General features: G+C 44.4%; 3 protein-coding genes, 1 long non-coding RNA gene and 1 pseudogene across 12 annotated transcripts; 4 read left to right on the top strand and 1 right to left on the bottom strand.

Annotated features, from left to right (window-relative positions):
- The first annotated feature begins 59,259 nt into the window (after positions 1-59,259).
- On the top strand, positions 59,260-176,454 carry IGSF9B (immunoglobulin superfamily member 9B). Of its 6 annotated transcripts, XR_008327745.1 has the most exons (21): positions 59,260-59,626; positions 100,311-100,508; positions 105,291-105,437; positions 115,757-115,908; positions 118,908-119,025; positions 124,557-124,698; positions 125,427-125,572; positions 131,972-132,114; positions 138,406-138,546; positions 140,121-140,237; positions 144,638-144,788; positions 149,957-150,080; positions 155,332-155,507; positions 156,070-156,296; positions 157,540-157,624; positions 158,411-158,572; positions 159,817-159,862; positions 160,367-161,998; positions 162,522-162,888; positions 164,353-164,398; positions 174,712-174,753. XR_008327745.1 is itself a non-coding variant. In XM_053366795.1 (20 exons), exons 1-20 carry the CDS (start codon positions 59,560-59,562, stop codon positions 175,847-175,849), a joined length of 4,308 nt encoding a protein of 1,435 aa, XP_053222770.1. In that variant the 5' UTR covers positions 59,260-59,559; the 3' UTR covers positions 175,850-176,454. The 6 variants fall into 6 exon arrangements, 5 of the variants coding, with proteins under 5 accessions (XP_053222770.1, XP_053222768.1, XP_053222772.1 ...); XM_053366795.1 differs by lacking the exons at positions 162,522-162,888; positions 164,353-164,398 and adding an exon at positions 175,626-176,454 and having other exon boundaries at positions 149,957-150,068; positions 174,712-174,833; XM_053366793.1 differs by lacking the exons at positions 162,522-162,888; positions 164,353-164,398 and adding an exon at positions 175,626-176,454 and having other exon boundaries at positions 174,712-174,833.
- On the top strand, positions 140,590-140,672 carry LOC128403257 (uncharacterized; annotated as a pseudogene).
- A 25,316-nt stretch (positions 176,455-201,770) lies between the features above and the next one.
- Positions 201,771-210,565, top strand: SPATA19 (spermatogenesis associated 19). Its single transcript, XM_053367470.1, has 7 exons — positions 201,771-201,976; positions 202,205-202,261; positions 204,160-204,321; positions 205,136-205,218; positions 206,376-206,453; positions 208,630-208,728; positions 210,342-210,565. The coding sequence occupies exons 1-6, from the start codon at positions 201,899-201,901 to the stop codon at positions 208,715-208,717; spliced, it is 546 nt and encodes a 181-aa protein (XP_053223445.1). The 5' UTR covers positions 201,771-201,898; the 3' UTR covers positions 208,718-208,728; positions 210,342-210,565.
- Positions 210,566-391,673: 181,108 nt separating this feature from the next.
- OPCML (opioid binding protein/cell adhesion molecule like) lies at positions 391,674-1,152,260 on the top strand. 4 transcript variants are annotated; one of them, XM_053367519.1, is made up of 10 exons: positions 391,674-391,887; positions 392,126-392,246; positions 784,092-784,176; positions 983,972-984,204; positions 1,061,310-1,061,438; positions 1,127,271-1,127,405; positions 1,131,378-1,131,498; positions 1,133,279-1,133,430; positions 1,134,415-1,134,441; positions 1,144,054-1,152,260. In XM_053367519.1, the coding sequence occupies exons 2-10, from the start codon at positions 392,186-392,188 to the stop codon at positions 1,144,152-1,144,154; spliced, it is 1,044 nt and encodes a 347-aa protein (XP_053223494.1). In that variant the 5' UTR covers positions 391,674-391,887; positions 392,126-392,185; the 3' UTR covers positions 1,144,155-1,152,260. The 4 variants fall into 4 exon arrangements, with proteins under 4 accessions (XP_053223494.1, XP_053223492.1, XP_053223491.1 ...); XM_053367517.1 differs by having other exon boundaries at positions 391,782-391,894; XM_053367516.1 differs by lacking the exons at positions 391,674-391,887; positions 392,126-392,246 and having other exon boundaries at positions 782,817-784,176.
- On the bottom strand, positions 618,746-619,321 carry LOC128402989 (uncharacterized). The gene is made up of 2 exons (XR_008327830.1): positions 619,118-619,321; positions 618,746-619,003 (listed from the first exon to the last, which is right to left on the bottom strand). It is a non-coding gene; the product is annotated as an uncharacterized LOC128402989 (long non-coding RNA).
- Positions 1,152,261-1,153,433: the final 1,173 nt, after the last annotated feature.

Genomic DNA, 1,153,433 nt, shown 5'->3' with positions numbered 1-1,153,433 from the left:
TTGGCAACCACACATTTAAGTTAAGTCACAGACTAATCTGTCCACCTGGGCAGCCGGGCTGAAGCATGACAAATTTCCTCTAGGAATGGGCTGTTAGTGGTTATGCAGAAGATTACACACTTTCATTCAAGGCTCAGGGATGTGGGTGGTGCTGTGGGTTAAACCACAGAGCCTAGGACTTGCCGATCAGAAGGTTGGCAGTTCGAATCCCCGCGACGGGGTGAGCTCCCGTTGCTCGGTCCCTGCTCCTGCCCATCTAGCAGTTCAAAAGCATGTCAAAGTGCAAGTAGATAAATAGGTACCACTCTGGTGGGAAGGTAAACGGCATTTCCGTGCGCTGCTCTGGTTCGCCAGAAGCAGCTTAGTCATGCTGGTCACATGACCCAGAAGCTGTACGCCAGCTCCTTTGGCCAATAAAGCGAGATGAGCGCCGCAACCCCAGAGTCGGTCACGACTGGACCTAATGGTCAGGGGTCCCTTTACCTTTACCTTTATTCAAGGCTCAGGCTGTAATCCTATGCACTTCTGCTTGGGATTGGGTTTGCACATGCCCCTGCGTGTAGGGCTAGCATCACACATTACTTTAGGTCAGTTGGCTAACCTGATGCTGTTGGAATTCAACTCCCAGCCCCAGCCAGCATGACCAATGACCATTGTGTCCTAAGGCAATTTAAGGACAGAGCAATAGTTCTGAGACATTGGGGGGGGGGACATACTTCCTTTGTTTTTTGTGAATACTCAGGTCTTAGAAGAGGCTTTTCCCAGAAAGCAACATCTCTTTAAAGATAGTACTTGCCATTTGTAGCTTTTGTAAAGTATTTGTATTAAAGATGACTTTAAAAGTGTTGAGATCTGCTGCCCAGTAAATCTGGAGCACCTTTTCGGCTGATCGGAAATGTTGTTCATCAATTGGTTGACCAAGACTGAAATCTTTGACGCACTTTACCTGGAAGTGAGTCCCATTGAACTCAGCGGGGCTTACATTTAAGCAGATGTGTATAGGATTGTGCCATCATTCTCACAGCTCTATATCTAGATCAGGAATGGGGAAACCGTTTTCAGACTGAGGGTCATGTTCCTTTGGGACAACCTTCCAGGGCCACATGCCAATGGTGGATGGGAGCCGGGTGCAAAAGTGGGCGGGGCAATGAATGCAAAGTTTATCTTTGTGCAATAATCTAGTTTCTGCACATGCTCACAGACCCCTCTCTACCTTCCATCCAGATCAGCAAGAGGCACATTCAAGGTATGATGAACAGATCGCAGACAAGCAAAAGCCCTTCGTGGACAAAGCAGGGTGTGGCCTGGACCCAATGAGGGCCAGAGACAGGGACTGCTGGAGGGCCACATTTGGCCCCTGAACCTGAGGTTCCACACCCCTGAGCTAAATGGTATTATCAGTGAATACAACACTTGTGAAAGGATATGTCTAGCCAAAAAGAAAGATCTCTACACTGCAGGGGGTTGTACTAGATGACCCTTGGCATCATTTCCAACGCTACAATTCTTTGATTCTATGAAAGCTCCCTGCTCTAAATTTCACCACTGTGGGGATGGTAAGAAAGAGGGAGAGAAGGGGAGACAGGAAAGGAAGAAGCAGGGTTGCTAACAGGTGAATGTGAATAAACATGGTGATTCTATGTCCTTCCATGACCCATCTATGCACAGTTATCATTCTCTCCCCACCGCCAGAAAAAAACACCCCATACAGCTTGCTATTGTCCACTCAGCACCAATGCCTGCCCTAATTACCCAGCTGCCTTTGCTGTCCTTGTCAGCAGCTCATGGGGAATAAATTCCGACGGGTGTCAACCCTTCGTACCTCAATTAGTTACTTTTTAAAGGAAGTGCTATTGCATATTTTTGCAGGAATGCCGTTTCCATGGCACCCAGTCGGCAGAAGCCTTTCCACAAGCTGGACTTCTCCCTGGCAAATCGACACTTGCAGAAAGTTGACCCTAGCCAGCTTTCCGCCCTCTGTTATAACACATTGGACAAACTGGTATGTACACAAGTGCATGTTCGTTCTCTGGCACACAGGCGCAATGGATGCCTTTGTATGCCTCTCGCATTGATAGAGCGACACACAGCATGTTGAACGTGTCAGCCTATTAATAGACACACTCTTCCTTTTGCACAGAGCCAGGTGTATATACATGATTATAAGTAGAGCTTGCTGGGTCAGGCCAATGGCCAATCCTGTTCAGCATCCCATTCTCACATGATGTGTGCAGGAAGCCTGTAAGCTGAATGTGAGCGCAGCAGCACTCTGCCCACTTGCAATTCTCAGCAACTGGTATTCAGAGGCATAAAACCAAACTAGGCTCGGATTTCAGATTATTGGTTTCTGGGCCAAGCTGGAGAGTCTACACCTTGAGACCCCTTGATCTAGGGCTGCCATATGTCCCAATTTCCAGGATCTGAAAGGCAGAATTGGCATCTGTGGGGAATTTATGAAAGGCAGGGCTTTGTCCTGAATCTTAGGCAAATCAGTTGAAAAAATTGGCATTTTTGTAAAACATCAGCTCAACAACTTTTGGTGTGCCTTGAAATATGGCAACCCACAGGCATAGGAAGGTTCTATCAGCCCCAGAGTCAGATATTATGAAAGTTGCAGTCAGCTGCATATGGAGGACCACATTTTCTCCTGCCTTTGGTGAAGCTAGTAGGGATACCTTTGCTACTCAGATATGGCTTTGTGTGCCATTTAGGCAATTGAACATTTGAACATGAGATCAGGCCAATGGCTTGCCTTGTCCAGCATCCTGGCCAACCAGATACCTGTGGGAAACCTACACACAGGACCTGAGCGCTCTCACCACCTGTGGTTTCCTGATATTGGTATTTAGAAGCCTCACTGCCTCCAATCTCCGCTTCTCATTATGCAAGGTCCAGCAATCATGGCTGATGCATTACTGCAGGGGTTGCCAGTGTGATGCCTGTGGGCACAATTGTACCCCTGAGACCTTTGTCTGGTGCCCCCTTCCTGCACCTCCTTGGTCATGAGGTGATGGGTGCACTTACTCTTTTAATCCTTGGAATGTCCATAGAGCTGGAGGAGGAAGTTGGGAGTGTGGCACTCTCTGCCACTTCCTCTTTCAGCTCTATGTGCTTTTCAAGGTTCAGGCTAATTCTACTGCTCCCAACTTTTACCAAGTCCTCCTGGAAAAGAGAAGTGTGTGTTTACGCAGGTGCTTTATCCCTGTCTGCCTAGGAACACCCCACAGAATTGGTCCAGAGTGTGGAGGAAGAAGGAGACACAATGTCCAGACCCTCCAAGTGTCCCTACTTTCCAGGGACAGTCCCAGGTTTACAGAAGCTGCCCCAGTCTTTTTTTTTGATCCCGCTTTTCCTTGGGATGTCCCTATTTTCACTGGAGAAATGTCAGAGGATATGCAATGTCTCCTTCCTCAGCCCCTCGCAGCTGTATGCTTAATTGCATTTAAACCAGCCTTTCTCAACCTGTGGGTCCCCAGATGTTGTTGAACTACAACTCCCATCACCCCTAGCTAGCAAGGTCAGAGCTCAGGGATGATGGGAGTTGTAGTCCAACATCTGGGGACCCACAGGTTGAGAACCGCTGACTTAAACCCTAATTATACATTACACCCACCAACAAGTTAATATGGGACCAGATCTGGTTTGGAGTATGTTGTCCTCAGGTTGGCCCAAGGCAGGGCAGCCTGATTTGAGCTTGCCAGATCAGGGCCATGCAGTGGATTGGGCTGGGCAGTCCTAGCGTAGAACTTATGAGGGGTGGATTGGATGCAGGGATTCCTAAGGCAGTGGTTCCCAAAGTGGGCGGTGAAATTACCCATGGGGGCATAAGTGGTGGCGTAAATGATTTTCAGGCTTTGAAAAGCTGGTATCACTGGATCAAGTTCATCAGTTTTGTTGAATTAATTAAACTAAATAATTTAAATGGGATTCTGAATAAATGTGCAACTAATTGTTACTCTTTGAATTTTATTGCATTATTATCTTCCTTAGTAGGCTGTGCAAACCACTATTCTGAATAATGTTTTCGATTGGGTAGGGAAGGGGGGCACTGGGAATGAGTTTATCCGACAAGCGGGTGGTGACTCGAAAAAGTATGGGGACCACTGCTTTAGGCCTCAGTCAACCTCCCGGAAAAAAATTCACATGTGGAGCTGTCCATGGTGCTGCTGTACCTTGTGGGTATCTGCTAAGGATAGATCGGAACAGAAACTTCAGGAGGAGCAGACCAGTAAGGCACCAGCAGGAGCAGGATATGCAATGCCCAATGACTCCCTAGAGAAGCTCCTTGCTCACAGACTCTGCTCTTGCTACTGCTCCTTGAGCTGGTCACAACTTTTCACTTCTCCCCCAAAACTTGTGTGCACCTCGGTCTGACGCATGTTGCTGCAGGGAGAGCTGAGTCAAGTTCTAATCCCTTTCTCTAGTTTAGCTTTCTCTCAGCATATCAGTCCCGTCATGTTTCCCCCATCCCCTCGGAATGATGCTGGTGTGACTGTACATCAACAGGTCTCTTGTTGAGCAGTCTCATGCTGCTCCTCCAAGGGCACATGGCAGAAAAGAAAAGAGAAAGAGGCCCTCTTACTCATTGCTGAGGAGTAGCTCAGCTGCCGATTATGAAACGTGCTGAGTCAGAAATCTATTATTCCCTGCATTGATGCAAATGGGCTTGTTGGTTGCCAGTGGATCACCTTACCCGTCTTCCCACCCCTCAGGGTCTTTATGCATGTGACAGAAGAGGTCTGATGTACCCAAGGGAGAAGAGTGAGGGCGAGCAGGCTGAGTCAGCATTTCTCAAACATGGTAAAGAGGCCTGAGTCACAGCCGCAGCGATGATGACAAAGCAAACATTTTGTGCATGAGGAACAAGGCTAGGCTTGTGAGAAAGGTGGAGTGGGTGGGTGGGTGGTTGGACTGGGAACTGTCAATCAGGTGAGAGACGAGGGGGGAGGAGGCGGAAGCTTGGCATGTTCTTCCACCCCAGTTCCTCATTAGATGTGGTAATTGGAGGTGATTAATTTACAAATGCGCTACCCGCAACTAGTGCTGACTAAGGTTTCCAAAGCTCCTTGGAATGACTCATCTGTCTGAATTCAAGGATAAGGGTTTAGCTGGAGGAAAAACAAAACGGATCTGATGGAGGTTTTGCTCATCTTGTTTAGGACTATGAAATGCAAGTTGTGTGCACTATCTCTATGGGCAGGTGCTAACAGGGGGACAAGTTCCAAAACACAGTCAAGAAATGCTTTTTTTATTTGAATCAAGCAAACAGTTACAAAACAGCAAGCAAACTTGTTTCAGAATGCTTCACCAGGCTGCATGTTAAACAAAGCCAGGGTTTGGGTCAGTGGGGAGAGAAAAGCCAGCTTGATGTTAAAGCCAGGCAGTCTGCACTTAGTCCTAACATGGAGTGCAGGAGAAGACAGCCAACTTAATTCAATTAAGCAAAAGAATCATAAGGCACATCAGAGGCCATTTATTCCAACCCCCTGTTGATGCAGGAAACTCTCTACGACAGCATCTGTGAGCACCTAGGAAGCTGGGGTTGATAACCTATGAGATCTCTGCTGGGTGGTGCATTTTCCAAGTAAGGAGCTGTGGGCCACCTAAGTCAGCATCTGCTGGGTAGAATGATCAGGCTTTTGTGATGTCACGAGACAAGGTATGCAGCTGCGCAGTAAGCATGGCATCTAGTTTAGCCCTGTGGCTTAATGGACGGAAGTCCCCAGAAGACGGCTCAGCATGGGGGTCTTTGGAGCACTGGTGGCCAACCTTTTGGGGAAGGATACCCCAAGTCAAGTCAGGATTAAGAGACAGTGCTGCTTTGGTGCACACTGCAAGGATGTATCCAACCACCTTCCCCTCTATGGCTGCTGGTGCTTTTGTCTCTAATCTACTAAGCCAGACAGGCAGGCAGGACAGACCTGAGGCAGGTTCATCTTCTCTACTAGTGCCACAAATCCCAGCTCCCTGTCTGCACCACCTGACCTATATCCTTCTGTTGGGCTCCACATGCGTATATGAAGTGGTGAAAGAGGTCTTCAGAATGGAAATAATAGAATCATAGCATTGGCAGGGACCATAGTTGTCATCTAGTCCAACCCCCTGCAATGCACGAATATTTTGCCCATCCTGGTCCAGCAGGAGTTGCTCACAATTTTTTTAAAAGCTTATGTTATCCATAGTCTTAAGGGCTAGCAGCTTGCTTTCAGCAAAACAAAATGAACTCCAGTCTTCGAGGTGCCATCTCATGCTCCTGGTTCCACATCCACAGGGCATAATTGCAGGGTGGACAATACTTGGGAATATCATAGCTTCTTTGGAGTATCTCTCTGCTGAGATGATTTCTTGCTTTTGACTAGATCTCTGGATGAGAAGGATCCTCTGGGCATTTGCTTTAGGCTTTAAAAAAAGGCCTTTCAAACAAAGTTTCTGCCAGCATTCAGGGAGATCAGGGGCATCAGCTATCATCAGCATATAGATTGGGACATTAATGGGACAGAGCTCAATAGATGAATTGGGGCCAGCCTACAGAATGAAACCCTGCTTATAAATGGAAACAAATAACCACTGGGCAGCTGTGTGGAAACTAATGACAACCACTAGAGAGGAAAAACAACAACTGGCCCTCTAAGCCATGGTCCTTACGATCCCCATTGCATCTCTGCAGATATTTGCACTTTGCAGCAAACGATTCTCATGGAAGCTAATCTGCCAAGTGCATATTTTGGGGATAAAGCTCCTGGCAGCACATGTGATACCTTCACAAATGCTGGGGTGGTCAGTAGAAGTCAGGTGCTGAATTCAATGTGAGCCTAGACAGACTTGACCTACCTAGTGATTTTAAAGGATGGGCCCAGCCTGCCTACTTATTATCATATTAGGGTTCTTTTTTACTTTTGTTAAATGAACTGAAGAATAAGATAATTGTTCAGAAAATTAAGTTCATTCTACTTTAATCAAAAGATGACACCTTCCCTCCTACTGCAGACTCTAGATTCTTTTAAAATCATACATTTGTTTGGCTTGCCCAGGAAAATATCATCTGTGGGGGATTTACTCCCCCATTTGAGTTAAAATTCAGTCTCGCACCCTGGTTGTCCCCATGCCTGGCAGGCAAGTAGCCTTCCATCCCTTTTGCTGGGTCTAATTCATGGTATGAATGTTGAAAAGCAGCCAAATATTTAAAAACTCCCCTAGGTCTTCTGCATGCATCTCTAAGTAAAGGGTAGATGGTTCTATCCACTTCAGTCTTTCTCACTTTTTCATTTTTCCAATCATAAGTTCATTTCTCTAAATTTCTACATCAGTTTGCAATTATTATCATTTTTTTTTAAGTTCTCATGAACATTCGGTAGCAAATTTTGTCTTCTATTGACATTTTTTCCAATGCAATTTTGCCTAATGCACACATTCTTGCAAGCACTTTTTGAAAATCAAAATTATTTTTATATGCTTTTTTTGCCAATATGTGCATTTTTATGCAGGCTTTACCCCAGTATATGCATTTTTGTATACATTAGTTGGCTAGAGAACTGCATTGCAAAACATGGAGAAGTGTGGATTTTGAAGGACAGCTGCATTGCAATCCACCTATTCTTTTGTGAAGTGCAAATTTGGTTGGTTAGCTTTTAATGGCATCAAATTTCTCCCCCACCCCTATCTCTTAGTCTCTTCACAAAGTGCAGAGAAGTGGGAAATTTCCAGCCATTATTTATTTAAGTGCCCAGGCTGTACTTGGACCTGAAAGAGACATAAATAATGATTAAGAACAATAGCCCTTTTATTAGTCGAGCTTGCAAAGGTGCCCATGGCATTATGCGGTGATGAAATAAAACCAAAGGCGACCTAATAAAATAATCAGTGTCAAATGTCAGACTCTTGGCACACAAACCCCAGTAACATAAACAACATGCTGGCGGGGTGTGTGTGTGTGTGTGATCATTATATTGGAGGGAGGAGATCCACTAGAAACCCCCCAGGCAGAAGAGAGACAGCAAGGGGGCCACTGGTTTGATTCCCTTGCATTCCAAGGGAAAGATTAGATTGATAGGGAGTCAAGTAGCTTCTATTTTTCAGGGTCTAACGGAAGGACTAGCAGATTGAACCATTTGCATGGTCTCTTTATTGTGAAGTCTAATTGTAGGTAATAGAATTCTGATGATGGCAGGGAGCTTTGAGCTCATCTAGTCCACTGAATTGTATCAATCACTTTGATGAATGGTTTTTGATATTTTCTGATATTTTGAATTACTATGATTTCATTGAATTGTATCAATCACTTTGATTATTTTGTTGGTGTTTGGTTTATTTATATGTTATTGTGTTGGATAATACAGTGATTGTAATGTTTGTTGTTTTGTAACATTTCTGTGATTATTGTAAGCTGCTTTGAGCTCAACATTTGTTGTTGGAAAAGCGGAAGAGAAGTATCAAATCAAATCAAATCTTCCCTCTGCCCCGTGCAGGATCTGCAATACAGGGTGTGAATGCAGCATCCCTGACAGGTGGTTGCCCAGGCTCAGCTTCAATATCTTCAGCCAAGGAGAGCTCACCACCTTCCAGAGTATCCTGTTGCACTGCCCAAGGCTCTAATTTATTTATTGCTTTATTTATCAAATTTATATCTTGCCCTTCCTCCCAAAGGAGCTCAGGGTGGCAAACAACAAGCTGTATCTTATCTCAAAAACAATTTCAATATGATTGCAGACTGGTGCAGATCTTTAGTGAAAAGGTTTGTTGAAAGAGGAATGTCTTCAGTAAGTGCTGGAGAGACAACAGAGGCTGTGGCTGTCTAATATTCAAGGGGAGGCCATTTCAATGCAGTAGCAGGTGCCCCAACACTAAAGGCCCGATTCCTATATAGTGCAGGATGGACCTCCTGAGAAAGATGGTATCTGCAAGAGAGCAGAACTTCTGCATGCAAGGCATATGCTGCCCTGAACTGTGGTCCTTCCCCAAAATTACACATGGAACATTGGAAGCTGCCTTAATACTGAATCAGATGATCTAGCTCAGTGTTGTCTCAGCTGACTGACAGTGATTTCAGACAGGGGTCTCTTCCAGCCTTACCTGGAGACACCAAGGATTGAACCTGGGACCTTCTGCATTCAACACAGATGATCTGCCATGGAGCTACAGCCCTTTCCCAATAATCTGGCTGGGGCTGATTGGAGAGTCGTACGACATTTGGAGTGCCTCAGGTTCCCTGCTCTTGCTACCTAGAGGACCTCTCTCATAGACATGCCTCTGTGCCCACAGAGAAGCAGGCCTTATGGAGGATTTCCATTTTTTGACCAGGAGTTCATGTAGTGGGTCGCTCGGGTCTTTGTCCCCCCCCCCATGCTGTCTGCCTTGCTAATGGCCCCAGGCCTCCAGGATGTGCTCACCTAATGGCTGCCAGAGTGCAGCAGGCACTGCTTTCCCCTGCTGAGTCCAATTACTCCGACCAAGCCCCGGGACAGATGAAAGCTGAATGGATTGAGTTCCGGCACAATAAAGCAACAGTGATTATAGCCTTGGCTGAGCAGAAAGCTCAGACACGGCGTTCCTCTGTTATGGTGATGGCAGGGAGGTTGTTGCTAGGCTGCAGCTCACCCTCTCCATACCACACCAGCTGCCCTTGGCATGAATTCCATGTCCCAGCAACATAGTCCAAGCTGCCCTCCAAGTTCCCTATAGTGGCCCAGTTTTCACAGCATGGCTGGAAAGGGGTGGGGGAAGAGAGCGCTTTTCTGTCCCTCGTTTCCAGGGCTCCAGAGATAATTGCAGACAAGCGGCTGCCATGCCGAGGAGGGAAATTGCAAGTCAGAGAATGAGTGTGTGACAGGAAGAGGATTTGAAGAGACTTTGGGGCAGGCGTGGGGGTTGGCCCCTGGAAAATGGCAGAGAGCCTTCAAAAAGCACTTAAGAACGCCTCCCTCTGCCCGTCATTTTGCTTCTGGGGAGCTCAACAGCACAAAGCCAAGAGCTTGTTAGCTTCTTGGTCCCAGTGTGCTGAGTAGCAGGCAGTGTGTGGGTCGGTGCAGTTTGGTCCTGATGGAGCATTTGCCTGTTTCAGATCGTACACATAGACCATTGCTCAACTGACTATGAAATCTCAACTGGAGATTAGGGCTGGAACACAGGAAAATGATGCTCAGTGAAAGAAAAATGAGTTGAGGGAGCTCACTACAGGGATGTTTTTAAATTTGTTTGCAGGGTCTGAGAAACCTGGAGCTCGACCTTATGATGACAAAACGTGCTTGGCCCAATATCGCCATGCAACACCAGGGTTGACCGTGGGCTTGGGGGAGCAGAGCCCTCAACGTAGTGCCCTCTGGAGTGTCAACCTTTATGCCAGTCACCCCCCCCACTCCCCTGGCAAGCTTATCTGATGGTGGAAGGGGTGCTCCTCCCAATGGAGGCCTCCATTTTTATTTCCCACAATGCCCCTGAAGGAGCATTGTTCCAGGGCACCATGGGAAGTTAAAATGGAGTAAGGGGATCAAAGGCAGATAGGTCCTGCCAGGGCTATGGAGCCCCAGCAACTGTCCAATGAAAGATGGCATAGTGATGCTGTCATCACCAGTTAAGTCTTCACTGTTCTGTTGCCTTATTCATGCTCACACCTGGGTCCTTTGCAATGTTCGAATGCTCAGTAGATACCTATCATTCTGTATTTAGAAGCTTTACTCATTTTCTTCCATCTGTCCCTGCATTGCTCAGGAATGGATTCTCAGTAACAAGAGAGTCTGACTGTGGATTTGGTCATTTCCATGGTGAGTTTAAGGTATGGAGTGCTTGTTGTTGCTATCGTCACTCCATGACGACATTGTGGCTTTCGGTCTGTGCAGCATGACGGCTGCATGCAATTAGCCCAGGCCCCGTGCCAAGTGGCAGTGCAATCCAAAACTCCTTGCAACTTTGAAGGAATTCTGGGACAGCCTCACTCTTCACACATCACATTCCTCCTCTGCCCCTCAATAGTTGTGCCTTTGTTTACTGCCAGCAGCTAAGGGGGTCCTCCAAAGCCAATGTGCCAGGAGCCAAAAATTCAACACAACTCAATTTTCAAGGAGTAACCAAGGATGGTGATGCGATTGCTGCTTTCAGGATTGGGTGGGCAGGGTAGTCATACGTTAGCCTTTCCCAGCTTGCTGCCCTTCAGATATTATAGATAACGACTTCTATCAGCTCCAGCCAGTCAACATAATCATTCAACAGTGCCACACAACCTGTTCTGCACCCCCAAAAATAGCTGGATACCCTTAAGTGTGGTGAAGGACACTGTCCCATCGACAGTATTGAAGTAAGATTTCACAGCCAGTCCAGTCAACTTCTGCATATGGAACACAGTGAGAGAAGGCAGCCATCTTGTTTGCCTCGGGCAACAAAATGTCTGAGGCTGGTCCTGAAGTAAGTAGAGCTATTTCAGCACTTGTGAGATGCATTTCCAGTGGCTAGAACCAATCAACAACCGGGCCATTGCCTTCCGCACCAATCAAAATGTATTAGTAGTCTTCAAACGCAGCGCTACATAGCTTAACCTTTTTTGGCGGGGTGCAGGGAGGATACTTTGAGTCCGCCATTTTGGATGAGAATTGTTCACAAAACCCTGATAACCGGGGCAAGGGAGTATGTATGGACTATTTGCACTTCAATTTTCAGGTTTCTAGGTCCCGAGGAACTACCCTGAGAATGTCATTGTCTTTGTGGGTGTAGTTGGAGCATCTTCACGTACATAGTTTTGGGTGTAGCTAATGCTGAGGAGCTTGGAGCCAAGCAGTTTATGCAGTGTTTGCAGACAATCAAGGCAGCTTGCAGGACTGGACCTGTTTTATCTTGAGCATGTGTCAGCGGTTAGAGAAACTGGTGGACCTCCAGATGTTGTCCATCAGCCCCAGCCCTCAAGGCCAGTGGTGAGGGATGGTGGGAGCTGCAGTCCAAAAAGCATCTGCAGGGCCACAGGTTTCCCAGCCCAGCCTCATGTCACTTGCCTGGAGACTCCCTGTATTCACCTGCTGTGCATGTGTGTCTGAATGAGGCTGGGCACCTTTTTCCATCATGGAAATCTTTCAGAACAAAGGCTAAGCCACACAAATCAACTGCAGATATGTTGTGCAGGTTTTCGGAGTGCATCAAGGATGCCGACTCCTCCTCCCTGTCATGTGGGAAGTCAAATTTGTACCATCTGTCAATACAGAAGTGATTATTTCTCTCCTTTGCCCTGTGCTGGATTTGCAATAAGATCTTCTGCTTCATCAGTTATGATAGGAGCTGCCTTATACCCAGGCCGTGCCCAGTTCTTCTCTATAGGCCAGGGATCGCAGGCCTGTGACTCTCCAGATGTTGCTAGACTACAACATGACTGTTGGCTGGGGCCATGCTGGCTGGGGCTGATGGGAGTCGTAGTGCAACAAAACCCAGAGGACCAAAGGTTAACTGCCCCTGCTCTAGACTGGCACTGACTCTGGAAGATCTCAAGCTCAGGTGTTTACTAGTCTGTTTCCTGGGATCCTTACAGTTGCCAGTAACCTGGTCAGATACAAAGGAAGACAAGGGCTTCTGTGCCTTTAATAGCTGCCCAGAAGAGAGAATTTTAGGAGGGGCAGCTTCTCACCCCTGTACAACAGTACATTCTTGCAGTAATCCCTCTTCTGAAAGACTAACCTTGTTTCCTTTCAAATCTGTCAAACAAGAAGTTACTAAATTCAGTCACTTAGCACAATCTTAATGTGGGGCCAGGTTTTTCTCTCTAGAGTCAAATTCAGAATTGAAAGAGAAAAACAACAACTGGGGTCAGAGGTAAACATGTGGAGGATGAGCATGAACAATGAACTAAGTTTCTTGAAAAGCTTAGATATCATTAGTACAAGTAAGGTTTGAATGTGGAAATGGTGGTGGAGGTGAATTGGGCTGGGTAGAGGTTGCATAATATTTTTACTGCCTTAGAATGAAGAGAGCCGCTTTGCACTTGGATTTTCTTTGACTTAGCAGCCAAAGGTGCTTCTCTGATGGGGATTAATGCCTTGAAGATGAGCCATGCTGGCTTGTGGCTACAGTCATACCTCAGGTTGTAGCTTCAGGTTAAGCATTTCTGGGTTGCGCTCTGTGACGACCCGGAAGTAACAGAACGTGTTACTTCCGGGTTTCGCCACTCGCGCATGTGCAGACTCTCAAAATGATGTCACACGCATGCATGGAAGCGGCAAAAACCGACCCGCGCATGTGCAGACGTGCAGTTGCGTGTTACGTTCTACTCAGAATGCAAACGGGGCTCCGGAATGGATCCCGTTCGCATCCAGAGGTACCACTGTACTCGTCACATCCTGCCTGTTTGAGTGGGTGGGGGTGAAAGGAATGACCCTGATTGCTTTTTAGTGAACTTGAGTGGACCAATAGACCAATTTCAGATCCTCCCAGTTTCTCAGTTTCCAGAAGTTCAGTTCTCCACATTTCCCCATCTGTTTGCACCAGCATTTTATTGCAAATTTCTTATAATAAATTCATTTAAATGTGAAGCCAAGCTCCTTAATATACAGTGGTACCTCAGGTTACATACGCTTCAGGTTACATACGCTTCAGGTTATGTACTCCGCTAACCCAGAAATAGTGCTTCAGGATGAGAACTTTGCTTCAGGTTGAGAACAGAAATCATGCTCTGGTGGCGCGGCAGCAGCAGGAGGCCCCATTAGCTAAAGTGGTGCTTCAGGTTAAGAACAGTTTCAGGTTAAGTATGGACCTCCGGAACAAATTAAGTACTTAACCTGAGGTACCACTGTAATGTAGTTTTGTGTGTGTGTGTGTGTGTGTGTGTGTGTGTGTGTGTATGCCTTTTAAGGCACGCTTTACCTTTGCATGTGCATTTTTGTACACATTACTTGTTTGGATAACTGAAGGCAAATTTCAAAGAATGGCTGTCTTTCAGTTTGCGTATTGTTTCAGAAAGTGTGAATTAGGTAAGTGGGCCTTGACGTGTGAACGGAATCATGTTTCTCCTCCATCTCTTGGGAAACTGATTCTGTCCCTTTCGTAGCTTCACTGAAGAGAGAATTTTAGAAGAGGCAGCTTTTCACCCCAGCACAAGTATCCCTATTCCACAGACTAACACTTCAGACCGGCAGACCTGGCCCGTCTCTGTGGTGGCCTGTCTGCTCCCACTTGCTCAGCTTGCCTACTTGCAAAGAAGCTACAACAACACCATGAGTCTCTGGTGTTTCTCATGAGGAATCCAGCTGTGCAAATGGCAGCCTGCCATAAAATCTTCTACTGCTTGAGGAAGTGTGCAGCAATATCACTGACTTCCCAAGCTGCCTACAGGCATGGCCAAACTTGGCCCTCCAGCTGTTTTGGGACTACAACTCCCATTATCCCTAGCTAACAGGACCAGTGGTCAGGGATGATGGGAATTGTAGTCCCAACACAGCTGGAGGGCCAAGTTTGACCATCAAGCAGACTCTTACTATGTTCTTATGGATTCTCAGGTGGTCACCTTACAAGACACTGCCCAGACTGAGACTTGCCTAGCTTTACCAAAATTACCACATAATGTCTCTTCAGATCCCTGTACTGGCGATGGACAGATCAGTTCATTTCACCCTTAAAAAAAACAACACCCGTGAAGTATATTGAAGAATTCAGAGAAACAAGAAATCTGAAAAGTTAATCATGCTCCAGTCCATACATTAGTCCAGGAGGTGCTGATCAGGTCAGATCACATCAGAATTTATTATATAGTTAAATATTTTCTCAAGAACACCTATCTGTGAGTATGTGTCTTGGTCCTAGAGCCACGTATTTGAAGTCTAGAACCCACACAGTCATTGTTGTTGTTGTTGTTGTTTAGTCGTTTAGTCATGTCCGACTCTTTGTGACCCCATGGACCAGAGCACGCCAGGCACTCCTGTCTTCAACTGCCTCCCGCAGTTTGGTCAAACTCATGTTAGTAGCTTTGAGAACACTATCCAACCATCTCGTCCTCTGTTTTCCCCTTCTCCTTGTGCCCTCCATCTTTCCCAACACCAGGGTCTTTTCCAGGGAGTCTTCTCTTCTCATGAAGACAATCATTAGCAACACCAAATAGCTTATGCTTTATTTGGGCCAGTGGGAGCTCTGACATAGGAGAATGTCCCAATATTTGTCTCATATAGGCATTTTTTCCTGCCAAATCTTTATGATATATTTTTGGGGTGGGATGGGGGGGGGGGAGGAAGTGGTAATTGCAAACTCAATTACCCTCAGCCGTAGAACAGCTCCTATTCCTAGCCTCAAAGTGTGAGAGACAAATTACTTGGAATATAAAAACATCTTAAAAACAACACATTTTGTTTTGAAATATTCGTAGTCCTCTGTGCCAAAAAATATTTCCCCCTCTTTTTGAATACATTTATGGTCTACTAAAGATAGACAGTGGCTGTCTTCTAATTCAGGCATGATATGTAGCAGGGATTTGCTTTTCTTTAAAAACAAAACAAAACCCTGCAAGTTACTATGCAATCCCACCTGACTTTAAAGCATTCTGTGTCTCTATAAATACATTAGGATTACATGAATATAAGTTGTTTTGTTTATTAATTCCATTTATAGTTTGCATTTTCCTCCAAGGAGTTTCAGGTGGTATAAGTGAAATTCTGCCTCTCATTACAACCTCACAAGGTAGGTTAGGATGAGAGATAGTAATTGGCCCAAGGCCATCCAGTGCCCTTCTTGCCTGAGTGGGGATTTGAACCCTGGTCTACCAGGTCATAGTTTTAGCACTATAACTTCTACACTGCAATGGCTTTCCAGTGGAATACCATCATCTGCAAGCAGAAGCTTAGGGCTGAATGATGCATATAATTAAACACGTTGCTTGCAGTTGCACGACTCTATCAACAGCAGCCACTAGGGGGCTGGCAGTCCATGGGCTGCAGAGAGGGGGGTTTAACCCTTTCCTTCCATACTGTGGTTCTGGCCAATACCATCCCTGACCCCCCCCCGAAGCTGCTATCTGGCCCAGGAGTGAAGCTCGTATGCATTGGTGGCAGTGAAAGGGTTAAAACAAGCCATGGCTCCTATCCTGATCGCTTCCCACTCCCAGCAGCGGAGATCCGAGTCCCAAATTAACGTGTTCTGCATATCAAGGGGGAATGTGCATGTTAAAGATACTGTGCAGGCAGGCAAGCCCTACCTCTGTGCATGTGTCCCTGCAATGTGGAGACCTATTTGCAGAGAGAGCCCCGTGTTTTCTGGGACCCCCATTATGCAGAGTTCCTGAACACATAGGAAGCTGTGTTATACAGTACTAGGTCAGACTATTGGCCTACCTAGCTCAGTAGTGCCTCTACTGGCAGGCTGTGGCTCTGCAAGGTTTCAGGCAGAGGTTTTTCCCATCCCTGTTGTAAATGCTATCTTTGTCAAAGCAGATGCCCTACCGCTGAGTTTTGCCTCTGGAAACTAAGGAAGCTGCCTTCTCTTGCGACGCTCAGTGTTATCTATTCTTCTTGTTATGTTTATATGCATTTCTTTTTTGTTTATCTGTTGTAAATCACTTAGAGATCTTGGGATAGTATGTGGTCTATACACGGAAATAACGAATAAAAAAATTCTCTGTGTTTAAAAATCACAGATAATTTGGACTGATGGACCTGGAAACATAACTTTCCAAGTCACCAGCACAACTCACCAGAAGGGGGAGCTGCTGGCTTGGGCTGTGCCACAGAAGGGCTCCAGCAGCACTGACTGTGTCCAGAGAGTGCTACTGCAGCAGCCATCTTGGCAGGTGCCCAGAACTTTTTAAGGGATACCCAAACGGTCCTTATGGGACGTGGGTGGCGTTGTGGGTTAAACTACAGAGCCTAGGACTTGCCGATCAGAAGGTTGGCGGTTTGAATCCCCGCGACAGGGTGAGCTCCCATTGCTCGGTCCCTGCTCCTGCCAACCTAGCAGTTCAAAAGCACGTCAAAGTGCAAGTAGATAAATAGGTACTGCTCCGGTGGGAAGGTAAACGGTGTTTTCGTGTGCTGCTCTGGTTCACCAGAAGCGGCTTAGTCATGCTGGCCACATGACCTGGAAGCTGTACACCGGCTCCCTCGGCCAGTAAAGCGAGATGGGCGCCGCAACCTGAGAGTCGGCCACAACTGGACCTAATGGTCAGGGGTCCCTTTACCTTTACCTTTAAGCGGTCCTTTGGGTCAGCAGAATGCTTGACTATGCATTGTTCCATCAAGGCAGTTCAGCGGTCCTTATGTTTCTTCGGATCCGATCCCAAGTGCCAACTCAGGACGTTGACAGGGGGAAATGCACCTCAGAATTGACTTTATTTTATTTACTTGGCAGGATTTATATGCCACTTAATAATCGTTTTTCAGAAATTTCTAAGCAGGTTACATAAAATGGTGTAAAAATATTCAGCAATAAAAGGAAACCTTAAATGCAAGCTGATGCAATAAAACAACCAAATAGATAAAACCAACAGATTTTTTTAAAAAAAAACCAAATGCACATAATAAAATTACCTGCTTGCGTAGGGTTTTGCCTAAACAGAAAGGTTTTCAGCAGGCATTGAAAACAATACAATGAAGACACCTGGCTCATATCAATAGGCAGGGAGTTCCACAGAATAACTGCTGCCACACTAAAAGATGGTTTGCACCAGGGAGAAGAGAGTATCTTTCCATTTTACGATCATTATTTCAAACCCAATTGCTTACAACTCATCCTGGGGGTGGTCTAGTAGTAAGCATGACATTGCCTCCTAGCAGAAGGTCCAGAAAGGCAATAAGTAAAGAGCCATGAGTTAATAATGGGAAGGGGGCCCATCTGGCATAGTGGAGGCGAATGCCTTTTGAGAGCAGCCAATTCAACAACAATGGAAAGGGCGGCTTCCATATTGGGAATATAATGGAACCTGCGTGGTCAGAGATCCTTCAATCCTGCTTAGCATTAGGCCTGTGCTGGCAAATGTTAGCTGTACAGCTAAGGGAAATGACACGGTGAAGGAACCCCTGCCTATAAAATGAAGGTAGAGACTGCCCTGCCAAGCAAAGTCATTCAGATCCCATTGATACAATGATTATTAGGTGAGCTGACTGTTCACCCAGTATTAATAAATATTAAAATAACAGTGATTAGGCAATACGGCTGCACATTTTGCATTTTGGAATCAAACGTATCAGGCCTCCAAAGCCCAGGCTTGTGGTTTGAGGTATATTCAGTCTTCTACACATTATGCAGAATGAGGCCATAGAGATGCTGATTGAACCACTCCAGACTGCAGGTGAGGGTTTGTGTGTGTGCGCACGCGCAATATTTTAAAAGTCTTCTCTGTTTAAATAGTTCCCCACATGTAATCTGCAAATTCATCAGGAAGAAGTTGACAATAAGATTTTTCTCTCTGCAAGCAGGAAGTTTGTTTGCTTACATGAGGAAAGATTAGAAATATAATCTCTCATCCCTACACACACACACACACACACACACACACACACACACACACAGGAGTCTTTGCAAAACCTACCAGTTTGTTCCATGCAATGTGCAGAATAATACTCAGCAGTGCTTTGGATGTTCCAAAGATTTGACAAGAGAGGAAGCACAAATAGTTAATATTGCTTTTCCTTATGCATCTGGGTTTTATCCAAAGTGGGAGAGGTGCATTTTCCTATGAGTCTCATCTTTGGGAAGGGCCACACTCAGTGGCAAAGTACCAGGATTGTATGCAGTAGGTCCCAGATTATATTCTCAACATCTCTAGGAAAAGCTGAGAAAGAATGTGGTCCGTGATCCTGGAGCTACTGCTAGCCAGTGAAATGCAGAGCTAGATGGATCAAAGATCTGGTTTGGCATAAGGTACTTCCTCTGCATCAAAGGAAGACCCTGCTGCAGGTCCCAGCATATACCAGAACTAGAGGGAGTCAGGGCACCCTGGGACCATAACCCAGGAATGTGCTGCACTCAAGAAATCTACAGAATTTGAGAGGCTGGTGCAGTGCTTGCTTGGTAGTAGGAGAGATCTCATTGCATGAGAGAGGAGGAGAAGGGCTCTCACTGGGGCATCAGGAAAGGTGTGACAGCCATACGGACGACAAACAACAACAATAATATAAAAGGTCAATTGTTGCAACAGCTCCACAGAGCAGCTCTAACAACAGATGAACATCTGGCCAACAAGGTCTCTCCAGAACCTTGCTGGTGTTGCTGAACAGCTTCTCTGATATTCACTATGGTGCTTTCCTCTGTGGGTAATAAATAGCCCAGTACTGTGGAACCCCTAACCACCCTTTTTCCTTTCATATAAGCTAGGGGTAGAAAACCTGTGGTTCTCCAGATGTTGGTGGACTACAATTCCCATCATCCCTGACCATGAGCCTTATGGCTGTGGCTGATGGGGAGTCCAACATCCTGAGTGCCACGGGTTCCTCATCCCCAATTTAAGGTGCTGTTGGCTTTGATTACTAACAAGCTTAAGACTCTCATGATGCTCTTACTCTGCTTGTTATGTGCTCTAATTCCATTGACTGCTTTTCTATTGTGACGTTTTAATGTTCTTTTAATATTTTTTCCATTTGCTTCACTTGAAGTGGTGTGTGTGTGTGTGTATGTGAATCACCCTAACCATCCTGTGGAAGGGAAGGCCATAGAACAAACAAAGAAGTCAAATTTTAAGATCCACAAGGAACTCTAAAGCATTGTAATTCTTGGAAAGGGCTTAGCTTAGATTGGTTTAGATTTGTATTGCAGATACAACTTTAAATGAAGCACCTCACTAGAGGTCATATGCGGAGATGGGAAGAACAGAGAACCTGGCTGTCAGTCTGGTATCTGATTTGTGTTTCTAACTGGGGGACACAATGCACAGTTGTAGATAGCAAATATACAGTGCTCAAGACTCATTCAGACTCATCGCACCATTGCACGCCCATATCTTCTGGGATTGCTCCTTCCCAGTCCCAGGTGCAAGCAGGCATATAAGAACATAAGAAATCAAGGCAGCCCACCCCCATGGCCTTAGGCAAGCTGCTTCTCTCACCTTGACTTCAGTTCTGCTGCAGTTTCCATTCAGCTCAGAGGTAATTTCCCAGAGGGGTTTGGTGCCACCGTAATGTGAACTGTCAAAACGATAGGAAGTTTGCAAATGTGTGAAACTGCCGATTTCCTGGGATTTTTAAAAATAATTTTTAGAAGTCACCCAAAGTGATAATTTTATCAACCCCCCTTTTTAAAGAGAGAGAGAGAAGTGTTTTGACTGCAAGTTATTGACTCTTTTTGTAATCTACCAATTGCTGAAGCTGAGAGGCCTATATTGGAAACTGGGAGCTGAGTGTCTATACCACAGGCATTGATGAATCTATCATACCACCCTCTGTGTTGCGAAAAGGAAGGGTCAGTTCCAGTGCTGGATTTACGTATAAGCTAAACAAACTATAGCTTAGGGCCCCACTCTCTTGGGGGCCCTCAATTTTTTTAAAAAAGCAAACCTGAATGCACATTTCCAAATTTGTTCTGGGTATAAGCTTTCATATGCATGCACACTTTTACTTTTTTTTTATTTCAACTGCATCAGACCAACATGGCTACCTACCTGAATCTAGAACCATAAAGATGAATATATTACCAAGAATGTTATTTTTGTTTCAATCAACACCGGTGATTGGCAAGACATATTGCTTCAATGAATGGCAAAAAGGGATTTCTAAATATATTTGGCAAGGGGAAAAAACCGAGAATAAAATATAAAATACTGATAGACACGAAATATAGAGGAGGTTTCGCCCTGCTGGATATGAAATTATATTATGAAGCATCTTGTGTGTGTCGGATGAAGGAATGGTTGCTATCGTAGAAACCACATATTTTAGACTTGGAAGGTCATGATAATATTTTTGGTTAACACACTTATCTGTGGTATGAGAAGGTGAAAGTTCATAAAGGTTTTACAAACCATATAATTAAGAAAAAATTCTGTAGAAAATGGGACAAATATAAAAATTTATTGGAAACTAAAACACCACTTTTTTCACCTTTGGAGGTAAGTATGACGGAAAGTTGTGCAACTTACAGAAATTTATTAAGAGAGGAGAGTAGAGAATTTAAATTAAAAGAGTTTAAGGATTTACCAGAAAGGTTAACAACATGGTTACAATATCAACATTTGAATGAAATATTTTAAAAGGATATGAAGTGGAGGTTTGTGGAACAACTATCACAATTAGAGAGAGACCTGTTAAATTGCAATGTTAAAGTGATGTCTAAAATGTACAAGGTGTTATTGGAATGGGAGACAAAGGATGCACAAGTGAAATCTTCAGTGATACACTGGGCAATAGGTGTTGGTCATAATATTGAAATGGAAGCATGAGAACGATTATGGAGTAGGGATATAACATTTGCAGCATGTTACAGTTTAAGAGAAAATTATATGAAAATGTTATATAGATGGTACCTAACACCTAGTAGATTGGGGAAAATGTATAAATCAAAGTCAAATAAGTGTTGTGAAGGAAAGAAGGCACCTTTTTCACATGTGGTGGTCTTGGAATAAGGTTAAAGCTTACTTGGAAATGATCTATAATGAATTGAAAAAGATATTTAAGATAACATTTGTAAAAAACAACAACTAGAAGCTTTTCTCTTGGGAATTAAAGGATTAGAACTACCCAAACAGTATAGAAATTTATTTATGTATGCGACTACAGCTGCAAGAATGTTATTTGCCCCAAAGTGGAAGGATGAAGAGGTCCCAATGAAAGAAGATTGGATACAGAAACTAATGGAGTATGCAGAAATGGTGAAACTTACTGGAAGAATAAGAAATCAAGACAACAAACTTCTTAGAAAGGAATGGAAGTGGTTTATTGAGTATTTTCTTAAAAAAAACCTGTAAACAGATCAAGACATTGGCAGGATTATTGTAAAAACCTGCAATTTTAAAAATATATATGAGATAGATATCAGAACAGAAAAATAAAAGAATAATTTAAGACAATTTGGAGTATGCAGGAAAGGACGAAATGTAAGGAACCACAGAAAGAGGGCGGAGGGAGTTGAAATTGAAAATGCTAAAACTTGGCAAAGTAATGTATATAAATGAAAATATTTTTTTAAAAAATAAATAAAAAAGAACTCATTTCCCTGTGATACACAGCTAGTTGTTTCACACACCCACTGCAGTAGTGTTTAGGCAGTCTCTAAAATCATTTTTCATTCAGGGTTCCTTTTAATGAGGGGGTTTCATAGGTAGGAGCCTCAGTTTATCTTCTAGCATGGTTGCCTGAGGTAAATTAACCTGAAATGTTTTGACTGCTGTTCTGATGACTGTAGTTATGTTGTGTACATCTGAAATTGTTTCAAATGTTGCAAAACACACTCATGCCTAGTCAATGTATCAGAGAGAAATAAATAAATGTAAGTCAGGGCTTACCCCTCCCACTTTCTTTCTTGTATGTGGCAGGACTCACTAGTATGGAGTATGGGCAGGTCTTTCTCTGCTGCACATGGCAGCCATTTTGTGCTGGCGCCCGTGATACTTCTATCAAGATAGGAATGCAGGTACCTTTTTTTCTTTTCTTTTTAACCGGAAAAAGCCCTGATGAAAATAAAATAAATGTAGGATCATCAACAAAACTGGGCAGAGCAACTGTTGTACAGGAGGCTATGTTCCAGCCACATGTCAGTGGTGTTTCATTATCGTTACAGTTATATATCCCACCTTTTCTCCAAAGAGCTCAAGGTGGAAAGGGTAAAGTCAGTCCAGGGTTCCTTGCTGAATTTCCTGACTTAGTATATAGCAATCATCCTACACGGATGGTATTTTACATAGGAAACAGAAACAGAGTCGGAAGGACCTTCAAAGGTCATCTCGTCCAACCCTCTTCCAACGCAGGAAATCTGAATGGGGATTTCATGCATCAGCAACAGGGTGAATGGACTAGCTGATTTTAAAATAAATACTATTATTACATTTAAATCACATCTTTCCTCCACAGAGTTCAAGGCACTGTGTACGGTTCTCCCCTCTCTCACCCTCAACTAGGACGTTCATAATAAAGCATGCAAGTTTTGCAGACTTATACCAAAAACCCATGAAGTGTCATATGCGTGGCAATTATTGCTTTGCACCCTTTATTATTTTGCAGAGAAGAGAGGAGGAAAATGCTTCATGTTCAGAGCAAGACATTTTTTCTTTCCTTATATCCCACCTTTTCTCCAAAGAGCTCAAGGTGGCATAAACACTGTTCCCCCCTCCAGTTTATTCTCACGACAACACTGTGAGGTAGGCTAGGCTGAGAGATGCTAACTGGCTCAAAGTCACCTAGGGGCTTCTGAAAGGTGTGGAGGAGGTTGTAAGGCCAGCACCAGATCCCGAGGGCCAGATGCAAACGTTTGGAGGGCCCCATCCAGCCCTGGCCGCAGCAGTTCTCCACCCGTGGTTCATAGCTTTTGAAATCGTAACCCCAGTCTTCAGCAATAATGCTTTGAGGGTTTTTATACAATCAAGCAATTGTACATAAATTGTATGAAATGAATACTGTATTTTTCGCTCTATAGGACACACTTTTTCCCCTCCAAAAATGAAGGGGAAATGTGTGTGCGTCTTATGGAGCGAATGCAGGCTTTCGCTGAAGCCTGGAAAGCGAGAGGGGTCGGTGCACATTTTTGGAGGGGAAAAAGTGCGTCCTCTAGGATGGAAAATACGGTATATGGCTTTACAAAACTAAGAATTCATCACCAGCTGCGGAGGAGGTTTGTCTTTTAGGTCCAAACAGCCACCAACCATTATGTGCAGCTGGAAAACATTTACACTCCCCACTCCTCACTTTACATCTCCAAACAGGGAGACTAAGTATCCCCTAAATAGGCAGAAAACAGCCTCACTCCCCGGGCTTCAGGCAGCTATCCGCAAGCCTTCGGGCTCCGAAGGCTTGCGGATTGCAACCTGTTCTGGGGGCTGGGGTAGGGGGAAGCTTGGGCTTCCCCAGCCCCGTGGCTGCGGGGGGGAATAATTTTTTTCTTTATTCCCCCCCAAAAAACTAGGTGTGCCCTATGGTCCGGTGCGCCCTATGGAGCGAAAAATATGGTAAATACCCAATGTGGGATGTACAGGTCAGCTATCACAGACAGAAAATGCATGAAAATGGATGGGGATTGAGTTTGTCAGGTTAATCAACAACTAAGGAAACATTGTGCAAATGTGGTCTCTGAAAGCTTTGGTTTCTGACAAATAATAAACCAAGTTCTGTGTGACATAGCTAAATAGTCTGGTGTTTGGTAGCTTTATTGCTCTCATCAGACCTTTGGAGTCCTGCAAATCACAATCTGGAAGGTGGGGACTGTGGGTGTGGGTGTGTTTCCTGTTGCGTTGCATAGGATGTAAAAATGGAAGTTTAAAAATAAAAACCAATAAACATCAGATCATCAAAATGGGATTAATATAACATAAAAAAATGCTAATGGGATTTGGAGGCTTGGTAATCAAGGCTGAGGATTATAGGGATCATCAGAATAAATCCCAACCGCTGAACAAGGTTTCCAGTGTATCTGTCGTGGTGCTGGGTGGTGGGGGGTGGTGGAGGGTTAGACGTGCTGGGAATGAGCTGGGGTATCTGTTGTGAAGTCAAACAACACCAGGTTTTAAGAACAGAGTGTAAGGTCACATCCGCACTGCACATTTAAAGCACCCTTATGCCACTTTAAGAGTCATTGTTCCCCCCCCCAAGAATTCTGGGAAGTGTAGTTTGATAAGGGTATCTGGGAACTGCAGTGTGTTAAGGGTCTCCTCACAATGCTAAGCACCCTTAAAGAGCTGCAGTTCCCAGGGTTCTTTGGGGCGGGAGCCATGAATTCTGAAGCGATATGAGAGTGCTTTAAATAGGTGGTGGGGATGTGACCTGAGTTTCCAGAGAGCTCCATCAGTGTAAATCCCCGGCTCCAGGAATCAGTGGATCCCCTCAGTTGATGCAATTTAGTGAGTCTTCTTAGTTTGGAAAGGAAAGAGACATGTAAGCTGAGAATCCTCTTACAGGGACCCTGGCCTTCTAGAGTACTCTATGTGCACCGATAATGGCAATGTTTTGGGGAAAGAGGGCCTTTTCTTCATCTTGGGAACCCAAGGACTGATTGACCTTGACACCTCCAGAGCTGGCTTTGCCCAGGTCCCCTGGGAGGAAGAGGGTGAGGATAAAATGTGCAGCAGATCAACCCAACATTCTCATCAGGGACTTTGTGGCCACTGTTATTTCTTCATCCCAGCAACCCTCATTGCATCCTAAAATCTGTTTTAAACCTACCTGGTAGCCAGTTAAGTCTTCCCTAGGCCTCCTGCCCCCTACCTTAAGATAGTTACAAACTGCTGATGTTTGGGCTCCAACATCAGCTTTTCCTTTCACCTCCAATCATCCTAATATTGCTAAACACCAGGCCCAAAGTATTCCGTAGGACTCAAAAGGTTGCTCGCTATTTGGGGGCATTTTAAATTCATCAATTAATCAGTTTTAATATTTGCAACCTGCACTTTCATAAACTGCATCAAGGTGGCTTACAACCTAAAATACAATAAAATAATTAATTAACAGATCTCTGAAAAACATAATTAAAAACATCAGTAGATAGTGGTTGGTTAACAATTCATATTGTGAAGGCCTGTTTAAAAAGTACAGTTTCTAAGTCTAAAAGAAGACAGGAATGGTTCCTGCCAAACCTCAAGTGGCAGGGAGCTCCACAGGGCAGAGCCTGCTGCTACACTAAAGACTCAGTGCCTAGTAAAGACCAGCCAGTCCTCGGAGGTAAGTGGGAAACCACCAGAACTGCCCCCCCTGGAGGATCTCTGCGATTAAGGTGGAACATGAGGGAGCAGACAGCAGATCTTTCAAGTGTCCCTATTTTCCAGAGTCATCCCTGATTTAGCGTCCCTGGTTTCTGATTTGATCCCAGAATGTCCTGCTTTTCCTTTGGATGTCTCTATTTTGATTGGAGCAATGTTGGAGGGTATTGAGTTATCCGACCCCCGAGCGGTTTGAAGGCAATCCTGTATAGGGAAGTGATTTTTTAAAAAATGTTCTATTATGTTTTTTTAATATGTTGGAAGCTGCCCAGAGTGGCTGGAGCAACCCAATAAGATGTTTGGGGTATAAATAGTAAAATTATCATTATGGAATGGGACGTCCCTATTTTCATCAGAGAAATGTTGGAGGCTGTGAGACAGTCGTTGAGGTACTTTGGGCCTGAAGTCAAGTTTAGGGCTTTCTGAGATAACACAAGAACCTTGAGGTTTTGGAGCCCCTTGATCATTTTGGTTTTCCTCTTCCAAACACAACAATATCATTTTTTAGATGAAGCAACCAGAATTATGGACAGTGTTCCAAATGTGTGGGTTGGACCATATATTTGTATATATTATTATTATATTGGGGGTTTTATTTTTCAATTCCAATTTTCAATTTAATTGAATAGATTAGTTTCACACATCTGAGTAAAGTTCAACATTTTCTTTTCCAATCTGCTATTTTTGGTATACCTGTTTCCCTCCTCCTCAGCTACTAATATTTTTTTTGCTGCTGTCAGTAAAGTCTGATGTGATTCCCTCCCCACATTCCACTCACAGCCAAATAAGGTTCAATGGAATGTCTGCATCTATTATTGCCTTAATCTTGCTTAATAACCTTATCCAGAAAAATTTGCATCACCAGACTGTTCCGCCAAGTGTGCAATGTATCTGCCTGCTGATATTTGCCTCTCCAACAGTCAGCCTTCTCCTCTGGGTAAATCTTTTTAATCCTCCTTGAAGTCAAGTGCCACCCTGCTATTATTTTAGAGGAACTTTCGACGGGATTTACATAGGGTGAAATATGTCTCCTCTGCTCCTGTTTGCATCTCCCTTTCTGTATCTGTCAGATATTAAGAACTAGGCCAGGACTAAGACGTAAGCTTGAAGTGAGCGAAATCCACTTCCTGAGCTCTTTTTCTTTCATGTTCCAAAAATGGGGAATCTACGGAGAGAAACGGGGGCAGACAAGTTGTACTTTATGATCATGCTCCTCTCTTTTCCATGGCTACACCTCTGAAACTACTAACCTGGGAAACCTCAGGCCCAGAAAGCGAGTGCAGCTCTGCAAGTGTCTCTGTCTGGCCCCCAGAACCCTCTCCAAGCCACACCCATCAATGGCCCCCTGCTTCATACATCGTGTCTTTGTCTGGCTGTATTGTTCCTTTTGGTTGCCTGGGTAGATAGTCAGTGGAGGAGGAAAGAAACTACTCTGCTGTGCAAAGGTCAAAACCATATTTGTTGCTCTGCCCATTGTACTTCTGGTGGTGCTGTGGTCTAAACCACTGAGCCTCTTGGGCTTGCTGATCAGAAGGTTGGTGGTTCGAATCCCCAAGACGGGGTGAGCTCCCGTTGCTCTGTCCCAGCTCCTGCCAACGTATCAGTTCGAAAGCATGGCAGTGCATTGTAGATAAATAGGTACCACTGCGGTGGGAAGGTAAATGGCATTTCTGTGTTCTCTGGTTTCTGTCACGGTGTTCTGTTGCACAAGAAGCAGTTTAGTCATGCTGGCCACATGACCCGAAAAGCTGTCTGTGGACAAACACTGGCTCCCTCAGCCTGAAAGCGAGATGAGCGCTGCAACCCCATAGTAGCCTTTGATTGGACTTAACCGTCCAAGGGTCCTTTAACTTTTTTACCTTTACCTTATTTCTGGTCCCACCCACTAATGTCACGTGGTCTTCAAAATGTTGCCCAGAAGGTAATGTGGCCCCTGGGTTGGAAAAAAAAGGTTCCCCTCCCCTGTTCTAAGCCTGGTCTCCATTTTCTCTCCTTCCTCCCCGCTGGTACTCTGCGAAACATCCACTGGAAACAACGGTTGGCTGTGGTTTCCCAGGGTTTGTGCATCCTTTCCAGCACCGTTTGCAACTAGTTTTGCATAAACTGAGTGATCATCTCCTGCTTGCATCCAGGTGTTTCTTCTAGCAAAAGGATCCAGAGGGGAATGCAGCTGTGCACTGCATCCAAGTGCACAGCGGCACTGGCGACAGGTGCAGAAATCTGTTTCAGCGTGAAGATCCCCCTTTGTTAGATTAGGGCACACGTGTGCACACAGCAAAACGAGCACATGCAAAGCTGTTCTGACTACACAGACAACATACACACAGCTTGTCCTACATGAAAATTCCTTCTGGGTAGGAGGAAAAAGAAACGCAACAGCCTGAGATTACCAGTTTGCTGCAATTTGGGTGCAGTCTACTGGGGTGGAAGGAGCACCTGCTTATGTGCTGAGTTCTCAGAAGGAGAAACCCGGAGTTGTGCTCTACCCCCCCTCCCCTTTTGCATATCTCATACTTTCTCCTCGCGCAGAGCTGAATGCTCGAGTGTCCATCTTCTTAACTCTCTCTCTGTCTCCCTTTCACGTTTGGCTGCTGATTATGTTGTAACTCCTCGCTTTTTCATTCTCTTTGGCAGAGAAGGATGAGCCGAGGGTTCAGTCCCCATGAAAGATGAAGTGGAGGGAGAGGGATCCAGAGGGAGGGAGGGAATGAGAAAGCAAAGAGGTTCTGCCTGCAGACAGATACTGCTCTCTTCTCCCCCTGACAGCTGGGCTCAGAATCTAATCCCCTGCCCAGGGTAATAACCAGCACCTGTCCCCGGCTCAATAATCTTGAGCATTGATTCCAGCAGGAGGCCTCCTCTGGCATCTGCGGATCAAATTAATTACTCTGGGGGAGGCGGGGAGATGAGCCGGGTGCCACCTTGGAGTTTTCAGACTGAAGGGCAGCTCCTCCTGCAGCCTCACTTGGGACCAGAAGGGCAACTTAGGACTTTGACCTTGTCTGAGACCTTGAACCAAGCTGAGTTTCCCAAGCAATGGACTGTCAAGCAATGGATGGGTGTCATCAGATTTTCCCTGCAGGTGGCTGATTGTTCTGGTAGGATTCCTCTTCCTTGTGGGGGGCAGGGCAGCGTTTTCATTCCAAGGGCCGCATTCCCTTTGTCAGCAGCCCTTTGGAGGCAACCTGTGTCCAGAGTGGGGGGCGGGGGGGGGAAGAGACAGGACTAGAAGCAAAAGAGGGTGGGCAGGGAAACGCATGTGACTGTTTCATTTCCATTGATGAGGTTTCTACACATCTCTCTCTGTCCTCCGTATCCAGGATAGCAAGAGGCATTGCTAGACTTCAAGGACAACAAATCCCAACAAGGCAAAGTTACTGAAAGAGGGCACAGAGCAATGTTGATGAGGGGTATGGCCTGAAGAGGGTGCTGTTGCTGAGGCAGAAGCATGTGAGGTCTGGTTAGAGAGGTCAGGGGCAGGGCAGAGGTTCTCCCTGACCTTTCTAGGACCTCCTAGCTGGTTCTGTGTGAATGATAGGCAAGGCTGTAGGGGCCCCATCTTCTTACCTGAAGACAGGTGTGGACCAATATTCTCACTCGCACCTGTTTTGAGGTCTCTGCGCTGGAGACCAACCCATTTCCCAACCTCAAATCAAAGTGCTGATTTTCTTACTGCAAAACCCTCAAAGAATCTTGATTACCGGTATGTCAGGAACTGTTGCCGCAAGCTCCCTGCCCACCCTGCTTTGGCACTGGAGATCTTCCCTTACAGTCCTTATGGAACTCTTCCAGCAAGGGTCATAGCTCAGTGAGAAAGAATATGTTTTGCATGCAGAAGGTCCTGGGTTCAACCCCCAGCATCTCCAGTTAGGGCTAGGAATGACTCCTGTCTGTAACCCTGGGGAGCCACTGCTGACCGACACTGATCTAATAGGGGAAGCGGGTGGCGCTGTGTTCTAAACCACTGAGCCTCTTGGGCTTGCCGATCAGAAGGTCGGTGGTTTGAATCCCCACAACAGGGTGAGCTCCTATTGCTCTGTCCCAGCTCTTGCCAACCTAGCAGTTCAAAAGTACACCAGTAGAAGTAGATAAATAGGTACTGCTGCGGTGGGAAGGCAAATGGCGTTTCTGTGCACTCTGGTTTCCATCACAGTGTTTCTGTTGCACCAGAAGCAGTTTAGTCATGCTGGCCACATGACTTGGAAAGCTGTCTGTGGACAAACGCCGGCTCCCTCGGCCTGAAAGCGAGATGAGCACTGCAACCCCAGAGTCGCCTTAGAGTCAAAACCGTCCAGGGGTCCTTTACCTTTTACCTTACTGATCTAATGGACCAATGGTCTGATTCTGAGTAAGGCAGCTTCCTACATTCCCTCTGTTCTTTGATCTCTGAAGCATCATTTGAAAGAGGCTTTGAAAAATGCCATCAGGCCTCTCTCCCTCCCCCAACTCCCTCAAGCATCCGCAGATGCCAGCTCACCCTCTCAAAGTCTCTCTTAATCACCTCGCTGCTGCCACCCCCCCCCCAGTTTAGCAGTATTGTCATCCCAGTTAATCAGTGACCCTCACCATTAAGGATCATTAAAGCTTAATTCACTGCCCGGGGAAACATTTTCATTATTAAGTGGAATTGTTGATTAAATGGGTCCCTGATTACAAGGGAAATCTGTCCCTTTCCTTATGGGGAGGGGAAAGTCTGCAGGGCAGCACCGGTCGTAAGTTGGAATTCCACTACAACAGGGGAGCCAGACCTTGCAACATTGGTTAGAAGATAATGGGCAGGTGCATAGTGGCAATATTCTCACAGCTCTGTAGATATACTACTTTGTGCCTTCCAGCAGGGATGGAGAACCTGCACTCATCCAGATGGTCTTGGGCTCCCAGATTCCATCAGCACCAGCCAGCATGGTCAGTGGTCAAGAGTGATGGAGACTGTAGTCCAACAACACCTGAAGGGCATCAGGTTCACCATCCCTGAGGTAGATCATAGAATCATAGAACTGTCGAGTTGGAAGGGACACTGAGGATTATCTTGTCCAACCCCCTGCAAAATAGGAACATGCAGCTGCCCCATATGGGAATTGAACCAATGTCCCAACGGTCTCTGTGTAAAGTACCTTTCTAGGGCTAATACAAGTTGCAGGTGACCCCAGGCAACTCCAGAGTGCAATGGTGCTCATCTCTTGCCTTTGGGCTTCCCACTGGTATCTGGTTAGGCTCAAGGTGGCCAATATTCTTCTGCTCCTCCCCATTTTCTCTCCATAATAACCCTGAAAGGTGGGTTAGGCTGAGAGGCAGTGGCTAGCCCAAGGTCACCTAGTGACCTTTGTGGCTGAATGGGGGTTTGAACCCTGGTCTCTCCCGGGTTCTAGCCCAGTACTCCTAACCACGAAACATCATTGCCTCTGGTTGGCCACTGAGTGAACAGATTGCTGGATTAGATGGGCCTTTGGCCTGCTCTAGCAGGGCTCTTCTGTTGCTTTTTCATTGCTAGGGGAGAAGGGCCTGAAGCCTGATGAATGCTTTGATGTGTGTGCATGTGGAAGCTCAAGGAGGCTTTGATGGGAGAGGATGAGTCAGGTGGTGGGTGATGAGTCTTCTTGAGGCCAGCCTACACAGCTCTTAAACCAGGAGTTGTGTCAACAGCATCCAGCCTACATTTCTGCCTGGTGCGACTCCAGATGCTGATCGCAGCCGCCTTGGAAACAAGTGCCACATCTCCACTAGCTTTCTCACAGAAGCCTCTTCCTAACAGCTCCCAGCTGTCTCCAAACATAGGTGCAGAAATGTCTTCACATCTCTCGCTGCTGGGAGCTGACAGAACCCTCGCAGAACAGAGCATCTCACTTAACTGAGCTATAAAAGAGGCATGAAGGCCGGTTCTACATTTCTAGCTGGGATGGTGGATCAAGCAGGCTTCTGGCTTTTGCAGGAGCCAGGACAATAAGTGTCTTATTACCCCATGGTGATAAATTATGGCCAAGTTTGCACAATGAGCAGATGAGGCGATAAGCCCATGTCTGGACCAAACGCTCTAAAACAGCTGCACAGGTTGCCATTTCATTTTGAGGCCCAATTCAAGGTGTTCATATAAGTTTTTAAAGCTCTAAATATCAGAAAGACCACATTCTACCTTGCAGAGTCTCTTGGGTGTTAAGATCATCAGACAAGGGCCTCTTGGTTGTTTCACTGTCCTCAGAAGTTTGGGTGTCGGTGGCCTGGGGAGGGGCATTCTCTGTAGCAGCCCCTAAGTTGTTGAATTCCCTCCCCACAGAGGCACACCTGACACCTTCATTGCATAGTTTCCACTGTATGCTGAAGATGTATGCCTTTACTCTGCCCTTCAACACCTGTAACTATCCATAAACTATCGAGTTGGAAGGGACCCCTAGGGTCATCTAATCCAACCTGCTGGAATCACAGCTAAAGAATCCTTGACACATGGCCATCTGATCTCTGCTTAACAACCTCCAGCCCACCACCTTCCGAGGTATTTCCGAATAGCTCTTACTGTCAGAAAGTTCTTCCTAATGTTCAGTCAGAATCTCCTTTCTTGTAACTCGAATCCATTCGTTCAGGTAAATGAGAAATACGGTATATATTCAGGACCCACCCTATTCTCATGACTGTAATTTGTTTTAAGCTATTTTTAATAGCAGGTTTTTAATTGCTGAAACCCACCCTGGTATATTTGCATGCCTTTTTGGAGGAGGGAGATTCACTTTTTAATTAACTTTGGTGAGTACAAAGATGCAAAAAATGGAAGAGGAACACACACACACACACACACACACCAAACACCCCCCCATGGCTTGTAAAATTCCAGAAATGTACTTGCAAAACAATAACAGTACAGTAGACTCTCTCAATCCAGAAGAGGCAGATTCTGCAAGGATCCTTAGGAAAGCCCAATTTACCCATGGCTACCAAACAAAATGGCTGTGCAAGACAGAGAACTCCCTGGCTCAAGGCCGAAGCCCCGTCCCCATTTCCTTCTTCCCCTCTCCCAGCGCTCATGGCACCAGGCAACAGGGCTCTTTTGCGCATGATTCCTAAAGCCTAGAGCTTGCCACTTGAGGAGGGTGTGGATGCAAATTTGTCTTTTTGATGCCTGGGTCAATGAAATTGACTGGCCAGGAGTGACAAATCAATGGTAATTTGGTTGGCGGGTCTGCTGGCATAGCAAGAAGTGAGTAATTAGAAGGGCAAAAGAAGTTGCAAACGGTGGGCGCGGGGGGGGGGGGGGCTTTGCCAAGCCTCCACCTATGTTATGGGTTCACTAATTAAGTCAGCAGCCAACTGGATTGTTATTAATTTGACGGAAAGGTGCTTTCTCCCTCCCTCCATCTCTGTTTGTCAGTGAAGCCAGAATGGGATGTTGCTTCGGAGAATAAATGAGTATCTATCTGGTCTTCCTCTAGGTTTGCCTATTTTATCTGTTTCTGAACCTGCAAACAGTTTGACTGCAGAAGGAGGCAAGGAAACACCAGTTGGAGACAAGCGCCATAGCTCTGTAGTACAACTCAACTGGATGTGTGCAGATGGTGTGAGGTTCGAGTCCTGCTATCCAGTGTTTTTCTTCTAGAAAAAAAAAGGGTGCTGGTACTGTGTACCCTTGAGTTCCCCAAGAAAAAAAAGGCACTGCTGCTGTTTCATAAGAACATGCAAACATAATAATCATAGAGTCACAGTATTATAAAGTTGGAAGGCACCCCCAGGGGTCATGAAGCCCAATCCCCTGCAATGCAGGAACAATCCCCAACAGATGGCCATCTGCTGGATCAAGCCAATAGCCCATCCTAGTCCAGCATCCTGTTCTCACAGCAGTCAACCAGGTGATCCAAAGGGATGCCTGAAAACAGGTCCTGAGCACAACAGCACTCTACCCACTTGTGATTCCTGCTTAAGTGGCATTTGGAGGCAGACTGCCTTCAAGAAAAGTGGAAAGGACCTCAGGTCACAGAACTGGAGGCCCCTGCCATACAGAGCCAATAATGTTGGCTTTTCCCTGGTCCACTAGAATTTGCACACAGCCAGCTGCATTTTTCTTTTTCGCCATTTTTATACCGAGCTGCAAGTCAACCCCGTGATGCACGGCATCACACTGTGCGTGTCTTCCACTAAATCAGTGGTAAAGCATAAAGCAGAGATAGCTGGAGAAGAGCCCTGATGGAAACCCTGGGGAGCTGCTGTCAGTTAGTGTGGACAATATTGAACTAGGTGGACTGATGGTCTGGTTCACTATAAGGCAGTTTTCTATGTTTCTATTAGCTGGGAAAGGGCTATAGCTCAGGAAAACTGCATGCACAGTAAAACTCAAGAGAAGTTCATCTAGCTTGGTGACAGAGGACGCGCTTTGCATGCAAAACTGCCCTGATTCAATCCTAGATAACTTAATGAAGGGCTGGGAATAACCATGGAGAGCTGCTGCCAGCCAGTGTACATACTATTGTGCTATATGGACAAATGGTCCGACATGATATATGACATATATGTCCTCTTCCTATGTTGTGCAAGAGTTTGTAGAAAAACTCTGATGCACTTCCTTCTTTTGCTCACAGGTCTTTGGATCCAGGCCTCTGTTTTTTTCAAAGCCACCATGAAGTCAGCATCGTGTAGTTTTTGGGGTACAAGACTTGCAAAATAGTTTTGTGTGCCCTTCATTCATTTGATCAGCCCGAATGGCTGGATTTCAAAATCTCAGTGTCAGATTTCAAGCCTGAAAGTGTGCAGTCAAGTTTCAGCATCAAAATCTGCACGGTGGTGTTTTATTGGATATTGAAGTTTCCGCTTTGGAGAAGTCCTTTCTTCTCCTTCATCATCTGCCTTGATCCCAAAGCCTGGCTTACTTTTCAAAACCAACATGGTTATTCCCTCCCCCTGCCAGGATATTTCCCAATCTCCTCTTTTTTGAGCGTCAGACAAAAGATCTCAGCAAAGGAACGTGAAATTGCTCTACAGTTCTTCTCCCAGACATGGTCAAAAGAAACAGATTGAGAGAGAATGGGAAGACGAGGAGCGTGGCAATGACAGCAACATTTTGGAGGAAGTCGTGATGAGGCTTTGCTGGAAGGCCTGGGGGCGAGGCGGGTGGGGGGACTTTGATTGCAGCAATGAAATATAAGAAAGCAATCATTCAGAGCAGCTCAAATCTTTTTTAGCTGTCTCTCCAGTTCCCTGGTAAATTCCACCACCCACACAGAACAAGTCTGAAGCCTCCAAGAGCAGTTGGATTTTCACTGAGAAGTGGCAGCATGAACATAACAACCCCCCATCTTGGAGCAGATCAAGTAGAGAGCGCTGAAGCTCAGGAGAAGGTGGAGAAGGTCCCAGGTCCAACCATCTTCATCTCTGGGCAGGGCTAGAAAGAAGACTCAGCTCTCAAAATCCTGGAAGGTTGCTACCAGTCAGTGTTGAGTTCGGTGGAACAATGGACCAATTCGGTATGAGGCAGCTTCCTGTAACCTGATTCTGGGAAGGGATGCTTGCTGGGTGACCTTGGGCCAGTCACGGCCTTCTCTTAGCCTAACCTACCTCACAGGGTTGTTGTGGGGATAAAATGAGCCATGTATCCGCCACTTTGAGCTCCTTAAAGAAAAAAAGGTGGGATATCAACGTAACAGCTATCTAAATAAATGTACACCAGAGCAAAATTTGGCCTGGATAGGCCTGGTGCTACTTTACCTCACAGCCAATAGCTTGGTGCCATAACTGCATCTTCCTGCTCCACCTAGTGAATGGAGAGAGCCAGAAAGAGCTGGAAGAATACAAATGAGATTGAGGAGAAAGAAAAATGAGTTGGGAGGAAGGGGGTAATGTGAACAGTGGGGCCCAGAATGAAGGGCTGAAAAAGATCCAGGGAAGCTGAGGAGGGCGAGAGGACGGAAGGGAGGAGAGGGGGTCACCCTCAAAGATGAGCTAATGGAGACAGATGATTACTCATTTCTATTAAACACCTGTGTTCGTTCAGTGCTGCCCACTAAGTGCTGCGTTAAAGATCAGATGGTAATGAATCCATTGGCGTGGAGTGTGCCTGTCACCGCTGCTGGTGTCACGGCTTTGTTAATATTACAGTGAAGGGGGAACTGCAGCCTGGTGACGCTTCCCTCCTTTGTGAAGAGGACACGTTTGCCACTCACCTGTCTCTCACCAGCTCTGCATCCTGAAAGCTTAGTTCTGCTACGGAAGACGGAAGTGATGGGAGGGGGTGGGGACTAGGAAGCCACACAGCCAGGTTACTTGCCCTGAGCTTTTGGGATGTGTTTCTCTCAGAACCAGCCAACAAACCAAAGATGCTGCTTGGTTGCAATGTGGGCAGCTGGCTACCTGACCAGGAACTGGAGTCAGCTTCCTTGGGTGGAGAAGAAGCTCGCACCAAGGGGAAGTGTGAGCTGCATCTTGACCTTTTAAGCCCTCTCAATATAGAAGTGTTTGAGGCCTCTCTAGGAAACAGCCAGGAAGCAAATGCACCCAAGAGGGGAACCAGTGGCAGGGAACAACTCTCTCTCCTCACAAAGGTGAACCTTCCATTGAAGCTCTTTTTCGGGAAATATTTTGCTCCCTCAATGCCTCCCCCCTTGTGTGTGTTTGTGGGGGGTGGTGGTTGAGATTTAAAAATGGTGAAAATGTATTGTGCTCCAAAGGACTAGAGAATATTAATACACAAATGTTGGGTCTCCAGGAGATACCTTGAAACCAGTAATTTCCTTGCATTCATCCATTTACTTACTTACTTTATTTACATACTGCCCATCCTTCACCCTAAGGTCCCAAGGCAGGTTGCAATTTTAAACACAATATTTAAAACAATGTACAACCATAAAAAACAAGGTGGGTCCTAAAAATATACTCCTCAAGTGTGAAAAGCCAGGGTGAAGAGGTTCGTCTTCAGCATTTGTTGAAAGCTGCAAAATGGTGCCAGAGTCCAAACACATCTTTCTGAGGAGGGAGTTCCATAGCTTAGGGTCCACCACAGAAAATGCCCCCTCTTGGATCACCCTTCTAAGTCTCTGAGGTCACAGCCCTAGAAGAGCCCCCTGCACTGATCTCAGGTGCTGAGGGTCTGTAGGGAAGGAGACATATTTCAGATATTTGGGGCCTGAGTTGTTTAAGGCTTTAAAATGATGGAGCGTCTCCACCTCCATCATTCTGCCCGGACACTGAGGTCCAGCGCCGAGGGCCTTCTGGCGGCTCCCTCACTGTGAGAAGCCAAGTTACAGGGAACCAGGGAGAGGGCCTTCTTGGTAGTGGCACCCGCCCTGTGGAACGACCCCCCCCCACCAGATGTCAAAGAGAAAAATAACTACCAAACTTTTAGAAGACATCTAAAGGCAGCCCTGTTTAGGGAAGTTTTTAATGTTTAATAGGTTATTGTATTTTAGTGTTTGTTGGAAGCCACCCAAAGTGGCTGGGGAAACCCAGCCAGATGGGCGGGGTATAAATTATTATTATTATTATTATTATTATTATTATTATTAAATCTGCCATGGTGTATGTGAGTGCTGTCTGAAACTCAGCAAGACCAAAATAGCCTCCGAAAAGAAATGTATGTGCCCTTACCTCTCACCCCCCACCTTTTAAAATCCCCTGCCCTCTCCTATTCCAAATGCCTCCACTGATCAGCTACGAAGGCTTCCGTTGTCTAAACTACCAATTAGACTTACCCAATCTTGCTGCTCTGCTTTGAATAAATCAAAAATACTGCCTAGGAGAGCAATCTCCTAGACTTGTGGGAAGGCCCACAACTCACAGGATTACCGATGGGCTGGGTAAGCTGGTTTAAAATCAATTTCATTGTGTCATGAGGATATTGCATTTTTAATTTCACCCCCCCACCCCCCCGGACTTCTTTCATCATTGTCTCTTGGAGCAAAACAAACACCCTTCCCTTGCAGAACAGAATCTCCAACACTTAGAAGTTGCTTGTAGAGAAGGGCATGTGAGGAAATGGGGTGAGGAAGGGAAAGGCAGCCTGTCAGATCTGCTCCTGTATTTCTGTGGCATTTATTTTCTAGGCCATGTGCTCCTAGGGGAAAGGAGGAAGACAGAGGAAGGAGAGAAGTAGAGAGCTGCTCTTTATAGAACTTTCGGTTCTACTTGGTCTTTTCCTCTATGCGGCAAGCGAGGACAGGAGATCGGACCTCAGGAAGCAATGCATGTAAGAACTAGGCATTGTTAAGAAGTAATCCGGCTGGGGTGAAGGCAATTTGGTTCTGCAGTGAAGAAAGCAAGCCATAGATAGCTTGGGGGGGGGGGGGAAAGACAGGTCAAACTATAGTAGTTTTTCAATAATAATAATAATAATAATAATAATAATAATAATAATGATAATATTTATACCATGCCCATCTGGCTGGGTTTCCCCAGCCACTCTGGACGGCTTACAGCATTTATAAAAACATAGTAAAGCATCAAACATTAAAAACTTCCCAATACAGGGCTGCCTTCAGGTGTCTTCTAAAAGTTGTGTAGTTCTTTATCTCCTTGACATCCCATAACTCTAGAAATTGTGGACACCCAGTGAAGCTCAAGGAAGGAAGATTCAGGACAGATAAAAGAAAGGGCTTAAACTACAGAACTCACTCGCACAGGAGGCAGTGATGGCCACCAACTCAAATGGGTTTAAAAAAGGATTAGACAAATTCATGGAGACGGCTATCGATGGCTAGTAGTCATGATGGCTGTGTTCCCTTGCAGGCATCTGGTTGGCCACCGTGAGAACAGGTTGTTGGTCTAAATGGGCCATGGGCCTGATGCAGCAGGCTATCCTTCTGTTCTTAGGCTTTTAGCAGCTGGTAAATGCTAGTTCTGTAAAATACAAAGCGCCACATCCCATTTGTTTGTTTGTTTGATAAAATTTATACATCACTTGATTGTAAAAACAAAACAAAACCCTCAAAGCAATTTACCAAAAAGATAAAGTGATAAGATCAAGAAAGATTTACTGCAACTCTACTTTAAAACACACAGAAGTTAAAATGCTACAACAGGTTAAAATTACTTTGACTTTCTTCTGCTCATAGCCTTGTCCTGTGGGCCAAACACATAGATTGTAAGCTGCTCGGGGCAGGGATCATTTGTTTCCGCTTTGGTTACTCTGTAAAGGACCAGGATGATAGTATATAAATAATACAAGCTGTGGAATTCAGGAGCTCTGCATTAATGACTACTAAATATTGATCGGCAATTATTCACAAGGTTTCCCAGTGTGCCCACACTGCTGTGCCACTGGGAGAATAATAGATTAATAGAATTGTAGAGTTAGACGTGTCCCCAGGGGTCAGCTAGTCCAACCCCCTGCAATGCAATAATCTTTCACCCCATGCAAGGTTTGAACCCACAACCCTGGGATTAAGAGACTCAAGCTTTGGGAGAAGGCAGGCAGGATCTCTGGAGTAAAGGCAGCACGATGTTTGGTTGGGATCATGAATCTTATCTTGCCAGTGAACTCTCTTTAGACACCTCTTTCACCTTATATACAGTGGTACCTCGGGTTAAAGGTTACAGATGCTTCAGGTTACAGACTCTGCTAACCCAGAAATAGTACCTTGGGTGAAGAATTTTGCTTCAGGATGAGAACAGAAATCGCACGGTGGCAGCGGGAGGCCCCATTAGCTAAAGTGGTGCTTCAGGTTAAGAACACTTTCAGGTTAAGAACAGACCTCCGGAACGAATTAAGTACTTAACCTGAGGTTGAAAGTCTTTAAACTTATCTCAAAAGTCAATGCCCAGGGAGGGCATTCCAGAAGCAGGGAAACCACCACTGAGAAGACCCTGTCATGGGTCAAAGCCAACCGGGCAGCAGCCTAAAGTGGCACCATCAACTGGGCTGCACCTGCCGTCCATAGGGCCTGAGCATTGTGGATATGTTCTGTTGAACTTCCGTCAAGGCTGCGAATAGCGGCACTGTTGTGGCGTCCAGTCTGCCTCCACTGCGATTGTTGAATTGAACAATGTGGCTTCCACAGGATATCCACAGCACTGCAACCTGGGACATTTTGAAACTGAAGCCAGACACCCACTGCCAGGTAAAAATTGAATTTGGGGTAGCAAGTGGGCTCGATTTGACATAGCTGCCAGCCCCGTGGGCCCTTGGCAGGTGCTCCTGCAGTTGGATGTTGAAGCCACTCCTTCTTTGTATGTTCTGCAGACCAGATATATATGCCTCCACATCTGAGGACGGGATTGACACCTTTATACTGATTCATCTATCAGTGCTCAGCATAATGCTGCTGAGATGGAAAAACCAATGCAATAAAGGGCCAATGCAGCTCCTAGCTGATTAAACGATGCCTTCAATGACATAACCAGTTTACTCTCCCCTCTCATAAATCTTCTCCTCTCCATTGCCCCACGACATTCCCCCAAGTACAAGCTGATGTATGCTTCTTGTGGTAAATGCAGGCCTGGGAATCCTGGGTAATGCAAATTGGCAGGATAATTTGGAGGAGAAGGGAACGCAGTGGTGAGAGAGAAAGAGAGAGGAGAGGTTGCACTGAACTCTCTACCCACCACAGACTTGCCCCTATATCCCTTCCCTCCCTCCCAGCTAACATTCCCACACCACACAAGGAAAAATGTCACAGGGGTGTGGAGCATTGCAGAGAAAAGCCACAAGTGGGGAACAGTTTAAGCCTCCCATCAACCACTGTATCTCGTATCTCTCTTGCAAGTACAACCCTCCTATTCTTCTTTGCAGGGGTCTGTAGACCCATGTCATGCAGATCAGGCACAATCATTTCTTTCTGTTAAGCTTGCTTGTTTTCCTATGCAACATCTTCTGTTCTGGGATGGGATTCTCGAGCTCCAAAAGGCCTGAAGGCATCAGTCCCCTGTGTTCATTAAAATGTTTCTGGTTCCCTTGTTCCAGTGACTGCTGCAGGCTTACAAGCAACCCAAGGAACAAACAATCAAACAAGTCAATGGCCACTTCAAACCACTGGCCTAGGCAGACAGTGGATCCCTCCAGAATGGTGCTTCTTTGCAGGTGTAGTCTGCAACATGCCATGGATGCATAATCTTGCATTGGTGGTGTATTTATACTGCTCTGCTCACACACCATTCCACTTTATTAGTTGTCCTGTGATGCATCCTCAGCATTATTGAATTATTGCCAACTGGAAGGACATTCGTGAACTATAGCACAACAATGCAAGACATGCATGCCCCCCCCCCGAACATTTGTGGTATAAAAAGTTACAGGATTTCAGCAGAAAGCTAAAGCACATGCACCAATTGGAAACAAAGCTGTATGTCTTGTTGGATTCTGTTGCAACAGAATTCCTGATCTGGACCTTATGTAGAGTAGAAAATAAACTGCTCTCCACCACAAGAATGAGTTTCAAAGGTTTACTGCAGCAAAGTCTTAAAATAGTTACTTTGTATTGTATAGAGTTTAATTATAACACATTGCTCTTAATCAAGCAAGCAATGTGGTTGTATCTTCTTTTTAGTCCTCAGTACAATTCAATAAACGTTCCTCTGTCTGGTCCCAGAGAGAGATCTTAAGCAACTTGCCTGTTCCATCTTTGTGGATGGTTCCATTAGTGACTTAGACTCCGAGGTCTCAGGTTTCTTCTTCCCTGAAGAGAGATTGTTCGGGTTTCCAGCGATGACTCATCAGTTCACTTAAAGACTGAAATAGAAACATCCAACCTTTTCTGCCGCATTTACCAGAGTGAAACCTCCTGCCTAATGCAAACTTATCTACTTTGCAAGTGCAAACCTTTACACTTGTCCCCGCAAAAAAACTTCAAGGCATATAAACATTATATTTCATGCACTTTGCAAACACAAACAGTATTGAAAGCAGAGTCAAGTATAACTGCTCCAATAGCATCACAGATGTACAATAAAAATGATATTAGGAGGAACTCAATGTGCATCTGATGTCACCTTTGTCTCAAGCATCACACAAAGGCTAATCAGACCTCTCTACTGTTAGTTTACTTTCGCTGGGTGTGTTAAGTAGTGGCACACAAGCTTCTTCCAGTTCAGCTCAAAATATTCTGAGCTATAGTCTCTCCCATGTCCCCCAAACTGGGGAATAGTATGACTTAGGCCAATGCAAGTCATTTTAGAGGCAGAGTGGGTAAGCTGTTTGAGACAAAGGACTACATTCCATCATGGGCCACATGTTATTAGTGGGGTAAAAGTGGGTGGAACACTGCATATGACTCTTATCTTTGTACATTATGCTTCATTCTGGTCATATTGAAGTCAGAAGATTTTATGGATGTTTAGTTTTTTTATTAAGTTTTGGTAAATCTTAAACATCAAATCAAGTACATAATAACAATTGACTGAACGAAGTTAAAAATATATGTGTAATAAGGGGGAAATGAATACAAATAAAGAACAAACACTGAGCAAGTATGAAAAATGTATACAATAATATTCAGGACAAGTATAGCAAAATTTCCTCCCTTTATTATCCATGCAAGCAAATCAGGATGGATGCTTATTGTTGTCTACCTCCTCCGTAACAAGTCAGAATGAATGGTCAATAAAAAACAGAATGCAAATGCTTTTGGATGGGATTCAATTGCTTACTGGCAAATCCAGGTTGTGCAATTATAGTCTTGCGCAACAAACTTGCTTCTGCAAAAGATCAGACTTTTAATGAATGCTCAGCAAAGGCCAGATATATATTCTAGCCTCCGCCTAAGCTTTGTGCAGGCAAATCGGGATGAATGCTTGGTAAATAGGTCATCTGGAGGGGCCCTCCGTTTTATCTGCCTCACAGGGTTGCTATGAATTTGAAGGCGGGGAGACTGTGCACACTTTCCTGAGCTCCCTAAAATGCGACTAATAGATGTTGCTTTTATTTTGTTTGCAACATACCTCTATGTAACCTGAAAGCATGCCACACAGTTCTGGCTGGGCTCAGACTGCATGGGATTCCTCCATCCAACTGTAACGCTGAAATAATCAACAGACAAAACTAAGCAAGGCTTCAGACCATGAGAGAGAGTATAGTGTGGTGGTCACAGTGCTCCATGGGACCAAAGTTCAACTCCTTGCTCAGCCTTGACTTGCATTATGTGGTACTTCACCCACCCTAACCTACTTTGCAGGGTTGTTGTGAATATAAGGGGTGATACTGCACCAAACTCCTTGAAGTAATTCAACAAAGTGCCCCAACTCAAAATGCCTATTTGTTTCCCCTCTTTGTTGAAATTTAAAAAATAATAATCTCTCTGTGTATTTAAATATGTAAAAAATGATTCTGTCCTCCTCCCATTTCTTGATCTTCTCAATGTAAATTAAAGGTGTGGAATAGAGAATTTGGGGGGGGGGAGCTGAAGTGCCATGGCACAGATCTGCTAAATCCTGGTGGATATATAGCATTGCAAATTAAGAACAGAAAAAGAAAAAGTATGTTCACTGGAAGTGGGTGTGTATTAAATCCTGAGTGAGGCAGCTTTTTGTGTACCAGTTAGTCTTAACAATGATATAATTTACTGACCCTGTGAAAAACCTTTATATAGTTTCTGAAGTCACTAGAGAAGCAGCTGTGCTTTTTAAAGAAGTCACTTCTTAGGCTCTGGGAAACTCCACAGTGAGCTATTCATGGTCCTGCTTCCCAGGCAGAGAGATCTTGTAAAGTCACACATGTAAAGTACCTGGGAGAAAGCAAAAGCTAATCTGAAGGACATTGAAACCAAACGTTCCAATGAGAGCCAGTGCAGTGTAGTGGTTAGAGTGCTGGACTAGAACCTAGGAGAACAGGGTTCAAATCCTCACTTGGCCATGAAGCTGACAGGCCAAGTCACAGTGTGTCAGCCTAACCTACGTCACAGGATGGTTGGGAGGATAATGGTTATGTGTGGTGATGCAGCCCTCAAGGAACCCTCAGAGCAAGATGGGTTCATCTGCCTCATATTTCAGCTGAAGCAAGGAACAGAGGATGCTGACGTAACATTGGTCCACCTAGCTCAGCACTGTCTACCAAGGATGGTGAACAGATGGAAAGCCCAGCTGGATCAGGCCAAAGCCCCACATAGTCCAGCACTCTGTTCTCATGGTGGCCAGCCAGATACCCATGAGAAACCTGCAAGCAGAACATAGGCACAACAGCATTCTCCCCTCTTGTGATTCCCAGAAGATAGTATTCAAAGGTATACTGCCTCCAACAACGAAAGTCCAACATAGCCATCATGGATAGATTCCAGGTCCCATAAGCTGCAGGCAACCCAACAAATGGTCAAGGATTATGGGAGCTGTAGTCCAGCAACAACTTTGCAGACCTTGGTTCCCCACACCTAACCTAAACTGACTGGAAGTGGGACTCCAGCATTTCAGCTAGGAGTGTTTCCCAGTGCTACCTGCATATGCCAGGGACTGAAGGAAGGAAGGACCCCTTCGGTACAAAGCATGTGCTCTGCCATTGAGCTGTGTCTCCTCCAGGAGCCAGCCTGCCATTCACAGAACCCAGCCACATCCATTGGGCTATGGATGTTCTTGTTGGCTGAGTGATAGATACTGATAGAGAATTTTTGTAAAGCTGTTCTGTTGCTTGAGAAATGGGAGCACAGGAGGGTCTCTCAACATGCAGGAAAGGAAGAAGGCCAGTCATTACTAAACTACCTTTCTCCACTACCACCACCATCATTATTTTGAAAATCTATTAGTTGTATGTGATTTCAAATGTCGCCCTCTACTGTCCTTCTGTGCTTTGTGCTAGCAAGCAAATTGGGTCTTTCTGGAATCAACACCCATTGCTGGATCTCAAGGCAACTCTTGATACAAACACAGTGAAAGACTATCGATGGTATAAACAGAGAGGAATGGCCTCTGGTGAAAGCACTGGGGAAATGTGCCACCCACTGTACTGCCCTTATGCAGCCATTGTATAAGGATAAAACCTTCATCTAAGCTGCCCATAGAAAGCTCTTGGGGATTTGTTGTATTCATAGAATTGTAGAGTTGGAAGGGACCCTGAGGGTCATCTAGTCCAAACCTTGCAAAGCAGGAATCTCACCTAAAGCGTCCATGACAGATGGCCATCCAACCTCTGCTTAGAAACCTCTGATGAAGGAGAATCCACCACCATCCAAGGGAGTCTGTTCCATTGCTAAACAGTTCTTACTATCAGAAAATACTTCATTTCTTGTAACTTGAAGCCATTGGTTCAGGTCCTAGCCTCTGGAGCAGCAGCAAACAATTTGCTCCATCTTCCATGTGATGTCCCTTTAGATATTTGAAGATGGCTATCATATCTCCTTTCAGTCTCCTCTCTTCCAGGCTAACATACCCAACTCCCTCAACCATTTGTCATATATGGCTTGGTTTCCAAACCCTTGATCATCTTGGTTGCCCTCCTCTGCACATGTTCCAGCTTGTCAAAAGCCTTACTGAAATCAAGATATACTATGTCCACAGCATTCCCCATATCCTCCAAACTTGTAACTCTATTAAAAAGAAAGAAAAAAATGAGATTCATCTGGCATGACTTGTTTTAGAGAAACCCATGCTGGGTCTCTCACCATGGGATCTCACCCAGAAGTTCCTTAAGCATTTTTAAAATCAGCCTTCTTAAAATGCAGAGTGGATGTCCAACTACACTCAACTTTCCCTTACCTCTGTATTATGAAACCCAAGAGGACATGATCACTTCCTTCCATAGTTTCCAGTATTTCTTTTTCATCATTCAGATGTTCCAAGTTGGTGAGGACCAAGTACAAGAAAGATGTTCTCCTTGTTGTTTCTTCCACCTTCTGGGAAATGAAATGGTCAGCGACGCAATGGAGGAATTTGTTAGACCTTAGATTCTTGGCAGGGTTTGAGTTCCAACAGATATCAGGGTAGTTGAATTCTCCCATGATCACTGTATCTCTTCTTTTTGAATGCTTGGTAATCTGCTCTAGGAAGGCATCATCCGAGTCTTCAATCTGGCTTGGCGGTCTCTAGCAGACACCCATAGTAAGGTCACTGTTGCTTTTCTCTCCTACCATTTTTACCCATCTCCTCTAAATCGTCCTTCCATGCTCCAGGTCATGGAGCTCTTCACGAGTTGGTCTGTCTCATAGGTAAACGTTCATTAAAAGATTCCACCCACGCAATCTACACTTGCTGATCCTCTCTACCTGCATGCATGCTGTAACGAAGACCATAATGATTAAGAAACTCTTTTTTATGCTAAGCAACTTCAGATTTTGTATTCCAAGACCAATGGAAAGTCACCACATATGCGGACTTCCGGGTTAGCGCCATCGCCTAATGGCGGATTCCCTCTGAGCTCCGGAGGGAATCAGCTTAGTAGGGGTCGGGTCCTGCCGCGGCGGCGACGCGGGGACCCTCAGAAACCACAGGCGCTGAAGCCTGTGGACCTGGTGACTCGGCGGGCACCATTTGCGCCCCCCACCCGCAAAGGAGCCTTTTTAAAGGCTTCGGAACGGGGGACGGAGAGCGGTGCGGTGCTGTGAGTCGACTGCTTCCCCTACTGAGTGAAGCCGCATGCCATGGACGGAGAGCGCTGACTTCTTTCTCTGAACATTTGGACTAAAAGTAACAACCCGTGAGTAATACGGAAATTGGACTTAAAAGGGAATTTTTTTTTGGGAATTAGGCACGACCGGGTAAGGTGTAAAGAGGAAGTCCGCCTACCCGCCTTGTAAACATCTTAAAGCAAGGATTTTACAACTAAGGTTGAGAGAATACCTTTCTTTCTTGTGGATAAAAGCAATTAACTCCACGTTTTGGCAATATAAGTGATTGTGCTGGAGGATAAGAGCTAACATTGAGAGCGGAATTCACCCCTCCCCCAAGACTCGGGAGCGATCGGTGAGAGAGCCTGCGGAAGAGACATAGAAGACTTTGACAGCTGTCAAACTAGCTGTCAAAGTTGGGGAAAAAGGAGAACTTTGTTTCTGTTGTCTTTGCTGGTTATATTCGTTACAATTTGGTAACAAATTGTTAAAAATAAAGAAGAAAAGGCTAACTTGACTTTTGGGTTGGAACTGGAAGATACTAAGAAACCAGAATCCCTCTAGAGGGGGTTTAGGACATTACAAAAATGGCTGTAAGTGGAAAAACACTGGCTGAACTGGAGAGGACTTTTTTTCTCTTGGGAAAGTTGCAGGAACAGAATGATGTTTTGGCTACAAATGTTACAATATTGAATGGAACAGTAAATAAAGTTACTGAGCCTGGGAGGGACTTGACTCAAGTCTTTGCAGCTGAACAGGAAAGTTTTGCAGTTGAACTTAAAATTTTTGCAGCTGAACAAGAAAAGAAATTTGAGAAATTTGAGAATGTGATGAAAGAGGAACATGATGATTTGAAGGAAAAAGAAGGAGGAGCTATAATGCCACAGATGATTGAGGAGAGCCAGAGGCCGGTTAAGATGGATATAAAGGAAAATAAGATCAGGATGATGAAAATCTGGTTTGAATTGAAGAATGGAGAATGGAGAGATCTCCCTATGTGGAGATCTGAAGACCTATGGAATACAAACCTGGCTAAAGTGGAAACTGGAGCTTTTGGGACATTTGGACTTAAGAGAAGTAAGAAACAAGATTTTGGCTCCACTTTTAAATATGGAGGCCTGGCTGGAAGAAACATGGACCTTACTGGGACAGAGCTTCTTCGAGATTTGGAGTTCAATATAAAGGACTATCAAAAAAACCGGCAGAGAGGAACTGAGAGAGAATTAAGAGCCTCGGACGTGAGGTCGCCAGGCTGATTGCAGATGGACTGATGGACTTTTGTTGGGGTTTGAAACCGGGAAAGGGGGTGGTGGGGCTTTGGGAATCCAAAGAGTGTACAATTATATTCTGTTTCATTTAATTTTGTTTTGCCACTAACATAAAAATGGGGAATTCGGGGAAGGGAATTGGGGCCGACCTTAGAAAAAGATTTTTAAGAATAAGTATTGATGTATAAAGATTGAGGTTTATAAGTTAAAATTGGTTAACTAAAATGAATTAGAGAAAATAAGGTAAAGTTTGGGGACAAGAACTTGCTGAGCTAAAAATTGGAACTGGAATACAAGAAGGGGAGGTGTGGGGAAGTCAAGGAAATTGGTCATTGACAGTAAGAAATGTAAATCTTATGTGTTTTTAATTGTTTTTTTCTGTTTTTTCTTTATTTTTTGAAAATTCCAATAAATATTTATATATAAATAAAGGAAAGTCACCACATATGCAAGGAGGTCACATGTGAAGATGCTGCACTGCACTGGTACCTTGGATACTAGAAAGAAAACAAATGATCCTGGCACAGCTCAGCAATATCCAATCCCAATGAAGCTGCAATGCTTCAGCCCATTCATATGAGAAGTAAGAAGATGTTGTTTTTATATACCCCTTATATGCCCAAACATCTTCTAAGTGGCTTACAACTATAATACATAATTGAAATGCAGAATAACAAATCCACCGGGGCATTAAAACATTATTAATTAAAATATGACCATGGAGAGCCACTGCCAATTAGTATAGGTAATACTGAACTAGATGAACCAATGACCCGACACAAGGCAGCTTCCTATGTTCCTGGTGGCGCATAGGAAAATAGGAAACTGACTTATGCCAAGTCATACCATCTAATTCAGTACTATCAACACTGGCTGGCAGCAGCCCTCTAGGGTTTCACACAGAAAAACTTTCCCAACCCCTAGCCAGGGATTGAACGAGACCTTCTGCATGTAAAGCCGGTGCTCTCAGTGAGCGATGGTCCTTCTTCATACAGCATCACTGAGAGGGTTGCAAATATTTTCTGTATTAAAAAAGAGAGTGAGAGATGCAAAGCGTAGCACTGTCAGAAAGCATGTAGCTGTCAGGTAAGATCAAATTTCAAATTTATAGCGGAATCCTATCTACTCAGAAGTAAGTCCCACTGAATTCAATAGGACTTACCTCCAGGGAAGTATTGTAAGATTGCTGCCTTGGTTATGTTGTAAGTTACCATAAACCATAGTGACATTTGTGTGTGTGTGTGAGAGAGAGAGAGAGAGTGAGAGAGAGAGAGAGAGAGAGAGAGAGAGAGAGAGAGAGAGAGAGAGATAACAAAAGCATATAAGAAAATCCATAAATATGAAGTATAAAAATGTGTGGCACAAACTCTCCACCATCCAATCCTTCTGCAGTCTGACTCTATGCATGTGTCCTTGTAAATCAATCCTGCTGAATCACAACCTTTAATCCAATTTATTTCAGCAAGAGATAGGGTTAAACAAAGGTTTAATTTGTACATTGAAATAATCCAAAATGCTTGAATTTGGCTGGATCATGACCATACTTCCTAATACACAGATAAGGGGGAAAAAAGGAAAATGAAATACAAAGACGTCATTTAACAAATACTTAAGACATGCCAGCCTCAGGCTGAAAACTAACAAGAAAATATAGTTGAATGAATTCTCTATTACTAGAGTAAATTTCTCAAGGGTTGCCCATTAGTGGGAGTAGATTTATCTGATTTTTGTTTTTGCTTTGCTGCAATGACAGCACAAGTAGGACATCAAATTTGCCCAGGCTCCTCTCAGACCTGGGGCCAGCATTCTCTGCCTGAACTGGACCCCCAGCTATAGGCCTGTCCCTGGACTTGGCTGAGGGCTGACCTACCCGTCTCACAGTTAATTCTTTGCCAGATGTGTGTGTGTGTGTATAAAGAGAAAGAGAGAGAGAGAGAGAAACCTATTTCAATAGCAGCAGCTTTAAAACCCTTTGATTCCCCCTCAGTCAGTGAGTGGCAGCACAGTGGAAACATTAGACCTTGACAAGATGGCTGCCTCCCAGCCCAGGCTTGCGTTTCAGTGATGGAGGAAATGGAAGACACCTGCCAAAGATCCTCTCTGTCACTGTCTGCCTTGGACCTGCTGTACTTCTGCAGGGCTTCATTAATGGGGGGAGATAACATTCAGAGAAGCCCTGCGCTGTCAGCTTCCATTCACCCCATGCCAAGCCCAATCCTTGGCTCCAGTCAACACTGAAAAACTCATTTGTCCTCCACCTGATGCCCTCCAGACACGGTGGAGTCAGGCATCTGCTGTAGCGGTCTTCTTTTGCCTTCACTGAAGGCACTGCAACCCTGAGAACTTTTTTAAAAAAGAATTATATTAAACAAAATTTATATACAGCCACAACTCGTTTTATTATGCTTCACCTTATTGCGATTCACAGATATTGCTCCTTACGAGGACACAGGTGCAACTGGTGGCAACCTGGCTGCTTCCAGGGGAAAGAAGCCCCTCCCCCAGACCCTCCAAGTGTCCCTATTTTCCAGGGACAGTCCCAGATTTACAGAAGCTGTCCCGGTTTCTGATTTGATCCCAGAATGTCCTGCTTTTCCTTAGGACACCCCTAATTTTATCAGATAAATGTTGGAGGGTATGGAGTTATGTGCCCGCCCCAAGCCAAGGAGATCAGTAACCATTCAACCTTTAGAGGACATCTGAAGGCAACCCTGTATAGAGAAGTTATTTTTTTAAAAAAATGTTTAATGCTTTATTATGCTTTTATATAATTATGGTGCTGGAGCAGACTTTTGAGACTCCAGTGAACTGCAAGAAGATCAAACCTATCCATTCTGAAGGAAATCAGCCCTGACTGCTCACTGCAAGGACACATCGTGAAGCTGAGGCTCCAATACTTTGGCCACCTCATGAGAAGAGAAGACTCTCTAGAAAAGACCCTGATGTTGGGAAAGATGGAGGGCACAAGGAGAAGAGGATGACAGAGGATGAGATGGTTGGACAGTGTTCTCGAAGCTACCAGCACGAGTTTGACCAAACTGTGGGAGGCAGTGGAAGACAGGAGTGCCTGGCGTGCTCTGGTCCATGGGGTCACGAAGAGTCGGACACGACTAAACAACAACAACAACAAATGCTTTTATATATGTTGGAAGCCACCCAGAGTAGCTGTGACAACTGAGTCAGATGGGCAGGGTATAAATAATAACATTATCATTATTGTTATTATTTAGATATCCCCATTTTCATCTTTCTCTTCCCTCAGCCTCACATGCTAAGGAAGCCTCTCTGGCCTGCCTCTCATGCAGGTCTTTTTCATCTTCTATCCATTGCCTTCCTGGTGATGCACACCAACTTTCTAAAAGTGATCCCCAAATATAGACCAACAGAACACGAGACCCTGGCTGGGGGTAGTCTTGTGATTTCCCAGTTTCCCACAGCATGCAACCCAGTGGTTAGACGCATTGGCTTACATGCAGAAAGTCCCAGGTTCAGTCCTCATCAGCCTCTCCAGATAAGGATGGAGTAGATAGAGATCCCCACCTGCAACTCTGGAGAGTCACTGCCAATTGATGGACCAGTGGTCTGACTCATAATAAGACAGCTTCCTATGTTCTTAGAGAGGAGAGGGAAGGAGCGACCCAAGCCAGGGTTTCGTTGGAAAGGTAATTGACAAGATAAGACCGGGGCATTATATTACCCAAGTTGAAGCTGTATAGGAGGTTAATAAGACACGACAGACAATTGTTGCCGTCTGATAGAGCGAATGTTGTGCAAGTGAGTCTATTAGTGGGACGGATGACTAATACGGTATGTTGGGGAAATGTGCTAGCAGGAGGAAGAACTGCTAATATGATTCAATTGACCCATTCTGCATGAGTTAACACATCGCTTTATCCCCCCCCCCCCAGAAAAAAAGTCATAATCACAGGTGGATCATTCTGACTGGTACTGGAAGATCAAAAATAGTTTCCTCCCTCAAGCCAGCTGTGACAGTTAGTCAGTGATGAACCACTGATCATCTAGGGAAAGAGGAGAGGAGGGAAAGACGCAATGAGCTAAAATAAAATCTCAAAACTTACTTGATGTCTTCCAAAATCTCATTCGAGGGCTTGTTTTGCTCTCGTAATGATAGTTTTGAGGAATTGGCAAAGTTCATTGGTAGCCCAACCCACATCCCTGATGTTGCCTTGTTGGTTGGATTGGGAAGTGGGAAGAGGTGTTGGTTGAGGCCACCTCATTCTGGGCCTTTGTTTAACGATGCTGGAGGATAGAGTTCGGCCACATTCAAACCATGCATTTAAAGCACTATGATGACACTTTTAACAGTCATGGCATCCCCCCTAAGGGATTCTGGGAGCTGTAGTTTGTTCATGGCGGGGTGAGCTCCCGTCTTTCGGTCCCAGCTCCTGCCCACCTAGCAGTTCGAAAGCACCCCTAAGTGCAAGTAGATAAATAGGTACCGCTTTATAGCGGGAAGGTAAACGGCATTTCCGTGTGCTGCGCTGGTGCTGGCTCGCCAGCTGCAGCTTCGTCACACTGGCCACTTGACCCGGAAGTGTCTTCGGACGGCGCTGGCTCCCGGCCTCTTGAGCGAGATGAGCACGCAACCCTAGAGTCGGACACGACTGGCCCGTACGGGCAGGGGTACCTTTACCTTATTCCATAATGATAATTTTTCTATTCATACCCCACACATCTTACTGGGCTGCCCCAGCCACTCTGGGCAGCTTCCAACATATATAAAAACATAATTGAACATTAAACATTTTTTTAAAAACTTCCCTATACAGGAGGGCTCGGGGGGTCAGATAACTCCATTACCCCCCAACATTTCTCCAATGAAAATAGGAACATCCTAAGGAAAAGTGGGGCATTCTGGGATCAAATCAGAAACCGGGATGGCTTCTCTAAATCAGGGTTGTCTCTAGAAAACAGGGACACTTGGAGGGTCTGACACACACACATTTTGGTTGACTGGGCCACCTGTAATGTCGCCTCACCTGCCTTGGGTGGCAGATTTTGAGCATGTCTTGTGTTAGGTTAGACTCTAGAAAGCCTCAGGCTGTCTTTGCCTTGACATTAGATTTGGGGTGGAAGACCTCCGGCCCTCCAGGCCTCTCTACTTGGCCCTTGGAATTCTCTGCAGACCACACCCCTCACTGGACTGGCTTCATCCCCCGAGTATTTTTGCCTGGCAAGAATGTGTCCTTCAGCACTGAAACTGCCTTTAGCTTCCCTGGATGGAAGGTAGAGAGGGTGGTGCGCATGTTTTTAGAAATTAGCTTAACTTACAAAGGTAAATGGTATATTCCTTGCTCAGCCCACTTTGCCTCTGGACCTACACACCACTGGCATGTGGCTCCCAGGAGGTTTCTGAAAAAGGAAGGTGGCCCTCAGGTTGTAAAAGCCCCCCCCCTTAAGACAGTTTTCTTATCAGGGCATTTGGCTGGAATAATATTGATGATGATGATGATGATGTTGATGATGATAAAATATAAATTAATACAAGGAGTCTAGACACTTCTGTCCTATTTTTGTTTTTGTTTTTAGCCCAATGAGAAGAATGCCATCTGAGTCACAAGGTGATCAGGCTGTTGGAAGGGAATTTGCAAGCTTTCACTTCAGATCCAGGGATTAAGAGCTGACTTGGTGCTTTTTCTCCCCACCCCTCCTCCCAAAGTCTCCTCTTTTTGCAAGGAAAGCAAATTGCAAAGGGTTTGGGACCCTGATTCTAGGAACTTTTGTCTAGAAGGTCTTGGCTGGCCTTGGGGCCTTGTTGCCACAACTCAAAAACATGCAAAAAGAGTCTTGCTGGACCAGAATTAGGGGGGGGGAATGGGACAGAGGGGTGTATTCTGGAACATGTCATTGGCCTCATTCCCAAATACATTTAAAGCACGGTGGCAGTGTGGGCAGAGAGGACACAGGTGTGGCAGTGGGGTCACAGCTGCAGCCAGGGTGCAGTGGCAGGGCCCCCCAGATCTGCTGTCAGAGGTGACTGCCTCCCCTTGCCTCATGGCCCTGCTCCCAGCCCTCCCTGAAGATGCCACAGGGACTTTCTGCATGAAAAGCAGACGCTTGGTCAAGTGACCTACAGTCCCTTTCTGCCAATTTTTAGTACTGGGGTGGAAATCCTAGGGGGTGATCTGTGGGAGTCACAGGGCAGTAGTGCGTGGAGCCAGAGCTGGTGGTGGGCGGAGCCAGCAACAAAAGTGCCCCAGATTATTTAATCTGGAATAAAGACCACCCTGATTGAATTTTCACCATTGCTACCTCAGATTGAGGTCCACTTAGAAGTAAAAGTCCCACTGAGTTTCAATTTCTTTTAAAGAACACAGAAATTTATTTATTTTTTGGTACAGCAGATCAATGCAGCTATGGTTCTGTAAAGGAAGCAATATCTTTCTGACTTTAGTGCAGGGGTCAGCAAACTTTTTCAGTGTGGTGTAGTGGTTAAGAGCAGTGGACTCGTAGTCTGGTGAACCGGGCTCAGTTCCCTTCTCCTCCACATGCAGCTGCTGGGTGACCTTGGGCTAGTCACACTTCTTTGAAGTCTTTTAGCCTCACTCACCTCACAGAGTGTTTGTTGTGGGGGAGGAAGGGAAAGGAGACTGTAAGCCGCTTTGAGACTAGGGTAGTGATAAAGCGGGATATCAAATCCAAACTCCTCCTCCCTCCTCCTCCTCTTCTTCTTTCAGCAGGGGGCCAGTCCACTGTCCCTCAGACCTTGTGGGGGGCCAGACTATATTTTGAAAAATAAAAAAATGAACAAATTCCTATGCCCCACAAATACCTCAGAAATGCATTTTAAATAAAAGCACACATTCTACTCATGTAAAAACACGCTGATTCCTTGACCGTTCATGGGCCAGATTTAGAAGGCGATCGGGCCAAATCCTGGACCTTAGTTTGCCTACCCATGCTTTAGTGCCTCACATGCAGAGCAGGAATGTACCAATTTATTCTTGTACAGCTGTGGAAAGAAACACGTTATCCTCAACCCCAAGCCATACAACTAGGAAAAAAATGTGTGTGTATGTGGTGGGGAAATCAATTTATTTGTATCAATAGCCATCCTGCTAATTGTTCTGAAACTACGTAGAAAGTGGAAAAACAGTTTTAAAAGCAGGTGGGGGTGGGGAATCAGCCACAAGGAAACAAGGAGGAAGGATATTGACAAGCCAGTAAGTCTGTAAATGAGTGTCTGGAGCTGAAGCCTTATGAGGAATAGTTGAAGGAGAAGAGGAGACTGAAAAGGGATAAGAGAGACATCTTCACATACCTGCAGGACTGTCACATGGAAGGTGGAGCAAGCTTGTTTTCTGCTACTCCAGAGAGTAAGACCCAAACCAGTGGATTCAAATGAAAAGAAACAAGATTCCTACTAAAATTAGGAAGAACTTTCTGATGGTAAGAGCTGTGTGACAGTGGAATGAACTCCCCTGGAATGTGGCAGGCTCTCCTTCATTGGAGGTTTTTGAACAGAGGTTGGGTGACCACCTGCCAGGGATCCTTCATCTGTGACTCCTGCTTGGGAACACGTTCCTATAGTTCTGTGATTCTATAAACTCTGATGGAATCGAAGGATGGAGTAGGTTTAGGAGGCTGCAAGGACCCACAGGTTTCCACCTGTTGTCTAGCCTATATATTATCTACTCTGAGAGGCAGTAGTTTTCTGGGCCCTCAGGCAGAAGCCTTTCCCATTAACTGCTATGTGACCCATTTAATACCAGGGACTGAACCTGGGACCATCTGCATGCAAACACGTCCCCTTCTGTGAAGCTGTGCTCCCGTTTCTTGCCCTCCTGCAGTCACTGTGACAGATTCAGAATGCTGTCCGCAGCTACTAACAAATGCATTTTTTGTTTTTATATGCACGCATTTGCATGTAGGAAATAGCACGAAACCCACATGTAGGTTGTGGGTGATTGCACACACTGTGGCATTTGTCACTTGTGTGTGAATGTGTACAGTGGCACTTTTATGCCTAAGACTGCAATCCTGTGCACCCGGTCTACAAAGTCCCCCCATTTAATTCAAAAGCACTTATTTCTGAGAAAATTTGCAAGGGATCACGTTGCACAGCTTTAATGGTGGCACTGACAAGACCTATAATAGCTCTGGCATTCCATTTAATTGAAATAATTAACTGTGGGCTTCTGGTTGCACTATTTAAAGCTGCAAAATCCCCTGGATCTCCCAGTAGTTTTGTCCCACTGAGACACTGAATGTCTGGAATGTCCCTAGCTGTGCAGGTCAAACAGTGCAGCATCAGCATCTGGTGTGAATACCTTTCCCTAATATCTTAATTGCAATGGCCTTTCTTTACTTATAAAAGCTGGCTGGACATGAATGTCATGGTCCATGTACAGAGTGCCATTAACTTCTCAGGTTCAATTCACCTTGAGACTCCTTGAGTGGAGAGAGAGAGAGAGAGAGAGAGAGAGACAGAGAGAGAGAAAATATTGCACAAGTTAGCACCTTTCCTTTTCCAAATGAAGACCTATTAGAGTGTTATGCATGGGTGAGAAAAGCTTCTCTTTCAAAAATTCTTTCTTCTGTATGACTATTAAGGGCACAGAAGCCTTGTCCTCTGTATCAGGTCACCCTAAATGCTGTGCCAGACTTAAAAAATAATAATTCTGATGTATGTGTACACACACACAAACTCACACATGCAATAAATTGCTCGTGGGGACAGGCTACCACCAGCACTCTGGTGCCTAGAAGCTTTCACTGTCTCCCTATGTTATTGGGCTGATTAAAAGGGTCTTGTATTCCTTTACAAGGTTCTTAACAACTTGGGCCCAGAATACTTTAAGTACCTAGGGTTGGAGCTTGGCAAGAGGTAGGTAGGAGTTACTTTGGCATCCCCCCCACCTTTCTGAAAAAGGTAGGGCAGTCTCTAGTCTTGATAGATGAGCATCCCTGCCATACCTTCTGGAATACCTCTCCCTATATGAACCTACCTGGACCCTCTGATTGTCATCTGAGGCCCTTCTTGGGGGCCCTCCTCTCAGGGAGGCTCAGAGGGTGATGACGAGTGCCATGTTTCTAGAAAAAAAGAGGTGCCAGAACTCACCATGAACGCCTCCCTTGTTCTCTTATAATGGCAATGACACCCACCTGAGAGGTGCCAAACCTGAGTTCAGGTGATTTCCGGCTGAAAACTAGCCCTGGATGGCAGGGGGCCTTTTTGGTTATGGCTCCCTGCCTGCGGAATGCCCTCCACAGCAAGGTCCACCTGATGCCTTTGTTGACATATTTTTGGGAGGCAGGTGAAAACATGCTCCTGGCCCCAAGGCCTTTCATAGACTGAGTTAGGTCTATTTTATTGTTAGTGTGCTGCCAAAGCTTTCTAACATTGTTCGGTGGGGGCTGTTTTTTAATATTTTGTATGGAATGTTAATGTTATGGGAATTTTTCTTTTCTATGGCTTAATACGTTTATGCATATGTTTTCAACTGTAAATCACTTTGTAGGGAACAAAATAGTAATAGTAATAATAATAATAATAATAATGATATAATACATTCCCTCTTTATGTGGATTCCCAAAATAAATGCACCCAGATGGCCCACTTTTCTAAGATACACCTCAGCTCCCCACAATTTGCCCCATTGCACCACAAGGGCTAGAAACCTGAACACCAGGCCACATCCCCTCCCTCCAGGCCACACACCCACCAACTTCCTCAAATGCTTTCGCCTGGCTGAAAATGCCATTGCACATAGCTGTCAACTTTTCCCTTTTCTTGCGAGGAATCCTATTCGGAATAAGGGAATTTCCCTTTAAAAAAGGAAAACGTTGACAGCTATGCATTGCACTATGATAGTGTCTATTGGAAGATGTAAATATATTTGTACATGTGTGTGCAGCAACCTCCAGCTTTCCAGTGGCCCTCTGCACGAAGCGAGAGTTGCTCCATCCACCTTTGCCTCTGGCCCCGCTCACTACTGCTATGTGGCCCCAGAAGGTTGCCCATGAAGGGATATGGCCCTTGGGCTGAAAACAGTTCCCCCTCCCAGCTGCAGCATAACCCAAACACGAAGAAAAATAGGCAACCAGAGGTGCAGGTGCGACTCTCAGTGGCTGCCGTGATGCGAGTGGGTTTAGCCTTCACCCTAATGGTGTTTTCAGTGGCACCTTTCACATATCAGAGCAAGAGCCAAGGGCTGCATGGTGGGGATAATGGGCTGGGATCAACATCCTGCCTCCACTTAAGCACACAGAGAGCTAGCTGCCTTTTACAGAGTCAGAACAGTCTCCCATCTAGCTCTGTACTGTCCACACTGATTGGCAGCATCTCTCGAGGGTTTCAGACAGGAGGCCTTTCTCAGCCCGATTGAATCTGGGAGCCAGGGGGGAAGTGAGGTGATTTTATATTATGGACTTTATGGTCTTTGTAACATCCCACCTTTACACAGAAATGCAGGAAGCTGCCTTGTATTGAGTCAGATCATTGGTCCACCCAGCTTAGCATTGTCCATCCTGGCTGGCAGAGGGTTTCAGGAAGGGGACATTCCTGGAGAAGCTGGGACATTCCTGCGCTAAGCTGCAGCCCTTCTCTTTAGATGGATAAGGCCAACGGCCCATCTATTCCTGCACCCTGTTCTCCTAGTGGCTTCTTTGGGGGAAGCCTAGTATTACGTCACTCCAAAACGCGGTAAGCCAGCCCTGATGCATTCGGACCCGCCTCCTCCTGCTCGTTCTGCTGAGTGGGTCCCCGGACTTCTACCCGCAGCCCTGCCTTGAAGGTCTCCGCTCCTGGGATCGTCTGCATGCAAAGGATGTCCTCTGCCACTGAGACAGCACGACTCCCATGAGAGGGTCCGGGAGGGTAGGGCTGCTGCAATGTGCCTCTAAGTGGGAAGCACGCCCCCCTCCCGGACTTTGAGAGATCCAAGACTCCCACTCCCCAAACCTCTCCGTCTATCATCACGACCACGAGCATTTTGCTAGGGGGCGAACCCTGCAGCACCCTAAAACTCAATTGTGGAGTGGGGGGGGGGAAATCAACCACACTCAGAATATTGGGGGAGAGGGGAAAGGTTACCAATTCCGGCATGCAATACACACAGGCAGTCTCCTCCCTGCTCCCCCAAAGCAAACCTTGGTCGTTGGTGGCAGGGGAAGGAGGGAGACCAGCAGGAACGGAGGGCTGGTGGGGGAGAAGAGAGGAATTTCAGCTGCAGGAGCGCAAGCAGGGCGAGTGGGTGAAAGGCTGACAGCTCCGCCATCCCACTCGGGGATCGGAGTCATCGGCAGGAGTGTGGGAAGCGGCGGGCGAAGTGGAGAGCAAGTGCATCGGAGCTCTGGAAAGGGCCATCTCCTCCTCTTCCCTCCCTTCTCCTCCACACCAGCTGCAATGGGGAGCTCTGCAGAGCTGGGGCTGCAGCCAGCACCCCCCCCCCGCGCTGCACGCCCCCCCTCCTCCTTGCTGTTCCCGTCACCCTGCTCCAGGGAGCCCCCTCCTCTTGGGGAACCGGCCATGCAGCTTGAGCAGGGAGGGAGTGAGGGAAGGAGGGAGGAAAAGGCGACCGGGGAGGGAGAGAAGGGGGGAGGCACCCAACTCCTTCTCCCTGGCATTGCGCATGATTCTGCGGCTCTGTGCATTGCACGCTCCAACCCACCTTGGGAGGAGGGGGAGGCTTCTCTCCCCCCCTCCCCCCTCCCTAGCGTTGTCTGCGCCCGGAGCCAATGGGGGCCCGCCTCTCTCCCCGGCCGTCCAATCGTCGGCCGGCGGGGGCGTCGCCCAGGAGGCTCAAATGGCCCAGGCTAGGCTGCGCGCCGGAGAGGAGTTGTGCGCTCTGGCTGGCGCTCGCTCGCTCGCTCATTGCTGGCTGTGCGTTCCGCGAGCCGCGCAGGTGCCGCTGCACGTCGGGGAGAGGCAGGATGGCGAGGGCGGCGGGGAGGCAGCCAGGAGGAGGGCTTCGGAGGGCATGAGAAGGAAGCGGAGACGAGGGGGAGGCAGCGCGCCTTGTGCACTCGCCCCGGGCTGGGCTGGGCTGGGCAGATGAGAAGGTCCCCGGCAGGGCAGGGCGCTTTGCAGCTAGGATGATGCTCCTGGTCGGCGGGCGGTAGTACTATGATTTGGTATGTGGCCACTTTGATAGCAAGTGTGATCAGCACCAGAGGACTGGCAGCAGCTCAAGGTGAGTTGAAGTGCACCGGGTCCCCCCCCTCCACCCCCCTGCAGCGGTTTCTCCTTTGCGCTCTGGGCTGGCCTCTTTGGGCACCGGGAAAGCTCTCCGGGCTGACGCTTCCTGTGTGGACCTTCCCTTCTCTCTCTCTCTCTTTCCCTCTCTACCTTTCCTCTCTCATTTGTTACCTGTATCCCTTCGATTCGAGAAATGATGCTCGGCTTTTCGTCCGCCGCGCCGCCGCCTTCGCGCAAAAGGAGTTTCCCTTGCGAGTAGGGGAGCGCTTCAGATTGTAAGGAAAAGAAAAGAAGAAATACTCACAAATAAAAAAGGCAGCATGCTTTCTGCTCCCCGCCTTCCTCCCCGGAGAGGGGTTGGTTTCAGAAATGGTTAAGTGATACGGTTTCATCAGTACAGTAAAAACCATTAAAAAAAATAAAAACCAGCCAAGGATGCGATGAAGCGAGAGCAGGACTTGAATAAGTCTTTTGCAGAGTTTTTGAAACCTTGGACCGCTGCTCGTTCTTGGTCTTATTTTATTTTTGTTGCCTGGTTTTTCTGTAACGATTTCAGAGGAAGGTTCGGCAGAGAGCATGTCGATGGACTTTGCAGAAAGGCGTGCAATTGACCAGTGCATGTTCGTGATCCAAGTAACGTATGAGTCCATGATCTAGCAAGAGGACGATTATTTTCTTTAATGCTGAAGTTGCTTAACAAAGCAGTGCTATGAAGGCTGCAATCCTGTACATGCTTACCGATGATGTAAAGCCCTACTGAACGCTTCAAGGCTTGCTCATATGTAAGATCTGTTTGCCTGGAAGTCTAAGCTACTTCCAACCTCTCTTTTCTGAATACTCTAGGGAGAGCTAGAGATCCTGGGTCAGTGATGAAGCATGTGAACCTTTTTCACATGTGTGTGACCTGTCACTAGGTAGCTGCCTGCAGTATTTTTCTTGGGGCAGAGAGATCACCATTGAAAGTGAGATTTCTAGTTTCACATGTTCATCAGAAAGAAATCCATCTGGGCTTTGTATTTAAATGCGATTCTGCGTAGTTACCGGTAAATACTAAGATATAGAGAGTTGGTTAGCTCATTTTTTTTCTTGCAGGCATGAATAAGCTTGTGATTCAATAGAAGATTCTAACTTTACTTAAGAGATGACAAACTGGATTTCCAAGAGGTTGGGTAGGATGTTTGGCAAAAGGCAATTCTCACCGCGTTGTGCTGCAGTCTCTGGTTTCAGGGCTTTTTCATTGGTGCCACCAGTGCTGTGGAATGCCCTCCCAGCTGAAAAGGAGAGGCTTCATCAGTATTGGCATTCTGCCGGCTCCTAAAGACACACCTGTTTAGGCAAACTGTCCCCCGAAACTGAACTTCAACTTTTATTTTTTAAATTTGTTATTTAAAAAAAGCCTGTTCAAATTGTAAAGGCTTTCAACTTGTGCTATTCTGTATTTCATTTAGTATTCTCTTAAATGTTCTGAGCAAATTGCTACTGGGTATTTTAACCATGTATGTATTTTATAATGGATTTTATAGCTGTGAACTGCTTTGAAGCCATTCTGGCACACGAGCTGTATATAAATAAATACCCATATTAATAAATATATATATGTGCCTCTTGCCATTACAGTGCAAGGACTGTGCGGGTGAATATACAATTTGCTCAGGGGGCTTAAAGTTTGCAGCATAAACCTGTATCTTATTTCTTGCCCAGTGAATCAGCCTTGGTTATATATGATTGTTAAGTACTTAAATGATTCTGAACACCATCTGGGGGAAAGCTTAGAGTAGCAGTAGCCTTGAGCATTTTATGAAAATGCTAATCATTTTTAAAAAATGACCTCTGTGGAGGGCAGTCAACCCAAACTCAAGCGTATGAAAGCTTAGCTCATAGATAGCCATTGTGTGCACCATATGGGATGGAAGACACCTGAATGTTGCTGGTGGTGCTGGGGGAGATTGGGGTTGCTGGGAATGACCACTTTCAATAAGTTAACCAGAGAGAGCTGCTGTGTGGAAGCAGGCAATGCTGCAGCCCTGAGATCCATGAGTGCAGAGTAAGAAATAGCGGAAGGAAAGTGGGTTTGTCTTTCCATTCTCTTGGAGGCTGGCACAGAGCCGGCTGGCATGACATGCACACCTTACAATTTTTTCAGTTGAGAGCTGGTGTCCAGCTATGCAAACCAGCCTGCAAGTCACTAGTCCACCAAACTTACCTGTTTATCATTTATGTGGCATGTCAGCACCCTGCAACAAGGGCACACAACTCCTCCTAGCTCACAGAAGCTGTTCTCCTTGGTTGCTTGGAAATGACATTGTTTGCCGCAGGTGACCAGGCACGCTCACCTGCCTGATATAACCTCTTGTTGCTTTGGGTCAAGGGCCTCTGGCCAGCTCTCCCCTTTGGTTTTGGGGAAAGGATGTTCTTAAAAATGATTTTTAGTAAAGCTTGGCTGTTCTTAAGGGATGGTGTCAGGCGTACATTTCCAGGATTAGCATATGTGGCTCTCTAAACAAATTTCCCGCAACCATGTTCACGATCCATTAGTTTAATTGCATTTCTCCGGTGTCATTTATTTTCTGGTTGCTAAGCACCTTGCATTAGTGTGTTTAGTGGGAATCTTCTGTCGGAGGCTAGTGTCGCTACCCCTGCATTGCCAGATGTGGTCTGCATGTGCAGCAGTATGAGGTGGGAACAAGGTGCTTCAGACTGCAGGTAGCAGTACTGGTGAATTGCATTGTGGAACTCCCTGCAAGCAGAACACTAGCACAACAGGGAAGGGGCTGGGATCTCTCCCTGAAGTCCTAGGTTTTATTAATTGCACATTTTTGTGGGGGTGGGGAATGGATGGGATGCTGAGTTGTGGCAGAGACCCGATTTCCCACCCTGTAACTTTGCTTTGCCTGGCATAATGTTTTATTTGGAATAAATAATGCTGATGGTAAGGCATTAATGGCTGCAAACCTGAATATGCTTATTTATTTCCTCCAAGGAGATCAAGGTGGCATGCATGGCTCTCCTCCCCATTTTTTATCATCACAGCAACCATGTGAGGTAGGTTAGACACTGTGGCTGGCCCAAGAGTCACAGTGGAGACTTTGTGGCTTGCATCTACATAGGTGGCTGAAATCAGAAAGGAGAGGTCCATAGCTTAGTGGTGGCACAGCTGTTTGGCATACGGAAGGTCTTGGGCTCGGTCCATGATACATCCAGTTAAAAGAATCAGGCTGGAACTTATGGGAAATGCCTCTTCTAGAGAGCTGCTGCCCATTAGCATAGGCCAGAGTGGCCTGGAGCAATATTTCCCAGCTTGGTGCCCTTGTTGGACTCTTGCTCCCATCATCTCTGACATTTGGCCATGCTTGCTGGGGGCTGATGGGCGCTGGAGTCCAACAGCATATGGAAGGGTGCCAGGTTGGGAGAAATCTGTGCTAGAGGAATAAGCCATGCAGAGTCGGGCAAGGCCAGTTTGCATCAGGAATTACACATTCCTGAGATGCTCAGTGCCGTGGGTGCATTAGAACCAGCTCAGACAGCTGGATCACCTAGCTTGGCACTGTGGTCACTATGGCAGAAACTCTCCAGGTTTAGGATCTCAGTCAGGGTTCTTTTATTTACCTGCTTATTTATTGCAGTTTTAGACTGCCTTTCAGCGCACAGGATCCCAGGGCAGTGTAGAAAAGTCTGCAGCAGTGGTGGGAAACCTTTGTCTTGGGGGTCTAATTAGGAATTGGAGATCTGCCCGCCAAGATACTTTGGGAAGCTGCCCCCACCTTGGTGTGGACATCCATCCACTCCTGGATGTCCAATCAAGCTCAATGTTGGAAGATTCAGGACAGATAAAAGGAAGTACTTTATGCAGTGCATAGTTAAATTGTGGAACTCCCCCAGGAGGCAGGGATGGCCACCAATTTGGACGGCTTTAAAAGAGGTACTGGACAAATGCACGGAGGACATGACTATCAGCAGCTGAAAGCCATAATGGCTATGCTTTTGTCTCCTCTGCCAGAGACAGCAATATTTCTGAATACCAGTTTCTGCAAACTGCAGGAGGGAAGAGTACTCCTGCTTGCTGGTTTTCTACAGGTACCTGGCAAGCCCCTGTGAGAACAGGATGCTGGACTAGACGGATCACTGGCCAGATCCAGCAGGGCTCCGCTTGTGTTCTTTCCTGCCCCTGACATCATATATAATGTCAGGTACAGCGAAGTTCCAGCTGTGGTTGCTGCAGAGGAAGAACTGGAAGAGAGCTCAGAGCTCCTATTCCCCCCCCTGCAGCATGAATGCAAACCAGGGCTCCAAAGCAACAGACCCTCCTTTGCAGTTCAAGTCACAGCTGCAAAGGAGGAACCGCTCCTGATTATTCTCCTGCAGCCGGGGTCCTCCCCTTGCAGGGTTGGATTGGGGACCTTCTGCATGCAAAGACCTTGTTCCACTGCACTGCAGCCCCACCGCTGAAGAGCTGATTAACAAGTTATGCTCTGGATCCTACCATCTCTCCATCTGGCGGTGGACCTATCGGACCATGTAGGAAAGGCTTTTTAAGCAGTCAAGCCAGCTTGTCCTCTTGTGGCTAGTCGGGTTTGTCTCCTAGGGACTAAACAGCGAAATGTGTGTAAATGTTGCTGCCTTCCCCTCTCTTCAGACTGGCGATGTGCCAGAATCACAGGTGTGCACGGGCTGGTATCAATCTTTATAGGCTTGTAAATCATTTTATTGGCATATTTACACAGCCAGCGCAGCGCAACCACCTGTAAGCAGAAAAATCCTTCTCTCCCCACAACTCCAGTGGATCAACCCATGTTGTCCAAAGCAGACAATTCTATCAGCAAGTGATAGTCACGCAGCCTTTGCCAACCTGGTGCCCTCCAAATGTTGCTGTTGTTGAACTCCCATCAGCCCCAACCAGCATGGCCCATGGTCAGGGATGGAGGCCCACAAGTGCACCATCCCTGTAGTCGACAACGCCCTACAGCAGGGATGAGGAACCTGTGGGTCTCCAGGTATGGTTGGACTACAGTCTCCATCATCCCTGTCCATTGGCCATGTTGGCTGGGGTTGATGGGAGTTGGGGGTCTAGCAAAATCTTGGAAGCCATAGGTTCAACCTAGGAGAAAAGTCATGGCTCATTAGTGGAGTATGTGTGAAGTTCCCAGACTGAATCTAGTTCATCTCCAGATAGGGCTAGGAAGAAGTCTTATTGAAACCCCGAAAAGCTGCTGCCGGTCAGTGTTGAGTTGGGTGGAGCAATGGCCTGATTCAGTATGAAGCAGCTTCCTATAACCTGATTTTGGGAAGCTCAATGGCAGAGTGCATGCCTTCCAAGGGGAAGGTTCAACCTCTGGCATCCTCAGGTGTAGAATATGAAAGACTCAAGTCTGGAATCCTGGAGAGTCGCTGCCAGTCAGTGTAAACAATACTGAGCTTGGTGGACCAATGATCTGGCAGCTTCCTGTGTGTTCCTAGGGCTGCCTTCCAGATGGTGGACTCCAACTCTGATCAGCCCCAGCCAGTGTGACCAATGGTCAGGCATGATGGGAGTTGTGGTCCAAGACATCTGGCGGTCATCACATTGAGCAAGGCTGCTCTCAGTGGTTTGTTCCTTGGGGCCCAGGGCCTTTGTGTTCTCCCATGAAGCACACTGCATGATCTTGGTCACTGCCACTCAGCCTAATCTACCCCACAGGGTTGTTGTGGAGGGTTAAATGAGGAGGGGGATAATTTTGCATGCCACCTGGAGCCTCTTGGAGGAAAAGATGGGATATAAATTCAAAGAATGAATCAGTGAATAAAATGATTGCACTGTCAACACCTTGTGTGTTGATGGTGGCATGTGAAGATTTAGAATAAAACCGGAAAGAGGGAGGGATTCTTATTACAAGAGCTACCCTGTAGTAGAATAAAATCTTGAAAATCATCAGAAGAGCAGCTCTTTCTCCTATTAACCTACCTGTCATTGCACACCTGTGTTCATTATTTTATGCCACACCAGCAGCTTGAAAGGGAGAGGGAGACAGTACTGTGCTGAATTTTCACTTTGCTGCTTTTGGGGTGCATGTGTGTTGGGGGTTCTTCATCTTTATCTACCCTCTACATCCCACCCCCACCAGACCAGAATTTTGTGTCCTGCCTACTGTTCCATTGTGGGATGGAAGCATAAAAGGTAAAAGGAGGAAGGAGCACAGTGAGAATTAATGGGGTGTGTGTGATGAGTTGCTGGAGGATGGATGGCAGAAACTCCCCCTGTCAATGCAGCTACCTGGAGGAGGATGTGGGTGCGGGCATCATCCTGGGCTTCTTTGCACCAGAAGCTTCCTCCTTGCAACTAGCCCCCTTGGGGGTGACACACTTCACAAGGGGAGGGGCCACAGCTCCTTGGAGAGCAGGGCATTTGCTTCATATACAGAAGAAGATCCACAGTTTGCCAGTGATGGGAAAGATTTCTCTACCTGAGCCCCTGGACCGCTGCTGCCACCAGTGAGCTCGGCGGTCAAATAGTCGAATTACCTGGCAGAAAGCAGCTTCCTATACCCCTGTTACCAATGGCTGCACATCCCAGTTTAAAGTGGCTTTTTCTCTGCCAGTGAGATGCTGCTTAGTGAGTATGATGATGCCACGGTGCTACATAGCCAATCAGGTTTGGCATGATGGTGATGTCATGGAGGGGAAAGGAATCCCTCCGGTTTCTCTCTCTCTGTGTCTGAATGGTGAAGGAGGCAGGAATCTCCATTGCTCAGGCAGCTGATATTCCCTGCATTCTTCTGCTGGTGATTTCCTGCTTGTGCAGCAAGATTTCTGCCCTGGGTCCAGCCTGGACTTGCAGGAGCAGCTGGTGCAGAATGTGGATGGGAGAATCCATAGAGGGACACATGCATTCTTTTGAAAACAATGAGATTGTGCATAGATTACTTCCTCACTGAAGTGCACGTTCTTACTCATGTTTTAGTTAGCTGCCCATGATTTGATTGAGATGAGGGAGGCTCCATCAGGTTGCCTGCTCATAATGAGACGGTAACCCCTTCCCTCATCACCCAGCCTCTTGTGAACATTTTTGTGCTCTCTTATGCAGGAGTGCAAAAGTACCTGAAAGAGATAATGGTCATAGATGGTTTTGGAAGTGGTGCAAATGGCTATGAAATGCACACCTGACTTTTGACTTGGCATGAAACCACCCCTTTTGCCAAGTTTGCAGCTGGTTCTCTGACTAGTCACAGAGACACAAAGTCAGAAAAGCTAAAGCACAGAATGAACTCAGGCTTGCTAGAGAGGTTAAAAGCAACAAAAAAGGCTTTCATGGGTATGTTCGTAGCAAAAGGAAGAACAAAGAAACAGTGGGGTCACTCAGAGGAGAAGATGGTGAAATGCAAACAGGGGACACAGAAAGGGCTGAACTCCTCAATGCCTTCTTTGCCTCAGTCTTCTCCGATAAAGAAAACAATGCCCGACCTGAAGAATTTGGAGCAAATGATTCAGCAGAGGAAACACAGCCCAGAATAACTAAGGAGATAGTACAAGAATACTTGGCTAGTCTAGATGTATTCAAGCCTCCAGGGCCAGATGAACTGCATCCAAGAGTATTAAAAGAACTGGCAGATGTGATCTCAGAACCACTGGCAGTCATCTTTGAGAATTCCTGGAGAACAGGTGAAGTCCCGGCAGACTGGAGGAGGGCAAATGTTGTCCCTATTTTCAAAAAGGGGAAAAGAGAGGACCCAAATAATTACTGCCCAGTCAGTCTGACATCAATACCAGGGAAGATTCTGGAGCAGATCATTAAGCAAACAGTCCGTGAGCACCTAGAAAGGAATGCTGTGATCACCAATAGTCAGCATGGATTTCTGAAAAATAAGTCATGTCAGACTAACTTGATCTCGTTTTTTGACAGAATTACAAGCCTGGTAGATGAAGGGAACGCAGTGGATGTAGCCTACCTTGATTTCAGCAAGGCATTTGACAAGGTGCCCCATAATATTCTTGTAAAGAAGCTGGTAAAATGCGGTCTTGACTATGCTACCACTGAGTGGATTTGTAACTGGCTGACTGACCGAACCCAAAGGGTGCTCATCAATGGTTCCTCTTCATCCTGGAGAAGAGTGACTAGTGGGGTGCCACAGGGTTCTGTCTTGGGCCCAGTCTTATTCAACATCTTTATCAATGACTTGGATGATGGACTCAAGGGCATCCTGATCAAATTTGCAGATGACACCAAACTGGGAGGGGTGGCTAACACCCCAGAGGACAGGATCACACTTCAAAACGACCTTGACAGATTAGAGAACTGGGCAAAAACAAACAAGATGAATTTTAACAGGGAGAAATGTAAAGTATTGCACTTGGGCAAAAAAAATGAGAGGCACAAATACAAGATGGGTGACACCTGGCTTGAGAGCAGTACATGTGAAAAGGATCTAGGAGTCTTGGTTGACCACAAACTTGACATGAGCCAACAGTGTGACGCGGCAGCTAAAAAAGCCAATGCAATTCTGGGCTGCATCAATAGGAGTATAGCATCTAGATCAAGGGAAGTAATAGTGCCACTGTATTCTGCTCTGGTCAGACCTCACCTGAAGTACTGTGTCCAGTTCTGGGCACCACAGTTCAAGAAGGACACTGACAAACTGGAACGTGTCCAGAGTAGGGCAACCAAAATGGTCAAAGGCCTGGAAACGATGCCTTATGAGGAACGGCTAAGGGAGCTGGGCATGTTTAGCCTGGAGAAGAGGAGGTTAAGGGGTGATATGATAGCCATGTTCAAATATATAAAAGGATGTCACATAGAGGAGGGAGAAAGGTTGTTTTCTGCTGCTCCAGAGAAGCGGACACGGAGCAATGGATCCAAACTACAAGAAAGAAGATTCCACCTAAACATTAGGAAGAACTTCCTGACAGTAAGAGCTGTTCGACAGTGGAATTTGCTGCCAAGGAGTGTGGTGGAGTCTCCTTCTTTGGAGGTCTTTAAGCAGAGGCTTGACAACCATATGTCAGGAGTGCTCTGATGGTGTTTCCTGCTTGGCAGGGGGTTGGACTCGATGGCCTTTGTGGTCTCTTCCAACTCTATGATTCTATGATTCTAGTCACCTTGAGGTGATTTTGTATTTGCCGCAGGTAGCCTGATAAATGGTTGTTCATGTCTTTGGTTTAATAATAATCATTATCATAATAATTTATTATTTATATCCCGCCCACCTGGCTGAGTTTCCCCAGCCACTCTGGGCGGCTCCCAATCGAGTGTTAAAAACAATACAGCATTAAATATTAAAAACTTCCCTAAACAGGGCTGCCTTCAGATGTCTTTTAAAGATGGGATAGCTGCTTATTTTCTTCACATCGTGAGGGAGGGTGTTCCACAGGGTGGGCGCCACTACCGAGAAGGCCCTCTGTCTGGCTCCCTGTAACCTCACTTCTCGCAATGAGGGAACCGCCACAAGGCCCTCAGTGTCCGGGCTGAACGATGGGGGTAGAGACTCTCCTTCAGGTATACAGGACTGAGGCCGTTTAGGGCTTTAAAGGTCAGCTGATCTTGGTTGTGTGTGTTTGTGTGTTTTTGTTTGTGTGCACATGTACACCACCACAGAGATTGTCATGAAAAGTAGTCAGCCTGCACTGGAGATGATTTCAGCATGCCTCTGGGTATCATTTTGCAGTTCTGTGCAGTGGCACAAAAACTGCAGCATTTGAAATTGCCCTCATAGAATCATAGAATGGTAAAGTCGAAGGGGACCCTGAGGGTCATCTAGTTCAACCTGCTGTATTGCAGAAATCTCAGCGAAAGGATCCATGGCAGATGGCCATCCAACCTCTGCTTAAAAACCTCAAAGGAAGGAGAGAACTCGGAACTTGGGTGCTTGTCAACTAAGTTTTACTCAGAGTAGGCCTATTGAAACCAAAGGGTTTGCATCAGAATCTCCTTTCCCATTTTAGCAGGGATTCCATGCAAACTGCTTCCTCAATCAGGAGGCAGTTTGCTTGAATCCTGCCAAACTGAGCAGGATTTAGTGGGTGGCGCTGTGGGTTAAACCACAGAGCCTAGGACTTCCCGATCAGAAGGTCGGCGGTTCAAATCCCCGCGATGGGGTGAACTCCCGTTGCTCGGTCCCTGCTCCTGCCAACCTAGCAGTTCGAAAGTATGTCAAAGTGCAAGTAGATAAATAGGTACCGCTCCGGCGGGAAGGTAAACGGTGTTTCCGTGCGCTGCTCTGGTTCTCCAGAAGCGGCTTAGTCATGCTGGCCATATGACCCGGAAGCTGTACGCCGGCTCCCTCATCTGTTCAGACTTTTGCTATAGTTTTTGTATATTTCCACCAATTTTTGCCTTTCCACACACCTTTCCTTCTGGTTTATGCATTTTGCACATGTGGTTTGGTTAGAGGAAAGTGCACTGCAGAATTTGCGCATTTCAAAAGGAGATCTGTGATTTGCATTAAAACGTGAACTGAACTGAACCGCCCCCCCCCGTAACGCTGCACTGACTTCCTAAAAGAGGTGCCCCAGCCTCTTCAGTTGCTGGAGTGCTTAGTGGGAGAGCCCTTCCTGGTCTTGAAAGACCCACTGAAGATTAGTGAAGTGGGGGGGGGGGAGATAGTGGCACCTACTGTCTTCTTTCTGGGCCAAGAGGGGTGCTTTAAGGAAGGGGGGGGACTCCATGATTGTTGGGAAAAAAAAGAGTCTCCCCTCCTCTCGATAAGTGTAAGCCCAGCTGTGATGCAGTGAGATAAATAGACCAGGTTTAGAAAAGGGAAATTGGAACTTGTCTGAGCATAAAGGAAGGAGAAGAGGTGGGCGCTGAATTATATGACAAGCGTGTCTGCCTTGAGCGGTGTGTGTAGCGCAAAAGTGAGTGCTCTACAAGTGTATGCACAGGGTGAAGAATGATGGCTGCGTATTCCAATCGGTGCGTGGGTGTGGGTTGAGAGTACTACATGATCGTAGCGAAGCCTGCGTGCTGCACGAGCCGTGGTGTTTCTTGCGAGCATGTACCAGAAGCGATGTGCAGGAGGGTGTGCCCTTGGGAGGCAGATACGGTAACTGTGGGTGGAATCTGCAGCATGCAGGACGCCAACTGTCATGTGCAAAATCTACCATGCACCCCCGGTGTGGACGTGTGTGCCTGTGTACACTTGCTAAGTGTAGTGCGAGAGGGTCAGGAAGGTAAAGTGTGGGGAGTTCTGGAGTTTGGTGGTTGTTGTTGTTTTTCGCAGCTCTGACAAATGAGTGGGTTGCAAGCAAAGAATGAGCTGTGGTCAACTTTGTGGAAGGACATTTCGAGCATCAGTATATGCACAAATCGAGAGACGGTCTCCTCCATGTGATGAATATAAAATTGTAAAATTTAATAAAAAATATTTAAAAATAAAAAGGGAGATGGTGTCTTCCAGCATCCTTCAGTTCAGGAGTGAGTGCAGGGCTGCTGCTGCTGCTACCATGGGCCTTGGTGATGCAGCTTCTTCAGTGGCAGAGGTGGAGAGGGGCAGCAGATTTTGTTTTTTTTTTTAATAAATGTTTATTAAAATTTTGCAAAACAAAAGAATCATCATTTCAAAATGTATCATTTCCATACATAAGGTTCATATAAAAAACAAATACAGCAGAAAAACAGAAATATATAGCAGAAAAGAAAAGAAAAATAGAAAAAAGAAAAGAAAAATGAAAGACCCTTTTTCTTAAATTTCTAAAGTTCCATACCCCTCTGTCTTGACCTCCTCACATCCCCCTTTTTTGTGTTCCTCTTTATTCCAATCCAATTCAGCAAATTCAAAACCTTATTTTAAACCATACTTAATTTTACATTCTTCTAATTATTATGTCCCGATTTTCCATTATTTTAATCCGTATCTCCTCTTATATACTATGACATAATAGTGTTCTGTTCATAACCCCCTATCCTTTTTAACATTCTTCTTTTAATTCACCTTTAACCAAGTCACACAAACCCTGTTGCCTTCACTTCCCACATCATATTAACACTCCAAGATTTTACAATATTTCTGTAAATAGTCCTTAAACTTTTTCCAGTCCTGTTCAATCAAATCTTCTCCCTGATCGCGGATTCTGCCAGTCATTTCAGCCATCTCCATGTAGTCGATCACTTGCGTCTGCCATTCCTCCACGGTGGGTAAATCTTGTGTCTTCCAGTACTTGGCAAGAAGTATTCTTGCTGCTGTTGTTGGAGGGGCAGCAGATTTCGATGTGGGTGTGCCAACCACCTCCTTAAGGAGTCAAGGCCTGGTTGAGGACATCCCTCTCTCCCACCTGCATGGATTGGTTGCATGGAACCAGGTGCATCCTCTCCCCTTCTGGACTGGCCTGGGGACCAGCTGCACTGCTTCATATGTGTTGAAAGAGGCAAATGTATGTGCTATGTGAATGAACACACACACACACACACACACACACACAAAAATGTGTTCCTTCAAAAAAAGAAAAAAGAAAGATCACTGGAATTTGTAATTCTTGCTTGCATGGATGTCGTTGCTGAAACTGCTGACTTTTCTCTTTTGCAAATAAGCCATGAATACTGAATGGAATCTTAAGGTGACACTCCAATCGATAAATGCTTGCATTCCTGGCTTGCTAGTTTGGACAGCTCAAGGCGACACTTCATTCAAATGGATGCACAGCAGATGGGGGGCCAAATGGGGGAATTTCTCCAGACACGTAGGAGCCACGTTTTTTGTGGTCCTCAGCAACTTCTTCCTGGGTGTGCAGTTTATCTCACTTCAGTTACTACCATATTGGCCTGAATATAAGCCGCACCTGATTATAAGCCAATTTTTGTAAGTTTGCGAATATAAGCTGCACTTTAACTTTTCACAGTCAGAATTTGGAGGAAAAAGTGTGGCTTATATTTGGTACTTATAATTTGTTCATTGCATTTATATCCTTCCTTCCACAAAACACTTGCAGCAGTATCCTAGGGTACAAGTCAAAAGCACAGGAAGCGGCCACCTTGCTGAAGCTAAGCAGGCCTGCATCTGCTCAGTGGCTGGATGGGAGACTTCTTGGAACCAAAGGCATGCCCATAAGTGTTCCCATCATGGACAAAAGACAGGATAATAAGTGTGACATCTTAAATAAGCTTTAACCAGTAGACCCAACAGACCTGTGCTCTTGGAAGGCAGGCTGGGAAGGAATGGATGTGCCAAAGTGCACCTTTTTTCTTCCAATTATAGCCCACCTTTTTCTCCAAGGAGCTCAGGGTGGTGTGCATGCTTCTCACTCTTCTCATTTAATCCCCAGAACAACCCTGTGAGGTAGCTTAGGCTGAGAGGCAGTAACTGGCTTACAGCACTCTAACCACTATACCATACTGGCTTTATGACATTGGGTGACTTGAATCTGGAGACGGGAATAGTTGTACTTCCCTTTCCCTAAGGGTTGAATTGCTACAACAGAGACTGTGCTGGCCGTGGTGTGCACACTGATCTCCTTGGTCTTTTAGTGGCGCATCAAAAGCCTGTCAGATGACATTAGGGCAGTAGGAATGAGGGCGCTCTCCACAGGCAGCAATGGACCTACAACACTGCCTTCAGTTGCCTGTGGCATTGAGTCTCCTGGCCCAAACGTGTGTGGGGTGTACCACTGACTACATCGCTCTCGTGTTTGGGTGCATTGGGTAGCAACCTTGATCTTGCATTGTAGGGGAAATGGTTGAATGTCTATCTGGCCAGTGGTCACAAATCCATCAGTCAGGGGCGAGGAACTTGTTGCCCTCCCAGAAGCTGTTGGACTATAGCTCCCATCATCCCTTGCTTCTGGCTTTGCTTGCTGGGGCTGCTGGGAGTTGGCGGGCAACAGTTTCCTCATTCCTCCTGTAGGTAGCTGAAGGTGTTAACTTGCACTCCAGATATCTGCATCTTGCGAATGATTGTGAGTACACAGTAGCAAACATTAATCCAGCACTGAACTTTCTCTTCCGTTTGCTGCGGATCATAACCGTAATAATTTCCCTGTTACTGCTGCTACTATTAATATTACCACATCTCTTATTGTAGTTCTTCCCTGCTCTTCATCTTTGATCCCAAGGTGGGTTACATGTGAAACACATTTCTATGCATCAGGGGAGGGGGACATTTTTGACTTGAGGGCCACATTCCTATCTGGTCTCCCTTTTGGGGGCCACATGTCAGAGGTGGGTGGAGCCAGTGTCAAAAGTGAGTGGAACAATGAAAGTAAATTGTACCTCTGCTCAGTAGGCTAGTTTCTTCAAAGTCGCCCATCCCTCTCTGTCCTACATCCAGGCAAGTAAGAAGCACCATCAAGAGGTCAAAGACATATTCCAGTCAGGCAAAAACACCCAGAAAGGAGACAAAGCAATGCTCAGTCCTGAGAGTCAGAGAGAGAGGCCTCCTAGTGGGCCATGTTTGGCCCACACACCTGAAGTTCCCGACCCCACTATACATTAGAAGCACAGCAAAAGGCATGAAGCATTGGACTAGGTGGTGCCTGGCTGGGGAAGCCTCCATTGCTTTCCTGCCTTATCCTTTTTTAATCTTGGTTGAGTCTAGGGGGAACTTTCCCTGCCCTGCCTCCCCACTGTGAGGTCCTATTGACTTCTGGCTCTTGGAAGGAGAGCGAGAGCCGTAATCTTCCAGTCCCGCTGGGCAGACAAAGATTAATCTGATTCCTCGTGATTACTTTCCAGGCTCCAATAGAAGGTGGTGGAGGTGGGGGGCGGGGGTGGGAAGAAGAGTAATCGCCCAGGGTTCTTGGTAAGACTACTTGTCAACTGCATTGCTGGCAGTGGACACGTGGATGCTTCCAGCAGTAGTCCAGGGTGGTACAGTGGTTAGAATGTTGGCCTGGGGCCAGGGAGACCCAGGTTCAAATCTTCCCTTGGCCATGATGCTCTCTCTGAGGACTTGTCCCAACTTTTGCTTGTCCTGTGCTTAGAAAGCATGGGCCTGAGAGGTTTTCTGCTTGCCCCTTGCTTTCTCAGCATGGGTCCAAGTGGTCTTTCTTTTGTCCCACCACTTTCCCCAGGGAAACCTGCTATTTAGCGCTGAATCAGAACAAGCATCAATCCACAGAAAAACCAATGGACATTTGCTCCAATTCAGTGGTAAACAGCTGGTTTTCCCGTGGTAAAGTGGTGGGGCAAGTGGAAGTGTGGACGAACCCTGTGTGACCTTAGGTTCATCACACTCTGGCTTCATTCATGGGGCAGTTTATTCCATTTTCATGACTTTCCCCTAACTGCTAAGTTCTGCATTATATTTGAGCTTTCACATGATGTAACAGCCACTTCTGGAACTATAGTGGAATATAGTGCAAGTTGAGTGCTCCCTTCTATGTTATTCGCTTCCAGGAAAAATCTACTGGCAAATAATATGGAAATGAGTGCTAAGCTTGTGCTACATTTCATTGTAGTTGTGTGAAAGCTCAGATAAAATGTAAGAAGTAGCTGTTAGGGAAGCACTGTGAAAATGGAACAAACTGCCATGTGAATGGAGCTCCTCTCTGCCTTCCGTGTTTGTCTTCTGTCAGTTCTATCCCACTTGTTCTCCAAGGACTTCAAGGTGGTATACAGTGTTCTCCCCACTCTCCATTTCATCCTCAGAACAACACTGTGAGGTAGGTTAGGCCGAGAGATCCTGGCTGGTTGCAGGTCACCCAGTGGGCTCCATGGCTGAGCAGGGATTTGATCTCTGGATTCCACGGTCTGAGTCCAACCACTATGCCAAACTCATGGTGCTTCCCTCCCTCATAGGGTTGCTGTGAGGCTAAAATGGGTGGTGGCTGGTAAGTTTGTGGATGTGGCAGGTCTTTTTCTTAATGATAATGTTTGCTTTGAAACTTAAGGAAGCTGGCGATGGATGAACAGGCCCTTAAAATGTGGGTTTGGGTCTGCGCTTGGTGGGAACCATGTTGCTTCTTAGGCCCCAATATGTTATTCATGTTGACTGGCAACTCTCAGGACTGAATGGGGGCATTGTCCTCTTCCTATCTCTGCTTTCAGAGAACAGTGAGCGTCCTAGTTACTAGATTTAGGACTGCATTATTATTTTTCAAAGCCAAGGTCCTGAGCTGTTACAAACAGAAGCCGGTTTCATGTTCACCATCCTCCAGGCCACAGCAGGGCAAACAAACACTATCCAGTTACTTCATAGTGAGACAGCCGGGCTGTTCTGAAGTGGCAGAAGGTTTAATTGGTTTAACCTGACAATATCTAGTGTGCAGGCTTGCTTTGCCTTCCCCATATTTATTTCTTGTTGGGGATTCTTGAGGGCGCTGCAGTCACAGCACACTGAGGGGCATTGTTGTTGTTGTTAGTATTTTATTTGTATGCCACCCATCTGACTGGGTTGCCCCAGCTACTCTGGGCGGCTACCAACAGAATATTAAAAACATGATGAAGCATTAAAAACTTCCCTAAACATGGCTGCCTTCAGATGTCTTCTAAAGGTCAGGTAGTTTATTTCCTTGACATCTGATGGGAGGGTGTTCCACAGGGCAGGCACCACTACCAAGAAGGTCCTCTGCCTGGTTCCCTGAAACCTCACTTCTCACAGTGAGGGAATTGCCAGAAGGCCCTCAGTGCTCGATCTCAGTGTCAGCGCTGAACAATGGTGGTGGAGACACTCCTTCAGGTGTGAAGGGCCAAAACTGTTTAGGACTTTAAAGATCAACACTGACACTTTGAACTGTGCTCGGAAATGTACTGGGAGCCGATGTAGATCCTTTAAGACCGGTATTATATGGTCATTGTGCACTGGGGAAACCTCAAAGGATCTATATATATATATATATTACTGCTGGAAAGAGGGGTTTCTCTTTTAGCCTTTTTTTCTTGTGGGGAGTTGGGTTCATTTGCATGGGGCAGTGCCTGAACCAGTTCCAGTTCCCCCGTATATCTGCTCCACTTCCCAATTTTGGACCCTGTCCCTGTTTTCTCTGCCGGTCTGTATGACCTTGAGGCAGGTTGCTTGACTTAGATGGTCCAAGTCATTCCATTTGGAAAATCTGGTTTAAAAAGCAGGAAGTGTTGCTCCGAAAACCTAAATAAACCCTCCCTCCAGTTGCTGCTTCTTCACCGATACAGAGAAGCAAACCGAGGAGAAGGAAAGGTCATTGACCAGGGACTTGCAAAAAGATGGTGATCATGGATGATGGCTGTTGCCAGAGGTGGTCAAGGAGGGGGCCTTTGCACGATACACCACACCCCTTCAGCAATTTGATAACCTGCTGGATGTTTTGTAGTGACAGGGAGGGAAGGGGCATGCAGAATCAGGGCAGATTCCTCAGATGTTTCTTAGATGACTGAGCATCTAATTGCAGCATTCTGTCACACGGGTTCTAACTGGCTGAGTAGACCCCCCACCCAGTAGCTCAGCCAGAGATGCTGTCTCCAGTCGGGTTTGACTGGTGATGTGTTGTGTGTGAGCCTATGATTCACCCAGTACTTCCTGCTCTTCCTTGATCGTAGTCCCCCCTCCTGCCACCCTGTTGTAGAGAGGAAGTTCCAAATATGTGATTCAGGCATGGAATTTGCTCCTATTGGATGTGGTGATAGACACTTGCTTAGATGCCTGTTTTGCTTCCTTAGAATGAAGGTGGAGCCCAATACACGGAGGATCATTTCTTGAAGGATAACCTATCAACTACTGTTAACTGTAGGAACAGAGAAATCCCCTGCCACCAATCCCGGTTTGTTTTTCATTTTAAAGCAAACTGGCATTTTTCAGTCTTAAAAGCAGTTATTAGATTGCCTAGTAGTTGTTCTCTGGATTCCCACCCTCCTGCAGTTTTGGTGAAAAAATGTGCTGTTTTGAAGGGGCAAAATGCTGATTTGAGGGGAAATGCATTGAAGGGGAAATGCACAGAAAACCATCCAAATGCATATAATGGGAGAGAATGCAAAAAAGTGTGTTTTAGGGGAAAGTGCATCTAATATAAATACATCCCCCCCCCATGCAGTAAAAAACACCTTCCAGGAAACAGGGCAAAATGGGCATGGCTCAGTACATGCCAAGCTGACATAGTACAGGCATAGGCTGATTTGTCCACCCTTATTTACGTGTGTGAGCTGAGTGGAACCTCCATGTCCCCAGGAGGCTACCAACTTCTAGCTGGCCACCAAAGTTGGAAACTCAGTGCTGCATTAGATAGACCTGACACAGCAAGGCAACTCTTATTCTCTATTTTTCCACCCTTGTACACCTCTACTCCTTTTGCTGTCACACTTCAGAAAGTTTTCCCTTCCTGAGATTAGACTTAATTTGGGGTATGTTTGGAGGTCACCTGACCTGCTCACTTCTTTCTTCTTCCCCTTTCCGAAAGGTTTAACAGGGAAGAGTTGCCTGCTGCTTCTTGCTTATCTTAAGAGCTTGGTACGGACTCATCATGATAGATTTGTGTGTGGGCACTACAGATAGGCTCCCTGCATTGCCACGGGCCATTGCGAGTGTGCATTCTTCTCCCTCTGGTTGCCAATAATTTGCACTGTGGTTTGGGGAGGACCCAGGAGGATGGCTGTGCCACTAATGGAGCCACATGGCAAAGACAGGCAAGGATGCAGGGCCAGGATGCAAAACACTCCCAGTATCTCAGTCCTGGTTTGGGGCAGGGCATATATCTCCCAGGCCTGCTAGGAGTTCCAGATGGGTGTGCAAAGTGGCAGAGTGGTCCACTGAGCCCTTTAATTACCTGTTGATGGCAGAAAGCCCAGTGCTTCAGACGCTGCCTGTAGTGAGATGGTTTTTAACATCCTCTAAGCTTTTTTCCTGTGGCCTTGAGTGAACCCTTCAGATTACACTGACAAGCGTGGCTGCTTCTGCGCAATGAGGTGCTCTGGAGGAGCTAGCTTCCTACTGCACTAGGGCGACGGAGGCAGGGTTGGATGCTGCTGCTTGTTGAGGCAGAATGAACGGATGCAGCCAGCATCTTGGAGGGGATGAAGAGCAGGCATTCCAAAGACCAAATGGAAGGGGAGGGGCTCTTATTGCATCTAAGGGCTGCATGAGATGGGCAGCACTCCTTCCCTGCTGCTGATCCCTCACCCAGAACCCAGGTATCTTGTATCAGCCACTCTGTTCCAAAATTCGATTGCTGTTCTCATTCAAAACCCAGTTGTTCTGGTTTTTTAAACTGCTTTCTCCAATCTAGTGTTTTGAACTACAGCACCTGGAAGCCCCAGCCAGCATGAAAACGAATGAGCCCGACCATCTTATTGAACATGCCAAATTAAAGCATGCGTTGCTTTTCTTTCTTTCTTGGCAAAATAGAAGACCGTTGGGGAAGATATTTGACTTCTGGGTCCAGCATTATAAATGATATAATAGGTCATGTATTGTATTCTACCCTGGCGGATTATGAATATTTATGAATCCTGTTGACCGAACAGCGTGGTCACTTAAACTTTCTGTCTCATGGAACATCTTTGCCCTCTAATTGCTCATTGCTTGTTGAACGTTTGGGGGCATTTAGCTCATGGTTCAGCACACCTAGCTCTCTTTTAACAACCCAACTCTCTTTTTATTGGATTGTGGGCTGTTTTGCATAGTGGTTAGAGTGTGAGACTAGAACCTGGGCGACCAAATCCCCATTTGGCCATAGAGCTCCCTGGTTGTGAACTTGGGCTAGTCCTTTTTCTCAGCTTTAAGCTGCCTCACAAAGTTTTTGAGGGGGATTAAATGAGGAAGAGGATAACCACATATACCACCTTGAGCTCCTTGGAGAAATAAAATAGTTTTAAGAATTAAAAAAACAACAACAGAAAAAAGCACCAGCTTCAGTTTCTAAATGTTTGACAGAATATCTACACCTGTTTGCTAAAAGGGATAGAAATAGACAAATGAGCTCCACCCCATAGCTGTGGGGCTGCAGCAGTGAGGCCCTGCTTTTAGTAGACTGCCTCAGTTTGTAAAAGGCTGGGGCCCTGGTTTCTTGGGCCAGAGGGATTTTTCTAGAGAAGGCGTCCCTTGATACAACCACTTTCCAGACCATTTAGGGTTGTAAAGGGCATTACTAGCACCTTGAATTTGACCTAGAAATTGGCTGCCAGTTGAGGTGTGTTAGAATACGCATGCTCTTGCCAACTCACATCTGTCAGCAGATGAGTGGAGCTATCTTGTAACCAGTGAAATGTACCAGTTGCTGTTTCTGAACTAACTTCGTGAGTAACCTACATAGAACACAGTAATATTAATGAGGAATTCACCAAGCCATGAGTGACAGTAGCAAGAAAGGGATCTTAGTATCCTTGCGTCTGTACAGAAATATATACATTTTGCAGTGGCAAGGGACCATTTTTTAAAAGATAGATTTGATGCAATGTGGGTAAAAGCCTCAGCGCCTAGGGCTTGCCGATTGAAAGGTCGGCGGTTCGAATCCCCGCGGCGGGGTGCGCTCCCGCTGCTCGGTCCCAGCGCCTGCCAACCTAGCAGTTCGAAAGCACCTCCGGGTGCAAGTAGATAAATAGGGACCGCTTACCAGCGGGAAGGTAAACAGCGTTCCGTGTGCTGCGCTGGCTTGCCAGATGCAGCTTGTCACGCTGGCCACGTGACCCGGAAGTGTCTGCGGACAGCGCTGGCCCCCGGCCTCTTGAGTGAGATGGGCGCACAACCCCAGAGTCTGTCAAGACTGGCCCGTACGGGCAGGGGTACCTTTACCTTTACCTTTAGTTTTTATTCATTTACTATATTAATAAATATGTTTCCCAAGTTGAACCACCAATGACGCATGTTACTCTTTGGAGGGGTCTTTTGATAATCCATGTGTTGAACAATGTTATGGATTTATGTTTGACTGACTCTGCTCCACACCTGGTTTGTTATTGCTTGTTTATTAAAATCAATAAAATGCACATTATTTTTTTTTAGAAAAGAAAAGAAATCCATACCTTTTAGAAACAGCTTTTCTTTTTCATAAGCTGATACAATTCTTGAAGGGTAAAGGCAGGTGGGCTTGTATGCACAGATGTTTTGAATGATGCTAATCCTAAACATATTCAAGAGAAAATTCCAGTGAATTTAGTGAGGCTTACTTCTGAGTAAATATGCCCAGGCTTGAACTGCAGGTAAAATATGAAGACTTCCTTTTAAAACAGAGAAAAAAATCAGTAGGTTTAAATTGTATATAGTATAACAAGTTAATATGCACTCTCACTCAGGAAATAAATGCATTACAAAATGGTAAGCTACATCTGTCCTCCCCCTTACAATTTAAATTGCATTAAAAAAAAATCAATTCACCCTAGAGCTAAAGAGGTTGAGAGAGATTTTCTTGGCCGTGGACTGTTCCATGCTCCTGTGTTCACATCTTCATGACTGCAGCGTTGAGTGTCATGCATGCGAATGAGAACAGAACTTTCAGATCTCTTCAAACCCGTTACTCTTTGGCGGAGTCCTGTCACACAATCAATTGCAAGTAATCAAATGACAGAAACACATGTGATTTTGTAATATTTATTTGGTTCAGTAGAAGGATGGGGAAGCTGTGGTTCTCCAGATGTTGCTGGACTACAGTTGCCATCACCCCTGACCATGGGCTATCTTGGGTGGGGCTGAGTCTCTGAGTCCAACAGCAACCACTTGTTTCCCATATCCTGTTTAGAATGGTGAAAGTGGTTTGGCATTTGGATGTGTGCATGCCAACTTTGTTTCTCTTGGAAAGGGATGCTGAGGTCCACGATTAAGTGGGATCTTCTGTCAACTTTGGGGGTTGCTTATCTCATGTGCTTGAGCTATCTGAACATGCCATTACTTGGGTTGAGCAGGTAGCTAAAGCCAGAGGAGTTGGACTGGGATGTGGGAACTCCAGGTCTTTCCAACTATTCAGTTTTAAGCTTTGTTGGCAATAGTCAGATCACATCTGGTTTATGGTGTCTGATTCAGGGCACCACATTTTTAAAAGGATGTTGGCCATCTGCAGCATGTCCAGAGAAGGGTGACCATGATGTTGAGATGTCTGGAAACTAAAGTCCTAAGAGGAATGCAGTGGAGGCAGGCCTATTAGGGCCAATGGGGCAACGCCCCGCCAAACTTCATTCTTCCTTCACCCAGCCCCCATTTGCCTGCCCTCTTACTTACAGGCAACCCACGGGGTGTGGCACTGCCTGTCAGCTTCCTTCTCCTTAGTTTCAGGGTTGCCCCTTGTAGAACTCAGCAGGCAGAAAAATGGAGATTAGTTGGCTCTGCCTGTCATTGTCTCGAGATCCTTCTATTGTTGGTTTCCCAGCCATTTGCCCTTCCATTCCCAAGGGGCACCAATTGCCAGTGGAGGAATGGCTGAAACAGCTAGGGACTTGATAACTGCCTTTGAATCTCAGATATTTGAAGGGCTGTTATGTGAAAGATGGAGCATACTTGTTCTTCTGAAGCTTCAAATGATCAAGGGAAATGGAGCGAGACTCCTCTTGAGGAAAGGTTGAAGTGTTTGGGCCTTTTTTCATTTAGAGAAAATGTGATTAACAGGTAACATGATAGAAAAATTATGTGTGGCATGGAGAAAAGGGATAGAGCAAAGTTTCCCCCCTCCTCTCTCTTGACACCCAATGAAGCTAAATGTTAGAAGCTTCAGGGCAGCTAAAAGAAAGGACTTCTCCACACAGCACAGAGCTAGACCATGAAGCTTGCTCCCACAGGAGGCAGTGATGGCCACCAACTTGGATGGCTATGTTCTACCACCATTATCAGCATTCTGAATACCAGTTTTTTGGGAACAGCAGGTGGGCAGAGTGTTGCTGTGCTCATGTACCCAGTGGCATCTGGTTGGCCACTGTGAGAACAGGATTCTGGGTTAAATGGGCTACTGGCCTGATCCAGCATGACTCATCTCATGTTCTTCCTCTTCACTGGATGCACTTAAACAGAGCCTGGCCAGTCCTCCATTAGGGATGCTGTAGTTGCAATCCTATGTTTTGCATTGAACAGAGGGTTAGACCAGATGACCTCCAGGATCCTTTCTAGCCCCATGCTCTTAGAAGTACTTTCATGGAAACTGACCAGGGTTTTGTTCTGTGGTGTGTATTTTTGGTAGTTTTTTTGTGTAGGCTCTGTTTCCCACATTTACATCTGCATCACCTGCCCTCTCCAAATGCAATTAAACATGGCATGCTGGAGGAATGGGAAATCAAAATGGGCCAAACAGTTCATGGTATTTGGGGGGTTTTGGACCTAAGGAAGGCAGAAAGAAGGCATCTTGGTCACATTACTAAATTTCCAGCAAAAGTTGGACAGCATTAGCAACATAAGCCAGAGGTTTTCAACCTTTTTGGGTCCATGGCTCCCTTGACCAACTACATTCTTTCTGTGGGACCCTTGTGGGGCTCAGGAGCCCAGTTATGTCTCCCCTTGCCTGCAGAGCTGGTAGCCCCTCACCACTTTTTGAACACCCTCCCTTGTGGAATGTTCCCTCAGCCTCGTCCCCTCTCCCCTCTCCTTGGGAGTCCTCTGGGCAGCCGCAGCTGCCACCCCTGGTCTCTGAGCTCCCCCCCACCCTAAAGAGAGGTGTCTCCTCAAATTGTCCCACAGGGGCCTGGGAATCACCCACAGCCAGCCTCAGAGGCACTATTCGTTTGGGGAGCTTGTAGCCAGGGGTGCTGCAACAAATAGCCGTGCAAGACTTAGGGAGGCAGAGATGCAAGAGGGCATCAGAGGAAGAGAGGGAAGGAAAGAAGGACAGAGGCCAATATTGTCCACGGCACCCCAGACTATCATTCAAGGCACCCCAAGGTGCTATAGTGCACTGGTTGAAAACCACTGCCATAAGCCAAGGAAGCTTGTACAGTCGTACCTTGCTTTAAGAACAGCTTAGTTTATGAACAACTTGGATTAAGAACGCTGCAAACCCGGAAGTAGGTGTTTTGGTCTGTGAACTTTGCCTTGGAATAAGAACATGTTTCGCTTCCTGTTGATATGTTCCATTTGTAAATTGAGTCCCCCGCTGCTATGGGAAAGCACGTCTTGGTTTAAGAATGCTTTGGTTTAAGAACGGACTTCTGGAACGGATTAAGTTCATAAACCAAGGTACCACAGTATAAATTTAACTTATTAGGATGCATTTATTGCTATTAAGTTGTCTGCTGTTGCTGCACTGTAGAATAAGTTCAAAGTGACATTGTTTTTAGTTGTTGCTACTTATTTCTAACAAGATGGAAATAATACAAGAAGTCGTTTGCCTTTAGCTTCAGCAAGATGGAAACTTCTGGTGATAGCTTTGGTCAATTTCGCAGAAGCTTTCTGAAAGATTTTTAAAGCAGCTCTGGAGATCTATAATGGTGATCTTTCTCCCCCTATGTATAACGGTTCTCCTACTCTTTGTCGGAATTCTTGAGTAACATAACTCCAGGCAACTAAAATGAGAGAAAGAGGGAGATACCAGCTTTAATCTGTCTGCTCCTAGTCAGGGTTTTCTATCCAACATAAACCATTGAGAGGATGGAAGTAAGAAAGGTAAAAGGCTGAAGGAGTATAATGAGAATGGACAGAGAGCGATCTGGGAGAGAGTGATGGGTCGTTGGAGGACAGTGGAAACTTTCTCTGCTAGTGCAGCCACCTGGAAGAGGATGTGGACCTTGGCATTAGCTGGGCTTCAAAGCAGAAGCTTCTCCTTTTTGCTGGGGTCCCTTGTGGCAAGGCACTGTGCAGGGAGAGGGAGCCAGAACTCCATGGTGCTTTTGCTTGTTCAGTTCCTTCTCTTGGCATCTCCAGTGAAAACGGATTGGGTAGTGGAGAGCCTGGGAGAGATGCTGCTGCTCAGAGCAGACAAGTTACTGGGAGAGAGACTGACTTGGGATAAAGCAATTTCTCATATGCCAATGATGCTCAAGGCATAGGAATGTGGGGAACATGGTTTCACATAGCTCCATACCCTCTGACATTTATCCGATGAAAATAGGGATGTCCTAAGGAAAAAATGGGACATTCCAGGATCAAATCAGAAACTGGGACAGCTTCTGTAAATTTGGGACTGTCCCTGGAAAATAGGGACACTTGGAGGGTCCGGTGTAGCTGGAGAAATTTGCACTAAGAGACTTACAAATCTTCATGATAACTTAAAAAAAACAAAACAACACTCAAACAGTTGTGGAATTTTAGAGAACCAAACTTAAGACTGGAAAATGACAAAGTAGAGAAACTGAAATGGATTCATTTATGTCTACCCACACAGATAATTGCTTACAGAGGCCTTTTTTTGTTTGATGGACTTCATGGCTGAGACTCTAGCCTTTGACCCAACCTCTCCTTTTTCAGACTGATGATGCTTCTGTGACTATGACCTGCCCAGGGACTCTGGTCCCAGTTCTGCCAGGGATAGGCTTTTGCTACTTCTTTATATAGCTGCCTGCTTGCTGGGCCATGCTGCCATCCCCCCCCCCCAAGAAACCATCCGGAAGATTACTTATTTCCCACAGTTCACTTGCCCTTTAGCAATTACTGTGTTTCCACTTTGCAGACGCTAGAGAGTATCTGCTAGGGATGGGAGCTGGGAGAGCGGGGAGAGGGCAGTGGTGGGGAGACAGAAAGAAATGGCAAAATCTCTTCTCCTCTCTTTGGCATTACGTGACACGTATGTGCTCTGGTTGCGGCTTGTGCTTCCACGTTGAGCTTGCAGGATGCAAATAGATCAAGGGAGAGCTTTCCCATCCAATAGGCACGCGGCATGCAAATAAAGCAGGAGAGAGAAAAGGTGACTTCATATCTTTGCAAAGGAAAAGCCATGAGCTGTGTTGAAGCTGACATGATAGGCAGGCGGCAAGGCAGGGAGAGGAGGAGGAGGAGAGGGTTTGCCTCCATTGCGTTTCCAGCACTTCGGATTCCCCCCTTTCCAGGACTTTGCTTCTGTGCCTGCAGTTAAGCTCGTGTGGCGATCAGCTGTTTTAATTTCTGCCCCCACCCCTTCCATCTGATGCCTGCAGGACAGGCCTGGGTTTCTCAGTAAATGAGAGATGTGCTGTGGCCTCATCTTTATTATTACCCGTATTCCAGGACTTGACCCTGGTATTAAAAATAGCTTCCTTGGATGAGCCCTGCACAAATTAAACCTTATGCTGCATCTATTCTCTCTCCCACCCCTTTCCCCTTTTTAAACTAGATGCTGAGTAGCATATGCAATCAGCCTTGCTTAGAAGCCTGTCTCATTTGCTTGAATGGCCTCTAGGGGAAGCATCCCAAATGTTGACAGAGGGGTTGTAAATTGCAGTAAGTAGGAGTGATGTCATGCATGCGGTGACAGGCGTTTGCTTAAATGAGAGGAATGCAGTAAAGGCTAAAACATTAGGGACTTACGTGTGTGTACGTGTGTGAGAGAGAGAGAGTGAGAGAGCAAGAATGTGTGCACTCTAATCAAGGCTAATTGTCAGATAATTCTTGCTTTAATGCAAGGGTCACATAACTTCCCCACAAAGAAATCAAAATGAATGCTTGTTAAATAGCCAATGTCATCTAATCTCCCTGCAAACAGTTTGGATGGATGATCAGATTGGAGAACTGGACCAAAGTTAACAAAATGATTTAATGCAATTCTAGGCTGCATCAGGGACGCGGGTGGCGCTGTGGGTAAAACCTCAGCGCCTAGGACTTGCCGATCGCATGGTTGGCGGTTTGAATCCCCGCGGCGGGGTGCGCTCCCATCGTTCGGTCCCAGCGCCTGCCAACCTAGCAGTTCGAAAGCACCCCCGGGTGCAAGTAGATAAATAGGGACCGCTTACCAGCGGGAAGGTAAACGGCGTTCCGTGTGCTGTGCTGGATCGCCAGATGCAGCTTCGTCATGCAGGCCACGTGACCCAGATGTGTCTGCGGACAGCGCTGGCTCCAGGCCTCTAGAGTGAGATTAGCGCACAACCCTAGAGTCTGGCAAGACTGGCCCATACGGGCAGGGGTACCTTTACCTTTACCTTTAGGCTGCATCAACAAAAGTATAGTGTGCTGATCAAGGGAAGTAATAGGTAAAGGTAAAAGGACCCCATGACCATTAGGTGCAGTCGTGGCCGACTCTGGGGTTTCGGCGCTCATCTCGCTTTATTGGCCAAGGGAGCCGGCGTACAGCTTCCGGGTCATGTGGCCAGCATGACTAAGTTGCTTGTGGCGAACCAAAGCAGCGCACAGAAATGCCGTTCACCTTCCTGCCAGAGCGGTACCTATTTATCTACTTGCACTTTGACGTGCTTTCGAACTGCTAGGTTGGTAAGAGCTGGGACTGAGCAACGGGAGCTCACTCCGTCACAGGGATTCGGACCGCCAACCTTCTGATTGGCAAGTCCTAGGCTCTGTGGTTTAACCCACAGCGCCACCCACGTCCTCAAGGGAAGTAATAGCAATGCTCTATTCTGTCTTGGTCTGACTCCCACCTAGAGTTCTGTGACCAGTTCTGGGCACCTCAGTTTGAGAATGACAAGCTGGAAGGTGTGCAGAAGAGGGTGACCAAGATGATCAGAGATCTGATGAGGAACTATTGAGGGAGCTGTGTATGTTTAGCCTGGAGAAGAGGTGATATGAAAGCAATCTTCAAATACAAATGACACGCACCTTGTGTTTGGCTTACGTTCTGGGGATTGTGCATAAAGCTGAAATCACATATACAGGTGGTAACCATTTCACATGGGGGTTCCATTCCTGGCCCCCATGCCTGTTGGTGAAGCATGTATAAGCGCAACCTTGCCTCCCATCCGAGATCTCACAATAGCTTCCCAAAGCCCGGTAAGAAGGCAGAGAACTTAAAAGCCCTTTCCGCAGCAGGAAAACCCAGCATGGAAAGAGCTTGCATGGGATAGCTCAGTTGGTAGACATTGAGATTCTTTATTTTAGGATTGTGAGTTCAAGCAAAAAGATTCCTACATTGCAGGGGGCTGGACTAGATGGCTCAGGGTTCCTTCCAACTCCACAGTTCTATGATCAATAAACAGGTAATCTGGAAGCTCCCAAACCCTAATTGTATGTACACTGCAAAGTAATTGCAGCCAATGTCCTCATGGCCAAGACATGGAAGAGGAGGCATTGAGGCTTACTCCAGCATTGGACTATATTCTTACCTGAGACTTTTCAGGGAGGAAGGTTGCTGGGCATATTCCCATGCCTTTGGCTTGGCTCACTGTCAAGTTTTATTGGAGCTGCTGTGGTTATGCATTTTTATTTTTTTAAAAAAAATTTGTGTGTGCTGAGAAACCATTAAAGGATTGTGTGGAGATTGAATTACCGGCTTCCTTCCTGTCAGCAGGGCCCACGAGGAAACACAGTCTAGTCGAGAGCTGTTTCTAAACATTATGCTACTAGCATGGAGGGATCTGGAAGCTGGCTCAGGATAACGGAGACAGGAGATCAATCGGATGTCGTCTACCTGGGCAGCTTCCTGAGAAATGCTGTTTCCAGTTTAATCTCCGGGTTCTTTTCATAGCTTGAATCGAATTTGGGGAAGGGGCTTCTGGCACCTTTCCACCCTCTGTTCTTTTGCCTCAGCTGCAAGTTTGAGCTGCTTTGACATTCAGCGGGTATGTGGAAATGACCTTTCATTGAAAGGTAGCTTACCATGGTTGTATTTAAGCTCTCAGAATGGTTTCCAAAACCAATTCAAACAGCCACTTGCCTTCAGGTTTATAATCTAACGAGCCATGACACAAAAGGAGGAAGAGGAAAGAGGAAAGCAAGCAAACTCTTAAATGTATTCATGTGACTGCTTAGTAGGTGCAGATTGTGCTTGTTGCACATCTTATCTGAATGGCCACTTGAGGGATGGTTTAAATCTGTTCTTATTTCTTACTTCCATGTAAGGTGGTACATTTAATCCCCGCAATAATCCTGTGAGGTAGGTTAGTCTGAGAGGCAGTGAATGGCCCCAAGGTCACCCAGTGAGCTTCATGGCTAAGTGGAGATTCAAACCCTGGTCTCCCAGATCCTTGTCTGACGTGCTAACCACTACACCACACTGGCTCTCATCACTGAGGACTACCTGCTTTGAAAGCTACTGATGCAATGGAATACATGCGTGGCTTTGGTGCCACCTCTGGATGTGCATGGATTGTGAAAAGGAACCACTCAGCTTGTTGGGAAGTGTATTTAAGGCAGGGAGAACCTTGCTTGTGTGGTGCTCTGGCTGTCTTGGGGAGCAGAAGTCTTGTACAGGGCTGCTCCATTCATGTTCTGCATGGTCTTCTGCATGGGTGGAGGATAACTTCTTCTTCTTCTTTTTTGCATTTTATTGAGAAACCAAGTAATTCACATTTCTCAAACTGATAGGTAAATTGAGGCACAAATGTCCTTCAAAACTCCCATGTCTCTGAATTTTGCAAATCAGTTCTCTGTAGCAACAAAAATGTACTGAAAGTGTGCATAAAAATGCATATACTGGTGAAAATGGCAAAAAATGCATTTTATTGGGGTAAATTGCTTGCAAAAATATGTATATTAGCCAAAATTGCACGTTTTGGTGTCTAGACCTGGGAGCTCACCTAGGAAAGCTAGAGTCTGAAGCATAAGTAGCAAAATCCTTGAATGACTGATTAGGCAAGGGGCTAGTCCTTAGTATTTTTATGTTGCCTGCCCGAACCAGAGGTTCATACTGACTGCCAAGTTCCAGGGTCATGTCTGGGTCTAAAGTGGACTTCGAGTACACACAGACACACACACAGTAGCCCACTAGATTAGCAGCCATTTGCCAGGGATGCTGTGCTTGCATCCAGCATTCCAGACCCTGCATTGAGCCAGAGGGTTGGACCTGGATAACTTCCCTGGTCCCTGGGATTCTATGCCTCTTCCGCTGCCTGCTTCCCGTTTCCTTCTCTGTCTGCTTTGCTCTGCTTTGAGCCTTGCAAACTAAACTGAATTTGCAAAGCCCTACAGGTGAGCAGGTGGCCCTGGTGCTGACCGGGAGATAAGAGAACCGGGGACAGTGCCAAGGCGCATCAAGTCCTCTGTTTCCTGGCTGGTCTCCAGCTGTGTGTTCGGGAGATGCCGCAATTGCTTTGTACCAGAGACAACTTGGACCAGCTCCGAGTTTCCACGCTGCATAAAATGACTGGGCAGGGAGCTGGCTTTGTGAGGTGCTGAAAAAGCAGCTGGGGGCACTGTTCTTCTTCCAAGCATCCGGCCAACCTCCCATCACTGATGGAAGTTTCAGCAGAAGCTTCTTTGTTAGACCCTAAACAAGGAGTCTATAACCCAGCAAATGCTTATTCTTTTTGCCTTGCCTTGGATGCAACCTGTACTTCCTCCAAGGAGCTCATAGCAAAGTATCTGGTGGTTCCCTCACTGTGAGAAGTGAAGTTAACAGGGAACCAGGCACAGGGCCTTCTCGGTAGTGGCACCCAGAATTCTTTACGGGACAGAATATGATTTGAATGTGCTCTAAAATGCATATTGTGTACAGAAGCATGGAATCTACCTTTTTCACAGGTGCTACAAACTGGGCTGATTTCTCTTGGAGCACATTTTAATTTCAGCCTTGCCCTTTTCCCGAAGAATAGTTTGGCCATGGGATAAGTTACTTGCCAAAATCCACATGTGCTCTGCAGCCCTTAGTGATGGTGCCGATGAGCCATGGGGGTGTCTTCTCTAGAAAGAGTTGCTTGACGCCGCCTTTGTTATCTCTTTGGCCCCAAGCCTGCTAGATGCTACTGTTGATAAATTTCTGCCCCCTCTGGCATTTGTTTTTAAATGATTTCCAATACCTGCTGTTAATGTTCTGCTTTTTCAATTGTTTCAGTGTTCTGAATTCTTGTTTTAAATGTTGTTTTAATAGTCCATCTGGAAAATCTTGGAGTTGAAAAGCAAGGTATAAACCTTTGTAAAATGAAATGGAACCTTGCCTGTTCAGGAAGCCCTTTTCACAATGGCTTTTGTACCACACGTGTGTATGAGAGAGAAAGAGAGAAAGAGAGAAAGACAGACACAGAGACAGAGAGAGAGAGAGAGAGAGAGAGAGAGAGAGAGAGAGAGAGAGAGAGAAGAGACTAGTCCTTGGTCTTTTCAGACCTGGTATCTAGCCTGTAGTCCCATATGCAACATGAGATCAAATTTTCACTTTTCCCATGTTCTGCCTTTTGTCTCTGCCCGTCACCGAGCATACTGTTCTCAGAGTGGCCAAACTAGATGTCCCTAAGGGGAGCCTGCAAGCAGGGCATGAACACAGCAGCACTCTTCCCTTCTGCCATTTCCAGCAACTGGTATTCAGAACTAGACTGCCTCTGACAGTGGAGGTAGAATACACCCTGCAGTGTGCCAGCCCCCTCAATTGCGGGGGCAAGGTGGGCATTCTTGGTCGGTGGTCACACGTGCCTTGATCTCTTGCAAAATGGTCGTTCCCTGTAATGTACCCCTGCTAGTACTTCTTCTAGTTTCATTCTCAAGGCGAAAAAGAACCTGGGACAACAAAAGAAGTTGCAGCCTGGTCTTGAACACATCAGGAAAAGGTGTAAAAGGTTCCGGCCACAAGCTGTCAAATTGAGGGTCAATTCCGGGGCAAAATATAAAGATGCTCTCCGGAAATGGGTGACGGCTGCAAAGTAGATATTGCAGAGAAGGTGCTTGAATTAATTGATTTAGAGGAATAGCGCTACCAAATCCCCAGGGAAATTTAAAACATTGTAGAGAGATAAAGATGGAGACTCTAAAACTATGGATCAAGCTGCAGAACTTGTGGATGGTTAATGTTAAATGGCAGGGGGGTGGGAATAAGATCATAAGGAACCTTTTTCAGCTGGAGGGCCATATTGAATCATAGAACTGTAGAGTTGGAAGGGACCACAAGGGTCATCTAGTCCAACCCCCTGCAATGCAGGAATCTTTACCAAATGTGCAACTCGAACCCATAACCCTGAGATTGAGTCTTATGCTTTACCCACTGAGCCATTCCATATACTGGGAGTGGGGCCAGAGGCAAAAGTAATGTAAACTTAACCTTTGTTTCCTCCCAAATACACCTTTGTTTATTTCCCATTCATATGAGCAAGAGGTTTTATTGTCCAGGGACACATTCCAACCAGCCAAAAAGGTTTGAGGTGTGAAGTAGCCCTAGCAAGGGTAGTGGGTTTGAGAGAGTGGCAGTGAGGTCTGGAGAGTTTCTGGTACCAGATAGAGAGGACTGCAGGCCTTATTTAGCCCCAGAGCCTCAGGTTCTTAATTCCTGCCTTATTTACACGGATTCTTCAACACACGAAGGCTGCATTCACATGGCAGTTTATTCTATTTGCATGGTATTTCCCTAACAGTTAATTTCTAGGTAATTTTATTTGAGCTTGCACATGATATATATAAGCCCCTTCCGGAACTATAGTGAAATATAGTACAAGTTTAGCACTCCTTTCCGCATTATTTGCCAAAAAAAGAAAAAAAGATATAACACAGAAATGAGCCGTCGCCTTGCACTGTATTCCACTAGAATCCCAGAAGTATGTTTTACGTTGTGTGAAAGCATGTAACACCTAGGAGAGAGTCATGCAAAAGGTGCAAGGCGAATGCAGCCAGAGTCTGCACTGTAAAACAAGATGTGAAAGGCTTCTGGGCTTCAGCAAGTTTCTGCCCAGGATCTGCTGCAGCTGCTCCAGCGACTGAAAAGCAGAACCTGTCCCTTTTAGGAGGCATTGCTCAGGGCTCCGAGTTCCAGAGGTGCTTGCATGTGCCTTGCAATAGCATGCATGCATGCTTGACAGCAATAAAAGTTCCCCCTCCTCTTCCTCCCTCAACCCTCCCTCAGATATTGTGTGGGGGGGGGGAGAGAGGTGGCAGGTTCCTGCTCTTTTTGCACATCCGTGGAGATTTTCTGAGGTGGTGGGGAGGGCGAGAGGGGAGGGAAGGAGCTGAAGTCTTCTTGTCTGCTGACAGGTTGCGAAAGCCTCAGTCAGATTTGAAATGCAGTGATAATGAGGCGCATCAAGGTGCGAACAAAGCGTGTGCAATTGGTGTGTGCCTGTGCGCATTGGGGGAGGTCAGCCATTGGATGGAGGGTGGGAGAGGAGGTTGCAGCAGTAGATGCTTTCTGTAGGCTTCTTTCGGGGGACGGAGAGGAGGCAGCAGGGAGCTGCCATCAGTCTTTGAAACTGAGAGGGATCTCTCTCACTCACGCACCCCCTTTATTTTTAAGCATAGGGTTGCCTTAAAAAAAGGAGGGGAGGGGCCGCGATTCCACCAGTTACTCTGCAGCCCTGTAGACCAGGGGATATCTGAAATCTCCTGATAAGACTTTCGACCCATTTGCAGCTGCAGGTCTTTCTCAACTTCTAGACATTTTGATAATAGAAAAAAACAACAAGGCTGTATTTTTAAACCCACTTGCTTGGGAGGAAGTCCCATTGGACTCAGTGGGGCTTCCCTCTGAGTATATATATGTAGGATTATATTGTCAGAAAAGAACAAGGCTTCCCTTCCCTTTAAGTTAGGCTACTGAAAGAAAGCTAGCTTGGGTGGGGACTAGGAGAGGGTTTTGGGGTGTTTGTATAAGGACGTAGAGCTTGGTTCTAGTACTGGAGGAAAATTCTGGCCGAAGATGTATTCAGCAGGCACCCTTTATTCTGAGTGCATGCCCCCCCCATTGCTTCTGAGCCACTGTTTTGCATCAGGCTCTGGATGGGGGTCATTGGGGGATTCTAGTAAAAAAAAAAGTGAACCCCAAGTTGATCACACAAGAGTAGCGTCTGCCCACCCTTTGCAATTGATGCGGTGCAATCTGCATTTAAATGCCACACAGCTTTCTCCCTCTCTCCTTCCCCGCATTCTTGTTCCCTCCTGATAACATCCACGTATGCATATCTCTATTATCTTCCCTAGGCTTGTGCTGGTGTTTGTGTAGCGCTGTGGCTTCTCCAGCTATCCGGTTTTTGCAACCTGCAGCACCGAGGCCACCTGTCCCACCCGGGTCCCTGAGAGACTTTCGTCGTAAGCCCAGCTGGGGCCCCGCTGGGGCCACTTGCTGGTTAATGCCTCTATCTCCTGGGTGCCAAAAATAGATTTGCCGGCGTACTAGATTCCTGCTGTGGAAAAAACAGTGATGTCATTCTGGGCCAATCAGCACCAGCCCTGCAGAGCAGAGCGCAGGAGCTGGCAAGGGGAGGGGAAGCTTTTCTCTTTCTCTCCCCGCTCAACTTCTTTTTCTGAAGATGCCTCGCTGGAGGAGGCAGTGGTCCTGTCCTGCTTTCATGCAGAGAGAGAGAGAAAGAGAGAGAGAGAGAGCGCGCGCGCGAGAGAGAGAGAGCGCGCGAGAGAGAGAAGGGACCGAGGCAAGCCTGTGGTTCTTTTGTGCTGAGGTTTAGCCCTGGGATGACTGAATCTTCAGTGTAGATGGAAGCCAGCTCCACTCATCCAGTCATAGATATAGCTAAGGGTGTGTGTGTGAGAGAGAGAGAGTGTGAGAGAGAGGGTGGGGGCACAACTTAAGGATTCTGGTTATTCAGATCTGGCTTGTTTTCTTTCAAAGGCTGGGTCCCCTGGGAGGGGCAGATTTAGCACCCCACACCCTGAACCCCTTCAATTTCACAAATAGAAGTGAATGGTCGTTGGCTGTGCATACAGGGCAGCGTGCGAGGTGAGGGGTTTGTGCTGTTGTAGTAAGGGGGGAAAACCTAACCCTTGACAGTTGACAGATGGGTCTTCTCTGACAGGGACACCCATTTCTAGAGTGTGCAAAACGTAAGGGTTTTTTAAAAAACGGGGTTGGGAGTAAGGAATAGGACCTCTGTGTTGGGATGAAGCTTCTTGTTTCTCTCCCTCCCTCAACATTCAATATTTGGAGTGGGGTGGGGGTTAATGGAGAAGGCCATGCTTTGGAAAAGAGACCCTCAACCCACACAACTTGTTCCGCCTGTGTCAATTTGCCCATCTATCTCTTGGCCAATTTTTAGACAGTTAAGAGCATCCCTGAATGTCCACGGAATGCAATTCGCTTGCCTTTGGTGGGAAGGGTCACTACAGCCTGCGTTCCGCACAGCTAGGATGGCAGGGAGGAGAAGGAGGCTCCCAAGCTGAATGAAGGTCTTGCTTCAGGTTTAATGCCCTGGTGTGCCCCTCTCTCTGTAGATATTAATCTCTAGATGGAGGACCCCGTCCCTCTCTACAGACAGTCAAGCTTCATTTGACAGTACTGATGAGAAATGACATCACCAGGCTGCACCAGCTGCTGTGCCGGGTTTTCCTTTCCTTTGCAAAAAGCAATGTGTTTGGTTAACTCTTGCTCTCTTCCTCAAAAGGAGCCAAGAAAATAATAATGCTTGGAGGTCTTTTATTTTAGCAAATATCTTTTCTTTGTTTCAAAGCACCTCACTTTCCCAGTAGCCCTTATCTACAAGAAAAAACCGCTTTTTTCTTGCTCTTCCTGCAGTAGCTTGCCCTATATAAGTGATTCTAGCGATATAAACTAAGTCCGCATTTTAATTTGAATCCAGGTGAGAAGGGCTTCAGCTTCGTTTTCACCTGCGAGCCCCAAGAGAGTGACCAGGCAGGCTTTTGTTAATGAAGTGTTAATGGATGGCCATGCCATTATTGCTAATGTTCCTGGTTGTTCTGATTTTCAGTGCTTTTGTTTTAAGTGCTTATTAAAAGGGACATTAGAATCTGTAATCAGGGCCAGGCACATGCTGAATTTTGGTAGCACTGCAGAATATAGAGGCAAAGAATTTACCTCCCTGTAAATGTAAGCTGGTTCCCTTCCCACCCAATTTAAAAGTAAGATTCTAGTCCTTATGGATTCAAATCACAATACAGTGGTACTTTGCTTTATGAACTTAATCCGTTCCAGAAGTCCGTTCTTAAACCAAAGTGTTCTTAAACCAAAGGCGTGCTTTCCAATAGCAGCGGGGGACTCAATTTACAAATGGAACACACTCAACAGGAAGCGGAACATGTTCTGCTTCCATGGCAAAGTTCACAAACCAAAACACCTACTTCCGGGTTTGCAGCGTTCTTAATCCAAGTTGTTCATAAACTAAGCTGTTCTTAAACCAAGGTACCACTGTATTCTTATTCCATGACACCCACTGTACCCTTTCCCTTTTCTGCGCCTGCATCTTAACAACTGGACCTCATGTGGTGTGAGTTGGTTAGAGAGTGACCAACATCTTTTATTCCAAAAATGCCAAAATCTCCCCCCAACTCAGGCTGGACCGGGTCGGGAGGGGGAGGGGGAGCAGAAGCAGGGAAGGAGCAACATTTGGCATAATCTGGAGGTTCTGAGGCAGAGCTTGAGCAGGTAGCGGGTGGAACAAAATATGTTGCATGAGACACTGAGCTCTGGATGTACAAAATGTTGTGCATGCACGCCAATGTGGAGAAAGAAAAAAGTGTTGTGTGAGTGTGAGTGTGTGTAATGAACAGAAATGCACAAGTAATAAAAAAAACACCCATGTAGGTTCAAAGCATGCTGGAGGGTTTCTGTGGATATCTGAGGCTATGTAGGGGGTGGGAGGGGGTGGACCAGGAAGGCTCTGTGGAAATAAAGGCACAGGTTTGACATAACCGTACTGTTTATTTTTTATTTTTAAAAATGTTTCTCCTCTAATAAGGAAGCTGTGATTTTTCACAGTGTTGGCAGTTAGGGCTCTAAAAATAAATGCTGCGATTTACTGGCTTTGCAGATCCTGACACCGGTTACGCAACAGCAGACCAGGAGGGCTGGCTGCCTGGTTAGACCAGTGAGACGTGGGCTGTTAAGTGACCCTCATCCCCCTGTGTTGGTGGAAGGAGCCCGGCTGAGTGGCACAGCACAGCCTTTGCATGCAAAGGTCCCCTGGTTCCATCCTTGACGAAAGACTCTCACCTGGAAAAATACCCAAACCCCGGAGAATTAATGCAGAATAGACTGCAGAATTAATGCAGAATGTCAATTAATGCAGAATAGACTGGGCTGGTTGGGCCAGCAGCCTCTGTCTGCACAAGGCAGCTTCCTCTGCTCCTCAAATACAGAAAGAGTCCCACTGAACCAGACCAGTCTTCTACTTTCTACAGCGGCCAATCTGACGATTCCAGGAAGCACACAAGCAGAGCTTGCAGTCAGTACTTATTCCTGCTGTTTGTACAGCTACTGTACTGACATGCAGAGGTAACAGGGTTATGAACCTTGAGGATCTGTTTTATCAGTGTGGATTACAGACATATCATCCATCTAATCCCCTCTTTTAAAGCCTGAGAGCAAAGGCACACCAGCATGGTGTTTTGGTTAGAGTGTTGGAACAGGGCCTGGGAGAGCAGGGTTTGAATCCCCCATTTGGGCATGAGGCTTGCTGGGAGATTTTGGGGCAGCCACTGCTTCTCAGCCTCACCTACTTCAGAGGGTTGTTGTAGGGGTTAAATGAGGAGGGAGAGAGAACTCTGCATACCACCTTGAGCTCCTTGCGGTGGGGTGGGGTAGTGCAACATTGGTCCATCTAGCCCAGTGTTGTCCACACTGTCTGGCAGCAGCTGTCCAGGGTTTCACACAGAAGTCTTTCCTTTGCTGTGGATTGAAACTGGGACGTTCTGCATGCAGTGCAGATGCTTTAACAGCTGTCTGGATGCTGTTTCCCTGAAGGTGGGATTAGTCTGGGAACTGAACTGAGAGCCTTTTCTCACACAGCTTTACTGTGTGTGAATGAGAGAACGAGAGTGATTGAGTCAGACCCTGTAGGCCAGTAATATTGGGGAGGCATGGTAGGTTTCAAGTCTGCACAGACCTGTGTGCCAGCCATGCCATGTCCCCTGGTGGCAGTCCTGGCCACCTGAACGTTGCACTCTGAGGAAGGGATTGCAGAATGCACAAAAAAGTATATATTTTCTACAAATGAGACACAAAACTATCCAAAGCTATCCAATATTGGAAGCATGAGTAAGGCAGTATTTTTATTTTAATCACAGGTTTCTATGAGCATTTCCTTTCTACACATTGTTTTGCTTCTTCCTCAGAGTGAGGCATTATGGGCAAATTCCTTCTAGAGAGCACCTGCACCGCTGCTTTGCTGCAATGACAGCAAAGAGCTATTTCCCCTCCCAGTTATTGTTCAAGTCTGTTTTTGCAGAGGACAGGTCTGGCAAGCTGGGAATGGTTGGCTGGCTAGTCAGTTGGATCCAGAGCAGTGATGGTGGTGGATGCGCCAGCCTTGTAGGTGGAGGAGGCTGGTGCCTATGATCCATCACCCTTTCCAATATGCTGCCTGAGCCATAATGGGGCCAGTCCCGGTAGACCTGTGGTCTTCCCCTTCTGTGATGTGATCTCAGTTGTGCGAGGCAGTGCCTTCCTACAGCATGTCAGAGGTCAGCACCCTGCCACATCTTGGGGTCCCATGTGGGAACTGGTTGTGGGTTTAAAGGGCCAAAGATTAGCATTGTGATCTAGGGTTGGGTGCAGGTACAGGTGGCAGAGACAGTGGTGCAGATATGCCTCTCGCTTTTGCAGGATTTGAGTTGCAAATCTGATGCTGTTTGATTACAGCTGAGTCTTTAGCCAGGACATGGGACGGCTGTTTTTTTAGCAAGTTGGCTCATTGGTTCAGGATTGTCTAAAGTGTGTGGTATTGGCTCTCTGGGGCTACAGACGGTGATGCAGATTTGAGCTGACCTTCTGATGTTCTGCATGTTCAGGTGGGATTTGCGTCTATAAGTGTGTGTGTGCATTTGAATCTGGATTCTGGCTTATGGGTTGGATGGAGGTGTGATTCTCCGGTTGCAGTTAGGGTGCACATGAGGAAGGCACCAGGTGTGTGTAATGGATGCCGGCCTCTCTCTCTCCCTGTCTCCCTGGGTGTAGCAGCCGCTGTAATCCACCGTGTTTCTATTTTAACAATGCTGTCACCGCTTGTACTGCAGCCCAGGCTGCGTCAGCGGTTTCCCCATCAAAGGCCCGTTCCAGGGATTTTTTGGAGCGCTTTGCTGGTGATTGGCTGCAAAGGCAAATTGGTTTATGAATGGATGCTGCTCCTGCTACAGGGAGGAGAGAAATTCCCTGCAGGTATTGCTAGGCGATGCAGAGATTCTAAAATAAAAATCTCCCCACCCCCCGCAAAGAAACACACCAAAACCCATGTGGTTCTTCCCAGTTCTCCCCTCCTCCTTTCTGTTCTCTGAAATGAGAGGCAGAGAGGCTTCTCTGGTGGTGGTTGTGAGAAGCCCCCACGGGAAGGTCACCTTGGAGTGATGCTGGGAGGCTGACTCTGCAAGTGCCTGACTCTGCCTTTGTCGGCTCAGGGTAAATCCCCTCCAGGCAGGGGGCGTTTAGAGGATGCCTGCCTATGTGCTATGAGCAGGGAGGTCCAGAGTAGAATTCTCATCTTGCTACCTTTATAGAACAGGCTTTTGCACAAACAAGTGTATATTCCTTTGGACACACAGGTGCCTCTTCTCTTCCCAGTTTTTTTTCTTTCTACTTCCTGCTTTCTATCCTCAGCAGTCAGCTTCATCTTGGAGCCTTTTGCAGAGATGCCTATTTTTTGTGTGTTTTTTTAATAATCTTGCTGATCTCTCCCCTTTCCTATGCCCTCTGCTTGACCCACCCTTTCATCCTGGGAGCCTGCCCCCTTTGCTTGGCTGTCAAGAGCAAAGTGGACCACGATGATGCAAAAGGCGCAGAGCATTCTGACCACAAGTTTGGTGCTGACCTTGATAAGGAATACAATGGTATTTCTCAAGATTAAATTTGCAGCCAGTTGTGCGTATGTCCCCTCCTGATGGATATAAGGGGAGGGCCCATTGCTTTCTGATAAAACATGTGCTTTGCATGCAAAAGGCCCCCAGGTTCATAGAATAGTAGTTTTGCAATTTGGAAGTGACCCCAAGAATCATCTAGTCCAACCCCCTTAAGTACAGAATTTTCAGTCCCTGGGATCTCAGCTAGAGTTGGGAGAGATCCCTGCTTGAAACCCTCAGAATGTGGATTCTTGGTAGTGGGGTTCTAACCCCCAAAAGAGAATGCCTCATACAACAAAGCTCCTTGCATCATGGGGAAAAGTACAGACATGTTTCTTCTCTTCCTAGGTACTGTGTTGCAAAGCCAAAGTTGTACTAAACAAATTTGATCATGAATTTTTTAAGCCCCAATATCCTACCACTTTAAACAGCCATAGCGTCCCCCCAAGAATCCTGGGAAATGTAGTTTATTAAGGCTGCCAAGAGCTGTTAGGAGGACCCCCCCCCCGCTATGGAGCTACAGTTCCAAGAGTTCCCTCTGAAGAGGGATTGGTTGCTAAACCACTCTGGTAATTGTAGCTCTGGAAGGGGAATAAGGGGATCACCTAACATCTGCCAACTTCTGTTCCCAGGATTCTCTGTGGGAAGTAATGACTGCTTAAAGTGGTATGATGATGCTTCAAGTATATAGCACGGGTGGGGATTGTGATGGCCATTGGCTAGAAACAATAAAATCTACTGTGGTGTTTTTTGATTGAGGTGGGGAGCCTTCCACCAAAACCTCTGTTCTGCTTCTGCCCAGGAAGAGGGCATTAAGGCAGTTATGGACCTTGGGCTCTCGAATTGCAGTGGCACCTTGTGCAACACTAAAACTTGGCCCCAGCCTCTCTTGCTCCGTTCTACAGCATCATTGTGGTGCCCCCTGCAGCATGGTGCCAAGTGTACCTGAACTAGTTGTGCTCCCCTAAAACTGCCTCTGGTTAAGGAGTCCTCTGGCCTGCGACTTGGCAAGTAACAGAGTGTGAGTGAGTAAGTGCATCCAATGTCACTGGCCATTCGAAGCTTTCTGAGCTTAAAACGTTGCTCCTACTGAAAATAAGAATCACTGGCCCTTGCCAGACGAGCAATTGGGAAGCAGCACCACTGATTCCCCCTCTCCCTTTCCTCCTTCTTTTTCTCTAGGTGCCCACGGCTTAAGGGAGGAACCCGAGTTTGTGACAGCTCGTGCTGGTGAGAGTGTGATCCTGGGATGCGACGTAATCCACCCACTGACCGGCCAGCCCCCTCCTTATGTGGTGGAGTGGTTCAAGTTTGGAGTGCCTATCCCCATCTTCATCAAGTTTGGGTTCTACCCTCCCCATGTGGACCCAGAATATGCCGGTGAGTCTTCTTTTTACCCCGCCGCAATAAAAACCATGGAATAATTTTTCTCATTTACACTAAAAACTTGAATGGGTTCTATTATTTGCATAGGGTTTTGTTTTTTAAAAGACAAGCATGAAAAAGGGAACCACCTATTAAGCAGGATTATGCATGCTTCATCTAATATAAGTCCACCAGTAATGCACTACTTTTGTTGCAAATTAACGACATGTTGCATAATACACTTGTAAAAAAACCCACCAGGCTGGAGGGACCCTTGTAAAACCATCACAGTTGCTAGCCAATAGGTGCTTAGCACTGTGGACTCTCCCCCCCCCCCCCCGCCGCCTTTACAGGCAGCAGTTCTGTAAGCTTCTAATCTGCAGGGTCTATAGATTCAAAACATGCAGAATCATTTCTTGTATCTTTCCCGCCCCAGATGCACAGAAAAACGTGTATCTTGTGTTCATGACTGGGGAGATAAGATGCTTTTCAAAGTGACCTCTGCCACAAGTAAACCGCTGCATCTGTCTTTACCCTTGGTTCAATTTGGGCTGGCTGGTTAAATACAGAGATCAGGCCAGGCTCGTTTTGCCTCCACCACCACCACCTCCCTCTTCTTTTTCAGGAAGTTCTCTTTCTCTTTCCCCCCTTTTTTTATTCCATCATTTCCGCCTGGTTGGTTTTAATTAAGCCGCGGCAGAGAAAAGCCAGCTGGGCTGTCGGGGCCAAGAGAAGCCAAGGCAGCGAAAAGGAGGGCATCCGCTGCTGCTCCCGTGCCTGTTGCCTTGGCTTTCCAGTGGCAGCAGAGAGCCCTGAGTGATGCTTTCGGGGGCCCTGTGCTGGAAACCTCATGTGACATCCTCGGAAGGGGGAGCTGCTGCTGCTGCTGCTGCTGCAACTCGCTCGCACGCTCATGTGCTAAACCTCTTCGGACGGATGCGTTTGGGGGGAGCCAGGGAGAAGAGAACGAGAGCTGACATTGTGGAGGGACATGGCCTACCTTGGCATGTCCTTGTCCCCAGCTTCCACGTGGCCCAGAGGGCTTGACTCCAGGGCCATCTCAGGATAGCTCCAAAGACGAGGATGCCTAGTAAATGCTGGAGGACTCCTGTGCTTACTGGACCGTCCTTTGAATTTCTGAGAGCTTGTGTAGAGTTGAAAACTTTGAAAAGCAGATGTGGAAGAAGGCAGGGTAAGGGATGGAAGAGAGTGGCCCGCATGGCCCTGGCTCTGCTGCAGGCACCTGCCTCTCCCACGTGTCTGGCTGAATGTTGGCTGTGGCCACAAGCAGCCAGGCGTGCCCCTGGACGCCATTCAGGAATGCGAACTAGCCTATTAGGTCACCTCTTGAAGCTCTGCAGTTTTCCCTGCACTTGAGTGGCAGGTTTGGAGAGTAGATGCATTTGATGCTGCTGCAGTAGTTCGGGCATCATTTGTGCAGCCCATGCCTTCCAAAATCTAGCCGAATCCAATGTTGGGTGTCAGTTGGGCGCTCTCTGTCTGTCTGTCTCTGCCCTTGGACTCTAAGAAGAGCTCAGCTGCTAGATCACACCAAGTGGGCACCTGAAGGGGGGAAAAAGAAACAGCAACACACTGGCCTCTGCCATGAACCAGAGGACAAAGGCCCATGGGAGGCCGCTCCCCTTACTTTCCAGCACAAACGCCAAAGCATGGGAAAGACTAGCCTGGCTCTATTAATCAGCTAGAGGAGGAGCAGCTTCAGGGAGCTTGCTTCTCCCTTTCCTGTCCGAAATAACACTTGCCTCCAACTGTGAGTTTGAGCTTGGGGGCTGCACTGTGGAAGCAAATTCCATAGTTTAACCAGGCACTGTGTGAAGAAGTGGGAGTTGTAGTCCAGCTGCATTAGGGAGCACCGGGTTGGTTTCCCCTTGTCTACGCTGACAGTAACTCTCCATGACTACAGGAACCTAGTCTTTCCCAGTCCTGTCTGGAGATGCTTGGGATCAAAACCTGGGACCTGTGAAACACAAGGCACATGCCACTGAGCTGTGGCCCTTTCCCAAGGCTATGGTCCGAGTGCATATCTCTCACAAACTCCAGATGTGTGAGAATCCAGGTGGATAAGGAGGGAGATTGCAGAAGCATATGCAATCCTGAGTGGCATGGAGAGAGTGGGTGGAGAGATGTTTTCTCTTCTCCTTTTCCCTAATAGTACTTGAAATGTGGGGAGGGGATGCCCAATGGGAGTGGGTTTGCAGGTCTCTGAACGCAAGGAGCATGCAGTTTTCAATTCTGGCAGTGGGAGGGAGTTGGAGAGTTTGTGAAGATGGGGTTGAGGGATGCACGTCAGAAAGCAGAGTTGCTCTTCACTCAGGTCTCCTTTCAACTGTAGGCAGGGATGAAAGGATTAAACAGGGGCTATGTGAGCAGGGTGGGTTTTGAGGAGGGCTCCATTCTGTGCCTCTCAGTCTAGTCCTCCTCATTCTCCTCTTCCCTTCTCTGTTACCTGGTTTGCTTGCTTCGTGAGGGATTGCCTGACCCTGAATACACAGGCTCTTTCTTGAAAAGGGAAGGGGAAGGGGGAACAGCTTTCAGTGATGATATTTTAATCCCCACAAGCTTCTCTCTGGCCTCAGAGAAGACTGGAAACCGGATGCATTCACTTTCTCTTCTCTCTCTCTCTCTCTCTCTCTCTCCCCCCCCCCAATTGCTGCATCTCAAGATGCAGGAATTTCCCTGAGCTTTTTCCTGGAAACTAGGGGCTCTGGTGTCTAAACAAGATGCAGCAGTGATGGACACAGTTTCTCCCCATCCACGTTGCCCCTGTCTCATTCCTTTATAAAGCAGGGGATGATGGGGTTGCGTGTCTTACATCAGCAGGAGAATGTGGGTCAGGGGTGCTGAACTTTCCCCTGTCCCTTCCCTCTAACCCGTAATCTGTTTCTCCAGGCACTCTCCCTCTCCCCTTCCCAGCTCACTTCTGATATCAAAGCTGGGAAAGGAGCTATGGAGTGGGGGCGGGTTCTTCACCCTTCTCTTGCATGCTCCTCTTTCTGCAACCATAAGACCCTCCCACCCTTGCCTGCCTTGTATGCAAACAGGGCAAGGCATGTGAATGATGATCCTGCCACTTCTGATCTGGCCCTGAGTCGTTCATGCCCTTCAGTGTTTCACAGCTGCAAATGCTTGTAGCACACAAACGAGTTACTAGGATGGTTCATGCAGCTGAACCACCTAAAATGCGCTGCCAAAGAAGGACTCTTCCAAAATATGCTCAGTCTCTGTGAAACCAAGCACCCGGAGTTTCCTTCTCTCTGTCTCACTGTCTTCCTCTTTCTCTTTTTCTTTGCCTTCCCAGGTCTCTGGTTGTTTTTCTACTCCATTTCTCATACTGCTTGACACCCCGCCCCCCAAGGACTATTGCTCACATTGCTGGAGGCTCTACTGCTCCAGCTGCTGTAACCATGTTACTCTGCAATAGCCCTGTCCTCCACAGACTTAAAAGTGGTTGCTGTTGTGGTTAAAGGTTAGCTTGAAAAGCATCCTTGAGGTTCAAATATTAGCTGTTCAAAGCACATCTAGGCAGCATGTGAAACGGAGGCTGGGTGCTGCACAGTGATGGTTAGGGCTCCTGCACATGCACATATTGCCTGAGGAATGCCCTTCCAAGTGATGCCTGCCTGATGCCAACCTTGACATCTTTCTGGTGCCAGGTTATGGCTTTTCTCTTCCTGCGGGTATTTAATAGAATTTATAAAAGTTGTAAACTTGCTTTGTAAGTTACTGAGAGCTTTGCCTTATTCTGAATCAGATCATTAGTTGGTCTAGCTTAGTACTGCTTTCACTGACCGGCAGCAGATCTTCAGGGTTTCAGGCAGGGATATTCCCAGTCCTACCAGGAGATTGAATTCGGGATCTTTCCAAAGCAGGTGCTTCACCACTGAGCTATGCCCTTTCCTGGCCTGTGTTAGTTGTCTAAGGCCATATTCACACTGCAGTGTCACTTTAAACAGTCATGGCTTCCCCCAAAGAATTCTGGGACCTATAGTTCACTAAGGATGCTGAGAGTTGTTAGGACAGGCATAGGCAAACTCGGCCCTCCAGATGTTTTGGGACTACAACTCCCATCATCCCTAGGTAACAGGACCAGTGGTCAGGGATGATGGGAGTTGTAGTCCCAAAACATCTGGAGGGCCGAGTTTGCCTATGCCTGTGTTAGGAGATCCCTGTTCTACTTACAAAAGTACAATTCCTAGGGGTCCCTGGGAAGAGGGAAGAGGAATAGATGGTTAAACCACTCTAGGAATTGTAGGTCTGGGAGATGAATAGGGGTCTCCTAACAACTCTGGGCACCCTTAATAAGCTACAGCTCCCAGAAGTCCTTGGGGGAAGCCATAACTGTTTAATGTACCATATTTACTTGAATGTAGTGTGCCGTCGAATCTAATGTGCAGCCTAATTTTCACGACGTAATTTGGCCAAAAAAGGGGTGCATTACATTCAAGTAAAAATGGTAGTATCATAGTGCTATAAATGTATGGTGTGGCCTATATAAATAAACAGGGACAATTGAAGCTGATTCATGAGTCTTGTAGGTGCTGTTATGAACATCTTCCATGAACCAAAATTTAAAAGTCCCGTGGAAGAAAATGTTTAGTGTTCTACTCATTCGTGGGTAAGCACCTGGGATCACAACCACCATGAATGCCCCACACAACTCTCCTCCTACTGGCAAAATACGGCTCTGCAGTTGCCCTGAACGTCCTTGTGCTGCCCACATTCTGTTGGGTTCAGTTGGCGAACTCTGTTGATCTCCACCTTGTTGCTCTCTTCCAGGCCGTGCCAACCTTCATGACAAGGCATCTCTGCGCATTGAGCAGGTTCGCTCTGAGGACCAAGGCTGGTACGAGTGCAAGGTGCTCATGCTCGATCAGCAGTACGACACGTTCCACAACGGCAGCTGGGTGCACCTCACTGTCAATGGTAAGTATGGGGGCTGCTTTGCCCAAGCCAGCTCTGTATCACTCTCTTCTCTTTCCAAGCATGTGTGGTGGCCTATCACACAATTGTTCTCATGCCGTTCCACCACGTGGAATTCTCCCTTTTCATCAAAGCATCTGCTGTTGCCTATTATAGAAGTAGGACCAATCATGTGAGATGTGTATATGTGTGTATAATAATGCAACTACATTTATCTCAGGGTAGACCTATTGAAATTAACCTAGTCCTGTTCATTAATGTCAACGGGTCTGCTTGGAGTAAATATCAGTAAAGAAGCCTAATTATCTACCTAGCTATTCCACAAGCTCAATAACTCCCTTGCGCAAGGTGCGTTTAATTGCTTGGCGCTCCCTTGACCTATCTCTGCATCCCCTGGTTACAGGACCTGAAATTGTCCTCTGAGGCTCCCATGTGTTTCATACTCAGAGAAAGCACATGGAGCAAGCACCCAAAACCCACACCGACCCAAGAACAGTCTAAATCCCAATCTTGTCACAGTGGCCAAAGAGTGGGAAATAAGAATGAAGGGATAAAAGGGGAGCTGAAATGATTGAAGGGATGGAGAGACTCCTCCCTTTGGAGGGGTTGCAGGGTTTGGGACTTTATAGTTTAGAGAAGAGGAGAGTGAGGGGTGGGATGATAGAAGTTTGCAAAATTATGCCTGTCATGGAGAACATAGATGGAGAAAAGTGTTTCTTCCTCTCTTATAACATGAGAATTTGTGGACATCCAGTGAAGCTGAATGTTGGAAGATTCAGGATAGGGGAAAGAAAGTATTTCTTCATTTGGTGCATAGTTAAACTATGAAACTCACTCCCCCAGGAGGCAGCCATGGCCACCAACTTGGATGGCTTTAAAAGAGGATTAGAGAAGTCCATGGATGATAAAGATTGGTGGTGGTTGCTGGAAACACCAGGAAGGGAGAGTGCTTTTGTGCTCAAATCCTGCTTGTGGGTTTCCCATGGGTATCTGGTTGGCCACTGTGAGAACAGCATGCTGGACTAGAATGGTTGCTGGCCTAATCCAGCAGGCCCTTCTTATGTTCATGTGAAGATGGTAACAGAAGGAATTGGGTTTTAAAAAATAAATAAATTACCATTTTGTTGAAAGAATTTCAGTGATGAAAGAGGAAAGAAAATGGAGAAAGAAATAGTGCAAAAATACAATAAGAAAAAGATAATATAGTATATTTACTGTAATCAATTACATTTCCATACGTTATTATATATAAAATATTATTGTCCAAATACATATATGATTAATAATAACCTACTATATTTTGTATAAACTTTGCTTGGATAAATATATTGAGAAGGAATTGGGGGTTAAAACAGCTGACTAACTGTTGAGGCTTTCCTTGGTATGAGGATAGTAGAGAATAGAATGAATAGAGCTGTACACATAGTTAGATCCATCTGCCTCCCCCTCCTCCTGTGGTGAAATGTCTGTTCAGTAACATTGCTTGGCTACCTAAACACTGAATCAAGTTGACATTTATAGAGTAAATCACAGGAGGCTGTAATTTTCTCTGTAACCCCAACTACTAAATCCCTTTTCTGTTGCTCAAGTGACCACAGCTGTATTCCTGAATGCAATTATTCAGCTTTTCCTATCATGTAGCAGCAAGCTTTTCATGCACTCGTTTTGTCTTCTGAACTTTCTCCCGTTGACTTTGCATTCCACAGCATTTTTTCCCCTGTGGGATCATCTTAGAAGGTAATCCCACGTGGCTGCTTCTATGTGGGGAGCAAGGGAGGGAGAGAATGTCTCCTCAGGCTGCTGGCTGGTGCATGGGCCTTCTTGCCCCTTTGCAGGATGTAGCTATAAGAGTTTGTCTGGCTTAGCAGAGCGGAAATGTCAAGTTTCAGCCTTGGATTACTTTCAACCAAGTGGTAGAAACTATGACAGCAACATAAATATGTGGGAAACTTAGAAGTTTGAGGAGGTAGACAGTTAGGAGTGGAGTCAAGATCTGCAGGACCATGGACAGCTCATTCTTAGCTGCCACCAATTTTGTTCTGATGAAGGCAGCCAGAGGCCTCTCTGCTGATTGCCAGATTCGTTCTTTTATTGCCTCTACTCCCCATCTTTTCTCCAAGGAACTCAAGGTGGTGAACATGGTCCTCCCTCTCCCTATTTTAGCCTGACAAGAACCCTGTAAGGTAGGTTAGGCTGAGAGGCAATGATTGGCCCAAGGTGACCCTATTAGCTTTATGACTGAGTGGGGATTTGATCCATGCTATCCTAGGTCCTAGTCTAATGCTGAAACTGCTACACCACACTGGTTTTGAGGAGAATTTGCACAGGAAGAAGTTGCCTAAGCTAACAAAGGGTACTTCATCAGTGGCATCCAACTGTTGATCTTGCCTCTGATGAAGACAAACTGCCTGGATACATAATGTGTTGAGTGAGAGAAGCCAGGCCTGAGTTCACAGTCTGACAATAAACCCTTATTATCAGAAAAAGAGTCCCCTCCTCATATTCTGTGCCAGTAGAGTCAAGGGCTAGTGGCCCTGCAAGACGGATATTCCTGATTCAAGGTTACTGTTAGGGGGTCTTGAGGTCTAGGTGTGAATAGCTGACTGGGGTCCAAGTTATCATGGCAGCAACAGATGGAAAGTACCTCTGCTTCCCAGAGCTTTCAGTTCCTGTTTCCAAGGAGGAAAAGCACATTAAGGAAGTGCAAGTGTCCTGTTGTTCAAAAAAGGCATAGCATCCTAGGGGGAGATGGAGGTAAGCATGAAGTTTTGGAGAAGCAGTGACAAGTGAGGTGGAGCAGGTGTGCAGCAGCCTGTTAGTAGCTGGGTGCTGGAGCTCAGTGACTGTTCTGGAGCCGAAAAAGGGATCTGGTGGCAAGGTTTGAGAAGCTATAAGTGGGTGGCAAGGAGCAGTCCAGGCCTCCAAGTTCCAGTGAGAGGGAGAGAAATTACCTAAAGCTGGCCTTGTAGGAGGTGACCCATATTATTATACAGGGAGCTGATGCATCTCCCATGAGCTGCTTAGCGTTGGGACCAAAGTAGCAGCTACCTGTGCTGAGATGGCTTTCAGTAGAACAAGGAGGTGGAAACCAATGGTCCAAATGCAGCCCTCCAGATACCCCTTTGTGGCCCATAGAAATCTCCGCAGGCCATGCCCCCATCCCTCACTGGTCTTTCCTTGAGTGATATTGCCCAGCTGCAATATATCCTTCAGCTGTGATAATGGCTCTTGCTTACCAGCATGGAAGATGGAGAAAGATGTTTATGCAAAGATCTGGCTTTTGCATGAATGAAAATATAGTCCACTTGGACAAAGGTAAGAGCCTTTGTTCTTTTGCCTCTTGCCCTGCTCACTGTGGACATGTGGGCCCCGGAAGGTCACTCATGAGCGAATGCTGGCCCGGGGCTGAAAAAGGTCCCTTGCCCCTGTAGTAGAATAACATTAAGGGATGTCATCAGGTGAAAGGGAGGAGTGTTGATCAGGGATTGGTAAGGATGTCAATGTTGGAGGGTTAACAAGCAGCAGGGGTGAGCAGGAAAACGGCAGCTCGTGGACCTAATCCATCTCCCTGAGGAATGTTGCCCTGCTTTCTGGTAACCCATTTCTGTAGGTGAGATACAAAATGCTGGTGCATCCTTTTCTAAGAAGCTGAGTTGTTGACCATGGAGGAAACTGCAGGTGTGTCTGGCTGCTGCAGCATCTCACCTGCATATTTGCATCAGACCTGTTTTGTGACGCCCTTTTCAGACATGGCATTTAATGCTTGTGATTCGTCACCTGCGACTTTCATAAGCTGTGACAGTGTTTGGGGGTGATCAGCGATGTCAGAAAGGGGGGCAGAAGTGTTCCTTGAAAAGCAGAGAGGGGAAAGTGAGTGACCTCGTTAAATGGCTCTGCTCTGTGCCTAACTTAAAAGACGTGCCTGGGAGATGGTAGGAGCAAACCTCCAAGAAAATGAGCAACTTGGCCTCGTTAACTTTTAATAAGAGCTTTGCACTCAACTGAGCATCCTTTGAATGTGTGTTTCTTGAAGTATGAGGCATGCTCACTGAGGCAGACTCTGCTTCTCGTTCCAGCTGCACGATTTGCAAGCGGTGGCAAAGCTCAGGAGCTATGCCTGCATGAAACTGTGGGCCGGGGTTTGCTTTAAGGCTTGGCTCCAAGGACATCAGAGGCTCCATTTATTTTATTTTATTGCTCTAATTAGCTAAGCCTTGAAGTCTTGCAAAATGCGGCATATTGTCATGTCTCAATTCAGAGAATGGGAAAGGAACTGCTTTGTAAAAATCACAGGCCTCCCCCTGTGTGTCTTTGTCTTTTTTTCTCCATTGATGGGGAAATGTCTTCGTATTTTTTTGGCTGGCACTTTTTTTTAAAAAAGAAAGCCACCTCTGGGAAAATGTTTAGACCTCTAGAGCTTGTTGAAAGATCTTGTAGTGCAGGAATGGTGAACATTTGACTCTCCAGATGTTTCTGAACTACAACTGCCATCAGCCCTGGCCAGAATTGCCAATGGCCAGGGATGCTGGGAGTTGTACCTCAGCAGTATCTAGAGGGAGACAGGATCCCCACACACCTGCCCTAGCAGTTCACTGCTAGGAGAAAGGCTGCTTCTGAATATTCATTTTGACAACTTTGTATCTACCGTGGTGCCAGGGTTAATGCAGCCACTTCTTCCTCACTAGATAGGTCACTGCAGTACTGCTCAGAGGCCACAATATTTATAATTCTTCAAGTTTACTAGGATTTGATAAGACCTAATTTTATTGGGATCCCCCCCATACACATAGAAACATTTTCACTCATCATAGACAGCTGTACCCCTTAGAAAATCAAGCAACGCTACCTTGGGACAAAGGGGCACTGTTGTTGCATCATGGCTGACTGAAGAGAGAGATTCTCTGACTTGCAGAATAATCGATGCAGGCTTCAGAGTTGTAAAGTGCTTTGGGGAGGCTCTGGACAGTGCTGCATTTTCCCATCAGCATTTTGGATGCTTTTTTTTTTTGAATGTGACGTAAACAAATGAGCTGAGGATTAGAGCATATCCACCGTTAATCATGGGGCTTGCTGGCTTTGCCTGACTGTTTTCCCTGGTTCGTATATCTTCTTCCGATATCAAGAGGTCTCTATCTTTTTAAAAGTTAAATTATTGAAAGTGTTAAGTCAGTGCCCTTGAATGAAGTTTAATTGGGAAGCTAGGAAACTACAACCCCCCTGAATCCCAACAGGAAAAGATGGAACACGGTTTTCAAGTTGAGTGGGAAGAGTGCTGTTGCACTTCATTCTGGCTTGCAGCCTCCCCACTTGGGGAATCTAGTTGGTCACAGTGATAACAGGATTCTGGACCAGGTGGACCTTTGGCCTGATCCAGCAGGACTCCTCTTAAGCAGAGGCCTGAAAGGCATCTCCTGGCTCTCCCAGCAAACTAGGCATGGTTACACTCCCCCTTCATAGAGGTTCACTTGCTGGGAGGGGGAGGTGGTGAGAACTGGTGGAGAGGGTTGGCTGATGGTAGGAGCAGACCTCACCATAACCCAGGCTTCTGTTCTCCCTTTCCCCCCTCTCACCAGTTCCATGCTGGGAGTTGCCATCCCCAGGGCCATGGCTTCAGAAGATGGCGAGCGCCTGCATGCATATCTCAGTGGCAGAGATGAACTTCACTTTCTATCATCTCCAAATAAGGGATGCTGGGTCTCAGAGAAATGCCTTCCTGAAACCCTGGGGAATTAGAAGAGGGCTAGGTGAACTATAGGTCTGACTCGGTATAAGGAAGAGATATGGATATAGATATAGATAGAGATATAGATAGAGATATAGATAGAGATTATAGATAGCCTAGAAAGGAGAGGAGCAACATAGTATAAAACCATCCTATAGCAGTTGGGACTGAACCTCCAATTCTGCACCTCATTCTTCAGGTATCTGAAGAAGTGTGCATGCACACGAAAGCTCATACCAACTTAGTTGGTCTTTAAGGTGCTACTGGAAGGGAAAATTTTTTTTGTTTTGACTATGGCAGACCAACACGGCTACCTTTCTGTAACTGCACCTCATTTGTAATTGGTAAAATGGTGTGTGTGTGTGTGTGTGTGTGTGTGTGTGTGTGTATCTCTATCTCTATCTCTATCGTCTCTATCTCTATCTCTATCTAGGTATCTGGGTGATTTTCCAGCATGGGTCCCCAAATGGGTGCAAAATAGGGTGAAGGTGTTGGTCCCTACACAGGATAAAGTCCCTGGAAGGGCCTTTTCAGTGGTCTGCCTATTGCGTTGCCCACTGAGGTGCATCTGAGCACATAGCTGCTTCTTTTAGGAAATGGGTGAAGACACACCTCTTCCAGCAGGCTTTTGGGTGAATGACTGAAATAATTTATGAATAATTTGCCACAAATGCATACTATGGTTTGTATCCATATAGCTTTTGTTTTCTTGCATTTTATGTATATTACATTATGCATGTATGTTGTGTTGTTTGTCATATTGCTATATTGCAAAGCTCCCCGTGGCCTTTTGATGAAGCACTATATATAAATTTCTTAATTAAATGAATAATCTTGTGGATGGCAGCAGCACTCCCATTCTCCCCGCCTCACCAAAAAAATAAAAATAAATCCCCTTGGAATGACAATATGTCATAATGGAACGGATTTCTAAACAGCCTTTAAAAAAGAGGGGGGGGGGATTACAAGCACCCAAAGGAACATTGCTGCTGCAAAATAGAAGACAGCAAAACACTGTTAAAAAGTAAGATTGTTCTCCTCTCTTTTTGGCCTCCAAAGGGAACCTTTAGCTCAGCCTTAATTGGAATATCATCCTTAGGGTTTCTTTCTTTTCTTCCTTTTTTTCTTTTGGTTCGCCATTGTTAGCAGCACGAAGAGCAAATCTTTTCCTGCATAAGCCGTGACCTTGAGACTTTTACGTTACCATCTTTTGGTGTGTGTGTGTGTGTTTTCTGAGAATGAAACGTTCAAACCATTTCCAGTGTGGCTGGGATTTCGTTTTTGCTTAACACTTCCTGGGCCATGTCGCTGGCAGCTTGCAACACTGCGACATTGTGGGCTGGAAAGAATGAAACCCACCAGTCTGGCTGCATTGTGGGGAGTTAATGAATCACAAAAAAACTAACTTGTGTCTGGTTCAGTTGCCCCAAGGGATGGGGGTGGGATGGCAAGGTTGGAATTCTGTGGCATTGTATTTAAGGGCTAATGATGTTCCTAATGCTTGCTGGGAGCCCAAATGGAGGGTTTTGCCTCCTCCCAACAACAGCCTTCCTTTTAAAGCTGGGGCTAACATCTCAAGTTGCTTTCACTCACCAAGATGTGTAAGAGAAAACCTACAATTGCCAGAATGCTTATGGGTATTACAAACCCTTTCCCCTGTTTCTTCATGGCATAGAATAGCTTTCAAAACCACACAAGAAAATTTCAAAGGCCTTACATCTACGGCTGTCTGCATGGTAAAGTTGTCAGCCTCTGATTCCAGTGTCATGTTGCTGCAACGTCTACAAAATAATGTGCCTTAAGATGCTGAGGTAATTGTCTATGGCGGTCTTTGTATGTAAGGTGGGCAGATTTACTTGGTTCTGGGCTGCAGAGTTCTGGAGTTTTGCTCTGCCAGACTGGAATGAATGTCAGAAATGGAGATAGATTCTTCAGTCCCTGGCGGGCACCCTTAGAGAAAACTGCTGTGATTAGACCTCTTAGTACGTACCTTAAGGCTTTGGGCAGAGGAAGGGGGCATAATCTTCATTGCCTCCTCACCTCATCAGAGACCCCAGGCTGGGGGAACCTTTTTCAACCCAAGGGCCACATTCAACCATGCAAAAGTAAAATGTTTTACAGGCGCACACCCACACATGTGCTCGTCCAGCTTTTGTTCAGGCCAGCGTGAAGTATAGTCACAGTTCAAGGGCACTTTCCAGTCATTCAAAAACACATGTAGAAGGTAGAGATCAGTGAACGGTGTGACCTGGGAAGAGAGATATGTGGCCTGAGGAGGCATGGCTTGGGAAGAGATATTTCCTGGACCCTTCAATCCCATCTTATTCACCGAGGTCATCTGCAGGAACATCATTGACTATTCCCCACACGAGGCTCATTTGGTAACATGGAGAAATCCTAAGCCTTTAATGTAAGCTGCCCAGCCCTGTGGAATACTCTGCCAATACAGACTCAACAGGTGCCTTCTGTGCCAACTTTTAAATGCCTGCTGAAAACTTTCCCTTTCTGCCAGGTCTAGGCAATTAAGAATACATCCTTCTACAGTGGTTTACTGGTGTTCATTTTCAACATTGTTTTGTTTTGCTTTTAACTTCCTGGATGGTTTTATTGCTATAAACCACTTTGATATATTTTCATGATGTAGTGTTACGCGAAAGTTTAAGTAAGTAAGTAAGTAAGTAAGTAAGTAAGTAAGTATGTAAGAGTCCTAGGGGACAGAAAGAGACACCCTGAAGGCCACATCCAGCTCCCAAGGCATGAAGCTCCCCAGCCCATATGAGCAGGTGAACCCAGGGCTCTGGGCTGGCTCTGAGCCACATTAGACCTCTGCCTTGAGATCTGTGGCTTATCAAAGGGGTGGCAAAATATCCCACATGCCACCTTTTTACTGCATGGGAGCCTCTTCCCAGGGTTGGTCCACAGCCTTCCATAATTCAGTGGGATTTAGTTCTGTTCAGAAAAGGCTTTCAGTCCAGCCAACTCCTAAGGTTTTGCCCCCTGAAAACAGCCAGGGTGGCATTTGGCAGTGTGGATAATTCACATTGGAAACTGCAAATCAGATATATCTACAGCATCTTCGCATCAGTGAGATGTCTCCGGTTCCAAGGAATCTGCCATTCCTCTACATATGACACTGAACACTTAATTTTAAAAAACCCTGGTTTTTAAATAACCTTATTGCAGACTTAATCCTCCAGGTCCAACAGTGCAATAGAAGTAGAATTCGTGTTCTTAAGAATTTATAATTCATACATTATGATTCTCTCCCCACCCTCTCTCGCCCCTCCACCCCGAGCACATTAGCCTAGTTAATTTTTTTCTTTTCAGAAAATAAGCAACGTTTTCTGGGGGTGGTTACCCAAAAATCAGTTCTTTTCAGAGTCAATTGAAATTGCTGGAATGCCTTCTTAGAAAATTGGAATTAACAGCTATTTATGATTAGGCCTATATTATAATTCTCCCAGAGCCTGTTTAATCAAAAGGCAGATTAGTTATCTGCACTGTGGTGCATCTGTGCATTTTGATAGCTTTCCTACAATGGTGGGGTGAATGGGTCCTGGAGTAATGCAGGCAGATTTTCCTGTATTTGATGGAGAGGGTGTTCCTTTCATACTTCAAATTAGCCAAAATGGCCACTGCAAATGGTCATTGCACTTGCTTGAATGTATACTTAAGAGTTTTGCATAGAAATGTCACAAACTACGCATCGTGCATTTCATAGCCTTTTGGTCACACTCCTTATAATATATATTCTCTCTGCATATGAATGTGTATGTATATATAAATAAGGTATCTGCCAACCGAGCATAACACTTCATGTGTCTGAAATAGTCTCAAATCCACAAAGACTTATGCCATCTGTTAGTCTAGTGCCACAAGGCTCTTTGTGTGTGTGCCTTGCGAAGAATAGTTCATGCTACCCTCCTTGGTTAGATCCCAAATGGAGTCCTGTGTTCAGTTCTCGGCACCACAGTTTAAGAAGGATATTGACAAGCTGGAAGGTGTGCAGAACCTTTATCTAAAATTTGGACAGAACCTTATATAAAATCCACTTTCCAATTGTTCACTCTTTAGCTATTTACTGTATGCTTTTGCTTACTCTTGGGACGTTGTCTGAAGCCTGTACAGGTAAAGGGATGCTTGACAAAATCCATTTTGTGGGGGAATGGATAACAGACCTGATGCTAACAGACCTGATCCACCCCCCCATCTGTTGTGCGGATCAGAACACCCCCCCTCCTTTGGATTTCACATGCCTTTGAAGTTCTTCGGTCAAATGATATTACCAAAATGCACTTTGAATGTGGGAAAATATGTCAAAGAAAAAAATAATTCAATGTGTATTTTTCTTACCTATTCATTCCTCAAACCCTCCCCAAGAAGAAATAGCAGATTAAATTGGATACAGGACAGAACAAAGTTTATAAAAGTCACATAGGTATGATACATCCATACCTATGTGTGGGTCAAGAGAACCATTTTTCATTTGCAAAGGGTTTGTAGGCCAGCAATGCTCAAGTTCAAGCAGATTCGGAATGTGTGGCCAGGGCGTGTGCCATCATCTTTCTCATGTCTTCTTTTTCTCCAATCTCCTTGGCAGCTCCCCCCACCTTCACAGAAACTCCCCCCCAATACGTAGAGGCGAAGGAAGGCGGCAGCATTACACTCACCTGCATGGCTTTCGGGAACCCTAAGCCAACCGTCACCTGGCTGAAAGAGGGGGACCTCTTAGGTGCCAACAATAAATATCAGGTAAGTTCATGCTCAGAAAGGGCCCCACGGCTCAAGGATGGAGGAAATACTCTGCATGCATAATGTAAAGGTAAAGGGACCCCTGACCATTAGGTCCAGTTGTGGCCGACTCTGGGGTTGCGGCGCTCATCTCGCTTTATTGGCCGAGGGAGCCAGCGTACAGCTTCTGGGTCATGTGGCCAGCATGACTAAGCCGCTTCTGGCAAACCAGAGCAGCGCACGGAAACGCCGTTTACCTTCCTGCTGGAGCAGTACCTATTTATCTACTTGCATTTTGACGTGCTTTCAAACTGCTAGGTTGGCAGGAGCAGGGACCGAGCAACAGGAGCTCACCCCATTGTGGGGATTCGAACCGCCGACCTTCTGATCGGCAAGTCCTAGGCTCTGTGGTTTAACCCACAGCGCCACCCGCGTCCCATGCCTAATGTAGGGAGGTACAATTTCTGGCATCACCACATTCAATGGAATGTGGGTGGGATTGCTAGGAAAGAACCCAGGATGAGGCTTGGAGAGCTGCTGGTGATCCGAGCGTGCCGTACTGGGCTAATGTAAGAACATGAGAGGGGTCATGTCTTGTCCAACATCCTGTTTTCTCTTTTTGGATGGCTCTGTTTTCGCTTCCAAAGCAGTAGGCACAGAACCACTGAAGTTTGGTGTATTAGGGGAAATTGCAAAAGAGGTTCTCTGTCAGCTTCACCAGTAAGGCAAATAAATTTGCCAGCCATATTACCTACCTACCTATACATGGCAGGTGCTTGATAACTCTCCTGATCTTGTGATTCCAAGCAAACAGTACATTTAACCCCTGGATGCCCACAGGGTACCGCTATTGGATTTGCAAGTATTTACCAGCTGACATTCATGGACTTATTGTCCTGAGAACCTTCTGAAATGCAATGCCCAAATCGGGAAGGATTCACACATCAATTAGCAGTGCCTGTGGCACTGAACACCCTTTTACTGTTTTCGGTTTTTTTAAATAAAAAAAAACCACTATGCATTTCTAAATATGTCATGTTTGCTGTCTTGAGCTGTGACATCCGCCCCACGGGGTGCAAAGCACTATCATGCAACTCATCAAAATCTCACAGAGGGGACCACCCTGTTTCATCCTTTCTCATAAATGCTCTCCCCCCCCCCCGAAAAGCCTCTGTCCTTTGCTCAGCCAGGAATTCCATCTGTATGAATTGTAATTGGCAAATCAGGCATTGGAATTGGTACCGGCACCAATGAGAATAATTAGGAGTCATTTGTTAACGAGCTGAAATGGAAGGGTGAAGTGAAATGAAGCTTCGCGTTGGCAGCGGGGTGGAAGAGGATGGATCAAAGGTGGAGGAAATAATGCATGCATTGTCTGTATGCTCACTCCACACTTGCACTAAACAAAGCAACGTGGGAATAAAAGTATGGTAGCTTAAGTGACCCTGCAGTGGGCTAGGCTGCTCATAGTGTGTTATGGCAGGATGAGGTGGGATTATCATATCCCCATTCAGAAAGGGGCTCAGGTGCCCCCTAATATTCATTCCACACGTGTAAGAAATCGATCTTTATGTGTGGCAGCACCCACACTTTGGAACTCCCTGCCTATTGACATCAGCAGGTGCCTCCACTGTACTCATTTGGGTGCCCACATAAAACATATTTTGTTTGTTTCAGCAAGCCTGTCCAGACCTGCAGAACTTACATGTGTGGGTTTCTTTATTTCATTCTTTAACATGTATAAAACAGGGGGAATAATTATAATGATGGATGAAGATTAAAATACAAAAAGCTAAACTGTAAGATAGGCACATAGAATGAATACAGTTACACATGAGTTGAAATTAGAAAGTTATGTGTGTTTTATGTCTTCTTAGCTGCTGTTGTTTTTATCTTCATGTTTTTAACTGTGTTTTTATTGATCACTTTAATGTTTCATGTTTTTGTCAACTGCTTGGAGGTTTCCTTACAATCAAACACTGTATACATATTGTTAAATAAAAAAATGAATAACTAAAATGATGCGGGAGGGTGCAACCTCACACTCCGGGGGCCAAAAGCAGGCCACTAGCCTTTTCTGTCTGGCCCTTGGGACTTTCTCTAAACTCCACCTCCTCTCCCCATGCTCCACCCCTCCCTGGTCCTGCTTCGTCCATGCACTCCTTGATTGCTTTTGCATGCCTGGAATGTGTTCTTCAAATGCGATCATTCCTATTGCTTGCCTGGATGGAGGGGTGTGTGTGTGTGTTTCTGTGCAGAAACCTCTGGTGCTTACTTGGCAGGAATGTAGCCAACAGTACAAAGGTAAGAGTTATTTCCATTTGTGTCTCCCACTTTTTCCTCTGTTGGTTAGAGTGCTGGACTAGGACCTGGGAGACCAGAGTTCAAATCCTCAGTCATAAAGCTCATTGAGTGTTTTGGGCCAAGTCACCTCATCTTAGCCTCACCTACCTCTCAGGGTTGTTGTGTAAAATGTGGGGGGCATGTATGCCACCTTGGAGGAAAGATGGGGTGATGATGAACAAGAACATACAGGTACAGTGTTGATTTAGCTATTCAGTACATGATGTCCATCGTAAGTCTCACTATAGTTATCCATGGGTTGATGGAGGAGCCACTGAACAATTTTCCATTTTCATGCAGGATACAAAATTGAACTAGATTGTGTCAAAGTCATTAATATGTGATTCATGTTTTCTGGTATAGGAAACTAGGGTGTGGGTGTGGGTGTTTGGGACCAGCTAGAAATGGTCCAGATGCATATTTATTAGAAATGCAAATAGCAGCCATTGTGGGAGCGATGGTGATGATCAGGGAGGTGGTGTTTTAACACTTTCCTCCCCTGCCTGTCAAAAAATGCCCCTCTGAAGCTGCTATTTGCATTGGGAAGGAATGAAAGCATGCAGTTAATGCTGCACATAGGTTTAGCTGGGGTGTGTATGTGTGTGCGCATGCATATGTTTGTAGCTGCAATGGTTTTGGGTGACGAACTCTCATTCTCTTTTTTTCTCCCTCTTCAGGTTAGTGATGGGAGTCTGACTGTTGTTTCCGTTAGTCGGGATGACCGGGGCGCTTACACCTGCCGGGCTTATAGCATCCAGGGAGAGGCTGTGCACACTACCCGCTTGCTTGTCCAAGGTAACTAGCTGGAGAGTCCTTATGGGCTCCCTAGAACAGGAGTGTGGAACCTGGTGCTCTGGAGACATTGCCGGACTCCAACTTCCATCAGCCTCAGCCAGCATGGCCACTAGGCAGGGATGATGGGAGTTGCAGTCCAGCAGCAGCTTGGGGGTATCCATTTGGTGCTACAACTGATGCTTGCTTCAGCAGCATATTTTACTTAATTATATTTGTTTTAGGTCTTATATTTCGCTTTTTGCCATGTATGACCCTGTGCAATGGCTCCATTGTTTATTCTTTTTAGGAAGCCACTGAAGCCTGAGTTGTTTAGGAGTTGTTGCCTAGTGTACGATTGAAGTCGCTAGCCTTAGTGGCTAATGGATGGAGACTGTTCTTCTGGGTTTGATAAACTTTGTGAGCTGGCTTTTCTGTTTCATGGCACAAACAGCGGCTTCCTCCTCTGCCCTGTGATTCTCTTTAAGCATGAATGTACAGCAGGTGTGGATGGCATGGTCGTGCCTGATCTCTTTACAGCCGGGTCATTGCTGGTTACTGGGAGAGGAGAGGAGGCAGAGAGGTCAGTGTGCCGTGTTTGCACAGCGCCAACCTTCCTGGTACTCAGCACTGACTTGGCTATTGGCAGTTCAGGTGAGTGCTGTTGCCCTACCATGCTCTCTGCATGGTGGGTTGCATATAATATGAGAAATAAGGGAGAAGCAGAGTCGCACAAACACCAAGGTGTGCAATAGCCTGCAACAGGAGTGCAATGTTTCTGTTTTAACCAGTTCTTCCCCCCCCCTTAAAAATGTTTAGGGGTACTCTCATGTTGACTCAAGAAAATCACAATTTTATAGTTCAGATCGGGAAAAATAAATACAGTAAATGGACAAAAGTACAAAGATGTTTAGGGGTATGTGTCCCCCTGCGCCCCCCCCCCCAGAAAAAAGCACTGGTTTTAATTATTTGTGTTTTTCTCTTGTGAAATGCCCTGAGATCTTTTGATAAAGGGCGGCATATAAATCTAATTTTTTAAAAATGCAAAAAAGGGATTCGTAGAAATATATATATACTATTAAAATTTGATACTCCTTCTCCCTCCAAAACTCATTTTGTAATTCTTCCAAGCATCTGTCTATCAAAACCCAGTGGTTGGTTGTCCCTTCATATGCTAGCGTGATGGCTGGATGGTAATGAAGAGGCTGAGTTAAGGAGAGAGAGCAGGCTGAGACCACCCCCCTAAATTGCATCTCCACAACTATTATTTTTTTAATCATATATGTAGGTGGTTTTTATTTACTCCTGTGTAGGGAGGTAAAATGCTGGTTTGGGGACAGTGTTGGAATTGGGCTGTGTGTGGAATCTGCCTTTGAGCCCTGATTCCTTGTGGTCCTGTGTTTCTCAGACAGGAAATTGCATGTGCGTATTTGTACAATGTGCCATTTTATGTAGAGAGAGGCTTGCTGCTTCCCCAAAAGTCTTGGCCACAGACGCTTTTGCAGTTTTGATTCTGAGTTAGCATCGTCCACCCTTTCTTCCTATGTGCTCCCTGGCACAGGTGGAGGAACCTGCAGCCTTCCAAGCATTGCTGGACTAAAACTCCCATCATCCCTGACCATCAGCCATGCTGGCTGGGGATGATGGGAGATGGAGTCCAACCGGCCTCCCCACTTGTGCTTCCTAGACTTTTCTTAGTGCCTCCTGCTAAAAGAATAGTTAACGGCTGCGTCTGTTGAAGGTGACCCTGAGCAAGTGGCCACATAACCTTCAGCCAGTGAGATGAGCCTCTTTCCCAACCCTCCATTAAAAAAAAGACCCCCTCCACAATGCCATCAATAAATAAACAAGAGCATTAAGTCCAGACCTCAGACATCTAAAAAGTGCTGAAGGCTGCTAGCTCAGCTGAAGAACCCAAGGAATGCAAAGGAGGAGCAGTGGGACTTGTGTGTGTGTGTGTGTGTGTGTGTGTAAAAGAGCAGAGGCCTGATGCCTCCTTGTCCTGCATGGGAGACAAAAGGTTTCGCAGAAGGCAGGTGGAGCCCAAACTGGCAGCCTTGGCCTTGCCTTGAGGGGAGAGGGGGAGCGTTTTGTATTGATTTCCTGTGTCTGCATCGATACTATTAACTTCCCTTCCCGCTCCCTTCCTCCTGCTTGCTTAACAGCTGTTCTGCGAGCTGGTTTTGTCTGTACATTGATTTTTATTGTTGCAGTTGGGTCCCTCCTGTTCTTTAAGAGCTGGGGTAGCTCGTGGTTCGAGTTTGCAGCATCACCATTTTAAAAGCAGGGAGGGAACAGAAAGAGCAAAAGAAATAAAGAAGGGAGAAATAATTCTGCAGACAGATTCAGAAGAGCACGGGCTGCTTCTCTTCCCCTGGTTTCTTTTGGCAGCAATACAGAGAACAGCTAGTGGGTTCTGATGGGAGTCCCCTTAGGGGAAGAGAGATGACATTTTGTGTTCCCCCAGCTGTCAGTCCTCCGGGTCAATATGTGAGGCCACCTGCAACCCTTGTCCTGCCCTTGCTGATGGCATATTTTCTTGGAAGGGCTCAGGCTATTCTGGGTTCACTGGCCAGCGGATGAAGCCACAGTGTCCTGTGACTCACGCTGTCTGTTCTTGACTGGCAGCGGATCTGTGTCAGTGGCCATTCCAAGCCAGAGACCATTTAAATGTTCTGATTTCAAAGAACACGCTCAGCCACTGAGGTGCAGCCCCTTTTGAAGAGTCATTGCCCCATTTGGAGGGTAACATTTTGGAGCAGTGATAAGTTGCATTGTGGGTATGCTTTGGAGTGCCCAAAGATCTGCATCAAGCTGCAACAAAATGTTGCGGCGTGTCCTCACCTCCCAGGAACACAGGAAGCTTCCTTATATGTAGTCAGATGCTTGGCTCATCTTGCTCAACACTCTCTCTACTTACTCGCAGTTGCCCTTCAGGGTTTCAGACAGGAGGCATTCTCAGCCCTAGCTGGAGATGCTGGGGACTGAACCGGGGACTTTATGCATGCAATGGAGATGCTCTACCACTGAGTTTTGGCCTTTGTCCTGCAGCTCTTCAGGAGTGCTCTTGATCAGGGTTCCTCCCCAACAGCCTTGCTTGACTACTGGATATTAAGGAGCTCAAACTGGGCTGGGTGGTGGAGAGTGTTCCAACTAACACACAACATTCAGTAGTTACTGAGCACGCCCACTCCACTTGTTTTTTGGGGTGGGTACATTGTTCCCCCCTTAGATTTTCTTTTTAAGATTCTCTTGAACTTCTGCAAGCCTTGGGATTCTTCAGAATATGTTAGGTAGGTTCCCCCCGCCCTTAAGTATATTATTTGTATTTGTGCCATCTTTGCGGTACGTGTGTGACACTCCCCCTCACCCCGGCTATGTGACAGTCACTCCAAGGCTCCCTTGCAAAGTTGTTGATGCAGGGCAGACAGCTGCCACCATGCTCTTTTCTTGGAAGCAAAAGGTTTCTGTCTTTTAAAGAAGAGGAAGTGATCTATGTCCTGCAAAACTGTCCTCTTCTGCGCAGTTCTTAAATCTGCAGGAGCCCTGACCTCCTTCTCAGCTGGCCACCCCAGCTTTAAAAAAAAGAACTCCCGGGCCTTTTCAGACACCGCAAATGTGTAAGTGGCATTCGTCTGTCATGATGGCAGCTAATGGCCCTGCATTCCATTAGTATTAAAGAAAAATCCATTTAATTGGAACACAATTGTGCATGGGCCTGCCATCCTGATTGAACAGCCATCCTGGTTTATAGGCAGACTGTTTTAATTCACACCCTCCCTCCAAAGTCTGGAGAGTCTTAAAATGAAAAATGGGAGGTGGGGTGGGGAAGGGAGAGATCTATTTGGAGAGAAAATAGCCTTTTTTGTTTTTAATGGTGCATGTACAACTTCATAACCAAAGCAAAAACCTCTTTTAATCTAGCCAACATTTGCTCCTGGAGAAGAGAGTGTAAAATTTGCAAGAGCAGAAATGTTGTTCTGTTCAAATAATGCTGATTTAAAGCAGTGTTTGCAACCTCACAGGCCAAGCCTTTGTCAACCTGGTTCTCTGTTTTGGATTACAACTCCCATCATTCCTGACCACTGGCCAGCACTCTTCCAGGATTCTGACTGTTTAAAGTGGTATCACAGTGCTTTAAATGTATGGTGTAATGGAGTCACACCCCGGCCATGATTTGTATGTACTTGCATATACACACAAAGCTGTCTTATTTGAATCCCCACAGAATTCGATTTCCTAGATGCCAGTGACAGATAACCTCTTTTAAACATGCCCCTTATTACATATAGAAGAGGGAAATGCCTGACTTAGGGGCCAACTTCCACGCAAACCCCAGAACCCTTTGCAACTGCTCCCTTCATCTGTCTCGAGGACAGGAAACATGATAGCCATGAGGACTAGCCTCTTTACTTTTCTGTGGGATCTGGGTGTTTCAAGCACCCATGATGGTTCTGCAGCAGCCTTGCTGAGAAATGCTGTATATTCAGAATCTATGCCATGTGGTGACTGACACATAGATACATAAACATTCATTTCCCATCTAGCTCTGAGGGGAAAACGTGGCCATTGTTAACACCCCCGTAATAATTCTTTTCAATTTAAAAATGGCCCTTTGCCAAATGTTGAGATTGGGCTATAGATAATCATAGTAATAAGCATTTTTCTAGCACTTCAGAAAATTGAAAGCAACTCATAACATCTTGATAATCGTGACCACAAACCTCTGTAGCAAGCCAACATTATCCTAGTATTCTAGATTTGGAGTTGGGAATTTGGGAGATGGCTGCAATATTGAGCCAGGCTAATGGTCCAGCTAGCTCATTATTGCACACAACAGGTGCCTTCACTTTTCTCAGTCCCACTTTTAACCCAAACATGCAAAACAGAACTGAACCCCCGCTTTCTTCCATCACCTGAGTGATATCAGCTGATTGACAATCCTGCGTGATTTGGGGAAAACAGCCTTGTGGGCCAAATTGGATCCCCTGGTTGGCCAACATTGGCCCGTGGCCTGGAATCTCCACACAGTGAGTGGCAGTGGCTCTGCAGAGTATCAGACAGAGCTCTCCCAGTCCTTACCTGGAGATGGTTGAGATTAAATCTGGGGCCTCCTGCATACAAAGCAAGGCTCTGCCACTGAGCTACGGCCCAGCACCCATTGAGGTGGGATTGAGGAGTTGAGGCTGAGAAAGAGTAGTTTGCCTTAAGCACCTTTTGAGAGTGAGTTCAGATTGATCAGTTCCCGTGCTGGACCAGATGGGTCCTTTGGCCTGATCCAATGGGGTGCTTCCTATGTTCTTACGGCAAAGTCGTCTCAGGGCCAGATGCACCAACTCAAAAGTACACGGTTCTTACTCTACGAGGGAGGAATTCAGAGTGGAGCTGTGCTGGATTATGTGACCTGGGCGAAATGCCAAGAGTTTGTGTTCGTTAGGCACGGTGGCTCTTCTTGCTCTCGTTCCCTGCGCCGTTAAGTCAGCCGCTCTTAGCAATGAGCTCATCTTCCCTTTCTTGGCTGCTGAGGTAACTGTTTGTCTCCTGCTCTCCCACAGGACCCCCTTTCATCGTTTCCCCTCCAGAGAACATCACGGTTAACATCTCCCAGGATGCAATGTTCACCTGCCAGGCTGAGGCATATCCAGGCAACCTGACCTACACTTGGCACTGGGAAGACGAGAACGTCTACTTTAAGAAGTGAGTTTGGATTCTGTTTTCGGGTCTCTCTTTCTTGTCTGGTCTTGGTGAAGGATGTGGTAGGGAATGGGGCAGCTAGGGTGAGCAAGCAGCCTCAGCTCTCTTTTCAAAGGTCTGCACACTCCAGCAGGAGGCCCTTGGAATCATCCACTAACAGTTATTCATTTTTAATTAAATGCATTTGACACATACGTTTGATGGCAAGGTTTGATGGAAAGGATCAACCCCCTTCCCCAATGATGTGATCCTGATTGAATTTGCCTCCCTGTCCAAACTAGCTGTTCAATTGTTTTAAAAGCCATGGGAGATCCCAAGTATGACTCTGGCTTTGTGCTTAAGTCCTCTGTGCTGTGCTGCAAACCTGTCAATATCGGGAGTCTGTATAGTCAGGAGATGTCTGCCTCTTGCCCATCATGTAGTTCACATTCAGTGGTGTTAAATCATTCATAATTGAGCCAAGGAAGCTGCCATTTACTGAGTCAGAGCCTTGGCCCATCTAGCTCAGGACTCGCCACACTGGCTGGCAGCAGCAGCTCTCCAGGTTTTCAGACATGGTTATCTTCCCAGCCTTACCTGGTGATGCCCAGGGATTGAACCTGGGACCTTCTGCATGCAAGACGCATGCTCTAACACTGAGCTATGTTCCTTCTGCTACACACTGGATACCCCCTTCTCCCTGAGCCTGTCGTTACTCACTTGTCCTCTCTTTTGCTCCTTTTCCATTGCAGTGACCTAAAGCTGAGGGTTCGGATCCTGATTGATGGGACGCTGATCATCTTCCGAGTCAAGCCTGAAGACGCTGGAAAATACACCTGCATTCCAAGCAACAGCCTGGGGCGCTCGCCATCAGCCTCTGCCTACCTGACTGTGCAGTGTGAGTGCGTTTGTCTGGGGTGAATGGAGGCTGCCTGGGTGATGAGCTCCCAGACACAGGAGGACAGTCAATGACATGCTTACTGGCATGAGAAATGTCGGCAGCGGCATCCCTGTGCAGCCTCCCCATAACTTTTTACGGGCACTGAGATGACTGCGTTGGCACAACATCAGCCCAGAGAGTGGAGAATAAATTGTGCCTAAATTACTGGGACTGACGAGGCACAAGCTGATCAGTGCGGTTGCTGGGTTAATTGCTTTGTTTAATGCAATGCTACCTAGCCCTGCCATATTGTACCAAGCAGCAGATGCTTCAGAGTTAGAGTATCATATGAGTATTAGATGTCCCCGGGGAGGGTTAAGCTGCCACTCCTTGCCTAGGCAGGATGCACACCCATCAGCTTTTATTTAATTCTTTGTTTTTAAACCAGTGCATGCAATCTGCTAGGCGCTTGGCCAGCATGGCTTCCTGCAGCCCCCCACCCCCCAAACAGGACACAGTTTAACCCCTCACTCACTCTCTCTCTCACACACACACGTAAAATGTTGTCCTGCTCTGCAGGTTATGGCAGCCATGCCAACTGCAGTGTGAGGAGCAGCAGGCTGGCCCAGGCAGACTGGCCGTGCATCGGGGTTTAATGGGGCGGTGGGAGCGCCCTTCAGGCTGTGATTCAGTGAGCACCTGTCCCCTCTCTGTTAAACTCACCTGGAGTGGAAAGAGGGGAGATGTGCTTCACAGTGCAGTTTAGCAAGCTGCTCTGTGAAGTGCCTCCCCCTCTGCTTTAAAAGGGGCTGGATGTTGGGGCGAGGGGAGAGGCAAAGGATTGGTGAGATGTAAACGGAGGGGGCTTTGGTCAGATGTAGGGGAAGGGCAGTTGCCAAAGGGGTAGGTAGGATTGGCGGAGCCCCTAGTGTGTGCTTGTGTATGTGTATACATTTGTTTCCAGGGGGTTTTCAAAAGCTGAACTGTAGGTGAGATACCGCACTGATCCTTGCAAACTCAAGTGCATCAGAATGGTTTTATATCTCTGTTACATTTGTTTTGTCTCAAGGTGGCTGGTGAGAGCTGTGCTGCGGCTCCCAGACCCAGCCGTGTGAGTTGGATGTTAACCACAAGGCTGAGCTGGAAGGGACACAGTAGTTGTGCAGATGCCCTGGCACACTTGGCATGCCACTGCCTCTGAGAAGGAAGTTGGGGATCAATAGACCAGCAAGCAGCTTGGGAAAGGGCAGGCTTTTGCCTCCAAGGTGAAAGCCCAAGGCATATAGTAACAACCAGCAGTATTCAGCAGGCACTGCCTGCAGCTTCTTGAAGCGACCCAGATGTTGGTTCATGGGTCATTGCTGTGCACTTTGACCACATCTGACCACTTGCCCAAGCTAGTGCCCTCCCAGATAGTTTGGACTACAAAACCCATCATCATTTTTACAATTAAGTGGTATATAACTGTTGTTAAATAAAATAAAATAGTGTTGCATTTGCAGTTAAGTTAGTGCTAGCCACAGTTTCCTTGAAACCAGGGTGTAACACTGGTTACTTCTAACCATGGTCTGTGTTAAACTTGGTGCAACACTACACCATTGCTTAAAAAGTAAACCGCAGACAGGAGAGGATTAATGCCAGAAAAGTGAGGAGGAGAACGTGACTACGCCTGCAGCATGTTCCACATATCCTAACTATGGTTACATTTTTGCCCAGAGTTAAAACCTCTTCCTGGTCCTGGGTTCACTGTTTGGACTTTGGCGCTTCATACGCATCTACAACATGCTATGAACCTAGGAGGAAAGGCGCATCATTTTTAGGTTCCGGTTTTCCGGGTCACTTTTGCTCCAGTTCTTGTCTGGGAGGGAAAGCTGTCTCGTTCAGTGTTCCCCAAGTAGCTGTCAGATGGCAACGGCTTTTGGCCAGTCATTAATCAACCAAGTTGGATGCTGTCCAGTGACCTAGAAGTGAAAAAGCTCAGTGTCCCGTTACCAATCCCTTGAGCCTATGTTGATTACATTTCCTAAGACATGGCACTAAACTGTGTGTATACAAATCAAGTTCCTCATTACGCCCTGGATATGAATCTGGGTTACGATGCCACAGACGGCATCAGATGACCTTGATAAACGTTTCAGTCCTTGGTGGTTGTCAGCTGTTTGCAAAGTGTGATGGGCTGGGGGAGTGGTGTGTTTGTGTGTGTGCTGTGCAGTGCAATGTGATCAGACAAAACCTCTGATTGAAAAATCCCTCTCCTTCTGGAGGATCTTACTCCCGTTCACAATTCATGTGCTGAGTGCCGCTGGAACACTGCTGCATGGGAATATGCAAGGCTCTTTTATGGATTTTAATCATTTGGTTTTTAATCTTTAATACCTCTGTTGTGTGGTGGGTTTTTTCTTTTTTTAATTTTGTCCCTGGCAGGCTATCAAATTTGGAAAGCGAAAAGAAACGAACACAAAACCCTCTAAAGCCAGAATAATAAGGATTAATGCCCTCCCTCCTTTTGACTTGTTCCCATCAATCACAGAAGCAGGGGGATCCAAAATCCCTGACAATGGTGGCGTCATTCAATCACTCTTGGTTTGACGCTAGGAATTACCCGTCGCCTTTTTTTTTGCTCCCCACCCCCATCACCCAAGGGAAGGGGAGGAGAAAAACAAAAGCAAATGAATCTGGAATTCCCAAATAGTCAGTGGACCAGAAAGCGGAGGATGCAAAAGGAGGTTTTAGTCTCTGTTCTGTAATACTGCTAATTGGACAAGGCTAAGTAGCGCAAGGGAGCAGACACAGGAAGATGTAGAGGATGAGATTTGGAGGACTATGGTGCAGGATCCAGGCACGATGTTGCAATCAACCAGGTTTTGAACCAAGAACCTCATGGCAGTGTCCTGGAGCTCCTTGAGAGGAACCCAGTCACTGTTGTAGAAGGAAGAACATTGTTGCCCTCATGGGCTCTGGTGTGGCTCCACCGTATGTCAGCTTATTGGTTCCTTCTGGCCTGGTCTGGCTATAAATACCTCCAGGTGAGGCCTGAGTTGTTGCCTAGGCAACAGACAGGCCTTGGCCTTGCCTGTGTGCTCCTCCAGCCTTACTCCAAGTATTCCCTTCAGTCAGTTTTTGTCTTTCCCTGTCTGGTCTGGTCTCTGCAAACTTGCTTTCCTGTCCATTCTGCCTTACCCCCTTGTTCCAGCTCTGTGCTGGACAGATTTCTTGATTCAGGTCCTGACTTAGAACTGACTGTGCTATGCATTTGTCTCTGCCCCCCATCTCTGCTCCCCAGTGATTTTGAGGAGTACAAACAAGGGCAGAGGGAAAACACTGCTCTGGGATTTTTTCTTTCTTTCCAGAGCAGGAGTGATAGTGTCATGTGCTGGACCACATGGGTAGTTGACAGGCCCTCCTTGCTCAGGCAAGTTAATGGGGTGGTATCGAGGGTTTCAAGTTTTGCTATGGTCTGTGGCAGATTAGTATTAGAGGAATGAAGGAAAATAGTGAAGCAGAGGCTGGGTACTTCTTTCTTTTTCTTTGATGGGGTTCCTGCTTCATGACACCTCCTTGCAAGATTGTTTCCATTTCTGATTAGAAGTCAACTGTTGCATTTCAGATGCCTCAGGATCTGTTGTTAAAGCTCGGTATGTTTTACAACTTGAGCTTATGAAGTCAGAACTAAGTATCGCTGAGTAAAATGGATCTTGCTTCCAGGATTACAGTCATGCTGCATAGTTGACCATTGCTGTGGACCCAGGTCTCCCCAGCCAAATTCCAACACTCTAACAATCACTTCACCACCCTTTGCCAACTCACTAGCCTAAGGATGTCAACTGATCCTAACAAAATGGGTATTGTGCTATATACACCTGCTATTTAAGGTGTACATGTGCATGGATTGTCAGTGGTGTCTGCATTTTTGAACTCTTGTTGGCTACGAAAGCTGCCATGATAAGCTCCTGCACTTAAAAACGGAATCCTATGCCACTGGTCCCAAATCATGCTGCAACTCATGTTTCAGCTCTGCCATTCTCTCCAATAAACCCACACCCCTGTACCCACCACCAAGAGAGAGAGAGAGAGAGAGAGAGAGAGAGAGAGAGAGAGAGAGAGAGAAGGAAAATAAAGGGTGTACTTGTAGGCACACTATGATGCAAAATTAGCCAATTGTTGTCAATGATGCTATGACCCTGATTCAGACCTTGCTGTGAAGAAGCATCCTGTTTGGCGATGGCTAAGCCTTTTGGTTAATCCCAAGGTTCAAGGACCCACTGTCATGTGGTGAGCTAGATCATGGTCATTTGGCCTCAACTCTTAGGAAAAGGCCATAGCACAACAGTAGATCAGATGCTTTGCATGCAAATGGTCCCAGTTTCAATCCGCAACATCTCCCCACAAAACTGGGGAAGACCAGAGAGTCTTTGCCAGTCAGTGCAGACAGTATACCAGCAGCCTCCCTCACAGTAAGCTTCCGATGTTTGTCAGGTATTTTCCCCGTCCTTGTTGTCTTTTATGTTCCCCCCACATGTGTTCCAAAATAGCCTCCTTTCCTTAGCGATGCAACTAAAGGTTTTAATACTGTCTCCTGTTCCCTTCCAATTATACTCCTCCAGCCGATCAGAGTATCCCTGCCAGAGCAGAGAACTCCTAGCAAATTACTTTAGGTTGCCTTCCTTCCCTTTATTTTTTAAAAAAGTAATATCTAGTATTTAATTTTTAAAAAATCCCTTCTCTGTTGGTGCACTGCATGTTCTGTCTATTACAGGCAACTTCTTTATCCAAAGCAGCAGTGAAACCTCTTGGGTTAACAACAACAGCTAGAACTAAAAAGGAAATGTGTTTTTTTTAAATAATGAAACTGAAAATTGATTCCTTTCTTATTATTGTGCTCAATTGAGAGTTCTCTGAATGTGGTAGTTTTCATATAGATAAATATATGTTTTTCCTCCCCCCACCCCCACTGGTTGCTGAGATTCCACCCAGGATTATAATACCCAGAGTTCCCTGTGGAGAGAGAATGACTGTTTTTAAGCAGTTTAAGGCTGTGGTATAGATATGGTATCTTTTTAATAACTGGGGGGAAAGGGATGAAACATGGAGCAATATCCAATGTCATGTGAGGGGAAGCTTCCTTGCACAATGAGACTTCCTTTCTTCCCCTTGCAGCCCCCTTGCATACCTCCCAAATCTGTCCCAGAATGTCCCCCAACCTCCAGGAGTAGATTTTTTTTGGGGGGAGATGCAGGCAGGATGAGAGGAAGGGGAAATATAATGCTGCTTATGAAAAGCTGGACTGCAATCATATACTCACTTACCTGGAAGTAGCCCCTTTCAAATTCTGCAAAACCTAGGCATGTTTAGAATTGCGCTGTTGAATATGTGCTCACTGAATCTCTCTTCTGCTTTACCCAGAATTCTTCTTCATTCTCCTGAGTGGGAGCTCCCACCTTACTATAGCCTTGATTTTTATTTTATTTTAGGTGGCAGCTTGATGATGTACAACCCACCTTCCCAGCTATAAAAATAAAATAAGAATAACACGGAGAAATTGATCAAAATCCTTCCTTCCTTCCTTCCTTCCTTCCTTCCTTCCTTCCTTCCTTCCTTCTCCCTCTCTCTCTCTCTCTCACCTGGCGCAATGGGTGAATGCATCTGGCTGTTAACCAGATGGTTAGTGGTTTGAGCCAACTCTATGATTCTATGGTTACAGGGTTCATTGTATTTGAACAGGGACCTTCAAGTACACCTCAAATTCCACTCCATCTAACTCCTAGTGGGATGTACCAAAGCGGGTAACCTTGTTATCCCTTACCCCATTTTTAATTATAGCATAACTATCCTTCCTCAAATTTTATGCAAACAACTTTGGGAAAGGTGTGAGTTGCACCTGCTAAATGTTGACTGGTAAAGGTTTATTTTACTTCTTGAGTAAGATGGCAAAGGATTTTAACGCTGATCATGGGTGTGTGGGTGTGTGTGTGTGTGTGTGTGAGAGAGAGAGAGAGAGAGAGAGAGAGAGAGAGAGAAGATGGAGGGGGTGTGTGTGCCTATATTTCTCTCTCTCTCTCCCTCCCTCCCTCCCTCTCCTTCTCCCTCCCTCCCTCCTGACTGAAAAATGCTTCCATGCTCCTAGAGCTTAGCACAGATAGATTGAGATAAAACGTTTTTGGTGACGTAAGGGTCCATGTAAATGCTAAGTGTTGCTCTAATGGAACTGGCAGAGATAATGAGCACAAGGATAAAGGTCTCTGGAGGCCAGAGTTTTATGAATGTTACTGATTTAGTATGTGGGGTTTTGGACTCCATTATTAAAAACGTTGCTGACCTCTGTTCAATTAGGCCACAGTAGAAAGGTACAAGCTTGATGCTTGTCTGGAGGGTTCATATTTTAAAGCTCTTCATCCCTTCTGACTTATCCCATCCCAGATCCTGCCCGTGTGGTCAACATGCCACCCGTCATATACGTTCCTGTGGGGATACATGGATACATTCGCTGCCCAGTTGAGGCGGAACCTCCGGTTACCCTGGTCAAGTGGAACAAAGATGGACGCCCTCTGCACATTGAAAAGGTAGAAGGAGCTCTTAGTTGTGTATGATTTTGTTTGTTTTAGGACTTCAGCTGTTTATTACTTGCATTAATATCTGGACTTTTCTTCAAGGATCTCAGGGTGGCACGCAAGATTGTTCCCTTCCTGTTTTATCCCCACAATAGCCCTATGAGGTAAACTAGGCTGAGATAGCGACCAACCTTCAGTAATGTTGGTAGGAGATTTGAAGCTGAATCTCCCCAGATCTGGTCTTGATCTACCACACTGATTTAATTATCCTGGTTGAAACTAGGTTTTGGTTGTTATCCTATACTTGCTTAGGTATGAGTATGCCTTGTTGAACTCAATGGGTCTGCATCCAGTGTAGCACTAAGTTAATGCCTCTTAGCTGTATACATGTTCCGATGAAGAAATTCACCATTATTGCACAAGCAAATGCATAAGCAGGTTGCTAGTAACCTTGTTGCATGACAGATGGTGCAATTTGTTGTGCAATGAATTTCCACTAGCACATCCTTTGTTGCACAACATTAAACCTCATCTGTCTGCTTGGGCAAGAGCCCTTGCCCTAGCAGACATAGAATGTAAGTTACAGACCAATGGGACTTAGTTCTGACTAGATGTGCATAGGATTGCTGTTCATTAATCAGTGAGATTTTCTGATGAAAACTAAAAGTGAACAGTGCCCCTGCTCCATAGATATGTCCCTTGCTTCAGGTATAGCTATACATAGGAAGGTGAGGCATACAGTTGGTCAGAAATATATTTCTTACTGAAAAAGACACTTGCCCTTCTCCTGCTACTTTGCAGAACTCTTGGAAATTAAAAATGGGTGTCTTACCAGAAGAACATGTTCTAGCCCAAACACCGCATGTAGTTCTTCTTTGGTTTGGTTGGCCTCACCTGGATTCCAACATGACAGCAATAGCTGGGAAAAAAGTCAGGACTGGTCCTTTCTCAGGATCTTCCAGCTTCCCCTCCAGCATGTGAGAGCCCCACCTGGGTGTCCCAACCTACTGGTTGAATACCTGTCCTGTAAGGAATGCCTTTTACCAATTAGTGACCCACTGACCCACCCCCTTCCATGTGATCTCTGTCAATTTAGGCTGGGACACCCTTGTTGCATACGAAGATGCTTCACATCTACCCTCCCCACACCATGTGAAAGTCTCTTGGCATTTAGAAGAGAACAATAATTTGGATTCTTCAATCTAATCAACAGCAATCTCTCCATCTAGGGTCTCATAGGGAGTTTATTCCTCTTGTCACTGTGGGAGATGAGCATCATTAATCTAACACTGGTGGAAATATAACGGGTCATCTGGCAGATATTACTATATATGGGATGCTTAAAAGATCCTCTTTAATGAGACTCCGTCTTGCTATTACCTTGGTTTGAAAAATCCTATCAAGGACTTCATTCTTTTAAATATTTAAACAAAATACTCAATATTTAGAGTTTCCTTTAAATATTAACAGTTTAGAGATTATATTCTGACTGTTTCTAATGGAGTGTGTGTGCAGGGAAGTCATCTACTAATGTGATTCTCAACTTCAGGCATGATAGTGTTGATGATCAGGGAAGGGTACAATCCAGCCACAGCTGAGCACTTGGAAGCCCTGTGGGTTTCCATGGGGAAGATACTTGTTGTGTGCTTAGCTCACTCATTGAAATCAGTGAGTGTTCATCATGCCCAACATTTAGAAAGATCATGCCCACTATTTGCCACCACAGACACATGATGTCTGTGGCTGATGTGGAGGATAGGAATCCAATGGGTTGGTCCAGTGCTGGGGAATCACTCCCAATATGGGTCAGGTGCCACGATCTCGCATAGGCCCACTATTGGGAGAGGTGTTTTGGCCCATCGGTCTCCTTGTGGATTCCCGGACAGAGTCACCCTTTCTGGACCCCTTTAACGGGGTGCTCGTGTGACTAAGGATCCAGCCCAATGCCTTATACGCCAAAGTTGTGACAGTTGCTATGCGGTAGGCGAAATAAACTCAGTTCCAGCACCTCTCAGGTGGATGCCATTATCATTCTAAGAGAATGAAGGAGGTGTTCATGGTGAGTTCCTGCACCTCTTTTTCTAGAACAATAGCACTGGGCAAAAGTCTGCAAGCTGGCCAGTTTGCTTGTAGAAGAAAATTGCTCCTTGGCCCCGAATATGGTGACTAATTAACCATAGCAATGTCCTTACGCCAACTTGCCTGCTCCCCCACTGAGCAGGCCTCTAACTGTCTGGGTGGGTGGTAAATCATGTGTTGGTCAACCAAGAGGGCAGCCTGCTCCAGGTCACCCTCCTAAATACCCTAGGGACAGGCAGGGCACAACCCCCATGCCCATGCCCTGATTGTGGTCAATATCCACTCTTTTAGAGGGTCCAGCATGGCCAGGTGGAGGGCAGCATCAGGCAGCCACCCCCTCCTCAGCCATGCAGGAAGGTGACAATATTCCCCTGTCTGGCTACAACCACACTGTGCGGCAAATGTCCCCCCTCCCCCCGGAGCTCCAGTTGAGCAGATATTGCCCCAAGTAAGGGTGTTCCCATCAGCAGAATGTATTTCTGTAATGAGCAAGGTAGAAATATATATATATGTATTAATGAGAAATCTAGATTTCAAGCTGAGTGACGAAACATGTTTACCATAATCTTGTCATGGATTGTTTCTACCAAGATACAATGAGAAGTTATGTTCATAACACGTTGATAACTTATTATTGCATGGTGCCAGGGTTGCATGTCTTTCAGGGGAAGGTCTGTTGCTTAGTGGTATAGCATCTGCTATACATACAGAAGGGGACGCGGGTGGCACTGTGGTTTAAACCACAGAGCCTAGGACTTGCCGATCAGAAGGTCGGCGGTTCGAATCCTCGCGACGGGGTGAGCTCCTGTTGCTTGGTCCCTGCTCCTGCCAACCTAGCAGTTCGAAAGCACATCAAAGTGCAAGTAGATAAATAGGTACCGCTCCGGCGGGAAGGTAAATGGCGTTTCCGTGCGCTGCTCTGGTTCGCCAGAAGCGGCTTAGTCATGCTGGCCACATGATCCGGAAGCTGTTCACCGGCTCCCTTGGCCAATAAAGCGAGATGACCACAGAGTCAGCCACGACTGGACCTAATGGTCAGGGGTCCCTTTACCTTTATACATGCAGAAGGTCCCAGGTTCAATCCCCCGCATCTCCAAGCAGGGCTGGGAGTGAAGTGTGCCTGAAATCCTGGAGAGCTTTTGCCTGTCAGTGTAGGCAATCCTGATCTAAATGGGAAGGAATTCAGTGTTGCACTAACACAAATGTTCCATCAGTGTATGCATTTCTGCTTGCCTGATGGAATGATGCCCCTGCTTACTCCCACTGCATGCTCCCCTGACCCCTCCAGAGCCAATGGGGAGGGGGCACACAGGGAAAGGAGAATAGGGGGAAAGTCCCATTGAACTAGTGGGACTCATTGTGGTGGCTCCTGCTACCGCACCTATGGTCTGGCTTGGTATAATGCAGCTTCCTGTGTTCCCCACATGGCTCCAGCACTGTAGCTCAGGCACCATCTTGGCTGCAATCTCAGCCTATTACAACTCTGAGTCAGCTGATTCCCATGAGCCAATCCCTGCCCACCAGGACCTTTTTAAAGCCGTAGCCTTAGTTTTTGCTTTGTATTCCAAGGAACTTCTCTCTGGTACAAGGATATTCCCTAAGCTCCTGCCCTTCCTGCCACCCTTGATTGGTGCTCTAGATTTGTTTTGGACAACACAGCTGCTACTGGGCTGCTTGGATGGATACTAACTCCTCCTGTTCTCAGGACCTGACCATCAGAAATGACCCTCCCAGGGACCCAATGTTTGGCACGATGCTTTATTCAGAGGCATGAGATCTCAGATGTTTTTGAGCAGGCAACAAAGGATACCTTAGTCCTGCTTTGTTTGCAAGCTTGCTGGGGGGATCTGCTTGGCCACAGCTGGAGAAGCAGCAGTGCACCAGATGATCCTTTGGTCATCCAGGAAGATTGTTAGGAAGCCCAGTTCTTTTCTGCAGGGCCCTAGATTTCCTGCCTCTTCCCAGTCCCCGCTTTTAAACACCTAAACCTAAAAAATACATTTTTAGTCTTGCTTACTGGGTGATTCATGCTGTAAAGTGCAGTGCCATGTTCTATCCACCACTTTAATACTCCAAAGGAAGATCTATACATGGATACACATAGGTGTCGTGGGCCTGCACCCAAAACCCTCTACATACCTAGCTTCTTCCTTGATCTGATCTGGCACAAATGGCTTCCCTTAAGTGGGGTGGGCACTGGGGCTGAATGTGGACCTTCCCTGGCCTTTGGAGGAGAGCGAGCATATGTTCCCTCGAAATTACAGTCAATGGTAGCTTACTCTGGAATAAGTTGCTGTATGCTGGAATCGAGGCCAGCACTCAGGTTGGTATGGGATGATTTTGCACCCCAGCCATCATGATGATGGGAATAATTGGTGATCCTAGGGTACTTTGTTTTTGTTGAGCGCTACTGACCTGAGCTATATTCAAGCTGATGCCAGGAGGAGGAATTGTCCACATCTCATTAGCAGGGCTCTGTGTCAACATGTTTCCCCGAAGCGATACATCTGTGCCATCCAAGTAGGCCAATTATGATAACTGACCGTCTCCCAGCAGACAGAAACAAAGGGATTGCAAATGCAGTCCAAAATGTTGACAAGGGGATTTTGGTTTATGAATCCTCCCCCCCCCCCCAAATCTAAAGAACTGCTGTCCTGTTTCTCTCCTCTTCCTTAGCATTTGCTAGGTGTGATTCTTGATGTTTTACAGCTGCAGCTTTGAATCTTTCTTCCTGCTTCCCTCTCTCCCCTAAGAAAAAAAATAAAAAAGAACTGTGGACCAGGGCTCTAACTCCAGTAATTCATTCTCTCTCTTCTATACAGTGCTTGGAATAAAGTAGCTTGAATTAAAAAAAAAGTCCACTGAATTAGTTCAGAGACCTCTGAACAACACCTGAAAGTTGCCCCCATAACTTTTGAGTGAATTGAATGTAGATTAAGTTTTAGTATGGAACTTTGAACAACTTCCAGTTAAAACCTTCAACTTTCTTACATGTGGGTTTTCTTTTTTTACACTTTGGACTTTGGGGGCCTTTAAGCTTAAATATGATAATTGTTTGAAGGAATGAATTAAGCTATTCACATCCCACTGTGTCCATATTTTGATGTTGTTGTTTTAGTTGTTTGAAGTACACTGTATGCCTCAGCACAGCTGCTTGTAACATTGTGAATACTGAAAAGTATTTTGCCAATGATCATTTGGATGAACTTGAACGGAACATGAGCCAAGACAGTTCATTTTGTAAAGGGGGACCAACATGAACTGGAATTAATTTCTTTTTGGACACGTTCACCTAGAACTAGAATTAGCTGCTTTTAAAAAAATGAACTTTCCAAGCTCTGACATTGAGGATCTGGCAGCTGCTAGGACGTTTCTGAATTAAGGATGAGCTGAATTGCTTGTTCCCATTCTGGAAAGTTTGGGTGATTTCACTCTGCCAGAATTCCAGAAGTTTGTGAAATTTGCAACATTGACCCCATTGCTGCATTAGAGGTTTCTGGGCATAGAGATGGAGGCCTGTGTGGCCTGGGAACCAAAAACCTGAATCAGAACACGTACCTGGACAGACTAGACCCCCATTCCTGTATTTAATGTGTTGTGCTTAGACCAGGAACTCTTTAATCCCAATTAGGTACCTAGGAGAGATTTGCTCCTAACTCCCTTTCCCATAATCAGCTCTTGGACATGACACAGTCCTTAGGCATCCACTCGAAATTTCCTTAAATACCCATATTATTTCACTTGCAGAGGTGAAACCCATGTGTCTGCAGGGGGTCAGGGCAGGGGAGAACTTCCAGAAGGGAAAAATGCAGAATTGGACAGGGTTAAAATGCTCCTCTCTCACACCTCAAGAATTGGTCTTTCCCCACAAAATGCAGCTACAGTAACTCCATTGTCTTAAAGGAAAAGTCTTTAAAACAGAATCCTACAACTACAAGGTATATTAAGTTTAGTGTAGTTCTACCCTGAATCACTAGGTGGTGCAAACAGCACTGTAGTGACATCTACTGACAAATGAAAAGCATTACATCAAAGTATATATTGAAATGTCAGCTGAAGAGGAGGGATTCATTGCTGTTCCAGTCTATGCAGCATCTACACTTAGATATATGGCTACACATTCAACCAGATAATTTAAGCGGAGAGAAAAACACAAAACAGCCCTATATCTCATATGAAACTCAAAAACTGCAATGTGTCTAGTCTTCTCTCTTGCCTGTGCAGTTTTCTGGCTGGAGTCTGATGGAAGATGGCTCAATTCGAATAGAAGAGGCAACGGAAGAAGCTCTTGGCACATACACCTGCGTGCCTTATAATGCCCTGGGTACAATGGGCCAGTCCCCCCCTGCCCGACTCGTACTGAAGGTATTTATTTACTTTTTAAACATTAATATATTTCTCTTTAACTGAAGAGGCTCACAAAGCAGCATACTCACAAAAAAAGAGAAGTAGTGTGGCACTGCGTACCCTTAGGCTTTTATTCTAAAAGGCATGGCACACAAGGAAAAAGGAACAGGGAGGGAGGAGGGCAGAACCTCCCCCCCCTTACAGGTCAGGCAGCATTTCTTAAAGTGCTTATACCAATCAGCTTGAATGCAAATGGCCCACATACCCTGATGGAATGGCTGCTGCCACATGACATCTGAGGAAAGGCTAAAGGTGTCTGATCTCTCAACAGAGGCAGTTGAATTGCTCTGCTTCTCCCTCAAGCTCAGCAGCCTGATGCAATAACTCTAAGGGACAGTTGGGAAGAGCCAGAGGCAGCTAGTATCTCACCTCTTGATATATTGCTGTTCTGAAAAGCTTGTGAACTATGCATATTGCATTGAGCATGCCTAACTTTGGATGCAATCCGCATCAACAAAATGCCAGCTGTGATGGCCAGACGACTGTTGTGAAGCTCTCCTGGCTGGGTGTGGTGTGCGGGGGCACAGTACAGAGCCTCTGTGGGTGCCCCAAATCAGATCAGCTCACCTAAAGTGAAGAGACCACAGGCTCTGATTTGAAAGAATTGTAGATTCATTCGATTGAAATGAGTCTGCCTGATTCTGTTGCTAATATGATAGAACACAGATCCCCAGCCCTTTTGAGCTCACAGGCCCCCTTGGAAGTCTAAGAAACTGCCACAGACACCACAAGTATCCATTTCATGGGGGTGGGGGTGGGGAACCAATGTCTGGTGATGCTTAGACCCTCCCTGCCCAATGAGCAAAATTCTTTCAACCTTTACAAACAAAACAGACAAAAAAAAGGCAGCCCCCTTTAATAAAATCAACCTAACAACTGCAAAATGCAAAAAAAGAGGAAGAACCCTTAATTTAAAAAATAAAATGAGGAGGGGCATGAGGATCTGGCAGCTACCAAGGGGTATCTGAGTGCACCATGATGCCTGTGGGGACCCCAGTGATAGGACATACTATAACAATGCACCTTCTAAGAAGCTGAAAAAGTCAGCATGCAAATGTCAAGGAGGAGGAGATGGTGCTGTCAGCTGGAGGCATCCAGCAGAGAAGATGACCTGTCAATCTGCCAGCATTGGGCAGCTCTTACATACTGTCTCCATGAAATGGACAGTGAATGTGAGTGTGTGCGCACGAGAGCATCGTGCAAATCAAGTCGAGCAAGCTGCATGCTTGCATGAGCGTTGTGAGCAGCTAAGCGTTGGTGGGAGAGAGTGTGCGAAGGGAGAACGAACACAGAGAAGGTATTGCACACCCGCCTCATCCGTGAATTTACATGGGTCAGTGATTGTATGTATGTCAATGTAATCTGTTTAACCATCTGGCTTTTGGCAGACTCATTAACTGGCTAAAAGTTCTGTAATTGGATGGCAGATTTTTTAAATGCAGGTTTCGGCTGTGCGTTCAATGAGAGTTGTTCGATTTTTTAATTTCCCCCACCCGCCTTTCTCTCCCCTTGCCTTCCATCCCTGGCTGCAGGACCCGCCCTATTTTACGGTGCTACCAGGCTGGGAGTACAGACAAGAGGCAGGGAGGGAGCTGTTGATACCCTGTGCTGCTGCAGGAGACCCCTTTCCTGCCATCGCCTGGAGAAAGGTACCCGGCCTGCCAGAAAAATCTGCAGTGCCTTTGGCTTTTGATGAATATTGCAGACAGAGAAGCCACACTCTGTCCCGGTAAGAGCAAAACTGCAGGTTCAGCTGCTTCGCTTCGGGCTGTACTACTGCTGCCCCCGTCCCGCAGGTGGGTGGGGGAGAGACCCAGCTCCTAGCAAGGAAGCCTTAGAAGCTGCAGAAACCTTAGCCACCGTCAGCCAGCAACAGCAGCAATTGCAAAATGAGCCGCTCTGTTTTATTCATTTCTTTATTGCATTCATATCCCACCTTTCCTGCAAGGAACTCGAGGTTTCCCCTCTCCTCATTTAGTCCCCACAACAACCTCATGAGATAGCTTTGCGCAGTGGCAGTATCGTAGCCAATGAGGTTAATCCGAGGCGCGATTATTGCTAATTGAAAACTTTTCCAGAAAACAACAAAAACAACCTCATGAGATAGGTTAGGCTGAGAGGCAGCAACTGGCCCAAGGTCACCCACTGAACTTCATGGCTAAGTGGGAGTTTGAACCCTGGTCTCCCAGGTCTGATACTCTAACCATTGCACCACACTGGCTCTCACTTGCCCACTTTCTCCACTCACTCCGGTATCTACTGCAGGCCCCCCCTTGTGGACCCCTCCCTCCAGTGCTGCAGTTGCCCCAGTGCAGTGCATTGGACAGACTTGCCTCTTTCTGTGCTAATATTTTGCAACATACTGCCAGATCAAACCATGATTTGCTGGAGCTACAGATGAAGGAACCTATTAGTTTTGCTTCTCTCTGTTTTCCATTTTTCTACTCTTAAATCCAGTTCTCTACATTTCCCCAGCAATTTGCATTTTTTTGGGGGGGTCCTCCTGAAAATCTTGTCAGCATTTGAGTACAAATATCTCTTAATACACCTTTGTTTGTACTCAGTTTTTACTAGTGTGCACATTTTTGCAAGCAATTTCCCCAAACACAATGCATTCTTGTTCATTATTTTAATGAAATATAGGTGTGTTTATTCCCACTTTCCCTTAATATATACATTTTAGACAGATTGGTTGGGCAACCGCATTGCAGAATTTGGGGAAGTGTGAATTTTGTAGGATAGCCGGTTTTTGTTCTGTGCATCAGCTTGAGAAATTTGGTAGTTTCTCCTTAAAATGTAAACAAAACTCAAAATTCTTTCCCGTTCCCAGCTGGAGTACAGTCAGGAGGACGCTGTCTCTTAACTACAGCAGTCTTTCATATGAGGAGCATTGCAATTTTAGTGTTGAAAGGGACCTTGGGAGGTAATCCAGTCCCACTCCCTTTGCTTGATGCAGGAATCTTGCAGCTCTAAGAAATAGTATTCCTGCCTCTGCTTAAATACCTCCAGTGAAGGCATATTTCTTACAAGTAGCGTATAAGCTCTGAGCTTTCCCATCCCAAAACATCTCTTTCAGCTGCTGCCCACACTGGGTGTCCTCCCTCAAGCTTTGACTCTTAGCAAATGGACAAGGGGGTTTCTCCCATTTTGTGTCTGCTGTGAGAGATTCAGCAGGGGGTAAGGTCCAAACCAAAGCCACCAAGTGATATCAGCTTTCCCATTTTTCTGTGATCTTCCGTTGTGCATTCTCCCCATTCTGACTCTCTTAAGAGTCCTAGCCTACTGCTGCTTGCCTAGCTGTGCTCCACATCTGGACTTGGGCCCCAGAACCTTCAGGGAAGGGGAGTAGCTCAGTGGTAGAGGATCAGCTTTGTGTGCAGAAGGTCCCATGTTCAATCCCACAGCATCTCCAAGTAGTATTGGGAAAGACACAGAGTTTGAAAACCTGGAGAGCTGCTGCCAGTCAGTGTAGACCAGGCATAGGCAAACTTGGCCCTACAGATGTTTTGGGACTACAACTCCCATCATCCCTGACCATTGGTCCTGTTAGCTAGGGATGATGGGAGTTGTAGTCCCAAAACATCTGGAGGGCTGAGTTTGCCTATGCCTGGTGTAGACATTACTGAGCTAGGTGGACCCAGTGGTCTGATCCAGCATAAGGCAGTTGCTCATGTCCTCAGGGTGTCCTTGATTGCTGCTTGGACTGTCTGTACCTCCTTATAGCATCGCCTCTTCTTTCTTTTTGACAAGCAGAAGCAACATACACTGCCAGAGGTCAGGAGGGGGAGATCTGTTTTGTCCATTGCTGCAGCTAAAGTGATTCCCATGGCCAAGTGCCACCCTAAACATCACCCTACGGCCGTCTTCTGGTGCAGATCCAGGGAAACTTTGTCCCTTAGGGTATTGCTGAACTGCAGCTCCCATCATCCCCACCAAGCACAGCTGGTGGCAAGGGATGGTGGGGCTTGTAGTCCTGTGGTTCCCATACCTGTACTTTGGGAAACGGCACTGCCTGAAACCCCAGGGAAACAGAGTGATTGCCTCATCATGTAACCAGATATTAATAGGGTGAGTGCAGGTGAGATCCATGGTGTCGTAGCTCCCTCTAGCGGCCTAAAGCTTTAAACTGAACAACAGTACGTAGAATGCAAAAGAATATCTATCTACCAGTGACAAGATCAGCTGTCATGACCTTTTGACCCATTCCACAAAGAATTCTGGTAACTGTAGTTTTGTGGCGTGGAGGATAGTTTTTGAAGGGACCCCTGAAGAACTGCAGTTCCCAGGATTCCTTGGGTTGGGGGCCATGGACATTAAAACTGGCCTAGAAGTTGTTTAAAGTCATAGTGCAGATAAATGTATGCACTCAGTGTTTCATATCCCAGAATTCATATATTCTGCCTCCCAAATATTACTGTCTTTTTTAAACATACATTACAATTATGTAAGGTTCATAGCTGTTAGGTGGGCCGCCTTCAGATGTTGCAGAATTATGCAGGCATTCAGGTCACACAGAACACTTCATCTTTTTGTTGCCTGACCCCACTGACCTGCATCCTTTGGAGGGTGAACATCTGCAGGGAGAAGCCTGCTCTACTCAAGTGGGTGTTTTGCCAGTGGGGTAGTAGCGCAGGAACATTTGGGTACTTTTTTCCAGCCATCACAGCCATCACTACCAGTTGTGAGAAGCAGGTGCCTTTTAAGGTGACTGTTAGAAGAAAAATATTGCTCCCTTTCCCTTATGGGGGATCTAAGAGCCCATATAGAGTCCTTAAGTAGGTTCTCTAATGGTAGGAGAAAATAACAGAGGCCAACCAGAGTATATTGAGAAGCAAAGCAGCTAGTAAGCATGATCTTTATTAAACTGTTGCAACTGGGTCCCCCATGCACCCCACGCAGGGAGGGAGGAGAGGAACCTAGAACAATGGTGTGCAAGCTCTTATATAGACATTTGAAAATTGCCTCCCCTGTGGCTCAAGACTACCCCCCAAAACATCATACATACATCACTGAAGAGGTGGTCTACAGCAGAAAACCTGTCTGCCAAGATACCTAATGGTCACTGATTGCTTTTATTTGGGCATCCTGGCCATTCTTTTGTGATGGTAAATATTCAGTTCCTGAATCCAGGTCACAGGCTCACCCTATTTAAACACAGATACACCCTTCAGACAGGATTTTTTTTAGCAAAAGACAAGGGGGAGGCTTTCCCATTTCCTTCCTCCTTGCAGAGAAACATTTGAGGTCAATTTGGGAGAGTCAAAATGGTTTCAGGATTGCTCTCCTGTACTATTTCAGACACGTAGTTTATATACTTATGCATGTGTTTGCCTTGTAAGTTTATGAACATAGAATTCCTATAACAGTGGCTAAGAAAAATTAATGCATCAACCCACCCTCAAAGAAGAGTGGTAGATGCAGATTTACATGTGCTACTTCATAGATGTACTGGATTTCTGTTTTAATTATTTCTAAATTTGTACATCTCACTGTAGAGGAAGCAGACTATGGGTTGATTACCTGTGTCTCTGCTCAGCCTGCTGACCAGCTGCTAATTGAGAATGTGTAACTTCAGGGTTGTTCCTGCTCTTCTTTCTTACGATTCTTTCTCATTTAAACTGGACTTGAGCCAGGCAACCCTTCAAGTAAGGAACTGTCCACTGTGAAGGGGGTCCCCTGCCCAAACCCCACTTTATCTGTGCAGCAGAAGCACCCTCACGCCTATTCCTTGCTCTGTCCTTGCCTGCTCCCTCATCTCTGCTGGTTCTCCAGCTCTGCCTTGTACCTCTTTGTGCTCCTTTCTCCACACCTGCCTTACCTGCTCATACCGCCTTTTGGGAGCTGACCTCTCTGGCCAATGATTTTGCCAAAGATGCCTCCAAGTGTCTGCAGGAAGGGCCCAGAATCGCACCCCTCTCCCAGTTTGTGCTAGCAGCATTGGCATCGTGTCGCCTCACTCTTCTGCCCTTGCAACATGCCTCTGAGTTGTGTTTTTTCTCTCTTTATTTCTCCTTCCTTCCCCCTGTGCTTTCTCTGTTGTTTGACCAAGGTAGGGAAGCCCAGTAGAAGCAAGCACAACACCCTTCCAAGTGGCAGCCTCCAGTTCCGATCTCTCAGTAAGGATGACCACGGAGAGTGGGAATGTGTCGCTACCAACATAGTCACAAGCATAACTGCTAGCACTCATCTGACCGTCATCGGTAGGTATGGGAATGGATTGGAAGCGTTCATGGGCATGGCCAAATGGGGGATGCCATGGATGTTTGCGTTTTTTCTTCTCCTGGAGTGCAAAATGTTATATTTGCTATTGCGGATAATGGTCCTGAGGAAGCTACCATTTGCAAATAGTTCTCACTGAGCTGTGGGAAGATCAGCACGAGCAATTGCACTGTTAAACCAGCAGAGCAATGGTGGTTCAGAATTGTGGGAATTAGACTCTAGTTCCCATTTAGCAGAGCTTTGTGGAAGACAGTCCTGGGTCATTCGACCTGTTAATTAGTTCTCTTTTTCCCTCCTATAGAAACTACACAAGATGCTCTCTTTTAAAGTTTAAAGAGCAAATAGTTTTTACTTAGTGTTCTTGCAGTTGCAGATTAAATACACAACGCAGGTAGGTGATACATAGGTTGCTAAAACATCGTACATAGATTAAATTGTTACAGATGAACTCTGACTCTGAGGTAGACAGCAGCACAACGCAGCATACCTGCTGGTCTAACTGTTAAGACTGTTCAACTAACTGCCATAAAGGTACCAACTGCCATAACTGCCACAGAGCACATGACATCACAGAGTTCTGAAGCTCTTGCAGTTAACCCTTTACATACACATTATGGATGGTAACATTTCACAAGAATGACGTATGAGAAATAGTCAGATAACAAGGTGTAATAGTGTGGCTTGCAATAAAATAAAATAAAGTAAAATATAAAATATAAAATAAAATAGTAAAGTAAATCACTGCTCAAATTACATTTCATGGCAGTCCTTTAAAGGTGCAATTTCTTTACAGGTTTTTTTGTGGGGAGGAGAATGATTAGGCTAAAATTGAAGGCGTCAGGAAGGGGACCTTGTGGCTTTTAATAATAAGCATCCCCCCCCCTCACAACCATTGGAGCACTGTTTTTAAGTGGTGACTGAATTGCAGTAGTTGTGAAATAGTCTTGCCTGTGCTTTTTGGACACCTTGGAACTGTAGCGGTTTGGGAGCCGCCCCAAATCCGATGGCTCTGAAAATAGCAGATCTGCTTTTGTGGACAAGTCTCTTGAGCAGATCAGGGCCGTCTTAAGCATATCTGGCGCCGTGGTGCAAAGATCCCTCCGCACCCCCCCCCCGTTTTCCAGAGTTGCTGACTTTTTTTAGGGGGGACGGCTCTGCCGGCGACGCTCCCAGCTTTGCGGGGCTGTAGGAGGCGGGCAGCGACTGGAGGGCAGCTCCTCTGGTGGGGAAGAGAAAGAGGCTGGACGTGGTGGCTCCTGGCTCAGCTGGCCACTTTTTGCCGTAGTGGCCATGGCAGGCGGAGGCTCCGGGCGCGGCGCTGCTTTGGCGCGGCATGGCGGAGGCGGGCGAGGACGGTGGGAGGTGCCACGTCCAGCCTCTGCCTCTTCCCTGGCACCCTTCAGAACTTGGCGCCCTGGCGCCCTTCGCCACTAGCCTCTATGGATAAGACGCCCCTGGAGCAGGTGGTGGTGGTATCCAGGAAGATGGAAATACCTGTAATAAGGAATGCAGTTCTCTCTTGACCATTGCAATTGAAAGGGTAGGAAGAGAAATGTTGAACAAAATCCTAATGAGAAGTTACAACCAAACAGGACAGGATGTCTGAATGTTGGTGGCGAGGAGGAGAATGGAATAGAGTCCGCTGAGGAGGAGGCGTGGCTCATGGCTGGCTTCTTAGATAGAACATAGTGTCTCCAGAATAGGAAAAGAATGGATTAGGAGAAGGCATGCTGGGAATGAAGGGTATGTGGAGAAAGGAGAAGTGCAACGGAGGCTGATCTCCATATTTAGAAATTCTGGCCTCTGTGTGTATGAAGAAGATACCCAGTTTTGGATCCATACTGGAGGACAAGGAAAATTCCCAGATACTGATGTTTCCTTGAAAAGAGCCAGCTAGCAAAGGTCTGGTGGCACCATCAGGTTCATAAAGGCTCCTAGGTGATGCATAATTGATCCAGCGCTGGGCATAGATAAAGAGCGAGGAATGATGGAGACTTATTTTAGAATCAGGGTTCCTCATGAATTCAAGGGTTTTTTTGTTTTGTTTTGCAACATCTGCATAGTGTTGTTGGCATTAAAATAGCAGTATGCATCCCCACCCATCTAATCCTTATTTACTATTTCTGGGGGAAACCTGATAAGCTTCTTTAGAAAACAGCAGATATCACCTGTTAGTACTATCTCAGTGACCTCATCTGGAAGCATGTTTTCTTGAAAGTTTGACCTGAAATAAAAGAGAAGACTGTTCTGCCACCTTTGAATGAAAAAATGCCAATCCATCACCCTGTGTTTTGGGTTGAGTGCTGTTTCCCTAACTTCTCTTTGCCTCTCTTTTCAATGATTTCATTGTGTGGACTTTTCAACTGTCCCATCTGATTGCTCTAGGAGTCAAAATGTTTGAGCCTACAGCCCGCAGAGTGGCTAATGGATAATTGGAGGGAGGTGATGTGCTTCTCTGTGTCAAGGGAGGCTCATATTTCTTGGATGATCTCTGTGGCAAATGCCATGTCTGAGTCATAGATGGTTCCCAGGAAGAGAAGATCATTTTCCCTTTTAATTTCATGCTCCAATGAACCTGTTGCTAAAATCTGCTCTTTAATTCTTTTTTTTATTTTTTAAATTTTATTTTGGCTATTTCTTTAGATGGGTTGAGGGGGAAGAAAAGGAGCATCCTTTCTTGTTGGTTGGTGCAAGTTTCTCACCTGCAAATGATGAGTCTAGACACATATATGGCTTCAGGGCCTAGCAGGATTCAGGCCTCCAGTTACTCAGATTTTGGTGAAGAACCATAGCTCAGTGGTGGAATATCTGCTTTGCATGCAGAACGTCTGAAGTTGAATTCCCCGGCATCTCTGAGTAGGGCTGGCAAAGAATCCCTGTCTGAAAGCTGCCACTAGCCAGTGTAGACAATGCTGAGCTAAATAGCTCCAGTGGTCTGACCCTGTATAAGACAGCTTCCTATGGACTCACATCCTCTGTGCTTCCTTGATTACTGCTTTGGTTCACCTGCACCTTTCCAGAGCATTGCCTCTTTCCTTATACAGATAAGCAAAAGGGCAGAGGCACAATCCTCTTCCTACCAGAAGGTGGACTGCAGAGCCCTGTTCAGAAAAAAATCAAATGGGTGAGACTAGCAGACGTTCCTAGGGAAGGATATTCCATAGTTTCGGGGCAACCTCAGAGCAAGCCCAGCTTCTCATATGACAATATAACCTCCAAACATATATGTGGAGGGGATGCAAAGGAGGGAGAATTGTGAAACCTCATAATTATTTGATCACTAAGGGGTTCTCTTTGGCTTTAGAATATTGAATTTTCCCTGGATCACACTCTATTTTATCTAGAAATAATGTGGAGTAGGTGAGCAGTCATGTCTACATAGACCTATAATAAATAATGTATCTTCTTAAAGATAATGGATGTGCTTCTGGAAGGTCCACAGGCCCCAATGCAGCACACAGACCACACTGATGCAATGGTATGAGCAGCTGAACCTCCCTGAAGTACAGGTTGCATGGACTGGTTGTGTATCCATTTTAGACATAGTGATGACCACCAACTTGGACAGCTGTAGAAGAGCATTAGACATATTCACACTGAATAACGATATCCATGGCTACTAGCCATGGTGTCTGCATTCTGCTTTGGCTGTTGGAGGCCTCTGAATGTCCATTGCTGGGAATCACAAGTGCAGAGAACTTCTGTTGCACTCAGAATCTGCTTGTTGGCTCCCCATAGTCACCTGGTTGGCCACTGTGAGAACAGGATGCTAGACCAGATGGGCCTTTCTCCTGCTCTGGGAGGGCTCTGCTCACATTCTCATGAAGTGACCCATGGATTTGTGTTGCTTCCAATGGACAAAGACTATTGCACTATTAGCAGAAGAGGTTTCTGTCAAGGGTTGTGAAAAGAGGGAAGCTGCCCACTGGATGCTGCTGCTGCTGCTGCTGCATTCCCCTGCCCTCAAATTAATAATGTCAAAATTACTGATGTTGCATGGTGACACCCTCTCCAAAACAAGATTGCCAGCTTTGAACCTGGTTGCTTGGCCCTTTAATTTCCACTTCTCTGTTCCTCTGCTTCTTAACAGCTATTGCCCTGGTACTTTGTCCTGATAAGGACAGAAAATAAGAAATATGAAGATAATGGAATGTATAATATAGGGCAGGCTACCCAAATTTAGAAAATTTGACTAAATTATCGTAAGGATTATTAAACACACTAATGATCTCAAAACAGTAGTGTAATGGGAATTGGGGTTGCTTATGCGTAAAACTCCTTGCTGCTCCAAGCGGGTTGTATAGCTAAACCTTTCCCTAGTTTGACAGCGCCTTACGACACGACTGTCTTAATCACTGGCAGAATCCGTCAGTGGGCGTTTCCTGAACTTCTTCCAACATAAAAACTCCTTGACAGCCAATCTCCGCCTAGCTTCTCTGCGCGGAAGCCTTCTGCGCAGAGTAGGCGTGCCAAGCGGAGGTCCTGCGCTCTCCCCACTGATCTCACTGGAAGAGTCTCGGAGCCTTCCCTCCGAAGTACTCTCAGCCTCCCCTTTCTTCCTGGTGTCACCTTGGTTTCCTTCCCCAGCGGAAGCTCTCTCTCTCTCCTTGCTAGTTCCCTCCCCTGCATCATTGGAGCAGCTTCCCTCTCCGCTAATCTCTGATGTCAGTTCCCTGACAAGTAGTGAACTCAAAGATAATAATAATAATAACAGTAGTAGTAGTAGTAGTAGTAGTAGTAGCAGCAGCAGCAGCAGCAGCAGCAGCAAGGACTCTCAGGGCCAGGGACTGAACGTGGCCCTTCAGGCCACTTCAGCTAGCCCTTTGGACTCTGCCACACCTTCCCAGACCATGCTCTGTGCCTTCCTCTATTGCTTTTACCTGGTTGTAATATGTCTTTGAGTTCTGATGGTACCTCTTGCTTGCTTGGAGGGAGAGTTGTCTTTGTCTGGCCACACCCACCATTGACATGTGGCTCTTGGGAGATTTCCCATGCGGGAATGTGGCCTTCAGGCTGAAAAAGGTTCCTCACCCCAGTTTTTAAAAATAACTCTATAATTTGATGTGCAACAATATTTTTTCTAATCATTTCCCCTCAGCATCTTAAACAGTTTCATTCTTTTTTCTCTCCCCCTCTTCCCTGTTTTCAGGCACAAGCCCCCATGCCCCAGGCAACGTGCGCATCGCTGTTTCCATGACCTCTGCCAATGTTTCCTGGGAGCCTGGCTATGATGGTGGATATGAACAGACATTCTCAGTTTGGTACGGCCCTCTGTGAGTCATCCCAGCATGCTTTGCTCTCTGCTTCTTTTCTTTCTCACTCGGCCAGAACTCGGAGTTGGAAGGGGCCTTGCCCTTCTCAGGCTGGAGTTCCCCCCAACAGCTTGTTTTGAGCCTGATGTGCTTGAATGCCAATCACTCTAAGCGAGCCAGCAAGGGTGTCAGGTGTATCCAATACTTCTTTTCCAAAGAGGAAGATTAGCACAGAATAGGGTTTTCTCCACCCCTCTCAGTGGTGCCTATATCCACTGCTGCGAGGCTGTTCATGTGCTTTGTTTAATACATTTATCTCTTGTCTTTGTTTCCATAATGGAACTCAAGGTGTTGTAGGTGGGTTTCTGGGCACTGACCAGGCCCAGACTTCCTGAGGTGCAAACCAGAGGTGACATCAAGCATTTGATTGGCCCTTGTGTGCTTAGCTTTTTGTTTTACCAAATAGCAGCCAAAGGGGGAGCAGGGGCCATTTGGAGCAGAACCCCAGCATTGGGGGAAGGGGGTGTTGGCACTTTGTCCCCCCTGCTATCACACTCTTGATTCCCCCTCCAGCTGCTCTTTGACAGTTTTTCTCCCGCTCTCATCACATGAGAATTTGTGGGCCCCCAATGAAGCTGAATGTTGGAAAACTCAGGACTGATAAAATAATGTCCTATTTCATGCAGCAGATAGTTCAACTACGGCACTTGCTACCACATAGCTTGTGTCTCATGAAGTTGAATGCAACCTGCCAGTCATATATTCATGGTTTCATCAAGTGTTTCTTGTTTGATTTTGATTCCTATACAAAAGATAGGACACCCAGTTTTGTTTAAAAGTTTCTATTGAGTGGTTTCTCCCATTCCATAGTTTATTTTATTTTGTCATTTAGACCCCACCTTTCCTCCAAGGAGCTCAAGGTGGCATAGATTGTTCTCCCCCTCCCTGTTTTTTCCTTGCAACAATTGCTTGTAGCTCATGATTTTATTCATGATCATTATATCCCAGGTCTTGTGGGGGATAGGTAGACAGATAGTAGCTACAATGCCTATCAGCACAAGCTAGCTCAGAGAGCACCAGGATTCCAAAGAAGGGAGCATAGCTCAGAGGGTAAACTGTATGTAGCAGCAGGTGATTGGGAAGGACCCTTCTTTGCCTGAGACCCTGGAAAGCTGTTGTCATTCTTTGCTGGTCTAGATGGGCAAATTGGTGAAAGGCAGCTGCATGCCTTCCCATTTCAAGCTCTTTGCCAGATTAGGCAGGTGCTCAGATGTTGCTGCAGCACAGCAAATTCATTGCCTTGCACACGGCTTGGCAGAAAGAGACCTCCAAGCTGATTGACATTCTGTCACTCTGTTGACACTGAAGGAAAAGTAGAGGTGACAGTGACCTGCATTTCAGTTGCGTTTCTCATCTCAAATCCTTGGGGATCTTCTCCCCACCCTTTCTTCTCCTCTTATTCTCCTCCCTCCTCTTGATGGTCCAAGCTGACCAGCTTGGGGGTGAGGATGGTGGGTTGCTGATGGAGCAGAGATTGGCTATGTGCTTCCCCATCATAAAATCTACTTGGCTTCCTGAAGAGGATAAAGGTAGCGCTTGAGAAAGTAAGGGTTATATGATTATGTAAAGAAACAAAACGAGAGAAGGAAGGAAGGAAGGAAGGAAGGAGAGATGGGAGATAGGGGTGGGATAAAGGAAAAGGGTGTTGTGGGGGTGGAGGAACACAGAACAATCAAGGGAATAGGCTTAGAGTACAAAATTTATGCAGCTGCCTCTGATTAAAATATTATTGCAAAGGAACGATTAAACCATCTTCCCTCTGTGAGCTGCATCTCACCTTGGAGGGGAACAGCCAGATTGCTGTCAGCTGTCCTGGCAATTTTTACCCCATCACATTGTTGAGAAACAGGGATATTTTCAGAACCTTTAAAACAAAATAGGTTAATTTTCTTTGGCTTGGGTCTGCGCAAGGAGTCCCCAGGGGTGCGGGAAAGGAGCATAGGCATCTGTGGCAGATGCTTCTGCATTAAGCCAGCTCTGTGGATACAAGATGCTTCCGTTTTTGGAAGGTTCCCAAGGCAAAGAGTAGCATCCCCGAAGAGCCAGTGTGATGTAATGGCTAGAGGGCTACACTAGGATCTGGGAGTCCAGGGTTCAAATCCCCTACTCAGCCATGAAACTTGCTACTGTGTGACCCTGGGGTGGGGAGCAGTCACTGTCTCTTAGCCTAGCCTACCTCAGAGGGTTGTTGGGAGGATAAAATGAGGAGGTGGGGAGAGCCATGTCCATCATCTTGAGCTCTTTGGAGGAAAGGTGGGATCTAAATGTAATAAATAAATGATAAACATTTTTTCCCCTCTACAGGGAACCTGGTCCATGCTGACTCACCTGCTGAAGAAGCCCTGCATTTCTTTTACAGGGATCCCGGTGCCCTCGCAGAGGATTCTGGGGCATGCTTATTTCATGCAGGTCCCTGGTTGTGTCTGTTGAGCCTCTTTATGGCCCTGCGTGAACTGAGCACAACCTAAAACATTCCCAGTGCCCTTCCAACATCTGGCATTGCAGGGGGAGATTGCAAATGACAGACGAGCTGTCTTTCACCATTATTGATTCCCACCCTCCTAACTAACTGAGCTTTGGGGAAGCCCAGAGTGCTCCAGGACATGGTTTCAAAGTCACTGCCCTAAGGAGTTGTTTGCTTCCATCTTTAGCAAAGAGTTGCAATTTATTACCCACTGGAGCCACTTATTGGTGCCATGCTAAATTCTCCCTCCCCTTTTAATTTACATCCTGGGATTCTCTTTTCTGCTGGACTCTTATTCATTTATTCTCCCCAAGTGAATTGCAGTTGGGTTTGGTGTTTTTTTGGTGCATGTGGTGCAGCTTGAAGCAGCTGGATCTTCCCTTTAGGGCAAGAAATGACAACATTTTCTCGGTCTATGGTTGTATTCCAACAGGGGTAATCTATCACAGAGAGTCTGCCAACTGTGAGCAGACATTGGGGCAAAAGCAAAAAGGAGACCACATCCTTTTTCTCTCTACCTTTGCCTCCTTTCTCCCCATCCGACAGTCTGCCAGGATCTGCCAGAGGTCTGAACTGCTTGCTTGCAGAGGGCTTTATTGATATTAGTGGGAGGGCCTCATGCAGTTTGAGGTTGCCTGCCAGCTCCACAGGGCCTTATCCACTTTCACTATTGTCTATGGGTTGTAATCCAAAGTCGTGCTAAATTAAAGTCACTTAGTGGTATACTTGTTGCACCCTTGAAATGTTTTGCCCCAGTGGAAAGTTGTCGCTCAAGAGAATGCATGAGCAGGTTGCTGGTAATTTTGTTGCATGACAAGTGGTGCAATGTATTGCACAGAGAGTTTCCACTAGTACCATTGTTGTGTTGGCATCTTCTGTTGCATAACATTAATGGAGGAGGTAGCAGAGTCAGATCAGCAGAGCAGGGTAAGGATCAGAGTTCCTGCATGCAGCAGGTGCTTTGCTGCACAGGCAAAGCTTGCCAACAGGAGAGGTTACAGAGGGACAGGAAAAGACAGGGACCAGTCACTGTGAAGAGGGGCAGAGCAAGACAGACTGAAGCTGCTCGGACCTAAAAGGGACCCATGTCTTCCCAAATTGTTCCTTGGAAGGGCTCTGGTTGAACTCCAAAAGTGTTGGAGGGATCCTGACAGGCACTGTTGCCTTTGCCCTATGGGCTGCTGCCCAGATGGTCCCATTGTCTAGGCTTTTGTTGTGCCGCCTGGATCTTGCTCTGGCTTCACTTTAATCACATACTTGCACCTACTTCCACCAGCAGCTTCGTTTCTGCAGAAGCAGATGCTCTCGGTGGAAACATTACATAGGATTAGTGGTGCAAAGGAGAATTGTCAATTCAATGGGCCAACCCCATTTTGTCCCTTGAGGCAAAGGGCAAAGATGGTGGCTCCTTCAAGTTCATGTGCAGAAGCTGACCAGATTAGCAGTGGAATATTATCTCAGTGCCAAACAGCAACCTCCACTGCCCTGAAGGACAGCAGGCTCACTTAGGGGGTGCAGGCCTGGCCATATGGTGCAAACAGCCCTACCCAATCCTCACTCCTCGGCATCTGCTGCCTGCAGTGACTGCCTCACTCTTCCTTATGGAAGGGACAGCCCTGGGCAATCCCCATTGCCTTCTTTCAATGCTCTGCCTTCCGTTCCGTTGGCATCAGCAGGGCCTGGAATGCGACCAGAGTGAATGAAATCATTTCTTGGCCATGGTCCTCGTGGGAGGTGCTGCTCAGGTGAGCCTAGCCTGAAGGCAGCATTTGGCTCTGGCATTAATTTGGCAGTCCCGCTGATGACGTATGAGTCAGCCTAGCCTCCCACCTGCTTATCCGTTAGCAGAGCTAGCACCGTGTGCCATGGAGAGGGCCGTCAGTAATTAATGTTTAGATTTGCCATGACAAATAATCAGGGCTGATGCGGTAAGAAACCCATGGGTGCAGGATGGCTGGATGAAAACATATCATTTCCGATTATCATTGTACTGTTGGGGGCTGTCATCATTTCATTAGTTTACATCCGATTGGATGGAAAGATCTGTACCCAGGTTTAGAGTGGCAAGCAAAAAACCAAATTACATTTCCCTCCTCTTTTGCTGCTGTGGAAACAGATCAAGCCTTTAGAAACTTGCACACAGACCTTAGTGGTACAAAATTGCAGGGGTGTGTGTGTGTGTGTGTGTGTGTGTGTGTGTGTGGAGAGTGAGAGAAGAAACTCATTACATTAAATGTTGGGTGCAGAATTCAACTTCATTAAAATCACCCTTCATTAAAATCAACAATCAGGTTTCTAGCCCATATGATGGTTAAAAACAGGTTTGAAAGCTTGTGGGCAACACCTGCTGCATTTGCAGGAATCAGGGGAATCTCTGAATAAGATCTATGGGAAGCCAGAGGGTGTGGGGTTCAGGTCTCATTTCCCCCTCCCATATAACTAGTAGGAGCAAAATAAATAATGCAAATCTGAAGTGATAATGCAAATGTGCTGGATTGAGTCTGGCCGCAAAATCAAGCATTCCTTGCCATGAAATGTGAGTCATGTTGGTGCAGAATTTTGTATTTAGCAGAGTCCTGGGTGTCATTTGATCCAACCCCAAGTAGCTCCATTGTTCATTAAGGAATTATCTCTCTCTTTTTTCCTCTTTCTACACTTTTCTTTTCTCTCTCTTGTTCTCTTTTTTCTCTTTGATTTCTTCCCTCTAAAGAACCCGCCCCTTCGATTGTCTTTCTTCTATCTTGCCAGGATGAAGCGGGCACAATTTGGACCTCATGACTGGCTCTCTTTCCCAGTGCCAACTGGGCCCAGTTGGTTCCTCATGGATAATCTAGAACCGGAGACTGCCTACCAGTTCAGTGTCTTGGCCCAAAACAAGCTAGGCACAAGCTCCTTCAGTGAGGTGGTCACTGTGAATACTTTAGGTGAGACTCAGAAGAGGACCTTGATGACCCAAGGTTCCATAAACCGAAAGAATGAATTACTAGCAGCGTCATACCCAGTGTTATTCTGGAATTCTAAGAAACCAGAAAGCTTTCAAGGGTTCTCCAACTGGTTCAAAATGGTGTCTAATTGCATCCAAGCATAGACAAAAACCTTCTCATTGATCTCAGGAACTGCCAAGCAGAATCTTAAGAAAGGGGGGGAGGCACATGGAAATTTAGTGCTGTGTTTACTCTCAGTAAAAGTAAAAGGTTGAGCCAAAGGTGTCATGGAAGAGCAGAGCTTCGAGGAAGCAGTTAAGGGGCAGCAGGATAGGTGGCATAAAGCAGGTATTCTGAGGAAATTCTGGGCATAAGGGACAGTAAGGGTGAAACAGTAGAGCTTTTAAAGCAGAAGTGGTCAAACACTTTGGCAAATGTGCCGCAATTCCAGTGTAAAACACAAGACCCATCACCGCCTCCCCCATAGGTTTCTTGCATCTGTTTTAAAAATATTTCTTTCCCCTTCCCCTTCTATCCCAACATTTATTTTTTTTATCTTCAGCATTCCCTGTCACAACTCCAGAACCCCTGGTGCTGGTTACTCCACCAAGGTGCCTAACAGCCAATCGGACGCAGCAAGGAGTCCTATTGTCATGGCTTCCTCCAGCCAATCATAGCTTTCCGATTGACCGTTATATTATGGAGTTTCGGGTTGGAGAAAGATGGGAGATTTTAGATGATGCCATCTTGGGGAGTGACAGTGACTTCTTTGCAAAGGATTTGACTCAGGTAAGCGGATGACAGATTGAACCTACAGTGTGGTGATCTTTCTGGGAAATCTTGGAGTGAATTAAGTGTGCGAGCTTAATAGGAATTCCTTAATAAGAAGGCTAGTAATAATAGACAAGCTTCCCTGAAAGACAAATTGTCTCCCAAACTGTTTATCTTTCCTTGCAATGTTCTGCCACAGAGGAATGTTGGGTATGTTCCAGGCTGCTCTCTGACAAAAATGAGGTTCCAGGAAGCCTGAGCAGTGCTGCATATGAGCTTGTCTGTACATCTTAGAACAGTGTTCTTCAAGACTGGCTCTCCAGATGTTGTTGGACTACAATTCCCATCATCCCCAGCCAGCTTAGCCAAGTGTCAGGGATGATGGGAGTTAAAGTCCAACAACATTTGAGGATCGAAGGTTGAAGAACATTATCCCAGAGCATAGTCCCAAATCTTCTGTAGAAGAGGTTCTACAGAAAACTGCAAAGGGTTCCTTGGCAAATAGGCCTTTGGAGCACCAGAAATGATGCCCTAATGGTGAAAATTTCTAACACACTGCTCTTTCGTTTGAGAAGAGTGGTTGATGTACTATCCATCTCTCCGAACTAGGGATGCTTCTGAAATTCCCATCCAAATTCCATTTTAGAACTTATGTTTATCAAAATTTCTCCCTGGATTTGGGACTTGCAAATTACCTGGTCTTGCTTCTGAAGTGGAACCAATGCATTAGTAATCCTCTGTGCTCCATTTTAAAAATAATAATAATTCTCTCTGTTCTCTTTTATTATGTTTAGTTTTATGTTATATATTTTTACCAGTATAAGCCACCTGGACGGCCCTTTTGACTGTGGACAGGTGGGGTATAAATGGTATTGTGAATTCAGTTTTACGAAGCAAGTGTTAGGTAATCAAGTGATATGTGTGTATATATGTTTGGTGTTAAATGGTCCCTAAGGAAACCCACTAAATCCATTTTGGGGGCTTAATTGCTACATTCACTATCTCTTCGGAGACCCTAGAATACTCTGTTTTCTGACTTAACTACAAGTGTTGCAACCTGATGACTCTAGATATTAAAAGTGGCTAATCTCCCTGCATGTATAAAGCCAATTCCTTTACCACCACTGGGAAAATATACTGTTTCCAGTTAAAAACTGAGTCCAACTGTCGACCACAGTTTGTGGTAGCATTCATTTTTCACGACAAATGTCAGCATTGGTTGTCAAGCGATGTTTGATAATGCACGTATTTCATGCCATAGGACACATGGTACGAGTTCAGAGTTCTGGCTGTCATGCAAGACCTCATCAGTGAACCCAGCAACATTGCCGGCGTATCCAGCACAGGTAAGGAAGTGCTTTCTCCACCTTCCATTAAGCTTTTTCACCAGCCAAACCTAATCTGCGGATGGGCAAGATCATCACAAGGAGTGGGTCCTTCTTGAGAATGGCCTCAGAACTGAGGAATTGTCCTGGCCCTCCCTGCCAGATGAAGGATTTTAACTCAGTTTTGTTTTTCTGCCCAATTATTTAATGCATAAATCTTAGTGATACATAGAGGAGATTAAGGCTATCAATGGCTACTAGCCACAATGGCCATGCTTTGCCTCCACTATTAGAGGCAGTAGTGCTTCTGAGGAGGGGAGAGTGTTATTTTGCTTGGATCCTGCTTATGTGTTTCCCTTGGCATCTAGTTGGCCACTGTGAGAACAGGATGCTGGACTAGAAGTGCTCCTGGCTTGTGGTTCTCCAGAACTTGTTGGGCCATTCCTCCCACCATCCCTGACCATTGGCCATGCTGGCTGGGGCTAATGGGAGATGTAGTTCATCAACTTCTAGAGGGCCATAACGGACCTGTTAAATGTTCAAGGTGCCAGAAGCCTTATTCCCCCCCCCCCCAACATGGAGATGTGTTTGAGATGTTGACTGTTGTCCAAACCTCTTCAAAACTGCCTACCACAGCATGGCAGCATCAACCATTTTCCAATGAAATCTCCTCAAATGTGATGATGTGACCTCAAAAGAGATGATGGAAGTAATTCCATTGGTTTATTCTTACTCTGACGGTCTCCCTGCAGAACAAGTGCCAGTAGCAGTGTCTTAAGAGGCTCCCCTATTCTCTATTTCTCCCAGACATATTTCCACAGCCAGAGCTGACTGATGAAGGCTTGGCCCGGCCTGTGCTGGCTGGAATAGTTGCCACCATTTGCTTCCTCGCAGCTGCCATCCTATTCAGCACTCTAGCTGCCTGCTTCGTCAACAAGCAACGCAAACGGAAACTTAAGCGCAAAAAAGGTGAGTCTGTACCTTGCATTTGCTGGAAAATTAAGGGAATAATCACCTAGGCGTCAAGACAGCCTTATACTCTGAAATCTTGAGGAAATAGTTCTGGGATAAACATGCTGCATTCCAAGACACTTGCTTTTCTAGGCACAGAATATGTATTCAAACTATTTCCCCTCCACCAAACTTAGGCCGCATTTGCACCATCCATTTAAAGTGCCATGATGTGGTCTTAAAATGTCTCTCTACACCCCCACTTGCCTACTTTGGTATCCAGCTAAGTTGTGTAATACTGTGTTTTAATATTAATGCATTGTGTTTTAATTGTTGTATCCTATCCTGGGACCTTATGGCAAAGTATGGTTAATAAATTGTAGTAGTAATAATAATAATAATAATAATAATAATAATAATAATAATAAGAGTAGTCCCGTTAAAACTAATGTGCTTAAGTTAGTCTTGGCCCTTCATTTCAATGGGTCTACTAAATGTATGACTGTCATTGGATACAATCACTAGATTTGATGATAAGGCCTCAAAGAGCTAACCTGTTTCCACAGTGTCAGGTTGTATTGTGGGGTGGGGTGTCGCATGACCAAATGTTTAATAATAATACCACAAAGCATTTGATGTCTGGAAAAAATAAGTTGACCTCGCCTTCTCCCTGATGTGCTAGTTTTATATGCAGTGCTACTACAAATAAAACAGCATATAAAACACTGATATGCAGTGTTAGGGCATGCTCTCCCTGCTGAAATACAAGAGGCCCTATCGTATTGGCATTCCACTGGCTTCTGTAGACAAACCTGTGCAGGCAAGCATTTCCCAGAGCTTGAGCTCTGTGTTTTGTTTAAATAATATTTTTAATGGGCTTTTTTTCTTGTGTGTTTTAATGATGGATGTTTTAAATGTTTTTTATGGAATTGCTTTATTGCACATATTGCATGTGTGTGTGTGTGTTTTATAATTGATGTTATACTTGTAAAGTGCTTAGAAACCATTTTGACATGTAAGCAGTGTATAAATTAATAGATGATGATGATGATGATATATGCAGCAGCATCTGGTCATGTGGAGAAACATTTAATGTTGTGAACATCCTGTAATAGTGGGGATACCCAGCTTACACTGGCTGCAAGGGTGAGCTTCTTGTTCTGTTTTTCATTGTTGGAAAAGTAATAAATAGGGTGCCTCATTCAATGTTGTCCTTTCAACTCTTTTAATTATTTCTCCCACACACCCTTTATATTTTCCAGACCCTCCTCTCTCAATAACCCATTGCAGGAAGAGTTTAGAGTCTCCGTAAGTATCTGTGTGTTGTAAAAAACAAACAAACAAACAAAACAAAACAAACACCAACAGAAGAAAATCTATGAAATCATCAGTTAAAAGTAACCGTTCCCCTTGAGAGTTACACTTCCCAAAGTTCCCTGGGAAGATGGATTAAATGGTTAAACCACCCTGAGAAATGTAGGAATAGAAGGGTTTCCTAACAACTCTCAGCACCTTTAACAAGCTTCATCTCCCAGAATTATTTAGGGGAAGCCATGATTGTTTAAAGTGGTATTGTGGTGTTTTAAACGTATGACGTGAATGTGGCCTTTGCAAAGGAGAAGTAATATTAATAATGATGTCCCACATGGCCCACCCTAACTTCTGCTTATTCATTTTACATCCAGTTAAGGGGTTTATGTTATTTAGTGCTCATACATCCTTTTACTCAAACTGTGGTGTTAAGCAAACTACAGACCTTGGTCTCCTCTGTGATCCATTATTAAAATTATGCCCCCCCTTTATATGGCACAGGTTGTCCTCTGGAAAAGTGAGCCCCGAGAGCATCCGGACGCTCCGTCCGCCCTCCGAATCTTCCGATGACCAGGGCCCACCTGGCAAGCGGATGCTTAGCCCCAGCAAGGAGAAGGAGCTCTCCCTTTACAAGAAGACCAAGCGGGCCATCAGCAGCAAGAAGTACAGTGTTTCCAAGGCTGAGGCAGAAGCTGAGGCGACCACCCCCATCGAACTCATCAGCCGCGGGCCAGATGGCCGTTTTGTCATGGATCCTTCAGAGATGGAGCCCTCCCTCAAGACCCGCCGGATAGAGGGCTTCCCCTTTGTGGAGGAGACGGACATGTACCCGGAGTTCCGCCAGTCCGATGAAGAGAACGACGACCCCGTGATGCCTGCCTCTGTGACAGCCCTCAAGTCCCAGCTGACGCCTCTCTCCTCCAGCCAGGAGTCTTACCTTCAGCCACCAGCATACAGCCCAAGGTTTCACCGGGGCCTGGAGGGGACGGGCACCATGGAGAGCCGCCTCCAAGCCACTGGCCAGGCCAGGCCTCCTGCCCCCAGGCCATTCCACCACGGCCCGTATTACGGTTACCTCAGCAGCAGCAGCCCCGGCGAGATGGACCCTCCGCCTTTCTACATGCCGGAGGTCAGCCCCCTCAGCTCTGTCATGTCCTCCCCTCCTCTGCACCCAGAGGGGCCTTTTGGCCATGCCACCATCCCCGAGGAGAATGGAGAGAACGCCTCCAACAGCACGCTGCCCCTGACCCAGACTCCGACGGGGGGCCGGTCCCCCGAGCCATGGGGCAGGGCCGAGTTCCCTTTCAGCGGCCTGGAATCGTCTCCCATCATGTTCCCCCACCAGCTCCACCAGTGCGAAATGGCCGAGAGCCTGCAGCCAAAGGCCAGTCTTCCTAGGGGACCACCACCTTCCTCGCTCCAGGTCCCCACGTCCTACCCTGGCATGCTGGCCCTGGAGGCACCAAAGAGCTGGACTGGCAAGTCGCCAAGCAGAAGCCAACCTTCCATGCCCACCGCCGCCAAATGGCAGGACAAACCTATGCAACCAATGGCGAGTCAAGGGCAGCTAAGACACACCAGTCAAGGCATGGGCATACCTGTGTTGCCTTACCATGGGCCGTCCGAGTCAGTCAGCCACAGCGGCACAAGCACATTTGGCCTGGACACCAGGTGGTACGACCCCCAACCCAGACCTCGGCCCAGCCCCCGGCAAGCCAGGAGGGCTGAGCCCAGTTTACATCAGGTGGTGCTACAACCTTCGAGGCTTTCCCCCCTGACCCAGAGCCCCCTCAGCTCCCGCACCAGCTCCCCAGAGCTGACGGCGCGGGCCAGGCCACGGCCGGGCCTCATCCACCAGGCGGAGATGTCTGAGATCACTCTGCAGCCTCCGGCGGCCGTCAGCTTCTCCCGCAAGTCCACCCCGTCGACAGGATCCCCTGCCCAGAGCAGCCGGGGAGGAAGCCCCAGCTTCCGGCCAGCCATGTCTTTCACTTCTCTGGCCACCGGCTATCCCCCCCCTCAGTGCCCTTCCCTGCCCGTGGAGCCCATAGACGTCTTCGGACAAATCCCCTCTCCGAGGAGGGGAGGGGAGGACATTCTTAGGCCGGAGCCGACACCGACAACCAGTTCGGGGTAAGTGTGTGTGTGTGGACATTGCCTGCTTCCCCTCCCCCCCCAGCCTCTCTCTCCCTCCCCGCCTCACCTGCTCCCATCCCTTCCCCACAACTTCTTCCCCTGCCACCATCACCTGAATCCATGTCGAGGCACGCTGCAGCAACTTTTTTGGAGATGGCCTCCAGCTGGGATTTCTAGTGTTATTTTCCCCTTCCCTTCCCTAGTCAAGTTTTGCAGTGTTGGGCCACCCCCTGCCAATGTCCGTTACCCCCTCAGCATGGGCGATTAGATCCATAGGGTCCCTGGCCTTTGGGACTGTTGGGAATTGTGTACTGTTGGTTAGCTCAAGGGCTCTCCCTTTTCCTCCCCCATCACAAGAAATAAAAATATTGAAGCTTTCATTTTTGTTTGGGAGTCACGTGCCGGGATGAAATGAAGAGGGTGTCCAAATGTCTAAAAACTGTAGGTTCAGGTGGTGTTTCTTTTCGCTTTGCAACTGGGTCAGCGAGCCCCAGATATTACCAGTATTTTCCTCTTCTAGTTCCTGGCTGTTTACTTTCCTGGGACATTAAGGCCTTGAGGCCCGCTCTTTGCCTTCTTCACATCCTTCTTTTACCCCCCGAGAGGGTTTGTCATCTTCCATGAACGAAACATGGCCGCACAAGCCGCCTTTTTCCACAACATCTCCAAAAGGGGTGCTGCAGCCCCACCCACAAGACTTGGGCGAGGCGAGAGAAACAAAGACATTAGCCACATGAACAGCTTGTAAGGAGAGGACCAAAAAATTTAAAAAGTCAAAATCTACCCCAAACACACAGAAGTCAAATCAGGAAGCCGCCAGCACCCTCGGATCCTGTCCATGCAAGGGATTGCAGCTGGCCAATTACCTCCAGCAGCTGGTTTTCCAGGTACCAGGGTTGCACCAGGCAAAGCGTCTTCTCTTTCTTTCCGTTTCTTCCTTCTCCTCCCCACACCTCTGTCTTTCACACTAACTGTAGGTGCGCTCTCCTTCCATCCTTTTGTCTTTGTTCAAACAATTTTTTTGTTCTCCATGTAGTGGAGTTTGACTCCCCTTGCCCCCTCTCTTGATCCCCCAGCGTTGTGGAAATGAGTAGTGGTACCCTGCTCCCCGCCCCTCCCAAATGGCTTGATGGAAACATGTGTAGATCAATTTGGATCAGGAGGGAGAAGTGACTCAACAGCAAGCAAGGGACGAAGGGTGGGCTGGTTAGACTCTGTGGTCGTCCTGGTATGTGAACCCAAGCAGTGGTTGCGGTAGGGTCATTGTAGAGCAAAGGTGTGAGACTTCAGTATAGTGTGGGAAGCTGGCTTTTCCCCCCCTTGCCAAACATCCTTGCATTCTACCTATACTCTCTGGTACCTGGAAGCACTTAAGTCTTTGGAGAGATTTAGCAAGGTTATTGGTTGCTGCTTCAGGAGACTGGACCCAAGGGATAGGAGACATGTCTTTGCACTAAATGGCTGAAGGGCGCTGTAAATGACTAGCAAAATAAAAGCAACCTCTGTTATTTTAAACCTATGCTTCTTTAGACAATCTGAAACCTAACGGATCCAAGACTTCCACTCAAAGACCACATATGGGAACATATTAGGACACTCTAGAGCATTGTTCTTGAATATTGGGCTCCCATATATTGTTGATCTACAGCTCCCATCATCCCTGACAATTGGCTTAGTTGACTGGGGAAGATGGGACTTGTAGTCCAACAGCATCTGGGGATCCAAGGTTGAAGAACACTACTCTAGAGGACATGTCCACACTACAAACTTCATACCATTCTAACTGCCACGACTTCCCCCGAAGAATCATGGGAATTGTAGTGGTTTTTCTGCTGAACACTTCCTGTTAAGAGATCCCTAACCCACCTTTACCCTCTCACAAGTGTGTCAAATTTAATTTTAATGTGTCAAATTGTTCCCCATTAATGGTACCCCCAAACCATTCACTGTCCTACTTGATGTTGAGGCTGGCCCTACCCTCCTCATGCAACTGCCGTTCCCAGGCTTCCCTGGAAGGAGGAAATGAATGTTGAGCTGGCTTCAGGTCTGCAGCCTGAAGCTTTCTGCAGGTCTGCAGCTTTCCTCTGTGTTAGCGCCCTGTTGTCTGTGCTTTGAAGCCATGCCTTCTATACACTTTCGCCATCCTTTCTTTTGTTTCCATTTCTTTCCCCCCTTTGTTTTTCCAGCATTGTTTGTTTGCTTCTTTTGTGTTTCGGTTTCTTTCCCCCTCACTTTTCCTTTTGGATTTATTTTGTTATTATTTTTTTCCTCCTCCGTTTGACTTGCTGATGTCTTGTGGAGCTTGGCTCCTTGCGGGTGTTGATAACTGCTTTGTTTTTGATTAATCTCAGCTATCTGGGCAGTGTTGTCGAGACAAGCCACTCCTCAGCTCAATAGGTAAGGGCGATCAATGTCTGGAAGGATGGTGCTGTGGGGCGTGGTTGGGGAGAGGGGCATGGGAGGGGATTCCAAAGGAGGGGGGCTCTTTTCAATAACATATATCTATATATCTATACATTTCCTTTAAAGGGGAATAAGGTATTGCAAAATCCAGGACAAACCTTTGCATACTTAGTCTCTGTGGCTTTTGGGTTTCCCCGTTCTCTTGTACGTCTCCCTCTCTCTATAAGCACAGACTCTATATCAGCCAAACTTTTTCGGGCCACTGACCCCTTGATTCCATAAACTCTTCCCCAGTGCCCCCTACTCTATAAAAAGCATTGCTCAGAATAGCAGTTTGCCTTAGTAACAATAAATTGAATATGTATCCAAAATCCAATTTAGTTTAATTAATTCAACAAAACTAATTAACTTGATCCAGTGATATCAGCTATTCAAAGTTAAAAAGTCATTTACACCTCTCACACCTCCCCCCTGCTGCCCCTTTGCACCTCAAGAGTGTGCCCCATCACCAAGAAGGACCACAATAAATGGATATTAAGTGGAGTAATGTGACTGAAGCAGTGAGCTCAGGTTCTAGCCTCACACTTTTAACCGCCACACCAGTCAGAAGTTCCAAACCCCGTTCTTCAGAGACCCTCCCATATAGCTTGCTGTGTATGAGATTATATTACTCATCTCTTCCCCATACTTAATGAGCAGGCTGGCCTTACCATTAGGCAGAGTGAGGCAGCCACCTCAGGCAGCTGATTTTGGGTGTCATGAAAGGGCAGCAAACTGCTAACTCCCCATTTATGCATGCTATATTTGATGTGACGGTGCACATGCAACATGCCACAAACCCAGAAGTGGAACCTGGAAATGTGGAGCACCCTGGAGAATCTTCCTGGCTCACCAGCAGACCCTCTTTGGGCTCTGGGGAGGGTCTCATTGTGAGCCAGGAGGACTCTCCAGGGTGCTCCATTTACACACAGGGAAGCCTGGAACAAAACCGCTGCATAAATTGAGAGATGCCTGTATTTCATTTATAATTATTTTTAGTGATGGGGACAGGAAGCAGGGCTTTGGGATGTTCTGTCTCAGGTGCCAAAATAAGTGTCATGGCCTTGAGAGCAGCACACCTTGACTGTCAGGAGCAGGAAGAGCCTATTGCAAGACCATACCTTCCAACTTTTTTCTGATGAAAATAAAGACATCCCCTGCAACATTTCTCCAATGAAAATAGGAACATCCTATTCCATCCCCTCCAACATTTCTCCAATGAAAATAGGGATGTCCTAAGGAAAAGTGGGACATTCTAGGATCAAATCAGAAACCAGGATGGCTTCTGTAAATCTGGGACTTTCCCTGGAAAATAGAGGCACTTGGAGGGTCTGTGAGACCCACTGATAGAATCTCAAACTGCCAGCCTTGGGTGGCAACATGCCAAATACTGGATGAAAACTCTTTGTTCCCACCATTCTTCTTAGCAAAATAGCAAAAGCAGAGGCTTTGGCAGAACCCCTATTAGTCTGCTGTAAAGGCCTGGTTGGCTTTGCTTGCCCAAAAAATGGCCACAAATTGTGCAGGCACTGATTTATGTCCTGCAACATTGATCTACTAGGAGTCTCTCCTTAAATGAGAGGGGATGGGCATTTCTGCCCTGTGTGAAAACCGGCAGATGATAAGGGACTGCATACTGTGTTGTTATTTAAAAAGAGGCTCCATAAAGAAGAGAGGCAAGTGATAGCTTTATGATTTGGGGTTGTAAAGTTGTCAGTGGGTGAAGCGTTGCTGGGCACTTTATGACCAGGTCAGTATACAGTCTTCCCCACCCGCACACAACCCCACTGTTTTATGGAGCCATAAAAACTGAAGAGGGACATGGTTTATGAGATTTGTGCAGACGCCTTAGATCAGCTCACTTCCACGACGGGGATGCAGACAAATTTGGACAGGCATCTGGAGCATTGCCGTCAGTGTCTCTGGATGACTCTCTCTTCTGCAACATAAAAAACCCAGTGCCGTCTTCTGAGGACTGGGGAATGGATTTCAATACAAGGTCATGCCAGGGGAACTGCAGGCCAAGTTACACTTAAGATCCTGGGTGATTTATTCTAGGCCTCCCCAATGGAAGGCCCATTAATACTCAGTGGCAGCTTGGATGGGACTGCTATACCAGGCCCCTTAGTCCACCCCTTACTGCAGTCTTTTGCAGCTTGGCACCCTCCAAATGTTTTGGGACTCCCATCAACCCCAGCCAGTGGTGAGGGATGATGGGAGGTGTAGCCTCAACAGCAGTATCTGGAGGGCCACAGGCTCCCCATTTCTTGCCTTGGTAGATCACATGACCAAAAGATAGGAAGCCACTTTAAAGCGGGTTGGATCATTTGTCCCTCTAGCCCAGATTATCCTTTCTGACTAGCAGCAGCTTTCCAGGATCTTGGGAGGAGAGTCTTTATCATCACCTGCTACCTGAACTGTTTAACTGAGCCAGGGACCTTCTGCTTTCAAAGCAAAGACTGTGCCACTGAGCCATGGCCTGGTCTGATTTGCATTGTCATCACCCTCTTTTCAGTTTTTAATCTGGGCTGTATGTACAACACACACACTCAACATTCTGCACATTTGACAATTCAAATTTTGCATCAATGAAAGCTGGTTAAGGTACCCTCACCAAACATTTGCAAAGTTTACATGATGCTCTTATTTCATATAATTTATTTTGTTTTTGCTAGTTGTGGAGAGCAGGCTGCTAAAATCCTGTTGCACACACCTTGTCTGGCTTCTGGGATCTCAGCAGGCATTGCCCACACATTTTCAAAAATATATTTGTGTCCGTATGGGCTAGAAACTTGGCTTTTCATCATGAAGTTGAAAGCATTGGTTCTCAGATGGGGGCGAAGCACTGGTTCTCAGGAAGCTGAATTGTGGGTGTGCAGCACCCTGCAGTCCTTTAGGATATAAAAAGCTATGTGTGTGCACTCAGTTCACTGTGAATTTCTGTTAACCAAGGACAGGTCTCCTTGTCCCCTCACAGTTAATCTCATCACTGTAATGGGAAACCCAAAAACCACAAGGCCAAGCTGGTGTCCTGCGTGCTCTTCCCTTAAGTGGGGCAGGGCCTTCTGCTCATAGCCCTAGATGTGAGCCTAGGTGGGGGTTGGCCAGGACTTGCATATGCCCTGACAGTTGTCACTCTGGTGTACATCTTTTGGAGTTTGAGGACTCTTGTCTGTCTGTCTTTTTTGGAAGAGAAGAGTTTTCCCCTTTAAAGGCTGTCCATGTGCCAGTTCTCTGCATGCATTTTCACACTCGCTCTGGCTTGGAGAAGTTGTAAGTCCTCTTTGTCTGATTGCTTTTTCTCTCTTATTTCATTATGATTTCTACCTTACGTTTTGCTTTCTCTCTCTTTTCTCACTCCATTGTTACTACTTTTTCCTCCTCTTTCCTTCCCCTCCTTCTCCTGCCTTCTCCCCCCCTCCCACCTCTCTCTCCTCACCTCCCAACCTCCGCCTCCTGTCCCTTGTTCCTCTCCCTTCTCCATCCCTCTCCTGTCAGCATGGTGAAAATCCGTTGTGTAGACAAGTTGTGCTGTCCCCCGCAAACCTGGTGAAGGGATGCCTTTATCTGGTGTGTGCCCTGCTCTTTTATCAGCTTCCTCCTTACCTCATTGCGCTGCTGCTGCTACTGCTGCTGCTGCTGGTGGTGGAGCCTGGCACCGCAGTAGGAAAATGCTTGGGGGGCAGGATGGGGGCATCTTTCATTGACTCAGCTTGCAAATGGCTATGCAGCAGTATCACTCAAGCGTAGGTCCTTCTTGGAGTTTTGAGGTGGCTGGCAATCCCTTAAAATGGAGAAGAAGGGGTCTCTGTGCTTAAAAGCTTCAAAATCCTAGAGGCTGTAATCCAGCGTTTTGGGGAGAGACTCTATTTATTGAGGTAATGCTGTGCTCATTGTACCTTTCCAGCTCGGTGTCTCATTCCAGTGTCAAAGGTTGCCACTTCACCCTTACATTTCTTCCTCTACTCTTCCAACCTTCAGCTGGGAAGGAAGATCCAGAGAAATAATAGCTCCCAATTTCTGCCATTGCTGACTAGTAGAACTGCTCATTTTAGTTGTTCTTTGTTGTTGGCATTCAAGAAGAATACTGTGCCATATAGGCAAACCATGTATCTCTTCCAGGTGTTTTTTCTCCTCTTGTCTTTGGACACTCTGGAAGGAAGCCATATTAGTCTTTTCTTGCTTTAGCTTAGTTTTCACCTATGCTCAATTAACATGAACTGGACATTTCAGGAAAAACTTATCCATTTGAGCCCTAATTATATAGAGTCTGGGTAAGAATTTGAAATGTGGCTGACACACCTGGTACCATGTTTAGTTTAGTTTTTGTAAAAAGACAAATCTATGGCCCATAACATTAGCGTTTATTAGGAAAGAGTGGGGTGATACTCAACTAGGTTTACTCAGGGAAAACTCACTGAAGTGAATGGAACCCAGTTTAGTAATATCCATTCATTTCAATGGGTGTGCTCTGAGTAAAACTTACTTAAATACTATGTTGTTATTGTTATAATAATTATTAAATAATGACATGTATATATTGCCCTTCATCCAAAGCTCACTGGGTAGTTTGAGACATAAAAACACATAACAACAAAATAATAATCATTGCTCGGCCCACAAACACATTTAAAAGGTCATAGATTGTTTAATCAGTCAAAGGCCTTGTTGAAGAGAAATGTTTTCACTTTGCATCTAAAGATATGTAATGAAGTGTCAGGTGAACCTTCCTGGGGAGAGCATTCCACAAATGGAGAGCCACCACAGAAAAGCCCTGTTCTCGTGTTGCCACTCTCCAACCTCTTGTGGAGGAGGCACACAAAGAATGATGGTTCCAGGGTCTGAGTCAGTTCATATTTTACATTCAGAGGATCCCCAAACCACTCATCTCTTTAAAAGCTGGTAATAAATGACTTTGAATTGGTAACTTCCTTAAATACCTGAAGAGTTTCCTCTAAACCATTTTAATTTGTTCACAGCTGAAGATAGAAAACAGGGTGAAATGGACCATTAGTTTAACCATTGGTTTAATTTAGTATGGTCTTGTGTTGGCCTTCATTAGAAAGTTTTACTCCTTTAAAAAACTGTACTTGACATTTAGTATTTCCAAAGCAAAGCTTTTACACTATCTAATCTAGGCTATTCCATTAGAAAAAGTCTAAAATAGTAGGCCAAAGTCTAAAAAAGTCCCAAAAGTAGGCCAGTTGCACTGAATAGTGTCCAATATGGTGATTTTTTATGATATAGTAGTATATAAATACTTTTATTAAAAAAATAAATAGCTCAACCTAATTTATTTGTTGCATTTGTATGCACTTTTTTCCTCCATGGAAATAAAGGTGACCTATGTGGTTCTTGTTCTTCTCATTTAATGCCTACAAAAACCCAGTGAGGTAGGTTAGGCTGAGAGGCAGTGGTTGTCCTAAGGTCACCCAAGGAGCTTCGTGACCGGGTGGGAATTTGAACCTGGTTTCCCAGGACCTAGTCCAGCACTTTAACCACTACACTACACTGGCTCTCCAGTGCTTTAATCGGGAATTGTGCTCAACAATAGCCCAGCACTCAATGCAGATGTAAGCATGGCAGCTATTGGAATGGGCAAGAGTGGTGAGCCATAGGCTGGCATGATGTGCAATAGCACACCAGCCAGCCAATTCTGCATTAGGTAGTATCCAAACTAGTGTGTGCCATTACAAGTTGGAAAATCCTGCCAATGCAAAAAAAAGTCTATCCATCTTTGTACATTTGTCCTGAACATGCAGCCTGTCTTTTCACCAAAATAATTGGAGAGGTTTCATAGTCTTTCATGCTTAGAATGCTTATTTTTATGCAACTAGTATAGCTTACTTCTATATATATATATCCATATTCTTATATATTTTAGGTTTATTTTAGCCCCCCACCAAAAAAATAGTCCATGCACACATTTTCTGAGTGTAGGCTGGGGAAATGTAGATCAGTAGAAAAGATGTACTGCAAATCACAAAGATGGCACAAAAATGTTCAAGGTTACTTGTTTTGCTCCCCATCTTATCTTATCTAGTCCTTGTATGAGGGAGATGTCTGATATGAACTACTGCTTGGTGTTGAATATGTGTTACACACACACACACACACAGAGAGAGAGAGAGAGAGAGAGAATTTTAATCTTTGAAACCTTATTATGAACGTGCTTCAGTTAGCAGCCCAGTATGCCTCATAATCTAACATTAACAAGGGAAAAACATAATCTGTTTCCTGAGCTGGGCTAATGCAGTTTTCTGGATTAGTAGTTTACAAGGAAGAAGAAAAAGAAACTTCATCACTTTAAGCTTGATTCCAAATGTTCTGCAGGAACAGGGAAATGCAAACTTGGGCTGGAGCTCCTTTCTGCTGCCGTCTTCTGCGCCATTGACTGGATCTTGACAAATGGCCCACCGCCACCTTCCATCGTCTCTTAAAAAAACTTCAAATGGGAATGACTAATCTCTCTCTTTCTGCCATACTTTTCATACTTCTGCTGTTCGTGTCCCAGTTTGTTAATAACATTTTAAATTTTGCTGAAAATTGTGTGTTGGCGTAATTGTCCCAAATGGTAGGACACTCAGATTGGATATTCAAGACACATGTTAAAGGAAGCCTCTCAGGGTGTTTTTTAACAGACAGTGTTATTTTGCTTTCTCTCCATCTGCTTCTTTTGTTGCATCTCAAGTTTGAACATGGGAGTTAGGCTGTTATGGGAGGCAGTGAAGAACCTGGGATGCCATTGAAAAAAATGCATCTTTGAAAAAGCTGAAGTCAAGGAGCTGGAAAGATGTCCTACATTCCTTTTGTTGTTGCTGTTATCTACCTATTTAAAGCTAGCCTTGCTGAAAGAACCCACTATTTGCAACCATCTCTGTTCCCTGGATCTTTTTTAAAACAGCGAAAACACAAGAGACGCTTTGTTTGCAGTGCAGCAGAACAGAATATGGAAGGAGATGAGAATCTGAATAACATTTCAAGAACCCAAGAGAAACAGTGAAGATAACATGTTGCTTCTATCTGTTCTACATCAACATTTATTCAGACTTCCTTCTTATCTCCATACCAGAAGTATTAGGTTCAATAAATATCTGCTCGTACTCTGTAATTCTGTATTTCGTCACTTTTTTTAACCAAAAGGGAAGAAGAAAGAAAGCTAGATAACATTTTTCCATCACTAGATTTACCTGGGTTTTGAGGGGTTGCTGCATTCCAAACAGTTAGCCTTGGGTATTTTGTTTCTCTCACAAAACTCTTCATTCCCAGTGCTCAGATTAGATAACAGTAGATAGGATCCTGACCCCCTTAGCTGCTGTTTTGAGAAATTGAGGTGGGGGGGATTATATGGCTAAAACAGGGCTGGGCCTTATGGAATTTATTACAGCCAGCCACTCTCCTCCTCATTCAAGCACTGATCTGGCACAATATTTGCTACTGAGGGCTGAAGCACAGAGCCCAGGACTTTACTAGAGCAACATGAAACTAGGCAATGGGTTTTGAGAACTGTGCAAGGCAACTTTTGCTAGGCTGGTGCACTACATGGGTTTTAGAATACAGTTATGCTGACTGAGGCTGATGGCAGTTGTACGCATCTAAAAGGGCACCAGGTTGATGAAGGCTGGCATAAGGTCTGGCCCACAGATTTTGTGTTTGTGTGTTTATATAATATATCTGCTTTGGAACATCCTCCCCTAAATCACATGATTCTGAAGGAGAAGAAGCAGGATGATACAGCAAGAATGGGGGGGGAGTAATAAGAAACAGAAGTAGAAAAATCAACAAAGAAATGAAAATATGATACTATGTTACACTACTGTGAACTAAGTGTAGCTCATTATATTTGCAACCAAATCTATAATAATAATAATAATAATAATAATAATTTAATATGTGTACCCCGCCCATCTGGCTGGGTTTCCCCAGCCACTCTGGGCGGCTTCCAACAAAGATGAAAGATACACTAAAATGTCACATATTAAAAACTTCCCTGAACATCTATGTCTAGTCTAGTCACTCATTTATTATTTATTGCATTTATATCCTCCTTTTTCCCCCAAGGAGCTTAAGGTGATGAACATGGTTCTCCCCTTCATAATTCAGTCCCCTCAATAACACTGTGAGACTGAGAGGCAGTGACTGGTTTCCAAGATCACCTAGTATGCTTCATGATGTTTTGAACCCTGATCTCCCAGATCTTCATCCAACACTCTAACCACTACAACCACACTGGCTGTCTAGTCCAGCATTCTGCTCCCACAGTGGCTAATCAGATGCCTATGAGAAGCCCTGTGATGTGGCTTGCCCCCAGCAAAGGAGAGACTCGCCCCCTCTGTGGGTGCCAGAGAAGATTGCTGCAGTGCTATGCACAAGGAAGGGGACATTGACAAGAGAAGCAACTCTTTGTGAAGGTTGTCCTGGCCCTGGACTTTGACGGGTGTCCCCAAACTAAAGAGAACTTTGGAAGATTTTGCCACAGTTGCTGCCTCCACAGTGCATTCCTTTTTGTTTCTGATCCCCCAAACAGTCAAAACCTGTTTAGCTCCACCTACTTGGTCTAATGGACCAATTACCAAGACATTGCAAATGACAGGACATTCAGGGCACATTGGCAATGTTATGGGTACAGTGGTTCAGCTGAGGGCAGAGAGACGTAATCTCTTTCAGTCCTTCACCTGATCCTTTAGGGCAGCGGTTCTCAACCTGTGGGTCCCCAGATGTTGTTGGACTACAACTCCCATTATCCCTGAGCTCTGGCCTTGCTAGCCAGGTTGAGAAAGGCTGCTTTAGGGTAGGAGTGGGGTGATGGGACAAGCGTTTGAGCTAGAGCAAACCTGCCCTGTGGCAATCCAGAACTTGTGTTGGATGCCTGGCTGTCTATCTTGAAATAAAGAGAGAAGGCCTTTCAGCTCGCTTCAAACCCAGTTTGTCCAGAGAGAAATTCAGGAGTGGGACACTACGTCCCTCTAGAACAAGGTGTAGTCAGCCTCCTGAAGAACATTCTAGAGATGGTATACCATTAAAGAGAAAGCCCTTATCTAAGAAACAGTAGATTTAGCCCTGCAGATGCTGTTGGTCTCCAACTTCCACCATCCCTGATGGCCATGCTGGCTGGGGTTGTTGGGACTTGGGGTCCAACACAGGGCATGTGGAAGAAGCCCCATATTAAGTTCTACATATTTTGATAGAGCAAGTATGCTTTGAGTTGTAGCTGTAGCTCCAGCCAACCCAACAACATGACATTGCCTATGGCAAAACCCATCAGCCGGAGCGGTGGTTGTCCAAAATCAGTTTGAAGTGTGACAGTGTAATGGTCTAGATACATCCTTTGAGAAAGTTGTTGGTAGTCTAGGAGTTCTCCCACTTTCTCTTGTACCTTTCAAGACAGTTTGCAATGTTCATCTCCCTTGGACCTGTGTGCTGTATGTTTGTGTGGTGAATATGCAGAAATGATATCTCACTAGGACAAAACTGGGATGAATGCAAATGTATATTGGAAATAAAGTTCAGAATTTTATGACCTTCTCTCATTGCATCTGCCACCCGACACCCCATGATTCTTTCATGTCCTTCACCTTTTTGTGCTGTGGAGTTGGGATGCATCCTTTTGCTACTAAATTTTGGTAATTTGCCTCACCACTGTGGACACCTGTTATATGCCTTTTTCCCCTTTTCTTTTGCATTTCCTCCCCTCTTAATTCCAAAAAGTGCCTTACTGGACATTAGAATTGACACTTTAATTATTCTTTTTTAAAGATTGCAGATCATTTTAATTCAAGAGCCTTGGTGCTAGTTTTATTTTAATTTTTTCCAGCATGGTTCATTTCTAGAGATCCAGCCATTTGTAGGAGTTTGCTTCCATTCGCAGGAATGGCCAAGGGGTCGGAGTCTTAATGTCTTTTTTCTATAACCTTTGCCTGGTTCGACCTGAGCAGCATTTGTTGTGGGAGTAGCAAAAAAACATATCAAACAATTCCCAAAGAATGAGCTGGTAGGGTTGGTTGGGGAATGCCAGGGGTGTCTGGCAGTGTGGGGTGATAACACTAATATATTCATGAAGAGGTGAGGGAAAAAAGGTTTCCCCTCCAGCACCAGTGTGGTGGTGTGGACCCTTATTTCACCTTCCTAGGACCCTCCTCATATTCCCCCCTCCTTTTCCACGGCAGACCTGACAGAGGTTGAATGCTCTCTTCCCAGCAGAGAGACCTCCCTTGAGACAGAATACGGCAGGGGGCCACTGATGGCGCTTGTCTGTTTTGTCTTTCTAGAAAACGTCCATCTCCAACCCGGAACGCTGCTGCACCTGAGAGGCTCGAAGCTCTGAAATACCAGCGGATAAAGAAGCCCAAAAAGTCATCCAAGGGCTCCTCGAAATCCAAAAAACAAATCAGTGAGTGCGAGGAACACGAGACTCCCGGCTAATCGTCCCACCCCCCGCCCTGCCTGCCCCTTGCCACTTTGGGCCTGGCACAATACTCATTGAAGTCAATGACTTGTAATGAGAATTGATTCCGTCTCTGGGCCTAGAGAAAGTGTGCTACTCTGTCCTGTTTTTTCACCTGTTCACGGGATCTTCAGAAGTGAAAGGTTCCACCACCCACCCACCCCACTGATATTTGCCTCCATCCCTTAAGCCAAAAGGTAGTTTGTAGCCCTTTTCACCTCCAGTTTGTATAGACCCTGAGCTGGTGTTCCCTACAGTTTTCCGGTGGATTTCTCTTTAAACTCAGCTCCTGTGTCTCATTTCCTTTTTCCTCCTACCCCAGTTCCTCAATAAACTCTCCTAACTCCCTCCTCCTCCTCCTATTCTGCCCTCCTCTTGGTTACATCTTTATTTAAACAAAACCCTGTCTCGTTCCCAAGGATCATCCATCCTCTCAGCAATCCCATGAACATCTCACACCCTCTCCGCATAAAGCAAACCTTCCCACCCCAAAGCATTGCTTTTCTTTCCCCTGTTCTCCTACAATCACGCAACTTTTCATGTGCTAAAATAATACCTCTCTGCCTTGGTTATATTTTAAGTTGTGTACTGAAATTCTTTTTCCTCCTTCTTTTTGTTGTTGGCTTAAAAAGAACAAAGAACGAAACAAAACTGCTGATTGCCTGTGCATCCCGCCATGATGCCTGTGCAAAATGCCTAACCACCCTCTTCCTCTGCCCTTGTCATCTTCCTCCTCAGATGGTTCTGCCTCCCAGGTTCAGCAACACCCTAACTCTCAGGTACTGTGGCCTGACGAAGCTGTCTGTCTCCGGAAGAAGAAGAGACATCCTCGCCAGGACCCCTTTGCCCGCCTCTCAGCACTGAAGGATGACCTCTGCCACCGGCAGGTTCCTGAGGACCAGACAGCCATTCTCAACAGCGTGGACCATGATGATTCCAGTGGGCATGCAACCTTACTTTAGAGTAGCACCAGCCAGAGAAGGGACAAGGGGGAAGCTGGGTGTGTATGTGTGGAGGGGTGGGGCAGGATAAGGGTGCAAATATCTTGTGATCAGGCAGAATCCACAGAGAAACAGTGGGGAGAGAAGAAGCTGAAGCACAGGTGTGTGTGCACGCGTGTGTGTTTGTGGCTCATCCATACTGGAGGGTGTGGGCTTCAGTCTTGTTTTTGGGTACCAACATGGGGGGCGGGAAGTGCCTAACAAAGCAATTAATAACTTACATATGGTGCACAATACCCTTGTGTGGTATTTGATAGGAGTAAACCCAACATGAAGTCTTTGACCATTGCAGGATGGGGGGACCGTTTGCATCTCCCTGTAGCATTTTCATTTGCAATGCAATCCGTTAGGATAGGCAATATCCGAAATGAGAGAGGAAGGGAGGTGGGCGGGCATGGGAGAAACATCCCTGCTTAAGCAAATCAGCTTTGTTTGGATCTCCTGCAGAGGATCAGGCAAAGGAAGAGATCAGTTCATGGAGTTCTGTAGGAGAGGGAAATGGAGCTTCGAAGTGACCACCCTTTGTAAAAATATTCATCATAATAATCTGGTGAGCCTCAAACCTTCTTCTCTGTGCTGTGGCTTCCGTCTTATGTGTCCTGGAAGGAGGATGAGATTTTACAACATGGTTTCCAAAATTATATATATACAGTGGGGGTTGTTTTTCTAAAAGGAAAAAAAAGTATAGATACAGGATACAATGTATATTTATACAGTGTGTGTTTCAATTTAGGTAGAAAACACTGGGGGGGGAGAGAACAAGCTTTCCTAATTTAGGGAGTGGGTTGGGAGTGATATAAGAATTACCACAGGAGTATCATGGGATGCAGTTAAGAAACCAAGATTTCAAGCTGAGGTTTATGACCCGATGGATTTTATTAATGTGGTGCAAAAATTGTAATGGAAAAATTACCAGCACACAAACACACACACACACAAACACGCAAAATCTGCTTGTTTCAACTGTCACACCTTTTTGATGTCTGAATATTCTGAGTGAAAGTACAAATTACAGTTTACTTTCTTATCTGTCAAATGAAGACCTAGAATTAGAGTATGTATTGTGTTTTGCACAGTTGAATCAATGTACACGAGAACCTTCTTAATTTCCACTAAAAAGGCTGGAAGGTACCTATTTTTTCCCCAGACTAGAAAAGAAGGTGGCAGCTTGTTGAAAAATTCTGGTATTTGCATTCATCTCCCTGATCATAGATTGTTGCAAATGGTAGGTTTAGAATGGCTAATTTAAAAGTGCAAATCCTGATAATGCTAGTATCTGTTCAGTAGTATACTATGAAGAAAAAGAGTCTTCATACAGCAAAACCTTACTATATCAGTGCCTCCATTCACATAATGTCTGCTGAAGTGAGGAAAAGCTGTTTTAACTCTGTGTGTGAGCATTACTAGGTGAGGTTCTCTGTGATTTCTTATGCTTCCAGTCCTTTCCCAGACAGTAAATCAGGTGTGGTGTTCCAATGCAGCAGAATGCGGTGGCAGAGTCCTGAGGTGGTGGAATCCACAACACCACTCATGACAATAGGTTGTGGGTTCACAGCTCAATGGGATAGGCAGTTGCTGATGTTCGCTTATTCATTCAATGTCTAGAACCAGAATCAGTTCACTGAAAATGATTGGTATTTGCTGCTGCTGCTGCTTTCTGTTCACATACAGCATGTAATTGATTGCATCCCCCCCCCTTCCATTGGCATTGTGTTTCCATTCATTGAAATGATTGGGGTGGAATAACCTAATGGCAACACAACTTGCATAATTAAGTTACATGATTTCAGCACCACGGACAGCAAGGTGAATAGTGTAGCTTTGATGGAAGTCGAATGAAAACTTAGTTGCACGTTATGAAAAAGATGCCTTCTTCCATCCCTGTTCACAACCTACAAAATTAGCTGCCAATACAAAATGAGCTCAGTGCTACTTTTATTTTTACAGCCGTTTTTAAAAACTGAATGAACACGGGGCATTCAGAATGGGCATCCCTTTATATCCGTAGCTCAGTGGCAGAGCATCTACTTTGCAATGAGCAGCTCCCAGGTTGAATTGTCCATGGCATCTCCACGGATGCCACTGTCAGTTAGCATAGACAATACGAAGCAAGATGGGCCAGGGGTCTGACTCAGTATAAGGCAGCTTCCTCTATTCCTGTGAAGTGATAAGTCCATTCCACCATCTCAGGACAGTTCTCTCTCACTCTTCTGCAGGAATAGGCCATGCCTCCGTGTCAGCAAGTGCCAACAGCATTAATCATAGGAAGGAGTTTTGGAATGTGACTTCTTATCTTGTTTTGCTGAGTGCAGAACGTGTTTCAAGTAGCAACTAGTGAAACCAAATTCCACAGGCCTCTCCAGCATTGTTTGTTCATATGCATCTTGGCATCTGGCTTCACTTATACGATTTCCTTCTTTGTTTGATTCTTAAGGGTGTGTCCCATCATGCCATATTTCATTTTGCTTGTTAACACTCTAGGATAAATAATCCCACCCACTCATGCAGGTCTATATGCACTTTCTCCTCCTAGTATAGTGGGACTGGGTTATTTATTTTACTTCTAACAGTACAAATGCACCCGTACGCTGGCCATACCCAGGTGAATCAGTCTCCCTGGGAAGAGAAAGGTGTGTTGTTTATGGGGTGGGGAGTGGGGAATGGGACGGGACACTGGGGTGGTGTTGTGAAATAGTGGGGCTCTAGGAATGTGCAATAGCCAAGTTCTGATGGTGCTATATACCAAGCCCGCACAACTTATGGCCTGCCAACCGAAACTCAGACCCTCAGCTGTCTACAGTAGCCTGCTGAGTACCAGTATGGTGGTATGGTTAGGGTGGTGTACTACGACCCAAATTAAAATGAGGGGGACAGATGAATCTGTCTTTCACTTCTGTGTGTCTTTACCCATTTTTTTCTGTTCTGTTTCTGTATTAACAAGTCAGAGGAGTGTGAAATTGGGTGGATTGCAAGGTTCTGATCACATCAGCCTAAGAGGTGTGGATGAAAGGTTGAACTCTTCAATGATGCTCAAGGTATATCCCTACTCAGTCACTGGTGACCTTGGGCCCCAGTCATACGCTCCCAGCCTAGCCTGCTTCACAGGGTTGTTATGAGGATAAAAACAGTTGGTGCTGGGATATATATATATATATATATATATATATATATATATATATATGAATGAGAAGAAAGCAGGAGGTGAATTGTAATAAACCAACCCAGGTGTTCAGTTAACCTCCTTTTCTCACTGCCTGGCTGGGACTGCAGAACCAGAAGGCCAGTTGAGCACATGGCAGGCCCACAGTGAGTGGCCAGCAGGCTGGTTTGGCTTGGTAGGTCATAAGTCACCATGCAGGCTTCAGTTAAACAAAATTAGTAGACAACCTGAACAAGGGGACTACAGGACTGGGTAAATGGTTGTGGGGCTGCATGTCAATATGTATGTGTGTGTGTGGCCAGGATGCAAAGAGCTGTTCTACCTACAGACTTGTGAACACCTGGTAGAAATTTCTGCTTTTTCAGTCAATTTGATTTTGAAACACGTCTTCCTTTTCCCCACTTGGTTTTCAGACTTGCTTGCTAGGCAACCTGGGAGCAACAAAAATTAAGGCTCACTGGATGCGCAGAAGTAATAGTAGTTCTCTGAATCCTGGCATGTGATAATAGAGTATGACAGTGGCCTGGAAGGAGTGCCAGTCTTAGGGTACATCTGTGCTATAGACTTGTTTAGGAGTAATTCTCCCTTCCCAGGGAATACCCTTACCAGACTGCTGTGCCCAGGGTGCTTTTGGGGGAAGTTATAAGAATCTGGTAGTACAAAATCTATACAAGTTTGTAGCATAGCTTTTGCTAATGCCATTTACAGAAAAGCTTGGCTCTCTCTGGCAAAGGTATGGCATATTGAAGGGGGTGGGCAGAACAGACAAGAAGCACAGCCAAAGCATGGATGGATGTTGTGAGTGGTTGTGATGCAGAACAGCCTTCTCCCACTTGGTATCCTCTGGCTGCTTGGGGAAAAGAACTAGTGGATGCCTGTTTGATTAAGGTTGGTTGCCAGTGGTGCAACAATCATAGAATTGCAGAATTGTAGAGTTGGAAGGTATCATGAGAGTTATCTAGTCCAACCTCCTACAATGCAGTAGTCTTTTCCCCAACATGGGGTTTAACTCATGACTCTGAGATTAAGAGTCTCATGCTCTACCAACTGAGCTATAGACTGTGACATCATCATGTGTCAATGTGAACTCTCCCTTGGGTTAGATATGATAGATGCTGTAGATTTTAACTGACTGCTGTAATTCTCGGAAGCCCTGCATTGTACTATGTTTGAAAATAGCATCTTCTCGTTCCTACCTTTGTATAGTCAGGTTCAAGATGCCTTTTCTTGACTGCACAAACCCTGTGAGAGAGGAAGCTATGGACTAATGGAGCAGGTGAGTGCAAGGTGGGCTGAGAAACTCTGGGTCACAGTTTCCCTTTCCTGGTTCTGTTCCAAGCCTGAGGTTACCCAGTCAGGCATGCATGGAGCTCAGCCACCTATGCCTCAGTGTCCCCCACTTACAAAGTAGGGGCTCGCCGTACTTCAAAGCACTTTGTAAAACCCTTCTGATTAAATCCGCTAATGCCAAGTATTGTTAGTAGTACAGTTCCTTCATATTAAAAAGTAACAACTTCTTCCTAAGCAGCAAGAGCAAATAACTTACTTCCAGGTTCTTCCCTGACTGATGGAGTGCTCACTGCCAAATCCGGTGTGTGCTTCACTCAGAAGTCTCACTTCCTCCAGTGGAACTTTCTTCCAAGAAAGCCTGCTTAGGATTTGCAGCCCAAGGCCTTAGTTTGTCAGGTTTACTTTTATTAAGGTGGTACTTTGTTCTTTGAGAAATTCAGGAAATGAAAACAAAGTCCCAGAATGGCCTTTGCCACCCTTGGTGCCGTGCTGGCTGGGGTTGATGGGAGTTGTAGTCCAAAACATCTGGAAGCGGCACCAGGGCTGGTGAATGCTGCTCTAGAAGTACTTTGTGCACTTGTTTACAGAGGAGCTCCCCTAGATGTGCTTCCCAGGGTTCATTTGGTTCATTTGAAATATGGGCGCCTGGTCGTTTTTACTGGTGTTGCTAAGTTTACAGATATTTTGAATATATGACGCATCCGTATAACAAGTGAGACTGTTTATCTTACCTAGTCCAGTATTATGACAGCAGCTCACCCAGGTCTTGGGTGGAGGTCTTTCCCTGTGCTGCCATGCAAGATCTTTTCATTTGGGATGGGGAGCAGTGTGAGATCTTAAGATGTATGTGTAGGAAGAAGATTAATGGGTCCCTCCCCCACAACATTCCTTGTGCCATATATGTGAACATGCACTCCTTGTTAACATGGGGAGAAAGGCACTTTCAGTGCAGACAAAAATTCTGGTCAATTGTTGTTTATTTGTGTAGGCAAGTTGGGGCAGGGCTAGGAAATGCTTTCAGCCCCAAATGTGAAAATGCTCATCATTTTTCTTTACCTAGAATTATTTCTGTAAAAAATGGCTTAGGATCTTAAGATGGATTCCCCATGTTTCTCCCAGTTTGAAATATACTGAGAATATTTATTGGGGGCTGGGGAAATGAGCTGTTTTCCCATGCCCACCCTGTATTCATAAACACACCACCAGCTTTAAACATATGATAAACATGGAACCCACTCATTCTTCTTTTCTTAGGTATAAGCACTGCTGTGAGCCACTCCTTTTGCAAGCTTTCTCCATAGTAACTTCCATGCAAATTCAATGGCAGATCATGTCTGAGGCTTTCCCTTGACAAGCCCATGATGCTAAGGAAAACGTGTTATGGCTGTTGCTCCCTGTAAGAGGAGTGTGAGAGAAACCCTTGTGGTTGTTGCTCATTATAAGAGGGGCCTGGGAAAGGAACATTCTGCTAGACTGCTTTTTGGCTTGTCTTCAGACACACTAGACAGCCAGCTCAGCAAATCTAAGCAGGTTTGGGTCTTTTCAGTGCCTGCATGCGAGACCTCTGATGCCCATGGACATTGCCTTGTGTTCTTTTGAAGGAAGGTGGGCAATAACCACCTTACTTCCAATAAAGTAAATAGGTAGTTCTGGTCAGAATGCAGAGAATCCTGCATCTGTGCTCACAGGAGGATTAGCAATTCAGTTTCTCACTCAGCAGTCTCCTGTGCCATGTTTTAAAAACTCATATTTCATGGAAGGCTAGTTGTTATGGGATGGGAGGAGGTAAGATCTCACTAGGCATGCACATAACTCTTTTAATTCTTACCTCTGAGTTCCAGAGGTTCCATGCTGACACTTTCATTTCAAGAGTCTTATTTAATCCTTCCTGATGGTGCTACAGGCGGTTCTCTAATAATTCCAATAAATCAGCTGCTATAGGCACAACTAATATTTTAGTGTGTTTTGGCCAACCAAGGCCTGGACTAGTTTTACCATTAAACGACATTGGAGAAAAGACTGAGACTGTTACTCCAGCTAACTGGTGTTGGTGCTAATTTTTGTGGGATTTTATTTTTATTTTTAAGGAGTGTTTCTTTACTTGCTTCTGTCCCCAGGCTGAACAGTGAGGGGGGGGGAGTAGTTGATTTTCAAGAGACTTTCCTTCACGTTCTTAGGGGCATTGAAAACATTTAGTTCTGTAAGAGGGTGTGTGGTTTCCTTCCATGATAAAATATATTTATGTGAATATGTGTGTGCTTAATTGTATGGACTTTAAAAAATAATAATACTCATTTGCCTGGCACTATTCAAGCTAGACAAAAACAGCCTGAGTAAGCCTCCATTGAACCCCAAAGAGCTTACTCTTGAGGAAGTATATGTAGGGACTGCAGCTGGATTGCAGAAGGGCAAGACTGGTAGTTTCAGAACTGTCCAGATCATGATTCTGGGAGGTGTGTTTATTTCTAGTGAAAAATTGTGTGCACTTAATTGTTAATAATTCTTCCCCATTTTGCAGTCCTTTTAGAACAACCTTTCATAAACTTCTTCAGAGAAGTCTCCTTGGAATCTCTGAGAACCCAGGATTTTTTATTCCTATGTTATGCTAGGTGTTTCTCCTTTATCCCATTCTTTCCCCCAAAAAACAGTTTTCGTTGTCAAGGTCAGGATTTGTGTTTGTTGTTTTAATTTTGTAGATCTGTGCTTGTTTTGTTCTTTTAATTATTCTGAGGAACTCTGAGATATATTGTGCTGTTATTTCCATAGTAATTACTCTTTATGGTATTTGTTTCCTAAATTTCCTGTGAGTCCCAGGGGATATAGCAAAAATACATTGTGAAAAAATACGAGACACCGGCAGCAAGAATGTCTTTCACTGTGGTATACAAAGGCTTCTATCCCCTCCCCTTTTTGAGAATGTAAATGAAATACACTGATATTATCACTTCCCTTTCATTAAGTATTTGTACCATTAATATGGCCTATACATCTTGTGACACATCAGTCCAAAAACATGTATAGTGATAACCCACAAGGGGTTCTATAAACGCCTAAAACCCTCCCTCCCTCCCTCCCTCCCTCCCTTCCTTCCTTCCTTCCTGGAAATGCATTGTGGGTGTGTAGACTTGTCAGAATAGGATGCAATTGCTTTGGTGGACTGCACAGGCTTAGAGCAAGACTTTTCATGTCAGTATTTATTGAAGTGATTATGGGAAGGCTGTTTTGTATGTTCTGAACTCTGCTAGATTTTGACAAGCTACCCATTCCGAGTGACAGGATGGTCAAAGGGATTGTGGACTTTGCAGGATGGAATGGTATAGTGCTGTATTTTGCTGCAGATAGTATGCAAGTTGTGTTTCCAGAGAGGAAAACAACTGAGGAAGGGAAAGTTGATATTATTATTTTTAAAAATCTAATTATTAGTTTTAAAAAAATAGTTCAGTCAGTAACACATGCTTTCTAATAGCAGTTCTATCATCACTAGAACTAAAAAGGAAAGGAAAGGAAAAAGAAAATGGCATAGAAGCTTCCCTTGTGCTGTGAATATTAATAATGAAAATAGGATGATAATTTATTCACAGCACCTTCCCTTGAAAGTCAACCAAAGTAGAGGTGCAGATCAAAAGTTGTCCAGGACTTTTGGGCAGAATAAAGTGGTTTGGCTTCCTGCTTCCACCATCACCCTGCCATAAAAACATAATTAAGAGGTGCTCTGCTGGATCAGATGAAACATCCATCTATTCCTGTTTCCCACAGAGGTTTTCCACAGTTTATCCCCAGCATCCGTATTCAGTGAATTGAAAGGTTCCACTCAGCTGTTGTGGTCAATGGTCTCTGATGGATATTGTCTAAACTCCTTTTAATAAAGCCATTGCTATACCCTGTAGAGCAGACAGGCTTGCACTGTTCCCTTTTGTTTTAGTCACTGTACTTGGGACACCCTCCAAGCACCCTGAATAGTGTGTTTAAATCCTGGGCATGGTGCCAGAACATTGCAGTTTACCCTCTGTAGAGACCCTCCGGCACCAGGCTCCAACACAGAACTTGGCAGTGTTGATCTTACCTTGATTTCTTTGCTTTAATTAAAGAAGGAGGAATGTATATCAGAACTGTAGCGATACATACAGAGGAACTATAGGAGAAGCAGTTAGATGTATTTGCAGGAAACTAGTATATTTGCATGTAGAACTAACATTTGGTGTTAAAGGCTTGGTAGAGGGTGGGGTGGGGAGAAGGCAGTATGGGGGTGGGTTGTGGGACAGGTGGGCAGGTGGAAATAGACTCCAGACTGGATTTGGGGGTAGGGAGGTGTGGCAGTTTCTCCTCTGGCCTCTGTGCACAACAAGGATGTAGTTCTTCATCTGCACAGAGTCTGATGATAATAAGAATAATGATCAGACTTAATCATTGCACTTCATTGACACTACTAAGTTATGCAGTGAAAAAAGGATACTGAAAATATTCCAAATGCCTGATATGTACATGATGTTCCTCATGGTTCAGCTGTGGCTGTATTTGTAGGGAAGTTCCCCTTTCAGAAAGGTTTTGAGCCCATTGGATTAGTCTATTGAATCAGGATGGAGAAACAGTTTCTGGAAGGCTTCTGCAAAACCTGTGTAACTGGAAATAATGGCTGGTCAATTGAATCACGATTTAGAAAGGATGCATCTTATCACACCACTGTTCTGCAAAGCACTGAGTAATTTTGCTAGTCTCACTAAATCTTTTTTTTTTTTTTGGAGACCCTCAAAATCCCTCCAATGTTGTGCTTAATATTTTGCCTCAGGCAGCAACTTTACCTTCACCTTTCTTTTAAAAACAGCAACCACCAACCTTAGTTTGTCTCTAGGCAAGGCAAATAGACTCTCTGAAGCTAGTAGCATTTGTTTGTTTTTATCAGTATGTTGACTGAACTTCAGGATGCTCAATCTTCTGGTTGGAGTTTATTGACCCAAGGTGTACTCAGTCACTTAGTGCTTTTTTATTTTTATTTTTTTTAGTTGATAGGAGGTTGTAACAAATGACTGCAAATGCATGTTTCATCAGAGTAAGCCAGTAAAATGGTGTTCATTAAATGATCGTAGCAAAACAGAGTCCCAGTTAACTCCTCTTTCGTGACTTATCTGAGATGGGAGGTGGGGAAAACTGACTTGGATCCTGTGACGAATGACTGCAGCATTGTTTTAGACTACACAACTTGCTTAGCATATCATCGAGGCCTGTACACACATACAGATATGCTTTTCCACAGGACATTTGGTCAGTAGACTGTTAACAAACATTTTCTTCCTTGGCAATGCAAGAGTAACTGGTTATGTGTTTGCTGCTGTAGAAACCTGGTTCCTCCCCTCTATACACACACCTGTTATGTCCAATGTGATTGTGTGCTGTGTGGAATGTGGTGGCAAAGTTGTCGTGTGACTCCTTTGGGTAGCGCCAAGAAAGTTACTAGTGATGAGAAGAACAACTTTTCCTCCTCCTGACCATAGCATTTTGTGACATATTCTGAACTATTTATATATATAGAGAGACTATGAACATTTCCATGTTGTGGTCACAAAATGCAGGAATTAGTCTATTGTAGCCCTTTTTGAAAAGAAACGAAAAGAGTAGCAAACACCAGCCAGGTAGACATTTGACCCTAACCCTTCCAGTTCAGGAGTCTTGATTTTTAGAATTTAGTTCTTTAGATGAATTCACCACACCCTTGAAAGTGCTGGGACACACTTTTGTCCCCCCACTTTTTAACAGGAAGAGGAGTGCAGCTGCCCCCATTACACACACACAGGCCCATAAGGCTGCCCAATCCCTTTAACATTAACATTATGCCCTAGGCAAGGGATAGCATTTGTTTATGCTTGCCCTGTGTGAACCTTAATTCAAAGGTGAATTATAATGCACCCTGATGACTTTAAAGAATTGCACACCCAAGTAATTCAGTTTCAGCAGGCTTAGGCCTTGGCATGTCTTCTGGAAATGATGCCTGATATCAGGTACATCACCTGTGTTTTTATGGCAACCTGTGTGCAGATGAGAAAGCCAAACAGGAATCGTTCTCCTTAGCTTTTATGTTACATAAATGTTTATTTTTAAAAAATGTATCCTATGTTTACATGGTAAATAGGGATCAGGAAAACCAGAAAGCCCACTTGTATCTATAATATCGTATTTTGGGACGATAATTCTAACACCCTGCAGAAACTGAAAACTCAACATAGTAGTCACAAAAAGCATTAATAGAATGTCAATCCATAAAGTAAACATTCACTTATGGCCAAATTAAAGGCTGTCATCAGAGAAAACCCCCAAGTATAACAAGTTTGTTTAAAGCCATAATTTTCAGACCAAGCGGGTCCCATATTCATTTGGTCTTAGAAATTGTCTCAGTCTTATTCAGGTGGCTGAGGAAGATACAGAAAACCCTTCATGAATGTGTGTTGCTGGTGGTGAATGGAAGACAGGAGATGAAATGCATTTGGCAGTTTTCATTGGACAGGACTGATTATTGAGACTGGATGAACTTGATGCTTGTAACTACGGTTTGGTGTGAAATCGAATGTAGTTGTTACTTCTTTTCTAAACTGATGACATTTATTGGGCTTATCATGTCATCAAGGGATCGAAATGGAGGTCAGAAAAAAGCACCCTCCATAGAGATAATTCTGAACATTCACAGCTGTATCCAGCACCAGTACCCAACTGCAGTTAATTGTTATGATTATTAATAGTCATCCTCTACAGGCTTTCAATGGGCCTGGCATTTATCCATTTTCCTCCCCCTTCCCACCACATGCATCCTACACAGAGGTGTGCTATATAGATTATTATAGGATGTATGCAGGTGAGGCAGTTCCCATGCCCCAAATCTTGAGGACTCTTGTAGTTTTGATAATGTGCATGATATAGGAGGGCAGTAAGCAGTGAGAGGGGTGGGGTAGGGTGGGGAGGAAAAAAGATGGGGGTAAGTGGGTTGGTCCACATTCTAAGGGGTAGGGCAGGGGAATCAGGTGTTGCAAGCATGACTTATGGAAATACCATGGAAGGATATCTTTTTTTTTTAATGAATTTAAAAATGGGGGAAATGGAGGGGGTTGGTTATGGGAACTCCCTGAACCTTCCCTGGGTCAAAAGCTTGTTAACTGGCAGTCAAAAACTGCCAGCTGTATATTTTTTGGGCAGACTTTTAAGAGCGCCACATATGTGAAACTTTTGTGCAGAAGTCTTCTGTGGCTACAATGAAGAGCACAGGTTTGGCTGGGCCAGTCTAGGTTGAAATTCTTGCCATGATGCATTGGGGGGGGGGGGGAGCTCTGGGTTGCTACAGCAACTCCTGGAAGCTTCCAGAGGTCCAGAATGGAGGATCATGCCTTGCCTCATACAAAAAAACAGAAATCCCACTTATGCATCAGAATTGACACCCCAGAGGAACCGGCAAAGATAAGATCCAGTTCCTTTGCAAACCTTTTGAATATGTGCTCTATGTGTATTCCAGAACTGCATTGTATATAAAAATTATATAAATACAAATTTGATTTCTATTTTAAGGGGGGGCAATGGGAATAAATAGAAGAAAACTATTTAAAAATAGCAAGTAATTAATAACGTGTTTGAAAGTTCAGCAAAGCTGTTAGAGGTGGAGTGAAGCTTAAAGAGCAGGAGCAGAGCAAGTATTTTTTTAAAACAAAAAAAATGTGTTTGGTGCTTAGGAATTCTATACTTCATCACTTGTCTGCATATCATAAACTATGTGGTTTGCTTTTTTTTTTTTGTCCCTGTGCTTTAGATTCATCCTGGGGAATATGTTGTCTTAGGATGAGTTGTTTGAGTTTTGATCAAAAGGCATCAAGATCAGGGTAGATCAATACCACAAGGTGCATCCCCTGCAGACTATTATTTCCCTCTTGTTGGACATGACAGGGAAAATGAGCTGAGGTGCCAGAGTGGGCTGTCAGCCTTTCCAAGCAGTGCTCTGTGATTTTGCAGTCCCTTCTTATCCCCAGAGCAGTGTGCACTGTGATTCTGCAGATGTGCCAAGAAGCTACAGTGTAGCATTTGAGCTTCCGGAGGACTGTAGATGTGTGTTTTAAAACACACATGCAGGGTTCTAACCCGTGCAATTGCAAAGATATGTTTTCAAGTCTGTGAGCAATATCTGGTGAAATCTCAGAAACTGGACGGAATCCTTTTTGAACCTAAGATTTCCAGTGGTCAGAGGGTAGGTCTGTTGTATCTTGTCCAGATTCTTCCCCCTTCCCAATGACCAGCAGAATAATTATGCAAAATGCAAAATATTGCAAATGGGCTTGGGTTTGCATAACGTAGACAGGTTCCAGAATTCTGCTTTCCTTTTGCAAAATCTCAGTCAGTGCAAAAGTTTGAAGGGCTTTTAAAAGGACACCCAGCCCTGCCTACATATTGCAGCTTAGCTTTACTGTGAAATGCATTTAAGTTGTTGCTTCTTGTTTTGTCTTTTTTTTAATGCAGTCACACTAGTGTAGAAAAAAAAATGATTGGGGTGGGTAATGGGGAGGGAATGGGACATATTTCTAAGGGAGAGGGTTGGTACAAAGAAATGGGATATATGATGCAAAGATTTTTGCCAGGCTTCTCTAGCTTGAAGTGTGTAACTTCCCTGTCAGTATTATACTTTAGACCTACTGTGTGGTTCTAACCTTGTGTGCTGGCATGAAATTTGCATCTTACCAGCGGCTCCTGCTCTGTAAAAGGGTAGAATCTGGTGCCGCTCAACTGAGAAGCATCTTCAGTTCAAAAATGGAAATCCCAAACCAAATGCAGGTGAATATAGGTGAATGTAATCAATGCTGGTTCAGGTGGGGAAAAATATAATTAGGTAGTGGCTGCTTCTAAATTGTCCTCTCAGCAGGAGTGGTTTCCTCAACACTCACAACAGCACTGTTGGAGTGTGAAAGGTATGGCCACAGGGAAATTGTAGAAGGCCCCGGGATGCACTGAAGAACCCTCTAAAGGTTTTTCCAGGTGGGAGGATCACCCATCTGCTGGTTTAAAGCTGCAATACTAATCTGTTAGGTGGGATGAGGAAAGTTTCATGAGAAACCGAGGGGCAAAGGACTAATCAACAGAAGGTTTTCATCCTACTGTGCCCCTCAGGCTGATCCTTCTAGTTAGTATCTGGTCCATCAATCTGGGTGGTGGGGGTGGTGGAAAGATCTAGCACAAAATTGTAGCCATTTATGAGTGTCAGAAGTGCTTACTCAGGAACCCAGAAAGCTTCAGCATTGCTGTCACTTGGCTCAGTAGGATCTCTTAGGGAAGCAGTTCACTAAACTTAGGATTTCCTAATCTTTGCTGTCCATCTGTCCTTAAGGAAGTTGTATATAGGTTGGCCTCTATGCATTGGTGAGGTGGGTATGGGGAACAAAAGTAGGCTTAGAATCTGGAAAGCAAAATATGGTGGGTGGCTGCTTTCAGTGGGTTCCTGTCCACTATTTACTAAGCATCTTCAAGGCACTTGACTCTTCTCAATGCTGCAGGCAGAAGCAAAGTTAACGCTTACGCTCAGTGCAAGAAGAGTCTTCCTTCAAATTTCCTAAGAGACCTTGATGTGGGATGCCTAAGTAGTAGCTCTCAATAGGAGAGAGGGAGTGGTGGTAGTGGGGAAAGGAAACCATCTGTCTAGGCACTATATTACCTGTAGATTAAGTGGATCTCAAAATGTGATGCCTCTGCTGGTGCTTCCAGACAACATCTCCTGTTCTGTAACTGGGCTGGCCAGAGCTGGGATTCTTGCCTTTAGTTCTTCCAGGGAGGGTGAATGCCATTAAAGAACGAAGAAGTCAAAGTGGCAATCAAAATAGCAATTGAGCAACTGGAATGGGCTGCACCAGAGTTGCAGCCACAAAACTTTCTTGAGGCTGTGACTCTTTAGCCTTTGGCAGAAGCCTAGGAGTCCTCATTCTCAGTGTTCCTTTTACTGTGGGAGGCAGAGGAGCACACATTCTGTGGAATGGCCTATCTCACCCTCTCAATAGTCAGACTGAACTTTAGAGTTGAAGTGTAGGCAAGGTTGCACAGCTTCCTCTGATGCTCAGTGGTGGTTCTTGGACTGAACAGTTCAGGAAGGTTGGTGATTCCTTCCACATGGGCAATGCCTCCAGGCAGGAGGGTTTTTTTAAGGCAAATCTTGTGGATTCAACCAGGTTCTTCAAGTGCTATCTTCTTGCTATAAAAACTTTGGAGGAAAGTTGGTGTTTATATTTAATTGCATTAGCTATTTTTGTGTCCACACAAAAGAATTACCACCACCACCAAAGACCTGGCAGGTCACCCACAGGATGTGGCTTTTTATGTGAGCACCTTTAGGCAACCCTTTATAAGCTAAAACAAGAATGTGATGTTCATGAGTAGGGGTGGGGTGGGAAAATTTGGTTTGGTTTGCATTTTAATGCGACCCTCCTTAATTTGTACTTTCTGAAGCAATTTGCAAAGTAAAATGCAGTGATCCTTCAGAATTTGCACTTTTCCAAATTTTGTGATGCAGTTCTCCAACCGAATAATGTTTATAAAACTGGGTATGTTAGGGGCCCAGTGTGCCTAAAAATGCATATGTTAGTAAATATGGAATCCCCCCCCTGCAAAAACATGTTTATCCAGATATTTTCACACTAAAATGTGATGAATTTTAATGAAAACTTTTTAAAATCACAAACCATTGTGGAATTGTGAGGAGCTGAACTCAAGAGAGATTTGTCCATCCCATAATGGTGCAATGATGGTTTTCTTTCATTTTCTGTTTTATATCTCCATCACACATATGAATATAAAAGGGCAGGTGTTTTCCAGTTTCAGCCTTTGTTCAGCAGGGGTTGCAAAGATGAAAGTGGAATAAATTTGAATATGTTTCTCTTTGGGAGGAGATGGGTGTTTGTCTCTTTTTAAAGGTCTTTTAGCTTCATCAGTTAGCAGCAAGCAATGAGAACATCCAAAAAGAAAAGACCTTTACCCCAGGTTCCACTTAACTGGTATAGCAGAATTAGAGTAGGACATGTGTATGTTATCTCTCCATCTTGTTCCACAATCACTTATAGGGCAAATATATATCTACATAGTCGTAAACATCAACAAAGCACAGTTTTAGCAGTAATACTGTTAGCCCTCTGTAATGCCAAATGCAAGCCAGAGTCTTGCTGCTCACCTGATCCTGTATAGTATTTGAGGTATGAAGCTGGAGATGCCTGACTTTCTGACACCAGGACTCCTGGTTTTCACCTGTGGTATGAACTGTTACCTCCTGACATATTTCTGGTGTGAATTCATTGGGACAAATAATTTGGGAGGTGTTGGTTTGTGTGAGATTAATCAATACATTTTAAACAAACTTTAGCAAGAGAATGAGAACTGGGGTGGTAGAAAAAATAGCCCTGAGTGGGCCACGCGGAAAATGTCCAGTTACTCGTTTAGAGCGTTTTGGCAACATACACGGAGCTGGAGAGAGGAGTCAGGTGAACTGCCAGCCATCTCAAATGTTACCTTTGTCGCTCCTGACTGCTGTTCTCGTGCTCTGATAAGGCCAGCATAAGTCTGAAGAACCTCCCACTGAAGGTTGGTGGTCCTATGGGCACACTTTCCTTTCACTTGGTCTCAATGAGACTGCCGATGATTCCTGAGCCCCGTTTGTAAGATCATTAAGACTTCCGTTTAGGACAGAGCTTGTTTTGCAGGAAGATGGTCCATTAATACTCTCCATTCCAGCTACGAAAACTTGGACCTTCCTTCCCAAGTGCATGGACTTGGCCTTCCCCAGCTGGAAGATCCTATAGAAGTGGCTTAGTAGATGAGACCTTTTTTTTCTGTAAGTAGCTTGCATCCACTTAACAGAAATGTAAGAGAGAAGCTATATCCCTGTCATAGTTTCAAAAAAGAAGAAAGCTACAATCAAAATCCTTTATCACTATCTTATATCACTCTGTGGAGACTTGGTCTCTGCAAATCTCTAATACTGTTCTACAAAAATGCCCTTGGTTTCTTCCATGTGAGATCCATGGGACTTTTCCATAAGGTGCTATTGCTTTTTTTAAATTTTCCTTTCTTAAAATTTTTGAGAATTTATTTAAATCATTATAATTGTGCTTTTTTTCCTCTTTATAGTCTTGCCTACTGAATTAAACTGACTTTAACCTTTGAAGACCATTCAACCTCGATTCCATTTCTTGAATGTTGAGTATTACGATGTATAACTCACGTTAAGGTGCTTTTTGGTGCTGTTTCAAAGGTAGCAATTGCGGTGGGTGGGGTAGAGAGTGAAGAGATTGACTTACAAATAAATAAAACCAATAAGAGAGTACTCTCCTCCCTCCTCACTTGCTCCTTATCATTGTGTTTCTGTTCTTGGGTTTTTAAAATACTGACTAGTAGTCACTGCTACTAAAAAATAAAATAAAAAAATCTGTGATGTTGATTCCTGATCGGCACACTTCAACCTGTTTAGCTGTTAGCTATGGGAGTAGTGTGTAAACAGTGTAATGGTAGGTTGGTTTAATATATATCTATATATATATATCATTCAGTACAAGCCAAGGTGGCATGTAGAGGGTTAATTTTGAACTTCAGATAACTCAGAAGGATTAAAAAAAATTTAAAAAGTAGAAGAAAAAACTATTTTTCAGTATGTCTGTTTTTTTCCTTCCTGTAAACAGTTTCAAAATAAAATCCAAGATACGATGGTGCTGTACCAAAGCCTTATACGAGACTTATTCCGTGCGATATATAATCTCTCTGTATCTTCATTGTTGCTCTTTGCCTCCATTTTTTTTTTTTGTAAAGGCCTCTAAAATACCAGCAGAAAGGACTTTGGACTGTGAGCTGGCCTTGGGGACTTTTGCCAGCATTGCTGCCTTGCCTCTGGGGAACAAGGAGCCATTTCAGACCTCCCAAGGAAGCTTTGAGACTCACGCTTCCTTCCCCCCCCAAATTTCTGAGACTCACCAGAAGTTGGGAGATGCAGCTCCTGATCCTAAGTCTGGAGGATCCATATCGCCTCCCCATATCAGACGAGAGCCAGAAATGTAAGGGGCAGGAAGAACATGCCCTCCCACTTCCTCCCTTGCCTCTCCTCTTGACCATCTGAAGTAGATGAAGCAGGATGCAGGCTCAGCTTCTTGACTGCTGATGTTCCTTCTGAGGAATCCAAGCAGCCTGAACATGGAGGCAAAGGACTTCAGCCTCATCTCACCCTTTCCCAGGCCCTGAGTTTATAATGAAGGGTGGAAAGGGAGTCTAACCCCCCTCAACACGCACATACACACACATATCTCTGGGTGCTAATTTATTAATGTTTGGTTGGAGTAGGCAAAGATGACCTCACAAGTTTCGGGCAAAAGCGCCACTTTGTTCTCTTCCTTTCTAGTGTTCCCTTTCCAAGCTGATGACTGAGCAGAGGATAATCAGAACACATGGCATGTCTGCACTACAGATATAAACCAGTTTATTGCCAGTTTTTAACTACCATGGCTCCCAGCAAAGGGACTCTGGAAAGGTGTCATTCCATCCAAAAGCTCCAAATAATTTAGGACCCTCAGAAAAAAAAGCGTTGTGGGGACCATTACTGGAAGCCTTGAGAGCTGACTTGGATTCACACTGGTTTAAATGTGTAGTGTGGACATACCAAGTTCCGAAGCTCCTAAGCCCCTCCAGGAGCCTGTGGATTAATAGTTCTAACATACAGAGATTTTTATAATTATTCTGCAGGTGGCAGAAACCAGTGAAGATTTCTGGGATTCCAGTCACTTTTTTTGGTTTAAAACCTTTCAGCGTAGACAACAATGGCAGTGTATGTCATGTGGGAAAAGGAAACATTGACCATCCCTTCTGCTGAGATTCTCTCAGTCCCTTCTGACGTTTCTGTCCTTCCTCCTATAAAGAGCTTCCCCGCTTGGCTTTTATTGGAGACAACTCCTGGCCACATCTGGTTTGGGGGCTCTTAAGCAATAAACCCGCTCCTCTCTGCCATTGATGTTCACCCAATCCCCAGGCATTCTGGAATGCTGTCAGTTAATGGAAACTGTAGCCCCTGCCTTAAATGTGAACGATAATATGCCCTTAACCCTTTGACCTGCTGGTATTTTATAAGCCTTGCATGTTCATTGACTTTACTTCTCCCCTCTCTCCTGTATTTTTTTATTTTATTTAAGAATGTACCCAGTAAAGGAAATTATGGCAGTGTTACAATGTTACGTAAAACTAGCCATTCTGTAGGAGAATGATGGATTTTGGAATTGATTAAAAAAAACATTTAATTGCTCCACATGTAACATTACTCTGCTTCAGAAATGTTTTGTATTTTGATATAAATAAACATTTGCAAAAAATGTCCTGCTGCGTGATAGTTTTGCTTTTCTTTAAGTGTGCCTGTGTGCTTACTTCATTTACGAATCAATTCCTAGGAAGCATTTCATATTTTTTTTATAATAATATTTATTAAAGTTTCAGAGGAAATACAAAAATATAAAAAGAAAAGGAAAAAAAAGAAAAAGAAAACAAAACGATACAAAATACAGAAAAATAAAAATAGTTAAAAACAAATCAGTCATTCCATATCCTATCTTTCATCTGCCTATTTCCCTGACTTCCTCACACCTCCCTTTTTTTGTATCCTGATTCAGTCATTGTTTCAGCAAATCCTTTCTATATTTTATCTTATAACCAATTAATTAACTCTATACATCCCATCCATCTTTCACCATATTCTGATGATCAATTTACCTTACTTTATTTAACCTTATCTTACCATAGAATACCTTAACCTTATCTTAGCATAAAATACCGTAAAATACCTTAAAACTTAAAAACTTAATACTTATTTATCCTTATATCATTTCTGCTAAAGCCAGACAATTTCATTCCAACATTCTCCCTAATATTCATTAATTTTACACTAATTCCCAAAATAAAAATTTTTCTTTATAGACTCTTCCAGTTTTCATCCAACGTCCCTTCTTCCTGGTCTCGGGTTGTGTCAGTCATTATCCAATTCCATCTAGTCCATCAACCTGGTAGTCTGATATCCGAGGCTCTTAAGTCTCTTCCATGCCCCTTCTGCAGATCTTTTTCTTCTTGTTTATGCTTGCACTTTTCCTTGTCTTTTGTTGGTCTCTTTATTAGTTTCTTTCCTTTCTCCTTAGGGAGTAGGTCTCCGGGGAATTTCCATCCATACTCATGTCCATCTCCCCACGTCAAACCAGCCCATTCCCCACATTCCCACTCCCCACAGTCATCAATATAATCCAAAAGATCTTTAGCAGCATATTTCAAAATCTCTCCAAAGTTGAGATCCTCCTCAGCTCCAGATTCCTTCAGGCCTAATTCAAGTTCATTCTTCCAAAACAGCGGCTTATACTCCTGCAGGTCCTCGGGTCTCACCATTTGTGTTGCTTGAGGTAGCACCGTAGCTTCCTCCATTATTATCTGGCCTTGCATTTGCCCAGTCGAACCAGTTTCCTGGGTTGGTCCCTGTATAATTTCTATGTCAATATTCCCTATTTGTCCACATTCACTAGTTGCAACAGTCATCGAATCCAACTTCTCATTCATCAAATCCACCTTCTCATGCAACTGCTCCAGCAAAGCACTTGTCTTGCAAAAAGCAAGCACCAGGACTTCTTCCAAACACATTTTTATTCAAAGTCACAGTCTGGTCCCACGATGTTAATCTCGCAGCTGTGAAATCCCCAAGTCAACTGCAGCAACAATTTGACAAGCTCCCTCTAGAGGATACAATTTCTATTTGTGTCCATCTTTTTAAATCATGTCCAACAAAAGAAAGTTACTTTCAGTTTTCAAATATTTTGTTTCTTTAGAATGCAAAAGGCAGCAATGGAATCAATTTGTTTCTCTTTTTTCTTGCTATCTGTCAAAATGTTCCATTCACAGTCAATGAACGTCTCCAATAATTTCTGTCTCTGGCACCCCGTTCCCAGGTTTGAGACGGTGGAAACTTATTTTCCTTTACTCCCTCTCCAGCAGGCTTGAACAGTTTAATTTCCCCCACTTTTCTCCTGCTTCCAAGGGGGTTTTAATGGTTATAAATGAAGGAAATTTCGACCTTTGTAAAGCGGCTTTCCAGGCTATTAGCTTACAAGATTTTTGCTTCAGTCTATTTACAGAAAGCGGAAGGCGGACTTCCTGTTTTGAACCTTCCCGGTTCGATGCCAAATTAAAATATTTCTTGATCCAATTTTCCGTTTCTACTCACGGGTACTTGTTTAGAATCCAATTGTCGACAGGAAAAAGTCAGCGCTCTCCGGCAATGGCAATGTGGCTTCCCTCCGTGAAAATAGCAGTCAGTTCGCAGCACCGCGCCGATCACCCTCCTTCGCTCCGGAGCCCCAAAATGGGGTTCCCCGCGAATAGGGGAGGCGCTCCTGGTGCTCTGCCGAACCCCACGTTCCCAGGCTTCTTCCACCTGGGATTTCTAGCGGGTCCCCACCTTCGCCGCAGCGGGTAGACCCAGTTTCCACGGAGACAGTTCCTCCGGTTGGAGGAACTCCGCCATTTCGCCGATGGTGCTAACCCGGAAGTCAATTCCTAGGAAGCATTTCAAAGTGATTTCACAATGCCATAAAGACACATATAAAATGATTGCACATATACAAGCAGTTAAAAGCATTGCCTATATAAAAAATATATACATAAAAGTAATTAAAATAATTGCATGCGTAAGAAGAATTTTAAATCCAATGCAGACGCTGACTGGGATAAAAATATTCACTTAGAAGGTGTGCTGAAAGAGAAAACTCTTCAATAGGAATCATAGAATTATAGTCTAGGAAGGGACCCTAAGAGTTGGAAGCGATCCCAAAGGTCATCTACTCCAACCCTCTGCAATGCATGAATCACAGCTATATAATCCCTGACAGATGGCCACTCAAACTCTGTTTGAAAACCTCCAATGAAGGACAGTCCAGCACCTTCCGAGGTAGTACATTTCACACTCAAACAGCAATTGCCCTCAGAAAGTTCTTCCTAATGTTGAGTCAGAATCTCCTTACTTGTCATTTGAATTCATTGCCTTGGGTCTTCCCTGCAGAAAACATTACTCCATCTTCCATGTGACAGTCCTTTAGATATTTGAAGGCGACTCTGAAATCACCACTCAGCCTTCCCTTATCCTGGCTGAACATAGTCAACTCCTTGGTTCTCCTTCTCCCAGCTTGTGAACATCCTCCTTAAACGGTGGTGCCCAGGACTGGACACAGAATAGAGTGGTACTATCACTTATTTTCATCAGGAGACTATTCTCCTAATGATGGTGAAAAGATAGTCAAGATGCATCTGCCTGAAATATAATGGGAAAGAGTTGCAAGGGGTTGGTGTCACCACACTCATGCCCCAATTTCAATATTGTACGGAATGCACCTCCTGAGTGGGTGGTGTCTGAAGGACAAGGTCTCCTACAGAATGCAATATTCAGGGATGAGACTATATTTTAGGCATCCTGGTCCCAAGCTGTATGAAGCTTTGTACATCAGTGCCAGCGTCTAGACAGCAATGTGAACTAGTGAAAATGTTGAATTTAAACCAAGGAGATGGTGTTTAAAATCCTACTCAACTGCTCACTACTACTCATTGCACACAACCACATGCGAGAGACCCCTGATGCCTTTTCTCTTTTAAAAAGGTAAGAGGTACTGCTGCAGGGAAAAAGCATTTCCAGCAGTGGAAAATCGGGGTAGATGCTTAACTCTTTCCCTGCCCATCATTTACTCACTCACACTTGTCCACCCCCCCAAAAAAAAACCCTGATTCCCCTGCCCTCAAGGGTACAAATTATTTATTTACATTTGCAAACATGTGACTACAACCCCATGGGGCGAAATGACAGGCAGTACAAGGGTAGATGAGGCTTTCCTGCACCTGTGACTTCACTGTAAATAATACCTTGTACAGCTCCACAGCTGTGCAGTTGAGTCCCCAAATCCCTGTGTCTTTAGTCCAGGTGGCTAGTCTGGGCTTTGGAAGGCTTTGGTGATTATAATGTGCAGAAAAGCGATTCTCTTATTTCAGGCAGCAGATGCACTTCCACCGGGGAGGTTTAATGTGAGAACACAGACTCCTATCCATCTACGCTGCCTAAAATGCAGGCATATCTATAGGACACCAGTGCTTTAACCTCATGGATGGACCTCAGACTAGATCAGTCAATTTTGCATGTGCTTAAAAGTCTATTTCATCCTATTCCACATTAACTTTTTAAAGCAGGAAAATTCATATTAAAATATGTAGTTTATTATGTATTTATCACAGTATATTTAAATATAATTATTATCCCATGCATTTCTAAGGAGATTCTGACTAAACATCAGGAAGAGACTTTCTGGCAGTAAGAGCTGCTAGACAGTGGAACTGTCTCCCTCATGAGGTTTGTTGGAGGTTTTTAAGCAGAGGTTGGATGGCCATCTTTCATGGATGCTTTAGCTGTGATTCCTGAATTGCAGAGGGTTGGACTAAGATGACCCTTGGTCAGTGGCAGAGCTTCACACTCCAGCAGCGGGGGGGGGCGGAGAGCAGGTGGGGGCGGGGCTGACACGCATCCCAGGGGCGTGGCATGCATCCTGGGGGTGTGGCACGCTGCCTGCAGGGGTGTGGCTCCCAGCGTGGGCGGGGGTGCAGCCCCGATAGCACCCCACCGGGATCGTGCTGCCGGGGGTGGTACGCTCCCCCCGCACTCCTCTTCCTTCGCCAGTGTCACTTCCATCTCTACAAATCTATCATTCTATGTTTCTAAAAGTTCTGCAGCCTCCAGCTGCTTCTGCAACCTGAAGTTTTGTTTGTTTGTTTTTCTTTCTAAAAATGGAATGGAGAAAGTGGACAGAATTTGTTTCCCTCCCTCTCTCATAACACTAGAACTTGTGGACATCTGATGAAGATGAATGTTCAAGATCAGGACAGATAAAAGAAAGTACGCCTTCACACAGTTCATAGTTATAGAATGGAACTCACTCCCACAGGAGGGAATGTCAACCGCCGACTTGGATGGCTTTAGAAGAGAAGTTGACAAATTCATAGAGGTAAAAGGCTATCAATGGCTACTAGCTATGATCTGCCTCCATGGTCAGAGACAGCAATGCACCTGAATACCAGTTGCTGGAAAACTGGAGGGGAGAATAGTGCTCTTGCACTTGGTTCCTGCTTTCAGGTTTCCCATGGCAGGGCACCTGGTTGGCTACTGTGAGAGAACAGGATGCTGGACTAGATGGGCCATTGGCCTGATCCAGCTGGCTATTACTACTACTACTACTATTTTATTTTATTTTCTACCCCACCCATCTGGCTGGGTTTCCCTAGCTACTCTGGGCGGTTTTCAACAGAACATTAAAAACAGAATAAAATTTCAAACATTAAAAACTTCCCTAAACAGAGCTCCCTTCAGATGTACAGTATTCTAAAAGTCGGATAGTTCCTTGACATCTGATGGGATGACACCACTACCAAGAAGGTCCTCTGCCTGGTTCCCTGTAACCTCACTTCTTGCAGTGAGGAAACCGCTAGAAGGACCTCGGCACTGGACCTCAGTGTCCTGGCTGAACAATGGGGGTGGAGAGGCTCCTTCAGGTATACTAGGCCAAGGCCGTTTAAGGCTTTAAAGGTCAGCAACAACACTTACATTCTGATCTGAAAAAGCACCTTGGAAGGAGTAACCATTTACTGCCTTCTCTTTAGTTTTAATCAAAGTGCAGGATGTTAGGGAGTCTAGCTCCTAAGCACCTGAGATCAGTGTGCTCACATTTTCTAAAAAAATAAATCCCTTCCTATAACCTTTTAAAGACATCTTTCTGCCTGGATTTGTTTAAAAGTAAAAAGGTTTCGCTTAAAAAGTACAACAATGACCAGTTGTAGGCAGACTTCCCACCTTCCTGCACTTCCAGGAAAAACCACCCTGGGACATCATAAGGTTTTTGAAGAATGAGCACCCAGGGAGGCTGCAGAATGCTGGAAAGATGGTTTGAAGAATGACAGTGAGGACACTGACAAACACCCCTGGGCAACCTCAAAAGTAATGTCATGAGAAATCCTACATCCACTCAAAGAGAGTGAATAAAGCTAAACACTGGAAGATTCAGGGCAGACAGACAAAAAGAAAGTACTTCTTCACACAGCATGTAGTTAAGCTATGGAATTTGCTCCCAGGACTTTGGTGGCAACTCTGCTCCAAAGACATCTCTGGGTAAGTACAGATGTGTGTTTGTTGTACCCAAAATCCTAAATGGACACCAGTGTGTCTTTGGGGATTTGACCAGGCACTTTATGACTTACCCCACCACCACCACCTGCCCCCCCCCCCAGAGAGACACAATCAGTCCTGAACCAATCCAAAAACATTGGTTCTGAATCAGCACTCCATGGATTCTCCAGAGATACAACTCAGCCAGCCTTCCTATTTGATTTGATGGAGGGAGGGGCAACTCTAGGTCAACTTCCTTCTGTCTGCATGGGATTGTTTCCCAGAGGCGTTAAAGGGGAAGGACTGAGGCTGCAGGGCACAAAAGTTAATTTCCACACCATGCATTCAAAGTTAACTTTGCGCTTTCTTACACTCTGGAAGGATATGACAGGCTATACATTGTTTTGAAAGTAACATGTATTCATTGCTTTTCTTGACATCTATTACACAAACCCAGGCAATACTGTCTCATCATCCTCACACTCCATCTAATACTGCTGCTGCTGCTGCTGCTGCTGCTACTACTACTACTACTACTACTACTACATTATTTATATGCTACCTATCTGATTGGGTTGCTCCAGCCACTCTGGGCAGCTCCCAACCCAAAAATAGTAAAAACACACAACTGAGGTCCATCATTCCAGAAATCAAAGCCAATTTTTACTAAACTTGCGAAGATAGATAATTCCTACATTCATTTTGTATTAATTTATTTCGTTCAATAACCAGTTGAGAAGGAGGGACACAATATAGTACATTAAGTACAATATTAAATATAGAATTAAAAAACTATGTAGAATATAAAAAAACGGTGAGAAATTTAAAATCACTATATTGAAATGAGGCAGAACAGCTTAAGGTGTTAATAATTTTAAAATTAGGACAAGATCCTGCACCAACAAGCTATTGCTGCCGCACAAAAAACAGCTACCCAGTATTTTATGCTGTTGGTGCACAACCAGTTTTTGAGATCTTTAGCTAAGTGCTAAATGAAGGTCATCCAGTATCCTGTCTTTTGCACCTTGCTGGCCCTGCAGTACTCAGTAAGCTTCTCATTCAAGGCTAATTGTTGGACCTTCACAAGCCAGCCTTTCATGGTAAAGTCCACAGTCTTCCAGATTCAAAAGAATAAACAGCTATATTTATTCCACAATGAATCTGACCAATAAGTATCTGCCCTCCCCCATCTCATTATGACATCATGGTTGCCCGGACAACAGTTTTTTTGCACTTAGTGACGCAATAATGTCTCTCTGCCACAAACATACAACTGGAATTGCAGAGGCCACACGTTTTCTATGGCAGATGAGAACGGTGGCTGAGGCAAGGGAGATCTGGCCCTCGCTAAGAGTGCCTCAGGATGATCATTACCACATGGGGAGCGTACATCTTGTTCCGCAGGGCTTCTAGAACACCTTTCCCAGCTGACGATGCTCCAGTAAGGGCACAGGAGGTTGCTTGGGTCCTTGGGCTGCTCTTTGGGCCCAGAAGGGGCTGTGAGATGGTGAAGGGTGTGTGTGATATCAGTGCTTTTCTTCTAGAAAAAGGGTGCAGGTACTGCATACCCTTGAGTAATCCAATTTTTAAAAAAAGCACTGGTGATACTTACTATAAGGTGACCCTGTTGAATTTCTCACTACCACTCATTTTCCCTTTTCCCTTTAAGGCTGATAACATAGTTGAGCCAGAGATAGAGTATGTATTGGAGCATTGGCTGAAGAAGGTGAGTGTAATGAATAGGGCTACAGGCTGAAATTGGGGGCAGGTAAACCATAGTTCCAGGATGCGGGTGGCGCTGTGGGATGCGGGTGGTGCTGAGGGATGCGGGTGGCGCTGTGGGCGTTTCTGTGCACTGCTCTGGTTCGCCAGAAGCAGCTTAGTCATGCTGGCCACATGACCCGGAAGCTGTATGCCGGCTCCCTCGGCCAGTAAAGCGAGATGAGCACCGCAACCCAAGAGTCGGTCACGACTGGACCTAATGGTCAGGGGTCCCTTTACCTTTACCTAAGCCATAGCTCAGTGGCAGAGTATCTGCTTTGCATGCAGAAGCTCCCAAATTCAATCCCCACCATTTCCAGGTGTGTCTGGGAAAGTTTCCCTGCCCAAATCCCTGGGAAAGCTTTTAGCTTAGACAAACCTGTCAGAATATTTGGAAAGTTGGTGTGTGTTTTAATCTATTTTTAGTCTATTTATTACGTTGGGGTGTTTATTATTATTATTATTATTATTATTAAATGCTTCGAATGGTTGTTTTTACTAATAATACCGTTGTTTCATTCTTTTTATAAGCGGCTTTGAGGTTGTCGTTTTTTAACCATCAAGCAGTGTATACATTTTACGAACCGAATAAAATTAAAGCTACCGCTTGTCAGCGTTGGCAGTACTGAGACAGATGAAACAAGGGGCTGAGTTAACATTGGGCAGCTTTCTACGCTCTGTCCATGCAGACTGCTTGGAAGGAATTCAGATCCAGCACACAACATTAGCATGGAGACCGGGGACCTATGTAACCGCTCATCATGGGGCTTAACTAGCCATATGAGCATGAGCATGCTAGCACCACCCTCCTCAAACTCTGCATGTTCAAGGATGGTTATCTGCACCAGGTTAGCCTTCTGCACTTAGGGAAGCTTTCACATGTTTTTGAAACCACATTTAACCAAGGCTCTAAAATGCAGAGGAGCCTACGGGGTATAGGATGGTTTTCCATTGTGGATAGCATCGTGGGTAACTAGGATAGGGGTAAGCATAACTGAGCCACATGTGCATGCTTTCACTTCCGCATGTATCTAGAACTGCTGTCACACACATCTTTCCCAAGTCTTTCCCATCCTGGTTTACATCAATCCATTGTTGTTTTAATCTGCACACACCTATTTATTTTTAAGCATATTATCTCAAACCTATGCATTTCTAATTTCCCTCTCAATATCTGCATTTCTAAATATATTTTATTGTGCAATGGGAAGGGAGGGAGAGCAAGAGAGAGAGAGAAGAAATGTTGAAGTTCTGCCTTGAGTGAGTCTGGGTCTTTTTGGAGCCATGAGTTGCAAAATGCATTTTTTAGTTGGTTGGCCCTGATATGAGTGACGGTTTGACCCTGCAAAAAAGTTAGCTATGCTGAGGTCCTGTTCAAAGTCCCCTCTCTTCATACTTTGCCTTTCATAATATCTAAATTGCAATCTCATTTTGGGGCAGAAGCCTGTTTTTTTCATCTCTCTCTTCTTATGAAACTCTATGAAGTCAAGTGTCATTCACATTTATGACTTGGCATAAATCAGTGGTCGTACCTTGGAAGTCCAACGGAATCAGTTCCGGAAGTCCGTTTGACTTCCAAAATGTTTGAAAACCAAATCGTGGCTTCTAATTGGTTGCAGGAAGCTCCTGCAGCCAATCAGAAGCCATGGAAGCCCGGTCGGACGTTCGGCTTCCAAAAATAGTTCGCAAACCGGAACAGTCACTTCTGGGTTTGCGACGTTTGGGAGCCAAAACATTTGGGAACTAAACTGTTCGAAAACCAAGGTACAACTGTAATGACATTAATGGTGACCAACTAGTTTTGTATGACTTCACTTTGGGGGAGAATATGGTGGTGGCATGTGTGTTTGTGTTGCCTCTTAGATCGAAGAAGATGCTGTCAAGATCTTTAGGCAGAAGTCAGAAAACAGGTCGGACTGCCAGGTGGAAGGGATCAGAACTTTTCCTTCAGTTGGCCTAGATTTGGCAGCAGCAAGATCAAAACCAGAAACCTGGGAGACCTTTGAAGACAGGAGGCCACCAAGGGTGAGTGAGAGCTGCAGCAGTTTCTGTGCAGATGAGAATGGGATATAGAAAAGGAAGCAGAAGAGCAATACTTAGGTGCTTATAGGCTGTGGATGCACCATCTATTGAAAGTGCACTCCTCCAAACATCTGGAGAACAGTATTTTGTTAAGGGTCTTGGGAATTGTGGTTCTGTGAGTGGTAAACTACAGTTTCCAGCATTCTTTTTGTGTGCATGGTGATGAATATTTTTCCAATGTGCTTTCAATGTATGGTGTGTATGCAGCCATTGCCTGCAAAAGCAAGTATTCTATGGAGAAATCAGTGTATTTATGTCTGTGTCAGTTTCAATTAGTCCATTCTTCCCTTACTTTCTGCATAGCTTTTAAAAAAAGAGCTATACAATGAATTTGCATTTAAATTGCACTTAGTTTTATATGCACTTTTCCTTGAAATATGCAACTTGTAAGCTTTTTGTGCTCATTTTCAACTCATTCCCCCCTTTAAAATAAATATTTTTTGGATCTTTGGTCCTGTAAAGAACACATTTTCAAATGTATTTTGACTGAACCAAACCTGCATTGCAAAATTCAGAGAAGTGAGTATGCAATTCCATGTGGAAGACTGAAACTTTCATGGTCCTCTAGCAACTAGTATGGCTCATTTACCAGAAGTTATGTATTTTGCATTACCTCTGGAAGTGTATACTTGACTATGCCTCCAAACTACACCTCCTAGAGCAATATATACACCAGGAGGCTTAGTTTGGCCAGAACTGAGTATACACCAAGATTTTTCTGGTGCACATAAGCAGACTTTTCATATCACTGTTGCAGGAGTGTTCCAGCACAATACTTTCATCCAGTTCCAGCCTGGACCTGACAGATGACAGGACAAGGATCCAGTTTGTCCGATGGAGGTGAGCCTTCACATGGGTCAATGGTGTCCATTGAAGTGATGAGCAATGGCACTCTGAATGATCTGAGTCCACACTCTTGACCAGGGGTGGGACATTGATCTTTCCTTGAAATATGCAACCACAGAATAGTTTTGTAGTGTGGGAAACCTTTGGTCACCCAGATGTTGCTGAACTACAACTCTCATCACCCCAGGAAGGCCAGGGATAATGGGAGTTGTAGTTCAGCAACATTTGGTGATGGAGAAAGGAGGACCTGCAACCATCTAGATGTTAGTGTACTCCAGCACTCAGCTGCCTCAGTCAGCACAATGGCCAGAGACGTTGAGAGTGGTAACCCAACAACATCTGCAGGTCTGAAGGTTCCCCACCTTTGGTCTAGAAAGTGATCCTGAATCCTTTGCACTATGCTGGAATCCCACAGAAGATATGCAGATGATTCCACAGCAGGCAACTCAATGTGGAGAGGGGATTCAGAGGGCAGGAAACAGAAAACCATGGAGCTAGACCTCTTCAGATGTGCACCCAAAAAATGAACAGCGCTGAGGTCAAGCATTATGTGTGATTTTATGAGGCCATCTGAGAGTAGAGCATGGCTTCTTGTGACAACTCAATGGTATGCAAGACTCACTTTGAGAGATGAGTGAATTTTTAGCACCAGACCTTCAAAACCTGGCAGGTTTGGTATGTTTAGCCCAGAGAAGAGACAGTTAAAAGGAGAGAGGATTGCCATCTTCAAATATTTGAACAGCTGTCACATAGATGATGAATCAGATTCCTTTTCAGATACTCCCAAAGACCAGGACCTAAACTGATGGGTCCAGTTGACAAGAAAATTGATTTAAACTAAATATTATGAGAAATTTCCTGTGGAACAAAGATTGCCTTGGATGGTGGTTGACTCTCCTTTGGAATGGGATTTTAAGAAGAGGCTGGATGACTACCTAATGATCTCCCCATTATCTTGATTCTATTCTGCTTTAATTGTTTTTAATGTTGTTTTAAAATTATTACAACATATCTTGGAACCTCATGGGGTGGTTAAGAAATTGAAGACTACTCTTGTTGTTGGGTTGTTGCTGTTGCTGTGGTTTCCTGGGCAGGGGTTGGACTAGATGACATATTGATGTCCTTTCCAACACTATGATTCTATTTTTCAGTCACACCCGGGTGTATCATGTCACGAGCGATATGAGAAAGGATGCCATGCAAGAGAGGCTGGATAAAGTGAGCAATAGGTGAGACCCAACTGGAAGGGCAAATAGCTTTTAGCAACATTTCTGTTGCTTACACATATGAGGAAGGGCCATAGCTCAGTGGTAGAGCATCTGCTCTGCATTCAGAACGCCCCAGGTTCAATCCCCAGTGTCTCCAAATAAGATTGGGAATGTCCTCTGCCTGAAATCCTGGAGAGCTGCTACTATCAGTCAGTGTAGAAAATGTTGAGCTAGATGGACCAATGCCCTGACCCAGTTTAAAGCAACTTTTTACACTCCTGAGATAATTCTATCCCTGCAAGTTCAATTCAACGCTCCCCTTCTGCCCTTAACACCAGCTTCCAAAAATAATTCTTACCTAGTTCTGCCCCATTAGTATGAAAATATATTAACTGAATCCTAGCTGTGATCCAATGTGGAATTCTTTTAACAGTGCTCATATCAGTGAGTCTCTAACCCTAGGAGTGGGAAAATAGACCATAACATCTCTATACACAAATTCTATAGCTGGAGTTGATCTGCATATGGATATTGCAATTTGAATCACATCCAAAGAGACTGGCAAAGGGTATTCCATTTAGGCCAACTAGTTTTCCTTACCTTCTGTTTTTATATTGTTTCATAGGGAACTTCCTTACACTGAGTCAGACAATTGGTCCATATATACATATATACACACCGTATTTTTCAGACCATAAGACGCACCTAGTTTTTGGAGGAGGAAAACAAGAAAAAAAATATTCTGAATCCCAGAAGCTAGGACAGCAAGCGGGATTGCAGCGCAGTGATCCCGCTTGCTGTCCTGGTTTATGGGATAGCCGCGTGCAGCCTCTCCCCAGCAGCCTCTCACCAGAAGGCTCCCCCAAGAGCCGTGCTCCCTTTAAAAAGCGTGTGGAGCGTGTGTGTGGCTCTTGGGGGCTTTTCCCCGAGGAGGGAGAAGGGCAGCCCTTCTCCCTCCTTGGGGAAAAGCCCCCAAGAGCCGCACACATGCTCCATGTGGCTCTTTAAAGGGAGCGCTGAGCAGAGCCTCCCGCCTGCATTCGCTCCATAAGATGCACACACATTTCCCCTTACTTTTTAGGAGGGGAGAAGTGCGTCTTATAGAGTGAAAAATACGACACACACACACACACACACACACACACACACACTAACTAACTAAAAGTGTTAAGATAATTTCTCCATAGTGGGTGCTGTGACTGAGACAGAAGGGAGTTATTGTCAAACCCATCTTTCTTTGCTATTCCTTCTATGTGCAAAAGAAAGCACTTCTGGAATGCTTAACTCACTGTTGGAGGGTGATAAGGCGACAATTGGTCCATCTAGTTCATTCTTGTCTGCACTGACCCGGATTTCTAGCAGAGGTCCTTCCTAGCCCTGTTTGGAGATAAGAACAGAAGAAGAACCTGCTGGATCAGACCAATGGCTCATCTAGTCCAGCATCCTGTTCTCACAGTGGCCAACCAGATGCCCCAATGGGAAACCAGCAAGTGAGATTTGAGCACAAGAGCCACTCTCCCCTCCTACCATTTTACAGCAACTGGCATGAAGAAATATTGCTGTCGTCTTCATTGTCTTCAGGACATATGTATGCCAGCCAATGCCAGGCCTAATTATGCCCATGGGGAGAAGGTTTCCCAATCTGGGATATGTTTTGAAGTGGGGGTTTGGTGACAAAGTGTGTGTGAGCTCAAGAGGCCCACCATGCTTGACCTTGCATGTACTGTGTGTGGGTCTCAATCCAGGGAAGATTCAGACATGCTCCCCAAGTCCAGAATTGCCCTTGATTTCACCCTGTGGACTTATAATAGGAGGCAAGGTGGTTGAGCAGCACCTGTGGGCTGCCCCCTCCTCCTTTTTCTGGTGGGCTTGCAGCATCTTTAGTGGTTTGCTGGCCTTCCAAAGAGCCTTGATGCCTTCCTCTCCAACCCCTTTCCCAGAGCTGCTCTATTGGGTAGCATGTCTGGAAACCTCAGTTTTATTGATGGACTTGCACCTCACATTGCTGTGGCAGGCTGACGTGCTGGTGTGTTTGGGGCAACTAAGTGACCATCTCACAAGGGTGGTTGGAGGGTCTTGTCCAGGGTTCCTGGATGTGCACCTTCAGCAGGTTTTTGTGTTCTGAATCCACTACCAGCTCTTGTCCAGATTCTGCAAGAGAGCAAGTTCGGTCTGACCTCATTTCTTTACCTCCCAGTGTCTCCAGAGTCATGTTCCAAGCTGTGACTGACCTGGACAGCGGCCCATCGGACACCAATCTCCACTTCTCAATGCCAGCGTATTAAGACACGGACAGGTGAGGTGCTCACCCCCAGCCCTCTGCCTTTCCCTCCATGGGATTTTAGCATTGCAAGGGACCCCGAGGCCATTTAACCCCACTCATTGCAGGAACCTGCAGCTACAGCACTGATATGTGGTTGCCTATTTCCACAGAAAGACAGCTGGCCACCTCTGTTCCACTGCTAAACAGCCCTTACCATTAGGACTCTTCTGTTAATGTTTAACTCTACGTACCAGCCATGAGTGCTATGATCTGCCTCCACAAATGGAAATAGTAATGATTCTGAATACTTGTGGCTGGAAACCACAGGTGAGCACAGTTATGCTCATGTGCTGCTTGCAGGTTTCCCACAGGCTGGCCACTGTAAGAGCAGGATGCTGGGCTGGATGGGCCACTGACCTAGTGAGTTGGGTCTGTGAGCTCTGTTCATGCCACCTCTAGTGCCTCCACGACCCTGGAGGATGGAGGTGTTGACAGCACTGACTCAGCATCCAATTTAGTCTCTGTTGCCTCCCCCTGCAGGAGTAAACTCCTCACCACCCAGAGGCAGTGCTGGGGTAGGGGAACTCAACTGCAGGATGTCTCTGATTAGAGGTGCCTGATGCCACAGGGGTACTTTTCTGCCAACCTGAATTATCCCTTCCCTGGACCCAGCTTTCTATTTCCTGGATTTCTGTGGGCTCAGACACATCTTGGGATCTCACAGTCAGTGGAATAGTGTGGGGTGTGCCAGAGGGGCTGTTGCCCCAGGTGCACAGTCTGAAGAGGTGTATGTGAAAACCAGGCGGCCGCACAGAGATTCCTGTCATGCCCTGCCTGGAGAGTGCAGAGGGTGAACAGCACCTTTGGTGCTGTGCCCCCACTTGGCATGCGAATGGCAGTCCAGGGAGGGCACAGGTTGGGGAACACGGGGGTGCTCTTCACCCTCCATGCCCCGCCTGGTGCACGAGTGCCCATTGGGTATTGAGGGCTGGGCAAGCGTGCTCCACCTGCCTGGCACACATGCACACGCACCCACCCCAGGCACTGGCAAACAGTGCTACGCCCCTGCCTACAGACAATTTCCCCCATCCTGTCAGGACCATAGCGGTCAACTTTTCCCTTTCCTTGTGAGGAATCCTATTCAGAATAAGGGAATTTCCCTTTAAAAAAGGGAAATGTTGGCAGCTATGGCCAGGACCCCCTTCAGGACTCCCCTGATCCAATGCCCCAAGTTGCTTCCATTCCTCCTCAGGATCCTCCCATGCCCTCCGTGACATCTCTATGGGACTCATGACCTCAATGTTGTTGGACTACAACTCCCATCATTCTTGACCACTGGTCATACCGGCTGGGGGTTGATGAGAATTGTAGGTCAATGGCATCCCGAGGGTCACCTGTTCCGCATCCTTGATCTCATGCATACAGCTTGGGCAGGAATCTGGGGGAAGGAAAATGCAGAAGCCTCTAGTTTTTTCCTGATCTCTGGATGAAACCCGAAAAAGCACCAGTCACTCAGTTAGTAATTTGAAACGTCTGTTGGGAAATAATGACCTGGTAGCAGCTCTAGCAGTGACATGTGATGTTTCCCCAAAGTAGGAGCATCGTTCTTCCCCCCTGATCTTCTTCCTGTGCTTTCCTCCTCCCAGAGTCCCGATTTCCTTGTGGCTCTTGAGGAGAAGGAGGTGCCCTTCCTGTTCTGCCCTCTGGGTCTTCTCCTTTGGCTGTGAAAGCCCTGCCTTCTTGAAATGGCCAGAGAAGCAGCCTGAATCCCCTGGAAGGATTTGCTTATTTTTTGTGTGCTTGGGCTATTATAAATGCCTGGCTTTGTGAACTGTGAATGACTAATAAAAATTGCTTACCATTTAAAGTGCTTTCTAAAAGACAGGCTGGGCTTTCCTTTCATCTTTTTTTGGAGGGTGCAAAGTTTTCAAAGGGTAAGTGTGCACGCAGTCCTGGTGCCCGGAGTTGGCACCACAGGGCATCGGCCAAGGCCCACATCCCTGCACGGGGCCTGCTGCTGATCCCCAAAGCCCCACCAGACCCTGTTCCTCCTCTTTGCTAAGGCTGCCTGAGCAGCAGTGTGAGCGGTGACAAGGAGCAGATGCAGACTACACTTAAACTGCTGTCTCATTCTGGGCTGCAGGCACAAAGGGCAACAGATGGGCAGTGGTGAAAGTGGCCAGGAAGTGGGAGGACATGGTGGTTCCTTAGCCTGTCTCTGCTGCTCCCTCTTCATGCCTCTTCTAATCCTGGGAAACCAGGGGGCAGGGGAGCTTGTTGTAGCAGGAGTGGAGACACCCTGGCTTCTTCACCAGCCTGATTCATTTCTGCCTTTTGGCCCCTCTCCTCTTCAGTTTCCGTTTCTGGACTTCTGTCTGCCACACACTCTCCCTGCTCACTAAACCCTGTTGCCGCTTCAGCTTCTGACATCACCTCCTCTCAGTCTGCTCCCTCTTCTCCCTCTATCTACTCATCGTTGTCCCACCACCAGTCCCTGGGCTCTGAGCCTTCATTCCTTGGGTTCCCCAGCTGGTGGCTCTCACCACTTCTCTGTGTGCATGACACCCAAACCCCATAGGCTAACTTAGGTAGGTGGGACTATACCCCTGCCAATCACCTGACATAATAATGATGGCAGGGGAATGGCAGGTGACTGATGGTTGGGTTGTCCAACTCACCTCTCAAAGTTGTCCCATGCAGGTGGGGTTCCTGCTACCCTGCAGGATCAAGTTCAATCCTGCTTCCTGCAGGGGTAAGCTGCTAATCCAACTATGTCTCTGCCTGCCCCACACCAGATGCTGAATACAATATTCAGGTTTGGGGCAGGTGGGTGCAGTTTGGGGGAAATTGATTCATAGGCTGCATGTGGAGGTCTTGTGTGTCAAAGGTTCCTCATCCCTGACTTAGCCCCTTCCAAACAAATCTGGAGCCTACACTAAATGCTGCAGTGGATTGCCCAATCGGTGGACCAAGCATGTTGTTAGGGCATCAGCAAAATAATAATGGCTCAAAAAATAATAATGAGGATTTTGTTTTTGAAAAACAACCAGCCAACCAACCAACCAACCAACCAAACAACCAACCAACCAACCAAAAGTCCCACACCACAGTAGTCATCATGGGAAAATTCAAAGCTTTGTTAGACTTCTTTACACTCCACTACACAATTTAAATTTTCCAGTTTGGCATTGTGTTTGTTTTGAATTACATATAGAAGGGGGCACCATAATATTTTCGGTGCTCAGGGCATCTATGAGTCTTAATTCAGCCCTAACTGGGATCACTTGCACAGAAATCCCACCAGATGGCAGTACAGGCTTGCAAGAGCAAACTTCTGGAAAAGAAACAGAGGAGCGAGGTTAGAGATGTGAAGAGAAAATAAAGTGTCTTTAAAGTTGGCGTGTGGGATTTATTTTAAGGGGCATTTTTTTTGTCCGCATTCCCTGTCTTTCTCTTTCAAAACGTTCTATATCATTGGCCTGCAAGGCTGCTTCACACACACTGTGATTTTCCTAAGCAGAGATAACCTCAGCGGCTTCATTTGCACGTAAAAAACCTAGGTTCTTAATTCAGACTATATTAATTTGCTCCAGTGAGCATACAGATAGTGACCAAAGAGCCAGAAGCACGTGAATTTAAAATTTATTTAAAATAGTGTGAAAAATTATGTGTGTGTGTGTGGAAATATTCATTGAAAACACCAAAAGCATATTACAAAATGAATAAGTTTTGATAACTCTTTTGTTGCTAAATGCTGGGAGTGCAGTTATCAACTGATCAACATAAAACGTAGTCTGAGCTACTCTTTTGACTTTTTAAAAAAATATACGGTTTGATCAACAGAAAATTAGCAGGTGAATTAGAGGAAACATTCTCGCCTGTTAATGCCTGAGGATCAAGCTGCCATTAAATGTTCAGGAGCATAGATACCTTGGTCATGAAAGTTGGCAACCGTGCGCTAGAGCAGTGTGGTTGGCGATGCCGCCACCGCTGCTGCCGCACACACTTTCTCTCTCTGGCCTCGGGGAAACGAAGTCATTAAGCGATTCAAAGGGATCTTTGTTCCCTGCATGATTAACTCTGGTGGAGAAGGAGGGCAGGTGTCAAGAAACCGAGACGGAAGCGGCGGCGGCGGCTCCACCTGTATTCCAGGCACCACCAATTTTCGCGCTGAATTAATGGGAAAGCAAGTGGCAAAGACGTGGCCGCTCAGCCGTGACGGAGGCATTTGCGTAGCTAAATGGGCTGAAAAGAAGTGCTAATCAAGGCGTTTGTGGGTCACGGGTTCCGCAAGGCTGCCAGCGGCCTCCGTGGAATACTGACCAGAAGGCCTGTTGGGAAGGCGATGCTTGCAGCACCGAGAAGCTGCCCCTGTGTGCAGAATGGGAGGCCAGAGATGGCGGGAGTGTGTTCAGAGTTGCATGGTCCTGCCCCCGATCCTTGAAGGTGCCTCCTTGCCAGATGCCTCTGAGATGCCTTCAGCAGCAACTCTCTCCACCTGTGATTCCAAGCGACTGGTACCCAGAGGCATACTGCCTACGATAAGAAAGGTAAAGGTAAAGGACCCCTGGACGGTTAAGTCCAGTCAAAGGTGACTATGGGGTTGCGGCACTCATCTCACTTTTGGGCCAAGGGAGCTGGTGTTTGTCCACAGACAGGTTTCTGGGTCATGTGGCCAGCATGACTAAACTGCTTCTTGTGCAACGGAACACAGTGAAGGAAGCCAGAGTGCATGGAAACACTGTTTACCTTCCTGCCACAGTGGTACCTATTTATCTACTTGCACTGGCGTGCTTTCAAACTGCTAGGTTGGCAGGAGCTGGGACAGAGCAACAGGAGCTCACCCCGTTGTGGGGATTCGAACTGCTGACCTTCTGATTGGCAAGCCCAAATGGCTCAGTGGTTTAGACTACAGCGTCACCCGCATCCCATTCACTACGATAGTGGAGGCAGAACATAGTCCTTGTGGCTAGTAGCTATGACTTTGCTTAAGCCAGCTAAGTTGGTGGCCATCACTCCTTGTGGGAGTGAATTCCATCACTTTAACTATGTGCTGTGTGAAGAAGGACTTTCTTCTGTTGTTCCTGAATCTTTCAACCTTCTTCCTGTTGGGATGTGAATAGATGTTAGGAGAGGACATATTCATTAGATATTATCTTTCCTTCTTCATGTTTATTTGTTTGTTTGTTTTGAATATTTTATTAGTTGAATATAAGAACAACATATAATCAAATACAGTTTTCCCCTAACCCCAAAACAGTCCCTTCCTCGTGTTTGTGAGTTCAGCAGAGTGCCATCCCTTTGCAGCTTAAAAGGGAAGGTTGGATAGGTTAGTTTTAGCCTTTTAGTTGAAGCAATCCAGAGTGCTTTAAGTCAGGCTGGATTTTCCTAGCATTTCCCCCTTTTCTCCCCCTTAAAATAACAATCACGGAGTTGTAAAAGGTAAAAATAAACATTTATTCATTCAGAAAACTTGTAACAGATACAACAGCTTTGTTCAGGCAGGCTTAAAATGGTAATTCAGTTACAAATACATACTTAAAAAAGGTAAAGAGACACCTGATCATTAGGCCCAGTCGTGGCCGACTCTGGGGTTGTGGCGCTCATCTCGCTTTATTGGCCGAGGGAGCCAGCGTACAGCTTCCAGATCATGTAGCCAGCATGACTAAGCCACTTCTGGCGAACCAGAGCAGCATACGGAAACGCTGTTTACCTTCCCACCGGAGGGGTACCTATTTATCTACTTGCATTTTGACATGCTTTCGAACTGCTAGGTGGACAGGAGCAGGGACCGAGCAATGGGAGCTCACCCCGTTGCGGGGATTTGAACCGCCAACCTTCTGATCAGCAAGTCCTAGGCTCTGTGGTTTAACCCACAGCGCCACCCACGTCCCGAATACATACTTAAGTCTAGCTTAAAATTGTGCCCCCAGTTTGGAGCTCAGACATGCAGATGTTGTCATATTGCTGGCAGAGCAGAAAGAGTTGGAAAGAAGGCGAGGGTGTGTTCAGGCAGGTAATAATATATACTGTATAGCCTTTCCTGTCAAGGCACAGTGGGAGTGTCTCTCTCAGAGCTCTCTCTAGCAGGAAAACTCTGTAAGCTTCAGCTCCTATCATGTGCGTATCTAGCAAAACATGAATTGTTGGTTTGTCTGCATTTTTAATACCCTACACTTCCTGCTTGGGAATGGGCTCTGTCTGCTTCGGGCTACAACTCTGCTGGCTGGGCCTGCCATTTACCAGGGCAGTGGGGGGCAGCAGAGCAGGTGGTGGGGTCAGGGTTATGTTGGTGCACCGGTAGCCATGCAGGATTCATTCTGCTGGGCACCCATCCAACTCCCACCTTTCCATCTCACTGCCCCACCTCTGCACTGCTCTGGTACGCAGGAGCAACCCCGCAGTTGGGAGGGCAGTGGGGCAGCCCCACCCCACTGTGCTGACCGCTCCTGGTTACTGCCACAGTTGGGGGCAGTAACACTTCTGAAGACCACTTGCTGGAACCTGTAGGAGGGGAGAGGGCTCTTGCACTTGGACCCTCCTTGCTTGAGGGTTTCCTATGGGCATCTGGTTGGCCACTGTGAGAACAGGATGCTGGACTTAGCTCAGTTGGTAGAGCATGAGATGCTTAATCTCAGGGTTGCGGGTTCAAGCCCCATGTTGGGTGAAGGATTCTTGCATTACAGGAGGTTGATGATCCTCACAGTCCATTTCCAACTCCACAGTTCTGTGATTTTATGACTAGATTGTCCATTGGCCTGATCTAGCAGGGATCTTCTTCTGTTCTGATGATGAAGCCATTTCAGGCCCAGACCCACCAACTCAAAATTTACGCAGAAAGGCTATGTAATTTAACCAAAGGCGGTATTTACCTAGTGTCAGTCGATTCTGTCATTCCTCCCTATCTGAAGCTGCAGAAGGTCATTAAAGCCTCCGTTTGAAGATGAGCCTCAAGCCACGAGGGACCAAATTGCCTGTTACTGCACCCGTTCCCCCCTGCCCCCGCCTGCCAAAGGCGGACATGATAGCTGAAGGCACACCGGCAGTGTATCAGTGAATTATTGATTGGTGTTAACACTGCAGCTCTGACAACACCATTATCGTCTTTGACTTCATGTTTAAATCATTCCCCCCCCCCGAAGCATCTGCAATGCCACAGTCTTTAATATGTGCCCAGGTGCTTCCTTCCGCTTCTTTGCTTGCCTCCCCCTGCCCAGTCCTGGACCCTTGTTTGAGGGGAATGCAAGCAAACAAAATAAGTGAAAGTCGAAGTGAGGCAAGGAAAACAACATAGGAGGAGCCAGTGTGGTGTAGTGGTTAAGAGCGGTAGACTTGTAATCTGGTGAACCGGGTTCGCGTCTCCGCTCCTCCACATGCAGCTGCTGGGTGAGCTTAGGCCAGTCACACTTCTCTGAAGTCTCTCAGCCCCACTCACCTCACAGAGTGTTTGTTGTGGGGGAGGAAGGGAAAGGAGAATGTTAGCCGCTTTGAGACTCCTTTGGGTAGTGATAAAGCGGGATATCAAATCCAAACTCCTCCTCCTCCTCCTCCTCTTCTTCTTCTTTTTCTTCTGGGACAGGCAACAGGTACAGGTGAAAAGGTGTCAAGAATCTTCTTCCTGCAAGGCTGGTGGGGACATGGGCTCATGGAATTCCATGTTGGCCACGTTCAAAATAGGGCCACGTTGCAGATTTTGACTGTGGAAGCGATGAGGTGTTCCTTTTCAGAAAGCCACAGGCAATGGTTTCCTTGTCTCAAAACACAGGAAGGGCGGGTGTCCTCAGCAGGAGAGAGAACCCAATAGGAGCACTGCTGGCTCAGGCCAAAGGCCCATCTCATCCAGCACCCTGTTCTCACAGTGGCCAAACAGATGCCTGTGGGAAGCCTGCAAGCAGGACCTGAGCGCAACAGCAGTGCTTGGCTCACCTGTGATTCCCAGCAACTAACCTTCAGAGGTTACATTCTCTGACAGTGGAGGTACAGTAGGACACAGCCATTGTGACTCATAGCCATCAATAGTCTTGTCCTCCATGTATCTATCTAATCCTTTTTTTAAACCACTGAAGTTGTTGGTCATCAGTGTGTCTTGTGGCAGTGAGTTCCACATTTTAATTCTGTGCAGTGTGAAGTTGCACCTCTTTTGGTCAGTTCTGAATCTCCCAACATTCAGCATCACTGGACGGTTGCCTGTCTTGGGTGGAAGGGACCCTGAGCAAGAATGTTCAGCACTGCAACATTTTGTTGTAGGTTCCACTGTCTCCCCTGCATCCCACTGCAAAGTAACTCAGCCTTGGGAGAGTCAGACTGTGCTCCAAATCCCCCTGCCTGGCTGTTCTGCTTCTTGCTAGGCTTCAGGTATTGGTTTGGAAAAACAGCAGAGAGAGAGCAGGAACATAGCCAGGATCCCCCTTCCCACATCATAAATTGCTCTGAGCAGCTTTTATCTGAAAATTTAGGATTTAAAAAAAAAGAAATCTGAACAATAAGCAGCCGGATTAAATAAATTTTTAATGTACCCGCACGTGACATAATGTTAGCTTGTGATGTAATGTCAAAGACGCTGCTGTTCCAGGGCCAAGCCTATTGCCCATTTTTTGCAACCAGATGGCACCATTGCCTCAGTTTGCCTTGCTTCCCTGCATGGCCTGTTAATGAGCTGAGCGTTACCCACAAGCTGTTCATTGACTACTCAGAACTTGCTCTTCTTCCCCTCCCTAGCAAATGACCCGCTGCAACTCTCCACCCAATCGCTACTTTCATCGGGGACACGCCTCTGCCTGAGCGGCTGTCTGCACTTGTTTAACAACAGCAACCAGTTTAGTGGCTGAATTTAACAGCGCACTGTGGTTGGCTTTCTCTGTTAAGCCATTTCATTTCCTAGGGCTGTAGAGGAAATAACCCTGGATTTAAGACCGGCTATTTTACTGCATTTGCACATCGGAAAGTTATAAGAGCATTTCCCAGTGGGTTTGCCATCTTTTTCTTGTCTTATATCAGACTCTTTTGGATTGATGGTGCACAGTAGCACATACAGGCTGTGTCGGAGGCAGCACATACTTTCAATTTGCCAACTGACCTGGGGGGAAAAATGCCCCAGCTTGCTCTTGTGCATGTACAGTGGTACCTCGGGTTACAGAAGCTTCAGGTTACAGGCGCTTCAGGTTACAGACTCCACTAACCCAGAAATAGTACCTCGGGTTAAGAACTTTGCTTCAGGATGAGAACAGAAATCGCGCGGCAGCAGCAGGAGGCCCCATTAGCTAAAGTGGTACCTCAGGTTAAGAACAGTTTCAGGTTAAGAACGGACCTCCAGAACGAATTAAGTTCTTAACCTGAGGTACCACTGTACTTGCAGCTTGATCTGCAAAAATCAAGTGATGCTTTCTAAAGCATGCAGACAAAGGCCAATATTTGCTCTGAGTTGCTGCTACCAACACAGCTATAGTAGACACCTGAAAAGTTGGCAACATTAGCCATCTCGACACAAGGTGTGTTGTCTGTGGCAGGGTCACAGGGCATTTCCAGGCTGCTGTTGTTTTTAGCTGGGAGTCTAACACATGTCTGCAAATTACTTGGCAGTCTTGTGCAACAAACCCATCATCCCACAACCCCATGGCTTCTCTCTCTCCCCCTTTTCAATAAGAAGAGTGTTTGAGAAATGCCCTGGAATGTATGAGATAACACTCGTTTGGCTGTATGTCATATAACCTCTGTGGAAACGAACGAGGACCAATGTTTGACAAATAGAAAACGTTGTGTAACCTCCCTGTAAACCTTATACGAACCAATCAGGATGGATATTCAGTAAACAGATAGTCTAATGAAGCTATAGTGATTTTTTTAAAAAAAATTAGCTTTTTTGAAGCACCCCCCAACCCACCTCCCCCCAGAGCATGTTGTTTTCTGCCACCTTTCCCACCTCCACCTTGTTTCCCGTAGCGATTACCAGCTTGGAGACAAGGCGGCAAGACGGGGAGGGGGGGTCATTCCTTTCCGATAACTATTTATTCACATTACCAGACACAAAAGCCCCTTTGAAGGTAGAAAAAAGGAGCACAGAATAGATGACACAAAGCGCCTTTTCTTCTTCTCCTGCTGCGGACTCATCTTGCCCTGGGCTTTCCATCGCTGCTCATCTTCCTCCCTCCCCTCTCTGCTGCATGGCGGTCTGTGCTTTTGTTTGACAAATCCTGTTATCCGAGCCCAGAGCCCAAAGCAAGGGCAGCTGATCGCCTGGCCCCTCTGCATTCTCCAGCACGGAATGAAGACAGGCAATCACAATACACTGGACAATGGGAAGGGCAGCCCAGCTTGCAGGGTGGCACCTCTTTTCCTCTCTCCCCTAGAAACCAAACATTGCAAGCTCTCTAAAGAAAGCAGTTTGACACCTGGGGGGCAGAGCCAACAGTTTGGGTTGGGGCTCTGGGAGGAGTTTAGAAGTTTGGGAGTGGAGCTCAGCACAAAAGCTGAGCCACGCTCCCCAAAAGCAGAAGCAAACAGAAACCCAACTGGTGCAGCAGACTGTGTCAACTCACCAATCCAGCTAATATTGTCTACACGGACCGGCAGTAACCCTCCCGGGTTTCAGACATGGAATGTCTCCCAGTCCTACTCGAAGATGCCAGGGATTGAACTTGAGACCTTCTGCATGCAAGGTAGATGCTCAAACCACGGAGCCACGGTTGTTCCTCAAATGTTTTGGTCCTGTTAGGTTGGATCAGAATGCATTTTGAGCAATAAGCTGGTCATTACAGGTCAGTGATTCTGCTTTGGAGCTAGTCTGTCTGTCGGTCTATCCATTTGCCATGCATGGGGGTCCTCCCTCCCATCCTCACAACATTGCTGTGAGGCAGGTTGCTACCTGAGAGTTGAGGACCCGGCAAAGTGAGGGTTTGGACTCTGGTGGTCTAGTTCCCAGCTCAAAACTCTAACCATTGCACCATGCTAGCTCTCCTCTAGAAATTCTGGAAACTGGATACAGTGGTAAAAGGTAAAGGTAAAGGTACCCCTGCCCGTACGGGCCAGTCTTGACAGACTCTGGGGTTGTGCGCCCATCTCACTTAAGAGGCCGGGGGCCAGCGCTGTCCGGAGACACTTCCGGGCCACATGGCTAGCGTGACAAAGCTGCATCTGGCGAGCCAGAGCCGCACACGGAAACGCCGTTTACCTTCCCGCCAGTAAGCGGTCCCTATTTATCTACTTGCACCCGGGAGTGCTTTCGAACTGCTAGGTTGGCAGGCGCTGGGACCGAGGAACGGGAGCGCACCCCGCCGCGGGGATTCGAACCGCCGACCTTTCGATCGGCAAACCCTAGGCGCTGAGGCTTTTACCCACAGCGCCACCCGCGTCCCATACAGTGGTACCTTGGGTTAAGTACTTAATTTGTTCCGGAGGTCTGTTGTTAACCTGAAACTGTTCTTAACCTGAAGCACCACTTTAGCTAATGGGGCCTCCCGCTGCTGCTGCACTGCCGGAGCACAATTTGTGTTCTCATCCTGAAGCAAAGTTCTTAACCTGAGGTAATATTTCTGGGTTAGCGGAGTCTGTAACTTGAAGCCTATGTAACCTGAAGTGTCTGTAACCTGAGGTACCACTGTACAGGAAAAGGTCCCCTGCAGGAAAGCAGTTTGCTCTCAAGACGGTGAGATTTAGACAACTGGCCTCAATACATTCTTCCCTTCCTGGTGAGTTTGATTCATGCACCAAAATTACGGGTGGGCAACCCAGGGCTCGTGTGCCTCTTCCTCTTGTCCTGTGTAGATCATAATTGCTGTTCAAATTGCCCCTGATGCTGCAGCCACCCTCCCCCTGAAATGTGCCGATAATGCCATTGCTGCAGTCAACTTGAAGCACTATCTGCATAGGCAACAAGGCCACAAAATCCTTCAACCACTGTTTGCAGGGAAGAGGGACTTCCATGAGAAATGGACAGGTGACACTCAGTTCTCAGGTATTTGAAAACATGAACCTAATAATTCCCTTTTTTGGATCAGATCTGTGTCTATGTGGCCCTGCAATCTATCAATCTATTTTCATCTCTCTCTCTCTCTCTCTCTCTCTCTCTCTCTCTCTCTCTCTCTCTCTCTCTCTCTCTCTCTGTGTGTGTGTGTGTGTGTTTAGAAGATCTCAAGCAGAACATAAAAAGGTGGACTTACCTTGTTATTCCTACCATCCCACCCCAGAAAACTGGTAATCAAAGCTATACTGGCTCTGTACATGGAGGTTTTCTAAGCGATCCCCTGCAGCCCAGAAGCAGCAATAAGCCGGGATAAACCACCATGCATTGATTTCCTCCCCATAAATATGTGCTTGTGCAAGCTGTGGCTTGAATAGTTTTAATTTAAACTAAGGGTGGCTCACTGTGATCGTGTTTCAGAGCTGCTGATCTGTACGGTTGCCATCTGGATAGGCAATTTTAAATTTGCATACCTTTAATTGAACATACACAAAGGCAAACAACCCCTCCCCACAAAACACCCTCGAGAACTTCAAAGTTGTGGCAATATTAGTTTTCATCCACACACACCTAAAAAGAAGGAACACACACACCAATACCCTACAGGTGCCAGGAAAGCATATATAGCCTGTTACAACTTGTGGGAAGAGTGACAAATGCGAAGGACATCTTTATTACTATTTATCATGTTTCACTATAGGGCACATGGTTTCCCAACTCTTCATTTAATTCTCACAACAGCCCTGTGAGGTAGCGCTGTCTTAGGAACAGTGACTGGCCCAAAGTCAAACCCAGTAAGCTTAATGGCAGAGTGGGGATTTGAACCCTGGTCTCCCAGGTCCTAGTCTGACACTCTAACCACTACACCACGCCGGCTCTCTTTTGCACAGTGGGCTTGATTCTATAGGCACATCTCCCACTCTCTATCTTCCACTCAAGAAAGCAAGAGGCATGATCTAAGTTCAAGGTCACACTCCAGCCATGCAAGAACATTAGATGGGGATGCAAAGCAGGACTGGGTAAGGGGCATGGCCTGGGGAGAGTCTTGAGGGCTGAATGGGGGCCACAGTCACTGGCAGAGGAAGGGGGTGCGGTGGGTGCAGTCCATCCCGGGTGTCATCCCTGGGTGTGTGTGTGTGAATTTGCCGTGCCACCTCCTGGGACACTCACCACACACCCATGGGAGGCTAGCCCCACCCTTGGGTGCACAGCATGTATGCCGCTCTGGGTGCTGGAGCAGCTAGCTCCGCCTCTGGGCACAGTTGCTCTCCAAGCCTGAGATTCCCCCTTCCCTGCTATGGAATGAATGCTTCCTCCCGGGAAATGACCAGAGCAACGCTGGCAGGAGGCGGAGATATATTGTCACCAACCTCTGTCGAAATGGCTCCTATTTCATTTTTTATCAGTCCTGCCATCCAATATTCCCTGGACGCTTTGTCTTTGCTTTGCATTTTATCAATATTACCGGCTGATCCTGCCATCCCCTCTCCATGGGTTTATTAATATTGCCTTCTGATCTGTGGGTAGGAGCTGTGTTTTATATTCTGGCACCATCTACAGTCTTTGCCAAGCTCGGACGCCATCTTTAATTAGATTTTCCTCTGTGACTCTGACAAACATAAACTGAACACTCTCTCCTTGCCCCCGCCCCACTCCCAATCTCTCCAGGCAAACGCTCCCTTGCTGACTTTAATATTCCAGTGCCATCACTAAACAGAGTTGGACCTAATTCCTCTGGTTCAAGTTGCTCCGTGGATGAATCATACAACACAGTTCAGGATTTTTGCGGGGGAGGGTGGGGGCATGGAAATGATGGGGGAATGGGCCCATCTTAAAACAAAGGATCTAAATACCAGAGTATTTTGGCAAAGGAGCACAGCTTAGTGGTAGAGCACCTGCCTTGCATTCAGAGGGCTGCAGGTTCAGTCCCCAAGTGCATCTCCATGTAGGGCTGGGAATGCCCCCCCTGAAACTCTGGTGAGCCAGTTCTTGTTGGTGTAGACAAGGGATGAGCGGGGGAAGCCTTTTCTGTCCTGAGTGACAGCTCAGCCCTGGAGGGCCAAATTTGATAGGTGGGCAGTTACAACAGGTGACACTGAGCTTTGAAGCCCTAACTATTGGAACTTTAAGACATAGCAAAAGGGCTGTTTGAAAGCCCTTTTGCAAACAGCCCAGCACTGCTCTCTGAACCTCCAAAACCCTGGGTGGTGCAGCGCTGTTTACAAAAGGACTTTCAAAAAACCTCGCTTTGGTGGGGGAATAGGTGCATACAGCCAAAGTGAGGAGCCTTGGATCCTTCGCTCACCAGCTGATGAATGGAGGGAACAATATTGCTGGCTGCAGGGGTCCACTTCACCAGCACATTCCATGCAGGAAGTGTGCTCCTGAAGCAGCCCTAAGAAGGATTGAACTCTGTCTCCCTCCTCATCACCCAGTGGTGTCAGCAGATGGACAGGTGGGCTTGGTTTGGGGAAAAAGGCCCCATCAGCCACCTTACACTTCCTGGTGGGCCAAAGTTGGCCCACAGGCTAGAGATACACCACCAATGGTGCAGACAATACTGATCTAGATGGACCAGTGAGCCTGACTAAAGCAGCTTTTAAAGTTTCTATGACAGGATTGACTGTGGGCACAGATGTGATTAATGCAGAATGTGAACTTGTCCTGTTTGGGTCAACAATGCAGCTGGCCAATTAGGAAGAAATATTCTGGCTCAGCCTTGCTCACCCTAGTGCCCTCCAGATATTGTTGGAGGCAGCTGCCATCATCCTGACCACTGACCATGCTGCCTGTGGCTGATGGAGTAGGGCTGATGAAGGGTGTGGGCTGGGAAGTGTCCCAAGAGCAAGATAGAGAGACTTGGAGGGCCACATTTGGCCCCTGTTTCTGATGTGCCCACTGTGACTGAAAAGTTTGTTTGCTGAGCAGGTTGAGTCATTGCCCCCCACCCCCCCAGCAAACAGTTAACTAGTAACAGCTCCTGATCAGCCGTAGTTCCAAGGGAGGCAGTTGGAGTGGAGTGAGGAGTGTGTGAGAGGGATTCAGTCTGTGAGTTGGATTCGATCAGGAGAGTTTGTTCTGACAGGTGGTAGAGCTGAGGAGAGCCGAGAACTCTCAGTATATGCTCTAAGGTTCTGAATCACAGAACCCTGTTAAAATAAAAAAGACACAGTCCCACATGGTGTTTATAGGAAAAAAGGGGTCCTCAGAGGGAATACTGTGACAGGAAAGGGCAGTAGTGATTCTGAGGCCAAGGAGGATTTGGGGGTCTGTAAGGGAAACAGTCCAGTTAAAACCCTAAGTTCCTGAAGTGTGTGTGGAGAACTCTGATCTATGAAAGTTGTGTAAAAGAAAGTAACCTTGAGCCTGAACAGCATACAGCCTATAACTTGAGACAGTATACATTTTAATAAAAAGCAACAGCACTGTGCCGTGAATATCCTCACGGTTTGTTACATTTCTGTGGAAGAAAGAAGAACCAAAACTCCTTCTTTACATCTGTTATAATAAAGTTTGTTTGCAACCTGTTTTCCCAAAAGAAAAAACCACTGTCGCTCATGATTCATTCTCCATTGGGGGAAATCACCTGAGGGAAGGGAAACTGAGGGCTGGCGCAGTGGTGCCAGGGAGAGAGAGGACCATTGTGTCATTGCACCCACCCTAGCTTTAAATGGAAGCTGCCATATGATGGGGTCAATAATTGCCTGTCAGGGACCGGGCAGAGGAGGAATGGTGGAGACCGCCTCCCCATCCTGACCCTCCCAGTGAGGAGGAGGAGGAAGACAGTATAGATTTGCAACAGTGGTTTGCAGGAGGTAGATGAGGCAGATGAGGGGAAAAGTTGGGAAATAATGGGAGAGGAGGAGCAGCAACTGGCTGACATGTTGTCATGAGAAAGCATTCCAGACCCTCCATCTCCCAGAACTTGGTGAGCCTTAAAAGTAGGAGAGCAAAGAGCACATAGCCACACCCGTAGAAGTGTGGAATGAAGAAGTGGGAGAGATGGGGGGTGGAGATTCACTTGGGACAATGCCATTATCCAATAATCTGGGTTCTGTAGCCTCTCTCTGCAAAGATTGAAATAAAGAAGGACTGTAAGAAACTTTTCCTTGTCTTTCCTGGGCAACCAGTCGGGAGCCGCTGACAGCATCCTGACACTGCCCCAATGGTGGTGGCAGCACAGTATCTGCCCCACCCTGGCTAAGGCCCTGAATATGGAAGCAAAGGTTCTGCAATGGTGCAGCTTCATAGGTGACCAATTCAGCCCTGCCTTGTAAATGTAAGGGCCTAAGGCTCCAAGACAGGAGGAAAAGCTATACCACCCATGATCTTGAGATTAAGAGTCTCATGCACTATCGACTGAGCTATCCCAGACCTTGCTCAAGGCAGGGCACGTCCAGGAAGACAAGGGCTCATGTCAGTCAAGATCATGCTGTAACTAAGGTATATTTTCCTACCACCTGTAAAACAACTTTAGGCACGAACGAAATGCCATGCTGTCAACCGCGGAGCAATAAAAGCCATTCCCAACAAATCTTGAGAAATGTATTTAAAGATTGGTAAATGCATTCATCCAATATGATCCGGCTTTTCCTAATTTGGTTAAGAAGTACTTGGGTTTGTTTTTTCCTCCTCCCTCCCAAACCATTTTCCTTTGATCTTGTGTCTTTTAGATTGGAAGCCTGAGGACAGTGGTCATGTTATTACTGATCTTTGCAAGCTGCTCTGGGAAGCTCCTTTGGCTGAAGAGGAGAAGACTTTAACTAATTAAATCTTTGGGGGCTTCAACAGAAACTGTGCTCAGCTTGGCTTGGCTCAAACTTTGAGGGTAACTGCACTGGCAGTTGGAAGACCTGCTGGCTCTGTCAGAAGGGAGCATGAAGATGAGGGTTTGTAAATTTTTCACATCCAATAGAAGGAAAATGTTGGGTTCCCCCTCAAGTTTGCCGCTTCCTTCAAGGAAGGGAATTCTTCTTCTCATATCCCTCTAATCTTTTGCCAGAGTCTGAGATTAAAATTTCATGTATTGATTTATTTAAGATGCTTGCATACTGCTTTTCTTAAGCTCAGAGTGGTTTACACGAGAATAGAACAATATTTAAAATCACATAAAAGATCAAAAAAGCTCAATAATGATTCGGATTTTACAAACTCTGTTAAAAAACACCCACCTGCTAAAATCCCAATATGGGCTGTGTGGAAAAATCCAGCTGGTTGTAGAAAAAAGAGGTGGGGCATGATTGTCTGTCTGAAGAAGAAGAAGAGTTTGGGCTTGATATCCCGCCTTTCACTCCCCTTAAGGAGTCTCAAAGCGGCTAACAATCTCCTTTTCCTTCCTCCCCCACAACAAACACTCTGTGAGGTGAGTGAGGCTGAGAGACTTCAGAGAAGTGTGACTGGCCCAAGGTCACCCAGCAGCTGCACGTGGAGGAGCGGGGAAGCGAACCCATTTCACCAGATTACGAGTCCACCACTCTTAACCATTACACCACACTGGCTCTGGCTGGAGCATTTCACACTGCAACATTTTGTTACAGGCTCCAATTCTTCATGTGTTGCTCATATGCTCATTCATGGAAAGTGGCTGGCCTCAATGAGATGTTGGCTGAGTGGTACAACCTGGACAAAATGTGTCCAAACTCTAATCTTGTGTGTGGGTGTTTCACATGAAGAAGGGGTGGTTGATTTCAGGATGCCTACACCCAAACCTGCTGACATCTATAATCGATAAAGTTGTGGCCTGTTTAAATCCCAGTACTGCTGGGCGTGCTCTGGTCCATGGGGTCATGAAGAGTCGGACACGACTAAATGACTAAACAACAACACACTGCTGTCCTGTGTTTTATCACAACTAATATGATGTTCAGCCCACACCTTGCCTGCAGCTTCACCAGGTCTGGACCTGCAAGTACAGAATTAATTTGAGAAAATTCACTAAATTAAACTGGAATTCAAAAGGAGTGGAAGGCAGGACAGAGGTCTTCTGCAGATGCCCCTTTTTTATTGGGCACTTGTGAAGATCTGTGCTCATGAAGGTACTGGGGCAATTATGCTTCTTCCCACTTTCGATGCTGCTTACATCTACAAAAAGTGTTAGGATGGACATGCAGTTCTATTTTCCATCTGTGTCCTATAACAGCCTGCTGAAATCTTTGTAGCTTTTTAATGCCACAGACGTACCAATTTATTTTTTTTGGAATAGAACAAAGCAAGACTCCCTCCGGATCACAATCTTGTGGAAATGTTGGGGAAGCGTTACACTGCAACCAAAAAAGGGGAATGATTATGTGGATGGTCCTTTTCAATCTGCTCCTAGCATGCTATTAACAGGTCAATGACATGTAGGACAACACACCCCACCAAACAAACAAACAAACAAACAAACAAACAAACAAACAAACCCATCAGTCTGGAGGGCCTCACAGCAAACCAAAGACATAAGAACTGAAACAGATCCAGGCCTGCAACAGATCCAGCCAATGCCATCTTCCTGTAAAATGCAGGTATGTGACGAAAGACTTAACAGGTGGAGGAGCTTAGATCACGACCCAGCTAGGGTTGAGAACATTTTAATCCACTCCTATGTCACAAGCACAGGCATTTATTTCAGCAAGAGAATAAAATGCATCTCTTATTTGCTTTAATTCACTTAGCTTGGTTGCCTAATGAAGCCCAAATTCATTTTATTGGTTCATCTCAACTTTGGTTTATTTCATTAAACTTTGTTTTAAAGAACCTCTCATTTGCTTTATCAGAGCAAAAGAAACCAACCTAATCAAGAAGATTTCAGCTTGGTTAAACAAGCGGCTCAACAAATTATAAGGTTTTACTTCAGTACAGGGAGGGGGGCTGGAATGATTTATCCTGCCACCATTCCACGAAATTTGGGAGAAGCACCAGAACAACTTTTGGAGTGTGTGAATTCACCAGGCACAAAGCAAAGAGGAATATGAGAAAGGGCCCATCTTCTGGATTATCACAAAGGCTCGTCTAGTCCAGCACCACTTTCTCCCAATAGCCAACCAGATTCCCTGATGGAAAGCTCACAAGTAGGATGTGACTGCCATGGCACTCTCCCCAGTTGTGAATCCTGACAACTGGTATTGCAGAGGCATAAAACAGTGGAGGTAGAACACAGCCACCATGCTAAACAACCACTGATGATCTTATCCTTCATTACAGATGTAAGGAGGTCGTTCTGACTTGCATTTGTCACAGCCACCACTGTTTGCATTCCACTGCAGGTCACTTTCTGCCAAACATCACGTTATTTGTCTCGCTGCCTGCTGTTAGATGTAAATTGCATATGCTATGTGACTATTTACATAACCTATGTAGCTTGCATTCATCTCAATTTAAAGGAAACATCACACATGTAAAAAAAAAAATGTTGATCATGTATCTGTGGACTTAAAAAAACAGCAACCCAGCAACAAATACTGATTGCATTCTTAACAGTTCTGGGAAGTGGGCATGTGAGAAAGACCTCTGTTGCTGATCTTGAGAGTGCAAGCTGGTTAATAAGGGTGAAAGCGATAGTCCAGTCACCTCATGCCCAAACCACTTAAGAGTTTTGAAATATAAATTCTGCACTTTAAATTGGAGCCAGCTACTGGTTCCCCCCATTCCTCTGCAGTGCAAAAACTCAGCACAAATTCCAAATCCCAGACATTGGCTTCCAGCCATGTCTTAGCATCATGTAGATCAGTATTCCTCAAACCGGGGTCCCCATATGTTGTTGAACAACGAATCCCATCATCACTGATGGCTGGCTAAGCTGGCTGTGGATGATGGGAGTTGTAGTCCAACAACTTCTGGGAACTCAAGGCTGAGGAACATGGCTAAATAATTTTTAAGAAGTATTTTTGTTCTTGGTAACGTCTCATCAGGCAATATTCTCCTGTAGGATGACAATGATGGATATATTTGTTCATAATATATGAATGCCCCAATATCAAAGTTGTGAATATTCACGTACCCAACAGAGCCACAAAAGTATTTCTTCATAGCACTCCCAGGAAGTAAACCCCTCCCCACAGACTTCCTCCTCTGCCACCTCTCTGAACCTGAGCAAAACCCGGCCAACTCTTTAAGCAAGGCTTTAGTCTGACTTTAAATTGACTTTTCTTTACTAAGCCCTGCGAGGGTTTTCTGAGGCTCACAGTCTTCGTTGGGGCTTTTAGGAGTCTTTAGTGGCTTAAGACAAAACTACGTTGGCCCTAATCTCTCGCAAAATGCACAAGGCATTTCCTACCCACCCCATTTTGTTCCCTCAAGCTTTTAGCCTAAGGTTTTCCTTTCCAGTTGTGTTTGTGTCAGAAATATATATATATATATATGCCTCAAGAAATCCACCCTTTTAAAATACCAAAATCCTTGGCTAAGAAGCCTGTGTGTGGCAAGATGGGAAAAGGCTTATTGTATTATGGAATCCAAGTGCCCTTTTGCAGCAAAGGCGACAAAGAATCGATGGGCTGGTTTATACAGTTAGCAAAGTCAGCAGTGAAACTTTCTCCAGGATTCTACCACTCCAGGCTTCGGTGGGGGGGGGGGGCTCTTCCTTCCTCAAAGTGGCAGAGAGGCGAGACAGGTAACCTGACAGAAATACATGTGCTCTTTTTCTAAGCCCATATACACCACCACCACCACTGAGTCTGCAACAAAGTCCAAGGAAGAACTTTATCACTTAATTATATTGATCCCTTTAACTAGCTTACATGCTGGTTCTATGTTTATTTACTTACCTACCAGGGTTGGTTCTGCTGTTGGGGAGGGTGAGGCAGCTGCCTTAGGCGGCACATGCTGGGGATTGGGGAGGTAGAGGTGAGGTGTTGGAGGATGGGGCTGCAGAGGTCATGTGACTTGTGACTGCCACATAACCTGCCTTGCACCACCCAAGCTATCCAACATCCTTCTGGCACAGTAATTTTTAAGAAGGATTCTAACTGCCAGCCCAATTGGTTTCTGCCTGTGGAACTGAGGAGGTACCATTTTGCCTTTTGTTTTACAAAGCCAAATGCCTCGTGCTGACCCAGAGCAAGGCTCCTTTTGCAGATATTAATATTGCACAGCTTAAAATAATTGGATGCATAAAACTGATTCCTCTTGGAAATAAAAATTGTCCAGACCCGTATTTTTATTGAAAGCTTTACTAACCAGAACTTCTTCAAAACAGGTACAAAACAATCAACAATGCATCCAGAAAGTTGTACAAAGCAAATGCACATTCAAGCATAAGTTCTTCTTCTTAAATACATAACATAATTATGATCAGAGCAAAAATCAAAGCTCGGTCTCTCCTGCAGCCGGCATTCCAGGTGAAGGCTATTTGCTCCTGGAGAGGCATCATGATTATATCCTTCTCTTGCTGTGCCTGGGAACAAAAGACAAAGGCCCTTTCAAAATGGAGATTTGCAATTGAATACCTTAATCACGTGATCTAAGCTTAAACACTCATGTGAAAGCTAGCAGAGAACTTCAATAGTTAATTATCAACCTGTCAGAGCTTCAGTATAGCCTGATGGAAGTTTCCTAAGTTTAACCCTCAGCAATATATATATATGGTAAAGGTAAGGTAAAGGACCCCTGGACAGTTAAGTCCAGTCATAGGTGGCTATGGGTTGTGGCGCTCATCTCGCTTTTCAGACAGTGTGTGTGTGTGTTTTCCATTTCAGTGTGCAATTAAATAATTTAACATGGTCTACCTGTAATGCACACTTAAAGTAGTATCATACCACTTTTTTTAAAATCATGTACCCCCCCCCCGCAAAGTACATACTCTCAAACATTTCTCCAATGAAAATAGGGACATCCCATTCCATAATTATTTGACTATTTATACCCCACACATCTTATTGGGTTGCCCCAGCCACTCTGGGCAGCTTCCAAGTTAGATAAAAACATAATAAAACATTAAACATTTTTTAAAAAACCTTTCCTATACAGCAGGGATGTCCAACAGGTTGACCGCAATAGACAGGTTGACCCCCGGTTGTTAGAAGTCGATCGTGGTCAATCATAGGCTCATTTTCGTCCATGGGGGGAAAAGGAGAATTCGGCCCCACCCCCTCCCTCTTTCCTTTATCCACACAGGATTTCAAGAATGGAAGACGGAATTTCCGCTGGCGGGTTGACTTATTGTTAATCGTTTAATGTTGCTGCTCTCCCCAAAATTGGCATAATTTTTTGCTGACAACTTTGACTTTCCTCCCTAAACTTTGACCTGCAACCCCCCCAATGGGTAGATCACTGCCAGCTTTTTTTCTGTGAGTAGATCACAGTCTCTTGGGAGTTGGGTGTCCCCGCTATACAGGATTGCCTTCAGACGGCTCAGATGTCTCCAACAAAAATAGGGACATCCTAAGAAAAACTGGGACATTCCGGGATCAAATCAGAAACCAGGACGGCTTCTCTAAATCAGGGACATCCCTGGAAAATAGGGACACTTCGAGGGTAAGGAAATATCTTAGGAACTGAAATTGACATATTTGCCCATCCCTACTCTGGACACCGGCTGCTGGGGAGGGTTGCTGTTGCAACTCAGGTCATGCTTCAGGACTTCACGAAAGCATTTGGTTGACTACTGTGAGAACACGAAGCTGGACTAGATGAGTTTCTGGCCTGGTGCAGCAGGACTCATCTTATGGTTGTCGCTTTGCCATCACATTATTCTGGGGCATTGTCATTATATGCCTTACTGGCAGAATTCTCAAGGCTGTCCCTTTGCCGTGCCCCCATCTCTACTGAGCTCAGGGCAGCTTCTCCCTATTTAACTGTTGCCATTTGCAGTGGCAAGCCTTTCCTATCTGTGTAGCCCCTTAGTGGCTGTCAAGAACCTGAAGTGGCCTCCACTATGGAAAATAAGGACGGAGCTCTGTATCCCTTGAATGTGCAGGTAGCTGAATCTGACCCAACACGGCAGACTCCGCAAGCAGAAACTTGTAGGCGAGGTTGGATTAAAAAAAAAAAAATTAATGAGGGAGAGGAAGCTAGCAGAAGAGATGGTAATTGCAATGGATTGTGTCTCATCTGATTATGGTAATAGTCTGTTAGGCTTTAAAAGTGGAAACCGTGGCCTCTCGTACGGGTGAAAGATGAACCTCGCCATCCTGCAAGGCAGACCGGCTGGCCCAGAAGCTAAAGCATCGTCTTGTTCATTATGAATCATAATGAATAATTAACTTAATTCATTACCAGAAGATGAGAAGACGGGCCATTAGAGTATCCTCTTGGGAAAAAAAAAGAAGACAAGACAAAAGGGCAAGTCTATCAATTGGTCAATCACGACTGATAAAAATAAAACCTTCAAGCTCTGACACAGGGTAAGGGTGATGAGCAAAGCAATAGACAACAGAAGGCCTGCCAGATGTGGTGGGATTACAGAATGGATGTTGCAGAATGCCTTCCCTGGTGAGGTTCGCCTGTCTCCTTCATTATTAACTTTTGGGAGGAACTGGAAAACATTCCTGTTTACCCAGGCATTTGACACCAGATGGCCAAATACTGAGAGATACACAGGCTACGTTGAGCTAGGACCTCTTTGTACCCTGTAGAAGGAAGCAATGGGGGTTAACTGATATCAACATAGAACTAAAACTGCAGCCACTAGCTAGACTAAACTCCAGCCTTTGGAAATGGACGCATGCCTGACCTGCTTCCCAGACCACACCATAAAGGTAAGTAAGAAGGTCTTGCTGCACCAGCACCCCCTAGGGCCCCATAGCTCCAGATGGATGAGGCAGGTTGGCCTCAAAGGTAGCACCTGTCCTGCCTCAGAGCCTCGAGAGCAAGCCTCGGGGACAGCCCATCATCCTAAAGCATGTCACCTGGCTGAAACACACCTTACCAGCGCCCAGTTGCCAAAAGTGACTCAAGTTACATATAGAAGCAACACAGCAGGTCATCTAGTCCCACCAATCAGAGGTTCAGTGTGGTGAAAATACAAACCCACCCGTCAAAATGTGTGTTAGGCAAAAGGTCCTACCTGGCCCCAAAGTGAGAGCTGGTGTGATATGGTGTAGTGGTTAGAGTGTTAGACTACTGTATGTCTGCTTACACAACCATACACTTAAAGCATGTGACTGACCCCAGAGAAATCTGGGGACTGTAGCTACAATTACCAGAATTCCCTGGGAGGAGAGACTAACTGTTAGACCACTTCATTTTTTTTTAAAAAAATCATTTATTAAAATTTATAGATATCATATAGTATCTTAAATCCACACATACAAAGAAAAAAAAACCTTACATAAATTTACAGTTAAATATTAAATTACTCTTTCCATATAATTTCTAACTAAACTAAGGTAAAGTAAAATAAAATAAAGTAGATTTCCCAATGTAATTAACGTTTGTAATATTGAATGTACTTAAACCACTCTGGGAGCTGTAGCTCAATGAGGCATAGCTGTCAATGTTTCCCTTTTTTTAAGGGAAATTCCCTTATTCTGAATAGGATTCCTCGCAAGGAAAGGGAAAAGTTAACAGCTATGCCATGAGGGGATTGTCTATGTGTGTGTTGTGGGGGGGTCTCCTAACAACTCTCAGCACCTTTAACACCTCCCAAAGCTCTTCTAGCTTCATGGCTAGATAATGGACCCAACCAATGAAGAGCAAAAAGTGTCCCCCAGGCAACTGAAAAGTGTTCAGCATCTCCCCCTCCCAGAATTCTCACCCGGTGTCGTAACTACCATCAAACATGGCTCTTCAGATTCTTTCTGTATTCATCAGGAGGTGAAGATTTGTGTGTGTGCACGCATGCATGCGTGAGTGTGCGCGTAAGAGATAGCCTTCTGGGAAGGAGGAGGAGGAAATATTGTCAGAGCTGGGAATATCTTCCTCTTTTCTTTCTTGGCTCCAAAGAAAATGAGGATGTTACAGTTAAGTAGGGAGCTATAGTTCAAAGCCACCGGTGCAGAACATATAAACAAGTCCATTGCTTGAACGACATCCGCGTCTCCTCGCGCGTCGGGGCCTCCTGTATAATTCATGAGCCAGGGCTGCTTTGCGTAATTCACAATTAAGGCCCGGCCAACGAGCTTTCATGTTTCCTGTTGCGCTCCCTCAACTTTTTGTGGTTCCTAGTCAACAGTTAGACAAGCTTGCCTGAGATGGTCTGCGGGGAGACACAGTATTTGTGTATTAGTAGGGAGCTTATGAATTATGTAGCCACCGTTGGTAAGCCAAAGGGATCGGCTGCTGCAACAAGCCAGCTGGCTTTTGAAAAATAGGAGAGAGAGACAGGGAGAGGGAGAGCCATATTTAACTGGGTATGTTATTGATTTAAAACACACACACACCTGCATTTCAAGGAAGAATGGGGATTTGGGGATAGGGAAAAACACCTTATGGATTTTTAAAATTATGATTTCAGCCCAAGATCCTTCATTCTTTCCCTTCAGACTCTTTAATCCCTTTGGATTTGCGGCAGTTCTGCTGTAGCACAGCCTTCATGAGCAAGGGATTGCTCAAAAGTACATCCCCCTTCTGAATACTTCTGACACTTATTCTGATGGAACAGGATTCCAAAGGAGCTTTACTTGAAAGGCCAGCAGGGTTTAAAATCCCCCTGACAGCAGTAAGGCTAGTGTCTCCTAGCCTTAGGAGGAATTCAGAATTTGATCGAAACTGGTCTGATCTGCCCCATCTGTGTTTGTCAGTGGTGAGTCAGGATTCTAGCTTTGTCCACAGCCTCCTCCTTTTTGTTGGATACTACAAGGGCAATTTTGTTGAATTCCACAAGAGGCGAAGGAGGAGGACGCTAACAGGCAGTGCCACCCCCTGGACTGGTTCTAGGTAAGAAGGCAAGCAGGGTTGGGGGTAGCTGAGGGCAGACTGAGCTCGAAGGGGCAGTGCCTGATTCCCCCAGTGGACCAACTAGGTTGCAAATTTAAACATCCCTTGACTTTCAGAGGTTGTTCTGATGCAGTTCATGACTCAATAAAAGTTTTAAAATAAAATGATTTGTTTGTATGTATGCTCACAGATTTATTTTTAATTGCATAGTGATACTGACATGGGATGGAAAGAACTTATGAGACCCCAAAATAGATCGATTCTGACTCCTATTTATTCTGCATCCAATGCACTCCCACTGCTGGTTTGGGAAATGGGATACACATGATGTCAGCCACTATCTGTATTGATCGTATATCCATCCAAAATACTGCATTTTGATGCATTTCTCCCCAAACTAGCTTCTATCTGAGTTGAGGAAAAGAACAGCCTAGCTACATTTTTAAGGCGGTAATGTGTAGGCAGCCTTCAATTTTTGCCCTTCCCTATTTCTGTTCTGAAACTTGCTTGCCCTTGCAGCTGAACTCTTTCCAAAAGCATATCGGGGCTACATTTTCAGGAGGGATGGGGGAGGAATTTGATTCAGGTTGCACTTATGTACCACTTTTGGAGGAGCTTGCTGGTTCAGGCCAGCATCCTGTTTTCACAGTAGCCAAACAGGAAGTCCTTCCTACAGGAAGTGCAAAAGCAAAATAACACTCTTCCCCTCTCACAGTTGCCAGCAACTGATAGAGGAGGACAGTCATTTGTAAATCCATAATCAAAGGTGGAATGAAAAAGGTATTTAAATATACCTTCTTGAAGAAACCAGAGGCCTTTCTCTTGGGCATGGTCGGCCAATTGGTGCAAAAGAAGGACAGAACGTTTTTTATGTATGCTACAACAGCAGCAAGAATACTTATTGCAAAGTATTGGAAGATGCAAGATTTACCCACTCTGGAAGAATGGCAGATGAAGATGATCGACTGTATGGGACTGGCAGAAATGACTGGCAGAATCCGTGACCAGGGAGAAGAGTCGGCGGAAGAAGATTGGAAGAAATTTAAGGACTATTTACAGAAATATTGTAAAATTAAAGAATGTTGAATAATGTTGGATTGAAATTAAGGGGTTTTCAGCTGTAATGTTTTGAGATAAGGATTTGCTGAGTAAATAATTTGAATTGGAATACAAGAAGGGGAGGTATGAGGAGGTCAGGGAAATATGTCATAGAAAATTAAGTATTCAGAACTGTATGTGTTTTTCTTTTGCTTTTTTCTTTTTGTTTGTATAAAATTGGAAACTTAATAAATATCTTTATTAAAAAAAAAGAATTCCATTGAGGAGAATTTTAGAAACATCTCTAGTTTGTACTTTAATAGTGGTGGGGGAATACTTTCTGAAGCCCCCCTCCCATGAATTTTCCGATCTGGATTCAGGAGTAATAAGGTAGGAGCTGCAACAACAGCAACCCTATTTTTTAAAAAGTGCTGTGCTTTTATTATATGTTTTTTTTTTAAATTTTTATTGGTTTTTTCCACACATAATACAAGACAATACAACACAATACAAGACATACAAACACGTAAACACGTATAATTTCTTAACCTTTCATTTCTTAAGCCTTCTTTCAGCGACTTCCCCATACCTCCCCTTTCTGCATCCCTGTTATCAATCTTTTCAGCATCCCCTACTTTTATTATATGTTTTTAACAGATTTGGTTATATATTGTTTAAATTCCATTAGGGTTTAATAATTTTTATTGATTATCTTTTATGTGTTTTTAGCTTTCTTCATTTTACCCATTTCCTTTTATTTGTGCAAGTCGCTTTGAGTCCCAGCCTGGAGGAAAAGGCAGGGTATAAATAATAGCAATAGCAATAGTAATAATAAGGATGATGATTTAAAAGCATTTATATACTGCTTAATATTTCAAAAAAAAAAAAAACCTCTGAGGCATTATTGTGGGTTAATTGACAGGTCTGCTGTAGAGGTTTCCTTCCTATGCCTTCCAACTCGCTGAGGAACCCTGAGAATTTTAGAATATATTTGACAGAGTTTATAGAATTAGGGCATTAAAAGAGAATGTCTCTTGCTTCCTGCCACCCCCGCAACCTTAAGTCATAGAGGGCCCTTCCCTCCTGGCTCTCACTTTCTCCCAGTGGAAGCAAAGGTTAGCTGAGATCATACAGCCAGTTGGATGCCCAGATTCTGACTCCCTGGGGCTAATTATGAAACAACATTAGATAAAAGTCAACATATGTTGTAAAAGGCAGTGTGCTTCACCGCCTGACAGTTAGTAACAATGTGCTCTTGTAACAGCTGTCAGGCTGCAATGCTAGAAAATGAGTAATATGCTGATTTATGGATATCGGTTCTGCCCTTGCATTCAGCTGCCGCGAGAAAAAGGCGACCTGCTTAGTTCTGCAGCGGTGAAGGAAGGAAGGAAAGAAGGTGCTTCTGAAAGATATCTCAGGTATCTGCTTTTGTTTACACAGGCCCTTTTCACTGTCTCAATATATCCAGAATGTTGCACTCCTATGCTGCCTTCCTTGAAAGACTCCAAAGGAACACTTCCTTGCTTCCTCTCCCTCATCTTATTCTGCCTCACGTCACTCACCAAACTATGCCCTGCCTGCATTGTGAATTAAAGATATGTATATTCACTTATCCAGCCCACAGGTCAGCATCTTTAGGGCATGTAGATCCCACCATTTCATTCATTCATTCATTCATTCATTTAATTGCATTTATCTCCCACATTTTTTCTCTTATTCTCACAACAACCTTGTGAGGTAGCTTAGCCAGAGGCAGTGACAGGCCCAAGGCTACCCAGGGAGCCTCATGCTTGAGTGGGAATTCAAAACCTGGTCTCCTGGATCTGAGGCCAACACTCTAAGCACTGCATCACACTGGCTCTCCATCGGGGCTCATTGTTTTGAGGTGGGTGCAACCTCAGGTGCCCCCTAGGGGTGAGGGATTGCACAGTTTCAGAGGATGCTATTGAAGATCTCTGACTATGCATCCCAGGACAGTTTTGGCCTGTCATGGGTATGAGAGGGATGCTGCATCTATATAGCCCAGGGGTTGGGTACCACTCTCAGCCCAAGGACCACATTTCCTTCTGGGCAACCTTTTGGGGCTAGATGCCAATGGAGGGTGCCACCAGAGGCTGGAGTGGGTGCAGTAAGGAATATACATTTTCCCTTTCTACAGTAGGCTAGTTTCTTTTTTCTTTTTTCTTTTCCCCGAGGTATGACTGTATTTTAATATTTTTTTTAAAATGATATTTATTAAGATTTTACCAACAAAAAAGAGTTACAAAATTAAAAAGGAGCAAATAACAAAGTAACAAGGAAAAATAAAAATAAAATAAAAAAGTATAAAAATACAAAAATACAACAGAAAAAATACAAAATACATGGAAAAATAAAAAAACAATTAAAAACAAAGCAGTATTTTCATATCTTATATTTCATTTACTTATTTCCTGACCCCCTCACACCTCCCTTTTCTGTATTCCCGTTCACATGATTGATTCAGCAAATCCATTCCCTCTTTGTTTTTATCTTAATTCTATATCTTAACATATTATAGCTTCATATTTTCATCTGATTATCAATCCATTTTTACATATTCTTTTTAACCCTATTGCTAAAGCTGTTTCATTTCAATCCAACATCATTTTAACAATCATTAATTTTACAATATTTCTGCAAATAGTCTTTAAATTTCTTCCAGTCTTCTTCCACCAACTCTTCTCCCTGGTCTCGGATTCTGCCAGACATTTCCGCCAATTCCATGTAGTCTATCACTTTCATCTGCCATTCTTCCATGGTGGGTAAATCTTGTGTCTTCCAGTACTTCACGATGAGTATTCTTGCTGCTGTTGTAGCGTACATAAAGAAAGTTCTATCCTTCTTTAACACCAATTGGCCGACCATACCCAGGAGAAAGGCCTCTGGTTTCTTCAGGAAGGTATATTTAAATACCTTTTTCATTTCATTATATATCATCTCCCAGAAAGCCTTAATCCTTGGGCACGTCCACCAAAGGTGAAAGAACGTACCTTCAGTTTCTTTACATTTCCAACACTTATTATCGGGCAAATGATATACTTTTGCAAGCTTGACTGGAGTCATGTACCACCTGTATATCATTTTCATAATATTCTCTCTTAAGGCATTACATGCCGTAAATTTCATACCTGTGGTCCACAACTGTTCCCAGTCAGCGAACATTATATTATGTCCAACATCTTGTGCCCATTTAATCATAGCAGATTTAACCGTTTCATCCTGAGTATTCCATTTCAACAGCAAGTTATACATCTTTGACAGAATCTTAGTTTTGGGTTCTATCAGTTCTGTTTCCAATTTTGATTTTTCCACCTGGAAGCCAATTTTCTTGTCCAAATTATATGCCTCCATTATCTGATAATAATGAAGCCAGTCTCTCACTTTGTTCTTTAATTTCTCAAAACTCTGCAATTTCAAATTGTCACCCTCCTGTTCCAAAATCTCCCAATATTTTGGCCATTTGGCCTCCATATTAAGTTTTTTCTGAGCCTCCGCCTCCATTGGTGATAACCACCTTGGGGTTTTATATCCTTATATCTTATCCAAACATTAAACAAAGCTCTTCTGACAATATGGTTTTAAATGCTTTATGTGCTTTAACCTTGTCATACCACAAGTATGCATGCCACCCAAAAACGTTATTGAAACCTTCTAAATCCAAAATGTCTGTGTTCTCAAGAAGCAGCCATTCTTTCAACCAGCAAAATGCTGCTGATTCATAATAAAGTTTTAAGTCTGGCAGGGCAAATCCACCTCTGTCCTTTGCATCAGTTAATATTTTAAATTTTATTCTGGGCTTTTTGCCCTGCCAGACAAATCTAGAAATATCTCTCTGCCACTTCTTGAAACAGTCCATTTTGTCCAAAATTTGCAATGATTGAAACAAAAATAACATTCTTAGCAATACATTCATCTTTATCGCAGCAATTCGACCCAACAAGGAAAGCTTCAAATTTGACCATATTTCAAGATCCTTTTTCACTTCTGACCAACATTTCTCATAGTTATCTTTAAATAAGTTCAAATTCTTAGCAGTCATAGTAACCCCCAGGTATTTTACTTTCTTAACTAAAGTTAAACCCGTCTCCTTCTGAAACCTCTCTTTCTCAAACGGTGTTAAATTTTTCTCAAGAACCTTAGTCTTTGACTTGTTCAGCTTAAAGGTACAGTAGGCTAGTTTCTACACCCCTGTCTCTCTCTAGCTTCCACCTGGGCAAGCAAGTAGCATTATCAGAGTTCAAAGGCACAATCAAGTGAGGCAAAAACACTCAGGGAGAGTGTGAAGTGGGGCTGGTGAGGGGTGTGGCCTAGGGAGAGGGGGTATGGCTGAGGAAGAGTCTCAAGGGCCAAATAGAAAAGCTTTAAGGGCCACAGGCCAGAGATTCCCCATCTCTGATATAGTCTCACCTTGGAAGTTATTTCCTGGTAATTTCTTATAGATCTTAGGAGGCCTGAGATGCTGTCAAAGCACCTTTTTACTAAATTCAGCAAAACCCTAATCTTGCTCCTATGAAGCTGCATTGCATTCTCCACAGAGCTGTCCAGGGTGCTACACGAATCCTACCATCCATTGCACTGGTATGACCTGCCTTGGTTTGCTTCATCAGATCCCCTGGTTTTCTCATGCCTTGCCTTGCTTCTCCTTGCTCTGTCTTGCTGAAACCTGGAATTTGCCCAGTTTTGCCCCATGGAAAAGCTTTTTGCCTGTAGCAAACTAATTAGGGAGAAGGCTATGCTAAACCTGTCTGTTGGATTTTTATTTTTTTATTTTTTACATAGTGAAGAGGAAGGACACCCATACAGTCCAAAATTGTCCCACCCACAGCCTGCATTTTGAAAGTCCCAGCTTAAGTCCATGTCGGTCAGAGTAGACCACAGGATTGGGCTGGATGGGCCTGTGGAATGACTAGGTGTGTGGCAACTTCTTATGTTCATGCCCCTTGCCTGCTGCAGTGGGAGAATACTGCCCCACAATCTGCTTGGAGTGGTTAGGGGACTTGCATTCTCAGAGTGGGTGAGAAGAGGCACAAATGTTTTCTGAAGTATGTTTAACTCATTTTGTCCTGTATTCCTGCCTGGAAGAGACAGTGCCTTGCAATTATTTTTTAAAACCCTATTTTTAACCAGCCTTCTCTCTGTTGCACAGACTGCTATAGGTTACTGAACTAAAATAACATCAAATTTACCTAGCCCATATGTTCTTCTTCTTTCTCTTTGAGAAACACTTCATTGGCATTTTGGAAGAAATCCAGACGTATGCTAAACTTGTTGCTGTTTACTTCTTCAATTTTTGTTTGTGCATCTTACATTGACCTAGGCACATTTTAGAAGATGGGGTGTTAATAAAGATCATTCTAAGGAAGGTGTTAGCAACTGGAAGCCCTGAGCCAAATCTGGCACCCAAAAATACATTACCTGCTCTCTCTCTCTCTCTCTCTCTCTCTCTCTCTCTCTCTCTCCCCTCCTGTTCCCAACTGCCAGCCTAATAAGCAGTGACACACAGAGAAGAGCCACATTTCACAGCACATCTTTTTAGATACACAGGAAGCTGCCTTATACTGAAGTTAGACCATTGTTCCAGCTAGCTCAGTATTGTCTACACTGGCTGGCAGCATCTCTCTAGGATTTCCAGCTGGATTTTCCCCAGCCCTAGCTGGAGATGTTGGAAGCTGGACCTGGGTCCTTCTGCATGTGAAGCTCATGGTCTACCACTTAAACTAGGTTATACCACTGAGCTAGCCTGAGGTGACTCCTAGCCAACTAAGTTAGCTCACACACTTGATGTCCAAATTTCATCACTATGGCTTAGTTTTCACTGAGGTACCTTGCCTGTGCCTGGGACTGCCCCACTCCACTTTGCAGGGGGTCAGGCTCACAAGACGGAATGCACCTCTGAAGAAATCCTTTTTTGCACTGAGGATTAGCGTATGGAAGAGAAGACTTGGCTAGCATCCATCTTGTGGCAACCCCCCTCCACCCATTTCTCAGATGAGAATAGGACATGCTGCCTGATCCCCATCTTACATGTTGTTGAAGGATTTACTCTGTTTGCTGCTCTCATTTTCTCTGCAATGGTTTATCCTCTGTTGCTGTATATAAGCCAACATCATTTTTGTTCTTTTGCTCAAATGTATTGTAATGGGTTTTTTGCTTTCAGACTTTTGTGGGTAGGAGCATCGCTGTGGGTTATCTAAACCCACAGGGGTGGGGATTCTTTTCAGACAGAGGGCCACATTCCTTTCTGAGCAACCTTACAGGGGCCACACACTAGCGGTGGGCAGAGCCGGAGTCAAAATTGAGCAGGGCAATAAATGCAAATTGTATTTGTGTACAGTGGGTTAATTTCTACAGACAATCTCACTTTTTATCCTTCATTCAGGCAAGAAACAGGCATGAGTTCAGAGGCATATTCCATTCAGGCAAAAACACTTGGACAATCTTCAGAAACCCATTTCAAAGCATTATCTGGCTTGACAGCCCGATCCAGTTTTCCCACTCCTGTGGGATGATTTAGACACACATTCACCGCCTTGCTGAAAACCAGCCCTGAAACATTTCTTTTTGCTTTTGGGCAGTGTCATCTGTCCCTTTATAAACCTGCACTCCACCTTAACTTATAAACTGTAACTTATAAACCTGCACTCCACCTGCTCATCCAAAGTGTGGCTTTCTGAAATTGACGTATCTTTCCAAGCTGTGAATAAACCTAAGCAATTGATTGACCTGACCTTCCAAAGTGCTTCATGGATGCTTGACATGCTTGGTACTAGTGTGGGAGGCAAACGGGAAGAATCTTCTGCAGTTTCTTCCTCTTCATAAACTGATATTTGCCAGCCCTTATACTTCCCCTATTTCCTAAGTGAATAAATATAATAAAAAATTTCCTTATACATATTCATTATTTACTAACTTGCTTCCCCAAACTCAGTTATCTTGGCTTCTTTGTCTGATTTCTCTTGGGGTTTCTTTTAATATGGAGATTCTGTGTAAATATTTAGCTACATTAGTTTATCTAGTTCTATTGTATTCCTTTCTAAATATAACTTCTAAATTCCCCAAACCAGAAATCTATTCCAGGCTGACTTCTTCTTCTTTTCTTTTCCTTTTTATAAATAGTTGACTGTATCCACCCTTAATGATTTTCCATTTGTATATAGAGATCTTTTGCTGAAAGTGCTTTTCAAGATGTTGCATTAGCGGTCTTGTTCTTGCCGCTCAGTTTATGGGTTCAGCATCACCCACATGTTTCTTCATGTTTCAGTTTTGGGTTTCCTGTATCCCAAACTGTTTGCTGTAGTTCTTCCGGTGAATTTAGTCAATGTGTTTACTCTCAGTGATAACAAGTTTGGGCACTACAGCTGTCTTAGTTACATCCAAGTTCTGAGTGAATGGCCAGCTAACCCGAATTTCTATTTGAAGAGAATATCCACTGGCTTCCTAAACCCTTTCAGGTTGTATCCAGTACAGTGCTGAGTAAATTGTCCCACTACTCGCACAATGGGATCCTTGTGCTGATGGGACATGTTAGGAAGATACTGCCTTTTGAAATGATAAAGTGGAGAACAGAGAGATTTTGTGTAATGCTTTACAAATGCCTCCGGACAGATTCCTTACCTACTCTGTTTCTGGAATCCCAAGCCTGTGTGTGTGTGTGTGTGTGTGTGTGCGCGCGCGCGCGCACTTTAAAATCCACCTGCCTACTTTAAATTTGAGTTAATAGCATTTGGGCTGCCTTTTTCTCCAAAGTGTCAGTTGCTCACATCTTTAAAATGTTCTTTATGTGTTCAAGGTGCTGGCTCCAAACAAAGCTTTATTTTCCCTCTACAGAAGAGAAAAATGCTTTGCTTGGAGCCAACTGCACGAATCCAAACTGCTTGCTCCAAATGGACATCAAAGCCACTCCTTGTAACCGCCAATCACCTGACTGGCAGTTGCAACAAGCTTTTTTGAAGGTGAGCCCCCAGTGCAAATCAGTTGATTGGCATTGATAGCACATCTGCAAAGGAGGTTGCCGTGAGTGCAGATCTGTTGGTTGGTGGTTACAGCTACTGCTTTTGAACTTTTTGGCAGGTGTCTGATTATTATGATGTCAGGTGATTGACAGGTGGGCACTGCTGCTCACCTGTCAAAGTCGGCCTAGGGGAAGTGGGGAGCAATACGGATCCAGCCCAATAGCCAGATGTAATTCCTCACCCCTGACTCTGGGGCACACTTCATCTGGACTTGTCTCTTATTCTTCTGGCAAATTTTGGCAGAATGTTTCCTTTGGCTGCCTCTATGTGCAATATGACACTATCATATTGCACATAGAGGAGCGTGGGATTAAAATCACTTGATGACTGTCTGTTCTTGTCTTTCTGAAAACGAGGTCCTGCATTACTGATAGCTCACGCTCCATTCATCTCACTCAGCCCTGTTGATGGAACGTTGAGTTATGGAGCCCGTTCAACGAGAAATGCAACCTTGTAAGAGCTGCCCTGTATTTCTCCTCCATACCAATATATCAAACTTTAGCTGAATGAAGAAATGCACGCGGAACATAGAGAGGTGAATGGCTGCCTGGTCTGAATGTGATAGATCACTTTGCATGTGTAAGATTGGTTACCTACCTGCCATCCCAAAAAGGCACTTGCTCTGACCCCATGCAAATTTATTGGGGATTAAATCCTTCTCCAAACATCCTTTTTTTTTTAACAGTTATTCATAGGTAATGTTCAATGAGTGTTGTGTCTTGTGTGCCTCTGTACACCATACTTGAGCCATATGAATCACATTGCTATCCAGAGGGGCTATAGTACAACATAGAATAATAGAACTGGAGAGCTGGAGAGGTCCCCAAGGGTCATCTAGTCCAACCCACTGCAATAATCTTTGTGACACCGATTAGACCTAATTGGGGTTCTGAATGTGGTGCATAATATACAGTTAAGGCAATTACACAGATGCTTGGCAGCCATATATTGGAAAGTGTAAAAATGATATTGTATCATTTGGGTGTGCGTGAGTGTTGGGGGGGGGGAAGCTTGAACAAGACACATTCATTGGGTCCCTCTCCCTCAATTAGTCTATTATAGCTCAGTTAGCTAGAGCATGGTGCCAATAACGCCAAGGCTGTGGGTTTGATCATCGTATGGGACACATGCATATTCTTGCATTGCAGCAGGTTGTTCTAGACCAGCCTTTCTCAACCTGTGGGTCCCGAGATCTTGTTGAACTACAACTCCCATCACCCCTAGCTAGCAAGGCCAGAGCTCAGGGATGATGTAGTCTAACAACATCTGGGGACCCACAGGTTGAGAATCAGTGTTCTAGACGATCCTCAGGGACCCTTCCAACTCTACAATCTATGATTCTATTATTCTCACTGCCAGTATCACCATGTGTTTGCTTGCCAGGCCAATGGCAACCATCCTTCCAGCTTCTCAGCAATGTTGTTATTTGCTTGCTCATTCCTCCTGGGTCAGAACAAGCTGGCTGTGATGCTGGAGAGGAGGAGCAGGTCCAGGAGGGGGCTCTTCTCAGTGGAGTCCCCTGATGGATTGTGGGCCTTCAGCAGGTGCCCAACTATGTTGATCTATGATGCCAACCCTTATTTCTTTGCAAGAGCAGCTGGTGTGCTTCAGACAAAATGTGTCCTGAACATGCCACTATTTTGGGAGGAAAGGAAGGATTGGGGAGGAGTTGTGGGTCAACAGAGCATCTGTTCTGCATGCAGAAGGTCTCAGGTTTATCCACAGCATGACCAGGTAAGGCTGGGAGAAACCCACATCTGAAAACCTGGAAGACCACTGCCAGGCAGTGTAGGCAATACCAAGCTAAGTGAACCAGCGGTTTGACTCGGTAGGAGGTAGAGGCTAGCTGTAAAGCAGAGCCACTGATCTGCAACTTAACAGGACTAATACATTTGGGGAATGTCCCAAGTTCAACCCCCAGCATCTCTAGGAAGAGCTGGGAGAGGCCCCCATCTGAAATCCTGGGGAGATGCTACCAATCAGTGCAGGCAACACTAGTCCTAATGGACCCAATGGTCTTCTGGCTCAGTAGAAAGCAATTTCCTACAATCCCTGCTTGTGGGTATAAACAGGAAAGATTTTGCAGATGAGCCCTGCTTGTGTGCTTCACGCAACGCACGTGTCACTCTCATCAAATGCCCGAGAGGTGGTGATTCTTCAGCATGAAAGAGGAACGCAGACCATCACTTCGGGCTACACTTCATTGATAAGAATTGACCTGCCTTAGCAACGGGCTGGCCAAATGATTCCGCTGCCCTGTTTGAAGCCTTTATTACTGAAGTGTCTAGGAAAATGCTATTAGCTAGTGGCCAATGAAGTAGCAAAACGGTCCACCCTTTCATGGAGCTGAGTGCTTATAAAATATGGAAATGAGACAAACAATAAAGGGCACCAGACACAAAGCTTGTGCTTCTCATGGGCCAGAATATAAAATAAAATAAAATAAAATAAGCTCCATGGCATTTGCAATGCAAATCTCCCTTGTGGTGCCTTAATAGCAACAATAGAGAGAGAATTAAGGTTTAAATATAGCTTCCCACACAGGGAAGGGCACAAACAACAAGGCAATGACTGGGTCAAAGATCTGATTGGGCTCATTTATGCTGCCACACTGTTTAGATTTCTGACAGCAGCTTCAATAAAAGGGAGAAGCCAAAGATGGGAAGAATCAGATTTAATTTCTGCCACCTCTCGAGCCTCTATTTCAATCCGGGAAGGGCTTTTGTTAGAAGAAATAGAAGGGATGGAGAGAGATAAGATTCTTGGGGATTGTTGGCGGTTCGTACAGCACAGTTGATGTATATGGTGTGTTAAAGAGGAGCGTAAGCAAGCACTGTGGGTCTCTACTCCCTAGGACGATACAGTGTGAATTTCACCTGTCAAAGGAGAGGAAAGGAAGTGTCCAAGGTAAACAGCTCAGGTTGGATTGACTCAGAAATGAACATAGTTCTCTCCCTCCCCCTAAATAGTTTCATTTGTTTCCCAAGCCAATCTGAGAGTTGGAAGTCACTCACCCAATCACCTCTCCCTCCCTTGTTCCCAACACACACAGGGCTTGGTCCTGACACTTGCTGCCAGGGGTTGTTGATGTTTGAAGTTAGCATAGTCACAGAAGTTGAGCAGAACACTGGATCCCTGCTGGAGAAGCACCCTTTACCCTGTATGAGGATCTGAGTTTAGGAATGTAAGAAAGCTACATTTATTGCAGGGAGGTACATACTTGATAGGGAAGTTCCTGGTTCTGGCCAACTGAGGAGCTACAAAGAGTCATGCTTGGTCTTTCATGCCAGCAGGAGAGCCACACAAAGATGTCTTTGAAGGCAAGAATGCTGGAAGTTTAAGGGAGACAAAAGAAAAATGCTTCTTCATGCAGTGCATAGTTAAACTACGGAACTCGGTTCTGCAGGAGGCAGTGAGGGCCACCAACTTGGATGCCTTTAAAAGAAGGCAAATTTGTAGAGGACAAGGATATCAATGGCTGCTAGCCATGATGCTATGTTCTTCCTCCCCTGTCAGAGGCATTATGCCCCTGTATACCAGCCGCTGGGAATTGCAGGTGGGCAGAGTGTGGTTGGGCTCATGTTCAGCTTGCCACAGGCACCTGGCCTCACACTGTGAGAGAACAGGATGCTGCAATAGATGGGCCTGGGACAGCAGGCTTGTCTTATGTTCTGATGAAGAAGGAGGAAGTAGGAAATTAGGTTCTTCTGAAAGACAGGCAACTGAAATCATTTTTTTCCCCCAGTGAGGCTTGGGAAGCACTTTCCAGATGTCTCCCAAGAACTGAGAAACAGAGATGGATCACCCACCCACCAGTAATTCCTTCTTCACAGGAAACCATTCACAGGAGACAGCGCTGATCATAATCCAGTGAAAACACTACATTTCAAATCCATGATTATAGCATTTTAGTCAGTGAGTCACACCAGTTAACCAATTAATGCTTTTAAGTCCTTGTTATAAGTGGCCAATTAATGGGGTTTTTTTGGGGGGGGTAAGGCATATTTTTTTTTTGCTTTTGGGGGGGGTCAGGCATATTTTTTTTTTTGCTTTTGAGGAAGAATGTTGAATAATTTCTAAGAAAAACATCTAACTCCATAGAGCAAGGGGTGTATCTTATTAGAATGTCAGCAGGGAAGTCTTCATCCAATTATGCATTGTGTACAGTAGCTTCTTCTTCTTTTTTAAAAATACTTCCATATTGGGACTACTGGAATGTATAGCTAACTTTACACCTTGAGATTTGAGAGAGGGCTGTTGTTTTTGCTTGCTAGTGTGTGGTTCTCGGGTGCTAGGATGGCCATCACAGTGAAGTCAAGTTTTGGTTTCATCCAAAATGGGGATAGCACATAGCAAGGGGTGTGTGTGTGTGTGTGTGTGTGTACAATGGATCAACAGAACTGCCTGCATTTTTGGACTCTCTTTGGAGGTGCAGTTATGGGGGCCTGTTATGATGAACACTTTGTAATTCACCGCTACATCCCTGCTCAGGTTCTCTTCCCCTGCCCCTTGCAAGCTGCTGCCAACACCCTAACCCTACAGTTGAGGGGAAGTGAATGTGTGGAGACTTCAAGGAGAAGCCTAGCAAGTCTCTTTGCTCAGTGTGCGCAAGAGGGTGTTTGCCTCAATTAGCCTGCACACTGTAGCATGGCAGAAGCATCCCCCGCCCCCTTTCCCCCCTTCTTCTTCCAAGAATTAGTCCTCAGCGCTCTGTCAATTATATTCTCTGAATCTGGCACTGTAATTAAATGCCAGCTGACAGTAAATATCAAACTGCTTGCGAGCTGTTGTGAAATATAGACAAGTGGATTCTTTGATTGCTTTTGGTAATCTGCTCTTTAATCTTTAATGCCAATTAAATGCAGGGAGGCAAGCGCCAGCCTGGTGCATATCTGAACAAAGGTGGCAAGCTGAAAGGAGGCAGCGGGTCTCCCACTTCCCTTTAATGATGGTGTGGATTTTTTTAAGGGGGTGTGCAGTGAACCACATTACAGGAAATGGGGATCCTCTGCTGTGAGGGGGTAGCTTTCCTGCCTCTGAAAACGGAGCATTGATCCATTCTTAGCCATTGTGATCCTAAGTTACATTCTGAATAAGAGTCGTTTGGCTCTCATGTTCTGCTTGCTCAATGGGCATCTGGGTGGCCACTGTGAGAACAGTGGACTAGAGGGGCCATTGGCCTGATCCAGCAGGGCTCTGCTTATGTTCATATAAGAAGAGCCTGCTCAGTTGGGCTACACACCTATCTAGTTCAGCATCCTGTTTTCACAGTGACCAACCCGATGCCCATTGGACATCTCCTGGTGCTTAAAGGTAAAGGGATCCCTGACCATTAGGTCCAGTCGTGACTGACTCTGGGGTTGTGGCGCTCATCTCACTTTATTGGCCGAGGGAGCCAGCGTACAGCTTCCGGGTCATGTGGCCAGCATTACTAAGCCGCTTCTGGCAACCAGAGCAGCGCACGGAAACGCCGTTTACCTTCCTGCCGAAGTGGCACCTATTTATCTACTTGCACTTTGACGTGCTTTTGAACTGCTAGGTTGGCAGGAGCAGGGACCGAGCAACGGGAGCTCACCCCATCACGGGAATTCGAACTGCCGACCTTCTGATCAGCAAGTCCTAGGCTCTGTGGATTAACCCACAGCGCCACCCGTGTCCCTTACTGAATACTTAAAAAACAAAATTCCAGCAGCCATTTTAATTCAAAGTTTGATTTGGTCTTCTTAGCTGATCCCACCCCCACACTTTTTATTTTTGTATTCTATCTCTGTGAACCACTTAGAGGCTCTTGTCATTAAATCGTAGATAAAAATTATTTGCTTGAACTGGCATCACAGGGAAATCATGTGACCACTTCCAGTGGTATGTGTCCTTGCCTCTGGTTATTTATGGAAACCTGACTGATAAAATCACTGTTTGACAGTAGAACACACCACCTGAGAAGGTGGCATACTCTCCTTCACTGAATGATTTTAGACAGAGATTGGATGGCCATCTGCCAGGGATTCTGATGACCCATGGGGTTCCTTCCAGTTCTACAGTTCTATGATTCCACGAGAATCCCTGCTAAAATGATACTTCCTTCCTCCTTTCTCTGCTACCTCACCCCCCTCTGGTTGCTCCAGTGGAAAAAAGAATAATTACTTCTCAGCAAAAGCCGAAAGGGAAAGTCCATTCCCAGTTCTGTTTTGAGTTGTGTTTTTCTCTCTCTTACTAATAGGTTGGCAGCTGCATCTGATGGGCACAGCAGCAAGCAAGCAAAAGGGTATATTATGGCATTTGGGGTGGAATCCTGCAAGCGAGCGGCTGCTACCATTTGGTGTGTGGATATAAAACAGACTGATCAGACCATTACTGGGCAACAGAAGGCATGTAGTTGGCCTCCTACAATCCGGCTACCAGTTATGTCATGCGGCCTTCGGCATTCTGGTGGAGACGTTGGCTTACACCCCGTTCCACTCCACTTTCCTTTTTCTCTTTAGTCTATGGGTATCTTACAGTGCCAACTACCAGGACCTCTCACTGAAAACTTTCCAAGGCAATTTACTCCTGCAACTGGTCTCCCCTGGCCCTAGCCAGAGCGCTTGCTCCCAGCCAGCTCCACATGCCATTTGCGGAGCATTTTTTTCTGCGGGGAGGTGGCCAGGAAACCCATCTATGAGTGAAGAAGTCCATTCCCTGCATCCCACCTTTGTTGTGGTGCATTGTGTGAATCCCTCTGCCTCTTTGGTATGGGGATAAATAATGATACTGATGTACCTGTGGGGACAGCAACCAAAGAATGTACATGAAAGTGGTTTAGAGTGTTTTAAGTGAACTAATTCCTGGAGTGCCTATCTTTATGCAGCACCCAAACTTTGGAACTCCCTGCCTATTGACAGCAGGCAGGCACCTTCACTTACTTTGAGCACCTGCTAAAACATATTTAACCTGTTGTTGATTTTAAGCTTATAATGGATTTCTGGAATTGTCACTTTTACCTATTATTGAAAATTGCATTGTTTTATACATTTTCTAACTGCTTTTGAGGGAGTCCCCCCCCTTACAATCAAGTGGCATATTAATATTATGATATATAAAATGGAACTAACTCATAAATATCCTAAGAAATAAACTGGGAAGCCTGAATATGACTGATAAATATGTAAATTTATACATATGAAGGAAGCCTGCCCTTTCATGTTAGGCTTGAAAATTGCAGCATTGTAAAATGTAGATATTTTGAGAATCTGCAATGCACCTTCGCATAGGGAGAAGCAGGGCCGTTTCACACACAATATGTGTTAAGTGTACACTTACAAGTCTGAATGTGACAAAAGGGTGTTTGAAAACATGTACGTCGTTGAGTTCTGCTTCTCAGATTCACTACAACTCCTTTTTTTTTTGGTAGCAAATACAGTTTTGGTGCAGTAGAACGTGTGGAACCACCTCAAGAAGGTGACTCATTGAAAGGACGAGTGGGTTTTGGAAGAGCCTCCAGGAACTCTCAACTGAGCGCAGGGAGCCAACTCCCCTGCGTGACACTCAGCCCAAGCTGTAGCCTGTGTGTGTTTTTTCACCTCAGAATTCAACAGCGAATCTATTCAGAGCTCCTTCCAGAAGGCCAGAATTAAAATTTGAATAATGAATTCTGTTTTAAGGCTGAGAACCTCAGAATTCCATCTGCAGCAAGATTTGAAATAATTGCGGCGGATGATTGCCTGGTACCTCAGCCAGAAAAATAAACAAAACAGTTGGGGCTCCGGGAACCACGAGCAGCACCCATTTGAGATTTTTGTGTGTGTTTGGCATGACTGCATTTCTGAAGATCAGAGGACAAAGGACACTCAGCCATGTGCTTATGGGGACACAAGAAGGGGGAGAAACTGCAAACAGGACCCAAAACCAAATGGTTTGGGACAGTGAAGAGCTTAGGATGTCTTCTATGCCAGTAATCTTTGCTGTGCAGGAGGAAATAATGTCTCCATTGTTTCAGGGGTTGGAATGAGTTGTGTGGCCACATCCGTATGGACAAGGGCTCACTGCTCCTTCCTATAGCAACCCTCTAACAGCCACAGGGATTCAAACACCAGACCTTCTGAGAGCTGCAGCTTAACTTTGCACTCTGTCTGTCTGTCTGTCTGTCTGTCTGTCTGTTTGTTTTCTCCACCTTTCCCCAGAAGCTCAAGGCAGCAAACATGGTTGTGGACCCACAGTGTGCCCTGGTGATGAGAAAGGAAGAGGCACCAGGTAGATGAAAAAATGGACACATCAACATTCTGGAATTGAAAATGGGCCACAACTTTATTGATCACAGATGTATGTAGGGCATTGGCTTAGGCATTGGGTATGTATCTTGAATCAGCCTCTGGCTGAAGTTTGGGCAAAGTTGTGCCTGGGTTATGGGTCAGCTCAAGCCGCAGGTCAACTAAGCTGCCTCCCCCAGGCCAGCATTGAAAGTTAGATGGTCCATCTATTCCCCAATTTGCTTCAGGACAGAAACTTCCAGCCAGACCCCTTTACCGGGGTATCCTGAGATATTGCCCCTGCTTGATGCACCAACTAACCCTACCCTTGAAATAGACTAAGGAATCAACCCAATGCCTGATCCACTCTAACAGCCACACCACACTGCCTATCTGTCAGCATTGGGCTGTGGACAACAGTCAAAATCAAGAGTACAAAACCCCTGGCCTGGGGACTTAATGCAGCCCCCGAATCTCTTTTTCTGGCCCTTAGGATTCTCCCCAGCCCTACTCCTTATCAGACGTTAAGCATCTCTTGGTTCCAGCACCATTGCTTGCCCATGTTGTCTCAGCTTGCCTCTTGGCCCAGTCACCTTGCTTTGACCTCCATTTAGATGTCTTGCAAGCCCTCTGGGAGCAAGGACAGCAAATTCATGGAAGGCAAACTCATTCATCACTATTAGGCATGATGGCTAATTTGAGCTTTGCCAATGCATGCTGCTGAATGCCAGTTGCTGTGGAGCAAAAGGCAGGGACAGGCTTCTGCCTCCACACCCTGCTTTGTAGCTTAGCTGTAAAACATTTGTCTCCCATGCACAAGGTCCCAAGTTCAGTCCTTGGCATCTCCAGGTAAGACCAGGAGATGCTTCTTTGTGGAAACCTGTAAAGCTGAATGATACTGAGCTACGTGGACAAAAGGTTTGACTATAAGGCAGACTCCTATGCTCTATCTGCCTGTTACCTGGTGCAACAGGTAACACCAGGTTACCTGCGTAACCTGCGTTTAATGGGCCTTGGTCTGATCACTATGGGCTGCTGCGTTTAATGGGCCTTGGTCTGATCACTATGGGCTGCTTTTACCATTTTAATGTGTGGCACAACATCAAAAAGCGAAGCTCCACTTGTTCCTGCGGTGATTCTAACCTCTATGGAATGCATTCATTAGCTGAAGAAATCCTGTACATATACGCCTCCCCCCATGTCTAAATTTCCCATGCAGTAAAATCTGTACTGTGTAATCAGAACATCGATAATGGAAACCTCCTGACAAATGAGTTGAGGATTCTGATTCCGAGGGAAAAGTTGACTATGTGGCGATAGTGTTATTAAATAGTGTTTAGGCTCTGCTTAATTGGGACATCACTGGGACTCTGACATCCAATAATAAGGACGGGGAAGCTGAACTGACAGCTCGTTAACACTCAATTAATGCTGCTCTGTACCAACACAGCAGCAAACTTCTAAAAAATGTATCTTGGCAATCAAGGCGGAATCAAAATGGCAAACGCAAGGCCATCCCATCCTTAAGTGTGTACTCTGATTTCTATATGTTGTGGCATTTGCTTTGTCTGCGCATGCAGTACTCCAGTAAAAAGGAGACCTGGAGAATGCAGTTTGTTTTCGTTGAGTGCAGTGACTCCATACGGAACAGAGCAAGTGGATGTTTAATTTATACATGCAATTAAAGTCCTCCAAGACTTGGATTATTAATTCTCTTGCCCAGCTACGTAACTTGTGGGGAGACACACTCACTCTCTCTCACACACAGATTTGTGCCTACAGGCACAGACGGTCACATGGGAAACCTGTTGCATTCGGAGCATTCGGCTCGGCTTAGTTTGCATTACGAATGATTTTCCTTATTGAAAGACGGCTGGCGGTTTTGCTTTTCTTCAGACTGGGCACGGTCCGATCTCGCGCCCCGTCCAATTAATGCCTCATTGGTTTTTCTGCTTTGAATACTTAGTACAATATTGTAGCAAACATCTTAGCAGACAACAGGAAAGAGAAGTGGGAGGGGGAATGCAGAAAGATGTGTTTTTATACAATTAAGAGTTCAAATCTGAGGAATGGAAATCCCCATTCCTCAACTAGCAAAGCATAGCTCATTCTTCAACACACAAGAAAATAGTTTCCCCCACCTTCACAGCTGCAATTTAAGGGCATAAGAAGAGCCTTACAGGCCAAAAATGCATCTCTTCCAGCACCCCATTCTCACAGTGGCCAACCATCATTTTCCATAGAAGAAATAATTTCCCTTCCTCTCTCAAGTTCCGTTAGCAGGACCCCACATTTTGTTAACATGGCTGCATAGCAATTAGCAGATCTCTGCTCTCTAATGATGACTGGGGAGCTCTGTGTTCCTTTACAGCATGCACCTCAGACTATCTGATGTGGTGGACCAGAAGTTCCCCCAACTCCTAGTGTCCAGGGACTGGTACCATATTTGGTCCCTGAAATGTCCCACCCAACCTGGACTGCGATGGAGTCACCACAGACCAGAGGCAGATTTAGGGGAACATGAATGGTTTGGTCACGCTGGACACAGAGCCTGAGAGGTGCTCTTGCTCAGGGGCCAAGAGGCTGGGAGGTGCGGATTTCAGTGTTGCACAGGGCAATGCTGAAATTTAAGACCCTAAAGCCCACCACTGCCACAGACCAGCAGCCGATGGTTTGCAGACTGGACCACAACTTTGAGTAGGTCTGGTTTACATAATTCTGTGCTTCTGAGGATCCTGGCTTTTTTTGCTCCAGGGTCCTGGCTTTTGCATTTCTCCCTCCTTCCTGCATCCCTTCTGGGAGATGTTAAAGTATATTTCCTTAGCAAATTGTGTGACACAGCTTCAGATTTGATTTATGGCCGAGGTGTTCTTCTTCGCTGTCTTTCTTCTACTTCCTTGCTTTTTTCTGCCCTCCGCCTCCCCCCTTTCCCCTTATTACTACATTTCTGAGCTCAATCATGCAAAAAATCACACAATTACATAGATTTGGCTGTCTCCGGTCTCATAACACCTGCCCTGCTTAGGCTGGCCGTTAACTGTTCAATTAGACCAGCTGCACAAAAGATGTGCATTGGAATAATCCCACCTTAACTTAAAAGCCATTTTTGCCCTTGTCTGGAGTGCTCCTCAGAGAGAACATTACAAAGCTCTTTTCCTCTGAACACATCAGTACAACAAGCGCTCAAGGCTGTGACTTGGGGATGGCTTTACAGGAGCAGGTTGGGGCATATTTTCACTCTGTGTGGCATTCATGCCAAGCAAAGATCTGCCTATAATGATGGGGGTGTCGTTGATTAATCCCCCTCTTACATGAGTGGCGGGTGCATGTGCATTGACAAAAATGGCAAAAACCAAAAAGCAATCTACAAAGGATTGCTATGTATCAGAATTTTTTGGGTGTGTGTGCATATGTTTTGCTAATGAACTGGAGGAGACAGAGAAAACGCTGCATTAACTATATTGACATGGTTGTATGTACAATGGTAGCAGGATTGCTTTTGATTTTATTTATTTTTAAAGAAACAATTCCCAGACTCATTAAACAACCATCACTCTTCCCAGGAAACTCTGGGAATTTAAGTTCCGTGAGGGGAACAGGGGTCTCCTAAGAACATTTAGTGCCTTGGATTCTTTAGGGTAAGCCATGACTGTTTTAAGTGGTAGGATACTGCTTTAAATGTACAGTGCAAATGGGGCCTAAGACAGGGGCAGGAAACATATGACCCCCTGGGCTGTTGCTGGAACTGCAACTCCCACCAACCCTGACTCACCATACAGCAGCTATAGTGTACCAACACTTAGCGTCCTCTGTCAATGAGAGCAGTATTGAATGCACAGTAAAATGACAACTTCCCACCTACAACTTACAGTTTTAAGATGTGGAAGAAATGCTCACAGGCATTTTGCTGTGCCTTGCCTGTTCTTCGAAGGTTCCTCCCCACCCCCACCCTGAAAACAGGAGTTCAATTCCCACCTGCTGTTGCATCCTCATGGGACATGCTGAGGCAAGTTCTGCTTTCAGTTTCCTACAATGTGTGGGGCAGTAGGGAGGGCTGATAATTATCTTTCCTTCCTCCTAGGTGTGATGTCTGAAATCTTAGATCAGTCCTTCCTTGTAAGGGGACTTATTATCACTTATGGGGGTTGCCTGGTAATAGAGGAATGTTGGGGACCAGTGTCCTGGGAAGTATCCAAAATAATTCAGGAGCCCATGGGTTTCTTGCCCCAGATGGGTTTATTCCCCCTCTTTGAAGGCTCAAATGCTTATAGGAAGACTAGGGCTCATCCAGACTTCCTTTTGTGGTGGGTTTACAGATACAGGTCCATGCCATTGCTGTCTTCTTTTTCTTTTGCCCCACTGCTTTCCCCATAGAAAACTGCTCCTTACTGCTGAATTGGAACAAACAGCAATCTCCCAAAAACTCAAATTGCTGTTTGCTCCAATTCAGTGTATAGCAAGGTCTGGATACCTCTATGATTCCTGCTCCTCTCTTTTCAGGTCTGCTTTGGACAACTGGGCATTCTCACCCTGATTAAAAAATGGACCCGCAGAATATGGCAATTGGAGGAAACTTTCTGCCACCAGCTCTAGAACTGCCCCACTAAAATGTCCATAAAGGGCAAATAATTTCTGTATCAGGCCTTAGCATAACTGGTTCCATGATGACGATGCCAAATTTGCCTGGGCTGATCATCTGGGCAGCTGCAGGAATCTGCACAGATGCACCCCCCCTCTCATTTGTGTGTGCCGCTAAAATCCAGCGGGAGGCTGATGGTTTATGCGGCTGATAGTAAATGAAAGTTCCCTTTCCAGCAGGATTAGTTTGGTGAAGTAAATCTGCTGAGGCTCTGGAAGTGAGAGAGAGTGAACGAGCAGCGAAGACAAGGTGATTTTTCTCTTCCTTTCCCCAACCCCCTCGATCCAAATTGCTTAAAAAAAAAAAATTCCACACACCAAATAGCTGTTCCATTAGGAAATCAACCTCCAGTCCTGCTTTGCCTAGAAGCTGTGTTGATGAAATATTAAGCACCACCCAGACAGGGGCGGCAGGGATGGAGCTGATGTAATCAGATGAGTAGTTAAAGGTCTGGTTTCCGTTTGAGGACACCCGTGATTGATTGGCCCCTGTAAAAATAAATAACGCAGCTCTTTAGATCTATGTAGTGACTTTAAATATTTAATAAATCCTGCATGGGTGTATGTGAATGATAAGTCCTCACCTGGCACTCCTGCCTCTGATTCTAGTGAGCAGATTTATCACACGTTGCCTTTCGGAGTTGTTTGGGGCGGTGGCAGCGGGGAGAGATTTCAGAGCTGACTGACAGGCACAGGCAATGTGATTTAAAATTTCTGTCCCGTTATTATCCCTGAGAGGTGTGATAGGGAACTGGCTGGCTATCAGCCTTGTTCTAACTCTGAAGGAAAGGATGGCGGTGGTAGCACAGGGATGTTGAAATCGACTGTGGGACATCAATCATGCCCATGTGCACGGTGGAAAAAGGGCTGCAGCTGGCAGCAGTGAGCAAAAATTAGTTCAGTGGTGGGACAAATGGGGCGCTCCCACACTATGGAGTGATGGCCACCGACTGGGATGGCTTTAAAAGCAGATTAGACAACGTCGTGGAGGATAAGGCTCTCAGTAGCTACTGGTCTAGATGAATATGCAATCCTTGCAATGGATTATTGTAACTCGCTCTACGTGGGGCTGCCCTTGAGACTGACCCAGAAACTCCAGCGGGTGCAGAATGCCGCGGCGAGACTCCTTACGGGGTCCTCTCTGCAAGATCACATTCACCCGGTGCTATACCAGCTGCACTGGCTCCCGGTGGAGTACAGGATCAGGTTTAAGGTGCTGGTTTTAACCTGTAAAGCCCTATACGGTCTAGGACCCTCGTACCTACGGGACCACCTCTCCTGGTATGTACCACAGAGGAATTTATAGTCTTCATACAAAAACATCTTGAAGGTCCCAGGCCACAGAGAGTTTAGGCTGGCCTCAACTAGAGCCAGGGCTTTTTCGGCTGTGGCTCCGATCTGGTGGAACGCTCTGTCACAAGAGACTAGGGCCCTGCAGGACTTGACATCTTTCCGCAGGGCCTGCAAGACAGAGCTGTTCCACAGCCTGTCTCCCTCCTTTGGCAATCTTCACAGAACTCTAGCCCAATGGTTGCCATCAATTTGATTTGAATTAATTTTATGATGAAATGATTTTAGAATGTTGTATTATTTTATTGTTGTTAGCCGCCCTGAGCCCGGCTTCGGCTGGGGAGGGCGGGATATAAATAAAAAAAAATATTATTATTATTATTATTCTTGGAGGCAGGCTGCCTCCGAATAATGGCTGACAGGAATCCAAAGTGGGGAGAAAGTGCTTCTCCACGCTGTGCATAGTTAAACGATGGAACTCACTCACACAGTAGACAGTGATGGCCACCAACCTAGAGGGCTTTCAAAGAGGATTAGACAAATTCATGGAGGAGGAGAATATCAATGTCTAACAGCCACGATGGCTGTGCTCTGCCTCCACAGCTGGAGGTGTCAATGCTTCTAAATACAAGTTGCTGCTAACCATTGGAGAGGAGAGGACCCTTGTTCTTGAATCCTGCTTGCAGGGGTTTCCCACAGGCACTGGCTGGGCACTGAGGACAGGATGCTGGACTAGATGGGCCATTGGCCTGATCCAGCAGGCTCTTCTTATGTTCTTAGAGTGCTGTTGTGCTCAGGTTCTGCTGGTGTTCTTCCTGTAGCCATCTGGTTGATCACTGTGGGAACCGAATGACGGATGAGATGGGTCTTTAGCCTGATTAAGTAGATAGACTCTTCTTATGTTCTTAAGACATATGGGCGTGTTTGTGTGTGGTGTGGCACGCAACACCCCACTGCTAAATATATTTCATTGTGCCTAGAGTATTCTACACTGGTTGAGTTTTAATAGATGGGCAATGATTTCTAAATACCGAATTAAGTAGTGTACTCAACTACGTAATACCAAATTATTATTATTATTATTATTATTATTATTATTATTATTATTATTATTATTATTTGGCTTCAGGCCAAACGAAGCTTCTCAATGGTTTACAAAGTTTAAAAAACAGTTTCACAATCGTTAAATATAAACACCCTTCATTAAAAGGTACAATGAAACAATTTCATTAAAACAATGCCACAATTAAAACAGAAGACTCAAGCTGAGAGATCAAGAAGAACACCTGTGTTAACAGATCATCTTCAAAAGCCGGTGGAATGCCAGTGCAGATGAGGCCTCGTAATTTAGACAAGACACTTAACTGGAGCTAAGCAGGTCTAGGTCTGGTCAGTGTCTGAACGAGAGACCATCTGGATAAGGTCTTGAGTCCCACAATGATAGGCTGGTTGTAGTATTATTATTAATTTTTATATAGGTGCTAAATAAAATAAATTATGGTTCCAAGGTGGGATGGGCCAAGGATTACTCTGGAGTTTGTTCATCTATATACAACCACGAATGCTCAAAGATTCAAGGAGATGTTTACATTTTACAATTTGAACCAGATTCCTTTAAGGGACTGGTGCCAGGGATTTGTGACATCTGACTGGCGACTCAAGCTGCCTGCAGCCCAACATCATGACATATATAAACAGTTTGAGCACAAGTGGTCTAGAACAGCATGCACTGCTTTGTAACCAGGAGGCTAATTTAATACTAACTATGTAAAATTTTGTGCTTTTTGCATAATCCATTCTGAAGTTGTGCCCCTTCCAATTTCTTGGCACCAAATTTGGAGTTAATTCGTTTTTGGCAGGTGTATATCCAGTCTTTCCAAAAAGAAGACCTGGGCATGACGGGCGCGCTCTCTGCATCTGAACATTTCCTAAGTTTGTAATTGATTGGCACCAAGATGGAATAAAACAAGGTGGCTGGATTATTGATTGATAGATCTTCCTGCTCTCCAGCACTTTATGAAGTGAGGCAAGTACACTTCTTTTCCATCAAGGGCTCACCGGGCCCATTATGTGACAGTGATGGAGTCAAATGGACTGTCATGCCTCCATGTGGTCTGGTGGCATGCTCTGCCAAAAGAGTTCTGAAATCTCATCTTCAGAGCAACACATTTCCCCACAGCCACATTCAGATGACTTATAATGTGCAGCTTTTAAGCTGCCATATCTTGCTCTCAAAACCGTTAAAGCAACCAAGATTTCATAATTAAGTAAGCACTTGCAAAGCCCCAAGACCCTAATCTTCAGAAGAAAACAAGGTTGTATTGGGCCAGCAAAATATGTATATAGTGGTACTTCTAGTTACGAACTTAATTTGTTCTAAAGGTCCGTTCTTAACCTGAAACTGTTCTTAACTTGAGGTGTGCTTTTGCTAATGGGGCTTCTTGCTGCTGCTGCTGCACTGTCGGCACATGATTTCTGTTCTCATCCTGAGGCAAAGTTCTCAACTCGAGGTAACTCTTCCAGGTTAGCGGAGTTTGTAACCTGAAGCATTTGTAACCTGAGGCGTTTGTAACTTGAGGTACCACTGTACTGGATAGGTAAGCACGAGGCACACATTCAGTGTTTATGGGTGTATTCAGATGTTAATCCAAGAAATTAATAAATGTCAGGATTTAGCCAATATCTGGACTATTAAAGGGAAGTTTCTGGGCCTGTGGAAAAACTCAAGTTAAGCTTCCTTTCCAAGCCAGACCCTCATCTGGGATATAGGCATTAACATAAAAGGTTTCAATGAGCCACAGCAAAGAGGCCTTGGACTTGAGTTTGGGCAGACTGGATTGCCAAGGTGATGAGGAGGGGACAGGCTGTGCTTGCAGGAAAAAATGTGCCTCTAAAAAACTAGGCTTGGGATAGCTGAAGGATGGGGAGGAATTGTTTCGAGCAGGAGGTGCTGGGAACAAGAAAGGAGGACAAAGGCTGGAACCATATTGGCAGATGATTGGAGATGACAAACTGGAACATGTGTGGAGGAGGGCGACCAAGAGGATCAAGGGTCTGGAAACCAAGCCTTATGAGGAACAGCTGAGGGAATTGGGTATGGAGAAGGGGAGACTAAGAGCCACCTTCCAATATCTAAATAGTTGTCATATGGAAGATGGAGTTGGCTTGCTTTCTCCTGCTCTGCAAGCTAGGACCCAAGCCAAAGAATTCAAGTCACAAGAATGGAGATTCCCAACTAAACATCAGGAGGAAGGTTCTAACAGCATGAATGATAGAAGTCAACATAGCTATGACAAAAATGGATATTCTTTCTCCCAGCTGTAGATGCACAGGTGATTAAACCCACACACCTCTCTCTGCTCCCCCATCTGCCCCTGTTGCTAGTCCCGAGCCACTTACTCGGGCCATTGGGTCTTCCAGCTGTGAGATTCTCTGCAGCTCTTACAGAAGGAGGTCAATTTGAGTCCGTCTGCCAGATGTTCCCAGATGGAACAAAACAGGCCCTGTCTGCTAGGCAAATTGCTCCAGCTGCAACAACACCCTCCCTTGAGCTATTGTCATGCAGAGACCATAACAAGAACTGGTGTGTGTGTGTGTAGACAGGAGCTCCTAGCTGAAAACGCTGACAGTGTGGTGGGCAGTAACAAAACCAGACCACTTGTATCTCCCAGCTGCAAGCTTTCAGGAGGGCATAATTTGAAAACCAATCTCCAGGTAAAAAGGGGAGAAGAATTTCATTCAATTAAATCAGTTGCTGGCCATGGGAAAGCGTTTAGAGGAGCAGGGGAGACTCGCTGCTAGTTAGGTTGCAAAACAGCCAGTCTCCTGACCTTCAGGGCACAGGAATCTAATGTTGCAAGTGAAAATGTATTTGCAAACTAATTAAAGGAATGCTTGCCTTTGAGGGTGTTTTCTCTCGCTCTTCCACCTGAATATTCCAATACTTGATATAGCTGGCAGGAGAAGAAAAGGGAAGCAGGTGAGAGCTGGTGGCAGTCACAGTTTTAGGATGCGGTGGCCGGGGAAGCTGTGTATGTGGATTGTGTGTTCTTGCTTTTTTGGCCAGGCTATGTGAAACACTTCTGCTCACAACAGGCTGTGGAAATTGATCTGGCTGGACCCAGGTGAGTGTCTGCTAAAAGGGGTTGCAGATGGAGAGGATGGCTTCTTTCCTCTCCTTGCCACCCAATTTCCACACTTGCCCTGTCCAAAGATGAAACAGATTGTCCTTGGGTGTTGCATGTGAAGAGGGGAGGCAGAAGGTTGCTGCTTGTTGATATAGATGGGCTGCTGCTGCTGTCCACCTGGGTCCTCAGGAGATGCTGGCTTGGAGAAGTGGCACAGCTCATCCAATTGGGGAATAGCTTTCCCTTTGTTTTGGCTCAGTAAAAGATGATGTGCTTTCTCAAGCAGTGCATGTGTGTGTATATAAAGGAAAAGGAGGAACCTGTCAGTGGTGGGAAACCTGGTGTGCGCCAGATGTTGTTGGACCACAACTGCCACCATCCCTGACTATTGGCCAGGCTGGCTGATGGGTAATGGAGTCCAACACAAACTGGGCCACCAATTCCTCATCCCTACCTCATGCCCAAAGGAGGAGTTTTACAGACTGATGTGGGAATGGAATGGAATTCTGGATAAAAACATGCAAACGTAAACTGAACTGGAAATAGAGGGATTTGCCCACCCCTCACTGCTCATTTTGTTATAATTAGCCATGATGTGCTTAGCAAATTCTTCAAATTATTATTATTATTATTATTATTATTATTATTATTATTATTCTGAAGAAGTGTGCATGCACACAAAAGCTTATACCAGGCTTTCTCAACCTCGGCCCTCCAGATGTTTTTGGCCTACAACTCCCATGATCCCTAGCTAGCAGGACCAGTGGTCAGGGATGATGGGAATTGCAGTCTCAAAACATCTGGAGGGCGAGGTTGAGGAAGCCTGGCTTATACCAAGAACAAACTTAGTTGGTCTCTAAGGTGCTACTGAACATTTATTATTATTTTTTATTTATATATTTTGACTGCATCAGACCAACACGGCTACCTACCTGAAGAAGAAGAAGAAGAAGAAGAAGAAGAAGAAGAAGAAGAAGAAGAATAGCAGCAGCAGCAGCACTTCTGGTCCCTCCTTGAGGTTGTTTATCTCCCTCCAGGTAACAAAAATGGAAGTGTCTGGGCAGAGGTGGGAAATGAAGGGCAAGAGTTCATTTGTGCCCTTGTCCGTCGCTTCTTAGCTTGTGAAACAGTGCTTCTGCCATCTGCTCGATACCTACAGAGAGTGTGACTTACCTGCTGGAGATTGCTAGATTCTCCTCTTGTTGCTATCCCACACCCTCCCAACCTGCGAAAAGCTTTAGCCTCACTGCAGCATGAGGTTGGGGGCTCTTGGAGCTACAAAGTTGTCATGCTAGAAATGATGCTGATGGTGGTGGCAGCTGAATTTATTAATTTGTATAGAGCTGGAATGGACTCCCTTGGAAGGTGGTGGACTCTCCTTCATTGGAAGCTTTAAGCAGTGGTTGGATGGCCATCTGTCATGGATGCTATGGCTACTGTGAAAACAGGATGCTGGCTTAGATGGCCCCTAGACAGTCTGTTCCAGCAGGCTCTTCTTAAGTTCTTATGATAGCTGGATTGCAATAGTAAGCCTGTGTTGTGTGCCTGCCTGCTAGCAGATGTAGCAACTGGGCAGCCCTTGAAATGCTGTTTGTACAGATTTTCAGAAACCACAAAGCAAAGTACATAGAAGGCCTGTGAGTTGCTCATTTCTTGACAGGTGCTCAATGATATTTTCTTTTTAAAAACTGAGCTCGTTGTTTGAAGCAGTCTAACACAGCTGTAATCCCCTCTTTCCACGATGGAGAACTTTGACACTTAGAGGCACACATGGTTGAACTTTGATCTTTGCTTTGGGTGGATTATAAAAACCCGATTATATATAAAATTGGGAACTTAAAGCAGGCTAGTGATTTTTCGATATTGAGCTGGGTTATCTGAAATAAAATGAGAGTTTAAAAGGACTTCTTCACCTGGGCTGATCTTACAGGTGCTTTACTCAAAATCTGCAGTCCATCGAGTCGATCCCAGAGCAAGTCTGGGTGAAAGTGGAAACAAGCAAAAAAGGACTTTCCACAGAGAAGTATGTTGTATTGAGAGAAATGTCGTAACAAGAGCATCTCCAGGAGGGATCTGAGAAGGTAAATTGCAATGCCAGTGGATGTGACTCCCTACTGGTTGAGTAAAATTTATGCAGACAGTGAACATGTGTTGGAGGTGAGGTCTTGAGGCAGCCATTTTTTTTTAAAGAAATATTTATTAAGGTTTTACAAAAAACATAGGTTTACAGAATAGAGAAAATTAAAACAAAGATTAACAAGCTAAAAAACACACATAGAAAAAAAGAAGAAAAAAGATACAAAATGCAAAAAACAAATAGCTAGAAAGAAAAAATAAAAAAAATCCATTTTTCAATATCTTTAGGCTCATTTACTTATTTCCTTGACCTCATACCTCCCCTTTTTGTATTCCCATTTACAAAAACATTTCAGCAAATCCTTACCCTCTTTCATTTATCTTTACTCTATATCTTAGACTATTATAACTATATATTTTCATCCATTATCAATCCGTATTTACATATTCTTGTTAATCTTGTTACCAATACCACTTATTTTCAATCCGACATCATTTTAACATTCATTAATTTTACAGTATTTCTGCAAGTAGTCTTTAAATTTCTTCCAATCTTCTTCCACCAACTCTTCTCCCTGGTCTCGGATTCTACCAGTCATTTCTGCCAATTCCATATAGTCTATCACCTTCATCTGCCACTCTTCCAGTGTGGGTAAATCTTGTGTCTTCCAATACTTTGCAATCAGTATTCTTGCTGCTGTTGTTGCATACATAAAAAAAGTTCTATCCTTCTTTGGCACCAATTGGCCGACTATGCCCAAGAGGAAGGCCTCTGGTTTCTTCAGGAAGGTATATTTAAATACCTTTTTCATTTCATTATAGATCATCTCCCAGAAAGCCTTAATCTTTGGGCACGTCCACCAAAGGTGAAAGAATGTACCTTCAGTTTCTTTACATTTCCAACATTTGTTATCGGGCAAATGATAGATTTTTGCAAGCTTGACTGGTGTCATGTACCACCTGTATATCATTTTCATAATATTCTCTCTTAAGGCATTACATGCCGTAAATTTCATACCTGTGGTCCACAACTGTTCCCAGTCAGCAAACATAATGTTATGTCCAACATCTTGTGCCCATTTAATCATAGCAGATTTAACCGTTTCATCCTGAGTGTTCCATTTTAACAGCAAGTTATACATTCTTGAAAGTATCTTAGTTTTGGGATCTAACAGTTCTGTTTCCAACTTTGATTTTTCCACCTGGAAGCCATTTTTTTTGTCCAAATTATATACCTTTCTTATTTGATAATAATGAAGCCAATCTCGCACTTTGTCTTTTAATTTCTCAAAACTCTGCAATTTCAATTTGTCTCCTTCTTGCTCCAAAATTTCCCAATATTTTGGCCACTTGGCCTCCATATTGAGCTTTTTCTGAGCCTTTGCCTCCATCAGTGACAACCACCTTGGGGTTTTATTTTCAAGTAAGTCTTTATATCTTATCCAGACATTAAACAATGCTTTCCTGACAATATGGTTTTTAAATGCTTTATGTGCTTTAACCTTGTCGTACCACAAATATGCATGCCACCCAAAAACATTATTAAAACCTTCTAAATCCAAAATGTCTGTGTTCTCAAGAAGCAGCCATTCTTTCAACCAGCAGAATGCTGCTGATTCATAATAAAGTTTAAGGTCTGGCAGGGCAAATCCACCTCTTTCCTTTGCATCAGTTAGTATTTTAAATTTTATTCTGGGCTTCTTGCCCTGCCAGACAAATCTAGAAATGTCTCTCTGCCACTTCTTGAAACAGTCCATTTTGTCCAGAATTTGTAATGATTGAAACAAAAACAACATTCTTGGCAATACATTCATCTTTATCGCAGCAATTCGACCCAACAAGGAAAGCTTCAAATTTGACCATATTTCTAAGTCCTTTTCACTTCTGACCAACATTTTTCATAGTTGTCTTTAAATAAATTCCCATTTTTAGCTGTCATGTTAATCCGCAGGTATTTCACTTTCTTGACCACTGTTAAAACTGTCTCATTCTGAAACCTCTCTTTCTCAATCGGTGTTAAATTTTTCTCAAGGACTTTAGTTGAGGCAGCCATTTTTAAGGCTATTTGGTAGCCATGTCCAATAACATGACTGTTCCGGAGGAAGATAATTTATGACATCCACAATGATTCATTAGGCCATAACTCTCGAGCATCCTTCTCCAGCTAGAGGTGCCTTCCAGAGGGTTTGGACTACAACTCCCATCATGTAACACCAAAGGTCAGGCTGACCAAAGCTGATGCAAGTTGCATTCTGAAACGCCCAGAGCATACCAGTCAAGGAAAGGCTGCTTTTGCCAATTTTGCTTGGGGTATTTGGCTGCAATGGCAACATGAGTAAACAATTTCAGAAGAGGGGGAACAGAAGGGACAAGGTACAGTATATTTCTAGATGGGTGATGTGTCCCACATGTTAAGATCTCTGAAAGGAATAGTATATATTAATAACAGGAGTCCAACAATGGGGGTTGGGGCAAGCTCCTGGTTTGCTTACATGGGGAAATGGCAATCTGGTACCTCTGGATATGAACTTAATTCATTCTGGAGGTCTGTTCTTATCCTGAAACTGTTTTTAACATGAGGCGCCATTAGTGAAAGTGAGTCTCCCACTGCGATTTCGGCTCACATCCCAAGGCAAAGTTCACAATCGGGAGCAACTACTTCCGGGTTAGCACAGTTCATAACCCGACGCATGTACAGCCAGAAGCGTTCGTATCCAGAGATACCACTGTACTGCGTCAGGCCATTGGTGGCCCATTTCTCTAAGTATTGTCTACACTGACTGGCAGCAGCTCTCCAGTGGTTTCAGACGGAGGCTCTCCCAGCCCTACCTGGAGATGCTGGGAACTGAATCTGAGATCTTCACCATGCAAAGCAGATGCTCTACCACAGAGCTATGTTAAAGGCTTGACTTTTAGCAACTTTTGCACATGGTCAAGGTCAATGGTGGCATCAGTAATGGGTGTGCATACATGTGGTCTGTGGTGTGTCCTTTATTTGCAAGATACAAATAGTAGATTGCATAAGAAACAGCTGAAGCTTAGCTGTGGTGGGCTCAGGGGGCCTCTCCACCCTCAAGAACTGTCAGAGCATGGATGCCTGCACGATCCGGGTTTTATGCTGTTGAAATAAGGAAGTGTATGCATGGGCTGAGAGAAACAGATGTTCTCCCTCAAGGGCAGTAAGCGAGCAGTCATCACAAGTACCAGGACTCTCATCAGGAGCAGATGGGCTTTGTCACCCTTCCTCATGCAGGCATCCAAGAGAGACTGATGAGCGATCGTGACCTTCAGGCTCTCTCCATGCGCTCTGGTAAATGGGTTTGCATGGGACAATGCATGGTAGCTCAGAGAGGCGCACTGGAACGAGCACTTAAAATGCAGTGGTGGAGATGGGCCTGGGAGGTGCTTATGAGAAGCAATGAGGAGCTGCATTAATCAGTTCTGCTTAATGAAGTAAGTAAACGAGGCATCAAAGTCAAAAGCCAGCCTCTGTTGCGGGACCCCTGCTCATTCATGCTGAGTACACTTCCCTTGACCATTCCACACAGTGAGTTCAATGAAGTCCATTTGTATCTCTCATTTTTTCTAGGTGTGTATTCAGTTCTCCACATTTCCCACGGCAATTTGCAGTTTTAGTGTGAATTTCTCCTGGTGGTGTCAGGGCTTGTCTCGTGCAGCACATGTGATCTTCCGAAAAGAGGCTGGTCCATTCAGTCAAATGGCGCACTGCCACACCAAGCCCAGTCTGCCTTCAGCCCATCCACACCCACCTGAATTCTTAGTTACAACCAATCTGCCACAGAGCAATGGTCTTTCCCAATTTAAAGGACACAGAGTGTTCTGTGAATCTGAGGGAACAATTCACATGAATCTCAACAAGGATAATAATGGCACATGCTGGAGGGGGCATCTTGCCTCAAGCACTGTTAGACAGATACTTATCTGAATTGGCTCATCCATCTGGGCTTCCCCCAATTTATTTTGTTGCTCCTTTTAAGTAGCAATGAAGTCAGAGAGGTAGGGCAATGATAGAGCATTTGCCCTGCATGCAGAAGGTCTCAGGTAGGTCCTCCACATCTCCAGGTAGGACTTAGAAAGACCCCTGTTTGAAATCCTGAGGACCACAGCCAATCAGTGTGGACCATACTTCCTCCACTCCCAGATATCATTGAAGTAAATCAAACAAATGGATACAATAAAAATAATAGAAGAAACTTAGCATTAGGTTGGTAGAGTACAGCCCATTGTACTACTGTGGAGAGTGAATCTTAAAGAATCACAGAATTGTAGAGTTAGAAGGGACCATGAGGGTCATCTAGTTCAATTCCCTGCAACTGAGGAATAAGGTAAAGGGACCCCTGACCATTGGGTCCAGTCGTGACTGACTCTGGGGTTGCGGTGTTCATCTCGCTTTATTGGCCGAGGGAGCCGGCATACGGCTTTCAGGTCATGTGGCCAGCATGACTAAGCCGCTTCTGGCGAACCAGAGCAGCACACGGAAATGCTGTTTACCTTCCCGCCGGAGCGGTACCTATTTATCTACTTGCACTTTGACGTGCTTTCGAACTGCTAGGTTGGCAGGAGCTGGGACCGAGCAACGGGAGCTCACCCCATCGCGGGGATTCGAACCGCCGACCTTCTGATTGGCAAGTCCTAGGCTCTGTGGTTTAACCCACAGCTTCAATTCCCTGCAACTGAGGAATATTTTGCTCAAATTCCATAACCCTGAGATTAAGAGTCTCATGCTCTGCCAACTGAGCTACTCCCACTCCTGTCTTGTGTGTCTGTATCTGTTGTATGTAAGATAAAATCCAACCAAACAACATTTAATCTTTCCGGGTCCTCCAAACCTTTGGCAGCACATTTATGAGTGTGTTGTTTTTCCAGCTAATGCTAAATGCCACCTATCTTTATACCAAAGGGAAAGTCGCAAGTCCTTTAAGTTTTTCCATTTTGGGGCAACTGAGGTTCTGGCTGCCGCCATGCAGTGCAGACAGACAGTGCTGAGCTAAATGGACCAGTGGTCTAGCTCAGTATAACGCAGCTTCCTATGTTTGTAGTAGTTGTTTGTGCAAGATGACGGCGAACTGTACTGGTTAAATGGGAGGAAGAGGAATCAGCTGCAGCTACTGAGTAGGCGAAGCAGAACATGAGAGGAACACTTGTCAAATATTGCTGCCCATTTGGGTTTTGCCTTCCGTGGCGCAGACGCCTTTGATAATGCTTCTGCCTGCGTTCTCACTCTCTCTGCCCAGAAGCCCCTGGCTAAGATAGGTGGAGGTTCCTCATCTCGTTCACACCAGACACCATGCAGGGAGAGAGAGCAACACAGGACTCATTTTCCCTTCTTAAAATAAACACACTTTGCCCTTTCTTGCAACACATGCAAAAAGAAGCTTTTTCAAACCCATAGGGTCCCCTCTTTCCCCAACCCTCCCCTCTCAGTTTTATAACTGGAAATGTTTGGGAAGGATGATCTAAAATAAAAAATAAGAAAAGTGCGTGCCCAAGTTAGCTCATGAAAGCATTGCATGGAATGAAACAAATTAAATAGTCACCCATGGAGAAGAAGGGTATTGGAAAAGAAAGGACAGCAAAAAGATGACTCCAGATCAAATAGGCAGGATGGAGACGAAACTTGCCAGCCAGCTCAGGGAATAGAGGCCTAGCATGGCAGTGAAATAATTGTGCCCCTCCAGATGAAGACCTCTGATTTCTTACATGCGTCATCTTCCCTCTGTCTCTCTTTGTGGCAATATTTTATCTGGAAACTCTGGGCCTCTTTCACTGGAGCTTGGAGAAGAGTTGATTAATTAAGGGTGAGATGCCTTGCACACAGATGGTCCCACTCTGTAGGAGATGGCTGCAGAACTGCATAAAAGAATGAAAACTGAAGGCTGTAGCTTCTGTCTCTTCCCTCCCCAGGTTCTGACTTAGAAATAGACACACCCACTGGAAGTAACTTGCAGGCACACTCACACCCAGCACAAAACACAGAACCAGCTCAAGGATGGGAATTAGATTCAACCATTTCCCACTCTTTGTGAGTAGAGGAAAGGGTCTTATTATTTTCTATGACCCTTTCCTCTAGTCACACTCACCGCTTAAAATTAAGATAGTAAATTTTAGGTAATAAAATAGATAGTTTAGATAGCTATCCAATATTTTAGACAGCAAAATGTGTGTGTGCTTATGCTGCTTTTCAGAGTATCATGTCCAACAGTGACGCTACAGAAAAAACCTCTATAATTTGTGGGGGAAGTCAGCTCACCTGTTGCTTATGTCCTCTCATACCACTTCATCAGCATGGGCAGGTAAGGAAGGGAGTATTATTATTATTATTATTATTATTATTATTATTATTATTATTTTACTTAACTTACTAGGTTTTATTATTATAAAGGTTTTATTGAGAAAAGTAACTCAAAGCAACTTAACGACAAGAAATAAATAACACATACACTGAAACCAGTGTAAAACAAAACGGAGAGATCTAAAACTCATTCAGCTGAATGGACCTAAATCAGCTGCCTTCATTAATTTCAGCAGTTGTCCTCTGAGTATGACTTACTTTGTATGTAACCCAAAGCTCATAAAGAGCCGAGTCTTGTCTTGGAGAGGAGAAGAACCAGCGGAACACCCACCGAGTTTCTGTTGCTCTTAATAAGCCAAAACAAAGTAACAGAGAGACTGAACCTGGCAGGAGAAACATCTGCTCTTGAGCAAAGTTCTGAGAGCCTTCCATCTCAACCTGTGCCAAGAATCTTATTAATGGCCTCTCAGGTCCAAAGGCCTTGCAGATGGTTGAGTGGATCTGGATGCAATAAAGAGAGTAGATAAGGGGGTTATAGATTTGGTGTTGCCAGGTTGATCCTAGCCAATATTTAAGGCAAGGCAACCATGATGTCTACTCATGATGCTTGCGAGGTAGTTTTAAGCAGGTTGCTTTTCAGTTTTAAAGATGTTGGCAAACTCAACTAAAGTCAGAGTTTCTCACTCTCCTTGCAGTGTTTTCCACTGCGTCCATTAAGGCTTCATTTTGGGTCAAAGTCAAGAGCATCTGAAGGCTGGTGTTAGTTTGAAATGAATCTGGATTTGCGATCTTGGAGACTTCCTTGGCTAGGGGTTAGGAACTTCAATCCTGCGGACCAAATGTAATTCTCCAATCTTCTCTGTCTCATCCTTGGGATTCTCCCCAGGCCATGCCTCATCACTGGCCATGGTGTATGCACTTCTTGACTCCTTTTGTCTGACTAAAGTGCTTCCTGGACTTGTGATAATGCCTGGTTGGAGAATGGAGTGTTGTGCATGTAGACTTTCTGTAACTGGGATGGAGGAGGGCTGAAAAAGACGCCCCACCCTTGTCTTGGACCACTATGCAATGTGATGCAGGGCACTATTCAGAAGACACTTTTGTGGTTTTCATCACCATGAAGGGAACCTCCTCCCCTCCCACACACACCTGCAAACAATTTTGATAAGACTCACAGTATTTCTCATGGAGGCTCTGCACACCTATGCTATGATATCTACACATGGAAGTGGTTCAGGTGTACATTGGATTTGCATGGAAGAAACCTGGCCAGGGACTTGTGGTTAGTGGTTAGAGCATCTGCAAAAGGACGTTGGTTCAATTCCCAGCATCTCCAGGCAAGGCTAGTAAAGATCGCTGCCTGAAACCCAATGCATTTTGTTCCAATAGATTTCAGCTTGGAAAGCAAACTTCTTATCTTTTAAGCTATAACATTTAATGGAGAATCACAAGTGTAGATAAGCTAAAACACCCACACCCACGAAACCCAGCAAAATAAGCCTCTTTTATGAATGCAATAATAATACTTAACATTTATAGTATGAATTTCATGTGCCAAATACATTATCTCCGTTATCTTTAAACGAGACCTGTAATGTAATTCAGTATTATCAACCCCATATTACTAATCAGAGGCTGAGGCTTGCCTGAGGCTACCTTACGAATTTGTGGATGAGATGAGATTTGAACCAAAGCATCCCAGTTCACTGCTCATTCACTTAACCACTACACTGTGCCATTTCCTCCCACTGCATTCCTCTGAGACTGTAAGAGGGAGGGCTGTAGCTCAATGGTACAGCATTTGCTTTGCATTCAGTAGGTCCCAGGTTCAGTTCTTAGCATCTCCAGGCAGGGCTAGGCTAGGAGATACCTTGTCTGAAACCCTCGAGAGCCACTGCCAGTGAGCGTAGACAATGCTGAGCAATATGGACTGATGGTCTAACTCAGCTTCCTATCCTCCTATAGTTTTGCAGGAATAGCTCCTGCAGGAGTTCCATCTTCAAGGCATCAGCATTTTACTCCATTATATTCTCATTCTGAGACACACTGTGTATCAGATGAATCTGCCTTATGCTGAGTCAGACTACTGGCCCAGAGCTGTCAACCCTGACTGGCAGTAGCTTTCTCGAGTCTCAGGAAGGTGTGTTTCCCATCACCTCCTACCTGATCAGCTTAACTGGAGATGCTGGAGATTGAACCTGAGACCTGCTCCTCCTCAATGGCTGCTGTGTTATAGCTGTGACTCATTCAGGAGAAAGCGTGGACAGCTGAAAAAGCTCTCCACCAGTCTTATATTGGGTCTGGCTTGTGACTGATAACCTTCTTTGCTTGTCTTCCTAGGCAAGCTGTAAAAGCTGAAGATTTATCACATTATCTGGCGGATGACCACTGCTGGTTTAATGATACCCCAAGGCATTTTGCTGCTTGAGACATAGATGGTGTCCCTTCCGCTTTCCATATAGAGAGGCTGACTAGGCTGCCAGTTAAGTCAGACTTCAATCCTGATGATGGAATAGTGTCTTCCACCATGCCTGAGGCAGCAGGCCAAATCAGCGGGCCCTGGACAAAGGGGAATGACGTAGGGGCTCAAGAGGAGAAGCAAGGAGCTGGTGTTGCTGCCTGATGGGCAGGCCAGCCCTGATGATAGCAAATGAAAACAGGAGCTGAAGCATTTTGGAAGTTGTTCAGGGGAATTCTGTGCAAGATGTAGCAGCCTCTGTTGATATAACTAAGAGCTGTGCAATATTAAGTAGAGTTGCTTCACCGCACATTATACTCTCCTGCTGGCATCAGCTCTGAAGTTAGCAGAAGCAAATGTTGCAGCTGCACCAGGCTGGTGGGTTAGAGAAATTATGGTGGCCTGATTCCAGGTGTTAGGGCTAGGCAAAGACGTGTTGTAGGTGTGGTTTGTGGTGCACCAGAACATGCCTTCCTACATTCCTCAGTTGAAAATAGGGACACCTTTGGCACCTGTGTTTCTGCTGCCAGGAATTATAACTCCCCTACAACTGACCCTAATGGACCTCCCACTTTTCCTGTCCCTTCCAAGCCCCTACACAGAGCATTTCCTATCAGAAGAAGGGCGAGTGCCACCACCACTCCATAAATGGGACACAGCACACATGTCCTCCACCGTCCTGAGAAAACCCCTTAATCCAGATTTGATTTTATTCTTTGGTAGATGTACAAACTACACACCACACACACACACTAATAAATAAATTTTAGAAAGGGGCAAGATTAGACACAGATGCACAAAGTATTATTACTATTTTAAATCAGGACTCCTTGCACTCCATTCTGTTCCACTCCCCCTTTCTTTCTGCCTGAGGCAGCCCTGTCCCTCAGAGCCAGTGCATCATGCAGGGCTGGGCCACGATGTTAGCAGCCTCTCCTCATCCTCATCTTCTCTCCAGCAGCCACTATAAGCTGTCCAAGGGAGGAAACTAGCAGCAGTGGCCATGGAGAGGCAACAGGATGCTCCCTCGCAACCGCAGCTGCAGGCACCACAAGGGACAAGCACCAGTTTCTCCTCCTCCTCCCCAAGCTTGGCAGTGCTGGCACTAGCGGGGGAAATAGGGACATTCCGGGATCAAATCAGAAACTGGGGTGGCTTTTGGAATTCTGGGACTGTCCCTAGAAAACTGGGATGCTTGGAAGGTATGCCAGAGTGCATAAGACCATAAGATGAGCGCTGATGGATCAGGCCAAAAGTCTGTGTAAACTAACATCCTGTTTTCACAGGATGAGAGAAACTCACAAGCAGGACCTGAGCACAAGAATGCACTCTCCTTCTGTGGCTTCAAGCAACTGGTGTTCAGAGGCATACTGCCTTCAACTGCGGATGTAGTACATAGCCTTAAACGCCAATAAATTGTCTAATCTTCTTTTAAAGTCATCCTAGTTGATGGCCATTACTACATCAAGAGGGGGTGGGAAACAAATGCCATTGTTTTGCTATGCACTGTGTGAATATGTACTTCCTTTTGTCCAGTACGGCTCCTCCGCTGCCTTTTTCTGAGACCAAATCCCATCAAGCTCCTCCATTGTGGGAGTTAGAGATAATTCAATCTTGCATACTAATGTAATCTTCTCATTCCAAAGAAGCTCGTCTGACAGATACTTTTAAGAAGAGATGTGGGCTTTGAAAAGCGCTTGATGGCACTGCCTGTAATTAGAATGTAATTGGCGTAATTGAGAGCCCAAGGCCCTTTTGTTAGGGCTCATCTGCATATTTTTAACATTTTGTCGAATCTTTGTTTGTTATGGGTCTCTCTCTTTCTCTCTCACCACCCTTCCCATGTCCCTATTTGTGTATCTTCTAGCAACTGTTGCTGCTGGCTGGAGATAAATTCAATTTAATCACTGCTCTCTTTGTGGGTTTCCTCTGTACCTTGTAGAAGAGGGCAGGGGGTGCCAGAGGTTTGCTGGAGTGGGAGGAACAGATATCGGAAATAACAGTGTGAACAAATTTATATCAAAATGGAGTTTACTGTGCAACTAGCCATTATAATCACAGCTGGAGCATTAACCCTTTGTTCTCTAGAGTAGCAAACGACTTCTGAAACCTGATGCATATAATTTTAGAGGGGTAGCGGGTGTTTACCTTTTGCAGCAAAAACAGCAAATACACTGGTGGCACTTTAAATTCTGCTGGTTTGTTGTGGCATTACCTTTTTGTGGAGTCAAGGTCACTTCATCAGATGGCTTTTAGAATGTCTTACCCCTCCTCCCTCCCTCCCTCCCTCCCTCCTTCCTTCCTTCCTTCCTTCCTTCCTTCCTTCCTTCCTTCCTTCCTGAATCCTGTTTTCCTTTCCTATTGGTCATTTTAATATTGGTCCTGTGTTGCTATTGGTCACTCCCCTTGCCCTTGGCTGATTGGCCATTCTCCTCTAGGGCCACCATAGAACATTCAAAGGACAATGGAACAGCCACACTAGATCAGGGACAAAGATAGCTTGGGTCTTAGCCCTGGAGAAATCTCTTTGTGTGGTTCTATCCATACCATATATTTAAAACACATTTCTCTTTAACCATCATGGCTTCCCCCAAAGAACCATGGGAACTATAGTTTACCCCTCACAGAGCTATAATTCCCAGCAACCTTAACAAACCACACTTTCCATTATGGGGGTAGGTGACAGAATTTGCTTTTTTTTAGGGAAGGGATGCACCAAACATAGGGGTTCTACCTTAAGTAATTGTAGCAGAGGTAGTGTCTATTATTTCTTCACCTTACTGTGATGGCAGCAAGGACAGGACAATTCTGATTCTGACAGTTCAGTCACTGTTCTCTTAACCCAAAAATGACATGAGAAGAGCCCTGCTGGATCAGGCCAGATGCCTATAGGAAACCCAGAAGCAGGAGCACACCAGCACTTCCTCACTTCTGCTCCAAAACAACTGGTTTTTTTAGAGGCATATTGCCTCCAACACTGGAGGTAGAGCACTGTCCAGGATGCATTTTCATGATGGCCCCCAATAGCAATAAGCAAATATGAAGACAGTACAAAAATAAAAATAAAACAGAAGAGCAGCAAGAAGAAAAAGAAAGAAACCCCTCCAGCAGCATTAAGCCAAGTCTCAATGCAAGGCTGTCCCTACCATTTGGCAAAGTGTGTTGACTGCCTCAAGCGGCAGATTCTAGGAGGTCTCAGCCTCCCTCACCAGATTACCATTCCCAAGGTGCACTGGGGAAACTACGAAAATTTGATTCTATAAAACCAATACAAGTTTGAAACATAGACGTACACTTTGTCTTTTGTTCAGACCATATATTGTAAAGTTTGTTCTTCTCTAATGAGGGGCAGAACAGATGAGAAGTCCAATAGAAGCGTTGATGGATGCTAGGCTGTGATACAGATCAGTTTTTGTTAACTTGGAGCCCCCCAGCTGCTTTGGACTACAACTCCCACCAACCCCGGCCAGAACAACCCTGCTGGATGGGGTTGATGGGAGTTGTAGTCCAAAACACCTGGAGGGTGCCATGTTGACCAAGGCTTCTCTAAGTGTTGTGGGGATAAGTGACACACCATCTGGTTTGGGTTTGGTCTCTGTGTTTTCAGATACTGTTTTCCCCCTGATTCAATGAGCCTCTTGATCAGTCATATGAAATTATCCAGGTGCTGGTGGCAGGGGGAGTGAAGACCAATCATTTCTTTATTTTTAAATCTGTCAGGGATTTGAGGAAAACACTATTTGTGCTCTCTTTTCAAATAATAGTTTTTGATGCAAAATAACATATTATGAAGAATTTTGATGACCAATACTACATTTATCACAACGATATAATCAGTCTTCAACCTCACGGCTGATTTAGTCAATTAAGTTTTTAACCTTCCCTTTCTTCAGTGGGTATTTTAAATGCGGCAATTTTAATGAAATCTCATCTACCCATTCATTTATACATACATTTTGTCCTGCTTAGTTTCTTTTGTATGCATAAATATAGGCTGGGATTTTCTTTTTTCTTTCTTTCCCCCTCTCTGCACACACTCCATTATTTTATTTTATTTTCCAAAGTGGAAATGAGGGGCAAGACGTTGGCTTGAAATGACAGGCTTCAGGAGGTTGGAATTTTCTGAGAAAACCAAATGTTTTGATTTTCTCAAAAGAGAAGTGACGTCTCTATTGAGGGCTCCAATTCTAAAAGTGTCTCCATCCAAGCCTGTGTTTCAGGCCACAATTACCTGTGGGAGCAAATGATGGTGTTTAGGCCTCCTAACCTTGGCTCAGAATGGCAATCAGGCGGTTGGGTAAATGTCACTCTTTGTCCTCCAACTAATTGCAGGATCACAAAATAGATGCTGTTGCAAAATTCGCATCTGTAATATGTGGCTGACATTCAGGCCCTGAGTAGGAACCACAGGCTGCTCTTATTTCTCTACTTCAGGGACAGGCAGATGGTAGATGACAACAGGGCAGAGGTGGCCAAAAGATAGGGCTGCATCTCAGAGCGGTTCTCCAGGTAGCTTGCAGATTTTGACTCCCAACTGTTTAACAGTAGCAGCGACAAAGCTAAATCGGGCTGCTACAGTGCTTGGTGGGCTAGTTCAGCTTATTGCTCGTTCAGTTTACGAGCTATCCATTAAGCTATCAATGGCTACTAGCCATAATGGCTCTGCTGTGCCTCCACAGTCAGAGGCAGAAATACTCCTGAACACAGGTGGCGCTGTGGGTTAAACCACAGAGCCTAGGATTTGCCGATCAGAAGGTCAGCAGTTCGAATCCCCGCAATGGGGTGAGCTCCCGTTGCTCAGTCCCTGCTCCTGCCAACCTAGCAGTTCGAAAGCACATCGAGTAGATAAATAGGTACCGCTCCGGCGGGAAGGTAAACAGTGTTTCCATGCCCTGCTCTGGTTTGCGAAAAGTGGCTTAGTCATGCTGACCACATGACCCAGAAGCTGTCCGCCGGCTCCCTCGGCTAATAAAGTGAGATGAGTGCCACAACCCCAGAATCGGCCACTACTGGACCTAATGGTCAGGTGTCTCTCTACCTTTACCTTACCAATTTCTGCAGTGGCGGACTTTGGGCTTTAAAATTTCAACAATGCCCTATGCAATGCCAACATTCAGTGCCCTCCCTACCTCTTGCTTTCCATTGTTCATCATTGTTGCAGCACTCCCTGCAGTGCCCTCTTGGCTTGGCACCCAGTGCGGGTGAACTGGTCATGCTCCCCTAAATTTCTGAATTTCTGGAAACCACAGGAGGAGAGAGGGCCCTGCTTGCTGGTTTCCACAGGCATCTGGTTGGCTACTGTGAGAACAGGATGCTGGACTAGATGGGCCACTGGTCTGATCCTGCAGGCTCTTCTTATGTTCATAGGTTAATTATGTTGCAGGCAGAAAGTTCAAATTTCAATCCTTGGTATCTTCAAATTTCTGTCTGAAATCCTGGAGAGTCACTGCCAGTCACAGAAGGACCAATGTACTGATTCTGTATAAAGCAGCTTTCTACTTCTTCTCACATTGGGGAGAAGTGGTTCCTTATTAATTCTTGGAAGTGGTGTGTATCAGTCACCATGGCTCTTGGATAACAAGATGCCTCTTGTTGTCAACAAACACCTACAGAAAAGCGCTAGGGCGGGCTCAGCCTTGGCTGAGTTCCTTGAGCTACCACTGTGATGAAGGGTGAAATTCATGTTTTGCTCATCTCCTGAAGTCCTAGCTAAACCAAGTATAAATATCACAAAGACATAAGGGAGGTAAGGAACACAAGAGGAAAAGAGGTGGGGAAGAATTGAGCTATAATGGTTAGTAGAATTCCTGCAAAGGCTGCATACCCAGGTTTTGCAGCAAAGAACTTCTAGAGGTTTCATAGCCTAAGGGTGGAGTTTAACTAGACAAAGTGGGAGAAGAATTTAGCACTAAAGGGGGAGATCTAGGATTGTATATACCATTAGGATATAGGTTCCATGCCACAGGTGCTGAGTGTTAATACAAGGGTATGCAAAAGGAGTTCCAAGTGCAAATGTCTGCTGGAAGATTCTAACAATTAAGTCATAGCAATGAGTGCTAATGTTACTATTGCTGGTGAACAGCATCTCAGGCACGAAGCTTTTGCTATCAGAGCTCGTAAGTCAAATCAGGATATGCCCAGCATGACTTGATTAGGTAAGAGTTCAGACAGGAAAGAAAGGCATTTGCATTTTTTTAGTTCTCACACCACTGTGCATAGTGAGCAAGAGCGTCTCAGTCATCAGTAGAAACAGAGATCAGCAAATCCAGCCTTCTTGCCCTTGATGCCCCAGGCCTCAGCTTGACATATGACTTATAGGCAACATGGGGATTTTCAGAGTCAAGGTTCCAGGAGCATACTTAAGACGGCAGCGTGGCTGAACTTATTGGCAACATTGCAGGTCTAGTAGCCATTGTGAAAGTAGGCCTGGGATCTATGGTGTGGCACAGCTGGGCAGCTGATGATGGCCTGAGCCCCAAGGAGGACCCATCACTAACCTGGCCATGAATCTGAAATGCTAGCTACATAACTTCTCCATGGTTTGAATCCATTTGAATTAGAGTGGTTATAATTGATCAACTTGGAGCAAAAACCCAAATACGAGACTTGACAGAATTTGAAAGGATAATATTTATTATCAATATATAAAAATTATTATTAAAGTATAAAACACATATGTGCGTGTGCACATGTGTATGAATAAGTGGACTCAGTATATATGGTGGAAATATCTCATTTAATGTTTGTGAAAGTCTCTGGAATGGAACATAATTTTTCATTAAACACAGAGAGAATTGCTTTAAGATTATGTCTGGAGGCTATATTACTCTGGTTATAACAAATAAAATAAACAAGTATTAATCAAAGAATGAATGGAAATGCCACGGACGTAGGTGGTTTTTATCATATTTAGTGGCAATGTACAAAGACAAAAAAAAGTTCCTGGGAGCTGATTAAGAATATTGTGGAGAGAAAAATGGAGGTTGTGTAAAATACCCTCCATGAAGGACTGGTTTAATAAGTTATGGAACTGTGCTCTTTCAGCAAAATTAACATCACAGCAAAGGAAGGAGAACAGAGTTGGAATAAATTTATTGACAACTGGGAATGTTTTATTGAGTGCTTCTGTTGTAGATCAGTGAACCCAAATATGCAGTTTTGTTTTTCATTAATTTAGATTGATTATTAGTCGTTAACTATGAGAAACATCAAGTTATTGAATTATTACTCTAGTAGTAGTAGTAGTAATGGTGATGATCATTACATATTCATTTCACTTATATTCCACTCCACTCCCTATGAGCTCAAGGTATGTGGTTCTTCTGCTCCTCATTTTATCCTCACAACAATGCTGTGAGGTAGGTTAGTCTGAGAGGCTGGTGACTGATCCAAAGTCATAGGATATATGCATATTTAAATGAATATATACAAGTGTCAGGTTTTTTCACCTGGGGTGTGGCGGTTAAGAGCGGTAGACTCGTAATCTGGTGAACCAGGTTCGCGTCCCCGCTCCTCCACATGCAGCTGCTGGGTGACCTTGGGCTAGTCAAACTTCTCTGAAGTCTCTCAGCCTCACTCACCTCACAGAGTGTTTGTTGTGGGGGAGGAAGGAAAGGAGATTGTTAGCCGCTTTGAGACTCCTTCGAGTAGTGATAAAGCGGGATATCAAATCCAAACTCTTCTTCTTCTTCTATGGTTTGCTAGTGAATTTCTCCAAAAGCAAAATTTGGAGGAACATTTTGAAGCTCCAACTTAACTGAAACACCTGATGAATTTTGACTTTTAATATGATGGGTGAAATCCTCAGATGGTGGTCTGTGCCATCCTAGCCAGGACCAATAGAAAATGTGTTTGTCCAGCAGTGCTCTGGTTTTGCCATTTACCTCTCACCAGCTGCTGAGAGTCTCAAAATGCTGAAGAAGAAATGTTATACGAGTCTTCCCTCTGGTAGAGGTGCCCCCAAATGGCACCTGAAATGAACTTTTGAGGTGAATGTAGAGGTTCTGGCTCGGGGCTTTGCGGGGGGGGGGGGGGAGAGAATAACCTGAAGATTATTAAGGGTAGCAAGCGATTTTCATCAGATTAGTGAAATGTCCCTGGGGTTTCTGCATGCTCTCTTTTTTGAGACATCTACTCCTTTAAGGTGGCTGGTTTGATGCCTTGGACATCATGGCTGCAGGCTTCCCTTCCAATCCTTGACTCTGGCTTCTAGCCTGATATACTTGTATTTCACTCACATTCAGTACTCTGGGGGTAGTGGAGAAAAGCTGAGGATTTCTAGCACCATTAAGTATTAATAAGAGAAAAGAAGGCCAAGATAAGCATCTAAGTGTTATTTCATGGTTTGGGGATGATCCAAGATCTTCTCCCTCCCTCTCTCTCTCCCCACATCCTTCAGTCTCTCTCACCTTGACATCACTTTATTTAGCAGCCACTATAAGAATGCCTATTTTGGTTTTGGCTGTAGATGATTGTACTGTTGCTCAGTGGAGATGGATTTTCTTTTTTTAAAAAGATTAATAATTTACTTCATATTTTTAAACCTCATGTCCCATATAGAAGGCCCAGAAGCAGGTGTGCTGAAACGTCTAACCTGCTGGACACGATTCACAAATATTCAGAAGAGAGAAGAGAGGTGCACTGGAGGGGATGAATCTGCCTACAATATTTAGGATCATTTGCCTTAAAAGAATAGTCTCTACATATATTAAAAACATAATAAAACATTAAACTTTTTAAAAAGAAGTTCCCTATACAGTGGTACCTCGGGTTACAGATACTTCAGGTTACAGACGCTTCAGGTTACAGACTCCGCTAACCCAGAAATAGTACCTCGGGTGAAGAACTTTGCTTCAGGATGAGAACAGAAATCGTGCAGTGGCGGCGCAGCAGCAGGCCCCATTATCTAAAGTGGTACCTTAGGTTAAGAACAGTTTCAGGTTAAGAACGGACCTCCAGAACGAATTAAGTTCTTAACCAGAGGTACCACTGTACAGAACTACCTTCAGATGGCCCAGGGCCATAACTCCATACCCTCCAACATTTAACCAATGAAAATGGGGACACTCTAAGGAAAAGTGGGAAATTCCAGGATTAAATCAGAGACTGGGATGGTTTATCTAAATCTGGGACGTCCCTGGAAAATAGGGACACTTGGAGGGTCTGGGGTGGGGAACTTGTGGCCAGTCATTGCTGGACTACAACTCCCATCATCCTTGACCAACACACATGGCACTCCTGGCTGAGGCTGATGGGAGTTGGAGCCCAAAAACAGCTGGGGGGGGGGCACAGATTATCCATCCCTCTTTCAGATTAATTACAGATAGTGCAATGGAGGGGGTGGGGTTACTCATTTCTACAGCTGTTATATTTGCACCAAGGAATCTCATTTTGCTCTTTCTCACATGTCAGATATGATGTGGGAAGACAACAAGAAGGTGCTTAAAACCAAGTGTCAAGCAAGTACCTTGAGTTGTCAAGCAGGCAGACCCAACCCTTAGGTCTGGCAGTACAGATAGTCTGGAGACCTTCAGCCTAGATTGAGAAAAGTAGCAGAATTTAGGAGCTTTGTCTATCAGACAGTGGCATGAGATTGGCTTTAGGGGGGAACCTGACTGGGATCTTAGGCCAGAAGAATTATTGGCTGTGATGCAACTGTCCTAGTTGGAAGGGTCAGCAATGCCTTCTCCCTTGTCGGCTAAGGATGGCAGAGAAATTTGATTTTGTTTGCATTTTAATGAGAAATTGACTAATCCATGCTTCTCAAACCAACATGTGAACTGGAACACAGTTACCCTTTGAAATTCACACTTCTCTGAATTTTGCAGTTCTCCAGGGATGATGGGAGTTGTAGTCCAGCAACAAGCAATGATTGGAAGGCTGCAAGGTCCCCATCCATGCTTTAGAGCATGAAAGCAGTCAGTTCATTGTTTGCTTCTGTTTCAAAAAGCTTCGCTCGTCTGAGCTGTGCATGTATGTTAAGTTTGGTCACTGATTCCTGTTTCCTATCATTTTGGCTGCTTTTACTTTGCTGCTGCTGCCAGCCGAACAGAGCTGACAATATTTAGGAGGGGAAATGTCAGCACTCACAGCTGGCCTCCTCCACTTGCAGATCTGACTGTTGATCCAGCAAGGGCAGCAGTCAGAGCCTGGTGACACTACGCTCGATTCGTTCCTTACTGGTGGGAAGGTACAGGCAGGATGCAAGATCTTAGACAACATTGCCATTCCCAATAATAAAAGACAGAGAAATCTGAGTCTGTTAATGTTGAGTTTCTCTGGATTGATTTAAATAGTTGGCTACGCCAGGCTGTTTTGAGCTGATGAATCAGCTATGGCTCCAAGAAGAGAAATAGCATTGGTAGCTGGGGGAACTGACAGGGCAGAAGGCAGGGAGGCTAACAGTAGGTTGAGAAAGAGCCAAGTGAAGACGGAGCCAACTGGAGACACGGTCACACCATACATTTAAAGCACCAGGATGTCACTTTAAACAGCCATGGCTTCCCCACAAAGAATTCTGGGAGCTGTAGTTTGTTAAAGCCGCTAAGCGTTGTTAGAGGCTCCTATTCCCCTTCCAGATCTACAGTTCCCAAAGTATCCCAAGAAGAGGAACTGGTTGTTAAACCACTCTGAAAATTGTAGCTCTGGGAGGGGAAAAGAGGTCTCCTAAGCACTGGCGGAGGAAGAGGAGTGTGGGGGAGCGCACCGCCCCCGGCAGCACGATCCTGGCAGGGTGCTGTCGCGGCTGCCCCCCCACCCACAGACAGCGCGTCCCCCCCCCAGGACACGCGCCAGCCCCACCCCCACCTGCTCTCCATCCCCCAGTGCCAGAACATGAAGCTCCACCACTGCTCCTAAGAACAGGCATAGGCAAACTCAGCCTTCCAGATGTTTTGGGACTACAACTCCCATCATCCCTAGCTAACAGGACCAGTGGTCAGGGATGATGGGACTTGTAGTCCCAAAACATCTGGAGGGCCAAGTTTGCCTATGCTTGCCTAAGAACTTTCAGCAGCCTTAACAAACGACACTTCCCAGGATTCTTTGGGGGAAAGCCACAACTGCTTAAAGTGTTCTCACAGTGCTTGAGATGGTGTGAATGTGGCCTAATTCTACATCCCCGCCCCCATGCTGAGTTCTACATGGGCAAACCTGAGATTAAGGAGGAGGAAGCTGACAACCAAGACCACCCATAAATCAGAAGGCAGGTGGGCTTGAAAGAATCAAGAGTCTTGAAGACCGAGGTTGGTGGGACAGAGCCACATGTCTCCTGATGGACTAGCATCCATTGAAAACTGCTTGTGTGTGTGAAACACCTAAGCTCTGGAAATATAGTGGGTGGGTAGCCTGTGACCCTCTGGATGTTGCTGGACTACAGTTTCCCATCTTCCCTGACCATTGGCCATGGTGGCTGCAGCTGATGGGAGTTTCAGTCCAGCAACATTTTCCAGGTGTCCCCCCCCCCGTAACATTTTAACATTGCAATCCACTACATGTCTAGTCAAAAGTTAAATCCCATTGAGATTAATGGGAGTTGCTCTCAGAATAAGTGTGTCTAAAACTGAAACCTTACACCGCAATCCAGTGTCAACTCAAAAATAAACCTCATTAAGTTTAATGAGATGTACTTCCAGGTAAATATGCATGGGCTTGCAACCTAAGTCTATTTTTCGAAGGAAGGAGGAATAAGTGCATTCTTAGGTAAGCTGGAATCTTCAGGGGGCCAGGAAGCAGAGCTTGTGTGAAGAAGGCATTTAAATAGTTTGCCTTGCGGGGGTGGGGTGGGGGGTGGAGTTTCTTGCACAATGCACATTCAGCCCAGAGAAAGACTTTAAAGTGACGTTTCCCTCTTTCTTTCTATTTTTTCCCTTTTCCATTTTTTCCTCAAAGAGTAAAAGGGAAGAAGGGAAGCTCTTGTCAAAAATAGAAACTAATAATGTGGTATTGAACCATTCGTTTGACAGCTAATCTTTCAAACCTGATTCTGCTTGGAGAAGAGATCTTAAGGTGGGGGGGAGGGGGCAAGAGGAAGGAAGGAAGGAAGGAATGGAGGAGGAATCCATGTTTTCAGCTCACTGGAGATGAGAGGAAATGTTGTTCTGCTTGCATTTATTTGTTTTTAAGTGGGCTTTCATCCCTCTTGGACAAGCAGATTTAAGGGAGAGAGAAATGTAGATTGGAAAAAAAAAGAAAATCCTCATTTCCCCAGATACCAGAAGGAAGGAGTGGATAGTTCCAAGAACCACGAGGCTTCTGTGACATAGTGACAGCTCCAAATTGAGTCTAGCCTTGCCCCCCTACCAGCTGCTGCCATACACATCCCATGGTCCAGACATTTATCTGGCATGTGAATGGGTTCTAGAGAATCTCCATTAGGCTCTAGCCTAATTGAGGTCCACCCTTGACATGCCAGACCTCTACATAGGTACACCCCCTTCACACACATTGGCCAAGCACCTGTATGACAGGGGATTGTAGCCAATGGGGGCAGGGCTCACACACGTCTCTGCAATCTTCCTCACAGAGTCATCCATCCATCCATCCAGTTTGTGTCTATTCATCATCTGAACCCAAATATATCATGAGTGGGGAGGAGGAGAAGGAAGGGTAACTCAACACAAGTGTGTGGCTTTTCTGCAGCAGCCTCATGTGAAGCACTGCTTGGTAGTTCATTTCTCAGGTGCAAAGCAAAAGTTTGGGAAGGGGTCACAAGGTTATGATCATAGGAAGCTGCCTTCCAGTGAAGTCTGGTCCATGTAGGGCAAGTGGGGCAGTGCCCCACCAATCTTAACCTTCCCTCAGCCAATCCCCACCTGCCTGCATTCTTACTTACAACCAGTCCAGAGTGTGGCCCTGCATTCTTACTTACAACCAGTCCAGAGTGTGGCCCTGGCTGGAAGATTCCTCCTCTTTAATCTCAGTGTTGACATTCTTGAACTCAGCAGGGAGGAGATTGGAAGAAAACCTAGAATTTGTTGACTCTGCCTGCCATTGGCTTTGTCTCTATATGTTGTTGGTCTCCATGTCTTCCAGCTCACCAGTCACAATGGGTGCTAGTCACTGCAGTTGCCTTCTACCAGGATAGACTATTTGCCCATCTACCCCAGTATTACCCATCGTGAATGGCAGCAGGGTATCAGGTACAGAAGGATGTGTCCCATCCCCTGTTATCTGTTCCTATTAATGGGAAATGCCAGAGATTGGACTGAGGATGCATGCCACGGCCTACTGAAGACATCTTTCTGCTAGAGGAAAGAAAAAAGAAAAAAAGAGCCTTCACTTTCCATTCATAAAAGCTGTAGCTTGGAGTGGCAGCTGACTCTTATATCAATACTAGGGATGGGAAAACATCTCCCACCACATCCTGTGACGGTCACAGGATAGGGATGTGGGTTCAGAAGAAGCCATGTGACACATAGAAAGCTCCATCATCTCACTGCTGCTCCCCACCCAGAATCTGCCACCTGAGGTGGCCATCTCACTTTGCCCAATGGTAGGGCCAGCTTTGAGGCATGCAAATTGGGCACTCTTCTCTTGAGCTAAGGTCTGTGCCCAGCAGAAGTTGCAAGGAACTGATTGATTGAGCTGTATTTCCATGCCAGCTTTCCCCAACCTGGTATCCTCCAGAAGAGGTGCTGGTTTGGGGTTGATGGAAGGTGAAATCCAAAGCAACTAGATAGCTCCAGGTTAGGGAAGGCTGCTCTGTGTCCTGTCTGGGTGATAATCAATGACTTTGCTCTTGTATCAAGAACCACGATGGGAACAAATGGGTACATAAGAACCTTGCCTGGTGGATCGGTCCAGCCTCCTGCTTTTATGGTGGCAAACCATAAACCTGCAAGAAGGACCTAAGCACAAGAGCCCTCTCCCATCCTGTGATTTCCAGCAACTGGTATTCAGAAGCATTATTACCTCTAACTGTGGAGGCACATCATAGCCATCATAGCTAGAAGCCATTGATAGTCTTCACCTCCACAGATTGGAGAGGAAAAGGCAGAGATTAAAGGGTGTACACTTGTCTAATTGTTTGTGCTGAGAAAGCCTAAAACCCCAAACCAATCAACCTCCACACTTTTGCTGCTTAAGTTTAAAAGGCAGTAAATATATAACTTCAAACTTTTTGCAAGCAAAGCACTAGAGCTTGGATAATTTCCTTGCTAAGTGCAAAGGGTGTGTGTGTGTGTGTGTGTGTGTGTGCGTGTGTGTGTGTGTGTGCGTGTGTGTAATTAAGCTCCTTCTCCTCCCCCTGAAAAAGGCTGGTCTGGGTGACAGTCCTCCTGCACTGCTCAGATAGAACCAAAACTGGGATTCTTCCCCAGCCCATCCCTCAAGCAGCTGGCAGCCCCGTCCGCCCACTCCATCTTCCTGAGCCTGCCACCCTTCTTTTTAATGACCCTCTTCCGCAGAGCAAATGAGGCAGCGCTACCGATCCCTCCCTCTCGCCTGCAAACAAATTAGCACTCCATTAGCTTAATGAGGGCTCTCCCAGCCTCCCTCGACAGGATGTTTGACACTCTGCAAGCAGGTGGAGGGCTGGGCTGGGCAGTGGCGGAGGTGGGCTTTGATGCAGCAGTGGATCACTGCCCAAGCCATGATGGCATGTCCAGGGAAGAAATGTGGGCATTGATCTACAGATTTCTTGATGAAGTTCCTCTTATTATGCTGGGACTGTCACCAGTGGTATGAGTCGCAACACATTTGCCCTTAATTGTCCCTAATGGATCACCCAGTGGCTTTCAAGACCTCAAGGTCGCTCTTGGTTCTAGGCTAGAAACAATAGTTGCTGGCCTATTCAAGCCAATGGAGCATTGCCCCATCAACCTCAGCCAGCCCCAGCCAGTCCTACTTGCCTGCTTTCTTACTTAAGTCCAGTCCCTGGCTGTGAGCTTCCTCCTCCTTAGTTTTAGTGCTGCCATTGTAGAAGTCTGCAGAGAGGAGCATGGGGCAACAGGAATGTTTTGAAGATCCTCCTGAACATTACTTAGGAGAGGCAGACACGCCTCACCAGGGAAGGCATTCCACAAACTGGGAACCACCACCAAAAAGGCCCCCTCATGGTTCAGCACCAACTGGGCAGCAGCCACCAGTTGCACCAACAACAGGACCTTGTCTTCCAGTTATAGGGCCTAAGATGGTTGATACTGAGAGATGCACTCTTTGAGGTGCTAGGTCCTAAGCTGTTTGAAAACAATTGATTACACCAAGCATGAGAGAGTTGCAGGAGGGAAAGAATGGGGTGGTGGATTCTTTTTCAGTTGCTGCTCTGCCACTGCTTTCTTCTGAGTTCTTAGGCAAGTCACCTAGCCCCATGTGTTTTTGTGAAGGGTTCTCCAAAAGGAAATGTATTGAGCAACAGTCACAGTGTACTTTCTTTGCATCTGTTCCAGCTTACCCACCCCATCCCCTTCTGCACGTCTCTCCGGAGCTGATTCTGTAAATTAAGCAGCAGATGAGAATCAAGCAGCATTGGCTTCCTTGAAGTCTTTGTTTGTTGACAAAGTTAAATTTGCAATTTCATGGTTTGGTTACAATGAGTTTAGTTTATAAGATGCATGAGGCATTGCGGGAGGTTTGAGTAGCTGGTGGCATGGAGGAGAGGAGGAGGAGGAGGAAAGAAGGGCAGGGAAATCCCTGCAAGTCAACAAACACTTGAGTGTGGAGTCACCATTCTCTCTCACAGAGGCATCTGCTCACTGAAAATCCTTTACTGCATCTCTGCACCCCAATAATGAGCTGATTTCTCTGGTGACGGTGCAGGGATTAGAAGCATTAAGCCATGGCTGAAAGAGTGGGTGACTTTAGAGGACAGCAACCTGCAGACAGCCTAGGGGAGAATTACGTTATTAATTTCCTGGAGTTGGAACCAAATCAGTGACTCAGATGGGATTCCCCCCCTCAAAAAACCCCCAACCCCTCCTGCTTTCTTCGAAAGATAGATGCAAGATTGGCATGAAGGCTGAAATCACCATGGTACGCATTTCAGAAGGCTGATATTCAGTCAACCCTGGTTTAGTTGCATGAATGTCAAGGGGTGTGGGAAGCAAAGGCACATTTAGCACAACCAGTTCCACCACACTGGGTGTCGAGCCTAGGGGGTGCTGCAGGGTGTCACAACTATTACATCGTGAACTGGGCAGGTGCTGTTGAAATTTGAAAGACCAAAACCCACCCCTGTGGGCAGCAGTTTAACATGAACTAGGAGCTTGGAAGCAGAAAAGATTGGACAAACCAGATGTCAGTACTGAATGACAAATCCACAGGACAACCTCATTCCCACAGGGGGCAGTGATGGCCACCAACTTGGATGGCTTGAAAGGGGGATTGGACAAATTCAAGGCATTTGAACTTGCCTTAGGGCACGCGTAGCTGTCCACATTGCATGACTGGAGGGCTGCACTGAAGAATTCAGAGAAGTGAGATTTCCGAAGGATGACTCTTTCGGCTGGCATATTGTTTCAGAAACTTCATAATGGGCAAATTCACATTTAAATGTGAACTGAATCCAGTTTCTCCCTCCTCTCTGGCTGCCACCTCATTATACCAATGATGCCATTTGGAAATGTTGCAGCAAGCTGTTCCCTTTCCCTTAAGAACATAAGAAGACTCCTGCTAGATCACGCCAATGGCCCATCTAGTCCAGCACCCTTTTCTCACAGTGGAGAATTGGATGCCTGTGGAAAACCCACACAAGAGCATCTCTCCCCTCCTGTGGTTTCGAGCAACTGGTATTCAGAAGCAACTGTGGAGGCAGAACATAGTAGCTTCTACCAAAGGCATCATGACCTTTGAAGAAGCATGAACTCAGGATGAAAAGGAGAAACGAGCTAAGAGGAAGGCAGGTTTGGTTAAACCCTCACCATGATCGGCTCCCACCTGGAAACCTATGTCAACCTGTGGAATCCAGAATTGGCCTCCACAGTCACTTACGGACATACTGTTAAGACCACGCTCTTGATAGACAATCTTACTTGGCTATGAGCGATCACCAAAGAAGAAGCCCATTAGATAGCTCAGTTGGTTAAAGTATGGGCCTGATAATGCCAAGTTTGCAGGTTTGATTCCCGTATGGACCAGCTTCATATTCCTGCATAGCAGAGGGTTGGACTAGATGATCCTCAGGGTCCCTTCCAATTCTATGATTCTTTTGACTGAGTTTGCCCTTGGAGGTATCAGCACAATCTTTCTGGGATCTGGGGCTTTTTATAAGCATTGTGTCATAAACCATCGGAGCTCTCTCTCCAACCTCCTTAGCAATTGGAGCATTCATTTTCCTTCCTCCAGCAGAGTGACTCAGAAAACTGCAGCCAGACTCAAGTGGCAGGAATGTTCTAAACAAATATTAATCAATTAATATTACATGCAGGGGAGACTCGGAGGAATGCAGGAAAGGAGGCTAGCCAGAGGGTATGAAACCACCAGATATGCAGCGTGCCTTGTAGTTGCAAATCCCTCAGAGGCATGAGCAATACCCGGCGGCGATCTCCATCAGGAAAGTCCCCCTCCCTTTTGTTTATTATTGATGAGATTGATGAGGAAAAAATTGTTGTTTGGGGCAGTTGATTGATTTACTTGACTGCAAGATCGGTGAGAAGTGGTTGGGTTTTCCAAGCTGCTGTATTACATTGACAGGTGGAAGGGAATGGAGGGTGGATAGATGACAGAAAGGACAAAACTCAGTGTGGATATACTGAGCTGCAAATTGCCAGAGTTTTCCCCCGATGTAAAAATGCTACCAGTCACTTAGCTGTTTTCACAAAGCGGATGGAGAATGAGAAGCATCTCCAGGCTGAGGGAAGTTTATCTGCTTCGCATTCAGGAGACTCCAGGCTCAATCTCCATGTCCCATGATTTTTGTCCTCCCTTCCCTCAAACAAGGTGGGCCCATTGTGTAAAGGGCACATATCCGGGATGACTTGAGATACATGATGAAGCGAAGAAGGAAAGGCTGGTGGGGTAATGAAGATGCTCATTGGTGAAGCATCTGCATTGCATGCAGAAGGTCTCAGGTTGAACCTCTGGCATCTTCAGAACCTTCTCTGACATCCTGGAGAGCTGCTACCAGTTAGTGTGGACAATACTAAGTTAGATAGATCAATAGCAGCTGCCTATGCTCCTATCTGCTTTGCAAGCAGGACGTCCCAGGTTCAATCCATGGCATGTTTAGCAGCCTGCCTGATATCCCGGGGAGCTGCTGCCAGTCAGTGTAAACAATATGAAGGTATTTAATTAATTAATTAATTTCATAAAACTTATATGCTGCTTGTTTATAAACGTAAACAAAACTGCAAAACAGTTTGCAAAGAGAGAAAGGTACAATCAAATTATTTGTAAAAAGCAGTTACTGAACAACTGTGGCGGGGGTATTTTTTGTTTTGTTTTGTTCTGTTCTGTTCTTTTACTATGATATGTATTTATGTGTTTTTGTATTGCAAACTACACTGTGATCCTTAGATGAAGGGTGGTTTAGAAATTTAAGAAAGAAGTAAATAATGCTGCATTTAAAACATTAAAAAACTATCTAAAAGCTAAAAAGCATGTCAGTGTTCTGCATGTCTGGGTAGATTTGCCTAAACAAAAATGGTTTTAGCAGGCACCCAAAAAAGTACAGCGAAGGCACCTGCCTTATGTCAATAGGCAGGGAGATCCAAAGTGTGCATTACTGCCACACTAAAATATTGATTGCTTGCAGATGCAAATCTTGCACTATGTGGCTGCTTTAACATTGCCAGTTCCACAGATCAAAGCACTCAAGTGGGCATGTATGGGGAAAGGGGATCTTGATAGACCAATGCTTGGTCAATCAACGGTTTGACTCAGCATCAAGCAGCTTCCTCCACTGCTTTGCTACATGAAATGTTCCACCAGCATGATACATGCATGAACCAGAACTTTCATTTACTGCACTACTTGTTATCTGTCCCCATTCCAACCATTCGTCGGAATAAATGATCTGCACATCTAATGCCTGTTCTAAACCGGCTGACCCTCCTCTATCTCTCTTTGCCCTGCAAAACAATTCCGCGTCTCTGTGAGTTTGCTCTTTTGCTACGGTGCATTCAGGCTCTCGGCACCCTGCTGCGGACATCGCAACAGAGACATCCTGATCTTGCAGCGATGGCCCATTCCTTTGTCCAATTAGACCTCTGGATGACACTTTGCGCAGAAGTGGCAGATTATTTTCTTTAGCTGTAGCCCTTCAATGCCATCGCATTAATCATCATTAGCTCCGCTTCCCCTCGCACACAACGCCCCCCCATCACCCTCATCCCCGGCCTGGACAGGATCAGTTGCACAGTGTTCTTTGGAATTGCACTGTCATTGCTAGCTCATTAATATCCGCTGATTTGAATGAGGTGGCTGACCCTCCTTTGTTAACTGAAGCCCAAGGAAGGCTCTGCCGATAAACAATGCCATCTGAAAGGTGCTTGCCCGCCATCGGAGGCCTTCTCCTGATTAAATTTCCAAATGTCAGGCTGGAAACAAGAGCTCATTAAAAGTGCATCTTTAAGAAAGAAAGAAGAAAAAAAGGAGAAGGAGAAGAAACATAAACGAAGGGGAGGGGTGCAAACCCCAACAACCTGACTCTTTCCAATGCCACACGCGGAAAAGTGATTACGGAGCATGCTTGATTAATCAGGTGTGGAAATTTTTAGCATCTCTCTGGTAATAAACAATACAACGCCCCCAGCTGCCTGCTCTTCCTGCCACCGAGCAGAGCAGAATGCCCAATTTTCCACTTGTCTGATGTGCGCAGATCAGATTTGCATTGATGGTAAAACTTTTATGGCGGCAGCGAGGAGGGGAGGGAGGCAGGCAGGCAGGACGGTTGGGAGAGCTCTTCGTGGCACCTTCCCGTAGCCAGCAGCTCATCAGCTTCCCCGGCTGGCGGTTTGTGTTAATTGCCTCCCTCCCACCAGGCTGGAGATTGCAAACAAGGCAACGCACTGTCCGGGAATACATTTTACATGCAGATTTCAACGTGATGCGGTGATTGTTGGTTGGAGGGGGAAGCGTTCATCTGTTTGCTTTGCATTTGCTGATCAGCTTAATCTTTGCCTTGGAAATAATTGCTGGGGCCGAGCGTTCAAGAGGATGGCACTTTCTCCCATGTGACCGTCTCTCTGCCCTGACATCATCAGCCAAAGCCCTGATTTGCATTGTGCTGTAATGGCAAGTGTGGCAATCTCTCACATTCAACCTCTTTCTTTCCCCTGCAATGTGTATTTTGCAGATTTGCAACAATTCAATAGGTTGCAGAATTCCCTGGGTACAGAATTTCAACTCTGCATTTTCAGAAAAACACCCAACACCTACAGTGCTTAAATGCCCCCCCCCCCCATGTAACTGGCATCAAAGGAGCCAATGTTTTGATGGTTTTTCTTAGCTACATCAGACCACCCAAGCAGATATCTGCTTTTCTCTCGAAACACAATCAAAACCTGGTTTCTTAAGAGGATTATCAGGTGTCTGTTTGAATTATTAGGTGGGGGGTGGGGGAGTAAGGATAAGTCAGTCCTCAGAAATGTTCATTCATTTGAAAGGTCAGCTAAATCAGATTTATTCATATTAGTATGCTGCTTTTATCCCTTTAACTTTCCCTTCCTAATTATTCTCTTCTCTTCAAGTATTATATTATACAGCATACAAAAGCAGCTGGTAAACTCAGGTTTAACAGTTTTATATATTTCCCTCCTTCCATTAAAAACATACAGATCTATTTATGTTTAGATTAAGGTTTGTTGCTGGGCATAGTTGACCAATCGGTGTTAAAGAAGGATAGAACTTTTTTTATGTACGCCACAATAGCAGCAAGAATACTTATTGCAAAATATTGGAAGACACAAGATTTACCCACTTTGGAAGAATGGCAGATGAAGGTGATGGACTATATGGAATTGGCGGAAATGACCGGCAGGATTCGAGACCAGGGAGAAGAGTCAGTGGAGGAAGATTGGAAAAAATTTAAAGATTATTTACAGAGGTATTGTAAAATTAAGGAATTTTAGAATAATGTTGGATTGGAACTAAGTGGTTTCTAGCTGTGATGGGCTAAAAGAATATGAAAAAATGGGTTTATATAAGTAAAAATCTAAGAGCGTAATAATTTAAGAATGAGATCTGGGTAGCAAAAAGAGGGAAAGAAATTGTTGAATTAATAACTTGAACTTGGAATACAAAAAAAGGGTGGTATGAGGAGGTCCTAGAAACAAGTAAATGAAAAATAAGGAGATGGAAAGATTGATTGTTTTTAACAATTTTTGTTGGATTTTTTTGTTTTTTCTTTTTGTTTTTTGTAATGTAAAATCCTTAATAAAAATTATTATAAAAAAAATAGATTAAGGTTTGTTGCAAAATGAGGCACAACCTGAAGATTGTGTATGAAAGGGCACCTTTGAATCCAACCTGACAGACTAAATGTGCTATGTCTCTCCTTCTAACAACCAACTCAGGCGACATGTGACAACATGATTGTAACCCAAACTGGGCCATGGAGAAACTATAGATGGAGGAATTTGTCAGTGTCCATTTTTATCTAATCTCCTGCCCTCCCCCATCTTAAGTTCTCTTCTTCTCATATTCACATCAATTTGCAAAATTGTTTTCCGTTATGAAATTTCAGCAGTGCTTAAATGTAAAACTCTCTCCGTTTTAATGCAATTTTACCCAATATATACATTTGTGCAAACAAAAATTCCCTACCTTGATGCATTTTTTGCGTCTTACTTTCATTGATATATGCATTTTTATGCACACTTTACTCTGGTATGTGCATTTTTGTGTATATTGCTTGGCTGGAAAATTGCAATGCAAAATCTATACAAGTGCGGATTTTGAAGGATAGCGGAGTTTTGGGAAGTAGGAATTAGGTAGGCTTGCCTTCACAGAATCAAATTTATCTCCCATTCCTATGAGAAACACAAGTGAAGGATCGTAATGTTTGGGGGAGTCCCATGGTTTGCAGAACTAAAATGGGGGGGACCCTCTTCACAACCCCATGAGGTTTGTACATGCTCTGTAGCCATGGAATGTTCAGTGTCACTGGAAGATGAAAAACTGAAAACCAAGGGATGAGGATGAAATGGCCTTGTGGGCATGGCTGGTTTGCTGGAGCCCTGAGTGGAAATGGAAGCACATTACATGTGGAAGTACATTGCAGCGTTTTATTACAGACCCCTCTTGTCATCAGTGCAGCCTATGAAAATGGGTTGTTTCCCTGGCTGGCCCTACTCAGAGTAGGCCCATTGAAGCTAATGGTTATGACGAACTTATGTTCATTCTTCACAATGAGTGTGCTCCAGATAGATCTTTGTTTGATACAACCCAATGTTACAAGACCAATCTTCCAATCAGCCATGTGGTCAGTGTGCTCCCCACCCCACTGAAGACATTGCTATGAAAATGAAATTTGGGTTTTCAGACAGAGAAGCAAAGACACATTGCCTGATTAAACTAATGCGTATTGATATTTTTCCCTGTTGATTTGTCTTCGTAGGCTGTTTAAATTGCATTGTTACAAAAACAAAAGAGAAAGAGAAGGGTATGAGATTGATCGATATTTTTTTTGAAGTTTTTGGCATTGGAAAGAAAAGTTCTTTTGTATTTTGCTTCCTCAGAATTTTCTGGTTAACACCCAGAGAAAGCAGTGTTAAAAAATGTTGAGCAAATAATTATGTTAAAATGTCAAGCACCCATTATTTCTTAGAGAGGACAGAGGTTTTGATTGAGCACAAATCAATTTTTCTCCCCCTGTGCCATAAAATTACAGACATCCAAGTTTTGTTTGGTGATTTACTTCCACTGCTGCAGGTTTTTAAAGTGCCTGGGTAGTTCTGCTTGTTGTTTAATTTTTGATGGATGTTAAATGCATCCTCTTAATTCTGGCAAAACAGGAAGATTATCCAATCATTTCGCTTTCCTAAAAGAGAATATTTTATGCTAGCTACATCCCAAAACACTTTGCAGAGCTGCAGTTAAATAATGCAATTGTAAAAAATTAAATATTGAATAATAACCAAAGAAGCTGATAGTCAAGAGGTATTGAGGAGACTCTCCCGACTGTGATTTGAACACCAGTGAAGTAATACAGTAAAGCAAAGAGAGCTTTTTTCCCCCAGACAGAAAACCTTGCAAGAAAATACAGACAGAAAAAGATGTGTAGGTGTAAGATTGGGAAATATTTATATACACATACATAGTCGATGACTGAGTTGGAGATGGACAAATAGCTTTATTCCCCATCCTTGCTGCTTTTGCATTCCTTTCTTTTTCTGATTTAATCTGAGGTTTTGGGTTCTAGGGTTGTGTTTTTTTAAAAAATCCATATGAAAATTAGCATTTAAATACGTAATGTTATTTTTTTTAATTGTTGAAGCCAAAGGTCACAATGACAAATATGCACAGCAACCAATCAGTTCAATATTGCAGAGTTAAAATTCCAAAAGTTGCATTGTAATATAAATTGATTGCTGGGGGTACAAAGAAACTGGCTTGTATACTGCAGTGGAGAAAGCTGTAGTCCTCACCTTAATTTAATGTGGCCTGCAGAGATGGAGTTTTACACACACACACACATGAGGCGTTGCCAAAGTAAAGGAAGGATTGAACTCTGATTAATAAGAATACACACAGAGGCTTGAACCAGCAAGACTCTGGGAAGGGTGTGTATAATAATCTCTGCCTCCAGCCCCTGGCCCAGGTCGTTTTATTCACAAAAGAGCTTTTTACAGAGTGTTCGTAAGAACCAATCAGATTTCTTCTGAGCATTTCAACAAACCCCACGTGGGGAAAAAGTTAAACTACCAAAACTAATTAAGCACACATATTTCTGAGGTAAACAAAACAGAACTACAAAGGAGTGCATTTGGCAACCCCTGAGGTCATAAACAAGCAATATACATGATAAGAAGGATGGCCAGAAAGACAGCGATCATTATCACCTTCAGGTGAGATCTATTTCCTGGCCCTAAGATTAACATCCTAAGATTAACATGTCAGAAAAGCTACATCAAAGAAACTGCCCACTGTCTTTGATGACCCAGGATGCCTGCCTGGCAAAGCAACTGGGCTGTGTATGTGACTTGTCAAGCAAGAGAAATAGGCAGTAGAAGAAATGGCCAGAGATGCAGAGGGTTGTGGGATTTGATCAGAAATTATTGTCAATGTATCAAACTCAGCCAACACAATGCATTCATCGTGGACAAAGTGGCTTGATGCATATTTTATAATTCCTCATAGTAATCCCACCTGACCCCAAACTCTGGATATTTGCACTCCTACACACACACACACACACACACACACACACACACAGATCGAGAGAGAGAGAGAGAGAAAGAGAGAGAGAGAAATGGAGCACACTCTATAAAAAGGTAAAGGTAAAGGACCCCTGACAGTTAAGTCCAGTTGCAGACGACTCTGGGGTTGCGGTGCTCATCTCACTTTACAGGCCAACGGAGCCGGCATTTGCCGCAGACAGTTTTTCCGGGTCATGTGGCCAGCATGACTAAGCCACTTCTGGTGCAATGGAACACCGAAACCAGAGCAGCGCATGGAAACCCTGCCGGAGTGGTACCTATTTATCTACTTGCACTTTTGGGCGTGCTTTTGAACTGCTAGGTTGGCAGGAGCTGGGAGCAATGGGAGCATTGCAGGGATTCAAACCACCGACCTTCTGATCGGCAAGCCCAAGAGGCTCAGTGGTTTAGACCACCGCGCCACCCGCGTCCCTACAAAAGGTAAAGGTAAAGGACCCCTGACAGTTAAGTCGAATCGCAGAAGACTCTGGGGTCATAATTCTGCAAATGCCACCCACTTTGGGCTCTGCCCCACTCACCACCAGCTCCATATCTCTACAGCAATTGACAGCAAATTTATCTAGCTCTCCTTTTCTGATGTTTCTTGCTTCCAAGGCAAAAAAAGGCACTTGGTGTGCTGCATCCATATTAGCATCGCTCAGGAGAAAACCAACAGCTCCAACAAGAGCACTCATTCTCTCTCTAGCCAACAAAAGAGTTCAGAAACTCTCCCTGGGATCCATGCACAGAGGGCAAATTAAAATATAAAGAACCAGGCCATCCATAAATATGTAATCTTTGTTCCATTGTTGACTTTTTATAACGTCTGTCCAGTGCGGCAGCCGGCATAACATGAAAGGGCAGTTCAAAAAGCTTGTTTCTTATTGAAGTTGACATAAAGTTAGAAAGCGAGTTTGCTCTGAAATGTTCATTTCTCAAGAAGTAGAATCAATGGGGAGAAACGTGAGGACTTGACTGACTGCCAACCCCTCCTGAAGTCCACCCAGAGTACCCCTGTCCCGTAAAAGGCATATTTAAATACCAACTTAACTGTATTTTATCCAAAACAAACATTTCAGAATTCATTTTGATATTGTTGCATGACACCCCTATCTTCATCTGGTGTGAGTTCCCAGGGGTTCCAGGTGTTTCCATTGAAAATGAGGCACAGTGGAGACTGTGGTGTCTTTATGGTATATGGTTTATTTACACATATATGCAACCTGAGCCTACGATGGAGGGTTTCAAAGCATTGACATCCAAAGAGGGCCTTACTTCCCCTATAGCCGCAGTCTTGGATTCCAGCAGAAATCAAACATCGTTCTGTCTCTCTGACTTTCCAGTCTGTTGCTTTTCCACTTCTAGCTTCTAGCTTACATCACTCAACTCTCAACTCTGACCTTGTGTCTTTCTAACTACCAGCCAGTTGAGCAAGGGAGCCCTCCCTATTTGCCATCTCACACAGAGCCCATGACCTAGGCTGTCATCTCACCAGGAAGCTAGTCTGGCTGTTCCAAGAATTAGAAGGGGCCCCAGGCATTCAGCCTAACCCCCTCCCTAAAACATAGCAATATGTTTTAGAGCAATGCCCAGTCAAATATAGTGGAAAACTTAAGTTCCAGCATGTGCAGGATCTGCAGGTCAGGTCAGTTCATTTTGGAAGCCACAATGGTCAGACATTCCAATTGCCAGAGCAGATTTTGTGTCTACGTGTTTAGAGAAAAGGATTAGGCATTTTGCTTCTAAGTAACAGTTTCCTTTGCAACAAGTACAGTATGTCTATGTAATATGGATGCCTTTTTATTTATTTATGTCTTGTTCTTTATCCACTGAACTCAAGGGAGCACTGATGGGTTTATGAAACACAGTGACTGCATCCCAAGCCTGCAGACCCAACTCTTGGCCTTTCTAAGTAGTTCTACTCGAATACAAATTCGTACTCTCCAACATTTCTCCAATGAAAATGGGGACATTCTAAGAAAAAGCAAGACATTCCGGGTTCAAATCAGAAACTGGGACGGCTTCTGTAAATCCAGGACAGTCCCTGGAATATAGGGAAACTTGGAGGGTCTGTAAATTACAACATGAGAAGTGGCCCTCGCTTTGATTCCACGACTCCCTTGAAAAGCTGGGCTTGGATAGTGTTTTAGATTCCCTCCAGGTTTCAGAAGGCCCTCAAACAAGATACCCTGAGTGGGCACACATCCTCCTCACCCATATCCCCACTACACAATCACTTGCCTCCTCCCTCCCTCTGCTCCCAATCTGTCCAACCACCCAGAGCAGGAGTGGGGTGTGTGTGTGTGTTTTTTTTTTAACTCAAGGGCTGCATTCCCTCACGAATAAACTCCTAGAGGCCACATGCCCATGGTGGGTGGGGCCAGAGGGAAAAAATGGACAAAGCACCAGATACAAACCTTACCTTGGTACATTAGGTGACATTCCACTCATGCAAAATTCAAAGGTTTACACAAATACACAGACCACATTTCTCCAATCTCCAAGCATGCCAGGCTTGAGAAAGGTTGTAGAGGAGGTCTGCTGAAGGGTGTGTTCTGGGGAGAGTCCTGAGGACCTATAGAGAGGCCTGGAGGCCTGCCTTTGGCATCCAGGCCTAAAGTTCCTCATTCCTGGCCCAGACAGAGAGCATGAGTCAAGTGAAGATCACTTCTCTACTTCACTCTTGATGATGCTTCCATGCTTAGAGAGGAGCAGGCAGTGATAGCACAGCAAGGAGAAACAGAGTCAGGAGCCTCTGGCAGTGCCCCCACTTGCAGAGGTGGTGATTCTCAGATGGTATCTGGTACTGGCCTCTGATGCTGTTGTTTGATTGTTGAACAAGATTGCCTACTCTGGGGTGAGCTTGAAGAGACTGAACTGAATCAGAATGTTGTTTTTGTAGTTTAATTGCTGGCACATTTCCCCTGAGGGAAAATATAGATGTTCAGGAAATGTGGAAATCAGTGTAGCAGTAAACTGTTCTTAAATCCATTGTGTGCTGCAGCCCTGTAGGTTTCTGACCTATCAGACAGAGCATGGTGTGACGTAATAGCTAATGAGCTGATCCACAAAAATCTCATGTGAGATTGCCAGCTAACTTACAGATGTGATACAGCTGCCTGAACAGAACAGGAACCCCCCCACACAACTGTCCTGTTTTCTTGCTTTCAGGAACAGTGGCTTAGGTGCCATGGGTCATGGAAGATAAAACACCCATTTCTGCAGCTGCACCCATGTCTCCAACATCATAGAGCCACCCAATCAGCATGAAAGGGAAGCTTTTAATACACTGAATGCCCCCAAACCAAGAATTTAGGAACACTGAAAGCACAAGGTACTTCTGTTTCAAGAGAATGGTGGTGCAAGTTCTGTTGTGTACAATGGAACTTAGTGGAAAACACAACTAAAGTCACTCCAAAGGAAGCAATTAGAGCACTCCAAATCATTTGCCTATGTATGTGCACAGAAAATAATAGCTCTAGCTGAAAGGCATTGCAATGTGTTGTTGTTGTTGTTGTTGTTATATTGTATAATCTTAGAAGGTTGAAGGGTGTGGCTGTGAGGGGTGTGTGGTTCTGGCTATTATGAAGAGGCCCTGCACTTCTGAATTTGACACTACACTACTGTTTCTCATTGAGTGTTGAAAAACCGTGGATGGACACATTGCCTGCACTCAGCTGATACTGTTTTTAGTTGCACACTGTGGGTGAATAGGCAACTTTTGCACTGGACTCCTGTGCTAGGCCAGCAAGAAACTGCTGGACTCAACTCCTGGATGTGCAAGGTTGTGGTCTTCATGGAAGCATCTGTAGGAGGAAACAGGATACAGGACTTGATGGCTTGATCCAAGAGGATTCTTCTTATATTATGAAATATAAATATGGGAAGTTGCCTTATACCAAATCAGAGCCTTGGTCCAAATAGCTCATATTATCTACTCTACACTGATCAGCAACATCAGACATGAGTCTTTCCCAGCTCTACCTGGAGATGCCAGGGATGGACTCTTTTGAATGCAGCACAAGTGGTCCACCACTGAGCACAACCCCTACTTCCAAGCCCTGGCTTGTGCTAGACTTAGGGAGGAAGATGGTCGTGTACTGTAAGCTGCTTCCCATTCTAGGGCCTCTCACTACAGCAGAAGTGAGCCTTGTAAGTGGATAGATCACTAGGCCAATCTTCAACACTGTGTCATCAACCCTATCCACAATATAGCACAATCCAAAATGGCCATTTGATTATACCATTGTCATATTTATCATTTCTGCAGTGTCTCATCCCCTAACGCAGAAATAATCTTTACAGTTCTTTTGTCATTTACTCTCTGAATGACAACTCTACTCAGCTCCAAGGTTGCAACCTGCTCCAGGTCTACCCATCCAAGTTTTATAGCTGGTGGAGTAATTTTGTTCACCTAGAACTGGCAGGCATAAACTGTGAACCTGGAATTGAAAAAAGGAAGGTTGTCAATTCACAGAACAAGGCTGTGCCCAGCTGGGTGGCTCAGGGTTTCAGACAGCACCTCTTGGGTAGCATATGGATAAGCACTCAGCAGAGGTGCTTCTTGCCTTGAGCAATAGTTGTGCCTTTTGTATTTTGAGATCCTTATCTGGAGGGCGTTTTGAAATATAGGCTCCTGGCTCTCTCCTTTGGCTTCTCTGGAGAGGGCCTTGTCATCTGCTGGCTGGCAGTGTGGGTGTCTTCTCACATGTGACTTACTGCAAACTCACTTGTTTTTAAATGTGCCAGATGAAAATGTAAACAGAGCAGCAGATTTCCATCTGATTCATTTCGCTCTCTAGTCCTTCCATTAATAAATTCCAGTGGTGAGTGGGAAGCAAAAGGGGAGGGGGATGTCTCTTTCTTTCTTAAATGACAGCTTGCTCTGCTTGTTTGTTCATTGCTGGCATCTGATCATTCCCCTCCTACTAGTCCAAGTAATTATAATGCCAGAACAGCTGCTTCACAGATCCTTTCTTCCAAGCCAGCAGGAATATGGTGCTTTCGTTTTCATAGCCAGCAGTTCTTGCCTGTGAATCCACTTTTCTGCAACTGGTAAGCAGTACAGGTTGAGAGAGCTGCAATCCTGCATGCTTTTTCCTTTGAGGAATTTCACAGGCCTTCTTAACAAAACTTTTGAGTTTCTCTTAAAATCCTTTAGAAACAACCTTGACATGGTAACAGAGATCTTCCATTGAATCTCTTCCATTGATCTTCTAGTCGCCCTCTCAGGTAACAGTCCTAGAGCGACTCACCTGGGAGTAAGCCCATTCCATTCAATAGGACTTTTGTCTCAATAGACATGGTAAGAGTGGCAGTTGTAAAATATATGCAAAAATCAGCCAGCTGGAGGCCTCATTTCAGTCAAACCCTGCTGCTGGGGAGAGGGGTTAACTTTAATAGTCCATGTTGTGATGGAACAGAACCCTTAGAAATTTCAGTTTTGCTCCATTAGGATAAATGTAAACACTGGCAGAGGAAGGGGTGTGGGGTGGGGGTGGGGGCTGCCCCGGGTGTCATCACTGAGGGGTGTGTGTGACAAAATGACAAAAATAAGAATTTTAAATAATAATAATAATAAAATTGGGCTCACGAAACTTTTTAGTTCAGCCAACAAATGTAATGAAACACAGCTGGCACTGGGTGCCACACCACGGGGGCTGGCACTTACTGCGGGGCCTTCAGTGTGCCCGAGCCACGCGTCTCTCCTGGGAGTGATGTGGTGGCTTGGGCACCTGCAGGCTCCACGCTGCCTAAAACGGCAGTGTGGTACTTGCGTCTGCCCACTATCTCTCCCTCAGCCACCCTACAGCTGAGGGGGAGGCGGCGAAGAGGCTCCACGCAGCACGCCCCGCCCCCATAGGTGGCTTGCCCAGCCCCCTATCCGTACATCCCCTCCATACTGGATTTCTGCAACACACATCCAATGGAAACTGTGTGCACACATTAGCAGAGTTCAGCAGGAAGCCAGACTATGTAGGAATGTGGCATCACGAAGATCTTTATTATTTACAGCAAATTAAAACAAAATAACATGGCTAGTGTGAACAGCATCTCTCACACATGTCTCGTCTGTCGGAGAGAAGAGAACAAAGAGCGGAATTTCAAAAACTTTACTTCCATTTCCACAGAAACAACAGTAAGGAATGTAAACAGTGGATCACATGATCCACCGATGAAAGAATGAAATACTGACACCCCCATGGGCAGCTCACTCTGCCCCTAGCTGCAGGACGTGTGCGCTGCACGGGGTACCTGAGGGGCTAGCTATGCTGCTGTATGTAAAGTCTATTAATGTGGGACAGACAGGTGAAAAAAACACATCAGTACTAAGGGAAGAGTTTGGATTTGATATCCCGCTTTATCACTACCCGAAGGAGTTTCAAAGGGGCTAACATTCTCCTTTCCCTTCCTCCCCCACAACAAACACTCTGTGAGGTGAGTGAGGCTGAGAGACTTCAAAGAAGTGTGACTAGCCCAAGGTCACCCAGCAGCTGCATGTGGAGGAGTGGGGAAGCGAACCCAGTCCCCCAGATTACAAGTCTACCGCTCTTAACCACTACACCACACTGGCTCTCCAGTGGGAGATTGACTTAAAGCAGGGGTGGGAATTGTATTCAATGTAGCACTAAATTGAAATGACTTAGTGGTATACTTGTTCTGCTTTCAAAATGTTTTGCACTGGTGAAAGGTTGTTGCACAAGAAGATACATGAGCAGCTTGATGGTAACTTTGTTGAACAAGACATTGCCCAATGAGTTTCTTAAGAACATAAAAAGCTCTTAAGAACATAAAAAGAGACTGCTGGATCAGGACAGTGGCCCATCTAGTCCAGCATCCTGTTCTCACAGTGGCCAACCAGATATCTGTGCGAAACTCACAAGCAGGATTCAGGCACAAGAGCACTCTCTCATCCTGTGGTTCCCAGCAAGTGGTTTTCAGAAGCATTACTGCCTCCAGCTGTGGAGGTAGAGCATAGCCAGCATGGCTAGCAGCCGTTAATAGACCTCTTCTCCATGCATAATCCTCTTTTAAAGCCATTTAAATTGATGACCATCATGGCCTCCTGTGGGAATGAGTTCCATAGTTTAACATTCTCTAGTTTAATGTTGGATTCTTCCATTGTGCAACATTAAAACTCATCCATTTGCGAGTGCGAAAGCCCTTGCCCTGGCAGACAGGGAGTGTTGTATGTTGCCCAAAGGAAGCTGATTTCTACCAAGTCAAAACATTGGTTCATTGAGCTCAGTATTGTCTACACTGATTGGCAGTGGCTCTCAAGGGTTTTCAGACAAGGGTCTTTCTGCCATACCTGGAGATGCAGGGGATTGTACCTGGGACCTTGCACATGCATAGCTCATGTTCTCAGCCACCTTTTCCCAAGTCTATGCCCTCCAGATTCTAAAGCATGCTTTGACCCCGTATCACAGTCCTAAAGGGATGAAGAGGCCATAGTTCAGTGGCAGAGCATCTGCTCTGCATGCAGAAGGTCCCAGGTTCAATCCCCACCAGTTCCAGGTAACACTGGGAGACAACCTTGTATGAAACCCTGGGAAGCTGCCTGTTAGTCATGGTTTGGTGGTTTGACTAGGTATCTTCCTGTGCTTTATAGGAGAATGATGGTAAGAAAGGAATCATGGAGCAGAGAGACTGCAACAGAGCAGTCGTCTAACAGGTCAGTGTCAGGGCTAGAATCTGTGCCTCAGTTTTTCCAGGCATTGCAAACGTTAGATGCTCTTCTCAAAGCACAGCCGGGAGCTCCTGTGGCAAAACTCTATTTGAAACGGAACAGGGATTACACAGTAAACAACTTAGCCAGTTTCATGTGCACTCAGACATGCATTGCACACATGCATGCACACCCTTTGAAGCCGAGAAGAGGCACAGATCTCTCCAGTTGGTGAGGCAGAATGACATGCGTTATGCTGAATATTAATATGACATCACAGCTGTGGACCACCTGTGAGCATACCTGCCAATAAGCCACGGAAATAAAGACTGCAAACCTATTCATGTTAAAAAATATATATGCGCAGAAGGGAAAACAAAAGTGTAAGCTCAGTGAAATACTATAGATTAAAAAGGAGCTGGTATATAGCACAGGGGAGAGAAGAGGCAGCTGCAGCCAAGAAGTTTCTTCATCAAATCTCGCCAGCCATGATCTCAGTAACAGTGCTGCTATATGCCTGTTTACTCTGATGGAAGTCCCATAGTGATTAGCGGGGTTTACTCTCAGGTAATTGTGGATAAGGACTGCAGCCTCATCGTGCAAACCTGCACTGCATTGGATTGCAGCCCCTGCGGCCATAGGATAGACACTATTGATGAGCCTGAGGATCTCACAATTGCAACAATAATTCTGACCCACAAGAAAACAAAGGTGATGGACTGTAGATAGTGGAAAGGCATTTTTTATTTTAAAAAGGGAGTGTTGTATCTTAGTGGCAGAGCATCTGCCTTGTATGCTGGTACAATCTCCATCATCTCAAGGTAGGACTAGGAATGCTCTTTGTCTAAAACCAGTCACAGTAAATAATATTGAGCTGGATGGACCATTGGTCTGACTAAGTATAAGTCTACCTTGCATACAGAAAGTCTCAGGTTCAATCCCTGGGATCTCATCAGGCAGTAGGTGATGGGAATGTGTGCTTCAACTGACATTCTCTGCCCAATTCCTGGTTTAGACAACACTGGCTGATTACCACAATGTAAGGAAGGTCTCATGGGACATGGGTGGCACTGTGGGTTAAACCACAGAGCCTAGGACTTGCTGATCAGAAGGTCGGTGGTTCGAATCCCCGCAACGGGGTAAGCTCCCGTTGCTCGGTTCCTGCTCCTGCTAACCTAGCAGTTTGAACGCCTGTCAAAGTGCAAGTAGATAAATAGGTACCGCTCCGGCGGGAAGGTAAACGGCATTTCCGTGTGCTGCTCTGGTTCGCCAGAAGCGGCTTAGTCATGCTGGCCACATGACCCGGAAGCTGTACGCCGGCTCCCTCGGCCAGTAAAGCGATATGAGCGCTGCAACCCCAGAGTCGGTCATGACTGGACCTAATGGTCAGGGGTCCCTTTACCTTTACCTTTTAAGGAAGGTCTCAATGTTGTAAAATTATTTTTTTGAAGGGGAGGGCTGTGGCAGAGCATGTATTTAGTAGTTAAAGGTCCCGTGTTCAGTCCCCAACATGAGAAGAGCCTACTGGATCAGGCCAGTGGCCATCTAGTCCAGCAAGCTGATCCCACAGTGGCCAGCCAGATGCCTGTGGGAAGCCTGCAAGCAAGACCCGAGCACAAGAGCATCTTCCTGTCCTGTGGCTCCCAGCATTTGTTATTCAGAAGCAGTGCTACCAGCGACAGCATTTCCAAGTAGGGTGGGAAAAGATTGCGTCTGAAACCCCATGAATGCAGATCTAGGTGGAACAATGGTCTAACTCAACATTCCATGTTCTTAAGAGGACTCAGATGCACTTCCTCCAACAGGAAAGTAGCATGTGATTCAGACTTTATATTTCATTTTGCATAGTCCTAAACGTGTCACCGCCACCATTGTGCTTTTAAAAGATTTTTTTTTTAATGGCAGGGCTGTGCATGTATTCTTTTGGCCATAAATAATTTCTAATTTGCATAATTCATGGCACATTGTCTCAGGATTAGTTGTTTCATGATTACATGTAAGACAAATAACTCCATAGCCTTGGGCTTATTCCACAAGGACCTATACTAACTCAGAAAAATATATATATATATATATATATGCGCAGCATTATTTAATGGTCAGTACCGAGCAATATTCTGTAATGCAGACAGTGCAGTGGAAAACAACAGCAGCAGAAAAACCTCCAGCAATAACAGCAACAAACTCCAGTTACTGTGAGTAATAAGCTACAGTTGACTGAATAATGATAACTTTACAGCAAGTGTAGCAATATGCAGTTTTGTCAGCTCCTGCTGTTCTGGCTATGAGTGGGAAATATTAATTGGCAGCTGCAGTTTATTTCATAAGCTACTGATAATAAATCTCAAAAACAAATAAAAGGAAAGAAGGGAAAACAAACTTCATTGTGCCAGGGCACTTTTCCAGCACTGCTCACTGAAGCAGTAGTCTGCGGTCATTTTGCAGAAGCTGTGCAGGTCTTGGGAACACAAAAACATTTGCCAGTGTGGTTTAGTGGTTTTAATGTTGGAATAGGACCTGGGAGACAAGGGTTCGAATCCTAACTCAACCAGGAAGCTCATTGTCTCTCAGTCTAACCTACCTCACAGCATGGTTGTGAGGATTAAATGAGAACCAGGACCTGGGAGAACAGTGTACAAATTTCAACTCAGCCCAGAAAATCACTGGGTGACCTTGGGCCAGCCACTGTCTCTGAGGTTAGCCTACATAGCAGGGTTCTTGCGACAATGCACACAGGCAGGAGGTAGACCGGACACTCCTCCTTGAGCTCCTGGGAGGAAAGATGTGGTCTAAATGCAGTAAAATAAGAAATAAGAAATGGCACACGAAAAATGAGTTCACTGTAGCTACGTTACTGGGATGGAAGTGTATGTGGAACACCACGCAACACGTAGTTGGGCCCTCTGTGCTCAGTCTGTCTTCTTGCCATTTGACAGTTCCAGGCAGCAGATGCTTCAAAGGAAGGTACAATTAGAAAGAAATACTACACCCAAGCCGGCCGTTCTATGCTACATCACAGCGCAGTAAATCACAGCATATGATGGCTCAGTAGACATAGTGGAAAGAAGCAGAGGACCAGGGGAAGAAAGGGCACTTGCTTCATAGGCTTTTTCTTTTTCTTTTTGCTTCAGCCCGTTGCTGGAAAGGGGCTCTCTTCCTCACCCACAGCCTTTTCCCCATTCCGGAAACCTGATCTGCTTTCCTCTATTTCTGTGCAACAATGGGAGCAAGAACATGCCAAAGAAGGAAGAGAGAAGGCTCTGTGGGCCTCTCAGCTGCTTTAAGGCCCCAATGAGAAGACTCCACAGACAACTCCGGTGCTGTCTAAAATCAAACGATTGTAGAATTGGAAGGAACATCAAGGGTAATCTAGCCCAACACAACTTAAAACTTTGAGATCGGAAAAAGGGAGAAACTGAAATTGACATATTTATCCACCCCTAAGGCTCCATTTTATATCACAAAACAACCAAAAGTGTTGGGGCACCTTAAAGGCTAACACATTTATGATGGCTGGAATATGTGCAGAGGAGGGCAGCCAAGATGATAAAGGGTCTGGAAATGAAGCCTAATGAGGAACAGTTGAAGGAGCTGGGTATGTTTGGCCTGGAAAAGAGGAGATTGAGGGGAGATATGATAGCCATCTTCAGATAGCTAAAAGGGCTGTCACATGGAAGAGGGAACAACCTTGTTTTCTCTTGCTCTGGAGGGTAGGACTCAAAACCAATGGCTTCAAATTACAAGAAAGGAGATTCTGATGAACAGTGAGAGCTGTTCAACACTGGAACAGATTACCTCAGGAGGTGGTGGACTCTCCTTCCTTGGATATTTTAAAGCAGAGGTCAGATGACCATCTGTCATGGATGCTTTAGCTGAGATTTCTGCATTGCAGGGAACTGGACTAGATGACCCTTGGGGTCCCTTACAACTCTACAGTTCTATGCTTCTATTATTCTAACCTTTTGTGGACAATAGTCCATGCCATCAGATGCCTTGGTTTTGCAGAATAGGGAAGGCTGTGTGTATAATAGCACTATCACCCCTCCCTCTAGGACCTAAGTATGCCATTGTGTCTCTGTGTAGCAGCACACCTTAACCTTTCCCTCCTGAACTGTGTCCCACTTCCCCCCAAAGTCCCCTCCATGGCTTCTAAGCGTGAAAGTAGAATTCCATTGGCTGTAGTAGGAAACTGAGTAGAAGACTAATTGCTGCATGCAGGAACAGGAGGCTGTGAACTGGACAGGGAGGCCCCTTAGGCCACACCTTTGGCTCAGTGGTCTCTCACCCTGCACAGGGTGCTGATGGTGATGGTGATGATTTACTGCCCTTAGTGGGCATGGTGGCATCTGGAGATGTTACAGGTGTGCATACATGTCTGATTCTCCCCAACGAGGTCACATGTGGCTTATTATTGATAGTCTAAGTCAATTTCTTACTTGCAAAGCCCCCTTTCCTCTCCCAGGGCTGTGCAAAGACTCATCCAGGAAAAGTCCTTATAGAGATGGAGGAAGCAGCAGCTTCTATGTACAACATTACCATTTGCCTTGCCCTCCATCTCTGTGAAAACTCAATTTCCACTCTTGATCAGATGAGTCTTTGCACAGCTTTAGGGGAGGAATGTGTGTGTATGTGAGCGGGAGAACTTAGGGAAGAGGTGGGCGGGGAATCCACAGGGAGATTTAAGGAGAACAGTGCTTGAATCAAAGTTATAATTCAATTTCGAAAGCATTGATTAGATTTCAAGTTCTCTGTGTTCTTTTATTCCTGGAACTTTGCATAGGCACAAGGGCAATTTAACAAGACATGAGGCATGTGAAGAACAGTGATCCATGCTGCCAAGAATCTCATTTAAAGAGCTCTTTAGGGCATGTCCTGGCCTCTTCCCGTGAACATTAGCAGGAATTCTGCCTGGTCCTAGTGTCCGGAGCAAAGGGGGCTTAGAACAGAGCTTTCCAAACTTTTCATGCTGGTGACACACTTTTTAGACATGCATAAATTTGCAACACAGTAATTCAGTTTTACTAGCAAACTGGAGGTTAAATGAACCCGTTTCCAGCCCTGGGAGAAGCTTTGGGAGTCTTTGTGAGACACACCTGCACACTGCAGCCAACACACTAACATGTCGCAACACACAGTTTGGAAAGCTCTGGGCTAGAAGGTTTGGGTGCCCCTGACTGGGATGGTCAATTGGTCAATTTCAGTTCTTTTCAGCATTTGCATCTTTTAAAGTCCTCATGAAAATTCTAATATACATACTTTTAAATGAAATTTTATGTAATATACACATTGCCATCCACCCCCCAGGGCTATTTCTCAAACAGAACACATTTTTGTAGGCTATTTTCATGAACATATGCATTTTAATGCACACTTTCCCCCAGCAATATGCATTTTTGTACACATTACCTGGCTGGAAAACTGCAAAATTTAGAGAAATGCAAATTTTGAAGGTTGGTTGTGTTTTGGTTTGCTTATGTTTCAGAATGTGTGAATTAGGAATTATTTGCCTTTAAATGCAAACTGAATGGAAAGTATCCCCCACCCCTAGCTTGAAAAGAGAGAAGGCTATGAATGGGCATATCTTCATTTAGGGTTCCATCAAACCTCTGGCTACCAATTGGTTCCCCAATGCTTGGTCTGGCCATGAATACATTTTCATTTATCTTTACTTGAGAAACAGCCAGATTCTGGCCTTTTCTAAATGTCTGCTGCCTGCTTTCCTCACTATTCCTCAGATTCACTGGCTACCTGTCTAGGCCTCCTGACCTTCAATATCTACCACAGCATTTCCCTCTGGGCTTTGGACCAATTTAGGACTCATATTCCAAAACTGCGCACTTTTGGTGTGCTGTGCTTCAGCAGTGATGTGTTAGCAGCTGGTGTACCAATACAACACATGGGATAAGAATCTTCTAAATGGCACATCAGACTCACATTGGTCTTTATACCAATGCCAGTCTGGTGTAGTGGTTAAGAGCAGTAGTCTCGTAATCTGGGGAACCGGGTTCGCATCTCCGCTCCTCCACATGCAGCTGCTGGGTGACCTTGGGCTAGTCACACTTCTTTGAAGTCTCTCAGCCCCACTCACCTCACAGAGTGTTTGTTGTTGGGGAGGAAGGAAAAGGAGAATGTTAGCCACTTTGAGACTCCTTTGGGTAGTGATAAAACGGGATATCAAATCCAAACACCACTTCTTCTTCTTCTTCTTCTTCTTCTTCTTCTTCTTCTTCTTCTTCTTCTTCTTCTTCTTCTTCTTCTTCTTCTTCTTTATACATGGGCAAACACTTTTCTTACCTTCCCCCCTGTTGTATGTTAATTGCAAGGAACCAGTATGACACACATATAGAGTAGGAATGCCTCATGCTTGCAAGGAATGCGTATGATATATATGTCATGAATTCTGCTCATATTGACCCAGAGCAGATCCCAACATATAGTTAGCAAAAGAAAAAGCATAAACACATTTCAGGATTCCCCCAAAATAGACCAGAGGCAATTAGCTTCATCTAGCAGAGTTTTACGACTGAAGGCAAATGAGCTTTACAGCTCAAATCCATACAGCTTCAAGATTGGCACAGTCCATATGAAATCCAGTTGAAACAGACTTAAACTTACAATAAGACTAAAACCTCAACACTAAGCATATTATGTACAGAGCACCACACCAGAAGGAAAGAGAGACAGAAAGTGAAACTCATGCTCCCTCTGGCCTATAATTATAGTCAGCATGACCTTGACAGAAAGATGTAACAGAACCAGTTTAAACCAGCTGTTCAGCTTCTCTGAAGGAATAACCAAAACATCGGGAACCTTCTGCTTGTTTCTAGGCAGAATAGAAGCTTGCTGGTTAGTTAGAAACTTCCAGCTTGCACTAGCTTGTATCACACAGAGAAGCTTCCAGAACCCTCTTGAATAAATAGAATGGGAAAGATCTCTACATATCAGGTCCATACCTTCTGCACCAAAAAATGCAAACTGACAATATATACGCTGTAAATGAGATAAAATGGAAAGAGCTACTGTGTGTAAATGGGTGGGTGTTAGGCAGAATCACAAAAAATGCCTCCGGTTTTGTCAATTTGGAATGAGGCTGAAAAAAGTAGTGAGAATATTTGCTTATTCAGAGTAGTGGTAGGAAGTATTGCCTTTACTCTGATTTGGCTTTGTGAAATTATCAAGTACCCAAATTTGATTAGGTTTCCAGATGATGCTGCATAGCTATTTGAAGTGAAAGCAGTACTTCTTTCCTTTACTCTGATTTGAATTTATGATGATCACATGATTGATGACATGATGTATTTTAGCAACATGATCCCTGTTGACTAACATTGAAGATACTCTTGATTTAGATATGCATGAATTATTCTATTTCTAGTTTATGTAACTTTCATGTGTTCATTCGTAAATCTGTACTGTCCAGTTTCCAAATGAATTTGAACTGTAAAAATATACAAAAATTGCATTTTAATACATATTGAAATAGCTTTTCAATACAAAATGTCAATATAAAATTTCTCTCAGAATTTGCATTTCTAAATGTATTTTCAATCAAAGCAGATATTTTGGGATTGCAGTTTAATATATCTTTAACACATTAGTCTAGGAGGTACAGAACCAACTAGTTAACATCAGAGTTTACAGAGATCAATTCATCATTCATCCCTAACCTGCATTTTTGTTTTATGGTACCATATCTTCAGATTTTTTTTGGGGGGGGGGGCGAGTTGGCATTCACAGGCATTAAACAGTAAGAGGGTAAGAATTTGGAAACTTTTTGCCTTGGTAGCCTTCTTCCCCCTTCTTCCTGAAAATTATCACGGGCAAAAATTTGGTGTAGCCCTAATATATATACAGAGAGGGAGTTATTCTTGCTTCAACACAAGGGCTTCCTAACGATCTGTTACCTATCTAAGACAGATTGCTTTTCATGGTTCGCTGGCCTCAGTTCAGACATTCATTTTAATCAATAGAGCAGTCAACAGAGAGAATAGATTTACTTGTTTCTGGGTGTTTTTTTTCCATTTAATTGAAATTTTTCAAGTGATTACCAACACACACACACACACACACACACACACACACCGTATAAATTGCAGAATTTTGCAAACAATAATGGTTAAGAAGAAACAACAAACCCAATAACTTTACTTTATGTAGATTAAAAGAGGGGGAACCAAAAACCTTAATATGCGTAGGCTGAGTCAATAGTCAGCAGACAACTTTGTAATGTGATATACGACCTCCCCCATGCTTGGCTTGCAATAACTCTCGTCAGGATTAATGGCCGTCCCACATGGACATCAAAAAGAGAATATAACGTTGGTCTATAATTAACACCGTTAAATCCTATTACCCAGAACAGAGGACCCCATCCATCCCCATATAACTCGCTGTCGCTTTGGCATTAAACCCTGAAGTCTCACTCATGTGTCTTTCCATGATCTTATTGGCTCTGGCTGACCCTTGAACAACTTGGGCCAGTGACCACCAATTGAAATGCCTGGCCTGATGACCTTCCCCCAGCTTGTTCAGAATTGGGGTGGAACTCAGGTCACTGAGCTTGGCTCTTGCAAGCTTCACTAAGGTCACATTTACACCATGCATCTAAAACACACCCAGCACATGAATCCTGGGCACTGTGGTTTTCCCCCTTCACAGAGCTACAATTCCCAGCATCCATAACAAACTACTGTTCCCAGGAGCCTTTGACAGAAGCAATGTGCTTTAAATGTGCATTGGATGTGCTTTAAATGTATGGTTTGGATCTGTCCTATGACACTCAGGCACCTTCTGAGAAAAAAACTCCTGAAGTCTATTTCTGAGAGCAGCACCCATCAACCTGAGTTTAATTTAAAGTATAACACCAACCTACCAAAAGATCTCCTAGTTAGTGGTATATATATTTTCCCCTTTGTACCCATCCCAGCAGTGGAGCAAGCCAATTGGGTCCCTGGGGTGGTGCCCGTGGGGCGGGGCCAGCCAGGGCAGGACACTTTGCTGGGCCTCCAAGGAGTCTGCCTGCCTTCTCCCACTCAGCTGTCCTACAGCTGAGGTGGAGGCAGTGGGCAGACTGTTCGGGCAGTGTGGAGCCTGTGGGAGCCCAAGCCACCACGTCACTCCCATGAGAGACCTGTGGCTCGGGCGTGCTGCAGGCCCCATGGTGAGTGCCACCGGGCATTTTGTCATCCCCCTCAGTGGTGACACCCGGGGCGGACCGCCCCCACTGCACCCCCTTCCTCCACCCAGCCCATCCCACCATTTGAGAAGCAGCAGCTTATATTATATCTGCGAGGAAAATTTCACTTCTACTTTCTAATCTTTGTGGAGCATATCACACCACAGCTACAGATGGATTCACTCAAGACTAACAAGGTAAGTCAGATCCACTCATTTTTAAATTTGCCATTAAGCCCTAGAACTTAATCACTCATCACCGCTATTTGTGCCAGTTCTTCAAACACCTGCCTTGCAAAAGTTAGTTTAAGCACAGGGACCTGTCTTATGTCTTCCACTGTGAAATCAGATACAAATAATTCATTCTACTTCTCTGCAATCTCCTTTTCCTCCTTTGGCACAATTTTGACTCCCTTGTCTTCCAAAGGTCCAACTAGGCAGTTTCCTGATACTAATGTATTTAAAGCATTTTTTGCTGTTGTTGGCCAGCATTGCCATTAGTTAAGGGTGATGAAAGTTGGGGGTCCAACTATATATGGGGGGCGACAGCAAGCTCTTCATCCCTGCTACAGTTGGATGCCAGAAGTAGGGAGAGGAGGTTTGCTTCTCTTAAACTGGCCTTTCTTTGAGTCACAATTGCCAGTATTGTACTTTGCAGCTTGGTGGAGTCTCACCCTATTCAAACACAGCTGAAATTTGAGACCACCCACTGGTCCAAGGAAACAGGGAAGGTATATTTTGGGTATGAAACTATGAGTTGAAACATAGTTTCCCCAGAAACATGGAGAAAACAGGATGAAGAACTTGCTTGTTTCCACAGAGGTGCCTTCAACTTGCCCTCCTCGCATCTATTCCTTCCTCTCAATCCTACTCCAACTCACTGGCCAATCCCTGGAAGCTTTGCTTTACAGTTTTCCTCTCTCCTGGCAGGTAGATATCAGTCCAGAATTTCTCACTACATTTACTAGAAAATGTCCCAACCTTTTCCCATTTCAGTTGCAATAAATAAATGCATTTGCTTCACTTGGAGGAAGAGATCCCTTGGGGTTTGTAAATCTGGAGCTCATGTTTTCCCAAATGTCATTTCGGGAATGCTGAATGCTGCTGCTGGAGTGCTCTTTTCATTCCTTTCCCACCCCACATGGGAACTTCTGCTAAAGAAAAACATAAAATTGAGATGTTTTCTTCCTGATTATAACTTTAACAAACCTGGTCTCCCTGAAGCTTCATATTTTGAATCCAAGGCCCTGAAGTCACATAAATACAAGGAAGGAAGGAAGGTTTTAAGATAGACAGGGAGACCCTGGTGCTCCCTGCAAAATGAGATCGGATTTCCCTTTAAGCTCTTTTTAATAGCAGGAATTATGGAAGATTGGTGTTTACCAGTTAATAGGTTTGTGAGCTCACTCTCTGGTTGGTGCCCATGGTGATGTCGTTTACACGAGTGTTCTGGCGGTAACCCCTTGAGGCCGCAGGTCTCTTAACAAATTAAAGTTGAACCCCCAGCTTATTGCACCCCCTCCTGCACATAATGAATTTCCATGCCCTCCCCTCCCACTGCATTGTCATTCATTGTAATTTCTGACTCACTCCAACTTTGCTTTAAGAAAACGTTTGCTTCAGCCTGAAGCTCAGATCCATTCTTTTGCCCCCCAATGCATGGATGCAGAATGGTGACAAATTACCACACACCTGCAGCTGGCATTTGTGAAATTCTTTTGACTTCTTGATTGGGTGACTATAGATGGAGGGTCATTGTGTGCTGTCCAAGACACTGAGAGAGAGAGAGAGAGAGAGAGAGAGAGAGAGAGAGAGAGAGAGAGGGAGATGGGCCTTCCTATCTCTGAGTGAGTGCATGTGTATTCCAGCATGTATGTATCTTTGACAGTGTGTGAGAGAGCTGCCTTCCTGCACAAAGAAGGGAGAACCCAAAATTGTTGAACTTTTTTTTTTTTAGGAAACCACCAAAATTGGAAAAGCCTCCCCCCCAAAATAGTGATTTTAAGCTTTTCCCATTGCATTGTCAGCATTTCCCCTGACACTAAATTCCCCCTGATGCCATTTTTACACCTGAAAACCAGGACATGCCAGGAATTTTCCTGATGTATGGCAAGCCTAGTGAATGGGCACGAGTAAGTGAGCACTGGCCATGCCCGCTTTAACAATGCCCACTAGAGACACGCAGCCCTTGGAGGGGTGGCTGACTCCTAATGCAACTCATAAAAGTTGGTCACCCCTGGTTCAGAACATCAGGCTAAGACCAGGGAAGCTCCAGGTTCAGAGCCACAAAGCTCACCTGGTCACTTCGGGGCTGGTCACTTTCACTCCACCTGACCTACCTTAACCCCTGTTGTAAAGATAAAAAGGGGATGTGTTGTGGTGGAAGGAGAACTATGCATGCTGCTCTGGTCTTCTTGCAGGAAAGATGTTCTTGAAATGCAATGAACAAGATGCCCAGACTTCTTTTGGATTAGAGCTCGCCCAGAACAATTAATCACACATTTGTCTGAACTTGCTGCATGATAGCCTGCTGCCCCCCCTTATTTGGCCAGAAGATACAGAGAGCCCATACAGGCAACCAAGCTACCCCAAATAAGGGCTTTCAGTCTGGTCTAGCTTGGCCATTCCTATCATCCTGCTGGTGATGAGGGGAATTTTATTGTAGTGTAGACATAAAATAAAATTGTTCTCTGCGATCACCCAGGCAATAATTGTATCATGTTGGTGGGTACCAAGGAACGCTGGATCTACTGGTGTATCTCTGGGTGGTTTGCAGTAGATTGGCAAGAGTTTTCTGATTCCTAATTGCTAGGAACAGCAGTAAAATGACTCCCCTAACCACTCTAAATTATACTGCTGAAATGAAGAGAGTTTGGAGTTTCTGGGCTTAGTAATTCTAAATGTAGAATTTCCTGTGCCCTGCATAGACCTAGATCATCTGAGGAATTTCTGCTTGTGGTACCACACCCTACCTACAGAGTATCATAGGGCAGTGACCTAATAAAGGACATTTTCAGCTGTTGCCCCTTTACTGCGGGATGCCCTTACCTCTGCCGTATGTGAAGCAGCAAGTATCTCTTGCCAAGGAGGCAAGGAAGTGAAGCAGAATTTGATCTGGTAGGATGCACCAGCACTCTGATCATGAATAGTAAACCATGAGGACCCAGCACCCTGGCTTATCATGACATGCAAATGTGGCCATAATTGGAGAGAGAGAGAGAGAGAGAGAGAGAGAGAGAGAGAGAGCGCAGTGTTAGCTTGTTTAAGCACAAAGAGTGAAAGGTCTCTCTCTCTGAGGGTGCTTGTTGTTTGACTTTACTTATGCCAGGGCTGAGGAATCTATAGCTCTCCTGATGTTGTTGGACAGCAACCAACACCATCCTTGTCCCTTCGCCACATTGGCGGGAGCTGCTATGAGTTGGAAATAAACAATAACCGGGGGGCCAAACATTCCCCATCCTTGACTTATGCCGCCATGTGTAGGAACATAGGAAGCTGTTTTATTCTCAGTAGGGCCATTGAGTTATCTAGCTCAGTATCTGCTGCACTGGCCAACAGCAGCTCTCAATTACTTCAGATAGAGCATCTTCCCCAGCCCTACCTGGAAATGCTGGGAATTCAACCTGGGACCTTGTACATGCAAAACAGATGCTCCACCCCTGAACTATGGTCCTATCCTATCTAGTGACCTCTCATTCAAAGGAGATCGAACCTGAAATGAGCTGCCCTTGGATTGCCACCAGCCACTGCCCAGGGAAGTGAGGATCATGGAGCAGTCTCTAACCTGGATCCTCTCCTACCCTTCTGGTTGCCATGGGTAATGAGAAGTGAAAGTTCCAGGCAGGGAAACAGCTTCAGCACCGCCCTGTCCACCCCCACATCATCCTGACTTATTGCATTGTAATAAATTGAACCATTCCACTTCATTATTTCATATTTGAGGAGATTTATAGATTGTCTTGGTGGCTGAAGAGTCAGTGATTAAAGGCAAGGCGTGCTAATGAGTGAGCCGGCACACAAAAGCCATTTAATTAATGCACAGCCCAGGGGCTGTAAACGGCTTGCTGATAACAAACCTTGTCCATTCAGGACCCGAACTTACAACTTCTTACAAGAGGGAAGGCTTGCGTGGCAATGTGGCTTCGGCATTCAAGTGGCAATTAGGGCTAACAAAGCAATTTCTCCCCGTCATCTGTCTCCGAGATGTTGGCAAAAGCCCCTTTCGTTCAGCTTCCTCCCTTCTACGGCTCTTTCCCACACAATGTTCCGTGCTCATGAATAAAACTTTCTTTAAAGCTTAAGACAAAGGAAAGCTAAAGTGTTGGAGGCTTTTCAGTTTAGGGAGGAGGAAAAGAAAAGAAACTGAGAGTGAGAATAATAGAGATCTAACACATTACACCTGGTGGGGAGGAAGTGGATAGAAAATATTTTTTTCTCTCCCTCTCCCTCCCATAGTACTAGACACTGGGAATCACCTTGTGAAGTTGATTGGCAGTAGGCTGAAGAAACACATTTTTAAAGAGAACTTTTTCAAGCAATGCCTTGTTAATTTGTGGAACTCACTGCAGTAAGAATGAAGTAAAAGGCTTGTGGTGTTTTTGGCGAGGCATCATTTTCCTTACGTCACAATCACACCATACCTCTAAAGCACTATGATGCTGAGTTAAACAGGTGTGGCTTTCCCCAAAGAATTGTAGTTTGTTTGGAATGCTGCGAATTGTTAGGAGACCACTATTTCTTTCATGGAGGGACAAGCCCCAGAGTTCCCAGTGGAGAGGGTTTATTAAAGATACCTCCACACCCTTTCTCATTCAGACTTCACCTGGATGGAGCCGCAAGACTTTTGACTTGAAGTGAAGCCTTCACCATGAACCACTGTTGAGAGATGCAAGGAAGCAAATGCAGACATTGAAACAGTGGGCTCACAAATTTATTTAATCTCTCAAACATCTGTGAACATTTCCTAGCATTACCAAAGAAGGTGAAGCAATGGTTGTTCATTATGGGAGGGGAACAGGGCCCCTTATCTGTGTTATTTCTACACCCTTGGCCATCTCCTGACTGTGGATTCCATGCCAGCCAGCAGCAGATTGATTAGCCCCAACACTGATTTCCAGAGGGCAACATGCAACCATCAAAGGCAAAACTTCAAGTTTGTGATTAGTCTGTAAATAATGGACACACTATAGCTGATGACGAACAGTGTCTCTGCCTTATTTATGAGATAGATTCATCCAGTCTCTTTGGGTGGCTCTTAAGAGACAGGAAGCAGAAGTTCCATCTTATTCTGATGTCTTGTTGGGCACAACCAATGCATCTCCCTCTCCCGCGAGATCCCCATCAAGTGTGTTTAGATGTGATTTTTCAGCATGAAGGAATGAGGATGGAGAGCAAGCCTTTTTAAAAAATAACACAGAGGGGAGGGGAAATGATCCTACCCTGCACTTTGCCAATTTAATGATATTTACTTGGCTGAGAGATGAACGAGATGGATGAGAATTTGTGGCTCTGTGCAGGGCGAAAAATCTAAGTATCAGAATGGAGAGTGAATCAATCACCTTTCTTGCTTCCATGGCCAGATGGGTTCATCAGTTAGCCACTGCCCCCAACAGGGCTTATAAGTTACCCCCTGGCTGAGAGACAGCATGTCAGGCAGAGCATGCCATGTCTTCTCCAGAGAGATTGATAGCCCACGATAAATGGAAATAGTTCTGCTTAAACAAAACCACGATGTCAACATGAAGTTTCATGCCAGCACTAAATTCTGTGTTTTCTTAAAATGCTGCCAGGCCTGGGCCATGGACAGCAGTCTTAAGGGGAGCAAGGATTCAGAAACTATGGGATGAGCCAGGAGTCAGGACCAAAGAGTGCCATGTGTAGACCTGACCTGGTAACAGGCACATCCATGGATGAACCAGACACCTCACAGGTTGAGCACTTCAGCAGCAGGCAGGGTGCTGAGGATCCTTTTGAAGGGTCCTCTGGGTTAGGACCATCCAGAGAACCCCTGGAGCTGTCAGAGAAGGTGGGCTTCTGATACTGCATGCATAGGCTACTGTTAAGCTCTTGGAAGTGCATATAAGTTTGCATCTTAAGCTCCTGCAGCCAACCTGGATGACTTTAAAAGAGGATTAGCTAAATTAATGGAGGAGCAAGCTATCAGTGGCTACTCCTGCAGATGGCCAAGCTCTATCTTAGTCATAGGCAGTATGCTTCTGAAATCCAGTGGGATACTGCAGCGGGAGAGACTTCTGTTGCACACAGATCCTGGTTGGTCACTGAGAGGACAGGATACTGGACTAGATGGGCCTTTGGCCTGATCCAGCAGGCTCTTCTTGCGTTCTCAACAGTGGCTGCTCCGCTATATCTGTATAGAAATATGGCAGGGAGATGTTCTAAACATGTTTTTAAATCTGTTGCTTGGTTAGCTATTTGATGCTTGCATTTATTGTTGATGGATTGGACTGTACACATTATCTGCTGTAGTTATATGAGTTGGCTGCGATGCAGATATGAAATGTTCTAAGATTTAGTTTTTGTTTTGTTTTTTTAAAAAGTTGTAAAGCATCTTGGGCTCCCTCTTGGGAGGAAGGGAGGGGGTCTAAATTGGAGAAATAAATAAATAACAAACCCTCATAATTAGCCAGAGTGGGTGGTGTTAGTCCAGGGAGGAAGGTACTTTTTGCTGAAAGGCTTCCACCTGCAGTTAAGGGGTTTGCCACACAGGACAGCCACACACTGATACAGTAGTTCATGACATTATGTTATCAGAGAATGAAGCATGAGGGTCAGAATCACCATCCAGGGATGCACACTTCTTTGTCAAGAGAAACACAGCCCAGAATAACTAAGGAGATAGTACAAGAATACTTGGCTAGTCTAGATGTATTCAAGTCTCCAGGGCCAGATGAACTGCATCCAAGAGTATTAAGAGAACTGGCAGATGTGATTTCAGAACCACTGGCAGTCATCTTTGAGAATTCCTGGAGAACAGGCGAAGTCCCGGCAGACTGGAGGAGGGCAAATGTTGTCCCTATTTTCAAAAAGGGGAAAAGAGAGGACCCAAATAATTACCGCCCAGTCAGTCTGACATCAATACCAGGGAAGATTCTGGAGCAGATTATTAAGCAAACAGTCTGTGAGCACCTAGAAAGGAATGCTGTGATCACCAATAGTCAGCATGGATTTCTGAAAAATAAGTCATGTCAGACTAACCTGATCTCGTTTTTTGACAGAATTACAAGCCTGGTAGATGAAGGGAACGCAGTGGATGTAGCCTACCTTGATTTCAGCAAGGCATTTGACAAGGTGCCCCATGATATTCTTGTAAAGAAGCTGGTAAAATGCGGTCTTGACTATGCTACCACTCAGTGGATTTGTAACTGCCTGACTGACCGAACCCAAAGGGTGCTCATCAATGGTTCCTCTTCATCCTGGAGAAGAGTGACTAGTGGGGTGCCACAGGGTTCTGTTTTGGGCCCGGTCTTATTCAACATCTTTATCAATGACTTGGATGATGGATTCAAGGGCATCCTGATCAAATTTGCAGATGACACCAAACTGGGAGGGGTGGCTAACACCCCAGAGGACAGGATCACACTTCAAAACGACCTTGACAGATTAGAGAACTGGGCCAAAACAAACAAGATGAATTTTAACAGAGAGAAATGTAAAGTATTGCACTTGGGCAAAAAAAATGAGAGGCACAAATACAAGATGGGTGACACCTGGCTTGAGAGCAGTACATGTGAAAAGGATCTAGGAGTCTTGGTTGACCACAAACTAGACATGAGCCAACAGTGTGACGCAGCAGCTAAAAAAGCCAATGCAATTCTGGGCTGCATCAATAGGAGTATAGCATCTAGATCAAGGGAAGTAATAGTGCCACTGTATTCTGCTCTGGTCAGACCTCACCTGGAGTACTGTGTCCAGTTCTGGGCACCACAGTTCAAGAAGGACACTGACAAACTGGAACGTGTCCAGGGGAGGGCAACCAAAATGGTCAAAGGCCTGGAAACGATGCCTTATGAGGAATGGCTAAGGGAGCTGGGCATGTTTAGCCTGGAGAAGAGGAGGTTAAGGGGTGATATGATAGCCATGTTCAAATATATAAAAGGATGTCACATAGAGGAGGGAGAAAGGTTGTTTTCTGCTGCTCCAGAGAAGCGGACACGGAGCAATGGATCCAAACTACAAGAAAGAAGATTCCACCTAAACATTAGGAAGAACTTCCTGACAGTAAGAGCTGATCGACAGTGGAATTTGCTGCCAAGGAGTGTGGTGGAGTCTCCTTCTTTGGAGGTCTTTAAGCAGAGGCTTGACAACCATATGTCAGGAGTGCTCTGATGGTGTTTCCTGCTTGGCAGGGGGTTGGACTCGATGGCCCTTGTGGTCTCTTCCAACTCTATGATTCTATGATTCTATGAGATATTAAGCATAAAAAGTGAGACTAGAAAATATCACAGTTGCAAGTACAGATGTCAAGTTGGTTGTCACATGGATGTACAGTACATCACTTAATGCCAGGTGCATGGCATGGGGGCCCCAGGGATAGTTGCCCAAGGCACAAAATTTTTAGGGGTGCAAAGTTTCAGCAGCCGGTGCTGCTTTAATACAACTGTGCACTTCCATCATTGGGTGCCACTGAAAATTGCTTCTCCATGTGAACCAGGAAGAAACTTCTCCAGAAAATGGAATGACTTCTTTTCTTTTCTTTGCAACTGTGATCTCATGGATGACATGGATGCACTTAGGCAGTTGAATGTGCATGCATATTCCATATATTTCCCTTCCTCCCATCTCCCTCTGCACAGCCCTGGGCACTGGCAATCCACACTATGCCACTGCTTAATGCAATTGATTCTGTGCATTCAGAGATGTGAACTTCATTGAAAAGCATTGTGAGACAATTAGTGATGAGTGGATTTATCCTGTTTTCCTGATCCATGTATTCTGTTTGCCTTGCCATGCACTGCTCCTTAATCCCAATTTTAAGTAAGGAAGTATCTATAATTAACTCTGGAATTGGAGCATGAGAAGTTTTCCTTTGGTTTCTGTTTCTGTAGATCATTTGCATCTCTCCCCTCCCCTCTATGTTGCTGATAGGCATTTATGCATTGATTAAGTCATGCAAAAAGGCAGGCTTGATTTGCTTGTACTTGAGATTTCATCAAGTTTGCTTTTGTGCTGTGTTTTACTGGTGCACCCTTGTGCTCCTGCTTGCTGGTAAAACATCATGCAAAAGTAATTGCGATGAAACCCCACATACAAATCAACCCAAGCTGCTTTGAAAGTTTCAGCCATGTGAATGTGCACTTCAGTAATGTGATGGTGGGGAGAGCATAAATAAACAGAAGGAGATGAAAACTGCTGAAAACTCCACATTTGAAACACTATGTAAAAAATTTGGAAATAAAAAAAAAAGGGAAATGACAAAGTATTCCTAATGCAGCAGTTCCATTTTGGAAGCAAGATAGATAGCTTGGAATGTGAAAATCTAGGAAGAAATTCAGATGAGAAGAAATCTGGAAGCAGCCAGGGAGATAATTGCTATTATGTTCCACCCCAATCTTCAAGTATCAAGAGACTTGAACTTTAAAGTGGAATTGGACAGATTTATGACAAATAAGACTATCAATGACTACTAGTCATGATGGCAATATGCTATTTCCAGAAACGGACACTATCTGCCTCTGAATGCTGGGGAACAGGATCTGTTGCCCTGTTTGTGGGGGCATCTGCTTGGCCACTGTGGGAAAAGAGATACTGCAATAGGTAGGCTTTTGGTCTGATCCTAAAGGGCTCCTCTTGTGTTCTTATATGCTCTATGATAGAGTTCCAGTTCACCCTTGTATTGGGCAGGCACCTTTGCCACATGCTGCTCCCCTCTAGAAGAGGAGAGATTGTCTCCCCACAGGGAGGAGAATGGTACAGCCATGTGCGGGCATTTGTCCCATGCTCTACCCTGCATTCTTCCCTCTTCTCTTTGAGACACCCATCCTTTTGCAGTGTGAGCTAGTCACCCTTTTCGGTGGCCTGAGGAGGAATATTTTGGGTGACAGTAACTGGCTTGTGTCACCTCTTTTTCACCCACTTCGCACTGCTGGGTGCTGTCTGATTGATTGGAGTGGTGCCCCCCCCCCCAATTTGGTTGATTAGTATTTTGCCTGGGTGGGTGAGTAGCTTTTGTAATACATCTGATTAATATCTGAGTCAGAGTGGGGTTTAGGCCTGGCAGACACATTGGGGTGAACATTGACACTGGCCAATGGGCCAAGGTGCATGCTATGAAGGGGGGCAGGATTTTCCTTGGGAATCACTGTGTGGTCATAGTAGCTGGCTCAGGAGATGGGAGTTTACAATCCTTTCATTAATACACCTCACCTGCTCAGACCTCATTGGTTCGATTAATGTGGTTCAATTATATTGATTTGCAGATCCTATGGCTGTTATACAGTATTTTAATAAATATAACCAGTTGGCCCAACTATCTTGTCTCAAGTCTTCTTAGGTGTGCTGGCAATAAGCATTTATTCCCTTAATGCTATTTCAAATTAATTGTCGAAATGTGGTTTCTCTTATTGCCACAAATTAAACTGAAGCAAATTTTCTGGATACTCTGGAGTTAGTTCAAACTCCGCATTAGATGTAGATCAGGCATCATTACTACATGTTGGGGCATGAAAGCCTCTATGTACATACACATTTCTCTTTGTTTCAGACCCGTCTAGCTTCCAGACTGTCTGGGATCTCTTCCCAAATGGACCTGCTAGGACACTTTCCCAAAATCCAGTAAAAACAGAGAGAAAAAGGTTTGCATTTTAAAAAAAGAGTTTGCCTATGACCCTGTATAATTCTCATGAAAGCCACATCTTCTCCAATGAATTATATCCTCTCTCCTTTCCATTGTAGGCATTTTGGAGAAAAATAGAGCCTTTCTTCAATGGATGGGCTGGCCCTGAATGTTTGCACAATGCTGCACTTGATTGCTGATACATGTCTGCTGACTGCACAGTGGACTTCATTTTCCAGACCTGTCAATCAGGCATCTTTATAGGAGAAGTGAGGAGAACACAGAGCAATGGGGACGTAAGGTAAAGGCCTGAGAGCTCTAGCAGAGAGCAGTGACTGGAGCCTTGAGCACTGAAAGACGTTGAAGCATTGTTTCTCAGAATACAATGATTCACCTTAAACAGCTCCTCTCTTCCTGCAGGGGCCTGTCCTATTGATACATCTAGGGAGAGAGAGGCAGGCAAGCACTCTTATACAAAATACAACATGGCACTCTGCTTTTTGTCAAACTTAGCAATCCCACTCATTGTCCTTGAAGATGTGCTTGACAGAATGAGAGTCTCCCTTTAGAAAATAGATGCCCTGTACAGTCAGAAGGAATTGTAGCATATATCGCACAGAGAGATCTGCCATTGTGGATCAGTCCAATGATCCATCTAAGCCAATATTCTGTCTAGCTCTTCGTTAGAGCCGACAAAACTTCATTAAGAGAGCTGTTAAGCACCCCAGCCTTGGCTCCTGCTGCTAGCAACAGCAACAGCAACAGCAACAGCACTACAACACAACACAAGAGAGACATAGGAGATACAAACAAACAAATAAATGGCAGAGTTTCAAGTCAACATGATGATTCAGGGTGGGTTCCCGGGTTCTCAGCCCTATTTAGGACACATTCTCATGTTTAATGGATCTTTTGAGAAATGTTTATTCATGGCAATGCACGTCACAGAATATTAGAGGGTGGTGACATGGGCATTTTCACCATTGCCCCTGCATTGGGCGATGTCCTCTCTGCCACATGTGAAGCACTATCCACCATTCACTTCAGACATCTTGCAAAGAGATACATTATTGCTCAGGCTTTTTCTGACCATAAGACTGGACCCCATTATTTGTGAATTCCTGTCTTTATTATACTGGTTTTTTTTAAAAAAATCTTATATTGTATTTCTGCATAGTGCTTAATATATGTTTAAATATTAAGAGGCCTAAAATGATTTTAAATTAAATTAAACCAACTCTCCCACCCAGAGTCAGCGGAACTTCTAAAGTGCTGAGCATTGACTAGTTCCATTGTAATTTAGATTCAACTCTTAGGCATTTGGGAGGAAGTAAAATTAAGAACAAGTTATTAAAAGCATTTAAAAGATAATTAAAATTAACAGGAAGCCATTTTTTTAAAAAAAAAAAACAGATCCCAGAATTATTTGGGGGAAGTCATGTGCATTAAATGTTCTTTAAATGTATAGTGCGTGTGCAGCCTTGTGTTGTAACAAACTAACCTGGCAACCTCTCTAGAATTCAAGAGACTGGGGAAACTTCCCTGGGCAGTTAATAAGAGTCGTGCACTGATGACCATAACAGATACTTCTCCCTGGTTTTTATGTATCTCAGCTGTTCTGGTGAAAGGTTCCAAGGGTCGAAACTCAGTGATAATTCCATTGTAAACTGAAAGGCTGAGGGATCACAAGTGATAATTCTTAATACTTGCACAGGAATTTATCCACCTCCTTGAAGCATGAGCCAAGCCTTCTGTTAATCCACCCAAATGCCGCCAGTTCAATGCAATGAGCAATTAGTTAATGTTTGTGGAGTTCTTGGCAAACATTGGGTTCTAATTGGTATTATCCGTATCTACACTGAAACATTTTGAAAGAGCCCAGTGAGGTTAAATGGGTTCATGTGAAAACAGGCTGTATTGGCAAGGTTCCATCCTTTATTTATTCATTTGCTTACAATTGTATTGATTTTTAAAATGAAAAACATAAGCAAAAGACATAACCACCACTGTATTACTTTAGAAACATCCATTAATAATAGCTGTATTGACAAAGCTGACAAAGGGAATAAAAAAATAGCCAGTCTGTGCAATTGATCGAGAAGAGACTCTGCAGAAACTGGAATTTGCGCAAGACCTCAGGTCCTGTCCTGGCCTTGGGATACTCTTGAATATTCTCGTTCTAAACTTGCAGCAAACTGAATGTAACAGGGCAACAATCCATATAAAATGAAAGGGGGTCTGTTAGTTTTTACTATCTGTATTTTAACAGATTTGTCTTTGTATTGTTTTAATTCTATTACTACTTTTAAACTATTTTCTATTACATGTTTTTAGCCTTCTGTGTTTTATCCATGTTGTTTTAATTTTTGTAAGCCATCTTAATTCCTAGTTCTCAGAGGAAAGGCAGGCTACAAAAATATATAACAACAACAACAACAACAACTTTTGATGAAAGGGAGCACTGCAGAGATTAGGGGTGAATATCACCCCACCACATCAGTTAAATGAATATACAACATATAGCAAGAAACTGAACCTTTAGTGCCATTGGCCGAATCCTGTGGAATACTCTGCCAATAGTGACTGAGCAGGCACCTTCTGTGCTGACTTTTAAACATTTGCTGAAAACTTTTCTATTCCGTCAGGTCTATGCAGGCAATTAAGAATACATCTTTCCACAATAGTTAGTTGAGGTCCGGTTTTAATATTTAGTATACAGTTTTTATTGTATGTTTTAATGTACTGTTGTAAACCACTTTGATATTTTTTCCTATGAAATAGAGGAATATACACATTTTTACAAATGAATAAATGACACAAAGAACAATGTGCTGCTAAAATGGAAGTTCCCCCTCTTTTGTTTTAGCAAGAGTTTCCATGCTAAACCATTCCTGAATCCAGAAGTGGGGATTCATTTTTGTTGTTGCTGCTTTCATTATAAAAGCATTTTTATTGATTCAGGAAGGGTTTTGAATGGAATCCTTCCAAACTGAGCAGGATTTCAGCCAATGAGCAGGGAGTTAAATCCTGTCCCTTTGTCTCCATGCCCCTGTTCCCTCCTGGGAACAGGCACATGCAGCCACCACAGTATTGGACCCGACCCTCCTGCCTATCAGAGAGTGTCACAACAGTGGCATAGCTGATGAATGGGTCAGTGCGGTTCAGGGAAAGTTGCCCCATGGGCCACCTTGCACCCTTTGACAGGTCAGCATTGGCCTGCAGAACAGAGGTTCCCTACCCCTGCTCAAGAGCAGCAGAGAGAAAGCCTCCTCTATTGTCTCAATGACAGCCCTTCCGATATTTGCAGACTTGCAGTCACGTCTCCCTTTAACCTTCTCTAAACATACCAGGCTCTTTCAACTGTTCTGCACAGGACTTGGTTCAATATCCTGTTTTACTTTGCTCCATCAATTTGAGCTGTTTTCTCCCCGTTCCAGTAGCAGAAATGACTCATGCTTTCTTTCTGTTGCCCAGGGGAGAAGTTGTTAAACCAGGTTAAATGGGGGGGATGGATGGACATCGTGGCTCCCCATGAGTCCACAGGCTTAAATAGGTTGATGGTTCATGCATTAGAACAGTGGTGGTGAACCTATGGCACTCGTGCCAGAGAGGACACTCAGAGCCTTCTCTGTGGGCATGCGTGCCGTCACCCCAGCACTGCCATAGCTTCCATGCTGGGGGGAGGGGAGGAGAGGAGGGATTGTGCACACCGTTCAAGCCCTGTGGCACCAGGGCCTGGTAAGCAACCGAGGGGCTGAGCAGGCATTGACTTTTTTAAAAAAGTTTTTTTTTCTGGTTAATTTCACATAACCAATTATTTCAACAATTGTATTTCCCCCCCATTTCCCCCTCCCACCCCCACATACCCCCTCCCCCCTACAACTTCCCTCAGTTCCTCTTTCTGATTTATTTGCATATATTGTTCTCTGCATGTTATAAAAATGTAAAAATCTCTAAGTTTTCCATCTATTGTGTTAACAAATAAATTGTGCATGTTTATTCAAAGCCTGCCAAGGAGTCCAACGCATTTTGTTGCTTTTTAAAGTACTTTGTAAAAGGTTCCCATTCCTCTTTAAAGTCACAGTTGTCCTTGACACGTAGTTTGTGTGTTGAGCAGGCATTGACTTTTGACTTTTGATGAGCCAGGGCCTCCCACCTGTCTGTTTTTCCTACTCGGGAGTAAGCCGCCTTGAGTTCAGCAGGGCTTAACTCCCAGGTCAGTAAGCATATAAAGACAGCAACTTAAGAAGGGGTTGCTGGGTTTACATGTTCACTGGGCTTTCCCACGGAAGCCAACAAGAGAAATTCATTCAGATTTGAACTGTATTTATTTCCCCCCGGTGGTGATTTTTTTGAGCCAAAATGAGAGTACCTCTAAACATTTTTAAAGAAAAAAAGTACTGTGTTACACCATTAAATTATATATCAATGGAAAGATAATTTAATGAAGAAATGTAATGCAATAACTTTTATGAAGGATTATTTATTACAATAGCATAGCAGTCATAAAGAAGAAACGTGTAACACAGAGGGGGAAAAAATGAGATATACAGGTTAAATTGCCACGCTGGCACTTTGTGATAATTAAGTGGGTTTTGGGTTGCAGTTTGGGCACTTGGTCTCTGAAAGGTTCACCATCACTGCATTAGAACAATGAAACACAGAAAAGCAAAATCAATAAAATACACAAATACAGAACACTACATCTTTTTGTAAACAGCTTGGAATAAGGGGTTTTTTAATAGTTTATTTAAAATCAAGTAGGGGGTCACCACTGAAAAAGTCCTGCCTCTCATGTCAACTCAGCAAACCCAACTGTTTGGTTTTTTTTTTTTTTACAAAAAATCCAGCATCCATAATTTGCTAAGTAAATAAAATAAACAATTAAATGATTTTGGATTTCTTTTTTGAAGAAAAATAAAATATGCTTTACAATTGCCCACCAAATCATCCCTAATTATTTAGCATCATCATTTCTCTCCAGAGTGCATATGGCCGTGACTGATCTCTTAAGTGTGACAAACACAAGAGTGTGAAGCAGCAGCAACAACAAAAAGTGCTAATGTTATTCTAGACGTCATCAACAGAAGTATAGTGTCCAGATGAAGGAAGGTAATAGTAACACTCTATTATGCCTTGGTCAGACCCCACCTCCAGCACTGTGTCCAGTTCTGGGCACCAGAGTTTAAGAAGGATATAGAAAACCTGGAATGTATGCAGAGGAGGGTGACCAGTAGGATCACGTGTGTGGAAACCAAGCCTTATGAGGAACAGTTGAGGGAGCTGAGTATGTTTAGAATGGAGAGGGGAAAACGTGGAGGTGATAAGATAGCCATCTTCAAAAATCTGAAGGGGTGTCACATAGAAAATGGAGCAAGCTTGTTTTCTGGTGCTCTGGAGACCCAAACCAATGGATTCAATTTACCGCTGCAGCAACAAGAACAACAACAGCAATTTATTTGTACCCTGTCCATCTGACTGGGTTGCCCCAGCCACTCTGGGTGGCTTCCAGCATATATAAAAGCATTAAACCTTAAAAAGTTTCCCTATACAGGACTGCCTTCACATGTTAAGAGCAGTTCCACAGTGGAACAGACTAGCTTGGAAGGTGGTGGACTCTCCTCCATTGTAGGGATTTAAATAGAGTTTGGATGGCCATCTGTCAAGGATTATTTAGCTGTGATGCCTGCATTGCAGGAGGTTGGACTAGATGACCCTTGGGATCCCTTCCAGCTGTACAGTTCTATGACACTTTGTAATAAAAGAGCCCCTTTAAAGTAGGCATAAACTTGGATGGATTCAGGCAAAGAGAGCTTCCCCGCTCTAAGTACAATATCGGCGGTTGCTGATTGCTTGTTGATGAGTTCTCTGTTAGCTCAAATGGAATAAACCATTTGAGAAATCTCTCCACTAGGCTGAGCTTCATTTGTCCTGTCAATCTGGTGTTCACCTCTTCACACTTGCATTTAGCACCATTGATTTATCAGAGTGCAAGAATATTAAGAAGCCAAACATCTATTCCCAGTTATAGCTTCATCTTCCCAGAACTTTTGGGGACAAAGCGGAACTGTTCTTCTCCACCAGACAGTGGAGACCTGTCGAAAGCAGGTGACCTACTCCTATTAAATGCTGCCATAAAAGAGGGGGGAAATATTGCAATATGGATCATGGAAACTATAGGAACTGCAGGCAGTTTCTAAATTTGTACAGATGGCATGGTTTTTGAAACAATAATAACAATTCCAAACAAGACACAATTGCAAAATATAGAGCATCCAGCTAACTTGGGTCAAAATCCAAAGAAACTTCACAAGATGTTCACAGAGAATTTAATATTTCTTCATAGTAAAAGGAAAAGGAAATGGAAACACCAACTTATTTAATATTCTAAGACGTACACTTTTCTGCGAACACCTTGACTCAGGTACACTGGAGTCCCAGCACCAGCTTGCACAATGCCTGGAGGTCCCTGATATCTGCTGACATATGACACCATTCAGGAGTCTGTGAGGAACCGCAGTGAGAAGGGAGGAGGAAAGAAACCCATGGTCCATGAGCACAACTCTGTAGTGCTGAAGATCCAAGACATTGATTTTGGCTGTGCTCCTTTTACACAAACATAACCTTCTCTTCTGGCCCATGGTGGACAGATTCTGTAATTCTATTCCCACCTCCACATCTTGCCCTTTTCTGTTTTTCACAGGTCATTCTGGTATACCAATAGTTGCCCAGGCAGGTGTATGTCTGTGGCGTGTGAATGCGGTGGAAATAATTCAAACTGGAAGCCAGTGTTGGGTGAAATCAGGTCACAACTTTGTTGGTTGACAAGAAGGCAGGCTGGGTTAACATGGCAATTGGGTGATGACTGATTCTTTCTCCCATTCAGGCCTTGCCAATTCCATGGCCCTTTGCTTGGGGTTATGAAGTGCCCAATCTCCACCCTACCACCACCATGGGAATTGTCCAGTGTTGAACCCTGGCATGGTGCAAGCAGTGTGTTCAGGGTCTCAATGAGCAACTGGGGATAGAGATTCCAGCAATGCAGGGGCCCTACCCAAGTTTAGGGGGTGCCTTGAGCCAATCTCCCCCCCAGACCCCTAAGGGGGGGCCCTTTCCCAAGCTTTCACAAAGAGAAAGGTGACAGCCGCTCAAAATGAGGGTCAGTTCAGAGTGGGAGGGAAAAAATCTAACCAGTGACATCAGGCACTTCTGGGCACCATTGCAAAGGCCGGTGACAGAGAGAAAAGTGGACATAGAAATTGATGCAAATTTCACCATTGCACAGTAGCCTAGTTTCCACATACAATCACATCCCCTCTCTATCCTCCATCCAGACAAGTAAGATGCATTGTCAGAGTTCAAAGAGACATTCAAGCCAGAGGAAAAACCAATGGGGTGCAAAACATGGCCAGTGAGGGGAGTGGCCTGGGGTGAGGGTGAGATAGGCATCTGAAGGCAGCCCTGTTTAGGGAAGCTTTTAATGTTTGATGTATTACAGCATTTTAATATTTTGTTGGAAGCTGCCCAGGGTGGCTGGGGAAGCCCAGCTAGATGGGCGGGGTATAAATAAATTATTATTATTATTATTATTATTATTATTATTATTATTATTATTATTAGTTTCAGGGCTGCATATGGCTTCTGGGCATGACAGCTCTAGAGACATCATTGGAAACAAATGTAAAATTGAGCTGTGTTCTCCACCTAGCTGACTCCACTCTGCAGCCCCTCTCTAAAACGATTAGCAGCTTAACAGATTTCTGCCTGCAGAAAGCAATGTGTTTTGGTTGGTTATGGTGTGGTATAACTGTTAATAGTCTTTGCTTTGTACTTTTTAAAATACTTTTTATGTTTACAATGTCATCTATGTCTCATTTGGCCTCTTTTATCCCCTAAAATGTTTGATCCCCTTAGATTACCAGCTCCTTGGGGAGAGATCTAGTAACATTTAGAAAGAACTACTACACACTATTCTGACCCCTTGGGATGGAGTGGCATATTAATTATTTGTCTTTCTCTTCTAATAATCCCTCTTTTTAATAGGAAAAGGGATGTAGAACATTATTACAGAAGTGCTCATTTCTGAAAATCAAATATGATCCCATCCTCTAATATTCCAATTATTTCCAGAAAAGCGGGCTTGCGGGCTACAATTGACATCCCGCTCCAAGAACATAAGAACATAAGGAGAGCCTGCTGGATCAGACCAATGGCCCATCTAGGCCAGCATCCTGCTCTCAAAGTGGCTACTCAAAGGCCTGTAGGAAACTCACAAGCAGAGTTTGAGTGCAAGAGCACTCTCCCCTTGTGTGGTTTCCACCAACTGTGGAGGCTGCGCATAGCCATAATGACCAACAGCTCTCTGCTCCATGAATTTGTCTAATTCTCTTTGAAAGCCATTTAGTTTAGTGGCCATCACTGCCTCCTGTGGAGCAAGTTTCATAGTTTAACTATGCGCTACATGAAGAGGTCCTTTCTTTTCTCTGACCTCCATCTTCCAACATTCAGCTTCATTGGTTGTCCACAAGTTCCAGTCTTATGAGAGAGGCAGAAAAACCTTTCTCTATCCACGTCTCCATGCCACTCCTAATTCATCATGATCTGGGTTAAATGACCAGCTGGCAGTACCAGTCACCCACAACTGATCCAGTTTTGATTTCATTATCTTCCCCAAAAATTCAGCGCTGATCCTGAGAGGTCTGGTTGGTGGACTTAGATCTTCCAGACTGGCAGCAGGAGCACATGGAGCACATCTGTTTCAAGCTGATACTTTAATGCAACCTCAGCCACCACTTATTCACATATCTGTCTTGAGCCACACAAAATCATTATAACGAGAACAGAATTTGAGTGCTTCCAGACTATCACTATTTTGGGGTGGGATTAAATCACATGCCACCCAATTCAGGTCTTGCAAACACAGATGATTGGGAGGGCTTTGCAACAAACCTGTTTTCCCAAAATATGAGACTTTGGCCATGATGGGGAGATACAGTGGAAAGTATAAGATAACGCTTCTTTTGATGCACCATCATCTAACCTCCCCACAAACAAATTGGAATGAATGTTCATTCAGTAGCCAACATCCTCTGATCTCCCTGCAAAGAAAATCTGGAGGAATGAACAATAAGCAGGTGCTCTGGAACCACCCCCTCTGTTAATAGGACTTTATCCCTTCACATTTCTCCTTTCAAATGGCAAAACAAACATAATTTGCTAATAGTTTTCTAAGGATTTGGAATAGTGGGTGTGATTTTTCAAGATTGGTGGGGTCCAGAGTTCACCATCAAAGCCTGGCCTTCCTCAAACTTCTCAAAGTAAACAAAACCAGCAATACATTTTTTGGCAGCTTCTGCAAAAAAGAAAAGCACTTCAGGAGTGAGTGTTCAGTTCAAGCATATTGGCAGGATCCAAAGTTTTTTCTGCAATTGTGTAGATGAATAAACACAGTGGCTGAATTATTTATACGCAATCTGAAACCCCCACTGGCCTGTGCATTCCAGAACCTGACCTGCATGGATGACTTCCTCTGGTGCTGAAAATAAGTCCACAAATTGTACTAGCCAAACCATTAGCTTATTTCCACTTGACAGCAATGCCACCAGAGATAATAGCTCCCTGGTTCAGAATGCAAATCTTGGTGATTCATAGTCTTGTTCTAATCTGAGTGAGGGATTGTGGCCACCGCTCCACCACCACCAAAGCTCTCTGGAGAGCTCCAACATCCACACATGTAATTTTCCCAGAGCCCTTGATTTTCAAAAGGTGCCTTGGGAAAGCCAAATTCCCATGGTGCCTGGCTCCAGGATCTCCACTGTAGCAGGGACTCACTTGTCAAAGAAGAAAACAGGGAGAAGGAAGGAAGAAACAAGGGAACTTTCTCTTGCTCCTGCTACTTTCATCACAGCAACAGTAGGGGAGACATTGGTAAGTGCAGCTGCAGAAGCCAAGATGGTTGCTTAAATAATGCATATGTTGCAGCACTTAGAACATTCAAAAGCATTATATAAATCCTACAAGTGGCATTATTATCAGCATGACCAATACCTGATTCTGGACCTTGAAGCAAGGTAAGGAAAAGTAATCTGCAACTCACAGAGATGATTTCCCTCCTAATTAAATCATAGTTTCTTGGCCAATGGTACCCAAGAGCATCCTTCTCTTTGACTCTGTTCCTGCTCCCCTCATTGTTCCTCCTTCTTCTCCCCACAATCCCATTCTACGTCCTGATTTTAAAAGCTTCAATGATTATTAGCATAACCCTTCTCCTTTGAGAGTCTCTCACTTCCTTTCTCAACCATGGTGACATCGTTTGAATTTGGCTGGCCTTAGATAGCTTCTTCCCCCGGCCTTTTCCTCCTTCCATCTCAGATTCCTGAGCACTACCCACAAAGTCAAGTCATCCCACATATTGACTTTTTTCTTTCTTTTCTGAGCGTCTGACCACATTTAATTCCTTCAGGGAGGTGGAGGCACTGAGCAAAGATGAAGCCAGAATGATTGGAAAAACTTCATAGGGTCTCACCATGTTAGCTGCTAGGCAATTATCTGGCAATTAAGCAGGGCTAGGGTAAAGGGAGGGGCATTTTAGAGGTGAGGTGGCTCTAAAGCTAGTGCAGAATGTGGCTGCCTCAGCCTCCTTATGGATTAGGGGAGCTGTCAACATATTGTTACCAGTTTGAGGGAAGGTCTGGGTGATGCCCCGACTCTCTTCTAGTTTTGAGTGTCCTGTATCTGTTGGGTCTTTTCCCCACCCCTCTTACATAGCTGCTAAGTAGCAGATCAATAGCCTGAATGGGTGGACTGAGCTGGAAACAGACTGGAAGCTGGACAAAGAGAGGCATAATTGCTCTGTGCTGAATCCAAAGCTGTAACTTTGATTATGTCTCTCCCATTTGTTTATAATATTGATTTTGCATTAATAAAACCTTTAATTTTTTTAAAGTAATGAAGCTCTAAAGCCATTCATAAGGAACAGGGTGGCCATGTGTCCTACTTTGCAATGGGCAGTCCTCTGTTTGAAGTACCATTAGAGGACCGTCTTCTGTTGGAAGGAATCATCCATTAAAATTGCTTTCTGACAATTCCAGTTTAAAGAGGAATAACTCTTTTGTTGGTGTCTGCCTCAAAATTGTCTTGTTGCAATGAAGACAAGTGAGTAGGAAATTAAGTTACATATTCACAATAAAAACCAGTAGCCTTGTGTACTGTTTTTGTCTTGGCATCTATGGTTTCAAAACAGCAACAAATAATGCTTTGGAATCGTATCCAACCACACAGATTTTAGAGAGGCAGGTGGAAGAATCTGAGCCATTGTTATTGTTTTATTTTGTTTCCTTAATTTGTTTTATCAATTATTTGGGCTAGGGGTGTGTGTTGATCTCTGATGGCATCACACAGGCATTGGATAGGGCTGGTGTGACTCATTTACTAGCCTGGTAATATATCCCTTTGATGCACTATGCTAGCTATCCAGTAAGGTTTTGTTGAACATTATACAGAACAAAATATCATTCTCTCTCCCTACTCTTTCTTTCTCTCTGCTGTGTGAATGACGTGAACATAACCAGATGCCAGTTACGAGGATACATTGTGTGTATCTAGGGGGCACTTTTATAGTTGAGAGTGTTATTAACTATCACTTATCCTCTGTGAAGTGGTGTAATTTTGCTTGGCAAAACCAAGTAAAGCCTGTTCTAGGTAGCTACCTTGGGGTTTGCACAGACTTGATACAAGGCTGGATGCCGTTACGCAAAGGGAAATAACTTTAACTGATATGCAAGACAGAAATTAAGAAAACAAATTGTAAACCACAAAGTTATATCTAAGATAGATATAGCAAATGTACAAACTGCTCTTGAAGTGCCTAGCGTTTGTCTACAGGCAGGATATAAAGATAATACGCCTAACAGTATGAACAATGAAACATATGCTTATAAAAACCTGATGCGTTTCAACCCAGACAGGTCCTTTCTAGTTGTAAAATGCACATCAATACTAATACAGTACATAGCTTCTCCAGCTGAACTGCTTTAAAGTACAATGTGTAGAAAAGGGAAATGAAGATTCATGCTACTGCGGCATTTGCAGAGCTGCAGTTCGCTGTCCACTGGCAGGGGCCGTATGGCTCAGAATCCCAGTCGCAGGAAACACAAGTCGGAAGAGTGCTGTTGCATCTGGATGGCCACTCTAAGAACAGGATGATGGACTGGATGGGCCCTTGGCTTCCCCACTTATGTTCTTATGATCTTATGAGAGTCAGTGCAGTGTTCAAATCTAGCTACAATTTAACATAGAAAGAAACCACAATCCGATATATCACTAAAAAGGTGTTCAAATCCGTAAGAGAATCCATACTGTCATAGAGAGATGCCAACCTTGTAAAGAATGGATACAACTTAGTCCAAAAGTTGCAGACAAATACAAATTATCATAGAGTAGCAACAACACTCTCCCTCTTTTGTGATTCCCAATAACTGGGAATACAGTCTCTGATGGTAGGAGAATCTAGCCATCATGGCTAGTAGCCATTAATAACCTTGCCCTCCACGAAAAGTACTAATTGTGTCCTTAGCAATTGCTTCAGCAGTCAGCTGTCCAGTTCAGGTGTATGCTTCTATCCTGGCAGCCTAGATAAGGAATGAGTTTGTTTACATGCTGATGAGCTTGAGTCTGCCAGAAGCACTTCTGATGGGCACCCTAACTGCCCTCCCCTGCCATTCACAATCTTTCCCCATTCTTCATGCATCCTCTCATTGGAGGAGCCTCAGAAGGATCCCCCTCCCAGAGCAGCAAAACCATTCTAAACATCTGCAGGGGTGTGTGCTGTGCGGGTGTAGCTTGCCAATGTAATTATTAAATCCTCGAATACTTGTTGGGAGGAACTCTCTGTAGAATCTACTTAATGGACTCTTGCCAGATGCATCTCTGTGAGCCAACAGCATGGTTGCCAGATTCCTTCATTAGTCCTCTTCCCTCAAAAAAGGTTGGCCCATATTCCACAAAATCATGATCCCATGGACCACAGTGGATGCTTTTCATCCAGACACCACAAGTCCCATATTTTTGAAATGCTGATGTGGTAACGCTTGCCGAGAATGAAAGCCAGAAGCCCCTGCAGTTAATTTTCAGAGTAACAGACAGATGTGAGGTTAGCAGGAATCCAAAACATGAAATCCAGCCCTTCCAAACTTATTTGCTGGTTGGAAAGGGCATCTTAAAAATAAAACAAAAAACACTTTAGCAGTTTTAGAGTTCTAGGCCTGAGTTTTCAGCAGAACAAACCTGACATTTCTCAAAAGAATTCTGCCCCCCCCCCCGAAAAATTTTCTGATATTTTCTTTTTCTTTTTCTCACCCCCCACCCCTGGAAAAAGCTTCTTCTGCTTCAATTTGTAGTGGAAGTCTCCCCCCCCCCCAGACCTTAGGGCAGTGATAGCCAAACTTGGCCCTCCAGCTGTTTTGGGACTACAATTCCCATCATCCCTGACCACTGGTCCTGTTAGCTAGGTATGATGGAAGCTGTAGTCCCAAATCAGCTGGAGGACCAAGTTTGGCCATCACTGCCTTAGGGGGGAAAGAAACAAAATGCTATGCTACTTGTAAAGGGAATTGGGGTTGCTCGTGCGTAAGGGGGCTGCTGCTCTAGGCAACGTTGTCTGGCTAAACCTTTCCCTGGCTGGACAGCCCTTTCTCCGTGGCTGTCTCAGTCACTGGCAGAATCCGTCAGTGGGCGTTTCCTGAACTTCTTCCAACATAAAAGCTCTTTGACGCCAAGTCTCCGCCTAGCCTCCCTGCGCGGAAGTCTTCTGCGCAGAGTGGGCGTGGCCAGCGGAGGTCCTGGGCTCTCCCCGCTGGTCTCTGTGGAAGAGTCTTGGAGCCATCTCTCCGAAGTCCTTCCCTGCTCCCCTTTCTTCCTGGTGTCACGCCGATTTTCCTTCCCCAAAGGAAGTGTTCTCTCTCTCCCTGCTGGTCCCTTCTCCTGCATCGTTGGGGAGCCTTACCTCCACTCTTGGCTCCGATGGCAGTTCCCTGACACTACTGCTTCTGCTAGTGGTGATTCCCAGCCCCAGTTAACTAACAGAGAATTTCTCCAATAAAAGTCAATGGAATGTCACCATCCCAAATTCTCTCCCCCCCCCACACAAATAGGGTAAAGAATTCTGGGATGTTATCTGCATATAGCTCTAATTTGTCACAAAAATACACTAGGATTCATTTCCTACTCATTTCTTAATTTGTGATGGAAGGGAAGTCCAGAAAGGTTTAGAACATAGCCAGAGTTAGGACTCAGCATTGGTGGTTGAGCTTATTGAGGTTATTAATATTGTGCATATGGAAGCAGTAGGATTAATAAAAACTGACTCTTCTTGAAATAAAAATTGTCCGGTCCAAAAATTTGGTTCAGAAGTTTTACTTCAGAACTTAACCCCAAAACAAACTAAATAAAGTTACACTCAGAGTTACATAATATCATATGCTGATTCCAGGACAGGTAAAATATATTAGTATTATGAATATCTTCCATCTAGAGCAAAAGACAAAGCTCTGTCTCTCTCCCAAAGAACTTCCATTAGCCTGAGGCTAAGAGAATTATCTTCATTGGCTCCAGAACAAAGACAAAGACACCCAAAATGGAGACCTACAGATTAACATATGCATAGGCCTACAATTATATCCCTTTCCATGTGATCTAATGTAACATCTTGTGACAGAGCCAGCAGAGATACAGTCTCACTTAATCATTAACTGTTAGGCTCTTTAACAGATCCTTAATCTGTTAGGGATGTGGGTGGTTCTGTGATCTAAAGCACTGAGCCCCTTGGGCTTGCTGATCAGAAGATCAGCAGTTCGAATTCCCGTGACAGCATGAGTTTCCGTTGCTCTGTCCCAGCTCCTGACAACCAAGCAGTTCGAAAGCACACCAGTGCAAGCAGATAAATAGGTACCGCTGCGGCAGGAAGGTAAAGGATGTTTTTGTGCGCTCTGGTTTCTGTGACGGTGCTCCATTGCACCAGAAGTGGTTTAGTCATGCCATTCAGGGGTCATTTACCTATACCTTTACCTTAATACATAAAGGTAAATGTAAAGGGACCCCTGACCATTAGGTCCAGTAGTGACCGACTCTGGGGTTGCGGCGCTCATCTCGCCTTATTGGCTGAGGGAGCCGGCGTACAGCTTCCGGGTCATGTGGCCAGCCTGACTAAGCCGCTTCTGGCGAACCAGAGCAGCGCACGGAAATGCCGTTTACCTTCCTGCTGGAGTGGTACCTATTTATCAACTTGCACTTTGACGTGCTTTCGAACTGCTAGGTTGGCAGGAGCTGGGACCGAGCAACGGGAGCTCACCCCGTCACGGGGATTCGAATCGCCGACCTTCTGATTGGCAAGTCCTAGGCTCTGTGGTTTAACCCACAGTGCCACCTGCGTCCCTACCTTAATACATACATGATTATTAATAAACTACTATATTCTGCAAAAAAAAGTCATTCCAAATATCAATATATTTATCCAAACAAAGTCTGAATCTATAAGCAATCTGTTCATATGTTGCAAGTGTTGTCAAGCCATCGATCCATTGATTAAAGGGGACCCTATTCTTCTAGTTCATGAATACCAGTCTTTGGCCATAGTTAGGGCTCCTATAATCCATTTTCGTTATCTAGTTTTCAGTTTCCATATGAAATTCAGGTACTTAATGTATACATTTCTGTTCCAGTAGGCATTTAAGTAAGTTGTTTTATGCCTTTTAACAGAACTTATGGGATGTAGCCAACTAATTTCCACTCAAAGTAGACCTATTGAAATTAATGAACCAAAGCCATTAGACATGATCATTAATTTCAGTGGGTCTACTCTGAGCAGGACTAGCACTGAAAACAACCCTGTGTTCTTATCTATTGTTTTTGTTTGTGATATATGCTGATGAGTTGCTGTATTGATTCTTTTGTGACCATCTATGGTGAAAAGAGATATGCAAATACAGGAAATAGATAATAATGAAAAATCTATATCTATCCACACAGAGAGAAAGAGGTATGTTAAGTATAATTGTTTAATTGTACTTTGAAATAGAAAGTAGCCCTGCATATGTCTGTATGTGTAGTATGTCACAAGGCATGGGAACATCCATTGAAGCTAAACAAGAATGGCAGAGTTGTTGTTTAGTCATTTAGTCGTGTCCGACTCTTCGTGACTCCATGGACCAGAGCACGCCAGGCACTCCTGTCTTCCACAGAGAGGAAGAGAGCATATGGTTAAAAAAAAAAAGGGTAAAGGACCCCTGCACAGTTAAGTCCAGTCAAATAAAACAATGGGGTGTGGCGCTCATCTCATTTCAGTCTCTGAATATTGGCTAGTATTTCTGATGGCCACCATTCCTCTCCACACAAGAAAGAAATGGTGAAGGAATTCCTGAAAAGATTCTAGCTCTGGGGCATCATGGAGGATGTTAAAGGGTGGCCCAGTTGGAAAGATGCTTGCTGTTGCTGTTAGCAGTATAAACACACACAAACAGTTAAGCAAAAACAGAGAGGCTGGACTACTCTCACTGTTAATGGTGGGAAACTGTTGGGTAATTGATCCTCCCTCTGGAGAAATTCAGTTAAATTCTCCCCCCCCCATCCCAATTTCTTTGCTCACTAACAGGATAGGTTTTTTTTTCTATGTTGAGTTTTCGAAAACAACAACATACAAAAAAGACAAACAATTAAGAAATGAGACAACTACTATGTGGAGAATTTCATATCAGAATTTTAAAAAGCCCAGAAGGTTCATTACACTTTTGCAGACACCATAATAAAATAGATTCTGCAAAGGGAAGCCGCATAGCCATAGGATAGCTCCACCATAAAAAAGCATGTGATATTAGGGACCTATGCAGTTTGCTATTTTAATTGATAAAGCATACAAATGGTGGTGCCCATACATGGTCTTAGAACCCCCCTTTGATGGGTTAAATACACAGACAAGCCAGTGTCCCACATCCTCTCAAACCAGCCATCCCTAGACGAATCCAATGCAGACTTCCAATATTTGACTATTTCAGGTCTGGCTGCAGGATGGAAAATTTAGAGAGGCAATTGAACACAGTTCAGGGGGGGCGGGGGAAATACACAGATCATTACAACCCCAATAGCTTGGAGCAATGTCCCTTAAGGGTATCCTACACATTACAAAGTTCCCAAACAGAAGGTGCCTCTTTGTAAAAATAGCCTACAACCCATATGTAGATTGGCATGTATGAGGATAGCACAGGTGTGTGGTTTGCTTTGGATGTGTGCAGCACCCTCTAGGGAGTTGTGGCCTATCCTATCTTCCCTGCACAGGTACATTTGCTGAGGAAATCTATGCGTGTGTGGTCATTACTTGATTCCAGTGAAGAAAAAATGCATGAAAGTGAAGATGGGAAGGAAAGAAAGAGGGAGAAATCAGAACAGAGCATCAGAAGCATGAAATTGAGGAGGGAGGATGACGCAAGCGACTGACTTCATTCCTTCTCTCTCTCTCTCTCTCTCTCTCTCTCTCTCTCTCTCTCTCTCTCTTCTGACCTGTTCATCCCCCATGCTTTTGGTTTTTTTAAAAAAAATAGTTTCCTGTTCCTGTGATTCTCGCCTTGACACCCAAATTAAAACTGAGAAGGGAGGTGTCACAGTGCAAAGCCTCAGATCACTCCTTGGCATGCTGACAGCACCTGGAGGCCCCAAGGTGAGAGCTTGCGCCTTGCTGAGCCATCCCTCTTCCTGCACCAAATAAACGATCTGCTTGCAATTGCTTTGCTCTCGCAATGTTTTAACTCACAGGTTTGATATCCCTAGGAGAGCTTCCCATACCACCATTTATACAGAGTAGTAGGGACTGCTAGGCAGACTGTAGAAGAGAAGATGGATCTTCATTAAGGATTGTCAGGTGAGAGCTCTCCTAGGATACAGCATTAACATTTGGGGAGTAAAAGTATGTGGTACAGTCCTCTAGGGAGAACATCACTCCGGAATGCAGGTGGGGTTTGGATGTGGTTCAATTAGCACAACAGGGAAAGTATAAAGGTGATGATGATGACACAACTCCTCAATGCATTTCGAAAAGTGATCCATTCCCAGGATGGCTATACCAGGATGAGTAGGAATTATCCTTCTTACTGTGCTGCTGCACAGCATTTTAGGAATTTTGCATTGTCCTTTGCTTTAGAATAATAGAATCAAAGAACTGTAGAGTTGGAAGAGATCCCAAGAGTCATCTAGCCCAGCCTTTTGCAATGCAGGGGGTTAAAATGTTTGGGTTTTTAATTCATGTTATCTGCTTGTATCTTATCTTCCTATGACACTTATATAAAAAGACTAAAAAATTTAAACAGCAACAACAATAACAATGCAGTTTTGCAATATAGATGATTACATAGTAGTTACCCAGGAGGTTTTTGTTCTGCCCCCAGGGGTCAGCAAACTTTTTCAGCAGGGGGCTGGTCCACTGTCCCTCAGACCTTGTGGGGGGCTGGACTATTTTTTTTTGGGGGGGGAGTGAACGAATTCCTATGCCCCACAAATAACCCAGAGATGCATTTTAAATAAAAGCACACATTCTACTCATGTAAAAACACCAGGCAGGCCCCGCAAATAACCCAAACATGCATTTTAAATAAAAGGGCACATTCTATTCATGTAAAAACACGCTGATACCTGGACTGTCCGCAGGCCGGATTTAGAAGGCGATTGGGCCGGATCCGGCCCCCGGGCCTTAGTTTGCCTACTCATGAGCTACCCTAAAGGTGTGCTAGGAAACCTCAATGTGGCTCTAGCTGAGTCTTAGGAAAATGTGTTAGGAAGCATCAATGGTTCTAGCTGAGTCTTGGAAACTTATGTCCCACCAAGCTTAAGAGTTGTAAGGTTGTTAGTAATTAAAATCAATAGCACCTTAAATCAGGGATGAGGAACCAGTGGTCCTCCAGATGTTGGACTCTAGCTCTATCAGCTCCAGCCAGGATGATGAATGGTGAGATGATGGGGGTTGTAGACCAACAGCCATTAGTCATTAGTAGACCATGGCTATTAGTCCCTCAGTTTGACAACATGGCTATTAGTCCCTCAGTTTGACTAAGCGGTAGCTGCCTAGGAAGTTTCATTGTGTCCTCCAGACATCCTAAAGATGTGCTAGGAAATATCAACATGGCCATAGTTGAATCTTGGAGAAAAAGCCAACAGTTCTAGCTACATCTTGGAAAACCTGTGTCCCACTAAGCTGAAAGCAAGAAGCTATGGCGCCTGGCCAGTCCATCTGTAAACCTTCTGGGTCCACAAAAAGGGGGAGGATGGTCAAGTACCAGTCAGATCCTCCCACTTGACTACTGGCCTGTGATGGTTTAATGGACTATAGCAGGGATAGGAAACTTGTAGCCATACCTGCAGACCGCAAATCCCTCCATCCTTGATGAACCGCCATGCTGGAGTTGGAGTTCAAACAAATCTGGGAGTTGGAGCTCAAAACAATCTGGAAGTCCACAAATTCCTCATTCTTTGACTGCAGTCTAGGCAGACCAGTTTTAGCTGTTCCATTTCTTCCTTTAGGCGCATTCCAGCAAAAGTCTCATGAAAATCAGGAGGACTTAATGAAATTGCAACTTAAGCCCCATTCTATTACTTTTAATGGGAATAGTTAGCTTCCGTTGAACTGCACCCCTTGTCTTCTGCCTAAAGCTCTTGGTTGGCAGCCTTGGAGAAACAGACATGATACGTAACAGAGCAGCAGGGATGCTTAAGGAGCTAAATTTATTTCATTTTCCAAACTGCAGCTGAAAGATGAAGGGTGGTGGTGGTGGAAATAAGAGGCCATTAGGCTGTCAGTCATCGCAGAGCTTTATAGGAGCATCAGCAGTTCATGTTTTTCTTTATTGAGACATTAGGCATGTCAAGACCAGTGATGTATGCCTAGATGAGATTAAATGGTTAGGAAGGAGGAGAAGGGACGAATGAGGAAGCAAAATGATTCTTAGAGCCAAATCCTTAGACCTGCTCTACCCATGGGGAAGAATAAAGTGTGTAGGATCTGGAAGTTGTAGATGGGTCCGTACCACTTTGGGGTGCTGCTGCTGCTGCTGCTGCTTCTTCTTCTTCTTCTTCTTCTTCTTCTTCTTCTTCTTCTTCTTCTTCTTCTTCTTCTTCTCTTTTTAAGAAAAGAAAATAACTTTAGAATTTTAAGAAGAGCCTACTCAATCAAGAAAAAGCCCATCTAGTCCAGCATCCTGTTCTCACACTGGTCAACCAGATGCCATAATGGGAAGCCTCTCCCATTGGAGATAGCACACAGCCATCTGAGTAGTGGTGCAAGATTCCAATGGTTTCAGGCATTTACCCAGGGTTTGGTTTCCTTGGAATGAAGGACATGATGTCGTTATGATGTATGGTTTATTTACACATATATGCAACCTGAGCCTATGATGGAGAGGCTCACAACATCAACACCCCAGAAGGTATTGCTTCCATACTCACAACCTTGGATTCCAGCAGAAATCAGGCATGGCTCTCATTCTCTCACTTCTGCTGACTTCTAACCCAGCTCTCACACACTCAACTCTGGCTCTTGTCCCTCTTACTACCAGCCAGGTAAGGGAGGGGAGCCCACCCATATATTCTCTGACACAAAGCCACTTCCTTTGTTATACTAATAGCAATGCTTAGGCCCACTGACTCACCAAGAAGCTATTCTGGCTACTTCAACGACTAAATGTTCCACTAGACTGTAACCCTTGCTAGAGCCAAGATCCCAAGAATTACAAAGGACTTGGGCATCATGCACAACAATAGCCTTATCCTACCATGAATTTGTGTGTGATCCTGCCATCCGGTGCTGCTGAAGTCTGGATCTTTTATTTCCTTTTCTGGTAGGAGTTGAATTAAGGTATTGTATTGGTTTGTGTGCAATTGAGGGCAGAAATGGCTGGAACACCAGTCAAATCACTCCTACCCACCCCATGAATCCAGCTCAGACTCCCAGTTTTTTTGGTCCTTCATTCCCTGTGCTTTTTACATTCACTTCTTCCCGCTATGACAGCTTCCCTCTCTTATCTTCTTTCTCTATTCTCGGTTTAATACTATTACTCTTTGGATAGGGATGGGGGAGAAATCCAATTCAGTATACGTTTATAGGCAAACATACATAATGCACAATTTTTGGAACAATACATGAAACGAAAGACATCCTTCAAAATGAATGCTTCTCCAGACAAGTAATTTGTACAAAAATACATAAACTGGGGTAAAGTGTGCATATAAATTCATGTATTAGTGAAAATAACATACAAACAAAAAGGAATCATATTTGCGGAAACTGCTTTGCTGTAATGTTTATGTTAGTAAAAATTCCATACGAAAATGTGAATATTAAGAGAAATTCACCCTAAAATGTGTTGCTGGATTTTCACGAGACTATTAAAACATAAACTGACTGGGAAAATGAGAAATGTAAATAAACCAAAATCATCAGATTCTCTCATCCCTATTAGAAAATGCCTGGCCCCTTTATTGGCTTAAGAAAGCTGTGTGTGTATGTGCTAAGGTCAGGGGGAGTCAGAGCTTGAGGCTTGAGGATTTCAGAAAGGACCCCTTATCTCCTGCCCCTATAATTTGAGCACTGATCAGCCAGCAACCTGATTCTCCCATCTGGCCTTGCTAATCTTGCCACCAGTTTGGCCCTAAATGTGCTTGAATAATGCCTTCCATCCTCCCCACTGGCCGCTGCAGGATCCAGCCTCTTTTGTCTTTCCCCACCTCTTCCCCTCCCTGCCTCCTCAAAGTCCCCTGCCACATTCCCTGGGAGCTCTCCAGCTCTTTCAAGAAAGTATATAAAAGTATCTTATTATATATTCTCCTTGGCTGGCCTGTTTATTAAGGGAGCTAATTCCCCTGTCTTGTTGGAGGAAAATATCTTCCTTTTCTGTCATACTTCACTCGATCTTTGTCCTTTTTGTTTAAGAAGAAGAAGCGCCGCAGGCTTAGAGGTGGTTTTGATATTCTCAAAGTCAATGTCCCATACCGGTAAGAACAAGATATAATCTATGTGTGTGCCGAGGAGGCGTAAAGTTACCTGAATATAAAGAAGGACTTGCATCTCTGGAACTGAGCCAGGGGAATCACTGTACAAGCAAAACTTTCCCCTTATCGCTCATGTGTGAATTGCTCTTTCTGCTGTGCTGATCTGGAAATATCATGTGGGTGTTTTGCACTTTTGTTGGCCAGTCTGAACCATCCTCACCTTGGTATATTTGTTCTCTCAATCTCTCTCTTTTTGATTTTCAGTTTTTAACAACTGAATTACAGCTTCTTCTTCTTTTTACAGCCATCCAAACCATATCTATGTATAAAGACAGCTGTATTTCTTAAACTATGGGACCGTGACTAACATTTACCTGTAAAAGATTCCAGAAGGGGATTCTAACTGAGTGTTCTCAAGTCTGATGATAGGCTGGGTGTTTTCCAGCCTCCCAATCTGTTCAGGTGATTTTTAGGAGGGGAAATGTTGCTTTTTTTCTGCTTGTAAGTGCTGGGTTTTCATGGTTGTATCATTTACCTCTGTATTCCCATTGCATTGCTTACCTGCGCTGGAAAACAGTGGTTTGTGTACACAGCATTTGGGAAATAAATTCAAAATGATTTTTTTTTTAAATGCATGTAAAATACAGAAAATAAACACCTTTTAACACCATCTATTGCTTCACAGGAGCATTCAAGATAATTAAGCTCAAAGTCCCATTTCAAAAATGTCTGGAGCCTGGAGAAACTGGCTGACTGGCCTATTGATTCCACACAAGAGCCCAGCATGCAGGAATCCTCTTGGGAGCTGTTGATTTTGCAACTAACTCAATAAAGGCATGCCAAGTAGTGATAATTTTTCAATTTGCCTCTTGAATAAATGTGCCTTACACAGTTTTCCCAAGACAGCTAAAAACCAGATTTTGCCATATCACTCACCCTTCAAATGATTCTAATGTCTAGTAATCAACATCCATGTTGTTGTTGATGATGATGATGATAATGATAATGATAACAACAACAACACCACACTATTATTTTATAGATGCCATCCTTAATTTGATTGTCTCAGATGTTGAGTAAAGACAGTGTTGGGTTAGGTAAGAGATCCTGGTTTGTTATTTGGCTGATTTTAATAGAGGTTATGTCCCCAAAAGAGGCCATATTGGGGAAGAGCTATAGCTAGGGCTGCCATATTTCAAAAAGTGATACAAAATCAGTTGAGTTTTTTTTGGCAAAATGTTGGCGATTTCCACCCAGACAGTGTTCCCGACACCACAGATGCCAAAATGTCTTGGGCTGACCCTGAGCACATGAGTTGCATGCAGAAGATTCTAGGTTCAAAGTGATCTTTCCAAGAGTCCATGAGATCCAGAACAGTTTTCCAGATGCCAGGGAGTAGAGTAGCAGAGAGAGAGAGAGAGAGAGAGAGAGAGAGAGAAGAAGAAGAAGAAGAAGAAGAAGAAGAAGAAGAAGAAGAAGAAGAAGAAGTCAGAAGAATGAACTGCCTGCTGCAGGAGCTGCATCAATAGTCAGTTAAGGGTGCTTTGGGGATCAGGACGCAAGGGAGAAACATGCTATGAGGAAGACATGCTTGGCAAATCCACACCGTGATCAGCTCTCACCCGGAAACCTATGTCCCCATGGTGGAAGGACGTGTGGATCCAGAATTGGCCTCCACAGTCACTTACAGACTCATTGTTAAAACCGTGTTTATGGAAGACAATCTTACTCGGCTACAAGTGATTGCCAAAGAAGAAGAAGCTTTGGGGAATAATTGGAGGGCAGGAATGGCAGTTCTACGGAAATTTCAGAAGTTTTGGTGGGTGGGTGGGTGGGGCTTTTAAGAGCATTCTCTAGTTGGGGGAAATGGCCTGTCATTAATTTTTGGAGAAGCTGTATGGGCAAAACAGTGAAGTGAAATGCAAAGTGTTCTAATAAGACTAGTGCGATGAATTGAGGTATGCCCCCTTCCATCCCTATATGGCTGATTCTACAAAGCAGCAAAGCAGGCCTGAGGTTCAGGGCCTGGGGCTGGTAGGCACACCACCAAGGACATATATGGAAGCTAGATAAATTTTTCAAACAAAACCATCATGTGACTTCCCCTTTCCTTTTAACACTGGGTCATTAGTATTTTAGCATTTGGAATGGTGGGTGGAAAAACTGCTCTTTAGTGATGCCACTAATGACTGGAAGGGATTTTTTAAAGGGTTTTCAATATGGCTTGGCTTGTTTGTGTGAGTTACCTGGTATTTTCTTGGTTTCCTTACCATGGCTTGTCCCCAAAGTAGTGCAACTTGAACATTTCTGATTGTGCAGTGGGATGTTCTCCTCCCCCCATCACCATCATTTATTTATACACCTTTCAAACCATGTTCAAAGAGGCTTAGAATATCAAAAAAGTACACAATTCACTCCAACATTTGCAAAGTATAACCAAACTTAAGTAGTCATAAGCAAATGAAAACATGCCAAACAATAAAATCAAACCAGTGCCACATAATAAGGTCTAAGAATATAAGGCCACACATGTATAAGACCAATAAGAGCAAAAATGAAGCATCTCGAAAGTTACACCTTGATCCCAGCAAAAATTCCTGAACAATACCCTTCCCTAATAGCCTTTTAGCATCCTGAGCAGCTGTGCAGGTTTTGAAAAAAGCAGCATAAAGTCTTAGAGGGGTTCCTACCACACCCTGCAGAAATGGGAGTGATCATTGCAGCTGAGTCCAGGGAGGCATCACTTGGGAGAGGAAAAACATCTGAATAGCAGGGAACTTGGTTCTTGATGACTTCAGACATCCTGTCCCTTGAGGTTCTTTGCATCTTATGACTTGGGATATTCTGTATCGCAGCACAGCAGATGTATGCGGGTGACAGTCAACAGAAGAAAGAAGACTGCAGGTGCTTAAGTACAGCAGGTAAACTCTCATTTAAGAGAAATGATGCTCTAAGTAGGGGGGGAAACACACACAGACACACACATCACAGTCCTAGTGTTTATTATCCAAACAAGCTGCCAGATCTGTGCGGACGATACCTTCCGAATGATCCTTGCTGATGCTTTTTCATTTCGTTAAGCAGGTTTATTAGTCCAAATATTAGTAACAAAAATACGACTTGCCTGCTAACGACTCAGTAATGGGTTGCAGTGGGATAATATAAAACCAAGGAAAGTCCATATCTTATCAATGCCTTCTGGTTCACTCCTCCACCCTTCACCATGGATTATGAGTTTGCTTCCTCATTAGTGTGGTATGATACATTAGCTTTCTGCTTCTCCATTACTTCTATCTCCCTCCCTCCCTCCCTCTCAACTAGAAGGAAGGCTTTGAAACTGTAGCCTTTATTCATTTTATTTTATTTATTGCATTTATATCCCACCTTTATCTCCAAGGAGCTCAAGGTGGCACAAATGGTCCTGCCCTTTCTTAGTCAATCATCACAACAACCCTGTGAGGTAGGTTAAGGCTAAGAATCAGTGACTGGACCAACGTCCTCGACAAGCAAACCTTGACATTCACTTCCTCACTCTGGGCTGCTCCAGACTGGTGTTTTGTTCTGCTTTTGCAGATATATTCTGCAACATGTAATTGAGGCAGTAAAAGGGCATCAGTGGTGGATTTCTCCTGGACTGTCCAGACATCATTTCGCTTTATGAGCTGTTCTGTGATGCTTCCCCAATGTTGCTGTGTTATTGCAGACTGAAAGGGTGCTCTTGCACTACAACACAGTACAAGTGGGACAAACAAACAAACAAATAGGAGAACATTTGCGGCATAAAAAGTTGCTGGATTTCAGCAGAAGGCTGTGGGACACACACCAGTTAGGAAGGCAGCAATATGTCCACCCCAAAACTTTTGCAAGCATAAATGGTATTGGAAGCAGGATCACAGATAGCCACTCCATTACCAACATGAGTACAGATCATCATGAGTGCACAGTAAAATGGACATCTGGGGGAGCTTCCTGTCCATGCTGAAAATCCAAAGATGTGGATTTCCAGATCTCTTCCTGGGTCAGTGAAGGGAAACATTTATAGAGAGCAGGAGAGAAACGTCTTTCAAATAAACCACCTTGGCCTTTAAAATATGTTTGTCTGCACCCTGCTGGAGCAAGAACCCAGTGGGCGTCACTGAGTTTCCCTTTTTAGGTTCAGATTGTATAGCTAATATCCAGTGAACAAGTTGTTCCCGCCTCTCTCTGAGTCATAAATCGAACCAACTAAAAGTTTGCAATAATTTATTGTGCTTCTAAATGAACAGATTACAGCATAAAATGAATGTTTGTAAATAAAATGAGAGGTTGCTGAAAAGTAAGAGACCAACAAGGTTTCCAGATAGATTTTCAAAAGTTTAATACAAACACTTTTCTGTCTCGTCAAGGTTGTTCCTAGTTACCAAATGTTGATGGTAGCAACATTGGAAGAGCCTGCTGGATTAGGCCAAAGGCTCATCTACTCCAACATGTTGCTGCCACAGTGGCCAACCAGATGTCCGTTAGAAACCCATAGGCAGTATTTTAGCTCAAGGACACTCTCCACTCCAAGATTTGTTCAGAAATAAAAGTTAGATCCTCTTTTTCCATTTGCTGGTCACCAACTTTGTCCATGGCACCAATGCCTTGGACCTCGTGTCTTCCTTTTCTGTTTCAGACTGAGTACATAGGCAGGGCTGGAGGAGAAGAGAAAGGATTCATGCAAAAGCAGAATCATCTCTAAGGCCATCATGGCGAGCAGGGGAAGCTCTAAGCTGAATACAGGGAGCCAGGCAGAGATGTTATTTCAGAAGGAATTTTGAGCTCTCTGAGACCTGATAAAGACTTATTCCTAATGCATCGTCTCTGGGAATGTTGGAGTGACCTTGGCTCTGATACGAGCTGTGGTAATGGGGGCAGCACTGAGCTATGGTGTTCTGATCCAGGGGTTTCTGGTGGGCAGTGGTCTTCTGGGGTTTCTACTAAGGGAATTCTCCCCTGTGTATATGTCAGGGGTAGCCAATATGGTGCCTTCCATATGTTGCAGAACTGCAATTCCCAATACACTTGACCACTAGCGCAGATGGGAATTGTAGTTTAGCAACATCTGGAGGGCACCACACCCTGCTCTCTTGATCTCCCAGTGTGTGTCTGCCTGTCCATCCATCCATCCATCCATCCATCCATCCATCCATCCATCTTGTTTAAGTAGTTCATTTTTCTGTGACAGGTTGTATGTATTCTTTACTTTTGCCTGTGGGCAAACTTTCCACTTTTGTTCAGCTCCTCCCCTCCTTTACTGTAACAAGGTTTTTGTTTTTTTAAAAAAATCTTATCTGAACCCTTTAGACATATGATTTTACTGAAGGCTTTGTCTCCTCTGTCTTGTTCACATTTTGTTTTAAGTTCCATTGAGACCTCTGAGATTTCTGAGCATTTCCCTCCAGTTCCATTAGTTTTCCATTGCTTTCTCCTTCCCGCTCCACTAATGATGTTTTAAAGGCTCTAACTCTGTCAGTTTTTGAGACAAGGCAGGTAGTTGACACTGATATACTTGAGATAGCTTATATCTCATTAAAACAGCTCATCGCTGTTCATTCTTCCACATTTCTGAAGTGTCGATGGTATCCAGTTATATCATGTTGCATGAATGTGGAGTAGTAAATATTTCAAGTTGCTTATGCAATACAGTGGTACCTTGGATTAAGTATTTAATTCATTCTGGAGGTCCGTTCTTAACCTGAAACTGTTCTTAACCTGAAGCACCACTTTAGCTAATGGGGCCTACTGCTGCTGCTGCTCCGCCGGAGCACGATTTCTGTTCTCATCCTGAAGCAAAGTTCTTAACCCGAGGTACTATTTCTAGGTTAGCGGAGTCTGTAACCTGAAGCCTATGTAACCTGAAGTGTATGTAACCTGAGGTACCACTGTATTACATCAGACTGCTTTTCTGTTTGAAGGCCAAAACCCCCCTTCCAATAATATATCAAAATCTAAGTATATCAGTACAGAACTGGGGTCTTGAACCAGAGACTCAGGCAGTGAGGGCCAGGGACATTACTCTCTTCACCACCAGAGCAGCTTATTAGCAGATAGAAATAGCATCCTGGAACATTATGACAAGGGAAAGGAACTCACCTGTTCAGCTTATCTCTGCCACCCACCATGGGCCAAGCTGGAATACTCACCTGTCAATTTTCTGAAGTCACAACAATGTCAGGTGGCCCTTTTTTGCCTGCCCAGTTTGAAACCAATCTCCCCTTTCAGTCTACCTGCCACACACCTGATGCCATATATTATGTCAGGTACAAGGTAGATGGCCATGGTTTGGCTGAAATTGTTTCATAGGCTTAATGTGGAGGCCTGGTGGACCTTATTATGCCCATGGACTGGAAGTCCCCCTCCACTTCTTTATGACAATATCTAGAGGACTGTTGATGGGTTGGAGGGAGAACTGCAGCTTTCTATCCAAAGAAAATCAGGTGACTTGAAGAGCCATCTATTTTGGCCTGAAACCCTGACCATCCACCATCGAGGAGAGCTCCAAAGACATTGATGATGGAGGCAGCTTCCAAAGGGTAGAAGCTTCCACAGAGAAAGAGCCCCTGCAGACAGTGATACCTCCACCCTTGAATCCAGAGGACATAGCTCTGTCTCCCTTATCAAACACAAATTATTCCTCCCAGAAATTACTGGCAGACCAATAGAGTTCTCTTCTACTGCTGTGCTGGGTTGCATTTCCAGCAGAAAACTTGCTTGAGTGATAGAATGCAACTCCTTTTAACTTCTCTGCTGGCTCCTGAATATTTTAATCCATACATATCTTCAGATCCCTATAGGAGCAACATTTCCAGGGCCTGGCAGAAGTCTTAAAGGTGAAGTTCGGTGCAGAGGGAGCTCTCCATTGTCACGACTCTCAGTAAAACTGCAGGTTCTGGCCTGGCTTCTCAGTACAGGTTAATTCCTTGGCATTTTGCCTGCCTCCAGGCCACTATGCCTGGCACACAGTTGCAAATGGTCTTATTAAACTATTTGTATCAAGTGTGACACACTGGAGCAGCCCCCCAGCACCAAGTACCTCTTTCAGGCAATGAAGACTGACTTGCTTTTCTCACTCAAGTTTTTCCTCCCTGTGCATTCAGAATGAACTTGATTTGATGATTGATTGGGAAAGAAATCGAAACTGCAGAACAGCACTCCCAAAACAATTTGACCAAGAGTCCCTGACATTCCTGGAATTACTTATCTACAGTCAATAATTCCTTCAGTTTTGAGTTCCTTGTCAATTTCCCCTTTCTGGCCCTTTCCTTCTGCAAAGCTGCAGTGTTTTTGTTCTTTGAGAAAGATGAGAGACCAGAAGGTGAGAAACTACAATTATAGGAGCCGGGAATTTTGTAAATATCATGGAGTTCCCATTGATATGACCAAATGTGCATTTTTTAAAACAAAAATCTGTAGCATAGATTTTTGAATTTATTTATTACATTTATATACTCCAAAATCCCTAAGCAGTTTACATAAAACACAATAAGATCATTTAACTATATAAATATCACAAATTAACTTGAATTTTCTAGAACCTCATACATTCACCTCTCATTGTGGAAACACATAGAAAAAAGTATCCCAGTGACTGCTGGGGAGCCTTTAAACCCTGAAGCAACCACAGACAGTCATGTAATGAGGCTCACCCTTCCAGATCACTTGTTCTCCACTTTGGGCTTTAGCTCTGGGTGGGAAATGATCTGGCAGTAGCAGGGCATTTGATTTGGAGAGAGGAGAGAGGAGAGTGGAGAGGGGAGAGAGAGAGAGAAATAGTTGTTCCTGCCCACTCCCAGATCTTGCCCTTTCCACTATAGCATGTGGCCCCTGACATATTCACTCAAGAGAAAGTGGCCCTTGACAGAACTCCCACCTCCAGTATACAGTACCATTCAGAGCTGGGACTCCACTGGAGCAACTGCCATGCATCCATTGACCTGTCCATGGTCCTGCAAGCCTTACATAACACCCTCTTTCTTCTCCTGACCTACATTGGCTTTTTGTTTCTGCTTGCACACATTATACTGGACTGTCCTTTTCATCAAAACCAGTTTTTGCCAGTGCCCTTTATTGATGGCTGGATCCCTGGCTATTGGTGGGTGGTCTGCTGCATCAGCACAGGACAGTCAGCACACGTTGCTTGAAATTCCTTGGATGTTTCTCCCAAGCAAGAAACTTCTGATGTATCTTAAAAACTCACCTTAGGTGAAATTTGGTGGAATTCTATGAGGAAGTCGGTAGCTGAAGCCGCACATTCTGGACAACCAGAGGAAGCATCTCAAAATGTTTTGAGTCCCGCTGCCACCCTGAGCCACAATTACCTGGGTTGTGATGACATTAGCAAATTTTAAAATAGTTTCTAATGTTGTTTTTAATGCTGTAACCCACCCTGGGATGTTATAGAAAACAGCGGGCAATATATAAGCAAATATTTTAAAAATAGATATACATCTGCTAGTAGTTGCCTCCCACAATGAGGTGAGGGGAAGTGAATGATGTGATGATCTATTTACAGTGGTACCTCGGGTTAAGTACTTAATTCGTTCTGAAGGTCCGTTCTTAACCTGAAACCGTTCTTAACCTGAAGCACCACTTTAGCTAATGGGGCCTCCTGCTGCTGAGCACGATATCTGTTCTCATCCTGAAGCAAAGTTCTTAACCTGAGGTACTATTTCTGGGTTAGTGGAGTCTGTAACCTGAAGCGTCTGTAACCTGAAGTGTATGTAACCCGAGGTACCACTGTATTTAAAATAATGTATAGGCTGCTTAAGAGCACGGTTTCTAAGCAGTGTACAATAGGAATTGCACATTAGTTCTGATTCCTGCATTGCATTCCAAATCTATGATTCGAAAAGAGATGTAAGAGGGACAGAATGTAAAATCAGTTAAAGTTAACCAAAGATAGCTCAGCTGGTTAGAACGTGGCGCTGATAACACCAATCCCTGTATGGAACAGCTGCATATTCCTGCATTGCAGAGGGTTGAACTAGATGATACTCAGGGACCCTCCCAACAGACTCAGAAAGGCTTGCTTAAAATGCTTCTTGGAACAACAACAACAACTTTTCAGCAAGCTCTGGAAGTTCAGTAGGGAGGAGGCCTGTCTAATCTCAGCTGGGAGGAACTTCCACAGAATTGGTGAATATGAACTGTTTGACGGACTCCTGGGGGACAACTCACAGTTGCTCCCTCAAAGGCCTCAGTGGCCAGGCAGAGATATAAGGAACTAGGCTGTGCTTAAGGTATCCTGGACCCAAGTTGTTAAGGACCATGTAAATGAATACAAGAAGCTTAAGCTCAGCCTGGGCTTGTGGAAGCATTTCAGCCCCAGATTTGGGTGTCAATGGTAGTCTGTCCCCACCAGCATTCCAGCTGCAGGGTTTTGCACCATCTGGAGCTTCTGAACCAGGCCTCCATAGAGTGCATTGCAATGGCTGAGTCTTGAGGCTGCCAAAGCATGAATCACCAATGTCATGACACAGGGGGGTGTCTTGCTGCACTTTATGTGGGAAGGACTTGACACAGAAGGGATTTGCTCCTAGTGTATAGTTCTGCTGTGTACCACCAAAGGGTTTGCTCATCATTGCAGCAAAAAGATGCTACCTTTCCCTGCCTGATAAACCAGAGCCAGTATATCTTCACGCCCCTGGTTGAATCCTCTATGCTGCCTGCTACGAATCCTCCCTGCTCCCTCTCTCCTCCTCCTCCTTTGCTGCTTCTCAGAGCATTATTAATCTGCTCAGCTCCATCTTTGCTTCACAGCGCCCATACCATATGCAAATCTTTGTCTGTCTGCATGTGCAAACAGGAGGCTGACCAAATTGCCTGCGCCTGCAGGTCCCCATAAAAGTGACACCATTGGCAGGTTGAATGGGAGGCAGGGTGGGGAGGTTAGAAAGGAGCAGATGACTTAAAGCCTGAGGGGCATCTGTTGATAGCCTTCACTCTAATTGTATGTTAATGAACTTTCTCTTAAAAGGTGGATTTATTGGCATGCTGAGGGTTGGGTGCTAGACATTTGCCGCTAAATCTCCAGGAGCCCCCAGGCTTTAGTCGGCTTTGCCAAGATACAGTTTTGCTAATGCCAACTGATCCTGTTTCTGAGCTGCAAAAGAAAGGACCAGCTAAAAACTGGTGCCTGGATAGATTTCCATGTCCTATGTGAGATTTTGGGGTTTAAAGCAAGGTTGAGCAGAGGAGCAGAGCATGGTGGGCACATACCGCAGGAGAGGGGGAAGTGGAGTTGCATATTGGATCAGCTGCTGTCCACATAACATTTCAAGCTCTGAGATTCTTAGAGCTGCCACCAAAATTTGCTTAATTCCAGGTGAATTTGCAAGATCAGTTTGGAGGCCCCTGCTCAAGAGGAAAACCAAGGGGTTTTGACAGAAGCTGAAAATATTTTGGTGGGGCTATCAGAGTTTCTTGAGGTGTTTCTCTTTTCCTTTTCTTTCACATATCTCTGTTGGGGGCCCAATACTTGCTTGTCAAGACATGTTGTGGGTGTCATTGCCATTTGACTCTCACTAGAGGAGATGTGATGGGACACAGGTGGCGCTGTGGTCTAAACCACTGAGCCTTGGGCTTGCCGATCAGAAGGTCGGCGGTTCGAATCCCCGCAACGGGGTGAGCTCCCGTTGTTCGGTTCCTGCTCCTGCCAACCTAGCAGTTTGAAAGCACATCAAAGTGCAAGTAGATAAATAGGTACCGCTCCAGCGGGAAGGTAAATGGTGTTTCCGTGCGCTGCTCTGGTTCGCCAGAAGCGGCTTAGTCATGCTGGCCACATGACCTGGAAGCTGTACGTCGGCTCCCTCGGCCAATAAAGCGAGATGAGCGCAGCAACCCCAGAGTCGGCCACGACTGGACCTAATGGTCAGGGATCCCTTTACCTTTAGAGGAGAAGTGACCTTAACTCATTGGTAGACCAGATAGTAAACTAGACATTCTGCATAAAGGTCCCAGGTTCAACCCTCCCAAATCTCCAACCGCGGGTTCTCACATAGCAGGTGATAGGAAAGACCTGTACTTGAAAGAAGTGTTACCAAATAGGCCAGACAATATTGGACTAGATCCGCTTCTCCAACCTAGTGCCTACAGATATTTTGGACCACCAGACCCATCACCCCCTACCATTGGCCTTTCTGTCTTGGGGCTGATGGGAATTGTTGTTCAAAACATCTAGATGCCACCAGGTGTAGGAAGGTTGGGCTTGATGAACAAATAGTCGGATGTAGCTACCTATGTCTCTGAATACCAGCACTGGATGTCGTCTTTGGTATCCAAGAATATGGGGCACCTTCAAGCAGTGAACAAAGCTGGTAAGATAAGAGTTGTCACCACATTTCATTCACAGCAAAAGTTTAAGATGTGGAGGAAATGACCAAAGAATGCTGAAACAAGCAAAAATGTTTTGATGAGATGTGTGAAATATTTGGGATCCTCCCAAAACAATCTCCTTGAACATCTATGGTAGTGTCCCAAATTCTCATCTTTCTTTCTTTCTTGGTTTTGGAGTTAGGGATTATCCAGTCTTGCTTCCAAATGAGAACAGATTATTGGATTTAACAGGGTGCATTCACAATTGGACAGAGCTTTCATTTCCATTAGTTTGTCTGTATATCCCCCTCCCCTCCATCAATGATGCATATGAACACATTAATGAAACGCTGCAAAATAAGAAGTGATCTTGATATAATGGCTGATATTGCTGCAGTGTGTGTGTGTGTGTGTGTGTGTGTGTGTGTGTGTGGTGTTTTCCAAAGCCATTGAGGCACCTGTCCAAGCAGACCCACTTTGACAGCCATATTTTATTTTATTTTGAAAAAAAACCCCACAGTTAGCAGAGCCCTGAAACACAACCCACCCCTGCACACACCTGATTCTTCTCAGGCATAGAAGTAGCCAAAAATGGTTAAAAGGCTGAGCAGACAGGGAGCTGACAGTCGCTCTGCAGAGGGCCACGATTGCTCCTGACAGGTTTATCAGCAGCCAAGCTTGCCTGCGATGAGATGTAAAACATGGGTTTCATTTCCAGAGCAGACACTGCTGCTAAGAAGCCGTTAGACACTTGAGCAGACAGCTTTGGAGCCAGAGGCCTTTCTAAAGGAAGTGTCACTTGCTGCACACATTGGAGAGATGGCCCCGAGGGATGTGTCCCCCTCCTTGTATTTTCCAGCTGCAGACATGACAATACCTTCTAGGAATATGGTTGTCTAGGTCAGCTAGACATACTGCTTCCTGGAACACATGAAGCTGCCTTAATGGTCAAGTCAGACCATCGGCCCATCTTGCTCAATAATGTCTACACTGATAGGCAGTGGCTTCCCAAGATTTCAGATAGGATTCTCTCCCAAACCTATTTGGAGATACTGGGGATTGAAACCAGGCAAATGCTCTACCACTAAGCCATGGCCCATCCTGGAAGTGGAGGCAGAATTTTTGGAGTACACAGCGAGGTGGTTCAGAATGTGGAGCTGGTCAGAAAGGGTAACATAAAAAGGTGCTTTCTACTAGATCAGATTATTTATCTGCCTGGCACACTATTGCATCAGAGGAAGAAAGCCCACAACCCTGGTAGTAACTCCTCCTTTGACCAATGGGTGGGGCTAGATTGGTCTCCTGCTTTATGTCTGAGCAGGGACTTGAACCCAGGGCCTCCACTCCACTAAAATAATATCTTTAGGCTCCCAGAAATATCAGATAATAGACGCCCTGGTGTTCTGCCTTGACTCTCAGGGATAGAGTATGGGCATGGATAAAGCTGTTCTCCTTCAGTCTCTTCGGGAACCATCATATTTTTTGCTCCTCAGGCTGGAGTTCAAGGGTTTGGGAAGCATTAAAATAACAAAACGCAGGCCGCATTTGAAAATGCTTCTGAGCCAGTGTGGTTCCTCAGGTCCTGCTTTAGAAGTTTGATGTGTGGGAACTGTGTTGGGAACACCATTTTGTAAAAGTGCTGAAATGAAGATGTGATTGGAAAGGCTGAGTTTTGGGAGCGCCAGTCACATACTTGCATTCCCATAATCTATTACCTAAATGGGTTTATAATTTGAGAATGTGTGCATACTTACTGGAGCTGCTCAGAGTCAAGCAAGCTGAAAAATCCTTGGAGATATTGCATGCATTCAGAGTTCCTTGCATTCAAGGATATCCTGTAGTTGCTTTACAAGTAGCTATGGTGTGGATTTTTGTTCAACGAAACATGGGGAGTAATTGATACCTTTTTCACATACCCCCAAACTGTAATTTTTGCCCTTGGAGTAAAACCACTCCAAATAGCCTTCTGAGATTTCGCAGGATTCATGATTGCAGAAAGGGCAACCTTGCCTGAAATTTTCATCCAAAAATAAAAGGTCAATTTTGGGCTTAAAATATGTTTTTCATTAGAGATCTCAAGCCCCTGGACCTATCTGTCTGTAATTAACCCTCTATGGAGGATTAACCTTCCCTGAAGGGAGATACTGTGTCCACAAATTTCATCCACTCCTGTCAAAAGGGGAAAATACGTTATATACATTTTTCCTGGGGAACTCTTTGTTCCACTTGCACTATTCTACATCTGATCTTAGCCCAAAGTCTGCTTGTTTTTAGCATCCGGCCTCAGGAAGACTTCTATGAACACAGGAATGCAGGAACCTACCTTATACGGACACATCTAACTCAGTATTGTCTGCACTGACTGGCAGCAGCTCTCCAGGATCTCAGGCAGGAGTCTCTACCTGGAGATGCCAGGGATTGAACCTGGAACCTTCTTCTTGCAAGGCAGATGCTCTACCACTATGGCCCCATCTCTCCACTCTATTGCTTTCCATTGGGTCTAACTGTGGCAGTTCAAAAATATTTAGTAGCTGCAGAGCTCTGCCAATTTACTCTTTCTCTCTCTTTGTGTGCCCCTGCCTTTCTCTGACCTCATAAAACCTTGCCTTTCACAGGCCCCCTGAACAGGAGGTTGAATTGTTTCCAGGCATTTGCTTCAGCCAGCATAAAACTCTGCTGTGATTCCCCTGCACAAAGGAGCCCTCTGTCCATGGAACCAAAGGACCTGCGATGCTGAATCCTAGACAGACAAGAGTCCGCAGTCCTCTCTCTGTTGCCTTGACATGCTGGGGCCCCCATGTATGTGGTGCTTACAGGCTTGCTGGCACGTGCTCACCGCTCACAAACAGAGATGCAGGGCAAAAGGAGGAAGTGCTCTCTGTCACCAGTGAGAATAGAAGGCTGAGGGTTATTATAGAACAGCATATTTCTCAAACTGTGGACTTCAACATTGCAGCAAGCATAACCCTCCAGTGTCGGGGAATAGCTACCACCAGCCACTCCAAAGAGTTTCCTTTAAGCTCTGTATCAAGTTTGGAAAGCAGGCAGGTTTGGATTTTTAAAAAAAAATACAGAAGAATCCCAGCCCATAAATATTCATTTCTTGCTTTTTTCACCCTCAACCTTAAGTACACTTCTCCAGATTACCATGTCAGTTTGTGATTATTTTTTTTTAATCCTCACATAAATTCACCAGCATTTTAGTACAAAATTCTATTTCTTTGTGTATTTCTTAAATTTATATGCCAAACTTCTCTGAAAGGAAACCAAGGCATCAAACACTTTTGTGATTAAAAAAGAATTGAAAATGAAATAAAAGCATATTTAACACACACACACAAATGAAAACAGTTAAAAACAGTAAAACATCTAAAAGAAGTTTAACCAAACCACGTGTCTGGATAGGCCCACCTAGGCATAATTTTTCAGCAGGTGTCTAAAATATAATGGTGATAGTGGCTGCTTGATGTCAATAGGCAGGGAATTCCTAAGTACAGGTGCTCCCACAGTAAATGAATGACTCCTTACAATCATGGAACAGACACTGTGTGGCAATTTCAAAAGTTTATGATAATACACACGCCTGCATGCAATTTTGCCTAAACATACACATTTTTGCAAAGCAAACTCCCCATATATAATGCATTTTTGCATATCACTTCTCACTAATATGTGCATTTTCATGCACACTGCACCTGCATATATGCATTTGTTGTACATATTACTTGACTGAAAGCCTGCACTGAAAAGTTCAGAGAAGTGTGAATTTCAAAGAACGGCTTTGTTTTGTTCTCATATTGCTTCAGAAAGTGCAAATTAGGCAGATCCATCTTTAAATGTGAACTGAATCAAATTTCTTCCCTATCCAAAAGTAATAGTAATAAACTGGGAATAGAGAGAAAAGAGGTGAGAGAGGGAAGCTGTCATAAGAAGCAACTGCAAAAAGCGCAGGGATGGAGGGAGGGATGAAAGAAACTGGCAGTTTGGGTGTGTGCAGAGAGAGCATGTTAAGCATGAAAGGAGAACAGGAAGGGAAATTACAGGATATAAGTAAATTGCTTTGAGAGACATGCAGACAAGAGGGAAAATATAAATTCAAAAGCCTCCTCCACTTAGCGCCTCTGGATAAGAAAATTCTGCCTAAAATGGGGAGGCTGAGCTATGATACCTCCAGAACCAATGTCTGCACTTAACCTGAGGAAAAAATGAACTATGCAACACTGTGCCTCCATAGGGGAATTTGCTTTTCTGTCTGAAAATTGTTGCTTCAGAACAGAGAAAGACCACTGCTTGGCACACACAAGATCTCAGTCTCAACTCTTATCCAAAGCACAATGCCTGGGATCTTCAGAAAAGGGAGAACGTGGTTTCCTATTAGCTCAGCTGCTCTGATCCATGCAACATTTCAGGTTTTGAGATGTATGTTATGGCCACTCAGGATTGCTTAATCCAATGAAAAGTTTGAGGTTGGAGGATTGTGAAAAAGGTGAATGAGAGTCAGTGAGACTAGTAGAACGACTCTAGTCGTGCACACCCTTTTTTAAGAACTGCAGAAAACGTGTTTTTGTTGTTGTTTAGTCATTTAGTCGTGTCTGACTCTTCGTGACCCCATGGACCAGAGCACACCAGGCACTCCTGTCTTCCACTGCCTCCCGCAGTTTGGTCAAACTCATGCTGGTAGCTTCGAGAACACTGTCCAACCATCTTGTCCTCTGTCGTCCCCTTCTCCTTGTGCCCTCCATCTTTCCCAACATCAGGGTCTTTTCCAGGGAGTCTTCTCTTCTCATGAGGTGGCCAAAGTATTGGAGCCTCAGCTTCAGGATCTGTCCTTCCAGTGAGCACTCAGGGCTGATTTCCTTCAGAATGGAGAGGTTTGATCTTCTTGCAGTCCATGGGACTCTCAAGAGTCTCCTCCAGCACCATAATTCAAAAGCATCAATTCTTTGGCGATCAGCCTTCTTTATAGTCCAGCTTTCACTTCCATACATCACTACTATACGGATCTTTACTATACGGATCTTTGTTGGCAAGGTGATATCTCTACTTTTTAAGATGCTGTCTAGGTTTGTCATTGCTTTTCTCCCAAGAAGCAGGCATCTTTTAATTTCGTGGCTGCTGTCACCATCTGCAGTGATCATGGAGCCCAAGAAAAACATGTTTAGGCCAGCAGTATTGAATAGCACCCAAGTAAGTTCTACTCTGAGTGGATCCATTGAAATTAATGGACATATTGACTTCAATGGGTCTTCTCTGAGTATGTCTAGCATTGGCAACAACTCAGTCTGGACCTACTTCTACTGAGACCCATAGTTTAGTGGCAGAGCACATCCTCTGTATGCTAGAAGGTCCCAGGCCACACCCCACAGGTAGCTTCTGCCAGTCAGAGCAGAAAGTACTAGGCTAGATTGATCAGCAGCCTGACCCATTATAAATCAGCTACTGATGCTCATGACTTTTATAAAGGGGTTTAATTCCCTCAACCACTATATCTCAAGCAACTGTCCCCCTCCCTCTCTTATCTGCCCCTCTACCACAGTTGACCAACAAAAGTCATGATTTTCCAGGAGCTGGTGCACATAGCAATTAGGGCTCAAAAGGACTTGCTTCCAGAACAGAAAGACCAGCCCCTGCCCCCCCCCCCAAAAAAAGAAGAAGCAGTTTGTTCTTTTGGTACAGAAAGAGAGTGTACACTTCAGAGTAATGAGAAACATCAGCCATTCACCAAGCCCCTCCATGCATGATATTTGTGGCAGCAAACATGTCCCTCACACTTGATGTGCTGAGGTGGCTCTCATTATGTGGAGAGAGCCATGGGTTCAGGAGGATCGCTTTACAAGGTGAATTCCTCCCTCCCTGCATCTGCACCCTTTTTCTTTCATGTTCCTTGGGATTTCCCCAGGGAACTATCTGACTTGTGACAAGAGCAGTCAGAGACAAAGAGGCTCCTTATTTCTTGCCATGGTTCAGCAAATCTGGCTTCCACCTGGAAATCACAGGGGGGATTTTTTTAAAGGCTGAAGGTGGGGGTGCAGGGTGGGGAGGCAGTAAAATAACACACTGGAAACTCACCAAATTATAAAAAATACTTTGTTGTGCTTTTTAACTTGTTTGTTCTTTTAGGAGTAGATATTTTCCCTGTTGCCTGTTGGAATGATCTTAGCAAATCCACCAGTTCTCTCACATGGCAAGGAGGTGAACGCAAGGATATATATCCAAATGGGTGGTTGGCACTGAATTGGTGATGAGAAGTCATCATCATCATCATCATAATTTATTGCCCACCTTTCACCCCAAGGTCCCAAGGCGAGTTACAACATTTAAAGAGCAATAGTGAAAACAGTTTTAAACAACGCAATCACAAAAATAATCTACCTCTCCCATGTTGCATACTGGGAAAGGTATTGCCTGAAAGTTGAGAGGAAGGAAAAGTTCATGTACTGTGTTTACAAAATCTACAACATTTCATCTGGAAGAACCCCACACACAAGCCATTTCTCCCAGGAATCAACTACATTGAATGATAGCACTGCTTTAGGGGGGTATCAGTGCCTCAATGACAACAGTGCCTGTTACTCCAGGCTCAGAATTATTTGCATCTCGAGCAACTGGAATGCATCCCATAGAAGCCTTCCTCAGTCTGTGTGACTAATAGTCAGGGGTGATGGGTGTTGTGGTCCAAAACAGCTGAGGGTGTCAGGTTGCAGAAGGTTGTCCTGAAGAAAGAGAGGCTGCTCTGCTTAAAAGGCCTCATCAGTTTATTTGCATACCAAGTGAACAATAATAACTTAAAAACAAAACAAAAAACCAGATATCAGCATCATGTCAATTACTGCAGAAACACCAGTTGGCAATGGCTGCAACTCCTTCCTTGGCAACCAGCAGAGGAAACTCAACATGGCACCCCTTTGTGATGTACCCACAGATTGCTCCGAAAGCAATGTTTCAGCAATTGCATGTTCATCCATATGCACCATATAACAGAGCCCTGGGATGGCCAAATAGCCCCACTCATGTGCCTTAAAAAGCAGATGGGTATGCAGAAATAAAGCAAGGCAAACTTATATTGGCATAAATATAAAGCAACAGAGAAAAGCCAGCCCATTATATATCTCTGACTTCTGTGCAAAGCATCAGAATAGGGGCATATTTTTTTCTTTTTCTTTTTAATGCCAGCAGTCCTATTACAGGAATAATTATGTAAAAGCCCACAAGTTCCCCACACTTATCATTCAAGTTTCATCAAGCAAAAATCCCCACCCTACCTATCTGTAAAATATCCCGAGAACCTTGGATGGGAGGAACAATGTGTGTGATATCTGAGGCTGTTTCAGCTTGCCTGACTCCAAACAGCTCCTATAAATATGAACACATTCAAATTATAAACCAATTTAGATGATGGATCATGGGAATACGACTGGTGCTCTCAAAGCACGGCCTTTCCAATCACATCTTCATTTCGGTTTTTTTTTAGGGAAAAGAAATCATAATCTTGACATGTTTATCATTTTGAGTCTGCACCAATTATCTCCGAGGGTTTGCTCTGTAACTTAAAGATTGTGATCAGATTTTTATGGGAATCGTGGAGCCATTATTCCTCCAGCTGTACGTGAACTTGAGAAACAATTATGGAGAATGATTCTCTTTGGATTACTATTTGAGTAGATATGCTGAAGTCTATTATTATTTAAGATAAGGAACTATCTAGTTGGGTGGGTAGGGTTGTTGTTGTTGTTTTGTTTTGTTTTTGCCTCTGTAGGAAAGTACAGAGGCTTTGGTTCATGTGCAGCAGAGGTGAGGAAACTCTTCCAGCCCACAGGGTCACATTCCCTTGTGGGCAACTTTCTGGCACTGCATGCTAGTGGTGGGTGGGGTAAGAAGCAAGACTGGGAGGAGCAACAAATAATAATAATAATAATAATAATAATAATAATAATAATAATAATAATTTATATCCTGCCCTCCCCAGCCGAAGCCAGGCTCAGGGTGGCTAAGAATAATAAAATAATACAACATTCTAAAATCATTTCGTTATAAAATTAATTCAAATCAAATTGATGGCAACCACTGGGCTAGAGTTCTGTGAAGATTGCCAAAGGAGGGAGTCAGGCTGTGCCCTGGCCAAAGGCCTGGTGGAACAGCTCTGTCTTGCAGGCCCTGCTGAAAGATGTCAAGTCCCACAGGGCCCTAGTCTCTTGTGACAGAGCATTCCACCAGATTGGAGCCACAGCCGAAAAAGCCCTGGCTCTAGTTGAGGCCAGCCTAACCTCTCTGTGGCCTGGGACCTTCAAGATGTTTTTGTTTGAAGACCGTAAGTTCCTCTGTGGGACATACCAGGAGAGGCGGTCCCGTAGGTACGAGGGTCATAGGCTGTATAAGGCTTTAAAGGTTAAAACCTTTTGGCTAACACCAAATGTTAGTCTTGCCTTTGTGCAGTACGGTTGGGTTGTTTCTACATGCACACACCTCTGTCCTCTCTCCACACAAGCATGATCGGAGTTCAAGGACAAATTCCAGCCACCAGAAACACTCAAGGAAGATGCAAAGTAGGGACAGAAAGGGGTGTGGCTTGGAGAAAGCCCTGAGGGCCACATGGGGAGCCCTGGAGGGCCACATTCATCAAATCAAATTTTATTAAATGGTCACAGAAGGGCCACATTCAGCCCCAGGGACTGAGATTCCTGCCACACGTTGCCAAATCACCCTTTAATAGGTGGTAACTGGAAGCATTTCTACCATGGGTCCAGTTGAAATTTGGCTGCTGTTCCCCAAAGGCCTTTTTATGTTTTATTGTTTCTATCCTTGTTTTTACACCTGTAGCTGTTTATTTGTTTTGCAATTGTATATTTAATTATTGTAACCCACCCTATTATTTCGCGGTGAAGAGCCGGTAATAAATCTAATAAAATAAATATTAATCCACATTGTGTCCCAGGAAGGCTATGACTCCAAGTGACCCATTATAGGCAGGAAGAGCATTCCCAGGGATCACCTTTGCTTTGGAGAACCAAAGGGAGGAAATGCCAATGTGTGTGTTTTTGGAAGAAATGGAGGGCATTTTTATTGCCTATTTGCACAGTCGGCATTGGCATGTGATGGAGGAAATCAAGGTGACTGCCACAAAGGGAATGGTAATGTTCAAGCAGTTGGGTAACATCTGGTGCCTTGATAAGATCGGCTGAAGAACAAAAGTGAAACTCTGCCACAGCCGTGCAATTCCAGCGCTTCCATACAAGTTTGAAACCTGGCCAATTATGCAGAGAAATTGTAAAGAGGCAGATGCACCAGGAACAGATGAGAAATAGAGTAAAGATTGGAGAGGGAAATAAAGAAGGATGAAAGAATTTGGGAGGTGTAGTTTTCCTGCTTTAACTGTTCAGTGCTTGTTGTTATCCAACATGTGGAATGGCCTATTTATCCCCACTTCACAATGAGGCTTTTCCAGGAAGAAATGGAGCTTCTTGTTGCACTTTTCTCTTGCCTTTTCCTTTGCTGTATCTCAAGACAGCTGGGACCGTGTGCCAAGAGCTGGCTGGATCCTGCAACCTGCAGGAAAGGATTTGAGTCCAAATCTTTCCACTGCCAGAAAACTCTTAGATGGCCTTTTAAAAATTGCATTAATATCAGTGGCATTTGGTGAAATTTTTCATAGCGGAACAGATAGGGCCAGAAGTACCAGCTTGTGAGGGCAATTGTGGGGGGGGGGGGACAATGCTGCCCTTGTGATGTCGCTCAGTTAAGCATCACGCCTCCCCACCCGCTAAGCTGGGCAGAAGCTTCCTGGGCTTTGGGAAGGAGGCGCTAGCCCTCTTGCAGGATCCTGGAGCCCTCCTTCCTCTTTCCCAAAGCCATGGGGCTTTAAGAAGATGGAGGGAGGGCTCTTGGACTTGCCAGAGCATCGCCCCTCCCTCCCTAAACCAGGCAGAAGCTTCCTGTGCTTTGGGGAGGAGGTGCCAGGGTACCATTTATGGGAAGAGCCTAGTAACCCTAGTTCATTGACCGCATGCCACTGATTTATTACCCACCTGTTTCTTCAAGGAGCTCAAGTTGGCAAGCATAGCTCTCCCTCTACTCATTTAATCCCCAAAACAACCCTCTGTGGCAGTTTAGGCTGAAAGAGAGAGTGGCGAGAGAGTGTCTAGCCCAAGACAAGAATAGTGTGATTCTGTTTGCATTTCTTGTTATCTCTTACCTTTTGGTCCGTTTAAAGACCCAATATTTGCTTGTGTCTGGATTCATACAGCTCTGATAGTATGCATTCTTTTCTTTTTTCTTTTTTTGAAAGTAAATATTTTATTATTGGTCACAGAATACACTGTTGAGTCTAGAAGGTAAGAGCCAATCTGCATTCTTAAGACTATTAAGTTGTTTCTTCTCCTGCATATTTTCATCGCGGCCACAATGCATCATGGATTTTGTAGTCTTCAACCTGCACAAATGGTTGGTGGATTTCAGGCACGAATTCAGACAACAATTTCAGGCAACAATTTAGACCACATGCCTTTATTTTAGTAAGCAGGAGTGAGGGAGGTAGGGCAGGGAACATTAACACTGTTGGCTCCCCCTTGGCCTGAGAGGGCTCTTTCGCTCAAAATGTTGTATAAAGAATTTTGTTCTAGTTTTCTAAAGTTGTAAACTGCCTTGGCAGAAAAATGGCATATAAATAAAATAAACAAACAAATCCTCATAGCAATTAAGCATTTGTTTTCCCTTTTGAGAACCTTGGGGACATACATAATTATTTGGATATCTTCTATTTCGACTGTTCTGGAACTGATTGATGTATCGCAGACTGAACTTGATATGGCTCTCATCTGGCATGCTAATTCCTTCGGGAGGGTACTGTATTATTTTTTTTAAGCAACAACAACACCCTGTTCTTTGATCGTTAGGCAACGAAGGGGAGAAAAATCCTTTATATACCTGGCCTATTTTCCCTTTGATCAATTATGCGGTTGTAATTGTTTTGATGAATTTTGGGAAAATGTTTATTCAGGTTATTGATTTATTGTTGCTTGTTTCATGATCAATGCCTACAAAATAAAATAGAAATGTTTCAAACTGGGCTCACCTTTTAATCTTTGAGGAGAGAGTAAAAAAAAAAGTAAATCACTGGAAAGCAAACTCCAGGGAAAATTAATTTTTTAAAGTCTGAAACCGTTAAATGAGCTAAGAATTGTTTAATTTGCCCTCATTCTAGCCTGTTCACAGAACCTCCCATTATAAGCAAAGATCCCCTGGCAGCATAGATTGCTGTGCTCTTTTGGATATTTCTTCTTGAGCAGAATTCCCAATGGAATTCAAGGGGGGGATGAGTGAGAGATGGAAAAATCTAGTGAAAATAATAATAATAATAATAATAATAATAATAATAATATATGCCATACATGACAAATAAGTTGTAGTTAGAAGAAATGTTGCAAAAATTGAGGAGTTATATTCATTTGTATCAACATTTTATTTAAACTCCCAAATTTTAGAAAAACTTTCCCTCCTGAAAACCTAGTTTTTAAGAAAAATGTATTTATTTAACTTATTTATTAACTGCCCTTCACCAAAGGTCCCAGGGCAGGTTGTAACATGATAAAACAATAATATAATATATAGACAGTAAACAATTAACAACACCATCAGACCAAACATATACAGAAATGAAATAACCATTCTGTAAATATACAGCATTTTTAAGTGATCTATTCAACCAATACTTTGTAGTGAAATTTCCCGAATGGGTTACTATACATAAGCTTTGAACTAGACACCCTTGTATGTGACATCCAGAATCCCACCAAAAGAAGTTCATTTTCCACCCCTTGATATCCTGTCATCGTAAATTGTTGAGCAGAGTATCTATTCCCCTCTGTCCATCTGTCTATTGGTTTTATGCTGTAGCCCATTAGCTTACTCTTCAGAGCACCACCTCCAGCATAAAATCAATAGCAATTGCAAACTCTCTCTGTTCGGCTCACATACTTTTTAATTGAGCTGATCTAAATTAAACCTTCCTCACAAGCAAACTCCGGGGGCCCGTGACTTCTCCTTTTCAGCTGTCCTTTCATCTCTTCTCTACACATGTCATTTCTACAAGAGTTGATTGCAACCTACGTAGGTTAAGGCTCCCTTCGCCATCAGTGAACGAATACTTGGCATCTTAGGACAGCTGAGCACCAGCCTCTGCTCTGAGACAAAAGGTACTAAAGTATGGGTTGTGAGGTACTGCAATGCAGTCTGTGCAGAGTGTGAGGCAGCTGGGTACATTTGCCCAAGGCCTCAGAGGGCTAAGCTGGCCAACAGGAGGTGGAAAGCATCAGGGGCTTGCCAGAGTTACCTTGTTATGCCAAGAACACGCCATGCCTCCCAGCTGACCGGGGACTTAATGGGCAAAGCAGCCATGAGTGAAATGCCCATGTCTGTCTGTATGCACTGCAAAGCTTCCATAGTAAAATCAGGACCTGTGTTACTGTGTAGCGTCAGGTCAGATTAGGCACTGTCGCCCCAGGCCTGGTTCAATACAGTAGAGAAAAGGCATGAAGAAAGTGGGCAGATAAAAGTTTCTCTCCCTCTGTTTACTTATGAACATCCAATGAAAGAAGCAAAATGTTGGAAGATTCCAGACAGATAAAAGAAAGTACAGTGGTACCTCGGGTTACATATGCTTCAGGTTACATATGCTTCAGGTTACAGACTCTGCTAACCCAGAAATAGTGGTTCAGGTTGAACTTTGCTTCAGGATGAGAACAGAAATTGTGCTCCAGCGGTGTAGCAGCAGCAGGAGGCCCCATTAACTAAAGTGGTGCTTCAGGTTAAGAACAGTTTCAGATTAAGTACAGACCTCTGGAACGAATTAAGTACTTAACCTGAGGTACCACTGTACTTCTTCATGTGGTGCCTGGTTAAAATATGGAAATCAATCCCACAGGAAGAAGAGATGGCCAGCAACTTGAATGGCTTTAAAAGAGAACTAGAGAAACTCATGGAGGCGATGGCTGTTGATGGCTACCAGCCACAATGTCTATGCTCTGCCTCCATGGTTGGAGGCAGCTGTGCTTCTGAACACCAGTTGTGGAAAACCACAGGAGGGGAGAGGGCTCCTGCGCTCACATCCTGCTTGGCGGCTTCACACAGTTGGCCACTATGACAATAAGATGCTGGACTACAAGGACCAATGGCCTGATCCAACAGGTTCTTCATATTTTCTTATGTTCTTAATAGTCTGCTGATCATATGACATGGGAAGCAAGGGTATTTTGATTCTGAGAGCTTCAGAACTAACAGATCTTTGCTAAATTCCCATTACACTTGGAAAAGGAACTTGTGGGCTTCCCGGTGTCCTTGGACTCCAACTCCCATCAGCCCTAGCCAGATGGGGCAATGACTGATGGGAGTTGCAATCCATCAATGTCTGGAAGGCCACAAGGTCCCCACTGCTGCGCTAAAGGATCCCTTAAATGTAAAAGTTAATGACTGTTCCTCCATTCAGAAATTTGGATTTCTTGCTCTGGAAGGGGTGAAATTTTCAGTGTTTCACAGTGTTTCCAGCTTAACAAACCAGACCTTTATATTCCAGCCTTTTTCCTTTTACTGTTGCACCCATGCTGAGGCTTCTAGGCCAGGTGATGCACTCCATTTTACATGTGAATAGCACAGGTAACGAAGCTCTAGGAGATATTTTTGTTAACAAATGAACACCTACCGGATAGGTTGATTTTGAGCAGTGGAAAGGGTGGTGGAGGGCAAATTCCTCCTCGCTTAAGGAATCTTCTTTGCAGCATTTGCATTATGAGCTACACAGCTAGGTATGACATTTAAAAATCCAGCATTTTCGTCTTTGTGCCTCTGAAATACCAGGATGAATCATTTGCTATGGAAGTGATCCTGGTTTGTTCTGATGCAAAGAGTCACAGGAGAGCCACAAGAACACCTTGGGCTGATCATGTATTCAGATAGACTTAGCCTTCTTTGCTCTGCATAGTAGCAAATAATAATAGTGACATAAAAACAGAATTATAGGAAATGGCAGGGTTGGGTTCTTTTTTTAACTATCACAGTAGTATTCCACATCTCTTCACAACAACCTTGGGAATCAGGTTTGGCACTGGTTCGCCCAATCTTCCAATCCTGGTCCATCCCTGATTCTCTTTCTACTACACTGCATAGAGCTTGCACTTAGAGCCAGGGGTGTCTCAGTAGCATAGAAAATGCACAGAAATGCAGAATCCAGTTTTCATATAATCTCAGCCTTCAGGCAAGTATCCAGTCCTTATGGCTTTAAAGATAGTCCTGAAAATGTGCAGGAAGAGAGACACTCACAGCAGCTTCCATGGTGCTCCAGATACACATGCTTCTAGCCTCTAGGTAGCTGTCCACAGATCTGGGCCCTATGGAACAGTTGCAGCAGCAGTGGGGGCCCTCTACTCCTCCAGTTTATACACCCTCTTCTGACGGGTAGCATGCCCACAACCTGAGGCTTCTCCTGCACAGAAGTGGTTACTACACTTCCCTTTTCAAGTCCCTCCTTGTTCTAAGAGACAGTGGGGAACCTACTGACTCATCCCAACCTTGCTGGTGGCATCCCAACCCATAAATCACTGGTTCCTCTCCTGGGTCACTCACCTGGTTCCCTGCCTCCACCACACACTCTTTAGAGCCCTGCCAGTCCCTGCCAGCTGAACCCCATGCAGGCTTCGGCAAAGTGGTTGATGAGACTCTGTAGAGCTTCCTTGGAGTACGTTGTCAAGTAGGCGGAGTCATTTGCAAACAACATCTCTCAGATAAAGATCCACCACACTTTTGTCTTGGCATGGAGATGTGCCAGGTTGAACAGATCCCCATCACTCCTTTAATGGATGTATACACTGTCGTTGGTCAAGCTGAAGGCATATGAGAAAAACAGGGAGAAGAAAATTCCAAAGAGAGTTGGGGCAAGAACACGGCTCTTTATAGGGAAGGCGTCTGAGGATGAGCCGTCATACTAAACAGTGCCACACATGTTCTTGTGGAAGGAAATGGTCATCTTGTGGAGCTTAGGATGTGGGCATCCTATCTTTTTGAGCAGTGTGAAGAGTCCTTTTCGGATGTTGACATCAAAGGCCTTCATCAGGTCTATGAAGGTAATGTACAAGGCGTGTCTCTGCTCTTGGCATTTCTCCTGAAGCTGACGCAGTGAGAAAATCATGTTTATTGTTGACCTCTGAGCTCTAAAGCCACATTATTACAATGTTAGTGTTAAAGTTAGTGCTGTGCTTTGTCCCCACTTGCCTGCTGGTGTTTGCCCTAGCAGGAGTTTAGATTTACTACCAATTTATGACAGGACCACAAACAAATAAGATCACTCACATGGTGGCTTCAATTTGGCCCAGGACCTCCCCTCACTTCGCTATGCCATTGCCACTCCCTCCTGCATTTTTAGAGATAATGAACCAACAGCTTCAGGCAGTTTTGTTCTCTTAGAAAACTTTGTTTTGCAGATAGTTGAAAATGCATTTCAAACTTCTTTTCTAAATAAACACCCACCCACCCCTCTGCTTTCCCAACCTTACAGGTTCCCATTCCTGCCTCACCAACTACTTACATTGCATATGAAATGGAAGGAGAGGGAAAATTACAGGATCTCCAAATTGGCCAGAATGTGTGAAACATATAACATAAGAGCAGATGGCACACAGCACAGTGCGTCTGAAATATCTATGCAATACCATTTTAAGCGATGTATTAACCAACCGCTCAGCATATGGAAAACACTTGCTCTGCAGAGATTAGGAGAGGGGAGGGGGGCCAAAACCTCCCTAAGGCACCTGCTCATGTCTCCACCCCCCCACCTCTCTCTCCATCTCAACATGATTCTTGGTTATAGGGTCTGTTCTTTGTCTCACAATATCACAGCAATATTTACTTTCTTCCTCCAGTTCAGGCTTGCCACTTTCCACTTTATTGGATATACTCCATGTGTTCCATCTTCCTTCTTTTTTGGAAGCACTGGGAGATGAAATCAAGAACTATGCATGTAGTTAGAGAAGTTTTCACCAGTTTTCAGCTGCTTTGAGATGACAGCTTCCCCCACCCCCAAATTGACTCAGTTTCTGTGCTTTGAGCAGAAGCCTGATTTGGGAAGAGGGAAATCATGAAGATCAAGTAATGGAGAAAAGTTTTACTGAATGATACTGAATTACAATGCCCACTTCTTTAGAAGTTACCCCGATAGAACTTAAACGGACTTGCATCTGATAACAAAAATAAAACTAATTTTAAACATACAGTTACAGTGGTACCTTGGGTTACAGATGCTTCAGGTTACAGGTTAATTGGTTCTGGAGGTCTGTTCTTAACCTGAAACTGTTCTTAACCTGAAGCACCACTTTAGCTAATGGGGCCTCCTACTGCCGCCGTGCCACTGGAGCACGATTTCTTTTCTCATCCTGAAGCAAAGTTTTTAACTCAAGGTACTATTTCTGGGTTAGCGGAGTCTGTAACCTGAAGCATCTGTAATCTGAAGCATCTGTAACCCGAGGTACCACTGTGTAGTGAAACAACTACCTTAAAACATCCATAATTAAAACATATAATGATAATAAAGAAACCCATTGAATAGCATAATTAAACAGCTGAAACAACAAAGCAGGAACTTCAAGTCAGGTGATCAAGGAAATGCTTGCCTAAGCAGGTGTCTTCAAGAGCCGGTGGAATGCCATTGCTGATGGGACCTCCCCATATTTCAGCAGGAAGGCAATTCCACAACATGGGCACCATTAGCAAAAGGATTGCCTCCATGTTACTACAAACTGATAAGGTCATGGCAAGATTTCTTGATCTTGATGCAGGCATTGGATAGGAAGGCGATATTTCAGGTAACCTGGTCCAGAGTTTTTTCAGGCTTTTAATGTAAGCAATGGGATAATAAAACTGGTTTGTGACTATGATTCTTTGGCAGGCTGAGTGACAACAACTTCCCTCTCCCGTTGCACTGCTCTGTTTTCTCTTCACTGCAGTGTTTTCTTTGCTTGTATTCTTCCCCTGTTTTAATCTATCATCATCTGTCCTTAGGTGAGACACACAGCATGGAAGAGCTCGATAGTCAGCAAGTGTGTGTGTGTGTAGAAAAAAAATGCAGGGGGGGGGCACATAGGAATACAAGGAAAGCATAAAAGGAGAGAGTAAACTGGGGTGTGTGTGTATTTTTTCCAGTCTCCTCTTCTTCCAACACTCTCTTTTATATTATTTTATGTTTTAGGAGAAACCCTCTGTTGCTAAATGATGTCTGAATTATCCTTGAACCTGTCTCCTACCTATGGATTGGCAGCTTATGGTGCATGCTGTCCTCCCTCCCTGCTTCTCTCTCTCCTTTTTAGCACCCTCCCTCCACAGGCATCACCCAGTCATTTTGATCAAAGCTACTACGAAAAGGCTTGCTTTCCACATCCCATCAGTGCGTCAAAGGTAAATGGAAATTTTGCCACAGGTGACAGTGATAGAGTGTTTACACTGGATCAGATGGGCAGAGCAGAGACATGGGAGATATTGGGGGAACCAGTGGCTGGAAGTGTGTGAGAGGAGAGAGGTTGATTTCAGCCTGCAGATGAAGGGTTTTGTACACTTCAGTTGAGGATAATTACTGTGATCAAAGATTTCCATGAGGGTATCAGACACTCCATCTTCTGCTCGAGGGGGGTGGGATCCTGCTGTCAGCTGATGAGGAACAAAACTGCTGTTGGTGTGACTCCCCACCCCCACCATGCCACACACATAGACATCTGAATAGTTCTTGCCAGCTTTGTGGAACCAGTCAATCACAGCCTTGCTCTTTGGGTAGGCAAACTAAGGCCAGGGGCCAGATCCAGCCCAATCGCCTTCTAAATCCAACCTGTGGACGGTCTGGGCATCAGCGTGTTTTTACATGAGTAGAATGTATCCTTTTATTTAAAATGCATCTCTGGGTTATTTGTGGGGCATAGGAATTCATTCATTTCCCCCCCAAAATATAGTCCAGTCCCCCACAAGATCTGAGGGACAGTGGACCAGCTCCCTGCTGAAAAAGTTTGCTGACCCCTGCTCTTGACCATGCAAGGTGTAAATGCTCCCTTTAGGAGTCACAACTCAGTTATAAAGCACAGAATGCTTTGCAGGCATATGATCCCAGTTTCAATCCTCAGCACCTCCAGTTTAAAAGGATCTAGAAGCATGTGATGGGAAGGACCTCTACTAGAGATGCTTGGCAGGCCAAGAGACAGTGTTAGACTAGATAGGTGGATCAGTACCCTGGCACAATGGACCTTTTTTGGACATCATTATAAACCACATTTTATAGTGATGGGAGCAAGTCACAGCGAGCTTCAAGCTTACTCACACACTTCCCTCTGTTCCTGCAGCACAGTATAAGTAGGAGGTTGGAATGGCTGCAATCACATATAATACTAAGCCATAGTTTAACATAATGAGGATGGTCTAGGACAGTGTTTTACAAACTTGGGTGTCCAGCTGCTTTTGGACTACAATTCCCATCATCCCTGACCACTGGTCATGCTAGCTAAGGATGATGGGAGTTGTAGTCCAGCATCAGCCGGAGACCCAAGTTTGGGAAACCCTGGTCTAGGAGAAGCACTGCTGTAGGCCTGCATTAAGATCCCTGCTAGAAAGCTGGGCAGAACCTTAGGACGAAAAATTTCCAACAGTTTACTTAATAGCTTATGTTAGGAGCTTGGATTCTGGAGCAAAGCTTCAACTGATGATACAAACACTATGTGTGATGATTCTTCCAGAGCATTTTTAAATGCAGTTGCAGTTGTCTCTTCATGGATTGAGGCTTTTAGGTCCAAGGGCAGAGGCCAAAAGTGGCTCTAAGCCTCTTGAGTAATCACAACAAATACTCTCAAAACACATTGCTTGAGTATATTTCAAGGCTAAGCCATTGAACTTTGCAGTTAAACTAATCCCACTTGAAATCTTACACCTGTACCCAGTAAACCAAGAGCGAGTATATTCACAGTACGCACTCTAGAGCTTTGAGGTGATGTAAGATAATTTCTGACATCTCTAATTTCAAACTGACGTAGTAATTAGTCCCTGATTGGAACTACCGCCCCATTCACTTTGTTCTGCTTTTGCATTGAACAAAAGTTACTAAGTGCACTTAGCAGTATGCTGATTCCCTTTTTCCAGACGTGGCCTCCTCCCACTGCAGAATCAATAGCAGAACTCTTTCCAGTTCTGCTTATTTGTTTAGGCCTTCGCACTTCCAATTTCCTGTGCTCTTTCTTCCTTTCCCCTACATTTCAAGAGGAGAAGCAATAGGACATATTTGGAAGGTATCTTCCTCCCTCCTTCCCTTTTACTGCAATGGTTATGGTTAATTAGCAATGCATTTATTAATTTATAGTATAGAAATTTAAATAATATGTAATATAGTGTGATTTTTAAAAGAGAATATTATATTATATGAAAGCAATACTTACTTATAATTTTAATGCAGAAACACCTAAAAGTGAGGGGTGAGGGATAGATTTGACTGACATTTAAAGGTGAATCTACCCAAGTCACACTTTCTAAAAGAATATGAGAACAGAAATACAGCCATCTCTTGAAACTTGCACTTCTCTGAATTTTTTCAGTGCAGTTCTCCAGCCAAGTGACATGTGCAAAAAAAATGTACATACTAGGGTAAAATTTGAATATAAATTCATGTATTATTGAAAATAGCATTTTAAAATGCATTATATTAGGGAACATTGGACAAAATTGGACAAAAATGTGCACACTAGACCAAAATATGTACAAAATGAATATATTAGGAGAAAATCATGTTGAAATACTGATGAATTTTCATTAGAATTTTAAAAAGTAATCATAAACTCACTGCAAGAAGTGAAGTTACAGGGAACCAGGCAGAGGGCCTTCTTGGCAGTGGTGCCCTCCCTGCGGAACACCCTCCCTTCAGATGTCAAGGAAATAAACAACTGTTTGACTTTTAGAAGACAAGTTTTTAAGGACTGATGCTTTTATTAGGTTTTTAGATATATTGTAAGTCGTCCAGAGTGGCTAGGAAACCCAACCAGATTGGTGGAGAATAATAATAATAATAATAGCAGTAATAATAGTAATAATAATAATAATGTGAAAAACAGGAGAACTGAATTTAAGACTGGAAAAATGAGAAATTGACATTGACATGTTTGCCCATCTCTGGATGCTACTCTGTTTTAGTTGATATTGGAATATAAAGTATAACATGTTTTGTGTAAACCTGTTTGACTATTTGTTTGTATGTTTTTAATCCCTTACAAATGATTTAACTGCCTTGCCTGATCAAACAAAGGGCTTTTTCAGGGTATTGGGAAGATGTGGCCCCCAGATGATGTTGGACTCCAGCTCCCAACATCCTTGACCATTGGCAATGTTGGCTGAATCTGAGTCGGAGTCCCACAATATCCAGAGTTCCCCAGACTGAGGAAGAGTGTATTATTGGAAAATGCAGCATACTTTTGCTACAAAGCAAGCAAGTGCGCTTGGGCGATTTACACGCACACAGACATTTGCCACCACTGGTACAGTAAGCTATTGTGTAGCTGTGGGATTTCAAATGCACAAAGTAAGGGGCGGGATGTATGCCTATTAATATGAGCAGGTTGGGAAAGAAGAAAATAAAGACTATAACCAGGATATAATGCTCTTAAAGGCTTTCAATAGCCTGGCACTTTGAGACATGAGCAATATAGTGTGGTGTATCTTCTCCCGCACTCCAGCCCACTTCTTCTTTATCCTCCTCAGCCGCTAAATACTACTTAATCCATTCATACGGCTCAGCCTGATTGTTCTCGGTTTGCTAGAGCCATATTGCTCCGCTCCGCGGAGCTCCTCATTTCCCTTGCGTTTTAAGAGCCTGCGTTGTGCTTTCTTTCTCTCTCCTCCTTCCACACTCATGCTGCCTTTGGCTTCTCATTCGTGAGCATGAGCCTGCTGTGGCAGGTGGCCTTTTAACCAGCTTCCTCTGTCCTCCATCAGCTACTACCAGCTATGACCAGACTCTACCATTGGGAACACCTTCCTGTTTTGCATGTTGGAACATCACAGTACCTGCTTATGACACTGATCATCAGTTACAAGTTCCAGGCAAGCTCATCTACTGGGTGAATGCTTTTGCGTCCATGAAGTAAGGTTTGATCTGTATGCATATGTGATTGCAGCAAAAAGGTGCAAATCTGGTTTCCCTTCTGAACTTCTCATGTTCTGTTACAGCCATATTTTCCGTGCAAAAGCTCATCCTCTAGGCAAAGCAGACCTCTTAGCAAATGGTCATAGGTTGCAACTTCAGATGTGACCAGATCCCTTAAGAGGCCTGCTGAGTGACAGGTAGGTGGTTAGTGTGCCCATTCACCAGCATGTTCTGTTTATTACTCTGGTGGTTATGTGAATTCAGAGAACATTCCTTTTTGGGGGGAAGAAACATCTTTGGATTGTATGAATTGCAAATCAATAGATGTTGCATTTATATTCTAACAAGATTTCAAGGAGAAATGGGTAGCCATTCATGGGAAGAGAAAGAGAGTCAGACAGACAGACACAACCTCACAGACAGGCAGGGAAACAAAGCCAGAAAGAGAGAGGAATGAAGAGTGTATGAATCCCAGGCACTGATGATCTCAGCTGCATGAACTGTGCTCAGAATTGTACTGGGAGCCAATGTAGGTCTTTCAGGACTGGTGTTATATGGTCCCAGCTGCCATTCCCAGTCACCATCTAGCTACCACATTCTGGATTAGTTGCAGTTTCTGAGCACAATTACTCCATTCAGGACCAGGGAGTTCCCCACACCTGCCCAACCCCTATCCCCCAGAAACAGTTGTTTAGTCGTTTAGTCGTGTCCGACTCTTCGTGACCCCATGGACCAGAGCACGCCAGGCACTTCTGTCCTCCACTGCCTCTCGCAGTTTGATCAAACTCATGCTGGTAGCTTCAAGAACACCATCCAACCATCTCATCCTCTGTCGTACTTCTGTCTTTTCAAGATTCAACCTCAATCTGTTAGCCACCATCTATCCACCACCCACCTCCAGACACTTACACAGGACATTCACTGCATTCACTGGTTCTGATTTAAATGAGAGGTAGAGCTGGGTATCATCTGCATACTGATGAGCACCCAGCCCAACCCCCCTATTGATCTCACCCAGTGGCTTCATATAGATGTTAAATAGCATGGGAGAGAAGACATAGCCCAGGGGTCCGAACACTCGCCCCCAACACCACTTTCTGGACACGGCCCAGAAGGAAGGAGCAGAAGCACTGCATAAGAGTGCCCCCAACTCCCACCCACCCCAAGGTAACAACCCCAGCTCAGTGCCACAACTATATACGTGATTGATGCATGTCAGCTCAGTACTACAATGTTAGTTGTCCAGTGCTTCATCTAGAATTGCTGACATAATTTAGAGTAACGGAGCTACTTTTGCTTGTATATAACTGTATATATCTACATCCAGACCTGCTTTACTGAGCCTTATCTTCTGCAACAGTAAACTATCTGAACCTTTCTCTGCTTCTGTGTGGGTATCTCATCTCAGATCACCAACAAAATAGTTTATCTATCTAGACCAGCATAATGTCCTCTAACTGGAGCTGCTTTCCAAGGTCTTGGGAGAGGCCTTTCCATGTGCAGTACCTGCACACCCACTTCTGGTCCAGCTACATCTTTACCTGCCCCACACCTGAGGCTATGTATGATGTCAAGTAAATGGTAGGTGGGTATGGCTTGGTCAAAAATAGCACCACAGGCCAAACAGGGAGGTCTGGCAGGCCCTATTAGGCCCACAGGCCAGAGGTTCCCTGCCTCTGTTGTAGACTGTGGTTCACATTCACATAATCCTCTTCTGCCCGAGTGTGGTGCTAAGCACACCATCATATCACAGGGCAGCACAACCAACTTCTGCATATGGGACTTGCAATTTGGGGAAAGGTTTGAAAAAAAGTCTGAACCCCAAGGAACCTGCTGGGTTCCAGTAAGTTCACAGGGAGGATTTGGACCTACAGTTTTAGGAAAGCCCTGTAAAGCTCATTGAATCCCAAGAAACCTGCTGGTTTCCAGTAAGTTCACAGAAGGAATTAAGTCCTACAATGTTGGGAATACAGTTCTGAGAAGCCAGTGAATCTCCTGCAAACACAACAAATTTTGGGGGCTCCAATAAATTCACAGGTGAAACTTTGGTATTTGAACTCTACTCCAACTTACAGAGTTTTGCTGGCTTTCCATCAATGTCTTTCAAACCTTCTCTTGAAAGAATCGGGATGGCTTCCCCCCACCCCGCCCCATCATTGCTTCCTGTGGGCTTGTGGATGCATTGTTGTGCCTTTAAAACAAAGCAGATGTGGGGGTGGATGGGGGGTGGTGGGAAAGCAACATGAAAGCGAAGGTATCTTTTTCTTTCAAGGAAGATTTAAGGCTGTGTATTATTTTCCCCAGACGCTAAAAGGGTTCCACAAGTAACTAGGCATTGAGGAAGCTTTAAAAAAGAATAATAATGTGACAGTAAAAAAAAAAGCACCAAAAAGGAGGAAAAACCCTCTTGTGTTAAAATGCACTCAGCAGACCATAATGTCTCCACTTGGAGATGGCACTGCCTATCAATTTAAATATGCATTTTAGAAGCTTTTCCTGCTATACAAAAACAAATATCCCCTGCTGCCGTTGTCCCGAGAAGCTCCATCATTGAAATACATATTATTATGTACCCCTACAGCTCTCCTCATTCCATCTTTTAGAAACATAAAATGGTTTCTTTGAGGCCATCACTTTACTGTTGAGTGTGTTACCTACATAAATGCCTTTATTGCCATACTTAAAGAAGCCATGAATACTTTAGGGTGGGTGTGGGGATAAGGGGCCTACGGGTGGACAGCAGTGGCTAATAGCATACCTCTTGGAAGCTCGCAGCAGGGCATGGGAACAGTGGGGCAAAAGAATGTAAGATGAGCTCTGTTCTGTAAGGCTAATGGCCCATCTAGTCCAGTATCCTGTTCTCATAGTGGCCAACCTGGTGCCCACTTTGGGATGTCCACAAGGAGGACCCAAGCATAAGAGGACTCTCCCCTCCTGTGGATTCCAGCAGCTGATATTCAGAAGCATTACTGACTCTGACCATGGAGGCAAAGTATAGCCAGCATGGCTAGTAGCCATCAATAACCCTCTCCTCTAATGCCACCTTTTTGAACTAGTTCTAAGTAAGATAGCAGGGCAAGTGGGGGCTGGCTGAGGGTGGTGGGGCAGACCGCATTTGCCTTTATGGACCAGCCTCCACTGTCTGAAGTCAATGGGTCTGGGGCTGAAATGATTTCACCATAAGTACATAAAAAGAGCCTGCTGGATTAGGCCTGTGGCCCATCTAGTCCAGCAACCTGTTTTCACAGTGGCCAACCAGATGTCCATGGGAGATCCACAAGCAGGATTGGAGCACTCTCCCCTCTTTGGCAGCATTCAGGAACATTACTTCCTTGGCTATTACATGTCCCCCAGCACTAAGGATTCAAAGTGCTTGTTCTGATCTATAAAAACACACACAGCTTGTGAATCCAGTACCTAAAGGAGGTATGGGAAACCTTCAGCCCTCCAGATGTGGTTGGACTCCACCTGCTGCCAGCCAACATGGCCAACGGTCATAGATGATGGGAACTGCAACCCAGCTTGGGCACTGAGATCATCCAGAGGAGTGCGGTTAATTGCCCCCTGTGTTACAGAGTCCTGGCTGGTCTCTGCTACAAACTGGGCATTTAGTGTCACCAGTCACATGCTGCTAAAGACTCTCCCAGTTTACTCCCAGTTTACTCTCTTAAAGACATTTTTTTACGTTGACAAGCCTTTTCAGATGTTTTATTATTGTGGGTTGGTGGTTGTTGTTGTTTAGCCAGTCACTTCAATGGTCATAGAACTATAGACTTGGAAAGAAGCTCCAGGGTCATCCAGTCCAATCGCCTACAATGCAGGAACCACAGCTAAAGAATCCCTGGCAGATGGTCATCCAATCTCTGTTTAAAGACCTCCAACAAAGGACAGCCCACCACTTTGCAAGGTAGTGCTTTCTGCAGTTGAACAGCTCCAAGCACCAGAAAGTTCTTCCTGATGTTTACTTGGAATCTCCTTTCCTGTATTTTGAATCTACTGGTTTTGGTCCTACCCTCTGGAGCAGCAGAAAACAAGCTTGCTCCATCTTCAATGTGACAGCGCTTCAAATATTTGAAGATGCTTATCATATCACCTCTCAGTATTCTCCGATCATCTGTACTGTGTTTTAAATGTGTTTTATATTTTTTTGTTGTAAACCACCCTGATATTTCATTATATGCAAGTATAGAAATTCTGTTATAAAGGAAATAAATCAATCTGGAAAGCCACAGATTTCATAACCCTGACCTAAAGGAACGTGTCATCTCATATGTCCCTCTGCATACCCTAAGATAATCAACTTAGGGCTTTTCTAAGAATGGAGAGTTATAATAAGAGAGATGATCTTTTCAGTGGTGGCCCCACGGTTGTAAAGCACTCTTCTGAGACAAGCCTACATTATCATCTTTTCAGTATAAGGCACATACTGTTTTTGTTCAACCCGGCCCTTTTGCCATCATTTATGATACTTAACATCTTACAGCTGATACAGAACAGAGTTTAGTCTCTAACTTTGACAGTGTTTTCATCTTTACCACAACATTTTCATTGCATCCCTTTTTATGTCTGCCTGGCTGCCTATTTGGTGCTGATGCTATTTCATCTGCTTTGATACATTATTGTATTTGATCTGTGCTGCCTGTGTGAACTCAAGCACTAGGTTTGGGCAACTTATACCTGTAAGCAATAAGCAAGCACATTAAATAAAAGTATGCTGCCTCTGAATGTGGAGGCTGTATTTACTTATTGTGGCTAATTGATATGGCTATCTTCCATGTCGAACTATATCATGTGGCAGTGAGTTCTGTAAGTTAATTATGGGGTATGCAAAGGAGTGTGTCCCCACCCCACTCTTGATGTCTGGCCGAATTTTAACATGTGCTGCTTCCCCCAAAGGCTGTGCCTTGATGTTGTGAAAACCTCCACCTATTACAGGCAAAAGTGGGCAGAGCAACAAATACAAAATTTACCTGTGTACAGCATTTATTTATTCATGCTGTTGCATTTATATCCCAACTTTTTCTGCAAGGAGCCAAAGAAGGTGGTGTACAGGACTCTCCCCCCTTCCTCATTTATTCCCCACAACAACCACCTGTTGAGGTAGGTTAGGCTGAGAGTCATGGACTTGCCTTGAGGCAAACTTCATTGCTGCATTGGGATTTGAACCTTGGTTTTCCAAGTCCCAGTTTGACACCCTAACCACTATGCCACGCTGTCTCCCTACAATGCACAGTTTTTCTGTCCTCCATGCACTAAGCGAGGGTCATGATCACAGACTGAGGACACATTCCAGCCAGTCAAAAAAGCTCAAGGTATGAAGCAGGTGAGGAATGGAGTCTGGTTGGGGGAGGATACCCAACAACTCTCTAGAGAAGCCTGGGGGGCTGCATTTGGCCCTCAGGCTTGAGGTTCCCCACCCCTTCTTTGAAAGACACTCAGGGAAGGAGAGGGGGAGAGAGCTTCCCACAGGTGCAGCTTTTCTCATCACTGCATTAGAACAAGAAGAAGAGGCACACCTGGTATAATTCCCACCTCCATATTGTGCTTGGTTAATGCTCAGGGAGAAACCATGAGGGAATGAGGAGTGGTGTGACTAATCCTACACATACTGCTTTGACCAAGCAGGCATTAAATAAAATATAGGCTGAGATGGGTTTGGTTCCAGGGCTGGCCCTGTTCACTATCTGAGGTAGACCAAGAAATAATGCCTCACCCACTCACAAAAGCAACCTGACTAGGAAGCTGGAAAACCATCAGAAGAAATGCTATCTTCTAGAAGAAGAAATGTGCACAGTACTGGATGGTCGAAAAGAGGTGATGAATGATGGGCCAAAGACTCTAAAAAAGACAGCCCACCACAGAGGAAGACTACCGAAGCTGCTCCCTCAGACTACAACAAATTGCAGAGTTATCAGGTGAGAAGAAGAAATGGCCGTGGGTCTGGGTCCCTCCAGAGAGGTTTTTCTGTGAGGCATTACAGCAGAAGTGGGGAAATTCAGGTGTAGCAGGTGAAATTTGGCCCCCAGTCCTCTCTGTCTCACCCTTGAGACCTTCCATAGACTTCATCCCTTCCCAGCCCTGATTTGAAGGCTTTCCGCTGGGCTGAAATGCCACTGAGCTCTAAGAATGCCTCTTGCTTGCCTGGATGGAGGGTAGAGAGGGGTGTGTGAATGTGTGTAGAAACTAGCCTGCTGCACAAATGTAACATTTACCTTCATTGCCCCACCTACGTTTGCCTCTGGCACTGCCCAGCACTGCCATATGGCCCCTGGAAGGTTGCACAGAAGTGAATGTGGCCCTTGGGCTGAAAAAGAGTTCCCCAGTCCTCTGTTAGATTTTCATGGTGGACAGAAGCACAAAGCTTGGTGCTGCCACCTTCTCTCACAGCAAGTTGCAGACTCTACCCTCTGAGAAAAACAGGTACCACCCACTGCCTAAATATGAAGATGGCCACCTCACATAGGCCAGGCCTCACTTTATTGCCCTTTGTCTGAGCTCCTGTCTACACACCAGGCACAATGATCACCTTGGACCTCTGCTCTTTTTTCTTCCTTTTTCTGTAGCTTCAGTTTTATTAGTGTTTCCTCAGAGAGAAGGCTTTTTTTAAAAAAACAAACAAACCTCATTTTGTTCTTGAAGTTGTTTCTTTCTGTAGCTCTCCCAGATGTTTTACTCTATGCCAGGGTTCAACAATGTGTGCAACCCCCAACATCCCTGATCATAGGCTATGTTTGCAGGAACTGATGGGAGTTGGAGTCCAGCAACATAAAGAAGTTCATGCTGTTGACCAGGCATAGGCAACCTTGGCCCACCAGATGTTTTGGGACTACAACTCCCATGATCCCTAGCTAACAGGACTAGTGGTCAGGGATGATGGGAATTGTAGTCCCAAAACATCTGGTGGGCTGAGGCTGCCTATGCCTGTTGTTGACGGTCCCTGTCCCAAGCAGTAACTGTTGAGGTCAGCTTGACATTTTACTTTAAAAGAAACTAGCTGGATCTAAACAATTTTTTTAAAAAAACCCAAACAAAAAAACAACCCCCTGCCCAAAAACCAAGTCAACAAATTGATAGTGAAACTTGGCAAAGGACTATGCATGTCTGCCTAGAAGTTGCTGCTTTCAGTGGCTTCTAAAATGTCTAGATTTTAGCAAAATCAAGTGCTGGTTTTTTCCTATGCTTCGGACTTCTTGACCATTGAGTGCCTCTCCCCACCCTCTCCAAAGCAAAAGCATCTGCTATGGCTCTTCTCTCCCTGGATACACAGGTGCCTCAGATTTCTCTAAAAGGGTGGACAGCTGCCTCAGGTGATCTCTCATTTCTGATAAACCTCTCCTCATACTGCCATGATTTGCTTCTTTTGAAATAGAAATGTATAGTTTATAGCACACGTGCCCTTGAAACCAGGCTTTGCAAACCACAACTGATTCTGGTTTTCAATCCTATTTGGCTGGCTTGTGCAAACCATACTTTGATGGTTTGGATGCAACAGGAAACTATGGGTTAGTCAAACCAGGAAGTTATTGATTTTTTTAGGCTTACTTTACTTTATATTTTATTCTTTTGTCAGCAACCACTTGTGGCACAATAGTTTCAAGGATGTTACTAATAAATCTGACTGTGGGAGGGGAGGGGGCTACATGCAATCTAGAGGTTCAGAAGTATTCATTTATTTCCACCTGTCTCTTAGTTATACTCTTTTAGAAAGAGGTCAAGATTCAGCAGGAGGGCTGGGTGGAAGGATTGTTAGTTTATTACAATCAGAGTTTTATACAACTGATTAATAGGGTCATACTGCTTTGCCCATTCCTTATCTCTGTTGGAATTATGGAATTATGCAACTGTTCTCATTATACATTATTTGTATTGTATTGTTTTATATTTTTATTGAAGTAAACCACTCGGGGGCCTCTTGACTCTGGTGGCTTATGACACGGAAACCATTTAAAATCATGCAAGAACATAAGAAAAGCCTGCTGAATCAGGCCAATAACCCATGCAGTCAACATGCTATTCTCACAGTGGCCCACCAGATGCTCCAAAGGGAAACCTGCAATCAGGACTGAAGCAGAAGAGCACTCTCCCCTTCTGCAGTTTCCATCAACTGATATTCAGAAGCATTACACTTCTGCGTGAAGAAGTGCTCTCTTTGACCTGTCCTGAATCTTCCAACATTTTCTAAATCTTCCACAAGTTCTAGTGTTATGACAGGAGATACACTTTTCTCTATCCACTTTCTTCATGTCATTGTGTCATCTCTTACTCACCTTTTCTTCCACATGCTGCAACCTTTCCTCCTAGCAGAGTTGCTCCACCCCCTTGATTCTTTTAGTTGTTCTTTCTGAACCTTTTCCAACTCTGCAGTAGCCATTTTGAGGTGAGGCAACCAGAACTGTACACACTATTCTGAATGTGCTTGTAGCATAGACTTGCATAACGGCATTAAGATACTGCCGGTTTTATTTTGAATTCTTTTCCTAATGACCCCTAGCATGGGATTTGCCTTTTTGACAGCTGCCACTGGGTTAGCATCTTCACTGAGCTATCTACTATAACCTCAAGATCTCGTTCCTGGACACAGTTCAGACCCCATGTGAAATTAAGATTTGGGTGGGGGTCATCACTGTACACTAGTATGCATTGAATTGCATTTGGCATTTTACTACCCATTCACTTAATTTAGAGAGGTCCTTTTTTGCTTTCAAGGACCTGACATAACATAGCCGTAGTCACATATAAAAAAACATACAGACATAATAACAGAAGTGAAATATTACAGATCTCTATCATTAATTCCTTTTACAATATCATAGCCAATCATGTCACCAAGACCCCTCACCACAAGTAATCCTGGACAATAACAACAACAAAAATTAAAAGGCCAGCTAAGAAATAAGAAAGTAGAGCCCCACTTGTATATATCAAGAGAGAGAGCCTCACAGTTGTGGGGCCACCACAGAAGGCCATGTCCTTCATATGTGTTATCCTGCCTCCCCCCCAACTTCTGGAGGGCAGTACTCTCCCTGAGTGTGGGTGTTCCCAATGTGGCACCTGTGGATGTAATCACACCTAGGTGCCCATGAAGCATCTGCGATCCCTCCTCACTGCCTCCTTGGTCATAAGGTGGCGAGAATTAACCTTTTCTCTCTTGAGCACTACATACAGCTGAATGGTAAAGGTAAAGGGACCCCTGACCATTAGGTCCAGTCGTGGACGACTCTGGGGTTGCGGCGCTCATCTTGCTTTATTGGCTGAGGGAGCCGGCGGACAGCTTCTGGGTAATGTGGCCAGTATGACTAAGCCGCTTCTGGCAAACCAGAGCAGCGCATGGAAACAGCGTTTACCTTCCCGCCTATTTATCTACTTGCACTTTGACGTGCTTTTGAACTGCTAGGTTGGCAGAAGCAGGGACCGAGCAACGGGAGCTCACCCCGTCGCGGGGATTTGAACTGCTGACGTTCTGATTGGCAAGTCCTAGGATATGTGGTTTAACCCACAGTGCCACCCGCGTCCCTACAGCTGAATGAGGAAGTTGGAAAAGCATTGCTCTTTCCCACTTCCTCTTTCACCTCTCTGGGTTTTTCAAGGCTCAGATTAATTCTACTCGATCTGACTTTTACCCAGATACCTTGGAAAACTGAAATGTGTGCATGTTGTGCACACATGTCAGCTTGGGCACTTGGTGTGTATGTGTTCATCTGGGAGAGAGAAGTGACTAGAGGGGTTGCTGTCCATGGAACTCACTCAAAAATCCAAACATGCCCATGAGCCTAAAGAGGTTGGTGTGTAACTCTAACTCTCTACTCTTCATGTGCTGAATCTAGTTAATGCTTAGCATAGTTGTAAATATGTTCAAAGTGTGTTCAAAGTGGAGTTAACCTCCCCCTAAGGAATAGCAGAGGCTGATCTTTGCTGGCAAGCAGCTGGAAGACGGCTGCACCCTGTCTGACTACAGCATCCAGAAGGAATCCACCTTGCACCTGGTTCTACGTTTAAGGGGTGGCATTTAAACTTGCTACTTACAACCACCCAAGTAAACCTCACTGCACTTTGTTTCATTAAAGCTGTTGCACTCCCCCAAAAAAGGAATATGAGAATCTGATTTTTTTTAACGTTGTCAGACTTCTAATCTACCTGCTAATTGATCTCTTTTTTTAAAAAAATGGAACTTTTTGTGCACGAAACATACGTTCTACTATTTAATTGATTAGCTACTGCATTTGTTTATTTAATTAAAGTTTATACGCTGCTTGATTGTAAAAGTCTTCATAGTGACTTACAAAGAAATATAAAACAATAAAACTAGCAGCAAGGACACTTAAAAGCAGCTAATTAAAAATGTATATACTTGTAGTTATATTGATTACCATTTTAAAATACTACAAAGAAAAGGGAACAATATGAAATGCAAATTTTAAGCTATCTGGGCCATCCCCTAGTATAGGGACTGGACCACCTGTTAACCCCCCCCCCCAAAAAAAAAGCATGTTGGAATCCCATCTCTTATCAGCTCCAGCCAGCAGAGGAATCAGGGATGATGGGAGTGGTACCTCAACAATTGCTGGAGGGCTACAGGTTCCACAGGCCTGCTCTAGTATGTTCATTTACAGCTGCAGTCATAAAAGTCTAAGAAGTTATAAAGTATACATAGAGTTATGGAGATTTCTGATGGTAATGATGAGAGTTTGCGGTTGGGATGGAAGACAACTGCACCATTTCCTCACTGATAGTCTTTCTCCTCTGTACCACAATGTGTAATATGCAAATAATGCACAGAGAGGTGTCTGCAGAACATATTTCTCCAGGTGAATTAGGCAAGCATCATCTATTGGGATGGGGGGGGGTCTATAAATTTGGCGCAGGTGCCTAGGAATTTGAATGTTTACTCAAGCAAGGCAGGGCGGGCATTTAAAGATGTTGCTATAGCTTCTCTCTCTCTCTCTCTCTCTCTCTCCTCATCCAATCATGCATTTAAATTTGGGCCCTGCAACCCATGCTGAGCCTTGATCCAGGCACTCTTTGCAATTTTAAAATGGTTTCTACTAATTAGCCTAACTCAATCAGGAGCATCGAGTAGGGAGCGATGATATCTGTGACTGTATAAAATTGAATTATGCTGAAATAGTTTGCAAGCTTGAAAACCACATGTAATGTCTTCATCGGGCATAGGGGAATCTATGCAAACTAGAAAACAAATAGACTCATTTTTATGCACTTTTAAAAGCAATTGATTTTGTATTAATATATATTGTTTGGTCACTCTGTGGATGCATTACAGGATAATTTTTCAACACTGCATTATATTCTAGATGTACTATAACAAATTAAGTAAATTCCTGTTTTGCCCACTAGGTTATGCCTCATATAATTTAAGAAATGGAAGTCGGTTCTTGCAGATATCTGTATGCAGTTCTTCTTGAATATGGCAATGTGAAACAGTACATGAACATAAGTGATGTACCTCATATTTTTAATAGCTATTATTGAGTATTTTAGTATCTAAGGAAAACACTTGTACCATTGCTGCCTTACACATGCATGAACACAATAGCCTAGCTCAGACAAAATGATTTCACTCTGACAAGCCATGGTTTATTGGACCAAGAACAAGATTTGTTCTTGTCTGCTCTGATTACTTGCCCCACTCTTTCTCCCCTCCCCTCACATGACCACCTTCAAGGAACATGCTATGTTAAAAAATATTTCCTTTGACTACTGACTGAATTTCAGTTTGATATTAGGGCTTCTCCACAAGTGATAGTTTCCCAGTATGGATGTCACCAGAAACTGTGGTTTAACAAAGTGTCTTGCTCAGCATGCTAGGGCCTTTCTGATACCAGGGGTGTTCAGCTGCTATGTTCAGTGAGTACATAATATGTTTCTTTGTACACAATATTTAGGCAGTACAAATCAGTAGGTGTATACTCTTTCACACAAACCCTTGTACATGTGTAGAGATGGCTCGTGCCTTTGTTCAGTGTAACATGTGAAGTAGCCTATGGAGTAGATAATGCAGTTCAGTGTTGAGCAAAACAAATCTGCTAAAAGGGGCTTCTTCTGCCTACAGAAAATGTAAAAGAGACAGAGACCATCTGTATGCAGTTATTAACAGTCCTTTGATACCCTTAATATATCTGCTGGTTATACGTACTGTATGTTTCTCCAGCCATCTGATATATGCTTGTTCACCACTTGGGTACAGCTCCCTGGATTTCTCCTTTCTCCTCCGTGGGATTTATGCACTCCCAACGCTGATGCTTGCAAAACACTCCATTCAATTGTATACATATTTGACTGAGTCGCTGGTGGCAAGATGGAAAGCTGGTCAAATAGTGGGCAACTGGCACACAGTCTGCATCCTAACATGCCTGGCAAATTGTCAGCGGCAGCATCAGCATCAACAAGTTGCATTTCCCTCTGTGGCATCTAACTGCAAGGAGCATCCCCAAACCCCTCTGCCTGCCTGCCTGTGTGAGAGAGTGAGTGAGTGAGAGGGAAGGAGGGTGGGTGGCAGGAAGGAGCTCAGAGCTACAGGGAGAAATAAACAAACATCCAATCCATGGCACTGACAAGAGTCTGCTTCCTTTCTCCCTTTCAAAGCTGCTGACCCAAGACCTCAGCCTGGCCAAAGGCTCTGTGTCCCCCGACACACTTCCCCCTCTCTCCCCGTGCCCTGCATTGGGGTAGATCTGGAAGTAAGGGAGGGCACAGCAAGGGGCACCAAAGGGAGCAGTTGGCAGTGCCGTTTAACTCCCCACAGTGTCAAAAAGCTGCAGAAGAGCCAGAGAATGTCACTCAGGAGACCAGAACCAATGAATGCCTGGTAGGAGGTCTGTTCTCTCTCCCCCCCACCCCCGTACAGACTGGTAGTGCTGGTTCTGGGGCTTCTTCTGCTAGCGTGTTATGTGCAGGGTGGAAAAAGAGAGGGGGAGAGAGAGAGGGAGGGAGGGGAGTGGGGGGAAAAATCAGAGACACTGACTGCCTGTCCCCATCTCTCTTTCTCTCTCTCTCTCCAACTCGCGCTCCCTCCCTCTGCAAACATTGGATTTAAACCTACTCAGAATTCAGCACGGAGGAAAACAGCCAGCCAAGCCGCTCCAGACTATTGCAGCTCCCCCAAGATGTATCATCCCGCCTGCTGGATCGTCTTCACGGCCACAACTGCCCTGTTCTTCATCCCAGGTATGCCACAAGGAGGGACGGTGGCAGGGGAATCCCTCTCGCTCCCGTATATCTCTAGGCAAGAAGATGGACCAGACGAGGAAGGTTGAAGAGGTGGGGTGGGGTGGGGGACGCGTTTTGCATGCCACAGCGATACAGACCTGATGATTTCGCCCAGATGTGCACATTATGATTATGATTAGTTAGGGGGTCCGTCCCCCGGTCACAGCACTAATGTGCCACGTTTTGGGGTGTGCATGTAAAGGAGGTGATTGGGCTCAGAACTGGCGCTTAGTCCTTCAGGGATCCTGCCACTGTTTCCTCCCAGAGGGATGCTGTGCCGGCATCGGACAGCAGCTGCTCCTGCGTTGTGAATAGGAGATGGTACTTTCCCTGGGATTTGCATTATCTGTCCACAATGTTTGTGTGTGTGTTGGTGCTTGTGTGCAATGGCTTTTTGGAGAAGTCTTTTACTCCCAACCCCAATCTTCTCCTCCTCTTTCTTCTCCATCTCCTCTGGGCATCTTTCTTAGCAAATTGAGTGTGTGTGTGGGGGGGGTGGATGGTGATGATGGAGATGGTTTGGGAGTGCTTTCCCTCCCAGGTTCAGCACCCGTACCTCATTTTCACGTAAAGAAGTCCACTGCCCTTCTCTTGTTTTCAGATAGCAAAGCCCACTGGCTTTTATACAGTGATGGTGGTAGGAGTGAGGTTTCTTCTTCATCCCCCAAACTGACCAATGCACACACACACACACACACACACACAGACACACACACACACCAGCTGCTACTTGTTTGGGCATCAGCTACAGATGCTGCAGTGTTGGAAGCCAGACCAGGTGTTCTTGAGTTTTCTTATCCAGAAGGCATCATTGTCGCCTGCCACCATCACAGCGTTTACTGAAGACTTTAGGATCCCTCGGCTGCTTCTTGCTGCAAACCCCGGTCTGAATAGGTTTATTGTAATTCAAGCTCTAACTGGCTCTGGGCAGGAGCTCCGCAGACAGGCACTTAGTGTGGGGAGCTGAATACGCATCTGAACATCTGTCCCAATATAAAATAGAAGAGCAGGGTGGGAGGGATGGGGACCGATAGAGAAGGAGTTGTGCCTTATATGTGTTGCTGAGCTGTTGGGATTGCCAGAGTTCTGAACATGCAATGCCCTCGGAAACAGCTTCAGCAGTCTGTTAGTCTGAAATATACACATATTTGAAATGCACAGCAGGAGTGTGTGTTGCACTGGGTGTTACAAGAGCATAGGCACAAAATCTATACCGTATCAGTATTTTTGCAAACAGACTTTTTAGCACAAGCCTGCTGTGGTGGGAGGCGGATGTGAGCCACAGCTAGGCTTGCATGGATTTACTATCCATGTGCATCACAGTTTCCATCAGAGGCTGGTTTGTGTAAAAACTTTATCCACATTCCAAGACCCCACAAGCTTTGGATGTAGGTGTGCAGGCGAAGAGCACAGGGACAGGCATGTGTGTTGCATTCTGTATAATGCATTCTCATGCCAATGGTTTGAGGAAATGCATTTGCACTTAAATTACAGAGGGGTGGGTGGGATGTTTGGGTGGACAGAGGGACAAAGGGCACAGAGCTCTCCACCTTCCAGTGCAAAGGCCACCTTCTACTCTTCAGTTTGGCCATGGTATACAGAAGTGGCTCTTGAATTCTAACCGGTGTGCATAATTCATCATGAGGTTGCGATTTGGTTTCAGTTTTGTGATAAACTACATTCTTCTCTGACATCTTGATAATGAACAACCACCTAACGAAAGAATGCTATTTCCAAAAAAGTCACACTGAGGACACCGTATCTGGGTAATGTCAGAGTATGAAAGCTGAATGGGGAATTTTTTAAAAAAATGAGAGTACATATTTCTTCTTGAGAAATTCAGTTTTAGGACAGTTGAGAAGTTTATTTTTTTTTAAAAAAAGAAGTCTTTTTATTTTAACAGCTTCAGATGTGATATGGGGAGGGAGGGGGCTTTATTAGCCTTGAGTGCAGAACTGAAGTCTCCTGGTTTCAGACTCCTTTAAGGGAATGTGAGATTAATGGAGCTCTAGCTACCTCTGAAACAGCATTTCCTGCATGACGTTTTTACACTGACCAATTTGCACCTCAGCATTTGAGATTCAACAACTCTCCTAAGCTGCATGTTGACCAATGTTTACTATCCAGGGTTGATTCAGTGGAATACCTGGGAGACCATGAGAAAGAGCTGATGTAGTGTAAAAGCTGATATAAGCATGAGCTATGAAACTGGAAAGTGATTGGGTCAAATTGCCATGAATTCACTAGTTGGCCTTAGGCAAGCTGTGATACCTCAGCCCTCCCTTCTGCAATATTGCTCCATGGATTACATTACTCTATTAACACACGTGAAGCTCTTTGGATACTTTCAAGCTAGTATTTCAAGTGAAGTGCTGTTGTGATCTTAGCTGGTGAATGTAAACTTGTGAATTTAGATTTATCCACAGGTCTCTTCATTAGCAGGGGAGCTGAATCTTAGAATATCTGGATTATCATTTTGTAGGCTCTTTCTATGCATCACTGGGGGGGAAAAAGCTCTAGGGGTAGGATATGGATTGTTGAGCAAGCGTATTCACTGTCCCACAGCTGACACAACTGTGGGGAAGGGCCATACCTCAGTGGTAGACCATCTGCTTTGCATGTGGGAGGTCCCAGTTTCAATTCCTGGCATCTCCAAGTGAGGCTTGGAAAAGTCCCTGCCTAAAACCCTGGAGAGCAACTGCCAATCAGTGTAAACTATGCTGAGTGAGATGGACAAATGGTCTGACTCAGGCAGCTTCTCGTGCTTCTATGATCCTAACTCGTTTTGCATGTGATATTCCCACTAGATGCTCAGAGGTGGGTCCTTCTGGAGATCAGTTCCTGCCCACTCCCCACCATATTTTGGGGGGCCCCTTAGAGACTGAACTGTTTTGTAGGAGGGATTCAGTTGCATACTAGCAAACTTAAGCCTCTGGCACCCTTGTACAACAACAAAAACAGCCTTTTTGTGGTAAGGAAAGCAATAGGGAAAATGCACTGCAAAATGTGGGGTAAAAAAGAAACAATGGAAGAGGTGCCATGAAACCTCCACTTGTTTGAGAAATCGGCATGAATACTTAATAAATTCAATGCTCAGTAAACAGCATACATTGTATAACATCCATGTAAACAAACCAGAATGGAAAATGTGGATGTTGTGTAACCTCCATGCAAGTTTTCTGCAAACAAATGAAGATGAACAAGTTATTTAGATGTTCTCTTAATCATACCTGGATGTTTGTTTGAGATGAATGAAACAATGAAAAAGAGGCTTTTAAGATGTTTGATTGGGGTGAAGGGAAACTGGAAGGTTCATGTGGAAAATACAATTGCCAAGTCATTATTAGCCTTAATGGCTTCACTGTGGTCCCTCCCTCTGATTCCTTGGTTTTTAATTATCTTCCTTTTCAGTTTGGATGGCGCTTTTAGTCCTCTTACTTCCCAATAGGACCCCATATATTTTCTCCCTGCCAATTTACTTTTTGCAGAGTCTGAAGACCTGAAAGGTTAATGTAATAATGAAACCCTGACCTTGTCTGGTCACAGGAAGACTCTTCCTCCACAGCTTTGTGAAGGCAGAGAGGTTTCCATCTTGGAATAATTTGAAGCTAATGCTTTCCTCCCTGGAGAGACTATCGGAGAAAGAGGACTGCATGCAGCCAATGGTTTTCCAGACAGAATCTCTGTGATGATGAGAAGGGCAGTGGATGTTTTTTAAACTGAGTTAAAGAGCAGCAATAGAACTGGGAAGGTTCAGTTCATGTAGTCTCCAGTTAAGGCAGAGACAAAGAACCTGTAGCCTTACAGTTGTTTGGAGTCCAACATGATAAGAATTGTAGTTCAGCAACATCTGGAGAGCCACAAGAGAACATCTGGAGAGCCATCTGGAGAATCCTGTGTACCACCTTGAGTTCCCTGAAGAAAAAGGTGAGATATAAATGCAAGCAGCAGCAGCAGCACAAAATGAAACAGTAACAAACGTGATAGGTCTCTGCTTCAAGATGTCAAAGGGAGGAAAAGGAGTAAAGATAGCAAGGTAGCAAGAAGAAAAATGTGAGGACGTGAAGATCAGCCCATATAATCACAGAATTGTAGAGTTGGAAGAGACCCCAAAGGTCATCTAGTCCAGCCCCCTGCAATGTAGAATGAAACCGTTTTCTTCTGAAGCCAATGGCATTGCTTGTCATTCCCAAATATGCCCCCCTGAACCTACTGGAAGACTGTCTAGAAAAATAATATGCCTTGGCCTCTAGGCAGGTGAGTGTGTTCCCTGTTAAACTTGGCTCAGTGCAAGGATGTTGGTCAGAAACAAGTCTATAGATCTGAAAGTCTATAAGCTGTGAAGATTGCCTTGTTTGCAGAACTGTATTTGAACCTGTATTCCAAAGGCTTAAAGGAACCAAGAGGGAAAGAGCTCATCCATGTTGATTGTATCTTCTGTTGCTAAGATATGACACCAGAAACGGATCTGCTATTTCTGTGCATGTGTTGCTAGCTTCTCCATGCCCAAACCTTTGTTCCAAAAAGGGTTTAACCTGTCCCTTTTCTGGGAGCTTGAGTTGAGTTCTGCTGCCTTAGTGATTCCCTCTTTTTTGGGCCCCAAAAGTTTTCATTAGTTTCTTGTCTTGCTCCACAAGTTTTGCATTGGCCTCTAAATGATATCTTTTTCTTGTCTTCTTTCCCCCTCTTCTCTGTCTCCCCCCAGCAATTCTGTCCCCTCCTCTAAATGGGGAGGGCATTTTTGCCACACCCTCTCCCCCCTGGAATAAGAGGAGATATAGTTTCTCACAAAGGGAGGTATGTGGATCTTCATGTTGGTCATATAGGGGGGAAATGGCAGCCCAGTTATTTAAACTGGCTCCATCCCTCATTCTTCATTCTTCTTCTGGTAATGCCTACCTTCTTGGCCTTGGCAATGTGGGCTCTGCTAGTCATCCTTTTTGGGGGTACTGAGTAGGAATTTGAGGAGAGACGTTGCTTAGTTTGGGGGGTCTTCACTTTTTTGCCTATTTTGCACTGTTGGATGTTGCCCATGTGACTGGAGAATCTGGCTAAGAGGAATTTCACCAGGGCAGGTGAGAGGACATAAGAAATTATTGAGGGCTTGGCCTCGCAGGGGCATCGAGGTGAATGTTAGCCAATGTGGCCTCAGTAAGCATGTCAGGTTCTTACACCTAAGGTGCATGCAGCAAGGTGGAGGACAATTTTCTTTTAAAACCAAACCCTTGCTGTGTGACCACAACATGCAGCTGGAAGTTTGCTCAGGAAATGGGAGTGATTATATCCTCCCATTTATTGCAACCCACCTGCCCAAATTTGTTTAATTGGGTTAATTAGTTCAATTTCATTGATTTGCAGATTCTCTACTTGTTTTATTTTAATAAATGTAACCTGTTCACCCATATTATAGTTTGTATTGAGTCTTCTTTCTGGTGTGATGGCAAGGAATTCACTGTGTGCTGCTCCCAGATCCCAGTACAAGCAGTTGTGCATGGATAGGATACTCAAGAAAGGATACTTGGTGTCACTTGAAATATTGTCAAGAGAATCAAGTGGGAGAGGCGGAAGACTAAAGAAGATAGAAGGCGTGTGTGTGTGTGTGTGTGTGTGTGTGTGTGTGTGAGAGAGAGAGAGAGAGAGAGAGAGTCCTGATTTGCACATCACTTTAAACCAAAATAAAACTAAACTGTGGTTTAAATGTGAGCACAGTGCATTCCAGCATGCTGATGAAATGACTTGGCTCCTCCTCTTGCTTCTACTAACCTGCTTGGGAAATAAGCCATGGTCTATCACACCTAAACCTGGGCTTCTACTTGGCTTCTCTACAAACAAGCATTAACCACATTTTGTGGTTACTGCTGATGCTTTGTTTTGGGTGGAAACCAACCATGAGTCTGAGGATGGATCTAGGCACATCAAAGGAACAATTCAGTTAAATGTGTTGTAAACTCATACAGGGAAATCTGGTAGGGAAATACAGGACTCCACAGCGCTATCTGGTGTCACAGTGTTATTTCACATATAGAACACATATAAAATGTTTTTTCTTTACCAATCTAGCTGAGTCTTCAATTGGGACATAACACTAAGCCAGACCATGGCATGGTTCCTTGCAGTGTGCAAGAGCGAGATAAGGTCCCACAATTTCAGCAGTTTACACTAGCACACTGTACATGCACATTTTAACCATGGTGTGGTTTAACTATGGTTACTTTAAACTGATACGCAAACTGAGCCTATATGTGAGATCTCTCTCTCTCTGTGTTTATACACACACAGTATACACACACACACACACACACACACACACACACACCTGTGGCTTGTAATCTTGAAAGTCATTTGATTGGCCCTTAGGAAGATTGATCAGCTGAAGCCCAATAGCAGTAGGTAGGATGGCCAGTTTGGCATTGTCAAGAAAGAGGATTTGTACCACCGAGAAAGATGATTAAAAGGAGAGAAATCAGCATAAAATTTACAAATGGTACCTGATACACATAAGTGCAAATTTAGAAATAATGAGTATAATTTAAATAGAAATACATCTCACCTTAGTGGGGGAGGCACCAGACGACTTTCATTCCCATTCAGTCTGCTGACCAGTTGCCAGTACCAGCTCTCTCTTACCTTTAAACCAGTTGGGCAGCTCTGGAACAGAGGACACCTTCAAACAGAGGTCTGTATTCTGGCAGTTATTCAAAATAGAGGACTGTACTCTGTAAAGCAGGAAGCACAGCCACTCTAGTGGTGGGGAACAGGAGGAATTACTTGCCTCCTGATTGTTAGGCAGGAGCAGGACTTGCAAAGGGTCCTGTCCCCATCACTTGACCAGAGTGTGGGCAATTTTAGGCCCAAGCCTCACAACGGAAGGCCTGTAGCTCAGTGGGAGAGCATTTGTTTTGCATGCAAATGTCCCCGGTTCAATTTTATGCCAGTGGGCCTTTGAAGCTGTTTAATTAGCCAGTCACTGTGATGCACATTTGAATTGTTTTTAAATTGAATTTTAAATTGAATTGTTTTTGAATTTAATTGTGTGTGCGTACACACACACTGCTGTACACCACCTTGAAATTTTTTGATATGGCATTGTAGACATACTTGTACAAAGGGATATAAATGAATGAATCCCTGGCACCTCCAGGTAGGGCTGCAAGTATTCCTATCTGAAACCCTGGATAACTGCTGCCTGTCAGTGTAGACAATACTGAGCTAAATTAATCGATTGACTTATTGGGTACAAGACAGCTTCCTCTGCACAACACAAGCCTGAGAATAAATCACTCGTATCCTCCTCCCTCTGGTTCTGCCACAGGGGAGGAAGGGGGTGCACCTTTAATTTGTGATGACATTCAAACAAGCACACCTTTCCATCTGTGTAACCTGAAGTGGGCACAGCCCAGGAGAAACTTCGGTTGATTGCATAAAGTGGTCTTTAGGCAATTGTTATATGGTTTTGATGGAGCACAGTCCCTAAAGGGAGATGGAGGCAGTCCCTAAAGTAGATGTGGAGGATCCAAAAGGGTTCAGCACTTTGTAGGTCAAAGCCAGCCTTGAATCCTGTGAGAATCCAGCCTGTGCCTTTCAAGAGGATTTCTGCTTCGTCTTCAGTGTCTAGGGGCATGTGTGCTCCTGGAACAAACAGAAGGGAATGCCCCCAGCTGTCACTGTGGCAGTATTCTTGGTTGGTGCAGTGACAACCGTAGCCTATGGATTTGCTACAATGCTCACCTGCCTCGGCGGGATTAATTAGTTGTTTGCGAGACTCTTTGAAGATGCAAAGTGCTAAGGCTGATCTTCAACTTTGATTTCTGTCTCCTGATTTTTGAATAATTCTTCTGAGTAGGGCAGGTCCCCTGAGTTTCCTCGCTTGTCACCTCCTCCTCTGCTAAGATGCCAGCTCCTTCCCCACCCCAAAGTATCTTCAAGGATATGCATAAGTGTCTGCATGCAGATAGGTGCCATGCTCCTTGTTTGTTTGCTTAATTTGTGCCATGAGGAAGTGCATCCAAGTGTACGCCACTCTCTTCCTTCATGCTTGCTAACTCCACATTGGCTGCCACAAGGAGGGCATTTTTTGAGGGCAGAGGAACAGGCTCCATTGCAGGATTTCTTTCCCATTTCTGCCAGCTGCATATGTCAGAGCTCCATAGTGATGCTTCTGTGCCATCCAGAATGCAGAGGCTTGAGCATGTAGATTATGCAACTTTGCACTGCCGTTGGTTCCCCCAGCTGTGCTCCTAGCCTAATCAGGGTCATTCAGCATGACACCACTTAAAGCCCTGGGTAGGCTCTCTCACCAGGAAAGACTGCTTTGTTCTGTGCTCACAGACAAGTACGCTATGTGTGGGGATCTGAGATGAAATGTCAGTTCCTCCAGGACGTTTTGCTCTCTTCCACCTTGCTTTCAGCATGTGACAACTGGCCAAGTTGGGTTGGGAGGCTGGCAACTCCCCAGCGGCAAGCACGGATGAAAGGACATCCCGGGGACCTTGCATGATGAACCAGACTCATGCCACAACTCACAATTGAAGCAAAGCGAGGGGGCACAGATATCCCTTACTGACATCTGACACTGGGTGGGCTTATTGTTAATTTGTAGTTTGATGGGTACATGGTGCATCCTGATGGTTACTGTTTTCAGGTGGGATTCAGTCACATACCAACAAATTCATGTTGAACAATTAAAGTTGTTTTTGTGCTCTTGCCCAACAAATCTGCTCCTCTCCTCAAAGCTAGGACTTTTTTTTTTTTGCAATAAGGAAAGTGCACCAAAATCTTGAGAATAACAATTGTTCAAGGCAACATTGTACAACATCCCCGCCAACAAATTGGAATGAATGCTCTGTCCATAGCTGTAGTCATCTAACCTCCCAACAAAGTGTGTGGAAAACAATCAGAATGACTGCTTGATATTAAGCAGGTCACCTGGAAGTGACCCTGGCCACTTGTCTTCACGCTGGTTCACATGTGCATGTACACCTATGCTATCACTGGCAGTTGCTTGCTAAGTCTAGGGTCATCTAATAGAAATGCTATCTCATTTAAAAGCAATGCATTTTGGAGTTGATACTGGATGGTGCAAAAATGATCCAGAAGGGGCATACTTAGAGGTTGGCCAGGTTGGCTCCTGCCAAGGGTGCAGGCCACCCAACCCCCACAAAAATCACACCACTCCACTGTGGCTAGGAGTGGCTAAGAGCCTGCTTGCCCTCTTCCCAGGAAGCCATGCTCTGGGTCATGTAGGAAGTCACTGGCAGAGAATGAAAGGCGATGAAAAGCAAACTTGTTGAGTTTCTGGTTCATGGTCTGGTGGTGGTGGAGAATGCCAATACATCTCCTTGCCAAGGCTGCAAAGAAGGCTAGGTACACCTCTGATGCCTCTTGCATGCATACACATCTTTGTTTGCAACAAATAAACACTGGAAGCTGCTTTGAATGATTAGGTATTTGTCCATCTAGCTAGTGTAGTCTAATATCACCAGCGCTGGCTCTCTAGGGTCTCAGGAAGAAATGTTTCCCGCCCCTTTTATCTGAAGATGCCAGGGGTTGAACCTAGGACCTTGCTGGATGCTGTAGCGAGCAGCTAGCTCCCACATACAACATCAACACTGAGGTCTGGATGGGAAGTTGACAGTTAAATGGCTAAGTAAGCAGCAGAGCAGCCTTTGCATTTAATAAAGCTGTGACCCTCGTTCAACCCATATTGTTGCCTTGTATCTTCATTCCAGATATGGGAGCAATGCACCATTAACTGAAAATGTCGTCTCTTGAGAAATATTCAGCAGAGCTTTCTGTTACAGCCAATTTTGCTAAATCATTGGGATTCATTTTGCAGAAGACCATAGCTTTCAGCTATGTCAAACCTTTTCAGTTATGCCATCCTTGCTAGTTAATTAATATGGCAAAGTGATATTAATCCGGGTCCACACTCCACAGAGCTATCATCTCTTATCCACTGCTGGGCACTAGAGTGACAGGAAGTTGCCACTGATTAGGCATAAGCCCATAGAGGAGCACATTTGTTCCACTTTAGTGTGATTTCAGGACAGGCAAGAGGGTCTTAAAGGGATTTTCCATGCTCTCTTAAAAGTCTAAGGAAAGCAGTTCATCAGATACGGTGGGCATCAATCCTCCATCTGTCAGAAACTGCAAAACAAACATATCTTGGCAACTCTTGATGTTGAGACAACAGACTGGCAACTCTTCTATTACAGCTTGCAGCTCAGCCAGTAAAAGGTATTAGCCAACAATAAATGTTATGAGTCCAGCTGCCCTTGCATACATGTGTGAATCATCTGTGGCATGTTGGTGGTTTAAGTTGATCATTTGGGTTTATCTTGCTCTTTGCAAGGTCTGGTGGTCAGCTGATGATTGGGGCTAGGAAAGTGCACAGAAGTGTGCAAAAGCAGGTCATCACCTGACATCCATTGTATCCCCACCTACCTATCAAACTTGGCCTGTAGTGTTGGGGGTAAGAATCTGGCCCACCAGCCAGATTCTATTACTGACTCAACCCTGACCTAAGAGAACTAACTTTATAAAGCTTCCCTGCCTGGTGACTTGGATGTGATTCTTTGTCTTTATTGATGGGTATGAGGATAGCCGATGGGTCTCAAACCCTCAGTGAGTTAGGCACTTACCCTGCATGCAAAGACAGGCTACAGTGGATTGAGTGGATGAGACCAATAGGCGGTCCAATAGTCAAGAAGGCAGTTTATGCATATTCTGTAGAGGGAATTGAAGGGCAGGTGGGACTTGTCAACCTGGGAAGACAGACCATCTAGGAGAAGAAAAGCTCTGGTCCTAAACCTCCACTGCCTTGTGGGATATCTTTGGGAGAAGAAAAGGTCAAGGAGTAAACCCTGCACAAATCTGCAGTAGCATCCATGAGGTGGTTGGATGTCTCCTTGTACATGTCCTTCTGGCAACTCCTATTGTCAAGTTGGTACCAAATGTCTTGGTCTGCTTTCCTTTGGACCACATCAGCGAGGCCAAGAAGGGGGTTTAGTCATGTGCACAACCAAAGACAACCATACACACTGCCCAGGATTGCATCCCAGGAAGTCACTTTGGTGTTGCAAACACAGTTGTTTGACTTCACCCCTGGAAGCACAGTCCATTGTCTCTTGAGGTAGCCTTGGGGGCTAGTACCCTGAGGAAGCTTGACTAAAAAGGTTGCTTACCCCACTACTTCTCACAACCCTTTGTGGAGAGGAACTATCGGAAGGCAGCTTTATTTATGCTTGGTGGCTTCACCTCATCTGCATCTGCCACATGTGATGATGGAAAGCCATCTGGTGCTGTCTTAGCACATCTCTGAGTGAATAAAGAAAGAAAAGCACAGATAAGATACAGGGCAGATCTAGTACTTGGAAACTGAGACCATTTTAAGGTAGACAGCAGGATAATGTCCCCCTAGGTCTCACCTTAAACATTAAGATTTCTTCACTATGAGATAGTTCACTGCATTTCAGGAAGTTTCTCTTACTGTGGGTCCTTGTATGTTTCGATAAAACTGTGGGCCTTCATTAAATCCATGCACGACTTAGGTCTTCATTTCAGGATGTGTGGATTATATGTTTGCTGCTTTACCAAGAGGATGTTGGAAATGTAGCCCTTGTTGAGTTTGCCATAGCTTTCCTCTCCTTTGGATAACTTGCACCACCCACCCGTTACTGAAGTGCAGGAGTGCATGCAGGCAACAGCACAACAGGAATTTTTGATGCACTCCTATTTATCACCACAGCAAGATTATTTCACAGTGACCATTTTGAAAGCTTTGAGGCTTTCAAGGGATCTGCTTGCAAATCATGCTTACCTAAGTGACTTCCCAGCATTCTCAGTAAACTTGGACCTTTGCAATATTTTAGCCTTTTCATTCTGACCCAAGAAGACCACTCTTGTACTTATGATTTTGTGGATGTCATGATGCATGCAATGGTATGCAAAAAAAGTAAAAAATAATAGTGTTTAGCCTTGAAACAAGCCAAACAATAAAACAAGATTTAATATGAACAAGAGTGAAGTGCATTTACACAAAAAGACCTGGGGCCTTTAATTACAGCAAACAATTGCTCCTGTTGAATGAATTGATGTGGTGGTGCAAGCCTCACTTGCCCTCCTTGCGAATATCCAGAGTGGATTGCAGAATTCATTGTGCAGCTCCAGGACCACAACTTGCTCTTTGCAGAGCAGAATGAAGCCACTCCTGGCTCTGTTTATTCTTCATTTGAGAGCTGAGCAAGAAATAAAGAAGCATAAAGATTTCCAAGCTCAGGATACTTGGAGTACCCACAAATGTCTGACTGCTGGAAGCTGGAAGTGAATCATTAAGAATGAATTGGTTGCTCCATGACTTGACTCCCCTATTCAATGCACTAAACTTTCTTTGCCATTCTTTGGAGTGGTTTTAGAGAGAGTGCAAGGACAGGTGAGTGAGCAACTTCCAGAAAAACACTTTGTGAGCTGGAATATTGCAGCTGATTTGAATAGTTAGGTGACTAATATAATTAGCATTTCATGTTCAAGAACATGGTGGATGTCAGGTGCATGCTGAATTTCTTACCTTATATATTTATGCATTTATTCTACAGTGTCTTATTCTGAAATGTGGGAGGAACAAAGTCTGTCAGCTCATGGCAAAACCCTGCTAATATGGATTCAGAAATCACAAGAAAATAGAGGGTTAATTTCAGGTTTCTCTTTTGTTTGCACTCTTGCATCTGAAAAGTCCCTTCTGTCCCCAGAAGGACTAGAAGAGGGAAGATTTGGTTTCTTCATATTGTCTCAATTTTGAGTGCTAAACATGCTGATTCACCATGCCTGAAACCTCTACATTTGGAGATATTCTAAGTGGAACAGCAGAAAAGTGGCTTAGAAGAGGCAAACTTTGTTGAGAAAAGATGCTGTAGCTGTGGGTATCTGCAGACCAGGTGACTAATATTTTCTGTACACAAGCATGTTTATTTATGGCTGCATTCACGTGGCCATCTATTCCATTTCCCTTATTGTAAATTTGCACATTGTATTTGAGCTTCCACACAGCATAAAAGCCACTTCCAGAAAACTAATGGAATATAGTGCATGTTTATTGCTCCATGTTTCATGAATTATCTCCACGTGCCATGATTCCATAAATAATCATTTGCTGCCTCCTTAACTTGGAAGATTGTGGGAGTTTTGCAAGAACTTGTCTCCCTCCTCTAACCTTTTCTCTCCACTGCCTTTCCCTTAAGTGCCTGGTCTTCTTCATTAGTAAGCCTGATGGCAAAGGGCTCCCTCCCTGCCTGTCCTTTTAACTGATGTGAGCTGCTTTGGGAGACAACCATTGTCTGACAAGCAGGACAAAAATACAGCAAATAAATTTGAAAACAAAAGTTAATCCCAACCAAGTTCCATTGACAGATATGGCAGTTTGTCAACACTAATTGGTACTATATGGTGGAGAGGGTATGTCACTGTTTTTCCTATCACACACCCCATACCTTATAATTGTAACAAAATATTTAACTGCATATTCCCTTATTTTATTGGACACGCTCACCTGGCTCATAGGTCCATGCCATGGCAGTGCACAAGTTGCTGCTGCAGACGACCCAAATAAACTATGGTGAGCAAGAGTTGAAGTAAGCCCAGATGGTTCTTTGCAGTGCTTTTTTTTCTTTAAAAATAATGTTTAGGGGTACTCTCATTTTCCTGCTCATATTGAAGCCAAACTTAGATTAACAAAATGTTTAGGGATATGTGTCCCCATGTGTGTCCCCAGAAAAAAGCACTGGTTCTTTGAAAGCAAATTCTGTGTAGCAGAGCAGGGCTGGTGGTGGATATATTTTCTACCTAGCAAGAAAGTCGGGTTTGTTGCTGCTTTTGGCCTCAGTGGTTGCAGAAGACAAGCAGAGAGAGAACCACTGACATTTTCACCCCCCAAAATTGCTGGAGTATCTGTTTAGTTTTGCAGAGGGAAATAAAATGAGCCTTTTGTGTAGGGCATTTGAGAATGAGATCTGAGTGGAAATTGGCGTAGTGAGGAGGGAGAAAGGGGACCCTAGTAGGGATGATGGGGGGAGAGGAATTTGATTCCATTTGCATTCAAAGATGGAGCTATCAAATCAACACTTTCAGAAACAACACATGAACCAAAACACAGCTATCCTTAGAAATCCACACTCCTCTAAATTTTGCAATGCAGTTCTCCAGCCAAACAATGTTTACAGAGCCTAGGAGCAAATGTGCATAAAAAAATGCATGGGGGGGGGATTAATCGCAAAAATGTGTATGTTGGGAGACATGCATATTAAAATGCTGTGTCAAATTGCTGCAAAAAGTGGGGAGCCAAATTTAAGACTTGAAAAAAGAGAAACTGAGAGAACCAAAGTAGACAGACCCTTCCATCCCTAGACACTGGGGTATCCCTCCCTCCGTGGCTTCCATGAAACGTTCTCCTGCTGTCCACCTGCCAGCCAGTTCTGTCTTCTCTCTTGGCTGTTTACTTCTGCCTTTTGTTTCTCTTACTTGTTGCTATGCATGCAGCGTATAGTAGGAACTCCTGTGAATATAGGCCAGGCTTTGATTGTTCAGCAGGCTGGAAGGTGATGATTATAATATTTGACAGGAGAGAAGGGAGGGCAGAGAAGTCTTCACGCTTTCAGATCTGCTTTGTCATAAGAAAGATCTTGTAAAGGGTCTTCGAAGGATGACTTTCTCCCTCCATGCAAATCATGTCTGAGTATTAAAGTCAACGATTTTCTTCTAAAGAAGCGCCGCATGAGGTTCACCGGTTTGTTATCACACCTTGTTCTAGTGTCCTTGTGCAACGTGTATGCTAATTCCTTGCTTCATTGGGTCAGTTTATTAAAACAGAACTCCCCATTTTGCCCAGAGAGGGTGCTCTTAGAAAGATACCAAGTGAACATTGTCCTATGCTTCTGACCTGTCTACACTACAAGTTTCAAAGAGGTTTCAGGCCTGTTTAACTGTTGCGGTTCTCAAATGAGGATCCCTTTTCTAAAGGGTTGTAGGGATCTCTGGTGCAGCTGTAGAAGTACATCTCAGGGTCCTTTAAGGAGAAGCTATGATAGTTGAAAAGCAGCACATGGAAAATGCATTTCAACCTGTTTCAAATTCTTATTTGTAGCTATATCATCAATGTCAGAGCTACATAATCTATTGTGGTATTTGGATGCCATGATGTTTGGTGCTTGTGTCTCACCAGCAGCATATAATCATTTTCTTTTTTTGACCACCAAATTGTTACAGTTGGCAATAAGCATTTGAGTCTGACCCATTAGGAGCATTACAGCAGGCTAAGAAGGTGACATTATTGATCAGTAGGTGGCACCCTGAAGCCACATCATTTATAGCTGTGGCAAAGGCAGCATGGTCCAATTCTTCCCTTCCTCTCTGTTTTATTGCTTTGCCTTCAGCTAAAGAGAGTTAACTCTTTTGTTTTATCTTCAGTTGATGAGCTATGGTGCCTAGAAGTTACAGGGCACTGTCAAGGTGAAGTCTTCAAAATAAATCTCAAGGATCTTTTGTTGGCTAGTCTAGGTTCAAAAATTCCACTGCAGTCACATCCATCCATGGCTCTGGAGAACTTGCCATTTTGAAGCCTCAAGCCTTCATCTGTTAATGGGTATCTCAGCCATCCAAGGATTGTGATAACCCTTTTATTTATCAATGGCTCATTTGGCTTGTTTACTGCCATATCACAAACTTTGTTTTTATGAGAGGTAATGTCGGAGTTGAGAGACTAAACTGTGAAGAAGGAAGTCCCTTTTGCAATGCTTTCATCTGCCAAGAACTGATTATGTAGCCTTACAGTGCAATCTGAAGCGGGGTTGAGTGTGTGTGAGAGAGGCAAATAGAATGCCATTTCCAAAATCCTGCTCATTTACCTGCATTGTCTAATTTCCACTTGATCTTCCATGTTTATTTATTACTTATTTATTTCACAAAACTTATATACCGCTTGATTGTAGAAAAAACCTCCAAGTGTTTAATATATACTTGAGTGCAATGGCTTCTGGTAGGGCTAATGACATTTTGCCTCCATGGTGGTACATTTGGATTTGGTTGAAGAAATGTCAAGGCAATGAGACCACAGCAAATTTAGTATTACTACAAAAGACAACCTGCGATTGTCAGTCCATGTCCCCTGTTATCTTGTGGCTTGCAGGGCCAGGTGATGCAGTCTGGCAAATTGTGCCCCTCCTTCTTTGAGGGGAAGCAGGGACTTAGCTCACCAATAAAACATTATGAGGATAAAAGGCAAGGGCTGTCAGGGCTAGAACCTTTTGAATGAGCAAACTTGACATAATTAATCAGATGTCAGAACCTCGAAGCAAAGAAAGCTTTGATAGGCAGGAAAAGCTGTCAGATGCATAGTTCTTCTCCTTGTGGCATTTTTCTATCTGTCTTAGTCCATCCATCCACCTAGCTTTTCTGGATCCTATCAGCATAGGGCCAGCATCACACATGTATAGAAGACCTTCCAGTCCAATATCTGAATACAATTCTATCAGCTTTTTCTGAAATGATTATGCACCTCCCTCCCTCTCTCTCTCTCTCTCTCTCTCTCTCTCTCACACACACACACACACACACAGAGAGAGAGAGAGAGAGAGAGAGAGAGAGAGAGAGAGAGAAGACATAGCACATAGGAAATATGGTATTGGGCCAACACTTGTTCCAGTATCTACATCATTCTTCATCGTAACTGAAAAGTTAGCAGACTGGAAAGGTGACAGATGCTCATCAAGAGAGCATGCAAATTTGGTTTAGGGGAGGAAATAATGTGTGACTCTTAATGATCTAGACTCTGTTTAATCAGTCAGTAGCCTTTTTAATGAAAGCAAGCCCTAGGAACTAGTTGTGCTACCAAATTTCATATAAAATGAAACTATGAGATGAATCCATAGCTTCCCACTTGAGTAAAACATCTGAAGAATTTTGAGGAGAGTTAAAAGGGGTTGGCAAAGAGTAGCATCATCTCCCCAGATGTATTTTGCTCATCTATATTCAGAAGATATTTTGTGGACTGATTGATTGCACTTATATCTCATCAATTTCATAATCCCGGGACAGGTTACACAAAACAGTAAAATGAAAAATGGAATCTAAATAATTAAAATATGACAAAAAAATAAAACAAAGCAACAGATTCACAGCAGGCAATCTACAACTCAGCATCAGATTAAACTGTAGTTAAAACTCCAGCAAGCAGCCGTCTCATGTTGAGACTGTAAATTCAGGCCTTGATCCAAGGAGTCCACTAATATGAATGCATGAGCTTCAGCTTGCACCCTGATGCTTATGTCATTCTTAGGCTGAGTTTTAGAAAGCTGCTGTTTGGAAAAGCACATTAAAAACACTGCTGTGTTTGAAGATCTCCTCCTAATTTATCTGTATGTGGATCAATGGTGAACCTATTTTGTGTCTTGGTGTAGAGATGTGGCTGGGTTATGATAAATACACCACAAATTCTGGAACTTGCCTGCTAACTGTATCTACTTTGTTGGTGAAACAGAGGCACATGGTCTGGGAAATTAAAAGTTTTAAAGGGTAAAATCATAGAATCATAGAATCATAGAGTTGGAAGAGACCACAAGGGCCATCGAGTCCAACCCCCTGCCAAGCAGGAAACACCATCAGAGCACTCCTGACATGGTTGTCAAGCCTCTGCTTAAAGACCTCCAAAGAAGGAGACTCCACCACACTCCTTGGCAGCAAATTCCACTGTCGAACAGCTCTTACTGTCAGGAAGTTCTTCCTAATGTTTAGGTGGAATCTTCTTTCTTGTAGTTTGGAACCATTGCTCCGTGTCCGCTTCTCTGGAGCAGCAGAAAACAACCTTTCTCCCTCCTCTATGTGACATCCTTTTATATATTTGAACATGGCTATCATATCACCCCTTAACCTCCTCTTCTCCAGGCTAAACATGCCCAGCTCCCTTAGCCGTTCCTCATAAGGCATCGTTTCCAGGCCTTTGACCATTTTGGTTGCCCTCCTCTGGACACGTTCCAGTTTGTCAGTGTCCTTCCTGAACTGCAGTGCCCAGAACTGGACACAGTACTCCAGGTGAGGTCTGACCAGAGCAGAATACAGTGGCACTATTACTTCCCTTGATCTAGATGCTATACTCCTATTGATGCAGCCCAGAATTGTATTGGCTTTCTTAGCTGCCGTGTCACACTGTTTGGCTCATGTCAAGTTTGTGGTCAACCAAGACTCCTAGATCCTTTTCACATGTAGTGCTCTCAAGCCAGGTGTCACCCATCTTGTATTTGTGCCTCTCATTTTTTTTGCCCAAGTGCAATACTTTACATTTCTCCCTGTTAAAATTCATCTTGTTTGTTTTGGCCCAGTTCTCTAATCTGTCAAGGTCGTTTTGAAGTGTGATCCTGTCCTCTGGGGTGTTAGCCACCCCTCCCAGTTTGCTGTCATCTGCAAATTTGATCAGGATGCCCTTGAGTCCATCATCCAAGTCGTTGATAAAGATGTTGAATAAGAATTGGGGTTGGGAGAACAGAGGCAGTGTTCAACCTTCTGACCACCTCATAAGGGAATCCCCTAGACTGCAGATTCTGAAGTGGACCTTTGATGTGATCCAGTTCATGATCTGCCTAGATCAGATGAGGTGAATCCAGTTTGCAATCTGAGTAAGGTTGATTCCTTCTCTATTCCTAGCACTCACACACTTACATAATCCAGAGCTTAACAATGTCAGCAAAAGTTGGTTCTGGCGTGGTGCTCTGATACATAATGAGATATGTGGTTCCTGCTAGAATTTGTAAGTTTCCTTGAGACTTCCATTTGGCTGCTGCTGGGAACAGAGTGCTGGATGAGATTATATCTCCATCTTATCGATCAAAGGCAGTCATATGGCACCACTGGGCATCCTTTTATTGTGCTTTTATGATTATTTGTTCACATTATGGTATCAGGGGTGTTACATGTGATCAAACTTTCAACAATATTTGCACCTTCAAATGTTCAGAGATGGGCATAATGCTTCATTTCCATTCAGTGCATGTCTCACAGTTTTTCTGCTAAAATCCTGTAACCTTTCATAGCACAAATGCTCCAAGGATATTTTGTCCAGCTTTTTCTTGTGCTATAGTGCAAGAGTGCCCATCCAGATGGCAATTTATTTATGCATTTAATCAATTTATATTCCACCTTCTTCTCCTAGGAGCTCAAGGTGGCAGACATGGTTTCCCCCTTCCTCATTTATTCCCTACAACAACCCTGTGAGGTAGTTTCGGCTGACAGAGAGTGACTGTCTTAAGGTTACCCAGTGAAATTCATGGTAAAGGGGGCATTTGGACCTTGATCTTCCAGGTCCTAGTCCAACACTCTAACCACTACTCTACACTGGTCCTTTGTGCTTAGTGTGATAATATCAGGGAAGTATCACAGAACAACTAATAAAGCAGAATGATAAGTGGGTGGTCTAGTATAAATCCACCACTAATGTATCATTATTGTATCAATGATGTGTTGCGTAATATACCTGCAAAACAAGACCAACCACTCTGAACAGGCTTGTACGTTTACATGCACCAATTTTCTATATACAGGTATGGTGTTTCTGTTTTTAATACAAGAAAACATTTGTAAAAAACAACATCCACAACTGTAGCTTTGGTCTGAAATGTTAACTGCTGGGACAGCACTCCTGCTAATGGTCAGGAATATTTACATAAGCCTTTCCCCTTCATTGGCTTTCCTTACCTGTGGCCTGAGTCAGAATCCCCAAAGACCTGTGGCTCATCTTCCGTTAGTTAAAAAAGAAGAAGGGGTATGTACGGAGGAGGAATTCTTAAAATGCCATCTCCATTCGGCCCCCCAGGCTCATGAGGAGAACGTGCTTTCCAATTTAACGAAGTGAGCACATTTGTCCTCCTAATGCCTGCCGCGTTCCTCTTTGTGAGACGCAGCGTCCGCTGGCTGCTTAGAGGCTCGCTTGCTCAATTCCTTTGCCAGCCTTTCCCTCTAGTTGGGATACTTCATCTTTATAAAGTAGCAATAAGTGGACAGCATAATATATTTCACTTTTAATAAGGTGTTGCCAGTCGTGCACACACTCCACAGAGCAATTAGTGTCAAAGGCGTCTAAGCAATGGAGAGGAGCCATAATTTGACTGTTTACCGAGTTAGAGGATTTATGGGCAGAGGGAGCAGTGGCTGCAACTTGGCTGGAGAGAGGGGAGGTGCTGCAATCAGCATTAGAAGCACAGACCTCTTTAAGTTGCCTACGGAAAGGGTGAAGCTTTCCAACCTTTCAGTTTCCATTGCAAACTTTCCTTGCTGTGCAGTGCCAAACCTGTCACACAGGGCAGAAGTCCTTGTACAGTGGTGCCTCGCAAGATGAACGCCTCGCAAAACGAAAAACTCGCAAGATGAAAGAGTTTTCCATTTTTGAGTCGTTCTGCAAGACGAATTTCCCTATGGGCTTGCTTCGCAAGAAGAAAGCCCATAGGGAAATCTCCGCCGGCCTTCAGAAGAGGTCCTGGACCTCTTCTGAAGGCCGGCGGGGGGCAAAAGTCTTTGCTCCCCCCCGCCTGCCTTCCCGGGATAGCGGAGAAGCGCAGCGCGTTTCTCTGCTATCCCGACGGCTTTTGAAGGCAGGCGGGGGGGGAGCAAAGACTTTAGCCCACCGCCGGCCTTCAGAAGAGGTCCTGGACCTCTTCTGAAGGCTGGCGGGGGGCAAAAGTCTTTGCTCCCCCCGCCTGCCTTCCCGGGACAGCCTTCGCTGCCGCCCGCCAGCATTTTAAAATCTCCCCGGGACAGCAGAGAAGTCTCCGCTGTCCTGGGGGCTTTTAAAATGCTGGCAGTCGGGAGGAAAGCCCTCCTGTCCCTGGAGCTTGCGGGGTGGGAGGTGGGGAGAAGGGCTTTTCTTCCCACCGCCAGCCTTCAGAACAGCCTTCTGAAGGCTGGCGGTGGGAAGAAAAGCCCTTGTCCCCCCCCCCCCCAGCCTTCAGAAGAGGTCGGGGGACAGACTGTCCCCGGACCTGGTCTGAAGGCGGTTTCCATAGGAACGCATTGATTGATTTTCAATGCATTCCTATGGGAAACCGTGCTTCGCAAGACGAAAAACTCGCAAAAAGAAAAAACTTGCGGAACGAATTAATTTCGTCTTGCGAGGCACCACTGTATTTTTTCTTAAGATTTTACCAGTTTCAATAAAGGAAACCTAAGCAGTCAAACAACACTAGAGATAGCCCAATATTACATCCCCTCCAATACTTCTCCGGTGAAAATAGGGATGCCGTAAAGGAAAAGGATCAAATCAGAAACTGGGACAGCTTCTGTAAATCCAGGACTGTCCCTGGAAAATAGGAACACTTGGAGTTTCTGCAGTAACACACCCATTCTCCTCTTTCACCCTGATAAAAAGAAAGGAGAGGAAACTGGAACAAGCTGCCATATATAGTAAGGGATAAGAAAGTGTGAGGACTGAACAGCAGTGGGAAATGGCTGGCCTGCAGGTATTCTTATTGTCTTCATCATCATTGTCTCTCAAGTCCACTTATGCTGCTGAAGCTCTGAACACAGCTTAACACTTAGGGAGGCTGTCAATGACTGCTAGTCATGGTGGCTATGTTCCACCTCCACTGTTGGAGGCAGCATGCCTTTGAATACCAGCTGCTGGGAATCAGAGGTGGAGAAGGTGCTGTTGCACTCAAGTCCTGTTTTTGGGCTTCCCATAGGTGTGTGGTAAACCACAAAGTGCTCAACTAGATGGGTCACTGACTGATCAAGCAGGGTGTATCTTATTTTCTTAACACACTGTTATGTACTGAGTTGAATGGGATCCAAAAGGCAGCAGTCTGATTGGTCCTAGAACAATAGGATTCAGAATGCAGCAGTCTGATTGGTACTAGAACAATGCAGCACTATGATTGGTTGGCAGGAACCACCCAATCATGCCCCAGATAGAAGTGAATCCACAACCTGATTGGCTTACAGTAGAATCCCGGAATTAGCCAATCATGTGCAGCCCATTGTGTAAATAATGTTGTGTAAAGCAGATACTTTGAGGGGACATTCATTCATTCCTCCTCACCACTATGAGCTGAATAAAGAGCATGAAATCACTTTGCGACTCTGAGTATATTTCACACACATAAGCTCTCTTCACAAGTGTAAGGACCCTGAGCTTGTTCAGAGACTAAAACTGTAACAACAGCAATAAAACAAGAACAACACATATTATAGAAGAGCATGGCTAAAATATTTTAAAAGATGAACCAGCATACCTAAAGAAAAGTTTCCCACAGAGAGGCTTGCTGAATGAAAACACATTGAAAATACTTTCACAAGTATTGTGAAACACAGAGAGGGTCTTTATTGGAACTCCCCAGGGACGGAGTTGTCTTGTGAATAGGTTTTCTTGTTTGAAAAGAAAATATGCCAGGACTTTGATGCAAAAGATTAGGATCAGCATCAGTAATATGAATGGTTGGGCACCTGTCAAGTCCGATGTCCAATTTTGGGCGGCTGGGGGAGGCACTGACTTGAGCCTTCCAAATGTGCCCTCCTCTTCACCATTGCAGCATGTTTATTCATGTGCCTCTTGCTCTGACCCAGACTGGCAGTGCTGAGAAGGACCAACAGCTGCCACAGCTGGCTTGCTCATTGGTGCTCTGCAAAGTTGTAGCAATGATATGGAAAAGGGTGATAATGGCAGCTAGTGATACGGGCAATGAGGAGATTGACTTATTGACAAAGAGTGTGGGTGGACGTGGAGGATATCTTGCCCACGGCCCCTCCCAAACCCGAAGCCAGTGCTAAGAAAGGTACCTTGAAGGAACTCAAACACATCTCTTTTCAGTCACACTTTTTCTGCCTGTATCTCTTCCATTCTTCCCTCTCTTCTTCCAATTCCTTTAGTCAAAGCACAAGGGCCCTTCTGGTTCATCCCAAGACTGTTGGAATGTCCTGTTTTCATCAGTGGCCCATCCAGATGACTCCCAGAAGCTTACAATCATAGTATCAAGAGAAGAGTCTTCCCTCTTATTTGCCACCACCATCTGTTATTCTGAGCTACGCTGCCTCTGGGTGCCTTCATGTTGTCAGTATTTTGTAGGAGTGACTCATAGCAAAGAATTTAGCCTTGCACAATTAAAGTGGATTGAATAACTCTGTTGCCCTAGCTGAAGAAACCCACTTAAAAAAATAATTTGACTTGCTGCTGTTAGGAAAGTAATGGGGAAGTGCATTGAAAAGTGCGAAATGAATTAATGGTTAACTGGTGGGGGGGAGTATAAATACCCTGTAAACCAATCAATATGGGTGCTCATAGCTGTATAACCTCCCAGCAAAAAAAGAAGGATGAATGCTCAGTAAAGACCAGATATAATCCAACCCCTGCATAAACTTTGTGCAGGCAAAGCAAGATGAATGCCCAATAAATAGGTTTTCAGCAGGAGACATGTGAACATGAAGGATCTGTTTAGCTGTCATGACGAATAGCCTTTATGGATTTGCCTGACTCCTTTGTCAAAGCTATCTAAGCTAGTATCCATTGCCATACCCTGCAGCGGTGAATTCCACAGGCTACCAGCGATGCATTGTTGGAACATAGTACTTCCTTTTGAAAGGAGGTTCTCTTTGAAAGGAGATTCAATAAAAGTTCCAGTTTCTGGATATGTCCTCTGAATTGGAAGCCTTCCATTTTCACACCTCTATAATTGGTGCTATCTGTTAAGAGAAACTCTGAAACGCCAACCTGCTGGGGTCAGGTGGAGATGAATTGAATTAAAAAGAGTTGAAATTGGTTCGAGGCAGGCAGAGGGCCCTTGCAGGCTGCTACTCATTCTCTCTCCACCGGGGTCCTGATAAGCAGAGATGGCTGTGGCATCCCAGCCTCGCTGGCGGAGGTCTGCCATTGGTCCATCCACACCTTAATCTCCCCATTGAGGAGACACCTTTTCAATTGGAAATGAGGAAATGAAGCCCAGTGGCTGGTCCTTTTATCTGGTCAGCAGGGTGGGAGTTGGAGACCATGGTGTCTCGGCTGGGCATCGAGCAGCTGTTGCTGGAGTGACCTTGTGGTGCTCAGACAGCATGAGGAAATGATACTTTTAATAAGAGTGAAGCTGTGAGACAAGCTGACACAAACAGGGGAGATTTAACGAGTCGGATGATGAGGCCATCTCAGCCGTAGTCCATGTGGTAAAATGAAATCCTTTTGGACTCTGCTGCAAAAGCCAAAGTGTTGGCATGTGGATTTAAAATGCCTCAATTCAAATTCTTCTCAGTTAAGCCTATGTCAATTTTGCAGAAAGCGAGAGGAGAGAGAAGGGGCTTAGACTTCCTTATCCACTTTGTTCTTACTTTGGGATAGCTACACAGACCTGGAGTCAAATTGACTCCAGGTTTATCTTGGCGTAAGTAAGATCAGCATCGGGGTCCATATTCAGCACTTAAGCAAATGCCAGGCACTGGTATATTTCTATGTATTTATTGCAGGGTTGAAAAGGAAGCTTTAAAGTCTTCCTTAGGGATGGATGAATCTGTCTATTTCCACTTGTGTCCACCCATAAATCTGTTCCATCCTTTCCCCATGTTAATTTGTGTGTGTGTTTTTTAAAAAACAAAAACAGAAAATCAGCACCAAAAAAGGACATTTCAAACCGCATCTTTTAAAAACATTTTCTGACAGACAATCCATTTTCAAACGTATTTTGGTATTATTTCATCCAATAAGTGCATTGTAATATTTGAGAACTGCAAATTGTAAACATATGGGAATTTCAAAATCTATTGGAGAATTAAATTCTGATCTGCACATTAGCCCAAGAAGTGCAGGTCATTTTGGTTTGTATCAGAATTCATAGAGATTGGATCCCTGGGCATTCTTAATTTTCTTTCCTGGTACCTCAAACTGATTTTGCCAAAAGCACCCTATATGAAAGAAGCCAAAATTTGAAGGTTATAGCATGCAGCTGAATAAAAGCTATATGTACCACAAGCAAGGAACCAAAAAGATCAGTTGCCATGGGTGGCTTCGGAATAGCGTTCTGGCCTCCTTCTATCTCCTCAGTGGGCAGAAGACTCCCGGATACCATTTCTGTTCTATATATTTTGCTTCTAGCATGAACCACACTGCTTCTGTGGAAAGAAGCTTTGTATCTACTGTTTTCTTGCTGGTGATGTAAATGGATTCATTATTAAAAATGGGCCTGTAGTATGCAAAAGTCAATCCCAAAATGTATCTTAGCATGCACATTTCATGATTTATGTGATAGTTGGACATTTCCCATTTGGGGAGATGGGGCTAGGGATGCAGAATGGGAGAGAGATAATTGCCATAAGAGCCAGCTCCTGATGTTGCTACTAGTGCATTTGCACAAGAAAAGTCTATTGCGCCGGTATCTCTTTGGTGCAAGGAGGTAATGTTGTTCTCCTCTGAGGATGCCAGCCCAAAAGCCCTAGTGGAACCACAATTTCTCTTGCTCCATCTCAACCAACAACTGTCAAAGCAAGATGATATGAGAAGGCTCTTCCAAGAGAAGGCAGAGCTACATAACTAGTCTCATAGACATGCACTTCCTATCTAAGGCCCTGTCTGACATTGGCTGGTGCTGAAACAACTTTTGAGTTATGCTCTTATGACGTATCCAGCCCAAGCCCTGAATGGAGCTTTGCAGGATGCAGTTATACTGAAATGCTTGCTTTGCCTCATTCTAGACATTGCCCTACTTTGCCACACCTTACTCTCATTGTCCTAACCTTGTTTTCCTTACCTTGCCAGAACCAAAAATTGCCCTCCTTTACCTTGCCTTGCTCTCCTCAACCAAACCTAATGGTCAGGTTGAAAACAGAAGTGCTCTACCTATGGAATTAGAATCAAATGCAGCTGCCATCACATGGTTACAGTGTTTGCTTGTATATCTGCTTGTAAGCATTTGTGTTGTGTTTTCCAATGAAAAAATGAAAGTCCCTGCCTGCAGACTTACAATTTAAAAAATATAGCACAAAAGGAAAGAGAGATGGGGTGAGAAGAGAAAAACACGCACAAGCAAATTCAAAACTGGCCAACTTAACTTTACAAATTTCTTATTATAAGCTTGTTATTACAACTGACCGCAAACAACTGAGGGAGATGAGAAGATACCTGGGATCTTCTGTATGCAAAGCAGATGCAGCTCTGCCAGTATGATTCCTTCCTGTCTGTCTGTTGGTCAGTCCATCTCTGTCCTGTGACCAAGAGGAATGGCTGCTAGTAGATGATAGATGTGGGTGAGGAGGAGTTAAGTGGAGCTCACACACATACCACAATGGCATGGGTTTACACCACAGGGAATGGCTCCTGTGCCACTAGAGTTTATTTCAATGTAGCCCCCCCAAAATAAATAATCTCCCACTGGGGTTGGAGGCCAGCAAAATGCTGGTCATGAATGATGTGTGGTTTTCCATATCAACCCTTGTTATGACTTGCCTGTTGAGGACAGAGCTGATCAAATGCAGTTGCTGATCGCTAGTGCTGAGTCCTGGCCAGCAAGTCTCCTCTCTTCCCCTTCCTCTCAATCAGGGAACGCTGCAATGTATTTGCAACTCATTAGTAACACCTGTGATGCTCCTGGCAATGAGCCCTCAGTAGTGTGGCTTAAGTGCTGTTGCTGAATAACCAAACAGCTGGCAGCCTCTGTGGAAGGGGCTGTGGAAGGAAATGGATATATGCTTCCTGCTGATGCCTCCAAATCTGTGCAGGGGACAGACCAACAAATGGCCTGCCCAAGCGCAAGTTGCTGCTCCTCATTCCCCGACCTCTTGGCCTCCTGATCTTCGGCCACAAACTCCGGCATCTGCCAAAGCTGTAACAAGCTGCCACAGTCTGCCAAGCGCCATGCCCTCCTGCATGGTTCTGAGATGCAGCAGCAGCTCCAGGTCCCTGCACAGCCTCTCTTGTAATTTATACAAGTGGAAGCTGATGTTCCCTTTTAAATTGACAAAGGCAGAGAATAGAGTCTAGGAAGCCCTCTGACCCCAGAGCCCTGGTCCATGAAAATTACAGGCACTGTACAGGGTGTTTCTTCTTGATGTACTTGCAGTGGAGAGATGCTGGTTAATTTGCCAGGACTCAGAGGTGACCCGGGTTTAATAAAGAGGATTAATGGATTTGAGCTAAAGGTCTCGGCTGTTTTGAGCTGATAGCCTTCTCCTTCCAAGACAGTAAGGCAGGCATCAGCTCAGCCTGTTCAAAGGCTTAGACTGTTCTCTTAAAGATGCACACTTCTTTTTTCATGGGAATAATTTCTTGTAGCTTACTTAACTAAGCGATTCAAATAGATATGATTTGCATATCTTCCTTGGCATATTCACCATGGGTACGCAGACACAGAAAATTTATGTGTCTTCCAAGTTTCTACTGAGGCAGTTTGAAATTTTGGTGCCTGTGTGTGGTGTGGGTTTCTTACCTGGCAAATTTTATTTTTAAAATTGTCATTTATTGAGAAGTGTTCCATGTACTACAACAACAACATAACAAGTAGTGGATGTCATATGGAAAAGAAGAATGAATCTTGCAAGTTATTGTACAAGAGTTTTATGCATGGCTGATATGTTATTTAAATGGATCCTCTACCACAAATACAACAAAGATATCATATGAGATTTTAATGGTCCAGGCTATATTTTCAAAAGGTTAAAAAAACAATAACAACCAATGCTTGTCACTGTATATTTCTGGTTTGGGTACGATACTTTTGTGATCCTCTGTGAAACAGACCAAGATATCACAGCGTAGATATTAAGCAGCTATCAGGGGTGAGCCAGGAATCAAGGCTAGGAGTCTCAGCAGAGGTGAGCACCTTGCTGTGTCAAGGTCCCAGCCCAAACAGGAACCTGTTAATGGAGCTTAAGGCAAGGAGGGTCAAATAGCCAGCTTGGGTGGGTGGGGCCATCCTGAATCCTGGCGGTGTTACACAACTACAAATAAGTTTCAGGCTGAAGTTCTAATAGTTCAGCATCATGTGTGTAAAATTTCTGTGAGGTTTAATGCCAAAACAGATTCTGAGTAATCAAACAAACCCCTGTGTTGCAGAGAGAATGTCAGCAATGTCTAGGCAACACAATGACCACACAATAGACTATCTTTATAGAATTCCTTCAAACCATAACAAGTACAAAATGAAATCTTTAGTCTCAAAACAGATTCTAAGGTTTCTAAAAACCCATTAAACAGGTGTTAAAATACTAATATTCATATTTAAAATACACAGTGAATTGATCCTGTTAAAATATAGAGCTGCTGCATGCAAAAGCCAAAGCTTTCTGGACTATTATTTTTTTAAAGACTCCATTTAATTGTATTTCTTACACTTACAACCCACCCTTCTTCCATCATGGAACTGAAGGCCATGTGCATGTGGTTCCCAGGGAGTCACTCATTCAGGCAGCAGCCTGATCTGGACCTGTTTCACTTCAGCAAGATGGTGGCATCACATGCCTTCAGACCACACCCTGGGTCCAGAGTTTCAAGAGGCACTTTCTGAGCCACTTTCCTCCTTTTTTCCATGTAGCTGGTCACTCAAAATGTTGCTCTCTTAATTTGCACATAACTGAAAGATCATGGGACCTACAAAACCAGTGTGCAGCATATGTTACTTTAGCGGATTTTGAACACTGAGCAATGCTAAATCAGCCTAGAGCTGCTCTGAATAGGCACCCAATGTTGTTGTGGTGGTAGTGGTACTGGTGGCAGTACTGCAGCAGCACAATAATACCATGATGAATCATAGAATCATAGGGTTGGAAAAGACCACAAGGGCCATCGAGTCCAACCCCCTGCCAAGCAGGAAACATGAGAATTGCCTTGCAATATCAAACAGCAAAGCTGCAGAGTTCATGCTTCCAGCCATCTGAGTACTGTACTTGTCCTCTTCCCATAACTGAAAGCTGGAGTTTGTCTATGTAAGGCTTTGATTCCTGCATTGCACGGGGTTGGACTGGATGAGCCTTGGGGTCCCTTACAACTCTACAGTTCCTGCATGAATCCTGCTCCCTTCCATGAATGTAGAGAGAAGTGGTGATTTCCTCTTTATTTCACCATCAACAAAAGGCAATGGACAACACTTTAAATGTGCATGACCTCAACACTTTAGCACATGAGCAGAGAACTGGCTTGTATGGCTATATGGGAACATGTGGCTCAACCGAGGTGTGTTGCTAAGTTCATGCTTCAGAGTATAGGTATTCTAAGGGCTAATGACAGCCAAACAATGTGTCTCCATGAGACTGTCAAAATTTATAACGTAAGTGTAGGAGGATGCACACATTTGCTGTGCTTGCTATTCCTTCTCTCCCTGCCTTGTGCTCTCTTCATATCCTTAGCACTTAGTGAGCTCTGACTCCCTTGTAGGCTCTCCTACTCCCCCGCTTCCTCACACCAGTGACCCTGAAGTCTCTAGAGATGTTCCATTAATAACTGAGTGGAGTACTCCTGGTGCCAACGCCAATAGGAAGTGTCACTTTTTCTGACAGAAAAAAAATGTTTCAGGCAATCAGCTAGTTGTCTTTGGGGGGTCTTTTTTGTTGGCTGGGAGGAATTTATTCTCTCTCTCAATATGCTTTTTTACCGAATAAAGGAACTAAATGATAAACTATGCCTCCCCCATCCCCAAATGGTGCCTCCCCACCACCACCAGGCCTTGTCCGGCAGGTGATTTCAGCACACACTTTCCCAGTTTTGAAAAAGCATTTCATTTCTGGAATACAGTGGTACCTCTGGTTATGAACTTAATTCGTTCCGGAGGTCCATTCTTAACCTGAAACCGTTCTTAACCTGAGGTGTCACTTTAGCTAATGGGGCCTCCCGCTGTCGCCGAGTGATTTCTGTTCTCATCCTAGGGCAAAGTTCTTAACCTGAGGTACTACTTCTGGGCTAGTGGAGTCTGTAACCTGAAATGTTTGTAACCCGAGGTGTCTGTAACCCGTGGTACCACTGTATTTATTTCTTGCACGCATAGTGCAATATTGTTTGTGAAGATATGCAGTTTCCTCTGAGAAAACATATTAGTCTTACCAAAACTATTGGCTATTCTAAAAATGCCTTTTATTTTATCTAGGCCCTTGATCAGAGAGGGGGAGACTTTTTCAGCTCAAGGGCCACATTTGACTTCTGGCCAACTTTCTGAGGGCCACATGCAAGTGATGGGCGGAGCAAAAGGAGGCTGAGCGATGAATGCAAAGTTTACCTTCTGTACACCATGCTGATTTATTCACATGCTCACAAACCCCTCTCTATCCAGTGAAGCAAGAGTCATTGTGGGAGCTCAAGGAGACATTACAGCCGGGCAAAAACACTCAAGGAGGGTGTGAAGCAAGACTAGTGAGGGAGGGGTGTGGCCTGGGGAGAGTGATGGGGACCAGATAGAGGTTTGTAGGGCCACATTTGGCCCCCAGCCCTGTGCTCAATTTTAGCAAGGAAATGAATTCAAACATTGCTTGTTTGATATAGTCAACAAGGGAACTGCTTTTCGATCTCGAAGGCCTGCATTCAAAAACTTTGCTCAGCTTATCCATGAGGCTTGTTGCATGCCCTTGGCCCACTTGCTATCTCTAACCTACCACTCCACAGCTCCGTAGCAAGAAGCTTCTGTCTTGATGGAAATGCAGGATGCTAATGAGAAAGCACGTGGGTGAAGGGCAGAATCCTAAGGCTAGATTAGGCTAGTTGGGAGCCCTGATGCAGTTCCCAAAATAGCCACCCCCTTCCTCCAAACAGAAATGCATGAAACAAGGTACCAGAAAATACACATTGAGGTATCTTTAAAAATGTGGAAATGGCTCTCGCTGTCCTGTGTCAATCTGGCCATGGATGACTTTTATTAGATGAGCTTACAATGGTAGAATGGGATCTTACAGTGAAGTGGTTAAATGTGTTTACAGCCAGTGTGTCCAACATGACTGAGATCAAACACCCTAGGAAGCCTGCATTTACACAGTATGTATCATATCTGTTGTTACTTTGGAAACAAGTTTGCTGAAGTAGAGTAACCAGGTTTGCATGCATTGGAAGGGGCAGGGTCCCAGCTGGCTGAACCTTTTCCTTACAAGCAGGAGAAAGCCTGACACCAGGCCTTATCTTGCCTAGCTTCATTTCTCTTTATAAAACTGACTCCTGCTCATAAGATGACCCATGAGTGCCTTTAATCCCCAGAGTGCTCTGGGGCAGGAAATGAATGAATTATATGCAGAGGCTGCGGAGGAGAATGATGTTTATTTTCATTTAAGAAGATTTGAATACTTAACACACACAGAAAATATCACCTCTAAGCAGCTTATCTAAAATATAATAAGAAAATCAGAAGAAAATGCCTATAAAAACCAATAAAACGAACAGACTTTAAAAACAAGTAGACATAATAAACTTAGATTAAAAAGCAACCGTTTTAAAAACAATATGCATAATAAATTTAGATGCCTTGGTAGGGATCCATAAACAGATCTTTTTAGCAAGCATTGAAAATAAAAGTTCTGGTCTAATATTAAGCAGCAGGTCCAGAGAGCAGCTGCTGGCATATTCAAATATTGACTCTCCACAAGTGTGGAATGAACCTTGGGTGGCACTTATAAACTCAGAGAAAAGTGGCTGTGGGCATATATAAATTAAGATTACCCTTCAAGTTAACTGGTCCCAGCCTGTTGAGAGTTTTACATACTAGCACTAACATCTTGAATGTTCCCTTGTAACAAACGGGGAGTCAGTGCCTATCTTTCAACATGGGTGAAAAATGCTGACAGGGTCTCACTCCTATCAGCAATCGCACTGCAGCATTTTTGCACCAAATTCAGTGTTGCGAATGTATGATTCAGGAAATGTGCCTTAGTCCTGTTCATCTGTCCTCCTAAATAATGCAGCCAAAACATGCTTTAGGACTACAAGTGAAAATGGCACCACCAGTAGAGTTGTGGAGAAAGAAGAGAAGTCACTGTACCTACAATTTCGAGTTCCCACTGAATTTCCGGGGTGGGGGGTTCTTGAGAATGTTTCAGAAAAAGAAAACAAACCATCTTCGTTTGCATCTCTTTAAAAATACTCCTCTTTTCTAAACAATGACTTGGAAACCGGAAATAATGTTGTCTCACATTGAAAGGGGACTGTTTTCCAGCTATTTTAGGAAGAAAATAGCCATATTGTGAAGATGCTGTAAAAGGCAATATCTGGCTGCACCTCTTACACAGGAATAGGGAATCTGCAGTCTTCCAGCTGTTGTTAGAATATAGCACTTATTAACCCTGACTAGGGGTGGACAGGTCTGTCAGTTTTGGTTTCTCTCAGTTACTCATTTCCCCCCGTCTTTGGTTCTCCACATTTCCACATCATTTAGGAAATTGCTTTTTTAAGTCCTCATGAAAATTCATGAGCATCGTACTGCAAATTTCTCCTAATATACCCATTTCTATATTCAGTTGTGCCTAACATGCACATTTTTGCAAGGTGATTCCCCCCTGAAATAATGCATTTTTATTTTCCATAATAAAATGCAATTTTGTATGTTATTTTCACTAGGACATGCATTTGTCTGCACATTTTACCCTAGTATATGCCCTTTTGTACAATTACCTGGCTGGACAACTGCATTGCAAAATTTGAAGAAATGTGAATTCTGAATGGCGGTTGTGTTTTGGTTTGAATTATATCTGTTTGCATTATTTCCTGGGGGAACGCGGGGGGATGCATACCCCTAAAGATTTTGTGAGTCTTAAGTTTGGCCTCATTGAGGGGCAGTATTTCAATATGCGTAGGGAAATGAGAGTACCCCTAAGCATTTTTATATATATAGAAAAAGGCACTGCATATTATTCAGTAAAGGGCAAATCTGGTAGGTGCACCTTTAAATATGAATTGAATCAAATTTTTCCCTCATCCCTGTCTCTGGCCATTGGCTGTTCTGGCTGGAGTCAATGGAATGGCCACAGCTTCCCATCCCTGCTCCAACAACACACTAAGATGAAATCCGCCCACGGTGTCAAGACCTAACCTGGATTTTTGCAAGGCAAACTCCATTAACTGTTCTACTTTCCTGTTGATGTTGTTGTTTTACTCTTCTCTCTTATAGCTGAGTTTTGTTCTATTTAGTTCCATCCAAAATGTTACAAAATCAGCCTGTATGCATCAGAGTTTTATTCTATTGTTTCCTTTGGACTATATAGGGAAGTGCATGATGGGGTTGGGTGCTGTGAGGTGTCTGCAAGGAATGTAAAGCACTTATGTTAGAACAGCTGCTAAGCTCACTATTGATTTTAAACAGATAGCAGCAGGACCTCTGGGAACTGCAAATTGGTTGTGCATCCTAAGAGAGACTGAAATCAAAAAGAGATTCAGTACTAAGCAGATAGCTGGTGGATATATATATTCATTCTGGCTACAGGGTAATAGTGAGGATTGAGAAGAAGTTACATCGTCTTCTGATGTCAGACCACCATCTTACAACATGCATATGCAGTTGTTGCAAAGATCGCACAGATTTAAACAAGGCCCTCATTGCTCTGCACACAGTCCTTGTATTTTTCTTGTTATTGTTAATGGATAGCACCCTTGGTTGCATTGGCCATAAGTCTTTTATAGTAAGATCATGGACATTTTGTTGTGCTATAAAGGGAACTATGGAACTGGGTGATTTAATGTGCTCATGGCATGCTTTTTCCAACCCGCAGTGTTGTCTGTAATTTAGACCATAAAGTGCCATGTATTATTTAACTCTGAAAGCAATTAAGATTATGGCTTGATTATGTGTGAAAAGTGCTGTGTAATATGGAGAGAGAAGGGAGCTCTCTCATTTTTCTAGTGCGCTGCATTTTTTATATTTATTTTGCACATAAGGAGTGTAGTTCTATGTGGGGGGAGGGCTGCTCAAGCCCATGTTTTGCATGCAGAAGGTCCCATGCTCAATCCTCAAAATCTCTAGTCAAAAGTATCATGACATCTGCCTGAGATCCTTGGGGTAGACAGAACTGATTATCCTTCCTTCCTTCCTTTCCATATATTTATACCTTGCCTTTCTCCCAAGCTGGGGTTCAAGGCAGCTTACAGCATTTAAGAACAACATTATAAAATACAAAATAATAAAAAGAAATTAGTTAAAACCAATAATTAAAATAACATCAAAACACTTTTAAAACCAGCAGTTAGATGGCCATATAGTCTGAGCAGGTATTAGGCAGCTTTTTGTGTTTGACTCTCAGCCTGCTCAACACTTATGGAAAACTGGTACTTAATGTGGGATAAATAATAATAATTTAAATTATGATTTCTACCCCGCCCATCTCAGATACAGTTTTGCAAATGCCACTAGTCCTTGCAGATTTTGTAGAAGCGTACTGCCAATAGCCTGTGAAGTTTCAGATGTCAAAGGGATGATGATCATATTGTTTAGTGGCCTTTGGAGTGCTGGAGATTTATAAGTGTGCGTGACCCTTTAAACTGCGAGCACCTCATGCAACAAAATGACGGCCTATGAACCTTGGGATCAGTCTGCAGCATCAGCCATCAAAATGAATAGGTATTCAGTTTGTATAGATGGGCTTCAGTGCCCCTTAACATCTCAGGGCTGGCTTATGGCATTTTGTAGCCTTAGACAATAGGCAAGATGGAACTCCACTCAGGCCATAGATAGAAGCTGACCAGAGTGGCAGTTGAATCTTACTTAAACATGGGCAAAAGGAGAGCCACCTTCCAAAAACCTGAGTACAGTAGCCTAGCTTAGGGGGTGCAGGGCATACACATACACAGCTTTGCCCTCCAGCCAATGGGGATGGCTGATGCCTCATTTTGCTTAATGATAGGTCCAGTCCTATAGAGCCTCATCTCTTCCTCATAGATGTTGTCCCATAGCACAGGTTGCCTCTCCTTTCCTGTCCATCACCTCCTTCAATCATGTTCTTTTCTGCTGCCATTTCTGCATCCCTTCTGCAATAAATAAATAAATATCTCCAACATTCTTTTAAATTTTGAACTTTGGAACACAGGTGCACAACAACTCTACTACTTCAAAACTGAAGAGGCAATTTTCTTATTCAAAAGTATCTTAGTTTTGTTTCAGTAGCTATTGGGGAAAAAAGTATTTTTCTTTCTGTCCAAGCAGACATATTCATATCCATTGTGGACACTGTCCCCTGCCCACCCCCTCTTGCAAAACATGAGCTTTTAAAGGGATGTTTTTAATTTAATATGAACAAATCTGAAATATGTACAAAAGTTATATTCTGCTTTGAGTGAAAGGGGAATACCCAACAGGAGCCTGGGTACCACAGGTCTATTGAAATTCATGGACATTCAGAAGGGATTATTGGCACAGGAAGATCTGGAACATTGCACGGCTTGAGAAACTAATGTATAACTTTAGGAGTGTCAAAGGACAAACTAAATCTGACAGGCTCGCATTGGTCTGGTATGATTTTATTGCCTCTGTCAATAAAACAGACAATGATAGAGAGCCACCATCCCAATATACTCTCATAGGGGATTATTGTTATTATTTGTGTAGCCAAAGCCATTACAAAGGAAGATACATAAAAACAAAATATAATGCATTACACAATTGAAATAATGATTGAAACCTGACATACTGTCAAGTAGAAATTTGCTCCACTGGAGAATATAGCTTACCACCCCCACAAATATTTCTCTTTAAAATTGCTGCTATAAAGGCAAAACAGGCCACTATTCATAAATGCAAGGCAACCTGTCTCCTAATAAACAGTTAGTCAAGTAACCAATCAATCTACCAGCTGAGAGATTTAAATCTTTGAACAAGGCTGCTCTTAAGTCCTCATAGATTCGGCAAACATTACCCCCAACATAGACCCACACACACTCTGTGCAGAATCTGGCAGGCATGCGGAATTATTAATTGCTTACAAACCTTAGACTTGGATTGGCAAGCACACAACTGGTCACACCTGAAAGGAATAATAGAAAAAGGCATATGCCTATATTGCTCAAAACCACCTACAGTCAAAACCTCCCAATGTACCTGAAATGATGTACGTGCTATGTTATATTTGTTTTATGAATGTTGTTATTGTAAAATCAATGACAATAATAAATTAATGGGCATAAATTAGTCACATAAAGTATAAGTTAATCACACCCATCAATTTCAGCGGATCTATTCTGAGTAAGGCTAAAATCGGATACAACCCATAATTTTGTTTCCGTCTCAGTTCTATCTGACTGTCCTCTAGCTTGTCAATGCGATCATTTCCTTGTCCCCTTTTCCACATCCTCATTCCTGCCCCACCCCATCCAGTTAAGTAGGTTTACCCTCTTCACTAATAAAGGCAAACAAAAATTAAATCTATAATTATCATTACTAATTCCACTTAATTAGTCACAAGCCACCAGCCAAATTGGCTTTCTCATAATTATCAAATAAGCAGTAAGCACATCACATAGATTATAATTAACACTACTTAATTAAGACCTAATATACTACACACCCCTTTCCCTCAAAATATGCTTAATTGGGTTCACAACACTAACAGCTGAAGAGCCCCCTCTTTCCCCATCACCTCTTGAAAAGTTCTTTACATTTTCCTCCACCTCCCTGCCTTTCTCTTGCGCTGTGATGTGAGGGATGAGGGAGCAAAAGAGGAACATCTGCTTAGGCTGCTAGGCTGCAGCTGACAATTCACTCTTATTGGGACTTCCTACAGTAGGGAAAGGGACGCGGGTGGCACAGTGGGTTAAACCACAGAGCCTAGGACGTGCTGATCAGAAGGTCGGCGGTTCGAATCCCCGCGACGGGGTGAGCTCCTGTTGTTCAGTCCCTGCTCCTGCCAACCTAGCAGTTCAAAAGCACGTCAAAGTGCAAGTAGATAAATAGGTACCGCTCTGGCGGGAAGGTAAACGGCGTTTCCGTGCGCTGCTCTGGTTCTCCAGAAGCGACTTAATCATGCTGGCCACATGACCTGGAAGCTGTACGCCGGTTCCCTCGGCCAGTAAAGTGAGATGAGCGCCGCAGCCCCAGAGTCAGTCATGATTGGACCTAATGGTCAAGGGTCCCTTTACCTTTACCTTTACAGTAGGGAAGTAAATAAAGGAATGCAGTCCATGAGTATATTAAGCCCAATGCCTAATGTTTACGGAGTTGCAAATTATGTATCTCCAAAAAAGAGAAGAGAAAACATCACTGAAAGGGAGGACAAAGGTGATGGAGATGCACACATGCGTGAATTTATATGCATAGATGCACATTTAGAGACAATGGCTATAATTTAAATACAGTACAGTTTTCCCCTCGCAGAACTCCCACAAAGGGGGTGAGGGTGGGGGATTCTGCTGGAAATGGTAGTGGTGGATGGGAGTAGCAGGAAGGGGAAGGGTTAAACACCGCCCCCTGCAAATCTCGCTCTGCCCATTGCTGATGTATTAAAAGGACTAATATATATGCAGTATATGCAGTTTGGGCCTCTGTCCTGCAACTAGAAAACCCTAGTGCCCAACATTACTTGACCTGTTAAGCCCCATTCTCATTAACCTCTAACAGCACTGGGACTCTTTCTCTACGGCCCACATGCACACCATAGTTTTAAAGCACTACTATGCCACTTTAAACAGCCGTGGCTCCCCTCTCCCAATGAATTCTGGGAAGTGTAGTTTGTCAAGGATGTTGGGAGTGGTTGGGAGACCCTTATCCTCCAAAGGATTCTGGGACCTGAAGTTTGTAAAGGATAATGATCATTCTTAAGAGACCCTTATTTTCCCCTGCTGCAGAGTCAGAATTCCCAAAGTGATTTAACCATCAATCCCTCTTCCCAGGGAACTCTGAGAATTGTAGTTCCAATGGAAGGAAATAGGGGGTTTCCTAACAATCAGTGTCCTTAACAAACTACAGCTCCCAAGTTATTCTGTGGGAAGCCATGACTGTTTAAAGTGGTATTGTAGTTCTTTAAATGCATGGGGTGGATGTGGCTCTTTTCCATGGACTGAGGCTGGGAGATGTATATATAACAACAACAACAACAACAACAACAACAACAACAACAACAACAACAACAACAACAACAAATAAAAATTGGCAGGAATAGCACAGCAGGGAGATGATTGTTGTGCTGGGTTAGATATTTCTTGCCTGTTGTTCTAGCTGTGTGTGTTAACTGTGTGTTAATTTCAGGGAACTTGTTATATGTTATATAGTCATTACTATATGGTAATAGTAATATTTATATATTTGTTTACTTATTTTTATGCAGCTTTCCAGACCAACTTGACAATATAAGGATATACACTATACAATGCAATATCATTATACAGATTGTTAAGACGTCTAATGTAAGCAGCATTAAACACACATACACATCATTATCACCATCACCATCAGTGAGGCAAAAAGATGTTACAAGTTTTAAAAAAGCAAAACAAACAGCAATAGAGTTAAAAGATGCCATACATTAACAGCTCACTTGTGCAAAAGTGTCTTTGTTTTCTGAGAGTTCCAATAATGGCTGCCTGCTTTCTGCATTCTGAAGTGGTTTTGTCTAGAATTCAACCACCTGAGGTTGCAATTGATACCTAGTTACTTAGGAAAATTTTTTTGATGGCAAGAGCTGTTCACCAGACTCTCTCAGAAGATGACAGACTCTCCTTCCTTGGAGGTTTTTAAGCAGAGGTTGGATAACCATCTGTCAGTGATTCTTTAGCTGTGATTCTTGCATTGTAGTGTTGGACTTGATGACCCTTGGCGTCTCTTCCAATTCTATGATTTTGATTCTATGTCCCACTGAATTCAGTGAGACTTACTTCTGAAGAAGCATGCTTAGCACTGTGCTGCTAGTCTACCATCTTAATTTTCCATTTGTGTAGACCATGTCTCATATTGTCAGATGCAAGAGGTCCAGCTTAGCTCCCCACCTGTGCTAGCTGCATTTTACATCAGACAGAGGTAGGCTGTGGTGTTGGGCCTTTCTGAAACAAAAAGGGGGCGGTCACAGTTGTCCAGTGCGGGAGAAGCCATTTCTGTACCAGAAGTCATTTCTGCACCAAGTAAAGTAATTTTAGCCCGTTATTTCTCTCCCTGACCTGTCGTGTATTTTGTCCGACCAAGGGTGGCAACCCTAGTGCATAAGCAAAACAGTCTGGCGGTTGAATACATCCATCCATCCATTTTATTTGTATGCCTCCTTTCCATAGTTCAAACCATGCTCAAGGCATCTTACAACGTAACAGAAGCAGTCATAAACAATAACTAAAACATCAACAAATAAACAACAAAACTGAACAATTACCACATAAATCATAGTAAGAGCTAAAATAAAGGTTCAGAAAGTTAATAACAGCAACAGCCTCCCCCCCCAACAACTCCCCCCCCCAAACAATACTCCTGCCCAAGAGTCTGCTCAGTGGCCTCAGCTTTTGTAATTGGATTCTGTCAGGGCCATCTCCTCCCAGCCCAGGTGGGAAAAGCTTGCAAGGCGGGGAGCAAGTCTTCCAGGACCAGGACTCACTATGATACTTCAACACTGGTGAAAGAACAGCATCTTCCATTGCTACTGAGAGCAACAGGGTAGCTTTTTGTGTGGGAGGAGAGCTTTATTAAAGATTTCGTGTTTTATAAAAGTATGCACAATGTTTCTTTTTTAAAGTACCATTTTCTACAGATCAGTTTCATTTGTTGAGACATTAGTGTTACAGTAGGAAGAAAAGGGGGAAAGAGGTGGAGGGGGCATGGTGAGTGGGGTCAGGTGGCAATGCTTCTACTCTACTTAGTGTCTGTGTGGTGTTTTGTGCCAGCGTCATTTGTGTGGCTTCTCTTTACTATTTACTTGTATTCCTTTGGTGGTGAGAGAGGTTGGGGCTGGCCTAGGGTGCGGTCAGTTGTCTTTGATTGGCTGTAGTAAACTTTGTTTTCATGTGTGAGTGGGGTGTGCATGTGTTTTTGGATCAGGTTAGCCAGATTGATTCGAATGCTATTGGCGGGTTCTTGTTGTTGACTTTTTGGGCTGTGTATGTGATAAAGGGTAACCGTATCGGGGTGAAGGTGTCTTCTTCTATTTGTCCCCGTGTCAGTTTCAGTTTGTTGGTTAGTTTTTCTAATAAGGCTGTTTCCCATACTATTTGATACTATTGGTCTATGCTTACACCTGACAGGTCTCTCCAGTGTCTGGCTATGATGTTTCTCGCTGCTGAGAGTAGATGGGTTATGAGCTCTTTCTGTTGTGAATGGGCATTATTGTCTTGTAAGATGTTTAGTAGGGCCAGTTCTGGGGTGACTTCTAATACATGCTTAGTTATTTTGCATATTTCTTGTATGATTGATGTTCAAACACGTGGAGGTATGTGCCTGTGGAGGTGCATCCTCTCCAGCATTTTGGTGAGGTTCTCCAAGGGGCCTGTCACATTTTGCCTCCTCTTGGACCGGCCCAGAACAGATGTTGCGGTTAGTGCCTATGTTCCATTGGAGGTGAAATCCTCACATATACCTATTCTTCCTATTCTATTTTCAAAAAACAGAGCAATAATCATATTTTACAGCCTTGGATTTAACTGTTTAAGAAGACTCATTTGCTTTCTCTTTTGAACTGCCTCTTTTTTATTTTTTTATCTTTAGCTTTTATAGTCCTTTCAATTGCTTTGTATATGATGGGCTTCAGGTCAAGTGCTATGAATTAGCAAGTGGATGCTTTCTCTGAACTTACTCTCTCTCCGTCCTCCCAGTCCACCCACCCGTACAGTGGCTTCTCATTATTCCTCTGGCTTCCATTCTGTCTCTGATTCCCACTCCCTTTTAATTCTTTTATCAGTAAACATCTGCAACAGAAAAACCACTCCCCAAATATTAAATGGAGGCTGCTTCTGAATAACCGATTGTGTAAACGAGCCTCAAGAAGGCTATCCAGAAGGAGCACAGCAATTAAGAGCTCACTTGGGCCTCCCGACAGCTCCGATAACAAGCCTTTATATATAAAAAATACTTTGCAAAATTGAAATCTCAGGAAATGCCTTCTAGCCTGCCATTGTGTCGGCGAACATTCACTCCCTTGCTTCTTTCACTTATCTATGCCTCCCACCTTCCCTCTTCGTCAGAACACCTTGGTTAGAGAAAACCACCCTGATGGATGGCGTTTTCATGAGATACTGCTCTGCCCTTCCTATTTTTTTTTTTATTATTGTTATTGCTCAAGCTGTGACCTCTTCATAATCCACCCCCCACCTCTATCTGTACCCACACCGCAATAATAGAAGGCTTGAATAAATTATATTTTCAAAGGTTAAGGCCGGATTTTGGCGCTGAGCTCTGGAAATTGATGTCTCTTTTATTTTCTTAACCAAGCAGAGATGGGTGAGGAGGGGAAAAAAGAGAAAGAGAGAGGCCTGGCATGCTATCATCAGCATTGCTGCTTGCCTACCTGGAGCTGGTCCACCCCAGAGGGGAGGATCCGGCCCGGTGAAAAGCCCCTGCTCATATCTCTTCCCATCCCCTGCTGGGCTGTGGAGATAGCCCAGTCGCCTGCTGATGATTAGTGACATTAGTAGACCCCCTGACAGTTGGAGCTGCTGTAGATGGGGATTTGTGCACTGCTTGATATAGAAGGAAAGAATGAATGAGCTAGGGACGTCTGCAGGGAAGGGGAAACAGGAGAAAAGAGAGATAAGAGAGAGATAAAATAATGTCTCTCCTACGGGCACAACATCCAAAACTCAGGATGCTGAATGATTCTGCTGGTGAATTCTATCCGTCTTCTGGCCTTTACTGTGCTTGCTTACTCCCCCCTCCCTTTTTATTTCTTTCAATTATGTGATTTGATACTTCTGTTGGGAGGAGGCAGAGGGGACTCCTGCCTTAACAGCGGTATACAGACTCCATACCCCTCTGTGTGCTACAATTTTCCAGGGACAGTCCCAGAATTAAGAAAGCCATCCTGGCTTCTGACTGGATCCCAGAATGTCTCCCTTTTCCCCGCCAGCACCGATGACGCCAAGGTCAGGTAGGAGGATGAGCCAGCACTTGTCCTGAGTGACAACGCAGCGGTGGGATGGCTGCGAGGGAGCATCGCGTTGCCTCTCCATTGCCACCGCTGTTGGCCTCCTCCCTTGGACAGCTTGTAGCAGCTGCTGGAGAGTAGGTGAGGAGGAGGAGAGATCACCACAGGATCTTGTGGATATTGTGTGTGTGTGTAGAAACTAGCCTACATTACAAAGGTAGAATTTCAGGTTGTCGCTCCATCCACTTGTGTCTCTGAACCTTCCTACCTCTGAACCTTCCTACCCAGAAGGTTATCCAGGAGAGAATGTGGCCCTTGGTCTGAAACAGATTCCCCACCCATGGTTAATTAGATATATCCCCCCTTTCAGCTGTGGTGGTTTCATGGGTCGATAGCTGTGCGGCTGCCTGTCTCCGAATGATGCCTGGTGGCCAACCATATTTTACTTCCAACGGCACTGCAGGATATAAAATATGGGAGCCAGCAGGTGACAATTGGAGCTGAGCAGTAGTTTGGCTCCCAGCCTGTTACAGAGTCACTGCCAGTTAAACCTGCTCACTTTTGAGAGGGTGGCTGCAGCAATGCCACTGTTTGGAAGCAAGCAAGGTGTCAGCCATAGTGGGTCATGCTAAGGCAGGTAGCTGCCCCAGTATGTCAGCTGTTGATGCCAGGTCAGTCTTCCAAGCATCCCTGTCCCTCTCTCTGCTGCTGGCTGCTTTTCCATAAGCAAATCTGACAGTGTACTAGGAACTGAGTGCTTCTGTGCATAAGACAAGAGCACAGTGATTGTTAGCCACAATGGCTATGCTCTGCCTCCAGAGTTTGGAGGCCGCAGTATGCTTCTGAATACCAGTTAGTGGAAACTGCAGGAGGGGAAAGGGCTCTTGTGCTCAAATCCTGCTTGCAGGTTTCCAACAGGCATGTAGTTAGCCACTGCAAGAAGTGGATGCTGGATTACATGGGTCATTGGCCTGATCCAGAAGTCTCTTCTGATGTTCTTACCATGCACAAAGATGGATGAATCCCACAATTATGGTTTTTCTTAGTTTCCCACTCTTAAGTTCAGTTCCCCACATTTGTACAGCAATTTCTTTTCTTTTTAATCCTCGTGAAAAATTCTCAGCGTTTTAGTGCTGTTTGTAGACCCCAGAAGGGTTTAACAATCAATCCCTCTTCCCTGGGAACTCTGGGAATTGCAGCTCTGTAAGAGGAACAGGGGTCTCCTAACAACTCTCAGCACCCTTAACAAGATACAGCTCCCATAAATCTTTGGGGGAAGCCATGCCTAGGGCTTGCCGCTCAGAAAGTCGGCAGTTCAAATCCCTGCAATGGGGTGAGCTCCCGTTGTTCAGTCCCTGCTCCTGCCAACCTAGCAGTTCGAATGCACGTCAAAGTGCAAGTAGATAAATAGGTACCACTCTGGCGGGAAGGTAAACGGTGTTTCCGTGTGCTGCTCTGGTTCGCCAGAAGCGGCTTAATCATGCTGGCCACATGACCCGGAAGCTGTCTGCGGACAAACGTCGGCTCCCTCGGCCTGTAAAGCAAGATAAGCGCCGCAACCCCAGAGTCATCCACGACTGGACTTAACGGACAGGGGTCCTTTTACCTTTACCTTTATGCCTATTTAAAGTGGCACCATAGTGCCTTTAATATATAAGATGAATGTGGCCTAACTTGGATCTGACACATCACCAGTTGATTTTCCCCTTTTGAGTCATGGTGTGTGATGACTTCTGAAAATCTCTCAAGAGCAGAACATTCTGTAGGGCACTCCTTTGGCCACTAGAAAGAGATGATTCAGTAGGCGAAGCGGCAATTTGTATGCTTTCTTGTCTCCAAGGACTCCTGCCTTGTATTCCATTTAGTGTTTGGCTCTGCTGTTGACAACACCAAGGATGAATATGCCACTTTTCAAGCTTGGTTGACCATGAGGGAAATCCAGTCAGATTTTAAAGCTTTGCCCTACTTTGCAGGGAACAAGAGGCAGCTGCTAGCACCACTGGTTCCTTCTCTATACCAAGCATTGCTCTGAATTTACTACTAGCAAAAGAATTGACTTCCTAGCTCAGACCAATGGCCATCTTATCCAATATTCTGTTTACAACAGCAGCCAGGTGTACACTTCTGGAAAGTCACAAAGGGAGTTGTCTATGAACCTGCTGTAGTGTATCCCACCATTGCCTTTTGGTTTTCATTTGGTACTCACCATTTTAATGCTCTGGGGATGCTGTTCTATAATTAATATTCAGTTATACTATGAAATTTGCTCCCACAAGATGAAATGATGAACACCAACTTCAGTGGCCTTCAAAGAGGATTAGACAAGGATAAGGCTGCTTCTCAGTGACTGCTTCTCCCCATACGAACCAACCCAGACCTTGCAATAATCATCTGAGGCCATTCTTCCTTTGCCTCCTCCACAAGAAATCTAGAAGGTGGCAAACAGAGAATGGGCCTTTTCTGTGGTAACTCCTCGTTTGTGGAATGCTCTCCTCAGCGAGGCTCACCTGGCACCTTCATTGTATATCTTTAGGCGCCAGGCAAAAGCTTTCTTCTGTAGCCTGGCCTTTGGCCTTTAACTATCTATCAGTGGCTACTAGCCAAAATGGCTATGTTCTCCTTCCACTGTTGGAGTCAGATGTTGGGAATCCTCAGTGTACACACTGATCTGTTTTTGTGCTTCGCAAAGGCATATGGTTGTTCGCTTTGAGAAGGGAATGCTGGACTCGATTGGACTTTGGTCTGATCCAGCAGGCTTTTCTTATGTACTCTATCTGGGGTTTGAACTTAGATGCTCCATTTAGGTAATATGATTTATAGTCACCGATAAAAAAAAAAGTTTTAGACAAATTTACCTTGAAGTATTCAATTTTTAGAGCCTAGGACTTGCTGATCAGAAGGTCAGCGGTTCAAATCCCTGCGACCTGGTTAGCTCCTGTTGCTCGGTCCCTGCTCCTGCCAACCTAGCAGTTCGAAGGCATGTCAAAGTGCAAGTAGATAAATAGGTACCACTCCGGTAGGAAGTTAAATGGCGTTTCTGTGCACTGCTCTGGTTCGCCAGAAGCAGCTTAGTCATGCTGGCCACATGACCCGGAAGCTGCACGCCGGCTCCCTCGGGCAATAAAGCGAGATGAGCGCCGCAACTCCAGAGTCGGTCACGACTGGATCTAATGGTCAGGGGTCCCTTTACTAAAACTAAAAGTAAAAAAAGTATAATCAATTTTTTTAAAGTATCTGTAAGGAGCTTAAAAGAAGGCAGCTTCTAGGAAGCTGTGTAAAAGTAACAGAAATAGTGATAAGCTACTAAATGGAGGCTCTCTAGTTACAGTGGTACCTTGGGTTAAGAACTTAATTCGTTCTGGAGGTTGGTTCTTAACCTGAAACTGTTCTTAACCTGAAGCACCACTTTAGCTAATGGGGCCTCCCACTGCTCCTGCGCCGCCGCTGCACGATTTCTGTTCTCATCCTGAAGCAAAGTTCTTAACCCGAGGTAATATTTGTGGGTTAGCGGAGTCTGTAACCTGAAGCGTATGTAACCTGAAGCATATGTAACCCGAGGTACCACTGTACATACAGGAAGATGCCTTATTTCACATTAGACTGTTGGTCCATCTAGCTCTGTATTGTCTATACAATGACTGGCAGCAAAACTCCAGGGTTTCAGACATGGAACATTCCCTGCCCTATCTGGAGATGCTAGGGATTGACCCTGGGGTGTGTCACACAGGTTCTCCATCTGTGGTTTTCATGAAAGTAGGCAAAAGAACAAAAAGAACCCTATCATTTGAACAACTTTGGATAGCATGGACTTATTTTATGAACCAACAATATGATGTGAATATCAATAAGTACGGAGCATTTGCATGATCTGTCTGCTAAGATACCAGATCAATGAGTCATACTGTTTGTGAGTATGTGTGAAGCAAAAGAAATGAAACAAAGTAAGAGGCAATCACTGCTGTTAAAATTTTAACAATCAAGACTGTTAGGTTTCTATAGTGTATGTTTGTTATGTTTATATGTATGCTTCGGAGATATATACCATTAGCATCCTATTACCTCTTGTTTATAACTTTAAGGAAAATCTTAAGGCTTGTGCCTTTGAGGCTTGCAAGGGGTAACTCTGCATCATAAACTTCCTTGCTATCTCACAGAAGATCACCGGGTCACCCCTGGAAATAGCCTATACTGCTCATTGCTCAGTATAAGAGTCAATGTAGTGTTACTTAACCCAGAGAGGCCTTTGCTTTTGTCTAAGGCTCCCAATTCTTCTGCCCTCTTAGTCTCTGGGCTATTTGCTTTCTGATGTCCTCTGCAAGTGGAGCCTCATGGGTATCTGCCAGGTCCCTTCCCAGTTACAGTGCCCATAGCTGGGTTTCTCAGCAGTGAAAAACCACTGGGGGGAGACCTTTAGCTCAGTGGTAGAGCATCTGCTTTGCATGAAGAAGGTCTCAGGTTCAGTCCCTGACATCTTCAGGTAGCACTGGGAGGAAAACCTGCATGAAACACTGGAGATCTGCTGCAAGCCAGTGTAGACAGTACTGAGCTAGATGGACCAGTAGTCTGTTGCAGTATCTGCCAGCTTCCTATATCCCAGTGACATGTTTGGGCCTGGCCACCCTTGGTTTCCTCTGCACACCTCCATTGCTGCCATCACTTGCTGCTCTCACAATCCTACTCCATCCCACCCCAAATCAGGCACACCCTCCCTCTTTAACCTTTCCTCTTCTGCTTCCTGCTTGTCCCTATTCACCCTCAAAGGCACCTTTTGTTTTGGATGCTCTCCTTGAATTGCCTTTTTTCTTGGACTGCTCTGCCCTGAGTTACTGGGCTTGATCCCATTCCTATCCTTTAAAAATGTTGACACCTACCAGAGAACCTTCCATGTCCTCTGAACATTCTCTGTTTCACCTTACAGTGGTTTGAGATTTAGTAGTTGCTGCTACTGAGGAATTGTGATTTGCAGAGATGGTCTTGTTTAAAGCCTGACCCTTCAAAGTAGTAGTGTCCGTTTTGTTGTTGCCTTTGCAGTCTGTCCAACCTCTTCCTTTTTCAATCACTCCATTTGCTTTGTTGCAAAGCCTTGCAATTTCTTTTTATGTGTATGTGTCTCCCTCCCTCTCATCAGTGCAGGAGATGACTAGTGTATCTGATAGGATACTGTATAGCATTTCTCACAAGGCAGCCTTCAGACTTGCAGGATACCATATTTTTCGCTCTATAAGACGCACCAGACCATAAGACGCACCTAGTTTTTGGAAGAGGAAAACAAGAAAAAAAATATTCTGAATCCCATAAGCCAGGACAGCCAGCGGGGTTGCAGTGCAGCGATCCCACAGGCTGTCCTGGCTTATGGGATAGCTGCACGCAGCCTCTCCCGGGCAAGGGGAGCCTTCATCCCCCTGCCCGGGAGAGGCTGTGCACAGCTAAGGCTCCCCCAAGAGCCGCACTCCCTTTAAAGAGTGCGCAGAATGTGTGTGCGGCTCTTGGGGGCTTTTCCCCAAGGAGGGAGAAGGGCAGCCCTTCTCCCTCCTTGGGGAAAAGCCCCTAAGAGCTGCACACATGCTCCACGTGGCTCTTTAAAGGGAGCGCTGAGCAGAGCCTCCCGCCTGAATTTGCTCCATAAGGCGCACACACATTCCCCCTTACTTTTTAGGAGGGGAAAAGTGCATCTTATAGAGCAAAAAATACAGAATATAACATGTGGCTGTCTGTGAAATATCTCCCTCCTCAATTTTGTAGGCTGTCTGGTAAATATCTCCCTCCTCAATTTTGTAGGCCCATTCATCTCTTGCAAACATGGGGGTATATTTGGAAATTTGGAAATAAAATAAAAAATTACTTGGAAATAAAAATAAATAAAAATAAATTACCCGGAACATTAATCAGCATTTTAGCACATATGTCTCCTTATAAGCACATTTTTGCATGCCATTTTGACCATTGCACACCTTTTATAAGCAATTTCCACCGATATGATGTATTTTATATGTTATTTTCACAAATATATTCATTTTTTATGTACACTATCCCCTCATATAAATGCATGTTTGTAAATATTGTTTGGCTGGAGAACTGCATCCCAAAATCTGTATAAGTGCAAATTTTGGAAGACAGCTGTCTTCTTTAGGGAAATGTGAATCTGATAGATTCAGCATTAAATGTCAACTGGGTCAAATTTCTCCCCCATCCCTCCCCACTGAATTGTCATCTAATATGGGGAGGTCACCCCACTATGACAAATGCTCAAAAGGGCACCAAATACTAGTAATAGTGTGTGTGTACACATTTTTAATGAGCAAGAAGGTGCAATGTTGCATGATGTATGCTATTCTCTGAAGACTTTTAATATAACAGCAGCAGACAACTCAGGTTTGGCACATGTTCTGGTGTCAGGGGAGGATTTGAGGATTAGGGATGTGTAATTGTATGTAGTGCATGACAAAACAAAGCAAGTAGCAAGAAGGATTCAGTCACATTAAGGATTCAAAGCAAGCACTTGTCTTCTTTAATGCAGAAAGAAAAACAGAATATGGAAATCTGGTGGGGAAGATAGAGCCTGTGTCCCATAACCTACCCCTTGCTCTTTGCATTGCTGTTCTGTAGATCCCCAAAGGAGGCACCTCCTTCTACTGATGTCCCACTAATCGTCTAAACAGAATACACACATTTTCTTTTTTTATTATTATCAACACCTGCAACTCAAGGCTCTATGGGTTGGGAGGGGGTACTCCATTTGGTCCTCACAACAATCTTGCACGGTAGGCTATTCTGAAAGAGAGCAACTCATTATGATCTTAACAGACTGGAGAACTGGGCAAAAGCTAAGACAATGAATTTCAGTAGGGACAGTTGTAAGGTTCTGCACTTAGGCAGGAATAATCAGGATGGGGGACACCGGGCTTGACATCCATATGTGTGAAAATGATCTAAGGATCTTAGTAAATTACAAGCTTAACCTTGTTAGCCCTAGTTAAGTTTATAGTCAGGGTTATTTTCTTTGAGAAGGTACAGGTTTTTGCAATTTTATGAATTGGATATGGTTTGCCATATACTTCTTTCCAATCACACTTGTCAATTTGGCCATCGCAGGGGTTCCTGCAGTTATGCAAGTATGTTCATAGAGCCATGCAGCAGGACACAGAGTTCTATGATTTTCAGGTGTTTATAGTTGCTTTCTTCATGCAGTAATCACAGTTGCAGGTATAATGGAGGCACTAATGATATTAAAACACCTGGCGTGGAGTAAGCCTTAGTATGGTTCTTTGGTGTTTGAGTGCATTGCTGGCTGTTTCCAGGTAGCCTGTTGACCATATGGCAAAATTGGTGAATCACCCTGCAAATGTTCCTGTGAATGCTTCCACTTGGGCATGAGGATAGTTCAAAGGGCCTCTCACTATGTTTGCTTTGATTCGGAGAGTGCCTCATGTTGAAAGGTATTTGAAACAGTAATGCACTGTATTCCAGTAGTAGAGCATTGTATGCAGAAGGTCTGATGTTCCATCTGTGGGTATCTTCAGTTTGAGTTCTCTGGTATCAGGGCTGGGAGAGTCCTCTGCCTAAGACCTTGGAAAGTGACTGCCACTCAGAGTGATGCCTTTCTATAAGGCAGGCCTGGGGAACCTGTCACCCTCCATATCTTGTTGGACTGCCACTGCCACTATCCTTGGCCATCACCCATGCTGGATGGAACTGATGGGAGTCCAGAAACAACTGGAGGGTCCTGGCATCCCTGGGCCTGGTATAATGCATAATGCATAAAATGGGAAACTTAACAAATATTGTTAAGAGAGTGAACTTGATCAAGGTAATGTTGCTGAGCTGGTTCCAAGGAATATGGAATAAATATGCATGAGAAATGGCAGGTTCACTTCTCAACAGTTTAAATGAAATGATAATCCTGTCATTGATTTCATTGGGGTATGGATTTTACAAGAGCCATTTAGCCTTTACCTTTTACTGGGTCAACGTCAATTGTTCTGCAAGGTTTCCTAGTCCAGTAGACATTTCATCCAGTGTGATTTTACAGAGGAAACATTGAGTGACTTATCCTAAGTCAGACCACTGGTCCACCTAGCCTAGTAAACACTGTCTGGCAACAGCATTCCAGATTTTCAGATAAGAGTTTTTCTCTAGCACTACTTGAAGATGGCAGGGATTGAACCTGGGACATTGTGCATGTATTGAGACCTTCCATTATTGGGATTAAACCCGAACTCTTCTCCATGAGCTATACTACCAAGCCACCCCCTAAATTAAAGTTTTGATGCCTGATGAGGTTTTGATCTTAACCTTTTTGCTGCAGAGTTCTTTCAAGCTCTCTTCCTTGCTTCCAAATAAAGTGAAATAACGAAGAAAGATCTGTTGCAGAAGAAGCCAGCTTGCCACCCCAGAGGTGGGCTTCATGAAATGGTACAGTTGGACTGATGGTGGCATTTACTGCATTGTGCTTAAATGGTACGAATGATGCTGAGGCTGTTTGTGCTGCCACTGCTTAAATATAGACATTAAGCTAAACAAATGGATATAAAAAATAAGGAGAGGCATGTACCTAGAGTGGCTGGAGTCCAAATGTGTCATGTTTCACTCGCAAAACATAACACTGTGGAGTGAAACCCCTTCAGGGGTAGAAGAGCCATCTGGCTTCCCATTTCGGGGGGGGGGGAGTATTGCCTGTTCTGTATTTATAAAGAGATGATTTGTGTTTAAAGCAAATATTATTTTTGCTCGCCAGCTTAAGCATCGTGAGAGACAACGATACACAGACAGAAGCAGTTGGAAGGAAACTGTTTATGCATTTGAAAAGCAATTAATTTCCTGACTCTCTGGAAATGTAACAGGAGATTGAAAAGTTCTAGGAGCAGAGAGTTCCATGGCACCTTCCTAAACTGTTGGCATGTGCCTTTATCAATGTGCCTAGCTTGTCTTGTGATGCCAACCGGCAGTGTGTTAGGGAGCATCAGGCTCAAGTGTAGCAGATGTTTGCTTGAAGGTGCTTAGGTTTGCACAACCTCCCCTCTTGCTTTCCCCTTGCCCCACAGCCAGGATCCAAAGAACCAAACAGCTGGCTCCATGCAACTTGTGTTTCTTGGATTTTGGACTCGCTTCACCCTTGGGCAAATGCTTGAGGAAACTGAGGATGTTTCAAAAGCTGTTCGTGATATGGCAAGGCGCAGTAGCCAAGTGGGGTGGAGTGGGTGCAGCATATGCTGCTCCCAAGGAGAAAGAGTCTTAAGCCTCTTTAAACTAGCTGTTCAGATAGCCCCTTTCAGACCATCAATGAATGCACTGGGGTGGTTAGTGGAACAGAGTAGCACACCCTAAGCCCTGCTCCTAACATCCACACATTGATCTGAAAGTCTCCATAGAGCCTACACTCATCTAACTCTCCCTGCACGGAGAAAGCCCTACATGCATCCAGTTCCACATGTTTCGGTTCTGTCTAGGCTGTCAAATTAATGTATGCACACAAACTTGCTCTGACACATCTGCAAGTTCAATGAAGCTTTGAAAGGGAATTACTTAATAACACTGAGCATGCCCCAGTACTGTGAAGTCCCAGCATTCAATGGCAGTTAGCTCCTCCGTTGAAATTAATGGGTCTAACTTTGCAATCCTAACTCACTGGTAGAGTTCAAGCTTTATAGGCAAAAGGGTCCCAAGATTAGTCCCTGGCATGTCCAGGTAAGGATGGGAAAGGTTTCAGTCTGGAATCCTGGAGAGGCTGTACCAGCTGTTGAGCTGCATGAACCAATGACTCAGTATAAGGCAGCTTTCTGTACTGTGAAAGTCCAAGGTATGTGTCATGTTAATTTCGTGGTGCGACATTAATCATGTCATTTGACACTGAGTGCATGATAGTTTTTTCAGAAGTAGCCATTGTAGGCGTAGCCATGACCTGTCGAGACCCAAATATGGGCAGGGGGTCTTTAGTCCTTTGCCCTCTACTGTGTTGCATGGGGAGAGGTGAAGCTCCAGTTTGCTGCAGTGGGAGCCTTACCCCCATGCACATTGCAGGTGTGGACCAGTACAGACTGGAACCCCAACAGGGAGCAACTGGGTAAGTCCCCCTACTCATGCAGCCAACATACAACAGGGTCTTGTTTTGGATAGAGCACCCTTTGCAGGCTATTTCTAAAAGACAATGGTGCACAGGGGCAAACTCCATAATTAACATCCCATCAAATTTAGCTGGTAATTCTATGCACCTTTATAATGGCATAAGTCTGCACCAAACTGGGTAAATATGCTTAGGAATGTATAATCAAAATGCTTATTTCAACTCGGGATTTCAACTCGGAGCTAATGTCAGAGGAAGTGTGGAGGTTGGCAAAACATCAGAGGAATTTTATGGAAAGCTCAGGGAGTTTGGATAGAACTGGTTAAATTCCTATCAGGGAAAGAAAGATATCACACATCCCCAGAACTGAAATATCTTTGCTTAGGGAAGACACATTATTTAACACTAGCAGCTTCATACCTGGCATTGCCTGGGAATTCTAAGGAACAAAAAAACACCGCAGTTTTGAAATTGGTGGTTAAAATTGGTGCAGTTTTGATTGATTCACAGTGGCATCCACTTGTACCCAAACACAGATGATCCCAGGAATCATGCAAAATTTGGTGACAATACCTTAATAGGTGTCCAAATGCAAAGAAAACAAACAACTTCATAAAAATGTATAGTACTTTACAATATAAATTAAATGTGGCTATTAAAAATGCTTTTGTCTGCAGCTTTTTGAGTTGTCTAAAAATAGTGGTGTGAATGTTAGGAAAAGTTGACCCTAGGGTGACACTGAAAATGGTGTTGAGGGAGGGTGTGTGTGAAATAGGATGCTCTGTCAGAATCTGGCTAAATCTGGTACGTATAGAGATAGACTATAAAATTCAGAAAGCATGTGGAGAAATCAGAAGTGAACCACCACATTTCATTTTTCTTTCACTGAGGGCAAAATGCAGGTTCCTTACCCAAGCCTGTCAACTCTGGAAATAATCTGTGGCCGGGGATTTCAAACACCTACTCCAGTGATATTCTATTCTGACCCTAAACAAAATCAATAGCTTATTTCCCCCTCTCTTTCCTTCTCCTTTGAGAAAACAATATTTTTCAGCTCAGTGGAAGAAGAAGAAAAATTTTCTGCTCAGTGTTGTTAATATATATATATTACAACCACAGCTTTGGAAAGAGAGAGACCATGTGTGTATTAGAATTTATTTTTTTGAAGTGAGACCCAAAAGGTCTCAAACAATTTTGTAAGGCTGCTTTATTTAGGATAATAGAGAAGTAGAACTTGCATGGAAGGACTGAAGCAAGAGAGAGGTGGGTGCAGTCTGATATACACGAGGAAGGGTCTTTGTTCCACAGGCGTTAGTTCCTGTTTCATTGAATTTCCAGTGCACATACATCTGCAGATGAATCTAGCTTTTCAGCTCCTGGAAAGTGCCTCATAATAAGGGGTTAGGGTGGTTCTCAGCAGCAAAGCAAAAACTCGGAGCTGCTTGATGCATGCCAGTTTTTGCAGCATGGATAAAATTGCTTTGTTCTCTCTGCAGTTTTCGACCAAGGCAGCAATAGTATGCCAGTCCCTGAAGCCCCCTGTCAACAACTGTGGCTGCTGTTTGAAAGGATGCCTTCCCTCTCCCATGCTCATGGTTCCCTACTGGCAGGGGAGGATTTTCATCCACATGGTCCCCTTAGGAGAAGGGCAGTATGTGAATGGAGTCTGTACCTACCCTCAAGCACATGGGCATGCATGCAAACTGTAGAGGGTGGACTGGGCACTACCTCATCCTCAGCTGCTGTTGGCTACCTCCTGCCTGCTCTTTCTTCTTACAACCAGTCCAAGATGTGGCATCGGCTTTCAGCTTCTTCATCGACTTCAGTGTTGCCTTTGCAGCAGGGTGGAGGGTGGGGCCCAAACTAGAATGACTTGGCCACTCTGCCTGTCATTGTCCTTGGTGCCATTTACAGCTGGGCCACCTTGTCTTCTGCCCCACCAGTCCCAATGAGCACCAGTGGTATGCCTGTGCTACTGCATGCGGTGGTTCAAAAGCTTAAAGCTACCTTCATTTGCAATATTCTCTAGACAGGCAAAATTAGCACACCAAAGGGGAAAGTCGTAAGCCAGGGTGGGAGAATCAGATGTTTCTGAATTGCAGCTCCCATCATCATGCTGGCTGTGGATGACTGGAATTGTAGTTCTACGATATCCAGAGGGCCACAGGCTTCCCAGCCCTGCTCAAAGCAAATGTGCTAGTTTATGCATCAAGGTGGATCACTTCCATCATCAGAGGAAGTGTGCCACTGAATCAGAGGCACCTGGTTGCCTCCAAGATTGAGGGCCCCCGGCATGACTTCACATCCTCCGGAGGAGGCTCAGCAGGGTGTTGGAGCAGGTGCATTGTGAGTCACATCACGTTTGTGTGCCATGTGCCGGGGCCCCTCAACATTGAGGGGACTGGCCCCCTTCAAACAAATATGGAGGGGGCTGAAGACACCTCAGCCCCCTAGAGTTGGTGCGCCTGCACTGAATACCAGTTGCTGGTGGGAACACGAGCAGGAAAGGGCAATTGTCCTCATGTCCTGCTTTGAGCTTTCAATTTGCACCTCGTTGGCCACTTTGGGAACAGAATGCTGGACTAGAGAGGCCTTTAATAATATATAGCATAATGTGTAGAAAGAAAAGCTCATCTCTTTCTCCAGACCACTTACACGTACTCATGCATGGAATTTTAATACAGGGGCAGAGCACCTTTTTCAATCTGAGGGCCACATTCCCTCATGGGCAGCATTCTGAGGGCCACACGCCTCTGGTTAGTGAGCTCAGAGACAATGTGAAGCATTGAATGCGACTCTCGTGTCTGTAAGGTCAGTTATATTTTAAGCCATGCACGAAGTCAGAAGTCTCTGCACACTGATTCTTGCATCTCCCCATCCAGGCAACCAAGATATTGTCACAGTTCAAAGGCACATTCCATCCAGACAAAAGCACTTGAGGATGGTGCAGAACACGGCCATTGAGGGGTGTGGCCCGCGGAAAGTCCTAAAGCTGAAATAAAGATGCCTGGAAGATAACATATGTTCTCTGGGCTTAAAACTCCTCACACCTGCTTTAGAGGAGCCCGTTAAAGAGACCACATTGAACAACTACCAGCTGTTCATTCCTGAAGTACTTAAAAAAAAAAAAAGTTTGCCAATAGTAAAAAAACAAACAAACCCCAAACCCCCACCCTTTTGAATTAAAATAAATAAATAAATTGTAATTTAATTTTTAATAAATATTGAATGTGTTTTCTCACTGACAGAATTTCAGGCTCTGATCAAAAAATAAATCTAAATATCTCCTCTGTGCTTACTCTGGCTCAGATGTATGTATGTTTATTTATCTATCTATTTATTTTTAAAAAATGTGTTTGATAAATATTTTTCTCTATCAACAGCCAATACTTTGTTCTTGAAGGGTTTCACAGGGGAAAGAAAATTTGTGATGTGGTTTCACTTGGAATTGGTGTAAAATGCTGAAAAGCTTTGTTCAGCTGCAAAGCACCCAAACTCTGGGAGGCAGGTGGCGCTGTGGGTTGGACCACAGAGCCTAGGACTGGTCGATCAGAAGGTCGGCGGTTCGAATCCCTGTGACGGGGTGAGCTCTTGTTGCTCAGTTCCTGCTCCTGCCAACCTAGCAGTTCGAAAGCACATCAAAGTGCAACTAGATAAATGGGTACCGCTTCAGCGGGAAGGTAAACGGCGTTTCCGTGTGCTGCTCTGGTTTGCCAGAAGCGGCTTGGTCATGCTGGCCACATGACCAGGAAGCTGTACGCCAGCTCCCTTGGCCAATAAAGCGAGATGAGCGCAGCAACCCCAGAGTCGGCCACGACTGGACCTAATGGTCAAGGGTCCCTTTACCTTTACCCAAACTCTACAGTGGTTGAGTGGAACCGAGGGCTCATTCGGACTGTCTTTTCTGCTGTGTTTCTAGGCACAGATCCAGCCTTTAAAGCTATGTTTCTGAGTGGTGGTCCCGTCCCCCTCCCCCGGCACTTTCCCCAGGCAAACCTGTATTTTACCATTAAATCTGAGCAAATGGCAATTGGGTTTTGTGTTGATTGCCATTTGATCTGATTCAGTGGTAAAATGCAGGTTTTCCTGGGGAAAGCACTGGGAGGAGGAAGGAAAACAAAAAAACACTTGGACACAGAGTTTTGTAGTGCAGACCTGTTCCTGAAAAGTGCAGCACAAAAGGAAGTCTAGATGAACCCTATCTTATGCAAACAGGGAGAATTAATGCACTTTTCCTAGCTTTAGAGGGGTTTGCTTGGTACGTGTGTGGCTAGTGTGGCTGTGAAAGTTAATGCTGGTAGAGAACAGATAACCAGGTCCAGGTCCAGGTTTGAAGGGGATCCCCCTCCTTCAGCACTGCACCTCGGTGGTCTTACGTGTTGGCAGTGGGCAGCAGCAGCAGCAGTTCTCCAAGTGGTTCCAGGTAGCTAGGTTGGCCAAAGTGCCTTTTCAATTTCTCCCAGTGCCCCTGCTTTAGCATCACTCTTGGGCATTGTGGGAAATTAAAATGGTAGAAAGACTCATCTGAAACTCCTGTATTAGGTACTGCACTGGGTTTTGTTTGTTTGTTTGTTTTTGGTTTTTTTAAGGGCAGTGGGGTCCTTCCAGACTACAGGGGCCTTGGCATCTGTCCAAGAATGCCTGAGTATGGATGCTGGTCCTGCAGTCAACTGTTGGTCAAGTAGTAAAGGTATGCCTTTCACCTCTTGGCTAAGCTGTAGAAATAAGGGCAGACAACATGGGAGTTGAAAGCATGTGAGCTGTGCAGGAGCAAGCAAGCAAGTAAACTAGTAAGCTGCTGGCTAGCTTTGTAGAGGCTCTTTTTATTAGCAGAAGCCAACAATTGGAAACAGTAGTCAAACCACCCTGAACTTAACATATTTCCAGCAAGGCACATTTCTAGCATGAGTGATACACATGTCGGGCCAGGTACTTCCCCCAAATGTTCCCCTGATACTCGAAAGTCTGCTTCACTCGTCATGCTCCAGCCAAGTGAAATATTAAGCAAAGCTTTCTGCAAGGGAGGAAAGTTCAGAGAGTGGGCATGGTGGCTAGACAAGCTGTGGCGTGTCTTATGCTGAGGTGGGGTGTGCCCCCACGTTGCATCCGTCATCCCCACATAAGCTAGTCATCTGACCTCAAAACAGATGACCAGATGCAACACGTTTGTTTGGATACTGTCCTGGGTCTATTGAATCATGCTTGTATAGTAAAAGTTGATTTCCCCAGTTTGTGCATATATTACATCCACTTTCTATAGTGTCTGTGCAGGCAAATTTGGCATGCTTCAGTATGTATATATCCTCCACTAATTAATGTGAGTTCAGTATCACAGTCAAGATCTGCCCATTAACTTTTTGCAGGAACTTGAAGTTTTCTGTAAGTGCTCAGGTACCCCATCTACTGTTTCCGCCACCATCCTGCTGCCTTCTAAAGCAATGTTTTGCCACTATCCAGCTGCACATCCTAGGATTGCTCACTGCAGTGGATAAATGGGACTCCTATTAGCCTTCCCTTTATAGGCTGACAGGTGCAATCATTCTTGTAAGCTTTAATTACAGTGTTTAATTAAGCACAGTTTGAGTAGGCAGAAAAGTTTAAGGCTGGAGACCCGTCAGTACCTAGATGTAGAGGAAGTGGTTTTTTTCTACTTTGAAAGATATACTGAAGTAGTTCTGGGAATCAGGTAGGCATGCAAAGCATCATAGTGTACCAGGCTTAAGGCAATGAGCTGCAAAGTCCTTGATTCAGAATTCAGTGGTAAGTGGACTAGGTGGCTGTAAGGAAAGCCTGTCTCCTTGATTTAACCTCAATGTCCTTATATTATGTGGATTATTATTATTATTATTATTTTGATTTGTTAATTGTTCACTACAAAAAGTATCTAAGTGAGCAAAAGGCATAGCATAAAAACCAAAACAAATACATTACAATGCAAGTCACATAAACAGATCCAGCAAAATTTTAGCAGGAGAAAGCAGTTAGCAATAAACAACCACATATTTTTCCAAAATCTGGCAAATGCTTTCCACTGGCACTCTCAGGTTGTTAATGATGATGTCAGGTGGACCTCACTGAGGAGAGCAGTCCATAAGCAAGCAGCCACAACTAAAAAATGTCCTCTCTTATGTCCTCTGAACCTTCCCCTAGAGGTGGCATCCAGAAGAGGGCCTCGGATAAAGAATGAAGAATGCTGACCTGCCTTACAGAATTGTGTAAGGATCATTTTATTTGGTTGTGCAAAGCAGCCTGTAGGACTGACTGGGCAGTCCAAAGTCATCTTGAGCTTGTAGGTGCCCCCGGCAGGACTGAGGGAGTTGAAATGCTCTCTGCAATGTACAGCATTTTTGTCATATTTCCTTCTTATTTAACACCCCCCTCCTGATTTCTCTTGTTTGGAGTGATGCTTGTTCTGCCCTCCGTTTTGTCTCCCAGCAACATCAAAGCGCCTATGGAATCTCACAGCTCCTTTGCAAGCATGTTTGCTACAGGGCTTCATATTCATAAAAAACAAAGGGGGGTGAAATCAAATGGTTCCCAAAATAGATGTAAAAAAGAGTGGGGAATATCATCCACGCTTTTGCAATGGGGCCCTTCTCTAGGGAGCAATTAGTCAAGGAAAAGTGGCTGGGCTGCTTCATCTCTCAAATTGCTTCTGAGTAAACAGATCTCCTCCTAACCAACTATTTCCCTGTTTTGCTTCACAGATATTTCCTCTTCACTTCTCAGTGGAACGAGTCGTTTGGATGGGCTCTGTGCCTTTTTGGTCTTGTAGCAAAATTATTACGGCCTGCTCCCAAATCTAGATTGGCTGTGCCCACTTTAGACCTGTGCTCATTTTTTTGTGTATGTGGGGAGAGGGAAGTCATTTCACTAAATTTTTGCTAAGGCCCCTTGTACTGTGCTCTTCTGCAGCAGTCCTTGAACCAGTGTTTTAATGAGTTCCCCATATTTATTTTTAGGATTGTGTTTTTATAGTTTGTGTTAATGAATATTACATGTTTGTTGTGCATTACCCTGAGCTGCCTTAGAGGAAGGACAATTCATAAATATCTTAAATCAACCTTTGCCAGCCTGGTGCCCTCTTGACTACAGCTCCCTTAAGCCCTTGCCAGTGGACAGAAACACCGCATGGGGGTGAGCCATACAAATAGTGGCAAACTCTGGGCAACTTAAAATCCACTACCTGAAGCAACTATAAGAACCATCATTGATATCTATCTCTCCCCTAATAAGATACAAGGGATCTCTCACAGCTTCTATATTTTTATTTGTTATATCTTTATCCCATCTTTCTCTAAGGAACCTGGAAGTGGGGTATTCAGATGTAACACCTTCAGTTTATTCTATGAGCCAGAGACTGGCTGGCATAAAGCAGAGATGCTAAACCAGAAACCCCACCCTGTAAATGTTGTTGGACTCCAATTGTCACCAGCCCCAACCAGCATAAGCAATAAGCAAATATGGGATGGGAGCTGGAGGGCAATGCCCCAGGCTAAACATCTTGACTAGAAATTTTGAGTCCATCAGTCAGAGAACTGCACCAATCCACTGCAGTTATTTATAAAAAAATAAGAACATGGATACATGTGCATCCAGAGGTGCTGTGGAAGACTTCTTTTTCCCAGCACCCTCACATTTTCCAAGTTCTACAGCTATTTTTCGAGAGTGTTTTCTCCTTCCAGCTCTTTCTAAATGGGGAAAAAAATGTTTTCCTTTTGCAATGATTAGATGACTAATCAGTTAAGTGAATTGATTAAAAAAAACTTCTGATTGGTTAAAAAGTTTTCCCTGATTAATCAGGCAGCAGACTTTTTGTGTCTTATTTTTTTTAAGTACTTTGAAAACACCGCTGGTGGCAGGTGCCGCTAGCATTCAGTTCCCTGTCTGGTGCACGCATAAGTGGCTGTGCTGGCCCATGAGGAAAATGCCCAAATTTATGTTAAGACAATACCTTTATTAGTCCCAGCAATATGTCGCTAATTAGGGTGCTACCTTTTGAGTTCTCCAGACCCCTTCATCAGGCTGGGAAGGCCAACAAGTGAGTGGGAGAGGGGTGTGTGGAGGGAAGAAAAGTGCTGATTTCACAGAATCTACATGAGTCCAAGGTGAAATGTGGGAGCATATAGCAGATATTCAAAGAAAGCTCTGTTAGGTGCTATGCAGGTTTCCTGTTGCACCAAATTCCCTCCCCTTCCACATTTTACATTTTAGCCTTTTGAAGGGTTCCAAACAAAAAGTTTGAACCTTATTTTGTGACATATTGCTGGCCTAATATAGATTTATTTTTTTTAAGCTGCAAATGCTTAGAACACTTTAAGCCATTCCTTTCCTAAATGAAAAACCACCATCTTGGATGGTTCCCTTATTCTGATTCAGGATTTGAGCACAAGCCTCCCTGCTCTTAACATTCAATGCTGTATACTGCGCTGGCTTTGCCACCCAATACTGCTCTCATATCCCTCCAAACTCTTAAGACCCTGTGCTTCCTAAGTCAGAATTGGCTAACCTGTGACCCTCCAGATATTGCTGGATTCCATCTCCCGTCATTCATCACCATTCATCACGCTGGCTGAGGCTGATGGGAGCTGGAGATCAACAATAATTGGAGAGCCACATGTCCCCCACCCTTGCTCTTAGTAAAGGATTAGCAGGCATAGGCAACGAGACCTTGAAATATGGTCAGAGCAATGCAGGCGTTAAGGATTGCTAATCAATTCCATCAGCTCTCTTTCCATTTAGTGGCCATCCTGGGACCACCCCCCCTTCCTCCTTCCCCACCCAGTCACTCAGTTTGTCAGGCTCCCCTTTTTACTTGGCGATCACTGACGTGTTTATTTCCCTGATTAATGAACTCTGCAAATTAACCTCCACACTGCTGTATAATTACTATTAAGGCTTCAAAAATCACTTAAGCATTTCCGCTGCTCATGAGCCCATTCCATTTGGATGGCCGGCGCTGCATGCTGATTTGCTGGGAGATACAGCCTGTCTCCTGACCTCCACATTTACAATTAATTATTGCATTTGGCACCCAAATTACCCCCAGCCTCCGTGTGCTCGGCTTTATCTCTCTGCACACACAGGGCTGGCTTTTAATTAAAGGCCCTCCAAATTAAATGAAAACAAATTCAATTATTACCTCTCATTGGAACAGCTTGCAGCATAGTTCCAGACTGTACTTCTTCAAGGGAGGATCCAGGGAGATTCAGTCTCCCATAATCCAACATAACTAAATTTCCCTAACTATTTTCCTTATCATCACTCACACAGCTCCATTGCCACCGGGTCAGTCTTGGTATGGACTTTGCTGTTGTTGAACAAACTCTTTCAAAACTATATTCCTGTGCTGTAAACTTCTCGCCCTTAACGTTCTGCTCTTCCCTGGGAAATAATTTTCAGGTGCTCATGCTCTACTCATATATAACCAAGTTGAGGAGTGGGGAGAGGAAAGGAAAATACACACACACACACACACACACACACACACTTAATGTCAATATGGCTTTTCAGAAAGCTTTGACCCCAGTGGCTTCACAGGGACCCACAACTCAGGTCAGCTAAGCAGGGCTTGCTAAGAGTCTAAAGGGTAGTATCTGTGGCAAGGAATAGCAGAGCCTTTTTGGTGCTGGCTCTGGTTCTGTTTCCAAGGAGGCTTATTTACCCATAGGTGCTCATCTAAGGCCAGGCTTCATGTTTTCATAGAAATATGCAGCACTTTGAGAAAACCTGCTACTTGAAAGGTATCTACAGAGAAAATCAGTTTGAGGTTATTCCACAAAACCATATTCTTTTTGCTACAGTCTTCTGATCCATCTAGTGAAACAACACTGGGAAATGCCATTCTGTTTCTATCATACAGGCGCTAGTCCTTATGGCCACAGTGTGGTTCTTCTAGAGAAGAGGATGATGCTCTACAGGGAGAATTAAATGCTAAAATGTGTGTGTTTGTATGGAAGGGTGGTGGTGGTCAGTGAGTGTTTCTGTGCGGAACACAGAAAGCAACAAATGCATTCCCTATGATTCTCACCTAAAGCTGATGTCTCTTGGGAATTCTGCACATTTATTTACATCTGGTTTGTTTGGCTCCTTGGAGGTGAGCTGGTCAGGAAGTGGCAGACAGAGTTGGAAGTGCTTTGCAGCCTGCATTACAAAACTTAGGCTTGTGCTCTGCAGAGCAGAGAACTCCTGCTGTGTCGAGTTATTCCACATGCAGTTCTATGGTAATAGTGTGTGATTATATTTCCCTTTAAAAGCTATTTTCTTCTCTTCCCCCTGCCCCCAATTTCTATTTCTCATCTCTTTTGTGCATACTGTACCAGAAGTCTTAGCTAATTGTAGTGAATAAGGCTCACTCTGCCGTGGCCAGAATTCCAATCTTCTGAGCAAAAGCATAGCCCCTTTCTCCCGCAACTAGCTTGACGTTCACCTTGCTGCATCCAGGATTTCATTCCTTTCCTGCCTAGCTGTTAGAGGTATCGGTTTGTTGGTTGCTCGAGAGCAATCAGGCAATATGCCTCCAAAGCGTGTTCTAAGGCTTTCTTATTAGTGATAAAACTTTTAGAATGCAGAGCGCTTGCATTCCGTGTCTTGCTCATTCACTGGCAGAATCTGAGAGTGGGCGGTCCTTAAAACTTCCCCAGCAGACGCCCAGTCTGCGCCTTCCTTCTCTGTGTGGAAGTTTTCTGCACAAGGAAGGCTTGGGTAACGGGGGACCTCCCTCCTCCCCGCTTTGCTCCGGCAAGGTGTCCTGGTACCACCTTGCCTCCTCCGCCCCCTCCCTCTCCTCTCTATTAGAGGCTTGGCTGCCTTCCTCCGCTGAGGAAGTGCTGCTTCCCACGATCTTTGGGGGCTCTCTGTAATCCACCCGGCCTTTCCCCTCTCGCCCCTGAGCCGATGGCAGTTCCCTGACACTAGCCTACCAGTATAAGTTGCTTGTTGTGCCTGTATGCAATATATGCATTTGTTTTTATTGTGGTGCTCAAGTTGTCTGCCATTTGTACTCTGCACCTGCTGAAGTTTCAGTTAGTGCTATTCATTTTTTTTAACAGCCCCCTGATCTAAACAAATCTAGAATCTCCCACAATTAGGGGTGGGTGAAACTCCCAATTTTAGTTTCACATGAGGTTCTGCTCTGCTCATTTCCCCATCAGTTTGTGAAAAAGTCCTCATGAAAATTCACCAGCATTTTGCAAAGCAATAGTTTTCCCGAATATAATGCATTTTTTTGCAAGCTATTTTCAGTAATATATGCATTTAAAACACACTTTACTAATCTATATTGGCATTTTTTGGGGTACACATTAGTTGGCTGGAGAACTGCACTGCACAATTCAGAGAAAGGTGGCTGTGTTTTGGTTTGTGTCATATTTTGGAATGCACAAATTAAATTCACCTTTAAATATGTACTGTGGCAACCCCCACAACATAACCTTTCTTTTTCTGTAACCCCCTTCCGTTCTTCCTTTTTTTTATTAGACCAGCTTGCTTACTTAGCTTCCTGGGCCAAAGCAACTGGTCCTTAGCTTCTCTTCCCTTCTGCATGGTGCATGGATGCTACTAAGGAAACACACATACCCTGCAGTGATCTGTTAATAACCAAGCAAATATCTGCAAAGATCTGTTTAATATCCAATGCTTCAGAGGATCCCAACTGAGTGCAGCAGGGAATCATTAAGTCAAAGAGCACTTTCTCCCTCTGCGTGGAGTGCAATGATGCTGAAAAGAAGGAAGAAATGAGATTCAATAGGCATGAATGGACGGGAGGGAGAGGAGAAGGGAGTGAGTGAAGCAAAATTGACAAAGGGAAGAGGCCAAAAAAAATCCCACCAGTGTCTGTTATACCCTTCTTCTGACGTGGAAACTGTATTCTCTGTTGCAGAAAAGTTTCTCAAAGCAGGATTTGGTTGTTGGTTCTGCCAACAGAAAGTAAAGCAAGCAAGCAAGCAAGCAGTGGCAATTGCACTTGCAATGCACAACTATTATTCAGAGGCATCACAATCTGTATTTGGTGTTTAATGTCTTTGAAAATGGAGACAGTGATGCACAATTAAGCCAACAGCAGTGTGCACAGGTGGTTCAGACCTATACTGCTGCCTGTGTTTGAATGGGGAACATAACACATAATTACAGATAATAATGCACAGGTCATAATTATCCTACCATTACTTGGAACTATTGGGTTTGAATTGCATATCAGCTTAGGTGGTTAAATGTCCGAAGCCTACTTCCTTGCAGTGGAAATATCCACTGAAATAAAGAAACAGGCTTCACACTTTCCTGCAGAGAAGGGTTGTCTCTGAGAAGCCATGAGGAGGAGGAACATGAAACTGAGAAATGGAAAAGAAAAAAAGTGGAAATGAGAGCAGGCAAAGGAGAGAGAAAGATGGAGTGAGTTTGTCTCACTTGCTGATGGGATGCCAAGGGAGAGCAAGACAGTTTTGTTGGCATTTAATTTGTTCCACACATGCAGTCTGTGAACGCAACAAGATAGGAGAGGGCCAAAGGAGGGACAAAATTCCATGGCTTATTCTCATTGTTAGGGCAGCAGGCTGTGTGTGGGCTGTTCAGATAGTGCAATTGACAAACCCCAGCTTCCCTCCCCTGCTATCAAGCAATGTCTCAAAGATTATTAGCTGTCAGCAAGACATGGACACTGTTTCCCCCTTCCCACAGACACTTTTTCTGCTTTGGCGCACAGGTTCTTCTTTTGCTCCACAAACTCTCTGGTGGAAAAGGTGGAGGGTTTTGTTTTGTTTTTGTTTTGGTTTTTTTGCATTGCCCTGTGCCAGCAGCTGCCAAGATTTCAGCTCTGCGGCTGGGATATTGGTGTGAATGCCTGCACTCTCTCTCCCTTGCTCTCTTAGTGAAGGAAAGGTTTAAGGCAAGCATAGGCAAACTCGGCCCTCCAGATGTTTTGAGACTACAATTCCCATCATCCCTGACCACTGGTCCTGTTAGCTAGGGATGATGGGAGTTGTAGTCCCAAAACATCTGGAGGGCCAAGTTTACCTATGCCTGGTTTAAGGACATCTTCTGAAGTCCAGTAATACAGCTGGTATTCCCTTTCAAGCACCTCAAGGTAGTATGAAATGAGAAATGTTGCCTTGAATACTGTTTCTCACCTAGCTGTATCTTCAGAGGCATCCCGGTAATGGCTTGGGGTCTGTTTGGTTGTGAGATTGCTTTAGCCTATATATGCCCACTCAACTGCTTTGATCTGTGGATCCGGCATTCCTACTGGTGCCACATAGTACTCATTCTGCACTTGCAAAAACTTATCTTTCAGTGTGGCAGCACCAACCTTTGGAACTCCCTGGCTGTTGATGTTGGGCAGGCACTTTCACTGCACTTGTTTTGGCTCCTGGAAGCCTATCCAGATATGTAGTATCTTGCTGGGTTCTTTGATCTGCTTTTTCATTATTCTTTTTGTAAACCTTGAGGTTTTAATACAGGCAGCCCCCCGTTTATGTGCATTCAATATATGTGCAACCATGTATACTGGCATTGCGCCAAACCCAGAAGTGACCCAGAAACGTCACAAAGAAGTCACTGAAACACTACTGAAAGGGTGGAACGGACTGTTTGCAGGCTTTTTCAATGAGTTTCAGTTATATGCAATTTCACTGGCACGCACAATGCCTTGGAACGTAACCCCCGCTTAAATGGGGGCTACCTGTACAAAGCTTTATATACATACTGTGAAATGAAATACAATAAAAATAACTTGTGCCTGCCATCCTTCAATTGGGGATTTGGAGCAGAACGCCTCAAATGAACAGAATGACTATGATTAGAAATTGAACCCCACTCAAGTCAGGGTCAGCATTCAAAGTCCTCCACATCCCCAGCTGTGTCCTCTAGTGGTACATTGGTCTCCAGTTGGCAAGTTGGGACCTGCTGCTGGGTCAAAGCCTAATCCAAGCTGTCTTTCCAAAGAACCAGCTCCCCAACATTTATACAAGCTAGATGGAACTTTATTCCTTTCTTATGTCCTGTTTTAATCCTTCCTTTTCTGCTGCTTTTTTCATGGTCAGTTCATTTGCACCCTGGCCTAAGAGATGGCACTTCATCAATAACCCCTAACACAACTAATTGATTTTCCTCCCCAGCTGTCTCCTTTGGTGAGGATACAAAGTCCCCCTCCCCCAGGCATCTGCCCCCACCCTCAGTCTTGGAAAAGAGGCTGATAGCTTTGCTAAGTGTGATTGGAACAGTTTGTTTTTTAGCTCCACGTAAGCACTGTGCTGGATTTATAGCATCTTCATTCTTTTTGAATCGACCCGCTGGGAGCCATTAAAGTTTTATTACTCTCCACGGCTCCCTGGCTGGAGCAGAATAGAGGAGATGGCCACTATGAGTGCTGTTCTTCCTCCTTGAACACTTTATGACTGTGCTGAATCCCAATCCTAAGGTTCCATTTTCCAATGCTGTATACCATAGGCTCAAAGATCACAAGACGACCCGGATGGTCACCAGATTCTGTGCAAAGATCTGTAGGCGCAGACCATCCCCCGATTCAATATAGTTTGTTAAGAAAATTTCCAAACTTGGATCCACAGGAGACTCTGGGTCATTTCTCTATGGTACTTAAAAGTTTTTAAGTGTTTATATGCCTACCACATTTTTAAACTTAAAATCCATTGTTGTATATTGTTTTAAATGTTTGTTTTGCTTTTGGGATTGTAGTTCCATTTGTGTTTCACCAGCTGGTCTCTGACTGTAATAAATTTCATGTACCATAGGTTCTAGAGATCTCAATCTCACTGTCTGACACACAGAAGAAGGCCTAGGAAAAGCTTAGCATCCAAACCTTTCTTGGGTGTCTTTGATAAAGTTGGTGTGACCACCTGGATGCAAGTCTTACGTCAAAGAGCCACAATGACTATGGTGGAGCATTCATGGGGATGGGGGGAGGGACTATGGGTGGAGTGATTTTTCCTTGCAGTCCAGTGGTACAGCCGAGGAACAGTTTTACCCCCTCACCTGCTATTTGTCTGTAGGTGTGGAAGGATCTGTCAGTTTTGGTTCCCTTGGTTCCTCTCCCCCCCACCCTAGTCTTGAATTCAGTTCTCCATATTTTGCAGCAATTTGTGCTTGAAAAAGAAATTACTGTGAAAATTCACAAGCATTTTAGTGTGAGTTTCTCTGAGTAAACATGTTATTGTATGCAGTTTTGACTAATGGAGGCACTTTTGCAAGCCTTCCCCCCCCCCATGTATAGTACACATTTAATGTTATTTTCATTAAAATGTGCATTTTTATTCTCATTTTCCCCAAAAACCTTTTTTTTGGGGGGGGGTGTTTGTAAACATCTGTTTACAAATGAATTTTGAAAGGTAGCTGCGTTTCAGTTTACATACTGCGAATATAATGCAAATGACAATCAAATTGAATTTCTCATCCATTTCTCCTCACTTGAACTAGGCCTTCCACACAGGTACACACAGGAACATAGAAAACTGCCTTATACTGAGTCAGTTCATTGATCCATCTAACTCAGTATTGTCTGCACTGACTCACAACAGCTCTCCAGAATTTCAGCCAGCATCTTTTGCCAGCCCTACCTGGAGACACCAGGGATTGAACCTGGGACCTTCTTGTGCAAGGCAGATGCTGCACCACAGAGCTGCAGTCCTTCTCGACATACAGTGGCTGCTCAGTGTAACAGGCAATGGTTACATTCACACAGCCAACCAAGTCAAAGAAATACCTTAGTGTGAATATGCAGATAGGGTCATTCTGAACAAGGAGTTTGCACCCGCTTTGCTCCTCCTCTCTGAGCATTTTAGGTCAGCCATCATGGCAGCTAAGCCATTGTTTGGCTTAGCATGTCACACAAACCCAGGGGCGGAGGAAGGGGGGTGCGGTGGGGCGGGCTGCCCCGGATGTCATCACTGAGGGGGGTGACAAAATGCCGGGTGGCACTCACTGCAGCGCCTGCAGCATGCCCGAGCCACGCTCCTGGGAGAGACGCAATGGCTTGGGTGCGTGCAGGCTTCACGCTGCCCAAATGGTCCGCCTGCTGCTCCCCCCAGCTGTAGGGCAGCTGAGTGGGAGGAGGCAGGTAGACTCCTTGGAGGCCCAGCCTGCGCCACCCCAGGTGCCCGATCGGCTTGCTCTGCCACTGCCCAAACCCAATATCTTGGTTAAAGTCTCTACTCCCTAACCACAATCTATAGTCAAGGTTTGTTGGTGAAAGAGAACAGCCCTTGATAATGATTCCAGGTTCAGAGGACATGCTAAGCAAAACTGTTGTATACTGGCCTATAAAGACAGGGGAGGAGAACATGGGTGTGAGCTCGTCTCTGCAAACCAGAGCATTTGAAGTGTTGGCAAGCCACATTCCGTCTTAGTGCGATATGCAAAACTGGCCACTGATAAAGGCTCACTTTTGTGTCACCATCAACTGTGCTTCTGATGATAATGGGACCAGGAGAAGTTCCTCACCCAAGCATCTTGGCACCTGGGCAGGGAGATATGATCTTTCTGGTATCCTGGGTCCAAGTCATACAGCCTTTCTAAGAGGTTTACAAGGAGAAACCAAATTTTGTCAAATTTATCACATTTTGATCTGCCTCTTATTTCTCCATGGCGTTAGATGTTCAGAAAGGGCAACATACTTATTATTATTCATAACAATACTTAATAATAATTACTAAATTATTATTAATTATTTGATAAGTAATGATACTTAGTAACATTTCAACACAGCATTCCCCAAATGGGGAGGGAAAATGGAGGCAGCGATTTACTAGGGAACTGCTACTGAAAAATAAAGACTATTGTAGGTAAATAGGGATCAAGAACATGAGCTGGGGATGAATTCGTAACTTTGATGCAGTGTGATTGTGTTGGGCTCCCAATTAACCACTAGCTGCCCCATTCACATAAAGTTTGCTTATCATCCCAGTGTTTCAGTTTACATTCCTTAGTATTGTAATCTGGGTAGCAATTCTACCCTCTGAGAAAGCTGGCTCAAAATGAGGCATGTGTAAGACTGACCTGTTGAGCCAAACACAGCCTGTGAGCCACTTAATGAATGCTTGTCCCTGGAAATCAATAAATTTCCAGGGTCTGCAAAAATAGGTGGGTGTCCCTTGGCTAGAACCCAGGGCCGGTCCAAGGTATTTTACTGGCTGAGTTGAAGGAAAAGATGGCATCACCCTATTCATTATGCAGTGGTAACTTGGGTTACATACGCTTCAGGTTACAGACTCCGCTAACCCAGAAATAGTACCTCGGGTTAAGAACTTTGCTTCAGGATGAGAGCAGAAATCGTGTGGCGGCGGCGCAGCGGCAGTGGGAGGCCCCATTAGCTAAAGTGGTGCTTCAGGTTAAGAACAGTTTCAGGTTAAGAACAGACCTCTGGAACGAATTAAGTACTTAACCCGAGGTACCACTGTACTGACTGGTAGAGACATCTTCCACCAGAATAGAAAGTAGCAGACTATTTTAGGAGGCCTAAAATAATGGACGTGGGTGGCGCTTTGGGTTAAACCACAGAGCCTAGGACTTGCCGATCAGAAGGTCAGCAGTTCGAATCCCCACCACGGGGTGAGCTCCCATTGCTCGGTCCCAGCTCCTGCCAACCTAGCAGTTCGAAAGCACGTCCAAGTGCAAGTGGATAAATAGGTACCGCTTTGGTGGGAAGGTAAACGGCGTTTCCGTTCGCTGCTCTGGTTCGCCAGAAGCGGCTTAGTCATGCTGGCCACATGACCCGGAAGCTGTATGCCGGCTCCCTCAGCCAATAAAGTGAGATGAGCGCCACAACCCCAGAGTCGGCCATGATTGGACCTAATGGTCAGGGGTCCCTTTACCTTTAAAATAATGGTAGGAGCAGCTAGAGAATAATACATGGCCAGTGGAGTGTATTTGGCTTGGTGGATCATATGCTTTGCATGCTCCGCCTCGCCCATAAACACAATCCAGAAATTGCAGCTAGTCTCTTTGAAATCACTGAGAAGGGATGTAACTCAGTGCCAGAACATCTGCTTTGCACAGAGATGGCTGCAGGTTCAATCCCCAGCATGTCCAGGTAGCTCTGGGAGAAACCCCTGCCTGATACCTTGGGAGAGCTGCTGCCAGTCGATGTAGATAACATTGACTGTTGGTGTGTTGCAGAACAAGACAGCTTCCCACGTTCCCACTTGTCTTGATTGATTGCTTTCAATGGGGCTGCAAAACCAGGGAGGTTGCCAGGCCTGTAGCTGGCGGGTTGTGTTTGGTTTGATGGGCCGCAGATCATGCAGGCCTGATCTGAAGGAGTGCTTAGTAGTGGTAGCAGAAAGGGTTCCTGTTCCTTTGACAAGTGGAAACGAGCTCCTGCATTTCCTTTTCTCAGCTCCGCACAGGCCAGGAGCGGGTAGTTTTGCCAGCATGTTTTCTAATTTAATTACTTATCCTTGTCTCAAATTGTTTATGGTACACTAGGCTATTTAATGTGCCATAAGCAAATGGCTCTTGAAAGAGGAAGAGAATTTATTTGTTTTAGCAAGCTACTCCAACAAAAGTCTATTTCCTCAGCTAATTAAGATTCCATTCGCTAATTTAAATGTTATGCTAATTAAAGCATAATTCTAAAACTATAAAAAAGGGATTTTTTTTTATTACAAAAGAAAAAAAAACCCAGAAAGCGAAGAAGCCAGCAAGAAAGGAAAGCAGTTGGCCTTTAGGAATTACATTAAATTTATTGCGCCGTCGTTACAATTGTGAGTGGAGTAATTATTTCATTTGCTGCACAAGCCGTATTTGGTGGGGCTGCCTTTTATTCATCCCTCTTGCCCCCCTCCCTTATCACACTTCGGCTCATTAACGCACTCCCCATCCTGCTTCTCTCTAATGGGCATCTTGTCTTGTGATGGTTTCAGATGAAATGGGAGTGTGATCCTTAAACTGCTTCTCCTCACGCTCCCCTCAGATGGACCACACACAGTGCTTTTCAGCTCAACTCTCTCTTTTTCCTCTCTTCATGCTGAAGCAGCCAACTTCTGAGCATCAGCTCTGCAAACAAGTCTCCTGGGCAAAGCGACTCGGAGAAGTTCACATTGCGCCTTCTAATTACTCTATTTCTCCCCGCTTCTTCTTTTTTGTTTTGTTTTAAATGCTTGACTTTTTTGTTTCCTTTTAATGAGGCAGCGTGTGATCAGGAGTTTCAGAACAACAGCCAGAGCCTCCTCAAGACTGTAGGGAGTCCACCGCCTCAAACTTCCTTGCAACGACCCTCTCAGTTCTGCTTCCAGGCAACCTGCTTATGGAGCATTCACCCTGATTTTTTGAACAAACAAGCACCAGATATTTACTGAGCATCCGTTTTCATTTGTTTGTGGGGGAAGGTTCCTTCTTGCTAAAAGCCCCGAATCAACCTTAATTATGCAACCTGAATTTGTTGGTATGTGACAGAATCTTTCCCAGAAATAGCAGCAGCCTGGAAGAATCCTCATTAATGCTAACTAGGGGTTTGACAAAGAAAATCAGCCTGCCTCAAGGATAGTCTAGGCCAGCTTGGGCAAAAGGTAGATCAGGATCTGCTGATAGCTCTCCTACTGTTTTGAAATACTGTACACTGGCAAGGATTTCCGTTGCTTTTAAGGTGGTAGCAAAAAATAAATTTAAAAAGATTCCCCCAGGAGTGGATTTTTTTTGTATGGAAAGGCTGTTGGCTCAGCTCATGGAGGGCTATTGATGGTGGCTATGCTCTCGCTCCACAGTTGGAGCCAGCGATACTTCTGAATGCTAGTTGCTGGAAACCACAGGAGGAGAGACTGCTCTTGTGCTTGAATCCTGCTTGCGGGTTTCCCACAGGCACCTGTGAGAATGGGATGCTGTACTAGATGGGCCATTGTGCTGATCCAGCAAGCTCTTCTTACCTTCTTAAGTTCTAGTACTCATAACAAATTCCTGAGCTCAGAAATCTTTTCTAATCTCAGTGGTGTGAGAGTCTAGGAGATCCAGGGTTTGTGTTTCCTTCAGAAATTAGGCACAGTGCAGACTGTGGTGTCTTTATGATATATGGTTTAATTTACACATTTATACTACCTGCACCTAGATGGGGCAATTGCAGAGCATTCACATCCTATGATGGTCTGGCTTACCCCTTCGGGGCAGCATTGGATTCCAAGGACAGGAAAAAGCCATCCTCTGTGTCTGTCATTCCCAACTCACATGGAGTTCTACCCGCCTTCTTTTTCTTGCTGCTAACCTACTCCAAGGACCTCTTCCCAGCCTACATCATTCAAAGTTTAAGCCCTAAACTTGGCCTTTTCATCTGCCCACGTTAGTGAGGGGACATTCCCAGTTTGACAGGAGGATTTATATTTTAATCACCCCACCCTCCACAATACCCACTTCTGTTCTTTACCCTGAGTAATGCTTTGGCTGGCTTCATCCAGAATCGATGAACAATCTAGAATGTTATTTAGAAGTGTCTGTGAGCTGATTTCATGTGATCAGAGTGAGTCCTGATTAGACCTCGGGGTGGTTATTCAGAAAATATCTGCTATGTTCAGGTTTGTTTATGTGTCATTCCTCAAAATACATGGCTATCTTGTGACTGGAAATTTTATTTATTAAAAATTGCATTTAATGGCGTTGAGAACTCTAACATCAATCTTGGCAAAGAACCATGTTTAAAAAGAGAGGCTCCCTCCACAGATTCGGCAGATTTGGACCTTAAGATTGGGGGTCCTGATCCAGATTTACATTTGCTAAAGTTGTGGCTTGTTGAATAAGGCTGCAGCCTTACTGAATTTACTGAGGGCTGCACAATAAGTCTCCAAAATTGGGGGTAAGGGGAAAAAGCTGTTTCTTTCCGACCCCAACCCCCACCCCTTTCCCAGAAAAACCTGAAACATGGATTTATCCTATTATCACCTCTAAGCATACTACAAATATGCCCAAATTAATCTTTCCACTTGTTCCTAAATGATGGTTAAAATGTATTCATGATATGTAAGTAAGTTCATAAGAGGGAGCTATTTGACTGTGGATCTATTTGTGTCATCAAACTGATATAACAAGATTGCCATTTTGGAGAAGTAAGGTGATAATGAGTCCCGAACTGTGTGAACAAAGCAGTGTGAACTGAGCACACAAAGCAGAATTGAAAAGAAAAAGATGCCTACTTACAGTACGTCTCCATCATTTTTGGGGGGCCCTTGTTTTATTAGGCAATTTTTAAAAAAAATAGATTTGTGATTTTATTGCTTTAATATGAATATTGTTAGCTATTTAAAACTGAATAGGAAATATATGTTTGCCACTCTACTCTTCAAGGCAGGGGGTGGAGCTCAGCTGACCAGTGGAAAAATATGTTATATCTACACTCACAGGAGTCATTTGACATTCAAAGAAAGGATACTGGAAATATGATTTAATGTTGTTCGTCACATTGTGGTACTATAAAGTGGAGACCTGTGCATATTAAAGTGAAGTGTTTTGTTCTTCTCCTTTAAGTGACCGTAAATCAGAAGTCAAAGCCTATCAAATTGTAATGTTATGTTTTTATAATAAGTCTACTGAGGAAGACTTGGTCAAAACACATTTGGCCTATGAAGGATTTATAACAGCATGTTTATGCACATTCGTATGAGACATTCAGTTAATCATATGGCCTATTAAGAGTTTATAATAGTGTGCTTATGTACATTATGGTGCATAAATAAGAGATGGCCATTTAATTGCAATAAAACATGTGTTTTCTTTACACATTTTACCTCCCCCCTTTGCTACTCATTAGGGTTCTATTTTAACATAGAATCATAGAATTGCAGAGTTGGAAGGGACCACAAGGGTCATCTAGTCCAACCCCCTGCCATGCAGGAATCTTTGGGCCCAATGTGGGGCTCGAACCAACAACCCCGTGATTAAGAGTCTCATGCTTTACTGACTGAGCTGCTGCAATAAAAAATATGTACCGTATTTTCTTTACTGTATACGTTTTTACCTTTATCTGCTTCTCCCCCCCCCCATAACCTTGCATGTTTGCATACCAACTTGGTGTACGGCAGATTTCTTTGTTGCATTTTTCTATGTCCGAATGCACTGAAACATCATTACTGTCTAAAGACATTGCCAAATTTGAGGGGTTCCCAGCCCAGATGCTTTCCAGCCACCGTGGACACTTTGCCCTCTCAATGGACACTCCCCCCCTTTTACCTTAAATGTGAGATGGCTGGTGGTTGTTCTGTCACCACCCATACTCCTCATCTCCTGACCCCACTCTCACTTTATTAAAATTGGTTTTGCCACAGCTAATGTGGCAGCAGCGCTGCTACTCTCTTGGGACAGGGTGTCCGCCCTTAGAGCAGGATATGCTGGGTGAAGAGGCCTCAGAGAGCTCCTGTGCTATAGGAGCCAACCCCATGAGGCTGAGGTCCCTCTGAGGACCAGCCTCCACTAAGTTGATGAGCACTGGTGTGTGTACACCACGTCATGTGATTATGCAAGCCGAGGCTTACCTCCCCCACCCTCTGATATTTCATTCCAGTTGGCGCCCCTGGCCTGTGCCACCACTGGTTTGCTGCCAAAATCTTATTAGAAGTGATTTAAAACTGAATTTCAAAATTTAAAATGATTTAGAATTGAATTTCAGACACAATTTTAAATTAAGCAAGAGGGAGAGACGGGTGAGGAGTAGGGTGGGAACTGATTATCCTTATTTCAGATAAACCTGAAGTCACTTGGGGGCACAAAAGCTTCATGTGGTCAGGGGCGAAGGAAGGCTAACAGGCACCTGGTGTGGGGCGTCGGGGCAAACCACCTGGCGGCGCATGCACAGTGCTGCTACGTGCCCTGCATGCACAGATGGGTGGTTTGCCGATGGCACCACTCAAGTGCCGTACGGACAGCGACGGGATCCTCTGCTTGCAGCTGCAGTGCTGAGAGAGCTAGAGCTGCAAAGCCACACGCAGCCGATGGCTAGTGGGTAGGCTTGCCTTGTGCACTGCTTGCTTTTTGCTTGCTGTAGGCTTGGGAGTCACGGGTGGGGGGCAGAATGTCAGGATGGCACCCGGAGCATGCCGCACCCTCTTCACCCACCTTGCTCCGCCTCTGCACATGGTCCCCTGCATGATACACAACCCTAGACCTGTGTCCCTTAGTCTGCTACCCTACTCTGGCCTGGGAGGAGCTCACCAAGTTCCCAGCCAGGGAGGTCTTTTGCCTGAAACCCTTTTAAACAGAATGGCCAGGCAGCAGATTGAACTTGGAGCCTTTGACATGCAAATCATGTTTCTCCCTAAATCTGCTAAATTGAAGCCCTTTCTTAAGGCAGCTTTTCCTCTCCCTTTCCATTCCTGCCTGCTCCACTTGGACTCTCCTTGACGGCAGGGGCTGCTCCCCAGGGATGCTGACTCAATCCACCCCTGCAGAGCAAGTTCATTTTCTATTCTATCTCTGCCTTTTGATAGCAGATTTGTCCGGGTGCAAAGAGAACCTCAGCTGCAAATCGATGCCTTTGGAGAAGAGATTTAACTGTGTGGAAGCTAGTCAGGGGGTCTTTTTTTTATTTACATATTTATCTTCACTCCCCTCCCTTTTTTATTGGGTTGGGGTGGGTTGGGGAGAAAAAGAAGCCAATTAAGATTCTCAGATGAAGCCAACAACTCCTTGGCTTCTGGTTGCTGTGGGAGCTCTCTCATCAGCACCGCATTAAATCGCCAGACCTGGGTATCATGATTATTATTGTTGTTTGTACAGCCTGGATAAATAAATGCCATGTAGCGCTTCCAAATAATTGAACTGCCTCCTCTTCCTCAGCCTCCTCCCATACCACCTTTTCCACCTGTAGTGTTGTATTGTGCTGCAGAACACCTGCTAAGAACAACACAGAGATCCCTCTAGCAAGGAAGAACTTTTCACCTCCCAGGATAAAACCCTCCCCCTGAACCTCAAATTCCATCTTTCCAGTTTATAACTCATGCGTAGAAACTTTAAAGATGGAAATAAGAACAATAAACTTTATATCAATATACTTGAAAAAAATGAGAACCGGTGTGGTATAGTGGTTAGAGTGTCAGACTAGGACCTGGGAGTTCACTTGGTTGAAGAACAGCTTAGTTTATGAACAACTTGGTTTAAGAATGCTGCAAACCTGGAAGTAGGTGTTTTGGTTTGTGAACTTTGTCTTGGAATAAGAACATGTTCCGCTTCCTGTTGAGTGTGTTCCATTTGCAAATTGAGTCCCTCGTTGCTATGGAAAAGCACGCCTTGGTTTAAGAATGCTTTGGTTTAAGAACAGACTTCCGGAACGGATTAAGTTTGTAAACCAAGGTACCACTGTACAAGTGAAATTTCAGTGAAGGCTCTTTCAGCCTGTATCTTGCTTTTGGATCCACAGTGGCTGGTGCCCCATAAGGACTAGTAGGACAGAAAGCAGGGAGGCCAACAGTAGGTGGAGCCAGAGCCAATGACAAGGCAGACACAACCATTTTTTGTTTTGCCCCCATCCTCCTCCTCACTGAGTTTTGCAAGGGCAGCACTGAGACTGAAGAGGAAGAAGTTGACAGCTGTTGTCACCACCTGGACAGAATGTAAGTAAGAGGTAGGAAGGTGGCTGCTAGCTGAGGGCTGACTGAGGTTGGTGGCCACCCCCAGAGTAAGAGGAGGAAGAGAGAGCCATGTCCTCAAGGCACGACAATGAAGAAGCGGGTGCTGAGGGCTCCCTCATCGGTGGGGTGACTTGGGAGCCATCTGAATCAGAGTCCTCCTTGGAGTGACACTGGGACATGGCTGCAGGGGGGGACAAGACAGTGAAAGAGCAAATATCTTCTTCTTGACCACCAGTGTGGTAATTGGAGAAGTCAACCTGTGAGGCCAACACAAGCACTTTTCTTGTTTTGCATTTCTTGAGTTTCTGTTCCTTTATTTCATAAGCTGTAAGGAGACATTAATGAATTTCTGAAAGGCTGGCAGTGGGAAAGAAATCATTTTGTGATTATTACATTGTCCATTGTTTTCTCCCAGTAGGGAGGCAACCATCTAAAAACCCAATTTTCATTTATTCATTTGACTCGACTGAAAACCTTTTGCTCTTCATGTACACGTCTGTATCATGCAGCTCTGTGAATGCATTCACCTGCTGTCTGGATTATGGGACACAGACCCTGTAGTCACACAATTTTGGGGAATGGTATTGCATTGAGTCAGGTGAAAATATTTACTTTCTTTAGACTACCTGTGGCTGAGGATTCTTACTTAGTGAGTGTTGCTAGCCCTTTGAGGGGCAACATAGGGACCAGTTTGGATGTTTTTGAATATAGCCATTGAAAGAGGTATAAACCTGAGTTTCTGCAGCTTGCTGGCAAATGTGAGTCTTGCGGGGAACTCAAAAGTTACATTGCTTTTGGGAAAAACTGATCTTGCTGTAAAGGGCAGCGCTGTTGGCTTTATGTTTTATTGATTGATTGATACATCTTGGAAATGAATTGTAATGAATTATTTATAGATGCTGACCTTATATCTTGTTTCATGCAACTGATTTGGTATTGTTACGAACACAGGAAACAGCCTTATACTACATCAGACGCTGTCGGTCCATCTAGCTCAGTATTATTGACACTGACTGGCAGCAGCTCTCTGGGATTTCAGGCAGTCATCTCTCTCAATCCTACTTGGAGATGCTAGGGATTGAACCTGGGACCTTTTGCATGCTCAGCCCCTGAGCTACAACCCTTCCCAGTTAATCCTGATGTTGTCGTGAGCAACTTTGGGCTCCATTTACCATGAGAAAAGGACATACAGATAAATAGGTGGTTACTGATTGATATCCCACCTTTTTCTCTGAAGCAGGCAAAAAGCAAACAAACAAACACAGTGAAATAACAATAAAAAGTCCTAACTGCAATAAAACGCTACATAATTAAAACAATACAGAAGCTTTGAAAGAGCAGTGTTAGCTAAAACAAGCCTGCTGAAAAGACACTAGGTTGTAACTTCGACTCAGGGTAGATTCATTGAAATGAGTGGACCTGCTTAACCATGTCTGTTAATTTGAGTGAGCCTGCTCTGAGTAGGACTAGCATGGGATGAGGCCCATATGGTAGTGAGAACATGAGACTGATTTCTTAGGCAGGTCATCCCACTGACTGTGCACCACATTAAAAGGTAAAGGTAAAGGTACCCCTGCCCGTACGGGCCAGTCTTGCCAGACTCTAGGGTTGTGCGCTCATCTCACTCTATAGGCCGGGAGCCAGCGCTGTCCGCAGACACTTCCGGGTCACGTGGCCAGCGTGACAAGCTGCATCTGGCGAGCCAGTGCAGCACACGGAACGCCGTTTACCTTCCCGCTAGTAAGCGGTCCCTATTTATCTACTTGCACCCGGGGATGCTTTCGAACTGCTAGGTTGGCAGGCGCTGGGACCGAACGACAGGAGCGCACCCCGCTGCGGGAATTCGAACCGCCGACCATGTGATCGGCAAGTCCTAGGCGCTGCGGTTTTACCCACAGCGCCACCCGCGTCCCTGCAAGGTTGGCATAAGCTTGGCCAATTTAGGGAACAGAGCCTCTGAAAGCCTGGTCCCGGAACTTATTTCCCTTTGGGCATATCAGGAATGTGAAACACAACACATGTAGTCACCACTACTTGGTGGACTTAAAGGTAAAGGTAAAGGTACCCCTGCCCGTATGGGCCAGTCTTGACAGACTCTAGGGTTGTGCGCCCATCTCACTTAAGAGGCCGGGGGCCAGCGCTGTCCGCAGACACTTCCGGGTCACGTGGCCAGCGTGACAAAGCTGCATCTGGCGAGCCAGCGCAGCACACGGAAACGCCGTTTACCTTCCCGCCAGTAAGCGGTCCCTATTTATCTACTTGCACCCGGGGGTGCTTTCGAACTGCTAGGTTGGCAGGCGCTGGGACCGAGCAATGGGAGCTCACCCCGTGGCGGGGATTCGAACCGCTGATCTTTCGATCGGCAAGCCCTAGGTGCTGAGGCTTTTACCCACAGCGCCACCCGCATCCCCGCCACTTGGTGGACTTACCCCCCCCCCAATTTGGACTAGGGGTGAGGAACCTGTGGCCCTCCAGATGCTGTTGATGGTAGTAGTCACAGCCAGCATGTCCAGTTGTCAGGGATGATGGTAACTATAGTCCAACCTCTTGAGGGTTAAAAAGGTAAAGGTAAAGGACCCCTGACAGTTAAGTCCAGTCACAGACGACTCTGGGGTTGCTGTGCTCATCTTGCTTTAAAGGCTGAGGGAGCTGGCGTTTGTCCACAGACAGTTTTTCCGGGCCATGTGGCCAGCATGACTAAGCCGCTTCTGGTTCAACGGAACACCAAAACCAGAGCAGCGCACAGAAACGCTGTTTACCTTCCTGCCGGAGTGGTACCTACTTATCTACTTGCACTTTGACGTGCTTTCGAACTGCTAGGTTGGCAGGAGCTGGGACCAAGCAACAGGAGCTCACCCCGCTGCGGGGATTCGAACCACCAACCTTCTGATCAGCAAGCCCAAGGGGCTCAGTGGTTTAGATCACAACTCCACCCACGTCCCATTAATCTTGAGGGTTAACCACCTGTAATTAAGATGGCCACACATGTTAGTTCACTTAATTCAAAAGGTGCTAAACCAGCCCTGCTTCATTCGAGGATCCTTCTGCCCAATAGACTAGAACCTCCAGCCAGAGAGTTTGCTGTCACCCAGCCCAATCAGGCTGAATTTACCCAATCAAGGACCTGCCTATTAAAATCTTAAAGCAATAGTCTTTTCCTCCCTCCCTCCCTCCCTCCTTCCGTCAGAATTTGCCACCAAAATCTACTGCTGCATAGGCTTGCATCATCGTTAGCAGTACCCGTCCTCTGACTCTGCCATGGAGGTCTCTCACACACATCAACAGGCATATAGACAGCATTTCTGCATGAGTATTACCTTTGCTTACTCCCAAAGTCTCTCCCAATAACTCATCAGCATTCACACTTCACTCTTGCCCAGAATTGGCCTTAAATGCCAGGTGTGTTTTCCCTCCCATATGGCAAGAAGACATTAAGCTGGTTCCAGGCAGCACTTTCCTGGATCTCCCGGTACCACCCACGCCTGGTATTTCTACTGGCTCTGCTTTCACCCAGCTGTGTGCAAGCCAGCATCCTCCCTGCTTAAGGGATTTTATGGAGAGAGGTTCTGGATTAGGTAGATTTGATAGGAACTGATAGCTTCTGAAAATGAAATTATTTTACCTGCATTTCAATTTGATTCTTGATGCCAGTGAAAACTGTGTAGCGGGTGGGGTGGGGTGGTATAAAAATGGGAAGCATACCCAACCCAGAGTTAATTAACTTGCAGTTTTCATCTGCCTTCTCCCACTCTGTTCTTTTTTAACCATTTAGCAAAGGCATCTTTAAATCCCAGCTTCCAGAAGGCATTAAGGAATAGAAAACTCAATGCTGACAGCCCCCCCCCCCAACTCTGCCGACACCACTTCAACTCTGATGAGCCTTCTGCTAACTACCTGATCTGTTATTTGGGGGAAGTGAAGTGGGTATTGCAGAATATTAAGATATTTGGGGGAGAAGCGGGGAAGAAGAAGAAAAAGGGAGAGAAATCACATCAGGACTGACTAGTTGGCTGCAGTAACAAAATTGCCATCGGCTGATGCATTAATCTCTGCGGCTGTCGGAAAAATTCTGTCAAACGTCTTCCTGGAAATTGAATACATTACAGCTAATTCAATCACACAGTTGGAGGTGCCTGGCATTTCCGTTGGCTAGCTGGCAGGTTGGTTGGTCTTTGCCACCAGAGGTTCTGGGAAGGACGCAGTAGGAAAAACCCAAAGAGTCTATTTTTTTTTAAATAAATTTTTATTAATTTTTCAACACATATTAAAAGACAATACAAAACAATACATAAACAAACAAACAAACATATAAACACGTATAATTTCTTAACCTTCTTTTCCTTAAACCTTCTTTCAGCGACTTCCCCATACCTCCTTTTTCTGCATCCCTGTTTTAAATCTTTCCAGCAACCCCTAATTTCAATTACTTATAACATTTCCTTTAAATCCTTTTTCTCATATCCAATTGTTTATCGCTGCAATTCTATTTTGCATTACTCAAGACATTTTAACACTCATTAATTTTACAACAGTTCTTAAGATAAACTTTAAATTTCTTCCAATCTTCTTCCACCGTCTCTTTCCCTTGGTCGCGGATTCTGCCGGTCATCTCAGCCAGTCCCATGTAGTCAATCACCTTCGTCTGCCATTCTTCCAGTGTGGGTAGTTCTTGTGTCTTCCAATACTTTGCTAAAAGTACTCTTGCTGCTGTTGTCGCATACATAAAGAACGTCCTGTCTTTCTTTGACACCAATTGGCCTACCATGCCCAGGAGAAAGGCCTCTGGTTTCTTCACAAAAGTGCATTTAAGCACCTTTTTCATTTCATTATAAATCATTTCCCAGAAAGCCTTAATCTTTGGGCACGTCCACCAAAGGTGATAGAAAGTACCTTCAGTTTCATTACATTTCCAGCATTTATTATTGGGCAAATGATAAATTTTTGCAAGCTTGACTGGGGTCATGTACCACCTAAAACCCAAAGAGTCTAGGTGAGGGAATGGGCTTGGGGTTTCAGAATATGGTTTGTGTACAGAGATGGAACTGGAAGAGTGCTATTCTCTCTCTCCCCCCCCCCCACTTTATTTTATTTTATTTTTATTTGCCAATATAACAGGAAGAGAAAAGAAAAATGAAAATTCTAAAAAATTGAATAATAGCAACAATCAGGGCTTTTTCTCAGGGTTAACTCACAGGCACTCTGTTCCGGCACCTCTCAGTTAGGCGTCCTTGCCATTCTAAGAGAATGAGGGAGGTGTTTGTGATGAGTTCCAGCACTTAAAAAAAAAAGCACTGGCAACAATTAAACAATAACATCATCATTGCCAGCTGACACTGTCAACAAGAACAGCCCATCAATCCTGATTAAAATATTTAATTTAATATAGGTAGTCCAAATAGGTTTCTAAATGAAACTGGTGATTGTATGTCATGCATTCAAACCTAGAAAGAGCAGTGAGATCTGCAAACCACCATGTGAAAGTTGGTGGATGTTTGTCCTCCCAACCCTGCAGCACAAGTCTTTTAGACACCTAAGATTGGCTCACAGAACCTGCTTTTGACGTCCATCTGTTAGTCGCCACAGCTCAGGAATGTAATTTAAGAGTGCATGAACATCCTCAGACATCAATGGTTTCTCCAAAGCAAAGTTGATTTGAGCAGCAATTTCTGACCAGAATGAAAACACTACAGGACATGTTAGCATTACTGGACTGAAAAAGAACAACCAGCAAGGAGCAAATAGGTGCCATGTTTCTGAAAAGTAACAACAAGCAAACCCATTTTAATAGCAGGTGTAATGCAGAGATTAAGCTGTGAGTCGGAGGTCCCAGGTCCAAATCTTGTGTGTTTTATGAGCTCATTAGGTGACCTTGGGAAATCCCCTATCGCCTATAGGGGATATCTACAATGTGGCTATTTTACTAGCAGGGTTTTATACAGCTCCCTGGTAGTGGCATTAGTGTAAGCCTGCAGCAGGATTTCTCCCAAGCCAGGAATGGGAAACTTAAGTCTCCAGATGTAGTTGGATTATGCCTCTTTTCAGCCCTGACCCCTTGCTGTGGCTGATGGGAGTTGTAGTCCAACAACACATGGAGGACCACAAGTTCCCCTCCAGGTCATAGGACAAGGGGAAAGAAGTGGGGGTCTGGAGAGTATGTTGTAATACGGAGAACAGCGCACAGTTTATTTACTCTGCCTGAATGCAACACATGCTTTGGTAGGCTACGTGTGTTTCTAAACAAAGGAAGACTCTAATGCTGGGATGGGAAACCTGTGGCCCTGTAGATGTTGCTGGACTCCAACTATCAGCTCCAGCCAGCATAGCCAAGAGCCAGGGGGTGATAGGAGTTGCAGACTTACAACATTGTGCATTTACTGTGCCAGTGATGACTATGTAAAGGTAAAGGTACCCCTGCCCGAAGGCCAGTCGTGTCCGACTCTAGGGTTGTGCGCCCATCTCACTCTATAGGCAGGGGGCCAGCGCTGTCCGGAGACACTTCCGGGTCACGTGGCCAGCGTGACGAAGCTGCTCTGGCAAGCCAGCGCAGCACACGGAAACGCCATTTACCTTCCCGCTAGAAAGCGGTACCTATTTATCTACTTGCACTTAGGGGTGCTTTCGAACTGCTAGGTGGGCAGGAGCTGGGACCGAAGGCGGGAGCTCACCCCGCCGCGGGGATTCGAACCGCTGACCATGCGATCAGCAAGCCCTAGGCACTGAGGTTTTACCCACAGTGCCACCTGTGTCCCGATGACTATGTAGGGGTGTGCAAATGCTTTGATCATACCATGCAAGTACAGGAACAGAGCAGGCCAGAGAATCATAGCATGCTGCTCTCAGCATCCTGAGAAGCTTGTCTTTCTCCCCCCCTTTTTTTTGTTAAGGTGAGTCTCTAGCCCTTAAAGTTTCAAAGACAGACTTGAAAAGCAAGAGAATGATTCTAGATGGAACCTCAGAAGTTGGCAGGGATGGGTGAAATCTGGATCATGGTGAGAGGAAGTTGATTGCCTGACATACCTGTCTTGCTCTTCCCCAACAGAAGCAAAACAAATGATGTGAAATAAGCAAGTTGTGGTGGTGTCCATCTGTCTCAATGGAGTATGCCTCCAGTGGTGAATTCAAAATGCTGTGTTAGCAGCACCAAAGTAACCTCCCCAGGGTGCAAGCCTGGGCAGTGAGTATGGAGGTGCTGGGCTGCCCAGACAACAAAACCCCACTTTCAGCCCTGCGGAACAATACAAATATGCATATGTATATTTACATGATTTGCATATTTACATGAGTTGTGGAATCAAGCTTTGTATAGCACCAAATTTGGATTACCTTGATGCAAATTTACTAGCTGCTCCCCTTAACATGGAGGGTACATACCGCATATACTCGAGTACAAGCCGACCTGAATATAAACCGAGGCACCTAATTTTACCACAAAAAACTGGGAAAATGTATTGACTCGAGTATAAGCCTAGGGTGGGAAATGACGACAGCGGCAAAGGCCGCTCTGTAACTCTGTACATTGCTGTTCTGTAATAGAGAGGATTTTAAATCAATTAATTTAAACCAGCCATTTAAACCTCACTGTTACTTGACTTAGCAACATAACCCCTAAGTATCTCCCTAGTATTTACTATTCCTATGGAGATGTTACCCAGAATAGCACCGCAGTGCATGTGCCATTGGCTACTTTCCACTTCAAATCATTGGAAATCCTCTCCCCCCCAACCTCTCCCCCCCCCTTTTTAAAAGACTTAATGGTGCTAGGGAGAAAATAATAATAATATCAAGTGTAATAAACAAGAAGTGATGCCTTACAACCTCCTTTGGGAATCATCCCCTTTGTGACTTTGGTTAGAAGGTGGCGACAAACCATCGATCCCCCCCAAGATAAATGGCAGGGAAATGGCTTGTGGCTGGGTGAATCAATGTATCTCTTTAAAAGACTACAACAAACTGGGCTGAAAGTTGAAAGGCGTTTATTGATGTGTTGGTGGGGAAGCGGAACATATATTTCTCCGTTCAGGCTGGGCTTTGAAATATCTGAGTCAATCCCTGCCAAGTTTCATAAAGCAGAGCTTTCTTTCCAGGAATACCCACCCTTGGCAAGATTACCTAAGCTGTGACAAGCCACAGGCGAACATCATGTCTAAGCTGGGTTCATGTTTTCTTGGTGTGCAATGGGGGAGTGGGATTTCTCTGTCTCTATCCAGTACCTGCACTACATGCTGTCAAATACCCTACTGGGACCGAGATACTGGAATGAGTATGACTCTGCCTGATCCTTTGGCCTTTCCTTCATTAAAGCAGCTAAGAGGAACAAAGCACCCACATCTGGCTATTAATTGGGGAAGATGACTTGATTAATGAGTATTATGCTAATGCTGGGTCAAGGGACAAGACCGTGTTTATAAAAGGCTGAGCCAAGTTAGAACCCCAGTGTGTTTTACAGCCAGACTTCTTCCCATCGCCTTCCAATTCTGCCTTTTCCTGTAAACCCATCAGTGTTTTATTTTTCTTGGTGACTTTTTAGTTCATAGGTTTCTTTTTTTATGGGGAAAGAAATTTACTGCCAACCTGGTTTTCAGGTCTTCAGAGTATCTGCTTCTCTTGTTAATTTCTGTTGGGAATTTCTCTCTCTCTCTCTCTCTCAGTATGTCTCTCAAGTAACTCTATTTAACTTTCTCGCTCTCTCTATGTATAGATATGAAAGGGAGAAACCAGTAAAAGCAACACAGAAATGTGTTAGTCTTTAAGGTGCCACAGGACACTTTCTTGTTTTTGCTGAAACAGAGCAGCATGTCTTCCCCTCTTGAAACTGTTCCTAGTGCAAATAGTTTTGTGTTCCCTTGCAACTTAGAGCAAATGTAAATGCTCATAAAAAATTAATAACTATTCTAACTTGGCTGTACAGATTTCAGGCTCAGAATTTGAATTGTTATCTTTTTAAAAATATAACCAAATAACACAGTGCTTTTTCACTTCATAGAATCTCTTGGTTGTTTTGACACTGGCAAATGTCAAATATATCTCAGGTTTGTTTTCAAGGCTAAGTATGGCTGTGCAGATCTGTTAATTTAAGCTTCTATCTATTTCTCATTTTTCCAATCTTAAATTCAGCCCTCCACATTTCTGCATCATGTAGTGATTTTTTTCTTAAATTCTCACGAAAAATCAATAGGAACTGAGTGTGAATCTCTCATGGTGCACACTTTTATGTACAATTTTGTTTTAATATACACAATTTTTGCAAAGTTATTTCCCTTAAAATAATTCGTGTGTGTTAGTTACACACACAAACTCTCACATTGTTATAGACAATATATGCCTGAGTATTAGTGATGTATGGAAGTGAGAGCTGGACCATAAAGAAGGCTGATCACCGAAGAAATGATGCTTTTGAATTATGGTGTTGGAGGAGACTCTTGAGAGTCCCATGGACTGCAAGAAGATCAAACCTATCCATTCTTAAGGAAATCAGCCCTGAGTGCTCACTGGAAGGACAGATCGTGAAGCTGAGGCTCCAATACTTTGGCCACCTCATGAGAAGAGAAGACTCCCTGGAAAAGACCCTGATGTTGGGAAAGATGGAGGGCACAAGGAGAAGGGGACAACAGAGGACGAGATGGTTGGACAGTGTTCTCGAAGTTACCAGCATGAGTTTGACCAAACTGCGGGAGGCAGTGGAAGACAGGAGTGCCTGGCGTGCTCTGCTCCATGGGGTCACGAAGAGTCGGACACGACTAAACGACTAAACAACAACAATATGCCTGAGTATATGCATTTAAACACATTACTTGGCTGGAGCACTGCATTTAAAAATTTGGAGAAGTGCAATTTTTGAGGGATGGCTGTGTTTTGCTTCTAGGTAGGTTTGCCTTTAAGTGATAACCAACTCTAATTTCTCACTTATATCTAGCTGAGATTCTGTGGGGTGAAATGATAGAGCATGACCTGGGAAATGCCCTCAGCCAAATGCCCTCTTAGCCATGTGGCTTTAGACAAAGCACTATTCTCTCACTGCCATTATCACCTCTTTGTAATAGCGGAATAATAAGACTGGTTCTGGTTTCCCTTCCTTTCCCTTCCCTTCCCATCTCACCAACTTCCCTAGCCTAGTGTTCTCTGCATATTGCTGAATTGCAGATCACAGCAGCATAGCCAAAATGGCTAATGATTAGGGATGATGGGGATCGTTGTCCAAAATATCTGAAAAGCCCCAGGTTGGGGAAGGCTTGTATAGGGGATTCATGTAATACTACTTGATAAATATATACAAAGTGTGCAATGTTCTTTTTGAGGTGAGGCACCCGAACTATACACAGTATTCAAAAAATACAACCATGCCATAGATTTGCACAATGACATTATGGTATTGGCAATTTTATTTTCAAATTCTTCGCTAATGATCCCTAGCATGGACTTTGCCTTTTTCGCAGCTGCTGCACACTGGGTCTGCATTTTCATTGAACGATCCATAGGACCCCAAGATCTCATTCCTGATCAGTCACTGCCAGATTCTCAGCCCATGAATGTATATGTGAAATTAAGAAATTTTGCCCAAGAATGCATCACTTTACACTTCTTTACGTTGAATTGCATTTGCCATTTACCCTATTCACTCATTATGGAGAGGAGCTAATTGCCATCTCTTTTTGTTTTAGTGGGGCTGAACAGTTCAGTATCATCAGGAACCTTGGGCAGGTCATGGCTCAACCCTAACTAACTCTAGATCATTTATAACCAAGTTAAAAAGACTTTGGAGGACTCCACTTTCAATATCCCTTCTTTGAAAGAACTGATTATTTATTCCCACTCTCTACTTCCTCTTACTCTTCCCCATCCTCAGTAGGACCTCACATCTTATTCCACAACTGCTAAGCTTACTCATGAGTTTGGGGAAGTTCTTTGCTGAATGCTTTTTGAAAGTCCAAGTACACTGTAGGCTTATCTACACTTCTGTTTGTCCCGCCCCTTTCCCCCAGGAAAAATTCGTGGTTTGGTGCTGAATCAGACCAAATGACAATGGGGGTTTTCTGCGGATTGCCATTTGTTTATTGCTAAAGAGTGGGTTTTCTAGGGGAAATCAGTGGGGCAAAGGCAAAACCACTTAGACTTGTGCTTTCTAGGCATGGGACAAGTGGAAGTGTGGATGAGCCCTTGTCAACTGGAACCTTAACTAAGGATTTCACAAGTGTTGGTTACTTAACAGATTCAGCTGCCTTGCAGGGCTCTAAGCACAGGCCTGCAGCAGGATTTCTCCTAATCTAAGAGAAGAAAGGGAGTCTGAAGGTTGGATAGCACACAGTTGATTCATTGTGGCTGCCTAATTTTACCTCTTCATCTGAGTTCTGTTCCATATATATATATGGAACAGAACTCAGATGAAGAGGTAAAATTAGGCAGCCACAATGAATATATTCTCTACTATGATGCAATCTTGGGAACTAGCTGTTAAACAGATAGGTAAGCTAAGCCCTTCTGGTTGTTCTGTGCAATGGTGTTAGCCCTGCCTTTAGTATTAGAAAGCTGGCAACAGCTGCTGATTTCCTTCCCGACATCTCACAGGTCAATACCACCTGCCTAAGGTCCCTCCTGAGAAATGCCCCACGTTGTCTTTGGTGGACCAGCTTATCCCACCGCAGAGAAGAATTAATTATGCACATCACAGATTTGCCACCACAGCTAGCCATCACGGCAGGGTATCCGCGACTCTCTCTTTCATCTGGAATCTTGCAACTTCAAGGGCTTCTTAAAATGGCAAAATTGTAATTGACTTATCCTGGAACTGGCAAGTAGGTCTAATTTGACATTGTGAAAAGAGAGAGTCTATGTTCCTTGCACTCAGGGTTGTTGCAGGGGAAACATGTTTATTAATTAATTAAACAACCATGTTCATGACCCCTCAAACAAATGATGAAAAAACAAAAAGTTCCAGGGCCTTGGCCCTCTGCCGTTGTGCAATTAAGCATATCCACCTTCCTACCTGAGTGCTAGTCAGACCCTAAAGTCACAGAAAGGCTATGGGGACAGACCACAACTCAGTAGTTTGCGTGCAAAAGCTCCCAACATTTGCAGGCAGGCTGGAAAATATGCTTCTCTTAAATCCAGGAAAGCTACAGCTGCCCAATAGTCTCTCTCTCATGCATACATCCACATGCAGCTTCTTACTTTTGTGTGTGTGTGTGTGTGTGTGTGTGTGTTTGCCAAAGACAAAGAAATAACTATCCCTAATTTTTTTTTAGTGGAGGTGACTCCAAAGATACTTGCCTAATGGAATGAGAAATTTGTGCTGCTGCTTTATTTAAAAGACAAATTGTTCTTCAACCCCTGTGGTAAAGTAGAACAGTGTTTATTGCTTCCTTCTAGCTTCTTGGCCATACTGCCATTTTTATTTATTTATTGTATGTGTGTGTGTGTGTGTGTGTGAGAGAGAGAGAGAGAGAGAGCGCGAGCGAGCGAGCGAGCGAGCGCAGGAGAGCAATGGAAAATAACTTGAACTTCTAAGTGAATATGTTTTTATAATGCAGAATGTTTGTTGGGGATTTCACAATAATATTTTTTATAAAAGAAAAAAAGAAAAGAAAACTGTTATAAGAAGGAATAAGGGAGTTTTACAAAGCTGTTGGAAAGCTGGGTTAATGCATACTAATGATACCTAATCCAGAATAATGAGGCAAGAGTGTTTTTTACTTTAATAATGTGAATAAGTGCAGCATTCCATTAGGAAGGGTGTTCCCCCCCCAACCCCTAAAATGATGGCAATGAATTTGAGATTTTCCTTCTTTGGATCAGAAACAAATTCTTACAGGTTTCAACATTGGGCCTCATGTATCTGTGTAGTAGTTACGGTTGTTGTTGTTATAACAACATTAAGGCGCACAATATGAACAATATATGTCAAATTAGCTGTTAATCCTTTTCCCAATCACCCCAGCACCCCACCATCTCTCATCTAACCACAGTCATTGAAAACATTCAACCCATTTATTTATTTTTTACTGTAAATATGAGAATCCTCCTTGTACCTTATCTAGAGTTGTTTTTCACTGTAACAGTTGTTACCTATTAGATTCCTTCTAAACAGGTTCTTACTAGTCTCATGGTCAGGTCACATTATTGTTTACACGATACCGGCCACACTCATAATGAGTTTTACAGAAATTACATGACACGTCTAGGATACTTAACACTGGCATGGGAAACTTTTGAGCTGCTGTGTCTTCCGGAACTTATGATTCTGGGGTATTATGGGAGCCATGCCCCCCACATTAGCAAGGAAACTTCAGAAGGGACCCTATGTTGTCCTCACAGCAACCCAGGGGTCTTGTGTACTTCGAACTATCCTTTATGCTCAACTTGAGTGAGATAGCTCACCACACCTCTATTCTTCCAGCCTTCCTGAAACACAGTAGAAATATTCTGGAGGGTGTATTGTTCAACTAAGTGCTCTGTTGAGCCTGTACTGAAGGATCCTCTTACAAGCAGATAGGGAGAAGTGTTCAGAAATTGGAATGCTGGGGTGCATCTCATCTGACAAAAGGAACTGGTTTCCTGAAATTGGTGAGGGCAAGAGGTTTCTGGGATGCTGGAACTGTTTAAGATGACTGACAAAATTTACCCTCCTGTCCTTAACAGAAGCAACAACAAAATGGCTAGTCAGTGTGGCTCACACCAGTTAAATTCTTTGCTTTCTGTTTCATCCCTCCCTTCTCCAAGCTATTTGCATAAAAGGAGAGCTTCTCTGGAATACTCATGATGAGAGGCAATATGCAATTCTGTGTCTGGGCCCTCTTCCTCCCTTTTCTTCTTCTGGTGCTTGAATAGGACTTCCGTACAGGTAGAAGAGGTTCACTTTGTGGGGTGGAGATGCTAGGCAAGCTTCCTGGCACGTGGATCACTGTTGCTTACCTGGAGAAAGACAGGGAAGTGGGTGAATCTGCTGGGAGGACAGCACAGTATAAATACACCAATGGCGCCAATCTGGCACTCCTCCCAATGTGGTTGCACTGCCCTGACCTTTGCTAGCTCATTGTTTCATAGGGTGCTGGGTTATTATCATTCTAGGCCCCCATCTAGCACACTTGAAATTTCGCATCACTTAACCAATGAAACTATTGCACACACTTTTTCCATTCTCCGACAAATGCATAGTAGTGCAACATCTGGTGTTATAAGGCTTCCTTCCTTCCTTCCTTCCTTCCTTCCTTCCTTCCTTCCTTCCTTCTCTCCCCCTCCCTTTCTGTAGATCTACACAAACTGTCCAGCATCTTGCTGTTCAAAATCAGACATTTAACTGCAGTTAAATAATTCCTAAAAGATGAACATAATGTATATTTGTTGTACTCTAAGATCTTAATTGCTGACTTTACATCACACTCTGGTATAAGCCAGCAGAGGACAGGCCATGTGTACTATTAAAAAACCTGTAGTCTTACTTCTACTGAAAAGAGGCACTCTCTAACCTTAAATGTCACAGACTTCCAAAAGAAGAGATTCACTGTTTTCCATAAGTAGAACGAGCCCTGCCATGCAATGGGTGGAGCAACCTTGTCTGGGTGGCATCATGGGGAGAAGAATGGAATAGATGAAGGCAGAAATTGGTGTCTGAATGGTGCACCCAAATTGTCTAAGCTGTTGGCCCTACTGGCAGGAGGGGTGTGACTACAGTGCCATTAGGCTTGTAATTCAGACAGCGGAATATTTTGGGCTGGCATTGCCCAGAGATGTAAGAAGGGATCGATTTCTGTTCTGCTGCATATTTGTTGCATAAGTGCTGTTTCTGTTCTATTGCAGTTTGGCTTCTGACAGAAGTGATGTTTGAACCTCACTTAGTCACATGTATTAAGTTATAAACCACCCCAGGTCTGCCAGGAATCTGTCCATAACCATCAGATTCTGGCAGGCTCACAGTATTCTTAGCTGGCTCCACCTAGCTAGCTATAAGTTATGACCACTTCCCATTTTTAAAGCCAGTGTTATCAACCATGGGCAGTAGGGCCTCAGCCTGCTATGTTCCACAGTATAACAGGCTTGTTTTCCAAAGCTGAATTTCTGCTGATTGACTTACAATCAAATCATTTTCTCTGCTTAACTTTTAATAAGTGTGATTCAGGCCCCCAATTGCCTGCCAGCTGTCTCTGAAGCATCCTAGGAAATACTTCTTTGAGCAGCACAGTGGAAACGGCACAGATGGCATCTCAGAAGCATGGCAGTACGTCCACCAGCCACGGCCTGGCACACACTAGGCCCATGCAAATGTCATGCAAATTGTGTGGGCTGTATATAAATATGTTATGCAAATCAGCAGTTTCCCCCTCCAACTCATGATACAATTCCAGTGTGACTCCTAGTGCTGAAAGATGAGCTTGCCAGGAAGCGAGTGGTGCAACCTAGTTAAGCTTGAAGCCCTCACATTCAAAGGTGTGAGGAAAATAATATATCACAAACTTTAATTTACTGGGTTACTGGGAGGTGGTGGAGGGAGGGTGATGCCATCAGACCCAGAATTATGTTGTCATTATGTATGTTGCAGAAACAACCACCGGTCCATCTATTATTATTTTTAATGAAATATTTATTAAGCTTTTTTAGAATAATACAGTAAAAATGAAAAAGAAAATAGAAAAATACAAAATAAAAACAGTTAAAAACACACATATTTTCTGTTACTTATTTTCCTTTAACTTATTTCCCGGACCTCCTCATACCTCCCTTTTTTGTATTCCGCTTCAATTTATTGGTTCAGCAAATCCTTACCATTAAATTTTAACCCATTTATAACCTTTTTTTCATATCTCTTAGAGCATTACAGCTGGAAACCCCTTAATTGCTATCCAACATCATTCTATCATTCATTAATTTTACAATATTTCTGTAGATAGTCTTTAAATTTCTTCCAATCTTCTTCCACCGACTCTTCTCCCTGGTCTCGGATTCTGCCAGTCATTTCTGCCAATTCCATGTAGTCCATCACCTTCATCTGCCATTCTTCCAAAGTGGGTAGATCTTGTGTCTTCCAATATTTTGCAATGAGTATTCTTGCTGCTGTTGTAGCGTACCGGTCCATCTAGCTTAGTATTGTCTACAGTGGCTTTCTAGTATTTCAGCCAGTGGTCTCTCCCAGCCCCACCTGGAGATGCCAGGGATTGAACCTTGGACCTTTTGTGCAAGGCCAATGCTGTAGCACTAAGCTACGGCTTTTCCTCAGCTCCCAATGGAGTGGTCCAGAGCTTTAAGTAAAGGTTTTCCTCCATCCCAACAAATGCAGATTCTGTCATCAACACTTATAGGAGATGCTAGGGACTTAACCTGGAGATCCATGTCAGGGCACACTAAGGCTGAGCTCCTGAACCTGTTCAGTACACCATATCTTCAGTTTGCCATGAGCATTCACATATGAGATAAAAGAGCAGGACTTTCAATTCAGGCATACTTCAATCCAGAATTCCTATTTTAGGGAACAACCACATCATCCCCAGATGCTATTGTGCATGCCTGGTGTGAGCTAGTGAATTAATCAATGGTCCTACTCACATGCAATGCCTAATATGTAAAAGCTAGTGTTGTGGGAGAAATGTGATTCAGTTTACATTTCAAAGTGAGTCTGCCTGCTTCATATTTTCTGAAACAATATGCAAAACTGAAAAATGGCCCTCCTTCAAAATACACAGTTTTGCAATGCAATACAATGCAATTCTTCAGCCAAGTAAATCGTACAAAAATGTACATACAAAGGGAAAGTGTGCATAAAATGGAAATTAATCAGTGAATTTCTAAAAGGTACATTTACATGCCATTTTGCCGCATATACTTATTTTTGCAAAGCAACACCCACCAATATAATGCATTTTACATGGTATTTTGACTAATATATGGAAGCTAGCCACTGGTGGAAACATGTATCTGCTAAAGCAGAGTGTCCATTTGTTCAATAGAGCTCTTGCAACTCAGTGTCCACTGCTTCTGACAAGGGATTGGATAACACCCAAGTAGTTTGCCTTTCTCATTTGCTTTTCATATCTAAATGTTGCAACTCAGGCCAATCTCTGCTTTCATCTTCTTCCCCAGACCTGCAAACTCTCTCCTATTTGAATTCAAAGCCATGAGAAATGAGGCACTTTGCGACAAATATTTTATATATCCAAATGATATTTTGTGGGACTCTGTAGCTCCCACCTGCTGTGGCTTTGCCGCTCTCGGAGGAAGTCTATCGTCGTTGCATGCCCGTCATCTTGATGAGGCTCCGTTTTTCCGAACGGATAATTCCCTTCCCTTTTTGTGCCATCTAGGAAAACGTTTCCTTCCTGGAAAGGCTGCCTTTTTAAAAGTAGGATCTTTTTGCATTGAATCAAACAGGGGGAAAGTAGGTCAAGTAGCAGCAGGCCCTTCAGAGGAGGGGCTGTCTGTCTTGCATTTTTTCCTAGCTTCCTTACAGCAGATGCATTAGCATAGAAAAAAAGAAACGATCGAAACCAAGACTGACAAGATCTGGATGGGTACAGAGTTGTTGCCGACATTCCTCATGGCTAAGTGTTCTGTGTAACTCAGAAGCCTGCCGACATGGCACTCTGCTTCAGTGCCTTCCTTGTGCTTCTGCTCCTTCGGCTCAGAAGGTTCAGCTATTTTGGGAAGCCCTGCAATAAAATTGATTGAGAAACAGGCCCAGAGAATCTAACTTAACACACAAAGAGATACATTTTCTAGGTCCTGGCCAGTGTCCAGTTTAAGTAATTGCATTTGGTTTCCCTATTATTACACCACAGCTTCAGCAGGATAGGTTGGGAACGATTTATGAATTTTTTAGACCTGCTGTGTAAATGTAACAAAGTTGATGTGAGTAGAAGATTTGTTTCCCCCTGGCTCTAGGCACCTGTTCAGATGACTAAATTGGAATGTGCCCAGCCTGACCCTTCTTTCACTTAATCTGGCATCCGCTCTACTTGCTGCTGCATTTATTCAGTGATGCTGGGAAAACGCTTCTCTTAGGACTGTGTAGCACAAAAGGTGCTGTAGGAGGAGCAGGGAGCTCAAGAGATTTTGACAGGGGGTGGCCCTGCCCTCCTGTCAAACCATGTGATATCATGACGACAGGTGGGCGCACTCCACCCATCTACCTGCCAAATTTGGCCTGTGAGGCCAATAATGTTCCCCATCCTGTCTTCTAGTATAGACTTTTTTTTATACATTAGTTGGCTGGAGAACCGCATTGGAAAATTGTAGAAGTCTGAATGTTGAAGAATGGTTGTGTTTCATTGTGCATATTGTCCTGAAAAGCACAAATTAAGTAAGCTGTCCTTGAAACACAAACAGAATCTCTCTCCCATATCCCTGCATAGGAACAACCCATTCTGATGAATCTCTTGTACTGCTCTTCATCCAAAGGTCTGCCTGGTTTGTGGAGCTCCTAAGTAGAGCTGTCCTTAAAGCTCTACCTTGTTCTTTTGCATCCCACACCTGTGGTCATATAATTTAGGCTGCAGCCAAGAGGTTCCCCCATGCTTGGGACAATGCATTCAAAGAGTTCTGAAAGGGATTGTGTTTTTCATTCACTTCATTTATATGGTATCTTTCTTACAAAGCACCCAAGGCGATTTGCATTTTATAATAATGCCATGGCCACTTCCGGATGTTTATTGAATATTCATCCAGATTTGTTTGCAGGGAGGCTAAATGTCACCAGCTATTTAGGGATCATTCCTCCTGACTAGTTTGTGGGGAGGTTAGACAGTGTTGCATCATAGCAACTGCTATGGTTTCCACTGCATTTCCTGACACTTTTCTTATTGGAAAAAGTCTGATCTTTTGGGGAGGCAGGTTTGTTTTGCAAGACCTCCAGATCAGGCAAAGGCAAACTCGGCCCTCCAGATGTTTTGGGACTATAACTCCCACCATCCCTAGTTAACAGGACCAGTGGTCAGGGATGATGGAGTTGTAGTCCCAAAACATCTGGAGGGCCGAGTTTGCCTATGCCTGCTCCAGATCAACTCTAATTCTGCAACCTGTATGTGATTCTGTCCTACCCCCAAAATAGCAGCAGTCTGGAAGCACCCCATGTTGAACTAACACAAAAGAAAGGAGCCTGGGAAAAGAAGAGGAAAATGTCCATATTAAGGTTCCAATTATTTGCAACAAAGTTATGTAAAGAGCAGGTGTGGCTAGTTGATGGATGTGATTCTGAGAGTGGAAGAGGAACCAAATGGCAACTGATCCCACCCAAATTGGCAGAGGAGATCTCATTGCTTCTCCTGCCTTGCAGATGCCACCAGGTAGAATGGTAGATAACAAAGAATGTTCTGAGACAGCCATTCTGTAGCAATTTGCCTGTGATGGCTAAATAAGTGTACACGTGTGTGAACTTGCCAGAAGTCTGCATGAATTCATGGACATATTCACGAAGGATAAGGCAGTCAGTGGCTATTAGCCAGGATGGCTATTCTCTGCTTTCATGGCCAGAGACTGAATACCAATTGCTGGAAACCACAAAAGGGGAAAGAACTCTTGTGCTAATACCTTGCTTGGGACATCTGGTTGGCCACAGTGACAACAGGATGCTAGAACCGATGGGCCATTGGCCTGATCCAGCTGTCTCTTTTTTATGTTCACAAGAAGCCAGTAGGGCTGCCCTGGCCAGCTTATATAAGACTATCAGTATTTCTTACATAAGGTTATCTATGGCTACCAGTGATGATGGTTGTGTATTGCGTCTGAAACCCAGTTGCTGGGAATCTCAAGTGGGAAGAATACAGTTCCACTCAGGTCCTGCTTGTGGGCTTCTCACAAGGATTTATTTTGCCAATGTGAGAACAGGATGCTGGACTAGATGGGCTTTCTGCCTGCTCAGGCAGGGCTCGTCTTATGCTATTTGTTTGCTACATGTCACCCAAGGCTGACTCAGAAAGTTGGCACCCAGCTGGTATCTTTCTTTCCGATGCCCACACAGCTTTAATTTTCAGAGAAGGAGCAATTTCCCTGTGGCTTTGACTTTTCTTGGAGCACACACACAACATTCACCATTTGATGCAAAACCACCAAGGGCATTTTTAAAGATGAAGTCTGCATTTATTTATTTAAAAAAAGGTAGTTAATTTTGAGGGGGGATGGAAAAAAGGGGAAATTGTACAGGTGTAGGGTTTTGGTTTTTTTTTTAAAAAAATAGCAATTTCATGGCATCAGTGAGACAGCTGGAGGTGGAAGCGCAGAGAGAGACTAGAGCAGACAAGGAGGAGGAGGCAACCTTTACATAACTGCACAGAGATCTGTCTCCATTCACACCCTTGCAGCAAGCCATCTGCCAGAGCAAGAGGCTGCCTGGAGTCTGCTCCATTTCGGATGGCAGTGTTTCCCGAAGTTCTGATAGCTGTGCTCTGCCTTTCTTACCAACATCCTGAATCCCAGGATTGATTCTCACTCTTGCCCTCCCTCCTTGCAGGCAGTAGTGAAACTGGCAGGCAAAGAACAGGTGTGGAGTTTCAGGTGTGGCATGGCTAGATGGATGCACAGAGTCTGCTGAGATGGTCACAGTAGCCATGAAGCAATTTGCACACATGGGGGGCATTAGAAGGATCCTGGATTCCTTCACTCAGCATTGCACTTTTATTTAGAGTAGGTATAACAGCAAATCAAATAAACCTTATTCAGATCCTGCCACATCCTGCCAATTAAAGGTGTGTTGAGATGACTGGGACTTCTTTTTTAAAAAAGGTCTCAGTCTAAAGATGTGACTTCCTTGAAAGATCTGACTTCTGAGTTATTGGCAGCATTGAGTTAATTTGCTCAGGGGCTATTTCCTCCCCCCCCCCCTTCTAAAAGCAGGGTGTGGGGCTAGTTGCAAACAGCAGTGTGATGGAGCATAGCAATTAGCTGCTTGGCAAACACCCCTGAGTCATCAGAGGGGAGGAAGGGAAGCAAAGAAATTGAGCTGCCAGGGGAGGATTCCAGCTGTGCTCGGGAAGCCCTGACTGTGAACAGGAATCAAATAATGAGAGACGGTTTCCTCTTCCCAGCTCAAGTTTAATTTATAAGTTTATTTAGCGACACCAAATTTAGTGTCACCAAATGACAGAGGCAGCCCTGCAAAGTTCAGTACAAACACAGCCATTGTTTTTGTTAAAGAAGATGCTGCTAGAAGATTCTTCCTTGCATTTTATGGTACTTCTGGATATGCAAAATTTCTGAAACCAGGAAGGGGAAAAGAATAAGTGCTGGGGAAAAACTGAAATATGGGCAATACTTTCAAAAAGCTGTTTTACTACTTTAATAACATAATGGCCTGGTTCACATAGCATGGCGAGTCACCTCCTCTCTACTCCCTCCAGTAAGGTCAATCTTTTCAGTTACTTTTTAAAAATCATTTTATTTATTCATTTCATAAAATTTATATACTGCATGTAAAAGAACCTGGAAAAGGTTCCACCATGAGTTTTACAAGGCGTCTGTACAATTAAACATTAATTCTGGGAACCATGAACTGCTTAATAGTGCAAGGCATAGAAATCCAAATATCACAAAGCCACCTGGATTTATTGGTATTGTTTCACTTTTCTCACCAACGTTTGTGGCTGTATCCTGTGCCTCTTCAATAGACCTATACCAGGCTTCCTCAACCTCGGCCCTCCAGATGTTTTTGGCCTACAACTCCCATGATCCCTAGCTAGCAGGACCAGTGGTCAGGGATGATGGTAATTGTAGTCTCAAAACATCTGGAGGGCCGAGGTTGAGGAAGCCTGAACTATACCATAATCTCATTTCATGGGACTGGAATTTAGAACATTTCCTGGTCTAGAATCCTAGGTGAGCACCCAGATTTTTAAAAAAATAGGAAGAAGAAACACTACCACCCACCAAAACCTTCTGGGTCTCCTGATCCTATGAGCTGAAGATTGCTAGATCTGGGTATCGATGAAATGTCACAGAAGTCCAGGCATCGGAGATGATTTGCATTATAGAGGCTTAAAAGGTTTGCCATTTGACCTGCTGCATTAATGGTTTCCTTTGGTATTGGAGTTGCCAGACTAAAATCAGGATGTGAAGTGAACTTTTGGATGCTGGTCATATGATTACATCTGATTCTCCTCTGAATCCTGTAATTGAAAAGTGCTAACATTTTATCGCCCAGACTCAACTAGAAAGCAAAATCTTTTTTATTTTTATTTTTAAAATTTCCTGTTACAGTAAATTGCCACCTCGCGGGAGGGTGCCCTTAGATTTCAGCCCCATAAATGAACGTTTCTCCTCACTGCTTAACATCAGTCCAAGGATGAACCAACTAAAGTATTAGTTCAGGGTTTCCCAAACTTGACTCCCCAGCTGTTGTTGCACCACAACTTCCATCATCCTTAGCTAGCAGCACCAGTGGTCAGGGATGGTGAGAACTGTATTCCAAAAACAGAGTTTGGGAAACTCTGCATTAGTTGGTTGATCTAACAATTAAGAATTACAGCCCTAATTTGAATGTTAGGGTTTCAAATATAGTCTTCTGTTAAAACTGGCCTGGATTAGGGAAAGGTAGGACTGCAACATGTTCAATGATACACACTCTTCTGTAATCTGTACCTGAATGGGTACAATTGACCTTCCACTTCTAAAAGCGCATGAGCACATGCTGCTATTGGCCTATCTTGCTTTCACCCTGGACACTGTATAGGCCCACTGTTTTGGGGAGTCCTCCGGGACTCAGCATGGTCTATGTAAGGAGGCTCAAGTGGGCTCTGTGACCAGCACTACTTCTTATAAACTTTGGATTGATGAAGAGGAGTTAGGTACTGCCCTCAGTAACTAATACTTTGCTTATGTCAAAGATAGATGACAGCAGTGTGCACTAGGTGGGTCTGCCCTTAAAGAAAGTCTGGGAATTTCAACAGGTGCAGAATGTGGCAGCTAGAATGGTTGTGAGACTTAGATGTTTGGGTCATATTATCAATTCTGTGCCATTTCTCTACAGGGCCAGTTTAAGGTGATGGTTTCAGAGGTGACTGGTTTTCCACAAGGACTGGTAGGGCAGTAGGCTGGAGGGCCAACAATAGGGGGAGACAAAGCCAATGTCAGGCAGCACTAATTAATCCTGGTTTTCTCCCCCTCCCCCTCCCCATCCCTGTTGAGTTTGATGTGGGGCAATGCTGACACGAAGGAGGAGGAAGCCAGTGGTCAGTACTACCCCTTGGACTGGATGCAAGAAGTATAGTATAGTACAGTTTATTATACCATTAGAAACCAGCATACCCTATTTAATTCAACAAATACAACAAGCACTAGTATGGATAAAACACTGTAAAATAAAATAGTGAGAATGTAAGGATGTAAGAAAGAAGGCAGGAAATTGGGGGGCTGGCTGAAGGCAGACTGAGATTGGTCATGCCCTGCCCCATTTGCCCTGTTGTACCAGCCTCCACTGACTGGTATTAACCTTCAAACTCTAAAGAGTTTGGGACCAGATACCCAGCCTTCTTGGTGTACAGCCCTGTGGTGCTAGGATTAGAAGATGGCCAAGGACTCTTCAAAGGGATCCAAAGATTTTGCAGCCCATTTTTATTCCCCCCTCCTTCTTGTATTATTTCTCTTGAAAGCACCAGCAGAGAAAGCAAATTTCTCTTTCAGCTCTAGAAGAAGTGTGTGTCCTTCACTGCTTCTTCAGTAGCAGCAGGTTTTTTGGAGAGTGCCAGCTATCTGTCATCTTATTGCATACACAAAAATGCCATTTGGGTTGCTAGGGTATTTCACTCAGTTATCTATTCCCCAGGAAGTACTTTTTGTTCTGCAAGCACATGTCATGCATCCTCAGCCCACAGTTGGGACTGGAGAGTGCTCATATTCCTACTTTCAAGGGATAGAGCTATAGTGGACTGACATGACACTTCAGGCAGCAATTTCGGCAAAACCTGTGTGTTAAGCAGGGTCAGCCCTGCTCACCACTTGAACGGAAAAATTGCCGAAGGATATTTATTATGAGAAACAGGGCAGATGATACACCATGGATGATCTGTTTTAAAGAAGTGTCAGTTGAGTGCACCAGTTTGGAGTCAGGAAGGACTGTGCTATTTGTAATGACCTTTTTGAAAAATGAGTCCTCAACCTGTGGCTTTGGCCACTCAGACAGGCAATTTTGCAGCAATTATGCAGCCCTGGTCATATTCCACCTCTAGGCATGCTTTGCCTCTTTTCATTCTCTCTCCAATATGACCTCCCTAAAACCTCAGGGCACTTGCAGGGGGGTTCATTTCCTTAGGGCTATATATGATTGAAAGTTTATGAAATCCTGTGGAAGTGCAAGAAAAAGCTCATACAAACCTGATTTGATTTTGAGCATGGAATTAAACACCTGGAGTGTTTATTTAATTTTTTAAGAGCAAAGTTCTTATCATAATGCCAGTGGAAAAATGTTGTCAGTAGGGATGAACAGATTCAGCCATTTGCTTCCTTTACTGTTCCATGTCTTTGCTATCCTGAAACTCCAGTTTAATGAACTAGGAGAAATTATAAAAGTAATTCTGGAATCAGATCCTGCACAGTCTGCTACAATTTTCAGATAATTCTGCCTTCTCTTTCCCCTTCTGTTCTTTACCAGGGCTCATGCGCAAATTGATGCAACTGTGGAATGATGCAATCTTGATGAGACCATAGATATGATTACATGAATATTCATTTTGTGCAGTCTTTGACTGATGTGCACATGTGACCTCTACATATTAGAAACGTACCACACAAAAAGCATCTTAATGCACTTGCATGTCAACGATCACAGCAGCGTTGCTTTTTTTGCACTAGGTTTTCTTTTCTTTTCTCAATACATCAGTAATTTAATGAGGACAAAACAACATGAATTAATTGCAGGCTGTTATAACCAGCAGATGCATTGAACAAAAAATAAATAAATAAAATATTGAGTAGTCAAGGATTCTTAATGAACCAATTCTGCTTTGAAAACAAAACCATTTAGTTCGGAGTTCCGAACTCCAGGAACAAATTGGATGTGGATAATTTCAGGGACATCCCTACTGTTTCCATCAGTATTATCTTTATCACCACTACTACTTTGTAATCACAGTCCCAAAGCATTGATGATACTGATACCGATATTGATCTTTTCAATAATCTCCCAATTTGACTGGGTCCAGACAATTTTTATCATTTATTCTTTTTCTCCTGCCTGGCTGTAAGTCTTAATCTTTATGTGAGTTCACTCTTTCCAGTAAGCAAAATGATATGTGCAGAAGGGGAAGGTTAAATTAGGGCTGCCAGGATTACTGGGATTTCACAGGAGGAACTATCATCCTGAGGGAATTTCCAGTGGTTTGTCCTGAATCTTAGGCATCAATCGAAAAATCTCATGGAGGGGTTGTCATCTAAAAAAAAAAAAACTTTTAGAAAAGCTCAACAATTTCGGTGGTTTCCTAAAAAAAAAAAAAAGCTCAAGAAATTTGGGGTTTTCCTAAAAAAAAAAAGCTCAGCAGCTTTTGGGGTGCCTTGGTCTTTACTTTTTGAAATATGGCAACCCTGATTAAATATATGTATTTTTGCCTCCCCCCTTTCTCATCCTCCATTTCTTATATTTTTTTCTTACTTTCCTCCTTTCTATTGGGTTTAAGCTGCAGGGGTGCCCAAACCTTTTTCAAAGAGGGCCAGATATGACGAATTGAACATGCGTGAGGGCCAACCTTTTTTTACAATTTTACCCCAAAATTCTTGAGCTTTTTTTTAGGATCGAAGTTTTTGAGCTTTTTAATGATTTTACCCCAATAAATAAACTGCCACAGGGATTAGGCCCCCAAAACGGACTTTGGACATGCCTGGAAGGTGCAAGCTATGCAAAATGAGAGTTGGTGTTGAGTTACCTTTACCGATAGAATCTACATATAAAAGCTCTGTGTGTGCCAACTTGACTTTTATTAAATAAATCATTGTTCAAAAAGAAATAAAGAAAGGAATATCTCTGGTGTGAAAGTAGGGGCAGAGAGAGAGAGAGAGAGAGAGAGAGAGAGAGCAGCCTGCGGTAGCTGAGGTAGGACTTCTGTCTAGCTCTTTGCTCCTACCAAACACTTAACAGAAACAGAACAAATTGTTCCATTTTTTGTTCTCTCTCTCTCAAAGTAAATGAAAGCCACCCCCCTACTCCATTATTCATTCAGTTTTTCACTCGGCATGTAACAATCAATAGAAGCTCAGATAAGTGGTTGAAAAGATTACATTCTCCCTATATTCTATGCTAAGCTCTCTTATTTTGATATCTTTACTGAGTTTTGCAACATGTCAAAAACCAGCCGAAGCTAGCGATTCAAGGAACTTCTGGGCCTCTTTGAAACAAAGTTCTCTGCCAGTCACCTTGCACTCATAATACCCTCTGTCACAGCCAGCCATTTCCCCCGCCCCAAATGTGTTGGCTTGTCTGCTGCCTCCTCCCACCATATTTTCATTGTGACATTCTAATTGTTTTGAACCATGACCGCAGAGCATTATGCACGGGATCGGCATTGTAATATTCTGGCTGTGCGCTTCCCCGCTTTTATACCATAGCTCTGTTTGCAGGCAGCTTTCTGGGGTGCGGTTATGGAGTGAACAGCTGAGAAACTGTGGGAAGACTCAAATGGCACTTAAATTATATTTTGCTCTTTGATTTGCAAAGACATTTAGTTCAGTGGAACAGAATTGGAATGCAATTTCACTTGGCAGAGTTGAGGAGGCCGCTGCCTCAAGTACAATGGCATGTCTGTGGACAAAAAAACAATGCAAGTGAACAAAAAACACACACAAACCCCCCCCCCAAACCCAGCAGGATTATGTATTCTAGGAAATTATTAAATGGAGCAGATTGTAGAGCCATGTTTATCTGAGGAATGTGTGAAACATATCTCTCCTCAACCCCACCCATATTTAAACCTTCTCATATGCTGGCACCTCATGTCTGAGATGTTGATCTGCAAAGGAGAATCTCATAAATTGGATGAGGGTTGTTGCTGCACCTCATATATACATATTGCATTGCCTACAATTGGGCTCATGCTACTCTCTTTGTTTTTATAAGACATTAGCAGCAGAGAATAGAGCTGCTCTTGTGCATTGCAAGCTTAGTTTCACAGGTGTGACTCACACTCAAAAGCATAATTAATTCATTAATTAATTAGTATACCCAGGTGGCTTCTAAATGGTTTACAAAAAACACACCCACCAAAAAACCAATTGCATAGCTTTATTAAAATATACACTAAAATTAAAAATGCACAATAACTAAAATATGCCATAATACAGTGCCATGATAACATAAAAAATTATAAATGGTCATGGTTAAAATATGCAATATAACAATCCTCATTAAACCAACACAGCATTTAAAACAGGAGACTTGGGTCAAGAGATGAACAAAGTGCATGTGTAAATAGGTGCATCTTCAAGAGTAAACAGGAATGACAGTGCAGGTGAGGCCTCATGTATTTCAGCTGGAAGTGCATTCCACAAAACCAACGTCACCGGCGCCACCGCAAAAGAAAACAACCCGCTGTACAAATTGATGCAGTTTTCTACCACTGTGCATTGCTTGTGTATTGCACAAAATTCTATTTCACACAATGCAGTAAATGGAACATTCTGCCTCAGGATGTGTGGTTGGCCATTCAAGTAGATGCCTAGACATTTAGGGAAAGCAATGGGGAACATTTTTCCTCTGAAAAGCAAGTGACCCACAGGAAAAGCATACCCTCCAAGTGTCCCGATTTTCCAGGGACAGTCACGGAATTACAAAGGCTTCTGATTTGATCCCAGAATGTCCCTATTTCCCACACCAGTGCCACTGTTGCTCAGCTCTGGGAGACTCCACCCCACCCATCCTATTGGTTTGCCTTTGGTCAGGGTAATAACTCTGGCATTACCTGTTTTGTTCTTTGATGGCACCTCACTCAGCCAATCCCCCGAGCAATCATAGAACTGTATAGTTGGAAGGTACCCCAAGGGCCATCTACTCCAGGCCCCTACAATGCAGGAATCTCAGTTATAGCATCCATGACAGATGGCCATCCAATCTTTGCTTAAAAGCCTCCAAGGAAGGAGAGTCCACAACATCCTGAGGGAGTCCATTCTACTGTTGAACAGCTCTTGCCATCAGAAAGTTCTTCCAGATGTTTAATTGGAATCTGCTTTCTTGTAACTCATTGGCTCGGGTCCTAGCCTCCAGAGCAGGAGAAAACAAGTTTGCTCCACCTTCCATGTGACAGCACGTTGAAGATGGCTATCATAGTATCTCTAAGTCTTCTCTTTTCTAGACAACGCACACCCAACCCCCTCAACCATTCCTCATAAGGCTTGGTTTTGAGACCCATGATCATCTTGGCTGCCCTCCTCTGCTCATGTCCCCCACATTATATGTCCTTAGCATCTGGTATTTGGAGACAGGGAGGCTTGCAGTTCTGTGGATTTTAATAGAAACTGACCCGATCCTCACCTCCTATACTAATAGGACATAATTATCCTTTGAATTTCACACTTCTTTGAAATGTGTTGTATAGTTCTGTGCTCAAAGAAGTGTACCAAAATACTTTACAAAATCTACATTTGAAGACAATGTTATGTTTGCAAATGTGTATTTTAAGATATGTTTAGAAATGCATATATCATGCATTGGGAACAAACAGCCAGCTGGCCAGCTGAGGCTCAGCAGGGTTCTTAACTTGGCCTGGGAGGCTGTTTTCCCCAAGCCAGGCCCACCTGTCCCATAGCTGGCATCAGAGAGCCAGTTAGGACCTAGAAGACCCAGGTTCAGATCCCAGTTGGCTGTGGAGCTCACTAAGTGACCTTGTGCCAGTCACTGCCTCTCAGCTTAACCTACCTCACGGGGTTGTTGTTGTTGGTACTAAAGGGTTAAGAGGTAGCAAGTCGCTCTAATCACTGAGCAGCTGGAAGTCATTAAGCATCCAGGAATGTGAGTTAGTTTGTATAAATAGTCAGTTCACCCGTGTGTTTTTCCCTCTTGACCTGACTCGCAGACTCAGTTTGTGGCCATGGGCGTGTTTGCTGATATGAGTTAAGTTTAGAGTAAAGTTTTCTTTATGCCGGAGATAAAGGCATGTGTGCTTTATCGCCAGGGTTTTTCTTTTGTAAATAAAGTTTTTTCCTGAGTTCCAAAGTGCTTGCTCCAGGATTCTTCATTGAAAGGTACTGACTCTCCTGCCTTCTTCAACCGCTGCACGAAATTCTCTGCTGAGATAAGATTTATGGCGTTGGAAGCACACTGGACGTTTACTTAACATTAAACTCATTAAAGTTTAATGGACAGTTGTGATGATAACATGAGGAGGAAGAGAGACTATGTGTACCACCTTGAACTCCCTGGAGGAAATGTGAGATACAAATGAAATAAATAAAGGCTGAAGCCCAGTGTGGTAAGAACATGGCTGTTGGAAGCTTTAAAGTGAGGTCCAGCGCCAAGGGCCTTCTGGCGGTTCCCTCATTGCGAGAAGCAAAGCTACAGGGAACCAGGCAGAGGGCCTTCTCGGTAGTGGCGCCCGTCCTGTGGAACGCCCTTCCAGCAGATGTCAAAGTGATAAACAACTACCTGACATTCAGAAGACATCTTAAGGCAGCCCTGTTCAGGGAAGTTTTTAACGTGTGATATTTTACTGTATTTTTGGTTTCTATGGAAGCCGCCCAGAGTGGCTGGGGAGGCCCAGCCAGATGGGCGGGGTATAAATAATAAATTATTATTATTATTATTATTATTATTATTATTATTATTATTATTATAAAGTGTGTCACATTTTTCTCTCTCTTGGTAAGTGAGATTAACATCCAACACCTTTCAAATTGGGTCTCAAATGGCAAGCCTGGCTGGGATGCACTGCAGCTGAGAATGCCCTTTCAGGCACTGCTGAGTGCCACTTATTTCTGCGTACATTTCCGCAAGCAATTCCTATGCCTCTTGTGGAGGGAGGGGCCTCTCGCACATTTAATTTATGGCACCACCAAGTGGGTGTGTCTCCACGCAGCCTGCAGCCTATACATTATAGTGCCACGTCTGATCCTTCTGGGTAATGCTTGGAAAATACTTATAACTCATTTCCTATAAGTGCCTTAATCTACTGAGTAAATATTACTCCTTTTGTGCTCTAATCCCCAAACTGGCGTATATCTCCTCTTCCTGGCGGTTTTCCTTTGTGTTGATTTATGTTTAATAGGCTGTCATTAAGCCTCTTGTGGTTCTTCCCCTCCCCCTTTTCCCTAAGTGCACTATTTATTTTGTTAGGCTAGCTTCCCCCTCCTTTAAAGTCACATTTCTATTGTGCTGAATTCAAATGCATTCACATACATCCACTAATGCTGCATCACGCCCCCCCTTCATTCCTTTGGTGCTGCTGAGAGTAGATAGGCTCATGCATTTTCTTGCCCTGGCAGCTGAAGTTGCTGATCTTCTCCATACAGATGAGGTTCATTTGTTGCATCCTTTCCATACATTCTATCAGCTTGACCTAAAGTTGCCAACTAAGTGGTGGTGTGTGTGTGTGTGTGTGTGGTGAGGGCGGGGGGGGGGAGAGAAATTCAGTTCAGTTTAAAGGTGAAGCTACCTAATTCTCACTTTCCATAAGAGTATGTGATCTGAAAAACAGCTGTCCTTAAAAATCCACACGTGTCTGAGTTTTGCAATTATTCCTCCAGCCATGTGATGTGTGCAAAAATGCACATACTAGGGTAAAGTGTACATAAGAATGCACACATTAGTAAAAAAAATAGTGTGCAGAAAAGCATTATATTAAGGGAAATTGCTTTGCAAAATTATATGCAATTATATGAGAAATTCACACTAAGATGCATATGAATTTCTATGTAGCCTTTGGGGAAAATCTGAAGCTGATGTGGAAATGTGGAGCACTAAACCAAAGAATGGAAAACTGCCCATCTATATATTGGTCACCTATTTTTATGGTGGTGCTGGTGTCTGTCAGATGTTTTCAAGCTGAGCTAAGATTGCTGCTTCATATTTTATATATATACAGTGGTACCTCGGGTTACATACGCTTCAGGTTACAGACTCCGCTAACCCAGAAATAGTACCTCGGGTTAAGAACTTTGCTTCAGGATGAGAAGAGAAATTGCGTGGTGGCGGCGCGGCAGCAGCAAGAGGCCCCATTAGCTAAAGTGGTGCTTCAGGTTAAGAACAGTTTCACGTTAGGAACAGACCTCCGGAACGAATTAAGTACATAACCAGAGAGGTACCACTGTGAATAGATAGATAGATAGATATAGATAGATAGATAGATGATAGATAGAATTGGAAGGGACCCCAGGGATCATCTATTCCAACCCCTGCAATACAGGAATCTCAGCTAAAGATCCATGAGAGATGGCTATCCAACCTCCATTTAAAAGCCTCCAATGAAGGAGAGTCCACCACCTTTTGAGGGAATCCATTGCATTGTTGAACAGCTCTTCCACATGTTTAGTTGGGGTGGGGCATTCAGGTCACCTTTCAAATAGTCACTGATGGCCATTTCTTCATCCAACATTTCTCCCCTCCCCCCCCATTTTAGCCATCCAAGCTAGACTTCATCCCCATATCCTATGTCTCATTTCTGAGTTGCCGCTGAAAGCAGGGGAACACTACATTTTTTTAAAAAAAGTTTCCTGCAGTCTTGTATGTATGTGCAGTGATGGAAACTCTTGCATTGTAAGTGATCACTTGTCAGGAGTGAAGCATTTTGACAGTCTGTGTGGGGGAGACTTTCCTGCCGACACGGCTGGCATTGTCGAAGCGCTTGTCCGTCTGTGGGTGGAAAGCGTACTCTGCTCCTGGTGGTTAGCCTCTTCCCTGCCTCCCATGACCTTGCATTCCATTTAATCCTTGCCTCTTTCTGTCTCTCTTTTTTTCTGATTAAGAAAAGCTGTTCCCTCAGCCTTTTTGCAGTCAGATAATGGGCAGGAGAGGTGGAACGAGTGGGATATAATCTGTGAATAATCTATCCGCTGATTGACAAACACAATGAATAATTTATTTGCTGTGTATTACTCAAATGTAGATAAAGCCAGGGAAGTAATGAAGAAAAGAGGCAAAGAGACACCCTGAATAATGAGCCACTTTTATCATGGGAGGTGGAAGCCACCTGCATACTGGGGAGCCATTGAGGTGCCATGCACAACATTGGGTTTGGAATTGGGAAGTCTAGTTTAACTAGGCAGAGTCCCTGTTATTTTGTCCCTTCTGCTCTGCTTTTAACAGTAGTTCAGTAGTGGCTGGTGGTCACTGGGAGTGGTAGGGCTGGAGTCAGGGAGCCAAACAGTAGGGGGAGCCAGAGTCAACGACCAGACATCTCTGCTGAGATTTACAAGGCCAAAACTGTCTTGGTTTCTCTGTAAACTAAGACTTGTGGGGAACTGTTTGGTAAGTTAGGTATGTTTAGCCTGGAATAGAGGAGGTGGAGAGGGGACATGGTAGCCATCTCCAGATATCTAAAGGGCTGTCAGTGGGAAGATGGAGCAAGTTTTCCCCCCTCGTGCTCCAGATGGTAGGACCTGGACCAATGGCTTCAAGTTGCAAGGAGGAGATTCTGACTAAACATTAGGAAGAACTTTCAGACAGAGCTGTTCGCCAGTGTAACAGCTGGTGGTGGATGTTTTAAACCTCCAATTGAGATTTTTAAAGCAGAGGTTGGTTGGATAGCCATCTGTCATGGCTACTTTAGTAGTGATTCTCTGTTGGAAGGGGTTGGACTAGATGGCCATTGAGCGTCCATTGTAACTCTACAATTCTATGAACACTGAGACTATTGAGGAGGATCCTGACACTCTACAGCTGTACCTAGAGCTTTACCCATGAACTATGGCACTTCCATTAGACAAAGGAGCTGCCTTATACTGAATCAGACCATTGAGTCCCTCCAGCTCAGTACTATCTATACTGACAGACAGAAGCATCTCAGTGTTTCAGAAAAGTCTATCTCTGGGCCCGACCTGGAGATGCTGGGGATTGAACCTGTGATTTTATGCATGGAAGGCAAATACTCTACCATTGAGCTACTGCTCTGTCCCTAAGGAGAGAGACCCTGCTGCAGGCCTGCGCTTAGAGTCCTACCTGGGAGCTGTATATAGCCCTGTTATGTTACCAGCACCTGTGTGCATCCTGAATGAGTAATCAAGATTCAGCAGGCAACATACCAGCCTTGCCCAGGTAATAAGCATTGTTGAATGTGCCCAAGTTGCATTTATTCTGTAAGGACAATCAGATCCATTGTGGAACTGATCATTAAACCTCCTAAGTTTGGAGGAAGGGCATAAAACATTTTATTTAGTGTACTAAACATCCTTCTTCTGAAGCCAGTGGAGGGTGGGGCATTGCAGAGTGAGTGAACATCATTCAGCAATACAGCAACGAGAGAGGCAGAGAGGGAGCTTAGGCAGAGGGAACAGTGGTGTGAGACTCTGGGTGTTACAATTCCTCAAGAATGTGCCAATGTTTCATGTGTGAAATATGGGAGAGTATAGACCATCTCCTGCCCCCACTCCCACCCCTTAGAGTGGCAGCTGAAAATCCTGCTGCCAAAACGTTTGCAGCAAACCATTCAAGGTTTTCAGACCTTGCTGTCAAAATTGCCGGGAAGTCTTGCCCAGGAAAAGAAACAGAGAAAGAGAGAGAACACCACTTGTGATTTGACAGTCTCTGGGTACATTTTGGACTACTTCACTGAATGTGTCAAGCAGGCAATCCATGCACAATCCATAAATGTCTTATTTAGTGCAACCAGAGGTGGGGTAGAGCAGGGGGAGAATGAGCCAGGGGAACAGGTTGGAGAAGGCACTGCAAAAAAGAAAAAAGATGTAAATAATTGAAAGGTTTCAGCAGTCACCTCTGAGTTCGGGCATCCTCCAGGGATCTCCCCTGGCCTGCTGCTGGTGCCTTGCTGTGAAACCTAAGCAACTGTTCAATACCTGGAGTGAGAGGCTGTGTAAGGCAGGTTCAGGAAGAGGGTCAGATCGAAGAGCTGGAGAGGCAGTGCAGCGCTCTTGCTGTGCTTCCACAAATATATCGGCTTTGAAGACAGGAACCAGTACCTGCCTTGTTCCCTCCCTTATTTTAGTAGGTTCAAAGAGGACCTGGTATTCTTTGGGGGAAACCATGAGCGTTAAAATGGAATAGGTGTGTAAATATTTCCTGATTCCTCACCCTGTGTGTAGCTCAGACCCTCTAATTGTCCCTATTTTCCAGGGATAGTCCTGGATATACAGAAGGTTTATGATTTGTTCCAGAATGTCTCGCTTTTCTTTAGGATGCCACTCTTTCCATCAGAGAAATGTTGGAGGGTATGGAATTACCCAATCCCTGAGCCAAGGAGATAAGTAACTATACAACCATTGAAAGACACCTGAAGACCTGTATAGGGAAGTTGTTTAATGATTAATATTTTATTATGTTTTAATATATGTTGGAAGATGATCAGAGTGGCTGGGGCAAGCCAGTCAGATGGGTGGGGTATAACAACAACAACAGCAGCAGCAGCAGCAGCAGCAGCAGCAGCAGCAACAACAACAACAACAACAACAACAACAACAACAACAGAATAGGATGTCCCAATTTTCATCAGAGAAATGTAGGAGGGTATGGTAGCTGTGGGCTTTTTTTATATATCTGAAGCCTATATCTCTGTCTAGCTAATGAATGTATAGCAGTGTTGGAATTTAAATTACCTTCTCCAAAGGCAAGACTTTTACTTCTTTGACCATGCCACTATGAATAGAACACCTAGGGAGGAAGTTAAACAGATGCATGGAAAATAGCACACCTAGTTGCAACTGAACATATAGTACTCATCTCCCCATAAGCATGCTTTGCCCCTTGGCCTGATAGCGTTGGAGAGCTGTCAATGTGCCTGTATCCCTTGGTGTACCTCTTTCTCTGGATGAGGGATCATCACAGTTGGCCACACAGTGTGGGTGGGATAAGACGACGGAGCCACAAGGACTTATCTGAACAGTCATCAGTAGTGCAGTTGTGTGAGATCCCTTTCTCTCTTAAAATAAAGTGCATTTGAATTACATGGAGCTATTTATAAAGCCCGATAAATTTCCAAGTTGTCTTTTGCAATAATGAAGCATATGGAAAAGGAGGGGGAAGACAGAGTGAAGAAGTAAAAGAAGAAGAATACACACTGTACTGTACTTTTAAAAACCTTTAAAAGGGTTGCCTTTTTTGTGACAAGCCATTTTAATTCTTTGTGCAAAGTTTCTTTGGGGAGAAGACTCTTCAGCTGCTTGCCTCTATTTTCAGTGATGGTTGCTTTGGGAAACTGTATACAGGTTCCTCCCTACTTACATGGGGGTTACATTCCAGACCCCTGTGCACATACGGTAAGTGGAATCGCATAAAGTGGGGAACACCCTCTAAACACCCTTTAAATGCCCTCTCTGCCTCTCTCTCTTCAATCCATACCAAAAATTCTGTATTCCAAAATATATACAACTAGAATTGAAGCTCTGGAGCCAACAGGAGGGTGGAGGACATGCAGGGATAGTGGCTGCTGCTGCTGCTGCTGTGCTACCTCACACATCAGCTGTACAGTGGGGAGACTGAGTTATGTAAACAAAGTACAGCACCTCCAGTCTATTTGGCATTTCCTCTGTCCTCATTGACGTCCTATTTGGGCTCTGAATAGGGTCTGCTCATGAGTCACAAGGTCTCTCCAGCTGTCTCCTGCCATTTCAGGGTATGAATCGAATTATTTAATTATTTTGCGGTGGCATGCATATACACAGTATATACTTTGCAGGGAAATTCCCAGAGTTCTGTTATCTTTTTTCAAGTCTCCCCGTAGTGCTCTAACACCCTACATGACACCTGCACCTGCTGTGTGTGTGTGTGTGTGTGCGCGCGCATGGGCACATGTGTGCATAAAACTCACCTATCAGCAAAGGAGAGGCGAGAGAATTTCTATCCTTGCTGTTTCAAATAAGTCCCCCGTACACTGATAAGGTTAATTGATTTCCTTTTCCTTCATTAACAAAATCCAATTTTCACCTAATGAGAGAGAGCTTTGGTGTGACATGTTTAAATGGCAAAGTGACAAGTGCTGGGACTAGATAAAAAGGGAAAAGAAAATGTGGTGGTGGAAGGGGAGGTAGGGAAAGGCAATCCAAAATCTGCCTGACCCCCTTTCTGTGCTGTGTTAAGGACACTGTTCCTTTGGACAGTATAGAGCAGGGATGGGGAACCTATAGCACTCCAGATGTTGTTGGACTCCAATTCCCATCAGCTCCATGGTCAATGGTCAGGGATGGTGAGGATTGTATCCAGCAACTTTTGGAGGCCTACACATTTTACCCCTGCTGTGGAGCAATATGGAATGAGGAGCTGGCAATGGGAGCAAATGCCACAAACCACTTTTGGACTTCTTTGAACATCCAGAAAAGCCAGCCAGTGCAGAGGGCAGAGCAGTGACCTCTAGAACAACCAGGATCCGGAGATCCATATATGGCCTCATAGTGAATTTGGGTGAGTCAATGTCTGACAGTGAGTGGGTGTGGCTTTTGAGTCAGCTATGCATTTCACCCAAATATATGCATATGCCATGTTATGGTGATCATTTCCCCCTCCCTTAAAACTGCAATCTTGAGCTGAGAAATTACAGAGAAAGGGTGCCTAACATGTTTCCACCTGTTCTTTCCCCACTGTAAATTGCTTCCTGCCTCATGCCACTTTCCCTTCTCCAAAGGGTACCAGACACATGTTTGAAAGGGTGTCTAAATTTGGTGTCTTGTGGTGGGGGAAGTAGCCTGTGGGGAAAGAAATTTAGAGTGGAAGCTCTGTGGGGAGGGAATAGGCTATACCCTGGCCCATTACTCCTCTGCAACTCCCCAAATCTGCTTCTATTTTTACATTAAAAAAACTGAAAATAGGTAACTGCAATACAGAATCTGTGTGTGTATATCTATATACAATTAGAGACTTACATATATATATCGATCCAGTAAATAAGAGATATAACAAAACTGTTAAAATAGTCGACGCATGCTGGGCTGTGCCCCGTGCTATCTCCCATTGAAATTGATTAGCTGATCATGCCCATTCATGTAAATTGCCCTACTCTGAGTAGGACTGTCATTGGATACAACTTTATTTAACCTTGAAAAGAAGACAGCGTCTGTTAATGAAAGTAGAGGATGAGAGAATGTGATTTGATAATGTCTTGAACCTGCACATTCCAAAAACTATACAGGAAGGCCATATTTTTTATTTATTTTAAAAATGCTTCAGAGGTTTGCAATGTACAATTTTAGTTAATAGAGCAGCTTCCTAAATTCTGTTATACCATTGAGATATGTTCAAGGTATCAGACCCCCCGCCCCTGCTAACAACACTATGCCCATCAGGGCATTGTAGGATATTGTTTGCTCCTTCAAGAACTGTAAGCCAGTAATTCTGCAGGGACTGGGACATGATGACTACAGATGAGCCTTATACCAGCAAATGACACACTCTGAAAGTCTCCAGCTTAGATAAAACATATGTTGCTTTGGGCCTTATTTGTGTGTCTTTTGCTGAGAATCTCTCTCTCTCTCTCTCTCTCTCTCTCTCTCTCTCTCTCTCTCTCTGTGTGTGTGTGTGTGTGTAGGAATACATGACCCTGTAAGTAAGTGAGCGAGTCACTTCTCATCGGCATGATCAATCTCTCCACAGTCGAAGGCTCTGAATGAGCTGGATGTGTTTTTCTCTGCTACTGAAGTCAATCACATTCAATTTTGTAGCATGCAGAATAGGCAGCTTCTATCAAGCTGTTGTGTAGCATGAAAATGACTTGCCAGAGTCAAATGAATATGACATTTAGGGGGAAGCATTGTGCTGGCTTTTGTTAGTTGCCTCTTTCTGCCAAAGTACTCGCCCTTTGCTTGCCATAGCACTGCCATTGATCTTGAACACCAATGGGCAGTTATGCTGTTCTTATTGTTCTTGCTGCTCCTTTCCCCCATCATTGCTGCCACCCACTTGCTTGGCAGATGGAGCCAATGAGAAAATAAGCACTGGCCGCTACCCTCCCTCCATCTCATCACTGCAGTTCTTTGCTTGCTCCTTGCTTCTGGGGCAAAGCAGGAAGCAGGTGAGGAAGCAAGTTGCACATTGAAGAAGAGGGGTAGGTTCAGGGAGTCCTTGTGGGGTGTTGGCAGTGCCAGATTACCAAATAGGTAGAGTAGGAACCGGCCTATGGGCCCCACACCTTTTAGGGGACCCATGACTTGATCCTGAAAGAAAATTACAATCAAGCTTTCTGACTTCAGTGTTTTCCCACTAGAGCGCATGCCTCAAGATGCGAAGCTTTCTCTCTTTCAGTGTGTTGTGTGTTTCTGTTGACTCCAGATCATAGTAGAATATTTGCAAGCATTAGGAGATAATTTGTGAGGTGGGGGGAGGGAGAGATTTTGACTGCCTAGGGGGTTTAATCTGGTATTGGGTGCTGGCCTTTAGCCAGAGTCCATTCATACTGAACCTTGACACCATCTACAATGTGAGGATCACAGAAGTTGGGCTTCTTCACAGAGCTGCTGTAAGGATTACTGGGATAATGTATGTAAAGCACTTTGGACTCTCAAAATACACTATATAAATGCTAAGTATTATTATAGACTTTCTTCTGGCTGTAACGGGGAAGTAAAGTGAGAGCTGGTATACATAATTTTATGAAGGAATACATTTTAGCTTTTCGTTTTGCACAGGAGAGAGGGCCTCCTCTCTTCCAGCATTCTCATTCAAACAGTGGTTACCCAGATGCCTCTGAGAAGCCCACAGAAATAGTTTCCCCTCATTGTATAGCCCCATTATCTAGCAGAGATGGGTGAAAGCTGTCAATTTTAGTTTCCCCTCATATTTTTCAGTCTTAAATTCAGTTCACCCAACTTGTGCATCAGTTTGCAAACTTTTTTTAAAAAATCCTCATAAAAATTGGCACACATTTTTATGTGTATTTCTCATTCTATAGTACAAATTATTCAAACAACTTCTCCTAATATATTTTTCTATGTTATTTTCACCAATATATGCATGTTTATATGCATGTTTCCACTAATAAATGCATTTTAAAAGACATTTTTTAGATGAATAAATGCATCAGAAAATTCTGATAGCTGCATTTCAGTTTGCATACTGTGAGAGAAAGTGCAAATTAGGTAGACTCAGATTAAAATGCAAGTTGAGCAGATTTCTTCCTAACCCTAACGTTTAGCGTTTCAAAAAGTCACCTAAGAGCTCCATACTACCCAGGCTTGCACCCCACAGAGGCCACTTAGGTGCTGCTATTGCAGTGGTTTGACTTCATTCCTGGAGGTGCACTCCATTGTCACTCAAGACAAATGGATGTCAACTAGTGCAGGGGTAGCTAGCACAGTGCCCTTCATATGCCCTCTAGATGTTGATGGGCTCCAAACTCACATCAGCTCCAGCCACCATGACCAAGGATCATGCTACTTGGATAAAGGATGGTGGGAGCTGTTGTCCATCAACATATGGAGGAAACTGCATTGAATACTCCTGATCCAATGGCTTATCAGTGAATGGCCAAAGCACCCTGTTGATTCCTGCATGGAATCCCCTGCTGAAAAGATGGTAAGAAACTCCCTTCATTCTAAAAGGAGATTATGGGACAAACTACTTTCTGATTCAGGGAGACTGTGAATCAAAACTGCATGCTAAAAGTGAAGGTTCCTGCCAGCCCATCGATTTAGGATCATCTGTAGGTTTTCATGAAACCTTATATTAAACAGTGGTAAAATCCCTCCCCTTTAGCAATTGATTCTGATGCACACCCCTTCTGGATTCCTGCCCAACCAAGTGGGATTTAGCTCCTGCTCGGTTTGGCTGTGCATAGCTGTTCTCTGCTGGGAACAGGCATGCACAGCCAACACGGGATTTAATCTTGCCCTTGCTCCCATCAGATGGCACCATGATTGACATACACTGATGGGTGGGTAGGTGTGGATCCTCTGATGGGCCAAGAATGGCCTTCAGGCTTCAGTTTCCCTGGCCTGACTGTTGAGCCAAGAGAAAATAGATCTGCTTCTTTGTAGTGGAAGGAGGGTATGCACTGAGAGCTTCTGCAAAGCAAGCAAGCAAGCAAGTACCCCTTGTTTGAGACAACCTAATCTTGTGGAACTGGGAAAAGGCGATGGCTTGAAGTGTAACATGATGTAAGTTAAGATGCTTGTGTAAGAGGCTTCTCTCTCTTCTTTCTTCTCTCTGGACCCCTGAGGCATTGCTGACCTGCTTGCTTTGAACACTGATATTTGCCACAGAAAAATCCTAGCCAAAAGCATCTCTCCCCATTGATCTCTCAGCCCTGCAATACGACTGGGGAACTAGTTCTGTTGCTGCTCTTTAATGCTGCACAGAAAAACAAGCCATGACAGCTGACGCCTAAGCTGAGCCTGCCTTTCCCCACATCCCTGCTTCTTGGATTGTCTCCTGGCCTGTCTTGCAGCTTTGAGGCAATGACTTGCTGCTTTATCTGACCCAGAAGGGAGGCCAGCTGTCAGCACACAAACATGGCCTTTGTTTGTTCTTAAATGAAAGCTCAGTTAATTAAAACGAGAGATCGCCTTTCTTTATCTGCAGCCGCTGGCCTGTGCACAGCCATGTGTGCTGGGTCCTGCGGTAAGCTCCAGTGAGCAGGAGGCAGTTGCTTTGACTCAGACTGGATCATGAGGAACTTTCTGACTTTCAACCTGTAGGGAACTACATTAGTCCATGCCGTATTTTCTTCCAGAGAACCCCAGGGCACATTCCAAGGGATACTTGTGTATTGTACTGTATCTTGGGACATGCTGCATTACACAGTTCACTGGCCAAGCCTGTTGGGCTTCTTAGTCACTCCCTGTGAACTGAGAATGTGCCCGAAGAAATGATGCCCAAAGACATAGCCTGCAAAGGAACACAGGAAGCTGCCTCCTGCTAGCTCAGACCATTTGTCCATCTGTCCAGTTATTATCCATGCTTATCTCTTGGTGGCTCTCCACTACCTGGTCCTTTGAACTGTAGACTTTGAGTGGGTGGGTCGATCTGAACTACAGGCATTTCCCCCATTTATGTGTGTTCTACTTGTGAATGACCATGTATATGTTGGGCGCCAGAAAATAAATAGAATCATACTAGGAAATGGCAGGAGAGAGATGGAGTGTTCTTGTGGTTTGTGAGAAGACCTTTCCCAGAGTCCGAAGAGGACATCAATGAGGGTGGAGGAAGCTCCAAAGAGACTAGAGGTGCAGCAGGGCTTTGTTTAGGCTGAGCAGCTTCTCCACCGAGCAGCTGACATGTGTGGTAGCGCAGCAGCAGCCACCACTTTTCTGTGCATCCTCCAGTCAGCCCCATAGCTTCAACTCTGGTTGAAGAGAGTTGAGTTGAGAAAGAGCAGGAGAGAGAGCTGGAAAGCAGGGGGAAATAGGCATTTAGAGGCTTTGTAGAGATTGGTCCCCAATTTTCATGATTTCACTTATGTGTGTGGGGCCCCAGAGTATAACCCCTGTATAAATGGGGGGACGTCTATATAGTTATCCAGGGATTGTGCTCTTGCATACAAAGCATGTAATCTGCTACTGAGCTTTGGTTCTTCCCTTTCTTTCTTTCTTTCTTTCTTTCTTTCTTTCTTTCGGGACTGTCATTGCTGGTGACCAAAGTGGAATCCCAATAATGATATGCATGTGAAATACCTCTGGGAAAATTAAACTGGTTTACAGAACAAGCGTTGGGAGCTCTGAATGTATGAGGCTGCCTTGTACAATGTTCAGGCCATTGGCTCATTTAGTGCCACTTCTGACTGATGGAAGCTATCTCTTAGACAACTCTTAGGGCTCATCCACACTTTAGTTCAGCAGCACCTGCAGGGCCAAAGGTTTTCCTCTTCCACCTTACTGAAAGAAATTCCTCCTTAAGTGGTTGCTTCTACGGCACATTCATGTATCATCTCTGAAAAAGCAATGGAAACTTACTTCCTGCTTCAAGCAAATGGCTTTAACATATATGCAAATTTAATCAACTAAAACAGAAAATTAATCAACTAACTAGCATTTAGGTTTGCACCGAAGAACCCAACTAGATGCTAAATGTTTTGGCAAGCACTCTCGGGAGAAGCTTACTGGGCTGCAGTAACTGTTGGATCTATACTAATGAGAACACTTTTTATGTAATCGCCTCTCCATACGCTGTAGGAAGGAACATTACAGCCTCCCAGCATCCAAATTTTTTAAAAGTTTAATGTGCCGTCCTTGATGAAGGGAACTACTTTGTCACATTAGCATGGCTGGTGGTAGGCACAGCTAATAAACATGAACTTTTCACCTCCCCCCCTTCCTTGCTGGGGGCACAGGCCAGCTGGCATAGCTGCCGGTGCCCTGGGTGGTTGGCACAGAGACACTCTTTCAGAGAGAGACAGCCTGTCACTGGTGATATGCCAATCTTGGTGTTTAAGTATCACCTCTGAGACAAATTAAGTGCTCGAAGACCTGTGAAATTGCAGCATTTGCAGACTGTCATCTAGACAGTTGCATTCAGTGGGAGAAAACAAACTCTTCCAGGTCACAAGCAGGCAGGCTTTTGTTGCTGTTAAGATAGCAGCTTAACTGCTGGTGTCCGAACAACAAGCAAACTGTGTTTCTCACCAGCCACATAATTCAAATATTCTGTTGCAGCCCAAACTACACATTATGTGTAATTCTGTTATTGTTTTCCCCAAGGGCATTTGAAAAGCAAACAAACTCATGCAATCACAAAACTACACAAAATGTGTGGTTTAGCACAGTATTTTATTTATTTATTTTTTACCTTGGAGCAAATTTGGAACTCGGTTGAAACATCTGAGACATTTCAAACATCTGAGACCGTGACAAAATGACTTGCTCCAGTTTCCAGCTATCACTGACTTCCAATCCACCAAAATAAGTTTTAAACACTGTTTCCATCTCTTTTTTGAAAACTTGATGTGTTTAGGAGGTCCAAGGTTCTAATCCCAGTATCTCCAACCAAATAGCTTTCAGGGCTGAGAAAACACTGCTCCCCACACCAAAAATAATAATCTAAATTATTAAATTAGATGGGCAACAATAATAATAATAATAATAATAATAATAATAATAATAATAATAATAATAATTTTTATTTATACCCCGCCCTCCCCAGCCAAGGCCGGGCTCAGAGCGGCTTACAAGCAATAATAAAAACAAGATGAATGATTACAACTTAAAAACAAAAATAAAATACAACATTAAAATAATGGAACATTAAAATATTAAAATGTAGCCTCATCGCAGGAGGAGAAGGAAAAGAAAAAAGAAAGAGAGGGAGGGAGGGAATCAAATTGGCTCCAAGCCAAAGGCCAGGCGGAACAACTCTGTCTTACAGGCCCTGCGGAAAGAAATCAGATCCTGCAGGGCCCTGGTCTCATGAGGCAGAGCGTTCCACCAGGCCGGAGCCAGAGTTGAAAAGGCCCTGGCTCTGGTTGAGGCCAATCTAACTTCCTTAGGGCCTGGGACCTCTAGGGTGTTGTTATTTATGGACCTTGAGGCTCTCCGTGGGGCATACCAGGAGAGGCGGTCCCGTAGGTACGAGGGTCCTAGGCCGTGAAGGGCTTTAAAGGTCAAAAGCAGCACCTTAAATCTGACCCTGTACTCCACCGGGAGCCAGTGCAGCTTGAAAAGCACTGGGTGAATATGCTCCCATGGCAGAGACCCCGTGAGGAGCCTCACTGCAGCATTCTGTACCCGCTGGAGTTTCTGGGACAGCTTCAAGGGCAGCCCCACATAGAGCGAATTACAGTAGTCAAGCCTGGAGATGACCGTCGCATGGATCACTGTGGCCAGGTCGGGGCGGGAAAGGTAAGGGACCAACTGCTTGATGCGGCGAAGGTGGAAAAATGTCGCCTTGGCTGTTGCTGTAACTTGCGCCTCCATGTAAAGGGAGGCATCAAGGATTACACCCAAACTCTTAACAGAAGGCAATGGCACTAATTGGGCCCCCGTAAGAGAAGGGAGTTGGTCCCTCATCCCCATTCCATCCCAACCTAGCCATAGGACCTCTGTCTTTGAAGGATTTAGTTTCAATCGGCTCCCACAAAACCATCCAGCCACAGCTTCCAAGCATCTGGTCAGTGTGTTCGGGGCCGAGTCGGTGTGGCCATCCATCAGCAGATAGAGCTGAGTGTCATCAGCCTATTGGTGACAGCCCAGCCCAAAGCTCCGGATAATCTGGGCAAGGGGGCGCATAAAGATGTTAAAAAGCATCGGGGAGAGAATTGCGCCCTGCGGCACTCCACACACCAAGGAGTGGTGCGACGACATTTCCCTCCCTAGTGCCACCCTCTGTCCCCGACCAGAGATAAAAGAGCACAGCCAGTTACGGGCTATGCCCTGTATCCCCACGTCTGCGAGGCGGTGGTCCAGAAGATCATGATCGACCATGTCAAAGGCTGCTGACAAATCTAAAAGGATCAGCAGTCCTGACCCACCTCAATCCAGTTGTCTACGGAGGTCATCTGTTAGGGCAACCAGAGCTGTCTCCGTCCCAAAACCAGGACGGAAACTGGACTGAAATGGATCTAATGCCGATGTTTCCTCCAGAAACCTACCAAGCTGTTCAGCAACTGCTCTCTCAATTACCTTACCCAGGTATGGAAGATTTGAAACTGGGCGGTAATTGGATAGGTCTAAGGGATCTAATGAAGTTTTCTTTAAGAGTGGACACACCACTGCTTCCTTCAGTTCCCTTGGGAATGTCCCCGTGTCAAGGGACAAATTGATAATTTCAACCAGGGCGGTCCGCGCAACATCTGGACACTCCCTAATCAGCCAAGATGGGCACGGATCAAGGAGGCAGGTGGTGGGTCTACCAACTTGGAGGAATCTATCCACATCAGTAGGGAGTATCCGATCGAAATGGTCCAACACTGGACCTGAAGTCAGTCGAGGGGCCTCCAGTTCAGTCACTGTATCTAAATTGGCAGGGAGGTCACGGCGGAGCAACAGGACTTTCTCCGCAAAAAAGCTCGCGAATGCCTCACAGCTGTGGGTCGAATTTGTGCTTAAATTTGGTTGTCCTCCTAAGGACGTTATTGACCTAATTATTCTAAAAAGTTGTGCCGGGCAAGAGCTAGCGGATGCAATGGAAGCTGCAAAGTAAGATTTCTTAGCAGCTTTCAGCTATGGCTATCTCATAGGCTTTCATAAGCGTCCTATAAGATGTTCTTGAGGCTCCGTCACGAGTCCGTCGTCATACTCGCTCTAGCCGTCTGAGATCCCGCTTCATTTTCCGGAGCTCCTCAGTAAACCAAGGTGCCCGGTTTCGACGGGGTCGCAGAGGGCGCTTAGGCGCGATCTCATCAATGGCTGCCAAGAGCCGGTTATTCCAGTCCTCAACAAGGTCATCTAATGAGTCGCCAGGAGGAGCAGGGTTCCGCAAGGCTTGTCGGAATCTATCAGGATCCATCAGTTTTCGCGGACGAGCCCAAATAGGTTCACCACCCGAGCCGGGGAGGAGCGGGAAGTTAATCTTGGCTTTCAGAGCGTAGTGATCAGACCATGGCACTTCCACAGCGGGGAGCATGATCACATCTATGCCAGCCCCAAAGATCAGATCCAGCGTGTGGCCTGCTTGATGAGTGGGGCCCAAAACAAACTGGGAGAGCCCTAGTGTTGCCATGGAAGTCACTAGGTCAGAGCCTGTGAGGAGGGAGCGGCATCGGCATGGACGTTGAAGTCTCCCAAAACCAGTAGGTTTGGGAACTCCAAGGCCCAGCCCGCCACCACCTCCAGCAGGTCTGACAGGGTGGCTGCAGGTGTGCTGGGTGGTCGGTACACCAGCCAGCCAAGCTCTCCTTGGTGCCCCACACGAGACCAACACATTCAATGCCGGAGATCGCCGGTGATGGCAGAGCTCTGAAAGAGCAATCCTCCCGGAATAACAACGCTACTCCTCCCCCCCGACCCACAGTCTGCGATTGATGGAGGACAGAGAAACCTGGGGGTGTTATCTCATGTAGGGAGACTACTTCGCCTTCCCATACCCAGGTCACCGTCACGCAAGCCAGGTCAATCCCCTGCGAGACAAAAAAGTCACGCATGGTGGCGGTTTTGTTGCCTATGGACCTGGCATTGCACCGCACCAATGACGGAGGTGTGTAATCCTTGCTCTCCCTACCCTCATCCCTTGGGATGGGGCGTAGATTGGAAGGGGTTCGAGGATCACTGCATCTCGAAACCCTTCGCCGATAGAGATATCTAGCCCCACCGCCATTCCTCCCTAGCCCTTCAGTTGTGGAAATCCCAGATCCTATACTAGCCTCCCCAATAGATGGGTAACATCCCCTCAATAACAAGTCATCCTTGGGCCAGGACTCCTGGGTCAAAATGGTATGGGAAAGAGGTGGAGGTCTGATAGGGTAAGTATCCCTAGAAGATAAAACCCAACCAACCGCACCCCAAGCGGGGGGGACAGTCCCATGGTGTTTCATTAACTGTCAATCCCCCTCTCCCTCCTGGGTTAATTGGAGGATTGTTGGTTCTATCTGTGGCTGTGGAAGTATTAATGAGGTAAGTGTTATAAAATGTGGATCACGGCCAACAAAGAGCCAGATTCGAATTCGAAAGATCTGTCCATCCTGTCTCGCCAGGAGTACAGTAGAGAAGGCTGATCATTCTGATAAGTTTTTGGAACATTAGGCAAAGGTCCAGATCTGGATATCTCCAGATTGTCAGCAACATAGAGTTCTTTAGGTGTTGTTGCCATAGAAATGTCGGAGGCGCCAAATTCCTCATCTAATTTGGTGTCGTTTGAAAAGGGAACAGGGAGTTGCACTGATGTCTTTCTGTGGGATAAAGAGCTGTTGGACATCTTTAAATATTGTGCTCTAGGCTCTACTGTCCGTATATTTTGGGTAGAAATCTCAGTCTTTATACTCATTAGCCTCTTCTTCAGGTCTTGTAATTCTAGGCTTACAAAGTTCTTTTCTTCCTTCGGGCAATTAGTATTTCTAGTGTTGAGCTTGGTTTCCTTTATCCACATTAGCTTTGACTCTATGCAAGGGACCAATTGCCTCCTAGTTTCGTCCTTAAATACCCTCACTGGGCGGAGAGAATGGAACCACCATAGGGTATCCTTTATCTCCATGAGTCGAGATGGGAGGGTTGATGACCTAAAGGTCATAAATAGGCGCATGGTGTTTCTCAAGGTAGGCAGGAGGTGGAAATTTTATAGATCTACATTTCGGTAATGGTAATTCAGGAGCTGAGACAAGGACATAGTAATTTGTCTGTGGTTCATCCACCTATGAGTGTATCGGTGAATCTCAAGCATTATCTGGTTCGTTTGCAAGACTTGACAGGACCTCACTTCATCCATAGTTTGAGTTGGTGAGTTATTAACAGAGTCATTTCTTATCATCCTTTTAAGCCCTTGGGCATTTAAAGGGGAGGAACTAGTATCCAATTGTTTCTCAATGTTAACTATTCTAGTGAGGATTTCATCCAGTCTTTGGAGAACCAGAACCATAGTTTCTGCAGACAACATGCAAATCTCTTGGTAGGGGTGCGTATCCCGAATTGGTTGAAAAGAGGCTCCTCTGATATCTTGTTCTAGAGGCATGGGTGGGTCAGCGTTAGGAGTGGGAGGAATCCCTCCTGCTCCTGCTCTTGCCCTCTTGGACGGATTAGCTTTTTCTGGGAGGAGGGGGGTCGGGTCATTGACATCCTCCTTAAGGGGGGGGTGAGGTTCCCCCAAAGTTGTTACTCACTGTTTGTTCTATTTGCTCCGTTTTCTCGGTTTCCTCAACCTGCTCTATTTCTGAGTCAGGGCAGATGGTGTTGGCTCTCTGCCGATTCTCTGTTTTAGAGGAATTGTGAGTCTCAATAATGGTCTTCTGGCTCTTTGCACCTCGTTTTCTCCTTCTGGCAGGCATTCTCAATAAGGAAGTGACGGAATAGGAAGAAAATAATAGGAACGGGATGGAAGAAAAAAAAGAGAAAAAGTGAGAGAAAGTGAAATTGACAGGTGCCTCCATCCCTAAAGATGATTCTTATGTGCTGAGTTTTAATGCCGAGGTACTCTGAATTCACACATGTGGGAGGTGGCAAAGGAAAATGAAGGACAATTGCCGTCGTATCAAAGGCTTGCTTAGCATTGTAGGTTTGGGTTGTTTTTCATTGGATAAATGAATCTTTAAGGTGTCCCCTTTGAGGCCCGTCTCCTGCCTGCGCATATTCTGTTTTTGCAAGCAGAGTAGGGTGGGGGCAAGGGAGAGAATAAATGAAATGGATTAGAGACTCAGCTCCCATAATGAAGTAGCAATTTGTCTTGCGCTCTAGATCCAGATGCATTTGAGCTAACAAGCGGCCTGGCCTTGAGTACTGCAGAATGTTAAGTACCCCTCAGGTGGAGAGAATCCCCAGGTAGCTGAAAGAGGAGTGAGTGATGACAGAGGTGCGAGGGGGTGAGAGAGGGAGAGATAAAAGCCCAGTGAAATCAGCAGCCTCAGACTAGGTGAACCCTGCTGTGAGATAGCTATCTTTTGCACCTGCAGAATCCACAAGGCAGGCTAAGTGCTAGGGTGGGATGGAATACAGATCAAACCCAGTTCTGGGTCATTCACAGCTCCCAGCTGTGCTTTGGGGTGTTTTGGGGGAGGGTGGTGTGGGGGGAGAGAGTAAAAGCTCAATGCTTGATTCTTCTTCTTTTTTTGAGCTGTGAAGGAAATGCAGAAGCTGTAGGAATTGTAACTTTTGTTTTTAATCTGACTTCAGCCAATACAACCAAAGTTTGTTATCCCTTGAAGAAGCCTCTTTACAGAAGATTAAAAATAAACTGATTTCACTGAATGGGCCAGACAAGGAAACATGAAGGCATATGCATTGCTAGATAATATCAATTTAATAAATAATAAGAAGAGCCACCCATCATCAATAAAATTCTCTAGGCAGCTTACAAAGAAGAAGCAGACATCGTGTATTATTTCAAAATACAGCAATTAAAAACAACAGGAGTCAAGGGAAGGAGAAAAATCATTCCTTTTATGTTTCCTCTGATGGAGCAAGTACACTGTCTGGGAGCATTCCTAGATCCACTGTTGTCACTTGAAGCCCAGGTGGCCTCTACTGCAGGAATGCTCATCAACACCTTTGGTTGATACAAGAGAGGTGTCTACTTGTAGGGCAGGGTAGATTCTCCATTGTGGTAATTACTGTAGCACACTCAGTGTGAGGCTGCCTTTGTGACTGGTTTGGAAGCTAGGATAGAATGCTGTAGAGCAGGAGGTTGCATTCAGTGCTAGTCATACTTAGAGAGGCCCAACTTCTTGAAGCCCTGCAGTGTCATCTCATTCTCCTCAGGTAATCATGTTGGGTCACCAGCTCATTACCAATGAAGCTGGCCTTTGGATTGCTATTGTTATTATTTAATATTTATATCTGGCCTTTCTCCCAAGCTGGGAATCAAGATGGCTTACAATGTTTATAAATGTATCAGAACACATTTAGAACCTGCAATTAAAATGTGGTTTGCCATGACAGCAGCCCAGAGATCAACATTGTCTGCACCTTTGTTTTCAAAGGCCTGTCTGGACAGGGAGGTCTTAGCTTGCTGTAGAAAGGATAACAAGGAGGGAACCAGACTAATCTCTATTGGAAGGGAATTCCACAGTATGGGAGCACCCACAGAAAAAGTATCTCTATCATGCCACCATCAACCATATGCATGATGTTGATTGGACCAACAGAAGGTGGCCACCCAAAGATTTTAGCACCTGGATAGGTTCATGTAGCCAGATGCAATCCTTAAGGTATCCTGGGCCCAATGCATATAATTGGCAGCCTTTCCCAGACTTGGTTCCCCAGATGTTGTTGGATGACTGATGGACAGTTTCCTTCATTAATGGTCAATGGCCATGGTGGCTGGGGCTGGTGGGACTTGGAGTCCAGCAGCATCTGGGATTTGAGATTGAAAAAGTCTGGGCTAGAGAATTTTCTTTGATGCTTCGTTGAGTATTTGCTGCTGCCATTGAACTATTGGCATCACTGAAGGAATAGCCCACTTAATGATTCCCTCTGCCTTTTTCTTCCATTGTGAATAATGAAGTCTTGCTCACAGCCTCAAGTTCCTTAGCAGCTCCCCTAAAGTCCCCTGTAAATGGATCCCCTCCCCCTCCCCACTAACCCAACTCTGATAAGTGGAAGAAGAAAGGGCCTGTTGAGCTGGATGTGTTAAAAAAAAAGGTTCTAAGGAAATTAGTGGCAGGAAAAGGTCTTTCTTTATTTGGAATGAAATACTCCTTCGATTAAGAAGAGGACAATAAATGAGGCAGGGTCACCAGAGTGCTTTTGCTTTGAGCAGAGTGACTTAAGTCTAGCTAAGTAGCAAAGAAAGGTAAGAGAGAAAGCAGATTTCTAACTTATTTTTTCATGGCGAGATACAGACTTGATTATAAAAGCAGCAAGGGAGAGGAAGTTTTTTTCTTCCCTTTTTTAATTTAAAGAAGCCCAGGGATGATGGAGATCACATTCAATTCTAAGAGGGGAGAGAGAGAGAGAGAGAGAGAGAGAGAGAGAGAGAGAGAGAGAGGGGAGATGAGTATGAAATGAGGCTTAATTTTAATGAAGCAAAATTCTCCATTAAGTAAGAAAACAGTTGGCAGGGTGGGCAAGAGAGTGTGTATGAAATGGGGATGAACCTGACATGCTATTGTGCCTGAGAGGATTAATTTTACACCCCGTGATGGGTTGGAAGAAGGGAGGGGGAAAGGTGGTGGATGTAGAGGAATTTTTTGATAAAGAGTTTTATGAAAATGGCAGCGAAGAGAGGAAAATCAGGGTTTTTTTTGGGGGGGTGGGGGGAATGGAACCTTGTGGTTAAAGGCCCAGCAATGGAGATCAGAAAAAGTGCATGGAGCCTGAGAAGATCTATGTACACATAGCTTATGTCTCCCCTGCCATTCCAGGTGTATAACAGATAGTTGATACTGTTATGGAAATCACCCTGGAGCAAGCCAACAGTAAAATACACTTAGCAAATTGGAATTAACTCTTTATTAGAAAAAACAGGATCTGCATATGTGTGTCAGGCCTAATGAGCACAGCAACTCATCTCCAGCAGATCTTGCCCCCATGAAGCGGTTGCTGAGACTGAAGGTCTCTGCATCCCCACAACTGCCTAAATCCCCTCCTCTCCAGGGTTTCCCCCAAGTAATCTGAGACTCAGGACTGGATTAAGACCTTTAGAGGCCCTAAACACCACACACACTCACACAATGATAATAATAAAAAACCATAAAATAAAACAAAAATTTATTTTTTGAAATGAAACAAATCCTACAGTAAGATGGAAAATAATGTTTATTTTTGTATACTTCCACTTTATATATGACAAATTTTCTCCTACATTTTCTAATTGCAGAGTCTTTGATCAGATCCTCAAAACTGATCTTACGTAACATAGCTGCTTCTAAACTTAGTAAAGGCATCCAGCCTGTCTTCTTGCATAGTTGTTCTGTTGAGATTTTTTAATATACTTCAGCTAAGAAAATGAATGCTCAGCTGAGCAATTTTTGACCATTAATGGGGGAAAAAATCTCACAATGGAAAATTTCTGTGGTTCCCCGCTTCCCTTGACGCCCTAAGCACCTGCTTATTTTGCTTAATGGTTAATCCAGTCTTGTTGAGACTGTGCCTGTGTGAAACTAACATCTCCTATGCCCTCTTCACACCTCCCCTAGTTCTGGGAGACCAGGGGAGAAGGGGAACTTGCTGCAGCAGGACAAGAAGACACTTGTGCCTTATCACCAGCCAGACTCACCTCTGCCTCTTGGCCTCCCTCCTCTCTTGCTTTAGTTTCTGCCGCTGATTCTGGACTTCTCCCTGCCACAGACTCCTCCACTCACTAATCCATGTTACCTCTTCAGATTCCAACACCTCCTCCCAGTCTTCTCCCTCTTCTCCCATCACCAATCCCCTGGCTCTGAGCTTTCTTCCCCACCTGATTCCTCCCACCATTCCTCTGTGTCCAACCAGTTCGTGGCATCTGGCTGTTGAGAAGCATATTTTTAAGTTGTTTTAAACTGTTTTTAATATCGTATAATATTGTGCTTTCATGTTAATGTTGTGTTTTAATTGTTGTAACGCACTGTAGGGCGAAGAGTAGGTAAGAAATTGTAGTTGTTGTCATTGCCGTACTATCTCCCCTCCACATGCATTGAAAGAAGGTCTGAAAAAAGGGGAGATAGATCCAAAACAAAGACTTCTCCAAATGACCTGTTTATTGCACATCTATCCTAATATGCTTCCACAAAGGTTACATGGAAGCCTTAATCCTGATCTGTTTGTTTGGAGTTTATGTCTTTCTATCCATGGATCATTAGCTCATACTTTTTATTGCATTTCCCCATCTCTTTCCAAACCACAAAAAAGACTCCTTGTTGTGCTTTAATTGCACACGCCTAAATTTATGGTATGTGATTCAATCACTTCCACAGAACACTGACAGTGTGGGTGCACCTTAAAATCACTTATGGGATGACTGAGAACATGCCTACCAAAGAATGGAGAATTATGGAAAGTCTCTCTGATATCTAGAGGGAATGAGTTTATGGAGATGGAATCTAGGCTATGTGATTTATAGAGGCCTCCCCCCCCCAATAACCCCCCCACACACATTCACTTCAATGACCCATGAGCTGGCACTGACTGGAGCACCAGCCTCCTGCTACTTTCTGCTTGGCTCAGTCACACAGATGGCAAGGAACTATTGGCGAATGCTTTCACTTTGTTTCTTCTTCTAGTTCCTTCTGATCAGTTGTTTGTGCTTCTTCTTCTTTTTTGGCAGCAGAGCATCAATGTGGCAATCTCCCACAAACAGACTGTTTGGGGGAAGGAAAAAAAAGACATTGTATAGCCCTCCCCAACCCCAGCCCTGATCTTGGCTGCTCAGAACAACTTCCATCGGCTACAAAATGTCAGGCAAAGCTCTGCTTTCCCTGGCCACGTGGTGCTCATCATTTGCTAAACCATGCAAGCTTAATCCCCCCACCGCCACAAGCAGTGCGGCAGCATGCCTATTCTTTATGAATATAACATTAAGTAGGTGTTTTTTTAAAAAAACAACCACCCAAAAATCATATTTATGCAAAGCAAGCTGGAGCCATAGACACATAAGTGACGATTTGCTGGTTTGCAATCTACAAGTCTTTGTCCATGGAGTTTTCTTGGCAGGGATACTGGAGTGGCTTGCCGGTTCCTGCTCCAGGTGGATCACGTTTGGTCAAAACTCTCCACTATAAACTGTCCATCTTGGGTGGCCCTGCACGGCATAGCTCATAGCTTCTCTGAGTTATTCAAGCCCCTTCGCCACGGCAAGGCAGTGATCCATGAAGGGGTGATCCATGAGGCAGTGATCCATGAAAGGTCCACATAGTTAAAGCCATGGTTTTCCCAGTAGTGATGTATGGAAGTGAGAGCTGGACCATAAAGAAGGCTGATCGCTGAAGAATTGATGCTTTTGAATTATGGTGCTGGAGGAGACTCTTGAGAGTCCCATGGACTGCAAGAAGATCAAACCTATCCATTCTTAAGGAAATCAGCCCTGAGTGCTCGCTGGAAGGACAGATCGTGAAGCTGAGGCTCCAATACTTTGGCCACCTCATGAGAAGAGAAGACTCCTTGGAAAATACCCTGATGCTGGGAAAGATGGAGGACACAAGGAGAAGGGGACGACAGAGGACGAGATGGTTGGATAGTGTTCTCGAAGCTACCAGCATGAGTTTGACCAAACTGCGGGAGGCAGTGGAAGACAGGAGTGCCTGGCGTGCTCTGGTCCATGGGGTCACGAAGAGTCGGACACGACTAAACAACTAAAGAACTACAACAATCTACAAGTAAACAACAGGAGTCTTGAGAGAAGCAGGGAACAGGTGGGCCAAGTGAAGGAGGTGGGTGGTGGCTTGGAGTGCTTTAGGATGGATTTGACAGCCAATATGCCATTACTTTCCCCCAGCTCCATTCCAGTGGGAAGTTCAGGACAGGACTTTACAGCCCTGGTCAGCTTCCCTGAAATGGGAAGTGGGTTCTGTGCTCAAATTGTAGGATACCAGATGGGGCTGGGCTTGGCCCCCTTACCTTTGGCAATTGTTTACTTGTGTAGATTTCTTTGAAATATTCATGATTATCATCACCACCATCGTTATTTCCTAGCACAAATACATCATTTACAACAAATTAAGCACAGCATATATATGAACAGATATATATGAACAGCATATTCTGTAGAGCAATAGGTCTGGCCTATTCTGCTTAAGACATAACTAAGCACCAAATTTGTTCAAATTGTTCTTAAAACCTCACATTATCCTATTGTTCCAGAACATGCTCCATTTTCTGAAAAACGTTACTCATTTGCCCTCTTTTGTTATTTTAGTCCATTTCATCACATGTCCTAATTCAGTAGAAATTTAGATTTAGATGAATGCCTATTGAAATATGATGTATGTTGTGAAACTGACTAATAAAGCTGTTTATTAGCCTTTTATCTAGAGCACGGCAGTCCAGCCTCTCAGAACAAGTGGGCCACAATAATTTGGCACAGAATGCGTGGGCCACTTGCTGAATTAAATTTCCCTGCCATAAACTAAAGCGTTCACAATATAGTTAATATTATTTAATATGTACAACCGCCAGTGGTTGCTGGTGCCCAGTGGGATTGGTGGGGAGGAAGGCAGGGAGTCCAGGTGATGCCAGAGCCAAAGAGACAGCACCAATGAATTCTAGCTTTGTCCCCACCCTCTTCATCCTTTCTGAGTTCTATAAGGGCCAACACTAAGGAGGCGGAAGCTGACAGGCCATGCCACCCACTGCTCTGGTTGTTAAGTAAGAAGCCAGATGGGTGGGGGCTTCTTTCACCCTAATGGGCCAGCCTTCACCACTTCGCTGCACATTTCTTTCATTTCTAGATTGGCAATTGAAAGGGGGAAGGCATCACTCCTTAAAGGGTTGATTACAGTCAGTTTCTGAATCCTATTTTCCTGTCCCTGGAGGCTTAAGGTATCTTTGCAAAAGTCTGTTTTAATTACAGTGTGCGTGTTGAGTCGACATTGCAGGAGTGGGCATGGCAGGAGAGCTATTGCACGCCAAAGGGGTTCTTCAGCACACAGCTGCCTTTTGGTCTCAGTTCAGTAGATGAAGGAGAGGAGGTGGATCTGGATCCTCAGAGATTCAGGACTTTTTCTAGAGAAACGAAACCATGGCTTAGAGAAACAAGCAGAGGCCGATTGCTGGGGGTGGGGGGTGGGGAGCAAACTGGGAAGATAATGTGGGAGTAAAGAGCCAAGAAGGGACCAAGCAGGTTTTTATTTCAACTTTTTATGAGGAAAAATAAATAAATACAGAAATCTGTATGATAGAGAGAGAGAGAGAGAGAGAGAGAGAGAGAGAGAGAGAGAGAGAGAACCGCTTTCTTTTCATGGTCTGCTGAAACCAGGCTGGCAAAGCAGAGCTGGTAAGATGACAATGGGAGGCTCCTTGTATTTAATTACTTCCAGCATGACTCTGTGGCTGAAAAATATAAAAATAAAAACACTCACTTGGGAGCTCCTACAGAGGGAAGACAAGAGGAGCAAATAGAGTGTAGCTGTACTTACAGTTCCATGTGCTAAATGGGTTGTGCGGTCCCTAAGCTAATGTGTTTGCTAATGCCTCTCTTTTTGCTCTCTGCAACTGTGGGAAATGATGCAGTCTCAAATATTTGTGTACTGGGGATGCCCAGCACTGTTGACTAGGGGTCTCTGTGCTGAATATTCTCACTGGTGCCATAATACAGAGGATAAGGTTATCAATGGCTACTAGCCATGGTGGCCACATTATCTTTCCACTGTCAGATGCACTATGTCTCTGATACCAGTTGCTAGGAATTGCACGTGGGGGGCACACCGTTGCACTCAGACCATTTTGAGAACAGATGGGTCACTGGTTACACTTGTTTATACCTAGCACAGGCTGCCAATTCTAAGTACTCTCCCCACTGCCCCACCAGATAATAAGTTGATTCTGGACTGACAACTTTAGAGAGTGGCTGATAAAGTTTTATTGCAGCTTGAAGAAATACATGTGGCAGCAACTTAGTAGAAACGGAACCATCATCTCTTGGAAACATTTCACAGAATACATTACTCTTGGCTGAAACATCTAGTGTGACTTCCTTTGGCGTGAAAACCAAAGGTTTTGATTCCACCAAATGGGAACCTAAAGGTGTCCTAGTTTATTTAACCAGATCAGCGTGTTAAACATGTGGGTTGAAAATGATACATAGATTGAATATTGTAAAGTAGACACTTGCATGATGACTTCTATACAGTGGTCCCTTCGGTTACAGACGCTTCAGGTTACAGACTCTGCTAACCCAGAAATAGTACCTTGGGTTAAGAACTTTGCTTCATGATGAGAACAGAAATTGTGCTCTGGCGGCAGCAGGAGGCCCCATTAGCTAAAGTGGCACCTCAGGTTAAGAACAGTTTCAGGTTAAGAATGGACCTCCAGAACGAATTAAGTTCTTAACCCACCTTGGGTTAAGTACTTAATTCATTCCCGAGGTCTGTTCTTAACCCACCTTGGGTTAAGTACTTAATTAATTCTGGAGGTCCGTTCTTAGCCCACCTTGGGTTAAGTACTTAATTCATTCCGGAGGTCCATTCTTAACCTGAAACTGTTCTTAACCTGAAGCACCACTTTCGCTAATGGGGCCTCCTGCTGCCGCCATGCCGCTGGAGCACGATTTCTGTTCTCATCCTCAAGCAAAGTTCTTAACCTGAGGTACTATTTCTGGGTTAGCAGAGTCTGTAACCTGAAGTGTATGTAACCCGAAGTACCACTGTATACACTTGGCTCTACATGCAATAATTTAGCCTACATTTTTAACATGCCAATTTGAAAAAAAAATGTTTGATTTGAACCTGGGTTCTGATTATTGACCTTGTTATCCAGTTTGAATTGCTAAAGCAGTGATCTCATTATTGCTTAAGGATAGTTCACAGTACATACATGGCTTTCATTCTTTAATTTCTTACAACCTTGGTTAACTAGACCTGTAGCCTCCAGATGTTGCTGGACTCCAACTCTCTGGCCACAAGACAGGATTGATGAGAGTTGTACTCCAGCAGTATCTGGAAGGCCATAGGTTCCCCATCCTTGGTTTAAAACAAACCATGGTTTAATGTGAACCAGTGAATAGCTGAAAAAGGACTGATGACATTCCTCCCTCATACTTGCTGCTGCTGCACCACAGATAAAACCACCAGGAGTTCAGGTCATCCAAACCCAGGTTCATGGTTGGCTTCCTCCAAACACCAGCATGTTGCTTGTGTCACATTAAACCAAAGTCTGTGGTTATGTGTGAACCTGGCCACCCCATATCACCTATTGCCTTTGATAAGACTTTGTTATAGTAGAATGGACACTGGCCATTTTCCAGCAGTCTCTTATGTCTCGTTTGTGGAGGCTGGAGTCCCCCTCCCTTTTTATTCTGCCTGTTTACTTTTTTCTTTTTTGTTCTTCCATGTTTTTGAAGTGCACATTGCAAACCCTGTGGGGGTGGATGAAATCAACGAAACTCCCCGAGGGGCAGCAATTTGTTGGTTGTAATTATATTTTTGTTACTTGCAAATGAAATGCAAAAAAGAAAAACCAACACAATTAAACCCATATTAATAGAAACAGATTGGCATAGCCACGGGGATGAGAGAGTGAGAGCATGTGTTTGTGCGTGCTAAGGTCCAATCCTAAAAGGCACTGAGCACTTCTAGTCTGCACAGTAAAACATGGGCTAGCAGAACTCCTTGCATCTTATGGGAAGGTTCTCAGGCCTGGGCAGGATAAGGCTTTAATTTGCAAATCATCAAAGCCATCATTCTGCCAATCTATCAATTATCAACGCTTAGGCCTGCCACTGGGTAAATGAAAATAGGGACTGTGTACCAATTAATATCACTAGAGCCCCTGAAATTAGAGACAACACGCCTGATTTCTTTGGGCATGATAGAGGCCATGCAGTCCCCAGCAAAGTGGTATGATGGATCTGTGGCTGTTCACATTGGATTCAGTTTTAAATCCCAAGCAGGTAAATGGTTCATAGGAAGAAGTCATGTGATTGAGTGGTTCTGTGACCGAGCGCATTCTGTGCCAAAATAATATAAATGATTTACCAAGGGAGCAGGTAAATCCTATTCATGTTCATTCTGTGTTTCCTCCAGGGTCAAAGATGAGACAGCAAGTCCCCCAGCATCTCCATTGGTGCAACAAGGCCCAACAGCTACTTGGTTCCTGACTAGGAATGGGGAAATTAGTCCATTTCTTCTCTCTGCTAATTTCCCATAAGTTGTGTCAATTTCTCATGTGTTTGTTCATAAGTCACTTCCACCCATTTCTCAGGGTGCTCTAATCACTGAGCCACAGCAAATGTCAAAATACAAATTACATTCTAAAAAAACCCTTTCTTTAAATCTGTACTTTTAACACAACGTATGCATTTCTAAATTTATTTTGCCTGAGAACCAAATGGCATAGTTCAGGGAAGTGTGAAATCTGAAGGATATTTATGCTCTAATCCATATATCAGCCCAGAAGGTGTAAATTAGGTCAGTTTGCTTTTTTAAAAAAATGCAGACGAAATGGAATTTTCCTTCATTGCTACACCTACGCTCCCAGAACCACCTTCGACAGCAACCACTTCAACTGACTTAAAGTAACTGTGACAGGTGGTCATCCAACCTCTGCTTGAAAACCTTCAACGAAAGAGAGTCCACCGCTTTCTGAGGGAGTGTGGCTGACAGATCGCATAAAAATCACATTAAAGCAGCCATACATTATTTTTAACAAAACATGTTGAAAGCAGAGGGTCTTCAGTAGGTGCTCAAAAGACAAGAGACCGTGCCTGTCTAATATTCGAGGGGAGATTATTCCAAAGAGAAGTAGACACAACACTAAAGACCCAATTCCTTTATTGTGCAGAAAAGACCTCTGCGCACCACAATTTAAGAAGGATGTTGACAAGCTGGAGCATGTGCAGAGGGGGGCAGCCAAGATGATCAAGGGTCTGGAAACTAAGCGGAGCTGAGTATGTTTAGCCTGGAAAAGAGTAGATATGATAGCCATCTTCAAATAGCATAAGAGCTGTCACATGGAGGAGGGAGCAAGCTTGTTTTCTCCTGCTCTGGAGGGTAGGACTCAAACCAATGGCTTCAGGTACAAGACTAAACATTCAGAAAAAAACTTTCTGACAGTAAGAGCTTTTCAGCAGTGGAACAGATTCCCACGAGAGGTGATGGACTCTCCTTCCTTGGAGGTTTTTAAACAGAGGTTGGATGGCCGTCTGTCATGGATGCTTTAACTGAGATTCCTGCATTGCAGGGGGTTGGATGAGATGATCCTTGGGGTCCCTTCCAACTCTACAGCTCTATGATTTTATGATAAAGTGATGTCTTCAGGAGGCCCTCATAGGGAGAACACAGGGATCACATGGGTATATAGAGGGTGAGACAATCTTTCAGATACTGTGGTCCCAAGCTGTATTATAGGGCTTCATACACAAAAACCAACACTTTGAGCTTCACCCAGTAGTTTCAAAGGAAGCCAATGAAATTCTTTCAACTTCAGAGTAACATGCTGAAGATATCCTAACCCTACGAGCAGCAGCATATCTAAATAAGTGGACATTTATAGATTTCCTGAAGCCCCACAGAAGAGGCAGTGGGGCTGGGAACAGAGTCTAACTATCCCCCTTTGCTGTTGTTGCAATTTTGCCTACTACAAGGGGTAAGATGGAAAGAGCAAAGGGGAGAGGAGCCATTCTTTGTTCACAGGCAAAGGCACTTAACAGCACAGCTGGTGCCCAAGTGCTTCATTGCATGGGAAGCCAAGACAAGGAGACATTGCATAATAGATTTAAACATTCCTGGCATGAGATATATTTAAAGTGCATTCATACAGTACTTTTCGTAACAGCTGCCACCACAGTGCACCTGAGGACTCTAACCTGATCCTTAACACGAGTACTTAGCACTTGATGCATATGTTTATTATTATATCTGTCAGCTAAATTGGAGTCAATAGGCAATCTGCATAAACATACAATGTGCAAAGAAAAAAAACGACTATTTACTATGCAGGAGCCCAAAGGAGACACAAAAATTTTAGATTTCTGCTTCTGGTGTAATTGGTATGAAAATACAGTGCTTGCCCTGAAAAGAGAAGATCCCATGCTGTGAAAATACCTTTCCTGGCCAGGCAGGGACCAAATAATAGCAAATTATGAGTGCAAAAATATTTAGAACAAAAAAGAGAGTGAGAGAGAGAGAGAGAAGGAGAAAGGAAGAACAAAACCAAAGAGGAAGAAGGACGGGATTTTGCTTTATCTGAGCCAATCCACAGCTTGCAATCTTCAACAATTTGTCATTTTGAGCAGGCCACATGAGCAAGCTATGAATAAAATCAGTCAATTTAACCCCCAAAATCAATGCTCTTTTGTAGAGCTGCTTAAAATCTAAGTGGAAGGGAACTTTGAAGCTGATTTCCACTAGTAAATGCACCACTTATGGACTGTTTGATTTGAGCTGAAGTCTGCTCAGTTTCCCCAGTACCCAGCAACTGATGACTAATTAGCAAGTTGGGCAAAAATACCTAATTGAAGCAGACTTTTTGTTTTATTTTAAACATGAACATTATTGCTATAGCACCCACTAGAGTTGTAGCTAGAGTTTTCCCCACCAACAACTGTAAACTTTCTTCAGCATAAAAATGCTGCAGATCAGATCAAAGGTCCATCTAGTCCAACATCACGTTTCACACAGTGGCCAACCAGATAGATGCCTTTCGGAAATCCCTAATGCAACAGCCCCCTCACCCGTTCCTGCTCCCCAGTGCACAGTCTCTGAGCTGGAAGATTCCACTTAGCTTCCGTGTCTAGCAGCAGCTGATAGACAAATGTGCACTCTGTTAGCCCACTTAATCCTTCTTCTTAAAGTAATTTGAGCTACTGGCCATGATAGTACCTTGTGACAGTGGATTCCATATGTGATGGAGAAGCTGTCCTGTGACTGTGAAGTCTTATTCTAATATTCAAGAGAGGATTAAACACACACACATTGGCTCCTCCTGGCTATGATTCATTTCTTCTATCGGCCTACAGTGCTTACACATTGCAGACAAATCTACACAGTGCTCTAATGGGCTGGAATTTTCTTTCTCCCTCTTGACAGGCATGTTTACATGGAGAAGTGACACTGTATGTGTACTTAATTCTCCTCCTTATATTAGTCCCCCACACAGCAAGCTCCCTATGCAGAATTGTATGTTTACCAACACAAAACTACATGGGAGGACAAAAAGGGGTTGCTGGTGAGAGAGGAGTTCCATCAAATAATAATAATAAAAAACTTAGTAGGAAAGCATTAACCCTCTTTGTTTTTTTGTGAAATACCACATGCTCCTGTCAAGTTTTTGTTTATAATATTGCTTGTGTTACCTGTGATGTAAGTCAGGCTCTGCTGGTCCCCTGCCCTAACATTTTGTTACTTGAAGAAATGGACAAATCTATTAATTTGTGGGTTGTTTGTAATTTTTGTTAAATCCTCAGGAAAATTTATCAGCATTTTACTATAAATTTATCCTAATAAAAATATTTCTGTATGCAGTTTTGACTCATATACACATATTTGCAAACAAATTCCCCCTGATATAATGCATTTTGTATGTTGTTTTCATTGATGCACGTGTTTCTATGCACACTTTACTCTGCCATATGCTTTTTTGGGGTGTATAACTCTTGGCTGGAGAAACTGCATTGCAAAATTCAGAGAAGTGCAATTTTTAAAGGATGGGTGTGATTTGGTCCACATATTGCTTTGAAAAGCACAAGTTAGGTCAATTTGCATTTGAATATGAACTGAATTGAATTTTTTCATCAGCCTTAGTTACACTTAGATCTCAAGTGTGTGCAATGGTACCCAGTGGGTGATATTTTTCTTTGTGACAGTAGGACAGAGTTTTTCATTGCTTAGCTCAGACTAAAGGAAGCTGCCATCTGGACAATCTTTAGAGCCAATCTACATATACAGAACAGTTCTGTTCCCAAAATTTATCCTGAATCCCCCACTCAAACAATTCTCCATCAATCAATGAGAAAAGAAATTGCATTTGAGAAGTGCTGTTTTTCTAGAAAATGAAGGTGCTGGAACTCACCATGAACGCCTCCCTTGTTCTCTTATAATGGCAATGGTACCCCCCTGAGAGGTGCCAGAACTGAGTTCCAGTTGGGAAAAAAAGCCCTGCATTTGAGAATGTTCAAAGAGGAGTGAAACTTCCATTGAAATTCTCTTGGGTGGGGTATTGCTTCTGCAAAACAGCAGTGATCACGTCAGGTTCATGAAAGCACTAAAGAGGAAACCAGTCTCATTTACCCTCTACCACAAATGTCCTTCTAAAACTGGAGTGGATGAGTGTTGAGTGAAGATCTAAGTGCTATAGAGGCCAGACCAACTATCCCTGAGAAAGAGAGAAGAGTTACATAGGGAAGATGGAAGTAAATCAATTTATCATTTTACCAAATAAGCAAGAGGATAAAGGACTCTCATTTTCGAAAATAAAATAATACATGTCAGGAGGGTGTCTCATAGTTGGGGCATCACCACAGAAAAGGCCGTGTCACTTGAAGCCTCCACATAAGCCTTAGAAAGCTGGGGCACCCGAAGCACAGCCTCCAGTGAAGATATCAATGTCAGACAAGTTAGCCTAAATTTCTCCTTTGGGAATCTTCACAAGTTGTCAAGTGTGCAAAAGTATGACACCCAGATCAGTGATTTGCCTGAGACCTTTGGCAACAATTATTAGCTAAGGGGTATAGTGTATATCTATGGCAGAATTGGAAACCGAGTTTCGGCTCTGTGGCTTATACTTTTTCATAAACTAAACGCTTTCCTCCCCACCCTCAATTTGATTTCACCTCGGGTAGCAGCTGCAATTCCAATTTATTTTTGTTGTGGTTCAGGCTATTTACAGCTAGATGAGCGGAAGTGATAGGCTGGTTAGCAGGGGATTCACCAGTTAATCAATCTGGAGACGATTTGGCCAATTGACTCCTGCAGCTATTAAAGTTCTGTTTAAAAAATAATAATACCTGTACATATGCATTTTAGTTAATTTCCAGGAAAAAGGATATTGCTTTCACGGTGATGCAGCATTTGTGCTAATCAAACCTCCAAAGGGGCCCGAACTTTCCCCTGCTGGTAGGAAGCATAGAAGCGTGGGGGGTGGGGTGGGTTGCTGTCTTTAATAACTTGGTGGGAGCAACCCTCCCCTTGTTTATTGTGGAATCTCATTCTCATTTGCTACAGCCTGTAATGCCGCTGTTTCACAATGCACACACGCTGAGGTGTGGTTTCAAGGTCTTCATGTGTTTAGCAAATATTTCAGACGAAACGATCTGTTCAGCTGTTACCCTGATTGCCAAGATTACAGCATGACAACAAACATTATTTGGGGGATTGGAGATGAAATTACAGCCCACTCGCTCCGGCGTCTGCGGCGAGAAGCAGATGCAGTGTTAATTTTCAAGCTGCAATGTCCATTACGCCAAGCTGTGGAATCACGGCACATTAGCATTGCAGCCAGCTGCCGCTGATGGTTCTGCAGTGGAGGTAATAATAAACTCCATTGCTTGTTGGAGAGAGAAAAAAACTGTATAACACCAGGAAAGGGATGGGGGAATTATTTTTTCTAGGAATGGCTATTTACAGTGAATGTTGTTTAGGCAACAGTAACGCAACCCATAGTATGTGGCACTGTTCCATGTAAATACCAGATATTAGTGTCTGGCTGAAACTTGTAGCAAAGGAGAGGCTCAACTATGAGGGATGAAAACTCGCAGCTTCCACAGCCCTTATTTAGTCCTTCTTTTATTCTACTATACCTCAAACTGTTCTGTGGTGACCTAAGAAGAAGAAGACATTAAGGAAAGTTAAACCAGTACAGTGAACCCTCCAGATACAAACTTAATTCGTTCCCGGGGTCCTTACGTAGCCTGAAAAGTCTGCAACATCAGGCGCTGCTTCTGCACACATGCGTGGCACAATAGAACACTTCTGCGCACATATGCGGTGTGTAGAGCGCTTCTGCGCATGTACACTTCCGGGTTTGCTGTGTTCGCAACCCGAAAGTTACATTACCCAAAGGTAACATAACCCAAGGGTCCACTGTAATGTCATTGATGCAACTGAAGCACTGAAAACAGTTGAATACAGTAGACCAGGTCATGCTGGAAAGGGAGAGTGGGATCTCAGTGATCCAAGCCTTTCAGTGGCCAGCCCACTCTAAATTAAGGTTACCAGACGTCCCCATTTCCCGGGGACAGTACCCAGATTTACAAATCAGTCCCCTGACAAAATCCATCTGTTTAGTAGGAAGTTGAAAAGTGTCCCTGCATTCATTGAAAAAAATCTGGTAACCTTACTCTAAATGCAAGCCAAGGAGTGTCCTGGCTATGCCCCTCTTCCCTATGAGCTAGTATTCAGAAGGAAGAAGCCTCCTGAGCCAAAGTAATGCTCCCCTCCCTTTGTGCCTTGAAGCTTTCTGGCAATGAGAAGTAAGTTGGGAAAGCATCATTGCATCCAGGGTATGTCTCTTGAGTGCTCATTGGGGGCCTTGTGAGAAGGGACATAGCTTGGGGAAGGGATGTGGCTTGGTGATAGATCACCTGGTTTATATTCAGAAGCTCACAGGTTGAAGCATCTCCAAGCAAGGTTGGAAAGATTTCATATCTGAAACCTGGAGAGCTACTGCCAGTCATTGAGTAAACAGTTCTGAGCAAGATGGTCCATTGGTCTGATTTGATATTGGGCAGCTTCTATTGTTCCTATGTACATGTGTGAGGACATTGGTTGCCCCCAGACTCTGGGATTCTCCCTCCCCCACACGCAATTCTAAGTTGAGAGGTGCCAATTTGTTAGACTTCCTTTGAAACAGTCACAGAACACTCTCCTCCAAAGCAGTTAATGCGAAGTCTGCTTTGTAGGTCTCAGAATTTCTGTGAAGTGGGAACAATTCTCCCCCAGTTGTTGGTTTGTAAAATCTTGTCTTCATTTGGGCCTGGATCCAAACACCCAGTCCCTTAACTCTATCTCATCTCTCTCTCTCTCTCTCATTCTCTCTCTCTCTCATTCTCTCTCTCTCTCTCTCTCTCTCTCTCTCTCTCATTCTCTCTCTCTCTCATCTGACTTGCTTATTTAAGAAGTGTCTCCATTGGAAGAACAGCAGAGAGTCTGAGAGGATGATCAAAGGGAAAACTCAGGATGGATTGAGATCAAATATTCAACTTCTGTGTGCTTTCTATTAAGTGACAGAGACGCAAGAAAGAATGAGGATTATCAATTGAATTTTATGAAACAGGCCTTTCAAGAGTGGCTTCTTCTTCCCATCTCCATGATGTAAAAATAAAACTGAAGCAAAAGTAGGGGGAGAGGAGGAGGTGGAGGAGGAAGGGGGGAAACCAAACAGCGAGGGGAAATCATCAAAACTTTGCAGCTCCCTAAATGACACATACCCAATGTTAGATTTGTTTCACTACCTTTTTATAGTGGCTGCTCCTGTTTCTTTGGCAAAGTTAATGAGTATCCAGTTTTCACTGCCTGCTGCGTAATGTCAGGTCTTAAAATACAGTGACAACTGTTTGATGCAGAAGCCACTCAAGAGACCAAGATGTGCTGTGCTGTGTGTGTGTGTGTGTGTGTGTTTTAATAAAGTGGCTGCTTATCTTCTGAGCAGGCTGCTTAATAAAGATGGATAAGAGAATTAGGGTTGTCACTCAGCTAAAAAAATCTTAATCAACTGGGTTTTATTAAGTAAATTATTTAATCAACTGAATTTATGTAAACAGTAAACCAAGATTTCTGATGCGTCTCTTAATGTAAGTGGGCCAACATTATATACAGTTTTTCCCCACCCTCTGACTTTTAGAGGTATACTCCCCTGGTACATGGAGGCTTGTTCACTGTCATGGCTGAGTCTATTGCAAATATCTGATTCTAAATGGGCAGAGCATATGCCCTCCTTGCTGTATGTGTTTGTTTGTTTGTTTGTGTGCACATGCTTGTACACACACACACACACACACACACACACACACACTTTGAAGGATTGGTGATGAGTATTGCCTGAAAAGGGATGTGGCTTGGGGAGAGTCCTAAGGGCCAGATAGGAGAGGTCTGGAAGGCTGCATTTAGCCCCTAGGCCTGATGTTCCCCATCCCTGACTTAAATGTTCAGTTTGATTAGATGAAGAAGGATACCAGGATAGTAAAGGCTGAAGTTGCTGCATGACTTTTCAAGGTGGATGTGTCCTGAATGTTCAGAATTGCGGTACTGTACAAGCATATCCTAAGGTAAGCTAGCCAACCTGTGACAACCAAGAAATCGCTCCTTTGAGGAAACGGGGTGTAGGCTGGAGCATGGAAGTCCAGATCAAAACTGAATCGGAGTGTTAAGAACCCAAACCAGCTAGTTAAATGCAGCCTGATGGCACCAAGCCACAAAGGACTGAAAGAAACTTTGAGCTCAAGGAAGACTAAAACCACTCCCCCATCTTGTTCCACTTGGGAATGGCCCAGAACTCTTGACAGGTCTCCATGTTATTGACCCTCCCATCATATCAAGGGAAAATGTTTTGCCCAGCAAATGAAATGAGTATCCCATGGATTGCACAAGGGATGCTTATGAACAAATATTTCTGGTGTCTCTTGGGTAGCTTGTCACTGGTAATTAATGTGTTATGCTAATATTCCTCAGCCTCTCTTAGAATTTCCATAACTTAATGAGTGACATTTTAGTGGAACACTCTTTAGTCCACAATAATCTGGATTTCTGATCCATGGGAGTTAAGAAGTAATCAGCATCCAAGCTGTCTCTGTAGTTGGGGAGTCATCTGGAGGGTGGGGGTTGTTTTCCAGCAATAAATGTAATAAATTTGCCAAACATATCCGATTTATTTTTAAGTATACTAATTTTAAAAACACCTTACACCTTCCTCTGCAGAACTTTTCATAGGGCTGCAGTAAATGGCCCTGATCGTTTAGGTTGTAAGACTAAACTGTGTGATAGGCTTAATTATCCTTCTGATTTGGGGTCCACAATGCCAGACCCTTTATTATTGTAACCCAGGGGTATGGAATTTGTGGCCCTCCAGATGTTATTGAACTACCACTCCCATCATTCCTGGCCAGCTGGTGCTGATGGGAGTCCAACAGCATCCTCCTGTTCTTTCCCCTCCCATCTGTGTTCACCCCACCCACCCTCCTATTATTCCTTCCAACATAGCAACAAAACTCTCTTTTCAGGAGCACATCCAGCTCAAGCACCAACCCAACCCCAACATACAGCAAATAAATAAATAAAGCAAACCAAATTGGAGCCACCCTTACTATGATTTGGGGATGAATAGATGTGTACCAAAGGCTCCACATGGAGTTGTATAAGCAAGGTAGCCTGTGTTTGGAATCAGTATGATTGTTTTCAGCACTATGGACAGCTACTTCATGTTTTCACATCCCCAAGTCGTCACCTGCCAATAAATACCAGTAGCTATTGCAGAACACATGTTGTACTAGAAGCTTATGAGCTTGGAAACCTCTCTTGTGCATGCCCCACTCAAGAGAGGAAGGGCTATGTAAGCACAGCTGTGCTTTTGTGGCATTTCAATTCATTTCAATAGGGTAGGCACCATAGACACTCTCGGTGGATTGTACCCCAGGTGGTATTCAAATTTGAAGCAGCTGGTGCCCATTGGGATTCATAGGGCAGAAGGCAGGGAGAACAGCAGCAAGTGGCACAGAGCCGTTAGCTAATGGCACAGGCAGAGTTAGCTAATTCTAGTTTTGTCCCTGTCCTTCTACAGTTCTACAGGGTTAACCCTGTGGACTAGGGAGGAGGAAAAAACTGTTAGCAAGTGCCACCTGCTCACCTGATTGTTAAGTATAAGAAAGCAAAAACACTTTCTTGGTGAGGACTGGCAGTGGGCAGGCTGAGGCTAGTAGGACAGGTCCCCATTTTCCCAAATGGACCAACACCCAATGCTTTGAAGTGCTACTCTCTGCCACATCTTCAGAATGGGAAAAAAATCCATTCAGTTGCTCCTAGAAAGGCAGTATAATCAATCAGCACATGCAACCATCTTCACTAGAGTTAACCAAGGAAGGCATATTGAGCCAAGCCAAATAACCGGTGGATTGTTTGACCCCCTCCCTACCATACGTGTAATTCACATATACACATGAGACTATCCTTGCATTGTGGTGGGCTGGACTAAATGATCCGGTCCCTTACAACTCTACAATTCCATGATTCTAGGACTCAGTAAAAAGTGACTCCAACTTAACCTGTCATCAGACCTTGGCTCTTGCTACTATCATTCCAGAGTTATTCCACTTACAAGCATGGAAAAGGATCTGCTGTCAAACACTTTTTAAAGTGAATAATTGATTAAGTGTGCAGCTAAATCTCTAACGGATGTGCATGGTATGAGAGGGGTAATGTGTGCAGAACTAGGATGTGCTTATGACGAGATAGGAAGAAGGTGATACAAATCAGTACAGTGATACCTCAGGTTACAGATGCTTCAGGTTACAGACTCTGCTAATGCAGAAGTAGTACCTCGGGTTAAGAACTTTGCTTCAGGATGAGAACAGAAATCACGTGGAAGCGGTGTGGCGGCAGCGGGAGGTCCCATTAGCTAAAGTGGTACCTCAGGTTAAGAACAGTTTCAGGTTAAGAACGGACCTCTGGAATGAATTAAGTTCTTAACCTGAGGTACCACTGTATTAGTATGAGAGGAACAGACTTTAAAGCCAGGCTTTTATTCTAATGGCTGATCCCATGGCTTCTCTTACTCATTTGTGCTCAGTGATTTCCACAGAAAATTTGCTCTGATTACTGGTTTCAAAAGATGTTATCTTCTCCACCCTGTATCTTTCTCACCAGCAGCCAGGGCTCCGAAATCAAGCTGCATTCACTTGGCTTCTTACCTCGTTACTAATAATAAAGATTTTGCAATCAGTCCAGAGCTGACAGTTGTGTTGAGGGACAGACAGCTTGGATTCCCAGCACCATGCACGTGAGAGCTGTTCATGCCAAACAATAATTCATTGTACCTACACAACACCTTTCATCCAAAATACTTTTAAAAGCATCAGTCAATCATTAAGCTTCTCAATAGCCCTGTTAGGTAGCTGGCATGCTATGTGCTTTACAGCTGGGAAAACACAGGCAGAGAGAGAAAGGGGAAGTGACACAGATAGGCGCTGCATCATGCAGAGGGTATTATAGAAAAGCTATTGAACTGGCACTTAGGAGAGTGTTGGCTGCATGCTTCAGAACTGGACTCCTGTGGGGGCTTGGAATTCTGTGAGGTACCAGGATTGTTTCTCTCTGTGAGTTTCTTTTCCCCACCTGAAAACAGGGGACGAGGTAATTATGTTCCCAACTAGCTCTAGTCTAGAGCATGTTCTGAACATCTAACAGATTCCCTTCTCCCCTAGGCTTCTTTGCAGTCTCTCACATCTCCAGATTACCATGCACCAAGTTTAGGGGGAGCTTGTGCAGTAAGATGGTGAAAAGTCTTAGCTGCAAACCAAGACTCCCTGGTTTGAATCTTGCCTCACTCACTAGGTCGCCTTAGGACTGCAATTATCCCTCATCCATTGCCTGTGCCTTTAATGTTTATCTATCTTTCAAGGTTGTTGCCATAATGTTTATGAAGGGCTCTGAGTGCTAAAAGAGCACCATGTAAATGAATGCTAAGTAGCTATTTATTAAGTTAAGGTAGCAAGAGATTTTTAATGGCTGAAATACAATTCTGGAATGTTACAAGAGCACCACTGGATCAGACCAAAGGCCTATCATAGTCCTCAGAGCAGCCAACCAAGTGACTATGGGATGTTCATGAGAAGGATCTGAGTGCAATAGCATTTGACCCACTTCTGATTCCCAGGCATTGGCATTCAGAGGCATACTACCTCTGACAGTGAAAGTTAAACATAGCTGCTGATAGCCTTATCTACAAGGAATTTGTTTAATTCATTTTAAAGCTGTCCAAGTTGGTGGCCATAACTACGCCCAGGAAGACTCCCCTGTGTGAGTGCCTGAGGGCCCTGCTCTTGCCACTTACCATCTGGCCTGGGGCGGGGCCTGGGGCCTCATAAGGACTGCACGCTGCTTGCTACCTGCTGCCCAGGAGGACTCCCCTGTGTGAGTGCCTGAGGGCCCTGTTCTTGCCGCTTACCATCTGGCCTGGGGCGGGGCCTGAAGCCTCATAAGGACTGCGTGCTGCTTGCTGCCTGCTGCCCAGGAGGACTCCCCTGAGTGAGTGCCTGAGGGCCCTGCTCTTGCCACTTACCATCTGGCCTGGGGCGGGGCCTGGGGCCTCATAAGGACTGCGTGGTGCTTGCTGCCTGCTGCCCAGGAGGACTCCCCTGTGTGAGTGCCTGAGGGCCCTGCTCTTGCCACTTACCATCTGGCCTGGGGCGGGGCCTGGGGCCTCATAAGGACTGCGTGGGGCTTGCTGCCTGCTGCCCAGGAGGACTCCCCTGTGTGAGTGCCTGAGGGCCCTGCTCTTGCCACTTACCATCTGGCCTGGGGCGGGGCCTGGGGCCTCATAAGGACTGCGTGCTGCTTGCTGCCTGCTGCCCAGGAGGACTCCCCTGAGTGAGTGCCTGAGGGCCCTGCTCTTGCCACTTACCATCTGGCCTGGGGCGGGGCCTGGGGCCTCATAAGGACTGCGTGGGGCTTGCTGCCTGCTGCCCAGGAAGACTCCCCTGTGTGAGTGCCTGAGGGCCCTGCTCTTGCCACTTACCATCTGGCCTGGGGCGGGGCCTGGGGCCTCATAAGGACTGCACGCTGCTTGCTACCTGCTGCCCAGGAGGACTCCCCTGTGTGAGTGCCTGAGGGCCCTGCTCCTTCCTGCCACTTACCATCTGGCCTGGGGCGGGGCCTGGGGCCTCATAAGGACTGCGTGGGGCTTGCTGCCTGCTGCCCAGGAGGACTCCCCTGTGTGAGTGCCTGAGGGCCCTGCTCTTGCCACTTACCATCTGGCCTGGGGCGGGGCCTGGGGCCTCATAAGGACTGCGTGCTGCTTGCTGCCTGCTGCCCAGGAGGACTCCCCTGAGTGAGTGCCTGAGGGCCCTGCTCTTGCCACTTACCATCTGGCCTGGGGCGGGGCCTGGGGCCTCATAAGGACTGCGTGGGGCTTGCTGCCTGCTGCCCAGGAGGACTCCCCTGAGTGAGTGCCTGAGGGCCCTGCTCCTTCCTGCCACTTACCATCTGGCCTGGGGCGGGGCCTGGGGCCTCATAAGGACTGCGTGGTGCTTGCTGCCTGCTGCCCAGGAGGACTCCCCTGAGTGAGTGCCTGAGGGCCCTGCTCCTTCCTGCCACTTACCATCTGGCCTGGGGCGGGGCCTGAAGCCTCATAAGGACTGCGTGGTGCTTGCTGCCTGCTGCCCAGGAGGACTCCCCTGTGTGAGTGCCTGAGGGCCCTGCTCCTTCCTGCCACTTACCACCTGGCCCAGGGCGGGGCCTGACAGGCCTCACCAGGACAGTTGTTACTGCCAGGGGGGCATAGAGTGTTTTTAGAGTGGTTTTAAAATGTTTTTAAAATTTTTCTTTTGGATTTTTTGTATGTAGCGGGTGGGGGTGGGATGGGTGTTTGGTTGGGCTTGGGGAATTTTTTTATTTTTATTTTGATGTTTTTGTAATTTTTACATTATTTTTTTTTGTTTGTATTGTTTTATTGGTTTTGTTTGTTTGTTTAAGGTGTTATATTGTTCTTAGGGGGAGGGGTCAGGGCTGCCGGGGAGTGGGCCCCAGCCCACAAAATGGCTGGGGCATGTTCCACAGGGGGGGATGCACTGGGGCAACCGATCTCAGTGATCACGGGTAGGAGGAGGAGTTACGCTAAGACTAGACCACGTCATTACAGAGGGGGCAGGTTTAGTCGTTGTCTGAGGACTATTCCTGCCTCCGGGTCTGGTCCTGACCGGATGGATACTAGAATCAGCAAGGGATACCCACATGACCTGAAGGTGCTGCTGTGCAATGCCAGGTCAATGATTCATAAGACCACTGCCATCCATGACTTGATCATGGATGGAGGACTTGACCTGGCATGTGTAACAGAGACTTGGTTGGATGAAGCAGATGGGCCTGTCCTTGCCGCTGCTTGTCCACCAGGTTTCTCTTACGCACAGCAACCCAGGTCATGTGGGCGGGGAGGGGGGGTTGCAGTGATTTTTAGGAAGTCATTAGTTTGCACCAGGCGTCCTATTGGGAAGACCCAGTTTTCCGAGTGCATGTTCTGGAAGTTGGGCAATAGGGGCAGTACAGGATTCCTTTTGGTGTACCGACCTCCCCGCTGCACCAAGGATTCCCTGCCCGAGCTGCTTCAGGTCGTGGCGGATGTTCTCCTGGAGACACCTAGCTTGGTCGTCCTAGGGGATTTTAACATCCATGCCGACACGACCTTACAAGGGGCCGCTCGGGACTTCGTGGAAAGCATGGCCTCCATGGGGCTGTCCCTGAATAAGTCTGGCCCAACCCATAGCCGCGGACATGCCTTGGACCTGGTGTTTACCTCTATGGATGTTGGTGATCTGACACTAAGTAAAAGCGAAACGAAAGAAGTGCCATGGTCAGATCACTTCCTGGTGCAACTGGACTTCTCTGCGATCCATCCCCTCTGCAGGGAGGTGGGACCAATTCGGATGGTCCGCCCCCGCCACTTAATGGATCCAAATGGTTTCCAGAGAGTGGTAGGGGATGCTTTATCCCATGTTGATGGCCTTTCAGCTGATTCCCTGGTGGCCCGCTGGAATGCGGAGTTAACCAGGGCTATTGACTGTTTGGCTCCGAAGCGCCCTTTCCGATTGCATGGAGCCCGGACAGCCCCGTGGTTTTCCACGGATCTGAGGGCAATGAAACAATCGTTGAGACGGCTAGAGCGCCGGTGGCGGATAACTCATTCCGAATCTGACCGGACACAGGTTAGAGCTCAACGTCGAGCCTACCAAGTGGCGATAGCGACGGCGAAGAAGAATTTCTTCACCGCCTCTATTGCATCTGCAGAAAACAGCAGCAGGAGACTTTTTCAGGTGGTTCACAATTTAGCGGAACCACCTGCAACATCGGGGCCCAGTATGGGCCACATGTTCTCCTGCAATGATTTTGCAAAGTTTTTTGCAGATAAAATCGCTCAGATTCGGGAAGAAGTAGACTCCACCGTGGGAGCAGGGCCGGGGCGGGAGAGTGCTAGAGTTCTGTCTAGTCAAGTTGAGTGGGATCAATTCCAATCTGTTACCTCCGAGGATGTGGACAGGCTGCTTGGACGAGTGAGACCAACCACCTGTCTCCTGGATCCTTGCCCACCCTGGCTTATAAAAGCTAGCCGGGAAGGACTGGGCGATGGGCTTCGTGGGGTGGTGAATGCTTCCCTCCGTGAGGGAGCCTTCCCAGACCCGCTGAAAGAGGCGGTTATTAAACCGCTTCTTAAAAAACCATCTTTAGATGCGGCCACGATGGCCAACTATCGCCCAGTCTCAAATCTTCCATTCTTGGGCAAGGTGATTGAGCGAGCGGTTGCCGAACAACTCCAGGCACGCCTGGAAGAAGCGGACCATTTGGATCCCTTCCAGTCGGGATTCAGGCCTCATCATGGGACTGAAACTGCCTTGGTCGCACTGGTTGATGATCTCCGGCGGGCTAGAGACAAAGGTGAGAGCTGTTTCCTAGTTCTGCTGGATCTCTCAGCGGCGTTTGATACCATCGACCATAACATCCTTCTGGACCGTCTTGAGGGGCTGGGAGCTGGGGGCACTGTCATACAGTGGTTCCGCTCCTTCCTCCTGGGCCGTGTTCAGAAAGTGGTGGTGGGGGATGAGTGTTCAGACCCCTGGGCTCTCACTTGTGGGGTGCCTCAGGGTTCTGTCCTCTCCCCCATGCTTTTCAACATTTACATGCAGCCGCTGGGAGAGATCATCAGGAGGTTTGGGCTGGGTGTTCATCAGTATGCGGATGATACCCAGCTCTACCTCTCTTTTAAATCAGAACCAGTGAGGGCGGTGAAGGTCCTGTGTGAGTGTCTGGAGGCGGTTGGAGGATGGATGGCGGCTAACAGATTGAGGTTGAATCCTGACAAGACAGAAGTACTGTTTTTGGGGGACAGGAGGCGGGCAGGTGTGGAGGATTCCCTGGTCCTGAATGGGGTAACTGTGCCCCTGAAGGACCAGGTGCGCAGCCTGGGAGTCATTTTGGACTCACAGCTGTCCATGGAGGCACAGGTCAAATCTGTGTCCAGGGCAGCTGTTTACCAGCTCCATCTGGTACGTAGGCTGAGACCCTATCTGCCTGCGGACTGTCTCGCCAGAGTGGTGCATGCTCTGGTTATCTCCCGCTTGGATTACTGCAATGCGCTCTACGTGGGGCTACCTTTGAAGGTGACTCGGAAACTACAACTAATCCAGAATGCAGCAGCTAGACTGGTGACTGGGGGCGGCCGCCGAGACCATATAACACCGGTCTTGAAAGACCTACATTGGCTCCCAATACGTTTCCGAGCACAATTCAAAGTGTTGGTGCTGACCTTTAAAGCCCTAAACGGCCTCGGTCCAGTATACCTGAGGGAGCGTCTCCACCCCCATCATTCTGCCCGGACGCTGAGGTCTAGCGCCGAGGGCCTTCTGGCGGTTCCCTCATTGCGAGAAGCAAAGCTACAGGGAACCAGGCAGAGGGCCTTCTCGGTAGTGGCGCCCGCCCTGTGGAATGCCCTTCCAGCAGATGTCAAAGAGATAAACAACTACCTGACATTCAGAAGACATCTTAAGGCAGCCCTGTTCAGGGAAGTTTTTAACGTGTAATATTTTACTGTATTTTTGGTTTTTATGGAAGCCGCCCAGAGTGGCTGGGGAGGCCCAGCCAGATGGGCGGGGTATAAATAATAAATTATTATTATTATTATTATTATTATTATTATTATTACGCTTCATGTGGAAAGGTACTTTCTTTTGTCTGTTCTGAATCTTGCAACATCCACTTGCTCTACATTGCATAGTTTTATGCATCTGTATCATGTCCTCTTTAATCTCCTTACTAGCCTCTCCTGCCCCTCAAAATGCTGTGATCTTTTCACGTATTGGAATTATTGCATCCTATTCATAACTTCAGGGACGTGGGTGGAGCTGTGGATTAAACCACAGAGCCTAGGACTTGCCATTCAGAAGGTTGGTGGTTCGAATCCCCGCGACGGGGTGAGCTCCCGTTTCTCGGTCCCTGCTCCTGCCAACCTAGCAGTTCAAAAGCACGTCAAAGTGCAAGTACCGCTTGGTGGGAAGATAAACGGCATTTCCATGCACTGCCCTGGTTCGCCAGAAGTGGCTTAGTCATGCTGGCCATATGACCCGGAAGCTGTACACCGGCTCCCTTGGCCAATAAAGCGAGATGAGCACCGCAACCCCAGAGTTGGCCATGACTGGACCTAATGGTCAGGGGTCCCTTTACCTTTATTGATAACTTCGGTTGCCCTTTTCTACACCATTTGCCCTCTCTACAATACCTTTTTTTTGTGATGCAGTGACCAGAATTGTACACAGTATTCCAAGTGTAGTCCCAACATTGATTTCTATAGTGGCATTATGATCTTGACAGTTCTATTTCCAGTCTCTTCCCCAATTATTCCTAACTTGAAATTCATTGGGATAAGCTCCCATCTGCAGGTGACTTGCTAAGGCCCTAGTCAGAGATTTTTACAGAAGTGCTGTGGCACCTTTACATTTGTGCTGAAATTTTATGTCCAGAATCTAGCTTGTAAGGAGTGGGGTGTAGTGTATCTGTATATTTCAAATCAATACATATGCAGCACAAAGCAGCTGAATTACATAGCCCAGCACAGATTCTGTAATAGCTTTCTTCTGATCATGGTGTTGCCCTTTAGACATTAAGGTTACTATATGGGAATTCATTGTCTGTGTAAGCATTTACACAACTGATTCTGTCAACCAATATCTAAGATCAAGGCAAAGTTACAAATTCTACACAATAAGTCCTCAAAGAGGCACTTCAGAAACTGAAGTCACAATGAGAATAAAACTGTTAGTCTGTTGCTAGCATAGGCCAGTATAATTTACGATCCACCAAGCTAGATGCAAAAGGGATGCGGGTGGCGCTGTGGGTTAAGCTAGAGAGCCTAGGACTTGCCAATCAGAAGGTCGGTGGTTCAAATCCCCACGACGGGGTGAGCTCCTGTTGCTCGGTCCCTGCTCCTGCCAACCTAGCAGTTCGAAAGCATGTCAAAGTGCAAGTAGATAAATAGGTACTGCTCCAGCGGGAAGGTAAATGGCATTTCTGTGCGCTGCTCTGGTTCACCAGAAGCGGCTTAGTCATGACCTGACCTGGAAGCTGTACGCTGGTTCCCTCGGCCAATAAAGTGAGATGAGCGCCGCAACCCTAGAGTCGGTCATGACTGGACCTAATGGTCAGGGGTCCCTTTACCTTTATCATTAAGCTAGATGCATCCTGCTACCATACATCAGAGCCTTCTAGGCGCTTTATAATCTCTTCATTTTTTGCAGTCCTGGGCAGGAAGCAAACCATTGGAACTTTTTGAAGACCCCCCCCCCCGAGATCCCCCCTATATTGTGGCTGGGCTGGTTGCAGCTTAGTGGCCCACAGGTTGTGCAGGCCCACCTTCCTTCCGTCAGCACCTCTTCATTTGCAGGAATACAAGATGAGTGGTGTTAAATTCTGGAGAGAGGGGAGTGCCTATTTCTTTGCTGGACTTCTGCTGTCTGGCTCCTTAAAAGTTGCAGCAAAAAGTGAGGGAGGGGGGCAGGATCAGCACATTCCCAGTATTGGTTTTGCCACCCAAGCAGCTGCATGCAGAAGGGCGGATAACACAATATTGCTAAGTGATATGTCCACGAGGCTCTTTTATTAACACTTTGTAAAGGACCTTGCTAGGGCACAGTGGAATGCCTTCTCATCTCTCCCCATCTTATTAGAACCTTCTATGCAATTCAACACATCAGAGTGTGAACAGAGCTTTATCTTGTCTGCCATTCAGGTTTGGGATGGCGCGCATTCCCCCTGCCTGGCATAATGTTCTGATGTTTTTGGGGCTGATTGTGTCTCTCATCCATCTTTTCATGTATCAGCAGCCGATCAGCAGGGCTTCTCTATGAAACCATCTTCTATTTTCTTCAGCTTCTTCTGTGTTATAAATCAAGAGATTATTTATAAAACTTAAAAAGCACACTTTTTTTATATACAGCCGGCTATTACACTTGAGCCCAGATGCCCAGTTGTGCAAGGTTGGTAAAAGAGTAGATGAAAGGGGAGGGTGTGGGTGTGTGACACTCAGACATGTAAGCACTTGTTGTAGATAACTGCAAGCTGCTTTGAAAACGCTCTACTGAAAGAAAGGAGAAAAAGAAATATTTGAAATAAATAAATGTTATTTGGTATCTAAAGTCATTTCCTCAGTGTGCACATGCAAAATGAGTGTTTGATGACCATGGAAGTGGAGTCATATGGACCCACCATCTACCCTAATCACTTATTTCTGTGGCTTGGCAAATCTCACTATTTCTAGATTTAAATGCAACAATAAGATTTTGCTTAAGATGACAACAAATACCCTAGCTTTGCTGCCCATTTGTATTTTGTTCAGCATTTGAAATCCCAATGAGAAGACTTAAAAAAGAAAAAAAGAAAATCAAAACACTTGTTTTCTCTGTTCCTGAAATAATAGCACACTGTTTTCCTTGGTAATTTTGGAAGCTCTCTACAATTTAACTTCTCTGCTATCTGAGAGAGAAATCCCCAGCTGGGGCATCAAATTATTCTGAAAGATGGTTATAGTGGCGCCCTATCGTGGAAGGATACTGCAGGATTCCATTAATTACTGCACTTGTAAAGGGCTTGAAGATGTTGAAAGGCAACATGCAGTATGGATGATGTCAAATTTTGGGACCATCATGGAAGCAACTTAGGTCATTATATTTAGGCACCAATAGAGGCAGGCTGATGCTCAGTGGAACGTTAACATTTAATGTAATCGTGTGTGTTTATGTTTTAAAAAGCAACCCTTCCTGTTCAGCTCTTGCTTGAGAACACTTGTTTACTTCCCTGGGCATCTCCTGATTGCAATACAGTTTAATTCATTTGTTGTTGTCTGTCTTGACTGCCAGTGCTGGACCATAAGTGAGTCATATCAGAGTTAAGTGGAATCCTGGGGATGATCTAAATGAGTATCAATATGATAGTTGTAAGCCAGAGTTTACTGTGCTAAGGCATCCACCTGGGGAGAGGCTGGACATTGAGCCAGTTGTTATCTTTCAGCCTTCTCCACCTGTGAGGATAAAATCAGAGTGTGGAGGAACATGTATTTTTCATTCATTAATTTATAAATATATCTATCTACCACTAGTTCATAAATATATCAAATCGTGCCACTCTGAGCTTCCTTCTGCAAGAAGGGCATGTTGCTGTTTTAAAAATGGAATAAATAAATATCTTGCTCTGTCCAAGATCCAGCCCTGATCTGGGAGTCTTTATAGTAAAGCTATTCATATAAATATTTTCTTAATTGTGCAATTTAGTGAATTCACAATTAATTAATTGATCTACTGAATATATTTGCATATGAAGACACCCAGACATACTAAAGCTGGAATGTGGAACCTGTGAACCTCCAGATGTTTCTGGACTACAACTCCCATCTTCCGTCAACACTGGCCATTCTTTTTGAGGCTGATGGGAGTTGGAGTAAAATCATATCCGAAAGCCACAGGTTCTACATCCTGGATCTAGAGGCAGAAAATGAAGCAAGTTTCCTTTATTTTTAGACATCTTAGAACTGACATTTTCTCTCCTTCCACACACTCACAAACAGCATTACTATTTTCAAATGTCCCTTGCCACCGCAGGTTTTTTTAAAAAGTGTTTGTATTATTATTATTATTATTATTATTATTATTATTATTAATCTCCCCAGTTAACCAGAGGAAATAAAGAGCAGAAGCAGGCTCTGAGAATTATAGTACAGCTTCTCTCTCCCTTTCTCTTTTGCTTGAATTTGGGCATAATACCCACTCACTTTTTTCATCAGTGTGATCTTCGCAGCAGCCGTGTTAGGACATTTATTCAAAGTATCTTCCTAACATAAGATGCCATGATAAGGAAAGGAAATGTTGCTTCCTGCTCCTACCTTCACTCTGATTTGGCTTTAGGATGATGTCATAAGAGTGAGGGCAGAAGCAGAAAGCAATACTTTATTCATCCCTTTGTAGGAATGGCAGGAACTTTGGAGAAAGTATCAACCAACAGCAGCAATGAGCATGATTGCCATGGCTAGCAAAGTCTTGTCTACACTTTCATTCATCCCATGCTTAGAAAGCATGGGTCAGAGTGGTTTCCCACTTGTTCTGTGCTTCCTAGACATGGGTTCAAGTGGTTTTGTCTTTGCCCCACTGCTTTCTCTTGAAAAACCCATTCTTTAGTGCTAAACTGGAACAAACAACAATCTGCAGAAAACCCAATTGTCGTTTGTTCCAATTCAGTGCTAAGCCATGGGTTTTTCTGGGGGAAGGCAGTGGGGTAAACAGAAGTATGGATGAGCTCTAAGTAAGACAGACAATTCACTACTGAAATGCCCTTCCTCCAACTTTGCAACCTATGAATGTGGTAGCAAGGTGGGGTGGGGGGTTTTTTGGAGGAGGGTGAACATTGTGTAATGCAAACTGAAACATCACAGAGTCACTGAGAGACTACTCAATCAGAAGGGCTTATCACTTGAGCCTGGAAGAAAACAAATAGTTTTTCTGTGTCTTCCTTCTGTTATTCCTTCTGGCCAGATATCTAAGTGATGTTCAACAGCAGAGTGTCCTGTTCTTGTCCCATTGAGGAGCCTACCAAACAAGACAGGTGCATGATTCAGCACTTGGGAGGGCTTATAATGATCAAGGATTGGCTAAGAACTGAAGTCTTTTGAGCCTCTGCCTCCAGTCCACCTCTCCTGTGATCTACCTTTGTGGGGAACTACAGGCCCTTAAAGGGCCAACCCTCTAGCCTGAATCTGGGATCTTCTGTGCTCTGTAGGCTCCTGACTCATGCAGTCCCTGCACTATGGACTAGTGAGGTAATAGCAGAGGCACTTGGATCTGGGTAAAGACACCCATCATGATTATGGCTCTGGTTGTATGAGCTCTGGTGCTGTGTGATTTGGTTTAGTGGGCTCCTTGAGTTCAGTCGACCTTTAAAGACCATCAGAAGGCCCGAGGCCAGAAACCTGGCCCAGCTTCTCAGCCACTGATACTATAGTCTCCAACCAAGTTCCTTGGTCACTGCTGAGCTCTGTAAAGCAGAAAACTGGTACCTGTGGTTTCCTTGTCAATTAAGTTGCCTCAATGGCACAGTGAGTGAAGCATGATGGATGTAGGATTATTTTGTTTGAGGCCCATAGGTCCCTCTCTGCTATGGAAGAGAGAGAGAGAGAGAGAGAGAGAGAGAGAGAGAGAGAGAGAGAGAGAGAGAAGGCTTAACAAGGCATTTGTTTCTATAGCTCTGAAATTATTATTTGAAGCACTATAGCCAACCTTGACCTTCAAACAAACACTGAGAACAGAGGCAGAGCCCAACAAGGAGTTGAACAGTGCAATGATGTTTGCCATGCTCTTGTTTGGAACATGCATACAACCATTTTACAAGCATGTGTCATTGTCAGAGGGGATGTCTTAAGGGAAGATCAGCAAACTAACCAGCTCGTGTTGTTGTACCGTACATGAGCTGTGAATGATGTTTTCCAGTTTTTATTATCCTAGCAAAATAATAGTAATTCTTTATTCATACTGCCCTCTATCAGAATGTTTTTCCCCCAAATGTGGTTTATAAAAGAATAAAAATGCAACTATCACAGTCAAATGGATCAGCAGATACAGAACAGAAATTTGAGCAAAATTGCTCCCCAGAAATCCAACCTCTTTACAGAGAATGAATATCACTTCTCTTAATTTCCTCACAGGAGGATGGTGGTGGATAAATTCCCTAATGGTCTCTTAGTGGCAAGGCTCCCCAGCTGCAGCAACACTGTTTCTTCCTCCCAATCCCCCCAGCCTGTTGGCACCCTAGCAACCATTTTGAATCCCCCACCATGACCCCAGCCCAATGTTTTTCTGATGCATCGTTGGGGGGAAATGGCATACTCCACACACAAAATGGAAAAGACTGTTCTCTGCCCTCACAGGATTATTTTTAATTCTCTGATAGTAGATCCTATTAATGTGGTTTGTATTTGCTTCTTCTCTGTTCTGATCCTGCTTTGTGTTTCATTGGATTCTAGTGCGTATTTTAATTGGATTTAATTTTTTTTAATGGTTTTAATTTGCTAAGATCTAGTATGGTGTACAGCATCTTAAAAAGCAGAGACATCAGCTTGCCAACAAAGGTCCGTATAGTTAAAGCTATGGTTTTCCCAGTAGTGATGTATGGAAGTGAGAGCTGGACCATAAAGAAGGCTGATCACCGAAGAATTGATGCTTTTGAATTATGGTGCTGGAGGAGACTCTTGAGAGTCCCATGGACTGCAAGAAGATCAGACCTATCCATTCTTAAGGAAATCAGCCCTGAGTGTTCACTGGAAGGACAGATCCTGAAGCTGAAGCTCCAATACTTTGGCCACCTCATGAGAAGAGAAGACTCCCTGGAAAAGACCCTGATGTTGGGAAAGATTGAAGGCACAAGGAGAAGGGGACGACAGAGGACGAGATGGTTGGACAGTGTTCTTGAAGCTACCAACATGAGTTTGACCAAACTGTGGGAGGCAGTGGAAGACAGGCGTGCCTGGTGTGCTCTGGTCCATGGGGTCACAAAGAGTCAGACACGACTAAACGACTAAACAACAGTATGGTGTAAATCAATTGAGATTGGAAGGATACAGGTTCAAAATGCCCACTCAGCTATGAGCCTTGCTGGGTAACCTTGGGCCAGGTGCTGTCTCTCAGTTTAGCCTGCCTCCAAAGGCTGTTGTTGAGAGAAAGTGGGGGAAGAACTATGCACACTGTCTTCAGCTCATTGGAGGAAATCATTGGAGACAAAATTGTAAAAAAATAAAATAAATGTACATTGCCCACATAATCTAGGTTATTGGGCCACTAGCAAATGCAATAAACAAATTAGTATTATGAAGCTTCCTGAGGGATAGTTTGTAAATAGATGCTGCTAGTTAAAAATGCATTTCAGCGACAGTTGAAATAACATTTTTGCACCCAGGCCTTTGGCTAACTCATTATTGGTGGAGAATGACATACTAAATCTGTGTCTGTTGCTGCTGTTGATGTGTTAAAGGTTTCCTAGTTAGAGACATAGGAAGCTATCTTACATGGATTCAGACCATTGGCCCATCTATCTCAGTATTGTCTGCCCTGACTGGCAGTGGCTTTCCAGAGTTGCAGATAGCGGTCTTTTCCCCTGGAGATGCCAGGGATTGAAAGCAGATGCTCTACCACTGAGCTGCAGCCCTTCCCAGTTTTATATAGCTTACATTTTATTATGTTTATTACATGGTACCCAGCTCTGGGATGATGATGATGATGATGATGATGATGATGATGATGATCTAATGAAGAGTCAGTCAGAAATTTTCTTAGCCAAATCAGAGGCATGTGATCCCAGTTGCACCTCCAGGTTTGAGAGGGTTCTAATCAAAGTGTCTTATGGGGGTCCCTTCCTCCGCTGGTGGGCTTACATGCACATCCCTCTCTGGCCTTTTCGGGTGTTTTTGCTTGGCTAGACTATGTCCTTGAACTCGGATAATGTCTCTGGCTTGTCTAAGTGGCAGATAAAGAAGTGCATGTGAGTGTGTGGGGGAACTAGCCTAGCAACTAAAGAAAATATTTAGACTCTGCCCACTTTTCCCTCTAGTCCCATCCACCACTGGCATTTGGCTCTTGGGAGGTTGCCCAGAAGGGAATAGGTCCCTCTGGCTTGGAAAGGTCCACTACCTCTGCCCCAGAGCAAACATGTATAAGGGGTAGGAACGCAGCAGAACCTTGGGGTGTGTCCCAAAGCTTGCTCATCTTTATGCTGTTATATTTCAGAGCTTTCTCAGTTCCCCTGGAGACATCAACTTCCAGATTTCCTTTAAAGAAGAATAAAACAGCTTTGTATAGATCAATCAAACATCCAAACTCCTAGCAAATAAAGTGTTGGAAAAAAAGGAGCCCGGGGTTCACAGTCTCAGAATTGACTGGGAAAAAAGCCAAGATGTCATTAGAAGCACTTGGTTTACTACCGAGTGTGAAAGCACATCTTGCATTGTACACAAATATCAAGGAGGGGAGGCCAGGAATCAAACATTTAACAAGGCCAGGGGGATTAAAAGCCCACTAGCAAATCCTCTTCCTGTACCTCACCCCACCAGCAAGGACAAAGGGAACCAAAGAGTTGTCTGCGTTTTCAGCCAATAACATCAACATGCTATTGAGGAGAATCAGCTACTATTTCTGCATAGAGAATCATTTTCTCTCTCTTGCTCTTTCTGCCAAATGAGCTTTCCTTGCTTCAAATATTTCCTAATTGTGGTTTCTTAGAGGATTATGAGGAAGCTGGTGGAGATTTTATTTTCCTCCTCTTCATATTCTTTTGGTCAAAGTTTAATGCAAGTCCTTCCCTTGGTATTTATAAACCTTGGGGCTTGCAACAGCTGGCAAAGAAACCTGAAAAAGCATTCATAGCTCAGTTTTGTTTCTTGGATCCTCATTATACAGTGAAGGAAAGGCTGCTGTTTCCTGCAAAGAAACCATTTGTCTTGCAAATACCTCTGTGAAGAGCATTATTAGGGTAAACACCATGTAGACTGCAATGGTGCTTTCCTTTAAATGTAAATTGTATTTCTGATATTTAACTGGTCAGTTATTGCATACATATTAAGCCACATAAACAGGAATTATATCCCAAGCATTGACAAAAGCAATATTGGAAGCAAATAAAAGAAAAGCATTATGCAAGAAAAAGGACACTTTATTATAAATAATTGGTGATTATATCCTCATGTATTCCAACACTGCAATCTAATCATGCATAAACACCATATGAAGATAAGAAGATCCTGGTGGATCGAGCTAGTGACCCATTTAGGTCCCTGTGGGTTGCCCCTCCTGTGTTTTCCGGCAATTGGTATTCAGAAGCATTATTGCCTCCGACAAACTCAAAAGTATATCTTGAGTTCACTGTTATAGTGTAGCCTTATTAGACTTTACCGACTGGTGGGGTCTGCATTGCTCCTGGGAGGGAGGAAGGAAGTCAAATGACACCGAGGTTGATTCAGAGAAAGAGTTTATTCTGCTCTTCGGATAGCAGAAGGCACTTGCGTGGCCAGTCCACAGCAAGTCCAAAGAAATGAGAAATTTCATGCAGTATATATATCCTCCAGGCACCCTCTCCCCCCTTCCCCAGGAATCCAGCCACGTCAGCTTATACAGGCAGGTTGACATCACAGATGTTCCTGCTCCGGTACTCTTAACCATAAAAGGGTTTTCCTCTTCCTGTACTCTTGACCATATAAGGGTATTCCTGTTCCGGCACTCTTATCTTGGAGTAAGAGGTCACCAACTCCTCATTCCTTTAGCCTTCACTGCACTCCCATGGGGCCCAGGGGCCTTTTGACTACATCATCACACCAAGAGAACGTTTTACATAAACTGCACAGGCAACACAAACCAACAGGTTTGGCCGAGTGCAGCATGCTGCTGCTATGACCCACGCTGTAGACCAGCTATTTTTAGACCAGTCTCCAGCTATTTTTGGACTACAACTCCCATCATCCCTAGCTAGCAGGACTAGTGGTCAGGGTTGGTGGGAATTGTAGTCCAAAAGCAAGTGGAGACCCAAGTTTGGGTAACACTGCTATAGACCCTCCCTGGATTCGAGATAGGGAAACCCATCCTGGGAATGCCATAACCATTCCTTCCAGAGGTGGATTCTCAGAGGATCTATCTGGGGTGGTTGCTGGCTGGTGAATCTCAGTTGGATGCTTTTAACTTTTCAGGTGCAGGGTTTGAAGCCAGCTGTATCAGGCTATCAATTACCTATGTCTGTCTACTGCCATGCAGGTTCTCTGTTGAGAAGGTAACAGGCCCAATGAGAGGTCACCCAGTTGTGCTGCAGTGAATGGTTGCAAGTCAGGGTAAAGGTAAAGGTAAAGATACCCCTGCCCGTACGGGCCAGTCTTGATAAGACTCTAGGGTTGTGCGCTCATATCACTCTAGAGGCCGGGAGCCAGCGCTGTCCGCAGACACTTCCGGGTCATGTGGCCAGCGTGACAAGCTGCATCTGGCGAGCCAGCACAGCACACAGAATGCCGTTTACCTTCCCACTGGTAAGCGGTCCCTATTTATCTACTTGCACCCGGGGGTGCTTTCGAACTGCTAGGTTGGCAGGCGCTGGGACCGAACGACGGGAGTGCACCCCGCCGTGGGGATTCGAACCGCCGACCATGCGATCGGCAAGTCCTAGGCGCTGAGGTTTTACCCACAGCGCCACCCGCGTCCCGGCAAGTCAGAGTACCACCCTGTAAAACCCTTTGCATCTTCAGCTTAGGGCAGTGTTGGCCAAATTTGGGTCTCCAGCTGTTTTTGGACTACAGCTTCCATTATCCCTGACCCCTGGTCCTACAAGCAAGAGATGATGGGAGTTGTAGTCCAAAAACAGCTGGAGACCCAAGTTTGGCCAACACTGGCTTAGGGAGTGAATCTATCTTAGCTGACTGAACCTATCTGATCTGAACCTTTCTTCTTCCCCACCTGCTTTCCCTTCCCCAAGTTAACCCATCAAAGTTTCATCTTCTGCCTGGAGGGCATCTGTACTACCTGGTATTCACAGCTGACATGTGCTGGGCTCCCCACCTTTTCTTTTTTCTTTTTTAACAATCTGGACATTTTATTGGTCAGGAAGTTTAGGTGATACATGGTTGCATGCTGACTGAAACTGGAAACGTCTGAGCACATATTAATTATAAAATGAAGAGTTCCATGCAATTAATAACAGGCATTTGGAGGTATCAGCAATTGCTCCCCAGATGTCTAGGAAATATTTGGTGCACCACACATGTTAAATAGCTTTGGAATGGCTCAAACAGGATCATCAAGCAAACACAAAAATATATTTGACATCACAAAAGCCCTAAAATGACTTTAATTCAATTCAAAGAGTCTCAGGAACCATTTTAAATGGCATACATTCATAATAGTAAAATTTAGATATTGCATAGATTCATCAGACTGTTCCCCACCACCACCTTTGTGTCTTATTTTTCTTTTTAGTCATTTCGGTCTGTTCAGCATCTGAAATACATAGTGCCAGATATCTGAAGAGACTGAAGATATTCCACACTGAGCTTTTAATCCTTAGCATCTTTCCTCCTGTTGCCATCCCTCTGCTGCTTCCTTGCATACACCCCTTTCTCTTTTTGTTGTTGTTGTTGGTTTAAATGTATTTTTAACAGCCCCATTGTTCCTATCAATCTTAGCAGCCTTTGTATAATTTAAAACATACGACATTGTGTTGGAACAGAAGAGTGGTCTTTTGAATTGTTCATGAGCCCATGGGTGGAATTTCCCATGATTCACAGAAGTTGCCAAGGATTCACCTGTGGCTAGGTGTCATTGCACTGTAAATTTGTCATGAGCTAGGTGTGTACCCCCATGCAGGTGGCACAAAAGACCTATTTGTAGATTACAGTGTCTATGGAAATCTGCATTAATGCACATCCCTCCATTTATTCAGGCGCTAGCTCCCTATGCATCTAAAACCACCATCATTCACAAAGTATGTGAGAAGCTTTGAAAAGATGCTTTTAACGTCACTTAAGAAATGCCTCTGCAGCCTATTATTTTGCATATATATGTTAGTTCTAACACAAATCGCGCTGAGTACAATGAGACTTGCTTCAGTATGTAAGTGCCTGTGCATACTTCCTTGGGAATAAGTGTTATTGAATTCCCTGAAACTTCAGAATAAACATGGGAGACACTTTCCTTTCTCTCTAACAAACAAAATTTTAACCATCATATAGAACAGTTCAGTTTCTTTATATTGGAGCGCAGGATTCTATGGATCAATCAGATTGTGAGCACTTTAAGGGGGCTGAGCTGCAAGATCTTAGGATTCTTCATTTACTAAAATGTGTGTTGCTGCAGACCCTGTGCCTTTGGAACAAGCAAATAAATAGAGAATGAAAAGGGTCAAACTGGACACTGTGCCAAATGCAGGGTTGCATACAGCTCCCTCACATCTCACGCTCTCAATAAAACTGAGTAGAGCTTATGTTTGTACTGACTAGATCCTATCTGTCAATTTTAGTTCTCTTACTTGGCAAATTTCCCATTATAAATTTCACTTCTCCATGCTTTCGCAGCAGTGTGCGTGCATGTGCATGCATGTGCACACATGTGTGCATGCTTTAGATCCTCATCAAAATTCACCAGCATTTTGGTGGCAATTTCTCCTAATGTACACATTTTTTTTTGTCTCACAAATTTGTCTAATGTACCCATTTCTGCAAGCAATTTCCCCAAATACAATGCATTTCTGTATGTTATTTTCAATAAGATATTCAGTTCTGTGTACACTTCTCCACAATACATGCATTTTTCTAAACCTTTGTTAGAGAACTACATTGCAAAGTTTGGATAAGTACAACTTTTGAAGGATACCTGTGTTGGTCCATGTATTGGTTGGAGAAGTAGGTGGTTTCTCAGTGAAATACATGCAAAGTTGAATTTCCTTCCTGTCCCTAGTTGACATCACAGTATTCTACATATCCATGCATTCCTGCTTTGGCAGCTGCCAATGATGTGGAATGTGCAGTAGTGCAGTGGCAAATTCAGAAGTTCTTTCACAATAGTCACAGCCACACCCTTTCTAAGATTATACAACCTTCCAAGATTACACAGTAATATAATAATCATGATTCTTTTATCGCCATAATCATAGATGCACTGCAGTACTGTAATCAGTATCCATGTGTTGCCTTTCAGCTAGATCTACTGTGCACATATATAGGCAAATTATTTTGTGTTTCCCATTAAGTACTATTGTATGTTTCAGAACTTGTACACCATTCTCTTGAAACTGGAGCACCTTCTTGTTTTCTGCATTTCTAAATACTTGGCTTTGCAGCATGCAGTGGCTCAGAAGGTCTCCTTTCATGCTGATTGGTCAGATCTAGGATGCTAGAGACAGGGACCCAGCAGGGACCCTCCTGCAGAAATAGTAATAGGTCTTTGACCCCCTACATCACTGGGAGTGGGTCTGTGGAAAGAAATGTCATCAGAATGTGGATAAGTCCCCCTAGACATAAGCAGGGAGGGGACATAAGTGCTTTAAGGTTCCTTTCTTCTTTTTCTTTTTCTTCTTCTTCTTCTTCATCTTCATCTTCATCTTCATCTTCATCTTCTTCCTCTTCCTCTTCCTCTTCCTCTCTTTTCTGATGTTTGGGACGACTTCTAGTTTGAATCAGAGAAATGCAGGCAAGAACAGCAGCCTACAGTTCTGCCTCTGAGCCAACTTCAGGAAGGGGAGGAGGGATTCAGCTAAATGAGCCTCTTTGAAATAAACAAGAAAACAAACCACACACAAGATGGCCTTTGCAAGAATATATGCCATTCACACTGACCTTTACCAATGTATATTTAAAACTCCATTGCCTCTTTGTGACTCCTCAAACCTGGAACTGCGTTAAAGTCCCCGTTGCTTTAAAAAATGTGCTTCATGCTGGTGTATAAAAACTCAGTGAACTTTTGCTTTTAATTTTTCATCCTTTTTTCTTTCTTTCTTCCCCTCCTTTCCCCCCTTTCTTACAGGTAAGTGGCATTTGCTTATTGTTGAACTTCATGAAAAGTCCAGATGTAAGGATGTAAAACATCCTCTGCTTCAACCCTGTTGGCAGTTCCTTGGCAGGTAAAGTCGAATTTTGGTTTCCTTTTTGTTTCTGGGTAAAACTATTTTCTTTCATTTGCTTCTGCCTGCCCCCCACCCCTGCCGGTTTGTGGAGAGAGGGAGGGAGGGAGAGCAAGAGTAAGGAGGCTGCAAAGGGCTTCATTCACAGTTCGCTGGCTTGAGGGCTGGACTTGCATCCTGGATTGGCAGAGCTGTCTCTCATGTGTGTTTTGGGCTGAGCGTAGCTCTTTGGGATTTGGAGAGGTTCAGGACCTTGGAATTGCAGTTTGTGGATATGGGTTGTATTGTAGACAGCTGCTTGAAGTGCATATGGCAAATTTTCACCTCCAAGTTCTCTGCTGTTGTGCAATCACATGCCAAAAGATTGACAATTTCTTGGGGTTGTGGAGCGGGGGGGGGACCACATGCTTTGTGCAATGAAAATAAGGGGAAAATATCTTACAGTACAGTGCTAAATGGGACTTACTTCTGAGTAGACTTGCATAGGAATCTGTTGTTAGAATAGCTGTTTTCAGAGCAAACACACGACTGCCAGCCTATAGGGGAGACACTGAAGCTATTTTGTGGTCTCCCCTACCAAAGTTTCTTCGGGTTGTAAGAAGAACAGCTCGGTGTATTTTAAAGATGCACCTCATTTTTGAATGCTTTATGTATACATGCATATTTGTGTGCATAGTGTGCTGCACCCATGTGCAAAAGATCAATAACTGAAGTTTTTACTGCTAGGTGACTTTGTGAAGATGTCCTCTCCCAGCGCATGTCTGGAGAAAAAAAGGGTGCTCTCAAGAATTTGGCCACCACTTGCTTTAGGATATACTGTACCAAGGGTAGCCAACATTCTGCCCTCCATATGTTTTGTTGGACTCCCACTCCCATCAGCCCATGCCAGCGTGATCAGAGATGAAGGGAGTTGTAGTCCAATAATATCTGGTGAGCACCACTTCAGCTTCTCCTGAAATAAGGTAAAGGACCCCTGGATGATTAAGTCCAGTCAAATTCAGCTATGGGGTGCAGCACTCATCTCCACTTTCAGGCCAAGGGAACATTCGAAACTGCTGAATTCTGTAGGCTGCAGTCCTACACCAGTTTACTAGAGAGTAAGCCACACTGAACTCAAAAGGATGTACTTTTGAGTAGGCATGTGTAGGATTGCACTGTTAATGGCTTAATAAAAATAGTACAGTTTTTGTGCCAATCTTGGGTTTTTTTATATATATGTCTGAATGCAAACTGAAAGTCCTGGTGCAAAGGCAGATGCTGTTGTCTTAGCTTCAATAATCAGTATAGGGATGTACCTTATTCCCTCAGTTTCATAAGTTTCTGTTTTTACTGTTGGGCAGGGGGCGGGCACACAAAAAGTATCCAAAGGCAACCAAATTAACTGTCTGGCTTCATAGCATATACTTTAAAAAATAAATCTGGCTGGTGGTATAGCTGCTGGAAAAATATGAGGGGACGCTGTGCTTTATAAATGCATGAGACATAATCATACAATTAAGTGCTCAGATCTTATCAATTGTAATAGACTTTGTAATAGACTTTCAGTCTGAAATGTTATGCCCACTTACCTGGGAGTGCATCCTCTTGAGCTCGTGGGATTTGCTTTTGAGTAGACATGTATAGAAATGCACTGCCAGTGGACTTTACTTTCTCTGAATTGTGTCCATCTCAATGCCTTCCACACTGTTTACACCTGGTATGGTGTTGGTTTGATTGGCTCCTTTTTGTTTCTAGTGCTCTAGTTAATATATGTTCATCCTGTGTTTGCATGTCTTTGATAAAGCTGGAGCAACTGGATGGTCCCAAGAGTGCTGCTTAGGAGCACCCCCTGCCCTGTGCTTCTGATTGTATGTGATTACTTCTCTGGGGTGTCTATATTTTCATTCCACAGTCTGGTTCTAGACAATGGGCTGCTCTTTTTTTATGGGCCTGTGTGTTAGCCTTGCATCTCAGAGTCAAAAAATAATCCCTTCACTTCAAAACCTAAAAAGGAAATATTTCGATCAGCACTGATAACATTGCTATGTTATGTGGTATATAAAAGTAACCACAACATGTATGGATTTTTATTTATTTTATTTTGCAATCAAATATATCCAAGAGTATGTCTTTGAATCTTACTGAGAATTGAGCTTGGTTTCTTTCTAGAAGTTTGGGCCATACCAGTTTCTTCTGTCCAAGCATCTTCATAGAGTTGATAGTCTATAGCAACACACACCACAACTGTAGAGCTTATATGATGTCCACCCTATTTTGTTTCCACAAGAGCCCTGTGAAACGACTTAAGGTGAGAGACAATGACCTTCTCAAGGCTATTCCAAGCCAACAATCAGGTCCATATCTGCTTAACTTCAGCAAAGTAGCTTCTATCCTGATCCATCTGCTACAATAAAAAAAAAATGACATTATCTGCTGTCAGTTAAAAATATAAGAAGACCCTACTGCAGGCATGGCCAAACTTGGCCCTCCAGATGTTGTTGGCCTACAACTCCCATCATCCCTAAATAACAGGACCAGTGGTCAGGGATGATTGGAATTGTAGCCTCAAAACATCTGGAGGGCTGAGTTTGGCCATGCCTGGCCTACTGGATCAGACCAATGGCCCATCTAGTCCAGCGTTCTCACAGTGTCCAAGCAGATATCTGTGGGAAAGCAGGATCCAAGCACAGTAGCATTGCCCCATTCATTGTCCTTCAGCAAATGATATTCAGAAGCCTTGCTACCTCTGTCATGGAGGGAGAGCATAGCCACCATGGCTAAGTAGCCATTAATAGCCCTCTCCTCCACTAATTTGTCAAATCCTCTTTTAAAGCCATCTAGGTTGGTGGCCATCACTGCCTCCTATGGGAGTGAGTTTCATAGTTTAGCTATGCACTATGGGGAAGAAGTGCTTTCTTTTATCTGTCCTTAATCTTACAACTCAGCTTCACTGGATGTCCATGATTTGTACTGTTATGAGAGATGGAGAAAAACTTTTCTCTCTCCACTTTCTCCATGCCATGCATAATTTTATCAGCTTCTATCATGTCACCTCTTGCTCACTTTTTCGCTAAACTAAAAAATCCCAAATGCTGCAACCTTTCCTCAGAGGGGGCTGCTCCATTCTCTTGATCATTTTGGTTGCCCTTTCCTGAACCTTTTCCAATTCTACAATATCCTTTTTAAGGCGATGCGACCAGAATTGTACACAGTATTCCACAATAGTATTGTGTGATTGCACAATAGATTTGTATAATGACATTATATAAACAGTTTTATTACCAATTCCTTTCCTAAAGATCCCTAGCATGGAATTTGCCTTTTTCAAGCAGCCAAACACTGGGCTGATGCCTTCATAGAGCTATCTACTATGACCCCAAGGTCTCATTCCTGCTCAGTCACCATCAGTTCAACCCACACGAGTGTCTATTGTGCCGACATCACTTTACATTTATTTACATTGAATTGCATCTGCCATTTTACCACACAAGCTTACAGTTTGGAGAGGTCCTTTTGGAGCTCTTCACAATCTCTTGTTGTTTCAATGACCCCAAAGGTTAATGCATTATTCTTTGTAAATTGCTTGGGTAGTTGATGTGACAAAATCTTTACCAGTTTTGAGTGTTACTGAATGACATTGGATGTGGGTGTGATCTCCACAAAAGCAGATCATCCCAGCAGCAAGGCTATACCGACCATATTTGTATCCATCTGCAAGTCCAACATACACCCAAACAGTGCACTGGGTTCCACATTTCCTCAGAACCAGTGCTTTAAAAAAATGTTTAGGGGTACTCTCATTTTGACTCAAGAAAATCACCATTTTATAGTTCAGATCAGGAAAAATAAATACAGTAAATGGACAAAAGTACAAAGATTCACAAAATGCTTAGGGGTATGCATACCCCTGCACCGCCCCCAGGAAAAAAAGCACTGCTCAGAACCATTTCCCACTTGATGAACTGAAAGAGGGAAGCTCTTTATAAACTGGTCATTCAATCATTCCCCTGCCACTCCTTGTTGTGGAGCCCAATGACAGTACAGCTTTACCTGTCCAGCATAGTTTTCAGTGGAGAAGGATACAAGCAAAGGGGAACAATGGAAAGGATACACTGTGAGGGAAGTACAGCCTTACCTTGGAAGTCGAACAGCTTAGTTCCCGAACGTTTTGGCTCCCGAATGTCGCAAACCTGGAAGTGACTGTTCCAGTTTGTGAACTATTTTTGGAAGCCAAACATCCAGTGGGGCTTCCGCTGCTTCTGATTGGCTGTAGGAGCAATCAGAAACCATGCTTTGGTTTTCAAATGTTTTGGAAGTCAAACGGACATTGGGAATGGATTCTGTTCGACTTCCAAGGTATAGTGGATCCTCAGGTTGCGAACGTGATCCGTGCGGGAGACACATACGCAACCTGCAGCGTTCGCAACCCGCAGCGCTGCGTCTGCGCATGTGCGGGTCTTGATACGGTGCTTCTGCGCATACGCAAAGCATGATTTAGCGTTTTTGTGCTTGCACGAGTACCAAAACCTGGAAGTAACCCGTTCCGGTACTTCCCGGTTTGGCGTGGTGTGCAACCCGAAAATGTGCAACTTGAAGCGTCTGTAACCCAAGGTATGACTGTACAACTGTGCAGCAAAAATAGAGGTGGGGTACAAATTGCTCAGGAAAGTACCTGGGTCTAAAGGGAGAAGATAAGTCTACAGGACCCTTTGGACCTCCTTTGACATCCACCCACCTTTAGAAAGGAAGGGCCTCCTCTTATCCTTGGACTGGATTCTAATGGCTTTTCATTGCTCCAACACAGCCCCTTTTCAGTTCTTCCTTCTTTCTGCATTTGATGCATTTTGCCTCCAGTCCCAGCACCAGCTCCTGGGCTACAAGGCACTGTGGGCTCCCTGATCTTTTTTTTTTGAGGGGGGCACCCCCTGAATGTTCGGAGGGCCCCCCACGCAACATCATGCACGCGATGTCAGGATGTCACACCTGCCCCCTAAATCCTCTGGAGAAGATGGCGCCTCTGGCCACAGCACACAATTCTGATGGCTCCCCCAGTCACAGGTTCACATCAGTTGTTTTCTGCCCTCACCCTCCAAGCCTCTCTGTCTGGCCCTCTCCGACCCACACACCCTCATGAGTCACATGGTCATGCACTCACTGGCCCTGATCTGCACCCTGCTTGAGTGTTTTGGTTTGGTTTTTTGCCTGTCTGGGGTGTGTCCTTGAACTCTGATTTGTGTCTCTTGCTCACTGGATGGAGTATAGAGAGGTGTGTGTATGTGTTTAGAAACTAGGCTATTGTACAAAGGTAACATTTACATTCATTGCTTCTGGGCCTGCTCACCACCAGCATATGACCTTTGGAAGATTTCCCAGGAGGGAATGCAGCTCTCAGGCTGAAAAAAGTTCCCCTGCCCCTGTTCTAAGTCACTACCTGCCTCCACCCCCCCCCATAGCAAGTTGTGCTTCAGATTCTAAGTTGTCTCATTGTGAATGGTTATCTAACCCTGAGGATGAACAGTCCACCTTGTTGGGGTTTTGTCCCACATCTCAGAATACTTTCCACTGTGTCCTTTTGCTCCGGTGGATATCACTTGCTGCGACGGCAACATGAAGAAACGGTGGGCCAGATGGCCACTGGGCAAGATTTAGTGTCCTTATATAACTCTCCACTGCTCTTTCACAGTCTGTCGCTTCTTTCTCCAGTCTGCATATTATCTCACCAGATAGGTGCAGTGAGGTAGAAAGGCAGGGCGATTTGTGATGCCGTTCATTGAGATGCGTTTTAGAGACAGCTCAAGGAAGCACTGTCTGGAAACGTTAATCAACGTAACCAACAATGTATTGACCTGCCTTCTGCTTACCATGGGGAATGGGAGAGGGTGACACACTGCTTTAAGAGATATTGTGTCTCATTCTCAAGGCAGATTTACTGTAGACGTAGTATATAAAATGAAGAACAGGGGTGGGCAGTCAGTAGCTAAAGTCCCTTTCATCCCTGGTCATTGTCCATGTGGGCTGAGACTGATGGGAGTTCGGCAGTATCTAGAGGGCCAGATGTACCCAGTGCCAGGCTACTTTGCACCCCAGGCAAAGCTATTTATTTATTTATTTATTTATTTATTTACTTCCTTATTTGTTTAATGTGTGTACCATCCTCCATCTGAAAATCACAGGGCAGTTCACAACATAAGAATACATAATAAGACACTATACTTTTGTTGAGGCAGTCTAGAATAGCATTAGGGTTTGTTTGTTTTTTTGCCTTTGCATCACAGTACTGACTCATGTTGAGTTTGGGGTCTACTAAGACCCCTAGATCCTTTTCTCATGTACAATTGCCAAGCCAGGTGTCCCCCATGTTATATATTTTTGTAGCTGGTTATTCCTTGCACACAAACACACCAAATTAGCTAACTTTAAATTTTCTCCTTTTTTTGTACAAATGATAAAACTATTCGAAATATAATATAAAAGTAAAATATTATCAGAAATTTACAAGAAACAAAAAAAGCTAACCTGTATAAAACCATGCCCCTCAAAGGTCAGTACAGTGGTACCTTGGGTAAAGTACTTAATTTGTTCTGGAGGTCCGTACTTAACCTGAAACTGTTCTTAACCTGGAGCACCACTTTAGCTGATGGGGCCTCCTGCTGCCGCCGTGCTGCCAGAGCACAATTTCTGTTCTCATCCTGAAGCAAAGTTCTTAACCTGAAGCACTATTTCTGGGTTAGCGGAGTCTGTAACCTGAAGCGTATGTAACCCAAGGTACCACTGTACTGCATCCTAGCCAGATGCCTTGCTGGCCTAATGGTAGCACCCGCCCTGAATGTACCCCACTCCTGACATAAAGCAAGAAAATGTGCTATGGGAGTAGACCCCCAGAAAGTGAACAAAGGAAGCTGTCTTATAATGAGTCAGAGCACTGGTCCATTTAGTTCAGTATTGCCTACACTGACTTGTACAGTTCTCCAGGGTTCCAGGCAGGGAACATTTCCATCCCCACCTGGAGATGCTGGGGATTGAACCAGGAGCTTTCTACGTGAAAAGCAGATGTTCTGTCACTAGCAGTTGCCCTTCTCCTAAATTGGCAAGGGACATTGGCATGTTAGCACCAATACTAATTGCTCGCACCAATTAGAAAACCCCATTGCTATGGCCTGTTGGTATCTACAGTATCTAATATCTTCCCTGTGAAGATGGATTGATAAAGCACTCTGGGAATGGAATAGGGTGAGAGGAATAGGGTGTATCCTAACAATTCTAAGAAGCATTAACAAACTACCCTTCCCAATATTCCTTGGGGGGGAATCCAGGACTGTTAAAGTGGTATCATAGTGCTTTGAATGTAAGATGTGGCTTGTGTTGGAGGTGTAAGACGCTACAAGAGGGAAGTGGAGTCATATAAGGGAGCAGAATATGTTTGGCATGGATTAAGGTGATGCATTTGAAGCACAACATAAAATCCAATTAACAATGAGATCACCAATGAATCATGCTAAAGCAATATAGTTATAGATATATATATAGATAGATATATAGATAGATATATAGGTAGATGATATAGATATAGATATAGATATAGATATAGATATAGATATAGATATAGATATAGATATAGATATATCCCATCAATGTCTGCAGAGACCCCATAACCAACCAACATTCATTTCTGAATGACTCTCCCAAAGAGTGGGTTTTCCATTGCTTTCGGAAAGTTATGAAGGAGATATGTTTCCTTTGGGAGTTCATCTCAGAGCCTTGGGGAAGGCTCTAAGAAGTCCCTGCCACACCACCTCAAGACTACTGGATGTCTCAGACAATTTAGAGTTGAAATACTTAGGATGGCCTATAAATAGCCCCAGGTGTTAAGGGAACAATGATTATAGTGCTGTATTGTGGCAGTCTTCTCAGAGTTGTCATGACTTTGGAAAGAGATGCAACCCTTCCCCTGTGTTTTTCTTTGTGCATCTATAAACCAAAAAACAAAACAAAAACCGCATGGGTATTTAATAGTGTTATCTTAAAGATTGAGAGACCCTTTAAGCTGTCAAGACGAAATCCCCATCCCAGGCTTCACTGAGGCTCCATTTGCTTTTTATGCAGCTTGCTTTTGGATGGATGGAATTTTTATTGCCTCTGCTTTGCTTCACCGATGGTCGTATTGATGTAGCTCACTGGGATGGGGCTAATAAATAGTTTATAAAACTGTAGGTTCGTTCTCCCAGCAGTATCTGAGTATCCTGCAAATCACTGATTCTGTAACTTTGATGCTTTGTAGACATAAGGGGCACAGATAATGGGGAAAAGAAGTATTCCCCCCTCCCTGAAGCTAAGCTTTTTCATTGAAAGTCCTGTTTTTATATAGATCTGAGCCAAAATTTCACAGAGGCATTTTTCTGAGAATTTTTTTATTTATTTACTTCTCTCACTCCCACCATATTCCTGAAAATAAGACCACTTTGTAGATTCCCTCCCGCCCCCTTCCCCCAGAATGCTATCCATCACTTATTGTGGCTCCTGCTTATTCCTCAGAATGGCGCTAGATTTGGGGCATTGCAGAGAGGATGGGGTGCAAAATATTGTCCAGGTTGCCAGAAAACAAAAAGGTACGGGGAAGGCGGAGGAAACTTTGCTACTGCTAATGGTGTGTCACACCCACAGGGAACTGCTGGGGAATGACTCCTCTTCCTTCTTCCAGCCTGGATAAATCCTGCGACATGGTCTCCCCAATTTATCTCCATAAAGTGGAGAATTTCAAGAGGCTGTTTGTGAACAGCTTGCAGAATGTGAGAGAATGAGATGATTGTGCTTAGTGTTTCATTAGCGCAGCTTCACTCTCACTCTTGACAGCCAGCGCTGCTTGAATTGCTGTAGCTGAAGGTGGGTTTGCCTTGCAGGCTCCCCATGACAGACTCGAGTATCTCTCTATAGCCTGCAATACTTGGTGTAATAAAATACGCACCCTGGTTCTGCTCACTTTCCTGGGTTCCATTGGCATTTCTTGCTATTTGTTTTTAACAAGTGACCATTGGAATTGGGGGAGGGAAGGAGTTTCTCTGTGTGTGGCTTGTGAACGTGCCAACTTTATAGCTTGCTTTATATGGCCAGTGGTGGCCACCAAGCTGGATGGCTGTAAAAGAGGATTAGGAAAATACATGGAGGAGAGGGCTACTGATAGGCCATTGGCCTGATCCAGATTTGAAAAGGACATGGTTTTAATAGCCACGGTTCTCTTTTTAAAATGAATTGTCACACTGAGATATGTGGCTTATATAAGAACCTAAGAATGAAACACAAGCCTGCCTTAGCAGACCAAAGGCATATCTAGTCCAGCATCCTTTTTCTCACAGTGGTTGACCAGATGCCTGTAGGAAGCCTGCAAGCTGGGCATGAGTGCAACAGCACCCTGCCCATGTGTGATTGCCAGCAACTGGTTTTCAGAGGCCTGATGCCTCTGACAGGGAAGAAAGAACAGAATCACTCTGACTAGCAGCCATTGATAGCCTTGTTTGCTTCGAATTTGCCCAATCCTCTTTTAAAGCCATCCACATTGGTGGCCATCACTGCCTCCTATAGGAGCATCTGTTTTGCCCTCCCAAACAGCTTCTTCTTTTTGTTTTCCTTCATAAACATCATACAAGCCTGATTCACAAATGCATAATAATGTTATGACTGGACCTACTAGCATCTATTTGTGTGAACTTGCTCCAGTGAAAGGCATTGTACAGTATTTGAGATGACACAAGGGAAAACCGTATGTTCTTGGTAGAGCTGTGATGACCCAATACACACATGCAAGCCAACATTGGATGTTATGGTCATCAGCTGATGTGAAGTTGTTGATGACTAGAGTTGAATGATTACAGTTTTAGGTGATGTCTGTTGTTAGGTGATGTGCAGTAGATTTGTGACGGCCCTTTCGTTCATGGGATGCTGCATGCATGTGGATGATGCAGCAAGAAGCTCTTTGGGACATTGACACTCCACACTCTGCCCACTAAAAATCATGTTTAGAATCTCCTCAGAGTTTTGTTATGATACTCTCCTCACACTTTCACAACCATGTGATCTGCAAACTTTTAAAAAATGATGCATATGTGTTTTTAAGAAAATTTCATTCTGCATCTTTTATATGGTGCTACAGAACTGCAGCTTGCTTGTGTTTCTGCCCATTTATTTCCTTGCATCCATCCATCCATCAATCATTCAATCAAGGATAGGCATCCATCTTTCTCAGAGACTTAATCCCTAATTAAATCCACATATATCTAATCTATTCTTGATTCAGCACTCACAGCTGGCCCAGCAGTATCCTACCACCTTCTGTGTGCTAAAAGAGGAACACTAGAGTTTCCAGTGGATTTCATTGAGTTTCTGACATGTTATCCCTTTCATAGCAAGAACATGCTTTGCAGTAAGATTTGTTTGTATTTCTAATGATGGCCAATTCCTTCCCTTTTTGACTTGTTAGGCAGTTCATGCCATAGAGGCTGATGAGCCTAATTTCTTCTTACTAGGTATCCAATCTAAGGGGAGGTATAAAAGGATTCTTCAGCAGCAGACTTGATCCTTTAGGGTGAGGACATTGAACCAGATGCTGTTGAAATCCAGCTCCCATCAGCAAGAGACAGCATGGTCAGTGGTCAAGGATGATGGGAGTTCTATTCCCGCAAGCATCTAGAAGGCCACAGATTCCACACACTGGGCTACTAGAATAAAAGGGCTGTTGGTTCCCAGTTCATAAGGGAAATTAAGGCTATCAGAAAGCTGTTCTCATGCCATTTACCAGCAGCCCTGTAAGAAGTCCTACAGGGCAATCTCCCAGGGTGGGAGGCTGGGGGGAAGAGGGGGAAAGCTCTCAGGGAGAGTTCATACTTCTGTGTGTGGAATAAGGGTTAAGATTTAATTTTGATAGAGGACTTTGCAATTTCCTTTTGTTCTTCTCCTCTTCTTTATTTCCTTCCTTCCTTTCCTTATTCTTGCTTTTTTCTACTTATTTTTTTCTAGATTAGTGTGATTTTTATTGTATTTTATGTTGAAAACTTTTAATAAAGTACAATTTTTAAAAGTCCTACAGGGGAAAACAGAAAGTAGTTCTCCAAATTTTGCCATACTGCCTGAGAAAAGGGTACAAAATGTCTTTGAAAAGTGTACTTTACTATAAAGGATGTTTGAAAATATGTAGATTGAGACAGAATATGTATTTAAAATTCATATTTTGTAATAGACCTCACATTTAAATATTGATTTCTGAACAGTTTTTGAAACAGTTGCAGATTAATATGGAAATAGGACAGAATGGACTTGTACATGAACACTTGTGAGAATGACACAGACTGATGCGAACTGTAGACATCCATCTGTTCCTAGCCAAATCTGACAATATCTTCACCCTGATCTGGCCTTTCATGTGGAGGCGAGTGAAAGTGCACCTATCTTCCTAGCAACCACCAGCCTTTCATGAGAACACAGAGACAGACAGAAGATTCAAATAAGTTCCAGCTGAACATTAGGAAGAACTTTCTGATAGTAAGAGTTTGACAGTGGAATGTATTAAAACCTCAGAAGATGGTGGACTCTCATTCACTGGAGGTTTTTAAGCAGAGGTTGGATGGCTACCTGTCAGAGATTCTTTAGCTGTGATTCCTGCATTGCACAGGATTGGATTGGTGACCCTTCCTGTGCAACTCCCTGCTAAAATCATGGTTCACATGATTTTGACCTAAGGATTCCGTGCAGGCCATATTATTTGAATAGGCAGGGATGTGATAGGGCCAGCATCTGCCCTGGGTGGAGAGGGCATGGCATGCTTCCCTGCACCTCCCTGCAGATAGGGGAAGTAACATCTGATAAAGGTAGTGAAAAATACAATGATCTTTAAAAAAACAAAAAACCCACACCAAAGCCACTTTGGGCATCTCCAGCATAAATCAGATTTAGCTACACAGCCTCCTTCTCGGCATCTACCTCTTGGTCTCACGCTTATGCAACAGCAACAGCTGCTGGTTCACCTCTGTCAGTCACCGGTCCACAATCAGGGCTGTCTTCTTCTAGCCGCGCATCTTTACAACTGTGTTTATTGCTGCCTCTCCTCCCCCATTGCTGTGGCAACAGGCTTTTCCACGCTACACGCACCAAGAGTGTAATAAAACATTTCTGTTTCCGAGGGCAACTTTTTCTTCTGACGATTGGCAGGTATGTTTTGCTGTTTGTTTCCTCAGGCTTGTTATTAATACATTGTTAGCTCTCTCCATCGAACCGTGCCCCCGCTGTGCCAGCCACCGTATCCTGTGCTACGGTGTGCCAGCTTGAGTGTTTGTGCGGGGAATTACATTGGCACAGTGGGTGGGCTTCTGCTGTGGAAAGAGGTCAGCCACTCAGGATGGGTAATCTTCAGCACACTAAGAGGCACACAGGCCCTGTTGCCTGGTGGTGCTCAGAATCCCACTCAGTATTTTCTTCATACATTCCCAGGAGCAGTTAGGAAGGCTTTATTAAATGCTTTGCTTGAGCCACAATCTGTCAACTTTTCAACCTAGCATTTTTTTAACATACCAATTCATATATGACAATGTATCTTTTTAAAAAAAGTCTATAGCAGGGGTCTAGAACCCATAGCCTTCCAAATGTCATTGGACTGCAATTCACATCTTCCTTGACCATCAGGAGATTCCAACTAAACATCACAAATAAGTTTCTGACAATAAGAGCTGTTTGACAGTAGAACCGTCTCCCTCGGTGGTTTTTAAGCAAAGGTTGGATGGCTATCTGTCATGGATGCTTTAGCTGAGATTCCTGCATTGCAGGGGGTTGGTGACCCTTGGTGTCTCTTCCAACTCTACAATTCTATGATTAGCCATGTTGCTGGACTACAATTCCCATCACTGGCCATGCTATAGTATTCTTCAGCCCTAATGGCTGCTGGTCCATTAGGGCAAATGGGGCCCTGCCCCAACAATCTTAGTCTGACCCTAGCTAGCTGCCACCTGCCTGCCTGCCTTCTTATGTAAGAACATAAGACAAGGCTGTTGGATCTGGCCAGTGACCCATCTAGCCAGGCATCATGTTTTCAAAGTGGTCGACCATATGCTTGTGGGAACCTTGCAAGCCGAATATGAGTGTAACAGCTCTCTGCCCGACTGCAGGTCCCAACAATTGGTATTCAAAGGCACAACACCTCTGGCATTAGAGACGGAGTATGGCCATCATAACTAGTAGCAACTGATAGCCTTTATCTCAATGAATTTCATAGAACTGTAGAGTTGGAAGGGACTATGTGTCCGACCCCATGCAGGAATATGCAGGTGGCCTGTATGGGGATCAAACCCACAACCTTGGTGTTATCAGCACCACACTCTCACTGACTGAGTTACCAACTGAGTTGAATGTCCAATTCTCTTTTAAAGCCATCTGGGTTGGTGGCCACTATTGCCTCCTGTGGGAATGAATTCCATAGTTTAACTCTGAACTACACGAAGAAGTACTTCCATTGATCTGTCCAGAATCTTCCAACATTCAGCTTTGTGGGATGACCATGAATTCTTACAACCAGTCAGGGAATTACAACTAGTCAGAAGGTGGCTCAACCTGTCATTGGTTCTGGCTCCACCTTTCCTGTTTGTCCTAATGGACACCGGCCACCAGTGATCATCCTTTACCATTTGCCATCTCTTGACTATTGCCAATGAGGCTGATGTAAGAATACAGCCTTGAAAGGGGATTCAACAAGTTCATGGAGTATAAGTCTATCAATGGCTATTAGTCATGATTATCTTGTCCTAGATCCTGGTTCAGAGACACTGAGTAGCTGTTGCTGGAGAACCAAAAAAGAGAAGGCTATTGTGCTCATGGTGTGCGTGTGGCTTTCCCATAGATAACTTATTAGCCGTTGCTGGAAAGCAGAAAGCTGAACTGGGTAGACTTTTGCTCTGATCCAGCACAACTATTCTTATCATCTTATGGAGATCCTGCTGGGGCAGACTGAAGTTTCTCTTGAGCACTTTTCCTAACCCTGCTTACCTGAGAGCAAGCCTCACTGAATTCAATAGGGTTTACTTCTGAATAGACAAGGTTAGAACTGCATTGTTAAGAGTCCTGTTTTGAAATGTGGCTGCTGCCCTTTCTCAAATGTCCCTGTTGCCCCTCTCCAACTCATATCCCAATGTATGCTGCCCCTGGATTTGGGTATCCCATCTATCATGCCTAATAACCATCAATAAACCTATCATCCCCTTTGAAAGCCACCAAAGCTCAGGACTGCCACCAAATCTTCTAAAAGTGAATTCCATAAATTATTTCTGCTATGTATGAAGAAGTAATTTTTTTTGTCTCTCCTGAATCTATTGCCAATTAAATTAAATAGGTGACCCCAATTTCTCGGATAGAGAGAAACGAAAGCTTCTCCCTATCCATTTTCTCCAAACTCTATAATTTGATCACCTTCTCTCATGTTCCCATTTAGTCATCTTTCTTCCAAACTAGAAAGCCCCAGACACTTTAGCTTTTCCTCATGGTCTTAAATGATTTGTGTAAATCAAGTGTGCTTCTATACCTGCTTTGCATAATTTATTCTTCTCCTTGTAATTGTTTGGGGGGGGGATAAGGTGTTATGCAAAGTATGGATAAGTTATATTTCTTCTCCTTCCACATCACAATGTCCATGCATTTTCTTAAGTTTATCTCCCTAGTATTAGGTCTAGAAACTTGTATTTTCAAATGAGAGCAGTATTCTGCTCCTGACCCTCATTACTTAACTTGCACAGTGCAATCCCAAGACCCTGGAATCATGTACAGCCACATGAAGTTGTGTTGTTGTTGTTTGTTATGTATGATTATACCCAATCATAACATTCAATAAATCTAGCGATATTCCAATAAAAAGAGTTTAACACATCCCATAAATCCAAATGTAAATGCACTCAAATGCAATTGTGGTATTCTACTTTCTCATAAAAAACTGCCTGTTAGAATGAAAATATTTTACAGCCTTCCTTCTTGCAAGTCCATTTGGAGCTGCTTCTCCTGGAGGGCAGCCATCTGGACTATGATAGACTGGAAGCAGAAGCCTGAAGCAGGATAATTCATTTCACAACCTATGACCTGCTTGCATGTGGCTTTTAAGAAGCAGCTTGGAAAGCTTCAGAAAAGTGGGAAGAGGGTGGAGTTTCACTTTACATACAGACCCCCCCTCTACATTTCTTTGCATCATGACAAATAGACATTGTTTCAAGTGCAATGTTTCAAGGAAAATGTTGTCTGACCAATGCTATATCCTATGTATGTCTGTTCAGAAGTAAGTCTGATTAACTTCCCTGGGGCTTACTCCCAGGCAGGTGAGTGTAAGAACACATGAAGAACCCTACTGGATTAGACCAATGGCCTATCCAGCCCCACTCTGTTCCCACAGTGGCCAACCAGAAGCCTATGGGGAGACCATTAGCAGGACATGAGTGCAACACAACTCTCTTAACCTATGTTTCCCAGCAAATTTTGCTGTACCACTTCAGATGAAGGAACATGTACTTTTGTGCTAGGGTGAAGCAGGCAATAAAATAAAATAAAATAAAATAAAATAAAATAAAATAAAATAAAATAATAATAAAATAATAATAAAAATAAAATAGGAAGGTGCCTTTTATGTAGTCAGGCCATTGGTCCATCTAATTCAGTATTGTCTACACTGACTGGCAGTAGCTCTCTGGGATTTAAGGCAGGAATCTTTGAGAGCCAGCATGGTGTAGTGGTTAAGAGTGGTGGACTCGTAATCTGGTGAACCGGGTTCGCTTCCCCGCTCCTCCACATGCAGCTGTTGGGTGACCTTGGGCCAGTCACACTTCTCTGAAGTCTCTCAGCCTCACTCACCTCACAGAGTGTTTGTTGTGGGGGAGGAAGGGAAAGGAGAATGTTAGCCACTTTGAGACTCCTTAAGGGGAGTGAAAGGTGGGATATTAAGTCCAAACTCTCCTCCTCCTCCTCCTCCTCCCCCTCTCCTCCTCTTCCTCTTCTTCTTCTCCTCCCTGAAGATAGTTTTGAACCTAAAACATTTTGCTTACAAAGCATGTCTTTCCCACTACCCCTCTTGCACATAGAAAGCTACCCTGTCAGGCAGAAGGCTTGGCTAAAACTATGCTCTTTTATGCACTAGTTTTTTATGGACAGGAAATTTTTTATATGATTTCTCCCCATGCTTGTGGTCTGAACTGTAAGAGTCCATCAAAAACTGCAATGTAGGATCATGGTTATTATGCAGTTTGCTGCCACCAGAAGATGCTGAACCAAAACAGGGAAATTCTAGCTCGCATGCAAGTATCAATTGTGGGAGCTATTCCATTATCAAAGGTTTGCTCCCCAGTTCTCAGTGGGATACATCCTCATAATTTTACTTCATTGTGTGCAGTGTAGCTGACAGTCTGTTGCTGTTGTTGCTGCTGCTGTTGATGATGATGATAAAATAATTTAAATGCTATGTTTCATTTAAAAAAAGAAATTCCAAGGCAGTTCACAAACAAATAAAAGCCAGCAGGAAAACAACAAGAGTAAAACCAATTATAAAAATATAGTTACCCATAATTGAAATTCATAATAAAACAACTACCTTAAAACATCCTTAATTAAAATACATTATAAACAAGTTCATTAAATCATTGTAACAGTTAAAACAGCATCTAAAGCAGAAGACTCAAGCTCAGGGAAATGGTTGTCTAAACAGGCATGTCTTCAAGAACCAGCGGAATACCAGTACTCTCACCAGGGAGGACATTTCACAACATTGATGCCATCAGTGAAAAGGCCTGGCAATGGAATAGTTCACAAAGCATCTATTATCTGGGCTCATTAAGAAGAAGCCTATGACCTTCTTTGCTTTCTCATTCTCTGGGACCAATATGGAAGAACCTCTGAAATAAAACACATGAAAAAGGACCTCCTTAAAATCTCAGCATCTTTGGTCTTGTAACACTTGTCTCACAGCTACGTTACATTGGCTTTCATTAGTTTGGAGAAAGCTTTAAAAAAAAAAAGTATTTTTTGTTGCTTTGAATATCTTATTGAAGCCAATGAAAAGATAATTATTGATTTCAATGGGTTCAGAGATAAGCCAGAACCAAATTGCCATGTTTTGTGTGTGTTTTGTCTCACTCTTATGACACTTAAAAACCCAACTCATTCTGAGAACCTCTTTGAACTTCTCCCTTTTTTTGCATTATGCTATCCAGGAACATCCTGACAAGGTCACTCTTTTGCTACAGAGGTGTCTTTCTATTTCTCTGTTTTTCTGTGTGTCTCTCCATAAAAGAATGTGCAGCTATCAACTCGGGATCCAACTGTGCCCCCATCAAGGAGAAGAAATAGAAACTGCATTCATTTCTTTCATTTGGGAAGTGTTCTGTGTTGCTGTTCTAAATGGGATGTGCTCAATCCTTATTAAGGCCCCCAGATGCTTCCCATTTTTTGATGTGCCTCTAATTAGCTGGGCCCGTGTTGCGGTAATGTTCGGCTTGCTGTTGTGAAGACTTGGTGGATGATTTCAAACAGAAAGGCCAAAGAAAGATGGTCACCTGGAGCTGCCATAAGTAATGTGACCTCCACTGAGGTAAATGCTGAAACTTCAATAAATTGCAGTTAGTGTCTGACCTTTGTCACCTCTTCTGAGTACCTTCCTCCTTATCTTGCCCCCTTGTGGGCCTTGATCTGCTGTGAAATTCATTGCCATGGTGATCTGCAGTTTCCCTTTCTCTTAGTGCTGTTACCTCAGGTGCCATCTTTGCAAAAGCAGACAAAATCTTGGTTGTTTGGAGGAAGCCGGGTTGAGAATGGCAATTGCTTCAGAAATTTTGCACTAAACAGTCTGGTTCACACGTCACATTAAAGCAACAATACCACCACCACTGTGCTTCATTGTGAATGAGCAGTGTGTTCTGCACTCTGCTCAAAAGTTCCTGCAGTGTTTCTCCCTTGCTCCAGCTGCACTGCAGATGAAACAAACTGGCGTTTGAGCCCAGGTTCAGATGGCAGGCAAGCCAAGCACTGTATTGTTTTGTCTGTGGCATGGCAGGAGCAGCGGGGAGTGCTGCAAGAACTTCATAGCAGCATGCTGCCTGTTCACATTAAGCCACAGTTTAGTTTAATGCAGTGTGCAAGCCATTACCATTCTAAAAGAATGAGGGAGGCGTTCATGGTGAGTTCCGGCACCTCTTTTTCTAGAAAAATAGCACTGATAAGAACATAAAATGAGCTCTGCTGGATTAGGCCCAATGGTGTATCTATTCCAGCCTCCTGTTCTCAGTGGCCACCCAGATGAACCCACAAGTAGCATATGTGTGGGATGTGAAACACACAGCAGTGAAGTACAACATTCCTAGAATGGACATGCTAAGAGATGCTTTGTACCAGCCAGGAGAAAACTTCCTGTTTCCTCCTGAGCTGGGACAAACTTCCTCTGCATGTGACTTGAGTGTGTGTGGCCTAATCTGGGGAAGAGGAGCACACCATCTTCTTTTGCTCCTCTCTCTTCTCCATTTTGTTTTTTCTCTATGTGTGAGCAGAAGTGACTGCTTGTCTGCAGTCACTTGGGACTAACTCCCGTATGGGGTAGTTTCACATGTATATATACTTTTGTAACCCAAATCTGCCTTCAGGGATCTAACTGTGAACCGATGATACTGTGATTAAACTTTCTTTTACTGACTATAATAACATTGTTGTGTATATTCTTTTTAAGAGAGACAAGAAGGGATCTTACAAGGAATCTTATACAGTGGATGCTCGGGTTGCGAATGTGATCTGTGCGGGAGGCACGTTCGCAACCTGCAGCGCCACATCTGAGCACGCATGGTTGTGATTCGGCACTTCTGTGCATGCGCAAAGCATGATTTAGCGCTTCTGCGCATGCGCAAGCACCAAAACCCGGAAGTAACCCATTCCAGTACTTCTGGGTTCGGCGCAGTGCACAACCCACAAATGCGCAACCTGAAGCATTTGTAACCCGAGGTATGACTGTATAGAGTGGTTCAGACGAACCTGCAACAAGCAAACCACTGTGAGTTTAAAGGGGAATGTTTAAACTCTGTTAAGACATAGAGCTTGCTAGCGCAAGTTAGGAAGGATATCATTAAACAATATATCCTCTCCTGCCTCCCTGAACATTCCCACAATATGAATGCAAGAGCACTCCCCCCCAACCTCTGGTTTCCAGCAACTGATATTCAGAAGCACTGCTGTTTCCAGTTGTGGAGGCAGAGCATAGCCCTCATGGCTAGTAGTAATCTGTTGCTTGGTGAAGAACAGGACAAACTCTTCCTAGCATATATGCCTTCTTTCCAAAATGCATGCACAAACACTGGTCCACAAAAGCTTCTGCCGTTACAAAATTGGTTCTGTCTTGAAGGTGCCACAAGACCCTTGGTTGTTTTCTGCTGCAAGAGACTAACATAGTTGCCCCTCTGGAAGATGCCTTCCACTAAGAAACACTTCCTGTACTCCTTGATTGCGTGTTGCAATAGATGGTTGGTAAAGTGAGAAGGGGCAGAGAGTTTCATTTCAATAGTCCAGGGCTGACTTTCCCACCAGCTTCCAGATTATCAACAGAAAGCAAGCAACCAGATGTCGAGAGGGAAAGTGATGGAGGCAGCATAGAGTGGGGGGTGAATAGTGTTATGTGTACATTAGGCACACACCTCCCACAGTTCCAGACTTTCATGACATGCCCAGAAAAAGAGGCTCTGAAGTCCATGTTCTTGGAATGCCTTTGACACCACGGGACATGGTTTCCCTCTCCCTTGAATGCTGGATGCAGTTTGCACGTGGTATAAGCTAGCAATTTGCATTGATTTAATGTCTCCTTGCATATGTCTGAAGAGTCTTTATGCAAATGTGTGCAAAGGCAGACTACAGAAATCAATTGACACAACATATGTAATGTAGCCATTTACTAGCAACTAGAAATGTGTATAAATCTGACATTAAACATGAGTTTATACACTGCTTCCTTGGCTGAGATTGACAGGGCTGTGTAAATGACATATCCTCCCAGCTAGTGACTGGGAAACATTTACTCATCTGAGGTGCATGTGTACTTTGGAGAATTGCATTGCATTGCAGTGAGGGATTCTTGTTTTCCTTTGCAGCTAACTGGAAATGGATATTTCAGTGCACTTCTTTCTGGTGCTGATAACAAAGTGAATTATACCATTTTGTTTTGCTGAAAAGAAAAAGGGGGCTCTGAGAGCTCCCTACGGAGTGTTATTCCATGATGGAGCTAGGTAGTCTTGGACTGTGGACTTAATAGTCTTATGTATTCCCCACTCCTATTTCAGATGGCAATGGATATTACTTAATTTACTTCAAAATGTGGTCAGTCAGTCCTATTGCATTTGGGCGGAAGTCCCACTCATACTGCCGAGTAGGGCTCTGGACATCTGCCCTAAAATCCTACCCTGACAGGGCCACTGATGCTTTGCTTGCAGGTTTCATCCAGTTATTGTTGTCTCTTTAGCAACTTCATGACTGCACATTAGATTGCATACCAAACACCTGACAATAGTTTTAAGAAATGTCTGTCCTCATTTTGTAATGTGACTGTGCTGGCGATTAGCCTGTAATGAGGCTTGCTGCATCTTCTTTTAGCAGCTCATTCATGTATGCCCTGCTTTCTTCTCAGCAAGTTTAACCATGAAGATTTCCAAAAGATGCAAAATGTTGTCATTATGCTATGTGTTCCATTGGTCATTACAGAATCTTGAGTAGCAGATGATGGGAAATACCGCTGCTTGAGGTTTTGGAGATCTCCTGCCAATCAGAGAAGGCAGGCTAGGGATAAAATGCCTGACTACTTGGGAAAGCAGTTTCATTTATGCAAATGTAGCACCATCAGGATGCATGGAATTTTATTTATTTACTTAGGGAATTTATTTCCTGCTTTTCATAAACTCTGTTTTGAACAATTCATAAAACTTCAATACACTAAATAGATCAAACATACATTCAGCAACCAGTACAAAAAAAAAATCATAATCAATCTATATATAAGAACCCCAAGCAGAGTCAGATAGAACAAATCCCTTTCTGGTGTTTTAGGCTGCCTGTTGCATCATCCTGAATTCATTAAAAGTCCTATGACAAGAAAAGCATTTTATAAGCTGAGACCTAAAATATGACAAAGTGGGTGAGTGAGACTTCCTCAAGTGGAGTACGGCTGATGAAAATTTCCTCTCCCTTACCTGCTTACCAAGGCTGGCCCAATACATTTTTCTTCCCAAGGCAAGGGACAAGATGGCCTCTGCCCTCTGCCTTCCATGTACAGGAGGCAGCCAGATTGAGAGTTGAATCTAACTTCAAACCAGACTGAGAGTTGAATCTTACCACCCACAGGACAGCATCCTCCATCACACCTGAGAGCAGCAGGCTAGTTTAGAGGGTGCAGGGCAGGCTGCGTGGCACAAACAACCATGTCCCCTCCAGCATCTCACTGCCCCTGTCCACCTGCCAGCATCAGCTTCACTCTGCCCCAAAGCCCTGAAATTTAATCTCAGAAGGGCCTCCACAGAAGTTCTGAAAACCTGTGCAGATTGCAGTTTACAGAGTCCCAGGTGACAAATCCTTGCCCCAAGGAGTTATATATTCTAAAAGTGCGACACATTGAGAGACAAGTGAAGGAGTGGAAGGTAGGAGTAAACTGATATGTGTTCACTGTCAATATAGAGGTACTTGAGTTAATTCACAAAGCCCTAAAATAATTGGGCCCCAAATACCTTAAAGACCACCTTGTTCCTTGTGCTCTACCTTGATCATAGAGATCTCCTGATAGGGCACTTTTGGTGCTTCCCCACTGAGGTTTGGTTGGCCTTCACTAGGGACCAAGGTATCCAGTGTGGTAGGCCCGGCCCTGTGTCAGTAGAGGTTTGGCAGGAACCACCCTTTCCCCTTTTCAAATGTCATTTGGAAACTACAGTCATACCTCGGGTTACAGACGCTTCGGGTTGTGTGATTTTGGGTTGCGCACCGCGCCGAACCCGGAAGTACTGGAACGGTTACTTCTGGGTCTCGGCGCTTGCACACGTGCAGAAGCGCTACATCACGCTTTGCACATGCGCAGAAGCAGTGAATCACAACCCCTGCATGCGCAGACGCATGGGTTGTGGGTTGCGAACGCTGCAGGTTGCGAACGTGCCTCCCGCACGGATCACATTTGCAACCTGAGTGTCCACTGTATATTGTTTAGATAATAATAATAATAATAATAATAATAATAATAATAATTATTATTATTATTTTTATTTATACCCCGCCCTCCCCAGCCAAGGCCGGGCTCAGAGCAGCTTACAAGCAATAATAAAAACAAGTTGAATGATTACAACTTAAAAACAAAATTAAAATACATAGATTTTAAATAATTAAAATAGATAGATCTTTGCAATATAGTTTTTCTCTTTTGGTATTCATTGATGTACAGTGGTACCTCAGGTTACATACGTTTCAGGTTACAGACTCTGCTAACCCAGAAATATTACCTCGGGTTAAGAACTTTGCTTCAGGATAAGAACAGAAATTGTGCTCCGGTGGTGCAGCAGCAGCAGGCCCCATTAGCTAAAGTGGTGCTTCAGGTTAAGAACAGTTTCAGGTTAAGAACGGACCTCCAGAACGAATTAAGTACTTAACCCGAGATACCACTGTATAATTTTACCATTGTACAGTAGAGTAATTTGTATAGGCACAGACCCCGTCCAGGCAAGCAAGAACCATGATCAGAGCATGAGGAGGATGTGAAGCAGGGCTGTTGAGGTGTGTGGCCAGGGGAGATTCCCTAGGGCCAGATAGAGAGGATTGGAGTGGGTGGATTTGGCCCCCAGGCCTGAGGTTCCCCACCCCTGGACCATAGGGATACCTAAAACGTGTCCAAAATCTTAGCTAGTCTTTTTTCTGCCCTATTTTTTAAAAGTCTCCACCTGAAACACAAGAGAAATATGGGGGGGGTGCCCTGGCTTTCTTCTCTCTGTTCAGTCATAACCAACTTCTTCCCTTTCATGCACATTTGCAATCTCTCTCCATGCACAGGACATACTTCTTTCACTAATGGACTGTCTCTGAACTGCTGTGCTTCTCTCAAAGGAAGGCACAGGTGCTTTGATTTTCCTTCTTCATCTTCTTCTGTGCTTCACACTGCTGGTGCAAAAGCTCTGGTGGAGCAGTTCACAGACATGGCTATTGTAACCATAAGGAGCAAGGCGACTGCTCAGGCCTGCAGGGATGGATTTCTCTTCTACCGACCATACCCATCAGAGAGGCAGTGTGGGCTGAATCCAATAAGCACTACCTGAGATTAAATTCTGAGCACTTGAGCCAGCAAGGAGCCCTCGTCTCAGCAGCCATTTGAGTGGCCTTGGCTCTCATCTAATTAAAGGAGTGAGAAGCTTGGGTTTAACCAAAGACCCTTTGTTTTTAAACAAGGAAGTGAACTAATAAAGTCCTCTGGCTGCTTTCACCATCCCTGCGGCATTTATTGTGAAATCTTTCATAGAATCATTGGAGGCTGCCAGTTCATTGTTCAGTTCAATCTGAGGTGCTGATGCTAGTCTTTAAAGGCCTAAATGGCTTAGTCCCCAAATATCTGAGAGACCACTAGAGGCTTTCTCTGGTGTTAAGATCAGCAAAGGTGGGGGGCTTTCTGGTAGTTCCACCACCCACAAAATGTGTGGGGTTTTTTGGGGGGGGGTGTCCAGGGAGACAACCTTCTCTGTGGCAGCCCCTAAGTCACAGCATTCCCTCCCTACAGAGGTGTATCCGGCACCATCAGTACACAGCTTTCAGTGAAAGCTGGTGATATGTCTCTCTACACCCTTTTGACACCCAAGATGTGTGTTTTTAGGACCCATGACTCTAATTTGCTTTTAACTGTTGCTTATTCTGAATTTGAAATTATGGTAATCTGGGATGTGCTTGTGAAGGGCAGGTAATAAATTTAACCATCATCACCACCATCATCCAGCCAAGACAGGATGCTGGGCTGCAGCATGTGCAGTGAGACAAAGGAATTCAGCATTGGTTTTGCTCATTCCAACTCTGCCTTAAAAGCCCTGCCCTTTCCGTTTTTTCTTCTGTTTGCATCCCCCTTTAATCCTCCTTGCAGCTGATTTGGACATAAGAGACTGCACTTTCACTTTATTCTTTCCATCCTATCAAAGACCCAAGTGAATGGTGCTCACTCAAAGAACCACCTGATTGAGCCCTGTATTTGTTTGAACTTAATTAAAAGCTTAAAATACCTCATTAGCCTTTCCAACCAGGTTGCGATAAAGCTTCCTTTGGCCTTTGTATTTCTCTCTCTCTCTCTCTCTCTCTCTCTCTCTCTCTCTAAAAATGGTAACACCATTACCTCCTAGAATCCATTTTCCCCTCACTTCAATGTGAAGATAACATGAAATGCTGAGTGTGAAGATTGACCATCTCTCTCTCCCTCTTTGTCATTCCCACTTCTAGGTTGTATATGCATGTGCATGACCATTTATGTGACAGTACTCCCTTCCTTCCTTCCTTCCTTCCTTCCTTCATTCATTCATTCATTCCTTCCTTCCACTGCCCATGGCAGCCATTTTGTGCTGATACCCACAGCACTTGGATCAATACATGTGTACTAGTACCTAAACTTAAACAAAAAAGAGGATTGCACACGTGTATAACTATGTATACATGGTCATGTGCCCCAGGCCAGTGTCACATTGGTAGGATTCTGCCCAGGGTTCATACTTCATCAGGGAGCCCATTGACAAGAGCCCCATGGACCTGCTCCTTATATTTGCCATTGCAACCTGCTTCTTCACCGGATGAGCAAGCAAAAAAGTACTTTCTTTTATCTGTCCTGAATCTTCCAGTGTCCAGCTTCTTGGGATGTTCCTGAGTTCTAGTGCTTTGAGATAGGGAGAAAAACTTTTTTCTATCCACTTTCTGCATGCCATGCATAATGTTATGAACTTCTACCATGTCACCCCCTCCATTTACCTTTTCCATCAGAGGTATGAAGCGTTGGCTAAAGGAGGGGGGCAGGAATATAGAAAGGAGACTTTGGTACAAGTACGCTTTTGTGAGAGAACCCCAAGAGAGATTTAAAACCACACATTTATAACAGAAATCATATTTATAACAGAAAACACAGCTACTTTGTAATAAGATCATGGGGTGTCCCAGAAAATATGAAACAATGCAGCTACATAAGAACATGAATCGTTCCCAGAATATATTGATTGCCCTTGAATATTCCCGCCACACTTGCCATCTTCTCCTGCTGCACCAGTGTGGCATGCCTCATGTTTTGAGAACCACTGCTATAATTGCTGTTTTCCTGCATGCTGCAGGCACCACCCTGAAATCTGAGTTGCTGAAGGCTCAGTAAAATACCCCAGAGCTGAACTCCAGGTGTTGCTCTCCATCCTTCCGAAGAAGATAGGCCCTCAAACGAAAGGTGTGAATTAAGTAAGCTACTGTCAATATACAAGTGTTCTAAGTACATTGTGTCAGTCCTGTTTTTCCCCCTTCCCCCCTCCCTTTTACCTATAGTCCTCTTCCACGTCTTTCTTTGCAGCCCTCTTCAAATAGACTAACACAGAGTCTTGCCTCCCTTGAAGCTATTCTTCTCTCATTTATTCCTTTCAATTCCATTGCAGACTCCTCTGCAAGGCACCACAGGTATGTGCATCTCAGCTTTCCATACACCACTCTTCTCAGTAACAAATGACCTAGATAGTTCTTTGTTCCAAGACCAAAAAAGAGAGGTAAATAATGCCGTTCTGCTCCCCCCTTTTTTTTAACTCAGTGGATTTGTTGCTGCTACTGCTACATAATGCACACAACTGGTAGGGGATCATACATGGTGCATAAACTATTATTCTGTTGCTTCATATTAACTCGTTAGATGTAGTGATGCTAACAGTTAAGTGAGGGAGCATGCAATGTTCCTGTTAATTTCCATGGGTCTTTCCCCTAAGTTCTAATGTAATGTGTTACAATATGGAACATAACATCAATATGGAACTGGATCAGGCCAGTGGACCATCTAGTCCAGCATTCTGTTCTCACAGTGGCCAATCAGATTCCCCTAAGAAGCTCAAAAGTAGGACCTGAGCACAAGAGACCCTGTCCCCCTTCTGTGGTTTCCAGCAACTGGTATTCAGAAGCATTGCTGCCTCCAGTTGTGCAGGCAGAGCATAGTCATCATGGCTAGTAGCCAATAATAGTCCTCTGCTCCATGGAAGGGGAAGCCATGGCCCTCCAGCTGTGATTGATTACAATTATAAAAACAATTTGTATGCCACCTTTCATTTGAAGAATTAATATCCATTTTATTAAAAAATGAATGCCAACAGCAAAATAACAATAATAAATGCAATTGTAAAAATACAGCTACCCAGAATTAAAATTCATCCTAAAACAACTACATTCGGGAGAGTGAGGGGTGTATGTTAGGCAGATGATTTTGGGTGCTCTCAAACGGCAGCAAATTGTTATTTTATTTATGATTATATTTTTATTCCAAGGAAGAGGCACTTCTGGGGATTTCTGTTTCAGTTTTCAACACAGTCTGGGAGTACTCCTCAATCCAGCTTCTGCAGGTGGCTTCTGTGGCACAGAGTAACTTTTCCCAGCTCCAGCTGTTTTGCCAACAGTGGTTGTTCCAGGATATAGTGTGGCTATGTTAACTCAAGCCCTGATAATCTCCCGTTTGGATGCATTTCAAGGTGCATGACCTGAAGTTGCCTTTAAAGATGGTCTGGGAATTACAGCTAATCCAGAACACTGCAGCAATATTGTTGTCTGTGGCAGCTTATCAGGGGTCATGCAACATCAATCCTGAAATATCTTCATTGGCTGCCTATTCATTCTTGGGTGACTTTAAAGTGCTGCTTTTGACCTGCAAGCTGCAATTGGCTTGGGACTCAGCTACCCCTGTATCAGCACACCTTAGATCTTGGGGCAGGAAGGAGAGCTCCCATCTCATTGCTTCACCACTAGGGGAAGTTCAGTGGGTGGTGACACAAGGCAGGGTCTTCTCCTTGGTGGCACCCTGATCATAGAGTTGTAGAGTTGGAAGGGACCCCAAGGATCATTTATTCCAACTGGATGCAGCTATCCCATCCAGGGATTAAACCTGTGACCTTGGCATTATTAGCACCATGCCGTAACCAACCAGGGGAAATGCTCTCCCCAGCATTTTAGTGCCAGGTCTACCTGTCTGCATAGGCATTTGTGTGATGTTAGTCTGCGCTATACAATGGGTGCATTAGAACTCCCCCCCCCCTAATTTGTGTTATGTCTGGCTCTTACTGATGGAAGGTGGGTTGAAAGTATGATGCATAGTAAGTACATAAATAACTTGGTCAGCCTTGGGTGGTTTACACCTTGGCTTAGAAAAAGGGGCACAATTTGCTATTCTGCACAGCAATTTTTTTATTTAATTATTTTTTTGGGGTGGTGGTCTTCCTTCTTACCAGATAATTCTGGAGCTGCTGCAGACCAAAGTATACAGTGCTGAACAATATGGACCAGTGATCTGATTTGATGTGAAGCGTCTTTGGAATTTTAAGGGAAACTCAAGGAGTTTTGATCAAACTTAGAGACTCCCCTCCCCCTTGGGGAGGTTAATTTTCAACATCCCCACTGTCTTCAAATGCAAATGAAGAGGGAAGAATTGGTAATCAACCTCTGGGGACTCCTGAAGATCCATTTTGAATCCCAGCTCATCAAAGGCTTTGTAAAGTCTGTTAGGAAGAGGAGGTAAAAAAACAGACACAAAAAAACTCCACTGTTGGAATGGATGTCTTTTTAATGTAAATTGCCAGAGCTGTGTCAAAGTGTACAGTCATCATCAGCTGAGACCCTAGTCCCTCACAGTTCTGATCAGCCCAAGCTTCTTAGCAACATATATCCTGTGTGGAGAGAGGCACAGATCACATCATCTCATTTTCTCCTTTTCCTTGATATTGCTCTTATTCATTTGGAAAATTCTTTCCCCTTTCTGGTACAGTTAAGGAAGGTATTTTACTGCAGCACTCCAGTTCCTTTATCTCCATTTATACTTGGTTAATGTAGTAGGGAAATCCTCAAATTCCTCATTATGCTGTTTTGAATGTAACCTACTAAACCTTAATCATAATTTTGGGAATAGTAATTCCTCCCATTATGCCCTTTCTTTTCTCCTCCTTCTGCCCTTCCCCTCTACCCACTGAGTTTTCATTTCAGCAAAAAGGGAGGGAAAAAAATATTAATCCATGTTTCAGAGATGGCCCCATCAATCTATAATTGAATCATTATAAAAAGACTTGATTTTACATCCTTTACAAGAGAGAATACAACTGTCCCTAATGCCTGTGGATTTCTACGGATTCATCTTCAGACATTCATGTCCCATTTTTTTTATATTTTAAAACAACTCATATCTTGTCTGTTGTTATCTAAATTAATTGTGAACTTTTAATAAATTGTGATCTGAACAGATAGGTTATCTTTAGCGTACATGAGGCTTTAACAGCTTCATAGACTCATTTTGCATTTATAATAGAAGTACTTCTAATAGATGTATATCCTTGGTGTGCTGGGAAGAGTCTTTTGCAGGAATCTTCAAAAGTAGCTAGCTTAATTAGGTGTTTAGAGTCAGTAATGGGCTGGGTGGGAGCTAATAAACTGAAGCTTAATCCAAACAAGATCGTGATGCCATGAGTGGGTGGTTCAGCAGTCTGCAGAGGGAGTATTAAACCTGCACTGGATTGCATTCTCCTTCAGGCAAGGCTGGATTTAAAAGCACCCACAAGCTGCTAAGATCAGCTTCGTGGCTTGTGGGTGCTTTTAAATCCAGCATTGCTTCTACACATTAAAGTAGAATCAGTAGCACATAGGCATCTTTTGAGAACTTCGCTTGCTATCCATTCGTGACCCATTCTGGAAAGGCAGATATTTTCACAGACAGCTGTCCATGGCCTGAGTATTGTCCTCCATATTTCTGCCCTTCCTCCTTTAGACGTCCAAATGGTCATTCATTCATTTTGGGTTTCCCCCCCATTTATTTTAGAAATAGTGAATACATGCCCATAGCAAGTTTCCAGTGGCTACAGCTGCTGCTGAATAAGATTAGGTCATTAGTTTCAGTCAGCAAGGTAATTCTTATGTGATGCAGCACAATCATTTCAAGTGCTTGTAGATTTAAGTACACTGAACTCCAGACCTGTACAGTGCTGAAAATCAGAATGGAAGGGGGCAAGAGAGAAAAGAGTCAGGTGAGCATGGATTTTGAACTCAAGCCAGCCAAAGCCTGGGTCTGGTCATTGTCTTAGAAGCCACCTTTAAAAGCTGATATAGCACTACTGTATAACAGCATTTAAGTGTGCACCATATAGTGTACACACACAGAGAGAGAGTACACAGAGTGCTTTCTCTAATATCCCACAAAAGACATAATAAGGCACTGAACACCTTTCATAGAATCATAGAAGGGATCCCAAGGGTCATCTAGTCCAACCCCTGCAATTCAAGAATCCTTTTGTCCAACCATGGGTTCAAACCCACTGCCCTGAGATTAAGAGTCTTGTGCACTACTTAATGAGCAACCTGGGCTCCTGCAAGGAAATCATGCAGGATCAAATTTGCAGATGACACCAAACTGGGAGGGGTGGCTAACACCCCAGAGGACAGGATCACACTTCAAAACGACCTTGACAGATTAGAGAACTGGGCCAAAACAAACAAGATGAATTTTAACAGGGAGAAATGTAAAGTATTGCACTTGGGCAAAAAAATGAGAGGCACAAATACAAGATGGGTGACACCTGGCTTGAGAGCACTACATGTGAAAAGGATCTAGGAGTCTTGGTTGACCACAAACTTGACATGAGCCAACAGTGTGACGCGGCAGCTAAAAAAGCCAATGCAATTCTGGGCTGCATCAATAGGAGTATAGCATCTAGATCAAGGGAAGTAATAGTGCCTCTGTATTCTGCTCTGGTCAGACCTCACCTGGAGTACTGTGTCCAGTTCTGGGCACCACAGTTCAAGAAGGACACTGACAAACTGGAACGTGTCCAGAGGAGGGCAACCAAAATGGTCAAAGGCCTGGAAACGATGCCTTATGAGGAACGGCTAAGGGAGCTGGGCATGTTTAGCCTGGATAAGAGGAGGCTAAGGGGTGATATGATAGCCATGTTCAAATATATAAAAGGATGTCACATAGAGGAGGGAGAAAGGTTGTTTTCTGCTGCTCCAGAGAAGCGGACACGGAGCAATGGATCCAAACTACAAGAAAGAAGATTCCACCTAAACATTAGGAAGAACTTCCTGACAGTAAGAGCTGTTCGACAGTGGAATTTGCTGCCAAGGAGTGTGGTGGAGTCTCCTTCTTTGGAGGTCTTTAAGCAGAGGCTTGACAACCATAAGTCAGGAGTGCTCTGATGGTGTTTCCTGCTTGGCAGGGGGTTGGACTCGATGGCCCTTGTGGTCTCTTCCAACTCTATGATTCTATGATTCTATGAACTCTTGGTTTTCAATGGTCCTGGTGGAGATATGTGTACAGCAGTGTTTCCCAAAGTAGATGGTACCATCCTCTGGCAGGTGGTGGGTGTAAAGTCAAGAGGTGGCAGTGAACGCTGAAGGTGTAAATGACTTGTCAGCCTTTGGAAAGCTGATATCACTGGATCAAGTTCAACCATGTTGTTGAATTAATTAAACTAAATAGTTTCGGTTTTGAATAATTGGATTTTGAATAAATGTAATTAATTGTAACTGTTATTACCTTCCTGAGTGGGTTGTGCAAACTGCTATTCCAAATAGTGTTGTTTTTTTTATAGGGTAGGGAGCACTTAGGCCAAGTTTCTGGAACCAAAAAAGTTTGTGAAGCACAGGTCTACAGCCTTCCTCATGCCTCACGCTGCTTGCCATATCTTCCTGTTTATTTGTATCTTACTTGTCCTGAAAAATGTCCCCCAAAGAGCCTTACAACATACCAAATTAAAAACAAGTGTAGTGTGTGTGTGTGTGTGATTTTTCTGTCCAGTGCTCACACATCCTGCAACAAATGCTTACTACATTAAACTGCCCAAGGTTCCCCCATCCCTTAAGGGTGGTGGCCTCAAAATTACACACACACACACACACACACACACACACACACACACACACAGTGGTACCTCGGGTTAAGAACTTAATTTGTTCTGGAGGTCCATTCTTAACCTGAAACTGTTCTTAACCTGAAGCACCACTTTAGCTAATGGGGCCTCCCACTGCCGCTGCGCCGACGCTGCACAATTTCTGTTCTCATACTGAAGCAAAGTTCTTAACCCGAGCTACTATTTCTGGGTTAGCGGAGTCTGTAACCTGAAGCGTCTGTAACCTGAGGTACCACTGTATATATATGTTGACAATGACAACATTTATATCCCACCCAAGGAATGCATGGTGGCGCACATGGTTCTCTACCTCTCAATTTCATCCTCTCTAGAACTCTGTGGGGTAGGTTAGGCTAAAAGGTTGTGAGTGGCTCAAGGTTACCTAGTGAGCTTCATGGCTAAGTGGCAATTGAACCCTTCTCTCCCAGGTCCTAGCCTGACACTTGCAAAATCAGGTGTATTTATTCCTGCGTAAGTTTCCGAGTGCAGCCCTCTCGCAGGGTGAGATGGGCACCTGTAGTATTTCTGTATGCCTGAGAAGAGTGGCACAAGCTGGGAGGTGAGAAGGCTGTTGAGAATTTCAGGGAAGTGAGTTTGATTCATTGTGCATGGTACAGCTTGGATGCATCGCTGGTGCCTGAAACGGGAATTTGATTTGAAACCCTCTCCAGATTTACATTCAAACCTGCTCTCCTAGCCTTCGCCTTCAAGCATAATGTATATTTGGATGCAATTACTCAAGCAGCCTACCTCTTCCCTGGCCCTTTGTAACATATTACTAGTTCAGAAAGGACCTCTTGGGCCTCAATGGCACAAACCCAGGAAGCAAAATTGTTGCTTCTGAGGGCTGGAGACACATTTGCACTTCTTTCATTACTCTCTCCCTGCTGCCTCTTGTGAGTTTGCCTACAGACTTTCAGATAGATTATCCAGTTTGCAAGGAGGGAGAATCCATCAGCTGCCTGCCCCAGGGCCTTCCATTCTGCTGCAGTCAAATCCTTAAAGGTACTATGCACACTTAGCAAAATGCATGCCCTCCAAGATTTTGGCAGATGGAAAGAGAGAGACCTGAGTGTGCTTGCAACACCTTTACTCTCACACCAAGGACCCACTGCTTGAATCTCACACCTGCTTGCCCACCCACGATTTACATGGTCCTGAAAACTCTCAGCCAGCAGCCTCTCTGGTGCGTACAGCAATTTGCAAATGCAACTTAAAATGCAGCAGGGGGCCGGGGTGCGTGTACAAACCTGCTGCATTTTAAGCTGCACATGTGCACATGGCCTGTGCATCTGGCCAGGCCACCTTCATAGAACTCTGGAGATCAGCTGTTTAATGTTATTTATATCACCCCTTTGATCCAAGGAGTTCAAGGTGGCATACATGGTTCCCCGTTCCACATTTTATCCTCACAACAACCCTGTGAGGTGGGTTTCTATGGTTGTGTGGGAAAGGTTCATGGGGCTGCAGTTCTCCACTGCTGTTGATAAGATATATTCTTGCGTGGCGAGTTCCCGCCCCCCACCAAGATAAATAAACACACGAGACACCATAATTAAGGTTAATTGGGCGAATTAGGCCACAACTTTATTGAATTCAGGAATGAGAGGCATTGGCTTAGGCATTGGTCCTATCGACTATCCGGCTCCAGCCCATTTGCTGGAGACACGGGGAAGGGTTAACACTAATCAGGGGAGTCTCCCGCCGAGGCACGTCGACTAGGAGCTCCCCCGGGTCACCGCTCTGGGGCGTGCCTTTGGGGGCTAGCCGGAGAAGAGAGGGCGAGCCCCCTCCGCTCCGGCCCTAAATAGGGCAAGCCACGCCCCCCCCCAGCCAGCCGATTGGCTGGCTGGGAGGCATGGACGGTCGGGATTCCCCTGTTCTTGCGGGGGCTGAAACCAGCCCCCTGCTCACGTGGGGAGGGCGTGATGCCCGCAACCCCACCTCCTGGGGCAGGCCTGGAAGTGGCTTTATTGCCACTACAGTGGGACCTTGGTTTGAGAACAGCCCTGTTTACAAACTATTTGGTTTATGAACTCCGCAAAACCGGAAGTAGTGTCCCGGTTTGCTAACTTTACCTTGGTCTAAGAACGGAATCCGAACGGTGTAAGGGCAATGGTGGTGGGAGACCTCATTAGGGAAAGTGTGCCTCGGTTTAAGAACATTTTCGATTTAAGAACGGACTTCTGGAGTGGATTAAGTTCATAAACCAAGGTACCACTGTAGTTCATACAAAATAAAAAGAAATAATCACTGTTGTTGTTTTCAACTTTTCAGAAAGAGTGTTGCTGTGGAATAGTGGAAGAATTTGTTTCAGCAGTCTCCAAAGCGGAGACTTTCTCTTCCTGGGATGCTTCATTACAGGGCCTTTGGGTGGAGATGGAGTGCTGAATGACAGCCTGCATTTCAGTTCACTGCTAATTGCAAAGTGCCTGGGGCTGAGTGCTGGCAAGATCTGGCCATCCCCAATGGCTGAGGAGAGGACACATACCTAGCAAAGAGAAAGAGGGAGCAAATTTCATTGAAATGCAGATAGCTCAATGACAAGTTATACAGGCTAAGGAATGCAGCACAGGTTGGAGCCTGATAGCATGCAGTGGTATGGGGTTGGTTGTCCCAGATCACCTGGTCCCTAGTACCTATCCTGTTCCTCTAGGGTTTGGGGGCTCACAGGAGAAGTGGGCACAATTATCAGAACCTCATCTGGCCAAGCCAGAAAGATGCTGCTTCAGCAATTGACCAGAGCCACCTGAAGGTTTAAGGCTAGCCTTCCATTCCAGTGTGGCTCCTCCTCCCTGGGGGAGAGGTCCATAAAGGGGCCACAGCTGAGTCTACAGTTACGTGCTCTTGCATGACTATGGAGCAGAGAAAGCTACAAGGGAGTCACCCTTCAGGGAGTCACTGAGGATGATGGCAGAACCACATCTTAAGGATGGACAGTGCACATGAATTGAGTGACCTGTGAGTTGTCTGAATCTTAGACCTTCTCTGGGCTACACTGGCACCAAGATCCAGGGGCTATGACTGTATTAGGAAGATTCTGGCCTGTATCCCAGTTTAAACTCTGTGCAAAGCCAACCACTGGTGCAGGGGGAAAAGGAGGGGTTGATGTATCGAGCCCCGTTGTGCCTGATGGAGGATATGCTGGGATTTTAAAAGCTTTCCTCTCCCATCCTCAGACGGATATAGCAGCCTGCATTGTTAACAAATACCAATTCTATTATCCATTGTTTCCTCCTTTTATGTTTTACAAGACTCAGAATTTCTACATTATTCATTTTCTCTCTCACACCCTGCTGTGCATGCCAGTTTGGCCAAAAGAAGGGGGACATTGTTTTCCTGTCTTAAATGAGGCACACTTCATGACATTTTAAAAGAAATTGATTACAAGCAATAAAACACCTTAGTGTGAAAATTGTCAAATTGTGCCTTCTCATGCCAGCCGATAGAGATTTGTCTGTGCACTGCTGCTTTGTGCCAGCTCAGCTCTGAACATTTCAGCGTCATTCGGTGCAGCCCAAATAAGAGTCGGATACTGTTTTCTGCAGGAACATGGGAAAGTGCCTTATGCTGAGTTGTCCAGCATCATCTGCAATGACTGGCAACAGCTCTCTATTCTTTCACATACCTTCCTGAAGATTCCTGGGACTGAACGTGAGACCTTCTGCATGCAAAGATTGTGCTTTACCACTGAGCTGTGGTCCTTGCTCTAAGGCAGGGATGGAGCATTTCTTACCTGAGGATGAATGCAGCCCTCCTGGCCCTTGGAACATTCACCAGCCCACACTTATCTCCCCAGTCAGTGCCCCTTACTGGTCCTACTGAGTGTTTTTGCTTGGCTGGAATGTGTCCTTGAACTCTGATAATGCCTCTTGCTTGCCTGCATGAGTGATAGAGGGTTGGGTGTGAATGTGTGCAGAAATTAGCCTGTTGTACAAATGTAAACTTTCTTTGTTGCTCTTCCTGTTTCTGCCACCGACTCCACTTGTCATGGGCATGCAACCCACAGAAGGCAGTAAAAGTTCCTCTACCCCTGCTCTAGAGCACATGATAAACGGGAGTGCAATGTCTTGGGGCTTTCCTTGAGGCCCCTTACTTTGCTGTCAAGGAGTCAGGACTAGGCTTGCAATAGCATGGATCCCATGCCAGTAGTAGTATTTTTGTTGAGAAATTTGCAGATGGTGAAACAAGCCTTTTGGACTGCTTTGAACTGCTGTAATACACTAACTATGAATGGATGACTTGCCACTGCATGTGTGAATGGACTCTACTGAAAATGCCACACTCGAGACAGCACTGGCCTCTGCATGCTGTATTAAATCCAGTAGCTTGCTGATGCATAGCATTTACTGTTGCAATTTAAGGTGATGAAAATGCAGGTGTGAGAGCCGAGCGTTTCAGCAATCAAGTGATGCAAGTTAAAGGGATGATCATTGACATTCATGCATGAACCAGCCCTTAAATCCTAAACTTCCCCCAAGCCTTCCTTTATCCATTTAGAACTCCAGCAGCTCATATTTCATGTCTAAGCAGAATGTGAAACTCCATGCTGCAGACAAACACAGATGTTAAAAATCTTCCCTGCTCTTCTTCAGCTTGTGGTTCCGAGTGTTTGTAATGGATGACGGATGACTGCTGAACAGCTGAAGGTCTTTGAAATATTCTGCTTGCTGTCAAGGCTTGTCTTTCTGCCTGTCTCTCCTCTTTCCCAAATAATTGTATGCTGCTATCCCTTTGTGTTTAACTTCTCCTGACTTTTCTTGGGGTGGGGGTAGTGAATATTGCTATTCCAACAGTTTAGAGCAAAGACAGAGCCTTTGAGTCTAGGTGAACTGTATTCTGTAGCTGTTCCCTAAAGGTCCATAGTAGTGTAATATTAAAACCTTTTCCTGGCCTCTATTTTTCTTGTTGCTGTTGTTTATTTGTTGCCTTCCACCTATATATCTCAAGGTGATGTACAAAATATGAAAAAGAACTTAAAAACAGTTTTAAAAAACACAAAAAACCAGAATATGAACTTTCCCCCCTTTTCCTTTTAAAAAGGTAATTCCAACTGCAAACAGAGACAGAGGATAACCTAGCTCAGCCTGCATTAAGCAAACTGATTTCATTGGTGCTTACCAAGCTCATAAATTGACTGGGATGCAGTAATATCTCAGACTCCACACATCTCTACAGATTTTGTGATGCAATTCTCAGCTCAAAAAAGGGAAAAACAGTTTGTACAATTTGTGCAAAGTTTGTACAAAATGCATATTTTAGGGATTTATTTATTTATTTATTTAAAAAGGAAAATGCATGCAGGGTGTGAATTTGTATGTTCCTGATTAAAAAAAGAAAAAAGCAGAAGGTGGGATAAATGAGGCTTACAATAGTGAAGCTGACAGAGGCCCAGAATAGATTAATCTATTCTGTGCTCCTACAGTCTCTGAGTGGTACAAAATCCCATGGGTTCCATGCACTCGCCCCACGGTTCAGTTTCCTTGGAGTGTGGGCCAGTGGAGATTGTGGTATCTTGAGGATGTATGATTTCATTTATACATCTATGCAACTTGAGCATAGGATGGAGGGGATCACAGCATTAGCACCCTGACATATTGTCTCCATTAGATTTCTAGAGAAGCCCCCTAGATCATCTTAGACTCAGCACAGAGCAATAAATGTCTCTTTCTCCAGAATGCAATTCTTTCTCATACATCTCTTCTACCCAGCCTGCCCCCTTGGCCTATTGCTCTCTATCCTGGGGTGACATGTCAGTTGAGTGAGGAAAACCTTCACTTAGTTGTAGCTATTGCAATCTACTCATTATTTGAGAGCCTGATGAGAAAACTGTAGTGGCCAGTTCAGGTCATTGTCTTTCAAATTAACTTATCTGACCAGTTCTAACCCTCACTGGATATAGGATCACAGGCTGGAAGGGAACCAGAGAAATCATCCAGACTGACCAAACTCCTAACACATCCTTTCATCCTTAACTGCTCCTTCTACAGACCTTTATGGCCTACACAGAAAATGCTGTATAATATAAAATTGCATTTTGAGGATGGGGGAATATTTCTGAAATTGTGTTACTCAGAAATAAGATGCATTCTGTTGAGTGGAGCTTTCCCTGTGGGTAAGAGTACATAGGATTGCAGTCTCCTAAGTAAAAAAAAAAAAGGCTTTGTTTTGAAGAAGCAGGAGGATAGCAGATGCTTCCAGTAGCTTCAAACCAGATCAGTGGTCACCAGACGAAGGTGAGCTAAGCCATTTGAAAGAAGACAAAAGGCTATGGATTCTCTTCTCATGAAGTCAGCAGCACCCTCTAGATGCAGAAATGCAGCTTGAAATTGAGTGGTGTTTATGCCCACAGTATACATAGGAATAGGACTATTCCATCATGCCGTAGATTGCCTTACATAAAGGTCTTCACATTACACATTCTGAGTGAGTCAAATCTTGCTTTAAAAGCATTTTACTCAGTCCAAAAGGAATATATATGTGCATTTCTTAACATGTTTTTTCCCCAGTGCCTTCCCCAAACTTTGGGGGGGGGGGTTTCCGTTGGGGGCAAAAAACAGACAAAAAATTCACCTGAGGAAAAACCACCCCCACCACCTGATTTTCTACTCACATTACTCTGTTTGCCAACCTCTCTCTTACATCATGGATATTGGCTCATATTATGGATGGGTGACCTGTTTTGTTTTATGGGAACTGTTGCTGTGTGCTTGTCATGGCCTTTAGCTAGAACAGTATACTTATTTTGATTGGTTACAAGTTACTCATTATTCGGTCTTCCTTCCGCCCACCTGAGCCTTTTCCTCTCTACATGTGGTAAAGGAGAGGGGCAACTTGTCCCTCACGGTGTCCAATTATGCCATAATGCATGCGACAGGCGAATTATGCCCCCCTGGGTAAGAGCAAGCTGCCCCCCCCTTCCGTAACACTGTTAACAATCACCCGCAGCCAATAATAGCAAGCCAGCCAAGATTTAAACCAGCACATAATCCCCACCCCTTATTTACTTTAGCAAACCAATGGTCCTAAACATGTTATGTCTCCCTCTCCCTGCCTCGCTTTCCCCCCAAGGCAGGGAGGTACCTCTATTTGAGCTTCTCTTTTAAAATACAACAACTCAGGTTATAATATTACACTGTCCCCTGGACATGCATTCTGTACTGGTGAATAAACTCTATAAACACCCCTGCAATATTTCTGACATCCTTAGGATGCTCCGGGCTCACTTCTGTCACATTGTCCCATCACTACTCGTTATCAGCCTTTGACAGCATCTTCTGGGTAACGGCTTCATTCTGGAGGAATTCAGTGCCAGCCCAGGCACCATGTTCCATGCAAAGTAAAGGGGAAAGCATGTGCTGTCTCCATGGCATCTAGTGCCTTGAGGCACTCAGCTGGCCTCTAATTAGTTAACAGCCAAATCAAATGGAAATGTTAGTATTAAATATCTTGAACAATACACCAGCTTTAGCTGCCAAACCCTTGGGTGTTTTCAGTTTTAATTACATTCTTTATTTTTTATTTTTTATTTTAAAAAATAGTATTTTGAGTTAAAAATGAACCACATTGTTATAATAAGATTAATGGGTGGTATGCCTGGCTAAAACGGTAAAACTGAAAAGTTTAAATGCTGGAATCTGTTCTAATACTGTTATTAAGGCTGTAAAGCATGCAGGGGAAAATATGGGCTTCAGGAAGAGGATGCTGAAGGGCCTGGTATTTTTTGTTGCCAATTTTTTTGACTAAACAATTCTGGTTTTTTTAAAAATAAACAGTAGGAAGAACTTTCTGACAGTAAGAGCTGTTTGACAGTGAAATAGCGGAATAGACTACAGTATCTCGAAGGTGGTGGACTCTCCTTCATTGGAGGTTTGTAAACACAAGTTGGGTGGCCGTCTGTCAGGGATTACAATATTTAGCTATGATTCCTGCATTGCAGGGAGTTGGACTAGATGACTGTTGGGGTCCCTTCCAACTCTACAGTTCTACGATTCTACAAAATGATTCCATTGGGATGTAGGGGCAATTAATCTTTATTAGCAGTAACCATCCCCAAGCAACCAGGAGGCAGCCCTCGCATCTATCCCTTTTCTCCCTTCTTTTGCACCCTCTCATTTTACAATGGTGCCTCTCATTGTATCCCAAACCCCACCAGTGATATAAGGTCGCTTTTCCACTCTTACGTGTCCTTCACCCCAAAGTTCCCTGTCTCATAGCTAATCAGTGGTATAATATCCAGGAATCCTTTGATCCCTGCCTGTCCTTGTAAATCATTCAACAGAGCAGCCACCTTACAAAACTCGCCTCCTTAAATGTTTCAATATATTTATTGCAATCGCCCAGGCCTCTTCCTACATCCTGCCAAAGAAGTACATGAAAGAGAACTCTTTCCCCCCTGAATTCTCTCTGATGCTAAATCTGCAAGCACCTTAATTGCTGCCTGGTATCAATAAACCAACATTCCACTAGATGCACCTGAAATTCAGCTGTCCTTCTATTTTGCCCACGGGCATTTTAAAAATGCATGCACATTTACATAACTTAGCATATGCAAACAAGTGCTGCCAGTTTCTTCCTTACCCCAGCATGCTGGTAAAGACATAAATCTGAGCACCAGTTAACACCCCTAAATCAAAAGCAGTGCACCCAACACTGCCCGTTCAACATGACACCTGAATCAGTGCCACCAATGTTGGATGTGAAACAGCATATATCATGCTGTTTGTAACTCAATGGTTAGTCAAGAGGTGGATGGCAGCGAATGTGTTCTTTAGCAATCATGCAGAGACGTGTGATATTCACCGATATATCACATACCATAGCTGGCTGTGTAGTTCTCTGTGTGTTTGATTTAAGGTCTCACTGCACTCTCTGCCCCTCACCCTGGTGGTTTCCAAAAACTGGTATTCAGAAGCATTTCTGCCTCTGACTGGGGAGGCAGAGCACACCCTTCATGGCTAAGAGGTGTCTTCTTCTGCAGGAATTTGTCCATTCCTCTTTTAAAGCTATCCAGGTTGGTGGCCATCAATGCTTTCTGTGAGAGTGAGTTCCATAGTTTAATTCCATAGTGATGTGTGAAGGACTTTCTTTTTTTTTTAATAGATATTTATTGAAGTTTTCAAAAAATAGAGAAAAACAAAAAAAAAACCCAATTAAAAACACATAAAATTTACATTCCTTACTTTCAATAACAAATTTCCTTGACTTCCCCACACCTCCCCTTCTTGTATTCCAGTTCCAATTTTTAGCTCAGCAAGTTCTTGTCCCCAAATTTTACCTTATTATATTTAATTCATTTTAGTTAACCAATTTTAACTTATAAACCTCAGTCTTTATACATCAGTACTTATTCTTAAAAATCTTTTTCTAAGGTCGACCCCAATTCCCTTCCACGAATTCCCCATTTTTATATTAGTAGCAAAGAAAAATAAAAGGAAACAGAGTATAATTGTACACCCTTTGGATTCCCAAAGCCCCACCCCCCCTTTCCCGGTTTCGAACCCCAACAAATGTCTATCAGTCTATCTGCTGTCAGCCTGGCGACCTCACGTCCGAGGCTCTTAATTTTCTTTCAATTCCTCTCTGCCGGTTTTTTGGATAGTCCTTTGTATTGGACACCAAATCTCGAAGAAGCTCTGTCCCAATAAGGTCCATGTTTCTTCCAGCCAGACCTCCATATTTAAAAGTGGAGCCGAAATCTTGTTTCTTGCTTCTCTTAAGTCCAAATGTCCCAAAAGCTCCAGTTTCCACTTTAGCCAGGTTTGTAATCCATAGGTCTTCAGATCTCCACATAAGGAGATCTCTCCATTCTCCATTCTTCAATTCAAACCAAATTTTCATCATCCTGTTCTTATTTTCCTTTGTATCAATCTTAACCGGCCTCTGGCTCTCCTTAATCATCTGTGGCATTATAGCTCCTCCTTCCTTTTCCTTCAAATCCTCATATATCTCTTTCCTCACATTCTCAAATTTCTCAGATTTCTTTTCTTGTTCAGCTGCAGAGATTTTTAGTTCAGCTGCAAAAACTTTTTGTTCAGCTGCAAAGACTTGAGTCAAGTCCCTTCCAGGCTCAGTGGTTTTATTTACTGTTTCATTCAATATTGTAACATTTGTAGCCAAAACATCACTTTGTTCTTGTAACTTTCCCAAGAGAAAAAAAGTCCTCTCCAGTTCAGCCAGTATTTTTCCACTTACAGCCATTCTTGTAATGTCCCTGAACCCCCTCTAGAGGAGTTCTGGTTTCTTAGTATCTTCCAGTTCCAACCCAAAAGTCAAATTAGCCTTTTCTTCTTTATTTTTAACAATTTATTACCAAATTATAACAAATATAACCAGCAAAGGCAACAGAAACAAAGTTCTCCTTTTCCCCCAACTTTGACAGCTAGTTTGACAGCTGTCAAAGTCTTCTATATCTCTTCAGCAGGCTCTCTCACCGATCGCTCCCGGGTCCTGGGGGAGGGGTGATAATTCCGCTCTCGATATTAGCTCTTATCCTCCAGCACAATCACTTATATTGCCAAAACGTGGAGTTAATTGCTTTTATCCACAAAAGAGAAAGGTGTTCTCTCAACCTTAGTTATGAAATCCTTGCTTTAAGATGTTTACAAGGCGGGTAGGCGGACTTCCTCTTTGCGCCTTCCCCGGTCGTGCCTAATTCCAAAGAAAAATTTTCCCTTTTTAAGTCCAATTTCCGTATTACTCACGGGTTGTTACTTTTAGTCCAAATGTTCAGAGAAAGAAGTCAGCGCTCTCCGTCCATGGCATGCGGCTTCACTCAGTAGGGGAAGCAGTCGACTCTCAGCACCGCACCGCTCTCCGTCCCCTGTTCCGAAGCCTTTAAAAAGGCTCCTTCGCGGGTCGGGGGGGCGCAAATGGTGCCCGCCGAGTCACCAGGTCCACAGGCTTTAGCGCCTGTGGTTTCTGAGGGTCCCCGCGTCGCCGCCGCGGCAGGACCCGACCCCTACTAAGCCGATTCCCTCCGGAGCTCGGAGGGAATCCGCCATTAGGCGATGGCGCTAACCCGGAAGTGACTTTCTTTCATCTATCTGTAATCTTCCCATATTCAGCTCTGTGGGGTGTCCATGGCTTCTAGTGTAATAGGAGAAAGAGAAAAACTTTTCTCTGTCTACTTCCTCCATTCCATGCATAATTTTATCAGCTTCTATCATGTCACCTCTTACTTGCCTTTTCTCTAAACTATAAAGTTCCAAATGCTGCAACCTTTCCTCAGAGAAGGTTGCTCCATCTTCATGTTCATTTTGCTTGACCTTTCTGAATGAACTGCCCACCCTGGCTATCTCTGAGTGTGTAAGCAAGCTCTTGCTTTCATTTAAGTATCTATTCATCGCACACTTTCCAACTCATACTACAGTTTATCAACCACCACCATGTCTGCCTTGCTGTCTCAGTAAATGTAGTCCTTTATAATTGACATGGTCCTCTGTATTGACAGATGCTGCATACCCTACTCAAGGAGTATGCACTCTTTTGTTACTTTGCTTAGCTAGCTGGTAAATGGTTATAAATTCCAAAGGTCCATTGCTAATGGTATTCAGTCCCTTTTAATTAAAGCGACACTGTCAAGTGCTTCCTTTATTTTCACTCCCTTTTGTGCGTATTCTGAGTTGTAATGCCCCCCCCCGCCCCTTGCAAGCTTGAAGATAATAATTAATCTTCTGTTGATTTTGTCCTTTTCTGTTTGGCAAACTTTGATCCATTCTTTTTTTATGGCACTGAAATTAACATGGATGCTTTTGTTCCTAAACCACTTTCAGCTGAATGTACCATCTTTCTGTTTCCTCCAAACCCTCATTCCCATTCAGATCAGTGGTGCTATGTGTGAGCAATACAGAAACTCATTATTAAACAAGCTGTTCTTCCCATAGAAGGAGGGGAGTGTTAGATTTGAAAGAGGGGTTCTAAGAGTGGACGTGGGTGGCGCTGTGGTCTAAACCACTGAGCCTCTTGGGCTTGCCAATCAGAAGGTCGGGGGTTTGAATCCCCAAGATGGAGTGAGCTCCCGTTACTCTGTCCCAGTTCCTGCCAACCTAGCAGTTCGAAAGCACACCAGTGCAAGTAGATAAAGAGGTACCGCTGTGGTAGGAAGGTAAACAGCTTTCTGTGTGCTCTGGTTTCCATTATGGTGTTCTGTTGCACCAGAAGTGGTTTAGTCATGCTGGCCACATAACCCAGAAAGCTGTTTGTGGACAAACACTGGCTCCCTTGGCCTGAAAGCGAGATGAGTGCTGCAACCCCAGAGTCGCCTTTGACTGGACTTAACCATCCAGGGGTCCTTTACCTTTACCTTTACCTAAGAGTGGAGTGGAGATCCAGTGTGGTGTAGTAAATAGAGCAGTGATGGTACCACCGTCCCAAGGGCCATGTACCACCAGTATTAGGAGCCAGAGACAAAAGTGGATGTAGCAACAGATATGGCAGAAATCAGTCATGTAAGAGTCAGGGGTTTCTGTACACATACATTGCTCCATCCAGGCAATTAATAGGCATTATCGTGGTCCAAGGACAAAACCCAGCCAGGCAAAAGCATGTTCATAGAGCATAGGGAGATCAGTGGAAGCTGGGCCTGTGGAAGAAAGATTGTCAGCAAAAAGTCCAAACAGCCAAATAAAGAGCCCCGGAGGGCTTGCATTTGGCCCTGAGGTTCTCAGACTAGGACCCAGGAGTTCTGAATGAAGCTCCTTTGGATGTCCCTGGGCCAGTCATGATCTATCAGCCTAAACTACCACACAGGGTTCTTGTGATAATACACACTGGCATACTTGGAGGAAAGGCAGGCTAACGTCATGATTAAATGCATCCAGAAAAACTTTATGGAAATCTCAGGGGCATCTGAACCAATGATTTAAACAGGGCTTGGCCTCCTGGTTTTTTTTAATAGCTGGAGTCAAAACTAGTCTCTCTGGTGGTGATAAATTTCAAAGCTGATTTGTTTGGGTTATTTATTTATTTAAAGGAAGAAGAACAAGGCAAGAACAATTTGAATGTTGAAAGGATTTGCACAGTGGGTCAGCATTTAAACAATGCAAGTATTTCCACATGACAGCTTCTGCCAATAATTGCTTCTAATTACTTCCCCTGTCTTCCTCACATCTGCCCTCTGCCTGGTACATTCAAGCTGTCCCTTGTCTATTCAGCCCGGCTTCACCTCTGCTCCTTTGCTGAGCTGCAACATGTTTGCTATGAAGTTTCTTGCAGGGGCTTTAAATTGTCTGATTATGTCCAAATGCATAAAGGTTTTTTTCCCCCTTCCCCTTTATGCTTCTTGTCTTTTCAGATTAAATGATTTGGCAGCTGTTTTGCCCCCAACAAAAAGATCTTTGTGTGGTTAAAAATAGAGGTGCAAAGTAGCAAAGGGCTCAAGACTCCAAAATAATATTGCTTGCTTTTCTGATGTTCCTTTTAGTGAAAAAGTTTATGGAAGCAAGCTTCAGGATCCACACCCACACTGGCCCAGCAATGAGTCACACTGAAGCCATTGCCTCAGGCGTGGGATCCGGAAAGGTGGCACATCTTGCCTCTGTCACCCATTTCTGCAATTTCCTGCCCTGCCCATTGCCCACTGCTGGTTTCCCACAAGAAGTGGCTCTCTGTTGAATTTCCACACCTCAGCAGTAGAAAACCCTGTGAAGAGACCCAGAAGTGCTAAGCAGCAGTATACGAATACAGACACAAATGCAATGCCTCCTGTGCCCTCCTTTTCCCTGCCTGACTTCCTCCAAGCCAGCTGAGCTGCTGCTTTTGCCTCTGCCTCTGCCTCTGCCTCAGCTGCTGCCTTTGCCTCCCATTCCTCCTTTTGCCTCCTTCCTTGCCCAGCAAATGGCACGCAGCTGCTGTCATGCACCATAATAATAATAATAATAATAATAATAATAATAATAATAATATAATTATTTATACCCTGCCCATCTGGCTGGGCTTCCCCAGCCACTCTGGGTGGCTTCCAACAAAATATTAAAATACAGTAATCCATCAAACATTAAAAGCTTCCCTAAACAGGGCTGCCTTCAGATGTCTTCTACAAGTCTGGTAGTTGTTGTTCTCTTTGACATCTGGTAGTAGGGCACCCCAACCTCTCTCTGACTGCTCCAGAGCCCTTGGGGGTGCCTCTCTTTCTCCCCCACCCTGCATTCCTCTTGGGCTGCCCTTTATGCCTCTTCTCCAGTTCTCCACTCCAGCTCACACACAAACACCTCTGCCTCTGCCAGGGAAGCAAAGCAGCACTCCTTGCAAATGTGTAGGAGAAGCAGAGCCAGGGAGTTCCTGCAGGCTGATCCTGCTGCATGCATTGATTTAGAAAGTGAGCTCCATTGTGAGGTTTACTTCCAAGTAAGGATATGATCCTGCATGCACTGACATGAGAGTAGGACCCTTCTTGCTGAGGGAGAGGTATTTACATCCAAAGAAACCTAGTTGTAAATGTGTGATTACCTTCTTGGTACTGCTTTGGGGTTTAAAGAACTGAAGGAAATTCCCGAAAGTGGGGGAATGAGCGGCTTTCCCCATCTTTTGCTGTTAGTCCTGCTCTCGTGTAGGGCAAGTGAGTGAGTGTCTCCCCTTTAATCCAGGATGCATGGAGTGGAGGAGCGCTGTTTCCTTCTGTGATGTCTTAGCCTTGTTCTCGTGCTTTCTAGCAAGGCTACTAGCCATGGTGGCTATGCTCTCTGCCTCCACAGTTGAAGGCTTCTGAATACCAGTTGCTGGAAACCACAGGAGAGGAGAGTGTGCTTGTGCTCAGATCCTGCTTTCAGGCTTCCCACCGGCATCTGGCTGATCACTGTGAGAACAGGATGCTGTACTAGATGAGCCACTGGCCTGATGCAGCAGGCTTCTCTTATGTTCTTAACATCTGGAGGGCTGCAGCTTCCCCAACCCTGGTGTAAACCATGAACCAGCATGCCGGTATCAAATCCTTTTCAGGCGTATTTGTGATGGTGCATTGTGTTGTGCTTTGAATTTGTGAGAGAGTGCTCAGACACCCAGCACAGCAGTCAGTCTGGAGAGATGAGGAAGGCAGCAGGTCTGCTAATGAAAAGTTTCAAGTCTCCCATCTTTTAATCCAGTCATTGTCATACTGATGACATAGCAAATGTGCATTTCTGAGGAGAAGGTATACCATCTCCCCCTCCTCTCCACCATTCCCTTGCTCTCTCCTCTACCCAACACTGCATAATTCAGCAATTTTGGTAGTCAGTGATTTAATGCTTACAAGATGGGGAGTGACAGGTTTTATTCCCTATAAGCAAGAAAGTTTGTCATTTCTTGTCTTTCCTTGTCAGGGAGTAAGAAACTCCAATGATGCACTGGAGTGGCAAAGAATCCATCTACAAAATCTCACCAACCGCTTTCCCAGCAGCTTTCATTAGCAAGGATAGGAGGGGGAGATTTTTTGCTTTGGCATCAGTGTTGCCTTGTTGCTAGAACCTCGCGGGTGACTCCCTTTGTAGTCCTCTCTCGCTTTCCCAGCAGAGGAAGAGAATGCGCAATGTGGAAAGGTGTCCTTTTGAGTAAGTGGAATTCTGAGTTTGTTATCAACAGAAGGTGTTGCATGCTGTCATAACTGAAACATCTCTTAGAACTCCCATGGTGAGGTATGCTTCTCTTGGGGGGATTCCTTTGTCATTTGTGCCTTCTTCATTTTCAGCAATGGTGAGGAAACATCACAATAAACAGTGCTAGATTTAGGGCGGTACACACAGTTCCCCCGCCCAGAGCACCAAGCCGAGAGGGTGCAATATAATCATCATCATCATCACCATCCTCATCATCCATATATTTAAATGGGTACCTACCAAGAAGGCCCATAAAAAAGCAACTGTACCAAAAGGAATTATTGCAAATCCCCACATACATCAGAGGTTGTCTTCACTTCTTTACACCATCATAATCAGAGCCAGATACATGTTTTAAGAGATCCTTGGCAGCCCTCCTCATATTTTGTTTTTCTGTTTATTTGTTTAAATATATACAAACTTAAACCGAGGTACCACTGTATATCCAGTTATATCCAGTGGTGGAGCTACTCAGTGCAGACCCATTGAAGTCAATAGACATGGGTATCTTAGATTCATTAATGCAGGACTACTCAACAAACAACCCATAATACAAGAATATCAATGACAACTAGTTGGATAATAATAATAATAATAATAATAATAATAATAATAATAATAACAACAACAACAACAATAATGATGTTCCAAAGGCCTGCCTGAACAGTATTCTTTAAAAGATGCCTAAAAACAAGCAGTAATGCCTCCTGCCAGACTTCCATTGGCAGGGAGTTCCACAAGGCACAGCCTGTGACACTTGTTTTGAAACAGAAACAGTTGAGAGGGAAAACAATCCCAATTCTCGATGTGATAAGCCATCTAATGGCAAGGAACACTAGAAACTTCAGGGTTTGACACACGAATGCCTGAATCTGGGACCTAGCTACTAGGATTCTGCATGTGCTTAATCAACAAACCCATGTTCGGGAATAAAAGGAAATTGATATTACAAGATTAATCCCTGTGACTGGCAGACAGCAGAAGATAAACTGAGTCTGGAATAAGCTGTAGTGGATTGCATGTTAGGGCTGTGCCACTCACCTGATTTCTCTCTGACTGAGTCACCTCCATTCGCCGCATACTGGGAAAGAAAAGGGGGGGCAGAGTGCAGACACACCAGCGGAGCCTATTTTGTGCTCCTGCTAGTATGTTTACACCACACTGACCTCTCCACTGGTCAGGTGAGTTGTACAGACCCACCACATCATCCGCTACTGGGTATAGCTGGGCCTTCTGCTTTAGTTTAGTCAACACTGCTAAGCGTTCACTCCCAGTCTCCAGCTTGTAGACTTTCGGGCTGATAAAGAACACCCACTATGTGTTTCTGTTCTCCATGTGGCATTTGGCTGTTGTGAGGTATGTGTGGGAGAAATTCCCCTTGGGGATTCAAGTATTGAGGCTCACACCAAATTCCTAATCAGTAAGATTTTATTCAGCAATGCATTACAGGACAGAGTTCAAAGAGTCTGTGGGAACTTGCCATTAGGACACAAACTCTATAGGAAAAATATCTCATCTCGGCGGTTTCATCCTCTACCCACCTACCTTCTACCACTCCATTGCCCACCCCACCATCTCTCATCCAACCACAGTCCTTGAAACACAGCTTTACTCAACCCATTTTCACTGTAGCGACGAGAACCTTCCTTGTATCTTATATGGAGTTCTTTTTCACTCCAACATTGAGCCGTTAGGTTCCCCCTTAACTAATTCTTACCAGTTTTGTGACCAGTTTTATGGACATGACACTGACCTCACTGATAAGGACTTTTCCCGAAATTCCACATCATATGCCAAAGTCTTGCAGTTGGAACTTGAACAGTTTTGCTGAAATACATATCTTGGTGTGTATGAGCACCCAGATTAATCTCCTTGACAGTCACAGCAGTGAACTGAATTGACTAAAATATAGGCACATTTGGTGTCTACAATGAAATTAGCTTTTCTGTTTCTCTTTATGTTATCAGGATGTGGAAATGAATATTATGTCATAACTAGTTTTTCTTTTTTAGTACTCTGAGACAAATAACCTGCTTTTACCTCCTCCTGTTCCTTTGCCATAATCAGATTATATTTGTTGTTGAAAGTTTCCACCAGATAATTGCTGTGAAAATATATGTATATGAATTTTAAAGTGTGAAAAATGAGGCATTTGTGTCAGATCTTTGATATTATGAAACTTAAGTATGTCAGTCTTGTGGCATTGTGGGAAATTTTGAATGGTGTCTCCATTGCATGTAGATGAGCACCACAGAAGGGTTTACCTTATAGTTGTTGTTGTTGTTATGGTAAGAAGTAGCAGAGCTCCCCTGAGCACCTGCCATTTTGTTCCCTTCACAATGCCTCAGACATTGTGTCAGTCCTGGGGCATTGTGGGGAGAGAAAATGGTGCCCACCATACAAAAAATTCCCTCCCCACATAATGCGCTGGAACAATGAAGTGTTCTGGAAAAACAAAATGGTGGCCACCAGCTGAGTGGCAGCTGATAAACCCAATCCTACCCCGAGGAGGGCAAGGACAAGGTCTTTAATGCAGTGTGTACAGCTGGGAGACTACCAGAGGATGCCATGTGCTGACACCAAACATGAATATAACATTGCAGGTGTCTGGATATCATTTGATACTATCTCACTCTCAAATTGGACATAATCTACACATGCATCAAAGGCCTATTTCCCACTATCTCGATTGGATAGCTGCAGGTTTTACCTACCGTACAAGAGCTTGCAGTTGTGAACATGATGGTGCCAGTAGCATAGCCTTTAGCAATGATTTCCTAGTAGTGTTCCAATGTTACGCATGGGCAGCAAGTAGTTGCAGTAGTAACTGCATACCCCTCAAGAGTCCTGTTTTAAGATCATGTAAGCCAATTCTGGCTTCTGTTTGGATCTTGGAATGTCACATTTTTTTGGTCTGGTGCTTTGGAGCAATTCCTTGCATCAGTGCGCTGGACCAAAAAACACTCACTCTGGCTTGAGTCTGCAAGGGTGTGCCAGAGCTCTCATGCATGCCTGCTGATGAATGCCAGAGCATGAGACCAGAAGGCACACCCCTCCTGATATCTCAATTTTGAGAACAAAAATGTTGGAGGGGATGTAATTGGCTAAGCTGCTAATATCCTAAGGGACTCTGATTGACCTGCTCAGATATAGGGAGGGGCAGTGTATTCATGCGGGCCAAAGGATGGATGGATCATGGAAGCAAGGACCTAGGAATGACAGATGCAGAGGTCTTAGGGCCCCTCCAGACTGGTGTTTTATTGTGGGTATGTTCTGCAACATACTCTTGACATAAAAATAGTTCATATGGGGTAGATGTATTCTGCTGCTTTTTGTTCCATTATGCTTCCCTTTTATAGCAGTTCATAGGGGCTCTAGTGCAACAAAAGCAGAACAAAAATAAAACTAAAACATTTGTGATAATAAAAAGTTATGAGATTTTAGCAGGCATTCATGGGATATGCACTGATTGAAAGTGAAACGGTATGACCACTCCCAAACAGAACGGAAAGTGGGATTGCATGTGACAGCCCCAACAGTATCAAGAGCACAAATAATCATAAATGAGGAATAAAAGGGGCATATGGATGGACGTTTAGTAAGCAATGGGCCAAAGGAAATGGGACAGCAGGAGACAAGAATCCAGAAGATCATCAGCATCAAGCAAGCATCTCCTGGAGCTTGCAAATCTGAATTTTAAAATGGGAGGAAAGCAGGTAGAAGGAAGGGATGTAGATTCAAGAGATGAACAGCAGAGACTGATCAATTTGGGCAAATGGGGTACTAGACCACCAACCTCAATTTTCTTTCACCCAGTTTCTACCTATCTGCCTCCTTAGTTACAACCAGTCTGGGGAGTGGTGGTGGTGAGGAACCAGTCAGCTTCCTTCTCCAGTCTTAGTCTTGCCCTTGTAGAACTCAGCAGGGGGAAAGGCTGGGGACAAAGCTAGATCAGCCAGCTCTGTCTGTCAAAGTCTTGAGATCCACCTATTGTTGGGGCTCCCTGTATTCTGCCCCATCATTCTTGATGGGCACCAGTCATTACTTGGGATGAATATGAGAAACACTGCATACTTTGGCTTCACTACTGTTAGGGTGCGGGGGAGCCAACAGCATCATATAATTCTTGTTGAAATGCTCCAGCAGGACAGATGCAATGCTTCTTGCCATGACACACTTTTTAAAGTCTTATTCAGTGGTTTAAATCATCCCCTAGCCAGAAAGCATGACTTGCTTGCCTGCAGACACTAATGGATTTTGTCATTCATTGCCTTGACAATATAAACAGCCCTTAAGTGCCAGCTGCCGCAGAGAACAGCAGGCACCACAAATCTAGGGGTTCCATTAAAGGTACTTCAAGAGAGTTGCATCAATGACTTTTGCTTGTTAAGACTACTTTGTTCCCCATTAATTCACTCCGCTCCTCAAAAACAAGGGCAGAGATGAGTGTCATGTCCACGCTGGGTTTTTCGAACTCCCCTAAGTTGCAGCATGGGAATGTCCTGCTATTTCCACCAGATGCACTGGGCTGAAGATGCCAGCTGGTTGCATTAGAGGGAATGCAGACAGAGGTGCCAAGATGGATTTGGCAGGATTAGCTCAATGTGTGCTCATGTAGGCATGAATACCACACCGGGTGCTCCAAAAATGGCCCCGGACAGCAATGATGGCAACAGAGAACTGAACGCTGCTATTGTTTAGCTTTGGTTGAAGTACCCCCTCGGTGCTACACCAGCTACAAAGGCACTATATCCTAATTAACTTTAAATGTCTCACTCATAAAGCTGTCAGTGTCTAGCTCTAATGCCTGTAGTTTTAATGATGCATTTGATTAAGAGGTAATTTTATTCACTCGACGGCAGCCGGGCCTATTTGGAGAAGGATCAGGTTGGGTTGTTGACTTAAAAAAAGTAGAAAAAGCCAGCATTTGCAGACTTGGTTGTTATTAAGAGTATCCACAAGATCACTTAACTTAGATTTGTTAACAGTTTAATCATCCCTTTGTTCATACACGAAGGATGCAAAGGGGTGGATTTAAATCTGGTGCAAAGAGAACCCATTTTCCATACCAAGGGAAGATGAAAATCCTGCTGGCTTCAGAGCTTGGTCAGTTCTCACAACCCCAATTTTACATCCCTAAGGAAGGACTAGGAATTTTATTTTATAAGGTTCTCACTGAGGGCTTATCCACACTTACCCATGCTTTCTAGACAAAAAGTCCACAATTTCCCAGTCCGTGTCCAAGAGCTTTTCCCTGCCACTTTCCCCAGGGAAACTCATTCTGACCGCTGAATCAGAACAATCAGCAATTTGTTTCCCCCCCGGAGGTTGCCATTCACTCCAATTCAGTGGTAAAGAACAGGTTTTCATGGGGAAAGTGGTGTGTGTGTGTGTAAAAAAGTACTTGGACATGGACATGGAAATTCCAGACTTGTGCCTAGAAATTGTGGGGCAAAACCTTAGTGTGGATGAACCCTGAGTTTTGCACCCAGATATAATCATGCAGTTGTGTTGAGTCCTTGAAACAACATCATGAATTTCATCTGGAATGTTTATAACTGAACAGACACTGAAGCACTTATGCACTGGCTACCTAGTTATACTCCCAGCACACACTGATAAAACCCAAGTCTTCTTCAGAGTTCATCCAGAGTAATTGGATTAATTTCTTAGACATTTGTTGTTGTTGCTGCTGCTTGATCCATACTGCAGATTCAGTAAAGTGTGCATGACATGAGCTAGTGACATCATTTCTCTGTCTGGGGACATAGGAACCTTGTTCATTCCTTGCCGTGGCATCACTGCGGACTTTCCAGAGGGATGCAGATATGGTGCATGGAAGGCTGTGAGCAGGTTCTGCACTTCCTTTCCTGCTGCCTGCATTTAGGGAAACAGAGAGGAGTACATAATGTAATGTGAAAGTTGGAGTGAGGTTTTGGGAATCCCACAGCAAGGACTGGAACAATGGCCAGCCCATTTTGGATTGGGCTAGATTCCGGGGGGTTCTGGCACCCAACAGAGAATGGAATTGCAGGGAACAGACTTGAAATCTGAATTCCCTACTGTTTTGAACTGTGCCCAAATTATGAGAAGTGAAGGGAAAATCATGTTTGTGACGATCTGACAGTGTTCGTGATTTCTCTCCTACACTTCCAAATATTGCAGACTTTCAGCAGGCCATTGCTTGATATAAATATTTCCCTTACTTTTTCTCCTTAGAGACAGAGATATAGTAGCAATCAGCACTGGATGAGTTATTTCGCTATCCCCAGTGGCAGCTGTTACCAGATGTTTACATGTTTTGAAATGTCAAATGTTGATCTCAGAATCATTCAATCTCTCTTTTAAAAAGTGTCATTTTGTAAGTAATGTTTTTATTGGTGGGGGAGGTTAATACACAATTTCTCTCTTGACATTTAACCTCTTCCCGGCTGCATGTATCTGTTGACAGCAGTTGTCATTTTAAGCAATGTGCCATTAACATTTACCAGGGGCATCAAGCCCACCTCCTTCTTTGCTGCCTACCTGCACCATAACATGAAGCGCCAGACAAAAAAAATGACTGCTGGGTGCATAAGCATTGTGCGATTCCATTCCCCTTCAATGATTCTTTGATCAAGTCTGTGCAGTCACAGGGTGATGAAGTCAAAGCCTACTGCTCTAGAATCCACCCATGTTCTTCCTGCTTGAACAAGAAGGCAACAATTCTAACATGAACAGCAAGCAATTTTTGTGCAGAACTGTGAAGATGGGACAATCTGATTTTGTAGCCAGTGATGGAAAAGTGGTCATACACTCTTGCTGCAGGAGAAGGCCCTGGGGGTTGGAGAAGATTGACGCCTGCTAAGAAGGGTATTGCAGTAGCTGGCTGCCCTTCACAAGTGCCTAAGAATGAGGGGTGTATGGATCTGCCGATCTGAGCTTCTCTTAGTTTCTCATTTTTCCAATCTTCACTTCTCCCCATTTCTGCAGTAATTTGTAATTTCTTTTTTTAAAAAAATCTCATAAAAAGTTGCCAGAATTTCAGTTATCATAGATTCCGGCGTATAAGATGACTATTTAACCCCAGAAAAGGGATTAAAAGGTTGGGGGTCGTCTTATACGCCGGGTATGGGCGGCGTGGAGCGGAGCCCACCCACTGCTGCTTCGGAAGCAGCAGCATCTGGCGGCAGGCTCCGCTCCGCGCTGGGCGTCTTTCTCTCGGCAGCTGCCAATTTGGGGGGTTGTCTAATACGCCCAGTCGCCTAATACGCCGGAATCTACGGTATTTTTTTCCTAATAAAAACATTTTATGTAGTTTTGATTAATATACACATTTTGCAAATGATTCCCCCCTAATAAAACAGTTTTGTATGTAATTTTCACATATACATTTTTATGCATGCTACCCCCCAAATATTCATTTTTTGTACATATTGCAAAATTCAGAGAAATGCAAATTTTGAAAGATTGCTGTGCGTCAGCTCACATATTGATTCTAGTGTCAATTAGGTAGTTTCTCATTAAAAAGCAAACAAAATTGAGCCTCTTCATCCCTACTTAGGATTGTATGGACTACCTCTGAATTGAGCACTACACCACTCTGGCGCTTGAGGTACAATACCCAAAGTTCAATCCCTCTCATTTGCAATTAAAGATAGTACAGTGGTACCTCGGGTTAAGTACTTAATTCGTTCCGGAGGTCCATACTTAACCTGAAACTGTTCTTAACCTGAAGCACCACTTTAGCTAATGCTGCCATTGCGCCGCTGGAGCACGATTTCTGTTCTCATCCTGAAGCAAAGTTCTTCACCTGAAGCACTATTTCTGGGTTAGCGGAGTCTGTAACCTGAAGCGTATGTAACCTGAAGCGTATGTAACCTGAAGCATACGTAACCCGAGGTACCACTGTAATGGGCAAGCTCCTGTAGGTGCGACTTGGAATTGAGCAAGGCAAGCCATGGGGAACCAGGGGAAATACGGTTTCAAGGATGCCTGGTGCCCATAGTAATGATTTGTGAGTCCTGGAGAACTACATTTCCCTTCTGTCTGGGATACTGCCTTGGCAACATTCAGTGCCCTAAAAGTGAAGAGAGTAATGGAGACTTCATAGAGTCAAGTGTGAGACCAAGTTAGTTTGCTGCCTGAGGCAAGGGAGAGAATGGCATCCACTGTCATTCCATGTACAAAAGGTGACCAAGGAGGCAGTTCATTCTTACTTAAGCATTGCTAACGGGAGAGTGCCCTCTACCCACCTCAGTGCCCGTGCTAGCTTCAGGGGCATAGGTAAAGCCACAATACACCTATAGCTCTGCCCCTCAGCATTTGTGACTGCCTCATGGTAGGGTAAGCCCTGGCAGGGAGGTCCTTAGCGACACCTTCCCGTGCAAAGGCAAGGAGTTGCGTCCTGGTGAAGTTGTTATGAATGAGGGTCAAACTCTGTTGAAGATAGAGTCAGCTCATAAATTTCTCTCTCTCTCTCTCTCTCTCTCTCACACACACACACACACACATACACACACACACACAGTGGCGTAGTGTGGGGGGTGCAGGGGGGCGGGCTGCACCGGGCGCAACATCTTGGGGGGGCGCGCTCGCACTCGCAGTGCTAAAATCAGTGCTAAAATCCACGGGTTAGGGGGTGCAAATTACTTGCCTTGCCCCGGGTGCTGACAACCCACGCTACGCCACTGCACACACACACACACACACATTTGCCATTAAGAGCCCCAATTCTGAACCATGACTAGCTGAGGAAGAACCACATGGTTACAGAAGTTCCCAGACTACATCCCTAGCACCTCCAGGTACAGCTGAAAATTTTCCCTGCCTGAAACCATGGTGACATAATATTGCGCTAGATGGACCAATGATCTGACTTGCTGTAAGGAAGCTTCCTATAGCCCTCTAGGATGGGGAGGCCATTTTCTCCAGCAACCACATATCTGCTGCATCATGTACCCTAACCCTTTTGTTTAGGTCGGGACCATTAGCCAATATGGTCCTCTCCAGATGTTTGAGACTACAATTCTCATCAGCCCCAGACAGCATGGACAGTAATCAGGAGTTCACATGAGTTGTAGTGTGCAGCATGTAGAGAACACCATGACAATTACCCATGACACCATGACAATTAGGTGCAAGAGGAATAGGTGGTGGACAAGAAGGCACATCTGTGGGGAATGCCAGTCTCCAGCTGAATGACATAAGTTGTGTATATTTTTTACTGAAGCACACACAAAAAAACATTGCTTGGGCAGCCATTTACGAAATTCAGAAAGGCAAGGACTGAGAAGAATTTCTGTGTTGCCTTGAAACAGAGGGAAGCTAAGTACATCACCTTGAGTTTCTTTGCACCGTGTCACAGTGTGTTGCATGCTTTTGTGCTGCTTGCAGACAGCCCGACACATCAAGTCAGACAGCCTCTTATTATTAAATCTGTTTGCAAATGTGCTGAGATTGCCCTTCCCATATGCCCTTACTTATGAGTGGTGGCAGACTGTGGCTGTGAATCACAGGCCTCCATATACATCAGTTCTCTAATGCCCTTACTTGTTCCTTTTCCTTAACTAAGATTGTCATTTGCAAGGGACTTCATGAAGAATCACACCAGTTAGTGGCTGTGTTTGCTTGCGTCTTCAATATACAAGAACAGCAGCCGTGAAATTTTATAAGACATTGCAGGACACCAGTGCCGAAAACCTGTTTGGACATTTAAAGCAGAACATAAAGGAGGAGAGACAAAGGTTTCTGCCAATCTCCCAGATGCTCAGAAAATCTTCCAGATGCTCAGAAAATCAATCCAGAATTTGAACTAGGTGAATACGAGCATCTTAGTCATTAGCATATGGTGATGACTTCATTGGTGTATTTCAGGCTCTGGAAGCCTAACAGGGTCTGACCCCGGTCTCGGAATGAGAGCATTCCCCCTTTTCTGTTCTCTAATACTATCCTTGCATTACTTCTCTCATCCCAGGATATATTTTTGTATAAACCAGAGGTGAGGAAATTCAGGAACGAGAGCCAAATATTGCTCTCCAGACCAGTAGCCAACAGTGGGGAACACACCTGACCTTCCAGCAGCTTAGTTGCTGCTAGATAGCTCAGTTGGTTAGAGTGTGGTGCTAATGCCAAGGCTGCAGGTTCGATCCCCGTATGGGACAACTGCATATTCCTGCATTGCAGGGGATGGGACTAGATGATCCTCAGGGTCCCTTCATTTATATGATTCTTACTGGCAAGGAGAGAGGGAAGGGGCAAGGCAGTGGGGAGGTCAGCATGCGGCAAACACAGCAGCAGGAACCAGTCAGATGCTCCTGCCTGTTGTACTTACACAATGCTAACCTCCCCGCTGCCTTGTCTCTACTCCTCCTTTCCTTCCAGGTATAATCATCAGCTACTCAGCAACTGAGAAGACAGGTGAGCGCCACTGCCCTACCACTCTGGAGGGCCAAAGTGCAACAGAATGCTGACATTTCAAGAAAGTCATTGTAAATAACCATAATACCAATGGACAAATTAACAACAGCTAAACAGCAATAGCAGCTTCACTCTGTTTTTTGTAAGAGACTGGAATGTTTGTATTATGTGATTGTTCTCAACACATGCCTTATCCCACTTAATGCTCTGTCTGCTTCTGACCCACCGTCAACAGAACGCTCAGCTGTGTAGGTGTGTTTGCCCTTGATTTGTATAATAGTTATATAATGTAAGCATTGTTTTCTTTCACTCCCCTAATGCACAACTACTGCCTCTTTGATCATTGTTCTGCTGTTTACAGTTTTCCAGAGAGCTGCATACCTCAGTGACACCTAGATGATAATTTCTGGGTACTTGCCGGTTAAATTTGACTTACCCCATCAATACAAATAAAGGAAACTGCTTCTCCTAGTGCACACCTTACCTTGTACTTACCTGACCCTGAATTTTGTCTGCTCATTGAAATTTCAGTTATTCTGAATTTCCCCTCGGTTCTTTTATCTAAGCAAATATTATTGCATCATCTGTAAATACTGAGTTGTAGATGGATTTCTAAAGTTTCTGTTCAAGTGAGTAGTGTTCTAAAGATGAACTCAGGGAACATGGCATCCTAAGGATCCTAACAAGTAATTGGGAATGTGGCAAAAGAAGCAACTGTTCTGATCCAAGGGCAAGAGAGATCCAGTTGATTGCTGTGCTTATGTGGTGTTCTACTGTACTTTCTGATATTGCGTGGAAAAAACAACAACTGTTTGTCTAGTGGAAATACTGCTACCTTTTGGTACAGTAAATATAAGCTTATACATGCTGTTTCTCCTACTGTATCCCTGCCACCCATGCTCCCTTTTTTAAGCTTTAGCACTAAGAAATGCAGGCATGTAGGTTCCATGCAACCAAGTTAAATGTTATGAAATCATCTAGCTTTTAAATGTTATTATGATTGCCCATTCTCCTCCCAGAGCACGGAATAGTTTAGTAAACTGATATTTATGATGGTGCAATTACACCATTCCATTGTCTTTATCAGAAGAAAATAGGTTGCCAATTTTCACTCCCTGGGCAAGCTCCTTTGAAGCATCTTTGCCCTTCATGTGGATCATGGACGAGTCACGGCATTAAAAAATTCACTAGAACAAACAATCACACAGTATGATTGAGTTGGTGTTACACATCATTATGAACTGACATGAATTTATTGGTCCACTTACCATCATGGTGTGGTGGTGTTGTGGCCTGGCACTGGCACCACATATCACAATCCACTACAGCCTAGAGGCGCTGGGCCTCCCAGCCTGTGAGGACACCTAGCTGCTCGTCTTGCTGGCCATGGCATCAAATTCAGGCTTGCACACAGATTGGCCAATGGTGGACAGGTCTGGAGGCAGCAGCTCTCTGGGGGTGGGCCCAATGGAGCATGCAGGCTTCCCTTGGGGCCACTCCCTGGGTATAAAAACCAACCTACCCAGGTCCAGTGCTCTTTGCCAAATTTCCCTCCATTCCACCCTTTGTTTTAAACTTCTTTTAAGCTTTAATTTTTGCTTGTCCTTGTTGTGGACTTCATTGACCACCATATTCAGGGCCAGGCTGGTGGTTTTGACTAACGCATGACATTCGTCACATCTTTGGGGGTTTAGGCTTTGGGTAAGCTTAAGTCTTGACTGGAGGGGAGGTTGTAGCTCTGCCTGCCCTTCCAAGAAAAAGGCCATCTTACTAAAGGGATCTGTGAGAAGTTGCTTCTGTTCGGATGCCCAGGTGAGGTCTAGGGGCATGTCACTCCTCAAGACAGCCATCCCGTGTGGGTGTTTCTATTTGATGTAAGTCATAGGACTCCCCTGCTGTCAGATCAACTTCTGGTAGGCAGGCTGGAAGTCAATGGTTGTACTCAGTGCCTATGCCAAACCTCTGACATCTGTAATCAATAAAGTTGTGGCCTTGTTTGACCCCAGAGCATTGTGTTATGTCTGCCTATTACTACAGAGACAGGGTGACAGGTGGCTGACACCTTGGCATGCAATCCTTAGAACCCTATAATGTAGGACAGTATTATTATCTCCATATTGCAGATAGGTGCCTGTGGCAGACAGAAGAGTTATTTGCAGGAGGCCACTTGGTGGGTTCATGGCGGAGGTCTCTCCCCCCCCTTTTTTTAAACAGAGGCCTTTTTATTCTTAGTTCAAACTATTTATATAGCACATGGTCAATTTATTTTTTTTAACTTTTTTAGTAGTGTATTATTGTATTGTTGCAGTCTGCCTTATGATGACCTTATGGTGAAGGACAGATAAGAAATCCCATGAATAAATAAAACAACAAATGAATCCTGTAGATTTGCAAGTCATTAAGAACCATAATTCTTCTCAGACAACAACCAGTATATAAAGAAACCACAAAGTTTCTCCAGAGGCATTCATAATTGTCTTGACCATTGTGTGCCTGTGTGCGTGGTGCAGACTTTTAAGGGGTTCTTGAATTACAAACACTGTCACAAAAATTACCAGAAACATACTTTTCCAGTTCCACAAGGGTGCTCGAGCTGGTTAAATGTCACTAGGAAAAATAAGGCTTATGAAAACCCCCAGTGTGAAGTCACTGAGGATTTTAGCCTTACCAAAATAGCCATGATGACAAATCACCCAGGTAAAAATGCATCTCAGCTGAATCCTCCCTGGGCCACATAAATCAAAAGTTCATTATTTGGAGTGTTTCATTTTTATTTTTATGGATCTATTTACATTTTATGGAACCATCTGGTCCTCCTAGTCAATTAAACACACACACACACACACACACCAAAAAAACCACCACCAACAAGAACAACGACTCAGCTTTGTTTTTTCAGAATTTGGCAGGGGCTGGGAGAGAGCCAGTGCTGTAGTAAGCGAGAAGACACAAGTGTTTGGATTGGAGTGGAAGACAATCTAATAGTTTGAAATGGAGCATCTATAGGTTTCTGGGCATGAAGCTATAACAATGTGGTGGTAGTGGGCGGGGGAGAGAAGCCCATGGAGCAAAGCCTCATCAATCTGTTGGTTGGCCATCCCTGATTTCAGTTTAGCGTATCCCTCCCTGCAGGCTGTTTGTATCGGTTTATTGGCAATGCTCAAGTCCAGCAAATTTCCTTTGGCGCCTCCACCTCTGGGATTATCTGAAGTCCAGGGGCCTCCAGTAAGCCATTATGGAGTCAGCAGTGACAGCTTGAAAAATGGCTGAACAAGAGAACAAATGCCCTTTGTGGCAGGCAGTGTAATGAGTTGCTCCAGGACATTGTGGTCTGCAGCCAATCCCATATGCAGCAGCAGCATCCCAAAGGGTCGTAGTGATGGTGTGAACTGTGTAAGCCAGCACATTTTCCTTTCCTTTCCTTCTCTTCCTCCTCTTCCTCCTCCACAATCATTGTATTAGCTTCTGTAAAGTCCAGATGAATTATTCCCATTAGCGTGGTAGTATGGGGTGTGTGGAGCTCAAATTGGGATCTGTGCAACTTTGTTACTTACTTGGACCGAGACTCTTACACTACCTTCCAGCCAGCAGAATCAGAGCAGCTGCAAGGTTATCGAAAGTTGGACTTTCACATTTTCAATTTCACTGCTTTGAGGGAGAAGAGGAGAAGGATTTTTGCAAAGGAATTGCCTGCTGCCTTCTCCCCAACTCTCCCACTCCAGGGCTAATGGCATGAAAAACAGGAGTTGTTTGTGGACCGAATTATCTCTGACAATAACATGAGCTGCTTCTTTTTTCTTTTTATCCAGAGAGCCGGCCAGGTCTGGCCATCTCATGTAGGCTGTTAATAGTGGACTCAGGTTTGGTTTATTTAGCTTTGCAAGATGGCCATTGCTGGTTTCAGTGGCTTGACATTGCATAGGTTAGCATGCAACTCTCTGCCTTCTGTGTTCTCCAGCATGGCAGACATTAGGAAGAAAAACCATGTGTATATCAGCGTGCTCTGTTATGTTTTCCTGAGAGCCTCAGGTGTCTTAATAATCAGCCAACAGAAACATCTTTTCTGCCGAAGACAAAACTAGTTCTTCATAACCAGTCCCAACGATTCCCTGCAGAATTGAAGAAGACGAAACGGAACTTTTATTGATTCTGCTGGATAATAACAGCCCTGTTTTCCTCTGTAAAATGTTCCCACTGCACTGCATATCCCCCTGCCCCCTTACTATCTCCGAAAGCCCAGAATGCAGTTCTGCTGTTGTGTCAAACTCATTGGGAACTCTTTTCCTGCCTCACAAGGAGATTCTAATTAATAACAGCATGGGGTTTTGAGATCAGAGGGGCAGATACTATAGCAATATGATAGTCTTTGGTTGCATCCACACTCTGCATTTAAAGCACTATGATAACACTTTAATAGTCATGGCTTTCCCCCAAAGAATTCTGAGAGCTGTAGTTTGTGAAGGGTGGTGAGAGTTGCGAGGAGACCACTATCCCCTTCCTAGAGCTCAGAATGCTCTAGGAATGCTCAATCCTTCTTCACAGGGAACTCTGTGAATTGTAGTTCTCTGAGGGGATTGGGGGGTGTCTCCTAACAACTCTCAGCACCCTTAAACAACTACATTTCCCAGGATTCTTTGGGGGAAGTCATGACTCTTAAAGTGGTATCATTGTGCTTTAAATGTATATTGTGGATTTAGCCCTTCTAGCCTCTTTCAAATGTGCAGCAACCTCCCCAATCGCCCTTCACCCACACAGGTTGTAACCCAATGCTTTCCCAACAGCAATGTGGGGAGGGCTGCCAAGCATCTGAACTGGGCCTCTCATGAATGGTTATTTGGAACTCACAAAAACTGGGAGGTGAGCCAGTTTGCACAGCCCCCAAAGGGCTGGTTTGCTCATTCTCTCCCCTTCCCCAGATTCTCTACGAAAGGGATGCTGTGGAACTGCTATTTAGCAGCCTCTCTTCTTTTGTTTCCGAGATAGATGGTTAGGGAGGTTTTCACATAAAGGTTGGCCAAACATCTGCTGTTGCTGCCTTTCTTTTTAGGATGGCCGAAGAAAGGACCATGTCCTTTCAGTGCTTTGGATTCTGTAAATGAATGGGAAATTCCCACCCCATTGGTAGGATGCTTTGTTTTCCAAACTGGTCTTCATAATATATGCCACTTCCCTGCCTCAGACTTGTTTTCTAAACTGGGCTTCGTAATACAGCACTGGAGAAAAGGTCAGGTTGTCATCTGCTGGTGTGAGCCTGGGAGCTTTCCTGTTATTTTCCTGACCCCATCACCAACTCTTTTGCAGATGGCCATCAACACTCCTGCACTGCCACTGGAGTTGGCAACATCTGGGTGCCTCCCTCCCTCCCCCCCTCTCTGCAACACTTCCACTGGCCATTATTACAGTGACAGCCACATCTCACGTTGTATTTGCTTCTAAGAATCAAGCTCGTGCTGCCTTTCTTGTCGGTAGGTAGTATGATTCATGGGAGGAATGAAAGGGAGCTTGTCTGGACCAAAACCGGCAGGAGGCCTGTGGAGTACAGCTCAGCATGAGTTCACTTTCTGCATATCTTAGAGAGGAGAATTGATGAAGGAAAGGCTGGAAACAACAGGCTGGAATTTTCTTTGGAACTGACCCCCTCCCCAGCCCCATAACATTTTTTAAAGCAGATCTATATTTGAATATCAAACAGCAAGCCTTGCCAACCAAGGCTCTGTGTAATGCATATTATGCTCCCCAGTACCATTCTTCATTAGACCCTGCATATGAGTCCACAATGCTGTTTCCCTCAAACCATACCCCCTTGGCCCACACCTGATGTCGTATGTGATGTCAGGTGTGGGGCAAGGTAAGGACTTGACAATTGGGAGCTGAATTATTTATTATTGTTATTAATTGAATTTGTATCCCACCCTTCCTCCCAAAGCAGCCCAGGGAGGCAAACAGAAGCACAACTGAAAAGTAATAACAAAGCAAAGAACATTCTAAAAATGAAGCATTATACTCCCTGAGGTTCTTGCTTCTCCCTAGGATTCTGTCAGCCCACATTGTGCTCTCCAACTTCCCATCACTTGCAAATTGCAATTCCACACCCCGCCCCCCGCGCAGCTTACATCATGGCCAGCTGCAATCCTGCAACTCCCTCCTCAAAACTCTGACATTGTCTTCTGCTAACTACCCAGAGCTCAGGGTAGGGTTCTATCCATTTGCTGGCTGACCCAGAGTTTTTGCTCTTAAGACAGCTCAAATAGCTCAGTCAGTAGAGCCTGGAATTGTAAGTCTCAGGACTGTGGCTTTGAACACCACATTTGGCAAAAGATTCCTGCATTGCACAGGGTTGGACTAGATGACCCTTGTGGCCACTTCCAAACTCTTCAGTTCTATGATAGCTCAACTTTAGCGGTGCATTACTTTTGAAGATTTGTGTATGCAAACACCAAGGTATTGGAACCTCAGTGAAGTCAACACACTATGGGCTATAGCCAACATTCTTTATCCACCAGCGGATGAGTGAGTTTTCATCTTGTGCAACAAAGTTGTGGTAGCAGAAACTTATTGCACAACAGATTGCACAATCTATTGTTCAGCAAAGTTATCAACAACCTTCTTATTCAGTCTTTTGCACAACCTCCCACTGGTGCAAAACATTTCATGAGTGGAACAAGTTTACTGCTAAGCGACTTTAACTTATTGCTACATTGGCTACAACCCTTTATAAATACATCGCCCTAAAAATTGAATGATGGCAGCAACTACTCCCTAATAAGCTGTTATTTTGTAGCCCTTGTTTGATAAATATGCTGATTGTTACGAAAAAGGAGCAATGCAGAAGCGAGCTCCAGGTGGCTGGAATGCAAAACAGGATGTTGATGTTATGGGACTGTACCGTGGGAACAAGGGACAGTCTATTCTGTGCACTGAGCGCCGGATGTTAGCTCAGAGTGTCACATGACCCTGTACTGGAAGTACATGGGTGGAGTTATTATCTCTCTGCTGTTGGTGATGAGAGAGTGCAGACACGATTTCTCTGTACTGCTGGAAAGACAGGAATAAAAGCATGTAGATACATTTCTGTCTGTCTCTTTCCCCTCCCTGGGAATGGGAAGGGTGAAGTGGTGTGTTCTTCTTCACGTTGAGAAGGATCGCCGATGCAGACCTCCCCTGGTCCTGCCGGGAGTCGCTGACAGGGAGGTCAACAAGGATTCAAGCCGGGCACCTGGAGGGTGGCCAATTCCTCTGATTTAGGCTGAAATCCTAACCCCACTTACTTGGGAATAAGACCCTTTGAATTAAATGGGATTTACTTCTGAGTAGACATAGTTAGGATTGCAGACTTCTTCATTCCAATATTTCTGCCCAACATTTTAGTTTACTTTTTCCAATCATGCTCTTTAAAGGGTTAGGAAATTGTTGTTGCTTTCATTCTGCTCACAAACTGCTGATCTAAATATTGCAGATAAATTATGCTGAATAATGGATGAAAATCACTACATAATTTATAATGCCATGGGCTGAGTCAAACATGCAGGCATTTTCTCCAGCCCCTGACCCCGGGTCAGCGGCTGGTCTTTGTCTGCACTGAGCCAATATGCTAGAACTGATTGATACCTAATGGACTGAATGGGCCCGTGATTGATGGAAGAACGGGTGCTGAGTCTGTTTGTGCCATATGCACCGGATTCCAGTCCACTCAGATAATAAAACCAATAACGATCAAGAAATACTGAGCTCCCAAGAAAACTAACACACTAAGCTACAAAAGCAGATACGTAGGTAGAAAGTCAGCAGTGGTGTGGTTGCCTACCAATGTATTGCATGGAATATCACATGCATTACTGTTTGCCTGCTGGACAGAAGTTATGCATCGGATGACACAAGAAGCATTACAAAATAAATCCTCAAAGGCACTAAGGATGGGCGGATCTGTCAATTCCAGTTTCAGCATATCATTTTTCCAGCTTTAATTTCAGTTCTACCCATTTCCACATCCGTTTGCAATTTCTTTCTTTCTTTCTTTCTTTCTTTCTTTCTTTCTTTCTTTCTTTCTTTCTTTCTTTCTGTCATAGGGACAATTCATTAACATTTTACTTAAACTTTCCCCTAATATACACAGTTTTGTATGCAATTTTCCCTACCAGAATGCATTTTTTAATGGGTACTTTACAAAGTGTATGAGGTTTTGTACACATTATTTGCCTGGAGAACTACATTACACAATTCAGAGCGGCACAAATGTCAACTTATTTTGCTTCAGTTTGTACATTGTTCTATGAAGTGTGAATTTGGTAGGCTTGCCTTTCAATGTGATTGGAAACTTTCAAGTTTCTCCCATATCTCTGTTCTATACACATTATTGTCTCATCCTAGCTACCCACCTTCCATTGCGGGACAAGGAAGGAATGGAGGATGTTTTACTCAGGTTGTTAAATCACTGATATTGTGGCAAATTGTCTACTCAAATTAACTTTTCCCATAGTGAGTTGTCATCTTTCCCTAGGTATGGCTTTTTCATCATGCTACTTAGGATCTCACCGACTCCACTAAGTAAATCTTCCTTCCCACTTTGTGTGTGAAATTCTCTAGCAATATCCTTTCATGATATGGTACTGGATCTTTCAGGTTGTAACTATAAACGCCTTTCTCATATTGCTGTTTCCCCTGCCTTGCTAGTGTGTGTCAGGGAGTCAAATTCAAGGGCACAGTTTTCCCAACTGCAAAGGCCTGACTGGCATGCTATTGGAAACGTAGGAAGCTTGCATTGTGCCCATGAAATTCAGCCCCTGCCTGCTGGGGAAAAGATAACGGGTTTTTAATTAGAACGCCGGAAGCATTGCCCTCCCTCCTGCTGGGAGAAGGTGGGACATTTTGGCAGCAGAATTTAGTTCCTGCTCCTGTGCTGGATGTCTTCTGGACTTCAATCACACCTTTCATCCAGGGAGTCCAACGTGCTTGAAAACCTTTATTAAGCTACATTGCACCACTTTCCAGTGCAGCGCAGGGCTTCTGTGATTCTATTTTCTTTTAAGAAGTGGGGGAATGAAGACATCCTGAAACACAGCTTGGTTTAGAATCCTGTAATAATGTCTCTGATTAGTGTCCTTTTCGCCGCTGAATGTATTTCTTTGTTTCATCCTCATACATGATTGTAAGCCTCCTTGAGTCCATTTGATGTGGCAGAAAGCATATTGTGAGCTGTGGTCTGGCACGAAGCCTTCTTCCACAGGAGACTTCTCACATTTTCTCCCAAGAGACGGAAAGTATGGGGAACATGTTGGTTCCATGATCCATCCAACCACCTGAATGCATATGGAAATTTTAGTTATTTATCAGGCAGAGAACCACTTCCTACATTGACCTTCCTGGGTGTTAAGATCAGCAAGGGAGACCGTATTGGCAGTGCTGGTACCCTCCATGGTCTGAGCAACAGTGGCACATGAGAGGATCCCAGGTTGTGGATTGAATTCTCCTCCAGGGTGCATCTCGCTCCATCCTTGTGCGCTTTTCAACATTTGGCTGAGATGCACCTCTTTAGCCAGGCCTTTGTCTGAGTAGCTATCTTCCCCTTCGGCTGCATTGTTGCCCTGAGTTTTTGTTTTGTTTTGCCAGTGGAAATCTAAGGACTGTTAAAGTGCATGGAAGGGGCCATCCCGAAGCGTGGCTTGTCTAATTTTTAGTGACATGCCAGAGGGCCTACTTGGCGGCACCCACTCTGTGGAACACCCTCGCATCAGATGTCAAACAGATAAACAACTATATAGCTTTTAGAAGACATCTGAAGGCAGCCCTGTATAGGGAAGTTTTTGTTTTTTAATTTTGATATTTTATGGTGTTTTTTTATTTTGCTGGAAGACTCCCAGAGTGGCTGGGGCAGCCCAGTCAGATGGGGAGCATATTATTATTAATATGCAGCTGCTTCCCTCCCTCTGTCTGAGGATGGTTTAAGAAAGAACAGCAGAGGCAGTTTTAAGACTTCCTAAGTAACCAGGGTTAAACAATGAGTATTCTGACGTTCAGCATTCTTGCTAGCACAGAAGTGCCTTAAGTTGTTTACCCTGTTCAGGTGTACATTCCTGGCTTGCTAAGCCACAGGTTAGCAAGGCAGGAATGAGTGTCAGAGCTACATGCTCCCGCTCCTTTGCTCCTCCCCTTCTCCCTTCCTCAGTAAGCTGATCCTAGTTAAATTAAGCTTCGGTTCCCTGTTACATTGCTCAAGGGGAGCTACAGATTAATATCAAGTTACTGACTAGGATCCTGAACCATGGTTTGTATGTGGTTTAATCGTAAATGTCTTTAAACCTTTATTATAGCCAGGGGTGGAGGAAGGGGGGCGGTGGGAGCGGTCTGCCCCGGGTGTCATCACTGAGGGGGATGACATTCAGCGTGCAGCCCACCTGTGACTCCCAAGTCTACCCCGAGCCATCGGGGGAAGGGGTGGAGCTGCACCGTCTTTTCGGCGGCCTTTCCCCCATCTCCCTTCATTTTGACAGCTCGGGGGAGGCTTGGGAGTCGTGGGAGGGCGGTGTGTCATTGCCCCCCACTCCTGGGCTGCTTCCGGGGGGGGGGGGAGTCTCCTCTAAGCTGTCAAAAGGAAGAGGGAAGGGAGGAAGGCTGCTGGCAAAGTGGTCGGCTCCCCCACTCACCCAGGAAGCAGCCCACCATGGGCAGCTCACTCCTCCCCCGGGCATCTCATCTCCTGGGACACTCGCCCCGCCCCATGGCCCCACCCCTGGGTGTACAGCATGTGCGCCGCTCCAGGTGCCGGAGCAGCTAGGTCCGCCTCTGGTTATATTGGCGGCTTCTTAATGATGTAGAGGCCAAATCAAGCGATAGACGATCCTTGCCCAGTCAACTTTTAGGTCATGCTCCATAAACTTTGTGTATCGTCATGTCACACTTATTCCTAAAATAGGCCACTGGATAGGCACATCCTGAACAACTAAAGCTCCCTTCTCTGGCTGGCTCACAGTACCAAGTTGGTTCAGCATGATGGCCATCTTCCTTTCTGGGCAGCCTTCCAAGGGTCGCATGCCAGTGGTGGGCAGAGCCATAGGCAAATGTGGGTGGAGGAACATATGTAAAATTTAGCTTTGTACAGTAGGGACGTGGGTGACACTGTGGGTTAAACCACAGAGCCCAGGACTTGCCAATCAGAAGGTCGGTGGTTCGAATCCCCGCAATGGGGTGAGCTCCCGTTGCTCGGTCCCTGCTCCTGCCAACCGAGCAGTTCGAAAGCACGTCAAAGTGCAAGTAGATAAATAGGTACCGCTCTGGCAGCAAGGTCAACGGAGTTTCCGTGCGCTGCTCTGGATCGCCAGAAGCGGCTTAGTCATGCTGGCTACATGACTCGAAAGCTGTATGCTGGCTCCCTCGGCCAATAAAGCGAGATGAGCACTGCAACCCCAGAGTCGGCCACGACTGGACCTAATGGTCAGGGGTCCCTTTACCTTTACCTTACAGTAGGCTAGTTCCTACACACACTCACCGGCCGCTCTGTCCTCCTGTCCACACCAGCAAAAGGCATCATCAGAGTTCAAGGACACATTCCATCCAGGCAAAAACACTCAGGGGTGTGAAGCACAAAACTCTTTGGGGAGAGTTCTGAGGGCCAGATGGAGTGGCTTGGAAGGTCACATCAGGTCTCTGGTCCTGAGGTTCCCCACCCCAGTGCTACACCAAAGACTGGCTTGGGAGAAGGTCAGCATTAACTGACTGTTGCATTTGCCTTGCAACCATTGCATCTTGTTCATGAACATCATTTGGCAAAAGTACCCCCCTCTTTCCATGGTGGGAAAGGTAGCAAGATGGGAGCCAAAAAAGCAAGGGATCAGGAGCCAGAGAAATAGAGAGAGAAAGTGAAATGTTGGTTCCCCCCATCTGAGTTTATTATCCCACCATTTGGCTTCATTTTTTTTCCCTGATGCCCTGTCCGTCAGCTGCTAAAAAACTAATTCTGTAAGAAATAAATACAACTTGAGTAAATTAAGTGAAAAGGCTTCAGAGAACCCAATTACTCTCTGTCTCTGGGATGCTTGGGAATGGAGTTCATTTCCTCGTAATGAACACAACGGTGAGTGACAGCTTGGCAAAATGAGCCGTGGCTTCATCTGTGGCGTGAATGCAGAGAGAGAGAGACAGAGAGGGAGAGAAAAGGCTGGAAGTATTTATGGAGAGGTGCGCGTTTGTGTATAATCTCGTGTGGCGGCATGTGCAGGGCTGCGCACACATCCATATATTTTATATATGGCATGGCGCTTTTCCCCTGGGAGGCTGCGCATTTACAGCAATTCATCTTGGTCCGTGGTACCTCATCTGCAAGCTCCTGAGAGAAATCATGTTTATTATGGAAGCCATTTGTTAATAAAAATTGGAGCAGCAGCTCATTTACAAACCGTGACAGCTCTAGTTAAAGCCGCCCAAGCGTTTCCATTCCAAAAAAACCCAACAAAAAAAACCCAACCACCACCCTCGGTTTCATTTGCTTCACATTCTTAACTTCCAGGCTGAGGTTATTCTGCACCCGCCCCCCTTCTTCAAGCACAGTCCCGACAGTGAAGCTTCTTAAATATTTCAAGCAAAAAAGGGCTTGTTCCGTTGCAGCAAGTTGTAGGAGTGATGGTTCAAGGGAAATCACTGGAAAACAGGTACAAGCTGTTTTGAGATCCAGGCATGATGAAAAGCAGGATATTAAAAATAAAAATAAAATTTTGAAACAAAAGGAAAGAGGATTAGGAGGGAGGAGATGAAAACAAATCCCAAGCAGTATTTCTTAGTTACAGAGTTCTTGGAACAACCAGGTGGAATAGAAAGAGTTCAAGAAGAGGATAAGCTAAAAGTTGCTGGTATTTCGGTGAAACCAATGGAGAGAACCTGGAATCCCATTTCTCTTGCTTTCCTATAGCCTGATGGAATGGCTGTATGCCCTCAATTCACTTCCTTTACTTTATCTCAACTGCTCCACTTTTTGAAACGATGGTGTTGATGTTGCTTGCCACGTACATATGGTATATGCATGTTCTATTGGGAAGGTAAACGGCGTTTCCATGCACAGCTCTGGTTCGCCAGAAGTGGCTTAGTCATGCTGGCCACATGACCCAGAAGCTGTATGCCAGCTCCCTCAGCCAGTAAAGCGAGATGAGCACCACAACCCCAGAGTCGTCCGTGACTGGACCTAACGGTCAGGGGTCGCTTTACCTTTATTGGTTATAGCCTGATCTAAGAGAGTGCAAGATTTTAAGCAGAAATCTCCAAACCTTCTTTTGATTGTGGAAATGTGTGTGTATTTGTGTGTTGTGTGTGTGTGTATATGTGTGGAAATATGTGTGAATATATGTATATTCCTACTGGTTCCTAGGCCACCATTTGGCAGCGGGGAGCTGGCACAGAAAGCTCCCTGGCTTGGCTTTATGAACTTGTACATGTTCCTTTCAAACATGAATGCAAATAAATGCCCATGCTGGTGTGTGAAAAGGGGTTCAGCCAACTGAGCTTGTTCTACAGAAGCCACCGTGGAGTGAGAGTAATGACCATGTGAGGAAAATGAACCTTGTAAAGCGTTTTATACAGGATTTCCAGACGGCAGAGGACAGCTGCCGCCGCCGTATAATATGTTATTTTGCAGCAATCAGAGACAGCAAGGAGAAGCCACTGGGCAACCTGTTTCCTATTAGGGCCACTTAGGCGTCGGTTGAGATGACAAAGGGGCATTAAGGGCTGCACCAGCTGCAGTCGGTACATCTCAAACAAGATGTTCTGTGCTGCAGCGGGGTCGTGTCAGGTATCTAGATGCTACCGAATCAGAGATTTACTTCAAATGAATGGGCTTCAGAGCTACTCAGGGAAGAGTCTGGTCCCTTCAGTGTGCTCATTGCAGTTGTGTTGTGTGTTAGCTGACAAGAGTCTGTGGGTCTCTCTAGGGTCACAATCACACCATACGTTTAAATCACCATGATAGAACTTTTAAACTATCATGGCTTCCTTCAAAGTATCCTGGGAGCTATACTTTGTAAAGGGTGCTGAGAGTTGTTAAGAGGCCCCTATTCTTCTCATAGAGCTATAGTTCTCAGGATGGTTTAATAATCAATTCCTCTTCACAGGGAACTTTGGAAATTGTGGTTCTTTGAGGAGAACAGCAATTCTCAGCATCCTTAACATATTACAGCTCCCATAATTTGTTGGGGGACACCATGGATGCTTAAAGTGGTATTTAAATGGCCCCATACCCTTCAGAGCTGAATCCTGGTCTCCTAGGTCTTAGTCCAAGACTATACCCAGCACACCATAATGGCTATCATCACACTAGCATCAGGCAGCTTTAATTGACATCCATGTCCTCTAAGTCTTGTTCAGCCACCTACTGTCCCAACCTGACCCTGATGCAATATCCTAGTTGCACACTGCATAACACAGTTGGTTTGCCTGTGTAACATTTTGAATAACTGTTTGCCATTTTTTGTGTGAAGGTCCGATGATAATAGGTGCCTCTTCAGGATATGTCAGGGCACTTTCCCACAATAGAAAATGTGCAGTTTTTTTACCGAGAGCATGATAATATCACAGATACAGATGTGCTCTTTACAGGGCTTGGCTGGAAAGGTCTAAAAGAGTGGGTGCAACTTGAGCCTAATTTTTCTGTTGACATGCTACAGATGTGCGTGTGTGTTTATGAATGAAACAAAAGCTATTTGCTCTGCAATGCAACTCTTCCCTTCCCTCTCCTTTCCCATCCCCACCATAATGTCCCCTCATTTAACCAAGTGATCCCTGAAGTCACACAGACCAGAGTGGCTGCATAGCTGGACTTGTGGCTCTCAGAATTGAACGCTTCCATTAGGTCCATACAAACTGCAACAGTGTATTTATCGATCCCTGTTATCCATCACCATAAGTAACATCCTTTGTAAACTCCGCAGTGGGAGATCTGATTTGCAGAGGTACTAAACACACACACACAGAGAGAGAGAGAGAGAGAGAGAGAGAGAGAGAGCGCACAAAGTTCCTTATTGGAGAAGTCATTTATTACTGGGACCTTTACTGAAAGCACCAGTGCAGAAATAATAGAGGTATTAGTTTGCTGCCCATCTCATAGGAAAATATAACCTAGAGTGGACACAGAGATCTCCTACAGATGACAGTGATAAGCTCTGGCCATGGAAAAATACCGTAATCCTTGGTCCCCAGGCCAGAAAGATGCTTCATGTTCCCCTTTGTGTTGCATGATTCATCTTAGAATTAGGATTGTAAAAAGCTGTGTTATGTATTGTTATACAACTGGCCCATTTAGCTCATCATTGGAACAACTAGCTGGGATTTTTGATAGGTGTTGTACACATCATAAAACATGTGACCTACCACTAAACTATCACTATCCCCCAATACAGGGTCTGCCTTCCCCACTTCCCTTAATGAAGTTTAGGTTTGTTTATATGTCTCTTTTCCACAGCAAATTGTGCCCAAAGCAGACCACAACAATCACTAACTTATTATCAAAATGCATACAACTGAAAATGATCTGATGTGAAGCATACAAATACATTCAAACAAGGCAAAGCAATTTAGTAAACATAGATAAGTTCCATATTACAATGAGATAATCTAGATCAGGGGTTGCCAGCATGGCACCCATGGGTGCCAGTGTGTCCATCAATACCCCCATGGTGCCCTAAAAAAACCTAATTACGGTACTCACAATGCACAAGAAGCTGCTGGTGCTTCCTCTTTCATTGACTCAGCCTCTCATACATTGAACATTCCTTCTAAAACATGGCCACATTTCATTGGATGCCAGGATTTGATACCTGGATATGATTCCAAACAGAGAGATCAAAGGGCTTCTCTCTGTAAGCATGGTGGCGGCTGACGTTGGTGCCTTTTTTCTCCATTTAAGGGGTGGCTATCAATTTTACTTTCTCTCTGTTTCTCATTATTCCAACCTTCTCTTCAGTCTGACTCATTTCCTCAGCATCGTGTGATTTTTTCTTTTAAAAAGTCCACAGGCGATTTACCTGCATTTTTGGATGTAGTTCTCTAAACTTATGCATTTTTGTATACAATCATGCCTATTATACATGTTTTCACAAACAATGTACCCCAATGCAACATAGCGTTATATGCCATTTTCACTAATATATGCACTATTTGTACACACTTTTTGGTTGGGGAACTTCATCACAAAATGTGAGAAGTGTGAGTTTTGAAAGATAGCTTTTAGTGTGCTTATCACTTCAGGAAATGTGTTTTTCGTAAGTCCATGTTAAAATACACACCAAGCAAATTTCTCCCCCATCCCTCCTTGGGACCTCCAAAATTTGTCTTGACATTTCACTTTTATTGAAACTCTGCACCACTGTAGAGACATATAGAGCCTCACTGAGGAATACAGGTACCTTTAAAGTTGCTTCAGAAAACACTGCCTTCAGTGAAGTTCAAAAGCCCATGAGGTTGATTTCTTTGTCCCCTCCACCCCTCAGCAATAAGCATCTGGCGCTGATCAAAGTCACAAATCTAGAGCTTTCCCCATTGTGCTTCGTACAAATATTTCCCTTCTTGCTCAGTCTGTTTGTTGTCCTCCATTCCCCTCCTTTGCCATGCTTTGCTTTCCTTCAAAGATGACACCGGCTAGTATAGGAAGTGAACTGGGGATAATGCTGTACTAAAAAAGGCAGAACATGAACCATCTGATGCTTTCTCTCATCCAGCTCTTTCCCCTCCTCCTCCATGGGGAAATTCTAGGCGTGTTGGAGTGATGGCTCTGTGAAAATTCCCAGCTGACAGGTTGCATGTTTGGACTGACTGTCTGGGCTGGAATTCATTAGGAACCTTTGTCTTTGCAGCTGTCTCTTGGATTATATCTTTATTGATCCTGCCTACCCATGACCAATGGGAAATATGTGGAAAATGATGAAGCTTCTTCAGAAGGGGGAGTTCATAATCTTGTTCTAACAAAGCTGAGGCCCTTAGGGGAGGATGAATAGCCTGTGTGTAGAGCCTATTTCAAAATGATATGGCTATCACATCTTGTTCCCCTTTGTTTTACCAGGATAACATTCAATTACCCCTTGCAACAGCAGCTTCTCTTAAGGGTGATTGTGGCAGCTAATCACTTGCCCCTGTTAGTCAGAGACTAAAATACAAACCAGACTATGGGAGCCCACCTGGGACAATAAGTAGAACCAACTGTATCTAGGCAATGAGAAAAGAGTGGACAGAGGTCTATCAACACCAAGTACTTGTTAGTTCCCTCTGCATGGAAGGTTGTTTTTTCCCCCTTCAGTGTCCACAAGTTGTCAACATCAAAATGCTATCCCATTCCACCACCCTTGAAACTGGATCTACGGTTTCTGTGGAAAATCTGTTAAATAACCCCACCCAACCTGTAAAGAAATAGTAAATCCTGATGAAAGGATGGGGAGGATAAGGGGTGGCATTTTGATGGGGTCAACATTGTGCAGATGATACAGTCTGCATGAGCAACACTGATTCCAGTTCGGGGGGGGGGGGCATTAGGGAACATGGGGCATTGTCTCATTAACCTCAGTCTGACCTCAGCCAGTTCCCATCTCTTTGCCTTCTTAATTGCAACCAGTCCAAGGGGTGGCTGTCAGCTTCCTCTTCCTTAGTCTCAGTTTTGCTCTTGCAGTATTTAGCAGAGAGGAGAATGGGGACAAAACTAGAATTAGTTGGCTCCACTTATCACTGGCTCTCACTTGGTCTGTCTTTGGTCTCCCTGCTTTCTGCCCTACCAATCCCAAAAGGCACCAGCTGTCACTGACTACATCCACAATAAACTCACACATGGAACTAAATTGCACAGGTCTGGAATACTTGTTTTCATCATCATTTGTACAGTCATTCAGCTTCTGCTACATATGGCAAATGCCAAAGAGTTCCTGACCACTGAAAAACTGAGCCCCTCTGCAGAGATTGCCCGCACACACTTTAGAACATATCTTCGCATATATTAAGGTCTCGAAACTTCATTTCTCACATATAGGAAAAAACAAAAACTGAGAGATACTTTGTTGCTCCTTTTCATTTCAATTGGGTTAACACAGAATAGCTGCTCAGCAGATTGCATTATTGATAATAAACAAATAATAATAATAAGCAGCTCTATTTTGCAAAAAAAGGTGTGTAGTTTTCATGCCCTGCTAAGGAGCTCCCAGACGGAGGCCACTTTTGCTTGCTATTAGCCTGTGTTCAGTTACCTGGGTGCCCCCAAAGGGAGAGAAGAGTCCACTGGCCAATTCCATATTCCCCACAGTCGCTTCCATTTTCAAAAATCAGAAGCCATCCTGCAGAATTGCAACAGCTCCGCTTAACCCAAGCCAAATTTGAGCTCCAGAGCCTTCCCCAGCGTATTGAGATAAACACACTGTCTTTGCCATGTCTGCCTTGGAGAACCTCACTAATCCTTTCAGAAAACCCCCTGAGGGAATCCAAAGCTGCTTTTCATTAGCCTGACAAGCCCAACAAGCTTTCCAGCCAGCTCATACCCACTGATAGGATGCAGGCACTTGCCTTCATGCAATAAATGGAGGGAGCTGGGGAGAGATGCAGAAGGAACAGGAGCGATATTGACTCTCCTGCTTCTCATTCCGTTTGCTGGGAGCACCAAGACAAAAGCCTCCAGGAAGATGAAGAGGTGAGAGAGGTGGGAGGGGGACACTATGCACGTGGCTGAGATTATTTGGACTTTCCAGCTGTATCATCAAGAGGACAAAAGGGGGAGGGCAGAGCCACTTGATAGAGTTCATCCCTGCATGGAGCCAATAGTTTAGAGTCAGAAAGAGCTGAAGGGGTTGGGAGACTGGTATAATTTCAAGAAATCTCCCTTCTTGGCTTTGGCTTGAACCCCTCCCTAGAATTACTGCTTAATGCAATGTTCTTCTGTGGCTTCTTTTTCCTCCTGCTTTTGACCGATAAGGTTCCACATCTTTGGCGTCCCAGTGATAATCTTGCTGTGGTGCATAAATGTAGTATTGGTCTGATTTAGTGAGTTAAAAGAAGAAGAAAAGGAAAGATCTAAGAGTTTCCCATTCCAATAAGAAACTCTGTTGTCTTCATATAGACTTAGCAGTTCGGCCACTGTGTTAAGATTCTCACTGGAATCAAGATCTTTGACAAACATGGCCCACGTGTATTAATACATGATGGGACACTGCGGCAGGTCTCAGCCACTTGGAGGATTAATATCTTAAGATTGTGACTCTTACCGTGTCTTGTCTTGATATCTGAGACAATGTCATCTTCTTCAGGCTGCTTTGATGCCAAATACAATACCTCTCACCAGCCATGTATTGAGGTTTGCCAGCCCATTCAGTTTCACTGTTCCAAGAAGGGAGCAAACGCCAGAGGTTTTTCAGCCTTTAATGGGCTGTGTGGGGCACAGCAGGCCACAAGCTGTGCAGGCTCTTAGTAGTGATTTGATCTTTAAATAAAATCTGCACAACATTTGAACATTGGGCTACTGTGGTGTGGGGCTTCCATTGAGAAAGGTCTGGAAACTGCAGCTGTTGCAGATTCCTGCTGCAGTCAGGTTGCTGAGTAGTGCACTTGGATGCGCACACCTTACACCTCTGCTGAGGAATCTGCACTGGCTGCCGATTAGCTACGGATCTGGACAGCACTGTGCAAATGCATGGGCAGCAGCGCTGGATTAGCCCCATCAATTCACTTCAACTGCAATGATCTCCACACTGGCTCTCCTTCCTGGAAAGCAACAGTATCTGTTGGGAAGCAAGTGTACTGACTCCACTCCACCTGACATGCCACTTCTATGGAGACCAAATCCAAGTATTTCCATTTTCTTCCTCTTCATCCTCTGCCTTGAAACAACCTTTAAAATGGATGGTAAATGCACTAGTATGGCAGAACTATGTCTTCCTTCTCTCTAAAGAAGCCCCCAAGAATATGAGACAGACTCATGCTAAGATATATGCAGGTGAGGACCTAGCATGGTATACTGGTATACAACATGTATGCATACATTAATATGGTGTAGAGCATTCTTTTCTGCTGAGGCAATATCCTCAATGCCTTCACTATTTATCATGCAGAGCTAGACAGCCCACACTGTGTGTCTTGCTGGTGCATCAGCTTCTTGAGACAGCATCCTTTTGGTTGGCTCCAGGAGAGAAGCAATGAAAGCGCAGACTGTTCTCATTCCCTTCCTATGATTTCTGCTCCAGATTGCTCTCTCTCCCCCCCATGAGCCACTAATTTCTACCATTTTCTTCCCGTTGGTGAGAGAACATTTTAGTTCTCCTGGTGTGAACCCCATTACCGAGGGCTTTATTCCCCCACCTGCCATTGGCTGAGTTCTACAGGGGCTCCACAAATGCCCCCCCCCACACTGCGGAATGAAATCATTCTGCACTATATTAATTCAGATGGCTTTTCTTTCCTTTCCATCGGCCGCTATTATGGCAGCATTGGTTGGTAATGAAAGACCCTTTAGGGTGGAGGAAATCAAATAATCTTCTACAAACACAAATGTGTCTGGACTATGATTATCCTAATGCAATTGGTGAATGAACTCTGATTATGGGTGTCGTGCATGTGTGTGCGTGTGTACATCGTTTCTTAAGACACTTATATGCTAACCCATTGATTGATAGATTGGCACTTGCATGCCTTTGTGGTGTGTAGATTACTATTCATTAACATCCTAGAATTCAGACAGCTCAGACCAGCCTGGCCTTTTTCTTTTGTGAGATGATTTTGGGATGAGCTGAAGCATTGGAAAGTGGTGTCTATACACAGATTCTGTTAATTTTGCCCATGTAAAGGCTGGAGGGAAAGGACTGTGAACATGGAAAGAGCAGAGCCTAGTATATACTGCAAATGTTTGTGTTGGCCAAATTTTTGATGGGGTTTGGTGGCTTAACTTTAAGGAAAACAGGTCTTCTTGTGTTTCTGGGAATACAGGGACAGGCCCAGACAGTCTGAGCTGCCTAAATCCAATTTTAGGTCCCCAAATGTTGTTGGACTGCAATTCCCTTTGTCCCTGGCTATTGGCTAAACTTGGTCAGGATTATGGGCATTGTAGTTCAACAAAATCTGGGGACCCAAAGTTGAAAAACGCTGGTCTAAATTCTGGGATATTAATGTATAGGAGGAGCTTTTTCGAAAGCGGCATGAAGAAGGTAGTGGAAAGCTGTATTATGGGATGCACAAACAATAGCCAACCTGGTGCCCTCCAGATGTTATATGATTGCCACCAGCCTCAGCCAGCATACCCAATGGCTAGGGTTGATGGGAGTTGTAGTACAGTGGTACCTCTGGATGCAAACAGGATCTGTTCCAAAAGCGAACGCAACCCGCGTCTGCACGATTCGCCGCTTCTGCGCATTCGTGTGACGTCATTTTGACTGTACAACAACAACTAGAAAGCTCCATGTTGGCCACTCCAGATATAGTGGAAACTATATACAATCTGCATATAAAAACAGTTGAGATGTACATTCATGCAGTTATTCACATGGAACAAGTGTACAATCTGTGCACCTGTCCACAGAAGAGTTGATCCATGCACTCTTTCACACAAACTCTTATTTATGTGTAGAGCCAGCTTAGATCTGTGTTCAGTGTAATGTGTGAACTAGTCTCACGTTATGATGCCCTGACTCTAGAAAACCCACCTCACAGAAGTATGACTTTCTTTTCCTTTTAGCAACAGGTCAAAACGTTTTTGTTTTGCCAGGTGTATTCTTTGTTTCATTTTGAAGTCTTTTCTAATGTGCTTCATTTCCACTTAAAGCTGTTTTGATGAGAGAGAGAGAGACAAGGCGGGAAGGATAGGGAAAAGGAGAGAGAGTTGTATCTAAGACAATTTTAGGTCTTATATTACCTTGTACACTGCCCAGATATCTAATTAAAAGAGAAAGGCTTTTTAAAAAAAATCAGTTAATTACACAAACACATTGTGACCCCGAATTTGGTGGCAGCTCCAGTAAAAAAACTATTTATTTTTTTTAAAAAAATGAATCTGTAGATATGCAGACCCAAAGATCCAGTCCCTTAGTTAGTGTACATTGGCGGAGCAGCACTGACTTTTCTGTAAGTCATCTTGACAGTGCAGCTGAGCAGATTTATGCACAGGCTGAGATGCTGGTTTGTAAACTTTTGCAACCTAAAGCAGGTATAATCTTGATTTAAAATGAAGAGCCCTGTCTCAACCCAGCTGAACTTTTGTATAAATAGCCTAGCATGAACCCGGCATGGCTGTGCTCTTGCTGGCTTAGCTTGGCGATTGCTGTTAGCAGTTTATTAGCTAGCTTGGCTGCCCATGTTTTTGTCCTTTTGGGGAGCCTCTTTATTGCTCACCTTATTTCTTTAATATAAAGTTGTTTTGAACTGTTTCTTTTTAATGTTGTATTTTAATTGTCAAGGCCTGCACTGGGACCTTGAGGGTTATGTGTGGCTAATAAAGTGTATTATTATTAATAATAATATTAATCATCTGCTGGTGCAGATTATAAGGTGAAAATACAAATGTGTGCAGTAGAATATAGGCAGCAGCATGCCCATCCTCACAAAATTAATTTGTACTTATTTATAGTTCTTAGGTTAGGAGAACTTTCTTAACACTAATGGTAGCAATATGATAGTGAAATGCTGGATATTATAACAAAAAGGGGTCTCTGGGAGTGCAATGCATACCTTTGCCTTCTGTACACAAGGGTATGTTACCCTTCCTTGCAGAATTCCCTGGTGCAGGGCAGGTTTTTCTGTCACCACGCCAATAATTCTCAAGTGCAATGTCATACATTAAAGAACAAAAGAAGAGCCCTGCTGGATCAGGGTAAAGCAGGGGTCAGCAAACTTTTTCAGCAGGGGGGCAGTTCACTGTCCCTCAGACCTTGTGGGGGGCCAGACTATATTTTGAAGGGGGGGAAATGAACAAATTCCTATGCCCCAGAAATAACCCAGAGATCCATTTTAAATAAAAGGACACATTCTACTGTCCGCGGGCCAGATTGGGCCGGATCCAGCCTATCCATGGAGTAAAGGCTCACCTAGTCCAGCATCCTATTCTCACAGTGGTCAGTCAGATGCCCAAATGGGATACCTGCAAGCAGGATCTGAGCACAGGGGCACTCCCCACCCCCTGCTTGTGGTTTCCAAAAACTGCTATTCAGGGGAATAATGCCTCTGACAGTGGAGGCAGAACATAACTGCTTAGGACTGAATAGCAGTTGTTCACTCATAGGGGAGGAAACAAAGGGGCACAATGAGGAACAATTCTGTGCATTAGGGACTACTTAATATGTCTATTCTGGCTAGGGGTTTGGTTGTTTATTTCTGCAAGTGTACATGCCCAGGTGTATTGGTGAATAGTTTCCCCATTTGGATGGAGCAATATCAGCCATAATAATATGAGCACAGTCTTTCCAGGGAAACATGATTGCGCAGTTGAAAATGCTGCAATTGCATGGGAAGTTGCTTCACACAAATTGGATTTCACTGCAATTGGTGCTTCTGATGCTGATGACTACTATGGCCTCAGCACATTATCTCCTTGACGATGCTGCTGTCTCCAAGTGCTGCTCCCACAGAAGTGGCAATGGAAAAGGCAAGTATCAAGTCTAAAATTGAAGGCCTTTGCATTTCTAAATTCACTTCTACAAATATTGGGTCAGGATGTGGTGGTGGGTGAACACAGTCCAGGCACTATGCCTTGGTGGCTGGACCAAACTGAGGGGCAAAACAAATCAGTCATTCCCCCCCCATCACTTGTCTCCTTTAAGAAGACAAGAAAGTCTTTCTAAAAGCTGGATGATGCATTCATATATAGTGGTTATATACTCGGGTTAAGTATTTAATTCATTCTGGAGGTCCGTTCTTAACCTGAAACTGTTCTTAACCTGGAGCACCAGTTTAGCTAATGGGGCCTCCTGCTGCCGCTGTGCCACCAGAGCATGATTTCTGTTCTCAACCTGAAGCAAAGTTCTGAACCCGAGGTAATATTTCTGGGTTAGCGGAGTCTGTAACCTGAAGCATATGCAACCCGAGGTACCACTGTACAAGGTGGCATTGGTATAAAACCAACCAGAGGAAATGGCTTGTATCATGAAGGTTGCCTCCACACAATTTTGTGGGGAGATTCAAGTGCAAACCAGAACTGTAGGTTTGCCCTAGTGCAACAAATCCATTGTGAAGAAGAAGAAGAATTCGACTTTTTGCAGTTTTGAAAGTGATGCATTTCACAGTGTACAGTGGGAAGACGTATAAACACCCCGTGGCCAAGGAAGTCAGAATGACTGTCAGATAAGTGTTCTTTGTTGTATAACCACTCTGCAAACAAATCAGAATGAATGCTCAATAAAGAACAGATTTAACTGAACCTCTGTGCGAATATTTTGCAAGCAAATCAGGATGGATGCTGAATAAACAGGGTGCTGAGAGGGTAGGGTTGCCATATTTAAAAAAAAAACCAGGGGGCCACACTTCTGATTTGGACTGTGAATTTTGCTGCTTGTCAGGGGAAAACTAAATTATTCCTTACTTGTGAGTCCTGCATGCTGGAAGTGAGCATTTCATTTCCAGGCCTTTTAGAGACTACGTGACAGGAGTCATGACCTTGCACATGCATCATTGCCTCTCTAGTTTCTTAAACTCTGCCCTGGTGATTTATTTAAAGTCTCGTTTTAGAAAACATCCCATAAGCCCAGCCAAAAATGGCTCCTGAAATGAGGACTGAATTAAACATTTGATGGTGCTTCCTAAGGGCCCTTAACTCATTTAGCATAGCAAGGAAATGGCAAACATGTGAAAAGTTAGTCCATGTGGCCCAAGTGCTGATCTTGCACACTTCGTATTAGGGTCTGTCACCAATGTGTATCAATTAGTGATGGACAAATCTATCAATTTTGGTACCTCTCTCCCTCCCTCTCTCTCCCCCCTCTAAAAAAAATCCTAACTTAAGTTCAGTTCTCCATATTTTATTTGTGCTAAACGCCACACTAGACTGCATCAGACTTTTCACTTTTATTATATTTTACTTGCCAGTAACACAACGGTGGCCTCCTTCTTCAAATTGCCTGCTTATTCCCATTTCCACCCTGCACGCTCAGCACTTAGCTTTACCAACCAACTTACCAAACAAAGAGGGGAACTATTATCCTCTTTCCATGAAAATGTTAAGTCACCCTGGGCTGGGAAGTCAATGCGCAGAACAAGGGGGATGAAGAGGGGAGAGTGCTGATGGAGTTGAAAGAGGCAACATAAATTAATCAAACGAGGCATCTCACAAGATTGAATTAGGCTCTGATTTATAACTGCAGCACTTGCTGCCGGGGTGCTGCTGCCCTGTACTCATCCCTCTCTTTCTGATTTATAGAGCATTTGATGTGCTTGGGCTGTGTGAAAGGGTCTGCATCTAGATGGATGGATGGATGGATGGATGGGGGTCACAATTTCAGCTAATTCTGCATTTCCCACTTCCCTCCCCATTTTGTTCTTGGGACTTTACTTCAGTTTATCATATTTATTTGGGGCACTGACTTGGATCCCTCCTGTGTCAGGTAGCAACTTTGGGCCCCTCAGATGTCCTTTTCATTTTATATGATTACTTTTGCTCATGATGTTATTAGGGCAGTTATACACAATCCCACTTTCAACTGAGTTTGTACCCGCAAAAGCTTTGGGGCAGAACTATTGCTTCATTTCTAGCTGGTGGATGTCCCAAAACTAACTGCTGAAACCCTGTAACTTTTTATACCACAAATGTTCTTTCTCTGTGTTTTGTGCCACTTTTATTGCATTGCCCCTTCAAATGGCAATAACATGGTAACATTGCAGAAAAACTAATAAAGTAGAATGTTGGGTGGATGGTCCAACACAAAGGCGATAGGCAACCTCAGTTACATATGTCAGCATTTTATATATGTAGATGGCTTCTGCATATGGAGTTCCATCAGTCTTATGGGTTTTAACTGTGTTGCATGCACACACACTTCACACATATGAAATTCAGGACTCTTTTCAAGTAATGGGCAGAATAGTGTAAGAAACAAAAGGCACACACAAAAAGATGCATGTGAAATCTCATAAATAATTCTTAGAAGCTGAACATGTCATATATAGCTATATATTGATAGCAAGTATATATATAAAATGATAGCAAATAAGAACATAAGAAACTCGTGGATCAGCCCAGTGGCTCATCTAGTCCACTGTTCTCACCAGTTCTCAACCAGATCTGGCCAACCAGATGACTGTGAAAAGCAGGACCTGAGAGCAAGCGTCCTCTGCCATCCTGTGGTTTCCAGCAACAGCATATGTTGAACCATTACAGCCTCCAACTGTGGAATCAGACCATAGCCACCATGGCTAATAGCCGCTGATATCCTACTCCTCCATGAATTTTCCCAATCCTCTTTGTAAGCCATCTGTGTTAGCGGCCATCACTGCCTCCTGTGGGAGTGAGTTCCACAGTTTAACAACAATGCTAATGATAATTTCATTTATGAATCACTCCTCACGAAGCATATAGTTATATATATAAATGCAATTAAAACGATTGCATAAACATTACACACACACACACACACCACATATATAAAAGGCCAATACCAGTACTAACTTGGGGGGAAAAGATCTTCATTTATAAGATTAGTTGAGATTTTGACAAGTCATCATCTTCAAGGGTAAAAAGATCTTATTATACTACCCTGTTCCATTACCCCTTGTTTACCTTGTTCACCAGGTGAACAGCTATAACAAGGTAATAGGACTATTCTATCCTCTTGAAAAGTCTGTGCTCTAAGTCACAGAGCATGGGCTTTTCAAGAGGAGAAAATGGTTGGGGGGGGAGGAATGACCCATTTATTCTTTTCCTTTCTTTGTTGCTGTTCTCAGTCAGTATTTTTTGGACTCTATGGTAGCTAGTGCCCATTGGGACCAGTTGGGCAAAAGGCAAAGGGGCCAGCAGTAGTTGGCACCAGAGTCAGTGGCAGCAAGATCCAGCTAATTCTAGGTTTGCTCCCATCACTCTCCCTGCTGAGTTCTACAAGGGGCAATGCCAAGTCTTAAAGAGGAGGAAGCTGGCAGGCAGCGGCACTGCCTGGATTGGCTGCAAGTAAGAAAGCAGGCAGGTGATAGTAGACTGAGACTGGAGGGACAGTGCCTCTAATGGATGAGCCTCCACTGCCTGGACTGCCACTGCTATCTTGGTACCATATCCCCAGTGCTCCTTCTTCCTCATCCCAGACATTCAGGGTTGTCGTTGACAAGTTTGGCCTTGTGATGGTGTCATCATATTTCAATGTAACCAGTACAGAGCAAGAGCAATACTTCCTGAAGTCCATTTCTGTCACATTGAATGCAAGTCAAATTCAGAGGGGGCTCCAGCCATCATGGGGGTCTGGTAGGGAAAGGAAGTATAGCCATTCCACCAGGTCCTTCTACCTGAGCAATCTTCCCCATGGTAACCCAACTGGTTCATCTAATCCATGATAGCAAAGTCTCATCATATTTTGGAAAACCCTGTCTTTCTGTTCTAAAGTTTAGGACAGCAGTACAAAAGCAGCAGCCCAGTTCTTTACTGCATTGGCAATCTCTGGGTACCTGACACCAGAGGAAAATAATGGGAAGAGATATTCCACCTTCCTGTGGAGTATTGATTTCTTTCCCCTTTTGCTCTTCACCACAGCCTTTCACTCATCTTTTCCAAAAGCTGGCAGGTGAATGAAATATAAGGTTTGTGAGTCTGAAAATACAAAAAGTGACAGCTCCATCCCTCCAAGTGATAGCTTTTCAAAGGAAAGCGTGTCCTGGACAGACAGAGCAGAACCCAGATGCCTGCAGAGGCCAAATAAGTTTCTTTTCCTCCCCCTTTCAATGCAAAACATAGCCAGGAAAATCAAAACAGCAGGTGGATTCAGAGTGAGTTGATGCTCAACTCACTCACTCATGAAGTGGAAAAGAGTACATGTTGAGAACCTCATTGATCTGGAATGACAGTCTACTTACCCATCATCAGTTGTTTCCACCAAGATCTGATAATCATAAGAAGAGCCCTGCTGGATCAGACCAAGAGCCAATCTAGTCCAACTCTCTGTTCCCATAGTGGCCAGCCAGATGCCCATGGGAAGTCTGCAAGGAGCATCTGAGTGCAATCACTTTCTCCTTACCTGCAGTTTCCAACAACCGGTATTCAGAGGCATCCTGCCTCCAGAAGTGAGGTAGACTAGTCATTGGTCACATACACATTGTGACTAATAGCCATTGGAGGATGTTGCACAAGAAGTGTGCACACAGTGACCCACCATTCCTGATGTCTATATAGTGCTTCTAAAGCAGCTAAGATTTAAAGGCAACAGAAATGCAGTGTCTGTTAATTTATTTAAAACATTCAATTTGTTTATTCATTACATTACATCACATCTCCAGCCCTTTCCCCTAGGAATTTACAGTAATATAAACCATTCTCTGATTTCTCTTCCATTTTGTCCTCAAATAACCTTGTGATATAGGCTAAGCTGGGGCGAGGTTTGATGTAAACTTCATGGCTGAGTTTGAGATTTCAACCAGGGTCTTGCACTCCTAGTCCAACACTATAACCACTATCCCACCTTTCTGTCCAAACAGAGGCTCAGTGTGGCTTGCGAACAAACAAAAAGCAAATGACAATAAATACAAAAAAAAGAAAACTGGCAGTAGCAATACAGCAGAAGTTCTTGTCCTGGCCTCCATAGCAGTCCAGGCAAATAAATGCATTTAAATTTGCCATCTGCAAGATAAGTGAAAAATCACCAAACAAATGGATCTGGGGCAAGCATTCCACAATCGTGGTGCCACCACTGATTAGGCCCTATTATGTGGAATGCTGAATTCAGCTGTGATAGTGTTAGGATCTTTTCTTTCAGCCTGTCTTGTGATGGTTCAGCTGTGGGCCAGGACTTGAAGCCTCCTTCGTTTGGGTGGAGATGGGAGACAACACACTGCAACAACTGTGCAGTAGACATTCCCCCCCCCCCTGTGGGCTTCTGGGCAGTTTGGAGATAAATTCATGGAAACACAAAGGGATTCTATTTTGTGGTATTTGCTGCTCTGTAGAAGGCCCTCCTCAGAAACCAAGAAGTGTAAATCATAATTTGCCAGGAGAAAAGTTCAATGAACTTATTGTCAGGGGAAAACAGAAAGTCTAGAGAAAGCAAAATTCAATTTTCTTGGGGAAATTACAAAACACAATTTATCCTTTTAGATTGACATTTAGAAGCAATATTGTCTAGTCATTTCATCCCCACATTACTATTATTATTATTATTGTTTATTTGGTTTGAAGAAACTCAAGTGAAATGGCATGTTTGGAGCTTTATTGCAATCTAAAAGTGATCCCTTTTTGTTGTGATGGTGGTTCTTTCAGTCTGACATTTTCGGAAAGGGAATGCTTAGTTTCACGGCACTTTATGACATTTTTGCTCAGGGCCAAATTGCAGACTGATTTTGAAATGCTGATATATCCCCCAAGGTAGGATTTCTGTATTTGAAAAGCTCCAGGACTCATTTAAGAACTTAATGGTTTTTTTAAAAAAAAGTAGAGGGGGGAAAGTTCGAAGATATATATATAATGCCTTTGTTCCATAATGAATTGGTTTTTTATTTTTATTTTATTTCAGGAGAAATAGAATATCAAGAAACCCATTTCTTATTTCCTGCCTTAGCTGATCCATTATTTGACTGCAGTCCCTACATGTAGCTCAACGGTAGATCACCTGCTTTGCATTCAGAAGGTCCCAAGTTCAAAAGAACCTTGTATTTTAATGTTTGAAATGGTTATGTTTTATATGTATAAAATTATCGAAAACCCAATTTTCAATCCCTGGAATCTCCAGTCAGTGTTGGCAATAGTGAGCTAGCTCTTAATTTTGGTTATTACATTTCTATCCCATCTTTTCCCCCCAATGAGCCAAGGTGATTCTGCACCCCCCAATCATTCCCCCCCCTCACAATAACCCTGAGAGGTAGGCTCTGCTGGAAGACTGTCACTGGTCCAAGGTGACCTAATGAGTATTGCTGAGTGTGGATTTGAACCTGGTTTCCTAGGGTCCAGAAGTGGATTTAGGGAAGTGCAACTGTTAGCTATTTGTGACAGAGAAATATAAGCCTTACACAAATAGTTAAAGGTAACTTTTATTTGCCAGTTGAATGGTTGAACAAGAAGTATTCTTTGCAAACTCCTCCAGACAGCATCTGCGTGAAGTCTCCACACCTCTCACCTTCAAAGTCAAGAGAGGACTATCAGAATAACCAACCAGCTCCCACTGCCAATTACCAGTCGTCACCTTCTTTCCCCAACACCATTTACTCTTTGTGAAATACATTTCCAATGAAATTACATTGCAAATTCTAACAGCAACCTGTTCGGTTGCACTGGCTGCAGAGACTTGGGGGTGTGCAGAGGGTGCCATGACTATGATGTAGAATGGAAAGTAAGAAGTTGGGAGCGCACCCCAAATTTTGGCATTGCTGGAATTTGAGACCCCAAGGTCTCCCACTGCAGGCCCTAGTCTAACACTCTAACCACTGGCTAGAAGGTACCAATGGACCAAGTCAGCTTCCCATGTTCCTGTTTGAAGCAGGGTGGAGTCAGATACCGTGAAGAAAAATAAACAAACCTCAAAACAGTTGTCAAATGGCAGGTGAGCCACAAGAGGGCAGTGGTCCCCCAACCTCAAAGTATTTGCAAACAGAGAAACTCAATTAGGATGTTCATTTACGGTAGAGTGACTTCGAATTAAATGCATTTTCTAGCTTTTCATGCAACTTACAATAGAAATAAAAAGAGAGAAGGGGGACATTTTGTTTTGTTCAAGCAGAAAAACTATGCCCCCCCCCCCGATTGAGATCAGCAAAGAGCACTGCTTTTCTGGGTGATTTTCTATTGGCTGTTTGTGAATGTGGCAGGCTTCATATCATGGCTTGTATGCTTTTTGTGGCTGTAGTAAACTCTTCCTAAGCATCTGCTAACAGGGGGTGGAAAACCTCCATCCCACAGGCCAAATTTGGCCCATGTGGCCATTTTCTCCCAACCACACCCACACCCACACCTATAACACTGGTACATTTTAAAATGGCAGCAGGGTTTTGTTTTTTTTTAATGGAGGGAGGGTTAGGGGGTTGTTGACACCTAGTCTAGTCCTCATTTGTGGATTTCCCCAATTCATTTCACACATTAAAGTGTCTTTTATTTTTTATTTTTTAAAAAACACATGTGAAAAATTCAATAGAATTCTTCCTGTAATGGTATTTCCTCAATTTTCCATCTGAGGCAGGACTTAATTTGGGCCAGGGCTTATCCCTGCATCTTATATCAGTCCCAGGGATCTTTCTTTCAATATCAGACCAATAATAGAAGGGGGGCTCCCTTTGAGCTGGATCCCAGTTCTTCCTTTTTGTCACCACTATTTCTTCTATACGCCAACCTTCTTCCCTCAGTTGACAATGATTTTGTACTGCGATGTGATGCCAAACCATTTTATTGCAGTCTCACCCACTTTGGTGTCCTCCAGATATCTGAACTACAACTCCCACCAGCCCTGGCCACCATAGCTAGTGGTTATGGATGGATGGGAACCGAAGTCTAAAAAACATCTGGAGGGCACCAGTTTGGGGAAGGCTGATCCTGAGAAGGCACTTAGATCCCCTGGGCTCACATACTCCGCATTCCTTGTCCTACTCCAGTGTGATTGTATGGAGATGATAAGGTTCTGCTTTCGTTTTAGATTAATTGCAGTTCAGCATTTTATTTTATTTTAAAAAAATTACACATAACTCCACCTTGGGACCAAAGGCAGAGAATGTGTGGTTTCTGATGAGTTAGCCATCCAGGCCTGCTTAGCTTTAACAAGGTGGTGGCTTCCTGTGTCCAAGAGCTATGCCACCCAAACCCTAAACTGTGGCTGGTCTTAACTGTAGTTAATGAAAACAAGGCAATTTCATAAGCCATTATTAACTGTAGTTAATATGAACCACAGGTTATCCACTTTTGGATGTCAGGACAAACAGCGGTTAATCAACAAAAGAAGCAAAAGCTTCTGAACTCCTCCTCATGGCTGCACCAGAACAGATGGGAGAAGTCAGATGTGCAAGTCAGCTGGAGCAAAGCTGAACTCTGTGGTTTAGCATTATGTCTCACCTAGCCAGTGCCTCTTAACATGCCACTTCCATTCACTTCTTCTGCAAGAATTACTAAATTACTTGCAGAATTTGCACAGCACTCCTCTGCTATAGATGTTTTCTATTGCATTCATAACTAGCTGGTCCTTTAGGGCAAATTGGATGCTGCCCCACTGAATGCACCCCACACCCAATTGCCTTCTTATTTCACAACTTAGCCCAGGGGATGGCATTAGCTGTCAAGTTCCTTCTCTTTGGCCCCCATAGAATTCAGTAGGGAGAAAGATGGGGTCAAGACTTGGTTTAGTTGACTCTGTCTGCCATTAGCTTTGACACCATCTTACTGTTGGCCTCTGTGCTGCTTGGCCTATTCAGTATCAATGGGCACCAGCCACCACTGGATAACAGTATTGCTAAATTGGGAAAGAAAGAAAGAAAGAAAGAAAGAAAGAAAGGCTGGAAGGAAGTTTTGAGCTCACCCCCTCCCCATGTTTTTGGCAGCCGACAGGCTGGCTTGGGAGATTTCTCTCTGTCAGCCGAATGAAGGCGAGAGACAAAGCGAGAATTCGTGTGGAGTACCGAAGACTGTCGGACTCAATTATATGTAATGGGCTTTGCAACCCAGTGATTAATTTGGTAATCAAAGCAGATATTACAGCAACGGCTGGCAATGGGGAAAAATAACCTAAAATAGATATAAAACATTTTTCACCTCAAAATTGGCAGCTGATATCTTTCTGTTTTATGAGAAGTGGCAGGGAGGTGAAAGAGAATGGGAGAGGTGCCTATCATAGCAAAAAGGGAGGTGGGGGGAAGGTTTCTGTGTTAACTCACCCAGGCTCGCAACTGCTTGATGTTTCCTTTCAAAAGCAAATCAGACGTGCTCTCTTCTGCTTTTGAGGTCAGGGGTGGGGGTTGCACTCTCCGTATTATAACACTCGTATAGCTCAACTTTTTCCACCCTTCCAGTTTCAGAATGCTTTAAGGAAAGGCGCCAGCTAGTTATATTACTATCAATATTACTTTGTACACCTTGAGTTCTTATGTGAGTCTTAATGGGAACAAGGATTCGGTGCTATCCTAATAGCACCCTTCCACACACCTGGATTAGGGATGGGTGAATCTGTTGATTTTGGTTTCTCACAGTTTCTCATTTGACCACTTTAATTCCATTTTCCACATCCGTTTGCAATGATATTAATAATAAAAGGTTCTCATGAAACCAGACCAGCATTTTAGTGCTGATTTCTCATAGTGAATATTTTTTGTAAAACAAATTTCCCTATTATAATGCATTTTGCATGTCTTTTTTTTTAAAAAAAATATTTATTAAGAGTTTAAAGATTTACAAAAAGAAAAAAAAGTTAAACAGAACAGAACAATACAATACAAGAAAAACAAAAACACTACTTATCTTAACAAAACAAAAACAAAAACAGAAACAGTTAAAAACACATCCAATATTTCCATATCTTATCTTTCATTTACTTGTTTCAGTGACCTCCTCACACCTCCCTTTTTTGTATTCCAGTTCAATTAGCTATTTCAGCAAATCCTTTCCATCTTTCTCAGTTTTTGTCCTATAATTTATCTTAACACAGTCTAACCTTATTTTTTCCCTTTAGTCCATTAACAATCTAATTTTACTTAATTCTTTATAACATTTCTGCTAAAGCCATATAACTTCATTCCAGCATCCTTCTAACATTCATTAATTTTACAGTGTTTCTGTAAATAGTCTTTAAATTTTTTCCAATCTTCTTCCACCGACTCTTCTCCCTGGTCTCGGATTCTGCCAGTCATTTCCGCCAATTCCATGTAGTCCATCAACTTCATCTGCCATTCTTCCAAGGTGGGTAAATCTTGTGTCTTCCAATACTTTGCGATGAGTATTCTTGCTGCTGTTGTAGCATACATAAAGAAAGTTCTATCCTTCTTTGGCACCAATTGGCCGACCATGCCCAGGAGAAAGGCCTCCGGTTTCTTCAGGAAGGTATATTTAAATACCTTTTTCATTTCGTTATAAATCATTTCCCAGAATGTCTTAATCCTTGGGCACGTCCACCAAAGGTGAAAGAATGTACCTTCAGTCTCATTACATTTCCAACATTTATTGTCAGGTAAGTTATAAATTTTTGCAAGCTTGACTGGTGTCATGTACCACCTGTAAATCATTTTCATTAAATTCTCTCTTAAAGCGTTACATGCCGTAAACTTCATACCTGTGGTCCATAACTGTTCCCAGTCAGCCATCCTAATGTTGTCATGTGCGTCCCTCCCGAAGCTGCGCGCTTGGTGGAAGAGGACGACCATCCCAGATAGAAGGAGTGTACCATTCTTCGGTCAAGGGTATACGATAGCTGCGCTCCCCTGCTAGAACCTCCAAACAAGCTCAAGGTCCATTTTGCATGTCTTTTTCACTAATGTATGCATTTACATGCGCACTTTACCCAGGTCTGTCTATTTCTGTACACATTACTTGGCTTGAGAGTTGTGCTGCAAAATTCAGAAACATGTACATTTTGAAGCACGGCTGTGTTTCACTTTGCTTATTGTTTATTGTTTTGAAAGGTGTGAATTATTTAGGCTTGCCTTTAAATGAGAACTGATTTGGTCCCCACTCCATTCCTAGCTAGGGTACAGTGATAAAGTAGGTGGGACTTGTGGGCAATTAACACCTGTCAAGGTAACTGAGAAGCCAGAATCACTTTCCAGGTAAACAAGAATCCAGTGTAGGAGGAATGAGGCCTCATGACCAGTATAAAATTCAGAAATGTACCACTATGTTTACTCTGCTGACCACAAAGAGGAGGAATTAGTTTTGCTTTTGGCTGTGCAAATGGTCCAAACTTTACAAATAAATCAATGAACAGGGTAAGACCATCAAGCTAAGTCTCTATCCAAAGTGAAGACTGTGACTCTGACTATAGAATGACTGTACCCAGTAGGTCCTCTAGAATGCATGTATTTTATTAAATGAATAAATAATCTAGATTGATTCTAGAATCTGCTCTCCACAAGGATGACTGTGATTATTTGATACATGTTTGGAAACCCACCCCTTGATTAGGTTATCCATGCCCTTTCCTTCCTGCACATGCCTCACATGAAGAAGGAAGTGGTGGTTGTGAGCTTGGCATACGTATGCCCACACACAACATCACTGGAAACGATGCCTTATGAGGAACAGCTAAGGGAGCTGGGCATGTTTAGCCTGGAGAAGAGGAGGTTAAGGGGTGATATGATAGCCATGTTCAAATATATAAAAGGATGTCACATAGAGCAGGGAGAAAGGTTGTTTTCTGCTGCTCCAGAGAAGCGGACACGGAGCAATGGATCCAAACTACAAGAAAGAAGATTCCACCTAAACATTAGGAAGAACTTCCTGACAGTAAGAGCTGTTCGACAGTGGAATTTGCTGCCAAGGAGTGTGGTGGAGTCTCCTTCTTTGGAGGTTTTTAAGCAGAGGCTTGACAACCATATGTCAGGAGTGCTCTGATGGTGTTTCCTGCTTGGCAGGGGGTTGGACTCAATGGCCCTTGTGGTCTCTTCCAACTCTATGATTCTATGATTCACTGGGTAGATGTGGACATGCCCCCCATTGCTGGGACCACCTATGTCTATTTTAATATTTTCAAATACAGTAGTACCTCAGGTTAAGAACTTAATTCGTTCCGGAGGTCCGTTCTTAACCTGAAACTGTTCTTAACCTGAGGTACCACTTTAGCTAATGGGGCCTGCTGCTGCCACCGCGCCACGCATGATTTCTGTTCTCATCCTGAAGCAAAGTTCTTAACCCGAGGTACTGTTTATGGGTTAGCATCTGTGACCTGAGGCATCTGTAACCCGAGGTACCACTGTAGACACACTGCAGGGTAATGCAGAATCAATCTGCAATGAGTCCTGTCCCCCCTCTTCTCCCCCTTTCCCAGATTGAAACCAGTTTAACAGAAAGCACTTTTCATGGGGGGTGGGGATGCAAAAAATCTAGGTTGTGTGTGGACTACATATAAAAAGCAAGTGCTGAGTCCTCATTGATTCTAGAATAAAATGCTATGTTGCACACAGCCTATCCCTATCACTAAGTGCTTACTAACCCAGTTGCAAAATCTGGAAGAGCAATGGTGCCCTGTGCTTTCTCCACCCTTCCAGATTTTGCCTTCTTGTCGAATACCATGGATTAGAATGTGACTGTCAGACAGTGCAGGGGAAGCATTCAAAGCTATTTGCCCTGTAGGGTAAACTGTCCACTGAGAATGCTTTGCTATAACCACGTCCTTCCGCTCTCCTTCCCATAAGCCTTACTTCTGGTCTCAGTGGGATTTTGAAGCCAAGCAGCAGGAAGTGTCTATTTTTTCATGGAAGCAGCTGGACAGAGAAGGTGATGGAGACGGAAGCAATGCATTTCCCTGACCTAGTCCTAGCTAAAAGCATAGGGCACAGTCTAGGTGGCAGGCAGGCACATTTGCTCTGTACTGGGAAGATGAAGAAGAAAACCATTTGCGCAACAGCAGAGACACATTGTTTTTACGGCCACATTTGCACCTAAATTACCATCAGACCCAGGATCATCATCCATTACCCACTGATGTGAAGAGAAGTGCCAGGCCAGATACCTGCAACAGCTGTTATTTTCCTTGGCTCTTATATTTTTGGACCCCATCTCTGAAATCACATCAGGGACAGGCAGCTCTCAGTGACATGGTGTAGTATGTGCTTTAATCCTTCCCACAGAATAGTGACACACTGGAGGCTCCCATATATCTGTATGTATGAAGATACAGATATAGACCATATTATACTGCAGTATCACTTTAAGGAGCCATGGCTTTCTCCAAAGAATCCTTGGCACTGTGAGTTGTTAAAGGTGCTGAGAGTTATAGGTAGGAGTCTCCTCTTTCTCTCCCAGAGCTACAATTCCCAGTCTTCCCTGGGGAGAGGGATGGACTTTTAAACCACACTGATAACTGTAGCTTTGTGAGGGGAATAGGAGTCTCCTAACAACTACAGTATAAACACCCTAAGCAAATTGTAATGACCAGGATTCATTGGGGGAGACATGGTACCATAGTGTCTTATTATTAGTTTTGGGGTTATTAGTTGCCCACTCTTCACCATAAGGTCCCTGGGTGGGTTACATCAACTAAAACACACCATTAAAAACAATTTAAAATGACTTGCAATCACAGAAACAGGTCCTAAAAATATACACCTCATCAACATCCAGCATAAAAAGAGAGGCGTCTTCAACATTTATTGAAATATGTACAACGAAGGTGCCAGATTCACTTCTGTGGGGAGGCAGTTCCACAACTTAGGGGCTGCCACAGAGAAGGCCCTTTAATGTACAGTGTAGAGGCAGCCACAGTTGAAGATATTGTAGCCCGCTGTCCTTTTTTAGTTTCTCCTGTACTGGACTCCTGCAGCCAAAGCCTGTGTGTTTGCTTTGTGTCAGCTCATTGGGTACCTAGGAATTGCAATAGTTTTTTCCATCTCTCTCTTTCTTTGGCTCTGTTTCACCTTTGCCTGTCAGACAGCTTTCTGGATAGTGGAACACAGCTTTTTTATTATTACCTCTTGAAGAACAAAAATTAAATTAACAACATTGAAACAAAAAGGGGGGATCTCACCTAACTTTGACCTCTTTCTATTATGCTTCACACAAGTAGACAGGGAGAGTTCACTCCAGGGCTATTTCTTGGATGGCTGAGAAGAACCTAAACTTTTCACTTTCAAATTAACCTGTCAAATCATATATTCGTTTATGAGGCCAAGTGAATGAGGGGCCAGGATATTCTCACACATCAATTAAAGGGGAATTAATTACAATTTTCTAGTCTTAGCACATTAACACTCCCTAAACAATAGAGACGATATTATAGACTTGATATAAGGAGAAGTGGGGGATAACAATGCACTTTGGTGGCATTTCTTGATTGTTGAAATGGCCCTCACAATGCAGGCTTCTTTCTTTGAACTGGATACTACCAGCTTTTGCTTGAATGGAACAGTTTTCTTTCTTTGGACCCGTCCAAATTACCAGTTCATTGAGCATCCATCTTGATTTGTCTCCAATGAGATTATATGACACTGCATCAAGCATTATCCCACATTTCCCAGAGAATTTTCCTGTCACTTTCACTTAAAAAAAACACCCTAATTAATCATTGGTCAACCCCCCCCCCAAAAAAAACCTAATTAAACTTTGGTTCACACATTAAAAGCTTGTCTCCCAAAGCAGGTTAATGCTCTTTCCAAATTCTTACGCACTTGTGGGCACTGGGGAGGGTATTCCTTAAAACTGGGGCAACTATTGGAAAGGCCTGCTTTTAGCCCAAACTTGGGACACCTATCTCATCAAAGCATTTCAAAACCAGTACAATCCACTGATCTTAACAAATGGTGGGCCTAATATCCTGCCCTGTTTAAAGCCATACCCTCCAACATTTCTCTGATGAAAATAGGGACATTTAAAATAATTCAAATAATTATAATTATAATTATAATTATAATTATATCCCACCCATCTGATTGGGTTGCCCTAGCCACTCTGGGTGGCTTCCAACATACATAAAAACATACATAATAGAACATTAAACATTAAAAACACTCCCCTATACAGGTCTGCCTTCAGATGTCTTCTAAAGCTTGTATAGTTGCTTGTCTCCTTGGCTCGGGGATTGCAGCCATACCCTCCAACATTTCTCTGGTGAAAATAGAGATGTCTTAAGGGAAAGCGGGACTTTCCAGAATCAATTCAGAAACAGGGACGGCTTCTGTAAATCTGGGACTGTCCCTGGTAAATAGGGACACTTGGAGGGTCTGTATGGTATAGAATCCATACCAAGCCTGACAAGCAAAGTGCATCAGTCTCTTAGCTCATGACAACCTTTTCATTATTTTGCCCTGCACTGACTGCTTGTCTTTATCCATTTTTAATACTTTGGAGCACACACACACCCCGGACCAGTCACACACCACATCTGGAGGACACAACACTTGACATATTTTTCTGGGATCTGACATTTCTAAATCAACCACAGCAAACTTCTGAATGCCACCAGCTGTTCAAGGAATTGCATCTTGTTTCCAGACAGGTGTTGCTGTCTGACTCTTCCAGTTTATTAAATCCCATATTTCCCCTCCATCATGGATTCATGTAGACTCTGAGCACCTTAGGGGTGATCTTTGTGGTCATGTGTGTTACAGGTCCTTCTCTCTATACTTGTTTTTATGCCTATGAGATGTGAATGGTATATCTGCATCAAGTTACCACTTTTCTTAATATAAACATGAAGAAAGGGGGAAAAAACACACGCGAAAACTCTCTCACACACCTCAATAATAACAGTTTGATAAGTGTATGGCATTCTCAATCAATGCATATGTATTTTGCATCCAGTTCTGTATCCCAGCTACAAAACAGATTACTTGGTTAGAGCATGGTGCATATTCCTACATTGCAGGAGGTTGGTTTAGACGATCTTCAGGGTCTCTTCCAACTCTGACTTTATGATTCTCTGATTCATTACTACAGCAATAATTCCTGATAATAGCTGAGGCAGTGCCCACTTCGCAAGGGAATTTAGCAAGCCCTCTGGTTAAGCTGTGCCATCATGCCCGGGAAAGAGTCCAGGTTGCCAGTATTATCCCATATATTTGGCATAGAGCCAAATTATGTGCATGTTTACTGGACTAATGTATTGTTTGGGAATCCAGCCTTGCCTTATGAAGGGCATTGCAGCTCCATGTGGTACACTTGGATCTGCTCTTTATGAGTGCCACACAGAGATAGTTGAAGAATGCTCTTCTATCCTAGCACCAGATAAGCCCAAGGCACGGTGAGGTGCTTTTAGTAGCCCAGGGCAGCTCTAACAGGCTAAGGCTCTCAGAGCTTTGAAGTCATCTGAGGATGGAGGAGGAGGAGGAGGACAGAAAGAAGAAGTAGTTGTTTCTTCTGAGGTGATCTCCCTTGGGGATGATGAATTGGTCGAGAAGAGGACCAGAACACGAATGGGCTGTAGCTCAGTGAGTGGTACAGCATCTGCTTTGCATGCAGAAAGTTCCAGGTTTAATCCCTAACAGCTCCATGTAGTGCTAGGAAAGACTCATTGCCTGAAACCCTGGAGAGTCACTTGTCAGTCATTGTAGACAGTACTGAGCTCAATAGACCAATGACTTGACTCATTAAAAGGCAGCTTCTTATTATCCTATGCTAATGCAAAGGAGTCTCCTTTGCCTTGAACAGACTGCAATTGCAGTGCTAAAGTCAGCACTGTGAGGTCTCATCTGTCAACATGTGACAGTGATGGGAGAGAAATCTGCCAAATTGTGGAAGGACCATAGCTTGGTGGTAGAACATATGCTCTGATGGAAAAGGTTCCAAGTTCATTCACTGGCCTGTCAAAGTTGGGCTGGCACAGATTCCAGCCTAAAACTCTGGAGAGTTGCTGCCAGTCAGTGTAGACAATGCTGAGGTACTTATTTATTTTCTAACAACATTTGTATGCCACACAGTAGTGGCTTAAAATAACAACTAGGTGGACTGATCCTATGACTGAGTATAAGTCAGCTTCCTAACCTCTGGCTGCCTTACAACCTAAGAGGAGCCTTAATGAATTAATCAAGAGTTAGAGGTTTTGGATGTATATGTGTGAGAGATTTGTAGGGCTGAGAGTTATATAGCACACACACAATGCAAACGTGCAACACACATACCCATCTGCTTAGTAAGTTGGCATGTATGATGGGTAAGCATGTACAGAATTGTGCTTGCTTCCCACAAGTGGTTTTGCAGCAGTGCCTCTACCAAGCCTTACTTGGCAATGAATGCAAGCAAGCAAGCAGACCTGGGGAGCTTCCCTAGCCATTCCTCTGGGCTGCCTTGCTCTCGCTGCAGCCGCTCTCCCACACTTTCTCCTTCCATCCCTAACTCATATCAGATAGCTCTGCCTTCGTCTCCCCAGATAATCCTTCTCTGACCGCGTTGCCCAGAATCCCAAATTGAATGACTGCTCTTCAGAAATGAGGATTAGCGTGTTGATGGGATGAGTTACACATGGCCACAAAGGTCACCCCTGAAGGCCAAGTTGCTCAGAGTCTGTGTGCATATCCACAAGGGAGAGAGACGGAGGGATTTAATGAAATAGAAGAACCAGGCAGCAACACCCGTCTTGAAGCAAGGTGCAATTTATTTAATAGCTGGTAGCATTCAGCAAGCAGCCATGGCTGATTTTTTTTAAAAATGCTGGATCACAGCAAATAAATCAGAGTTGCTTTCCCCAGATGTGTTGGGTGTTTTGTACCTCTGTGTGCATGCACACACAAATGCACAGGACACAAAGCATTAAAAACTACCAAAGGCAGTTAGAACCTGCTAACCTCTTTCCATGTACAGAGTCAACAGCAATCCGTATAGACAAGAGATATAATAGAGGAAACATTCAGGCTTGGGGAAGGAGCAGAATCACTGGCAAAGTGAATCCATCACAGAGGAGACCAAGGACAGAGAACCTCCAGGTATTGTTGGGTTTCAACTCCCATCAGCCCCTAAGCCAGCATGGCCAATGGTCAGAGTTAATGAGAGTCACATTCCAACAACATCCAGAGGGCCATAGGTTAGCCACTCCTACATTAGACAGTACTGGGCTGGATGAACCAATGATCTGAGTCTGGAATAAGTCCATTTTAACATGTACTTAGCTATACACGTAGTTTCTTTATTTAATGTTTGTTCCACAGGGCTCCAAAGCAATCATTGCGAGATAAAACAACAGAGGACATAATAAAAAGAAGTTTTAAAACACAATCAGCAGGAAAGCTAGATGAACCCAACTGTTTGGGGAGAAGAGATTAATTTAAATTAATGGTTCCTCTCTCTCCCTCCCTCTCCCTCTCTTAAATGACAGTTTATGAATCTTTGAAAGGTTAAGAGGGAAGTGGCTAGATGCACTTTTCAAGCCATAGCATCTGATCCTGGGACTGAGAAGGCTCAGTCCAGAAGAATCCAATCTTTTGTTCCTCCCACTTTTCCATCTTTCCCCCACCCATTTCCCCACAGTCCATGATGGACTGTGGACCTCTGGCTGAATTTTTTTATTCCCATCCCTGGTTAAGAGGCAAGGGCCAAGTTGCAACTCACAATTTCTAGTATCTGGGTCTGTGACTGAGAAGCATCATGTCAGAATCAAATCTCTTTTCTCCTCCCACTTTTCCCTCTATCCCCATCGCTGGAATATGGCTGCTGAAAAGTTGTCTGTGATGGAATATGGCCTTCAGGCTGGAAGGTATTCCCCACTCCTGGTTAGGAGGGAAGAGGATAGTTGCCTTACCCAAGTTCTAGTGCCTGGGTCTATGGCTGAGAAGAACACAACCCTTGGTCATGGTGATGATAGATCTCTGTAGTCAGGCAGGCCCATGTGGGAGCAGGTGGTCTGCTGTTGACTGAAAATAACTTTAAAATAAATCCTGCACGTCAGATTCTAATGCAATAGCTTCCACGCATTCTCCTAGCAATGACAAGAGTAATATAAATACCATATGAAATATTAAGGCTGTTGAAATACTAATACTGTTGAGAGATGACAGACACCCACTATTTGTAGTTTCTGAAAACAATTTAAGGCATTTTTGCCTTTCAGCAAGCTTTTCCCCATGCATTTAAAAAATAAATAAATGTTTAGGTCTCTGCTTTGGGTGTGGATTGTAGCTGATTTACCTCTACTCAGAGCTGACCCACTGGTTTGCTCTGAGTATGACTAGCATTTGCTTCTAAATGTGTTTTAATTGTTTAAGTGTATGGTTGTAAATAACCTTGAAGTTTAAAGGAAATGTGATGCATAAATTAACTACCACAACCATGGAGAGACTGCCACCCAGGGACTACCCGTGGGGGCTGGGGGGGCAGCATCAGAGAGCTTGTGCTGGAGTAGCCTGGTTGTTTATGGGTGAATTTAGATGTGGGGAGTATTGTATTAGTTTTTCTGATTATAATGCTAACACTTTGCCATGTTTTCTAATGTTACTTTCATGCTGCAATACCTGTGGTATTACGGAACTACAGTGGTATCTCGGGTTACAGACGATTCAGGTTACAGATTCTTCAGGTTACAGACTCCACTAACCCAGAAGTAGTACCTTGGGTTAAGAACTTTGCTTCAGGATGAGAACAGAAATTGTGTGCTGGGGGCACAGTGGCAGTGGGAGGTCCCATTAGCTAAAGTGGTGCTTCAGATTAAGAACAGTTTCAGGTTAAGAATGAACCTCCAGAATGAATTAAGTTCTTAGTCCGAGGATTCACACCAGTGGGTGTCAAACAACACTGCTACTCTCTCCTTTTCCCACAAGCCTGCTTCTGTCCCCTCATGATAAAAATGGCAGGAATGAACTATGCTGGTATAGCACCTGAATATTTGTCATTTTACTCTTGCTATTTTCCAGGTAAAGGGGTCTGCAAACAGGTCCCACCCCCCTGCCTTGGAATCAGACAACACATAAATGTATGTTAAATGCACACTATATTCCATTAATTTTCTGGAGGTGGCTGCTACATCATGTGAAAGTTCAAATATAATGTGAAAATAAACAGTTAAGGAAATGTCAGGGAAAAGGAATAATCTGTTATGTGAATGCAGCCTAAGTCATCCAGCCAAGATATATGGAGAATTTTTGGTACATCTCAGGTGCAGATGTGCAGTTAAGGTGCAATGAAATGCCCATCTGTATGTACCCTAAGGGTGCAAACTTGTCCATGCCTAGTCAGTCAGAAGTAAGCCTCACTGAGTTCATTGGGGACTTACTCCCAAGTAAGTTTTGAGCAGGGTTGCAGTCTCAAATGCTAAACCATTTTCCAAACTGCAAATTAAGAAGTCTCAATTGCAACTTAATTCATACCTTTGCAATTCCTGAATAAACTGTGAATTATTCAAAGCCACTTAAAAGTTCATTGACATTCCCTAAGGGAAGACAGGGCCTGAATTTGAGTAGTTCTGGGAAACAAACAGTTGATTTGTAAATTTGCAGAGCTTTATCTATTTATTTCAAGCCTGGCTCAATCATACCTGCTAATGTCTTATGATTTAAAGACTCACAATAACAGCTTTACCTCCACGCACATTTTAAGGTTGCACTTTTTTAATGCTGACTCCAGGAAACCTTTTAACAATCCAAGTCATACACTCAGGGCAGTTAATGAATCAAAGAATGAATCTCTTTTGTGGCACTCCAAATATTGCTGGACTATAGCTATGATCAGCTCTGGCCATTGACCACTTTGGAAGGGAGCTGAAGTCCAACAACACCTAGGGTTGGAAGTCTCCCCATCCCTGTGAAAGATGCCTATAGATGGAGCAGAGAATTTAAGCCCTGTTTGCAATTGTAAACATGCGTCCAGGGACTGGTTGCTATTCTGTATTAATTTAGAGACCTAGTGTTTTACATATACTTTATTCATCTCATGCTACCAATAACTCTGCAACTGCAGCCCCCTATTCGTAACTGCAGGAATGTACAGTGAAATATGTAGTTTAAGACAATTGATTCCACTGAAGGATTTGTTAGGAACAAAGGAAGCTGCCTTATATTGAGAGGTTTTGCACATGACAGTAAACCATAGTTTAGCATTCCAAGGATGAGCCAAAGTGAGCTTCAGGCTCCCCACCTCTGTTGGTGTAGCTGTGAGGAGGAGATTGAAACGTTCTGCTTGTCTTAGAGTAACTACAATTTAGCATTGTGCACTGAAACTGATTAATCTTAACTGTGGTTTATGGAAATAAGTTAACTTATTAAACTAAAATTTGAACATAGCTTGATTATTCAACATACTCTACTTAAGATGAACCACAGTTTGCTGGGTATCAACAACACAACAAACTGATCAATTTAACACACCGTACTTAAGGCTAACCACAGTTTGTTGGGTATTAAAAATAGAAAGAAAAGCTTTGGAACTCCTCTTCATAGCTCTGTTGGTGGAAGAGGGAGGGGCATGTAAGCCTAATATGCTCTGCCATTGAGTTGGGAAAGGTGGAGGCACTGTTTTAGATTTAGGGAAAACTTTTAGGCCTACATCAATGTACATTTAGAATGAATGAAACTGAGAGACTAGGCATTTAAAAAAGAAGAAGAAACGGTAGGATTTATTGTAATTCACGATAGAAGCCATGTGCGTGTTTGTGTTTGTGTAAACCAACACAGAATGATACAAGATAACACTGGGGGAAATGTAGCAATAGCTCAACTTTGCTTGTTTCTTTGCCATAAAACAGTGTGAACATGGGCATGGGTTTCTGGGAAGGTAATTTTCAGAATCCTAGCTGATACGTAAGAAGACCATGATTATAGAGGATAAGGCTATTTATGGAGGATAAGGCAATCAGTCACGGCTAGCCATGATGGCTATGGTCTACCTCCAATGTCAGGGGGTGGATGAGCTCATTCCCAAGGCTAGTTTCTTGGCCTGAACCTTCAGATAGGATCACAACTACTGTAGTAACAGTGCCTCCACTGCCCATCTCACAGAATTTGTCCAAAAGGGCATGATGATCAATGATACCAAAAGCCACAGGGAGATCAAGAGGAAGGAGAAGGGTCACACTATGTAAATGTCACTCATCAGGGCCACTAAGACTTCCTGTGAGTTCAGTAGACTTTGCTACACCATGCACACAAAGAACACAAACACAAACACAATCCACAGAACCTGAACATGAAAGAAAAATAAGAAATCCCTCAGCTGAAGTAAGTCAAAATGAAGGGAGCAACACATAATCCTGCCAGTTGCAGGTGGGAAGTACATGGAAGGGTCAATCCAGAAACCACAGAAGCTGCACCATTTCCTCTAACAAGCTGTTTGGAACTGAACTGATCAGAGAAGGCCATGCCCTGGTTCCTCCTGGGATTGGCTGTCATGCCCTCTTTGGCAGCTGAAGGAATTTCATTCCTTTAAAATTTGATGGGCTTTGCCTTTTCACACTGCTCACATTCCTTTTCCTGCTGATCCAAAAGACTCAAATAAAAGGAAGAGGTCTGACACGCTGCCTCTTAGGAGAAGACCAAAGTGGATTCTCCAGCTATGTCCAGTGTCATCTTAACTTCTTTATTTGTAAAGCTGATATGAATTTGCTTCCCAGAATTCTCTTCTGTAAATGTTGCTCCTGTATATTCATCAGATATCCTCAGAATTGCCAAATACTGGGAAATTTCCTACCCTATATTTGGTACCTGTATTTGACATCTGTTGATATTTGAATTAAGAACGTAAGAACATGAGGAGAGGCCAATGGATGAGGCCAATGGACCATCTAGTCAAGAATACTGTTCTCACACTGGCCAACCAAATGTCTGTGGGAAACCTGCAAGCAGGATCTGAGCACAAGAGCATTCTTCCCTCCAGCCGTTTCCAGCAACTGACATACAAAAGCATTACTGCTTCCAACCATGGGAGCAGAACATAGCCACTATCGCTAGTAGACATTGATAGCCTTCTCTGTGAATTTTTCCAATCCTCTTTTAAAGCCATTCAAGTTGGTGGCATCACTGCCTCCTGTGGGAGCAAGTGGCATAGCTTATGCAAAACTATCTGTCCTGAATCTAACATTTAGCTTCATTGAATGTCCCTGAGTTCTAGGGCTATGAGAGAGAAAGAAACAAACTTTTTTTCTATCCACTTTGTCCAAGCCATGCAGAATTCTATAAGCTACTATTGTCTCACCTCTTACTCGCCTTTTCTCTAAACTAAAAAAGTCCCAGATGCTGTAACCTTTCCTCATAGGGGAACTGCTCCACACCCTTGAGCATTTTGGTTGCCCTTTTCTCAACTTTTTCCAACTCTACAATACCCTTATTGAGTAGAGGCGACCAGAGCTTTACACAGTATTCCCAATGTGGTCAAATTCAGTATTTGGTGATTGCCATGGATTAGTGGGGTGCAAGAGATCCTCCTTCTATAATTTAGGCTGTGACTCAGTTCAGAATGAGCTTAAGTAAAAATGTGTAAATAAATAAATAAATAAATAAATAAATAAATAAATAAATAAATCAGAAAGCAAATCCTTTTAATTTTGAGTTCATTCTGAAGTTTGCCTCTTCCGGTGATGATATTAGGAGTGCAGTGGGCCTCAACAGGTATAGCTAATGCGGATCACACTAGATGATGGGAGTTGAGATCAAAACAACATCTGGAAGGGTCACAGGTTTCCCATCCCTGGCCTAAGCTCTGGAGCTGTCTTCTGTCTTCTATAAGAATATAACTCTTCTGAGTTTCACCACTCCCTTATGCAGTTCTGCTAGGGAGTTGATCAAAGTCAGTCACCCTTTCTTTCTCCTCACCCCCATTTTCCTTTGATCCTCTCCTGACCATCTCTGGACTTCTTCCTGCTGCTCATCATTAGCTTGGTGCATGGCCATTCAGTGCTGCAGCTGAAGCTAACCAGTGGTGTGTGTGTGGAGTTTCTGTATGGGATAATGAGAACTTGCAGTACATATCACTCTTCCCCACCACCACCACCCCTGTGGTATATTTGTGCATCTGTGATCCATGGCAGGAATCCAGCTTGGTTAATTACATTCTGCTTACCTAAATTCCCTCTTCTCTGCATGGACAAGTTATTCTTTGGTGGCTGTCCTGAAGTAAACTTCATTACATTCTGGCTGGTCTTCCTTCCTTCCTTCCTTCCTTCCTTCCTGTTGAGAAGGAGAAGCAGTTCCTCCTTGCAAGTGCCTGCTGTTAGAATGTTGTATTGTTTATTCAATTCTTTGTTAAGGAGGGGGGAGATAAAACAAGCATAAAACATGAGACGAAGGCAACAGAACCTGCAATAACTGAGATCAATAGGAAAGGGGAAGGGGGTGGGGGGGAGGACGAGATCCACGGTGCTCTAGGCATCCTTTCTGCATGCTAATAAGAGCTGTTATTAATATTATGTAGTGCCTTTCATCCCAGAGGATTCCAAATCACTTGCAAATTACCCATCTAAATCACTTTGGCCCAGCACTGAACATGACCACCTCTGGGGTGCTGTATAACAAGACTTTAACTCTGTAGTTGCAGTTGGACAGAGTATTAGCTTGGAGGGAAATGAATGGTGTGGGTGGGCTGATCTGAGGCAGAATGCTGTAAACCTAGATTATGGCAATAGGGAGCTTCTGTGATGTGACATCTAAAATATTGTGTTTGGGCTGAATTGGATGTGACATTATTATTCCAAATACCAGTTGTGTGAATTGTTTGTGCCCTTTACCTACCCTGCTAAATAGCCTAATCTACATGCACAGCACTAGAAAGTGGAGATAAAGCAGGAGAAGTGGTAGAATAGATTGCACCAATTCATATTGCAATTGGGGAATCAAAGTTTGAAATCTTCCTTATATGTGCATGCTTGTGTACAGCGATCTCCCTGCAAGTAGAAAACTAGCCTAGCAGAGAGATACCTGGGAGAGAGCCTGTCTCCCTGATCTGCTAGTTTGGGGCATTTTAAAAAAAATTCGTAGAGTTGGCGGTCCAGCTTCAGTCTGGCTTCAGGCCCAGTCATGGCACCGAAACCACCTCATGACATTTGTAGAGAGAGAGATGGGGATGGGGGAATGTGACCCTGCTCATTCTCCTTGACCTTTCAGCAGCCCCCTGACTGAGATGGGGGTCAACTGGAGGACACTTTTCCCTTCAAAGAATCATAGAATGGGAAGGGACCCAAGGGTCATCTAGTCCAACCCCCTGCAATGCAGGAATCTCAGCTAAAGCATCCATGGGAGATGGCCACCCAACATCTACCCAGAATTGGACACAGTATTCCAGGTGTGATCTGACCAAGGCAGAACAGAGTGGTACTATTACTTCTTTTGATCTGGACACTATACTTCTGTTGATGCAGCCTAGAACAGTATTAGCTTTTTTTGCTGCTGGATCACACTGTTGACTCATGTTAAGCTTGCAGTCCACCAAGACCCCTAAATCCTTTTCACATGTACTGTTAATAAGCCAGGTGTCCCCCATCCTATATTATTCCTGCCTAAGTGCAGAACCTTACATTTGTCCCTATTTAAATTCATTTTGTTAGCTTGCGCCCAGTTCTCCAATATGTTACGATCATTTTGAATTCTGATTCTGTCTTCTGCGGCATTAGCTACCCCTTCCAGTTTGGTGTCATCTGCGAATTTGATGAGCATCCCCTCAAGTCCTTCATCCAAATCATTTATAAAGCTGTTGAACAACAACAGGCCCAGGACAGAACCCTGCGGCACACCACTTGTCACTTTTTTCCAGGATGACAAGGAACCATTAATGAGTACTCTTTGGGTTCGGTCAGCTGTTCCTCACTCTCCAACTTTAATAGTATTGATTGTAGAGGATGATTTGTTTTTCCAGTGATGCCCCTTATGGTTCTATGTGCCAAATTTAACGTAAGGGAACAAGTCTTTCAAGAAGACCTGCAACAGATGGCCCTGACAGACAGTGAGAAAAATGAAACAAAACATGATAATATGATCATTAAAAGAGGTGAATGAATAGATTTTTGGATCCTCTCCAGCAGGTAAACAAGCAAGATAGTGTTGTATCTACCCCCCTCCCACTTTATAGTGGCCTACTGGATTTCAAACCACAACCAACAATTTGCATGGATACACTCAAATGAGGTTTCTGTTGCACAGTGGGTCGTTGCCTCCAGCAAGGGCAGTTTGAAAGCATTTAGCATTAATCTCCTGTACCAGTATTTATTACTCTTTATAAGCGGTTAGTCAGCTTCTTTGTTCTGGATCATCTTGTAGACTTTCTGGTGAATCATTAGCAAGGAGATCTCTCAGAGAGATCATGTTGTCATCATTTGTATCTGTGCTCAGCTGGCTGGAAGAATTCCACCCACCAGCCTCCTATAACCAAGCCTTTTAGCTAGTTCTATAGCCTTTTAAATGTGTTTGTGGAAGAGAGGTTATTGGTTATTTGGTTTTTATTATTATGTATTTTGTGTTCTCATATTGTGTTTCTATGTTGTGAACCACCCTGTCATCTTCAGGTAAAAGGCAGTATATAAATTAATTAATTAAATAATAATAATAATAATAATAATATCCCTGTGTACGAAGCTTCATTAGGAGCAGCCCTTGATGTTGCTCTGTGAACCACAATTATGGCATGGTCTGTTCTGCCACATAAAGGGATTTCGGTGGTGGGGATTCACTCAGTTCTCCTTTCAGTGTGAGCCTACCTGATTTGCATTTTCTGAACCATTAAGCAGACGTGCTATCCAAGATAGTGACTATAGTGCTTACGGGAAAAGAATTCTTTCCAGAAGTAGTGTCTTTGAATGGGGGTTACTCACAAACACATGCACAAACTCAACATGTGACTTCCTTCCTTTCTCCTGTGTCTTCCTTCTGTGTGAGTTCCTTTAGGTGGAGTGAAACTGGGAAATGGTCACTCTTATGTCTAATACCTATATCTCTTTGTTTCTCAGTTCATCCACCCTGCCAGTGGAATGGTGCAAAACCTGTGCGAAACACTTTTTTTTAGTTGAATTAACAACTTACCATAAATCCCAAATCAAGTTTGCTATAGTGAATGAAACATTGGGGGTGGGGCTAGGGTGCATTTTTATAAGAAGCCATTTATTCTAATATTTTTATTGACTGTGTTAAGAAGTGAAAACATAACAAAAAAGAAAGTAAATGAGGAATAAAAAATGTAAACCATCAAGCATCACAAGGACAAAAGCCCAGCTACAAAGGAATAATAAAGTACTAACTCATACAAGTATTCTTGTTACAAATAACACAGATATGTAAAAATGAAAGTATTCTCCACTTCTGAGTTTTACCATAATTGAGAATGAAAGCTCTATAAAGGCTTAGATGAGCCAGACATTTGCATATACAGTTGACTGTATGCCTCAATTGTTGTATAAGAAATAAAACCGTGCTATATAGGCTGAGGGAGGTCACTCAAGCTTTCTCTTTTAAATATTTTTAGTTTATGAGATACCTTTTCAATGAAGGCCATTTGCTGGATACCGTTTCCTTCTTACCCAACAAGAATGGTAGGAATGGTGAATGAAACATGAGGGACCCTGGGGTGCTGTTTATAAGGAGCCATTTATCCATGCTTCATAATGGTGTTGAATGGCTTAATCCAGTATCACTAATTGTTCTTTATCTTCTTTTGCATTCTTAGCTGTTGCAATTTCTTTCAGCGAAAAGTCCTTTAAAGCAAAAACATCAGAAACCTATTATTTGTGGCTTTTAAATTCACTGCCCTTTTGACACAACACCAGAGATGTGGAGCCTATGGCCCTCCAGATTATTTTTGACTGCAGTGCCCATCAACTGAAACCAACATAGGCAATAGTCAGGAATGATGGGAGTTGTAGCTCAGTAATACCTGGAAGTTTACACATTCCCCACACCTTAGACCCGGAGTAGCCAATGTGGTGCTCCTCAGACATTGTTGGACTCAGCCCCAGAAAGCATGGCCAATGATCAGGGTGTTGGGGGTTGAAAAGTATCTGGAAGACACCATGTTGGCTCCCTTGGCTGTAGACTATGGCTTTCTCCCAGTGTATCCAGACAAACTATAGCTTGATGGCTATGCTGAAAATGCTCAGTTATAGATCTGAACTCATTTTGTAAATCATCTTGTAAATCTATTTTACCTGTAAGCCTTTCTAGTAATATTCGCCACAATTGACATGTGTCATCGGAGAGAACCTACTTTTTAAAAGCTTCCTGACTTGTCTGACTAGAAACCACAGGTGACCAGGCAGATGAGTGTTTACATGCCCATACTAACAACTCCCCAAAAATAAAAAAGCCGATTTGCTTTGCACCTGTTCACCAAGCTTGATCCTCTCCAAGGGGACCCCTCCTGCGCTCCTGGTCATCTGCCCTTAATTCATTTCTGAAACCTCTGTTTCAATTACTATCTAGGGTGCTTATTAGGGCTGTGTTGCAATTGCCCAAAGGTGCAGCAAATACTTTCATGCGAACACACACATATATAAAAAAGGCAAGGTAGCAAATAAAAGTGGGGCGAGATGGTGGGGGGAATTCAAATCCTTTCTTTTGTAGAGCGAAAATTGACTTTGCCTTGAGAAATCATCCACCCCTTTTTGTTTGTGCTTATGACAGAGCAAGCAGAGTTCAGAGCTTTGGCCGAGGGAGGTTACGGTGGAATTAAATTAAAAATGCCACTCAAAAGCCGACAGGGATGCTGTGTGTTTTCCGCTGCTGATGGTGGTGTGTGCCTCTGATTCAGACATGGCAATGAATGCTCCCCCCCTCTCTTTTTGCTCTGCCCTCCTTTTCAGTTGTACAAATTATCACAATGCGTTAACATGCGGCTGGCGTAACCACTCTGCGCTGTGACGCTTCCCGTGTGATGCTCTGTTCTTGTGTTTCTACACGCGGTGCGTTCAAGTGTTCCTCTTGTTACGCTTTCCCCCTCCCTGGGCTACAATTTGTGTGTGCTTATTCTTGGCCATGTAGCAACTGTGAGAAAAATAAAATTCTAGCTTGTTTCTCTGGCAACAGAAGGGCACAAAAGCAGGAAAACAGAACCTCCCTTCTTGCGAAACACAGCAAGGAGTCACTCTGCCTGCCTTCTTGGTTTCTTCAATATGGGGGGGGAGTGTCCCCCCCCCGGGATTTTTTTGGGATGGGGAAATGCTATGTGTTCTGCATTACAGTGGGCAATATTCTCTTTGGAGAGCTGATTGGTCCCAAAACTGTTTAAAGATAAAGACCCTAAGGGAAGGAGAGAAGGAGAAGCCTTGAAGCTCCCCAGTGACAATTACTAAGAACATAAGAAGAGCCCTGCTAAATCAGGCCAGGGTGGCCTGTCTAATCCAGCATTCTCATATAGGCCCACCTAATGCCTCTGGAAAACCAGCAAGCAGGTCCTGAACATAACAACACTTGCTTCTCCCATGGTTTCCTGCAGCTGGTATTCAGAAACATGGCTGCCTCCAGCAGTGCAGGCAGAGCATAGCCATCATGGATAGCCCCACTTGGCCTCGTCATACACCCTGCTAGGGCCAAACCAACACATAGGCAGCCCTGTTTAGGGAAGCTTTTAATGTTTATTGTATTTTAGTGTTTTGTTGAAGTCCGCCCAGAGTGGCTGGGGAGGCCCAGCCAGATGGGTGGGGTATAAATAATAAATTATTATTATTATTATTATTATTATTATTATTATTATTATTATTATTATTAGGAGAGTCCTAAGGGCCAGACCAAGAGGCCCAGAGAGCTGCATTTGGTCCCTGGAAGTGAGTTTAACTACCCCTGGTCTAAGGCCCTAAGTTGGTTCCTAGTAAAGGAGAGATTTGAACTCGGGTTTTCTTGATTTCCAGCTTAGTCTCTGGTGTTCAAAAGCATTTCTGCCTCTGACTGTGTGTGGAGGCACAAAACAGCCATCATGGCCAATGGTCATTGATCATCTTCTTCATAAGGTAGGACAATAGACTGAGAAGGCACATGCATCACCTGGGGTGGTAGCCTATTAACATGTGCCGTCAGTACAAAGATTTCCATTTGTACAACTTCTCCCTGTGCATACCTACACCTTCCCTGAATCTGTTCTGGAGGGTTGGGGAAAATCTAGAACAGATGCAAGGGGTGCACAGCGGGGAACGGAAGAATCCCATTGTGCAAGTGGAAATCATTGTGCTGACAGAAGGCATCAGTTTGGATACAACTCCTGGTGTCTTTCTCTTTATAATGAGATGCATTTCTAGTTCCATTACAGTGATGGTTTCCTTATTTACATTTATATGCATAAATTAGCATATCTGAATTTTATGCCTTTTGGCCTCTTTATTGGATGATGCATTTCTGCTTTTTGGGTGATGCTGGATATCTACCCAGTTGATGCAAGTTTCTTGATGATCCAGTGCCACCATTGGTCCTGTTCTTGGGTCACCTGTGGAGTCTGGCTGCCATGATTGCATGTTCAAGTGGGTCCCACGCTTTACCAGTAAAACTAAGAAAGGGTTTCACACATCCAGGGTACTGATTAATGCTGTCTTCCTCAAACAAAGCAAATCCTGGTGCCAACCAGCCAAAAATGACTTTAGCATAACAAAATCAAACTATCCCCATGTAAGTCATAATAAGATCTAAAAATTAATGTGCAGAATTTAATACCAATAACAGCATGATTAATATATCCCACATTAAACCTTGACTTCAAAAAAATCCTATACAATATCCCACATCAAGAGTCTGTAGGTGTCCTGAGAAGCAGGTTTTGAAAGAATAGCAGGCAAAATGGTCTCTGAGCTGTTCAGCAACCTCAGCTTTTGTAGCTTGAGCCTGTCTGTTAGTCAGTAGACAGACAGATAGATGAGAGTTCTGCTTTTAGTTTTTTTAAAAAAAAAATTGAGCAGAGGGAAGGTGTGGTCAACTTTTAAACTACAGGAATGCTATAACCAAAATACTTTTACATTCATCTGGCCATAGCATTCAGTATAGCCATGCCATCTGGTATGTTAAGCATCTATTTTCTGTATTCTGCAATATGTAGCTATTTCATACGTGGTGAACCACTCTATGCCTATGTACATTGTTGGACTGTATTTACTTTTCACATTTTGTAAAAGATGTAATGTTTGGCCACAAGCAGGGTGGATGTAATCCGTTATATTCTGTCCTGGCATAAGGTTCAATATAAAAACAGGAGGCTGAATTTGCCTGGTAGCTTCCAAATGTGCTGCTGCAGATTTCTGGGGCCCTGCAAACTTCATAGTTTTGATGGTGAACTTTATTCGGAGATGGGGAAGAAGAGATGGAAAGGACTGCGACTTCTCCACCTCCTCTTCCCCTTTCTCCCACTAAAGCATGGTTGGTTGCTCTCTGCTTACATCCCTGCACTATGAGGAACTTGTTGTACATCAACACAAGGCTTCCTCTTTTAATCTGTCACACATTATCCCCTTCAATCTCTGATGATTCCTTATCCAAGGGCTAACCCTGCTTTAGCTGTGAGATCTGACAAGCCGCCAGCCCTAGCTAGTAAGGTTGCGACTTACTTTGGAATTTATTGCAGCAATTAGTCATGGAGCCTTGGCATTGTGCAATATTTATATGTGTGGTTGGCCTGTAAAACGGTGATTATCGAAGAGGAATAATTGTTTGCAGTTGTGCATTGAAAGCTTTCTTTCCTTTGGCTTCTGGGACTAACTCTATGTTAATCACTGTCAAGCATGCAACTTAAAAAACAAAAACCCAAAACATTTATTTTTAAACCAGCCATTATCTCAGCAGGACTCCTTCAAGCATCTGGATGGCATTGAAAGGGTTTTGTCCGAAAGAAGGAACTTAAATATAGCTGTATAGCTTTTCATCCCCTGCCATAGAGATCACTTTGGAGAAAGGTGAAGAGCAGCCAATTGTTGAAATGTCACCAGGGAATTTCCAGGAACCGCACTGGAAAACTCTGAAGTAGGGCTTGGATGAGGCTCCTGTCTTTGATATGGTAACAGAAAAATCCACAGTCTGATAAGGAGGCACCTTGGCAAGAGAGGTGACCATGAAAAGGCTCCCCGGGGAGCCTGCCTTGCTTCTCAAGTTCCTACCATCTTTCATCCACCCCCCTCTTTGTGACTGAAGAGGTCTCTCTGACTGTAGCTTGCTTGCCCTTGTCAGAGAGTAGAGTTTTCTAACAGAGGAAATGATTGAAAAGTCTTTTATTTTGTTCCTCGTCCCCTCTGGAATGGCTGCTAAATATATACTTCCTCTTCTTCTTCCTTAAATGTTACCTGCTGCCAACAGGCAGAGTGAAACATTTCTCTTTTTTTGGAGGGGGGGGTGAAGAGAGTATACATGGTACAGGACAAATTAAGTCCTGCCTGGAGCTTGGTTGATGCACAGGAGGAAAAGGAAGAAAGCCACTGCATGATGGAGAGTGGGGGGGGGGGCATGTCATTTTAAAGCAGTGGGACTCCAGCTGCCATCATCACTGAGCATCAGCCATTTTGGAGGGCCCCACATTCCACATCCCCACATTGAAGAGGCTCTCTTACAGTAAAAGTTTTGGCTAGATATTTGAAATCATTGGCTGATGCCGATGATGATATCCAACTGCACACAAGTGTCCTCTGCCCATTTTTCCTTATCTGAGTTCATTCACCTCCTCTCTAGCCCTTCTTCTCTTCCTCTGGACCACTCCCAACACTCCTGTCCTAGCCTCCTTACTTCCTTTGGCTTCTTCTAGTCTCCTCTTCCACCACCACCACCATTATAGGCGATATCCTTCTGAATACCAGTTGCTAGAAACAGTGGGAGGGGAGAGTGCTCTTGTGCTCAGGTCCTGCTTGTGGGTTTCTCACAGTCATCTGGGTGGCCACTGTGAGAACAGGATGTTTAACTAGATAGGCTACTGGCCTGATCCAGCAGTATTTTCTTATGTTCTTATGGTTCCTGGACCAGCTGTTTAGCTTGCCCATCTCCAGACATAAATAGCTTTAGTCAACTGCTATCAGAAACTTTATTGGTCTAATCCAGGGGTGTCAAATTCAAATTCATCGGGGGCCGCATCAGCAGTTTGGTCACCCTCAAAGGGCCGGTTCGAGTTCGAGTGTCTTCAAAGCCCATGACACCTTTAACAGCTGGATTAAGTAATGCAGAACTTCCAGCTCATGGAACACTACACCTTGATTTCATTTGAATACATATATGAATATAAAAATTGTTTCCTGTTTGGCTTGGTGTTTAAGTTACACAAGATGTGCAGGTTTTAATTTTTCTCATTCCCCAAATTTTAATCGAGCATTTGTTTGGATTTTTTCCCCTTTGCTACCTACCCTAAACCTTTGAGGAGGGCGGGAACTGATGGCCGGACCCTGTAATAACACTGAGGAAAAAATTGCATGAAATAAACCAATTCCTTATCAGCTTTTTTCCCATATATAAACCAATATAAACCAATTCCTTATCAGCTTTTTTCCCATATATAAACCAATATAAACCAATTCCTTATCAGCTTTTCCCCCATATATAAACCAATATAAACCAATTCCTTATCAGCTTTTTTTCCATATATAAATTTTTGCAACACGCACCCTGCGGAAGCCGCGCCTGACGTTATTTACGTATCGAATTTGCTTTTGAATCGCGAATCCCCAGAGGCAGAGGATGCTGTTCATTGGGCAGCACGGAAATGCGCCTAAAGAAATAAATAAAGCAAAGCAAAGCAAAAGCACGCTGCCCTGAGTATTCACAGGGCGCGCTCCTGAAACACAAGCGTGCTCTCAGTCTCCCTCTCTCCAACGCACACGAAGCCGGCTCTGCCCTTCTCCGCGTTCCACCTCGCGCAGGCGCGCTGCGCTCCCGCCGGGACTTATTTCACCCCGGCGAGCCCGAAAAGAAGTTGAGAGCAGCGGCGGCAGCCTCCCATATCCAACCCCGCCCTCGCCGTGTCAAATAAGTCTCGGCTAGGTAGCTGGAGGAGGGGGAGGTCTGCGCCTGCGCAGAAGGGACCCGAGGCGCCCTGCGCACGCGCCGCAGCCCAAGCTTCCCTCACAGATATATATAGACCAGGCTACACGGGCCACATGACGAGGTCTCGCGGGCCGGATTTGGCCCACGGGCCTTGTGTCTGACACCCGTGGTCTAATCTGTTCAGCCAATGGAAAGCAATAGCTTCCCTACCCTTCCTTTGAAAGTTAGACTAACCTTAGGTAAAGGTAAAGGGACCCCTGACTGTTAGGTCCAGTCCCGAATGACTCTGGGGTTGCGGCACTCATCTCGCTTTATTGGCCGAGGGAGCCAGTGTACAGCTTCCAGGTCATGTGGCCAGCATGACTAAGCCATTTCTGGCAAACCAGAGCAGTGCATGGAAACGCCATTTACCTTCCCACCAGAGTGGTACCTGTTTATCTACTTGCACTTTGACGTGCTTTTGAACTGCTAGGTTGGCAGGAGCAGGGACCGAGAAACGGGAGCTCACCCCGTCACAAGGATTCGAACCGCTGACCTTCTGATCGGCAAGCCCTAAGCTCTGTGGTTTATACCACAGTGCCAACCTTAGTGTGTTACAATACCTGGGATGCATGAATACCACTGTGTATCTTGGCGGTGGTGAATGGGAAGGCCAGAGTGATGGTGCTGAGTTGAGAACAAGAGGAGGGGGAAAGTGGCAGTACTTTCACTGTAACACATTTTTCAAGGGGAGCAATTGCTTTGATTTCAAAATCCCCCCCAAACAGAAACAGATGAGAAGAAGCTCAGAAGCATGTGAGGTTGTTGTGGAGGTACTTTGGGATGCTGGTTGTTAACACCATGACAGTTTGGATAACAGGTTCACTGGCTCCCTTTTCAATTCTCCTGACACGTCAGTTTTGCTCAAAGGAAGCTGGGTATTAAAAGCTCAGTGATGCTCCATAAATTCTTCTGGGGAAATGTGAGGAGACTGTATATTTTCATTCCTCTGCTGGAGAATCCTAGCGGGATACATCAAGATGCATTTGGGAAGGTGCACATCTGGAGATGAGGTCATAGCCTAGCAGGAGAGGACATGCTTTGCAAGCCAAAGGTTCCAGGTTCAATTCATGGTATATCCAGTCAAAAGAATCTCTGGTGGAAGATCTTAGAAACTTGAGAGGCAATAGCCATACTCAGTGCAAGGTAATGTAATTTGTAGTGTAAGTGTCTAGTGTGGAATACCCAACGTGGTGTTCTCCAGATGTTTCTGGACTGCGACTCCCAGAATCACCAACTACTAGTCATGCTGGCAGGGGCTGATGGGAGTTGCAGTCCAGCAGCTCCTGAAGGCACCGGATTGGGGAAGGTTGCCTTAACGCATTGTTATGTGGCATAGGAATTGAGCGTGACAAATAGTTAAGTCTTCCCTTCCCGCGCTTCACCTTTTTGTTCTTTTTTCCTGAGATAGATGCCACTGAAGAGAAAGAAGTGAACATGACAAAATGTCATTCAGGGTGGGAAAGAGGTCAGATTCTGGTGAAAGATAGTGCCAGTTATACAGAGCATGCTGTTTTGCCCTCAAGGGAATGGTCTTATAAAAAGCCTTGAGGATAATTCATTTACTTTCATGTCAGTGATGGTGGGATGGAACCCCCAGACTGTAGCAACTGGTTGAAGGAATGTGACCCTTGTTATTGGTTTCCAGGTGTATTTGAGAGAGTAATTGAATGGCAGCTTGCTGAGCTGCCTCCTTTGATTAGGCCTAGCAACATTAGTTTTTCTCTTTATGTCCCGCCTCTCTCATTATTATTTTTGAGCCAATGTTGTTACCATATTGGTGCACTTTTGTGTGTGTTAGGGCTTCCAAATGTGGTGCCTGGATCTTAGGCTCTTTTGGGTTTCCTAAAAAAAGTTCAACAACTTTTGAAATATGGCAACCCTAGTGTGTATAAACCTCAAGGCCACAAAATCCTACACACACACACGCACTTGCCAATATTTATAGATGGACTTTCATCATAAGATAGTCACAAAGTGCTTTATGCAACAATCAATAAAACTATCAGTCAAAATAATAAGGGATTTTAAAGCATAATAAACAGGCACAGTCCAACTTACTTGAGCTGCCATTGGAACTACAAAGGTCTTTGTTGAGTACCTTCCCATGAAGGTGAGGACATCCTGGAATTTTCAGGACATGTGGGCACACAGGAAGGTTGCAGAGTGCAGAACACCGGTTATATTATTCATAAAATGAAAGAAAAGACACTCCCAAACACCCCTTGGGCACCTTAAAAGTAAAGCAAGCAGAACAAAACCTCTGCATACCATCCTTGATAAATTCACACAAAAAAATCTCGTTTTCATAATTTTTGAATGCAATTTCTCATGAATTAAAGGATATTGGTTAAAAAAAATCAGAATAAATGTTCACACAGCACAGCTAGGTGGCAGCTGCTTTTTGAATGCCTACTTTGGAAACAATGTGAGTAGTAAAGTGGGCTCTTAATTTTGATGGGCCACCACAGAGCCATTTCCTGTTGGTAGCACCATATCATAGACTCACTCACAGCTAAACTGTGGGTGCCTTCCAAGGGAATGGAGAATATCTGTGCTCACTGTGCTATCTTCCAGGGCCATTCGGCAAATGTGTCTCCCTTCTGCCGTCTAAGTATCTTACTGGTGGGAGAAGCACAGCTGTGCTCAAGTAGTCTCTCAAAATTCTCCACCCTCTTTGCACACCATTGCTGTTGGGGGGGGGTCTTTTCCTCAGGGAACATTTTGCCAAGATTACCCAGGGAAAGGTGGAGTTACCAGTTTTTGCAGGGTGGGGCTCACCATTAGCAGTGGTAACAGCAGAAGCTTAACACGCTCTATGCAGAAAGGTTGGACATCCAGAAATGAAGTTCACTTTCGCAAACAGAAGAGACGATTCAATTTGCCCTCAAACAGCCGCTTCATCAGTTTTCTCTGTATGGATTGTTCTGTGGCTAACCACAAGGTTAAGTCTCCTTCCCCTTCAGTCTGTCAATTAATATAGTGGACTCTCGAGAAAAGGGAAGTTCATTGTAGTATAAGCATAAGGTCCATTGTGGTGGATGGAAGGTATGAGGAGACATGGTCTGCATATTTCAGGAGACCATGGAGATGCTATATGCCTCAATGTTATACGGGCACTGGGACATATTGCACCTTCCAATAGGAATTCTTGTTGGCAGATGAAAGGGCAACTAGTCTCAAGGGTAGTGTGCAGATATGCCCCCCATCCTTCACTACATCTCTGAATACCTGGTAAAACCCACATGCGGTGAGAGTGCTTGGGTCCTGCTTGTGTGCTTTCCATGGGATTTGGTTGGCCACAAAACATTGGACAAGATGGTCAGTTGGCCTGGCCACTAGATCTCCCCCCCTCTTTTCTTTTGCTGATATGTATGCAGTCAAACTCAGTGTTCTTGTTCTTTTCCTCCTGTGGCTGAATGGAAGCCATCCATTTATCTGTGCAAATATGCAGAGGTTCATTTCAGGACATTGCTGTTCCTGCCCTTGGCATCCTAAGTGCTAGAGGGAAGATGGCTGTGGGGACATGCAGAGGCCATGGGACAGATTGGTAGGTTTCACTGGCCACCTCTGACTTGCAGACCAGTAGTTCTGTGCCTCTTCCCTGTAGTGTGACAGGATCCAAGATCCAGCTTTTTAAAACATATATTGATTTTAAATAACAACACCAACATTTTATATTAGCCCTCTGCATGGATTTATTCCTGTGCTATCTGAAAGTAAGACTTACTGAATCATTCACTTTCACACCTGGAGATCCATGTCTGACTAGACTTGAGGAGGATGGAGACCACAGTAAGGATGCTTATTCATCTTGCAGATGATTAGCAGGTATCAGTTACCCTGGGAGATTGTGCTTCAGTCCAGATATTGATTCATATTCAATGGTAGTCCTGCACATAGTACACCAATTGACATCAATGGGCTTAAGTTACTCATGCCCACTGATTTCAGTGGGTATACTCTGGATAGTCTTTAAACTTCAGAAAGAAGAAAGCGGGGGCAGGGGAGAGAAGAGAAAGAGGGAGAATTCTCATGCACACCCAACACAAACATCCACACCAGTGCTTACATAGACTTTGGAAAGTTATACAAACATTTATTTATTATTGCATTTATATCTCACCTTTCCTCCAAGCAGCTCCAGGGGGTGCACACACTTTTCCACCTCCCCGTTTCATCCTCACAGCTACCCAGTGAGGTAGGTTAGGCTGAGAGACTGTGACTGGCCAAGCTTTATGGCTGAGTGTAGATTTGAACACTGGGCTCCCAGGTCCTAATCCAACATTCTAACCTCTATGCTACACTGATTATCCTATTCCAGAGCAGATGGTACTCTATAAGATCCAAGTGCAACCTAGATGGGAAGACAAGATGAAATAAAGTGGCCAAAACAAAACAAAAAACAAAAATCCCTCCAGAGTGCCGAATATTACAGTCATAGGGACCAGCGAGCTGTTGAAACAAACAGGACTAATTTGAGAACTGTTGTATTGGAAAGACATACCTTAACTAATGGTTCAAAAGGGTTGCCAGAAATCTTGCACTGGGAGAATGGGGTACATGTACACACACACACACACACACACAAACAAACACACTGCAGCCTGTAGCCTGTGGAAGCGGGGCAGGAAAGGGACACTCCACTGTCTTGTAACTGAGGGACAGGGACATGAGCTTGCTCTCACATGCTCTTGGAGCAGAGAGCAAGCCGTTAGGCTGCTTTGTAATTTGCCATCCTTTGTTCATAGAAATGGCATTAGGAAAAAATGCTTTGTATGAAAGATTTCACATAGAGAAGCACATTTCTTCTTCTGTGATCTTCTAATCTTGGTTAGCATTTTGGAAAATATCACCAGGAGTTAAAGAATGTCTCTGGTTTAAAAACAAAACATTTGCAAAGTGCAAATTATGCATTTTGTGAATTTGCATGTTTTTTGCTGAGCCCAATCCTTGATTTCCACCTACAACATGCCCAGGGTTGCCCTGCATGAGAACAGGATTTGTTGCCATTGCTGTTTTGGCTGCAGCCTCCCTCTCCCCTGCCCTGACATCATCTGCACGGGAGCCACATCCAACAACAGCAGTAGCACAAGCTTTCCCATCAGCTCCATCTAAAGAACTGCCAATCCGGGCTCATCTTGCATGTCCATTGACCCAGATATATGTGGACCTGCCTGTTTTGGATTCCTGATGCTTCCAACCCCGCTCTTCATGGATGTTCTCATCTCATTCCAAAGCGCAAGCCTCCCGTCCATAAACAAGAGTCTCAGTCTGTCACTGGGCATTCACTGGTCAGCTTCGGGTCTCATTCAGTTTGTTAAAAAAATACCTGGCACAAGCAGCTTGTGCATTATAGCAATGTCTGCATTAAGCAGACAGAAAAGTGAGCCAAGCCAACCTTCACCATCTGTGGTTTGTGCTGGGCATCTTTTCCTGATGTCTGTCTGTCTGTCTGTCTGTCTGTCTGCCTGCCTGCCTGCCTGCCTGCCTGCCTCTTTCTCTCTCTTTCTCTTTCTCTCAATCTCTTGGGTTAGCATTTTGTGATGAAAATAACCATCATAAAAGGGGAATTAAGACAAGTAGGCAAACATCAAATGAGCTGCGGCTTGAGCGTCTGTGCTTGATTTTCATCTTCCGTATCAGGGCCGTGTCATTCCACTCTAATGGCATCTCCCTCTTCTTTTTCTTGTTCTTCACCAGAGCCCTTTGTGGTGGTCATAAATAAATGCAAGCAGCTGAAAGGGGTGATAACAAAGGAAATGTGGAACGGAGGTCTTTATTGTGGTTTAGACAAAACCACCATGACTATTAAAAAGGGAGATTGGAGGAGAGCAATAATAAAAAAAGACCACCATGCTATTGTGCAGCTGCCTTGTTCATGTCAGCACAAGATCTGGCTGCAGTTGGCTGGCAGGTTGTCTGGATAAACAGATTTGGGGGCAGGACAGATATTTTGTGATGGTGACTTCCAGTACTATGCCCAAGCTGAGGAGCGGCAGAAGTATTGTCAAGGACATAGGAGGCTCTATAAATCAGGGCAGGGTAGGGTTCTTTGTGTGTGTGTTTGTGTGTTCTGTCTAAAAAGTCTTATCTCCCAGTTCGTCCAGGCAATTTTTGAGGCCTCTCCAGTGCATTGCCTTCTCCTTATCACAGCACCACAGCTTTGAACGCAGACAGATACCCTTTAATGGAAGCAACAGCAGGAGTCTCTCTCTCTCTCCCCCACCGCCCTTTGTAACTGCCAGCTTATAATTTACTTGCACGCCCCCTGGCATCAACACATCTATCAGTGTGTTGTCGATGTTGTTTTAGGAAAGACTGCAGTATGTGCATGTGTGTCCCCTTCCTCAGATTCCAAGGGTCTCTTTCTTAAATCCATCTGGGATCCTTTGCAAAATTTTATGGGTGATTCTCAGATGACACACAATAGAGGACAATTTGTGTCTGAGAAGTGAGACAGTTTCTTTAGACCAGGCATGGCCAAACTTGGCCCTTCAGATGCTTTGGGACTACAACTCCCATCATCCCTAGCTAACAGGACCAGTGGTCAGCGATGATGGGAATTGTAGTCCCAAAAACATATGGAGGGCCAAGTTTGGCCATGCCTGCTTTAGAGGGAGGGCCAAAACTTAGTGGTAGTGCATTTGCTTTGCATCCAGAACATCCCAGGTTCAACTCCCAATGCCATTTCCAGGTAGGGCTGGCAATGTCCCTTGCCTGAAACCTCAGAGAGCTGCTGTCAGCCAGTGTAGATGATACTGAGCTGGATGGATCAATTGGTCTAACTCAGTATAAGGCAGCTTCCTATGTTACTATCATATTCTTGGAGGGGGACTATTGTTTGACTACTATTGTTGTTGGCATCCATCTGTCTCAGAAGACAATGGAATGCACCTCCAAGGGTGAAGTCAAACTGCTGCATTAGCAGCACCGAAGTGAGCTCCCCAAGGCACAAGCCTGGACAGTGTGTATGAAGGTGCTGGGCTGCCCAGACCCTCCTCTCAGTTTCCTTGATGTGGTCCAAAGGAAAGCTGAGCAATATATTTGGCACCAGCTTGGCATCAGGAGTTGCCAGAAGGAGATGTACAAGGTGTCATCCAACCATCTTAGGGGTTTGTGTAGGGTTTACTCCTTAGCTTTTTTTTCTTCTCCTGAAGATACCCCACAAGGCAGTGGAGGTTTAGGACCAGAGTTTTCCTTTCCCTGATGGTTGACGAGCCCCACTTGCCCCTCACTTCCCCCTACAGCACATGCAGAAACTGCCTTATTGATCGTTGGACCTACTGTTGGTCTTGTCCGCTCAATCCACTGGAGCCTGTCTTCGTATGCGGGGGAAGTCCATAACTCAACGAGGGTTTGAGACCTATGGGCTACCCTCACCTGGTTTAGCTGACCAGTTGAAGCTGTTTCCTGGGATGTGGCCACTGTCTCAGACTGACAACTTCTAGGAGCCACAGGTGAGAGCTGAGTACAGGGTGAGGACAACATGTGGACAAACTACCCTAGAAGGAACACAGTGTGTCCCCCATCATAGTTACCATCCCTCCCGTAACATCCCGTACATTCCATACATAGTACTATTGTACTGTGTAGGAATTGAGACCCATGAAATAGAGTACTGGTTGATGAATAATGTTTCCTTCTAACATATGTACACATTACATAGAATTGGGGCATGCATGTTCATTCAAGTACGCAGGCATATCCTTCTCCAAGAAATGTGACCAGGAGGATATTGTTTGTTTGTTTGTTTGGATTTGACTTAAAATTTCATAGAACTTTTCGCTCAGGCTTTAAAAACTACAAAATTTATTCTGAATTTGCTCTAGGGGAAATCTGGTGTCAATTTATGGGAAAAAATCTCAAAAGATGTCGGCCTTATTGGAGCTTACTTGGCTTCTCCCCAAATTCCTTACATATTTTTGCACTTATGAGTTCATTTTTGGAGAAAGCAAAGTGACAGCCTAGGATATGCAGAAATCCCCCAAGAAATTATTTTAGCTTGTCTTAGAATCCTTTGGCTGTTTCGCTGAAGGAAGAACCCACAGTTTTACTTAAAATGTTGCTTCAGGTGAAAATCAATTGCCAACTCTTAATATACAGTCAAGACTGCATTTGGAATTTGGATGGAAGCATCTTTTGAAATATACTACAAAAGTCATGGAAATTGTGAAGCAAGGACTTGCATGTTATCCTTTTACAAGAATATATCTGCTTAAATTCTGATGTGGTCCCAAAAATATGAAGGAAACACATTTCCTGGATACAGATAAACTGAATTCAAAGTGAATAAGACCACCCATTGGAGTCTTCAATATTTTACTAAAAAAACCTCACCACCACCCTCAACCTCTTGATATAATTTCACTGGCCATGATGAAGATCTCAATCACCTCTGCCGTAAGTGATAACAAAAGTTTTTAAAAGGAGGCGGGGGAATAAACAATTTCCCAGCCACCTGGGATACATGAGTGTACCCCAAAACAGTGTTTTCAAAAATGCACCCAAAACTACCCCTATTTTCATGACATCCACCCTGTGTGTGTGTGTGTGTGTGTGTGTATACGCACGCACGCACGCACGCACACACCTGTAGGTCTGTCTCTTTTCTGTTGTGGCTTCTTCTCCAAGACCTTGCATTTTTGCCTATAGTTATGTTTCACCTGACATTTGGTGACATCTTTACTTGGAGGCATACCTATGGTAGAAACCTCATTAAGGTTTAACAAGGCTTAAGGCTGGTTAAGATAGCTAAGGTCCTGCAGGATCTGGTGTCGTGTGTGCATGGCATTCATAACTTGCCAATTAAGGTGTCCAAATGCCCTGTCTACCTCTGTACCTTCTGGCTGTGGCAGCCATCAAGAGCCAAGTAGCTGCCCGTCTCACTCTCTCATTCGGTTTGCCTACTTAAGGTTGCTTATCACTGTCTGTCCTTGCCTCTTTCCATCTCCTCCTCTCAGCAGCGAGTGACTCTTCAGCACCTTGGTCAGCTCCTCCCCACCAAGTTGCCACCAGCAGCCTTCCTCGGCAGATGGCTCCTTTCACCACCGCCTTCCACCACCAGCTATTGCTTGTGCCTTCTGGCCAGAACCGCATGTTGCATTGGCTGGTGAGTGGCTCTCACCTGTAAACATTCAAAGCAAGCTTAATAGCCTTCTCCTCTTTGCCTCACTGGGCTGTGACTGAAAGGGAAGAGGAGAGCTGTGTGTGCCGTTAATTGCTTCGGCCTGTAATTCCCAAATGACAAAAAAGATTAAAAGGGAAGGAAAACAGCTATTATATCTCTTTCTTGAAAAAAAGGGGGGTAGAAGGCTTGTGGTCGCGCATGGCTCATTAACATCATTAGTGTTTCATTAACCTCTAGCCAGACAAATAAGCTGGAAGTAATTTAACAGTGCAAGGAGGGTGTGTGGGGTGGAAGGAGAGGAGAGAAATTAGAAATTACCCTTCTGTAGGTGACATTCTCCTGCTCCGAGCCTCCCCCCATTTTGATTTGAAGGGAACATCCCATTCCTGCTCGGAAGAGGAGCCAAGCATTCTGATGACGGCTGAAAGGTGGTGATGAGCAGGGAAAAGCCATTGATTGTGATGAAATGAAATTCACTTTTAACACAACAACATCTGTAATCTTGAAAAGGAAACACAACGCTCGCAATGCCGCCTTGAAAAGAAAGCGTTGCCTGCTCTAAAATGACTTCCTTTGTTTGAATAATAATAATAAAAGCTTTTCTTCCTCCGCATACAGATTTTCTCTCTCTCTATGCGATTTTTATCTCCCCCTCCAAAAAAACTTTTATGCACCTTCTTGCCCTACCCTCTGCCCTCAAACCCTGCACACAATATCTCTTACAGCGTGACAAATTGTCAAATGTAAGTCAGCTTTTTATTCTCCTTTTTTTGCCTTAACGAGACCCTTTTCCATATGAAAAGAGACTTTGTCAACCAAAGTTTAGTCTTCAGAATGTGGACTTTATGAATGCAGAGGGAGGGGGAGGGAGATGGTAAGTCACGTATAATGGACCAAAATGACTGTGATTTTTATTATTGTAGACGATCAAAGCCTTGTTCAGCCAACAATAAGCAGTAGGGAGTTTAGCTGTTTGCTTACTTACCTGGCACTCCTCCGTGGAAGGGATGCAAGTCTAACAGTGCATGCATTATACCTGTGGAGAGCAAGCAAAGTCTTTCAAATGGAGCATCGGTTTTGTACCCAGGATTCCTGAGTTCAAAAACTAGCTCCTTAATCTGAAATGGTTTCAGGGCATCTTCTGACAACTCATGATGCAGTAACATCACTGAAACTAAGCAGTTTTGGATAGGAAAAGAATAGATTGGTCTGTTTCTCTTCTATCTCAGTGTTATGTGTGTTCATTAGTCAGTCCCTTCTATCAAATTTGTGCATTAATCTTTTTTTTTAAAAAAAAGTATGAAAATTCATATTGTAATACATAGTTAATTTATTGTCAATATGTCTATCTTGCCCTTCCTTGCTAAGAAATCTCAGGGCAGGGTGCAAAATAAGACAGATGCAATAAAACCAACCGGGATAATGTTATACTGCATAAATATTGGAAATATGGCTTCCTGCCCTTTTGAGTTTTAAGATCAGCTTTTAGAGTCCCTTCAGGTAGTTCCATCACCATCAGAACCTTAAGTGTGGTAGTGGTGTGAGACAGGGCATTTTGTGTGATGGCTCCTAAGTTGAAACAAACTAAAAAAATTTCCTTCCAGTAGCACCTTAGAGACCAACTAAGTTTGTTATTGGTATGAGCTTCCCTAAGTTGTGTGTCATGGATGCTTTAGCTGAGATTCCTGCATTGTAGGGAGTTGGACTAGACAACCCTTGGGTCCCTTCCATATCTATGATTCTAAGATACTTCACTGTACAGTTTTGGTTGAATGTGGAACATCCACTTTACCCTCGTCTTTATTTTTAGGACCCACCCTATTGTGATTGCAATCTGTTTTAAACTATGTTTAATGTTGAATCTTAAGTTGTTAGGGCCTTGGAGTGAATGGCAGATCATTAACACATGGGAGCCAGTTTGCCATAGTGGTCTGAGTGTTGGACTGGGACCTGGGAGACAAGGGTTCAAATCCCCACTTGGCCATGAAGTTCACTTGTTGACCTTGGACCAGTCACTGCCTCTCAGCCTTAATCTGCTTCACAGGATTTTTGGGATGAAATGAGATGGGGGAGAACCATGCACACCACATTGAGCACATTGAGAGAAAACAACTTTACCCCAACTGGATTACTGTGTCCAGTTCTGCACACCTCAATTTAAGAAGGTTACTGACAAGCTGTAACACATGCAGAGGAGGACAACCAAGGTGATCAAGTGTATGGGAACCAAGCCTTCTGAGGAATGGTATGGGCATGTTTAGCCTGGATAAGAGGAGACCGAGAGGAGATATGATAGCCATCTTCAAATATCAAAAGGGTTGCCAGGGGGACAATGGAGCAAGTTTGCCTTCTCCTGTTCTGGAGGGTAGGACCTGAACCAATGGCTTTAAGTTAAATCTCCATTTAATCTCCATGATTTCAGGCAGGTGTCTCTCCCAACCCTGCCTGGATATCCCAGGGATTGAATGTAGGACCTTCTGCTTGCAAGGCAGATGCTCTATCACTGTGCTATCCTTCTCCAAAGGAAAGGACACCACTGCATCCCTACTCAGGCTTTCATCAAAAACAGCTACATCAGACAGGAGTCACCTGAGGCACTCTATTGTACAGCAAACTTTAAGAAAATTTCAAAGGATGAAATAACTGTTAGGTCAAGTTTTCGCAACACACCCACACACACCTTCCTCTACCAAACCTGGAGAAGGGGAATAACTCTCTACACAAATGCTTTCAGAAGCTTGGGTGCTGCTTCGCTACAGACACAGCTTGCAAATAGCTTTCAATGTTTGACTGATTGCTTTGTGGGGAGAACATGTTGCCAACAGAAATCCTGCAGGTGTAAGACAGCCTCTCCTGCACTGACACGCCCGGCTGGGGATGTGATAATTGGTGCGATGACTTGCGGAATCTTTCAGTTCAGGTTTCTGCTTTGATTATGCAAAGGGTCAAAGGCTCAAGGACAATCAATGCTGGCATTCATATCTAAGGCCATTTCACACACCCAAGGCTAGATTTGCTGCTCCTCACAGATCTCTCGCTTAATCCTGGTGTGCTGATGAGCCTCACCTCTATGGGCTACATGTTTGCAGATGCAGAAAGGTCCTTTACTTGTATACTTTACTTATGTATTATTTTATAAAATCTTAAGTGCACATTTTAAAACCCCAAAATCTGAAGCTGCACCAGATTTATGCATTTATAAAATATTGGTACCACTTTTGTATAAAAATAAATCCCAAGGGTTGTATTTAGTTCTAGTCCTACTCAGAGTAGATCCATTGAAGTTTACAGCAATGACTAACTTTGGTTCATTACTTTCAGTAGATCTACTCTGAGCAGATCTCAATTGGATACAACCCGATATATCATTTCTATAAAAATGCAACGACGATCAAATAAAACTTCTTTTAAAAAGTTAAATGAAAACAGTGCAAAAGTATATATCATAGACAGAAGAGGACAGTACAAAAAAAAAGGCTCACAAACAGGACTCAGGGTCCAGGAAAGGAATATAAAGGTCTTTAAGAAGTGTTTAAAGCTGGTTACGGCCTCTGAAGCCACCCAAAAGAGAGGTGTTATACCTAGGAGTCCCCCTTCTGTGTTGTCAAGAAGTGGTAATCGGCTAACCCATGCAATGACCAGTAGGGGTTCCTTGGAAGGTCTTAAGACTCAACTTGGTCTGTACTGGGGAAGGCAGTCTGCTAGGTGCCCTAGTCCCTTCTGATGTAAGAACATCAGAAGAAACTGCTGGATCAGGCCAGTGTCCTATCTAGTCCAGGATATTGTTCTCACAGTGTCCAACCAGATGCCCTTATGGGAAGCCCCCAAAGCAGGACCTGAGTGAAACAGAATGCTACCCATTTGTGATTGTCAGCAACAGGCATTAAGAAGCATACTTCCTTTTTCAGTGGAGGTGGAACATAGCCACCTTGGCTAGCGATAGCCTTATCCTCCATAAATTTGTCCAATAAACATTTAAAGCCATCAAAGTTGGTGGCCATTTCAACTTTGGTTGAGGTAGGCAATTGCGGTTTAACTATGCAGTGTGGGTATGTTTAGGGCTTTAGATGTCAGCAGTAAAACCTTGAACCTGGCTCCGTAGGTGATAGGAAGCCAGTGCAATTTTTTTGACACTGGGGTAATGTGTAGAAAGCTCGGTGTTCCACTGAGCACCCTACCAGCTGTGTTTTGCACTATATGTCACTTATTTTTATATATATTATTGTTTATTAAATTTGTATACTGCCCTTTGTCTGAAGATCCTAGTGTGCTTCACTTCTGAACCGGGATAGTCCCAAATACAGCACATGACAGTTCTATAAACGTCAGGTGATTAATACAGGGACTGCTATGTGACAATGCTATCCCTGTTCAGGGAACAATGGTTGCTTGTGAACCTACCAAAGTTGGCAAACTACCCACCATCACCTCTCACTGGATTAGTTCTGTCTCCCACAGGCAGAGCAAACCCAGATTAGGGATTGAAAATGCAGCACTGTCAGATAAAAGGTCCTTGTGCAAAAAACACATTTTGCCTCCACTTAAAGGACCTCTAAACAAATGCTGAATTGAAAGTGCTGAAGGGTCATCTATGTATTTGTGTGTGTAAACAGGTGGCTGGTGATTTCAGGACAGTGTTAAAACCTGCAGATGGTTCTGCAGAGATGGTCTTACTACTGGCCACACGCAGTGAGGATTCCTCCTCTTTTCAAAACTCAGTTTGGGTCTTTTTGAAGCTTGAAAACCATGCTCTTTGTTGGTTTTTTCTTTTCTTTGCTCCTCATCTGAGTGCCAGCGATGTTCTTCTCCTACAATTGGTGTCAGCAGTGGTGGCTGGTGCAGTTTGGGACTGGTAGGTTGGAAGGTTAGGAGCCCAACAGCAGGTGGCGCCAGAGCTAACAACAGTCAGAACCACCTTGGTTGCTTGCACATAAGAAGGAAGCTAGGTGGGACTGGCAGGGAGCAGCCTGTGGTTGGTGGGGCAGTACCCTGTTTGCCCCAATAAACCAGCCTCCACTTGGTGTCTGGCTGTTGCTCCCATCATATCCCTGATCTCCAACAATGCTGAAAACCTGTTGCTTTATTCAGGACACTTATTTGTAGCCATGAGTATTTTCATTTCACTTTGGGAATAAAATTAAAGCACAGAGATTCATTGCAACTCCACCCTTGTTCTCTTCTGTTCTCTGCTGGTGACAAGCCATGGCCTGGATCATGTGGTTTAATCATAGTGGCCGTCAACTTTGCTGGATTTATTGGTCTTCTTGTCTATTCTATTCATATGATTCAGAAAATTAGTTGAGAACCAGTTTTTTGGTTCTTGTTTTTTTAAGACAGAGCAATATGGAGCAATGTGTAGCTTTGGAAGGTACACATCGCCCCCTTGTGGTTTCTTTAGGGTGGTGCATGCATTGCAAAACTATATTGATGGTAAGATTTGAATCTCAGAAATTTTTTACAATAGCAGCATAACTTGATCTTGGTGTTCTTTTATTATGTATTTTCATTATTTTGAAATAAATTGAATTGCATTTTCTGTGGATATTATGGAGATATTATGGACAGTGATAGGTGTATGTGCTTTGGCTGTGCTCTGGTGAAACCCATTGTGCCTCATGTACTAAAAAGTAAGCTTTTCAAAGGACGTAGTTATGACCCACATTACTTCTGCAAAGTCACGTGCTGTTGTTTCCTTATATATATTTTTCTGTCCATTTTTTTAGCTTTCTTGTTTGTCTTTCGTAGAACAGGGAACATTGTAATTTAAGATACATCAGTTACTGTGTTGAGATGTACAGTGGTACCTTGGTTCTCAAAGCGTTCCAAACCCAAGGCGTACTTTCCCATAGAAAGTAATGCAAAACGGATTAATCCAGACCAGACTTTTAAAAGCAACCCCTAAAACAGCAATTTAACATGAATTTTACTATCTTGCAAGACCAACATTGATCCATAAAATAAAAGCAATAAACAATGTACAGTGGTACCTCGGGTTACATACGCTTCAGGTTACAGACTCTGCTAACCCAGAAATAGTGCTTCAGGTTAAGAACTTTGCTTCAGGATGAGAACAGAAATTGTGCTCCGGTGGCGCAGCAGCAGCAGGAGGCCCCATTAGCTAAAGTGGTGCTTCAGGTTAAGAACAGTTTTAGGTTAAGTACGGACCTCCTGAGCAAATTAAGTACTTAACCTGAGGTACCATTGTACTGTACTATAAAATAAATAAAACAGTATTTTAGATAAAAATTAAAATTGTTATTTTTTCTTACCTGCACTGATGATAGTCATTGTTTGGATGGGGGGGGGGGCTTTTATCCATTTCTGCAATCACACAATCAATCAATCAGTAGCTGAACTGGGATCCACACAGTGACAAAAACAATTTAACTGAAAAAGCCTCAAAACAAAAAATGCAAAATAAATAGCAAAAACAAAAGCACCAAATAAAAGCTCCAAATATCACCTCAGAACACTGCAATCGGAAGTGGAAGGCTTGAATTACAATGGGGGGGGGACACAAATTAGCAGTGCAACAGGAAACACAGGGGGACTCAAAACAGAGCACGTTTGGCTTGCGAAAAAAGTTTGAAAACTGGAACACCTACTTTTGCAGTTTTCAGGTTCCAACTAAGCTGTTTGAAAACCAAGGTACCATTGTATTTTATTTCTCTTTAAGTGATATCCATTATTTCTAAATGTGCACCTATATATACACATACATGCACAGGGCTGCCTCTGAAGACAATTTGGTAACTTCAGCTAGTGCAGAATTCAGTGGCCAGGTTGCTCAACGCGGCAAGATGGTTTGAGCATATTATACCAATCCTAGTCCAACTGTACTGGCTGCCAATTACATACCCTCCAACATTTCGCCAATGAAAATAGGGACATCCCATTCAATAATGATAATTTTACCATCTATACCCTTCACATCTTACTGAGTTGCCCCAGCCACTCTGGGCGGCTTCCAACATATATAAAAACATAAGAAAACATTAAACTTTTAAAAGCTTCCTTATACAAGATTGCCTTCAGACGGCTCAGGGGTCAGATAATTTCATACCCTCCAACATTTTTCCAATGAAAATAGGGACATCCTAAGGAAAAGTGGGACATTCTGGGATCAAATCAGAAAATGGGACGGCTTCTCTAAACCAAGGATGTCCCTGGAAAATAGGGACACTTGAAGGGTCTGCAATTAGCTGACGGTCCTAATTCAAAGCATTTCCCCCACTTGTGATTCCCAGAAACTGCTAATCAGAGACATGTTGCTTCCGACAATGGAGATCGTATGTAGCCCTCATGCCCTTTGATGACTTCACCTCCATGAAAGAATAAGGATTAGTCTGATAGGTAGTAGATGCCCAAGGTTCAAGTTCTCAGCATCTCTTGCTGGCACACCGTAGAGTCGGATGTTTTGATATTACTGTTGCATGGAAGCACGGCGGCTTTTGTCCTTTGGGACTGGTAGGGCAGAAGACAAGGAGCCCAACATTTGGCGGCACCAGATAGGGGCAGCACATCCCATTTTGCTACTTGAAGCAAAACAGGAAGTGCTGCTTGTTCCTGCCATTCCCACCGCTCCCTATCAGCTCCTGCCACCATGGCCCACTTTGTGGCCAGCACATGGCCTGCCACATCTGCTGCTGGTAGAGAAGCAGTACCACCATCAGAGCCAATTTTTCGGTAAGTTCTCATGCAAAATGGATTCAGTTTCCCCCCAAATCAGCACCAATGGCAGTAGCACTTCACTACTGGCAGAGGTGGTGGAACACGCATGGATGTGCTGCCTAGGAAGCTTCTGCCACCTGAAGCAACAGCTTCACTCTGCCTAATGGCTGGGCTGGCTACAGCACCAGAGCCAATGAAAGGCAGAGCCAACTAATTCTAATTTACCTCCATCCTTCTGCCTATTGCGTTCTATAAGGACAACACTAAGGAGGAGGTCACTGACAATCAGTACCATCCTCTGGACTGATTCTAAGTAAGAAGACAAGCACATGGAAGCAGGCTAAGGTTAGTCTCGGGTTGAAGGGGCAGAAGCCCGTTCACTGTAAGGGACCACCCTCCAAAAGAACCCAGGGCTGACTCCTACCCTATCTGCATGAGAGTCAACATCAAAGCCTGACACTTTGCAATCAAAATCTGAAATGACATGGAGCCAACTAGCCAGGCCAAGGGCCTTGCAATGGAACTCTCTGTGGCTGAGCAGGTTTCTCTGTGTTCTCTGCTTTCCCTCTTCCTATTGCTTTCTGTTGTTTTTCAGGTCAACTGCAGGGCTTCACATTTTGCCAGCTGAGTGATGTGCTTTGCTTGGTGTACAAGCTGAGCAAGCAAACAGGGTTTGCACATGTAACAATCAACACTTCACGCCAACAGGCCCAAGTTCGCCTCTAACAGCCTCTCAATGTGAGATGAGAAAACACTCTGGCTATAATTTATACTGTTTTTCTGGAATGACACCCTAGCTGAGTATGCTTGTAGATTAGCAGCCTCCTTTTCCTGTCGCTGTATCCACCGCCACTCCTAGCAGAAATTTTGATAGGGTGTTGAATCATACCCGATTCTTTTCTTTTTTTGCATTTCAATGAGAAGCTGCCTAATTTGCACTTCTTGATCCAATATGCATACTGAAAGACAGCTGTCCTTTGAAAATTAAACTTCTCTAAGTTTTGTGATGCAGTCGTCTGTGTAAGTTATGGAAATAACTTACAGAAATAGATTATATGTGGGGAATTGCTTGCAAAAATGTGTATATTGGTCAAAACTGCATACAAAAAATGTGTTCTTTAAGTGGATGGATTTTCATGAGATTTTTTAAAATGAAATTGCTGCAGCAATGTGGTGAGCTGAATTTCAGAATGGAAAAAGGGGAATCTGAGAGAAAGCAAGACTGACAGATCCAATTCTGCCCTAATGATGATGGTACTGCTCCTAGAACTAAGCCATAGGTCAGAGGCATGTTTGAACCCAGAAGAAGTCTGTACATCCCTTACATAACTTTTATTTTATTGGATTTTCATGGTTTAAAAAGTTAGCAGCCTGCAATCAAAGCTCCAGACTTACCTGGCTGCATCCTGGAGACTCAAAGGGAGCTGGAAAGGAAGATTGGCTCCAGGTGCACTGGGGTCACCTGGATTTTACACAGGGACGCGGGTGGCGCTGTGGTCTAAACCACTGAGCTTCTTGGGCTTGCCGATCGGAAGGTTGGTGGTTCGAATCCCCACAACGGGGTGAGCTCCCATTACTCTGTCCCAGCTCTTGCCAACCTAGCAGTTCAAAAGCCCGCCAGTGCAAGTAGATAAATAGGTATCCCTGTAGCAGGAAGGTAAACAGCATTGCTCTGGCTTCCATCACGGTGTTCCATTACACCAGAAGCGGTTTAGTCTTGCTGGCCACATGACTCAGAAAGCGGTCTGTGGACAAATACTGGCTCCCTCTGCCTGAAAGCAAGATGAGCGCTGCAACCCCTTAGTCACTTTTGCCTGGGCTTAACCACCCAGGGGTCCTTTACTTTTACCTTACCTTTACAAAGCACTCATCACATCCAATATAATAAACTGTTGTGTGAATATAGCCGGAAACATATTGCAGAATACAGCCACAATACACTAGTCTGCGGGGGCCTGGTGTGGATTTGTAGTGCTTTAATTTACTTCAATTGCACAAAACTACCTAAACTTCTCAGCACCTTGGAATTCTTTTTCAACTGGATCTGCACCTTTGACCTTTTAGTGCTTTAACTGTAATAGTAAATGGGAGAGATGCTGGATTATTTTTTTTTGGGGGGGAGGGTGAAAACAATCAGAAAGATGCCACAACTTGACATTGAAAGTTGGCTTCTGAAAGGCACAACAGCCTTTGCTTGCTGCAGAGATAATTATTATGCAAATTCATGCTAATAAACTCTGCCTTGCATGTTGCTGAGAAGCTGCCTTTCCCCGTTAACATGCCAGTAATGAGAGGTAGATTTGTAATTCAGATGCTGGCGGTAATATCCTAAATTACTCTGCGCTATAACGGACTTTATTCATTCTCAGCCATTCTCTCCCTCTCTCCCCTCCCCTAAAATGTCAATGCAAATTGGCTGCAGCTTTGCATATTTATTTGAGGATGTATCTATTGTTGATAACACAATGAGGACGCCAGCTAAGCAGCTCTGCATTAGGCGCTCTATTGCTGTTTAGGGGGCATTGGGTTCAGGTTGCATTAGAAGGTGGCCTGTATTCTCTTGGCAATCACTTGGTGCTGTGGTTTTTCAAACACCACAAGGGTTATTCAAGCTTCTTCTGTTTCTCTATCCCTCTAAGTGGAAAGTCAAATTAGGTTTTGGAAAGAAGAGCTTTCTGCTGATGGTAATTATTGTCACTGAGCTCTCCAAAGAATTAATCGCCTCTTTCACCTCTGCACATATTATAGCACCTGTTTCCAAGTCAGAAGGACAGCTAGAGAAACAACAACAACACAATCCCTGTCCTTTTCTTTTCTGCCTTCAAATATCCCCAGGATCAATGCAGAATATTCCATGCAGGTCCAACTCATTATTCTCTATCAAAGTGGATGGAAAGATTTCATTTGCATGGCATAGACAAGAGAGCACAATACAAAGCAAAAAGGAAACAAAAACATGGAGGAGGAGGAAGAAGAGTTTGGATTTGATATCCCGCTGTATCACTACCCTAAGGAGTCTCAAAGTGGCAAACAATATCCTTTCCCTTCCTCCCCCACAACAAACACTCTGTGAGGTGAGTGAGGCTGAATGACTTCAGAGAAGCATGACTAGCCCAAGGTCACGCAGTGGCTGCATGTGGAGGAGTGGAGATGCAAACCGGGTTCCCCAGATTACAAATCCACTGCTCTTAACTACTACAACACACTGGCTCAGTGCCCCATTTTGCAGCCCCTTTCATCCTAGAACAGGCATGGGGAACCACTGGCCTGCCAGATGTTTGCTGAACTGCAACTCCCATCAGCCCCAACAAGCATGGCCAATGACTGGGGATGGTGGGAGCTGTTGTTAAGCAACTTCTGTAGGGCAAATGGTTTGCCACACATGCCCTAGAATTGTCAGGGTGGGTTTTCTAGATTCCTCCCACCTCCCCCAAACAAAAAAGTGAATCAGCCTCACAACAATAAAGGCAGCTAAAATATTATCAGTACTTCACCAGTTCCAAGACAAATTTGTGGTATTTCTAAATGCCCCACAACTTTTGCAGGTGCAAACTGTACTGAAAGTAGGATCACATATAAACACACCAATAACATCATGAGAACAAATCATCATGAATGTGCCATAAAAAGACTGCCCAGAGGTGCCAAGAGTCTCTTTCATTGATTGCAAAGCAACCTCCAGAATGTAGACTGTATGTTCGCTTTTGAGGTAATGAAGTTTCATGTGAGGTTGTCTCATTTAAAAGGTCACAGCAGATAATTTTCAAAAGTTCATTCTGGCCTTTTTTAAAAAAGCAAGAGAGCTGTCTTTTGCTTGTAGAGTCAGGAAGAACTGTGCTGCAGATAAATAAGGAATGGGAGGCTGAATCAAGAAATTGAATCAGGTGTCCTGTTTCTTCTCTGAAAATTCAGAGCAACAAGTCCTGGAGAAGGGAAGCATGCAATACTGCCACTTTTCCACTAGATGGTGCTGTCAGAACTCCATGACTGGACTCCTCCAAATCAATCTGAGATATTTCACTGTCTAATTTCAGAGGTTTATTCTGAATTGATGTCACTGTGCAAGTGTTGTTTGAGCCCTGCTTCCTTCTCTCTGTGTGGGAGACAATTCCACCCTGCCCTGAAGGAGATACACCATCTCCCTTGTGCAGGATTGTTCAATTCTGACCTCACAATGAATATATGTAATTGAAATATTTACATTGCATTCTCTTGGTTGTTTGGGTGGTGGGGAGTTCTCATTACCTTGTTGACAAATGTCATCCTGAGAGAGGCTCAACTAGTGCCCAGGTTGTAATTTATTTAGCTTTTACATTTGAATTCTTTTCCCCCCCCCCTTTCTAGGCAGCTCAAGCTGGTGTCCATGATCCCCCCTCTCTTCATTTTACCCCCACAACAACCCTGTGAGGTAGATTAGGCTCAGCATCACCCAGTGGGCTCCATGATTAAGTGGAAAATTGGTCTCCCAGGATGACACTGGCTCATGTTTTATGTCAGAGAGGACTTCCTCCCACACCCACAGCAGTGGAAGTCGTGACTGGTGCCATTGGGATTGATGGGCAGAAGGCAGAGAGTCCAACAGCAGGTGGGCTGGGTGGAAACAAGAGGGCAAGTTCTTACCTACAAGCAAGCCAAGGGGAGAGTCAGTGTGGTGTAGTGGTTAAGAGCGGTAGACTTGTAATCTGGTGAACCGGGTTCGTGCCCCTGCTCCTCCACATGCAGCTGCTGGGTGACCTTGGGCTAGTCACACTTCTCTGAAGTCTCCCAGCCTCACTCACCTCACAGAGTGTTTGTTGTGGGGGAAGAAGGGAAAGGAGATTGTTAGCTGCTTTGAGACTCCTTAAATAAGGTAAAGGACCCCTGGCAGTTAAGTCCAGTCGCGGACGACTCGGGTTGCGGTGCTCATCTTGCTTTATTGGCTGAGGGAGCTGACGTTTGTCCACAGACAGTTTTTCCAGGTCATGTGGGCAGCATGACTAAGCCGCTTCTGGTGAGACCAGAGCAGCCCACGGAAACACCGTTTACCTTCCCGCTAGAGCAGTACCTATTTATCTACTTGCACTTTGACGGGCTTTCAAACTGCTAGGTTGGCAGGAGCTGGGACCAAACAATGGAAGCTCACCCCATCGTGGGGATTCGAACTGCAGACCTTCCAATTGGCAAGCCAAAGGCTCAGTGGTTTACACCACAGCTCCACCCGCATCCCTGAGACTCCTTAGGATAGTGATAAAGCGGGATATCAAACCCAAACTACTCTTCTTCTTCTTCTTCTTCTTCTTCTTCTTCTTCTTCTTCTTCTTCTTCTTCGTCTTTCACCTTCCTTCTCCTTAGTCTCAGTTTTGGCCCTTGTAAAACCCAGCAGGAAGGGGACAAATCTAGAATAAATTGGCTCTGTTTGTCATTGGCTTTGGCTCCATCTATTGTTGGCCTTCCTGTCTTCCACCCCACCTGTCCCAATGGGTACCAACCACCACCAAAAACACGCTAACAACCGGGTGCTAATCTCAAGATCTCAGACACCTCCTTCGTAACACCCAAGCCCAATTTCAGTCTTCCTCCTCCTGTGATGAGATTGGGGCATCTTGAGTAGCCCATTATTATTGTTTTGCAGAGAGCATGCAGCAATAGATCTATATGCACACTCATGCATCCCTCTCTGTCCTTCACCCAGGCAAGCTAGAAGCATTATTAGAATTCAATAAAACATTCCAGACAGGCAACAACACTAAATGAGGGTTTGAAGTGGGGACACGGAGGACTGTGGCATGGGGAGAGTGCCAGGGGCCAGACAGAGGGGCCTAGGGGGCACAGGCCTGAAGTTCCCCACCCACACCCTACACCAATATGGTGCCCTCTAGATGTTTTGGATTTGAAGTCCTATCAGTCCCACCTACCAAATGGGCAGTGGAGAGGGTTGATGTTGTAGCCCACAACATCTAGAGGGCACCACATTGGTCCTACACAATCAGAGTTATGGGATGCAAGGAAAGCCTTCCTGAATACAGCTATATGTGCAAAGACTCCATCACAACAGACCACCATGGTATTTTCACAAAGGTTAGGGTGTAGGACTGATGGACATGCTCACATCCCCTGCTCCTCTGTTGACCAGCATGAGAGCAAGGAATGGCTGAATAGGGCTCCTTGGAGTGAAATCTCTGATGGAGATAATTTACCTCTAGAGAACTAACATGGAAATATGTGGCCAGATCTTAAAGCTTGTAGTCCTACACACCCTTTACCTTTAACGGGATTAAGAGGGATTTACTTCCAAGTAGATAGGCATAGGGTTGTAATGGAAGGCACCATGCCACACACTGTTTGCCATTTCATGCACCTGGAAAGGTTCGTTTTCAACCATTGGCTGTGATTGGGTATTATAGGTCAATTGTGTTCCTCAAATAATATATCCAATTATGTCTCTCTCGTATAGCATCAGCCAAAAGTACAAACACTCTCTGTGCTTTTAAAATTCCCAAAGCAGAAAATTAGGGCTATTTGAAGCATATCCCTATTGCCTGCAATTATGGATGAAACAGTTTCACCTTTCTTCCCCCCCACCGCCGCCAACCCAGTTCTCTCCCTTGCCAGTGACATGAATGAGCTAGCATTTTATCTTCAGTACCCATTCACAGGATGTTAATATTTAATTGCTGGTATAAGCCTGATAGAGATTTGAAGAACAACTATAACAGAGGGTTATAATATAGTCTTTTATTGGAATGTGTTATAGATGGCTGAGAACTTCTGTTTCTGCTATATAGATTATACAGTTTACCTTGTTTCAGCAGAGAAAAAGGAGGTGCTTATAGGTTGTGTGGATGGCTGAGCCAAACATATCATAAGGAGGACTTAATTGTTCAACATCCTGTGCAACTTACTTGTAGCTCAGTGGCATATATTTGCCTGTTTCTCAGGCTCAGGAAAGCTGAGCTGTAAAGGAGTTGTTGCTTCAACAGTGAAGCAACCAAGACTAAGAGTTTATATTGGAGCTGGAAGCTCCACCCTGCCCTGGCTCTTAATCCATCCACTTAATTCACATATAGTTCCCATACACTTTGAATACTGTCTCATGCAGCTAGCCAGCCATTTCCCCAATGCTTTGGTGATTTCCCAGCTCATCTGCCCCAACCCATTTCTGAAATTCTTCTCAATCCCTAGCCATAACTGATAGAGCACCAGTGTATATGAATCTCCAAGGAAGGGCCGTGTATCCATGGGGAAATATGAGAGGAAAATGACTAGAGTTTCAGCCTGAGACATGAGTGTAGGTAGAGGAAAGGATGGGGAAGTTATAGCAGCTACGCCAGGTGAAGAAAGACTCTCATAGGACTCACCTGAATATTTTCTAGGGTTTTTGTTTTTGTTTGTTTAGCTGGAAGTCAAAATGCAAGCTTTCTGAAAATCCAGTTGAGTTCACCAGGCAGCAGGTGATGGTGGTGCAGAGTGGGTTGGGGAGAAGTATTTCAGGGCAGACCTGGGTGTGCCAAACAGCCTGCTCTGCACCCCCTAGGTTTGTTTGTGGTCTTCAGTTGGGGTGGAGGGTGCTGTCCTGTTGCCAGTGCTGAAATAAGATCCCACTGACCATCTGGTTGGCGTTAGTGTATGACACAGGGAAATAGGTTACCTTGTTCTTCAGCTTAGGAAGCAAAATGTTTTTTGGGCCAGCTCTGTGAACCATCCCACAGACAGATCATTGGCTAGTCTACTATTTTGCTCTTCATCATCAGTAAAGTGATTTCAGCCCAATTGCGGATCACAAAGTGAGCAGGTTGATCCAGCAGAGCTCATCAAATTTGATTGTGCAATGGCAATGCTATTGGCAAATTAAAATAGTTGGGAATGAAAATCTTGTTTCTAGGACTCATCATGTGGAGGATCCCATCCAAAAATGGATCAGCCACTGAGTGTGTCAGCCACTGGGCATGTTTAGCCTGGAGAAGAGGAGGTTAAGGGGTGATATGATAGCCATGTTCAAATATGTAAAAGGATGTCACATAGAGGAGGGAGAAAGGTTGTTTTCTGCTGCTCCAGAGAAGCGGACACGGAGCAATGGATCCAAACTACAAGAAAGAAGTGGAGGCCAAATGGCCAAAATATTGGGAGATTTTGGAACAAGAAGGTGACAAATTGAAATTGCAGAGTTTTGAGAAACTAAAAGATAAAGTGCGAGACTGGCTTCATTATTACCAAATAAGGGAGGCTTATAATATGGATAAAAAAACTGGTTTCCAGGTGGAAAAATCAAAATTGGAAACAGAACTGTTAGATCCCAAAACTAAGATACTATCAAGAATGTATAACTTGCTGTTGAAATGGAATACACAGGATGAAACGGTTAAATCTGTTATGATTAAATGGGCACAAGATGTTGGACATAACATAATGTTTGCTGACTGGGAGCAGTTGTGGACCACAGGTATGAAATTTACGGCATGTAATGCCCTAAGAGAGAATATTATGAAAATGATATACAGGTGGTACATGACACCAGTCAAGCTTGCAAAAATATATCACTTGCCCGATAATAAGTGTTGGAAATGTAAGGAAAATGAAGGTACATTCTTTCACCTTTGGTGGACGTGCCCAAAGATTAAGGCTTTCTGGGAAATGATATATAATGAAATGAAAAAGGTATTTAAATATACCTTCCTAAAGAAACCAGAGGCCTTTCTCCTGGGCATGGTCGGCCAATTGGTGCCAAAGAAGGATAGAACTTTTTTTATGTATGCCACAACAGCAGCAAGAATACTCATCGCGAAGTATTGGAAGACACAAGATCTACCCACCTTGGAAGAATGGCAGATGAAAGTGATAGACTATATGGAATTGGTGGAAATGACTGACAGAATCCGCGACCAGGGTTAAGAGTTGGTGGAAGAAAATTGAAAGAAATTTAAAGACTATCTGCAGAAACACTGTAAAATTAATGAATGTTAAAATGATGCAGGATTGAAATGAGATGGTTTTAGTAACAAAATTTTAAAAAATGCAAAAAAGGATTGATAATTAGATGAAAATTTGATGTTTAATATGTTAAGATTTATAATTAAGATAAAAACAAAGAGGGAAAGGATTTGCTGAATTAACTATGTGAACTGGAATACAAAAAAGGGAGGTGTGAGGAGGTCAGGAAACGAGTAATTGAAATATAAGACATGAAAAGTTTGATTTGTTTTTAATTGTTTTTTTTATTTTTTACATATTTTGTACTTTTTTCTGTATTTTTGTATCTTTTTTCTTTGTCTTTTTTATTTTTCCTTTCTTGTATTGTAATTTTCTTTGTTTGTAAAATCTCAATAAATATCTTTTAAAAAAAACTACAAGAAAGAAGATTCCACCTAAACATTAGGAAGAACTTCCTGACAGTAAGAGCTGTTCAACAGTGGAATTTGCTGCCAAGGAGTGTGGTGGAGTCTCCTTCTTTGGAGGTCTTTAAGCAGAGGCTTGACAACCATATGTCAGGAGTGCTCTGATGGTGTTTCCTGCTTGGCAGGGGGTTGGACTCGATGGCCCTTGTGGTCTCTTCCAACTCTATGATTCTATGATTCTGTGATGTCACAATGCAGATGAGGTCACCAAGGGCAAGTCTAGACAAATGAGAATGAGAGCAGCTCAGTGCAATATAAGTTTGTAAGGAGTAACCCCTCCCCCACAAAAAATCACTGGGAACAGGAGTTTTTCCCCTTTCCTTTTTAGTATGGGGGGATTTTTCCAAAGATTTTGAACTGTTTTGCTGCCCCTCTCATTTGTATGTTTGCTAGGAAGAAGCTGAGGGGTGAGTAGACTCTGCGTACCATGTACATATTTTAACGTAGCACATTACAATAATTTATGGAAAGTTTCTCTGTCTCTCTCAACTGCAGAGGTGGTCAGATGAGAGGATAAATCTTTAAAAGAATAATGTTTTCAAAATCAGGCTCCTTGTCCTCAAACCTTTTGATATATGAGAGCAATCGTAGGTAGGACACATAGTGAAATATACATGAGATCTCCCCAGAAGAGAATAGCAGAGTGGAGAAAATATTAGTGTTTACATCAAAACTCAATTGGCGCACTCGTTTCAAGATGATAGTTTATTATGTTGAATGCAATTTAGTCCCGCAAGGATATTTCCTCCATCTGTGACAGACACTCACTTGCTTCTGCAGACACACTCATGCTTGCCTCTTCTCCTCTGGCCCCCGCCCCTGCCATCATTCTACCTGGAAGTTGACATTTCTAGTGTATAATTCATCCTCCCCCCCCCCCGGCAATCTTCTGAAGGTTGGAAATGGGGGAAGGAATAGCCTGGTTTAGACAAGTTCACAGTTTCTTAGAGACCACAGAGCCTGATCTTCATCTGGCATAAGTTGACGTCGCTCTGCTGGCCTTGATGAGATGAGATTGCATTTACATCAGTTGAGGAATCTGTCTTTATGTCAAACAACTCTGCATAGGGAAGAGAGAAAGAGAGGGAGAGAGATGGCGGGTGGGGTAGGGGGGCCTGTGTGGAATTAAATATAAAAAGAAATCTCTGCATGATGGAATGGAGAGCTGATGCCTCACCAGCTGATCCCAGATTCTACCCTCTGGGCTTAAAATGAGTCAAACTTGCAACTGGTTTTTCGTGACAAAGCCAGTGATGTGAAGAGAGATGAAGATCAGATGGTGTGTAATTCTGGACCAGGGTTGGGGGATGTTTTTCAGCCTGAGGGCTGCTTTCCTATCTGGACAATGTTCTGAGGGCCACATGGGTCAGAGGCAAAAGTGGGTCAGGGGCAAAAGTGGGAGAGGCAATGCAGATTAATTTCTTCACACAACCCTATGTACCCTCAATCCAGGAGAGCAAAGGTTGTAATCAGATTTCATGGACACATTCAGGCAAAAATCTTTGGGGTATGAAAGAGGGCCAGTTAAGGGTGTGTTTGTGGTGTGGGAAGAGTTCTGAGGGCCAGACAGAGAGACCTGGAGGACCACATTCACCCTCTGATCCTAATGCTGTCCACTCCTGAGGAGTGATCAGTGAGCACTTAAGTCACCCTGCCTGTATGCAACACATTTTATCCTGCTAATCAAGGACATACAGGCAGGGCTGGCCTGAGATAATTTGCTCTAAGGTGAAGGAGAAAATGGTGCCCCCATTCCATGTACAGAAGCAAACTGGATAAGGAAATCAACACAAGCAATGAGATAGTGACCTCCATCACATCTGAGGGCATCAGGCTAGCTTAAGGGGTACAAGGCAAGTGGTTTGGCACATGCCAAATCACTGGTAACTGGAAGCGGCCACTGGTACCGTATAACACTGGTCCTGAAAGACCTACATCGGCTCCCAGTACATTTCCGAGCAAAATTCAAAGTGTTGGTGTTGCCCTTCAAGCCCTAAATGGCCTTGGTCCTGTATACCTGAAGGAGCGTCTCCACCCCCGTCGTTCAGCCCAGACACTGAGGTCCACCCCAAAGGCCTTTTGGCAGTTCCCTCACTGTGAGGGTCTTCTTGGTAGTGGCGCCCTCCCTGTGGAACATCATCTCATCAGATGTCAAGGAGATAAGTAACTCTACAACCCATAGAAGACATCTGAAGGCAGCCCTGTACAGTGGTACCTCGGGTTAAGTACTTAATTCATTCCAGAGGTCCGTTCTTAACCTGAAACTGTTCTTAACCTGAAGCACCACTTTAGCTAATGGGGCCTCCTGCTGCCGACACGCCACTGGAGCACAATTTCTGTTCTCATCCTGAAGTAAAGTTCTTAACCTGAAGCACTATTTCTGGGTTAGCGGAGTCTGTAACCTGAAGCGTATGTAACCTGAAGCGTATGTAACCTGAGGTACTACTGTATAGGGAGGTTTTTAATGTTTAATGCTTTTTGATGTTTTTTATATATGCTGGAAGTTGCCCAGAGTGGCTTGGGCAACCCAGTCAGACGGGTGGGGTACACTACTATTAAAGGTAAAGGTACCCCTGCCCGTACGGGCCAGTCTTGACAGACTCTGGGGTTGTGCGCCCATCTCACTCAAGAGGCCGGGGGCCAGCGCTGTCCGCAGACACTTCCGGGTCACGTGGCCAGCGTGACAAAGCTGCATCTGGCGAGCCAGCGCAGCACACGGAACGCCGTTTGCCTTCCCGCTGGTAAGCGGTCCCTATTTACCTACTTGCACCTGGGGGTGCTTTCGAACTGCTAGGTTGGCAGGCGCTGGGACCGAGCAGCGGGAGCACTACTATTACTAATTAATAAATAAAATAATTCACTTAGCAGTCTCAGAAGGAATGGCAGAGCACTCCCACTGCCCAGCCCAATAACCCAGCGTCTGCTTTCCCCTGCCTAAGAGCAGTGCCAGTCACTGCATGCATGCCCACCCCCATCCCACTCCCTCGTTTGTTCTTTTGTATAAGTGCCACGAGCTAGCTTTATGACTTGGTGACCAATTTTGCTCTTGAATGCCATGGCATGGCCTCTGATGGGTTTATAAATTATAAGCCTGGCCAACGGAATAGATGAGCGTCCCCTTTCCTTTGCTGCAGGCCATATCCGGCACACACAGCCACTTGCGCCTATAGGATTAGCAGCACAGGGCAGGTTGATATTGAAGCATCTCACATTAATAACAGGGCAAAATTGATTGGGGAGGGGGAGCGGAGGATACAGCAACCCACTTTAAAAGCAGCATCCAGTTTCTGGAAGGTGGATGAGATGGAACTTGACTGCCAACAGTTCCTTGGTTACTGTTCATATCGATTTAATTTTTCTTTTTTTTACATGGGAGATGGTATAGCATCGTGTCTAAGGGACTAAGCTGGAAATCAATAAAACCTCAGTTCCAATCTCTCCTCCACCAGGAGCCCAGTTACAGCCTGAAGCCAGGGCTGGTTAAACACAGCTCTCCAGGCCTCTCAATGTGGCCCTTGGATCTTCTCCTATGTGGTGTTGCAAGAGAAGACCCAACCAGGCTGCAAGACAAAGCAAAGTGGTACTAGCCACAAAGGCTATGCTCTGCCTCAACAGTTGGAGGCAGTAATGCTTCTGAATACTGGTTGCTGGAAACCACAAGAGGGCAAGGTGTTCTTGTCCTTGAGTCAGAAGCGGATTTAGGGAAATGTGACTGGTTTGGCCACACTGGACCTGGAGCCTGTGCTGAGGGCACTGAAACTGTGATTTAGAATGGAGCGTGAGAGGTGGAGAAACATTGGATTTTGGTGTTGCACAGGGACCCGTTGAAATTTGAGACCCCAAGATCTGCCACTGCTTGTGTCCTGCATGCAGGTTTCCCATGGGCATCTGGTTGGCCACTGTGAAAACAGGATGCTGAACTAGATGGGTGACTGGCTGATTCAGCAGGCTCTTATGCTCTTCAGCTTCAGGCTCGATGGATGCAAGACAAAGCAGGGCTCAGGCTGTGCTCTGAATTTGCTCCAGCAAGGAGCAAGCTGAAACCTTGAAACCTGGGACTGAACCCAGACCTTGCAGCTACTTCATCCAGCACACGATGGCACTCTAGCCTCAGTAACTGTTTACTTAGTGTATCCTACTTATGTTGAAATCCCTCCTATAGTACAGTGACTTGGGAGTAAAACTCCTTCTTAAACACAGTAGGGGTTGATTCTAAGGAAACATTTATGGCAGGGGCAAGGAGCCCTTCCCCCATAATGGGCTGGACTCACTTGGTTGGTAATTTTGGGTGCTGTTTGTCAGAAGTGGGTGGAGTCCTGCATTTTCTTTCATTCTTTCTGCACACCTTCTTTCTCTCTTTCCTCCATTGCCACCCCTTCTCAACATCTTGCCTGTTCTCTGCCCTATTTCTTCCTGGGTTGCTTCTTCAGTGGGTTGCTGAAGTGGACACACACACACACACACAGAGAGAGAGAGAGAGAGAGAGAGAGAGAGAGAGAGAGAGATCTTTGATGCCTGTCATTGGCTCTGGCTCCATCTACCTTCCTGCCATCCACCCTACCACCACCAGAAGGCACCAGTCAACCAACACTATTCATGGGGCATCTGCCATGTCTGCAGTTTTCTTTTCTTTTTTCATGAATTGATTGTTGTTTCCCAAAGCAGAGAGTACAGAAGTAGCTGACTGAGGCCACGCGGCAGTAGGGTGTATGGGCTTGTGCTCCGGGGCTCTAGATGGCCACTCAAGCAGAGGGCAACATTTGTTTTAGGAAGCCAAACCCATTTATATGGGACAGTGGAACTGTGCCCTGAAATCTGGTGTGAGCAATGGTGGATGGTGCCCATTGGGACTGGTAAGGCAGCAGGCAGAGAGACCAACAGCAGGGGGAGCCAGAGCAAATGTTAGGCAGAGGCAACTGATTCTAGCCTCGGCCCTCTCCTCAGTTCTACGAGGGCAAATCTGAGGCTAAGGAGGTGGAGAAAGGGGACAGAGGCAGTGCCACTCCTTGGACTGCTTGCAAATAGGAAGGCAGACAGGTCGGAGCTGCTTGACGGCAGGCTGAGGTGCCCCATTTGCTCTAATAGACCACCCTCCACTGGGTGTTCAGCAGCATTAGTGAGTGCAAGCGCATGAGGCAAGAATGTTATGCCGAAGAGCACATCTGTGTGCACGGGTGAGAAAGCTGCTAGGTATGTAGCAAGCCTGTTTGATCAGCAGTCACTGTTTAGAAAGCTGTAAACATTCCTGAAACAGCAAACACCTGTGGAGAGCCTCGTCAGTTTGCCGGGAACAAGGGCTCCAACATCGGAAATTAATGTCTAAGGAAATAACTAGAGGATGATGTTAATAATTAAGTCTTTTAATGAGCACATTAATTTTTCTTCAATAGATTGATTCAGCGTTTCCTTTCCTAATATTGTTGCACACGCCAAAAGCAAACTCGCAATCTGTCTTGGTCTCCTGCAGAAAATAAAATTGCTTGAGCCAACCTGCCCTTGCCTCATGGGCTGGATGCGTCCATGGCACATGAAAGAGCAAGGGAATGTGAGTATGAGAGGGAATAACGATGGGTGTGTTCAACCAAGTTTTCTGCAGAGCAGACCCACTGAAAAGAATGAGCTATATATACAGTGCTTTTTTAAGGGGGTACTCAAGGGTACATAAGCAGTACCAGCACCTTTTACTCTAGAAGAAAAGCACCAATGGTTGCACTAGCAGAAACTCCTTATACAAAAGATGACACAATCTATTGTGCAGCAAAGTTGCCAGGAAATTGCTTGTGCACTCTCCTGCTCAACAGTGTTCTGCTGGCTCAAAATATTTCACTACTAGTAATGTGTGTATGCCACTAAGTGACTTTAACTTAATACTACATTGAATACAGCTCATATAATTGGAAGGGACTCAGTGTGGAATCTGCAATGCTGGATCCATCTGCAGGATCCCAGACAGAAGCTCACCCAGCCTCTCTTTAATTGTCATATGTGGTTCTTAGGAAGATGATAGTGCCTCTGAGCATGTTTTAGAGCAAATAGCCCTTCCATATCAGGAACTAGGTTTAAGGGCTTCTAACCCAAATGGTATAGCATCCTGAGAGTCTTAGGCACATCTCATTTTAGAAATCCCTTTGATCTCAGTAAATCTAAGATGACTGACAGGCTAACCTGGATGTAAGTTTACTCATTCCATTTTCATCTTATTTGATTTTCTTTCCATCTCTCTGTGTGTGGCTCTCTCAGTCTCTCTCTGAATAAAGAATTGCCCATTCTGTGTCCTCAAGCACTGTCCATGCTGTCATAGCTATATGAGACCCATAATGATTCAGAATGGAAATTCTGGGTAAGGTGGCCAGTTTTGCATTGCCAAAAAGAACGAGGACAATGGAAGGTACCAATTTGCATAATATGTGCATATTATAATAATTACAATGATTTAAATAAAAATACAATGCACTTCTCCACAATGGGGAAGACACCAGGTGACATCTGTACCTGTTCAGGCAGCTGAGCAGTTGCTGCTAACTGTTGATGAGCAACTTCAGGGCTCCTGCTCTCCCTCAATGTGAACTGGACAGCCCTCGCATAGAGGACACCATCAAAACTGTCCTGTGGCCACACAGCTACCCTAATTCTGAGATTCTGGCTGCTTTGCCCCATCCCAGCTCAGGTGGCAAAAGGAATAACACTTTCTTCTAACAGGCAATCAATTTCACCTTTAAAAAGATAGTCTTTACATAATTAAAAACAAGGGCTTTCATGAAAGGATATTCATTAAGGATTTATTTGCAAGTCTGTAATGGATTTAGTGGCACAGTTTGCTTATATTGGATGTGTTTCTGTTCCATTTAAGCCTCCAGTCAATAGCACACTCTTAACAATCACTGCATCTTAGTGGCATTCCAGCTGAGGTTGACAGGCATCCTTTATCTCAAGAGAACGGCCTTTAGGGCAGAACTCTGCAGTCTCACAAAACAGAGCACATACGCTCCCACGTTCTCATAATAAGTCACCTCCCATAATACTTGTGTCTAGCTAAGTTCTACTCCACGTAGACCCATTGAAATAAATGACCCTAATTGAGCCATGTCCATTAACCCCAAGGGCTTCTGCATAGACCTAGCATTGGCTGCAACCCCAAAACTCCAGAGCAAACTTTTAATTCTAAATTTGAGATGACCTACAATGGGTGTGGCCTGGCGGGTGAGTCCCAGAAGGCAGATAGAATGACCTGAAGGCTGCATCTGCACCCTCCATCCCTTGTTGGAGGTTCCTCAGCCCTACAATACTATTTAACACTGAGTGTAGAAAGGCATTTGCGACTGCATCTGAAGTTCCACTTGAGACCATGGCTACATTCACACCATACATTGAGTGAACCGGTGCTTTTTTCCTGGGGGTACGCAGGGGTACGCATACCCCTAAACATTTTGTGAATCTTTGTACTTTTGTCCATTTACTGTATTTATTTTTCCCAATTTGAACTATAAAATGGTGATTTTCTTGAGTCAACATGAGAGTACCCCTAAACATTTTTTAATTATTATTTTATTTTAGAAAAAAAAGCACTGGAGAGATCTATGATGCCACTTAAAAAGAATCATGGGAGCTGTGGTTTGTTAAGGGTGCTGTTAGGAGACCTGTGTTCTGCTCTCAAAATGACAATTCCCAGTGTGGGTTTAACAATCAACCCATCATCTGAGAATTGTAGCTCTGGGAAGGGGGATTGGGGTCTCCTAACAACCGTCAGCACCATTAACAAGCTGCACTTCCCAGGAGAAGCCATAGCTGTTCAAAGTGGTATCACAGTGCTTTAAATGTATGATGTGAGAGTGGTCTATCTCTGATCATTTAAACTATTTCTGAATTGGATGTCGAGGTGAAAGTTCGCCCCCATCCTTTATTCAGACTTTAAAGCAGCCTCTCCCAAGCTTGAGCCCCCAGAATTTGTGGGACTCCTGTTATCTCTGCCTACTCCCCATATTGTCTTGGGTGATTCGGGACTCAAGCTTGGGAAAGGCTGCTTTATTGCCTAAAAGAACAATTAAAAAGAAGCAAAACCATTTAAAAGTTTAAGATTTGAGAAAGTTAAGTGAAACCATTGAAACCACAACAACCCATGCCTGTTTTAGAAACCAACATACCCCAAAAGAATTAAGAGAAAAGAGCCAATTTTAAATCCCATTCTCATTTGAAATGCTGGCCTAACTGCTCTAGGTGCCCCTTTAAAATAGGAAACAGCTGGCATTTCTAATTTGAACAATACACTGTAATTAAGCAATGAAGTGTGCAGTAAACTCTTTAGATTTAATAAACTTAAAGGTTCATGTTCTAACCTTGATTGCTTTGTGTCTCTGCCATTCATGTTCAACATACTGATGCCAATCAACGGAAGAATAAGCTTTGTAATTTGGCAATGAATGCCAGCTATTTTGAGCCCGTGTGCTAACATGAATGTCAGCAGGCAAGCACTGCATGGGCATCAGTGCTGGATCAGGTTGGGTCGCCATGTGTCCTGTTTTATAGAGGACTCTCCTCTGTATGAAGGGTGGCCCCTCCCAAGCCCAGTTTATAGAGAATGGACCTTGAGAAAGGAGACCTTGAAGCTGATCTTCCACAGATAGCTCCTGGAGGGCCAGTGTGGTGTAGTGGTTAAGAGCGGTAGACTCGTAATCTGGTGAACTGGGTTCGCTTCCCTGCTCCTCCACATGCAGCTGCTGGGTGACCTTGGGCTAGTCACATTTCTTTGAAGTCTCTCAGCCCCACTCACCTCACAGAGTGTTTGTTGTGGGGGAGGAAGAGAAAGGAGAATGTTAGCCGCTTTGAGACTCCTTAGGGTAGTGATAAAGCGGGATATCAAATCCAAACTCTTCTTCTGGACCACAGACTAAGCAAGCACACAGTCTTCCCTGCCACAGTGAGATGTCTTGCATTTCTATTTAAATTATAGCAACTGTTATTAATTTCCATATACACAAAGAAAATAGCATATATTTCTCCTCACACGCATCATAGTTTTTATTTTATAATTTCTAACACTTAGAATTATTAGAATTATGGTGCTGGGGGAGACTCTTGAGAGCCCCATGGACTGCAAGAAGAACAAACCTATCCATTCTTAAGGAAATCAGCCCCGAGTGCTCACTGGAAGGACAGATCGTGAAGCTGAGGCTCCAATACTTTGGCCACCTCATGAGAAGAGAAGACTCCCTGGAAAAGACCCTGATGTTGGGAAAGATGGAGGGCACAAGGAGAAGGGGACGACAGAGGACGAGATGGTTAGATAGTGTTCTCGAAGCTACCAGCATGAATTTGACCAAACTGTGGGAGGCAGTGGAAGACAGAAGTGCCTGGCGTGCTCTGGTCCATGGGGTCACGAAGAGTCGGACACGACTAAACGACTAAACAACAACAAACACTTAGAAGTCCAACAGAGAAGACAAGTGGCTGTTGAGAAGGGCAGTACCACAACAGTAGAGCATCTACATTGCATGCAGAAGAAGACAGCTTCACTCTCCTATGAGGACTGGGGCAGAACCCTGTCTAAAATCTTGGGAGAGCCACTCCCAGTCAGGGTAGACAGTACTGAGCTACTTGAACCAAAGGTCTGCATAAATGCAAGGCATGTTGCAATGTTAGTTTTGGCACTAACATGCAATTGCTTGGGTGGTGCAAAGGAAGGGTAAGTTCATGAACCATACTTTGCAGGGAAGCAAACATTTTCTGGGGATGGGAGGAGAAAAGGCAACTCAGTATGAATTTTCAGGGAGAAAAGCCCAGGGTGGGAGTACAAGGCAGCACACAAAATAAAGGATGGCCGATAAGAAAGGAGGTTCCGGTGTGGTCTATCATACTGCTTTTGCAGCTTAATTGCCTTTGAAACCAACCATCAGTCATTTCTGCAACCCGACAATGTGGACGTGCCTACTCAATCTTGGTCTGCAACACAAATCTCAGACATAGTTTTTCATCTGCAACTTGGGGGTGACATGAAGGGCTCTAGTGGAAAGAACACTTGGGACAAGGGGACAACCGAATGTTGAGGGGTGTGTGTAGATTTGTATAACCAGTTTGAATTGCTTAGATTTTTTGATTCTCAGATGGCTTCTTTTCTCGATGTTTGTCCTCAATACAGCTTTAAAACTTCCTATATTTAAATGTATATGTGTAGGGAGAAGTCATTAATAGTGTCACTATGAGTCTCTGGCTCCCAATTCCAGTGTCTTTGGCAATGGCACTTAACCCCCACTCCCACCCCCCAAAAAACCCCTCCACCAATAAGGAAGAGATAGGGGAACCATATTTCTACCCAAGGGGCATATTCCTTCATCATAGCCTTCCATGGGCCTCATGCTTAAGGCAAATGTGGGAAGTGGAAGATGTTGCCTGGAGCAGAGGATGTGACTCATATACTAATAATAATATTTGTACAATAGGCTGCTCACAAAAGTTAGGCTGCTCACAAAAGTTAGAGGTTTCTACAAGCACATATACACCTTTCTCTATTCTCCATCCAGGCAATCAAAATATATTGTCACAGTTGGATAGCTCAGTTGGTAGAGCATGAGACTCTTAATCCCAGGGTCATAGGTTTGAGCTCTACGTTGGGTGAAAGATTCTTGCATTGCAGGGGGTTGGATAGATGACCCCTTCCCACTCTACAATTCCATGATTCTATGATTTCAGACAGGTCAAGAAGGTGTGGTGCAGCGATAGTGAGGGGCATGGCCTGGGTGGAGGAGGTGTGGCCTGAGAAGAGTCCTGAGCAATGAACACCAAGGCCTGGTGTGGGGAGACCCAGCTGACCCAAAGACTGGAGGTTTCTCATTCTAATGTAGACTGAGGTATGAGGTCTGTGCCATTAACTGATTAACACATGTGTTGAAGGAGAAATCCTAGCATGTGCATCTTCTCCTATTAGATCTTCAGAGCTGCAAAAATCCATCTTTTGCTCCTTTCAACTTAGCTTTTAGAGGTGCAGTAAAACTCCCACTGCTTAGTGTTTGTGGCTATGGATCGGCCACAATTATGTTGCCAGTGAAGGTGTGTGTGTGTGTGTGTGTGTGTGTGTGTGTGTGTGTGAGAGAGAGAGAGAGAGAGAGAGAGAGAGAGAGAGAGAGATATCTGGGTTCTTCGAAGCAAAGCACAAAGACTTGCAAACAGACACCACAGGCCTAGATGCAAAGCTGATTATCAATATACCAACCGTTAAATAAGAGAGAAATCCAGTCAGGGTGATCTCAGGCTTTGACTGTGCACAGCAAATAGTGAAATTTGTCAAACTGGGCAGCTTTAGAAAGCGAGGGGGGTTGGGAGAGGATTTGGCCAGAGGTTGTGTGAAAGAGGAAAACAAGAAGAGCAACAAATCCTTCTCTGTTTTCCACAGCATTGCTTTAACTAAAAGAAATAAAGAAAAGCAATTGGCTATAAAACGCCCCTGGTGGTAATGCGTGTTTACTTCATGCCATGACAATTCGAAGTCTGTTTGCTGCATTTTAAAGCTCAAAAACATTTATCCAGCTGCAATAAATGGACATTGAAATGAGATGATGAGTCAAGTCTTGGGCTAGAGGTTCCAGAAAATTGTGTCCTCTTTTGCTTCCTATCGTTCCTGCAAGGATCTCGGCAGCATTATCTAGTTTATTCTCGCTCTGCTTCTCTGAAGCAGGTTAGACTGGAAGCATATTTTTCAGTGAGCTTTGTGGCTGAGCAGAGTTTGGAACCTAGGCTTCTCCCATCCAAATCCCAGGCACTGACTGTAACAGCTTCCCCACTGTCTCTTAGTGATGAGTTGACAGCTGCCCAATGAAAGATGCTTACACAGTCACCACTGCATGATGCAAAGCAGAGTGCCATGTTGTCACAGAGGACTGGAAGCCTTTGTAGATTCCCAAGAATCTCAGCTTTTTCAAAAGCACACTTCTAGGCTACATAGTGTCAATCAACATAAATGTGAATAGTGCCACTTGAAGATGTAGGAAACCGGTACTGGGAACTTCTAGTGATTCAGGGATGACACCTTTCCACCGCAATGTTTTCTTTCCAGTGTTTCTCACACCCATCTTCTGATATACACCGGTTACTTCCCAATTTCCTTCCAGAAAGAAGGGTCACTTCCACACTTCCAGATGATCTGCTCATTGAGCATTCATTCTGATTTGCTTATGCGGAGGCTAGATGACATTGTGTCATGCAAGAGTTGTCTATTCTTTCAGTGCATTTTCCCATCACCTTACTTGTTGCAAAAAAGTGAGATCATTTAGGAGGAAGTGGGTCTGTTGCGAAGACCTCCCAGTCAACTGGGCAAATTCCCATCAGACATTTAAAGAACATCCAACACACGTTTTAAAGGACAAGTCTTCCCCCAAAGATTCCTGGGAGCTGTAAGCCCGCAAGCTACAATTTCAGATGTGCTGGTATCGACCTACTTGCCTGTTATTATAATTGCACAATCTGAATTTGCCCATATGTGACTGAATCCCACCCTTCCAGGCATAGTTTTGAGGCACTCAGTGACACCTCTGGGTCTTTAAATGTTTCCACTGGGATCTTCAGTATGACAAGTTGGCTTCCTTCCTTTGCTTCAGCTGGCTGGAAGAGATTTGCAAAGTGGATTTGTTGCAAAGGTTATTTGAATTCTCCATGCATTGCCTCTGCGATGGACACTTGGTCATCAGTTGCATTAAACATCGGGTCAGTCCTCCTCTCAGTGCCTTCACCCTTTGTCTGTAATTCTGCATCTAATGGTGGTGATTAGTCAGTGTCCAGAGAGAGGATGAGTAGGCTCCTGACTCAGCCCTGGCTGTCTGAATGATGTGCTCCACACAGGGCTGGGGGAAGTCATTAGCCGTAGGGCTGGTTACTGATCAGTGAGGGGGGGAGCATGTTCAAAGGAAGGATACCAGCACTTGGCATTAAATGATGTTTCCATGAGATGAAAAATAGGTTCGGAACAGCCTCCAGGAATCCACAGAAACTTCTGCACCATGCATATATGAAGCTCTAAGGCTTATGAAATGCATAGTACCTCCTAAAAGGTAAAGGTAAAGGGACCCCTGACCATTAGGTCCAGTCGTGACCGACTCTGGGGTTGCGGCGCTCATCTCGCTTTACTGGCCAAGGGAGCCGGCGTACAGCTTCCGGGTCATGTGGCCAGCATGACTAAGCCGCTTCTGGTGAACCAGAGCAGCGCAAAGAAACGCCGTTTACTTTCCCGCCAGAGCGGTACCTATTTATCTACTTGCACTTTGATGTGCTTTCGAACTGCTAGGTTGGCAGGAGCTGGGACAGAGTAACGGGAGCTCACCCTGTCACAGGGATTTGAACCGCTGACCTTCTGATCGGCAAGTCCTACGCTCTGTGGTTTAACCCACAGCGCCACCTGCGTCCCTCCTACCCCTTGCCAAATATTACTGGGGCAGGCCAAGAGGCCACATTTTGTATTTAGGTAGTGGGAATCTTAGTAGGACATAAGAAGCTGCCTTATAACTGAGTCAGACCATTACTCCAGGTAGCTCAGTATTTTCTACACTGACTGGCAGCGGATCTCCAGGGGTTTTGGCAGAGCATATTCTTAGCGAAACTTGGAAATCCAAGGAATTGAACCTGAGCCCTTCTACAGTTAGCAAAATCAGGCCTCTCTCTCTCCCCCCACCGCCAGCTCCCCCCCCATGCCCTAAAACAGGTTGTTCCCCAAACAGCTATACTAAGGCATTTTGTAAGTTGAAGCAGAGTTCAGATGACCGCTAGCACCAATATCTTAAAACAGTCTTCCCAAAATGATTGCTCTGCCACTGAACTACAACCCTTCGCAATAATGTATAATGCTATACAATTCATCCAGTCTCAAATATGAGGAATAAGTGCAATGTGCCTGGGTTTCCCTCTCACTCTACATACCGCCTCCCTCCACACACAAAACACACACAGCACTGAGCAACGAATCATATGCACACTGTGCATATGGCAAAAACAGGTACTTTGGATTGCTCCTTTCCATGAGAGGAGTAACACGAATTACCTAGGAACAGGTTCAATTACTCGCTCAGCTCTTCCTTGGCATTGACTTTAATTAAGTTGTGCAGCAGATAAATTACAACCATTATAAAGTTTATCTGCCAAGGAGGGGGGCCAGCAAAAGACACAAGGGAAGGAACCAGGGAAAGAGAACAGAAAGGGAGGAAACCAGGCAAAGACTCTATCTAAGCGGGATTTGATTTTTTTTTTTAAGGTAGGGAGGCAGGAAAGATGTTGCATCGGGCAAGATGAAAGGGCTTGTGATTTGATGGGCATTTCAGCTGTGGCGTTGCAAGGCTCTCCCACCTCTGCTGCAGAATAGGTTCTTCCTCCTGTCAGTCGCATCCTGCAGCTTGTTAAATGCCCTCTGATTGGGTATTCCATCAAGGCAGTGTCAGGAAGAAGGATGAGATTATCGATTGTGTCATCTAGGCTGATAAATAGCATCTCCTCAAATCTAGCTCCTCAGTGTGCATGCAGAGGATGCTGAGAGGAGTGTGGCAAAAGCCCAGTGCCGAATGCATTTTGCCTGTTGTTTGGCTGGGGCTGATTCCATTCTTTGGAGGTATTCAATTTTACAGTTTCCTGGGTGGTTTCCTGCTCCACCTAACATGGTCGAGGGCATGCTTTTGATAACTGTGGGTATTCTGACATATTTTGTGCAGGCAACCCAGCTCTCTTCTCACGTGGGAGTCCATGGATTGTGCTGTTATCTTAGGATTTTGTACTCTTGACAGAGAATAATGAAAGATCTGCTTACCAAACCATGGTGGAGTGATGCAAGTGCTTAGCATACCTGGGATGAAAAGTGCATTGTCTTTATGATAGGGCTGCCAGATGCAAAAGAGAATGGGCTTGTGCACCTTGGAATTGTTGTGCAGAAGGAAGAATTTCATTGTGCATGTCTACACAATTAGTAAATGTACAGGAGCCTATCCTCTTCTGCATCTGAGCACTCCACTTTACAGTGAACTTAGACGCAGAGGTAGTTACATTTGACCCTCCAGATATTGGTGGACTCCAACTCCCGTCACCCTTGACTATGGTCTATGCTGGCTGGGGCTGATGGGAGCAGCAATCCAACAGCATTAGGTTAGTCAAGAACGTCGTGTCAGCTCTTAAATAACAATTCTAAGTCCTATTTTGGGTGGGCTCTTCTTCTTCTGCCTATTCTTCTTTAGGGTGTCTATGTTAATGTCTCTACTGCCTTGGGGTCTAGGAATTGCCACCTAGTGCTGCTGAAAATTTTTGCCCAAAGCAAAAATATTCCAGCTGAGTTGGAGGTCCTTGCCAAGGCAAAACCTCCAAGAAATTTCAAGAGAAGAAACAAAAAGAAATTAAAAAAGGATAATGATGTTTCTCAAAAGGGGTTCTCATCACATCCCAACTCCCACCTGTTCCACAAGTCTGGTTCTCTTTTATCCTGTTACCTAGCGAAGGATATTTCTTTGGGGGTTGCCAAATAAGCATTTCAACTGTAAAGGGCTATTTTGGAACCCTGCTGCCTGAAATAAAGAACACCAAATACATTTTGTGAGGCTTTGATGTTCCAAAACAAAGGATGGCCCTTTCAGAAAAAAGAAGCAAGGGATATTTCTAAGAAGAGACTCAGCCTCAGAGGTTGCTTTCGTGGCAGGTCTCGTTTGAAGTCAAGGGAAGGACTGGATTGCAAACTGGGTTAGGCAGTGGGGCCATGAATCTCATCAGGGAGAAAGGCTGGGTATAAATAAATTATTAATAATAATATAGGGAGCCCTGAGCCCAGTTCTGTTGAGGGGGGGGAATAATTCCTCACTGGAGGAAGAAACTAAAATGTATAAGTCTATAGGTCCACTTCATGCAATGTGGGTAGAGCAAGATTTGGCCTACTGTGTGTGGTTTCACTATTTCTAGTCCCACCAGGCATTTAAATGCTGAACATAATACTTACACAGGGCCTGAGCATTGAAGGCCTGTTAGTCCCAAGTCCATGGTCACTTTCCAGATGAACTGCATAGTTTGTGCCTAAATGTAGCTGTATTTGTGCACAAGATACTACTGAAATACTACTGTGTGAATGCAAATATTATATACAAAGCATGGGTATCAGGAAGATTCAGTGCTAAGACGGGCATGCCAACTTCAGCAGCCAGGCTATAAGCTCTGCCAAGCTGAACTTTGCTTCATCTTGTCTGCAACCACCAGACCTCAAAAGCTTATGTTGTCCATAGGTGATGAACTCAACAGTGCTTTTGAAATTCACCATAGTGGAATATTTTTCTTTGAGCATGTACAAAGTGCCTTCTTCTTACCTCTGAGTAACTGCAGAGAGCCACCCTTCGGAAGTCAAGAATGAAGGGCTGAAGGCACAGCTTGCCCAAAAGGACTTAAATAGGCTAACTCCCACTAGGTTTAGCTGTTCTGCTGCAGCTGCTTGCTGCCTTTTCCTGTGTAGCTGTGCTTTGCTTCTTTTTGCTCTGAAAATGATGGAGCCATCCCCACCTTGGCAATTATCCCCTTACTTTGAATGACCTTCAGAGCCAGATGGATAGCACGGCAGGTGTGAAGAAGGAAAGCATCCAGAGCATTGTTTTCACTAAGCTTTTCGCCCTCTTGATTTATACAGAGCAGAGTGCAGTGGTGATGCTCAAGACCCACTCATAGATTATCTTCATCCCAGCTGCAGTCAGCCAGGCAGCAGAGGTAAACGGAGAGCTCTCTGGTACCCTATCTGTCACCTTCCCTCTGGCAGCTCTGGCAGAACACAAAACAGTCTCTTGCTAGGGAAAGTTTCTCACTCCATCATGCAGCACCAAAAGTCATCTTCTGCAAACAAGTGCATGAGTCTCCGGAATGCACCTGTTCTGGTAGGTGTGGGAGGAAATGAGTAAAGGTCAAGCCCACATGTTGCTAACAGCCAACCACTTGTTCTGGATAAGAGTCAGCTCTCAAGTTACGCAGCCCCGGGGGAAAGATTACTTGAGTGGACTGGAAAGAAACATGGGAAAAGCACAATCCACACAATTCATTTAGATGAATGGACCTAACTTAGTCATGCTCATTAATGGGTCTGCATTAATGAGAGCCAGTGTGGTGTAGTGGTTAAGAGCGATAGACTCGTAATCTGGGGAACCGGGTTCGCGTCTCTGCTCCTCCGCTTGCAGCTGCTGGGTGACCTTGGGCCAGTCACACTTCTTTGAAGTCTCTCAGCCCCACTCACTTCACAGAGTGTTTGTTGTGGGGGAGGAAGGGAAAGGAGAATGTTAGCCACTTTGAGACTCCTTCAGGTAGTGATAAAGTGGGATATCAAATCCAAACTCTTCTTCTTCTTCAGAACCTAGTTGAATGCCACCTCTATTGATCTAAGGGAGATCTCCACCACTGGAATCAATGGAGTTGAAATTATATTAAATTTGGATGCATTGTTAGTCCATACAAAACCTGTAGCTAAGAATGATCTAATGAAAGCTTAGCCTTATGATCCTCCCTGGTGGACAGCTGTGGTATCTTCTGTCTGCTGGACAGGGAGGGAGGACCTGTGTGGCCCTCAGTCCCAACCAGCACTGCTTGTGATCAAGGATGATGGGAGCTGCTTTCTAGCAACAACTGGGAGGGGGGGGAGTCCATTCCTTGATCTAACTGAAACCAAAGCCTTCAGGAACTGAGCCCAGGAATCTAAAATGCCAGTGCTTCCTGCTGGTCATTGGGACTGGTATGATGATGATAAATAGTAAGGTCCCAGGGTGGTTTACAACATTAAAACACAGCATTAAAAACCATTTAAAACAACTTACAATCACAAGATAAGGTGGGTTCTAAAAAGGTGTTCGGGTAGAAGGCAGGGAGACTGACACTAGATAGAGATGGAGCCAATGGCAGGTTCATTCTCATCCCTGCTGAGTTTTATAAGGGCAACACTAAGACCAAGGAGGAGAAAGCTGACATGTAGCTCCATCAACTTGACTTATTGGACATAAGAAGGCAAGTAGCTGGGGGCTGGTTTGGGGCAAACTGAGACCAGTAGGGCCATTCCACCTAATGAATCACTTTCCTCTGCTGATATGCACTACATGCATGAATGCATATAACAGAATAACTTCCCAGTTTGGGGGGATTAAGGACTGCTGTGGCAATCTCTCTGCCGCAATGACCCGAAGTTCCATCCTTTGGTCAGTCATGCAGGGGACAGTGTCTGACCCACAGGGCAGGGCATCTGGTTTGAGTCCTGCCAAAGCTTTTGCCAATACGTCTGTTGCTCTTTTGTTCATCTTCAAAAATTGTAGTCTGCCCTTCAGCATTGCTGCCTCCAAGGAGGCTAACGTGTCAGATAAAATAGATAAAACAATAAAATCACATATAAAGAACAGAACTGCAGAACACTAAAAAAAAAAAAAAAGTTAAATCATAGCAGCATTCAACACACACATGCACACACAACTCAACTGTATTTTGAGGCCTGGGGAAAGAAAATATATTGTCAGAATGGCATGAATGTAGGTGTTAGGTATCAAGTGAGGACTTTTTAAGAGTTACCTCTGAGGATGTCAACAGGCTGCTTGGACAAGTGAAACTGAGCACCTGTCTCCTTGGTGCTTCCCTACCCTGGTTCATAAAAGTGAGCTGGGAAGGGCTGGCTGATTGACTCCATGGGATGGTGAATACTTCTCTCCGTGAGGGAGCCTTACTATACCCGCCAAAAGAGGCAGTTATTAAACCAATTCTTTAAAATCCATCTTTGGACCTGGCCAATATTGCCAGTTTTAGGTGATTGAGTGGGTGGTTGCTGAACAACTCCAGGCAAGCCTGGAGGATGTGGACCATTTGGATCCTTTCCAATTGGAACTGGAACTGAAACTTCATTGGTCGTGCTGGTCGATGATCTCCGGCCAGCTAGGGACAAAGGTGAAAGTTGTTTCCTAGTTCTGCTGGATCTCTCAGCGGCCTTTTATATCATCAACCATGACATCCTTCTGGACTGTCTAGAGGAGCTGGAAGCTGTGGGCACTGTTATACAGTGGTTCTGCTCCTTCCTTCTGGGCCGTGTACAGAAAGTGGTGTTGGGGGATGACTGTTCAGACCCCTGGGCTCTCACTTGTAGGGTGCCTCAGGGCTCCATCCTCTCCCCCACGAATTTCAACATCTATATGAAGCTGCTGGGAGAGATCGTCAGGGGGTTTGGTCTGGGTATTCATTAGTATGCAGGTGATACCCAGCTCTACCTTTGTTTTAAATCAGAACCAGTGAAGACAGTGAATGTGAGTGTCTGGAGGCAGCTGGAGGATGGATGGTGGCTAGTGGATTGAGGTTGAATCCTGACATGACAGAAGTACCATTTTGGGGGGATAGGGGGTGGGCAGGTGTGGGGTACTGCCTGGTCCTGAATGGGGTAACTGTGCCTCTGAAGAACCAGGTGTGCAGCCAGGGAGTCATTTTGGACTCACAGCTGTCCATGGAGGTGTAGGTCAATTCTGAGTCTAGGACAGCTGTCTGCCAGCTCAATCTGGTACGCAGGCTGAGACCCTACCTGCCTTCTGACTGTCTTGACAGAGTGGTGCATGCTCTAGTTATCTCCCACTTAAACTACTGCATTGTGCTCTCCATGGGGCTACCTTTGAAGGTGACTCGGAAACTACAACTAATCCAGAATGAGGCAGCTATACTGGTAATTGGGAGTGGCCGTCGAGACCATATAACGCTGAGACAGTCCCGAAATACCTACATTGGCTCCCAGTACATTTCCGAGGACTATTCAAAGTGTTGGTGCTGACCTTTTAAGCCCTAAATGGCTTGGCCCAGTATACTTGAATGGCCTCCACCCCCATCGTTCTGCCCGGACACTGAGGTCCAGCTCCAAGGGCCTTCTGGCAGTTCCCTCACTGTGAGAAGTGAGGTTACAGAGAACCAGGCAGAGAGCCTTCTTGATAGTGGCGCCCGCCCTGTGTTTTACAAATTTTTATGTGCTGTAAGCTGCCCAGAGTGGCTGGAGAAACCCAGCCAGGTGGCAGGGGTATAAAGAATAAAATTATCATCATCATCATCAGTGACTACTAATCACAATCACTTTGCTTTGGTTCCATGGTCAGAGGCAGTAATGATTCTGAATGAGAGTTTATAGAAACTGCATGAGAGGAGAATTTCATTGTGATTGGTTTCTGCTTATGGGCTTATCATGGTTATTTGGTTGGCTACTGTGAGAACAAGATAGTGGGCTGGGTTGGGTGAGTCATTGGCCTGATTTAGCAGGTGCTTCTTATGGGGGAGAGCGTTATTGCAGTCAGGTCCTCCTTGAGGGCTTCCTATTGGGGCATCTAGTTGGCAACTGTGAGAACAGGATGTTGGACTAGGTGTGCCATTCAGCAGCCTCTTCTCATGTTCATATGTTCTTGTGAAAGGCAAGAAAGGAGGGGCCACTTGCTGTGAGCCAGATGAGGAGGTCTCAGGGTCCACATCTACCCCCAGGCCACTGAATTTCCCACCTCCTCGCTTTACAAAATGAAAGCCATAAATTTTAATGTTGAAACTAGTCCTTGGCATTCGACCACACATGAATTGTGAGGAAGAGAACCATACTGCAAACCTCACATGTAGATGGCCTTTCTTGGTTCCTATCCTTGGCCAGCACTTGGCAGGCATTCCCATCATGCAGTTGTGCCTGTTCTGAAATATGTAAGTGAAATACGACCTTTTACCCAAGTACCATGAATATTCATGTCTCTTCTCACCTTCTGAATCACGCTAATGCCTTTTCTAAAATGATTTCTAATGACATGCAGATAATTTGGCTAATGTAACTCTGTGTAGTTAATGCCTTAGCCTCTGGACCCAATTCTCTTTGCTCTTTTGAGCCTGTTTTCCATAACTTCAGTAAATATGTTTAATAATCAATTGCTGTTTTATTAAAGCACAGTAATAGTCCCCACTAAATCCAAGTTCAATCTTTATTTGAGACACTTAATGTAAATATTGATGGTTGCTTGGAATTATGGAAAGGGCTTGAGCAGTCTGTTCCATTGGGTGCTAGATCCATTTATTCCCCCCCCAGCACTATTCTGATTTTCAGAAACTAGACTGCCTTCAGGTGTCAGTGGTTCTTCTCTTTCTCCCTCCATCCTGACAAGCCGTTGGAAGGTGATGAGCAATGTTGGCTGCTGGATTTCCAGTTCACTCATCAGTAGTGAACTGATTCAGACATAATGCTAATCCATAATTCAAAACATTACGAGTACAAGCTTAGGGCTACATTCACATGACAGTTTGTTCCATTTCCCTAATTGTTATTTTTTTGCATTGTACTTGAGCTTTCACATGATATAAAAGCCTCTTCCAGAAATATGGCAGCATGTATTGCAATTTTAACACTCATTTCCATGTTATTTGTGTCGGGGGGGCATGTTTGTAAATAAGCCCCCTTTGGCCCAGGGATACTACATGAGGAAGAAAGATTGCTGTCTATATGACAGGGGTATCAACTTGAATAAAATATTGGGGGGGGGGAGCCCCACCCCAGATAATTGATCACAAGGCACAGCACACCCACACCATTTGAATGGCAATGCCCATCAACTTTGGGTGGTGAGCTGCCGCCTTCAAATATTTTATTGGGGCCCCTGAAGGGACCTCAGCCCTAGCAGTTGGCTCCTATGTCTCATGGCCTCATAGAGGGAAACATCTTTTTATTTTCTTGGAAGGGCAGCATGTCCCAGAGGCATTTGTAACCTCATTTTGATCACATGTGTGTAGCTGGCAGCTAAATTTTCTATCGTCTGAAAGAAGGAAGGCAGGAAATGTACAAGGAGAAAAAATTGGTTTTGTGGTAATGAGCAGGCTGGAGATGGGGCCAGAAGCAGCTCTGAAGGGTTGGGAGGGTGGAAAAATTGGGGCAGGGTGGAATTATGGCACATACTGTATGTGCAATAATTGGGGGGGGGGAGTGGGGCACAGTTGAGAGAAAATTCCCTGGTTAATGAGAAAGACACTTGCATGGAATAGGGGCATGTTGTACAGGTGTGGTCATGGTGGGGTCTAGCAACCTTCCCAAGGGAGATGGAATGCTTAGATTAAAGAAGGGGTCCATCATACAATGCATTAAGCTGATGGAAGGGGAAATTTCAGCAGCTGGCAGTCAGAACCTGCACACATTTGCAGCATGTGCCCATATGACTGTCCCATTTAAATATCATCCCTGCCATGCAGGAGTTGCTTACAGAGAAGCAGCTTCCACCTGGTTTGAGTAACAAGGTAAAGGTCCCTGCCCTGACTGGGTGGGTGGCTAAATCATTTATGGGACAAGTGAGCTACACTAACTGATTCTTTGAGTGGGAGCCCAAGGAAACCAGTCCTGGTGAACTGCAGAAACCACACCCCAGGGTCTCTTTGGTTTTTGAAGCTCCACCACATGTCAAATCATTTTAACTCATCTGTTCTTGAGACATTCTTTGCAAACTGGAAGTGAAGCTTTCCGGGGCCATCCTCAACTTTATTCTGCATGATTATCTATGCACATGCACTGCAGATATACTACTGTTTCTTGATATATTGGTTGATGTCCGTAATAGAACAAATACTTGCAATTTGCCTCGTATGTTTTAAAAAATATTGAAAAGGACAGTAATTCCAGGGAACAGACAAGCTGTGGGATTGAGTAGGTTTTTTTTTTTAAAAAAAAAATCCCATTATTGCTTGTATTGGATGCGCTTTCTCTCTCTCTCTCTCTCACACACACGGACATGTGATCTGGAAACACACGCTTTACCCTTGTCTCCTTCTTCATCTTCATCTTTGCTCTTTCTCTGTTTTTATTGAAGTGCACACCCAATAACCTTCATATTGAAATCAAATACCCTTTCATTTTGGAATGCATTTAGAGCAAGGCCAAGAGAGTTTGCCCACCTTGAATTTTTATTCAGGCTTCTTTGCATTGATATGCATGCAGTGCCACTGGGGACAGGAATGCCACGGACACAGCTGTATTTTGTTAAGTATAACAGCTGAGAGTATAATACAGCAATAACATTTAATGTATTTTGGGGTGGCATTTAAATGTGGTTGTTGTGGAATGAAGAATATATATATTCTTGCCCTCCCCAGCCGAGAAAGTATTTAAAAGAAAGGTAAAATGCACAAGGTCATACAAAATATACTTCTTCTTTTTTTAAAAAAACATTTTTCAGAAATGTTTTGGGGGTTTACCCACATGCCACGTATGCAATATATGAGAGATGGTGATGTCCTCTAGCTAGGAATGGGGGATATTTTTGCTTGGATTACATTTTGATGCAAACCTGCCCAGTTTGCTCTTCCTAATGCAGGATGTGAAGCAAAGTGTAGCTATCCTTTAAACACACACACACACATAGATTCATATAATTGTAGAGTTGGAATATACCCTGGGGTCATCTAGTCCAATCCCCTTGCAATGCTAGAATCTCAGCTAAAGCATCCATGGTTGATGGCTACATGTCAAATCATTTAAACTCATTTTCTCAAAATGTGACTTCTCCAAATTTGGTGATATAATGTTCACATACACACACACACACACACAGAGAGAGAGAGAGAGAGAGAGAGAGAGAGAGAGAGAGAGAGAGAGAGAGAGATGGGAAAATTGTGCACAGAATTGCACATATTACACCAAACAAAAATGCATAGGGTAAGGGGAAATTTCATACAAAAATGTGTATCATAGGATAAATTTGCATTAAAATGCAAGCACGTTTTCTTACTGAGACATCAAAACTGATGCAGAAGTGTGGTGATCTGGAGTTCAGATGTGAAAAACAAGAAACAGAGAGGAACCAGAATTGACAGATTAATTCATCCCTACCTCTAACTTAGATGATTAGATAACATCTTGGTTTTGTCAGTAGTTATTAGCCATGACAATGATATACAAGTTCCAAATTCAGATGCAATATTCTTCTGAGTATCAGATGCTGGGGCAAGAAACAGAGGTTGAGAGTTGCTCTCTTGCTTGGCTTTTGGGTTCCCAGAGCCATCTAGTTGGCCATGGTTAGAGACAGAGTACTAAGTCAGATGGATGCTTGAACAGATCCATAACCGTGTCATAGGGCAGATCCACACTACTCATTTAAAGCACACCCATTGCACATTTAAAGCTCATGACCCCCCCCAAAAAAAAGAGAATCCTGGGACTGTAGTTTCCTTCTCATAGAGCAGCCCCCTTAGCAGACTACAATGCACTGGATTATTTTGATGATGTTTGTGCATTTAAAATAGGTGTTGGATGTGCTTTAAATGTATAATGTGGAAGCCCAACCAGACATAGATCAAGGGGAGCTACTGTGGTACCTTCCAGATGTTGACGGACTCCAGCTCCCTTCCACTCAGACCATTGGTCATGCTGGCTGGGGCTGATAGGAACTGGAGTCCAATCATATTTGGAGGGCACCATGTTGGTTATCCCTATCTTATGTCATTAGAAGGCAGTGCCCAGTTGCTGTACCATAGTTCTATGAACCAGAGTGGGGAACATATGGTTCTTCAGATGTTGTTGATTTACAACTCCCATCATCTTACTTTTGGACCTGCTGGCTGAGACTGATGTGAGTTGGAGTCCAGCCACAACTACAGGGCTGAAGGTTCCCCTTCCCTGGACCTTAAAAGAGTCTGGCTTCTAGGCTGTTAAACATAATCAAATCTTGCAAATCGACAAATCAAGTGTTCTAAATAACCGTTAGGAAATTTGCATTGCCTACAAAAAAAATAATAAATCCTATTAATGGTGGAATGAACTTAGTATCGGCAGCAAATTTGAGGTTCCACTTTGTCAAACTCCTGGGGAATTGGACCTGGGATTTCTTGAAGTTGTAGGCAACGTCTTCATGTCCTGAAAAATTGTATGACCGCTGGCAGGTCTCCATGCCTTCTTTTGTAAGGCCATATTAAATGTCGGGGAGGGATATTTTCTCTCCTCTTTCTACCCCATCCTTCAACAACTTGGATGGCAGCTGGCTGCTAGAAAGATGTCAGCCTAATTCCTTTGCCTAATTGCCGGTAAGGAGCAAAAATGGGTTTGTTTCAGCCTCAGGAGAAGGTGGTTGCCAGTTCTCATTTTCCTGCTGTCCTGCGGCTTGTCCAGGGGAGACCTGATTGGAAATGACATTCACTTATCTCCCTCAACTGCTGGACAGTGCACCCCTTGTGTCTAGCCAGGACTGACTAATCTCACAATGTCACCCAGGTGACATGCTCACAGCTCCATAGCTACCAAGTCCTTGACGTTCTGCAAAGATTGGGGAGGGGGTGTACGAAGCACCTTCCCTAAAGTCAGCTCTTCCTCTCTTTCCATGGCAGGCAACAAGGAGGGCTTTAATTACCACCTGACATGGGAGGGCCTGCATTTTGCATGCTAATTTATCTCCATTTCTTTGCCCCCACCTCCTGGTTAGGCCCATCACTGTCTGCTCGAGTATTTATGGCTGCTGGCATAGCAATCGCCAATACCATGGGTTTCTGAACAATGTAATTTAACATGGATCACTTCACTCTAAAGATCTCTGACTTATGCTCAGTGCTTTGTCAAGATCAAAAGGGCTTCTCCTCCACTTACATCGGTTGTACTTTTGCTTCATTCTTGCCACTTTTGCTGAAGGGAGGGAGAAATACAATATTTTGGAACATATGTATATACGTGTGTGGTATTTATATCTCACCTTTCTGCTAGGTGTCCTCCAAACATTGCTGGACTGCAGTGCCCATCATCCCTGACCATTGGCCATGCCAACTGGAGTTGGAGTCCTTGAGAAGGTGATGCATCTGTGTGCGTGTCCCTTGCACCCTTTGCAGAGGAGTCTGTGAACCTTGCCCTGCTGCCCAGAGCAGCAGAGGAATGCTCAGGGAGTGCACATATGGGCAGACTCCTAGCCACCCAAGCCAGAATGGAAAGGCATGATTTTTGTGCCTGCCTGGGCCTGCATCCTTTGCAGGGGCCAATGTGGCCACCTCTTGGGTACCATGTTGGCTGTCCCTTCTCTAGGAGCTCATTGTTCTTCCCTTCACCCTTTTTATCCTCACAATGATCCTGTGAGGTAGGTTAAGATGAGAGACAGTGACTGGCCCAAGCTCATCCAGTGAGCTTCTTGGCTGGGTGAGGATTACAACCCTGTTCTTACACATCCTAGTCCAACACTCTAACCACTACACTACACCACTTTGCTTGCCCTTCTTATGGTTCTTTCACTTTAAAGTGGACTGGACAGCCCTTGAAATAAAGGAGACATTCAAAAAGAGGACTGTCCTCTGTAAACCCAAGGCTGCATTTTGCAAAAGTGCATGAAGAAATCACATAAGATCCAGCAGCTGATTCCTCTGCATACAGAATGTAGGTTGCCACCCTTAAGATCTACTTAGATTTTGTATAAGTTTGATGTAAGATTTCTTCATCTCTTTTTGTTAAGCACCAGGCAGCTGTCCCCAAATCTCTCAACTATTACATGCCCGGTCTTCACAATGGTGGCATTTCAAACAAGACTCAGTGAAGCACAGGAATTTCAGGGATATCCTGGTATCAAGATGCTATTTTTTATTTTAGCAAAATGCTTAAAATTATGTTTTTTACAGGCACAAAGTTTGAAAGTTAGTTGATGCCAGGATACTTCAAACAGCTGCACGTTTGGCAGGAAAACTTCACCTATTGGATTTCTGCCTGCTGGACAGCTGCTGATAGTACTGTAGCCCAACCATCCCAAAAGGCCAGCAACTGCTACTGCAGAGGGCTTCTAGTAACTTAACATTTATAGATAATGCTTTGCATTATCTAATAAGCCTGCTCAGAGAAAGAGTCTGAAGTGGAAGAATTTGCCTTTGTCTCAAAGGTTAGAGCATCTCCTCATGCAGAGGAGAACATCGCTCCAGACATTTTCTGAGGGCACAATTAACCTGAAACACTGGTGTGCTTTATAAAGTATTTGTCATTTACTTTTCTAACTGGAGCAGAAACAAGTTTAGGGGGAAATAGGTTCCTCATTCAGCTTTTCACAGTTGCACATGAGTACAAGACAAATCCACCACATACATCCACCATGCAAGGATTTAACGTCCACATCACAGTCTTATATATGTCTACTTAGAAGTCAGCCCCACTGAGTTCAATGGGAGCTTTTTTCCAAGTCTGTGTGTACTCAAACCCAGCCCTTGAAAGCTAATGATCATCATTTACAATAGGGAGCAGGAACCTGAGGCCCTCCACATGTAGTTAGATTCCAGTTCCCATCAGCCTTAGCATGAATGGCCAGTGGTCAGGGATACCAGGAGCTGCAATCCAGTAATGTCTGGAGGGCCACAGGTTAGCTACCCCTAATTTATTTGGAGTATATTTGAAGTGCTTCGTATACATTGTTTTGTAATCTTTGTAGTGACCTTGAAGGGCATTTCTACAGTATCCAAATCCCATACTGCAGATGGTGGTGGAAACTGAGCTTGAGCTATAGGGTCTTATCTGAGACTACCAGGAAAGTTCATGACTGAGGCAAGCAGCATTCACATCAAGGCTTCCTGAATCAGGATATCACTCCAGACACCAGGGTTGGTGAACCCATAACCTGCAAGCCAGATCAGTCCCATAATATTTGAAGATGCCTCTCATATCACCTTTCAGTCTTCTCTTTTCCAGGCTAAACAAAGCCACCTGCCTCAACCGTTCTGCTTAAGGCTTGGTTTTCCAGACCCTTGAGCATCTTTCTTGTTCTCCTCTTCATACATTCCAACTTGTCAATATCCTTCTTAAACTGTGATGCCCAGAACTGGACTCAGTACTGGACACAAATATGCAGAAATAGATAAAATAAATATACACATGTACATCCCTCCACATATATCTAGTGTTGCCCCTGCAGACAGTTATCTGATGGAGATACTTTAGCTCTGGATTTTCTGCAGTGATTACTTAATAGGCCCCCTCCAACTCTACGATTCTGTGTACTTCACCAGGATTCAAGAAAGTGCATGCATGTTCTGCTACAGAAGCCCACTTAGTATTCTCTGCTAGGTTGTGCAAGTGAGTTTGAAAAGCATTTCTTAACCACATAGTATTCCTTTTGAGTCTCCAGCGAGACTCCTTTGAGTGAGCTGGAGGCACCTCTCAGACTCCTAAACCAATTCAAGGGCCTTGGGTTTTTCCATCTGCTCCCAGCCATGTTTGCCTCATTGAGATGGGGTGTCCATTGGCCTGACTCACTGTCTATGTATATTTATGTAGAACACCCCCTGTGTCCCTGGAAGGTGCTGCTTCTTGTTATGTTGACTGATTATGGGAGAGTGACTTCGCCACGGTGGCAGCCTCAGCTACTCATTAGCTTTGGCAGAGTGAGGGGAAGAATCATCAGCTCATTCCGTCTGCATCCACCCCTGGAGGTGAATATTCAACAGGAATTGATTCTGGGTAATGAGAACACAGGCCTTCCTGCCACTGCGATTAGCGCTGCAGGAATTTTAAATAGTTAATTATTAGAAAGAGAGAGGAGAAGGTTTGCTTGCACCAAGTGTTCTAGGTTATGTTAGGGAGCCCACCAGCCGGACCTTGTTTATATTCTTTCTGCTTCAGAACCTTGCAAGTAGCAAAGAGCTTGGAAGGGATTCTTGGAGGAAAAGAAGGATATATATGTAGCGAGTAGTAAAATAATGGTGGTGGTGTAGCATGCTGAAGTGGTTAGAGTGCTGGACTAGGGCCTAGTAGGCCAGGGTTCACATCCCTGCTCAGCCATGAAACCCACTGGGTGAACGTGGCACATTAGCAAACAAGGGTCTATGTAGAAGAGGGAATAATACAACCAGGTTTTTTGCAGAATAGACCCACTGAACAAAACGTGAATGGCCGACAGCAGTATAGTGTTCAGAGTGTCAGGCTAGGACCTGGGAGACCTGGGTTCAAATCCCAGCTCAGGCATGAAGACTGCTGGGTGACCTTAGGCAGGTCACTATCTCTCAGTCTGGCCAACCTCTCAGGGTTGTTGTGAGGAAAAAATGAGGAGGAAGAGAACCATGCATGCTACCTTGAGCTCCTTGGAGGGAAGATGGGACATAAATGTGAAATATTGATGGTGGTGATGACGACGATGATGAAAAATCCTAAATGGGGGAACCCAAAGCAACTGATTGAGAACTGAACATGCTCAGTGAACATGGACTTCCCCAAGAAGAGAGGGAGTGACTGGAATATCCTAAAAGGGGGTGTGAGACAGGTTGAGAGGAACTCCCAACAAGGGCACTTGCAGCATGAAGGTACCACTGTAGCTAGTAAACAGACAATGAGGAATACAAGAGCGGTAAGAGACAACAAGGGACGCGGGTGGCACTGTGGGTTAAACCACAGAGCCTAGGACTTGCCGATCAGAAGGTCGGCGGTTCGAATCCCCGTGACGAGGTGAGCTCCCGTTGCTCGGTCCCTGCTCCTGTCAACCTAGCAACCTAGCAGTTCGAAAGCATGTCAAAGTGCAAGTAGATAAATAGGTAGCGCTCCGGTGGGAAGGTAAATGGCGTTTCAGTGCGCTGCTCTGGTTCGCCAGAAGTGGCTTTGTTATGCTGGCCACAGGACCCGGAAGCTGTACACCGGCGTCCTCGGCCAATAAAACAAGATGAGTGCCACAACCCCAGAGTCGGTCACGACTGGACCTAATGGTTAAGAGACAACAAAGGCAGGGGTTTTTTCAGGGGGAACTTTTCAGAACCCAGTTCCTGCACCTCTCAGGTGGGTTCCAGCACCTCTCTGGTGAATGCCATTGCATGGAGGCATGGAGGGACATGGGACATGGTGTTTCTTGAAAGAAGGCATGGGTGACTGGCTGGAATATTGAACAGGAGCACTTGGGATCACACACAGGATAAAGCAATCAATAGCTACTAGGTGCAATGGCTACACTCTGCCTCCACCGTTGGAGACATTAATGCTTCTGAATATCAGTTGCTAGAAACTATGGGGTAGCCGGTGCTCTTCTTCTCAAATGTTGTGTTTGGGCTTCCCAAAAGAGGCATCTGGTTAGCCACTGTGAGAAAAGGATGCTGAGCTAGGGGGGCCTTTGGACTGATGCAGCAGGCTCTTCTGACATTAATGATGCTACTTGTAGCTCTCCCAACTTTATTAATTTAAGAAGAGGAAGAAACTCTGCAAAGCTCTGTTGTAGGATATTTTTGCCTGTGGAGCAGAAGGTTGGACAGCATAAGCTTTTGTAGCATCTCCTCTGAGTTGTGCTAAAAGTCTGTTTGGATCTGGCAAGCAGGAGGAGGCTTTGAGGCAGAGATGACTCCCTTTGGCAGGGAGCCCTCCCTCCAAGCTGCTTTGGGAATATTTGTCAGCTTGCTATTAGGAATATTTTGGCTGGCTGGTTGTTCTTGGCTGCATTGTTACCATCACCATTATGCTGGCCTTGGTATGTCGCCATGTAAGTGAGCCAGAGGCGGGAAAGGTGTCCTAGGCAGTGTGATGATTACAGAGCCGGGCAGCTCCACTCTTTTCCTGTAAACACAATAACGCCACCTGAGCTGTTCACCATCCGTTTCCTTTAAATCAAAATCTCCTCCTCCCTAAGTACCAAACCATGCTTTCTATTTCCAGTGTTCAGCATTGATGCTTAGGGTGCCAAAATAGTACCACCCACCCACAATGGAGAGGCATTAGAGGTACACAATGGTGGTTTTTGTATTGTTTTATTGTATGTGACTAATGCAGTGAGAGTGTTATATACCCCAAAATGGTGGGAGGAAGCAGTACTTATAAAAGAGGAGTGTCAGATGAAATAGATGGATTATGCCGAATTAGCAAGCTTAAGTAGTCAAATCAGAGAACAAGATGAAACAAGGAGGACTGGAAACTGTAGATTACCTGAAAAGTTATTGTAAACATGTTAAAATTCTAGTTGGTTTGCAGTAAGGTCAGCAGTAAAAGCTACTTGGACAATAAGGTGGAGAAAAAGAAGGAATAGATTAATCATAATATGCAGCAGCAATAGATAATTTGAGGAAACCATGGGAGGCTAGAAGGGAAGTCAATCAGTAAGGGAATGTTTATTGGAAACTATTTGATTAATTATATTGGATTATAGTTTTGGAAACTTTATATTTGAAATTTAAAAATAAATAGAAGTACACAAGGTTTACAAAAGTATGAAAAAATGCGCCTATTGGGCAAAATCATGTACCAAACATCTGTATTTTAGGGAAATGTACGATAAAATAATGATGAATTTTCATGAGGACTTAAAAAAGATCATAGGCTGATGTGGCAAACTGAAGACTGTAGTAATGAGGAACTGGGAGAAATAAGTGTTGACAGGTTTGTCCATCCCTTTCTGTGTTTTATGTAGAGGGAAGAAGCAAATCTGATAACAGTGTCTCTACAACTTGAAGTGATGCTCTATCACCCCAGAACTCCACCATCACATTCTACATCCTGTACAGACTAGGCTCTAATTCCCTTGTTAAGAGAGAGTATTGGAGACTTGTACAGACTAGGCTCTAATTCCCTTGTTAAGAGAGAGTGTTGGAGACTTGTGGCACCTTTCACAGGCTGAGCAGATGGGAATTAGGCATGCATGCATGCAGTCCTGGTCCCTGAACAACATTCAGCGAACTCCCCAGTGTCCTACAAGCAACCTTTTCCAGCAAGCTCTGAACGTTTTCTCTTCTACCCACATTCAGAACCACACGCAATGTTTCTCTTACTCCCTGCTCATGGAGGTTGGGTATGCCACACGTTCTAGGGGCTTAGAGTAGCCATAAGCCGCCACAGCTACCAATGAGAACTCAGCGGCTGGCTATCAATAGCCACACTGTACAGCTCTTCATGCTTCTTATTTCCACACTTGATTAGGCTGCAATCTAGGAAGGATATAGCTACATAACATGCACGCAAGATAAATATCGGTAATTATGTGAATGTTTCTCCCAAAAACGTCTTTGTAAAATTTAACTGGTATTCATTCACAGAAGCAATATATTTCTCATTTCATGCATTCATAGACGTAATTATTATATTTAATTACATGAAATTAAAATTTATTATTATTGCATAGACAATTACATGAAACGAGAAATATATTTTGAATGAATACGGTTAATTTTTTTCCAAGGGGTTTCAGAGGGATGCTTATATACTATTCATACGCTGTGTGAATAATGCTGATATAGTAAAACACAGTCTTCTGGGACCTTCTCCTGCAGGAGCTCCAGTGCAGTGAAGAGAATTTGACATGAGTACTGCAGTTCATTCAATGGGGGTTGTGCGGCAGAATGTCCCCAAGGATTGTGTCCATTTCTGTCAAGATGTCAGGAGTCCAGGTTCCCAGCTTGATAACACAGTAAGCATAGGTAATTAAATAGGATTTATTGCAAAAACAAACAGATAGCTCCGGACGGCTCTAATGAAGCCTCCAGCATCATCACTCAAGATGACGCTTCTGAAGACTCCTTCCGGTGTCGACAGAAGGTATTAAACTTACATCTCTTATGTCTCTTGTTTTGCTTCCTGTCTAGTAGCCCTCCCATTCGCCAACTCTTTGGACTTTTTGGATTAGCTCCAACCTTTTCCTGTTCTGACATGCTATCTCTGTGTTTGTTCATGCCTGTTTGAGCTTCCTGTGAGCTTTGACTGTGTTCTAGCCTGCTCTCAACTACTGCCTTATCAGCCTGCCCTTCAAGGTCAGGAATAGCCAAAGTCTGCAGCTGCCAGCTCTCCCCTGCCTGACTAACATCTAAGCCTCTCTGTTCTTTGCTGCTTTCTGCAGTTGGCTGCAAACCTTCGCTAGGAGCTGACTCATTCCTGAGAAAAGATGAAGAGTCTCCTCTGATGGGTAGTGGCCCTCCAAGTTCTCAGGCATTGTCCTTTTCCATTTGTACTATCTAAAACTATTTTAACTAGAGATGCCAGAACTGAGGGATGTATGATAGCATCATTTTCCATTCCCACCTGTATTCATAGAACCACAGAATTGTAGAGTTGGAAGGGACCCAAGGGTCATCTAGCCTAACCCACAGGAATCACAGCTAAAGAATCCCTAACAGATAGCCACCTAAACTTAGGTTAAAGACATCAGAGTAGCCACTGCAGTTCTGTTGCAGTTTATTCTACGCGACAAACCACATAATTCTTTATGCTGTGGCAAAATTATGTAATTTAACCAAACAAAATAAATTAGGTAATTACATTGTTATTACATTATTCCACCCCATTTATTTCATTGCAAAGGAAAAACCACGCAAATGGACAGGGTGTGTATGTGTGTAATCATTTGCAGAATGAAAGCAACAACAGCTCTGAATACCGATTGTACTCATTGGATTGATTTTCATCCTGGACATGGAGTGAACAAGCGAACATTAGCACTTTCAGTTTTCATTTCCATTTTCATTGGAATGCTCCGACACCCCTCCAGGAACCAAATCTGGGACCGTGTGCATGCAAACCATGCCCTCTGCCACTGAGCTCTTGATCTTCGTTGGGTTGTGGAGACCAGTTTAGGTTGTAGCTCAGATGAAGACCACAATCTTGGATCACATACAGTTTAGTCCTTAAATTGGCCAATAAATATTCATCTTAGCAACTGCAGCCTTTTCCTCTCCTCACAGCTACAATTAATTAACCTTTAGTCTCAAATATCAAACTGCATCTGGATAAGAAAGCAAAAGAGCAGAGGAGAGCATGTGAGCGCTGGTATGTTTCACACAGAGACCTCCCAGCTGTAGGAATGTAACCAGACCAACCTTGTTGCCATTGTGCTCCCGATTCACCTTCTCCCCCTTGCTGTTCTTTGTCTGTTTACTAACTAGAATCACAAGTAATACTGACTGGGGTGGATGGAGTGGTCTGAGTTTGTTCTGTTCGCAGGGGCTTTGTCAGAGTTCCCACTTCTTGAGGACTTTATGAAAGAATGAATGAAAAATCCCCATGCAAATTGTACACATTTTGTATACCCCCTTCCAATGCTTTTCAGAGCATTTCCCCTTAAAAATTGTTTTTTTCTTTGTGCATTTTAAAAGTATATAATGCAACCTCCCGTACACACCTTTTAGCAAGGAAATTGCACTGTGAATTGCAGAGAAGTGAATCATACAATTGATGGTGTTCCCATCCAATATGCAAGTTTGGCAATGTTGAATTTGGTTGGTCCACCATGGAAAGCAGCTTGTGACAAAAATCAGCAATATGCAGGATTCTGTTCAGGGTTTGCTTGTTGTCGGTGATTTTTTGTTTTTGTTTTTTGGTAGCATCTAATATTTTTATATGACCATCTCCTTGGTGCCAGACACATACACACCCTGTGAGCTTAGATCATTCCAAGTGAACAAGGGCCAATGCATGGCAATCTGGGACTGCCTCAACCAATCTGGCTGAATTTCAGATCAATCAAATTGACCCAACACCTGTAAAGAGCCTATGAATGGACTCCTACTCCCACTTACTCAGGGCCGCCTTTACCCAGGGATGCAAGGGCTGCAGGGCACCCAGGCATCAAATTCTGGGGGGGGCACCAAATGTATACTTACTATATACCAGTCCCTCTTAATCGGCAGCAGTGAAAATCAATGAAGCAGAAGTCCCCGTCCCCTTCCTCTGTCACTCTGTTGCATCAAATATTCCCGGTGAGTCAGGAAACAAAAGCATTTTTTTCCACTGCATTGTTGTTACAGGCAAGGAATTTCCCCAACAACTTTGAGGCCCCCCCCCTACAAATGGCCCTGACTTACTTACAAAGTGAACCCCATTGAATTCAATAGGAATTACTTTTCAGTCAATGCAGATTGCTCTGTAAATCATTAGCTGAGTTTCAACAGACGTTACACAGTGGTTGAACAAAGCTGGCTGATGGATGTAAAAGACTGGAAACACATTCCAATTAATTATATATATTTTCCATGACTGAGGAGGGAGAACCACACAAAGCTGACATGTATGAATAAACTAAATCTGAACTGAAGGTTCTCTGGAACTTTCAAACCTGAAAGTTTGGGGCCGATGAAAAGAAAAGAGTGCACTCCAAACTGCTGATTTTGGAACAAGGCAACAGGTGAAATCTAACAACAACAACAGTGTCTTGTACTGTAAAAATAACAGTGGCCCTTTAAAAAAACAAACCATTGAAGTTATATTTTGTTTCTCCAACAAGTAATTAAATACTCCAGAGATGGCCAAGATAACATAATATATGCAGCTCACACCTGAGTGCTTGTTCGGCTCTGCTGGGCTATTTTCTGCAGCTGGTGCTACAGTAACATGTGAATATCTCTGGATACGGGCATGATGCTCCATGTTCCACCGCAATTATAGCCTTTCCATAGAGAATTCCTAGATATGCTTAAATCTGTATCCATTGCTTCTGGCTTGGCACCTTCCTTCGTGCCTCTTTATCCCTCATCTCCCTGTCTCTCTCTCTCTCTCTGTATGCATGTGGTCTTTTGAAGCGATTTCAGACTTTTTTTGTATGCACGGCATATGAGACTTATCTGATGGAGACTGCCAGGAAATTCAGTGTCTCTTGTCTCTCACCGTCCAGTGTCACACACTGCACTGACAGCAGGGGCTTGTAGGAGCACACAGTAAACAAAGCCGCATATAGGTGTGATGACAGCTTCCCTTTGCTCATAATATTTTCATCCCCGAGAGTGCACTGGGGTTATGCATTTAATGTGTTGGGCAGTCAACAACTTTTAAAATACTTAGGAAAGTCTACTAATGCCTTACCCCCCATGTATTGAAAAGGAAGCATTTTTCAGAAACTGGATGCACTGAAGAAGCCACAGAGATGTGGAAGAAAATGTTTTCACCACAAGTAGAAAATGCAGGACCTTTGCACTAGCCCTTTCTTTCATAAAACTATTGCAGTTCTTCTGCCATTTCAGCAGAAGAAACATAATTAGAATGTCAGCATGTTATCTCTTTTACCCTATAGAATTCGTGACTTTGGCTTTAGTAAGTCTTTTTGATACTAGAAGATAGTGGAAACAGGCTATGGAAGAAGGGCAACTATTGCTGGCATTTCTGAGTGTAATAAAAAGACTACACACCCCCACACACTTCTTTATTTGAACAAAAATCAATTTTCCACCAATGGAAGCATATGAACCGTCCATATTGGCATCCTTTAAATCAGCAGCTGTTTCTGTTCCCCAATCCCCATTCATTTTGGGGGCATAGAATACATTAATTCTAATTTAGTGGCGGCTGAAAACAATGCAATAAGTTTTAAAATAAACTATCAGCATCTGAAAAATAATAACAGACATGAAAATATCATGAACTGTGCTCGATTAGAGGTGGGGAAAAGAGAATTAAAGATGAGCTGAGCGCTTTGGAATTTTTGGACGCCTGCAACAAATTAATTTAAACTGCATTAGAAACAAATTATTTGTTTCAAGTGCATGTTTCTCCTTCTGAAAACATACGTATTCTGGAATGTCTCCGAAACTGTTATCAAAGTGTTGAGAAACCAATTTTTCATCAGGTTGCTACCTCTCATGCTCACAGCATCCCTACTGCTTCAAATACAGCAAAAGTGTATTCACTCGATTCTTACTTTTAGGTTTTTCTCCTTCCTCCCCTGCTTCTGTCTAGCTCAACAAAAAGTCTAATCCAGAAATCCCAGTGAGCCAGGAGTTTTGGGCCAGTGGAAGGATTCAATTCTGTCTCCCAGCCTTCCAAAAAGAGCAGCAAATCTGTCTGGCAGACAGGTTCATTAACAAATTAATAGAATAATCAGCAGGGCTTTGTGTGCATTTTGTAGATAAAAAACTGGTAACAGCATTCTTTGACTCTCTAATAGGCTGATAAGAGCCAAGTATCTACACTGTGCCTGGCCTAATCGGGGAGATAACAGAGGCTGAATCAATCCTGCTGCTCAGGCTGGGCCCTTCACAGAGGGAGCCACTTTGGGAGGGCAGATGGGGAGCTGAGAGGGCCACATCTATTTTTTTTAACATGATCAAAGCAAGAATGGGCAAACAGGTGGGAGGAAGTGTGTGAGGGAAGAACCAGGAAATATCTCTCTAGCTGCAAAGCTTAAGAGGGTATCTCAAGCTGCACCATCCAGGTGTTGGATGTGTATGAGAGAAATGCTGCCATGGTTACAGGGATCCATAGCTGGGGGGTCTGCTCTGCCACAATGCTGGACTTGCTGTGAAGCAACACAAAACATTTGTTCGAGGCAGCAAATGCCAGGGGCAGAAGGTGGGTCTGCAATTTGTGAGTAGGATTATTCTGAACTACATCAGGACTGCCAGCTCAGGTAGTGAACAGGTGTGCTGCACAGCAGGGGAAAAGAGAGGGGCAGATGACACAGTCAAGGAGGGGAAGGGATGGAAGATGCTACTACACTGGGAGATTTAAAGGTATGGATCCAGTCTATTTAATTCTGTTTCTCACATTTCCCTACCACTGGTCTGTTCTATTCCACTTAAGTGTAAAATGATTTATTTTATTATTTTAAAAAACCTGCTCAGAAAATTTGCATTAAAAAGGAACTAAAAATATGTATTTTAAAACCATATTTTAATTGCATCTTATACATATTTTAATGCCCCATTGTTCAATTTCAAGCTGACAGCCACATCACAAAATCTGTAGATGTGTGATATCTGACTGATGGTTGTATCATATTCCATGCAGTGGAATGGGGAGTGAAAATTGGTTTGGCCTGCGACAAAATGCAGACATCCCTAGTTGGAAGGTGACAACCCTCCTTGTGCATTGCAGCTTGATCCAGATGGTTTAGCAATGGCAAACAATGCAGTGATTCAAATGCACTCAAAACATTGAGCAGGATGAGTTATTAAAGTATCTGTGTTCTTAGGCAGCTTTGCTTCCTCCTTACGTGAGAATCAGATGCTACCTTTCCATTCTGTATCATGAAGAGTTCTTTGGAATTCTGAAGTGTGCCACACTCCTACCCCACAGGCATTGACTAGGCTAGAAAGCTATTTTTCCTACATTATATCACTTCAGGGTTAGGGAGCCAGGAAACAGGGACAAGAATTGGCACAGGAAAGGGTTATGTGAAGTTACCCCCACTTCCATGTTTAATTGATACAATATTTGCTTTGTTAAAGGAAGGACACTGTCAGCAGTCTTTTCAAATTGTGTGTGAAAGTAATGAGATGTTCAGGGGAATAGTGCTATCAGGTTCGATTTGACCTCTCCAGATTCTCTTTAGATGGAGAGCCAGCAACATTGAGCCCACTTCTGAGCTTGCACATTTCCCCTTTTTCCTTGGTATTAGCTTGCTTGAGGCTGTCATGAGTGCTCAGGAAGACACTGGTGGTTGGATAGCTGTATAACCCCTGGCCCCATTTGGAACCCATGAAAATGTGATGTGAAGTCTTAGAGTGACTGTAGCAGCTCACAGCTCAAACACCTACTCAGAGCCCCAGTCCAGTCCTCTTTCAGCTCCACTGGTCTGTTCACCTGCCCATCCCCTCTCTGCGAGTATGTGGGTTTTTTATGGATTTGGGGAAGTGGAGGAAGTTACAGCCAACTGTTCTAAGAAGATACCACTAAAGGGAGAGCAAATGAGCAACAAGGAGGGCAGCCAAAGTGGTGTCATGAGAGTATTGGGAGGATGCTCTGTGCAGGTGGCTGTGGCAGCTGTTGGAACCAATAGCTGATACAGGCACTTGGAGCCTTCTCTTGACTACTACAGTATAGTGGCTCCAACCCCTGCATCCTCTCAACTTTACCTTCTCCTCCTGGGACAATCTTAATTGTCATAGGACCAAATCCCAATGGCTATAGTCAAATAGGCTGCTTCCAGAAAGATTGGATTTAAGAATATAAGGGTGGCAACACTGCAGCCAAACAACAGCCAAGAAGTTTCCTTGAGAGCACTGCCACCAGAGGATACTAGTCCTATCCAAATGGTATTAGGGGGCTTTGGAACTAGGGATGATTTAGAAAGAAGCAGATGCAATTTGAAGATACTTAACCCACAGTCAACTTACTTTGGGAATCAGATGCCCATACACAGGACCTCTGGACCCCAGTTGACATGTACAACATGCTTCATTCCACTCTGCTCCTCTTTTCCATATATCCAGCTAGCAGCTGACTGCAGGAAGGAATACTAGCTAACTAGCATGAAGCTTTGTGCCCCAGCTGCTATTCTGAATGGTGCTGATCTTCCTGGACTCCGCTTGGGCCAGCCCTGATCAGCATAGAACCGGTGTGACTTGCAGGTGGCAGGTGCAATGAATCAGCACACCTGACACTTGGGGGGGGGGGAATAAAGACTTCCAATCTGGAAGCCATCAGAGATGCTCTGTCCTTGAACGTTTGCCCAAGGTCAGCAGCAGAGTTGGAAGCATAGTGTGGCAGCTCTATTCAGCTCTCCATTATCACTTTTTCTGGCCCACCTGTTAATAACCTCTTCATTTCACTTTCCCAATTCTTTTCCTGCTGCCACGCTGTCAATCCCAAGTAACAGGCAGGACAGGGACCAACTTGAAAAGAGAACAGGACTATTAATAAAACATCATAAGCATTAGATAGAACTGGGAGATTAAAGGAGATTATATATTCCGACTCCCTTCAGTTCTGAAAGAAAATGAGGAGGGGAAAAAAGACATTTGCATCCTAGGAGAGATTGGTGTGTGTGTGTGTGTGTGTGTGTGTGTGTGTGTTTAGATCATGAGGCTGTGTAAGCAGATTTCAGAGGTGTGCAGGAATATATTGTTGAGCAGAGGTAGCCAATGCAATGCTCTCCAGATGCTGTCATTGTTGTTATTACCTGCTGTTCCCCACTAGGTCCCAGGGTGGGTTACAACTCTTTAAAATCCAGAAGTACAAACAGTTAAAAACCAAATTACAGTTTCAGGAATAGTGTGGGTCCTGAAACACACATTTTAGGCAGTAAAGATAAATAGATGCATCTTTAGCATTCAATGAAAACTGTATAGTGAAATTGCCAGTGAAGTGGGAAGCTGGAGGGCACCACGTTGCCTACCTGTGATGAAGAGTAATAAAAGAGTAGTTTTCAATGAGAGCCTCTTGGGGTGATCCTCCCCCAGGTTTAATTGATTAATGTTTATTAGGCCACTTTGCACTCCGTTAGCACCAGCATTATGACAATATATAGCCGTCAGGTGGAAAATATAATGTGTGCCACTCTTATTTTGAGCAAATCACTGTGCATTTGGCTTCCATTGTTGACTTCATACCACTTACGCATAGACTGTACTCCTGACTTCTATCAGCGCATGAGAGATGGAAATGGGTCCCGTGGGACTATTCAGTTAATCTAAAACAACCTGAAAGTGTTATATTGCCGGGGAAGGGGGGGAGGGAGAGAGGGAAGCCTTTTGTGACTTTGCAGTGATCAAACAAAATAAAGAAACCCCCCAAAAGCAAGGATAATGTATTGAAGAAAAAAATGCACTTCGTTCATTTCCCTGACAAGTATAATTTAGTTTTAATTATTTATGACACTTCATAGCCTGCTAGTAAATGTGCTGTAGTATATTTTGTAAAACTAATGAAGTCTTAGTAATATGAGACCTAAATAAAGACCTCTGCTGAGCCGCAGGAAGAGATGGAATTTATTTTCTTATTTGACAAGATGCAATGGGAACATGGTCAGAATCGCCTGTTCATTTCTTCCAGTGCCCCAGGGTAAGTAGTGCTGTTTTTCACATCCGGCTGTAGTGAAATGCCTAAGAATGTGAAACTGTGAGCCAGAAAGCCACCAGTTCAAATCTTACCTTGACCACGTTGCTTGGAAAGTTACTTAGGCAGGCCGAATATTTTGATCTCTAGCCCTGTTATGAAGACAATAAACTGACCTTTCTGGCAAGACAGTTCCGATGATACTTAAGAGTGTGCAGTACAGATGTGCAGTACTACAAACTCTTTGAGTCCTCTGTTTTTTGCTACTATTCTGGTTTCCATCATTAGTTGTTTGTACACACTGGATATTGTTCAGGTGCAAAAAAAATGATGAATTTCTCATCCCATATGGTTTGAGATTATTCTCTCTTTCTCCCCAGCCTCCCCACATATTTTATTATTTGTTCACCAAAGGTCTTCAAGAATTTTCCCAGAGAGGTTTCCAAAGCTTTTTGGAAACAGACTGGATGCTTATTTTGTGCAGGTTTTCCTTCCATTATTTGGGGCCAAGTAGGTGGAAAATAGCAGCATAGGAAATGGTCTTATATTGAGTCAGACCACTGCTCCATCTAGCCAAACCATGTTGTATATATGCAGCAGGGATAAGGATTCTGTAGTCTCTTGATTCATGCCAGAATGGCCAAAGGTTTGGGATGATGGGAATTGTCATCCAAAAACATGGAGGACCACAGGTCATAGAATCATAGAATCGTAGAATTGGAAGGGACCATGAGGGCAATTTAGTCCAAATCCTGAAATGCAGGAATCTTTTGCCCATTGTGGGACTCAAACCTATGACCCTGAGATTAAGAGTCTCATACTCTACCAGCCAAGTTCTCCGCTTCTGATATGTAGTGCTGTTTGCTCCTTGGGTATCCTTATGGTCACGTCCTTTCTGCCCATAGGAATTAGAGGCCATATTTTTGCATGGCTTCTCTGTGACACCTCAGCCAAGCCATCACAGTCAGGGCTTCACCACCAGAAATTCCTTTTAACCAGAGGTGGGGAATCAGGTCAGCCATCAGGCCGGATCCTCATATCCTCCATCCCAGCAATACAAATTTGGCAGATGGGTTGGGTTGTGCACCTGTCAATCACCTGATGGGAACTCCTGCACATGCCTCTGTGTAAGGCCAGAGCTTTGCAAGGACATTGGTGCTGTCACCGATCACCTGACCACTGCCATCCGCATCTGCCACCCCTTTTGACACAGCTGCACCAGTGTTATCCTCTGTGATTTCAGGTGTAAGGTGGGTAGCTGTGGTTTGGCCAAAAGAGCCTCCCATTTCAAATAGGGAAACCTGGGTGGGACATTCATTATGCCTGCAGCCTGGCAGTTCCCTATTGCTGCTTTTGAACATTACAATATAGATCCCATAAGCTTCCTCTGAGACGTGGGGAAAGACACTTCCCACAGTGCAGGGGAGTTTTAAAGGCCAGACTCATTTTCACTGTAAGTCTCCAGCTTCTTGGTGGAGGATTTGCTTGACAGCCAACCTCAGCATCAACGGGATAATATTCCCCCTCTCCTAGAAGCTGTGGAGGGATGCATTGTGTGGAGCCGCTCAGATCAGCGAGGGGTATCACACAGCAGCCGAAATTTAAATGTTAAAAAGCTTTTGTTCATTACCAGTGGCATTCCTTCTCGTTTCCCTCCCCCTCCCCATTTGTCACTTGGAGCGGAGCTGTGACTCCTTTAATATCAAACAAATAATAAGCTCCCTCTAAAGTGATTTTTCTGACAAGGAGCTCAATATATTAAACTTTATCTATATTTTAATAGCCAATTTCACACCAAACTGCCTTCTTAATAATGTATTTACCACCTGGGGATATTATTCCAACCCATCTGGAAAGAACTGGAAATTAACTGTCCCTAAACTGAGTCGGTGTGTGCTTTAGATGCAGCGGAGATAGCAGCGGCGTCATTCCTTGGGGAGAATGGAGGGGAGGCAGCGGAAGTTGAGCGACAAGGCGCACTGAGTGAAATGTCAGGCGCAAAAGGCAATCGCTGGTGGGCAATATGATGCTCCTCAGCCTCCTTAACAATTCACAGCTAAGTCCCAGGCTTGCTCGTTCCTCCCTTCCCTTGTTCCTCCCTTCCCCCTCCATCCTGCTTTTGTGAAATAACATGGAGGCAGGCCAAAACTCAAGAAGGTCTTTCCCCAAGGTTAAAGACTAGCTTGTTTTCCAGAGTTTAGGCCTCCATGTCTGTTGAAAGGGAACTGTTTTAGATTAGAACACAAGCACATAAGTTTGGATCAGGCCAAGGGACCATGTAACCCAGGACCCTCTTCTCACAGTGGCCAACCAGACACCCAGTTGGGGAAACCCACAAGCAGGCCCAGAGCACAAGAGCACTCTCTACTTCTATAGTTTCTAGCAAATGGTATTCAGAAGCATTACTGCCTCTTGACTGTGGAGGCGGAGCATAACCATGGTGGCCAGTAGCTGTCAGTAGCCTTATCTGGTGATGTGTACCAAGGAGATTATTGGTTGGGGTGGAAGGGAACCAAAATCAAGATCCCCTGCAAATTTTAAAGGTCTGCCTTTGCCATTGATCTACCTAGTTCAGTATTCTCTGCACTGACTGGCAGCGGCTAGCCAGGGTTTCAGGCAGGGGACATTGTCAGCCCTACCTGGAGATGGCAGGGTTTGAACCTGGGACCTTTGCACGGAAGGCAGCTGCTCTACCACTGAGCTGTGACCCTTCCGTGGGGAACTTTTTTCAGGTTGAGAGCCACATTATCTCTGGGCAGCTTGGGGGGGCACATCCCAGTGGTTGGTAGGTCCACATGCAAAATTGGGCAAAGCAACAAATGAAAAAAACACACCTTCATACAGTAAATTAATTTATACACTATGCTGTATGAGGATAGAGATTCTCTATCTGAGATCAGATTCTGAGCCATTCAGGAATGGGCAATGACAAATCTTCCAATTTTGGTTTTTCTCTGCTCATTTTTCCACTCTTAAGTTAAACTCATCACATTTTTACATCAGTTTGGGATTCTAACACACCCAACCAGCGTTTAAGTTCACATTTCTCATACTATGCACATTTTTGGATACAATTTTGCCCCATATTCACTTTATTTCCTTTTGCAAACAATGCCCCCCAATGACTTGCATTATTGTATGCTATTTTTTTCATGAATATACCGGTATATGTTTTTGTATTACTGTATTTTTCATCCTATAAGGCGCACCAGCCCATAGGGCACACCTAGGGTTTTTTTTTGGGGGGTGGGAAATAAAGGAAAAAAAATATTTCCCCCCCAGAACAGGCTGCTATCCGCAAGCCTAGGGAGCCCGGCTGCTCAGCATGCCCCGGGCTTCGGGATGCAGGCTGCTGTCCGCAAGCTTTGGGAGCCCGGCGGGAAGTCGCGCCGGGCTCCCAAGGCTTGTGGAGAGCTGCCTGAAGCCCGTGTCACGCTCCGCTGTGCTCCCTGGGTATCGGGCTGCAGGCTGCTGTCCGCAAGCCTTGGGAGCCCGGCGGGAACTCCCACCGGCTCCCAAGGCTTGCAGATAGCTTCCTGAAGCCTGGAGAGTGAGAAGGGTCGGTGCGCACTGACCCCTCCCGCTCTCCAGGCTTCAGCGAAAGCCTGCATTCACCCCATAGGATGCGCACACATTTCCCCTTCATTGTTGGAGGGGGAAAGTGCATCCTATAGGGCGAAAAATACAGTCATATGTTAGTTGAAAATTTGCATTACAAAATTCAGAGCAATGCAAATTTCTAAGGATAGTTGTGCTTCAGTTTGTATATTGTTTCAGGGAAGGTGCATTGGATGCGTTTACATTAAAATGTAAACTGAACCAAATTTCTCGTCCATCCATTCCCCTTTCATACTTGCAAATGATGGTATGAACAAAGGGTCCCTTTTTCCATTTGCCAAATGCATGGGTGGCGGAGGTGGGGGTGTTGGTGGGTGCATTGAAATGGAAGACAGAACTGGCAATGCAATACCTTCCCATGTGCTTTCAAAACCTGAGGGAGCTCCTCTGATTTTTCCTATTATCACCTGTTGATTTTGGCACAGATACTGCTGTAAAAAGTACAGCTGTGGTCTATGGAAGGCTCTAAGCATTTTGTGGATTCGCTAAGCCAAATAGAGCCTACGAACATGTAGTGAGTGACCTGTCAGATCTTACACACACACACACACACACACACACACACACACACACACCATCTTTCACTTTGGCTACCCAAGGAAGTGAGGAACATAAATTGCATACTCTCTTGTCTTTCAGCAGTTTACAAGGATATGATGCGGGGGCAGGGGGCGGTGTTACAACCACACTTCAGTTAAAATGCCTTCTCATATAAAAAGGTCTTTAGTCATTGCTGGGAGTTCAATAGGGTGCGGGCATGTCTGTCCTCAACTGGAAGAGGATTCAAAAAACTTGGGCCCACAATATTAAACACGTATCTCCTGGTGGATCCAAGCCACAAGGAACCACCAACAGTGACTCCTCTAAAAACCTCAGTGCTTTGGCAGGAACATAAAGGATTAGGCATACTTGTGGTACCTCTGAACTCAAATTGTTAATTGTTGTAAACTGATACAATAACCTTGAACCTGGCCCGGGCAGTTGAGCACCAAAGTTATGTTCTGGTTTATGACTAGAATTCTGCTTCCCCTTCCCCTCTTGCCTGCCCCAGAACAGCAACAACAACTCTCTAGTTTCTCCCTCCTGGTATAGTAGAATCCTTTATATTTTATCAGATATGAATCTCCAAAGCTTATGGGAAAATAGCAAGTTATGCTTCCTTTGATATGACCCCATCCCATCATTCAATGTGGTTGTGGAATAAAAGGGGCGTTATTAAGTCTCTAATGGTGTTCATTTGCTCCCACAGACAACTACATTTTCAGCATGTGTTTCTGTGCAGCACTTTAGAATCCAATCACTGCTTCTCTCTGTTCCTTGTCTCCCCCCCCCACCCAAGAGCACTCTCCAAGCTAAATATGTTAGAGCCCCAAGGGGGTCCGCAAGGTATTATACCTTTCTTCTCTGATTAATTGGATAGCACTTTATCTTACCTAAAGTGTGTTTTCTAGTCTAATCTAATCTCTCTTGTCTCAGTCTGTTATAATCTGAATCCACCTAAGACTCTAGCACACACTGCACCCACTTATATGAGAGGGATTAGTCTGTACATGAGCATTGCCTGCCACAAACTGTTGCAGTATGGAGTGCCACTGTTCAGTGATCCAGCATACAGAAGGTCCCAGATTCAATCCCTAGCATCTCCCATTAAAAAGGATCTGTCATCATGGACTGGGAGGGATGGGAGGAACCAGCTGTGGAACCCCCAAGGGAACCCCCAGAGGAAGGAGGCCAGGGGATTGGTGGTGGGACGATGCTGAGTGGTCAGAGGGAGAAGAGGGAGCAGACTGGGAGGAAGAGGTGCTGGAAGCTGAAGAGATAACAGGGTTTAGTGAGCAGGATGAGGCTGTGGCAGAGAGCAGTCCAGACTCAGATGCAGGAGAGGAGGCGGGCCAGGAGAGACAGATGAAGCAGACTGCTGCAAAGTCCAGGGAGTCTTCTCCTCCTGTTGCGACCAGCTTCCCCCCCCCCCCGGTCTCCCAGAAACTGAAGAGGAATGAATACATTTTAAAAATTGAAATGGGCCATAACAAATAACAGATTTAAATTGCCTGAAATCAGGAGGCAGGGAGTTCCAAATTATAGGTGCTGCCACATTAAAAAAATAACCAAACATGTTTTCTTACAAAGGTGGACATGTATCACATGGCACCTACAACAAAAGTGTATAGAATAATGTGTATATCAGAAGTAATTCATACTTAAATGCTAATGAATTGTGCTGAAGACCTAAAAAAAAACAAACCACCAACTCAGGTAGAAAGACTGGGAAAGTGAGAAACCGAGAGAAGCCAGAAATTGACAAATTCACCCATCCCTCCCAGATAACCAATTTTTCCTGTTTTTTTTCCTACACACATTATTATTCTGTGCCAGACCATTTGGTAATACATCCCCGGCTGTACTACCAACCTTACTGTTGTACTACCAACCTTACTGTATGCTTGTGCAACATGGACCACTTATAAACACCATCTCCAACTCCTCGAAAGATTCCATCAATGGTGTCTCCAAAAAATTGTACACATCACTTGGGAAGACAGGCAAACTAATACCAGTGTACTAGAAGAAGCAAAGATCACTAGTGTTGAGGCAATGATTCTTCAACATCAACTTCATTGGACTGGTCATGTTATGCTGATGCCTGAGTATCGTCTTCCAAAGCAACTGCTCTATTCCGAACTTAAAAATGGAAAGATTAATGCTGGTGGTCAACAAAAGAGGTTTAAAGACTGTCTCAAGGCAAATCTTTTAAAAAGTAGTATTAACACCAACAATTGGGAAACACTTGCCTGCGAGCGCTCCAATTGGAGAACAGCTTTTACCAAAGGTGTCATGGTCTTTGAAGACACTCGAACTCAGGACGAAAGGGAGAAACGTTCTAAGAGGAAGGCACACTTGGCAAATCCACACCGTGATCAACTCCTGCCCAGAAACCAATGTCCCTACTGTGGAATGACGTGCGGATCCAGAATTGGCCTCCAGGGTCACTTACGGACTCATTATTAAAACCGTGTTTATGGAAGACAATCTTACTCGGCTACGAGTGATTGCCAAAGAAGAAGACATCCCCAGCAGGCAGCAGAGCTGGGAAGTCCAACCAGATGCAGCTGATGACTTTGGTTTGTGTTGGAATAATAGAATTGTAGAATTGGAAGGGATCCAAAGGGTCAAATAGCCCAACCCCTTTGCAATGTAGAATTGATGGTTTGCAAATTATGCAGGCCAGATGGCCTTCCTTTGGGGCTAGCAGGTCAACCAGTCTTGCCGCAGCAAAGGGAAAAGGCATCTCACCCTCAATTCTGTTCTCCTGGCCGTGCAATTTCTGAGTTAGGGCTGTGCTACTTGTGAACCTTGCTGACCACTGCAACCCCTTTTCCTAGTGTAGGAATTTGTCTCCTTTGTGCCTGATAACTATCTCAACAGAACCCCAGGGAGTCTAAAGTCTCCAATTAATCAGCTAAGCAAGGAGACTATGTGTGACAGGTAGGTCAAAGAGGGGAGGTGTAGAAAGGCTGCTTCCATCTTGCGGGGGGGGGGGTATGAATTCTGGCAGTTACCTGGGGACCTGGCAATACCAGAATCCCTAACTTAATCAAAGAGATAACAGGAAATACTATAGCTGAGGCAGTAGCAGGAAACGCTGAACAATAGGAGCTAACCCCAGCGGGTCCTGGTGCTGCTGTGGAGATAATAAACTATATAAAAATCTGCCACAGTGTGATAAGTGATGAATTAGAATCAATTATGCCTTTAAAATAATAGACATTCCCCTGGCAGGACCCATCCGGAAGCATGGTGGCTTCTGATCAGTACTGGCTGCCTTGAAGAAAAATAACTTGCTTGCATCAAAATGGGGCTTAGAGCTCTGAGTGTGATCATCAGGTTTGTAAGTGAAAGGAGCTGGACTGCTCTGTGAAGAGGAGGAAGCCCACATGAAACCCGGAGGAGGGTCAGTTCACTATAGGGATAGAGGTGGAAGTGGTTTGTGGGGTGGAGCAGAGCTGCTGCACTAGGTTCCTGCCAAGTGGGTCACTATTGCTTATAAGGAAAGGGAAGAGGAGGGGAATGACAGAGAACTCCATGAGGTGCAAACAAACTTTGAAATTCACACTTTCCTGAATTTTTGAGATCTAATGCTCACAATTTTTTAAAAAGTATGCATGCCAAATTTGTTTATTAGGAAATGGTGTGTATAAAAATGCATTTGTTTGTGAAAACAGCATGTCCCCCCCCCCAAAAAAAAGCATCATGTCAGAGGGGAAATGCTGCAAAAATGTGTACTTTAGGAAGAATTGCATACAGAAATGTGGTTATCAGGAGAAATTCACACTGGAATACTGATGACTTTTCATGAAGACATAAACACACACACACACACACACACACAAATTGATGGAAAAATGCTGGCAAACAAGTTAAGATGGCAAGAATTAGAAACTGGGATAAATTGAAATTGACATATTTGCCCACCCCCCATCTGCCACATAACTCCAACCCTTTAAAAGTCCAACTTAAATTGAATGAACAAAGTGGGGGGCAAATGTGGATTGCATCTGAAGAGTACACAGCAAAAGCCCTTGAAAAATCAAGTTCCCAAGTGACTGCATTACTTTGGAAAATTGGATTTAGATTATTGAGTCGCTTTAGAAAGAAATGACCACCTCTGGCTCTGCATTGGGGCCCTCCAAGTAGGCAGCCCATGCCAATTGCTGATAATAAAACCAGTGGGGAGCTGAGCACTTTCTAAATCTGAAGTCCAGCCATTAGTCGCTCTTCACATTTCCTCCTGGTTGGAAATGGAGACTAAAAATAGTCCTCCCTCCAACTTCCTGGGCTGCCTTCTTTTTCTTCTTCTTCTCCTTCTTCTTCTTCTTCTTCTTCTTCTTCTTCTTCTTCTTCTTCTTCTTCTTCAAGCTGCAAATGCCTAGATTCTATGGTAAAAGAGCCAAGTAAACGCATAGACAGAATGATTGCAGATGTTTCTAGCAAATAATGGATCTAGGGCATCCTATTACAAATTACCATTAAGTCTATTAGGGTAATGTGTGAGAAACAGATGTGCATGGAGAAGGGGCACACTCTCAGAACCACCACCAATACAATACTTTGTGGCTTTCTTGGTGCTTTTGCTGCCTGCGGCTTCTGAATAAACTGCCCTAGCAGCCTAGAGCAGCAGTGGCCCATTAGGTTGTGGTGCAGTCTAAGAAGTAGTCCAGGGTGGAGTGGCAGTCTGGGAAGTTTGAACTACACTTGGGCTTGCCTGAACTCATCAGGGATGGAGCAGAATTTTGTTCAATGTAGAGTGGACCAACCTAATTCACTTCTGCAGACTAATAAGTGGATTAGACCATAATTGCCATTGGATTTTGCACTTCTCTGAATTAAGTGCTTCTCAGCTCAGAAGCAGGCCAAAATGTGGATTTTGGGATAAAATGAATCATATCCAAAGTACAGCTAATGTGTCCTGTGAGCACAAGGATTTTTGCTTGCACAATGCTACTTCTACCTTTCCTTCCCCATGGCCCTTCACCCCATCTGCTGTAGGGGTTCTCCTAAACCTCTGGAACAGATTCTCAGAGGATGCAGGGCACATGGAGCAGTGTGGAGGAGAGGGGGGAATTCTGATGCACAAACAGAAATCCTTGTGCTGGTGGGAAGCGTTAGCTGACTACCACCCCATATGTTTAGGAATCCATACGCTGTGATAAAACATGTATTTTACTTAAATGAGTGTGCATGTGCTTGTTATGATTAATACATAAATGGAATGGACTCAATTTATGAAAGAACACATGAGAAATGGAGGCAGACTAGAAATCAGCTGATCCATTCATCCCCTATACACAGAACCCTACACCCATGAGACAAGGTGTGGTGAACGCCTCAGGTGGGAGGATCCACAGGGACAGCAGATTCCAGTGTAGATTTCCCCCCCTCTTGTTCCTGGTGCACATCTTCACTCACCTCTTCTTTCCTGGTGGAAGGCAGGAGATGCCTTTTTTATGGTTGCCTCAGGTGCCAAAATGTCTTGGGCAGCCCTGCTTCCACACACTCATGCAGTCTCATTGAATGAACCCTTCCCAATTGAAACAACCATCTCCTTGGGCTTTGGGGAGCAGAGGAATCCAGAGCAGCAGAAAGGGAAGGCCCTAGTATTTGCAATTACAACAGATGGCCTCTCCATGTAGGTGCATGCATTATACTCTAGGGATGTACACGTAAGTCAAACCCTATTCTGCTCACCTTCCACATTGGTCAATTCCATCACATTTCCATGCAGGGTTTTGTGTGTTTTTTGGGAGAAAATATGGAAAAAATCTTTTATATCCCACATTAAGATAGGCATAGACAAACTGGGGATTCCAGATATTTTGGGACTACAACTCCCTTCATGCCTGACCACTGATCCTGTTAGCTAGGGATGATGGGAGTTGTAGTCCCAAAACAGCTGGAGGGCCGAGTTTGCCTATGCCTGGCTTAAGAGGTGGTGTGAGACCTCCCTATTTTATTTAAAATGCTGTAGAGGTGATGATTACTTCTGTGTAAAATTCTGGCCAACAGTGAAGAACACTTGTGTGCTTTTGCTTCATGCATTCCTCCAAACCTTGTGTCCCACTGCAAAGATGGGTGCTGTTAAGCAATGATCTGCTTGCAGAGGTTAGCTCATTGGTGGATGACTTGGCAGGGCAAGGAGCAGAAGCTTGGACTGGGAAGCTTTAAGATTTATACCATCTGAAGAGAAACCAGAGTATGGACAGGGAAACTTGGGCAGGTGTCACTGGCACTTCAGTAGGGTTGACTCCAAAAAAGATGGGACAGTGTATCTTCCCCCCACATGCCCGCCATCACAATAGAATGACCCCATGACCAAACCATGGAGTGGGGTAGTGGCTCTTACCTCACTTCCCAGCAGTGCAGTCACTGCTAGTTACTGGGGTGGAAGTGGGAGGGGTGAGGCAGCAGGAGGTTGCTGCTGTGTTCTGCCACTTCTGATGGTGTGTTTCTACAGCACTGACCTCCCTACAACTTTGCCTCTTCCACCTTCTGAACTGGTAAACAGCAGTAACTCCACTGGTAGGAGGTCAGGTAAGCACCCCTTGCACCCTCTGCTACTACCCATGATGCAATAAAAGGCTATAGTGCCATATACAAAGAATGCATGGGAAATTTGATAGGCTGTCATTTGAAAGCATATGAGAAGTCTTTATGGATTGCTACTAAGTTTTGCTCACCCTGTAGCAATCCATAAAGGGTATCTCTGAATATTGCCATCAAGCAACCCCCACCACACACAAACCTGGGGTTCAGCCTGTGTGTGTGTGTGTGTGTGTGTGTGTGTGTGTTCCAGGCAGGTTTGTGGTCTGCACAAAGGAAGGAATGATCAGCCACTGCCTATTCCATTTCTGTCCCTCTCTGCCCTTGATCTTTGTGAATTCTGGGATCAGAGTCGACTCCTTGTGAATTTCCATCATCCAGCTTTGAAGGGCTCAACCTTGTCAGCCCGATAACTGGACACTGATCCTTTCAGGTTGCGGAAATCACTGTAGTGTGCCTTACAATCTTTAAATGAAAAGTGAATTACAGCTTTCTTCTAATCCAGATATGCAATGCTAGCCGGCCATTAATCCCCGTTACCAATCACCCATCATCCTGCCATTAAAACTCTCTCTTCTTTAGTCTTGGAAGGAGCCATAGGAAAATATTTCTCCCAGTGGTTGTGCCAAAGATAAAAACTTATGCCTTTTAAGAAGAGGGCTAAGCTGTGGAGATCTACAATTGCAGCTACTTTTCTGGAGTTTCCATTTATTTCAGTTGGTCTTACATTTAAATGTGCTTAGAAAATCCCCACATTATCCTTCCTCCCCCGGCCGTTCTTCTTGCCATAGCACATGCATACACAAGGTAGGTATTTAGGATGAATGTTAATAAAATCTAAGCAGTAGCTCACAAGCCACAGGGGCATCCTGGGAATTTCTCCCCTGAATCTTATTTACATTTCAGCTAACAATAGCTTCTAAGCTCAACTATAAATAATTTCTCAGGAAGAGTTGTCTAATTAAACATGTAGCAGCAAGGAAAGTTGTTTAAGCAAGGCTGGTGCCCTAATGAAGGTAATCACTGGATGGGGACAGCTTAGGAAACGGGACTTGAAGTTTCCCCTTAGAGGCAGAGATATGGAGGGGGGAAATCTACTTGGGGAGCATTTCCAATCAATATTTAATTGTGCAGCATATTAAAGTCATTAGTGTCCCTTTAACATCCAGAAATGAGAATCTTTGGTGGGGGGAGAGAAGCGGAGGTTGAACGAGTGCTGAATTTAGGTGGCCCTGGGAAGGAATGAGATATAAGTAGCCACAGAAGTTGGCTGAACAGTTGCTGAGTGGATGGTATGACCGCACACATGAGGGTAGACCCAAATGCACATAGGGATGTGTTGGATTGAACTTGCATCGATCTTGCTTCCTACCTATGTGTGCTCGGCACAACATCAGCACAGAGATACAGCCTTGTAGGCATGTGAGCTCTGTACGTGCAATGAGAAAGCCACTTCCACCCTTCGGAGGAGGTGAAGTTGTGGGCTTCACGGCCCCAGCCCCTACGCGACTGGGGGGAATCCCGGCTGCGTCACCTCCCAGCCAGCCAATCGGCTGGCTCTGGGGTGTGGCCTGCCTTATTTAAAGCGGGACACGGCTGGGGATCTCCCTCTTTGCCGCAATGAGAACCCTGCTTTAAAAACATATAAAGTATTTATATACCAACATGTATATCCTGCAATGTTGCCAGCAATAAAATATAAAGCGCCATCATAAAAGAATACAAAACAATCCTTAAAATGACAGGCGAGTCCAAAAAAGCTTCGAACAGCTGTCATCATTAAAAAAAGTATTCAAAAGATGCCTAAAGGCCAAAAGTGAAGGTGCCTCTGTCAAATCTCTGATGGGAGAGTGTTTCACGGCATGGGACCAGTGACACTGAATGCTTGACTTCTATTTGTGTCCTGTTGGGCTTCTGTAATATGTGGAACAACTAGCAGCTCTCTTCTAGATGGTCTCAGTGATTGGGCTGGGGATAGGAGGACTCAGGGAATCATTATGGCATCTTGGATCCAAGTTGTTCAAGGCTTTCTATATCAACACAAGAGCCTTGAACCTGGTCTGGTAGCATATGGGCCAATGGTGTAGACAGGGCCTTTTTTTCATCTGGAACTCAGCAAAGTGCAATTCCGGCACCTCTCAGGTGGGCGCCGTTGCCATTATAAGAGAATAAGGGAGGTGTTCATGGTGGGTTCCGGCACCTCATATATATATATATATATAGAGAGAGAGAGAGAGAGAGAGAGAGAAATAGCACTGGGTGTAGATGTTGTGAGGTCTGCACCACCTTCCGGCACAAAAATGACTGCAATCAAAGAAATCACTTCTGTGTGAAGGTGTCCTAAGTCACTGATGGGACTGTGCTATTCAGGGATCTTAACTTATCTACTGACAATAATTAGCCCAGTGACAAAGTTATGATGAGTGATGCCATAGAATTTAGTTTGGTCTGCATTTTTAAGTGCACCACCCTCATCCATGCTTCCCAGATTAATATGTGGATTGCAATGCAGTTAACCTTCCGACTGAGCACTCACCGGAATTTTTGAGCTGAGAACATGTATGAATCATGCAAAGAGAGTTGCTGTGCCTGTGGCTTGTATCCACATAGTATATTTCCTGAGTTACACTGAATGTGAATAAGGGGCAAGGAAGAGGCCAGGGGGTGCAAATCTGCTGCTGTGCACTTATCCTGTCTGCACCAAGGCTCACCTTTGAACATGTGGAGAGGAGCACAGGACCATAGCCAGTGACTCCACTGCAAAATCTCCATGTGTGCCACAGGATGTGCAAATTCGGCTCTACATGCATAAAATTATTTGTGCAACTGGGAACCTGAATTGTGAAGGGAAACTGATTATGCGGAAGAGTCAATATTCATATTATGCCCACTGCTGACCATATGGAGGTTGAGGGGTGAACATGAGCTGTTTGGATCCCACATGCTCAGTGAATGTGGCTTGGAGGCTAAAATTGGTCAGCAGTCTTTTTATCACAAAAGTTTCTTTTTTTATAATTGATGAAAGTGCGATAAAGGATGCATTCTCCATGACAACAATATATAATGAGCAAGAGGTCTATGTGGGACTCACTTCTATAATGGGAGAATAAAGTGGACCTTTGGAATTCTAAGGCCAGTCAAATCAAGCTTTTCCCAGAATGGACTACCTTTGGCAGAAGGTGGGAGAAGCCACTGTTTCCAGTGCTTCCTCATGGGGATCAAGAAACCTAAGAAGCCTTTCTGAAAGGATAAGAAATAGCACTGTCTCAGTCCAGGCCTCATAATAACCAATGGTTACTAGCCATGGCGACTATACAGGTATTCTCCCTCCAGTGTCAGAGGCAGTATGTCTCTGAATACCTGTTGCTAGGGATCACAGGTGGGGAGAGCTGCTGTTGTGCTCAGGTTCTGCTTGGGGGCTTCCCAGTGACATCCAGTTGGCCAGCAGAATGCTGAACTAGGTGGGCTTCTGACCTAATCTGGTTGGGATCTTATGTCCATATGTTCCCTGAGATAAGAGAACCAGCCCTGGTCTTATTACTGGAAAGCTAGCGAATAACATTTCTGCAACTAATATACTTGACATAACAAAACAAAACAGGTACCCTGTTTTTCCTCCCTCTCCCTCTCTTGCTCTTCTTTTGCAAGAAACCTGGTATTGCATTGAAAGATTGCATGCATAACACCAGGGAGGTGAATCTTGCCATACCAGAAGAAGGCATTCCTACATGCTTCTGATTCAGAGTACTGCTTTGGTGTGGTTCCCTGACTAAAAGGTGGAGGACAGCATACATATTCTGCTATAACCCCCAGAGGGAGGGAGGGAAATTTATGTGAACACCTGTGATTAATCTAGTTGGCCACTGGATGTCAATGTTGCTTCAGCCAAATGTATTTGTTTTTAAAAAGTGCATGTAGCCTATGGATGGGAGAAAAAAGAAAGAAAGAAATCCATATAGTTTGTTACTAAGATACCATGAGCTGTGGAAAGAAGTGCCATGCCCAATGCAGAGGCTGTGTGATCCAGAAGCTTAGTTTGGGCTCCGTTATGTGGGGAAGATACAAGAGGAAAGAGGCTTCCAGATGGCAGCTGCTCTGTCTTTTGCAGGAAGAGGAGAGGCAGATCTTAAATCTGTTGAGTTCAGTGCAATGTGATTTGACACAGTACAGGCTGCACCTAGGTTTTCAAAGACTGGAAAACAGCATTTGTGGATGAGGAAACATCCCAACATAATTGTGTTGCCAACTAATAGTTAGGATTGTAACTTCTCTCTGTGTTAATAGCACATCGTAACCAGGGTAGTGTCTACTTCTTCCTCTTCCTCTTAACATTATGAATCTGAGCTGTGGTATACTGAATCATCATCATCATCATTGTGTATTTGTATGCCATTTTCCCATGGTGAACCATGCTCAGAGTGTCTCACAACATCAAAACGTTTTGGGTATTGCAATTCACTTTGATTTACAAGGCATATCAAAATTTAAATAAGCATATAAACAATATTTAGCACATTAATAAATATACAATAAAATCAATCAACCAACTGAAGATTCATGGTAGATCCCAAATAACAAAAATACAAGAATACAATCCAGCCAGCAGCAAAAATCATACATCTCCAAAACCAAATTTTGATCCCAGCCATCAATCATTCAAGATTATCCCTCCCCACAGTGACAGAACTTGGGGTCTCAAATTGCAAGGGTACCCTGTGCAATGCCAAAATTCAGTACACTCCTACCTCATACGCTCTAACGACTGCAGCACTGCCACTGGGACAGCACCGATGTTCCTCCATACCCCTTCATGTGCCACAGGTGGCAGTCTCAGAACTGGTTTTCTAGAATAAATTAAACTTGGATCTGATCCAGCAGGAGCCCTTTATATGTTCTTATGCCTTTTTCAGTCTTCTCAATCAACTGCAGCAGAGTGCATGTGATTGCAGCTTGTACATGTGTAGGGTCTTTTGGAAATTATGCTGAATGCATGTAGGAGGCAGGAATGAATATGTTGGGGGATACGAGATCAAGGCAGAGAACTGGCACCTGAGACCAAATGGCCTATTGAAAAGGTAGCAAACATTTTGATTTCCTCCTCCATGCATGTTCATAGGGACATAGGAACATAGGGACAAAGGACATAGGACTTACTGATTAGATCATTGGCCTGTCTAGCTCAGTATTTTTTCACACCAATTGCCAGTAAATCTACAGGGTCTCAGATAGATGGCTGAATCAATCCCCAAATCATCCCATTGTGATGTTTGAAGAGTCTCTGAAATCCATACCAAGGCCAGAAACATGCAACCCATATTACCCAGCAGAAATTATCCTAATGGCCATGCGTACATCTAACTGCCTTTTGCAGATAAATAGCATTCTCCAGGTTTACTTGAGCTGCAAAATTTCAGATATAAAAAAGTTCAATGTTTTCAATTTATTGACAAGAAAAGATAGTGAGGATGGCAGGCAGTAAGGAGATACATTTATGGTAGCAAGGGGATCAAAGGGTTGGTGGCTTAGGGGCAATGAGGAAATGTGAAAATACAGTCTTTGAGCACCAGTTCCCTGAAGAGGCATCTCTTAGTCAAATCAGAAACTTATGAAACTGTCTCATTCCGAAACAGATCATTGGCCCATTTAGCCCAGTGTTGTCTACAGGAGCTCCCCATGTGCTTCAAGCAAGGGACATTCTTAACCTCTACCTAATGTTGCTGGGGATTTAAGTGTAGGCATTCTGCATACAGAGCAGATGCTTTACCTCTGAGCTAAGGCGAATCTCACAATTTGCACATTCCAAAACAACCTGGGAACCAAAACACAGCCCTCTTCTGCAATTTGGATTTACTTTGCAATGCAGTTCTCTAAGCAAACATTTTAAAAAGAAAAATGCATATATTAGATAAAAGTGTACATAGAAATGGATATATTTGTGAAAATAACTTACACAAATGCAGTATATTAAAGAGAGATTGCTTGCAAAAATGTGTACATTCGTCAAAACTGCATGCGGAAATGTGTTTATTAGGAGAAATTCGCAGTAAAATGCCACAGGATTTTAAAAACAACAACAACCCACAAGACTGAAAATTACTGCATAAATGTGGAGAAGTGCATTTAAGACTGGGAAAATGAGAAACCGAGAGGACAGAAATGGGTAGATCCTCCCATCCCTAGCTGAAACTGAAACCTGTTTTGCCAAACATTAAACCTGATGTTGCACTCCCACCCACAACTTGTGAAGCTTCACTTTTTCACCTGCCTCCCTTCCCACACATAGTCCTGTAATTTCACAACACACAGTCATGGTTTGGCCTAATAATAATGGTTGCCATGTCCCACCATCTGGGTACTTCCTTGGGGGATATGGAAGCCGCTTGACAATTTTTGCAGACCTTTCACTTTCCCTCAGAAATGCCTCTAATTATTTTGCCTGAGAAGGAACCTCTGAATTCACTTCAATTTCTTCTCTTTTGGTGTCACATTGACCTACTGGATATGATGGGCCCCCTTCGAGAAATCTTGCCGGTCTCATCAAAACTCTTTTAGCTTCTCTCAAAACTCCTGAGATGCTTCACCTTGGGAGACGACTCCAAACCCATTTCAGATTTTATTTCAGGCAACGTTTAGATGGCAACTCAAGAACTCCTTGCACTGTGTATGTGAGACTAAGCAAGAAACTGCTGCCTGAGTGCGTGTGAATCAATTTTTGTCATTGTTAAGCCCAAGGAAGTCAAGACTGATTCAACTCCCTCAACTGAGGAAATGAGACTGGGCTATTTGTTTACCATAGTTTTATCTCACTTTTCAGACAGTTACTGTTTTCCAAAGCAGTTCACATCTCTTCCTCCCTCCCCCTCTTTCTCTCCCTGTGTGTGTGTGTGTGTGAGAGAGAGAGAGAGAGAGAGAGAGAGAGAGAGAGAGAGAGAGAAAACTGTCTTCAGTCCTGTAAAGGCATTCAAGGAAAAGGAGGAAAAGGGTAGAGGAGGGGGATGAGGTCTTTGGGGCCATAATGAAATTATGAGCTATAAGTAGGGGTGGAAGAGAAATCTACAACCTACTAGGATTCCAAAGTGGATTCACCTGATCCAATCTAGGCAGTTCATGATTTGGATCAGTGATTCACTTCTGAATCCACAGTCTATTTGGATTCCATTAAATGATGGTCCAAACCACACACTGCTTCCACCCCCGCCAAATTCAAACTTCAAAAAGAGTCTTTCCAGCCACACAAAGCCAGAGCAGTCAGTGTGTACAGTTTCTTGCTGCCACACATTTCTATGCATACAGAGCAAGTCCCTCCAGGACCAATGAGATGTGATGATGTACCATCACTCCTAGGGCGAATTGGAGATAGATGGGAGAAATAAACAATCGAAGCCCACCTGGAAATGGAACAGGATGGACTTAGCCACATCCCCTAGGAGAAACAGGATAGACTGGCCTTTAATGGGTAGAAATGATCAGGCTGATCTTCTCTTGCTGGTGTTCTTGCTTAATTAGCTATTTGAAAGTCTTTTAGGGGACGGTTTTAGACCACAGCCAAGATGTATTTATTCTGAGGTTTGTAACTGAGGGGAGAGCGGGGAACACCTCTATCACTGTCAGGGATGAAGCTACATACAGGAGGCTTGGTTCTACAATTCGGAACAACCCCCACTTGCACCACCATCCATAGCTGTCATGCCCATTTCATCTAGAAGAGAAGGGCATTTGGATTCACCTCCACAGTCTCCTTCTTCCTGCTCCTTGGGTAGATGTAGATCAAGGACAAGCAGATGAAACTGGCTGAACTTGTACCTTGTAGGTTGTTCCCTCCAAATGATGACTGATGCATAGGGAAACAAGCTGCCCTCGTTCCGTCTCTTTCTGTGAATGCTTGGAGGATTTCTGTCCCTTGAGCCATCAATCCAAAGCCTCTCAGCAGAGCACTACAAAGAGAAGGAAATGGATCTCTGGTTTCATCCCCTTGGAATTGTGCGCCCTCCCCTTGCCACTTCTCGACTCATTTCTGCTTGTTAATATCTTGAATTTAATGATAAGCCTTAACAGAATTTCATTTTATAAGATAAATAAGATGTTATTAGCACTTTACTGGCAGAAATGTGCAAGGACATGCGGCTAATCTAAGGTGAAAAACGCCTTATTGAGCAGAATTTAATTAGCAGATTGTGTTCTATTAGTGATTTCTGCATTGAGTTCAGGAAAATGAATACAAATATGAACTTCAGAGAGAAAGAGAGAGAGAGAGAGAGAGAGAGAGAGAGAGAGAACTAATCACTTTCAGTTCCTTTCCACAACACTTTTACATCTGATGAAGAATATAGTATTGTTCATGCCACTGAAATTTTTGTCTATAGCCATTATATTTCTGAAATATAAGCACTGTATCTGACCAAATTCCTTTTTCTAAGCACTTCAGTCCAGTGAAGGCTGGTTCATTGGGGCAAATTGGGCACTGCTACACTAACACCAGCCTGCCCTCAGCCAGCCCCCCACCTACCTGTCTTCTTACTTACAACCAGCTATGGGGTGACATCAGCTGTCAGCTTCTTCCTCCTAAGCATCTCAGTTTTGATCCTGTAGAAGTCACCAGGAGGATGGGGCCAAAATTGAAATTGGTTGGCTCTTTGCCTATCTTTGGCTTTGGCTCTGGCTGCACCTGCTGTTGAGAAAACTGCCTCCCACCCTATCAGCCCAAATGGGCACTAGCCACCATGACTAGTTTAATCTTCTGGATTAAACATAACCACCCTTTTCAATGGACTCCTCTTTGTTTCGTTGATCAGTCTCTGAAACAACCCCTCTTCCTTATTTTTCCTCTTCCTTGAGAATCACAGAATCATAAAAATGGTAGAGTTAAAAGGTACACGCAAGGGTCGTGTAGTCTAACCTTCTGTACTTCAGGAATCACAGCTAAAGAATCCCTGGCAGATGGCCATCCAACCTCTGTTTAAGAATTTGCAGTGAAGGAGAATTTTTCACAACGTTTGGTTGGAATCTCATTTCTTATCATTTAAATGAACTGGTTCCGATCCTCCCCTCTGGAGCAGGAGAAAAAAGTTTGCTGCACATTCCATATGACAGCCCTTCAGATATTTGAAGATGGCTATCATTTCACCTCTCAGTTCCTTTTCTCCAGGCTAAATGTACCCAACTCCTTCAACCATTCATCATCAGGCTTGGTTTCCAAAAGCCCTAGGATCATCTTGGTCACCCTCCTCTGCACATCTTCCAGCTTGCCAATATTCTTCATAAACACAAGATGGTAGGTGGGATCTGAATAATGACAAATAGAGAATTGTCCTTTCCTCCGCCCTCTGGCCCTGGGACCATGCTTTTCCACATAACCCATTTTTCTCTAGGTTTTGACAGTTTCTACTTATACGTCAGGTTCCCTCTTTGCAGTACTGCATATACGTGTGTGTGTGTGTGTGTGTGTGTGTGTGTGTGTGTGTGGATTAGCTCCCAGTCTTGTTAGAAGTTTTTTACATTCTTATGACACTTTCCCAAGTGACAAGGGGCACAGCAATTACCTCCAAAGCCTTTCATCTCTTTCCTAGAGCCTGCATGCTGGGCTGGATTTAACTGATGGACTCAGAAGGCCATGGAAAGGACTTGCTCATGCAGTCTAGCTACAGTGTAGGGGGGTTGGGACTTTCTCATTGTGGTGGGTGCACCTATCCATTGTGCTGTATTCACAAGGCTTCTTTTAATATATCTAAAGCTCATAGCATAATGACAGTTCCTTCAGTGCAACTCAGGAGGTCACAAAGTGCATTTCCTGCTGATGGTAAATGTATGGTAGCAGTGGGCTTGGAACAATGGGAGCAAGACTCCTACTTGTAATAAAGAAAATTTGGAAGTTAAAGAAAGGTTGTGAATGGAGTAGAGAAGATACAGCGTATATAGGCAATGTGGCTCCTTCCAGACATTGTTGGATCACAACTGCTATCATCCCCAGGCAACATGGCCAATGAAGATGATGGGAGCTTTAGTCCAATAGCAAAAACAGTAAATCGAAACAACTCTGCCTTAATATATCAAATAAGACCATTGATCCATCTGGCTCTGTAGGATTGACAGTGAGTGGCAGCTGCATTCTAGAACTTGAGAGAGGACCCTTCCAATCTTATTTGGAGGATTGAACCTGGAACCTTGTGGAAGCAAATATGTGCTCAACCACTGAGCTGTGGCCTTGGCATCGACTCCTCCCGTCTGACCTCAGTAATCTTATGCTATTACAAGAGCAAGGTGGGGGGAGGCATGCAAGTTTTCCAATTCTCCCTCAACTTATTTTCCAGAGCAAGAGCCCCAGCAGTGAAGAGAGCAGACTGGGAGTCATAATTCATGCAGATGATCCTTGCAATTCAATATAACTAATTAGTCAAATGATGGAGGAAATTAGTGCTTGCTTCAGGTTTATTAATATTAATAAAACAACTCTGTGGCTTTATAAAGAAATGATTGCCTGCCCTGAGAGCACATGCTAGCAAATCTCAAGGCCTTCTGTTCACACAGCCATCCAGACATGTTTGTGGTCCTGTTCCTCCTATAAGTGACTCTAGGATTGAAGAAGAGAAAGATATATGCATGTTAACATGAGTCAAGTACTCAAAATAACCAATGCTCTAGGCCATAAAGTGAATGCCTGCAGGGGACAAGAAGGCTTATTCTGAGTTTATTTCTTGGTTGTCTTAACACTTCACAATTATGTTCAGTTCAGCGTTTCTTGAGTTTATGTAATAAAACCTCAGATTTTCTAACCCCAAAATCTAAGTTTTTGGTACTCATATGAATAATCAAGGGCTCTTCAACTCTCTCAGGACTTTCCCCCACAAGTGACATTAAGAATGCCATCAACTCTTCAGTGTGCCACATGTGAACATTGTTACTGCACAGCTATAAATGGAAGAAAACCTCAGGTGGGAATGCATGGCATCTTTCCCAATATAAGGATTTTTCCCCCTACTTGATTTAAAGCCAAATTAAATGCTACAGAGAGTGCATGACTGCTGCTGTGTCTCCATCCCATATTTTCCTCAGTCTTGTGCAATGCATAAGACTGTTGACATGTGTCTGATGGATTCACATCTGAAACTGTGAATAGCTTCCAGGGAACATGTGTTTGTTTGTTTGTTTGTTTGTTTGTTTGTTTGTTTGTTTGAGTGGGTGGGTGGGTGGGATGAAATGTATGCCTGTGATGTTTCAGCTGGCTATGTTGACCTTGCCCCCATAGAAAAAGCCTATAGTTCTGTGGTGGAACACATGCATTGCATGCAACAGCTCCCATGTTTGATCCCCAGCATCTCCACCATAAGGCTGGGATGAATCCAGAAAGCCTGGCGAGCCAATGGCAGCCTGGGAATAAATAACCTGTAGGCTCCAGATGTTGTTGGACTGTAGCTCCCATCTTCCAGGACCATGGGTTGTATCCAACTGACTTCTACTCAGAGTAACCAATTGAAATTAATGGACATAAGTTGGCCATCCCTATTAGTTTCCGTGGGTGAGCAGCATTCAGTACAACTCCATGACTCTTAGCCATGGTTGCTGAAGCTGATGGAGGGTCATGGGTTCCCCATTCTTGGTGGGCAATGCTGAGTTAGATGGACCAGTGGTCTGACTTGACATTATGCAACTCCCTATGTTTTATCCCTACTTGTAAGCATTCAGCTGATTTTTCCAGTCATCTAGTACTGAACATTTTTGCTCCAGCTCCTTGAGAAATATTGGGGCATAGTGGGTTCAACACCACCACCACCAAAGGATAACAATAGGCAGTGCCGGATTTACATATAAGCTAAACAAGCTATAGCTTAGGGCCCCACTCTCTTGGGGGCCCCCAAAAAATTGAAAGAAAAAAAACACACCTGGATGTACATTTCCAAAATATAAGATTAAAAACAAATAAAATAAAACCTACATACAGCAACAGTGTTTGGGGTTGTAGGCTCCTATGATGTAAGTAATGAGCCCCACCTGCTAGTCGTCTCCCTAAAATATCACTGATTTGCTCATTTCTATATAGGGTGCCTACATTCTGCATGTGCAAATGGCTTTAGATACCTATTAGGTCCATAAATTACCATATAGCATATATTCAACACAAAAAACAGCGACAATTTGTTGTTGACAAAGGACAGCTGGACATATAAAGGGCCCCATTACCTTCAGTAGCTTAGGGCCTTATCAAACCTAAATCCGGCCATGACAATAGGTGAACAGGAGCTCTGAGTAATCAGCAACTTGTTCCGCTCAGAACTCCTAATATTTGTGCATTTGGATTCTCAGTTGAAGCTGTCTCTTGGATAAAAGCGCAGAGAATAATTTAAGGACCTGTGCTAAAAAATGAATGTGGTGGGCTCTCATTCCGTAGCTGAGTGGCAGGTTTTTCCATGCTTTTGTACAAGCCACGTCGGTGCCCAGCCTTGCAACAGAAATAATTTTAAATGTGAGAGAGACTATTATTTTTTAAATGTGTATGTGCGCACGTGTGCGTATGAGTCCATGTGCGTGCAGGCAGAGACATGGCACGACAAAGGCAAATGTCTCCATTTTGGAAAGTCATATTTCTCAATGGTTTTCTCTTTGTTGCCAAAAGCTGCTTAACATGACAAATGGTGACTTTAATAAAACGGCGTGTGAGGAGATGGAGCGAGCCTGTAAAAGGAATAATGGAGCTCTCCAACCTGACATGTTTTGTGACATGTTCACCGAGTAGTGAATAGCTGCAGACTCTGTGAAAGCATTTGCTTGTGTCTCTCACAAACCCCTCAAAGTGTTCTGGGGAGAACACTGTGTGAACCAGCTTTTTCCTGCTCTTCAGAGATAGCAAACTGGGGAGTGAATTCAGGCTGGGTAGACAGAAAACTGCCCTATTCCACTCAGCCAGACCAGAAGCCCAACATAGCCAGGAACTATCAACAGCTCTCTATAGGAGACATTTTTAAATTTCTCTTTTTTTAAAGAAAAAAACATTCTAGAAATTGATGCCAGGTGAGGGGGGGGGAGAGGGCTCCCAGTCAAAGTCTCCTCACTAAAATCGTTCAGGACTTCCTTCAGCTATAGAGAAAGCATAGAAGCTGCCTTAAAACTGAGGCACAGCTTGGGTCCATCTAGCTGGAAGTGGTTCTCCAGGGTTTCAGGGAGGGGTCTATCCCAGCCCTGCCAGAGATGCTGGGGACTGAACCTGGGACCAGCAGCGGAGCAAGCTGATTGGGTGCCTGGGGCGGCGTGCCTGGGGCAGGGCAAGCTGGGGCAGGATGCTCCACAGGGCCTCCGAGGAGTCTGCCTGCCTCCTCCCACTCAGCCGCCCTACAGCTGAGGGGGAGGTGGAGGGCAGACCGTTTGGGGCAGCACAGAGTCTGCGGGCACCAAGCCACTGCGTCACTCCCCTGAGAGTCCTGTGGCTCGGGCGTGCTGCAGGCCCCGCAGTGAGTGCCTCCCAGCATTTTGTCACCCCCCTCAGTGGTGACACCTGGGGTAAGCCACCCCCACCGCACCCTCCTTCCTCCATCCCTGCCTGGGACCTTCTGCATGCAAAGCAGATACTCTGCCACTGGGCTATGCCTTGTAGAAAATTCTCTCAAGGGCTTACGTGCATGTGTACAACACCAGTCTTCGTGATTTGCAGGGAGAATAAGGCCTCTAGATTGTCCAGATGTAAATACTGGGAGCCTGGCCTTTTGTCATTGGCTGATCGATAGAAAAGAGCCTTCTGCTTCTACCTTCTCCATCTTAAGATGGAAAACTTGCTCTTCTGGGTCAGGAATGGTGAACCTGCAGCCTTCCCATCCCTGCTCTAAGCTAAGGCCACTGAAGACCCATCCTGACAAAAAGAAATGGAAGTAGAACAGCTAAAGTTACTCTCTGGCAAGCCCCAAATCAGTTCACGCACCTGAATCTCTTCCATTTGGGAGCTCCTTTTGCCTTTATGCTGGGGGTTGCAAAAACTTACATTCAACCTGACATCCAATCCGTGACAGGCTGAAGGGTCCATTCTCCCCCAAGGCAATGCCAGGTTTTAAAACAGAATGAAACGTGTATGTTAACTGATTTGAGCACATAATAACACATTTCCATTCTAGTGCTGGAGGACATGAGCTAGTTGCCTGCAGGGGCTGGGAAGGTGTTCTCTGCTGTTGTATGCCATTGTGCAATTAGCTAGCACGTAAAATGTTGACTGTTTCCTTTGCTTCTCTCTCTTGCAGAGCTCTTGCCTCTTGGTTTAGCTGCCAGAGGGTGGCATACAAGTCCACCTGAGGTCTGATCAAGGATGGGAAATTCTATTTACTCATCCTTTCTGTCCTTAAATAATGGATGGGATGCAACCGTCCATTGCATCTGAAATATAGAAAAGGTGGGGGGGAGGGGAAGTTTTCCTTTGGCAAAATAGGAAGCTTTTCACTGTTATTGTCCTTCACTTAGGTGCTCAAGCACCTGCTCGGGAAACAGCTTTAAAAGTTACAAAAGAAATGTGTGTTTATGTTTGGCAGATGCATCGTCTGACATCAGAGTTTACATTATGACTAGGAAATGCCCTTGTGGAATGATTTCCTCCAGTTGCTTTATAATGAGTCAGACCATTGGTCCAGTATATCTCAGTATTGTCTACACTGACTGGAAGCAGCTTCCCAGGATATCAGGCAGGGGTCTCTCCCAGCCCTACCTGGGGATTGAACCTGGGATCTTCTGTTTGCAAGGCAGATGCTCTACCACTGAACTGTGGCTCATCCTCAATGGCTGTGTGACTGTAATATTTGACACTGGCCATCACATCATTCTGGAATCTGCCATGGACTTTCCATAGCTACTTAACCATATAAGAGCTGTGGCTCTCAGTGCCAGATCCATTAGTCAGATTTGATTAGGGCACAATCCTAGTCACACTTACTAAGGATTAAGCTCCAATGGGTAGGTGGTTGAACTATGTTACTCTTGGGGTCTTTTCTAACTCTACAATTCTATGACACAGCAGAACTTACTGAGGTGAACTCAATGGCAGAGCATATATTTTGTTTGCAGAAAGTCCCTGTGTTCAATCCTTGGCATCCCAAGTTAAAAAGAACTGGTAGTGTTCTTTTTTGACAGCCTCAGCCATATAGGGATTTCTGACGAAGGGTACTTGTGCTGGTCAAACAGAGCAAAGTGGGGTGAAGTACACAAGATCCAGGATGAGATAAGGGTTTCAGGACTCAACAGCTTCCTGGGCAGCTCCCTGTAGGGCACAGAATGGGAACTCCATAAAAAACTTAGATCTTGCTTAGGCAGTCATCTGCCTCAGGCTGAGCCTTAGGCAGGAGCTGCAGCTCTAACTAAGTAGCTTAGTTCTTAATTTGAAATATGCTTATTTCTTCCAGCACCATACCTTAGTTCACACAACATGTTTTGGTTTCAGGAAGTCAAATTTTTAATTTAGAACAAAAGTTGAAGGGGCAAATGTTAAAATTTGTTAAAATTTACGAATTAGTCATGTGTGTGTGTGTGCACACCCCCTTTAAGTCCAATTGCAGTGAAGCAACAACAAATTGTCAAATTCAATAACTTTGCACCTTGATCTTCCCCCTTCTCCAAGTCAATATCATAATTGTACCAAAGCTGGACTTAGCTGAGTACAACTCACTCCCCCCCTTCCCCCAGGCAGAGAAGCATTCATTCCTGATAAGCCTGAAACAGAGAATGTCAATACTGAAACTTAACTAAATAGGAACAAAAGATGCTGTACCCACTGCTACCTGGGGGATACTGGCAAACCCTTAGGAAAAGAGCTTGAGTGAAACATTTGATCATTTGCAAGCTGCTCACTGCTAGACTGGAGCATTTCATCCCTGTCATGTGGAGTATTGATGAATATGCAGGTGCAGCAGGCCATGTCAACATAGGTTGGCCCCACCTTCCATTGTTTGCCGGTGTTGTCACCACTGTAGAAAACAGAGAAGGGAGGAAGTAACTGGGAAGGTTAGTATGCAGACAAAGAGACAATCACAGCAGAAAGCTCAAAGCCTTCCTAGCTGATGTTTCACCCAATCTTTGTGCAATATTTTATTTTATTTATTTTGTTTACTTAGTTGTGGCAGGAGATCCAGATGTCTTTCCCTGAGGTTATACTTCTGTTGCAGGAAAAACAAAAACAATGTTTTATTTTTCCAGATTGCTATTTCATTCTAGTTGTTGTTATTTTTATCATGCTCTGATTATGGGCTTCTCCGGGCCATTCTTAAAGCCATTATGATTGCAACCTGGAAAGGGAATTGTTGGGGAATGGAGCAAGTGATAGGAGCACTGATGATTCTCAGTGTGTTGCACTATGGGCCTGTTCAGACATAATAATATTGGTCCAATAAACTGGTTTGTTATACTGAAAGCAAGCCTCCCGCCACCTAATCTTTGTCTCTGTCCTCCTCTGATGCACCTGTTTTATTAAACTACAGAAACACCAGAAGCAATAAACTACTGTACAATCTTATATAGGTTTACTCAGAAGTAAGCCTTGTTGCATTCCTACACATATTTATCTGGAAGTAAGTCCTACTGAATTCAGTGGGCTTTGATTCTGAGTACACATGTTAACTGCCAAAACAATTCCCTCTCTTCCCAGTGTTCAGACTGTGAATGACATTGCATATGTAAGCAAAATGGCACCATCATCACAGAAGAGTAAGATAGTAACAAGCTTGGAGCCAGAGCATGCTAGTTTCTGGGGAGGTGGAGGAATGGAAACCCAGATTGGGGTGGGCATGGCTGAAATCCAGAAGACCATACACTGCAACTTTTTTGCTGCAGATTCCCCCTTGCTTTGCCTAAAGTGATTTTTTAAAACATTTTCTGGCTTGAGCAAAAACCATCACAGGGATTTTCAAGGAAGCAAAAAGGGAGTTTTGATCAATTGAGAGACATTCCTCAGGTAGCTGGCCTCTGCTGTGCACCTCCTTAGTAAGAACTGCACACACTAGAATTCCAGTCCAAAATGAAGAAGGAGGAGAGATATTACAAATGGTGTAAAAGGCCCTACAGCAGCTCAGAGCACTGTGGCGATAATGTTCTGATCCGTCCTCACTGTTCAGAGCTGCTAAAGGTTAGTTGGCCCACCTGCAAAAGTCATCTTTTCTTGTTTCCCAGCAATAACTGTTTATTCTTCCCCCTTTGGACCCAGTTGGGATAATGGTGCCTTTTCACTTGCAGCAGGATCATCCTATAGGAGAGTGAGGCACTTCGTAACTGACTTGCCTTCCCCTGGGAGTCACAAAGCAGTGGGATTTCAGAATGTTCATATTCTGTTTACAAGACCTCATCAAACTGGCTGTGCCATAACCTACTTTCTGCTAAACTCCTTCTAATGGGAAGACTCTATGTGCTATTGCTCAGCTCTGCCAGATGCTTTGCAACCTCTCTGCTCCAAACATGGAAGCTTGGGGTGGGGGGAGAGGCTAAAGGCAAAGCTTAAAGTCTTCCTCAGCTTGAGGATGTGTTCCAGGTAGCTCTCTGGTTCATATGCCAGCTTTTATTTTCAGCACCTTTAAAACACATGTGAGCAACATACAGCCCATGGATAAAGATGGGGGAGAAATTTGTTTCTGTTTGCGTATGAAGGCAAACCCACCTAATCCACACTTTGCAAAGCTATACGCAATGGAGAAAAAGCCATCCATTGCAAGAGGAAAAGGGGAAATGGGAAGCTACAGGAAAAAAATGGTTATGTTGTATTGTAGGAAGCAATGGGAGAGAAATGTTGCTCTGTTTGCATTAAAGGTGAACATACCTAATTCAGGGACACAGGTGATGCTGTGGGTTAAATCACAGAGTCTAGGACTTGCCGATCAGAAGGTCAGCGGTTCGAATCCCCTCGACGGGGTGAGCTCCCATTGTTCAGTCCCAGCTCCCACTAACCTAGCAGTTTGAAAGCACGTCAAAGTGCAAGTGGATAAATAGGTACCGCTCCGGTGGGAAGGTAAACAGCGTTTCCGTGCGCTGCTCTGGTTCACCAGAAGCGGCTTGGTCATGCTGGCCACATGACCCGGAAGCTGTACGCCAGCTCCCTCGGCCAATAAAGCAAGATGAGCGCCACAACCCCAGAGTCGGTCACGACTGGACCTAATGGTCAGGGGTCCCTTTACCTTTACCTAATTCACACTTTTCGAAACAGTACATGAACTGAAACACATCCATTCTTTGAAATTCACAATTCTCTGAATTTTGCAATTCAGTTCTCCAGCCAAGTAATGCATACAAAAATGCATGTATACTAGGGTAAAGTGTGCATATAGTGTGTGTGTGTGTGTGTGTGTGTGTGTGTATTACTCATCTGAGGATTGCACATCATTTTACAGTATAAAATCAAAATACGTAATCTAATAATAAACAAAACAATGTCTTTAACTTCAGTTCTCCACATTTCCACTTTGCATTTTTTCAAAAATGCCCTTATGAACATTTATATCCAGCTATAGTGGGTTTGGAGACCTACTGAGCAGGGATGGAGAAGCCCAGGTTCTGGTGCCAAATGCAGTCCTTCAAGCCTCTCTACCTTGCCTTAGTTTGTAACAGTACAATTAACATTTGTTATTGCTTTTGGCACATTTGTATCTGACCCCACCCACCACTGACATGTCTTTCCTCCCACCCACCCCTATCTCCCAGTTACTCGGGAACAAATACTTGATGAAGAGTTTCTTTCCAAAGGCTTTGATGCTTAGATTACTACAGTATATAAGGAATTTGACAGGTTAAGGCATTTCAGTCAGCACACATGGTCAGTCCTAAATATAGCTACAACAAAGGCAGGTGCTGTAACTGCCAAAGCTTTGTTGATCTGATGCTGTCACACCCCTCTGCTCTCTTACATATAGGAATAGGGAGAGGGGGGTCATCTTAAGCCTGAAAGTGTTTCTGCAACCTCTTGCTGTGCCTAGTAGGTGGGATTCTCTGCTCCCTTCTCTTTTCACTCTTCTGAGAACCAGGTGATGGAGAAGGTGTCTCTGTCTCCTGAGAGGCGGCTGGGTCTGGTGAAACAGCCCCTTCTGGACAGACAGAGCTCCTCTCAGAGCTCCTATAGGACAGACATGTAAGAGAGTAGCTCTGACAAGCTTGGAGAGGGAAATGGAACTTGCAGCTCCCGTCATGGGGACAGCGGGGAGAAGAGAGCAGGTTGAGGGAGGCTCCCTTGGGATTCTCACCAACAGATTCCCCCACTCCTGGCAGAGGACCCCATATCCTATTTGAGCCCTCCCTAGGTCCTTGGCCAATCCTCCATCTTCATTGTCCTGACTTGGCCAGCCCATGGCTGAATGTAGAAAGGAATGCAGCCCTCAGGCTGCGAAAGGCTCCCCAGATCTGCCACAGAGCATGAGCAGATTGTGAATGCTGCCTTCTTCCATGTTGTGATGGAAGCAAAAGATGTTTTTGTATAAGAAATAATAGGCTGCTAAAATATGTCTTTTTTATTCCCTCAGTTCCTTTTCTTGATTATTATTTTCAGTTCTCTCCATCTCCATCTTGGCTTCTGTCGCCCTGCATGTCTTATACTCATCGTTCCTTTCATCCAATGCTTTAAGATTTACACAGAGCCCAAAACCCCCTCCATCTCCTCCTACACACAACTCCAGCTTGCCCCCGATCCCCCTTTGCAGTAAATATTATCTGGCCAAATGAGCAACCGAGAACACTTCTGACTCCCTAGAGCACGATTTCCTCTACCCTTCACTCCCCTTCCATTATTATTTTTAATTAGCTCCCATCTGTAATTACTGGTCATTTAGGAAACATTCACCGGAAAGAATTTTCAAGCTAGATCACAAAGGCATAGGGCTCTCCTCCTGCATGGTCTGCAGACAAATCATGCTCCACAGATGCTACAGATATGGATTGAATTCTGTGCATTCCCCAGTTTTGCAAAAATGAAGTTTGAAATCTCTTGGGGATTTGTCAGTGGGCTATAAAAACAGCATCCCTGATGAAATGCTGCTGCGTTTATTTTCAAGCCTGGCTGCAAATGGAGAAGTGGAACTCAAAAGTAATAGTGGAAGGTGGGGATAGGGCTAGAACAAATATCTAAGCAGCATAAACAACAGGAGGTGTTGAGGGCGAAGTCTTCTGAGACAGGGTGTCTGAAATTCTGTCCTTTAATGACTGTTCTCATCACTTCGGTAGGGGACTGTCTAAGATACCAGGAGCAGTGATTTAGTTGCCATAATGTAAGGAAGGCAACCATTTCAAATACTGTGCTGCTTGTAATTTCTACAATTTCAGTTTGCAAACTTTTCTTTTAAAAAGTATGTTTTGGAGGGGTTATATTCCTCCCAATTTATACATTTTTGCAAGCATTTCCCCCCCTTAAGGCAATGTAACTTTGCATGTCTTTTTCACTAATATGCACATTTTTGTGTATGCTTTTTGATTGGAAAACTGCATCGCATAATTCAGAGAAGTACAAATTCAGGAGGATGGCTGTCTTTCAGTTCCCTTAATGGTTTGGGAAATGCATGTTAGGTAGGTCCGTATTAAAATGTGAACTTAGTGAATTTCTCCTCCCCCTGGTCCCTCTTGTGTCTCCTCCCTAAGCCTATTTTCAGCCCTTTGCAGTCCTCCTTCTCTAGCATAGTGGCCAAGGAACTGTGATTTCCTTTCAGGTCCACTGGAGCACATGTCCTGCATAACAGCATGTGGCCCTTCATTCCCAAACAAGGCAAGAATTCATACACCCACACCTTGAACAACAGGACTAGATCCTCAGTAGGCTCCATATCAGCACTGGGGCAAAACTCTGAGCTTCCTGCCTGTTAGGGAGCCTGGTATCTAGCCTGGCCTTGCATTGGGGCCCTGGCTGTTTGTGATCCTGCAAGTGTTCCTCCAAAGGGCATGTATCTGACCAGTCTTGGAGGCAAAGTGGTACCCAACATTAGTCCTACTCACAGTAGACCCATTGGGTGGTAGTCAGCTAAGTCCTACTCATAGTAGATCCACTGAATTTAGCCATATCAATTGACTTCAGTGGTTCCTCTACTTTGATGGAACTAGTGATGATTGCCACTCATTGAAGTTAAGTGCATTTCTGAGCACAATTCAAAGTGTTGGTGCTGACCTTTAAAGCCCTAAATGCCTCGGCCCAGTATACCTAAAGGAAGGTCTCTACCTCCATCATTCAGCTGGGACACTGAGGTCCTCCTCTGAGGGTCTTCTCCTGGTTCCCTCACTGAGGGGAGGGAGCCAGGCATAGAGCCTTCTCGGTGATGGCACCCTCCCTGTGGAATGCTGTGGAACACCCTTCAGATGTCAAGGAATTAAACAACTATCTGACTTTTTGAAGACATCTGATAGGCAGCCCTGTTTAGGGAAGTTTTTAATGTTTGATGCTTTATTGTGCTTTTACTATTCTGCTGGGAGCCGCCCAGAGTGGTTGGGGAAACCCAGCCAGATGGGTGGTGTATAAATGAAATAACAATAACCATAATGATTAGGGACATGGCTAACTCATTTTATTGGGCCTACTCTGAGTAAGACTTAGTTGAATACAACCCATGTTATGCTAAGTGCTGAGCAATTAAAAAGCAAATTCACCATCTGGCACATCCTAAAGCTGTTCCAAAAGAACAAAGCAAAAGCCCAGCTGGATCTGACCTAAGGCTCAACTAGTCCTGATCCTGTTCTCACAACAGCTAACCAGGGGCCTATGGGAAGCCCAAAATGCAGAACATGAGCACAAGAGTATTCTTCCACATATTATCCCCAGCAACTGGTATCCAGAGAGGCATAATGCCTTTGATCCTGGAGACAGTAGTCATCATGGCCTGCAGCCATGCATTTGTCCAAATTTTAAAGCTGTCCAAATTGGTGGCCAGTCCTATATCTTATAGTAGTGAGTTCCATGGTTTAACTCCATGCTGTGTAAAGAAATCCTCCCTTTTGTCTGTTCTGAATCTCCCACCCCAGTGCCCACAGGGGTTTGATGCTCATGCATGCTGAGTACTCTTTCTCTCCCCCTTCCTCCCCTTCCTCCCCTTCCTCCAAAATCATTGATAAAATAAAACCATGGTAGTGAGATAGTAAAATATATTAAAAGCCAAGATAGAGAAGCTACAAAGAGGCTTTAGATGCTGTTGGCTCTTGATTTACTGTGAACATAAAAGAAGATGAAGGTGTTAGAAAAATATTGGAGTAGTAAGGAAAAGTCCATTTGATGGATCTGTATGAGGGTCTTAGATTTCAGAAGAGCTGGCTGCGGAAAAACTAGAGGTGAGCATTTCTTTTCTTTCTAAACAGAGCGAGCCGTTAATGTGGAATATGGTGGGCAACAATAAATCCAACTAAATGCAAGCAGCTTTAGAGAGCCACTTTTCTTGAAAAGGATGTTTAGGCGGGGAGAAAATGTACTTGGCCAGCAACCCCCACCCCACCCCACTCCTTTTGCAGATCTTAAAGGGTTCTGTTTGTTTGCTTGTTTTTTGGTATTGCAGTCAAAGCTCTTTCTCCCTCCCAAAAAAGCTCAACTCACTTGAGTCATCTTGCAGGGAGTTCGCACTCCACCCCATGTTTAGGCTATTATGATGGTATTTAGCAAATTCATGGTGATGGTTCTTCTAGCCAGTGATCTCAAAGTGCTTTGGGGATGATGGTGGTGATGCATGGGATTTCTTTAAAAAGTCTCTGTTGCAAGTACAGTAATAAAAATCTAGATCCTTGTATCCACCACAGACAGAAGACACAACTCCAGTGTGGTGTAGTGGTTAAGAGTGATAGACTCGTAATCTGGGGAATCCAGTTTGCATCTCCACTCCTCCACATGCAGCTGCTGGGTGACCTTGGGCTAGTCACACTTCTTTGAATTCTCTCAGCCCCACTCACCTCACAGAGTGTTTGTTGTGGGGGAGGAAAGGAAAGGAAAATGTTAGCCGCTTTGAGACTCCTTAGGGTAGTGATAAAGCGGGATATCAAATCCAAACTACTACTACTACTACTACTACTACTACTACTACTACTACTAGTACTCTTCTTCTTCTTCTTCTTCTTCTTCTTCTTCTTCTTCTTCTTCTTCTTCTGTCGGTTGTGGTTTGCATGGACCCAATGACCAATGGCTCCATATTGTGTGGTGTGAGGGGAGATGGGGCATTGCCCCACCTACATCATTCTGCCATCAGCTATCTTCCACCTGCTGGACTTATTTCATACAACTAGTCCAGGGCATGGCAGTGCCTGTTGGCTTCTCCCCACTTCTTATTCTCAGTTTTGTCCTTGTAGGATTCAGCAGGAAGGAGGAGAATGGGACAAAACTAGAATGAGTTGGCTGTGCCTATCATTGGCTGTGGTGCCACCTCCGGTTGGGCTCCCTGTCTTCAACCCTACTGGTCCCAGTGGGCACCAGCTATGACTGATTGCCCAATGGAAATGACAGGGCAAATGCTTAGGGACATCAGAAGGTTATTCTGACAAAAGCCTAACTTTTGCAATTGAAAGAGTTCAGATTTCTGTAATGGAACTATATGGTTTGGTTTTATTATTTATTATAAAGATGTATATCTTGCCTTTCTATATATAAAAAATATCCATGGCAATTGCAACTGAGAAATGGAGGAGGCCCACAAACCGCCGTATGGCTGATCATTCCAACTCAGTAATAAAAACTTCCTAATTATTATTTACCCGTGAAGCTTGTGAGCATAGTCACATATCTACACTCTGCCTGACATTTCTCAGTTCCCTTTTCTCTCTCATGCTCTTTCCATTGACCTCAATACCCTTTATGTATAATTGCAATTGCATCAATATTATTTTTATTCAGTGTTTTTACTGATGCACAGATTGGGACTGTGCCTTTTTGTGGGTCACAAGGCAGAAGTTCTCCCTTTGGTTCACACGAAAGCCCCACCTCTGGATAGAGCAGCTGGCTCAGTTTATTTGGTCCCCAGGTAGACCCTGCCTCCTGGGGTGGCAAAATTGCAGCCAGTTTCTGTCTGGCTGTGACAATAGGCTCAGCGGCTTTCCAGATGCCCAACCTGGAATGGCAGAGGAAAATCACCTTCAGGAAAGCAGCATACAAAAATAATCCTCATAGAACAGCATATGAAATCATGACGGGGCTGCTTTTTAGCAGTGTTTTATTGAAAAGCACATGCACTCTCTGGTGAGCTAGAAGGAGAAAAAAGAAGCAAGGGAACTGAACACTGGGAAACACCCCGGGCACCTTTCTGCACACTCAGCGGAGTTGGTTTCCTTTCTCCCAGGTTGTAAGGTTCAGCCCTGGTAGCTAGATTCCATTTCTGTCCCTGACTCAAATTAAGGCTTGGTTGGGTTTGGGACTGTGATTCTTGACTGAAATCCAATAGAAGCATGGAATGCTTTCTTGACCCTTTGCAATCTACATCTTTCCCTGTAGTGTAAGACTTCATTACTCTAATTATAGTCCTGGCTGGCATTTGGGAACATGCTATTAATTGGACACCAGAGTATCCAGCTGCCAGTGCCCAGTATCTACTGAAGCCCTTTTTAATAGCAGCGAGGCACATCGCATTGGTGGGGGTGGGAGACAGAAAGACCGGGGTGAGGGGGAGAAATAAGAATAGTTATTGGCAAGTGGATAAATAGTCAAGCAAACAGCAAGACTGAAGAGTGTTGGAATTAATTCACACATGCACATGCACACACACCAAGCTCAAAATTAGCAGCTAGGAAAATGTGAGAGAAGAAAAAAGGGGAATGGAGAAAAACAGATTGCAGATGGAGAGGAGGTGGTGGAGAAGGTGGTGGTGGGGCATAAAGAAAGAAATAATAAAGTAACAAAACAGGTTAAAAGTCCCAAGCTCCCCTTTGCACAGTTGTTACCTGAACATGTAATCATAGCAGGAGTGTATACACAGAGTGTGTCTGTGCACGCACGTGCACGTATGTGTTTGTTTGCACGCACAGTTGAGTGTGTGTGTTTGTGTGTGTGTGTGTGTGTGTGTGTGTGGTTGTGGCTGTGGACATGAAGCTCCCTAGCTGATGGTGTTTCCTGCTTGGCAGGGGGTTGGACTCGATGGCCCTTGTGGTCTCTTCCAACTCTATGATTCTATGATTCTATGATTCTAGGAAGGCTGTGGATACTCAATGGTGAATGAAAGGCACTCGGCACATGTTCAGAGCTGGTTTCCTTTCTTCGCAGATGCTAAGACTCTTACTTGTGTGTGCATTTGTGTGTGTGTGTGTGTGTGTGTGTGTGTGCCATACCTGTGTCCAAAGCAAATTCAGGGCAAGGTTTTTAAACGGACCCAGAAGAAGTCTTGAAACACCGCAGAATATATGATTACTATCCTGACTTATCTAGAAATCACATCTCAATAGCTTCAAAATTGTACATCATCATCTGGAACTGGTCCAGTTATTTCGGGGTACAGTACTTTGAGGCAGAGTTGCATGAAGTTATATTTTCTCTTTAACAATCAAGGCGACTTGGATTACCTGTGTGTCACATGTTGATTTTCTGGAAAATCTAGAACTTCCTTAAGTACACTGAGGTCGTATTCAGATGACCTGTTTAGTGAGCACCTATCCTGGTTTGCTTGCACAAAATTTGCTTGGGGGTTAGATCAACAATAGTCATTCATGGATCGTTCAGTCATATTCATTTGCGGAAGGTAAAATGATGTTGCATGAAGCAAAAACACACTTTTCAGTGCATTCTCCAATCACCTTCCTTGTAGCAAAAAGTATGGGGTTTTGTGGGGAGGGGGAAGCAAGTTTGTTGCACAGGAGCTACAAATCAACTTTAATAGCAGAGCCATACTTTTGAGGGAAAGAAGCACAAACCTCTGTGTCTGGCATTTTCTAGATATCAGGGTGACTTGGATTATGCATGAAGCAAAGTTCAGGTCTCTAGGGCTGCAATCCTATGCATATTTACCTCATTGAGCATAATGGGATTCACTTCTTAGCAAACAGGCATAATATTGTCTTGCACATCGTGGAGAATTGATATTCAGAGATGCCAGTCAGCGAGCAAGGCCAAAACATCTTCACAGATATAACTCAACATTTTGAAAGCAAGGGGTGATGAGGACTGTGGGGAAACTGTGGGCAGACGACTTATTAATGCATCAGAATCTAATGGCAAAACCTTACATTGTGCCAATGTGGTATGGATTCAGCTGACAAAATCAGCAATATCAGGGCCAGTGGCTTAAAAAGGAATGCAATGATGATTACTTTGCTGACGCCAAAGGGAGGCTGATTAGTCTGGGTGGTACATAGAATTAATGGAGAGGGCAGGGAGAGTTGATTTTAATCCCTAGTAGAACTGATTGGTGGATCAGGGATGGTCTGACCACCCAGATACCCAACTGCTCATTGCCATTTTGACTTCTGCAGACTGTCAATCAATCTGTCTCTTCCTGTGTCTGTATATCCTCAACCATTGAGTATGCAGAGCTTTGTATATTTTCCTCTCTGGAGGCTGGTTCATCTTCCTTTCCAAATCAAACATGCACCCAGGCAGGGTTTGCTTGTGTGTAAATCTCACTTTTATACATTACACACTGGTATTTCAGCAGTATTTCTGAAACAGGCTCCATGTGTCAACAGCTTCTTATCCCGAGGGGTAAACACCAATTTACCCAGCAGACCAGAAAACTCTTGCAGCAGCAGCAGCTGAGAAAGCCTGCCTACTTCTTGCGCACGGATATTGGGGGGGGGGGAGTGGAGTTGCTGGTCTCTTTGTGTAATTCTGGCTTGCAGCCTGCTGGATAGCACAGTAGTCCTCAATCTTTCTACCCCTGCTGGTAAAGAACCTCAGTCTGCAAGATAGATCCCATTCAGTAGTGCAGCTAGGCAATCTTAGGTTCTGGATTTAATGGTTAAATATGCATTGCTTTCTTTATTTCAAAACATGGTAAGCCAGCTCTACTGTATTGGGGGTCCCCTCTTGCTCATTTTGCAGGGTGGGGCTCTGAGCTTCTGCCACAAAGTTGTACACTGATGGTACCACTGACCCCATTTCAAGTATTCATCACAAATGTTCATCTTTCTCTGCCTCTGTGTTTTCTTCTTCCTCCCTTAAAATCTACTGAACTGCAACATACCCTGCAACATTTCTCCGATGAAAGTAGGGATGCCCCATTTCATAATGAAAATTTTACTATTTATACCCCACACATCTTACTGGGTTACCCCAGCCACTCTGGGTGGCTTCCAACATGTATATAAAAATAATAACAAAACATTAAACATTAAAAAAAACCCACTTCCCTATAAGGATTGCCTTCAGGCGGCTCGGGGGTTGAATAACTCCATACCATCCAACATTTCTCCAATGAAAATAGGGACATCCTAAGGGAAAGCAGGGCATTCCAGGATCAAATCAGAAACTGGGACTGCTTCTCTAAATGAGGGACGTCCTTGGAAAACAGGGACACTTGTATGGTCTACTGCAATACATAATTGCAATGTCTTGGTGTGTCCCCCTCCCCCTTAGCTCCAGGAATGCCTTATTTGATGAAGAATGTTGCTCCCTCCCCTTTAGTAGCCTTGAGTGAGATTATTCCTGGGAAAGAAGGTGGGGAAGCAGAGTGCCGTCATGGACAGAGTCTGGCCATGTCAGCTGAATTGTGAGGCTTTCCCCCTTTCCTATGTGTATCCAGTGCTTCCTCCAAACAGGTCCAAGTACTGTAGCATGCATGGATGCAATTCAGTTTTGTTCTCACAACCACCTTATGTGATAGCCCAGGCTGATAAGAATGTGCTTTGACACAAGGACACTAAGTGAGATTCAGGGTATGAGCAAATATATCAGCAAAATCTTGCTCTTTGTAGTCTTAAGGTCCAACCCTTAAGGAACCCTTAAGTAAGCCTCACTGTGTCCGGAAGATCTTACTCCCAGTGTGCATAAATTTTATAGCCATGTAGTTCAATATCCTAGGTATGTTTACTCAGGCCCCATTAAGACTTTAATATTTATTATTATTGTTGCAATAAAAAACATCCAGGATGAAACATCTTTTAAAGGAAAGTATGCATTTCAAAGAAATAAATGGCAAAAAAATATCAATAGGGCTAACTTCCAAAAAGCCGTGCACAAGTCTCCATTGAAAACCATGTCTGCAGCACCAGACTGTCTTCATCTTATTGGTCAGATAATTCCCCTCCTCACCCCCTGATCAAATTGACTACTAGAAAGTTCACCTTATCCATCAGGGGGCATTTGTATTAAGATTGCTGGATCGGAATTATTTGCTCCTTAGCTCCTACTGTACACATCAGATTGGTGAGAGCATGGACTACTTCTGCATTTACTTTCCCAAAGAGCATGTAAAATATGATTCTAATCTGTACTGTTGATTGAGAGTGAGCTCAAGGTTAATTAACCCGGCCTCTCTCTTTTTCCTTTTTGGAGTGGGATCTGAACAGATTAAGATAGTTTTAACATTCTATAAACCTATATTAAAGTACACCTGTTAGCTGTGGCCAGCACATCCATTATGTCAAGTGTGTAGGACACTTTTCTCAGCCCAAATGTTGCAATCCCTTGTGAGGGCAACCTTCCAGGTGCCTATATGCCATATTACCTTATCATAATGAGGACCGTATACAGATAAAGTCATTCTAATATCACACTTACTTTTGCTTAACACCAGGATACACCATGTCTGGAGTGATCAGCTGCAAATGAGGACTGTTCCTTTAATTGCTAGGCAGAAGAGGAAATTCTGGCAGGTGCTGTTTTTCATGCAGGGGGTGAGAAAAACTGTAACAGAAAGCCAACTTCCCACAGAAAGCCAGACAAATGGCCCATCTAGCTGAAGGTTTCAGGCAGGAAGCCTTACTAGCCCTACCTGGAGACATCAATGTTGAACCTAGGACCTTCTGCATGCAAAGCAGATGTTCTAACACCAAGCCAAGGCTCAAAATGGAATGGTGTGTATGGCCAATGTTGTGTAAAGTGTTGTTAAGCTGGGAGCTACAACTTTCGCCATGTCTCACCATTGGCCGTGCAGAATGTGGCTGATGGGAATTGTAGTTCACTAACATCTGGATGGCCACAGCTTAGCCACCCTTGCATTGGCATAAAGAAGGAGAGTTTTGTTGGCACAACCATCCCTGCTTTCTCAGGTACAAGTGGAAAGTGTTTTGGGGAAGAGCAAACTTGCCTAGTCAGACCAGCAGTGACTCTCTAGTTATTCAAACAGGAGGCATTGTCCAGTTCTACCTGGAGTTGCTGGGAATTGAATTTGGGGGCGTCTGCATGCAAACCTGATACTCTTCCACCAAGTTACAAGGGTTTAGTGGCTCCCCTTCCCCCAAACGAAAAACAGGCTCAATTAATAAGGAGCTGCCTTATACAGAGTCAGACCACGGGTCCGCCTTGCTCTGTATTGTTTACATCACTGTTTCCCAATCTTGGGTCTCCAGCTGTTTTTATACTACAATTTCCATCATCCCTAGCTAGCAGGATCAGTGGTCAGGGGTTATGGGAACTGTAGTCCAAAAACAGCTGGAGACCCATGTTTGGGAAACACTGGTCTACACTGACCAGCAGCAGAGGTGGATTTAGGGCATCACAACCGGTTCCTTTACACTGGATGCTGAGCTGAAGGAGACTCTGCAAGCCGCTGAAACTATGTCATAGTGAATTGAGCAGAGCGGAAGGTGAGAGGTGGGGGTCACCAAATGTTGGCCTTGTATAGGGTGCCGCTGACATTTGAAAGATCAAAATCTACCCCTGCTGGCAACATCTCTCCAGGATTTTAACCTGGAGTTTTTCAGCCAATAAATGCCAGGGATTGGATTTAGGACTGTCTGCATGAAGAGCAGCGGCTCTCATCTTGAGCTATGGCAGAAACACGCAGCTGGCCATTGCTAAGAGAAGTTTCTCTGGAATCAAGAGACTTTGCCGCAAAGTCACAAATAGTAGCCAAGGGAGCCTAGCTGCCTCTCCTCTTCCTCTGCTTTGCTCCTTTTTTTGTCTTTCACACATTCTCACAAATTGGGTCTCCAAGGACCCTTCCATTTTTAATGTTCCAAAGCCTCTAGCTGTGTCAGGAAGTTGTGGTAGCTGCACTTATTTTTATTTGTTTATTGCATGCTGCCACAGCAAGCCCTCCTTTGTAATGGTTTCAGGGTTTGCCATACAAAACAGATGCACAGCAGTGAAATGTACCCCCCACCTGATATGGGGAGCAGAGGAACCTTATTCTTGGAGCCATTGGTATGCATAGTTAATACACCAGTTCCAATGTGGCCTTTCAACAACATACTTTAAAAATGCACTGCTCTCTGTGTGTGTTTTGAAGTTTAATGTTGAATAACCCACTCATGTGCCTTCTTTAAACTTTCCTTAGAAGCCCCCCCCCCCATGACACTCCACAACAGAACCTTGCAGGGCTGTTGTGATTATAAAAGGGTTGAGAAGAACCATGTGCACTGCCCTGAACTCCATGAAAGGGAAAGAGAGATGTAATAAATAAGTATGTACACTGGTTTACTCCCACACTACATGGATACCTATAGCTCAGTTCCCAGAATGAGATGTAAACAGGTTGTGTTAAATTGGAGAGCATCAAACAAATAGGTGGGAGGAGGAACAAGAAAGACAGAGCTCTATTTTAAAAGTTCTGCTTTTAAAATTGTATTCCCTGATTTTATTATTCTCCTGCACTGGGCAGGAGATGATCTCTGTTGTTCTTTTCAGCTGTAAAGTTGTATCCAATGTGAGTCCTATGTGGAGTAGACCTATTGAAAGGAATGGACTGAACTTCGGCATGTTCATTAACTTCAGCGGGTCTATACTCTGAATAGAACTTAGTTGACTAGCGCCCAACTAAATTTTTATTACTTCAGTGGAATTTTAAAATTCATCATACCTTGATTCTAAAACATGGTTCTGTGAGTTCAAATTCCATGATTCCATGCATCAAGATGCCAGCCATCTTGCAACAAAGCTGGGTTCCAGTTCGGTCTTCCCCAAAATGCTTCCTATTTGCTCCTAAGCAGGCAGCTCTGGTTCTGCCAGTTTGAACTGATGCAAGGCAGGGGTGGCTCACCTGTGGCACTCCAGATACTGCTGAACTACAAGTCCCATCAGCCCCAGTCTGCATGGCCAAATATCGGGAATGAAGGGAGCAATTTCTGGAGGGCCACCGGTTAGCCACCCTCTAGCGCAACGCCAGCCACACACACGCAGCATCCTGTTCTGTTCTCAGCAGTAGAGCCTCTGCATTGCATGCAGAAAGACCCTGGTTCAATGCAGGAATCTCCAGCTAGGGCTGGGAATGTCCCGCATCTGAAACCCTAGGCTGTGGCCACTGCTCCATTTGGGCAAATGGGACACTGCCCCACCAACCTCAGTTTGCCGTCAGCCAGGCCCCAGCTTGCCTCCTCCTTATTTGCAACCTGTGCAAGGGGTGTCACTGCCTTTGTCAGCTTCGTCCTCCTGCATAGTCTCAGTGTTGTCCCTGCTAAGTTTTGCAAGGGGTACACTGACTGATGCAAGGGACATGGGTGGTGCTGTGGGTTAAACCACAGAGCCAAGGGCTTGCCAATCAGAAGGTCAGCGGTTCGAATCCCCACGATGGGATGAGCTCCCGTTGCTCGGTCCCTGCTCCTGCCAACCTAGCAGTTCAAAAACACCTCAAAGTGCAAGTAGATAAATAGGTACGGCTCCAGTGGGAAGGTAAATGGTGTTTCCATGCACTGCTCTGGTTCGCCAGAAGCGGCTTAGTCATGCTGGCCACATGACCTGGAAGCTGTACGCCAGCTCCCTTGGCCAATAAAGCAAGATGAGCGCCACGACCCCAGAGTCATCCGCGACTGGACCTGATGGTCAGGGGTCTCTTTACCTTTACACTGACTGAGAGGAAGGAAGAATAAGCGAGCCCTCTGAAAAGGCAAGGTGAGACAACCTGCTCAGATGGCAGGGTCTGCCAGGGCAGCAGATCCCAGTGCCAATCTTTCTCTCCCTCACATTCTTGATGTAAATCTTTCCAGACCACTTCTTCGCTGGTGGAGAAGGGGGTGCTATTTTGGGGTCTACCTTTGGTGCCAAAATGTCTTGGGCCAGTCCTGATTGTAAGAAAACAGGCAGTCAGGAGTAGTGGCAGCTGGCTGAGGTTGATGAAGCAGTGCATCATTTGCCTTAACAGGCCAGCCTCCATTGGCTCTGCCCGTCCTTCACCCTTGCACCACCTTCTGTTTGGGCACCCTGCCTGCCATCCCACCAGCAGTACCAGCCAAGTCATATCTCTGTGGTAGAGCCTTGCATGCAGAAGGGCCCAGGATCAATCTCTGGCACCTCCTAGTAGCGCAGGGCAAGTTCCCTGCTTCAGCCCTGGAGAACTGCTGCCAGTCAGTGTAGACAATGCCAGGGAAGATAGGCCAATGGCCTGGCTCAGTATAAGGTGGCTTCTGTTTCCAAATGGGGCGCCTGCCAGTCAGAGCAGGCAATGCTGAGCTAGGTGGACCAAGGGTCTGGCTGAGTAGAGATAACTTCCTACACCTCTCCTCGTCTGAAGCAGAGTCTTGTGTGACCCCAGGACTGCCTCCCTGCATTTTTGTTTTAAGCTAGCCAATCCCAATAGTGTCTCTGGGTTTCCCATTCTGCCTCCCAGCCTCCTGACTCCTGGAAGCGGTGTGTGTGTATTGCTATTGCTGCTGCTACTGCATGTCCCAGCTTGGTACATGTTGCCGGTGCTGCAGCACTGAGCGCGATGGCAGCAGCACAGCCGTGGGGGTGGGGGGACACCGCTTTGCCCAAGCCTGGCTTATGCCTACTCCCCGTCCTCCGCAGCCGGACCCAGAGCTCTGGCTCCGGGAGGGTTAAGAAAAAAGCGGGGCGAGCTCCTCGCTTTCTCTACCCCCCCTCCTCTCCGCCCAACCCCGCCAGCCCCGCGGCCGCTCCGCTGTCCTCCGCTCCGCCGCCGAGATTAATGCGCGGCTCCTGCCCCACCGTGCAGCGTGTGGCTGTGCCGGGGAGCCCCGAGTGTTGGTCAGTCGCTGCCATGACAACCCTCGGATGTCGGCGGGCGCGCGCGAGAGGGATTCAGAGGAGATGCTCCCGGCGAGGAGGGAGAGCGGAGCGGGGATGCTGAAATTGGCGGCGGCGGTGGCGAAGAAGAAGAAGAAGCAGGAGGAGGAGGAGAGAAAATCAGCGGCGGCGAGAGCAGGAGGAATAGCAGCTGCCAACGGTTCCCGCTCGCTACTCCTGCCAGCCCGCGTCCTTTAAAGTGCTGGAGAGAGGCAGCCGAGCCTGGTCCGAGGGGTTCCTCTCTGGCTATCTGTCTCTCTGCCGCTCTACCTGGAGCTCGCTCGGGTGGAAACGGAGAGAAGCGAGCGAAAGCTTGCCCTTTGCAGAGCCTGCCAGGCAGTGGGAGCGGGCTGGGTCCCCCCAAACCCCAGCCTTGCGAACCTTCCTTGGACTTTGGAGAGCTCTGTCTTGACGCAAAGGAAGTTTGGAGTGACATTCTGTGTGTGCGGATTGTAATTTATATAGGATCATTGGAGAAGGCTTTCTTGCAGCGCCCAACTTGCCCCTCTCCCTATCCTTGGGGTGTCCCCCCCCTCTCGGTCCTCCCTTCGTATTTCCTGCTCAAGAGAGCGGGTGGAAGAGAGAGGGAGAGAGAGTTGCATTGCCCTCCCTTCTTGGGTTATAAACTTTTGATGCCGGATCTGCGCAGCGCCTGCCCGACGGAATCTTAAGGTGGCATCAGGGAAAAAAGAAGGAAAAACAGGCGGGGAAGAAGAGCCGTGACCTTCCTTCTTTCCTCTCTCTCTCTCTCTCTCTCTCTCTCTCTCTCTCTCTCTCTCGTCTCTGAGCTCAGCCCCGTGCCAGCCGCCTCCTCCTCTTCCTCCTCCTCCTCTTCTGCTCCCCTCAACCTCCTGCACCCGGCACCCAAGAAACACTGGGGACCACTTTCTAGATGCTGTTTGGGAGCTTTGGATCTCCGGTTTCGGATTGCCTCTGGGGACTTTGCTAATCCGTCCGTCAGGCGTCCCCTTCTCCGTCTCTCTTCTCTGCCTTCCACCCCCAAAGAGCCTCTTCAGTTCATCTCTTTCCCACTACCACCGTTGCCTATCTTTGCCTTGAGGAAAGCCCAGGATGGGGGTCGGTGGGTGCTTAGTCCTGCCCTGGCGGTGCCTGGTCGTCCTGTCTCTCAGGCTCCTCTTCCTTGTGCCCGCAGGAGTGCCAGTGCGCAGCGGAGATGCCACCTTCCCCAAGGCGATGGACAACGTGACCGTCAAGCAAGGAGAGAGCGCCACCCTCAGGTAGGAGCAGATGCTGGGTAGCTTTTTGTGTGTGTGGCGTGGCTTCTTATTTATTGCCCGAGGGCATTTTGCTTCTTTTATGATGGAGCTGGAGAAGGTGCCTGGTGTCTGGGAGGAGAGCTTGGACGGTGTTGGTGGGGAGGGAAAGGGTAGCTTCAGGCTGGCATCGGCCCTTTCTTGAAGCAAGGTTGTTGTGTGATGATGTGGTGTCTGGGAATGGCGCTGTGCACGAGAACCCTGAAATCCTGCTGCTTCCCCGAGCTTGGGGGCATATCAGACTGCTGGGATAAAGGTGGAGGAGGGATGCTGGCGATGTTGTAAAAAAGCCATTCGGAGGATGGCTGGCTGGCTGGCTGGCTGGCTGGCTGTGGCGGGATCTGCAGCAGAATGTTGTGGACACGTTTGACTGCTCATTATCAGCAGTGGAATGTGGCAGGGAAGGGTGGTGGAGATGAGAAATAGATGTCCACTTCTTCTTTTTTAAGGACTTGCATGCCAAGCAGTTCAGTTGGTCGTGTTTTGTGGCTGGTGCCAGGGTGTGGGCTCGTTGGAGAATGCAGGTGCCAGACAGTTGGTGAGGTTGAAGTGTCAGACAGAGTGAGCTTTACACAGCCCCAGGGACATTGGTTTTGTTTTGAAAGTGGTTTAGTGCAAGAAGGAGCAGGTGTGGCAAGAGGAGATGTGCTGTGCATGTGTTCTGGTGTGGGGCACATTGGAGGTTTGCATTTCGTGGCACTCCCCCTCCCTATAGATCTAGCTGGTTTCCAGGGCCCTGATGTCTCTCTCCCACCCCCTGTGCAACCGTTTTACAGTCTCTGCACGAATCTGTTAATATCAAATCAATCTTTTACCCCTGGGGAACCTCCTATGAATTCACATGGACTGCTTTTGTTTTGTTTTTTTGTTCTACCTTGCACTGCTTAGCCCTGTGAGAAATGCAGGTGGTTTATATACAGATGGCCCACTTCTCTGCCAACCCTCTCTCTTCAGTTCCTGACTGAGTTTTACAGGCGCAAGCATTGCCTCTAGAAGCAGGGTGGTGGTGGTGAGATTTTGGATGTCTGAAGCATAGTGGAGAAAGGCAGGCAGCCTCGAGTGGTGGGTATACTTGACTCACCTTTTAATTTTGAACAAAAGGAGGGGGTTGTCCAGAGATACATCATCAGCATCATGACATTTGAAGTACCCATCTCGGTTGTATGGCTTAAATGCTACCTAGCTTGATTGGTCAGTGAGGCAAACCACGCCCAGGAATGCAGAACTGGGCCAAGCAGAAGATTCTGTGTATGTGTGTGTCTCCCCCAGGATTTAAATACTCTGTTTAGTCTGTAATAATAGTAATAATTTGCTTCAGCCATCTGAAACTGTTTTTACTAACCCATTATTTGAATTCTACAAGCATATGCCTGTACACATATGGCTTTTGTTTTTTCCCCAATAAGCTGTGTTTATAATTGTGAAAGTAACAGAAAGGGATGTATTTTAAGGATGGTGCTTAATTTCTAAAATGATAGCTGCTGTGATTCATACCTTTATAAGTATCAAGCTCTCCAACCTATTGCTTGCTACAAATCAGTCACTCAGGTATCATCAGTGGGTCGGCTGCTTTACAGAGTATAAGAGGACCTGGAAGCCCCTCAATGCTAATCTTGGACACATAGCTTCTGTTTGCTGTATATATGCATTGAGGGATTTGCACTCTGAGTATGCTCTGTGGCACTCTTTACCATTTCTTCATGAACTCCAGGCCTGGTTTTGACAGTTTCACTTGCAGTTCCACCATCAATCTATCCATCTGCCAGAGTATTAAGTACTTGAAGCTGGAATTATGACATTTCAGGAAAGTTCTAGACAAGCCAGAAAATAGAGTTGAAACAGCATTTTACTTGTGCAGACCGCATCCCCCTGGGGCATCTGACTGAACTTGTGAAGAGCATATGAGCATCATTCTATGATCAACTCACTGGGGGAAGAGGGAATATGTGGTCTCAAAAGTATTGCTTGACTAAAAAGCCCATCATCCCTGACCAACAGCTATGGTGGCTGGGGTTGATGGGAGATGGAGCCCAACAGCACCTAGTGGGCTACAGGTTCCCCATCACAGAGCTAAATGAGCTAATAGGGTCACTCACAGAAAAGATCTGCCAGTAGTTACAATCCTATGTATGTCTGCTTGGAAGTAAGATTAAGACCCATTGAGTACAATTGACCTTGCTCCCAGGTACATTCATATGGAATTGCATCCATAGGAGCATCTCCGCACAGCTGAATTAAACTGGAATAACAGCAGCATTTTTTTCTGCTGTAAGGAACCCTGCAAACTGTAATTCCTTAAAAGAAGGGGCTGAGAATGACTGACACTTGGCTCATCCATGCTTCCTCCATTCATTTCCCATAGCCATTCTCCTCCAGATCACCAGTTTCCCACACTTTCTCCTCCTTCAGTCCATATTTTCTCATGCTCCTCTCTTTTTCAGAGTATATCTGCTATGAAAACTAAAACAAAAAACCAAGCTAGATTGAGGGAAGGAGAAGTGTGGTAAGTCAGCGATTTGGAGAAGAAGAACATCTTGTGGACAATGGAGAATTAATGGAGGTTCAGGAAGCTTGTGACCCACATGAAACAACAGTATACATGTGCCCTATGTCTCTTTGGCACTTTTAGAAAACTACAGCTCCCAGGATTCTAAGAGCAGCCAAGGATGGTAAAAGTAGGATGAAGCCAATCGAAGCGCTTCTCCAGAGAACCTGTTTATTGATCATTCAGCCTGCTTTTTTCTTGCACAAAGCTTACATGGAGGGAGGTTAGACTATGTCCAGTCTTTACTTGAGCATTTGTCCACAGTGCAGCAACGAGCACAATTAGTTCATACTTTTCGGTACATTTCCTTATCATTTGCCTAACCAGAAAAAGTCATTTAAAAGAGCAGATTTGTTGTGCTAGGACAGCAGAGCCCTTTAACCCATTTTAATTGCGCACACCTGAATTTCCAGCATGTGCCTGGACCCCTTCTTCAAAACAGTGACAGCCTGAAGGTACCCTGAGTTGGCAGTGCAGAAGGCTCCCAGTGAAATTCTCCTGCTGCAGATGACATGCAGTTTGGAGAAGGCCATTTCAGGTTCTGAGAATGGATGTGAATGGGCAGAACCAAGAACAGCAGGGCTCTGCCTCGGGGAGGAACGAGTGTCGTCGGAGGCCTCCTGCACTCTCAATGGGCCATTTGTTGGCCCTCCCAGCTGCTTGGTAGTCATTTATCTCCCCATTTTGCTGGGACAGAGGAGAGACTCATTGGGGCAGGCAGACAAATCACACACAGCCATTCATGTAGGAGCCATCGTATCCTCTGACCTTTCCAAAAGTACGGTACTAAGCATTCCCTGCGCTTTGCTGCTTGGAAGAAGGCAATTAAACTGAGAATCTGGAAGAGAGAGGGAGAAAGAGACAGAAAGAAAAGAGGTGCATCACGCTCCAGATATGTGGATTTTAGAGCTGCCACTGGAACACAGATTCCTGGTTCTGAAATAACAGTTTTGTTCATTGATTTTGCAGTTGTGTAGCGAGCAGCCATTAACAAGCTTCCCACTTAGGCTGGAGACGGATTATATGGTGTGTGTTTTCTCTCTCTCTCCCAGAGAAAGACAGAGAGAAAGCTAAAGGGGTTTTGGAATAAATAAATAAATAAGAAGGAACACTGTTTGTAATGACTACATACACACACACCCCGTTCCCCCCACTTTCAGTTTTGCAAAACAAAACATTGCAAAATGCTTTCATTTTGGTCCAAGGAAATCATGGGATAAATATATACAGTAGACAACCGCATACCAGGGGCTTAAGTGGTGACCATTGGACCAGGTGGGGCAGTCAACGAACTCACTGGAGGCAGTTCTGATTTGTTTTGGTTTTCTCCCCATCCTTTCCCCTTGCAAATATAGGACTTGTCCACACTTCTGCTTCTCCATGCCTAGAAAGCATGGGGCCGAGCCATTTGCTGTTAGTCTCATGCTTTCTAGGCACGGGTCTGAGAGGTTTTGCCTTTGCATCACCACTTTCCCCCAGAAAACCCACTCTTTAGCACTAAATCATAGCAAACATCAATCCAGAGGAATCCCAATTGATATTTGCTGTGATTCAGTGCGGGGGGGGGGGGAGTGGCGGGGCAAGAGGAAGAGTGGATGAACCTATATTGTAGATGCTCAAACAATGCAGTAGTACAACTGCTTGGCATCTAACTGAACTCAATCCTGTAAGGTAGGTTAGGCTAAAAGACGCCTCCTTCTACCATCCCAGCTCCCTCCAGACACAGATGAAGGGTGGATTTTCTGGCCATAGTGATGCTTGTGATTGGCTGTGCTGCCTACAGCTGTGATTGACTAGCAGAGGAGAAAGGGGGGGGAGCTCTAGGGAGTCTCTGAATGGTAGGCAATTAATATAACTGAAAGGGTTGATAATCCTGCTGGGTCACCAATTTGGATTTGGGGGTGAAGAAAAAATTCCTGGTGGGGCTTTCCCCCCACATTGCTCTTGTGATCAGCCTCCTCTGCCCACATAGGGAGAAAAGCCTCTCTCAAACCACTTTCTTGATAACTATAAATAGTCTCCAGCTTTACTCAGATGCTTATCATACTATGTGCAGTTAACTCAGTTCCTCTGGCTTCGGTCTGCTCCTCTTTCCAGATCTCAAGGATGGCAAAAGGTCACAATATTACCCAATGTTGCATGGGTTGTTTGCTTGTTTTTTTCGCTCACTTTCAATTTTCTACAGAATCAAGTTGCATTCTTGAAACAATGTTTTGGGATGAGCAAGGCTCCCTTGGCCACATAGCTCAGATCACACAGCAGCTGTTTAAAGGGATTCCTTCTCAATGCATATCTATGGCAACTGCTGGCTTGCTCTTTGTGTATCTGAAGATGCTGACTCTGATAGTTGCCATACTCAGCACTGCCTGGGGTACCAAACCGCTCAACTATCTGCTCAACAGCTGGAAAAGATATATATCATACAATCAGTTCTCATGGCATGAACAAAGGCTGATTTGCAGATCCTAGCATGCAAATGTGTTGTATTAGAGCCAAACTAGATGTCACGGTAAATACATCTTTGCATTTAACTGTTGGTGTATTGTGAACAATGGGTTAAATTACACAGGACGTGGTCTCATGTCTTGAGAAGCAACCCCCAGTGTCTGGATGTTCTGAGATAAGGGTGTCAGGTGCACAGGGTTGTTAAAACAACACCAGCAAGGTTGAGACTTGCTGAATCCTTCACCCTCCTATTGGTCCCGAGAATATGCCTACATGTATGATAGTTTCTAGGGCATTGCATTCATTAAGTCCACATCTTGCCCTGTTGCATGTCCTGATGCTATCCTTGAAGTAGAATTGTAAATAATGGTACCATATAAGGTTTCAATGTACTGAGCATGCTCAGAAGGAATGTGGTCAGTAACTGGAGGTGAATTCTAATCCTGCAATAAAATTCTAGCAGACCATGAGGAAGCTCCTTTTGTCTAAACTGGTATGCTTCCCACTGTAGTAACTTTAGAGCTATCACAGGGTTAAGTGCCTTATAAGGAAATGGGGTAAGAGGAACTGAGTACTTCGATTGGAGAGGAAATTTAAACTTAATGGGATATGAGGAATGTGCTTTATCGATGTATAAAATGGTATGGAATGTGTAACAACAACAACAACAATTTATTATTTATACCCCGCCCATCTGGATGAGTTTCCGCAGCCACTCTGGGCGGCTCCCAATCAAATGTTAAAAACAAAACAGCATTAAATATTAAAAACTTCCCTAAACAGGGCTGTCTTCAGGTATCTTTTAAAAATAGGATAGCTGCTTATTTCCTTGACATCTGATGGGAGGGTGTTCCACAGGGCGGGCGCCACTACCGAGAAGGCCCTCTGTTTGGTTCCCTGTAACCTCACTTTTCGCAGTGAGGGAACTGCCAGAAGGGCCTCAGCGCTGGATCTCAGTGTCCGGGCTGAATGATGGGGGTAGAGACGCTCCTTCAGGTATACAGGACCGAGGCCGTTTAGGGGTTTAAAGGTCAGCACCAACACTTTGAATTGTGCTCGGAAATGTCCTGGGAGCTAATGCCGATCTCTCAGGACTGGTGTTATATGGTCCTGGCAGCCATTCCCAGTCACCAGTCTAGCTGCTGCATTCTGGATTAATTGCAGATTCCAGGTCACCTTCAAAGGTAGCCCTATGTGGAATGCATTGCAGTAGTCCAAGCAGGAGATAACCAGAGCATGCACCACTCTGGCGAGACAGTCTGTGGGCAAATAGGGTCTCAGCCTGCATACCAGATGTTAGCATGAGGCCAGAGAATTTGGGAGAAATCCCTCCTGGTCCTTTCTGTACAGAAATAAAATACAACAGGACTCCTTCTCCACTCACTGACTCATGTAATTTTTGGTATATCCATGAGACAGGGCAAGCTTTAATTGCAACATCCTGTTTGCTGTCATGGTCTGATTCTGATCCTGTGAGACTCAGGGGAAGAGGCTGTGGGTTTTACACAGCAGCGTTAGCTAGCATGGCGATAGTAATAACAGATCTCTCTGTACGCATGTATAAGAACTTTATATAGTAGATAGTAGTGTTTAGCTTTGTCTTGTGTCTAGAAACAATTAACACTTTGATACTTTGAGCTGTGTGGGAGAGGAGGTTTCCCCTTAACTAAGGACTCTGAAAGATGCTAGCTGCTGGGAGCAGAAAATCTCTCAAGACTCAGCCAGGGCTCTGCATACTCTGTTACTCTGCTCTACGCCACACAGGCTGAGGTGTGTTGAACTACCAATTGGCTTCCACAAGTCATGGGCGTTAACATGCAGTTGTTTTGTTTTGTTTTAAATGCAAATTGTATCCTCTTTCCATGGTGGTTGTAGTGGTGGTGGTGGGTACTGCAAATTCACAGCATCAGAGTAGGCATGGAGAGCACATTTAACTCTTTAGTCCAATAATAACAATAACAATAACATATTATTTATACCCCGCCCATCTGGCTGGGTTTCCCCAGCCACTCTGGGCGGCTTCCAACAAAACATTAAAATACAATAGTCCTTCAGATATCATGATCCTGAGGAAAAATCCCTCTTCTGAAGCTGCTATTTTCAATGGAAGGTAATCCCCTATTATACTTTCATCCTGATACAACATTAAAGTTCAAAATGGGCTACAAATTCTGTTAAAAAAACCAGGCATCCCAAAGTTAAACAAATGAAAGGGAGTGCCCAGGATTCTCAGCTTCTGGTTTCAGGCCTGCCCTGTAGGCAGTCTGTAGCCACCAGCAAGGACAGATTTCCTGACCTGGGAGGTTATATAAGGGTGAGGGAGCATTGCCTTTTCTATCCTATGGTGTCTTCCTCAGCTGGTGTCCCTGCAGTTCCCCCCTTTTTACTACAGCTGAGTGGTGACATGCAAGCAGAATCTCTTTAAACAGTACCTTTAAGCAGCAACTTGATTTTCAGACATCAGTGAGACATTGCTGATCTTTGCACTCTGAGAAGCTTCACTTGTTGGTTTCTGAAGGCCAAGCAAAGGCACAAAAGCAAGCCTAGCCAGTTTTTATTCTACTCAGTTGGCAACCTTTTGGCTTACAATGTTCAAGTCACCAGTTCAAGGCCTTGAGACTCTTGATAGGTGGGGATAACTTTCAGAACATAAGAAAAGCTTTTCTGGATCAGGTCAAAGGGCATCTGATCCAGCATCCTCTTCTCACCGGGTATAAGGGGTGGAGGGGGCTTCAGCTCCCCCAATATTTTTTGGTCAGGGGGCAGCATCCCTCATATTTAGGGGGAGCCACCCCCCAAACTACCAGGTACCCTCCAAGCACCCCAGCCTCTGCCTGGTAGCCCAGGAGCCAGGAAGGGGCTGGGATGAGCAAGCACAGAGATTGCCCTCTGGGCGTCCTGCCCCTGCCAGGCACACAACGGACGACATCACATGACACCTTACATGGCACGTCACATGATGTATCACATGACCACACCCCCTCAATGTGGGGGGGCAAGTTGGTGTCCTGGTTCTCACAATTACCAACCAGATGCCCATGGGAATTCCTCCCACAAACAGAACCTGAGTGCAAACAGCTGTCCCCCCAACTATAATTCTCAGCAAATGCTATTTAGGTGCATCTGACAATGGAGGTAGAAGCTATCCATCTCGGCTAGTTGCCATTGATAGCCTTATCCCCATGAATTTGTATTGTCCTCTTTTAAAGCCATCCAAGTTGGTGACCATCACTACCAGCTGTGTGAAGAAATGCTTTCTTTTCTCTGTCCTGAATCTTCTAGAAGACTTTGTTCTCTCATTTAATGTAACTGAGGGGAACCCTAGCTGCACATGCTTCACCTGTTGGAAGTCTCAGCCTCCAAATGTGGTATCTTCAGATGAAATAAGTTCAGGACAGAGAAAGATCTCTAGCTATGCCTATTATAGGAGGATGTTGCTGGACAAAATAAGTGCTCCTGGGCTAGAAAGTACCATGCGTCCAATTTAGTATCAGGAAACTTACTATTCCAATGCTGTGCATTTATAATATCTTACATTTTAAAATTATGCAATGTGGCCAGAGATTGAATTATGATCGGAAATGTGGTAAGTCTCAAGTCCTTTGGAAGCACACAGTCTGCCCTAGAAACCTTTTCCCCCTCTTCTGGAGTTGTAGACTTCATCTCCCATTATCCATGGTCATTGGCAATTCTGACTGGAGATGATGGAAGTTGGAGCCCTACTACTGAAAGGCTCTGTATAGGAGGCTTGAACCACAACCAATGGCAACAAAGCTTGTACTATATTAATGAGATTCAAGCTTTCTTGCATTAAAGAACAGAAATGATGCACCTGTCAGGAGCACAGAGTAGCTGGTCATGGGGAATAGTGCATCTCCTTGAGTAGCTACCCATAGCTGTAGATCATGCCAGTATAGATCCACTTTGAGAGTTTGCAAGTGACCAGAGGCTCTTCCCAGCTCTGAATAAGTACCAACAACAGGCTGGCTACAGACTTGGGTTCCTGAACAAAATCTTGAAGGTCACTTTCAGATGCAATTTTTAAAAGAATTCTCTCTGTGTGTGTGTGTGTGTGTGTGTTTTTTAAAGGGCTAATGTGGTATGTAATGTGAAGAATAACCATAATATGAATTATCCCCGTATAATTTGAACGAAGCAATGAACATGCATTAGCCTCATACTGTGAAGATACAATCTTAAGAAGACACAAACCGTTAAGTCACCAATCATTTTCTTTAACTATACAGAATCATAGCATCCAGACTTGTCTCTTCCTTGCAGGGATGACGTCTCCCTCTCTGGAAAGAGGTGGGAGGAGGATTTCCAAGGCTGCTTCCAGATTATCTCTTTATTGAGTATTTATCCTGATTTGTTTGCACAAAGTTTGCAGGGAGGTTTATGGAACGCTGACTGTTTATTGAGCATTCATTCAGATTTGTTTGCAGAGAGTTTGTATAAAGCCATGTCAAGCAAATGTTATCCCACTCTCCAGTGCACCCCCCACAAAAGTTTATTATTGATTTATTTATTAAATATAGAACCAGTGTGGTATAGTGGTTAGAGTGCTGGACTGGGACCTGGGAGACCAGAGTTCAAACCTCACTCAGCCATGAAGCTTACTAGGTGACTCTTGGCCAGTCACTCACTGCCATAGGGTTGTTGTGAGGTCAAAATGTGGAGGAAGAGAACCATGTACACCTCATTGAGCTCACTGAAGGAAAGTTGGGATATAAATGTAAATAATAATCAGTGCTTCTTTCTGGGAGTACTCAAGGGTACGCAGTACCGGCACTGTTTTTCTAGAGAAAAAACTCCCAATGATGGTGATGATGATATACAATCTCATCCACCCTCCCGAGGGAGCCAAGAGTGGCTTACCACAAATATTTTTATTTATTTTTTGGAAGCTGGTTTGTCATACAAAAGCAGCAAATCCCCTTTAATGCCACAACCTAAATTGGCCGATGGGTGATGGAATCCCACCTGCAAAATAGCAAAATTCTGAAAACACATGAAGTGGGCAGAAATGTTCCAATTCTGAAAACAGGTATTCTGGATCAGTGCAGGAGAATCTTGCAACAAACAAGCAACCCCTGAAAACCAGGAAACCCCAAACAACCTACTTGTTTCTGAAAGGGATTTTAATGATCTGGGTGGGAGGAGATTAATGATTTTGCAGCTTATTTTGTGCGCTGTCAGTGGGGTTCCATGCACAACAACAACCTTCTCCTAACTCCAGCACAGCCACAAGCTGCCATATACAAAGGAAGTGTTACCTCAAACAATTTATTGCATTTGTATAGGCACATTTGATAAAGTCTGAAGGCCTTTCTAGCTAGGAGATAAAAAGAAGACATCAACCAACAAAAATCTCCCAGTGTTGTATTTTTTATTTTTTATTTTTGTATTGTATTTGTTCTGCTTCTGATCAGCCACTAGAAGAGAGGAAGCTGCCTTATATTATTATATCTAGCTTAGTATTGGCTACACTGGCTCAGCAGGGTTTCAGCCCATCTTAACTGGAGTTTCTGGGAACTAGATCTAGGATCTTCACCTTCTGCATGCAGAAGAGGTGCTCTAGCAATGAGTGATGGCCCTTCCCTACACTGGCTGTGTTTGGACATAACACTAGATGGGTACCCCGCATGAGAGTGTGCCTCTCTGCCTGTGTTGAGTGAAGTCTTGCTCTAGGGCTACCCATTTGCTGCTTTAAAAACATCAGGGCAGAAGTGTATTTCAGCACCTACTTGCTAAATGCCCCCACTCCCTTGGGCCAATTTTGGCAGGTGGATGGGGGAGACAACTCACCTGTCAATCATGTTTACACCAGATGACTGGTGAGTGGACTGTCCCACCCACCTGTCAAAGCCCCTTGCATGGTGCTTCCCAAACACCCAACAGCCACCTGGTTGTGGCGGGCACTGCAAACAAATGCACAACCTCAAGGAAAGGATTTCACCTTCGTTGTGCAGGATCCAGGCAAGCCATGCATTATGGCCACCAAGATAGCCTGGAAAGGGCCTACAGATTTAATCCTGCACTTTCAGAGGCTTGAAAGCAGCAGTGACTCTTACCTTCTCTTCTGGATTGCACTTGGGGTTGCAGTCTCAGATTTTTGCCAGCAGATGGCCAACTCTGATTTTTATTTTTTTAAAATATTTTTTTGCAGACTGCCCTTTTCCACACTCTTCAACTCTAATCTTTAGCAGCCAGACTTGACGATGTACTTTTCCTCATAAACAGGGAGCAACACAGTGTTTCTCTCCTCCACCACCCCCTCAGCTTTTGCAGTATTCCCATAAGAAGCATCTGTACACTCAGGCAGAATTACTCTGTGACCTTGCCACTTTTTGATCGTCTTTAAGTACTTCTTGAGTAGTGAGGTGCCTGCTCCTCTCTCCTAACCATCCCTCTCTGTCTGGCTCAGTCAATTATGCTCCTGCGTTCTTGCCTCCCCCCCCCCCATCCTCCTTCCCCCACTTTGGTAGTTTCTCTCTCCTTTTATCAGCCAGCATGCGGCCAGTAATGGCTGGTGCCCATTGGGACTGGTAGAGCGGATGGCAGAGAGATAAAAACTAAGTAGAGCCAGAGTCAGTGATAGGCAGAGCCAATGCATTCTAGCTTTGCCTCCTCCTTCCTCCCTGCTGTGAGCTCCACAAGGGCAAAGCTGAACCCAAGCCAGCAGCCAGTGCCACTCCCTGGACTGGTTGTAAGCAATGATGCAGGCAAGTGAGGGCTGACTGAGGACAGGCTGAGGTTGGTGGGGCAGTGCCTTGTTTGCTCAAATGGACCAGCCTCCACTCCACACACTACCTTTCTAGTCTCATCTTTTCCAGCTAGCTCTTCTGTACCATTCTCCTTGCCCTCCCCTCTTCATCTCTGAAGTGAAGGCCCAAGACAAGTGTTGATCATGATGTGAGCTGCGCACAGGTGGTCTGAAGCGAGCAAGCAAGCTACCACCATTCCTGTGGAGGCTCTTTTTATTGAGACAAATATGCAAGCCAGGCAGATACATTTTGGGGCTGTGACCTTTACACATCTTCCGTCTCGAGATTGTGGGGTGGTACGAAGCTATTTTGGCACCTGTTCCACAGCGTCATTTTCCCCTTGCACAGTGTATGACGTAGGAGACAAAAGTCTCATGGAAAAGGATTACAGACAGGACACCGCTGACTGCTGAGACCGCAAAAGGTCAGACTTAGGAAACGATGTTCCAGACAGCCATGGCTTGTCTGAGGGGGAGTTTTGCCTGCACCCCAGGGTCATGCGTGCAGGCAGATTGTGGCTGCCTGCTGGTGGGGAAGTGTGCTCCCTCCGGACCCCACTCCCCACTCCGCGATATCCCTACAATCTCCTCCTAGCCGCCGTATTGCTTTCACTGAGAGCTCAGCCACTATCTCTGTGCCCACCTCTCTTAATGTCCTTCCATGATAACTTGCTGCCAAATTCTGACAGCCTGTCCTCATCAAACCACTTTGCAATGCACCCTTCATACTGGAGTTTGTATCTTTGGATTCCAGGAAGCCTCGTTCCTTGGGCTGGGATGGGGTGTGATAGCATAGGCTAAGCCAGAACAGGATATGGCAAGTCAAGATGGCAAAAGAAGGAACCAGGACAGAGTCTTGTGAACCAGGGCTATAACCAGAGCACAACCTGACAGATTATGGACAGAGTCTGAGTGGATCTGGAGTCTACCAGTTTTTCAGACCCACAAGTCTGGTTTCTTGATGGGAACAAAGTATTACTTGCCACAATGCTGAATGGCTGGCAAATCCACCTCCTGGCTATTATTTTTCATTGGTGCTGCCTGGGTGCCAATCCTCACTGCAAAAATGATTATTTAGTTCTCTGCTGGTTGTACTAAGTCCTTGTACCTGCAGCACTTTGATTAATCAGTCCATCCCCTGCTTGCCTCTTAGATAGAAGAAAGGCCAGCACAAGGCTTTGAGAAGTTATGTGCTAAGGGCAGTCTACCTCTCCACGCCTCTGTCCTCCTAACATCTAGCTTCCCTTCTTCCTAGCCAGCGAAATGCATCTCCTTCATCTGCAGGAATTGTAATTACACTGCAGAGTAATCAGTGGTGATGTTAAGTACTAGAGCTAGCACACCAGCCTGCTTTCTTTTCTCCCTGGAACTGAGCTTCATTGCACAGTCAGAGTGATGCCAGCTGGGAGGACAGCGCTTCTGAAGGTATGCCCATAACTCCTCATTGTAGAAACCAGCTGTTTGCAGCTCAGGCCAGATGCATACATCTATGCTATCTGCCTTTTGCAGTTTCCTTGGATGCTGTGACATCTTGTTGTATTCTTAATAGCCCAAACCCCCATGTTTTAGGCTGTGTGGATAAGGCACACAAAAGCTGCAGCAAATAATGCAGTAGAGCAGAAGAGCCTAGAGGGCATTCCTGGAGGTAGGCTGAAACTGGCTTGGCATCCTTGCAGCATTCAGTGGCAAGTTACATACTGTGCCGTGCTGCCGCACAGATCCCTTTGAGTTTGATCCCTGTATAGGACAGCTGCATATTCCTGCATTGCAAGGCGGTTGGACTAGATGATAATCAGGGTCCCTTCCAACTGTACCATTCTATGATTCTAAGTATGTTGTACGCAGCAGTGTCCAGTATGGACCAGTGATCATTGTATGCAGTACAGTGGTACCTCGGGTTAAGTACTTAATTCGTTCCGGAGGTCCGTACTTAAATTGAAACTGTTCTTAACCTGAAGCACCACTTTAGCTAATGGGGCCTCCTGCTGCCGCTGCGCCGCCGAAGCACAATTTCTGTTCTCATCCTGAAGCAAAGTTCTTAACCTGAAGCACTATTTCTGGGTTGGCTGAGTCTGTAACCTGAAGCATATGTTGTCGAATTCAAGCCAGCAGAGCCAGCGAAGCTCTGAGGAATTTGGCCACCCTCCAGGTGCCCGGCTTGAATTCTTGTTGACCTCCTGTCTTCCTCCCGGCAAGATCAAGGGAGGTCTCCAATCGGCGATTCTTCCCAACGTGAAGAAGAACACACCATTCCTCCCCCTCCCATCACCAGGGGGGGGGGGAAGAGACAGACAGAAATATATTTACATACTTTTATTCCTGTCTTTCCAGCAGTACAGAGAAAACATGTCTGTACCCTCTCATCCCAACTGCAGAGAGAGAATAACTCCACCCATGTACTTCCAGTACAGGGTCATGTGACATTCTGAGCTAACATCCGGCGCTCAGTGCTTTGAATAGACTGTCCCTGGTTCCCACGGTACATTCCAATAACATCAGCTTCCTGTTTACCATTCCAGCCACCTGGAGCTCGCTTCTGCATTGCTCCTTTTTCGTAACATCCTCCCCCAAAAGAATCAATGCGTGTTGCAGCAAGCAAAGCGTGATCCAGAGAAGAAAACAAACAGTTGTTATACACATAACATTCCCCTGTTGTTTCAGTTCCACCCTTGGAACTCCCCGTCACTGGTTTCCCCAGTGTACCTCTCTGGTTGTCTGGCTTCCAAGGAATGAGTGCATCTGCATTACCTTGGCTAGCAACTCTCTGTTGTGTCTTTGTCTCTGACATAGACACAGCTCCAACCTGTCCTCGGTTGTTTACAACAGCAACACATGCAACAGCTAAGTTAGCAAACTCTTTTGAGTACCTCTTGGGTGGTTGACCCTTTGTAACTCTCTCAGACCTACGTATGAGGTGCTGATCCTCTCTGCTCACTGGTCCAGTCTCAGGACTCTTTGGAGAACCAGTTCCAATGGTAAACAGTGGTTCATCCTTCACCTGTGAAGGTCTATCCATTGTGTGAGATTTCCTCTCAATGACTGTGACAACTGAGCTCTCCGAGCTATCACTGTCACTCTCAGTACCACTGTAATCTGTAAAATCACCATCATCATCTGAATCGTCCTCAGTGGGAAATGTGTGTACTATCACTCTCACCTGTTCAGGAGCACTCTCTAGAAATTTTGTGAGAATCACCTGACCAGATTCAGACAAAATTACTCTGTAGAGACCCTTTTCATACCCCACAAAAATGCCTCTGGCATTCTTTACTCCACCTGGAGCTTCTGTTCTCACATGAGACCCAAAAACCTTGAAATGGGCAACAGAAGGTTTTCTATGGAACAGTTTCTCAAATGGAGAACTTCCCAACTCTTTTGAAACCTTTCTCATCTTCGTATAACAATACGACATCAGCGACTCGGCCCAGAACTCATGTGGCAGATGTGAACTAAGCAATTGCGCATTCATCCCCTTTTGCAATTCTCTGTTCACCCGTACACAGACACCCCTGTTCCACGCTTCCTCTGAAACAGCTATCTTGTGTCTTATCCCCTTCTTCTGCAGGAACCTCTGGAAATCCTGTAAAAGAAAAATCTGCTTCTCGTCTGTGAATAGACAATCAATGTTAGCATCATGCATATTCTTAACCTTGTCACAAAACTCCTGAAACCTCTCCAAGGTTTTCTGTGGCTTTTTCAACACGTAAATCCAGACAAAGTTAGAGAAATGATCCACACACACAAGATAATATCTTGCATTGCCTCTAGATGGTTCTAGAGGACCAATCACATCAGCACACACCCGCTGAAATGCTCTGTTGACCCCGGTCACCTTCTTGGTAACACCTGCAAGAGAAACTAGGTTAGACACAGATGAATTACATTCCATGTAATCACTTTGTGCAAAAGTCAACAAATACAATCCATCTTTCTCTCTGGCAGAAAGAAATAACTCTCCATCTTTGTAGATCTTGCAGCTCTTAGCATCATAGGACAGTCTCAGTCCTTTCTTTGCAATCTGTGAAACACTCAGCAGATTGAACTTCAGTTCAGGAACCAAATAAACATTGTTTATAGTGAAGTTCAGACTCTTAAGATACACAGTCCCTACGCCGGTCGCTTCCAGCTCCTGACCGTTGGCCTGTTTCACAGCGAAGCTTTGCTTCTTAAACGATGAAAAGAGTCCTCTGTGTGGGGACATATGGACGGTGGCTCCAGTGTCAATAACAAACGAGTTCCCAACGTCTGGCGTGGTTCCTTTCACCATCAAAGCCTTTCTAGGTTTCACCATAGGCTTAGTATGACCTTTGCCTGACGCCTCAGGCTTTGCCGAGCGGCCCTTCGCTCCTTTTGGCTGACGTGGCTTCTTACAGTTCTGCTGAAGATGCCCAGCCTGTCCGCAATTGTAACATCGGACAACGTTCAAGGCTAGAGCTTTCTCTCCAGTAGCCTCATCTGCGGGGGAATTAGAACTCCGTTCCTCCCTCCCCCTGTCCTTTTCTTCCAGTGCAGCAAGTCTGTCGTGTTCATTCAGAACGACGGCACACACCCTTTCCGCGGTCAAATCTTGAGCGGGGAGGGAACCAAGCTGACTGGCAACCGTTTTGTAAGTCCGATTTAGGCTGTTGATCATCATGAAGCAAAACACTTCCTCCTGCAGACGGAAATTGCGTTCCACCATCTGCTGGCGCAGATATTTCATCTCCGTCAGGTGCGCTTGAACATCTCCATCAGGCGCAAGCCTCAGATTGGTCAGCTTCTCAAAATACAGCAACGCTGAAGAACCAGCATCCCTCTGATGTGTTCTACGCAGCATTTCCCAAATTTCCCGTGCATATTCCAAACCCTGAATATGCACCAATTGGTCATCTGACACAAGCTTTCTGGCTTTCAGATTCTGTGACTCCCAACCTCGTGTTGGAGCTGCAGGGATGGGGTTCTCAATCACGTCAAAGATCCTCTGATTCTGCAGCAGGGCCTTCATCTTTATAGACCAAGATGAATAATTGTCATTAGTCAGGGGAGGTGGATAGGGTAGCCCTCCCCCCTTCTTGGAATCCATGCTGAATCCAAGGGTCAGCTTTCACTTTCTCAAGCCAGTAAAACCCAAAAGTCTTTTGGCTGTTTACTGCTTCACTGGCAGGCAAACCTTTGGGCTGTTTTTCTAAATCCTTGCACAGCTGCGCAGAATTCAAAACAATTCCACTTCCCAGGCTCTTTGACTGAGCCAGTTGCTTTCCAAGCCTTCTGGCTGTCGTTGCCTAGCAACCTGCTCGGGACGGGAATCTTTATCTACCACAGGAATTCCTGGTATGCAACCCTTCTTCCAGAGCTGTTTTTTTCAAACGTAGCTCTTTTATGTGAACCAGAGAATTAAACCTTTCTGCGTTCACTCTCTTTAGCCCGAAATGCAGCATACCTTTTTGGGGCTCCGTTGCCTCTCGGTGTCCTGCTTGTCTGTTCAGCTTTTGGCTGCAGGCAGACGCTTTCTTTATCTCCTTAGGTGCAGAGGATGGCAACGATTCATCGACCTCTCACCTCTCATGCTGATTCTCATAGATCAGAATCCATCGGCTCTGCTACCAGATGTCGAATTCAAGCCAGCAGAGCCAGCAAAGCTCTGAGGAATTTGGCCACCCTCCAGGTGCCCGGCTTGAATTCTTGTTGACCTCCTGTCTTCCTCCCGGCAAGATCAAGGGAGGTCTCCAATCGGCGATTCTTCCCAACGTGAAGAAGAACACACCATTCCTCCCCCTCCCATCACCGGGGGGGGGGGAAGAGACAGACAGAAATATATTTACATACTTTTATTCCTGTCTTTCCAGCAGTACAGAGAAAACATGTCTGTACCCTCTCATCCCAACTGCAGAGAGAGAATAACTCCACCCATGTACTTCCAGTACAGGGTCATGTGACACTCTGAGCTAACATCTGGCGCTCAGTGCTTTGAATAGACTGTCCCTGGTTCCCACGGTACATTCCAATAACATCAGCTTCCTGTTTACCATTCCAGCCACCTGGAGCTCGCTTCTGCATTGCTCCTTTTTCGTAACATATGTAACCTGAAGCGTATGTAACCCGAGGTACCACTGTAGTTGACAACGTGGTGGGGTGGTGGAGCTTCCTTGACCTCCTAACAGCTGAGTAATTGCTTCTTCCTGGAAGGGAGATGGGGCGGGAAGGGCAGTGATGGAAATGCAGAGTCAATCTGGTGTTCCTGCTGGTGTGTTTGCACCAAACCAATCTCCGCTGTGCCTTGCTTTTCTCACCCTCCCTCCTGATAAGCAGCAGGGACTCATTTATCCAGGAAACCTTCCCCCTCCTCCCCAATGGATAGGCTCAGGCTGCACATGGATAAATGCAGACTGACATAGAGAGAGAGGAAGCAACAAAGCATAAGCCATGAGTTCCTTGTCTCTAGCAGTGGCTCCACTTCAGTTTGAGTTTGGGGGCTCATGGGAAGAGAAGACAGGCATTATAGTTGTGTGGCTGGCATTGTCCCTACCTACTGAGCTGAAGTAAAATGTTCATTCAAAGCCAATCTTTCAACTTGACCTGAGAAGAGGCAACATTTGCTGCTTTGTCTCAGGCAGCAAAACACATCTTGGCCTCAGGCTTCTTGGATATATAAAAGGTTCTGCCTTTGGAAATCTTCCTTCATTGGGATCCCTCCTTCTTAATTTATCACACTTTAATATTGTTATGAATTACTTACTCCTTGATGAGGGAAAGCTCCTTGCAGCATGCAGTAGGTTTTCCAAGTGCTTGCAGTGCAGAAGATGCCCACTTGAAAGGGGGGAATCTAGAATTTCTACAGAAGTTATCAGCCAGATGTCTTTGGAAGGTGATCCCCAGGCATTCAGAGGCGTTTTGCCTCCAACAGTTGAGGCTATTTGACCATCATAGTTAAGAGCCATTAGCAGTTTAATCTTCCATAAATGTTGTCTGGTCCTCTTTTAATGCTATCTAAGCTAGTGGCTATCCGCACATCTTGTAGCAGCGAATTCCATGTTTTAACTATGTACTGTGTAAAGATGTATATCCTCTTGCCTAAACCTCCCAACATTCTGCTCCATTGGATAACCCCAGGTCCTAGTGTTATGAGAGAGGGGAATTTTACTTTGCTACCTCTCTCACTTCACTTTTGGAGCTCTCCTGGAAAGATTTTTTAAGACTTTTTGAGTCTTGCCAGAATGTATTTCATTACATTTTTGTGTCTCTCTGTGTGTAGGGATGGGAAGTTCTGTGAGTTTTGAATTTCTCGGTTTCTCATTTTCCCATTCTCAGATTAAGTTATTGAAATTACTGCAACAATTCACTTTAAAAAACTCATGAAAACTCATCAGTGTTTTAGTGTGAATTTCTCCTAAAAAAACAATTTGTGTGTGTGTGTGCTGTTTTGACTAATGTACACATTTTTTAAAGCAACTTCTACTAATGTAATGTATTTGTGTATGCTATTTTCATTAATATATTGCTTTGTTAGGCACACTTTCTGCTACTGTATGTGGCTTTGCAAATATGGTTAGGTGGGCAAATTGCAGTTCTAAATCTGGAGAACAGCAAATTTCAAAGGCACTTGAATTTTGGTTCTCATGTTGCTTCAGAAAGTGCAAATTTGATGGATTCACTCTGCTCTATTGCAAAAAACAAAAAACAAAAAACACCTGCCAAAATCAGTGCAGAACCAAGGAGGAGAACCCCAAAACATGAATGAATGCTCTAAAGTATGTGGAGCTGTAGCAAAATCAAAAGTAAAAAGGGGTGGGGGTGATTTGTGTTCCATGTGGCCATGTGTGATGCTGCCAGCAGACCAGCCATTCACTATCACCCATGTACATAAAAGCATATAAAACAACAGCTGCTGTGACTGTCAAAGATTTATGGCTTTGTTTAAGAAATAATCACTTCTAAGAGGTTCAAAGTGGGTTTCTTCACCTGAGCATAAATGTCTGTGGACAGGAAAATGCATCGGACCTCTTGCTGCCTCTGCCAATATGCCAGTTGCAAGATTACACACGAGTCTGCTTGTCTCCTTGGACAAAGAATTCTCAAGCAAGTGAATGCTGCCAATGTGAGGAAATCCAATTAGGATCCTTCTTTTTTCAAAGGTCATAATGTCATTCTCTTCTAGTTTTGCAGTTATTGGTTTAATTATAATCACATACCCTGCAACATTTTGCAGGAAACCAGGGACACGCTTGTAAAACGCCTACTCTTGTGCCAAGGGTCACTGCCTCAGCCCACCCATTAAAAAATTGCTAAAGAATCTGCTTCTTCTATTGCACGCGATAGACTGTCCTCCGTTGTTTTGTAGGAGCAACAACAAGGAAGTGTGTGGCCCTTGGGGGGAAATATATGACAGAGTTGCATAATTGTCCTGTGATCTGCAATTCAAAATCAGCGGCACCAGGATGTGAAAGGCAAAGTTATGTGTTACATAGCTAGGCATGCATGTTTGGATCAGAGGTGGGGCACCTCAGGTCTGGGGGCAGAATACAACCACAGGTCCTCCATATCTAGCCCTTGGGGCTTACTCCAGGCCATGCTGCTCTCCTCAAGTCATACTTTAGATGCATGTGCAATTGGTATATTGCCTGGCCCGGCCCAACTGTTAGGTAGTCTGAGGCAGCTACCTCAGGGAACTGATCTTGGGTGTCATGAAAGAGTAGAAAATTGTTAGGTTTGTTTGCTTGTTTGTTTAAGTTTCTTCTTCTTCTTCTTCTTCTTCTTCTTCTTCTTCTTCTTCTTCTTCTTCTTCTTCTTGTCCCATCAACATCAGAGCCACAGTAGGTGGTGAAATGCAGCAGAGCCTTTTCTGTGGCTCTTCCTACATTGTGGAACTCTCTCCCAAGAGAGGTTAGACTAGCTTGCTAAATGTTTTCTTTCTGCTGGCATTTGAGCCACGCAGTCCATAAAGTGGGAAATGTTTAGCTTTTGGTAGCAGCTTCCAGAAAGGTATCTTATGTTCCAGAAAGGTATCTATATTATGCATATTGCATAAACTGCTTTGGACTGCAGTGACTTTAATCTATTAAAGCTTTTAGAATCATGGTGCCGAAAGGAACCTTAGAAGTCATCTAGTCAATCCCTGCTGCTCCAAGCAGGATCTGCAATGCAGGATGCATCTTCAGCATCCCTGCAATGTGGCTAATTGCAGTTTCCCAACCATATTCTGCACTAACTCCCCAGGACTCCTGGTTGTAGATTTAAGAAGCACAAATTTGCTGTCCCCCATCAGATTGGTGCTAATGGCCAAACAAAAGAACCTATGCTAACAAAAGTGGTGTACGTCTCAATAAACAGGATGAATAATGTTAAGAGACAGCCAGAGTGGTATGGGGATAATGAAACAACAAGTTGCAATGTGTAATGAGCAGCGTTAGTGATGCACAAGAAGGGAGTGTTGATAGAAGAGGAGAGCCAGAGAACAGCTGGGAAGAAGAACTGGACAAGCATTCTGTCCAACCAATCAGGGGGAGGTTTGCAATTTTTAAAATAGGGTTCACATTTTTGCACGATGAGCCCAGACTTCAGGGACAGAACGCCGGTGATGCCAATGTGGTCACAATTATAGCTAGGTAGGGGTGTGTGAGAGAGTATGGGGGGGGGAGTCAGTGTCATTTGAATTCACCCCCAATGCAATGTGTTGGTTCAAGTTTAAGTTCAAATAAAATTAAACTTGAGCCCACACATTGCATTTGGAGTGCATCCAAGTGACACTGACTCTTTATCAACAACAACAACAACAACAACAACAACAACAACAACAACAACAACAACTTGGCCTGACAAAGTTAACTTGGTTTGCTAAGGTTTTTTTGTTTTGTTTTTTGGATTCTTAAACAAACTGAAATCAAAGCAGCAAAATGGCACTAACACAGCAAATTCTCCAACTCTGAATTTTGCCAAATAGTGGTTATGTGAACAAATTTAATTAGGAGGCTTTTTTAAAAGAAAGAAAGAAAGAAAGAAAGAAAGAAAGAAAGAAAGAAGGAAGGAAGGAAGGAAGGAAGCAGCATGGTTACAATGTCATTCCCTCACAGAGTCTTTTGCAGTTATTGGCTTAATTATAGTGAAGCTCACTTTTTATTTTGTATTTTTCAGCATGTTCTATGCAGGGTTGTTTCGCTTTTTCTTAATGTTCCTCATATCATGAAATTCATGCAAACTCTCCCCTTAATGGTTTTATACTGATTTAACATTACTTATTCAGGTTTTTAATGATGATTCAGGTTTCCAATGCTATTGGTAGCTGTGGTTTTAATTAACTGGCTTTAATAGGTTGCAGTGTTTGATTCGGATTATATTTGTATATTTACAACTGCATTTGGAATAGGTTTCCCCCCTTAAAAATATGTTTAGGGGTACTCTCATTTTGACTCAAGAAAATCACCATTTTTTAGTTCAAATCAGGAAAAATAAATACAGTAAATGGACAAAAGTACAAATATTCACAAAATGTTTAGGGGTATACATACCCCTGCGACCCCCCCCCCGAAAAAAAAACCACTGGGTTTGTATAAACAGCTCAGATAAGTCAATTATGTATGAGTGCTATAGGTAAAGGTAAAGGGACCCCTGACCATTAGGTCCATTTGTGACCGACTCTGGGGTTGCAGCGTTCACCTCGCTTTATTGGCCGAGGGAGCCAGCGTACAGCTTCCGGGTCATGTGGGCAGCATGACTAAGCCGCTTTTGTGCGAACCAGAGCAGCGCACGGAAACGCTGTTTACCTTCCCGCCGGAGCGGTATCTATTTATCTACTTGCACTTTGATGTGCTTTCGAACTGCTAGGTTGGCAGGAGCAGGGACCGAGCAATGGGAGCTCACCCCATCGTGGGGATTCGAACCACTGACCTTCTGATCAGCAAGTCCTAGGCTTTGTGGTTTAACCCACAGCTCCACCCATGTCCCATGAGTGCTATACAAATGTTATAAATAAATAAATAGGCATGTTTGGGGTTCCTCAAATAAACTCAAGGTGGTGTACATGGTTCTCCTCCATCTGATTTTATCCTCACAACAACCCTGTGAAGTAGGCTAAGCTGAGAAGCAATGAATTGCCAAAGATTGCCCAGTGAGCTTCCTGGTTTATTGGGGATTTGAACTCTGTTCACCCAAGCCCTAGTCCAACACTCTAACCACTACACCACACTGGTTGGGCAGATACCAGTACCTAGAAAACAGAGAACTGTGCTGGTAGTTGAAAATCCTGCTTTCTTAAATGTTGGAAGCTATGTGTGTGTGTGTGTGTGTGTGTGTGTGTATGTATGTATGTGCACATGTATAACTGTAGTCAAGTCAGTGCTTCCTCTTTAGGGCCTCAGTGTCCCAATCTGGAAAGGGAAGATAATAATATCACCTGCCCACTGAGCTCTTTGACTGTAAAGTGCAGAGCAGAGAGCTAACGTATTATTACTGCAGCAATTTTTTTTCTGTCATTAAATCCTTGCTGATAACTTGGATGGGGGGCGACGGGGGAGGGAGGGGGGCAAATCTACTACCTATTGTATGCGAATGTTAAAAGTGTAGGGATTAGCAAAGGGCACATTAACGGGAGCCCTGCTCCTCACACCAACCTACTTCAGCCCCCTGAAGAAGGGGGGGGTCACAAAGCAGTTAAATATATACCTGCCGTTCCCAAGGTACATCTTTCTTTCCCTCTGTTGGAGGTGTAATTGGACAGTCAGTGAAATTACAGCCGCGGGTACTGGCATTTTGGATCTTCCTGGCTGGCATAATAATTTTTTTCCCCAAGGGAGATGGTATTTAACTTGTCTTGCCTGCTCGTGATAGTTATAATTACATGCCCGCTAATTTTGCTGCAATAGTTGAGATATTGCCTAGTTCAGGAGCAATCCTCTCTTCATCAAGCCAGTTCAAGATAATCTTATCAAGCAGGGTTCTCTATATCTTAACCTCCGACACAGCAACCCTTGAGGGGCCCTCTATTACCCAAGAAGCACATGAGAATCTAGAAATCTACCTTCCTGTGTTGATACCATCCTTCTCTGAATACAGACATACAATTGTGAATATTGCAGCTCTTGCAGCTCTTGGCTTTATTTTATTTTAATTTCTAAAAGGTCTAATTTCCAAGATATCAGAGGGAAATGCTGAAAATAAAGAAGCAGTGTTTGTTGGTCAAAGGCTGTAAATCTGGATTATTGTATGCATAAGATCATGTGGCAGAGAGTTCCACAGATAAGAAATATGCTTTTTTTATGGGAGAAGGAAACATAGCCCCCGCGAATCTCATTTGTTGTAATAAGCTAAGACTGTTTCAGTTACCTCCTGAAGAATAGCTATTGCGAAAAGGTAGAAAGAGCAGCTAACTAGCTATGCTTGTTTTTGAGCCCACACTGCTGGAAGGAAAGGAAGGAATTGGGACTTATAGGAAGGGGCCTAGGTGATATTTAACATGAGATAAATAGCACAAAAGCAATGTACGTGGAAAATAAAAGCCCCACACCACATTTACTGCAGGTGCTGCCAGTCAAAACCAGAAAGTCCCTAAGGGACTGCCCTGTTTGGAGGTGAAATCTCTATCAGTGGAATGTGAGCTGGATGAGCTTGGATGAACCAAGAGTTCCCTTCTCTCCAAATATTCATCCAGTTTGTATCATTGTGAGATACAAGCCTTGTTACCGTGGTGGAACCATAATTTTATGTATCTGTAAACATAGTGGTTTCAGCCAGTATACCAATAGCTTTCAGAAGTATTAAAAGAAACAGTGTTCACTGATTTACAGTGGTACTTCAGTTTAAGAACAGCCCTGTTTACGAACTATTCGGTTTACGAACTCCACAAAACTGGAAGAAGTGTCCTGGTTTGCGAACGTTACATTGGTCTGTGAACGGAAGCTGAATGGTGGTGGAAGGGCACCGGCGGCGGGAGCCCTCATTAGGGAAAGCGCGCCTTGATGCCACTGTAGTAGTAGTATTATTATTATTATTATTATTATTATTATTATTATTATTATTAAAAAAGATGTGCTTTCTATGCAGTCTTGATAGGTGCAAAAGGGAAAATGTCATCAAGAGAGGTTGTTGTTGTTATTGGGTCCCCATCCATCTCACTGGGTTTCCCCAGCCACTCTGGGTGGTTTACAGCATATATAAAAACATGGTAAAACATCAAACATTAAAAACATCATGCACTGAATATGCAACCCTGGGGGTTCAGAGCCCATCAGAGGAGAACAGAAGGACCTCGTTGTGGGAAGTGCAACAGCAGGGATCATTCAGTTTGTAACTTAAGGGCTGGTTCCATTAATATCAAGATCAGCTAGCCAAGAGGAAGATGGGTGGAGGTGTTGCTGAGCAATCAGGGAAAGTGGCACAATCCTTGCGAAGCATGAAGGGGCCCTAATAGTCTGTGTAGTTCTGAGGGAGTTTTCATCTGTATGTCTGGCCGAATGTCTCCCTGCTATGTACAAGGTCTGAACTAAGAATCTCGGCCTTTCTGCGAGGACAAGACCTCACTCCAGCCTCACTCCTGGAAGTCTTGCAGATCAAGTTAACTTTGAAGAAGATGAAATAAATGAAAGATGGAAATTAGCAGAGGAAGGAGAGAAAGTGTGGAGAGAAATGGAAAGGGTTTAGCAGAGACTCGATGAGTCCAAAATGAGAAGCTTGGGGAAAGTTCAGTGTTCCAAGCAGGAAGAGTTCTTAAATCAGACCCAAGTAATCAACTACCAAAACAAGCCTGGAGGAATGTGGTTGCTGCATGGAAGCCAGATTTATGGGGTTTCAGTCCAAGTTATTTTCTAAACTCTGGGTTATGGCAGGGTACTCTCCCACTCTTTCCTCTCTTTCTCAACCCATGCATCTAATTATTTATTTTTGTATATATTATCAAAAAGGGGGGGTCTAGCAAATTTCTAACCCATATAAATCCAATTACCTGTGTTTTGCCTTCAGGGAGTGAGGGAGATTAATGTGAGTATTTTGGCAGGAATATAAAAGGAAAGAGGTGGTAATAACAATAAAGGCTCGTAAAGGGGAACCGATCGCCGAGCTTGTGCCTTGAAGCCAAGCTGTAATTCTCCTGGCACTTTCTTGCCAGTTCTGGCCAAGGAGTTAAAAAAGAAAAAAGAAAAAGAGGAGAAGGAGGAATGAAGGAAAGTAGAGCAGAACTCAAACCCTCCAAGGACCCTGAATAGGCTCACCCAGAAAGGGCAACCATGGGTGTCATAGGTAGCAATGGAGGGGAGGGGAGAAATTTGTTTCGTTTCACATTTAAAGTTGAACCTACCTAATTTTCACATTCTAAAACAAGATACGAACCAACGTATAGCCTTCCTTTGATTCTGCAGAATCTTCCAGATTCTTCAAAGCAGTTTTCTGCACTAGTAGCATGTACAAAAATGCATACACGAGGGCAAAGTGTGCATTTAAATGCAGAGGTTAGTGAAAATCATACAAAACTGCATTTTGTTTGGGGAGCTTGCTTTTTCAAAAATTTGTATATTCGGCAAAATTCACATAAAAATGTGAATATTAGGAGAAATTCACGCAAAAATTCGCACTGCAAGGCTTTTTAAATAATAATAAAACCCCCCTGAAAAATCAATGTGGAAATGTGGAGAACTGAATTTAACATGGGGAAAAAATGAGAAACTTGGAGAAACAGATACTAACAGATTTAGTAGTAAGGATGGGTGAATCACACACCAGAATCTGTTCACGTCTGCTTAGAAGTAAGAACTATTAAATTCAATGAAGCTTCCTCCCAGGTAAGTGAGCATAGAATTACAGTCTCAGTCTATTTCTGATCTATGTCTATAAGCCCACTCTAACCTGTGACCAAACAGGATGTGAATTGGTATGGAAATTGACAGTTTTTTTGTTATCTGAATGCATTTTCTGTCAAAATATGCTGTAACCCTACACACATTTTTCTCGGAAGAAGTCCCATTAAAATCAGTGGAGCTTGCATTTGAGTACACAGGCATAGGGTTGCACTGCAAATGTGGTCCCCCCTTCAAAAGATCAATTTCTAAAAATATATACTCTCAAAATATGTCTAAAGCTGTACAGTCTACCTGGGCTTCCATGAGCTCATGCCAACATTCTATGGATTTTAATGGCCATTTAGCCTTTCAAGACAGTTTAACCTACAGCAGTGTTAGAAACTGAGATAGGAAAGCTAGGAGCTAAATGGCACCTTAAACCTAGGAATCTCTAGGTGCACTTTTTTAATAACAAGAATACAAATCTGAAAGTGAATGAACTGCAGCTAAAATACTATGTTCTTTTTTTCACATGGTCTAGTTCATGGGTAGGCAAAATAAAGCCTGGGGGCCAGATCCGGCCCAATCGCCTTCTAAATCTGGTCCACAGATGGTTCGGGAATCAGTGTGTTTTTACATGAGTAGAATGTGTCCTTTTATTTAAAATGCATCTCTGGGTTATTTGTGGAGCATAGGAATTTGTTCATTTTCTCTCTCTCTTAAAATATAGTTTGCCCCCCCCCCCCAAAGTCTGAAGGACAGTGGACCGGCCCCCTGCTGAAAAAGTTTGCTGACCCCTGGTCCATAGCTGTCAACTTTTTTTTTTTTATAATATTTTTATTAAACAATTTTTATATTCATACAAACAAAACATACATAAACAAACAGAAGACAAAAACAAAACAAAAAACAAGTACCCTTTCATGTCCTAATTTCTTAAACCTTTCTTCTTCGACTTCCTCATGCCTCCCGTTTCTGTATTCCAAATTCTAATCAATTGTTCAGCAAATCTTCCCTTATTTTGCTATAAATTTAAGCTAGTCATCCTTATTCTCCTTGTCTTAACCATTACTAATAGTAACCATTTACTTTAGTCCAACATCATTCTAACTGTCATTAATTTTATAATATTTCTTTAAATAGTCCTTAAACTTTTTCCATTCTTCTTCCGCCGCTTCTTTTCCCTGGTTTCGGATTCTGCTCGTCATTTCTGCCAAGCCCATGTAGTCCATCACCTTCATCTGCCATTCTTCCAGTGTGGGTAGATCCTGTGTCTTCCAGTACTTTGCAATGAGTATTCTAGCTGCTGTTGTAGCATACATAAAAAAAGTTATATCTGTCTTTAACACCCCTTGGCCGACAATGCCCAAGAGAAAGGCCTCTGGTTTCTTAGGAAAGGTATATTTAAATACCTTTTTCAGTTCATTATAAATCATTTCCCAGAATGCCTTAATCTTCGGGCACGTCCACCAGAGGTGAAAAAATGTACCTTCCTTTTCCTTACATTTCCAACATTTATTGTCAGGCAAGTGGTAGATCTTTGCAAGCTTGACTGGGGTTATGTACCACCTATAAATCATTTTCATTATATTTTCTCTTAAGGCATTACATGCCGTGAATTTCATCCCGGTGGTCCACAACTTTTCCCAGCCAGCGAACAAAATATTATGACCAATGTCCTGAGCCCATTTAATCATAGTTGATTTAACCGTTTCATAGAATCATAGAATCATAGAATCATAGAGTTGGAAGAGACCACAAGGGCCATCGAGTCCAACCCCCTGCCAAGCAGGAAACACCATCAGAGCACTCCTGACATATGGTTGTCAAGCCTCTGCTTAAAGACCTCCAAAGAAGGAGACTCCACCACACTCCTTGGCAGCAAATTCCACTGTCGAACAGCTCTTACTGTCAGGAAGTTCTTCCTAATGTTTAGGTGGAATCTTCTTTCTTGTAGTTTGGATCCATTGCTCCGTGTCCGCTTCTCTGGAGCAGCAGAAAACAACCTTTCTCCCTCCTCTATGTGACATCCTTTTATATATTTGAACATGGCTATCATATCACCCCTTAACCTCCTCTTCTCCAGGCTAAACATGCCCAGCTCCCTTAGCCGTTCCTCATAAGGCATCGTTTCCAGGCCTTTGACCATTTTGGTTGCCCTCCTCTGGACACGTTCCAGTTTGTCAATGTCCTTCTTGAACTGTGGTGCCCAGAACTGGACACAGTACTCCAGGTGAGGTCTGACCAGAGCAGAATACAGTGGCACTATTACTTCCTTTGATCTAGATGCTATACTCCTATTGATGCAGCCCAGAATTGCATTGGCTTTTTTAGCTGCCGCGTCACACTGTTGGCTCATGTCAAGTTTGTGGTCAACCAAGACTCCTAGATCCTTTTCACATGTAGTGCTCTCAAGCCAGGTGTCACCCATCTTGTATTTGTGCCTCTCATTTTTTTTGCCCAAGTGCAATACTTTACATTTCTCCCTGTTAAAATTCATCTTGTTTGTTTTGGCCCAGTTCTCTAATCTGTCAAGGTCGTTTTGAAGTGTGTTCCTGTCCTCTGGGGTGTTAGCCACCCCTCCCAGTTTGGTGTCATCTGCAAATTTGATCAGGATGCCCTTGAGTCCATCATCCAAGTCGTTGATAAAGATGTTGAATAAGACCGGGCCCAAGACAGAACCCTGTGGCACCCCACTAGTCACTCTTCTCCAGGATGAAGAGGAACCATTGATGAGCACCCTTTGGGTTTGGTCAGTCAGCCAGTTACAAATCCACTGAGTGGTAGCATAGTCAAGACCGCATTTTATCAGCTTCTTTACAAGAATATCATGGGGCACCTTGTCAAATGCCTTGCTGAAATCAAGGTAGGCTACATCCACTGCGTTCCCTTCATCTACCAGGCTTGTAATTCTGTCAAAAAACGAGATCAGGTTAGTCTGACATGACTTATTTTTCAGAAATCCATGCTGACTATTGGTGATCACAGCATTCCTTTCCAGGTGCTCACAGACTGTTTGCTTAATGATCTGCTCCAGAATCTTCCCTGGTATTGATGTCAGACTGACTGGGCGGTAATTATTTGGGTCCTCTCTTTTCCCCTTTTTGAAAATAGGGACAACATTTGCCCTCCTCCAGTCTGCCGGGACTTCGCCTGTTCTCCAGGAATTCTCAAAGATGACTGCCAGTGGTTCTGAAATCACATCTGCCAGTTCTTTTAATACTCTTGGATGCAGTTCATCTGGCCCTGGAGACTTGAATACATCTAGACTAGCCAAGTATTCTTGTACTATCTCCTTAGTTATTCTGGGCTGTGTTTCCTCTGCTGAATCATTTGCTCCAAATTCTTCAGGTCGGGCATTGTTTTCTTTATCGGAGAAGACTGAGGCAAAGAAGGCATTGAGGAGTTCAGCCCTTTCTGTGTCCCCTGTTTGCATTTCACCATCTTCTCCTCTGAGTGACCCCACTGTTTCTTTGTTCTTCCTTTTGCTACGAACATACCCATAAAAGCCTTTTTTGTTGCTTTTAACCTCTCTAGCAAGCCTGAGTTCATTCTGTGCTTTAGCTTTTCTGACTTTGTGTCTACACGTGCTGGCTATTTGTTTGAATTCCTCTTTGGTGGTTTCCCCCCTTTTCCATTTTTTGTACACATCCTTTTTTAATCTTAACTCAGTTAAAAGTTCTTTAGATAGCCACCCTGGCTTCTTTAGGCACCTTCCATGTTTCCGTCTCATTGGTATTGCCTGAAGTTGTGCTTTTACTATCTCCCTCTTAACAAACTCCCAGCCATCATGAACTCCCTTTCCTTTTAGTATTACTGTCCATGGGATCTCACCCAGCACTTCCCTAAGTTTTATGAAGTCGGCTTTCTTAAAGTCGAGAAATTGAGTCCTAGTATGCTTGGCTGCTCCTTTCCGCTGTATAGTAAACTTCAGAAGAGCATGATCACTCGCGCCTAATGATCCTTCCACTTCTACCCCACTAACCAGGTCATCAACATTGGTTAGGACCAGATCTAAAATGGCTGTTCCTCTTGTAGCTTCTCCCACTTTCTGGACAATGAAGTTGTCTGCAAGGCCAGTGAGGAATCTGTTTGACCTTATGCTCTTGGCTGAGTTTGACATCCAACAAATATCCGGGTAATTGAAGTCCCCCATTACTACTATCTCCCTTCCTTTTGCATGCTTGGCCATCTGTTCCAGGAAGGCATCATCTATGTCCTCCGTTTGGCTTGGGGATCTATAGTAAACTCCCACAATGAGGTCACTGTTATTCTTCTCTCCCTTAATTTTGACCCAAATGCTCTCACTTTGGCTTTGAGGTTCTAAATCTTGGATCTCTTCACAGGTATACACATCCCTGACATATAACGCCACTCCTCCTCCTTTCTTGTCTGGTCTGTTTCTCTGAAATAGATTGTATCCCTCCATTATTACATTCCAATCGTGGGACTTATCCCACCAGGTTTCAGTGATGCCTATTATGTCATATTTAGTTTGCTGTACCAAGAGCTCAAGCTCATCTTGTTTATTTCCCATACTTTGCGCATTAGTGTACAGACATTGAAGTCCATTAATCATTCCCCCGTGTCTCTTATTTAAGGATTTTTTCCTCCCACCACTAGGTCTGCGTGCTGTTTGCTCCATTCGGTCTATGACATTTGGATGATCATCTTCATCAATTGATAGACTCCTACCTTCAGGAGCACTGTCTCCCTCCCCCACATTAGTCAGTTTAAAGCCCTCCTGATGAGGTTTCTGAGATTTTTTGCAAAAACATTCCTACCAACCGTTGTGAGGTGCAGCCCATCGCTTGCCAGAAGTCCATCTTCAAGAAACTGCATTCCGTGATCTAAGAATCCAAACCGTTCCTGTTTACACCATTTGCGAAGCCAGTTGTTCACTTCCACTATTTTTCCCTCTCTCCCTGGGCCACGTCGTTCAACTGGGAGGACAGATGAGATGACAATTTGTGCATTTAATTGCTTCAATTTCCTGCCCAGAGCCTCGTAATCTCTTTTGATCTTCTGGAGGCTATTGCTTGCAGTGTCATTGGTTCCCACATGAACCAAGAGGAAGGGGTATTTGTCAGTGGGTTTTATGATTCCTTGCAGTCGTTCAGTTACATCTTAGCCCCGGGGAGACAGCACACTTCCCGAGACATCTTGTCAGGCCCACAGATCACTGCTTCTGTTCCCCTCAGTAGGGAATCCCCTATCACCACTACACGCCTCCTCTTAGGTCTGGTCGGGGTTCTTCCGTGAGCTGTCCGTTCCAAGGTCGCCTGCACATTCCCTGAAGACTGCCTTTGCTGCTCGTCTTCATATACCTGATCGACTGTAATGAGGGAGAGATCCTCAAATGGAGTCTGCTCTTCGTCTTCCATGCTAGGGGAAAGGACCTCAAAGCGATTGCGTATTTCTAAACAATCAGAGCGAACCCTGGGCCTCCTACTTCTTTGAGTCACGTTTCTCCATATATCTGGCTCCTGTGTTGGTGAACTAGCCTCCTTCTCAGGGGAGTCCCCTGTCTCCTCCTTGGTGGAGACGGTGTGCTCTGTTGCTTCCAAGAAGAGCTCCAGCTCTCTAATTCTTTGGAGCGTAGCTACACGTTCCTCCAGTTGCTGGACTTTGTCTTTTAAGAGGGCAATCAACATGCAATTGCTGCAGGTAAAGCTGCCTGCAACCTTTGGCAAGATGGCAAACATTGCGCAGGAACCACAGGCGACTGCAGCTGTTCCCTCACCCTCCATCTTGAGAAGGTGTCGTTGGGGGTGACTACAGCGGTCCTCCATCATAAAAAGCGTGAAGACAGGACAAATAAATCCCCCCAAATAAACCTATATCTCCCCCAACAAACGTTTGAGACTAGCTCCCCTAAATCTAAAAGATGGATCAAACTTTCATCTTGTGTATTCCATTTCAGCAGCAAGTTATAAGCAAGTTATACATTTTTGACAAATTCTTAGTACTGGGTTCTAACAGTTCAGTCTCTAATTTTGATTTTTCCACCTGGAAGCCAATCATAGCTGTCAACTTTTCCCTTTTCTTGCGAGGAATCCTATTCGGAATAAGGGAATTTCCCTTTAAAAAAGGGAAACGTTGACAACTATGCCCTGGTCTAGTCCTTCTCTTGCCCACCCCCCTAATATTATTAAGAGGGTCTTTTCTCCAGTCTTCAAAAAGTAGCTGGAAGTGGGGAGGCAGAAAAAATATTCTCCTTTCCTTCCACTCTGCAGTTCTAATCTGAAATCTTAGGCACAGTACTGCGCCCAGAGCTCAGAAACTGCTCATGCTAATGAAATTCCCTATTGCAAAATGTGCATAGAACAATGGGAGTTTTGAACACTGACCTGCAGTCTGAAAATCTTTATGTAGTGTCCTGCATTGTGGGAAGGTGGGAACTCACTAAGGATAAATGCACCCCCCTTAACAACCTCCATCTCTCCCCTCACATTGCCCCAGACGAGTCACTCTGCCTCCATTACCATTCCTCTGTTTATAATCCACTTTATCGGTGGCATAAAGGGGAGTGGAGAGGAAAGGATATTTTGTTGTTGGGGAGAGAGAGAGAGAGATAGCAACATAGGCTGTAATCAAGTCATCATATTGTAAATAGGAAGCTAGGAAGCAGGCTGTTAGTAAAGGGAACAGGGAAGCCAGCTTTTTAAAAACACCTTAAATGAAGAGGCTCCTTTATGTTGTAGTCACATTTAATTCAATCAGGGAAGCTGTAAAATCTGAGGCTTTAAAGCCATTGCGCCATCGCTGCTTTGCTTTTCTGTCTGTCACAGCAGGTGAAGGAGAAAGATGGGAGCCTTTCAGAAGGAGCCTTGGAAGTTCTTCTTGAAAGCAGCTGGGCCTGAGGCTTGATACAGCTGCATTTGAAAACAGTCATGCTTCTCCTTGATTTCCACCTCCTCCTTGTTCACATATATTCCATTAAATGAAATTGATTAGTTCGCCTTTTTCAGAAGTTTCTCCCACCTTTATTTCTTTTTTTAGTAGTTTGTTTTAATTATTACCTGCAACTGCACAATGATTACCTGCAACTGTCTGAGTTCAGCTACTGCCTGGGAAAAAAAAATTCTATGCTTTCCTCACACCTGTCAGAAAGACTTCAGGACTTCATTGGAGCGAAAAGGGGTGGGAATTCATAAGGTAGAAAGTTCTTCCTTTGGCCTTTGCAGGCTGGGTGTGAATTTGCAGCCATCATGATTAAGAAAACTGTAAAAGATCAGGACAATGGCCTGTTCATTCCAGCATCCTGTTCTCACAGTGGCCAACCAGATGCCTGCAGAAAACTCACAAGCAGGATTCAAGCACCAGAGGAGTCTCCCCTCCTGTGGTTTCCAGTATTGGTCCCTCCGACTGTGGAGGCAGAGCATAGCTATCATGGCTAGTAGCCATTGATAGCCATTCCCTCCATGAATTGTTTTAATCCTCTTTCAAAGTCATCTAGGTTGGTGGCCATCACTGCTTCCTGTATGAGCGAGTTGCAAAACTATGTACTGCATGATGAAGGGCTTTATCTGTCCTGAAACTTCCAACATTCAGCTTAATTAGATGTCCACAAGTTCTAGTGTTATGAGAGATGGAGGAGGAAAATATATACAGTGGTACCTTGGGTTACAGACGCTTTGGGTTATGTGTTTTCAGGTTGCAGATGGTGGGAAACCCAGAAGTACCGGAAAGGGTTACTTCTGGGTTTCGACACTTGCACATGCACAGAAGCGCTAAAGCACGCTTCGCACATGCGGAGAAGCGCCAGATCGTGTCATGCGTGTGCACAGACATGGTGCTGCAGGTTACGAACGCTGTGGGTTGTGGACATGCCTCCATCACAGATTACGTCTGCAACCCGAGGTTCCACTGTACATCCGCTTTCTTCATGGCATGCATCATTTAATGAACTTCTGTCATGTCACCTCTTACTCTCCTTTTCTTTAAACTAAAAAGTCCCAAATGCTGCAATCTTTCTTCATAGATCATTTGCACGTTATCACTGTTGGCATATACATGGGTGTTTTAAGACCGATAAAGACTTTATTTTCTACTTTGATCACCTGTTCTTATAACATAAGGTCTTAAACTATGATAAAGTATGACATCATTGATCCTGAGTGTTTCCCGAGATGATGTTGAAGCTAAAGATCCAGAAGTTTCTTAAAAGTTTCTACTGCGTGCTGAACAGACAGGCTGTTTTTCTGGGCAATTGTTTAAACCAGATGTGTAGGAACAGATGCCGTTGAACTACATTTGCAATCATTCATGGTCGTTGGCCATGCAGCTTGTGGCTGATGGGAACTGGAGTCCAGTTAAGCTGAACAGCTTATGTTTTAAATTGCAGGTAGTTGTGATAATTTTATTAATACTAGCCTAGTGTTTAACAGAGTGTTAGAAGGGAGGTTATTGGCCAAAGTAGCTTACAATACATTTTAGTGCCCCCCCCCTTCCATCAGCTTGAAAGATGGCAAGGACAGAAAGCACTTGGGTCCAGTTGTCTGTAATTTGGTACATTTCCAACCTACAGGTATCTCTCTCATGTATGCCATTTTCATATAAATTACACACAGAACAATAGCTGATATTAAGCAAATTCTTTTTTAGCTACTGCCAGCTATAAAAGTTGCTCTTGCAAGTGAATTGCAGCAGATATTCTTCAGAAATTTGATAGGTTTAATCTCCTGAGAAAGGACTGCCATACCTGAAAATTTCATCTGATTATGCTGAAAGGCAAAAAATAAACCTATGGACAGTTCCTTTTTGAAATAGATAGATCTACGAAAATTTAAAAGTGCCTGGGGGAGTGGGGCAATGACCAATTTGTTCATAATTTTGCAGACAAATTATCCAGAAGTGGCTACTATGCCTGTAAATTTCATCTATTTCTGTTGAAAAGGAAAGTTATGTTGGAAACTGAGAGGAGATATAATAGTCATCTTCAAATATCTAAAGGTCTGTCACTTTGAAGATGGAGCAAGCTTGTTTTCTCTTGCTCCGGAGGGTAGGACCTGAACCAATGGATTCAAGTTACAAGAAAGGAGATTCTGACTAAACATCAGGAAGAACTTTCTGCCAGTAAGAGCTATTTGATGGTGGAACTATCTCTCTCTGGAGGTAGCGGACTCTTCTTCACTGAAGGTTTTAAAGCAGAGGTTGGGTGGCCATCTGCCATGGATGGTTTAGTTGAGATTCTTGCATTGCGAGGCTGAAGGCACATAGATCCACATGTGGTGGAACTGTAAAATGATCAGACTATTTTGGGAAATGATTCACAGCGAGCTTAAGAAAATGTTTAAATGTTCCTTCCCTAAAAAACCTGAAGCCTTCCTGCTAGGAATTATGGGAAATGAAATACAAACAAACAAACAACAAAAACAGGAGAGTCTCTATGTATGTTACAGTCACTGCCAGAATTCTAATTGCAAAGGTTGGAAGGAAGAGGATAGCCCATCTAAAGCAGACTGGCAAAATAAAACAAGAGAGTATGCTGAACTGGCAAGATTATCAGCAAGGCTAAGAGACATTACAGATGGTTTTTTGTTTGTTTTTCCAGAGAGTGGGATATATACAGAGTTTACGTAAAAGAACATTGTCAAAAGATCAATTCGTTGGCAGGTTTTGATTGAACTTTGGTGTATAAAATGGATAATTGTATAAAATAAAATTTATAGTAAGTCAAATAATATGGAGAAAGTAAAGTTTAAGCGTGTATTTTAGGAATTTAATTTGGGAATGCAAAGGGAAGATCGGAGGTCTTGAAAAATCTAATCACAAATGAATGTACAAAGCATGGATTAGTTAAAGAATGAAGAACTGTTTATTTTGTATTTTTCATTTTGTCTTTAATATCTATTGTACAATTCTGTTATAAAGTTTTCAATCAATAATAAAAAAAGAGATTCTTGCATTGCAGGGGGTTGGACCAGATATTCCTTTGGATACATTCCAACTCTACAGATCTATGATTCTGTGATTCTGTGTCTGTTTTTTCACTCTCCATTAAATATTGAATGAGAGTGGAATGAAGCTTTAGGGATGTGGGTGGGTGGGTGTGTTTTGCAAAGCAAGACTAAGATTTAAGATGTGGATGACTGATTTGATGACCTCTGAAGTGCTTTGCACAGAATCTTGTTCTTTGCAGAAACACCAAAGGTGTATCTAAGCAAAAACATGTGATTGGCACACACTCCTACATTCAAGAATTAAAGTTTGATGGAGCTGGAGGAGCTCATGGACAGAGATGTATTGGGGGCAAGACAATGAAGCGTTTGGGAGGTTAAGACAAGGAACTTGATCTGGGTCCAGGAGCACATAGGATCCCAATGCAGGGATTTAGAGTAGTAGCTACAGTGTTGGACTGGATCGAGTGAACAAGACTTGAAATCATTATTCAGTTGCATGTAAGTTGCTGGCTTTTTGCCTTGGTTTCTAGTCTAGTCTGTAACACTGCACTGATAATGGCCTAGCTTGCAGAGTTTTTGTGTGGATGAATGAGGAGAGATTTGCAAAGTCTCTTTGCATGCTCTCCTGTATATGTATTAATGATCAATAGAATTTCACTCTATTAAACTCTCCCTTCTGGTGATGGAAAGAGTGCCATCTTTTAGGAAGACATCGGGTATTGATTTTGGGATTCCAAGTGATGAAGGGATCATGGCATCCCTTTGTAAGTTGTTCCATTGATTCACTCATTCCAGTATATTTTCTACCTACTCCAACTTCATTTCCAGCTGCCGAGTCTGTGTCATCTTTTTGTCAGTGTGGCTAAAAAGAGCTTACCTACCTGTATGAAGATCTCCTCTTTGCTTTTATTTGGTTAGGTGGTAGGTAAAGGTAAAAGACCCCTAGACGGTTAAGTCCAGTCAGAGGCGACTATGGGGCATGGTGCTCATGTTGCTTTTCAGGCTGAGGGAGCCGGCATTTGTCCACAGACAGCTTTCCAGGTCATATGGCCAACATGACTAAACTGCTTCTTATGCAACGGGACACTGTGACAAGTGCCAGAGTGCACAGAAATGCTGTTTACCATCCCACCACAGCGGTACCTATTTATCTACTTGCACTGGTATGCTTTCAAACTTCTAGGTTTGTTAGATGGTCATGTTCATGGTCTTAGGGCCAAGCTACAGGTTACAAACAATTTTGGTAACTCTTCTCTGATTCTTTGTTTCAGATGAAAAGTAAGGAGACTACAATTAGGAACACAGGAAGAAAGGTTACAGTTCATAACACCTTTCCTGCTAGCCATTCTCCCCCCCCCCCCGCTTTCAAAGTTGCCCCCCTCCAGCTGCCTCCCCCATCCACCCACTGGGAAAAAGATAGGTGGAAATGATCAAACACTCCCTCCCTCCTCTTTCACCACTTCTGAAGGCCAATGACTTTTTGTTAGATTGTGGTGGGGATTAGAGTTGTGGAGAAGTTAATCCAGAACTCCATGTAATTTAACCCAAAGCAGCCACAATGGTGTGGTGGAAGAATCTAGAGCAACATGCCTCTAGCAATGCATCCATTTAAAATCCTGGCATCCATGATGCCACCACCAATCTGGTAATTACGGGGGGGGGGGGGGCGGAGAGAGAGACCCAAATCACTAAGAAGAAGAAGAGTTTGGATTTGATATCCCGCCTTTCACTCCCCTTCAGGAGTCTCAAAGCGGCTAACAATCTCCTTTCCCTTCCTCCCCCACAACAAACACTCTGTGAGGTAAGTGGGGCTGAGAGACTTCAAAGAAGTGTGACTGGCCCAAGGTCACCCAGCAGCTGCATGTGGAGGAGCGGAGACGCGAACCCGGTTCCCCAGATTATGTGACTACCGCTCTTAACCACTACACCACTGCATCTCTCATCCTATGGAACACATTCTACTATCTAGGCCATGCATATATTTAGTTCTTCATACACCCTTTATCCTTTTCTCACGGTTAAACAACCCCCCCCCACTAAACTGAGCATTGACTAGAGCCAAGGAGATAGCAGAGGCAATGATCCAGCAATGACCAAAAGGAGAGAAGGAGTGGGGGAAGGGAATAAGATGGGAATGCAGGTGGTTCTTTTTTCATCTCTCATTTCAGCAGTTCCTGTTTTTCAGGCTGTGCTGCCGCCAAAGTCTTAACAAGCCCCAGGAGCTGTCTGAAAAGTTATCCTGACACCAAGTGACAGACTCCCAATTGATATCCTCGGGAGGCCGTAAATGCAGTTCTGCTAGGCTTCTGGAGCAAGTTTCGTCTCCTACCTGGAGAATCCTTTATCTGTTATGACACCTCCCTTGGCTTGCTGCTCTTGATGTTTCTCTTTGTTTCCTGCTACAGCAGGCAGGTAAATGCTTTGAAAAGCTTGTGCACGTATTATGTTTTTTTGCAGCGCTCACCTGCGGGTAATTGTTGCCTGAGAACTGGTGTAATGCAATGTGAGCTCACAGCCCAGTTGAAATACATAATGGATTCACTGGTTGTCCCTAGGCAAGCCATTATATTTCAGTCTTAGTCTACCCATATACAAGGTAGGATAAAGGGTTATAGTAAGGATTACTAGATAATGTCTAAAAAAATTAGCTATAAATGCCAAATCATCTGCTCTTCATCCTTTCCCTTCTCCCAATATATTAGAGGTATATGCTAACTTTTGTAAACTGTCCTGATAATTGTATTTTGAAGGGCTGTAGGAAAATATGGTAAATAAATGAAATAAAAATGAATGCTATGTGACTAGCTATGCAGGCAGTACAATAGTGTCACCTAGTGCTTGATTAAAAGTATTACAAGACAGCTTGATTAAAACCACCAAACAAGTGAAAGAATGTACCACTGTCTCTCAACCTAGACAAAAAACAAACAAACCACTTTTATAAAGAAACATACTCCCTAAGCTTTTCAATTGACCTCAAAGAAAGAAAAAAGCAACATATATTGATTGCGGATTTTTTTTTCCCCTTATGGGGGCTGAGTTTGCGAATGCTTAGTGTATCATTGTGGGACTGTTCTATTGGCATGCAGTTTGGATACGCTTACAGTACAAGCTGTACTAATATGTGCATCTTTTCCGGATTGAAACACATGAAGGTTTTTCCCTGGCCGATCTGCTAAATATCCTGTGGTAGGAGATACTTTATTCCACATGCCACTGAATATAAATGAGTACTTGAAAGAAAAAGAAAGGCAGGGGAGCCAGCAGTGGAAAACTCGACCCAATAACACATTTGCTGGTGCGAAGCTGACAAGGCCCTGTTGGCTCTCCTAACATCATTTGGCATTTATTGATTCCTTTTGTTTATTATTTAGCAGTAAATCACTTCAGACTTGAGCTCATGTATGCCTTTTCTGATCAACTTGGCTGCAGCTGTTAAGGTGTCCTGCAGCTGCCCCACAAGCCTCTTAGGCAGCTGCAGGAAAGACTGAGCTCTCAGCAGTAACTAAAAACTTGAGTGTCTTAAAAAAGAAGTTCAAATGCCCTGGCTGGTACTGGCCCAGTGGATTCAGACTTGGAGGAGAAGTAGAAAACAGAAGGGGAAAAACCATTGCATTTTAAGTTAGAAGCATATACATGGATTCCCTTGAATAGCCTAAAGAGGTCTATTTGATACTGTAGGAGGGTTCAGAAGAGGACCATGAGTCCTTAAAGGGTGGCACTTGTTGTCTGTTAATAACAAGCAAGTATCCTGTGTATCCTGCTTTGGTTCCTTGGAATTGGGTTCCAGGGTGAGTGAGAGTTTAGGTGTTAGCCTTCAAGTGCATGAGAAGCCGATATATGGTCCAAAGCAAGTAGGAATCAAGCTTCAAGACAGAAGTTCAACCAGTGCAGAAAAGGCTGCTTAGTCAATATCAGGTGGAAGTAGAGTTCCAGAGCAGAGGAGGAAGGAGATGTCAATGAGAAGCAAGGTCTGAGTCTATGATTTTATAGCAAGTATCTAGAAACTCAGTCTCAGGGGCCTAACACCTCTCTATCTGACCCTCAGGACTCTCTCCATGTGAATATCTCCCCTTAGGTTATGCCCTTCACTGATCCTGCTCCACACCCTCTTCTTATGCTGTTGCCTGCCTGAAATTGGTCCTTGAAATGTGATATTGCCTCTTGCTTGCTTTGATGGAGGGATGTATGTAGGTGCAGAAAGCTCAGATTTCTGTGTGGCTGGAATGTAGTCTATGCAAAGGTAAGGGACACAACTATTGCTCCATCCACCTTTGCCTCTAGGCACAACCACCACCTGTGTGTTTTCCCCAGAAGGGAATGTGGGTTTTTTTGAGGGGGGTTGGGCTGGAAATATATCCCAACCCTGGTTTATAGGGCCAGGATTGGCGCTTGGAGACAGTTAACTGAGTACTCCAGCAGGCTGGCACAGTAACTAAGATGGCACACTCGAAGCACAAAATGTGGTCTTCCAGGTTTGGGATAGAGACAAGAGAGTTGACCACATGAGGGGTAAACTGTGGAAGCTTCACTCCTAGGAACTGATTTGAGATACACACTCCAGTGCCTCATTTCACCTTATTTCAGTTGGGGGGAACCTTTCTCAGACTGAGGGCCACATTCCATGCTGGGAAGCCTTCTGGGGGCCACATGCCAGTGGTGAATGGGGAGAGAAGCAAAACTGAGCAGAGCAGTGAACATTGGGGTTGGCTCCAGAATACAGGTCAGGTTGGCCTTGTTTCAGTCTGGGTCAGGACTGCCCTAAAGTGTTAAATTGGAACCAGATTGGGGAGAGAGAGGGGGGGAGAGAGAGAGCAGTGGCGGAGGAAGCCTCTTGGGCACCACCCATAGGGGCAGGGCAAACCGCCCATAGGGGCGCAGCGCTCATAGGGATGGCCCGGCTCATGCCTTCCCTATGGGCGCCATAGGGACGGGACAAAATGGGGCACTCCACGCCCTTAGGGATGAGGCGTGTTGCAGGGCCTCAGCCATCCTACAACGGGGGGGGGGAGGGGAGGCAGCAGATGGACAGTGAGGAGCCTGCGGGTGCCAAGATGTGTGGCTCGTGCGTGCTGCAGGCTCAGTGGTGAGTGCTGCCTGCCATTTTGTCACCCCCCCCATCAGGTTGGCACCCGGGACAGTTTGCACCCCCGCACCCCCTTCTAATATTGCTGTGTGTGTAATGACACTTGCATACACAGCCCTAACAGAAAGTCGTTCAAATGCCTTCCAATAAACATCTTTGGAAGAAGACAGAATTGTTTTGTGTTAAACACTGATGGAAGGAGTAATACAGCGAGTTGAGGGGAGAGAAACTGTTTGGCAATTATTATAGTTTAACAACTCTGTGTATCTGTTACACAGTTGTTAGCATTTTATAGGCCTTAAATAATCAATTGGTATTTAATTAGCATACAGTACAATTACTGCCTTCCTAAATCTATAATGATAAACCAAAGTTGCAAGTTATTGGATGCTAATTACCAGTTGATGATTAGAAACAGCTAAAGAAATTTGCCAGCCTCATTCCTGATATAATATGGCATGTCCATTGCATATTGCTGAGCAGAAAGGCATGTCTCTTTTTCCCTGAGCCTTAGCAATCAATGGCTGCTTAATGCACAATATTTGTCTAATTAAGTCTAAATTATATTCTCATTGACAACATTTCGGGGTAAGACATCTGTACTGTGTATGATGGATTAGACACAGAAGGCCTGTTTTCAGTTAGCAGGATTTGTGTGTGCCACTTTCCTGTGCCTGACGTGAAGGACATCTATCCTGCCACTACCCCAGTAATTTTAAGGACAGACGGTCAGTAGGTGGGGTCTGTGATAGGAATGGATTAAGTAGCCTTACCCATATTGTTTCAGTTTCTCCGGCACTCAGTCTGTTCTATCCCATTTTGGGGACTTTTTAAAAAACAAGACACACAAAATTTCCACATTTAATTTATATGCATGTTGTATGTAGTTTCTACATGAAATATTCACCTTTTACATAAAATGCACATTTTCAGTGCATTTCCCCTATAAAAGATGCTCTTTCTCCCATCTTCCCCATTAAATATTTTTTTCCTGTGTGCACTTTTGTATACTGAAACTGTCACAAAAATCAAATTATTAGAATCATAATCACCATTGATTTATTAGTCATCTTCTAAATGACCATCTCAAGGGAGGTTGCATATATGGTATTTAAAAACAGTTAAGGACACAAATACAACAAATACATTTAAAGCAGGACCAAGACCCTAATAAGCGGACCCTTGTGGTAAAGACCCATTTAACCAGCTGTTGGAACAAAAATGTCTTTGATTGTTCTGTAAAGGGCAGATAGTGGACACCTGTTGGATCCTGAAAAGAATGCTCTTCCAAAAGGAGGGGCAGCTGCAATAAAAGCCCTGCTCCTGTGAATTACCGCACAATGGGCATCTGAGATCAGTGGAACTTGTAAGGAGGAGAAACTCTCCCATAGACTGCAACAATCTACTGGTCTGTCAAGTAACCTGGTCCTGGGTTGTGTCGGGACTTATATGATAGTATCAATACCTTGAACTACGTGAGTCATCCAACTGATGATTTGTTTTCTGATCTGCAAGCAAGTTTGGGAGGATTGGGACAGGTTGGTCTGCTGCAAAAAGAAAACAACAAAACAACAACAAAACCACCACTGAATAAATTCATTCTCCATCCCTAACCAAGGTTGTGTTTTGACTAGTGAATGGACTAGTGTTGGCTCCAGACTTTGCATGGACTGGGCAAGAGTAATAGGTAGGTGAATAGTCCTTCAGGTAACGTTGTCCCAAACCATTTAGGTCTTTATAGTTTAAAACCAGCACTTTGAATTGCACCCAAGCAGGGAATGAATAGGCTGCTAGTGCAGTCAACATGAAAGTCTTATATGCCACCTTGCAGCCTTTTGAAGCAATTGAGGTTTCCAAACAATATTCAAAGGCAGCCCTAAATGGAGCATGTTACAGCAATCAAGGTGGGTAGTGACTAAGACCTGGATAACCATAGCCAGATTTTCATGGGCAGCACTCAGTGTGTTGGCTTATCAAGGGAGAGCTTGTGGAATTTAGGTGTTTGGGAAGCAGGGCCCACCAGAGTATAGTGTAAAAATACTAGAAAATAATTTAATTCCTTTTCTAGAGGGGGGAAAAGGCTGATTTAAGGCTGAAGTCGTGTACTCACCTACCCAGGAGTAAGCCCCATTGAACTCAGTGGGACTGAGTAGACATGTAAAGGCTTGCACTGGAAGGCTTCAACATTGTGCACACTTTTCTGGGAGTAAGCCCTATTGACTAAGGTGACTTCTGAGAGAATATGCATAGTTTTGTACTGTAGTTTAGAAAAAGACCCAACTCCTACCCCAGCAGAATAATAATAGTAATTGTAATAATAATAATAATAATAATAATAATAATAATAATAATAATAATAATAATATTTGCATGGCAGACTCTTGTAGGCAAATTGACACAGTACCTGTTCATGAGAAACCACTCCCCACGTCAGCTGCCCAGTGAGAGAGGCCGATGATACATCTTGCAAAGGCGAAATGTGTCAATTGTATAGTATGAGTGATGGATTTGGACGCAATGCCCCCTGGCTCTGTGTGAGAATCAGCTTGTCCTTCACACTCCGAATGGATGTTAATAACTGCACCTAACGGATGTTAAAGCAGAAAATGCCAGAAAATGAGTCAGCGGGATTTTGAAGGAGAAAGTGCAGGGGAGAGAGAGCGAGAGAGAGGCAGTCAACTCTACAGAGCAGCTTGCCACACATTGCACAAATACGTCAGTAAGTACATACACACACACACACACACACACAGAGTGTTGAGAGGGTCAGGGTCACGGAGCTGGAGAGACATTGTTCAAGAAAAGTATACACACTCACACACTCATATACGGCTCAGGTCTGACAATGCAAATGTTGTGTCTGCAGCAAAGACAGAGATGCATTAGCTGCTGCTCAGAATCTCCTCTTCTGGACCATGTTATTAAGGGGATGGGAATTGGGCTTTGTCCTATTTGCTGCTGAGCAGGACATGTGGTGGTTTTGCTGATGGATGTGTTTATGCCAGCTGCTGTTTCTGTGACCTGGTTTTTTTTAAAAAAACTGCTGCCTGTTATATAACCCAGGAGCATCAGGTCTAACCAAAAAGAACGAAAAAGGGAAGAGAAAGGTAAGCAGGAAGCGAGAGGATCAGTGGAGGCAGTCCTTCCTTTCCACAGGGAAAGGACTTAAGAGGAGGAAAGCAATTTCTCCCCTTACAAAGCAGCTGCTTAATTCTTGGGGGAGCTGCCGCTGGTTGAAGCCTGGATTGAAAATGAAGTAGACGCAAAATAGACCAAACGAGACATGACAGCTAATTGTGTGAATGCAATTAAGATGTACATTTTTGTTATGCAAATGTAACAGCCAAGGGAAAGCCCCGGCAGGGTCTTAGCTCAGTGGCAGAGCATCTGCTTTGCATGCAGAAGGTCCCAAGGTTGAATCACTGGCATCTCCAGGGAGGGCTGGGAGGGACCCCTGCCAGAAACCCTGGGAAACTGCAACCAGCTTCCCTGCAAACAGTGTTGACCTACATGAACCAATAGCCTGATAGCAGCTTTCTGTATTCCTATGTCTTGAAGGAAGGACTGCAGCTCAGGGATTAGAACACCTGCTATGCATGCAGAAGGTCCCAGGTTCAGTCATCTTCAGCTAGGGCTAGGAGTGTCTTGCCAGGAACTCTGAAAGGCCACTGCTAGGTGGGTTGGCTCAGTATAAGGCAGCTCCCTATGTCCCTCTTTCTACCCTTGTCACAGTCCCCAAAATAACTCCCCCTTGAAATTACATTTCAAGGGAAGCTCCTTTTGACACCTTTTTTAATAGCAGTCCTGAAGGGGGGAGATTTGTGTCAGAACTGCAGCAGGGAGGGAAAGGTTAAACTTCTCCATCCTATCCTATGATTCCAGGGCTGCTCAGGTGTCATCACAGCTGCCATTTGTGTAACAACAAACCATGCATGTTAGTACATTCACACAATCAACATCAAGCGCATCTCAGCCCTACATCCCTATATCCAAGCAGCAGTTCCCAAGAACTGTCTAAAGGTTCCTAGACAATTCAGAACCACAATTTTCTAGGCTGGTGACAATTTCAAAGGCTAGTGTAAGCATCCGAGGGATGGGGGAAGCACAGACATGTCCCTTTCCTAGCTACTCTCAGCTGAAAAAGCACACTGTATGTGTAAGCCCTGGAAATTTTATGTTTGATTCCTTCCCTCTCTCTTGCTCCCCAGATTTAGTCTGTCAGCAAAACAAGTTGCTTTTCTTCCTAAAACACTGTAAAAACATCTCTCCCTTCCTCTCGGTTCCATTAGTGTCAGTCTTCTTAGTGTTCCTCCTGTCCCGTTTTGTGCAGACTTTTGTTTTGAAAGAGTGCATGGAAAGTCAGCATTTATGTTGCACACATTTTGCATGCATTCTCCACATAGGGTTTAAATAACAGATGCACTTTTAAAATGCAAAACACCCACCTTTTTCAATGCATTCATCCATAAAACATGCAATTTGTATGCATCTTTTAAATAATATATACATATACATAAACACACAAAAGTGTACCTATATATAGCACACACATTTCATAAAGGGTGTGTTTGTGTAAACTTTTAGTCTACTAAAAGAGCCTTGCAAGTTCTGGAGAAGTGCACAATCTCAGTGGGAGTTCCAATCCACAACCAAATTAGGGAGCATAGGATTGGGTCAACCTGCAAAAAGGCATTCTTCCTCCAGCATTGTCTGCTACTGTAAACATCTCCTTTCTTTCACCTGCTTGCCATACTTCAGTCCTTTCATCTCTATCTAAAATTCCACTGTGAAAAAATTACCCCCCTTTCCCAGCCATCTAATATCATGCCCGCTGGCATCTCCACTGCCTCTTCTGTGTCTATCACAATTTAAATAAACCTTTTACCGCAACTGTTCATTACAGAATAGTGAGCAGAGGAGATGGGAGCAGAATTGTGCCCAATAGCTTCAGCCCCTGACTGCCCCATCCATTCATCTTCATGGTTTCTAATTGCATCTGGACTTGGTAACTGGTTTCTGGGATTGGAATGGACTAGGATCCATAACTGACATTAGATTCTTGTTTGTTCTGCTTCTAATGGCTCTGGTTTTCTTGGTTCACATGAAATGGGTGACTATGAGCCACCAGTCTCTGAAATCTTCAATGATAAGCTAAGATTTGTCCACCCAAACCAGGCATAGGCAAACTTGGCCCTCCAGCTGTTTTGGGACTACAACTCCCATCAACCCTGATCACTGGTCCTGTTAGGCAGGGATGATGGGAGTTGTAGTCCCAAAGCATCTGGCGGTCTGAGTCTGCCTATACCTGTCCCAAACTGAGTCATTGGGATCTGTTGTTTGGCTTTAGCATGAGAAGTTGCTTGCCCCATATGGGCCTACCTGATGCTGTCATCTTTTTGACACTAAGCTAAGACATTCCTCTGCCCCCAGGTATTTGAAAGGATCTGATGATCTGAGTTATATATAAGCCTTTTGGTGATTGCTTATCTGTGATATTTTGTAATTCTGTTAGGGTGGGATAGTTTTTATTATATTATGAACATTGTCTACATTTTCTTTGAACATCTGTACATTTTTAACTGGTGCAAGATACTTTGCATCTCCTTTTAGAAAAAGCCACCTCTAAGAAATGTAATAAACTATTCTAAACTTATCCATCTTAGTCTTCAGCTCAGCTGAGACGAAGCAGAAGTGCACATGAACTGCTTTTTGAGCAAATCCATCCCTTGTCAGTCTTGCCTCTCTCCCTCCTTCCGTTGTCTCCCCCGCACCCTTGTCGCATTACAGAGAGTGACGTGTTGACTTCTTTCACATTCTCAGTGCAGAGACTTGTCTTCTTGCTTGAAATGTACACCAGTGTTGCTGCATGAATAATGAAAATACAGAGCTAATGAGAGAGAGGACAGATGGGGATGTCTTTCTGGGCATAACTAGAGAGAGGTAAAGTACCTTTCTGAATACCCAGTGGTTAAAGCACACTTAGAGCTCTCTCTCTCTCTCTCTCTCTCTCTCTCTCTCTCTCTCTCACACACACACACACACACACACACACACACACCACTTAATAATGTTTAAGGTAAAGGTACCCCTGCCCGTACGGGCCAGTCTTGCCAGACTCTGGGGTTGTGCGCCCATCTCACTCAAGAGGCCGGGGGCCTCTAATAATGTTTAATAATGTTAATAATGTTTAACTCTAGCCAAATAGTTCCCATTCTTTGCTTTTTTCTTATCTCCCCCCACCAATGTCTAATGTGAAGATGTTCTTTTATCAGAGAGCTGATAAAAACTTAGTACTGCAGCGATTGAAACCAAGAAAGGAAATAGAATGGCGGGGGGAGCTTCTAATAAGCAATTATTATAGCAGCCTTACAAGAGTTTGCATTTCTTCTAAGGGTTGTGTAGTAACTGATAGCAATTTCTGGTAATTAAATACAAATTAATTCCCATAACTGTGGAGAGAAGTTTATTTATGGTATTGTATTTATTAGTGCTCCTTTATTTAAAAATGCCATCATTGTTTTTGTTAAGTAATTACAGTTTGCTAAATAATTTCCCTCACGTAGGTATGAATTTTAAATAGCAAAGATATTGTTGTATCACATAGAGGATGGGGTGTGAGCAGAGGAAGGTTGCTTAGATGTTGGATATCTCCTACATGGCAGAGCTGCTGTTATATAGAGCTGCAGTAGGATTGTTGACTTCATGGCAAATGCAAGAGACCAGAGAGACTGGGCAATTGACTGAACCCATGCCCATTAAGGGGCTACTGACTTGAGGGAAATCAGTGAAGTCATGACTGATTTGGGGCAGGGTCTGTACGGGTGAGAGGCACTGAGTGTCTGATCTTCAATCTTGCCATGCTGTGTGCATAGCAAGTGCCCCGAAGTCTCCCATGCACAGAGATGTGAAAATGTAGTGAACAGAAAATTGGAAGAATGAGAAACCAAAATTGCCAGATTTGTCCACCCTTGTTTGTACTGAATCAACTAAGCAAAGGAAAAATGGTTATCTGCTGGCTTTTGGGTATAGCACCCAAAGAGGAACCAGCTGTTTTCTCTCCGGAAACCAAGCTCCAATAACCAGCTCTGCCCTCCCCTTTAATTCCACCCACAAGCCCCAGCTTAATTCTGAATGCCACTCAGCGTGCCATCTTTCCCAGCCGCCCAGCACCTCAGCTGGATTGCGCAAACCTCCGGAGGGAAACTTCTGCTTCTACCAAATAAACACTTCACATGTGCTGGTGGTTTGAAAACATCAATTAGCTTCCAAACAATTATTATTATTATTGAAATGTCATTTTATAGGGGCAATAGCACAACACAATAATCCCGAACAATTTAGCAGAGTGTGTTTACCGTGCAGAGAGCCATTTATTCCGCAAGCCATGCCGCTGAAGCAAGCCTCTTAACGTGAAATGGCAAGTGAGGCAGAAGCGAAATGCCATTTCCCCCGCATATATTAGCGGCGTGTCGACAGGAAGCGCCTTGTTCTGCCGAATGCCATTTGCCTGGCATTTTCTCATGCTCACAGAGTTCTCATAGGAGGGAACAGCTGTCACCATTGACAGGGGCAGTGGCATCATGGGCACAGCCTGGGCACTCCCTGAAGATCAGCTGGGAGCTGCAGACTTTTACATTTTTTATATATGTTCATGTGTGAAGGCAAATGAAGACAGAACAGCAGCCCTACCTATTATTATTATTATTAGTAGTAGTAGTAGTGATATTTTTGTTGAAAAAGAGGTGCTGGAACTCACCATGAACGCCTCCCTTGTTCTCTTATAATGTCTATGGAGCCCACCTGAGAGATGCCAGAACTGAGTTCCGGTGAGTTCCAGCTGTAAAAAAAAGCTCTAATATTATGGTGACCTTGTTATGCATCAGAAGACATGACCACCATGTCACTTCTCCATTGGAAAGTGGATGTCACAAACAAAAACCCCAGTCAAATACAAATGACCTCTATGGTGGTTATGGATATGGTTGCCAACTTCGTTCTGGCCACATACAGGGCAGGATGGGCGGGTGAGCAGACAGTGTGTGGGTGTGAGCATTGGGGCCATATTTTTTCCCCACCTGATGCTGAAATGACTTCAGAGCAATCCATTACATTCAATTGCAGCCTAACAGGATATCCACTCTGGAATTTGTCATGTGCACATGTTCATGCATGCACACACACACGTGCACACGCACACGCACATGCACAGACACACAAATTTGTAAATCTGTCTGTATTTTGCTACCCAGAACTGTATTTTGCTACTCAGAACTTAAATACCTGACCTTTCACACACCCTTTCACACACATGCAATGCTGTACAGCACTACATGCAGGCCAGGGCAATAAATAAATAGGAAGGCATATTCTGATGGGGGGGGTGAGTTTTATTCCACATGTTAAATTTCTGAAAGAGAGAGAAAATGTTAGGGGGGGAGCCTTGTGGGGAGCTATTTCTCTCCTACCTCCCTTCTCAAATATCATGCATAGAACTATATTCAGAACTGGGTCTTCTGGACTATACAAAACTGCTTGTTTCTAGAGCTTCACAATCTGTCGCCCTATGAGGGATGGGACCTGGCACTCCCAGGCTGCAGCCTTGCTCTGATTTGCTCCTCATTGTGGACAGGATGCGGAGAGGGAGCAAGAAGGAAAAGGGAAAGGAAATAATTGAGAGGTTTCTCCAGCCAAGCCAGCAATGCCTTCCCTGTGGGACTGGTCATAGGCATTTGGAGAGGATCCCTAACTTCTGCATCCCATATTGAATCAACACAGGACATAGCATTTGAAAAATATGCAGCCTTTCTGTTCTACTGCAGTTTAGGTAAAGGTACCCCTGCCCGTACGGGCCAGTCGTGTCTGACTCTAGGGTTGTGCGCCCATCTCACTTAAGAGGCCGGGGGCCAGCGCTGTCCGGAGACACTTCCGGGTCACGTGGCCAGCGTGACGAAGCTGCTCTGGTGAGCCAGCACCAGCGCAGCACACGGAAACGCCGTTTACCTTCCCGCTATAAAGTGGTACCTATTTATCTACTTGCACTTAGGGGTGCTTTCGAACTGCTAGGTGGGCAGGAGCTGGGACCGAAAGACAGGACCTCACCCCGCTGCAGGGATTAGAACCGCCGACCATACGATCGGCAAGTCCTAGGCACTGAGGTTTTACCCACAGCGCCACCCGCGTCTACTGCAGTTTACCTTCCACCCAAACCTATGTTATTTGTCTCAGGGGCCACTGTGGCAAAATTACTGTCAGGATGCTGTCAGTGGCTCCCAGCTGGTTGCCCAGGAAAGTATAAAGACAAGGGAAAGTTTCTTACCATCCTTTTTTTATTTCAGTCTTCACACAGAGAGGCTATAGAACCCAGTCTCTTGGATAATGGTGTTGTTCCGAGTGAATCTCCACCATACCACACACACCCCATCTCTCCCACTTCTTCATTCGTCACTTCTACCGGTGCTGCTGTATACCCTCTGTCTTTGAGCTCTTTGCTTTCCTACTTTTATGACTCACTGGGTTCTGGGAAATGGAGGGTCTGGAATGCTTTCTAATGACACATGTCAGCCAGCTGCTGCTCTTCCTCTCCCATGATTTCCCAACTTTCCCCCTCATCTGCTTCTGAGTTGTGACCTCCCGCAAACCACTGTTGCAAATCTATACTGTCTTCCTCTTCTTCCTCCCTGGGAGGGTCAGGATGGGGAGGCGGTCTTCACCATTCCTCCTCTGCCCAGCCCCTGACAATTACACAATTTACCTAATTAACTGCAGAAGTTACATCACCATTGCATTATTTCTCCCCATTGCATTGCAAAGGAAATGCAATGCAAAGGCAGGTAGTTATATATCAGTTATATATCATTTGTGGACAAGAAGAGCAAATAGGTATTTTTCATATCTGTTGGTTTGATTTCCATTCTGAATGTGGGACAAATAAGTGAACACCAGCAATTCCTGCTCCCATTTCTTTCTTTTTTTGTTCAGAATTCTCTCATATCTCTAAACTCCTGATGTAAGGGGAGACAGGCTTTTTATACAACAGCTGGGTTTCCAAAGTGTTTCTTGACACAGTTACTGAGCCATGGGCAACAGGAAGGCCACAGGCCTGTAATTTGTTTACCTCCTAGAACCCAGGGGCAATCCTGACTTTTTAAGAAGTGCATTGAAGAAGACCCAGGGATGCTCCTGGGATTTATCTGGATTTAGTATTCCTTAACATGCCAAGAGTCTGCTTAAGGGCTGACCTGATTATCTACCATGGATGCACATTTTGTGTACGGTATATCTTGCAGGATTATTAGTTAGGTGCAGCCATCAGGTTGAAGGCCAATGTAAAACAGGCAATTTTTCTGAGGATGAAGTGGGGCAGGGGCAGAGGATGTTGTTTTCAGGTGTATTATTAGCTGTGTGAAGGTTTGCTCCAAACACTTGCACAAAAAATATTCAACCTCATGTTAACCCCCCCCCCCCGCACCTCCCCAGCAATGAATTCACAAAGCTGATTCTGACCTGAAAAGAAACACATACAAAACTGGAAGCATCCAATGATGAGAACAAAAAGGAGAGGTATATTTCAAAGATACAGAAGCCTGGCAAGCCCTTTGAAATGGATATCTGAGCAGTTTGTTAAGAAACAAATAAGCTCTTGAAAAAGGCACTTGAAACGAAATGTGTTAAGCTAATTTAATAGTAAGGTATCGTCCTACCCAACATCTTTGAGGAAGATCTCTCTCTCTCTCTCCCTCTCTCTCTCTCTCCCTCTCTCTGATTCTGATGCAAGTCATTTCTTCCCTAGAGAATCGCTTGTGAGAAAATCTCATTTGGAAAACAAAACAAAGCAATGCAGTGTCAGCCCCTGAAGCATAAGATGTGAACAGCAATATATGCCAACAGGTCTGCCTGCTTGCACCTTTTTTGATTGTGGTGCTCTCCATCCTTACCTTAGTGAAAGCCCTCTTGACCCAAGTGGGAATGGCATCTGCGTCAGCACTCACATGTCAGTATAAACACCTGCCTCTCTGTCTACGTGTCCTCTTTATCCACTCTGTTGAGCTTCTAGAACGAACCTTGACTGTGAGAAAGGCAGTTGGGTGTATGAGGAGGGGTCTGTAGGAAGGACCCCGAAAGACGCTGCAAATCTCAGTTGAGTCTGTTATGCGAGAAGTAGGGAACCTTTCTTGGCCCAAGGGCCACCTTCTCTCCTGGGAAGGCTACATGCCAGCGGTGGGTGTGGCCAGAGGCAAAATAAGTGGTGTGATGGATGTGAGTGTACAGTCATGCCCAGCCATGCAAGAACCAGATGTTTTACCATCCAAACACCACCTCCCTCCCTCCAGGCAAGCAAGTGGTGTCAACTGAGTCCAAAGATACCCTTTAGCCAGGCAAACATACTTGAGGAGAGCCTGGACTGTGGAGGTTGCATGACCTTTGAGAGGGTTGAACAGGGTTGAGCAGAGAGGCCTGGGGAGATGCATTTGACCCTGAGTTGCCAAGGGTTTTCTACTCCTGTGACCTACACTGAGGGACAGATCTTCTCTTCTCAGTAGTGTTGCTTTGTGGACCACTTTATGTGCCATCGTATGAAAGAAGAGAAACTACTAACTTGCAAAGACAAAGTAAAGTTGTGTACTAAAGCAGTGGGATTGGAACTAGATTTCCCCACTGCCTCTGCTGCCCCATTTGGGAAGTGCCTTCCTCATCTCTCTTACCAGCTGAAGCCTTAGTGCCAAAACACTGAGAATTGAACCTAATTCTCTCTCGTTGTCATCTGCATAATCATTGGAGACAAACCAGTGGCATTATTTAAATTGCGTTGTGCTTTTTTAAAGGAAAAAATATACATAGCACTACACAGTACAAAGATCCTACAAACAAAACACCAAAAACCAAACAAATACAGAGTCTGCAAGCCATATTATTCTACATCTTTGATGCTATCAAAGTTGTTAAATTGGAACCATCAGGACTAGAAATAAGGCAAGAAAAATAGCTTGCGGAGACCTGAGGCCAGATGTTTCCATGGTGGGAATGAACAAGTGAAAGAAAAAGGAACTACGAATCTAGAGAAAATTATACTCTTCTTAAAGACAAAATCCCTGTGCCAAAGGATCCCCTGTTTGGAGCTCAAAATCCTACATGTTTTGCATAGTTTCTGCTCTCCTTATCTGTGGCTTTGCAGAATGCTTTTGGTTTGAACTGGGGCAGCAATCTAATCTTTCCACACTCCATGGGGTCCCTAGCCCTGAAAAGATGAACAGGACCAGAAAGTGAAGCTAACTTAAAAAGGACCTTTCACAAAAGGCTCTTTTTTGCTGTTTCATCTTTCCCAGTTTCCAGGAAACTTGCCAACATATAGGCATTTACTTATTTATTACCACTCTCATTCCAGTTGCATCACTTGAGTCTGCATGAATTCTCTGGTCAAGACAAGAGAGCAGCCGCTGTGCTGAAGCTTCCCCAAGCCTCCAGGTTAAAGCATAATAGTTATATTTAAAAGATTAATTGAAGAGGGGTTTAAAAAACTGGGGCTGTCCATACATTTTTAATATTGATTGATATTATTATAAAAGATTCAGCCCAGACCATTCTCGTCTAGGTCTTTCCGTCAGCCCGCAGACGCCACACTCATCTATGAGGGACATGACTTAGTTATTTATAATCTCTAAATACTGTTCTGGTGACATTTATGGGAAGGTCTCTCTCTCTCTCTCTCTCTCTCTCTCTCTCTCTCTCTCTCTCTCTCTCTCTGTGTGTGTGTCTGTCTGGATTGACACAGTAAATTGTCCCACAGAAGCAACTGGGAACAAAGAGTCGGGGTGTGTCCTGATGAGCAAGGAATTGTTATACTTTTGGAATGTTTTTTTCTGAATTAAAATTGGAGGAATGCTTCACCCTTACACTTGGAAATGTCTAGTAAATCAGATTGGTAGTTGGGTTCTCATTTGGCAAGCCAACGTGACAGTGATGAGGGATGGGAAATTCTGCTGCATCTCTGATTGGATCATTCAAACACAAATAATGCAGAAAAGCATTCAGAACAAAGATAGGAAACTCCCTAAAGCAGGTCATGGTATTTTTTCTGTTCAGTCCAGTATTGCTGATTCCAGGGATGGCCAGTGTGGTCCCCTCCAGATGCTGTTGGATTACAATTCCCATCAGCCCCAGCTAGCATGGCCAGTGGTCAGGGATGATGGGAGTTGTAGTCCATAACCTTGGCAACTCCTATATCTACTTTAACACTAGGAACAACATTCTGAATGTTAAGAGCTGTTCAACAGTGGAACAGACTCCTTAGGGAGGTGGTGAATTCTCCTTCCTGGGAGGTTTTTAAGCAGATGTTGGATGGCCACCTGTCAAGTAAGCTTTAACTGAGATTCCTCCACTGCAGGGGTTGGACTAGATGAGCCTTGGATCCCCTTCCAACAGTACAGTTCCAATCCACACAACAGGGTGAGCTCCTGTTGATCTGTCCCAGCTCCTGCCTACCTAGCAGCTCAAAAGCACACCAGTGCAAGTAGATAAATAGGTACCGCTGTGGCGCGAATGTAAAGGGCCTTTCTGTGCACTCTGGTTTCTGTCATGGTGTTCCATTGCACCCCAAGTGGTTTAGTCATGCTGGCCACATGACCTGGAAAGCTGGCTGTGGACAAATGCCAGCTCCCTCGGCCTGAAAGGGAGATGAGCGCCGCAACCGCCTTTGACTGGACTTAACTGTCCAGGGGTCCTTTACCTTTTACCTTTTTTACCTATGATTCTATAGAAGCCTTACACAATTGTATTTTGGACTAGGTACATTTTGTAAACAATCTTCAAAGGCAACCCCACATATGACATGTTACCCTAAATGATCTAGTAGACAATATTTGATGGACACTTTGTGGCTCCTGCAGCTCCAACCCAGTCCTGCTGCTGGCCAGTCATTCCCAGAAGCCAATCTGTTCTTACTTTCCTCTTCATTGACTGATGTTGCTGTTGCCTTCTAGCTCTTGACAAACAGCTCCTGATATCTTCTCCTTTAATTAATTATATTTTAACTCTGGCTATTGTATTGACCCATGAGGAACATCAGTCAGACTTGGGTGTCTGGATGCTAACAGGCTGGAGCTGATTGGTGATCAGACAAAGACCATCTAGTTCCTCAGATTGCATTTCTTCCTCTTCCTCTTCTTCTTCTTCTTCGTATCATTTATTGAAGAAATGGGAGCAAAAGAGATCTATCAGGAATCAAGTAGAGCAAGGATATGAGAGCCAATGGTCTTCAACATGATTGTTTCTTTATTAACTTGCATTTCTGTTCTTTCTTCTTTTCTGTTTCTAAAGCTAGGAATGTGTTGTGTTGTGCAAAGCTGCTAACAGAAATTCCCATGCTGTTTGGATCATATATTGAGCTTTTGGATATTAATGTGTTTTCCTTAGCCCTGGGTGCTGTGTCTCATTCAAAAACATATTGAAAGACTTCTGATCAGGTCACATGCCATAGGGTTGCCAACTTTCCAGGCCACCTAAACTGCACATTTCAACAGTGGTATGATCTAATAATAATAATTAATAATAATAATTTTATTATTTATACCCCGCCCATCTGGCTGGGCTTCCCCAGCCACTCTGGGCGGCTTCCAAAAATATTAAAATAATGTAATACATCAAACATTAAAAGCTTCTCTAAAAAGGGCTGCCTTCATACCTTATCTGCATAGGGTGAAAAACTTCATGCAATGATTTCTGCATTTTAAATGTATTACAGAAATGAACTAATTTCTTACATGTTTGAACCCAGACCTTCCTCCAAGGAGCTCAGAGTGAGGTAAAGCTCTCCCCTGCCCCATCTTACAAAGCTGAGAGATGATGAGTGGCCCATGGTTACCCAGTATACTTTGAACCCGGGGTTCCCTCTGCCAACTTGACACTCTAACCCACAACTCCACACCGTCACAAGTTGATTCCAGGCTGGGTTTTATCCTTGCTATATTTTCTGAGTGGCCATTGCTGAAAAATGTATTGCTGAGCTACTGACATCATTTGGATGTATTTTGGGAGCAAGCGCCAACGTTCCCTTTATCATCAAATTCCAAATCCTTCAATTTTTATTATTTTTATTTTGCAGGTATATGAAATATTTAAGTTTTCACAGGGTTCAGGTACTGGGAAGCACTGCAGAAATGCGAGCTGCCTCTGCTCTGAGAGGTGATAGGAGCAGTCTCATTGATCTTCCCACTGCCTGCCTCGGTGTGACGTATGCATGGGCGATTGTGTGTCTCTCTGTGTGTTTGCACTAGGCATCTTTTAATACACACACACAGCTAAGGAGCTACTGCAGCTTCACAGCAATCTCCTGGCCAGTTGTCTTCACTCTGATGTGCTTGAATTATCCTCTGACTCTTTAGAGCATCCCCCCTCCTTTCTCTCTCTCACACACATACTGTTCCCTCTGCTGTTGCTGCCTGCAGCTGTATCGCTTCATCATGTCTCGCTCTCCTTCTTCACATCTTGCCAAGGCAAATATGCATTTTGTGGATCAGCGTCTGGCCGAAAGAAGTAGGTTGGTTTGGGAGGGAGGCTGGGGGCAAATAACTCCCAGAGACAGGGCAGCATTGCATTCTCTTAGATGAACTTTGAAAAAAAGGGGGGGATTGGAAGTGGGTCCCATCTGCTCTATACATTTTAAGCAGTATGATACCACTTTTAACAGCCATGACTTCCCCCAAAGAATCCTGAGAACTCTAATTTGTTAAGGATACTGAAAGTTATAGGAAACTCCTTACAGAGCTGCAACTCCTAGAGTGGTTTAACAATTAATTATCCTTTCCATGATATGCTGGGAATTGTAACTCGGTGAAATAAATAACAATTCTCAACACCCCTTAAACTACAGTTCCCCTAATTCTTTGTGGGAAGCCATGATTGTTTAAAGTGCCATCGTAGTGCTTTAAATGTATGGTGCTGATGGAGCAGTGGAAAGTGGGTCTGTAAGCCATGACAGAACCTCTATGTTTGGAAGGGAGGCACTAATGCTGTGTGGCTTACCTCAAAAGTCGATGAGTGTCTGCAAGTGTTCTAGCTGTGAAACACTTGCACGATCTCAGGGGCTTTGTAAGCATTCCATGTGGATGCTTGCGAATGCTTGAATGCAAAGTTCACACTGTCGCCTCCTCCTCAGGGAAGATGCATGCTACAGGGTATAAATGATGTGCCCTTTCCCACTGGAGACTAGGATCACAAGTCCCAGAGTTTCCACTGAGAAACTGGTGCTACAGGTGTCATTTCCACCAAGGAGAAAATATTTGCCTTGGTATCCATATGAAGCTTTCTCAAACCAAGTTCCATTCAGCTCAGTATTGTCTACACCGGGACTGGGGGAAGCTGTGGCTCTCCAGATGTTCTGGGGTGCGGTTCAATTAAGTTTTATTCAGAACAGACCCACTGAACATGACTAAATTTTGCCCATTGGTTTCAATGTATCTAATCTGAGTAAATCTTAGTTGAATGCCACGCCGACTCCCATCAGACTTATCCAGCATGGTCAACCATTAGGCATGATGGGAGTTGCAGTCCAGTAAATGGCAACTCACAGGGTATAGGCAGGCAGAAACCTGATTGTGTAGTAGCTTGATCCTGCTTGAATCTTGCAACCCTAAGGATCAGATTCTGGGGCAGCGCCTTCTAGTTGTTGCTGGACTGCAGTTCCCCTCATCCCTGACTGCTGGCTACCATGGTTGAGGTTGTTGGGAGTTGCAATCCAAAATAAATCTAGAGAGCCCTGGAATATACACCCATCCAAGAGACAAAATACTGTGTGTGGTGGTAAGGAGCTGCTGCCATCACCTTCATGCCTGGTGAGTTTTCAGAGGCATCTGACTGGTCACAGTTAGAATCCAGTGATGTGTGAACTTCTACTCAAAACCATCTGGAGTTTGGAAGCGTATCTACAGAATACTTGAGAAACCTCAAGGGTCCCCCCCCCAAGCATTTGGTAAGGATGCTTGCAAAAACTCAGGTGGATGCTTGTGCCCCTGTAAGCTCCTTCCAAATTCACAAGCAAAATAAAAACAGCTAAACACTTGGGGGAAAGAGATGAATCAGCAGCTCGGAGGACTCATCAGGCTGGTTTTGCCCCTGCCATTAGAAATGGTGCCTCTAGAGAGTGCTATGACCTGCTATACAGAGTAAGCTGTGAATTCCATGATCTTGTCCTGAAAGCTGCGTGGTGGGCTAGTGACCAGAGTAGGGGATCAAATTCTTGTTGTGAACTAGATCAGCCCTCAAAATGGTCTTAATCCAACTCAAAATAGGGTGTCTCTTAGTGACCTGGGGAAGCTACATATACAAAGCTTTCCAGCCTCCCCTTCCCTGCTCAGACTTCATCAATATCATTGTTGCGAGCAGAAATCTGAAGCAATCGGGTCTTGGTATGATCCAGCAAGCTAATCCGTATGCCATTTGATTGCATACAACTGATTGCATTTGATTGCTTGCAACAGAATGTGGGAATGGCATCTACTGGAAAGCATTTTGTGTGAGATAATGTCGGGTGATATAGAAGCTCTGCATTACAATTTTTCTACACAGTGAAAGCAGCTGCTGTCATCACATAATGAACATGCAAACATGGACTCAGCGGGGATGGCACCAAGCCTGTTCCTGCCAGGTCACTGAGAGTTTGCTGGCAGGCTGATGATGCTGATCCATTTGTTGCAATGCTTTGTTGCAACTCATACCAACAGGGGGAAAGGATGATCACAGAGCTATATGGATTTCAAGAGCTGTAACTGAATATTATCCTCACAAAATAGCCTACACACACATTTTAAAAATGTAAACTCACACACTCAACACTTATCCATGACTTTTCACTCTAGAAGCAACAACAAAAAAAGTTGATGTTTTTTCTGCTGCTGACTTTTATAGCTATGGTTGTGTTGGAAGGACTTTAGTCCCTCCAGATGTTGTTGGGCTGGGACTGATGGGAGGTGGAGCCCAGCAACCCTTCCCTCAGATGTCAATTGATTTAAATTGTTCTGGAAAGCAGTAAATCTCAGTGGTAGTCCATGATTGGGTTGTTTGGATGTGGCTGAATTTCTTCAATGGGCAGATCAGCATTTCCACCCTGAAGTGGCCATGCTTTGGAAAGAATTTAATAATTTACCTTTCCTAAAAGACTTGAGACAGTGAGGGCACAAAGGAGAGAGATCAGGAAAGAGAAGATAAGGGCTAAAGGTGAAAAGGATGAGCGTGCTATTGATTAGCTGCTCCTCGTGTTCATTGTCTCCATTCCTTCCCATTTTTCTAAAGCACATTCACTGGCACAAAGGACAGACCCATTTCACTTGGCTCCTTTCTCCCTTTCTCGTTAACTCCCATGTCCTCCCATTGCGGTTGAGACCGCAAAGTTCATCCCCACAAAAGGATTATAAGAAACAAACATCCCAAGCGCTTAGAAAGGTCAGGTCCCTTGTGTGCTCAAGCGGCAGCACAGCATCCAAGCATGTGTGTCTGGCCTCGCACATTTTGTCAAGTCACATGCGGAAAGTCTCATGATACTGATTGACTTCCCTCGCACCTCTTTTGTTTCTGGGGTATTACAAACAGCCACAATCTTTTCTTCCCAAGCAGGAATTGTGTATTCATTGTCAAAGAGATGTCTCCCAAATGGCCAGCAACTTTGAGAATATGATCATCGGATCCATGCGGGGAGAGGAGAGGGAGCAATGGCTGGATGCACAAGCTGTTATACAGCTCAACCAACTGTGTATCCAATGAACATCAATTTGTTATTTATATAGCCACTATAACAAGATGCTTTTCAGGGATCTCCAATCTGCATTATACACCAGTCTGCACTCTTGAATGGTGAATGTAAAGCACAATTAAAGCCTGCTACGGAAACAAGTTTGAATAGTTTATCCCCCCCCCATTAAATCAATAAATAACAGCAAATGATTCTTTCCAAAGCTAGTCATACTTAAATTAACAGTCATTCCTAACTTAGATCCATTGATTTCAATGAGTCTGCTCTGCATAGATCTTAGTTGGTGACAATGACAACAACAACAACAAATACCTGACTGCTTGAATCAGAAACAAGGCGGGATTCTCATTCAACAAAGTTGTAGAATATTTGGATTTAGTGGTTTAGTGGATAGAGTCCTTGGCCATGAAGGTCACTGGGTGTGACCAGGAGCAGACACTACCTCTCAGGCTAACCTACCTCACAGGGTTGTCCTGGGGATTAAATGAGGAAGGAGAGAACCATGTTTGCCACCTTGAGCTGCTTGGAGGAAAAGGTGGGGTATTATTGCAACAAACAAACAAAACTGGATTTAAGTTCTTTTGAAACAAATAAAAAATAGGGGGATATATATGTATCAATTTCAATTCCTTCAGTTTCTGTTTTTCTCTAATCTTAAATATAGTTGCATCAATTTGCATTTTTTCTTTTAAAAAAGGGAAAAAAGAATTCCTATTAAAATTCACCAGCGTTTTAGTGTTAATTTCTTCTAGCAAACACTTTTTTTTGCCGATTTAACAGATGTTCAGATCTTTGCAAGCATTTCCCCCCAATGCAATGCATTTTTTTTTGCATGCTATTTTCAGCAATGTGTTAATTTTTAAGGCACATTACCCCCTAATGTATGCATTTTTGTAAACACTGGTTGGAGAACTGCATCACAAAATTCGTATAACTGTGAATTCCAAAGGAAAGCTGTGCTTTGCTTTGTGCATTGTTTTGGAAAGTGCAAATTTGTAGACTCACCATTAAATGCAAACTTGAATCAAATGCATCCCCTGTCTCTACACTCCCGGCATACTCCACAGGGTGTGCCACCTGCCTTTGCTCTCTATATCCAGGCATTAGTAGAGCTATCTTCTCTCTGTGTCTCTCACCCTCTTTCATGCTTGAGTGATGAAGGCATTTATCAGCCAACAGTTTCCTGATGTCGCATGCTCCATGAAACTCTTGCCAAGCTTTCATCCCTGGAAATGAAGGAGGTGGCGATTTGTAAGGATCTTAAACATGGGAGCTCCCTCCCTCCCCACCTCGCCCCCTCATCCCTCCCTCTTCCCTGCCATCTTTTAAAAAATCTGTTCAGACATAATTCAACATCACAAAACTTGTTAATGGCAGTGCTGCGCTCTCTCTCTCTCTCTGTGTGTGTGTGTGTGTGTAAGCACATTTGCACGGTGCAGCACAATTGATGAATTATTTATTGAGAGCCTGAAAGGAGCAGGCAGCACTGAATTATTAAAATACACTTTGGTTTTTGAAAAGGAGGCATTTGAGATGTTTGGCTTGGCCTGTTTGGCTGCCAGAGAAGGGCAGTGGTGGCAACATCAGGGAGGAGGGCAGTGCCAGCTTGGGAAACGGATCCTAAATGCTGCCATATGGCATCCTGTTAATCTATCAGCTGGTATGCTGGGAGTTAAAAGAAATCAATTGCATAAATAAAGGCAAGGAAGCAAAAGGACAATACCAACAGCTTTCGTTATTGAAACTGGAGTTGCTCTTCCCAGAGGAGAAGAAACCCAAATGACCTTTTGTGGCCTTTCCAAAGAAATGACATTTTCTATCTTATGCTTCAGTCAAGAACAACAGCCCCAAATCAAAAGCTCAACCCTGCACATCTTCCGGAAATTTCATGACAGGTTTCAGTCATCTTATCTAAGCGTCTTCTTTTTTTGCTCGGGGGGGGGGGGGACGACGACCCTACTGTTCCAGCAGAATGGGGATCCTAAATGTGCCTTCAAATTTCTCCGTAGGCATAACAAGCTCATTGGCACAACCAAGATGCATTGAACACTTTTAGACAGGAGCATCATCTGCTGATATGAGGTTATGTTATAACTTGCGATTTTGCATTAACCTTTTCACTCGCAATGTTATTTGTGAGTGTAAGATTACGACCTTTGGACGGACAACAGTGAGCAACTGCTGCTAATGTGCTCCCTGTGTCAGGAAGCTTCCCATTTATTTGTGAATGGCTAAGCAATGGAAGTTAAAATCTCAGAAAAAAATTCTCGGGGCATGTGAGTGTGTGAATTTTCCCTGGTAGGCTGCAGGTTGCTAAGTATAGCTAAGTGCTTGGAGCCTCTCTATAGCTGTTTAGTTGACTTATTTCCCAAAGAGATGCTTTCATACAAGAAGCACCGGAAGCAATTCCAATCAACTATGTGTAATTACGCTCTGATGTGGCACACAGGGGTACCATGCAGATGCCAGCATGTGGGGCTGATGCAGTCTTCATTTATTGAATATGCCCATTGGCTTGCAACCATCCTGGAGGACCATCTCTGGTTTGATGGTTTCCGCTCCTAATCTCATAACTGGTTTCATTTCTCTCCCCTGAATTGCTTTCCTGTCGCTGATATCTTTTCAGTGCGGAAGTGGCAAGAGCTCAGGATAGCACTTAACTGGTAAGTTGCACCTGGAGTGAGATTTCCCCACTTAAAAAACACACCAAATGATGTTAATGACAGACATTTATGAGTTCAGCATCTAAACAATGAGAGGAAGGTGGGCATGGGTCCTAGGCAGGCATGGAAGCTTGGTGATTTTCAAAGTGCCGGACTAATTTAATGTTCTTTAAAAGCTTCAGGTACTATATAAATGGCAGAAGTTGACATTATGTTGGGAGCCGTAGTCCAAACATGTGGAAGACAACAGATTATGGAAAGAAGAAGTAGAGGGGGGGTGGGGACTATCCTCTTGGCTGCTGATGTCACAGAGGTGGGCTCTACTCTGTGTGAAAGAGTAGTGATGGATGGACTCTCAGCTTCATTCCCTATTTGGAACTGGCTTGCAAAACATAACTATTTTAGTTCAAAAATAGTTTGGTTTATTCTGAGCCCAGCTGTGAATTCTGAAATCTCATTGAGCTCTCAGCAATCATATTGAACTACGACAGGGGATGAACCTGATGCTTCCCTAGCCTTCCAGTGACCTCCTGTTCCCTCTGAGAAGCTGTAAACTCTGCCCTACCATTGTTTTCCCTTTCCCTAAATCTATTTGGGCAGGGTAGTGGCAAGATTTTTTGTAAAGCTCTGTCTCCTCCAGAGACTGTTAAGAGATATGTATACTCTGTATACACCTGAAAGAAACCATTACAGCAATATATCCAGGACTACATTTTATGCAACACTGTTTCCTAGTCTCCTACAGTTGGTTCATTAACTGCTACTCCTCTGGTGCTGTTTTACAACTAGACGCATACTCACTTTAAGGTCATCTAATCCATATTTGCCCAACAATCATTGACATTGATTGTGTGGTTCTTTTTATTGAATACTGCAATTTCTCAGTACGTGACAGCTAACAAGCACCTTGGTGTAGCAACAAACTTCATTTCCTCCTCTCACTCAAGAGCTTGTGCCATATGTACTTTGCCATTGATGAAGAGGAACCACTGGTTGGAGGAATGGGGAAAAAATGCTCATGTGAATGAATCAAAGGAGACCCATGCAAATGACTTATGGAGATAGGCTAGGAGATAGGTTTAACTCATGGGCTAGGAGGGGAACTTCTGTCTCTGCCAGTGGTGCCCTAAAAATGTAGCAGGCAGTCATCAGCATTTTGCTGAAAGCAGGAGAGTAAATATAGGGCGTTCCATCTCATGAAAACATCCAAGAAATGTTTGAGGCAACCCAAAAGAGTTTTGATAAGCCAGATACTATTTACTGGCATTGATCCCTGACAAGATTTGATGCCTGAGGCAATGGACAAGATGGTGCCCCTCTAGATTCCACATAGAGAAACCTGAGATCTAGTATCCTCCACTGAACCTGAGGCAGCTGCAAATTGGGGGTGGGAGTGGCAAGAGTCGGTTGTGTGCATGCACAGCTCTGTCATCTAAGGGAGGGGAATGGCTCAGAAGAAACAACCAATGAATTGTCCCTGTTGCCCTTAACATTTTCTACCTGTGATGGTTGCCTAATAGTAGGGCCAGCTCTGGTCCTTCTACCATCTGAGATTTGGCCTCCAGGTTCCCACTGTTGCAGGCATCTTACTTCAACTAATGAAATGTTCCACCTCAGAAGGTCTGACTCAGTCTTGGACCACATTTGGGAATGTGGCTAAAACCAAGCACTTTAGAAGAGCTTGGGGCTGGTTTTCACTTGACTGTTTGTTGACAAAGGAAAGAGTTATCCTATTTATTATTTTGTGGGTTTGAATTCCTTACCCTTTTACGCCATTTTTAGTTAAATGTTATTGTTTTAGCCTCTGTTTAATCTCTGACACCATGGATGTCAGAACAGAAAGGTGGGATATCAGTTATATGAATGAAAAACACTGTTGATGATGGACAGATGGAGGAGGTTCTTCACACCACTCATAGCTTGTGGAATGCATTGCCAAAGGAAGCTGGCTGTTGCCCCTTGCATGGATGGCTTTGAAAAAGGATTATACAAGCTCATGAAGGACAAATCCGTTTGCTGTCATTAGCTGAACGAAGCCCTTCTATGTTCCGATCCTCCCCTCATTAGCACTCTGGTGATTGTTTACGTCTCATTAATGTTAGCAAATACTATGTCCCATGAAAAGTCTGAGTGATCCACCACTTTATGCCAGATGAGAGGCGTAAAAAAAAGGCAGGGATCTTTCTCAGTTCTTTCCAAATAATCCCAATGTTGGCACGTTGATATTAGATATTGATTTCTGTTTAATAGAATAAGCTGGGAGAGATCACACTCTTGGTTGGCATTGAAAGGATAAGCCATAAAAAGCCATTAAGAAATACTGTAAGTGGTGAAATGATTAATGGGGACTTAAGGTTCTTTCTACTGACTGTTTCCAGATAATGCCTTTGAAAGATCCCATTGCTCCTGGCTGCAGTTCAAACCTATTTATTTACAAGGTGAAATGCTGAGTAACAATGCTGCAGGACTGGACTGCCACTATTTTTTATTTTTTTTTAAGTTAGATTGGATGCCCCTGAAGTTAGAACTCTGAGTGGCTTTAAAAGAATAATAGTAATAAAAACTTCATGAAGTTGCAGAGATACTTCTGAGGTCAAGCCATGAAAGACAAGACGTGTGCCCTTATTTGTCTGTTTGGTAAGACGTTTCCCCCCAAAGGGGAAGTCAGAGTTTCAGATGTAGTGGAAGGAGGGTCCCTGTCAGGAATTATTGATTTGTTCTGCTAGGGAAGTGCTATATCTTTCCTCTGTCTCCAAAGCAGTGACATGTTGGACAGTAGTGATCAGAGATGCCTTCCAGTAGTGCCATCTTGAATTCCAAATTCTAAATGGAAGGGTTTTTTTTTATGGTATTCTAAGTGGTAGTAGTAGTTGATGTTGTTGTTGTTGTGCCTCACAAGAGTGTTACACTCTGCTTCAGTGCAGTTGTATGTGGGTTAAAGCAAAAGACAGAAGGGATCTATGAACTGTAGGGGTGGGGAAATCCTTTCAGTCTGAGGGCCGTGTTCTTCTTGAGCAGCCTCCCAGGGGCCATATGCCAGTGGTAGGTGGGTATGAGGGGAAAAGAGATGGTTGGGCCAGAGCCACAGGTTTACACACATAAAATTCTTCTTCCTCTGTTTGGGCAAGAAAGATGTATTATCGCAGTTCAAGGACATTCCAGCCAGGTGAAAGCACTGAAAGGGTCTGAATAGAAGAGAAGGTGAGGGGTAGGGTTGAGGGCAGGGTGTTCCCTCAAGGTATTCCCTCAAGGCCTTTTTGATGGCCCTTGGCAACATTTGATCCCCTCCCCCTCCAGCCCTTGCACTGCATTCCCAAAGTTGGGTAAGCAAGCCACTGGGCTTTGGGAAGGAGGTGTGAGGGCTCTGACAGATCCTCCAGCCTCTTTCCCAAAGCCCAGTAAGTGCTTTCCCAGCTTTGGAAAGGAGATGAGAGGAGTCTGGGACCCTGCCAAGGCCTTGTGCCTCTTTCCTAAAGCCTGGCACCACACTTGCAAGGATTGGGAGGTATCAAATTTTGTCTTTGCGCCTAAACTCCACATGTCAAGGCAGTGTGTGGCCCACTTGGTATGAAAAGTTGGGCTGCCCAAGTCTAGGGAGTTGGGTATGGGCATGTAAGAGTCTGGAGATCCAAACAGAGTGAGCTATTTGGACAGATCAACATGGAGAATCTAGGGATGTTCACACATTTCATTCAATGTGTGTACAATCTGTGTATCTGTACACACAAAAATAGTTGAGCTGTACACTTGTACAGTTATTCACACATAATGTTCAACAAGTGCACATTCTGTGTACCTGTGTGCACAATGGCTGAGGTGTATAAAACGAAAAGTGTACTTTCATTCAGACAAACACTTGTATGTGTGTAGAGACAGGTTACACCAGTGTTAAGTGCAATAGGTTAATGAGCACTCTTTAGTGTCTTATCCTGTCTTTTCCTTTCCTTTGATATTAAAAAGTAGGTAAGCAGTTCAGAGGGACATGGGTGGCACTGTGGGTAAAACCACAGAGCCTAGGACTTGCCGATCAGAAGGTCGGCGGTTCGAATCCCTGTGATGGGGTGAGCTCCCATTGCTCAGTCCCTGCTCCTGCCAACCTAGCAGTTCGAAAGCATGTCCAAAGTGCAAGTAGATAAATAGAAGCGGCTTAGTCATGCTGGCCACATGACCCAGAAGCTGTACGCCGGCTCCCTCAGCCAATAAAGTGAGATGAGCGCCACAACCCCAGAGTCGACCACGACTGGACCTAATGGTCAGGGGTCCCTTTACCTTTACGAAGTAGTTGTAGTGGTAGTTGTGCACTGCAGGCACATTGATCTCTGTCCACCACACTTCAGCCAACACCATTTACTGCATGAGGTTGATGCCTCCCTCTCTCTGCTGGTAGGGCTGGCAGGCCCAGCTTCTGCTGCAGAAAGAGCTCTGGTAATGTCCAGCATTTGTGGGTCAGTGTGGCAGCCAAGCCTGTTTCAAATTTATTTAAATGCATAACAAAAAGGGGGTGCTATTCTTGATGGTCCAGATTCCACAGCACAATTTTAAAGAGTATATTAATGTCAGCTCCCTAGCTCAGCCAGTTGAGAGGTCTTTCTTCCCACTCCCACCACAGTCTTTCTCTTTCTCTATCCACTTGCTTCTGAGCAATGCAGCATCTTTAGGCCAGTGGGCCGAGTCCTGTTCTCTTCTTTTGGTCTAAAGGCGTTCCTTCATACCAGCTGCACTAGCACTAAGGGTTATAATCTTCATGTCAGCTGTGCTTTAAAAAAAATGGGGGGAGGGAGAAGGAGGCAATCACCAGACATGTCACTGGTAAAGGCAGCAGAGCTCCAGACATAAATAACACCCTGCCGTCTGTTAGTATCGTCAATTGAAGAGTGCACTGTACTTTACTGTGTGAATTTAATGGGCATCCTCCGTAAGATCTACTGTCCACACACACACACACACACACACACACACACACAAGTTTGAGTGTGTGTGAACATATGCAGGCAGACAATAACTTTTAAAAACTGTTATTCTAAGGATATATACTGCAGAACCCCAGAGTTAACTGGCTCCCCTTCCAAGTCTTTATGTCCCAGTTTCTCAAATTGGGAAAAGGACATGGTGGGGGTACCAGGGCACTTGGAGTGATGTTCCCAGGAGAAAAAGGTATCCCAAGGACCTCCTCCCAAATAGATGAGAAGTGGGTAGACAGAATGTTGCTGTCAAAAGGACTCTCAGTGATTCACATTAGATTTGTTGTGTGTGACTGCACTAAGTTATATCTTGACTATATCTTGTTTTGGGTGCCACTTTTTGAGAAGAGCATTGGCAAACCGGAGCTCACCCAGAGGAAGCTGACCAGGGTGGGGAGGGGTCTGGAAACCGAGATATCAACATTGGCCTTGCCTCTCATGTCATCATGCCCCACTGGCCCTATCCAAAGTCATCAATGGAAAATTCATACATAATTAAATCCTGTGTGTGAGAGAGAAAGAGGGTGGGAGGGAAGAGTGTTGGGTGTACAGAGAATGGGATGTCAGAGAATTTTGATGGAAACAGGAGAGGAAATTGCCAACATCCACTTATTTATTTGTCCCATGTCCAGAATGGAAATCAACCCAGTGAATATGATTGATATTCACTGTTATTGTTGTTTGCTATCTGCAAGCGATGCAAAATTGATGATTTGTGTATTCCCCCATTTGCATTGTGTTTCCTTCGGATTGAAATGAATGAAGTGGAATAACATGACAATAACATAATTAATTACATCATTAATGATGTGATCAATTACATAAAATTCCATCACAGCAGACAGCCAGATGAATAATGTAGTTTTTATCAGAAGCCAAACTGCAGTAAAATGGAAACAGTGGGTCAGGACAGAAATTTGTGCCTTTTCTTGCATCCCTACATAATTTCATTAATTTCATCAGACCATAAAATTATTTAGAAGTCTCTAAACAACCACCAAAACCACCCTTGAACTTTTTTTTCTACTGAAGTCTGACCAATAGGGTGACCATATGCCTTACCTTACAGAAGACTTTGCAAAGGACAGTCCTCTATCAGACACCAAATCTGGCATGACTGCAGTGGCTAACAATAAGGCTGGATCTAGATGCATCAAAGAAGTGACTCAGTTAAACGCGTTGTAAACGTCATACAGGGAAATCCCATTGGTGAAAGATGGGACTCCACAGCATCATCTAGTGTCACAGTGTTATAATACATATAAAGCACTTTATCTTTACAAATGTAGCTGAGTCCCAAGTTCTTGGTCTCAGCTAAGAGTGACCCAGATCTTGTGATTGTCATATGATATCTTTCTTCATTTGCCAGCTCCACTGAATTTTTGGAGAGTGGCATACAAAAATGGACTTTTTTGTTAGTGGCTCCTCACTTGTGAAATGTCATGCCTAGAGAGACTTGCCTGTTGTCATCATTATCTACTTTTAAGCAGCATGTAAAACTTTTCTGTTTCTTTCGACTGTGGGCCCTTCATATGAGGAATTTTTTAAAGTATTTGTGGCCTCTTTTAGTATGGTAGCACCTTAAGGACCTTCCTTTATTTTTATAGATGTTATAAATGTGGGTTTTTTAAAAGAAATATTTTTTATTGATTGTGTTTATTATAACTGGTTTTAGTATTTCTGGTGTGTCTGTGTATTTGAGCCATTTCTATTAGTTAGTTAATTAAATAAATACATAACACTGCAAGGTGCCTTTGTTTGAGGGCTGTCCAATCCATGTTTGGTTTAGAGATAAAGAACCTTACAAGGAGAGAGGAGAAATGACCCATCAATGGTTAACAACATGGTTAACCCATAAATGGTTAATTGCACAGGGACACAAGTCACCCCCACTATGATGAGATGTATTGCATTTATATTTAAATTACAGAAATAATTTCCAAATCTGCATCTATGCATGCAAATTCTTATACATGAACTGATGTCCTCATTTTCAGTATTGCAAAACTGGCCATCCTACTGACGTAAGAGGAATGACTATCCACTGGCTTAACATGTTGGTCTGGATCTCTCTGGAATTCACTTCAAAAACACTAAGCAGCAGCAGCAGTACCACAAGACATTTCAGTACTGTAGTTTCTGATTCAGTTTGCTTGAACACATTTAGATCTTTCCATGCAAACAAACCAAAACAACTTCCTCCCATACATAGAAGATGGGGAATATGGATTCTTCTCCTGCAATTCAGCTTGTATCTACTTGGATTCTATAGCATGTTCCCTCCAGTCAGGCTGCAGCTATCAGAAATCTGGTGGTGATAGGGCAGGGATTTTGCTATGCCAGGAGTTTTAGCTGTAGTGGTCTGTCATCAATAATAATAGCAACTAGCAAACAATGATTGGCAGAGCCTTCTTCAGGGAGCAAGGAAGACAGAGGCCTCCTTGAGAGAGGGATGAGTTCACTCTGCAAGGCAGGGTGACACTTTTAATGGAATATAGCTTAGAATGTATCTCACTGCTGGTGTGAATGAGAGGCCCTGATCCAGCCTGACAATGTATTTATTTACTACCTGGCTTTAAATGTTGCAGGAGTTGCTGGAGATAAATTCTCTTTATTTAGTCAGAGGTTTTCCCCTCCTTCCTCTTAACTGAAAGATTAAAGCTTTGCAGTTAAATTTCTTTTGGGGTAGTTTTATCTCTTTCTGGCTTTCTTCCTACTCTTTATCTCTCTTGCCTTCCTCATTCCACCTTTTTCATGTTTTCTTTTTTCTTTTCCCCTCCTCTTCTCACTCCCCACCTCGATTCCTTCAACTCATTCTCTTTATTGTCCCCAACCCTCTGTTGGGTCTGGCTTCCCAGGTGGAAGAAACACTGGTGAACTAATCACATGAATTTGGGCTGATTAATTAATTGATTAATTGATGAAATCTGCTTACATTTGTGTATGGGTAAAAACACAATAATTCTAAAGAAAAAAGTACTCCATTTTAAAATTATTGTTATTGTTACAACAACTGCTACATGGCCTTTGACTCTTTCTATATATATACTATATGTATGTATAAGCCTAACCTATCCTTCTGCCTTTCTTTAAGTAGATTTTAATATTGTATTTTTAAATTGCTGTAACTTGCCCTGGGACCTTTTGGTGAAGGGCAGGTAAGAACTCAAATAAATATTGGGCTGCATTCAGTGCTAGTCCTACTCAGAGTAGTCCCACTGAAGTTAATGGATGTGACTAACTTAGGTTCATTAATTCCAGTGGGTGGAATCTGCATAGAACTCAGCTGAATACTACTACTACTACTACTACTACTACTAATAATAATAATAATAATAATGGTAATAATAATATGTATCATCATCTTGTAGCCTGCTGTGCTTCAAAACACAGCCCACTGTGGCTAATAATAATAACAAAAAAACAGTGTCAGCAATACAACATAAAACAACAACCCGAACTGATCAGCATAAAATACAATTACCACAATCCAAAGCAGTCAGCAGCACAATAAAATAAAGTTTATTTAATAAAGCATAATAGTGAGATGAATTGCATTGCTATCTAAATTATAGTAATCATTCCCTACATTTGCTTCTATACATCTACATTAGCATGTGCAAATTCTATGCAAATCTGTGCCCTCTTTTTATGAAGATGTATTTCTCTCTCTCTCTCTCTCTCTCTCTCTCTCTCTCTCTCTTTTGGTGGTGGCAGGGAAAAGGGGATGTTTTAGTGACCTCCCTAGATATACCAGAGACAGAAGAGTCTCAAAGGAGGAAAGGGCCAGCCCTGAGCTTGCACTTGGGATGGAATCACACACAGCTGCCACTAGTGGTCTGCACTGGAATGTCCACATTCCTATAATGGTGGTGGCACTCCTTTTTATTTATACAATCCCTTGGATGTGCTGCCTGCTCCACCCTGAGGGCTTTGTGGCATATAACAACAACACACTACTGTATTACTTTTTACTGTAATTATTTCCTACTCCCCCATATCCTTGGGCAGGAAAAAAAATCTTTTAAAAAGTATTTGGGAGACACATAAGTCTGGCCTTTGGCAAGTCTCCAGTAGAACAGAACCCTTGTTTCCATTGTACTAATATTGAGTGTTTGGGGTGTCAACAAAGCAAGGGGTTAGGCATTATTTCTATTCTATTCTATTATTCTGTTCTATTCTATTCTACAGTGGTACCTCGGGTTACATACGCTTCAGCTTACATACGCTTCAGGTTACAGACTCTGCTAACCCAGAAATAGTACCTCGGGTTAAGAACTTTGCTTCAGATTGAGAACAGAAATCATGCTCCAGCGGCACGGCAACAGTGGGAGGCCCCATTAGCTAAAGTGGTGCTTCAGGTTAAGAACAGTTTCAGGTTAAGTACAGACCTCCGGAACGAATTAAGTACTTAACCCGAGGTACCACTGTATTCTATTCTATTCTAAATATAAACATTCTAATCACACAAATGTCAAATGTTTCTACATAAACTTCCCCAGCCTTCATCCAGGCCAGCAACATGCTTTCTCACAGTTCCAAGGACACATTTCAGCCATGCAAAAGCATTTGAGGAGGGGGTTAGAGTTGGTGAGGGGTGTGGCTTGAGAGGCAGAGAGGGACATCTATAAGAAAGTACTTCTTCACACCAGTTTCGATATGGAACTTGCTCCCATAGGTTGAAGTGATGGCCGCCAACTTGAATGGTTTTAAATGAGCTAATTCATGGAAGTAAAGGCTACCAATGACTACTAGCCATGACGGCAATTCTCTCCCTCCATGGTTGGAGGCAGTAATGATTCTGAATACAGTGGTACCTCAGGTTACATACGCTTCAGGTTACATACGCTTCAGGTTACAGGCTCCACTAACCCAGAAATATTACCTCGGGTTAAGAACTTTGCTTCAGGATTAGAACAGAAACTGTGCAGTGGCAGCACAGCAGCAGCAGGAGGCCCCATTAGCTAAAGTGGTCTTCAGGTTAAGAACAGTTTCAGGTTAAGAACAGACCCCCAGAACGAATTAAGTTCTTAACCCGAGGTACCACTGTACCAGTTGCTAGAAGCCACAGGAGAGGAGAATGATATTGTGCTTTAATTCTGCTCGTGGGTTTCCCAGGAGAGCATCTGGTTGGCCACTGTGAGAGCAGGATGCTGAACTAGATTGGCCTGATCCAGCAGGCTTATCATATGTTTTTATGGTAGGGGACCTCCCCCCCGGGTGGGGATGGCATTCAGCCATGGACCTAAGACTTCCCATTCTAGATAAAGGCAAACCACAAGCAAGTGCCCATTCACACATACAGTGCCTCCCTTTATGCAATAACGCCACACATTGCTAAGACCCTTGTGTGATGTATGCCATATATCTGAACTGAGGTCCACAATATTCTTTCCCCCATCTCTTCCTTTCTCTCTTGCCTCCTGCTTTGCCTTTTCCATCTTTACTTTCATGCCACTCTCTTTGGTACACCTTCTTGCTCACACTGTCATGCCACCTCCTGCCACCTCCCCAGCCTGAATTTTAATCAGCACATCCTCCCCCCTGCCGCCGCCCCACTTCCACCTCTGCTAGCAAACACATGCAGGAGAACACATTAATTGCAACGGAGCAAATCTGTCTCGTTAGCCATTGCTGGGGCTGATTTATTGCTCCTTCTGGCTCGCTTGAGGAAATTCATTGATGTCTTTGGCTTCTCTGAGCTGATAGTGGCAGAGCAGAGGATGGAAACCCCGTCTCATGGACCCTGAGAGAAAAGCATTAGTTCAGTGTCAAGTAAAAATATATATATATAATTGGTATGTTTTTGTTTTAGGCCACCTTCACACCATATATTTAAATCACTATGATACCACTTTAAACAATCATGGGTCCACACCCACCATGCAGCCTGCAGGACTAAACCCTCCATTCACCATTATGTAGAATACACTGGTTAATACGCTGGTGAAAGAGACCCCTGCAGCCAACAGATTGCCTCTGTCACTTTCCAGGTGATGAGCAGAAGATTCAGTCCTGCTCAGTTTGACTGTGCATGTGTATGTTCCCTTGCTGGAAACAGGGCTGTGCAGCCAAAGCTGCTCCTTCACACCTGATGCCCTACCCACTGATAGCCCCAGTTTGTTCCTGGAAGCCCAACCTGGGGCAATCTGGCGCTATCTCGGCCTGACCCACTCAAAGCCTAGATCCCCACTGAATTAGCCCATTTCAGTTTGGGATTTGGCCAAATCCAGTGTGCATCCCTAGCAGTGATTGAAGTGTTAGTAGCCCTAGGAATTATAATTGTCCAGTGTTCCTGTACACATCAGTGGGAGTAGACTTCAGTGGCTTATGATGGGGTAGGAAGGAGATGACCTCAGCCTCAGTATTTTTTTATTTTTTTTAGCAAGATAGAGGACACCTCTGCAAGTCATAATGCTTGCCTCATATCTTGGCAAGCTTTGGAGCCACCAAAATCCACATTCCAAGCCAAGGAAGCAAATACTTTGACAATATCTCTAATTCTTATTCTAATGGCATCAATGATGGTTGGGGGCCAAGAAATACATTATCCTAGTGGAAACTGGTTGGGGACCATATTCTAGTACCAGCAGGTTTGGGATCAACACACAATCACACACCCTTACCATAGGCATATGAGATTTGCACATATGCACAAAGCTATTTTCCATGGAAACAGGGACATATATATTCTTAGCAACTCCACTCAAGTATTGTCTTCTGTGGTTGCTGAAGGGGTGGGCTATATTGCATCAGCCTGAGGCATCCTGGATAGCAGCAGAAAGGAGACTGTGAGGTACCAACTCAGCCTCATTTCCCTTCCCGAGAGAAACTGCAAGCTGGATTTGAATGCAATCAATTTTTTATGCTTCACTTTGTGCATGCAGGGGTTAATTGCCTTGTGCATCTGCCAGCTGCAGGGCTTCCCAGCCAACACAGCTCTTCCAGGAACAGGAGCGTTGGGTTTCTAACACTCTGTCATAAATCAAGCCTAAAGAATGTTGGGGAGAAAAATAAAAATGGCCCCATCTGTGAACTTCAGAGAGGTCTTGAGCCGCCCAATAGATCAATGCAGCCTAAAGAGGAAAGAGGGTTTCATTGGTATCCTTTCAAGATGGTGAAAGGGAAATAGAGATGATGGATTGAGAGAGGAGGAATGGAGAGATGAGCAGGGCAGCAGGGAGATCAGGCAAAAGCTACAGCATCAGGGTACCCAGATAGCATCAGCTCTCTTTTCTTTTTCACTGTGCATCTTCTGGCATGCAGTGACTGAAATGTGCAGGAAGACACCCACTCTAATGGGCTTTTGGTGATGGCAAAAGATCTAAAACATGACTAGCCATATTAGGTGCTGATTGTTTATGCAGGAAGGACTAAGGAGGCAAGAAGGTGACTCCAAGAGAAGAGATGGCACCGTAGAAATGCCTGGATCTGCCATTTCCTTATTCTGTCCATTTCTCATTTTCCTTGATTTCAGTTCTTCACATTTGTGCATTAGTCTGCATTTCCTTTTTAAAGAATAAGTCCTCATAAAAATTCACCAGCTTTTAAGTGCAAATTTATCCTAATATGCACATTGTCCTGTACACTTTTGCGCATATATATATATATGCAAGCAATTTCCCTCACCAAAAAGCATTTTTAACCCACCATCCTGTTCTGTTTCTGCATTAATCCCCAACTCGTTAAATATAATCCGAAAACACATATATTTCAGTGCATATTTTATTCTCCAAATATTTGTTTAGATATATATTTTCTCTCCAATCATGAGTTAATTAAAATGTATATTTTAATTGGTTTAAAGTTAAACTGATGTGTCACAACACTTGAAGAAGTGCAAATCTGAATGGATGACTATGTTCTGATCAGCGCATTGGTCTGATGGGTGCAGTTCCCATCCTGGAAGTCTCAAATCCATCAAGCACCCCTGCCAGTGCCACCTCTTAACATTTCCCTTCTCTGAGCAGTGAATGGTGGAGCTTATGCAAGCGCCACCCCCATGCAGTTATCAGCTCTTACAGTTTTACCATACCTCTTTGCCGCGATAGACCTTGATTTAGCACAGCCTATAACTTTTTGCATTACTACATTGAATTCCTATTTAATTCAAGGAGCTTAAAAGCATACTTAAAATTAAGCGTGCACCGCACTGCAGTTTCTTGCTTGTCTCAGGCCTACGTGGGTTACACACATATTTTTCCTTTATCCTTTAATCTTGCTTTGTAGAACAGTTCTCCACTCCCAGAAGCCTGTGGACTACACATTATGAGGGAGACGCATGAAACGATCAACATCAGATCTGCGGCAGGAGATATAACAATCTATGTCTGCTTCTAGGTCATTTTCCGAAGCTGCTATTTCCCTTGGTAGCAAAGGTATGCAGGACACTAGGTTAGGACAACTGGCCTTCAGTGGGTGGGTGATGACTCAGAAGGGTCTCATAAGCTGAACAGCTAAACTGGGCCACACCAGCCTTCCTGAATTATGAACACCATTTTTGATGTTGTTTGTATTAAAAGAAGAATGAAATAGATATGGAAAGCAAAGGCAAGCAAATATGAGAGTGAGACAAAGACATGAGAAGATGCAGTTACATTACCTTTAACCGGTGCATAGAAACTGAGATTTCAACAGGAACACCATGGCATAGCAACTACATCTACTCAAACTCCCTCTATTCTTTATGAATCACCTGGAAGGCCAGATCTGATTAGGGGTGCCAGCTCTTGGGGACTGAAGCCTTTTGGGCCCCCTCAATATTTTTGAGGTGGGTGCTGGGCTCCCCAATGTCCAAAAGTCACAGAGGCAAAGTGCAGAGCTGAGCACATTGTAGCTTTACTGGCGAGTTCGTTCTCCTCCTGCTGCCGCAGAGGGGAAAGAGAATCAAAGCAGTCTTCTGCCAGTGGTGGCACCAGAAGGAAGCAGAGGAGGAGCTGCTGGCCATTGAAGCTACACTGCCACCATGTTTGGCTCCACCCCTGGCTCCTCCCAATGTCCCGACTTCACGTGCATAACATCACCCTTGCAAGCTGGCACCTCTGTATCTAATATATATTGATAGAGAGATGGATAGATGTACATAGATAACAACACAGTTAAGAGTGGGTCCCAGTTTGCAACTTGGGGTCACCAGTGGGTCCTGGATCTGAAAACGTTGGTGACTGCTGGGCTAGATGGGCATTTCTGCTGATTCAGCAGGGCAGATCATTGTGTGCAAGCAAAAGTCTGTCTCTATTTATCTGTCACCAGAGGGTAGCTACATTAGTCTGCCGCAAAAATCCCAGCAAAGAATCTTGTAAGTTTGTGCCATGATAGTGCATAATTCTTTAGGGTGCCACAAGACTCTAAGGTTTCTATATCAGCCTGCCTGTCTCACTATCTCATAGAAGGTGCATCTTATGTGTTCCAGTGACTTGCAAAATTTCCCTTTCCCTTCCCTTTCCCCCCTCTTCCCCACTTGCAGTGAGCCTCGCCTCTGCATCAACATACCGCATCAGCTTCCCATGGATTCATTCCCAGCATTGCTTGGCCTCCCTTTAAACCGGGTGAACTCTTGGTTGTCCTCAGGAGGCTTGACCGGGGGAATATTCTAGCTGTGGGGCTATTTATCTCCCTTGATTTTTAATTGCAATGATCCACGAGAGCATTGTTATATTTGTTAATGTGCCCCAGTGGCCCACTGACACTGCTTGCTGTTGCTTTGGCTAAGCAGCCTCCCTTGAGGGGGGCATGTATCAAAGGGCTTCCTGACATCTAAACAAGCAGCGTGCACAGTTTTCTTTTTCTCTGCAGATCTTGCTCATGTGTTTTTTCCTCTCTTTAACTTAAATTAAATGTGCTGTGAATCATGAGACCTAGGATGAGACGTTTAGAGCATTGGGCTCTTATTGCCACATCTCTCTCCACGCTTCCAAAAAAACCCCAACGAGAATGGAGGGGGCAGGGGAGATTGCTCCCCTTAGAGATTTCAGAGAGTGGCAAAACACCAAGGAAGTGTCCCATGTAGGGATGGGTGGGGAAAAAAATGATTCAGTTTGCATCAAGAGGAGACCCTAGCTAATTTGCACCTCCCAAAATGTGTGAGAACCAAAACACAGTCATCTTTCGAAATGCACGCTTCACCAAACATTGCAATGCACTTCTCCAGCCACACAATGTCTTCAAAATGCATATACTACTAGGGGAAAGAGTTCATAAAAATGCATACTCTGGTAAATATTGCATACAAAAATGCAACATGTAAGGAAAAATGCTTTGAAGAAATGTATTTGTTTGGCAAAATCGCATGCAAAGATGCATGCATTCACATTAAATTTTCATGAGGAATTTATTTGTTTATTTGTTTGAAATGCAAACTGATGCAGAAATGTAGATAACTGAATTTAAGTGTGGAAAAATAAGAAACCAAAACTGACAGATTTGTATGAATGGAGACAAGATCTCAGCATGGGCTGTGGTTCCTGGGAAGTTCATTGGACTGCAGAACCTTGCATACTCAGGTGATCTTTCCAGTAAACCCCCTTGAGCTAAAATCTTATCTGCAAAGGGCCATGCACTTCTTTGTGTGCTTGCAGGGCTTTTTTTCCCTAAAGTGTTGCAGATAAACGGAAGGCGCCCTCAGGCACCTCATACAGTTGCTAAGGTAAGCATGCACACCTTAGTCTCTCAGTCTATGAATTTTTTAAAATAAATAAAGTTCTTACTCCTTTTTATCTTTTTTTGAAAGCAACTTCATCCTCTTTGAATGGTTGAAATAATGGGGTGCACACAGTCAAAATAATGACCTTTCAGAGGTTTGCCACAACCCTAAAATAACAGAGCAACTCTGTTCTCTCACCTTCTTTTCGCTCTTATTATAACATAGCCCTTGAGTTTTCAAAGTGCCCCACATATGTTATGATAACAATTTTAGCTTATTATTGCTTTTACTGTCATGGATGCTGAAAAAATATGGGAAAGGGGGAAACAGTACAGGAAATTGTGTCTGTTCAAGTGTCCAGCTGCAAGCAGGAGCGGAAATGACACAAGTCTATATGATTAGTATTTGCTATATTCATTTTTTCCCAGTGTGCAAATTTTTTTGTTATTTTCTTCAGTACGTATTATTGATGATATCCCCTCTCCCCATTTAAATGGAACCACCTAACAATAGAGTAATTAATGACATGATTAAATTTGGCTATAGCAAAAGCAAGCCAAACAATGTCATTGTTGTTTTGCTGAACCTGCAATGCAGCGGAATGGAAACAGCGCTGTATGTGATGGAGTAGGAAATGGTGCCTTTTTACATCCTTACATCAGGGCTGAAACCAGAAGGCAGCTCTGTCAGGGCTTCATTGCCCAGGCAGGCTGCTGCTGATACTGTCTGCCTTTCTCTCTCCCTACATTGGAAGGCTGGCAAATATGAACAACCATTCTAGATTTTTCAGAATGTCCCAGAACCAAGCCTTCATTGGATTCTCCAGGGCACTGTGAGATATGGAACTGGCAGCTCACAGCTTTCACTCTCTCCTTCTTTCTTACAAAGGTTTATCGTATTGCTATTGTCTACAGCTACCCTCGTGTTGAAGCAACACACTCCTGTTGCTTGCATCACTCCAAAGTACTGTGTGTATGCATGTCCATCAGTGTGCAAGCACACCAAAGCTTCTCTTTGCCTTTAGTCAGAAATTCAGCAGGTACGCCTTCTCTCGTTGCTGCAGCATTGGAGAAACAAAAGTGGCACTTTCTAGACTTCTCCTGGATACTCTGCTACCAGACGTACAGGAGTCCTCTCTGGGTCAGAAGCTGGTGGCCCCAGAAAAATGCAATCTGCTTTCAACCAGCTGAGGCAGACGGTCTGAAAAATGAACAGCTGTGTCCCAAGGCAGTGAAGCGGGAAAGGCAGAGTATTATATTTAGCTTTTGTGCTAACAATAAAAGTTCTCCTAATCGCTACTGACTGGAGAGTTCTTAGGAACAGAAGATTCTGGAGGTACCACATCTGCTTATCAGAGGAAAGGAGGAACCCTGGCCAGTGGTGGGAGGGGCCAAGGCAAAAGTAGATGGGGAACAAGTGTGAATTCTGCCTTCATATTGTAGAGTGGTTCCTACATACACTCATGCACCCTTCTCTGTCCTGCATCCAGGCTAACAGAAAGTGTTATCAGAGTTCAAGGGCACATTCCATCAAGCCAAAAGTAGCCAATGTTGATGGAAAACCAGGTTGCTGAGAGGTGTGCTCTAGGAACAGAGGGTGTGGCCTATGGAGAGTCCCAAGGGCCAGATAGAGAGGACTGGTGGGCCACCTTTAGGCCTTGGGTCTGTGGTTATCCATTCCTGGTTTTTGGTATTAGCACTGCCTACCCTTCCCATCACTGTCCGGCTCTTCCCTACCCAAACAGAAACTGCATCTTGGCACATACATCTTCCATCCCTTCTTGGAGTCTCTTCCATGCATGTTGTTAAAATAATAATAATAATAATAATAATAATAATAATAATAATAATAATTTATTATTTATACCCCGCCGATCTGGCTGGGTTTCCCCAGCCACTCTGGGCGGCTTCCACAAAGACCAAAAATACACTAATATGCCATACATAAAAAACTTCCCTGAACAGGGTTGCCTTAAGATGTCTTCTGAATGTCAGGTATCTATCTCTTTGACATGTGGTGAGAGGGCGTTCCACAGGACGGGCGCCACTGCCGAGAAGGCCCTCTGCCTGGTTCCCTGTAGCTTTGCTTCTCACAATGAGGGAACCGCCAGAAGGCCTTTGGTGCTGGACCTCAGTGTCTGGGCAGAACAATGGGGGTGGAGATGCTCCTTCAGGTATACTGGGCTGAGGCCGTTTAGGGCTTTAAAGGTCAACACCAACATTTTGAATTGTGCTCGGAAACGTACTGGGAGCCAATGTAGGTCTTTCAAGACCGGTGTTATGTGGTCTCGGCGGCCGCCCCCAGTCGCCAGTCTAGCTGCCTCATTCTGGATTAGTTGTAGTTTCCGGGTCACCTTCAAAGGTAGCCCCATGTAGAGCGCATTGCAGTAATCCAAGCGAGAGATAACTAGAGCATGCACCACTCTGGCGAGACAGTCCGCGGGCAGGTAGGGTCTCAGCCTGTGTACCAGGTGGAGCTGGTAGACAGCTGCCCTGGATACAGAATTGACCTGCGCCTCCATGGACAGCTGTGAGTCCAAAATGACTCCCAGGCTACGCACCTGGTCCTTCATAGCCAGGAACCATAGCCAGGAACTTCCCAGTTCCGTTTAATCAAGCTTGTATGCCGCCCTTATTCTCTGGGTGTGCATTCTCGTGCAGCCAACCAGCCAGCATCATCCATGCACAGAAAGGAAATGCCAGCAGAAGTGGGAGACGTTTTCAGAAGTAAAGGAATACAAAGAAAAGATTTCAGGTTTTTAAAAAAAATGAAGGAAAGGGAATCCAAACAGCCCAATGTAAACTGACTGTGTCCAGTGGCCACTGAATGCTAGCTGACTGTTGGAGTGAAGGAAATGGAGAAACAGGGCTTGAGGAGAAAAACATGGAGAGGGGGTGGAGCGGTGTATGCTGGAAGAGGGAGCAATTGGTTGGCTTTTCAAAAGTGCACTCCACGTTTCCATTCAGGTCTTCCTTGCTTTTCCTGCAGCAAAACTTTTTGGAAATTTGAGGGTCCCTCCCTTCCCCTCCCATTAGATAAAGCATCTGATGAATAAAACTTTGGATAAAACTACTGGAAACTACTGGAAACTGTCATGATTGGTGCTATGCATGCATAGGTTGCCACTTGATTTTGCAAAGAGGCAAATTTGGAGTTGCCTCTTCAGGCAAACATAGAAAGTTTCCTTATATCAGGCCATTGGCCCATCTAGCTCAATGCATCCTTTCCAGAGTTTTGGACAAGAATTGATCACAGCCCTTCCTGGAGACTGAATAAATTGAATTTGGGAGCTTCTGCATGTGAAGCCTGTGCTCTGCCACTGAGCTATGGCCCTTCTCTGCCTCTAGAATAATTCTACAAGAAGCCAAAAGAGGTTTTCAGCAATACCATTTCTCAGCAGGGCTTCTGCATATCCCTATTACACAGGCAATTTCTCTGGAAGATGGAGAGCACCTATAGTCTCTTTGCAGGTCAGTGCTTGCCTGGGAAATCTCTCTCTTTGTCCTCTTCAAGCCAGGTGGGCTCATCCATTTGCATCATTCCTTGCCATTGCATCCCTGCTATCATGTTTCCATCTAGGACAGTGCTATTGCTTCTTCACCTGCTATCTTGCCCTGCCACTTGGAGCCCACAAAGGTGACAGGTATACAGGAAGAGGCAACAAAGACCATCAGATTGGCCAGGTGACAGATGGCATCTCCAGCACAAACAGTTTTGTAGGAGCTTTCTCTGCCCCCCCCCCACTGGCTTTCCGAAGGTGAAGTTGCCATTCAAACTGACTGACAGCCATTTCTATAAGCCATGCGCACCACTTGTTTTCTCATCATCACTTGATGGCTCTCATTTGATTGCATGAATAGAATTGTAGGGTGGAAGACACCCCCCAAAGGTCATATAGTCCAAACCCCTGCAATGCATGAACCAATCACACTACAAAACCATGACAGACTTTTGTTCATACTGCAGTCATTCAGGCGTGAGCATAAATGTATGAGGCAAGGATGGATGAAGCTATTGGTTTCCGTTTCTCTCAGTTTCAAATTCCCCCCACCCCATTCTTAAGTTCAGTTTTCCACATTTCTGAATCATTTTGCAAAACAAACAAACGAAAAAGGCCCCCGTGAAAATTTATTCAACCTTTTACAGCAAATTTCTGATATACGCAATTTTGCAAAAGCAATTTCCCCCAATATAATGCATCTTTATACCATTTCCACCAATACATGCAATTTTATGCACACTTACCCCTAGTACAGTGGTACCTCAGGTTACATACGCTTCAGGTTACATACGCTTCAGGTTACAGACTCCGCTAACCCAGAAATAGTGCTTCAGGTTAAGAACTTTGCTTCAGGATGAGAACAGAAATCGTGCTCCAGCAGCACGGCAGCAGCAGGAGGCCCCATTAGCTAAAGTGGTGCTTCAGGTTAAGAACAGTTTCAGGTTCAGAACGGACCCCCAGAACGAATTAAGTACTTAACCCGAGGTACCACTATAGACACATTTTTTTCATGCCTTACCTGGAGAAGTGCATCACAAAATTTGGAGAAGTTCATGTTTCAAAGGAAAGCTGTGTTTCGGTTCATACATTGTTCTGGGATGTGTAAATGAGGTAGTTTCACATTAAAATTCAATACTGAAGCAATTTTCTCTCCCCTCTCCCCTCTGAAGATGTGAACTACCCCCTGCTCAAAAGCATGTCCAAGGCAAAGGGAGATTACATGAAACTTCTGTATCTAGGGTTTGTTTTGCTGTGACTCATTCACACACACAATTAGCCATTAAGTGTGGAATATGAATGTGTGATATATTTTAGTAACTGGTGGGTTTAAAAGAAAGAAAACTGGGATGGGGGGGACACACAAGTGCACCTTACTTCTATATGAGGAATGGATTTATCGAGAATGGGAACTTAACAAGCTGTGCTGACAAATCTCAGCGCTTCCGATTCTGCAAAACCTTTTATTAGGGCTTTTCGTTTATTCATTAACAAAGCAGCTTTGGAATAAAGAGAGATTGACTCCCTTGGAAGAAATAAAAGGCTTAGAAATTACTGAGACCTAAACAAACCAGCTCTTGCAAAATCTATAAAGATTTAGAAAATGCAAGAGGAAAGATTAAACCTTTTAGGGTGCAATACTAGGCGGAAGATCTGTTGGCGGGGGCGGTGGGGGGGGGCGTTTACAGAATTTGGAAGAAGCCCCGCTACATGGGCAGAAAGGAAGATATACCCGGGTAAAACCTAATACAAACTGTCAGGGCACTCAACTGGCAGAGCTGTTGCAGCAGTGAAAATATGTTGGTGAAATGGCTGAAACTGGGTGGTTTTGTGGGGGCAAAGTTGATGACAAGGGGAGTGGATTCTATCTGCACCACATCTTCTACCTCAGCAATAGGGGTCATGTGGCTCTCCAGGCATGGTTTGAACTTGACACCCAAGGGCCTCAGCCAGCATGGATGCTGGCCAGGAGTATGTTGCATGTGTGGTGATGTACTGGTGTGTGCTTGGGTCAATTCCCCATCATTGAGAGTCCACCGTCTCCCTTTGTGGGTGGCATGTGGGCACCACGGCCAGCACTCTCCCTGATTAGTAGGCATTGGAGGGTTTCCAGGGATAAGAACGTAAGAAGAGCCTGCTGGATTGGGTTAGTGGGCCATCTAGCTCAGCATTCTGTTCTCATGGGGCCAACCAGATACCTCTTCCAGGAAACCTGCATGCAGGATTTCAGCACAAGAGCCCTCTCTACCCTTCTGTGCTTTCTGGCAACTGTTACTCAGAAGCATTACTGCCTCTAGCTGTGGAGGCAGAGCATGGTCATCGTAGTTGGCACCATGGATAGCCCTCTCTTCTGTGAATTATTTTGGGTGTGTCTGTCCCAAGCAGAGTATGCTTTGATTAAGACACCTGTTTCACCAGCATTGCAACTGTGTATGTGTGTATGTGGTCTTGCAGTACCGAATGTCTAGGATTGCTGTGCTTGAAACCTCTGAAGCAAAGGAAGCTTCAAAAGAAATTTAACAGACTTTTTTTTAAAATGTCAACAAGTTAGACAGTCTGTTAGCCAGGTTCTTAAAATGGTCTGTGAAAAATAACAGTTCCATCTTTAGGGAGAAGAAAAGCTGGAGGTGACTTTAATTATGCAACAATGAATAAAGAGGTAGCGGGTACTGTGAACATTTGCATTCTTCTAATAAACCTTCTAACACTGGAGAATGCTTTATTTATATCCCTGTCATATTTTCTGCCTTACCCTTCTGATAAGGACAACATTCCAAAGTTCATCGCATTTTACAACACACCTATGAAGTAGTTTGCACCGAGAGATGGTGACTTGCTCAAGCCCACGGAAGTGAGCTTCATGGGCAAGAAATACTTAGATCATGCCTCTAGTCAGTCCAATAATTTATCCACCAAGCCATTTTGTTATTTTCTCAACAACCTCTGCATACCATTGGAAGTGCTGGGATGTGACTCAGCTTGCACTGCAGGCTGGTGAATCTGTATGAGAAGAAGAGACACACAGAGAGAGGAGCAACCAAGTTTCCTAGACTGTTAACCTGTGCTGACCTTCCCTTCAGAGCTAGACTGATACTTGCAGGGTTGCTGAACTCATCTCCTCCCTTCTTCTTCATCCTAAACTTGGGAGTGGATACATCTTTGTGTGGCTGCTGCTGAGAACAAAAAGCAGGCATGGCTCTTTGTATCTGCATCTGAGCTAGATAGGAACTAGGATCTTTCCTATCAAGCATGTATTTCCTTTAATAAATATCATTTCCTTATTTTCCCCAAACTCAGAGTTTTCATGTGTGCACCTCCAGCAGTGATTCAGTGTTGAGGTCAAGCTTCTGCCGATGCATTTAAACTCTAAACACAAACAATTCTTTAGGTAGGTAGCATTCTTTTGATCAGCCAGGAACCCAGAGAATTCCCAGGTGCTAAGGTTGCAAATGATTTAACAGCAGCAACTACAGCATTATTGGACAAAGATGATATGGGATAAGTTGATCAACAGCTACCAAAGTCGCCATTGCATGATCAAAGTACCCAAATGCAACAAGGTAGAGCTCATTTTTTAGATGGGGTGGTGAATATTTTTCAGCCACATCCGCTTCCAGACCATGTTCTGGGACACACATGCCAGCTGTGGGTGGGGCTAGAGGAAAAAGTGGGTGGAGCAATGGATGCAAATTTTACCTTTTCACAGTAGGCTAGTTTCTACACACACTCACATCACCCCTCTCTCTTCTCCATGCAGAGAGTGGGGAATGACGACCAAGGTTTCATGCAAGAAGCTTCATGGAAAGGGAGGGTTTTGAATAAGGCTGTCAAGGAAGGAAGACAGGTGGTATTATGTGATACAGTTTTGCTGGGAAGCAGTTCCAGGTTTGAGGAGGAAGAAGGAAGGGAAAGAGGGAGGGAGGGATGGCTAGATAAGATCTGGTCTCTACTTAAGTCCCTTGGTTTTTGAACTCACTCCAAGGATAAATATAAAATTTATATCAAGAATAATGTAGTTAAAATAAAATTAAGTGAAGCAGTTTTAAACTGTTAACATTGCATTTCAATTGCTGTAGCCTGCCCGTAAAGAGTGTAAAATACCACCACCATCAACAATAATAATGAAATGGCAGCAAACAAAAATATCACACTGAAAAAAGCTTGCATAAATAACTAAGACAGAGAGAGAGAGAGAGAGAGAGGGGGGGGGGGGCCTTTTCTTTCCTGGGCTCCAAAACAATTCACCCTCAGAGTATACCCAACCCTTTTAAATCATTCTTATGGACATGCAAAGTTTTATCGGGGGGGGAGTGTTTTATCTCTCTTAAAGAAGAAAAACAAACAATTTCTCTTTATGTTTCCAGAAGGAGGGGGCAAAAAAACCAAACAAACTGTACTTGGTGTTGACAAAGCTTTAAAAAAATGGAAAAAAGGAATAACCACCAGAAACAAGATGCTGAACCATTCCCCAAAACAAACTGTGTTTGATATTTGTGAATGTGTGATTTACTCCTTATCGGATTTTGTATGAAGTCACATTTAATGCAGCTCTCCTATCACTGAGAGATTTGCCTCCCCAGGAGATGCTCAGCTAAATCCTAGGGAAAACAGTGAGCTTAGCGCTCAAAGGAAACTGTGTGTGCGCGCACGCATGTGTATGCAGATACGCACATGCCAGTTTGTATCCTGCTGTTTCCTTGCGTGGCCCATTAACCTCAACAATAAACCTATGAAAGTAGGTCAGCTTGAGAGGTTGTGATGGGGCCACCTTTTATTATTTATTAAATTTATTATTTATTAAGTTTGTCGCTTTGTGTTGTGCAAGGCAACCCAAAGCAACTGACATCCGACCTCCCCAACATAAATACATTAAAACCAGGGTGGGGGTACATTAAAAACATCCCACCCAGTCCTAAAAGGTCACAGATGGTTGGAGGCCAAAGACCTGGTTATAGAGGATAGAATTTAACCTGGTGCCTAAAGATATAAAAACATGGTGCCATGCGAGCCTCCCTGGGGAGCTCAAGACCAGCACTTTGAATTGGGCCCAGGAACTAATTGGTAACCAGTGCAGTCTTTGCTTATGGCAAACATCTGAAGGACCATCTCCTCCCACATGAAACTATTTGCTATTTAGGATAGAGGAGCCATCTTCTTGGCCTTGGCCATCTTCTTTGTTGTTTAGTCATTTAGTTGTGTCCGTGACCCCATGGACCAGAGCACGCCAGGCACTCCTGTCTTCCACTGCCTCCCACAGTTTGGTCAAACTCATGTTTGTAGCTTCGAGAACACTGTCCAGCCATCTTGTCCTCTGTCGTCCCCTTCTTCTTGTACCCTCAATCTTTCCCAGCATCAGGGTCTTTTCCAGGGAGTCTTCTTTTCTCATGAGGTGGCCAGAGTATTGGAGCCTCAGCTTCAGGATCTGTCCTTCCAGTGAGCACTCAGGGCTGATTTCCTTAAGAATGGATACGTTTGATCTTCTTGCAGTCCATGGGACTCTCAAGAGTCTCCTCCAACACCATAATTCAAAAGCATCAATTCTTTGGCGATCAGCCTTCTTTGTGGTCCAGCTCTCACCATCTTACCATCTTGGCCATCTTAGGTATGAGTTATTCTACATATTCTAGAGCAGGGCTAGCCAACAGAAGTGCTATGGAAACTTCCTGCTCTTCTGTACATGCACTGGCAGAGAAAGGGGGTGCGGTAGGTGCATCAGGTGTCATCCATGGGGGGGGGGGTAACATCATCGCCCCAGCCCCCTGGGACGCTCACCACGGGTGGGTATCCCCACCCCTGCGGGCGGCTAGCTCCGCCTCGGGTGCGCTGCATGTGTGCCGCTCTGGGTGCTGGAGTAGCTAGCTCCGCCTCTGTATCCATGGGGACTGTTCTGCAACTGGTCACAGAGTAAGGTGAGGGGGTGTTTTCCTTATCCTGTCCTAAACATAATTTCTGTGTGAAGTGTTGAGCAACCCTTGGTTTTGTAGCTTGGTAAGAATTTGAAACTGGATTTTTGATTTCTGTACGTAGTGCTCTCAGCCATTGCACACACACACACACACACAGACAGACACAGAGACTCATACTTTCTCTTATTAAACTTTGATGTGAACAGTGGAATCACAAACTAAGATCACACTCTATGAAATGCTATTTTGCCTTCTTTGCCATCAACCTTATAAGGGTACTAACTGAATCAGGGCAGTTGTTGTTTCTTCTTTAGCTCCCAGTATACAACATCTCCAGTAAGCAACCAGGAAGTATTGATTTAAGAATTGTCAGAAACAACTCAAAGCTCAGACACAGTGATACTATCTAATGGCATGTCTGCAGCAGAACAAATTCAGGAGTTGGATGAGCACGGAAGAAGTAACTGTCTTGCCAACACACAGTTTGCCCCACATTCTCTTCAGCCTTATCTCTGCTGAAGTTATGGGGGATCTCTTGTTGTTGTTGTTTAGTCGTTTAGTCGTGTCCGACTCTTCGTGACCCCATGGACCAGAGCACGCCAGGCACCTCTGTCCTCCACTACCTCCTGCAGTTTGGTCAGACTCATGTTTGTGGCTTCGAGAACACTATCCAACCATCTCATCCTCTGTCGCCCCCTTCTCCTTGTGCCCTCCATCTTTCCCAGCATCAGTGTCTTCTCCAGGGAGTCTTCTCTTCTCATGAGGTGGCCAAAGTACTGGAGCCTCAGCTTCACGATCTGTCCTTCCAGTGAGCACTCAGGGCTGATTTCCTTAAGAATGGATGCGTTTGATCTTCTTGCAGTCCATGGGACTCTCAAGAGTCTTCTCCAGCACCATAATTCAAAAGCATCAATTCTTCGGCGATCAGCCTTCTTTATGGTCCAGCTCTCACTTCCATACATCACTACTGGGAAAACCATGGCTTTAACTATACGGACCTTTGTTGGCAAGGTGACATCTCTACTTCTCAAGATGCTGTCTAGGCCTGTCATTGCCCTTCTCCCAAGAAGCAGGCGTCTTTTAATTTCGTGGCTGCTGTCACCATCTGCAGTGATCATGGAGCCCAAGAAAGTAAAATCTCTCACTGCCTCCATTTCTTCCCCTTCTATTTGCCAGGAGGTGATGGGACCAGTGGCCATGATCTTCGTTTTTTTGATGTTGAGCCTCAGACCATATTTTGCGCTCTCCTCTTTCACCCTCATTAAAAGGTTCTTTAATTCCTCCTCACTTTCTGCCATCAAGGTTGTGTCATCTGCATATCTGAGGTTGTTGATATTTCTTCCGGCAATCTTAATTCCAGCTTGGGATTCATCCAGCTCAGCCTTTCGCATGATGTATTCTGCGTATAAATTAAATAAGCAGGGAGACAAAATACAGCCTTGTCGTACGCCTTTCCCAATTTTGAACCAATCAGTTGTTCCATATCCAGTTCTAACTGTAGCTTCTTGTCCCACATAGAGATTTCTCAGGAGACAGATGAGGTGATCAGGCACTCCCATTTCTTTAAGAACTTGCCATAGTTTGCTGTGGTCGACACAGTCAAAGGCTTTTGCATAGTCAATGAAGCAGAAGTAGATGTCTTTCTGGAACTCTCTAGCTTTCTCCATAATCCAGCGCATGTTTGCAATTTGGTCTCTGGTTCCTCTGCCTCTTCTAAATCCAGCTTGCACTTAGCTTCCCCCTAACATTGTTGCATCTTTTGTACTTGACATTGTATGGTCTGTTGCAGCTCTCCCCAGTCCGGTGCCTTCCAGCTGTTTTGGAACTATGACTTCCATCATCCTCAGCCAGCAAGGCTGAGTTGGATGGGACTGATGGGAGTCGTACTGCAATACAGCCAGAGGGCACCAGGTGAAGGAAGGCTGCTTCAGCTTGGTAAATCATTGGGCATAGAAACATAGGAGGGACCCTTTCAGACCAGAGTCCTAGCAAAGCAGATAGCACCCTGGATAGCTCACTGGAAAATTGGAACATAAGAAGCTACCTTATACCAACCGAGTCAGACCACTGATCAATCGTGTTCAGTATTGTCTGCACTGACTGGAAGCAGCTCTCTGGGGTTTCAGAAAGGAGGATCTCCCTACCTGGAGATGCCAGGGATTGAACCTAGGACCTTCATCACACAAAACAGATGCTGCTCTGCCACTGAGCTATGGCCCAGGCACAGCAGCAGTCATAGTCCAGCATCCTGCTAACTGCAGCAGCCTCCCAGATACCTTTGAAGCCAATAGCCCTTTCCTCTTGTTACTCCCCAGCAACTTGTATTCAGAGGAACACACACAACAAACAAAACAAATGAACACTTACTTTTCTGTATCCTCCATCCAGACAAGCAAAAGGCAATATCAGCATTCCAGAATACATTTGAGCCTGTCAGAAACACTCATGATGTGATGCAGTGAAAAGCCGGTGACTGGTGTGACCTGGGGAGACTTCCAAGTGCCCGGTGGAGAGGTCCAAGACTTTTCCACTGCTGCTGTAAGTGATAGCCCTGTCAGCCATGAATCTGTCTACTTCTTTTTAATTGCTAGTACTGGCAATTGCTGCATCCTGTGGCAGCGAATCCCACGCATTCACTTTGGGGTCTATCGTGATGATGCAGTCTAATATCCAGCTTGAGACAATGACTGCACCACCATCTTCATTGAAACACAAATGAAAATGTACACTGTGATCTGCATGGACACAGTGGGACTGAGGGATGTATTGGATACTTTGGGTCCAAATGTGTCTTGCAGTACAGATGCACAGAGCCTGTGGCTGTGCACTGACGTTACCTGCTAAATGGGCCATATGCCTGCACTTATTTGTTCTATAATTCAGTCCATGGATGTGCACACTGCTGGTGCAAAGCATGTTTGCTGCCTGAAGCAGTACCCAAATGGTGTCTCAACCATGCCTGATAGGTCCAAGAATTTGACAAGTCTCACCACATCCTGATGACCCCATTATCAGATGCCTTCATTTGTCTCATGTTCCTGATGCAGATCGCTTCACTCTGTGGCAAGACAGAGCTGTCTATATACAGCTGAGTCCAAAGGACTACGAGTATTGGCTACGTTATATGATGACGCTGATCATGATGATGATGACAGGAATAATAGTAACAAAAAAGAAGAAGCAATGAATAGGACTTACTTGGAAAATTTCCCACACATCCTTCCAAAGCATGACTGCTGCTAGACCTTGCCTTTTGGAAATGCATGCAGTGTATTAAAGGTTTTTATTTAACCTTTTCTCTACTCTCAAAGGGCTGCATTAGCCTACGCATGCAGGTGGAAAATTGAATAGGGTCATTTCTATCCGTTCTATCTAACATGATGACTCAGGAACCCCTTAAAGAGCCTGTGCTGGGCTCGATTTCCCTTACAAAGCACTGGGTGGCAAGAGACGGCACAAGGCGGTAATTGGAAAAGTAGCCAGGTTTGAGATTAAAGTTGTTCCTTCAGCTGAAACGTTTTGCACAAAGCCTCCCTGCGAGATGATTTGCATAATGCTCTTTAGTGTAGGGGTGAGGTGGGGAGGGGGGAGAGGATTTGGAAATCCCATAATGCAAATAACTCTCATGCTTTTATAATCAAACGCCTTCACCCGATCTAAAAGATGAGTGTGAGGAAGAAATTTACCACATGTTTTACCCTGCTCAGCCACGTTCTCCTTTGCAGGCAGAATTGCTAACAATATTCCGACCTGGTGGAGCACAACGTCGGAACATATAGAAACAAGACCTGCAGCAACTTTCTGCAATTCAATCTTGTTTTTATTGCAGCAATAGAGGTGCAAAGCATATTAGTGAGCGCTTTCCCTTGCCTTCCCACCCCTCGACTAACCTTTCACAAGTCCCATTCCCAGATCCTGGGTCTATCGAGAACGACTTTCTGAAAGGTTTTGTTCTACTGGTTTTTGAAGGTGACCAGCTACCTAGCTGGGATGGAGAATGAAAAGGCTATAAACTGAAGTTATGAATGCTGTGGTGCTGCACTAAACTGAGCATCCTCATTTCCTCTGAAGAGGCTCTGGAAACTTTTCATGGCCCTCTTGTATGCGGCAACAAAGGGTGCTCACCCACAGCAGCATATTTCAAACATTTTGCAATGTCTGCAGCAGGCAGCCAGTTTTGGGGTCACTATTAAAAGAGTTGCCTTCTGGTGCCCTGAATGGCTCAGACCCAGGTGTAGGGATATCGCGGAGTGGACGGTGGGGTCCGGAGGGAGCACACTCTTCACCAGCAGGCAGTCACAGTCTGCCTGCACGTGTGACCCTGGGGTGCGGGGTACACCCCCCCCAGACAAGCCACAGCTGTCTGGAACATCGTTCCCTAGGTCTAACCTTTTGCAGTCTCAGTAGTCGGCGGTGTCCTGTCTGTAACCTTTGTCCCTGAGACCTTTTGTCTCCTTCATCATACACTGTGCAAGGGGGAAATGACGCTGTGGAAACAGGTGCCAAAATAACTTTGTAGCACCCCACGATCTCGGGACGGAAGATGTGTAAAGGTCACAGCCCAAAATGTATTTGCCTAGCTTGCATATTTGTCTCAATAAAAGGAGGCTCCACAGGACTGACCAGCAGCTCGCTTCAGCTCACCTGTGCGCAGCTCACCTGATGATCAACCCCCAGTCTTGTGCTTTCCTTCACCCAGGATACTTTTAACAGGCCCAACACCCCTTGTAACAGCCTGCCCACACTTCTGAGTTCTGCTGTTGTAGCAGAAGCTGAGAATATCATCACAATATTAGCACTTATGCTGCTGAAAGTATTATACAGGCTGTCAGTTAGTTACAGGACTAAGTTCAAGGAGCTGGTTCTAGTGGGCTCCTCCTGCAGATACTACTGTATCTTATCAAGAGCTCCATATTAGACATTTATAGATCCTCCTAGTATCCCTGTTTTCCAGTGACAGTCCCAGATTTACCAAAGCCATCCCAGATTCTGATTTGAGGGACTAGTTACTGGGGTCCCCTCATAGAGGTATCTGGCAGAGCAGTATTTTGTCAGGGTTCAATCTGAAGATGATTCTTGCATCCAGCCTTCTTCCTCCTTGGAATCTCAGGCCTTCCTCCTGGCCTCAGAGGGGCCAATAACTAGAGGCCCTGATTCTTACTAATGTAATGGTTAGGCCACAGATTCAGACCATTAAGTCAAATCTGTGGAGTCTTTGGCTCAAAAGAGAAGAACGAGGGGAGTTTAAAGACTCAGAATAATAGAATTGTAGAGTTGGAAGGGACCCTGAGAGTCATCTAGTCCAACCTCCTGCAATGCAGGAATAATCAGCTATCCATTATGAGGATTGAGCCTGCAACCTTGGTGTTATCAGCACCATGCTCTAACCAACTGAGCTATCCAAGAAGGGAGATCATTGCTATGGTAATGGACCCAGTCAAATACTTGCAATGAACTGAATCCAACATGTATGTACCCTAAATCCAACATGTGTGTAACTATGTTGATTCACACCAGATGAGAAACTGGTCATTAGCTACTTGTGCTCTCAAAAAAGAGAGCACAATGTAAATTGTGCCTTGTAGACACTTTGCTCCTTTGTTCTCTGGGTTGAATTATACAAGAACTGCACACACTTGAATGGCTTTGAATCTAAATGAAAATATAGAAAAGGCCTTCTTTGCCCTAGCATGGAGTCCCTACAATATTGCAAATTATTGTTTAACTCTCTCACACACTGGGCCCTAATTGATTCTTTGAAACCCAACTGCAATTTCGAATGCGTCCCAGTCGGAGAAATCTACCAGCACTAATTCAACATCGTGAGCACTGATATGGCATTTAATGTGTGAACGAGATCAATTTCCCTTTCTCAGTTAGATCATGAGTTTAAGTGTAACCCTGGCAGGGGTTGATTAGGCAGCAGGAATGAGACCAGTGAGTTGTAAATATAATAGGAATGAGGTCAGATGGTTACCAGCAACTTCTCTGTAGGTTTGGAAATGATTTATTTTCCCCATCCATCCTTCACCACTTTCCCCTTCTTTCCTCTGTCACCTGTCCCATTCCCATGGGTCTTGATGATCAGTGCCAAGCACATAGGCATAACTCCTTACGTATCTGGGTGTTAACAATCAGAGTGACAAACTTATGATCCTGCAGATGTTACCAAACTACAACTCCCATCATGGCTGGTGCTGATGGGTGTCCATTAACATCTGGAGGTTCATTGACTGGTGCCTCTCCCTTCATTACATCATGACTGATATCATTGGTCATTAACCTTAGGGCAACAGTGTGTTCTAATATAGCTTACTTTTGCTTTTCTTTACACTGCTCTGATATTTTATTCATGCAAGAAATTTATAGAATCATATCATTGTGGAGTTGGAAGAGATACCAAGGGCCATCTAGTCCAACTCCCTGCAATGCAGGAATCTCAACTAAAACATTCATGACAGATGGCCATCCAAACTCTGCTTAAAAACCTCCAAAGAAGGAGAATTCACCTTCTTCCAAGGGAGTCCATTCCATCGTCAAACAGTTCCTGCTGTTTCCTGATATTTAGTTGGAATCACCTTTCTTTTAACTTGAAACCATTGGTTCAGGTCCTACTCTCTGGAGCAGGTGAAAACAAGCTTGCTCCATCTTCATGTGACAGGCCTTTAAATTGTTGAAGATTGCTCTCATATCTCCTCTCAGTCTCCTCTTATCCAAGCTAAACACACCCAGCTCCTTCAACCATTCCTCATAATGCTTGGTTTCCAGACCCTTGATCATCTTGGTCACCCTCCTCTGCACATGTTCCAGCTTGTCAATATCCTTCTTAAATTGTGGTGCCCAGAACTGGACACAGTACTCCAGGTGTGGTTTGACCAAGGCAGAATAGAGCGGTACTACTACTTTCCTTGTTCTGGACTCTATACTTCTGTTGATACATTAGCTTTTTTGTTGCTGCATCACACTGTTGACTCATGTTAAGCTTGTAGTTTACTAAGACCCCCTAGATCCTTTTCACATGTACTTCGGACAACCTTCTTGTAAACCTTTTGAAAATAAAATAAATAAATATAACCGTATTCCTTCTGATTTGTAAGCCTGTGTTCAAACAAGCAGTCCTTAAAACGATCATTGCCAATTTCTAACCAAAGCTGACCGCTCCCTTTCGGCAACACAATTTGATGTGACTGGCAGATAAAAGATGGATTTGTGCCAATGACCAGTGAGCAGCCAAGCTTTCTGAACAAAAGATGAGAAGCCCAACTAGGAACAATGAAGCCCAGTGCTGCTGTACCATTGTCATGGAGACACTTTTGAGAAATTCAGGCCAGATGAGAGAAAGTTCATTCCCATTTATCTGACCTCCAATGTTTGCCTAGCCAAAAAGTTTTGAACCCCCTAGTCTGTTGCAACAAGGGTGGGTTACCTCGGGCCCAGAGGCCAAATGTGGCCCTCTGAGCCACACACTCTGGCCCTGTGATTTCCTAGCATGTAATGCATTTGTATATGTTATTTTTCACCAAAATATGTATTTTTACGCACATCTAGTGTATGCATTTTTGTACACTTAACTTTGCTGGACAACTGCTTTGCATAATTCAGATAAATGTAAATTTTGAAGTGTGTCTGTGTTTAATTTGTGCATTGTTTCAGAAAGTGTCGGTTGTGTCATTTTAACTTTAAATGTGAACTGAATTGAATATCTCCCCCATTCCTACTGCTCAGTGACTTTAACTTACCACAACTGATGCCCTGACATTGAGAAGTGTCTTCCTCTTCTGATTATTCCCGTTGCTTATTTCCCTTCTGTCCTTCTTTATGTTATATTTACACACACACACACACACACTCTAGGCCCCTCCCAAATTCAATGTCAAGAACTCTATTGGCATGACAAGATCTACAAGAACTGCTGGAGTTAATGCAGTCTCAAGTACAAGTGTCTGGGATACTTTCATAGCAGTAATTGGCTTTTATATAGTGTGTCCATTCCTTGATTTGGTTTGCGCAGATGGATGCCATTTCTGTTATCTCTTTACCCCAGTTCTTCTGCTTCTTATTCTTTAATTCCCCCCCCCTTGGGTGACGTGGGTTCGTCTGCCTCCCTCCCCCTTTCACTATTTTTATGCGCTTTGGAAGCACAGGGAGAAAAAACACTCCTCTCTCAGCCTGTCAACCTGCTTGTTTATTGATTATATGACGCTTCCTCCTTGGGTGTTCATTTGGCTCTGCAGACTGGTTCAGACATGCATCGTGGACCTTGCAGCTCCAGCTGCCAAATCACATAAGGTGTGTGTTGCATGGCAAGTCCTGCTGTGTCAGCCAAAGACCTTTCTTGGTCATTTGGTTGGTGGTTTCTTCAGAAAACATAGAGATTCCTCCTCTGAGGAGTCACAAGTGAAGCCTTCCCCAAAACATGTGACAATGCTAGATGTATATTTACAAAACCCATGTCAGGTGTTGTTGCGGGTGGGCAGCTGCTTTGGGACCACTTCCATTAAATGGGCACACTGACAAAAGCCCCTGTACCTGCTATAATGAGGTGGTAGAGTCACTGTGAGTGGGGGCCCATGGAAGGTCTCTTGCCTCCGAAAACTGAATCCAGTAGAGGTGCAATTGTGCTAATTTAAGGTGTTTGCCTGGATCTAACCACAATAATGAGCAAGACAATGGCATTGATGTTGGAGGGGAGATACTTTCTTATAGGTATATGACAACCCTGAACTACTGCAGATGGACCAGTGGCATGACTTGGTACAACACTGGAGCAATGGAATGACTTGGTAGAAGGCAGCTTCACTTCAAGGGAAATATCTGATGAATTCTAAGGAAAGCCAAAAGTGTTAAAAGACCTCTGAGCTTTCTTGGCATAGGTGTGGCTCTGCCACATCCCTGTGTGCCAGGAGCTTGTGTCTGGTTCAAAACAGTCTTCCATGTACCATTAGCGTGGCCAACTGACTTCTCCTCATGAGCATATTGGCATCATTTTTAGTGGGAGATTTAAGGGCTTGTATTTGAGCATCTTAGTGATGCCTAAAAGAGTGACTGCACTTCTTTCACTCCCCTCCTTGCTTGGCATACATATCCTATCTGCATGTTATTTATTTCACTTCAGAGCTGAGAGACATTAACTGTGTCATTTGCAGTCCCCTCCCTTCTCCCGTCTTTAATTCAATCACCTTCTTCTCCATTTACCTATTTCTGCTCCCTGTGACCTCTTCCTTCTGTTTCTTCTATGTCCATCTCCCAATTAGGGCTGTGCAATAAATCACCATACCTTTGAATACCGGTATTGAAATAACATTGTGATAAGTGTTTCAACAAGGCAATATACTGGTGAACAAAAGGTGGACACTTAACAGCTTCCCAGGGGGTAGCTCAGCTGAACCCATACTTTAGTTACTTTGCAGATAATTTGCAGGCAAGGTGTTTCCAGCTTTGTTTGCTCTCTCCCTCCTCCCTCCTAACCGATAAGAAATGAAGATAAGCCCTCACACAAACCAGCAAACTCTTTCAGCTTCACTGGTATCTTTTCATGTAGAGCTCAGCTAATTGTGCAGAGAGAGCCTGCAAACAATCTAGGAGGAAACACCCCCCCCATGACTGGACAAGAAATAAAGTAAACAGAGAACTGGAAAACACTTCTTTCTTTTCTTTTTTAAAAAAGAGGGGGAAGAGTTTTTATTTTTATTTTCCAGTGGTGTTTATGTTGTTGTTTCCTCCTAAATAGCTTTCCTCCATATAAAAAGGGAAGGCTTTTTTATTATTTAAAGAAGACTATCTTTTTGTTTGCTTGCCCTCCCTCCCTTTGATAAAAAGGGAGAGATTAGTGAGATAAGGGCTTTTTGGAGTGGAGAGGTCATCTGTGGGTGGGGCTGGAGGGGAGAAGGTTTAGCTGGCTGCCTTTTACTGAACTGGGAGATTGGGTACCATGCAAGAATGATGGGGAGGGTGTTTTTCGGTACGCAGTGCAAGCTAATGTGTGTCTACTCACAAGCAAGCCCTACCTAATTCAATGCCACCACAGGGAGGCCTGGCAAGGCCCTCCACTGGCGTAGATATATATTGTGATATATCGAGATACCATGATATTTAGCTGGTGATATATTGTGATATCAAAAATCAGGTATCACCCAGCCCTATTCCCAATTCACTTCCATGTGCATCCCTTATAAGTATAATTTGCCGTAAGAATAGTGCTATTGCTTAGTGTTCAAAGCATTCCACTACAGTAATATCTCGTGTTGCGTCTGCTTCATGTTGCGTCTTTTCGTGTCACATCCCGGGGCAACCCGGAAGTACCGGAATGGATTACTTCCGGGTTCCGCCACTCACGCATGCACAGAAGCGCTAAATTGCGCTGCGCACATGCGCAGAAGCACCAAATTGTGCTGCGCGCCTGTGCAGGTGCAGGCGCTTCGGGTTGTGGGCATTTCACGTTACGGACGGGCCTCCGGAACGGATCCTATCTGTAACACGTGGTACCATTGTATTAAGATAGCCCATGTCCCCTGAAAAGCATGGAATGTCTACCTGCTCATTCCACACCCAACTTTGCCCCATTGCAGAGGACTTCTGTAGCAAGAAAATAAAATAAAAATCAAACAATGTGTTTCTTGCCACTCAGTAACTTTGCAGTTGGCTTTTGGATCCACTGAGACATGGGGAATATTGTATCACTTTCCTGATGCAATATTACTTTCCTCTAGCACTTCTGTCCCATTTGTTAAAGTGCCTTTAATATTTCAGTATCTGTTGTGTGATTGAACTGTAGTGGTTTTTTTATTTATTATTATTATACCAGTCTACTGTCATGTCATGCTAAATCCAATTCAAACCAATGGGTGTGGAATGACACAGCAATGAACATCATTGGATAATAGCACCACTCCCCCACCCTTTCTGACCACATGTGCTTCAATTCCACCTTGATTCCCCTATGAAAACAGAAAGAGTTCTGTTTGGTGGTATATTGCCCCCAGTTCCATCACTTTACTGCATATTAACAGAGTTCAAAGCAGATTATTTCTGGAACAAATTCACATGGAGTGAAATGAGTGTTAAACTTCTACTATGTTTCCAGAAGCGGCTTTTACATTGTATGGAAACTCAAATATAATACAAAAATTAACAGTTGGGGAAACATCAGGGAAATGGGATAAATTGTTGAGTAAATGCAGCCTTAGAATGACATTCCCACACTCAGGATGGCATCCCCCTCAGTTGGCAGATGCTGGGGTGCAGGTGGGGCAGTCCTAAACAATTCCCATTGAATCCCCTAAGTTAGGCTGTCCCACCCACCCCCCGAACATCAGGTGCAGTGGTGGAACCTAGCTTCATTCTAGCTTTGCTGAGCCACACCACCATCACTGGTACTGGTGCTTTTGCACCAACAAACCATTCTATAGCTCAATTAGTAGAACATGAGATCTCAGGGTCATGGGTTTGAGCCCCATGTTGGGCAAAAAGTTTCCTTCCAACTCTACAGTTCTATGATTCTATTATTTTGCCCCTTTACGGTGTGGCACAGAGCATTGATTGCTGAAGTTAGACTGAGGTTCCTGTGCCCCACTTAGCCACAGAGCTTACTGGATGACCATGAGCCTATTACTATTCTCTTTTTCACAGTTTAAAGAGGTGTGTGTGTGTAAGAGAGAGAGAGAGAGAGAGCTCCTAGGAAGACATATGTGATTAAACTGTAATAGACTAAGCAACATTGCTTTCTTTTTTCCTCTCCCTCTCTCCTCCTCTCTTTCCCCTTCTTCCCCTTTGGGTTATCAGCAGTTCTTTCTGTCTCTCATTCTCCAATTCTGCCCACCACCTCCCAAAATTTCCCTTGTCCGGAATCCATCTCAACCTCATTCAAAATGCCCCTAGGCATTTTTCTCTCAATGGGAGCAAGTGAAGGAGAATAGTCTGTTTACAAAATAGAAGAACAAATGTGATTGAAGTGTGGCAGTTAGCGTGGCAAGGATACAAGGAGCTCCTTAACTCTGAGAAGTGATGAAAGGAGATGGGATTGGGAATGATTTTATTTCAATTAGATTTTAATTATCTGCCATCTCCCATCTATTGGATCAGTTGCCGAATAATTGAAATGCAACATTATGCGTGTGCTGTGGAGTGGCTAAGATACCATGCCTCCCGTTCTTTAGGGTGGGGAAAAGAGGATTTCAAAGGCCTTTTTTATGTTCCTCATTGGCAGATCAACTGGGGCATGTTCCTTGCAACTAACTCACCATTGCCTTGCACTAATTTTACAGTAAATTAATGCCAAGCCGGCGTTTGCATGGATTTAATTAGCAGGCAACACAAACTTTTATAAACCCTTTGCAATGGCAATTTAAACCTGATTGCAAAGTTATTAAAGCAAACGTGGCAGGCTGCTTCTATTAGTCTACAGGGAACAAGCTCCCTCTGCCCCCGGTTTTGTTTTTGCTACAAAAGCCCTCTGCTGTGGGGCCAAATCCAGATATGGAGTAAAGATATGGAAATCTCTTCACTTGCAACAGAGCTGAGCCACTGTAAGATGGCACCTGACTGTGTGCCTTCTCTTTATTGTACTCCTGTAAAAACCGCTCTTAATGTGCAGCCATTTAAGACTTTGGCTAAGACCAAAAAGAGGATGAGTTTTAATATCTGCATTCTCTCTCCTCCATTTGCAAGGGGATTCATTCCGTGGTCTTAATGGAGCCTCTCTGTCTATAAATTATATGATCTGTGAAACATGGCCCGCTCTACCCTTGAACGGCACTTTCTTTGGCTGGGAAAATAGCCAGGTTTTTTGTGTGTATCCTAGTTGCTCACATCTCTCTGGGTAAATAGATATCCCAAGGAAAATGTAGGTGGCTGCAGGCATGGCTACGTGATACAGCCACTATGCATATAGTAATAGATATTTCGACTTTGCTGGAGGGCTGTAAAGTTTCACTGAGGTTTGTAGATAGCTGAGTTTCCTTCAAAGATGGTATTCTCAATGTAACATCATCAACAACAATAATTCACATGTATGGAATACAGTGCAGATATACAAGTATATATGGTTGTTGTTGTTTAGTCATTTAGTCATGTCCAACTCTTCGCGACCCCATGGACCAGAGCACACCAGGCACTCCTGTCTTCCACTGCCTCCCGCAGTTTGGTCAAACTCATGCTGGTAGCTTTGAGAACACTGTCCAACCATCTCGTCCTCTGTCATCCCCTTCTCCTTGTGCCCTCAATCTTTCCCAACATCAGGGTCTTTTCCAGGGAGTCTTCTCATGAGGTGGCCAAAGTATTGGAGCCTCAGCTTCAGGATCTGTCCTTCCAGTGAGCACTCAGGGCTGATTTCCTTAAGAATGGATAGGTTTGATCTTCTTGCAGTTCATGGGACTCTCAAGAGTCTCCTCCAGCACCATAATTCAAAAGCATCAATTCTTCGGCAATCAGCCTTCTTTATGGTCCAGCTCTCACTTCCATACATCACTACTGGGAAAAACCATAGCTTTAACTGTATGAACCTTTGTTGGCAAGGTGATGTTGATCCCAGAATGTCCCTATTTTCCCTGGCTGCTGCCAAGTTCAGGGAGGAAGATGAGCCGGCACTTGCCTTGAGTGATGGTGGCTGCGGCGGCTGCAGTTGCAAGGGAGCTCCCTGCAGCCTCTCCATGGCCTCTCCATGGCCACTACTGCTGGCCTCCTCCCTTGGGCAGCTCATAGAAGCTGCTGGAGAGTGGGTGAGGATGAGGAGAGGCTGCTGCCGCTGAGGCCCAGCCCCGTGTGGTACACTGGCTCTGAGGGGCAGGCAGAGGACAGGGCTGCCCTGGGTGGGAAGAAAGGGGGAGCGAAGTGCAAGGAGTCTTAATTTTGGGGGGACACCAAAAAAGGGGGGCTGAGGAGGGTCAGTTGTGAGAGGAAGTGAGAAATGTCCCAATTTTCATCTGAAGAACATTTGAGGGTATGCAGTTGTGGACAGTGGTCCCATCCAAACAGTCCTGGGTGCTTGTCCTACCAGGAACTGACACTCCACCTTCACTACTGTTTGTTATTCCGTTTGATGAGAAAAGCAAGTTATGAGCCAAATAAAATTGGGAAAGTGATCTCTAACTGTGACATTCGTTTTTGCAAAGCCAGCAAGGTGATAAACCATTTGTTGCTTTGAATTCTGCCACTAAAACACTGAAGCAGCCAATCGATGACATATTAGAGGAAAGGTATCATTCTCTGCCTCACATCATATTTTTGCTTTTTAATGTATTGTGCAAATAATATGCCAGGTTCACTTTCACCTATGAAACCCCTGGGCTTGGAGGAAGGGCAGGTACCAAAAAAAAAAAGAAAGAACTTGAGGCAGTGGTGGACCTTGGCGACTCAAAATTTAGTGTCGCCAAAATCTGAACCCCATCTCCCACTTTACACTGGAGTAATAGTGGCAGAGCCTGATCCAGCAACCCAGTATAGCTGGTTTAGCTGCTCGCACTCCCCTAGAGCTGCCTCTGCTTTGGGAAGGATATGCCTTGTGTGAAAAAGTTCCTGGGTCTAATCCTTGGTATCTTCTGATAGGGCTGGAGTGGAGGGCAGGGAAAGCACCTTGTCTTAAATTCTGAAGTGCTTCTGGAAATCAGGTAGACAATTATGAGATGGATGGACTCAGCTTATGGTCAATTCCTATATTTTTCCTATAGAAAATAAGAAGGTGAACTGCAGCAGAACAGTAACATTACTGACTTATAAATAAATGACAAAGTGGCTCCGGAAAAGCGCTTCCTTTACCCCCCTGATTTTCTCAGGACAGGGAAAGCTGAGGTGGGATGTAATGGCTATTTATGACATGCAATTAGAATAAATCTGAGCACCAGTGAGGATGGCACTGTGGTGTCTGTTGATGAGTCTGATGGAGCAGAGCAGATTCGGGGAAAGACTGACACAGCTGTGTTAACGCGACTGAAAATAGCCGAGCTTGTCTGTCAGCGATTGAAACCACGGCAGAGGGGCAGCTTGTCACCTGTGGGTTTAAAAATGCAGATGCTTCCCCTTTTGACTACAGATCATTTCTACCTGGATTCCCATACGTGCTTTAGATGCTTAATTCCTCTTGCTGGTTGTTCTTCCTTTTTTAAAGAAAAAGGGTGGAAAAGAAAGAGCTTTTTGCTCTGGATTGTTTCTTTGGCTGCAGTTGATAGCCAAGCCCATTAACCTCTGGCTTTTTAAATTTCCCACTCACATCCCCCCCCCCCAAAGACAAAGAATGGAAATGGAAAAAAGATAAAAAGAAGTGGGGGTGGGGGGAGCCAGCAATGCCAAGCATAATTGCAGTTATTTGCCCAATTGCTCTCATATACATGTACCCAGACAGCTTTATGGCTCCGGAGACATGCATGAAACGCTGCGCAAAATTAAGGTTTCATTATCCGAGACGACGTCTGCAGCTTTAGTAAGGAAATGGGGGAAAACAACCACAGGTGGGCTCTGTGAACTTCAGATGCCCCCACCACAATCAGGCAAAAGTGTAATAATAACCCAGGCAAGGCCAGGCTCCCACTGTTCTGAATTATATTGTGGGTTTCTCAGCACTCTCAGCCGGGCTTATTTGGATCTCACCAGCATAGCTGTGTATAAATAGCAGCTCCCAACTGTGTTGTTGGGTCTTGCTTTGACATCGTGGCTGTGCGCCTTTGTAGCTGCGAACCCCGAGGATACAGAAGCGGAGGTTTGGGTGGGATGGCTGAATGAATCATCAGAACATGGGAAGCTGCCTTTTGCAGAGTCAGACTACTGATCCATGTAGCTCTGCAAAGTCAGCACTAACCGGCGGCGACTCTCCAGGGTTTCAGATGGCGTCTTTCTCAACCCAACATGGAGATACTAGGGATTGAACCTGGGACCTTCTGTATGCAAAGCAGATGCTCTGTCACTGATCTGCAGCCTTCATCCGAATCACCTGTTCTTCAGTGTGGGAGATAACCCTGGCATCTGGAATGCATAACTGATGCATAGATAGAAACAATGCCCAAGTGGCTTTCACAGGTTATATGTGTGCATGTCCAGTTCTTTGACAGAATCAATCTCAGGGCCAAACTAGACATGACATTACAGTGGTACCTCGGGTTACATACGCTTCAGGTTACATACGCTTCAGGTTACAGACTCCGCTAACCCAGAAATAGTGCTTCAGGTTAAGAACTTTGCTTCAGGATGAGAACAGAAATCGTGCTCCAGTGGCATGGCAGCAGCAGGAGGCCCCATAGGCTAAAGTGGTGCTTCAGGTTAAGAACAGTTTCAGGTTAAGTACGGACCTCCGGAATGAATTAAGTATTTAACCCGAGGTACCACTGTAGATGCATCTTTGCATTTAACATGCATATACCGGTATGTGCATCAGCTTTAAGGGTTGGTGTCAGGGAACTGCCATCGGAACTAGCGGAGGAGGTGAGGCTCCACAGCGATGCTGGAGAGGGGCCAAGCAGGGAGAGAGGCAGGTCTCCGGCTGGGGAAGAAAATCAGCGCAACACCAGGGATAGAGGGGGGCCGATGGGGGAAGCAGAGAGGAGGCTCCAGGACTCTTCGCAGGAGACCAGCGAGGAGAGCACAGGTCCTCCGCTGCCCACACCCACCCTGCGCAGAAGACTTCCACGCAGGGAAAGTAGGCGGCGACTTGGCATCAAAGAACTTCTTTGCTGGAAGAGGTTCAAGAAACGCCCACTGACGGATTCTGCCAGTGACTGAACAGCCATGGAGTGGATGGCTGTCCAGTGAGAAACGGTTTAACCAGGCAACCTAGCCCAGAGCGGCGGTAACTTACGCACAAGCAACCCCCAAAGCCATCACAGTTGGGTTTGGAGAGTCCTGAGCATTTCCCTCCTCAAAGTTAATACCAGTTTCAGAAGATGTGTTTTCCTTAGGTCCCCTGCAGAGGAGGAAACCTTTTAAATCCCGCCCCCCATTCCTGTTGCAATCACAATTAATAACCATCAGCACTTTTCCATCCCTAGCTGATGCTATTTACATTGCGTGTGAGTGTGTGCATATTAAATGCAGATATAGATATATAATAAAACATCTAGTTCAGCTCTTAGACTACAACTCCCACCATCACTGATTTATGGGCGTAGTGACTAGGGCTGATGGGATTTTGTTTTTTTTTTAAAGAATATTTATTAAGTTTTCCAATTTTTTAAACACAACAAACAAACAAAACAAACAGAAACATTAAACAAAAGCATAAAATTCATAAACCATACTTTTAAATAACAAATTTCTCAGACCTCCTCATACTTCTCCTTCTTGTATCCCAATTAAAATTATTTGTTCAGCAAATCCATCATTTAAAGCATTACAGCTTGTAACATTACCTTATTTTTCAAACCCTTTCCCCCCCCATCTATGTTCTTATATATCATTTCAGCTAGAAACCTCTCAATTTCAATCCAACACCATCTAACTTTCTTAAATTTTACAATATTTCTGTAAATAGTCCTTGAATTTTTTTCCAATCTTCTTCAGCCGACTCTTCCCCCTGGTCACGGATTCTGCTCGTCAATTCTGCCAGTCCCATACAATCGATCAATTTCATCTGCCATTCTTCCAGAGTGGGTAGATCTTACTTTGCGATGAGTATCCTTGCTGCTGTTGTAGCATACATAAAAAAAGTTCTGTCCTTCTTTGGCACCACTTGGCCGACCATGCCCAAGAGAAAGGCCTCTGGTTTCTTCAAGAAGGTATATTTAAATACCTTTTTCAATTCATTATATATCATTTCCCAGAACGCCTTAATCCTGGGACACGTCCACCAAAGGTGAAAGAATGTACCTTCATTTTCCTTACATTTCCAACATTTATTGTCGGGCAAATGATAGATTTTTGCAAGCTTGACTGGGGTGGGCTGATGGGATTTTGAGTCCGACAGCATCAGGAAGGCCACAGGTTCCCCATACCTATTCTAGAGAGCAGTTACATTTCCAGTGCCTACAACTTAGATCTCTGTGTGACATAAATAAAATGTCTAAGGCTGGCACTGAGTCTCATTTTCTTTCTCGTGGATCTACAGACATAAGGCAGCATTCCATCACAGCTGGATCCCTGAAGGGTGCTGACCTGGTTACATCCCTGTTCCTAGATGTTGTTGTCCTTTTTCCCATTAATCAAGTCTCTCCTCCCACAAGTGGAAACTAGCAGAAGATCCCTTAAGTGTGCCAGGAAACAGCTCATCCTCCTCAGTGATGCTTGGAGAATTACATGTATGCTTTTTCTCTGTGGTCTTTTACTGAGTAAAAAAAAAAAAAGAAAATGCTAATTCTCCACAGTAATCAGAGAAAGGATAAAATGTGCAGCTGGGGAGAGAGAGAGAACCTAATGGGCAGGTAATTAAGGAATGTGTCAGGTGGATACATAGATAGATGGATGAATAGAGGGGAGGAGAAAGAACTACATTGATACATATCCGGAGAGGAGCGTGGCATGGAAAATAAAATTGTAAATGTTATTTTAAAATGGAATCTCTGAGCATGTCTGAAGACCCTCCAGACTTTCAGTGGCACCGTCTGACATAGAAGGGGGAGAGAAATTTGTAAAGATCTGGTGAGAAAAGAGGGAAGAGGTCAGGGACTGGGGTTGTAAAAGGCTGATTGCTGGTAACTGGTTCAAACTGGCTTGCAAATGTCGTACACACCCAAGCCCAAATGCAACCAAAAGGTCAATTTCAGCATTTAATTTAATATTTAGCAGCAACAATAGGAATACATGCCAGAACCAGTTGCTAACATTCTCACAAGAGCGTAAGAAGAGAATGCAAGGACATAAGAAGAGATTTGCCAGTGGCGCATTTAATCCCGCATGCTGTTCTCACAGTGGCCGCTGTGGGGGAAATCCCCCCTGGGGGTTCAAGTACAGAGGCTTACATAAAATTCCCAATTGGTCAGACTTCATTCAGCAATGTGTTACAAAACAGAGTTCAAAGAGTCTGAAAGAGCTTTTCCCGCTATTTAGGCAAAATATACATCACCTTAGCAGTTCATCCTTTACCCAACCTCCTTCTACCACCCAAGCACCTCACCACATCCAACCCTATCCAATTTACTCAACCCATTTTTACTGTATGATATAAGAATCCTCCTTGAACTTTATATGGAGCTGTTTTTCACTTTAACATTCAGCCATCAGGCTTTATGTTCTGCAAGATTGCATACATAGTTATGTACATTAGGAGTAAGTCTAAAACACCAAAGAATGTTCAGAAGGACTTTTGTTTGAAAATCACCAACTGATGTGGAAATGTGTAGGGTTGCCATATTTTGAAGTGCAAAAAAGAGGGCACATTTGCCAGTGCCTGGTGAGAGGAGAGGGTGCAGAAGTGGGCGCAAGTAATCAGAATGCGGCAGCTAGACTGGTGACTTGGAGTAGCCACCAAGACCATACAACACTGCACTGGCTCCCAGTACATTTCCGAGCACAATTCAAAGTGTTGGTGCTGACCTTTAAAGCCCTAAATGGCCTTGGCCCAGTATACCTGAACGGCCTCCACCCCCATCATTCTGCCTGGACACTGAGGTCCAGCGCCGAGGGCCTTCTGGTGGTTCCCTCACTGTGAGAAGTGAAGTTACAGGGAACCAGGCAGAACACCCTCCCATCAGATGTCAAGAATAAGCAACTATCTTACTTTTAAAAGACATCTGAAGGAAGCCCTGTTTAGGGAAGTTTTTAATGTTTAATGCTGTATTGTGTTTTTAATATTCTATTTGTATTCAGTTCCCCAGAGTGGCTGGGGAAACCCAGCCAGATGGGCAAGGTATAAATCAAATATTATTACAGTGGTACCTCAGGTTAAGTACTTAATTCGTTCCGGAGGTCCATTCTTAACCTGAAACTGTTCTTAACCTGAAGCACCATTTTAGCTAATGGGGCCTCCTTCTGCTGCCGCACCGCCAGAGCACGATTTCTGTTCTCATCCTGAAGCAAAGTTCTTAACCCGAGGTACTATTTCTGGGTTAGCGGAGTCTGTAATCTGAAGCGTATATAACCTGAAGCGTATGTAACCCGAGGTACCACTGTATTATTATTATTATTATTATTATTATTATTATTATTATTATTATTCCCTTCAAAATATACAGAAACAAGGACCTGGTCCTTTCCTGCACCACGCAAAAACTTGCACAGTATGTATATGCTTTGCAGTTGATTGTCTAGTATTGCGCATGCAACATAAAAGGTATCCCACTCCCACACCTCCGGATGTTTTGGCAAATTAAAAAAAAATCCTCCTGGACAGAAATTTTACCCCTGAAAAAGAGGACATGTCCTAGAAAAAGTGGATGTATGGCAACCCCAGAAATGTGGAGAACTGAACTTAAGAAGGGTAAAGTGGGAAACAGAGAGAAACCGTAATTGGCAGTTGCAGCCCATCCTTATTCCCATGCAAATGCATCGACTTGCACTGCTATTGAGAGCATTGGGGGTCTGCCAGAGTCAAATGGCTGCATTTGACTGGATATATCACAAATTGTGCAGGCCTGCTTTAAAAGCATAGACAGGACCTCTCAGTTGACATCTGCTTGTGCCACACAGGCTCCTCCCAGACAGTCTCCTGCCACTCTGTGCCACCGTGCTGGCTCCTGATATCGGCGGGACGGCACATGCAGAAAACCCGCCAGAAACAAGTGTCAAGGGCAAGCAAAGTATCTTGCCTTGTTTATTCTCTGCTTTTATAATTGGCTGATTAAGTTCCATTTTTATTTGGTTTTTAATGGCAATCAGATTGAGAGCTGTAATATCCACTTGCACCTTGTAATTACCATTAATTTCTTCCCCTCTCCTTTTGCGCCAGCCGGGCTGAGGTTGGCATAGGAAGCCAGGGAACGGGGAGGGTGGAGGGAAGGTGACTGTGGGGGATGAAAGCATGTAGGAATTCAGAATGGATCACAATCCATATTCATGAAGCAAAAAGCTGGCACAGAGGTGGAGAGTTGGAGGGGGGAGCTGAGGACGGGGGCGGGTTAGGCTTTCATTGGAGAGCAGGCAGCTAGGGAATTGTGGTGGGGGGACCACCTTAAATCCAATACAAAGGCAAGTATCGCGGAAAGTGTCGGTGTCAGCACAACAGTCTTGTGAGCCTAATTACCATAATGATGTGAAATAGTCCAATCAGCAATCTGGGGCTAATCTTTCATGTATTACAGGTCTCTCTTTCGTAGGGCTCCAGAGCTAAATGCATTTTTAATGAAGATATTCCTAGACTTGCAGATAATTTCCCTCATTTTAAATGGGGAGGGCATTAGAGCTCTTGGGTCGTTCCTCTGCAACTCAGACGCCTATAAACCAGCAGATATTCTGGGCCCTGGGAGACAGGGCTTGAAAGTGGAGTTGGGCAGCTCAGGAGGGGGGGCAAATGTCTCTAACACACACCCTCCAGAGTCCCTGCCACAGGTGACAGAACCTGCCCCAAGCCCCATCCCACTTCTTCATGCAGGGGTGCCAACTTGAATAAATATGGGGGCAGTTAAGCCCCGCCCCACATAATTGATCACACACACCATTTGAATAAAAATACCTATTAACTTTGGGGAGCTGAAGGGACCTCAGCCCCTCGGAGTTAGCTGCTATGTCTTCATGTCCTGGAACTACTTTAGGCCCTCTTCTTTTAGGGATTGCTTTTGTCTCATGGCATAGCCAGGGACGTGGGTGGCGCTGTGGGTTAAACCACAGAGTCTAGGAATTGCTGATCAGAAAGTCAGCAGTTCGAATCCCTGCGACTGGATGAGCTCTCATTGCTTGGTCCCTGATCCTGCCAACCTAGCAGTTTGAAAGCATGTCAACGTGCAAGTAGATAAATAGGTACCGCTCTGGTGGGAAGGTAAACGGCGCTTCCGTGCACTGCTCTGGTTTCACCAGAAGCGTCTTAGTCATGCTGGCCACATGACCCGGAAGCTGTACGCTGGCTCCCTTGGCCAATAAAGCGAGGATGAGTGTCACAACCCCTGAGTCGGTCACGACTGGACCTAATGGTCAGGGGTCTCTTTACCTTTACATGGCATAGCCATCCCAAGGCAATGCAGAGCCGTGAGAAGAGTCCTGCTGGATCAGGTCAAAGGCCCATCTCATTCAGTATCCTAACCTCACATTGCCCAAGCTGATGTGCATGGGAAGCTGGCCAACACCACACAAGTGCAATAGTAATCTCCCTACTTGTGGTTCCCACCAACTGGTATTCAGAGGTATACTGACTTTGCTAGTGGAAGAAGGACATAGCCATCATGACTAGCAGTTAATGATAGCCTTGTCCTCCATGAATTTGCATAATCTTCTTTTAACACCATCCACGTTTGGTGGCCATCACCCCCTGTGGTAGCAGTGAATTCCATAGTATAGGGATGTATGAAGAAGTTCTTTTGTCTGCCCGTAATCTTCCAACTTTCAGCTTCATTGGATGATTCCCACCTGCTTTCTACACACCCTGCAGAGTTATCTGGACCTCATTTTGCTTCCTGAGGCAAAGGACAATGCCTGCAACCCCATCACTCCTTTCATTTCATTCCTGGTGGCTGAAGCTTATTTCAGTACTGGCAATGAGCTAGTGTCTTCCACTGCATCTGAGGGCAACAGACTAGTTTTTTTGGGTGGCCACATGAGATACACAGCTCTGCCATCCAACAGAAGGGTTGCCACTAGGGAAATCAGGAAGAAGAGCCAGAATGCTGCTGCCACAGTCCCCCACCAACTGCCCCCTGAAGCAGTCATCTCCTCCTGCCTAGTGGTAGGGCTGTATTGCAACCAAGAATTGCTTCCAGCTGAGCATGCAAGCTGCCACCCAACATAGAGACTGTGACCTATGAGAGTAGAAAATTCAGCTGCATTCAGCATAGATATGCAGCTCTCCATCCAGCACCCTGCTGACTAGTAATTTTTTGGGGATGGGGGTGGGGGGCTTAGTTACAAAGTGGATTTCCTCAGCTGGGATCCAGAGACAGCTATCTCAGGATTTGCATTTAAAAAATAATAATCCTTATTAGATTGCAGGACTTTTTCAGCCACCTGCACCCCCCACGATTGCATGATTGGTCATTACCTCTGCAGAGCCACACATTATGTCTGCAAAGCCAGACTGCTCCAATGGCAGACGGCTACCCTGTAAGATTATAGACACTCACAACTCATCAGGATATATGATATGAAGCTGTCTCAGACCATTGGCCCATCTAGTTCAGCACTGTCTCCTCTGATTGTCAGTTCTCCTCCAAGATATGAAGGCAGAGAATTCCGCCCCCCCCCCCACCTCCCACCAGTCCTGCTTCAATCCTCTTAAGTAGAGACGGCAGAGAGCAGAGCTGGGAATGTGTACATACAAACCATAGCACTCTCCTACTGAGGGATGGAGCCTCCCCCAAAAAGTTTCTGAGCAACTATTATTCAGGACAGATAAAAGGAAAGACATCTTCTTTGTACAGCACATAGTTAAATTGGGAAACTTGCTCCCACTGGAGGCAATGACGGCCACCAACTTGAATGGCTTTAGAAGAGGATTAGACAAATTCATGAAGGAGATTAAGGCTATCGGTGGCTACTGCTCACGATGGCTGTGTTCTCTCAGCACTGTTGGAGGCAGTAATGCTTCTCAGTACCAGTTTCTGGAAGCCACAGGAGAAGAGAGTTGCTCTTATGCTTGAGTTTTGCTTGTGGGTTTCCCACAGGCATCTAGTAGGCCACTGTGAGAACAGGATGCTGGGCTAGATGAGCCATCAGTTCAAAAAATCTCTTGACTTCTAACGCTTGTTCTCCTCTGCCTGTGAGAATTTAAAATAATAATAATAATAATGGTAATAATAATAATAATAATAATAATAATAATAATAATAATAATGCTCTCCACCATGATCACCTCTAAATGTGACTAACTCTAAATATTTAAGTAATGTCCCCTTGAGACTCAGATGTGTTTGGATTCATGGTGGTACTTTTTTATTGGGGGAACTCTGCACATGCTCAATGACTTTCTGTTTGTTGTCATTCTGGGACTGAGCACTGAATGTAATTAAACTTGGTCCCGGAGCTAGGGTGTGGGGTAAATTCTATGGACTAGCATGCCCATTCAGAAACAGCATTGGGTTCAGCTGTCCCAGGATAGCATAACAGATGTGGATGCAGATGTGGAAACTGAAGATTGAAGCCTGCCTCATGTAAATGAAAAGGAAAACCCACCTTGCTTGCTATCCTGTTACTGGAAGGTGTTTCAGCCTGTCTTCTCCCCAACATGTCTCTCTCTCTCTCTCTCTCTCTCTCTCTCTCTCTCTCTCTCTCTCTTTCTTTCTTTCTTTCTTTCTTTCTTGAGTTGGAAACATTCAAACCTGCAGCCCACCCAAACATCTATTCTGAAACAATATAGGTTTCAGAGGACTATCATGTGCTTCCACCCCCTCACTCACACATCTGACTACAGTCATACCTCGGGTTACAGATGCTTCGCATTACAGACGTGTTTTTTCAGGTTACGGACCCGCTGAAACCCGGAAGTACCAGAATGGGCTACAGCCAGGTTTTGGGGGTCGCGCATGCGCAGAAGTGCTGAATTGCAGCCTGCATGTGTGCAGATGTGCCACTACTGGTTGCAAACTCTGTGGGTTGCTAACGTGCATACCACACGGATCACATTCACAACCCGAGCGCCTACTGTATATAGAAGGGCTCTAATAATTGAGCTAGGTTGCATGCTCATCCCTAGAAATGCCATTGTCAATTCTGATAAAAACCAACCCTATCTGTACTCCCAGCCCACTACTGGGCTACTGTGTGCACCAAAACATAGGTTTCTACTGAATTTCAAGCTTCCTTAAAAATTGCAGTGCAGACTTTGGTACCCAAAACAAGTATCAAAATATCTTTAAAATGTGTATTTTTTTTTGTAATGGCCTACTGTACAAATGTAAAATTTACACTCATTACTCTACTCTCTTTGCTCTGGTCCCATCTAGCCCTGGCAAATGGTTGGTCTGTGAGATGCAAAAAGACTTCCTACCACACCTATAAATCCAGCAACCCTAATTGTGACTGACCTTAAATATCTAAGAGTTGTCCTGACCTCTACACACATTTAGAAATCCAAGTTTTGAGAAAAAAATGCACTCAAAAATACGTATTAGAGAGAGAGAAAGAAATTGAAATGGAAACAATATGTATTTATGAGTGTTAATGTGCAGAAGTGGCAGAAAAGTGCAGAAGAGGGACAATGTTGTAGAGTACCAGTACTTAGAGTATCAGACTATGGCCTGGGAGACCAGGGTTCAAATCCCCATTTAGCCATGAAGCTCGGTGGGTGCTTTTGGAAGCCAGTCACTGCCTCTCAGCCTAACGTACCTCACAGGGTTTTTATGGGGATTAAATGAGGACGGGAAGAACTCCAAACACAACTTTGATCTCCTTGGAGGAAAATAGGTAAAGGGACCCCTGACCATTAGGTCCAGTCATGGCCGACTCTGGGGTTGCTGCGCTCATCTCGCTTTATTGGCTAAGGGAGCTTCCGGGTCATGTGGCCAGCATGACTAAGCCGCTTCTGGCAAACCAGAGCAGTGCACGGAAATGCCATTTACCTTCCCGCCAGAGTGGTACCTATTTATCTACTTGCACTTTGACATGCTTTCAAACTGCTAGCTTGGCAGAAGCAGGGACCGAGCAACGGGAGCTCACCCCGTCGCGGGGATTCGAACCACCGACCTTCTGATCAGCAAGTCCTAGGCTCTGTGGTTTAACCCACAGCGCCACCCGCGTCCCAATTTGGAGGAAAATAGGTGGCATATAAATGTAATAAATGCAAAAAATGCAAATGGGACAGAAATGAACCAGTTCATGCCCTCTCAGTCCCATGCATAAGGTGCATGCTTACAGTCCCTTCTCCTGCACCTGGACATTAATGTCTTTGCAGGCAGAAGCAATGCTCACCCCCATGAAACCTCCAACAGCAATTTGGAAAGAAGCCTGACTTCTTCTGTGCTTGTCCTTCCCTCTTCCCCACCTGCCACCCCTGTCCCCGAAGTGAGCTGTGTGCTTCATCTGTTCTGGAACTAGCCTGTGCTCTCGGCTGAGGTGAAGTGCAATGAGGCAGGCTCACCTCTTCATGCACCTATTACTGTCAAGCAGCCCAGTGGTTCAAGGCAAAGCGACGAAATGCCTTGTCAGTCAGGAGGTCAACGGGGTGCGTCTGCCTCCCCTTTGCTAGGATTGCTGGAGAGGGATTTGGCAGTGGCAAAGGGCGAGGGCAGAAACTGCAGCTTGAGGGGCCCGTGGAATTTGCAGCAGGTGTAATTATTAGATTTCCCTTTTACTGCTGCCGAGAGGCCTTAATTGTATTTATTATAGTGATGATTATGATACACGTCCCCCAAAAGAGCTCTCGGCAAAAACCTTACTCTGAATATTAAGGGAGTTTAAGCATTAAGCTTGGAGAAGAAGTTCTGCATTTCTTCCCTCAATTGCCCTTGGTGATCATCTCGCCTGTATCTCCTAGGAGCCTCTGGAGATATTCACGGAGCTGGGTGGGGTGGGGAGAAGGTTTCTGAAACACAACAGATGGTTGATTCCTTCGAAGAGTATGATTTGGTGAGCAGGAATGTTCCTAGCTGCTGCCGCCGATGCTAGATGCTCATTGATAGCGAGACCAAATTCTATCCCAAGTGTTTACTGGTGAATCGAACTAAAATTTAAGGATTGCGATTTTTTAAAATGGCACCTTCTACAAGGGAGAAGAGGGTCTTACTCCCCATGAGAACTTTTCTCCCAACAAGTCCTTGTCTGCAGTTGGGCATTTCTCCAGATTAGCAGGGTTTCAGGTGCTGCCTTTCCCTTTGGCTTGGGACCTGTTCAACCTCAATGTCAGAGGCTGAACTCAGCCTCATTGCGGGATCCTGGCTCATTGTCCCCAGATGGAGCCTGACTCAGGGCTTGGTCCTGCTCTTATGAGGCAGAGCCTTGACAGCCAGCTGTTGGGGACATTCTAGCTCCAGATTCTGGTGTCAAGTAGGAGGTTGGACCACTAGGACCCCTTCTAACTCTATGATTCTGTGCTTCTGACTGATTTCGGATTCCAGATTGCAATCCCTTCACAGTGTGAAGGTAACTCTCGAGCCACAATCCTGCTGACACTTACATAAGGACAGTGGCGGAGCTTCATGCTCTGGCTCCGGGGGGCAGAGAGCAGGCGGTGGCGGGGATGACACGGGTCCCGGGGGCATGGTGTGCCACCCGCAGGGGTATGGCATGCGTCCTGGGGGTGTGGCACACCTCCTGCAGGGGCATGGCACCCAGTGCGGGTGGGGGGGGGCAGCCGCGATGGCACTCCACTGGGATCGCGCTGCCAGGGGCAGTGCACTCCCCCTGCACTCCTCTTCCTCCACCAGTGCATAAGGAGCTTATCCTGCAAACCTAGCACAAATACGGCATTATTTCACCAGAACACCACTGAGGCCACATTCACACCATACATTTAAAGCCCTATGATGCTACTTTAAATAGGCATCCCTTCCCCTAAGGAATCATGGGAGCTGTAGTTCATTAAGGGTTCTCAGAGTTATTGGGCAACCCCTATTCCCCTCCCAGGGCTGCAGTTCCTAGAGTTAACAATCAACCCTTCTTCCCAGGGAATTCTGGGAATTGTAACTCTAGGAGAGGCTTCCAGCATCCTTAACAAACTACAGCTCCCAGAATTCTGTGGAGGAAGACAGTGGTATTGTAACAGCGTCTCAAATGTTTGAATGTGCCCTGATTCAGTTATTATGTTGTGTATGTTTTCTTATGATGGAGGTCAGAGGGGAATGTCAGAACAAACAAACTTGTAGAAGGTTAGACAGACCAATGAAGGCAGAACATTTGATGACAATCAACTCTGCCCCCCCTTTTTTCCCTGGCACAACAGGAGCCAAGTCTCTCAATTTGTTTCCCCGTTCATTAAACATCCCCTGTAGCTTCTTAGCTTGATAGCTTAAAAACCTGATATGATATGATTCCATTGCCTTCTCTGTTTGGGAAGCTATAGACAGTGCTGACCTTTCAAGTCTCTCAATGATTAAAGTTCTTATTAATTTCTAGGAGGCCACAGACATTGCAGAGCAGCAAAGTGCAGGGGGTTCATTAACATGTGAGGATTTAATTAGCCAGCAAGAAATCCATCTCTGTCCTGATTTTACCTAAAACAGGCAGGTGGAAGGAAGAATGATGTTGGAACAGAAGCAAATGGTAGAAAATTGACATTGTACAAAGTGTTTTGCCTCATTATTAGGGATATAACTTTCCTGTAATGTGTTCAGAAGTGTTTTTGGACTTTCTCATGACATGAGGTGCTCCAAGAATGCTCCTAGTGCCCTATCTGCATCAGGAGCAAAAATGAATTTGCTTCCAAAAATTATCTCCTGTGAAATTTGATGACAAACACCCACTGTATCTGCCTCAAATATTCAAATATTTCCTGAAAATTCGGGGAGTATTTATATTTGATATTCGATAGCATATGAATCCAGTATTTGATAGCTAAAATGCAATGATGTGTAGTATTTGACAAAGATTGATAGAGGGTAGCATACGACAACTTATGCCCTGATGCATAAGAGGCACCGGGGGTGGGATCTGAAGGAGAGTACAGAAGGAACAAAGTATATTTCTAGGTGGGTGAGTTGTATTCTAGATGGGTGAGTTGTTAAGACCACTGGAATTAAAATAATGTTATATATTTTGACAGGAGTCCAGCAATTGGGGAAAGGCAACTGGGAGTGAGCTTATTGTAGGGTGGTGTTCTTGCCCCCACCCTGCCCCTCCTCTGACACTGCCCATGGATGCCTGTCCAAATCAAAACAATTAAGAGTTACTTAAACCAGCTTCCTTTCCAGTAAGAGAAGCCAACTAGTCTAATGCTTTTGAGTTTTTAAGAATCAAAATTCAAATTTGAATTTTCACATTCAAAATTTGACTGGTTAAATTTGAAGGGGTGTGTGTGCGTGTGTGGGTGTTTACATGCCCTGCCATGGCTCACTTTGCTCACACACCCTGCCCATCCAACTCCCTCACTCAACCACCTACCCCTTAGGACTCGCCTAAGAGACTGCTCTGAGTAGGACTAGCGTTGGAGGTAACCCTCAGTGGTTGAGTCCTGAAAGCTTTTTGTGCACCTCACTAGAGATCAGCCAAACCTTTACATTTCTGGTGATCAAAGGGGGAAAAATCCCTGTGCCCCAGGAAGCTTTCTGCATCTTTTTACAACTGAGCTGACATTTGTGTGTGAGAGAGGGTGGGGGCGAATTTTTCACTTAAAAAACTGAAATTTCCAGTGACATCAAATCTTTTGTTGGCTAGGTGGGGTGGCTTTGTGTCCTACTTTACAGAGGACAGCTCTCATTTTCGAAGGGCTCTCACTGGACAGTCCCCAGTTGAAATGTGACCCCTGTTGGAGGGCTGCCCAGTCCAAGTATGGTTTATAGATAAAAGGAGAAAGGAGAATTTGCCCATCAACAGTTAGCAGCAGCTGGTCAGCAGTCAGCAGACTGAGTGGAAACACAAGTCACCCGGTGTCTTCCCTGGTGAGCATTGTATTTTTATTGAAATCACAGCATACAGTAATTATTTCCAAATGCATGTCTATAGATATAAATTAATATATGCAAATTTGTTTCCCCTTTCTTCTGTGTGGCAGATCCTCTCTTTTGGCAATGCGTAATAGGCCACCCTCTGGCCAGTATGCAAATTGCTCAGGCAGCCAGAGTCTTTTTTGATTTCCTCTCTTTCCTTTCCCTTCTCTTCTCTGCCCCTGCAAGTCATTGACAGCCGAGCACTGAACGGAAGGAAGCCGGTGTGAAAAACGAAACCAAAACTAAATAGATAGTTTGGGGCACTGCTCAGTGCCTGACCCACATGAATCTACCTGTGCTAACGCTGTCTGGATGTGGGAGAATGCAAGGTGCCATAATGACCACAAAGATGTACGTTTTTATTTATCGAAACCCCTGGGCAAAACAATCTGTGCTAGATTGCCCAGTTGATCTATTTGTGACAAGTGCTGAAACACATGTGCATTGATTTTCTTAGAGGGACATATTTCTAAGAGTAATTTAATAGTGGTATTGAGCCCAGCCTTTTTACTAACGGGAGAGAAGAAGGTGGGAGAGAGAGACGCAGGGGGTGGGTGGGGAGAACTAGACGAGGAGGAGAAAGACACTAATGGTGTTTTCGTAATGCAATTGCTTAGGTCAGTGAAAAGCTGTCACAGTTTAATGCACTCAGTTGTCGGATATGTTATCACATGCAGGATTAAGCTATTGCAAAGCATGAAAACAAGCACAGTTTGTTTGTGAGTGAAACCATTAAATAGATTCTGCTGTTGGCTTATGATTATTTTGAGGAGGAGGTTGAATTCCTAAGTTCTGCCTTTCTCCCTGCAGTGAAAGTACCTTGCCTGAGAGCCAGTGTGGCATAGTGGTTAAGGTTTTGGACTAAGACCTGGGAGACCAGGGTTCAAATCCTCACTTGGCCATCAAGTTCACAGGGGTTACCTTGGTTTACTGTTTATGTTCTGATGGTGGATAGGACTACATTTGAGTGAATCGGACACTCTGAAAAGTTTCGCTAGTCTTATAATAACTGTTTTGGTCTCCCTTGACCAACAAGGAACCTTCAAGTTTGCTCTGAATTTCTCTTTTGGAGAAAGGTTGGTGCTAACTCAAGTGCTTCTCAAGCTATCTGATATGGTGGACCAGCAATACCCACTGTCATTGTACCAGGGACTGGGACCATATTTGGTCCCTGAAGCATGCCAACCAAGCTGGGCTTGTGATGGAGTCTCTGGGACCTGGCAGCCTGTGGCTTATTGACCAGCACCGGCTCACAGACCACTACTTTGAGCAGCACTGCCCCACAGGAAAGGAGATCCCCAAATGCCAGGGGCCAGTGTGAATTACCCGATATTCTGAGATCAATGAGAGCAAGCTGTTGATAGCACACTGCATCACATCTCTTTTTTGAGCTTGATTCCAGTATCTAGAATGAAAGTGGTTCATGCCAGGATCGAGTTCTAAGTTCCCTTTAATTTTATTGCCCATCTTGCCACTTTATTGGCATCGGATCAGCTCAGCTAAATTCCTCTATTACTTTCTTGAATGAGCTACCCAGCTTGGGGGGGGGGGGAGAGATAATATAAAACATGCCTGCTTGATGCACCTTGCTGCTTAATTGCTACAAGCAATTAATCTTCATTGCTGCAGTTGATATTTGCAGAAATGTTTGATGATCATAACGAAAGGCCAAAAGGCCAATTCATTCACCGGATCAGAAAAAAACATGGCTGGCTTTGTTTCCTTGCCGTAGCCTCGCTAGTGTTCTGACCCTACCTGTGTGTGGGCCAAATGGCTGAAGTTTGCTCTGCTCCTGGATCCTAGATTGATCCTTTTGTGCAGAGCAGCTGTGCACAATCCTCCCTGTATCCCGGCAATCTAAATTCACAGCACCTGCCTTGTGTAAATGGTGCTTTATCCTCCGGAAATGTGCCTCCTGTCACCAGGGCTGGCTCCATCATGCTTATCAGAAACACATTATCGGGTGGGGGATTAGACTCTACCCTCTGCCGGTGCTGCTGTCCACACCATACGAATAATGAATAATGAAAATTCCAGGGAGCAAGAGACAAGCGCAATTGACAGGCAAGGAAGCACCCCATGGCTGCCATTCATTCACTGTCATTAAAGTGACAAGCGTGGATGCTTCAGAAAGCTTTGTACTTCATTCCGTATGTCACATTAGCTGTATTTTTCTCTCCCTGTCTTTGCATCTTCCTCTGACACCGGCTCCTCATCTCTTTATGCTCCAGGCTAAGTCTCCCTCAAGCAGCACATGAAAGACAGAGGACCCGCTTAGGTAGAGGGGGCACCTGACACAGCCTAAACAGCCCTCTGCTTTGCAGTCAGCTCACTGTGAGCAGAGATGAAGCATGATTGGGGACATTAGCTCTCTGAGAAGGTGCCTGCTCCTCCTTTGTCTGCATCGAGGTAACCAACATGGTGTCTCTCAGTGGACCACAACTCCCATCAGTCCCATCCAACATGACCTATATTCACAGTTGGTGGGTGTTGTAGTCCAACAGTACCTGCAGTGCACTATAGCATTTACCCCAGATTTGGGGCCAAGAGTTGGGAGCATTGTCAGCAGAAACTGAAAGAGTTATGAAATGAAATAAATGCCTTGGATTCTGGGCCCCTTGGGATTTTTTTTTGCTGTTTGGGAATTGTTGCCTCTGAATGGAAAGGTAAGGCCCAGGCCAGTTGTGACTACATATATAATGGCAAAGCAAAAACAGATGGGGATGTAGGAAGTTTTTTTTTTTTAATTGGATCACACAACAAGTCCTTCTTGCTCAGTATTGTCCTCACTGGCTGGCAGCTGCTCTTCATGGTTTTCTCTCACCAACACCTGGAGATGCCAGGGATTGAACATCAGACCTTCTTAATGCAATTAAGTTGTTCTGCCACTGAGCTACAGCTGAGACTAAGGCACAAGTGTGGTGCCTGGACCAGAAACCAAGGAGGTACCAGTACCAGCTCCAATGCAGAAAAAGGTCGAGGCTGATGTCAAGAATGTGCCATTGTTAGGCACCCACTGAGGCCTGTACTCTGCCAGGAGAACCAGTGAGAACCCCAAAACCTCCTTGCCCTGCTTTTTTCGTTCACCAGCTGCTCAGCTGCCCTCTCAAGCTGAATGAGCAGGGACAGGAGGAAGGAGAAGGAAGAGGTGGAGCAACTACAGTTCCCTCCCTCCTGCTGGATTGGACCTAAATCACTTGGGCTTGAGTGAGAGTATGAGCAGAAGTCAGAGTCTGGAGCACAGCAGGCAAGAGATTCTTAACCAATCAGGAACATAAGGACTGGTTTGTTGTATTTATATGCTAGGCTTAGCAAATCCAGACACCGCTTTGAGGAGGACCTCAGGCCTGGGAGCCATAGGTAGCCCTCCCAGACTCTCAATCTCACCCTTGGGATTCTCCTCAGGCTTTACCCTTTGCCCACCTGGCTTCGTGCTTTTGCCTGGCTGGAATGTGTCCTTGATCTGTGGTGATGATACTTGTTTGTCTGCATGGAGGATAGAAAGGGGAGTGTATTTATAAACTAGCCTTCTGTACAAAAGTATTTATTTGTTTTTTGCATTATTTGCCTCACTCATTTTTGCCTTCATCCACCACAAGCATGTGGGCTCCAGTAGTTTGCTTATATAGTAATGTGGCCCTTGGTCTGCAAAAGTTTCCCAAACCCCGCTGACGTGTCTGCCAAGATCAGGGATCAGTGTTGCACATTCCTGTATCAATGTGCTTCTCACAAGGGCTTTGAGGCATCCAGATATTGTCCCAACCCAAAAGAAGAAGAAGAAGAGTTTGGATTTGATATCCCGCTTTATCACTACCCGAAGGAGTCTCAAAGCGGCTAACATTCTCCTTTCCCTTCCTCCCCCACAACAAACACTCTGTGAGGTGAGTGGGGCTGAGAGACTTCAAAGAAGTGTGACTAGCCCAAGGTCACCCAGCAGCTGCATGTGGAGGAGCAGAGAAGCAAACCCGGTTCACCAGATTACGAGTCTACAGATCTTAACCACTACACCAGACTGGCTGCAGGTTGAGGCTTCAAAGCTTAGAGCCATCTGTTGACAGGATTCTAATTCTGTCTGTTCACTCCTGCAAGAGGTAGTGGTGTCCATCTACTTGGATGACTTAAAAAACAGAGAATGAGAAAACATCATGGAGGATGAAGTTATCAGTGCCAATTAGCTTTTGATTAGCTGTAGCCAGTGGCCATTGTTTAGGTTCTACAAGTGGGTAGAGTGATGTTGTGCTCAGGCCCTGCTTGTGAGCGTCTAATAGGCATCTAGCTGGCCACAATGAGAACAGGATGCTGGATTAGATGGGCCTTTGGCCTGACCCAGTAGATGGGCTCTTCTTACCTTGTCATGGTGAGTTGCAAGGCATGCCCACAACCGTCCATTGCATGGCCCCCAAGTGACCCCCCCAAAAAAGGTGCAGGAACTGTTTGAAATAAGCCCCATTTATGGTGTGCCTGAGAAGCTTCCAGCTACTTCTGACAATGAAAGTGATTGTCAGTTTTCACACAGCCACAATGGCAATGCTGCTGTGCCGCAGAGGCTCTTCCTGGATCCTTCACAGCAGGAAGAGAAGGAGCCGAGAGACAACGGTGCATCTGCTTCACAGTGGGAGATTTTACCAGTGTGAATCCTGCTAATTAATGTCAAATTTACTTTGGCAAATAATACGTATTATCTCCTTCCATGGAAGATATTGGTGCCAGTGCCTCAGATAACCACCTCTCGAAGCGAAGATTCTGAAGAGCTTTTTTTATGTCTTAGAAATGTACTTAGCAACACTTGGAGATAGGGCATCACTCAAGTATCTGGAGCCAGCTCTCATTGCCTTATAAATGGAAGCCATATTAATAGACTTTATTGAGAGCTTACAGAATCACAGATAAATGTGCAGAAAAGTGTCAGGACACTTTGGGGTCATGTGATGGATGGTTGTGTAGGGTTGATTGGAAAATCGATTCACTTTCTAATTGCAATAGTCCGTCCCCGTCCCCCCACATTAAAATGGAAAAAAAGCATCTGTTTAAGTTATGTGGCCATTCCATCTCAAAGCATTTTATTTTTTATTTTCTAAAATACTTTTTTTTTCACAGTATAAGGGTTGAATCCAATACTAATTCTACTCCATTGAAGTTAATGGACTAATTCTAGTTCCATTGAAGTTAATGGACATTACTCCCTTAGATTCATTAATTTCAATGGGTCAACTCTTCAGTGGAATGTAGTTGGAACACAACTCTAAATGTTTTAATGATTTTTTCTTGCAAAAAGAAAAAAATGAAAGCATACTGTCTTACTTTTTTTTAGAAAACCTATCATTTTAAAGCATTGTTTTATTTATCCTGTTTATTCAAAGGCATTTATAAACCAGCTTAATATTTTAAAAACGTCTGCTCGGTATACAACGTAAAAAACAACCAAATAATATTGATAACACAAAAATAGAACCTGAGAAAAAGAAAAGAGCATTGAAATGTGTAAGCTTATAAAAGTAAATAAACAAAAATTCAAGGGAATGTGAAGAAAAGCCAGCAATGTGTAGAATGGTTACCAGATATTTTGTTATCCAGCATCCTTACAACGGGAGCACCCAATCTGGTACCCATTGCTGGATGTCAACTCCCATCCACCCAGGCAGCACAGCCAATAATGAGCAGATAGGAGTTGTAGTCCAACAACAACTGGATGGCACCACATTGGCGACTCCTGCTGCACAACCATTTGGCTGAACCTTTTTTTAACGGCAGCAAAATGCACTATTGAGAAAAGGAGATACACCACCTGAAGGTAGTTTTCACTGCTGGCAGCAGTTTCCTCATCAGTTCCATGTCATCGCTATAACCTTTCTCTATTAAAGCATTTTCTGTCTCAATTTTCCATCATTAATGCTCAAAGCAAGTTGCTGTGTTGAAGAGAAGTGCATCAATCCAATTCCATATGTTGATATGTAAGATTTGTGCTTACGGAAGTTCAATGGCATCATGCTGTGCACCACAATGTCACCTTATCCAGTTTGCTGCATGGTGTTTGATTGGTTATATAGATCCATGTAATCGTATTCATTGGGCATTGTTGTAGCACATTGCGTTCCCTGCTGATTGTTAGGCACCTGGCAAAAGCAGTATTATGCACCCCTTTCAACGGCTTTTTTAAAGGGTGGGTGGGTGCTGCCTACCTGCCAAGTTTTGTCTGAATACTGCTGTAGACCAGGCTATAATGTGCTGATGTTGTTGAGTTTTCTGTGGGTTTTTCTTTTTGTGTGTTCCTTGTAATGACTTTTTCCTCAAAAACAAAAACAAATCCCGATAAGTTTTGTTAAACTGAAAGGCGGAATGTAAATACTGTGGTACCTCGGGTTACAAATGCTTCAGGTTACAGACGCTTCAGGTTACAGACTCCGCTAACCCAGAAATAGTACCTCGGGTTAAGAACTTTGCTTCAGGATGAGAACAGAAATCATGCGGTGGCAGCAGGAGGCCCCATTAGCTAAAGTGGTACCTCAGGTTAAGAACAGTTTCAGGTTAAGAACGGACCTCCAGAACGAATTAAGTTCTTAACCCAAGGTACCACTGTAAGTGGTGAGGCATTTTCTCAGGCCTTGTGTTGACAGTGGCTCAAATAAAGGGAATCTGTTTGCTGCTGCTGCTGTTGTTTTTGTTGTTGTTCATTTTACTTCTATACCTCCCTATACCTGAAGGTCTCAGGGCGGTTCACATAAAGGAGGTTGTTCTGGAGATTGTGGCCGAGGGATGTGTGTGAAATGCAGAGCTGTTAGAGGCAATATTCCCTCCCGCCCTTAGATGGAAATGATGGTATTCCAGTCAGTAGTCATTTTTAAAGTTCCATCTAAATGAAGTACATACATCTTGAAAGAACCAATCCTGTGCTGGGCTGTGAGCAGGTTAAATAATCAACCTTCCCACCGGTAGTTTCTGATATTGTAATCCACAGTTCCCACTCTTCCAAGTTCAATATTTTGCTTACCTTTTATGTCTTGGTTGACTATCAAAGTTCTGGATGAAAAGTTACAAAATCTGGTTTTGTCTCTAGAGGGTTACAGCTCTAATAACATCACAGGGATGGCAAACTTGTGCTTCAGTCACAATCAGCATGGCCAACAGTCAGGGAACTGTGTTCCAGCAACACCTGTATTGCCATAAAATCATCAACACAGACAAATACTATTGCTCCGTTTTTAAAGTTTCAAAGCCCACTTTTCCATCAGATGATTCGCCAGGCAGCTTGCATGAGACAGAAACACTACCATACAAAGCAAGTAACTAATTTATTCATGGGGGCCAAGAGAGAAGGTTTTGTGATATAGGAATGGACAGATCTGTCAATGTTGGTTCCCTCAGTTTCTCATTTTCTCACTCTTAAATTCATTTCTCCGCACTCTGCAGCAATTTGATGTTAGTTTGGTTTGTTTGTTTGTTTTTAAAAAACCTCATTAAAATTTGCAACATTTTAGTCTGAATATCTCCTAATAAATACATTTTTATATGAAGTTTTGACTAACGTATTTTTTTGCAAGTGCTCCCCCCCCCATTATACATTTTTATATGATAGTTTCACTGAGACATTCACTTTCCTGCACACTTTCCCCTAATATATATGCAGTTTTGTAAACATTATTTGGTTGGAGGACTGTGGCCGCAAAATTTGGAGAAGTGCAATTTTTGGAAGATGGTTGAGTTTCAGTCCATGCAATGGTTTGAGAAGTGCAAACCAGGTAGCTTCCTGTTAAAAAGCAAACAGAACTGAATTTCTCTTCCACCCGTACTGCAGAACAAGGTGCACAGATCTCTGTGATTTATCAAGTGAGCAGTTGCAGGGTAATTAATGTTGCCTAAAACACTTTAAATTTCCAGGTATTGTTACCTTTATTTTCTCTCCCTGTCTCTCTTTTTCTCCAGGCTGGCTTTCTTTTAATTCCAAAGCTGGGTTTTTTTCCCATGCCTAACTTTTATGTTATCACTTTAATTATGCAGGCTTTGGAGCTTTTAGTACAGTTAATGAAAGTTATTTACTTTCATTAATGACAATTTCCCCCATTCCTCAGAAAGAAACCACATTGTGGGAGTTTGCAAGGCTTGCTGGGAATCCAAAAAGGAGAAGGAGATGTTGGAGGGTGGTAGAAAGGGAGCAAAGGAGAGGGAACATCAGGTATTCCAGGCAGACTTAAAGAGAGATCCTTTTAGTTGAAGGACAACATTGCGACCAGATTTCATTTAAGGAATCAGGAAAAAAATAAAATTGGTAGGTGTGTGGGCATGGGAAGTAGTCAACTTAAAAAAAATTAAGGGAACAGTGCATTTGTGGGGGAACAAGCTTTTATCCTACTTGCTAAAAAGAAGTAATGCCATAGTTTATATTCATGCTCATATTCTATAACTAATATTATTAACATTAATTTATTAATCACCTTCTAAAGCAGCCCCTCAAGGTGATTTACATATAACATAATTAAAATGAGTTAAAATTCTAAACATATTTTCTATTCTAAATGTATTTTCTCTGAAGCAAGTCCTATTAATCGAGCTAACTAGTAAGCAAGCAAGCATTGCAACCATATTTTAATTTTCAGTTTAGGATTCACTTCTCATTTGAATGTGGTTGGTTCCTCCCAACCCCCATCCCACTCAAAAATAAAATAAAATCCAGTGCAAAGGGAGGGAGGGGCTCCTTGCACTTCCCTGCCTTTGAAGAACGTATTGTGCTAAAGCAACACTTTCAGGCAATTTTGTCAATTGAGGGAAACAGCTGAGGAACTGTGATGGAGCAAAAGAAAAAAGTGTTGATCCTTACGTAGCCAAAATGACCCCATCCATGTTCAAGGGGGAAAGATCAGCAACCGTTAAAGGAAATGGGAAAAAATTGCTTCGAAAATTACCAGTGAGAGATCACCTTACACATTAAGTAAGAAGAGCAAGCTCTGTGGACATGGACATGGTGTGATTGTTTTGGGGGGAATAGAAATCTGGACAGGAGGGAATTGGAATAGGGATACTGGAAAAGGTTGTCTGGCTGAAATCCTGAACAAGAACACACACTTCAACTTTAGGATTCATGTCCCACTTGTTTTAATAATTCTAGTGCCCTGCCATCCTTTTCTATCCTGTATGGTCCATGCTTCTCTGGTGAGGAATTCTCAGTGCATTTGAAATCCTGCGGGACTTAGTTTATGCAATGAATTGCTTCATTGCTCATATATGACAGAGGTGAGAGTTGAACTGAAGACTTTCTTCTTTCCAGCTCTGTCTCTTAGCCTACTGCATTACATCAGTCCCCAGGTATGAGTCATACATAGGGGTTGAAATTGAAATTCTGTCCCTTGACCAATCAAAATCTTACTGGTTTTGTGTCCTGGGCTGCATCCAGTGTAGCATTAAGTTAAAGCCCCTTAGTTGTATACTTGTTCTGCTGCCAAAATGTTTTGCACCATTGGACTGTTGCTGCTCAAGAGAATGCATAAGCAGCTTTCTGGTAACTTTGTAAAATGTACAATCTGTTGTGCAACTAATTTCTGCTACATAACCACTGCGTTAGATTCCTTAGTGGTGCAGCATTAAAAGTCACCCATCCACTAGTGGAAGAACATTTGTGCTGGAGGACAGAGGATGCTGGATACAGCCCATTGTAGTTAATTTTTTTAATTAAAAGATCAACAACACCCTGCCCTTCATTTATTAAAGCACAGTGTAAAATGGTGTGTGTGTGTGTGTGTGTGTGTGTGTGTACAAACTAGAACCTTTCACGGCCATTTCTTTTTCATGGTGTTTTAATTAAAACTTCCATGTGTTTGTGCATTTTGATAAGTAGGGGACATGAACTGAAAATCTCTATAAACTGTGAATGTGAAATAGTCTGAATGAAGTCTTCCCCCGACCAAAAACAACCCAAAAAAGGGAAGAATGGTAGATCATCAAATAGCTGCATATTGGAATTTGATATTTTAAAATAAAAATGCTACAACAAGTCAGATGCCGCTTCTTACTCTACAATTAGTGGTACTTAATGTACAGAAGGGGGTGCAATGAGAAATTGGTACATAAAATGTTGACATTGCAAAAACCTGGAAGCTGGCAGTTGAGTTTTGAGCAATGGCTCCAAAGACATTGCACTTGAAGAAGAAGAAATGACATTCAGTTAAAAATTGGCAAAAGGAAATGCAAAATACTATTAATGTTTTTTGCTACCTGGAGTTCATGTATGTAATGTTTTCATCAAGGTCTTCATCTTCCATCTGCCTTCTTGAGACTGTGGAATATAAGCTGAAGTGGCCTCTGTACTCTGCACAGCTCACATCAACATCCATGAAGACATTTGAACAGGGGGAATTTCAGAAGCATTCACGATGAAACATGAGCTGTCCCCTACCTGCCAGTTTTCCGTAAGAGGACTAGATCTCTAAATGAATTGCAATACAAGTGACCTCATGTAAATAGCAATATTGCATGTATCATCGTTATCTAGTCATGGCATCTTGCCACTGAGCTGTCTCTTTATATATACTTTGCAAAGCATCAGGGGACTGTTGTCTTAAAGGGGGGGAGCTCTGAGAGATTAGTCTTAAGCGGAGGCCATGAATGAACATACCAAGTCTTTTAAACTTAGCTGTCAATATTTTTCACTTGCTGTAATGGAGACCAGGGTGGAGGGGGAGAGAGACCCAGAGTCAAAGCCGCAGCCTCGTGTAAGTGATACACCATCATGAGAAAATTAAATGCTTCTTAGTCTTTATCGGCCTGCCGGTATAACAACTTAGAGAGCTTCATTGCTGCTGATGATCACTGTCCTGTCCTGCTGAGTTTTCATTTTTCAAGGTCTGGGCTGTGCAACTGGGAATCAAGATATATGAATGTTGGAATGCTGAGTGTTCCGCTCATTAGCATAGGTGATTCCCATTGATCAGTGATGCCATGTTGCTTTCACGGTCTGAGTGCTTGCAACACAGTTCCTCTTTTGGGTAGCCTGAGTGACAAATGGGACCTGCAACAAAATGGTGCAGCATGGATTGTTTTTGCTCAGGATTCCAGCCACATGCTCTTTCTTGTGCTTTTCTTATGGTTAACTATGTATCAATTTATTTATCATAACTGTTTATACCCTGCATTTCAGGAAGTAAATTCTTCCATGGTGGCTTACAAGGAACATTAAAACTGAAGTCATGTCTGCACCATGCATTTAAAGCACTTTTGCATCATTTTAACAGTAATGTCTTCTCAAAAAGAACTTGGAGAACTGTAGTTTGTTAGGGGTGCTGATAGTTTTTAGGACACCCCTATTCCCCTCCCAGAGCTACACTTCCCAGAACAGTTTAACAACCAATCTCTGTTCACAGGGAACCCAGGAGATTGTAACCAGGCAATATGCTGAAGCTCTCCTCTGTGTGCTTCCATATCACCTTGTCCACCATCTTTTAAGCACCAGTCTGAACCTTGGCTGTTAATGTTTCTGAACCCTGTGGAACCCCACATTGAAGGCTTCACAGAGCTGAAAAACACTCCCCAAGCAACACCCTCTGGGGAACAACCATCCAAGTAGGACTGGAACCACTGCAAAGCAGTGCCACCCACCCCTAACTTGGACAGCTGCTCCAGAAGGATACCATAGTTGATGGTATTGAAAGCTTCTGACAAGACCAGACAAGACTGTAGTGAGCTGAGCTTAGCTGTGTCTGTGCCACAGCCTTCAGAACAATGGCAGCTCCTGCTTGTTAGCTCATAAATAATTTGGCCCAATGGTGTATGGTGCTAATTAATTTTGTGAACTCAACCGGGTGAATGGGGTAATTGCCCGTGCCATGCAGGTGAGTTCCTTCCCTGCTTCCCTTTGCTTACTGTCTCCCCCTTGTTTATTTTAAGCATTCAGACACTTTGTGCATAAAGGGGAAAGTGGGGAGAAAGCCGAGAAGGGGGAGAGAGAGAGAGAAGCAAAAGACGCAATTTGCCCCAGATACAAAGCAGCAGGAATGGAATATTAAATCAAAACACATCCTTGCTCACAGACAGGGGAGAGAGAAAAACACACCAGGCGGGAAAGGTTAAGAGCTAAAACAGATTCTTAGATCAGGCTCTATCTATTTGCAATGCATTAATCAGGCCATTAAGCAAATCTTTTAATCTAAAGTATCCCTTTCATTTCAATACTTTGTGAAACAAAGTAATTGGAGTGTTGATAGAAGACTTTATTGTTGCCTTGCTTGAGTTGGACTGCAGAGATTTGGATTGCAGAGACTTTGGACAGAATCCTCCTGCTACTCTAGGAACAGATGTGGGGAATCTAGGACACCCACCCACCCCAATGTCTCTGGACTGCAACTCTCATTAATCCTGACCATTGAGCATGCTGGCTGGCATAGATGGAAAATACAGAGAGCTCCATGTTCCCCATCTCTGTTGTGGCAAGCACGTCCACACTTCCAGATTCCTACTGGTTTGCCAATTAGCCTGATACTGAAAGGTTTGTTGTTCACTGTAGGTTCACTGTAGCATGAGGTTACTTCTTGAAGAAATGGCAACAGCTCCAAGTATCCCAAGAGGGAATACCACTAAAGAGCTGGAATTTATATGAAGTGATCCTGGATAGAAATTGCATGTCTGTGTTGGGGAGAGTATTACTGGGATTGTGCAAATTTCTCTTTTCTTCCCTTGACATTTCTCAGATGTTTAGCCTGGAATGTAACCTCCAAATCCACACCCATTTCCCCTGCTAGGGGAAATCTGGTAGAAACGTCAGCAACATTTTCCGAAAGAGAGTTTCCCATACCCTTTTATCTGATGCAAGAGAAAATGGGGGGCAGCTGCTATTGTCTCAGCGGGAGCCCTATAGCAGGGAGGAACAGCAGCAGTAGGCAAATCCCCACTGAGGACAGCAGGAAGCACCAATCAGCAGGGAGGCTCAAACTAAGCTTTCGGCTTCAAAGCACAGCAGAAACACAGGGATGTGCATCTTGCTATCTGCCAAGCTCTCGTTTCAGCTTGGGAAATAGTCCTGGCATCAGTCTCCTAAGAGACTCCTAAGAGACTGGATTTTGATTGTTTGAGGTTGGATACAGAGTTTCCTATGGAGCCCCTGTCACCGCCCCTTGCAGAAGAGTCCATTTTCAGTTGAATGGGATTCATACTGATATATGAATCCAGTTGCAACAGCTCCATGAGAGAGTCTGTGTATTCTTTTGACTAGTAGTTTTGCATTCATTCATATATATTTTTCAGTCGTTTATTGCATTTATGCCCCATCTTTTCCGCAAGGAGCTCAAGGTGGCATATATGGTTCTCCCCATCACAAACACTTGCACATGGGTAGAGACAGCTTGTAGCTTTGTTTCAGTGTAACGTGAACAAGAGTAATACGTAACAAGTGAACAGGGATGGAATGTCCCAGGAAGCTAGATTAACCACAGGGTCATGCGTCCATAGTTCTCTCATCTGAATGTTCACACATGATGAACGCAATGCAGAGATTACTCTGTGCAAGTTGCTACTATAGGGAGTAGCCACAAATATCACTTTCCACAAATCGTACAGACCCCAGCTGGTGAAATCCCTAGGAGTCTTCAGACACTGCAATAAACACTCCCTTTCTTTTTTGCTTTTCTTGTATCTGCAATGAGAAAGTCTATCCATGCTGGAATGTATATTCATTTACTTTTGAAAATAACAGTTCCCTATATCCACAAGTGTCACAGGAGTGACCTAAATGCGATTTTAGTGCCATGCGAGGAAACACCCACCATCTCTCTGTTTTCCTCCTCTTGCTGCTTCTCCTTTTACAGAAAGGGGGCTACGTTATAGCCATATTCATTACTTTTGTCGTAAGAGACTTTCGATTATCTCTGATAGAAATGTATTTATTTCTTGGTCTGCTTCAGTCCAGGAAAGAGGAAGGGGAGGAGGAATCAATATTTACCAATAGAAATCTAATCCTTCCACTTCTGAGGTTAAATTGTTTACTTCTTTTTTTCCCTTTCCCTGACACAGTGGCTGGCCTGTATATTACCAAAACACACTAATATTTCTAAAACGCACAAACAGCTGACGTAGACTGGAGTGGAGAAATGCCCTGGTTGTGTTGAAAAGCAAAATAGCAACCGAGAGCTGCTGTGGTGCAGTGGTTAGAGCATTGGGCTAGGACCAGGGAGTCCCAGGTTCAACTCTCCACTCAACTTTGAAGCTCACTAAGTGACCTTGGGCCTGTCATGTCTCTTGGCTTAACCCTACCTCAAGAGGTTGTTGAGAGGATAAAGTGGGGAAGAGAGGGGCTACGGTAACAATTAATTGCACATTCATTCAAAATCCAATTGAAAAAAATTAGTTTAATTAATTCAATTAAATTGATTAACTTGATCCAGTGATACCAGCTGTTCAAAGTCTGAGAGTCATAGATACCTCTAGCGCCCCCTGGCACTCCCTTGCATCTTAGCACCCATAGGTAATCCAAGCAATGACTTCTCTTCTTCTCTTTCCATGGTTCATTTTACCTATCATAAATCCCTGCACATTTTACAAAAAGTATACCATTCGGTATTCCATTCTTGCATCTATCAAAACTTATTTACACTGTTGAATTTATCTTAATGCTGTCAGCATTTTCGGTTGTACACAATTATTCCCCATATACGTTTATTAACGTTTTCCAATCTTCTTTAAATGTACGGTATGTTCTTCTGGTTCTCTTATTCTATATGTTAAGTCTGCAAGTTGTGCATATACTGTCAACTTAAGTTGTCATTCTTCTTAGGCTGGGACATCACTTGTTTTCCACGTACCACCTACTTTGGGGACAACTGATCCACACTGCAGGCTGTACCTTGATTTGGTAGTATTTTCACTGAATATCAGGGGTCCTCCAGGGTTTCAGACAGGAATGTTTTTCCAGCCCTACCTGTACATGCCAGGGATTGAACTAGCGACCTTCTGCATGCAAGAAAGATGCTTCACCAGCAAGCTATGGCTCTTCTCTATGTACCCCTTGTACTGTGTTTCAAGATCCCAGAGCTCCCACCGCTCTCTTTGCAGTAATGCAAACTCCTTGAAAATATATATATATATATATATATATATATATATATATATATATATAATCTCCAAAGTTAAAAGGGAGAGGAGGTGGGCAGGGGAAATCGATGCAGGTAAAAGTAGGCAACTTTCACTCCCTTACTTTTTTTTTCCTGTTCAAAAGCCAAATGTGTCCTCCTTTTTTTGTTTTTTAGGGAAAGAAAAATACACTCCTCAAAGCTGGTTAAGATTAAGTGTGCAATTTATCTTTGCAAAAGTTTGCATTTTAAAAGGAACAGCCAACTGTGTGATCGTGTTATTAATATTTATACCTCGTCACAGAATGTTGACAGATTAATTATGCAACATGGTATGAAAATCAGCAGGCAGCGTGGGAGGGTGGTGGCAAAGTTCATGTATTAATAACACAGCGGGACAGCTTGCCTGCTCCTGGGGTGGCTCTGTGCTATCAGATACTGTGTTTCCTGGCTTACCTGAGGTGCCTTCAGCCTGGCTACAGTCTAGCTCCTTGCCTCATTATTAGGATAGATAAAATGACTTGCGTGAGAGGAAGAAGACTAGACTAGGCTCTCTGATTTCTTGTTTACCTAGATTCTTACACTCTGAACACAATGCTAATGTGGGCTAATGCTGTGGGTTCCTCTTCATAATAACACAATATGGCAGAACGTGGCCTAGTTCAAGGATTGCCTGTACAAAATGATGACACTCTCAGCTCATATTAACCTACTGGTGTTTTTTTTATTAGTCTCCAATGATTTAGGCTCCCCCCACCCATGACTGTCTTGTTGAGGCTTGGCCAGGGAGGGCTATTTGACTCTGATGGTGGTGGTGATAATTTTAAGACAGTGACTTTAGGTAGAGCATAAGTAAGGCTCCCTCCAGGTTGGGGAAGGGCCATAGCTCAGTCATAGAGCATCAACCTTGCAAACAGAAGGTCCCGGTTTCAATCCCCAGTATCTCCAGGTAGGGATGGGAAATAATCCCAATCTGAAGCCCTGGAGAGCTACACCAGTGTATACCATTCTGGGCTAGATGGGCCAGTGGTGGGACTCAGTATTAGGCAACTTGCTGTGTTCCTAGTTTTGAGGGGGCACTGAGCAAAATATTCTGTGGTGGGTCACCCTCTTGGTGGGTTTTACATGGAGACTGCTATCAGTAGAGGCAGCACTCCTAGTCTTGCTGGGTAGCTGGGTGTAGCCACCATTTACATATCCCATGATGCCTCAGGGCAACAATACATCTATGGTATTGTGGGAAATTTAAATGGTGGCTAGACCCAGCCACCTAGCACTCCTTTGGGAGCCCAGGGGGAGAGGAGGGGCAAGCAGGCATCATCATTGGGCTCTGGCATAGGCCCAGGCATAGAGTATGCATCATATAAAAATATGTGTGAATGGACAAACCAACCTTTTGCTATATTTCTCTGGCAGCTTTCACCCAAGCAAGCAAACCCACCAAACAGCCTAGAATACCAAGCAGGCAGGAAAGCAGGAAGGGACGCAGGTGGTGCTGTGGGTTAAACCACAGAGCCTAGGACTTGCTGATCAGAAGGTCGGCGGTTCGAATCCTTGCGACGGGGTGAGCTCCTGTTCCTCAGTCCCTGCTCTTGCCAACCTAGCAGTTTGAAAGTACATCAAAGTGCAAGTAGATAAATAGGTACCGCTCTGGTGGGAAGGTAAACAGTGTTTCTGTGCGCTGCTCTGGTTTGCCAGAAGCGGCTTAGTCATGTTGGCCACATGACCCGGAAGCTGTACGCCAGCTCCCTCGGCCAATAAAGCGAGATAAGCGCCATAACCCCAGAGTTGGCCACGACTGGACCTAATGGTCAGGGGTCCCTTTACCTTTACCTTTAGGAAAGCAGGAAGGGAAGTCCATTTTTCATTTCTAGGAACTCCCAGTCCATTTTTTAAAAAAAGGGACATTCCCAGTTAAAAAGAAATCAGAGATATACTATAACAATGCATTATTAATTGCCAAAGATGTGCAGCCTTCACTCCTCCCTCATCCCCACAAAAAACAAGCAAACAATCAACTTTCTCGTAGATTTTCTCCAGATCCTAACAATGGGTCACAAGTCCTGTACCAGCCCCTCCCAATTCACCCTGGATTTCACTTCTGGCAATACTCAGTGGCAACTAAGAGCCAGCCAAGCGACACATCATTCTGTTATTCTTATGGCAAGAAGCTCAGATCTACTTGCAAAGAACACCAAAGGGCTCTCTTCTGGGGAGGGGGAGGTTGCATCTGACTTGCCTTCTGCTCAGCAGCATGTTGATAGAGAGAAGGAGGTGTTGACTGGGTTTCGCACTCCTTTCATTGTTATGTCTAGCGGCTTCCCTGATCCTCCCCCTCCAAACTTCTAGTGGAAATTAGCTGCTAACTAGAAGATGCTTGGCCAAGTTTGAGTCATCTTCCCAAGAACTGACATTTGACCTGACCCAGTAAAACTCCTCTTACGTTCTTTTATTTAATGTGTGGACTCAGTATTAGAAATGTGCATGTTCTCCTCCGACAAAATTGGCTAATCTTGTCATTGTTTATTTAATTTGTGTCAAATTTCCTACAGATGTATTGGTCAATGATGACCCTACAAATGCCTCCCTTCCTTCTTTCCTTTACCTTTTTGCTATAGAAAAATTCAGTCGTAACTTTATAAATAATGAAGATAGTATAACCTGCTGAGAAGTTTTCACACTCTCCATTCCTCCACCTCCCAACATTCAAGCACCTGCTGTCACTTGGCAATAGTGGTGGTGACCCCTGCCCAATTCACATTGAAAGAAGGGGGAGTCTAAGGACCCAGAATACAGGTGGCCAGACTCTATCATGGCATTGGTTGCTAGAGGAGGAAGCTGCAGGAGTCTATTGACTGCTCTTCAGCACCACCACTGAAGATGGCCAGAGGTTGCTACTGCATCCACTAGATTAGCAGAGGTCAAGTGATGAACAATCCCAAGAGGATATTTTCTCTCTCACACCTTGATGTATTTCTCTTCCCCTTAGTTCTCCTCCTGCTAGTTTTGCTCTTATTGCTTGCTAAATCACTTGTGTGTTGAGCTCATTTGCCTGCCTTGTGGTTCCTCCTTAAGACCTCAAGGCCTGATCGGTTGTTTCATTCTCCAAGTGCAAGCTATTCCTGAAGCTCAGGCAACTTGAGCAACAGTGAAAAACAATTGTTTCTTGGACTTGTGGACACCTTGGGCTCAGATGCAACTTTTCTGTGTGTGCCCCATAGGGATGAGGAAGAAAATCAGTTTTGTTTACATTTTAATGTGGACCTTCCTAATTCACACTGCCTGAAATGCAGATATCCTTCGAAATTTGCACTTCTCTGAATTTTGTGAGATAGGTATCCTACCCAAAAAAGTGTACAAAAATGAATATTGTTAAGGGGAAATATGCATAAAAATCCACATATGAGTGATGCATTGTGTACAAATGAGTATATATGCAGAAATGTGCCCTAAAATGCTGATGGATATTCATGAGGACTTTTTGACCAGATTTCTTCCCCTAGCCATTGCATCCCCCCCCCCCCGCAACTAAACATCTCGTCATCACAAAACATGGCTGTGTGTTTTCTTTGGGTTGTTTTTTTTAATATAGTGTGAAGTTATATCATTCAGGTTTCTTTACTGCTAAACATTTGGCTGGAATGAATGCCAGCTCAGCCTGATAACAAAATAAATAGAACTTTTTACACTGCCACAACCGTACCAAATTGAAGTGCAGAGAATACACTGGTCCGCCTTGCATGCCCCTTTCCACTCAACCGCTGAAAATCGAGAATAATGTCACTGGAAAACAATGGCACACAACTTTGTATCACAACACTTTCAAGAGGCAAATAAGAAACATTGATTTCTCGCTCCGGAATAGGTGTGGAGGTGTTGATTATTGTCAAACAGCAAATGCAGAGATACATTATTTATCTGAGGGCAGCATTGTTGGCCTGCTCCCCCCCCCAACAACAACCTCCTTCTCTTGCTATGATTGCTCACAAGGACCACATCAGATAACAAAAAGTGTCATTGTGATCTTAACATATCAAATCAATCCAGCAGATGCTACCTCTTATAATCATGCAATGCAAATAATGAAGCCCAATAACAAATGTCGGTGCAGAGTGTCAACAAGTGGTTCTTTCAAACAGAGTCTCCTCTGATGGTGGCCTCCAATCATTGCTTTCACTGTTCTGATCCTGCTGGATGTAGCAAGAGAATTCAGTGGGGGGCCACTGCCTTGTCCTGCCTGATGTGGCTGGCGATAATTAGAAGGGCTTACACTGGGCACTTCACCTGATTTAAATGAGCTCATTTCTTTTCTCAGAGGAGACTGATCAGATGTGCCATCTTTTTTCAGGCCAATTATGCATTGGTGTTTTCTTAGTCCACTGGGAGCGTATTGAGGGTGAATAAGTGCAGTGGCAGTTCTGAGACCTCATTTCCATAAAGGATGGCTCCCTCCCCTCCAAATCAAAGTTCTTGTGATCTTTTAGGCTGGAGGCTGACGTAGTTTTACAAAGGCGCTGGAGATGTCACACTGGGTATAACCTCTTCCCTCGATCGTGCACTTGCTCTGATTCTTCATGCATATCTTCAGAAGACTTTCTAGGCTCTCAAGGCAGATCCACATTTTTAGGATTAGGGGTTCTTGGGAATGCTCTGGTGATGACAGTTCTGTCGCTGTTGTTAGCAGGGAGGGTTTTCATCACCGCTATATGCAATACTATGTGCTTCCTCCAAGGAAATGATGGTGGGTTAAATTTTGATGGTGATGTGCATCTTGCAAAATCCCTCTGAAGTAGGTTAAGTTGAGAGATGGGAACTGGACTGAGAAGGGTTGGCGCTGCGGTCTAAACCACTGAGCCTCTTGGGCCTGCCAATCAGAAGGTTGGTGGTTCGAATCCCTGCAACGGGGTGAGCTCCTGTTGCTCTGTCCCAGCTCCTGCCAGCCTAGCAGTTTGAAAGCACTCAAGTGCAAGTAGATAAATAGGTACCACTGTGGCAGGAAGGTCAACAGTGTTTCCATGCGCTCTGGCACTTGTCACAGTGTCAAGTTGTGCCAGAAGTGGTTTAGTCATGCTGGCCACATGACCCAGAAAGCTGTCTGTGAACAAACGCCAGCTCCCTCGGCCTCAAAGCGAGATGAGTGCTGCAACCCCAGTCTGACTGGACTTAACTGTCCAGAGGTCCTTGACCTTTACCATATTTTTTTTTTTACTGAGATCATTAAGTAAGTACATTTGTGGCCAAGTGGAGATTCAAACCCAAGCACCCCAAATCCAAGACCTGAACTGTAACTACTACAAAATTTGGCTCTCACCCGTATGCTGCTGTGTGCACTTTCTGTTGATTTTCAGGTGCCTGACAATGCCACCAGATGCAGTATGCTTTTCAATACCACTTGCTGGGAATCCCAAGTGAAGAGAGTTATGTTGCACTCAGGTCCTGCCAGGGGGCTTCCGATGGGCATCTGGTCAGTCACTGCGAGAAAAAGGATGCTGGTTCCTGGGACTAAGGTTCCCAATCCCTGGTCTGGTGGAGGAAACTGGGTTCAAATCTTCACCCAGCCATGAAGTGCTTTGGTTGACCTTGATACAGCTTTCACACCACCACCACCCTCTACGCCTAAACTATAGCACTGAGCTATTGTGAAGATAAAGGCAGCATATGCCTCTGTGGAAGGGAGATGGATAGGATGTTTCAAGTGGGAATTATGGATTCCAAAAAAGACCAGCATTGGGAGATTCTCAAAATTCTCCCACATTTTAGGTGTGGTACTTAAGTCTAGCTGGATTTAGGCTGTTTTATCTTTTGGCCAGCTCATTCTTTGTATCTTTGTAATAAGTGAATGGGGCACAGACTGCACACACACACACACACACACACAGAGAGAGAGAGAGAGAGAGAGAGAGAGAGAGAGAGAGAGAGAGAGAGAGATCAGGGGATATTATTTGCTGCTGAGCTATCTTTATCTGATAGCTCATTTTCTCCATTATTACCAGGTTCCATTACATCGGTAATAATGCATAACTAAATTTTTTACACTAGAAGGAACATTTTGAAAATTAGACCCCCCTTCTTCTTCTTCTTCTTCTTCTTCTTCTTCTTCTTCTTCTTCTTTGCCTTAACAGTTTTGTTTCTGAGATGAATCATTTTGTAGAGAGGCTAAGAGAGAAGTTGAGACATATATTTGTCTCTGTCAACTACATTTCTAGAAAGATTTAAAGAGAGTTACACTTTGCCTCTGGACAAGGCAGTGGTTAAAAGGTTGCATTAAGATCTAGCAAGGATGCAATTTGTGTGAAAGAGCCTGGATGAAAGAGAAAAGGGTCTGCATGGCCTGGAATAAATCCTTCCACCTGAGCACTGTGGTATTTATCAGCAGGAGAACAGTGCGGTTAAAGCTGTGCTCTGCAGTCCTGCTTTGCAGGATGAAAGCATCTCATCCCAACTCCTTTCTGAGGTTTCTTTAGACCAAGGCCTGCCTCCACTCCCTTGAACTCCCTTTCTTTTCCCCTTGAAACGCTTCTGCCTTTGAAAGATATACTTATAATTGTGTCTCCAATGGAAGCTCCATGTGTAATGGCTTCTGCCGATGAGAACAGAGGTTCCTAAACTACGGGACAAGGTGGCAGGTGGTGAAAAAGAGACTTTGCACAAATAACAACTGCTGCTCAGCAGCCTTTCTGTAAAATGGGAATGACGTTGACCTCTGAATATGGACTAAATCTACAGTCCTATGAGATGGATCAGCTATTTCCCCTTCATGTCCATTAGAGAAGTGAAGGCTGTAAATCAGGGAAGAGGTAGCTGTTGTGAGCTAATTCAGATAAGGCTTCAACCCACCAGTTGAAGGCCAAGGCTTTGGTTTACCCTAAAGATGGAGATTCAAGTTCCTCTTTGTAGTGCAGGGTGGATACAAGGGTGGACTTTGGTATTTCAAGTTTCAGTGGTGCCCTCTGCAAGGCCAAAATTTGGTGCTCTCTCACCTCTTGCCTTCTGTTCTGCTCAATTCACAACATCATAGTTGTGACGCCCTGCAGTGCCCACTAGGCTTGGCAGCCAGTGTGGTGGACCTGGTCACGCTGCCCTATCTGGTGGATAGATGGGCTCTTCTTCACCTACTCTCTCCAGCAGGGATGTGTGGGATCTGCACACACCCCTCACGCGCAAAGGCCACCTAAAAGAAACAGTGTTACTTGCATCAAAACTCATAGCTTCTCTAAAACAACAACAACAACAAAACCATTGGTTGTTTTGAGCAAGCACATTTGTGTAAACATTATGTTTTAGGTGAAATTTAGTAGCACTTCTAGCTTCAAGCCTTAGATATTTCAACCCCCCCCAAAAAAAAAAACCCACCTTCCAGCAGTCTGAAATTAACCAATGAGGCTCTGTTTGCAACCAAAGTATGATAAAAGTATTCTGTTGCTCGGGACTGTCTCGGGAATGGGCAAACAATATAAAATGGCAGTACCTTTTCCATATTTCTTTTTGGGGTGGAGGCACTGGGCAAGATGTTCTCAGTGGGCTCCTTCCCTTGTTGTGCCTACCTATTCTCCTGCCTAACCACAACTCTTGGCAGTGCCCATTCATTTGACTCTGCCTTTGGACCCAGTCTGCACCACCGCCTGGAGAGAGAAAGAAAGAGGGAGGACTCAACCATGCAGGAAGTCTTTGCTTCTCCTGCTCAATCCTCTCACTGCCCCCTAGAGCAGAGAAGTCACGCAAACAAGCAACAAGAGCAAGGAGGAGGTGCTACGCAGTGGCCCCCCAACTGCAATGGGGGCCTGGCAAGTGCCTACTAGTGTTGCCTGCTGACACCAGCCTCCTTTTGTGAATCAAATGTGCAGTGCACATGGCAACAAATTTCTGTTTCAACTGCTTTTCCTGTGTAGTTGGCATTTGGGTAACCATCTACAAAGGAGCATGTGTATTTTGTGTGTGTGTGTGTGTGTGAGAGAGAGAGAGAGAGAGAGAGAGATGGAGGCAGTGGGGAAGGGAGCTATTTCCCACTAATTTATTTTCCCCTTTCAGGAGCCCTTCCCAATTTTGCAGACGATCATTTCCCATGCAAAGCTCGCAGCTTGTTTACCAAGGTGAAGGTTAATTGCAAGGCACAGAAATGCCACCACGGTGTTTTGCCTCTATTCTCCCCCACCCCACCCCAAGCCGCTCTTTTGTCTCAGCCACCCAGATCGAGGGAGTGTGGAATTGGCCCCTTTGATAGCTACCTTGGCAGGGCCACATCCCTGGCTGTGAGCAGGCAGGTTAACATGCTGCTGCCAGCTCTGTAGTCAGAAGCAATCAGAATCTCGGCTTGAGAGAAATCAAATGAATAGAGGAATTTTTTATTTTATTTTTGGAGGGGGGGGACGAGACAGCTAAATCATTGGGCTGCTAGTTCATTTATCAGAGGCAGACTCCTTCTCCAGTGGGAAGGCTGGAGTTTGGAGGGACACTGAAAGAGGGCCTGTGATGCATAGATTAATCCCCATTTTCCTTCTATACATTTCCTTTCTTTTCTTAGAGGATGCTGCTGGGCAGGAACATTTTATCTGGCAACTCTTGTCTGTTCTGAATGGACTGTCGACCTTTGCAAATCAGAGTCTCTGTCACACTATTATTTCTGGCTAGCTTCCACTGTCAGTTTAACTCGTGTCAGTCCAGAGTGATGTATGGGTGTTTTTCACAATAGATACTTCTGAAAATGAGATCAAAACATAGGTGAGAGTTTTACAGGCTTAAGAGGCAAACTTTCTCCCGTTCCTTTGTGACTTTCTCCTTTCTGTATTGGAAACATGTGCCAATTTACTGTTTTCTTCAATGTGCATTCTATGTGTCTCATTTGCAATAGGACTTTGCTGAAGAACTATCAGCTGTGAAATCTGAAAATATATAAGCTTCTGCCAGTAGCTTTTTCCTCCTACCCTTCTATTAACTTGGAGTAGGGTCCATAACTTAGTGTCAGATCATCTGCTTTGCATGCAGAAGGGCCCATGTTCAATCCCCTGGTAGGGCTGAGAGAGAAACCTGCCTGAAACATTGGAGAGCAGCTGCCTGTCAGTGTAGACAATAGATGGGCCAATGGTCTGACTCTGTGCAAAGTAGCTGTCTGTATTCTATCAGGGGAAATTAATAGAATCATAGAACTGTAGAGTTGGAAGGAACCACAAGGATCATCTAGTCCATCCCCCCTGCAATGCAGGTATCTTTCACCCAACATGGGGCTTGAACCCACAACCCTGAGATCATGTGTTCCTATCGCTCCTTCTATGCCTATCCCATTTATTCCCTAACTTGGTGCCCTTCAAATGTTTTTAACTCCCATCAGCCACAGCTAGCATGGCATCCTATTTGGAGGAGAATTGAGATATACATGTACAGTCATACCTCGGGTTACAGACACTTCAGGTTGTGTTTTTTTGGGTTACGGACCCGCCGAAACCCGGAAGTGCCGGAATGGGTTACTTCTGGGTTTTGGGGGTCGCGCATGTGCAGAAGCGCTAAATCGTGCTTTGTGCATGCACAGAAGCACTGAATCACAACTCGCGCATGCGCAGACACGCCGGTGTGGGTTGCGAATGCTGCGGGCTGCGAACGTGCATCCCACACGGATCATGTTCACAACCCAAGCGTCCACTGTACTACTAATAAACGATTTCCCTGCAGTGGGGTGAGGTAGAATCCCTGCCCATAAATGGGATAGAACATGTACAGTTGTCAGCATATGCAAAAGAGAAGCAACTTGGCGCTGTCCACTTTGACCCAAAACACATTGTAACTTTGCATCACCGGGCATAATGCAGGAACCATGTATGTTTTGGCTGATCAGTTAGGCTCTTCATTTCTCTGTAGTCCTAGCAGGATATTATCACAGCTATGGCACTGAAGGATCTAGTATTCTGAAAGCTGACTTATGGCAGGTTTGGCCTCCTTTCCTCTCTCCTTCCCAGGATGAGAGTTGCCAATTGCCTGGCTCTGCATTACGTCTTCCCCACTGTTGAAAGTCCAGGTAAGTTGACAGGAAGCAGATGGAACTTCCCTGCTGTAAATGCCAAGCATCAGTGCCTAAACATCTTTCCCTTCAGAGGCTGATTGCTCCCAAGGAGACCCTGGTGTTTTCAGCAGAGAATTTGTCTCCTCCCTGATTTTTATAGGCTCTCCCTGGGAAGTGAGCTTCTGCCAGTAGAAACACACACACACACGTGTGTGTGTGTGTGTGTGTGTGTGTGTGTGTGTTTGTGTGTGTGTGTATACCATATTCCTCAAGGTTAAAGTTGGATGCTCTTTCCAGATGGTCTCTGAGGTCAAACATCCCTGTGTACTGCATCTCCCAGTGCCAAGAAGAAACAAGATGAGTGTGGAGAACACTGCTGGTGGAAAGGGGATAAGAAAGTAGAAAGGGCAAAAGTAGGGACATATGGCTTACTGAGTCCATGTAGCAATAGCCCTAAGAAATTTGCGAAAATTGCAGGTCTTCCCAGATTGTTCTGTAACCTATTTCTTCTAAACGTTAGGAGATAGAGCTGGAAGGACTCCCCCTCCACCCCACCAGATTGTGCCTTCAGCAATGGTGGTTATGTCAGCTCCAGGGCCCAAATTATTTTTATCCAGAAACAGCCTGCTGAAGATAGCTCTTCTCTCCCCCCCCCCAAATCTTCCTTCTCCCCTTGAGGCATTGCTCCCCGCCCCCATTTTATGGACTGACTTGGAGAGTGGGGTGGGGATAGCTTATTTGGACCTGTGTGACTCCATGCCAGGCAGGAGGTAAAGGAAATCTGTGCCAGACTCACAGCACAGAGATTCACACCAGATCTCTGTACCTTCACTGCACTCACCTGAGTCAATTAAGTATCCTAAAAATATTAGTGCTGATGTTTGATGTTTCTGCCATCACTACATCAATTTCCTGCTTACAAGATTCTATAAACCGGATCCAGTGAAAGTTGGGCTCTATGGGGAACTATGTCTTAGACATGGAGAATCAGCATACAGAAACACTTTCTCGTCTCAATACCCTGAGGGTTGAAAATGCCTCCTTACAAGCTATCTTCCCTGGAATTGAAAGGACACAGAGCTGCTGTGCCTGATTGTTCTTATATCCACAATACTCCTATGGGCTCTCACTTTCCCCATACCAATTGTCCCACCTACAAAAATTAAATGAAAAGCATATTGTTGCATGCCACCCCAATAATTGGAAGGGGCTTGGGGCATTATCCAGACTGTGTCCCATACCCCAAATGCATAACTCTATATCATCAGGAACTGGTACCAATGGTGGGAATAACAGAAGGAGACAAAGGAAAATTATAACTCCTGACCGTGACCTCTTATTTTAAATCCTTGCTGGTTGGTATTGTTCACTCAACGTTTTGATGTATCTGTCCTTTTCCATTGTATTTCCCAATCTGTATAGGTCATGTCCATTTTATTTTCTGCTGGAATGTCCAGCTCTTAGGCCTCTAGGTCATTTGAGGTTTCATGGCTGGCTGCAGCTTTCCCTTCCTTTGATTAATCTGAGATGTGATGGAAGGAAATGTCCAGAAATGCTACTTGCTATCAAGTCTCCTATCTCCCATTGTATTTTATACCAGGTGCAGAAGGAAGCATTGAGCTAGGGAAGTCTCGCATGAGTGACTCACTAGATTTCACTGGTGTATCTTGCAATTTCACATAGTTTGGAGGAAGTTTCAGCTCTGACATGTTCAGATATTGCTTTGAAATCTTGCTCACATATTGGAATTACAGTTATTCATCTCAATAGCATATGGAGAAATTCAGCTCTGGTCCTTGGGGATCTACGGAAGCGATTTGTTGACTGCCAAGGCTCTCAGATGTGAGGGAGGATAGGACTCCGGTTCCCTTTAATAATTGTTTGAGACGTCTCAAACCTGATGCTTCATTCCAGTGGGTATTTCTGCTTTCTAGCACACTGGCATCCAGGGACGGCACATCCCTTTTCACCACTTAAGGAGAAACAAGAAGTTTTGCCCTGCCCTGCTGCTGCCACTCCCACCACTACTTACCTGCTCCTGCCATCGCCACCTGCTCTGACACTGCAGTGCACATGCACGCCTGGGGGAGAAGCACCACCACCATCAGCAGCACTGATTTCAGGCAAGATCGCACTGGTTTGGCATGAAATCTTGACCAAATTGTGTTAGATCTTGCATGATGCACAAGTTCTCACAAGGTTTTGGTTGAAATTTTGCCCAAAATAGACCCGATCTTGCCTGAAACCAGCATTGGTGTCTGTGATGGCTCTCTGCCACTGGTGGAGGCAGCAGGGAAGGTGGGGCACCCATGAGCTTTCCACCGGGGGAGGGGCTTCTGCCACCTGAGGCATTGGACTCACCCTGCCAAATGGCAGGGCCAGTGCTGCTGGACTCACATCTACAAGACACTTATTTGCTAAAGCAAATGTGAAACTTTGGTCATGCAGATCTGATTTATAGACTGTGTACATTTTATTGGCTTGAATTTCAGCTAGGTCATGTTTTTCTCAATTCAGATGGGGAAAACCACATCAAAATTCAGTACAGTAGTACCTCAGTTTACGAACTTCATCCGTTCCAGAAGTCCATTCTTAAACCAAAGCGTTCTTCAACCAAGGCGTGCTTTGAAAAATAGATTAATCCGTTCCAGACGATGAAAAACAACCCCTAAAACAGCAATTTAACATGAATTTTACTATCTAACGAGACCATTGATCCATAAAATGAAAGCAATAATCATTGTACTGTACTATAAAACAGGTAAGACAGTATTGATGATTTTTTTAAAAAAAATGAATATGTGATTTTTTTCTTACCTGCACTGATGATAGTCATTGTTTGGCTGGGGGGTCGGGGTCCTCTTCCAGATTTACAATTGGTGACTGCCTTCCCCTGGCAATGGAGGCCGAACCACCGCTGCACAGGTGGTGGGGCTGAGCTCCGGGCTGAGGCCTCCCGCAGCCGGAGCCCTCCAACAGCGGAGCATGTTCGGCTTCCAAGGCAACGTTTGCTAACTAGAACACCTACTTCTGCTTTTGCAGACTTTGTTGTCCGAAGCGTTCATTAAGATTTCATCCGAAGTGTTCATAGACTGAGGTACTACTGTATTTCATAAGAAACAACAGGATAGATTCAGGATAGATGTGGGTGGTAGCTAATATTTTGTGCATACCATTTGCTCAATCATCAGCTAGAGTAAACTGGATGGTGAGTAAACAGGAGTGGGTTCATAGCCATAGTTGTGTATTGCATGTGCTTTTATGCTTTAGCTGGTTTAATTATGCATCCAGCCCTGCTTTCTTTTCCATAGATCCAATGGTCATAGTTTCAAACCTGTGACCTGTTTAGGACACTTACCTGCAAGATGGAATTGTGTTTCCCTCCAGAAAACAGTTAATCACAAATGTTAGTGGAGTCGCCTATTAGTTGCACTGTGTTCCCTAATCTTATATATTATGTTGCATTCCAACACAACAAATTACCCATGCACTGTCCTCATAAGATTCCCCCGCCCCTGGACCACCCCTCTCTTTCTTCTCTTGTCCTAGGAGAGAGCCTACTGCAAGCATGCATTGAGAGCCCTGCCGGGAAGCAGTTTAGAACCCTGATAATAAAATTTTTATTACCAACACCAGCGTGGAGCCTGAATTCCACAGTCAAGGTTCAACAGACAGCAGAGAGTATAAGAGATCTCTGTGCCCTTCACAGTGGAGTTTCTCACTAAACAAAGGTTAGGGAAGCCTAACAGCTCCCTCTCTAGGCTTGCCACGCTGCACTTTCCTGAGGAGTCCAGTCGCCAGAGGGAACACTTACAGTTCTGACCTTAAAGAGCAATTTCAAGCAGGAACAGAGTGGCTCAATTGTTCATAAACCTGACATTTATGTCTGGCAGACTCTTTCACTGCAGGATGTGTAGCTCTTTACTGTTCCATCAGATGGAATGAAATGCTCCCTCACTAACTGTCCTGCCTCACACTTCTCTCCTAACATCTCTGAGTTAATTCAACAATTCAACTCAATTGTAGAGCTATCAAACCAGTCTGTCTTAGGAACACAGGGGTACCATATACTGGTGCGTCTATCTTTGCATTGTCCAAACTGACTGGCAGAGTTTTAGGCAGGGGTCTTTTCCCAGGTGCTTTGGATTGAAACTTGAACCTTCTGCATGCAAAGCCCCATCTCTGTCCTATGCTTCAGTTCTGAGTAGGTGAGAGGCGCTTTAGGTCAGAATCACCATCCCGAGACTTATTGCACTGCCAAGTCTGAGTGTTGCACCTCAGAATCACTTGTGATGCTCCAGGAGATACTTGAGAGCATCTCATCTAGATTGTGTTGGGCAACATATTGTTTGAGAGTTGCAGTCCAGCATCATCTCTGCAAGTGTAAGGAATGTTGGAGTGTGAGGAAAGGATGACCAGCCATCCTCCATTCTGTACCTTTATTGCATTAGGGGCTTGGAAGCTGATTTATTGTAAGTCAAAACATTGGTCCATCTCACTCAGCATTGCCTATTCTGTCAGGCAATGTCTTTCCCAGGTTTCTTTCCCAAAGGAGGCAATGATAGCCACCAACCTGAATGTCTTTAAAATAGGATGGACAAATTCGTAGAGAACAAGGCTATCAATAGTTACTAGCCACAATGGTTATTTTCTGCCTCCACAGCCGGAGGCATTAATGCTTTTGAAACTACAGGAATGGTGGGGAGAGTGCTCTTGTGCTTGGGTCCTGACTGAGGGTTTCTCACAGGCATCTGTGTGACTGCTCAGAGAACAGGATGCTGGACTTGATGACCAATTGGCCTCATCCAGCAGACTGTTCTTATTTTCTTACTACAATGCAAATTCTCTCCCATCCCCTTAAGAAATGCCATTAAAGCCATCTTTCTAATGTAGCTTACAATAAATAAATAACAGCACACACACACCACCTATTTTCCTTCTAGCAACAAGCACCCCAACTTTATGTGCCATCCCTGGCCTTCCATGGTGTAAAGACAAAGACTGGAGAAACATGCTTTCTGCTTCCCTTAATCTACTAGTTTTGGCTCTAGAGAAGAAAGTGTTCCCTTGAAAGTGTTAATTAGAGTCCGGACCAGGAGATCCATACACCTGCTAATAGCAACTGTGGCTGAACTTGAGGGAGCCTTTGCATTTTAATTCTTTTCTAACACCTCTGCTAATCAACACTCCCTGCCAACGAGTGAGGAGCAGAGCAAGCTGGGGAGAAAATGGTATGAGCTCAGATTCCATGTTTTGTCCTTCTGAGGTCTTGTAAGAGAATGCAGAGGCAGGTTGGTGACTGAGAGGGTGATGGAAATGTCCTTGAAGGCTTCAGAATCTTCCAAGTTATGAGGCAGATAAGACCAAGGTATAAAGGAAAGTAAGAAAAATGGATAACACTGCCTTCAGATTGCCAGCAACTGCACAGAAACTTACTGAATGGTGCTTCCAACTGCATGGAGAGCAGGAATGCTCAAGGATGCTAATCTCTGCAAATTCCACTATGAATTGCCTGGATGCTTTACTCCCAGACTAATGCCAGGGCTCAGAACTTAGGCTGCTAACCTATTCTCTGGCAGAGGCAGGTCTTGATGGAGCACCAGCACTGCGACCGCAGTCCTGCTCTTGCATCAACTGTGTGGGGATGCCCCTTTCTTGTGGACAATTTCCAGAGCAGTTTGCTTTTCCCCAATGAACTCTCAGAATTGCAGGTCTATGAGGAGAATAAGGGTCTCATAACAACTCCCAGATACCTTAATGAACTGCGGTTCCCATTACTCTTTGGCGGAAGCTATCACTGTTTAAAGGGACGTGGGTGGCTCTGTGGGTTAAACTACAGAGTCGGCGGTTCGAATCCCCGTGATGGGGTGAGCTACCGTTGCTCGGTCCCTGCTCCTGCCAACCTAGCAGTTCGAAAGCATGTCAAAATGCAAGTAGACAAATAGGTACCACTCCAGCGGGAAGGTAAATGGTGTTTCCATGTGCTGCACTGGCTCACCAGAAGTGGCTTAGTCATGCTGGTCTCATGACCCGGAAGCTGTATGCCGGCTCCCTCGGCCAATAAAGCGAGATGAGGGCCACAACCCCAGAGTCGGTCATGACTGGACCTAATGGTCAGGGATCCCTTTACCTTTACCTTTATCACTGTTTAAAGTGCATGGGGCAGATGGAGCTTCTAAATTATATGGGGATTCTACGGTCATAGCGAAGGCTCCTCACTGCAGATATTTTGCTGAAAGCAATGGTGTCAACAGTGTGGGCAGAATGACTTTGGGGACAGGCTAAACACACATGTGAGTAGCAAGGGAAGAGGGCTCATGGGAGCAGGGAACTAGGAATGTGTAAGAGGTGCACCAACTTTTTATGGGTGTATGCAGTTGTGCATTACTCTATTGGTAGGTAAAAGATTCTCAATGTGTTTTAAACTCAGATGAGATCTTATTCGGATGGGGTGTGGGTTTGGGTGTACAGAACAGTTCAGTATGATAAAACTCTATCAACATTACTTTTGTTCAGAGATGTTTGCTTCCCCAAATTTCTGAATCATTGTGGAACTATGGTAACTAATGTTGTGTACAAAGTATGTTTATTTTTGCAGAAATTTTGGCCTTCCCATTTACTGACATCATACATTCAGGATGCAACTACTGTACATACAAACGTAGATATACAAGTAATTGCATGAATAGTAGTATCTGCAATATGCTTACACTATTGTCTTCTCTGTTTGAAAACACAGACAGTAGATGTGCCCGTGAGTCATCCACATACATTACATGCACAATTCCCTGAATTCCCAGCCAAATTTCCTTAACTGCACATAATTTTCTTCACATACTCATATATATGATACAGACTGACCCCCACCCCCACCAAACATCTCACAGTAGAACTATACAGATCTGAATTGTTGGGAGTGAAGGGGGTTGCCTGATTCCAGATCAGAATATTTGCCCCTCTAGCTACCTTTATGTGATCTCAAGCAGGGAAGCTTGAACCAAATAAAGCCTTCCTTGAAAATTCTCACATTTCTGATTTTTGCAATGCCATTCTCAAGGCAAGTAATATGCACAAAAGTGCATGTACTAGGGTAGTGTGGACATCATATCGGGGGAAATTGTTTTGCAAAAATGTGTGCATTAGGAGAAATTTGTACTAAAATTCTGATAGATTTCCATGATAAATTTTCTTTAAAATAAAATAAAATTGCAACCTGATAGGGAAATGTGGAGAACCAAACATGAGATGAGAAACAGAGAGAAACTGAAATTCACATGTTTTCCCATCTCTAGTTAGGGCACATGTATGCTATAACTGAGCATAGGCATATGCATTTTAAAAACAGAGGGAACATAAACATGGCCCTTCCTTTAAAAAACACAAAAATATGTTAGCTATCTTCCAAGCAAAAAACTGGGTGGGGAAAAGCAAGCAAACAGCTGGTTGTCTGATTCCTTGTTGACTGACATTAAATGTTCTTCTTGTCTCCTTTTCTGATCAAGTTTCTACCCAGCTCCTTGGTGGTCCATGAATATGATGCTTTTGTAAGTTATTTGGCATTCCAAAGCAATTGTGATCTAGTTACGTGCCTCAATGCTGAGGCCTGTGTGGATAATTGGAAATGAATGCTAATGATTTTCTTTGCCAAATCCAGAAGACAAAAACAAAATAAAAAAGTTCTATAAAGAGGCTGCTTAATAAAACAAACACATTTTTTCTTCTTCTACCCAAGCTCAATAGCAATGAATTGCATATTTCTCTGAGGCTTTTCAACAAACAATTTACAGTGTAAATATATTTGTTGGCATGCAAATCACTGCACATTATGAGTCTTGATTAATATTATAATGTGTTGATGAAAGCCAGTAAGTGGCTCTCAGAGCCAAGGATCCAGATTGTCTCTTCTGGGTGCTGTGTATCCACTGTGTATTAGATTAGATGTGGATGTCAGTCTTGTTCTGCTTGTGTTACACTTTGATTTTTCTTTTTCTTTTGAGTACTTTATTTACGAGTGGCTGCAAGTAAAACGGCATTGATACAATCCATTACACCATTAACATAATTGGGAGCCCCCTTCAGATATTCAAAAGGAATGCATGAGGGTTCAAACTGAGGAGGAGGGTGTATGGCAACCTTGCCCCCATTAGGCAGGCATGTCCTCCTTCCTTCCTCCATCAAGCAAGCAGGGAGCTGAAGAAGGCTTCTAAGCGCATTCAGCTGAATGTGCTTAGAAGCCCCCCAAGCAATCAGGAACCCTGCATTATGTGCTTAGAAGCTCCACAGAAATTGGGAAGTATAACCCCATGCCCCTCACAGAACTGCAATTCCCAGATTTCCCTGGACTGAGAGATTGATGGTCAAACTACCCAGAGAACTGCAGCCCTGTGAAAGGAACAGAAATTTCCTAACAACTCTCAGAACCCTAAAAAAACCCCCAAAAATCTATTTCCTGGGATTCTTTGGCGAAAGCCATGACTCTTTAAAGTGGGATGATACTGTTTATATGTATAGTGCAGATGGGTCCCTAGTTTTTTCAGCTGTAGAACCAGAGAACAAGCCTTTCCATCTTTATGTTGTTGTTGTTGTTGTATTTTTGTTGTTGTTTTGATAGCCCTTCTGAAATGTGAAGAGGGCTGTGGCATCTCACCCCTTCATACTTCTCTTCTCCAAACGAAACACACCCAGTTCCTTCAGGGTGACCAGAAGAAAGTGAGGAGGGGATTCCAGCAGTTGCAACTAACCATGTCCTGGGGCTTCAGAAAAGGCAGCAAGATACCTCCTCAGAATTCCCCCCTTGTTTTCCATCTTGCAGTTTTCACATGGTTGGGCACCTGGGTTACTTGATATCGCTGTGACAAAACCCAGTCATTCAGCTCTGACCTTTCCAGTCGGTTGATCTGCCTCTCCAAATAATCCATTGTGACTAGAGTGGCTTACCTCACCCAGTGTCCCTGAGCCTTTCTAATTCTTCTTGTTCCGAAAGGTATTTTTTATTTATTTCTTTTTTGCTTTGGGAGAAATGAGTTGTTTCTGACAATAACTCTCTCCTCTGTGACTCAAGTGGAAAGACTGAAGTAATACTTTGCCAACCATGGCTCAATTGTTATAGACAATGAGTGACACCCACTGCTCTGTTTCCACTGTCTGAGGAGTAGCAAGATGGGATGAAGCAGCAGTATGCAGTAGATGTGATAGACCTCTAGGGCTCTCGGTTGCTTTCCAAGGCTGGTCCAATACATTTTGCTTCCTGGAACCATGGACAAGATGGCGCCTCTCTCCATTCCATGTACAAAAAGCTGACCCAACTGGCTGTTGAGTCTTACTTCAATATCCTCCACTGCACCTGAGCTTTGCTTAGAGAGTGCAGGATATGCTGCATGGTGTTTGCATGCATAACTCTTTCCATTCACCACCCTTCAGTATCTGCAGCTGTCTCACTTTGCCTCATGGTAGGGCTGGCCCTGTTGCTTTTTGTGGCCCTTTTGGAAGGGCCATAGCTCAGCGGTGGTGAGGCACTTGCTTTGCACAGAGAAGGTCCTAGGTTTAATCCCTAGCATATCCAGTTAGGTCTGGGAAAGACCCCTGTCTGAATCTCTAGAGAGCTATTTCCAGTCAGCATTGAGAATCCTGAGCTAGATACTGATTCAGTATAAGGCAGCTTCCTGTGTTCCTAATTAAACCATCCCTTTATTCAGACCAAGAGGAGTGCAACTAAATTTATCAAGGAAAGAGATGTTCATGCAGAAGGTCCCAGGCTCAATCCTGGCAGGATGACCCAGGTGAGTTAGTGTAAATAACACCTAGCTAAGGGGAAGGAGCCATGGCTCCATGGCCATCTGCTTTGCATACAGAAATTTCCAGCTTCAACCGCAGGATCTTTAGTTAGAAATGAGGATGATCTGTGCCTGAAATCGTGGACAGCTACTGGCAGTCAGTGCAGACAGTACTGAGCTAGATGGACCAATGGTCTGACTATAGGAGCAGCTTCCTATGCTCCTATAGACAGGACTGAGCCAATACATTCCCTACCTGCTTATCCGGGGATGGACAATATTGTGCTTTCCCTCAATTTATGCACAAAAGCTGACCAGATTGCCTGCTGAATTTTAAGTTAGACACTTCATCCACTGCATCTCAGGATGTCAGAGGGGTGCATGGCAGGCATTGTCCACTCCCAGGCCTCTGCATTTGCCACCTGGGGTATCTGTCTTGCTCTGTCACATGATAGGACCAGCCTTGGGCCACAGCTCAGTGGCAGAGCATCAGCTTTGCAATGCTGAAATTCCCAGCTTCAGTCTCCAGGTAGGACGGGCAGAGACTCAGCTGAACACCTGGAGAGGCACTGTCAGTCAATGCTAGCAGTACTGAGTTAGATGAACCAATGACCTGACTCACTATAAGGCAGCTTACTGTGTTCCTAATTAAATCATCCCTTTATTCAGACCATGAGGAATGGAAACTTAATTTATTGGGGAAGCTTGTAGCTCACTGGTAGAGCTTTGCGTCCAGAACCCCAGGTTCTCCAGGTAGGGATGGGAATATTCCCTGCCTAAATCCCTAGAGAGCCACTGCCAGTCAGTGTTGATGATACTAAGCCAGATAAAATAATGGCTTGACTCAGTATGAAGCAGCTTCCTGTATTCCTGACTAGACAGACAAGTAAATAAGGCAGCTCCTTCATTCCTTGCTATCTAGGAACCCAACTTCTAAAAATGACCAACTTGGCCAATTAGAATTAGACCTCCTATGGATGGGCAGGAGAAGTTTGGCAGGTAACCAAGAAGGAGAATGAGCAACAGGGCCAGGTCAGAACAGAGGAAAGTGAGAGGGAATTGCTCCGCTTTTATGAGCCAGTGAAGATGGTTTAACGACAGCCTCAAGTTCTGACCTTTGTTAACCGCTGGTAGAGTGACAAGGAGTACTGTAAATACCAAGTTCTTAGCATGTTGTGCTTCACAGAGTGGCACAACTCCGAGAAAGGCTGTACAACGGGCCTCTTGTCTGTTAACACACTGAAACCTGAAATGCCAGCAGGTTGGAAGTGCCAAGTCATCAACACTGAGATAGGCTGACAAAACTCTCCTGGCATTTGGCATCCTGGGTGGCTGCATGGCACAGACGGTCAGTGTTACAAACACTGACCTCTGTTCAGTGATTAAAAACTCAGTGCCTGCCTTTAAAGCAGCAGCGGAGCAAACCGATCAGGTGCCTGGGGTGATGCGTGTGCCCTGTGCCCAGGGGTGGGGCCAGCCGGCCATGGGGGCAGGGCCAGCTGGGGCAGGATGCTCCACGGGGCCTCCAATGAATCTGCTTGCCTCCTCCTACTCAGCCGCCCTACAGCTGAGGGGGAGACAGCAGGCGGACCGTTTGGGACAGCACGGAGCCTGTGGGTGCCCAAGCCAACATGTCACTCTCAGGAGAGATGCGTGGCTCAGGCGTGCTGCAGGCTCTGCAGTGAGTGCTGCCCACCATTTTGTCACCCCCCTCCGTGGTGACACCCGAGGTGGCCTGCCCCCACCACCCACTTCCTCTGCCCCTGCTTTGAAGTGATGGATCAGTGAGTCCAGCAATGGCCAACATTTTCAGCTTGTCCCTCATGACCTGAAGCTGTCCACTGCTTCCCATCTTCTGACCACCCATCCTGCTGGAAAACGAAAGAGTCCCAAATCCTCACAGAGCAGAAATGCAGTTTTCTATAATGGAAGGAGGAGGAAGTTGGGAAAATATAGCCTGGTGGCTGCCCCTGTAGTTCAGGCATAGAGAACCTCTTCCAGCCTTAGGGCTACCTTCCTTTCTGAGCAACCTTCCAAGGGCCACATGCCAGTGGTGGGTGCGACCCGAGGCAAAAGTGAACAAGCAATGAGTGCTAATGTTACTTTTGCACAGTATACTAGTTTTAAAACAGAGCTATATACCCCTCTCTATCATCCATCCAGACAAACAACCATATCAAAGTTCAAAGGCACATTCCAGCTGGGCAGAACCATTCAGGGTGTGAAGAAGGGCTGGTGAGGGGCGTGAACTGGGAAAAGTGGGTGTGGCTTGGGGAGAGTTCCATGGGTGATACAGAGAGGGCTGGAGGGCTACATTGAACCCCTGGGCCTAGAGCTCCTGACTCGTGGAAACAAAAGCCACTACTCACTCTTAGAAAGATATACTATCTAATAGGTTTTTATTGTCCTTTCTATATAAAATGATGACCAGACCCCCATACTGCCTTGAGACAGCTCCATTGTCAAACATCTCTTACTGTCAGAAAGTTCTTGGTGTTTTGTCGGAATCCCTTTTCTTGCTTACTGAATCCATTGGTTTGGGTCCTACCCTTTAGAGCAGGTTCAAACAAGCTTGCTCCATCTTCATATGACAGGCTTTTAAATTGTTGAAGATGGCTATCATATATTCTCTCAGTCTCCTCTTATCCAGACTAAACATACCCAGCGCCTTCAACTGTTCCCCATAAGGCTAGGTTTCCAGACCATTACTCATCTTGGTCACCATCATCTGCAAATGTTCCAGCTTGTCAATATCCTAAGAACTAAGTATTCCAGGTGTGACCAAGACAGAATAGAGCAGTACTATTAATTATTTTGAGCAGGACACTACTTTTGTTGATGCAGCTTAGAATACTATTAGCTTTTTTTTTTTTTTTTTACTGCTGCATCACACTGTTGACTGATGTGAATGAAGCTCATGGTCCATGAAGACTCCTAGATCCTTTTCACGTGTACTCCTCGCAAGCCACATGTCTATCCCACATCTTATTTTGTTGCAGCTGGTTATTCCTACCTAAGTGTAGAACCTTACATTTGAAAGGTTCATTTGGGCCCAGTTCTCCAATCTGTTAAGGTCACCTTGAGTCCCAATTCTGTCTTTTGTGACATTAGCTACCCCACCCAGTTTGGTGTCATCTGCAAATCTGCTGAGCATCCGCTCAATTTCTTCACCCAAATCAATGTAGACAGTACTGAGTTAGATGGGCCAATAATCTGACTCAGTAAATAATAATAATAATAATAATAATAATAATAATAATAATAATAATAATTTATTATTTATACCCCGCCCATCTGGCTGAGGTTTCCCCAGCCACTCTGGGCGGCTCCCAATCAAGTGTTAAAAACAATACAGCATTAAATATTAAAAACTTCCCTGAACAGGGCTGCCTTCAGATGTCTTTTAAAGATAGGATAGCTGCTTATTTCCTTCACATCTGAAGGGAGGGTGTTCCACAGGGTGGGCGCCACTACTGAGAAGGCCCTCTGTCTGGTTCCCTGTAACCTCACTTCTTGCAATGAGGGAACCACCAGAAGGCCCTCGGCGCTGGATCTCAGTGTCCGGACTGAACGATGGGGGTGGAGACGCTCCTTCAGGTATACAGGACCGAGGCCATTTAGGGCTTTAAAGGTCAGCACCATCACTTTGAATTGTGCTCGGAAAGGTACTGGGAGCCAATGCAGATCTCTCACGACCGGTGTTATGTGGTCCCGGCAGCCAGTCCCAGTCACCAGTCTAGCTGCTGCATTCTGGATTAATTGCAGTTTCTGGGTCACCTTCAAAGGTAGCCCCACTTAGAGCGATTGCAGTAGTCCAAGCGGGAGATAACTAGAGCATGCACCACTCTGGCGAGACAGTCCACGGGCAGGTAGGGTCTTAGTCTGCGTACCAGGTGGAGCTGGTAGACAGCCGCCATGGACACAGAATTAACCTGCCTATGTTGTTTTATGATATTCCCAGCAAATTAAAGATCTGTGTGTCAATGAAAGCACACACACTCAAAGAGAAAGACCCTAGGACCTTCTCTGGCACAAGATTGAACTGAGTTCTCATATGCTGTGGCTGGACCACCAATTTATTCCCCCTTGTGCACCTTGCTCTGACAAGCTGCGCTACACACTCTGCATCACATGACATCCCTTTAGTGGCTTCCAAACTTTAACTTTAACAGTGGATTGGCCATCTTGCTTCCTGGCAACTCCCACCTAATTATCCTCTTAATTTGCTGCACACTCAAGGTGAGATTTTACAGGCTCTAAAGGTCTGGAGCTTGTGGGATGGAAAGACACATATAAAGAGAGAGACTCTTGAAAGAATACATTGCCAGTCTCTCTCTCCTTCTCTATCCCTCTTGCTTTTGCTTTTCTTTTTTTCTTTTTTAAGAGGCAGCTGTGCCTTTTTCCAGGACTTTTACATGGTTACCAAGGAAACAGAGCAACGGAGAGTGGAAAGGTTAGATGGATATTGGATGAGACTAGGGCACTTGTTTCAAACAAGAATTGACAGGCGCTTAGGACACTGGAGGTCCGGGCAAGCTATTTTTCATGCAGCTTCTTCCTGGCTTCCCAAGAGCCTACCCAAGGCAGCTAATTCCCCCTTAATTCATCTTCATCAGGGGGGTTTTAAGTGCCTGAGTTTATGACATGCAACCTCTTATTCCTGACCCTCTTGGGATGTTTAAGAAGGAAATATCCAATTCATTGCTATCCGCAGGGATGGAAGGGATGACCTGAAAGGAGGTCAACAGACTCGACACCAGGGGAATGGGCCCAAAGGAACAGCAGGGAGTGAGATTTACCAGCTCCAATGTGTTCTGACAGCTTTCACTCAGGAAAATGAAGTGACAAATTCCCCAAATATTTTTAAGTGTGACTCACTGGCAATATTTGTTTATCTGCATGCCTTAAGGGATTGATATGAAGGTAGTCTAAATCAGTTATTGGTGACTGTGGCCCATGAGACCAGATTATGGATGGGGCAGATGTTTGGCTCAATTCACCTAATTTGCACTTTCTGAAACTCAACCATCCTTTGAAACCCATACTTCTCTGAATTTTGGGGTGCAGCTCTTCAACCAAGCAATGTGTATAGAAATATGGATATTAGGGAAGTGGGCATAGAAATGCATTTATCTGTTGCAAATAACACTCAACAATGCTATTTTTGCTTGCAAAAATGAAAACCTGCACTGAAAAGTTTGGTGGATTTCCATGAGCTTTTTAATAAATAAATAAATAAATATTGCAGTCTGATATAGAAATGTGGACAGCTGAACTTAAGATTGTAAAGAAATAGGAAATGGTGAGGAAACTGAAATTGACAGATTACCTGTAGAGTGAAGAGGAGAATAATTTCTGAAGGTCAGAGAGTGATTCTTCTCCACTTCACACAGTTCTGCATTGGGAGGAGAGAATGGAAGACAACAGATGTAGAATCGCTTGTTGGGCTTGATTTGGAACAAAAGATGCAGCTTCAGCACTTCTTCTTCTTCTTCTTCTTCTTCTTCTTCTTCTTCTTCTTCTTCTTCTTCTTATTATTATTATTATTATTATTATTATTATTATCCCCCACCCATATGACTGGTTTCCCCAGCCACTCTGGGCAGCTTCCAATGTAATAAAAACACAGCAAAACATCAAGCATTAAAAACTTCCCTATACAGGGCTGCCTTCATATGTTTTCTAAAAGTCTTATAGTTGTTTATGTCCTTGACATATATTGGGAAGGTGTTCCACAAGGTGCGCCACTACTGAGAAGGCTCTCTGCCTGGTTCCCTGTAACTTCACTTCTCACACTGAGGGAACTGCCAGAAGGCCCTCAGAGCTGAACCTCAATGGCTGACCAAGGTTGTTGAGGGCTTTAAAGGTCAGTACCAACACTTTGATCTTGTAGATCTAATAGGACTGGTCTTATATAGTCCCAGCAAGCACTCCTAGTCAACAGTCTATCTGTCACATTCTGGATTAGTTATAGTTTTCTGAGTCATCTACACACATTACACAGTCCACACTTCCCAGAACTTGAAATTCAGTCAGCAATTCATACACTTCCATTGTGAACCTTGCCATAATGCCATCCTGCTGTATAGTCACCTCCATTTTCTCTCTTTTTCAAATCAGCCTTCTTCCTAGCAACAGTGACGTCATCACATTAGTCAATCAGATTTTGCTAGGGCAAACAAAACTAGTTTTGTGAGTGAGGGCAAGTCTTCTTATATAAGTACATTTTTGGCTGTGTAGGGGATCTTCCAAGTCACCCCAACATTGCATTGTGGGCAAAAATTAACACCAGCTCCAGCGAACTAGTTAGCAAATTAAAATGAACTACACAAGTAGAAGTCAAGTGAGTGTATAAAAGAGAAGGAGCAACTGCTTATTTAATTCAAACTTGGTAGCTCCAACAGTGGAATAACCAAGAAGCCTGTATGAAGCCAGCCCCTCCCCTCCTGTCCATTGCATTGAGTGTTTCCAGCCCAAGAACAATAAATACATGCAGTGTCATAATCTGGCGTCTGGGGGATATGAAGAGTCTATTTCTTCTCATTTCCTTGTCCCTGTCTATTATTATGATATGAAGATTGTTCCCCAAAATAGAAACTAATAGCAAATCAAGCAGTGGGGAGGTTGGAGACTGTCTCTGACCATTGCCTGCTGGGCTGCTGTTGCTATGCCCGGCTTGCGTTCATTGATCTCCTTAAAATGATGACATGCTTGACTGTACTGCCTTCCTCCTGCCAAGCTCACATACCATTCAGGAAACAAAGAGAAGAGCACCATCTGGACATCTGGGAGAGCACCCCAAACACAAGGAAATCTGTTTTCCATGTCTTTGAATGTATCACACAAACAATGAATTCTAATGTTGTCTGATGGTGCCAAACAAAAGCAAGTGATCTTGTGTTTATGTTAAAGGTAAAGGTAAAGGGACCCCTGACCATTAGGTCCAGTCGTGACTGACTCTGGGGTTGCGGCGCTCATCTCTCTTTATTGGCTGAGGGAGCTGGCATACAGCTTCCGGGTCATGTGGCCAGCATGACTAAGCCGCTTCTGGCGAACCAGAGCAGCGCACGGAAACGCCATTTACCTTCCCACCAGAGTGGTACCTATTTATCTACTTGCACTTTGACGTGCTTTCGAACTGCTAGGTTGGCAGGAGCAGGGACCGAGAGCTCACCCCGCCATGGGGATTCGAACCACCGACCTTCTGATCAGCAAGTCCTAGGCTCTGTGGTTTAACCCACAGCGCCACCCGCGTCCCTTGTTTATGTTACATTTTACTTATATACCTTTTTTTTGGCCCAAGGTGGCAAAAAGCATATTGTTGCAAAGGGAATATACACCTGTCAGAGCTGCCCGAGGTCCCAGCTCACAAAGGACCAACGCCGCTTCGTTGTTAAGTATAAAAGTCTTTATTGAAGTTCAGTTTCACTTTCACAGCCGCAGCGTGCAACCCTACGTCTCAAACTTTAGACCGCTGAAGCTCCGTCTGAATCTCCTCCCCCCTGACACCAGTTTAAGACTCTAGCCTTGCTCCACCTCTTCCTTTGTTCTTTCCTCCTCTGGGTCCGCCTGTCCGTCGGGGTCTCGCCCTTCCTAGACTCTTCTGACGCTGAGTCCCCTGAATCTTCCCCCTCCCTCCGGCGGGCTTTAGGACCTGGTTCCCAATCCGGGTTTCCTGCTGTCCCGCGCGCCTGTACATTTGAACTTGGCGCGCACGCCCAGCCTGCCACTTTCCTTCTGACCGTTACACTACTGCTGTCACTGCTCCCCCCTTCGTGGAGGCTAGCTGGAACTGACCTCCCCTCCGTTTCCCCACTTTCCGATGGAGGCGTGGTCAGCCCTGACTCATCTTCTCTCCCCTCTGGAGGAGACGCTGGTCCTGACACATGTGACTCTTCCCCCCCACTACGCTCTGGTGGGGAAGCTGGTCCTGATCCCCCGCTGCTGCTTTGGGAGTCCCCGCTGGCCCCTTGCTTCTGGTGCGTCCCCCCTGGGACCCCCCTTGCCCTGACCATCGGCGCCCCCTTCTGGGAATCTTCTGATTCACTGGAGAAGCTCATGGAATCTCTCGGGTCACTGTCATACTCCCCTACGCTGCCCTCGGATTCCTCCCCTTCGCTCTCCATTTCCTCTCTCCCCTGTGCTTCTGCTCCTGAGCCCCTGACAACACCAAAAAGGAAAATTGTGATCTATCCACCAACCACACAGGTTATGTGTTCATGAGCTGCATTCTTACTCTAACCACAACCAGTATCATTTATGAAGGGGTTGTTAATGTTTTGCTACACTGTGGTGTGTGTGTGTGTGTGTGTGTGTGAGAGAGAGAGAGAGAGAGAGAGAGAGAGAGAGTAGATTAGCTTGAGTCTGCAAACTGAGTTGAAATGAAAGTTATCTAGCTAGCCTCATGCTTGCTTGACTCCAAGGTAAACAATATTTAGAAACAGCTGACCTGAAACAACATTTTTGTACCAATAAAGCTGTTTTGTGGTGGCAGCACAGAATATGACAGAAGTTTAAAACAATACGCACAGCAGGGAGAAAGTGGGTAGACAAAAGTTTTTCTCCTTCGCTAATGATTCTAGAACTCATGGACTTCCATGGAGCTAAATGTCAGAATATTTAGGACAGAAAAATAAGAAAGGACTTCTTCACACAGTGCATAAGTCAACTATGGAATTCACTCCCATGGGAGATAATGATGGCCACCAACTTGGATGGCTTTAAAAGAAGACTAGTCAGATTCGTGGAGAAGAGGGCTATCAATGGCTAGTAGTCATAATGGCTATGTTGTGCCTCCGCAGTTGGAGACAGCAATGCTTCTGAATACCATTTGCTGGAAACCACAGGAGGGGAGAGCAGACCCTCCAAGTGTCCCTATTGTCCAGGGACACCCCTGATTTAGAGAAGCCATCCTGGTTTCAGATTTGATCCCTTATTGTTCCGCTTCTCCTTAGGACATCCCTATTTTCACTGGAGAAATGTTGGAGGATATGGAGTTATCCACACACACATCCAAGTCATCTGAAAGCAATCCTGTATAGGGAAGTTTTTTTTAATGCTTAATGTGTGTTTGTGTGGATGTGTGTGATAGCTGTCAACTTTTCCCTTTTCTTACGAGGAATCCTATTCAGAATAAGGGAATTTCCCTTAAAAAAAGGGAAAAGTTGACGGCTATTGTGTGGGTGTGTGGGTGTGTGTAAGCTGCCCAGAGTGGCTGGGGCAACTCAGTGAGTGGGTATAAATAGCAAAATTATCGTTATGGAATGGGACATCCCTATTTTCATCGGAGAAATGTTGGAGTGTATGGGAGAATGGCTTTGTGCTCAAATACTGTATGCTGGTTTCCAACAGGATTCTGGACTAGATGGGCCATTTGCCTGATCCAGTCGGTTCTTAGTTAGAGAGCTCCTCTGCCCTTATTCCTGTTCTGCCAACTAGAGATGGCCTGGTCACTGGGTAAGGGGAACAAACAGTCTTTCATCCCTCACCCATTGGAACTGCACATGCCAGTGCCCATCCACAGGCTCATTTGGGTGCAGGAGGAGCTGGGCAAAATTGCAGAGTTGTACCTCTGGTGATTTCTGACTGTTCAGAGTTTTGTTTTGTTTTGCTTCTTTTAATCACAGCCTTAGTGGGAGGGAAGCACTCTGCTTACAACTGCTGACGGAAAAGAAAGAAAGAAAGAAAGTCCTTTTCCTTTTATAACCTGTTTCCTGAGCCTGCTGTCTGCCCATCAACCCAAGTGTCAGGATGGCATTGAGATGTTCACTCCTTGTGCACCCCCCTCCCCGTTATGACATCTCAGGTGTCAAGGCTGAGGATCTGACAGGCTCGCGGGAAGAAGGGAACAGCATGAAAAAATATTAAAAGGTGACTTCCTGGGCATCAAACTGAATTGCTTTTATCCCCCAGATGGATGTGGGCTGCACAGATTTTTTTTTTATTCTCTATATAAATCATTTTCTTTGTGTGGATGTGTGTGAGCTGTTGAAAAAGGCCAGCTTTGAAGATCGGTCGTTGTATACACAAATCTGTAAATCCAAGTCTCTGATGTAATATCCCCACCACACACACCCTGCCAAAATCATTTGCTCTACAGTGGGGATGTTTAGTCCCTATAAACTGTACATACTTTGAAATATTTCTATTTGTTTGTCTTTTTATTTGTTGCATTTATATCCCACCTTTTTTCTGCTAGGAGATAAAGGCGCACACATGATTTCCTCCCTCCTCATTTAATCCCAGCAATAACCCTGAGAGACAAGTTAGACCGAGTGGAAGTGACAGGCATAGGTCACTCAGTGAGCTTCATGGCCGAGTGAGAATTTGATTTTCTAATACACATGGAAATCCTGGGGATCAATCCTGGGGATGGCAGTCAGCATACATGGCTGGCTCCCAGGGGGTGGCAGGGCTGGGTGTCAGTGTGGGTGTCCATTTCAGAAAGCTGCAGTGTGTGCTATCGAGCCCACCCCCAATTGAATTGTGCCTGAGGCCAAATTCAAGGCAGGTGTGAATGGTTTAGGAGTTCCGAAGAAGCGTTGGAAGAATTTTGACAAGATCAGCAAAAGTCCCCAGGGTTTTCTTTTTTTTAAAAAAAAATTTTTTTGCACATCTCTGAAGTTGCTGCCATATTCCGCCTAAAGCAGAACTGAACATGAATGTGGAGGACCCTCACTCACATCTGTAGGAATTTCAGCAGAAGCTGAAAGAATGTTAATAAGCACAAACATGATGCAGCGCTACGTGGATCCTCTCAGACGTAAATGCCATTAATTTCAGTAGTGGTTTCATGACAAATGCTGCTTTTTGATGTGCTCCTCCTGTATCAAAGCTGCTTCAACCTGGTTAGAAAACTGGATGCAGAATAAGCAGTAGTGTGAACATACTCTGCCAGCTATCACACAGGCACAGATGAGAGTGTGAGCACATAGGGCAGCTTAATGAATAGAAGTTCCAGGAGGGTTACAGAGGTGGAGCGAGATGGTCATGTGTTTTCAGTAGAGACTGCCTCCTCTGATATGAATAACTGCATGCAACTTGAGGCTTCGAGCACAGTGTGTGGTGTGGGTGTGTGACAGGGGTGCTGAGTTTTGCATGACATTGGGGGGGGTCTTGTGAGCGCATGATGTCACACATGTGACACACGCATGTGATGTCACGTTTGTTGGGAGAAGGCCGCGAGGCCCAGGGAGGCCTGCTGCTACCGCAGGTAGGTGTGATGGGGCCTGCTGCCACTGCAGGGAGGCCTGGTGAGGTCCCCCACCATTGCAGGGTGACTTGGTGGGGCCTAGCCCCTCAAGATGGGGGGAAACTCAATCCCGTCCCCACATACTTCAGTGTGTGTGTGTGTGTGTGTGTGTGAGCCGTCCTCAGCCCCATAGAGTTGGCACGTATGATGTGTGACCTTGCTGCATTTTATGACAGTAACGTGAACATACAAATTCATGGCTATTGTTAATTACTAGCAATGATGGCTATGTTCTGCCTCCAGCATCAAAGGCACCAATGCATCTGAATGTCAGTTGCTGGACATCACAGAATGAAAGAATGATTGTTGTGCTTGGGTCCTGCTTGTGAGTTTCCTAGAGGCCACTGTGAGAACAGGGATGCTGGCCTAGATGGACTACTGCCTTGATCCAGAAGGCTCTTTCTATGTTCTTAATTCTGGCAGGATAATTAAGGAGCCTGCCACCCTAGCCCTCCAGATCACTTAGTTTAAGGGGAAGGAATCAACAGCATTGCCATTTCTGCATATGTTGTTGTACTCCAACTCCCATCAATCCCAGCCAGTGTGGCCAATGGCCAAGGATGATGGAAGTTGGAGTCTTGCAACATCTGCCATCAGGGCTACCACCTTGTTTATCAGTAAGCTGTGCAAGCAAATGGGCGCCGTCTCACAAGTAAGCCCTACTGAATTCAATGGGGGTTACTCCTAGGAAAGTAGAAGTAATGACAGGAGTGAGCCAGCAGTAAATCGCACCAAACAAGTTGGAGTTAACTCTTTATTCAGAAAAAGGACATGCCCAGGAGTGGCAGGCCTAATGAGCACAGCAACTTGTCTCCAGCAGGTCTTGCTGCCCCCATGAAGCAGTTGCTAAGACTGAAGGTTCCCACCTCTCCACAGCTGCCTAAGCCCCTTCCTCTTCAGGGCTTTCCCCAAGCAACCTGAGACTGTGTCTGTGTGAAGCTAATTTCTCCCCTGCCCTCTTCATGCCTCTCCTGATTCTGGGAGAGCAGCGGTGGAAGGGAGCTTGTCACAGCAGGATGGGGAAACACCTGTGCCTCTTTACCAGCCAGAATCATATCTACCTCTTGATCTTCCTCCTCTCCTGCTCTACAGACTCCCCCTGACCACTGAGCCCTGTTACCTCATCAGACACCTCCTCCCAGTCTTCTCCCTCTGACCATTCATTCTCATCCTGCCACCAATCCTCTGGCTCTGAGCCGCCTTCCCTTGGGGGTTTCCCAGCTGCTTCCCCCCACAGTTCTTCTGTATCCCACCCCTCATTTGAACTCAGCGGGGCTTACTTCTTGGCCCTTTGAGTGGGGGAACAGACACAACTTGACCCTAGTATACATATTAATTGTGTATATTCAATAATATCAACTGCAATATACAATATGGAAATTTAATTCAGTGTGTGGCCTGTGGGTTCTGTGCCAAAGTACTCTTGCGGCCTGCTTGTTCTGAGAGGTTGGACCAGCATGCCCTAAGGCAACAGAAAGCTATGTATATTTACGTGTCAGTTCCTTACAGAGCCTCTTTAATAAGTTAATTTGTAATTCCTGTCTCTGCAACTGTCCTCTTTTTCCTAGCCCAACCCCTTTCCCACGATTCTTCCCCTTCCTCCCCTCACATTCTGCATCATTTCCCACTCCCCCCCCTCATCTCCATTCTGCACACCCTCAAGTATGTTCGTCTAAGTGCAGGGCACCAACCTCCCCAGTGAGCTGACAAGAGAAATCAGGCGTAGGAAAAAGAATGATTTATGAGGCATCAGTTGCTCAAGCAGGACATTCTCAGCATATTCCAAAATAATTTAACATCATCTATTCCTCCTGCAGTGAGCATTTGTTAAGGGAAAAGAACAGATTAAAAAAAAAAAGCCTTAGAGCTACTGGATGGATGAAGCCTGAAGTTCAAGCTCTTGTAAGGTCAACACTGCCTTATTCTCTATACCCTTCACACTTTGATATCTGCATCAGAATACAGGGCGTTTTCCCTGCTGAATACAAGTGGGGAACATTATTTTAGCCCAAGGATCACATTCTCTTTCAGGCAATCTTCGAAGGGCCACATGCCAGTTGTGGGTGGGGTCGGATGCAAATGTGGGTGGTATGACAGGTTTAAATGCTGCCTTTATATAGTACAGGCATAGGCAAACTCGGCCCTCCGGATGTTCTGAGACTACAATTCCCATCATCCCTGATCACTGGTCCCCTTAGGGATGATGGGAGTTGTAGTCCCAAAACATCTGGAGGGCCGAGTTTGCCTATGCCTGGTATAGGCCAGAAGTCGGTTTCACCTGCTGAGCAGCAGCCTGAAGGAGCAGAAAGTGAAGTGACTCCACCTGCTGCTGATCAGCCTTCTTGCTCCTGATGAGAACCAGCTGGGTCCAGGGTTTCCAGTGTCAGTCAGTTTCTGGAAACAACATTTGTTCTTGACCAGAACTTGCTGCTTCTTGCTTCCCGTGACCTTGGACCCTCAGCTTTCTTGACCTCTGGATCGTCTGACTACATAAACTGAGATACTCCTGAGCATAGGACTGGATTGGACCTTGTATACGGACTCTGCCTCCAGGCAAGTACCCCCCTGAGACTTAGCTGGTTGGCTGGCTTCTCCCTCCACTGAGCTCCGCCATGGCTGGCAGCACATAGTAGGCTACAACATAGTAGGCTGCTTTCTACACATACACTCACACACCCCTCCCTAGCCTGCATCCAGGCAAAAGAAGAGGCGTTGTCAGAGCTCAAGGACACCATTCCAGCTGGGCAAAAACACTCAAGCAGAGCCGGTGAAGGGGTGTGGCCTTGGGAGAGTGGGTGTGGCCCCTGGAAAATGCCGAGGGCCAGATAGAGAAGCCCAGAGGGATGCATTTGGCTGCATCTGGGCCTGAGCTTTCTCCACTCCTGCCCTTAGGAATGGTCAAAATGGGCTTTTATCTTCCCTTTCCGAAGATCAGCCACACCCCTACACCCTCCTTGAGTGATTTTGCCTGTGTGGAATTTGTCTTTCAACTCCGATAATGACCTTAAACTGCATGGGTAGGAAATAGTGACTGTGTGCACACCTGTTGTTCCACCCACTTTTGCATCTGGTCCCACCCACCAGCGGCAAGGTCATTGGAGCAGATGGGCCTTTGCCATTGCAATTCCTTCCCAGAGCTTGCTGTGATCATTCCCAGTAATCCCTCTTAGTTCCACTTCAGTAGCTGTTTATTGTTTTCCAGTGTCTCTTCCACTCCGGGCTCAAGAACCTTTTCTGACCTTGTTGTTTCAGTGGTCAGCCCGGAAGCGACATTTTGCTCTTTCCCCCTCTTACGATGACTCCAGATTGCATCCATTGATCCCTTCCTTTCCTTGGTCTGTGAGAAAGGGCCATAAAGCATTACAGGAAGCCATTTCTTGAACGATGCAGATTGCATCCCCCATCGTCCTGCCTGGTTCCTGCAGAAGAAACGGTCTCTTGCACAGAGACACCGCTGCCTCTCCCTGCCCTGACAAATAACATCCCAGAGCCCCTTTTAGCAAAGGCTATGCTTATCATAGGTTGCGACTTGCTCTAACAACCCCTCTATAAATAAGCTGCAGGTATATGGATAGAGACGAATTATAAAAAGGCAGGTGCATAAATTAAAGCTGATGTTATAATAAAATAGACAAGTCCTTCATTGAGGGATTTTATGTTTTTCCTTGAGTCGGCAGCTTTGCTGGAGAAAATGATTTCTTCCTTTCCCTTCTCCCCCCCCCCACCTTTTAAAATTATATTTTGGTTTTAATTGGGACCTTCCCTCCTAGCTTTCCATCTCTAGCTTCGTTGCTGAATTTACTAGTAGACGGAATCTGGCTAGACAGCAGTTCCTGGAAGCTTCTCCCCAATGTTTCCCCGCAAAGTACTTAAAGACGATGCTGGAAATTAACTGCCCTCTATGTGTGGCTTTGCTTCCCAGAGCTTAACATAATTGAACAGGGTTCAAAGTTATTGCAGGTCTAGGGGCTGTTGTGCTTTGGAGCCTTGCTTCTTCCTTAAATTTCAGGTATGCCTTGCATCGTGATGGAAGGAGGAAGAGGAGCATTTAATAGTCTAGCGCGGGAGAAATGTGTTCTTTGAAAGATCTTCCCCACTCTCTGCAACAGAGATACTGAAAGAAACTAAAGTCACGTCCGCACAATACTTTGAAAGCACTTTTATACCACTTTAACAGTCATGGCTTCCTCCTACCCAAAGAATCCTGAGACCTGAAGTCTATTAAGAGCAGTGGGAACTGTAGTTCTGCAAGGAATCTCTTAGCACAACAACATTAGCAAACTACAGTTCCCATTATTCTTTGGAGGGAACTATGGCTGTTAATGTGGGACCAGAGTCCTTTAAATGTATGGTATGGGTGGGATCAATGACTGAACGAATCTGTCAATTTCAGTTTCTCTCATATTCTCCACAATCTTAAATTCAGTTCTCAGCATTTCTGTATGAATTTGTGATTTATTTGTTTTTTAAGACTTCATAAGAACTTGTCGATATTTTACTGCAAATGGGTTTGCCTCCTAACCAACTTATACTCAGGGTAAACCCATAATGGCACAATTCCATTTTAGCCCAGAAGAAGGCACAGGTTGGGCACAGGTTGGGCATAGATTCCTGACTATGGCTGGAGGAAGGGGCTTCATCTGAAATAATGGTAACTGAACTGTGTTAAGCTAATTTAAACTGATGTACTTGTTTGGAGCACAAATTGTTCTGTGTCTACCACTCCTGCTGTTGAACAGATTTTAGAAGCAGTTGTGTGCAGTCCCCATGAGGGTTTTGACCGAAGTGCCAAAGCAGGGTTTTCCCGTTTCAGCATCTGGGTCTTATATACTGGTGCTTTAGAGGATGTGCAATATCTCCTTGGTGGTTTTGATTGAGTTGTGCTGTTGTCGTCCCCCGCTGCCGCCTGATCAATTATCTTTGGTAGGAGTCTGACTAGGTTTTGCACATTTCACTGTACTGGGACAGCTGCCTGCCAGGACAATGATTCTGTAAATGATTCTCCACTAAAGCAGAGGTAGCCAGCAAAGTACTCTCTAACTGAAGCTGGCGTCCCCAAATTCCTGCCTACTGACCATGTGATCTGGGGGTGATGGGAACCGAAGTCCAACAACAACTGCAGGGTACCAAAGTTTTGAAAAGGCCAGTGGGACTTATCAAAGAAACTGTTTTACTAGGGTTGCCATATTTCAAAAAGTAGATGCTGTGACCTGGCCTGGGCTCTCCAGACTCCCTTATTTCCAATAGTCATTCAGGGATGGCTGCTTGCATATGCCTCCAGCCTTGTGAGCTGCTGCTGGTGGGCTCTGGAGAAGATGCAGAAGTTGAGAAGGGAGTGTGTGGCATCACCATCTTGTGCATCGTAAATCTCTGGCTCGTTTTGCTGCCTGAAGTGATGCATTAGATGCTGATGCTGCCTCTGCTAGGACCAGTGCTTTAAAAAGCCTCGCTGCGCTGCTGCTCAGATATCAGTGCCTGCCTTCATCAATCCGTCTAAATTCCACTGCCTAAAACAATCTGCTTCACCTCACTGCACGCGGAAGGTCTGCAGCTCAGTAGCAGAGCATATGCTTTGCATGCCAAGGGTTCCTGGTTCAATCCCTGGCTCTCATCCAAAATCGTGGAGTGGCTGCTGCAAGCGACAGCTAGATTGACCAATGGTCTTATTTGGTAAAAGACATATTCCTGTATTTCTAGTTAAAGAACAGATGCTGTTCAGAATTCTACTTATTTTTTTATGTATTGCATTTGTATCCCACTTTTCCTCCAAGGAGTTCACGGTGGTACTTGACCCCTCCACTCCATTTTATCCTTGCACCAGCCCTGTAAATGTAGGGTAGACTGAGAGCAGTGGGTTTTTCTCCCCCCCCCAAAAAAAAGTGCTGTAACTCACCATGAAGTCGCTGAGTGACTTGGGGCAGCCCTGAACAGATACTGGTTTGACAACAGCTGCATTCACCACCCACAGAGGTACCAAAAACTATGGCAAGCTGCCTCCCTAGCTGGTTTGGGGGTCACCCCTGGTTCTGGTTCAGGTCAAATGAATGTGCCATTGCCTTCCTCATTCTCATACATTCAGGCAACTAACTAGGGCAGCTCAGAAGGGCTCACACATAAATGCACATGTGAGCAATGGTAGAGGCGTAGCTGGAAAGCTTAAAGCCTGCTGCCACTACATGTGAGATGGACTGAAGAAAAGGAAATACAAATTGGCCCTACCCCCTAGCTTGACCAGTCGAGGATAGGAGCAGCTAGGAGTTAGGTCGAGTCATAGATCTAAAAAAAGTGCAGACTCACACATACTGGCCAGCTTCTGTTTTGACTTGAAATATTTGTTTTGGGCTTCTCAGAAGGCAAGAAGTGGGAAGGGTGGAGCACCCGCCTGCAATTGTGCCCACCTGAGAGGTGCTGGAACTGTGCTTCAGTGAAAAAAACACACAAAACACTGGCTGAGAGGCAGTGACTGGCTCAAGGTCACCCAGTGAGATTAATGGGTGAGCTGGGGTTTGAACTCTGGTCTCCCAGGTCTTAGTTTGACACTCTAACTGGTACACCACACTGGACAAACGAAGAAGGTACGAAGTGGCCTGCTGAATCAGATGACAAACTCTTTAAGTCTAGCCCACTGTTGCCAACCAGATACTTCTGGGAAACCCACAACCAGGACAGGAGGGCAATCACATGTTCTCACTGTTGTTATTCCCCAGTAACTGAAACCCTAGAAGCGAGTTAATTGGGAATGATTTGCCAGAGATCCCCCATCTCCATAGCATAAATATCATTTGCTAGGCCCTGTTGGTGGGGAGCCATGACAATTAATCAAGTTCCATGCTGTGAAACTTGTGTATGGTAGGCGATGAGCTCTGGGCCACCTGCTCCATTGCAAATTGAGCTGGCTGGTTAGGGAGACAGACAAGGTGGAAAGGTGATGTTCAGGTTTATACCTGCCTCCAGAATTGATGCTCATGAAATACCAACCTCTGGCAGCAACTGAAAGAAAGAATGCAGACGTTCCCATCTCCTGGTGCAGATCATATTTAAATCCAGTGGGTTATTTTCTGGGGGTACTCAAGGGTATGCAGTACCAACAGCTTCCCTGCCACCCAAAAAGTTAAAAGTGTGTCACTTACTGTAAAAACTCCATGCTGAGTACTGGCACTCCCCCCCACCTTTTTTTTTTTTTTAAAGCACTACTTAAATCTTCTGCAAACTCTGGTCCTCCTCCTGGGTTTTCTGTTGTCTGGCACAAGCTGCTTCTTCCTTTCTCATCACCATAATTTATTGCTTTCCCTCCCTTCCTCTCCCACACACTCATCAGGTTGTTTCCTGCTCCATTATCCCCACCCAGAGCATTCAAAACACCCAAGAGTTCCCTGGTATCTCTGCTCCCATCCCAGCTAGAATAAAAATATGGCCATAGCAGTGAGGCACAGAAATCAACACTCCCCTTGGGGACTCTTTCCCCAAATCACCTTTCTGCTTGAGAGTCCTCCCGTCCTTTGCAAAAAAAAAAAAATATGTATTTCAGGCCGCCAGGGTGCTAATTTGCAAGGCCCATTACTCAAAGGAAACATTAAAATGGCTGCCCATGAGCTAGGTCCTTTCTCTCTGCCTCCTCCTCTGACCGAACTCCCCTCACCAGCTATAGGCTTCCTGTCAAGCCTTGGAACCAAAGGCAAAGATTTATCGATAGGTGCCCTGACTCCAACCTGCATTTTAATTATGTTGCCGTCTGGATGTGATGGGAATAAACGTGGCACCTGTTTATTATCCTTACTCCATCCTCCCTGGCTTGATGCAGATGGCGCTGAGTGGAGAGCCTCTGTGGCATACTCTGCTCTTTCTTCAGATGCACCTGCTTCCTGGATTTTAGCTGTGCATCCAGGAGAGGGCAAAGAGGCTGAAGTTACACAGGTGATGCTTCACCCATCACAGTGGCAGGGCAGGGAAGAATTGGGGATGGGAGGTAATTTTGATTGGCCTGCAGTTTTTAAGTGGGCCAAAATAATTGACACCGGGCTTTAGATTGGATTGGATTTTATCCATTGGATTTTGCGCTTCCCTGAATCCCCCATCTCAATTCAAGAAATATGCTAAAATGCATTTTAAATGGTTATTTTTTAAAAAAGGAAATAGTATGTTTAAAGATGCATACATTGAGATAAAAATATTTATTTAAAGAAATAATTTGTGATGGGATGCTATTTAAATAAATATTTAAATATGGAAAGTTGTGCTTAATGCTAGTCCTATTCTGAGCAAAATCTACTGAAATCAGTTGGCATCAATAACTTGTCCATTGATTTTGATGGGTCTACTCTGAGCAGGATGAGCATTGGATGCAATTCAGATTTTGTAGGGTTTTTTTTTAAGGAAAAGGAATTGACTTATGAATGAACCATGTTCATAATCGAGAGAGAACAGAAATGGACTGATCTGTACATCCCTAGACAGAAGTACAGCTACTTAATGTTGCTCACAAATATACCACAACACGAGTGAAAGCAGAACTCTGTGTTTCATTGTTATATGTTTATTTGATTGTGTTTATTTATTGCATTTATTTCCCACCTTTTCCCCCAAGGAGCTCAAGGTGGCACACATGGTTTTCTCCCCTTATTTAATGCCCACAACAACCCTGTGAAGTAGGTTAGGCTGAGAGGCAGCAACTTTCCCAAGATGAGTTTCATGGCCAAGTGGCGATTTGAACCCTGGTCTCCCAAGCCCTAGTCCAACGCTGACCACTACACCACACTATGCTGCCTTTTACGTATGGCAGCTGTAGCCCAGTGGCAATCACATGTGCTTTGCATGCATAAATCCCAGCTTCTTTTGCGGGTCTCTACACTAAAGAATCTCAAGTAGTAGGGCTGGGCAAGAACCCACAGCAGAACCCCTGAGGAGACCCAGCTGGCCACTGTCAGAAGGGTTGACAGCCTGACTCAGTGCCAGGATAAGGCAGCTTCCTAGATTCAAAGAGTAGCTCAGGGAATTGATGATAGCGTATGTGTGAAATCTTTCATCCTATTTCTGCAGACAGGATATTTCTGCCTTGTTGAGGAGTGGCACTGCTTGTTCAGGAAACTGACTCGCAAAAGCCAGATATATAATTTTTGCAAGGGCAAGGGGTTTTTTTCTTTTCTTTTTTTCATGGAATGACAGCATAACTGCACTTTCCCACCCTGCCCACATTTAAAGTGCCAACCAGTTTGCAATAGCATTTTGATGTTATGCTGGTGCATATCTTTATTCCCTGCCCAAAACTGCCTTGTTGTTGTCCATGGTACTGAACTGTTGCTCAAAAGACCATGCCATTGTGCAGGCTTCTCTGTTGCACAGGAGTACACATGAAAAGGTTCTATGAGTCTTCATAGATCACAAGTTTAACATGAGTCAACAATGTGTTGCGGCAGCAAAGAAAAAACAGCTAATGCTATTCTACGCTGCGTCAACAAAAGTACAGTGGTACCTCGGGTTACATACGCTTCAGGTTACACACTCCGCTAACCCAGAAATATTGCTTCAGGTTAAGAACTTTGCTTCAGGATAAGAACAAAAATCGGGCTCCAGCAGTGCAGCGGCAGCAGGAGGCCCCATTAGCTAAAGTGGTGCTTCAGGTTAAGAACAGTTTCAGGTTAAGAATGGACCTCTGGAACGAATTAAGTACTTAACCCGAGGTACCACTGTATAGTATCCTGATCAAGGGAAGCAATAGTACCATTCTATTCTGCCTTGGCCAGACCACACCTGGAATACTGTGTGCATTTCTGAGCACCATAGTTTAAGAAGGATATTGACCAGCTGCAACATGTGCAAAGGAGGGTGACCAAGATGATACAGTCTGAAAACCAAGCCTTATGAGGAATAGTTGAGGGAGTTGGGTATCTTTAGCCTGGATAAGATAAGACTGAGAGCAATTATGAGAGTCATTTTCAAATACAGTGGTACCTTGGGTTACAGATGCTTTAGGTTACAGACGCTTCAGGTTACAGACTCCGCCATCCCAGAAATAGTACCTCGGGTTAAGAATTTGCTTCAGGATGAGAACAGAAATTGTGTGCTTGTGGTGTAGTGGCAGTGGGAGGCCCCATTAGCTAAAGTGGTACTTCAGGTTAAGAATAGTTTCAGGTTAAGAACAGACCTCCAGAACAAAATAAGTTCTTAACCCGAGGTACCACTGTATATAAAGGACTGTCACATGGAAGAAGGAACAAGCTTATTTTTTTCTCCTGTTCTAGGGGGTTGGACCCAAATGGGTTCAAGGTACAAGAACGAATAATCCAACTGAACACCAGGAAGAACTTCCTGATGGTAAGAACTGTTCAACAATGGAACAGACTCCTTCGGGAGGTGGTAGATTCCCTTTCCTTGGAGGTTTATAAGCAGAGGTTGGGTGGCAATCTGTCATAAATGCTTTAGTTGGACTAGATGATCCTTAGGGTCCCTTCCAACTCTGGAATTCTATGACTTTTGGTCATAGCAGCTCTGTAGAGTCCAGGTTCAGAGGCAGCATATTCTCTGAATAGTGAGTTGCGGAAAGGAATGTTGCTTTCAATCCCTGTTCAAAAAGTTATTATCTTCTAGAAGAAATTTGTTTAAAAACTTTCCTCTTTACGCAGACATTTCTGGTGTGCCCCTGGAAACCCTGAAATTGTTAGTTTGAGAACATGTGGTTGCTTTCAAGAGTTCTTAGCTGTGTTTTTTTTTTTAGAAGGTTGGTTTTTTTGTTTTTTTCTAAGTATTCCTTAGATTGCTTTAACACCTACTTGTTTGCTGCCATGCACTCCTTTGGAGGAACATGATAAATATAAATTCAACAAAAAATGACCCATGGGCTTTACATAAGAGTTGGGTTGGCTACTGCGGCAAGCAGAATATTGGACCAGATAGGCCTTTTAGTCTGTTCCAGCCAGTGCCAGATTTACATATAAGCTAAACAAGTTATAGCTTAGGACTCCACTCTCTAGAGCCCCCCCCCAAAAAAAAAAATTAAAGGGGGAAAAACAACCCTGGATGTACATTTCCAAAATATAAGATAAAAAACAAATAAAATAAAACCTACATACAGCAACAGTGGCAAATGGCTTTAGATACCTGTTAGGTCCATAAATTACCATATAGCATATATTCAACACAAAAAAACAGCAGCAATTTGTTGTTGACAAAGGACAACTGGATATATAAAGGGCCCCATTACCTTCAGTAGCTTAGGGCCTCATGAGACCTAAATCCCGCCCTGGTTCCAGTCATGTTTAGAATCATAGAATCATAGAATCATAGAGTTGGAAGAGACCACAAGGGCCATCGAGTCCAACCCCCTGCCAAGCAGGAAACACCATCAGAGCACTCCTGACATATGGTTGTCAAGCCTCTGCTTAAAGACCTCCAAAGAAGGAGACTCCACCACACTCCTTGGCAGCAAATTCCACTGTCGAACAGCTCTTACTGTCAGGAAGTTCTTCCTAATGTTTAGGTGGAATCTTCTTTCTTGTAGTTTGGAACCATTGCTCCGTGTCCGCTTCTCTGGAGCAGCAGAAAACAACCTTTCTCCCTCCTCTATGTGACACCCCTTTATATATTTGAACATGGCTATCATATCACCCCTTAACCTCCTCTTCTCCAGGCTAAACATGCCCAGCTCCCTTAGCCGTTCCTCATAAGGCATCGTTTCCAGCCCTTTGACCATTTTGGTTGCCCTCCTCTGGACACGTTCCAGTTTGTCAGTGTCCTTCTTGAACTGTGGTGCCCAGAACTGGACACAGTACTCCAGGTGAGGTCTGACCAGAGCAGAATACAGTGGCACTATTACTTCCCTTGATCTAGATGCTATACTCCTATTGATGCAGCCCAGAATTGCATTGGCTTTTTTAGCTGCCGCGTCACACTGTTGGCTCATGTCAAGTTTGTGGTCAACCAAGACTCCTAGATCCTTTTCACATGTACTGCTCTCAAGCCAGGTGTCACCCATCTTGTATTTGTGCCTCTCATTTTTTTTGCCCAAGTGCAATACTTTACATTTCTCCCTGTTAAAATTCATCTTGTTTGTTTTGGCCCAGTTCTCTAATCTGTCAAGGTCATTTTGAAGTGTGATCCTGTCCTCTGGGGTGTTAGCCATCCCTCCCAGTTTGGTGTCATCTGCAAATTTGATCAGGATGTCCTTGAGTCCATCATCCAAGTTGTTGATAAAGATGTTGAATAAGACCAGACCCAAGACAGAACCCTGTGGCAGCCCACTAGTCACTCTACTCCAGGATGAAGAGGAACCATTGATGAGCACCCTTTGGGTTCGGTCAGTCAGCCAGTTACAAATCCACTGAGTGGTAGCATAGTCAAGACCGCATTTTACCAGCTTCTTTACAAGAATATTATGGGGCACCTTGTCAAATGCCTTGCTGAAATCAAGGTAGGCTACATCCACTGTGTTCCCTTCATCTACCAGGGTTGTAATTCTGTCAAAAAACAAGATCAGGTTAGTCTAACATGACTTATTTTTCAGAAATCCATGCTGACTATTGGTGATCACAGCATTCCTTTCTAGGTGCTCACAGACTTTTTGCTTAATGATCTGCTCCAGAATCTTCCCTGGTATTGATGTCAGACTGACTGGGCGGTAATTATTTGGGTCCTCTCTTTTCCCCTTTTTGAAAATAGGGACCACATTTGCCCTCCTCCAGTCTGCCGGGACTTAGCCTGTTCTCCAGGAATTCTCAAAGATGACTGCCAGTGGTTCTGAGATCACATCTGCCAGTTCTTTTAATACTCTTGGATGCAGTTCATCTGGCCCTGGAGACTTGAATACATCTAGACTAGCCAAGTATTCTTATACTATCTCCTTAGTTATTCTGGGCTGTGTTTCCTCTGCTGAATCATTTGCTCCAAATTCTTCAGGTCGGGCATTGTTTTCTTTATCGGAGAAGACTGAGGCAAAGAAGGCATTGAGGAGTTCAGCCCTTTCTGTGTCCCCTGTTTGCATTTCACCATCTTCTCCTCTGAGTGACCCCACTGCTTTAACATTCTTATTGACCATTATGCCTTGAGCACCAGTGCAATATCCTGAGAATACACATGTGTCAGAGTCATGGGTCGTGGATGGTCTTTGTGCTGGTGCTGCTAGGATCGGGTTCTTGGAAAGGGCAGAGGGCAAGCTGAGAAAAAGAGGAAAGAGAATGAAAGCCTCTGAATTCACTTTTTTTTTTCATGAAAGGGATGTCAGGGAGGATGAGGCGCTGTACAGCCGATCTGAACTTTTGTTGAAATGTTACGCACTGTCAGGGGCAGATGAGTATCTCATTCAGCGATAATAAATAGCAGATGTGGTTGACGCTGATTTGGCTGAGTGAGGATTCACGGGCTGTACGCTATTTCCCCCACTGTGTCTCGCGGTCGACAGGCCTCCCGGTTCTCGCTTCACATCAAAACTGGGAAGAACTGCGAGGTGCCCGAGTTGAAATTGCTTTTTGGCGATCCAGATTTCATGCTGTGAGGGAAGCAGCATCTCAGAGATGAATTGGAAAGCCACGCTTGTCAGGAATGAAATGTGATGAACTTCAGAAATGTGCGTGCGCTGGGGTGTGTGTGTGAGAGAGTTTTATTATTGACACGCAATAGCCAACATCAGCTCCTTCATCTGCTTTTTAATACTGTGTTCCTGAGTAGGCGAAGGTTCAGCTTGGCACATTCTTTCTGGTGAAATGATACATATTTATACAGCTGGGGTGAGGGAAGTGGGATAATAACCCACTTGGTGCGTGAAACACTGTCTCAGCAAAAGGAAGGATTTGTTGTTATAAACAAAGCAAAGACACTTTTTCTATTGCTGATTCTGTAATGCTAACTTTATTAAGGTGTGACCTTTGCCTTCTAAGGGAGATGATAAACCTCTTAGACCCTGGATTCCATTCTTAAAGATAAATCCTGGGGCCAAAACTTTTATAACAAGTGCACTGGGTGCAATCATGAGGATCACAAGTCCCACACAAACTGGTACTAAGCAGCCTTTGTGACTTACAGATCTAGCTTGTACTGAGAGGGAAGGATTTTATCAGGGTTCTCCAGTCACAAGGCACTTCCAGATTGTTGCTGCTTTCAGGTGGGATTCAAAGTTATATCAGCAAATCCAAGTTGCACAATTAATTTTTGTTTGGAGCTCTTGCACAACAAACTTGTCCTGAAAATTCACAGTAAAGTTTGAGAATTTTTTTTAAACAAACTTTTTTATTGATTTAATGCAAAACAAGGTGATAAGGGAACATCACTGTAGCAAACACATCAGATTTGGCTTGACCTTTAGCCTTCCCATAAAAGCTAAGTGCCAAACACACCTATTCCAAGTTATTTCATTTCGTTTCATTTCATAAAAATTATATACTACTTTATTGTGAAAAAACCTCAAAATAAGGTTTTGTAAGCAAGAAATCAAACAATGTTTTTCAGCCCCCTGCTCTAGTTGACTGAGCTGCCACTAAAAGAAAAATAATGTCCTCATAGAGCAATTTGGGCCCTGTGAAAAGAGAGATAAGACCTAGAGGAGCACTGTTTGATTTGTTATTTTAGAAATACAATCATACCTGCATATATGGTGGCTCTGCCCATAGGTTGTAATATTTTGGGATAACATTTGTATGATGCCATGTCATATAATGTCCCTAGAAACAAATCTGAATCAATGCTTTAAAAAAATAGCTGTCAGCATCTAACCTCCCCACAAATTTGTGTACAGATGTTGCAATGAATACTTAATATACTGGTCATCTGGATGCAACACAGTGCTTTGCGGGGAGGGATGTTCATGAAGTAAATAGCTTGGCTCTTCAGTCCTTCTTGCTGTTTTGTGAGTTCAGTCTCTTAAGCTTTCTGGTGAAGTAATTATTATGCCCTGATTTCCAGTCCATACATTCAGTCACTTGTTAGACCTGTCCAGGGATGCTTGCATTTTTATGGGGGGGGGGGGAGAGGATACCTAATTGTCACTTTGCAAAGCAACATGCCTACCAAAACACACTTAGCCTTCGAGTTCAGTGTGACGCATGTGTGTATTGGACACGCCTAAAACGGCCACTGCTTGTATTTGTAAAGCTGACTTGATAATCAACATGTCATCTTTAATTACACCCAGGAAATACACTCCTTATGCTAACAGTTTGATAAATGTGTTTTGAAAAAAAGAAAAATGCTCTGAAAATTACAAAATGGTTTTGGTTAAGAGTAAAATATATTGATTAAAAATGCTCTTGAATTTTCAGCCAATCATATCTTTTTCTCCACAATTGTGAGTTCTGATGATTGTGGGAGGGGTGGGGGACAGCCAGAAAGGCAGTACTTAAATTTATTAATTCGTGTAAAGTGCTTTTTATATCCTCAGACAGAAGTGCCAAGTGATATTACGACATTACCATAGCTCAGTTGACTTCTCTTTCTTTCTCAAATTCCTTTTACCTGTGGAAATAGCTATCTGGCCATATTTTATCATGTGAATATTTCAATTCAATTAGATTTTTTTAAAAAAATAAAATAAAAAGCATACAGTGAGGTTCAAAATGATCACTATATCACTCCAACTTTCTTCCATTCCCAGAAGGTTAATTGAAAGGCGGCCATCTTAGTGACGTTTAGACAAATGAGGATAATTATGTGTTCTCTGGCTCTTTGAGAGGTTAATTGCTTAGATGTACGAAGTCTTGAAGAACAAAGAAAGAATAAATCAGAAGCAGGACTATGATCTGATAATGTAATTTGGTATATTCATGTACAACTCAAACAAATAAACCCCCTAATTAGATGAACTTGTTCATTTATGTGGACGCACATCCAGATTGCCCATTGCTAGATACCCAGAAAATTCACAGATTTGGTTTTACAAATTGAATGAATAATTCTTCCAGTATATCCTGGAACGATAAGGCACTAAATTCAGTAGAATGGGAGAAATATAGTTGTTTTCAGAAGAGAATGGGAAAGCATAAAAGCTACCTCACAAAGACTTTCCCCTTTGCCTTAACTGTGGTTCTCAAATGTGTTGCATAGACATCACTAAAGAGGCATAGAAGATTATAGAAAGACCCTTTCCGAACCACAGTCCTGGATCTGCATTTTGGTTCAGAGTTGTTGTTTCCTAAACTGATATTTTAAGATGATTTGGGAGGTTACACTGGAGATTTTTGAGGGAACCATTCTTCCCCACCCTCACCCTGGTAAGAGGCGTGAATGATCATGTACTGTACATCTGTGTGGTGAACGCCTCAGCCAGAGACCCAGCAAAGACCTTAATGCTTCACAGAACTGCATTGCCTGGGTTTTCCTCCCACCCACAGTGAGTGCCCTGTTTGATATCTAGGGCTGGTAATGAAACTCCCCACACAGTGGGCAAAACCAAGACTTTGGTCTAGCAGTACCACCAGATTTTTGCCTGAAGTGAAAATAATGGGGTGAATTTGGAGGTTTTTCATTCATAGAAATTTTACCTGAAGAATTTCAGGAGAAATAAAAGAATATCAAATAAAGCTGGTAAAAAAAAAATGCAAAACAGACCAGGGTTTTTCTAATATCTAGGAAGATTCTATGTGGCACCATTCACATCTCACTTTATTCCACTTCCCTAACTGCTAATTTCCACATTATATTTGAGCTTTCACATGGCGTAAAAGCCACTTTTAGAAGCAAAGTGGAATTTAGTGCAATTTTAGTACTCATTTCTATATTATTTGCAAACTGATTGTTTCTAGAAGCAAATAACACGGAAGTGAGCACTAAACATGCACTATATTTCTTTATAGTTCTAGAAGTGGCTTTTGGTTGTGTGAAAGCTGAAATACAATGTGGAACTCAACAGTGAGTCATGAAAATGGAACATGCTGCCATGTGAACACAGCCAGGCACTGTGTCCATGTACCTTTTTATTGTCTGCTCGATGCCTTTTGAAGCCATCCTCTTTCAACAAATCTTCTAAGTTGAGAACTTTATTCCAGCTGCTATCTTTCATTTGGGTTTGAATTTATTTTATGTATATGCTGATGTTGCTTTAAATTGTTTCTTTGAAAATAATAATAATAATTAATTTTTTTGAATTGTTTTTAAATATGGAATGGTTTTAACTGTTTTTATATATAAAAGGTAAAGGACCCCTTACTGTTAAGTCCAGTTGCGAACGACTCTGGGGTTGCGGCGCTCATCTCGCTTTACAGGCCGAGGGAGCCGGCGTTTGTCCGCAGACAGTTTTTCTGGGTCATGTGGCCAGCATGACTATGCCGCTTCTGGTGAAACCAGAGCAGCACACGGAAACGCCGTTTACCTTCCCCTGAGCGGTACCTATTTACCTACTTGCAGTTTGATGTGCTTTTGAACTGCTAGGTTGGCAGGAGCTGGGACCGAGCAACGGGAGCTCACCCCGTTATGGGGATTCAAACCACTGACCTTCTGATAGGCAAGCCCAAGAGGCTCAGTGGTTTAGACCACAGCGCCACCCGCGTCCCTAGGGTTTTTATATATACAGTAATATATATGATATTGTAAATTGCTTTGTGGCATCTTATGGGAAGCGATTCATAACAGAAATATATAAAATGATTTGTATCCAGTGTTAGATTTACTCTGTGCTCTGAGTAGACCTATTGACATTAATAGACACTGCTAACTTAGGTCCATTGATTTCAATAGGCTACTTCATTTAGAAGTTAGCTGGAGGTGACATCATCATCATTTAACTGGGCTATGTGTTGTTGTTTTTTCTGCTTCTTCCTATAGTACTTTGCTGTGGATGAGGGTCAATGGGAGTCTAGGATTGCCTAGCCAGTGGAAGAGGATTCAGCCAATGGATCTCCTAACCCATCCATCAATTTATGAGCTGTTTCACTCACTCTCCTCCTCTTCCAGGTTTGGGATAAACAAGAAACCCCAAACACTTAAAGATTTGCTTACTGAGCAAATGGCTGAGGTGGGTGACAAGTGAGTCAGTGGGCACAGTGGCTGTATCCTCTTCAACTCCCAGCAGTTTAATGTTTTAGGCACATACTCCAATTGGGATCTGCCAGGGTGATACTCGGTGGAGCCATGGCCCCCCCTCCCCCCACCCCACCGCCGCCTTAAAACAGAAATCTGCTGAGGTGGCCACTACTTCTTTTACTGTCTTGTGAATGAAAAATGTGTCTTTAATTGCACCAGGAGAAATAAAATATGTGTGCTGAATCTAGGCGAGTTGGGGGAGGTGCCGAAATGTCAGGCATTAAATTTCCTCTGGTGGGTTATTTTATTTTGCTTAATTGTTGGTGAAATTTTTGCAAATTGGCAATTATAATCTTGGGCTGATTGCTTACCCAGGTAATTTACAGATTTCTCATTTGGCAGGGATGCTTCATAACACTTCCCATAAAATATGGCTTCATCATCCTGCGACAGAGTTCCCTTCTTCTTTATAGGTTATTGCTTCTGCCTGCGGGAAGCTTGGATAGTAATTCCATTGCTCTGCCTTCTTAAGAAAATTGAATCAAGTGCCTTTCCTCTTCCCTGTGTATTGGAATGACGTGTTTACCCCCGTTTTCAATAAACATAGGGACTTTCTTTGATTTTCTCTTGCATAACCAAAATAGGAAGTGCTAAGAACAAATTTTCCATCCCCCTTGAACCCTGTTCAGGAGAACTACTCACATGTTCAATCAACACAAGAGTGGGGAGCAGCAGCCATTCTCACTAGCCCTGCCATTGGTGTCATGCAATCCAACTAGGGCAGTGCAACTGATTTGTCAAAATCCCAAAGTGAATTAGGCAGATTTGTACCAAATTTGGATCAGGCAGCTACAAATTACTACAGAATGGGTCTGGTGGACTCGAATTGAATTCTGTCAATTTGTGCCAATCTGGAACTAGAAAAGAAAAGAAAAAATCTGTTTAGCCAGAGAGGATGTCAACAAAGTGTTGCAATGATCAATTACAGCACCATGTAAGGAGAGCACAAGAGTGGGGAAGGGGGAGGGGCTCTGTATTTTACTCATTGAGAGCATCCAATCAAGGGCTAGAATCCAGCCATCTTCAACCAGAGTGCCTGGGAGGCAGGGTTGGATAATCTTCAACTGCTACAAGTTGTGCCTTCACTCTTTTGTAAGTTCTGGATTTTACAAAGGGCCACATTAATATCACTCTGCAATCAGTTAGCCTCTCCTACCCTCCTCCCTCCCTCCCTGCCTTCTTTCTTAAAACCTATGGGGCTGGCACTGCCTGTCAGCTTCCTTAGCGTTGCCCTTGTAAAGCTCAGCAGGGAGGGAGATGGTGCTCTGGCACCACCTACTATGAATCTCCCTGTCTTCTGCCCTGTGACTCCCAATGGTGGATTTACTCTACATTAACAGGGGGAAGATGTGTGCAGGCACAACCTTTTATATGTTGGTGAAAACTCTTATTTCCAGAGAGCATTTTATTTATTTATAAACTGAACTTTCATAGAAATACAGCAAGGTGTAGTACATTGTACAAAATTACAATAAGAACATTTTTATATAAATAATAATAATCTGTAAAAACAGTGATAAATATTGCTCATTAAAAAGAAATTCACACTGCACTAACTGCATCTTCCAGACCAGATACAAAAGTAGCCCCACGCAGAGCGTGTTATAATAATCAAGTATATCTCACTGAATCCAACCTGATTTAATTTTAGGCTTACCTGTTCTTATCTTGGTCCTTTGGCGTTCCCTCACTAGAGAAACTAGACTGGCTCCCTTCTTCTTCACCTTTGTGCTAGCAGGTGAAGACTTTTGGGAACAGCCTCTGGAAATGGGCTGCTTTTAATGTAAGTGCTGGGGCTGTGTTGTTTTTATTGTAATTGTTGGTATGGTTTTAACAGATATATGAGAGAGAGAGAGAGAGAGAGAGAGAGAGAGAGAGAGAGAGAGAGTGTTCTAATTCTATCCATGTTTAATTGTTTTCCCTCCTATGTTTTAAGTGGTTCTTTTTATCTATAAGCCACTTTAAATCCCATCAGGGGAAAAGATATACTGTAAACATATTATGACAACAACAACAACAACTATCAGGGATGGAGGAATGGGCAGCTGCTAGGAGGCACCAGAACTCCAACAGGACCCAACATTGATGCTTACTCAAAGGCCCAGATTTTATGGTTCTTCAGTCAGCAATATGGTGGTTGAGTTCTGCCTTTTTAGTTTCCCACAATGCCCTGGAGTGATGCTATATCTGGGGAATTGTGATAAAATAGTAACTTCCAGGTTCCCGTATTGCTGATCAAAGACTGAAATAACACAACACAACATCCTTGCTAAAGCTACAGGGTCTAGGAACCCCAAGTGCATTCAGAGCTAGTGTAGTCTAGTGGTTAGAGAGTTGGGCTAGGACATGAGAGACCAGGGTTCAAATCCCCTTCTCAGCCATGAAGTTCTGAGTGAGCTTGAGCCAATCACCACCTCTCATCCTAAGCTACTCATAAGGTGGTTGTGGAAATTTAATGAGGAAGGGAAAAGGTAGGGTATAAATGCAACAAATAAAAATAAAATAAATGGGAACATATGTAGGAAGCTGCTTTGTGCAGAGTCAAAACACTGGTCCATCTAGTCCACTATTGTCTAGTCTGACTAATAGTAGCTTTCCAGGGTTCAGACTGGAAGGAGCCTTTCCTAGATGTGTCTAGAGATACAGGGCTGGAACTTCTGTCCTTTGGCATGCAATGCATGAGGTATAAAACTGGACTGCAACAGCTCTCTGTCCTTGCTCCCATCATGGAAGGAAGGCAAGATGTAAATGCAATTAATAATGTGAATCGGAATACCCTTTATCCTGGCTTCTCTTGGCGACCAACAACCATATGCCTCATGGCAAACAGCTCTAAAAATGCTTCCGTTTATCTGGCTTTAATTAAAAACTCAAACTTTGTGTTATGCAAACCTGCAAATCTTACAGATGAGCCAGGCGGAGGCGGGAAAACCAAGTAAACATTTGCCTTCTGCTGTTTTGTCATCATGCTGGCATCACACTGCACATCTCTGAACACAAATTGTAGGAACGCTGGGCTTGGTGAAGTAATAGTAGTAGGAAATGCCAACGCTCAGACTTTGGATTCATGAGTCCAGTTTAGACATGCTTTGGAAATGTAGTTATTTAGCTCTCTTCTGCTCAGCCATTGACCCTTTCTCTTTGGATTATAGAGCTTTGTGGCTCACAAAGAAAAAATAAATAAATAGCTACTAGGATTACAGGTGGGGAGAGAACAGTTGTGCTTGGGTCCTTCTGGTGGGCATCCTATAGGCATCTTTGACATCTGATAACTATGTCTTTAGGGCTTACCCTATTCCTGTCACTGTAATTTGTTTTAAGCATTTGAAATACTGGATTTCAGATTGCTATAACCTGCCCTGGGACCTGATGGTATAGTGCTGGGAGGTAATAAATTGAATTGATCATCACTATCATGTTGGCCACTGTGAGAACATGCTGCTTGTCTCGATGGGCCTTTGTCATGATAGAGCAGGCTCATCTTGTGATTCAGACCACGAAAAGACAGAAACAAAGATATGTACATGTTTGAATGGTGAAGGTCTTCATTTGTGGCAGGCAATAAACATATGGAGCAATAAAGGGAGAAGCAGAAAGTGCAGAGGGGGGAAGGTACAGTGTGGAGTTTCAGGATGTTTTCAATGGATCTAGAAATGGGATGCTCCCAGCTACTCATAAGTTTGAAGCTTAGGGAAACTTCTATCTACGCTTTCTACTTCTGCCTATCTGCCCAGACAATCTACAATTGCAGTTTAATTCTCCATGGCTGTTCTTGCATCATGTATTAAGATACAGAGAGTTTATCCAACTAGTCCAGCTGTTTGGGAGATAATTACTACAGAACCCAACCTGCTGTATAATAATCCTTCTGGGCATGCTGCCAAGACCCTGAGACTCATTCCCCCGATGGCTGAAACTTCTCCATTTCATTTAAGAGTTGCAGAGATTGGAACTTGGGATCCTTGTATGAAATACATCTTTGGCAATAATTGGAGATGGGTAGGAAGGGGAAGTATGAGCTGAACCCTATTAAGAGCCAAACTGTGTGGTACATATAAATGTGATGTGAAGCCACATCTTGTAGGGAAAGCAGCTTCGAGGAGGGGAATTTGCAGGAGAGAAGCAGTAGAGAAGAAGGCATTGAACCCTTTCCCCACACATTGTTTTTCCACATCCATTCACCCAACCAAGTCACTTTCCCTAATCCATTCACACACATACAGAGTTCCATGTTGGTGTTTGCATACTAAAACAAAATTCCACATTGTTCAATACAAATGAGAATATGATGTTTTTGTAACAATTGGGCACTGTCTGACCAAAGCTGAACATTATTAAGTGCTAGTTATTTCAGTGAGAGAGAAAACAATTAACTAGATGAAATCAGTGGTGAGTGCTTAACTGTGGCAGGATCAAGCTGTTCAACTGCAGAGGAATTCTCTTCCAGTGGTGTACGGGGGGAAAGTATAGGGAAGAGTAAACATCTTCTACCTACGATCAAAAAGATTTCGGCCCTCTCTTCTATTCAAGTCGAGTTCAGCTCTTGAAGGCAATCACAGGTGTATGTATACATCAAGCTTCAAACATTGATCAAAGGAACACAGTTGACTAGGAATGGTAGCAAAGGGATCAGAATAGTTTGAAGTGGCCCTAACAGTGCAATCTTATACACAATTATTTGAAAGTACATTCTACTCTGTTCAGTGGAGCCTACTCACTTGTTGTCCTGGCCCTGCTGCCACTGAGGGATGGGGGATAAATTCAGTGAGGTTCAGCTTTCAATGCATGCCTGCATAATTTGCACTTTACACTGAAAGTCAAGTAAGAATCTGTACGCCAGGGGTGGGCTGAGGACTGTGTTCCCTTGGTGTAAGTGCTCAGGGGCTATGGGTGACTCTAAAGCAAAAAGTGGGTAGGACACCCCTTCTCTTTCTCTTATTATTCACACACATACATTCACAGACACATGTGCAAATATGCATGCACAAGCACCAACTCTCCAACCCCTTCATTCATCCACCATCCATTCTCCTCCATTCATTCTTCCTCCTTTGGCCACATTGAAGTGGGCAGTTTCATATAGCCCGTTAGGCCACAGATTCTCTACCTGTGCTGTGTGTGGAATGTGGGAATGTTGCAGTGACCTGTGTTTCCTAGGACATTTTGAACTGGAAAATAACTTGCAGCAATTTCCTGAACAAATTAGTGTATTTTGTGACCTCAGTTTGCATTGGAAACTTCTCTGATGCCCTAGAGTGTGATCTAAATTACCGTGTTTATTCTACTTGCAGTTAGCAAAGAAAGCTAAAAACTTTTAAACTCCCAAGCTTGCCTGATACTTTATTTGTAATGGCTATCCATTCATTGTGACTAATGAACTGATGAAATGGAAGATTTTCTGCAGAAATATAAAGGCGCTGGTAAAATGTTGTTCATCTCCAGCACCCATGTGCCATGGGCTGTGCTCGCTTTGGTGAGTTTGAGCTAGCATTTCTGTCTAACAGGGGAAGGAAAAACACATTTTGTGGTGAGATGCCTGATTCATTGTGGCCATAGCCTACTATTAACACATGTTAATTACTGGCACTTAATTACAGAGCGAGTTGCAACAGCACTGAATCTTCTCTCTCCATCTTCTTATTTCTTTCTTCCCACTCCCTCCCCGCTTCAAAGACTGAAGACAATTTATATATATAAAAAAACAACACAAAGACTAGAGGGCTCTAGGTTCTTGAATTTCAGGTCTGCTAACACTGCTGGCAATAAACTCTTTACTTGCCTCCCCCCTCCCCTCCTTTTGATTGAAGAACACTAGAAATCAGCTGGGGAGCAGGTGGTGCATTGTGTTAGATTAGCACTGATTGAATTCTTACATAGGCAGCTGATTGAGGCTGCTGTTCAGCAAGCACACGACTCTACAAACAGTGGGCTGCAATGAAGAGGGCATTTTGCTGGATCATGTCCCTTAATCAGCCTCCTTGATTCTGTCGATACTGTCTGTGGGTGTCGTTCACTTGCTTCCTCCTCGGCTCCTTTCTCTGGGCCACAGAATAGAAATTCAGACCATGCTAGAAGTGGCCAGCTACTTTTTGGCCAGTTCAAAGGAGGAAGCCAAATTCCCAAGCAAAGAAATTCTTGGTGCACCCTCATTCACTAATAGCTACTAAAAAAAAATCAGACTGGAGTCTGCAGACACTTTGTCATGTGTTCACAGTAGTGGCTGGAGCCTGTTGGGACTGGAAGAGTGGAAGAAAGTTGGGGAAGCCAGCAGTAGATGGCGCCAGAACTTTTGATAGGTGGAGCCAACTCATTCTAATTGTCTCCCCATCCTCTCCTTTCTTGCTGGGGTCTACAAGGGCCACCCTGAGGTTGAGGAAGAAGGTGGCATGCAGTACCACCCCCTGGCCTGGCTGTAGGTAAGAAAGCAGGCAGGTAGAGGCTGGATTAGGGTGGACAGAGGTGGGTGGATAGGGTACACTTTAAGGAGCCAGCTTCCACTGTTTGTTCATTATTATATTAAGTCAAGCACAACATGCCCAGGTTAACTGTTTTGGCTGGTGCATAAGTTGTAAACTTCAAGGTGCAAGGACCCAGCCCTGCCTTGGAAATCTTAAGCTGTGCTTGTTAATGTCCCTCTTTGGCAGGGCTCAACCCACAGTCCTGCAGCAGGGCTTGTTTTAGGGTAAAGGGAGAGAGAGAGAGATGGATATGGATGGGTGGAAACTGGGTTGCACTTAAGAGAATGTTGCACAGTTAGTTAACTGTCCCTAAACACAACATGCATGTCGCCTGGACAATCCCATCCCTTGACAGTAGAAGCATGTGATGGTTGATGGCGTGGTTAATTGGTGATGAAGAAAAGGCATTCTGTACGTGCTCAAAATGACTTTCATTTTAAAAATTTAAACCCATGTATTCTGAGATTGTGTCCTGGCACCGAAAAGAGGTTCAGTAGGTTCAGTCGTGTTCTCTGTTCTGTACAGCAGGAAATGGGTACCATTAGTGAGAAGCAGGCATTACCCAGAGCACCTTGCACACAGCAGTTGTGCCCAGCGAATGCTTCCTTTTTGCTCAACTGCCAAGGGCTAGGAGATTGAGCAGCAGGCTGGGTAGGCTTGCTTATTATCCCTTTGGCATCAGGAGATGAACAACACAATCTTCTTTGTGTCGACTCAGAAATAAGTCCCACTATGTTTAACAGGGCTTACTCCCAAGGAAGTGTGTTCCTAAGCAAAATCCTGCGCAAGTCAAGATCTTCATTGCACAGACTGTAAGTCATGGTAAATACTTGACAGTATATGTGTGGACATAAAATGTCCATTCCATTTATTAACATTAAAACAAAAAATACATGCTCTGGGCTGAATTTATGAGACGTCACTTTTGCTTTTGCAGAAGCAAAATCAGCTATATAATTAGTAATATTTTAATCTTTTCCCTGAAAAAGAATTAGTTTGTCCATGGAGAAGACCTCTCCTGAACCTCAGAGGCAGGTGGAATAACCATTAGGGCCTCCCCTCTTGATCCTAATACCCGACAAAAGTCTGTAGGGAAGGAACGGAGGGATCTTTTAGATATCTGGGACCTACGTTCCTTAGGGCTTTGAACACTAGAGTGAGCATCTTAACTCAGGCCCATAAATGAACTGGCAGCCTGTCCTTCTTGTAAGGTTTCCCATACAGGCATCTGGTTGGCCACTATGAGAACAGATTGCTGGATTATATGGGTCTTTGGCCTGATCCGCCCAGACTCTTCTTGTGCACTTAAGCAGCTACCCAGAAGAGCCTGACCCACCTCCAGCACTTCCCATGGTTTGAATAAATGACTTTCTTACTCTCTGAAAACTCTGAGCCTTCACATGGCTGATAAGAAAAGTGCCAAGAAACTTGGAGAAGGAACTTGAATGGAAGTTTTCCAATAAATGGAAGGATAAACCTGTGGCTGCATTAGCAGCAACTGTGCCAGCAGAAGGGATTGGGAGTTAAGGCTAAGAGCCTTCTGTCCTCATTACCATGAATAAATATCACTGGTGACAAAGCGGAAGCTGGATAGGCCCCATCCTTCCCTCTAGGACCTATTGTATTAAACCTGGCACTACATGCCACAAATGTCATTGTACTGGAGGCTAATTTGACGATTTGTGTTGTTGAGCAAGGATTAGCGCAACCTCATGTTTTGATGGCCTGTTTCTAATTTGCATCTTTAACGAGTTGGGAACCCAGCCAGGTCCTATTCTTTTGTGTTTACTTCTGAGGAACTGTGTTTATTTCTGATGATGGCAAATAAATCTTCCCTTTCTCCCTCTGCCCCCCCCCACTCCAAGAACGGAATGCCATTGGGTCTCATCCACTCTGTGACCAGAGGGGCTGCAAGATGGAAAGGAACAATCCATCAGTTATGAACCCTTTGCATGGAGGGGGGTCATTAAAATCTTCTCCTTCCCCCCTCCAAAAAAATCCCTAAGGTCCACACTCCCATAGTGATTTGTCCTAAGATTCCCGGAAATCTTGACAGCAAAATATGGAGACCTGGTCATTTATTTGTATAAGAAACATGCTGTGGAAGTGGACAATTTTAGAACCAACTCTGCAAAGAACTGGGTTAGCTGTTCTGTTTAATTGTAAATAAACAAATAACATTACGGCAATACCTTTAATAAGTCATCTAAAATGCCACAGAATATTGTGCAAGCTTTTGATCTCATCAGGCTAGAATGCGGGGGCCACATTCCCTTCCAGGCAATGTTCTGGGGGCCACATGCCAGTGGTGGGCAGAGCCAGAGGCAAAGGGGTCAGAGCAAAACATGCCAATTTCACCTGTTGGTGGAGTAGGCTGGTTTCTACATGCACGCCACACAGGGATTATCAGAATTTGTGGACACATTCCAACCCATTTTTACTCCACCGTGGCTGCTGAAGGAAATGCATCCTCCATTTAAAAAAAAAAAAAGTAGTTGGATCTTGGGATCGAGCTGGCGGTCCGCCGCGAGGCGAGCTACCGCCGCGAGGCGAGCTACCGCCTGTCCCAGCCCCTGCTTCTCGGCGCTTGTAACTGAGTGTCCCGGGGGTCCGAAGCGTTTACTTTGAAAAAATTAAAGTGTTCAAAGCAGGCCAGTCGCCGGAATACTCCAGCAAGGAATAATGGAATAGTACTCCGGTTCTATTTTGTTGGTTTTTTCGGAACTGGGGCCATGATTAAGAGGGACGGCTGGGGGCATTCGTATCGTGCCGCTAGAGGTGAAATTCTTGGACCAGCGCAAGACGAACCAGAGCGAAAGCATTTGCCAAGAATGTTTTCATTAATCAAGAACGAAAGTCGGAGGTACCATCTTCAGGTAGTAAACATTCATCTTCCTTCACTTTAGGATCTCACAGCTGAATGTCTAAGTTTAGTCTTAAAGTTACACAAAAAAACAAAGGTGGTCGTGTTGGCCATTAAGGGGAGAAATTCAAAGTCCACATTAGGGCAAGACCTTTATTTAGTCCAGCAACTAAATGTGCCAACTACAGAGTGGAATTTTCTGAGTTCCCTAGAGTTCTTTATCAGGCCATGTCGCTCCTCATCCCTGCCAAACTAGGTGATCTGTACTGATCTGGTTGCTCAATGGTACGAGTTACTGAGATCATATTTCACCAACCATGTCTGTGGGCATTTCAAGGTCTTGTGGGTGTCAAGAGTTCCAGTAGTGCATTGCAAAACAACCCACTGCTGCAGAACTCCCCCACCCCGGTGAATTGTTTGAAGCAGTGAAGAGGTTTTATAAAGCAGAAGCAGCTGGTGAGTTGGTTGCACCACTGTTGACCTGGCCTTCTGGCAACACAGCTGATACTACTTACTAGAACATATGGAGGAGAATGGCCAAGGAGATCAGTGCTGTGCAGGCACACCAATGGAGCCAACTCAGTGCTCCTGCCAATGCTCCCCACAGCACTGACCTCCCTGACACATTGCTTCCCCTTCACTCCCAGAAGCCAGGTGTGCTAACCTCTCCTCCTCACTGACTACTCCTGCAGTCAAGGAAGTTATTTCAGTCTCCGCACAGAATGAATGACTTAGACCCCAACAACCTTATTGACTTTGGCCTGAAATAGATAGGAAATTGCTCCTTCCCCACAGACCCTGTTAGGTTCTAAGATCCTCAGAGGAGACCCTCTTGCTATTTCCTACACCTTCAGAGGCTCAAGTGAGTGTGTGGCCCAGGACAGGGCCTTCTATGTTGTAGCCCTTAAGTTGTGGAACTCCCCACAGGGGTATGTCTGGCACCTTCATCATACAGCTTCCAGAGAATGCTGAAGACATGTCTCTTTACCTGAGCTTTTGTATACCCTCCATCATTTCTCCAGTGAAAATAGGGACACCCTGAGGAAAAGCAAGACATTCCAGGATCAAATCAGAAACTGGAACGGCTTCTATAAATCCGGGACTGTCCCTGGAAAATAGGGACACTAGTAGGATCTGCTTTCGACCCTTGCAATGTATATTTTAAAATGATGTCTGTGATTTTAAGTTGTTTCAAACAGTTTATAAACTTGTGTTTTAACGTTGTTACCCACCCTGGGACCTTAGGGTGAAGACCGTGTAAAGAACAATAACAAAACCTAGCAGCACCGGGGCAATTTCCATTCCCTTGGGAACTCTGGAGTTTGATTTCTCTTCTCTTTTTGTGTATTTTACAGTAGCATGATTATTTTGGAGATGGACTGGAAACCTCCAAGAGAACGTTAATGTGAGGTTTGCATTTGCTTTAATTGGATCCTTTCTAGGGGAAACCTCCTGACTTGATTCAGTGTCGAGCTTTGTTGGAGCTTGTCTGTGGAATCTAAAGACTTTGAAGGTATCTCTTTAGGCCCTCATTGAGTGGGGGCTTTGTCATAATCCTGGTCAATTGGGGAAAGGTTAGAAAGAGGGATGAAGAGGAAACACCATAGGCTTAAGCAAGCTAAGTGGCAGTAGTTTCTGAGCAAGAATTATAGTGGCACTTGGTAGAGTTATTCAGCACCTGCTTTTTATTTTCATACCTCCACTTTGGACAGAAAAAACTTGTTTAAGAGTAGGAATGCATTTGAATGCAAATAAACTAAGCTTGCTATCCGCCCACCTGCACTTCATGAAAAAACACACAAAACTGTGGTTCAAATACAAAATAATGACATTTGGTTCCTTGCTTGGGATTGGTGAACAGCTCAGTTCAGTTTCTCTTGCTTTCTCATCCCCCATCCTCACAAAAAAATATTAAGTTCATTTCTCTGTATTTCCACATCAGTTTGTGATTTCTTTCCTTCATTTTAAAGTCCTCAGCAATCAATTCTCTCCCCCATCTTTACAAAAAGTATAGGCAATGCGTGCTGAAATCTAAAAAAAGCCAGAGAAATTATTGAATAAGATTTTCAGTGGTAGAAGGTGAGGCCTGGCTATGGTGTCTTTGCTCTTATGACTATCATAATCTCCATAGTGTCTGCAGAATAGAGACAGTGTGGCATAGTGGTTAGAGTGTCAGACTAAGACTTGGGAAACCAGGGTTCAAATTCCTACTCAGCCATGAAACTCACTGGGTGACTCAAGGCCAGTCACTGCCTCTCAGCCCTACCTACCTCACAGGGTTGTTGTGGGGATCTGTTTGGAGGGGGGTGGAAGGTAGGATGCAAATACAATAAATAAGTAAAAGCCCTGTTCTGTGCCCAATAAGCATGGGACACCTTTGCCCAGTGGCACTGTGGCCCACGGGTTACAGCAAAATACTGGGCAAGGTTTTGCTCAGTATCTTCTCTGTGTGATGGGCTCATGGGAAAAAGCTGTCCCATGACCCCTTGCTGAAGAGGAGAGGGAAAAGCCTATACAGTGGTACCTCCGTTTACGAACTTAATTCATTCTGGAAGTCCGTTCTTAACCCAAAACCGTTCTTAACCTGAGGCACACTTTCACTAATGGGGCTTCCCACCGCCGCCATGAAACTTCCGCTCACATCCCAGGGCAAAGTTTGCTACCCGTAACACCTACTTCCGGGTTAGTGGAGCTCATTACCCGAATCGTTCGTAAGAAGGACGGTACGTAACCTGAAGTTCCACTGTATAAGGCTGATTCCCCTGACATTCTCAACAATTTGGCTTTGAGAGCTTCCCGCCCACTCACTTTCCTAGAGCCTTCACTGAGCAATTTTGGGTCGCTGGTTGACAGGGCTGGGAATGAATTTTTTCCCTCTCTCAACCTGATTGGCACATGGTTGGGTTTTTTTCTGTCTTTCTCTCAGTAAAATTATGACTTTCTGTTGTTAGGCAGAAGAGCATTGTTTGTATGAGGGCAGAAATGGCATTGGGCAGGGTCAACATATTATGGGGGGGGGCATAAGGGGCCTGAGGGGAGGATTGACCACAGCAAACCCAAGCGTGGGTTCAGTATAGGTCTGATTGGAATCTGCACCCTGCTCCCTCAGGGAGACCTTGCTTGTTCAGCTTACACCATGGCAAGGTTCAACACTGGTAGACTCCCGTCATACAGGTTTGGAGCAATCCAAACCCAGCAGATCCATTCCATCAACATGGTGCTTGTGGAATGATGAACTGATCCTGGGATCCAATGCCATGCCAACCTTTGCCCTGCCTGCTGCTGTCAATAAAGATTTGTCCTAATTTTATTCCATCACAGTTGTACACTCTGGTTAATTTGCTGCTCTCACAGGTCACATTATTTGCCTGCCTGGGCAAACAAAATAAGTCACAAACTGAGAAACACCCTAAGCTGCTTCTAGGAAGACGGAATCTTCATATAACTTTGAAGCATAAAAAGAGTGGGATATAAATGCACTCAATAAATAAAGAATAACCACTGTGGAATAAATTATGCCGGGGGGGGGCATGACACAAATGTTCTCTGTGCAGAAAAGTCACATAATCGGACTCTTTTATTTGGTGGCAGGGAGGGCAGCAGATTTTGGATTGGATTTTTATTTTTGTCTTCTGTGAGAAAGGGCACACAGCCCTGTTTGTAGCAGTTGAATCTATACATAAATACCAAATAAATAAATAACGGCTCAGAATGAGGGGAGAAAGGAAGAAAGAGAAAACCATTTGGCCTTGCACAAAGTCAGAATTTACACATCAGAGTTTCCTTTTTTTCCTCCTTTCCACCCACTGCACAAAGACAGCATGAAGGCATCCTGATTGTCTCTTCAAACCGTGATCCTTGTACTTCATCTTTAATGAGGAGACCGCCGAGTTCCTTGAAGGGCTTTATGCTAGATATTTATATGAACACAGACATGCAAGTTGTCTGTTTTACATATTACTGCCCTGATTTTTTCCAGTCCATGCAATGAATAATTTACCAAAAACGTGTGTAAGTATCTCTTTATTATTCATTATAATGAACTGAGACAGGAGTAATAGTCCACTAGACTGCAATCCCCTTAGGGCCCAACTTAACTAGGCTGCGCTTAGCTCTCCCACAGTTAATTTGAATAAAGGGAGGGCTCCAGCGTCAGAACAGCAGGGCTGCTGCAGTCGCAAGTCACGATGAAGATGGATAGGAAGTGGGCTGCCGGAGAGTGGAATGAGCAGTACCGAAAACTCTGCACGGTGGAAGAGAGGAAGAAATTGCCAAGTGGAAAGTGAGCGGCTGGGCCTACAATGGGGAGAGGGAAGCAATGATGGACTGTCATGTTTCCTTTGCAGGGAGTTGCTGTGGGGTTTATCCAGGGCCGGCTCAAGGCATTTTGCTGCTTGAAGGACAATATGGTGCCCTTCCCCAAGCCAATTGGACTGCTAGTTGAATCTTACTGCAATACTGATGAAAGAATAGAGTCTGCCACTGCACTAGAGGGCAGCAGGCTAGTTTAGTGGGTACAGGGCACCCACAGCTCTGACCACTTCCTGCACCTTGGCATCTGCCGCCTGAGGCAGATGCTTGTCTCATTGTAGGGTCAGGCCTGAGTTTAGCTAGCTCTGTCACTCAGAACTTCTTAGACCTCTAAGAAGCTGGTGAGCCGCTTGTGGCCATAGGAATGGTGATGCCGGCCCATAGAGGAACTGAGCACACCTGTCAACTGAACCACTTACTTATTACAGATGTATATACCCAGTAGATTGCTGTGGTCTTCAGCAGAGTTTGCTGTGTGAATGCCAAAGATCTCAGGAACCCAACCTGAAGGAATTCAGAGAAGGGCTTTTAGTGTAGCTGCTCCTGTCCTGTGGAATAGCTAGCAGCCCTGCAGAGATACAACAGGCACCCACAATCTGTACTTTCTGGAAACAATTCAAGATGTTTTTGTTCTGACAGGCTTTCCCAGGTGGATAAATGGGTCTTTACCTCAGGAGTCCACTTGTTAGGTTTTTAGTCTTGTTTTAATTTTTGTGCTTTTAAATATCTTACATGTGAATTGCCTTGAGGTATAGAAGGCGATTCACAAATTAATGATAATAAATTGATGATGATACAGGAAAGGGTTGATTAGTTGCTGTGGTGTGACATCATAGCTAGCAAAAGATTGAGTCAGTTGCAAGCCATTACTCTGTTTTGGACTTGCTTATACGAAGGATGGTAGCAGCCTATTCACTGTGTCTGGAACTGTTTGTGAGGTTGCCTTGAAAGAAGTTTTCTTTTGGTGTGTGCGTGCAAAATGTTTAAGTTGAATGTGCAGCTGAGACTGAAATATAACTGTCTATTAAAACAACACCAACACAGTTTTAGCCAAGATATCTGCTTTTACATGTAGGATATTTATTCCACTGCTATATAATACTATGCATATATTTATATTTCCTTCACACCACTACACCACTTACCCATCTCAATGTGCTCTTTATCTGATGTTGTGTTGTACAGCCATGGAAATGCCACAACTCATTGAGGGTGCTTCTCTATACTACTCTGTCTAGGCCACGCTCCCTATCTTCCTCATTTGACTTTCCTTAGCTGGAATGTGTTCTTCAGCTGTGATTATGTCTCTAGCTTTCCTGAATGGAGCGGGGGCAGATGTGGGTTTACAGAAACCTCTGACTTTTGCAAGGCTGGAATATAGCCTATTGTGCAAAGGCCACATCCGTCTTATGCAGGCATAGGCAAAATTGGCCCTCCAGATGTTTTGGAACTACAATTCCCATCATCCCTGACCACTGGTCCTGTTAGCTAGGGATGATGGGGGTTGTAGTCCCAAAACATCTGGAGGGCCAAATTAACCTGTGCTTTGGCCCCACCCACAGTTCAGAAAGTTGACCATGAAGGTCTTTGGCCCTTAGGCTTAAAATTGTTTCCTATTACTGCTGTAGTGTTACATCATATCCAGCACTGGAGCGAGCCCATCAGAAGCTGTTGCTTGAAGTTTTCCAGTTAACAGAAGAATTACTAATAAAAAGATTTGTCTCTGTAACTGTTTACAGAGTTGTCCAGAAGAAAGTGGAGGGTTTTGGGGGGGGCAGTAGTGGGGCAAAAGAAGTGCATCATTGAATACATCCATGAATAACTGGGCATGGAAGCCATAAGGCTATATCCAGAGCACTCATTCCATTAGTGCAAGTATTTTTTGTTTGTGGCACAAACTCCCCCCACTCTCACCCTCCTATGCACGCCTCACACCCTCTCCAAATCTGTACTGGGGGGTTGTGGGAGCCCCACAACAGACTTGGAGGATGCTGCAGAGTTCCATTGCACTACCATAAATCCTTGTGCCAATGAAGTGAGTTACCTGACACTATATTGGGAACTACCCATAGCTTGGGGGGGGGTTGGGTTATGATGCAGTATTGGCACATTGGGATGTACACTTTTATGTGCAGGAAAATTATACCATTGCAATATAATATTGCAATAGTGCATATTATTTTACATCTTCTCCACACCGCTTCTCTATCTCAGCATAGCTTTGTAGCGGAGGCTGCACTGCACACAACCCTTGGCAGATGCTAGCAGGCCACCGAAGTGCCTTTTATTCTACCTAATGGACAGGGAATTTGCTGTGGCTGTTGCCGTCATTCTTTTTCTGTGGGTGCTGCTGCCAAGCTTACAGGTAAATAAACCCGGCATTTCTATCAAATGGAATTAAAGCGGTATGTGTGCTTGAGGAACATTCTAAATCCTCACCCTCTCCTTTCCTTTCTTGTCTTTTTCTCCCTCCCCCCTCCTTTTTTGGCTTTGTTCTTTGCCAAGTGTAACTAACCGCTCTGAAAATGTACTTCTTAAAGCTCTGCAATATTAAGTGGTGGGGGAGCAGCAAAGTGGAGAGCATGACGGCAATGAATAGTCAAAATGGTCCTCTATGGTTGTCCAAAGTCTTTTGTGGAGCAGCGAACACCTGCTCTCCCGTACTTCTTCTTCCCTGCATGGATTCAGACAGTGGCTAGCCATGCAGTCTCCAATTACAAGGAGGTGACTTTGATCACACAGTAATGTTATTGTCTGTAGCCCCTTAACCGTGCTTAAACCACCATTTCTCCTTGGCGGAAGTAATCCTGGGCTTAGAGTGTGAGTGAATGGAGGTTACAATGGATGACCAAGAAGCTACATGAAGGGCTGCACAATATGCAGCTGATAATACCTGATTAATGGTCAGACTCATCCACCTTCTGTCTAGCCATTGCTGTTATGAAAGCCTGGGAGTGTGTTTTTATTGGTGCTGCTGCATGGTTTGGTGGTGCAATACTTTGACACAGCGGCTTGGTTCAAGTGTTCACCCCCTCCCATGATTAGAATCACATGAGGTGGAGAATGGCAGACATGCTCATTGACCTGCCCCTCTTCTGTATTTTCCATCACTCAGCTCCACCACACTCTACACATTTGGAACATAAGGGATCAGATAATGACCCCATTTAGTTTGCCACCCTGTTCTCACAGTGGCTGGCCATATGCCTGTGCAAAGCCTGTAAGCTGGACATGAGCAAAACAGCACTCTGCCCACCTTTGTTTCCCAGCAGATGATATTCAGAGGCATAAAGCCTCTGACAATTGAAGTGGCACATAGTCTAGGGTTGCCTTATGTCCGGGAAAACCCGGACATGCCCTCTTTTGGGGGGCTAACATGCCCATGTGGGTGAATTTTTACATTTTAAAGGAAATGTCCGGGTTTGGGGGTATCAGCTCAGGCTGCTTTGCATGCTGCAGCTGCTGCCAGCCCGAGCTGGGGAAAGAGGCATGTGGGCGCTGTGGCCGCCCTGCACACCCATGCCCTCTTTCCCTGACTCAGGCTGGCAGTGGCTCAGGATATCCTTTTTTGCTCTTCAAAATATGGCAACCCTAACATAGCATTGTGGCTGCTAGCGATCAATAGCCTTCTCCATGAATTTTCCCAGTCCTCTTTTAAAGCCAGCCAAGTTCATGGCCATCACTGCCTCCTATTGGAATGAGTTATATAGTTGAACTATATGCTGTGTGAAGAATTATTTTTATTTCTCTGTCCTGAATCTTCCAACACTCAACTTCATTGGTTGTCCACAAGTTCTAGTGTTGTGAGAGAGGGAGAAAAACTATTTTCTATCCACTTTCTCCATGCCATGTATAATTTCATATATATTGGATCAGTAACTTATATGGTGGACAGCCTGCTCCGCTAGCATAGACTTCCCATGCAACTTAGAACCTTAACATGATCTAGATTGTAAACTGTGCAGGAAAGGTAACCATTGGCTGCTGATTCATGAGACTAGTCCTGAGTGCATTTTCTCTTTCCATGGACCTTCCAGGTGGTTGGAACTCCATCCTCCTCCACCAGGCTCAGCTCATCCCTCTCCAGGTCAGACAAGGCCTGGGCATCACCTGATTGCTCAGGGCTTTGGAAAATGTGGGAGAAATTAATTCAGGTCCCATTTTAGCGTGAAATCCACACTTCCAAAACAAATACACTAACTGAAAGCCTGATCTCCTTCAGCATTCACACTTCTCTGAATTTTGTGATGCAGTTTTCCATGTATAGAATGTGAACAGAAATGTATATAATAGTAAAGAGTGCATGGAAAATGCATATATCTTTAAAGATAACAAAAATGCAAACTTGCATATACAAGGCAAACTTTCATTTTAAAATTGTATGTTAGGAGAAATATAGATGGAAGTGTATACAAATTTCATGCAAAGTTGCTTAGCAAAATCACAATTCTGCATAAATGGGGTGAACCAAACCTCAGACTGAAAAAATATATATGAAAGAAATAGGAATGGACAGATCCACCCATCCCTACTCTCAGTGATGCTCTTAACTTGGTGATAGCAATGCCCTTCTCATTCCTTTTTCCTCTTCCTCCCTTTCCAGGTGTACCGTGGATGACAGGGTGACACGAGTAGCTTGGTTGAACCGCAGCACTATCCTTTATGCTGGAAATGATAAGTGGTCAATAGATGACCGGGTGGTTATCCTCACGAACACCAAAACCCAGTACAGTATCAAGATCCATAACGTGGACATATATGACGAAGGACCTTACACCTGCTCTGTACAAACAGACAATCATCCAAAGACATCACGAGTCCATCTTATTGTGCAAGGTAAGATTTGGCAAAGATGCCTAAGAAGAAAGACGTTCTTATGTGGGCAGTTTCCTAGGCTTCAAATGGATGCTGTTGCTGATAATGCTTGGGGAGTTAGGAAGCTCAGAGCTCGTTTTGATTGTCTTGTTGCTCAGTAGCTGAGGATCTCATCTTCTACTTTGTCATTTGGAAATGAGTGATATCTGCTGTCTTGGGGCGCATTCAGATGTGGGGAATATTGTATTAATTTTCCTCCTCATAATGCTAGGGCTTCTGCCCTGTTTTCTGATGTTCCTTTCACACTGCAGTACCTGTTGTGCAACTGTAGGTTTTTGCATAATAACAAACGTCATTGGACAGTGTCTCTATTTCCCCACCCTTTTTGCATATGTGTGCCTCTGTTCCCCCATGAAAATGACAGGAAAGAACTGTATGCTGGAATACCACCCCAAATATCATCACTTTACCTTCACGGTTTCCCAAACAATACAGAAATGAGTGTTAAACATGCATTATATTCCATTGCTTTTCCAGAAGGGGCTGTTGCATCATGTGAAAGCCCAAATATAATGTGAACAATATTTGTCGGTAAATGGAATCAATTGCCATTTGAATGCAGCTTAGGTTAGATTGATTAGTTTCCATGAATAAGAGTTGAATTCCAGGAGTGAACAAAGGAGCATGATAGCCATAGCTGATGTGGTGCAAACACCCCAGCAAGCATGCTGGATCAGCTCTATCTGTGCATTTGCACCACATCCACGTTGCCCCTGCTTTGCCCCTCTACCTCCTGGTAAGCAGCAGTGGTGCAACTAACCAGAGGTCAAGTGAGCAGCAGCCCCAACTCTCCAAACCTCCTACTATTGTTGAATCATAGAATCATAGAATCATAGAATCATAGAGTTGGAAGAGACCACAAGGGCCATCGAGTCCAACCCCCTGCCAAGCAGGAAACACCATCAGAGCACTCCTGACATATGGTTGTCAAGCCTCTGCTTAAAGACCTCCAAAGAAGGAGACTCCACCACACTCCTTGGCAGCAAATTCCACTGTCGAACAGCTCTTACTGTCAGGAAGTTCTTCCTAATGTTTAGGTGGAATCTTCTTTCTTGTAGTTTGGATCCATTGCTCCGTGTCCGCTTCTCTGGAGCAGCAGAAAACAACCTTTCTCCCTCCTCTATGTGACATCCTTTTATATATTTGAACATGGCTATCATATCACCCCTTAACCTCCTCTTCTCCAGGCTAAACATGCCCAGCTCCCTTAGCCGTTCCTCATAAGGCATCGTTTCCAGGCCTTTGACCATTTTGGTTGCCCTCCTCTGGACACGTTCCAGTTTGTCAATGTCCTTCTTGAACTGTGGTGCCCAGAACTAGGAAGACTATTCGCATGTTCCTGTTTGTACAGTTTCATTGAAAGAACCCAGATGTGTCATTGGTGGCCCAGCTCTAAATATTTGCATTGGCTTGCCCAGTGGAGGCTGGTCCAACAGGGCACTGCCCCACCAACTTTGGTCTGGATTCTTCCAAGCTCACCTGCCTCTGCTTTCGTTTCCTTAGTTTCAGGGTTGTCCTTGTAGAACTCAGCAGGGAGAAAGATAGGGATGGATGTAAAATGACTTCACTCTGCCATTGGCTCTGCCTGTCATTGCCTCTGGTGCCACCTACTGTTGACCTCCCTGCCTTACACCTTAGCAGTCCCGATGGGCATCAGATGTCACCGGGCATGTCAATATACGAGTCACATTGCTGTATTCCAGAATAATATAATATATTTTTTAAACAATGTTGTAGCATAACAGTTGTGTGGGGGTGGGAGAAGAGGGAATATGCCAACACGTTTCTGAAACACAGATGAAGTCTACTGTGTGCTTTGGGTAGCACTAATATAATATTTTGTTCTTTTATTTTTGCTTGCCACTTTAGGCAAGTAATTGTGGGAAGCTGGGTAAAAATAAACATGTTATTGAAAAGGCTGTGGTCCTAGCCTCACTTGCCTTGGAATGAGCACTACTGAACTCAGTTGGGGCTTACTCCTGAGTAGACATGGTTAGGATTGCAAAGTAAGATTTTTTACAGCAGGAAGCACTCCAGCAACATAAGGAGATATGCTGTAGCCCCCCCCACTTCTTTAATAACCCTTGGAATGTAAGGGACAATATCTCCATTGGGAGGTAAGAATATAGCTATGCTTGCATTTCACAAGCTGTCTTTTCTAGTGTCTGTCTATATTTTATTGTGTTGTGAATACAGAGACACGTTTTCTCCCTTTCTCCTGACTGAGATGTAGATAGATCCTTTAAAAAAAATAAAAATCTGCCAGGACACCTTTTCCTTCTTCCCTAGAGTCTTTGTCTGAGCCAGCACTGTGACAGTCAAACCTCAAGCACATGTGCTTAAGCAAATTAGTTTAAGATACATATTTCTCTCTCTCCTCCCCTCACATCTTACTGAAAACATCTCTTAAAATCATGTTGCAATGAGACTGTAGGGGTTAGCTGGTGCATATTTTGGAAATACTTTGGGTGCTGGAAATGTGTTTTTTTTAAATAAAATAAAAATAAAACAAAAACATTATTCCTTTCCTGCCTGGTATAAGAGCTCAAGTTCCAAAGGAACAGAGAGATCTCTAAATATGGAGAGGGATGCCGCAGAGCCACCTTAGTGGCCTTGACAGCGGAATTATCTTCTTTGGGGAAAATACAGTGCCAAAATAAAAGAACTGTCAGGTACTGTAGAGGAAGACTCAAACAGAACAAGGCTATCACTTTCTGGAGGAGAGAAGACAGATTGTGTAAGTATGTCAAAGTCATTGCAGGCCATAAAGGGCTTTTGGCAGAGAACTTCAAGGGGGAATTGCTGTGAGTGAGCTGCCTTTGCGTAACGCGAGCTGTTGAGGAGAGAAAGAGGGAGTACCCAGGCCTTTCCCGACAGAAGCATCTCGGAGCTTCTACATCAAGTGGCACATCAACAGGAGGAGGAAGCCCAGAGCATGTCCCCGTTTTTTGAGGAAGTTCGACTGAAAGAGAATGTTTGATCCCACAAGGAAGGCTCAGAATGGCTTTTGCTGCTGTGCCTAAGGGATGACGACAGCAATGATATGGAATATGTTCAACAGTTCTGAGTTAAACCCCCAAAACAGAAGAAGCTGCTCACACTCCAGACCATTTAAAAACAACAACAGCAGCAACAACAACTGGGTTCAGGCAGTCTAAATTCCATGCTGAGAAAAATTCTGCAACTTGCATAGATTGAATTCTGCTGCCTGCATAAATTATGTGAACTTAGTAGGCGTGCATATTTTCTCTCTCGTTCTCACAGTGCCTTAGTTTGGAAATTCCACCCATTAGTCTGAATTTTAGGAAGGGTTCGAAAGAGATAAAACAAACACACTTTGGAGGAGGGAAAGAATGACATTGTGGTTTCAGGTTCCGCTCTGACCTCCATCCGTTTATTTAAACATCTGAAGAGAGACCTCACATATGTGTACAATTGTGTGCGCACCAGGAGCTCTCCATGTTATTATTGCCTTTCCTTTGCAGGGTTTCCAAGTCTGCAAACATACCTCCATGCACACACGTGTGCATAGGGTGGTCAAGTCAAAAGCATCCCAGACCCTGATATTCCAGGGCCTGAACCTGAGACCTAGGGGTGGCCCCGGTGATGTCATTAAGCATGACACATTAAGCATGACAGCAGAGTTGCTGAAAAGCATGTCATTCAAATAAAAACAACAAGTGAGCAAAGAGGTCATTAGCTGGAAATTAAGATAGTAACTTAAGCTAAAGGCAGTGTTCGCAGTTCCCAGCGGAAGTAAGGGGGTATTTCTTTCTCACCTGTGTTCTTGCCCTCTGGGAGATTCAAGGATGCTGGTGAGAAGGAAAGTGGGGGGCAAGGAGGCAAAGATTTCAGGTCAACCCTGGCAGTCTGGCAACCTAGCAGTATGTACACCAGCTGTCCACATGCAATTCAATCACTGGGCATAGGTTGGAGGCGGAGCCTGTCACTTTAACGCCCCTCCCCATGCACCTATTTTTACCCATATTGCATCTCTCTGTCAAGAGGCCCCTAAATGGAACTGGAGAAATCCTTACCTCGTGTTTCCTCCTTACAAGGGAGAAGCTGTGATTGGATATCTTTAGTTATTCGTATCCAAATGGTTTCCTGGCGGTGTGTGTGGGGGGGGGGAGTTAGTGCTGCTTTTGGGAGCCTGCTATTGGGTAGATAGACCTGTGCTTCCCCCATGCTTAGAGTTGCATAAATAATTGGCACCCGGGGAATGGAGGGTGAACTTTTTTTCTCCCTCACAAATAAATGATTCATAGAGAAAAAATATGCCCAAAGCCGATGGATAAATTATTCACAAGGAATAATGTGACCTGCTCAGCTCATGAGGAGGTCTTGTTTCTCTTTCTCCTTCCCCTGCCCACCCCCCCACAACTCCCAGCCCCCACAGTCTCCAACTGCTAAGCAGAGTTAGGCGTTAAAGTCCCTCCACCCACTTCATTTAGAAAGTAACTCCAGAGGCCCCGGCTTCTTAGCAACAGCTATCGGCTTTTGTCCAGTCTATAGATTAATTTTTCAGAGTTAGTGTTAGTTCAGGTTAGATAAAGATAATGAAAGTTTCCTAATCCTCTTAAAGAAGATTTATCTGGCTGAGTAGAAAGCTCTCGCAATACAATAACGCATGTATAAAACTGGGGCCTAACCCTCTTCTTTAATTTCAAACAGCTGATGGATATTGATTTTGCAATGAGTAAATCTGAAGGGGGGAGAAATTCTGTGCTTCAACTTTTTTTTCTCCCCCTTTTAAAGAGAGGAAGAGAGTGGGGGGGAAATTCCACCACACAGAGAGAGACAAAAAGAAACATTAAAATAATTTGTTTTCTCTTTATCTGCATTCATTTCAGGGGAAAGCAGAAAAATATATTGTCTGTCTGGATTTTTTATTTTTATTTTTTTGGTCAGTAATCTACCATAGTTATCGGAGAAAAATATCCCCACCCATAACAGTCATTTATCTAGTTAATTGAGCATAGAGCTAGCAGGAGACTATGGGCAACTACCAATGCATGTTTAGGATTTTGTGAAGGTTTGGAAACTGCCTCTTGTATATATGATTTGTGTTTATTGTATATATGCTCATTCAAAGACACCACTCTGGTTGATCCACAGTCCAAACAAGGTTAGGCAAGAGCTCCCAGTTCTTTGACCACCTTAGCAAGGCCAGGCAACACCACTACCTTGTCCTTCTCACTAGCCATGGAGAATGGGGTTGGTTTAAGTATCATGAGATGAAATCCTCACCATTGCGACTCTTAACAATCCCCCGCAGCTTTGGACTCGTGAAGCTAGTCTGAGAAATTTACAGAGGCATCAGATGCTCAAACATCTTACAAAAGCCAGAAAGTGTTACTTTGAGCGCAGTGATCAGTGGAGTCTGCCTTTTCTACAATATAAAAATAAAATAAAATGGTACACTGCACATAGACTGAGAAAAAAGAATGATACAGAGGAGCTTAGTTTAGCCACCATTGGAACATAGGCATCTGCCTAATGCTGCATCAGTCTATTGTTCCCTATGACTCAGTATTGTCTGCACTGACTGGCAGTGGCTCTTTCCCATTTGGGAGCGAGGGATATTTCCTAGCCCTGTCTGGAGATGCCAAGGACTGAACCGGAGACCTTCTACACATGAGACATGTGCCCAGCCACTGAGCTGCAGCTTAGATAAGGATAAGGGCTGCTTTCCCCCAGGGAAACACACAGTTTCGCGCTGAATTGGAGCAAATGCTAGTCAGGTTTTCTGCAGATTGACATTTGTTCCAATTTATCAGTAAAGAGAGGGTTTTCTTGGGGAAAGCAGTGGGGCAAAGGCGAAACCATTTGAACCCATGCATAGAAAACATGTGACAAGAAGAAAACCTCTCGGATCCATGCTGTCTAGGCACAGAACAAACTGAAGTGTGGACGAGCCTTAACAATCTGTCTTTTCCCAGGGCCAGGAGTGCAAGCTTGGTCCCGTGACCATGGGTGCCCAGGACTGTGGGTGCCATGCAGCGTGCATGGTCCTAGCACCAAAATTTGTGGGTGCCTGGCCCCTTCATGGGGAATTTTGTGGGTGCTTGGGCTTGTTACGAAAAAGGAGCAATGCAGAAGCAAGCACCAGGTGGCTGGAATGGTAAACAGGATGTGGGTGATATTGGATTGTACCGTGGGAACCAGGCACAGTCTGTAAAGTGCTCTGAGAGCCGGATGTTACCTCAGAGCAGCACATGACCCTGTACTGGAAGTACATGGGTGGAGTTTATTCTCTCTCTGCAGTGGGAAGCAGAGTGTGCAGACATGTTTTCTCTGTACTGGTGAACGACAGGAATAAAGACATGTAGATATATTTCTGTCTGTCTCTTTCCCCCTCCCTGGGAGAGGAGTGGGGGAGGACTGGTGTGTTCTCCTTCACGTTGAGGAGAATCGCCGATTGGAGACCTCCTTTGATCTTGCCGGGAGTCGCAGACGGGAGGTCATAAGGAATCAAGCCGGGCACCTGGAGGGTGGCCAAATTCCTCTGGACTAAGAGCTAAGCTGGGGGCTCTGACTTTTGGCTTGAGTTCCGACAGTTGGCACCTATGCTCAGCAAGACCATTGGTCCATATAGTTCAGTGTCCGCATAGTTCAGTGATGCCAAAGCTGATTGGCAATAGTTCAAAGGGGTTTCAGGCACTTATCATATGCATGCTAAACTGTGACCGTTCTCAAAATTAAGATACAGCAAGCAGCCTTATTCTGTCAGACCTTTGGTCCATCTACCCCAGCATTGTCTGACTACCAGTTGTTTTAGGAACATGAGTGGGGAGAGTGAAGCTGCACCCATTTCCTTTTAGGCATCTGTTGGCCACTGTGGGAAGAGGTAGCTGGAATTGAAGGGGCTTTGGACTGATTCAGCACAGGCTGTTTTTGTGCCCTTTTGATCCAACTCTGTGAATTGCATAGCTGTGGTGGAAGATCACATAACAGTTGGGGTTTGTGGTGCACTCCCGCCAATAAATCACTTTGACTTTATCTATTTATTACAGTGAATGGTGATCTTGTAGTCTTTTGGGCCTCAAGGGACCAGTATCCTCCTGGCTACAACCCTCAAACTTCATGAAGTGCAGGAACAATAACACAGGGGCAGCCCTCTTCCTTGCTGATGTGCATTTCTTCCACTCGGGCTTGAAATCCATCTCCTGACAGCAGTAGTGGTTCTCTTGAGAGTTTTCACTTGCATGTGAACTATCTGTTTGGAAACTCTTGATGTGATTATCTTTTCTCTTCAAAAGGGTCCGTTTCCAATCCTTTGAGTTAGCATTTCTATTAAGTGCTCTGCCCAATTAGAACTTACAAAAACCTGGAGGCGATAAGATTCCTCGGGAGCATTCAGCAACTTGCAGGCTGGGTTTTAACTCCTTCTGTACAGTACCTAGTATTTTTTTAGGCATGATGGTGATAAGGCTTCTTCCCCGCCCAAAGATATTCAGATGGGATCATGCTGGACTTTGTAGCATCACTTAGGACTTGTTCTCCTGTTTCAGCCTGGATAGAACTACTTCCATGCAGAGACGGATTTAGGGGAGCATGACCGGTTCAGCATGGAGCTTTGAGGGTGCCACAAAGGTTTCCTCAACTACAGTGGTACCTCGGGTTACAGACACTTCAGGTTACAGACTCCACTAACCCAGAAATAGTACCTCGGGTTAAGAACTTTGCTGCAGGATGAGAACAGGAATCGCGTGGCGGTAGCAGCAGGAGGCCCCATTAGCTAAAGTGGTACCTCAGATTAATAACAGTTTCATCTTAAGAACGGACCTCCAGAACAAATTAAGGTCTTAACCCGAGGTACCACTGTATTATGTAGAATGGAAGGTCGGGGGCCCCCAAATTTTGGTGTCACACAGGCACCACTGAAATTTGAGACCCCAAGGCCCTCCACAGTTCCATGTCAGATCTGGAACAGGAAAGTAGTTAAACTCTGACCATGCCAAGAGTTGCTATTTATGCTCTCTCTCTCTCACCTCCATGTTCAGCTTTATTGGATGAGCCCTTTGGGTTTTACTATTCTGAGAGGAAGAGGGAAATGTTCCCTCTTTATTTTTTCTGAACTAAATAACTTTTCTCATGGAGGTATTGTTCCAGGTCCTTTATGGCAGGAATCGTTACCTTCCCAATAAAGTAAAAGAAGCTGCCTTATTCTGCCATAATCTTGGTCCACCTACCTCAGCATTGTCTACTTTGACTGTCAGTGAGTTTCCCACATGATTCTCTTTCAGCCCTACCTGGAGAGGCTGGGGATTGAACCTGGGACCTTCTGCATGCAAGGCAAGAGCTCTACCACTGAGCTATGACCCTTCCTTAAATGGACTGACTGCCGTATATTCATTTTGATCTGCTGATGCTGCTCTTCTTGGTCCTGTTACTTTTTGATGTTATTTGTTTTGGATGGCTTTTACTGAAAGATAATGGTTTTAATATTTTAATGAGTTTCACGTATTACACTGGATAGATGGAGTTTGTTGGCTGCTTCATATAGAAAAACGAGTAAGCACTTAAATAAATAAAACCAGATGGATAAGAAATGGCAGGCGCACTTCAGCGTTAGTTACAAATTACGGCGTTAGGTACATCTTGTGCTGGGGATTATGATCATTTAAATAAATACATGCTGAAGATCATGTTGGTCAAAATGAGTGGTTCCTCCGCTCCCCACCTCCTTCACTGTTAAATATCCAGGCTGGAAAATGCTGTCCAATGCGCATAACTCCAGGAGATATTGCTTTTGGTGGAAAAACCAACAAACATGACTTAAAGCCACACTTAGTGGTAGCTTAGGCTAATGAAGCTAATGGGACACATTTTGCACTCCGACTGGCTGGCAAGCGAGGCATTAATGACCTGTTAGCAGCCGTGTTCATGTCAATTAATTTATATTTGTATTTTGCAAAACTTAAAAGTTGCCCGGTTAGATTATTGATTCTTTGTCCCTGTATCCAATTTGTTTTTAATTGCACCACTGCAGGGCCCAGCCTTCCCCAGTAGAAACCCTGTGATAAATCTGCCAGGGACTCAACAATCAACAATAAATGTGTCTCTTCATGTCATTATTAATATGTCTCCTGGATTGGTTCATTACAGCAGTTAACAACGGTTTATAAGAGCTAGGATGGCAGAGTGCCAGGGTGGAGGCTGTTCTTTTTTTGCTTTTTTTAATCCAGCGGCTATTTTGTCATGATCCGATTGATGGCTTCAGGTCTCCTTTTCTGTATGTGTGCGGATGTGTGCACAAGAGAGAAGATGAGAAAGAGGGATGGGGGGAAAAACCCAATAATTTAATTTAATAAAAGTAGAATATAAGTCACCTAATCCTCTTCTTATTGGGGGGGGGGAGTTTTCTTTATAAAGGATTAGTTGACCTAGGATTTTGCCTCTCTTCCCACCTCCCTACTTCTCTCATTTCTCACGTATCTCAGCATCCAGTCCCTGCAGAAATTAAACTGGAACAGCTTCTGCAGAGCTGGAAAAGGTGTGGACATGGCACTGAGTGCCTTCAGCAGCTCTAATGATTCCAAAGCAGCTGTAATCTCACAATCAGCCCAATTAGAATGAAGTGGCCCTTTTGCCTATCACAGGGTGTTGATTTAGCAAGGCGTGTGGCAGAGCCACGAATGGAATTCAGAGGCAGCAATGCTTCTGAATACCAGTCCCTGGAAGCCCTAGGAGGAGAGAGCACTCAGGTCCTGCTTGCTGGTTTCCCACAGACATCTGGTAGGCTCAGGGGCGTACAAAGGGGGGGCAGAGGGGGAGGGCTGCCCCAGGCACCACTCGGGGGGTGGTGGTGACAAGATGTCCTGCTGCCTCTCCCCAGCTGTAGAGTGGCCGAGGGCGCACACACAGTTAGTATGGGCACCGTGGCATTCGCGTGGCATCCCTGCGGGCTGCTTCTCATGCATGCTGCCCATACAGGTGTCCACATGGGCTGCTGTGCATGCGTCGCTGGGCAGTTCACCCCACCCCTTGGCGTCCCGTGTGCCAGAGAGGGTGCCTCCATCACTGGGTAGGCTACTCTGAGAACAGGATGCTCGACTAGATGGGACATTGGCCTTCCCAGAGCTGGGTTTGCCAGCTTAGGGTAGGGGTGGGCAGAGGGTCTTCAAGGTCTTGCTGCCTGCCTCCTTGTCCCCCTCCAGAGTGTGACACCCAGCTCTCCCTCTCTCCCAGTAGGCAATGTGAGTCTAAACTGGTTGCCAGATTTGGGACCGAGTACAATTTGTTTCCTTTTGCAATTGGCATGCGGTGGGGAATCTTTTTGTGAATGGGTGTCAGCTAAATAAGTAGATTGGTTTCCTTGGTTTTGTAACTTTGCAGGTGTGTGTGTGAAGAGGTGGACTCAGATGGTGAGGCCCTTTCAGGTGACTAGTGATTCCAGACATGTGCACACTGGGCTGCGTGATCTATGGGGCAGGGTGTGTATCACTTTTAGGGTTAGCCTGTGCCCCTCACTTGGAGTTGTGCAGCCACAAGAGGGCATGAACCAGGAAGACCTTCCTCCTCTATGGCCAGGGTTGGGTTTAATGCCAACTCTTCCTCCCTGTAGTATAGATTACCCAATTGGCAGGTATAGGACCCTGATAGCTTTGTATTTTCTTGCACAGAGTTGGTTCCCCCTTATGCAGCTGTTGAAATTCGTAATTGCTTAGGTTATACTTTAAACAAAGTGGCTGTAGTTTACCCCACCTATGGGGCCTTTCCTCTTTATTCCCCATCTCCCAGTGGCTGGAGAACTTCATTGCAAAACTCAGAGCAGTCCAAATTTTGAGAGGTGTCTCTGTTTCGGTTTGCATATTGTTTTGGCAATTGTGAATTAGTTAAGTTTGCTTTGAAAAGTGAACTGAATTGAATTCCTCTTCCATCCCTATTCCTGACAGTTGACCGCTGACTAGGACTGATGAGATTTGGAGGGCAACAAGTTCCCCATCCCTGGTTTAAGAAGTAAAACTTCTTAAGAGTCAATGACAGGTGATGCTGTCCCTGCTTACTTTTTGGAGGGTACTTCAGTTATAAAAACCAGAACCATATCTGTTTAAAAGCAGTGAAATCTGAGGCGCGAGCATGTCCCCCTATCCCTGATAAATCTTGCTCACTAAATGAAGGTTACCTTGCCTTGAAATCCCTTGCAGATGTTTCACCTGAGAATGACCTTCTGGCTAAGCTTTGCATTTTACTATATCCATTGGTGATTCTTGCTCCAGTAAACCACCCTTTGAGAATACCTAGCTTAGCCTAAGACTGGTTGCCATCTGGATTAGTAAAGGAAGACGAAAGTAAGGGGGCGGGAGGAATCAAAAAGCTTTTAAAAGAAAAAAAATGCTTACATGGGCAAAAAACAAAAACCCTCTCCATGGCACTAAATAAAGTACCAAACACACAATGCCAATTGCTTTTTGTTTTTTTTTAATGTTCTAAAGTTGTCTGCTCCTTAGATGTTTGTGCAAGTGGTAGCAGGAGGGAAATGGGTTTGGGGAGCATCGGAATGTTTTATTAAACTGCACTCTGACTGCTGTGCAGCACGCAAAGTGGAGGGGCGGGGAGAATTAAAAATAAACAGGAAAAAAAAAATCAATTAAAGTTGGCAACATTAAAATGAAGCCCGGGGAAGCGGCATGGGGACCTTTCAAAGGAAAAGTTCTACAGAAAATTACCTCCTATGAAGGCGAGAGAGGCTGGCGACAAGATTGATTCTGAATCCCAGCTCTGAGTTAGTGCCTAGACCAAGCCGGAAAAGTAAGACAAGTAATAACGGAGAAATGTCTCTACAGAATGTAAGAATTGCTTTACTGGATAATACTCTGCTCCATCTAGTTCAGCATTTTGTTTTCAGTAGCAACCACCCAAATGCCTCTAGGATTAGTAAAGTTAATTATTTAAACAGCCTCTAATTGGAAGGGCATAAAATCAGTTATGTGGTGTAAAAATAATGGACCAGTTGAGATTGTGAGAATTATTATTTTTAATAGATCTTCTTCTATCTTGATATCTGCATTGGGTCCAACGTCCAACCATGTTTGGTTGCCAACCTTACACCAAAGCAGAAGCTCAGGTAGGATGGTAGGAGACACGCCATGCCAAATTTGTAACTTGGGATTTCAATGGGGAAGCAGAGCATTTTCAAACTTCAGATCCTGTGCTTGTGCAATGTCAGCAATATACGTTTGAGGTTCAGTCATACCAAAGGTCCATGTAGGCCAGGTTGCTCAGCCATTGGCCTCCAATTTTGACCTAAAGAATCCTTGCACCTTTAGTTCGCGAAGGGTGCTGAGAGCTGTTAGGAGACCCATAGCAAGCTGCAGTTTCCGGGGTCCTCTGGGGGAAAGCCATGACTCTCAAAGTGGCATTAGAGCTTTAAATGTAAGGTGTGGATGTGAGCTTCCTCTGCCATATGATCCAGGCCGTTTCTTACAATCCTGTATCCCTGATATATTCTGTTTGGAAGCCGCTTTTGGGTTTTGCACCTCCTTGGTGGGGTGACGTTGGGGACTGAGTCTGGGCTCGTCAACATGCAAAGCATGCGCTGCAACACTGAGCTATTGCCTCCCCCGCTTTCCTGACTGCCGCACAAGGATACAAAGGAGTCCTTGTACCGGTAATGAAGCTCATCCTTCAACTCAAGTGCCAGAGGCTCGTGGTCTGCAACAGAAGGGCCTGGCTGTACCTGAGAAGCACTGGCAGCCATTGTGTCACATTTTGCTTTGGGATGCCGTCAGTCACACTCCTCTTGGAAAGCAACCAGCCTCCATGGGATATTGTTTGTCTGCTGTGCATGGAGGGCATCATAAATTCAGCGGAAGAGAAAGGAGAGAGAACCCCAACATACCTGATTAATTACTATGAAGGCTAAATTAAATAAAAGAAGAAGAAGGGGGTTTGGAATGAGAGAGTTGTTTTCCCATTATATTTTCAAACAAAATGAGTATTTTATAGCACATGCAAATCACTCCCTGGGAAGCACTTTCACTTCCTTAATTGTTCATAAATTTAGTGACAGGTGGTTACACAGTAGGTGCAACACCATTATTTTCATTTTTATTGCATTCATTCACTTAACGAGAAAATCTGGCACAAGAGGGGGGTCTCTGGGATGGCATGTCATGGTGACCTGCAGGAAAGCTGGGTCAAGGAGGCGAGTTAGCTCTTCAGAAACCATCCTTGCCCTCAGATGCTCTATGGTGACATCACTGAAGAAAAACAAAAACTTTGACTCTGAGCTTTAGATACAAGAGACCACCTAGACACTGTCAAACCAAAGACCTTGCCAAATATCTAAGAAGGATGGATACAGTTCTGTATAGATTCACACCATATCTTTATGGCTTTCTCCAGAGAATCCTGTGAGCTGCAATTTGTTAAGGTTGCTAAGAGTTGTTAGGAGACCCTTATTACCATTCCCAGAGGATTGGTGATTGTAGCTCTGGGAGCGGAATATAAGGGTCTCCTATTCACTGTCAGCACAATTACCATACTACAGCTTCCAGAATCATTTCAGGGAAGCCATGCCTGTGGTGGTAAAGGTAAAGGTACCACTGACCATTAGGTCCAGTCGCGGACGACTCTGGGGTTGCGCGCTCATCTCGCTCTATAGGCCGAGGGAGCCGGCGTTTGTCCGCAGACAGCTTCTGGGTCATGTGGCCAGCATGACTAAGCTGCTTCTGGTGAACCAGAGCAGCACATGGAAACGGCGTTTACCTTCCTAGGAGCAGTACCTATTTATCTACTTGTACTTTGATGTGCTTTCAAACTGCTAGATGGGCAGGAGCAGGGACCGAGCAACAGGAGCTCACCCCATCACAGGGATTCGAACTGCCGACCTTCTGATTGGCAAGCCCTAGGCTCTGCGGTTTAGACCACAGCGCCACCCACATCCCACCTATGGTGGTATCTGTGCTATAAATGTATGGTGCGGATTTGGTCTTCATCACAGTTCATAATCATTTCATTTAACTCATATCTATATCCACTCATTTGATGGGTGTCCAAAGTCAGAGATTTCTTATCAAATTGATTTAATGGTCACTCTGTCCCTGGGTGCTGGGAATTGTAGTTCAGTGAGAGGGGCAAGGAATCTAGCACAGAAATCTGAGAGCATCTCAGCAAACCACAATCCCTAGAATTTGTGGGGGGGGGGTTATTACATTGCAGTATTAGATTGTAGCTGTACCCTTAAATCAGAGATGGGGAATCTGTGGCCCTCCAGATGTACATGGACAGCAGCAGGAGGACCAGAAGAAGATCAGAGCAGCCACCATCTACTCTCTAGGAGCCTGCTGTCTCACACTTCCAGGCTAAGCCATAGTTTGGCTTGGTGTAAGGTGTGAACTGAGTCACTGAGAAACGTGTGTTCCTGAGAGAAAGTGCATTTAGATATTTGTACTTTGTGTGAAAATCCATTCAAAAATAGAAGTGTAAGTATATTTTTAATTTGAATATGTTCATGCTTTAATAATAATTATACTGATACTATCAGAGTAATGGCGTGAACTTCTGAATGAACACATGCAAAACTGATGCAGAAATAGACCGATCCAGTCATCTCTAATTTGAGGGTAGTTCAGTGATTCTGATATGCAATTAATTTTAAGACTATTCTAAGCCTTCAAGCTTGTAACATGGGGGATGCTCTTAAGAATGCAATACAGTGGCTAGTTCCTGATTAAACAAGATGCTTTAGGCATGGTATATATTTAAGCCTTGGTTTCTAGTGAGGTAAGATGCTTAGTTAATGGTTAAGTTAATGTCTGAGCACATTAACTTTTGAGCATATATTTCACATGCACTGATGAATCTGAGTCTGTGATAGTTCAGTGTGTGTGTGTGTGTGTGTATGTGTGTATGTGTTCACACATATCATTTGTAATTATGATACAGGAGTACATTCAAAAGTCATTGTGGAAAATGAAATAGCTCTTTATTAGTTTTATTCTTTGTCCCTCATGCATGAAGGCTTGGTTGAAAGATAATATGTTATGTAAGGTGGTACACAGTGCGGAAATGCTGTTACGGAGGCTCCATTAGGGCTGGGTCTGCCATTTGGCACAATGAGCTGTGTGTCAGAATAGGGAAGAAATTCAACTCAGCTTACCTTTAAAGGCAAGCCTACCTAATTTGTCCTTTCTGAAATACACAAGCTGAAACACAGCCACCCTTTGAATTTTGCACTTTTTCTGAATTTTGCACTGCAGTTCTCTAGCTAAGTGAGGTATATATAAATGTACATTAAATTCAGTAATATCAGTGCAAATAACATACAAAAATGCATTATATTAGGGGAAACTGCTTTGTAAAAAAAATGGTATTTTAGAAAAATAGCTTACACACATGTGTATATTAGGAGTTCACCCTAATATACTTCCATGAGGCCTTAAATACATGCATATATATATATATATATATATATATATATATATATATATATATAATCATAGAGTTGGAAGAGACCACAAGGGCCATCGAGTCCAACCCCCTGCCAAGTAGGAAACACCATCAGAGCACTCCTGACATATGGTTGTCAAGCATCTGCTTAAAGACCTCCAAAGAAGGAGACTCCACCACGCTCCTTGGCAGCAAATTCCACTGTTGAACAGCTCTTACTGTCAGGAAGTTCTTCCTAATGTTTAGGTGGAATATTCTTTCTTGTAGTTTGGAACCATTGCTCTGTGTCCGCTTCTCTGGAGCAGCAGAAAACAACCTTTCTCCCTCCTCTATGTGACATCCTTTTATATATTTGAACATGGCTATCATATCACCCCTTAACCTCCTCTTCTCCAGGCTAAACATGCCCAGCTCCCTTAGCCGTTCCTCATAAGGCATCGTTTCCAGGCCTTTGACCTTTTTGGTTGCCCTCCTCTGGACACGTTCCAGTTTGTCAGTGTCCTTCTTGAACTGTGGTACCCAGAACTGGACACAGTACTCCAGGTGAGGTCTGACCAGAGCAGAATACAGTGGCACTATTACTTCCCTTGATCTAGATGCTATACTCCTATTGATGCAGCCCAGAATTGCATTGGCCTTTTTAGCTGCCGCGTCACACTGTTGGCTCATGTCAAGTTTGTGGTCAACCAAGACTCCTAGATCCTTTTCACATGTACTGCTCTCAAGCCAGGTGTCACCCATCTTGTATTTGTGCCTCTCATTTTTTTTGCCCAAGTGCAATACTTTACATTTCTCCCTGTTAAAATTCATCTTGTTTGTTTTGGCCCAGTTCTCTAATCTGTCAAGGTCGTTTTGAAGTGTGATCCTGTCCTCTGGGGTGTTAGCCACCCCTCCCAGTTTGGTGTCATCTGCAAATTTGATCAGGATGCCCTTGAGTCCATATATATATCCTCAAATTGATTTTGAAATGTGGAGAACTGATTGCAAAACGAGAAAGTGAGAGAAACTACAAGTGGCAGAGGTTTGCCCATCTCTAGCTGTGTGTTTCACACAGTATGTACACCTTGTCAGCCTCCCTCCCTCAGGTGCAGTGGAAGATGCTGTCCAAATGCCAGTGTTGAAATAAGATCCAGTCAAGCCAGTGTTTGTATGAGGGAACGGAGCACCATCTAGTTATTTACTTCAACAGCAGAATGACTGGGACCAGCCTCTATGTCTTAAGAACAACATAGGAAGCTTCCCTGCAGGAAGGAAGGCTTTGCTCCATCTAGTTCAGTATTGTCTACACTGACTGGCAGCAGTTCTCCAGAGTTTTAGGCAAAGACCATTCCCAGCCCTACCTGGTATGTATTCATCTGTTTATAAGCTGATTACTTTAAGCAAGCTGGAGCTCTTGTGTGTAAATTATATGGCTAATAACACAGAAGTGTGATTGTTTTTAGTGGAACCAGGGGGAGGGGAATTTGCTTCTCACCAAGAGACAAAAGTAAGACTGGAATTTTTTTTGGGGGGGGGGCGATTCTGTGCAGGTAAGATCAACATTTATATCCATTCCTTTTCAGCGAAAGGTGCAAGCCGTGACTGAATAAAAGATCAGACCCTTGTCCACGCCCACCCCCAATAAAATGAAATATAACTGTTAGGAGTGATGGTGGACTAGCTCTATTCTTGAGTACCTGAGAAATTTGACAAAAATCATTTTGTTGACCAATCTGCAGTTGTCAGAAGCACTTAATCTGTTATCTTGATAAAATCAACTCTGACTGCCTTCATAGATTGTGCTGTCATCAAAACTGATTTTATCAAACAAGATAACCTTTAGTGTCAATAGGCAAAGGGGTCATTAAAACATATAGAGAACTGCATTGGATGTGGAACATGTCTAAGTCCTGTAACTTGGATTCTCCTTCTCTCCCTTCCTTTTAACCCCATCTCACCCTTCCAACAAGCCCCTAAACCAGGTAATATTCTCAAATACAAAGCGTGGACCCAGGGCTGGGAAGATAGCAGGATCAGGGGACAGTTTACAGAGGAACTGGTGGAATGTATCCACCACGAACACACTCCCAGTCTGGATCCTCTTCCCACAGAAATAAATATGAGCATCCCAATCACATAATTCAAGGGGACACTTTTTAGGCAGTTTGAACATTTGGCAGGGTAATGTAATATTGTTTACTGGGACAGGATAACAGAGAATGGGTCTCTTGTACCTTTAATTAACGGCTATGCATGCAAGGGAATTTCAACACATTCAAGTTTTCTCATCTCCGCATGAAAAGCTGAACCTGCTGTAATTTGCCCTCTTGTGCAATATTTAAAGGTGCACATGACACTTGTCCTCCTCTTCATTGGCTGCCTTCTTTCCAGCATCCAGTCCTTGATGGAATGGCCCTCCATGAGGATTGGGAAGTGCCCAACCCCCCCAGTGGAAATTACCCGACACTGAGCCTGAGCTTAAGGCATGCCACAGCCAATCTTTTATTTTACTTATTTATAACAATATTTATATACTGCTGAATTATATATACAGTGCTACCTCAGGTTACAGACGCTTCAGGTTACAGACTCCGCTAAGCAAGAAATAGTACCTCGGTTTAAGAATTTTGCTTCAGGATGAGAACAGAAATCGCATGGTGGCGCGGTGGCAGCAGGAATCCCCATTAGCTAAAGTGGTGCTTCACGTTAAGAACAGTTTCAGGTTAAGAACGGACCTCCAGAATGAATTAAGTTCTTAACCTGAGGTACCACTGTATGCATGTATATGTGTGTGTGTGTGTGTGTGTGTACACACACACACACACACACACACACACACACATATATATAACCATCCATACCTCTCATGAGATTGCACAGGACAGCAACACCTGCCAAAATCACACAAGACACAAGAAGACAACAGAGATTCATGCGTACCTTTTCCACTGCTCGCCAGGCCCCCACCATTGGGCAAAGTCACCCCACCACTGCATGCCTGGCACCCCAATGCCAAGGTTTGATCCAACCGCAAAACAGCCTTGCCTGAACTGCAGTGGCAGCCACTGCTGGTTCCTTCTATGGTGAGAACTGGCCATTTATCCACAACCTCTGTTCCTTGTGCTCTAATGAGATACCAATCCATAAGTAAGAAATTCACAGGGGGGGGCAGGAAGCATTTAGCTCTGTGTGGGGATGGGTGAATATCTTAGAACAAATTAGATCAACCAGTAGCTTTGGAAGCCTCACAAAAAGCTTTGACGACACTGCACCTGAACCTTGGAAAAAACAAAAAAACAAGAAAGCAAGTAATAGCTTGAGGAACTGATGGAACCAGCATCATTCTCTCCCTGTTGAAAGCAGCACTCAGGCTTACGTGGAAGGGGGAGCAATCCTTCAAGAGAACAGGGAAGTCAAGCAGTCACCTCAAGATATCTGAAAGACTATTGAATGAAGATAAAAGGAGCTGCAGAATCCAGCTTCTTTTTCTAGCATGCTGCCCTGCGCCTAATAAGGAATTTCTCCATAGTGAGTGAGATAATGAACTCAATACAAAGTAAGCAAGTGGATATGTAATGATAAAAGCCATTACTATTCCTCCTCCCCACCCCCAATCCAAATACTCTTGTGGACTCAACCGGCTTGATTTTGATGGTTCCTAACAAGACAAATGGTAGGACTGTGACCATCCTTTGTATTTGAGAAGTAATTAAGCATTTGCAAAATGACAGTTTTCAAATGGAATGTCTGACTGGAGCCTCTTCCAGAAATAATGATGCTGTTGTTTTAGTAGCTCTCCAAGACAAACGCTTCCTTCTTTAAAAAAAGAAAGGAAGCAGAAAGTTTTTGACGGTGTTCTGTGGGTGCCAGAGTCCAGCACAGTTGCTGCAAGTGACAATTAGTAATTTCCCTCCATCTCCTATGTATCTTCCCACTTGCTGGGCTATTATTTTTAACTCCATGGAAAAGCCTAATGGAATACTGGCTGTGAAGGTCCAGCAACAGTTACTGCAGCTATCATTTCTTTTGGGTTTCGTTTGTGTCTGCTGTGTTCTTATTGATGAGAAATTCAGTGGAGCCAGGGCACAAAAAAACCAGTCAGATGCATTGGGCATAGTAGGGAGTAAATTAACAGTATGCTCTTTGTCGCCCCTTCATTTTAGCCTTCAGTTGAAATACAGTGACTCCAAAACATGTTGTATCAAAACAAGTGGCTTGCAGATGTTTAGCTGAAGAAATCTCTTACAAGCATGGAGTAATGTGTTAGGAACTCTGGGACTAAACTGAGAAGCTTATGGTTTAAGATTTGGACTTAGGGTAGTGTTTTGCCAATTAATTATACAGGTTCTTTAAAGGATCTTTGGTAGTCAACATAGGAGGGGAAATATATTTTTATTTGAACAGAATAGCAAAACCCCCTTAAACAGTAACAAAAACAAAACCCCTCAAACAGTAAACCTCCTTAAACCTTCTTACATAGTAATACAAAACCCTTTGCCACCAAGAAATAACCCCAAAGGAACAATTTCAAAGTAACTATTCCCCCCACCAGACCTTCACCCATATACAACACCAGAACCAGCCATGGGAAACCTCAGCAGTGTTTGGTCCATCATATTCTCCCTCCTGACCACATTCTCCTGTGCTGTTTGCAGCTACCTCAACCAGGTGGGGCTGGATATCTCCACAGCCACCACTGGTGGAAATTAAGGCTTCTAATCAGGGCACTCAGGCCCCATTTGGCCACCCTTGAAGGCAGGAGTGCTCCTGCAAGGACTCACAGGAAGGGTTGGCTACGTAAAGCCAAACTTACACCTCCTCAGTTTTTTTCTTCCACATTTTCCACTACAGGTGGTGAGCTCCCATGAACCTTGGGCTCTAGCACCCTTTTAGGGTACAGAAAGGGAGAGGGCTGGTGGTCCTGGGATTCCCAGTGGTTCCTAGTGCACATTTAGATGCTTGGAATGCCATGAAAATACTGGAATGCCAGTACGTTTCCGAGCACAATTCAAAGTGTTGGTGCTGACCTTTAAAGCTCTAAATGGCCTCGGTCCAGTATACCTGAAGGAGCATCTCCACCCCCATCGTTCTGCCTGGACGCTGAGGTCCAGCGCCGAGGGCCTTCTGGCGGTTCCCTCATTGCGAGAAGCAAAGCTACAGGGAACCAGGCAGAGGGCCTTCTTGGTAGTGGCGCCCGCCCTGTGGAACGCCCTTCCAGCAGATGTCAAAGTGATAAACAACTACCTGACATTCAGAAGACATCTTAAGGCAGCCCTGTTCAGGGAAGTTTTTAACGTGTGATATTTTACTGTATTTTTGGTTTCTATGGAAGCCACCCAGAGTGGCTGGGGAGGCCCAGCCAGATGGGCGGGGTATAAATAAATTATTATTATTATTATTATTATTATTATTATTATTATTATTATTATTATTATTAAAATAGCAGCAGGAAATGCAGAAGAGGCAGGGGTTTCCTTGAAATGTCTATGTGCTGAAGAGGCAAGCTGCTTTTCAGCAAAGTGTTATCATTTAAACTCGATGGAGGCTTGCCTCTTTTTTGCTGTAACAAGTTTCAAAGAAACTCAGCTGTGTGTATTGTTCTCCCCTTCTGATTAAAGAAGCATGTAAAGACATGCCCCAGACTTCTCTAGACATCAGTGATGCATCATTTTTTAAAAAAAATTAAGGTACAGAATCAAACTTAAGAGAATCTGACTAAAGCATTTGCATCTCCCCTCCTCATCAGGGTTGTCCCCTCCCAATAAGTACCTGTGATTGCCCAGTTATCTGTGTTCTGTATATTATGGGCAGGGAGTCAAGGCTCTCTGTAATCACAGAAAACTCAGATTGGCCTCACTTGATTATAAGCTGCTTTGAAACATGTGTTATTATATTCTTAGATTTCCTGGTATGTAAAGGTTAGCTAGTTAATTCTCTGTGTTTGTTTTCTTTGAAAAGCAACTTTCCATTTCTGAACCTCTCTTGGCCTTTATCCTTAAATTAATGTACTCAGTTGGACTCTGTAGGTGATCCAGTTATTGGCTTCACCTAGACCTGCTGGTGTTCACACAAGTGTACTGTTTAAAGGAATTTCTGTACAAGCACCTGCCCTAGAAGCACAAACCTAGATTGTTTGTGTGTTCAAGGCAAAGGGTTAACAGTAAAACACCAAGGTTGCCATGAATCCTGTCCTGCCTAGCAGGGATGGAGAGTGCTTAAACTTATCTGTCATGTTCCTAGGTATGCTCATAGATTGTTCAGATTACGGCTGCAAAGTATAAATGCAGGATGCTGATCAGGAAAAATTGGTGGTCCATAAAGACCATGTCAGTATAACTGCTGAGCAGAAGTGCCTCAACTCCCAATTAGACTATCCCAGTTTCTTCTCAAAATTACATTTACTAAACATCACCGTAGGTGCAGGGTTATATAGAGAAATGTCAGTGTCAGCCAGCTGGTGCATGGACTCCTCCAGTAGCTGATGGAAGCTCTGATATTTTTTTAGCAGTTCTTTTGTCAACAATCCCCTCCACACCCCATTGGACCACACAAATGAATGATCCCACTGGCAGAATCTTAGTTTATATTGCTGCATACTAACCCCGTCAGGCATGCAGCGTTGGCACACAAGGGCAAGAGTGTGTATACATGAGGGCACATAAACCAGTCCTTCCTCAGTGTTTCTGTGCATGCTGGTCATGCCTGCTCCATTGCTGAGCTTTGTGGGATGAGAACAATGATCCAAAGGAGGTCTGCCCTTGCCTGGTCACACTTTCAAGTCTTCTCATGATCAAGAACACCAACAAGGCAGGATTCATCATCATCATCATCATCACAACAACAACAACAATTTATTTATACCCCGCCCATCTGGCTGAGTTTCCCCAGCCACTCTGGGCGGCTCCCAATCGAGTGTTAAAAAACAATACAGCATTAAATATTAAAAACTTCCCTAAACAGGGCTGCCTTCAGATGTCTTTTAAAGATAGGATAGCTGCTTATTTCCTTCACATCTGAAGGGAGGGTGTTCCACAGGGTGGGCGTCACTACCGAGAAGGCCCTCTGTCTGGTTCCCTGTAACCTCACTTCTTGCAATGAGGGAACCGCCAGAAGACCCTTGGCGCTGGATCTCAGTGTCTGGGCTGAATGATGCGGGTGGAGACGCTCCTTCAGGTATACAGGACCGAGGCCATTTAGGGCTTTAAAGGTCAGCACCAAGAAGGCTTGTAAGCACATCCTGCCCCCCTTCATACCTTCACTCTAAGCACATGAACTATGGGAGTTGAGGAGGTGCACCAAAGAACATTGATGCAAGGCAGATGCATGAACCTATGCCCCTGTACATATATTTGCCTTTTCACATCTAGGAGGAACACCTGGAAAAGGCTACTAGACAGTGATATCAGGGGCTTATTGGGACTGGTGGGATGAAAGGCAGGGAGGACAACAGGAGGTGGCAGCAGAGTCAATGACAAGCAGAGTCAAATAATATTAGTTTTGTTCCCATCCTCCTCCTTCCTGCTGACCTCTGCAATGATGACACTTAACACTAGGGAGAAGAAAGCTGTCAGGCAGTGCCACTCTCTGGGCTGGTGTAAGCAAGAACACAAGGAAGTGGGTTTACTCTTATTTGCTCAGGTGGATCAGCTTCCTCTGCTTTTAAAGTTGCCGCATATGAAATAATGCATGTGAAGACATAAGTCGCAACTGTGCAGAAGACTTGTTTTCAAACTATGTTCAAGGGAGGTCTGATATTCCTTGGAAGTTTAGCCAGAGGTTTCTGTGTGGTAGCTAAATAATGGGGAGGGGGGAGTTGTTTTGCTGAAAAGCAGCTTGTTCATGACAACTGATCTTGGTCTATAATGCATTTTGTTTATTTTAGGTAATTATAGCCCACATTTTAGGACACTTCTTCCCAAGGTGGTTTACCAAATCAACATGAAAACCACCATGCAATTAAAGCATCAACATTAATATGTAAAAGTAAATAAAGCAGATAGAGGAGAAATATCAGTTAAAACAAGGTGAACCAGCATGTTTTGTTTAAAGAAAAACCTGATAGAATGACAACATCTTCAGGTTCTCAGATTCTTTGGAAGACGGGAGCAGGATACAAATTTGATGAAATAATGATAATCACCAAAGAGTGAGTTTGATGAAGTTCATGGGGCAGGGTGCTACTAACATGAGTTTGACCAAACTGTGGGAGGCAATGGAAGACAAGAGTGCCTGGTGTGCTCTGGTCCATGGGGTCATGAAGAGTCGGACATGACTAAATGACTAAACAACAACAACAACAACAAATGGGGCAGGGTGTTCTGAAGATATGGGGCCACCACCAAAAAAGTCTCCTGGCCATGGTACCTGCCAGCCAAATCTTCCCTGGCCTGTTTGGCACATAAATTAAGTATACTGACTACTCCAGAACACATGAGTAGGGTGAGATTAGCTGTTTTGTCCAGGTTTGAAACACACTAGATGTAGTGGCACCTGTACATTGCCTTGATTTTAACTGTGTAAGAAATGAGTGAGATAATCAGGTGTTAGAGTACCAAGAATGAGTGGAATGCCATGGCGTTTAATGCTAGCGTACTACTAGGTCATTGGCATCCTTACACAGGTGAGACCAGGGACTTTCTGCATTCAAAGCCTGCCCATTCCCACTGACCGCTTTATAGCCCTTTCTCAAGAATTATCCCAGTCTGCTTCACATTTGATATTTAGATGTATTGTGTATATCTAAAAGCCCTTAATGGTGGATGTAGCAAATACATATTTGCAAACAGATGTGTCAGAAAGTCATTGAAGAGCCTGGCTGGTTGGTTTCTGGGTCTAATGCAGGTTTGCTACTGAATACTGTCTGAAATGGCTTTCATTGTGCATGGTTTTGTTGTGCTGATGATTAGGATGATATATCTACCATGCTTCCTTTTACTGTTTCCTGTTTATGAAGCTGGTGTGTGTATGTTCAGGATGTAAGCTCTATCATACTGCCAATGAGCAGATCTTGGCACTATGGCTTATTGTCTTCAGCTAGGGCTTTGATGCTTGAGTGGAATTCAAGTAATTAGAAGGGATTTTAAGGGAGGGCGGGGAGAGATATCAAATGACAGGTCTATGTCTGTGATTGCTGTCTCTGTTGCCCTCACCTCCACCACTGCCAAATTTGCAAAGGAAATAAATACATCAAGACTGATTAGTTCCCTCCCTAGTCTGCTCTGTCACCCAGCTGGTGCTTTATTTAGGAACTTTCACCTCTTCTTGCAGAGTTTAACTCCAGCTTATATATATATTTCTTGTATGTCTTGCTGACTTTGTGCGCAGTCTTCTAATTAGTTCCTGGATGGTGACATCTCTGACAGCGCCATCGTTCCACCTCCAGCAAAAAGGAGAAGGGGTTTGAGATCCGCACAGTGACATAAATGGCTAAATCTGCCTTTCTATCTCTGCCTGTCTGCCTCTGCCCGTCTCTCTGTCTGTCTTTTCTTAGGCAGAGGTGAAGGAAGTAGGAGAAGGGCAGTCGATAGCGGTGGTCTGTGCCCAACCTTCATTGGGGTTACAGTCAGGTTTCCTGACAGTGGCAGTGGGACCAGATGAAGGGCACAGCTGCACATCTCAGGCAGCAAATTATAAGAACAATCGCTGACAATCTATTTATCAGACATGTGAGGAGTCTAAAAGAAGGAGTGACGAAAGGGCAGGAGGCAGCCTGAGGGAGAGGGAGCAGGAAAAGTCAGAGTTTCCAGTAAGACTTTGAAGAAATCTGCAAATAAGGATGTTGGAGAATTCTAATGGTAACAGGAGCAGAAATTACCAACTTTGGCTTATTCATCCCAGTTCCAGAATGGAAATCAATTCAGCAAATACAATTGGAATTCACTATGGTTGCTTTTAGTCTGCAATTGATATGTAATTGACCCCCCCCCAAAAAAAAACAACCCTCAGTGTGTTTCTTTTGCATTGAAATGAATGGTGTGGAATAGTACAATAATAACATAATTAATTACATCACAACGGACAGTGAGATGAATGATATAGTTTTGTTAGAAGCTGAAGTGCAGCGGAATGGAAACTATGCTGCATGCAACAACCATGGGTCGGAATGGAAACTGATGCTTCCTTCCTTCCTTATCTTCAAGCCCATCTTGGATCTAGATACTAGCCCACTTTAAAAGAGGGTTGCTATGTGTTCACCAGATCCACCACCTTCTGATGATAAGCAATGAAAACTCAAGCTACATAGTCTGTATCAGGGAGCAGTTTTTTATTAGTTGTGCTATGAAACTGCAACTGTTTGAAAACTGTTTTCTGTCTGAGGTATTACTGCAATCAAAAACCTATACGAGGTTGTGGGGACAGATTGTTCACTGTGGACAGGAAAAATAAGGCTTTGAGTCCTTGGTCAGCTATACAGTTTTTTTGTTGTTGGGGTGTCTAGGTTCTGAAATCTGAGTAGTTCTGCTCAGTCATGACTTCAAATCCCATAATGTATTCTTATTTAGTTATTGATGGGGAAGTGTGGGGGACTGTCTTGCAATTGTACAGTGGTGGAATTGTGCAAATATCTTTCCCTCAGGCATGTGGGGTCCTGCTGTATTTTGAGGAGGGGCAGTGGGGAGTCTTTGTTGTCTTTGACTTTTTCATAAAGTGCTAAATACAAGTAATTTTGAAAGGACTTGTTTTTTTTATTTCTACCACCCCTTTTTTACATGATGACTTATTCTGCAGACTTGTGCAGTGTTAAAACTCTACCATTTCTTTTTTTAAAAACATGGAAATAAAATTACTAACATTTCAGTTTCTCCCTGAAATAATTCCAATATACCGTTCCAGAATCCAATCCTATTCCGTCCTGCCAAGTTCTGATCTGGAAAGCATTTCAAAAATATAACACCACAAAATCTGGGGTGGAATACAGTTGAGGCTGATTCTGTGAACATCCTTAATTGGTTGAATCTGAGGGCCAGTTGCCTATCTCCAGCCTAACCAACCTTGTAGCAATGTGAAGATCAAGCAAGATGACCCGTTGTGTATTTCACTCTGAGGAATGCGGCACATACAGTATGTGATAAATCAAAATAGGGAATGAAATTAAATATGCAGTAATTAGTAATTTTAGTGATAAACATTGTCTTCGGTTATTATGGGTTGTCACTAAGACTCCATGCTTTTTCTTGTGGTTATTTTCACTTTCCTGTGTAGTTGTATAAACAACCTTTTCTTTGGACTCTACTGAGTATCCATATTAAATAAAAGAGAATATGATAGTAATAGCCTGCCCATCTGACAGTGCAGCATACCTCATTTTTAAAATTTGTGGCCGGGGGGTGGGTCTGTTATGGTTGTTTCACTATCTCAAGAGGCATTAATATAGAGGTACTGATACTGCACACATTTAGTTACATTTCATCAAAGAGAGTGATTTAACTGAAATATGTTAACTAGATTACAGCTCTTCAGTTCACAGCATGAATCTTTTGCACAGTCCAAACAGGCCAGCACCCCAGCCCATAATGATCCCCCAATGCCTGATGTCTGTTCACAGTACAGACCGCAAGCAGTTTAGGTGTATTAGTGTGCATGGATCAAAAGATACTTAGGTTGCAGTCCTATGTGCACTTTTCTGGAGGTAAGCCCCTTTCGCCTCTCTGAGATTTCACTATGTGTAGACATGTATGTATCTCCAGCTCCGCGGACTTTGCTTTCAAATATACACAGTGTGAATGGAAAACAAATATCTGTTGAGATAAACTTTATAGATTCTCCAATTGAAGTCCCCAATATGGCACCCATGGGCACTAGGGTGTCCTTGGACACACTCTCTGGGCACCCACCAAGGATGTGCCATCTATCTATCTATCTTTCTTTGGCTCTGGTAGGGTGCATTATTATTATTTTTGGTAACTTCAGAGATGGAAGCCCCATTCAGTATCTGGAGAACTGTTGCCATCAATGTGGTCAGGGCAAACCTGTTCCCTCTTCCATTGCACTGAGCTCCCTCAGGCCCAGTCATGAGTAGAACAGCCAGTGTTGTGCAGTGGTTAGAGTGCTGGACTAGGACCTGGGAGACCAGGGATCACTTGGCCATGAAGCTTGTTGGGCAACCTTGGGCCAGTCACTGCCTCTTTCAGCCTAACCCAACTCACAAGGTAGTTGTGGGGATTAAATGAGGAGTGGGGGAATCATGTACTCCATATTGAGCTCCTCAGAGGAAAGGTGGCATATAAATGTAAATTAATCAATGCATACAATTAAATAAATTAAAATAAACTGAAAGGCAGAAGAAAGTGCACATTTTTTTGTCCCCCAAGCCCATAAAGTCCATTCTGTCCTTGGGCTATACATTCTGTGGCCATCAGTCAGCAAAGCAAAAGGTTTTTCTATAGCCCTCATCAGATAATGAATCCCAAACCCCTTGGCTGACTTACCACAGCTGCGGAGGGCGGGGGGGAGGAACGTTGATATTAGTCAGCTTGTAAAGCTGATGCACCAAAACTCCTCACTGGAGGCTTTCAGCTGGAGGAATCCAAGAAGCATGCCTAATTTGCCCATGCATTTACATAGATTATGGTTTTTTGATGACAGAAGCAATTACCTTCCTGGGTAGATTGGATGGGCACTGCTGGCTGGTCAAGTTCCACAATGCATCGTCAGTAACAGGTGTAAATGTGCTGGGCTGTTATCAAAATGCTTGCTAAGAAGAAAGCAGCAGATAGCTCCATCCATCGATTTATCATCCCCTCGTTCAACCGTCTGCTTGGTTAATCACCCATACCTGTGCACCTCTCCACCATCCTGCATTATGAGAGGCATAAACACAAGCATGATATGAAAGCAGTTTAAGACAACAGCGGAAACTTGCCTGTAGGGAGGCAAAGGCATAGATCTGTGTTTTACAGCCTTTACCGAGCCCCTCTGTGCTCTTTGGGATGCAGCGTTAATGGGCTCTGCTAAATTTAGTTCACTGTGAGATGCTGCCGCCACTGCCGCCACATCATCAGGTTTTTTTGCAAAAAGCAAACAAACCCCAAACCCAACGAATCCATGATGGCAAGATGAGTCAGCCTTCGCATCGCTCATGTGCTTCAGCTTTGCATTCGGTAAATAATTGGGATGTAATGACTAAAGGGCTGTCGCTCGCACAAAAGGCTTTGGTGACAGCCAGGAAAAGAGCTGTCTGTCAGAGCAAGACAGACTCAGAACTCCACAAAGTGCAGCACATTCCTCCAAGAGACAACTCATCAATAGTAATAGTTCTGGGGCTGTTTTATTTTCATCAAGTGGGACTTGGGGCTTCCGATATCCTCAACCTCTTCACAAAGTGTGCTTACACCTGCTGCTATGTGTGTATATATATATCCTTTGATACAGGGGTGGATTCACTTCAGTCCTGTGTGATGTACATTACCATAAACACCACCATTGGGATGATTCCAATATAGCAATAAGCTAAAGTCACTTAGTAGTGCATCTGATCTGCTGGTGAAATATTTTGCAGCAGTGGAACGTCGCTACACAAGAGAATGTATAAGAGAAAGTCTGTAATGACCAATGTAACATTTGTAAGGTTCTTTATATCATATTTTGACTTTTAGCTAATATTTAAATCTAATTAGCATTCAACTATCTCTTTGTTAACTGCCTTGATCTTCCCTACAAAAATTATCAAGAAGTGTGACACTGGTAGTTTAGATGCTTTTTTATTTTGTTATTGGGTTGTGAACCGTGAAAGAGTTGTGCAACCTCAATAATTTATCTGTAATTGGATACATGTTTTCTCTTAAAGTATGAATCAGCCCCCCCCCATCTATGGCAATATACATAAAAAGCTAACGTTTCATGGGCAAGGGTCAAACCTATGGTAATGTTTTTCGGAACTGCGTAGAAAACATTTTCTGGCAAATGAGCCAATGTAATGTGACCAATTTAACATGTGAAAATGCACTGATGGACAGCCATAAATAAACCCCACCAAAACATGCCCCTGTGCACTTGACAGTTCACTATGCATTCACAAGTGGCTGGTCAGCATCAAGTCAATGTGGGAAGTTGCAATGCCCGCAGGAATTTACATTTAGCTATGGGAACAATTTGTTTCTTTTCAACCCAATGTTTGTCATTGCATCTATAATGCCACAGATGTCTCCTTTTTTCCTTTTTTCTTTAATGCTGATTAATATCATATTGTATCATCACCTGGCTAACAGATTTTCTTTTCAATCTCCCGGTCTCAAACTCAACAATAACAAAATTGCCAGCTGACACCTGCCACCTTCAGTGGCTGCTTCTGCACTTTATTTCAGCATAATCAAATATTCCATAGGGACATTATTCCCTGTGTTTGTGGTGTTTATTTTAAATTATCTTAACACTCACTTTACACTTTCTGTTCAAGACTGCCTTCAACCTTCAGCAGGGTTGTGTTGTTCCCCGAGGCAAGACAGCTCCTGGGGTGAATTTTTGTATCACTAGATCAGGGACAGAGGCTCTCTAGTACATGGGTCAATCTTGGCCCACCAGATTTCCCAGCTTTGCCCATGAGGCCACTATGGGAAAGCAATAGCCACACCCCCTACACCTGTTGTCATGCAGGTTAGGGCTGGGCTTGAGTGAGCAATGACTAAGACATTAAGCTGCCTTACATTGAGACAGACTATTGGTCTCTCTAGCTCAGTATTATCTACAGTGGTTTCCCACACTTGGGTCTCCAGCTGTTTTTGGACTACAACTCCCATCATCCCTAGCTAGCAGGACCAGTGGCCAGGGATTATGAGAATTGTGGTCCAAAAACAGCTGGAGACCCAAGTTTGGAAAACCCTGGTCTACACTCACTTGCAGCAGCTTCCCAGGCTTACAGGCCAGAGGTTAATCCCAGTCCTCGCCTTGTGGGACCTTGTGCATGAACAGCATGTGTTGGACTTATGTGCTAAGGATGTTTTGCTGAACCAAGATTATAGGTGTCTGCTAAAGTAGTGCTGGGATTAAGTTACTGCTGTGCGAGCACTGGTGGCAAGAAAAACACCAGGTCACCTGCCACATTGCATTGTGGCTGGTACCTGGCTGCACAAGATGGTGATTTTATTTATTTACTTATTTTAGTTCAAGATGGCATCCATGGCTCTCCTTTTCTCCATAATAGTTTCACAACAGTGCTGTGAGGAAGATTAAGATGCAAGATAGTGACTAGCCCAAGCTCACCCAGTGAGCTTAATGGCTGAGCAGGGATTTGAACCCTGCTCTCTTCCAGATCCTAGTCCAACACCCTAAATGTTAAAACCTTTGTATAAGCAACTTTAGCATCAAACGTTTGAAATTCTGAACTTGTGGCATCCCACAAGTATTTTGTGACTTGAAAATAATGATTGTTGCTGTTGTTGTTATGAACTTTGTTCATCACATTATTCCAAGCACAACCAGACATTTTTTAAAAAATAAAAAATTGCAAAATCCCATCCTTCCTCATTACTGGAGAAAGCAGTTTGGTTGGTGCTTGCCAAAATTTAGGTGTGAAGAAGTATTAATTAGAACATAAGGTGAACTGAGTTTAAAAATGCAGAAGAAAAAGATAAATCTGCCCTTTATTGTTATTGAATTTGGTGGCATCACTTTCACATTCAATTTCTCCGTGTGGCTTTCTGAGCAAGCAAGAAATTGCAGTGCAAATGTGATTTTAGGTTATTTTTTTGGCCCAACAAGCATCCTGTATTAGCTTACCCTTGATTAATATTGCACTGGGTTGATGGAATCCTCTGAGGGCTGCTTGGCGCTGAAATGAGATTGTTAACCAACAGAATGTGTTGATACTTGCTTCCTGTGCCACTCCCCCCTTTTCCATTTGTATTCAATTTAGTCTTAATAGAAGTGCCTTAAATGGAAACAAGTCTATTAATAACATGAAAAAATAAAGCTGAAATAGTCGTCATCATCCTTCAGCTCTTATAGGGGAAGTTTTTCATCCATCAATCTAAAAGCTGCTTATGATGATGTTTTGCTTGCATTTGGTTCCATTTTACAAAGCGGGGGGGGGGGACTTGGGTATAAGAGGAACCAAGAAGTTTCTAATTTATTTGGGGTGGGGGGAGGGAATGAGTATCCCAAATGATCCTGATTGCAAGTGAATCGAGATAACTGTTTATCAAATTATTAAGAGGGTGGGGGAGCCCTTAAAGAAACTCACGAGCTTATCGCCTACAGATTCTAATTGAATCATATACACCAGGCATCCCCAAACTCGGCCCTCCAGCTGTTTTGGGACTACAACTCCCATCATCCCTAGCTAACAGGACCAGTCATGGATGATGGGAATCATAGTCCCAAAACAGCTGGAGGGCAGAGTTTGGGGATGCCTGATATACACCCAGTGGTTTTTAAAAAGCACTACTGCAAAGTGTGGTGAATTTTTGGCTCTCCAGATGTTGCTGAACTCCAACTCTCCTAATCCCTGGCAACTGTAGTCAATGACCAGGGGTGGGGGGTGTTGTAGTTCAGTAACATCTGAAGGTTTTAGGGAAAGGGGCTGCCACAAAAGAGAAGGGAGCCAGGACCCCCTCGCCCCTCCTGTAATTTGAGCACTGAGCAGTCCACGCCTGGGATAGCTCAGCCGGTAAAAGCAAAACACTCTTATATCTCAGGGTTGTGTATTCAAGCCCACACAGAGCAACAATATTCATGCATTGCAGGGGTTGGACTGGATGACTCTCATGGTCCCTTCTAACTCTAACAATTCTATGATTGTGAACAACCTTTTAAAGCATCACCACCTGGCATCCCTGGGCAGCAGCCACTATCCCAGTACCTCATAGGGCTCACTGCAGATGCCAGGGTTGGGACCCTCTTCTTTCTCCATCCCCACCACTAATGCAGCACTTTTGTCATGCTGGTTTTTTTAAAACAACAACAATCCACAATCCGAAATGGGTATGGTGAAGAACTGAACTTTAGATTGAAAAAATGAGAAAGTGAGTGGAACCAGCATTTAGAGATTCATCCATTTCTACTTCAGCCTTGCACATCCCCAACCAAGTGCATGGGGGCAAATGCCCTGCGTTATGGCAAACCCCACATTGTCAATATAAAGAGGCCAAAAAGAGAGGATATATGAGAGACTGTGTGACTGTTCCTGGCTCTAATGTAGCAATAATCATTTCTGATTACTGGCCATGCTGGCTGGCCATGAGGGGAGCTGCAGTTCAGCCACATATGGAGGGCACAGGTTGAGGAAAGCTGCTCCAGTTCCTTTGTTGCAGCAGCCTGCATTCATCCCTCCATTGTGATTGACTCCAGTGTTTTTTTAGCTGAGCATCCCTTGATACTGTCATCTCTTAATACCTTATTTCCCGCGAAACAATGAAAGGGTGCAGGCCCCATTTTCTTAAATATTGTATTATTCGACATGTTGTGAAGTGCATTTGGAAAAGCACCTCGTGCACTGACAAGGCTGTGGCAAGCTGTTATAAAGCATATTATGCCTTGGAGGAGATGTTAACACAATGGGGTGAAAAAAGCAGGTAGTAGTATTATATATGTTCCCCTTCCCACTTTAAGTGACACTCCTGTTCTCTCCCTTCCCCCTCGCTATTGAACATTAACAAACGTGCTCGATGATCACTATTTCTGCTCTATATTTAGCATGGAAGATAGCATGCCATAAATATTGAATCTTATCTCCCCCTGCTGAGTTTTTGGAACTCTTCCCTTGTTTTGCTTTCTCCTTTTTAAACTATTTTTAAAGAAAGCAGTCCAACCTGATTGCTGACACTTATGGGTATAATTGAGTAGCATATTCAGCTGTCTTCATCAGGCTCTCTTTTTCTCTTTACACACACACACACACACACACACACACACACACACGGCTCCAGTCCTCATGATTTAAGAGACTGATGCTGTGACATACACAGCTAATACGATGCCTTCCAATTGTTGTCTGACTCCAGTCTCATCAGCCCCAGCCAGAGTGTTTTTTTATATATAAAATAATATTTATTAAAATTTCAGAGGAAATACAAAAATATAAAAAAGAAAAAAAAGAAGACAAAAAGATACAAAATACAGAAAAATAAAAATGAAAATAGTTAAAAACAAATCAGTCATTCCATATCCTATCTTTCATCTGGCTATTTCCCTGACTTCCTCACACCTCCCTTTTTTTGTATCCTGATTCAGTCATTGTTTCAGCAAATCCTTTCTATATTTTATCTTATAACCAATTAATTAACTCTATACATCCTATACATCTTTCACCATATTCTGATGTTCAATTTACCTTACTTTATTTAACCTTATCTTACCATAAAATACCTTAACCTTATCTTACCATAAAATACCGTAAAATACCTTAAAACTTAAAAACTTAATACTTATTTATCCTTATATCATTTATGCTAAAGCCAGACAATTTCATTCCAACATTCTCCCTAATATTCATTAATTTTACACTAATTCCCAAAATAAAAAAATTTCGTTATAGACTCTTCCAATTTTCATCCAACGTCCCTTCTTCCTGGTCTCGGGTTGTGTCAGTCCTTATTATCCAATTCCATCTAGTCCATCAACCTGGTAGTCTGATATCCGAGGCTCTTAAGTCTCTTCCATGCCCCTTCTGCAGATCTTTTTCTTCTTGTTTATGCTTGCACTTTTCCTTGTCTTTTGTTGGTCTCTTTCTTAGTTTCTTTCCTTTCTCCTTAGGGAGTAGGTCTCCGGGGAATTTCCATCCATACTCATGTCCATCTCCCCACGTCAAACCAGCCCATTCCCCACAGTCCCACTCCCCACAGTCATCAATATAATCCAAAAGATCTTTAACAGCATATTTCAAAATCTCTCCAAAGTTGAGATCCTCCTCAGCTCCAGATTCCTTCAGGCCTAAATCAAGTTCATTCTTCCAAAACAGCGGCTTATACTCCTGCAGGGCCTCGGGTCTCACCATTTGTGTTGCTTGAGGTAGCACCGTAGTTTCCTCCATTATTATCTGCCCTTGCATTTGCCCAGTCGAACCAGTTTCCTGGATTGGTCCCTGTATAATTTCTATGTCAATATTCCCTATTTGTCCACATTCACTAGTTGCAACAGTCATCAAATCCAACTTCTCATTCATCAAATCCACCTTCTCATGCAACTGCTCCAGCAAAGCACTTGCCTTGCAAAAAGCAAGCACCAGGACTTCTTCCAAACACATTTTTATTCAAGGTCACAGTCTGGTCCCACGATGTTAATCTCGCAGCTGTGAAATCCCCAAGTAAACTGCAGCAACAATTTGACAAGCTCCCTCTAGAGGATACAATTTCTATTTGTGTCCATCTTTTTAAATCATGTCCAACAAAAGAAAGTTACTTTCAGTTTTCAAATATTTTGTTTCTTTAGAATGCAACAGGCAGCAGTGGAATCAATTTGTTTCTCTTTTTTCTAGCTATCTGTCGAAATGTTCCATTCACAGTCAATGAACGTCTCCGATAATTTCTGTCTCTGGCACCCCGTTCCCAGGTTTGAGATGGTGGAAACTTATTTTCCTTTACTCCCTCTCCAGCAGGCTTGAACAGTTTAATTCCCCCCCCTTTTCTCCTGCTTCCAAGGGGGTTTTAATGGTTATAAATGAAGGAAATTTCGACCTTTGTAAGGCGACTTTCCAGGCTATTAGCTTACAAGATTTTTGCTTCAGTCTATTTACAGAAAGCGGAAGGCGGACTTCCTGTTTTGAACCTTCCCGCTTCGGTGCCAAATTAAAATATTTCTTGATCCAATTTTCCGTTTCTACTCACGGGTACTTGTTTAGAATCCAATTGTCGACAGGAAAAAGTCAGCGCTCTCCGGCAATGGCAATGTGGCTTCCCTCTGTGAAAAAAGCAGTCAGTTCGCAGCACAGCGCCGATCACCCTCCTTCGCTCCGGTGCCCCAAAATGGGGTTCCCCGCGAATAGGGGAGGCACTCCTGGTGCTCTGCCGAACCCCACGTTCCCAGGCTTCTTCCACCTGGGATTTCTAGTGGGTCCCCACCTTCACCGCGGCGGGTAGACCCAGTTTCCACGGAGACAGTTCCTCCAGTCGGAGGAACTCCGCCATTTCGCCAATGGCGCTAACCCGGAAGTCTCCAGCCAGAGTGGACAATGGTAAGGATTGGCAGGAGTTCTAATCCTGCCACATCTGGAGGATACCACATGGGCTACCCCTGTGGAACCGTGTGGGAGAACATATGCTCCTATATGAGCCCTCCTGCCAGGATAATTCAATCCCTCCTTTGAAGCTTTGTCATTTTTTTAAAGAAGCAAAATGGTGGCTATAAGAAACACAGCTTTTTGTTCTGTAAGCTGGACTGTTTGTGAGATAGTCTCTCTTTCCTCCAACTGCCAAGGTAGTACCACATAAGAACCAACTTACTCCATTGACGTAGCAGCAGAAGACTGTGCTGTGTTCTGATCTTGCTTGCAAGCTCTCCATCTGATTGGTCACTGTGAGAACAGGATGCTGGACTATTCCTGCATTGCCGGGGGTCAGACAAGATGACCCCTGGGTTCCTTCCAACTTCGATTCTATGACTAGATTGGCCTCTGACCTGATCTAGCATTATTTTTCTTATGTTCTTATGCAGTTTGCACAGCAACAAAGCCATTGCACTTCCATCTTTGTTAGTCTTTAAAACCTTTACGTTTTATTGGAAGAGTGTAATTTCCTAAAGAAATTCCCCACTCCAAGCTCCCTAGTGGAAGAAGTGAGGCCATCTATCTTTGTTGAAGCTCTTTCCATATCCTGGTCCCTTTTAGATCATTAACCACCCACCCACCCACATGCCCTACAACCAATATGGCAAGTCTACCTTCATATTGCTTAATAAGCCTTTGAAATCACTTGCATCCGAGGCTCTAAATGTCACATGAGATAATTTCCATTCCATTTGCAAGGTTCACATCTCAAAAATGGGGAGGAAAGAACACCATTTCAGGTATTGCCTCTGAGGCACAGCTGTTGAACAGGCAATATGTTTCCATCCTTGCCTTCCAAAAATGGAGGGTGGGGGAGAGAAGGCTGCTAATTCAGGTTCATTTTTTTTCTTTAGGTAGTCAGATGGTTTCATTAATGAAACCATATGATTCAGCAAGAAGAAAAGAGAGAGAAATAGGGAAGGGAGGGCTGTAGCAGTGCAGGTGTTAGTGGGACCATCTGTTTATAAAGAATTTGCCCCCAGATTCTTCTACACCAAGATTAGGGTTCCATGTGCGTTGTGGTTGCACCTCTTTCATCTCATTCGGAGATAATAAATTCAGGATTATTTTTACCACTGCAATCATCTCACTCATTTTAGGGTGAAAAGCATACACAAAATCTGTTTCTTTTCTGATCCATTTTTTAACAAGTCTCCATGAATCCACCCTTCCCAATGGAGTTCATAGATGGAATTTGGAAACTGCCAAGCTGTTTGTCCTTGTGGAAAGTGGGGGGGGGGCACCGACAGATTTGACATGAATAAAAGCAATCAAGGGTTCTTTTTTAAAAAATCTATTCACACACTTTAGGGAGGAAATGTTCAAAAGATACAGGAATTTCTTGTCACTCTTACTTTTTATTAAACAAAGCAGGCTATCAGATTTTATACCAAATCGCTGCTGTTAACTGATGTTCTAAATAATGGCTCCTCTTTTAATTCAAGAGAGTTTTCCCACCTAATTAACACATTATGACTATTTCAAGAATGATGTTATGGGGAGCTAAGAATTGGTCCACACATTTGGTAAAGTTGCACAGTACGTTTATTTCTGGACTGAATCGTTTCAGGCTGCAAATGAGGGAGGGGCCAGTTTCACTGTCGAAAAATATTTCATGCATTTAGAACACAAGCACACCAAGCAAATGACCAGCTGAAAACCTCCCCATCCCCTGTAATTCTTTATTCGGGGCGCTTTTTATATACTGGGTATTGTTCGTAACATGTAGCCCACAAGCTGAAGTCAGGCAGCTCATCTTGCTCTACCCTATGAACCATAGGGCTATATCCAGAGGGCACTTGCATTAGCGGATGGGTGGGTTTAAATGCTTTTTGACAAAGGAATCCAATGCAGGCCTTTGCTTCAGTGCTTCAGTGAAGGAGAAGCCACACCTCTCCCTAGGTAGTCAATCCCACTAGCACTTACCATTACAAAGATTTTCATAATGTTGAACTGAATTTTTCTTCCATGCAATTTCCACTTAATGACACTAGTTCTTCTTTCTGGAGCAACAAAGGCTTGGACTTTATCTTCCGCGTAGCAGGCCCTTCAGGTATTTGAAGGCAGCTGTCAACAATCCATCTCTATCCTGGTCTCCCTTTTCTGGAAGGGCTCTAGCTGTACAAACAACAGGTGCCAGTGTTTCTTATTTAAAGCTGCTGTGCCTTGCAAAGGATGCAATAAATGTCAAAGATGTCCCTGCAAGGCAAACTAAGTAATCTATGCTTGATCCACAATTGCCCTTCTCACCTATTCAGGAAAAACCCCGGAGATTAATTTGGTCAGGGGCCAAATGCATGCATGGTATTTGCTGCTCTTCAAGGAATCCTTTTCCATAGTTCTGCTGTTTTACCTTTTGCAAACCACTTTTGAGTTTTCTTACCATCAAATGGTGTACAAATTTTATGAAATAAATAAAACAATAAACCTTCCCTTCAGTACCAATTGCTCTGCAGAATGTGGCCCTCTGGGCCTCTCTGTCTGGCCCCCAGAATTCTCCCCTGGCCACACACTCTCTCCCCTGGCCTGGAAATGGTGGGAACTGAACCTGGGATCATTGCATGCACTGTTCTGCCAGTGAGCTATGGCCTTTCCAATGCAGCCAGTTGTGGGGATCACTGGCCATAGGAAGGCTATTTTCAGTGGCATCCCCATTGCAAACAAATGCTGTGATTCAGCCTTTTGCTTTTAAGCCCTCTATTATCCCAAACCAATGTTGTTTTCTTTGCAGAAGCACAGCATTCATAACTGTTGTGTCACTTCCCATCAACTATGATTTCCTAGACCTTTTTCTGTGTACTGCCGCATGCTACAAACACATTCCCCCTAAAAGTAATTGTGATTTTGGCTGCTTTGACCCAAGTACAAAATGCTAGTCATGCTCATTAAAGTTCAAGTCATTTATTACTGCCCATTTTTCCAATCTGTTTATATCATTTCAGATCAGCATCTATTCCTGTAGAGTGTGCCCCCTCCAGCCCCAATTTAGTATCATTTTGCATAGACTGTTTGGGTCTCTTATTTTCTGTTATTCTCAAGCTCAAGCAATTTATGAATTATATAGAGTTATATAACTATTAATTTATGGACTTCTCTCTCTCTCTCTCTCTCTCTCTCTCTCTGTGTGTGTGTGTGTGTGTGTATGTATATAAGAACACACACTTCAACACACCCTCGTCTCCCCCCCCCCAATTTAGCCTTATGACAACCCTTTGAGGTGGTTTGTTTGTTTGTTTGTTTGTTGAATTTATACACCACCCTATACCCTCAGGTCTGAGGGCGGTTCACAGAATAAAATCAAAATATAAAACCACAAAATACATAATTAAAATAAAAACAGCAACTCAATACCCCCCCAATTTTTTTAAAAAAGGGCATAGGATGTCAATCAAATCACCCAAAGGCCTGGTTAAAAAGGAACATTTTTGCCTGGAGCCTAAAAGTGTATAATGAAGGCGCCAGGCAAACTTCCCTGGGGAGAGCATTCCACAGACGGGGAGCCACTGCAGAGAAGCCCCATTCTCATGTTGCCACCCTCTGGACCTCTTGAGGAGGAGGCACAAAATGAAGGGCCTCAGAAGATGATCTCAGGGTCCAGGTAGGTTCATATGGAAAGAGGCAGTCCTGAACTGTTGAAGGCTTTATAGGTCCAAACCAGCACTTTGAATGGGGCCTGGAGTCCAGTGCAGCTGGACCAGTGCTTTAGTTTGGCCCAAGCTTAATCAGGGAGCTTCATGGATGAGTGGAAGATTTGTACCTGGGGTCTCCCTAGTTCTTGATTCTAGCCGCTACATCACTGTCATTCTCGATGTGAAACCAAAGTTGAGTTCAAATATCGTAATGAGTTGTCATGAGTTTTTTAAAAATAAAATTCATAAATGAAACAGTTACATTTCTGTAAGAGTTAAGGCAATAGCTCTGAAGTTCAAGACATACTTTCCTTGTTTTTAGGATGATGGATCTGGTGTCTTGTAGATAGAACCTTGAACAAATGGTGTTTTGAAATTCTCCACCCTATCGTGAACAAAGAATTTACAGGGACCATTTTGCCATTTTGGGTGGGTGGGTGTGACAGTTTGTTGGCGCTTGCAGTAGCACAGATTCCCTACCCCCTGCGCCAGTATTCCCACCACCACCACTGGAAGTGTTATCGTCAGCAAATATGTTGGCAGCCTGGGCACCATTTTGCATCCTCTACAATGCCCCAGGACTAGCATTTTTCCAGGGCAATGTGGAGCAAAGTGGCAGCCATCACACACAGTAGAAGTGCACAGAGGAATAGAATCACTGAGATTGAAAGGCCTCAAAGGCTCATCTAGTCCAACCTCCTGCAATGCATGAATCATAGCTAAGAATAATACTCAGATAGCATTCTGCAGAGTAACTTCTTTTGGGGAGGAAGAAGGTGTGGTAAAAGGAAAAAACATATGCAGTCATACCTCTTGTTACGTTTGGTTCAGGTTACATCTTTTCAGATTGCGTCTCGCGGCGACCGGGAAGTACCGGAAAGGGTTTCTTCCAGGTTTTGCCGCTTGCGCATGCACAGACACTCAAAATGACGTCATGCGCAGAAGCAGTGAATCGCCACCCGCGCACGCACAGACGTGGGTTGCATTCTTCTCTTGTTGTGAACGGGGCTCGGGAACTGATCCCGTTCACAACCGGACATACCACTATATTGTCTTAGAAAGATTCCTTCCAGCATCATCTTAGAAGAGACAATCCTATTAATTGGGGGGGGGTGTGGAATGCAACAAAAACCCATTTTTAAGAGAAGAGAAGGAAGCCACATGTATGGTGTGATTACGACGGAAGAAAAAACATTCCCTCCTGTTTGAAAGGGGGGAGAGGAGGCTGCTGCTTTTAAGATGGCATTTTCCACCTGCAATTTTAAAATCAATGCATTTAAATATGAAAGAGATTGACCAAGACTCCTTTGTAGAAACTCAGAAGGTGGGGGGGGGTTGTATGTTTGTTTTAATCAAGTAACCTAACCAGTTTAACTGATTATATGTTGCAAGCCTAAAATATATGTATCAAAGCGAACTTTGACTCAAAACAGCACCTCATGCTAACCCTCCTGAGAGATGGTACAGCATTTCAGAAGATCTAGGTGTCAGGAGTACATGAGTCAATGCTCCTCTTGTTGGGGGTAGGTAAACTGTACTGTGAATTTATTAAAGATATGGAATACCGTATAGGAGCACAACCCTATCGTAAGAACTCGACAAAGAATGTGGGTCCCCTTCTTGGTTGTTAATGATCTCAAAGCACTTCATACTTATATCCAGCATTGTAAAGTACTTTGAGATGAAAGGTGATATAAATATTAGAGCTATACGCATGATTCACTCTGAATAATTTACTAGGCTAATTTAGCCTTTTCTTCTGCTTACGGAATACGTGCCAGGAGATTTCAATTTCCTTGATTTTATTTGATGGATTTTATTGTTCCCAGCCCTCCAAACCTTTTATTCTGTTTCACTTTTTAGTTTTCAGATGGAGCATGAATGACAATAAGTGCACTTGGTGTGGCAGAATCCTAGAACCCGAGAGTTGCAGAGGGGTGGGTATCTCATGGTGGAGAGAGGAATTTGGGTGGCTATTAGCCATGATGACTCTGCTCTGCCTCCAAAGTTGGAGGCAGCAATGCTTCGGAATACCAGTTATTGCAAACCACAGTAGGAGTGAGGTCTCTTGTGCTTAGGTCCTACTTGTGAGTTTCCCACGAGCATCTGGTTGGCCACTGTGAAATCAGGATGCTGGACTAGACGAACCATTGGTCTGATTCAGCTGAAGGCTTTTCTTACCTTCTGTTGTTTTTAGTATGTTTTGTTCCTGGCTTCTTCACAACAAATTAATTTGCTGTTTCACCCCTAGCATCATGCCTTTGAATGACAGTTGCTGGGAATTTCAGGTGGGGAGAGCTCTGTTCAACCCATGTTTGGCTTGCAGACTTCCCACAGACATCTTCTCAGTCACTGTGAGAACAGGGATGCTGAAGTCGGATACGCAACCCTGCAGACTTTTCTTACATTCCTAAAACCCTACATGACGGTGTAGGTAAAGGCACAAAGTGTTTTTGGAATCATTAGCAACCAACAAAACCTTGTTGTTGCCCACTTTTGTTATCTCTGCTGTGTTCCCACAATCCCCACTGACAGCAGAGAAGGGGGGTAAATTCAGTTCACATTTAAATTGGCACTTTCTGGAAGCAGAACACAGCCAGCATTTGAATTTTTTTCTCTCCTCCGAATCTTGCAATGCAGTTCTGCAACTGAGCAATGCATGGGAAAACCTACAAGGGCAAAGTATGCCTACAATTAAATGTTTGAATTGATTTTTTTTTTTTAATGCATTAAATTTGGGGCAAATGTTTTGCAAAAGAAATTGTATATAAGGCAAAATGGCATACAAAAAGGCTGTATTAAGAGAAAATAGCATGAAAATAGGTGATGAATTTTCATGAGGACTTAAAAAAAATCACAAACTGATGTAGAAATGTAGAGAATTAAACTTAAGAAAAATGAGGAACTGGGAGAAACAGAAATTGGCAAGCTCTGCCCATCTCTAACTGAAAGTGACTTTACAGAAGGGAACAACCATGTCTCTTATGTCCTAGAGTACTTAGGGCACTGGCTTCAATCATGTACACCATCACCCTAGGCATGTGTACTCAGGAGTAGATCTCACTTATTTCAATGGAGCTTACACCTAAGTAAGGCTGTGAAGACTCGTCCACACACCTGCTTGTCCTGCTACTTTCCCCTGGGAAAACCTGCCATCTACCGCTGAATCGGAAGAATCCTCAATAATGTTTTCAGCAGATTTATGTTTGTTCCTTTTCAGCGGTAAACAGTGGGTTTTCCTGGGTAAAGAGTGGGACAAATGGAAAACCATTAGAAAGCACAGGACAAGCAGAAAACCTTTCAGTTCTATGCTTCCTAGGCACAGCACAAACAGAAGTATAGACTAGCCCTGACTAGTGACACTGATTGCAGGATTTGACATGTGTATGTAGGACTTCTCTTGAATGGTGCCATGCATGCATAGTAGGATGTACAAAATCCCTGGAGTTGATATAGTAGGCAGGAGTGCCCAGCATGATAGGATGGTGCTGTGGAGCTACCTTCCCAACAGCAGCATCATGATGTTTACCTGGAAGTTGCAAGGACTGGGGAGGAAGGAGCTGTGCAGGTGTACCAATGAAGTGAACCTGGTGCTCCTGCTGGCGTGTTTGTGTGGTCCTTATCTCACTGCCACTCTGCCCTCTACAGGTAAACAACAGTGATGCCACTGGCAGGAGAGCAATTCTGCAGCACTGCCCTACCATGCCAGCTACTTTTGATTAGAAGGTGGCATCTCATGGTCCACTAAAGGTTCCTTCTGGGTTCTGCCTCCCCCCTCCCTCATATCCCTGTTTATCACCTAGTCCTGCCTTTTGAGAGTATTGCATTCCTCTTTCAGACTCCAAAGCTATTGAGAACTCATTTGGGGTGTACGGCTGTTTGCTATCATGTTGGCATTTATTTAATGCATGCTGAAAGCCAGGGAAGATGAAGTGGAGGAAAGAAAGAGGATGGGAACTGGGAGAAAGAATAGGAGACATTCAAAGATAGCCTTTGTCTTCCTTTGTAACAATGACAATCTTTAATTTTTTCCCCTTACATAACGTCTCAAGTATGTTCATTTATACTTGGCGGGGAGCATCTATTAAAGCTCTGAATAAGCAGGTCATGTCTGAGCGGTGTCCTGCCCTTCTGTCTGCAGTTTGTGTTGTCAATGGCCTCTTAGTCTGAAAGAGAGAAGAAGCAGTAGAAAGGACACCTGACGGGGAGGGAGGGGGGAGAAGAAAAAGCAGGGATCCTAGCTGTATGAGTTTTGCAACTGATTCCATTTGCTCTTTTCCTTGTAGCCCGCATTCTCTGTTCATTATTAAGGACACTTGCTGGAGAAGCTGAAATTTCGTCTCATCTCACAGACCCAGCCTGTCCCCCATGGTCTCATTGTTCACCTTGATGTATCACAATTGGTTGCTGTGGAAATGATTATGATATTGCAAATAAAAGATTGTATGATTTCCCAGGTGGGAAAGAGATGGTGGGAAGAGAGGATACCTCCCCCTTTGTATTTAAGAACATCTGTCTTTGAGCATTTGTAAGAACAAACAAGTACGAGGCAGGAGGAGCAACAGATAAAAGACAAAACTTCTGCCACAAAGCCAAAGGAAGGTCTGATTTTATGTTTATTGTGGAGAATCTAGGAGCATGGGAGAAATTCAGTTCAATTAGCCTGAATCTAACTTCACCGAACAATACACAAAGAATACACAAACAGGAATCTTATGAACTCTGCAATACTAATGTTGCTTATTTTGGCAGTTTAAAATTTATTATTATTATTATTATTTATTTATTTATTTATTTATTTATTTATTTACTTACTTACTTACTCTTCATCTGAAAAGGCAGTTCACAGCATAAAAATGCAAAAGGAGAACACAAAACACATAATAAAACAAAAACAAATAACTCCCCTCCCACAAACACATTTAAAAGGCTATAGAATGTTAATTAACCAAAGGCCTAGTTATAGAGAAACATTTTTGCTTGGCACATTAAGATATGTAATGAAGGTGCCAGATGAGCCTCCCTGGGGAGAGCATTCCCCAAATAAAGAGCCACTGCAGAAAAGGCCTCTTCATGTGTTGCCACGAAGGGGGGCACACGAAGAAGGGCCTCAGATGATGATTGCAGGTTCCAGGTCAGTTCATATGGGGAGAGGCTATCCATGAGGTATTGCAGTCAATGCTCCTCTGTGCATCATTGACATAGGAGAAGGATGCTAATGAACTGAGGGGACTGGAAATGTTCCTACCTATCCTAGGATTGACACAACTTTGATGGCAGAAAGTGAGGAGGAATTAAAGAACCTCTTAATGAGGGTGAAAGAGGAGAGCACAAAATATGGTCTGAAGCTCAACATAAAAAAACAACAACAACTAAGATCATGGCCACTGGTCCCATCACCTCCTGGCAAATAGAAGGGGAAGAAATGGAGGCAGTGAGAGATTTTATTTTCTTGGGCTCCATGATCACTGCAGATGGTGACAGCAGTCATGAATGATTAATGGGAATGATTAATGGACTTCAATGTCTGTACACTAATGCGCAAAGTATGGGAAATAAACAAGATGAGCTTGAGCTCTTGGTACAGCAAACTAAATATGACATAATAGGCATCACTGAAACCTGGTGGGATAAGTCCCACGATTGGAATGTAATAATGGAGGGATACAATCTATTTCAGAGAAACAGACCAGACAAGAAAGGAGGAGGAGTGGCGTTATATGTCAGGGATGTGTATACCTGTGAAGAGATCCAAGATTTAGAACCTCAAAGCCAAAGTGAGAGCATTTGGGTCAAAATTAAGGGAGAGAAGAATAACAGTGACCTCATTTTGGGAGTTTACTATAGATCCCCAAGCCAAACGGAGGACATAGATGATGCCTTCCTGGAACAGATGGCCAAGCATGCAAAAGGAAGGGAGATAGTAGTAATGGGGGACTTCAATTACCCGGATATTTGTTGGATGTCAAACTCAGCCAAGAGCATAAGGTCAAACAGATTCCTCACTGGCCTTGCAGACAACTTCATTGTCCAGAAAGTGGGAGAAGCTACAAGAGGAACAGCCATTTTAGATCTGGTCCTAACCAATGTTGATGACCTGGTTAGTGGGGTAGAAGTGGAAGGATCATTAGGCGCGAGTGATCATGCTCTTCTGAAGTTTACTATACAGCGGAAAGGAGCAGCCAAGCATACTAGGACTCAATTTCTCGACTTTAAGAAAGCCGACTTCATAAAACTTAGGGAAGTGCTGGGTGAGATCCCATGGACAGTAATACTAAAAGGAAAGGGAGTTCATGATGGCTGGGAGTTTGTTAAGAGGGAGATAGTAAAAGCACAACTTCAGGCAATACCAATGAGACGGAAACATGGAAGGTGCCTAAAGAAGCCAGGGTGGCTATCTAAAGAACTTTTAACTGAGTTAAGATTAAAAAAGGATGTGTACAAAAAATGGAAAAGGGGGGAAACCACCAAAGAGGAATTCAAACAAATAGCCAGCACGTGTAGACACAAAGTCAGAAAAGCTAAAGCACAGAATGAACTCAGGCTTGCTAGAGAGGTTAAAAGCAACAAAAAAGGCTTTTATGGGTATGTTCGTAGCAAAAGGAAGAACAAAGAAACAGTGGGGTCACTCAGAGGAGAAGATGGTGAAATGCAAACAGGGGACACAGAAAGGGCTGAACTCCTCAATGCCTTCTTTGCCTCAGTCTTCTCCGATAAAGAAAACAATGCCCGACCTGAAGAATTTGGAGCAAATGATTCAGCAGAGGAAACACAGCCCAGAATAACTAAGGAGATAGTACAAGAATACTTGGCTAGTCTAGATGTATTCAAGTCTCCAGGGCCAGATGAACTGCATCCAAGAGTATTAAAAGAACTGGCAGATGTGATTTCAGAACCACTGGCAGTCATCTTTGAGAATTCCTGGAGAACAGGCGAAGTCCCGGCAGACTGGAGGAGGGCAAATGTTGTCCCTATTTTCAAAAAGGGGAAAAGAGAGGACCCAAATAATTACCGCCCAGTCAGTCTGACATCAATACCAGGGAAGATTCTGGAGCAGATCATTAAGCAAACAGTCTGTGAGCACCTGGAAAGGAATGCTGTGATCACCAATAGTCAGCATGGATTTCTGAAAAATAAGTCATGTCAGACTAACCTGATCTCGTTTTTTGACAGAATTACAAGCCTGGTAGATGAAGGGAACGCAGTGGATGTAGCCTACCTTGATTTCAGCAAGGCATTTGACAAGGTGCCCCATGATATTCTTGTAAAGAAGCTGGTAAAATGCGGTCTTGACTATGCTACCACTCAGTGGATTTGTAACTGGCTGACTGACCGAACCCAAAGGGTGCTCATCAATGGTTCCTCTTCATCCTGGAGAAGAGTGACTAGTGGGGTGCCACAGGGTTCTGTCTTGGGCCCGGTCTTATTCAACATCTTTATCAACGACTTGGATGATGGACTCAAGGGCATCCTGATCAAATTTGCAGATGACACCAAACTGGGAGGGGTGGCTAACACCCCAGAGGACAGGAACACACTTCAAAACGACCTTGACAGATTAGAGAACTGGGCCAAAACAAACAAGATGAATTTTAACAGGGAGAAATGTAAAGTATTGCACTTGGGCAAAAAAAATGAGAGGCACAAATACAAGATGGGTGACACCTGGCTTGAGAGCACTACATGTGAAAAGGATCTAGGAGTCTTGGTTGACCACAAACTTGACATGAGCCAACAGTGTGACGCGGCAGCTAAAAAAGCCAATGCAATTCTGGGCTGCATCAATAGGAGTATCGCATCTAGATCAAGGGAAGTAATAGTGCCACTGTATTCTGCTCTGGTCAGACCTCACCTGGAGTACTGTGTCCAGTTCTGGGCACCACAGTTCAAGAAGGACATTGACAAACTGGAACGTGTCCAGAGGAGGGCAACCAAAATGGTCAAAGGCCTGGAAACGATGCCTTATGAGGAACGGCTAAGGGAGCTGGGCATGTTTAGCCTGGAGAAGAGGAGGTTAAGGGGTGATATGATAGCCATGTTCAAATATATAAAAGGATGTCTCATAGAGGAGGGAGAAAGGTTGTTTTCTGCTGCTCCAGAGAAGCGGACACGGAGCAATGGATCCAAACTACAAGAAAGAAGATTCCACCTAAACATTAGGAAGAACTTCCTGACAGTAAGAGCTGTTCGACAGTGGAATTTGCTGCCAAGGAGTGTGGTGGAGTCTCCTTCTTTGGAGGTCTTTAAGCAGAGGCTTGACAACCATATGTCAGGAGTGCTCTGATGGTGTTTCCTGCTTGGCAGGGGGTTGGACTCGATGGCCCTTGTGGTCTCTTCCAACTCTATGATTCTATGATTCTATGATTCTATGAAATTAAAAGACACCTCCTTCTTGGGAGAAAAGTGATGACAAACCTAGACAGTAGACAGCATCTTAAAAAGCAGAGACATCACCTTGCCAGCAAAGGTCCATATAGTTAAAGCTATGGTTTTCCCAGTAGTGATGTATGGAAGTGAGAACTTGACCATAAAGAAGGCTGATCATAATTCAAAAGAATTTATGTTTTTGAATTATGGTGCTGAAGGAGACTCTTGAGAGTCCCATGGACTGCAAGAAGATCAAACCTATCCATTCTTAAGGAAATCAGCCCTGAGTGCTCACTGGAAGGACAGATCCGGAAGCTGAGGCTCTAATACTTTGGCCACCTCATTAGAAGAGAAGACTCCCTGGAAAAGACCCTGATGTTGGGAATGATTGAGGGCACAAGGAAAAGGGGATGACAGAGGATGGGATGGTTGGACAGTGTTCTCGAATCTACCAAAATGAGTTTGACCAAACTGCAGGAGGCAATGGAAGACGGGTGTGTCTGGCATGCTCTGGTCCATGGGCTCACAAAGAGTCAGACACAACTAAACAACAACAATCTAGGATTTAGAATGAGTGGGAAGCAGGGCAGATCAATCCAAAGGAGCATCTGCTTTGTATGCAGAAGGTCTCAAGTTCAGTCCCCAGCATCTCCAGGCAGGATTGCGAGCAACTGCAGCCTGAAACCTTGGAGCGCTGCTGCCAGTCAGTATAAAGCAGTTTCCAATGATCCTGTATTCTAGAGAGGTGACAAAGAAACAGGACAAGGGAATTCTTTTCAACTGCAATGCCTGTGTATTCCAGCACCATTAGCAGGCATGCACCAGCCCTGGCAAAGGTGTTTTGAAATGGAGTTAGGCAGTGAAACATGGTCCTTCCAAGATTTCCCATCAACTGCATTTTCCATTAGTTTCCAGTCTATACTCTTTGCTTTTGGATTGCTAGGGATTCCCCCTCGCCCATAACTATGGACCAATTTCCTTTCGATATAACAGACTGTACTTCTGTATGAATGTGTCAAGCTGCTGTGAAATTTACTGCCTCACTGGGCCCATTAGAGTGTTGAGATTCAGCTCGGTTTCCAGTGCATCTCAGTCAAATGAAACTTCATCATCTCTCCTGGAACAGCCTGTATCCAAATATGCTACTCAACCAAAGAAGAAAGTTGATGAAAGGAATGCAAAGAGTTCCTAGGAATAAAAAAAGGGTACCTGAATGGAATATGCTCTCCCATTGAAACCTAGTTGAAAAGTGTATCCAGGGTATCACTGTTTTGCGGGTGAAAATCAAGTGGAACTTCAGGTTTGCACAATTAAAAGTACTGTGTTGCCATAGCACAACAAATCCACTTAAAAACAACCAACCAGACTTTTTGCAGTTAGAAAAGTGATGGAGAATGTAGTGAAAAGTGTGGGGTGAATGGATATATTATGGAAATACCCGTAAACACCCCACAAGCAAATCAAGATGAATGCTCATTTGCCATACAAATCAGTACAAATACGCAGTAAAGACTGAACATAGCCTGACCACAATGTAAGCTTGAATGCTCAATAGGCAGGTTATCTGGAGGAGCCCTTAGAGAATCTGCCTGCCTGTCTTTTACTGCTGTTACTCTTTAAAATCCACAGGCAGTTTATAATTCATCCTTAGAGGGAAATGCCTTTGACATATAACATATGAAGAGTGGATGTTTTTCAGTCTCCAGGAATCCTGATTTTTACTGCCTGATTTGCACATCCCAGATAGAGTGCAAATAGGAATTTAGTTATATGCTGTTTTTGCGGTTCCCAAATGCTCCAATGCAGTTCATTGTTGTTGTTGTTTAAAAAGGGAATAAAAATGCATTTAAGAAACACATTTTGAAAGAAAGTATGTTTTAAAATACAAATTCACATGTGAATTTCCATGCAGACCCATGCAACTTACCAATTGAGCATGAAGTGATATGGGTCAGAAATCGATTAGTCCAGCCTTAGTGCAAAGCATCTCTTACAGCCATTATATCTATTATGCAGAATGAGTTGGTAGGGATGTCCCATCTTATATTATGCACGCAGGAGTCTGGCGTGCTATAAATGAGTAGGACAGAAAGAAAGGCTTAGATTAATCCACTCTGTGATGTGTTAGTTGTCTACATGTGGAGTACTCTGTTGTCAAAACATAAAGAAGTATTCATAATAGACCCATGCCACTGGAAGCCTGACTTAGTACTGCCCAGAATTCTAACACCTCGCATTGTATCATGGATAGAACAACTTTCAGACACCCCTCATCCCAGCAAAGCCACATCTTGTTTCAAAACCCTAATTAGGGATGCATATTACCCTTGTATCTCCATGGCTATTTCGTCTTTGCATGCTGGCATTGCACTGCTAACTCATTAAAACAGACACAATGGCTTTTGCAATGAGGATCCTTCTTGCACATCTGAGGCGTATTATTTCCTACCATGGGCTTAAGTTTATATCATGTTCTTCATTCAAGAGCACAGACATTTATCAAAGTGGTGTAATGCAGGTCTGAGTCGTTGTGCACCGCATACAAAGTTGGCTTAATTGCCCATCGTTTTGCCCATCTACACACAGTTTTGTTGTCAATGAACTGGTGCCAGGATTCTCAACTCTGCTGCCTGTTTGGGCTACTTCTTTGCAACAGAGAATATGTGGTTTTTGTTTGCTCGGTTGCATTATCATCGCATGCTGCCTGCTCTGTATTCTGCTAATTTCCTTTTGTTGTTCATCTCTCCCTCTCATGTTTTTCCTTTAATTATAGCCACTTTGGAAAGTAAACCTGTCATCATGCTGTTGTTCTATAAACTAGTTTGCAGAGAGCTGGTACACCACAGTGCCTTGCAGCTTCATCCTGTGCATGTTGGCTCAGAAGCAAGTTCCACCAAGTTCAGTGGGACGTACTTAGTTTGAAGACTAAGGGTGGGCGAGCTAAGCCCTGAATTCAGTTATCACCTTAGCCTCTAACTCACTAGCAAGGATGTACCACCTTAGATTACAGCTGGAAGACCCTTGCATGCAATACTCAAGTAGAATGGGAATAAATTTGTTCCCACAAGAGGCAGAGATGGCCGCCAACTTTAATTGATTTAAAAGAAGATTAGACAAATTCATGGAGGTTAACATGAACCATGCCTCCTAACCCTCATGGATATGTCATTTCTCCACTGTTGGGGGCAGTAATGCTTCTGAATACTAGTCTCAGGAAATTACACTTGGACAAAGTACTGCTGCACTCAGGTCCTGCTTGTGGACTTTGCATGGGCATCTTGTTGGCTACTGTGGGAACATAATGCTGGACTAGATGACCCACTGGCCTGATCCAGCAGGCTTTTCTTATGATCATATGATGAGAGAGAAATTTGTTGGGTCTGCTTTTCACAGTGGGCTGACCTGATCTGACCCTTGCAAATTTGCTTGCAAATTGGAAAACAACTCCCAGTTGGACTACACACTTTTTTCCAGTTTTTGAAACGTGATGCATTTTTGGTGTGCATAGAGTATGCACAAAAATGTGTATTTAATGTAGAATGTGCTGAAAAGCATTGAAAAGTGTGTATTTTACAAAAAAAGGGTGCATATTGTTGGCTCAGTCCCAATTCTAAATAGCCCTTCCTGTCTAGGTGGGCTTCATGACTGGGTTAGGTGGGCTGGGCCAATCCAGGGCTTAAAACTACTTAATTGCTGGGAACATGGGGTCATAGAAAACTGACTTAGATGGAGTCAGACCCTTGGTCCATCTAGCTCAGTGCTGTCTACACTGAATGGCTCTCCGGAGTCTACAGGACTGGTCATGCCCAGTCCTATCTAGAGACATCCAGAATCAAACATGGGACCTTCTGCATGCAAGCAGGCCGTCCCTTCTGCTTTACCAACGCAAGTCCTGAGGGCCACATGTGGTCCTTGAGGCCTTTGTGGGTGGACCTTGGCAACATTTGATGCCCACCTTCAGCCTTTGTGCTGCCTTCCCAAAGCCAGGTAAGTGGGGCACTGGGCTTTGGGAAGGAGGCATGAGGGCTCCGACTGAGTCCTAGAGTCCTCCTACCTCCTTCCTAAAGCCTAATTCATGCTTTTTCAGCTTTGGGAAGGAGGTGGCAGGGCACTAGGGCCCTACCAGAGCCTTGTGCCTCCTTCCCAATGTCCAGCTCTTCGCCTAGCTGGCTTTGTGAAGGCAGCTCAAGGGCTGCTGGGGGCATCACATTTTGGCCTTGGTCCCCACAGACAACAAGGCAGTGCACAGCCTACAGATTCTATGTCCAAGTGCTCTTGGTATGAAAAGTTGGGCTGCCCTGTTCTAGGTGGTGCAGAAATGATAGCTCTCTACATGGGACAGCTTCACACAAAACTGAATGTCTCTTGTTCTGGCTCTGGCAGAGACTAATGGAGAGGCAGGATGCACATGAGTCAGAAGGTCTAGAATGCTGATGTCCATGTATTGATTAGGAACAACCAGCCCAGTCTTGAGCTACAGTAATTACTCTGGAGAGGGACATTAATTCTGCATGTTGTGTTCCTCTTGGTTTAAATGCCCGCATTCTTTGCGCCGAGCAAGGCTTTGTCAAGGCTATAATTGTACTTTAAGAAGCAGTAATGCCATTTAAGACTGTTAGAAGCTGATGCTGATGGGGGCCTACGTTTTCTCCCTTTGTATTTATGGAAATGCATCTTCTCACTGAGGAGATGAACACCTCTGTTTTCAGGCCAAGGATTGTGCCACTGATTGGTGGAGACATCTGATTGGTGGGTCACTTGAGCAACTGCATTAAAACTCGGCAGGTTAAGTTGAAGCTCGAGATGCCTCGTTTGGCTGAGTAAAGGCCCTGCGTTGAGTGCAGTGCCAGGTCTGGTGCATGGTAATGGTGGTGGAGTGATGATAATGTGGCCTAATGAGGGCTCCTGGGGGCAGCTGGCCTATTAGGCTGCTGCCGGTAATGTTTGGTGGCAATGCGAGTTCCAGCAGAGGAAATGGTTCCCTTCGTTCGAGAAATGCCTGCCTCGTGCGCTCACCATGCAGCTGCTTCAATTTTATTTTAAACATTCTTGGACTGTTGTAAACCTAGTGAACTGTTTAATACATTACATTCAGCAAGCCTGGCTTATTCAGTGCGGAGCCTTTGAAACTGTCATACCTTAAAATGAATACAAGTTACGGACAAAAGGGGGGGGGGATACCGTTTTTGTTATAATGGTCCGTAAATGTGGAATCAGTTACCATTACAACTTGGGGATGACTGGAAGGTTGTTGCTTCTGCCAGCTTCGCTTTTCTTTCTTTCTTTCTTTTTATTCTGTTCCCTTTTCTCTTCTGTTCTCTCCTTGGAGAACAGGAAGAGCTACTTCACCCTGCAAGTGGGTGCCGCTGGTGCTGCCTGGCTTCAATAGCTGCTCTCACAATGATGGGGGATTACAGTTCAGCTCTATTTTGTGAACTCATAAAGGGGGAGAGCACCCTTCATTCATTGGCATTACCTTTTTCTGCCAAGGTTGATATAATCAGAATCTGGAATGGCTCTGTTGTGGCTTTGAAACTGAAATGCGGCACTTATGGGTATGCATCCACTGAGCTCATTGGTCCCTACCTTCTTTTGGGGCTTAGGATCAAAGTCATGCATTATCAGAAGCCCCAAGTGCAGCTTTAATGCAAGAGTTCAATGATGTGAGGTTTCGATAAATTCCAGGTCATATCTAACTAGTTTCTGCTCCAAGTAGACCCAATGAAATTAATGGACCTCTAACAAGAAACACAAAATGTGGGGATGGCATAATCCATTATTAGTGCTTGCTATATCTAGACAAGGTGTATCTAGGTTACAAATATAGTGATTAATGGCATCATTACTATCCGGTATAAGGTTTTAAAGAATTCCATATTTCCAAGGAGGCTGATGGCAATTTTTTGTTGCAGATGACGATTATTTATATATAAAATAAACAATGCGGAAAGCATCAGCATTAATAGCTCTGAGGTGGTCGGTGATTTTATTGTTCTTGTTGTTCTAATAAAGCAAGATTCCAAACACTATACAACTAAAAAGAGACATTAAGACTGTTGGCATATGGCATGTGCCAAATGTGTGCAGCTAGCCAAGCGTGTAGGCTCGTGGCAGTGCAGTTATGTGCTGGGAGAAATTCAGTCAGACTCCAACTCTTCAGTCAGTTCAGTCCTTTGCTGACAGATCCAAAGCATTAAGGCAGTTTCACTATATGCACTATATACAGGCTTCCACTAGATCCCTAGTAGAAGGTGCAGGCTTCAAATGCAAAACAAGTACAACTCACAGAATACATACAGCACAGAGTTCTGTATCAATCTGGTAGAGCTTCCTTGCAGTGAAGCAGAGGCAATGTGCAGCCCCCTCTTAATATACCCAAGAACAGGCATAGACAAACTCGGCCCTCCAGATGTTTTGGGACTACAACTCCCATCACCCTTAGCTAACAGGACCAGTGGTCAGGGATGATGGGAGTTGTAGTCCCAAAACATCTGGAGGGCTGAGTTTTCCTATGCCTGCCCAAGAATGACCACATCCTTGGCTGGTTGTCAGATCACAGGGATCTACTTGGCGGGTTGCCAGGTCAGTAACCTTCAAATTACAAGACCTGCAGGTGCAAGATAAGGTGCACCAGATTTTCCTTAACAGCAATTAAAGCAGCGGTTCTCAACCTGTGGGTCCCCAGGTATTGTTGGACTACAACTCCCATCATCCCTGAGCTCTGGCCTTGCTAGCTAGGGGTGATGGGAGTTGTAGTTCAACAACTTCTGGGGACCCACAGGTTGAGAAAGGCTGAATTAAAGGAACCTCAACAAAGGTTGCACAATTGCTATTGCTTTCAATGGGCCTATGAGTCGGACTAGCATTGGATACAACCCTCTATCTCAGCACGACAGGATAGAGGTGAACAGCCACTCATTCGTCCTTGGCTTCTGATATTATGGAGTGCATCACCATTTTGCATGGATGTTCTTTAGTTACCATGACAAGCAGCAAGCGGCAGACCTATCGTCCGTAACAAGTGTGTGGGGTTTTTGGCCCTCCAGATGCTGCTGAAATGCAGCTCCTATCAAGGACTAAGGATGGTGAGAATTGTGTTCCAGCAACAATGTGGAGGGCCAGTGGTTCCCCGTATCTACTGTATGAGTTTTACTAGAGCACCTTCTTTAAAACTTCAAAGCTAGTGGTCATCTTTGGTAGTGCATTCCGTCCCTCAACTCCCCATGTGTTTCTTGCACACGGGTAAATGATAGCTAAGGTGCTGAACTCCAAATGTTGGTGTTATTTGAATTCCTGCACTTTGACCCGTGATGGTCCAATGGCATCAGGAGCAAAACCAGGAGCGCCCTTTGCAGCAGCAGAGGCCACGCTACTGTCTGTGTCTGGAATGAGAATAGTGTGTGCAGACGAAGTCTGAAAGGCACTGAGATCTAAGGCAACACAGACAAGCCAAAAATATGACAAGACAGCACAGCAGCAAATTCAAGTAGAAAATACAGACAAGTGTGGTGTTCTGGGGTCTCCGCTGCACAGTGGTGTAGCAAGAAAGCTCCTCTAATAAGGCCAGGAGCCCAAATGATGCCTACACTGTGGTTCACTTAGGGAAATGTGCTGTGTAAGAGAGCCTGTCACATACATTAGAGGACACCTGGGCCTGATGAAGAGGACTGGCAGTCAATTCCCAAGCATTCTGTTTAAGATAAAGTAGCTGCTGTTTTCAGTAGAAGAGGGCTTGGATTAATCAGAAGCACAGAAGTAGACTACGGAGTGCATTTGCAGCAAGATATTCTCGGGGTCAACCTAGAGGCGACTTTCAGTCCTGTCCTTGGGACCAGGCACATCTCTTTGGGGTGGGGTGGGGGAAGCAGCCACAGCTGTACAGATCAGGATGTTGGTGCAAGGGGGGAAAGGGCTAACTCTTTCCCCACCTTTTAACCCTTTCTATGGCTGGTTTACAAAGGGGATGCCAATTTATTTGGAGTCTGCCACTGACAGCAGGTTGTCGATGTATGAAAAGGGTGAGGACATCCCCCCCCCCCCCGCTCCTAGGTAGATTGGAGCAGCTGGTTTGTATGTAAAAGAGAGAGAAAAATAGAGGTAATGTGGCTTTCATGTGAGAGGTGAAATACCGGGTAACTATGTAAGTGCTGAGAACATGAATGCAGCTCACCAATGTGTTTAGTGGGTATTTGGTGATTTTGTATTTTTTTGACTTATTGTATCTTTACTGATTTTTAATTATTATTACGTGATATGCAGTTCACTGCTTAGGGCTTTTTTGGACTGAAAAGTGATATATTAATAAATCAGAACATAACACTCCTAATGTTTCTGCTGGAAATCATCCTACAAAGCTCATATTTGCTTTGATGTTTTTTGAAAAAATTGCATTTGGAGGAGGCAAAAGAAATCACATGTGATCAGACACCCTCCTCCATACTACTGCTGTGAATACATGAAGTATCATACCAGCTACCCATCTGACTGTTCAACTCAGAGGATCTGCCTTGTATGAAGAAGGTCCCAGATTTTATCCCTGGCATCTCCAGGTATGACTCAGAGACCCTATTCCGAAATCCTAGAGAGGCATTGCAAGTCAGAGTGGACAATACTGAGACAGAGAAGAATTATCTGGCTTGGTATAAAGCAGCTTTCTTTGCTCCCAGGTCCCTAGAGCATCCTGGCTCTAGGGATTTGTCTGGATGAATATGGCAATGATAATAGTTCCTTCTCTCAACCAAATATCTTATCCCCTATATAAGTCTATTTTACAAATGGGCAGGCGGATGCAAAAAAATAATAATTGTTTTCCCCTCCCCCATTTATTAATTTGTTGTTTTAATTTCTCAGGTGAGCTCTGTAAGACAAAAAAGAAACATCAGTTGCCCACCCAGCTGGGTGCTTTTGGAAATCTAAAGGTCACAAATAATGGATTCGCTTTTTTTTTACCTATCGCCATGGCGACCGCTCACTTGCTCTTAAATGCAACTATAAAAGCTTCCCACAAATGTGTCTTGTGACCCTGAAAACTTTAGCCCACCCTCCTGACTTCTCTCACTTTCTTTTTTAACTAAGTGCCATTGTCTGGAGGGATCTGTGTTCTCAAAATATACAAAAGACACATGCAGAGGGGAACAAGAGGACTACAGAGAAGTCAAGAATTATGATTGACAGCCTCCTTTCTTAGACACCAAAGACCTATCTGAGCATTAAAGGGATGTGTGTGTGCTCATGGGGCGTAGTGTGTGTGTAGGGCAGGCCGGGGCATATGCGCCACTCCCAGTGACTATGTCCCTATTCAGTGCAGGAAGTTCTGAAGGTGGCTTCAAAATGCATCCATGTGAATGTGCTTAGAAACTGCCACCCAAGGGATAACCCTCATCTCTCTCTTCCTCATCCCCTGCTTTGCACGAATGCATGCAAACAAGCACACAAGCACACTTGCCCTCCAATATATTCCACTTGGATCAATATATTCCAATGTAGGGAGGAATGCAACATAGCATTAAGAAGTTTGCTCCACCAGTGCAAGCATTTCCTCGCACTGTGTATGGGATTTCTTGACCTCCTCAGAGTGAGTTTGGGGGTGTGTGCATCAAGGGGTGAGGACAGAGAGGGAAAGCCCCATTACACTAGTGGAAGTCCTTGCACAGGGTTCCATTGGCAGACTTCATTAGTTGAATCCTACCCATATCCTGGCTGCCCAGGAGGACTCCCCTGTGTGAGTGCCTGAGGGCCCTGCTCCTTCCTGCCACTTACCATCTGGCCGGGGGCGGGGCCTGAAGCCTCATAAGGACTGCGCGCTGCTTGCTGCCTGCTGCCCAGGAGGACTCCCCTGTGTGAGTGCCTGAGGGCCCTGCTCTTGCCACTTACCATCTGGCCTGGGGCGGGGCCTGGGGCCTCATAAGGACTGCGCGCTGCTTGCTGCCTGCTGCCCAGGAGGACTCCCCTGTGTGAGTCCCTGAGGGCCCTGCTCTTGCCACTTACAATCTGGCCTGGGGCGGGGCCTGGGGCCTCATAAGGACTGCGCGCTGCTTGCTGCCTGCTGCCCAGGAAGACTCCCCTGTGTGAGTCCCTGAGGGCCCTGCTCTTGCCACTTACCACCTGGCCCAGGGCAGGGCCTGACAGGCCTCACCAGGACAGTTGTTACTGCCAGGAGGGCACAGAGTGTTTTTAGAGTGGTTTTAAAATGTTTTTAAAAATTTTCTTTTGGATTTTTTGTATGTGGCGGGTGGGGGTGGGATGGATGTTTGGTTGGGCTTGGGGAATTATTTTATTTTTATTTTGATGTTTTTGTAATTTTTACATTTTTTGTTTGTATTGTTTTATTGGTTTTGTTTGTTTGTTTAAGGTCTTATTTTGTTCTTAGGGGGAGGGGTCAGGGCTGCCGGGGAGTGGGCCCCAGCCCACAAAATGGCTGGGGCATGTTCCACAGGGGGGGATGCACTGGGGCAACCGATCTCAGTGATCACGGGTAGGAGGAGGAGTTACGCTAAGACTAGACCACGTCATTACAGAGGAGGCAGGTTTAGTCGTTGTCTGAGGACTATTCCTGCCTCCGGGTCTGGTCCTGACCGGATGGATACTAGAATCAGCAAGGGATACCCACATGACCTGAAGGTGCTGCTGTGCAATGCCAGGTCAATGATTCATAAGACCACTGCCATCCATGACTTGATCATGGATGGAGGACTTGACCTGGCATGTGTAACAGAGACTTGGTTAGATGAAGCAGATGGGCCTGTCCTTGCCGCTGCTTGTCCACCAGGTTTCTCTTACGCACAGCAACCCAGGTCATGTGGGCGGGGAGGGGGGGTTGCAGTGATTTTTAGGAAGTCATTAGTTTGCACCAGGCGTCCTATTGGGAAGACCCAGTTTTCCGAGTGCATGTTCTGGAAGTTGGGCAATAGGGGCAGTACAGGATTCCTTTTGGTGTACCGACCTCCCCGCTGCACCAAGGATTCCCTGCCCGAGCTGCTTCAGGTCGTGGCAGATGTTCTCCTGGAGACACCTAGCTTGGTCGTCCTAGGGGATTTTAACATCCATGCCGACACGACCTTACAAGGGGCCGCTCGGGACTTCGTGGAAAGCATGGCCTCCATGGGGCTGTCCCTGAATAAGTTTGGCCCAACCCATAGCCGCGGACATGCCTTGGACCTGGTGTTTACCTCTATGGATGTTGGTGATCTGACACTAAGTAAAAGCGAAACGAAAGAAGTGCCATGGTCAGATCACTTCCTGGTGCAACTGGACTTCTCTGCAACCCATCCCCTCTGCAGGGAGGTGGGACCAATTCGGATGGTCCGCCCCCGCCACTTAATGGATCCAAATGGTTTCCAGAGAGTGGTAGGGGATGCTTTATCCCATGTTGATGGCCTTTCAGCTGATTCCCTGGTGGCCCGCTGGAATGTGGAGTTAACCAGGGCTATTGACTGTTTGGCTCCGAAGCGCCCTCTCCGATTGCATGGAGCCCGGACAGCCCCGTGGTTTTCCACGGATCTGAGGGCAATGAAACAATTGTTGAGACGGCTAGAGCGCCGGTGGCGGATAACTCATTCCGAATCTGACCGGACACAGGTTAGAGCTCAACGTCGAGCCTACCAAGTGGCGATAGCGACGGCGAAGAAGAATTTCTTCACCGCCTCTATTGCATCTGCAGAAAACAGCAGCAGGAGACTTTTTCAGGTGGTTCACAATTTAGCGGAACCACCTGCAACATCGGGGCCCAGTATGGGCCACATGTTCTCCTGCAATGATTTTGCAAAGTTTTTTGCAGATAAAATCGCTCAGATTCGGGAAGAAGTAGACTCCACCGTGGGAGCAGGGCCGGGGCGGGAGAGTGCTAGAGTTCTGTCTAGTCAAGTTGAGTGGGATCAATTCCAATCTGTTACCTCCGAGGATGTGGACAGGCTGCTTGGACGAGTGAAACCAACCACCTGTCTCCTGGATCCTTGCCCATCCTGGCTTATAAAAGCTAGCCGGGAAGGACTGGGCGATGGGCTTCGTGGGGTGGTGAATGCTTCCCTCCGTGAGGGAGCCTTCCCAGACCCGCTGAAAGAGGCGGTTATTAAACCGCTTCTTAAAAAAACATCTTTAGATGCGGCCACGATGGCCAACTATCGCCCAGTCTCAAATCTTCCATTCTTGGGCAAGGTGATTGAGCGAGCGGTTGCCGAACAACTCCAGGCATGCCTGGAAGAAGCGGACCATTTGGATCCCTTCCAGTCGGGATTCAGGCCTCATCATGGGACTGAAACTGCCTTGGTCGCACTGGTTGATGATCTCCGGCGGGCTAGAGACAAAGGTGAGAGCTGTTTCCTAGTTCTGCTGGATCTCTCAGCGGCGTTTGATACCATCGACCATAACATCCTTCTGGACCGTCTTGAGGGGCTGGGAGCTGGGGGCACTGTCATACAGTGGTTCCGCTCCTTCCTCCTGGGTCGTGTTCAGAAAGTGGTGGTGGGGGATGAGTGTTCAGACCCCTGGGCTCTCACTTGTGGGGTGCCTCAGGGTTCTGTCCTCTCCCCCATGCTTTTCAACATTTACATGCAGCCGCTGGGAGAGATCATCAGGAGGTTTGGGCTGGGTGTTCATCAGTATGCGGATGATACCCAGCTCTACCTCTCTTTTAAATCAGAACCAGTGAGGGCGGTGAAGGTCCTGTGTGAGTGTCTGGAGGCGGTTGGAGGATGGATGGCGGCTAACAGATTGAGGTTGAATCCTGACAAGACAGAAGTACTGTTTTTGGGGGACAGGAGGCGGGCAGGTGTGGAGGATTCCCTGGTCCTGAATGGGGTAACTGTGCCCCTGAAGGACCAGGTGCGCAGCCTGGGAGTCATTTTGGACTCACAGCTGTCCATGGAGGCACAGGTCAAATCTGTGTCCACGGCAGCTGTTTACCAGCTCCATCTGGTACGTAGGCTGAGACCCTATCTGCCTGCGGACTGTCTCGCCAGAGTGGTGCATGCTCTGGTTATCTCCCGCTTGGATTACTGCAATGCGCTCTACGTGGGGCTACCTTTGAAGGTGACTCGGAAACTACAATTAATCCAGAATGCAGCAGCTAGACTGGTGACTGGGGGCGGCCGCCAAGACCATATAACACCGGTCTTGAAAGACCTACATTGGCTCCCAGTACGTTTCCGAGCACAATTCAAAGTGTTGGTGCTGACCTTTAAAGCCCTAAACGGCCTCGGTCCAGTATACCTGAAGGAGCGTCTCCACCCCCATCATTCTGCCCGGACGCTGAGGTCCAGCGCCGAGGGCCTTCTGGCGGTTCCCTCATTGCGAGAAGCAAAGCTACAGGGAACCAGGCAGAGGGCCTTCTCGGTAGTGGCGCCCGCCCTGTGGAATGCCCTTCCAGCAGATGTCAAAGAGATAAACAACTACCTGACATTCAGAAGACATCTTAAGGCAGCCCTGTTCAGGGAAGTTTTTAACGTGTGATATTTTACTGTATTTTTGGTTTTTATGGAAGCCGCCCAGAGTGGCTGGGGAGGCCCAGCCAGATGGGCGGGGTATAAATAATAATTATTATTATTATTATTATTATTATTATTATTATTATTATTATTATTATTATCCTGTAGCTCAGTTCCGCTTTGCCTGTAGAATGTCCCTGGTTTGTTCCCTGGCAGCATTTCTGGGTAGCACTGAGAAAGAACCCCACCCCCAATCCTGGAGAGCTTCTGCTTGTCAGTGTTAACATTACTAAGCTAGGTGGACCAATTGTCTGACTCTATATAAGACAACTTCCTACATTCCTGTTCCACTTGACTTTTTTATTATTATTTTTGATAATTTGGTGGAAAATGTCACTTACTACAATCTTCTCTCTCTCTCTCTCTCTCTCTCTCTCTCTCTCTCTCTCTCTCTCTTTTTCTTTCATCAATGTCCCTTATGGCACAATTCCCCCCAATCTTCCTAACAGCATCTTTCTAAGCATTTGGAAGTCAGTATCACATGCACCTCTTGATCTTTCTTTGTCTAGGCCAAAACTGACCAAACTCTTGCCATCTCTGGTTGAATGTTTTCCCAATGGTCGCTGTAACACCCCCTGCCCTTCATTAAAAGACGCACAACTCCTTAAACAACAACAATAATGGTTTCTTTTTTTTAAAAAAAAGTATCACCTGTTTCTTGGTAAAATTTGCATATGTCACAACATGTTGTTCAAAACCCAGAAATTTCTTGACTGAATATAAAATATTCAAGTAGTGAAAATAGCCTTGAGGTGTTGGGTTGATTTCATACTGTTGCTATGGAGACGGTTGATAAGTATGGCTTCCAGTTTCTCACCCTTACATATTCCTGCCTTGGGTTTTAGGTATATACTGCATAATCAAAATGGGGGAGAGTGGGCTATAATTTGAACCAGGAATTGCCAGGCCTGTTATTTGTTTCCATTACCAGAATAATTCACATAGCTAGCAGAATTAGCACAACCAGGTATTTTCCCTTCTCTGCTTGCCAAGTGGATGAATATGTTTGATCTGCAGAACCTCTCTCTTTATGTATCAGTAACAAAGATCAAGGATCTTTGATCAAGGATCCAGTGGGATTTGCAGGGGCTTGGACTACATGCCCCTTGATATTCATTCCAACTCCACAGTTCTGTGATTCTATGAATGGTAGATATGTGTAAGATGAGTTTTAGGTATATAAAATCTAAAATGGGGCACTCCTCCTTACAGCAGTTGCACTGGCTGCTGGTTTGTTTCTGGGCACAATTCAAAGTGTTGGTTATGACCTACTGTCAGTCTTCAAGGAATCAACTTCCTCCCCCCCCCCCCGGCAATAGATTAGCAGAACAAAGAAAAAGGAGTCTTCTTACCAGTTAGAAACTTTAATACTCACAGCGAGAGAACAAAGAACCCATCTCCTAGGAATGGCAGTGCTCCCAGTGAAGAATTCCACCCCCTTATGTCCGTAGCCACCCACGTCACTCCTACGTCTTGTAACCTGACCTTATACCCTCTGTGCTTTCTGTTCTGCCACTTTCTCAGCCCTTCTTGACCTTGGGGAGAGCGGATGAATGCTTTCCAGAGGCAGTGACTCTGTTAACTCCATCCCTCCCAGTGTTTCTTCTCCTACTGTTTCCCAACTTCTGCCTTCTGAACTATGTCCCTCTGCAAGCCACTGTTCCAAATATATACTGTCCTCCTGCTCCTGGGAAGATTCAGGATCCTGATCAGGGGCAGGGGGAAGCTCCCACCATTCCTCCTCAGTCCAGCCCTCCTCAGCACGGTCCCTTACACCTACAGAGCTTGGGTTCAGGCTATCAGAAGGACCATTATCTCCGTAGATGAGTCTGCTCAGACTTTGAGAACTTCTGGGGAAGCTTCTCTCTTGCCCTCACCACCTTTATAGGCAAGTTTTGTGAGGAGTCAAGAGAGGACCTTATTGGTGGCTTTTCCCAGATTGTAGAACTCCCTCCCATGGGATGTTCAGCTGGCCCCTTCTCTGCTTTCCTGTTGCCAGCAGGTGAAGAAGACCTGTTTGTTCCAACAGTAATTGACTGTCATGGCAGGAAGACTGTCATGGTCTTCTCAGGGTGAGTGTTGTGTTCTCTCTCTCTCTCTCTCTCTCTCTCTGTGTGTGTGTGTGTGTGTGAGAGAGAGAGAGAGAGAGAGAGAGAGAGAGATGGTTTTTAAGCATTTTCAGTGCTATATTTAATAGGGTTACTGATTTAATTGTGCATACATGTGTAGATAGATAGTGTTTTTAGTTTTATCTGTTTTAATTTATGCTTTGAGCCCAATTGGGTGCTGCACTGGAGAAAAGGGTGGGATATAAATTAAGTAAAAAATATAAATGAGCTTTCAGTAGCACACCTTGTACACACTTGAAAAGTACCCCCAGGTATCTCCCCCCCAGAGGTTTTGGGAAATTCACCTCCCTAGTTCTCCATATCTTTCTCTCCATATCTTTCTGCATGGCATGATACAGGTTAATGGAACAGTGTTGTTCCTTTACTTTAGGCGGGGAGAACTGCAAGGAGGAAGGATCTGGCCCACCCTTGTTCAGCACCAGAATGTCTTCTCTCAACCTGCCATTTCACCCTTGCTCTGCCTCATGCAAGCTAATGAAGCAAAATTCTTTTATTAGTTTGAACCTGCGGGAGTAGGGTACCTTTCATGAGTGAAGTTAGTGATTCTTCTCCAGCTTAGATTTCAATGTAACTGGAGGGGGGTGGGGATGAAGAGAGGGGTGGGGATGAAGAGAGGGGTTGAAATGCTTGCCTCTCTTTTAGCAAGTCTCCAAAGTTCTTTTATGAGCCTAGTTTGGAAGACGTTTGCTGGCATCTCTAGTAAATGGGGCACCTGGATGTGTGCATGGGAAGGGTCAATTGAAACCTTGGGCCAATCAATATCTTTCAGCATGAACTAATAATGTACAGCCTTCTTCAACCTGTTGCCCTCTAGATGTCCTGGACAACAACTCCCATCAGCCCCAGCCAGCACATCCATAGCTTCCTTTAACAGGTACCTCTGGGTCCTCTGAACAACAGTTTGACAACCACAGTAGCACAGCAAAGTCTAGCCTTTCTTGTTCTGCTGGAACCCAGTTCCATTCCATTCAGAATGTCGATTGGTCCCTCCAGACCTGGCAGGTTTTGGTTAGCTTTCATCGTGAATAAGCTGTCTGCAGTTCCACGCTGAGCTGCTGGCTCTTTTTTACATGAGACTCGAGGACTGTCTTATGCACCCCAATGCACATTTTCAAATGTCTGCTGGGATGTATTGAAAAGCTGTTGTCTGGCAATGGACTAAGTTTCTCACCTATTGTCTGGAATAAAGCCAACAGGGATTAATTTCCTTAGAAGATTCCCCCCTCCCTTTTTTTTTAAGCAGAAGAAAATTATGGATTATTGTCTGGATTGTTGAGAGGACTTGGGCACCAGGAGGAACTACTGTTATAATTAAAAAGAGAGAGAAAGAGACTGAAATCCATAAACTGAGCTAGATGGGTGGGAGACAGCTGTTCGAGTTGGAACAGTGGGAATGGGAAATTGGTCCCTCTTTGGCATCTGAGAAGCAGTAATCTATGACTTTTTTCTCCTCTGGGGTTTCAAATCATAAATGCTGGAGAGTGTGGAGTTATGCTACCCCCAAGCCAAGGAGATAAGTAACTATACCAGGGGTTGGCAAGGTTTACCTGGCCTGGGCAGGTTCACTCCAGCAGAGATCCCTCCATGGGCCGGATTGTGCTCACCTGCGATTTCTGGCGTCTGTGCAGACATGATTTTCGGCATCTGCGTATGCGCAGACGCAGTTTCCGACACCACGGAAGTGAGTCTCCACACCGCTCTGTGCCGGTTTAGCGCAGCGGGCGTGGACTCGCTGAGCAGGCGGCTCAGTTTGGGGGTGGCTTGTGGGCTGGTTAAATGACTCCTGTGGGCTACTTGTGGCCCATGGGCCTTAGGTTGCCTACCCCTGAACTATACAATCTTTAGAATACATCTGAAGGCAGCCCTGTATAGGGAAGCTTTTTAATGTTTAATGTCTTACTGTGTTTTCACAGCAGAGTGAGTGGGGCAACCCACTCAGATGGGCGGGCTATAAATGTTGTTGTTGTGGTTGTTGTGGTTGTAGTAGTAGTAGTAGTAGTAATTAAATAGGACATCCCTATTTTCATCAGAGAGATGTGGAAGGCTATGTCAGTGATGCTGTAGTGCTAGATATCTTGGCCTGCTCCCCTCCCCTCCTAAGATAATTTAGAGGCAGTGGTGGCTGATGCCTTTTAGGGAATGGTGGGCAGAAGGCAGAGAGTCTACTGACAGGTGGAGCCAGAGTCCATGAGAGGCAAAGCCAATTATTTCGGGTTTTGGCCTCATCCTTTCCCCTGAATTCTATGAAGGCATTACATCATTTACTTCTTCACACAGGAGGCAGTGAGGTCCACCAACTTGGGTGGCTTTAAAACGGATTAGAAAAAATCATGGAGGAGGAGAGAGCTACCAGTGGCTACCAGCCATGATGGCTACTGTCTGCCTTCATAGTCAGAGGCAACGATGTTTCTGAATACCAATTGCTGGAAACCACAGGAGGAGAGAGGGCTTTTGTGCTTGGATCCTGCTTGTGGGTTTCCCTTTGGGGCATCTGGTTGGCTACTGTGAGGGCAGGATCCTGGACTAGATGGGCTTGATCCAGTAGACTCACCTTATGTTCTTATGAGGTTAAGGAGGAGGAAGCCAAAAGCCAGTGCCTCCCCTTAAAGGATGAGCTGATAAGATGGCCTTCTTCCCAGGCTGCTTAGGACTTCCAATAGCCAGCCCATGAATCATACTTGAAAAAGCACTTGAAGTCTCTGCACATGATGCAATAAGGCAGCCTTCACCAATCTGGTATCCTCCAGGTGTTCTGGACTACAACTCCCATCAGCCTCAGCCAGCACAGTCAGGCTGTGGGGCTAATGGGAGTTGCAGCCCAAGATGTCTGAAAAGTGATAGGTTGGTGAAAGCTAGAACAAGGGGGCCATGTACCATTTGAAGCTTTAGCGCCAGCATTCTGCACCAACTGGAAGTTTTTGAGTGGTCTTCAAGGGCAACCCCACTCAGATCATGCTATAGGAGTCCAATCAAGATACAGTATAACGTAAGCATGTAAGACCAAGGTCTGCACTCAACAGTGCACTTCTCCTTTGAAGCTCCACTGCAGCTATAAGGGTAAAAATTATATATCAAGTTTCTAGTTAAGAGGGAAATCATTTTCTGGAGGCTTTTCTGCTTTATGACCCTGGACTTCAACCCACCCCTCCATTTTCATCTCCTGCCCCCACCCACCACCCATAAAATAAAACTGTCCTTTACTCGGCACGGAAGGGAACCTTATTAACCTGAAATATATTCTGGACGGGCAACCTGGGAGCCTTTAATAACATTTTAGTCTGCTGTCTCAGTGCTTAACGCCACAGCATTTTAAACATGTTTTTTTGGCTCAGGCTCCTTCCTGAAGTGCTTTTTAACAATATTTTAGCAGCCTAAGCTGTCTCAGGCGGCCAACGAACACTTGTTGCTGGAAATAACGTTTTCCTTGGTAACATCTCTGCATCATTGTGACATGTTTAACTTTTAAAAAATTGTTTTGTATGTGGCTTGTTTTTTAAATTGGAACCAGAAGATAAATTTTCAGATAAGGGGGCGTTGCTGGAACCCGTTTCCCTCCTCCCTCCCTTTCCCTCATTCCATCCCAGAATAAGCAGTGTGAAATAATTTGAGTGGAGCAACCAATGAGTGCTGGGAAGCAGCATTTTTATATTTTTTTAACCTGCTTTAATTGCTTTTTGCCAGGGCCGGGGATATTTATGGGTTCGGAGATTGCCAAGTTATTTATTAGATGGAGGATCTGGGGATAGACTAATATAAATCACTTAGGCCTGTATTGAATATACCAGACACTCAGTAATTTAAAAAGCTTTAATAAAAATGCTAAAATATGAGACTTGTCTTTGGCTGTAATGAGACTCAGTTATCATGTTTTTATCAGCGATTTTAGGCCGTATTATTTTATATTTTGCACAAAGCAACGGGAATGTGGGCAGGGCCTTCTAAAGCAACCCAGCCATAACCTTGATTCTTCATCAGCGAAGGAAGACGTAAGTTCTGGCTTGTGGGCATTGGAGGATTTTGACACATGCTTGCGTGCGCATACACGCGCACACACCAGTAGCATTAACAAACGCATATCTTCCAGCATGTCACAGAAGAAAACTGAGGCATACTTACAAAATACAGTCTTTTTCTCTAGTCCGTGTCACTGTTGCCTATGATCCTTCCTAAGTCCCTTCCATCCTGTTACTGCATTATTCTCAATGTGCATTTTTACACACTCTATGTGTGCATTTTTACAAAAACAAAATACATATATAAACACGTTGTGGGCATGTTTTCCCACTAAAAATCCACATTTGTGAATTTGTCCCCTCACCCTCAAAATGCACACTTTAAAATACATTTAATCTCAAAACATGCATTTTTAATGTGTGGGTGTCTTTTGAGCCAAGAACTGCAGAAATTGGAGAAGTACAAAATACAAAAGGTAATTACTTTCTGCTTTGTGCTTTAGTCCTGCAGGTGCAAACCAGCTCAGTTCAAACTGGAATTTGCAAATAATATTCCTGCAGCACCGTTACTTACCATTGACCTTGCCTCACTCACTCCATCTCTGTGTATAGTGGGAGACTCTTGTCTGTTTGCTTTACACAGTGTTCATAGACTAGGTAAAGGTAAAGGTACCCCTGCCCGTACGGGCCAGTCTTGCCAGACTCTAGGGTTGTGTGCCCATCTCACTCAAGAGGCCGGGGGCCAGCGCTGTCCAGAGACACTTCCGGGTCACATGGCCAGCGTGACAAGCTGCATCTGGCGAGCCAGCGCAACAGACGGAACGCCGTTTACCTTCCCGCTGGTAAGCGGTCCCTATTTATCTACTTGCACCCGGAGGTGCTTTTGTTCTGCTAGGTTGGCAGGCGCTGGGACCGAACGACGGGAGCGCACCCCGCCGCGGGGATTTGAACCACTGACCATGCGATCGGCAAGTCCTAGGCACTGAGGTTTTACCCACAGCGCCACCCTATCCTCCACTTATTTAAAAACCAAGAGTTGTTTGTTTGATGGGATAAATATATAATTCAAAGGTAGGGGACCTCAGACACTGGGGATGAATGTGGGCTTCCAGGCCTCTCTGTATGGCCCCTGGGTCTGCCCCCCAGCCCCATGCAACACCCCACTCAGGCTTTGTTTTTCATCCTCCTTGAGTGCTTTTGCTTGGCTACAATGCACTCTTGAACTCTAGCAATGCTTTCTGATTGCCTGGGTGTTAGATAGAGAGTGAAGTGTGAATGTGGTGTGTGGCCTTCATAAAACTGTTCAGTATGGAATGTGCCCCCCTAGCTGAAAAATACCTCCCTCAGTGTAAAGCAAGCATCCCAACTTGTGGTCTGGCTTTTCTCAGGCATCCTTTTGTACAGATCTAGAGCACATAGTAAGAATCTGAGACGTTGATCATGTTCACACCATATGTTCAAAGCACAGTGTTATCACTTTAGATTGTTATGGCTTTCCCCCAAAGAGTTATGGGATCTGTAGTTTTTTTCAGGGTGCTAAGAGGGACTAGGAGACACTTATCCGCTTCCAGAAGTGTAGTTCCCAGAGTCATTTAATTGTCAACCTCTCTTCATGGGGAACTCTGGGAAATGTAGTTCAGCAAAGGGAATGGGGTATGTGTGTGTGTATCGTAATCTAAGATTACCAGATGTCTCTGTTTCCCGGAGACAGCCCCAGATTTACAAATCAGTCCCCATACAAAATCCATTGAAGTTGAAAAGTGTCCCCAGATTCATTGAAAAAAAATCTGGTAACCTTATCCCAGGCATAGGCAAACTCGGCCCTCCAGATGTTTTGGGACTACAGCTCTCATGATCTCTAGCTAACAGGACCAGTGGTCAGAGATGATGGGAATTGTAGTCCCAAAATATCTGGGTTTGTCTATGCCTGCCTTATCCTAATCCCTCTCAGCATACTTAACTAACTACAACTCCCAGAATCCTTTGGAGGAAGTCATGTTTAAAATAGAATCGTAGGACTTTCAATGAAAGTGGCCTTTAAGCCTTTCTTTTTTTTAAAAAAAAAAAAGTGTTCCAACCACCAACCATATTATATAGTGAATAATGAAATGTCAGAAAAGCAAAGTGGAATGTGGAGGTGTCATTGTGACAGATGCTCCTCCTCCAGCCCATCTCTCCTGACCCAGCAGGCCAAACTCCTACTGAGCAAGGGTTGCTGACATACAAAGATGCTCAGATGGTACCCAGGGCTCGCCTCCACCTTGCCTTGCTTTGCCTCGCCTCTCCCCCTCCTCACCTCCTAATCAGTGGGAGGCCTGTTCTAGGGAAGAGCAGGACAATGTGGGAGACTGAAGAGGATGTGCATGGGTGGTTGCCAGGCAACAACCCATACATGTTTTCATCAATTTCTTCCCTCCCTCCCCTAGCACAGTGCCTGGATTGTGGATGGGACCAGAACGTCCAGATTCAGAGGGGCGGGGGGGGGGCTTTGACACTCCCGCAGGGGAGGGGAAGAGTGGCATGTTCACCTTGTTGCACATGAATAGCACTCGGTACCTTCCCCAGCATTTCACAGAGAAACGTAAGGAGGCCATGCTTGCTAGCAGCACTATTTCAGTGGTGATTATCTCAGCTTCCGTCCTGTTATTCCACACTGCTGAAGGCTCTGATTGTTATCCGGAGTATTTTTAGCTCACCCTTCAATTTTGTTCAACAGCTGGGGTAGCTCAGTTGGTAGACCATGAGATGCTCAATCTTGGTTGTGGGTTTGAGGCCCATGCTGGGCAAAATATTCCTGCATCACAGGGGGTTGGACTAGATGATCCTCGTGGTCCCTTTCAACTCTACAGTTCTATGATTTCCAGGGCAGTTTATAATCCACCCCCCTACACACACACACACACAGTGAATAAAATAACATGTATATACGATAAGCTAACATAAAAGCAGCAAAGAATAGTCAGGAAGATTAAAACTGCACGTAAAAAACTTAATGAAGTATAAAGTTCTCTTCCCCTAGTGCTCAAAAGGCAATAAATAGGGTAAGCAGCAGGGAAGACTCTTTGGTGATGGCCCCTGCTGGAGCCACACAAACCGATTTAAGATCTTAATGTATCTGTAGGAATGTGAAGTTGACTCTGCCTATCTTTTGCTTCCCTTCTCAACTTAATTGTTTTCTTTATTTATTACATTTGTGTCCTGCTTTTCCTCCAAGGAGCTCAAGGTGACATGAATGGTTCTCCCTGCTTTATCCTCACAACAACCCTGTGAGGTGGGTTAGGTTGAGAGGCAGAGACTGGCCCAAGGTCACCCAGTGAGTTTCATGGCTGGGTGGGGATTTGAACCCAAGCCTCCCAGGCCTTGAACTAATGTGAGAAGACATTGTGGTTTTGTCTCCCCACCCCACCCCACTTCCCTGTACTCCACTCTGCAGGTTATCATGATTAGATGGATTTAAACACCATGCACTGATGTGATCATGTTTGCACCATGATTTTGTTCTTTGATTTATTCCATGTGCATATGCACTCATGCATATCTGTAACTAGCAATGATTTATTTTTTTAAAAGATGTACCACATTGCACATGTGTAGTGGTGTGAACACAGGGAATTAAAATAAAATAAAATAAAAATAGAGGAAAGAGCTATTTGTTAACCCTTTGGAGCTGATCTGCAAACAGATCCAGGCCATTCAGAACCCCCAAATTTGGGCCAGAGATTCAGATGAGAGTTTTGTGAGCAACCGTGTGTGAAACCCGTGCACCTCATGTGCATTAAATATGGGGAAAGCTGCGAACAAAGCTATGAATACGCATGCTGAGAGATGCTCTGGAAACAATCATTATAAACCACCAGAGCACAGCTTGAGTGGTTTGTGATGTCACTAGAATCATGGCGTGTATTTATATCCTTGCAATTCACAATAATTTGTTCTCATTCCCTATCATCTCCTTTCACAAAATACAACATAGGGGAGAAAAGCAATCATAAATAGAATGGGATCTGATCTGACATGACATGATATAATGTATTATCTAAGTGGGGGCATTCAGAAGGGGAATTCAAGAGCTGCGGCCCATCAGCACAGGTACATCTTGATGTGCCACAATACAAAGATGTTGCCTGCGATTTGCATTTTTTCCGAGCCTTTGTCTCTACGTGTTATTATTTTGCTCACTGTAAAGAGCCAGATCTTGGGCGCTACCCAGCTTAACAGATATGCTAGGGTAAGTTTCTCTGCTTGCATATTAGAACTTCCCCTGCCTCTCTTTTTTCCATGTGCTCCCTTGCCCCCTCCTTCCCCAGATCCACTCAGGAGGGTTTGTGGGGGGGGGAACCCAGAACAAATGTAGGTGGGGGGGGATCTTACTATGTGCTTTAAAGGTAAAGGGACCCCTGACCATTAGGTCCAGTCGCGACCGACTCTGGGGTTGCGGCGCTCATCTTGCTTTATTGGCCGAGGGAGCCGGCGTACAGCTTCCAGGTCATATGGCCAGCATGGCTAAGTCGCTTCTGGTGAACCAGAGCGGCACACGGAAACGCCGTTTACCTTCCTGCCAGAGTGGTACCTATTTATCTACTTGCACTTTGATGTGCTTTTGAACTGCTAGGTTGGCAGGAGCAGGGACCGAGCAACGGGAGCTCAACGTTGTGGGGATTCGAACTGCCGACCTTCTGATCGGCAAGTCCTAGGCTCTGTGGTTTAACCCACAGCGCCACCCGCATCCCACTATCTGCTTTAGGCCTATATTAAAGTTATCTTCAGAGTGCCTGTGATAAGCTGGGGAGTGCCTGTGATAAGCACTCAACACTTACACATCCCTCTTTGTCAACCAGGCAAGCGAGAAGCATTGTCAGAGTTCAAGAGCACATTCTAGCCAGTATGAAGAAGGCGGGTGCAAAACAAGGCTGGTGTGGGTTGTGGTCTGGGGAGGCTCCCAACAGCCAGGTAGAAGCCAGGAAGTCTGCCCCAAGTGTCAGGTTTCCCATTGCTGAATTTTATCCGTAACCTAATGATTTGGGGGTGGGAGAGGAGTTTCATCTGCAGCCAAAATTCCTTCTACTAGCAGGTTTATTTAGCTGCATACCATCCATAGATCTTCTACAAAAATCATAGTGACAGAAGGGCACACATCTAACCTACTATCTTTCCCTTTTGATTCTGGGGCTGATGCAATATTCAATACATCATCATAGAATTGTTGGGGGCCTAGCGAACCATCGTGTCCAGCTTCCTCTTTGCTGCAAGCAACCTAGACTTAGAGCACCCCCAGCAGACATCGGTCCAGCTTCTTGCTTTGACTCCAAGACATAGCTGTCAACTTACAGATTTGAAAATAAGGGACCAGCAGCCTTGAAAATAAGGGACCAGCAGCTAAAATAAGGGACCTGCAGCCTCACCTGTTCCAGGCACTCCAGTCTTCCTGTCCTCCTGCAGTCTGGTCAAACTCATGCTGGTAGCTTCGAGAACACTGTCCAACCAACTTTGTAACCAGAGGTTCAACTGAATAGAATCTGAATCACATGCACCATAAGGCCTATGCAGCCTCAACTTAAGATGGCTTCCAGGCCTGGCTTTGCACTGCAAAGTTTGCAGCAGCACGTGCAACAAAATGGCTTCCAGCATTCAAAAAACCCCTCAGCTTGCATTAACTAGCCACACACAAGGCATGCAAGCTCCACCCCCCAGTTGTTCTTAGACTTCTTATTGGGTGAGCAACACAGCCAAGCAACACAGTTGGAGCCTCCCTCCTCCCTGGCCGGCATGGAGGGAGGGAGAGGAACTGCTTCCTTTGAAATTTAAGGGACATCATTTAAGGGACATTTAAGGGACATCCATCAATAAGGGACAGCAGCGGGACATAGCGCTGGAATAAGGGACTGTCCCTTCAAATAAGGGACACTTGACAGCTATGCTCCAAGACCCATCATCCCCAACATCAAGAGAGAAGCATGTCGGCTACTACTGACCCAAACAAGAAACATGATTTAATTAATGGAGGAAACAAGCAGGAAACATTTGGCTTCCCTTGACTGTTTTGAGTTAGAAAACCATCCAAAATCAACCCCTGACTTTTAAACTAAAGGCTGTCATGTGTCTCTTCTGCTGTTCTCTCGGGAACCTGTGTGTTTTGTTTAAGGTTTGGACAAATCTGTCTTGCAGTCCATACTTGAATTCCTTAGACATGGGGAGCATTAATTGTGTCTTTATTCCAGAATCAGTGCTCTGAGTCTGCATAAGATAGTGTCTATGGTTTCTACTCTCTGTGCCATAGTCCTGATCCCTACATTCCTACATACAGGGTTGGCCCACCCATGAGGCAAGGTGGGGTTGCTGCCTCAGCTGGCAGGATTCACTGGGGTAGCAGATCCCAATGCCAATCTTTCTTTCCCTCTTTGTTCCTGATGTAGATCTTCCCTCACCCCTTCTTCCCTGGCAGGGAGGGCAGCACAAGTTTGGGGTCCATCTTAGGTGTCAAAATGTCTTGGGCCAGCCCTGCTTACATAGCACCAGGGAGGGACTAACTCAGCCTACAACTCCTTCTTGGAACTTTGTCTACATTGAAATACTTTATTGTCACTTGTACAACTTGTATACAGTGAGATTACACAAGCACCCCCCACTCAGCTCTCTTAGTCTTAATTCCCCTCGTTTACTGACGCACATCCACCAAACCCAAAAGTCAGTTACCCTGACTCTACATAAAGACCTCATGGCTACAACACAAGCGTAGTTTGTGTGCCCACATCTGTGTTTGTTTAATATATTTCCTTGTCCCTCTTGCCAGCTGTTTTCTGTAACATCTCCCCTAGCAAAGAGGTCTGGAGGATTTGAAAGCTGACCACACTTTGGTGTTATTAGGGCTGATTACAAGAAATGCATTGCTTAACTGTGAACTTTGATATTTTCTTGTTTTTATGGACCAACACAGCCACCTTTGCATGCAGTGTACAGCCAATTAGCATCCTGGCTTCATTTGGAATTGTGCACTGAGTCTATTCTCCTCCCTTCTCAGTAGAGGCAGTAGAATTAAGTGCAAAAAGTTGTTGAGTCATGCACCAGACCATTAGGTCTGCAAGAGGATTGAGAGGTTGTTTACTTTTTTCTCTCTTTTTAGAAAACAGATACTATTTTCACTAATGTACAATGGTACCTCTGATTACAAACTTAATTCGTTCTGGAGGTCTGTTCTTAAGCTGGAACCGTTCTTATCCTGAGGCGCGCTTTCGCTAATGGGGTCTCCTGCTGCTCGCGTGCCTCTGGCATGCGATTTCCTGGGGCAAAAGTTTGCAACCAGGAGCAGCTACGTCTGGGTTAGCAGAGTTCGTAACCCAAAGCGTTTGTAACCAGAAGCGTTTGTAACCAGAGGTACCACTGTATGCATTGGGGGGCATGCCGTATTTGCTAGGGGAAGTGCATCACAAAATTTGGCAGGCTGTGGATTTTGAAGGAGAGCTGTCCTTTGGTTTGCATCTTGGCTCAGGACATGTGCATTAGGTTGTTTCACTGTGAACTGAGTGAATTTCTCCCCTATCCCTCGGGGTACCTAACGTGGTGCCCTCCAGATGTTGTGGCCTCAACCAGCACAAGATGATGGTAATTACAGTCCTGTGGCATCTGGAGGGCAGCATGTTGGCTACCCTTGCTCTGCGGAGTTGTGATACTCCTGTACGAAGGTGAAATCCAATAACTTGCATCTCTTAAAAAAGGGTCACACCTGAGATCCCCTCCCTAATCTTCCGCGCCAGGTGGTGGCTGCTATCGAGTGCTTTTGTCTGTGTCCCCTATCAGAGCTGGCTTGCTCTTCACCTTGCCTGTGGTGATGCTGGACTTTATCTTCCATGTCTGAACTTGTAATCCTGGATTATCTCCTTCATTTAAATATACACCTCAAACTTGTTCAGTCGTGCGGAGTTCTCGATGCGGCTCTATCCATGGACTTTGGTTTCAGCCCGGAGGGGGAACCCACCTTCCCCTTCAACAATATTCTTATTCCTTTCTACGGCCGTCATGATGTGAATGTGAGATACCAAGGACATAATAACTTCCATAGCAACCAACTGTGAAGACACAAACAAGAGATTATGATTCAGGTGGGGAATAAACAGCGGAGACGCAGATGAATCCTTGAAGACCATGTTTTCGCGCCAGTGTCCTTTGTAATAAAGAACCAGTGAACAGAAATATAGGGGAAATGTAGATTCAAAAGGGCTGAATCATTTCTCTCCATAGGTTGTTTTTCAGCTTTCCACAAGACATCAGCTGTCCTTTAAATATGCTGCACGCTATATTGCCAGGAGCAGACTAACAGATTGAAAACTAAAGTCTCTCTCCCCCTTCCTTCCTTCCCTCCCCCGAATCTTTCAAGATATTTTAAAATGCTCTTAATTCCTTCCCTCAAAAGGCAAGGTGTATGGTTGGGGTGGGAGAGAAGAAGATACTGTAAAAGGAAAGGGTGAAAAGGGACTCAACTTTTAGAAGACATTCACATTGACAGCTGTGTGCTATTTTGTAGAACTGTATCACTAAATCTGTATAGAGTCTAGATTGGGGGTGGATAATCTGTTCCCCCCAGATGCTCAGCCCCAGCTGTAAGCCTGGAGTGGATAGAAGCAATGTTCACAATTCTATGGACTGAGGATTGCAGAAGCCCCCAAAATATCACACATCCATGTGTTCCCGATTCTTTGCAGCACATTTTCAGGCCTCTGGTGTTCATTGCCAACATCAAATAGACAGAGGGAGGGTTGGAATCTTAAATACAGAGGGAATGTTGGATATAAGACACTTTGAGTTTGTTTCCACCCAAAGGTCCAGTTAGACTCTCCACTGTGGAGTTACTTGGTTGCTGGTGTGTTATGACAGGGCCTCCTGCATATTGGCTCCCATCTGTGGAATGCCCTTTCTAGTGAAGCATGTTTGTCTCCCGTGCTATTAATCTTTAGGGAGAATCCAAGCATAATCCTGTTTGACTGGGTTTCTGGTAGCTCAAAGAATTGTTCCTGGCAATTGTGAAATTATTTGCTATGAGATGGCTTTTTAAGAAGTTTTTAGATGATTGCTTTTAATCTGTTCTCAGAAGTTTTAATTGTTTTGTGTTATTGCCCTTTTGGATGCCCTCAAAGGTGCCCGGGCACAGGGCTGTACTGTGCATTTGCTATTCCGGCATAATATTGCAAAGTGGTAAGCTGGAGACCTGAAAGCTTTAATCATATTCTGCTAGGGTCATCACTATTGCAGGAATGCAAAAGAGAAAGCTCCTGACCTATGACTGACAAGTGGTTGTCTTCTTGAACCCAATTGGTTAAGTCAAATGCTTTGACTTTGACAGGCAGGGTCACAAGACTACAGCTGCACCTGCAGTCTCATAACTCATCCCTCTGACCCTTCGGGGAGGTCCTTGGGGACCTCTGAAGTGTGGTTCACAAGGGAACGAGTAATGCACCAATTATCTTCCTCAGCAGGATACAGACTATGAATATGAGAGCTGGAAGCACTGTGAGAGGAACCCAGAGGAGATAAAGAGGCCCAGGGGAGAGAGAGGGGTCCCATGATGGTGCAATGTGTCAACCAACTACAGCTACCAGAGGTTCCTGCTGCTATCATGCCTAGGAATGAATTCTTAGAAATCAAATTTGCAAACGAATAATGATATTCGTTGGTAGCGTTATGCTTTATTCTTGCTGTGCATTAATATGATCTCGTAGCTTTACATCTAATTCTTGCTGTGACTGTCGACTTCACCCATAAATGTGCTTGTTGCCCCTGAATCCCCCCACCCCCAAAAAAGCAGCTGCCCTTGGCAGAACAGGATTTGGGCAAGATAGTCTAATTTCCCCAAATTCAGCCTGGGATTGGAAGGGCTTGCCCATAAGTAGCATCAGAATTCGTTTACAACAGGTATTCATTCCTTCCCACCTTTCTTCTTACAGTTCCTCCACAGATTATAAACATCACCTCAGACATCACCGTCAACGAAGGCAGCAGTGTCACCCTTTTGTGCTTGGCCTTTGGGAGACCAGAACCAACAGTCACATGGAAGCACCTGTCTGGCAGCAAAGGTAAGGTCTTGCTCAAATTTGGAGATGGGGAATTCCAAGCTGAGAAACCAGGGCTGAATACAGAACGTGGTGGAAGGGACCACTGTTGAGTTGTGAGGGGTTGGAGGGCAAGAGTAAAACAAAAGGGCTTGATGAGTGCTTTTTTGTGTGAACAGCCTGGGTCCGTGTGTGGGTGACCTTTTTCTAGAATAGAGTGCTTTCCTCCTTTTATCTGGTGTACGGCGTTGCAGCCAGTCAGCCGTGCCTCAACAGTTTTCCAGAGTAAGGGAGAGGTACGCTGCATCACCCCTCCTCCCCACGCATCACAGCCGGTCATGTTATCTGTGCCGGGGACAGCTCCAGCCAATCTGTGACCAGGGTGGGTGTGGCTACGGATCATTTAATTTCTGGTTGGCCGGCTGGCTCCCTCTTCCTTGCTTCTACGTCAGATCATCCTACCCACCCACCCTCTTTTCATGCTTCGCTCTGATATGACCTTGCTATGGCAGTTGTCGGTTTCCATGTTGTTGGGGCTGGGTAGGATTTTCTCCCACTTGGCAAATTGGCACCGGCCATATGGTTTTCGCCTACCTAGTAGAAATTGTCACAACTTTTGTACAGTTAGGCATTGGGTAAGGCTTTGTCTGGTTGGAGGGGAGGTTGTTGCCTTGCCTGCCCCTCCTCAGTAAGGGTATCCTGTTAAATGGTGTGAATACTGTCTGAAGCCTGGACGTGGGCTAGGGCCAAGGGGACCCCTTGGGCTACCACTATCTGACGTAAGTTATAGGGAACCCCCTATTGGTAGTTTACCATTCCGGGGACTCCCTGCAAACAGGCAGGTGTCAAGATATAGCCTGGATTCACCCCAATGCCTAAGCCAGAACCGCTCACATTGGTAGCCAATAAAGTTGTGGCTTATTTGAACCCACAAACCAAATATTCCGTTTCTGTGTGATTTATTTTTCTCTTGGGAACTTTGTGCCTTGGGTGCCTTGGCATGTATGTCACAAAGAGGGAACCAGGGTTAAGCTGTTAAGCATTAGGTGGAATCTGCAAAGTCAAGAGCCACTGGCAATTTCCTTTGGTGACATGAGCATGTCTCTGGTTTCAATTTCAATGTTATTTACATATTGTTGTTATTATTATTATTATTATTACACTCATACCTCAAGATAAATACGCTTCAGGATAAGTATTTTCGGGTTGCGCTCCACGGCAACCCGGAAGTAACGGAGCGTGTTAGTTCCGGGTTTCGCCGCTCATGCATACGCAGACGGTCAAAATGACGTCACGGGCATGCGAGGAAGTGGCGAAACACGACCCGTGCACACGCAGACGCGCTGTCGCGTCTTACGTCCTGCTCAGGATGCGAACGGGGCTCCAGAACGGATCCTGTTCGCATCCCAAGGTACCACTGTATTCTGGAAGCAAGTAACACAGAAATTAGCACTGAGCTTTTGCTATATTCTGCTGAATTTCCCAAACTGTGTTATGTGAAAGCACAAATTTAATGTGGAGTTTAACAGTTAGGGAAGCACTGCAAAAAAGGGGAATAAACTGTGGTGTGCATGCAGCCATTGTCTTTTTTAAACAAGTCTAGAACACAAACAAAAAACTCCTGGCTCCAGCCAGATACAGTTAAGTCCAGTGCCACCTAGTGACTAAACTATATAACTACACTATCCATACACCCGTGGATATGGCTCTGGCCATTTGCCAGAAGCTTGCTTTTTTTAAAAAAAAAAAGTAAAAAAGTGCATGTTGTTTAGGCATGGAAAGTCACGGTTCGCTCCAGCACTTTCCCAGCTTCCGAGGGTTATTGTTCAGTGTCACGATTGCAAAGGAGCTTTACAAAGTCTTTGCATAAAAAGTGCTTAAGTAAACAAAAGCGACAGCTACCTTGAAGAGGAAAAAACCTGCTTTCGGGAAAGAGCTCCTTGTTTCTTCGATAGCCAGAGAAAGAAATGGATTATCTTTGGAAACATGCTCAAAGCGAGGAGCTCGCTTTTGTAACAACAACAATGCATCATGTCTATGTCTCTGGCTCCTTCTGTCCCAAGGCACTCTGTGGAGAGACACTGAAGATTAGAGACTCTTAGCCTTCTGCAAATTGGGTCAGAGGCACCCCCGCCTCACCCCCTCGCTCTCCCCACCCACCCCTGTGCAGTGCTGCAGTGTTTTCGAAATCTTTGACTGGGTTCAATTTTTCTTGGTATATAATCCTACTTGATACATTTAACCCTTTGTCAGTAATTGGAACAGAAGAGGCATATTTCATTCCTGACACGTGACTGATCCTTCTTGTGAGGTTAGCCACCATCGTCATTCTGGGTAGCAAATGGAGGCAGGCAAATCTGTCCATTTCGTTTTCACGCCATTTCTAATTTTTCTAACCTCTCCACATTTCCACATCATTTTTTGATATATTTTTTAAAAAGTCATCGTGAAAATTCATCAGCATTCTGGCACGCACTTCTCTTAACTATACGCATGTTTGTATACAATTCTGCCCAATATACACATTTTTGCAAAGGAACTTTCCTTAATGTGATGTGTTGTTTGCACCAACTCATACATTTTTATGCACACTCCCCCCCCCCATACATGCACTTTTCCGCATTTTACTTGGCTGGAGAAGTGTATTGCAAAATTCAGAGAACAGCAAATTTTTGAATGACAAATGCGTTTCTACTCTTGTATTGTATCAGAAACTGTGGCTGAGATATATTTGCTTTTAAAGACAAACTGAAATTGAATTTCTCTCTTCCCTAGTAGCAATGTCTTGCCCCCATGGAACTATCAGTAATGCCATACAAGCTGCCTAAAAAGGCTGTTTCTTTGCTCACCACCACGTTCTCTGCAATGCACAGCTGCAGAAAAGGATGTGGGATGCTCCCTCACTTCATATGGGATGGTGATGAGATCAAACAGTCTTGCCCAGCACCCTCTTGAATTCCATATGGAGCCAGAGAACAGGCCTGAGCAGACATCAGGCTTGCAGGATCTACACACAAATGATAAAACTTCTAAAAGCAATTCCACTGCAGATGCAGACTGGTAAAGATCTTTTCCTAAAAGGCTTGTTGGAAAAGGAAGGTCTTAAGTAGGTGCCAAAAAGATGGTGCCTGCTGAAGAGTAGCTTCAAAGGGCAGAATGGACACAACAACAACAACAACAACAACAACAACAACAACAACAACAACAACAACAATTTATTTGAACCCCGCCCTCCCCAGCTGGAGCTGGGCTCAGAGCGGCTAATATCATATGAATAACACAGTATACATAAAAACAGGCATCAATTAATTAAAATACATCTTAAAATTAATTCAAACAAATTAAAATCTGCACAAATGGCAGTTATCAGGTTAAGATTGAGAGTGGTTAATACTTGCTAGGACCAACTGTTTTCACTGATCATATAAGGACCTATGAACAGGCTGGAAGGCCTCCTTCATGCTTGTTCTTATACAAAGGAAAATAGGTCAGACAGCACCCTGGCCAAAGATGGTATCTGCAGGAAGACCACAGCTGCAGAGCACAGTGTCTATAAGATATATAATTAGGTGTCAATTAGGTATATCAGACGATGAAAGATGTTGTCCCAAGCTGTGTAGTGCTTTCTACATGAAAACTAGCCCCTTCAACTTATGTCAGTAGCAAACCAACAGCTAAATTTGCTTCACTTAAAGCCCAAGGTCCACCAACCAGAGCCACACACAAAATTGTGGCAAGGCAGTGGTTGTTCCAAAACCAGGAAAAGATATATCCACCTTTGAATCAAGGCTGGAGAACCTGCAGACCTCTCAATGTTGTTGGATTCCCATCAGCTCCCATCAGCCAGTGGTCAGGACTGTAGGGACTGTAGTCCAACAGTGTCATATTACCCAACCTTGCTTTCAGTCTTAACACATCAATATATTTACTGATTACAAGATTTCCAAACCAAATTTTGCATCATGTCCAAATGCCTTAATACAATTTTATAGTCATCATTCAAGACTACCACCCACAGTTAATAGGCATTGTAACAATAACATTGGGAAGATGCTTGACTTAATATGAACATGAGGGCTGTGGAATTTCTGTTGGTGATGTTGGACCACACATACATGTTTATATGCACTTTCAGACTTTGTTGATGGTGTGAACATGATCTCACCTCTCCCTTTGGTGAAAATGGTTTCAACACGGAGAGCAGGGCTAATGTGGAAAAGGCTTTCAAAACCACTACAGCTGCCCATCAGTCAGCGGGCTTTAACAAAATATTGGGATTATTACCTTGCTGCTCCAATGCTAATCTTTCTTTCAAAGTACAATTGTGATAAACCCTTTTGTATTCCTTTCTGCTTCAGTGATATCTCTTAATACACCCTTTTCAAAAGTATGACTGTTGGGATTTTAAGTTATTGGGATAAAATGATTTGAATCTAAATTACCCAAATCATGATATTGAGACTTACTAAAGGATTTTAAAAAATAATCAGAGATCAAAGTCAGGTCTTTGGCCTACTTACCCCACTGTGACCTCTCAGAGTTATTCACCTGATTGATGGATAGAGAAAGGCTGAACTCACAGAGCAGTTTATTCTGTTTCCATGACTTTCCCCTGTTAAGTTCAACTTTACATTTGAGCTTCCACACAACACAAAAGCCACTTCTGGAACTATAGTGGAATAGAGTGCAAGTTTAGTGCTCATTTCTGTGGGTTCTCTGCTTCCAGGGGAAAAAATTGCAAATAATATGGAAATGCCTGATAAAACTACCCTGTATTCTGCTATAGTTCCACATTTTGTATTGTGTGACAGCTCAAGTATAACATGAAAATTATTAGGAAAAGGCATGAAAACGGAATAAACTGCTAAGCGAGTGCAGACAAGATAGTGCTTCTGCAGATACGTGCTTGTTTCACTGCTGCTGCAAGTGGCAGAAGCAGCAAAAACTGTGTTGGCAGTTTGGTCACCATCTTACACATTCAGCCTGAGGATCTTGTTCCTTTCTGGGCAATCTTCAGAGCTCACATTTTAGCCAGGTAAAACCAGTCAAAGAAGGATGTGAAGCAAGGTTTATAAGGGGGGTGGCCTAGGGAGAATCCTTTGGGCCAGAGAGACAGGACTGTACAGCCACATTTGGACCCCCAACCTGAGGTTCCCCAACCCTGTTCTTGAGGTTTGAGAAAAAGAAAAGAAAAATAGCATAAATATTTGGGGGAGGGAGAGTAATGTGAAACATTGTGGCTCAGCTTCTAACCCGGAGTCACCAGGGTCCTGTTCTTGGACCATCGTTGTTCAACACCTTCATAAAAGGCTTGGGTAGAAGAATTGATAGGAAGCTCATCAGATTTGCAAATGACACCAAACTGGGAGGGGTAACTAATGCCAAAGAAGACAGAATCGGGATTCAAGATGACCTTAACTGATTGGAGAACTGGGCCCAAACTAACAAAATTAATTTCAATAGAGACATATGTTCAGGTTCTGCACTTAGGGAGGAATAACCATCTGCACCAATGCAAGATTGGGGGTACCTGAATTGCCCTTGGTACATGTGGAAAGGTTCTAGGGGTTTTTAAAGACTACAAGCTTAACATGAGTCAACAGTGTGATGCAGCAGCAAAAAAAGAGTTCATGCTATTCTAGGCTGCATCAACAGAAGTATAGTGTCCAGCTCAAGGGACATAATAATATTGCTTCATTTTGCCTTGGTCAGGCCACACTTGGGATACTGTGTCCAGTTCTGGGCACCACCATTTAAGAAGGCTATTGACAAGCTAGAACATGTGCAGAGAAGGGCAACCAAGATTTTCAAGGATCTGGAAACCAAGCCTTATGAGGAACAGTTGAGGGAACTGGGAATGTTTAGCCTGGCAAAGAGGAGACTGAGAGGAAATATAATACAGTGGTACCTCTAGTTACGAACTTAATTCGTTCCGGAGATCAGTTCTTAACCTGAAACTGTTCTTAACTAGAGGTGTGCTTTCACTAATGGGGCCTCTTGCTGCCGCTGCGCCGCCGGCACACGATTTCCGTTCTCATCCGGGGGCAAAGTTCTCAACTCGAGGTAACTCTTCCAGGTTAGCTGAGTTTGCAACCTGAAGCATTTGTAACCTGAGGCGTTTCTAACTTGAGGTACCACTGTAGTCATTTTCAAATATCTAAGGGGTTGTCACATGGAAGATGGAGCAAGCTTGGTTACTCCTTCTCTGGAATATTTGGTTACTCCTTCTCTGGAGGATAGAACCAAAGCCAATGGATTCAAATAACAAGAAAGGTGATTGCAACTAAACAATAGGAATAACTTTTTGACAGTAAGAGCTGTTTGGCAATGAAATGGACTCCCTTGGGAGGTGGTGGACTTTCCTTCAGTGGAGGTTTGTAAGAAGATGTTGGATAGCTATCTGTAAGGGATGCTTTAGTTGAGATTTCTGCATTACAGGAAGTTGGACTAGATGACCCTTGGGATCCTTTCTAGTTCTACAGTTTATATAATTATACAATTTATTATACAATTTGTATTATTGTACTCTGGGAATGGCCAGCTTCTGAATGTTAGAGGGCTGCTCTGTTCTGCTGGCAGTAATCCTGTAGCCAACAGTATATCCAGCCTTACAAATGGATTCCTTCATGAGTGGGTGAACTCTGAAGTCAAGTCGCCACCATCTCACACGACTAAGCACATGAGTAGTGTTTCCATTAAAAAATCTGTACATTTAAATGTTTAACACTTACTACACCCAAAATGGGTGAGGGAAGGGAGAAGTGTGGAATATCAAGTGGAGTCAGATTTGTTTTTGTACTTGTTTTGTTTCACAACTACTGAACGCAACTGCTATAAATGCAGCAGCATTCAATATCAATCAAGTACATTTCCGAAATGAACAAATAGTCAAAACTGACATTCACAGAACAAACAATGGCAAACATCAATGCAATACACAGCTCCTAGTAATTCAACACACTACCGATAAAAAAGCTGACTGTTGTAGCAGCATTAAAATCGTAAGCTACAATTCATTTGCCAAAATCATCAGCAGAACTCAGCAGCCGCAAAACATTTATAAAAATAAAATTATAATGCCCATTTCTAACACATTGAAACTTTTTTTAAAAAAACCTCATTGCTAGTGTACCTCTCTGGGCAAATATTTTCCCGCACCCTGATTAAAATTTGGTAGGGCCATTGAGAAGACAAATAAATTTGATCTGAGAAAGTGAATCTGTATGCGGGCTGCCACTTGAAGCCATCCTTTGCTTGCGGTGTAAAAGCACATAGCACATGCTCAGCACTTAGAAGAATATGAGTCGGAAAGCATAATACATCAGAAATATGTATAACAACCGTCTCCTTTTTTTACCTCTGCAGTCACTGAAGCGAGACATCTTTCAGATAGTAGAAATCCCTGGTATGTATTTAGTTGATCCTAAATACATATTTATATAAGCCTAAAGATTTTTTCAAAGGCATCTTGGCTTCTGGTAAATGTTTTAAGGAATATATATATATGAATATAACCCCAGGGCAACCACAGCAACTGTTTCCATACCTTGTGTTATATTCATGGCAGAAAAACACAAGGAAATGGGGGAAGCCCTTGTTCCTGACTGTTCCTTAACCCAGCTAATCTCTCATACGTGGTTTTTTCATTGTTGGGGGGGGAGGTTGCTAATAAAACTGACTCCCCCCCATCTAATCTTAATTGATTCCAAAGCTATTGTACCACAAGGGAGGTTGAAATGCACCTTGGGGGAAATTGCCACCACATTGCAAGGATCTTTGGAGCCAGTGTGGTTGTAGTAGTTAGAGTGCTGGGTTAGAAGCAGAGAGATCCAGGTTCAAGATCCCCACTTAGCCCTGCTGGCTGATTCTGGTCACGTTACACACATGACATGCATGCTCTCCTCTCCCTCTCCCTCTCTCCCTCTCAATTTGTCTGTCTGTCTTTCTCTGTGTTAGCCTAACCTAGCTCCGAGGGTCATTGAGGATAAAATGCGGAAGCAGAACTATGCACACAATCCTAAGCTTTCTGGAGGAAGGGCAATATAAATGGTGATCAGTAACAATCATTTTGATGTGACTTGAAGAAAGTTATGCTCTGGCTTCTTTTCCTTCCTTCCTTCCTTCCTTCCTTCCTTCCTTCCTTCCTTCCTTCCTTTCTCCTGTCTCCCTTCCTTCCTTCCTTCCTTCCTTCCTTCCTTCCTTCCTTCCTCACCCCACTCTCTTTTCTATCTTTTTTATTTTATTTTTGCATTTCCACTTAGGCTCCCTGCTGGGCCTGGAAATTGCACAACCTCTCTAAAAGGATACTTTATTGAGTCTTAATAAACCCAAGTCATCTTGACAAACATTAGCAAATTCAGGTTTGCAGCCTCTCCAGGGAGATCGGAAAATATTATTGTCTGCATTTAGCAGATGGAGAAACAAGGCTCCGTGGAGAGAAGTGACTAATTCAGAGCTGCACAGTAAGCAGCTGCTTGGGAGCGGAGGCATGGGAATTCCTGGTAGGGTGACTGGATCCAAAAGCTCCTTATATAATCGCTCTGCCTTCTCTCTCTACACACAGACACATCTAGAATGAAGCTGCAGGGCTTTTTGTGTGTGTGGGGGGGGGGGCATTTGGCATTTGGCAGCCCCACATCTTTTGCTCCAAGGATCACTCCCACTTAATGCAAACAACAGTCTTCTGCAGTTGGATGGACTGGGAGAAAATTGTTTCATGTATGGATGGGCAATGGCTTGTCAGTCTCTCAGTTTCTCAACTCCCCTCCCGCCCAATCCACATTTCCACATCAGTTTGTGGGTATTTTTAAAAAGTGCTCATGAAAATCCATCAACATTTAATGTAAATTTCCCTAATGTGTGCATTTATGTGTACAATGCTGTCTAATATACTCTTTTTTTTCTTTCCTGCAAAATTACTTCCTCCATCACAATGCATTTTTGTATGTTGCTTCACTCACTTGTGCTTCCCTAGGCATCCTTTACTGCAATATATGCATTTTTGTACCCATTACTTGGTTAGCAACGTGTGTTTCGAAAACTAGAGAAGTGTTGAGTTTTGAGGATGGCTGTTCTCACATCCTTTCAGAAAGCATGGATTTGTCAGATGTGCCTTTAAATGCAAATTTAATTGTTTGCTCTCCCATCCCTATTAGCACTGCCCAGTTGGGATTTGAACCCAGGTTTCAGTCTAAATCCAAGACCTTCCCCACCGTACTACCCTGGCTCGTGGCTGCTGACAACCTGACACAGATTGCTAAAAAGAGCCCTAGCACTTTGGAATCAAGCCTCGAGTTAGCAGTGAATTTGAGGTGTGTGTGTGCTTTGAGGAAGGGTTGGAGCAGGAGGGCTGACAATAGCCTGTGCTCCACCTCTAACAAAACACAACTACCCATTGCCACAGATGCTTCTAATTCATGGACTCTCTTTTTCCTCTCAGAGCAAACTGTAGCGCTATAATGGAGCTTAAACACTGCGTAGATTTCAACACAGTGTAGAAAACAGCTCCCTATGTTGCTTTCATAGGTAGCTGTAAGACCAGGTCCACATTTACACCATATGGAGGACCCATACAGTGCTACCTTGGTTCTCAAACGCCTTGGTTCTCAAACGCCGAAAACCCAGAAATAAGTGTACCGGTTTTTGAACGTTTTTCGGAAACCAAAAATCTGATGCAGCTGTCAGCTATTGTTTCCAGGGCACCTGCACCAATCAGAAGCTGCACCTTGGTTTTCGAACATTTCAAAAGTCAAAGAGATTTCTGGAAGGGGTTAAGTTTGGCACTTATGTTTTTGCTATTTATTTTGTGTTTTTGTTTTTGAGGCTTTTTTCGGTTAATTTGTTTTTGTGACTGTGTGGAACCCAGTCCAGCTACTGATTGATTGATTGTGTGACTGCGGAAATGGATAAAAGCCCCCTCCCCCGCCAATCCAAACAATGACTATCATTAACACTAGTAAGAAAATAATAATAATTTTGATTTTTTTATCATCTACAATACTGTATTATTTATTTTATAGTGCAGTACATTGATTATTGCTTTCATTTTATGGATCAATGGTCTTGTTAGATAGTAAAATTCATGTTAAATTGCTGTTTTAGGGATTGTTTTTAAAAGTCTGGAATGGATTTAATCAGTTTTGCGTTGCTTTCTATGGGAAAGCGTGCCTTAGTTCTGGAACGCTTTGGTTTTGGAACAGACTTCTGGAACAGATTAAGTTTGAGAACCAAGGTACCACTGTATTCCCCAGCCAGAGCTACAATTCCCAGAGCGATTTAGCAATCACTCCCTCTTGCTAGGGAACTCTGCCGCTGTGTGAAGGGAATAGGGGGATCCCTTGACAACTCTCAGTACAGTGGTGCCTCGCAAGACGAAATTAATTCGTTCTGCGAGTTTTTTCGTCTAGCGAATTTTTCGTCTTGCGAAGCACGAAATCCCATAGGAATGCATTGAAATTCAATTAATGCGTTCCTATGGTCAAAAAAAGTCCAAACAAAGCCAAATTTGGTACAAAAAGAGTTTATTAAGTGCTCTTTAAAGTCACACATACTGTAAAGAGCAGTTCAAAAATTGAAGGAACAATAAATTAAGTTTCTAAACATGACAGAAAAACATTTAAAAATCAACAAAGTGTACCGTACATTTTCTAAGACTCTGGGGGACCACTCGAAGAAAGTTCCTCTTCCACTCTTTGCTTCTTGCTGAAGAACCTGTCCATGGTCTGCTGCTTCATCCGCCTTTTCAGCACCTCCCTGTAAGGCGACATGACCATCGTATCAAAAGTGTTCGCAAGGTCATGTATCATGTGCTTGTTAGGGTGGTGCTGCTGGTGCCGCTGTGCAAAAGCCTGCACATCCTTCCACTTCTGGCAAATGTCCCTCAGTTCTTTGGAGGACAGCCGTTCCTCAGTTGCTTCCTCCTCTTCCAGCGAGGCCTGCTCCTGCGCAGCCTCTGTCTGCAGTTCAACCAGCTCCTGGGTGGTCAGCTCGTGGTCGTGCTCCTCCACCAGCTCGCTGACATCCTCCTCTGTGACCTCCAGTCCCATGGTCCTCCCCAAGGCAACAATGTCCTGCACCACTGTTGACTCTGGTGCATCAGAGTCACTTGGTGCCACACAGTCCGGCCACAGGCTGCGCCAAGCGCAATTCAAATTTCTCTGGCTGATCCCATTCCAGGCCGTGGTGATCATCTTCAAGCAGGTGACGATGTCAAAGTGGTCCTTCCAGAATTCCCGCAGGGTGATGGTGGTGCAGTCAGTCACCTCAAAGCATCACCTGAAAAGCTCCTTGGTGTAGAGTTTTTTGAAATTGGCGATGACCTGCTGATCCATCGGCTGGAGCAGTGGCGTGGTGTTAGGCGGCAGGAACATGATGTTGATGAAGCTGAACTCCTCCAACAAGTCCTCCTCAAGCCCTTTAGGATGAGCAGGAACATTGTCCATCAGAAGCAAAGCCTTCAGCGGCAGGTCGTTGTCCAGCAGGTACTGTTTGACAGCAGGGCCCAAAGCAAGATTGACCCAGTCCACAAACAGCACACGTGTGACCCAAGCCTTGCTGTTGGATCGCCACATGACACTCAGCTGCTCCTTGTCGACCTTGTGTTTCTTGAAGGCCCGTGGGTTCTCCGAGTAGTACACCAGCAGGGGCTTGATCTTCAGGTCGCCGCTTGCGTTGGCACAGAAGAGCAGGGTCAGACGGTCCTTCATGGGCTTGTGGCCAGGCAACTTGACCTCCTCCTGAGTGATGAAAGTCCTTTTGGGCATCCTCTTCCAAAACAGCCCGGTCTCGTCGCAGTTGAAGACCTGCTGTGGAACGTAGCCCTCCGTCTTCACAACCTCCAGGAACTCCGCTGCAAAGTCTTCAGCCGCAGGAACATCAGAACTGGCAGCCTCTCCATGCCTGACCACGCTGTGGATTCCAGATCAAACCAACCTCTGCTTGCCTTGAAGACTTCTGGCTCGCCTGAGGTTCCTGGCTGTTCCCGGACGAGGTCTGCGTGCAAGGCCTTGGCCTTCTCGCAAATGACGGCCTCAGTCACTGTGTCCCCTGCACGCTGCTTCTCTTCTAACCAGATGAGCAGCAACTTCTCGACCTCCTCCAGAACAGCTGGGCGGTTCTTCATGATCCCGGTGACTCCCTTGGCTGCATCCATCGCAAGGATCTTCTCCCTCATCTTCAGGATGGTCCCGATGGTCGATGGATTCCTGCCGTACTCCCTGGCGAGGTCTGTCACACGCATTCCACCGTCGTGCTTCCGGATGATCTCCTTCTCCATTTCCAGCGTCACCTTCTCCTTCTTCCTCTCACCGGCCTCTGCAGCAGCAGTCTTCTTGGGTCCCATGGCAGCACAGCTCCTTCGTAAACTCAGAAAAAGAAAAAGAAATCAGTGCTTCACTTCCAAAAAATTCAAAAGCACCCAGCCACCCACCACACAGAAAATCAAACACAGAACCAAGTCCTAGAATTCGAAACACCCCAACCCAAAATCCAAAAAACCCCAAAAAAAGTTTTAAAAGTTTAACTTACGAAATGGCTGCAAATCACCAAAGTCTTCAAAATCCTCAAATGGCTGCAAAAGAAGTTTTGGAAAAGCTTTAAAAATCACCAAAGTCTTCAAAAACCTCAACTTGTTCCCCCAGCCACCCACCCACCACACAGAAATTGCAAACCCCTCCCCAACTGTTGCAAACCCCTCCCCAACTGTTCCCCTAGCCAGCCACCACACAGAAATTCAAACCCAGAAAATTTTCAAAAAAACACACAACATGGCCCAATGGTCACAGAAAATCATAAAAATGCAGAAAAAACCCACACAAGCTCCCAGATTCTTGCAAACCTCTCCCCAACTGTTACCCCAGCCAGCCACCACACAGAAATTCAAACCCAGAAAATTTTCAAAAAAAAACCCAACATGGCCCAATGGTCACAGAAAATCATAAAAATGCAGAAAAAACCCACACAAGCTCCCAGATTCTTGCAAACCTCTCCCCAACTGTTACCCCAGCCAGCCACCACACAGAAATTCAAACCCAGAAAATTTTCAAAAAACAACAACATGGCCCAATGGTCACAGAAAATGATAAAAATGCAGAAAAACCCTACACAAGTTCCCAGATTCTTGCAAACCTCTCCCCAACTGTTCCCCTAGCCAGCCACCACACAGAAATTCGAACCCAGAAAATTTTCAAAAAAACAACAACATGGCCCAATGGTCACAGAAAATCATAAAAATGCAGAAAAAAACCACACAAGCTCCCAGATTCTTGCAAACCTCTCCCCAACTGTTCCCCCAGCCAGCCACCACACAGAAATTCAAACCCAGAAAATTTTCAAAAAAACAACAACATGGCCCAATGGTCACAGAAAATCATAAAAATGCAGAAAAAACCCACACAAGCTCTCAGATTCTTGCAAACCTCTCCCCAACTGTTCCCCTAGCCAGCCACCACACAGAAATTCAAACCCAGAAAATTTTCAAAAAAACAACAACATGGCCCAATGGTCACAGAAAATCATAAAAATGCAGAAAAAACCCACACAAGCTCTCAGATTCTTGCAAACCTCTCCCCAACTGTTCCCCTAGCCAGCCACCACACAGAAATTCAAACCCAGAAAATTTTCAAAAAAACAACAACATGGCCCAATGGTCACAGAAAATCATAAAAATGCAGAAAAAAACCACACAAGCTCCCAGATTCTTGCAAACCTCTCCCCAACACCAAGTCCTTGAATTCCAAACACCCCAACCCAAAATCCAAAACCCCCCAAAAAAGTTTTAAAAGTTTAACTTACCAAATGGATGCAAAAGAAGTTTTGGAAAAGCTTCAAAAATCTGCAAAGTCCTCAAAAACCTCAAAAAAGGCTACCACACCACGTGCTATGTGTTGCTCCTCGAAGTTCAAGTCGCAACTGCACCTCTTCAAGCAATGCATGCTGGGTATTAACGGTTTTACGAAAAAGGAAACAAACTTGCAAGACGTTTTCGTCTTGCGAAGCAAGCCCATAGGGAAATTCGTCTAGCGAAGCACATCGAAAAACGAAAAACTCTTTCGTCTAGCAAGTTTTTCGTCTTACGAGGCATTCGTCTTGCGGGGCACCACTGTACCCTAGGCAAACTCTTTGAAGTGGTGTCGTAGTGCTTTAAATGTATGGTGTGCATTACTCAAGGGACTGAATTTGGCTCAGGGTCCGCCAATTGATGAACCTTACGTAAACCACTGGCTATTCTTAATTGAAGAAGAACTTTCACAAGTTAAACCTAATTGGATAGAAAGTCCCCCCCCCTCTCTCTCTGTGTGTGTCCTTCTTCCAGATCTTCCTCATCAGCCTTTACCAAGAGATATTTTGGGTTGTGCAGCTGCATCACACCTTCTCCAATTTATTCTCTGCTGTGTCGCTCCCTGAATTTAAGATGTTCTGAAAAAGATTTTTTTCTTCTTTTTCCTCCCATTCATTCTTAAGGGGGGGCAGGGGGGACGGGATTGAAGCAATTAGTTTTTGCAGCCGCTTCTAAAGGTAGCAGAAGCACCAGGAAAGCTCTTCAGCCCCTGAGTGCCTGCTTCAAAGCAGTGGTGCTTGTTTGGGCCTGTGTGTGTGTGTGTGTGTGTGTGTGTGTGTGTGGAATCGCTCAGGTTTAGGAACAGTTTCTTCCAATGGACCACTCCTCCATTATTTCTGTTCAGGGATTTTTTAAAATTAAGGGTGATTTCATTTATTTTTGCAATTAGGCTACACTAATTAAAATCAGGCAAGGTCTTAGACTGGGCCAAACACCCCTCCCCCCATATATCAACCCATTTCTCTCCCTCATCTAAAAAAATTGAGAACATTTTAAAAACATTTTTCATCTTACCTTTCAATATGAGGTTACGAAGCACTTTAATCTACTTTAAATTTGCAACGCCTCCTATAGAATAATGACAGTCTGGACTCTGGAGGTGACTGTAGACCCAACTTCCCTCCTTCAGCCACCCTTCTACTTTTTTAAAAATTAAAAAATAGTACAATTTCCATGGACATTGTGCCCCAGGAATATAACCAGGATGCTGAAGCATATTTAAGCACACAATAATTATAATTTCCTTGATCATCCACCAATCTTTGTGTAACCCAATCTTCACACCCACCACTGCAAAAAAATGGAAGAAAACTCTGTGCTAAATACTTCTATCCAAAGAAATGAAGTTTGAGCTCTTCCATTGATTCCCATTCCTCACCTCTCCACCCTGCACCTAATCCTTAGCCCGCTGGATCAGTGGTGAATCTTCCAGCTATTGCTGTACTCCAACTCCCATAATCCCTGGCTACTGGTCATGCTGCCATGGCTGATGGGAGCTGGAGTTCAACAATATCTGAAGGGCCACAGATTCCCCACCCATGCTGTGGATTGCTCTGCTCCTCCTAGAGGTGCAACGCACAGAGCTGTTTATGTGTTTCCCAAATATGACAACAGGTGGCTGAACCATTATGGTGGACCTGCAAACAAACAATTAAAGAAATCAATTAAAGAAATTAAACAAGTAATTTATAGTGGGAGGTCACAACTGAAGGTGTGGCAGAAAATGGTGAACACCATTGTCTGTTGCAGGGGCAGAGGCCAAAGTTTTTAAGGAGGGGGCTAAGCCCCCTCAACATCACGCAGGACACGCAACATCAGCCCCCTCAATTGCGGTTGCAATCCACACCTATTGGTCTGTTGGCAAACGGCAAACCAGCCAGTGTTTTGCTTGGGGGATCTAGATGAGCAGGACCCCAAAGCTCTGTGCCATATCAGGCTGCACTTCTGCCGTCAAGAGCCCTGCACGGTTAAACCAGAGCTCTGTACTTTCCAGTCAGAATCAGGCTCCACAATAGTCCTCTCTCTCTCTCTCTCTTTGTCCTCAATATTATATTCCTTTCTCCCTCCAGCATTTGGAGTGTGGAAGTATACAATGAAAAATGCCTGTGTGCTTAGAGGCCTGCCCCACTCCTACCATTCCCTGCCTCATTTGGGGGCTTTTTGTCGATGCTGCAGTGCCATTCAACCAGCTCTTTTCCTGCCCATTCTAACTCCTAATCACAGTGTTAGGGATGACCTAAGCCAAGAAGAAACAACAACAAGCCAAGTGACTAACAAGAGGCACCCAGTACAGCCACTTGTCACATCAGCTAGGTTTTTCTCGCAGCCTCTTCTTCTTTATATATATATATAAATATTGTCTCCAAAGCTACCAGACTCTGTTTCTTGTCTGAGAACCTGTTTAGGGGCTAATTAAATCCTCCGAGAGCAGGAGCGAGGTGCCATAGATGAGAAATCAAGGTTATTCATCTCTTGCTTTGTAAAACAGTTGTGGACAAGCAAGCTGTTCCTTGCAGGTTTTGTGGGAGGGTTGTTGGGGGATTTTTTTGCAAAGAAATGTCTGCTCACCAACACGGCTGCTGCTACCGCTGCTGCTTCCTGGATACGTGAAATGTAGGCAAGGTCTAGCTGTATGCTTTTTGCCAGATGGGCACCCATATGTTTTGCCTCTCTCCATGCATCCGTTTCAGCTTTGGCAGGCGCATATGCCAGGCTTTTTGTGTGCATGCGTGCCTGTCTTCGTGGGGGGATATTGCCGTGCTTAACAATATTACAACTAATTTCATCTATGCTCCGTTTGGGGCTGCTTGATTCAGTTCCGAACTCTTGAGAGCACATTTCTTTGGAGATTTCCTGCCACTTCCAGAGTTGCACAGCCCATTTGACCTCTGTAATAGCCTTTTGCTGTCTAAGTTCTGAATATTTCGTCCGTTTCCCATCTCAAGAGTCCCAGCACAACATCAGAAAGAAATCAGACCAGTTAGATTAATGCTCTGCCCATTTGATCTCAAGAGACTGTTTCATCCGCCTGCTATGAAGCTCTCTGGCTGACCTTGAACCTTAGCCTAACCTACCACGCAGGGGACTCAGCTTTACAGCTGCTAATAAAACATTTTAAGTGTGTTTTAAGTGCAAATATCCAATGTGACACTAGATGACGATGGTGAGCCATATGGAAAAATCAATGTATTTTTTAAAAAAGATGCTTTAAAAAAACAACAAACTTTTTTTATATGTGTGTAGAATCCACCACAGTTGTTTTGAGGTTAACATTGGGAAGGGGGAGAACTGAGCTCCTTGGAGAAAAAGTGGGATATGAATACAAACATACTATGACAATACATTTTGTTAGCAGGTTAAGTTTACACTGGGGATGGGGCAGATATTTGATTCCATTTGCATTTAAGGGTAAGCTTACCTAATCAACATTTTCCCAGACAATGTGTGATCGGAAATCCAGCCGTTGTTCAAATTTCACATATCTCTGCATTTTGCATTGCCATTCTTCAGCCAAGTACTGTGCATAAAAATGCATATATTAGGGTAAAGTGTGCATGCAAATGTGTATATTAATGACTACCACATACAAAAAGAACATTATATTAAGTAAAATCGCTTTGCAAAAATGTGTATATTCGGCAAAAGTGCATGCAAAAGTGCAATTTAGGAGAAATTTGCACTAAAATGCTGATGGATTTTCATGAGGACTTCTCTCTCACACACTATTTATCACAAACTGATATGGAAATTGAAATAAGACTGGAAAATACATAAATTGAGAAAAACTAAAATGGACATATTGTCATCCCTAATAGATACTCCTTCAGCACAGCTAAGATGCAATTACCTTCCGTTATAGTCTTTGGAGATGATAATCTATGAACAGCAACACTTCCATACCCTCAGATCTTCCCTTTTTCACAGCCAAGTTGGCCATCCTGTTTCTAGACCACTTCCTATTGTTTGGTTGCTGTGAGAAGAGGATGCTGGACTAGGTGGACCTTTGGTAGGGCTGGCCTGAGATACGTTGCCATCTGAGGCAAAGGACGAGGTGACTTTCCCCCCGTCCCATGTAGATAATCTGGCCGGACTGGCGGATGAATCTAATTTCAACTCTGATGATAGAACAGCATCCTCTTCCACACTTCTGGCTAGCTTAGGGTATGCAAGGCAGACCGCATGTGACAAACACAGCATTCTCTTCCAACACCTTGCTGTCCTGTCCCATCCAAAACATGGCGACGGAGGCTCTTACTTGTGAGTAAGAAAGAGATCTATATCCAGAGTAGTAGTGGCCTAGGTTCAGCAGCAAGCACAGGTTCTAAGAGTAAAGATTCCAAAGTATAAGAGCAAATGAAGAGATTCAGAAATAAACAGAAGCAACAAATATGTCCCAACAGTTGTCATGCACTTGCTGCCCAGCTTTTGGGAGATGAGGTGTGGCAAGCTCACCTGCTTTACAGGAATGCCACACAGGCAAACACGCTTCATCTGAGCAGTTGCATCTGATCCCATCGATGAAGGTGGTGCCTGGTTCTTGGTGCCAAGATTGCTGTCACCTCCCTTAGCTGGTCAAAGTCACCCCTCCTCCACAATGACGCTCTGCACTTTGCAGGAGGAGCAGTGGAGAGAGCCAAGAGACCAGCTTCACCCTCCCTGATGCTTGGGGTGAAAAGGAGAGAACCTCCATCCTCCATCCTGGGGTATCAGCCTTCAACCCTGCTTCACCTCCTCACTCTGCATCCTCATCCACATGGAGCTGTCAAACCAAACCAGAGGTCAATGGGCTAATGACAATTGCCAGCATTCCCTTCCCTTCAGCAGCTGCCACCTGAGGCAGCTTCCTCACTCTGCCTAATAGTAGGACCGGCTCTGGCATTTGACTTTTCTATCTCCCCATGGTGACCACATATTCCTCCCCCACTTGGAAGAGGTCTTCCTTTTGCAAAGTTCTTCCTCTTCACAGTGGCAGCTATGCAGTCACACCAAGCTAATTCCCTTCTCATGCTGAGTTGCGAAGCCAGAGGGATATAGGAAAAGGAAGTGATGGGTGGGGTTGTTTTTCAAAAAAAGCTCTTGGTGGAAAGGATTTTAATTGGAAGAGAATATTCATATTGGCTCATTGTGCATTGTAGACTCTAAGGGGCGTGCTCCAGTCTGGGATCAAGGCTGTGTCTTAGGGTGAGGGTGGGACATGAGGGTGGAGGAAGAAGAGCCCCATTAATCGGAAGAACCTTGAGAGTTGTTTTGTGTCTTGCAGCCTTTTGCAGCCGAAGGGGCTCCTTGGGATCTTCCTCACACAAGGAAGAGCAGGCAGGTTGGCAGGTGGATGGGTAGATTTATTCTGCTGAATCCAGTGCAGGCAGCAGCAGCCTCAAGGTCCCTCCTTGGTGCTTGCAATTTGCTCCTTGCTAGCCAACGGGTTGTCATTAGTCAAATGAAGAGTGATTATTAAGGGTCCTCTTGCGCTCTTAGGTGGCAGCAGCCCAGCTCCGCCATGACTTATTAGCGAGCAGCAGACCTCCTGGAGGGCCTGGACGGCTGAGTGTTTCTCTTAATGAATCTCTGGGTTGTTTTGCTTCTTAAGTGAAGCGTTTGGATAATGAAATAGCCAATATCTCCTTAATCCATCTCCCTCTTCCACCTCTCTGCTGCCTCGCCCCCCCTCCTTTTCCGCCGTCAGCTCCCACAAAGCAAAGACTCCTTTCTTCATCCCTTGAGCAGGCATTGTACACACAGCTGGGTGCATGTTTATCACTGGGCAAAACATGGCTCAGGAAGATGTCGGTAGCCACCAGTAAAATCGACCTTCCCTTACCCCACCGCTGCATGGCTTGGTGGAAAGGTTAAGGAGAAATATAAGCTGGCTGTCTATTCATGTTATAAAAGCAGCTTGTTAATGGACACTGCCATTGAGCTGCCTGGAAGTACCATTTGCCGATATGTTTCCTGAACAATATTGGTAAACTCTGGGGGAAATGGTCTTTGGTTTTTGTTTTTTTTAGGCAGCAGATTGCCATGGCAGCGCAGGAGTGGGGGAATTGTGCCTGTACACTCCCAGGCAACCTGCTGCATGGGATTTTTCAAGCCCTGGTTAGTAACAGCAGCTCCAGCGGCATAGTGACTTCATCAAGTGAAGGAGATAGATGATCTTCCAGCATCCCTGAGAACACCAGCCAAACAAGGACACATGTAATTTTTTTAGCCCATTTCAGTTTGTTTTGATCCACTTCTGTACAGGGTAAATTGCTTTTTTTGTCCTGGTGTACTCATGCAGCAGAATGAGCTGGTGAAGTCCTGAGTGGACTGTCCCAGATTGCAAGTGGGGTGTGTGTGCATTTTGTTGTATCCTCCCCAATTTGAAAAATAAATAAATAAGCAAAGCTCCCTGCCAGCCTGTGGACTGCTCTGCTAGTTTACTACTTGCAGGGAATTCTGTGTTACCAACCACCCTCCCACCCGCATGGTCAGAAATGTAAGGGGGTGTTGTTCTGAAGGGACAAACAGTTATCTAATCATGCAGGCATATTTGCTGTCTGTTGGGTGGCTTCCCACCTGAAAGGGGGGTGGCGGATGGATAATTGCACCTGCTGTATAAACTAGAAATGGATACGGGTGGTGCTGTGGGTTAAACCACAGAGCCTAGGACTTGCTGATCAGGAAGTCGGCGGTTCGAATCCCCGCGACAGGGTGAGCTCCCGTTGCTCGGTCCTTGCTCCTGCCAACCTAGCAGTTTGAAAGCACATCAAAGTGCAAGTAGATCAATAGGTACCGCTCTGGCGGGAAGGTAAACGGTGTTTCCGTGCACTGCTCTGGTTTGCCAGAAGCGGCTTAGTCATGCTAGCCACATGACCCGGAAGCTGTACGCCTGCTCCCTCAGCCAATAAAGCGAGATGAGCGTCGCAACCCCAGAGTCAGCCACGACTAGACCTAATGGTCAGGGGTCCCTTTACCTTTATAAACTAGAAATCTCCTCTGAATTCAAGAAGACAAGGAACAAAAAGGAGATGGATCCCTTGCATATGTCATTACTGATGTTTCTCTGTCCTACTATTCTGCCGCCTGCTTAGCTGCCCATTATGGGGGGGGGGCAGTTAGCATACCACCCTAATTTCCCCCTTGCATTTGCATGCTGTAATTGACCCTCCAGAACAGCTTGCTTGCTTGCTTGCATATAGAGCAAGGGGTTGTGTTATGCAGCTAAGAACCCTCTCCTAGGGCCCCCACCCCATTTAAAGAAAACTCTTGCTTTGCTTAACTGAGCTCCTAGATGTAATTAGAACTGCATGCATATTTTATTATATTTTACTCCCCTTCTTCTGTCCCCCATTCATGCCTGCTTGCTGCACCCCACACTCTAAACAAAGGCTGACATTACTGGGATGGTGTCCCCATTCTGTCACAGGGATCAGGAGAGTGGGCAGGCGGGAGAGCAGCAGTGCTCAAGGAAAAGGTGGAGTCGGGAGAGGACGTGGACAAGTCTGAATTTCCCCGCTGTTTTCCCAGCTCTAGAATAAAGAAGAGAGCCCCTTATCCTGGAAGCACCTGTGTCAATCCCAAACTGTGGGCCCCCTGCTAATGCGCTGTGAGAAGTGAAGATTAAAGGGTCTCGTGAGCCCCGTGTGCTCACCCCCAGAGGGAAGGTTCCTGCTGCCTCCCTGCATGATGGATTGCTTTCCCCTTGCTCCTTCCAATTAGCTGGCACTGTGGACAGGCAATTCAGCTTGTCCCTGTGTTAGATATAATTAGAGTATTCCATCACTTCTGGTTTAGAAACCTTGCAGAATCACCATCTTCCCCTCAGGGGACTCTGCCTATCACGTCTCTGCATGAGTTACTGTTCTGGGTTTCCCGCCCTCCAACCAGCTTGCATAAAAGAGGGTTGGATGTGTAACCTTGGCTGGTTCTCTGGGATCATTCATTTGCTTCCCATTCAGAGAGGCACAACGGAATGAATGTCTCCCACTGTGTACCTCTAAGTATCACCTCTTTGGGGTGCCTTCTTCCAGTGAAGAGGTGTACCCACATTGTGGTGCCGTGGTTAGAGTGTTGGTTTACATGAATGATAAAAACAATAAACTTATCAGTAAGAAGAATTAACAATAAAAATAATGTAAGACGCTTGAGCATTTTAATAGCAATAAACTAAAAAAACAGATTAAAACTTGTGTAAATTTTCTAAACATCTAGCTAGGCTTGTCTAAACCAGAATTTTTTTTAGCAATCACCAGAAAGAGTACAATGAAGGAGCCTGCCTGATATCAACAGGCAAGGAGTTCCAAAGTGTAGGGGCTGCCACACTAAGAGGTCAAGTTATTACCAATGTGAAACGGCTATTATGTGGCACCTATAACAGTGCCAGGTCCACTGATTGAAGTGGTTGAGGGGGCATGTATGGGGTAAGGGCATCTTCTGTCATTTCCCCTGTGCTGTAGATTGCCCTTCCTCCTGCCATACATGGAGCAGAAACCACCAGTTCATTTGGGTGTCTTTTAAAAACTTTTCACCAGGTTTTCCTCATCCCAAAAAATTAGACCCTGTTTTATGTGTTTGAATCCCCCAGATTTCTGCATTTCAGGGGTTTGGACTAGATGACCCTTGGGGTCCCTTCCCAGTCTACAATTCTATGAAATTCCTGTTTCAATACAGTGGTACCTCGGGTTACAGATACCACTAACCCAGAAATAGTACCTTGGGTTAAGAACTTTGCTTCAGGATAAGAACAGAAATCATGTGGTGACGGCGCGGCGGCAGCAGGAGGCCCCATTAGCTAAAGTGGTACCTCAGGTTAAGAACAGTTTCAGGTTAAGAACGGACCTCCAGAACGAATTAAGTTCTTAACCCGAGGTACCACTGTATTGTTTCATACCACAGTTTTGTGTTGCTTTTCTGCTTTAAAGTTGGTTTAACAGTGAGCACTAACTGGAGATTTGTAAAATATTAAGCAGTTCATAAATGTGGTTTGTTTGTTTGCTTTCTTTTTAATACATAAATAAAGACACAGTTTTGCTAGGACATAAATTACTCCTAAAACAGGGACTGTTTTAGGCCCAACTTCCTTTTAGCCATCTGGGCTGCTGCACCTGAAATGTGCTGTTATTCCTTCCAGGGCTGTACCTTTTCACAGACAGCTTCATTACCGTCTTTTGCTGGTGAAGGGGAAGTAGAACGACAGGGAAGGAGAGAGAGAGAAAAAAAATGAGCTGCCTGCCTACATCACACAACAAGCACCCCAATTACCCACCATGCACTTCTTCCCTTGCCTGCTTTCCCCCACTCTTTTGTCAAATGCTCTCCCCTAATGCTTCTGCGTTTGAAGCACCTGCTCCTCTTGCCTGGGTGGGTTTATTTGTACTCAGGTGTGCCCTGTAGCAGGCTATAGTGCTTCAACTTCAAAGGGAATCCTCAGGAACGGTTTTGTTAACTTCAGGAGCCTTGACAATAACAAGGTATTTTGCACCTCGTTAGAGCTTCCCTGGAACAATGGATATGGAATTAATTAAAACCGTCCACCTAACGTTTTATTTTATTTTTTATTCTTTCCGCCCTGTTCCTCCAGCTCAAGGCACCCGTCTCTGACTGGAAAGAGCCAGTCATTTGTGGAGATAATGCACAGTGGATAGAAGTACTGCAATGTGCTACAAGGAGAGAAATGGTCTCTCTCTCTCTCTCTCTCTCTCTCTCTCTCTCTCTCTCTCTCTCCACCACCATCACTGCAAAAAAGCATTGTTTGGGAGGGCAAGGAACACCTGAAATCCATTTGTGGATTTGGACTGGGGAAGAAAACCAAACCACACGTGCTACCTAATTATACTCAGAATAGATCCAGGGTAGTTAATTTATCTAAGTTAGTCAAGTCTAACTAAGTTTTCAGTGGGTCTGGAATAACATTGGGTGCAGCCCTTAAACTCTTGATGACCTGGACTATCATAAAATTAGTGTTTCTTCTCCTTTTTCTTTCATCAGAAGGAATCTCTTTGTAGGGTAACCTGTGGTCTCCAGATAGCATCAGACTATGACCCCTATCAGCTCCAGACAGCATGTCCAATGGTCAGAAATGATGGGAGTTGTAGTTCAAAACATCTGGAGAGAGTGCCAGCTGTGGAAAGGCTGGCCTAAACACAGGTCCCCCCTCTGTCATTGTGATGGGCACTTTGCAGTTTTTTTTTCCAGTACTCTAGTCTAGTATTGCCACTTCATCCATAAACCTGAAATGCTCTGCTTTTCTCTAGACCCCATCAATATTAAATTCCCAGCAAGTATTGAAGCCAATAAAGGGCATAGATAGCATTTCTTTATCAAACGCATATTGTCGTCAGAGGCTTTTACTTAGCAGTGCTGAATGCAGAGCATTTGCCATTAAGGCATATGTCGAAGGGGTCTTTCTCTGACAATGTAGTGTCTCATCTGAATTTGACCACAGCTCCAAGCTGAATTGTTTTCTATCCTCTATACATCTTAGTTTGGCCTTGACTATTTGAAACTATTCAGTATTTCAGATTTTTTTTGGTGGGGGGGAATAGCATGAGATTATGAGCAAGGTTCAAACATCCTTTTCTTGGGTGAATTCAACCTTAAATTACAAAAAAAAGTGCATTTGAAGAGAATTTGTTATGGTTGCTTTGTTGTACATTCATAATAACGAGATTAGCCTCTCCAGAATCTGTCTAATGTCACTTATGCATAATAGTCATCGTGGAAATACTGGATAGAATTCAATGTATTGTCAAGGGGGTTATATGTGGGATGAACAAGGTAATCATATAATCTTTATAAAACATCTGAAGGCAGCCGTATATACGGAAGCTTTTTAAGGTTTAAGGTTTGGTTATGTTTTTATATATGTTGGAAGCCACACAAGAGTAGCTAGGACAACCCAGTCCGATAGGCAGAGTACAAATAAATTATTATTATTATTATTATTATTATTATTATTATTATTATTATTATTATTCAGTGGGACTTTCCCCGCTCCTCCTTCCACACAAACACCCTAAACCTGTTTTGGGAGAGGGAGGGGAGTCCTCTTGTGTGAGCAGATTGTGCTACTCACACAACAATTTAGTTGAAACCTTCCCACTGTGTTGAGCACTCAATAATATAGACTTCTCACATTTATCGGGCCAAAAAGCATTTCTCACACAATTTTGCACATTTTAGCAACAGTACCTCTCATTTGATCCCATACAACTCATATTTTCTGTGGCTTTAAGTGCAGTTCAACATACCAGCTGCCATTTTGCGCTCTCTCTCTCTCTCTCTCTCTCTCTCTCTCTCTCTCTCGTGTGTGTGTTTTAAATAACTCTGCTCTGGCAAGGATCTGAGTCACCCATCCTCAAAATTTGCAAATTTGTAACCTAATGGTGTGGGAGGTTGACACCACCCCCATGTGGTATTGTGTTGTGTGGTGCTATCAGCACAACCCCATCATGCTGAAAATAAGAAGTAAATATCACTTGTGCCATTAGCATGCATAGGGAGCATAGCAGCCAACTCCTAGGGGCCGAGGTCCCTTCGCCCCCCAAAAAAAACAATATTTGAGGGGGCCGCCCCCCCAAAAAAAGTGTGTGGGTATTGTCATTCAAATCGTGTGCATGTGCTGCATCATGTGATTGACTATGCTTACCTGGGCCCCCCCAATATTTTATTCAAGTTGGCACCCCTGTTCTCTTCTCTCTGTGTGTATGTGTATTTGTCACTTAATGAGTGGAAACCAGTGAGTTGGCTAGACATACAGGTGCTCCTGATAGGAGTGATGGTTGGAGCCATTGGGACAGGTAGGGCAAAAAGCAGCGTGGTGGACATTAGGTGGAGCCAGAGTCAAGGAACAGGCAGAGTTGTCGTTTGGCACATAGTCTAAGGAAGAGGTACCTGATAGCCAGAGACACCCCCTGCACTGGGTGAAAGGAAGAAGGCAGGCACATGGGGGCTGGCTGAGGTGAGTGTGGCAGTGGCCCATTAACCCTAACAGATGAGTCTCAACTATACAATCAGAAATGTAGGAGAGGAATAATACCCATTTTCCCTCCCTAAATGGTGTCCCTGGATTGGGCGAAATCAGCAGCAAAGCGCAGGTACTTTCCAAAGGAGCCATGGGTGTAGATGCTACGGACATTGTATGGTATGCTGACTCTGACATATTTGTGGGTCTGCAATCCAGGGATTCATACAAGCATAATCTGGACGTTACGTGAATAGATGCATCAATAAGATCTGACCCCTTTGCTCCAGCTTACATCTCCTCTGCACACAGTGAAATAAAATCAAAGAACCCTTTCCTGAGGTGGGAATTAGCTTGCTATGAGCTCGGTGGTGGTTTAGTCTGCAAACAACGGGTTGCCTACAGTTGCTCTCGCACCAATTAACAACTCTGATTTGACACCATACTAGGAACAGTTTGGAGCAACTTAGCTTCACTCTGGTGTCTTGGTAACCTTCCTCAGCTCCCCACAGATGCAGCATATTCCATCTTCAGCGGGATGGGAAGCGCTTTCCAAAACAACAGCATCCGTAAAAACAGCAGCTTTTGGCATTCCTGGGCAGGATCCCCTATCTGAATGGCAGAGTCCCCAGCGGTGAATTTCAATCCCACGTGTTGTGAAGTTGCTTTTCAGAGAGGAGAATGGAAAACTTCAGGCCGCGTAGCTGAGAGAGCTGCAGAACACAATACCTAGACCTTCGCTTTTAGGGAAAATGAACCTTTCAGGAATTGTGTGGCTTTCTGTCATTAAAGGTAAAGGGACCCCTGACCATTAGGTCCAGTCGTGACCGACTCTGGGGTTGCTGCGCTCATCTCGCTTTATTGGCCGAGGGAGCCGGCGTACAGCTTCCGGGTCATGTGGCCAGCATGACTAAGCCACTTCTGTTGAACCAGAGCAGCGCACGGAAATGCCGTTTACCTTCCCGCCAGAGTTATCTACTTGCACTTTGACGTGCTTTCGAAGTGCTAGGTTGGCAGGAGCAGGGACCGAGCAACGGGAGCTCACCCTGTCATGGGGATTCGAACCGCCGACCTTCTGATCGGCAAGTCCTAGGCTCTGTGGTTTAACCCACAGCGCCACCCGCGTCTGTCATTACACACCCACAAAAACCACTATAGGGCTTCACAATGGCCACAAGAGCCTTTTGTAACTTCACAGTAACTTCACAGACTGAGATAACAACCACAGTTTCCCCTGCTGCTTGTTGTTGGTAGTGCTCAATGATAACATCTAAATATGATGTAAGTGTGTGTGATCTTAGGATCTCTGGGAGGGTATCCCAAGATCCATAGGATTTAAATTGATCTCCTACAGAGACAAAGGTCCATGAGTGATAGGTATGAGGGCCAAATCTGATGAAGCTACATGTAAAAGGGCAAACTGATCTAATCTGCACTTTCCAAAATAATATGCGAACCAAAACATAACCATCTTTTGACATCCACACCTGTCCATAGTTTACATTGCAGTTCTCCAGGCAAGTGATCTGTGCAAAAATGCATATATGAAAGTGTGCTTATAAATGCATATATTAGTGAAAGTAATTAGGGGAAACTGTTTTGCAAAAATGTGTATTATGGAAAGGTTTCATATAAAGGATATAGTAGGATAAATTTCCACCAAAATGCTGAGAAATTTCCATGAGATTTTATTATTATTATTTTTTTAAATGCAAACTGGTAAAGAAAACTGAACACAATGCTAGAAATATGAGGAAACAAGGGGGACACACACACACAGCTTTATTGTGGTCCATAGACCCAAAATACACAGTACAACAATAGTATATATCAACAATTATTAAGGTGTAAGATCGGCTTGAAACTGAAATCCCTCTCCAATACAGATATGAAAACTTCCACCACTCAGACTATGGAGGGTTCTCATCACATCATCTCTCCATTAGCTGTTGCTCAGTTGTCTTTCTTCTTCCTCTAATAGGAACATGAGTGCATGTGACAATCTATAGAGTAACATCTTCTGTCTGTCTGTCTGTCTGTCTGTCTGTCTGTCTATCTTTCTACACACACACACACACACACACACACACACACACACACACACTTAACATATAGTACCATATGGGAGTGAGGAACCAAACCAAGGTACAGGGTCAACAGCTCCCATCACAGGCCGTTTATTTGTTTTGATTTTTTGGCAATTTTGGTTGAGTGAAGTGAGTTGTGCAATTCTTGAACTTTCTTGACTCTGAGCAGGAATCATCTGCCTAAATTAGCTATTGAAAATCTTTTCCACTCAAACTCCCCACTGAAACGTAGGCAGTAGCAACTCTTTACAATTTTGTCACAGACTAAAGCACATCTAGGGCTAAGAGAATGTGATCTTAACAGGGTTCATATTTTCTGGGTGGTGGTGTTGTTGTTTTTTTTAATGGTAATATTTCCAAGATTCTCTTCATCCCAACAGTTCCTGGAATCTCTCAAGCTATGATTCTGTGTTGCTGTTTCCTGGGGAGGACAACACTCAAAATTCTCCATTGCCCTGTTTTTGTTATTAACTTTTTACAGAGCAGGATGTATGCATGTTTCCTGGAACTTTCAGTTCCTTCATGCCCACCCTCCCTGCACACACTGCTAAAATACATGCTCGCCTTAATAAAGCATGCAATAAAGTGATATTGACTATAGAATCATATAGTTGGGAGGAACCTCAAAGGGTACGTCCTATCTAGATGTTCTTGGACTAGGATTTCGGTCAACTCCTGCCATTTGCTAGGTGGGCTAGGGCTAATGAGCGCTGTAGTCCAACAATATCTGGAGGGCAACATGACTACCCCAGATCTAATTCAATCTCCTGACAATGCAGGATATCTGCTGTTTACAGCATCCCTGATATGTGGCCATGGTGTGGACCTGATTGGTCTCCATAAGTCATCAAGATTTGCTTGGGGTGATGTATATGTGTGTGTCCCAAATTTTTATTGAATTTTAATGAATGTGTTTTGTTGACGTGCATGTGCATTCAGATACGTCAGTAAAACACTGCACAAAAATAATTATCATGCATTTATATAGTCCCAACTTTTTTTGTAGGTCCTTTATAAAGAAATCAGACACATACCCTCCAACATTTCTCTGATGAAAAACAGGAGGTCCTATTCCATACCCTTCAAGGATTCTCTTATGGAAATAGGGACATCCTACCATACCCTCCAACATTTCTCCAATGGAAATGGGGACGTCCTAAGATCAGAAACTGGGATGGCTTCTATGAATTTGGGACTGTCCCTGGAAAATAGGGACACTTGGAGGGTCTGCAGACATTTTAGGAAGACATGCGCATCAGCAACAGGGTAGGGTGTGTGTGTGAACAAATGAAAGAACTAGAAGCAGCATCAAACTGCATGCTCCATTTCCAGAAGTAATTTCAGAGATAGTTCTGGTTTAATTGGAAGTCAGTTAAAGGAGTGGAACACAGGACTGAGGAACAATAAAGCAACAGAAGCAGTGGAGGAGGCATCCTTTAATAAATCTCTATTATTTTACAAACTGCCCCCCACCATGCAAGCTGGCTGGAGCTAGGGCAAAAGATGGCAGATGAAAGGCATAGCCTGGATGACTCTGGTGGGTTATTGGTAGCAACTGACAGTTAAATCCTGACTGACAGCAACCAAGGTAATTCAGATGAACTGAGGCCTGGGCCTCTGTCCAGGCTGAAAACAAGCTACAGGGTGGCTGTGAAATAACACCACCACAAATGCAAGCTTCTCCCTAAATAGCATGAACCGAGCTATTTTAGCAGAGGTAATTGTTCCATCCACATTTATTATTAGCAGTGGCAGGTTTGGAGGCGGTATGATTCATGACTGTACAGTATGTGGGAAATATTAGCTTGTAACCTGGCATTTTTCTTCCCCTGCCTCCGGCTAATTATTGATAAGGACAGGCAGCTGATTAGGACTAAAACCAGATAGCAGCTGAGATGCTCAAGCCCTAATTGGCAGTGGCAAGGTGTTGCTCCCTCCACTGCCCGAGCCGTAGTTGTTGCTGACAGGCCACTGTTGGGAGGCATCTCACTAAGGTGGAAGCTGTCGTGGCTGGAGGTGACAGGGGACGGCTGGCTGGGAGGACTTGCCGAGTTGGCATGGCACAGGGGCTTCTGTGTGACAGTTTTCACCCTGGTTAGCAAGCAAGAAAGGTTCAAGGTAGGGTTGCCATATTCCCAAAAGTGAAAATCCCACTACTCCTCTGACATGGCTTGAGGTGTCGTTGGGGCTGTAGCTGCTGGGTGGGGAAGGCCCAGGCAGGACCGGAAAGGCCATGGAGCCGCGGCTGCTGGCTTTGGCTGTTACATCAGCTCCACAACCTCTCCATCCTGCCTGGGCCTTCCCCAGCAGTAGAGCTGCCACCACCGTTGCAGGGGAAGGCCCAGGCAAAAACAAGAAAAAACAAAACTGTGAAAACCCCCTGGAAAAAATGAAAACGGCCAGGTTCGCAGCAGCGGCAGCTCCAGTTGCACCACTGCTGTGTCGCCTTCCTCCCTCTCCACCCCTCTCCGGCTAAGGGAAGTGACAGAGTCCCCCATTTTAAAAAAACAAAACAAATCAAAAAACACCTCTGAAAAAAGTTATGGGGGGCAGAAAACTGGAGGGGGGAGGAGAGACACAAGTTGCCCTAAGTTGCCCTATGAGAGCCAGTGTGGTGTAGTGGTTAAGAGCGATTGACTCGTAATCTGGGGAACCAGGTTCGCATCTCCACTCCTCCACGTGCAGCTGCTTGGTGACCTTGGGCTAGTCTCACTTCTTTCAAGTCTCACAGCGCTCACAGAGTGTTTGTTGTGGGGAGGAAGGGAAAGGAGAATGTTAGCCACTTGAGACTCCTTCGGATAGTGATGAAGCGGGATATCAAATCCAAACTACTACTACTACTACTACTACTACTACTACTACTACTACTACTCTTCTTCTTCTTCTTCTTCTTCTTCTTCTTCTTCTTCTTCTTCTTCTTCTTCTTCTATGTTCTGGAAATTCTTGATATCTCTTAAAATTCAAAAATTCCACACAGATGCCATTTAGGCATCCGATTTCCGGGCATGTCCAGAATTTTCTGAAAGTGTGGCAAGCCTAGTTAAAGGGCTCTATATTGGTACTATATAAATCCTGGGAGATTTGCAGTTTGTGCAGATAATGATCATTTGAGACAATTAGTCTTAGAGTCCAGATGGACAGATCTGTCAGTTTTGGTTTCTCTCAGTTTCTCCTTTCCCCAGTCTTCAGTTCTCCACATTTCCATTTGTGTGTGTGTTTTAAAGCCCTCGTTTCAGCATTTAGTGAAATGTTCTCCTGCGCCACACTTCTTTTTTTCTTTTGCAATTGTGCCCGACACACACATTGTTGCAAGCATTTTCCCCAATATGCTGCATTTTTATATGTCGTTTTTGCTAATAAATGCATTTTTATGTACACTTTTTGAAACACGTCTCTTTACACATTATTTTTTCTGGACAGCTGCACCAGAAAAATCCTCTGCACTGGTCCTGCTTGCAGATAAGTCACTGAAAGGTTACAGGCAACAATAAAATGAAATTAATTAATATATCAATTAGTCTGGCTAGTCCACAAATATAAATGAGGAAGGAGCTGTTTTTGAAAAGGGGAGCTAAAACATGAGAGATGCCCCACCCTGAAGAGAGAGAGAAAAGCATGACAAGACATTTCTCATTGGTCCAAAACCATATCTAAGTCATTTCATACAGTGGGTTACAAATGCAGAGATTCTTCACATGCAACAAAGCAAAGTAATGCAAAGCTTGCAAATGCAAAGAGGGAGAAAGTATTGCCAGGAATCAGGAAAACAGTATATGCAAATTCTTGCTAGTGACTATTTCAAACTGAGATAGTTCTTCAGATCTTGCTTGGAATTGTTAATTCTAGTTACAGTGCTGTGCAAGGCAGAGTGGATATCTTACAGCCTAGCAACTAGTGGTGGAAAGGTTTGTCAATGTCAATTCTCTCGGTTTTTCACTTTTCCAATCTTAAAATCAATTTTCCACATTTCTGCAGCAATTTGCAAATTTGTTTCACAAAATATCATCATGAAAATTTGTCAGTATTTCTAATAAACACATTTTGTATGCTTAAAAAAAGTTTACTACTAATGTACACATTTTTACAAGCAATTTCTCCTAATATAACCCATTTGTGGATCTTATTGTCATGGAGCTATTCATTTTAATGCACAATTTCCACCGGAGTATGCATTTTTTTCAAATAAAAAATAAATAGATGGTTGGAGCGATGTAGTACAAAATTTGGATAAGTGTGAATTTTGAAGGATGCCTGTGTTTTGGTTCTCATGTTAATTCAAAATGTGTGCAATCCATAGATTCACCTTTAAATGTGAAGTGAATTGAATTTCTCTCCCAACCCTCCTAGTGAAACAGGTTCCCCTCTTTTGCTGGTTACCTTACTCTTGCAAGTTAAGTTAAGGGTTTTACACCCCTCCCCAACTATATGTTATGGTTACTATATTTCTGGATTCAGAGGGAGCATTATCTCTGAATATTGGTGAAAGTCCTCAAAGTTTTGTGTACAGTCAATGATAATGTTTGCAAAAGCCAGGCAGGTTTTGAGGCAAGGGAGTGGATATTCATCCGTGCATCTTTTGCATCTATTTTTGTCCTAGTTTTGAACTTTAAGGTATAAGGTTTTATTGAAAGTGTTGTGTTTTCTGATTGTTGTGAGTTGCTTTCAATATTATGGTAAAAACAAAACAAAGCTTGCATACCTAAAAAAAAAAAAGCCCCACTTCACTGACTAAAAGTCAGTGCCTTCATTCCAGTTTTCAAAAACAAAAAACAACAACGAAAAACCCTTCCTAATTGCTTGGATACAGCCTTTCCTCAATGTGAATGAACACCAACAATTGTCCATTTGCAAGAAGTTGGTCCATTTTGCTGTGAAAACACTTCAATTTCTGGGGGAAAAAGAAAGAAAGAAATGTCATACAGATTAAGTGCATAATGTGTAACCTAGACCATTTGCTGAACAACAATAATAATATAAATAGGCTCTGGGGTTGCATCTGCAAAGGTTTGTGTGTATAGAAATTGTGCCTGGCAACATAGTAGGTTAACAGCTGCTGGCTAAAATACCCAAGATGAGTTGCTACAATCAAAAGCCAAGTGGCATGGATGAGTCCAAGCAAGCATCATCAGCGACAGGAGGGGGCAAGATGTTCAAAAGGGGAGCAAAGTACCAAACAACCTGTAAGAAGCAAAGTTTGGGATAAACAATTCCCCCTCACTCACTTGAATACCAACCTGTATTTGGATCATGGGGAAAACTGAAAGCGAACAAACCAAGCCATGTATTATTAATGGCAGCATTTTCTTTTTTAAAGATTTGGTACAGGCAGGTGGAAAACAAAGCAAGGAAAAAAGGGAGAAGAAAGCTTTTAGAAAACAGCCTTAGAAATTGACAGATCTTTGTCTACAGTCTCCTCCCAGCGGGATGTGATACACATCTTTCTTTGACCAGAGGACAGGGAAGGAGGGGAAGGGAAAGGAAAGGAATTCTTGGCAGAAAAAAGGAAGAGGAGGGGCAGGGGAGAGGTGAACCAGTGATGCACCCATTTCCTCAAATTCATTACCCAAACTTGATGGTTTCCTGTAGCCCTTAACTCTTTCCTTTCAGATGGTTTGCCAGTGGTGTGTGCACCAGTGCAAACTTAGTTGGTTGTAACTATTGACAAATCTGTCAATTTTGGTTTATCTCAGCTTTTCAGCTTTCCCTTCCGTCAGGATGCTGTCAGCAGCTCCCGGCTGGTTGCCCAGGAAAGTGTAAGACAAGGGAAAGTTTCTTACAGTCCCTTTTTATTTCAAACTTTACACAGAGAGGCTATAGAACCCAGCCTTTTGGATAATGGCATTGTCCCGAGTGAATCTCCACCCCCCCCCGTCTCTCCCACTTCCTCATTCGTCATCATCATCACCTCATCTACAGGTGCTGCTACGTGCCCTCTGTCTTTGAGCTCTTTGCTCTCCTACTTTTAAGGCCCACGGGGTTCTGGGAGATGGTGGGTCTGGAATGCTTCCTAATGACAACGTGTCAACCAGCTGTTCTGGTTCTCCCATGATTTCCCAAATGTCCCCTCATCTGCCTCTGAGCTGTGACCTCCCCCAACCCCCTGTTGTAAATCTATACTGTCTTCCTCTTCCTCATCCCTGGAAGGGTCAGGTTGGGGAGGAAGTCTCCACCATTCCTCCTCTGCCCAGTCCCCGACACACTCTTTGTGTGAATTTCACCTAATACTCATTTTTCCTATGCAGTTTTGTGTAATACACACATTTTTTGCAAATCAGTTCCCATGCATTTTTGCATGTTACTTTTACAAATATATGGATTTCTGTCTGCAATTTACCTTACTGTAAGCATGTTTCTGCTCATGGCTAGAAGACTCTATTGCAAAATTCAGAGGGTAAATTTTGCATGATGGCCGTGTTTCAGTTCTTGTATGATTTTGCAATGGACAGATTAGGTAGATTCATATAGATGTGGCAACCATTTTGCATAGGGGTCCATTCCTGGCCCTCGCACAAGTCGGCAGAGTGTGCATAAGCCGTTATGCCCTGCCCCCATTCTGCCCTCTTCCTGGTCCAAAAGGACCCATGAGTTGGAAGTTGTGTATTGGACACACACAAAATGGTCACTGCCTGTATATCTGTCTACCAGTTTTTGCTATCTAGGACCTAAAGCAGTTTACAATGATAAAATATACAATATGCAAACTTCAAATGTGAACTGAATTGAATTTCTCCCCCATTCTTAGTTTGTTGTGCATCTCATGTCCAGTGTGTAGCAGAGTAAGCTGCAGTTACTGGTACAATTGTGATGTTGCTATTGTTGCAGTAGCTCAACATTTTCACATTGGTTCTGCCATTGTCCCCATGATCATTTATGATTTCCATTTCCATACAACAGATGAGGAATCATAGACTGTGTATCGTTACCAGTCCTAAAACTGCAATATTTGCTTCATCTTTTCTAAAAGAAAATATTTGCATCAAATACTGTTATATTAGTTCTAAATTCTAATCTGAGAATCTTGACAGCTATTCCCTGACCCACATTTGATGGTATGCATTTGTGAAATATTAGACTTTGTAAACTGAATCATGACAACATTTTTTTAAGAATTCAGAACACATGATACATTTTCATAAACACCTAGGGTATTTAAACAAAACAAGCTATTGACAATGTTGAAGGGATGACAGAACATACAAAATTATGGGAAGGTGTGTGTGTGTGTGTGTGTGTGTGTGAGAGAGAGAGAGAGAGAGAGAGAGAGAGAGAGAGAGGTGGCAAAGGAATGTTTCAATTGGTATTATTGAGTTCTGCCGGTAGGATTCACATGTATCAAGCACAGTTTGTGTGGGACATGGAACATAATTATGGAATTCCAAAATGAAAATTGTTTGCCATTCCCCTGAAATGTCGTCCTTAGCAAAGTGAAAGTATTCACCCCACCAGACCTTTGGACTGTGTTCAGCCTTATTACTAGTAAGGTTAACTTGTATAAGTTGTTATGATGAAGATTTTAATGTCAGCTTTTTTCCTGTGGGCTGTGTATGAGATTCTGTGTTGTTAATCATTCAGTTCTTGTGAGATATATATATATATATATATATATATATATATATATATATATATATATATATATATATAAAATAAGTCCCAGACCTTGCTTTCTGTACCTCCTGTTTTGCATCAAATTGTGGATACAGGAAAGTTGAAACCTCCTTTATGGAGTGATTCAGATATCCCTTGTTTTCTCCTTTCATGTACAAAGCAAGGTGCCTCCTGGGAACACTGGAGTTCTTCACTTATCTCATCTACAAGTTCCAGGGGAAAGCCCCATTACAGCAGAAGCAGGGACTTTGAAAAGCAAATCACTCCGTATTCTGTTTTGCAAATATCTCATATGATCAACAAAAATCACACAATGAATCTCTTGGAGGATTTGGATAGCAAGCGGGTGTTTGATGACCAGTGTCGAAAAAAAGCAGTGCCTTGCATATGGAAATTCAACACCTTGAGGAAAAAGAGCAGCTAATATACAGGGAATTGCTGTCAGTGAGATGCTTTCTAACATACAGTCTTTCACTTTCAGCAGTACACCCCATCAGGAACTGCATTTCATGGTCCTTGAGATCATGTAGCTCAGCTCCAAGCCTCTATGACTGTTTTGCAGCTCAGTCTTAAGAGTCATTCCTGATCTATTCAATCCTATTTTCCATCTCCCCCTCTCATTAGCCAGCCTGTGCTAGACCAAGGCAGTGTGCGCTTTCTACGGAGGAAGATATGCTGGAATCACTTTGTGTGTTTCAGCTTTTTGAGAGCCTGCTGTGTGTGCCTGTCCTGCCCTTGCCTCCTGGATAAGGACTACAAAGCCCCCCCTGATGCGTTCTGAGAATCAGTTGGTATCAAGAGGAGAAATCCAAAATACAGCAATGCAGTCTGCTTCATAAAGAAGATTTTATATAATCTGGGTCAAAAGCAGATGGGCCTGAACAATTTGGAGGTTGGGAGGAGCAGAGTCATGGTCAAATACTGAACCTTTTTTCTTTTTCTTTTTTTAAAAAGGGGACTGTTTCCCTTCACAATTGAGAAGGAAAGTGCTTTTCTTTTATTTTCTTTTTTTACAAGACTGCTACTGTGTTTTTTATGAACTCCCGGTGCAGAGGTCAATAGAGGGAGTGTGTATATAAATACGAATCTAGTTTAATAGCAGCCATTCTGCAATAGGAAGGCTGCATAGCTTACAGATGGAGTCTTCAGGTTCTCAAAAGGCCGCTTCTCAGTAATACACAACCCATATATAGAGGGGCGTAAGAAGCTGAAAGAATTGTGGTCAGGTCAGGTCATAGCAGAATTTTCTGAACACTAGCCTCAGACAGGATGTTTATGCATTAGGCAGCATGTTCAGGACAAGCAAAAGAAAAAAGCTTCTGCACACAATAGTTGTAATAAGAGTCTGGGAAAGAGGATTGATCTCCCATCTGGCTGTCACTGCAAGTTCTCTCTTCTAGAAGGAACTCCATTTCACAGGAGCTAGCTGGGTGGGGCAGAGTTGCTATTCTAGCTTCCCAGCAGGTGGGCCACTGTTGCTTACTTACAGGGGGAAGAGAGTGGGGAGGTCAGTGTGGTGCAAACACACCAGCATAATCTGTCTAACTGGTGCATGTGCACCATGCTGACCTCCCGCCACCTTCCTCCTCTGGGTAAGCAGCAGCAGCAGCACACTTGCTGGGAAGCTCATGTAGTGGCTTCTGCCACCCCAAAAGCCCAGCAGCAAAGAAGACAAGGGAGTGTGCTAAGGCAGCAGCTAGCAATGTTTCCCTGCACAGCTGTCCATGGGGTCCAGGGAGCAGGAGGGAGCCATTTCCTTTTACTTGGAGGTGCTTGATGAAAGCCACATAAGGAAAGAAAATATTTGCATTTTCTTCCTGTGCTTCGAAAGCTAAATTAGTATATTTACTTGCTTTGAACTTAGGACCTTTAGGATTCAAGGTAGAGGCTCTGCCCCTGAGCTATGACCCTTCCCAAATCCCTACATTGCTTCTGTGGGACTTCCGGGTTGTCTATAGAAATCAATTTTCTCAAGAATCTCTGGTGAAAACAACTCTCCAAAGCCTTTCTTTGGACCTGATGCCTGAGAGCTTCCCTACTACCTGTAATAGGAGGTGCCAATGATAGAAACTAACACCTTCTGCATGAACAACATCTACCACCAAGCAATGGCTCCTTTCCTGACATGCATGTTTTTTTGTAAGAAGGTTTATGTGCATGGCTCTGTGTGTTTCTGTTTCACATGTAGGCAGCATGTGGCTTCCAACCCCATTTTATGCAGCCTTTGATGCCTTCAGAAGCTGCCCCATTCTTCCATTCCATCAGTGTTTCTTCCTTTCTGTTCATTTCCTAATTACTTTTTTCTGCAGACCTTTGAAAAGTATTTCTCCCTCTTTCTATGTGCTCTCAGAACATTTGGAAACTAAAAATAAATGTTTGGGGGGGGGAAACTTTGTTTCTGGTTGCATGGCTAGGGAAACTGAGTAGCCTCCCCCCCTCCCCAGATGTCTGAGAATAAATTGGCAGGAATCTGCCAAATATATTATAGTGTGTGTGACAGAAGTGGAGAGGGAGAGGGAGAGGGAGAGAGAAGGGGACTGAGAGAACGCCAGAAAGAAATAACTTTCTCTTGCTTCCCAGAACAGTTGCTGCATTGGCCTCTTGTAATGTGTGTGTGTGTGTGTGTGTGCGCACACACACGCACACACACACACACACACACACTTCTTTATACTTCTTTGAAAGTAATCCCATCAAAAACATTTCCACATTAGGGTCTGAAACAGCCATCAAGCATGAGGGTCTTTATTCTGGATTAGGATGTATCTACACAACAATTTAAGGGATGCAGGTGGTGCTGTGGGTTAAACACAGAGCCTAGGACTTGCCGATCAGAAGCTCGGTGGTTCGAATCTCCATGATGAGGTGAGCTCCCATTGCTTGGTCCCTGCTTCTGCCAACCTAGCAGTTGAAAAGCACGTCAAAGTGCAAGTAGATAAATAGGTACCACTCCGGCAGGAAGGTAAATGACATTTCCATGTGCTGCTCTGGTTCGCCAGAAGCAGCTTAGTCATGCTGGCCACATGACCTGGAAGCTGTATGCTCGTTCAATAAAGCAAGATGAGCGCCGCAACCCGAGTCGGCCACAACTGGACCTAATGGTCAGGGGTCCCTTTACCTTTACCTTTTTACACAACAATTTAAGCAGTAAAATACCACTTTAAACAGTCACAGGTTCCCCGAAGAATCCTGGGAATTGTAGCTTGTTAGGGGGGCTGAGAGTTGTTAGGGGTTGGGTTAACAATGACCACATCCACACCAAACATTTAAAGCCATGCCAAACTGTTATGCCACTTTAACAGTCACGGCTCTTCCCACGCCTCTGTCCCTGCCAATCATCAGCTCTTACTGTGCCCATGTCTGACATGCAATCTTTGAAAGCTGTGGCCCTCAAGAATGACAAGAGGAGACCCAACAAGAGGAGGAGGTGGATGCATATCTCTAATGACTTGAGACCCAGCACACATTGGGCCTGCATTAAGGTCTACAGTCCAGCGAATGTACTTTATTTGTCTCACCTGAATACCCTCACCCAAGAATGCAATGATAGTATATATAGTTATGGGAGGCATTCAGGGATGTTCATCCTCTGAAATTAATGAACATAACTGAGTTAGGGCCATGAATCTCAATATGTCTACTCTGAGAGAAACTCAGTTGAATACTAGCCAGTGTCTGAACACCCCCCCTACTAAAATATCCGTGAGCAGATAGCACTCAGTAGGCTATCTTCATAGGTGTTACTGACTCTTTGACTTGACTTGGTTGGAGCTCAGCCTCAGATCTTGGCTTTGACAGAGCACTTTGGCAAGTTGAAAGATGTGTCATGTTCGGGAGTACATTCTGCCTAATTGTAGTTGAACTCTACCTGGTAGGTTGCAGGCAGACTCGTGCTAATTAATTGGGATTATTCAGGGTCACGTCCTAACATGGTCAGTTGTGAAGACCTTGGAATTGTTGGCTTTCCCTCAGTCGAGCGAAAAACAAAACAGCAAGAGATTACTTTCCAACATCCCTTGGCATCCTTTACAGCAGATTTCCTCTATTCAGCCATGAGTTTATTAATATTCTATGGCCATTTAAATGTGTGGTTGTTGTTGTTTTGTGGGAAGGAGGTTATTATTTTGTTTAAACTATTTATTTTTTGCTTTTATCCTGTATTTTTATCTTCAGATGAAGGGATATTAAACAAACAAACAAACAAGCAAGTCACAAAATAAAATGTTATGGACTATAAGAGTTTTTTGTTCCCTTCCTGTTTGGGTGATGTTACGACCGTTGAGATTCCCATTGTCACATTTAATGTGCAAAATGAATCCGAGACTTTCTATGAATTTGAGCCCCCAAATCCCCTACCATGCTAGGACCAAAAGTGTTCTTGTGCCACTCAAATGCAAATTCTTTCATCTATCCCCCATTAGGGTGCTCCCTGAAGGAGTATGGGTCAGCCCTGTGAAAGGGGAGAGCCCTTGAGTGAAAACACACACAGAGGGAGTGGGAAAGGGGGAAGAGAGTGTTCCTAAGAGTGCTGCATACACCAGTTTGAATTTCTTATGCTAATACTGTAGCTTTATTGGTACAGACAAGTATCCCAGACTTCCCTTGCATCTGATTCTATCCACTTTAGTTTTGACAAGCAATTGTTCAATGTTAGATCTACAAATTCTTGTAATCTCTTATTATTGGTTTTCAGGGTTCAATCTAGGACTGGTGTGGAAGCAGACTCAGAGGCAATTAAACCAAATAAACACATTTGTATTATCCACAATATAAGAGTTTGATAGAAGTGCTAGTATAGGAGAACACAATGGGAATAGTAGAATGAAAATAACAAAATAACACAGCATTATTAAGATTTTCAAACGTTCCAACACTCATTTTCTCCTCTTCTTTCAAGATCACCATCAATACAACATTTCCTGCAGTTCAGAGGAACTCCCCATCCATATATTCCTCCCACTAAGGCTAGAGAAACACATTTCTTTCCTGTTCCTCATAGCAGTGGGACAAAAATAATGAGATGTTAAAGGATTGTATGGTGTGTCCACACAGCGTCAGTCTCCCTGCCAACTCCCAGTAATCTAGGGAGGGTCTGTAACTCTGTAGCAGACCATCTGTTTTGCATGCAGAAGGTCCAAGGTTCAATATCTGCCATCTCCAGTTAGCGCTGGGAAACCATCCTGGGCCAGATGGACCAATGGACCCAGTGGTCTGGCTCAGTGCAACGCAGCTTCCTATATTTCTAAACTGCACTGCAGGCCAGGCTGCCAGATCACAGGATGGTATAACTCTCCCTCCCTCCCTCCTATATCCTTTCATGTCTTCTATCAACATGCTTAAATACTTTCACCTGTTAGATACTGGTTCAGAGATAAGGAGTACTGAAAGTTCACCCAGAAATCAATAAAGCAAAGCACACATGACAGGAATTCAGATGACTTGGAAAACTAACGGGGGAAGTGGAAACCCCACTTATTAGTAAATAGATTCTCCTGCTGTGATCACACAATAAGGCAGACAACTCGAAGGAACACATCGTTGAATAAAGAAATCCTTAAGCCGCATCACCGGCTAATTTCACAGAGCCCACAAGAGCTAAAGTAAATATGTACATCTGAGTTCATGAGTAGCTTGGTGACTATGAATGCCAAGATCCAAGTTTGGGGCATGTTAGGGGTGAACCTAAGAGAGTAATAACACCGCCCCTCAAAAGCTCAGTGAGGATTTGGCATGCTGAGTCAGCGCAGAATGCTTACTGACTGTTGGGGAATGGATACACAAACATGAAAAACTGGAGGGGAGGAGAATGGAATAGAGCATCCGGTAAAAGGGCATGGCTGACTGGAACCCTGAACAGGAGAACTCCATGCTGCAACATTTTGTTGCATGTCCTAATTGTGCAACCACTGGTGGACACTACCACTGAGAAGGCTCTTTCTCCTGTGGCCACCCACCTCACCTCAGAAGGTGGGATCAAGGAGTTCATAAACACACTGTTTCAGACTGCAGCAGTCTTTAGTTTCCCCCATATTGACATTTGCACTGATTTAACACTAAAGAGCAGGTTTTCCAGGGGAAAGTAGTGGACAAATGCAAAACCGCTAGGACCTGTGCTTTCTAGGCACATCACAAGTTTAAGTGTGGATGAGCCATAAACCACACTGAGTCATGGATCCATTCCCCATAAACTGCATTGGAAGGTTAAAGACTTCTGCTGCTCTAAAGGCCAACTGTGTGACATCCTGATAAACATTTCATTGTGATTTCTCATCGCCAGTCTCAGTGGTCTTGCAGGACATGGGGAAAATGTGTTCTTCCTACCCCATCAATCCCCCCTAGGGAAGTGCAATCTATTATTTTCCTTCCCCAACAGTTAACACAGCGTTGCTGTGCACTGCTAAATATTGCTCCCTGCAGAGATGCTGAGCTGGTTGCTGTTCTTCTTTGGCAGCCATGGCCCCTGTGTGGGATCCTTGCGAATGAGCGTAACAATATGAAAGCAGGTTGTTTTTAAACTCTGCGACAGGCAGAGAAGTGCTAGACATGATTGCAGTAAGGAGTGTGCCAAGGCAAGGAGGCATTGCAGGAAAGGGAATCTGGAGGGCTTCCATACTCAAGACCCATCTGTTTCTTCTATTCCTTGGTGAGATGGATATTTTTCACAACAGTCTAGCCCCTTCATCTTCCCTTTTGGAGATTGGATCTGAAGGTGCCTGCCTCCGATGCTCAGCCAAGGTCTTCATGGGAGGAATTGCAACATGCTCCATCTGTTCACAAAGTTAGGTTGGTGCAGACCTCTTGTATACTGGAGGGATTCCTAGGAAGAGAGGAGAGGGATTCATTTGGTTTGTATTTTACTGAACCAGAGAAGGACTATCTTTCAAAATCCACTCTTCTCAATTTTGCAATGCAGTTTTCCAACCAAGAACAAAAAAAGTGTAGAAAAAAGTGTGTATTAGAGGAAAGCACAGGGCTGGCCAACGAGGAAGGTTGTGTACTTGACCTCTTGTCAGCCACATTGCTGTGTTTAATGAGAGGCAAAGAGTGGGGTATGGTGGAGATGGCAGGGAGTGTGGCATGGTGAGCTGGCCACCCCAGGAAAAGTGCTCCAAAAATGCATGTATTAAAACTACTGGGTTGCAGTAGCTCAAACATGAGACCCTCACTCCAGCTTCTGAAAGGACCATGCAATTTTTGAGTCTGTCCATGGCCATCAGTGACCCTGATGAGGACATGGGCTAGCTCTTTCCACCTGGCTCCATGGGTTGCATCCACTGCTGGTCCTACTAGAGTAGAGCTATTGAAATTAATAGAAAAGACTTGGGTTCATTTATTTCATTCAGTCTACTCTTACAAGAACTTAGTTGAGAGCTGTATTATCTGATCCAATTCGAGCATTGGTGTCTCCCATTACAATCAAGGGGATATTTGGGGATTTACTACGTATTAAATACAACTCTTCAGAGACTATATTCCAACCATAATCTGGTTTAATTTCTAACTCTAAGGGAGGAAAATATATATTTAAAAGAAGAATTTCCCTGTAAACAATGGAAAATGATAATAGTTGTGCATACTGTCCAATATTTCTGATATAATTAATTTTAAGGTTAGAGGACTGTTTGATACCACAGATCAAACCAGCTTTAGGGCGACCTTTTGTTGACATTTTAGTAGCAGGTAAATTATAAGTAATAAAATTAGGAATATTTAAAGGTTTAAGAGACCAGGTTTCCTGCAGAAGTATTATATCATAAGACTCAAGAAAGTTTATAAAATCAGAATCAGCTAATTTACATGAGAGTCCAGCTACATTCCAGGACATAATAGAAAGAGTTTGGAGAGATCTTTGATTTAAGGGTGCTAGTGAGGTATGCGTGGTGCATTCCGGATGTCACACCAAGTTCCTCTGATTCTTACTATTAGCCCTTTCATGAAGAAACATGAATCGTGTAGGCTGTTTATGTTGGCCAGATTTAACATGTTTCCCTCGGCGGTAGTGAGAGGAAGATACTTAGCTATCCCAGAATCAGAGCGTCTCTGTAAATGCAGAAAACAGGAACCCGATACTCTAGAACATATATTCTTTTCCTGTGATTTTGGCAGTTATGCCAGAAGACAATTATTTGAGGCCCTAAAATTTAATGGACAGTTTTTTACACAACCAACTGTTCAGGACCTGCTGGCGGACAGCGATGATAAAATTACTTTAATAGCGGCTGAATTTTTAAGTGCTGTCCATGAAGAAAGAATGGGCCATGATAAAGAGACTTAGTGGTTTTAATGGTAGGTGATGTTGCTGTGTTGTATTATATTATTTATGTACATTGATTTATTTTTTGGAGTTAAGAATAGGACTGGGATAAATTGTGTTCGCTGAGCCCGTATTTTATACAGTCTGTATATGATGTTTGTTTGTTAATGTGAGGTGTGATATGCCTAATAAAGGATTTTGAATTGAATTGAAAAGAACTTAGTTGGAGACAACCCAATATCTCCTGCCTCAGGTGGCCTGCCTAAGCTTCAACTTGGAGGCCTTTCAGAGTTATTTTAGCAGTTGCTTGGGATACCATATGCTTCAGCTCCTCTTATTCAATTATTCCCATTCTGTTTATTTTCTCTCTCTTTTTCAACCCTCTTTGCTGTTCTATTGTATGCTTTATAGATCAGTTTTTGTTTATGATGATTGTTTTATTGATATTTTATTGGGAGCCCGTATGAGCAGATGAATGGTTGAGAGAGTAGGATCGATGCATTTTGAAATAAATAATAAGGCAGAGTGGTCCTGGGACCATTCCCAGCAGCCTCACCATTGGGGTTCCATCATTACCATCATTATCATCATTGCTTAAAATTCAACGAAGTGCTATTCAGAGAGTGAAAGAGGCAGGTTTCTTCCAGAAAGGTTAAATTTCTTACAGACACGATGCGAAGTCAAGAAGCAACAGTGCAAAGAAGAAGAAATGAGCAAGTACATTTAGGAGTGGATGATGACGTGGGCGGGGCTGCATTGGTGACCCAGATTCCAAACACAACATGTCGCTGCTGGTTACCAAGAGGGGAGGAACAAGGCAGCAGGATGGTTGGTGTGGACAGAGTGGCAGCAGCATTGAATTGGATCAGCCATTACCACAATACATTTAAGGCCTTGTGAGGGAGATCCACTTGCAAGATGCAATAGATCAGGGGTGGCAAATACGGCTGTGCACTAAATCCAGCCAGATTCTGCATAGAAACAGGCCAATTTGCATTGACTCAGGATTTAGCCAGATTATGTTGAAGCAGCACCAGATCACCTCAGGGCTAGCTGGTTCCACTTGAAGTGATTCAGGACTGTCAAAGGGGGTGGTTGGCTGGAGTGGGTATGACATGAAAGTGGCCTATATGTGTCCTTTTCTCTCCCACAACCATATGTTTATCTGGGTTTAAAACCCTGAAGAAACATACATTTGGGAGGTGTGGGAAAGGAGAGTCATATCTCATTTTGCCCACTCCCAAACACATGACTGTGTAAGGCCCCAAATTGGTATGACCCCTGGACCATCCTAGGTCAGATCAAAAGCTTTGTGTAGAACCCCAAATCAATTTAGATGTCTATGCATGTACAGTGTTAGTCAGTAACCTGTGTAGCCCCCCCCCGATGCTATTGGACTCCAGTTCCCACCAGCCCCAGCCAGCATGGCCCATGATCAAAGATGATGGGAGTTGTGATTCAGCAACATCTTGAAGGCCACAAGTCTGTCACCCCTGGAAGAGATGGTGCAGGGTTAGTTGTTCCCAACTCAAGTGCTGATGGGTGAGGAACCTAAAGAATGAGGAAATCTGCCTCTGTGTGCTTCCCAAGGACCAAACGGGGACATCACAAGTCAGTGGTAGAGCTCAGGCTTTGCATGCAGAAGGTCCCAGTCTCAATCCCAAGCATCTCCAGTTAAAAGGGGTAGCTGCTGTCTGACAGAGTACATGATAACAAGCTAGGTAAGCAAATGGTCTCACCTGGTACAAAGGAAATTTCCATGTCCCTTTGCAGACATGTTGAAAAGTTACTGCATCCTGTCTCTGGGAAATGTTCTGCTTTCTTTATGATGAGGTCAGCAGGTTTCCTGGAGCTCCGAACAAGCACTTCTCCCTTCTCAAATAACCTTCAGCGTTCTGAAAGCCTGGTATTGTCCAAAGTTGCCAGGGTCTGTTGAATTCAGGGTTGTTATCCTGAATGCTTTGACCTAGTTTCCATGGAAAGCCTGTATATGTTTGGCTTCCCCTTTTGCTGCTTTTTTCTTTCTTGCTGAATTACAGAACAGGATGTCTTTTGTTGCTGGGATACGTAAATATCACCAAGAGATGCTCATTTTCTACACATTGTGATTATTACTACCAAGGGGGATGCAAGAGGGCTTCATTACCGAATGTTGTCCCTCTTAACGAGTCTTTGGAAGTCCTTTATAGAAGATGCTGGGAACAAGCCTCTTGAGTAGCGGTGAGCTTTTTAACTCTTCCAAATCTGGAGTGCTTCTGGAGTAACAAAATCTATGTGTACGAGAGCCTAAAATTGGTTTTGGTCCTTCTATAATTTTTCTGCATGATTAGTTCTCCTGCTTCCCAGCTTAGCCAAGTATCATTCAAACTAGATCTATTAAGAATTCTCAGTATTTACTTATCTGCACCATTGCACCTCAAAGACTAGCCCACAAAAGCTTATGCCATAATAAAAGGTGCCAGTCTTTAAGTCGTCACAAGACTTTCACAAGACTGCAACAGGCTAACACAAATACTCCTCTGAACAGTGCTTGCTGGCACAGCTTCTGAATCTGTGATTGTGTCTCACCTCCTTCCACCCACCCTAACTGAGACCATTTTCACAATATGAAGACATTGTGCTTCATTCAGAAATCCTCTTTCATTAGCCTTGATTCCTACTCCTGGTGGAGAGGAGCAGGGAAAAGCAACAGACGTGGCTCTTTCCTTTGTACAGGAGGCTGCACTCCAGCTGCACAAAGTTGATGATTTTTACAAACACACAATGCTGCCCGTCCTCTGTTCAGACAAGCATTGTAGAAAGACTAAGGCACTTGAGGGTGTGTGTATTGTAAGGATGGAGGATGTGGAGGGTGTAGCCTGGGGAGATTCACGTGGGCTGGGTAAAGAGGCCTAGAGACACATTTAGCCTCTGGCCCTTAGGTTCCCCAGGCCTGAAACAGAGGGAAATACAGAAAAAAACAAAGAAGTATCTTGCACAGAATAGGCCAATGCAGGGCAGGTGGGTAGGCCTTTCTTCCTAGAAAAGATCCTGAGTAATACAGGAATGTGGAATCTGTGTTATAAAAAGAACCCTACTGGATCAGGCAAAGGGCCTATCTAGTCCAGCATCCTGCTCTCACAGTATCTGGCCAGCCTACATATCCCCCCAAATGTCCCTATTTTCTCCACTAATTCACTACCACCAAGCATGGGAAGGAGGATGAACCAAACAATGGTGGCAGTGGTTGTGAGGAAGCATCCTGTGGCCTCACCAGGGCCAGTGCTGCCGGCCTCCTCCCTTGGGCAGCTTGTAGTGGCTGCTATGGAGTGGGCAAGGAAGAGAGGCTGCCACCACCGAGGCCCAGCCCTATGTGATGTGCCAGCTCTGAGGAGCAGACAGAGGGCAGCTTACAGCAAGTAGTATTCAGAAGCATATTACCTCTGACAGTGGAAGCAGAGCACATCCATCCGGCTGTTGGTAGCTTTATTCTCCTTGCATTTATCTCATCCTCCTTGAAAGCCATCCAAGCTGATGGCCACCACTGCTTCTTGTGGGAGTGAGTTCCATACTTTAATTATGTGTTGCATGCATAAGCACCTTCTTTTGGCCCTGTTGGAATCCAAACACACATCACCTCCATCCCTCATGCCCAATGGCAAGAGATGATGGCAGTTGTAGTCCAGAAACATCAGGAGGGACAGAGGTTTCCTCACCCTGGGGGTGATCCTTGCTCACTAATCTGAGCAGCAAAGGCATTTCTCTCATGTTGTTTGCTACAAGACCTGCCTCACTGCGGCTGGGCCTCATCGAACCACTGCTATCCCTCAAAATAGCTGCCCAGAAACTTCATGCCTATGACTGCCAGAAGCTAGATCCTGAGCAGGAATCACAACGCTCCAACAGGAAAGGACCATTCTTTGCCTTGCACGAAGAGGCTCAAAGTGGCCTCGAAAACTGTGTACCGGTGTTCTACAGGAGCCAAGTGGCTAAAGCCCTCTCCTAGAGGAAAGCTTTTGCACACTGGCTCCTCAAGTGCTATTTCTGCCTCTTTATCAATAAGCCTTCCGGCCACAGGATGGAATTGTTATCAACCTGTGGCAGACTGAGAAATAATCTCCCACCTGTAGCAACAATAGGCACGGTATCTCAAGCTGGCTAATGGGAGAGCCTTTAAAGTGTGCCTGCTCAATTTTTATTATCCTTTAGTTTTACAATTGCAGGGGAGAAATAGTCTTATCACTCTTTCTCCTATTGTGACTCCTCTGCTCCTTCTTCTTCTGCAAAGAAAAGCCATTAATTGGCATTTCTCTCCCTCTCTTTTTATTTTGATTTTTTTTAAAAAAAATCCTTTTTGTCTGTTCTTTATATTTATAATCCAAATTCAGCTTATTCAAATGAGGGTGTGTGTCTAAACACACACAAATGAAGTACACATGCACGCACTTGTGCTACTATAGTCTGCAGCATCCATTAGCATTTGCTTTTTTGTTTGTGGCTGTATTTGTTTGGAAATGTTGCTGCACCAACCCAGTGCTGCCATACCATAGATAGAAGAAGAATTGGTGGCTGTGACCCTGAAACAGCCTATACTAGAGTGCCCAAATCCTTGTCAGGGATGTACGGTGGAAACTTGACATTTTGGATGTGCTTTCACAAGTATTAAATGACTAGTTGTTGTTGCAAACCTGATGTGTGTTTAGGTGAAATACTATCGGGGAGAATTAGGAAGTGTTGCAAATGAAGAAGAAGAAGAAGAAGAAGAAGAAGAGGAAGAAGAAGAAGAAGAAGCACATTTATTCAAGAGTTACACTTTGGTTTTATCCACTGCCATAATGCCACAGAACTATCACTCCAGTCACCAATCCCTCAACAGAGTCATGTTGGCTCACCAAATACCCTCAATAGGAAGCCAACTACCAATCTGGTTTACTAGACATTTTCAATGAATATATCTCCTCTGCAGACCACCTGACTGGTTGAACTCTCTTGATTTTTTTTTAAAAATAAAATAAATAAAATAAGAACAGTTCAAGCTGAATGCTGAAAGATTTGGGAGAGATAAAAGAAAGTACTTCTGCATACTTAAACTATGGCACTCACTCCCGCTTGGATGGCTTTGAAAAAGCATTTGACAAATTCGATGACTATGAGCCACAATTCAGTCGTAAAACATGAGTTTCTGCAGGGAAAGCTCCAGGACAAACAACAACAACAAGTGCTTGGACATGGAGCTTTAAAGTCCAGATCTGTGCATAGAAATGTGGCACAAAAGGAAATCTGGATGAGCACAGAAGAGAGAGGTGAACAGGCAAGCATTTCCACAGGCATTTACCGAAAAGCAATTGAAGGGAGAGGTGGTTTTTGAAATCAATAGAAGTATAATCCTAAAACCACAAGGAGCTGTTGACTCAGCCCTAATAGAAGCTCAATAACCTCTTTTAATTGTAATTTAAATTTAGTTCCATTTTAGTTTTTATATTTAGTTTACACCAATATTTTCCCACTAACCAGTTCCAATTCACTCATGGCCTGAGAGTACTTCATCAGTTTATGTTTGCCTGCCAATAAACACATCCGGAAACATCCTTTGTGTTGTCTGTGGTGGAACTTTCTGGGTACGTTTAGTCAAGAGTGCAGGGCCCCTGTTTTGGTATAAGAGTTGCACATACACATTCAGAGAAGTGGAAATTTAGGGATCTCTATTAGTATTTTCGAATCTTGAAGATGTAGGAATGCAGGAGAAACCTGTTTCTTCTGTTTGTTTGTTGTATTTTAATGAGAAACTCCCTAATTCACACTTCTTGAACTAACATGCAAACCAAAACACAACTATTCTTCAAAATTTGCACTTCTCCAAATTTTGCAATGCAGTTCTCCAACAAACCAATGTGCACAGTGATGCATATATTAGGGGTGACTGCAAAAATTGCATATATTACTGAAAATGATATACAAAAATGCATTATTTTATGGAGAAATCCTTGCAAAAAATGTGTATTAGTCAAAACTGCAAACAAAAATGTGTTTATTGGAAGAAACTCACACTGAATTGTTAACTTTTCATGAGGATGTTTTCTTTAAGAAAAAGAATCAGAAATTGCTGCATAAATGTGTGGAACAGAATTTAAGACTGGGAAAATGAGAAACCACAATTGATAGATTTGTCCACCCCTATGAAGAGGAAACAGTGGCCTTGTGACCACAGTTATCTGTTTGCCATGAATACACCATTTTGGTTTGTTTTTCTTCTGGCTAGTGTGCTATCCTTGGCTTAGTGTTACGCCCATGCTAGGAAACATGGTTTGTTTCATGCCAACAAACCATGGTTAAGAATACAAGAAGAAACCTTAGCTACAGATCTAGTTTGTTCAGAGTAAAGCAAGCTACAGTCTCTTGTTGGCATGTATGACTAAAACAGGGATTGTGATTTGCTTCCTCACCATGCAAGCAGAGAGGAGCAAAGTGGCCAGGCTAGTATTTTCTGTTGCAGTTGATCGTCCCAAACAGGTGAGAGGTTTCAGAATATTCTTGTTGGATATGCAAACAAAGTGGTGCTATAATTATGCAAGCGGCTGTGCAATTAAGGCATTTTGAGCTTGCAACGGTAATTCAGATCTGCATTAATTTTTATGCTTTTCTGTGCTTCTGAACGGGGAACATGGTGTGCGATTAAAACAATCACACATGTGATGATTTGGATCTCTACTGCTGTCCTCTTGCAGAACATGTAGGGTGAGGCCCATTTTGCATAAGGTCCACTTTTGCCATAAAGTCTCATGAACGTGCCAGCATGCAGAAAGCTGGAATAGTATTTGCAGAAATAAAAGGATGATTTTCACACATCCCTAGGGATTCATCTAGATGAATCAAAAAGGGGGCGCATGTGTTTGTGCTCTTCAGAAGAAAAAAGCATCAGCTCTCCAAATTATAGACCTTGGAGTTTCTGGGGTTCTTTTCTTTTCTTTTCTTACAATATTTTTGTTAAGAGCTATGAAAATAAATAACTCACCACACTCACTTCCCAAGCGGTTTCGTGATAATTGAGATGCATTAGGGTGGCTTTTTCCAAGCATTAATTTTAAAAGTTATTTCTCTTCATGGGCTGCAGGGGAGCTTTGCTTGATGAAGTTTTGTTTCGGCATTTGCAGCGCTCTGAGATCTCCTTTAGGCAGCCAGCCACCCTGGGCTATTCCTTTTGTTCTGAGCTTCTCATTTGCAGATATATAAGCCTTTGTAATATCCCTTCAGTTGCAACCCCTTGAGATAACAATAGGCTAGCATCCCACACGAGCAAAACCTCAGCTCATATCCCTTCAACTTGCATAAAATGTAACCTGAACACATTTATTACTATTTGGTGCATTTCTATCCCACCCCTTTTTCCCAAGAAGCTCAAGCTCCTTGGTTCTTCTGATCTCCATTTAAGCCCCACAACAATGCTGTGAGGTTGGCTATGATGAGAGGCAGAGACTGGTGCAATGTCACCCAGTGAGCTGCTTAGCTGAGTGGTGGATTTGAACCCTAGTCTCCCAGGTCCTAGTCCAGCACTTTAACCACTACACTACCACTGACTCTTTTTGATGGGTGCTCCAGTGAGATGGAACTGGTTAAGTGAGTATGAATAGGAACTAATGGTATCTATATGCAAGAGCCACACAACAGGAAAAGTTTATGCCAACATGGTGTCTTCCAGATGTTGTTCGATTACAGCTCTCATCCACTGACCAGCTGCCATACTCTGGAGGTATTGGTGGGACAGTGGCTGAGCATCTTGACATGAAATGGGAGTTACTCAGCACATTTTTTCCCCCAATGGCACCATTGGGCTGGTTTACAAAATGCTTTGGCCTTTGACGTATTAACTGGAGGCCCGTTCCACTGCACTCATTCACTGGTGTACAACATGCCAACCCTCCACTTTCCAACTCAGCTGGAAATGGTTATTATTGGGAATATTCTCTGGTGTTTGGCAGATTTGCTTGTGCTCTGTTTCTCATGCTTCCCCATCCGTGCTAAATGTTGTGCAGCCTCCAAAGACAGGCCATTGCCATCATTCTCAGACCACCAATGTGCACCAAGAGCTTCAGGTTGATTTACGGGTGTGTTTTGATACTCCTGTAACAGCTTTGGGAAATACCAAAAGTATACCAAAAGTGATGGTATTCCCAGTAGTGATGTATGGAAGTGACAGCTGGACCACAAAGAAGGCTGATTGCCGAAGAATTGATGCTTTTGAATTATGGTGCTGGAGGAGACTCTTGAGAGTCCCATGGACTGCAAGAAGATCAAACCTATCCATTCTTAAGGAAATCAGCCCTGAGAGCTCACTGGAAGGACAGATCCTGAAGCTGAGGCTCCAATACTTTGGCCACCTCATGAGAAGAGAAGACTCCCTGGAAAAGACCCTGATGTTGGGAAAGATTGAGGGCACAAGGAAAAGGGGATGACAGAGGACGAGATGGTTGGACAGTGTTCTTGAAGCTACCAGCATGAGTTTGACCAAATTGTGGGAGGCAGTGGAAGACAGGAGTGCCTGGCGTGCTCTGGTCCATGGGGTCACAAAGAGTCGGACACGAATAAACGACTAAACAACAACAAATTTGTTCCCTGCATTTATATCCCAACTTTTTCCTCCAAGGAACTCAAAGGTGGTGTATTTGTTTTTTCCTCTGTCCACGACTCCTTCTTTGTTTGGAACTTCAGGTTCTCAGGGATCCTACAAAGGCACGGTTTGACTTCCTGTAAACACCTCATTAACAAGCCACAACGGAGCAGTCCATTCCTTCTGTAGCAAGAGCCATTTCACAGTGGCTGACTAACTACATCCTAGGTGCCTAGGTTGGGTCCAGCTAATTAAGATATATTGTTCTCATGCAGCATAGGGGTGGAGAGGTTGTCTGAGAGGTTATGATGCATGGTAAATGAAGTCTTGCTGTGATTTTTTTTTTTTTTGCCAGTTCCCAAGGATACAGCTTTTTAATCTCTGAATCCAGAACCAGATAGTGAGAGAGACATACGGGTGCACTTGAAACAGATGTTTCATGCCTCTCTCCTCTCTTCCCTTCTCATAGAATAATAAATTGTCTGAGATACTAGGGGTCATCTAGTCCAACCTCAGGCTAGCATCTACAATGCAGGATGCTCCATATGGGCTGCCCCATCTTTTCTAGGGTACTCAGTGATGCTGGGGTTTAGGATACCTGTAGAGAACAATAACAATACTTGCTGATTTGGTTTGTCAATAGAAGTTATCAACATCCTTCATAAAAGAGTAAAATAGGCAGCATATTCAGCCCCAAATAAATGATAATGACTGATAATCACTATGTGCCCGGAGAGACACTGCGCCACTTAGTTCTGAGTTGCTTTTGTTTCTATAATGGGCTCTCTGCAGTTGTTCATCTCTGCTCGGCCATCCTTTCCCTTTGCAAATGACAGTTCATGTGCACTGCTGACCCTCTTATACAAGAAGAAGTACCCAAGTCAACCTTTGTTTGTTTGAGCAATTACAGAAGGCAGCAGCTTCTGAGCAGTAAGCTCATGCTCCCATTGTGCTCGCTCATGTTTTTTGTGCTTCAGAGTCAGTGGGGGAGGTTTGAGTTTTGATAGCTATTCAATATAACTTTTCAAGTATTGGGTGATCTTATATAAGCCATGGCTGATTGCAATTGACTTTTGAAACATGACAGATTTTCCATTCAGAGGCAAACTTTTCCCCCCTGAAACCTTTTGGCATTGCATGGAACTTGCACGGTAGTGGCAAATTTTAAAATTATCATAGTTATGAAAGTCATCTTTTAAAGGTGAGCCCGTTTTGCTGCTACAGAAACCCATGACAAACATCTCATTTTTTTGGCATTTTTAAAACCATCAACGCACAAAGAGTTCACTGCCATTTTGAACAGGGACATAGGGAAATCACTTATATCTAGTCAGACCATCGATCTATCAAGTCCAGTATTGCCTACATTCTCAGCAGCTGTTCAGGATTTCAGGCAGGAGTCTTTTCCAGAGATGCCTGGTATTGAAACCAGCACCTTCTGCATGCAAAGCACATGCTCTGTCACTGAGCTGTCATCTACCCTGAAGCCAATCATCTGCCATATTGGATTCCCAAGAGCTGAACAGTTTCATGTTAATACTCACAGCAGTGAGGATGCTCAAGCTAGATTATGATCTGTGCTTCAGGAAGAAGTTCACCAAACCATACATCTTTGTTTATTGTGCTGCTTTGTATATATATGCAAAAAATAATGATGCATCAGTAAGTGTGGAAAGTTATGTGTGATGTGAAGGAGATGGTAATATTTGGATTCTGATGGGAATTGAATCATGGCTTGTAGTTGTCCATGAATGGAGGGGGAGGGTGGGTAAATTCAGTGTGGAATGGCCCAGGGTATGGCTATGAATTCATTCTGCTCCTGTGGTTAAATGTTTCCCTTATGAATGAAATGGAACTAGTAGTGCCAAAGGAGGTGAGGCAGAGAGAATTGGGAGATAAGAGGAATGGAGAGAGAAAATGAATAGAGAGATATCTAGGTGAAGTCTGATGGATGGTTCCTCACTTCTCTTGCTAGGTTGGTTTCTGTTCGTTTGTTTGTTTTTGCATTTTCACCGCTTCCCACTTCAGATTCCTTTTTCCTCCCCGAGGTCTTCCGATCACCTATCATCATGATGATATAAGCCCCTTCTCTATCATCTCCATACACATTGTCGTGGCAATAGGGCTGAAGTCGCTGATGACTAATCCATCTTTAGAGTCACTTCAGGTGTTTCTGGTGGGATATCAATCTTAGTGGCTCAGCAAGGAATCACTGGTGCATCTCATTGGCTTGGCAGACAGCCTTGGCTGCTGGTAATGATTTGCTCGATGAATTGTGATGAGAGATGAGGCCACCCTGAGACATTCAACAGAGAGAGACACTGCTTGCCTTTCAATGGGCTGTTTTAACTTCCCTGTAAGAACTTCCAAACTAAGTGACTAATGACTTGAAACTCACGCTCATGTTCTCAGAGTGCGACAGGAACGGCCTGCAGAATGAACTCCTGGAATCCATTGCTCATATTAGCACTCAAGCTGAAATTAGCTTCACATCATTGAAAAGTATTTTGACATTTCTGGAGCTTGTGGTAAGGTTTCCCCAGCTACATATCTTTGGTGGAAATGTTCAAAAACTGAGGGCTACTATACAGACGTTGTCAGCTTTCTTAAGCATATAATTCCATTAAAATTAGACATGTTCCTACTGGCTGTATTAAAGATTCAGTTAATAAGTGTAATTATCAATTTATAGAGACAATGTTGATCATGGCAGAGAAAGAAAAGAAAAATGCTGATTGCTGCTAAATGGAAATTTTACAGACGTTATGTCCATTGGCTCCGTAAAACATGGCATGCATCCAAGTTAGGAACGTCAACACTTTCTATAAAAAGAAAGGCATTCTTTAGCTGACTTGGGAGCTGTTTTCTGCAATATTGGGTAGGTAATTATGATTGAAGTAATACTGCAGTATGTGTGCTGTGGTTATGTTGTGGGATACTTTAATGTAGAATTGTCTTGTAGATATTGGATTTGTATGCTGGTTTTAATATTTGCATGTGTTTTTTGCTTAAAATATTGTAAGTCACCTTGAGTTGCCATGGCAAAAATGACCAATAATAATAATAATGTGCTCTGAGAAGACCCATCACATGTTGTATTTCTATTGTTTATTTTTATGTGTCAATTTAAGTGAAAAACATGTTGCTTGTAACATAATGCTTACAGAGCAAAGCAGGTAGCTTTCCATGTATATTGAAAATGCTCATCCGGTATATTTTAACAGAGTCGATTTCTGCTCACTTGTAGTACTTCTGCAGCTCTTTCACAAAACCACTATTCTGAAATGCAGAAGTCAAATTCGAGGGGTAAAGCTTCATCAATAAATGTCACTAATCTTATAGAAACATTTTAGGTGGGGTTGTTTGCTTTTGTTTCCCTTGAAAGTTATCAGAATGCTTCTTTAGACAAAATCAGCTGATAACTGAGAGATGTCTAGGGATGCCTGCTGAGAAACATTGCCTAGATTGACTTGAAAATTATTTGTCATCTTTTTAACCCAGGAATGGGGAACCTGTGACTTTCCAGGTGCTGTTGGAGATGTATCTGAAGGGCCACATGTCCCCCACCCCTAACTTAGGAAGTTTGATATAGAAAATAGTTCACCCATAATTCTAAGAGTGATGTTGCAGAAAAGTGGGCTCTTGCAAGAGATGGGCCAGATATAACTCTGTAGCTGGCTATGGAGCACAAATTGTAGTCCTCGTGGCAAGAAACTACATTGGCTTATTTCTCTTAAGGTATTTTCTTCAAGCCATACAGTAGATCTACCACAGAGCTAACAACCAGAAGCCTTTGGCTTTTGGTGACTCTTTCCAGGGATGTTCTGCAGTCTGTGTATTCAAGGTAATAATCAGCAGGCTAATAACTTGGAACTCTGCAACACTGGAGTGCCACTGTGTTGGACCAGGACCTGGGAATTGCATGAGGAGGGGGAAAACCATGTATGCTACCTTGAGCTTCTTCAAGAAAAAGGTGGGCTCTAAATGCAATAAAATAATAAACATATAATATATATTATTTGAGCCAGTATGGTGTAGTGGTTATTGTTTCAGACTAGGACCTGGGAGTCCAGGGAGGGTTTCGAATTCCCACTTGGCCATGAATCTTACCAGGTGACCTTGAACCAATCACTGCCTCTCAGCTTAACCTTCTTCGCAGGAGGAAAGGTGGGATAGGAACACAATAATGAATAAATAAAATAGCACTTTGCCTCTACTTTTTCTGCCTGTCTCAGTGAGCTGGCAACATCTACCCAAGTCAGAAGCAAGAAGCTCAATGCCCTACTCCCTTTTTATTCTGGCCCAAGAGATGTCTCATTGTCTTATCGCTGAAGTGCTTGTCATGCCTAATTTTACTTTTTTGTAATTAGTAAAAGTGCATCTATTTCTCGTTCTCCTTATGTCCCCCCCCCAGCTCCCCCTCCCATTTGCCTACTTTCTTTCCACAATGTCATTCGTAATTCCAAGAAGTTAATACTTGATTAGTAAATATGATGGTGAAAGAGTTCTGGCTGCACAGAAGCATCCATTTACAATCTGGCTGTGATTGAAAAATTACGTTCAGTTCAGTAATAATTGATGAAAATGGGCTCCTTTCTTTCTGCAGCTGATTTGCTTTGTAATTGTGATTTAATAATGTAAATATCACTTGTTTTCTCCGGGAGATGAATTGCCTTCTGATTTGTTAAGCACACTGGGTCTGGGCCCTTCTGTCTCATCTCATCCTCAGAGGGAGGGGGCATGAGAACTATTTGCCTTTCCGCAAGGGATTCTGGAAGGAGAGGGCCACACGATGAATCCTTGTTGATTAATGATGTTGCTAGTTCGTCTTGGAACTGGAAGATTTCCAGGAGGGCTAGCAATTTGTGCCTATGTGAAAGACTCAGATTCTTTGAGAACAGTTCAGCTATATATATGTAGAATGGTATCAATGACCCAGCAAGTTCCTCATTCAGATCACATTGCAACTATGATTTCTGACCTTCCAATCAGAGCATAAGAATATAAGAAGAGCTTGCTGGATCAGGCCAGTGGCCCATCTAGTCCAGCATCCTGTCCTCACAGTGGCCAAACAGTTGTGGGAAATCAGCATGCAGGATTCAGGCACAAGAGCCTTTTCCTCTCCTGTGGTTTCCAGCAACTGCTGCCTCCAACTGTGGAGCACCCATCAACAACCTTCTCCTCCATGAATTTGTCAAATCCATCTTTAGAGCCATTCCAGTTCAATAAGAATGACACTACCACTTTGAGGGACAGCTGGGGCTAGAGATGAGGGTGCTTGGCTCTGTGTGAAGCTGATTTTCCAGAGCTGTGGTTTAGAACCAAGTACTGGACTGGCCCTGACCACCCAGGCATCACCAATGACCTTTCCTAGATAAGAAGAGCTATGAGAGGCTTCTGGTTGGGCCAGGACATTGCTTGCACGACAACAACACTCTTCCTCACTCTGGTGCATTGACTCTGGGTCCTGGCTTGGCCTCTTGGCTCTGAATGAACTCCATATTCCCACTCTGTCTGCTGTCTACATCTGAGCCCTGATGGCAGCCATTCCAGCCACCAGCCTGCAATATCTGTATGTACATATATCCAACATTTTAGCTTTCTTGATGTGTTAGAAGAAGGAAAAAAAGAAAATATGTGAAGGCTCAAACTGGGTAAAAGGACTGGTCTTGAAATATCCAATGGCTCTCAATTTTGCAATGCAATTTTTCAACCAAAAAATCCATCTGTCTGTCTTGAAAGACAATGGACTGCGCTTCCAGGGGTGAAGTCAAAACACTGTGTTAACAGCACCAAAGTGACCTCTCTGGAGCATAAGCCTGGACAGTGTATTTGGAGGTCCTGGCTTGCCCAGATGACAAGACTTCCCTCTTGGCCACGCTGATATGGTCCAAAGGAAAGCAAAGCAATACCTTTGGCACCAGCTTAGATTACTCATATTATTTATTAATGTCACATTTATTGATGTGATGCATAAATGTAGAGCACTGAATTTAAGATAGGATAAACCAGTACTGACAGATTCAGCCAGGAGGGAACAAGGCACCCTTTAGAATTGCCTGGAGACCACAGCGTAAAAGCTAGAACAAATGGAAGATGCCCTTCCAATTTCTCCACGCTCACCTCTTTGTTGAGGATGAACTCTTCTGCGTGCACCCAATAGACAGCAGGCCTCACTCTTTCAGATTAGCTTGCAATTTGGGGACAGTATCACTCCAGAGCATTCTAATGAACTGTGAAATGAACATAATGTCAGTCGCCGATGCAAATGGGCCTATGCTACCACTGTCACTACTGGGTTGTTTTGCCTGGGAGCTAACACAGGTAATTTAAAGATATTAACGAACACTGTTAATTAGCATCATTATTATACTGCTGAGTCGGTAGGCCTAATGCACAGCCAGATAAATAATCCTGCTGTGTCAAAGGCTCTCCTGTGGAACCTGCAGGATTAGGCAGAAAGGGATTGGTGCACTCAGCACTGTCGGACATGCTGCAGTGTTCTTTGCAGAAAGGGACTGTCCTTGCTACAATCTTTGCCCTGGTTGGAGGACAAGACTTCATGTGTTATAAAAGCAGGAGATGGGCATTGGCCTATGGCCTCCCCAACTCATGATCTAGAAATCTCTGTTTCTATTCTCCGTCACTCTCTCCGTGCAATTTCACCTGGGTAGCCACATAGGCATGCAACCTACTCTGCCGAAGAGGTTCTCCTGTGCATAACCTCACTGACATGAATTAAGATGTACATGGGCTCGTCTGTAGTTTTACACAGCTGCCTTTAAATTCAGTGAGCTTTGTGCAGGAGAACTATTCAGTGGATTGCGTCCTGCACACATGCAATTCCCAGTAAAGCCATTCAAAGAGGGGCAGTTGCAGTTAAGTGTAGCGCTCCTTCTTCAGAAGTGCAGCTACTGCTGGGGGTTACACAGCCAGTCTGCAGGTTCTTTGTACTCCACAAAGGCAAAAAGGGGGTTTAAAGCTTATCAAGCTCAGTTCAGCTCCTTCCACATTGGGGTGGGGGAGAAGCTTGATTAGATTTGCATTTAAAGGCAAACTAACCTAACTGGCAATTCCCAAAACAATATGCAAAAATGAAACACAGCAGTCGTTCAAAATCCACATTTCTTTGAATGTTGTAGTGCAAGTTCTCCAGCCAAGTTATGTGTACAAAGATGCATAGACTTGGGGCAAAGTATGCATGAAAATGCATATATTAGTGAAAACACCTGCATCATAAATATAGCTCACTTGTGTCTTAAATATACCCACAATGCCAGCAACCTGAGATACCACACATGGGGAGATGACACAGTGGGGGCATGTGAAGGACTCATGGGATTTATATAGGGTTGAGTTTCTTTATTAAAATAAATGTCCTACTTTGCCTTTTTCTTCTCTCTCTTTCTCTGGATAGAAAGATAGACAGGCAGATAGTTATAGGTTAAGCATGAAATAGGACCTTGGTTAGCTTCTCGTTATGGATGGATAAATCTGTCTATTTCAGTTTTTCTCAGCTTTTCCAGTTATTCACGTTTCCACATCAGTTTGTGGTTGTTTTTTGTTTTGTTTTAAGAAAAATCCTCATGAAAATTCACCAGCATTTTTGTGTCAGTTTCTCCTACTAAACAGTTTAGTATGCAGTTTTGCCTGACACACATTCTTTTGCAAGGCCATTTCCCCTAATATATAGTGCACCTTTGGATGTTATTTTCACTAATTCATTGATTTAGAGGCACACTTTACCCCCCACTATAAGCCTTTGTGTACATATTAATTGGCTGGAGAACTGCATTGCAAAATTCATAGAAATCTGCATTTCCTTCCTGGGATGGATCCCTTGCTGCCAGTAGTGTTTCCGACCCACCCTTCTCATGAGAGGGGCTGCCCTGAGCTGCTGTAATGGGCAGAAGTAGAGCACACCCTTGAACACCACCACATGTGGCAAGGCGCAGATATACTGATGTCCTTGATTGCATCTTGGACAGTGAAGAGGAGGCGGGAGTTGTGCCAACCATGCTCTCAACCACAGTCTAAATCAAACACAACAAACTGTTTCATTGAAGTGCGAGCCAGTAAAACAGTGACCCTGGGGTGCTTTCTCCAAATCGGGATGACTCTAGCACAATCCAATTGCTTGCATTAATTATGGCAAAATGAGATGCCGGGGTTATCACACTTTTCATTAACTCCAGTGTTGTGAAACTCAAGCTGCAGTTCTTGACAAAGGGGAATATTTCATTTGGTGTTCATCTCTCTCTCTCTCTCTCTCTCTCTCTCTCTCTCTCTCTCTCTACATATAGATACATATATATTCCTGGGTTGGAGGAGGCAGTCTACACCTCTCTTCACACATTAAAAGGGACCTCTAAGCCTGTTCACGAAAGCGTATGTGTCATTTGGATCTGCTGGGTGTGACAGGGGGAGGAACTGGATGAAGCAGAGGTGTCCCTTTGCCCAGTCACACCAGTAGAGAAGCTCCTTTTGTAAGGAATTCTGCAATGAACTTCCACAAGAGGCTAGTTCTTTGACAGTAGCCAACAGAAACCCCCCAAAATGGGGAATTTCAGGAGTAAGGAGGTGAGCAGAGCAGGCCTGGTGCAGAATCCACTGGATTCTGAGCTGGTCCGGCTTTCATCACGTGATGGTAATGAGTTCTCTGTGCTGCACAGTAATAACATAATAACCTTCTGGATCAGGGAAATTGCCCATCTAGCCCAGCATTCTATTCTCAAAGTGGCCACCCAAATCCTTGTGGGAGACCTCCCCCCCCCCACACATGTGACTTCTGTTGTATATAAATCACTCCAGGATCACTTTGGCTGTAGAGTGGGGTACAAGCGCTCTAAGTAAATCCATCAGAAGTAAAAACAAATAACGTGAAAGGTAAGGCACATAGAATTCTAAGGGAAGATCAAAGACCAGTAAGATGGGTGACATCTCTGAAAGTTTCACACATCCGTGCCTGAAGGAGCAGAAGCATCTTCCTTGAAAATGCTGTTTACCGGAAGGAAGAATATCTGCAGGAGATGCATAGCATGGGGGCACAGGGCCATGCCTGCCCACTTGGGTGACGCTGGCTTGACCTGCTTCCGCAGAGCGGTCCACGCTCTGGATGTGATTCCAGCCTCCCATGATTGATGGTGCTGTGTCTGTCATGCCGCCTCCTTCTGAAAGTCCCCATTTGTATCCCTGTAGATTCTTATCTCACTAATGTAGCAAGCCGGGCTTATCTCTTCCCGAGGCTCCTTCTGCACCAAAAAGAAATCACCTCCGTTATTTATGTATTTCTGTCTCCGGCTCGTCGAATCTATTTTCTTACACTTCCAATTATCTTTTATAGAGATCAACTGGAGGATAGGGCAGGCCCGTAATGACCTCAGGATTATTGGATCATTACAAGGAAGGGTCTCTGGCAAAGTGAGCCTGGCGTTCTCCTCTTCATATTTCTCCTCTCCTTATTATTCCCCCCTCCATCTTTACAGTCTCATATGCAGGCTCCCTTTCCCTGTCACCTCGTATTCTCCGTATTTATCATCTCTCTGCTGCTGCATATATCAAGGAGGTATAGACATATCAGCTTATTTCTGTCCCTTTTCGGTTTTGTGCACGTTCAAGAATAAGTCTGTTCTGTCTCATTTATTACAGACTATGAAAAACAAAACAAAAAAACAAAAATTCCTCTTAATTTTGCACCTCTTTGGATGCAGCTTTCCCAAAAATATGCAAGTTTGCACACATTTCCCCATAAAATATGCAAGGCTATGCAATACAGTCTTATCTTGGAAGTCAAATGGAATCCTGTAGCCAGTGAGAAGCCACAGAAGCCCCGTCGGACATTCGGATTCCAAAGAATGTTTGCAAACCGGAACACTCACTTCCGGGTTTCAGCGTTTGGGAGCCAAAATGTTTGACTCACAAGACATTCGGGATCCAAGGTTTGACTGTACTGAAAAGGACATGGTAGTTTTTGAAAGTTCTGACAATCAGCTGGTCCTCATTTGGCCCAGCTATATCTTTACTTGCCCACACCTGATGTGATATATTGCTACCAGACCAAGTTCAGGGAGTTGGTACTTGCATACAAGTCCCTATGCAACTCAGGAACAGCTGACTTGATGTGCTTTGACCCTTGCACATCCAGTAGATTGCTGTGGTCTGTGGGAGAGTTTCTCCTGCAAGTTCCAAAAATCTCAGAAGCCCTTTCTGCAGTAACTCAGAGCAGGGCTTTTTTCAGTGTGACTGCTCCTGTTCTGTGGAACAGCATCCCTGTCAAGATATGACAGGCACCCATTTCCTGCACTTTCTGGAAACATTTTTGTTCTAAAAGACTTTCCAGCTGGATCAATGGGTCTTTACCATGAGTGTCTACTTCATAAGTGTTTTAGTCTTGCTTTAAATGTGTGGGTTTTTTTGTTTTTGCATTTTTAATTATTGTACGTGTAATTTGCCTTGAGGCAATGGCATCTGCCCTGCATATAGAAGGTCCCAAGCATCTCCAGTGAGGGCTGGGAGAGATTCTTGCCTAAATTCTGAAGAACCACTACCAGGCAGTGTCAACAATACTGAGGCAGATGGACCAATGGTCTGACTGTGGGATGTAATCAATTGGAGCCGTCGAATACAGCATTCCTTGCTTCCCTAGAGTGGACGCAGGCAGGGGGATGTTACTCCAGCCGATATAACTTCCTGCTCCACTGGTCTGAAGTGTCCTCCCCCTGCTTGTGACCAGGCAGATGGGTGTGATCATGGCTCACTCCACAAAAGAGCCGAGTCATGCAGCCATCTTTCTCTTGATGCCATTTTCTCTCTTGATGCTATTTTCTTCCCTTGATGCTGTTCTCTTAATGTATTTTGCTGTCTGCTGGCTCTCAGCCAGCAGCACATGGGCTCAATCCCCAAATGGGATGAACTCACAATTTGTTCTGTAACTACTAGCTAAAGCCTTCCTTCAGGGATCTTAATGTGAACTGAATGTGAGTAAACTTCTTGTTACTTTTAAGGAAAGTGTCTTTATTCTTTTAAGAGAGATCAAAGGGGACACCAGAAATAATCCAGTCTGGGCAAACCAGACCGGATTGCTTAACTAAAGAGATTCAAACAAATCTGCAAACTAACTTCCTGATGTATTGAGGGGAATCTGCTCTGCTACATGACTCACTAGCGTGAGTGAAGGAAGGATAATAATTAATCCATATGTTCTCTCCTACTATCCCTAACAGGGACGCGGGTGGCGCTGTGGGTTAAACCACAGAGCCTAAGACTTGCTGATCAGAAGGTCGGCGGTTTGAATCCCCACAACTGGGTGAGCCCCCATTGCTTGGCCCCTGCTCCTGCCAACCTAGCAGTTTGAAAGCACCTCAAAGTGCAAGTAGATAAATAGTTACCGCTCCGGCAGGAAGGTAAACGGTGTTTCTGTGTGCTGCTCTGGTTTGCCAGAAGCGGCTTAGTCATGCTGGCCACATGACCCAGAAGCTGTACTCAGCCAATAAAGCGAGATGAGCTCCGCAACACCAGAGTTGGTCACGATTGGACCTAATGGTCAGGGGTCCCTTTACCTTACTATCCCTAACATTTCCACACTGACAAGGCAGCTTCGTGTGCTCCTATGATACCTCACATAACGCAGATGGGAGGAGGAGGAGGTATTCACCTTGTGCCAGAAAGATCAAAATGTGGGCACCAGACATACCTCTCTGGAGAAGCCATTACTTAGTCTGTGTGTACCACTGAAAATACATGCTGTCTGGCCACCTCACTGTTTATTTTCTCAGGCTTTGAAATTTTAAATTCCTTATTTTATTTTATTTGCATATATGATGATTATGGTGATGTTGCCACAGGGTGGGCTACAACAAATCAGATTTAAAATTGTAAATTTCAAATAGATTGAATTGCAAACAAACAAACAACTAAAATATCCTTATGTGCTCGGTTCATTGATTTTTCATAAATGACGTCCAGACTGAAGTATCAGTGGTTGAGCTCTTTAACACAACTCAGATAGAAGGATTGTTAGGTTGGGATGAAAGCATATTTGTGGCAATGGCCGGGGGTGGGGTGGGGGCGGTAGTGTGGTTAGCAGCAGCCTTGCAGCTTTGTGTTATTGACAAAGCTTTGTGGGATTGTGAATCAATGGGTGGGAGGGGGGAGTTGTGCCACAAGATGCAGGTATGTAGCCAGGACCAGGAACACCTGTATTATGTCTGGAGTAGCAGGTGGCATTTCAGTTTCACTGTGGGAGTCTTTTCTGGAGAAGAATGGGCAAGGCTTTCATGCTTGTGCCTGTGTTTTATTTTCCTTCCTGTTTGAGACCTGGAAACCAGCTGTTAACCAAAGCTGCTCCAGCGTGAGAACCTGTGGGGGTTTTATGTGATACTGTGTTTGGAACTGAAGGGAAGGCATGATCTGAAAGCTTGGGCTTCCATTGTCTGCCTTCTGAGGCTCCCTCTGACATAAGGCTTGCCCATTGTGGGAGGACACCTGCCCCTTAAATCGATTCTGTTGTCCTTTTTAGAATTTAGTAACTATAAATATAAAAATACCTTGAAAACAATCCCTCAGCCATTTTCATAGGCAAAGTTGAAATCATTAGTTTGTCTAAGAAGGGGACTCTCCCTGCTCACTAAATATTGTTACCTCTTTGGCTCCTGACACCTCCTCCCCGTCTTCTCCCTCCTCTGAACACAAATCATTGTCCCACCACCAATCCCCTGGCTTTGAGCCTTCATCCTTTGGGATTTCCCCAGATGGTACCTTCTACCACTCCTTGGTGTCGAGCCAGTCCATGACATTATGGTAGTATGAAACATGTGTCCACCAGTTTATTCCAGTGAAATATCTCTGCTTTCAGTGATTGTCATTCAAACCAAGGAAAGATGTTTCAAGTGTTACACATCATGTCATCTATAGTCACATCTTTAGCAACACCCCAAGATACTCTTGAGTTTTAACAATTCAATCAGCAGATCAATCAACTAGAAATGTACATGATTAAGTAGTAGACCAATTTTAATCAGTGAGGGCAATTTTAATTGGTTACATAGAAAATTATGGTCATGCCTATTTATATTTTTATGGCTCCCGAGTTCGGTGTTTTGTTGTAGCAGAGGATATATATATATGAAAACTGACTTTTCCTTTCACCAATGAGCATTTGTTTATTAAGTTGTAAGGTATATCTCATGCTTCCTTTGCTGTTTAAAGAAAGGCACCTACCAAGTTATTGGAAATAATGCAGATCTGTGCAAATTTAATTGAGTAACCAATTACAAGGGCAGATGGTTAATCAACAAAAATGATTTAATCAGTTGACAGCCCTAGGAGTTGCATTGGGGGACAACAACAACAACAAAAAGTATTCTCAGCATTGCTTGTCAAAGCAACTAGAAAGCTCCAGGTGTTCAGTGGAGAGGCCCACCTGCAGATCTGGCCACCTGTGCTGTTGAGAGGACTGCTTCAAAGTGCACAATTTAAACTGCAGCAGCAAAGGTGGTCTGGAAGGCTGCCAGAACTTTTATCCTCTGTGCTCCTTCTCTTCTCTTCCAGGTCAGGGATTTATGAGCGATGATGAGTACTTAGAGATCACGGGGATCACCAGGGACCAATCTGGGGAGTATGAATGCAGCGCTGTTAATGATGTCGCCGCACCTGATATCCGAAGAGTCAAAGTCACCGTAAACTGTAAGTATCCCACATGGCTATGAATAACATTGACTTGCACTTATATCAGGGGTTGGAAACCACAGGCCTCAGGGGGCAAATGTGGCCTGCCAAGCCTGTCTGTTTGGCCACCAGGACTCTGCCTAGGTCATGCCCCTTCACCAAGCCAGGCAAACTTCTGCCTGCCTGGAATTTGCCCCTGAACCATTACCATAATGGACTGGATGAAGAGGGGTCTATATGTAGATTTTCAGAAGTCTGTGGGTGGTGAGCTTGCCATACTAAGAACAGACGAAGAGCCTGCTGGATCTAGTCCAGTATCCTGTTCCCACAGGGGACAACCAGATGCTCCAGTGGAAACTCCACAAGCAAGACCCAAGCACAAAAACACTCTCCTCTCTTGCAGTTTCCAGCAGCTGGTATTCAGAAGCATTACTGCCTCCAACTGTAGAGACATAGCAGAGCCATCATGGCTGGTAGCCACTGGTAGCCCTCTCCTCCCCCATGAATTTGTCTAATCCTTTTTAAAGCCACCCAAATTGGCTCATTGCCTCTTGTGGGAGAGAGTTCCATAGGCAATATGCCAATCCATTTCCACACCCATTTTTGCTCCTGGCCCTATATATCGTTGGCATGTGGCCAATCCACAGAGTAATTTTGCCCTCAGTCTGAAAAGGATTCCCTGCCCCCGAGTGCTTTTCAAAACCTATTCCATACATTGTCCCCCTGATCTTTACAACAATCCTGAGAGGCCTGCCGTTGCTTTCATCCTCATATTGCAGAATGGGATTCTAATCGAACTCACTTATGCACCAACTCATGACCCCACCTCCACATTCAGCTGAATGTGCAGATCCCGCCAGCTCATCTTCATGATACGCTGGGCCAGAATTGCACCCCAAGGATCCTAAACATGAGTAGGTTGTATATTCGCATATTCTGATTTAATAGCTGGAAATATATGCACGCAAAAGTAAAACAGCCAATTTCCACCAGAACCTCTTAAAGTCTATTTATAGCTGGAAATAATTGTAATAGCTCCCCCCCTTCTCTCTCTCTATTGCTTTCTTCTTTCTTTCCTGAGGAGCAATTCAATTTTATTTTTTTTAAAAGGGGGTGGGTTGGAGGAGAAAGAGAGAATCTTGGTGGTTAACCTTGCACACAATGCATTAAGAAATCCTCGCCTTTCAGAAGCAGAGCGCAGGAGTTTATATATATCAGCTAAATTGATATAAGAAAATCATATATATACATTTCATTATGTTTCAAGCCTTTTGGCCCTCTGGACAATTTGCTCTTTTAAGAGCTTGGCTAGCAATGCAGAGCCCAGCTGCTTTGAGTTCTTAAAACAGATACATCCCCGAAGCCTCTTGACATTTTGGAGGTGATTCCAGCTCCGCTGAGTCTCTGAACAGTTTAAAAGAAATCCGTAAAGGAGAATTCAGTCCTATTAATTGCACAGAAAGGACTCTGCGAGTTGTTGGCTTAGGGATGGATGTGGAAATGTAGGACCGTGTTCACCCTCGCAATGCCAGCTGGGCAGAATGTTCTGTTTAAACCAGGCCTGCAAAGCTGAAGTCCTATAGAGCAATTGCAACAGAGCCTGTGCTGCATCAAGCCAAAGAGGGCTCATCCAGCATCCTATTCTCACAGTGGCATGCCAAATGCTTGAGGAAAACCTGCAAGCAGAATGTGAGCATAAACATACCCTTCCTCTTCTGTGGTTTCCAGTTGCTGGTATTTAAAAGCATTGCTGTCTCCAACTGTGAAGGCAAAGCATAGTCATCATGTCTAGTAGCCATTGGCAGCCATCTCCTCCATGAATTTTGTCCAATCTCCTTTTAACATAATCTATCTTGGTGACCATCACTGCCTCCTGTGGGAGCAAGTTCCATAGTTTAACTATGTGCTACAGGTATGTGAAGAAGTCCTTTCTTTTATCTGTCCTGAATCTTCCAACATTCTGCTTCGCTGGATGTCTACAAGTTCTAGTGTTCTGAGGGGAGAAAAGCTTTTCTCTATCCGCTTAATCCATTCCATGCATAATTTTACACATTCCTATCATGCAGCACCCTTTCTCTATAGGTGCCCACCCCTCAGTTGCTTTCAATCTTTCCCCACATCTTGAAGTTCCCACAAAGGCACACTCAAGCCCACAAGAACATAAAAAGCTGCCCACTGGATCAGGCCAATGGCCCACTGACTGCAGCATCCTGTTCTCAACAACGGCCACCTGGATGCCTGTGGGAAACCTGCAAGGAGGAAAATAATAATAATAATAATAATAATAATAATAATAATAATAATAATAATTTGATATTTATACCCTGCCCATTTGGCTGGTTTTCCCCAGCCACTCTGGGTGGCTTACAGCACATTAAAAAATTGTAAAACATTAAACATTTAAAATTTCCCAATACAGGGCTGCCTTCAGATGTCTTCTGAAAGTCAGATAGTTCTTTATTTCCTTGACATCTGACGGGAGGGCGTTCCACAGGGTGGGCGTCACTACCGGGAAGGCCCTCTGCCTGGTTCCCTGTAACCTCACTTCTTGCAGTGAGGGAACCACCAGAAGGCCCTCAGAGCTGGACCTCAGGAGCTGAACAAGGGAGGTGGAGATGCTCCTTCATGTATATGAGCACAAGAGCGCTCTCCTCCTGCAGTTTCTATCAAGTGGTATTCAGAAGCATTGCTGCCCCTGACTAAGCCCATAAAAAGCCTAATGAGGAATAGGGATAACGTATAGCTTTATCTGCATTGCTCTTTGTTGTAAGAAAAACTGCTCCCTTTCCCTTATGGGGTTCCCAAGAGCCCGTATAGAGTCTTTATGTAGGTTCTCTATCGGTAGGAGAAAATAACAGAGGCCAACCAGAAAATATTGAGAAGCAAACCAGCTAGTAAGCCTGATCTTTATTAAACTGTTGCAACATGGGTGCTCAACCCGCCCCCCACAGGAGGGAGGAGGAACACAGAGCAATGGTATGGAATTGCCACCCTTTACCTCAAGACCCCGCCCCCAATACATCATCAAGTCTATCACAGAAGGGGTGGTCTACAGCAGAACTCTGTCTGGCAGTAAAGGTAAAGGGACCCCTGACCATTAGGTCCAGTCACGGACGACTCTGGGGTTGCAGTGCTCATCTTGCTTTATGGGCCGAGGGAGCCGGCGTACAGCTTCCGGGTCATGTGGCCAGCATGACTAAGCCGCTGTGACCAGCGCACAGAAATGCCGTTTTCCTTCCCGCCGAAGCGGTACCTATTTATCTACTTGCACTTTGAGGTGCTTTCGAACTGCTAGGTTGGCAGGAGCAGGGACCAAACAACAGGAGCTCACCCCGTCGTGGGGATCTGAACTGCCGACCTTCTGATCGGCAAGCCCTAGGCTCTGTGGTTTAGACCACAGCGCCACCCATGTCCAGTTAATGGGTTTACCTGGCTGTTAATGGGTTACCTGGACAGCCTGGCCATTCTTTTGTGATGATAAATACTTAATTCCTACAGGCTCACCCTATTCATACACAAATGTGCCCTTAAGGCAGGATTTGTGAGCACAAAGACAAAGGGGGGGCTTTTCCCATTTCCATCCAAACTGAAGAGGAATATTTGAGGTCACTGAAAGCGTCAAAATGGCTTTAGGACTGTTTTCCTGTACTGTTTCAGACATGTGGTTTATATATTTAGGTATGTGTTTGCCTGGTACATTTATGAACATATGATTTATATATATGAGACCTTAGAATTCCTATAACACTCTTCATCTCCCTAGATTCAGAAATGTATGGCTGAATTGGCACTGGTGTTTGGCTGCTCCAGACTGGGGAAGGCAAACAAGCAGCCACACTGCACAGCCTACTCCATCACTAGAGTTGCTGGGGGAGTGAAAGCCTTGTGCGCTGATCCCATGAAAGCCAGCAAGGCATAGTAGAAATTAGGCAGAGGTAAAGGACAGAAGTGATGCTTAAAAAAAATCTCAGACCTGTTTTCCCTCTGCAGATCCTCCGTCCATCTCCAGTGCCAAGAACAAAGGCGTCTCAGTTGGCCAGAGGGGGACCCTGTCCTGCGAAGCCTCAGCTGTCCCTGTAGCGGAATTTCAGTGGTTTAAAGAAGAAACCAGGTATGCAAGCAAGCTGTTCAAAGGATCCATGGCAAGGAGTGACTCCCCCAGGCCAAGATTGCTCCATCAGTCAGATCAGCAGTGTTTACTTTGAGACACGTGTCAGCCCTCATGGAATGCCCAGGCTCAATCCTAGTGGGTGTGAAGTTGCAAGAGTGCCTTTGAGCATGTGCAGAGGGTCTTTGAAACTGAGTAGTTGCATACAAGCCCACCCCAATATATCTCTGCCATGAAGGGGTTCTAAATTAAAGGGCATTGATTTCAGACAGGCTTTGCTTCTGCCTTGCTTCTGAAATTAAATGTTGCACATCTAGGGGGACTTGGGATCAGAAAGCAATCCCTCCCCGTGTCCCATACCTCTCCCCAATCTTCCTCACAGCAATCCTTCAGTCTCTATATTTCATATTAAAATAAAACAACAGACTAAAGGATTGCAATGTTTTAGGGATTGAGATTGCATTGGTTTAATTTGCTTACCTTGTTTCTTGCGGCCCATCAGAAGGTTGCATATGATATGGGGCATGATAGAAACTAAAAGCAAAATAAATGCTACATAATTTTAGCAATTCTTTTCTGTGCAATTTCAGCTTTACTGTATTGTCACTTGGCTGTTGCAGGTTTTCACCCTGCTTTGTATACTTTGCCCAGTAGACAGTTGGGGAGCGTGTGTGTGAATGAGTGGCCCTCCAGGCATTGTTGGACTACAACTTCCATCATCCAACAGGACACAATGGCTGGGGCTGTAGTTCAACATCTGGAGGGGCGCAGGTTCTCCAGCCTTGAAGTTTGCTCCTGAGTCCTTGAAAAGCCAGCCAAAGTGGAATAAAGTGCTTCTTTAATTCATTGCCCACCACCAAAAACAAGCACCATACTTCTACTTCCCTCCTGGGCAAAGTCTAGTAGATGTTGCCTTACAATGTCAGATCGTTCTGGTTTGCATCCAATGCTGGTAGAACCCTAGAGGTTAATGAACATGACTAACTTAGGCCCATCAGTTTCATTGTGCCTACTCTGAGTAGGACTTTGTTGGATATAGCCCTTCTGTATTTCCCAAAACCCCACTTCTTGTCATTGACTGGTGCCACTGGCAAGGAAAGAGGAATTCTAGGAAATGTAGAATGCTGTGTTGCCATGATGTAAACTCTATAACATGCCACAAAATGGAACTCGGCAGTCTAGTGTAGTGGTTAGAGTGTCCAACTCTGATTTGAGAGACTCTGCCTCTAAAGCCAAACACAGCCATGATGTTCAATGGGCCAGACAGCACTGCACACCCTGGTCTACCTCCTAGGGTTGATGCGAGGATAAGAAGTGAACACCCGGTGTGACACTCTGAGCTCTTCAGAGGAATGGTAAAAAATCTAACAGCTAACAATGATGCTTATTATTGGTGCTTTACAAATTATGGCTTGTATCCTACTCAGAGTAGACCCACTAGAGTTAATTGTATGACCCATATCTTTAAAATAATAAAGTTTATCATATAACGTCTGCTATGGCCCTTAGAAAGTGCCCTTTCCCAGGCCTTTGGAGAACCTTTTGATCTGAGATGGTGGAGCAAAAGCAGAGCCTGAGAGCCTGTGGTGACTACAGTTCCCAGCAGTCCTAGCCAGCGGGGTGATGGGCATTGTAGTTCAGAACAAACTGGAGGGTCACAGGCACCCCATCATTGGGATAAAACCAATCTCTGCATTATACCCCATCCCTTCATAATCCTGGGAGGGAAATAAATCCCACTTCTAGTTTACACTGATGAAGTAAGGATGTTGTCTTCTTCCAGATTAGCCAATGGGCTGGATGGCGTGAGAATTGAGAACAAAGGCCGGATGTCCACACTAACCTTCTTCAATGTATCAGAGAAGGATTATGGCAACTACACCTGTGTGGCCATCAACAAGCTGGGAAACACCAATGCCAGTATAATTCTGTATGGTAGGTACCCCTTCCATTGGGATACGTGGAGCTTTTGTGCTGATGGGATAACAGTGGAGCCTTGCTAGAAGGGATTTCAAAGACAGGAACACATCTCCGGTGACCCTTGACCATGAAACCCCTTTGCAGTGGCCATCCCATCATTGCATAGCGGGGTTTGTCCTAGGCTGAAATCTCTAGGATAGGCCAGATTTAAAAATATTACCTAGCAGAGTTTGTTGGGGAACAAACAGCGCAGTCCTAAGCTTATTGCTTCAGAAGTTAAGTTTCACTGAGTTCAACAAGATTTGCTCCCTGGATCACAGCCTAAAGGTTTTCCTTTACAAGGACTGGAACGTTTGCGGTTTTGTGTTTTCATCTTACGAGAAACTGGGAGTTTTCATAAGGCATTAAGGGAAGCAGCAGTTAAACAGGATACTCCCAGCAACATCCTCTCATGCTTGAAGCTTTAAGTATATTAAAGTAGCTGCAGGGAAAAGGGTTGCTCTTCAAGGAACACATCAGACCAGCAGCAGCGCCTTCAGTTCTTATATCCTCTCACCTATTAGGCTGCAGTTGAAGCAAGGATCTGGGGGCTGAGCAGACACTCGGTTTAACCCCAGCAGGCTAGGCTTACTTCCCATTCCCCATGGCTTTCCAAACCAGGGAGCGAATGCACCAGCTGGAAACCTTGGGAAACCCAAGGCGTTTTCTGATGTTGGGTTGTCAAAACAGATCCACAGAGATTCTTGTAGATGCTGTCAGTGCTTAGATGGTTGCCATACACCCTCTGTGGCAGTGTTACACGTTGTCATGTCTGTCACATCCTTATTATCATTGCTGTGATCTCTGTTTACATAAAACGGGCCGTCTTTCTAATAATCCATCTGTTCATTCATTCATTCATTCATTCAACTGTCTGAAAATATGAACTACGTTTTCTTTCCTTTTCTTTCCTTTTCCTGTTTCCCCCTTCCTGTGTGTCCATTGTGTCTTCTGTTTTAGAGATAAGTGAATCTCCACCACTAGCAGGTTGGTACAAGCATGGCTCCTTCCTTCATTTGCTTGCAGCAAACCCAACACCGCTTTGCAGTAAAGGAGAGAGGGCTTGCTTCTCAGATGGGTGTTATGGGTGGGGAAGCCTGGCTGGTGCGCTATTGGAAGGAAGGAACTAAGGCCTGTGGGGTTTGTGGGAGGCATTCTAGCTTCAGGAACATCTTCCTGCATCCTCTTATTCACAGAGCTCACCTATATCAGTGGTGTTCAGTCATGATAACTGAGTGCTGTAACAAAATGTTGCAGGTTGTGTCCTTACCTCCCAGAAAGATCACTGCAGCTAAAGATGGGGGAGAAATTTGAACCAATTCACCTTTAAAGTCAAGACAATTTCCGAAATAATATGCCCATGTGGAATGCCGCCATCTTTGAAATGCACACTTCTAAGTTCGAAATATGCCTCGTGAGTACTAGGTTTAAGGGAGCAATCAAGTAAAACAGCTGTTGCCTTCATGGACTGCCTTGTGGGCTTCCTAGAGGCAACTGGTTTCCTATGGAGGAAGTATATGTTGGCATGCAACCAAGGAAATGGGGGCAATTGGCAGGCCCCCAGCTGGCTCCAGCCCACTGGCCGGTGTGCCGGGTGATCTCCAGTCCTTGATACAGCATCTGCAATCTGAGCTTCAGAAGCTAGAGCACGCTACTCAGCAACAGAAGTGGCAGGAGAGGTTGTGTGAGCATATTTACAAGCAGTTTATTCAGCATACATCAGGACAAAAGGAAACATGTCTGATCTCCTTCTTGTCCGAAGCAAGACAGCCAAAGCAAAAGTTATACACAAGCAAGCTGTGCTGGAGTGTAAACAGACATGTGACACACAACAATCATGCCTGTTCTTAATGTGGAATGGAATATCCCAACAGTATAGATTTCTGGACTAGATAAACCTTTGCTCTCATCCCACAGTGTTTTGCTTGCTACCATTGGAAACCCTAACTATGGAAATCGCTCCCACATGATGCAGTGATGGCCCTCAACCATGGTGGCTTTAAAAGAGGATTAGACAAATTCATGGAAGAGAGGGCTATTGATGGCTACTAGCCAGGATAGCTATCCTCTGCCTCCACAGTTGGAGGCAGCAATGCTTCTGAATAGCAGTTGCTGGAAACCAGAGGAGGGCAGAGGGTTCTTGTGCTTGAATGGCACCTGCTTGGCCAATGAGAACAGGATTCTGTACTGGATGGACCATTGGCTGTTCTTATGTTACCTGTTGCATAGAATTTTGGAAGGCCTTCTAGGGCACAATGCCTTACTGCTGCTCCATGGGAATGGTGAGCCCACTGTCAAGGAAGTTGAGCACTCCCCTGTGGCTTCAGAGTGCACAGAGAAGATCAACAACGGCGGACAGGCTGCCTGCTACTTCATCTGCTCCAAATGATGTTTATTTGTATAGCACTTAAATCTAAGTGCTGCACTGAGATTTTCTCTCTTTTTAAAAGCTAAATATTGACACTGCAAGAGAGGGAAGGAGCTGGAAGGGCAAAGGGAGAACTAATATATGCAAGGAATGTTTTCTGCATATAGCAGCCCACTTTCACAAACGCTGATGCTCGTGATTATGAGATAGGGATGAGGGAGATATCTGATTCAGTTCACATTTAAAAGCGAATTTAGCAGCTTTCTGAAACAGTAACAGAACCAAAACACAGCCATCCTTTGAAATTTGCGTTTAACCAGATTTTGCAGTGACGTTCCCCAACAATGTTTACAAAATGCATCTAAAAGTGTGCATGGAAACGTATTGGTGAAAATAACATGCAAAATGCATCATATTAGGGGAAATTGCTTGCAAAACTATGCATGCTAGTCAAAGGTGCATATGGGGGGAAAATGGGCTTATTTGGAGAAATCCACACTAAAATGCTAAATAATTTCCTTGAACATCTTTGGAAAAATGAGAAACAGAGAGACCCTAAATTGGCAGATCGACCCATCCCTACTACCCAAATTATAGCCTCTTTGTGTGTGTTTTCTTGATTTTCAGTTACAAATGAATTATATATAAAAATGGGGAAAATAATAATATAAACAATAACAATATGTTGGGGTACAGAGCAATCCCTCCAAAAGATGAAAATATAACAGAAGCAATCCAAGTTATGGTTCTTTGCATGTAAAGTAGTCAGAGAGGAAGGAGTCTGTAGCAGTGCTTTCTCTTTGAGATACTCCTGCTAAACTTCTGCTAAATCTCAGCCAACCTTCCGGGAACACAATATTAAAACACAGAGCCAGACTAGAGAGATGGAGAGTATTGATAGAACTGACGTCTCTCTCTGTTTCTATACATAAGCCTAAGGTCACAGTGACATCTGTCTCTCAAGTGCCTGCCTGAAATAAAGACCTTGAGTGTTTTGATGCATCACCCACCTGACTCAGGGTTATTCCTTGCTAACTTCAGAACAGCTGCCGAATTGTATAAGCTATGGCAATGCTAGAGGGGTTTGGGTTTTTTTTGGGGGGTGGGGGTATATTTTAACATATTATTTTTTTTTTGTATTTTTCAACACACCCAAATCCTCAAAATGGAATCGAATCCACATGTTTTCAACAAGTCCAGGTTTTAAAGCACAGGTGGGAAGTCTGTGGCCTCCCAGATATAGCCGGACTACAATTCTCATCATGCATTTCCACATTGATAAGAGCAAGTTACTATGACTCTTTTCCAAACAATCACATCTGTGTCTTCCTCCATATCAGGTGTGGGGAACCTTTGGCCTTCCAAAGGTTGCTGAACTACAACTCCCATCATCCCCGGCCATTGACCATGCTTGATAGGGCTGATGGAGGTGTAGTTCAGCCACATCTGGAGGGCAAAAGTTTTCCCGACGCTTGCATTATGCTATCTGACAATGGCTCGGGTTGCTAATAACCCTGAGATCTGAAACCATTCAAGTAATGAAAACTGCTCAGTTAGGGGAAGCTGGCATTATTCCATGTTTTCAGATAGAAAGAGGGCCTTTCCGTTTCACCTTAAATGAGGATTTCCCCACTGCCATCTCAAGTTTCGTTACGGAGGAGGGATTGAATCATAGGGCTAGCTTTCTTTTGGCTGACAGCAGCACTGATAGATTCCGTTACATTTTCCCCAACCTGCAAAATGTCAACCCATTAGAAAAAAAATGCAGACATTTCACATTTTATTTCTGATGAGTATTCTCTACCCCAACCCCTTCTTCCCGAATCATTGGCATCTGGTTATTAGTCGTAGCATTCCTAGTTCTGACACAGTCAGTTCAGCATTTGCTAATGTCAGCAGAGACACAGAGCATTGCTGTTCCCCCACTCCACCTTTCCCTTTCTTTGCAGAATGGTGCTGCTTTTGGCTCCAGACTTGAATTAGCCTCCCCCTCCTCTATAGAAAGACTCACAAACACTTCCAATCTCAGCGTTGAATGAGCACAAACCATATTTGATTTCCAAGTACCAAGGAAAGAAAGACACACAAAAAAAGGAAAGGAGAACGCTGAATTCCCCTTAACAACAAAACTCATTTGAATTGCTCTACAAAGATTGTCTGGGTAGATGCTCATGAACACAATGCTGCATTCTGTTGTAATTAAGCAAAATAAAAGTTCTGTTTGCGATGAAACAATTTGGCTAAGCTGGTTTTTCATTGCAGAAAATGGGTTTGTAACTCTCCACTTATTCAGGAACACAGGAGCTAATTAGATTCTCTCCTGCCATTATTTTTAATTTTTTGCCGTTACAATAGTTGTTATCCCCTTGTCTTAAAATTAATGAGGTTAGAAAGCTCACTTCTTGTTCCTTTTTAAAGTTCAGGTTGCGGCTGAGCATCTAGAAATTTAACTTGGCGTATAATTATGCACCGAGGATTCTTTTCCTGCCTTTCTCTCCCCTGAATCTCTTTTCTTTAAAGAATCCTTTGATTTTTGCTGCGATTTTTGCTGATTGCATTTATTTAAGAGCAATGAAGGGGAATTGTTAGGCGCATCATAAACAGGCTAGATCTCCAGCGTTAAAAAAACATGGGTCAAATTTGTATCACGCAGCTCAAAAATTATGGATTCCCCCTTCAGTTCTGCCTCTACAAATGGCCATCACAATTTGGGGGGTTCTTTTAGTGAATCCCCCACCCAACATAAATGTTTATCTGAATGCAGATAAATATCGGTTTTACCACATTTAGCACCATTCAGTAAGAAAACCAGTTGGAAATATCTGGGAAATGTCACCTCTTAGTGATTTCCTCCCCCGCTTCCAAACCAATTATCTTGCTTCATTTCATAACATGCGCAAAAATGCATCTATTAGTGAATCTGGCATACCAGTATGCTCTGCCAAATGTGCATATCAGGTAAAAACTACACAAAATTTGCATGAGAATGCTGATAATTTTTCATGAGAACTAAAATAAAAAAGCAAAGCAATGTGGAAATGTGGATAACTGAGCTTAAAGGTAAAAGTAAAGAACCCCTGACAGTTAAGTCCAGTTGCAGACGACTCTGGGGTTGTGGCGCTCATCTCGCTTTACAGGCCGAGGGAGCTGGCATTTGTCCGCAGACAGTTTTTCTGGGTCATGTGGCCAGCATGACTAAGCCTCTTCTGGCGCAACGGAACACCAAAACCAGAGTAGCTCACAGAAACGCCATTTACTTTCTCGCCTGAGTGGTACCTATTTATCTACTTGCACTTTTTGGCATGCTGTCAAACTGCTAGGTTGGCAGGAGCTGGGACAGAGCAACAGGAGCTCACCCCATCACAGGGATTCAAACCACCAACCTTCTGATCGGCAAACCCAATAGGCTCAGTGGTTTAGACCACAGCGCCACCCGCGTCCCTTAATTGAGCTTAAGGCTCAGGGAAAATAAGAAACTGAAATTGCAGAATCACCCCTCGCTAATTAGACTTTGCGCAACCCATTTTGCTTTGGTTTCTTCTCTGCCCCACAGTTATCCACTCACCCCACTTACTGCATCTGCAGACATCCTTGCAGTTCCTTGACTCAGTTTCCCTTTGAGGCTCACGCCTGGGTTTCCTGGGTTTTCAGGAAGCTATATGGCCTGTGTGCTGCCTTTAAATGTTGCTCCTCATTGCTTTGAATCACATTGTCATCTCATATTGTTATGCCTCATCATTACATTTGGAAGCCACCATGAAAACTGATGTCTAAAGTCAGAAGAGGAATGTGAATATATAGATATATAGATATAGATATAAACACATGAGAACAGAAGAGGGCTGTGGAGGGAAACAGACGCTCAGAAACTTTGTCATGTCTGTGGGTGGCAGTGTGTGTGTAAGGGGGGAGCCGAAAAAGAAAATTTCCCAGGGAGTGAGCCGTGTTCCTCAATGGGGAAGAAAATGCTCTTTGCTCAGCTGGTACAACAATATCAGCACAAAATCCCACAAAGTAGGCATTCAGCAATGCGTTTTAAAACCTATTCTCTTTCCAAATATGCATTTCTAAATGCATTATCTCCCAAACTGCCTATTTTCAGATACATTTTGGTAATTATTTTGGAATTATTTTGCATCAGAGCTTTGGGAAAGCACAAAATCTGGTGACCAAGAGCTCTTTGATCTGCCCATTAGTCTGAGAGGTGCAGATGGACGGCGGTATCTAACTAACACATATCATCAGCACAAAGATTTGTGCTTGAGCATCGAGATCCCCCCATCTCTTCCCCCCACATGCAACCCCCCTCCCCACATCTGCTCCAGAGAGTTGTGGGAACCCATACAGCAGATATACAGGGTACATGGGGCAAGGAGAGGGAAATCCTGTTGCACAAGCAGAAATCCTTGTGCTGGCAGAACACGTTACTTAGCAATACTGTGGCTGCAACCCATAGACAGTTTATATCAGAGTGCAGAATGACTGAACTCCCACACAGGATTTTTTCACGGGGAGGCACCTCCAAGAAGCACATGCTATGCATGTAGAAAGAGATACAGGCTATTGGTGTATTTTCTACTTGTTTGCTTTCCATGCACAAATGTCACAACTTTGGCTTGCCAACATTTGGGGGGCACATTCGCATCATAAATTCAAAGCGCTATGATAACACTCTCAACTGGCATGGCTTCTCCCAGAGAATCCTGGGAGCTGTGGTTCGTTAATGGGGCTGAGAGTTGTTAGGGGAACCTTCATTCCCCCTCCCAGAACTACAATTCCCAGAGTTGCCTGTGAGGAAGGATTGGTTGTTAAGCCAGTCTGGGAATTGTACTTCTGCGTAGGGAATGGGGAGGTCTCCTATGAACTCTCAGCACCCTTAATGAACTGCACGTTCCAGAAATCTCATGGGGAAGCCAAGATTATTCAAAGTGGTAAGGTAAAGGTAAAAGGACCCCTGACCATTAGGTCCAGTCATGACCGACTCTTGGGTTTCGGCGCTCATCTCGCTTTATTGGCCAAGGGAGCTGGCGTACAGCTGCCGGGTCATGTGGCCAGCATGACTAAGCCACTTCTGGTGAACCAGAACAGCGCACGGAAACGCCGTTTACCTTCCCGCTGGAGTGGTACCTATTTATCTACTTGCACTTTGCCGAGTCCTTTAAACATATGGTGTGAATGTGAGCCTAGTCACCACATACGCCGCAGCATATTTTAATGGCTACAATAAAATGTCTCTTACAAACCTATGTTTGCAGGGGGAGGGAACCTGTCAGGTAGGTACACTGAGAAGGTCTGTGCAGGTAGATGTGTGCCCACGGGCACCAGGTTGGCAATCCCCATCATAGCCCTGGATGTTGTCTTTATAGGGCCAGAGACCCAAAAGCAAGAGTCAGCCGCTCGTAACCTGTGTGTGCTGGAAATACAATTTTTTTTAAAGGGAAGCAATAAAAATCAATGCATCATTACTGGAACTATCCCCCGGTATTAAAGAAAAAAGAGGGGAAAGAGGAATGGCAGTCCCATTATCCAAGCCTGTATTGCCGCGGTCTCCTTTTGCAGTCTACCCGTGCACTGTGGTCATTATCAATTTTTAATTAGACGAGTGCCATTCAGCTAGTTAAACAACAACCGAAAGCAGTGCTTTGCATGTACTGAGACTGGAGGGACAGGAACGGATGGGGTCTGGGGAGGGGGAAGCACTCACTAGAGAACGAAACTACAAGAGTGTAAAACATTTAAGAGCAGTTACTTCATAAAGAGTTCCAGATGGGAGGAGCTCGGCACAGATGTGTTCTATTCCAGGACTCCGAGTCAATCAGTGTTGCAATAAAATTACAGATTAATGAATCAATCAGCACAAAGGGTTGCCAGCCTCTTTGGTTGCTAATTGTTGCAGTGGGGATTGGTGAGGAGCGGGAGGGGGTAGCTTGGGGGCAATGCAGCTCTTAAGTTAGCAAGAGAGGGTTTCTTGTGAGCTTTGCAAATCTCTCAACAGCCTTCCTGTACCCTTCCAGATTTTTATTTTATTTCAGCTCACATTGGTGCCAACCAGCATGCTCAGTGGTGAGGGACGGTGGGACTTGCAGTGCAGCAACATATTGAGGGCCACAGGTTCCCTATCCCCAATTTACAATGGCGCTGTGGGTTAAACCACAGAGCCTAGGACTTGCCGATCAGAAGGTCGGCGGTTCGAATCCCTGCGACTGGGTGAGCTCCCGTTGTTCGGTCCCTGCTCCTGCCAACCTAGCAGTTCGAAAGCACCTCAAAGTGCAAGTAGATAAATAGGTACTGCTCCGGTGGGAAGGTAAACGGCGTTTCCATGCACTGCTCTGGTTCGCCAGAAGTGGCTTAGTCATGCTGGCCAAATGATCCGGAAGCTGTACGCCGGCTCCCTCGGCCAATAAAACAAGATGAGCACCGCAACCCCAGAGTCGGCCACCAATGGACCTAATGGTCAGGGGTCCCTTTACCTTTAAAAGGGAAATATGCTTTGTGGCCCCCTCCTTTCTCAGCACAGGCACTACCATTTATTGCCTTCCCATTCAAAGTAAGGAAGAAGCAGGTTGGAGAGAGCAATAAAGCAAGAGACAGTTCTCTTCCCACATAGAGACTGGTGCAGTCCTTAAAATAAGCTCTGCAGGTCTTGCTTTCCATACCATCACCTTGGGCTGTTTGGTTAGCAAGCATAAAAAGCAAGGCCTTTTTAGTGCTGGTGCTATAGGTCTGGAATACCTTCCCTCTTAAAACCTCTTCCCCCCCCACCCCCTTTTCCCTTTTACTTAAAACCTCTCTTTTGACAAGCCCTCAATGTTTTGCTGCTGCCAAGTTCTTTGCATTATATTTTAGATTGTTGCTGTTTCATTTGTTTATGCTAGGACTGCTTGTTCTTTTGCCATACATATCTTTATTTCTATCTTATTCTGTGTGGCCACTCTGAGAAGTATGATATATTAGCAGATTTTGCTTCATGTCCCACTTTTTTTGTCTGCCGGGTCCATCTTACATGAATTAGCAAGACTGAGCCACTGGCTGCATTCACGTGGCAGTTTATTCCATTTCCCCCAATGTTTTCCTAACTATGAATTTTCATGTTATATGTGAGCTTTCACACAACATAAAAGCCACTTTCATAAAGGTAGTGGAATGAATCCATTTGCAGCCTCCTTAATACACAACACAGTGAGTGCAAAATGACAAAATGTGGAGCAGTATACCAGGATAAAGTACTTTACTGCTCTTTTCATGGAGCAATCGTGGGGCAATGGAAGAATGCATGTGCAGAAAGGGTGGGGAGTCATCCAGTGACATTTGTAGTTGGCTCACACCACACCCAGTTGGCTCACACCACACCCAGTGGTGTGAATGGAATTTAGCATAGCCACAGTTCCATAGCACAACAGGTACTGCAGTGTAAATGGAACCGTAGGAAAAGAGACAGAAGTGCCAGCATTATAATCAGGACAACTAATGCAGTATTCCCTGTGTCTGAACACAACCTTGGACTCATGGAATATCCTCTCTTCTAGTATGGCCCCAAGAAAGAGAATGAAAATATCTGCTTCCTGGCATTCCTCATTATGTCTGAATGGGGAACTCTGATCTAACCAGAGTTTGCCCCTTTCACATGTAACTATAAACCATGGTTAGCTAAACTGGGGATCAAACAATTCCTCATCACAGGCATGCTGGAGGAGGAGCGATGAAGCAGCAGCACAGAAGCATGCTCTCATACTGCTAAACTATGGGCTAATGTTACTTCTGAAATGAATCTCACGCAAGTTCCTATCACAGCAATACAGCCAAGGGATTTCAGTGTGTCAACAAAGGAGGAGGCACTGCTTTGATATTGGAGGAGGGTGTCCCTGAAATCATTTTACCCAAGGGCCCCACCCCAAACCTGGAACCAGCACTGCCCATCCCAGACACTCCTTCCAACACTTGAAAAATACTTGAATTCTCCATCTCCTTAATACATAGGAACACTGCCTTATACCAAGTCAAAACCATTGGTCCATGTTGCTCAGAACTATCTACACATAAGTGGCAGTGGCTCTCAATGAGTTAAGGCAAGAGTGTCTCCCAAAATCTGGAGATGCTGGGGATTGAATCTGGGACCTTCTGCTTGCAGAGCAGATGTTCTACCACTGAGCTATGACCCTCCACCCCTTTATTCTTGAAATAATAACCAGCTTCTCTATTTTTCTTTCTCTCTCTTGTCTCACCTGATCCAGGCCCAGGAGCAGTCCACGATGGCAACAATGCAGCTTCCAGAGCGATGGCTTGCCTCTGGCTATCAGGCACCCTCTTTGCTCATTTCCTCCTCAAGTTTTGATAAGAAAAGCGAGGGTCCTTGCAGATGACGCCTGGCTTCTCCCACACCACAGACTTTTAACCATCCACACTGCTGGGGGGTGGGAGGGGGTTAAGAAACAGCAACAGCCGTCTACAGCTTGAACATACTGCCGGAAGGGCAAGGGGAGGGGGAGGACCAGCTGGGTTCCAGGTCAAGCACCCATTCAGGATCGGCCAATCATGGGCATTTCCCAAAAGCAGAATTAGTTTTCATTTCCCTTCCCTTTGACCCCACCACCCTTCGAAAATACCCTATTTATATATTAAAAAGAAAAAGAAAACATGTCAACCTCTCATTTTACCATCCTCAGTGGAGCCCACCCCAAAAATTGCCCCAGGAGAATGAGACCACTTGGTCCTGAGAGATGATGCACAACAGGAAGTCGGGGAGGGGGGGAAGCAAGTCAAAAAGTGTCCTATTATCTCTGTGTCTCTTGAGCAAAAGGATTGTTCTTTCTACTTGTAACACTGTACATACCTGTTCATGTTTCTAAGTGTCCGATTACACTCTGGTTTCAACTCGCTTCCGTCTGGGTGGATGTTTTCATGGGGTTGCAACCCTGCCTCCAATGCCATCCTCTTGCCCCATTCCCTCCCACCCTAGCATATGGATTGAATATGGAAGCATGAGGGCTGGGAGGGACGATGGTCCGCTCACACATTCAGACAGAGATTTCCCCCACTCTGGGGAGCACATGAAAAGGAAGTCTGGGGTGTGCCCGGCTTCCTCTCCCCTCTTTTTAAACTCAGAGTGACTCCTCAATCTCGATAAATTGACAGAACAGCAAGTCATGCGTCTCCCATTTATCAGTATAATCATACCACTGTTCTGCCCATTCACCCATCCATCTAATTATCCATCCATCTAATTATCCATCCATCTGCCTTTCCAGCCATATATTTGCCATATTTATCAATCTATCAATGTAATTATCTGGAGTCCCCCCCCTTTTTAATCTGAATATCTCCTTCTCGGTTCCCCATCTGCACTTCCACCCATCCATCAGTATAATCACCTTTATTGAGTCACACCTTCATGTAGTCAACATTTAAATTCCTCATAATTTAACCCATTATTATTTTGAAATTTTGTGGGAGCCTCGTCTCTCTCTTTTTTTCGGGAGGGGGTGCCTTTTCTGTAAAAGGAGGACATTGAGGGGCAATTCACATAGGGTCCAGAACCAGTGGCACAGATAAACAAATAGGGTACGTTATAAAATCAAAGAGAATTGTGACCACAAAGGCATAGCATTCAGTAGCACTCTGCCAGATACGCTTATGCAGAAATCATTGGTTTTTATGCCTCTCATATCCTTGCCTTAAAATGGCATAAACCTGTCCCTAACTAAATTTTTGCAGTTCTAAGCATTGCCTTAAAAGTAATTCACTAAAGATGACATTGTGGTTATTATTTTTTGGGGGGGAGTATTCTACCATTTATTACAGTGCTCCCAATATTCTTTAGCATATGGTCTTTAAAATAGATTTGGCACATCATCTCTCCAGCCCAAATTTGCCCTGCCATCCCCTTTGTCCACTGACAAGTCCATCCCATCATAAGCTGCCAATGGGGGTGGGGGAGCAATTCCTTTGCTAGTTTATTGGGACATTCGCCTGGCATTTGTTTAAGAACCTTTTGAGCAGGGGGGAATTGAGCACCAACTCTTTCCAAGTATTTAATTAACATTGAAGGGGAGGGGAAAGGAAACGGGAAGGAGAAATCAAGAAAATCATGATTTCCTGTATCTCTGAGGCTCTCCTCTGAGCCCTAAAAAAAAAAGTAAAAAAAAAGTCGGGGGATCTTTCAGGTCGCTGTTTGCTAAAGCCAAGCAATGGATCACATTGTCAAAAGTTTCATTTCACTCTGAGGACTCAGTTTCTGAAATTTCTGGCACTGCCCACTCCTTGCCTGACGGGTGCAGGACATGACCTACCACGGAAAGCCACTTCTGCCCAAACAACAACAGAGGTTGTGGCAGAGAAGGAGTTCTGGTGCCAACAAGGAGTGCAGAAATCTATTTTCTGGGACGTGATGTCTTTGGAATCTATTTTGTGGACTGAAAGCATGACAACGACAGACATCTACCAAGGTTGATTTGGAGAGATGTACTATCAACAGGTCAGCGCTCTTTAAATCAAACATTGCCCATTTCAGATCTTGCCCCAGGACTGAGTAGGACAAATGGGGATGAATAGAGTAAACACACACTATTTTATGAAGACCAGCTGTGTGGGGGAACCAGTTAGCTCTCTGTCGAATTGATGCTGTTTCCTCTGTTATGCATACAGGTGGGAAAAGAGATGGAAAAACTAGTAACAACAGTTTACCCATGCTACATTTTTTTTCCTCTTAGACAACTTTCCCCATAGAATGATGGTCTCAAGACCATCCTGTACAAGTCAAGAATGGGAGTCAAGTCAAGACTGGAAGTCCCAAAAGCAGTAAGGAAGTATGATGCCTGATGTACTGAGCTGCTAACAGCTATGTCTTGGGAGCACTAAAATGACCTTGTGGATGGCAAGTGACTGGTGGTGATTCCCAATGGGTCTACCTGGATGATTCAAGGTGTCTAGATTATCTATACATGTAAAACACGAATGATTTAAAAGAGTCTGATATTTACTTATACAAGACTAAACATTTGGGTGGTATATTCATTTTTTATAAGCAAAACAGGTTGAAAGGCTCAGACTTTGCTTTGACATGAATGATGAACACAAATCCACCATAAATGCATTATTATTGAATGTACAGCCTTTGCTTCCCATAGCTTATTTTTTTTCTGCTGAAAGTAGCAAGCTTTCCTTCATGTATCAAGAAATGGAGACGTAGTAGTCAGGCCCTTATGGGGGGTGGGGAAAAGGGAGGAAGATAAGAGAGAGAATTGGCGCATATGGCTTCTGAACATGTTTTTGTTGTTCCGTCAATTTTAGCATATGCGGTCCTTCCAATAGTGGAATGGTGGGGCAGCGTACCTAAACACAAACACAAACACACACACAATACCTTCTAAGGAAGGAAAAGCACCTTAACTGGAAGGCTGCACAGAAGCATGTTACTATGAAGAGAGCAAAATCACAAGCCACTGGGATGCTGATTGAATCTCTACAAGGAATTTGCAGCAGTGTCTTTTAATGCAAAATAGTTTTGTGCTCCAGCTGAATTGCTTTGCTGGATGAAGTCAAAACTCAGCTAGATGCCACTTCATGCTTATGATGGAGATGGCCTTTCACAGTCTAGCCTCTAAGGATATGGGAGAGATTTGACTTGTTATGATTCCAGCAACAGGTTGAGTCTACTGGATTGTTTTATTAGTGGTGTGTGTGGGTTCTTCAGCTATGTTCCTAGTTGACTTAGATCAATGTCAAAGTTGACCTAAGCATAAGAACTGTTGTGCTTGAACTGGCTCTGGAAGTCACTAGATAGAATTCTAGGGCCTCTTGTTCCTTGGACAGAATTGGTGTAAACCTGGAGACACAGAGCGTCATTAGTCCCAAAAGGATGACTGACTGTAACAGAGTTGTGGGTGGAAGAGACACTGTAACTTTCAAAAACAGGCTAGGGAAATAAATTATATTTAAAATCCTGCTAGGAAACTCCTGAGGGTTTAAATATGGAAGTTTCGCTGAGCAATCAGCTCTAGAAAGCTAATCCCAGGCAATTCTATTCTGCAAGCATTGTGTTGATTTTGCACGCCAGTCTCTGGTACCGGTACCTTGTCTTAGAATGTCCTGCAAGCCCCATGGAGGAGGGCTGGAACTAAGTGGAAGGATTTGAGGAGAACCTCTACCTTCAAATGATGATGACAATGATGAAGTTCTGTTGGAAGTTTTCTGTAAGGAAAGTGGATAATTCCTTCCAGAACCATGTGCACTGAAGAACTGGTGATTCACCATGTACTAAATTTGCCTGATAGCCGTTAAAATTAAGTGCCTGATGCATGGTGTTTGCAAATATTATCTAGATGCATTCAGAACAAAGTTCTTTAAGAGGTGTGTTTTGAGGGCTGGACAGCTCCATGCACTGGCCCTCTGGTACCCTGAGATCTGCAGATTAAGGGTGGTATACAAATTTAATAAATAATAATAATAATAATACAAAGCTTAGCTGTGACTGGGAGTGGCGCAGCAAACATGGGCCTCCATTCATACCAGCGAGGCCTCGCAGGAAGCTTCCAGTCTGGCTTCACTGAAATGAATGGAGATTGTGCAGCACCAGCACTTGGTAAGTCATATCCGTTGGTTGTGAATGAACCCAAGTGCAGTTGCCTGTGCCCATTCACTTCAGTGAGACTTTGTATGAGTAGCTGGACCCAGGATTGCAGCCATTGATCCTTATCATAGTCACTTAAGTCTCATTGAAATCAGTAGGATAAGTTAGCTGTGAACAGCATGAATCCTAGTAACATCCATTTGTTGGAGGAGGCTTCACATCTGAGGCTTAATGAGGCCCTTCTGCTGTGAAACATTGGAAGTTGCCTTATACTAAGAAAAAAGTTTTGTATTGCCTTCACAGTGATTAGGAGTGGTTCTCCAAAGTTTCAGACAGGAGTCTTTGGCAGCCTTCACCGCCTTCACTGCTTGAAGTACTATGATACCACTTTAAATGGTCGTGATATCTGGGAGCGCTAGTTTGTAAGGGTTCTGTGAGGTGACAGGAGACCCCCTTGTTTCCTTCCCAGAGTGGTTTAACAACCAATCCCTCATCACAGGAACTTGGGGAATTGTAGTTTTCGTTTTGGGGGGTGTTAAGGGGTCTCTCCTAAAAACCTCCAGCAATCTCAAAAAATCAAAGCTCCCACCCCAATATTCTTTGTGGGAAGCCATGACTGTTTAAAGTTGCATCATAGTGCTTTAAATACATGGTGCAAATGTAGACTTTTCTGACCCTATCTAGGGATGTGTGTATGAGAGAGAGCCTGGGACTACTTTGCAGAGGATCTGCCACTGAACTGTACAGCACATCCTATCAACACAAGGACCCCCCTCCCCCCACATACACTTAAAATCTGTTCAAAGGGTCCTCCCATCCTTCCAGAGCAGGTTTGGGGAGCCTGTGGGATGTGCACGGGAAGAAGAGAGGGGCAAAAGTCCCATTGCACAAGTGGAAATCCTTTCACTGACAGGACAGGTTAGTTGATTGCCACTATTCGTAATGGGAATGCAAAGGCTGCATTGGCCAGAATGCTTGTTTGCAATACAAATCATTTATCCTTGTCCAAACTGATAATGCAGATAGCATGTGAGAAGTTGAAGGGCAGTGTGAACCTCACTTATGTATGAAGAGCATGCTGAATTGCTTCAGGAAGATGCTTTGGCATCTTCCAAAAATTATCCTCCCCAAGAAAGCAGAAATACAGGGCAGGGCCACACTGTTCATTTAAATCACATCTAACACACATTTTAAGCACACACCTTTCCCCCAAAGAATCCTGGGGACTGTGGGAACTGCAAATTATAGCTCTGCGAGGGGAAACTTCAGTTCTGTGATTCTTTGGGGGAAGTCATGTGTATTGAATGTTCTTTCAATGGCTGGTGTGGATCTACCCATACTATATAAATCTCCAAGCGACACCTGTGTTAGAATCAAGCTTAATGTCAATGTGCCACAAGGCATTTTGTATGTGTGTAGGGGGGGAATAATAATAGCCATCTTCAAGTATCTGAAGGGCTGTCGCATGGAACAAGCCTGTTTTCTGCTGCTCCAGAGGGAAGGGCCCAAACCAGCAGATATAAATTACAAGAAAGGAGATTCTGACTAAGCATTAGGAGGAACTTTCTTATGGTAAGAGCTAATTGGCAGTGGACTGGAGTAGCCTGAAAGGGGTGAACTTTCCTTCACTTGATGCTTTTCAACAGAGGTTGGCTGGCTATCTGTCAAGGATTATTTAGCTGTGATTCCTGCATTGCAGGTAGTTGGACTAGATGCCCTTGGGGGCTCTTCCAACTCTACAGTTCTATGGTTCTATGATTTTAATAATATGTATGCAACTTAGATCATTTTCAACCAAATAATAGTAACACCTCAACATTTTTTAAACACACATACACAGAGACAAGAAATTGTAGGTCAAAAACAGCCAACTTCCTTTCTTTGCTGCCAATAAAAATAATAAGGAATGGTTTCCTGGTGCTTATTAACAAGGAATTCAACAACAACAAAATAGAGGAAGTTTGCAACAAAGTCTGGTACAGCAAAATTGTGGTGTCTTTCTTAAAATCCTCATGAAAACTGGCAGAAGACTGCATTCTACACATATGCCTGATGGCTAGAGTTCCTGATCAAGATGATGCAGCGGTCAATCCTCCTCCCGAAGAAGAATCTTCTCAAATGCATCTTTTGAGCATCCATGAGCAGCAATTTCAGAAAGCTGTGGATGCACATTGGACACGCTCCTTGCTGCGCCAAGGAAAGGGGTGCAACAGCCTTGCGGAAGAACTGCTCCTTACTGCCGAAACGACAGTCTTTGCCTCTCACCATGGAGAGGCTTGGAGAAAGGGAAAGCCAAAGACTTCACACCATGACAGCTTCTGATCTATATGCTTCACAACCACCAACAGCAAAAGTTTAAGCCATTTGTGTGTTTCTAGATTTGGGGAACTAAAAGGAAAAATTATGTACAAATTCCCCTCCATGCACACACACACAAACAAAAGGGGGAGTTCCAAATAAACTTTATAAATGGCAAGCATTATACCTACTGGCATCTGAGAACAAGCCTTTTAAAAACAAATAAATGCCAAAGTCTGCTCTACATTCATTCGAGGACAAACGCTCTCTGCAGTTTTAGAAGCATAGAAGAATACATTTGATCTATGTATATTATCCATTAAGGCTGCAACCCAAAGCTTCATGGAGGTTCCTGTGTGCATGTGAGGCTCCATGAAAGCTCATGTGGAGCTCTGTGAACATCCTCAGAGCTGTTGCATGCAAACCAGATTGGAATATAAGTAGCCAACGCTTCCGGATAAAGGCTTGGTCATGTTCCCTAAAACTTGCATATTTCGTAAATCTGCATTCACCCTGACTGTAGATCCCTGTGCAATCATAGATGTACAGAGCTTTCCTGCACATATGGTGTTCCCCTTTCAGTTCATAAGGGTTTATTCTGTGCACTGAAATATTCTTTTGGGTCTGCTCCCTCCAGTGAAATGAATGGGGAAGCCCTACATGCGCCCAGGAGCTCCCATGCCTAGGAAAGATGACTGAGCAAAACAAGTGTGTCAGATTTTGTTCAGGTCTGCTTAAAACAAAACCCAACCTGCTAGATTTAAGGCCAAGACAACTAAAGGGAAAATTAAACGCATCTGTCTCAAAAGCAAACAATGTTGACGCCTGGTCCTTTGCATCAAGGACATCGATTATGGCTCCCCACCATACACAGTTTCGTGATGGAGACTCTCCCTTAGCCCCGATGAAACCACACCACTCACTCTTCTAAGTTAAGCAAACAAAAATAAGACCCAGAATTGAATAATTGCTTCTGTTTGCAGCTACTGGGGAGATTTTTATTTTTAAGGGGGGGGGGAATCATTCAAGTTACTTGTGCAATGTATAAGTGCAATTGTGAGGAAAACATGTTGGGTGTATGAAACCGTTAACCTGTCAGATTTCAGAGTCCTTATCTTTGCTAGAATTACACGTTCTTCTGTGACTTATCAATGGTGCAATTCTTCCAGCTGTGTCAAAGCTATGGGCGTGAACAATGTTTTCACACAATTTTATCCTTTTAAAAAAAGAAAACTTAAAAAAATAAGCAAAGTAGTAAATCAATTATCAGTGTTAAAATGCTTTAATGAGAAAAAAGAAAAATCAAATGGAAGTTTTCAAAGGCTTTTTTAATTTAATTTTATTTTATTCTGTCCGCCTTCTAGAAAAAACTTTTAAAATTTATTTTTTTGATCTCTTAAAGCAAACAAGATCAAGTCTCTTTTTCCTGTCAATAATCGTATTAAAAAGGGTGAATATACTACCTGAATTTTGTGCATGTTACATTGTAGTTGTAACCTTTTCTAATTCAGGAAGAATAAGAGATGGTTGTGATTGTGCAGTGTATCAATAAAGTTTGACGAAATTTGTACCTTTGGGGAAATTTTATACAAGGCTATATTTTATTCCATACTTGCATACACCCTAAAATACATAAGGCGATACTCAACATTCATCACACCCAGTAGTGTGACTTGAGTAACTGAAGTCCATTGATTTTTAATTTTTTGGGGGGGTCCTACTCTGAGTACGACTTGGTTGGGTATCAGCGTTATTATTTTATTTTCATTTATTTAACATAAATATATGGACATGGCCAGGTTGGGGAAGGCATAATGAAAAGGGTAGGGAGAGCCTTGGGAACAGAACCCTTGCCTTTGAAGTCCTGGGTGGGGAGAATGAAGCCCAGAAATCTGTCACTTGTGCTTTACCAAGGCAGTCCTCTTAAGTGATGGACAATTCCTGCCCAGAAATCCTCCTGCCTCCATTTTCTCCTTTAGGGGCTCTTGGTACATGTCCCCGCTTCTGCTCTTTTCTTAATTATTATTTGTAGTATTTATTTATTGCCTTTATAGTCCCCCCCTTTTTTTTTGCCAAAGAGCTCAAGGTAGCATACATGGTTCTTCCCCCTCCTCGTTTAATCCTTAAAACAATCCTGTGAGGTAGGTTTAAGCTGACAGGCAGTGACTGGCCCAAGGTCACCCAGTGAGCCAAATGGGGATTTGAACCCTGGTCTCCAAGGTCCCAGTACTCCACATGGTGGCAGCTGCAGCCTTAAACCACATGTGGTCTCTGCTACAGTAACAAGGTCAAAACTGAACATTTCCACACATGAGAAAGGGGTGGGTGGGGAAGTGAACATCAGCCAGAAAATAAGAGCATATGTGGTATAATAAACTTATTTTGGATCCCCATATTCTGGGTACCCTCCTCCCTGATCAACTGCCCTCTAAATGCATTTATAGGTCTATCCATTGACCTGTTTACCCCAGAAAACACACAATGATTTTCTCCCCATCTCTCCTCACCCCTAGCGGAATGGCTCATCATCCCATTTTCCACAGCCTTATTTCGCTCTTCTCATCATTCATCACTGACAAAACACTATTTCCCTATCACTCAGCACACCAACAAGCCACACATGTGCACATACAGAGGCTCTCCATCTTTTCCCATTCATCTCCACTCACACATCCATCAATACATTCTACCAAACACAACCATCCTGACCATCATAGGCTTCCATCGCTTCTGCCAATCCAAACCCAG

Source organism: Podarcis raffonei, chromosome 15 (assembly GCF_027172205.1).
Source record: "Podarcis raffonei isolate rPodRaf1 chromosome 15, rPodRaf1.pri, whole genome shotgun sequence".
Classification (NCBI taxonomy): domain Eukaryota; kingdom Metazoa; phylum Chordata; class Lepidosauria; order Squamata; family Lacertidae; genus Podarcis; species Podarcis raffonei.
The sequence above is the reverse complement of the archived record's forward strand: the minus strand, read 5'-3'. Positions and strand labels throughout refer to the sequence as shown.

Coding starts and splice junctions, on each gene's coding strand:
- IGSF9B (XM_053366793.1), top strand. CDS start 59,560: ATGATTTGGTATGTGGCCACTTTGATAGCAAGTGTGATCAGCACCAGA. Junction 115,909..118,907: donor GTGCCAACAATAAATATCAG/GTAAGTTCATGC, acceptor CTCCCTCTTCAG/GTTAGTGATGGGAGTCTGAC. Junction 140,238..144,637: donor CTGCCATCGCCTGGAGAAAG/GTACCCGGCCTG, acceptor TGTTTGACCAAG/GTAGGGAAGCCCAGTAGAAG.
- SPATA19 (XM_053367470.1), top strand. CDS start 201,899: ATGATCATTACCACATGGGGAGCGTACATCTTGTTCCGCAGGGCTTCT. Junction 201,977..202,204: donor TCCCAGCTGACGATGCTCCA/GTAAGGGCACAG, acceptor TTTCCCTTTAAG/GCTGATAACATAGTTGAGCC. Junction 202,262..204,159: donor TGGAGCATTGGCTGAAGAAG/GTGAGTGTAATG, acceptor GTTGCCTCTTAG/ATCGAAGAAGATGCTGTCAA.
- OPCML (XM_053367516.1), top strand. CDS start 784,010: ATGGGGGTCGGTGGGTGCTTAGTCCTGCCCTGGCGGTGCCTGGTCGTC. Junction 1,061,439..1,127,270: donor GCACCTGTCTGGCAGCAAAG/GTAAGGTCTTGC, acceptor CTTCTCTTCCAG/GTCAGGGATTTATGAGCGAT. Junction 1,127,406..1,131,377: donor AGTCAAAGTCACCGTAAACT/GTAAGTATCCCA, acceptor TTCCCTCTGCAG/ATCCTCCGTCCATCTCCAGT.